Source organism: Ischnura elegans, chromosome 4 (assembly GCF_921293095.1).
Source record: "Ischnura elegans chromosome 4, ioIscEleg1.1, whole genome shotgun sequence".
Taxonomy (NCBI): domain Eukaryota; kingdom Metazoa; phylum Arthropoda; class Insecta; order Odonata; family Coenagrionidae; genus Ischnura; species Ischnura elegans.
In genome coordinates this window covers 124491625-125645057 of record NC_060249.1, presented here as the reverse complement: position 1 = coordinate 125645057, position 1153433 = coordinate 124491625, and the positions used below count along the sequence as shown (strand labels likewise).

At 39.5% G+C, this 1153433-nt stretch overlaps 2 protein-coding genes and 3 long non-coding RNA genes across 9 annotated transcripts; 2 read left to right on the top strand and 3 right to left on the bottom strand.

Moving 5' to 3' along the window:
• Positions 1 to 338959: 338959 nt before the first annotated feature.
• Positions 338960 to 1079347, top strand: LOC124158017. Of its 4 annotated transcripts, none has more exons than XM_046533161.1 (21): positions 338960 to 339807; positions 448571 to 448627; positions 495022 to 495064; positions 596282 to 597309; positions 686362 to 686547; positions 870541 to 870724; positions 899010 to 899210; positions 1006346 to 1006458; positions 1026917 to 1027033; positions 1047930 to 1048062; positions 1061177 to 1061305; positions 1061557 to 1061693; positions 1062362 to 1062599; positions 1064398 to 1064514; positions 1064629 to 1064741; positions 1065333 to 1065538; positions 1066169 to 1066378; positions 1067913 to 1068069; positions 1076214 to 1076348; positions 1076434 to 1076605; positions 1078590 to 1079347. In XM_046533161.1, the coding sequence occupies exons 4-21, from the start codon at positions 597201 to 597203 to the stop codon at positions 1078792 to 1078794; spliced, it is 2862 nt and encodes a 953-aa protein (XP_046389117.1). In that variant the 5' UTR covers positions 338960 to 339807; positions 448571 to 448627; positions 495022 to 495064; positions 596282 to 597200; the 3' UTR covers positions 1078795 to 1079347. The 4 variants fall into 4 exon arrangements, with proteins under 4 accessions (XP_046389117.1, XP_046389116.1, XP_046389118.1 ...); XM_046533160.1 differs by lacking the exon at positions 338960 to 339807 and adding an exon at positions 434356 to 435174; XM_046533162.1 differs by lacking the exons at positions 338960 to 339807; positions 448571 to 448627 and adding an exon at positions 434356 to 435174.
• Positions 1053487 to 1054888, bottom strand: LOC124158020. Its single transcript, XR_006864679.1, has 2 exons — positions 1054116 to 1054888; positions 1053487 to 1053970 (listed from the first exon to the last, which is right to left on the bottom strand). It is a non-coding gene; the product is annotated as an uncharacterized LOC124158020 (long non-coding RNA).
• On the bottom strand, positions 1068729 to 1073762 carry LOC124158019. Of its 2 annotated transcripts, XM_046533165.1 has the most exons (6): positions 1073609 to 1073762; positions 1070604 to 1070838; positions 1070057 to 1070521; positions 1069739 to 1069971; positions 1069392 to 1069551; positions 1068729 to 1068980 (listed from the first exon to the last, which is right to left on the bottom strand). In XM_046533165.1, exons 1-6 carry the CDS (start codon positions 1073624 to 1073626, stop codon positions 1068811 to 1068813), a joined length of 1281 nt encoding a protein of 426 aa, XP_046389121.1. In that variant the 5' UTR covers positions 1073627 to 1073762; the 3' UTR covers positions 1068729 to 1068810. The 2 variants fall into 2 exon arrangements, with proteins under 2 accessions (XP_046389121.1, XP_046389120.1); XM_046533164.1 differs by lacking the exon at positions 1073609 to 1073762 and having other exon boundaries at positions 1070604 to 1071782.
• An 11756-nt stretch (positions 1079348 to 1091103) lies between the features above and the next one.
• LOC124156936 lies at positions 1091104 to 1106247 on the bottom strand. The gene is made up of 4 exons (XR_006864448.1): positions 1106184 to 1106247; positions 1105317 to 1105695; positions 1100388 to 1100494; positions 1091104 to 1091409 (listed from the first exon to the last, which is right to left on the bottom strand). It is a non-coding gene; the product is annotated as an uncharacterized LOC124156936 (long non-coding RNA).
• Positions 1102235 to 1109818, top strand: LOC124156935. The gene is made up of 4 exons (XR_006864447.1): positions 1102235 to 1102436; positions 1103356 to 1103603; positions 1107485 to 1108734; positions 1108998 to 1109818. It is a non-coding gene; the product is annotated as an uncharacterized LOC124156935 (long non-coding RNA).
• Positions 1109819 to 1153433: the final 43615 nt, after the last annotated feature.

Genomic DNA, 1153433 nt, shown 5'->3' with positions numbered 1-1153433 from the left:
GATGATATAAGCGTTAAGACCGTTTTGAATTGAATATTTACGTAATGAAGAGAAATATAAAATTAACGACGGATGCACTTGTGAAATATCGCCGATTTTTCGTATTTTGACCCTTGTCCTAGAATTGTAGCTTTTCTCTTTCTGATTATGAAGATTTGAACCCAACATACTTAAAAAAAATTTAACAGCTTTTTCTTACTGTCGTACTGAGACCAATTCGATGTACCAATACCCATCCGATCAAGTTAATTTCGAAGACAGAAATCCAAAAAGCGCGGATCTATTAAATGTTACCACCTTTTAACCGAGAGAAGCTCAAACGCTCTGTCCTCAAAAATCCAGCATTCGCATATTCCTTGAGGTTTATTTATAAAATTCGACAATTCATACACATCATAACTGTTCATCTATTCATAAATATATGAGCGCGGAATAATGTGAATGATAGCTATCACCTGGCCTGTAAATTATTTTCACAAACAGCCATAAAATTAGCTATTCTAAAACCTGCTCTTATTTGTGAGGTGGGAGATGGCAATATGAACGCGAAATATCGGGACACAAAAGTATCACCATGCGCGAAAGTTTTTTTATTAACAATACACATGAAAATAGATATTCTAAAATATATTTTTATTATCACTGAATAGATGGCGCCACCAACGCAAATCAGCGTAACACGGCTTTCATAACAGGTCGCGCTAGATTTTTTCATAATCATTACATATTCGCAGCAAATTGTCTTCGCCGAATTAACTCAATTTTTGGTTATGGCATTTATTTGTCGTGACGCCTTACGCGAGCTTTATTAGATATCGATTCCCGACTACTTGAATCCCATATAATGTAAAACATTCTTAAACGATGAATTACGTGAGGGTGCAGTCTTCGTAACCCCAAATTTCAGCGTTGGTAAAGAAGTATGCAACAGGCATAACATATAGGCCCTACGTATGCTAGAAAACGTAAGTAAATATTTTAATAGCATACAATCCGTAATTTCGTGTGGTTAAATAACCACGGGAAAAAGCAACCCTGGTATATAATAGTCAGTATTACCGGTTACTATGATTGAAATTATTCCGCACATTAGGCAATCAATAATGCGGCTGAAATGATTTGATGAAAGAATAGGTATGGATACGCCCTGAAAATTGAATTTTTCGTATTTCAATGATGCATAATATAGTGTGTAATTTTGGAAAGGAGATTTACTATCAAAGGGAAATTAAAACGGTTAAAAACAATCAAATATAAAAAATACATAAATACAGTTAAGCATTTTGAAATGGTGTAATGCATGCAAACGTCATTGAAAGTAAAAAAATAAGTCAATGTTTAAAACAAAATAATGAATTGGTTACGCTTACGTGTAGTAGAGTTGGTTTACCAGACATCAACAATCACTTCCAGCCTTAGCAACCACTTCGAAATCCTGAATGAAATCGTACGTAAAAACGATATGAGTGTATCGCCATTTACTTTACATTGAAATTAATTGTCGATATAAAATGAAAACTATGGTTGCCATGGAGGCCTTATTATAGCGAAACATCTATATTACCGATCAGGTACTACCCTGAAAATATCGGAGAGGTACAGTCAATAGCAAAGGAGAAAATGAGTCCTATCGATATAATTTCATATCGACATATTTTCATTAGGAATCGTTACCCATCAAAATTATTTGCACGTGTGCATAGAGCTTTTCTATCTTACCAATATATTAAAATTTATATGCCCGTAACTATGTAAATAAGTCTAAAAAAGGGATCTATCGAATGCACACTTGGATCGATAATTAATTCGGCTCTAATCATTCGATCCGCTTGATTTAACTTTTGTCGGATAAAACACATTAGCAGATTATATATATGTGACTTTCATATTCATACCTTCATTAACAACAAAGTTATTATCGAATAAAGCGTAACTAAGGAGATGAGTATCGATATAACTCGCACACGAATCGACCGAGCGGAATGGTCATCATTGTAAAAGTTGACCATTTTAATAATATTATTACCCTGAAAATTTCATTTGCCTAGCTTGAACGGTTGCAAAGATATTCAAGATCGTATGCTTCAAAAAAACATGGCAACAATGATTTTTCGCGTGCAGGATATTTTTCGGAATTTTATTATGAATTAACCAAGAGACTTACGGGAAAATCAGGGTAAAACGTGAGGGTACGAAGTACCCTCTACGGTTTTTTCTAGGAGATTCCAAATTTTCATTTGGCTCATGTCTCAAGGCCGAAATCCGAGTTTGAAAATTCGCCCATCACGACAATGTAAAATCGAAATCGTTTATTCCTCGGAATTGTTTCGACATTTGAAAATTCCATGATAGCCATAAAATCAACCAAAAAATCCTACACCATATATTTCAAGGAATTTGTCCTGCGATTGTTGCAAGTTGGTAAAAAAAATCCTAAACTTTTTCCATAAGAAAAGCATAGAATATTCAAAAAATAATAAAAAATACTAAATATCAATTCGTCGCAATGACAACCAAACCAAAAAATCAACCAAAAAATCTAGTTTATGTGCATTGAAAATCGTGTTCCTCGAACGGTTAAAAGTACAAAATTAAAGCGAAAAAGTTTTAGTTCCATAAGGCTCCCATGTTAATTCAAGTCGATATATCTCGAAAACTAATCGACTTTTTCAAGTTTTCAGATTTCTTCTCCCGATGAATTTTTTTTTACTTTTTCGTGCAGTAAGCCAAATACCCTCATCCATCACCGTTTGGGCAGGAGGTTTGTATCAATGAGTCAGTGGTTAATCAATTTGCCATTATATATTTATTAAACTAGGGGCGTACAAAATAGGAGACGGTGAACTACATTAAAATGCGTTTTTCAATTCTGTGAGTTAGCGTTTTCAAAATTATGTTCCGAGTAATTCAACTTAACCGAATCAACAAATCCACCAAAGTCTTATTGCAATTACCTATCCGTTTTTTCCAAATGATCCTCAACTCTGAGAAGGCAATCGTCTACGTCTGATAGCTCAGCTCGTCGATATTCATCCTGTTCCTTAGGGTCCATTTCTCCACCATGCCAATTGCTGCATCCAGGCTGAGGTGATGATGGCCTAAGGGGAAAAAACGAATTTTGAGAAAACGAATTTGCTGACGGTGATGTAATTTACACGTTAATTATAATTAGCAATTAGCGCTCCATTGAATATTTCTGAACTATTATCAACTAAATCGTAGGTATAAGATTTAATGTAATTATTTTGCAGCAATATTTACCTTTCCACTACACCTGTTCCGGAACCCAATGGCGATGATTCTTCGGAATGAACGCTTCCGGTTTCAACTGCTACAAAATAAATGTGTAATAAGGCTTCAGGCAAAGGAGGGAATTTTTATTCTCGTTATTTTCTTGAAGCTTAAATAATTGGTACACTATTAATACAAGAGAGTCATTTTTTAAACACAAAATGAATTGAATTTCATTGTGAAATTACCTGCTTCCTTAGGTTTTGGAGGGTGATATTTCCTCTTCTTCAGCTGATAACACTTACGATATCTCCACTTCAGGTAAGGAGTTGGTTTTTCCATAATCTGCTATCCACAATCAATCTCGACACTGACCCGTCGAAAAACACAGGTGTATCTTGCTCTCGTAGCACGCTTGAACTCTCCAGCCTCCCGAAACAAAATATTTTTTTTCTCCGAATATGACGACCGACGTAGTGGAGCAGTGTGAGTGGAAGGAAGGCAAGGGATTGGTAGTGGGGGAGAGAGAGGGGAAGGAGAGAGACCGCCAAAAAGAGGGGAAGTGGAGGTGGGGGGATCCTTCTCTGGAAGACGACAGCGCCAGGTCCCCGCCAGCGCTGTGATAGACGTCGAGCCGTAGAAAGGCCAAAACATCCATCACGCTCAAGAACATAACGCGAATCTGGTTGCATGCACGCTCTACCGGTATATATATTTGAAATTATGAAAGACGCAGCCTTGACTCAAATGTTTGATCATCTCTGAGTCTCAATTTGGAGCGGAGAAATTCTCACGAGAAAAAGGCGATTTTTTTTGGGAAGTTTACAATTTTTTTCTCCTAATAGGTTTTTACGTGTGCAACTGTGAAGACATACAAACCAAGGCTACATATATCCTATGTTTTTTAGTGGAAACAGTTCCTCGTTACATGCAAAAATGGCCCCCTAGCGACCTAAATGGTAGCTTGCTGCAACGGCACTTTTCTGGCGTGGTATCCAGTCCCCTTATCAGTAAACCGGGAAACATGTGTCCACTTAAAGACGTGAATCCAAGCCTCGACGTGGTGCGAAAGGAAGGCGCTCTTGACCTCAATGACCTGCGCAAACATCTTCACCTTTTTTTTCACCCCCTCTTTCGCTCACCCAATTCCTCCTGCTTCAACTTTCCCCGCACACAAATAATACTCGCGCCCACAAAACACTCAAAATCCTCTCTTGTCACGGCGGCGTCTCTCTCGGCGACAATACTTTCATTCCCTTCATATCCCCTTTTAAGCTGTCTCTCTATCTCCCTCTATTCCTTTCTCGGGCGAAGAAATCGCCTTTCCACTTCCTGAGGCTCAAAACGAACGCCTTCATCCAAGAGCACACCTTCCCACCCCAACACTCACCACACGCATGTTCCCATGGCGACGCCTGGCTCCACCATCAGTCTAACGCCACGTCACGCACCTAGAGAGGGCGTCACACATCTCCCCTTTGGGGGCTCAATAGGTACACAGCCCCCACTTCCTCCCTCCCCACCTGTTCCTTTATACATATATAGATTGAGAGAGAGTGAGAAAACAGATCCCTCACTTTCCTTTGCCCTGCTATTCATTCTGACCACGTACCCAATCTCCCTCCCTATGTATCCAACCCACTGACACCTCCCCAATCCCTCCTTTTCCACAAAGAATCATCACGAGAGAGGCCTTCCCTTTCACTTCCACGCACTCGTGACCCACAGCACATGCATTCAGCCGCTTATTTACTCTTTTCCACCCCCTCCGTGCACCTCGCCTCCCTCAACTCCCTCTCCCTCCACCCCGTGCGTCCAAAGAACCTAATAAGACATTTCTCCCAGGAGATAGATTGCTCCGGGATCAAGTTTGCGAGGAACGAAAAGCTGATATTTAGGAGTAAGCATCTTCACATTGGGGAAAAATGAAGTCTAGAAATAAAGAGACCCATCTGATGTCCCAGATATAGCGTCAGGGGAAATGTACTCAACTCACATTCAGTCAAACACATTATCGAATAGAACCGCCATTTTAAAGTTAAAAAAATTATAATTCAATTAATATTACGCGCACACATTAAATGGTACCGAAAGCGATAAAATATTTAGAAAACATATTTCAGTGAAAAATATTTAAATTTGTATACGATATGCTAACATGTTCCAAAGCATTTCAATATTCTATATCTCCACAACAAGAAAGATATGAATGCCAGTGATCACAGCATAAATGATCATAATTGGCGTGGCAATAACACTGAATGAATATGCTGACCCGATTTAGTGTTCATTTAACGACTGGGCCATATTTATACACTCAAACTTGGAAGAGCACATATCATATTACCGTAACATAAACAGTTTATTTTACAGACATTTTAACCAAAATCGTTCTGTTTCCTTATCCTCTTGAACACATCTCAAACTCTTCCCTCACATTTTTCTCTCAAGCGTTTTCCAAGTTTATCCTTTAAATAAAACCCAATTTACGATTACCTTGACCTTGTATCCCAAATATGTGTATTCCGCGATACAGTCTCTAATCGGGTACCCTAAATAAAATAGCTCTCTGCGTAAATGTCCATTCCTCAATCATGGGTAACCTAGAAATATTTAGGGAAACTTTTCATGCTTAGTGACTTCGGCTACCATCGCCAAACTACAGCAGCTGTGCGGAAATTGTCAACAGGGCATATTTAAATTTTACTAAGCAACATCCTGTCCTAAGCAGCTACTCAGAGAGACATTGCATTATGTCCTTGCGCCATGGTAGATTGAACCTATTTCCTCAAAATGTCCGTACAGTGATAGTCAGCTTTCAAAATTTCTTTCCCCGTTCATACAGATTCTTTAACAAACCATTTACACCCTGATGCACTATTCAATTGCATCAGAAGACTGAGTTCCAAGAGAAAACTTGTCGGCGCTTTGGTGCACGGAACACAGCATTTTACACAGCTTCCAACGTTTTCGTCTCCTTCTTGAGGAAACTTCTCTTCTCAAAGTGCAAATATTCCCTTATGGGGAGGCAACTATTCATTCTTCCCTCATTTGGAACAATGAGGGAAGAATGGTTGGTATTTGGTTAACAATGCTATAACATTTCACAGACTTGTTTCACGAAATTTTCGATGATGTTCAAAATAAGTTAAGAATCTTGTAAAATCCACTGACACGTAGCTTTTTGGCACGACCACTTATTGCAGTTTGGTCACCTACGGGTAGTGCCAGTTGGAACAGCAACACGTCTCAGAGGTCAGAGCAGGAGAGGAGGGGGTTTGCTATAGGTGTGGGGTGGGGACCTGGGGACTGAGTGGGGAGGACACCGGTGACATGGCAACGGAAGCTAAGGGACAACATTTGAGGGCAGTGCCGTGAGCACATGCCTCAGGAGAGAATAACCAAATGTCTCGAGGATTGAAGACGTTGAGCAGCCGCCGCAACGGCCGACGGAATAATTATCGAAATCTCATTGGCGGAGTCCCAATGGCTGCGACTGAGGGTAGTAATAGAATTGATGAGGGAGGGTGGAAAAGTGAATATTTGTAGGAGCGGAATGTTGGAATGAGGCTCTCTCTCTCTCTCTGTTTGAGATGTCTTCATTGGGGAAGAGGGAAGGAGAAGGAATGGGAGGGCGAGAAAGGGTTGGAATCGAAGAGGGCGGGACAGCTTCAAGAGTGGTGGAGAAATGCGAATGAAATAACTTCATCGGCAAAGGAAATAAAATGATTTGAAGGGTGGCTCCAATTTACAGACCATTTAGTAAACCAAAAGCACTCTTCTCCTAAGAAGTAAGCTTCTACGAATACCAAGTTTCGTAGACCACATTGATGTATATACAGGGTGTCCCATTTATCTTGACCACCCGAAATAACTTTTTGTCCAGATGCAAATTCAAAAATGTGTCAAGCAAATGTTCGTTAGCCGTCAGGGGGACATTAATCAGCATGATTGCCTTCCTTGTAGCTATGTTATTTACAAAGATATGAACAGCGGTATGTATTTTTTTAAATGGCACCCTTTATTTTTTATTCGGCAATTCATTTCCTCTCCTATAGCTCCTCATGTTCATATCTTTGTAAATAACAAAGCTACAAGGAAGGCAATCATGCTGATTAATGTCCCCCTGACGGCTAATGAACATTTGCTTGACACATTTTTGAATTTGCATCTGAACAAAAAGTTATTTCGGGTGGTCAAGATAAATGGGACGCCCTGTAGTTCACATCTCACCTACTCAAGTGTGTGTAAATCTGTTAAAGAACGAATCGACTTCTGATCATTCCAAAGATATGGGTGGATGGTCGAACTCCTTTCTAGCTCAGATGGTCGTCCTCACTAAAAAGGGCTTTTCAGAAGGCGGATTTGTGTTGGAGATGGATCCACGTGAGTGTGTAACTTTCGACCCTTTTGAAGCTCGAACTCGCCTTGAGGAGACATCGTGGCCCCTGCCCCTGCTCGTCCTCTGCGCCTCCTGCTGCGCTGCGCTGCCTAATGATGCGGTTCCCGGTTGGAGTGCGCCCCGCACTGACTGCCGCGATGCCTCGGAACCCTTTCGCTGGAGAACGGCCTTTAGAGGGAGCAGGTGGGTGGTGCTATATGGAATTAGGCGTGAAATGAGACCTCCTCCAAGATTATGATGGGTGTTATCTGGAGTACTTGTGCGATGGGAAACAGAGCAAGCAAAAGCGCCGAAGAAAAGAAGAGGAGATTTCGGGTTTCGCCAAAGAAGAAACAAAGGGAAGAAAAGATAAAGATAACGTGCATCAAGGATATTGATTCTAAATACTTTTCTAGCATCATAAATGCTATGAGTGCACCCATGCACTGCTTATATGGTAATCTGTGGTCTAGTCGGAATTTTATTTCAGAAGAACACGCATGAGGGCGAAAATAAATCCGATTCGGAAAAGAATATTTCATATCAAGCCATGATAATAACCATTTGAGCTTCACTGATCGACATTAAATGCGATAAAAAGAGATAGATTTCATTTGAATGAACACTTAGCGTGAGAGGAAATAGCATTTTATTCATGCCTAAGAAAACTAAGAAACATTTACGATCTCCACCTCGAATGGAACATAAATTTCTGCCTTTCAGCTATCATTTCGAATTTATAGAAAACGAATAAATACGATCTAAAATTAAAAAAAACAAATGGTACTTGAGAAAAACGATAGGACTCCACCGGATGTTAATCACATCGAAGCAGAAAATACTCTAAAGAAGCCAGTATTAATTAACATTGAACAAAATTGAACATATTCTCTGTTAGCGTTAATAATAACTTCACAATATGATTGCATTCAACAGCGAAAAACTGAGAAAATATATCTTTAATTTTTAAATCTTTCGGAAATAATACCTTAATTGTAGTTATGTTCAAAAATTTTAATACACAACCTCAAAATTAATTGTTTTTGATTTTAATTCAGTCTGTTATAAATTAATTTTTCTAATAAAGGACAAAAATATATTTGAAGTAGAACGAAAAAATTTGGCAGTGTCCATGCATAGATGAAGCGTGTGAGGTAGCTGAAGAAGATCAAGATGGTGGGGATATAGGATAAGGAGGTATTGGATAAGGGAATAAGAGGTGATCGGAGCAAACTGAAAGGAAAACGTGCTTCAAAAGGAAACAGTAGGGGAAGAAAAGCAAATATCTAAGGAGGGCTTGAGAGATTTTTTCAAGCTACTGACACAGGGGATGAGCGAGGGTTGAGATACTGGGAGATGGCAAGAGAGAAAATGGGAGAGTAGTCGGAGATATCGTCGGCGCGCGGGTGAGCAGAGGTGGGAGGAGGATTCATTCGGATTGCTGGCGACCGCTGCTGATGAGGGCGTGACGCAGACTGGTGGGAGCACCCCAAAGCAGTTCGGGTGCGATTTAGATGACGGCCTCGGATGTGCGATTGTGGTTCGTTTGATTCGCAATACGGCAAGGCGATCAGCTGAAAAACGCGAGGCACCAAAAAAGACCCCGAATTGAAGGAAGGCGAGAACAACGCACGCATAACTTCACGTCCACCGATATCGGCGAGGCACGGGAAAATTGTATCCAAGATTTTTCGATCAAAAAATTATAAAAAATGAAAAAGTAAACTTTGTCATGTTCACCCATATATTTGAAAAAACATGCATCGGTTTTAATAACATAGTCACAACCTGTGGCGCAGCGAGGGGGGGTTATGGGGGATAAAAACCCCCCAGAGCTCAGAGAAATTTTTAAGTTTTATCCATTTTAGTTAACTGGATCAGTATTACTTATAGCGTAGTGTTAGGATTAATCAAATATCCCTCAGAAAGCCGTAAAACTCGCCATTTTGAACAATTATTCTTAAAATTTTTCTGGAGGAGGGCCCCCGCAACAACTGGTTACCCTGGTGGGTATGCAATACCTCCTAGCCTTAATTCTTAGCTGCGCCCCTGGTCACAACGTCAGGTGATTATGATACCTTAAGATGTCTCTATTCCATGAAACCCGGTTCGTACTTTTTCATATATACTATTAAACCTGACAAAGTTTATTGTAATTTTATTTTTCTCAAAAGGTTTCACAATCATAATTCTGAAATAATCAGTTATAAAAATAAATTAAATTTAAAGCAAATACTATACTGATCCCTTTCGACTAACGGATAAGTTAAATTAGCGGTAGAAGTAATGAAACCTTTAAGACTGCAGTCTCCGATTTCCGGTCTATTTTATAAAATCATTCTCCATGCCTCTACCCATTACTTTTGCATGAAAATTGAAATCGTTTTACCGGAAAATTATATAAAATTGAGTCATATCCCAAGCAGTCTCAAAATGAGTCTCAAATGATGGAGTGATATGACCGTATTTGAGTCTGGAGATGGTCTCAAAAAATTGCAAAAGCATCTCACATGTCAAGTTTCATCAATACAAATCTATACACGATTCAATAAATTCAATAGCAAATAACAAATATTAAAAAAGATTCACCTCGCACATTTTTCATAAATTTACAGAAGATTGCACAAATACAAAGAGTAACTGAAGTGTTCCATTCATAATTAAGGATTACTCAAGTTTAATGACCACATCATAATTTTCATCTCAACAAGAGGACGTGGTAGTAACACTTTTAATCCGTTTTGAATGATTGTCTTCATCGAAAAGAAAACAAAAAATTCACGAAGTGCAATAAATGAAATACTCACACCAGTAAACTGGAAATGATTTTCGAACAAGCTTCTTTCTTCAAAAAAAAATTATTAAAGTAGACACAGGTGTTCAAGAGACGTGGTACCAATGATATAGCGTAGTTGGAATTAAATTTCCCTTTAAATAACGATGCTAAGGATTTCAATAGTCACGCATTTAGACAGCGAACTTACGACAAGAAAATACCCCAATCGATATAGGACGAAAACTAGCGAGCAGAACCCTAAATAAGCACATTAAATGGCTGACAAATTGAAGGTCAACCTCAATATCGTTCAAATAAAAAATATCTCACATTGGCCTGAAAAAACCATATGATCACCATCAAAATGCAAAATGACGCATGTATTACCATATAAATTCAACACCAAAAGTAACGGAACTGTAATTTGGACTCACGAAACGCTTAACAAGCAAAATAAATGAGCGAAGGCTTTTCTGGCCCCAATAAATAATTCAGCTCAGCTTTGGATCAGTAGAAATGGGATGTGTCTATTCGGCTTCACAGTGGAATTTTGTCACTGGCTTATCTTCACAGAATGTAAGGATGGGATCAAGACTGATGAACACTTGAAACTGAAGTAATAGCCGAGAGATAATGCAGATTAATAGAAATGAAGAGATTCGGAAATTGAATCTGGGCGAATGCATGCTACGTCAGGATTTTCATTATCAGATGAGACTTTGCAGCAGAAGATTTAATTTCTAAAACTATAAAATATGAAGAGAGGCCAATGAAAATGGAGGAACATTAAAACATATGCAGTAAAACATAGGAATAAAGTTGAATAAAAGATGAAAGCCCTTTTTGAGAAATTTCATAGGTTTCTTTTCGTTACATAAATAATTCTCGGCAAGTTTCACTACTTAATCGAGTAAAAACTATCAACTTATACATTATATGGGCCATTATTATTTCATTATTGATCTTACCCATTTACCGCTGTCAATTTTGGTCTCCCCGCAGGTAGCATGCCTTGGAAAATGTCATACTTAATAGGATTCTAATATATGCTTAAATTGAAAACATCGCAACTTTAATATTCGTTTAAATCGTGAAATGCCAATATATTTCAAGCGAACAGTTAATAGTTAAATGATTTACCGTATTTTTCAAAGTACTGTTTACAGCCAAAATCTTCCCCGGGTCCTCTTACAACTCAAATTCCTCATTTATCAAAAAATCTACGTCACAAATTCCGCCCGGAAGTCCAGCAACGAGTAGTGCAGGTCGGGCATTCCCCTTCCCACTCCAAGCCATTAATTTCCCCCCGCGCATTTCGATTCTTCTCTGTCCATTGAACCGATTCAATGCAAGAAGGGTAGGAGGATATAGAGATGAAGTCTTTCATTTCCTCCGATGCCAAGAATTTTTCAGCCTCAGTGGCTTTGAAAAGTTTCCTCGCATGCTTCTTCCACTCCCTCGCTCTCAATTCGCAGCAAAGAAATCTTCGGCTTCAGCGCGAGATTCGACGATGATACTTCAACAAGGATTTGACAGCATCGCACTCATACTTTTGAAAAGTTTTACTAAATAATTTGAAGTATGAAATAAAAAGCCTCTCTATTCACTAGTTAATCGAGTAAAAACTATCAACTTACTGTATACATTATATGGGCCAATATTATTTCCTTATCGATCTTACCCATTTACCGCTGTCAATTTATGTCTCCCAAAGTATAGTAAGTAAACGTTTTGCTGTATATTCATTTTATGAAAGCTTGTAATTCTTCGGGATCAACTTAACATCTACGGACGCAATTTTATCGTTTAATGAGAGCGTAGTGTCCAGAGATCCGGTAATTGATAATTATTGGAAATTTTTTACGCACATCGGAATCACCGATCAAAATGTTTGTCCATAGAGGGGTAAAAGAAACTGCCAGTACACCTTACTAACTCGAAACTAAATAGATGGGCTGACATATACTATCCAACAGGACTAGTCAACAATAACTACAAGAAAATTACAAATTTATAAATGCCAGCCAAATATACCGTAACCTAAACCATAATAATTTTATCGTCGTTACGGGGCTCACAAAGAAATTACGAAATTAAAGATATAAAAGATGAGTCACTCCCTAAAGAGCATTATTAGTTATATTTGTCAATGCCTCACAGTTACATTTTCTTGCAAAAGTCTGTTACAACAATTGAGTTAATTGTAAAATTTTAGGTTTTCCCGGCGGATAGATTGATGAAACATTTCTCGGGATTCTCTAAATTTTGGGAGAATTAACCCAATACCACACCCGGTGCGAATCCCGAGAAATTTTTCATCAATTGAGTTAATTGATAACCGTCAAAGCAACGATTACGTATAAAAGTTTAAATTTACAATGACGTAATTTAACTCAAACAATAGCCAAAGCAAATCCAATGCATTATTTGTGAATACATTTTTTTCATAAAAAATTATCAATAATAATTCGCTCTTTCATCGTGTAATACAATAAAACAACGAAATATCGACGAAAAAGATCAGCTGCCATGTTTTTTCACGTATATACTTCAGAAAAAGCTATTTTTCTACTCCAGATAGTTTTTTATAGATGGATTAAAACATTCTCCATCTGAATCGAATCAGATATGTGCCAGCATCGCTTCTCGGGAACCATGAACACCGTAAAAATACTGCGTCTCCATGCCCTACATCAAAGAGTTACTCGCAGAATACGATGAAACGCTGATAGTCTCCGGGGAATTTAACAAATATGCAGCCTATATCTTCTTTTGAACGAGATAACTTCCGGTTCTTTATGGAATATGGTAAGACGACCCCGAGGATGAGATGCTTCAAAGATTTCCTCGTGGATTCTGCACAGCATTTTTGCTGAAAAACAATGCAGCAACGATATCGTTGAAGGGAATATCATTTATTTCAAAAGATGTTCGAGGAATCATATCGCATGAAGTTACACTTCAGCTACATTTATTACTCCATCTAAATCTTCAAAGCCATTCTGCTTTCATCCTTGCTTGAGCTATATGAAACTATTCATAGCGATGAAAATGCATTGTTATTGCTCGTCATTGTCCTAATTCTGAATTAATTAAACTGATCTAATGGTTACGATGCGATCATGTAAAAGGTAACACCAATCACACCCTCTTATATTAATTCCCTTACTGATTCAATCTTCATCTCGGTGTGATTTCTATCACTCATTCTTTGTGAGCGATCATCATTTTTGCCGTCTCCTGGTTATCCACAAAGCACCCATCCATCACGGTTTTCAGCTTAATTGCTGCAACTGATATTCCAATCAGTTCCAATTCTAACACCAATGAACTCTTCTGCTTCTTTCTCTATCTCTTAGGCAATCTTCTCTTCCCACTATATTTTATCCTCGACCACCATGCCCAGCGCATCTTAGTTTCTTTTTCTCTACATACATCTAACTTTCTGCGTTCTACTCAACACCGATCTTTCAAAAGCCTACCATATTCTCACCTTCCAGTTACTAATAGAAAAACAAAATCTTTAGCGTACGAATTCATTCATGCATGAGCTACAACATACCAAAAAAATCATGCCGCTAGTATGAATAAATTTACAAATATAATAACTTAAAGATCTATGCATGAAGAGCCTATTTTATCTGATTCGAGTCAGCCTATCCTTGAGCCAAACTATCGCAAATATTATGGTCCTTTATTGTGCACAGGAAAAACGGCAAAATCTTTTGTAAAAATTATAAAATTATATACGGCATAAAACGATTAACGATAAAACGAAGGTGAATTCCGGTCTCTAAGACTCAACTCGATCTATAACATGTTGAAGTCCGAGGCTTAATTAATGAAGTACTTAGAAAAGGCAAGTCTAACCGATTGAAGGGAAAAATTTACATCAAATCTCTCGCGGATATTGCATGTAGAATGCTTTTATTTGATGTTCCAGATATTTAGAGAGAGCCTTATTATCATGCTAGAAACAATCACGTGGATAAAATTAGGGAAATAGATTGCAGAACCAATAAATATAAGATGCGTTTTTTTTGCATATATTAAGTGACCATAATATTTGCGAAAGTAAAGCTCTAGAATTCGGGCAAGGTAAAATGGGCTCTGCATATGTAGATAATAAGTATATAAGTATACATATTAGTAAATAGTATCCGCATGAATTTTTTAGCATGCTGTAATTCATTCATGAATCACTTCCTACGCTAACGTTTCATTTTTCTGTTACCAGGCGGTTACTTCATTTGCATGGTTTGTATGTTGGTGTAGCACGATCCTAGTTCCTGGTTTGACCGCGCGTCGTTGTCCTGAGTGCTTGGCCTGTGTTCAGCGAACGAGCGCGTATTTGATTGAGGTAGATAGCTTCCTATCTCGACCTTCCTCTCCACTGTTCGAATCCCTTAAGCATACGCACTCATATTGCCACATTAGGTCCCACTGACCGAACGTTGCCATCCGCTTGTTTTTATTACCCCATCCATGATTGCATGCTGAAGCAGGGGCGCAGCGAGGGGGGAGGGGGCTTTTGGGTGATAAAACCCCCCCCAGAGCTCAGAGAAATTTTTAAGTTCAATCCATTTCACTTAATTGGATTAATATTACTTATAGAATAGTGTAAATATTAATAAAATATCCCTCAGAAGGCCGTAAAACTCACCATTTGGAACCATTTATCTGTAAAATTTTCTGGAGGAGGGACTTGGCACCTCCCGCTTACCCTGGCGGGTATTCAACACCCTCAGACACCCTAATGTTTTGCGCCTGAAACCCCCCTTGCCTTAATTCCTAGCTACGCCCCTGTGCTGACGTAAGCTATGAGTCGGAAGTACCTACCAAGAATTTAAGAAAATGCGAAATTAGTCCTGCTCTCTAGAACCTCGATTCGGGAGTTTTTAAGATTTCAGTAAAAATAATGCCTTAATTAAAGTATCTCACCACCAGTTTTGGTCTTAAAGTAATGAAAAATAGATTTTCTTTCTTTCGAGACGGAAAAAAGCAGTATATATTTTAAAACTTTCTATTCCAAACTCTTTAAAACCATTGTATTTTGGACCAGTAAAAGAAGTTCTGCTCTTTCATACGTTATATTCAGATACGGGTAAAGAAAAAAAAATAATAGTGCGGGGCTCTGTTAAACGGTAACAAGAAAAACTTTTAAAAATTCGTCATCAGTAAAGAGTAGGTAAGCGTTACAATTTCTAAAAAGTAATTAATTACAGTTATAACTATTGTTACCGTTACTTTTCGGTTACATTTTGAGAATTCCACACGAGGTGCTGGCACAACAATTGGATGAGTTTGAATTTAATTATGTGTGGTGAAAATTATCAGTCTTCTAGAATTAAACTGAGAGGAGGGGAAGAGTTTGATAAAACCTTATATTGCCTTACATTACAGGAGGGGAGTCGACCATGGTGTAAATCGTCTAACGTAATACTTGAACGGCTTCCGCGAGTTCATATTTTTTCATTTCCTCCAATGACATTGGCGGCGACTACAGCGCGTACTATCTTAACTTGCAACTCGTGGGGGGACACTCGTCGTGGCACTGAATTTTCCAACTAAGGTCTCCGGTAGGGTGTGCCAATAAGTAAGTATTACTTTCCGAAAGTAATTAGCATTTTACAAGTAATAGTAATTTTTTTGCAATGCAACGATTATAAGTAAAAAGTGAATGAAATGTAATCCTCAATGGTGACTCGGCTACTTTCCCCAATAACTCCGCAATCATGAATATCACGCATACTCCATATTTATACATACATATTCATGGGGATCAGGTTGATGTGGTGTCTAGAGTGTTGCTTCCCACCCCGTGGGCTCGGGTTCGAATCCCGGCGGTGTTAGGGAATTTTCAGAGACGTCCCTGCTTGAATGTCATGCGGAGGACATTTCAAGCGCAACGCATCCGACCGTCGGAATAGACATTAAATCGTGGTTAATAACTTGGCACCTATCGTTAAGAGCACGCTGATGCCGAAGTAGGGTTTTTCTCCAACATTCCCTCCATCCTAATCGCGCAGATTTCCTCAGTTGTCGGTCCAAATACCTGAGGTCATCATTAATGTAGCAGTTTTAACGCCAACGCATTATATTTTATCGCGTAACCATGGCAATGCACGGAAATAAATTACCCCTGTCACAAATTAAGAGCTGTAGAGTAAGACACAACCTTTGCTTCGCGTTTGCCAGAGGCTTATTGTTGGGCGAGCAATTGGATTTAAGCGCTGCAAGCACGGTATCACGGGAAGAGGGAAGAGAGTGGGAAAATAATTTAACCTTCTTGACACTTTCCCGTTCAATTCATATCCACTCCTCGTTCATTTTTTTTGTTCGTTATAATCACCACCTCGCGGTCTCCTCCTGTAAGTCTCCTTTTCTTCAACCCCGGTCACAAAATGCGTCTTATCCCTCTCAACTTGCTCTTTCGGAATGAAAAATGAGCCCGTGATCGCATGCGACATCTTGACGTCCGTCCGTCCTTCGGGAGGGAGAATTATAGGGTCGTCTGCTGAAAAGAGCCCCAGCATCCCTAAATGGACCACATCCCTCCCCTCATTTATGCCCCGTCCCTGATTGTCCATGTTTCTATTTCCGTCTCTTGCAAGTGCTTCTCTTCCATGACCCCGATAATAATTCCTCGAGTCTACAAAAAAAATTCACATGTTTCATGCTACGATGAGGTTCGGTTTTTTAAGGAAAAGTGGAAGGAGCGAATATCCCCAAATCACAACCATGCCTAGGAGCATGATAAACTTTCATTCGTTCACCATAAGCAGACTTAACGATTAAAATCAGTTGTTCACGATTTTACGATTAAAATCAGAAGATAAGATAAAAATAAAGACAAAATGGTTACGGATGAGCGATGACAAAGTTGGAAATCAAATATTAATATGTACTCACATAAATTGAACAGCTGGGCTTTGATTGTTGTAACCTCAGACTCTCATTATCTAACGAAAAAACAAGTTAATGAGTAATATTTACCTCAGTAAGCCATTCAAAATTCTACAATTTCTTTATGATACGAAAATAACGCACAAAGTGAAGCTTGAAGTCAAAAGTTTTAAAATATTCCCCGAAGCCGCACAAGCTTCCGCCGAAGAAAAGCCATTCATTGTCATCAAGGATCGAAGAACGACCTCCTTAAATTATGCGTCTAATTCTCAAAGCAATTAACATGCGAAGGCTTAGGGTCAAAAATTCATTGAGAGAAGGATTTTTATGCTGTTAGAATGTCATGAAACGCAGGGAGTGAATTTGAGAATTCCTGTATTTAGTGTACCTACGTCCCACTTACTGACCTCTTTATGAGAATTCTTCCCATTTGTCATTAGTGTCACGTTGGTAATTAATAGCCTGAAAATTACGTTAAATGATTGATAATTAATGAATGGATCATTGGCATGCATCGACAGCAACAATGAAGGAGTATATGGAAGGGGTCTGAAAACGCTCGCGTATTTTGCAGTATTTAGTCATATGAAGCAGAATAAGTTTTTATGTATTCTCTTCGGAACCTCTAGTAATAAAGGAAAATATATCTCCCTCCAAGAGCCATCACTCATGAAATAAGCCAAGGAGAGCATTTTTTCCATGCCAATCCTGAAAGAAAGAAAGTCTGTATCACCAAGCATTATCTCAAAGCACTTTCTGTGGGATGGACTCAGAAACAGTGAGATGAAAGTCTGGGACAATAAATTTTCATTCCTAGTGGACTATAATAGGAAGGAATGGATTAATAAAATACTCTTAGAAAATTAAGGGCTCAGTACACCGCATGACTATCAATAGAAGATGTTGGAAATTTGTTTTGGTCATTGTATGGATTCCTTTTTTCCGTTTTGGCTCTATGAATTAAAGAGGTAATGAATGTCACAGAAATAAGGACAATTTCAAGTAACGCCGTACCTTGCAATAATGATAAGTTTCTCCATATATTTTCAAACAGTTCACGTTAAAGAAATATTTCGTTATCTACCGGGTGATTCAATACTCCGAACTGAATCAATTCTATTTTTAAATTATCCCTTCGCAGGGTCTCCTTATTCTTGGAATAATTGATTACAGCACTTTTAAATACAGCAGGGCAGTGTAGAGGCCTTTAGGTTTCAGTGTTGACTGACTCATTACAGAGTCCCGGGTTTAAATCAACATAAAGTCCTTGAACACCGCATAACAAAAAAAACCGACCAGGGCTGGACAGATAATGACATTGCCCCCATCCCGCATGTTTGAATTTTACAGGCCCTGCAAGTGGTTTAGTTAGAGAAGAGATCTACCATTACCCATGCAAACCAATCTTCGGGCTCAATCAGTGACTGAGGTAGTCCTTTAAAAGACAAAACGATCAGTCAACACGGATGTGCATTGAGCGTATTACTTCCTGAATGTACAGTTCATCTCTATACGTGCCATTCAAATTCCAAACGAGATGGGATAGGGCGGTTATGAGTCGGTGTGGAAACAGTAGCGGGAGAGGTGGAGAAGCGATACCTTAGACATTTATTTTTTTCCGTTTATTTATTTAGAGGCGTCTAGGCTTTCCGTTGGGGCGCAATCTGCTTTTCTCACCCCCCCTCCAACCCTTTCCCCACCCTCATTCACCCCATCCCTCACAAGGGCCGACATTTCCGCCAAGGGTAAACTTCAAACCCTCCTCCCCTCTCCAACCCCTCCCCCGCCTTCGGTTCGTCACGGCTTAATTGCCGAATACCTGTCTCTCGCTCTAAATCTCCCCCTCCCCTCGACCCAACAATCATCCCCACCCCCTCCCCCCTTTGCCCCGCCCACTTGGATCTCCAACCCCTTCGCTCGACTGTTCAACCCTTAACCTCGGCTTTGAGCATGGGGCACATTTTTCAGCCACGTTCCACTTCATGCTCCCTGAACCTGGGGTTTAATTCTATAAAAAAAGATACAAGATACAGAGGCAGCGATAAAATGTTCTCCATAAACTCTTTTCCAACAGAAGATCAATCACGACGTAAAAAGAGAAAATGATAAAGCTCCAATGCGCGTAAAATATCTGAAAATGGTATGGTTTGCACAATAACCTCAAATGAGTTATGTGTTGCGTGCTATAAACCGAGATTAGCATGGTAAAATGAAATAATTACGGATCTATGAACTAATTCCTACTGAAAGAGTTTGAATGTTACAGCAGTTACTTTTATAAGATTCACTATTATCTATTAAAATATACTAATGTTTATTTTATTCTTCGCATATTCGAAAATTCTGATTGTAAGTAAATCAGGGCTCTCATTTCTGTTCATATTATTTTTAGGTTCCTATAAATTAACGAATATAAATCTTATAAAGATTATTACGATTTCATCACTGGTACTGCTTTTAGCAGCTATTCAACAACATTTAGCTCTAAGAGATACAAATGTCTTCTCTGCAAAGATAAAATTTTATTTTTTCCGTCAATGCTAGGCAAAGGAGCTACCTCACAAATTTGCAACCAAGCAAACAGCAGGAATGGTAGCAAAAGACATGAGGTTATATTCGTGTATTACCTGCAGGCAAAAAATGTCGCCTATTCCTCCGGGCAACTCCTATTAACTCCAACTTACTTCGGTGGCTTACTTTCTGTCGAAAGACGTCTGAGTTTAAAGACGTTACCCGGATGTAAAACCGAGAGATTTACATGTAACACATTAGAGTTCAGACACCTAGGCGAAACTACGGACATCTGCAAATCGAAGGGGAAGATAATTTTCTGCGTTATAAAACTCTCAATAAGAAGGATTTTGTGCAATGCCGTCTATCTAGAAAACTGGCGCATATGACACGGACTCTTTTAGGTGCTCATCGATATCACTGGTCATCAAACCCAGAATTAAATTAACGGAGGTCGCATTGACCTAATTTTTCTTTACCAACTCCATAGAGTTGGTCAGGTATTTATTATTTAATCGATGTTTATGCTATTTGATCGTCCTCGATGATTATCTTCAATAGATTATTATAATTATATTTGCCTCAAAATGTGGCCTAGTTCCTGCTAAGAAAAGCTATGTACAATCAAAAGAGAGCGTAAGTCCTAATGAGCTAATTCGTGCAAAAAACTGCTACCAGTAGTGCCTACCAGCTGAAAATCTTCTCCTTTCAAACCCTAGTTACTTCCTCAAAGAACCGTGTTCCTCTGCTGGTACTTTTGAAGCCGTTAAACGTTGTCTCCCTTCCTCCCCTGCTAACAGACCCTGGCCTCGTTCGGCACCCTGGCAACCCTTTCTTCTCCCTGCCCCGCCCACCTCGCCCGGCCACTGACATGCCCTGGCAGCAAGAGCTCCGTGAAGAGATAAAGAAGAGGCTCTTTCTAAGAGTTCACCTAGTTAGATTTAAGTCCGTCTCCTCCTTCCATATATTCTGCTCAAACGCCATAATCCGTTTTCCGAGGAATGCCTTATCTCGCTTCCACGCTGGAAACTCTTCACCGCGAATAATCCAGGAGCTCGGCTTTCATTATCTGCAGCGAGATTGTAATTTGTGGACTTGTTAATCCGAATTTTCGGATCAGTGTTTTAAATCTGTTTTCGGATTCTCCCTAAAACCTTTTTTTTTCGAGTGGCTCCCAGGATGCTTGATTTTAATGAGGTTGTGAAAGGGATCCAGGGTAAAAGGGCACATACCCTAGTTGGTTCCTCGCCGCTTCCTCCCCTCTCCTTTATCCAGGATCCAAAGCTTAACTCGTAGGCGTACGTCGAAAAGGTCGTGCATTCATATTGGAAAAAATATCAGCTTTTTTTAAAAATAATGCGTTCTTCTTCGACAAATATCGATCGTGGTACGCCAATTCGTAATAATTGGCTTTTTTTAACCAAAGATAATGCTTATTATGATGATAATTATATTGATAATTTTTGCTTTCCACAAGAGAAAAAAAGTTCAGTAAGAGGGTGAAAATTGAGACCGATGCCTATTTTGATATAGGTGCAATGCGTCACGATGTGTACAAGTTACTCAAATAATTACTTGGTCCAATTTAAATAGCGGAAGTAGAGAAAATTTTCAAAACTAGTTAGCATATTTTCAGGGGTTTCCTTACACCTTAAATATAAATGAATCCTGTTTAATTATCCTAGAAATAAACTTAAGCCATATTTACTTAACAGAAATTAGTTAAATTGTCATTACGATGGTGATAATTGACGCAAGCTGTAATAACATTTTTATCACGCTGTCAGTTAAATAAAAGGATTTGATATTCAGCTTAGTAAAACCACTTGTCTGATTCCACACAATTTTATTTAAACCGACCATGGTTTCGGCAACTCGCGTCATTATCAAGGACGCCGGACACTGTGTCTTTTATTAAAAGGATTTGAGAATGAGAAAGGTACCACTGGATGAATGCCACTGCCCAAAACAACTGCTACCAACAACAAAATGGTGGCTCTTATACTCTTCAGCAATAATATAAATCACATTGATGCATTCACAGAGAGATTTTAAGTAGTCCAAAACGCTTGTTTGTTCATTTGTATTTGAAATTTTGAAACTATTTTCAAATACTCTCCCCCAGTATTTGGTTCAAAGTGAGCATTACTTCGAATCGCTCACAATATACCCGTTTTTTCGTTTTTTCGCGCAGATGTAAAATATTTCATCCGTAGTTTTCAAATGATTGAATTATATATACCGAATTCCTTACGTTTAAAACACTAACAGTGATTTACTTAGTTCACTTCGCTCTTGTATTACCACCAGAGGTATTTTTCCTTCAGTTTCTCGAGAGAGCAAAGGTAAATTTGTACCGGTCCCGTCAGAATCACGCGAGGGTTTACGAAAAGTTTCGCGTGCCAAGAGCGGAAGAAACTTGCTCGAGAAACTTTTTCCCTTATACGTTGGGCGGGAGGAATTGCGCGTTGTGGAATCAATCCTCAACAGTCCGATGTTGAAGGGAGAAAGGTGCTATTTCCTCCACAAGTGAAACGCCGTAAGTTGGGAAGTGTACAAGAAGCAATCCATCAAGGAGTAAGTAATGAGAGAAACACTAAAATTCAGGACTCTTGCGCTGGATTGTCACACTCCGTGATGGATTGTCCGACGGAGACAACCTCAAGCGCCTTTTCGCAATTTCTCAAACGGCGAAGAGGGAAAGCTCCGTGTGTTTGAATGCGTCCCTATTAGGGCTGTGCGAGACTCTCGACCTCCCGAGAGTCTCGACGGTCGAGACGAGAATTTCATTTCTCGGCATTGTCGGGACGAGACTCTCGGCGCGGCGAGAGTCTCGCCTGGGTAGAGAGTCTTGACGAGAGTCGAGAAGTCTCGCCCCTTCGAGATTTCTCGACACCCGTCGAGACTCCCGGCTCCCCGAAAAAATAACACTATTCCTATTTTAGACATTGGAAATAATTTAACGAAAAGATTATTTTAAGACATCATATATATTTCCAAAACTAAAAATAGTCGTAATATAAGATCAACATTGACAATTTAAGCATATATTATTATTTAATCAAGCAAAATTGACTGGTAACCATGAACCTTAGTTACCATAAATAAACATTAAAAACATTCTATAGAATTAAACTATAATCTATTCTTTTTTCTAATTATCAAGTGAATGTTTCTTTTCTATTATATTACTATAATAAATAGCATTGATGTAACCCTTTAACATGCCTGTGTATCAAAATTATTTGCTCAATTTCATTGTAAGCCCTGATAATGGATTGTAAATAAACGGAAATGTCGGCACAATTTACATTTCAATTTAAAGACCTACACTCCAAGATGCGAATTTTATATTAAATATTTCCAAAACTAAAAATAGTTGTAACATAAGATCGACATTGACAATTTAAGCATATTTTATTTTTTATATAGAACTCAATAGAATTTTATGTATATTTTTGAAATGTTTATTTATGGTAACTAAGGTTCATGGTTACGAGTCAATTTTGGTTGATTAAGTAATAAAATATGCTTAAATTGTCAATTAAACAAAATATTTTTATAGTGTGAATAAATCCATAAAAGAAGTAAGGGATACCCCAGTAATCTCTATTAACGACTGATTGCGGTATTCATCGGAAATTCTCGCCTTGCCCGGGAGTCTCGACGGGTGTCGAGAAATCTCGAAGGGGCGAGACTTCTCGACTCTCGTCAAGACTCTCGACCCAGGCGAGACTCTCGCCGCGCCGAGAGTCTCGTCCCGACAATGCCGAGAAATGAAATTCTCGTCTCGACCGCCGAGACGAGACTCTCGCACAGCTCTAGTCCCTATACGACGTATTAATCCATAAACGGAAGATCCAGTAAAATATCCCCTTTCGAACTTCAAACATTAAAATTCTTTGGGGAAAGTGTCTGCAAATAACAAAGATAAGACATTCTTGAGCGACGAACATTTTCAATTAGGATATCCTAAATTTCATCTCGCAACATGCACAGAGCATTAATGTTACGTACATAAAACACATTGCCATGAGTACGAATGCAATTGAAGTAGAATATGGTCAATTATTTAGACGCAATAGGCCTGGCAGGCTAAGCCGTATGATGAAAATTAAGCAAAACAAATGGCGACAATTAGATGCAAGCTCTATCATTTTATCAGGAATTAATAATATAACATTATAAAATTTATCACTTAATAATTTAAATGAACTTAATTTAAATTGAATTGAACGATTTAATTAAATTTATTACTTACAACTAATTACTTATTAAAAATATTACTTTATAACATTTTACGCAAAATATTGTCGAGTCCTCTCGTGGACAGCTGGACAAGGGGCGACTCAGATTTGGGATCTTGACTGACTGACTGACTCGAGGGATTCTGGACTGCGAAGGTGGTCCTATCGGAGGGACAGATCGGTGAGAAATGATGAGCGCCGCCAGAGTTTGCCGCTAGGAGTGTATTTTAGGCTATGCATTGGTTCTTGGACAAAAGACCTCTTCCCTCGGATACTCCGGCTCAATCGTAGGGCTTCCCTTCCACGGCCCAGCGGCGTCCGCTACGCGGGCCCCAACACTTGACTAAATGACCTCGAATGAATGATGCGTGCAGTTTTTAAGCAATCGCGGCTACCGACTCCGTGCGTTCTAGAACTTTCCACTCGTGCGCCATTCTTTTCTGAAAAGCGTCTGAAAATGCATTCCCCACTATCAGCACAATCACAGTGAAGTTTTCTCGGGTTTCACACCGGGTCAGGTCCTCCATTTCTCCTTCCTTGGAGGGAGAAATGGAGGACCTGACCCGGTGTGTAACCCGAGAAAACTTCACTGCAATTGTTCGCCGGGAAAAAAAACAAACATTATATTATCAGCACAATCAGTACAGTACAGGCATAATGGAACGTTCCAGAGACTCACGCGTTAACCAAAAAAAGGCCAATAAGACAGACCGGGTCGGATTGAAGAATTGCTAGGCATCAAACAATGAGGATGCATAGATCGGGAATTGAATCGGCCAAAACACGCATCAAACAAAGAGTGTGCATACGATGAGAATTTAATCGGCTTTCAAAATAGCCACGCATCAAAAAAGAGTTTTTGAAACTTTTTAACTAAAGCGTTTTTAAAGAGTTTTTTTAAAGAGAATTTAATCGGTAAGAAAAATATGTCGGAATATAACAACAAAAGTACTCCAATACTTGCACAATTTGACTGCGCATACTCTTTAAATTTATTTCGACAGAAAAAATCGCTAGACAGTTAATATGCTTACGATACTGAATAATATGAAAATTACTTTAGTATTGACTCAAAAAGAGACGTAAAAATAGCTGATACTCCGGATTGAATAATTATTACCCGGCATTCTTGAATGACTTATACCGTTTCATTAATTATATGTATCCCATTGAAATAAAATGCCAGTCTCACTGATTCACAGCTGTTAGACACCTGCAGGTAGGAAGGTACTCGAAAGAGGGTACGTATGAAGGCCGGGACACACATAACCGCACCGAGCCCGCGCCGACACACGGCCGCGGCATGGACGACTGTTGGTGACGGTGGTAGGAGAACACACTGGCCCGTCACTGCCCCGTGCGACGGCCGTCAGTATTGTCTCATTTCTGCTCCTAGCGTGGTGTGTTTTTCTGATCTCGATCATGTTTTCAAACTTTCGGGACAATGATCAAGCGGTGATTGCCTTGGCTCTAGACGAAGAGGAAAAAGAGGAAACTTTGAGGAGGCGAAGAAAGAGAACTTGGGTGGACAGTGTATAGAAATCAAGACCCATTGAGGGAATATATATATATATATAACACACACACATGACCAAATATTCTTCTTTTCTAATTTCTGTAGTTTTGCATAATTGTATAAGAGAGTCACCAGTGGCAATAGAAACACAATTTCAAAAAATCAATACTTTAATTGCCAAATTTTTAATACTTAACATGTTAATATTATTATTTTTACAATTTAAAAAACGAGGCGTAGTTCATCGTATGCACGGAAAGTGGATTCGTTATTTGTTGGTTGCTTTCGTTAAGGGAACTGTAATGAGGTGATTCATTGGTGAATGATGAACGTGTGGAGGAATCATTGCTGCCTGCGACGCTTTCATTTTTTGATAACTGCTTCAACTCAAAGTCTTACACAGTGGTGGAAATTAAAGTTTTTGCCTGGTTTAATAATACGGGGTCCAATTAAGGATTAACTCTGATTTTTTCTGCCTCTTTTTCGGCTAATATGGCTCGCGCCGCCGCGATAGGAGCCCATCGACGCCTCTAGGGTAGGGATAGGAGTGGAAGGGTGGGATAGGGAATACCCTAGCCACTATGAGAGCAACCAGGGCCCACTAATAGGGAAACCATAATTTAATGTTTCTACAGAAAATAAAAAATTTCCGATGAGGAAGGAAATTTCTACGATTTTCCGTAGATGGCACCAAGGGGGCAATAGCTTAGCGTCCCAACCAACGGACGGAGTACTGCTATCAAATTGTCCCCCTAAAAGCACTCTGATGAAGGTCATTCAATATCTGCCGTCCCCTGGATTAGAACCTGAACCCAATGAGTGAGAGAGCAACACTAGCAAACACATCAATTATTGTTGCGGTAATTGCTGGATTTATGCACGGATATGGCTCAGAGATGCGTGAATGCCTTCATATGTTCCTTTATCAAATATAATGATGCAAAATAAGTTTTTAAAATCTTAGCCTAGCACCTAAAATCCCAAAGTAATTCTGAGAAGAAACTAGCTATAAGAGTAATATGGACATAAATAAATACTCGTGAGCATTATGAGCAATAAAAACGAAGACGATGTAATGTAGTGATGCGGTGTTTAGCAGATTCTCTCAGTTTCGATGCAGAGCATGATTTTTGGTCCTGACAACATTCATAAATCTGCTTCAATGTTCATTTCAAGTGCCTTTAGAAGGGGAGTTTAAGTTTTTAAATTTTGTCAAAACTTTCAATAATTACTAATAATGCTGTTGTAGTGAAAAGTCATAGTCCCCTAATAACTTCATGTTTTCCCGTTTTGTAGTAAATAGAACGGCTGTAAGCTATAGACGCATAGATACTTTTATCTTGATAATATTATTGATACTCTACATGGAAAAGGATTTTTCTTAAATGAATTGTTGGTTAGGATTATATTATTGATTTGCGTAAATATTTTATATTTCAATGACTTTGCCTCCTACTTAACTACGCGGGTCTACAAACAGATGTTTTCAAGCTGTACAAATCGATTTCTCGTCTTCACAACAGCTTTGAAACCTATATAAAGCGTTGTCTCGGGTGTGACTTCATAGAATCGACTTAACAATAAATTTTTTTTGTACATTACATCTCATTAAGCAATACAACTCTTACACATTAAATTTATTTACTTACGCAGTGGAGGATATTTCGCTTTAGGTAAACAGACTACAAATTTAATTCAGGAGAAACATAAGCTAAACCACAGCAGTGTAAACATGATGCAATTTCCGTTTCTTCGCGTAGTGGTCAAACGCTTCATTGTCTCCTTTCCGAGAACACAGGACGATCGCCATTCGCACTTATAAACGAATTCAATTCATTCCACGCTCACGATTCACGTGTTTTAACTGAAAAAATCTCGCCTCTACGCCAAAGAGTTAACGTATTCACACGACAAAATTAATTTGAATGAATTAACAGAGATAAAAGATTAGTTGATGAGGTTATTTACCAAATAATTTCCCATTTAAATTAATTTATGATCACTCGGAAGGAAAAGCAGACGACCTAATTTACCGAACAACAGACTAAAATTTGGGATCAATAAAGCAATTTGCATATTTAATAAGATAAATATCACTAACCTGCGTAAGCCTGCAAGAGAAGCTAAACTTGGAAGCATTGTGCAACGTATAATTTTGAAGGGAATATCGATTTAGCTAAACAAGCTACAAGTTTAATTCCGGAAAAACATAAGCTAAACCACAACAGTGTGAACAAATGCAATTTCCGTTTCTTTGCGTCGCTCAAATATTAACTTTTCGTTAGGAATACGCTAACATCGACGCCGGGTATCTCTTATCGAGCGGCTAAGGGCATGTGCATTGAAGTTCATTCATTATGTAAAAAAATGTTTGAGACGGCAAGTTCTGGAAATAAATATATTAAAATTGTAAGTAATTCTGTTTTCATTAGAACAATGTTCAAAACAGCAATTTTCTTCGCGATGACCCTGTATTTCTTGGCAACACAACCGGAAATAAATTCAAAATGTAAACTAACCATGAGTTTTCATCATAAAATGTATCAATCCTTCTTACTTATCTGCCTCATCTGCAACAAAATAAATCCATAGAAATTTTATCCAAAATAGAGAGGGATTGGTGCAAATGTGGAAGCTTGTTGGTAATGTGGAAGCGTAACCTTTATGGCTTGGGAGGTACTGTAGGCTAGCGGTGACCGCAACAACTTCTTGGCCTGCTACTTCAGTAAGCCTGTAGGAGCGGTGACAGTCAACTCATGGTTTTTTGTCAGTGAAATACTTGTTCCAAGTTTCTCTTCTCTCGTAAAACTTTTGAGGTTTTTGAGTATAATTTAATCACCTAGTCCACCAAGCTATTTCTTAGTGCTATAGTTGTTAACCATAAAACATGCTACAATCTGGTGTAATTAAGTAATCTACCAGCTGGAAAATGTAGTATAGTTTTATCTTCATAGTTCAATATGCCGATGCTGGCAATGTGGAAGCACAACAATGGGGTAAATGTGGAAACGTTTCCACATTTCCCTCTCCCAAATGTAATCTGTATACTTTTGCCTTTTTGCCTGTTTCAGAAGCCGATGAAGATTATTGGCCCCAAGCCCAAGTGTAAATGGGAATATTGGGATGCCCAATCTATGATAAAAGCGATTGTTTCCGAAAGAGAAAATAAATCCTTTACTTAGGGCGCCAGTTGTTAAAATGAGAACTACATTTGTGACTTTTGCAAGAGAACATTTTAATTGTAAATTGTTTTTTTTTTAAGCCTTTGCGTTGATTTTTGAATGAATAATAAGTAGATGATCTGATATTTCACTTAGCTATAGTATTACAGCCAGAATACAAACGTTTCCACATTACCAGCACATTTTGATAATCTAATCAATGCGTGAATTTATAATTTACAATTATTTTTAAGAAGCAAACGATAAATTTAGCATAAAACAAAAGAAATACCTTTATAAAGGGTAGTATCTTTGTGGGTTTTTTTTCATGATTTTAGAAAAATTACATTAGAAAACAAGCTGGTTATTGTATAATTTAAAACAGGGTTTCCAATTTTGCACCTCTCCTTCTATTAAATCCTCTCTCTGAGTTGATTGTGCAATAACGAGCTTTAAATTTCACCAAAAAATAGGTGAAAGCCTTTAGTAAAATTTAAGAATCGCTATTTTAAGGGCATACACTGGAAAGCATGTATGAAGCGCCATGTATGGGGTATGGCCAGGCGGAAACTGAGAATTATAATTGTTTAAAAATTTGATGAGCATATTCACGATTTATGAATGAATGCCTGAAAACCCCTTCAAGTACGCTCTATTCAACTTCTTCCTCCATGAGAACAGAAGATAGAACTTGATGCTGAGTACATAAACGATATGGCTTCATAAGCATTGAAAGTTTTTAGCTGCACGTTAGAAGTGACAGAGGCGATGTATATTTGTAAGTGACACTTCACGCTCCTTCTCTCGGTGCAGTTTCGCGTCGGAGAGCTGGAATTTCTCGGCCGTTCTCCAGATGGGAAATGCAATTTTACCCGCCAAGTGCTTCGCAGGCAAACGGGAAAAGAATTCTCCGCCTTGTTCTATCTCACCTCCCAAGGCGGCAGGAATGCTATTCTCACGCGCATCGCGGGTAAGCTATGCATTCTCCCCCTCTGAGGAGGCTCCGCTGTCACTGAATAGCAACTATACATCAATACTTTGCACTTACGTTATTAAACATGCATTTTCTTCTTAATTTGACGCCCATGTATGCAATTAATCACAAATACGTCACAAAAATGTTCTATCTTTACATTTTCTCAACAATGGTTTTCCAGGTTTAGTGAAGGGATCACCTTTCCTATGAACTTAACGTGATTAATATTGAATCACATCTTTTATCTGGTAATAAGACTAAGGTTATTAGAGTGACACATTAGTTTTGATATGGTTCTAGCACAGTTCAACCCTTAATTGCATGCATTTGCTAAATATTTAGGGATCATTGCACCATTCCCATGAAATTGACGTGATTAATTTTTAATCACATTTTTATCTGGTATTAAACCTGCATTTATTAGAGTGACACATCAGTTTCGATATGGTTCCAGTATAGTTCAACCCTTAATCGCATGATTTTCTAAATACGTGCTGAATAGATTTTTTTCTTTATAAAATATATCCAGAAACGCTTCAATTTCTACGTTTTAACAACTTTTTCTTCCACTTTTTAATTTTCAAGGAAAAATTTTAATATTTATCACATATGATAAATTATGGTTATAGAAAAGTATTGCATTAAATGGATATATATTTGGATTTTTTTCCACAGTTTGTATTAATTTCCACATTAGGTTCTCATTTCACATACTCATTGAAAACTTCTAACTGGTGCCCGTGAATCTATAAATTACAGATATAAATACATTTATATTTGCAGATGTATCACTCGGGTAAATCCTCTTACTCGTTTTTAAATGTGGTGATCTGACTTCCTTCAACATATTTAGGAACTGATCACCTTTGGCACCTACTGCTGCTTAGCTTTTTCTTCCTCATAGGAAAATCTACTAGAATTGATAGAATATTAATTGCGTGTGCTTGGTTTCGCTGTTAGTAGGGCCCGCCTGCCTCTGTGACGGTGCGGGACTCCTCGTCCCCTCCCTTCCTTTCCTTTCCTTCCCCTGGAGGTATCGTCGGGCTCTCATCGCGGCGATGCCTCCAATCCTTTTTCCTTTCTGTCCTCCCCCTTCTGGGTGCAGAGGTGAAAAGCTCGCGCTTATAGACCCTGCCCTGGGAGTGTAACCCGCGAGCCCGCCCTAAGGGTTTCGTTCCATGTGCTTCGATGACCATATAGTACATCAACGGGGTGTATCATATCTGAGCATCACGTAGAAGTGGCAATATGCGGAAATACTGAAATGCAATTTTCACAATATGTAGCAAGAAAACCTTCATTTTTCTCTTCACTAGCAACTTTTTAAGTCCTATAAACAATTGATAATAATTTTCTAAATGGAATTTTCATGCAAATGAAATTTACCCAATTTCTTAATGGAACCTGCAAAAGAAAGCTACGGCGAAGACATTAATTTTATGGTGATGAGGAACAGGAAGCATTGAAAAGAATATCAAAGGATCTGGAGGATGTATTTTAATTACGGAAATTTCAAGGCACGCAGCGATAAGTCTACCTCAGAGTCAGAACAAAAGTTTTATATTAAGGTTACGGCACATCACATCATAATATATATGAAAAAATATTACAACAACAACGAGAATATGTTTGAACAAGAAAAAATAAATTTTCGTGACTAAACTAAAATTCATTCTTTTAACGTGAAACTGAAGGTAAAAAATAAATCATATCCACCATTGATCAAAGCATTGGATATTTGCTTGTTAATTGTCACATCATGTTAGCCATTAATGTTAATTAATCCAATGGAGGGCACACAGTCTAAAGGCACAGAAATAGATGTAAACGCCTGAGCAGAAACACTTGCGTGTCAGATGAAACGACTTTAAATTCTGTGGAGAGAAAAAAGTGGCTCTATTATAAAAATACTTCCGCAGTAATTTTTATGAGCTAAAGCAGCCGCTCAAAATTGAAATAGCAACCTAAGGTACAAGAGAGCCTAAAATTTAAAGCTTAAAATTAATGCAATGACATGAATTTACATGAACTAAAAACTTGGTGCAACTGATGTTATAGCTTAAGCCCAGCAATAAATTATCTCATTTGTAACGATCAACTGCAAATGAATTGCATAGCTACACATCAGAAATTATAAATAAAAACATAAATGTGAAAATAAACATGTAGAATTTATAGTAAAGATAGAATATTAAAATGGGAAACTGCTTTTGAATTTCTTATAATCCTCTCATATAAAAGCGATTACAGCTGTGCTCACAGAAAAAATAGTGTTACACAATGAGCAAAGGGTAAATGACTACACCAAACAAGTTCCTCGTTCCTCATTCATTCATATTAAATGCCTTCATTGAAGCAGGAGCTCCTAGCCATACAACATGACCGGTATTTAATTACATTTTCCTAATTTCACCTCTTGCAATTGTACTGAGGGTAAAAATGCTGTTCCTCAAAAAATTCAACTCCCCACAATGGTTGCATGGATGTGATATCTCGCAATCTAAAAAAGGCACTGTAGATGTAAGTGAAACAATTTTTCTGATAAATGGACCCCCCATAATAACTGTATTGTTTAAAATAAAGATGATAATTAACTGATGGAACAAAATAGAGTTATCATACCATCAGCCAAAAATCAAAATTTATCCTGCTAAAGAAGCATTGAAAACGAACAATGCTGGAACATCAATCGACATGGTATTTCACATTATTACACCGCACGGAAACGCATTCTTGATGGGTTATAAACCTCATTTTCGTCAATAGTAAACGCAATTTCAGTTCTAAAAATGAGAATTTTTCGAAAAAGCCTTTCCTCCGGAATTTTGCTGTTGCAATTAAGGCTTCTTGCTACTTTTCAGCAGATTTACTGTCTACCCGTGATACAAAAATATAGCTATAATATATCGTCAAGCAAGAAAGTATGCGATATCGAAAAAAAATAATGAATTAGGCAATTTGATTAAAAACTTAGAGAAATTAATCTTAAAATAGGCTATAATACCAGCCAAAACTACAAAATCTGTTTGTATTTTAGGCATTTCTTATGCACATGCCTGGTTACCAATGACCGTTCAGAGTATGTACGATCTGTTGTCTCCTTTAAAATCACTTATGGGGTCTTCGTTGTAATCCATAATTTGCAATTGCCATGGAACAAAATAGAGTTATCATACCATCAGCCAAAAATCAAAATTTATCCTGCTAAAGAAGCATTGAAAACGAACAATGCTGGAACATCAATCGACATGGTATTTCACATTATTACACCGCACGGAAACGCATTCTTGATGAGTTATAAACCTCATGTTCTTCCATGACTGCTCTCCCTCCAATCGTTTGTATTTTCATTCCAGAGAGTATTTCAAACCACTCGCGCTACGTGAGCTACACCATCAAGGAAATAATTATGCTGATGCGTAATCATTCCTCCCATTGAAATAATCAGAATCAGAATTGAAAGGACACAAAAGAATCTATATAAATGTATCTATTGCATGCATAAATAGGAAGCCAAACTATCATCTATCAACAGTGGCGCCGACTCCATGGGCCCTGAGGGGACCCGAGCCCCCTCAAAATATTTTTCTGGGGAATGTGAGGAAAAAATGTGCCAGCCTCGTCGATTTTCCCCGGAGTGTCCAGAACTCGAGATTCGAGTTATCAGGGTTCTAATGTTGATCACACGACTCTTCTACAATGCTTAAAAAACTTAAAACTCACTAATTATAAAAGTTCCCGGTGCAAGATCCCCGGTTAGGGCCCCCCAATATATTTTATAAGTCGGCATCCCTGTCTATCAACCAAATATCAAAACCATATACAGTCATCCACCTGCTAGGTTGTAGCGGCGGCTGGAACCCATATTAAACATTTTCTGCAATATTTCGTGCTTGAAAAAACATGCGAAGAAACGCAAGTCTTGAAACTTCTAGAAATTGAGATTACCAGAAAAACGAGTGGGGAATGGGCGTGCGATTTCTAGAGAAGGAGTATTTTCTAAAGCATGTGTGAGAGGAGATTGGAGCTTGCCTTTCGCTGTGAGCGCAGGATGGCTTTAAGAAGAGGGAGGAGGCGCTGACTGGGGGAATGATATGGGTCTCAGCTACCTTGGAGGAGGGATTGAGGGAGCGAATCCTCCGTCTGTTATGCATACTGATACGCGGCAATAATGCCTTTCTTCTCCATGCCTTCATCCACACTCCACGCCTACACCTCCAAACAGCGCCATTGGGACGTCTTCCCGCGGAGGAATAAGGAAAGACTCGACTCCCTCGCCTACTGCCTACCACGGAGTGCGATACATTTTATGCTTCAGGTATACACTCTTAGGGTAACTATTCCAGATAGATGACGGTGAAAACAGCAATAAGGCAACCGCATATTGCGCCGGTCTAGAAGTTTAATTTTTTATTAGTAATTATATAAGGAACACTTGCAATTTTCCATGAAACTTTTATTCCCGACATAGGTTTCGCTGTTATTAAATTAGATTCAAGATAAAAAATATTGCGTTGAACTAAAACCATTTAATAGACAAAAATGAAAGAATGAGAAACAGAAATGAATAAATTTTACAACCATAAACAATAGTCGTTCATTAAGGAAGGGTTATTATCTTCGGCGGACGATTATAGATTGGCGACGAGGTAACCGCCATGTTGATGTGGAAGGCATAACCTTAACGGTGTTTTCAAAAATCCGCTATCCACGTTTCTCTGCTTCCCTCCGCTCTCCTTCCCTTCCACCTTTACCCCTCCCCCCCCCAAACCTACCCAGGTCCGTGGATCGGCGCGGGTTTTCACGACACACCCTCCTCCTTCTTACCACATCCCCGCGAATAACGCCCACACCCTCTTATCTTAGGAATGGCTGCGAACTCCCAGATGAAGATACCCGTTGTTTGATTCGCTCTTCATCTATATCTTGAGGATGAAAAAATCCATCACTCTAATTACAGGTATGGAGATTCAAATGGATGATAAGCGGATTAACAAATATGAGACAGTATAAAAAACTCTTTCGGATACATATAACGGTGTTTCTCTTTTGCCGGAGGGTCACATCAAAATATAACAGAAAATAAAAAAAAAGATTATAGTTATTTCAATAGTCAAATTACACTTTAATTTAATTGAAAACCAATACAAGTCATATTTGTTGAAGAATGGAATCACAGATTGAGCAGCCAAATGGTGGATTATTTTCGAAGCTGAAGCATTTTTGTAAAAAAAGTAGCCGCTACAAAAATTTCAGAAAACAAAGTACGTAATTGGAAAAAAAATCGATTAAGAGGAAATAATTAGGGCATTTATGAACTAAATAGGTTGATATGATCACTAAAATATATTTAAATCAAGAAGACTTACGTATTTTGTCAAAATAAAAAATGAGGACTGAGCACAATGCTGAATGAGAGTTGTTGTCAGCTTTTCCAAATTCACCTCATGTGAAGGTACATTGCACATAAAATAAATCGACTCGTGTAAATGTGCTTGGCGGCCCACTGGATGGAGAGTGCAACCATTACAAAATTAAGATAGGAGCAATCCATACCTCTAGGATGAACTTGAGAGCCTCAATGTAATACAATTACTATTTTTTATATAAAAAATAATAATTTTATCACATCGGAGTGAATATTACATCCGAGATACCACCCTGCCCATTTTACTCCCTAAATTTCACGTTAAATTTACAAAAAAATAATCTGAAAATGAATAATTAATTATAAAATAAAATCGCAACCACACTGATCCAATTAAAAACTTAGAATAATTTCAGCAATAAAATTTATTACCACCAACCCTGATTACAATATCGTTGAAATCGCCATTGTTTGGTCGCCATCGTTTGGCAAAAAATAGCCCACCCAAAGAAAGAGCGGCTTCTTCATGTAAACAAGACAAAACATGCCGTGCAGAACTCCAGCTATTGATGCCATGATTTAATGAAGTTACTAAGTGAAGCATTTTTCCAGTTATCTTTTCCCATTTAATAGGCTTTGATGCCAACCAGACGAATCAAATTTATTCCAGAAGAAAGTGCTCTCACTTTTCGACATCAGAAAACAAGGCATGAAATTGTTTAAGGCTTGAATTGGTGGAAATACGGTATAGCCATTATAAAATATATTTAACAAAGGGCAATTTTCACATTTTAACATATAACTCCACTACCGACCATGGTTTCGACTCCCTATGTCATCTACAAGGTAATAAAAATGACTTAGAGAGTAGAAACCATGTTTGGTAAAGGTTTTTAAGTGTGGAAATTACCATTTGTTTTTTATATGAAGTGAATATAAGTTGCTAAATGTGGATAATTAGGTAATTTCTGGGGTTTTATTCATGGTAATAATCTCCCAGGGACACAGAAAAAAATTGAGAAAGCCTCGCCTGGGAGAATCACACTTCAAGGGAGGAAACGGCGGGGAAGATAGGGGTTGGGGTAGTTTGGGGAGGGGGTAAGGGGGTGCGAAATTATCATTCTTGGAGTGTGAGGTAAAGAGGGAGGGGGGGGGGTTGAGAGAGCGTTTGCCGTGGGAGCTGAGGGCCTCTCGCGGCACACGTAGGAAACACTCGATTGGCTGAGTGAGGGAAGAGGACTACTTGGATAGATTTCGCATCCACGAGAGGAACCAAACGCACTCCTCAAGTTATAACTCGGCGATGATCTCGTCGAAATCACTCACTCAGGCATCAAGACTAATTTGCCCAGTATCTAATTAGTATGCCAGACAATTAACGCATACTCCGAACAAAATTGGAGCTGGAAAGATAAAAAAGACATTCAAAGGACCGTAAGTATGGCCACTGAGAGCGTTATTTCCATTAAACTACATTGACAGTTCGTTGAGACATACCTCTCCGTTTTTTTCAATCATATGGAAAAACTTACTTTCATAATATGTAATATCCGAAAATAATTAGGTGAGTATCTTTGATAATTCCCCATAAAGACTACGAGAAAATAGAATGCTTATCGTAATATCGGATCAAAGAGATGTGTTATCTTTAGTCAAACAGTTATTGAAAGCTATTTCAAGAGATTCGCAGGCCGGACAGTGAAGAATTTAGTATAAAAATTAATAATGAAAAAACTAAAATGTGCTCGTTCATCACTTTTGTTTCATCGCCGGTTGTGATAGAGTTTGAAAAATACCTATACCTTGCAATCCCGTATATTTTTGATCCCTTACTTCTCGAGCCATTCGTGACGAAAATTCAGCAATTTAAATACTTTTTCTGAGAATTTGATTACGTCACGAGCTCACGCCGTGAGGTTCATCGCTTCTCTCACTTCGCTCACTCCTATTGTTGGCCTTATTGCATAGGCCTCGCGTGGTTCGTCCTAGTTTATAATCCTCGTGTGAGCAACTTCTTTCCTCAATGACGGTTTTTCTTTGAATGAGATCATTGGCCTGATCGCTAACGTCGTCATCAACTACTGAAAAATTAATGTATTTGAATCAAATCCAAAAACAGTCAAAAATACCTTTAACATTTCCTTCATAAACAAATGAATAAACTAAACTCAGATATCATGTATTATTGTATATTACTAATATGACCACCTCATTCGCTCTTATTGCAATTTCGTGAGGGATAGGAAAAGGAAGAGGAGGTACTCGTCATGTTGAATAAAAACTTTTGGGCTATGTCGCCGCGTCAATTCTCCCAGACCTGCATCTGTCGGGAAACGTTGGGGCCACCCAAGAATTGACGCGACGACATAGCCCAAAAGTTTTTATTCAACACGAACAGAAGGTATTTTGATGGAATTTTAGGTTAAGAGGTAGCCGTTAGGTAAGTGATCTCTGAGTCACAGATGACCGAAGGTTAGGTAGACGGCACATGGACTTTTATCTCCCTAAAATGGGTATGCAGATGATTTAATTTCTGTCATCGCCGTAATACTCCAATAAACAAGCCAAATTTTGACGTCAGAGGTACAATCGTTTTCAAAAGTATGTAGACACCCATGATTCTCACTTAACTGATGGGGCCGGGTCGGTGAAAACTTGTGAGGTTGGCACATAAAGCGACTTGCATCCCTCACTCGTATGCAGACCAAGAGTCGACGAGGATGGAGGCGGACGCGAACAAGCCACCGAAGCAGGAGTCAAACTCAAGGATCATAAGCCCAATTGAAAATAAGATTAGACGATGGAATCACTGAGTTAACTCACTTCCACGCTCATGTCATGTTTTCTTTCGGTCTCCGTGGCGAGGCTTTTCCTATCGTAAGATGCATATTTGGACTCACCGTTTACCTCTCACCAATACGGGGTTCCGTGGCCGAGTAGGTCTATACTGTGCGCATCAGTTACGGTAAAGTTGAGGGAGGGTTCGAATCCGCATGTATTGCAATTTTTCACTTTTTAAAGAGACATCCTGAACATCAACATAATCTATGCAGACGACGCAAGAAAAAGGTAGCACTGAATTTTTTTGGAAACGACTGAATTTATGTAATTAAAAGTAGTCTCCGATGCAATACGCTTTACGAAACTTTTAACGTCAAATTAACTACTGGGGGTAATGCCGAAAAATAAACGAAAATTCCGAAACGCGAACTCCAGGGAATAGATAAAACCAATGCAATAAGCATTTCCAGCGTAATTCGCCTACTTAGACTACAAGCGTGGAAATGAATATACCGAAAATCAATCTACAAAATATGACACCAAGTTTGTCGTAGTTAATTGTCGTAGCATTAAAAACAAGAGCGCAAAAATCAAGCATAGAGCATATTGCATATTAGCTCTTTTTATAGACCTCCTAACTCCGAAATTGGTATAATTTACCAATTAGATAATCAAATATCTGCATTTATTTTGGGAGGCAGCTAAGGTGTAATAATTATGAGGGGAAATTTTAATCCCCATCTGTAAATTGGGATTCTTACCCTGCAAATCAAATTCAAAGAATAGGGAAATAAATTAGCATGAACTTACAACGCACAAGCAATTCACTCACACTACTACTTGACAAGTCTATGAGAGGAAATAAAATATTAGTCTTTTTAGGACTAACCCACCTTAAGTTGATAAAACCAATGAATGTTATTGACGGTTTAAGTGATCACAACGTAATTTTTGCAACCTTAAAAATCGGAGTAGACTCATTTGTAAAACCAATTATTTGATACATGCAACTTCATTAAATTTGGCAAGAAGTTTGATAAATCGCAAACGGACTTCGTAGCTAAAGCAGATAATAAAATCACCGACGTATCATGTAAACGCTTCTTTGAAATTCTACGTCAACTAATATAATCCGTAAAAACCGAAATCGATAGCAAAAAAAACCTCGGTGGTACAACAACGATGTTAGGAGGGTCCCTAAGAAACAGAGAAAACTGTAAAACGTACTCAAAAGGTCATTTACATTCATTATTACCGGACTAGGCATGATTCGTTCATTATAGACATAAATACCAATGGCGCTACATTTCTTGCGAAGGTCGTATAACTATCCCCATGAATGTGCTTTGGATAGTTTCAACATAAAAGCGACAGATTAAGTAAAGATAAAGTTCTGAAGGAGTTAGAATTAGTCAAGCGCAATGTGAGAATATTGTCGGACGAGAAAGTAAAATATAGGTGTTATTACGCACTCAAATACTGCTACGGGCGTACAGGAAGCACAGATGTTAAACAAATTTCGTTGGGAGCCACAAGAGACTCGGAGGCTACGCGCTAGGCTTACTTAGATTGCTTGAGCAAAGGAGAATGGATATCATTATGAGCGACGCGGAGAACATCATATTAGGGCCTCACTACGTTTCCAGGTCCGATACGATAAATAAAGAGATATCATGCCGAACGGATAGGTATGGGAATTCTTTTTCCACTCGCACCATAAAGAACCTTAATAAATGCTAGGCGTAGGTAATTTCGTAACAGTGTTTCTTTTTTTGGGTAAACGGTAGGCGTCCTAAAACCCTCCGCCAAACACCTATTCACGCGGTTGGTAGGGTAGTATGTAGATGCTGATGTATTAAAATGATGGTGCAATGCTATTCATGATTTTACACTTATGAAAGCAATTGATATCACCCACATCTTCAAACTTCTTAATTGCGCTCACCCCTGAGTTTGCTGTGATATATTTAGGTGGGGCGAATGAGCCGACTTTGGTGTTTTTCTCAAGTTGCCAAAGGTTAAATGAAATATACCAATTTATTTCCACCTGGTCCTTACCCTAATTGTGGTTCGCTCACCCACTGAAATGAAAGCGTTGGCGCTTTTGATCACGTTATTTCCCACATGTTTTGTGACCAAGAACAAGAAATTAAAAAAAATATGATTATCGATCAAATTACAATTATTTTTTTACTCTAGGGTCATCAAATTGATTTCAAATACGAGTGCATCTTATTATTTTGTGAGAATTTAAATTACTGTGGAATGTAGGAATTACACTGAACGTATATGTGACAGTAATTAGCAGAAAATACTCGAAGATACAACTACTCTCATCCCCTCCCCGATTATTTCTTCTCCGTGAATGAATCGGTTTAGATATGCGTTAAGGTAGATAAAGTCATCATATTAATAAATTTAGTCGTTCAAGAAAAATTCAGTGCTACCTTTTTCTTGAGTCATCTGCATAGCTTATGTTGATTTTCAGGATGTCTCTTTTAAAAAGTAAAAAAAAAAGTTTGACTTCGGATTCGAACCCTCCCAGAACTTAACCGAAATTACCGCGCATAGTATAGACCTACTCGGCCACGGGGCGACGTATTAGAAAGAGATAAACGGTGAGTCCAAATATGAATCTAATTTTAAATATAGGACAAACCTCGCCACGGAGCCCGAAAGAAACCTTTTTTACGGCATAACGTGATCGTGGACTTGAGTTACTTCAGTTCATTCCATCCGATAATCACAATTCTGATTGGGCTCCTGCTCCTGCAGTTTGACTCCGCCTTCGGTAGCTACAGCACGTCCGCCTCCGTCCTCGTCGGCTCTTGGTGGCATACGAGTGAGAGATGCAAGTCGCTTTATGCGCCAACCTCACAAGTTTTCACCGACTCGGCCCCATCAGTTAAGTGGGACTACTGGGTGTCTACATACTTTTGAAAACGATAGTACTTCACGATACGCTAATACTTCGTACTTGTTTTCTGGTCTCTCTTTCCGTTATCTGATAAAAGCTATAGATTTATTTCCTTTTTACCAGCGGGAATAAGCATGAGGGATTGATTTTTTTTATAATTCAACGCTCCTACGAGAAGTAGAACACCTCATAACTCATACAGTACGGTAAAGGAGGCAGATTAATGCAGGAGGAAAAAATAGAATCAGCAAGGTAAATTGTTTTAGCAAAAAACTTCAACTTCCAACTTATAGACTTAAAAATCGAGTGAATCGAAAAGACAAGTTGACGCACTATTTCTAGATTTTAACCCTCGGCCTCCACCTGCTCAATACTAACGTGAACTCCACCTGGGGTCTTTTTTGACCCCATGCCGTAAATTTATTAGCAAATAGGTATTTCTTAGGATATTTTGAATTATACAGTTTTTAATCATAACAAAGACATAAATAAGTAATTTAATGTCTTTATCAAGTAATATTAACATTTTGAACTGCAATAACATTTATCCTAACCATTATCCTAGAGAACTCAACAAATTATTGTTCATCCAGAAAATTTCTCCTATAATTTTTCGTTACAATCCAAGACAAATACAAATATTTTTATAAATTTATGTATTGAAATAGTAACTGATCTATCGTACAATCCTTGACATTTTCTGCAGGATATAATGATATTTGCATGATCATTACAAACAAAGACTCCACATTTTTCACACCTACGATTCATTTTCCTACCGGATTATCTCGGACAAAATGAACAGCGTCCACGTTTTTTTCTATGTAGTTGCAAATCCCTTCTACGCTGCAGTGGAATAAATAAATGTTCACATCCTGCTGAGGTAAATGCTTCCCTAATTACTTGCATTCGTGTCCGAGGAGTTTTCAATCGTCTTCTTATCTCTGGTTCTACTAACTCCTTTGCCAATTCAATAAGAAATTTTCTCCTTGCTCCCTTCCCTGTTTCCCCGTTGAACCTCTTTGAATTAAAAACAAAAGCAATTATTGCTGCAATATCAATAAAATAAAAATAGAGCAAGAGGTCATATTCTTGTCCTACGCTTTACTGAGTAATGCATTGTCATAAGATCTACAGTGTCGACGCCGGATCTTGTATGATAATAAAATAAAATTACTTTTTTATGTTTACCGCGACAAATATCAAATGACTGGCGTTGAGTTGAATGTAGACGAACTGCCTTTCTTGGGTTTGGGATATATGAAACCATTAGCGTATTCTTTGCATAAGAAAAAATACTTGAATGCTCTTCTCAATGCTTGGCGGGTAACATCACCCTCGGAATTCCTACGCGATTTGATCTAGGGGTACCTACTAATGTTAATTACCTTTTTATGAGTTCCTGACCCAGTTCATTGCTTGTGAAGAAATTATCCGTAATTATATTACTTCTAATGCCATAAAAGTGGCAAACCAAATCTAGCACTGCACGTTTACCTTGATTCACTTCCCGGGATCCTTCAATTTTTCCAGTGTATATTTGTGCATTTACAATATGCTGAGTTTCAAGTCAATGGCTGCCCATACTTTCATTCCATATTCCCCGTCTTTGATGGTATGCACGCTTTGAATATAAATCTACCTCTAAATTTGCACAAATGCTCATCAACTGTAATGTTTGAGGATGGTTTGTACGATAAATGCAGGCCTCTGTAAACATTTGAAACACAGTTCTTATTGCCTACACTATTTTTTGATACCTCTTGCCTAGCCGCACGAGTCTCATTATCAAATCGGAGACACCTAATAATATCTTGAAACCGGTGACGAGACCTTGTAGCTCTAAATATTGGTGAGCGATAGTCTGGTAGCGGCTTTCCTCATCCTCTCTGAGCACCAGACATAATCAGAAGACCAAGGAAAGAATTTAGCTCTATGATATCCAAATCAACCCATTTAGATAGCTGAAAGTAACATATTTATATTTTTATTAATGTTTTGGATATCGCTTGAAAAATATCAATGAAATATAATGGCAAAATATCAATCAAAATGAAAATATATACATATTTACTACAACGTTTTGAAGGTACAATTTTTTACTGATCCCACAAATCGCTTGCGATATGGACTATGCACCTACGGAGCTGAAACGAAAATAAGGCCTTTCCTCCTTGACATGAGAGTTTTGTGAAAGACAGCGGTGGCTAGTTTGAAAATGAGGAGGATAGGGAAATCCTGCGACAAAGTAAAGGTGAAGTTGAGGCAAATTGTCCCATAGATTATTTTCTTTTTCTTCTCTCAATGCACCCACTGATGACATAGGATTACGATGATCTAAGAGGCCAAATAGTGCCTTAGACATAGGCGTTAATTGCTTTCAACATAGGCGTTACATGCTGTTATTATTTCATGAGTGAAAATGCTAAGTCTTTGACATGGAATAATATGAGGATAATACATCAACATGATACCCTCCGAGAGAACTCAGGCAGGCGGTGGCTATTTTCACTCAATCTTCACTGGGTCCCCGTACAATATCTGTGATATTTTATATTCAAAATATAGCACTAAACGGAGGAAAAGATATTGGATTTTACAAACATCTTCGGCAGGAAAGACGGGAACCAGCTACCCAACTCATGGAAAATAGTGCACGTTGAGTAAAACATACTCACCCCCTGCCTAAAACCTTAGAGATGGCTAGGAGTTTATCATGTAGATTTAGATGTTGAACAGAATGCTCCAACAAAATACGGAAAAAAATTATAGGGAAAAAAGGAAAAAACGAGGAAGGATTGACCAATGATATGAGCCCAGACTTGAACAAATGATACAAAAGACGATCTCTACCTCCTCTCTGCACTTGGTGACCTAAAGATGCTAGCTGCAATGCCGGCGAAACTGTTGTATATGAAGAAAGACACACGCGGTGTATAACCCGGAAACTTTGCATCTGAATCTTCATCCCACCATAAAAACCTACATAAGGATTATCTACCTTTCAACACGTTTTATCAATTATATTTCCATAGATATACGTTTCAAAATTTAATACCTGCACAGTCTCCACCTGGGGTCAAATTTGACCCCACCCAGGAAAAAAATTCCCATCCATTTATAACTCAAAATTTTAATTTCAAATTATTATGAATTTGAAGACAAAAAATGCGGGAAGGCATATCTGTAACATGGAAAGATTATCTGAATCGAGTCAAAAATTGCAAGCATTTTATCAACCCTGGGGTCAAAAAAGACCCCAGGTGGAGTCGGAGGGTTAAGAAAGCTTTCGACACTGTACCTCACAACAAACTTTTATACAAATTACAGTCATGCGGATTAAACGAGACAGTTTTAAACTGGATACGCGACTTTCTCAGAGATCGTAAACAAAAAGTTGTTCTTGACGGAATTAGCTCCGATGTTGTAAACGTTACATCAGGTGTTCCACAAGGAAGCGTAATCGGCCCCCTGTTGTTCATTATATACATTAATGATCTCTGCTCCCGCATTAGCAGTAAAATACTTTTATTTGCTGACGACGCTGTCATCTATCGCGAAATTAGTGATCACTCTGACTATGAAATTCTATCATCTGACCTAAACAACGTTCATTTGTGGAGCCAAGAGTGGGGACTCAAACTTAATCTGGGCAAATGCATGGCGGTACATTTCTTGCGGAATTCGTCCAACTCTAACCATGTTTATGCAGTGGATGGCATTAATGTAAAGGCAACAGACGAAGTAAAGTACCTGGGAGTTACGATAACCTCGAACCTCACGTGGGGAACACACATAAAGAATATTTGCGGCACAGCCCTGAAGAAATTAGGATTCGTCAAGCGTATTGTGGGAAGATTTTCGGATGAGAAAGTAAAGGAAAGGTGCTATTTCGCTCTCGTCCGACCGCACCTTGAATATGCAGCGAGCATATGGGATCCGGTGCAGAAAGACTTAATCCGCGAACTGAATAAAATTCAAAGGAAGGCTGCGCGTTTCGTCAAAAACTGCTACGGGCGTACAGACAGTGTTACCCAGATGTTAAGCGAATTAGGCTGGGAGCCGTTGGAGACTCGGAGGCTGCGCGCTAGGCTTAGATTGCTTGAACAATTGAGAATGGATATCTTTAAGAGCGACACAGAGAACATAATATTAGAGCCACACTATATTTCCAGGTCCGATAGAAGTGATAAATTAAGAGAGATGTTTTGCCGAACGGATAGATATGCGAATTCGTTTTTCCCCCGAACCATAAAGGACTTTAATAAACGCTAGTCCCAACTTCGTTTGAGCACTTAATTTTTTTTTTAGCTGTAAACGGCTGGTGTCCTAACACCCCCTGCCACACGCCTTTTAGGCGGCTTGCGGGGTATTATGTAGATGTAGATGTAGAAAAAATATTCATCTTCTCAAACATTACATATTAAGGTCCGCTTTTCAAATAAAAAAATCTTTCATCTGACGAATAAACGTTTCCGTAAAAATTCATTCGCGTGACAGACCTCGCGGTCGACGATAAACTATACCATAGAGTAATATACTTACTCTATGACTATACACACCTTGAGACTTGGTAGTGAAAACGAGACCCTAAGGCGAGCTCGCGGGGATACACTCCTGGGGTAGGGACTGTAAGCGCTAGCTTTTCCCCTCTGCCCGCAGAAGGGGAAGGACGGGAAGGAACAAGGAAGGAGGCGCCGCCGCGATGAGAGCCCGACGACGCCTCCGGGGAGTGGATAGGGAAAGAAGGGAAGGGACGAGGAATCCCGCACCGTCACAAAGGCGGGCGGGCCCTACTAACAGCGAAACCAAGCGAAACGGAATTAATATTCTACCAATCCTAGTGGATTTTCCTATGAGGAAGAAAAATCCATCGATCGAATCGGTAGATCCTTGAGACTTGATAATCACGTACAGAGATATCGCACAATTTCATATCAATACCGTCAATTCGATTTGAATTTTTTTAAATTAAGTCCAATCAATTCACTGGCCGCCATTAAAAAATTGTGGGGGGGGTGAATGATTGTCAGGAGAACAGAATGTACTTAGCAACGTTCTACCCAAAGCGTTAGGCTCAGACAGACCTATCACAACACCTTCCAACTTTCTTCCCCTGAAGCTCTTTTCCACTGCACAGCTCTCCAGGGCTCCATAATTCCCTACGTAAACTTAAAAAGCCGTCACGGGAGCTGCTAAAGAGAACGAAAAAGTAAGGTAATAAGCGAGCGTCGTCTGAAATATTTAAGTATGTGGGAAATGTAGTTGTAAATAACGTCTCGCGAGCCAAGCCGGCTAAACCTTGATGACCGCCAAATTATTCTCGAGTCAGAGTTTTAATTTGCACTCCATTATAAGCCTAATTTAACCAGAATGGAGTAATTGAATCCAGCTCACTTTAACCGCAGAGGAGACTCCGTTGCAATACGTGGAGAGGAGGTTAGGGCTCGGCTTTAGTATTACCCTCTTTTTTTTAAATCCAGTACATGTACTTCCTCTTGCCTCAAACAAAATCCTATGACCACGAAATGAATTCCGCAACTGAATGCTGTTTCAAATTAAAGGGAAGAAAATCTACAAGCCGTGGGAGCAGCGAAGAATAATCCCTGCCACCCTCCTATCAATGTATTTTTCCACTTTTCACGCACAACTCAAACTTAAATATACATTCGATTACAATACGAACATATTTCTTGCTTATAAAAATAACGATTGTAAGACACCGACTTTTTATTGGATTTCTAATGCCCCTCATTAACAAATATTCACTAATTCGGAGAAATTAAGTAAAAGAATATTCAGGAAAATTAGATTTTATACACTAGATTCAAATACAAAAGCATTTTTTGCTTAGTTTTTACCCTCGGAAACTAATGTCTACGACTGAAATTATTTTTTTATGTTAACATGAATATCTTGGAATTGAGACGTTACTACCATCTCTTACGAACATTTTAACCTATGTAGAACAACTAAGAACCGGAATATGTCTGCATGTTTGCAACTACTAATAGGGCATAAAAATGTTTTTTGGTGATTTCCCAATGGAGTGCTGTCATATTCATTATTGAAGAGCTAATGGACTGTGATCTTATCTGATGCATTAAAATGTCAAAAATAAGAGAAATATTTTTATCTTCCGTCTGTCTGCCTGAAAAGGGTCCTTCATCAAAGAAAACGAAATGCATTGATTGAGATTCCTTACCCACCATTAGTGTATTCATAATATACAAATTATTTGATTTTAGAAATTCCAGTTTAGACGAAAGGCAATGGTCAATTTTAACCTCATTTGAAAAAGGCCAGATTGGCGCCCATGCGGTGCCACTCCACGTGACGTCACAGGGACCTAGTTTCTATACGACTACATAGGAGTTTTACATCATCTGAGATTACCAATGCATGCATGAGGCACAGAGCTCAGGGAAACATTTCTTAATAATCACCTATCAAAACTGCCTATAGTAGGAAAGTTTCCTTCGTTTGATAGGGTATTAATAATCCTTATTTAAGCCAAGCGCTACCTGCTAGCAGAGTACTCTGCTACCTGGTAGCAGCCTGCATCGTAGCGGTTCTCTTAGTCTCGCACCAAGATGGCCTCACACGGCGGTAGCTGGAACCAAAAATACGTCAAACGGACTTTTCCCAACATTCAGACTTAGCCGTCACGTTTTCGCGCGCTTGAAAATTTACACTTTTCATTTGCTCGCGAAAAATAGATACCGTCATTTAAAAATTTAAAAGCGTGAAATGCGTACTCCAGGAGTAATAACTTTTTGATTTTGAAAGTAAATTTAATTGATCGGTTTCAAATGAAGTAAACACACGCGAGTGGGCATATGTCTAAAATTATTTTTATTCGCGTTTCGCCGAAAAAATGCTACAAGGTGGCTCTATGCACGTACAAATTTTTCGACGCAATGGTCATCGAGATTTAGTTTCGAAGGTGCCCGTGGCAGGGCTAATTGGGTGAGAGGGGGAGGTGACCAAGGGAGGGGAAGGCGAGTCAGTCTTAGAAAGTAAACATGCCGATAAAAAAGTGGTGTCATATTTCAGGGGGGAAGAGAAAAGGTCTGCGCTGCTGAGAGATTTTTTTTCCTCAGGCTGCCTTTCCTCCTTCGTGTCTTTTCCGACCCATCCGACGGTGCTCCTTAAAATGAAAATTAAAATGAAAAAGTGGTGCGCACAATATGAACGAAGCTGCAAATTTCTCATAAATTAACGCCTTATTTTCAATTGGAACAGCTATAATGGAACAGCAACTAGAGTTCAAGATTATTAGGCAAAGTACCGCAGTAAATATTACCAGCGCAATGAAATTGTTCTTAGTTTGTTTATTTCTTCTCAGAGTGGAGAATCTTCTACAGCCATCGATCGACATGCATGCCCCTAGATCGAAATAATATACTGATCTTGAGACGAGGAGTGCGCAGTATACTCAGGGAAATTGCCACAAATTTAAAACCTAAATGCGATAGAAATATTGCCAAATATTCCTATGGCAAACACATATATCGAAGCGTACGGCTCGCGCGCATTATACTGTGCGGGAACCGAATTTCGAGATACAAATATGCTAATATTTGTTAAAGGTTCATTCCGAGTTCATTAGAAATCTAAATTAATTTCATCTGTGGTTTCTTTAGTGCAAGTCTTTCACAAGCTATCACTGAAATTGAAAATTGTAGACAAAGTAACATACTTCCGCCATTATAATGTAAAATATCGAATTAGGTTTATGAATGGGCACCTACTATTTCAAAAGTGTTTATGATAGAAATGTAATACATATTTTTAGCATATATTTATTTAGCATTATAAAATATATCTTTATATATAATAAAATATACATATGTAATACAGTACTAATGAGAATAACATGGTTCAAGCTGAAAAGTGAAGGGATTCCTTATAATCATACGCAAAAATCGATAGAATGGAATTTCGAAAGGAAAATATGAATATGTGAAAGTCTATCAATAACCACTCCTATTTCCACTTCACAATGCAAACTACTGCGGTGATTCCGAATAGTGTGTCACTTTTTATGCACCATCGATTGAAGACGTTATTTAAAAAAATATATTTGCCGTACAATTTTAGTTGTCATGCGATTATTTCAAAATGCGATGTGCAAAAAATCTGAGTTGACGGAAGTAGATGAAAGCCATTTTCGGAATCAGCCCTGGACATCAATGACAGATAATAAAAAATAAGTAGAACGTATCCTTCGTATTCTTAGTGTGTTTGTGGCTGGGACGGAAAAGAAACAACAATTCGTTAATGATGCCTGCTCTCGAACTTTTACTATCTAACCGGAAATTTTGCTCATGAAGGTAACAAGGAAAACTTCCGAGTATGAAACAAATGAACCAAAAAATGAATATGATTAGCCATTTATGCCATATTTTGGCAAGAAATCGATAGCGAATCTCAGATTCGGTTTCCGCACCCTCACCAAAAAAGCCAATGAAGAAGAAAATCAAAAGTCTCAAGATTCTTCCCGGCCTGAATTTTGACCTGACTGTATGTAAGTCGTAACATGATACAAAAGATGAAGGAGAAAAAACCGACCTTCGCCCGACAGAGAGAGTTCTGGAGTGAGGGAAAGGCATGCCGCCGCACGGTGGGCTAGAATCGAAAAAAGATGGCCAAAACTTCAAAAACGATATTTTTGCGCTAGGAAGTTGAAACTTCGCATAAATATTCTCAATTAAATTGTGCATCACTTTCCAGATTATTTATTTCCTGTGTTTTCACTTTAACAATATATGTGAGGTCAAAGTTGGACAAATTTAGCGAAAAACGACCAACCTCGATTTTTTCTGAAAATTGCCAAATTTATCCACGTGCAGTGGTTTCATGAATAGTTTTATGGACAAAATTGTTATATCATCTTAATTGACACTTCTTTTTCTTCCATTTGAAGGGTTTTTAAAGATTTTGTTTCATCAATAACCATAGATATATATCAAAATGGCGGAGCCTCTTTTCAGCCCATTTTTTACATAAACGTAGAGAAAAAGTAGATATTGCCACGGACTTCCGCAAAGTGACTGATACCACGTCGTCCTATGAAGCTTCTGCATTGTGGATCTAAAGTAAAACCTTGCACCAACTTGCAACCCCGAATTTTAAATCGTTTTTTCGAGCGTGCGGTCGACACCGGTTCTGGCCGGCGGCGGAGAGTACCTACGGGGAAATACGGCCTGAGCGCTTGGGAGAGAGAGGAAGCGAGGGAGTCAGGTTTACGAGAGAAGCGCCAACATGGAGAAAGAAGCTACAGGAATAATCACGCTTGAAAATGACGAAAATCTTGCTCCGAGACGAAGTGGGGTTATTAAACAATGCATGATACCGAAGTTTGTTCTATTGCATAGGGATGTAACTTTGAGAAGGATGTAACTTTGAGATAACTGAAGCATTCATTTTGTGTCTGCTTTCTACGTCGCAGAAGTAGGAGGAGAAAATCAGACTCATTTTTCGTCACTTCTACACTAATTAATAATAATATTACGAAATCACCAAGATTTAAACGAGGAGATTGTTCCGCTCACTTCGTTTATGCATTCGATTTTGAACAATATATGACAAATAATCACTATAAAGGTAACAGCAGATTCACAATTGCCGCGTCAACGCAGCCTGCAAAAGCCTCTTTTTAAGGGGGTACAGGACAGCCTTAAGCGTAAGTTTCACAAATTTTCAAATTGATTAAAATGTGTGATATTGTAAAAGTATGGCATATATTTTATTATATAGTAAGTATAGTATATATGAAGTGAAATTTGATATCAAAAACGAGTTAAGTTCAAAACTATTGTCTATCTTGCCATTTGTACCTCACCTTGGCAGGGCAGTTGCTCGTGCTATTTATTATGTGAGAGATAGGAGAAAATACGGTGGTAATATCCAACTCTAGTACATCTCTGAAAGGAATACTGTCAAATAATCGACCTATATCATAAAAGAGATTCAAATCTGAGCTAACAATTACCATATAAGTTAGTCAAATCAAAGGAAATGATTATTTGAGAAATATTATGTTAAAAATGACAAGACCGTATTTTATAGTTTCCCAAAAAAATTGCTGGTGATGCCATTGATTTATGAATTACCTGTGGCCGCATGAATAAATTTTCATTTAATAAAATTCAATGAAATCGTCCTTTCGGGCAGTTACTTCCACAATTTAATCAAAATTCGATAAAATTATATTATTACCGCAATGAGTGATTCGCATACCTTTTTGATTCACTAGCCCACATTAGGGTTCTTTCTTGCTTCATTGAATAATCAGTTCAAAGCAACGTAGTGTGCTGTTGGGATTTAGAAAGACCAACGACTGGAAATGTCTCAACTCGCGGATTATTATCCTGGGAGATTCTCACTTCGCTAGTCATAGTCCGCCACTATGAAAACGTTTCACTCTGCTTAATGCAATGTGTGACAATGCAACGGACACCGGTCCTCAGGAGAACTGATAAATCACGAGTTTTATTATTTACAGTCACTATGTGAACGATACTTACATTATAACTACCAAATGAATTCCTCATTTTTGCTATTACGTTAAAAGTTATGCTCACAGTTATTTCTACTTTCCAAACAGCACCATTGCACTACAAGTTTCCGAAGTTCCCATCGGAAAGGCTGACGAAGTAAGACGCACGTTGACGCCAGGTACAGGAGGAGACTTCGATTATTCACTAGAATGGACTATCTATGATCCCTTAATGGCGTGACAAAACTATCAGGTAGAAATCAACGGAGGCGAAAATATGATGGTGCGCAGGATTTACCTAACTGAATTAGATCAACCGTGGACAACATTTTTTTTCTAATGCCTGACATACTAAAAAAACAAAAATCATTTCAAGGAAATATTGAGTGATCTCATCGTTCGACGCCTGAAGGCACAGCAAGAAAACAAATACTCAACACAGCGATACATCTTCCAAACCACTCGCTAGACTATTCGGAGCCGCATTCACGAAGCTTCATCCGCTAGTTGCGAGAAAAAATACCCACGCATGTATCTTAATTGTACAAAGAACGTTATTTTTAAGATGCTCTAAATGAAAATTAGTTGCCTCTCAAAGTTGGTGAACTATTTATTTCGCAGTTCTTTTTGTGACTCAAAAAGAAAATTCGACAACGGTGATAAAGAAACTGGTTCTATTAAGAATTGTCTGTATTTAAATGAAAACAGAATTAAAGTAAACACGTAAAATAGTAGCAAATACGGATGAAAAATCAGTTAATGCATTGCTCTTTCTATCCAACAATTCACAAGACGCAAAGGTCCTTGTCAGTCAAAACTGCCTGAATGTGTTTGAATCGATTGCGTCATAAAAGAGATTAGCACACTGAATAAAATATAATATTTTAACTCTTCTCATATTTCATGGCTGCTCTAAAAGCCTGCCCTGTCTGGTATAACCAACCGCCTTGTGTGCCTGGTTTAACCTTGACTAGTAATAAAAGCCTTCAAGTCCAAATCACACACAGGAATTTCCACGAAAATGGAATTCTCAACGACGGATGACTAATGGCCAAGTTGAGGCACGATTGTCTCTTCCCTGGCGTTTCCCTTCATCTCGGCTTTCGTTGATTCTTTCTTTCCATCGCTCCATTAGAATTTGATTACTTTTATCCTCCTGAATCGCCTGTTTACTCAATGACAAGCCATTGGAATTCTCCCTCGGCTCCAGCCCTCATGAAAGCTTATCTCAATCCAATAATATATCGGAACGTCATTCGGTTTCGCATTATTTGCATAAGGTATTATCAATCAAAGGTAGAGCGGATTTCTTTCTGCGAGAAATGAAGACGGACAGATATATATTCGCCCAAATTAGAGTTTCTGGATTCTAAAAATCCTTTCCAGCATACACTAGACGTGGTGAATTCAAAACAAGGAATCTTCTCTAACAAAAGAATTGAGACCGGAACAAATTTGGCGCAACAGTAGACTGAAAATATGTTACATACAGTTTCATTATTCAGCTATTATGCTTTTAAAAATCTCTGCGAAAAGTACAACGAGCTAAATAGTTACTACAAAAAAATTAACTGCACAGAGGAAGGTAAATAGTATTTCTTTTCAAAAACATATTTAGAATTACATTTAGAACATAATAGAAAATAGAATTAGAACATAATAGAATTAATTTCATTTTACAGTGTGAACATAATTTTTTTGTGCACTTCGTATTTTGTTCTCTATTATTGAGAACATCCCTATTTTATGACTAAAATACAGCAGAAATGTATTTTATCTTCACTAGGTTAAATCAATGATTTTGCAGCAATATTTTGCCATTTTTAGTAGCAAACACCGACTATAGAAGCTGACGCGTAAACCGACTACAGAAGCTGGCGCGGAAGAAAATCCTGAGGAAATGCAGAGATCAAACTATCGCCGCGGAAACCTACGTTCTACCGACTATAGAAACTAAAAAAAACTGAAATATATTATTTAATTTATCCTAATTTTATTTTTTTAAAGTTATTTGAGAATATGTTTTGGCTTAAAAAAGACAATCAAAAAAGTTTAAAATTCGGAAGATAACTAAAAAAGAGAATTCACTACCTAATCTCTGTTTATCTAACCACGACCAAACTCATAATCGGTTTTCCATTATATCATCACAGTTAATTTCATCCACAGTTAATTAACCGTGACAAAGAGTCTAACATGAATCGGACTACCGAGCTATTCGTATTTAGTGGGCTATTTTCGTGGTTCTAGTGGGATTTCACAGTCCATTTTTCCCATTACATTTCATTCCTGCGCATCTCAAGCCATATGTCTATGAGTGAAAGAGAAGAGTCTTGGGTATTTGTTTCTTTTAAACTGTTTCAAGGATGATACAAATTGTGACACACATAATGTAGCAATACCATTTTACATCCAAACCAAAACTACTAAAAAACGCTATCACTATATGTATACATTTAATTCCTCTGACATTAAAGCCATCGAATAATTTAAAAAATTTGCTGCTACTGTTCTAATAAGAGCCTGGAACATTTTTTTGGAATTTAAAAAAAGCAACATTTTAAATACGGTCCCCGATTTCTCACTGACTACGTAACTCGAGCGAATTTTCGCACTTTCAAGAATTTCAATAAACTCGTTTCCTTGTAGAGTCACAACGCCATTTTACAACAAATTATTCCAATCAATAAGCTATTTATCCCTGTGACGCCATGCTAGGAACCTCTCGAAATTTGGAAAAATAAACTGATATCACTGAAGCACGAGGAAAATAATGAAACGTGACACAAAATGCGGTTCATAATTTCGTATAATAAGGGACGAGGTCTCTAGCGATTCATAACTTGGCTGCTGAAATGCTCAATAAGAAAGTTTTTATTTATTTTTTAAAGATTTCTGGAGAGCGATAAAAATGTAAAAAAATATTACTACTATTTGAAAATCTACCATCAATAAATTGATAAGTAACTATAGAGATAGAGTATTCTCCTTGCAGTGTATTTTTGCATAGTGAGTTTTACAAATACCATACATAAATTCACACTTTTTAAAATAAATACTCTCTTCATTTCATAATAAAAGTTTTTCTTTAATTATATCAGCTGACACTAATCTAAAACATTTAAAGACAATTTGATCTAAAATGGGAATTCAAGAAACATCCCGGGGACAATTCAAATTTCGGCGATGTTATAGTGCCTACGCCGTATAGAAAAAGTAGAAAATATTTTTTGCTAGCACGTGAAATTCAAAAAAATATTAAATGAAGAATGGGAAGGCACAAAATGGTCCGAGTTATAAAATATCCCAAACCAAGATATATTTCCCTGACCCCACGAACAATTTTTCTGCTGTGTTAGCTCAGAATTCATGCGATTGCTGCTTGAAAACGAAACACTGCAAGGATATATTTCACCGGGGTCCATCTCTTCAAAACCACGGGAAAACTTCATCGCGGCAAAGAATCAGGGCGAACGACGAAAAAAGTCTATCCCGCTAGATGGCAGCACTAATCTCTACATGCAATCTCTTCCCCCTCGTCCTCATTTGTTGCTGCGAGGTGTTTCCCGAAACGTGATGGCTTCATTTTAAGCCTCTCCAGAGTATTTTCAAACTGCCCACGCGCACACAGCGAGCTAAAGCCCAACTCCACACTCAAAGAGCAAATGAAGCACCTCGCGGAGAAAAAAAAAAGTCTTTTTTTTCAGGGCGTTATGACGAGGGAGAGGATCCATATCACTTGCTCAAAAAATCCAGCGAACCGACGAAAAGCACTTTTTACTCTGTTTCGCGGGCTTAGTTTGTCACTACTGTGGACTCCCGCGAATGTTCATTATGAAAACTGACCAACGGTTTATCAAAGAAATTTTCTCGGGCGATAAGTGCTGAAATAAATACTGCCCATTTCATTTCCACGGATAAATACATCCGGCAGGCTCCTAATACATACATACATTATCCAGTAGAAGAGTCCGGACGAGGAGTAACGATGACGCAAACGCAAAGCGAACTGACCGTTATAAATAAAATGCGAAAAGAGGGAATAGCGTAGCAATCCGCTGGCCATACACTGACACATTATCTCTCCCTAGTGCAAGGTTACTACGGATCATGAATCCATCCACTCAGACCTCTGCTCTTTGCGGTTACATAAATAACGAATAGTCAACCAAGTGATGGTGACAGCAGGAAAAACCAACTCTCAGATAACAAATCTTCCTCGCTCGCCCCTGCGGGAACAACGTTATCACATGTAGTGACCGATCTTCGAGAAGGAAAAATTCTACGGCTAAGGAATAGTTTCAATTACGTGCAATTTGTCAAAACACAACTGCATGGCCTACGCATGGCAAATTCGAAATAGAAAGACCAAGCTCTACTTGTAAGCAAGGATAAAGAATAGGAAAGCTAGAATTCCCATCAAATGGAGTGCATATGAAGCACTTATTTCAGATGTTACTAAGGATAAAATTGAGATCCAAAAGAAATTCCAGGGAAGCAAGCTGATCTTCGATTACCAAAACCAAAAATAAATCTGATGTAGAGTCAGGTTTGCGTGAAATATGTACACCCAAAAGTTTAACTATCACTTCAAATTTTATTCACAAATGAAATTATTTCCATTCCAATAAAAAAAAACTGAAAAGGTCCTGCATCAAATCATCTCCAATTTACTGAATAAAGTCAAGTTTCTGACATACGATGATAATTCTATGAATAAGTACGCTTCTGGAGAGCGCTAAATGCAAAAAATATGACTATTAATTGGTATACATAATTGAGAAAATGTTTATTAATTATAGTGCTAGAGTATTCTTCTGGCAGGTGTATTTTTGCCTTGTGAATTTTGCTAATGCCAAAACCGTATTCGTTCTTCTTCAAAGAAATATAATAAAACTTATTTTTCTTTGTATATTAAGACGAATCGATATAGAATGTGAATTCAGTAAATAGTAATTACCAGTAGAACATGGAAGTACGGGAATATTTTATCAGAACTTATATTTTTACTATGCCTTTGTACGGAAGTGAGGCATGGACAATGGAATTGCGGAGAGAAATCAGGGACAGACGACGTTGAGATGTCCTGCGCCAGAAGAATGATGAGAATCACATGGATCGAACGAATTAGTAATGGGAAAATACTAACAAGGGTAGGAGGGATGAGAAGCCTCATTAAAATCTTGACAAGGCGACGGAACAACCTTATAGGCCACATCTTGAGACATAAAGGCCTGATGAAGAGAATCGTCGAGGGACAAGTAGAAGGCAAGAATGAAAAAAGAAGACCTCGAGTAAAATATATGGAACAAGTAAAGAAGGATGTTAAAGAGAAGAAATGCGTACGTGTGAAAAGATTAACTGATAGGAGAATTGAGAAGGATAGTGTAGAGCTGCGTCAAAGCAGACTAATGATTGTTGATCAGTGATGATGATGAATAAATACCAAGGGACTATGTAACTTAAAATGCGGTGAACTGGCTGCAAAAGAAAGAGGGAGGGAAATTGCAGTGGTAGACTGCAGGGAATATAATTACAGCGTACTACTGAGCAGCAATAAAACTGATTCTGGCACTAGCATCCACTTATTGAGGATGTAAATTATGTTTCGCACAAAAGGAAAAAAATAAATAAGACATTGAGTATAAAAGTGTATAACTGAGTACCTACTTTGATTGAGTTTTGATGTTTGGGGGAGCGTGGTGGTCTGCAGGATAGAGCGCATGGCTGCTGATCTAAGGTCTCGGGTTCAAATCCCGCGTGATGTCTACAGAGACACCGAAATAAATTACTTATGCGTTAAGTCATCCACCAATTAAAATCCCCGAAGTGCAAAGAGGCCCAGGGAAAGGAATTGAATTCCCATTCCGAATTTTTTAAGTTCACACGCCTGTGCCTTAGTCTGCAGTGAGCTCTATCCTCACCAACCCAAACGAATCTTTCGTTGAATCACTGAGTGAGAGGTATTATGCCTTGTTCCTCAACGGCGAACAATGAAAGTGAATATTTCTCGGGTCTCACACAGGGTAAGGCCCACCACGTCTCTTTTCGACGTTTCGATGTGCAACTTCAGCAATCCAATGAATTCAGGAATCCAAGAATTCCAGAATCCCTGATGACGATGGCCGAGTTGCGGATCGAAACGTCGCGTCGGAAGGAGATATGGAGGACCTTACCCGGCATGACACGCGAGAAATCTTCACTACTAGTGATTTTCTTCTTACTCTGTTTTAGCATACCACCACTGCCAAGGGAAAGAAGAGTTTAAACTTGCAATGCTCTTATGAAGAAAGTAGGGAATTTCACGAGGTATCCTTGTACCGAAGTGGAGAATTTAAGCCAAAAATTACACGAAAGGTGTCCATTCCGAGGATGATAGGTAGAAACAAACCTATAATGCTAAAAAAAATACGTCCAGGTCTTAATCAAACGAAGCTTACAAAACATGAGCATAGGTTTGTTATTATGTCACCAAAGGAAAATTATCTAGAGGTACAACGAGATGGAAAAATTGATACAAAAATTGGAGAGACCACGGTGCAAACATTGCACAGGGCAAACTCAATCGACCGAACCTTTATTGAAGCAGGAATTAAACTAGGACATCGCTAGCTATGAGAACAAGCATATCAGTTACTTAGGATGCGAGCGATGACGCATGATTTCCAGATTATTGGCTCTGAACATGCAACGCCATAATTGACCTCGCACAATTCTATGGATTCTCGGACAAAAGTACTCGGATTTGCACGAGCAACGTGCGATTTACGTTTCAATTATGTTTGTTCTCTTAATTTTCCAGCTAAAGTTCCGTACACAACGAGAAATGTCCTCGTGAGCCACAACTTTAAAATATTACGATGATAAACGGAGGACCAAAGGACAGAATTGTGTTAGGTAGACTAGATAGATGATAAAATTTAGACTAGATAGATGATAAAATGTAAGATCTCCTATCTAACTCAACTTATGCGTATACAATAGATTAAAAATAAACCTTGTTATATTCCTCACAGTATTTATTCTCGACCGAATCGACCTTTCCAGGTCATTATGAAGAGCCAAAGGTCATTAAACCCATCATTCTTACATACGAAAAAAATACAATAAATTTTTAAAGTTCTCTAAAAAAATCACGTTTGTCAAAAACATGCAAAAATGTCGAGATAAAATCTGAGGAATGGTTATTTTCTATAAGATGTGTGGCAAAGGCAGATTTGCTATTACAATTCAAAAAAGATTTTTAATGTTCAGATTTACGTATACTTATTATTCTATCGTTTTCCTACTCAAACCGCTGAAGCATCATTTGGAAAAACGAATCACTGAAAATCCTTGTCACAAACTCAAAAGACACGAAGAAGGAAAAATAAAGCTTACAAAAAATTCGCTCAAATTATCCCAAAACTGCAATATTTTAAAGAAAAAACCCTAGATTAAATACAAAAATTCATAAAAATATAACGCCAATAAGATTAAATGGACCTATTTTAAGATGAAAAAAAATAAAAGCTATTAAGCAAGTATGACGCCAACGAACAAATATTAGTATAACAAACACTGGGGATGCATTTTATTCCGTCTTCGATATGTAAAATTGACTTCCACAAAGTCCAACGCCACAAACATTAAAGACGCAAAGTTCAAAGAATTTGAAATACAGATGCTTCAAGAATGAAGTGTAGTTAGTTGAATACCTAAATTTAAAATGGCATTATCCACCATTAAATAATAGTAGGTCAACAAGTCACATATCAGTTTTAAGTTTAAAGCCGATACTTGCCAATAAATGCCGATAATCTTGATGAAAATGATAAAACGGCGTTAAGAAAATCCACATTGATTTTATTGAGTGTCGAGGATATCCATTTAAACAAATGAATTGGTGCAAATGATAAATATACGCATAACTTCTTTCCAAACGCTCTCCACATTGGATGAATGTCTCAAGAAAATAGACCCAATTGTTTTGCAATAAATCGTCAAGGGATGACAACCCGACGAGGGCCAAATGCAGTGTTATTTTAGCAAGCAATCGACAAATGATAAGATGCATTCAGAGCATAAGTCCTCCTCGATAGAGAATACCGCATCAGTAGGGAGCCCGCATGTCGTAAAATGAGGGCAAACCTCTTCCAGCAGTGGATGACGAACATTCCTCCGAAGAGGACGTAAAACAAAAAACGGACTGAAATTTGGACCACGGCCGAGAGCGTCTGTTGCCTCGGTGATAAAATGCCCAAGAGGGTGAGCCACTTCCCATTCCTCGCCCCGTGGTCAACGGATGGGCAGTAGGGGTGCAGGGGGAAAACTTGTAAAGGCATCGCTGAGGCTACGCAGTTCTAAACGTATGCACTGCTTCAAATGATCTCACATGATTGAATTGCACTCATCTATCAAGTGATATCATGTAATTTTAAAAATACTGGAGTGATAAAACTGAGAAAAAAGGACAAAATATTTTATGAATAAACACTCTTTCCTAATGTTTCGGCAAACTGTACCGAGGTTTTCATTAACTTTACGCATATTGATTATGATTACAGTATCAATCTTCCAATTCTTCATATGCATTAATAATAATATACAATACAATTAGTATAAACAATAAATTTAAGAGGCGTAAACAAATTTCATTGTGCCTATCATGAAAACGTTACATGATTCCTAAAAAGGTAGCCACAGATTTTCTACAGTTGATCAAGTATAGCTGACAGCTTTCAGATGATTTTGGAATTTATTTTATAATCCTTAGGTAGGAAGGTACAGTGATAATCCTGTACAAGGAAAACGGAAAAATTTCTTGGAATATTATCATTTTTCCCGGTAGAGGATTATGAGAAGCATGGGAATAGAGAGGTACGGCCGGCTTCAATCGATAACCAGTCTTCATTCTCTCCGAGGAAAAGGAAGGTGGTGTCGATAGCCGCGAGATGGCAAGTAAGTAAGTAATGATTCACTGCAACATAATTTTTATCCCAAAATTTCGGCAAATAATCTCCTTTTTTCTGGCTAGGCTGAGTCTTAAAATCACATAGCTAATCCCAAGGAAAGATGGCCAACTACTCCCTACACCCTTGGCCGATAACCGTGGGACAAGGTCAGAGTGGTAGGGCTGAAAGGATAGAAGAGATTGATTGACCAGAGGGATGCGCGGAAGCAAGCCGGTGGCTGGTGGTCGTTGCCATGGAGAGAGCTCTTGGACCGAACCAAGCCGAAGAGAGGCCGTAATTCGGGTTGCATGCACGCAAGGCGACTCATCCCCTTCGCAAGGGCGACCGAGTAAAATAGGGCACCGGATGGGGGAGGTTTATATCGCCCGGGGCAACGAATGCAGCAGATAGGTGCGGTGTAGACCGAGGATGTTTTACAGGCAGCATCCGTTTCGAGCGTAGGAACGGAAGAGGCAGAAAATTCTTTATGCGCGGATCAGGGAACGAACATTCAGAGAACGGGATTGAGAATTGTATAAAAGCTAAGCTGGTGTCTCCACATGGTGCTCTACATTCAACTCATAGGATTTCCACTTCAAGTAGAGCTCACAATCAGTGATGTGGTACGATCACTAATTTTACTAAAACGGATCCTTATCAGACATGAAGCGAAAATTATGGTGTCAAAAAGCTTGCAATTTTTTCCGTGTGCATAAAATTGTAGATAATATGGAGTTACTATATTATACTTACGATATAAAATTGTGTTCAACGAAATCTCCGCTGAGACGACTGCTTTTAAGAGTTTCCGTATCACTCATGCACGCAGCTGACTCGTAAAGCGGAGGTATTAGAGTAATTAGGCTATGCGGTAATTACCACCTGTAACGTAAAATGATGATGAGTAGAAATAAATGAAATGGTCAGCGGTGGACACGTTGTGGCGTAATTAAGCAAGCAATGATTACCAAGACCTGTGATAACGAACGAACCAGGTTTGCTCCTTTGTAGTCAGGAAGTGGATTGAAAATTTCTCGCACAAATTATCATTTCATAATAAAGACAGCTGTTCGATCACAATTATGCAAGCAGTACAATTCTACGAATCAGAAAAATGGGCCATTATTAACTCCGACGAAGGAATTACTTGAAGCCTTTGCGATCTATTGCTAGCGGGATGGGTGGAATTCTAGTCTCTTCACCGAAGGATCCTGGGTTCTTCTAAAAAATCTTTGTAGTCTTAAGGCCGCTATACACGGCGAATGATTTGGCGAATGATCATGCTGAATGATCATGCGAATGAAATCATTCGCCGTGTATGACGGAAAAATTCGCGAATGATCCGTCATGCGCATGATCATTCAACGAAAATTAGAACATGTTCTATTTTTGATCGCATGATCCTGTGAATGATGGATGTGCGCTAGCGCGCGGCGACCATCTTGTCTGTTTTCGGAAACGGAACTATGAATGAAGAAACGGAACCAGTGAACCATGACTTGCCCATGGAGTTTCTCATATCAATATACTGAAATTCGACCGTCTTTTATTAAAAAAGCGGTGTTTTTCACTAGGAGTAACGGGACTTCTGTTGATAATTTTGATACGGTGGACGCTTTCGCAACAACAGAGACGGAAAAATGGCTTGGAAAAAGGACGAAGTGGTATTCCTAATTCAGCTGGTGCGGGAGCGGCCAACGCTGTACAACGTCAAGGACGTTAATGATAAAAATAAGGTGCTGCGGACAAAGGAGATGGAGAAGGTGGCACAAGAAATAGGTGCGATAAGGTGAGTGTTTTTCATTTATTGAAATGCAACGGTGCTATTGTGTACATAAATTTATTTTTTTTTGTAATATAGAAATGCATGTACATGAAATACATAAGTGATGAATCCCGTAATTCAAATTTATCCGAAAGTGCCAAGTTACAAGTATCAATAGAAAGAACCTTAGATAAAAACATTTAAATATAAAGTACCAGTTAAGGTACTAGCAGTTTTGAAATCGGTAGATTTATGTGGCTGACCAACAGAGTTGTTATTGTAATAAGGATGTTGCCGCTACCTGTTCGGAATTTATGATTAGGTTAAATTAACAAATTCTTAATGGATGATATTAATGAATATCTGCAATATGTCACTATTACACAAGAGCCTCAAATCGGGAAATATTCATGGGCTTGTCAATAGCACCGTTGAAGATGAATTTTTAAATGAGTGCGTTAGTTACGCAATTATATCAGAAAAAGGTATGATCCAATTGACATTGTTTTCACTATGGACAGGCCCAACACAACAGCGGAGGAGTGCCGGAAGAAGTGGCATGCCCTCCGCACAAATTACATGGCGGAGAAGAGGAAGGTGGAATAAGTTTATGTCGACAATTTCCTGTGGTATGTATATTTCAAGCATTTAATTTCACATGCTTTTCTTGCAGGTGCGAACACCCTCGCTATATTATTTCAAGGCCATGCAGTTTTTGGAGGAGACGATTAGTGTTAGGCCCCATACCTCTCCCTTGGAGTTGACCGAGGTAAGCAGTGATATGGAAATTAACAAGAGTTGCTATCATTGCATTATTTGCTCTGCTTCATAATGTTACAACGATATTTCATAAAGAATAGCTAATGAAAACAATAAGCATTTTGGAGTGTTGAAAAGGAGTTATACCTCCGCTGCATAATTCCACTTACTCAAGCCCGCTAGGGTAATAAGGAAAATGGATTTCCTGCAGTGCCTAAATAAATGCACAATTGCATGAATTTGTAGCTTCTTTGTTTCTGCCGACGTTTTCTCAGAAGATCCTTTTTCTACAGTTAATGCATTCATCCTTTCTAGGAAAGTGGTGTACGTGCTGTGGAGCTGGAGTGGGAGCTCCTCCTCGATGACGATGGGTCTGTGCTGGAGGTACAAGATTCATCTGCCACTCCCTCACCTACCCCCTCCGATTGCAGCAGGTCGATGGCCGGCCCATCCACCTCTACTGCTAGGGGCAAGAAGAGAAGGATGGATTCCCTTAACCCGGAGCAAGCTGCAGAGCTCCTGCAAGCGGCGGCGGCAGCATTGGGGACTCAGGCCAAAGGGTCGGATGAAGATTCCGAGGAAGACACTTTCGGGAGGCTGGTGGCCCAGCGGCTTAAGGCCATAAATGATAGGAGGGAGAAGAGCAGGCTAATGTTTGAGATTGAAAAGGTTTTTTTGATGGAATGATGAGGAGAGAGTAATCTTCCTATCTATATACAGCCCTTGAGGTAACTGACTCACTCATGGATACAAATTCCCGACCACTTCTAGAAGTGCTGGAGAGCTGAAATTTGGCACGCGTGCGGGGATCCCGAAATGATCCGGAGGAAAAATCCGAAAACCGGAAGTTTCCGCCACGTGTCGTCGCTAGGACGACAAAATGGCCGAAATCGGGCTTTTTCCGGTGACCGTCTTTCGGTTTTTATTTTACTGCGCGCGAATCGTGCGTGCCACACGAGTTGTTAATGCATTTTTTGAAAGCTAATGAACGTAGGCATGTAATTAAGTAAATGTTTTAGTTTCTATTCGAGAAAATTACAGCCAAAATGGCGTCCAAAAATTGATTTTTCGAAAACAATTTCAAACTTTCCCCTCCCCTCCACTTAATTTAAGGTGTTCGATAACGAAAATGATTATTATATATGCTCATAACACCGTCTACGAAATGTAGGTAACAATTTTCTTTCATCGTGCTTGGTTACTCAGAAAAAAATTAAAGTATTCCGAAAATCACCGAAAATTACGATTTCCAAAAGATTAACACAGGGTTTTGTCAATTTTTACCCGACTGATTTATTTCAAACTTTGTAGTTACATACAACTATGCATTCTCTTTCAGAAAACATAAACATTTGATAAATAATTTAATGGATTTAACCGCGAAAAAATAAAAATGGCGGACACTACTCACTTTTTTCGGGGACTGGTTTGCTTTTTTTGTATTACTCCTGAAATATGGGTATCATAGGGCACACTTCTGCTAGATATGACAGTAAATGAATGTGACCATATAGTATCGTCATCTTTAAACCCCACGAAACCCCCTAAAACAATTAATATTTGCATATAAGTAGCCTTTTCGGGTATTTTTCGTCACAATTCCGCCGCTTTCCCAAGCCTTATCACTCATCGCTACGGAATTGATGTGGACGATTGATGACCCCTGGCAGTAAAAACCTATAAACCCCCGGTAAACCCACATATACCCCCCAAAAAATAAAAGTTTGCGTATAAGTCTACTTTTTGGGTACTTTTCGTGACTATTTCACCGCCCCCAACGACTCATCGCCACGAAATTTATGTGAACGGATGGTAACCGCCAGGTGTACAAGCATGTAAACCCCCGGTATCCCCCTGAACCCCCCCCCCCCAAGTGTAAAATGTGTATTTAAGTCTCCTATTTGGGAACTTCTCGCAAACTATACGCCGCACATGAGGGCGGGCCACCGTAAAGTATACGGGAAAAAATACTAGAAAACCCCGGATCACCTCCTGGATCCTCGCCGAAAAAAATTAAAAAATTTGAAGTCGCCTCTCCGAGTACTTTTCGTCACAATTTAGCCCCTACTGTTTATTAAAACCCCCGATAACCCCGTGAAATCTCCCCAAAAAATTCCTTATAAATCGCCTCTCCGGGTAAAAGAATCGTCAGAATTCCGCCACACATTAGAACCCCCAAATCGCCCTGGGTACCCCTTTCGGTGGAGAAGACCATTTATGAAGTATAAGTGGAGCAGCCGCGGGGGGGCTTCTGAAGCCAATGGTGGCGTAGCCGCCCCACATCGAGTAACGGCGAGGACGTTCTGAGGAGTAACTGGCGCAGGCGAGGGGGACCTTCAGTAAGCCTCGGGCAGCGAAGTCGCCCCGAATTTCAAGCGGCGCATCCGCTGTGGGCTCCTCCCACCCCTGGGTGGCGAAGCCGCCCCTTGAACGGTATAACGGTGAAACAGTTCGGAAATGCCCTCGCCCTCTGGGCGGCTATGTCGACCCCAAACGAGGAACGGCGAAGCCGTTCCGAGTAATTAAGCGGGGTAGCTCCGGAGGGGCACACTAAACCCCTGGGCGGCGAAGCCGCCTCTCAACGAGGAACGGCGAAGCCGTTCCGAGGAATGATTGGCGCGCTTCTCTACTCCCCGGCCGGCGAAGCCGGCCCCTAGCCGTGGTGAGATTATTCGAACTAAAATTTTTCGAACGACCACAAATGTAGACGGCGAAGCCGGAACCGGGGTTTTTAAGGGGCGTAGCCCCTTAACGAGCGCGCGGAGCGTGCGAGTCCCTATTATATACGTAATAAATTTATACAATGAAATAAGCCCTTATGATTTATTACCTTTAACGCTCTATCTACTATAGTTATTTGCATTCTATTCTAAATAGCCATGGGTGCTTACCTTATTATTTATTTAAGAGTATTAAAAGTCCTGTATTATCACTGAACTGGAAGCCATCATTCAAACAAGGGTGACTTTTGATTTTGAGGAAAAAAGAATAATTGGAACATCTTCACTGAAGTGCTCTATGACTATGCTCTTCCCTAGTCCCTCACTAACAAGAGTAAATAATTTTATGAAGATTGGGAAATTACCTGATGAGCAGCTAATCAAAGACAAGGAATTACGATACTTGCAGTTATATTGAAATCAGCACTAGGTATCAACTTCATTTATATGCTAATAATAATTATAAAATCACAAATAATTTCACCCATCATTTCATTAATAAATAATCACAAAATTATTTATTAATGAAATGATGGGCGCACGTTTAAAAAATTACAGTCACTCTACCAAATAATTAAAATAACTGCAAAATTCGTTTCTAATTTGAAATGCCAAGTTCCCAGGCCTGTTTCCCCCTTGCTGAGGTAATCCAGGTAGGGCATTCAGGTAGTCCTCCACATAAGGCGTAGGTACGTTACTCCCACACAAAAAGTTGTGTAAAGTCACGGCAGCCAGTGTCACTACTTCCACTTTCTCTGGAGCTAGGTTCATGGTGGTCAGGAAGACACGAAACCTATTGCTAAGAATACCGAAGGCATTCTCCACCACCCGACGGGCCCTTGAAAGGTGGTAGTTGTAATGCTCGAGCATACTTCCGGAATTATTCGTCCAATCGTGGTCTCATGGATTCTTGTCGAATACATTAATGACCGGAACGACTCGCCAGTGGCAAGGAACCGTAGAGTTAACGCAAGCCTGAAATCAGTTATTTATTTGCAACATAAGCAGCACAATATTCATACTTTCACCTAGACAATGGAGCAAACATAGTACCTCTTGTCCGCGGATATGGCTCCTCTCATGAGAGTGTCGACCTTCTCATAATCCCTACGGGTTACATTTAACACAGTTTCAAATTGTTCCTCCGTCATTCTGAGGAAATTCCGGAAGGCTGCCCGGTCCTCCAAAAGAAGTTCCTCCTGAACCATGTACAGCGTCCCTCGGCCACTATCTCTCCTTTCTATCCACGGCCTCGTCCACACTCTCCTTCTTCTTCTTCGGTTTCGCTGCATTAATAGCACGGCCGCGGCAGCAATAACGGCTACGGCCGAAGCAACGGCTACGGCCGAAGCAACGGCTATTCTTCTTTGCCTGTTGTTCATGTTTACACCACCACACAAGCCGCAAAGGTAAACACAAAGGTAAACAAAACAGCTCTATTGTTGCTAAGGCGTACCATTGCGCATCCTCTGGGCGCAGATCATTCGCGAATTTCATGCGCGTCGTCATGCTCCGTGTATAACCCCATAAATTTACATCACAGCGAATGATTTCATTCGCATGATCATTCAGCATGATCATTCGCAAGATCATTCGCCGTGTATAGCGGCCTTTAGGGGTCATATAAAAATAAAATGAATGCTATAAATGAGCACGCCAGTAGCTAAGTCCGCGGCTGGCTCTAACCTCACCCATCCACGCTAATGAGTTGAAGAAAATACAGAGCTAGTGAGACCGAATGGAGGAGGTCAAAATGGAATTGCTCACGGCAGGGAAGAAAAGGACTCCAAGAGAACGACTTCCAGAGACTCAACTGAAACAAGAGAGCCTTCAGCTGAGCATTGCGTCACTGCGCCTCTCTCACTGGCTTAAAAAGAGGAAGTCGTCTTTCCCCCCCCTTCCCCTTTCTCCGCCCCCTCCCCTGCACCCCCACCCCACCTGGTGTTTCGTTTCCTTGGAGTTGCCCCATCAAAGGCCACTCATCTTCCCTCGTTGCGTGGCAACAACAGCTTAATGCTCTGGATCTCTCCAGCGTGCCTCTTTCCATCTGAATCTATCCCTCTCGGTCAGGGGCCGAGAGTCGCGCAGTGACGCGTGCTTCGAGGGGCGGCAGGCCAAAGACAGGGCCCTGAGTGGCTTCTCTTGTTCCTAATTGGCGGCGGGGGCGCCGTATGGACACGCTGGGCTTGAAAATGGGATGATGCAGGCATACGGTGGAATGGAGGCCACGCGAAGGGGATACATATTATCCAATGGCTGCGCGTGAGTCCGGAAATGGAAAAGTTTGCTACGTCCACTTGAAAACAGAGGGCTAGAGGACAACTGTACGTGACACGCGAAATTCCACTCCACATTGACAGCCTCATGACTTGAAAATGTACCCTCGAAACTTCTGACTCGCCATAGATTTTGCAATAGCAATCTTGCATACCGAGATATGAATAAAAAATTCACACAGCCACATGGATACTTATGAAAATAAACATGGGAAACAGGCAAATACCACAGAAGGAACAAAAATAGCTAGCATTTATGTCAAAATTAGCACATGTGGATTCGACCCATTCAAACTACATGTATGTATTTGTAATTTAAATTGTTTCTACCTCGACATTCGTTGCGACATTGTTATTTTTCCGGGCAAAAATGTCATAAAAGTTAAAGCTTATGTATCAAAGGTAGTTATGACGACCTGTTATCCAAATAAAGGTTACACTCTGATAAAAACTGTAAAAAAGCGTTGCAGCGATCTTACCTCACGTTGTCGAGCACGAGGCGTGGAAGGCGAGGGCGAGTTGTGGAGTCCGTCGGCGCACTCATCCTCTCTCTCGAGGCTCCTGTAAAGAGACGACACATGAGCACCCGTCATCCTGCTGTTAACTACTAACATAAGTCTCGCGAAAAAAAATAGAGTTCAGTGAGTACTAGTGACAATTCCTTCACATGAATTATAGTATCTATTATTTCGACCCACAGATGAGGTTAGGAGATTTCTATTTCGAAAAAATATACGTTTTTTTGAGCATATAGTTTCTGTGTAAAGAAAAATATACTGTTTGGAATAGATTGTAATCACAGGCATGGCACCCAGATAATGATAGTATAGTGTAATAAGTTTAAAGGCGCATATATCATCATATTGCGTAAGAGTGTGGCAACACATCATATTTTACATCTTCATCTACAAAATTCTCTGCTTCATATAAATAATCCAGTAAATCTCAGTGCTAAAGCATTTTTAAACACAAAAGAAAGGATAAATACCAAGTACCTCTCGTATAATTGAGAATCTACCGTCCTGATTCAAAGCAATACGGCATTCTATTCGGTATTTCATGCACTAATGCAAACTTTTCGAAGCCAAATTGTTTTAGCGTGGTTGGGTGGATTTCGGGAAAATTCGCGCTCCACGACGCGACGCCGGCGAAAGTTTTAAGGGATTCGGGTGACTAGAGGAGAATCCGAAATGAGACGCTCGCTGCTCTGCTCAATCTCTTGAGAAGGGAGAAAACACGACGCCACACGGGGAAGCTGAAGCCAGGGGGGGCTTTTAAGGGGCGGCTGAAAGTGTCTTGAGGAAAGGGCGCTGCTGAGAAAAGAAACGCCTCCCTCCCAAGTACCTTCTCCGAAGACGGAAAAATCGTTCGCTCTCTCGCCTGAAATGCAAAACCAAGAAGAAAAGGTCCCGCCATCACGGCTTATCTCAAAACAAATACTGTATTCTTTATTCAACTTGCGATGGATTCAGTATACGATCAGGGCTGAATCAAATGCATTATTTTTATTCACACAATTTGTCATCCATTATTTAATTTTGCTACTTATTTGTTAACGAAACACATTTTTTAGCACAGGAAAAGTTGCACGCTCACCTCATTTTGAAAGCACTAAAATGTTAAAAGTTACAGAAGCAGGAGAAATGTAGTAGAATGACATCCTACAACACTAAAATGTTAGATATGAAGTGAAACGCTTTGCACTTTCCACATAAAAATTTATTACACAAGAGTCAACATGTTTCGCTGCACTGCAGCATTATCAAGACTCTATTTCGACGCGAAACATGTCGACTCTAGTGCAATAAATTTTTATGTGGAAAGTGCAAAGTGTTTCACTTCATATCTCATACTGGATCTCCACAAAGTATCTGCCTCATCCATCCAATTTACTAAAATGTTAGATTGCCGTTCCGGTCACATGATTTTTTCACAGAAAATTACAATTTCTCTTGCTTTTTATGTGTATTTCGACTTGGGCTGTGAGTAAGTAATTTTACAATAACTCAGACAGCAGTGCATTGATATGTTTCATTTATATCATGATTTGTATCAATGATTTATGGCGACTTTTATCAGCACGGAAGGAAAATTGTAGCTGCATCCCACCTTCTAATACAGATAGACACCAAATTTGGGAGGCAAACGGTGCCAGCATAATGGGAACAGAGGTCTCTCTCGTGATGAGGGCGCTGAAACATTGAGTAATGCCTCTTTGGGAACCTTGGCATTGTTCACCCCCCCCCCCCCCCCGCACCTCCCTCCCCCGGCCTCACGTCCCATTGCTTTTCTTTTCAACTTCTCTCCACTCGAATCGCTAAACGAGCAAGGGGCACTCTTCGGAGGAGACTACTGCCTCCGTCGCGAAGTTCTTTCAACGCTTTTCCGCCTTCTTCTGGCGTTTTTTTTAGGATCGACTTTCTCCCAAGAGGTCTTTGACTATCCGGGTAGGGTCCGACACAGAGGGTCAACTTGCACTAGATTCCCGCCGTTATCTATTCTACTAGGTTCTTTCTACCTGAGAATCTCACTCCCTACAAATAGTTCGTCCACTTAGGTCTCAATAAAATCTACAGAAGGAATCGTGAAAATAGTTTTCAGCCAATGAAGTACGGCGCAGAGAGAAAACGATCGGCTGCAGTTCCTTCCTCTGTGAATCAAGGATAATGCCATATGACTTCTCTTCACTAATGTTTACCTTTATCGAGAGAGTGGAGTTCTCTCCTTAGTACGACTGCTGTACTGAGCCCAAAGAAACTCTTCCGCCCCCCTCCGAACGGAGAATTTTTGCAGGACATTCGTTAAGAAGGGTGTCCCTGATAATCACGCACTCTCACCACCAACCTTTTTCCACCCTTCGTAGCTGGGACTCCGCATTATCTCGGACTCAGGGGGTAACTGTACTCACTCCTTTTGGGGTTTATAACCCTAACGGCGGCATTGGTTCGCGGTCAAATGCTTTGTTTATGTGAATTAGCTATTTGGATAATTGTTGCTTGAACGTAAATTGCAGACTTCGAATTGAATTCCTCGTTTTATTCTGAGAATTGTCAAATTTTGAACGAAACTCTACCGTCAATATTAACGCATTTATTGCAGCAACGATTTCCATGTTGATGTTTATACTGAAATTGACATATAATCTTCCTATCTATATACAGCCCTTGAGGTAACTGACTCACTCATGGATACAAATTCCCGACCACTTCTAGAAGTGCTGGAGAGCTGAAATTTGGCACGCGTGCGGGGATCCCGAAATGATCCGGAGGAAAAATCCGAAAACCGGAAGTTTCCGCCACGTGTCGTCGCTAGGACGACAAAATGGCCGAAATCGGGCTTTTTCCGGTGACCGTCTTTCGGTTTTTATTTTACTGCGCGCGAATCGTGCGTGCCACACGAGTTTGTTAATGCATTTTTTGAAAGCTAATGAACGTAGGCATGTAATTAAGTAAATGTTTTAGTTTCTATTCGAGAAAATTACAGCCAAAATGGCGTCCAAAAATTGATTTTTCGAAAACAATTTCAAACTTTCCCTCCCCTCCACTTAATTTAAGGTGTTCGATAACGAAAATGATTATTATATATGCTCATAACACCGTCTACGAATGTAGGTAACAATTTTCTTTCATCGTGCTTGGTTACTCAGAAAAAAATTAAAGTATTCCGAAAATCACCGAAAATTACGATTTCCAAAAGATTAACACAGGGTTTTGTCAATTTTTACCCGACTGATTTATTTCAAACTTTGTAGTTACATACAACTATGCATTCTCTTTCAGAAAACATAAACATTTGATAAATAATTTAATGGATTTAACCGCGAAAAAATAAAAATGGCGGACACTACTCACTTTTTTCGGGGACTGGTTTGCTTTTTTTGTATTACTCCTGAAATATGGGTATCATAGGGCACACTTCTGCTAGATATGACAGTAAATGAATGTGACCATATAGTATCGTCATCTTTAACCCCACGAAACCCCCTAAAACAATTAATATTTGCATATAAGTAGCCTTTTCGGGTATTTTTCGTCACAATTCCGCCGCTTTCCCCAAGCCTTATCACTCATCGCTACGGAATTGATGTGGACGATTGATGACCCCTGGCAGTAAAAACCTATAAACCCCCGGTAAACCCACATATACCCCCCAAAAAATAAAAGTTTGCGTATAAGTCTACTTTTTGGGTACTTTTCGTGACTATTTCACCGCCCCCAACGACTCATCGCCACGAAATTTATGTGAACGGATGGTAACCGCCAGGTGTACAAGCATGTAAACCCCCGGTATCCCCCTGAACCCCCCCCCCCCCAAGTGTAAAATGTGTATTTAAGTCTCCTATTTGGGAACTTCTCGCAAACTATACGCCGCACATGAGGGCGGGCCACCGTAAAGTATACGGGAAAAAATACTAGAAAACCCCGGATCACCTCCTGGATCCTCGCCGAAAAAAATTAAAAAATTTGAAGTCGCCTCTCCGAGTACTTTTCGTCACAATTTAGCCCCTACTGTTTATTAAAACCCCCGATAACCCCGTGAAATCTCCCCAAAAAATTCCTTATAAATCGCCTCTCCGGGTAAAAGAATCGTCAGAATTCCGCCACACATTAGAACCCCCAAATCGCCCTGGGTACCCCTTTCGGTGGAGAAGACCATTTATGAAGTATAAGTGGAGCAGCCGCGGGGGGGCTTCTGAAGCCAATGGTGGCGTAGCCGCCCCACATCGAGTAACGGCGAGGACGTTCTGAGGAGTAACTGGCGCAGGCGAGGGGGACCTTCAGTAAGCCTCGGGCAGCGAAGTCGCCCCGAATTTCAAGCGGCGCATCCGCTGTGGGCTCCTCCCACCCCTGGGTGGCGAAGCCGCCCCTTGAACGGTATAACGGTGAAACAGTTCGGAAATGCCCTCGCCCTCTGGGCGGCTATGTCGACCCCAAACGAGGAACGGCGAAGCCGTTCCGAGTAATTAAGCGGGGTAGCTCCGGAGGGGCACACTAAACCCCTGGGCGGCGAAGCCGCCTCTCAACGAGGAACGGCGAAGCCGTTCCGAGGAATGATTGGCGCGCTTCTCTACTCCCCGGCCGGCGAAGCCGGCCCCTAGCCGTGGTGAGATTATTCGAACTAAAATTTTTCGAACGACCACAAATGTAGACGGCGAAGCCGGAACCGGGGTTTTTAAGGGGCGTAGCCCCTTAACGAGCGCGCGGAGCGTGCGAGTCCTATCTATATACAGCCCTTGTGGTGACTGACTGACTGATGGATACAAATTCCCGACCACTTCTAGAAGTGCTGGAGAGCTGAAATTTGGCACGCGTACGGGGAACCCGAAATGATCCGGAGGAAAAATCCGAAAACCGGAAGTTTCCGCCACGTGTCGTCCCTAGGACGACAAAATGGCCGAAATCGGGCTTTTTCCGGTGACCGTCTTTCGGTGTTTATTTTACTGCGCGCGAACCATGCGTGCCACACGAGTCGTTAATGTATTTTTTGAAAGTTAATGAACGTAGGCACGTAATTAAGTGAATTTATTAGTTTCAATTTGGGAAAGTTACAGCTAAAATGGCGTCCAAAAATTGATTTTTCGAAAAAAATATCAAACTTTCCCCTCCCCTCGACTTAATTTAAGGTGTTGGATAACGAAAATGATTGTTATATATGCTCATCGCTTCATCTACGATATGTAGGTAACAGTTTTCTTTCATTGTGCTTGGTTACTCAGAAAAAAATTAAAGTATTCCGAAAATCACCGAAAATTACGATTTCCAAAAGATTAACACAAGGTTTTGTCAATTTTTGACCGACTGATTTCTTTCAAACTTTGTAGTTACATACAACTATGAATTGTTTTTCAGAAAACATAAACATCTAGTAAATGATTTAATGGATTTAAACGCGAAAAAATAAAAATGGCGGGCACTACTCACTTTTTTCGGTTACTGGTTTCCTTTTTTTTGTATTACTCCTGAAATATGGAGTTCATAGGGCACACTACTGTTAAATATGACAGGAATTGAATGTGACCATATGGTATCGTCATATTTAAAGCCCCCGAAACCCTCTAAAAATTAAAATTTGCATATAAGTAGCCTTTTCGGGTATTTTTCTTCACGATTCCGCCACTATCCCAAGCCTTGCCACTCATCACTACGGTATTGATGTCGACGACTGATGACCCCTAGTAGGACAAACCTATAAACCCCCGGTAAACCCACATACACCCCCCTAAAAATAAAATTTTGCATATTACTCTACTTTTTGGGTACTTTTCGTGAGTATACCTCCGCCCCCAACGATTCATCCCCACGGAAATTATTTGAACGGATGGTGACCACCTGGAACACACATATAAACCCCCGGAATCCCCCTGAAATACCCCCCAAATGTAAAATGTGCCATTAAGTCTCCCATTTGGGAACTTTTCTTAAACATTACGCCGCACTTCCCGTCCCCTCTGAGCTCTAGATAGGGAGTATTTGGTGAGGGCGAGCCACCGTAAACCATACGGGAAAAAATACCAGAAAACCCCCGATTACCTCATGGAACATCGCCAAAAAAAATAAAACAAATTTACACTCGCCTTTCCGAATAGTTTTCGACACAATTTAACCAGTGCCCCTACCACTTATTAAAACCCCCGATAACCCCGTGAAACCTCCCAAAAAATTTCTAATAAATAGCCTCTCCAGGTAAAAGAATCGTCAGACCACTCTTCCGGTCCCCTAGGACTTATCGGCACGGAATTAATGAGAACGATTTGTGTCCACTGGTTTAACACAAGTATAAAACCCCAGGTATTCCGTAGGAACCCCCCGAAAAAAATGAAAAACTTGCCATTAAGTCTTCTTTTATGGGTACTTGTCGCCACTATTAATCCGCATTGCACTACCTTTTACAATCATCGCTACATGATCACTGTGGACTTTTGTTGACCGCATGCATAACACATTAAAATCCCCGAATCCCCCTGGGCACCCCTCTCGGTGGGGAAGACCATTTATGAGGACTAGGCGGAGCAACCGCGGGGGGGCTCCTCCACCTCAAGGCGGCGAAGCCGCCCCACAACGAGGAACTGGCGTAGGCGAGGGGGAGCTTCAGTAACCCCCGGGCGGCGAAGCCGCCCCGATGTTCAAGCGACGCAGCCGCTGTGGACTCCCCCACCTCTGGGCGGCGAAGCCGCCCCTTAAATGAATAACGGTGAAACAGTTCCGAAATGCCCTCGCCCTCTGCCACACTAAACCCCCGGGCGGCGAAGCCGCCCTTCAACGAGGAATGAGTGGGGCGCCTCCCTACCCCCTGGCCGGCGAAGCCGGCCCCTAGTCGAGTTGAGATTATTCGAACTTCAAAAGTCTTCGAACGACCACAAATGTAGACGGCGAAGTCGGAACCGGGGTTTTAAGGGGCGGAGCCCCTTAACGAGCGCGCGGAGCGTGCGAGTCCTATCTATATACAGCCCTTGAGGTAACTGACTCACTCATGGATACAAATTCCCGACCACTTCCAGAAGTGCTGGAGAGCTGAAATTTGGCACGCGTGCGGGGAACCGGAAATGATTCGGAGGAAAAATCCGAAAACCGGAATTTTCCGCCACGTGTCGTCGCTAGAACGACAAAATGGCCGAAATCGCGCTTTTTCCGGGGACCGTCTTCCGGTTTTTATTTTACTGCGCGCGAACCGTGCATGCCACACGGATCGTTAATGCATTTTTTGAAAGCTGGTAAAAGTAGTAACGTAATTATGTTATGTTATAAGTTTCTTTTTAAGAAATTTGCTGCCAAAATGGCGTCCAAAAATTGGGTTTTCGAAAAATATTTCATAACTTCCGCTCCCCTAGTCGTAATTACAGGTGTAGGATATTGAAAATGATTATTATATATGCTCATAACATAGTCTACGAAATGTAGGTAACGTTGTTCTTTCATCGTCCTTGGTTACTGAGAATAAAATTAAAATATTCCGAAAATCACCGAAAATTACGATTTTCAAAAGATTAACACAAGGTTTTGTCAATTTTAACTCAACCGATTTCTTTCAAACTTTGTAGTTACATACAGCTATGCATTGTCTTTCAGAAAGCATAAACATTTTAATAATAGTTTAATGGATTTAACCGCGAAAAAATAAAAATGGCGGGCACTGCTAACATTTTTCAGGGACTGGTTTGCTTTTTATTGTATTACTTTCGAAATATGGATGTCATAGGGCACAATTCTTTTAGACATGACAGTAAATGAATGTGACTATATAGTACCGTCATCTTTTAACCCCCCAAAACCCCCTAAAAAATTAAAATTAGCATATAAGTAGCCTTGTCGGGTACCTTTCGTCACAATTCCGCCGCTTTTCCAATCCTTACCATTCATCGCTACGGAATTGATGTGGACGATTGATGACCGCTGGCAGTAAAAACCTATAAACCCCCGGTAAACCCACATACACCCCCCCCCCCCAAAAAAAATTTTCAAATAAGTCTACTTTTTCGGTACTTTTCGTGACTATTCCACCGCCCCCAACGACTCATCCCCCCGAAATTTATGTGAATGGATGGTGACCGCCAGGAGTTCACACATTTAAACCCCCGGTATCCCCGTGAAATCCCCCCCAAATGTAAAATGTGTCATTTAGTCTCCTATTTGGGAACTTCTCGCAAACATTACGCCGCACTACCCGTCCCCTCTGAGCTCTAGATCCGGAATATTTGGTGAGGGCGAGCCACCGTAAACCATACGGGAAAAAATACCAGAACACCCCCGATTACCTCCTGGAACATCGCCGAAAAAATAATAAAACAAATTTAAACTCGCCTTTCCGAATAGTTTTCGACACAATTTAACCGGTGCCCCTACCACTTATTAAAACCCCCGATAACCCCGTGAAACCTCCCAAAAAATTTCTAATAAATAGCATCTCCAGGGAAAAGAATCGTAAGACCACTCTTCCGGTCCCCTAGGACTTATCGGCACGGAATTTATGAGAACTTTTAGTGACCACTGGTTTAACACAAGTATAAAACCCCCGGTATTCCGTAGGAACCCCCCGAAAAAAAAATGAAAAACTTGCCATTAAGTCTTCTTTTATGGGTACTTGTCGCCACAATTAATCCGCATTGCACTACCTTTTACAATCATCGCTACATGATCACTGTGCACTTTTGGTCACCGCATGCATAACACATTAAAATCCCCGAATCCCCCTGGGCACCCCTCTCGGTGGGGAAGACCATTTATAAGGGCTAGGCGGAGCAGCCGCGGGGGGGCTCCTCAACCCCAAGGCGGCGAAGCCGCGCAACAACGAGGAACTGGCGTAGGCGAGGGGGAGCTTCAGCAACCCCCGGGCGGCGTAGCCGCCCCGATGTTCAAGCGGCGCAACCGCTGTGGACTCCCCCCACCTCTGGGCGGCCAAGCCGCCCCTTAAACGAATGACCGTGAAACAGTTTCGAAATGCCCTCGCCCTCTGGCACACTAAACCCCCAGGCGGCGAAGCCGCCCTTCAGCGAGGAACGGCGAAGCCGTTCCGAGGAATGAGTGGGGCACCTCCCTACCCCCTGGCCGGCGAAGCCGGCCCCTAGCCGTGTTGAGATTATTCGAACTTCAAAAGTCTTCGAACGACCACAAATGTAGACGGCGAAGCCGGAACCGGGGTTTTAAGGGGCGGAGCCCCTTAACGAGCGCGCGGAGCGTGCGAGTTTAATATATATCGTAGAATTTCGTTTATAAATTTTAAACGCTGCTCAAAAGACAAATTATTAAATTCTTAGTTTATATTTTTTGAGAAAGGAACAAATATTTATTTCGCAAAATGACAAGATAAACAATTGTATGACCACGGTCCCTTACCGCGAAGAGGGATAATGTAAGACGAGGGGTCCGGTTACCTCCTCCCGGATTTTGAGAGTAAAGCCTAAGCCCCGCAGTGTTGAGTCCCGAGACAAAGACATCGCACACCGGCGACCGTCATAAAAGGGGGAGAGCTATGAAAGGTATATATTCGGCATTCGTTCATCTGCGTAAGAAAATCTCAAACGAAAATTTGCGGCTTTTCCGAAAAAAAAACGTCCAGACGCATATTTTCGTCTTTGGTGGGGAAAAGATTACAGAGAGTAATACACCAGCGGATGTATTGCTATTCAACGGCATATTTTTAGAAGTTGTTTTATAAAGAACATATTGCAGCGAGGATTATTAATTACATGTTTAGTAAATCATTATTTATTCTGACAAAGGCTAATGTTCACTGCAATATACCCGAAGGAGAAAGCGCGGAATGAATGAGTCCTAATGCGGGTCACGTCCTCCTACTTTAACCCACGATTCCCCAATTCTCACGGATATTTCCTTTTGATGCAACAAAATAGTTTTTTTCCAACGAGTAGGTATGCAATGCGCTGTGCCCTAATGGAGATACGAATAAGGAGTACTCCCCAATAGCATAAAACAGTTAAACTCAATAGAGTGAAGAACGCACGAGAGAAAATGTAATGCCATGATTAATAAAAGTCGATACAACGCACATGGTAATGCTTACAAAGTATCTGTTCCTTTCCGAATAGCAACAAATTAATTGATCATACATTAAGAAGTGAAAAAACGCGTTAGTGTCTTAAGTACCAGGGAGACAATCAGAAGACGCTCAACTTTTTGCCGCATGAAAATGCAAGACGTTTGCACTGCTCTTTCCAATAATGCAGAAGAAAGCTTTTCTTTCGTATAGCAGCACAAAAGAATTCGAACGCGAAATGCTTATTTTTCTCAATATAGAGAGGTTGAGAGCAATGCCGTTCGAGGTTCTAGGAAAAGCTTGTTTCGACGGGTCTTGCCTGCACACAAAATGTTCAAGTCTGACTCAGCATCGGTAACTTATCTCCAGCGTTTGAAAATAGCGAGAAATATGATTTCATTTCAAAGCGTGGCAACATTTCTGAAGCGTGCCTTCTTATCGGAATATCACAAGATTTCTTACTGCCGCCGAGCGAAAATAAACCGTTGATTTACAGCTAAACGGTGTGGCGAGGTTATTCCACCAAATGAATTACTGCGACCAATGTGATCTATTGAGTCAATGATTTCCAAATATCTGCAACGCAAGTGCTTTTGAGTTATGGGTTTTGTGGGCAATTTTCAATGCTTCGCTTTTTCATTCCCTAGGCTATAAGTCCAAGATTGCAAAATTAATATCTGAATCATGCCTTCAATGAAGAAAAACGCGGAATAAATGAACGATGTACTGCCAGCTATTTTTTTTACAGAAGACGCAAAGTTGAATGCGTCTGCATTTTATTGATGCCCTCCAAATCCATACCAGGCATGTTAGAAACCGTTTGGCCACAAATATGTTAGAATTTGGAAATCTAGGAATCGCAAAGGAATTCCCTATTTTCTCCATTAAAAGAAAAGCTAATCTAATGCTAAATTTCAAGTAGCTTACTGCATTGCTCATATCAATCCTAGCGAAAATAATACTGGAACTTTACTTCACTTCAAAGATAAAAAACTTAAAGACTTCAACAAATGGAGATCAACAATTGCTCTACTAATGAAGTTAAAATAACTATTAAGTTCAAAAAAGTATACTCTTCCAATGGTACAAACAATGATGCCTGTAAGTCACAATTCCACATGCATAATGAGTTACTGAATCAGACAATTGCCTGAAAATCATAGGCAGCACTTCCTAATGGTCAAAATTATCTCAAAAATCTCCCTTGCATTTTCTACCAGTCTTACCATTTTTGAAGGTGGCTCTTTGAACGCTCTTTACACTTCTACATTTAGGGGAAGCCAGAAGCCAAACTTTACATAGGCTATCTGAATGGTCCTCCACCGCTGATAGAATTAGGCCCCATGAAACGTTGACACTTAATTAAATTAATTTTTGAAAACTAAAGGTTTGATGTTTGTCGATACTAGTTCTCACTTATGGACATTCGAGACATGCCCACCGAAGTAGCCCATCTAGGAGGCTATACATACACAGTACTGCTATCACTTCCTACTATTTCTCTGAAGTCTCATTGATCCACGAATAACCACTAAGTAGTTCATTGGCAATTGGAAAGTGCGTTTTTCCCGGCCATATAAATCTTTTGTCAAATTATCGTTGGATGCGTAAATTTAAATGGGATCGTTTCATCAACCAAAACTCGCATTTCGCAAAGGCATAGTTGCATGGAGAGAAATAACGAAAGGAAAAGAAATAAAATCTCCGTCATTCAGTCACTCTCCCGAATATCACTCACAGTTCATGGCCCAGAAGGAAATTTCTCTATCGTGCTGTGGTAAGTGACTGCAGCATTTCTTCGAGTAGATTATTAACCAATATGGATGTTTACGGTACTTTTCAAACATGGATTTAAAATAGGGTGCAAAAGCTGTCCGCTATATATACCTCCCAGTATTTTTGACAAAAAACTTTCCGATTTCCACATGAGGACCTCGAGTTACTTTATGTATACTAATAGGGAACGCTGATTATCCTTGGGAATATATTGCCACACGCATCATAAAAACAGCAAATAAATCTACTGCCATAATAATACTCATCAGTTTTCTCCATCATCTATTGTTCATTGCAAAATCCACCGGTACGTTCTTTAGTTGCGCCTTGTTTATTTATGGCGACCATTTATTTATTTATTAGTGATCGTATTTATACCTTGCTCCTTGATTTAGCTATGACACGTAAAATCTAGATGTTTTGATTGGTTGAAAATTCAAGCCTCACTCGCAGGTGCCGACGGTGTATTATTTGCTATCGACTAGCTGTGTCATTGATTTGTATCGACGAATTGTCGATAAGGTGAGTTACAGAAACTCAATTTTGATAAGAGGGTGTTGATGCAAAAGATGGCTTTCGTTAATAACCCGTCGACAACAATGCGTTATCGAGTCAGAGGAAGCCCCTATAGGTTCATTAACTCCATGGGGAGGAGCCCCTCACTGGGGAGGAATCTGAACGCGAGGAAATGATCAATCACGAACCACGCGAGACCGATGCAAGGAGGAGGGGGGTGAATGAGAAGCAGTGACACGCACGCCAGGAGTTTGTGACGTCATCAACCTATCTGCGAAAGGTCCAAGGCCGTCGATTGTCCGACCAAATAACTCAAGAAATAGACGACAACTCGATAATGATAATTACTTTTTAAACTCTCTCGATAACGACTTTACAAATTGGGGAACGACAAAATCACAGATTTAAAAGCTTCAATTAGGATGTGGCAATATCTACACTGAAAGTTCGTGCACTGAATTCAACTTCCAAACAAAGAGTATATGTCTGTACTTGGCGTTTAGGACCAAATTTTCTCGAAATGCGAAACTATTGGAGAATAAAGTATAAAATCATAATCACTGTCATCCATCACTGCTTAAGGAATTCCAGGTATTTTCCTCGAGAAATCAACCATTCCCGATTTTCAAGGTTATTCATGCGATAATCAACATGTCTACGAAGAGAGTAAAAGTGGAAGAGGGAATAGCAAGCCTCACACTTGTGATGTACCTTAAGCATATTCTCCCAGCGACTCTTGCCGTTAACAAGGAGGAACTCAGAAGGCGCCTCCGCGAGCAATTGCATGCAAGGACGTTAAGAAGATGGCGAATGAGAGCGAAATGAAGCCTCCGTTTCCAATATGATTGCACCACCCTGCCCAACCCTCTTCTAATTCCGCCGTGGCCTCCTTCGCCACGGGTGGAGCATAGTCATTGCGCTAAGCGCCATTCGAGGAAGTTTAGGCAGCTCATTTTTTGCTCCCCCTCACCCACATGCGAACAAAACGAACATTTTACGGAACCTCAACCCGACCTTGCTCACGCATATTTTTAATTTTTTTTTCAGATTTTCTTTCTACTGGGGTTATCATAAGAAATGGGACGTTTTTGAGCATGGTTTAAATGAACACAGAACTACTTACAGTCAGCAGTTTTTCGGAACATGTTTTTTTTTAACTTCACGAAGTTTTCGTCTCAAACGGTTTATTTTAAATAACAAATAAATTTCAATAAGTGCGCCCTTATAGGATTGACAAGAGAGAAACCCGGGATCAACATTTGCTCAACGTCAACATCAACATTTCCCATCGTAAGGTGCCAAGGGGACCACGGCTTAACGTCCCATCCGACGGACGGTGTGCAGCAGGTCGGGCAGCCTCTGAAAAATCTCCAGCGGCTCAGGAAATAAATCGGTTGAAACAGCGATTCGGTAACAAAAATGCGTTCAATTTAAAAAGAACGGGATCAGTAAAAATTGCGGCTCAAGTTAAAATCATCTATCGAACCAATGCACCACCCTTACCAACATGTTTTTTCTTAAGCCTTTATCTAGTTCCTATATCACTCCAACCCTTATAAGGCGTTGACTGTAGCATACAGACGAGGAAAAATACTCATGTGGAAAGTGGGCGGGTGTAAAAGGCAGACGAGAGCTTTCGCTAGGCACGAATTAAGGATCCGTGCAGAAGACTTTGAATTCGCGACTCGTCGGCATTCGTCGGAGGCTTCGAAGAGATTCAAGAGGAAAGGCGCGGATCTTATCAAGGTGCCCGTGAAATCCAATTTGCGACGAGACACCGGTGGGAGCTACAAATAAACCCTTTTCTCCGACAGCGGTACTCAAATTTAATACACTTACTCACGGACGATTTGCTCAGACTACTGATGGAATTCATTCCAGGGCAAATGAACCTTAAAACCACTTACCGGCACTAATTTTTCACCTGCAGGACTGCCTTGCCTTTCGCTAAGCTCATCACAATCACTAGAACGCTAAACAAGTCTGAATAGCAAAACACGCAGCTCGGAGTGCGGCAGGCGCCGAGTTCGGATTTCATTCCTGAATGCCTAAAAAAAATGTAGTCATTTCGCAGGTGAGAAATTTGAGCAAGAAACCGACGGGTTGAATTTAGGGCAGAAATACTTCGCATCGAGAGCACTCAAGTCAAGTACCTAGGGTACTGTACCTTCCTGAGAGGAACTCCTACTTAGAGGAAGAATTTATGCTGAAAACGACATTCGGAGATATATAAATCACTCCGGGAGCCGCGATCAATTACATTCTAAGCTGTCTCAACAGCAATCTCTTTATAAACTCAGGCATTTGCGAGCTATTTAAATTTAAAATATTTTCCGTGAACTTCTATTACATTTTAAAGCAGGCTTTCCATAAATGGCTTTTAATCATTTCTCAGTTACAGTGAAAATGGAATCTTCTTTTAAAATTCTGAAGAGTGCAGCGAGTTGGCTAAAATTTGCTCGCCAGTTACTGTATTTCAAGTCTTTAAATAGCGAATACTCAATTGAAAAGTAAACAAGGGAAAATGGATGCTGTACTCAAACGAAGGTAACAGCAAAGGGGTACTTTCTTGCTGATTTCTTTCAAGTTTTTTTCCTTGTCAAATAATACCTTTGAGTTCTTGATTTACTAATTTGATGTTCAGTCTTGATTTATTCAATTTATTGAGTACGAGATAAGCAAAGATCTTCGCTTATCTCGTACTGAATTTCTGCTGATATCTGCTCTTTGTCCTTTCCATAATTACGACCTTCTTCAAATCCTCCTCTGCCTCTGCTCTAACAGCTACGTCATCGGCAAATGGAAGCATGTTAATTTTTAACACCTACCGAAGTATACCTTTTCTTAATTTAAATAATGTTTTACTTCATAAGGAAGTCGAAAATGAATTGAAAATGCACAGCCTTGACCCATTCCTTTCGTAATTTTAGCTCCTTCACACCCGATTCCCAATTTTAATACGATACTTGATTTTTATATAAACTGCGAATGATTCGCCTGTCATCGTAAAGCACTCCGATATCTTTCATGATGACATGCATTGAATTATAATACACCAAGTCAAAAGCCTTGAGACCTTCTATAAAGGATAGAAAAATACCACCATTTGAAAATGTTTGTCCCCTAATTCTTACTTCGATGCTTCAATGCCAGTTTCGTTCGTTTGAGCAATAAAAATGCTTCATACATTTCGGAGGGTACAGCTACTCGACGGCGAGAAAGCATGATTAATATCTAATGGTGTTTTATGTCAGTGTACCGACATTTTTACCAGGCTTTCTATATTCATGCAGGCAGGCGTCTCAGATTTACGAGGGTCGTAAAGCTGCTATCTCCTCTCCTCTCCTAGGCATTTCAATATCCTTTAAAGGCTCCTTTCCTTAAAACGCTTCCTCCCTAATATCTCCTCGGAAAGGTTTTTACATCCGGCGCTATCCGGTCACCGGAAGGGAGACGCTGTCGGCCGTAAAATCTTCATGGCGTTCCTATTTTTGGACCGAATCAGGTGCGCGCCCAGAAGTACGTGGTGACTGGTTACCTGGTGCGCGCCTGAGATGCGACATATAACTCCGAAATTTGTCACTTAATTTATTCTTCCGGGGATAGAGAACCACCATCTGACCCGAGAAAAGGCAAACGAGTATTCCGGTGGGAAGAACGAGGCGGCCATAAAAGCCTGATATGGATAATAGCAAGAGTAAAATATATATTGCCATCATCAACCTTCCTGGACATAAAGTAGTGCAAAAAAATATGTGTTGGTGCCGAAGTAGCTTTAAGAGTTTTCAATAAGAGTGAATAAATGAATTAATTAGAACACGCATAAGTATAATGCAATGAACGGTCTTCTTCCGTTTCTAATCACAATTCAAGTTCATTCCTTACGCCTTTTCGCATGCAATGTGATATAAAGTCTTCCTACAAGCTAAAGAAGTTTGTTAACTTTTCATAAGTTCTAAATTTCGTACTGGTGCATTTAAAAAAATCATAGATCTCATGGATTAGTGAAGATACCTTGAGTTACGCTTCTTCTTTTTTTATAAGGTCCAGGTAATGCCTCAGGTAATTTCACCCCTGGTAATTTCACTAACTGAACAGTATGCAAATTTCTTCGCCAGAAAACAGTGAAATATGTCTCAATACAAAGAAATATGATGAAAAATCAGTATTCCCGTGTAATAAACTGCCAAGTTTTCAATATTCTCACAATCTTCACCAGAAGCAAGTTGACATTAATCAAAATATGCAAGCATCTGGAGCTAACCATATTTCATAACATGAAGGTACACTTGACTGGTGATTTTCGTTTGCATTAAAAAAGATATTCCAATCAAAATCGAAGGGAAAATTATCCTATTTCTCCACATACAGGTATTTGAGAAACACGCAGAGGTACACAGTGACTGTTAGTCGTTCCCCTTCAATAGATATCTTTTGCGTCTCGCGGTCGTAATATTTGAAATTAATAGCTTACGGCAGTCTCAGCGAGGTGAGCACTTCTCATTACAAACCCGAGAAAAGATGCACAAATGCTATGCTACGAATAGAGCGATTTTAACGAGTGACAGTTAAAAAATCGACAACAAATACAATTTATGAGCATCATCCAGCCCGCTTTCGCAGTCATTACATGCACACAAAATAAGATGAACACCTGTTTGATGTGGAAATACATTCGAGCGATTTCGTGCTTACTGACTCATTGAATCAGCATGGGTGAAAGTTGCAAACGAATGTGAAGAATGAATGTCTAAGCTCTCATTTGTGTTGCATGCGTGAAAAATTATATTTTATCAAAATAGCAAAAATATGTACCAATAAAAATTGATGATAACATAGAAATGGAAAAGCAAAGCACGTATAAGAACAAACACAAATTATTTGGAAACAACGATACGAACTCAGGAAATTTCATTTTTGAGAGAAACGGAATAACTGCTATTCAAAGCCCAACGAAAGTAAATCCTCAAAAAATTGAAATCAAAATTGAAAGGAGTGGGAGAAGTGGGAAGTGGAAGAAGAGTGGGGAAGTGGGAGGAACTTCAGGAAATTTGATATAGAAGAGAGAAGCCGTGAAAACGATTCGTGGCAGAGACAAAATTATGAGCTGGTTATTACGAGTTTTTTTTAATTCCAGGGAAGACAACTCGTATTCTCTTAACATTAATTTTTAGTGATTTAATTTCACTGCAAATGAATGAACCTTCAATTACAATTCTTCAGGATGGATTGAAGTGTAGAATTATTTCCAAGTAGAAGTGGAATAGCCGAAAGGAAAATGATGTGAAAATGTAATTGCCGTTCAATACCCTCAAAGACGTTAATCGCTTCAAGTGGAGTTGCTACCGCGCATATCTGAAAAGCAGTCCATCATTCTTTGCCTGTGCACACTATCCTTTACCCCGTTCACATAAATTGTTTATGTAAATAAAAAACAGTATAGGTCCTAAAACAGAGCCCTGCGGTACTTTTTACCTCACCCTATATATCGTTGAACGGGAAGGAGATTGTACCAGAGGTACGTGTTTGCTTGGATCCCAGAGGCTTCGAAAAAGGGTGAATGCTTAAAAGCGTTCATCCAAGTAATACCAAGCAAAGGAGAAAAATTGCAAGAACTGAAACTTGCTGCAACGCGAAGCAATGTTAAAATGTGCATCCCAGGGCACGTTAATTGCTTCCAGTGGAGTTGCTTCCGCGCGCACCTGATGCCCCCTAATGTTCAGCCTCGTCCATCAGGAAGAACGGTTTCGCCCCTAAAACTGAAAACAAGTGACCTTGAACCGCAAAGATAAAATGAGTATGGTTATTTTTTAATATTTGGGAAGCAGAGCTACTACTGTGAAACACGACAATTAGCTCACTCTACTTTGAAGACTTTGGAATTACATTAAATCGGGACAGAGGTTAAATAAACATGAGATGAACTCCTCAGAGTAAGAGAAGCGCAAATGAAAGAGCTCTTGACAATGGAGGAGTCTTTCTTCGGATAACATTTCAAATAGTACATCTTGAAAGCTCTAATGTAGGCCAAAACTTAATATACTTCTATTCAACAATTAGAGCAAAATATAGGACACCCTTTCAGAGATAATTACATCTTTCACATAAATATGAGCCCATATAAAATAAACTGGTGCTGGATTCAGTTTTTAGGTTGAAACAGAAAAATGAACGCCTTTAGGGCTTCAACTTAATGAATTTTACTAAGATGCACGATGCACAAGTGAAAGAGCTGAGAATTACGACAATTCTGAGGAAATATAATGAAAATTACATTTTCCTATTACGATCATTAGCTCAAAAGGATAGTTCATAGATAGACCAGTTCAACGCATAACTATATCGACGGACAATGATGATCTTAGAATTTTTTGAATATTTATTCAATATGTAGTTATTAAACAACCTAAAATGTTATGGTTAAAGTAAAAATATACCTAATGGTATTAATAATAAAATTTCGAAACTATGAAGAATGGTACAGTAAACCATATGAAACAAAAACGTTTTACTAAGTGAGTTTTAGATGTGAAGACATCTAAACCTCACTTAGCTTGGGATTCTTGCTTGGATCCTAAAACCTTGGAGCTTGATTCCTAAACCCTTGAAAGCATATGAAATTCGAAGAATCAAGCAAGATGGAGTGTATTGATTCATAATGAAACACTAACTTGCAATTTTCCTCAATATTTTTGTGGAAAATTGCAAGTTAGTGTTTCACCTTGAAAGCAAATGAAAACTAGCAGTGAATTTACTCTTTATGTTTTCTTATGGTTTAAATATTTCTGTTAATTTATAATGGTTGACAAATAATTTCATGATTTCAATTACATTTTTCAAAATATAAAATGCTTGCTAGATGATTTCTGATGAATGTTCTTGCAGAAAAAATGTTGACAATGTGTTCAACAATCAGTTTACTACTATACCATGATGATTTTGATGATTAACCACGACGATTTTGTATGCTTTATATGGAGTCACTTATGCCAAAAATTTTAGAGCATATATGAAAGCTGAAGTGTGAATGGTAAAAAATGACGTGAGTTAAAATTAGGCAGTCGCTTAAATAGCATTCAATGATCAGTTCTTACATAGGTACATATAAATTTTGATAGCAGCACATCTACTAAGTTAAGAAGGGTTCTAAGTGCTCTTGAAGACTTCCTATTTTTCCTTGACTTTGTAATTTGTTTACTTTTTAAACGCAGGTTTCGGCTCTCCCATAGAATACTTTTCATCGTGTTCTGTTTTATTGCTCCTTTCCATCGGTGTTAATAGAAGAATTATTTATAGTTGTAAATATAGTAGGTAACCATTGTTTTTCGCATTCGAGTGTGACTTTCAAGCAAGCGAGCCGACATTTATTACAACATTTTATCAATAATTTATTATGTTAGTTGAATACATTTTGCGTATGTATCAAATGAGAAACCTCACCCTTTCTCTTATTCCATTCGTTTTCCCCTCCGATTCGAAAACTGCGAGCGTAATGATATATTCATTACGCAAACAGACTAAATAACATAATCGGCCACAATTCAATCTTGAAGTTGCTATTGAGAACGTATTTTGACGTATTACCTGCTTACATAATAAATGCTCACATAGCCGGCAATTTCAGAAAAGTTGCAAGCTCAGAAGAACCTTCGCTTTGACAGGCCTATTTTTTCAGCGAATGAGAGAGGAACACGGCCGCCATAAGTAAATACTATGAGGAACTGGCTCGTCACCATTTAGGTGTAGCATATCAACTCCGACTACGACCCCTGTTCCGGAGACCCGTATCAAATTTATCGAGAGTATCAAATTTCTCCTTGGAGTTGTCGCGCACGAACTTAGGAGGGGAGTTGCCTTTTTCTCCCGTGCTTTCTCTCCCTCGTGGCGCTTCGGCTTCCGTCTCCATGTCCCGTCGCTGCGGCAAGAGGGTCTCGTGAGCTGTTAATTTGAGGAAATTCAAACGCTAGGGTGCCCGTAGGATTGCAAGAAGCCACCGAGTTCAGGAGAAACATCGCCAAGAGCAATATTTCTCAGTCGCAATATTCATTAATAATTTCCCAAATTAAATTAAATGCACCCTCCAGCAGAAGAATGATAAATGTAAAAAATGCATAAAAAATGTTAATGGATCAAATAAATCGCAACAGAAGCAACGGCATGAAGGTAAATGAAAATAAATTTGTAGCTCGTCGCTTAGGAGCACTTGACAACGGAGGAGACGCTTTTACAGCACTTCCTCCGCTGCAGAGAGTTAAACACGGGGAATCGCAAAAGTAAAAAAAAAAAAACGACACGGCTTCCTTTTCGTCAATATGCAGATATAGTACGTAAACACTCCAATCCATAAACAGAGTGAAAATAAAACGATTCCATGGGACATGGGTTTCGTATTTTAAGAGATACGACAAATTTTTAGTAAATGTGTTTACATAATACTAAAAACAAATCATTTTCAGAGGTTCGCGTTAATTAAAAATATATCGTTTTGGTATATTGGGGACTTTGAATTTTATTGGTATCCTATATCCCCGGTAAAGTCCTCGATGTAGCAAAAAGTGAATTTAAATAGTGTTTAACAAAATGCTTTTTAGCCGTTTAGAAAAAAACAATGCCTAATTTTTCTTGCAAAATATAGCACTTGGGGTTTATTTACAGCACTTATTTGATATAATATCAAAAATTAATAAAACTTCGCGCCCTTTTCTACTATATGCCTCATCGTACGATTAAAAAAAAATGATTTCGATTTGTCAAACCAATAGGTAAGTACTTTTATCATAATCTACAATTATTCCTCCCATCGACAAACAAAATTATCGAAGCACAGATTATTTTAAATTATTAAATGCATTTGACAAGAAATATGTGGAGGAAAAAGCAATTATTAAACTATAATGAGCGAAGTATAACTAACAAAGCGTCTTTTAATATGCTCCTGTAAACAATATTTACTTCACCTTTCACTAGTAACACCTTTACGAACCGCATCTCAGCACGAGTGTTGTGGGTTTTTCGGCAGTAGGGACAGGGGAGAGAGAGTAAGGGTGTTGGTGGGGGAAGGCTAGGAGGGTCAGCGGAGCAGGCAGGAGAAAGGAAGCGGTGTGAATGGAGTTGGCGTTTCCTTTCGACATGTCCCAACTCAAGAGCCAAAGTTCGATTCGCATGTGAGCTCCAGCAAGAGTGCCAATGTGAGCGCCGCGACCCCTGCGGTCCCTTTCACTCCACCACTATCCAGCCGTTTCTCGAAATAACCCAAAATAGACCCATGAACACGAACTCACTACACCGCGCTAAAATTATGCGCCATGAGAAATTTCTGGTGGAATAAAGAGGCATTGCGGAGATAATCTTTGAAGTGTCGTAGGCAATGGGTAGAGGGCAAGAAAATAAAAATTAGGATGAGAAGCACTGCAGGAACAAGTGACTTTGTACGCAGTCACGCGCACGGATGCAAAGTTAAATACACCAACGGATGAAGTTCGCCATGAAAAAGACTTAGCCGTGATTCGAACCCGGATCTCCCGATTACCGGTCACGCGTGTTAGCCAGTCACACCACCAAGCCTCTGCAATTTTCTTAGAGCGGGATGGGTTTTACCGAACAAGATGTTTCCGGCTAAGTCAAATATTTTTTCATGGTGAACTTCATCCGTTGGTGTAATTAGGAGAAGGTTTTTCTAACATCGAACTGCGCGAAATTTCTGCTATCACGCGGTAAATTAGAGCCAAATACCGAAAAAATAGGAATAAAAATCAAGAAGGTGGTAGATCAAATCAATAAAGATTTCGTAAATGACATTTATGTCAGTACATACATACAAACATACAAACAGTCTTTTTGCAGAGCATTGCCATTTTTTGATAAGGTGAGAGTGTCCCAGAGAATAAAACTTGTATAATACGGGTATCCACATCACAAGCACAGTGAACATACGTGCACCAGTAATATTGCTATACTATTGTCTATTTTAATGCGAATTCCCAAGCAAAGAAGATGGTATTTTTTAAGATAATGGGTATGTTATTATCATAATTATTATTGTTATCATAATTTCTTCACCCCAAGAATGGGAGTTTTTAGCTTTCACGCATCGAATAAAATAATGTAATTCAGAAGCTTCAAGAATCATTCATTACATTTTTATTACTTTTTATTAAGGAGCATCATTTGCCTTTTTGTGCTTAATATGTGATTGAGGAGCATTTTCTATTTTTCTCACCAGTTTCTGAGTCTCTAAAATAATCCTTGTACCCACATAAGAGTAAAAATATGCTTTTAGTGAACCATTAACCGTATGGTAGATTTCTTCGGAACGTAGTTTTACTAATTTCTTTTTCAGGGATGTCAAGTAACTTAAAGCATCTACTTTTTGTTTAAAATACATGATGATCCGCATATTTTGCTTAGGTTACAATGGAATTAGAAATAGTGGTTCATTTTACATTAAAATTAGAGTTGAGTTTTACAAATCTCAGCCCAAGTAAAGAAGCGGCATTCGCTCCAACCCTGACACGCTTTCATCGTTTTTATGACAGTTTTCCGCATTAAACAGGTTTTACGGCATCAAAAGTTTAGATGCTCATCTGTAACCTCTGCTTAAGGTCATCAAGGACAATTTGACGATTGCATTATTCCCCAATGCTACGTACTCGATCGGCCTACGCGCCATAAAAATCTTAATGACACGTCAGTATATATGCCAAATGTTGGCCACACTCTTATTCCCATCCATTGGCCATTAACATCAGAATCTTTTTACTTTAGAGGCCATTACTTATAGCTTTTGATGCGTAAAATTTCTTTGAACTCCTCTTGATTGACGAAGGGCATTTATAATTATTTTGTGTTTCTTTGTGCGGTAGGTAAACGATGGCATTGACCTATGGGGAGGCCAGCTAATCAGGCGAGGCCTATCAGATCCTCTGTCACTTATCGGCACCAGGACAGGGGTAATGGGTACCCCTATCCAATTCCCTACTCGGAATGAAAAAGGAGCAGAAACGCATTTAGTCATCCAGACCATACTCTCAGCACCAATATATAAGGTTTGAATCGTGTTTTTAAAGAAAAACCAAGATCAAGTTCGTTCAGTACTCGGAAAAGACATATATGACTGAATTTATCAAAGGCCTATTCCTTATCGATGTATAACACAACCAGAGAGGTTCATCTCTGCCATTGTAGTATCGAGTGAGTTCGGAAGTTGCGGAAATTGCTCTGCCAGATACACAAAAAGATAAGCCTTATCGATACAACCGTTGAAATAACAAGAGACGACCAACCAATTGGACAGTGATTTTTTTATGATTTTACAATGGTATTATGTTATTGACAATGGCTCTAATTCATCAAGGGTTTCAACATTTTTCACCTTCGGCAGCACGGCAAAAAGGCCGTATATTTGTATTGAGGCAGTCTTTCTCGTAAGAAACTCTCATTTCACATGGAGAGGAATGGTTTTTCCTAAACCTTTCAGAACCTCAAATAAAATTCCATAGTTATCCCATTTATTTCAAGAGGCTAGTTTTTACTGAGGCCCTGAAATGTATCAAATAAGTCGCCAGTTTCTATTCGGGCATCTGACCGAATCGAGTAATTTTTTTGAGTAGTATGTAAAGAGCAGAGTAAAATTATTCAAACTTTGAGGGACCCGCTGAGGTGCTTTACCTAAAATCATCTATAAATTTTTATGCAAATTGGCTGCCAATATCCCTTGGTCTTCTACCCACTGCCCATGCTTCTGAGCTGGTTGCGGCTGTGCCCTAGAAGCCCATTGGGCCAGATTTGCCGCTGAAGACGTGGAATTCGAAATCATGTTCTCTCAACATGTTCGTACCGCTAATTACTTTCACTTCCCGAATGTATAAGTCTTCCTCGTTATCAGCCAACACGCTCATTTGCAAGCCTCTTCTCTTTTGCTATTGCGTGCATGTCCTTCTTGAGAAACTCCCAAGCTATTCACGGATTTTCGCCAGCAAATGCGTCTTTGATTGATTTCATTAACAGCTTTGCAAGTCAACAATGTCAATTATTGTCAAGTGAAGTAGAGGTGAGACGGGATATACAGAGAAACCTCAGTTAGCGAACGCCTCTGATAACGAACGATTCGGATAACGACCAAATTTTTCGCTAAAAATTTTCCTCGGATAGCGAGCAAAATGTCGGTTAGCGAACAGATGTGTAGCGGCCATGTTTGTGTTACGTGCTGTGCGATCTCAAATTGATGCAAAGTAATACAATGTCTGCAATAGTAAGTCTACAAGTAATAAAATACCTATGGAGTGTACAACTTTCATATAAAAGCGAGTCAATAGGAGCTAGCAACCAATTATTCCTATTTCCTTTATTTCTTATGTGGAAAATTGTATCGGATAGCGAACATTTCGGATGACGACCATCTTTCTGGAACGGATTATGGTCGCTAGCCGAGGTTCTCCTGTATAGGAAGTTTCGTCACGTGACCAAAGTCCTTACTGAGGGGGGTGGGGTCGGGGTCAATAGTGCGGTCGTCTACTTCGGCACGCCACGGAAAAGTTCTCCGTCATCGTCTCCAATCCTCTGCGTGTCCTTTCTGGTCGGACCTTTCGCTGTGACCGCCAGGGGGCAGAGCGTGGCATAAGAACCAACAGAGCTTGATTAAAGGCTTGTGGTGAGTAAGGCTCGAATGTCTGGGGGACCTATCTGCTTTGAGGTCAGTCAGTCGAAGCGAGTGTTCTCTCATTAGAGACAGTCAACAAAACGTAGAAACAGCAAGTGTTTTGCTGGTGAGTGAATCTAGAAGGGCAAGAAATCCCTTTCATGAGCAGGAGTTGTTAATATTTTAATATGAACTCAGTCCTTTCAATGAATCCCACTCCTATACAACAAGTGTAACGCAAACTCTATCCCTTTTGTTCAGAATATATAAACACCCACACGCACGAAGTCCATTCCAATGTGTAGATGATAAATTATAATTTATAATGCACAGTTTTTTTAGCAGTGGCCAAGCCGGAGGGTTATTTGGGCGTTAATTTCTCCCTTGGCCGTCGATATGGCTGCTGAGGAATCGAGCTGAAATGAGGTGCTGAAAATGTGTTAGTGGAAAGATTGCAGTAATAGTCAGTCACGTGAAAAACTTAAATTCCCGTTTAAGAGAGCTTACATTCGTGATTGGTGTCGTTTCAAATGAATTCGTCGTCAAACTATCATTTTATTAGTCTACACACGCATCGACATATTCGAGAAAAAACTCTTTGCATCAATGGTACAACGAATCGTTTTAGTTTTTTGATTGGAAGTATATTTAAGCTAAAATAAAACGTTAATGTGAAAAAAATATGCAATCAAATAGAAAAGAGAAGAGTAGTGTAGAAATGCCGATTCCACCCAGAGTGTAGATATGCCGATTCCACCCAGTTATCACTCTCCAGATCTCTTCTCACGCTCCACATGCATCCGGTCCCAGCGCTTCGAGTTTATCAACTCAAGACTCGAGCGTGGGAATGACTCTGACGTGATCCGTGGGAGCGTAACCAGTTCAAGTCAGTTATGCTTGTCCCCCTCTCCCCCGACATTACATCACCCTACACGTGCGGTTGCAACGTGACTCCTCCCACTCCCGCATATAAATGACTCCCGAATGATTATTAGCTCATTCAACGTTACCATGGCCTCCATAACTGTCGCTGAGCTGCAAAGAGATCCCGAAGCCTCCCTGGAGCACACCAATCTCCGGGTGGAGAAGCAGTCAGATCCTGATACTTACATCGTATACATCCCTCATCGAGGCAAAGATTTTGTGCTCTCGGTACCTTTTAAGACAGTTTACTTCTGTGTATTCCGGCACCAAAGAAAGACATTTGAAGTGGTCGGACAGAAGGTGACTTTCTCCGGCTTCCAGAATGAGAATGGGGTAGTGGAGAGATTTAATATAACCACTCAGGATGACATTACCGATCCGGAAAAGCGGCGCCTGGCGGAAGAGCAGCACCCAATCATCTGGTGTGATGTGTACGAATGCATCCGACCTCGAGTCTACGCAAAAGGAGGAGGAACGAGGACTCAAAGTGATTGTATTGACGGTCCAAAACCTGTGTGTTACACAGACCATAGACAATCAAAAGTGGATTATGGTACCACAGAGGCTACTAAAGGTACTCGTCTGAGAGTGATAAAGTTTATACTCAAAATTGCTGATGATATGTATATTTATTGACAATAAAAAAATGTCTTAAAAGATTTTATGCTCTTTTATTAAATAACAACACAGGGTAAAGGTTAACATTTTTTATTTCAACAAATTTTATTTCGTATACACCAATCAGCCAGCTTAAAACAATTTTTTCTGGCACACTGTAGATTACCATCCATATGGATTTCAATTAAACAACCCTCATTCGTGGTTAATTTCGCGAATGAGGGACACCCATAAAGTTCCAAATTAGCCACACAAATTCCCTTGGGAAAAAGACTTGTTAAGAAGGCAGCTTTTTGAGCACCCTTTGTGAATAGATATTTAAAATTTTTAGTATAATTGTGAAGTATACTCTCCAATTCTGAATAATCCACATCTCCAGAGTATTCGCACAAGCCGTGATAGTTATTTTTCAGCCAGAATGACTCTTTTGTAGAAAGCTGTCTCTGTGGTAATTTAAATAGCCACGTATTACAGCATTTGTTCTGTACAGCGATGATTGCCAACTCCTTGACAATGAAATTCCCATCGCTGTCTGTAAATCCTTGAAATTCGATAATAGCACCCATCGTGATGTATGTCCAACTTACAAGGTTTTTACGCCCGATGCCAGGGGTTGAACTTACATCAAGACCTTTTAACTTACAGAACTCTCATTCGTGCCAGAGGTTAAAAAGCCTTTCATTCATACACAGGCTATTCATCAGCCGAACCATACGTTATGAGTGCCATCTCTAATTCAAGACGTTCAAAATCACAATTCGTGATATTATTTGCTAGTTTTGTGGCGAGAAAATGTATCACTTTGTCACGACCAACCAACAGTCTCTGGAGGAAAAGATCTATCAGCTTGAAGAGTTTCACAAATGCAAACCACTCATCTTCCTTTAAGTTAAAAGTCTTTTTAATAACCAAATGCTTCTTCCCAAAGTAATTTGCATAAGACAAACAGGAAGTTAAAAAATGCTTTTCTCCTTTGTAAAAGAACAAATCCACGTCCTTTTCACAGTTCAAGATATTTTTCCACTCGCTTTGTGAAACAATTACACTTTTTTTTCCAACTTGATTAAATTGCACGACTGATTCAAAGTCACAGCTGGGATCGTATCCAATACACACACTCTTTGTTTTTGCACTGTTCAAGTAGTACACAGTTTGAAGTACTAAATTCTTTAAGTTGTGGAATGAAGTAGGAATGGGATGTTCAGCGGGTCTCTTTCTCTTCACTGGTGGACGATGTAGATCCGAGGTCTCCGACGTCTGCATGACGACTGATGTATGGTGACGTTATTGTCCTTATTTAGAGGATGATGACGGAGGAGGGGTGGGGGAACATTCATCAGAACATGGATCAACTTCCACCTTTAGACGGTTGTATTGAAACCATTGCGCTAATGAATGTGCATCTCTCAATGCGCAAGTGCTGTTGCGCAACTTCTGACAGGGATTGAGGCAGGAAAAGGCAAGGAAGGAACATTTTTCGGGAGGGGGACAGTTTAACTCTTTTTCGAGAGAGATGAAAGTGCGTCCCGTGAGATCGGTCAGGAACTCACACTCTGCTTCGCTGAATGCGTAGAGAGCGGTTGCACCCTCAGTCATAGCTTCCAGGGTAGATGAAAGTTCGGTGTGAGAAATGAATCCCTCGTTGAAGGAAGTCTCATCTCGTTGCAGGGGGTCTGGGAAACGTAGCTTCTTTCCTCCGGCGGTGAGCTTCCCATGTTTCTTGAAACTGCCCCAAAATAGACGATTTGAATCAACGTCGACGGCTGCAAGCTCCGTCACCCCGCCTTGACTATAAGTCGCAGATACCACGATCTGCATTCTGTAACAGATTCTTCTCAAATAATCAACTCCTCCTCCTGCTCATCATATTTATTCGGGAACAGCACCGCTGAGCTCTGGGATGACATTTGGCCCGCCTCACTCGCTTGAAGGTCTGATGAAACAGCTTCAGGGCTCGGCAGTCGTTGAGATGAGGGATGGTGTGATGAAAGTGTGTGAGGAATTTGTGTAGTGTTTGACCTAATGATTTACTTGCGGTATAGAGGCAGCAGTATTCACCGCAAATGTCCGAACGAAAGCTTTGAACTTGAACGCGGTTGCGAGCAACTGAGAATGGTTTTAAAAATTTTCTTATATTTGAGACAAAAGGAGGCAAGGCGTACGAATCGAAATACTCGGCCAAATGATTGTGTAAATAGACTGCAACCCAGTGTGAACCTGGTAATTTAGACGGATCTAAATTTATTATGTAAACCCCATTTTGTAGTGATTTTGGTAACCTATCAGATGCGTAAACTCCGCGAAATATACTGAGTGGCCTTAGTAACCTGTTAATTTGAATCCCATCCATGACTAAAAGTTTGTGATAATGTTTCTGTTTTTATCAATTTCTAATGTTGCATCATACTCTGAGAAAAGTAAACACGTAACCGTTCTCGATAATTCGTTTTCAAATCTCGCCTCTATTCTCACAACCCCTCTATCACCTAGACTTATATAATCCTCATTACCCGAATCATCGGGTGTTAGATCGAAGACTAACATAAAATAACCGTGTCCAAACATGTCGTAAGTGATTTGATTACCTCTATTGTAATGCTTAATCCCACTACCTGAGAATATCGTGTCATATGCTCGTGCCCAATACTTTTTACTTGAAAAATTACATTGTAATCCTTCGGATGGAATTTGCACACCGTTCACAAAGAGTGAAAAGTTCTCGAGCGAATAGTGAGAGAGAGCAAATGGATTCTTATTCAGACTTCCCGCATATGCTTCATTATCAACCATCGCAAAAATAACTGTATTCGGTATTCGTCCCACGATCGCATTGTCGAGGCTCAAAGTTCGTCCACCAGAAGGAACAGTAAAGGTTTTCAGTTCCGTGCGTTTGTAATGATATTTAGCGTTGTTGTTTTCCAGGATTTTATTATGTGCAACTAAAATGGATGGGTTAATATCGAAATGTTGAACGTATAAAGTTGCGTCTAAAATTTTCAATAGTCCATCGTCACTCCCTCCCATAAGATAGAAAGCATGATTAGATAGCAATAGTCTTACACCGATATCTACTCGATCCATCATTAACTGCATCTGGTTAAAAACATCTACGTGCAGTTTACCGTACAACTCGACCTCTGCACTGTTCTTAAACCAACCCTTGCGCCTTGTATAACCGGAATTTGATGCATCTGTCATGTTAATATCGTCTCCCGAGTCCAACTCCCACCCCACATTTCGTAAATGTGTTTTGCTCGCATCTATACCATAGTTTAACACATTTTCCATGTAGCTTCTATAATGGTAATTATCCTCTGATGGTGTGACCAACGTCCCATTGAAATAAACGTTACACTGCTCGAAGAGAGAGTGCAGAATATTGTTTACTACCCCCGGTTGATTGGTAGCTGATTCATTGTAATCAGTCCCGTCTTTTTTACAAAGCTTCACTTTAAGTCTAAGATATATGCTATTCAAATCCTTGTACGCATCCCCAGAGTCTTTGATCAGGAATTCTATAACCGATCGATTATCTAGCGAAGATATGGGTTTGTAGGACACGAGTCTTTTTGCTAAAATGTTAGTTTGCACCGGTGGATTGGGCTGGAACAAATCCAACGAAGATAGCATATGCTCTGCCATTATAGCGAAAAAATATCTCCTCCAACGACCTTCTTTCCTCTTCGACTTCTGATTGACTGTCGCTTTTTGTTTACGCAACTTGGTTTTATTTTATTTAACCTAGGACGTTTCACGATCCTCAACCCTCCTCCAGACATACCTTTTATCTTTTCCTCAGCCTTGCGTTTCAAGTTCTGACCCGCATCGTTTATTCTACTGCGCAGTATCTCCTTAACCGGTTTTATACCAAGGTCTCCAAGAGCTGCTGCTCCAGCGCTCGCGGCCTCCTTACCAACAGTCTTAAGCCCACTAAATAGCAAAGGTTTTGCAAATCGCCACAGACCCGCGAGAAAACTCCCGATACCCCGCCCTTTTTGCACTCTATAAGAAGCCCTATACAAGGGTCCTATCTCTCCTCCCACCTGTTTGGAATAATAACCATAATATCGATCCGACACCAGCGCTATCTCTCCGTTAAATGATGTATTAACGTCAATCAGTTCTTTTTTATAAAGTGTAGCACCACTATCGAGCTTTGCTCTCCACTATGAAAAAATATTGGTTCACCGAGTTTATCCACCAAAAGAATTTCAACACTCTCGATATTATTTTTCTCGACGGGGTAATAGTAAATAGGGTTGAACGTTTGATATTCCCCAATTTTTGAATTCAAGATGCGGATGCAACGACTCAAGGTGTCTCCGACTAGTTGAGGTTTTATTATATCTGTGTAAACGTAAATATTTGTTGAGGAGGCTGCAATGCTTCTTTTTTCTCTTTTTCCTATGTCGCCTTCAGTGTTAATCTCTGCCCTGGCACCATTAATGATTTCAGCTAGCTCATCATTTGTCAACGTTGAATCTTTAAATTGTAGTCTAATGAGAACAGCCGATAATAATGATAGGTCATTTTTTATCTTTTCCTTGCCTTTTCCACTAAAGCCTGACAAAGTTCTATTGAATAAGTTAGCAAACGAATCATACGTTCCTGGAGACAACGAGTATTTTACTCCGCTCGCAAAAATTTGCACAGACCGTGGTAATATGCGTTCATCAACTCCAACCTGATTAATCCTTACACTCAGTTTATCAATATAACGCATTACTTCATTTGAAATGTAAGTTTGTTTTTGTGTACTGGAGGTAATATATGGTCTTGCAAATGCCACCGCAATACTGTCATAAGTACCAATGGGAATTGTAAAGTATGAATCATCTAAAAGTTTCACATTTATAACTTCTTTATCCCCTCGAACTAATCCCTCTTCAGTCCGGGTCCTATTATCCTTAGGAGGCAATTCGTCTGCTACGCGAGACGCTGGAGTAAGGTTTTCGATAACAGCAGGTGTGTCTTCGGGAACTTTTTTTACCTCAATAGAAGGAATCGAAATCTCAGCTAGACCGACATACCACTCGTTATTTTCTAAATCGATGCGATGACTTAACTTTGTACGATAATGAGCGATTGTATTTCTTGGGAAAAAATCCCTCGAGCTATCGCTGGGTAGTGTAAGATAAAATTCGTTCATATTTTACTGACAGAAGAAGCTGAAATCCACGAGTTAAAAGACGGTGGGTATCCGTCCCACTTGATAAAATACTCCAACTTAGGACCACTCCCCCGACGTCTCAATATTTTCTCGATCCTGTACTCCGTGTCGGGAGACACGTTAACTTTGACTAATTCTTCCGCGTAGAAACTACCCTTTATATCCTCCCCGTTCAAATCATTCAATTTATAGGTTGGTATTAGTTTCATTCGATCAATGTTTGTAACTTGAAATATTTCCTTAGTATAATTTGGTGTGTATCCTTTGGTGAATGGAATCCTCTCTTTACTAATCCTCACATAATCACCTATATTAAATTTTGCATCCGTCTTCTTTAAGCTTTTTCTCCGACTAGCAATGATAAATGCATTTTTAGCATTCACTTGAGAGGGAGCGATCCCAATGCTAGAATGCGTGCTATGGTTATAAGAACTAATGAGTTTTGGAAGCACATCGATATATTTGTGAGTTGTGTATTTTGTAAAATATTTATACATTTTTGTCTTCAGAGTTCGATTAAAGCGTTCCACGAGGCTAGCCTTAATTTCTGGATTATTTGTAGTGTAAAACTTTACACCTTGATTCGAGAGAAAACTTTTAAACTTGCTATTAACGAATTCCCCTCCCTTATCGCTCTCAATTTTCATTGGTTTGCGCTCGCGAAATATGACCTTAAATGCTTCTATAATTTCCTCTGGTCTTTTTGACTTGAGAGGACTAGCCCACGCATAACGGGAAAATATGTCTATTACGGTTAAAATGTAACAGAACCCATTGTTGTCTTTTTTCAAACTTCTCAAATCATTTAAATCACATTGCCAACACTCATCTATATAGTTTACTTCGTAACGGTTTCTAACAAACTTTTTTCTCGCCGGCTTGTGACGCGTGTACGCTTCTTGAGATTCCAACCACTCGCGAATTGTTTTTATCGGGATTCCAGTCGCTTTATTTAATTTTTTATCTGTGGAAAAACCAGCAGGATGTGCGGGGTTGTTGTACACGCTAGCTATTACGTCGTGTCCCACTCTGACCCGAAAATTTTTGGTACCCTTTTTCGCTTGGTTCGCCTTGGAATTGCTCTCGGAGATGTCCATCGCTCCTTTGGAGATGTTCTTTGCTCCCTTGGAGGTGTGCTTGGCTCTCTTGGAGTTGCTATTATCCGCTTCATTTTTCTCGGTGGAGAATCGCTTTCGATTTGTTCCTTTATTCGTACCCATGTCGAATCCAACTCTGAATTCGTCCTCTTAATTTCGGCTAACCGCCTTCTCATTGCATCGCTACCCTCAACTAGTCGTGTTGGTGGTGAGTGTTTCACTATCGGAACGTGTAGGGGAGATTTAAATTCTGAAACTGAGTCGAGATACTTATCGAGTATTCTTTTATACAAATGCCACTTGTCAATATCCTTGAGCCCTTTACTTGCTAACACAAGTTTCATTTCTTTATCCAATGTACTCAACCTAGCCTTCGCATGACTTCGATCAAAGACTTCGGGACTCACTACGAGCATTTTCTGCAAACTCATTTTCCTAGCAGGCTCCCGATCACACCGCTTAAAATCGAACCCAGTAGTAATGGCAAAAAGCCACCTTTTTGCACGAGAAGCGCTCGTTTTCTTTTTACACTCGTTCCCCGTTCAGCCAACTTTCTCAGTGTGTTACAATGCTTGGATAATTTTTGTTTCAATGGCTTATCAATTTTATGATTTCCGTTTAGAGTATTCAGACAACAATCACAAATGGCTTTGATCAATTCGTCGTCGGAAGATTTTAATATCGCAGCGCGTAGTTTTGGTCTTGCACACTTTAATGCATGGAGCAAATGTTTATTGTTCTTCAGTCTTTTCATCGTGTTGAGGCATGAAAACTACAGTTGCCCCGTCTTTGGGGAAAATGTGTGTTCTAAAACGAAACCTTTCGTCTGTGTCCTGTCCAAGATCTAGAACCAAATAACCAAACGGCTCTTGAGTAACCTGTTTATATACCCTCTCCAACTCCCCCGATTTTTCTGGATAGACCTGTCTCGCTAAGTGTCCAAATTGAGACCTATCCCTAGGGTTTTAAAGGTTACTATATATTTAGCATTCAGTGAAATATTTCTCGATTGAGGACTCTGATAAAAAATGTTCTGCGTAATTAAAAACACAGAAATGTTAAAATGGTGACTACCTCTGGTGAACAATTTGCATACGTCTTTGCTATAAGCTCCCTCACTCATTAAATCATCAATCACATATACTGTTGGAATACAATCAAATTCCTCGAAAGGAGGTATTTCATGTGTAAATTGAATAGATGATCGTATTCTAGGTTCGCTTCCTGGGCTACAACACCAAATTACCCGCTCTATTGGACTATCAATCATGTAATCTATGTTTTTTAAAAACTTGGCCACAAATGTGGTCTTTCCACATCCCGATGGACCTGCGCAGATGCAGGTAAACGGATGTTTCCATGTTAACGTCATGGTTAACACTGAAAGAATATTATTTTGAAGCCTGTTTTATAATTTCAATCGTCACAAAAAGCTTCTCTGTGTGTCCTTTTTCGCGGAATTTTGTAATGACCCCAAGGTAGGGTATTGATACCATCTTCGCATATATATCTCTTGTCATCAAAAGCAGTTAGAGTGACTTTGTTCATTTCCATTGTATAAATTCGATGCAATTTACTGCGAATTACACTCATTTTACGAAATTCTGTAGAATTTTTGTGTAAACAATGTATATAATCATCGAAATTGATGCTTTTGGTAATAACAGCTTTTGATACTCCCTTTGCCTTCTTTTTTTCTTTACACCCGTGAACCTTATACGAGTAGAGCTTACTTCGCAATCCAACAAAATGAGTCATAATTTGTCCATCACATTCATCTTTAAATTTCCCGATTTCTTTCTTATTTTTGTCAGAATAACAAGGATGATCTTTTGAGTAATTTGAAGTGTCGAATGCATCAAGGTTTTCTAACAAATCACTGTAGAAGTCGATAGTTTTTATGTCATATATAAAACTATCTGTGTCACTGTAAGCAAGAGAAATTTTTTTGTCGTATTTAGGTAGCATTGTTCGATAGTGAAAGTCATACATTAACGTTTTGCTAATGTCTAGAACGCAAAAACCAATGTAAATGGGAATTTTCATTTTGATACAGGTTTTTCTTAAATGAACGCCAACAAGAGACTCATGAAAAATTGTCCTATCCAAGAACTGAGATTTATTGATTAATTTCTCCAATCTTTTTTCGCTAGAAACTAATTCCATATTAATATGTTTGCGTAGGTTCAATAATGTACGACCGAAAAGTGAATTTAATATCAATTTCCAGAAATCCTTTTCAAAATCATTTGTTGCTATTTTTCTACGGTTAGTATTAAGGTCAATGTATGGTTTCAACCATGGAGATTGATTAAACTTGATGACTCTGTGTACCTTTCGCAGAATGAGACCTAGGGAAAGAGCTTGTTTTAGATTTACGTAGTGAATAATATATTTTACCTTGTCATAAAGAGTTGTCAACAATTTTTTGTGTTTGCCACCGGGTGGAATTTTATTTTCAGGGCACAGAGGAAAATCGGAGTGCAAGTCATGGAGGTTTTGTGGATAATGGATGTCTACTTCAAGTATATATCCCACTTCACTTTCATCTGAAATGTTTTCTATATTTAAATTTTCAATTTCCTGGGATGAAAGCCACTTAAAATTTGAGTATGGTAGTGGTCTAGACATGGCCCAACCGTAGAGATTGTTAGCGTCCAAATATGTCAAGTAGTTCGTACTTTCTCTAGAGTTATAAATATCCATATACTTGTTGTTGGCTTCACAATATCTCTTACAGCACTGTGAAATTCCACCTCGAATTCCCTTCTCGAACATCAACAACATATCATAGTCCGTCAACAATTCCAATTCCATTCCGGTGTATTTCAACATTGCGTCAAAGGTTAATGATGGAGCAGTATAATACCATGCGGGATCTAATTTGTAAATGTTATAGCACATGTTGCGAAAATTTTCAAACACATCCGCTAAAAGTGTTACATCGCTTTTCAGATACACATCGCTGTATTCGCCAAGAGTTTTGCAGTTGAAAGCATTCCACACATTGCCTGCATGTTCATAATCTTCGTTTGAAATATTTTCCTGTGTAAGTTTACTGAAAAATTTTTCCTTTGAAGGTAAACGATTTTCATCGAGTTTTTCCCAAGAATCGGTGTATTCATAGGGATACACTCCCTTTCGCGTGACTAAATGTGTTTTTTCACCAAAAACCTTCTGCGTAAATTTAAACTCTTTCAAATTCGCAACCAATGAGGCCAAAGATGCTGCCATGAAGCGATAGGTATCGAGAAATCTTATGCTAAAATTTTCATCGATAGATTTTCCGAAAGAAATATACTTTTCTTCTGAATTTGGAATAACAAATATTTCCCTCTCGTCGTAATTCAATTCGCGAACAATAAAGTGTCCATCATAGGATGAGAGATTATGGATGAAGATTGGGAGAAATTTTGGCATTTTATATTTTATATTACAATCAGAGTGTGCTGGACCATGATATTTCCCCGTCAAATGATCATGATCTCTAACCCTCTCATTATCTAAGCCTTTCTCACAAATGTGACAAACAGTGGCATTTACAAACTCTGTTTCCTCTCCATCACTCAGGGATGAAATCGGAATTATATTTTTGTAAAGTGAAAATACTTTTTGCGCTTCCTCTTTCATGCATTCGATGAAAACCCGTGTCGCGTCTTTTCCTCTGTATAATTTGGGTTCCAAACATCCATCAGGTGTAATCATCATGTAACAAAAGCTGAATGGAGTATGTTTTTGTATCTTGTGTGTGAAAGAGGCTTGTGGATTTGGTTCGCAAGAAGAAATATTCTCCAGGAGGCATTCAAAATCCGCGTAAATTACAAACGGTACTCTAAATAAATTATTAATTTGAGTAAATTTTAAAATTTTATCTTCTTCGCTAGGCATAACAATTTTGGTAGGCTCGCCCGTACTTCGACAAAATTCTTTGTGAGCATCTAGTATTTCTTCATCATTGTAATGAGTGAGGCAGCGTTTGCAAATAAAGATTTTGTGCTGGTGTTTTGTAATTTGGGAGCTTAAGAGTCTATTGAAATTCTTAATCCAACAATAATGCGCGGTAGTGTCGTTTGAAATGTATAGCAAGTCTCGATGGTCCGGAAGCTCAACGTCTACAATTTTCATGGGATAAACGTTATTTCTTTCATCTAATCCAAATACATTTATCGAAATATTGTTGACTCTCTCAAATTTTGGAATATCTTTCAATTGGGCGGGATATGTAATACAATCCCAATCATAAGCATTATGAAATTCAATGGTGTCAAAATTTGGAATCCAATCGGGACGTTGGACATTCTTCGAAAAGACAGCGTACTTGAAGCAGTAATGCTCATTGTTTTTAACATTAATTATAGCATTTTTCCTAGCGATATTGGTGGGAAGTGGAATATAAGTGGAACCTCTTAATGGTTTATATTTGTTAATCCGCAATTCCATCCCAATAACATGATCTAAAGTCCATCCTGATCCTTTAGCTTGGAATTCAGACTTTTCTCTTAAGATTTTTGAGAAAGCCTCGTCAATATAATCTTCAATAACATCAGAAACGAAAACGCGACGATTTGGTGTTTTGAAAGATGCTTCCATTTGCTCTCCCTCACCTTTCTTAAATTGACATATTAGAATAAGATTGACCTTTAATGAATTATATTCATTCACTGTTTCAATTATTTTGTCTACAGTTTGTGCCTTTATATCATTCAAAAAGGAAACTACGTCACGGCTTCCGTCCTCATCAACTGAAGTTATCCAAAATGTTTTTACTCGGGATCCAATAGCTGATTCTACTTCCATGAAACCCCTACCTAACTGAGCTGTTGCATTACGTCTGTGTTCATTAGTGTTTTCATGCGGTAAGGCTTGGTCTACCTGATAGTATATTTCACAGAAATTGCAAAATTTCCTACCTTTCGCCTTGTCAAGTGTATATTTTAATTGATTATATGTTTGAAGATCATCTAATTTTTCGTCATAAAATATAATGCGCTCATTGACATACGTAAGCGCTTGTTCTAGCTCCTGTGGGGTCACATAACGCCCGGCATTAAAATTGTTTAGGATGGTGGATATGAAGGATGACATATTTGATGATTCAGTATCCTGTTTGAAGAGGAGAGATAAACTTAATTAATTGGGGATACAAGTGTTCTCGCTAAAAGTTCGATATCAAATGAAGTACCTGCATAAAATAATTAAGTTATATATGAAACATGGTTAAATATAATTAAAAATGTACATCATAAAGAGGTATATTATTATAAATATAACCAAAATAATATGGAATCAGGCTGACACTCACCAAATCACTGTCTGAGTTGGTCCTCCTGATTTCTGACGACTTCTTATATCGACGATAGCTATGCTGGTCCTGAGGAAGGTTCTCGAATTTTTTACCGTCTTCTTTAAGTGAAGATTGCTGTGCTGGCTCTAAGGGCAGTCCTCCTAATTTTACTGACTTCTTTAGGTGAAGATGTCTATGCTGACTGCTTGATGGAAGAGAATGAGTCTGCTCCGATCGAGTCGCGTTTTTATATCCTCAGAGGGGGACAAGCATAACTGACTTGAACTGGTTACGCTCCCACGGATCACGTCAGAGTCATTCCCACGCTCGAGTCTCGAGTTGATAAACTCGAAGCGTTGGGACAGGAAGCATGTGTAGCGTGAGAAGAGATCTGGAGAGTGATAACTGGGTGGAATCGGCATTTCTACACTCTGGGTGGAATCGGCATTTCTACACTACTGAGAAGCAATATGGAAGAACTTAAGACGCTCTCAATTCAAAGGACTGGGCCAAAAAATCGTATCCCTGATAATTGCAATTTCGTCTCTTTACATTTTTTATGAGTTTCGTGATTTAATACGCAATTTAAAGGCAAGGAAAGTATAAAAGAGAATGGCTAAAAAAATGAATTCTGTGTTCCTGACATAAAGCATTTCTTCGCACTCCGGCGTAATCTGGTCTTTATTAGTCTGTATGCGTTACTGGCCTCGCAAAGAAATGGATTGTATTTCTACACTCAAATTGATAATTCTTACGCTGCTTATTTAGGTCAATCAAATCGTACGAAGGCTTTGGAGCAGTGGCGTAACTAGGGATATGCTTTGGGGGGGGGGGGGGGTGAGATCGCGTGGGGTGGCGACTCCCCCGTCGGGAAATGCTTTTTAAAATGAAATGCCAGGAAATAAATTTTACATCATTTTGGCACTAAAATAATTAACTTTAAGCAGATGCCGTTATTATAAGTGAAAACTAGACAATGGTTTTGAATATTTTTTTTTAATTTCTCTGAGGCTTTGGGGGGGGGGGTCTATCCCCCTCATTCCCCCCATAGTTACGCCACTGCATTGGAGTACATTTAATTCAATGTAGATGTAAGTTACCCAGCTAATTTAATGACGCATCGTGCTTGCAGCCTTAGATTCACTCTAGGACATATACCTACGCGAATGTTTACCGCAAAATAACGGTTAATTCTCACGCACAGCTTTCATAAGGCTCCACTAATCTTATCTCAGCTAAAACTACGCCAACTTTGACGTATTCCGTTGGATAAGACCCTAAAACACGACGCCCACCTACGCTGGTGGAGATAATGACATTCGAGTCCTTTCACTTTCGCAGTTTGTCTTCCAGATCACTCGATTCATGCCTTACGGTTCCCCTTCTAACGGCTTCTGGGTTCCGCAGCTTCCTTCTCTCAAACCCACTGCCCTCCGCCAAGTACGACGAGGAAGTGGGCGCGTTAACTGCGGGGGTTCCTTCTCCGGTTTAAAGGTCGTAAACAAGATGCTCTGGTTCCTCCTAAGCAACGTGATGAGAATTTTTCCGATACGGCCATTGACGAGGTATTTGCCTCCTCCAGATCCTGTATGCGGAACTCCAACCTGAGACTTAATGAATGAAGGAGAAACATACCGCTGAACACGGAGGAGAAATCACCTAACTACTGTGATGCCAATGCAGAACTTGACGCAAACCTGGGATTAGGTAATATTGGTGAATTCTCTAATAAAATGACGGATCCAGTTACAAGCTCTTCCATACTAAGCCGTTATGAAGATTATATTGCCTACCTTAGACCTGAAATTTTTGAAAGACAGATAAAAATTTATTTGTAATTCGGTTGGCAAGCCATCTCTCAAATGTGATTGAATACATATCGATGGCTAAGTTCCAACAACACGAATATCAAATTCAGCCTGCTTGGGTCAGGTATCTTAAACGTAGTGCAATGACATAAAAAAAATAAAGTTCAAGAAAAAACAACTCTTTGTTTGCAAATGTCTGCTTTTATTCCAGTTTTATGAATTTTTGGTTTTTAATTTCTGTGTGCAATTAAAAATATAAATCGTTTCTTTTTGCTCTCCTGAAAAGTTGCTATTTTCGAGATACGTGTTGTTAGAACTTAGCCATTGATATAGTGATTTGCAAAATGTATTTATTTGAGGCATAGTGGCCTTGAAATTTCTTCTTCAATAGAAAATATTCAGATTTGTAAAAAGCTAATCAATAGTGCTAACTATAAAAATCCTCTATGAAAAATCATACGATAAGCCATTTATTTACGCTACTAAAGGGTAATGACCATTCCTAAATATTTAAAGAGCACCAAATCCATTAACTAACGGAAATTTATAATGCCTGTAGAACAAAATCACGCGTTATGTACCTATCAGATATATTAACACTTAAAATATGCAGTTAACATATTGACCGTCATTAGAATTTTCTTTAGATGCGCTACCCACGTCGGCAGAAAATGCCCAATAATAAAAAAACGCGGGGAAGTTGGGAGTTTGTTTTTATTTTTGAAGTACATATGGTCCGTAATTGAAGGTGCTTCGCACTATGCTTGCCGATTAAACCCTGTCTGTTGATTCCCAATCCACAAAAAATTCGCATTAAGAGACTTAAAAACCAATTATGTGCATATTCACTAAATGCTTCCACAACTTTGAGCACCAGTCAACAGACCAGGCCGGAAACAATTGGACTGATCGAGATTAGAAACATGGTACCCTTCTCATGTTTTTTTTTGTGGATAACGAGCATTTTTACCTCACACACATTTACCTTATTTCTTTGTTGAAGTGCTATTTCGTTATCAAGGAAATGCATTGGTGGAGATAGCTCTCATCAATCATCATTAGCGGTTAGTTCTATGCATGTTCTACCACGAAATCATTTGCAACTCAGATGCTACTCACTTTTCAGTGAAAGTACTGTTTGCGTTTAGGGAATGTAATTAGGGTATGAATGAATGTTAAGCTGACTGAAAAAATGCACCACCTGACGAAGATAGGTAAGAGTCCCATAAAAAATTGCCATGGTTTCCTATTGTGGAGACCGAACGTAAGAGAGAGAAATGATATGGAGAGTAAACGTAAGCCAACTCATCGAGGGTAGCGAGGAATTATCCTGGGACGCTTTCTGGTCGACGAAACGAATTGACTGCAATGACCGACGTGAATATTTCCTTACGATTCTAACTTATCCTAAAACTTATCAGAAATAGCCAACTTTGGCCAGTCGGACGAAAATAATGCACATTTTCTACTCATCTCTGATAGATTTAGCGAAATTCTCAGCTATTTCTCCATGAGACGACTGCCTAACCGAAGTTAACAAAGCTAACATGCATATCAAACTCAATCAGAAATACATAATAAATAATTGGATATCGATTAAAAAGCGAAACTGCACTAAAATGGATTACAAGTTAGTTTGTACTATGGCCAATCCATCAAAGGAAATAGACCAGAATCATTTTTACAGCCCATATGAGTAGATTGTCATTTAATTTGAGAATACTTTTATAAATTCTCAATACAAAGTTAATTATAAGAAGGAATAAATACAATTTAAGTACAAGAGTTTTCATGGTGAGTAAAGATGAATAAAAGCATTCCTCATTTGATACTCTCCACGCCGTACAGCTACCGGCAGTAGTTTCGATGTGTTGCCAAAATCGATGCTGGAAGATGTTTCCGTCAAAAGGCAGAATCCAATCCACTTAAGCATAAAAAATACAGCGTCGGTGTACTCGCGAGACGTGTCCTCAATGAGCAGACCAGACGAAGCTTCAAGTGTTCCGCAAGTATATGGCCAAGTGACGATGCCTTCACTGTCAAAGTCATTTCCTTTGACGCTGTCTCAACTAACTAACGACCACTCCACTAGTTAGTCGAGAAGTTATGTAAGCAGACACGACGTTCACCTTTCTAGACACAAGGCTGCTCTCAGTGATCCTTCCACTGCCCGCGAATAGAGGGCTTCGCCTCCTACCCGTCATTTATTCCAACTTTTTTTTTTTTTTTTTTTACGCCCCGTCTCCGCTTTTTCGAAAGGCGCCAAGTCGAAGCACAAGCCGCAGAGGCTAGGCAAGGGACGGTGGAGATGTTCCGGTCCCTTTCGCGTCCTTCCTAATTACGCCGGTAATCTAACACGCCCGCCAGGGCCCCATTACTTGTTTAACTCGAACAAATAGGACGGCAAGATAACAGGCGGCTTGCGAGAAGAGAATCTCGAGGACGCGGCAGGGAGGGAGTTTGCTCGTTCATCAGGGCCGGCAGAGGGCGGGGTGTGCCATACGGGAGGGGGGAGGATATTGCTAGCAGCATTTAGAGGAAGGAGGGTGGATATAGGCGCACAAGTGGACGGGCACCTTTGGTCCACTTTGACCGCAAGCGACGGGCGGAGGAAAAAAATGGACGACGCAAAGGCCTCGTTTTTGAATTGCAAATCGGAAAAGAACTATCGGGACGGAAGCTGAAGGGGACAACATGTTAATCCACAGCAGAGAGGCATTTTAAAGCAAATATAAGCACTCTTCCGATGGGTGATATTTATAAAATAAACAACAGCAAAGAGGAAAGAGGGGACTGCGATGAGCCAATTTCACGACTGATTCAAATTATATCATGACGAAGACCTAAATTTTTCAATAGAAAATGACGCGTCGCATCGATGTGCTTCATTCCACTGGAAAAACTTTGAATAGAAAATAATTATTGACTAGCAATCAATAGCAACAATCCGCTTTTCGCCATCTATCTAAAAATAATTAGCACTTTGGCAAAAAAGTTTGAACGATTGAATTGTACAAAGTACATTTGATTTTAGGCAATTCGAAAGAGCATACTAAAACCGGTACAAATAACTAATTCATTTACCTGTAATCATTATCACATATTAGAAGTTATATATCTTACGTGTTAGAACTTTCCTGTCTTACCGGAAATGTAACCGGCTCTACTCGACCAAAATATTAGTAACGCTAACATTTATGCTCCTACTATAAATGCCAAAGCAAGTTGAATTCAATAAGCTCACATGTTACTCGTAACGCTTACAGCAAACGAAATAATTCGTATCCTCAAAGCGTAGACGACCCTTCAAACGGATCAGACTATCTCGGTGACAAGTCTAACGCTTTAAAAGTTACAGTCACAATCGACTTTAACCATATACTTTTTGCGAAATGTATGCGAGAGCATCAAATGAAAATTGGTTCGTAAACTTTTGTGAAATGACGCCACCACGTAAGAATATATTATCATGTAGGAAGATAAGAAGATATCCCGATTATTTTTCCAAGGATATTGTCGGGCCATAATAATTACCTACAAATCTGCTGGATTTCCAGTTCGTCAATGAAGACCATTGTGCACAGACATACCGCTCCGGAAGAGGGAGGCATATGAACCCATTCGACTGCTTGCCCTGTTTGGCCCGCTTGAAATTCGAAACGGCAAATTCCCCTCACGGCGGGTGCAAGGGAGAGGGTGCAGTGTACACGAGGACCATCCCACACCCAGCGCCTCGACCGCAGGCCCGGATGCGGTGGTTCCCGGAACGCGGGAGCAGGACACGCGCCGACATGTCATCGAGTGAATGAGAATAGAATAGAATAGAATAGAATAGAATGGGAGAGGTCACGTGATCACCTGTGGGGGCAGCACTGTGACGACACGCCATCTCAACGCCAACCACTACTAGCCTTCTATCTATTCAAACGAGACGGAGCAGGCCTGCCAAAACTTCAGAACAATACCTATTTATTGCGGAAATATCTACGTGACTAGACCTCGCTGTCGCAAGAAAATTCCTCCCTAATATTCCTTCGTTCAAGCACGTCAATGGGTCGTAAACCAATTTTATTTTATTCTCGACTGAATTAAACTCTCAAAAATGAAGAGTACCGCAATTTTCAATTACTCGATTCGTCTCCTACTTCTCGAGCTAATCGTGACGTCAAATCGACTGCCTTAACCCTATCGCACATAAGTTGATGACGCCTAGTACTTATGCCGAGTAGATCACGGCTTTCCAGCTACTACTTCGTCATGTGATTCATTACTTTCTACATGCTGTGGGTGATTCCTACCCTCGATAAGAGATTTTTATCTAGCTATCAAATAGACCAAAACAATAACGATACAATAATAAAGAATAACGTCACCAACTCAAGAAAAATGTGGGCCAACTTTCGCGTTTCCTGAGTTAAAATCTAATAGAGATGGTTGACAAGGGGAGATTTTTCGCCTAATCTTACTGTTACCTTCCATCTATTTTCATACATGTCGATTTCGGGTCATTGTTTAGCAATAATGAAAGAGTAATAACGTGCATCTCAAATTGAAGGAAGTTCTCCCATCTAAGAATTAACCAACCATCACTGCGCCTTAATAATAATTTTAATGAATTTCTCGACGAACTTTTCACAGCAGGTCCTTCTCAATTCCATTCTCACTGTTTTTTAGGTTATTTCAGTGACTTTTCCCAAAAAGGACATGCATACGCACGCAAAGGCTACCATGGAACATTTTATCAAGGCATTGCTCGACTTCTAACTGGTATGAATTCAGTGGCGGATACAGACGGGGGGCACAGGGGGCGCGCGCCCCCTTGCGGCCCACCCGTATTGCCAAACATTATGGAACCACAATTTTAACTTTTTTTATATCATTAGATGGCATTATCTTGTATGTATGTGCAATAAATTTAATTAAAAATTTCTTGAACTCTGAATGTACTCGATAATTTTTTATCAGGATAAAAGTAAAGACAACTCAAGATATCATGTGCGCCCCCCCCCTTTAGTTTTTTCTGGATCCGCTACTGTATGAATTCGCCTAATGCTCCCTCCAAGCAATTCTGAAAATATTTCCACAGCACATATTAGTATTTAATCTCTATTTTGCTGACTTGAAATTTCTTCTTTTCCTTAAAAAGAGAAATGGCGGAGGGTATGAAAAGTTCACCGCTGCTCCTCAACGTATCCTGGAGTAAAAAAAGGCTGCTGAGACGAAGTGTCTAAAAGAATATGATAATGTAATTCATGCCTAAATTACTCCTTATTGTCGAGAGAAAATAAAAACAATGGATTTCACGTTAATTATGAGAAGGTTGTTAGTTATGCGTCCTCATCCGTGAACGGAGGATTTTAATGCGACTTGAGTTGAGATGTCGTTAGCGCTTACGAAACGTGTTATAGGTCAAAAGATTGCTTCACAGATGACGCTTAGAGGACAAAACTTAATTTTTCTTGATGACAATAAAATGCTGAGGAGCAAGAATCTTGTTTCGCAATGAATTGGATAATGAACATTACAATCCGTAAAAGACAGCAGGAGGCACCTAGACCAGTAAAGGAATGAGGACATGTAATAAGGTCACGAGGAAAGCTATTATCCACGGCTGAGATAGGACAACAACGGTAAAAGAAATGCATAAAGTTGGGTGTGAAATAGTTTTATAAGAAGGAAAAAGGGGATAGTTAAAATAATTTCACTAATGCAAGAATGTTCAATTTGTAGGATATTGTTCATCATCCGTAATAATACACCCTTTACCGTGGTTTTAACTTTTATGTAGCCCATGGTCAAACTGTCATTTTCTTCCAAACAGTTTAGCTTCCAAAATAATTTTTAATGTGCTACCACGTATATTTGTGTGTACTTAGGCTCTTTTAGTTTTATGTGTACGAATCGTTTAAAACCGTTCCTTCAATTTTTACTCGACACACAAGGTGCTGTCACATTAGTTTTTTCCTCACTGCACCGACTTCTAGTTCCTCCTTTCTTAAACCAACCCAATGGAGATTTCAATGCATTTTCAAGGAGAGGTGTTCTATTTATCTTAAATAATCAATTTTAATGCACATTAAATTCGATGAGGGATTAAAATGCAAGCGTGGCATCAAGCTCCAATCACTCTTAATACAAGATAATGAACTTCATAATAATATCTCGCAAGCAATGTTCTCGGTTCAATGCTTTCTATTTCCAGTATTGAAAAATGTTTGAATCTTTTTCACGTATGAAATAATTAATATTTTCAAAAGTGTTATAGAGTAGAAAACAAAAAAAATCAGTTAAAAAATCATATCCTAGAGCAAAACAAGATAACAATAAAACTGCAACTCGAACATTGTTGACAGGCACGCACTTCGTTGTCTCTTACACGTCATCAGTATACTTTCAGGTAATCGAGAAGCACTTTAGCATTGCATATAATTATTAATCGCCTTTGAGCGCATGGTACTCGATTTACAGAGAATATCTATATTATTTATTGCAAAATAAAAATAAAATGTATAGGTATTACTCTTCAAATAATCCCTAATGATACTTAAAAAAACGTACAAATGAATTGTCATTGATAGCAAGCTCATTTCAATGTAATCGAACGGCAAATTCCGAGGCGCAGCATTTCAAACTTAACTGTCTCAACTCCCTCATCAGAGACAATTATGCAGCAGGCAAACGTTTGCTACATCTTTTCCAGATACTTTTTTTTAGGGCATCTTGACAAAAGCGCAGCTGGTTCGGCTAATAAGTCGGCTAATAAGTAGGCAATAATGGCTCATGCCCGTTCAGTCCACACTTTTAAGCAGAACTGAAGACAACTCGTGAAGAGAAAATTTAGATGGAGAAATAAAGTTCACTCTTTTTAAATGAGGCTTAACGCAGCTATGTAAAACAACCGCTGATCATCATCCCTCCTGCTATCATACTTTCAGTATATTCCATTGTCATTCCCCATTTGCCTGGTGCTGATTGTGTTGATGCAGAAATCTATCTGCGATAACACAAAAAGTAAACAAAGCCATGGCTGCGACCTTCCGTCCAAAGCATTGATTGTATTATGCACGCGTGAATCAATTTCCAAAACCCCCAAGGGAATTCGTAAAGAATTTACTTAGCTAACTGTCAGTTACGAAAATTTTAAAAAGTTTCCGCTTGGTGACGATGAAAAAGCGTGGAGTAGAAAATGAAATATTCAGACGTTTACACCACTGAAGACAGCATAAAATGTATGCCTACGAGAGCCATTGTGCCTCTCCACGGATCTATGGCTCGTGAACCATGCCAAGAGCATTCTCTGGATCCAATAATTTCGAAATGATAGCGAAGGAGCGCTGACGAGGATATAGTGCTGCCGGAAGAAACGGGCGTGTGCTGCGGGTACGAGGTCAACTTAATACTTCTCCCGACTATCGAGAGGTGGCGTGAAATACGGGCGAAAGATAAAAGAGCATCGTCCACGGAAGAGGCGCATCCGGGTGTAAATCACGCTCAAAGGGTCAAGGAACGAGGATACATTGCTATGTGCACAGGAACGAGAGAAAGGGCACGGAAAGGTTAAACGATTGTTTGAATGAGGAAGTGTCGTGCGAATTCGGAAGACCCTGAAGTCCAAAGTTTGTGACTTTTCCTTTGCGTGCGATGGTCATTGTTTATCAACTTAAGGTATCCCAGTTACGAGTGACGGAAACATTTTTCTCAACTAAGAATTAAAACGGGAAAAAAAGCGATAGTGATGGAAGAACATGCCTGGTAAAAAATAAGGCGTTGAGAGTGGTTGCTACATATTTTTTTGCTTCAAAAAGGCAATGTTTTCCTCTAATCCAATTTTCAACGTTTAAAGGACTTTTTCGACAAAATTCGGTAGTAGATAAGGGATCAACCGTTTCATGTCTGTAGCTCCTCCTACCAGCAAGGAACGGTCACGACAGGTTGACCAATGCATGAATTACATTGTGAAAATATGTCTTAATATTTCCAAAATATAATTTTATGTTCATAAAATCAAGCAAATTTTCTTCAAAGCACTCTTAGGACCGGCGGTCTAATTTCTATTTGGCGGTAACTGGAGCATAGTACAGCAAAAACCTTTGCTCGAAAGTATTAGTAAGTTACGGTAAGTTAAAGTAGTTCAGAATAATGTTCCGTCAAACCCATGACCTCAGACGCAATGATTAGTTAACTCCGGTTTTCACCCTTCACAAAACTTTATCCAGACATTATAGGACAGTTCGAAGCCTACACCCAAAAACGTGCACATTTCTTCCTTGTCGTTAAATTCAGCCGCACTCGCACTGTTTACTGCGAGACCATTTCCCTACAGGAGGTGTTCATACGTGATAATGCTTCAGTGCACAGATAAAATCTGAACTTCGCTGAACCTATTTCATCAATAACATTCATGAGGTGCTCAATAAAGCTACATAACTTCTAGTTACTTACCTATGCATGTTTGCAATAAATATTCATCCACCTTTCAGCAATTTTGAAAAAGAAATTTTTAAATTCCTTTGGATATTTAATTTCCATGCTTTATTAAAATAAAATTTTATTATTTATTTTAGTAATTAATTTAAAATTCCTCTGAATATATAATTCCATGCTAGGCTTGAAGAGAATGTACGGATGACTACATAAATTTTTTAAATAAAAGAAAAACGTCGTCAACCACTGCAAAGGAAATTACTATAAAAATCATCATGGGATCCATCTCTCCACCACTTAAGTACTACGCGAAAAAATGTTTCCCTCGGACACCAACGAGGTCACCATTTCCGCAACTTGGATGCCCTAACATTCTTTTGATTCAGGGATGCGTGTAGTTCCTTATTTTCTATGCTGCTACTAGGGTCAATTGTCATACGACACGGTCACATTAGCATCGGGGGAACTAGACTGAAAATTCCTCGCAAGTTACAATATTGCCAACATCAATTCTCGATTACGAGGGTAGACATTTTCTTTAGGCCTTGGTCACACATTATCCATGATGTCTCCATGTTTCTGGGTTTCACCGCGTGGATTTTCTTTGTGACGACAGTTTCTCCGGTATTCCAACCGGCGTCTTCAGGTCGACCTGAAGACGCCGATCCGATCGACCTGAAGACGCCGGTTGGAATACCGGAGAAACTGTCGTCACAAAGAAAATCCACGCGGTGAAACCCAGAAACATGGAGACATCATCTAGACAACGCCGTGGAAAACTACGCACCACATTGTCCATTTTTAAAAATCATTATCATTTATGAGTATTATTTTATTGCTTACAAACCGTCTCAATATAATAAAACTTCGGTACAGAAATATATTATTCTTGTCCGGCTAAATTCAACTTTAACTTATTCGTCCCCACATTCAAGGATTACGAATACATAATTGAGAACTATCATTAAGAATGAGAAAAAATACATGATAAATTCTTAATACAGAACATATCCATCAGAAGAAATACCTGAGAGAAATTGATCTACAACGTGTCTGCTATCAACTGGCATCAATAAATATTTTGTTTTATTTTGTGATGGACAAAGATAATTTTAATAGGATACAGTCAATTATGAGTATGACAAAACCTTAGAAAATATAGCGAATGACAATAAACAAATTGCCTAAACAATATATTCACTGTCCATGTCTAGCAGCAACTAAAACTTCGAAAGAAACTTATGAATCAAGATACTCAAGTAGCAAACTAGTACTACAAAAATACCTCATAAAATTCGTAAAAAATCAATTTGAAAGAAAATACTTTTCATGAAGGATTAGACTCCTGATTTTTCAAAATCTTATTCTTTCTTTATACGGTGTACCACTTCAAATTCTCAATAAAATAATATATTTTGAGGACTGAAATAATCCCGCTCTAATTAAGTTTGCCGCATATTGCCAATGACTCTATTAAAATTCGTAACTAAAACATAGAATACAAAAATTTCATTGTTTAGTAGCTTTGAAAAAATAAATATTTTAGTCGCACATAAATTAAACGCATATGGAATTTTAACTCCGCAGAATCATAATACACAATTAAATTAAACAAATTAGGGCTTGCATCAATGCATCTCTAGAAGATACCATTTGTTCTTGAAATAGCAAAGAGTGTTATATTTGTCACAATTTGGGGGCAAATTCTTTCGCTAACGTTATTAAAATAACTTAAAAATCACAACTGTAATACCTCTTTCCAGGTAGAAACTTCAAAGTATATTCGATCACAGTAAATATGTAAATATAATCGTAGTTCTGCTACCCGTCTAATTAAAAGAATTCCTTTTTAGCATGAAAAGTTAATCCATTCCAAGTGATTCTTCATAAGCAATCTCCCATTCCAAATTACAGCAAAACTGTATGCCATTAAAAATTCACAGATCGCTACAGACAGATGCGAGAAATTATTTTTACACCGATTGCCAATTCAAGCGCTCAGCCAATTTTTGTGAAACGATTTGGGAAAAAAGCAAAGCAGTGCGGCTCGATTGTACTCCTGCTAGTTTTTTAAAGCTAGCAAACTTCTCGCATACATTTCACATAGATTGTTGTTGGATCATAATCAAAGCATAATTTTGTACTTCACATACGACTTTGTATCAAAATATTTCGAATAACAAATCCTTCAAAGTTGAAACCGAGTTAATGTTACACAAAGCATCAAAATTAGATTCCATCAGAAGCGATGCAGCTCAAATTGCAAGGGATTCAAAAAACAAATTATCTGTTGACAAAAATAATTTTGTACTATCTGCGATCATATCAGTACTTACTGCGATCATTTCGGGCACTTTTTGTTTGATTTGAAAAAATGAACACTACGATATGATCTGCAACTCAAAGGTGGATTAGAAAAAATAGAAATCAGCAATATATATTTTGGTACCTACCTACACTGAGGTCAAAGAAAACATACGAGTACGCCGACAACTACAAGTTATCTCTGATTATGTCCATGAAAAAAACAATAAACATGTCTGTATTAATGTTTCCAAATATCTCTGTAGTATCAATAAAACGTATTACACACGTGGAAATAAAAAATTCACTGAAATAACTTCAAATAAAATTTAACGGGTTCCCCTCTTGTCTACATTAACTAAAATGTAAAATAAATCTAATTGTAAATCATGAGTGTGACAGGTTTTTCGTCATTCCGCATTGAGTTATACAGCATGCACACATTTCCCCGCTTGGCCAAAAGATCTCTCACTAATTGAGGTTTTCAGATTCTCACTTGTTAAAGAGGCTTTTAAGTGAAAAAAATGGCGGTATCAGGCAATTATTCTCATCCATAGAGGTTTCGCACGTATCCCGTTCACGCATATCGAAGTCTGACTATGTAAGCGCTGAGCTTAATAGTAAGGGCCGCGTTCGCAGAAGGTACAGTAAGATGACGAGTAGACGTCTGGTTTAAAAAGTTTTAATTCGCACACAGCACAAGTTCATTGTTCCCTCCTATATAACACCCAGTGCCACTAGTTGCCTTGGCTCTCCAGCCATGTGCCGTGTTCGCGCCGTCTCGTGATGACCACGATGGCCGCGTCCCACGCCGAGATGTTGCATGGCGCAAGGGGTGTAAGATATAAGACCCTAAACTTATGTCTGGCATAGACAGACATAAGACCCTAAATTGTTTGATTCATTACTTTACACATGCATATTTCTTGGTTTTAAAAGTCGCATTGGGCTATTAACTTGGCTAGAATTCCTTAATTGTGACTATTTTTTGCCAAAAATAATATATTCAATTAATTACAACGTGTTAAACTTCCAATTTCCAATGTATGTCCATTTTGATAAGCTTGACAGAAAAAATGCAGTGATTGTTATGTGATAGCGAAGGTTTCACGTCGATATCATCGTACCCGTCACTCCAATTAGAAAAATCGTTCAACGGGGCAATCACCTTTCGCCTTAACGTGACTCAGTATCCGTATCTACTGTTACCCCGAGAGCGAAACCGGGCTTACGCGAGAACGGCAAACGGGCACTCTTACAACTATCTTTATTTTATGCTCATTCATTTCTCGTAATGATAGCGATTTTTATTGGTCATCCTACTTACATGGTGATTGCGCTTTAGGGGCACCGATTCAGACTCAATGTGGCCAATTGTTTTCATTAAATAAGAAAAGGAAAACTCAACAAAATATGTTTAGAAAACGGTTTATGAGGCATTACAACGTTGAAAAAGATCTGATCCTTTCCCGGTGTATTCCGGTTGTGAAGGATGCTCGTGTGATCCACCGGGTAATGATAGTGATCATTCAGCCCTCATGACGGAGGACGACTCATAGCCCGAAACGTCGGAAGCCATGGAGGAGATTACCCAGTGGAGCACCCTGGAAACCTTCACTACCATTGCAACGTTCTCAAACCGAAATTTTACGAAAGCATCTTCGTATTAGACGACATATCTCCGGATTTAAGGGATGTACATAAGCAGGCAATACCTAAATTAAAATTTCTTGGATTGAGAAAGATAATTAGTGGATTATTTTATGGATAAAAATATAAGGCTCATGACAATTTTAAATTTTCAAATCAATTTCCCTGCCTCTTTGATTTCACTCTTTTTTACATGTTGTACACGTCACCAACTTAACCATGAAAAGGGTTAAAGGGCAACGATTTCTCATTCCGAACAGCCTTAGAATTACGAGACGCATAAAAAATAAATCTTTATTTCTCAAAACCGACTACTACCAAAAACTATCAGCATCGGTAGTGAAAGAAAAGTGGGGAAAGAGACCATTCTTCGAGACAGAATTGAATTGAACATTTTTCACTGAGAAAGGGAGAACAATCTCTTATAGTATTTTTTGTGTGTTCTTTTGAGAACGACCCAAAAATATAAGATCTCCTGTCGTAAATGTTTCCTATTGTGGATGAGAAGGAACTAGGTAGATGTATATATCGATGGCTAAGTTCTAACAACACGTATCTCAAAAACAGAAACTTTTCAGGAGAGCAAAAGAAACGATTTATATTTTTAATTGTACACTGAAATTAAAAACAAAAAATTCATGAAACTGAAAAAAGGACCATGCATTTGCAAACAAAGAGTTGTTTTTGCTTTAATTGTATTTTTAATGTCATTACGCTTTGTTTAAGATAACTGTCTAAAACCGGTCGGATTTTGAGATACGTGTTGTTAGAACTTGGCCATTGATATGTAATATTATAATAATAAGATGTCTTCATTGGGGCGAGGATGAAATTAATAAGTCACCGTGGTCTCACAAAAGTTTTCACAAAAATAAGTCATCCTCAGGTTGTTGCTACGAGACTTGAATTTAGCCCTGTCGTCAATGAGCGCCGACAATGGGCACCAGGAAATTCTCGGTCCATACTTCCGAGGGATGAAGATTGATGGAGTATGTGGCATGAGGCTGATGATGTAGATCGGTGGCTTTGTCACGTGACACTAAATGCGCATTCCACCCCCCCCCCCCCATCACCCACTCGCTCCCTCTCCACATAAACACAGACCCCCCATTCTATCCGCACCCCCTTATCTACCGTGCATTCATTCCACGCCCTCTGTATAACAAATGAATGCGCATATCCCGCCTTCCCAGCCGCAGTCGAACAGGTGAGCATCGCTGAGAACGAGCGCATCGCGGTCCGCCGAAAGGACTTCTGGGAAAAAGGGAGGAAAAACGACGCGGCCGCGGCGGAAGATGGAATTTTGAACGAATCCTCCCCGACCGCCGACCCTCAGCCCCATCTCTGCAATCGCCTTCAACCCACACCATTTAACCTAACCTTTTTTCTTTCTCCTTCGGTTAACGCAACAGTGGGTCCGCACTTCACAATCCGACGATACTTTGCCTCTGGGCCAAACATTAGCGTCGTCGTCGTCACAATTGGGCAACGCTAGGTGTATATTTTCCGTCATTGGGTCGGGTTGATGATTTGCTGGGCGATACTGCTCAGGCCATGTTCTTCACTGGAGCGAATGTGTTATATTATTTAGTAACAGTGTATTTTCTGATAACTTCAGGCTCTACTTTGTGAAACCTCTCCATATCTTAAATAAAGAAATATAATTTTGTAAAGTTCAGTGTTATTTAATTATGGACTCGACCCGGGTTTCTTAGACGATGTAACCACGTTACGAAACTCGGGTCGTGGTCGAATAATAAAATAATAGTGAACCTTACAAAGTTTTATTTCTTAATTTCCAGTGTTTATTACATATCGTGGTGTTTGATAGTGACTGGATATTGATAGGGAATTTTAGACGCGTGTGCTAAAAGTTTGGGTTAGGTAAACAGTCCCACACTGTGTCCAGTAGAGGGTTTTTTCAACGTTCCCAGTGATTTACGAATTTGTCTTTAACGTCTGTGTACTCACTCAGCCACACCGAAAAGTAAAATGGGAGTCAAGATACACAAGCCAGGTACGCAATAAAATAGACGTGCGAACAAGAAAGGTGATGAGGAGAGCACAAATCATAACGGGAGTAAGAGTAGACAAGGACTTGAGCGCTTACCTTGCTTTCATTGCGATGCCGGCAACAGCTCGCCCGAGGCCAACAGCTGACTGGAATGGCCGAATTCGTATTGCACTCTGTCTCGTCTCTCCTTCACCGTAGGAAAGGATATGCCAATAGCAGACGAAAGATCTCGAGACATTCGAGTGTCAAAAATAAACAAAAGACAGCCGGATTGCGCCTAAATCAAAAGATTATTACTCCTGGAGATTGTTTTTCACGCTTTTAGATTTTTAAATGACGACATATATTATTCGCGATTAAATGGAAGGAGAAAAATTTCAAGCGCGCAAAAACGCGACGGCTAAGTACGAATGCTGGGAAAAGCTCGTGTGATGTATTTCTGGTTCCTGCTGCCGCCGTGTGAGATGATCTTGGGGCGAGGATATGTGCACCGCTGCGATGCAGCCTGCTAGCAGGTAGCGCTTTGCCTAAATAAGGATTATTAATACCTTATCAAACCAAGGAAACTTTCCGACCATAGGCAGTTTTAATAGGTGATTATTAAGAGCTGTTTCCCTGAGCTGTGTGCCTTATACATGCATTGGTAATCTCAGACGATGTAAAACTCCTATCCACTCGTATAGAAACTAGGTCCCTATGACGTCACGTGGAGAGGCATCGCTTGGGCGCCAATCTGGCCTTTTTCAAATGAGGTTAAAATTGACCATTGCCATTCGTCTGAACTGGTATTTCTAAAACCAAATAATTTGTATATTATGAATATGTACACTAATGGGTAAGGAATCGCAATCAATGCCTTTCGTTTTTTTATGTAGGAAACTACCCTATTCTCCTGAGGGAAGGGAGGGAATTTTGCGCGACGGTTGAGATAGCCGCCCAGGCCGGAATATTAGCGTCCAAAACGCGTCCTTTTAGTATTCGGCGTATTCACTTGTAAGTCGCTGGTTCTTATCACTTCATTCTACAGGGTGGGGGAGCATAACTTCCTTTTTTGTAATGCGCGGCATTTGCTCGGTTGGTGTCGTAGCAGAGCGCTTGTGGTCTTGTTTGACAGGCAGTGTTATAAAGTTTCTATCGATGCACAGTTCAGTCGCCATCATGCGTTGGAATAGTGAGTGGAAGCGTGCGTTTGCCGTTGAGGCCTACTCTTCTAGCGGATGTTCTGTGATCGCAACCCAGCAGGAATGTTACAGGAATTCTTTTTCCCACGGCTAAATGGGTCGGACTTGGGGGATATTTGGTTCCAACAAGATGGTGCATCAGCACACACTGCAAGAGCATCAATGGCTGTTTTGAGGGAACAGTTCCCAGAACACCTTATCTCGATCAGAGGCGATTTCCAGTGGCCAGCCGGATCTCCCGATTTGTCCCCTTGTGATTTTTTCTATGGGGTTCCCATATTTATGTGAGCCATCCAAGGACCCTACAAGATTTAGAGAACAACATCCAGGAAGAAATTGCCAACATAACGCCTGCTATGCTTGAAAAGGTTATAACAAACACCAGAAATCGGTATACTCAATGTATCAAGGATGGAGGACGTCATCTACAAGATTTGATCTTCAAGACTATTTAAAACAAAACTTTAATTATGCACCTACATTGTAAAAACCAAATTATATTTTTCTGATTTGTACAATGCGTTTTATTAAGTTTTAAGAAAAGGCAGTTATGCTGCTCCATCCTGTACAAGCTTCAACGGTCAATCGGTCAAAACGTAGCAGAAAGAAAGTTTAAGAAATATTTGGCAGGGCGCTGGGAAAAAGTGACTACCTCAACCACGAGGGAACCGTCCAATTAAAGCCCTGGATCTCCAACAGAGGCGTAGCGCCTGGGGCGGCATCTATTGCATATTAAAAGAGGTAAGCATTTGCTTTTTCTCGTGCGCGTAACAAATTCTAGCTAATATTGCGAGCCCGGCTCGCGTCAGTTACAATTCGATACATAACGGCTATAGTAATTTATAGAGTAACACAACTAGAAATTAATGCGTGCAGGATTTTTCCTACCTGAATGATTATTTCTCCTCATTTTTCGTCCAAGTGTTCATAATGCGGCACATCACGTACGATCACATCCATAGTATGATTTTTCATACAATTTTACGGCTAGCTATAATCACTCCTACATAAATACGCTACTTGCAGTAAAAATTTCAGGGTGGCTCCACAATTTCGTTTTAAATAGAATTTCCATCATGTTTCTCAAGAATAACCCCTCGCAGAGCAGCAATAAATCACTAAGTAAGCTATTAGCAATTTCATATTCCTAATCACGAAAATTCGCTTAACTCCCTTTAATTATATTTTGCATTTATAGAAGGCAGTTGATAAACGACATTTTTTCACTTATGATGGACAGAAGATAGCAGTTATCGTAATTGGACGCTAAGGATTGTTTACGTATCAGAAACAGACTCTAAACTTCACTGAAGACTTTCATTTTTCATTTTCCTTCCCAATAAGTACAGTAAAGACAGAATACACTGACTTGTGAGCTTACTTTGACATTATCCTGAAGAAATTGCCAAGATGACCTAATTCGAAATATGGTGCTACTGTCTCCAAACACGATACAATTTTTGATGCGCGGAATAATTTATGCTAGTTAAACAAGTAAGTACCCAATTATATTTACTCGCGCACTAGTTTTTTCATAGATATTCTACCACTATACCATTTAAGTATTTTTATATTGAGAATTTTAGTAATTCAATTGTCCACTCCTCTCTCCCGCATTTAATATCCCTCTTTTCCTCGTAATTTGGCAAACATGTCAGATTTGTGTGAAAAGAATTCTTGAACTTAATGAAATGATCAAAGATTTCAAATTTGAAGGCCAGCCAGTTATATCGATACTGTTTTGCCATTCAGTAATACGAAAAAAAAATTCTGTCCATAATTTGAGAAAAAATGTAATACCTCTGATACGAGTTTCCAAAATCGTATCAAAGGTATTACTTAATAAACGGCAGATGAGCAAATAAGTCTTGAAGGCTCGTCATTGCTTATGCGACCTCGTATTTACTGCCTCGCTCATCATTCCAGCAGAGGTAGAAGTTAATGAGCGGCACTGAGCTCACGAGCGACGACACTGCAAAACAAAAGATACGCAGAGGGCGAAGCATTAAGTCCCTCGATTTATTGCCTGGAGAAATTCTTTTTATCTTCCAAAGGACATTTTTACGATTTTTCTGCCGCAGTAAATCAATCCGCCCCAAAAACTTAAGCTCCCGGCTGTTCAGAACAAGCGAGGTGCTGCTCCCGCACAATTATATCCTTTCTCCATCTAGGGCAGGTATCCTCATTGCTCTGTTCCAAATTCTTCAGCGAAATATTCCTTGCCAAATTGAATTTTTCCACTTACAGTGACTGCTATATTTATTTTTTCTCCACAGAAACTTCTAATACACATGGGAACTATTGTACATATTTTCAATCGCCTGTTCATGAGGTATAAATCGCGAAGCGAAATATGTCCCATTATTATTTTCACGTTTATAATAATGACTTAGCTCTTATGAACATATCACATCGACTCGCGATACAAGACAATGGCTCGTATGCTAAATTTTCAAGGAACTCGTATTTCAAATCCAATATTTTCACAGGAAAAACCTTGATTTAAACAAGAATAAATCTGTTATTAAGACAAACAAGTTGCCGGCCTCGGTGGCAGCGGGGTAACGTCCTCGCCTGCCAAACAAGAGGTCGCGGGTTCGAGTCCCGCCTGGGTAGGTTTCCCCCTGTCCAGGGCATGGTTGTTCGTGTGCGTTTAATTATTAAATTTGTTGAATACCCCGATGTAAAATGGCCAACATGAGCTGTATTCGGTGGTTTGGGAATAAAATAAATAAATAAATAAAAAACATTGATATATTGCTCCTTGAAGCATGAGATTGGTGATATATGTAAAATGTAGGCGCAATGATAATGTTTGCGCTTTGACAAATGAGCTGTTAAATTGAAATCAATTAGATTATTTTCACAAATAGGTCGACTCAATTAACTCGAAAGAGCATTTTTCAGAAATACATGCATTTAGTTATTCACACTTTCTCTAATTGTGTTAAGCTTGTTATCAATAAAGGCGAACATCTCTGAGGAAATATATGAGGAAAGGGCTGTTTGAAGTACGAACTTAGAGATGACTTTATTTATCGTTTGCTGATACTTTGATAGACTAGTTTCCACCTAGTAAATGCGACATTCAAATTCCTTTGAGTACCTCTTTCCCACGTATTTCGGAAGGGCGTTAGAGGAAAATCAAGTCAAAACAAAGGCTGAAAATGGTTACTCATCTTCCGAAGCGGTGAAATAAAAAATGAGTCTATACACATTAAAATAATATACTATGGGCTAAACTTGAGGAATATGGGGAGATCGGGTTGGTGTGGTGGCTTCCCACCCCGTGGGCTCGGGTTCAAATCCCGACAGTGGCAGAGAATTTTCAGACTGCCCGATCCCTGCTTCAGTGTTGTCTAGATGACATTTCAAGCGCAACACTCCGTCCATCAGATGGTACGTTAAGCCGTGGTCCCCTTGGCGTCTTTTTTTAAGAGTAGACTAATGCCGACGGCGGGTTTCTCTCCACCCTTCCTTTCACACCCTTCCCTCACGGTGCAAGTGACCTCGGCTGTCGGTCGCCTCCTCCAAATACAATACCAAACTTGAGGGATATGACGTCAAAGCTTCCATGAATTTCAACAGGGAAGCTGTTGACAGGGAAGATGTATGGTAGTTTTGTGTCATTTTTATCAGTCAATATTTAATCGAGGAATACAGCAGCATGCCTGCGCGCAGTCCTTGGAACTGAAGTCAGAATCCCATCGGTTTGCTCAAGGGCTCAGAGCAGCCATGCCATGCGGACGGACATAGGGCAGCGAGAATCGCGAATACATTGGATGCCCTAGCTTGAATGGATGAATTCGAATCAACTCACTTCCCCTAAATCATGATATCTTGGTTAAATATGGTTCATATTTGGAGGAGGCGACCGACAGCTGAGATCTTTTGCGCCAGGAGGGAAGGGTAGGTAAGGAGGGGTGGAGAGAAACCCGGCGTTGGCTTTAGGCTCCCCTTTTCGAAAGACACAAAATGCGCAACACAACATTCAGTAAGGGTAGGGCAGTCTCCGAATGTTCTCTGCCACCACCGAGATAGGAACCCGGGCCCAAGGAGTGTGAAGCCAGCACTCTAGCCGACACACCAATCCAATTCTTTTACGAATCCATTTCTATGAAAACCAAAAGCATATTTATTTTAAATGATACACCTGACGGTGACATAAAGATTGGCATTTGATATTTTAAAACTTTCAAACTATAGCTTTACTTCTCAGGTCATCAACCCTAAGTCAGTAGTTTTCAGCCGCTGACCTTAATAATTGTCTATGCAAATGCATCCTTTCACTAGGGGTGCGACCTTGCCGCGGTGGATAGGCTTGCGAGTTCCAATGAACGTTAAAAGATCCACTGGAATGAAAATTAATCACAAGAAGACTAAGGCAATGCGGCGTTGTAAATCATAGGGAATTAGGAATGCGAGACTCGATATAATGATTAGTAGGGCAAAATATTGAGCTGGTAAATCATTTCAATTACTCGAGGGCAACACATTTGAGGAAAACAGACACAGCAGTAAAGACGTCTGGAAGAGAATTTCGTTAGAAAAGGAGGCGTTCATGAACAGGAAAGATCTTAGGATGGATATGCAAGAGTTTAAAGAAAAAGTTTGTCTGATCTGGAGTGTAGCGCTTTACTGTGCGGAAACATGGACATTGGACACTAGGAAGGAGGTCGAGAGAAGACTGGAGGCATTCGAGATGTGGGTGTGGCGAATTATGGAGAATGCTAAGTGGATGGAGAGGAAGAGGAACGACGAAGAGGTGGACATGGTGGGTGAGGAGAGGCAGCTTTTAGATGGGATACGGAGGAGACATAAGGTAGTGATAGAGCGAAAACTTTGAGGGGAAGGGATGTTCAAAGCAGTGTTAGAAAGAGCGTAGAATGCTGGGTTAAGGAGGGAGAGAATTGGATTTTTTTTAGTTAGAATAAAAGTAGTAAGCGTTATTGTGAATCGAAGGGAGACGTACATGGATGAAGGGGAGGCTGCCAGAATGCTTCTTGAGGGCTCCTAGAAAACCTACTAGCTAGAATCGTAAGATTGGTTTGACGCCATTCCTCTCTCCTATCCCCTAGCCTTTTTTTAGCGATGTATTTCTTCTCTTTTACATATTTTACAAATTGCCCAATGTAACTCATTCGGGGCCGTCCCTTGCCCTTTTTCCCTTCCACTTGTCCTTCAACGATAGTCTCCATCAGGCCATCATGCCTCAAAATGTGGCCAACTACGTTGCCTCGTCTTTTACTTAAGGTTTTTAGAAATATTATATTTTCTCCTATTCCTTTTATCACTTACTCATTAATTACTCAGTCGATTCTCTCATTAAAATCCCCCTCATCGGGACACAAACCGGCAACCTTCATATTCTCATCAATTCGGATTTGGTCTTTAGTGATATTAAAAAAAATGAAAATGGGAGGGAAGCGTGATACCACTTGTAGTGGAAACCCTTGGGTGCCTCCAATTGGATGGAAAAGGAGGAAAAAACATTATTCTCCAAATAATTAATCATTGAGATTCGAACCGGAGACCTCCATAATCATCAGCTTTGTAGCTTTGCCACTGTGATTATGATAACAAAGATGGTTGAATGAAGACAAAATAAAAAATTAATAAAAAGGGAAGACAGCGTGTTCACATCCTGGAGTCCGTCCATTCAGAATTCGGCGGGGTTTGGGCCTTCGCTGCTCCGAGTCGCCCCTCATCTCCTCCCTCCTCTGTAGTCCTCTGGGGCAATGACCCAAGGCCACGCTGCCCTCAAGCAATAAGCGTGGAAAATCAAAAATATTACTAACGTTAGATCCAAATGATCACCATGGTAATCCTTCCAGATAAATTTGAAAGCCTACGTACGTAACATAACTAAAAATTGATAATGCCGAATACGTATAGTCATTCAAGATAAACAAATCTGGTTATTTAATTTTTAACCGGGATAATGGTTATTATAATCAAAATAGCATATAACCTTTTCATTATTAGCCCCCGGGGGAAATGCAATGTATTCTTTAAGCCTGAATCACACGATCATTTTCTTTCCTCGCGAAAAGTGACCACTAGAGCGATCGCTTATCGCGACGGGAATTTAAGTGATCGCTCGAGTGATCACTTTTCTGAATTTCACGGTCCCTCACGCCATTGCCTTTCGCATCACTTCCGACATCACAGCTCGTTGTCATAGGATCCGTATCACGAACATATATAGCGTGTTTGTTTACCTATGTCGATCCCACAATTGTCAAACGTTGCGCTGCAATCTCACCATACGGTAATGCGTTCCGATTGGCTGATATGGGGTTTTAGTGACGGTTTCAGCAACGGAAAAAGCGACCGGACGAGTGATGAAAAATAGCGATGGGAATCCTCATCGCGATCGTGATCGCGAAAAACAATTGCCGGCGACGATCATTTGCGAGTGATCACTCTAGTGATCGCGATAGTGTTCACTCGGAAATGACGGTCAAATGAGCGCGTGATTCAGGCTACACAGCAGTAAATATTTTGTTAGTCGGCTTTGGTTAGCCATTGTCATGGAAACATCGCAACTCCCTCTTGCGTTCCTGAACCTATGTGCTTAAATCGGTTGGATGCTTTGGGATACTTCGTCACTCACGTTTGTCCTTGAAACGCTGCAGCAAGAACAAAAAAAAAAACGAATGAAAACGCGTTTCCACGCGGAAATATAAGAATGAGATGAGGAGATAGAATATTTGTCTCAATTCTAAATTCATTCAATGCATGTGTTGTGTTACTTTGGTAAAAAATGCCACTAGGTGATGCATTTGGATAAATATAATTTTTTTAATTGGTTTTTGATGACATGTTGGGTTAGTTTTGGCTCATATTACAACGTGTATTACGATTATTACGATTGTGTTTTGCACTGTGGTATTTCTCTTGATACTACTGGAATTCATTTGATTTTTAATTTTATGGAGAGTAACAATTCTTCAGAAGTGCGTTTTTGGTTCTTTTTTATCTATTAATTGGATCGATAATAATTATTATTTCTTTAGCGTGGATTTTGGATGGAATAAATTTGTTTTGGTATTGCTGTCTACTGTCTTTTATGTGAAAAAAATCCGCGCTCTTTCTAAGTATGAGGCAAACTGTTTTTTGCTTATGTCTGAAAGCACATTTTTTACCAAAGAAAATTTTATAAAAATACATAAACTAGGAAACACGCGCGAAAACTTTGCACTTTCACGCTATCTGAGAATAAGTATGGAGAGAATAATGGCGAAGGTGAAGTGGACGGAGAGGAGGAGGAACGACGAAGTGCTAGATATGGTTGGTGAGGAGAGGAAGCTTCTAGATGAGATACAGAGGAGACAGGGTATGGATGGTGAGGGTACTTAGCGGAGAGGGGATGTTGAAAATAGTGTTAGAAAACAGAATGTTCGTTGATTGAGGGAGAGGAAGGAAAGAATGGGATTTTTAGATGGAATGAAAGGGTTAGGCCTTATTGTGATTTGAAGAAGTACATGAAAAGAAGGGAGGATGCCAAATTGCTCATTAAATACTTAACGGGAACTTAAGTGTTTAAAGTCACTACCCTAAAAATAACTAATAAGTCAGCCTCTACTAGTTTAAACGAATTTATTAAAATTACTTTACGTAGGTTCTTCATTAACCAAGAGAGAGTTTATCTTTTATCTAAACCTGATTCTAACTCTAGTCTGCAATCTGTTCTTAATAAACCTGCGATCAAAAATAGGTTACTTTATAAACTTCCATACTTAATTTTCCTCAATGCAGGTTTCAAAGAAGACCATTGACACTAGTGAATGATATATCAAGAACAACTTGAAAATTTCACATTAGATCGTAGAGAAACCTGTGAGAAGACGCAAGAAGCACGCCTAGGGCGAGCAGTAAGAACTCGGTGACAAATAGATGGAGCTAGGTGACCTTGAGAGGCGAGACATCTTAACCCATTAAATCCCAAGCATATTAATAACTTAAAAATTCCAAATATTTTGATAAATTAGCAATAAAACAGACTTAAATAAGGCAAATTATCGATTTCTATATTTTTATTGATTTTAGTTTGCCGTTGGTGAAACGTTGCGTATACGCAACGGTGGGAGTTCCCCTGGTCAAATGAGCCGTTTTGCCTTTTGCTCGGAACTCTTTTCTTTTTGCAAATAATTCTTTTTGATTATAACCCAAACATATAATTAACCGAAAATATTGATTACACTTTGTATTGCTCATGAAATTCAGAAGAGCAATCAGTATGTAGAAGAATATTGCACTTTTGGTAACCACTAATTTTCTGGCTGCTACAAACTCGGTATCTTCATCGTGAATGTTTTTTCGTCACGATCAATATTGTGGCCAACCTTGTCTTTCCTAACTGCATTTCGCTAACTATTTATTCCGTTATGTCCTATATTATGGCAATTTTAGTTACTATAAGGGTAGTTGCCTAAATCGAAACTTGAAGCTTGTACGGGGTGGAAGGCTCCATATCATCAATAACAGGCAATTTATGTCACCCACAAAGTATTTATAAAAATTTATAGTATTTGACCGGTTTCGGCTGTTACACCATTATAAAGTACAGAAAATATAAAGCAACCGGTCAAATAATAGGAATTTTTATATCGCGAAAGTAAAAAAGTGTCTGATAATGAAAATGAGTTATTCCTCCTTCACTGTTTTCTTTTTTCTTGAGGAAACATAACACTATTTCTGAATAAAAATATGCCTGACTGATGGTTGATCAAATTACAACTTCAAATTTACAAATGGATCCAATACACCAAAATTAGGTAAAACATTTAGTTACATATCAAGCCAACTGAAATAATAACGCATTCTTTTTACCGATTATACAATCAAAACAACCTTATTTTCCCTTGGACAGTTCTTTTTGAGTGCGAGGAAGGCAACTTGCGACTCTGTTTTCTCTCACACTACAAGGGACTCTTTCGTCATAATTGGGAAAAATCCCATTTGAGACAAAAGTATCAGTAAAAAATTACTTGAAATTATTTTCAAAATACAATAAGTGATACCTTGCAACTTCAATAACTTTTGCCAGGCCAACTACAACTCTTTCCACTAGACTCAAAGAGGTATCAGTTTTTTCAGATGCTCATCCATAGACAGAAAATTTTCCCAAGGAAGATATCATTCTCCACAAATTAACCCCAAATCTTACTGGTTTTCCTCTTATGAACATTTTAACGGAATGGCGGCCTAAATATGGCATCATCTTCTCGTCAAAAGATAATTTATGAGAAATTGCATCAAACCGTAGACATATTTGGTTGAGTTCGCAAAGTATGGAAGTATCTTAGAAAACTTATCCCCCATGTCCAAACTTCAGTTACCAACCAGGCGTATGAACATTTTAGGTTCAACAAAACGCTTCAGGGGCATCGTTTGACGCACAAGAGGAACGCCTTTATCAGCGTCCTTACTCCATTAATATTTTGTAGCTAAGGTGTGATAACCACTAAACATCAGAACGGAAGAAATACCACACTATTGTAATATTTTCTGAGAATTTCACGCACTATGATCACTGGCGATAGTGAACAACTTAGGCTGCAAATGTGAGTTGAGGTTATTTGGAGGGAACGATTGTTCAACAGACAACCACAGATATAGTAAAAGCAGATGGAACGGAGCATCGCCCCCTTCTATATACCGTAATACCCATAAAGCCCTTTACCTGAGTCAATATACCAAGAAATATTTTTTTGGAATCCCAGTGCATTCATCGTCACTCATAGTTCTCAAAAAATTTCTTTCGAAATGGCCTGCGCCCTCATTTGGAGCCTTACCAGCTCATTATCGTCAGCGACCAGTGGGCATGAATTTCTCAGAAAATACTGCGATAGTGTGATCCCTCTTATCTCTCCATTCATCTTGCTCACTCGCCAACCCCCGCTGTGCACGGAGACCCACTGATGCCGGGATATCCCCGCCCAGCCTAACTATGCATTTTACCCTCCCACTACCTTCCCTTTGAATCCTAGTCAAAAACAACCACGTAAATACGACTTTACGATCTATTTGCTAACCCTTACATTCTCACTTGCTTTTAGCATACTTGTCAACTGTGGTAAGCAGATCGTTCTTACCTTAGGATGCCAGTATATCTTGGAATTGCAGACGCCTACAGAAATCTGGACATTTTTCTGGACAACGCTATAGCAAAGTTTTTATGCGCCTTTTAGTGTAGGTCACAGTAAAAAAGTGTCTGATAATGAAAATGAGTAATTTCTCCTTCACTGTTTTCTTTTTTCTTGAGGAAACTATAGCGCAAGTAAATGCTGATTTAATCTAGCTCGATACGTGAAGTTAAGAACATCAAACAGTCACAACTCGGTGAAAACTCACCACCTGCCAAACATCCTAATAAGGACCCTTCAACACTTATGTAGATGTATATTTAGGACTAAAATACTGTACAATTGCCTAAAACTAAAGTTTCACCATAAAAAGGTAGCATACTCTTGATAAGCATTTCATTTTTCAGTCCAAAACGAAACGCTCTACATGACTACCGCCGTGGCGCGCCGTTTACCTAGATTACTGGGGTTCTCCCAACGTTGCGTGAACGCAACACTTGCTTTATTCTTAAATAATTTGAAAACCACTTAGTCAAGTTCACCCAATTTGTTGCAATGGCCTAGAATACAAATGCATCATTGTATTTGCAGAGAGATATAATCATCGAGTGCCTCAGATATAATAACGATTTCCTAAAGTTTTTGAAATATACCTTTACTTGTTTTTGAGATTTAATTTTTTCCCTAACCTACTGCAAAATCAGCAAAAAATTCCTCGGCACTTTTGGCATAGTACCTAGAAAATCAGTCGGCACTAAAAGGGTCTAAAAAGTCCAAGTGTAATCAATGGCTCGGCAGGTGGAAATAGTATTAATTATAACCAAGATATTTATTAGAATTATTAATCCATCCCTGTGCATGTAATTAATCGAAAATCATGCATTTAAAACAGATTATTGCTTTTCATTAGGGATGTGCGAGTCAATCAATGGTATCTTGGTAGGGGGGAGAAGAAAAAATAAGAAAATTGGGCTATTTCTCGTAGACGCATAGTATATTTCGGATATTCTTACGAAAAGAACATTGGTTGAGTCATTTTCGCCCTTTGCATTTATGCACGGCACGAGAGCTCGTGGACGTCGCCGTTCGATTGGACGAGGAGATTAAATGGACGAGCGCGGAGGCGAACGCCTTTAGTTCCGCCGTCCACCACGGGAGGTCTTCGCGATGGAGAAAAAAAGAGATTCCGGTGCAGACTTCATTTGAGAGCGAAGGGGATTAGAGGCAGAGAATAAGGGACGAGTGCTCAAAGACGGGAGGACTGCTGCTCCGAATTACGGCCTAAAATAGGCAAGAGGGGGGTGTGAGAGGGCCAAACCACCCACCCCTCCGTGCTCCCGAATTCCTCCCACCAATCAGCGCCCCCTCCCCCTCCGTCAGCTGACCTCATTTCCAACCCCGCGAAACGCCGTGTCGTCAACACTTTTGGCATTCCATTAGAAACTCATTTTCAGATTTGTCTGCGTCCCTGAAGATTCTTGTTCCGAGAATTTTTCCACAGATTGGGTAATATTGCAGAGTGAATATTGATCGCAAGGAATGATTTTAAAAGACACAAAATATACATAATGATACAATTACTTTAATAAATATATATTCAATAACTTTTGCTACTCTTTTGGGTATTTCGATTATTCCAACGGGTTTTCCAAATTCGCACGCGTTACAAACGAATTATAACCAAGGTATAATTATTAACCTCTCCCAGGGCTACCACCTTATCGTGGTGGAGAGGTTTGAGTGCCCCAATGACCCGGAGAGCTATGCTGGCGGGAGCGTATGCTCCTGGTAGGGCCACCCAAGCCAGACAGGTCGAAGGGTAGGGGACTGACTAAGTGTAGCCCACTGGTCCTCCAGGTTGGGGGTTGTGCGACAGGCCGGTAACCTGCCCATGTAAAACCTTCTTTAACTCATAAGCTTCACAGAGAGCCTCGGAATAGGTTAGGATTCAACAGACGACGACTAGGCAAAAGTAAGGACATGAATACGGGTATAACGGATATATTAAACATAGCCACATGGAATGTACAAGGCTTAGGCAATCACGAGTTAGAACTTAACAACACCCTTAAAGAATACAAAGTGAATATGGCGGTCATCACTGAAACAAAGAAGAAACTCAAAGGGACAAAAGAATTGGAAGATTACGTAATGATATACAGTGGAGTTGATCAGAATAAAAGAGCACGTTGTGGAGTGAGTGTTTTAATAGACAAAAAATGGAAAAATAATATCAGGGAATACACTTTTATAAACGAAAGAATAATAACGGTGCGACTCAAATTTGATAGGGGTTATTTAACAATACTTGGAACATATGCACCTGAAGATGGGAAAAAGGAAGAAACGGAGATTTTCTATGAGCAACTGCAAAAAGAAATAGGGAAGTTAAATAACAGGGACTACGTAATAATAGCTGGTGATCTTAACGCTAGAATTGGGAAAGAGCCAATTCCACAATTGATTGGAGTACATGGAGAAGACCATCTGAACCAAAATGGAAGTAAATTAAGAGAATTTATAACTTTCAACGAATTAAAAGTAACGAACACATTTTTCAAGAAAAAAGATATCAATAAATTCACCTGGTCAGCCAGGGGTCACCGATCCCTAATTGATTACATAATTGTTAACCGAAAATTAGCCTCGAGGATAACTGATACACATGTATATAGAGGAGCAAATATATGCACCGATCATTTCCTTGTTAAGGCAAAAATACAACTATGGGCAAGGTGGAAGAAGCATAATACGGAAAAGAAACAATGTCAAGTAAAGAAAATCTTCAAAACATACCTTTTGAAAGAGAGTATTATTCGAAAACTGTACCAACACAGGATTACACAACTGCTCGAACAGATAAAACCAGAACATGACATCAATAAGGAATGGGAAAATCTTAAGAAAGCTATTTTACAAATAGCTAATGAAGTTTTGGGCACCAGAAATAAAAAGAAACGGAAAAGAGGTTTAAAAATCTGGAGCGAAGAAATAGCACAGGCCATCGAAAATAAAAACAAAGCATACAGAGAATACCTACAGAGAAAAACAGAGGAAACGAAAGAAAAATATCACAGGGTCAGAAACCGCACGAAAGCAATAATAAGGAATCCACATATGTTATCATGGGATAGATTTATAAGTGGAGTAGAGGATGATATTCATGGTAGGCAAGAAATAGCATATAAACTGATGAAACAACTCAACAAATCAGAGAAAGATACTGCCCAACTAAATGTTATACCGAAGGAAGAATGGATAGAACACTATAGGAGATTATGGTATGATCCAATATTAGATGATACGATCAACACTCCAGAGGAAACAATAGGAGTAGACCCTATTGATTTGAAAGAACTAGAATGTGCTCTGAATAAGACAAAAAATAGGAAAGCTGCTGGCATAGATGGAATTGAATCAGAGCTGATAAAATATGGAGGTACATCCCTACAAATAAGAATCCTCCATCTATACAACATGTGTTGGAAAAAGCTTGAAATCCCAAAGGATTGGAATGTGGCGAAGGTTGTTTCATTGTTTAAAAAAGGAAAAAGAAATAATCCAGAGAATTACAGAGGTATAAGCCTACTAAATACTGCATACAAAATTTACAGTAGAATAATAAATACTAGACTACAAGCTATCTCTGATGACATTTTATTAGAAGAACAGGCTGGATTTAGGAAGGGAAGATCTTGCATCGACGATGTTTTTACTTTAAAAAAAATAATTCAAAAACGAAGAGAGTTCAATCTGGAAACGCATCTGGCATTCATAGATTTTGAAAAAGCATTCGATCGTGTAAATAGAGAAATGTTATGGTCAGTTATGCAGAAAAGAGGGTTTCCTAGACATCTGATAAAAGCTTCCCAGAGTTTATACAGAGACACCAGAATTGTAATTGACACAGGGAAACAGATCACCCAAGAAATTATCATTAACCGAGGAGTTAGACAGGGTTGCAGCCTATCCCCAACCTTGTTTAATCTATACATAGATGACGTTTTAAGAATGTGGAAAGAGAATAATGTATCACCAGGCATAGAAATAGGACCATCTCAATACTTAAATACGATGCTGTTTGCTGACGATCAGGTTATAATACAAGATAAAGAGGACAACCTCCAGATGGCAGTACACAGACTACACGAGTTGAGCAAGCTATACAACCTGAGAATTTCAAAAAACAAAACAAAGACTATGGCATTTTTAGGAAGCAACCCGATAAGAACAAAAATTGTTATTGAGGATCAAGTCCTGGAGCAAGTGTCGCACTTCCAGTACTTAGGATGCGACATAACATATGACGAGGAAAAAGATATTATAAATAAGGTTAACACTTTCCAGAGAATATGTGGCACTATCAGGAGAACTCTAAAGAACAAAACAAGAAAAGAAACACAAATAAAATTTTACAAAGTGATGGCAGTCCCTACTGTACTCTACGGATCAGAATGTTGGGTAACAAAAAAGAAGGAATTAAGGCAGATAGAATCGTCTGAAATGAAATGTTTAAGATCAGTTAAAGGTTGCACAATATTGGATAAAATAAGAAACACTGAAATAAGAGATGAACTGGGTGTCCAAGCAGTCACTGACAAATTAAAAGAATACAAACATAGATGGAAAGAACATTTACTTCGAATGCCAAATGAAAGAATTCCAAAGCAAGCAATGGAATATCAACCATTTGGCAAGAGAAGTATAGGAAGACCAAGGAAAAGATGGTGATGTGGAGCCGGAACAGGCTTAGTAGCCTAATCCTGGAAGGAAGAAGAAGAAGAAGTATAATTATTAATCCATCCCTATGTATGTAATTAATCGCAAATCATATATTTAAAACAGATTATTGCTTTTTATTAGGGATGTGCGAGCACTCGAATTCGAGTCGTCGAGTAGTTGGTACTCGCCTTAGTCGTAGCCTTAGACTTAGTACTTAGTTGGTACTCGAGTTATTTCAGAAATCTGCTGAAAAGAGGTCGCTATCATGAAACTCATGTAATAATCGCATATAAAGTCGATAAGTCTAGATAATTCCTTGAACTGGGAGTTTTACCTTTTGTTTAAGCAGCAGTCAAACACCAGAGCAGTCGACGTGGGCTTCGAATACCTTTTCGTCAACCGCGGCGTCCGACCGCCTTCCGCCGCGACGCAGCGGCGGTGTGTTCGGAGAAATCTGAGGGGACCACACAATCGCCCATGCATTCTAATGCGATACTTTTATACCCCCTCATAATTTATTTACTCAAGCACCGAGTAAATACGTAAAAATTGTTAAGTATTTATTGAAAAAATGAAACTTTTTGTTTTAGCCTGCAGTACCACATTTTCCCGGTGTTTGAAATCACAAGTAGTCTCATCTGTTAGCCTTTTTTAGCTCTAAGTACGTCCACTGCTAATTTTTCGTTAATTTCTTCATTACGTTTAGTTTTCCTCTTGAACTAAAAGAAAATAGTTGCTGTGGTTAATTAATCCGGGGAATGGAAACATAAAAGTAACGGAAAAGAAACGGAATGGACGCGGAAAAGAAAGGGGATGGAAACGGAAAAGTAACGGAAAGGAAACGGAAAAGTCGCGAAAAGGAAACAGAAAAGAAGCGGAAAGGAGAAGGAAAAGAAACGGAATGGAAACGGATGAAATACGGAATGGAAATTGAAAAAGAACGGAAGAGAAACGGAATGAAAACGGAAAAAAGCGGAAAGGAAAATTAAAAGATAGAGAACGGAAATGGAAATGAAACGGATTGGAAATGGAAAAGGGGCGGAAAGAAAAAGGAAAAACCGGAATGTAAACGAAGAAGAAACGCAATAGAAACGGAAAGAAATGAAAGAAAACTGTAAAGAAGCGGAAAGGAAAAAGAGAAGAAATAGAAATGAAAAGGAAAGGAAACGGAATGGAAATGGAGTGGAATTTTAACGGAGAAGAAACGGAATGAAAAGCAAAAAGGAGCGGATATGAAACGGAAAAGATTAATTAGATATTTAAGCCATAAGTCCTCCATAAGATACTAGCTTATTGACGACGTGTGGCTTATGTAAGGAGTTGCCAACCCTAATGTTTGATGATATTAATAATGATGTATTGTAATAAATGGTTAATAAAATCGTCAAACGCTATACACGAAAACGGAAAAAGTTGCGCCAATTTTCTTCCGATTTGCTTGTATCGTTTGGCATGTCATTAATAACGCATGTTTGTATGTAACAGCCCATTAGAAGAACCCAGTACTCCACAACAACAAAAAATATGTGATTACAGCGTTCCACTTCTTTTGTCAAAACGAAGTCTCTATTGAACTCTAAACTGTCGGCTGTGGAGCAATTTACTTCATCCATTAGTCACAACTAAAATATACATCAGTATTCGCTTCACTAAATTGCTGAAAACGCACCCTTTTAGCTCATCGCCAGGATGACGCACTAGTAAACAAACCGGCCGATCACCTTTGTCTTATTTCTGATATTGGCCACAGAATGTCAGCTACTTTGATTCATCTGGCCAATGTTAAAATGCAATGGAAAACAGCAATGGTTCGTTTACCGTTAAGGACGAAGAAAGGAGCTGTTTTCGAAACGCAGGGAGATGAAGGAGAGACTTACGCTTCTTTTGCGTTGCAGTAAGGAGTGAGGAGGCGCCTCACAAGCGAGGATCCGGTTCCTAGACCGGATTAAGGCTTTGTTTCGTTCGATGCACACTCCGGGAACCGGCACATTTACGCTAAAGAACGAGACAAGGACCGGATTTAAAAACGGAGGGGAGATGAAGCGGTGGGTATCGCTTCTCTCCGGTTCGTTTACGCCAAAGGGCGAGGCAAGAAACGGTTTTTGAAACGGAGGGGAGATGTTGCGGCGGTTTTCGAATCCCTCCTGTTCGTTTACGCTGAAGGACGATGGAAAAGAGCGCTATTGTCAACAAAGGGTAGAGGAAGCGGCGGTTGTGGGTTCCCTCCGGTTCGTTTACACTCACGGACGATGCAAGAAACGGATTTGGAAACGGAGGGGAAATGAAGCTGCGGTTTTCGCTTCCCTCTGGTTCGTTTACGATAAGGGACGTTGAAAAGAACGCTATTATAAACGGAGGGGAGAGGAAGCGGCGGGGCGGTTTTTGCTTTCCTATGGTTCGTTTACGCTAAAGGACGAGGAAAAGAACGCTATGTTAAAGGAAGAAGAAAGGAAGAGGCGGTTTTCGTATTTCTCCGGTTCGTTTACAATAAAGGACGATGCAAGAAACGGTTTTTGAAACGGAGAGGAGAGGAAGCGGTGGTTGTGGCTTCCCTTCGGTTCGTTTACGCAAAAAGAAGAGGAAAAGAACGCTATTGTAAAAGGTTTAACCGGAGGAAAGCGGTTTTCGCTTTCCTCCGGTTAGTTTGCCTGGCAGGAAGGGTCGGGGAAGCGCGGATCCTAAGCGAGAATTCGGCCTGGAGCTGACTGACACTTCGTTTTGCTCGCTATACGCTCCGGGAACTGACACATTTTCGCCAGGGTACCATATTGAAAATAAAATACTCTAACTCGGGATTCGTTTTTAGGATATTTATTCACATTTAACAGTAATAAAACTTTTCAGAAAAAAACACTAGTTTAAGCAAATATATAATTCATCAATTTTCTTCTTTGTAGGCAGTATGATTATGCAACAATAGATACCAGTCCCACCTGATAAAGTAAAAAGTCCCTTTTTTCCCAAGTTAGATATCTGTCCCAAGTATGGACCACTGGCATTACTACTTCACATAATCGCACGGATGGAATATTGGTTAATGCATGCAAGAGACTTATCGACAATCTATTCAGTGCACTCTTGCTCATCGGTGATTGCATCACCTCTTTCATTCTACGAACGCTTGTAAGCGCATTTATTTTCCTGATATCCTCTAAGCCGTTTCCGTTTTCCCTTGAGAGAGTTAGCCAAAATATCTATGCTATTTCTGGCCGTGATGATATATTTCGATGCTTAGTCTCATGCTCCTGGCTCTTTCTGCTGGAGAATACAATACATGTGTGCATTAGCATATCGTAAAAATTTAAGAATCACTCATCAAATATCGTAAAGATTATTCTAATACAGGCATTAAAATTTAACTACGTAAAATATTGAACATGCGGCTAGAATATGTGCATAGGTAAGTAATTCCAACCTACAATTGTTGTATAAAAATTATGAGATGAGAAAAATTATTACTTTTATCTTAGATTAAAATCAAGTTTGACATACCATCGCTGAACCACTAGCAACAAATCAGACGGAGATCTGGATATTTAGGGGAAGACAGTTGCAAATTTGTGACAAGTGTACTCCAAAATATTGGCCTCCAAATCGTTAAAAGAGACCCATATCGCACATTACGCAGAGGTTTTCGGTAATATATAATGTAGATGTTTTCGGTATAATGTAGATGACATTTGTCTCATTTCTACACGAAAAAGGTGGCTGCCCGTCGTGCTAAGCATTGCAGCAAAGGTCCTCAAACCCATGTTTCAGTCAGACCTCGCCATTTTCGGGACCCAATAGTTTCCTTACCCACCATTAGTGTATTCATAATATACAAATTATTTGGTTTTACAAATCCCAGTTTAGACGAATGGCAATGGTCAATTTTAACCGCATTTGAAAAAGGCCAGATTGGCGCCCATGCGATGCCACTCCACGTGACGTCACAGGGACCTAGTTTCTATACGAGTAGATAGGAGTTTTACATCGTCTGAGATTACCAATGCATACATGAGGCACAGAGCCCAGGGAAACATCTATTAATAATCTACTACTAAAACTGCCAATGGTCGGAAAGTTTCCTTCGTTTGATAAGGTACTAATAACCCTTATTTAAGGCAAGCGCTACCTGCCAGCCGGGTACTCCGCTACCTGCTAGCAGCCTGCATCGCAGTGAAGCACATACCTTCGCCCCAAGGTCATCTCACACGGAGAAAGCGGGATCCAGAAATACGCCACTAGGGCTTTTCCCAGCTTTCATACTTGGCCGTCGCGTTTTCGCGCGCTTGAAAATTTTCTCCTTCCATTTAATCGCGAAAAATTGATATCGTCATTTAAAAATCTATAAGCGTGAAATACGTACTCCAGGAGTAATAATCTTTCGATTTAGGCGATAAATAATAATAGGAAACCACCGTATTAAGACGTACACAACACTGACCCCAGCCCCAGACGATAGTTTCGCTATTTTGGGTCACCAATTATCGGCGGAATGAATAATCCATATTCGCAGATGAGCTTTAATGGAAGACATGGAGGCAAGATGCGTAAACGGCGACAAGGGTAAAATAAATGTGATTGGATTGTAAACATGGCTAGGATTACGCACGAAAATTAAATAAACCACATTCTGAAAATAACAGGCATGTAAACAGACACGATACTGCCTGCAGCCGGCCATTCTCACTTCCAACAAATGCTATGAAGGAGCGCGGCAAAGATTCGTGCGCTGGGTTTGCCGCTGCAAGACTTCAATTTTATAATTGATTCAAAATTCCGTCTATATCTCCAAATTGCAGTATCTTCAAAGTAGGTGTAATGGAAAATGGTACCAAACATTTGTAAGTTTGTAGGAAGACACGAAAGTACCCACCACAGTCGTCACAAGTGATTTTTGAGCAAATCTTTTTTCACAAAGCCATGAATTATTTAAACACATTGGTTAATGATTGGGCTGGTTAATGGAAATATGCACACACTGCTTACATCGTGCAAAATCAATAATTAATTATGTATTGGCACTCTTCTGGAAAATACCAGCCTATACGTCTTACATGCCAAAAATAATTTGCATCACTCAGGTATGAAAACGCAAACGACCCATTTTTCAAGTCAGATAACTGAGTGGTTGTATAGGAAATGCCAACGAAAACCTTTTCATATGAATGGTTGAAAAACATCCTTGCCTGCAGGAACTCGAAAAAAGGTACTCTCAAAGATCATAGCTTCATCTTTTCAAACGCAACTTCCAAAATAAAACAGGGAAACTACTTGTTTCCAGAAACTTTGCGTCATTAGGCTTCCCAAGCGAAATAATAGGGTATTTTCCTTCATCAAAGAAAACGAAAGGCATTGATTGCGATTCGTTACCCACCATTAGTGTATTCATAATATACAAATTATTTTGCTTTACAAATCCCAGTTTAGACGAATGTTAATGGTCAATTTTAACCGCATTTGAAAAAGGCCAGATTGGCGCCCATGCGATGCCACTCCACGAGACGTCACAGGGACCTAGTTTCTATTCGAGTAGATAGGAGTTTTATATCGTCTGAGATTACCAATGCATGCATGAGACACAGAGCTCATGGAATTATGTGTTAAAAATCACCTATTATAATTGCCTAAGGTCGGAAAGTTTCCTTCGTTTGATAAGGTATTAATAATCTTTATTTAAGCCAAGCGCTACCTGCCAGCAGGGTACTCAGCTACCTGCTAGCAGCCTGCATCGCAGTGAAGCAGATACCTTCGCCCTAAGGTCACCTCACACGGCTATAGCGGGAACTAGAATGACGTCACGCGGGGTTTTCCCAGCATTCATACTTAGCCATCACATTTTCGCGCACTTGAAAATTTTCACTTTTCATTTAATCGCAAAAAATAGATATCTTCATTTAAAAATCTAAAGGCGTGAAATACGTACTCCAGGAGTAATAATCTTTCAATTTAGGCAATAAAAAAATAATAGGATACCACCCTATTCTTGGGTTACACAAATGAAGGCATAAAAGCGTAGGGGTAACGAAAGCAGTGCACTTGTTTAGTGTTCCTCGAGAGACTGTGTGATTCGTTTCGAACAGGGACACTTCGCCTTCGGTGCAAAAGGGTCTCCCTCATCCAATCTCCTTATTTCAAATAAATATCCACACGCTCACACACAGTTAATTACTGCAAAAGCATTAGCAGTCCCGGAAAATGCCCAGTATTTCTAAGGTTTCTCTGAAAGCCGTTTATTTTCCTGGAAAGTGAAGGAGAGAGACACTTGAGATAGTAGGGAGCCGGAGCAGAGCTGAATGAGTCGACGGTGGGAGCGGCATCGAGCAGACGGGTAGGACCTGCTACACCGTAGCTGTGAATCAGGGCGTGCGTTTGTCTGCATGTAGACCCTGGGAATGGATCACGGGCCTTGCGAGTGCGAGTTAAAATCCAAGAGACGCCAGGCAGACCTGAATGATTCATTGATCACACGCATTCGCTTGCAGTAGACTGGAGGTAGCAGGTGCATTTCACAGTTGGACTGCGAGGAGCCGAAGGCAAGAGGATCTTGAGCAGAATACGTCTGCACCGGCGATGTATTCATATGGCCTGGTATCCATGTAGACTGCCGTGTTACAATCGGGCGAGAAATACATCACTCTTAAGGCAGTGGCGCATCGATCGAGGAAGGGGGTTTCGGGGGATAACCCCGCCCCCAGAGCTCAGAATTTTTAAAAAGTTTAATCCATTTTACTTATTTTTATCAGTATTACTTATAGCTTAGCGTTAGGATTAATCAAATATCCCTCAGAAAACCGTAAAACTCGCCATTTTGAACCATTATTCATAAAAAAATTTCTGGAGGATGGCCCCCGCAACTCCTGCTTACCCTTGAGGGTATGCAATACCCCCATACCCGTAAGTATTAGTTTCGCCTAAACCCCCCCCCCCCCTAGCCTTAATTCTTAGCTGCGCCCCTGCTCTAAGCGATACTTTTCGGAAAACCCTGCGGAACCCGAAGCGTATGATTATTCGTATCTGCATTTTTAAAAGATGAAGCTTGAAAATGAAGCTTGTGGTGCTTCATCAACGAACTGTGTTCAACAAGCTATTTCGGATTTTCAATAGGATGTAAAAATTAAAAATTTCAGTAGGAAACCTCATCCAATTGTAAACCTGAAATAGTTTTTTAAATACAATTTATTTTGGGATAGATCGGAGTTTATTCAAAAAGATCATGCATCAATATTAAGGCATATTGTGCATTCTAAGGACTATGCATGATATGAGGAATTATACATTCCCTTGAATAATTGAAAGTATGCCAGAAAAATAAAACCAAATCCGTACTGGCATTCGAATAATTTCCGATTTTGCCGTCATAAGAATGGAAATGTGCTCGTGAAAACTGCATGAGAAAAATAAGTTTTTCGATTTCTAGAGAAGATGCACTGAGATAGCTATTACATTGATTTTGAATACGGACGCTGATGGGTCAAAATAAATCAGTCTAGCAAAAAGTAGTGCAAACTATTCAAACAGTAATGCTGCTTACCTTTCAGAGACAAATTTTGAATCAAAATATTTCGTGCAAAACATGATGGGTTTAGACTGTGGTAAATAAGGTACTAAAAAAGGTTGTTCCAGGTTGAAGCCATAGAATTACTTAAAAATCGATTACGTCAGGATAGAAAAAGAAAATAATTCTTATTGCTATTATTATATTATAAAATAAATATTTAACGTAGCGCTCATTGTGTTGAGTTAGAAATTGAAGGACTCAAATACAGAACCACATAGATTACGAATTCATTCACCTTGCAGCATGCGAAAGAAATGAGTGCAAACATTTCTGGAAAGGAAATTGGTCGCTCACAAAGTATGGTGACCGAAGAATGCGTTGAAATAAGTTTAAAATTAATAACACACCAGCATCAAAAATAAAATTAGCACGAAAACAAGTTAGCCCCCAAGTATTTTAATTCCTTCACATATCACTTTAAGCATTTAGTTATTGCATTCAAGCCTTAAAATCAATTAAAATCCCATTTACAAGCGTCGAAGACCTATTCAGGTGAATAATACCCCCTTCAATTCATGCAAAATCATGTTGAAAAAATTGGCCCGGAGTTTTATTTGGAAATTTAAATAGATTTTATCGAAAAGTGTCTCAACTATTTATAAAATAGGAGCTCTAATTTAATAATTAGGAAATTTCATTCGTGAAAGCGACACAGTATTTGTTCGCGCCAAAGGCGCGTCTGTAAACAGTGTAACGGTGAGTCAACCTCACCACAACCAGTCAGACGGATTTACAATTTTAAAGGTGTCGTGCGCATATGTTCTGTTGTTGTATGAAGTGTTGTTTGTGTGAAGAGGAAACTTAAAAACTACATAGAACACAATAGACTAAAATATATGATACAATACAATCAATTAAATTATTTTTTTCATTGGTTTATATTATTTTTTTAAATATTTTAATTGTATCTTATTATTTTTTTGAGCATTCTTTTAACAATTGTATTGGATAACAATTGGTAATCCTTTTATTCTTTTTTCAATGGATTATAATATTTTTTTCAGCACAATGGGTACTTGCTAATGCATTGATTTTTTAAAAATTATTTACAAAATTAACAATAGAAATGAAAAAGCAAAGGCTTATTTACTTTCCTAAAAGCTACCATCAATGAAATACCGCATGATTTGCCATCGTCAGACAAAATCCACGCGCTGCTGAGCCTAAAAACATCAACATCCCTTGCCTCGGCCTCATCTCACTTGACGCCGCACAGTCATCGCTATTCATCCGACACACTTGCAATGCAATGTATTGAGCTTTAGAAATGAACGACCCTGGAGTAAATACTCCCTCAGGCCGAGCCAACTGTCGGTCGCTCTGTCCGCGGATCGGATTATCCAGATATACATACGGCTCAGCTGAGCTGTCTCGCTTAATCCGCTCGATATGCTTTCATTATCCTTTGAATTGCAAGCGGGGGAGAGGTGCGATCCTAATTCAGCGGCGGAACCGTTCGAGTGGAACACAGCGTGGAAAAGCGACGAACGTAAACACACGCACACACATTCATATACAGGCAGAGTGACGGTGGTTGCCACGGGGCGCACATCAGAGGCCCTCGTGCTGTCGGGAAGGAATGTGTAACAAGTCCGAATCGGTACTTTCCATTTCAGCGACGTCGATAGGAGACGGATGTTTCATAGTTTCGAAAAAAGTTACGTGTATAGCTATAATTGAATCATGTTGGTCACTGATATAACATGCGAGGAAATTGGTGTTTCACGGCGTTTAAAACTTGTTCTCACAATGCGCAATTTTGTTCCAATGTGAATAGTTACTCAAACGGGTAGTCTTTTAGAGACTTATTTCACCCGAAATTCGAGTCAATAAAAAAATATGGATGACAAAATACTCCTCGGGAAGACGTGCACCTTATTATGCCGAAGGTGATTTATCAATTATGACTCTTCAAATGAAACGCAATTATGGTATGGCTTTTGGAGGAGGCGTCCCACAGCTGAGGTGTACGTAGAACGTAGGTAAGGAAGATCGGAGATAAATTGGGCTTCGGAATCAGCGTTGTCTTAACAAAAGACGCCAAGGGGGCTACGGCTTAAAGTCTCATCCGACGGACGGAGTACTGCATTTGAAACGTCCTCCACACAACATTCGAGCAGGGATCGGGCAGTCTCTAAAAATTCTCTGCCATCGCTGGGATTTGAACCCGAGCCCACGGGGTTAGAAGCTAATCCTCTAGCAGCACCGCGCAACACCAACCCGATCCCCAACTGAAACGCGTTCATGTTAATAAAATAATACATATTTACAATAACTAAAGATTAAAATTTCCCAAAGAGATCTCGGATCTTGGCGCAGGGAAAAAACATATTTTCAACTTAGTTCTAAATATTTTCTCGATAGCGAGAATAAATACACTATTAACACTAACTACATCGTTTTTGAGACTTCCCAATTTCCGAAGTGGGTATTCATGGAATATTATTGACCTACAAAGGGGAAGAAACCAATCCCGAAGATGCACTTGCTGATTGCCAATAAGTACGCATTACTTGCGAAGTATGTAACTCATAGCTAATACATGGTTGAAATATAACGAAAAAGTCCATCAGCTAATTACATCAGTACATTACGAATATTTGTGTATCTCATGGTACCCGAAGCTATCCGTGTGTAATCACTTGGGGCGTTCAATGCCATAGCGAAAAATTAAATTTGATGCAAGCCTATACATGCTAGGGACAAAATAAAATAGAATTGAACGAAAGGGGAGATCAAAAATCAAAGCGGGAGTCGTGAGGGTAGACGAGGAAATGGGCGCTTACCTTGCTTCCTTTGCGATGCCAGGCCTCGCTCGCCCAAGGCCGACGGCTGACTTGCCCGGCCAAAGGTGTACTGCAAACTTCTTCGTCTCTCCTTCACCTTAGACGGATATGTGCCAAGCAGAGGAAAAATCTCGAGACCACGAATATTACCAAAGAAGACCTCAACTCGGCCTCTACATGCGTCGTCAACCACCGCGCATAAAAAAATGGGTTTAGAAAAGCCGCCACTCGCGTCGCTGACGGACAAACTGATCCGAGTCTCACTGTGAAATAAGGTATAATTGGTGGTTTTAACCGGACTTTATGTACGCAATGGTGTGATCTATGAAATTTATAAGGCCACAATGCTATCCCTCGCATTTAAAAGCACACGTATGTTTACTGCAAAGCAGTGGCGCAGCGAGGGGGGGTTTTGGGGGATAAAACCCCCTCCAGAGCGCAGAGAAATTCTTAAGTTTAATCTATTTTACTTAATTGGATTGATATTACTAGTAAAATAGCGTAAGGATAAGTAAAATATTCTTCAGAAAGCCGTAAAAATTCACCATTTTGCACAATTTATCTTAAAAATCCTAAATTTATTAATCTCGCACCTACCGCTTATACTGGTGGGTATTCCATACCCTACACACCCCTGTATTAGTTGCACCAGAACCCCCCCCTCCCAGCCTTATTTCCTAGCTGCGCCCCTGCTGCAAAGTATTAAAAAAGTGGATCGCAATGCACACATCACCGCGGCGCGGATATTTTTGAAAACCCGATTAAAATGCGACCGAAGTAGCCTTCGGAAATCAGCCTTCTGTGGGTGGAATCGGGTCTCCTCAGCGCAGTCCCCATGGTCTGAAGACATTTGAATGCAAAAAAATAACCAAAAGACGACCAATTTTCGCCCGAGGAAGGAGAGAGGGAATTTTAAGATGGCGATATTCAAATTCCATCTCCCGAGTCCTGCCAACAACGTGAGCGCCAGATTCTTTCACATTTATAATCAAATGGTCATCATGGAATTAAATCAAACCAGGAACTCAAGGTAGGAGAGTCATTTTTCCCAATTTTATTGAGCGAGGACAATTTTGTATTCTTGTCACCTCGTTGGCAAGGAGTTACTCGGACGAATTCGAATTTTCTCGTAAAACCATACCAAAATATGGAGGACGTCGAATGAATTTTTGGATCCTTTAGAATTAAAGTTCGGCCTTCTACGACGTGGAATATTTAAAAATCGCGAACCGCCCAAGCGGGATTCGAAACCGCGACCTTCGGTGTGGCAACTGAGGACTTGACTCTTACGCCACCGAGGCCGACTATGGGTAAAATAAGAAAAGAATGGAGTAACGGAAGTGGAGGTCAATTGTTTATGATGTAAACTTTTGGACTCCACTCTATCCCCTTAAAAGCGATTGGGTTTAATTTTTTTTCGCATAAACTATGTAACACTGACATCATTCTAACCGGGCACCTTCGGCAGTTTTTCAGTCTTAGAGTTACGAGGGCTTCTTCGTTGAAGGGGTGTACTTAGTCACTTGAAATGCCTTCGAATGATTAATCAACTCATTTTACTGTGCTACTAACTGTCTGGTCTGTATTCAAATCTGCAATAAAGCCTCCTCGGCCTTCATTGCGTGCATCGTTGAGTCATTGCTTTCTACTCGCTACCCTTGCAACCAACCTACCCTCTTTCTGCTCACTGTTCTCTTCCCGACTGAGTTTCATTTCTGATGTCGTTCGCTCTCCTCGCTGTCCATCAAATTACTCTTTCTTTCTGATGCAAGTAATGGATAACGTGCGCCATTGCGCCATTCTCACGTCCAGCTGTGTTCCGAGCATATTTGCCTCGAGCATTGAATTTTTTCAGCTTAAAACACGAGGAGAGGAAGATGAAATTTAGAGCTAGATACGAAACTTTGTGCAGCGGCGGAAAACATTAACGCACGGCTCATTGCCGTATGAAAGCGGCCAGTTCTGTGACTACTTGTCTTCCAAAATTTTGCCCTCGTAATGCTCTCATACAACCGGGAATTGTAAAATCTATGTGCCCCTTATACCGGGGAAATAATCATATACATCGCATTATGACAACGCTTAGACCATATAAGCAAACCAAACAAAATAACAAGTAAATGAGCTTCATTGTGGACAATCAATACTTTGCGGAAATCGATTCGGACACAATACCGGAGAAGACACGTAAATGATCGCATGGTAGAGCATGTATGCTTTAGGGAAGAGAGAGAGATTAGGCAGTATTTAAGGCTAGTATAAAAGGCTAGTATAAAATATCGGATTTGATTATTCAGTTTTAATAATTGGAAACAGTGCCGAGGATAAATAAATTGATTATGCCTGAAATTCACGAGGAAAAGTAGTCAGTCCATTAGATGTTTCAATGTTTAGCTAGGAAAATATTAGTTATAATTCGATTATCCCGGAAAAAAATTCTAAAAATCATTCCCTCCTATTTACTTAATCTTAGAGTCAATTTCCACTAAGCCCCTTTCCTCTCAATTAAATTTATGTAATATTTGGCAATAGCCGAAAATCATAATTGATACTTTTCTGATTATCATTTGAGATCAGTTTACAGAATTGAAAAACATTTAAACTGCAATTTACCATTAAAATTGAGAATGACGTAACAGAGCAACAAATGATAATCGACCGACGAAAAATTTAAATAGCATAATAGATGTTATTTGTTGAATTTTGACATATTTTATCGGTATTCTTTTAATCTAACTTAAGCAATACAATAAATATACATTTAAAACCATCATTTACTCTTGACAACGGCTACTTTCTCTACGAGAATGGGAGCTAACCGACCTGTGATTCGACAATTCGATGATAATCAAATGATCGATTTTTTCGAGGCATAATGTTTACATTTACATCGAATTTCCCACAACACCCCGTTGCTAAACTCACCAACACGGAATGCAAATACGGATTCGCATCTGTTAAATGGCAACAGACACACAGAGTGCACATTTATGCGACAGAGAGAGACAGAGAGAGGCCATTTTGCATACTCACCATTTCACGTACGATTCTCAATCTGTCGAATCCACGCGACGGTCGCCGTGACATTGGCGCTGCGAATTATTCAATGGCATCAATCAGGCGACGAGTATGCACCACTGCGAGAGGAGAAGAAAAAGTAATGATTATTCTTCGTTAATACTTTCGCGGGTACTCGTCATGTTAGTTAAAAGAGAAACTTTTTGGGCTATGTCAATTTTCGGGTGTCCCCAACGTTTCCCGATCGAGCGTGTTTTGCATTTTCTAACATCATATAGAGACTGCCTTCTTGAGAAGTTGGCAAGTTTTGCGTTTGCATGAATGTGTAAGCATAATGTGTTAGTATGTGTAGCATTTTGAAGACCGTGTGTTGCGCATGTGAGAATCTTCTTACATTGATTGATCTCCACCTGTCAAAAAATTCTAGATTTGGTGAGAAAACAAATCATTAGATGTTCAATTACTTACTGGGATTATCATTGGATAAATATTCCAAAGTGGAGTTCGTGAGTATGTAGATATTATTGGACTCTATGAAAAGACACCAACTCCTTCAGCTCCATAGTACCTTTTCGAAGCCCCGATGTTCCTAGAAGCCCAAAAATTCTATGCCTTCTAATTAAAGCGCATTCTATTTATTGAGATATAGGGTAAAGTTATCTTAATTCAAAAATTTTTGAAATTTTAATGCGGAAAATGCGATATATCCCTTTGATCAAAAGAATGCAAGATATTTTCTTCCAATGCGCAAGAACTGGGAATGGGGGGAAAAGATACCTTGTGTTACCTTGAGTTTTAAAATAACATGGAAATAGACGAAAATCATAAGTGATACTTTTATGATTATCATGTCATATGAGTTTATAGAATTAAAAAACATTTAAACTGCAATTTACAATCAAAATTGAGAATGAGGTAACAACATCGCAACAAATGATAATGTATACGATTATGTATAAATACAAGACAATGCAATCTTATTATATAAAAAAAGTTAAAATTGTGGTTCTGCAATGTTTGGCAATACGGGCGGCCTCACAAAAGGGGGGCGCGCCCCCAGCGCCCCCCATCTGTATCCGCCACTGGGTAGAAATGACATTAATCTCCGAGATTATGCCAAACGAAAGAGCTATACAGCAAAATTTTTCCTCGCTAACCGACACGATAATGTCAATTTGCTGAACGTATAGGTCCTCAGGAACCACACTCCCTCATTTCTTTGGCACACAACTTTTCACATTGAAGTATGCCACGATAACATATAACCCATAATTGCGAACAAACTAGTGAATTAATAGAGACCCTATTGATAATGGCATATAACCGATGATTTCCGCACCAAGCATGATTAGCTACGAGGATAACCGTATCTAACGCGCTCATGCTTGCAAAGAAGGAAGGAATACCGACTTTCTATCTTGGCTACGCTAAATATCTGATATTCACGCTAGTACGCGCTTCTAAAAGCCATAAAAGAGATGCAGCACGATCAATAACAAGATCAAGTGTGCTACGGAGGCGTTTTGTGATTACTAGTCATAAATCCTATGCTTGACTAAACACGGATCTTTAAATACCAACACTCAATCCCCAAACCATTTCATATTTCCTGTGCGTCTTATCATTTATATCCTTCATTTTTTACAATATTTGCCTTTCTTCTTATGTACTTGTCATTCGAAAGTCGTCTCCATCAGATTATCATGTCCTTGCCGACCTCAAAGGGTAGTTTCCTTCATCAAAGAAAATAAAAGGCATTGAATGCGATTCGTTACCCGCCATTATTGTATTCATAATATACAAATTATTTGGTTTTAGAAACACCTCTTTAGACGAATGACAATTTTAACGTCATTTAAAAAAGGTAAGATTGGCGCCCATGCGATGCCACTCCACGTGTCGTCATATCAACCCAAATGCTATACGAGTAGTCAGGAGTTTTCCATCGTCTGATATACAAATGCATGCATGAGGCACAGAGCTCAGGGAAACATCTCATAATAATCACCTGTTAAAATTGCCTAAGGTCGGAACGTTACCTTCGTTTGATAGGGAATAAATAATCCTTATTTAAGCCAAGCGCTACCTGCTAACAGCCTGCATCGTAGCGGCGCTCATAGCCTCGCACAAAGATGGCCTCACATGGTGGCAGCCGGAACCAGAATGAAGTCACACGGGCTTTTTCCAGCATTCACACTTAGCCGTCGCGTTTTCGCGCCCTGGAAAATGTTCACATTTCATTTAATCGCGAAAAATAGCTATCGTCATTTAAAAATCTAAAAGCGTGAAATGCATACTCCAGGAGCAATATTCTTTCGATTTAGGCAATTAAAAAAATAATAGGAAACCACACTATGGTTCCTCCCTCGTCTCAGGGTTTCCAGAAGATTCCCACTCTCCTCACAATTTGCTCAGCCGATCCATTGTATCATCATAATTCATCGGTAGCACCGCATCACGAATGATTTCATTCATGACTATACTCTCCTGCAGTAAATGTCTATACCTAGCCTGAGAAGGATACCTATTGCAGATGCAGCATCGGGCAAATTGTTTCCATACTCCTGTTTAAGTTTTTCCAGTGGTTAGTGGATTGTTCCTTTTCTATAAAGCCATTTTCCAGGGGCTCTTCCGCATGCTGAGTTAATAAACGAATTTTTTCAAAAGTCGACAGAAATGAAAAAACTCCCCCACAAAAGGCAAAGTATGGAAGGAATCAAACTATTGTTTTATAAGGGAACTAACGTTCCTGTGAAAAAATGAAATGAAGAATGCGTAAAACTTCCCGGCAAAATACTGCGTTTCTGCGAACGCAAATCAATATCCTTTCATCTCCTGGATGAAATAAATATTGATTCGTCCGTGCTAAATATTCATTTGCTAACTTTTCAAGATTTAAGACTAGGTATTCTCGTTAACGTATAGTTTCTTTTTAACTAATAAAGGTATGTCTTATTTATTCTGAAATCTGCGGGACATTATGAGGCATTTCATGCGAGATTTGGATATTAATTTGTTCTTCCCGAATGAGTGTTATACTTCAAAAGCATATCTACCATTAAATGCGATGCTACTCCTGCAAATGCCTTCATTATACTAGAAAGTGGCTTAAATTTTATGCCAAAGAAACCCATTAAAACTTTCATGCCCGAAAAAAAGGCCACAAAGATGACGATCCACAGTAATATATTTTTAAATTACCTAATTTCATTATTTTAATTTCTGGACCAGACACGCCAGTCACCCCGAATATTCCGATATGTGCATAATGGCCCCACGTCGCATGCACCGGTAAGAAATAAGATTTGCAGTCCCGGCAGCCTTTGACTCGGCGCAGGACCTTTGATTCGACCATTCCATTTGAAACGTTTTTTGCTGGTGGCCCACCCCAGCGGCGGAGGGATGTGCAACAGCCGAAGCATGGACAATCTGTCGGTCTCAAGGGAGTGATTTCAGCGCCTCCATTAGTCTACTCTTTGAACTTTGCCCATGATATGCGATGCCTGCGTCTGATGATAGCAAAGCACGCAAGAGCGCAGACAATCATAGGAGGAATTTCATTCTATCATTTCCGAACAGAACAGACCGCCACAAATATGATTCCCTTTGTGTCTCGCTAATATTTCTCATTCAGCAAATAAACACCAGGATTACCGTTACAAAGGCCACTACGGCTATTTACCTACTGAAAGAAAACTATGCTTCTGAGCACCTGCAACGAGAATGGTCCTAAGGCTTCATCAAGGGATGTGTATAATTAAAAAAACGGAATAGAAGCCCATGCAACTTCGGTCTCACACCATTGCGAAAGCATTGTAAAAAACGTTCCTCATTACATATTTCACGATATTATATTTTTGAAAAACAAACATAGAAAAATATTCATAGTAGATTTCTGACAACTTATATAGTTGATTGGAAAGCAACCTTAAAGCCTACCACTTGGTATTCATTTTTTGATCATGAAAAAATAATTAAGTAAGAGTTTTAGTAACAGTAGGTAATTGTCCAAAAGTTTGTAAGCACGATTCGAAGGTTCACGGAAGTAAAAGTGCCGGTGCGTTGATAACTATCGATATTTGTATCATTATTTCAAATATCGATCTTAATTTAATTTATCTATTGAAATATTTTCTCTTCTGTTACTATTTAACCTAATGACTCGCGAAAAATAATTTTTCATATTGAGTTTTGGCCCATAGTGACTGAATGAATATCCATGGTTCATGATTTAAATGCCGCAATGTCTGGACTATTTAAGGTTTGAAACGTAAGCACAAATAACTGGAGTTGCATTTTGGTCCAGTCTAAGCAGTAATCTGACCTTCATTTCTTTAACAAAACGCACTTTTTACCGACGTATTTGTTCTTTCGTAGAATAAATGTGTTCAAAAGTAGAGTTCTGATTATATCAATGTTTCTACAAGTTACTTTCACTTCGCTAATATAGATATGTCAGTCAGCTACATATTTGCTTGGGTGAGGTTTATGAATAGCATTTGCGAGGTATATCTTAAAATAATGTAGTTGAAAACTTGGTCCGGATGTATGATATTCTGATGGAAATCTCTCGGGCTGGAAATCATATGTTTGATTGTAAGATCAGACGATTAATTTTCATTCATTCGGTTTTAATATGTTTCTCGAAGCATTTCTTAGAACAACTTTAAAATGGGTTCATTTTACATTTCTTCTTAGTATAGTTTCACAGGTTTTCAAGATGCAAGTGTCTTGTAATGATTATTACACACCTATATTATTTGACCTAATTTCTGATGAGGTTTCCCGTCAATTGCTCTTTATTATGAATGAGGCAACACAACAAAAAAGCTCCAGTGCGTCATTAAAAATTCGTGCCGTGGCATGTAGGTTAAGTCCAACATAATCAGCATGACCAATCCTTGAGGCATCCACCTTCGGGATATTATTTGAAGAAACCTTCACCAAACCTGATTCCATGATAGGCACTTAAACGTATTTTTCTTTACACCGATCAGATCCGCCAACGTTTTCCAATGCACACATAGTTCATCGTATCATAAACACCTTGCACGCTGATGAAATAGAACAGAATGACGTCACACACCGAGGAAGCAATAGATGAGCGTTTTTGTCTGCTCAATATCGATGCGAAAACAATGCATATTAAAAATTAATTATTACGCAAACTAAGCAAAAATTAATTCTGTTAATCGAAAGTAATGGCATTTATGATACACTTTATCGAATAAACTGCATTTCAATCGTATTCCTTCCGGGTCCAAACACTCTATTAGATCCAGCGGATACCTCAACTTTAAAATCGAGATGTAGTCTTTCGGTGGGTAGGTTAGTGTTACTATCATAGTTCTCAAAGGAATAATTTTAAAGATATTGTGGCATAATTACAACAACTACCCCCCTTTAATATACTCAATAACAATCGCTCACACACTTCATAAATTAGACATGATACACAATGAGTATAATCCAGAACTCAATACAATACGATACACTACTGCGATGCTGGAACTATACTAAACCCGATCGTTTTCCTTAAAATGCAACTCCTTTTCACAATGAAAATCGTGGGTCTCCGGTTCTTTGAAGAAGAAACTAAAAAACTGAAGAATATTTTAATAGTGTGAATAAATACCCAACACTTCGAGAATAACCCATATATTCTTAACATTAAAAAGCTTTAAAAATTCCTAATCTACACCTGGTGGGAAAACCGAGAACTATTCGTGCAGAGTATTCGGCGGGAAAAACTCTGATTTTACAAAACATATTAGCATTTCACGGACTTTAACGGACCGAAACCCACAGTGATACTGATTGTAGGAGGATTTGGTTGGTGTGGTGGCTAGAGTGTTGGCTTCCCACTCGGTGGGCCCGGATTAAAATGCCGGCGGTGGTAGATAATTTTCAGGGACTGGCCGATCCCTGCTTGAATGTTGTATGGAGAAAATTTCAAGCGCAACACTCCGTCCGTCGGATGGGACGTAAAGCCGTGGTCCCCTTGGCGTCTTTCGTTAAGAGCAGGCTAATGCCGACGCCAGGTTTCTCTCCACCCTCCCTTACCTAACCTTCCCCCACGGCGCAAATGACCTCAGCTGTCGGTCGCCTCCTCCAAATAACATACCCATACCGATACTGATTGTAGCATCCATTACCTACGTGCATATGGCTGTAGAAATCTGTATGAGTAATTCTGAAACCTGATTATGCCACTAAGCAGTTAAATTTGTTGTAAAAATTATGAGTTAATGGAAAAAGTACGCATCTATGTTAGTAGTTATATAGTATATGGTTAGTTATGAGTATTCTAAACTACTCTTTCTCTAGTTATGAGTATTCTAAACTAGTCTTTCTCTTTTTCTAGATATTTTTGAGAGTGGGAAATCACTCATCGTTTCCCCACGGTTTCTGTTGATATTTCATTGGTACATTAAAATTTCAAAAGCTTTCATAAAATCCTTATTTTATAAATATTTATCCTCGGTCAGTCATAAGTCACGTTCGCTGCCTGTATACTCGCCGAGTGAAGACCTGCCACGGTGACCTAGAGGCACTGCGGCACAATACCTTTTGAACTGTGTCATTCAGCTCATCCTGTTTCATCCCCCGGGCATCTCACATGCAGTACATTCACTTTTCGTGCATTTCAGTAGGTTCACGGGTCTCGTTTCACATTTGCCTTTTCTTTCAACATTCCTAATTAATTGCTTAAAAAGTACTAAAAACAAATTTCCCTCCCATTGAAATCGGCGAGTAATTTACTCCGATGCATGATTTTTTTTAGAGTTTTAAGCCGATAGTAACAGCAAAAAGGCACTCTCCAATCAGGAGAAAAAGCACTCACCCAGCCACCACCACAGCCCCTAAAGCAAAGCAGCCAACCGCGAGAATCCATCAAAATCATTGGAAAAGGCAAGCCCCAACGAAACCCATGCAAACAACTAGTCGTTCAATAAACACAATTAAGGTCCAGTAGCGTATCGATGGGGTCACGATGGTTCACTGTTCGGTCTCGCAAATATTACTCCAATGTCACTCAAACAGAATCACCCTAAGTGGATAACTGCAGCGCCCAACATGGGGTAAATGAAAGTGGACACTACCGCTACAGTTTAAGGATGTGTATTACCACGCGGGAAAGTCTAAAAGGGGTTCTGTTTGTTTTTTGGCGGCAAGGTTGCCTGCTTTCCATACAGCGAGCCCGGGCTTAATTCTCAGCCGATATTTCATAAATGTAACCATTTCCAGATCACTGATTGAAAGCTAAATGGAGAGCTAAGCTAATGATCCCATTGACGACTTTCGTTGAGAGCACGCTAGCGCCAGCGAAGTTTTCCTCATCACGCTTTGCCAAAGACGCCAATGACCCTAGCTGTCCAAAGCCTTATCCTAACACCGCATAAATCATAAGAAAAACACCGTGGACACATAATTGCCATAATGCAACCTCTTTTCGCAATGAAAATCGTGGGCCTCCTGTTCTTTGAAGAAAAAAAAACGAAAATACGTCAGAATATTTAGATAGTGTGAATAGGGTTATGAAATACCCTGAAATACCCATTACTTCGAGAATAGCCTATATATTCTTAACATTGAAAGGCTTTAAAAAGGCGATACACATTCAAAAGCGACTAATTGTATCTTGTTCCGAAACTACTACCTCAAAATAATGTATTTTTAAGTATTAAATACAGCAATAATAAATCACTTAAAAGCTTCGAATAGTCGATTAACATCTCCTAGATTGCTACAATCCGATTACCTAAAAACATTAGTCATCAAAAGAACTAGTCTTTGAGACTCATCTATATAAATAAAGCTTCAAAAGCTTGGATAAAAACTAAGCAAGTTAGATTCTTTGGCACGCATATAAATAGGTATGACGCAATAAAATAGAGAAAAGCTAAAATAAATTGCTAAATCACATTACGGCCACTTTGACGGTCCAAGCTAAGAAAGATCATAACTAAGTGAATATCATCCAACTTTCACCCTGTAACATAACGCTGGCCTCGCCATTTTCTTTTACCGCCTCATGCTTCAAAGTAACAATAAGGGACCCACCATATTGGGAATTTTGAGAATAAACGATAGACCTAAGGAGTGGAAGCCGAGCGCGATGGGGCATTGCTGATCAAACCGTGCGTCGGAGTGTATGGACGCGCAAAGAGAGAACGCGCGTGGTTTTGGTAGAGGGAAGAGTTCCAGTGCGTGGCATCGTGCGAGACATAGCCCATGCAAAAAAGAGAGCTGGAATTAAGGAGGGGAACGGGAGATTTTACAACAGGACGATACCCAAAAAGCTGAGGGCCCGCCAAGGACGAACACCACGCAGGCTTTCCTGACCGCAGAGGGAAAAACCAACCTGTATCGTCGAGTAATTGTGTTGTAACTATAAACTTTTATTTTCAAATAAGCTACAAGAAGCCATAAGGAAAGGGGTTTTAATTGGTCAAGAATTAAGATTGTGACTGGGATCCCTTTGCATCAAGTAATTGGATTTTGGGAAAAGTTTAAGGGATGAAGTGTGACAGTATACTTAAAAGAAGGAATAATTATTCATTTACCAAATTTGTGTCTAAAATTAGAATATATAGTTGGTCATGACCTAAGGGTATAAGGAGTTATTTTGATTACTTAAATTCTCTGTCAATTAATTATTTCATTTTTTCAAGTAAATTGCAAACGTATCTCTAAACCTGCAATGTTTTATGTATTTTCTTTTTCGACGAGCAAGCTAGGGCAAAGTAATCAAAATATAAGGTAAGAGATGATATCGAAATCGTGGTTTCTTTCCAGGTAAAATAATACGTAAATATATTTTCTTGTTACATGTTTATCCACGACGTGGAGCATAATAATACGATGTGAAATAACAACTAAATATCTTGTAACAACCTTGATCGATTATCGAAGAAAACATTCCTTGATTAACTAGGGACGATTACAGCAGCAGGAGTGAAGGTGGATCTCGAGTCCAACTTCAGAAGTTGCGAGCCAGTTTGGCGAGAGATAGAATGCCTCCAGTCCAACACACGCACACACGCACAGGTAAGCACACCGCGAGCAATGAACCGTTAATGGGAAGTTATGAGGGCCTCTGGTGAGACGGAATGCAACTGAGCCGAAACGGCGCCGAACTCCGCGTCCATCATCCTCCCCACGATCAACTCACCAAAACTCGCTTTCCCTTCTCGCTACGACCCCTAAATTTCTCGTCCAACCAGAAACAACTGACAACGAATTTGTGAGACGGTGCTAAAGTGGCCGACGCAATTGTATGTGATGGAGAAATTTGGGGTGCATTGGAATTAATCCATTGAACTGGTTCCAGGAAAGTATCATTATTATAGTTAAAGTATTCTACCAATTAAGGTAGGTTTCCATGGATTATTTAAGAAGTGTTCTGGTAACCTCCCCTACCTTCACGTACTTCCCTCTTCAATTCACTGTTAGTACTGCTACCTTTTCATTCTATCTAAAAACCCTACTCCTTTCCTTCCTCTCCCTCGTTTACCTAACATTCTATCCTCTACTTTCGTTTTCAACATCCCCTCTCCGCTAACTACTCCCTCTATCCATACCTTCAGTCTCCTCCGCATCTCATCTAGTAGCTGCCTCTCCTCACCCATCATTTCCAGCGTTATGTTATTAAAGTATTCTACCGATTAAGGCAGGCTTCTATGGAGTACTCGAGAGGAATTCTTGGAGCCTCCCCTTCCATCAAGTACTTCCCTCTTCAACTCGCCATTAGGCCTACTCTCTTTCATTCTATCTAAAAACCCTATTCTTTTCCTTCCCCTCCCTCGCTCGCCTAACATTTTACTCTCTAACTCCGTTTCCTACATCCCCTTCCCGCTAAGTACTCCCTACCAAACTAATTTCTCCCCCCTGTTCCCCATAAACTGTCCGGAAAGTGAAAAATAAATAATTAACCTGAAAATGATCTATGTAAGTAGAATTCGAAAAATCGTTTAAAATTTGAAATGCAGTCATTTCTCGATCATAATTAATCAACAACAATTTCTGAGTGAGCAAAAGCATGAGAGACGTGGTGTGCTACAGATATTTCTTCAATTATGGTGAAAACAGCACACACAATGTAACAGTAATAATTAAAAACAGAGATGCGCTGTACAAAAACTTGTAATACTATCCAAAAGGTGCAATAAAATCTCCCATATCATATTTAAGTTCCTTAAGCGAGCAATTTTGCTATAGTTGACTTCTGAGAAAAAATATAGCAAGTTACACCACAAAATATAATTACTGCCTTTTCTCTTCAGCTATTATTCTATTTTTTCCAGCTATATATAAATTGAAAGTGAGGGTAGGTTCAAAAAATTGCCACCGAAACACGATGGCAGCGCAATGATAATCAAGAGAAAGAGGAATAATATAAAATCACAACAAAAAGTTTGTTTATGCAAAAGAAAGAATCAGACGTGAAATAGAAAGAGTGGAAAAGATAGAGAAGGAGCTTAAAGTAGGAGGAGTAGGAAATTTACAATGTAATTTTTGAGAAGTCAAATTCTTCATGGCTTGTTTCCATGCGAACAAAAATTTGTTTACAACAGAGTGTATTAAACATTGATTGAGTTTTCAGAGATAATTGAGCTTAAAAGTTCGATTGAACTGGAATTTACCAACTACAGAAGCTAGAAAGAAATAGACAACGGATAAGTGGGAAAAAATAAGAAAGAGCTGAATCGAAAAGAGCAGAAAGATAAGGTAATAAATTCATTTGATGCTGTGATTGCTTTAAGCTCTTTATTCTAATAACAACGTTTTTTTAAGGAACCAAAAAGAATATAATACATTTTATATGAGCCTGAAAGAGTCTAAATTCACTGTAGTTGATTGTATTTAGTAGTTTCATTGAGTTATGATACTATTTATAAAGTGAGTGTCATGATGTAAAAGACCAGGTTGGATATGTATTTGTGTAGTGTTATTGTGGAATATGCGCCCAACGATTCGCATGGTATATGAAGCGAATAGTTTTGAGACTCCTTCGGACTGATAGAAAACCTGTTTTAATCTTTTTAGTTCCATAGAATAACGTTTAGCATTGAACATTATTTTTACGTTTTAATCTACCGTTCGTGTTACCAGTGAAAGTCAGAGCCTCTAAATTAACTGTAGTTCATTGTATTTCGTAGTTACCTTACATTACGATGTATAACACAATGATAAGTAAACATGAGTGTCGTAACGTGAAGTAAGGTAGGATACTATTTGTTGAGTGTTATAGTGGACAAAGCACCCAACGAATTTTGTTGTATGTGAAGCAAACAATTTGGAGACTATGTAAGGTTGATAGAAAATTTATTTTAATGTTTTTAGTTACATGGAAAAATGTCTTTTCATTAAAATTTATTTTTTTACTTTAATCTATAGTATTTATTTTGCCACTTTATTTTGTTATCATTTTTGTTCCTTATAACCACGTTTTTTCATAAAAAATATGTCTAAATTATATTCTACATACTTCAAGCTCGTTTTACTAGTGAATGTGTAACGTTTGCTAAGTTCTAGCATATCCGTTTTATTTTGTATATTCTTTCTTGTATTAAACTGCCTGTTTTCATTTCTGTTGCAGCATTACTATGTCTGAGTCGGAATCTTGCTTCGTTTCCCTCTCTCTGTGATTCGCAGTGACAATGATGTTGATGTGCTCGAGCGTCCCACTCTCATTTCTAAGGCTGGTTTGTCTTAGTTGCACGACACGCGTGTGGACAGCACTGATCTGCAACCCGGGAGTGGGGTTAGGAGGCCCACTACACGTAAACGGGGAAGACCCAGGGCGCTCAAAATCTACTCACAACGAGGAAGCCGTGTCTGCTAACGAATTATTGCTCAGGACAACCCATCAGTCAATCGTGCCGCCGTCCAGCGGTATTCTTAGGGCAACCTTGAGGTCAACCGTGCTGCTGTCAGCGGTATTCTCAAGCCAATCCTAAGGCAAACCATGGAGCATTTCAGCGGTATTCTCAAGCCAAACCAGAAGTCAATCGTGCTGCCGTCCAGCGGTATTTTCAAGCCAACCCTGAGGCCAACCAAGCCGCCTCTCAGCGGTATTTTCAAGCCAACCCCTAGCTCAACCGTGCTTCCGTAAAATAGTATTTTTAAGCCAACCCTGTCGTCAACCGTGCAGCGGTATTCTCAAGCCAACCCCGAGGTCAACCGTGTTGCGGTACAGTGGTATTCCAAGTTCAACCCCGAGGTGAACCGTTGCGCTGCCCGTCACTACACTTTCAGACCGGGAACAGGCAGCTCGGTACGAACGAACGAGAGACAGTGCGGTACGTGCCTCACTCACTGCGGCGAGCTACGCTGATTGGACAGTTTTCTGGAGAGGACCAAGAAAAAATAAAGACTTATCGCCCAAAAACCCGATCCTTGATGTAACCTAAATGCTTCAGATGCCCGCATTGCATAGCTGCCCTCTTACATGAAGAGAATGGTCGCAAGAAGTGGTGTTGTAGTGAAAGGGCCTACAACGTCCTTATTCGCCTTCTTCTCCTTACGCCGAGTTTTATGATGATCCACAATTTCTTCAAGAACCGAGGCGATACAATGACGCCTTTGTATTACCCACCATCGCAATTCCCTAAAAATTTCAACATCCACGCCTTGGGCTGACATTCATCAAAATTCGAGGCAAAATGTACCAAAAGGTGTGCGACATTAACTGGCGTGGGCTTAATCCCGAACATAGCGCTTTGCAATTCGACGATGGCGGTGAGCGCGCTCGTCATCAGTTGATGGTAGAACAACATCTCGACGATTTAGCTGATATGATAAAACAGGGAGGATTCAAACCTTAGGAATGTATCCATCCTTCATCTCTGTATCATTTGTTTCATTATCCCCTTTGGTACAGTCACGGAGCCCCCGCCTGGTATCCAGAGTGCCATAACTCCAACGGTGCTTCATTGTCTTTACTAGAGTATACTCTTTGTCTCCTCTTATCTTAGTCACGCTTCTCCCAGTTCAGCAAGCTCGTGGACATGTACGGACGTGTTGAAGATAACAACTTGTAAATCCACCTGGCAGGGCAGAGACAGGGAGAGGTACCTATGTACGCTCTCCTTGAAGATCTGCAGGCTGCTGTGCGTATTCAGGCTCCTGCGTGATATTCGCAGTTTAGCGCTCTTCGAAAAACTTTGATGCATAACCCATTTAATCCAAACGCGGGTTGTTTGCGTCAATTCAGGAAGGGGGCCCCAGCCAAAGTGCGGATATAAACAAGGTTATACGCACCGACATCCCCACTGCTGAGAAGGACGGCGGCAAATTCAAGGAGTTAGTACTTCGCTGCATTATTCATTGCCCCTGTGGACCTCCTAAAAAGACGAATCTGTCATTTTGGAACAGTAAGGGGCAGGGAAATGCACAAATGCACCAATTTCTTTCCCAAACCTCACGTGGATATCATGTTTGCTGATGACGCAGGGTTTCTTCATAATAAGAAGAATAGCTCCAATACCACAGCTATTGAGAATTGTGGCCATTATGTTCAGTTCAGATTAGTGACTGCAAATTTTTACCATACAATGCTGCCGTCACGAAGAAATTTCACTGCCTTGTGCTAGCCTCTACACGCAAAGTTGTCAAATATTTATTCAATACATTACCAAAAGTAATCCTTCGTCCGGCGTTGCTGTTGTGGGTGACAGTAATGAGATTGAATATAATATAACACTATATATAATGTAGCACAATATATAATAATATGTAATACATTGGCTCTAGCAATGATGCCTCCCGGATTCTCGAATTTCCTCTGATTGACCGGGAACCCACGGTACATATTCCGCCAGTCCACCTTGAAAACAGGCAGTATGTGTCGCTCCGTCCTGGTCAAGGACATCGAGCTCTCGACAACTCTCCATCGAAACTCATAATATACTTAAAGGGAATAGGCAATAAACTTCTTTGTGGATTCAACGATCTCCGTGCTTTTGTGCAATATTGGTACCACTGGACCGATTCTACGTCCCTGGTTGAAATACACCTGAGAAGATTTAATGGAAAGTTTCCCTTAAAATTCAAAGGTGGCCTACAGATAAGGTTTGCTACAAACATACCGTGATCTTCGCTGTCATGAATCTTGCTTGACCGATCAATGGCACTCAACGGGCTGCGCCCACCCGGGAGGCCAACCTAATATTCTTCTACGAGGCCCCCATGGCACATAGGTACATTGTGGAGATTCTTGATCGATTGTGAAAGGGTCTCATGGAGTGCCAAGAACTTTTTGGGGCAAAATTGCTCTCTTAGCTGGTGATTTCCATTTGATCCCGCCTGTTGTAGAGAATGCTGTAACTCCGTCCATTCGACGGTGCCCCAGAGCACGCGAGGAAACGTATAATGAAATTCACTTGAAAGCTGGGAACGATTCTCTTCCTCATCATGTGTTTGGTGATGCAGACAGTAACGAAGAGTTGATTGCGCTTTCACATTACTAACCACTCATAGAGTTTAGGATGTCATACACTATGTGTACTCCGGAGATGTCCTTGCTGACCCAGATGTTTGTCAGACAGGAGTCATTCTTTGCACTCACAATAATTATGAACGTGAATTAACGCGCAGGTGATGGCTACTGTGGCAGGTGACACGCATCTTTAGCGTTTATACGGTGAAAGTCATGCAGGCCCTTGATATTGATGAAGATCTGCTCAATCTCACGCTAGGCAAGGCCTGGCTATGGTTTCTCCTTCAAAGTGGGTGCTTTGTGCATGGAAATGAGGAATTTGAACATCGCGGAGAAGCTGGTAAATGGCACCAAAGTCATTTTTACACTTGGTAAAATTCATGAAGTCTGGAAGCAAGGAACGTTTTGGTATTCCAAGGATAAAATTGAAGTTTCCTCGTCGAATCGTACAAGGCAGACCCTTGGAAACGATCAGACTTTGATTTCTCGTACAGGTATGCAATACCATGACAGTGCAAAAAATTCAAGGTCAAACAATTACCAAAGCCACCTCTTACTTCCGATCAGACTGATTTACGCACCAATGGGCCTATGTTTACTCTCACGGACTCGCTCGTCAGATGACGTCTGTTGCTCATTCCCTCGGAGCGCCTGCCAGATGAAGTGCCGTACGCTAAAAATCTGGTCGATCAATAAACATTACTTCGACTCTTATATTCGTTGCTAACTCCTCTACTACTCTTTGCTACCTGCCTTAATCTACCCATTATCCTTAGATCGAAGCTTGTTGTTTTTTCACCCAATTTCGTAAAAAAAAACGAAATAAATTATTTAAAAAATTTTACTCCTAAATCTTATGTCCAGCCTCCTCATTGACAGAAATCTGGAAACGCGTAATGCGCGGCTAATGAATGAAGTAACAAAATATCGTTTACTATTGACTGTGTAGCCAATTAATGAGGACGGCAAATTAGGATAGGTAAATATAATAATACTATTTCGTCGCACTACGATTTATTTGCGTTAATAATTTGAGCACCTGCGTGTATAGCTATCTGGAACAGGGGCGCAGCTAGGAATTAAGGCAGGGGGGGTGTTTAAGGGCAGCTAATTCCGGGGTGTGTGGGGGAATGGAATACCCACCAGGATAAGCGGTATCAGCGAGATTAATGAATTGGGGAATTTTAAAGGAAAATGATTCAAAATGGTGAGTTTTACAGCTTTCTGAGAGATATGTTATTCATTCATATGTATTCCATTAGTAATATCAATCCAATTAAGTAAAATGGATTAAACTTTAACATTTCTCTGAGCTCTGGGGGGGGTTTTATCCCTCAAAATCCCCCCACGCTGCGCCACTGATCTGGAATACCTGAGATTCTTAATTTCAACAGTACACATCATACACTCAGCACCTACCCATTTTGATGGAGGTAAAGTTACAGGAAAAATTGTGTTAATTAGCAAAGTGACCACAAAAAGCCGCAGGCTTCTTCCGGAGGGTCTGGGCGAGTAAAAGCGAGACTGTGATATAAAATTCCATATGCTAAAAAGGGGAACTAGATCCATTTCATATTAGATAAAACACGACGACATTTGAATCGTAGCTTGGTACAGAGTAGAAGCGGATGTTTACGGATGCTGAATTAGAGTGGATCAACACAAAATATTTCCAAAGAGAACTCAGTTGGCAGCCAAGAGAGACGGGATAGCAGGAGAAGTGGATTACAGCCAGCCTTGTGGAATTACTGAACTAGCGGAGAGGAGGGGGCGTTGGAGGTGTAAAGAGTAAATCCCTCCGCCGCTAGTCGTCTTATCGCTTCTCGGATTAAAGGCTGACTGATTAATCGAGTTAACCGTTGACGACTGAGTTTTTGTTGCAGAGTCAACGCGGTACAGGTTTAAAGTGGAATTAATGCGGACCAGACAATGTTGCAAGAGGAACTGGTGTATCAATCGGAATCCAGAAAGCCCTCACGGAAGACGGGTTAGCATGTCTTTTTCTTTCTCCACTCGGCGAGCCGCGTTTTGCGAGAGTTAGAGCTTAGCTCTGACATCTCTGGACGTGGGATCGGGACAACTTCACAAAAAAATAGATCACAGACAAGAATGCACAGCCGTGCATCGTAAATACGATATTTGTTCTTGAAAACTTAGAAATCATCGTCTGTGTGCTTGAAAGGAATTAATTTTTTAGCACAAAAAGAAATGGGAGTCTTACACTGCTTGATGAATATAATATCAACAGTAAATCTTTATGTCTACTTTAAAGAGTATTCCTAAGGCAAAGTAGAGCCCTTTTTAGAGTTCTAAAGGCACATTTCAACGTAGGTCAATGTAGCAAAATTTTTTAATTAAATTGAAAGAGTATTTTTGTTGGAAAATTTAATTTAGCACTATCATTAGTAAATATCGATGGAATGTATTATTAAAATCTATTTCATTTCGTATTCAGGAATATGGGATACATTTTCTCAAATGTGTTTGTGATGAAAATCAAAGAGAGGCTCACGATCAGTGCAGGGACACGCCATTTGGAATCATGCGCTCCTCTTTAACGACAACAGCTAATGTCTAAGTCTATGAACTCCTTTTCACGAAACACGAGCGGTTATGCCTCTTGATATTCCTCGGTCTTTATTTACAGACGGGCTATTATCTGATATCGCTCCTTTACGACGGAATATCATTGGAAATATCTTTAAAGCCAAATAGCCTTTTATAACCCAATGTTGCTCATAAGTAACATCAATAATTGTTATATTTTCACCTCTAGTCAGGAAATATTTAAACTGTATATTCTTTTGTGCTTTAAGTTTAAGGTCGAAATATGTACCTGCCACAATGATTATGAATAAATACAAAATTTTCACAACTTTAAAATGAGAGGCCTTGAAATCTTCTAGAATCAGCAATGGACAAGAAAAGGTTAGAAAGATCCAACTGGATGAGTTTTATATTGTTGAATGATTGTATTACATTACTGGATATTTTGTAACCCTTCTTCTCTTAAAAGAACTTTATTTCTGTATGAACTTCAAATAAGTTCATCAAGGGTCAGGAAGATAAACGTTCATATCTAAATGCGCAAATAGGTGCGCAGAGAGTCGGGATAATACACACAGTAAATTGTCGTTTCCACCTCAAATTATAATCAAACGAGGATAGAAAGGGTGCTAGAATTAATTTTCCGTTTAAGCCTCGTATTCTAGAACTCTTCAAAAGTAAATTCGTACTAACGGCGATGCATCGAAATTTTCATAATTAGGTTTGACACTGCACTTTTCAAATACGACCTCTTACGCCACTAATGATCTCTTTCGAAAGTCCGTAGGGGTCATCTACACCACACCAAGTTTACACTGTACGTTTGCATAAGCCAAATAGCGATGCCAATCATGTCATTCGAGATTTGATGAAGTCAAGATTCTGACACGGAGGGGAATAACAACTTCCAGGAACACTAACGGTAGGGACTACCATTGTACTTTTGAACTCAATAATTCCAGTTCCCTTTAAGAGATAAGTTGAACCTGAGCTAACTATTCTTCACGCCATCGAACGTTCCCGAGTCTGAGAATTTCACACTACTTGGAAAGACACCTCCCATCATTTTCGGTGCTCTAAAATTTTAAGCCCACGTATTTATTCCGTTCGCGGAAAAAAAGCTTAATTTTGAAGCTGACTCACGACTATCGGAGGAGGATTGAATTCTACTGACGATAAAATTCGATCGATCAGAGAATTCGTCCTATTGAGAGCAACCATATATCAAACAGTCTGGTTGGGCGATCGTTTCTATGGCAGGGGGTAAACTTAAATTGTAGTTGGTAGTTGAATAATATATTTAAATTAATACACACCATCGCATAATCCAAAGCAAATCCCTCCTTGTCCCGCCAAATCAAATTAATCACAATGCAAAATATCTCTACCTCCCAGAGTCCCCCAACTGTAATTCAGTTCAACGCACAGCTAGTGAACAGTTTCAAGTTCAGGCCCAAGGCAACTAAAACTAAACAACTTACAGACATTTGGAATTACTATCCTTCGATTCCAACCATTTACATCTTCAACCAACTCTCCTATGTATTTATCCCATGTCTTTCTCATTTCTCTTTTGTTGTGCAATGGTTTTCTCATGGGCCACAGGCCCACGAAATAAACGAATTTATTATTATTATTATTATTATTTCTTTTTATTTAAAGGTTTTCATATTGAATAGATCAAATGTATTAATTTTTGTTGCATATAACCAGTCACTAAAAAAATGGAAATATTCAAAATAAAAATTAAAATTACTACTTGCAAAGAAAAAATTTGCAAATTATTTAAGAAAATTGAAAAAAGGACAAATTATAAAACCTGTAAATAACATAATATACTTTTCTGATTTCCAATGTTTCCAAATGTAATCAATCTAGCGTTTAAGTTTCTACTAGCACAAACAACACACTATCCGCACAACGCCAACATATATAGCACAATTGTTTTTTTGTAAGTTGTCTGGTAGTGGTGAACTTGGACGGCTGAAACACGCCCACGGCGCGCCGCGGCGCTTCAAATGGTGTGAGGATAACTTCGGTGCAATCGAGTCTCTATCTCTATCTCTCACGATAACGGACTTCTCTACACGTTTGAATACAGGTTTACAGTGTAGAGTGTTGTGGAAGCTTGAAGTTACCTCAACAATCACCGCAGGTTGTAACAGCATTGGTGAAATTCGCATGAATTTCTCGTTGCTTTTGGAGAGCCTAATTTTCAAAATGTCACGTGAAGATAGGAGGAGAAATAAACCCAGAGAATCGCTGATAGGGAACACTGCGGCGCTGAGAGTCCAATTCTCATTTCCAGAGACACACGCACAAAGAGCGCACTCACGCACCTGCCGCCGTGGTGCGTGCGTGGTTCCGTCCTCGGTGACTGGTGGACACCACCAAGGGGCCAATCGCAGATAGGGACAGGACATTCCACTTTTGACCCCCAGCAAACAAACCCTCTCATGCCGATATTCCCCCTTTAAAAGTGCATGCCAGGGGTCTTTTCCAGGGGGAGCGGTTCATTAAAAGGAGCAGCCAATTACGATCCGATTCTGGGAGTCCAGAGAGTTAAAAGGGTTGGCTGGTCGGCGGATTGAGTCAGGGGCTGTGGCATAAATTGGACAGCGATATATGTATATTGGGAGAGAGAGAGAGAGAGGGGCGGTGGGGCTGGGGTCAGAGGTCGCAAAGGTCCCAACCGGAGGGCAGGATGGAATCGAGGAATCCCAGGATAGCGCTTCTGAACCGCTTTCTATCTATCATTCAATCTCCGCCATCAAGATGGCCGACCGCATGGGAACATCATCCGAAAAAGAGAGAGAAAATTGGAAGCACATCGAGGAAGACACTCTCCCCATAGAAAAACGCGGCATAATTTAAGTAAAGTCAGCAAATTAAAACTTTACTTTGATAGGATCAACATCTAATAACGAATCTGCAAGTCACATATCGCACGCGTGAGTGACATTAATTAAAACACGACTGAGGTAAAATATTTTCTACATAAAGGTGAAGCGAGTTCTCGCCAATAATGCATTTCTCCGTTCAACCGCAGACCATAGTACCTATTTAGATATATCTTATATAAAAAGCAAAAGTTCACATAGGGTTTATATACAAAATATTTATTCCATGAAACAATACGTTGCATATAATCTAACAATAGGTTTATTGCGAAAAAAGAGGCCAAAAAACACTCAAAATTTATGAGAAAGGTATAAAAATGCAATGCTCACATTCAGGAATAAAGGAAATAGGAAAAGAAAAAAATTCAGTCATCCTGGTGGGTATCGCGATTAATTTCATGAATTGATGAAATTATACTTCCTGACATATCGAGAAATAATTAACCACTTCCTACGTCTGTATTCTGCAGATTATTATCACCCTTTAATTCCTTTCGTGATATACCTCATTCCACAGCACGTCGGTGGCAAAGGTCTTGGATGTTAAAAGTCATCCATCGAGGCAAAACAGGAAAATCAGAACGTAACACCTGCTGTGAAGATGTGAAATGACTGCGCAGGACTTATCCGATTTTCAATTGGGAAATAAAGCGAGAAAATTTAATTTATGATCAATATTTATTTGTGACACTACCAATTTCAAATAGGGGGCATTAAGGAGGGGGAAAAAACCAGGAATCATCTTTAAATCAAATCACTCTATAATTTCTACCAAAACATGAAAAATCAATCAATTCCATTTCTGTATAATTCCACTAATACTTAGGAGTGATAGTATTAAATTTCATATACTCTCAGCATCATTGCTTTAACCCACTTCAAATGCGCCTCATTCATGACAACCTTAAAAACCTCATTTCGTTCCTCCAGATTCGTGGCCACTATTTTCTCAATCTCTACATCATCCATCAAAACATCTCCATTCTCTTCCGACCGTTCACTTTTCTTCTTCCAATGCAGCGTAGCCGCGAACGCAGCGAACCGCAAACCATTTACTGCGGCGCATGTTCCCTTCATCGCTGTTTCGGTGTGTCCGTAGACACAAACAAGAAATTGAGTCTGCAATAACAGAATGACGGTGGTCTATTTGCTGGAATTCATATGCATTGTACGCCGTAGTAGGGAAGCCTAACCGGGGTGAAAACGAATAGGGTTCTGAAGAAACTTACCGTGGCGGACTCTCCTGTCGTAAAAATTATCTCTTCTGGCAACTCTGTATTACTCGAACAATCTTAAAACTGCAGTGGTATCTTCACAGAACTCTGTTTTGATAAAAATTCCTCGTCTTATCCTTATTACTCTTCTCTTCTTACTTTGTGTCGCTTGTTCGACTTTCGCCAGTAGCAAGATTTATAATTGTTGCATAGAAACGGGATCCGGTCCTGGTTAGGGAAACCTAACCAGGGTGAATATGAATAGGGTTCTGAAGAGACTGACCGTGGCGGGCTCTCCTGTCGTCGGAATGATCACTTCCGGCAATGCTTTGTTACTCGAATGTTTTATATCTTCCGTGATACCTTGACAGAATTCTTATTTCATATAACCTCCTCGTATTTTCCTTATTATGTACTATTCCTACATCTGTGACATTTGTGTGGCTTTCGCCAGGAAATCAATAAATAATGCGAGAGCCTTTTCTCTTTAAATAAATATATATTCTTCTTTCTTTAACACACTTTCTTTATATCAATAGAAACAACAAACTCTTATTTAATAACTCATCAACTACAACACCCAATTAGTAACCGTAACCATACTTATGTTTTAAAATGTTTGGTTTGCCTATATCAACAAAAACGAATAGGGTTTGGAAGAAACTTACCATGGCGGACTTTCTTGTCGTCAAAATGATCACTTCCGTCAATCATTTTGAGCACGAATGATATTAAATCTACCGAAGTACCTTGACAAAACTCTGATTTGATAAAAATCCATTCCTACATCCGCGACGCTTGTACGACATTCGCCAGGAACAATATTAAAAATCTATATGCTATAAAACCCACTTCCGACCACTCACTCACTCATAGAAATGTTTGGGGTGAACGAGACGAGATACGAAAAAAAGTCTCATTACAACCCCCTCTAAAATTATTTGAAAGCCCAGGAAAAATTTCCCATTATTTATCTGTCTATTCATTTATGATTGAGTATGAGGATTAGCTGGTGAGCTGGAGCATCAAAGGAAGTGATTAATAGAATTTGGAGGATAAGTGCACTTAAAGGTATTTCTTATTCAATTATTTGTCTTACGAAAAGCACGTTTCATTGAGCGACTAAGTTATTTATCTGTAAAAATTATCGAAATCACAATATTTATAATGTCTTGTTCATCAAAAGCTACTCAACAGATGATTTAATGCGCATTATATTGGATATTTAAGCTATAAGGAGATAATGAAGGCTGATGAATCGAGAGGATAGCTACCAACTACTTGGTACAGACTCTTCGCCTCATACCACTATGATATTGGCCGCAAGGCGACCAATCAGGGAGGACCTACACCACTGGGCTTCCTATACATATAACGGCGGCCAAAACACGGCATAATCTACCCCAGGAGGCAGGCCCGCGTCATATCCGTCATCTACTCGGAGGATGGAGGCGTCAAGCGCCGCCCGTTCACGCCATCTGATGAAGCCATCGTCAAGAGAATTCGCGCTTCAAATGAAGCCTTCATTCCAAGCACTACCAATAGGTTTTCTCCCATTGCGGAAATGGAAGATGGCAACGCGTACAACGCAGCACCACCTGAGGACGACATGGAGACTACAGAAACACAAAATACGGAGAATGAGACCCTAAAGAGGGCCAACGCGGCCTCCAGCAGCAATGTAGCTAAGAACGTTGCATCAACCAAAGGGCCTCCCTGCATCATAGTGTATGATGTGGAGGACCTCAAGGCCCTCAGGGCCCTCATCAAGAACACTGTTGCAGACCAGACATTCACCATTCCCATCTCCGAGACGTCAGCAAGGGTACAGCTTCGTACAGCGGCTGACTTTGCGGCGATGCGGCACACACTGAGCGACCATAAGGCGCAATTCTCAACCTGGGCAACCGGTGAAGAGAAGACGACAGCCTTTACTGTCCGCGGCTTCACCTCACGCCACAATCCGGAGGACATCATCGAAGACATGCAGGCCATTGGCATCGATGATCGGCGATGCAGGAAACTTAAAAGAGAGAAGAAACGGATTGGCGTCTTCTTAGTCAACATCGCTACTACAGCGGAATGGACGATCGACGCCATCAAGCAGCTAAAGAACCTGGGTAACGGAAAGTGCAGAATTGCACTATACAAATACCGGGATCCGCAGCTTTGCTTCCGATGTGCCAGATTTGGGCACATCAGTTACTTTTGTACTGCCGCACCACGATGCATCCGATGCTCAGGATGCAACATCATACAGGAGTGCAACCGGGAGACCCATCCCTGCTGCCCTAACTGTAAAGAAGGCCACGCTGCATATTCAGAAGAGTGTGCAATCTACGCAGCAGAGAAAGCCCTATACAACCGGGAGGCTGGACGCCAAAAGAAAAAGAAAAATACTACTAAGCCACAGAACAAGAAATCATCAAGCACGGCCGCAATTGACGCCGACTCAGAGATCTCTTCGGATGACTCTGACAATGAGGATCGACCGCCGAAGAAACAAGCTAACAAGAAAAAGACACTTGGAAAACAAAACCCGTGGGGAAACGGAAAATCCACCCGTCCGCCCCCCAAGCAGAGAGAGACATCACGAAAACGCATTGACGTGGAATATCCGGAACTGCCACAACCTTCTGCCGTGCCGTCCCACAGCCGCTACCATTCAAGTGCCTTTAATGCAATTAAAGGCATCTAGCAAAAGGCACTTCTAAGAGCCAAAGAAAACGACTCTCCACATGCTCAAACCGCCGATTTATTGGCGCAGAACGCATTGGTTGGCGTCCTTGAGACGCTAGTCCAAATCACCGCGTCTTTGCAGACGCAATTGTCAATGCTTACCGCCACCCTGCAGCAGCTGCCAACGCTCCTTAGAACCATAAATGGCTGAACGACCTCGAAAGGACAAAATTACCATCGCCACATGGAGTGCTGGTGGCGCCATCGCACGGAAGATCCCAGAACTGCTTGCATTTTTGTCTCGTCACAAGTGTGATGCAGCTCTCCTTCAAGAGACCTTCCTCAAGCAAGGATCACGTCTCACCGCATCCGGATACAAGGTGTTCAGGAATGATCGCAAAGGAGCCACCAGTGGCGGAGGCACCGCGATTATCGTCACTGAACGCATTGATGCACAACGCTGTGTGCTGCCCAAACTGTCATCCCTGGAAGCAACGGCCATCACTTTGGAGACCGCCGAGGGCCCGCTACGACTAGTGAGCGCCTATTGACCGCCGAACTCGACCCTGCGCGAGGCTGACTTAGACACCTTATTCCACGCCAGCAGCGCCACTATCGCAGCGGGAGACTTCAATGCCAAGCACTGGCAGTGGAACTCCAGAGTAACCAACGCCAAAGGCCGCCGACTATTCAGCTGGGCATCAACACACAACCGCAACATTTCAGCTCCACATTCTCCGACTCACTTCCATTGGAGGAATGAAGGCGACATCCTGGATATCGCCGTTCACGATCTTCCCACGGTGCTAACGGCGAAGACAATCATGGCGTTGGACAGCGATCACTTTCCGGTGATCTATCATCATGACCGACGTCCAATGCTGCTTCCCGAACGCATCGTTAAGGATTACAAACACGCCGACTGGGAAGTTTTTCGTCACGCAGTCACAGCCGGGATCGAGGAAAACATCCCCATCGCAGCGCTGAACAACACCGAGGCAATTGACAACACCGTCGCATCTTTAACAACGGTCGTCACGGCAGCTATCGATAAATCGGTGCCATCAAAAACAGTCCGGCCATGGAATCACCTTGCCTTGCCGCCGCAAATCATTGCTGCCATCCGGACCAAGAATCGACTTCGCCGGAGAAACCAACGTTCGAGGGAGGAAGAAGATAAGGCGCTTGCGAATGCTGCTAGACATCATGTCAGGAGCCTCATTGCAGACTTTCGGAAAACATCGTGGGATAGAAAAATCGCTTCCCTGAACGTCGATGACGGATCCATCTGGAGAATGGCTAAGGTGCTGAGGAATGAATCCTCAGAGGAGGCCCCACTAAGGACAGCAACTGGATTAATCTGCTCTCCGGCTGCCAAAGCGGATGCAATGGCTGATTACCTTGAAGGCATCTTTTCACCCTCACCGCTAACACCAGGGATCCCAAATCCACTTGGAGAACGGGTGGACAAGCCGCAATACGAGCAGCCTGCGGACAAGCCGATTCAACAGCAGTGGAGAACAGAAGAACAGCCAGAAGTCACCGCCGCTGCCCTTCTAATGGCAGTGAAAAGTACAAAGGCGCGGAAAGCACCAGGACCTGATTGAGTAACCAATGCTGCAATTAAGGCTATGCCAAAATCGATGGCGTTCGTTCTTCTCACTATTTTTCAGGCATGCCTGTCCATAGGGTACTTTCCTGCTCTATGGAAAATAGCGAGAGTCATCTGCCTGCCGAAACCGGGGAAACGGCCGACGCATCGCGAGAACTTCAGGCCCATCTCCTTACTCAACACCATGGGGAAATTGCTGGAGCACATCATCCTGGAGAGGCTTCAAGAAGCCACGGACGCACTCAATATCCTGCCGCAGCACCGGTTTGGATTCCCCAGTGAGCAGTCTACGACCCACCAAGTCGCTCGCCTGCTGAATTTTGTCGTGGAAGGTTTCAATCGTAACTGTCATACGGTTGGAGCCTCTTTCGACATCAGCAAGGCGTTTGACAAGGTGTGGCACGAGGGTCTCCTGTGGAAGATGCATTGCTTCGGATACCAGCGATGGATTCTCCGTATCATTGCTTCCTGGCTCCAGCACCGAGAATTCTACGTTGCGTGGGGACCGGCGGTTTCCAGAAATCGGCGCATCAAGGCTGGAGTCCCGCAGGGGAGCTTGATGTCCCCCATTCTGTACAACATCTACACAGCGGATATTCCAGGAGACTTCGGCACAAATATGTTGGCAGCCCTGTATGCAGATGATGCGGCACTCCTAGCGAGGTCAATGAATCCCCTATTGGCAGTTACCTACTTGCAGCGAGCTACCGACGCCCTGGTGGCATGGTACTCCAAGTGGCGTTTTGGCGTGAACGAGAGGAAAACTCAAGCCATCGTTTTCTCTAGATGACGGAAGGAACCCGGTGAACTCCTCGTCGGGTGTACAGAAGTCTTCTGGCAAGAATCGGTGGAATACCTTGGATTCCATCTGGATCGCAGGCTCACCATGAAGTATCACGCCCGCCGAAAAGCAGCCATCGTGGGAGTGCGGAGACATCAGTTATCATCAATGCTTGAAAACGTGAATCTCCCGCAACACAGAAGAGTCCATCTTCATAAAACCATAATCCGGCGCATCATTTCATACGCAGCACCAGCATGGATTGGTCTTGCAAGCAAATCTGCTCAGCATATCATGGAAGTTGCAGAGAGAAAATCGCTTCGGGTTGCCCTTTGTCTCGGATGGACACCGCATAATGACGCCCTATGGCCGTTAGCGCGGATGGAGCCGCTGAAGAAGACTCTTCGTTCCCAGACACAGAAATTTTTCCAGGAGGTCGCGAAGTCAAAGTTTCCGGAGCTGCGACGAATAGCAGAATTCCCTGTCCCGTCCTGGGACAAATACAGAAGACCCTGCGCCGGAATCGGACAAACAGAAGATCTTCCTCCGAAGGAACAAAATAACGCGGTCCCGTAACGGGATTTACGGCCTTAACATAGGAGGCTTTTACAGGGAATAAGTCCCTTGGCAAGTTGGAACCCGAAGCGAATCATAATCTGAAGAGCTCAGGAGTGCTGAGCAGATTAATACCAATATAAGATTGGTATGAAGTACCACGCGTCTCTCACGGCATAATCACTTCGACCTGAAGACACCTGCAGGAATGCAGGAGAAACTGTTGTCCCCAACGCGACGACGACGCTGCGAAACCCGAAAAAAAATTCAGCCTTCATTACCAGCGCACAGCAGAAGCCTTCGTACCAGCTATAAGAAGATGTTTGTTTATCTCAAATCATTAAAAACTTAATGGGAGGTATTCCTGAAGTGGTTTCATTCGCGATCACGACAAATAAACTCTCGATAAAAATCGTCATACTAGCACGAGTTCATACGAAGGATCTCCCTTTTTCGTATTTGTATTAGATATTGATATTCAGTTCCTGCGTGATTGTATTGTGTGTATCATCCTCTCTTAAGCTTACGAAGGGAAACTGCAGTCACACCTCATTCATCTCTCAAGAATTTGGTGGAGTGACGTAAAAAATAATTGATGAACGTGTTTTTAATATTTATCATGGAAACCATTTATCCTGGTCGATAGAGTCTGTTATTATTCGTGGGGGCCGTGTTCGATACCAAATGAAGGCACATTTCTTCTCCTATTTTTTAAAATTTATTTTGAGGACACATACATCGAGCTCCTCATTTTATGATTTCCAATCAGAACAATGGTTTTCTGGGTGGAAAATCTTTCATCGGCTCACGCTACATCGGGTTCATTATGAGTTTGACCTTAGTTGTTTTATCGGCCTAATTTGTGACATTTTGATAGTCTTTATCGAACTGCATTTATCACAATGGTTTGGTAAAAGTAACAGAAATACTTAATGCTCCATATGAATCCAAATTGAATGAGATGAGTTCTATCAGAGACTGGTATTTCTTACTATACTTTTTGCAGTGTTGACTCACTTTATGTAATGATATATATATTTAAATACAGTTGACTGTAGTTCATTGTATTTCTTAAAGTCGTTATGTTATGATAGTCGTTATATAGTGGGGAGAATGGCTATGTACTGCTACATACTCTGCAGATAAAATTATTGAAAAACATGAGGTATATGAAAGGAATGATGTGCGCCTGTGATTCATCAATTCCAACGTCTTTTTAACCCACTTAAAGGGAACCATTGCAACCAATTTAACTCATCTTACTAGGTGTCAACTCTGTATTTAAGAAAAATAAGCCATCATGGTGCGTGAGTAGGTTTTCTGTGAGCAACAGAATATCTGGATGAGGAATGCGCAAACTGAATTCTCGAATCCAAAGCTGCAAATTGAAAATCTCAATATCGACGCAAATCCTACATATACCAGATGCAATTTTGGTTAACTACCATCAATCGTGTCACAGAACTACTAACTTGCAACATCTGTATGGTATGATATGATGCAGTTGAACACTTTACTTCCTTATCTTTCCTTTTTTTAAATTTGTATCGGCAATCTTACACGTAACATTTTGACCTCGCTAAATGCGTATAGCTATACAACTGCAATATTTAGGACAGGTACAAATAGGATAAGTACAAAAGGCATGCATTTTTAATTATTTACCAAGAATTCATGTTGGCTTCCTATTTTGGATATAAAGACGAATTCCACTCGAGGATGATACTTTTGGCCTACTGCCACCGATTTCCATTCTGTCTCTTTCAAAGTTCATTTCGAACTTGATTTTCGTAAATCAATAATGGGGAACTTGCATGAATTTTTTTTATTTCACAGGCGGACAGAAAATTATTTTCTGATTACAACAAAGAAAACCGCATGTATATCTGAGTTTTCCTTCGCGAGATATTCAATGTTAAATATAACGAATTTTAAAGCGCGGGAAAAACTCCCTCACCCCCCAAGCCACTGCCGACGAAGCCTCGATGACGTCAAAGGTGCCTAAACATCACGCGAAGCTATTGTTGTGATTGTTTGTAATAGTTGCCAGCAGTTGTGAGAGCTTCGTTTGTTAGACATGTCGATTATTTTCTATTTAAAGATAAATATCCGACGATAGAGGCTTGGAAGCTCTCATATTTTGGATTATTTATAATATTAATATCTGAGTAAGGGCATGAAATATAAAACTGGAGCAGTTAAACCAAAAATTTTACAATACCTAAATAACATCGATGTAGGAGTCCGAGCCACGGCCGTTGGAAGGGAGATACGTTAATTGTAAGTTGATGTTATCGACGGCATATCATTCATTTAAGTATGTAATTAGAACGATTTTGATGTTCACTAATGTCCGCTATGTTTTTATATACAATGACTTCATCCGTTTATTCGTAGGTACCGGAGAATTCGTCGTTTAGGACTGTCTGTGCTTGTATTATGGGGTGAGTTCCAGTCAATGCAACTTTTGCTCGCTGATTGGAGACATCTAGGAACATTTTTTTGCCAAAATAGTGTTATTTTCAACGTGACATCTCCCGTTAAGCTACTGCTAATAATCACAGTGCCAGTGGTTGTAATGCACAAAGTTTGACAAGGTTGAAAAAGATCGGCCAAGAGTTATCAGTGTTCCATCGTGATTGAATTGTGAAAAGTGCTATTACGCTATCGATAAATGTCTAACAGTAAAGTAAAAATTGTCAGTGGCGTGTTAACCTCCGTTGTTCACCGTAGATATGACATTTCACGATCAAGCTATTGAAATAAAAACTGTGTGTGAAGTTTGTTATTCCATTATTTCAACGAATAGTAGTGAGAAAAGTCACCTGTGTCACTTGTGTGGGCTAATGTAAGGGTTTAAATTAGTGAATAAATAGTTGTTTCCATCATAACGAGCTCTGTTATTGTAAGTTGTACGTGATGAATATAAGAATGTGACAGTGACCTCCAGTTTTTGATAAGAGTATTTGCCTATTTCCCACTATATTTTTATGGTATATGCTAGTATATTGTTTATGGATTTACATATATTATTGAAATAGGTTGTAGCTTGTGTGTGTGTTGGCAGCGGAACCGATTCGCGATCTCACATGTGGATTGTGTGCACACAGTTTTGCTGTGAATTCGTACCGTAGGACGGATAGGACTACCTTCTCCGCTAATTCGGCGTTGCCAAATTCAACAGCACAGCTTACGATCGTTATCCTCTAGTATTACAAGTTTCTTTTACATCTCGATTTGCCGCCGACGTATAGCAATAATTTGTCTTAACAAATTCTATGAGGGTCGTGGCATCAATTTTTGGTGTCCTAAAAAAAAAAGCTGGTGTCCTAACACCCCATGCCACACACCTTTTAGGCGGCTTGCGGGGTATTATGTAGATGTAGATGAATTTCAGGTGTATACTCGAACGAGTGGCAACGTTATCATACATTTTTCTGTTAACTAAAACATACGAAGTGAAACGCTTGTACTTCATCATCCCGATGTCGCATTATTAATATCTCAAGTAATAATCGTGGCACAATAGCAATAGGAAAACTTGCCCAAGAATAACAGAACAAAACAAAGTGACGATGAGCGGCTAAATACTCCCTCAAAACAAATTTTACATCATGCGCTCAGCGTATTTCCCAACTCCCTACGGTTGTTTAGGCACCTATGACGTCACGCCTGGCTTCGGCAACGCTCGGGTGTCTTCGCGCAGTGGTCGGCTCAGAGAAATTTTTCTCGATTTTAAATGCAATTTTTTTATTTCTTTTGATGTTGAATGGAGAAACTGAAGGTATTTTTGCGAGCTAATATATCCATTTTACTCATTCAAAATAGTTTTTAGAGCAATCTACGACCCATGCAAGTTCCTCATTATCATACCATTCAGAGTTGACTGTCGACTATCTCACGTTTCAGTTGCATGACACCAATATATCCTTTTGATCCATTTGGTTGCTCAAAATAGATGGTTTAAATATAATATATATTCACATTCATTCTCTCTTTCGGCCTAATTATCATGAGAAGAAACTCCCCTCGACAGCGAAGCAAACCTTGGATAATGTGATTTTCGGGCCTGTACGCAAATATCAGGTTCTATTTTCGGAAAGCCAATCGATTTTTGCTCGATTTCCGGTTCATGAGAGATTTTTCAAAAAGTGATTAATGTGAATTTTACCGCCCTTGATGCAGCAGACCTGATATAAACCATATTTCGCTCTCTCCCTCAAATTTATCACACGTAAAAGGTAACGTCCAACTGTTAAAAATTAAAGTCAATAAATACAATTATTTAGCAAAATAGCCAACACAAATTGCGTGTGAACAAGAATAAATAAACCCGGCTGAGTGTGTTATTTTTTCATTATAATCAACTTTTGAAATCAAATTGATTTGAAAAAAAGTTGATTGCAAATTAAAGCAAATTTGCAATCAACTTTTTTCTATCTCTATTTGGGGCTGTTATAAAAAAAACTAACCACAATTTACGCCGAAAACGTGGGGCGTTTGAACCCATAATTTAATATTAACGATGCCTTGTCAAATTACGACAGGAGAGCGATTCAGTTAATGGTAGTTTCAAAAACAAAAATTCGATCGATTCTGTGGAACAGCCTGATTTCTCGCGATGATGTCATTAAACGCAGCCACGACTCAAAGATCAAGACCCTCTCAAGGCAGGGCGTAAAAATACACGCACACAATGCAACGTGTATCAGCGAAGATTCATCGCGATATCTACCTGCAGCCATTAAAAGGCGAATTTTAAGGGTTACCTTAACGATTTTGTTATTTGATAAATCACGAGAATCCTTCATTTCCAGCCGTGTAATAAATACAACATTAAGATAGAACGTAGGTTTCCGCGGCGATGGTCTGATCTCTGCATTCCTTCATTTTTTTTCGCGTCAGCTTGTTTATAGACAACAGTTTCTCTAGCTATCCTGTCAGCGTCTTGGAAGAACTATATGAGGGGGTATACAAGGTGACTTGCTCCTGTGTAAAATCCTACATTGGGGAAACTTGCCGCTCCATGCATGCAACGATGAAAGAACATCAAAGGGGGACCAATAAAAAACAGTTTCAACTCTTCGCCATCGCAGAACATGCATGGTCGGAACCTGGCCACGACATCCAATTTGAAGAAAAGAGACTTTTAGTTAAGGAGTGCCGATACTTCCCTAGACAAATCAAGAAAGCAATAAAAATTAAAAAAACACCGTTGAATTTCAATAGAGAAGATGGATACTTCCTTCACAGCGCCTGGAAAAGAGTCATCAAAGAGAGAGCCAATCAGAGAGAAGCGCCCAGTCAGACAGCCAATCACAGAGCAGCTCCCATCCAGCCTACGGTATCTAAGCGAGGCAGAAACCAACAGCCGACACCTTCGACCTGAAGACGCTGGCAGGATAGCCAGCGAAACTGTTGTCCACAAACAAGCTGACGCGGAATAAAACCCGGAAGAAATGCAGAGATTAAGATAGACGTGAAATCCACGAAAATATTGTCAAACTTATAATCAGGGCTATCTGAAATATTTCAGGAATTAAAATCGAGGTGAGTCTGTAGACAATAAGTGTGAGAGAATCTTATGGCATGGACCCTACCCTACCTCCGACAAATTGCAACTGCAACGGCATGTAGTGAAATCGGGAACTAAGGTGATAGTTGTTATGTCTGATTTTCCCGGCGAACAGTGAAAATGAAGTTTTCACGGGTCTCACACCGTGTAAGGTCCTCAATATCTCCTTCCGACGTTTCAATGTGCTACTCTCCTAGCATCCTCAGGCAGGGGCGGATCCAGGATGTTTTTCTGGGGGGGGGGGCACAAGCAAGGCCGTATCCAGGATTTTGTTCTGGGGGGGGGGGGGAGCAAAAGGATACCTCGCAAAACAAAACGAACGCAATGATATTGGGACCGTACTAAAATCTTCCATATTTTTTAAGGATCTGGGGGGGGGGGTGCCCCCGTGCCCCCTCCCCTAGATTCGCCTAAGTCCTCAGGAATCCAATGTATTCCTGAATCATGGAGGACAATGGGTTGATATGGAGGACTTTATACGGCGTGTGATCTGATAAATCTTCACTGCCAAGGTGATAATTAAATGGTGAATCTCTTTAATCGTATTTATTCTCGGTGAAACACGCGTCGAAAGAATGCAGAAGATTTGTTAACCGGAGGAAAGCACGGATACCACCAAACATTAATGCCTTTCAATCAGAATTAGATTTCCTGAGGCGGCAGCGGCAGCAGTTCCGTGGCCGATCATTTGCGCCCGCTGAGTGCATCTGGGGAAGACGAGAGGGAGATATATGTTTCCGGGGAAGGTGCACTCACACTCAGGGGTCGGCCCATGATGCAACGCAGAGATAGAGAGCGTGTCAGACACACCACGTGGGTGCATCGCCCAACCCACGCTAATCGAGTCAAGTGTTTGTTTGCAGCGCCACGGCCCGGGAGCCGTTTGAAACTCGCCGCCCGCCTTTGAAGGCGACACCTCACCCCCCCCCTCCTCCTGAACGGCCAACCAATCAAAGCCCCTCTCCACATCCAAACATTGGAGCAGACAGCGGCACTCAGCTCCTCCGTGGAAGGGGCGGAATCAACAATCGACAATTAAGAAGGACAAAGGGAAGGGGGAGGTAGCAACGTGCGGGCATTAGCAAGTGCTGCCATCAGTGGGGAGCGTGTGCTCGATGAAGCTTGCATTAAACATCGAAACAGCGGTTGCTGTGGAGAAGGCGTTTAGTGGCGAAGGAAAGTACATGTGCGGGAGAAATAGGAAAAGGCTATTACACATGGTCGGGTGTGCTTCAACAAAATGGTATATTCAGCCATATTTACACGTCGATATTTGAATTTTCCAAGCTGAGAACCATGCATAGAATATTCCACGGGGCACATATGGCGTTAACTTCTTCCTAAATATAAAAATATAGCCCAAAGATCCGATTCTACGATGCATTGAATTCATTGCACATCTATTTCTCACTCTGCGTGTATGCGTAATCGAGTCGAGCGGAAATCCGAAGTTAATGTTGTAAATTGACGCATTTTGAAATATGACGTAATATATCAAAGAACAATGTTGAGCACCCAAAGAAAATGCATCATTGTAATTTAAACCTTCTCAGACCGTTTTACAAGGGGCATGTTATTGCGCAGGTTAGCACTGAAAATATTTTTGAAAATGCGATCTCGGAATTAGAGCAGGGGCTATTTCGCCATCTCGCATCCATGCAATATCGCATGCGTTCTAGCAATTCACCGCCGTACAAGACGCAATTTTGACTGCGCCTTCGTACCTTGCACTCAAATTGCGCAATGATGTGCCCCATGTAAAACGGCCTTCAGTGCCGCGGGCCGATATATAGGATTTTGCTTTACAGATGAAAAGTTCCACCATCCGAAATATCGGACTTTGACAGAGTTAACTGCTCAAATTAATTATTATGCTGTAAAATATTGAATATGAAATGCATATTAATTATAAAGTTATAAATGAATGTAATAAGAGTGAAATTTAAGGCAGTGATAGTGATACAGCAATTTGGTACACATATTAAAAACTGAGATGATTTTTTTTTCTCGAAGATGTTACTTTAAATTTAATTACATTTGGCATTAACCGCCAGTGCCACTGCAAATAGGTGACACTAAGAGGTCTTAACAAAAATTTAACTGAATATATGGTCGAATATTCTTCCTATTTTCTAGAGAAATTTTCTATTTTCTTCATTCTGATGCAATGAAAGTGCCAGACAATAACCCTCCGAAATTTTACAATGATTATTGATGACATAAAAACGAAGAAAACATTTACCTGTAAATACATAAGTGTCGATATTAGTTCTGTCTTAGATTCTATTAGCCACTAAACATAACCCAATCGTAATACACATTACCATCGTCGAAGAGGGGACTTCCTTGTCTCAACCTCACCCGAATTTTATTATTACCTACTATTATTATTATTTTTATTATTTCGTAAAATTTTCGCGCAGCAAATATCACTAACAAATAAGTAAAATCTTCTGATTTTTCTTATGCTACGAATCCTATTCGCAATTGAGGCTGCGCAGAAAAAGTAAACGCAGTATTTACGATACTAATATTCATGGATACAATTTAGGAAAGCATGTATGACACACTCAAAACTGTTACATCAATTAGTTTTAATATCAGCGGTGAGTAAAAATGGTTGTCAAATAATAAAAGAATCAAAGCTTCTCCTTCTTCAAAATCTACGAGCAGCAACAGTTCAAATCACTACCAGTTCACGAAAAACATTTTTCGCAAACCAGCTATATTAAAACGTGTATTGAAAATTCGTTTGTCCAACAGTCAGGGTATGATTCATTGGTTCTCAATCTTAAACGGAATATATTTCAGTCCATACAAAATGCAAGCGTAACAGCGCTGCAATCCTTTGGTGCTCAAAATTTAACCAACCAATAAAGGTTATCATTTTAGAATAACTCTCTTTCCGCCACACACTTATAATTCCATAAGGGTTCATCAAAACTTATCTATTTAACTTCATTCTTGAAAAGTGTTGACTCAGCCAGTTTTTAATACCAGGACGAAAATGGGCTTGTTCGCCGTTTGTTTTAATCGAAGTGAATTGCGATAGAGTTCACAGAAGAAAGGGTCCCGTATTTTATCGTTTATCATTCGATCGCCTGCATCTCGACCAATTCGCACGGCCGAAAGCCTCTCGTAAATAAGTTGATGACGTTTGTTGAAGTTTGAAATCAATTTTAAATTAAATTTCCAGCAATCTGTAACTGTAAGATTTTTAAGAAAGATCAATTTCTGATGAAAATGCAGGTTTGAACTAGTTTCAGCTCAATCCGATAAATATTTATCGAATTGTCATCAAAATGGAATTAAATCTTGTAAAATTAGATTAGTTTCAAACATGGCTACTGAATGAATGGTGGCGCTGCAGTCGGAAAATTTCGGCTAATTCTAAATCTGAAGCTCCCTGGTAATTTGGAAACCAAAAGGAATAACTACGTGTTACTTTTTATTGTAAAATATCGGTGAATAAAAATTGTTATGTATGTTTACAAAAATAAATAAAATTTTGTTTTTAATGCAACACCATGCATTTTTACTTCAGGAAATAATTTTAAAACGAGTGAAAATTGAGTTACTTGGAAATTTAATTTTGTCAGTACCATAAAAAATAAGTGACAGCGATTATGAAAAACTTTGTCACGTGTTATTTCCTTAATATGTAATGTATTTTCGTTGTAACATATCTTTCCCCTCCATCTATCCCATTCCCTCAATGACTTGCAATTTCGCATTAATGACTCAGTTTTGGATACTTTAATGCAACGGATTTCACTGATAAAAACTCACACTAATTTTCTTTTTTTTAAATTAGGCTTTTCTACAGATGTATTGCCGATTATGTAACAGTATTCTTAATAAACGTAGGTGTACCATCGAAATCTTAAAACATCAGTTGATAAATGACTTCCTGAATCTTTCCTTTTAAATGCTGCACCAAAGGAGCTGAAGACGGTGTGCTGCAATTTGTAAAATTGGAAAGGAGGACCTAATGAAGCACTAAATGAACCAGGCCCGTCGATTTGATGGGTAACCCCTACTTACTTAATCAAATTGTTTCCTTTCGTCCTAATTTTTCTACCTTTTGTTTATTATTTATGGTACTTATTCTTTCTAAAAATTATTTCATTTTTTTCTCTTAGCGATGAAGTGATACTACCTGTATATCGTAAAATACCAACATCAGTAAAATTGACGGAGTAGGCGTTTAAACTTCATTCGTAACGGTAACGCGTGTTTTTTTTTCAGGAAATCACTGCACTATATTACGTCTGGCCAATTTCATGTTTCATTCAAAACCTTTTTGCATAAAGCATTACTTGTGACATTCTGAACGGAAATAAGCAGCATATCTGCCAAAGCGAGCGGCGTGTGGTAGACCAGGGCGACGCGACCGCAGTTTATTTTAAATTTTAAATTGTAAAATGATCAGTAAAAAACTGCTCAAAAATATAAATAAAGAAAAAGACTATATTTAATGATGTTATCAATTAATTTGATCATAAACGAAGTAATATTTAAAACAACCACCCATCAAAACTACGGTTTATGGTTCTAATGTTAATGTAAAAATAAACATGGACCAGAGGAAATTTTAAATTGTGGACTTGAGAATGGAGAGGGCGGAAGTTGCCAAGCAACAGCCAAGTGTCTCGGCGAAGGGATGGCCAGGGATAGAGTGGGAACGTTTCGGGAGAGGAGACTTCAGTTGGACCCACGGGAGAGTGGATGATTAACCCACGACTAGTGTAATGAGAGTGCCTCAGAGGTCAACAGACAGAGAAACGGAGAGATAGCCAGATGACACAGATGAGCTAGAGCACTCAGGGCGAATTAGTATGACGAAAGAAAACGAAACAGAGCATGAGGCGAGATTATCTTTGTGAAAGACTGGACGTAGGGCAGAAGCTACAATTTTAGGCCGAAAAACAGACATCACAAAGCCTACCGAATTCTTCAAGTGCTCCATCGCATGGCCTACGAAGGAAGAATTCTTAGTTCTAAAAAGGGTTTTTTATATATATATGTATAATATGATATTCCCTGCATATATATATTATTTTATTTTTCCCGGATAAAATAAATGTATAGGTTACAATAAAGCAACATTTGAAAAAAGTAAACTATGAAACATTTCGTGTGGGGCATCTCTTCTCCAACTCATGATTTTGAACTAGTTTTGTACGGCCTTATTCAAAATAACTTAAGCCAAAATTTTTGAAAAATATCCTGGTTATTAAAATAGTTAAAGGTTCAGAAACAGAAATTGAAGGTACATGATCTGTCAATATTTTAAATAACTTTACATAAATCTGATTATAAATTTTAAAATTTGATAAGCGTGCTTCTTATTAAGGAAATCATGAGAAGTTGGGACAAAGTTACCCCAATAAATGGTAGCTAAAGCTCTACATTGCTCAAAGTTTTAAAGAGGCCCGCGTTAAGTAAAAAAAATAAAATTCATACGTGACGAAAAGCACTGAATCCAACCGGAAGAGTGAAAGGGATGCACCATCTTAATATTGTCATTATAAATAGATCACAACATCATACACGCCTCGGCATAAATTCCAAATGATGACCCATTCATTGAGCTCAAATTGAGTACGGATTTGTAGAGAGTGTGTGACATCACTGCCGTTTCATCTGCTATGAGTGTATTTTATCTCGTGACTTGCTAACGATTAGCGGAATGGTGCATTATTTATGAGCATTTGGGTGTCAAGAAAAATCATTTAAAGGAAGGTCAGATATCTTTCATTGGTGAGTAAAGTTAAACACATTTTAAGGTGTTGCATTTCATTTCATTTTGATACGAGTCTAAATTTTTCTCCCCGGTTCATTGATGTTCAAATTTTTCAAGCCATATTATAGTACACGTGTTTACTGAAAAGAGCGCTAGAAAAAAGCCTCCTCAACTATTTATCCGTAATCAAAAGCACTGGCACCGTCTCCTATAAACTTGACCTATATTTTGGACCTCTCTTTGTACCTTTTATCATAAAATGCATCAAACTCAATTGTTTCAGGATTTACTTTGTGAAAATCCATTGTAAACAATAAATAGTTATGGAAGTTTGTTAAGCTTATGTTAGTTTTTTCTTCTGTACCTGATGATGTCGCCTCTGCGACGAAACCGGTCGTCTTGAATAAATCATGTGAAAAAGTACCATAACTATTTATTGTTTATAAAATGCATTGGTATTAATTACTATATCTCTGGTGAATTATTTACCACAGCTTTTGCGTAGGCGATACTAATTGACTTGAGCTAGGGGAAAAACACTTATAATATTCACCAAAGTTCCATTTTTTTATAGACTGAACGTTATTGTAAAATACCAAAACTACAACAGGAGAGAACGACACTGAATACATCTCCATACTACCCAGCACTCACACAAAAGGTGTGTGGCAGGGGTGTTAAAATTACAGCCGTTTACATACAGAAAGCAAGTGCTGAAATAAAATTACAAGTAGCATTGAATAAAGTCCTTTGTGGTTCGGGGGAAAAACGAATTCCCATATCTATCCATTCAACAGAATATCTCTCTTAATTTAAAGATTCTATCGAAGCTGGAAATGTGGTGGGGCTCTTATATGATATTCTCCGTGTCGCTCTTAAAGATATCCATTCTCAATTGTACAAGCAATCTAAGCCTAGCGCGCAGCCTCCGAGTCTCCAACGGCTCCCAGCCTAATTCATTCAACATCTGTGTAATACTTTTTATACTCCAGTAGCAGTTTTTGACGAACCGCGCAGCCTTCCTTTGTATTTTATTCAGTTCGCGGATTAAGTCTTTCTGCGCCGGATCCCATACGCTCGCTGCATATTCAAGGTGCGGTCGGACGAGAGCGAAATAGCACCTTCCTTTTACTTTCTCGTCCGAAAATCTTCTCACAATACGCTCGACGGATCTCAACCTCTTCAGGGCAGTGCTACAAATATTCCTAATATGTGTTCCCCACGAGAGGTTCGAAGTTATGATAACTCTCAGGTACTTCAATTCCTCTGTTGCGTTTATGTTAATACCATCCACAGCATAGACATGGAGATAGTTCGACGACCTCAGAAAAAAATTTAAATGCATAGTATTAGATCACAATTTAATAGAGGGTAAATTCCTGAAAAAAATCTACGCATAAACTTATTCTTCGCTTCCCATTCATTTCTCTTTCCGGAATCACGCCCTCCCTTTCTCTCTCTCTCTCCGTCTCTTACGTCGCCAAATACAGCGGTCCGTCCCACCGACCAAGTCAATAAAAGCGACTCCCGTGGCTTAGAAGTTTTGCCCCAACATAAGTTCCAACTTCCAACAAGGACCCCTTCACACGACGCTCAAATCCCCCAGGGCCCACGTCTCGCATGCGCCGAGTCGCGTGTTTGCTCTGCCAGGGACTTTCAGGGGCGGCGGTCGGCCTCAGTCAGGGGCGGGGGCAGGATGATGCGCCTTCATGAACGGCCAGATATAGGGCGATAGTGGGCGAAAAGACAATCCCGACCTCGATGAACTTCGAAGGATTGAAACAACAGGAACACTTTTATACAATGCACGGACCATTTGATTATTCTATTACTTTCAGTTATTTATCGTCAACATACAACGGTCGATCAGATCATGTAAATAAAATAAGAGAGACAGACTGTAGAACGGACAGATTCAGAATGTCTTTCTTTCTACGTTCAAAAAGAGACCATAATGGCAGCGATAGAACTCACAATTAGATTAGATGAATTGTAGTACTAACCTATGTCATAATACATGTTTCTTAATTTTCTAATTTTCAAACAGAATTTTTTGTGTGTTCTAGCTTTACTGGCAGAAACCTAAATGAGTGTGGTAGAATAATTTGTCAGCATGCTTGTATTCACTCAATTTGTTAGCACGTTTTTTGGAAGGTGTGGTGTGCATGTGGGAATCATATTGCATGCTGCATGCTGGTGATTGATCACCCCCAACCATACACCCTAATTATGGCTCGCAGGGTATTAATGGCGTTTTATTCGGTACACGGAATTGCGCAATCTGACGTACGTGCGAAGGCACAATCAAAATTGCGTCGTGTAAAGCGGTGAATTGCTAGAACACATGCGAGAATGCGCGGACGCGAGACGGCAAAATAGCCCCTGTTCTAATTTCGTTCACGCATTCGCGCAATTCCACACCATTTTATAGATTAATGCAGCTCTAACCTGCGCATTTGCGTGCCCCGTGTAAAACGACCTTAATGGAGATGTAGATCGTATCTGTGAAAGTCCATTATGCTCAGGAGGAACAGCTAGAGTACATTCCATATCAGATCGATTGTTGACGAGTTCACTTAGTGGAAAGTCATTGTAATAAAATACAAACGGCTGTAGTAATTTTCCAGGCTCTAACGTTCGATTAACCGGTTATAAGGATTACACGTCATTAAAACTTGTAATATATGATAATGAGTTATAGACAGTAGACACAGCTCTTGATAATGGCGTGCAAACGGTGAATCCGGTTGAGCGAATATAAGTGTAGAAAATTATTACGGCTGTATTTTTCTTATTATTAAATTTCATATGCCACCATCTCATAAATGGTGTGTTATCTTTCAGAAAATTAAAAAAAAATGCTTTTTTATGCTTCTTAACTTGCTTAAATGGGCTCATTAATCAATGCTTTTGTTCCATTTAAATTTTAATAGCGCATGAAAAATAAAGGGACCCTCATTTTTACGTATTTCGTTCCGTCGCCAACTTCTCCAGTGGTTCGGAATCAGTAAATGATATTTCCATGCGCCATGGGGCGAGAATTTGGCGGATAATAGGAAATAAACGTAAGCTGCGACGAAATTAAAATCCTCCTCGTGCATGGAATCTCTCCTAAGTTTAAAATAAAAATCGAGAACGTTGCCACGCACAGTTTCATTGGTTGGTGACGTCATTGGAGTTCTACCGAGTGATTGAAGATTTCACGAATAATTTGCTATGAATAAAAATATTTTGGACCGTTTTCGCAGTTTGGCATTAGTTGAATGAAACTTTTAGCAAAAGAAGAAAAAAAATAAAAACCCGTCTGGTGAGGGAGGCAATTGAAATCCGAAAACACCGGTGCAATTGAAACCGAGATTATAAATGTAAACACCTGCAGAACTGTATCCCTCAGGCACCGCAATCCCAAAATCGCTACACTGTGAAGATACTGTGACGTGGGTACAGGTAATAACATAGACTACATTGAAATCTCAATTTGGCATTGTTCATCTTCATTACACGTCTTCACGTCTTATGCTTTCTTTTTGATAATTCCCTTTTTATATGGACAACACACAACAACGTTCTTTAAAACAAACAATAAAAATTTGAAACATTAGCCAAGCAAAACATTAGCATGTAAATTAGTGCAATCCACAACCAAATTATGAACGAAATTAAAAAATTAAAAAGAAATAACAAATAAAAATGAAGTTGGACAAGGAACGAAGTTACAATTCCTCCAGAGCGAGAAGGAAAACGTAAGTGAAAATGATTAAAATAAAGAAATGAAATATAAAGAAATAACTACAAAAAAAGAGTATTTATAATTTTTGGCATTTTGTTTCGTTTACTTGCTCACGGAGAAATAGTCATCAAGGGATGGTTATTGTTCACCATAGTGTGAACAACAACAAACCACGTGAGGTAAATTCGTGATGATTTGGAATATGGAGATGCGATAATGAAGATGGGCATGAGCTTGTGACGTCATAAATTATCAGCAAAACATATGAGTTAATACAGAAAATAATAATCCGCGAATAATCAAATACAAATATTTATTTTTCGAACAAAGCTACAACAAAATGAAGGTAAGGTAACGAGCAGAATTTTGAAAGGAAAAGTGAGTTGGAACAATGGACTCGGATTAGGTTGAGGCAAATGATTTTCAGTCGACGTAATTCTTGCGCATCTTGTTAAAGCCGCATCGAGCTGCACCCTCGCGGAGATGTGGAGAATGACACAAATCATCGAAATGGATTCTGGGGAAGGAAGCGAACAGCTTGATCGACGCGGCACTTGCGGAGAGAGAAAGAACCAGCCAACACTCCAGTCAGGGAAGGAAGAAGACCCTACACACCACATAGGGCCGGCAAACACGCCCCTCGTTTGCCCGACGTAGCGATCGCAATTCAACGCATTCAAATGAGCAACGTCACTCGCCTCGCGAACGATTTGAGCGCCCGCCATGTTTACTGCGGAGGCCATTGTTCCCAATCGGAAGAGGTCAAAGTTCCGGAAGGCGAACTTGAGCAGGATAATTGCTGATGACACGCCCGGATGGAAAAGTGATGCAGGATACATCGCAATCATGGAAACACAAGGAACAATCTCACGTGATTAGAGGCCATGGGGTATTCAAATATTACATAGCAGTGCCTCATACAAGTACAGCCAAATTCCTAAAATATGAATGGGTTGCGTACCGGGCAAACTGAACTAAAGAGAAAAATTGAAAGATAAAAGGTTATCCGTAGCTCCAGAGTCCGATAAGAAAGCCATGATATCCACCCAGTACCAATTCAATACATCATTCACCTACGCATTCCTGCCTATGGAGGCATTATTACTCCAATTTTCATCTCATTTTATAATATTTTATGTAAAAAAATAAATACTGCGTTGTACAAATGGTAATTATTTCTGAGTGTATTGCTCATTTTTTTATAAAATACCATAGAGTTGTGATTCCAACATTAGTGGACATTGCTCAACGTATATGCTTTCCTTGAGAGTAACCATTTTGTTTCCTTTAAGTCGATACAATAGTTGAGACTTCTCCTTCAGTGAGGATATCGTACCCCACAATAAGGAATCGTTGCTGTGGGTAACGAGTCATATTTTACAAATTAGCCTCAATTGTTTAGGTCACACCATATCGCATACAATTCCCCAATGAAATAGATGCAAACTTTCTCGGAGGTCGCAGAACAAAAGAGCATATCCCCTGAATACCACGTCGGGGATCTTAAGAAGTTTCACCCCTGTTTATTCTCCCCCAATGCCAACTTCCCCATGCTCATTCCCCATTACCATATCCCATCGCCACCACGCTAACTTAAGCTTCGATCTTATTCCCATGACTCATCATTAGTTATCATTAAGCGCTGCCTTTCAGCCCAAGTTCTTGAGATAAATGGCTATTTATTAAATTCCCTAGAGCCTTGCAAATCCGTTCTCAACGATCAATTTTGCCACCCGCCTTCCACGCGCTGACATCAAAGTAGCCTACCGCCATTGAAAATCATGAAATCAGATGAAAACATCATTAAATGAAATATTAAAGACTGTGTCCAATTTGATAATTAATTAGATTTGTAATTCTATATTTATCATCAATTACTCCACAGCATAATCTAGATGGAGCTGTTACAGTTTACATTAACGCCTGTTATATTAAAATAAAACGTAATCCCTGAAAACGCTGGAGTGCATGATAAAAAAGCAATTATATGATATTTAAACTTTAATTGACTTTTATTCAGTCCGAATCGTAATAAAGTGGTAAAAAAAAAGAGTTCTCGCAAAACCAAAGGGTGTGATGAAGCGGAATACTATTTAAGCAATAAATATAGGCCGGAGTGGTGAAAAACTATTGGTAGCGAAAAAATTTTCATTTCATTTCTGCTAACTATTTTACCACATTGTAACGATGTGGACTAGGTATGGGCCAATTGCAGATGGAATACCATTAATGAAAAAAAATATTTTTTTTCAATGGAGATCTGATGTTTTTTCATGCCATCCGCAGAAAATGATGATAATCATAAATATGAATAAATTTAAATATTATTATATGCCGACCGTTTCATGCACTATTCTACTAACATGTTTCAGGGTTAAATCCTCTATCGTAACATCATATCGTGCGTGAGAAGAGATAGAAATTCGGTGTGCATTAAACGCGGTGAATACAAAAGTAGAAGCCATTGTTAGGAAACGATATTCACTGAAGACAAAGAAGGAGGGAATTAGGGATAGCTACTCTCTCCCCGCAGGCTGAATTTACCATTGAAAAATTATTTCATGACAGTTTTACTAAAAGTATAATATCATTTTTACTATCAAATTATTACAAAACTACCACGCTTATTATCTTAGTTAAAAGTACCTATAATATCTCAAAGGGTATTAAATTTTACGTTACAAGTTGAAATCGAACTAAGAAAAGAATTTCTTTCCTGTTAAGAGCAAGCAGAAATTGGCATTCACAGCTTCGCGATACCATTAAATAGAATGATAAGCCCATTATCACCTTCAGTTGATTTTGCAATCGCTCATCGGGCCTTGACCTTGATAATGACACTAAACTGTGTTGAAACCATGGTCGGTGCTGAGTTGTAATATAAAAGTGTGGAAATTACCATTGTGTTCTTCATTTTTTTCTGTGATAGAAAGAACTTCCACTAAATCGAGCCGGATACGATTTTATACGTTTATTTCATCCATTCACATAATTCAGGGCAGACAATAAGTATCGGCTATAACATAATGAAATAAGGCACTCCGGAAGGCAAGGCAATCATGACTTGGAATACATTGCGTGCATTCGACTTTGTCCAGAGGATCCGGCAACAGGACAAATTCACGGCCAATAGGAGTGTTTCTTTAGTTTAAATTGGAGCGTTTTTGACCAAAATGTCATCCGTAATATTGGTTCCTACCGGCAACAGGTATTCAAGGTTAAATTTCGTTAAATAATTCTTATCCACTCTGCATAAGTATATAATTAATGATATATCCAGTACATAAATATCAATATAAACCATATGTAGCATTGAAATTAAAAGTAAGTGATAATGATAGCGACTTTGACATCAGAGACAGGTGCTCCAATCGCATGCCGGCACTCCTATTCATCCCTTTTGCCCTCTGACAACCGCAGTCAAACCGGATCCATTTCTCCTCCCCGCCGCTCCTTCCGAACGGAGCAGCGCCATCTTTCAAGTGGCACCCACACTCTTTCCTCACTGCTCGTATTGTTAGCAAGGCAACAATGGCCGCTGAATCTCCTCGCCTGCTCCGCCATTTTGAAATGCATGCATGGCACGTGAAGAGGACACTCGGAGGTGATCTCACGTGCAGGAAGTCACGCTCGTCAACGATCAGTACGAGAGGGTTTTCGTCCGCAAGTCAAACAGCCGCACAAGACAGCCCACGCATTCCTGGGATGTGAACGAACTCGCGAATCATCTGGAGAGGATTATATTCGCAAGAAATGATTCCATCGCAACGAAAAATAAAGAGTAGGCGGTAACAGATTTCCACGAGAATTAAAGATATAAATAACCTAAGACAAATATTTCACATCCGTACAATTTAATGGAAATGAAAATACGAGGCGGAACTTGTCCAGATAATGTTAAAAAAAAGGAGACAGTTGCGTTTCCCTTTCACTTTAACGCAATGTGCATCTTAAAACACCAAAAGAACGAGAGAAAATTAAATTTCGGATAAAATATTTACTGGAATGATATGCAGAACAAAATAACTATACACGCTTATCTTGCTGCTACCCCCCCCCCCCCCCCAGACCGTGAAATTTAAACTTTCTTCTACGTTATAGGATAGTACACACTTTCAAAGCGGAGGATATCTAACAAGCATATATATTCCCTGAGGAGTGCCAGCAATAATCCTACTCTGCAATTGGCTCCCGATAACGGCAACGATTGTCAATAGCTTCAACCATCAGAACCAGGCAGACAGAGTCCAACCCATTCAAAAAATTGACTTATCTGAGGCAAACTCCTATGTTGAAAGTGGACGCTATGTTTACAAATGAAAGCGTAGCAAATTGAAGTAAATATTTTGGATGCAGTTGCACTGTATCATTGTTAAAAGTTTATTATAAAGTAAATATTTATCAATAATAATCCATTTAAAATGTACCGCATGCCTAACTGAAGAAGTTTTTTTAAAAACCTTCAAATGGACTCATTAGTTTATTATCTTCCAAAAAATACCCAAGGTTATCACTGACGGAACGTTGTCTAACGTGAAAGGGTTATATTACGAAACCCTTTCACTCAACGAATCTTATTTCCGAGAGAAGGTTTGTAATTAATAATTTCAAGCATTTAATGACGAAAATAATCCTATATTGAGTGACCATACGGCCTTCATCATACTCAGGGATATTTGCCTACATATCTTGGTGAACAAGTAAAGGTATTATTAGATTAGTGAGAGCAATTAAATCATCCGCGTCACAGAGTCCAAGAGAAATGAGCCCTGAGAAAGCGAGAAATGGGACATGTACAAAAATATTCAAGCCAATGCGAAAAATATAATAACGTTCGCCTTTAGCTCACCTAAAATTCTCTAGAGTATATCATTAGTTACCAATGGATAAATACATATACGCTTCGGCAGAGCGTACCTACAGCTGAAGATATTTAAACTTTGTAAATACGAGGTGTGTTCAGAAAACAAAGGAAAATAAATTTTTAAATTTCCCGCAAGCTTGGAGAGCCCGATTGTCAAAAATAACGATTGTTTAATCCTTGAAGTAAGATAAAATTTTCAGCTGTTATTTGCTTATTTGCTTACTCTGTCTATCCAACGATTTGATCGATGGGTTTTTCTTAATAGGAAAATTTTATTATTATCCTATTAAAGAGAAAATCCTCCAATATCGTTGGAGGCACATTAATGGCTAATGCTAAGTTTCACTATTTTGAGGGCCCTTTCTGTTTCTATAGCGGTGAGGGCCCTCGTCCCCGTCCCCTCCCTTCCAACCCTATCCCTATCCCAGAGGCATCGACGGGCTCCTATCGCGGCAGCGCCTCTTTCCTTCCCATCCAAAGCCCTCCCCGGTAGCGCGGGCGTATAAGTCTCGGAGTTGGTTCCCGGCGTTGTAACCCTCAGAGGACCCACCTTGGGTCCAGATCTCTGCTTACTTTGTCTGTGGCAGCCGCTAAGGTTTGACGCGTTTTTATGAGCTCGACGATTTTCGGCTCTCGCGTCGTTCCTTGTTCTTGAATTGTTTACCAAAAACAACACTGTGATAATGCCCTAGCCTTCATGTTCGTCATATGCGGCTCCGATTGACCATTTCCTATTTCCAAAAAATAAAGAAAATCTTGCAGAGCCATTAAAAGAAATCGCTGACAGAGATAAGGGTATCCAGAGGAAAGAGTTTGAGAATTGCTTGGAGGATTGTGAAAAGCCCTCGCACAAGTGCATGATAATTTATATACAATATATTGAAGACGACAACATTCATGTAGACGAATACATTAATATCTATTTGTTTCAAAAAACAAATTCCTGCAATTTTATGAACACGCCCTGTATCAATTGACATATCTTTTTAGCTCACCATGCATAATCAGATTCACCCCACCTCTATGGCATGAAATTTGCGGAAAAGTCTCAACAAAAATAACAGGAACAGAAAATGATAACGACCAAAATGGTAACTGAGAGCCTTAATTTAGAAATTCTTATTCAATTAGCCATTTTCACCGGGTTAAATGGACTCTCCTCCTTTTCCTCCCTAATAGCCGGCTTATGAAGCAGAAGTGTGAGATAAATGCTTCTGAAGAAGTAGCAAGCAGGAGTTCTTTCCGGGAAAAAAGAAAATTCTGTCACCTACCGTTTTCAAATTGGCCTCGACGTTGATAATGAAGTTAATGGCCGGCACTTGCACGAAACTTTGGCGTCTGTTTTCGCAGGCTTAGTTGCTCCTTCACTCGAGGGCGGCGCTGCCTTCCCTGACGAGAGGTTCCTCTGAGCAGAACGACCTTTCCTTCCACCATGTCCATCACGCTTTTAATTGGCGAACCCACTTTTTCTCGTTAATCGCGGAATCGCATGCGCCTTTTCTCCTTCACTTGTTTTCCATCAGTCTCTCGAGCGCTAACCTCCCTCACTTGTAACAGGTAATGCCACGTTGCCCATTTTCTCGCAAAGTTCCGAAACAAAACGATTAATAAATCAACGGCGATAATTATCCCGATCTTTTTCCCTCCAAAGGCGCTCAGGAGTAAAAACTTGGATCTCACGAGTTCGCCAACACCTTCGAAGTCATTACGGGATCCACAGACACTCGAAATAAGGATTACTTTCGGTCACTAATTGGTACACACGGTCCATTTTCGAATCAATGCCTCCAGCAGCCACGGGTACAACCATGCCAAAGCCTTCTCTACGGCTTTAATCTATTTCTAGCTATTATTGAGGAAAATTCACAATATTTTATTTATATTTTTCTCTTTCCAACTTCCCCGTAAGCAGCAAATAGAGGCCTTTGCAACGGAGGCATTAACATAGTACGTCACAAACATGAACCACCTACCCAGGCGGGATTCGAACGCGCGACCTTCGGCTTAGCAGGCGAGGAATTTACCCCACCTCCACGGAGGCCGATGAAGACCAAAGAACTTTCATATAAAAACGCCGCTAATCTACCTCACGTTGCTAAAATATACGAATTAGTTATTGCGTAAATCTGTACAATGAAAGAAATACAGCAGTAATAAAAAAATAAATCTCACAGTTCAAATAACTTATCAGAGAAGTGGGTACTGAAAGAGCGTAAAATAGAGAACTGAAAATATATCTTCCTCGCGCATATTCTTGTATTATCTTAGCATCTGTGGTTCTCCTATATATATATTATTATATATATCCATTTTGGTATCGTTCATAGCAGAAGATCTTCAACTCAATCGGCTAGGAATCTGCCCACACAGACATATATTTCTATGCCTTCACTTAAATCACTATTATCTCCTGGGTAAAATATGACGCCCTGCCAAAAAAACGGTATTTCCATAATTTTCTATGATTCCAAGGGGGAATCGGGAAGAAAAGCGATAAAGGGATTCATAAAAGAATGCCATGGTTAATACGAAATTTTTCCGTCGTCATTCCGTCTTGCTCCCCATCGTGGGAATCTCTGGAGAGGAAAAGAAAAGAGAGAGGGATGCGATGAATGAAAACGAAAGAGATAAGGCGGCCCTTATTTTAACCCTTATCGCGAGAAATCCCTCATGAAATTACAGCGACGACGCCATCACTTCCCCTTCAAGACGTTTCAAGATGGCGACGCTTATTTACGCCATGTTCCCCTGGCAACGACGAGTCCAAGTTATGCACTTGAATGCACGCTTTTAATTGCACCAAGCCTTGAAGGAGCATCATCTTTAAGACATCTCTTATTAAAAGGAGATTTGATACGTGCATGTATGATAATATAAAGTTACCTACTATGCTGCCGACGCAAATATCTTAAGAGCGGGAAAAATTTTTGGAAGCTTTTTCATGATTGATGTTTAAACTGCATATTCCATGGGAATTTTGATTTTAATATGCTACGGTAGGAGTTCAGAGTAGAGCCTATTGCTAGAATACGAATGCTAATTTCGTGGAGTTGAAAAATGATTTTATTGAGAAGAAGGTGTTGTAATGGCCATTCATAAGAATATAGTGGTATAGTAGAGGGATAAATTACTCATTGGAAGTCTACACATGACTCTACAATAGCAAGCCCACCGATATTTAGTGCGGGAAAGCACTGCCTGAGGTGTAAGATAAAGTTGTTCACCATTTTTGAACAGCAACTACGCAGAGGTGATTGTAAGATAGGCGTATGATAAGTTAGAGTCCATAGTTAAAGGATTGATGTTTATACCGGCGAGGCTCATAGGTGATAAGGCGTTCGTTAAGCAGTCAGCGAAAGGTTTGCAAGAAGTATTAAATACATTACTTAAACGTCAGGTGTGATATGAGGTGAAAATTTATCACAAGAAGATCAAAGCGATACTGTTTTTTTAGGATCACTGGAAATGAATGTGTGATTCAAAATAAGAGTAGATTTTTGCAAACAAGAGCACGCGGATCAGTTACACTAATAAGGAAGCAACGATTTATTGAGAATAAAGTAATAAAACTTTGTAAGGTTCACTATTATTTTCATATGGGCACGACCCGGGTTTCGCAGCGTAGACTGTTAATAGACATGTCAGATCAGTCATCTGAAGATGTAACTACGTTACGAAACCCGTGTCGTGCCCAAATTAAAATAATAGTGAACCTGACAAATTTTATTCCTTTATTTCCAATATGGAGAGATTTCACAAAGTAAAGCCTGAAGTTATCAGTTAGATTTATTGGGAAACGAACACAGCAGTGAGGACGTCAGAGAGAGAATCGCGTTGCCAAAAGGAGGCGTTAATGAGTGGGGAAGAGCTGATAAGAGTATCGTTAGTTGTTAGAAAGAGTGTCGAGTGAAGGCTATTTAAGAGCTTGATCCGAGGTGCTCCGCTTTAAGAAGAGGCGTTTCGGACGCTGTGGAGAGAATAAGACGAGAAAAGACAGGAGAGATGTGGGTGGGGAGGAGAATGGTGAAGTTGAAATGAACGGAGAGAAAGAGAGACAATTAAGTGCTAGACATGGTGGGAGAGGAAAAGAAACTTATTGCTGCGGTACGGAGGAGACAGAAGGTTAGGATGGAGCGAATAATGAGCGGAAAGGGGATGTTGAAAATAGTGTTAGAGGGTTGAATATTAGGTAAATGAGGGAGAGGAAGGAAGTGAATAGGATTTTTAGATAGAATGAAAGTGAGTACGACTGATTGTGAATCGAAAATGGAAATCTGTTAAGTTAGGGGAGACTGTCGTAATACTTCGTGAATACTCCATGCAAACCTAACTTAATCGGTAGAATATCTTTATCATACGTGGTCCAATTCACTATTCGGCACGGTTAGCGGGGAACAGGCCTTCGTTGGAATTGAAGAGGAAAGTTCAATTTGTGAGGGGAGGTGGTTATTTGCCAAATTTGCAACACAAATATTAGTAAACCCTTACAATACCTTAACAATAATAAAACACTTTTTAAAGCTACAATTTCGGATTTCAGTAACTTTTTTCTCCGTTACTGGACTGCTACTCACTTCTAATAATATAAGAGACTAGTATTTAGGAAGCCGAAGAATAAAAATTTTAATTAAATAATTTGGTGAACGAAACTATTCACTGTTAATATATCTCCATTTCAAAACAAGAGATGACATAAAATAATAATTTTAAATTTATTTTTCGAATTAAAATTACTAATCAACAGTCTTCTTCGGTGGAACATTTTCACAGCATAGAAATATGATAGTTAGCTCTTGCGGGAATGACATGCTGATACTAAACGACATATTAACACACACATCTACTTCATCGCAATTAGTCTCCTGCTCTTTAAAATTGACTAATCATGACTCAGGAGTAAGACCTACATTTGATGTTGGCACAGAAAATATTCGCACTTCTGTTCGGATACAAAAACTACGTAATCACACCATTATTTTCCGCTATCGGTCACAATACTGACGCAAGTGTCGTAATTGTAAACTGTAAAACCATGCGCGAGGCTACGCACACAGTCACTTTTTACATGGAGTGCTTGAAATATTACACAGGTTAGAAATTACATTGCCGCGAAATTAGTTTATTGAACCAGTTTTCATTTCACATTTTTTTAAATATTTGAACTCGAGTTTACATTACTTATATTAAAATTGTGTTTATAATTATTTTGTCGTTATGGTGTGTAGCCCCAGAGCAAATGATGAACTCCATTTCATTTTTCATTTTTTAAATTACATTTGCGGTGAAAAAATTGAAATCAATACCAATGTTTAGTCGGCACATAGTTAAAATAAATACAAAATATGACAGCCAAGGAACCACTGAGAACCGCTTAGCTCAAAATATCTACTTAAAACCGCATGATTAGCATCATGATAGGCAAAAGTTCTCGTATGTTCACTCGCCATATAGTGTAAACTACCTACATAAACTTGCACCCATTAGGAATGCATTGATTCTAGGGCAGTTGGATGGGGAAATATGGTTACAATTTTGGGGATATTTGCGGATGAAAAAAGGGGAAGTAATATCGGACGAGAAGAGCAGTGTAAAGAAGCAAGGAAAGAAAGAGTTCAATTTCACCATATTACTTAGCTCTCATTGCCGTTCCAAGGATTCTAAGACATCTCCCTTTTGATCTTTCTACCACCGCTCCACATTCACAGAAACCCACAGAAATCCCTGCCGCCCCCCCTACTCGCTGCCATCCCTCCCGCTGCCATGGCTTTCATTCAACAACGGATCGCAATTGGGAGCAGCGGTGGAGGACGTGAGTGAGAATTGGAGGAGAGAGCATTGTTGGGGTGGGGGAAGAGATGGGGAGGAGGGGTCAAAAAATAAGGATTTGAGGGGGCGGGGGGAGGAAGGGATTCGCGAAATATCCAGTGGAGGGTTGAGAAGAAAGCAGTGCCTCGGAAAAATTAATAATGCGCCCTCTGCTTCCCCACCACAACCTCTCTTTGGAACCCCACCCTCTCTCCGCCAATCAGGAGAGGTCCCCCCTGATTGGAATGCCCCCTCTCTCCCCCTCTTCCTTGCCTTCTTCGCATTCGATATCACATATTTTCCACTGAGTGATTTTCGTGTGTTTTCATCTCATCTATGTAATTAAAAGTTCAACCCTTCTCTGCGATCATAGCCTCATAACCTCCGTCTTTCACAGCTTACTTCGATTTTTAAAAAATTTGTACTTCTTTACTTGAAGAAATAGTATAATAAATGCTTTCACGAGTCAGGTAATCAAATACACAGGGCAATGGACTAGTTGATACGATATTTGAGTGGAGATCAACGTAAAACTTCGGTTTTCTGATCGGTGCTGCTGCCGCTGGTGATAATGATGATGATGAAACACGACGAACACGATGACCAAGCGGCATGACAGAAATCCTAACCAGAGTTTAAGGATGGATTAAATGATGGATGTATTTGAGTAATTACGTATTATCCATGGAAATATTAGCCACATTAAATTTCGAAGTAAACGAGAAAGGGTAGGTACCCAAGACTGGTGTTACACAGTAAATACACATCAATAAAGATAAGCACCCCAGTTAAAAGGACGAATCAATTCTGCTAAACACATCCTTCTTTGGCTTTCTTTGATTATGCATTACTTTAGCCGAAACTCACGCCATCATATTGGAAATTTAAGGTCTGGTAAGGCCAGACAGTAAAAACATTCAGCTGAATTTGAATTATAAAAATAAACCTCTGAGGAAAAAGAGAGCTATCAGTTAAAATTTGAGGCACAGGCTAGTATCATGGTATCGTTACTCGTTTTACGACAATTTTTAAGTGGTTTTATTCTGTTTTTTATTTTTGGGACGAAAAATACAAGAAATTAACGCAGAAAAATATGGAAAGGATCCTCTTAAGATGTGGAAGCGTATTGGACCCATAACCTGTTAATTCCTTTAACGCATAGTTGTAGAAGACACTGGCTTGGTGTAAGTGAAAATGTAACTTCAACTCAAGACACTTCATTTAATTCACATCAGATCAGAATAGTATTGTTGCTCAGAGTAAACATAAATACATGTGGTCGCTCACCAATGAACATCTGAAAATTACAATAACAGCAGTTTAAAGAATTTATTTGTATAAAATATGTCTACAGAAAATGTTTAATAGTTGAATTCCCAGTATCTCACGGACGAATGGACGTCCATTAATTGCAATGATATTTACGTCAGTCATTCATTAAATCATAGTCATGGAAATAGAATTGCAAACTCTCTTTTTTCAAAAGAAAATTCTAGTGATAACTTTGCATTTCGGAGATTTTCAAATTTGATAACATGAACGTTTTGATCTTATCATCACTGGTTGTACGGAAAAAAGCCATCATCATTGCCGTAGTATGCTAGTTACCTTGATTTTCTGAGAAGTACAAAGTTCACCTAGATCATTGTTTCGATTCACTCGGCTTCGTCCACGACACCAGAGGAAGATGGAAGAACGGTGATTAATTGGAAAGGTAACTTGGCTAATGCCACAAAGTGGAGGAGGGAGCGACGATCTTTTCAGAACCCTTATTTTTGCTCCCTAACTGGGATAATCCTCGTTCAAGGCTTGTCTCCCGCCGCGCGGATAATAGGGTTCAGAGGAGATAAATACAGATATGCGGAAAAGATATCGAGCGAGCACAAGACATCATTCCTCAAGAGAGCCCTGGTAACGAAGATCCAACGGATCCTTTTATAGTTCAGGAAATATTACAGCCGTACTTCCATGTGTTTATCACAAGTTGGCAATGTCCTGAGATATGACGAACGAACAAGTTAAGCCTCGAAATATAGTGTGTACCATTCGACGAAAAGAGTAAAATTTTATGTTGCTTCTCGCAGTGAAGCACATGATTAATTCCCGCCTGGCTCTGCATGGAAATAATTGCCACATTAAATTTCGAAGTAAACGAGAAAGGGTATCCAAGATTGGTTTTACACAGTAAATAATCATCAATAAAGACAAGCACCTCAGTTAAGAGGAATCAGTTCTACTGAAAACATCCTACTATTGCTTTTTTAATTATGCATAACTTAAGCCAAAACTTACGCTATCATCTTGAAAATTTGAGGCCTAGTATAACAGACAATAAAAACATTCAGCCGCATTTAGCTTATAAAAATATATCTCATCGGAAATAGAAGACATTAAACGATAAACGAATTAAAGAGAACCGTCGAAAGAAAAAAATATTCTTGTGCGAAAACAAAGCATAGGCTAAGGAACTAGGACTCTCCCTCCCACATCATTCTACATTGAACCATTTTTTCTATACCACAACACTGAAATCACGCAGGAAGCCTCCATTTTTCTTGAACTCTCTTTTCTGCTCTGTTAACGGGGAAATTCCCCGAAAAGGATTGGGTGAGAGCACGCTTTCCTTTCGTGCAAATAACAGAATGAAAATGAAAAGAGTGAGAGAGGGATTCGGAAAAAAAAGCATTCAGCGGGCGCAAAATGTCATTCCGCGAACTACGAGGAGAATTTTCAACGGTGAAGGTCATCCAGAGTGCCAGGGTCAGGGGAATGCCCTCACAAAATAGGATTTTGAATGCCTGTCGCTTCATGGGCGTGGTGTAATACCTGTAACCGTTGGAAAAAAAACGGAAGAGCTAAGACTATAAAATTCGAGTGCAGATGGTCGTTGTGCGCTAAAAATATGTCTCAGAGAAGTAAAGTAGAACACTCAAAAATTTAATAAAGACGTTAAATAATGCCTTTTGCCCTGCTTTTTCCTCTTCCTAACAGTTGCCGTACTGACCTTAGTACAGTAGTTCTGTTCCCCCTTTTCAATAGGTACTTCTGCGTTATTTCTCAACAACCAACCTTTGATGCGAGAAATAAGTGTTTGGAAGCACTGCAGGAGCAAGTAACTTTGTACGCAGTCACGCGCACGGGTGCAATGTTAAATACATCAACGGATGCAGCTCGCCATGAAAAACGGGAGATCCGAGTTCGAATCCCGGCTAAGTCCAATATTTTTTAATGGCAAACTTCATCCGTTGGTTAATAGGTTTTTGGTATTATTTAGAGGTTAGTTACATTTTGTTAAACATTGGCAAAAAGCAGTTTTTTAAAAGACATATGGCGTACTATTACGCCCGTGGCAAAGGTTGAAGGATTTCACGTGGCCTGATATTACGTTTAATTATAGCACGCAATGTGATAAGAGTACATTTCTGTGTCTATCTGCCGGAGTCCACTCGCGCTCCCGTCTAAAGCACGCCCTAAAAGACATTTGAAGTCCCGTTACACCATTCACTTACGCCTCATATCCACACTCAAAAATCTAACCCCAAAAACCCATTGCATCGCGCCATTTTTCCACTATCAATGGCTTGCATGGATGAGAATGGGCTAGGAAGTGTATCATATCACTATCACAGGCGCACCCGAAGGGTCGAAGTTGGAGGGCTAGAAGAGATGCCCATTGCCGCTTTGGCTATTTGGTAGAGTTTGGAGGAGAGGAACACGTTGCCGAGCACGACACCCTTCATCCCCAGGACGGACATCACATTCGCAAAACACCATTCGCATATGCGCACCCCCCCCCCTCCCCCAACACCCATCCCTCTCCGGAACGGAGCCAACTTGTTCGCAGCCTTCTTGGCCCACTGCTCCCTAATGCTCTTTTAATGCGACTTGTCCTCTCATCCTTCCCACCAAACAGCCTGGCACACTCTCCCTTACAAGCAACGGCACTTATCTTCCAAACATGTTTTCATAATTTGGGCAAAATGCATTGCGTAGGAAATCAACTTTTCTCCAAGTAAAATCGCATACGTCAACTAACATTACATCAATAGCAGAGAAAATAGTTAGTGAATAACTGTCTCATAGGCTCCTAGCCAAAAATATGAGGACATTTCTAACGATAATGATCAAAGATTATACTTCAAATGTTCCTTAAAACACGTAGGTTAATTTACAATTTCAATTCTAATTATTACGTAGTTCACAGCTACATGTGGCGTAAATTTTTGGTCCAAATCAAAATAAAATTACAAATTTATTTCAATGAAAAATGTTTGTGCAAAAAATAATTGCTAGTGTAATTAGTGACATGCGTGACTGCTATTACTTAAAAATCTATCATTGCGGTTATCTTCCTGTTAAGGTAAATTTACAAAACGGAACGGGATTACAATCCAACAAAAAGGTCTTTACGATTTGAGATTATGACCCCATAGTCATGACTTCCTTTAATGATTTGAACAAAAACTCGTACGGAGGGAAAAGCAGCCATGCGATGCACGACGCTACATCTGGCATGACACAACACTCAGAATTAAGTCCCATCAAACTCTAATTTCGTACGATTCAGAAGTTTTTTAATTCAAAATGCAATCCTACAGTTGCGTCGTCCATATTGTATTCAATTTCACAAGATGATGGAAGTTACATAGAGGAGTCCCATTCCTTCCCATAGGATCTTGTTGTTGCCATTTTGAGCGCACTTAAATCCGACTCTGAAAATATCCGCAGAGTTGCACAACAATGCATTTGGCCGCAATATTTTAAGAAGTGTATTTGCACGTCCGAGAAAGACAAAAAAGCACGAATATTGCGATTAAATTATCACCATCTGGACTAATTATTGCTTATCTCCCCGAGAGATTAAAATTCCTCTGCCGCCACTTCAATGCATTTTACATAAACTATGATTGGTAAAACATTTTGTGACCAACTGGAGAAACCAGTACACCTATATTCGTTTAAAAGACACTCAAAGGTTTCACTTTTATTAACGATGCGATGTGACCCTAAAAAATCACCAAAATTATTTTAAAAAACATTCACCTGCCTTTACGGATTTTTCGCTCGCATCGATGGTCTCGAGTTACCGGCTGATAATGGTGATTGTCTTCCTGGTTGGGATTGTGAGTCAAGAGGAGGAAGTGAAAGTGGCTCTCGCTCGCCCGAGCAGGTTTTTGAGAGGGTAATGGAGGCCAAGAGGCATGTCAAATGAGAAAGCAGGGCGGAAGGGTCAAAGGTCAAGAGAGGGGGGGAGGTTTTGTCGCGCTTAGGCGAGGCTTAAATGAGAGTGTCTTCTTCTATTATTAAAGGAGAACATTGGGGGTAACGACACGGACGTCCGATGAGGGTAGGGGAATGGATGGGTTGGAATCGATTTGAAAAACCCACTTGACATAAACCAGGGCTCTGATCGCCCTACATATAAGATCTTAACAATATTACACAGTAGAAAGTTATCGAATGCTTTCACTTTATTTATTCTACACCAATTGGTACTGAATATGCTTCAATATGCCACCAAAGCGTCAAGTTTTTACAAGAATAAGTTAAGCGGAAATTAGCGACGCCTTACTGATTAATTAACGATATCTAATATCTTACCACTGTCATATCTGTATGTTTTATGTCTATTTGATACTTAACCTTAAATATAACGGTGAAGTGGCAAATACAATAGCATCAAGTTCATAGTTTGCAAGTTATTATTTATCCGATCAATGTTTTTCGTGACGTTAATTATATAAGAGTTGTCTTCGGTAGTTAAATGAAGGATTGGAAAAACTAAAATTATTCAAGAATCCTTACTTACCCATTAATGGAAGTAGTCAAATGGAACTTGCTATAAATACAAATACTATGCGAGATTATTAAGAGCCGGGCAATGATGCGACTCCCTCCTCTCATTCAACTTAATTCATGCTACATTGGCAATGGGGAACTTACATGAATTTTTTTTATTTCACAGGCGGACAGAAAATTATTTTCTGAATGCAACAAAGAAAACCGCATGCAAATCTGAGTTTTCCTTCGCGAGATATTTAATGATAAATATAACGAATTTAAAGCGCGGGAAAAACTCCCTCACCCCCCAAGCCACTGCCGGCGAAGCCTCGATGACGTCAAAGGTGCCTAAACATCACGCGAAGCTATTGTTGTGATTGTTTGTAATAGTTGCCAGCAGTTGTGAGAGCTTCGTTTGTTAGACGTGTTGATTATTTTATATTTAAAGATAAATATCCGACGATAGAGGCTTGAAGGCCCTCGTATTTTTCATTATTTATAATATTAATATCTGAGTAAGGGCATAAAATATAAAACTGGAGCAGTTAAACCAAAAATTTGATAATACCTAAATAACATCGTTGTAGGAGTCTGAGCCACGGCCATTGGAAGGGGGATACGTTAATTGTAAGTTGATGTTATCGACGGCATATCATTCATTTAAGTATGTAATTAGAACGATTTTGATGTTTACTAATGTCCGCTTAGCTTTTATATACAATAACTTCATCCGTTTATTCGTAGGTACCGGAGAATTCGTCGTTTAGGACTGTCTGTGCTTGTATTATGGGGTGAATTCCAGTCAATGCAACTTTTGCTCGCTGATTGGAGACATCTAGAAACATTTTTGCGCCAAAATAGTGTTATTTTCAACGTGACATCTCCCGTTAAGCTACTGCTAATAATCACAGTGCCAGTGGTTGTAATGCACAAAGTTTGACAAGGTTGAAAAATATCGGCCAAGAGTTATCAGTGTTCCATCGTGATTGAATTGTAAAAAGTGCTATTACGCTATCGATAAATGTCTAACAGTAGTGTAAAAATTGTCAGTGGCGTGCTAATCTCCGTTATTCACCGTAGATATGACATTTCACGATCACGCTATTGAAATAAAAACTATGTGTGAAGTTTGTTATTCCATTATTTCAACGAATAGTAGTGAGAAAAGTCACCTGTGTCAGTTGTGTGGGCTAATTTAAGGGTTTAAATCAGTGAATTAATAGTTGTTTTCATCATAACGAGTTCTGTTATTGTAAGTTGTACGTGATGAATATAAGAATGTGATAGTGACATCCAGTTTTTGATAAGAGTATTTGCTATTTCCCATTATATTTTTATGGTATATGCTAGTATATTGTTTATGGATTTACCTATGTTATTGAAATAGGTTGTAGCTTGTGTGTGTGTTGGCAGCGGAACCGATTCGCGATCTCACATGTGGATTGTGTGCAGACTGTTTTGCTGTGAATTAGTACCGTAGGACGGATAGGACTACCTTCTCCGTTAATTCGGCGTTGCCAAATTCAACAGCACAGCTTACTCTAATGTCAACAGCACAGCATACGATCGTTATCCTCCAGTATTACAAGTTTCTTTCACAACTCGATTTTCCGCCGACGCATAGCAATAATTTGTCTTAACAAATTCCATGAGGGTCGTGGCATCAATTTTTGGTGTCCTAAAAAAAGGCTGGTGTCCTAACACCCCATGCCACACGCCTTTTAGGCGGCTTGCGGGGTATTATGTAGACGTAGATGAATTTCAGGTGTACTATTCGAACGAGTGGCAACGTTATCATCCATTTTTCTGATAACCAAAACACACGAAGTGAAACGCTTGTACTTCATCATCCCGATGCCGCATTATTACCTGGCCAATACCTGACTGTCAACTTAAGGAGTAGTACCCAAGTAATAATCTAGGCACAATAGCAATAGGAAAACTTGCCCAAGAATAACAGAACAAAATAAAGTGACGATGAGCGGCTAAATACTCCCTCAAAACAAATTTTACACCATGCGCTCAGCGTATTTCCCAACTCCCTACGGTTGTTTAGGCACCTATGACGTCACGCCTGGCCTCGGCAACGCTCGGGTGTCCACGCGCAGTGGTCGGCTCAGAGAAATTTTTCTCGATTTTAAATGCAATTTTTTTATTTCTTTTGATGTGGGATGGAGAAACTGAAGATATTTTTGCGAGTTAATGTAGCCATTTGACTTATTCAAAATAGTTTTTAGAGCAATCTACGACCCATGCAAGTTCCTCATTCGCAGTTGCATGCGTTTGTGCCTATGTGATAATGGATATTATTTGTTAGAAACCTGCTTGCCCTGAATTAAAGATTCCTGCAGTTGTAACGTGTTCCTAAATAGCATTTGAAAAAATTTTGTGTAAAACTTGGGTGGTATTTAAACAATGAGTCAAATAACATTGCAGAATTAGAAGAATTAAATGTTGGAAAAAACTCCTCCAAATAAAATGACCAATATTTATGGCACACTTTATAAGCTATGACTTTTATTTATAGAAATGCAAAAAAGCGCACGTAATAGAATAGCTTTTTTATAGAAATAGTAATGAAAACTATCAGTAATAGTAATGTCAATTAACGTGTCGGAGTACAGGTATTAGTATTATAATAATATTATTAATAAATACTCGAATAAATATTATTAGCACTAGTATTAATCATGAAATATACCATTCTTCAATTGTATAAAGTTATTTATTTGCGAATTTTATTGCTATTTATATTAATCGTTCAAAATTTCAATTACCATGAAAAATATCCCAGGTTTGAAGAATAAAATATGTAATAGGATCCTGATCGTGATACTTTGAGTCAAATCACTCCAACCTTAATATTCTTAACACATTTACACGGTGCACAAAGAAACAATTGCCCATCTACGCAATGAATAAAAGCCAAGACTTCTTTTCGATGTATTACTGCAAAATACCTAAAAATCCATTAAAAGCACATCATGAGGTTGGCGGGACAAGTGGAAGTGAATATGGAACGAAGTACCCGGCCTTAGCAAGTAACTTCCGAAAATAAAGACGTATGATCACAGTTCCCTGGAGTACGGCAGCAGTATATCACGCGACAAGATGAATGATATGCATTCTCATTACCTGGAGTGCAAACGCTACCGATGAGATGGTACCATTGCTGACACTATGATATATTGTTTAGCGAAGTCGTCTTTTGATATAAAGCAGAGATGATAAGACTCAAAGCACACGATCCTATGATGTAATTAGCTACACTATGCACAAGGAAAAACAAGCTGAAATCTTTTTCAAAATCAATATTATACTGCGACCGACTATATTCCAGGGATGCTAATTCATTAGGCTGCACGTTGAAATTATCCCGCTATCCGTAGGTGCTTCTTCTTGATGAAGAGCGGCATGTAAGAGCAAAGCTAACAGCAAGAAATACTCCGTTATGTCGTAAAAAGTGTTGAAGTTACATTGCTCCCTTCACAAAAATATTTCTGTGCCACGATTCTGCGGAGTAGAGGTCCGTTCAAAAGCCTTCTAAAATGAGCTTTTCGTCAATTTTTCCGCTTTCCTCGCTCAAAATAAAAGAATAGCGAAAAGAGAAGGAAGAGGGTACTTGCAGAGATGAGTCGGCCCATCCAACACATCTAACTTTGTGAGCGAGATTCGTGGCTGAAAAAGTAACACCATGAAGTCGCCTCGTATGTTAACGCTTTGACTTTATTTTACAGGTTTCGTCATGTAACGTGATTTTTTGCGGGAACAGAAGATAAAAGTATAAGGAAAAATGTTTGAGCAAGATAATTTTTTAATTGATAATCGTGCAAATTCTCAGCAGTAGCCGATCCTGATACTAAAATACGATCAATTGTCATCGATGCGTAAAAAAATTGAACATATCACACCGGAAATAAAGGTACTTCGAAATCAACACAATGGAAGAGATTCCATGCAAAAAAGTAAAACATTGGTAGTTATATCCTAATAGTCACATCCATTTGAAATAAAATAACAGCTACCCAATTGGCAAATCTTGATAGACAAAGGTTAAACAGAAGTAGGTGCCAAGAATAATGAGCAATTAGTTGCCAAATGATTGTTATTTGTTTTATTGACCAAATATTAAGTGCATCGAGCGAAAAAAAATATGATAAAAATGGCTAAGAAGTGACATTCAAGGGTGAATAATGAGAAATACAGAATGATGAGGATGAAAATTAGTGACAAACTAACCCCGTGTCAATAGTCTGTGATAATGAAGGACCATTACAGAAAACCAAATATCGATGGCGAAGTTCTAGCAACGCGTATCTTGAAAATAGCAACTTTTCAGGGGAGCAAAAAAACGATTAATTTTTTTTAAATTTTACACTGAAATTAAAAACCAAAAATTCATAAAACTGAAAAAGAAGTTGGAAAATTATTCTTCTCTACTTAATAAAAACTGGGCATGCATACAAAATTCAAACTATAATGTTCCCAGTAGAGATTCACGAGGGCCTATTTTTGACGCATGACGCATAGAAAAAATTGGAGTTTCTGTTTTTAATTTTGCAATCACCTCTTAATGGTTCAAAAAGTATATCCAGCATATTTAATTCACTGTTATGCCACGAATGAAGATGACATTTTTGGTGGATATATTACGGAACGGATTCGTCCGACAGAAAATAAAAGAAGGTGCTTGCGGTTTATTTTAGCCTCCTCGCATTTGCGTAAAAAATGTAGTACGGATTACCACCCGCTGTAATGTGACACTGAATTCATATTTTACTTTGCCAAAGTATCGTCCCGTTTCTGACCCCGAGAAAAAGCCGAAGGGATGGAAGAAGGAAGAGAGGGGATAAAGGACGCCAACGCATTCGTGTTTATTCTCGCCTCGGTTATTTCATCCTCGACACTCGCCGCCACATTCCAGAGGGATGATGTCCCGGGTTGCAAGCAGGAGGAGGGGAAGGTACGCGAGGGGCGGCAGGGCGAGGCAGGGGAGGGAGGGGGATGATTTAAGCCACGTCCCGCCCTCCTCGGGATTAAAGCCATTTTTCAAAAGCGGTGAGGTAAAGGGGCGTAAGAGAGATGTACAAGGGGGAAGAGAAAATGGAAACGGATGATTTAGGGCGGCGAAAGAGAGGAAATAGAATATAAAAATTTAGTGCAATTGCCACGCGACTCTTCCGCCATTGACAACTCAACAAATAGTAATAATGAGAAGAATATGATATCCTTCTGATAATAACAATAATAATAATAATAATAATCAGAAGGATATGATATCCCACCGCGAGCCAACCATTCCTCAAAACAACTCCGAAATCAATTTTCATACTCCTCGCCAGCGCAAAATAAGATTAGGTTTTTTTTCCAGCAAGGCGCTATTCGCCTCTAACGCACTTAAATCACGCCAAAAATCTCTGTATAAACGAATTGCACTATTGGCCGCTGAAAATTTGAAAATGAATATAATTCTTTCAAATATTAAACACTACTTGACTTAAGGCTGCGAGTAAATAGAAGTGGTAAGGTAAGTTCTACGGTCTCAATCGTGAAACAGAAAATAGTTTCCAATGGCCGTAACGTATGGTTTAAATCACAGGCACTAAACAAATAACTTATCGGAACGGGAGAATTCTCAGTATTGACCAATCCCAGCCTCTCAAGTGCTTAAAAGGGTTTCCGGTTTAGATACTGGGGTTAGTCACTGCCGAGAATTCTCCCGTTCCGACAAGCCAACTCAGTATTTGTTTTGTACCTGTGACGCAATCCCTACGTTACGGCCATTGGAAACTATTTTCTGTTTCATGCGAGTAAATAGGTATTTTGGGTAAAATACAAAACTTTTCCTTAAAACGAAAAGCGCAGGCCCAACTTGTTATATTCGTGCTCCGCCTTCACCGTGATGATTCATTAGCGAATACTCAGATTATCATCAGAATTAAAACATTGGTTACACAAAAATTAAAAACAAAGTTTGCCTAAAGCATTCTCCCCCGATTTTCAAATCCTCTCTCTTAGGGAAAAAATTAAACAATAATCTCCGATATGAGAGTTAGTTCCATTTCGTAAGTCCATGAAGCAACTTCTAAATATACGGGTGTCCTTTACATTTAATGCTTCGGCAGTTCGCTACGTGATTTTGATATCTCATTGGAACTAACCACTTGAAAGTTGAAAAAAGGTGGTAGGTAATTCACCTACGGGAGATACGAACAGCTTTTGGCACAAATAATTATCATCATAAAGCAATTAAATTCTGCGTTACTACCGCAAATAAGAATGTACTTTAAATTCATACACATCTCTATACGGCCAGCGAGAAATCTAGAATGCGTTATTCAGTGCCGAGGCGTAGATTGAATATATGTTATGTCGAATGATAAATTCAACAAAACTGCATCATCCGTCGAAACCGATTACTTATATAGCCGGAGTTGAGATACACCAATTAATTTCATCATAAATCCATGATATGATCAAATTCAAACCCTCATCCGTTTCCAATTAAAAAAAGAAAAGGACGGAATCAAGTATTGCCTTGGTAACAGTGTCATTTCCAAGAAAAGGCCGAAAGAAAGAATTTTTGAAATGCTTGCACATCATTCCAAAATTTTTGGACTGTAGTATCGATCATGTAAACAGTGCTTGTACTAATTATTGTTCCCAGAATCAGAAGTTACTGATGAATAATCATGACGACTTTGGTCGCACAACTAGCGCCACAATTCCAGTGCTTGCTTGACGGCAACTAACTTCTCATCCCTAAATTCGAGCTGCACAAGCGCATCAAACGACATCCTTAAAGCCACTCCCATACATACGCTCCTAATGTTCAAGAACAATCACTGCTAGTTCGCAGTCCATATTTATAAGAGGACATAGTGAAGTACACAGAAAGGTGGAATCTGCTTACTCACATGATGTTATGACTACAATTTAGCTCTAAGGGAAAAAATATTAGCTGACGTGACAACATCGGACTGAAAATTTTAAGACAATAGAAAATCTAGTAAAGTTTGCAGGAAAAGGAGAGGGTTAATTGAGCAAGGAAAATATTAGGACTGAAAATAAAAGTAAACCACAGTTACTTTTAAATCGGCAACGCATCAAACGAAAACCATCGTGTAAATAAATAATACATTTTAAAAACGGTTCCAGAAAGTATATAATGGTATAATGCCTTGTCTCGGGAGTGACTTAACATAATGAAATGCAAAAACACTCTATAACTGCACATGAATTTAATACTATACGACCAAGGTTTTCACGTTGCACATCACCAATGACGTTCTACGTCAAAACCTAGGTCGCACAGCATTAAATTAAACCTAATCATCAATGAATGAATGATACCATTGATGACGTGCCATATCAAAACCTAGGTGATGCAGTAAAATTTATGCGGAATTATAAAGTTTTTTACATTTCATTATAATCGACGGTCACGGGGAAAAACTTGGTAGATAACCTTTACCATAGAGTGGTAAATCACAGTGTGGTATAAATATATACACATACCCACACTGTGGTAAAGGTATGACGATTTTTGATAAGCCGTTGAAGCTTAAAATTGCTCCCCTGTAAAATTTGGCTTCAATAACTCACCAGGTTTTTCCCCGTGACCGTCGACTGTATAATGCTATTATTTTAAGGATGGTTGAAACAAAAATTAGGATTAAAATTGGGGCATATTAGAATTTGAGACCGACGGTGTTTTCTAAAATTAGTATCATGCACTTTAAAAGGTAAAACAAGTGGCTGTACCAGGTCACCACTGAAACCGTGTCGAAGCAGACAGAGCCATCTGCTGCCTCCATCATCAACTCCACCCCACCCCCATCTCCTACAGTCGGAATTCGCAATCTCCCGTGTCGAATTGTCATCAGACGCAGCACAGGGCTGACCTCCAGCGCACGGCGTCCGGGGGCGAGTGGACTGAAGCGGCAGCGATGTCAGATCGGGGTCACTCCACCCGGCGTGCACCTATGCAAATCTATAATGCGAGGCACTCCACGCTTCGAGACGGAAAGTTCCAATGGAATAACGACGAAGGTATGTTAAACTGGAGCACTGACTGAAGTTAACGCACCAATATATATGATAAAAACTCTAAAAACTGAGCCTTCAGAGAAGAATGATTTAGTCCAAAGCATATCTAAATGAGTCAACTTTCAGAGGTCATATGAGCACTTTACATAGCACGGACAATAAAAACGCATACAATTTCATCCCACAAGAAAATGAGAGTTTTTAACAGAAATATAAGCCAGGTCAATAGCGCCTGCAAAAATTCATTTAATTGAAAATAATTGAAAAATTAATCGACATGAATAAATACGGTTATGAAGGTTAAACAAATGGTACATTATTTTACACAACTCATTTCAATAAATTTGAATTCCTCTCCTTAAAAGGGAACAACACATTAACATTCCGTTTGGCGCAATGGATCCGAAAGCCTCAGCGCGAGTGTTTTTTCATTTCTTCACGCCAATAGGTGGCATTAACGCTTGTAGTTGCTTTGTTTGTTTTTGACACACTTTATGCAGCCTTTCGCTTTCCGCATTTATGTCGACAATTCAGAGGCGGATTATTTAGTATTATTAAGCAAAATAATGGCAAAATAAAGCAAAGTAAAAGCATCATTAGCTAAATAGGTTAGCAAAACAAAAAACACTGATCTTATAGAATTCACGTGCTAAAATACTTTACGTATAATAATAGTTGATAGCCTTAAGAGTACGTTAAATCGCACTTTGCTGGATCGGTCCTGGGCCGTAAGACGGCGTGAAAAGAGATATATGCATCGTACGCAAGACATCACTTATGTGTTAGACTACATTGGTGCTTATAACTTTAAAGGTGTACCACAGAGCCGTGCTAAGAGTTAGTGTGCTTTTTTACATATTTACCTGTCAAGCACATTGTGCCTGAAATCACCATTTCCAACATTCCTCTTGACTAAAGGCTAAAGGAATTTTTTCAATAATTTTTATTGCTATTACCCCTCAGAAATAAGGGATAGATGTAGGAATTTATAATGATATCTTTTCACTCGAAAAATGGGCCCATGAGAAAAATTTAAACTAAATCGCGGCAAAAAAAAATAGACAATATGATTAAGTAAGCGGAGGTTATCCGTCAAAATGATTCATCCGGCCCTCTTAGTATAAATTCTAGCAAATGATAACTGACGAGGGGACCGAAGGACCACCATTTATGGCAAAGGTCCTCAACGCGCGGCCGCATGCGGCCCACCGGCTAATTTCTTGATGCCCCTGGAGGCCAAAGAAAACATTGACATTAAAATTTAAAAAATAAGCGATGTTAAAAATAGCTTTGATTGATTGAACTTTTTAACCAAATAGGATTGTTGCAATTTTAAAATACATGTTTTTTTTAAAGTACTAATGATGTGTGTATAGAGATGTGGAACTTTGTGACCCTCCGCACAATGTGAAATCGATTTTTGGCCCTCTGCATTTGAAAAGGTTAAAGACCCCTGATTTACGGTATCGCAAACAACAGCAGAAGAGAGGCGCAAAGTCGCGGCAAAGGCACGGGGCAGCGTGGAGTGGCAGTAAAGGCGTTCAAGGAAGGCATGCAGGCGAGATGAAGAGCGGTTCAGAAAAGGGATTACGATCCACTACAAGCCTGGGTTCGGGAAAGAGAGGTCCGCTGTGTTTCAGGAAAGTGGAGTGCTCACGCGGACTTCGTATACTCCAAGAGCGAAGGTGGAGAAAAGAGAGGGGGATATACAGCCGGTGAATATACAAAAACATCATCATTAGTCAACAATCCTAAGATTGGTTTCACGCAGCTCTCCATTCCTCTCTCCTATCCGCTAGCCTTTTCATGTAGACGTAAGTATTTCTTCTCTTTTACATCCTTTACAACCCTTTGTCCTATGTAACTCATTCGGGGCCGTCCCTTGCCCTTCTTCCCTTCCACCTACCCTTTTACAATAGTCTTCATCAGTCCACCGTGCCTCAAAATATGACCAATTAAGGTGTCCTGTCCTCTGCTTAAGGTTTTTAGGAGGCTTCTCTTTTCTCCCACTCTCCTTAGCACTTCCTGGTTACTAACACGGTCAATCCATTTTATCTTCATCATTCTTCGGTAGCACCACATTTCGAATGCTTCCACTCTTGACTTTTCTGCCCATGCCAACTTTTACGCCTCGCTACTATAGAGAAACATGCTCCATGTGTAGCATCTGATGAATTTTTTCCTTGTTCTACGCTTGCGTTCTCATCTGTAAGAAGATTCTTTTTTGTAGAAAGCCCTCTTCGCCTACGCCATTCTACTGTCTATTTCTTTCTTGCTTCGTCCATCGTTGGTAATTCGGCTCCCTAGTTAGCAAAAACCTTTCTTCAAACCTCTCTTTTCGTCGGTTAATGTTTTTCCCAGCCTCTTTTCTTTTTCTGCGTACTGATATTAAGACAAACAGAAACATAAAATAGGAGGAATTAATTTCCGGCGCCAATACCGAACACCCGTCACAGGCCTTTCTGCATCAAAAGAGATATGTTCTCGAAAATGGAGCACGAGGAGTGTCAAATAACTCCACTTATCCCTGCTACACCTAAGATATCCCACGCAGCGAGATGATGTGATGAAGGAGGTGTTCTCCTGGCCAGACGCCTGCCTCTCAGCTACACCCACGCGCGCTCCCATGGAAACGCACTCATCCTTCACCATCTCACCCTCTCCCTCCTCCCCTCCTTGAGAAAATGCGAGCGAGAGCCTCAGTGCGTGGGAAGAGAGTCTTCTTAATAAAATAGAAGAGGTTTCCCGTGTACTTTGACAGAGAGAGCGCCAGAACGTGGCCCCAAAAAAATAATAATAGCCCCAAAAAACGAAAAAAAAACAGGAAGATAAAGAGCCAAGGGGCGTTTTGCTAAAAATGCGGGCGAGAGAGAGCAGGCAGGTTTTTTTCTTTTTTTTTGGTGTCTTAAGAGGGAAAAGTAAGACGAGCGAGTGCCTAGAAAGTGAAGGGTAAAAAGGCAAGGTGTAAATATCGGATATCTTACACCACCCTTTAGAATAAAGGAGACTGAGGGAAAAATGGAAGGGAGATTCCCCCCCCCCCCCAACTCACGAGCAGACCGAAGTGGTCCATGGAGTTCCGCAAGAAAACAAAGTGCTTGCAAGAGTAGAAGCAACTTAGAGTAAAGCACCATGTTTCAACATCGGCCTTTTAACTGTAAAAATCAGGGGAAGAAGTCTTTCAGAAGAGTAAATGCAATTGAATTCAATGCCTCGCGTGCACTAAAGAGACAGTAAAGAACACTAAAGAGTCCTCACATACAATAAGGAGTCCATATAGATCGATAATGCCTAAGATTTCTGAACACGACACAATATCTGAATGATAATATCGAAAAGTTACTCTAAAATAGCGAAAAAAACTTTCTTCCGAATGAACCTATCTTCACTGCGAGAGGAAACGCAGATTAAAGCTGGTATATCCTCCATCAGAGTCAAACAATATAACTTGGAGCCGTATCTGGCTTTCGAGAAACCAATCGTGATAATTCGTCAATTTTTTTCTCTCAAGGCCATGGTAAATCTTTTCAGGTATTTGTAAGAAAAGGAATGCATATATTCCGTCAAAAATAATCCCGCCAAACATTCATCGAAACAGTAAGGACACAAAACTCGTCAGTTCAGCGATATGCAGATTTTATTTCAACTTCCCGTAACAAATATTTCCTTTTTTTTTTAGTTTTAATCCAAATTACTTTAACTTTTCCAGTTTATCAAATAAGCAATACAAATCCTAAAACAGCAGATGTACAAATAGAAATATGTCCGAATGGGAACAGATTTCAATGCCTATGCATGCATGCATGGCAGAGAGAATAGAATGAGAAACTATGCTCCCACATTAAACTCGGCGTTGAAATTTCCTTGGGAGCTTGAACGGCCAAAAATAAAAGAAATAGGCAGAGAAAAGATCATCTCCCACTCGAAATGGATATGGATACGATTTGCCTGTATAAGGATTTGGAAATTTCAAGCAATGGAATGCGTTTGAAACCATCGCAAGCGGAAAATCTGTGTAGAAGGCCTCTCTCGCATGGAAGATCTACGTAATGTTTCACTGTGAAGTTCTCTGGATCATTGGATTAAACAGTTGACAAACCTATATACATATTTGCTTAGCCATCGGTTATTCTGGCTATGGAGCATCTGTGCGAACAGATCCCGGGAATTGTATTTTGGTAAATGTCTCCATATGGCTTAAGATTTATAGGGAATATTTCGCTAGGCTCTCTACACTGATGATATTTTGACTTCAGATACGGGCTTGAATACTAAATATTAATGTTAATGAAGAGACAGGGAACTCGAAATACGGCAAACTGAAATGAGGTAATGAGGTAGGTACTTATAATGACAGCGACAGGGAACATTATTACTGTTAATTGAACAGATTCCGCATCAAACGGCTTGTGAAATTGGCTGCAAGACCTATTTTCTCCGAAAAAAAAATAAATTGCCGTTAAACACACTTATAATGACATTTTATGGAAAGAAATTTGTATTTAAAGTTTTCATGAGCGGCTGAGAGGAATTTTAGCACTCAAAATTGCATATGATTTGTCAGTACTTATCGAAAAACTGGTTGAAAAAAAGACATTCATGTAAATTCATGCTACCTTCATTAGCGACAAAATTGAACAAAATAAAATGCATTTTCCTACATTTGAGTATGATACCAATAATTCTTTATTTAATTTACAAGAAAAATTGTTATTGAAATAGAGAACAAGTATTACTCTTAGGTAAAAAAATTGTAATAAATGGATGAATTAAATGTTTCTCAATTTCACTCTCAAAACCCTTTACTCGCGGAAAATAGTTACAATTTAGTACAATTATCGTCATCTATCGACATCGGTTTCTATCCATCGATGAAATGCTTCCATTGCCGTATTTTTTGAGATACTATCATTGAGATATTTTATTCGGATGCAACTGCCCAAAAATTAGATGCAAATGCGGTTGTGATTATCGACTACTTGAATGAAGCCCCAGGTTTTAACAAATATGTGAATGACGCATTGCAGTTTGCCGCATGATAAAGCTGGATTTCGCCATGAAGTTTCGTAACCAACTGCTGGTCATTTCTTCGAGGGAATGTTATCAAGATAATAAAATCAAGAAATAATAATGGTAAGAAAAAGAGTTAATGATAATGAAAGTAAGCAATGACATCAAAAAGAAATGATGGTAATGTAAACAAGAAATATGAGAGACAAAACGTCCTTTCAAAAGTATTGGCGTATTGGATCGTGGAAGGTTTCCACCGGATCAGGTATACATCACGGCCGACGTTTCGATGAATGAGTCGTCCATCGTCATCAGGGCACGAACGGGCCTGACCCGGTGGAAATCCCGAGAAGACTTCCACGATAGTAGCCTCGTGATTCCTTCACTTGGCTGCCTTGATTCCTCTCATTGGACCAACCTTTCAATCCCTGCCATTTGGGATGGACGGAACCAGGATTTTTATTCGGATCCGGATTCAGATCGGATCCTTGATTTTCGGAGCCGAATCTTTCGGATCGGATATTTTCGGATCCAAATGCATTTTCAAATTCCTGCTATTAAAGGAAGTAATTATTCAAGTTTGCTCTGGGTACGTACAATCGAAGGATGGTTTTTAGATTGCCATACACATTTTAATATTTTTATAAAATAAAAATAATTTTTATAGGCTTTCAAGTTTTTTTTAAACATCTTTACATGCTCAGGACCTAAACTGTTACGCTTGGGTTTGGAAATGAAAATAGGAAAAATCTTCGGATAAACCACTGACCAGGGGCGTAGGACAAGAATCGCATGCGACGGCATATTCGAAGAGAGAATCGGAACTCTTTCCATCCTTATGGGGCAACGCAACGCAACGCATGTTTGGTGACTGTGGTTAGCAGTTATTAACCTGATGTTCAGCTGTTGCTGGTAATCGGCTTTCGGCAATGTGTGTGATTGGCGGTAATGTGCTTTACATGTCTTTCGGCAATGTGTTTTACATGGCTATTTCTGTATTATTGTGTAGGTTGAGTGAGTGCTCTTCTTGATCTGTAATATTTGAAGTGTGGATTTTCTTGATATGCCCAGATTGGTGTTAATAGTGTGTTTTGTGTTTTCTGTAGGGAGTTTTCAAAGGCTTTTGCGGTGTCATGAAGTAACTGTGGTATTGTTTTAATGTGTAGGTATGCATGTGTTGCGGACGTACCAAGGTGCGCTTGTGATTGTTCTTAAAGCCCTGTTTTGGAGGACTTCAAGTTTTCGTAAGTGTGCACGTGCGATTGAGCCCCAAGCGGGGTAACCGTACGCGAGTATTGGTCTAATCATAGCTGTGTAGAGGACTTTTTTTATTTGCAGAGCTAAGTGCGGACTTTTTAAACAGGGGGTGTATGGCTGCAGCTGCACCTTTTGCCTATGTAATCGATGCCATGGTGTTTGCGTGCCAGGTCAATTTTTCGTCAAGTGTGACTCCCAGGAACTTGGCTGTTGGACTGCGGTTGATTCTTGTTCTCCCGTAGTATATTGGCTTAGATAATGATTTCTTCTTTTTCCTAGCGAATTGCTTGACTTGGCTTTTTTTCGGGTTGAGGTTTAATTTCCATGTGGTCATCATTTCTTCTACGTCATCTAGATGGTCCTGGACATGATCCGCGGCCGTGTCTGGATCGAGGGATTTCGAAAGGATGGCAAGATCATCGGCATAGAGATAGGTTTCGGTATTGGGATGGGATGGTAGGTCGTTGATGTAGATATTAAATAGGATAGGGGACAATATCGAGCCTTGTGGTACGCCAGAAGACTTATTGCATTCACTGAAGCTATTATTTAAAATTTCGGATCCATATCCGATGTCTTCCGCGACTTTAGATCCGATGTATCCGATGAAGGACAATATCCGCGGATATTTGGATCCGAGGTATCCGATCCGACCATCACTACCTGCCATATATCCTCCCAATTTCGCATCTTTTCCAATCCCCCGAGCGCATTCCCACTTGGCTTTCATCTCCACTTGCATCCAATCTCCACCTTATATCCAACCGACTAATCTCATTCCCGATGGTACCTGCAGATGTCACGCCGCTCAACGCGCCTTCTTATATCCCGATATGCGCTTGGTCTCCGATGCACCCCCCATCTTTCCCACGCCGAAGACATCGCGAAACGCCTTCATAAGGGACCGAACGTAAAGTCCGCCGCTTTGCGCTTTCATTCCTCCGTGACTTTGACGTGCTTATGCACGTGACAATTGTCACCAGATAACGTCTCTCACCCCTGAGAGCCTTACTTTCTCGCGGATTGAAAAGCAAGCATTCAATTTGCAACGCGGCGGCTCCATTGGAGGCATGTGATGAAAATTCTTTCCTTGCCCTCCAAATATTCCTTCTCTGCATTGCGATTACGCGCTCTAAATCAATCAAAATCAGTTCGAATCTACGGGTGAACTACTTTCTTTACCGTACCTAGGTCAAATCTGAGAATAAAACCGACACGAGTCACGATAATTAATTGTCTGACAGATAGTAGGTTTAAAGAAAAAGATAAAAGGGTACAAGTTCTTCAAGAAAAATTTAAATTCTCGCGAACCATAATTCATTAGAGATTGACCAATTTTGAGCCGCAAAGAAAGTGTGTTTGAAACAGATTCCGGAAGCATTTTTAATAGGTCCACTATCAAGCGTATGGAGATGAATTTCTCGATGCAACATATCTCAAAGACCACTCATTCCATTATATAACAAAGCATATTGAATTTAAATATTTTATTTCTGCGTTTCCTGAGAGCAGAACAACAATTTTTTTCTACAAGATAATTTCATTCAGTACTCATAAATGGGATTTAGCGTATTTTCTTTGAGAATTCATTGCTCTTACGGCAGAGCAGAAAAACAAATCAGAATATTAATATATCCTTAAAGCATAAAATATTTCTTGTACATAAATCTATTTCTAACTTTTTTGTACCAACAAGGTAAATACGATGCATAAATAATGATTAACCTAAAAGTAGTTTTATGCCATCAGTAAACCCAAGCATAAAATAACTTTGGCTTAATAAAATATCTTTTGAAATTTTTTATGACTAGTTTCTAAGAAATGTACCTATTGGCCTTCAAACACATGTGTAGATTTTTTTTAACGAAAAGTAAAACAACCCCTTCTACACTTCACTCCTCAAAAGGCGGCGAATCTGCGTGGACGTGGCAAACGCTCAACATCAGCCGATGCGATTAGGAGATGCCATAGCCAATACCATTGCCATCTCTGCTTTGACTGGACACAGCGCTTAACAGTAGCTCCCACTTGAGTTCACTTCTTCAGTCATTCAGTTCAGTTATTCCACTAGCAAGGAGCCTCCACTTTCAGCCTCGTGTTGTAAGTGCATTTGGTTCTTCCTTCAGCACGCTGAAGATGGGCTACTATGTAGCCGAAATACGTATACGTGTGTTTTCCTCGTCCCGTTACCGATCCCCGACGACGCTCTCTTGGAGCAATATTTATTCTCCCGGAAAATTGAAGCCATCTGTAGGTGAGTGAGTGTGCGAGTGATTGCTTATTGAGTGCGTGTGTTTCCACAAACCACTGGCTATCCCTAACAGGCCAATCCTGTGAAGATTCCCGGTTTTTTGTGGTGCGAGAATCCTTAGTGGAGGTCCCTACAGCCCCCACAAAGGATCTTGTTGTGTGCGTTTGTTGGGAGTGAATGTGTGTGTGATTTTTGGTCTATTCCGGTTGAGAGGCTGGTGTTTGGTCCCTGCGGTGAATTTCTCCTCCTTCCCGCACACCAACGCAGTGACATTTTTGACTCGCAATTTGGACGAGCCGTGGGAGAATTATACGGCCGTCTGAGTATTTCCATCCTATAAATTAAAAGTGAAAATTTTCAAGCGCGCGAAAACGCGACGCCTAAGTTTGAATGCTGGGAAAAGCCTGAGTGACGTCATTCTGGTTCCGGCTGCCGCTATGTGAGGCCACCTTGGAGCGAGGCTAAGAGTGCCGCTACGATGCAGGCTACTATCAGGTAGCAGGGTACCCTACTACCAGGTAACGCTTGGCTTAAATAAGGATAATACCCTATCAAACGTAGGAAACTTTCCGAACTTGGGCAATTTTAATAGGTGATTATTAAGAGATGCTTCCCTGAGCTCTGTGGCTCATGCATGCATTGGTAATCTCAGACAATGTAAAACTCCTGACTACTCGTATTAAAGCACCTGGCAGCATCTAGGTCCATGTTAAACCACGTGGAGTGGCATCGCATGGGCGCCAATCTGGCCTTTTCCAAATACAATTAAAATTGACCATTATCATTCATCTAAACCGGTATTTCTAAAACAAAATAATTGGTATATTATGAATACACTAATGGTGGGTAACGAATCGCAATCAATGCCTTTCGTTGTCTTTAATGAAGGAAACTACCCTATTGCCATGGGAATTCAGAACATTGATAGCGTAGTGGTCCGCGCTTCGATTTCCGGTCGAGGTGTATTTTTTCTCATTGCAATTACTGTAAATTACCGACTTTTCTTGATTTTCAGGTACGAGTATGTACAACGAATGCCAATGCTTTCATTTTTAAACCCTTGTGTACAACTAGAAGTGCGAGAGGTTGGTATGCTATAGAATCACTATTTGTTTGAGAGGGGCGGAAATGGAATTCGTCCTTATGGCAGCTATAGCCAGGAAGGGCCTTTGACATCCGCGTCCAACGCTCTCATTCTGGACGTGACGACGGCTCCTCTGGCAACGGGTTTTCGTCGTCATGGAGCGTGCACGTGTGCGGGTGAGAAGGGCGCGCAATGGCGCAGGCGATTGTTTCACAGGAGAGGCGAATGGGAGGTGGCCGCCCTCTACGGTGCTCGTGCAGAAACTGATGCACGAAATAAAGTAAAAAAAGAAGAACGTAATCCAGTGATTCGAACGACCGAGGAAGGCATGCCTTAAGGATCAAATTCTTGAGTTTCCTATTCCGAAACTAAAAATCTCAATACATATATTGAAGATTTTTTTCCATTAAATAGACACGTAATCATAATTTTCCATACATCGAAGAGAAAGAGCCAAGTAATAAATACACTTTTTATGAAATGAGTCACGGATTGGCTGATAACATGTTTTACATAACACTATCGTTGCATAACAGAGTAAAATTATCAAGGTGATACCTTTATAATGTTACTCTGTAACGAAACCATGGACGGTGTCAATAAATTACTATGTGGAAATAGCAAATTTGTTGATCCTTCTATTCCTGCGATTATGGATTTCCACCAAGTTACGCCCGCTACTATTAATTCAATTGAGAATTAGTATCTTTAAGAGCGACATGGAGAACATAATATTAGAGTCCCACTATGTGACAAGGTCCAACAGAAGCGATAAATAGAGAGAGATATTTTAAAGATCGAATAGATATGGGAATTCGTTTTTCCTCCGAACCGTAAAGGATTTTAGTAAATTCTAATCGTAATTTTGCTTGGACATATGCTTTTTATGCGATAACGGCTGGTTTTTCAAACCCCTCTCCACGCACCTTTTGAGGCGGCTTACGGGATAATATGTAGATGTAGATGTATTTTCTCTTCTCATTCAAAAAAAGTTTTTTGTAACTTATTTTTTAGTTTGTTTTTAAAAAGAATTTTTCACATTATAAGCAACTTTATTCGGATTTTCTATAATATTTTCCATGTTTTCTGTCACCTTTACATCTCCTAACGAAAGAAGTTAAGAGGCCCACGGTATGTGGATACTCTTCATGCTGCTCATGAGGAAAAATGTTGAATGTTATAGCCAAGAAGCTGAAGAAAAGTGAAAAATTCAGAGGTTTGCGTATCGTAGCTGGGCTTTTACGCGAGGCAAGGTGATGGTAGGTATGGACAAAAATACGGAGCAAATGGCGAATGCTCAGAGCCCTTACAAGTATCCATCTGGCCATTGTGAGGTGCTTTCCGTAGAATCGCAAAAGACATAACCCCAATAACCGTATTTGCGTCGGCTCTGGCCTATTCCGTGGTGAAGCGCAGATATAAATATGGGAGGGATTTACGCGCGGGAATTGGAAACGGGAGTTTTGCGGTATTGCGGCCATTCGCGGGGATGTGGACGGAGGTCTTTGCAATTGGCGGCGCGGCGAGAATACGGTGATAGATGAAAAGAGAGCAGAGGTGAAATAAAAAGGAGGCGAGGGGGATTTGCGAATTAGATTACACACCCCACCCGCACTTGCGATAGCGTCAGAGAGAAAGAGAGAGTTTGACCAGTGGCTGCGGCGAGCGAGGAATTAGGAACGGAAAAAGAGATGATACATCGATGATATGAAAGCGGCAGGGACAAGATTAGATTAGTGGGCGTATCAGACTTGAGTTAGGAATGAAATGGGTTTTAGATTTCCAACATTTTTACCAGAGAGACGAATCAATTTCATGGAAATATTGGCTACCAGTGGAGAGGGGAAAGAGACTGTCCACTGCGAGAGCAATTATAAAAGTAAGATCGAAAATTCAACATGATTTTCTTCATGCGGGTATAATACATTCATCCTACAAATACAAGGCTTACAATAATTTCATAGTGAATCATGGTGGTGGTTGATTGGATGGAGGGACATACACTCTAGAATATATTCAATACGCAGACAGTGAAATGATATTGAAGCTGACGCCACGGTCTGAACTAAGATAAAAAAGTAGAAGGAAAAAATGGAAAAGAGTACACGCCAATGATATTGGAAAGACTAATTCATTTGGTTACACCAATGAAGGAAAAATTCTGAGTTATTAGTATATTATCGTATGGTATTTGGAGGAGGCGACCGAGGGTCATGAGGGAAGGGTAGGTAAGAAAGGACGGAGAGAAACCCGGTGTCGAAATTAGCCTGTTCTAAACGAAAGGTGCCAAGGGGATCACACCTCAACGTCCCATCCGACGGACGGAGTGTTACACTTGAAATGTCCTCCACACATAATTCAAGCAGGGATCGGACAGTCTCGTAAAATTGTCTGCCACCGTATTTGAACCCGAGCCCACGGGGTGGGAAGCCAACACTCTAGCCACCACACCAACCCGATCCACACTCTGATCCCTTTGAAAATATGGGATATCAGCTGTACTTGACCAGGAGAGAAAAAAAACACCATATTCATATATTGTATACAATATCCTTTCTTTATTGATGAGACGTATAAAAGAAGCCACTACCAGTGAAGTAAAAAGGATATGATTTTAAAATGTAAAACATCTGAAAATTTAATTTTACCAATAAAATGCAGTTCGTCTTCCTGGGGAAGATAAAATTACTCATTACGTAATTCCAATTTCGTGTTGATTACTTCGTCACCAGAGTGCCTAGTTTGAGGCGTTACAAAAATGTACAAAAATATTTTCCGACGCTAAGTATTCAGCAATTTATCTCACATACTCTTTATCAACTGGATATCGTTGGGAGGAGGAGCACTAGGGCTATTAATTGAATATGGGTAGAGAGGAGAAAAAGACCAGCGAGGGAATGATGTGTTAACGGAATCAGGGGCTCTCGAAGAATAAATTGAATGGAATGAACGCATTTCCACTTCGGTAATCAAATTTGAGTCATTTTTTTTATTACACGCACCGCTATTGAGGTTTTAGAACATTATATATGATCCAATCACCGAGATTTCACATAATGTGTACCGGTGAAATCACCCAAAGAAAAAATAAGTCTTATCTGCGACTGCTATATTCATTTCGATGACGCACAAGCGTCGGAAGTTATTTTCCCATAAAAAATTTGAAAGACAAAATTTATACTTTGATAGCACAATAATTTTTCTACGCTGAATGGCACATGGGAGAACGCAGAAGGAAGTATTTGAAATGAATGGAATATAATAAATACTGTTTCATGAAGTCAAAGACGAAAAAAACGAAGATTTCATAAGGTAAAATATAAATCCAGACTTCTGCTACGATAGCAAGAACGTAAAAGGCTAATACGTTCCTCATAATATTCTGTAGCATATAAAAGTGACCATAGTAGTAAATGATGAAGTAAATAGTTTAAAAATGAAATGGGTTATGATAGGTCGAATAAGAAATGAAAATAATATAAAAAATGAATTGAAAATACACGTGTACTTACAACCCCTTAGGTGATAGAGTTTTCAGACAGAGTAGAGTTTAGATAGAGTTTTCAGGTTACGACGGACAAACATATTCCGTTTATGCTAACAGAGAAATCTATGTAAGAGCAATTTTATTTTATAGTAGAAGTCATACTCTGTCACCACATTAGCATAAGTAAATGTACTCTACCAAATATTAACGAGTATTGATTTAGAAAAAAATTTTAAAGAAGAAGTTACTACTGGAAGTAATACCATTACGTTTCATGCAGCAACAGTTTTATAGTTTTCGAGCTCAATATATGACCTAAGTTTCTTTTTATGTTACATGTAATAAATTTTAAAGATTTTTGAGACAGTTTACTTCTATATCTAGGCGGTAATGAATTTCGCACCTACGAGAGTGCACATATTAGAACTATGCGTCATACTTCATTGATTTTTCTTGTGCAGAAAAGTAAACGTGATATTTAAAATTACAATTATAAACACCAATTCGTCAGAACAAGATTGTAGTTATGAACAATATTCATAAAGTATAAGCGACTCAATCACGTCGAAAAATAGAATAGCGAAATACTCCTCGTTTAATAGGCTCACAACCTGTGGGGATTGTGTTTAGATCAATGTCCTATGATTAAGTAACAGTAACTGCCCTGTCATCAGTACTTAAAATAGGCTGAAGCACTTCGAGCCAATGGCATTAATAACTGTATGAGCACTAAGTAATGGGCAGTAATGTTGAAGATAACTATGTCCCAATACGATGCGTGAGCAATTGCAGGGAGCAAATAAAATAAAAAAGGTCGGAAATTAGAGTAAAATTCCAAATTCAGAACAGAGGAAATTTCTCTCTCTCCTTGAAACCGCATGTAACTGTCATGATGAAGTATCCTATGTGGTATGCAATATTGTGCGAAAACAAGGGTGGCAATGCCTTGGCACATTTTATCCTGAGGTTTATTCAACTCAACGTTTATCTACGAGAAAGGTTGCAGACATTAATTGTCTTCTGTCCACCTGGAATAGCGAATCTCTTGGATCTACAAGAAGGCAGAATCTCTGCTCCAGCAAATTGTAATACTGCGGCGCGATACGAATATGGCATACGGAAAACCTTAGCTTACAAGACTCCTAAGATCATAGAATTACAACCTCGGATGGACTATGCAAAATGTAGCGGCGTAATACAGAGGGGAATTTTCAATCGAAGCGCGGTAACATATTTTATTTTATTAGTACGAAAAGTAAGAGAGAAATTGAAAAAAGATACAATCCAAGAGTGATGGCACCTTTATAATAATGAGAAAGAAATAAAATCACAGCGGTGTTGCTAGTTTTTGGTGTGCACTGAGGCAGGAGGACCGATGTCAGTGTGTTTTCGAGGAAGGGTTTCGTACCAGAATGGAACAAGATAACGAGCTCATAAAGGGGGAAGAGAGGGGATGGGGGCCGTAAAATGCGAATATTATGAGGAGGAGAGTCCATTGTTAGGGGGGAGGGAGGCGGGTTGGGAGTAAGAGTTAGGCAGAGAGTCCTCAGGTGACAACGAACAACGCCTTCCTTTCTTTCGGATGGCGAGTCGTTTGGACGGACCGTTAGCGAGGACCCCTGGTGTTTGTGGGAGGAACTTTAAGGGGTAGCAAAAGATACCACCTTTTTTTCATAAAGGATGGCCATAAAATGAGATAAGGGCATGCTTGGAATGGTGGAGATGGCATTCACAGCGGGCGGAAGTCAATTTGCTCCCTCGCCTTATTCTAGAAATGATATTAAGTTGGTTTTGATTCCAAATGAGAGCCCTTGGAAAAGTGCTCCAAGTCTATCCCTTGGAATGGAACCACTAACATCAATCACGAATAAAAAACTCAGCATATTCTTCTCGAACGGTCTTGTTGGCATAAAAATATTCCACCGTGAAGGATGAAACAATTCTGCTGCTCACAAGATAGCAGAAATCTTCTTCCAATGCCATAGCAAAAATTTTATAAAATATGCACCATTGAAAACTTTAAAAAATTCCTTCTGAATGATGAACTATCATTGCAAAGGTAATTTATGAGCCAAAAACCCTACGAGAAATTATTACTATAGAGAGTGAACATAAAGTATATTCCTACCGGATGCAAATTACGGCATTTGGAATTACACAATGAGCAATTTTCTTGATGGTATATGATAGAAACTTTAATAAGAACTGAAATTATGGTTCGCAAATCGATTTCCATCCAGTTAAAAATGCAAAAAAAGCTCACTGGGGTTTTCGCAGAAGATTTACTAACTTTTCCATTGCACAAATCAAAGTTTAAAATACTTTCACTAATACCAAGATTCATATATTATATCTTAAGTATGGAGATATTCTCGAAAAACATAAGCTTGCGTATACAGAAATAAAATAAGCCCCTTGGATATTCTTCCCTCCATCAAGGAACTTTTATCGGATGTAAATTTGGGAAAGATTTTCTGATAGGTCTCCGGCGTATTCCTCAAATGACGCATTGCTCCATAATACGAGGTGGAGTATAACGAGCTCTGCCTAATGGAGCAGAGTTGTGAGCAGGCAATTCCAGCCTCTCCAAGAAATGCTAAAATTGGCGTGGTATTCTCCCCCACCTATCGATTTTCTATTTGGGAGAGGCATGCATCTTTGCGGTGGTTGTTCCTTATCTACCAAGAGCGCTTCATTTATCGAAAATGCAGGAGCGAGAGAGGCTACCTTCATAGAACTGGAAATTTTCCGTCTCCTATCGCATTCCTTCATCATCATAAGGCAAAATTCATGCCCTTTACAATAATATTAGGCCTACAAATAAGCACTAATAGATGTGACGTAACAGGAAGCTGTAAGTGATGCAATGAATGAAATAGGAAGGGTCATTAAAATAAAAATCCTTCCATACGCTGCAGCACAACTTCGCGAAAAATAATAACACGGAAATGTGTGTGTATTGTGCCGTATTAAAACCCCGTGCCGTATTAAGCCGATGAGAAACAATGAAATCCTTCCAAAAAGAACTAAATATTGGGATAAGCTAAGCCCTGGCTACATATTATATCCTGACTCAAACAATTAAATAATTAGCCGAATTTGAATTTTTTAAACACAAATTCTAACGTTGATATCAAGATGTGGCAAGTAAATGTGATGATTTCTCTGCGCTGAATTAAATTTTGCAAAAAAAAAAGACATAGCAAAAGTACTCAATTGCATCATAAATTGAAATCACCTATGAAATAAATTTATTAAATAAGATATCATGGCTAATTATAAGCTTGATATACGAATATATAGGTAACAATACTCCGTAAAAATAATTTTTTACTTCTAAAACAGAAAATACATTTTTATCTCACTATTTATATTCCCTCTTTGACCTTGTCTTACTTTACCAACGTATCAGAAAAAAGAAAAGAAATATTTAATAATTTTGAGTCACTTTACCTTAGCTTAAATCATCCCTGAATTTCCAAATCACTTCAGAGAGCCTAGTTCAAGTATTGCAATCCCAATTCAGCGTGCACACATAATACAAGACGACTCGCAAGGATGAAATAAGGAGTGCAGCAGAGATTCCTTTAACCTTCCGTCAGGAGAAATGGATCTGACAGGCGGAGGGCAAGTCTTTTTTAATTTCTTTGCGCAAATAGGGGGCATGGACCCTTTATACTCATAGTAGCTTTTTGTTTTGACACGCCCATCCTAATATCATTTATGCCGACAAATCAGCGGCGGATTATTAATCATTATTAAGCAAAACTCATATCTTTTAAAATAATGTTAAGCCTAAAAATAAACACCAAAAGATGTGACGTAACGGGAAGCGGTAAGTAATGCAATGCACGAATTAGTAAGGGTCACTACAATAAAAATCTTTCGATACGCTTCATCACAACTCTGCGACAAATAAAAACAAGGGAAAACTGTGCCGTATTGAGCCGATGAAAAACAATGGAATCCTTCCGAAAAGAACTAAATAGTGGCACAGTAAAGCGATATAAAAGCACTATAAGACAAATAAGATAATAAAATAAAAAACACTGATCTTTTAGAATTCACATGCTTAAATACCTTACATATAATAATGCTTGATATCCTGAAGATTAAGTTGAATCGCACCTCGCTGGATCGGCCCGTGGCCGTATGACGGCGTGAAGTTAGGATAGCAAGAAAGACGTCGTGTAAATGTTCTACTACACTTCTATTGGTGCTTTAAACTCTAAAGGATTGCCACTCAGTCATGCTAAGAATCAATAGAGTTTTTCCACATCTGTGCCTTTGTGGCACATTTAGCCTGAACTCAGCAATTCCAATATTACGCATGACAAAGGGTTCAATTTCCCACGCCAATATGACCTTACCATTTCTATCCTCGCCACCACCACTCTCCCGAAACGAAGGGTTCTTTTGTCACAGACACCATTCCTAGTGCTCGGTTGTGAAGGGTTCAAGGTGCTCTTCAAGAGTGTTCCACACTGTAGAGCAGGGGTCTCCAAAATACGGCCCGCGGGCCGGCGCTCGTTTCAAGTAGCGCGCGATTCTCGCTCGTTTAACTCTGTGCTAGGAGCATTGCAGCGCTGTACTGCACGTCAAAGTCGCCTTCAAGTGTTCGTAAATAAGAAATACGCCACCGGGTTCTTCAGTAGACGTTGGTTTCGAATACTTCAGTCATCGGCAAATTTGCTATCCGGCCCGCGGGGTGATTCGGAACTTGGAATGTAGCCCTCGTGGCCAAGAATAAAGTATAAGAAAATCACATTTGGAATAATGTGTCACATATTGTGACACATTATTCCAAATTAAACAAATAAATACTGTCTGAATTAAAAGAGTAATTCCTATCGACATAGGATGCTTAATTAATATGAAAATAGTATCGTTAGGTATACTTATAAATAAAAATATAAATTGGAGACCTCTGGCATAGAGCATCAGAGCCCCTTCTCTGCCTGAACATATCCCCTCCCCCGCCCCCATCTACACCTCCACCCCTCCCTTCCGAGTTTGACGTTTCGCATTGTGCGAGGCGAGCGGAGAGGAGGGCGAAGGATAATAATGGCAGTGGCGCGTGTTACATCGGCAAGCCACAGCCGCCGCCTCACCTCTTTCCCTTCCCGAGACTATGCTCCGGAATTGAGGGAAAAGACGGAGAAGGTGAAGGAATAGGCGCCCTCGCTTCACGCGAGAGACGAGACTTGGGTTTGGCGGGCATTGCAACAATGGATGGATGTTGTCGGGAAGAATACGGGGCGGTATTCCTGCGGAGAGAGATACCGTTGTAACGCGTAGCAATGTGGGAAATTCCGGGAATGCTGGACTGCGGTGAGTTAGATATTCGACCGATCCATCTGAGCATCGCGCCGCGTGACTCCTCTGCCCAGGTCATCCAGATGAACACCTACGGGCTTGAAACACTGGGTTAAGATTACTTTCGAATTAAAGGCGTTTCAAAAGAATCGGGAAATGAAATGGCCAAGGCAAGGAAAGGCAAGGAGACCGAGGCTGATTTATGGCCACAGGATCGACTGCATGAATTTTTATTTATTTATCTCTATGGTGCTTTCAACTCTAAAGGATTGCCTCTCATTCATGCTAGGAGTCAATGGTGTTTTTTCACATTTGTGCCTCTGTTGACCTTTTGCATGAGGTTTTTTGACTTAGCAATCAAATATTTACGGGCATCCAGGATTTCATCCAGATTGGGGTAACCTACCCAGGTTGGAATCGATCCCACGACCTTTTGTGTGGCAGACAAGGACTTTACCCGTCGCCACCGAGGCAGGTGACAATGAAGAAATGATCGCTTTATTTATATCCAAGATAGGTTATAATAGGTTATTTCAAGATATTATTTTTAAGCAAATAGAAGTAATTTTTCATTGCAACCATTCTGATTTCACACCTCAGTAAGAACAATAATGATTCTAAATGCTCAAATTCAATAATATCTGTGTATGCAAAATCATAACAACCCGTACATGCTAAAAAAGATACAGCGATCAAATGAAAAATATGATAATACTCTGTTTATTCATGCCTAACATTTCTTGCAAAATATGGAGAAACAAATTATCTCCAATAGTGCATCAGATTTTTTAATCAGATTTTCATCTTGAAGTATAATACGTAGATTTACTATCTAATATTAGGAATTACATATGGATTAGACTTTCACCCCCTTCGAGTACGAAATTGTTCCATGACTAGGACATACTGAGTCTGGCATCTTTCTATTGTTTTCAGTAATGCATGTCCGTAGAGTGTAATAGCCCAGGTGAAAATAAGAAATGTAAAGCTACATCGAGGAAACTTTAATGTTATTCAGCTCTTACGTGGTCCTACGAGATTGTCACCGCCTACAGTTTGCCAAAGTCAAACAAAAATATTGAAAAATATGGTTGCATTCTTGATGGAAATATTTGTTAACTATTCGTTGAATTCATTTTCGTTTACAGGTCACCATTAAAAAATGAAACCATAGCTTCAATTTACCAGCATTCATATTTTTGAAGCATTAAATGGCAAGATAATCAACGGGTACGGTTCACAGATGAAGGAGAGTAAAGTGTCAATAAAAGCAGATCGACGTCAAACCTCACAATTGCATGGATTTCCTCTCAAATCGAGAATATTTGCGAAACAAGAATAACGCATTCTTTTTCCCAATTTTTTCCTCTATCAATACCAGAGCACTTAGCTTAGAATGTTTACCATTTGTTCGTTAGCCACAGTCTCCTTAGATTTGGATTGGATCGAATGCATTTCACCCTATCCCTTGACTCTAATGTGTAGGAATTTCTGTGGGAATTGCATTTAATGGCGAATGTCCGACTCAAGAAGAATGTTAATATTTTGATCAATATTAATAGAAAAAAAGCTGAAAGGTACTTTTTCCATCCTTGTGAGAGCTAGAGTCAGCAGAGCTTTTAAAATGGGTGAAACCTTTTTCGAGAACGTATTAACATATGCTGAGTCAAAAGCTATGAAAACATAATCGGATTGAACTCAATCGGCGTCTGAAGGTCAAGAAACTGAAAGTGGTTTGATGAAGAACGCTAGTAAACCGATAATTTTTATGCGCATGCCAATTCATTTCATGTGCTTAAGAAATTGAATCCGTCGACAACTGGGTGAAAAACTGAAGCGTAAATTCTCCGTATTGAGCGGGAGACAGAAATGACCTGTGGAATTTCATTTGTGTCAAAGCCTCGCAGGGAATAAGAAAGTCGGGACCTTATTCCATGCTAAGAATGCGATGGATATTGATAACCCTTCACGAAGAATTATTCGCTTATAGCATCATTTAAACAAATTATATTGCAGAACAATCGTTCTAAAGAGCATGGACTACACCTTCAAGTAAAATGGTATCAAATTATGAGAAAATAATGATATCCCAATGACAAGGAAAGTAAGTATATTATCCCAATGACAAGGAAAATTCTTCAAAGAATACTTTTGATGTTGGGTATATTCTCTTGTGTCTCTGAGATACCAAATATGACGGCTATTTCAGCGGACATTTTACAATGTGATTCAAATGCTCATTCTATGTGACGGCCTCGGGCATATGAAATTTACATTAATTGCTTGAAGTCTCTTATGTAATGAGATTACTTTAAAATGATTTAATAGAATAATTTCCATATAAATTGGAGCAGTTGAGGCCTCTCCACGTTTTGTATATCTATTCCGTAACTGCCGCATGATATGGGAATTAGTACAGATTACAGAAAAACTACAATGTGAACGAATTGAATAATTGCATCTCTTTTTGACTAGATAGCGGGATTAATTTATTTACAAATAGGTAAATTTGATATCTTTACGGTTATTTTTTCAATTATCTTTTGAAAATCTATCCAAATTAAAGGCATGTGTAATTTATTATAATTTCAAAATGCGCTGTAAATTTATCCACAATGAAAGAGACACTATTGACCAGAATCAATTATTAAAGAAATGTAAAAAAGCATAAAGAAAAAGAATAATTAGAAGACCACGGACTGCCCAGTCTAGTCCTTTTCACTTTCTCTTCAAAAGATATGCAAAGAAGTCTTGAAAATTAAAAGGAATTTTTTTCGCGTATCAGCAGTATTTACAGTTGTCAGTAAGATTTACAACTAACAACTGTAAATAGGCAGTCAGTAACGATTTATTTATTGTTAATCTTAAAATTGTGTGCCCGGTTGCCCACCTTCTGGTAAAGCCTCTTTGTGACGGGAATGCCCAATGTACCTACTGAATTTGGCACATGCCTTAATTTTAATCAATTTTGAGGTAAACGTAATAAAGTTGGTGGATTTGCTTCCTATGAACTCCATTGATTGAGATTTGGAAGGAAAACATTTTTTCCATAGTTAAAATATTTTGTCCAGAAAGGGTTAAGATATGCTACAAACAAAATGAATGGGAATATTTTATGCTATCAATTTCTCTGCAGTTTGCTCTCTCTGTATAGATAGACTAATTTTACAACCATTGAACCACCCAAGAAGAGTGAGGAGTGAACAATTTTACTGACGACTGGCTTCAATCACCCAATTTCCCAATTTATTACAGCATGAGTTCACCAAAAACGCAGAATCACGCATGAACTCCAACCAACTACTTTCGATCCGAATTTCTAGTACGGATAACTAGTTAGGGAGCAATTATTTACGGTAGAGCCAAACAAAAATGGTGCATTCGTTTTTTTAGCGTTGTTCCCACCTTCTCCGGTTCAGAAATCGGTGTGAGCCCAACTAAAATAACATTACAGAGCATCGCAGCGCCACTTTACCTAAATGTGTGTTCAATAAAATGACTTTTAAGTCAAATATTTTTATGAATCTGACCCATCGCCATAAGCGACGGTTAAATCACAATAGAATTAAAAAAATCATCATTGTGAGTTTAGCCAATGTTTCCAAACACCCTCTATCCATCGCTGTTACCCCGAAATCATAAAGCCTCGAAAATGTTCGTTTATCGGAAGACACACGCCAAAAGTCTCCGCAAATTGATAAAGGACCGTGAGCAAAGGCATGGAAGGCATTCGCAAAATGCAATTTCCCGATGCAAAGCCGTCACCGAAATTCGCTAATTAATAAAAAACCTCTCCGCCAGCAGAGCGGAGGCGCTTGTATCGATTATCGGAGCGATTTCGACGTGTACTCGGCGAGACAGCCGAATCGAAAAACGAAGAGCGAACAACCGAGGAATGGCGTGTACGTGACAACACGAAAACAGCGACGCCATCATCGGCAGCAAGCCGAAGCAGCGAGATGTCACCCCAGTAGACTCCGTATATTATTTCACCCCAGTGCCATAACAGCTAATTTATGAATATTAAATTGAAATTATTGCCGATTCCACCCAAATCAACGTCTCACCGCCTCTCCGCTACTTCTACGCCTCACGCATCAGCTTCAAGAGGCTTCAAGGTGGATACACAAATGTGAACGGTTCCCTCTCAAAATGAGTGGTTAATCATGGACTAGTAAGTAAACCGTAATTTCAATGACGTTACCAACTCATGAAAAAAGGGAGCGGCGACTTTAGCGTTATTTTTTTTTTAATTATGAGAAAATGGCCGAATGAAGAAAGCGTTTTTGTAGCCGTAAAATCTCTTTTCCTCATATCCGAGGAATCTTTTAGATGCAGTGCGATTTCCCATCTAAGTGTACTGCACCGCTCCCTTCCCGTGACTCATCAAAGCCTCCTCTACATTCTTCTTTCCACCACAATTGGGGTTGCGTTCGGCCTTTTTGCACTTCTACAACACAATATTTTGAGTCTTAATGAGGATCACTACTATCCAAGATTTAATAAATTACAATGAAAAAGTTATAATTTGAATCGGGAAAAATGCATCTCAACTGGATAGTGCTTGACAGTCTAAAGGCCAAGTTACACGGTACATTTTAATGTACGAGTTAATGCCTGAATGTATGAACACGTGAATGAACAAGAAAATTCAAGTAACCACCCAACTTATGCAAACGCATTAACAGAAAATAGACCCTTCTTTAATTTGGTTCATGCACTCGTATATGTTCTGTTCCGGTCCCTTAACCCGTAAGTGTTAATGTACCATGTAAACAGACCTTAATAAGTTAGCATCGTCATCGATAAGAAATATTTATAGCTATTATACCGAATTTTCGCAGATATTAAAGGACATTTTGAATACTGTCATAATAAATATATGATACACTGTGGCATTGCCACAAGCTGAGCCCGGAAGAGACTAGCTATCAGATGCTACTATAACATTATGAACATCAATCCTCATCGCCGCCTAAGAACCTAGCAATATCATTTTTTTAGATGCAATCATTCATTGGCAGATTTTGTACTTCATATCTACAAAATTTGGAATTTATCGAAGGATTTTAACCCTTCGTTTGAACTCCCAGAGCACCTTAGCGTTCGTCTTTGCCTCCCCCTAAAATGCCACCTCTTTTCACGTAGAATGCAGCACCCCGCCGTTTCATAGTCTCTATTTGTCTCTTAGCAGTTACACCTTCTTACTATTTGACTGAATAGACGACTGCTGGATCACTTTGATGAGACGGGAGTTGAGTCCGAGAACCTCACAACAGTTCAAATCCGCCCTTATCCAATTGTGTCTTTTCCTATACCCGCTCTTCTTTGAGATTCTCCTCATTCCACGTTTGGTTTTCGGGGTCGATGGTTTATCAGAAAGGTTCTTCCTTTTGTGGCGATAAATTTCGCATGCTAGGACTTGGGCGAATGGTATGCGAGCTGCCTTCAGTCGAAATTTGTTGATCATTCTCACCCCTCGGATTATTTAGATACACAGATGTATGTACTTCAAACTTTGAAAAAAATAGTCAGTAATTATGAAAATGAGTCCATAAGACTTCGCCTCCAAATTTACCTGAATGTCTGCATAATTTTAAACTTTAGAGCTCGGGTGAAAGTGCTATTACCTGATTTTGAAAAATATCATTAGTATTATCGGATTTAAAAAATATTCGGATGTGGGTACCTTATATAAGAGGATAACTTTTCCTCCGAGGGAAACTGAAAAAAAGACATTTTTCGGCCCATTTTAATGGACATCGCCAACTCACTGAGGGAAAAAATTGAAAATCATTTTGCGTTGTGGTAAAAGTTGTCGAACAGGATTAATTATTTCGTCCTGTAAAACAAAATATAATTCGTCAGGAAGAAAGTCGGCTCGGTAACTTCTTTACCTACAACACGTGAGCATTAATTTCCGGAATCAAGGTTCAATTCCAGGAAGAGTAAAATGGCTTTCATTCCGTTTTAATTAACGAAATGTTTGCTCCGTAAGGTATACGGCTGGCTCGTCTCCGTCAGTAAAATTAGTCTAATCTGGGGTATTCTACGATAAAAAAATAAGTAGTTACCTGCTGCTTTTTGCATGACGCGATCCATTGGCTTATTACCACAGCGCCTAGCGTAATAAAATACCTCATGTTTGAATTCAAAGGACGACAAGAAGCAGGTTGAATAACTCGCTAAATTTCCTGTCGCTCCAAGAGATGTTTGCTCGCCACCCTCGTCCTAATGAAATTTGCGAGCAAAATGAGATCCCATGTGTATCCAAAGAAAGAGCAAACTCGCTAGAAGTATAATTACTCCATTGCCACCCGCCTTCTAATTTCATACTCCTCTATCGCCACACATCAAACCCCCTTTACTCACTCCTCGTCTTTCTTTAGCAATTCAAGTGGAACACGCCGCATTCATAAATGTATGCAATATACCTCCAGTCTCTCTCCATTAATGAAATATCTTCTTCCAATTAGATAGGTATTGCTAAAAAGGTGCGTCATATTTCCATGATTTCTACACTAGTGGGGATAACTAACCCGAGCTACGTACTTTTTCACTTCCATCAAAGTGCGGGACCCTACGCAAGTTATTGCATGTGCTCAAAGAAACATATTTTGTTTTGGGTGAGGGCCTTAGTGCAGAATCTCAGCGGGTCATAGGTATACTCGTAGTCAAATATTTTCCGTCGACACTTCTGCCTCATACATAAAAAAATTAATATAAGTTGAGCTTTAACTCAACCCAAAGGCATATTTGTCGTACGTAACATCCCCTTGTGCAATCGATTTATCATATTATTTGTCAAATAATGTAATTTTCTGCTGTATGAGAGCATCAGCAGCAAGTAAAACTGAGCCCCCAAAATCATCAACATGTAGTAAATGAAATGATAGACTTTGTAAGGTCCACTTTTTTATTTTCCATAATGGAAAGGTTTTTCAAAGTTAAGCCTGAAATAACCACCAGTTATAACATGTCATTTCACTAATTATTGAAGCCCCTTTCCTAATGATTGCTGGTTAGCAGCTGTGTCCCATATGTTATTCAAGTAGAATGAATGACTATATTAGGTATTGTCAGTTGGTTAAAACTTTCGCGGTCCACGAATGCCTAGCTATGAACCTTTTTGTGCTAATTCCCTCGCACTGAAAAGTAAAACTTACTTATCTCAAGAATCAAATATAACGGATATGTATTAGGTATCAAAAATACCCTTAATACACTGACTATTTTAAATATCATTATTAAATATAAACCTAGGCCGGCTTTGGAGCCCATAAGGTCATGGTAAGCAAAATAAATTCGCCTTCGGGACAATAATTATGTCTACTGTCATATACTCGGCATAATATCCATTATATGTTATTACTCGGCATAATATCTACTGTTAAATTATAATTTAACAGTAGACATTATGCCGAGTACCTAGCTGCCTAGTACGGTCAAAGTTGGAAACGAATATCGCCGTCTAGGTGAAGTAATTCCTTTGGTGAGGTATTTCAGCCAGATTTGAGGTACAGAAGGACATATTTGGGCAGAGGGATAGCCATTCCATTACGGGTATGTTTCGTCGCGCGGCCGTTATAGGCGAGGGCGCTGCTTAAAGCTTCGAGGATTGTTATTATACGTTTCCCAAGCCACGCGGCGACCTCGCTCCAATTCACGGGCATTCCCTCTACAGCATACACACACTGAAGTTTCTGAGAATATCCCCATGCGGCCATTAGGCACAACTAATTAGGCAGACATTTCTATTATGCTTGACCAGCCAGCTCATCATAGTCCTGAATGCGTTGCATATGAACAAGAAAATTTCATTTCTTAAATAAAGACTATCACAAGGTAAAAGACAAAATACTTCATCCTCTTGCGGACAAGTACTCAAAATATTTGGATTTATTTCACAGATAATCACGTTTTCTCGAAGGTTATCAAACAAAACACATTTCATACGATTAAAATTTCCAATTACTCCAGCGTATGTAAATTGTACTCAATACCAATAGCACACTAATGCATCTGGAAAGAAAGGAACAAAAGAGACTCGCAGTGTGTACATATGAAAAGGATACATCTTTGAAAAAAGCAGGTAGCGCGCCAAGTAGTGAGCTACTTTGAGTTCAAATCAATCAAAATATTCGGCGCACAAGCATGTTAGTAAAAACACATTCTAAGACTGCGTTTGATAATGTACCACTCTAAGTTTAATTCACAATGGACAGGAAGGAAAATCACTATAGTAACAAAAATCACAATCAGATTCTAAAATTCTTTCAAGCATGCTAATTTGGGCTGACATAAAATGCATGAATGCTTTGTTATCCAGAAAATGGATCTTGTGCTTTCCCCCTTATTTCCTGCGTAAAGTTTGCTTTTGTTCCCTCATAGATGACATTTAGGATTACCAGCTTAGGCGCATGATTAATAGATGATTGCTGATCGGAGACGAGAAAGGTCAACGGAGAAGAGAACTTAGAAACGTCGGCCGCAATAGGAAACACTTCGGCTAGAAAATTCATTGACATTTTTGTGTTTTTTAATATGTAAAAAAACGAAATTTCATTCCCTTTTACTATTTCGAAATACTCGCGGTAGAAGTAGAAACTTTAAGTTTAGAGTAGTTTATAGGGCAGTAAGTGATTGCTTCATTGAAAATTTTCGCTGTCTTTTCGGAGGTATTTTGTTTTCATAATGAAAATTAATTAATAAATTAAAATCCAGTTTCCATTGAATGAACAGCTTCCAACAAAATATATTATCCGACCAAAGTAGATTCTTAACATGGGACGTAACTACATCAATTCAAAGTATATATACGGAAACTCGAAGGTAGTAAGAAAACAAAGATGCAACCTTATACCATGTTATATGAATTCTTAAAGCTGTTAAAACGAATGGCTTTTTGTTGGACATGAAATAGAATGTTCATAAAAATAATTCGCAATGAGTGTGGTTCCAAATTGTATGAGGACGCCAAAAGTATTTTAAAGATCTCATAGGTACCAGAAGAACACAATAATTTAAGGTGAATAAAATTTGTGCATAAAACACTTCCATGTTCATTAGATTCTCCTAGAGCATATCATTTCAAACTATAAATACGATCGGTGAGAAAGTCTTCAACGCTTGTAATAGCTTTAATTGAACACGAGAGACAACCCCCCCCCTCTTCCCCCGGGTTACCCTGTGCGTTGGCGGAAATGAGGAGTGGCGCTGTAAAGTTTTGAAAAGCGAGAGGGGAAGGAAACGGTCGTCAAGGGTCGTAGGAGACGAATACATTCGCAAGGGAGAGAGGGGTATAAGTGATGGGAGGGGGGAGCTCTTGGGGGCCTTCCCCTTCCACCTCCACTCTCGCCAGGGGGTAGGGGGTGAGGTCAGGGTGTAATTGAGAAGAGATATATAGTATTTATCGATACACGAGCAAGATGCTTTCCGAGATCTTGTTCGTAAGTTGAAAAACAGCAAGGCAACGAAAAGGGTAGTTATCCTGCAGGATGCAACGGTGCATTACAACATTGCGTTAGCTCACGCTGGTGACGAAGTGATGTAGCTCCGCGTGCGACGACTTAACTTGACTTGACTTTGCTGTTGATTTAACCAGGCCCAGGTGAGGCCACAATCCGGCCCCCTCCCCCTCAGGGCCTGGGCTCTTTTACATTATATTTGTTTTGGTATTGAACTTAAATACAGGAATTGGCATTAATACATTCTTTCGCCTAGTTGTCCATTGAGATTTTATAGAATTTCTCCTTCCTGACATCTTGTTGAGCCGGTCAAGTCTTTGAGTGGTCTCCTGTACCTGTCACCGCTCAGGAAGTCATGATACATGGTGGTAGGAATAAATTATAGATTGAATTTAAGTCATTAGAAGTTAACACAAACCAGGTTAAAAAGACATGATAAAAACAATGAATAAAAGAAATATGTGAGGTTTGAAGAAATTAAGACTGAACAAATTTGTATAAAATATCAATAAATAATCATAAAATGTTGGGATGATAAAACAATTAAAAAAAGTACGTTGAAAAAATATAAAGAATAAATAATGAAACTCTGAGAACGATGTAAAGGGTGTAAAAATACTAAAACGATAAATACGGTAACAGATTGATTACATGGATATATAAAATCAATAAATAAATAAAAAGTAGATGGATAATTAAATAGAGAAACGAGTATGGAACCAGGATGCAACATTGCGTTAGCTCACGATGGTGACGAAGTTATGTAGCTCCGCGTGCTACGAGGCAGGAGCCGAAAAAAATTCGCCGTTCGCGTAAAAGGAAGACCGGGCGAAACGCTGATCATTGATTTCACAACAGTTGATACTTTTATTAGACTGTGCCCAAAATGCGACCTCTTCTGTGCCACACCGCGTGGTGGCGTCGGCCAGCCTCAAAAGTGCCGTGTTTGAAATTTCGGGCACGCTTGAATGTTTTGAATGTTGCCACCTCTTAAAGTTCTTAATTCAAATGCGCGTACGTAGAGAATTAAATGTACTCTTTTGTCCACCTCAAGTTCATTCTAGGAGCTGATGGTTTGAGGCGTCACTTTGTGGAATTTACTCGTAATGAATGAAAATTGAACTTTGTTATTCCACATAAATATTTATTCGATCACGACTGCGGTTTCGACGCACTGTGTCATCCTCAGGTAGTGATTAAATAAATATTTATGAGGAAAAACAAAGTTCAATTTTCATTCATTCATTCTAGGAGTAATGGGTACATGAAACCATTCATAATCTCCAAGATCGTATCTAAATATAAGAGAATGGTTACTGATAATTGATGGAATTTACTAATGGCAAAGAGAATATTTCGTGAAGGAAGGATCTCCCAGAAAATAGATATGCATTCCTCAAGAGTACCAATTTATATACGGCATTAATAGTGGTAATTAAATCCTCCTGCTATATTATTACCTTGAATTGAATATGCAAGACGGCGGAGGAATCCAAGGGCCGGTAGTAAAGAAGGGCCGCATTGAAAAGTTTTAAAAAGCGAGAGTTAGGAGCAGGAAAGAACAAAATGGTCGTATGAGACCACGGCTATGTATTCGGGGATGAAAAGGGGAGTGGGAGAAGGGGCGGACGGCCCAGGGGGGGTAGGCTGGATGGCACTTGGGGGGTCTTTCACCACACCCTCGCCGCAGGGAGGGTAGGTACATAAGGTAGGTAGGAAGGGTGAATGGTGATTTAGGGCATCCTTGGGACCAGAGTGGAGAGAGATGCGGGAAGTGCCGTAAAAATAGACTCCGGAGTGCTCGAACGATTCGAGAAAGGTCGAAGATGTCCTCGAAGCCGACTCGAATCGTGCGAGAAAAAAGACTCGCTCGGCGCGTGATCCCTGGAGACTTGCCGAGGCAACCTTGCGGTGTGTCGCATTGGAATTTCCGCTCGATCGGGAAAACAAGCCTCCGACTGACATTTGAGTTGTCAAACCGCATTGTGTAAGAGAACTGTCGCGAAGAAGACGCGATCTTGTAAAGGGAAAATCTAACACGACGTTAGACTTTCGAACTATTTTGGCTTTATACATGCATTTGGATCGCTTTTCCTGCAAATTGGAGAACAATAAAAGAAACAAAGATGCTCAAAATCAGACTTAACTTAGCCTAAAACATTACACATTCAGTACTCATTAGGCAAACAGAAATTTACAACGTATTAGATGAACAAAAATATGGAATTGGTTTTCATCATGAAAGTACAAAAAATATGGAATCAATTGACGGTTCAGAGAGTAAAAACCTCTGAAATTCTTCCTGCATTATCAATGTTAAATTTTTGGAATCTGCGAGTGCATATCAGAGTTAATGCATTACTTTCAGTCGGTCGTGTGTATGCATACGAGTTTGAAGAAAAAAGTTTTTATTTTTGCACTGGAAAGCTTATGCCAGAGAAGTATATGAAAATATTTCACTTTAAAGTTTGCTATTCAACATACGTTAGTTCCACAGAGGAAATATCATTTCAATTTCGCAGGATTCGAATTCAGATGACCTAGGTACGTGCCATGTCAACAGCGCACTAAAAATGTAAGTTGAAATCTGATCAAGGAAAATAATTTTCATTTTTTGAAGTTTTCGCACCTTATGTAAAACATCGCTGTATAAACTTCGGTCATTTAAAAAAAAATGTTCAATCTCTCCTCCCCGCATACTCACCATACAGCTCCAAGAATATTTTCTAAAAACTAACGTTACAGCTGTGAGAAGCTATGGGTAGGTTCTATGTGTCAGACGATGTTAGCGCTGAGGCCTCAAGGACAGACGACGTAGAGCAGTGCATTGAGGTCAGGCGGTATGTCGGTAATGACAAGCTCGCATCCTCTAAGCAACTATGGCATCTCGCGCGACTCGTCTCCACTACTTATTACTTCCAGAGGATCTGTCAACACATAAATCATCTCCGAGTACTCACCTCACTCTCCTTAGGAAGAGTTGATCTAATTCTGTAGTCGTTTGAATAGTGTAAAACGTATGGCAGAATAAGGGTCGGTCACCTTGAAGAACCAAGACGGAAGCCGGAAGAACAATAATTCCATAAAATGTAGGCTGAAAACGGAAAAATATAATATTAAAAATAGGATAGCAAGGTTGAAAGGAAAAACAGACTATCAATTCTAAACTATGGAAATTTGTTTTAGGAAGCCAAACGCTGAAATATAGTCAAATAACTATGATCAAGACATTATTAGAAACTAACAATAAGATTTCCCGAGAATAACTTTATTCTATGCCATCTTAATTTTCCCTGGATTTTATCTACTGAGATAAATACCTTAAGCTAAAAAATATACCAAAAGCCATGCCTGGCGTATACATTTAAGCAACGAGAGATTCGGTCTTACTGCTCCTTCACATAATTTTATCGATATATTTTTTTTTTAATTTGCATGATGAGACGAATAAAGATCGGGCTGTGACGTGAAAGCATGGTGCTAAAAATGGAATAACATTCAAGTTTTCAATGAAAGATAAACAAATGGTAAAAGAAATTCTGGCCGAAAAAGGTGTATTACAAGCGAAATATTTAAAAACTTTGAGATGCATTGAAATAGTGGGATATTTTCTAATATATGTAACGAGAAGTTTCGGCTGAAAAACGATCAATTCTGCACAGCTGAGATAACGGGAAATCATAATAGATAAACGTTGGCCAAAAATTAAACCACTGCTTCGGATAAATAACGCCATGAAATCAAAAGCCTAAATTCTTCGGATCATGACGGAGGAAATAAGGTGCAATTAGCAGCTTAGGCACAGCAGAAAATTGACATCTGGTTGACGAGAAGCTTGCTGCCCTTTGTAGAGGACAAACCATTGTAACTCTCATTTGGGAGTGGGTGCGTAGAATAATGTTGCACATGCCTACCTGGATGGGACTTATTCTCTGAGGCGCGCACTGTGGCCCCTGATGAGAGCGACAGAGATACGACGAGAAGGAAGAAGTAAAGGGTAAAACTACGTCAAAGAAACAGGAATGGGTATTTTTTACATAGAATGGAAGGGTGATAAGATGTTGTTGGATGCAATAGTGTGTGGGGTGATGAGGGGGAGGAATGGAGGGGAGAGGGACCAAATAGAGTCACATATGAAGAGGAGATTTAAGCATTTAAATGAAAGAACGGTCAACAGAGCAGAATGACCTGTATAAATTTTGTACCTTTCTTTCTTTTACTTATTTCCACACCACCGAAAACAGCACATTTTTTTCAAAGTGTTTTCAAAAATATTTAACAATTATACGTTGACGAATAAAAATGCCCTGTTGAGGGGCAACCTACCCAGGGTATTGTTACTCGAACCCGCGACCTCTTGTTTGGCAGGTGAGAAGTTTACATAACCGACACCGCCGCCGACACCGAGGCCTCCTGAATGAAGCCTTTTTGAGGACGATTAATCTTGGCTCTCTATGAGAGCGTTGGAAATAGTAAGAGAGAGAATCATTCGAGCATTTTTAGGAAGGGGAGGGTGGGAGGATGACGTCGGATGTAAAGGTGGTCGGGGATGGGGGGAAGGGGTTGGGGTTAAGTCAGAAAGCTAATGTTCCGGAGGGGAAAAAAACGGGTGGGAAGGGGAGGAAGATTTGAAGAAGGGTGGAGAGGGGGAGAGTTAGTGAGCGCGATAATTGTGTGTCTCTCCGAGATTAAGTGCGGTTGGAGCGAATCGTCTTTATTTTGGGGTCGCCAGGCCATTCCACCCCTCCATATGGAATAGGGAGTATGGGAGAGGCATACAGGAGTGAGTAAGGGGGGAGATTGCGCCAAGAGCAAAGAGACAGAGACCAAGAGAGAGAGAGAGAGAAGAGGACCCTGGAGAGACCCTTGGGGAACCCCCTCTGTCACGTAAATACTCGGCTAAAGACACAGGAGCAGGAAAAAGCACAATTAGCACACACTTATTCGTGACAAGACTCATCTGTTAATCTACCATGATATTCGAATCGAAGGTTCAAACAAATGTCGCGCTGAAAGCAAATACTTCTTTATATCCATGGTAAAATATAAAAAAAAAAACAAATGATATTTTCCACATTTTATAGAAGAAACCTGGAAAATTACATTGAATGTCGAAACCATGGCCGTAGGTGAAGTTTTACATTTAAGTGTGGAAATAATCGTTTGTACTTAATATTGTATCATGAATAAATTGCATTTCCACCAATTCAAGCCTTGAGCAATTTTATACGTACGTCTATATTGCCATTTTACAATCATATAAGGCGGACAATGGTTAAAGGATGATAGCGTTAGAACTTTACATAAAACTGAAATAACTTTTTTAAGTTCCTCATACATTATTTCAATGCCCTAGATTTCGACTTAAATAGTCATTACCAAGGTGCAGAGGAACTTTACAAGGTATCTGTGGACCTTAATAAAGTGATTTAACTCCAATATATAGTGTAATGTGGTGCCACAAAAAGAAGCCTCAAAATGTGTTCATAGGTGTAAGAATGTATCAAAAATTGAGGAACAAGGTATAATTAATCCAATGTAAGCCACCCCACTCGAAAAAGTGACCGGATTCTCTAAAATGGTCAAAAAGTATTTCTTTTATCACTCGTTCCACATTATTGCCCAATTTATTAGCCTTATTCGAAAAAATTATATTTTTTCCTGATGCCGGAATCGTAAATAAACTAATTATTCTTCAAAAGAAATAATAAACCGGAAAAACGAGATAAGCAAGATGTTCTCAATAAACAAGAACTATTTCATTAACTATTCGTCGCAATTCATTCCTCGTGAGATCGAAGTTCTCTCCATTATCAGAATTTTGCAGACAAGATAATAAATGCTGGTTCAAAATATCATAAAACTTTCTCATATTAAGAAATTCTGCCAGTTGGACGTTGATGCTTCAAAAAAAGTATATCATTTCACCGAAGACTCACTTTCGGAGATGGAGAATTCTGAAACAAAGTTTATCCCAGACATCTTCACTGAAGTCGCTGCATGAAATTTCCATAAATAACGATCTTAAAAATTTGAGGACAACATTTTTATCATTGAATGTTATTCACTCGATGATACCAGAGCCAATCTTATTTATGAATCAAGGAATTCGGAAAGGTTCACTAATTTTTATAATTTTACTCAGATTATTTGAATCGACAATCCTTGCATTTTTTACCGTTATTCGTTAATATGACGACCAGGGAAAAACAAGCGAGGCGCACAGAAGGGTTTTGCAATTTCCATACGCGTTGATGCGTCGGCTCCCGGATTAATTTCCTTTTTCGGTTCACCAGCACTCCTGTATATTTCAGCTTCCAAAAACTTCATTAATCTTTGGGACTCTTCTGGAAACTTCCAGGTACACCAAGCGTTAAACTTTGCATGCTCCTGATAAAGTAAGACTACTCCACAAGGCTCGAAAAAGTTCATTTTTCAAGTGGCCTCCTTTTTCAATTTGAATTCTTGAATAGACATTCGATTTTGCGGGGCAAATACAGATAGTTGAACATTCCTCTAAGGTATATTTTCTACTCATTTAATATTTATTGCGCTTGGGAATGCGTTAATTGGACTTCTTAATGTCAACATTGAAATGAGATTCTTAATATAAGAATTTTCTTATTTTTCTCCTTCTAGGAGTACTACGGCGTAAAATATAAAAAATCTGATCCACCACCGAGCTTAAAGAGACGTAGGGTGACTCATTCTCCATTTCTTCTCATAGCCCCCGATATTTAAGAAAAAGTTGTGTTCCGAAACATTATCGGCAGTGGAATTTGTTCCCTGCTAGGGGAAACGAGAAATCTTCATTATTCGACAATGACACCGCCCCGATAATTTTGAAATAGAATATAACAGTGGATAAATGGATTGAAATTAGTACATTATGCTTCAAACTAATTGCTTAAAAATTGTAACATTGTTATACGACTTGCTGATTGGATGACGTGGGATGAAGTACTGTGCGATGAAAATATGAAATATTTTGTTTGCACTTGGTGGTGGAGTCAACGGTACATATTTTTCCTAACTTTGTTGACCGAGGATAAGTCTATCGTAAAATCAAGAAAGACGATAGCATTTTTATCTACAAAAATGTATCGCTAAGCAACTATTCATAACGACATCCCCCTTACATGGTCGCTTAAATGTTGTGGCATGTTTACACGCTAGTCTCCAGAAGACCCAGCGCACGCTAACATCCAGCTGGTTGTACATTTAAATTCCCAAATTGGGTGAACTGATAATGTTCATAATAATACGATACAAAAAGCAGTAATTCTGCCTTATGTTTTTTAATTTCATGCCTTGCTTAAAACCCTTGAAAACTCCGTGAAACACGTCGAAATCAGTTGTGACGTAAGTGTTAATGTGGAAAATTATAACATTGTCTCCCATGTTCTTAGAAGGTGAATTTCCGCAATGTAAACTCGTCGTCTATTGGCCTGATTAGAATGAGCAGACTACTGTGACATTATGAAACGATAACCTTTGCAATCTCATTATACACCTTAAAGATAAAAAATAATTATAAGAGCAGGAGCGAAAATTTCATCTTTAAATAAGAGGAATACACGAGAAGAAAGAAAAATGCTAAAGAGTGATTGTTTTGGATGTTTAAACGACATGGATTTAACAACACCAACGACTGTCTTTCGAAGAACCTCAGCCAGTAACTATTCCGACTGTCTATCCCGCCAAAGCAAGGCTGAGATGCTCTACAGTGAAAGAGGGTGGAGGGGGGCGTGAGGGGTGGGGTGGGATGGATGATGGAAGGGGTGGTTTAGCGAGTGGAGAGGGAGGGGGGAGTATGAAGAAGATGAATGGACGGTGGCGTGTGACGGCGGAGGAATCTGGACTTCGGAATGAACAGGGCGGCAGGGTGTTGTCTACTTCACGCACGCACTCAATATAAACAGCAAGTACTCAATGCCTTGAATATATTAAACTTAAATTGTATAAATATGCCAATCGTGATACGCGGTCGATCATTTAGAATAACACCTCCCGGTTCCTCACACGAAACATACCCTCCAATTTACCGAAAATGGCAATTTTTTCAAAACTCTCCTCAATTCCAGCGTTAAGATTTCATAAATGTTACTCATCGTACCAAAGGAGCAAAATACTTAATACCATGAAATGATATTGTTTTTATTCCACTAAATGTTTAAATAACCAACACAGTGCACACCTCAACCCTCCTTAGATATGCGCCGCTATCCCTCCACCCCTCCATCGCTTTTGAAAATCTCACCCCTATCTCAGGAATAATAATAATATAATAATCCGTCTTTATTATGCGAGATTGGGAATAGAAAGTCCCATTTTCCATCCGACCCCTGAAGAGGGAATCTGAGCAGAGGCAACCAAATATCATGGGAGGATAAGTTAAATAAAGAAGGTAAGTGGATAATGAGATGTATACAAAGAGTTAGAAAAATATGTACAAGCTAATGAATGATAGAAAGTGGAAAATCGTGCCAAGATAGACGGCCAGCAGCGCATGTACGGAGACCCAGGCTACATGGCAATGAAAGCCAACAGTGGGAGCCAAAATATCGAAGCCCGACATATATCCTTCTTTATTGCTCCCTTGATAGGTATCATAGATATTGATAGCTATCCCTAAGGTAAATAAAAATAATAGCTGGATAGATGAACAAAAATCCATTGAAGATCCATCCATTTTCATAAGTCAGCAACATTAAGGTATGTTACGCGCAGCTATCCACTCAACTCACCTTATATCTTATCCTATCATATTCTCGTATTGTTACAAATTCACGCTATTAATGGCATTCTAATGTTTAAAGTAGGTCTACCTGGAGAACTTTACTAACATTTCCGTTCTGTCCTCCTACCCTTTCCAATTCACAATGAGCCCTTTTAAACGCAAATCCTATTCATTTCCTCCCTCGATTACCTAGCAATCGTCCCTCGAACTTCTAGTCTCCACGTTTTGAATTCCCTTTATGACTACTTTGTATCTCATAAGGAAGACCTCTCCCGCAATGTCTTTCATTTTGTCGATGTACTTCTATTCCTTGCATTTCACTCTTTCCATTCCTCAACACAAATCGTATCTCGAAATCTTCCCGTCGTATTGATTTCTAGTTGATACAACTTAACGTATTTTGTCGATAATATTAAAAAAAATATGTTGTGATCTGTGTGGATTTTTGCTGCCAAGAGGCCTCTCAAGTAGAAGTGACGGCTTCGAAAAAGGAATCGCAGGGTATGTACGAATGGAGAGTGACGCTTTGGAGAGAGGGAGGAGGAGGAGGTGGTTGCTATTAAGCAGTGGAGGGTTGTGTGTGCTCTCAGAGTGAGAGGGCAAAGATTAATGGATGCGGTGGGATATCTACACGGCAGAATACAACACAGGGATGCTTTTTAGAGAGCGCTCTCTTCGCCACTCTCTGTGCGCGCATCCACCGTCATCTCGCTCCTCTCCTCCCGCCACGAGCCATGATGGAAATTAATGGCATCAATCGATCTGAATATTACCGAAAATCCGGTAAGTCCCGGCAAGCAGATGGAAGTACCGCTCCATCTATTTGGCTATCCGTGATTAATTTACGTGGACAAGAAACGAGGGTCGAAAGTTCCTTCCGGGAAGCTCTTGAGCGAACAATAACTAATTGAATCGAGTGCTCAAGGAGTTGACCCCATTCCTCTCATTGTCAGAAGTACGAATGCCCCATGCAGAAGCAGCAGCCAAGAGGTCTCACGAGAGGCATGACGAAATATAGGCATTATTTTTGTAGAACTTCAATAGTTTTGCTTCAGAAAAGCGCCAGTTTTAGGTTCCAAAAGTCCCATGAGATCTTTTAATAATGGGAAATATGGATGCGAAAAGAATCGTAATGAATAGAGAAAAGACGCCTTCTCTAAAGCCTGATACACACGATCATTTTATCCGTCATTTCCGAGTGATCAATATCGCGATCACTAGAGCGATCACTCGCAAAATGATCGTCGCCGGCAATTGTTTTTCGCGATCACGATCGCGATGAGGATTCCCATCGCTATTTTTCATCACTCGTCCGGTCGCTTTTTCCGTCGCTAAAACAGTCACTAAAACCCCATATCAGCCAATCGGAACGCATGCCCGTACGGAGCGATTGCAGCACAACATTTTAAAATCGTGGGAACGACTAAGATAAACAAACACGCCACCTATATATTTTCGTTATGCGGGTCCTATGGCAACGAGCTGTGATATCGGAAGTGATGCGAAATGCGACGGCGGGAGGGACCGTGTGATCCAGAAAAATGATCACTTGAGCGATCACTTAAATTCCCGTCGCGAAAAGCGATCGCTCTAGTGGTCACTTTTCCCGACGAAAGAAAATGATTGTGTGATTTATGCTTAAAGAATAATAAAGGCAAGGAAGAGAACAAGAAAACACAACTTACTGATAGAAATCGTGATACTAGATAGCAAAAAAAGAGCATAGGAATTCAGCAGATAAAAAAGCAGTTCATATGAAATTTATAGCGAAAAAGATTCAGCGGAATTCTCATAATTCTAGATCCAGAAGCCCCTTCTTAATCTGATGAATCAATTCATTAGAGAATTCGAAAAACTTATCACCAACAATGTGTAGTTTAACTCACGTAAATGGGCCAATTTAGATAGGCAAAGATATCATGAAATGTCCAATGATGAGAGCAATTAGAGAGAGACAGCACCCTGGATGTGGTGCCACAAGAATAGTGTGAGACGCCCAGCAGATATGAGATAAAATAAAAAGCTTTACTTATAATTTACATCCTGTAAGAAAGATTCACAGAAAAACAAAAAGGCTACTTACATCACCACATCAGCCTAGGATCTACGTTCTTTTGTCTGCAGGCTTTAGTACCGGTTTATGGGTTATAATATCATTTTCATTCCTTGGATTTCAGTCGTTCTTAGTTCATAACAAGCCAGACAAGCATCTTCTTCTCACAGTTTAGAATGACGATTTCAAATTTTTTCTTCCATTATTCATTTTCTCCTGAGCCTGTTTCCACCTTAAAATGACATTCCTTTCTTCTTAAAGTTAGAAACAATCCCAAATCGTTCATCCAATTTTACTTCTCGGTTTGAAAAAAAACAAAATTAGGTTTCTAGGAAACCCTTTCAGTACTATAATTTTTGGTTTTTTCCCGGCGAACAATTGTAGTGAAGTTTTCTCGGTTTTCGCACCGGGTCAGGTCCTTTATTTTTTCTGCTTCCAGAGGCGACGACTCCATGGAGCTTGAGGGGGCCCGAGCCCCCTCAATAATTCGTTATGGGTGTTCGTTATAGCGAAGAGCATCATGGGATGGAAAGTGACACGTGTTGAGGAGAGCGAGGTCTCCTCTCAAGCGATGGTGTTCCCCGCGTTCCCTTCGAGTTTTCCGCCATTTTTGCGTCATAATGATTAAAAAGTGAGGAGGTCTTCGAGGAGAGTGTGCGAGGCGAGTCGAAGTCAAAAAAAAGCCCCTTATTTCGGAGGCAATACGCAGTAGACGGGAGCGGGACGAAAAGAACAGATAAGAAGCACGGTGACCGCAGCGAAGAGAAATCCAGAAGAGACTTCCACTCATACCTTCGTAAACGAGGAGAAATTTCATCCTAGGAAAACCAAAATATAAACATTGGTACTGCCTAATACGCCCGCTGACTGCTCCATAAATCACGAGTATTTCCGCTTTCATGCAATCGCACTGCAAATAACAAGTTACCATGTCCACAGCTTAATTATTTATTAACAATTTTATTCAATGGCGGAGCCAGGGGGTGGGGTCCGGGGGGTCCAGACCCCCCCGAAACATAAAAACACAATTATTGTCCTTCATAAATGAAAACAAAATACTGAAAAATCAGGAATTCACAAAATTTTCTCTAACAAATTAAATTTTTTTTCGATTATGAAAAGTGTTAAAATTAGTTTAAAACCCATTAGTTAGTGCCCGGTTTTTCAAAAATTTGCCCCCCTGGTTTTGGACCCCCCCCCCCCCACACGAAATTCCTGGCTACGCCACTGATGATATTATTCTTAAAGGCCTGTTGTTGTGCGAATGCATGATGAGAAAATAGAACCTGTTCTAATTTGTTTTAAATAATATTTTCTGATTCGGTCCTCAAGAACCGTTCATGCAAACAGGCATTAACTCGCACGTGTTAATGTATCGTGTAAAAAGGAAGTTAAGAAAAAAAACATCTTAAACGCTTAAAATAATTTAATATAAAACGCCCCTTCTCAATGGATACCGAATATTTAATGTATCCACAACGCCCTCACGTTTTCTCTTGTTCGAAGGATAATAATTACCACGTAATAGCTGATTGAATAATTAATTTCACTAATACATACCGCAAAAGCTACAAATCTGTGCCTTTGAACTACCTTTAGATGACCTTTAATAATTACATAAACTGTAATGCTAATTTATTTGCAAAAATTCAAATCATTTCATATTTTTGAATTTTAAGAAAGTTACTCGGAGGGAGAGGGAATATTTCCAGGTAGACTTTGGTACCTTTGAAGTGGCGAGCGTCATCCCATAATATTTCATTTCTGTCGCTTCCAGGAGTCTTCATCATTATAAAGGACGACGAAGAAGTTAGTGAGGAGAGAAAAGAGTGAGGGAAACAAGAGGAAGGGACCAAGTTGTGAAGACAAGAGCGGAGGAGCCAAGGGGTGGGTGGGGGAGGGAAGGGGGCGGTGGATAAGGGGTGGGGGGATGAAGAAACCCTTGGACAACACCCAAACTCATCGAAATTCAATAGAATTAAGGCGACGCCCCTCAACACCAGAACAGGCGCCATCCTCACAGGCGAAAAATCGATGATCTCCGAATGGCCTGAACACAGCCATAAAAACCAGGGAAAAAAATTAACACAAGAGTTTTCTCCCGAATTCAATACGTAAGTTTACCTCCACTGCTTTTACCTGCATTGCTTTCTTGTTCATTTTTTTATTCCCTGCGGGTGCAAATCTCAATCCACGATATTTGGCTAAGAGTGTAGTTGAAGAGTGTACTGAATTTGTCCAGAGGGAATTTTTATATACGTTATAAAAGAACGGGGCAATGAATAGCAAAGTTATTTTTTCCATTCCATACCGCAATAAGCTTCCCTATCATTGAATGCCATTTTATCACCTAATATCGATGGCCAAATTCTAACAACACGTAACTCAAATTCGGCCGATTTGAGACAGGTATCTTTAGCAAAGAGTAATAACATATAGAAAAATAAAATACAAGCAAAAACACCACTCTTTGTTTGCAAATGAATGCTTCTTTTTCATTTTTATGAACTTTTGGTGTTAAATTTCAGTGCGCAAGTAAAAAAAATTAATCGTTTTTTTTGCTCTCCTGAATGGTATTTTTGAGATACGTGTTGTTAGAACTTAGCCATCGATATGTGGAAATAATTACTAATGCATGAGATGCACAGTTATGACTTTTGGGGAAAATATGATACTTTCAACAATTAAAAGTGACAAAAAATTAACAAATAGTGAGCATAAAAATGAATTCTGCTCAGAATCTAGAAGCTAGTTAAAAATGTTGAAAAAAATAAGGTTTTAATAATAGTTAGATTCCGTCATTCAAAGTCTTTATATAAAATTTTATTTTCTTACATGGGGAGGAATATAACGTGTCTAACCTGCACAGATAAGACATACTCGAAGGAAATATAATGATAAATGGCACTGGAGCACCGAGGTGCAAGTAATGAGGTGCATGATGGCAACAATGCCACCCAAAAAAAAGACTGGTAGCTATCCGAGGTTGTGTGGACACTCTCTCACTGCGCAACAACTCCCTGGTGCATATTTTCTATTCGCGTTCCTTTGATTCCCACCGCTTCCATCCTCACCAAGCAAACTTCTTCCACCTTTCACCGCCACCCCACTGCCGCGCACGACATCGTCGCAAAACTCCCAGCAATAAGAAACCACACGCCCATCCAACCTCTTTCTCCTTCGCCGAATATTCCTCCCCTCTCGACTCCGGGCACTCGTTTTATGTTTTCGACGCACAGAAAGCACCGAAAGGCACGCCAAGTTATTAAATCCCCAGTATTTTATGTTTTAAGACGTGGAAGAAAAGTTTTGCGACATTTTTCCGGTGAAGAAGAAATTTTGGTCTCATGCTTGCTCTTAACCCTCGGGCCTTTTAACTTCTCATGAACACGAAGTACCGAAACAACTTGGAGGGAATGCGGAAGGCTAGACACCGGATCATTATTTAGTTTTCTTACGTTGAAGTTTAGCATCCTGTCTACTCATATGTACTCACGGCTTTTGTTCTGACCGACTCGTTTTATGGATTCACCAATGGTATGATACTTCGTTCTGCAAAGTAAGTTCTTTCACTACCAGATGATGCAACGATTGGTGAAGTATGTGGGAAAGTCTAAATGTCATTAATGTAATTGTATTAACCAAGATACATATATCAGATACAAGCTCACAAATAATTTATAAATAGTAAAAGATTATGAAATGCCCTGAAGAGGAATGATTTTCCTAAAGCGGGGACGTTACTGTAAATAGCTATAACTCTACCTTACTATATAAATATACATGTAAAACTGCAGTATGGAAATAAGCCTTTTTGAACTTGAAACAAGGTTCTGAGATAAAAGTAGTAGTGCTTAAGACCGCTACACAGATAAAAACTTTAACTAATTTCCACAAGTAATCTAAACGCATGACGTCATCGGTAAATTCATTAGTGAGTAGAAGAAAACAAAAAAAACTTGCTTTCTCTGTGATTGATTTGATTCCTTTTTGAAGTCACCTACTCCATGCAGTCAGTAGGTGGCCTCCTTCTTCGAATTTCCGAATGCAAAGCAGAGAAGATAACTCATAAAAAAAGTCTACATTCGTTTACCAATATGAGGCTCATTCTTCATCTCTCTAACTATTAGACCATACTGAAAACCTCTAATCATTTACGTTAATTTTTAAGTTAATTAAATTCTATCGCATTAAATTATGATGAAAAACGCAATGATGAAAAATTGATGGTACGCATTCATATAGAATAAATTTTAGTGTGGGAAATTGAAACTTAAATAGGAAAAAACCTAATTGCATTGCAAACATTATTTTTTCCTCCAAAATTATTTAAATATTCTTCGAAAATTTGACCAAATATAGAAAAATATATTGGATCATCATCTTTTCCAAGCTCTCCGGAAAATATACGTCCAAGGTAAAGTTGAATGTTTAGCATAATAGGGGTAAAATAAATATAAAATTTTTCGTTTCGAAAGAGACGGATATCGTGCTTTTCTATCACTTTCTTCACATGTAACCTGTAATTAGAACAAAACCACAGGTGACGTTGGATGAAAAAACCAATTCAATTTCCTCGGAGCAAAAATGTGATAAGTGAATTTAATCCCACTGAAAGCCAAGGGTGAGGGTAGCTCGTACTTGCCCTCCGACCTCTCTGAAACTTGATTGTTCTGTAATTCGGGGAAGCGTCTCCGACAAACAAGTTAAAGGCGGCAGAAAGTTTGGCGAGACAGCCGACCGAAATTCATTGGTTTCCGGCGTATCCTTTTCTCGCCCGAGTCGGCGGTGTGAGTTCGTTATCCTCTGGAGGAAGAAGAATCGCCCCTCGCCCTCATTTCCCTAAATGCGTTACTCAAAAGCAACACTCAGCCCCTCTCCTCATCTCCACGACCCTACTTAAATATTTTCTCTCCCAGAAAATTTCCAAGAAAATGGGTAATCAGCCTAAAACTAGAGCCCATTAGAATGTTTCATTAGAGGCCATAAAATGTCGAAAGTAGCTGGTGATATTTTCCCAGGTAGGTACTACACCGGGACAGATCATCCATGTTGGCCAACATAATAAATTTAATAATCGTGGAAATTTTGAAGTACCTATTTCACTATGGAAAAATCACCCTTCACCCTTCCATCACCCTTGAATCCTCGGACTTTATTCGTAACGCTAGCATGGCAGTACAAGCGAAAATATATCCCCAAAGTGAGTGCTAAGAGCCGAATAGCCTCCATCAATATTTCACACCATTTTTACTTTGAAGATGATGCAGTAACATTGAAACCTAAGCCGTAATAAATTTATAATCGCGGAAAATTGAAAGTATTTTTTTCAATAAATTCACTAGAAATCATTTCTAGCATCTTTAGGGAAGCAGGAAAGAATTTTTGCAACCGTTTGGCCTACTTCGACCTTATGTCCCGATGTAATACCATGGAAAAATTCACAGAAGTCATCCACTAGGAAATTTTGAAATCGTTCATCAAAAGTAACTGAGATTACAGTTTTGCCGCCAAGCGTGCTATAAGAGCGTAATATAGGTAATATCGACAACTGGAACAATGTACCCAGCTCGCTCATTCTGCTTAAAATAAGAGTTCGAGTCTCCCTTACGATTTACAATACTACTGCAATGCTCAATCTATAGTTTCACGTGCTTTTGTTCTTATTAATTTTTGATTCTCAATTTCCAATCTATATTGAATAATTTGCATAGTGGAAAAGACGATTAGCGTGGACGCTGGGCTAACACTCATTTTTACTTGATTTGTATTCACATTTTTTTAAATTTAATTAATATGTTTCAATTACAGCAGGAAAACATAAATTTAATATTTAAACGAATTTTTGCTTCAAACTGAAAATGTGCATAGAGTAGGCCTTTGCCAACAATTATATGATAGTGAAATATTGAAATTTTAACTCAAGTAACATTCCGAAGCAAAACATTCAGAGTCGAAGTAAGTCTTTGTGTAGAGCTAAGGATATAAGGATAAATAAATAAAATAACCCAGCATAATAATATCTAACATATATATAAATTTCAATTAAATAACTTATGTAATTCAATTAATCATTAATTAATTATGAGGAGAGATTATGTTACGAAATTACGAAACAGTCGATCGAGATTGAAGCGTCCCAGAAAGAAAGAGTCCCTTGAACACATCGCTCCCGCCACAAAACTTTCTCACACACAAAGGAAACGAAAGTAAACTTTCTTTCCACCACTAAGCCCCCGCTCTTCTGCTGCAAAACCGCCATTTCAATCCGCCGTCGGGTGAAACTTGTGTGACTCTGGCATCGACCGCATTCTCCCGCCTCGAATGCCACCCCAACTCGGCCTCTTTGGCACCGACCTGAGATGTCGGGAAACCAATTAATTAGGTGTCTTTGTCGCCTTCCGATTCCCAGAACGCCCTCCCTAGTTACCGAACACACAGTCCCTCAAAAAAGACCTTTCCGAGGCGACGCCCCTTCTTGCGAAAATTCCTCCGAAAATTCTCTGGCACTTTGCGGATAATTACTCTCCCCCTGGTAATCCTTCGTGCAACACTTTGTGTCTTACCTCCCAAACTAAAAAAATTAGCTCAAGATAAAAATGCTAAAATTGCTTGATATTTTCCCGGTGAGTTATACGGGTGATATCTCTCGGGTTTCAATCTGGGTTATTTTCTTCATTTATCCTTCCAACTTTTATAGGCGCCAACGGGCTATCATCATCATTTTACCCAGGTATTCCGTATGGACTTGGATTCCTGGATCCATGAAGACGATAGACGACTCTTTTCGCGAGGAGATGGAAGGACAAACATAAGAGGATATAATTCGGTGTGCAAGCATAGTGAATTCTACTCAAAAAGTACGAAAGGCCTGATGAAACTGGCATATTCAAATGTATAGAATAGGAAGAGGTGAGATGTTAAGAAAGAGAGTCAGAAAGAAACGGATAAAATCCGAAGATTCAAGCTCGTGGAGTTGAATTCCTCCATATTGAAAGAAATACTTGTAATTAACGATTATAAATGTTATCATTACCCAGACTCTAATGTTATTACATCACGTTAAAGGTCTATGCAATGTAGTTGCAGTTAATTCTAGGTCGTAATAAAGTTTATAATCATGGAAAATTATAAGTACTTATTTCGGGACTTAAGTATTTAGGGACGGAGGCGGAAGCAAGTACGGGAAGAATGCTCAAAATTGTCTCCCAACATACACGTATGGAATTTCAGCCATAAATTAATATATTCGACTCCTCTCGTAGCAAAAATGAAGTACACAGCTCTCAGGATGGAGGAGACAGCGTCTCTTCAACAACTCGATATGGAGCACAGGTGGAGGAACCCAAATAATAAGGCGAAGATGAAATCAGCAACGCAACTCTTCAGTATTACATCTACTCATGCCCTCTGTTTATTATTGAGATAATAGGCCCTTCCATACCGGACATCGTCCACCGTGCTATGCCGTGAGCTTTCGCAAGGACTCGGCTTCACATTCGTCATCGAATATGCGGCAAGCATACGTAATCAGGATCATAACGGTTAATCTGTGAACGGAGTAAAATAAAAACGAAAGATATTATTCCGTCTGTAAGAAAGACTGAACTGAGAGATTTATTTCATGATGACGCCGAAGGATCTTGAAACTGCAGTATAACTTTAGGTCCAATAGGTGAGATAATGATAAATATATCACACAAAAATAAAGCATAAGGACTCGCACCTCCCTCTAGCTATATGTATAATGCATATAAAGACTATCCTGAATTTGAATTAACTTTGCAATAAAGGCCTTGATTTTTTTTATCGCATAGGCATACAGGGTGACATTTTTTTCAGCTCCATGTGAAGAACTGCTGTGCAATGCGTAGACCTTGAAATGCTGCGAAATAGCGACAGATCTTTCCTCATGAATTCTTAATGAATATTGCTATCATGTTCATATGTTTCCAATTATCTTAAAAAATTTAGAATGATGATTCCAAGCCTCTGTTCTGCATCTACAAAATAGCACATAAACGCAGAAAAAGAGCAGTAAATTCATAATATATGCATATATGTACAAATCCATAAGTAGTCCCATGCCCGTCGGGGGATGTAAATACGAGCTAAGTACAGGCAAGCGTCCGTTATGAAATTAAATGTTTTGTGGCTACTCACGCTAACTTCAGCAAACTTTTTTGACACGAGTATTTAAATTTCCGAGCTGAAATTTCCTCAACGATATTTTTTTGCACAAGCGTGAAATCAAAACAATGATATCTGCGAATGCACAGCAAATAAAAGGCGAGTAGAGGGAGATGAAAAAGGGAAAAGATTTGCGGGGATAGGCGTGAGTGAATCTCCATTTACCGGCGTCTCTTTGATGCATAAACAGCATCCCACTGCAGCCCAAAAAGCACTCTAATTTGGACATGAGGCAAAGGAAAAAGAGGAAAAGTAAAACCAAATCCCCTCCCCTCACGCACCTCTTTCATCTGCACAATGGACAAATTTTCATTCGAAAACACGATGGGATAAATAATAAAAATCAAAAGCTTTGCTTGTTACTCAGCATGTAGCGTTAGCGGAAATTAACTGGTTGAGAATACCTATATTAGTATGCATGAGCGAGCAGTAGCAATTATTTGGTCACACTTTGTTGTACATGACGTAGTTCGCCCAAAAAGTAAACTAATCATAAATACGGATTTTTTTAAGTTTATCACAGATTTATCCCAGAATGAAAACAAAATGAATTTCAAAGGATTCGGACGTAAACTAGCAACTTGGAACTAGAAATCGATAAAAATGGTTAAAACAAAAAAAAACTCTTTATCCTGATCTATATGCCGTTAAAATCACAAGATACGTTTAGGACCGCAGGAATATGAAAAGTTCCTCAAAGAACCAAATAATATTTTATTTCTCTTACGATAACAGGTATAGAAATTACCCTAGACCAGGGATATGGGTCTAACAAAAGACGAAAAGATAAATAGAGGCATTTTGAAACGTTTAACGAAAAACAACTAAATTGATACTGGTTTCATTAAAAAATTTTACCGGGCTTCAAGCTCAAAAAACATTTTACTCGTATCCGCAGAAAACTATGTATACTAAAGCCTGCACCATCAGATACAGTATTAGATGACAAACAAGTTCACCAAAAGGTTAAAACTAATTTATAGACGAAAATGAGCAATAATGATATAATATCAATTGCTCTATGGAAAATCAGAATTTCTTAGATAAATACCATGTATAAACATAAATTATCAAATCTGTAAATATAAAGAAAGTAAATCATGAAATAATGAAATTTTCACATCTTCTGCGCGATTGTAAGACATGTTTTCCGAGCACATCAGTTTAAAATGAAAAAAAGAGGCAAATTTATTCTACCGCGTATCCTGGAAATAGGCTTTTCTTAAAGATGATAGAAACCCAATTTTGATATATAACGTCTACCTCCACGTAACTTTCATTCACTCCTTTCATTCATTTTCATTAATTTCTCTCGTTTCACTCCAGGTAATAACAAACTTCACATTTTAGGATTGCATGCCATCCTTTAAAACACGAAAACTATTCCCCAATTCAAATTCACATGCCGTAATATATTAAAACCAAAATTGATGATAAGCTGAGTTTTATTCAAATATGGTCTAGAGAAATAAATCTTAAAAACCTACTTGCTGCAGCACTCCACCTTTTTACATAATCTAACATACTTCTTGACTTTTGCCTTGCATCACCAAAATGACTCGTTGAATGCGTATAATGAATGAACCAGTTTCAGAATTAATGGGAGAATGGTACCTATTCGGATGAGGCGACCGGCAGCTGAGGTCATTTGCGCCACGAGGGAAAGGTATGGAAGGAAGGGTGGAGAGAAACCCGGCTTCGGCATTAGCCTGCTCTTAACGAGAGGCGCCAAGGGGACCACGGCTTGACGTCCCATACGACGGACGGAGTGTTGCGCTTGGTCCTCCGCACAACATTCTAGCAGGGATCGGGCAGTCTCTGGGAATTTTCAGCCACCACCGGGATTTGAACCCAGGCCCGCGGAGTGGGAAGCCTAGTCGGTGTGGCTCTAGCCTCCACACCAACCCGATCCCCGAAACTGCAAGACTTTAACATTTGAATATTAATTGTAACGGCTATTTCTAAATTCCATTGTAACAAACGGAATGAATGCAAACTATTTACTTTTGTCAAAAAGACCATTCGAGCCTCCAGCCGGGTTTTCTCTCTTAATTTGGCAGACGTTTCGGGACCCGAGTCGATTTCCATCATCAGGGGAAATGATAGACGTCCGAAGAGCCTTTATGAAATATATTCACCGAAAAAACATTAGACCTTACTTCACACAATTTTCTCGAATGATAAAGAGGCCGCTCCTTGTAATCGAACATGCCAATGCAACGTAACTGTCGAAGACAATTTTCTGCGACAAAATTTTCGAAATGTTAGGTACGCACTATAAATGGCCAACTTTGGCGGTCTTCGCACCGAGACTTACAAAATCCGAGCGTGCGAATGATGCTTAGAAAATTCTGGATTTCATTCCACTGGAAAGCAAATAATAATAATATTTATTACTTCTAGATTTTGTTTTTACATCTGAATACAAAAAAACAAGAGAAGGAGCTTTAGGTGGTCTCCAAGGTAATAGGACCAGAATTGAGCCACCATCAAATAACAAAATTTATGCCAATAAAAGCATAATAATGCAGTAAATGATACAAGATTGTTTTAAATAAACAGCATCAACATAAATTTTCAACTATTTCTTAAGAGAAAAGCCAGTCTTTAACAAGTCTTGACATTACATTTGTGGTTTTATTTTTTTTAATTATAGCGGGCAGTAACTTTGGCACCATATAAAAAAAACAGCGTTTATATAAAGTTAACTTAGGTATGTTTGCCACTACAAATGACTCACTCCTTAAATTATATTTATATTTGTCTCATCCACTCGGCATATTTCCACTTCTGGCAAAAAAAATTAAGCACTTTGAATAAATACAAATGCCTTAGTGGCAACAAAATTACGGCCACAAACAAAGGAAATGAGTGCTCATAGTAATTTTTAGACAACATTAACCTTATTATTTTTTTTGCAAAACGAGTGCACACTTAAATGCGCTCATGTATGCACTGCCCCAGCAGAAAAATAACGCAAGATGGTTTTTACTCGCCACGTGGCAAATTCTAAGCGTTGGATTCGGGGCAGGGTCATGCCGCTTCGGTGCAAATAGTGTCGAGAGAGAGGGCGTGACAGGCAGCAGAGAGGAGGAGACTTACGCCCAACGATGTGCTCGCAGGCGCATGAATTTCGACGTATGAGACAGACACACACGTGGCTCATAGGTGTCGTCCTACTCTCGCAGTGGCACTAGTGAAGTGGTGCTGGGAAGAAATAGCGGAAGAGGCGAGAGTGAGTGAGTCGTGAACAGCGGCACGTGCACTACACGAGGCCCTCTTCACAGGACAGGTGCGACGGGATATCAAGGAGGGATATGGGAGAAGGAAGGTTTACGCTCAGTCAAATGGCACGCCCATTTATAGCATTATACTCGACAACTTCTACCAACTTAGAGGAGTTGAAAATTCCATTCGAGCGGACTGTCGGTTCTCAAAAGACTTAAAATGGTGCAATTGAACCGAGCATATTTTTTATTGAATGAAATTTATTTTTTATTCTCGAAATTAACCAGTTCCAAGAAACAAACTTTCTTTTTTCGAGAGACAGAAAAATCTTCTTCATTTCTTCACGATCGATTTTACGATTTATGAGCCCTTTCCAATGAGGTTGAAGGATTATATAATTAAATACATTTGGTTCTTAACTTGTGAGATTAAAGGCCGTTTTACCCGGGGCACGTACTTGCACAATCTGACGCGTGTACGAAGGCGCAGTCAAAATTGCGTCGTGTAAAGCGGTGAATTGCTACAACACATGCGAGAATGCGTGGACGTGAGATGGCAAAATAGTCCCTGTTCTAATTCGGGCAATTCCACGCCATTTTAGAAATTGATGTAGTTCTAACCTGCGCAATTCTGTGCTCCGTGTAAAACGGCCTTAAGAATCTGCGAAGGGTGCTTTAGCATTTCAGCTTCGGCAGCAGTGATTCAAGTACCGTAGCCCAGTTTCCACATCGTTCTTCGCATACAACAGACAGCGCCAACCATGTAAAGGGTAATAATAATGGAGAATGGAGGGACACCACCCGGCTGGAAGCCCGAATAGCCTTTTCCGAGTAATAATAGTGTTAGCAGACACGCGTAAGCCAATAATGCGGGCTAAAATCCGGATAAACACGAAGAATCGCTATGATGTTACCTAATTTACTCAAACGGGCTCTCCTTCTTCCTCCCATTGATTAGCCAAAAAACTTCATTTAGATTTTTTGTACATTACAGCCATGTTTCACGGTTAGATGTTTCGTTAAAAGTTATGCGGGGTAATTTTCCATTACTTAGGACGGGAGTTGGGCTACTCATCTTCCCCTGTACATTTATGCTAAGTTTGAACCAATGATAAAATGAATGGCAACTCATTGCGAATTTCACGGAAATTAATTTTACAGCAGAAAAACTACCACCCAACTTTTTCTAACGTAACAAACGATAAAATTCCGGTCTAATAGTCATAAAAAACAATTAAATTAAAAATAATTGTGCTTCACTCTAACTGAAAAATAATTGTACTACTGGTAGGTATGGGTAAAAACTATATCATTTTTAGTAAAATTGGACATTGTAATATTTCTACTGAGTTTTATTTTGACACTACGCGTTTCGCTGTTACAAACAACATTATCAAGTGTGATATTATCAAGTGATCATATCATATCATATCATATCATATCAAATGTTGCTTGTAACAACTAAACGCGTATTGCCATAATAAAACTCAGAGGAAATATCGCAATGTCCAATATTACTAATATTAAGAACCTCCACCACATCGTGCCTCACATCATACAAGATATTCCATTTTTGTTGAAATCAATAAGTTTGTTAATACTCGGTCTTTTGAACATGCAAATATTCGTAATCAATGGGACAAGCAGATATCAAACGCAAGAATGTAATACTACCACGATAGCAGTGATTACTGCTTCACGAATGTGAAATTTCGACGCATGCCTGAAAATCGTCGAAATTCCACGTAGTTCGTTTTTGACTGAAAATAGTGGCAGCGAAAAAAATAACCACAGGAAAAAGGCATGTGAAAAAGTTTCTTAAACTTTGAATGAATCTTGAACTAAAAATGGAAGCAAGAATATGTGAGTTTATCGCACGTAATTCCTAGATTCACAACTCATATTAGAAAATTCTAGCGCTTCAATTTAATTTAGGTTGAATCACGCTCAAAAAATTCTTAACTAATCATAAACATTATCAAAAGTCAAGGTGTTGTCCCACCATTTACCTTCGCGCAATATTAATATACAAGTACTTTCTTAAGATTAGCAATGACACTAATTGATCAGAAATAATCGACTTCAAAATATAATTGAAAGTGATTAGAAAATTTTACATTTAATGGTATACTTAGCTTCCTTTAGGTTTGGGGGGAGAAGCTGAAAAAGATATGACCGTGAGATGATGCATATCGCTTGAAATTAGAAGTTAAGGAAGAGCAAAAAGAAAAATGAAATCTTCTCATTCGCATGTACTTCATCTGGAATAATTGTAAAATTAATTGAGGTTTCAACTGTATACTTCTGAAAATTATATTTTCCAATCAAGTTTTTTTTACATACTTTGGATCTCTTCATATTTTTGATATAAGTGTGGGCACTCATTTTCAACGAAAATATTTGTACCTTTCCGAATAAAAAGAACAATGGAGGAACATACTCTGAAAATTTAAACTTGAAAACAAATTCTCTTGTGCATAGTTTAAAGGTAGTCAGACCGTGAAACTTCCAAATTTAGCCGAGACGAAGTGATTAAGACACTTATTTTCTTTTAACGACTAACGTAAATGAACGTTTTCGTAGCCTTTGCCCTACAGAAGCTTATGAATGCAACACACAGTCTTAATGACTGAAGTAATTATTGAAAAACATAGCCAACTAAAGCCGCGTGGCATGGAAAATTATAGACGCAAGTACAAGAGGCTCATATGCATATACGCATAAATCGGCCAATGAGAGACTAGCGTGCAGCAGCCGGAAGAGATGACAATTGCGAGAGGGAGGCATTGGAGTGAGGGAGGAAGATGCATCCGGGTCCCTCGCGCGCCGAGACGCACAAAAAACAAGCGAACGGCGTTGCGCGCATCTCTCGAGGGCCCGAATGCCTTATGGGAAGTGGAAAAGGGGAAGGAGGGGGCAAAATGTGAAATGCAGACGGAATATTCCCTCGACCTACAACGCGCGACCCACTTGCCACCTACATACCATCGCTCACATCCACATACATATATACGAGAATCCTATCCACACATCTGACAAATCCCCGCTCATCCCTTTATCCACGTCCACTAAATCCTAAATCACAGTCCGAGGTCATTCCTCTACTCGCGCCGTCTTACGCATTCCGTAGGCGTCTTCTATACAATTCACTTAAACAGATTACTAGGCAAGATAGGTGTATTATCATTTCATCGTCCTCAAATGTCAAGAAATTGTATGAAATTCCACTTCATGTAAAACAACGATTCCATGGATGATGCATAGGTAAATAACTGCGAAAAGTTTACATGGGTAAGGAAATTAATGTAATCATAACAGCCTAAAGGTTATTTTCTTTGAATGTATATATCTACGCTTATAAAAACACTCCACATAGGAAAAGAAACTAGGGTCTCCTCATTTGATTGAATTCAAAGCCTTCTCGCTCAATTCATATTAGCATTTGATGAGGGAGTAAGTGGAATTCATCCACTGCTTCGCCAAAAGTTATCGTTACGGACAAAATCATAGGCAGAAAAGTACAATGTTTTTTACCAGCACTGATTCACTGAGAGAAATGCACTTAAGGGTAAGGTCTTTTAGAAGCGTGGTGAAGGTTAAAGTATCCTGGTGTGTATGAATCAGTTTTCCCATGTTGGATTACGATTGATAAATAATCATCAAAAGACAAAATTATATTAGGATGGTATGTCATTATCATTAGGCATTAAATTCGTTGCAAAAAGTAAAAGAGTAGTGTCTAATTCTTCCCATGCGGCACCTAGGCGATGCAAAACAGAAGTCGGTTCCCACCCGTAATTCGTCTCAGATTAAACTCAGAGCCATGGTTTTTCACATGGGTGCTCCGCTAAAATTGATCTCAAAGTAAAACCGAAGCAGAGATAAGTATCCCTAAATAAATTAATTGTCACAACTGATATTTGAACAAAAACATAAGAGGAAATGCTGCTTTTTCTGTTTTTACATCCAGTACGATTTCAACGGGTACCTTCCTCTAGAATAATTTTAATACTATTTCTCAGTGCACATACATGTATAACGCGAAACTAACGTATAAAATCGTATCCGGCTCGACTTTATGGAAGTTCTTTATATACAAGATAAAAAAAAGAACACGATGGTAATTTCCACACTTTTAATGTCACAACTCAGCAACGGACCATGGTTTCAACACGTAAGTGTCATTTTCAAGGTGACACTTACCCTTGAAAATGACACTTACGTGTTGAAACCATGGTCGGTTGCTGAGTTGTGACATTAAAAGTGTGGAAATTACCATTGTGTTCTTCTTTTTATCATGGATGCGAAATTAAGCTTAATTTAAATACGGCCAGCTAAATAAGACGCCTAGGAATAGTTAATGCTAGAGGCTGCGTAATGTGTCCGAACTGTAACAGCATAAGCTAAATGGTGTCACAAAATTTGGTCAATGAAAGGGAGATATTTTTCAATTATTGCCACTGCCAACTCACCATTTCAAAAACTTCACCTTGTCGTGTACGAGTGCAGGAGATGGAAGCGGCGTGTTCCACCCTCGACGCGGCCGTGTCCGGGCACGCGTGAATAATTCATCACGAATGTCATGTGCGCACTTGTAGAGAAGGCGACGGCGCCTTTACATTGCCCGTTTTCCCTATAATATTTCTCTCTAACATTCGGTCTTGCTTGGCAGTTATTACGGCTTACGTTTAGCAACGAAAGGAGATGCAGCAATACTGGAGACATCTTCGTACTAATTGCAAACAAAAGCACAAAACCAAAACAAAAGGCATAAATATGTAAAATATATGCTCGACACTGTTCCATTAAGACTACACTTGTTGCATTGTCAGTCTGAAAATCAGATATTTATTCAAAATCTTTTCCATCGATAGGAAAGAATAATGTGGTTTGAAGAGCAATACATTGTACTTATCGATGGCTAATTTCAGGGTTCCCACTCTACCCGAATAATGAAATTCACGGCTTTTTCCAGGTTTTCACGGTTATTTTTCAGGTTTTCACGGTTTTTTCAGGTTTTCACGGTCTCAATTTCGCTAAATTCACGGTCCGTTAATAAGCGACCAATAAGAAAATGACTGGCCGTATATCAACAGAAAATTAACGTAAGCGACAAACTGCCGTGAATGTTAACGCCGCAATGAAAAGTGATATCTGTTATCACGTGATCTATCGTTTGTAAAATTCAGGCCAGACAAAAGGACCAGCCCAACCGCGCCCTTGCCTGGACGCCGAATACCCTTCGGACCTTCTTCCGTCCGGACACTCGAGGTCCTTTTTTAATTCCTCGCCGAAAGATTATTTTTTGCGCACGCTGTTATTACTGCACAGTAACCGAATTTCCCCCACCCCAATATTTCTTAATTAACGAAAAATATTTTATTTAAATTGTTTTTAGAATATATCAAAAAAATTGATTCTTTCTTAATTAATGGAAAATATTTTATGAAAATTGTTTATAGAACATAATAATTCGAAAAAAAATTTCATACACCGTATTAGCACGAATCTAAGACGAACACGATTCTAAGACTACCCTTTTTTGGAACTCCACTAGGGGAAAATTTTTCTTTCCTAATAACGATACGATTATAAAATGAATGCGGAAAAACGATCAATGCTATATATTTTTGCTAGGTTGCCTATGTCCCAGGAAACACAGGACTTTGGCGAGTAATTAAGATATTCATTAAAGGTTTCAAACAATATTTTAGATAATAACAGGAATAGTAGTACTTTATCAAGACACATAGGTCATATTGTTGATTCGACCCATATCTCTTTCAAAATTCTGAAGGAAAACGCCACCTCACTAAAAAAATGTTTGCTCTCCACTCGGCATTTACACTGCTATTATGGATTTCAGTCAGATGTAAAAGTTCTTATCCATCAAACACCATTTCCAGCATACGTATTCACGAGAGCAATGTGCATATTGTGCCTAAAACAACCGCATTCGCCGGCGCAGTGACTGGTTGTGAGATGGATCACGAAGGCCAAAAATAGTCTATTACTTGAATTGTTCCTGTCTAATGAATATATTATTAATATAATTGAGGTAGTGTGTAAAGCGTGAACAATGTTGCGTTAATCGTCAGCGGCACGCCCAACTGGATCTTCGCCTTCATATCTCTACTTGTTTTCTCCAGGTAGCACTCTACCCCCACCCCTACCGTCATGTGCTAGCGGACAACCCAAGCCGCTCTGCAATATTCACGCGCATCTAGCCCGGATTCTTTTCGTCATGTTCAATTATTTTCAGTCCATCTCTTAAAGTTCTCAATAGTTTCTTTGGAGGCGCCATGGTCCGAAGACAGATAAAATTAAACCAGTGAAAATGAAACCTGACTTTATTAAACCCACATGGAAAACACTCGGTGGTTCGAAGTCCAGCCACCCTGGAAAGTAGGGAACCACTCGTACAAGGTGAAATTCGGAACTGATGCTATCGCGTACGAGGGTACGCAGAGCATACTGCAGAAGACGAAGCGTGACCATATGACTGCGCCATGAAATTTTTTACCCTAAAGATACCCATTCTTTTCTAATTAGCGTAGCGCCAGATGATCAGATGAATTCGGATTGTTAGTAGGGAGAAACAAAAATCCTGAGAAGATATCCCTTCGTCAGTAACTCTGACAAGTGAGACTTATAGTATAGCTCGTAAATTGATAACTGATAACAACCTGACATCATGTTTTCGGAACAAAATGCCGAATTAACTGCCGAGAAGCTCAGCTACGAGGATATCGCGTTTCGCCAAAAATCACCATCGTATTTTTCCATCTATTTCCTTGCTTAAAATACGTCGTGTTTGGTCTCGTTTATTTTTAACGTGCAAATTACCAACATTTCAATCTAATAAAAGCATAATAGCAATTGCTGAATATCATTGTTAGATACCTTTTGGGCTAATAGGTGACTCATGCAGCAGTTGACCTCCAGGAACTGGGAACTTTGAAGGAATTAGGCTGAAAAAGGTCAGTGGGTGAGAAGAGGGGAGAGAGCGAAACACGTCTCTATTGTTCTTGTGTAACTCGATATTTTTTTCGAAGCTAAGGTCTTCGTAATAAGATCCCTGCGCGAGCTGGGACCTTTTTTTATTTTGAAGAAGAGGAAAGCGTCAGAAGGGGGGAGGCGAATGCTGAATGGAGGGGGATAAAGGTTCTTGGGAAATGCGCTAATGTTACTTTCCCACGGCACTAAGCTTCTCTCAATGGTAGTTCCATCTCTTGGGGAAGATTACAACTACGTGCTTTTCGTTATTAGCCATAAATGACACATTGTATTTATTTCGTCTCATTTTCGTCAAACGATGGATGCGGGAAAATTCTGCGTCGGAACCGCGATCTTCAAACGATCAATGCGAGAAACGATACTTCGGGGAACGATAGATGCGGGGAAAAATTACATTGTCTATAAGGAACTTTATTTGGGACCAGAAACGGCGAACGATCAATGCGGGAACGATGGATCGAGGAATACTCTGAAACCAAAACTGAATCTAATCAGAGGCAAATCGTGTTCCCTTCTTACCGTTGCTCTGGGAAAAATGGAACGACTTTGTAGCAGTTTATATCGCGACGGTATTGAGGCTTTAACGACACAAACAAAGAGCATTACCTTAGATAGCACAAAGCGGAGTCCCAGGTCGACGCATGCGAAAATCGTGTAATGCTGTGCCATAAGCGGAAATCTTCTCTTGTTTTCAGGGGATTAAAGGCCGCAACGCGCGAGAATTAGTAACGTCGCACCGAAAGCTCGCTGTCACCCGGTTCAAACGCAGGGAGCGTAGTGTCCACAGCGCATGGCAGGTTTTCAAGGCTAGCGGTCTTCCAGTCACAGGATTGAGGGTATTGAATAAACGTTCAATTTTTTCGACACAAAGGCCATCTAGATTCAGTTTCGAAAGTGGTCGCTGCAGCCAGTGGGAAGGCTAATTGGGTGGAAGGGGGACTAACAATAAGCAGTGACCGAGGGAGGGGAAACCAAGCCAGTCGAGGAAAGTAAACAAGCTGATGAGAAGTGGTGTCATATTTCAGGAGGGGGAGAGAAAAGGCTTGCGCTGAGGAAAGATGCTTTGTTTTCTTCAGGCAACATTCGTTCCCACGCTTTTCTGACCCATGCGACGATGCTCGCCACAATGAATAGAGGTGCCCTCACTACGAACGAAGTTGAAAATTTCTGGGAAGGTATTATTATCAAGATTGAGAGATTTTTAAGGTTTTAGGACGAAATTCACGGCTTTTTCCAGGTTTTTTCACGGTAGACGAAATTCACGGCTAATTCACGGTTTTAAGGTTTTCACGGTTGAGTGGGAACCCTGAATTTCTAATAACACGTATCTCAAATTCGGCCGGTTTGAGACGGGTAACTTAAAGTTTAATAACATTTAAAAACATAATACCAGTAAAAAACAACTCTTTATATGCAAATGAATGCTTCTTTTTCAGTTTTATGCCCTTTGGTTTTTTAATTTCAATCTACAAGTAAAGAAAATTAATTGTTTTTTTGCTCTCCTGAAAAGTTGCTATTTTTGATATACGTGTTGTTAGAACTTAGCCATAGGTACGTTAATCTCTTTTAACAGGAACATGAAACATGATCGAAAAAATATTTCCGTCCAATTTATCCAAAATAAATTTTATATCTATAGAAATAATTGTATAATGTTATACTTTATACAAATTTAATACATGTTACATTTTTTCTCATAAAATTTAAATAAATATCATGTATTAACATATATTTATGCATATTGAAATTTAAATAAAAGTTAAGTAGAAATTAAAAATCTCGATCGATAATCCTAAATTTCACTAAATGCATGTAACGATCAATCAGAAGCACGATCAACTAAATCAAGTTCGTGGCTGAAATATTTGCACTGGCTCTTACAACGGACCCACCCGCACCAGGGGGAAAACCTTTCAGCACGAATAATAAAATACACTTCAGGATCCGCTATACGCAATACACTACCCGCTATTGCGTATAGAAACACGCACCCTTTATGGTCTCGTTTTCGGACTGAATTGGTGGTTCCGAGGTGGAGAGAGATGGAGTGTCTCACAACAAGTTCAACAATTACAGCGATGAGCATCACGACAAGCACCCCTTCCACAACCATCCGCCTGCCTTCCTTCCACCAAGTGAAGACAAACATCAAGAATCGGCGATCCACCTCATATCGCCATACATCTCCCACCGATTCTCACTCTTTCATCCGACAATATCTCCCCCTTTTCGCTTTCAATCTCCTTCCTCCTCCTCCATTAGTATCTCGTACGTTTTTTATCGCTGAAATCCTCGGCACTGCACCGCGAGAACAAACGAATGAAAAATCGCGGAATACGGAGCAATGACACACAAGCCGGACAGTCTCCACGTCCGCGCCGACATCACAAATCCAATGATCACCGCTCGCCAGTCGAGCGTGTTTTGTTTCCTGAGGTGTGCGCCCGCATGTTTACATGTGCGCTGCTTTGTGAGTGACCACATGTGATCCGTCTGTCGCACTGCACTTCCCATGTGTGGCATTGATTAAAGCAAGTGGTTCGACGTAACTCTCTACGGTGGAGACGTGTGTGGCGCACGACTGTATAAAATCTTCCCTTCCTTCCTAGTCCTGGCCGACGGTTCTTTTCCTGCGTGCCTCTGTCCCATAAAATACTACTACCGACCAAGTTAGGATGCTATTACGCAATTTCGTTCAGGATTAAAAGCTCGAGACAGAAAATCGAGTTAGTATCTCGGCTACATATCTCTTGCTCTTATTGGAAAGCGGAAGCTCCGCCATTCCACTGAATACGTTGTTCCCGCTGCAGCAAAAGTACATTAGACGGCGCTTTTAAATGGACGGAACAAAATAGCCTTTGAAACTTTCACGTGGACGAGAGATTATCCCGACGTCAAAATCAGCCGTCCGCTTTTGTGTTTCATTGGGATCGGTAATGGATTGCTTTGTTACGAGACGTATCATGTCAACTCACTCAATGGAATACGAGGAACTAGGGAGTGCTATCTCACAACTAGAATAACGTTCATTACATTTCAAAATAATGTTAATTCAACCGTTTCGCAGCAATAATATCTCATGCTCATCATCAATATGGTCAATAGAGACAAACAATTCGAACAGAGTGTCCTCCTTTGCATCACCCCATATCGATTAGATATAACTAATTACTGGTATAGTGAAAATTTGAAGGAATGATTCATTCTTAACATTCATCTATTCTTATAATCGTTCGCAAGGTATTATAATTGACTATATTTTTTGAAACCTGCATAAAAACTTAAATTCCAAAAAAAAGGTACCTTTGACGGAAAAAGTCCTATGAGGGTAAGCAACAAATTTGCCATCCCCAAACACGTTTCCTTTATTTCAGGGCAAAACAATACCTTAAAGAAAAAAGTCTCCGCTGGTCAGTGACTTAGGAATTTTCGATTTTTTGTAGTCAAAGAAGTGTATCACAGCAAGATAAATGTTGATTGCACCTAAAATTAGTTACATTCAACAGGTACGCAAAATATAATATCCCAAGTTCATCATCAATAAGTCCAACAGGGTAATATTATCGAATACGGAATATTCTTTTTTATCTCCCCATATCGATTATTACCAATTACTGAGTTAGTGAAACTTTTAAAGGAATTATATAGAATTATTACCATATCTGAGAAACTGACAAAACATATATTCTGAGTAAAAATGCCTCCAGATATGTATTTTTATTATCTTTGCTATTTATTCATAATGAACTGTTAAACGCATCTGCATGGAACATACTCGCAATGTGAACTACGGCTGAGTTTTCAAACATCAAACAGATTATGTAACCTATCATAATATTATTTTAGAGGTGCGTAGGACTCCGTTTTGCGAAAATAAAGGCCCATACTATTAATTCACATGTATTCATTTCTTTTTTTAACTAAAGCTCATGAATATTCTTGTTTCCTAATACTTTGTGAATTTAGGCTATGAATATCTGCGAAAAATAAGGTGCAAAATTCGAGATTTAAAGCATCCAATTATTTGGGCCTAACAAAGAGAAGTGTTATTTTTTCTATCACAGAACACTCTTCGGATCTCCTACTCAAAGTTTGTGAGCCAAGATATTTGTGTTTCCCACAAGAATTACTACTCAAATGCTCTGAAATTAGCCGTGAAGCGAAAATTTTCTAATCAAAATAAAGATAATTCTAAAATGAAATATTTAAATTTCTATTATCCTTATGAATACGAAAATGAATTTATTCGGGCATAATTATCCTTAGGAATAAATAAAGGATCCTAGATATTGAAGTCATGAACGAAGTGCAAATTGGAGTGTCTTTTCAAACACATCGTAGTGTTTAACATTGGATGGATTAAAAAAAAAAAGATTTTCTTTTTTCCTCAAAGTCAAGGCAACGAGCCCATGACTGTGACCGTCATCTTCATCGCTATATCACAACATGTTCCGAGACATAATATGACCACAACTAACCACCACACTGCGTTGGAAAAGAAAACGCCCGCTTTTGATGACAATGAATGTTAGAAGGCGGTGCCCAAGTAGATGAGACGCAAGCCTCCATATAAGAATCATAAAAGCCAACAGGTCGTCAACCCTTGTGAGGGGCCCCCAGGCGGACAAGCCAGAAGAGAGACAAAGAGCGGGGATGAATGAAGGAGAGGAGGAGGAGGAGAAGGTCCCTTCCGCTGCGCCGAAACGTCTTTTGTTCTCCTTGGACCAACTTTGCAATCTCTTCCCTCCACTCGTGTCCCAATCCCATCATCCTCTGCGCCACCACCCCTCGCCGTGAAAAATGAGCGACTGATGTCATCCGACGTTTGGGGGAAGAAGTACATTAGTGCACGCGAATGTACCGATTGAATAAATGGGAGGAATGGCGGGGGGGGGAGGGGAAGGGACTTGACAAGAGGAACGAAATCGTGGAACGTTAAAGAGGAGTGAGGGACGGAGGGGTTAGATGAGCTCCCCTGTTAGAAGTGATTCACAGCGATTTGAACGCTTCTAACGCCCGTCTCACGAAGCTCAAACGATTGTCTTTCAACTAATTGCATTTGGTTTGATTACCTTTTGTTATGCACTGCATGTTAATTATCAATTCATGAAAGTCGTCAAAAGTTCAGATTAGGATGATTTTCACGCACTCCAGCCAACCTCATTCATCGTTAGACACTTTTCGACGTTAGAAGGTAGTCTTCAAGTAAATTTTAACGAATATTTGCAAAAGAAAGAAACATACCATTCAATTAAGGATGTGAGTAGGAAATTTTGGAAAGAATTGTCGTTTATGCTTAATAAATGTCAAAAGAAGACAAAAACATTCTTTGCATCATATATAAACCCATTCAAATAAGAATGAGCGGCTTTTAGGCAAAAAAGATTAGAGGCCTTGAGGAGTAAATTTGGAAAGTAGTCAAAAAAATTGTAAAATAGCGGTTCTTAGGGTTTAAGCACTCAGAGAGATAGGAGGAAACTTATAAATAAAAATGGGAACTTGAGGCAATTATGTAACCGCAGCCGCTGGAAAATTCTGAAACTGTACTATTTGGCACTTGTAACAAAATCAATTTCGTAGCAACTTTTTTTTAATCTAGAACACAGTTTATAATAACATATTTCGAAGCAAAATTTATATTATTTAAAAAGTTGGAAGTACAACTATTATAAATTCTGCAATGAATTCTAAAGTGAAAGTCATCATTCTATAAATTCTAATGAATACAATTGAGCGCATCGCATTTATATTTCGCGCTCGATAATAAAAGAAGCTTGAAGGATATCCGTAAATATAAAATAGGATACTAATAAATTACAATAAACTATGTTGTTTTCCACGCAGTATTAATTTAAAGACTCGACGTTGTCTACCATTCCAGGTTATTATCACGATCATGATGATGAATTCACCTCTTGATAATGACCTGAAATGGTTCTAACCGGTCGATTCTTTTAATATATCCTGCGTGAAATACAACAAATTTTTCTTTCAACCTATTATGTCACGATTCCACAAAGTACCCTCGCGAACCATTGATTTAAAAATAGGATACTGCAAGCACTTGAGTACCGAAAATGTAGAAGGGGTTACCTAACTTATTGAAACGATAGCGACAAAAAAGAGTGGGGCCGCAAATAATCAGCTACGGCAGGAATCTCCTAGTCTCCTTGAATGCTCGAAACCCTACGATGAGTACAGAGTTAACTTCGATTCAATTGCTGAGGCTAAAAGGCTCAATCATTCGAAACGCTTCACTTTCCCCGCTGATCTCTGCCAAGGCGGCTTGCCTTGCCTGCGCGACGACGACTCCCACTGCGGATTTTCCCCCAAGTTATTCATGTCCATCTTGCTCGAACCCTCCCCTCATCAGCGCAAATGGCAATATCTCTCCCAATCCCTTTCCTACCCTACCTGGTAGTGGGGGTGTGCAGGGCCAAAGAGAGGAAGCAATAACGGTCGGGAAAGGAGGAAAGGAAGACGACTTCCCCGCAATTTGGTTCCCGACAATGTCTTGCTCCGCACAGGGCCACCACGTAACGGGCCGACAATTGAATTTCAAAGTTTATCCTCCGTTGCCCCAGTTTCCACTGCTCGCTGCATATCTGAAAACTCGGCGCACAAAAGAGCCCAGGAAATGGAAACGACCAAGGCCAAAATGCAGTTTCCGCTCCAATACCCGACCATCGCCACCCTATACTTCGCCACGGACTGCCTGCGCAGCAGCTGTCATTCTTTCATCAATCACGAATTTCATCAATCACGATTGATTTGAACGCATGCTACTGAGTGCAATGCGTTATTTTCCCTGTGTGAAATTGAATAAGGAGGTTTCCGGAGTGAAAAATGTGGGCGGTTTACAAAAGGCTCTCGATAAATACTCATTCATCGGTAAAATACCTCAAAAAAATGTATTCACTAATAAAGATTCCTCTGTATGAATGGTCTTGCGCTGATGCAAAAGTGATATTTTATTCAAGGATATAAAAATGGTAGATTTAATCATAAAATGGTTTCCTATAGTGTCTTTGCAAACTCTGGACATTATATCTAATCACAATAATACCGGCAGTCGAAGCTTGTACCGCATCTTGTATATTTGTATCACAAAACTTCCGTTTTCAATATATGACATAAGAGTGATGATGTTTCATGGCCTCACTTAATGAAGTTTGATGATAAAAAAGAGAGCTTTCACATTACCCATTACGAAAAAGCATTTTTTACATATGTGCAGCATAACTCTACACACTCACCAACGGGGTCAAACTCCTGATAATGCATAATATTTGGAGCAAAAGTAATAAAAAAATCCAAAATTTCTTAGTTGAACGGACCGCCGCGCCAATTTCAGTAAAAACTGGAGAAAACATTCATTCCCAAGGGGGATTTCGTGAGACGTATGCTTGTATTGAAATCACACATAAAAAGTTGCCAACATTAATATAACGCTTCCAAAATCGGAAAATACTATTTCATCAAGAAAGATTGTTCGGAAATTGAATTCCCTGTGCCGAAATTTCCACGTAGTTTACATATAGGTACTGTGATGATGATTTCGCAACCCGATTCTGCTCCTTCTGTCCTTCAAATGCTTCCACGGCTTAAGGCAACTTTCGCCTCTCAGATTATTATATCTACGTTTTCCCTCAACCCACGCATAATCATTCATCCAACCATCTACTTTGAGATGTCGCAACCCTCCTTTACGGATGACGAACTTGAGCAATTGCCTTGAAACTCTCAGTTCTTAGTTCTTCGGTCTTAGTCAACATTTACATTTCCTCAAATTGGGAAACTTCATCTTGAAATATTCTAAGATGTAAATTTTCGTTTACAACGTTTTTTTTTCAAGGTGCTATCTATAAAAGAAGCAAAATACAGTTAAATCCGAATATTAAAGCGTGATACGGTGGAATTTTTCCATAATTATATAAATACTTATCTTCAAAGCTCCTTTTGTTGATTTAACTTTTGTTAATTCAATCATTTACAACCGCCATCAGGAAACTGCCGCTCTAAATCCCTCTTTTCTTTCTCCGCCCTTCCAAAATTACAAATGAGCGGATGAGGTGTCCATTCAAGGCAAGTATTACGTTATGCATGAGTCTATTCAATTCGTGTTTTTGTTGTTGTTATTTCTTGTTACACTTTATCATTTGACCATTTGTTTAAAAATCCAATTAAAGTCCTTATTTACTGTTTTCGGATTTAATACAAATAAATAAACGAATATATTCCACAATTATAAATTGTATTACGACTTTGGTTTCAATGTGACTACGTCATCTTCAAGATTGACCCGATTGCTTACCTGTGGGTAATTATTTAATTGAAAATGCTTGACCACAACCTTGAAGATGTAGTAACATTTTATTCTTGCTCGTAATAAATTTTATAATCACGGAAATTGCAAGTATTCACATCAATATATAAGCACAGTAAGATTCTGAATATGATTATTAAGAGTAAAAAAACGCTCAAAGGCAAAATGTTTGAAGAAAAAAATCAACTAAATTATTTCACATATTGCTATGCAACATTTTTTTGCATTACTTTCGGCGACCCTCGGACATATCATAGATTTAAGCACTTAAGTCCTCGAAATGCGGGGAAAACCACGGAACAGAAATAGAGCTCTACCCACCATATGTGACATTCACACACCAGAAGATTACCATGGAGTGAGCTATACCAATCCAAGTCAAGCATATGGCTATCACTCTTATCAGGTGAGCTTGAGCATTACGGAAAATGTGAACGATTCCGAGTCAACGAATTATAGAAAAAAAAACATGGGAAACACATGCAAACGTAGTCATAGAAATAAATAAACCGTGAGAAAATACGAAAGAAGAGAAAGTTAGAAGAGTTTGCTTCATTGGTATAAGGACGTACTTGGAGAATTATCTGGTTCGTGGACAAGTGGTACCCGGTCCATGATCAACAGTGGCACGCGAAAATAGAAAATTAAATTGTAGTGGCAAATGCAGTCCACCAACAAACCTGAAATAAAAAAAGAAAAAGAAAAATGAGCTTTCTTCGGTGACATATAATAAGGAGCATTAAATGGATCACTTTCTACAAAAAAAATTGATAATGTTATCTAAAGCTATTATAATTAACTTTATCATCTTAATTATTTACTCAAAGCATTTTCAATTCCGTAGTTACCCTCAGGGAAGTAATTTAGCCAACATTGTCACTGTAAATGATACAGGTAAAGACTTGATAATATAGGCATTGAGCATTGGTTTTTGCCGTCAATAAATATTGGAAAAAAAATGCGATTTCTCGTTAATAAATCTTATTTAGCTGCAATTACATAAAAAAACTTGGGTATTAAATCATAGACTTCAAATTTGATGCAAGATGATAAATCAGACAGAATTCCATTTGTTGGGTTATACTTTTTTTCTCGACTAAACCAGCCTCGGCTCGAAAAAGGTGAGTTTCATGGAAACAATTTCAGCAATAAGGCCACTCTCACAAGGTGTATTTTAATTTTGAATGCTCATTCAAATTATTTTAAAGGTGGATATTAAATTCATAAGATTTTTAACGATTAGAATTCATTACATTTACATTCCAATACTGAACTTTGAATCGATCGTTAAATTCAATGAAATTAGGAAAAAGTTATTCTAAGGAGATGAACGTAGCCAAGAGAGAGCGAGATTATAACCTTGAATGAATTTCTTCGCTCAATTTATTATTAATGTATAACATGACTAAAAGGAAATCATTTTCTAAATAATGCAGAGTTGATCACGCGAGACTGTTGTAACTACTGCTAATGGATGAATGACCTGCGTCAATAATATCGAGTAACTTCGTGGTCCAAAAAAATAGCAGCAGAACATACAAAGTCTAAAAAAAGTAATCACCTTGCGCGCCATCCAAAGTAGCCGAATGAGTAACTATACGCGTAGCTAAATTGAACATCAGCTGATCCGTAAATGAGAGAACACCGCTTCCCTAAAAAGTGACTTTAAAATGTGCACCTCGGGCGTGTATAATTTTTTCCAAGTGCAATCACCGTAAAAATCAGGCTCAGAAGAAGGATTGCTGGGGGAAAAAATGGCCCGGATGTTGGAAAATGAAAAATGAAGGGCGCTCAATTTTCCGGAGGGGAAGGACGAAGAAGAGTATTTTTCCACGAAACTTCCAGGAGGAGAAAAAAAAAGAAAACAGAGCGAAGTGGATCTTTGATAAGAGAGAGAAGGGAAGAGCGGTAAGCGGTTTCTGAGTGAGGGATGTTTTGGATGGAAATTAAACGCGCTAGGAAGTATAATGTTGCAGCCTCGCCGGTGTCCGCAGAGAGAAAAATGATGGCGGGTGAGAGAGTGAGGGATAGGAGGGCGTGAGAACAATAGGAGGAGGAAAAATGTGGAACGGGATCAATCACATTGAGCGGATGGAGAGGTTGGGGGGGGGGTTGAGGGGGAGGGGAAAGAGGAGCTGCTCGGACCTCACACGAGTTGGGTTGCTTTGATGGCTGGAGTGTTAGCTTCCCACCCCGTGGGCTCGGGTCCAAATCCCGGCAGTAGCAGAGAATTTTCAGAGACTTCCCGATCTCTGCATGCCTACATTTCAAGCGCAACACTCCGTCCGTCGGATGGGACGTTAAGCCGTGATCCCCTCGTCGCCCTTCGGTATGAGTAGGTTAATGCCGACGCCGGATTTAATATGATGAATAAATAATGAATGCTGACGCCGGGTACTCTCTTTTCGAGCGACCAAGGGCGGGCTTCTCTCCATTTGCCTTTCCATACTCTTCCGTTATGGCAAAAAACACCTCAGCTGCCGGTCGCCTCCAAATACCAAACCATGCGAGAGGAGGAATGAGGGTGTTTGAGGGTGGGGAGCGGAGGAATATGGGAAGGGGCTTAGCATTAAGGATGTTCTTTACGTAAAAACAACACCAGACTGGAATTAAAATATATTTACGTATAGCACACCGATCTGCCGCCATAGATTTATCGGTACTGCAAATATTTGTGACTCTATCACGATAAAAACTCAGCCACAAAATTTCATACTTTTGCGCAGAATAGCTCAAAACTTATTCAAACTCAAATTTCGTGAAAAAACAGAATTTATTAATAACATGCAGTAAAATATTCTGTTAACTTACTATCATCCAGCGTAGATACGAAAAAAATTTCTCATTACTAAAATCCAATACATACAATTAGGTCACAATTGCACACATAGGCGTTCCACCCTACCGACGCAACATATACTCGGAAGATGAACGCAGTTTTTTTTTTCCTGGTATTTGCTAGAATTCGTATGAGACGTCTAAGTCAAATTCCACGTTCAATTTCGATACGACTTCGTGACAGGTCAGAGGCAAAAGGAAACAGCTGAGAAGGGAGAGAACTTGCTATGGAAATGAAGAGCTCCTTTAATTTCCGATCAGTGCTGTAGTTGGAAAAAAAATGAGGCGGTAATCACCAAAAATTCCAACAGCTGAACATGTATTATACATCCGGCGAAGGTATTAAAACCGGTACGCTTATAACGAGTTTGGATTTTAGGGGGTACGCCGTAACGGCCCAAATACAGTACTGCTTCCAATAGATAGGCACGAATATTACGCAGCACCATGAGAAGTCCGAGGTAAAACATAATGCTATGCCACGAACTTTCTCGTTAAAAAAATGCCGACACTTACCCCAAGACAACCGGCAGGAATTCTACAGTACCTGTCGTACTGTTCTTGCTAATGAATGGAGTAGAATAGTCCGTTTTATATTCCGAAAGAAGTTCTACTCTCTCATTTTTATCAGCTTCCCTGCGCAGCATCATATTGCCAGATTGGTTGAAAGAAGAGGCACACTCTCAATTCTGTAAAATGACTCTTTGAAAACTACAAAGCCATATACCACGAGGAAGTAATTTATTGATATAAAGGGAGAATAGGAGGGGGAAATATGAATAAAAATTTATGAAATATTGAACGCAAGTTTCCAGATCATACATACGTCACAGTAACTTACATTAGTATTTCGAGATTAAGAGTCGAATATATTATGTAACGTAAAATAATTAAGGGCACTGATTCCATGAAAAAAAATTTCCTCGCGTTTCGTTTATAATGGAGAGAATATTGTTTATGTTACGATAGTGGAAATGATCTGCTGAAACCCTCGTTGGTTAAATACTAATTAAGTGAGTGTGGAAATTCAGAAGTTGTAATCGGTGCACGGGCGGTCTGACCAGGTCGGCTGGTTGGCGATCGCTGAGGACCCCGAGGTCAGAGGGCCCCCAGAGTCCTCTGAAATGTCGATAATACACTACATAGTGCATAACCCAATGAGAGAGTAGTGTAGAGAACTGATATTCAGAGGAATGTGGGGTGTGGGGGCCCCAAGCCGAGTTTCGGGGGGCCCCCACAACGCTCGCGTATATCATGAAGCGGCCGGCATGCGCTGGGGCGCTGGTAACGTTCCTTATCTCTCTCTCATATCCCACGCTTAGGCCAAATAAGACGACGAGTTAGTGTGAATCTCCCTCACGAGATGAGACCACTGTGTGACCAACCGCAAGAACGACCGTGTATATGTCAGTTTATTTCGGTGAACTACTACGGAACATGTGATATTCCATTTTTTTCCCTCGACCACTCTTCCCAAAGTCTCCAGTTCCGTAGCGAAACCCGATATCCCCGCAGGTGTTTCTGGGTAGTCGATACCCCAATTCATTAATCGTGAAAAAATATCATATAAAAATGTTTGGGTAGAGTTACACATCTGCCTTGTCTGAGTTTTTGACTAAGGGGTATCTATTACCGTGAGACTCATTGCCACGGACGGGAAGTAAGGAAAGAAGAGGCAAGCTGCACGCTCACAGTATAACTATTATCTATTTTTCCTCACACAGATCGCGAAATCCTATACAAGTAGTTCAGGGACTGCTGGTTCGGTTAGTGAGAGAGTTTCATCCTCTTTGAAGTGTTAATATGAAACGTTTACAAAAGCGGAGAGCAAAAAAGAAATGAGGAGAATAAAAAAATCTTTTATAACAATCACATCTCAAAAAACTTGAATGCTTGGCTGAAGAAGAACAGTGTTACCTGTATCGATTTACTACACAGTGAGATTTTAGATACAGATTCATATACGTTGATATTCGTATTTTCATTTAATTAGTTAAAGAATACCGTCTCGTGACGCGCTTTGAGTCAAGTTGCCGCCTTCTCTCCATAATCACGTTTATTTATAAGTTCATTTTTTATGCAAATTTAATTTTTTGTGCGCTTAGTTTATATTATCAATATAATGCGCCAAGCGCAAACAAAGGAAAGGAACAATCTACTATTGCAAAGCCTGCAGTGATAGCCTGATACCAGAAGCAGATAGAAGTTTGAACTAAAGGTGGTGAACCGGGGGTCATGGGAATTCCCCCCTGCTGATGGGGGGTTCGGAGATATAGTAGGGGAGACTGGGATACATTTTGGATTACAGTTTTTTTCTTGTTGAGAAGAAAATTTTTTAATTAGTTCCTCATTTTCGCATGAAATTTGCATTATATCTCAAAACTCAACTATACTCATTTATACAACCTTTCTCTGAGGAGTACAAAAGAGGAAAACCATTTCACATATCAGATTACTTTGAAAATTACACTGTCACTATCCTTGGAAGCAAATGCATTCAAAGCATGTCAGAATAATGCAGTTTTTTATGAATCTTTACTCTTGATACCTCTCTCATACGCCTTCATCACAAACCGTCTTCACAGCTTCCGAATGGTACAATTTGGCACTGCAACCACATCTGAATTTTTTCACTGGTACAATTTTGGATTACTTATGAGGCATAATTACCTAATACTTAAAATTTAAATGCCTTATAAAGTAAAATTTTTAAAAATTTGCTTGGAAGGAGAGGTACACTGTCCCATTCCTCCCGCATATCTATTGTCCCAGACATCCCTTACGGGCTATTTTGTATTTCACATGCATTATTAGGTTTTAAGAAGTGGCTAGATGATATTAAAATTACCAGTCATACACCCTACGGACATGCATATTCATCAGTGCTTCCAGCGAGAGAAAGTCATGATTAAAATAATAGAAATTTAAAGTTACAGAATCTAACGAAAATATTCAAAGTTGGTGTGAAAACCATTATCCTCTTCTTAACTCACATTCAGAGAAGTGAGCCATTTTAGGAGGAAATGCAGCTTCTCATACATGTGAGCAAAGCAAGAGCTAAAAAACTTAAATTAGGAGAGGGAAATTTAAACTGTTCCATTCCTCCCTTGCTTCCCCTATATTTGGGATTTTCAAGACTCAAAAACGGCTGTTTTTTTGCTTATTACTTGATGAAGACAGACATGATTGTGCACATGTAGTAGGTCGTTTTGTTAGCGAAAGTTTTACGGCGGTCATCTACGTCTACATACTACCCCGCAAGCTGCCCATTCTTCGCCTGTCTTCATCTGGTCCCAATATGTGCTTTGTAATACTTTACTTTTGTTTCTTGAATGGGTTATGCGAAAAGGTCATTTTTTAGGTTTATTATATTTCAATGCTGTTCCAAGGAATAAATTATCTAAATAGACAGTGGCGCCGACTCCATGGGGCCTGAGGGGGCCCGAGCCCCCTCAAAAATTCGTAATGGGGGTGACGAAAAAATGTGTCATGCTTGTCGATTTTCACCGGAGTGTCCAGATATCGAGATTGGAGCTATCAGGGTTCTAATGTTGATCATATGACTCTTCTTAAATGCTTAAAAATCTCAAAACTCACTACTTATAAAATTTTCCGGTGCAAGATCCCCGGTTTGGGCCCCCCGATATTTTTTTTAAGCCGGCATTCCTGCTCAGCACATTACATGGTGGACCACGGATCTCTATTGTAGAGACTATATAATGTTGGGCCTTGGAATTTATCGCATTCCATCTGCGTTTCTGCTCTTGATTCATTTCTTTTCCTTCGTTCAAGTCGTCACCTTCAATTATTTCAATCATTTCTGTTCAACAGTCTCCTTTCCATGCATAACTAGATGGATGTATCTCTTCCCTGACATCTGGTCCCCAATTTGCGATTAAAGCGCTATTGAAGATCATTCCTGGTAAGTACCTATATAAGCCAGATTTATTTAATTTGATTAAGATATCTATTATATTTAGGTGATTGAATTTGTGATCATTTTTAAGTGATTTGATAAATAATTGGAATTAAAGGCAACAATATTTTAGATTAAACGAAAGTTCTATTAATTTCTCCTACCAATTTAACATACCAAAATTTTCCGTGGAGATAGGGGCGAATCCTCCCCTGGGGGGGGGGGGGGCATTGGATGACCTCCAGCCGAGGGCCCACAATCACCCCAGACCGCCCCTGGTGATTATGCTGTCAAGAATTCTCACAAGCCATGGCCTTAGACAATAAAAGTTAGCGAACAAAATAATGTCGAAAATATCTGTGGCCGCGGGACAGTTGGAGTACCTACAAGAGTATACGAGGCATCTTCAGAAGGATCAAATGAAACGCAAGAACGCTGTGGAAGTGGGAGAAATAGCGTGCACGACCGCATTCCTAGAGTATAGAGGTGAGCAATCCATATCTACGGCAGCCTTGCAACATTCAAATTGCCCATTTACTACAATCGCGTGAATAAATAAAGTTTGCAGCTCCGAGCGCACCACGGAGGTTGGGGAAGAGAGACGGTAGTCACATTTAGAGGTATTTTTAATGATAATCTAATCTATTTTGGCGGCGCGGCAGTGGTGCTATTCTCACTTTTCTCAATCCCGTAGCATTCAACTATTTTTCCAGATATAGTTTCAAGGCAGTCGAGAATAAAAACTTGTTGACTGATGCATCACATATGTAGTTCGCAAAAATGTTCACTATTTCATCTCGTTGAAAGTAAAGATGAGGCATAATTATGTGACCACCGGCATAAAAAAAACACATGCTTTGAGAGGGAAAAATCCACGTCAAAATAAAAACATCGCCATTACCTGCGCAATATTTAATAACTCCGCCACGCCAACAATAGTGAATATGGTTTACGTAACTTGTTTACAGTAAAAATGAGCTGTAATTATTTTTTATGTGGAAATAAAGATTGTAGTACTTGCCACGCAAAAAATATGGCCACACAAGATGTGTAACCGTGAGGTTAGAAGGGAAGAGTAGGAGATACGAAGTGCTTCTGAGAGGGTCGAAAGAGTTGTGCACAAGAATGCAACTAAGTAGAAGCGGTTGGTACGAACACAATTCTAGGAGGGAAGGAAATGGATGCAGGAGGATGGGGGCAAGGACGAGGTCGCTCATGAGAAATTCATGAGTCAAAGCACCGCAGGCCGCGTTAAACATGCATCCCCGTACGCACACTCCCGTGCAAGATCACACACTAACACACACTCGAGTGCCTGAGCACACACGCACTTCCCCAGCGAGGCAGTCTCCGTCCATTCCGCATTCGGGCGCAACCCTTCCCAACTCACCCTCCTGCACCTATCCTGCCTCCCCTCCCCCACGCGTCTCTCCCCCGACTCCCAGCCACCGATACGCCCCACCGAGACCGCAAACCTTATTTATTCACGCAATTCTAATAAAAAGGCAATTTGAATAAAGCAGGGCCGCCCAGGTTTTGGCGCCAATCGCCCGCTTTAACGCAATCATTTTGGCGAGTTCCCACGGTTTTTATTTTTTTTTTTTAGTTCCAAAGTCTAGTGAGTCAGCTCGTCGGTAATTTTACCATATTCATTACTTACCAATGAGCCTATCATAAGATAATACTTTACCTCAGCTACAATGGTATGTCTATCATATTCATTTCTTAACTAATCATCCTTTAATTAGATACTTTACGTAAGCTTAAATGACATTTTATAACATATGAAAAGGGAATAGTGGACGAATTATCTTTTTTCTTGTGTCAGCTGAAAGTATTTGGGAGGGGATTAAGGTATAACCATACCTTTAACAGTGAAAAAACACTGATGGGATGAATTTGACGCGTGCGTAATATCGATTAAATACTTTTCAGTTGGAATGCCACTTAAAATATATGCACAATCACCAGGTTGTTAGCAAAATGACGATGAGCTTAGCAATTGCTTTACCGCACGTTTAAGAGTTACTCATTATTAAGAAAAAATAAAAGGTTTAAGATAATAATATTTTGGAGATACTGGGTGATAGGTTTAGGCAGTAGCAGCCAAGTTCAGAAGCTTGAACCATCAGTGAAAGTGATAAGTAAAGAATGGAGGACCGCAAGATCTGGTGGTGCAGGAGGAAGCTAAAGATAAAATGGAAAAGTAGTATGAGAAATGAGGAGGAATATAGAAGAATAGTGGAAGAAAGGATATCTCGAATCACTGTACGATTGACCACGTAAAGAGACACAGCAGTTACGTAGGAAACATAATGGTAGGAAAACTTGATGGAAAAGTCCCCAGAGACAAGGTAGTAAGTTACAATTATATAGGACAGTCGAAGAAGCAGACGGTGTAGACAAGCCTTTAGGAGATACAGGATGAGGTATGGGAGAGATGGATCGCTGCAGAATACTCACCTTATTTATTTTCTATTTCATTTTATTCTCAAACCACCAATTACTCATGCTAATTTCTCCATGCTAAAATGTCATTTCCATGCTAACATTTCCATGCTAAAATGTCACAACTTGGCTTGCCCCCACTGGACCATGGCTTGCCGCCCCCCCCCCCCCCCCCTAGTTATGATCCTGGGTACGCCCTCGCACATGCCTCATGAGTGTGCCCCGGTCATTAATTGATAATTTTTCCCTAAGAACTAAATTCCACGGCTTCTTTGCCACCTATTATCTTGTTGTACCAAGATACTCTACTACTATTCCCTCGTTAACAAATAGATTTAAACAGCTGAGGTGCTTTATTCTCAAATCTCCCTCTTAAAAAATAATAGGCCTCGCTTCATATGATTAAAACTAGAATGTAATTCAACTTTCCTGTGATCAGGTGATCTACTTGCATGCCTATCGATTTCTTATCTCAATGAATATAACTATTCTTGTGCCCTATATATGACTCAGGGACGACTCAAGTGGTACGAACCTGAGGTAGCATTAGTCGTTTCTATGTAGAACCACAAAGTACGTTTGAATTTCTCACGTAGGATGGTACTTTAGAAGAGTATACTTAAAATAATTAAAAGCCTTTTCCAGCGAAAATGTATCTTCATCGGACAGCGATAGAAACAAGACTTTAACCCACTTCGAGACGATTGGTTGAAGCACTTCCCGGGTAACTTTCCTAATGTCTGGCATTTCTTTCACGTTTGATCCGGCAGTAGACTTGAAAGATTAATCCGAACGGCCGCACTCCGCTTCTCGTTTGTTTTTATTTCGCGCCTCTTTTTTCTCTCTCTCTCTCTCAAGAGACGAAGGGATGTGAGCGCGTGCCTTGGCGCTTGAAACGGAGCATTACATTGGACGGCGCCTCCTCCTTCTTCCTCTTTCATGTTTCATTATTCTGTGCAACGATAAGAGGGCTCCGGTGGGTGGCAGAGGGTGCCATGGATAGGGAGGAGGCGATAGAATAGATGAGGGAGACGGGGATATTATTTTAACATCCTGAAAGAACACCGTGTTTCAATTGTAGTAAAAATATGAAAAATGCGCGATAGTAAATTGAATAAAAAATAAAATTTCCATAAGAGATTGATTTTAATCCTTTTAAAATTAATTTAAAGATATTTAATTCTCTGAATGACTTCCCGCGTTATTTTAACCGTTTGCGTGCGTAATGGGCGTAATATTTGGCCGCGTGAAATACTTAGATTTGTATTACAAGTGTAATATTACGCCATCTGTCTTTTGAAAAAACGTATTTTTCCATTTTTCAACAAAGTAGTAGGTACTAACCGTTAAGCAAAAAAATGGAAAAACAAATGCAAAATTCATTAATAGGTGTTTGATATAATTTTGAAGATTCCTCGAATCAAAGGCTGGTTGTTAAGAAGTAACACAGAAGTATTGAAAATGGACAACAATGGGATACGGATCTACAGTACTAAGGCCAGCACGATAAGTGTAAATATTAGTCATTAAATTATAAACAATATTAATTGCCTCGGGCCGTAAGAGATATACGGTTGCAATTTCCTACAACTCATCAATAATTGATTTATTACTGTAATCAATTCCTTATTGGAATATGGTGTGATTAAAAACTGTCTATCCATAAATCAAAGCATTATATTAATACCAATAGAGTAAGCTGGAAATAGCTCCCAGTAAGAACCTTCTGCCACGCCAATGCAGCAAGGAAATCGGGATAATAATTATATGCCCACATTTTCCGCCATTTGGCCTCCTGTGCGGTGTGGAGCGAGCAGTTCGCAACGACAGTGTTGAAGCTTCATCCCTGATTAAATAGCTTCCTCGAACACGAGTTTCTGGGAAAGAATAAAAGAAACACAATGGATAAAATTGCGAAAGAAGGATGTTATTCGAGGAAACGTCTCCGAAAAAATACCTGAAAGAGAGGTTTGCACGGCATTGTGAGCTATTTGCTAAATGATTTTTCTCCAAGGCACTCACTTACAGCGAATGAATTGGTTGAAAAAGGACGACGGCGGAGACATGAGTTTAAAAGAGCTTTGCAAGCACCATAAATTGAGGCTGGTTACGGCTTCTGAAGAATGTAATGTACACACCGGTTTCGGCTGTTGCACCATTATCAAATACAGAAAATAAGCGAAAGAAAATTATTTTAAAAGCTTTTTTGGGGATCTTGAAACTCATGAAAGCGTTTAACCGGATTTTTGGGTGCAATTACAAACAAAGAGAGAAAATTATGGCATCATCATATTACCTTAGGCGCAGAGAGACATTTTTTTGAAAAATCATTATCCATTTTGGAAAAATATTTGTTTGATTCGCCCTTTGCGTATTTGGAATTCTCTTCACTATGTATCACTTTAACATATTTTCCTTTGCACATTTCTGATCGTCTCGAATGACTCATAAATAAACGTTTCGTCGCCTTTCCGTCCTTGCTTCATTATCGTCCGCTTCTATACGTTCCATGTACGTGCATTTTTATTGGCTATTATCATTTCAACTTTACTAACCTACGTACGTACAGGATTACCCTCTTTCAACTAATGGATCTATGCCATATTTTCTGTATTTGATAATGGTGCAACAGCCGAAACCGGTCTTAGAATTTTTATAAATATTTTGTGTAAGTAACAAGGTGTCTGTTATTGATAATATCCATGGGAGGCCTTCCACCACGTCCAAGCTTCTAGTTTCGATTTAATATAGCAGACAAGTTTTTTTTAATTCACGCTTTATCATTATTATTTAATGCGATACCACGAAACTCGATAATGTTCCACCATGTAGTCAGAAATTGGGCAACACTTTGTGGAATATCTCCAAAATCACAATTAAAATTGAGTTGGTTATAATCCGAACTAATAAGTGAAGATTGAATCAATTTCATTTTTTTACGAATATTTCTCGGCGGTAGATGGTGTCAACAATGGCGTATACTCGCAAAATAAAACCCAAGTCTGTGCTAATACTAAGTTAACATTTCTGTGGACCTTGTCAAAAAAATATGAAGGTTAAATACGTACATTTCATTATCTTCAACATGATGGTTTAGCAAAACACTGCATGAATGAAGTGACGTTGTACGCAGTCACGCGCCCGGCTGCACTTTTATATATATATATATTGTGACGGTACACGCCCGGTTGCCGTTCACCGTCGAACTGAGATTACGATCCGAGTTCTTAATTTTTCGTAGGTTCTGGGGCTCGCGGTCAAGATGGGAACTCACGGCATTGAACGCAATGGCACAGCAAGGGGATGAATGACCTCGTACACAGCGAATGACTGTCATACAAAAATTTATTCAAAGAAAATAAAACGAACACTTTTGTCCTTAAACACTAATGAGGGATGGAATGGTGATGCTGACTTGGGCGAGACATCAATGATACACTTGCAAAAAAGAAAAATGAAGCAAATATGCCAGACACAAAAAGAAAGAAATCTTACATCTAATAAATGAGGGATGAGATGACTATTGGGGTAAATGAACAAAAATGGACAAAAATAACACTGAATATCTCAATGATTGCTATGACACGGGCACTCGTAATCTTGCTCGAGTTGCGACAAAAACCACTGCACTTCAAAGACAATTATGGGTAATGTTCGTTGTTATACTTTCAAATGTTACATGCTCCACGTTCTGATCAATCAAAAATGAGTCTGACGTCAACCAGATGGGATGACGCGAACGGGAGAATCGTGATACAATTTAAAATGGTCTTTAGACCGAGAAAGAGCGACGTGAGTTTATGTCAGAAACCACATGGTTATTAGGATGACACACGTGCACACTGGGGACTTTCTTCGTTATTAGGGCGCGTGGGCTGGCTGGAGCGGGGGAGGATCGGGATTATTTCCCCGTCCTGGGAGAGGGTTTAGAGTACTTAAGTGTCAAAGACGGCGAGTCCGAAACCTGGTCGCCGGGTCACGATGCGTCGATCGCGGGGAACCACGTCCCGCGAATCCTTGGACGATGTCGTGATGTCCTGACGAAAAAACGAGGACACTTTTCTTGTGCCTCGCTGTACTCCACGCTTTCCTCTCCGGTACGCCTTTCCCCTGGTCGCGTTGTCCGACCTCCAGAATGCCGTAGCCCTCGTCTGCCGCGGCCCCGTCTTATTGCCCCACCTCGGCACTGTCACAGCTGACCTCCGTCCTCTCTAGCGGATCAACCACCGCTTTCTCAGGAATCGACCCGAGTTCCTACAATACCGGGCCTTATATACCCATTAAACAACAAAAGACATGCTAAATTCTAGCAGACGACGCAAGAAGAAAAAAAAGAAGGTCGCTCATCACTCGCTGTTGCCGCGCGCCAACATGAATCGGGAAGAAGACGCGGACGCAGAATGCGCCGTGACGAGGCTTTTCGTCACAATATATATATATATATTTGTACACCAAAGATGGAATTCGCGATGAGAAAATCATTTGGCTAAGCCGGGATTTGAGCTCGGATCTCCCGATCACCGGTAAAGTATGCTAACAGTTACATTTACAGTTCATCTACATCTACATCTACATATTACCCCGCAAGCCGCCTAAAAGGCGTGTGGCAGGGGGTGTTAGGACACCAGCCGTTTACAGCTATTAAAAAAAAAGAAAAAAAAAGAAGTGCTCTAACGAGGTTGGGACAAGCGTTTATTAAAGTCCTTTATTGTTCGGGGGAAAACCGAATTCCCATATCTATCCGTTCGGCAAAAAATCTCTCTTAATTTATCGCTTCTGTCGGACCTGGAAATATAGTACAGTTGCACAAGTGTAACTGTTAACACTGTTAACTGACCAGAAATCAGAAGATCCGGGTTTGAATCCCTGCAAAGCCAAATGTTTTTTTTCAAGGCGAACTTTACCCTTGGTATACAAAGGTTTAAAAACAAATACAATCTATGTACATTTATTTCATCATTTGGATATTTTTTCTCTCAACATATCGATTAATATTCTTTTCTATTTACTTATATTCCACGTATTCTTTTTGTATTAAGGGAAGGTTTATTACGATCCATCATTAGGCTTTTATTGTAATATCAATAACTCTTATATGATATTTTATTACACGAGTCACTGCGGTAAGACGTATAGATTAAAGATTTGCCCTTACGGGGGTGATAAAATGTAATTTTCATTTTATAAATACTAAGCAAATACAAGAGAGGAATAAAGGGCAGATTATTTAACGCATCGATGAACAAAATTTTTTTTCCAGGAAATAAATGACATGTCACACCAAATGTCGATCGACGGGGAAATGAACGCAAAATGTAAATGAAAACGGTACCAATAAATGCTAGAAAATGTTAAAATATAATCCACGAAGAGAGACATAAATAGACGTGAAATTTTACTGTAAAAAATCGAAATTGGAATAAAAATTTGAAATGAAAAAACGGGAACGCAGAATGGAGCAATGATTTGTTGAAGATTCTCAGTGAGTCATTAAACTCACGCAGTCCATCATTCGATTTTTCCGCAGATGAATATCGATATATACCTAAATTTTCTTTGGATAGATAAAAACTGTAACTTTGAGTGAATCAAAATAATTTTTTTATGAACAAACGGTGTCAAATTAGAGTTTGCTAACTTTTACGAGAACGCGTCGAGTAATTGTTAACATGACGCCAAGCCCTCGTGATTGGAACCTCTCCTTTAACACAAAATCCTCGAAGGGGTTCCAAGTTTCTCTTCTTAACTAGTTGACCTTTATTTTTACACCAATCTACCAATTGTTTGGGAGTAAAACTTCATTGGCACACAACACTTCCGAGTGCTCTCGTGATTTTTATAACTTCTTCTCGTGATAAGAGTTAAAGGGCTGCGGCACCGAGAACAAACTGGATCTCGTCCTCGCCTATTTCGTCCCTCGCTCACGCCCAGTCCCATCCCCCATGCATATTTATCGCGTATCCAATCCAAGTTTCACCCGATAGTTGGCCCAGCGACCGCCGCGTTAATGCCAACCTCGTCCTCTTGCTAGAGGGATAAGTTAAATCACGAAGGAAAAAAAACGAGAGCATTCGTTCAATTGTATTAGGCTCAACTATGTGGAAGTTAATGCTCGAAAATAAACAGGAGACATCGTTGATTTCCACTGATTTATTTTGTCCGTATGACATGTTTCGAACCATAGAGGCCACTTGATAATGACCTCTATGGTTCGAAACATGTCGCACGGACAAATAAATCAGTGGAAATCAACGAAGTCTCCTTTTCATTTTCGAAAACGAGAGCATCTCCTAACACTTCCGCAGAGCCGACTCGCTAGCTGAATCCATGAGCAAGAATCAAAACATTTAATATTGCATAAAAGATACGTTTGTATTGAAATCTTGAATCCACAACTGTTCGGCGTGCCTAGGAATCAAAGCAAACATAACCCTCTATTTCTCACATAGGTTCCAGCTACTATTCACAGGTCCAGACAAGAGTGCGCACACATCTCACCACATTCAAGGTAGCGAGTTTAAGAAGCGTAATGGCTCCCATTTTCAAACAAGGGATATAGATATAAGGAAGGTAAAAGAAATAGCCTGGATTTAGTATTTTGAAGCAACAATGATAACCAGAGGAATATGATGTAAATCCAATTAAAATATAATGAAGCATCATTAAGACTAATTAAGGAGGTGAATATACAATCAGTTGTAGTTGAAACAAAACAGAACCTTTTTTTCGTAAGAGAATTAAATTATACCGCTGAAAGATGAAGCCTAAATTATATAAAGAACGTACACTGAAAATAAGCAATTACAGGAAGGTTCGCACTCATTCCAAGGTTATTTATTATCAGGAAATACTGAGTACGATTGACATTATTGAAACTGCATATTAATCTAGCCATTGATCAAGAGGGAAAGAAAATGCCGCCACTGTAGCCTGAAAAAAAGTCATGATCTTGGAGAAAATCTTGACAAGCATTCCTCAACTACTCCATGGTCCAGTAATATAGTTTCCTGTAGGCTAAGGAAAGCTTGATCCATATCCATATTGGGAGCCTCCTTTGCCTGACATTTTAAGAGTCATATTTTATGAATGGTCACGCTGAAGCGAGCGGTCCACATATTCCTGGTTAAGTCACATAAGTAAACCTAGTCAGCATTCACTGATAGCAATTGAACACTTTGTTTATATTCTTCTTTTATATATTAGTTAGCATGGTGGCGACCTCTTCACAATGATCGCCACCAATCTAAAGCAGTGTCCAGGTGCTAGAGGTTGATGCTGATGATAAAATGAACGAATAGTTTGAGAAATGAGGAGGAATATGGAAGAATAGGAGAAGAAGATAACGGTGGATTGGTCATTTAAAGAGACACATCAGGTGCGGGATAAACATAAAGGAAGAAAAATTGGTAGTGAATTCCCCGCTAAATAACAAGGGACAAGTAACTAAGACAGATCAAGAAGGATACGCGGAAGAAAAGCCTCGGTAAGGTAAATGAACTAACTATGGAAATGGATCAGTAAAGGGTTGCAGCATATGATTGCAATGCAACATATCGATGGCTAATTTCTAACAACACGTATCTCAAATTCGGCTGTTTTGAGACAGGTATCTTAAACAAAGCGTAATAACATTTAAAAAATAAAATACAAACAAATAACAACTCTTTGTTTGTAAATGAATGCTTCTTTATCAGTTTTATGAACTATTGGTTTTTAATTTCAGCGTACAATTAAAAATATAAATCGTTTTTTTGCTCTCCTATAAGGTTGCTATTTTCGAGATGCATCTTGTTATAACTTATCCATCGATATGTATCGCAATGTACGGAATTCATTGGCTTCAGCAATATGCATAAAGTTTTTCAACTTTGATAAACTGCACTATGGAACGCCCACGGAAGTATTCAGCAAAAGCTTTTTCTAATACGAACTACTAGTTCTATAATATATGAAATCCGCAGCAAAATTCGTCGTCACGCCTTTCTTATTGTCGTTTTCATGCTGTCTACCTCATTCGTAAACATACAAACAGGGCCCGCGACGTCAGAGAACCGTTTTGCTTCTTCAAAATCGATTTGGGAAATTTCGGCTTCAGTGTTTATTAATATTTACAACATACAAACAAAGAAAGTTATTCGCTGATATTGATCAGCTTAAGGTGTTACTTTTCACTGATAATTCACACATCGGCCAACTTCGACCAATGCAAACATTCTATTGCTGCAGTTGTGATTGTCACTAATTATTTCCGATTTGAAGAGTTGTGATTCCAGTCTCGGTCCGGTCAACATTTCCATCTTAATATCCATTCGCTATTTTCGTTAGCGTTGACGTGGTTTAACTGAGTTGTATTCAAATTAATCATTATAGGGTTTTGAACCGTTAAACAAAGAAATTATGGGTGGGAGTTGCAATATTTCAAATGTGGTAAAGTATGAGCTCGTGTGAAAAGGTATAGCGATAGGATAGACAAACTCGGGTGGATGTTATTGTAACAGATTCGAATTTATCGGTCGACTCCAGCAGATAAATTCTATTAAACAAGCTACAGTCAAGACCATCGTAATATATGATGGCAAGCTCACGCCACAGAGAAATGTAAAGCCAAGAGAAGAGAAGGATTTGAAGGATTAGAGCAGGATTAATTGCCGCGAGTCACGAAATTCAAAGAAGGGCACATGAAACTGTTAAGGCAGCGATAGTCAGGGGAAATAGGATTATCCTCACAGCATGGAGGCGGGCCTTTGAAAATTCCCAATTCGCTGTGGAACTGGGAATTTAGTAAACCTAAAAGCCCTAGTCTCTCTGACTCATTGAAAAGTTTAAAGATCTATAAAGGGAAAAATAGTAAACCACTTTGAACAGAGACATTAGTGCCCAAGTAGTTATCGCTTGAGATTTTGAAGCCACAGTTCCTAGCATACATTGTTGTCTCCTAGGAGAAATTAGTGTTCGACGATCAGAGGAGAAAACAAGAAAAGTACAACTAGAATTCGAGAAATTAAAAACTCATCTCATAAGTAGCAGTTTAGAAATATACCTATTGATGTATATTAATTGTTCAATTTTTTCCATTTGCTGAAAATGATTGGGTAAACATTGGATTTATCTAAAAATGGAAAATCTTCAATATTTGTATTGTTTCAAGCAATCCCGTCAAGAATCTAACCACAATGAGGCATAAAAAGTACCATTTTCGGATAACAGTATAATTTAGTAAGATAATAAACTCAATGAAAGGCATTACTTTTAATGAACTTCAGATCTCTACCTCTTAAGTTCACGGTAATTCACAAATTGGCTAATAAGTAAGATCATAGGGCTTATTATGCATTATAAAAAAGACTAGTTGAATACCCGCAGTAAGAAGTAGTAAATTAGGTAAGCTAACATATGGTTCAACTAATTGGTTTGGGTGTAAGATTTTATTACCGCATAAAATGTGAAATTGTGATAGTTGGGTACTGAAAAATATATTTTCTTCAGAGTTTTTCAACGATATGGTCCAATGATGATCCAACTATTAATATTTCACAATGATCAAGCAACATGATCTAAAGACAACATTGCATTAGTTAATGAATGGGGCGAGTCAATTATTGACATCATAGCGAAATAAATACACAATTTTGCACAGCAATGGCCTTCAATATAATTCAGATGGCTGACTAGCAGACATTAATTCACTAAAATGGGTGGAAATATCCTTAAAAGAAACGAAGTAACATACATTCAATTATCATATTTGAAGACCACAGAACGCTGAAGGTGCAATAAACTAAGAATAATATAAAGATGGCGACACCCGTGATTCAGACTACGGAAGATTAGTGTGATATATTAAAAGATGATAAGTTATAACAAATTTTTGGGCGTTGGTTTTAAACAGACTAATATAACAGCCATAACCAGCGGTAACGCGTCAAGTAACTGAAAGAGTTTTTCATCTGATTGCAATCCAAATATTTTAGATCCTAATAAATAGCGTTTAAATTAATTAACAGCATTTTAGGCCAACATTTCAGTGAGTCATTTGCCCTTAAAGTCAACATAGACGAAATATTGCCCTCAGTGTAATTACGATGCCCGAAAAATGATAAAGGCTGATTCCTGATATTTAAGTTGATGCATTTTTTATTACATGCGTTCAGAGAAAACCAAAGAACAAAATTGGCTCTAAAAAAATGACTCTTTGGAATTAAGGGCGAGTTTATGGCAGACATCTAGGAAGAGCATCTCAGTAGCTCAAATGCAGTCGGTGGCGAAGAGCGTCACACACTTTTTTGCACCTCTGCCTTTGATGAGTCCAGGACACTTTCATAATCAGAGTGCTAGTGAGACTCCTCATAAATTAAGGACTGTTGAAAAGAAGTTTCTTAAAGTTAGCCCTTGATGAGAAAAAATATGAAGGGCATCTGCGATAAATTTAGTCAAGAGTTTACCCTTAAATATGGAAAAAAACAGTGGACGAAGAACTTGGCACTCTTCATACAGCAGGAACTTCAAGCACTGCTAATATTACTGCGTCAAACTATTAAACTGAGTGCTAAAATATGACCTCAATTTCAAATTTAAAAATTTTCATCAACAGTCCCCGTGCAAAATGTTTCGAAAATACGACACCAACTAGTTCCCAGGAAAGAGGACACTAGGTGGTTAATAAAACAAATAAATCTCAACAACCTTTGTGAAAATTAATTCTATATTTTTTTGATAAAGGAATATTATTCATTTTCCTAGAGAATATCTCTGAAATAGCTCGATATCAAGTAAAATAATACATTCACTAAAATTTCGCACGCAACATAATAATAACAGTATTTTGTTCGAAGTTGAGAATGACACAACATGCGATCCGAAAAAGAAATTTGAGGTATTGCTTGAGCTGGAAGAATTCCATTTTTAAATAAAATATTTGACATACAGCAAATTGTAGCTACTGTTAAAAATTGGTCCTATCTTTAAACTGTTAACTGGTGGGGAAAATATAGATACGCACATGCCTTATAACAAGTAAAAGTGGTGGTGAAAGTTGCAAATGTTATTCCAAGCATATCGGATCATTACTCTTACTTTGACTTGGATGTACCATATAATTATTCGTATAAAATATCCTCCTTAGTTCATTAATTCAATTTCAGTTCTTTGATACGTGATGCTAATTAATTCAGTACTCATTTACCAAACTGCTACAATTGAGAAAATGCAATACATTTGGCTATATGTCTAGATCGGCCCACACTCAAAGAAATGGACTGCACTTTAAATTTGAAAAGGAAACGGATGAGAGACATTCAACGAGAACGAAGCCTCCGCAAAATCAAGTGCAAGGCTATAGGTCACGAATAAAACATATTTGACACAAATGTGAGTAGGTTGTAAGTTTAATTGCATTACGTTCGTCACGACGCGACGTTTATTTGCCTATCTACTAGTCGACTTTGCCAGTACAATATCATCAGATATTCAAATGAGAACTTTGATTCAGAGTAGATTTATTGGTGGCGTAATTAAAAGTAAAATCGATATCCTTCCCAAAACGTAAAATTAAACGAATCACCATTCTTTTTCTCTGTCTCCAAAATAGTAAATATTTCCGCTATATTCTGCTAGGAAATGAACCATGAAAATGAAAAGCAAACAGGCAGGCATTGCCTTCAGAGCTGTTATCTATGCGAATTGGATATTAATTTCCGTTGGAGCGACATGAATCAAAAGTCACTCATAGCGTCATCACATAGAGATGATGGGTCATGACTTTCTTAATGTGAACGCTCCATCATGCGGAAGCCAAAACAACAGACCGTCCGTATAACCTATCTCAGTCACTTTGGTGATTACATACTCGATAAATGGGTTGATATTTTAAAAACTCCCGTCAGCTGCAGAGTTATCCCTCGTTTCCGGTGTCTTTACACAGTTTATCATGGACGCAACGCAGCTCTTGACCGTGCTTCCAATATAGCCGTCTCGTTCTCTTATACTATACACCTCATTACGGATCAGACCATTTTTAGTATCCCTGACTTCCCCAGATTTTTAAAATGATTTTATTTTTATTTATTTCACTTTGTGTAATCCGCAAAGCAGTCGTATCAATTGATTTTATTGAAGATAACGGGAAGGTATATAGAGATTTGATTCAGGATTTCTCTGGTGGAATTTTTAACAAATTTTAATTTAAAGCTTACTAGTAGTTTTCCACAAACGACCATTCACACAACCTTCATTTTATAATTCATATGACCGCTCTCAATATAATCCGTATAATTTTTGGACAGTGAAAATTTTATTGTAGCCGGAGGGATCCGGTTGGCATGGTAGCTGGCTTCCCACTCATTCGACCCGGGTTCAAAATCCTGGCGGAGGCAGAGATTTTCAGAGACTGCGCGAACCCTGCTTGAGTGCCTTGTGGAAGCTATATCAGGTACATCACTCCGTCCGTCGGATAGGACGTTGAGCCGTGATCCCCTTGGGGCTTTTCATTTAGAGCAGGCTAATGCCGACGCCGGTTTTCTTTCCACCATTCCTTCCATACCCTTCTCTCATGGCGAAAATGTGTAGATGTCGATCGCCTCGTCGAAATACTATCACTACTATTAAACCGGTCGAGTTATTTAATTTATTTTGAGGAAAATTGGTTTGTAAGTTTTAATTCTGTTCACAATAATTTATATTGTGAGATACAGTTAAGAGGTGGTAGAAGTGTTCATGTGGATCCAGTAATTTGGCACTCCCCCGATCTAGGACGGCAACACGGCCACTTTGCCTCTCAAAAGCAGCAACGGTCCGCGCGCCCAACCAAGTCTTCCATTTTTCTGCGCTCTTGCAGGATTTTCCCGACTATTATCTAATTTTCCAGGATTTTCCCTGAATCCCATGAACTTTGATTACAATAGCCTACAAATTACATCCGTGAGAGCTATTGTTAATATTACGCAGCGTAAGTCAATTCTTGTGGGAGCTTTGTTGGATGTCATCCCAACAGGAAGTTAGCCGCTGGATGCCTCACCATAAATTTGTTGCTGTACCATATTAATCATCATGAGGTCGACCCGTTACGTTTTCTGACGATAGATCAGCAGTTGTTTCTCTTTGTCTATCACATCCACTTTGATGGATGCATCCCAAAGGGCTGGAGACTAAAAAAAGCCCGTAAAATACAGTTTTGCATCGGTGCTTCTACTTAGCTCATGCAAAAATTAATATGCCACCTAATAAACGTTCCAGGAACCCGTTCGTCCCGTATTGAATATTTCATGGGAATCTACGTATTACCATCATGGCAGGTATTTTTAATAAGGAACGGAAATAAATTTTTTTGCGAGCCTTAGTGGATCCTAATCCATCAGGAAGTTGGTCACTAAAAGCATTGTTGCTATATCATGAGTATCCTCATAGAAGCAAGGCTACAACAAAATAACAGCCTTCTTCCTTAATATCTATCACATTAAGTGAATGTCCATGAAGTTGCTTAGGGTAAAATAAGCCCAAATGCTACAGGAATATCCAGAATAATATCTATGAGATTCTATACACCTGATTAAGGAGAAAAATGGCCAATTACATTGAATCTTCTCACCAGATAGTCCTCAGAAAGTATGGATAGGTTTATAAATGTAATAAAATGTATAAATAAATTTACCTCTGAAATCGACTCGCAACCATAGCAAGTAATACTTAGGTGATACCTCTAATTGACCTTGAAATTAATGCTATATACGATTTTTGCTCTTTAAATGACATTTACTGGATTTCTTCCCATCTAATTGTATCCTATTCCGTCTACAGTGGCCCGATCTAAGCCTTAAGCTAACGATATTGCAACTGCTCACTTTGATATTAGCCCCATTCTTTTATACTTGTCTTCATACAAGGTTTTCAAGGATTTCTTGTTTTTTTTATGTTGTTTCTAGCTTTAAAAATAAATTTTATCCATTGTGTCGGCTAAGTGGTACAGGAGTACACTTTATTTTAATGAGTTACGCGATTTCCCTATTTTTTATGTAACCCTTCCTTTTACATTATTGCCAGTCGGATTAGGCATTCTTTAATGAGATGGTAAATGATTCCTTAATAAATGATCCTCATTTAGAAGACAATGAATATGGACATAAATAAGCAGGACATTTTATGTAAATATCCACTTGAAAATTGGATCGAGAGTACAAAAATTATTATAAGCGATCGAAGCAAGCAATAAATTCGTAAGCAGTTATTGATAGAGAAGAAAAATCTGTTCTCGAACTTGCCATATTTGCATCTTATTTCACCAGGTGGCTGAATACTAGCTGCATCGCCACGCCTTGTTTCTGTACTATTATCACAAGCATGAGACCACTCGATCAATCTTCAACAAACAACGACCCAGATACTTCTTTTTTATCGATCCAATACAATTTTAGAAGTGTCCGTCATGTATCTTAATTGAAAAATAAAATATATATTGTAATATACATGTAACCACTAGTGTACCTAAACGACAAATTGACCCTTTTAAACTCTTAATTTGACCATAAGGATGATGCGTGCATTACAATTAGGTGCGTACATGCATGTCATCTTCACAAGATCCATTATTGACACGGATAGAAAATCAATTTCCCGAGAGCTACATACATTCCCTCATCCAACCACGAAGTCAGTCGGCAAAAAGGTCAAAAAAGGCAAATAGCCGAATCGTGATTACAATCGTGAGACCACTTCGTCACAACTATGTCCAAACAACAGAATATCCACCTTACAACATTTGCCATCCACTTTCATTAGCACTGGCGTCGTCGTCGTTGCTATCTCTACACAGGTTATCAATAATTACGCATAGTAACAGCACTTCCACGGACCAGTTAGTCCTCCAACACTTTAGGTGCTTACATAAAACCTGTCACAATTGAGGGGGAAATTACTCTGCATTGAAGTAACATTCTGAATCAAGTTCCCAGAGGGAGTCAGTCACTTACAGCGACAACATGTATGGTTACAGAACCGTGATTATCATCATGAGACCGCTTCATCACACTCATGCTAAAACAACTAAAGCCATTCCTAATCATCGGCCCCTGGAATTTCAGCTCTATTGCTCTCATCAACACACCTAGTGTACACTCTGTAGCAGCTAAAAACTGCTAGCATGATGCATAGCTCATACATACGCTATTGGTGCTCGATTGAATGGTGTCCTACCGAATGAGATGACAGTTGTCCGATGAGCTAAGTTAATTGAGGAGGTGATAATCTAAGGGTTACAAGTGATTTTGTTTCAAAACAGAGTTAGGTACTGAAATTTATAAAAGATATACACAAAAACTTGGATGCATAGTGTTGCAAGTGAGTCTCTGTTGTTTGCTGACATCGATTGGAAATTCGAATGCATCACATAATATCTAGTTGATCACGTTTGTTAACCTTTACGTAATTTCTGTAACTATATCTGTTTAGAAAAAGAAACAACTTGTGCCCTCGGATTCTCACCCCCTCCATTATTATAAATCGGAGAGCATGGTGAGATACATTTTGATGCGTTACAGTTTCAATGTTATAATATGAGTATTTCTAACAAAAACTAATATATAAAACGGTCCCACGCATAAGTCCATATGGAATCCAAAACATTAACTCTCACGTTTACTTTCATTTTTATCAGCCTGAGTTTCCAATAATTTGCTCTGTTGAGAATATTTCTCCAGCGAGTAAAACAATGCCTACAAAATCATCTAATGGATGTCAAATTCATACTATGTTAGCTACTCCCTCCGGAGAAACATCAGCACCGATGAACGGCAAAGTGAAATTTTTATCCTGAACTCATATTTATTTTTTCGAGGTATGTTTATTAATTACAAACTCATCCGATAATTGTATTTTTTCGCAAAACAGTTTTTTCTTTGTGATTAAATCTACAGGGAGTTGGACAAGAAATATACAATTAATTCAATCGTAAGCTACTCTATTTCTATTTTTTATCATTTGATCATCGATCGACTATGTTGCCGGATTACTGAATATACGATCAATAAATAAACCACAAGGTAAGCCAGTGTGTGATAAGAGGCATGTCACATCCTTCAAAGTGAGAAAGATTTTTCTGAGCTCCAGGATATTGACAATATTCCATGTACAGATCGTTAAGTACTATATTCGACGAATGACTTTAAAGAGAAGCGCTGACTTTCGAAATAACCCAAAAAATATTTACGTAGGCTAATGGTTTCTTAAGTCATTTTTAATATTTTAAATTGGCCTCCATGAAAAAATTAATAGGTAAGCATGTACACGCTTGTTGTCCGAGCAAAAACCTCCACAAGTGAGGAAATATGGGAGTTCATAGAAGAGGACGGATCAGCTTCTATTGGGTACTTACTTCTTCGCTGGAGACGATTCGTTAGAATTTGCCCCAAAACGAGGAATCTTCCTCGAATATATTAGCCACCCAAACGCCTCCACCTGCACGTGATTTGAAAAAGACCAATGGCACGGACTTTTGTGGGCAAAACTTCAGATATAAAGAAAACGCACTTCATTACTTATGTACATACCTGTCTGTATGAAGCTATTCCGCATCTGACACTTCGCGACTTAACGGGTAGTATGGAAAGAAGGTAAAATAACATTTTTATCGGTTTAAATAACCATGTTCATAAATACCACTTCTTTATGTTTTTACAATGCTTAGTAGCCTCAAATTGCTAACCTATTAGAATTTAAGTGACACAAAAATACTCTCTTTATTTCCTAGGAACATGGTAGAACCCATTTTTTTTAATTAATATAAAAGACACCATTATATTATCTAGTTGGTATAAATTTTAAATTTAATATCACTTCTGCATGAAGCGCGAGATGCAACCCCATGCATACAACCCTCACCCTGTTGCTTTAATCATAGAATTAGTTTACAAATGCGGCGAAAACAGAGATAAGACCATAAATATAGTGAAGAAAAGGTCGCTTTCAATTAAAATCATAAATCGAGTTTCATTAGTTCGAGGAAATCGGAATCGAGCCATGATTTTCGAATTTCGATCCAAAATTCATCATTCAACTTCGATTTGGACGATTTCGTTTGATCTCATCCGGTTTTTCTCACTACCAGCCTACGATAACGTGAGCCGTCCTTTGCGGAAGACTTCTCTAAGTCCGATGAAATTGGAAAGAAATTAGTTGATCTTTCTCTAAAATTTTAGGGAATACAAACGGTTCCAAAAATTGAATGTGCTACTAATAATTTAGGCTTATGGTCTACGTACATTTTTTCTACTAATAATAATATGCATATTTTGAGTGTTTTTCGAACGAATTACAAACTTTTTGTTTTTGTGCAAAAATTTAATTATAAAACGTCAATTTTTTCAGTTAATTGATCTTTTGGTTCAAATTTCGATTTTTGTTACAAATTTGAGCTTTTCATTTCGTTTAAAAAATCGATTGCTCGAAAAAACTATTATGACCGATATTTTTTCATCACTAAATGGGTGCGACTTTACAGCACATTCTCACACGTCGTTCAAATCAAAGTATGGAGTTGATGAAAACAGCTCGATGAATTCAACGAGTCTCTCTCGCCGTAATCTCATCAGCTGTTTCGCTGCGTGTCGAGGACGGCGGGTGGCGTGCATTCAGGGGACGGAGTGAGCGAGGCTCTTTCGAAAGAAAGGCAATCGTGAGGGAACGCGGCCTAAGTGAGTGGTGAATGAAACGCACGGCTCTGAATGGACGAGGGCCAACGCGAGGAATGCGCGCCCCCTTCAGATTGGCTCGAGGAGAACGTGCCCACGAATCAAGTCCACTTCCTTCAAAGCACTCTCAGCGCAGCCCTCCACTGCGCTCAAATCGAGGCGAGGTATTCATCCAAGAATCAAGGGCATGTGAATCAAAATTAACCAACTATGAAAAATACATTTTCAAATAAAAAAAACATTTTCACTACGAAAATTAAAAGAAGATCACGAAAACTAATTAATTAACATCCTTATGCATCGGATTTGTCGGATCGCTGATCATTTTTTTTCTGATATAATTCAAAACGTAACCGATGTTTCATTTAGTATACGAGATCCAGCAGCACTAGGCATATTATAAAATAGTCACTAGCAGCTAAAAAATAAATACGACAGAAGAAATGATTGAAAAGGATTAAACGCAAAATTGGCATTCGTTGGCAGTACATCTTGCCCTTCTTAAAATTTCTTAACATTCACGGTACTTATTTGATCACATGAAAAGAATTATAGTTTAATCCGAATCCTACGTTAAAAACTCAAGCCATTTCATCGAGCTACTAAAGGATTTAAGAACATCAGAGAATGATATTCTGGTCAGTTTTGACGTTGTGAGTCTTTTTACTAAAGTTCCGGTTAATGATTCAGTTCTGATTTTAAGGGAACTAACTCAGAAAGGGCTCCCTAATTATGTACCCGATCTCGCAGAATTATGCCTCAAAAACAGCTATCTTCGCTACGACGGAGAAATATATTCCCAAGTAGAGGGAGCTGCTATGGGATCCCCTCTCTCTCCGGTCATAGCTAACCTCTTCATGGAGAAGTTTGAAGCCGATGCTCTTTCATCAAGTGAATATCAACCGGTATGCTGGCTCCGATACGTTGATGACACTTTTGTTATTTGGCCACACGGGAAAGAGGCTCTTGAATATTTCCATGAACACCTGAATAATATTCATGATAACATCAAGTTCACCAAAGAAATCGAAGAAGATGGCTCCTTACCGTTTCTTGATGTTCTAGTAAGGAAAAGGCAAGACGGAAGCTTGGGACATTCGGTCTTTAGGAAGAAGACCCACACAGATAGGTACTTAAACGCGGCATCACACCATCACCCGCGTCAGAAGTCCTGCGTTATCAAGACCTTAAGACATAGAGCCCTTGCCGTTTCTGATGAAGATAGCGTAGAAAGTGAAATGGAACATCTTATTTCTATTTTAAAAGGAAACGGATATGCTAATTCATTCATTAGGAGAGCTTTAAGGGAAGTCAAGGCCCCGATGGAGAAAACAAAACCAAGTGCTTTTGCAGTTCTGCCTTACGTATCAGGAACAACGGACCGGATTGCTCGCATCCTTGGAAAAGCCAACGTTGAAACCAGGTTTGGCACGTTGAGGAAGATCAGAGACCTACTTCCATCCGTCATTGATGCTGTTCTCCCATTACAAATGGAAGGCATATATGAGATTCCGTGTTAATGTGGGTCTAGTTACATTGGACAGACCAAACGGAAGATAGTGACAAGGCTGAAAGAGCATGAAAGGGCGCTGAAGGCAAGGCAATGGGAAACTTCAGCTGTCGCCGATCATTTTATGTCGGGGCCAGGACACAAGATCCTCCTGGATGAGGCCAAAGCCATTGCAAGAAAATCTGCATATTATCCACGGCTTATTAGAGAGGCGATAGAAATTTCTAAAAGACCAATGAATTTTAACAGGGATGATGGATATAATTTAAGCCATGTGTGGAAGAGATACATTTCGAAAATTTAATTACAATATTCCACCTTTCATCTTCCTTTTTTTATATTAGATGTTTTAAAGAAGTTGGCTTTTATTTTATTTTTATTTTTATTTACTTTTTTAAATACCTTAACAACAATGGACCAGTTTTTCCAACGGTATGATAGGTGTTTATATTTTCATTCTCCTGACGACGTTCCCAGTAAGTGGAACGAAACGTTGAGTTAAATATTAATAGCACGCAGACGTATTCCCGAAAATGAATTATAATAGTGCATCTAATCGCTGCGAAAACCTTAAAACTATAATTATAGTTTAAGTTTTATATTTTTAAGTTCAAAGGATTATAACGAGTATCCTTTTTTGACACTTTAAGAGGTAAAAATAATTGTTTTTTAAATTTACTGAGATGGCATCCTACATTTGGGCATTCGCCAATACCTTAAGTATAACATAATCCTTGATTAATGATGACGAGACACATTTAAATCTTTTTATTAATTACAGTAGCTTCCATTATTCCTCCAGGGAGGTGGCTAATCCTATGTTATATAAGGACCCTGCAATTTTTTTAATCACCTTAAGGTTTTTCATAATTTGAATTCATACTTAGCATTTAGACATAACGTAAATTCCACTTCTCATTAAATGAATACCCCAAGGAAATTACATCTGTCATATTCTTTTATTTATCAAGACGATTTTTTGCGCCCGCAGTTTCTTCTCTCTAGCTGCTCCAATTCCTCACTCTCTGTAACGATGGTAACTACGTCGTTAAAAATGACATTCCAGTTTATTCGTTATTGCCTATATTTGCATCATTACGTGACCTTGCTACGAAATACAGAAGCTCAACAAAAGACCTTAATATTAATATAGAAAACTACTCGCAAATGAGGCACGATATTTTGAGCGAAATAGGCACTCGCCATAATACAGAATTCTTCTTCTTCTTTCTTTTCGCCAGCCTCCTCAGTGGATGTCTTGAAGTGTTTCGAGGTCAATTGCCACCCTCCCCACCCCTATTTCCGCCCACCCCCAACCCCCCATACCCCTCCCCCCCACTCTGCCCACTCGATGGCGACAAGGACGCGCTAACGAACGATTCCGCTTCGCAGTTGTCTCTGGTCTTGTTCCTTATTTCCCACCTCCATCCACCCGTTCCCTGCGCCACAAAAATAAAAGTAAAGCAGGAGAGGGTGTGAGAGAGCCTCCGTGCACGGCGGTGGAGGAGGGTGGATGTTCGGTTTTCTAAGGGGAGTGGAAAATTCAATTTCGGGAGGGAGTAACGAGGACATTTTCAGCGGAGGGCCACTCCGCGAAAAGCAAGAGAGAAAAAAACGATAGAAAAAGGTTTCTCGGCAGACTTAAGATATTTTTTATCACCTTCTTATATAAAGAATCAAATATAACCACCAAGAAATAAACGTATTAATTGTTAGTAAAACTTATTAGAGAAGGTATTTCAGTGAGACATTTGAAGATTTTCTACTTGAAGTATAGATGAGTATAGACCTCCGAAAAAACCTAATAACAATTTCAAAATTGGCTGTTACTGTTTCACCTCTTTCCAACAGTACATTCCAGTACGTGAAAATTCTCTCATAATCGCAACGGAATACTTTGAACTTCTACGTAGACTCCACTGATTTTAGGTGAAATAGTAAGCCTGTAGGGAATTTTGTTTATCATTTAAATCATTTATTCCATTTACACATTTTCACCCGATATAATATTAGTGGATATATTAACACTTTCTTTCAGCATTTCATATAATAGGAGAAAGTAAACATAACTTATATACTATGCATATGGGAACATACCTAAACGCGTCAATAATTGGACGATTCAATTTGTTCCCGTGTTAAGAAGGACACATGTCCCAGTTGCGAAATTAAGCGATGCATTATTTTGCGGTGATCTGCAGCTCAGCTTTCTTTCGAGTCAGCGACCCCCTTTAAGCCCAATCAAGAGGGATTTAGGGTTCCGCATGGCCCCCTTCAACCTTCCTACCCCCTTTCCGTTCCCCCTTCCCCCTGTGGGGGGGGGGACCTAATGAGACATGACGCGATTGTCTCGGCGCATTGTGCGAGAGAATGGCTGACGAAGAAAGAGACCCAAGCACTCTTTAAAGCGCATTTTTCATTTTGATCTCGGCTCCTTATTATTTATTTCCTCCGTCACAATGCGGAATACTTCTTTCGCGAGGTGAGCTGCGACGTGGAATGCCGCAGGATTGGTGAGGAGGTAGTGGCGAGATGAAATGCCGATGCCGCAACGAGGCTTATTCATGCTAATGAAGCAGTGACGAGATCAACCCAGTGCATTTTCTTTAAGACGGTTCCAAATCCAATGACGAATTTTTCTACGAGGCATCCTCCATCCGTGTATAAATTGCCTTTTGATATTTTTGACCTCCCATGAATTGAATAGGACAGACAAGAGTAATAAAGCATCATTAATTAATCTTCATCTAATGAGCTGCTGGTTGGATTACTCTAGAAAAAACAACCATATTGCACCAAAAAAGGATACAATATAATACAGAGAGAAGTAATTCTAATTTGCACAAGAAAACAATTACGTTAACGCATATTTTACATTAATGAAATAAAAAAATCCATTAATTTGAGTATTAGGGACCATAACCTTAAAACTTCGATTCGAGAAAGGCTCAGTAGACCCATGAAATTCTTAGCACAATCTCAAATCACAACATATTTCTTGATCGAATAATAAACACGATTTTTTGTATAAAATACTTAATTTTCTTCTCATCGATGGTGTCCGCTCAATTTAAAATGACCACACGTGTTAAAGAAACCATCTACGTGCATCAGCGGTTAAAATGAATGCAACTACCTCTGGCCGCATTAGACATTTTATAGTCTGTACAGACCCGGGACCATGCCCACCGCGGCAAAATACCGCTAAACCTTTTTTTTTTTATAAATAACTGACAGTTAACATTCTAAGAAATTCTATAGCCTCATCTTCTTAAACTGACACAATTTTACAATAAATTACAGTTATTTTGGTACAGAATAATCCATTTTCCGATTAAAAAAACTTCTCATCGCGATAATAACTTAAGTAATCTCTTACCGAATCATATATCGAAAATCGCTCCGTTTATTGCAGTGGAAATCAAATACATGTGCAATTTTTACAGCCATGAAGCACTTAATTGTTGGGAGTTGTTTATCGAAGCCTTGGTTTTAGCTTTATCCCTATAAGTAAGACACAACCAGTCAGTGCAGCAATAAAACCTTCACAATTTCTATTAGCAGAGTTCATTGTGTGTCTCAAACCCTTTATTTAAGCCTGTTAAATAATATTCACACACAGATATGGATTTTGCATTGGCTATACAAGTTTTCATTGTTCTCGTAAGTTACAAGATTACGGAATACTTACTCATTTACATCAATCTATTGAAGTACTACTACTTGAGTTTCACTACCGGAAAATATATTAAATTAAAGCTACATTTCAAAGATTATTTTACATTCTCCTCGACTTAATAATAATAATAATAATAATCAAGGTAACAGAAAATGAGCTACACTATATGTAAAGCATAATGTATTAATATTTTGGATGGTAGCCTCAAACAGGTTATCCTTCGCGGCTACCTAAAATTACTCAATTTTGCTATTGTCATGTAATTTGTGTGTGGAGTAATAAAATTATTTATTATTATTATTATTATTATTACTTTAGCGTCTTTCACGATCACGTCAAATATCTCAGAATGACTGCATTCATATTTTCGCTGGGAAAAACCTCTCTAAGGATATCTTTCGTAGAATTTTTGCGCATAACTCAACACGTCAGGTGCAATACTTTTTGCAAAGATAAAAAGCCGAGACTAAAAGGCGCCCACCGAGGCGGAATACTGCTTTATTTTATAGAAAATATTAACAGCTAATATTTAAGAAATTCGATAGCCTCATCGCCTTGACTGACACAATTTTACAATAAATTACAGTTATTTTGGTACAGAATAATCCATTTTCCGAGAAAAATCTCAGCGAGATAATAAATCATAATTATAATATCATAATGTAATTGCAATACTATTGATTGGGCAATATTTGGCAAAGATCAAAAACGTAATAAAACTGCTACTCCGGGAAGGTTGCAACCAAATCTGCTACAGTTTTAGACCACAGAAACACCAGGATAGATCTTTTTGAAAACCATTGCTAAGGCTCCAATTCTCTTTATTCTGACAAGGTTTCATCTTACAAAAGAGAATGAATATATAAAAGCATGAAAATAATCAGGTCATTTCAGCGATGAGAATATATATGTACTGAGGGAAGCATTTCTAAATAGTGGGTTGCGTTCTTGAAAAAAATAAGGCTGTTGGGAAGCCCAGTATCTAATAGTTTACTAATAAATTTCAATGAGAATGAAAAAATAATAATACTAAGAGAGTCTTTTACGGAATACAGAATCTTTGAAAGAAATGCGACGCATGCCCGTTTTTCTAGCTCTATATCCATTGAATAGATGCCTTTCCCTCCGAAATGGACTGAAAATGTGCAGAATATGCCCATTCCTATAGCTCTCTACACATTTATCTAACACCATACCCTGAAAAGGGCATAAAACTTAAAATATCAAGATCTGCTTTGTTGGCTACCCTAAAATACTAGCAAGGGTGCAGCGCATTAGGTGTGACTATGGCAACAGATTTATTATAGATTAGAGCACGAGATAGAATCAACACCGCGTTAAGCCACGAATTAATGCAGAAAATGGATCCTCTCATCTGTTTTCCATAACGGTAGGTGTTAAAGCCATAAATCAGATCTATCTTATCCAGCGGGTAGAGAGCAAAAATGGGTCAGTGTAATCAAGAGAATAGGCCGTCGTTAGGTTCCCACCTTTTAATTGCGATTCGGATTGCAGTAGCCACACGCTGGGATGCGCAGGTATACATATAAAGGGCATGTGAGATAAGGTATCTTCATTAGGTCCACTCCACCGAAATATAATACCCACGGCGAAAGATATCGGGCGAATGAATAGGGGGCGCCAAACACCGATTGCAGGGCAATGCCTTTGTCTCCGTTTCCACGGCAACGCTTTCGTTCGTAACAAATGCCAACAAGTCTTACCCGCTGATGACATAACTTCCTACTTCCTACCCATTCAATCGACTGCGTTTCATAACAAGCCTTCACTATAAAGAGACTCTTGCTCGCAATAGATCACTTAAGCCTCTGAGGTCACGTAGTGACGGCTTCAGGATCGAAATCGAGGACGGGTGGCGTGATTCGTGCCAACTTGATGAATTGCAATGCAAATGCACCATCACAACAGATATCAACAAAATAAGCTCAGAGGGATCTTAATGAACGAGGATTATATCTAAGAATGTTTGTTGGTAACACCATAATGATGCATTTTCCAGTAAGTACCGACAACAAACAAACGTAAGAAGATGATTTTGAGACTTTTCTTTAATATCTAATGGTATAGCTCTTGGTCTACATATAGCAAACTGGCGTTTTTCAGTCGGCCAGAACTTCCTTCCAAACTTTTACTGCAGTTTCATTCTTACGAAGAACGCGCTATAAACAAGATGGGTAAAATAAGTGATGGGGAATCGCGGGAAAGGCATCTCGGAGGTGAGAGAAGAAGTTGTCCCCAGACGCCTTTTTTTTTAAAAGCCTCACGGAGTGGTCGTGGGGTCGCTGGTTTTTAATGGAGAAGTGCTCTAGCAGACACAATCTGGAGAGTCCCCTCAAGCGAGTCCTTTCAATGAATGGGTTTCGAATAAAGACAGACTGGAGGGAGGCATATGAGATGGTGGGGGGGGGGAATGAGGACGCGCCATTACCGCATGAAGAAGAGGAGTTATGTTTTAAAGATGAATTGAAGGGAAAGCAATGCGAGCAGCGTGTTCGGAGGAGCATGCGTTAAATGAGGGAGGCTTGGCACGTGGGCAAGCGCCATTATCGCCATGCCAGGGATGTGAACTTGCAGGAAACGCATTCATTGATGTGGCATAGCAGTGGCGTGACTAGGCATAAGCTTTGGATGGGTGTGGGGGAGCCTGGGAGGGTGACCCACTCTCCCTGACAACAAGGTGTCCGGAAAATTTTTGAAAAAGACATACCTGGAAATGCATTACGTATCATTTTGCACCATGAAATCTAATTTGAAACAGATGCAGTTATTACATGTCAAAACTAGACAATAGTTTTAAATATTTTTTATATTTCTCTAAGGCTTTGGGGGGATCTGTCCCCCTGATCTCCCCCCCCCCCCCCCATAATTATGCCACTGTGGCATATAGAGGAAGAGAATATTACGTGCTTCGAGATAGTATACTAGGCAACTCAGACACAAAGCTCTGCGAGGCTAAAGGATCCGTTCCATCACATGACGTAACTGGTGATTATAGATGGACTTGAATCTTAGTCAATATAAATTTGACTCATGTGACGAATTGCTTTATTCACGCGGTAGCGACCGCTGCTTCATTTGTGATTTGATTCCCACTGAGACCGCGGAGGTCGCGGCAGGAACACAGGTGGGGGGAGAGAGCGTAGGTAGCGAGCGGGGGCAGTTTGGCACTTGAAACGCGGCTAAGGTATATAGTGGTTCCTTTTGAGTTAAGCGTGAAAAGTTTGCGTATTTATTTATTCCAGAGACATTGCCAGGAATGATTACAAAACGTTTTATTTCAAAAGATATGATGAGAACAATGAAACTTACACAGAAATACTAAAATAAATAATTCCTTGACTTCATAGAGACATTTCTCAAGGAGATAGTTATGCAAAAGTGTGTTAAAGGCATTAAAAATTGTGTCTGATTTAGTATGGTATGTAATTACATTATAGAGTTTTGGACCCCGGAAACACAGTTTAAAATTCTGTTGCTAATAAAGAAATCCTCAGATCTCCTGGTGAAGTTCGTGGTTGAGGTTCTCATTTATATCAAATAGAAACATGCTGGATCTAGCATATAGCACAACATTAAGAGCATTAATGGACGGTATAGTGAGCGGACCCAGTTTTTTTAAACAGTAGCTAACAACGACCCCTGGAGGGGCATGTTGCTTACATTTGCTTTTCTGAATCTTAAGGATTTCGAGTAATCGGAAAGTTGCGTCACAAATACAATACCGTAAGAGATCCGGGAGTAAAAGTGGGAAAAGTAAACACTTCTTAGTACATCAGTACTAACACCATACTTCAGTATATATAGCCAATGTTGTAGAGAATTTAAGGATTCAAAGTTCAAGGATTTGTTTCATTTCACCCACCCTCTTCCTGGCTAGGGCCGGAAACTTGCTTTCAACCCTATTTTACGTTACTGGTACCCGAAATTTTCGTTCTCCTCACACCTCACGCTGAGGAAACAGAGATAACGTCGCACACAATACCTACAAAAAGGAAAATTTCATCCTATGCCTTAAAGGTACCAGAGAGATATTCACCAATAAACCACCTGGTTTAAATACGAATATTTTAGGATCGATATAGTGCAGGCATATGGCTACCGAAAATTACGGAATTGAAAGTCTTATATCAATTTTTTTCAGTGCAGGGTTTCAGTGATGTATTACTAGATGTTTTTAGGATGACTGAAACACTAAACGGCCACTTACAGATGATTAACAAGATGCAATTGTTTATGCTTTACGGAGACAAAGAATTAACAACAGCTCGTCGAAAACAAAGGAATATCATGAGTCACGGAGTTGAAAAATAAATTGCTCGCGGGATTCAGTTTCGCCAGACAAGGTCTCTTCATCAAAGACGAACCGCGATAGTAAACACGGAAACCAAAGTGGCCTGTTTCATCGAAAAATTTGTTGAAATAAAAAAATTAAACATTTTAAATTTTTTCTTGTTTGTTTTTGTTATGATGATGACAACTTCTTGTCTGCGCATCGGGTAATAATCATTAATTCTAACGTCTTTTCAGTAAATAGATTGCTTTCCAATATCGCGGCGTGCCGAACCTACTTCATCAGCCATTATATCTCCCGAATATTCCGGTGCATTAGAGTTTTGGTGCCTTGGATATAGAAAGCAAGTTATTTTCCAAGCATTTGGCAGAAAAGAAGCCTTTCATTCGGTGTTAAAGCTGAGAGAACTACGCAAAAACTAAAAGCTCCTCACAATCAATTTTGAAACTACGGGCCAGACAAGAAACTTGCACTTCAACATCACTCACCTCCTAATAACTTGCAGGTATTCAATACAAAAATTATTTTACAGGATGGAAAACAATTGTGCCAAGAAATTTTAACCCTGGATGGCTAATGGTAGTAGGAACCAAAATTACCAAAAATTTAAGCCAAAAATGTATAATTATTTAACCATGGAAATTTTGATTTAAGCGCTCCGATTGGCGGCGAGTGTGTCCTGTTGCCGGATGCTCTGGGTAAATTCGAATGCAGGTCAAGCATTCACAGTCATGATTGCCCTTCTGGAGTGTTCATCCTGTAATAGCGTACTTAATGTATGCTATGAGTTATGTGAATGAATGAAATATGCTTAATCATAATGTGAAGGGGCCATAAATAGCTCGGTAACCCTTATCTGACCCTACAATGGAAACCTGTTGACAGAATGAGAGGACGTTGGGAATAATACGAAAACAGAAAAGATTTAAGGAAGATTGCTCGGGAAGATAAAAATTGTTCTTCGTTTGCTAATTTTACGAAAACAAATCCATTTTGGAACTTTATGTAGGCAAATAAGTGCTCGACAAGGAAATGTACCTACCCTGTTAGAGAGAAAGAAACAGAAGCCTCTTCTTTGTAGCATTCTGCGTAAATTATTCGATGGTATGCATTACATGAACAAGTTGACCAACCTAACGTACATATTAGTCACGCATTTTAGTATACGTAACTAATTACGTATACTAAAATATAATGTATATCAGTTACTTATTGGAGGCCCAACATTAAGTAATAAGTAGGTTAGTCATGAGATAGCTTAATTTTATCGTACCTCCTCTTATATAGCTGACGGTCGTAGTTATTTCAAATTTCGACCATCAAGTTACTCAAAGTGTCCAAAATATAGGACTATACGAAACATAATATGCTAGTTAGCGACCAGATCAAAGATATTTTATCAAAGATACACAAGTGCTCGCAAAGGCGATGTACTCTGTTAGAGAGAGAGAAATAGAAGCCTCTTCTCTGTAGCATTCTGTAGAAATTATACGGCGATGGTATGCCTTACATGAACATGTTGACACTACTATTGGCTGCGAGTTTGCCCTGCTGCCGGATTCTCTGGACAACTCATGACTTCGAATGCTTTCCCTGCCGGAGGTGGCATTGTATCCAAGACATCCGGCAACAAGGGTCAATCTCACTGCAAATCGGAGCGCTTGGCTCAAAGTTTCTGCTGCTTAAAAACTCGTGCGTTTCCGATCTAATATCATCATTAACTTTGGTTCCTACCGGCATCAACTCTTTTGGGTTAATAATAATTTGGTGGCACAATTTCTCCATCCAGTATGTATTTCACCACTTCGTATTTTTCAGGAGTTGCGGCACATCCGCTAACCTTTCCATTAATGCCCCCGAATGCGTCCTCTAATTTTTACACAGGCCCCTGCACAGCGGTGGTGTATTCATCCTGGGGAGTGAGATAGTCGCCTTCCTACGGCAGCGGTCGCAGGAGCGTGAAGCACAAAAGCCGACCCACCAGGTGACCTCGATGCACGCCGGACGCTGCGCACTTGTTTTCCCATTTATAAAGTGCACGTTTCCCGCAAAAGGGGTCGTACATCAACACATGATTATTCACCGCGCCGGGACACGGGACGCATATTTTACCAACCGCCGGTCCAAGTATGAATATTAAGCGCTGAGTGTAAAATAATGGTGCCCTGGGAGATAAATATTTTATACGTGACCATTTGCTAACGTGCTGGTTGAATTTCCAAGAGGCCGAAACTGCGATGGTATTACTGCGGGAGTAGAAGAATCATTGTGAGCAAGGGTGAGCTAAAAGTAATCCAAATTTTCAAAAGGAGCGGAATTAATAGCGGAAAAATAACTCAGTATCAGATATTTTAAATTAATATTTTTTTCTAGTTTCTATGAGATATATGCACTGAAATGTATAAATCATTCCCATGAATAAAACCAACATTTCAGGAGAAAATGGCGGCGATTCATTTCTTGAATATAGCTTGATCACTTGAAAGCTGAAGCTGCTAAGGTTAGACGGTGACGCATATTTAAAATACAAAATTATTCATAATGGACTGTACTAAAAAGATAAAAGTTATCTTTTGTATTTATCCATCAATTCTATTTTAACTCAATTCAAAATAAATTACTAAGCATTATGAGATACCTTATTTAGCGTCCATAGACATGTAGAAATTTCCTAAAATTTGTTAATTTAGAATTTTATTTAGGAAAACAGCTAAACTAAGATAATTTCAAAGGGTAAAAATTTTATTAGCGAAAAACTATTTAAACCGACGGAGACAAGACATATAATCCCCTAACTTTTTTCTCATCATGCCGGACTGCTCGTATCAACCGCCCTCGGCCGGTCCTATTCTGACTTTCTGCTTTCAAAAGTAACTATCCTCTTAAAATTTCCAGATTTCCAGATTCCGAAATTCCTCTCGTAAAAATACGGAGGTGAAATTTTCATTTTTATAATTAACAAAAAGATTTTTTAAGTGCCTGTTCTTTACATGTAAAGAATTTCATGATGCTAGCGTACGTTTTAAAGAAATTGTATTTAAGAAAAAAAGACCATAAGCAGGGATGATGCGACCTCTTTGGTTAACGAGTTAACTTCCTCTTGGTAGATTAATGTCGGTTTTAAGAGGGCAAAGTGGTAAGGTTAGGGAGGCAAATAATTTCCGAAAGAGCATATTTCCTTATTTACGAGCACTTCCGGGAAACTTTGTAAAGGTACGTTGCTTTTGCGATCATTTACTTAAGCAATTCTAGCTCTAAGATAAGAAAAGGGATCAGTAATAACCCATTTTTAGGTACAAAACCTCCATTTTTGTTGAATGTATCGTAAACACAATTGTCGCCCGAAAATACCGGATATTAAAGCGCGAACAAAGCGATAAGCCTATCAGATTTCCTCGGAAATCGTTATTTTTGTCGAAAGCACAATGCGTTTAAACTGTGATCTCAGTTTTCCATGGAAGAACGAGGCAGATAAAAGCTGTTTCGTGAGACGCAAAAAAGGTTAGACCTTACTTTCAAAACGGAAAAATATCCAAAGAAAAGGCTCCACACAAATCCGTCAACTTTTCATATTTTCCGCAAAACTACCGCGAATCAATAAGCCCTTCACCGCTCACATATCACAAAGAAGGTGCAGCACAAAGGAAAACTCGTGGCAAATGAGTTACGTGCTGAGAAAATATGAGGTATTTTCTGGCTGAAGAAGCAGACTTGGAATTTTCTTGGAATGTCGAAAATACATACCGAATGATACCTCGAAAATGCATTGCCTGCAATAAAACTGTCCATAAAAGTTCAAAATTGCAAAGCCAGTAACGTGTAAAGCCTTGTATATTATGACATATATTGAATAGAGATCCCTGCGGCTCATAACCGTGACTTGAAACAGCTTGCAAGGCAGTTTCAATAATAATTATCTTAAGTTTTTTCGACAATTATGCGAGTAACTGTCAGCATTCTTATACAGGGTGTTTATAAATGAATATCGGGGTTACAACGCTTTATAATATTTATTAAATTATACTTACAGTTATAAGCGTTATAAGTTATATGTCAAATGAAAGAGAAACTCAAACAGTTTTGTTTTTTTTAGCGACAATGCGCATGTGCGTGAAATGCTTCCGCCGCAATCCGCTAGAAAGCGGTAGTAGCAAAGATGGCGGCTAGTGAACAGAAAGCGTTATGTGTTTTACAGTTTGAAAAGACCGAATCTGTAGTTACTGTGCAACGTGTGTTGCACAGTAACTACAGACTTCTTTTCCAAGGGGAGATCATTCTTAACCGATACGATTACAGAAGGAATAGATGCAACGCCAGGATTTTTCGCAGTCCAAGGAAATTTAAGTCAAAAAATGTTTATCGAACTGGGTAAAAATGATGCCATGGAAGTTTGAATACGATACATTTTCCTTCTCATAAGTGATGCACTTCAGTTTCACGATATTGAAGAGGACTAAATCATAATTCTCTGGATTAAATGTTAAAATGTTGTAGTAGTCCAATTTTATGCAGGATATATAGGATTTTCCAAGTATCATTAAAACTTCCTAGTAAAAGCAAATCTCAATTAAAACTTGTTCTCCATATTGTATTATTTACAATTGTCTTTCTTACAGTTATTATATCACACAAATAACCGTGAAAATTGGTCAGTTATTCGGATTATGCGTGTTTAATGTTGGACCACCCGTGAGCGTCTGTGAGATTGGCTGTAATTATTTTATCAATGTATAACTCCTTTGCTCGTTTTTCTTGTTATTTAGCTATTCGCAGAAATTAATGAGATTCTAAAGATTTGGAATTAGCCAATTTGAAATTAATGTTTCAGGCTTATAATCAATTGAATTTGATAAAGTAATTGCTTTTCAGGCATTTCAATTCACTCATGAATGCTCACGCCGTTACTTACAAAATGTCTCTTGGCTCCTTGCCAATTAAAAATTATTGATACGAAACGTTCATTGCGAGTTCAAAGCTAACCAAAGTAGTCTATTTTTTTCTTTTTTCATTTTTTCCCAAAGTTACTGGCATGTAAAAGCGGTGGGTGAAGTTTTTTTTACCCGACCACATACAAATAGTGAAAAGAGCGACACAAACTTTTGCAGGAAGGAACTTCACAAACCTCGTTTATAAATGGGCTGTATTCTAGGGTCTTGGAGCCATATTAGAACCTCCAGCATTTACTTTCAAAGAAAACGACTAACATAGAATTCCTTCGTATACTACAGAGGAGATATTATATTACATCTTCCTGTACGCAAAGGTATATTACGATTCTGGAAGCTACATGCTGTGATGCTATAGGGCCTGGGGCCGGAAAATAATGACTGCGAATAAGCGTTACATTGCTGGAAGAGTGGCCTGTTCATCGCACGTCGAGTGAAAAGATTAGATTTTTCGTTCAAGTCGACCATATGAGCTATTTCCTGAAGCGTTTGGAAGACAAAAAGTGCGGATTGGCACGTGAGAAAGGTTATTAAAATTAGTATGTTAATAAAAATGTGGATGCTCCTAGTTTCACAAAATTAAACGAAGTACGACAAAACATTGCATAGTCATCTCCGCCATTGGCAGTCATCGATCCTATCATTGGTTTGACGCAGCTCCCCACGATTTGCTCTTAACTATTGACTCTTGTGTATTCATCCTGTTTTACGCCCTTCTCTATCTGATCCAAATTTGGCCTTCCTTCGCTATTCTTCCCTCCACTAGCCCTTCAACGATCGTTTTCATCGCATATAGCTCTAATTTATGGGTCATTTATAACTAAAAACACGGAAAATAGACAATTGCCCCAATCACTTAATCCATGACACACTAAATCAACTCGGACTTCAAAGATTATTTCCAGAGGCATGGCCTTTCTTTAATTTTTCATCGGTTTTGGCTAATACCTAATAAAATGTGTAGAAAACTGCACCTGATACATAGGGAAAACCAAAGATAATACACCTAATTACCTAATTCACATGAAAATGTAAAAACTCTGATTGTTCATCAATCAAAGAAGAACACAGAAGAGGGAAACATGAATGTCTTTGAAAAAATTTTATAAACTAAACGTTTTTTCCTGATGTATTTGCCCTATCGATTTCGCGATTCTTAAATGAATCACTTTGTATCTGCACCCAATTTACTAAATCTAAGATACACGAAAGTCATTTACTACTGAATCGATGTCAGGGAGCGGAGTTTACTTACTCATAACGTTAGCATTAGCTTCTAATGAGGAAAATAAGAGTATCCACAATCTGAAAAATCAGAAATGATTGACTCAGGCCGAGATGACCACATAATTTGATTAGTCATTGTCTCAGTATGGTCAAGAAAATATGAAAGCATTCGAGCCGTGAGAAAGATGATATATCGATGGCTTAGTTCTAACAACACCTATCTCAAATTCGGCCAGTTTGAGACAACAAAGTGTAATAACATTAAAAAAATAAAATACAAGCAAAAAAAATCTTTATTTGCAAATGAATGCTTCTTTTTCCGTTTCATGAACTTTTGGTTTTTAATATCAGAGCACTAGTAAAAATATGAATCGTTTTTTTGCTATCCTCAAAAGTTGCTTTTTATATATTATTCCCAAATAAAACACACCTTTGATTTACAAAAATTTGTCAATGGTGTTATTGTTGCCGGAAGAATTTTCTTTTTTTTAATTGAGTCACTCCAAAATAAAACTACAAAACAATTATTTAAAGTTTCCGAGATGGCACTCAAAGAATCTTTAAACGTCACTTTTGCTAATGTTTACTTATAGAGGAAGGAAATACCTGTCAGATAGCCTACTTCCAAGGAAAACCTAATTTCTTGCCGATTGAAATAGGAGTAACATTTACGGAACGAATGGAACTCTCTTTTAAATCTAGTTTTAGGATTTAAAAAAAATCGCCCGTCTACAAAATTATAAAACTCCACAGCGCTCGATAAGCGTCATTTTGACTGCATTCTCTTCCCTCAACGGTGCATAGCAGAGAAACGAGCGAGCAAAGAGCAATTTCCGATCCGTCAAAGGGATAGGATCCGAGCTGCATTAGCGCCAAAGGAATTATGCTCAATGTCGACGCCTGAACTGTTCCCCGCTGGATGAAATTTTAAGTGGCTGGGACGCGGCGGAGAGAGCAAGTTTGGAAGTTGGGCTTGCGAGAAAAATGAAATCCTCGTCACCCCGAACAATAGGCAGTGGAGTCATTACCATTCGCGAGTCAGCGATTACCGCCACTACTCCACGTGACTCGAGCTTCGCCCACCCGTCGATAGAGGGGAGGGCGTGAAGCGGGGGGAGAGGGGGATGAACGTATATGCATGTGAGGGGGGAGGGGACACGTGCTCCCCCAGACGCTTAAAAAATAGATAAGATATTCAAAACGGTTATCATGACGTTCGTTTGATTTTGTGTATCACGGAGCCCCAAAAATTAAATTTAATATTAATAACTTTCAGATCAAAATAAAGAGAATGTTTTCCACAGTCATTGCTGCATTCTATTTTTAATCTCAAATATAATGTGAGAAAACCTGTCGATTTTATTCCACATAGCTATTTTAGACTGTAAATTTTTATATACCCTGGAACAAATATTTTTTGGCTTGTACCCTCATCCCCTCAGACCTTGCGCCCCTCCCAGAAATAAACCCTGGATCCGCCCCTGTATAATTATGACACATGTGCATATATTTATCGAGTTAAGTCTGTCTGACAATGACAATAGGGAAATGGGTTGAGCTCCGGCACCCATAGCGACGCCTTTCCTCGATTTCAAAGGGATTTACCAGGAGATACGTTTCCGGGCATAAAATGAAAATTTCATTCGAATACTTATATCAGGTCATGGCATTGACACATGTAATGCAAATAAAGTTCGCTGATTAATGAAGGAATCATCTCATCTACTTAACTGAGACTTTAATAACAGCTGTAACGTCGCGTCGTGTCTTGTCCAAATCCATTTTTATTTATCTCTTTAAACTTTATTTATTTAATTTTGTTTGGTATTTGGATTTTTGACTGTATTCATGTAGATGTAAATTTATGTTTTGCAAGGTTGGTGTCATCCAGTTTTCATTGTTTATTTAAAACATAGTTGCTATGAGTTGTCAATAAAAATAAGAGGATTGTTGGAAAGAGAGTTTAATAGAGAAAACTTAAGTAATGAAGATGGTCAATACAAAATTGAGATTTTAAGAAAGTTTATATTATATTAGGTGTCTCATTACCACGTCCTCAACACATCCTCACTGCCAACTTATGTGCCAACCCAATGTTTAGACAATCTGCCAAATTCAGAGATACAACAATATCTGTATAACACAAAACAAGCCGCCTTTGTAGATGTGTGGCGGAAGGTTTTAGAAAACCTGAAGTTTACCCGCATATATCCTAGAAAAATAATTTTTGCCTTCCTATGGAACCTAGAATACGACCTCGATTCTATTTAAGCCCTTCATAGCTCGAGGAAAAAAAAATTCTATCCTTTCGGCAATAAAAATTATCTCATTGAACGATATTTGTTCCTCCTTGGCATAGAGCGAGGTTCTAATATTACATTCTCAGATTCGCACTGAAAGATATCTTTTCATAATTACTCAGGCATTATAAGCCTAGCCACGTTTCCGATGAGACTCTAATCCGGCTCCCAACCCAATCCGCACAAAAACTTCGTAGCGCTCTCCTTCTACTCTTATTTCACGAACTAAAGCTTTTGGCCAGCTGCAATGTCACGAAACTCGAGTTTGGGACGGTTCCATCATAATAAATTGTTTTTGTGTGAAAATTGTAAGAAGTTTTGGTGTGAAAATCCTGTATGCATTCACCAGCACCCTCTGATATGTCCAAGGACAAAGATCGAGCGGCTTTTTTCCAAGGTCTATCTTAAAAATCAATGACCGCTGGATTTTTATGAAGCAATATTTTAACATATCATTCAGATTAGCGGCTGAGGTACCTAATTTATTATTTTGCTACGGATACCATCCTCGAAGAGTCGAACTTTATGAGCTGTCGTGGAAAATTTTCAAATAAAACCCTACGTCAGAGTGTCAGGTGGTGATTATAGGATGTGGGAATAAAAACCGGTGCGGTCTGGCCATGTCGGATGGTAGGCGATCGCCGAGGGCCACGAGGCCAGGGGGCCCCCAGAGTCCTCTGGAATGTCGATATTACACTACATAGTGCATAACCCTGTGAAGGAGTTGTGTTGAGACCTGCAATTCAGAGGACTTTGGGGGCTCAAGCTTCGGGGGCACCCGTAACGCTCGCGTATATCAAGAAGCGGCCGGCGAAGCGAGGAGACCATGGTGCCAACCAAAAGTTCCACCACAAGTTCAATGTGTCAGTTTATTTTGGGGAACTACTACGGACCATGTGACATGCCATTTTTTTCCTCGCCTCTCTTCCCAAAGTCTCCAGCTCAATAGCGAAACCCGATATCCCCGCAGGTGTTTCTGGGTAGTAGATACCCCAATTCATTAATCGTGAAAAAATATCATATTACATTGTTTGGCTAAGGGGCATCTATTACGGCGAGACTCAGTGCCACGGAAGGGAAGTAAAAAAAGAAGTGTAATTGGGGGGGGGGAGTCTGGGGATTTCCCCCTGACTGAGGGGGGTTCGGGGAAACAGGATATTTGGAATTTTCAAGAATCAAAAACGGCTGTTTCTGGCTAATTCTTTGATTAAGAAATACACTACTGTGCACAGGTAGTAGGCCGTTTTGTTAGTAAAAGTTTTATGGTGGTCATCTACATCTGCATACTACCCCGCAAGCTGCCTCAATAGGCGTGTGGCGGGGGATGTCGGAGCACCCGCCGCGCCGCATTCATATAAAAAGGAAATTCTCTAAATAAATTAAGTAAGTATTGAATTTATTGAAGACCCTTGTCGTGCGGGGGGAATAACGAATTACCGTACCTATTGGTTCGCCTAAATATCTGTCTTATTTTATCGTTTTTGTCGTACCTAGACATGTAGTGGGGTTCTAATATGATGATCTCCGTGTCGCTATTAAATATATCCATTTTCAATAGCTCAAGTAATCTTAACCTAGCGCGCAGCCACCCTACAATCCAGCGGCACCCAATCCAATTCCATTAACATCTGCGTAATGCTTTCTGTACGCCCGTAGCAGTTTTTGACGAATCGTCAATCTTGATTGGTTGGAGGGAATGAGGCCTTTAAGAAGAGGGACTCCACGGAACCTTTTTGCTGTATATCTTAAATCTATCACTGAAATAAAATGATCCTAAAATGGTAGGAAATTGATCTCCTGAAATATTCTTCAAGCCGTTTTACAAAGGGCACGTACTTGCACCATCTGATATGCGTACAAACGCGCAGTAAAAATTGCGCGTGTAAAGCGGTGAATTGCTAGAACACATGCAAGAATGCGTGGACGTCAGATGGAAAAATAGCTCCTGTTCTAATTTCGTTCATGCATTCGCGCAATTCCACGCCATTTTAGAAATTAATGCAGTTCTAAGCTGTGCAATTCCGTGCCCCGTGTAAAACGGCCTTTCTGGAGTTTCAGCGGGCTCGTTTCTTCGGTTTCTTTGACGCATGCATGTTCTCTGTGTAGATATTTCAACCCCCATCTCATCGGCCACTTGAAGGGAGTTTTTGGATAGACTGTTATATTCAAGTTCGGCTTTGCGTCAAATATCAGCAATATTTAAAGAACTTCATTAGTTTATAGCTGACCTTTATTGCTTATTTTGTATTTTTTACCTTAAGTGTGTAGATGCTGGTAGTATTAATAAAGTTTTTTATATTGTCAGTATTTTTTGTGTGTCCCTGAACACATAGGCAATCACTTAAGAGGAAAGCACAAAAATAATTGAATTATTGATTGGGCCCATAAATATGTTACAGTTACTGATAAAAATACCTTTTAACAACAGCTTCTCTAATATAAAGATCAAAATCAAAATAAATAGAAGTATTTCCTAATATTTTACCTGTTATTTTCTTCTCTACCCGACATTTTTAATTGGTCAGCTTATTTGTAAGAACGAAATGAATTGTGAAACATTATCCTAAAAAAATTAGTTTGAGATAAGTATGTAAGTTAATTCAGGCTTAACTTTTTCTGCAAAATTAGAACCTCATTTGTTGCTCAAGGTTTTATCTACACTTTTAAACAAGATCTGGAAACCCGCTTTACATAAAGTATCAGAAATGAGGGAAATTTCGCGAAGATCTGGAACTAAAGCAATCTTGCGTTACAGAGCAAGTCTGTCATAATTCGCTAGACCAAATCTCCTCGTTATTCAAGTAAAAGTACATTATTTTACAAAGAGCCATATAAGGATATATATTATTTTACAAAATACATATAGCTGCGATAAAGGAACTGAAATCATACTTTTTAGTTAATTATTATCAATTAACCAGCTGACCTGGCGAACTTAGTATCGCCTAACAATCAATCAACTAATCAATATTTATAATTCAAGAGCGTCTGTACTGATTTAAATAAATTTAAAATCATTATAATATATTAAGAAGAAAAAACAATAAATCGCCAAAAATATTTTTAAGAATGGCTTGTTATAAATAAATTTTCTTCATTCAATCTAAATATAGGGCACGTATAAACGGATTTTTTTAAATGAGTCTTCTAACGTTTATTGTTTAATTGAAGAAATGTTAGGCATTGTGGTCTTATAATAAAGAAATTAATAAAATAAAAATACTATGCATTCAGTTGTTGGCCTAATTGTGTTTTTAACCGTAAAAAAATGTTTTAATACCAAATCTGTCGCGTAAACTTGCCTTGTTCTTACGGCTAGTTTACGCAACGCTAGACCAATGCTTGACTGACGCTCGAAATCTCGTGAGAATAGACCCTAGGGAGCACCATTATTATGTCATGAATTGTGGTGAGCTGGTTACAACTCGGTTCGGAAAAGTGCAAACGGTCCCCGGAATACACTGCACATTCGGCTGTATTCACTGGAGTCAAGTACCATCTGATACTCAACAGTTTTTGTTTTGCTATAAAGCGAAAGAATAAATAAAGCGGATGGTATACCAGCAAATGAACATGCTACATATTTTTAACCATGATAAAAGTATGGGTTTTCTAGGTTCAGGCCCAAAAAAGACACCTTGTGAATTGTTATTCGTTGTTTAATATTCAAATGGTGAAAAGTGGATTGTATTGCCGCCGAATGGTACTTAACGAAAATTCGGAGGCGTTAATGCCATGGCGAGTTGGTCTCTGAAGCAGGTTCTCCTCGATGTCCGAAGCACACGCGTTCCGTATTTTCCACTTGCCAACAATTGACCTCAATTCAACAATTGAGAACATTTTGCCCTCTTACGGCGAACACACAACAACAAACAAAAGAAAAACAAAATGCACCACTCGGCGGCAAATACGAAAAGGAAGTTCACCGAACAATCGTCATCGCGAATGCAAGTCTAATTGGAAATTGAATTCCGTCAAACTCGAAGGGCATACTGGTTCGTCTTCGTTTACTGTTTACTGTAAAATAGAGTTGAGTGAATGCAGTGTACCAACTATTTGATTCTGGATTACGAAGCTTAAGTCATCCGCATCTTCGTTCTTGGCCGCCAAAATTGCTCGCTCAATAAACTATGTGTGCTTTTCATGGTATTATATATAATGTCCAAGAACGCTTAGTTGATAAGCTTATCTTTCGAAGATACAAAATTGCAAAACTTCAGAGGAAATTAATTCAATCGATTCGTCGACGTCGAGGTACACACCATTACTGTTAGTCAGCGATTGCTTGGAGATTTGTTTACAAACACGGTAGTAACGTGTTTGCTGACATCTCGATTCGAGCAGGTCTTAGCTTGAATGAAATTATTTTAATATTATTTAAATATATTAAATCTTTTTTATCATTGAAATTTTTTAAATATTGTTAAGAAGCTCAGTCATTAAATTGGTTTAAATAAAACAAATCATCTAATTTTGACCAACTTTGAGCTGGCTTTTGCATTGTTACCAACTCCTAAAAAATAACCCTGAGATAAATATAAATTTTCTCCGAGAACTTTTGCTATTTTTGTATCTTCATTATGTTATTCGGGGCTGAGACGAATAAAAAAAACCAAACATCATTAAATCGTTCTCGAGTTATAAATGACTAACATGATTTTCGACTTTCTTTTTATATATATAGATAAACTTAATTTCTGGTAACAATGAGACTTAGCAACCACAAACAAATGAAGCGACGTCCAGCAACCCTGAGGATGAGCCTCGAGTCGGAGCTCAAAGCATTGGCTAATATGGATAATTTGACGCGATGGAAATCTCGAGAAGAGTTTGCCTATGTTAACCACAAACTGCGAAAGATGAAACGAGAAGATAGGGGTTTTTAAATTTATTTAATTCGAAATCGATAAAAAATACATCATACCAACATTAAATTATTCAAAGATATTTTCCGGGGCTAACTTTGAAATTTATTGATCTACCTCAAAATGAGAACACTAAAATAAACTTCCACCAAGGAAAAGGAAATGTAGCTTTCATCATCCGTATGAATTCAGTATCTTTAAGAAGAAAAGGAGAAATAAAAGGAGAATGTTTAAGGAAAGAGAGACTTGGGGATGGATTGAAATGTTAAACGACAAAACTGAGAAACGACAGGCATCAAACCTGGAAACCTGACGACAACAGATGAAAGACAAATACAAAGACTCTAAAGTGGATTTACAAGAATTCTTTTTGGACGAAGATCAAAGGAATGAAGGAAAAAAGCTTCATTAAATCTGCCACTCTTTCTTTTCTAAATAATTCCATCATTATTCACATTTCATTACGGATAGGTATTTGAAGCAGTCGTCCTCAGATATGCATATTTTATACCGCTGGCTCTGAAACCTAGGGATGAAAATTAATATAAAAATAGAGGGAGTTTAGGTCGCTATAATTCCTTTGATTTTGCGTTCATTTTTGTGTTCGGAGTTCATTTTTAATAAAATAATATAAAGCCGAGACTGCAATAAAAAATAAACATAGCTGAATGTGAAATCAATAAACCCTTTGATTTGTCCAAATAGGCCGACAGATGTCATTTTCATGTGTTTGAAAAATCAGCGATTAATTAAATATTTTAATTATACGTGAACTGCTCCATGAAATTCCATTTAGATCAAAAAGCAAAGTCCCGTTAAATTTTAGGAATAATGAGCCACAGATTAAGCTGAATGACAATTTAACAGTAATGCGGGATCCATTCGAAATCAAATTTGAAACAGATATTAATTTTAAAAACCTAAAGAAATGTGTTCAGATTTTTTTCCAATTGGATTACTTTTAAAACATAATAAAAGACAACAACTGCAACGACCAGCAGTTCATGCATTTATATGCAAGCGGTTAACGAGCAGGAATTCCCAGCTATACCCTTCATTACGCATTCATTGTCACGCAAATTGGATACTCAAGTATTAAACGGCATAAAAGACGAGTACATTCCTGGAGCTGCACTATCTGGTGCCACAGTCTACGCTGCAGAGAATGGCGTTAATTTTTAAGGAATGACAAATGAGTATGCTCAAGAATTGATAAAATGACTGCGAAGTAATTTCAATGCACGGAGCTTCAGCAGCGCAACTAGGATAAGTTCATTAGGCTCTTCATGGATGCAAAATTACATGGTTGCAAGCTACGCCGCTTCCTCCAACTCCAATCCCTATGCAATGCATACTCTTTGGAACGAAAAACCCAGAGAGAGAAAATCGAGGCGTTTCCTTTTTAACATGTAGTGCAAAGCAAGCGAGGAAAAGGCTCTCAACACCGCCAGAGTGACTGAAAAACTTCACATTTAAACTCATGATTATTTTCACCGTCATTTTAAAAATAATGAAAGTTAATCACATACTAAATGTATTTGTTCATTGGCATTAGCAAGGCATGGATACTGACAGCAGAAGAGAGGATCAAGAGTGGAAGAAATTAATTTGATTTGTGGTGCAACCGAAGAATGATGAGGATCGACCGAGATAATGAGGGAATGGTGAGAAGTGTGAGAGAAATGTGTCTTCCGTAACCCCAAATAAAAAGACGGGACAACCCTCGATAAGCCACTTCACCAATATTTGAATAGCCTGAATAGGCACATGAAAATCACAATGGGAAAAGAAAAAGGAGGTTGGATACCATTTCTCGAAATTTTGGGGAATTAAAGTACGAAAAAAGTCTAGGAAAAGCCAGGTATAAAAACCGACGTCAACCATTCCGTATCTGCACGCCAGCTTTCATCACCACGCATCCCAAAGAAACGCTGTCATGACAACTCTAATTGAGCGATCGATCCAGCTGAGCGCACCTTCAGAAAAAAACTTAAAGCTATTATTTGTCTGAACGGCTACGATGTTGGAGCTGTATAATAAATAAAAAGATTACGAACAAAAAACGGGAAGTTATGGAATTATCACCCGAATCTGTGGAAGTTATTAGACGAAATTAGCCCTTTCCCCTTACTTTAAAGAAACGACGGCCAGTAATAGAAACATCCTTTTTAAGTTAAAAATAAAGGTAAGTTTTAAACCCAATGGGCAACCATAACACCTCTTAAGACATAAAAACATCAGGGCACTGCCAAAAAAGGAGTTTACGGAATCCCACGCGGAACTTGAATCAAAATATGTATGCATCAGGGAAACGGGACGCACAGTCAAGACCTCATTATAAAATACAAACAGGCCTTCCCACTGAGGCACACAACACTGTCGGCTGTAGTAAAAAAGTTAGCCTCAAATAACGCGACAGACTTTTATAAATCGTTAATCATCGCTATGGTGGGAAATTTCAACCCCAGAATCACATGTGCAGACATCGAGATTGAAAATTTCCAACGAGTGAACCCCAAGATTAGCGAATACATGGGACGCAGTCATCTTGAAATGTTCTCCATCTCCTCGTCCTTACCCCTTCCCCTCCATCCCACTCTCCCACTCGAAATGAAATAAGCCAACATCTCAAAGTAGTGCCATTTAATCCGACGAAGAAGTGACCGGCAGGGGGCCACGAAATATCGGGCCAAATCTTCCGGAGCCACACGCGGCATACACCCGAATCTCTAATTATCATCGTGAGCTGCGAAAGCTTCAGTCAACGAATTATTTAATGTTATTTTGCGACCCGCTTTATCATTATTATTAATAAAATTGGCAGTTTTTTCAATATATCTATTTGGGGAACAAACACTTCTATTTTTTGCTTGTCTTGGAGCCTAGCAATCAGAGTCGAGGGCACGTTCAACATCGGCCCGTGCGGATGGACAGCGTGGCTATGAGTTACCAACATTTAAGGTCCTTGTGGTCAAAGCGAACAACAAGAGTGGCCACCAAATCAAAAGGAAACTCAGAAAGGGCGGAGGAAGTCGGTTGCGGTCGCTAAATGTTGCGGTAAGAAGCGCTGAGAATAAGAGGGACATAAATTTCTTAAACGCGCATTATGAATGCCGTACTCAGGCGGTGTATTCTAAAGACGTCTCAACGGCGTCGTTCTTGCTGGCCAAGCACTCACTCTGCGGGCCTTTTCTTGCTCCACAACCGAACTTTGGATCCCTCACACCCGACGGACGCAGTTGGAAACCGAGACGTCTTTCGAGTGAACTCTTCTCACTTCCAAGAAAGCACTTCGCCAACTAACCACTCCCCCAAGAACTGCAGATTTATGCCGCCTAATCACTACGCTCGTGTCCCTATGTCCCTCTCTCTCCACGGGGAAATCGATATCATGAAATGAAAAAAAGTGTACCGTTGCCTTGGGAGTGGCAAAGATCACCCGACCTCTTTCAAGCGATTTTCCTCAGCGCGAAGTCAGCTCCCACGCATTAGCGTAAGAGGCGGTGTCATTAGGTGATTGGATCTCGCCTGAAAGATAAAGGAACCGTGGTGAAAATCATCCCATTCTTCTTAGCCAGATTGAGAGACTAATTCGCTAACGACCTCGAATACGTCCATAAGAAACACCCAAACGCCTCATAAGCTCAAAGCATTCATAAAAATACTGCATCGATAAATGACATACAGCATAAAGTCATGACGAAAAAATTTGAGTCTTCAATGCCAGAAAGTCATAGAAAGAAAAAGAAGCAATCCCATCCAAGGTCCTGTGACATTTTCGAAGATTCCGGTTACGGCGCTCTAAAACATTCCACAGTGGCTGCGATGCGAGGATCTCGGTGCATTTCTGGGTCAAAATGCCCGCATCTCCCCAGAAATGTTGGCTCTGCATTTTAGCGGAGGATACAAACCTAAGCGCGCGTGCTTTCGCACAAATCTTCAAATCCACAACGCAATCGCGTGTAACCGCGCCGTCCATTACATGGAGAGAAGGAGTCGCGCCGAGGAAGCAAGAGAAGCATTTATTTGCTAACAAAGAGTTGTTTTTTTCTTGTATTTTATTATTTTAATGTTTAATACACTTTGTTTAAGATAGCTGTCTAAAACTGGCCGAATTTGAGATGAGTACGTGTTGTTAGAACTGAGCCATCGATATATGATCATGTGTTAATTGAGCTGTAATTAACTACTTTCTCATCTGGATCAAACTTTGAAAATAGCTGCACTGTCTTTATTAAGAGGCAGCAATTGTTACGGCAACACCAGCCCTGAGTGACTCCAAAATTCCTCCATTTCTTTATCGAAAGAAGGGTTGATAGCTCGTGCCTAGATCATAAAATACTTCGGCATTTTACCAATTCTTGGATAGCATCTAATATTTTACGACTTGGGAAAGTTCAGGCATCACGTGGTTAAGGCTTTATATCATTTTAGAGTAGATGCGTTGCTAAAGTGAAATATTGGTCCGAACGTACCACAATCAGAAACTTCAAATTAAATGAAGAGGACCACTAGCGTCAAAATATTTCGTCGCATAGCAGCGTCTTGACAGGGAGATGCATTTTGTTTAAAGCATGTACAAACACAAATAGAAATTGAGAATTACGAAATGAGAATTCAGAGAATGGCATTCTATTTTAATGGTTTTTCCCGTATTACATCAATAAGCTACGGGTCAAACAGATGGCTGCTATTGTCCTCGCATGCCAAAGAGGAGGTCCCGGGTTCGAGTATCGCCTGGGCAATTATTTTCTGTACGGGGCATGGTTGTTTTGTGAGAGTCCATTATTATTATTATTATTATTATTATTTGAAAAAAATTCCCGATTTAAAAGTCCTCAATTTGTTGATTCAGGGCGATAAAGATAAATGAAGAAAATAAAAAATAAATTAACGTTTCTGTTTGCGTGCGTGATTAAATGAGAATAAACACAAGTGACAGCAGTGGGAACAAGTGACAAAGTGACAACAATGGGGACGGTGGACATAAAATTTCAATCGATGACATATCGATGGCTAAGTTCAAACAACACGTATCTCAAAAATAGCAGCTTTTCAGGAGAGCAAAAAAACGATTGATTTTTTTTACTTGAACAATGAAATTAAAAACCAAAAGTTCATAAAACTGAAAGAGAAGCATTTATTTGCTAACAAAGAGTTGTTTCCTGCTTGTATTTTATTATTTTAATGTTATTACACTTTTTTTAAGATAGCTGTCTGTCTAACTGGCCGAATTTGAGATAAGTACGTGTTGTTAGAACTGAGCCATCGATATAAGATCATGTGTTAATTGAGCTGTAATTAACTACCTTCTCAACAAGCTCGGTTGGATCAGTATTTAAATAACTGTTTAATTATTAAACTATTAAGACACCAACTGCACGAAGGATGCAAATATGAGAAAATCTTTCTGCAGCATCACATTGTATTTAAAAGCCACACACGAAGGGGTGTTGTGTAGTCAGCCGATGACGAATACCGCTGTCAATGCTACGAATGCATACATTTCTCGACAAGCGAAAGAGATTTTCACGAACAGCCACTTTGGCCACGTGACTAAAACCGTTTTGCTGTTGGCCTCGTCGCGAGTGACGTAACACTCCCGCTATCCACATCCCTACTCAATGGAAGGGATACCCGCTGAACCACCCCCACCCTATCCCTCCCCCCGTTGGCCTCAGCCAGCGCAGGGGCGGCAGGTGGGAGTGAGCCAGGGCCGGAGCAGCCAGTCGACCCGATACGCTCAGCCAGTCGGCCAAGCCGCGACTACCGGCAGCGCCACCCTCGCTACGACAGCCCTCGCTCGTTCGCGCGGACTGCTTTCAGGAGATCGACTCTCACCCCCTTCCCTCCTCTCCCAACTGAAGGCCACCCCATGCTCCACTTTGTTCAAACACTTCACCCATCGTCTTAGAGCAGATCCGAGTGATTGTGACAGCGCAGTGACCAGCAAGCTGCCCTGGACCCATTTGGAATATCAAAACAATTGCGTGAAAACGAATTTTACTCCCGGTGCGCTGAAATCATGGGGGAAACATTGCAAAACAGTAGAGTGAAAAACATTTTTTATGCTTTAAAATAATTCTTGTTATGATAGGAAAGTTTAGCGATCACAATTAGAAAATTAACTAGTGCCATAAAGTATTCACCATTAGAATAACTGGAGATAATACGCTCTAGCAGGGGTGAATTAGAGATGGAGCAAAGCAGAACTCTGAATGCTTTGAGGCTACTGTGGATTCGACTTTTTCTCACGGAGCGAGTGTTTCGGCAAGTGACAGCGCAGTAAAGGCATTATAGGAAATCAGGGAAAGTATCCTCCTCTGGTCTGCGTCAGTTCTTAACGTTCCAGTGACCGTCAACCTTATCCTCCAACACACTTAACTAAACCTTCTCCTCCTCACTGAACACAAAACAGCGCTTCTAATGTGACGGAAACAGTGGAAGCGGGAGCCGCCTTGCAACACCCTACCACATCGGGGAATATTGGAGCTTATTTCCTCGACCGATCGAGTCCCCTCTCTTTGCAGTGTGGAGGGACAGCTAGCGAATTCGGAGCGAAACACTGGAGACACAGCAAAGGTGTGGAACGGACGAGAGGTATGTAAAAGCGACCGTGATGGCATTTTTAGTTTCAGTTGGCCAAATACGGAAGCATGGCATAAGTAATTTTGCAGTTCCGCAACAGTTTTGGCTACTCGCCTGGTAAACTTTGAAAGCGAAACGCAGCCGCAATGCAAAATCCTTATTTCCCAAGCACAAATTAAGGCTTATGGCACTCTTCAGCCCCTCTCTTATTTAATTATATGAAAATTAAATCTTATCCAGATTTAAAAAAAATGATATTAAATCAATAAATTTGGACATCTGGTATAAATCCATGATCGTAATTAAAGCCTCAAAACGGGAAATGATTTTTTGATACGCTCTAGAGTACATAACTGCATATTTGAACGAATAAACATACAGCTTTGAGTTCCAAAAACCTTTCTAAGTAGATATTCAAGAAATAAACATTCGTGATAATTTTAGTTTAAGTTTTCAAACGCGGTGTAAACAATACGTTAACTTTGGTTGTTAATACAATGGCTTGAGTTTTTTTATAATTCAAACAATATAGTTCTGAATTTACGTATGATGGGAATAGGTAAAACTCGGATGCATTAAGCGAAGATGTGCAATAATGGTAATGCTTCAAGATTGTACATATAAATATTCCCCCTTTGGCTATTTCAATAGCTAAATCTTGACTCATTTCATGTTTAATTATGCATCACGCTAGAATTATTATCATCCATTGCAGTCCATAATTTCTCATTTAAATAATGAATGATCTACACTTTATTTCTTCAACTGTGCTGATTTCACAGTTTGCACTGGAATTGTGGTGGTCGCTATGACATTTTATTAAGAATACGTCTCACAACAAATTTACTCTGCAATTTGTTTTAATTTGTGTAATTACCGCAAACAAATTATATATGTTGGAGATAACTCAATTAAGTATATATTGATAGGTGAATCGAGTACTTATGGAAAGGATTAATAAGTAATTTTAGTCTTAAAAAGAACACAAATTCCCCTAAAGGCAATGATTCTAGGTCCCCCATATAAAGATGTCTCTTCCTTGTTCAGGAGAAAAACTTTAACAGTTATATGGTAAAAGACTTTTCAGTATCTGCGACTAATGGCCACAAAATTTACGACAAAATAATAAGCTAAAGTATCACTTTGAGCAACAATACTATTTCTCAGCACAGACAATTGGTTTAAAATCAAACACTTGACAACTGAGTATTTTCAGAGCACGAGGCTCACGGCGATCACAGTCGAATTCATAACGTTTCATTTGACTATTGAAGAAATTGAATATGATTGAAAAAGAAAATTCAGACGGTGATAAAAGTATGGAGCACCACAGAGCACCTACAGTGACATATTATCGACATCTTCGCTGACTTGATTTTCCCCACACTCATATCTAATTTTATAAAATAATTTCGGGATTGGAAACACTTATTAAAATATTATCTTTCATTATTGGCTTGGAAATATGCCATATTTGGTTGAAAATCTAAAATTAACGACTCAATGTAAAACAACTAAACAGGCCATTTTATTTAAGCGAGCTCTGTTTTTTTTTACCTGCAATTATATAAAGCTCAAATTAAGGCTGGTGGCACTCTTCAGTCGATTTTAATTCAATGATGCTGAATTTATATTTAATTATATGAAAATTAAATCTATCCAGATTTTTAAAAAATGATATTAAATTAATAAATTTGGACATCTGGTATAAATCCATAATCGTAATTAAAGCCTCAAAACGGGAAATGATTTTTTTGATACGTTCTAGAGCACATAACTGCATATTTGAATGAATAAACATACATATTTGAGTCCCAAAAAGCTTTCTAAGATTATTTCTCACAGCTTTCTAAAGAAGTTATTGCAATTTATATTAATAGTTCTACTTCACGTCTTCTTTTTCTAAAAACCACGATTTTATCCGCGGAAATTTCAAACATCAATTCGTGTACAATATCAATGAATGATTTTGTGCACCTCCAGCCACAAGATTATTGACATTGATATTACATCAAGAATCAAGTTCCATTTTGATCAAAAATCGTGAATAAAATAATATCTACCATGAATTATGGTGAAAGCATAAAATTTATGACAAGATAATCAATAAATGTCATAAAAACAGAGGACGAAAAAAAATTTCATCAAAACCTCCAGAGTTACCATGCATCATTTGAAAAAAAACAAATAAAATAAAAAAAAGAAATAAGATAAAGGAATTCCAAATATTTCAGTAAATAAATGCGAAACAGAGTAACGAAATGCAGATACATAAATTCGGCAAAATATTAAGGTATGCTAAGAGATCACATCAATCCTACGCAAATAGCCTTATTTTATCTCCTTTAATGATAACTACTTTCTGAAAAGTTACGCTATTGTCATGAAGATTTTTATGTACCAATATAAAGTGAACTAAAGTAGGCACTTTATCTGTATTGAAATCTTTAAATCTGAAAAAGTCCAAAAGTAAAATTTCTAACTTGAGATTCAATAAAATGTTGATAATGGCTTCTGTCATATACAAAGATAATTACAAGATGAATTTCACGATGCTGGGCTAAGTTTCAATGTGCCGTTTGATTAAAAATTGCCCATATTTCGCGTAATATTCAAGTATGAAGTAGATTGAAGCAATAAACGCACTGGGCACTTCTCAACAGAAGCAATTCTTCCTCCACGGCGTCCGCTGCAACGGACACTTATGCTATTCAAACTTGTTTCACTTTCGAAGTAGGGAGCAAGAGAAGGGCAGCTGGGGTTAAGTGGGTCGCAGTAACGCAGGTCAATTTTAGAGACAGAGAATATTCGCAGGAGCATAAATTTCTAGAGCTCCATGGATACTTAACATTGTAATGAGCGACCCATAACTTCAGCTTCCATATGAAATCAAATTTACAACTCTAATTGTCACTCCTTTCTCCAGAGGGAAAATATCACAGCATTACTTATGCAAGCGGGAGTTTATCCTGAATTTAATTTTTTCTCTCCGACGCATTTCGCTCACAGGAGGTCATCCCTGAAACTCGTTTAACCCCAGCCGACAAAGTTCATTTCGCATAAATACTGCAGAAAGAAAGGAGGAGGTAACTTTTATTTTGCACCGCAAACTAAAATGCAGTTCATGGAAAGCTGAACCAAATGAGAAGTTAGAATGTTGAATGTATTCATAGCGTCATCACATATCACTTCGATGCATTTTATGAGCACAATTTCGCGTCTTTAATACCGAATCTTATAAGGAATGGGCACTTAATTTGAGGTTCTCCATCCCTGAATAAAAGAAAAACAGCGATAGTGTCTTTACCTATTTATAGATACCTAAACGCGTATCAAATTATCCCCATACTGAGGTAAAGGTATTCTCAAATTCCCTCCAAAGAGTAAGGTAACATATCTGCCTATTCTTAATAGCCGCCTGAAATCTACCATGAATAAGGTTGGTTGGGAGTGATGAATAAGCGAGATCGAATTACACGTAAATGGGCATGACATGGAAAAACATGCATATCAATTGAATTCACTCCAAATTCAAGGCATATCTTAAGATTTCCAAGAATATCGTTTGAGATAGACACAGGTGCGTCTCTTTGCCGTTTGCCGTTTAATGGGCTACATAATGAATGGCAGAAGTGAATATGAAGAGAATATTAGCTCAAGGGGAATGCAAATGATCAAAGTTGAATTTGATGATTGAGTTCGGTTCCATATTGACGATTATATCAAAGAGTGAGATGAGTTGCTCCTATATACTGCATAGTTTTCCACATGCCCCGAGAATGTCTTCTGCGGAAGTGGGCAAAAACATTTTGGGCCGATTTCATAAAAGAAACATCCTCATACCAGATGAAACAAACGGTCACACTAAAATGTACTTCGGAATTGTGTTATCAATGTCATCGCATGGCTACCGAAGCAGCATTGGTAGATGTATAGTTCAAAAATATTCCACCGTTTGAAATTTCAAATTTTCAAGGCATTCCTTTGATTATAAGGGCTATAAAGTTACTACTTGACATTTCAAGCTACCGATAGAATATACTTAAAGGTAACCATTTTAAAATTTAAAGATAAACAACAAAAAAGTTAATAAATTATCCCCCTCTCACATGGGGTCCAAAATATGGTCACCGAAGTACTGAAAATGCACAACTTTACGAATTCAAACCCTCAAAGTGGTAGCATACAGCATTAAATATATTCACACTCTCCATATGCATATTTAAAAATGTGTCCTAAGGGATGGTAACATTTTTGCGGCTTTTAGCGTGGTCAAGAAAATAACAATTCAGCCTCAAATTATTCATTTATTCGGACACTTATTTTCAAATAAATGTTTTAGGAAATTTAATTTTGGATTCATCCCGCAAAATATTTATTGGTCGGTGTGCTTTAAAGGAAAATGAAGATCGATGATTCAAAATCGCAAGAACAGGATCGATAATCTCTCGAATGTTCACCCTTAATTTGATAAAAGTGGAATGGGTCTTTACTTTTTAGGCCTTTATTTTCCTTATCACCATAAGGATAGCAGGATTATTAAAAAACAGTAGACAATAACGCTCTAGTTACAGCTGTACTACGCTCCCCTTTATTTGTAGTAGATGTGCAACTTGAAAACAGTGGTGAAAATATATAAAATGCGGGAAGATAAAAGGGTACATAAAAATCGAATTTTTGGAGTCGGTGAGGCATGGAAAAAAAACAGACTTCTCTTGAAGATACTCTGTTTTTCTTAGTAATTCTGTCTTTCAAATGGCGGGAAATCGTATTTTTCATAAAATTACAGAGTAAATTTCACGGGTTCTGCACCAGCTAAGGTCTTCAATATGGAGGACATATGGAGGACCTTACCTAGAGCAGAAATTCAGATACATTTTCACTTATTGTTCGCCGGGAAAGAACCATTACATATTTCATGAAATTATTTGAAATGTCATCTACAGCTCTAAAAAAACTCAAGAGACCGATATCTCACTGCATTATTCTTCCAATTCATATGAAAAAAGACCATACATTTAAATGTTCCGATACTTTTGGAATGCAAGGGTTGCTACCTCTCACATGGAAATGGTTTTTCTACACAAATACTCTTTTCAATTATTGCTGAAAGTAAAAGTTGTTCACGAAACGGTAACGGGTCACAAAATGAACTGCGTTAAATGTGAAAGTCGTCTCCCCGATTAACTCAGTTCCACATCAGCGCTGATTATACATTTGAGGCAATGTTCCAGCTTAACGCTCTCTGGTTCCGCATTAGCGCTCACGAAAATTCCGCGATGGCTGTGTCCATTGACACAACTGAAATGCTTTATTTTGCAACACAATTGTTTTTATGAACGAAAAATCGCTTATTTAAAACTTTAATAAGTAACTGATTAATCAGTAATAAATTGAATGAAAGAAGAAAATTTTTCAAAACAGGTCGTCATGGCTTCCGTTGTAACATCATTAAGATATTAATTGATGACCTTTCGTCTAAGTTATATGCCCTTTTGCAATAAGTTATTTGTAGCGCTCAACATAAAGTTTCAACATCCAAAACTGGGCAGCATGACAAGGAATGGAGGACCGCTTGGCGTGAAGTTAGAAGCCATGAGACATCTGGTTGTGGGATAAGTTGACGATGACGGCAATGATTCATCATGGTTCTTCTTTTTTTTAATATTGGTCGACAGCTTTTTCCTTTCAATCCATTTAACTTTGCTTGTTTTTTTTATTTAAACTTGCTTACGGTCATGGATTCCATCATTTGGAATTTATGTGATTACCGTCGAGTCAGGTCGTCTATCACGCCAGTTTCATGGTTTTATTTTCCTTGTTTTGATATTTTTTTAATCAATTGCGGACACCATTGGTTTAAAAAGACTTGAAGTCATATTTATATTCATGATAGCTTGTATGTAAGTGCGAAAAGTGCACCCATGCCACCGGATTAGTAGCTGTTCTTACTTTTTCATTTTAATTGGCAAAATGTCTAATAAATGGAAACTACAAATGACGCTTAGTAATTTGTGAAGCTTCTTGCATGGAGCATTCTATTGTTACTAATAGCGCATTGTCTAAATTGCAGTGGCATCAAAATAGTGAAACTGACTTCTTAGGGACGAATTGAAACCTATAATTACTATTGGACTTTATGAAACTTGGAGATACGCATTGCGTTGTTTCATTAAGCGCTCGCTTTATGTGGAACGAATTTGCTAGAAGCTGTAATCGGGGAATAAGGGTAGTTACTTCAAATTATTTTGTTCATTAGTTTCCCCCAAAATTAAGATTTCAACGAAATTTATGCATCTCATTTCAAGTGTCGTATGAGCCCAGGTATCTGACTAAGATGACTGATATTCCATACTTCACCTTTAAGGGCGCTGGGATATTTTTGGATGCTTAAAGGCCAAATATCATATTCAACGCATAATTCATTTAAAACTTAAAATTGAGATTTAAATGTAAAAATTAACTTATCCCCTGGCCTTTCCAAACAGAGTAATGCATTGTGCTGCATCAAGCTCTACTTCGACTCTACCAAAATAAAGACAAATATCCTGCCTGCGTGACTGAAGATTAAAAGGCGAGACTGAAGTTAGGTCCACCATTGCTGATTAAGCTGCCTTGAATGCACGTTTGTCCCCATTTCTGGCGAAGAAAAGTTTTCTCAATAACAGCCCCGTGAATCCTCCTGCGACTTTCAAAGTTTTCTGTCTTTCTTGCACCGCTGTGGAAGTCCTTACGAGATTCGCCACACCAGATGCAGGAGAAGCAGGCACGCCGCCGCCGTATTTTTAGTGCCACGTTTTGCGGCGTCTGGAGATGGAACTGGATGCCCTCTTCTCTGTGGACCCCTTGCACACGGCACCGCAAGGAGTCGTGCAGCACAAGCGGGGTCTCCGCCGACTTATGAGCCAAACTTCTGCCAACCTCAGTCGCTACAATATATACACTTTCGTTCTTTCCACGCCCGTCCCGTCTCCAACAGAGACACCTGCGATTCATTGAGCAGCAATATAACGGATGAGGGAGCAAGGATTCACGAAGGACGAGAGAAAAAAATCATTGTTTTTACACGTTAATGGTGCGGTTTGTGAAGCACCCAGCTTCAAGCACTTTCTAGTAGGATAAACCCTGTTTGGAATCTTTCAAATCCTAATTCATATTCCAATATCAATACGAACATTTAAGCACCCCTAAGCGAGGCTGAAGTTAGGTCCACAATTGCTGATTAGGTTATCTTGAATGCACGTTTGTGCCCATTTCTGGCGAAGAAAAGTTTTCTCAATAACAGCCCCGTGACTCTTTAAATTTGCTTTAACTCGGGAAATGTTGGTTACTAATTTTTCAGTGCGATAGCTGATATATTTTAACAATAACAGCTCTTGCCATTCATCAAACGAGAATTTAATTTAAAAAGACTACTGTCGATTGAAATTACTGTACACATACTTTACTTCTGTCCTCGATATTAGCTAATGTCTCAGAGATATTTCAACTTATCACATCTTATGGCTACGCTAGTCGAGTAAAGCTGTCGTCAAGCGAGACAGTCTTCTAAATCATTGAACTCTATAGTAACGCCAAGAAATGCTATTAAAAGCGAAGCTATGTTGACTTGCAAATTAGGCGAAAATATTAGGCCCGACAATCCCTGCCAGTGAAGAAAAAATGCAGGCCATTTTAAATCCAGAGGTGGGTAAATCCAAAAATAATTTGTTGTGCATGGAAACAGACCGCCGTAGTTGTAACAATAAAATACTGCGATTTTAGGCATATCGCTATTACGCATGCAAACTATAACAAAACTTGCAAAGTATGCCCAAAATTTTCACTCGAGTCACATTTGAACGAAAGGCAAAACTAGTAGATGGGGGCAAAAGTTCCTATTTTTCAGTAAAAAAACAACAAAAATATTGTGAGTAGATGAAATAATCCATTATGTGATAATACGTATGAAGAGAATAAAACTTACGCGCCTGAAAGTGAAAGGGATGAATTTTCGAAATTTCACGGATATATAAATTCGGAGGTTTGGGCAGTACGTCGATGAATCAGTCAGTCAGGACGTATTACTTCATCAGTACAGGGCTTTGGTTTTTTTCTGCGTATGGTGCCTTTTCCCATTAAAAAAAATAATAAAATATTATCTTTGCTTACATAATTACCTTAAGGGTTATTTTTTTTCATTCACATGATGAGTTGAAGCCATAAAGTCACGCCATAAACCGTCAATCACACAAGTGCACCATTTTTTGTTCTATCATGAATTCCTTCCACTGTATCAGGCCCAAATCCATCAATATTATTTTGCAGTGTGCCTATAAAACGTTATCAATCGAAAAATTACATCTGTAATCAAAGATAACATATGATAAAAAGCCGGTTCAACTAAAAATAACGATAATAACGAACATCGATTTTTGAAAAAAAACATTTACCCATTTTTATTTTTTTATTTTTTTTTTAATTTTTTTTATATTTAATTAAAAATTTATTTACCATTTGAACTCCTAAGAATTATTAGCGAACCGCCGCACAAACTGGGTTAAAAGTGAGACAAATTGTACCTAAGCTGTCTTGGTACCTATTCCGGAGCTTATTTCTCCATTTTACATTTACACACATGTTTTTTCACTGTGATATTTAATCTTCCATAATTCATGACTTGAGTTAACAACACCCAGATGAAAACTATCTTAGACAAATTATTTTTCAATGCGCTAAAACAATTCCACATCAGCATCAACAATAATCAATCCTAAAAATCACCGTTTAAAAACAGACATCACAATATGATTTTCTAGTTTCAGATTTGTCGCAGCTCTCCACTCAATACCAGCTAATCTTTTCACATAAATAATGTTTCTGCTTCACATCCATCCTCAACTACTATGCGTTTTCGACCCAAGCGTTTTAGAAGACTTCTCATCTTTCATACGTTTCTTGGAGCTTCCGCATAACTCACATGATTTATACATTTGATCTTCATCATTATTTTTTTACAGAACTATTGAAAAGCTTCTAAATGGGATATCTCGCAGCTGACATTGTCCATGCCTCACTGCTATAATGAAGCATGCTCCAAATGTAAGTCCTAAGAAATTGCATCTTATATCGATGCTCATACCCTCAGCTGTATTGAGACACCACTTTTCAGGAATGCCCTCCTCACTTGAGCTACTCTAAATCCTATTTCCTTCTATCACCATCCATTGATTGATTTCTCGTCTACCAAAGTAGCAAAACTCCATCACCTCAAATCTGTGATTTCCTCGACAATATTTCTCGTTTCTCACACTTGGTAAGGCCCTCTATATCTACTTTCGACGTTCTCATGTGCAACTCGCCCATCGTCCTCAGGAATCCAATAAATGGAATGATTCAGGAATCCATTACCTGGATTTCCTAACCCCTGAGAAAAATGGTCGAATCGCACATCGAAACGTCGAAAGTAGATATGGAGGACCTTACCTTGTGTGAGTCCAGAGAGGCATTTCACTACCATTGTTCACCGTTTAAAAAAAGACATCACAATATGGTTTTCTAGTTTCAGGTTGGTCTTCGCCTCTTCTCATCTACTGCATATCAATCCTTTTTTTTGCGTTGATTTTCAGGTTACAACTAGTTATTATAGTACCCACACTGGACAGAATTCTCTTCAGCTCTCCCTCTGCCTCTACAATGATTCTTAGCTACTTGAGTTAATATCGACCAAACACCACTCTACTTATCCCTTTAATTTAAGCTCCTCAGTAATAATAGTGTGAACGCACACCGTTAATGTCCTCTGCCAATATAATCTCGCCATAAGCGCTGTCAAACTGTTATTTTTTTCCATAAATCGGCCTTAAGTAACTTCTGCCGGGAATTAATTAAAACCAGCTCTAAGAAAATGTGCAAAGTTGACGCACGTTACAATAAACTTTGTGGGAAAGCAGAGTGTGGATCAGGGCTACCAACACTAAAACAACGCATTCCGGTCCGCCCCGCGCGCGTGTCTCTCTCTCTCTGCCGTATGTGTGTCATCTCCGACGCAGATGGATTCTCGGAGACGGGATGTATCATATCGGGGAGTGCGGAGTCGTGTCGCGCCACCTCCGTCACTTGTTATTGCAGAGAGCGAGAGAGAGAGAGAGAGGCGGCCTTTCGCGTGTTCGCATGAGAGTTCGCTTCTCGCTTGCACACACGAACGCCGATGGAAGTGTCATCCGCGATAGAGAAAAAGTATTTTTAACCTTCCAGTCAGTCAGCTAGTCAGTCCACCGGAGCACAAGAGTGACGTTGTTAACTATAGGAGTGACGTGCAAGGAGGAGTCCGATTCATGGTTGCATGCGCATCAAGAGAACATGATGAACTGGGGTAGGTTGAACTGAGGTCTAATTTCCACCGTCTAAGACGTCTTCAGCGGAACTTACATGCTTCTGAAATGTTTTAAAGCTACTTCAGCTTCTGAACTCCTTCGGTTCAAAATCACCACGCCTTAGTTTCAGTGAGAGCGGTGCAACGCCTTATGCGGGTTACGTCCTGACAATCAGCCTTCTCTGCATCTACATCTACATATCACCCCGCAAGCTGCCTAAAAGGCGTGCAGGAGGGGGTGTTAGGGCACCAGCCATTTGCACATAAAAAGGAAAAGCTCTAACGAAATTACTACTGACATTTATTAAAGTCCTTCATCGTTCGGGGAAAAAACTAATTCCCATATCTATCCGTTCGGTGAAATATCTCCCTCAATATATCGCTTCTGTTGGACCTGGAAATAAATGGGGCTCTAATATTATGTTCTCCGTGTCGCTCCTCCGCAGCTCCCTGCCTAATTCGCTCAACTAAACATGATGAACAGATTAGATTTAAATAAAATTTGATTGGAGTAACGCTGTCTGAACGCCCGTAGCAGTTTTTGACGACCCACGCAGCCTTCCTTTGCCTCACCTCCTTCCCAGGCAGCTACTATACTCTTCACTGAGCAAAAATTGTAAAACCTGTTTCTGAATGAGGCTCCATTTTCAGTATGCTCAATACAGCACGGAGAGGGCGATTCCGCGTTTATTTGATCGGCTTCAACATGCATGCATTTCTTGTGTATTGATATTGGCCCTAGAGAAATGGTTCGTGCGAGAATTTGCTTAAAGCTGCATTTTTTAAGTGGTTTTGACCATTGGCAATCCCACCGATTGTAAAATACGCGATTGATACGTTTCAGATGCACAAGTTGAGAAAACAAATGACACGCATCAACACATAAACGCTCTGTGTGAAAAAAAACATTAGCAAAAATGGCATCGCATACGAATAAGGTTGGCAAAATGGCCAAACAGAAGAATAATTAGCAAAGATGATTGATGCAAAAGTTCGAAAAAATTAGACGATCAAATATTTTCTATTCATGACAGGTATCTATTTAAAAAATCGGTGCATAAGTTACAAAAATGAGGAGAAAATCCAAGTACTGCAAAAATTAACAGCCGTTAATTCCAATGGTGTAAAAAAATTCTGCAAGTCGAATTGAAACTGTTCTTAAATCACTTTAAGAACAAAAAACATGTCCATTTCAGTCCACCACTTTTTATCTGATTTATTCTATTTAAAGGCAAATTTAATCCGAAAACGGACTGATTGATGCGATTATTTCAAAGAAATGATAAACTAATATAAGCTGAAACCTATTTTGTACTTCAACTCGAAGGTCGTTCAGCTTCCAAGAGTTAGATTATTTTAAACTAAGCGAAATGTGACCGAATAAATATATAAAAGGTAAGGTTCCTTTCCCTGGTCCACCTTGCAGTAAATGACTTTTATATTTGATCCATCGAGCATTCTCTAATGTGACTTAAACGCCGCAAATGAAAATATTTCATGACTTTAGAGCTTCTTCATTATTACTTAAAAATTACACCACCTCATAGAGAGTGGAGAAAATAGTCCGACGAAATTTTAACCGTAGATAGCTGATGCCGTAGGATCAACAATTTATGAGGATGTTTAAGTCAAAAACGCAGTATTTTTAAACTAGAGAAACCATAAGCCAAGCGCCCCGATTAGCCGCGAGTTTGCAAATCTTACCGAACGCTTTGGACCAAGGCAAAGGCAAATCCGCGCAAAGCATTCGGTGTCATGAGTTGTCTGGAGCATCCGGCACCAGAGCTAACTCCCGTCCAACGTGATTGACTCAAAGTGTCTGTGATTTAAAAATGGCCCTTTTTCGGCATAAACATCATCATAAATTTACAAGAATAGCTATGAGAAAAAATTCCCCTGGACCGGGAATCGAGGCACGTGCCATGAGGCTCGGTATAATTGCCATTGGAATTAAAGAACCTGGATAGCGTAGTGGTCTGCGCAGTGGCCCGGAAAGCCAAAGGTCCGTAGTTCGATTCCCGGTCCAGGGATTTTTTCTCATAGCAATTCTTGTATATTTTCACCGCCGTTCACGAGACAGGGTTAGAAATATTACAAATCATCATAAACTGTTGGCATCCGACCGGCATCAGCTAACCACGGTTAAAATTTGGTGAGATAATTTTTCTCCACTCTGTTTATGAGATATTATAATATTACCTAGTTCCAACTGAAATTCCAGTCTATAACGCAATCAGGAATTATGGTTTTGAGTCCGCGGTGCACAGGAGTCTAGGACGATAGGCAGCTGATTGTTCTCAGTGAGAAGGGCAAGCAATTCCTTGCTATGCAAATCCTCCTTGCGAACGGGGGTGGATGGAGGGTTACTATGGAAATTATTGATCGAGGGCTTAACAGTTGCATCTCGACCCGAGTTGCCCCGGGCACGCTATCAGGGACAAATGGATTTCCTACCCAGACATGGATCACTTGCTCCGATGACCACCACCTGTACAGTGCCAGTAGGGGTCATTCGGAAGGTCATCAGTCGCATAGGATGTCATTCCTTCGAGAAAACATTCATCTTCCACAGAGGTGAAACCGTGAAATGCTATATGAAGGAGATAGAGGAATAGAATAGCTTAAGGATCTTCCCTAACTTGTAGCTTGCTAGCGTTTTTACGTCAATGGAAATGACCACTCGTGTATCTCTATGATTAAAAATAAGAATAAAATTGCTGATAAGTCAACTAATAAACGAGGTAAATTAAGGAAATGAACGCAAAAATAAACTATCGCATAGTTATAAAGATCCACACGTGTGTTTGGAAGCTTGCTGTAAAAAATCGTCCATATAACCGAAGTGAGATCAAACCTATATCTCCCAAATAGTGCTCAAGTGTGCCGGAATCATGCAGTAAAGAGGGTGCATTACGCCTTCTCCACCGAACGCTTTTTGCCTTTTTCTAACATATTACCTGTTTAACATTCACTAACATATTGGAATTTTCATGCTAAAAAGAGTAGTGTACCTATGTAACTTCACCTGTATCTCGATTATGACAACTTACCTCCAAGAAAAAAATTATATAAAAGTTTCCTTTGTGAAGAACTAATACATTAATAAAAACACTAACAATTAAAATTTAAATGTGACACTACGAGTTTTCAATGATATGCCAGGAAATCGGAAATGCCCATCCGTTGTGATTCGTCCATCGAAGACGAATGCATATATACATGCGAGAGTACCCAAAAGCTACAGTAGTTCATCCAACAAAAAGTTTAATTTAAAGAATAGGGGATTAAAGACCCCAAGAAAGACTATCTTATCCATTAAACTAAAGATAAAATGTTCAATTACTTGACGAGGAAAAAAATTATCCCCTTCCGCAAGAAAATACTTTTTGAGGAATTGCACTTTTTCAGCAAGTTCTGATCCTTTAAATGCCGGAAAAGATAGAACTAATTTTTTTTTATTTAATTTAATTTTCCAATTGTTAAAAAAGTATAACGAGAGCGGCTAGCTATTTATGATTACTAAAAGTCCCCCCAATAATTATATCCTTAATAATTGGAAAAAAATAGCAAAGCTAAAAGAAAATATTTAATCAATTTAGCGACAATCGTTAAATAGCACAAATACAGCGTAGAAAAGACAATATTCCTTATTATTCTTCCCAAAAATATCGGTCATTCCGGTTACTTTCATCGGGTGACATTCGATTGATAAGATTCGTGATTTTTGAGAGCTGAAAAACGAAACGTCAGCCAGGGTTGAGTATCGATGACACGGCGCATAAAAGTGTCCGATAGTGACGCGAAGTTGTCCGTCGCATCGTAAAATTTGATGACCACGACAACGAGACTCGGATGACGGACGTGAGAGGCGAAATGTTTCCCCGTCGCAAAGAAATAAATAAATTCAAGAGGAGGAATATGTCGGATGAGGGTAAAGGGTGGATAGCGCCACCGCATACCCTGGCACGTACCCTGGGTCCGAATGTCCAAGTGCCACACGTCCCTCGCGAATACCCTGGAGACGACGAACCTTTGCCTTTTTACGAGATGCCCCTCTCTCGCTCATTTCCCAAGGGAAGCCGTCCATCGCCTCGCGTCAGGAAGGGCGGGGGCAAAAATGGCGGGATATTATAGGCGAGCTGTTTTGTAGAGCAATGCTCGAAATTGAACAAACCCAATGCCATTTAAAGTTTAAATACTGCGATAACCGTTCCATAAAATATGGAGCGTGAGGATAGAATCACCCGGTGATAAGTAAACGTTGAGGGCAGCAGAGAAGTCAAAGAATAGAAGCATTCGATATGTGGTGCTGCAGTAGAATGATGAAGTGTATGTTAGTCGTACGAGTATGTAATGAGGAAATGCTAAGAAGACTGGGAGAAAGCGAATACTTTTTAAAACCTTCATCATATCTCATATTGTGGCCAACCATGTTAATAACTGAACCGGAACGATAGTAGAAGGATAATTATAAAAGAAGAAGGGCAAGAGACGACCCCTTGATTTACTCAGTACAGGTTATAAAGAATGAGTTACATTGGACAGTTTATAAGGACTGAAAGAGAATAAATACGTTGCTATTTAAAAGGCTAGCGGACAGGACACAAAAATGGAGAGCTGCGTCAAACCTACGATATGCGTAATGCGATGTACACATTATGATGATGAGAGAAACTAATGATCACGAATCTCAAAATACAAACGCCAAGCCTATTTAAATAGAAGGCTCTGCAAGATATACATGAAAAATCTCATTTGCTCAGTAATTTAAACTGAAAGATTGCTTCGAAAATAGAGGGTAGGGCTCGCCCAGAGCTAAGCCTTTTGAAGGTCAGTTTTAAAAATTCAGAGAACACGGAAGTCTCAGACTTTTCAGCCCCCAGGAAAGAAAAAAGTCCTGCATTGGTGGCATCCATCTCCATATCTCTTCACGTGACAAAGAGACAAAGTGGGCCAGGGTGAGTTCCTTCGCATGTTGTCATCTCTAGGCCAACTCCATAAGGGAGGATATTTACGAATTTGCTGGTTTCTAATGGATGACCGGGAGAAAAAACAATCAGGGGTTGAAAGACATGCTGTGGGACGAGAGGAAACTTCTGGAGTAGATATGGCGGACATGACGAGTTTTGGATGGAGCTAGTGCTACGACGGAAGGCGATGCTAGATATCGTGTTGGAGGGAAGCATGTTACGTAATCAGAGAAGAGAGAAAAAGAGAATGGGATTAAATGTTAGAATAGAATGAAAATGGGTCTAATTTTTGATGAATGATAATTTAAGATGGGATTTTCGGCCAGTTGATTTTTAATATGTTACATATAAAACTGCATCAACCGGTGAAATAACTTTAACAATAAGGCTCCACACGGATTATAGTTCAAAATTTTCCATCCAGAGCGCCACCCTTTATAACACTAGGTAGCCCGTATCATGGACCGCCAAGTTTCACCAGGGAGGTTGAAAGGGATGTTGGCTTCGTCAGAGTGGTATTATCAAGGGTAGAGTATGATATAATGTCGCAGATATGTATAAGAAACAACAAAAGGGAAATGGTTAGGGGCAGGCAACAGACGTCTTTAGCCAACTGTTCGTCCTTGGCACGTGAAAGGAAAGAGAGATTGGATGAAGCTATAAAGGACGACAAGGAAAGCATTTATTTCTCTAGGCCTCCCTCCCGTAGAGAAAATAAGATAACAAGGTCCTCACCACTTCTAAGACGTCAACTTTTTCTCCGATTCCTCAGCAACACACTTTCCTTTCACAACATAGCAATCGAGTGATTGCTATCCCCCTCCAACGCGTGAAGGAAGCATCAACAACAGAGCCAATGGGCTCGAACGCTTTGAAGGGCTGTTTGTGAAATCCCAAGGCCGTCTCTTTCCGTCTCCTCAGTGGTCACTCCCAGAATTCCCTTCTCCCTCTGTACGATCAGAGGCGACACCTTTCAACGCTGCTCGCAACCCCCGTCGCATTTCTCAGGATTCGTCACTGCGAGAGAGGGCATCGATGGATTTACGAGCGCGGTGAGATGAGTAAGTGGTTGTTTCTGAAAGTGTGGAATTTGGGACGCGTTCGCCAAACATCGAGTGCATTCGTGTTCATCAATGAAATGCCAAAATGACTTCCTTGGCTGGTTACCTGAAGTCCAATGAGGTGTTTTTCAAGCGAATTTCTGTTGACTTATTCGAGGTGGCCAAGAAAATGTCTCCCATACCATCAGTTCGTAAAGTACGAAAGCGCATCTGAATACTTTTATTTCAACCGCTGAAAAATCACTTCAAGTGCAGGAAAGTGATCCATTTCGAGGGTGATACGTTTTTTAACCTGAGTGCCATGATCCTTGAAGGAACCTTTCCTCACGGGTAACTTTGCAACCCAAACATGTTTTCCCATTTACCCGTTGATTTACATGGAGTGACACTGAAAATATACTTGATCACATGCAGTGACGGATCCAGGATAGGGAAATAGGAGAGGAGGATAAATGGGGTTTAACATTCTAGCAGAAGTGGGGGTCGGAAAAAAAATTCCATTCTATCTATTGTAAATTGGATACCAAGGGGGGGGGGGGCCTTAGCCCCCTTGCACCCACCCATAGATCCGTCACAGATCACATTCAACACATCGATGCTGTAAACACCGTACTTTAATAGCCCGGGTGTCTCTGTTCCGGAAGAGTTAGAAGGAAATACAATATTTTCGTTATATTTAGAGTTGAGTTTTGTTTTACCCCGTTTTAATAATTTAGCCACAGAACGAAAAGCGAGCAGCCATTATTTTTTTAATTAAAGCAATTACACAAGATTTATACTCTCTCATAATATGATAAAGTATACCTTATTGGAGGATAATCTTTCATAATATGACATTGCATACCTAATTGCCTTAAAACGTTTGTGTCTAAATACGCTCTACCTTTTAACTTAAAATGTTTAAAGGGAGAGCGTATTTAAAATTTTCTTGTATTGCAAATTTTAAACTTTAACCTTTTTATCCCTTAATTACACACTCAAATACATTTTCATATTTGAGATACAGGAAGACCTTGACTACGGCCTACATAACTTGAGAATTAAAAGGTGATGGGATGAGTTATACGCAAGTGATTCGCGAACAAAAAATACCTCTGAAAGGGGCGCAGTACTTCCTCTTTAAAAGCCCGCACTAAAATAAAAATAAAAAAAATATGATTCAAAATTGTAAAAGGAAGATTTTGTGCTACGTTAGCTTCTAATTGGAGAAACTTTGATTCCAAATACTGGGTAAAACTCGAAGTAGTGGTAGCTCCAGAAAATTACTTTAAAGAGAGAGACTTATCCCACCTTGATTTGATGAGAAGCGTATTAATGGAAAATGGAAATTATAGCTCATTTGTTCAGAGACTAGAGTACAAAGTATCAAAATTAAAAAAAAAGTAAATTTAATGAAATTTCTCATTTTTTAGTATTTTTTCGGGGACAACAAAAAGTTGTTGGGTAAAAGGGTGCTTAAAATATTTTGTTGAAAACTTTTCATTGTAATACGCAGTCGAAACTTTTATTTTTCTTTGACTACAATAAATATTTGATGAAAAGGGGCATAATTTAAAGCGTTGTTCACAAGTTGAGTAAATTACGGATAATTATATGAAAACAGCAATAGAAAGGATTTCATTAATAATACGTAGTTAAATGAATAAGCATTATTAAGCGGTATGGTAATTAAAGAAAAACAAAAAGCAATTAAAAGGAATTTTCGAATTTCTTAATTTCAAAAAAGCCATATCAAGAAAGGTGAACAACATTAACGAGGGAGTAGGGCTCGAATTACCAAATGACGTACCAAGTATCGTGTGAATAAAAATTGTAAATAAAATCTCTGTGTCAAATAATAATACATCCATAAGTAACCAATAAGATTGTATTCAAATATTACATGCAGCCAGAACTTAAAAAGTATTTGCATTTGCATCGTTGCATCGAATTAATCACTTTTCTAAAATTTAGGCATTACCTAACAGTCGATTGATATAAAACAAAACGAATAATAATAACACAATTTCTTTACCGAGGAAATAAATACAGTAATAAACCTTGACGCGGGAAACTGTCCACAACTTTTTGATTGGGCTTAATGTATATCCACAGGTGAAAGTCGGTAGCGACTAATAAATCCGCCTGCACGCTTAAAACTATTGTTGCTGTTTGTTCAATAGCCAAACAAATAATTTTCACATTTAGCCATACCGTATTCATATTTTCAGAACGGCTAAAAGCTAAGAGACAAAGGAAATCAATTTTGAAATCATCATCATTCTACTTGTTTCATGTGGCCTATTACAATGTTTTGAATAGAAAACAATCTGGAATAAAAATTATACAATCTTACCTATAAGTATTATTTCTTGTTTTTGTCGGAAAATGTCTAAAACCTTGGCCTTTACCACTTTCAAAATGCTACAAATGCACTTTTATCCACTTATATGATTTCTTTCCTGATCAAGTATCTTTACCTTCCCTTTCTTTACCTCAGGAATAATCAAATTAGCGCCAAAAAGAGCATAGATCTCTCACAAATCAGTAATTGTGGCCTTCTTCGTAACGCACTAGTATGGTGTCTTACTAAAATACTACGTACCCGACTTTATTGAATCCTTTCATTTTATCTCCCTTTCGTTTTTCCTGCGTTTGAGGGCTCTAGTGTGAAGCAGCTTACTACGATAAATTGCTTATTTCGTCGTTAATAGGCTATAATTATAATAACCGGAGCACTGGGAAAAAATATTAACTGCTCAGCATATCAGCCCAAGCGGCGGTTCCTTCTATACTTATAGAAATTTCTATCGTAGGTCATATGAACTACTACAAACACTGTTTAAATTCGCCATGGTTACTGTATGTTTGGTACCCTGAGAGCTTAGCACTGTTCATAAATCTTGGAGAGACTTTCTGTTATTTGATTTCACATTACAGCCTTACGGCATTCGAGTGAAGGATCTAAAACAAGACATCCAGCCCTCTGAAGAATTGTCCAGTCCGCATTTTTCAATTTGCAAGGGACGCTCTTTGTTCCACGACTTCCGCTCACATCTGTGTTTTACGAAACGACCGGATTTCCTTTGGATTAAATCCAGTTCTTGAATCAAAGCTATCTGAACTGCGTCCAAAATACTCAGAGCGGCATATTGGAAGAGGGACTTAAGCAAATCGGAGCGGCATTTCTTATTCACGCTCTCTCGTCCTTTTATTCTTCACTGCAATGCGTTACACGGGTTCTGCGTTGCAGTGCAGTCGAATACAGTATGCATGACGTTGCGAACGAGTCCACGATGGCAACTAAGTACTTTACGCGCAGTCTGACGTCCATTTTCACACTCCAGAAAGTATTGCCGCAGGAGAGAAACCTTGTTTTATTAATGCACCACGCGAACAAGGATACCACACGGAACAAGAGAAAATTGGAGTAACAAGACATGAAAACAGAGATGGGCTAAAATACTCGAGGAGTTTCCAAAACGGCTCGTACTGCACGCAGTCCAGGTCATTGTGAGTCGGAAAACTTTTGAGCGAACCTAAGTTCGAAAACAAATAGCAAAGAAGCGAAGAATGGGTTATTCAAGCAGTTTAAAGACATGTTTGGGGTGAAATGATATCCATAATTATGGGTCTTCGCTAATGAATGGATAAGTAAACGTAAATGAGTTGAACCTGCATCAAGTCAAAGTTCCTGGACTTGGAAGAAGAAAAACCAATGTAAACATGCATAGATAGACATGAATACACCTCCGCCTAAATGAGCTCAAAGTTCATCTTCAGAATGCACTAAAACACTACATTTTCAGTTCACATGCACAGATTCAAACTTTGTCTTCGTGTACAAAGTACAAATAAGAGAAGGTCCTGGCAATCCTTTCTTCGTTCGGGAGCAATAAAAAAGGGCGAATAATAACAAAGGTGAGAAAGTACCATTTTGAACTGAAATTCTCGTAAAAGAACAATAATAATGGTACAAACGCTTAAAATTCGGTCTATAAATAACTTTTCCAGTCACTTCAATCGAAAAAAAATTTGAACAGCATTTTGCTGTAACTTGAAATGAAAAACAATCACGACCGACTAGCTTGCCTAGACATAGCTGGACCGACTTCTCATCTTTTACACCCCTTTTTTCATTCCTTTGAATTTAAAATTTTTTATTTGTTATTTTCAGCGAATTAAAAATGTACAATAATTTGACGACTTTTTAATGCCCATAAGTTGAGTTAAATTTGAATTTTCCACATGCAAAAAAGTCAAGGAAAATATCTGCAGCACGAGTATCTAAGATCAAACGGATAACGCACACTCCCATGATGAAAACTACCCCGCTGAAACATCCACCAAGAAGAGTTCAATGATAATTCATGGAACTATATATCGACTGACGACGCATTTTGCGCTGTAATTTTAAACAGAAACTCATTAACGCACAAAAAGGCTAGTGCATTAACATTGATGAGGAGAGTGCGGCTAATTAGCAGCCTGTTAAACTTGAGGCCATTATGCATTCAAAATCTCTAACACGGAGAGAATGAATAAGTTAAAACTTCTCATAAAATAATTTCCAAATTCATTAAAAGTACGCAAACCATTCAAAAGCATATGTTTTCTTTCAATAAAGACCGCAATTAGTTTGTTTTAGCCTTTGTTAAATTCTAAGCTAATTTTAAATTGCATGTTGATTTGGTATCAATGAAATGAACGATATAAAATTAATACCGATGTTGTATATCTCAAAACTCGTAAACTGCAACTTCTACACAAAAAATTGGTATTGACCTTCACTAGAGAGGATTTTTTCCAGTTCAATCTTGCATCCTCGATTTTTTTCTCTGAGGACCATTGCCTCACGAGGTATTTACGACTGCATAAATTTACGAGAACATGGATATTTACAACAGAAAATAAACGCATAGAAGGCGAAAAACAGCATTCCATGTTTACGAGATTTACACGAATGGTTCTGGCAATGCCTAAAAGACTGGAGACTGGTTTCTTCTGGGTCCACCCAGAGCCTACGGACGGATTCATAAACCATGCATAGACGTGGAAGATGTGGTTTCAATTAGAGCACCATCTTCTGTTAACTTTATTAATAGCTGAATTACACACCTGATTTGTCTTCCCAATGGTAAGAAGGACAACAGTTATGTGAGTTCAGGTGCTGCCAAATGATACTAGGATGGTTCAGCATTGTAGTACAATATCCTCACACTCAATGACGAATTGCATACACAGCATGTGACGGCGGGTCAAATTTGCAGGCAACCAATTCACATGCAGTCCAAAAGCATTCGAATATCGATTATTTATCCTCTCCTGCCTCGAGGTTTATTTATCGCAGTTTATTTTTAAAGAATTAATTTAGCGTTAACAAAATTTTAGGAAAGCGCCCATTCAATGGTATATTTAGCAAAGAGGTGCATACTTTTCCTATACACAAGTGAATCAGTTCTGCTCGTACCCCAGTAATCGGATGACAACATCGTTACAACCTGAAATATGAGCTTTTATCCCATCCTAGTGATTATATTTCCATTAATGGTCGCCGATCGACTTCCACGAAGCCTTCAACGTGACCATTTCGCATAAAAACTGGATGCCTAATACACCAAGTTAACCAGAACAATATTATTTTAATTATAATATCATTTAATGACAATAAAAATATTATTCAAGAGCAAAACTAGCATTACCCGGTCAATTCTGGTTTTACGATATTTATACTTTGTGACAATTTATTATAAATTCATAAATACAACCACCATAATATATATCTCTAATGTTGCTTCCTCACAGAATTACTCTCTGTCAAAAATAAGTTATTTATTTTAATCCTATTATTAGGTAATTCTACTATAGATGTATTCCAGAAAATTTCTTCTCTACGTCTATAGCTAGAAAGATATGTACGTAAATACAAGAGAACAGCAAGTATATCACTACTTGTAAAACCACCTTCGTATACACAACACACTCTGATTCCTTCGATCTTTGTCTCCTTCACCATCGCATTAAAAACCAAATCTTGTTTTAAAGAGTCCGGAAAATATACGCCGCTCTTCCTTACGTTGCTTCTAAGAAAGCGGTGATTACTGAGTCACTTTAAAAAGAGGGTATTCTAAAAGTTCATCCACCAGATATTTCCTCCATCCCGCTTAGATCATTAACTCGACCATTTGATAGCTACAACTTCTTAAAGCCCATAGACGTATCCTGCCTGGCGACCGGCAGTTAAAAGTTAGAGGCGACAGAAGAAACACACATTTGCAGTACTGGGTGCAATTGTCCATTTTCTTTCAACATTTTATTATTCACTTCGGTCCCCTGCGTAAGTATTTCCTCCTCATTCTATCTCTCTCAATGCCAGGTAGGATATTTTCAGCACGGCACCAATGGCTTCCGGTCTCTTACGTGGGAGGCGGAGAGAGCCTTTGTGTGCGACGGCAGTTTCCATTCACACGTGAATACGATAAAGATCTCGACTACACCACTTCACGACATCTCCCTTTTTTCCGTTTATTCGCTTTGTGCTCGACCCGAGTGACTTTTTACATGCCATTTACGGCTTTTCATGGCCATTGACCTCCACCTAAAGCAGCGAGTGCGATAAGATAAAGATTATAGTCACGTAGAGATCCTAGAGTTCTGATCCCCGGATGTTACTAGCGAAATAATTTATCAATAGTACGGCCAGAAAATGCCGAGAGACTCGAAAAATCTGTGTTCCATGAAATTACGATTAGTAGGTGATACAAATATCATGGAATTTAGAATAATAAGGAATATCAATGTAGCTAAATGTGTCTGCAAGCGAAAATGTCTAATTATTAACAATAAATTAATGAAATAATTAGTCATAAAATATAAATACTTTGTTCTATTCCACACTTTATTTTAAATAGTACGACCCAGGTTTCTGCATATCATGCTATCATCAGGTGGTGATAGTATGATCACCTGATCATAACATGATATGAAAAAACCCGGGTCGTACTATTTAAAATAAAGTGTGGGATAGAACAAAGTATTTTTATTTTATAATGAAGCAGTTCCACAAAGTCACGCCGGAGACCGTGTCTTATAGAAATAATTAGTCATAAAATCATCCACCCATACTACCACACTTGTGTGATTCAATTGTTGATACAGCCTTCAATCGTCCTTTGATAAATGTTGAGATCACAGGAAGGCATTACAAAATCGGCGTAAGAAAATATTGAAAATAATTGGCTTATCACAATACATAACTTTTTCACTTAATTCAATTGCATGTTGAAAATTTATGCTTCATCTAAACTGGGGTGAAATCATTGATAAATATTGATATTTTCAAAATAATTCTAAGAGAGATAATCCAGGGTAATAATAAGAAAAATGTATTGAGATAAGGTAAATATATGCGATGTCTGAAGACAGTCTAAAGATGTCTGCGAAAAAGGCAAAAACGTAGCTTAGCAATGGATAGTAGCACAGGTCAATAACTTATATAGAATTATTTTTATAAGATAAATTAAACAGGTAGGTGAGTTCTCCATAAAAGACTGTATAAATTAAATAGGTACTCATGGACAAATTTGAAAGTCCCGGGATGAAGAAAAACTACCTCCATCAATCAAACACAACAACGAAAAAAAATTGCACTCGCAATGCCAAAAAATACTAAGAGACCATAAATCTTTGTTGCATGAAATTTAGGATAGTAAGAAATATTGACATAATGAAATTTATAATAATAAGCAGATAATATGAATGTAGCAGAATTTTTCTACCAGCGAAAAGTATTTCAGACAGTCAGTTGCACTACAACTGTCTAACCATAAAAGGTCAGATGTTATACAGTCAGATTAAAAGAGAGCCTCCCTGCGTACTCTCAATAATTAACTAAAAGAGTTATATCTTAATTTTCGCCATCATAAAAGCTTCTCAATTTTTTCTCTTCTCCCATTCACAGAAAATTCCCCTCATCCGGTCAAAAATGTTTCAATTAAGCACGAAAAACATTATATTTTAATGTGATTACCATTTCAAGCTGGGTGATAATTTCAAAAGGCGTAATTTATTCACGGCATTAATTAAATTGACGCATGAATTCAAATAATTGTTTCCCCTGGTTATTTAATTCGATTTACCGACATTTTTATGGCTCCAATAACTTCCTCCGAAATAAAAAAAATACGAAAATGGACTAATGATTTCGCGGAAAGGAATTTTATGCAAATTTATGCAGTAGCGGGGAAGTGATAAAATTGCCACAGGTAAGTGTCAATGGAAATTTGTATCAAGTTCTAAATTACAAACACGGAAAACTGGAAATATATATTGAATTATAAATTACCTCGGTGGAGGATCATAAACACATCACGATAATGATAAATTAACGGGAGACCATTGTATTTTTTGGCATTAATGCATATTCATTGAAAACGACGTCTTTCTCGCATTTCAGCTTACTGTAACCCTTTAATCTAGACTTTTTGATTCCAAGGCCATACTAGCCAACATCGTTGTGCTACACACATAATACATTCGCCTCTATAATAAGAAAAAATACAGAGGGAATACGCCAATTTTTCACTTTGATTTATCCTAACATTTCATTTTTGATCTTTGATAAGAAAATATATGAGATTAATTTTCTCCCCGGCTGTGGCGCAGTGCAAAAAACTTATACTACTAATCGCATTATATGCTCAGCAGTCCAGACAATCTTTTCCTGTATAGTCCACAATTCTCCTCATTAATTTTTCGGTAGCTTAGCTAAATAAAACTCTCGACCGAAAATTAGGACCGGGTTCGAGTCCCGTTGAAGGCGAATTTTTTTTCTCTGCAGAACACATACATATAAGGACCCTACAAATTTGATTAAAGTAGGCAAACAGCATTTATCCATAGCAGGATAAATTTATCCTGTATTTGATGGAGTAGTGGAAATTTTGTAAATGAAAATTTCCTCGCATACAAATGCTAGAATGCATGAATAGGTGTTACACTTTTGAGCTGAGCATCACATTCTGCGGAGCGGAGTATTTGCCATCCGGTGCCGGAGGCAGAAACGTTGTCTCCGCGCCGCAGGGGGGCGGGAGAGGGGTTAAAAAGGCGTGTCGGCTCGTGAAAAGGGGGAAGAAGACGTGAGATGGGAGAGAGAAAAGATTTATGCAAACGAGAGTCATTTGTTCTGCCGCGTGGGGGTTGGGAGGGTGGGAAGGAGAGGGATGAGTCAGTGGCACAGCGGAGAAGGGGCGCAAAAAGAGAGGCAGGGATAATGGACCAGAGTGGCATGCAGAATCAGACAAACAAAATTACACCCGACTCGGAAAAAATGGAAGCCATATCCATATGCTAAAAGGTATAACACCTAGTTGAGAGAAACTTAGAACGTTGTCAGAAAGCGTAAACCTAGAAAAGTAATTAGCAATTGTTACTTAATCGTCCCGAGACAACAGCATACTGCACTGCATGCATGAATAAAAATCCAGTGTTGAATACACGGAGTCATGTTTTGACTTATGCTCGTGCCAATACATTCAATAATAGGTCTGAGTGGCAATCAATAAATTCAGTATTTCATACCATGTGTACGTGAACACAAAGAACCAGGAAATGCTACAAAACATGGCATTTCAGCACAAAATGAACACAAAAATTGACTACGGCACACTGAAAAAAAGATACAACGTTTACTTTAAGACTGTTTTACCTCGACATCAATGCCTGAATACTCGATTTCTCTTAGTAAATAAGCAGATTAATTATTCCCAGATATTACAGGACAGCCAATTCAGCAACAGTGCCAAATATAAGCAACAAAAAAGGATGGCACCTTCTGCCGGAAATGAAAACCCTTAGGAAAAGAGCTCCATCCGTCAGATAAGACGTATTGAATTGGTCCTAGGCGCATTCTTACGTTCAAAACAGCATATTTCCGACGCTTACAACCCATTCGGGAGAAATATAATACACACATTTCGATGATTTTAAGTTTTTATGTAGGTACTCATCAAGAACAGTAAAACTGCGCGTAACCAAAGGTATAGTGCATGGAGCACTTTTAACTCTTTTCAAGGAAAGACGAAGTTGTAATAGGAAACTTGAAATAACGAACTGAACCATTGTTTTTGCAAGGTTAGACAGAAGACGATGACTCTACAGAATCCAAATTTCCAAGTCAACTTTAATTGGTTACCAAACTCAAGTTCAAAAGCCAAGTAACAGGATAAGTAAACTCTCAGGTAGGCTATGGACTGTATTCCCTTCCATTCTTTGAACTTCAAACACTCGTGAAATAAAGAATCACACAAGTTCATTATTGCTTCAATTTTAACGCTAAAACAGAGTGGCAATCCTGAAATAAATAAACTTTTATGTTTCAAAGTATTCATCAGTGCAATACTTGTATTTTATCAGTACGAATCAATACCGCTCACTCGACCGTATTTGGCCCATTATCCTGTCTAACGACGCGATAAATACTTATGCTAACACTATGCTATGATAATACTTATGATAAATACTTGAGATTTTCAGATAATGGGACGTGAATTGCCAACATTAAACTACATCTCAAATGAAAACATACCTCTGATAAAATGTTTAGAAGAAGTTCTTTCAATGAAAGTATGTTTCGAAAGAGCTTATCCAGCTTATAAACCAGCAATTTTATGATTATACCGTAGGTGTTAATCAACTAAGGAAAGAAATCTTATAGGAACAACTCAGGAAAGAAATATTTATAGGATTTCTTTCCTGAGATGATCAGCGAAAGCTGTGAAAAGTTTTATAGGATACCAGCTGGTCATCCAGCGTCGCTCGGGAAAGACAATACTTTTGGGAAGTGGGACACTTGGACCTTGTAATTCATGGTCACATGGCACACATGATTTTCAGGCTCGCTGAACCGCAAAACAATGGAAAAAATGATCTTCGTATAAGGCGCACGGTTTCAGCTTATACCCCGCTCTACAGAATTGATTGCTATGTGTGATGCGTGTCCTCAAACCAATCCGGGAAAAAAGGTAAACGCCAGGGAAGACGAAATAATGAGCCTCCAAATAATTAGTATTAAACACGGCGATATCTCTCAGCGCTGCAGAGAGGTTGAAGAAGCCAGTTTGAATGCCGGCGAAACTGTATTCGACGAAGATGGACAAACTCAGGAAATATCCCGCTAAACTCACCGGAGAATCTTTACCACCCCGCGAAAGCCTAGACGAGAATTCAGGAAAAAATACCGCAGGAACTAACCACCTCTAATATAATCGACAAATTATTTTGCTACGCACGCATTGCCCAAATTCGTCTAAATATCTTTTTGTCATTGCGTAACATACATTAATGAATTTGGGTCGATATCCACTCTCAAAGACTCAAAATACTTATCAACGGTAAATTTCATTTTCATATGAGAAATTTATCTTCTCTATGTCTGCGGAATACATGGAATTGGACCGCTGCACAGTGGGCTGAAATCGAAAAAAGCTGGACAAAACCTCGAAAATGGTTTTTTTGAGTATGGAAGTTGGAACTTTGCACAGTTGTTGCCAACACATTAGTGCATTTTTTGACGCAAAATGTTTTTCATAGGTTAATTTTTTATATAAAATACATAGCCTCAAAGTTGAACAAATTTGGCGCAAATTGCCCGCTTTGAATTTTTTTCGAAATTCAGCATGTTTAAACTAATGTCACACCTTTAGTAGTAATTCAATAGCAACAAAAATTTATGACATTGTTAAACGGTTTGTAAGCATTGATTACCATCAACTTTCACGACTTAGTTGTTGTATTTGTGACCAATACGATACAAAATGGCGGACCCTGTTTTTCGTCGAATTTTTGTGTTTACGTAGGATTTTAAAAAAAGGATCACCGAGTTACCTCGAGATATTTACACCACATATACTACAATGTATATAGATTACGATAATTGGAAGTACAGCTGCGACCACCTGCGACGCCGAAATTAAGATCGATTTTTCGAACATGCGGTACCGCCCGGAGCTGGCTGCTGGCCACGGGAATTGCCGTACTCGACGGATGTTGGATAGTGAATCATTTTTAGCAAATTTATTGTATAAAAGCTATGATATATTATTACTACATTTATTTTCCTTTTGTTGTAACCTGATTTCTTTACTGTCTTGTAATATTTATCGTCGATGCAGTACAAAATGGCGGACGCTAATTTCAGTAACATTTTTGCCCGTGTGTGGCTGTATAAAAAAAGGACGCCGAGATGCTCTCAGATATTTACATCGTAATTGCATCAAGCCATATAGAGTCTCCATCCACAGAAATAATCTGCGACCGTTCGCAAAAAACAAAATAAAATCGATGTTTTTACCGTGCCGCGCAGTCCGCGGCTGCTCCCTGGGCGCATGGAATGTCGTGACGCAGCGTACATTATAAAGCGCTATGAATGCATAGTCTTTGCTCAGGATGTATTTAATGTTATTATTAACTGTATAGGCTTTTAGGCTTTTTTCTCAGTCCTTTCATTTTGATAAAAGGTTATCAATGAATATCTAAATAACTGTTGAACTTTCCCCATGTACGTGCTATAGTATCACTCCGAGTCGGTTGAAGTACTGTCGGTTTCACTTCCAGGCTGCAGATTTCTGGGTCATCGTCATTTAGTAACAGTCAATTCCTCACTTCTATCGGCATTCTTCGGGATATCTGCGTAATTAGGGGTGCGGCGTTGGATATTACAGAATCCGAGGTCAGGAGGAGCCGGCGAAATAAGTCATCGTTGGTAGATATTCTTGAGTGCTTCCTGCTGAATCTTTCTCGAAAATTTCTGGTATCTTTATTGCGTGCTTCAATTTATTCTTCACATAATTGCCCTAGAGGAAGAATCATCTCTGAAGCTATATATGCTCCGTGTATTAGGACCTTATGAACGGTCGGAGGCATGTAAAACCATGGGTACAGAGTGGCAAAGAGCACAGCGGTTTCCAAACAATAATCGTTGAATTTATATTCTTTTATGGGTGTATCGCTGAAAATAGCCCTCAAAATCGTTGCAAATCTTTTGATAAACTCTTCATCAATTTCTGCAAATTCAGCATAAGAGATTTAGCTAAAATTATAAGGCAGCTGTTGACAGAAATGCCAATCGAGGTTGTAAAGTCAGACCTTCTTTTATCATCATAATATGAATTAAAATGTTTTCACCTAATATTTCAGATGACAGAGTGGGATTTTCAAAGAAGCGGCGAGCAATATTGCCGTCGTTTGTAGTTCCAGCACCTTGTTTCGTCACATCAACAATCAAACCCATTTCTTCTTTAAACTTATTTTGTATTAATCCTCTTCGGTTTAATAGCAGTTGCTTTTGCTCTCTACGGGCCTGATTGAGAAAGTTATATTGAATGATATGATAAATGATTTTCATAGGGTAAAAGAAAAAGTTCTCTTTCAGTGAAATTACAACCTGCCTGCCACTGCTTAAAATCCAATATGTATGAAATATGTAGAAGACATTCAAAAAATCTTATGTAGCAGTGCAATGTGGAAATGCCAAATTTCAGATTTTTCCTTTTTACAGGTCGGCTTTTCAATTCTTGAATTCGATTCATTTCCGAAATTTTTGCACCACGAACAAAGCATGTCATGCTTCCCGTTTCAGTCAATGAATTGCAGACCTAGAGTAATTAATTCATGCTATCAAGACTGAAAGAGTAGTTCGTTTCAGTTATATGGCAGTTATGCTCACCTTTCCATTGACCATTGTGAGAAGCATGGAGAACCCGATGGTGTAATCTCCCACATGAATCGGCCTCAATTTTTTTATTTGCTTCTTTAGGTGCATCTCTTCTACCTTGGCTATTTCCTTTGTTTCTTTTTGCTCTGGTTGGAGTTGTCGTTGTAATTTCCTTCACTAATTTGGAGGCCACCTCATCTCCTTCCTCTCTTAATGTCATCGATGCTGCGAATGATAAAGTTGCCGCTAGCCGCGAGAAGATCTAAGACTTTCAGTCATCCTCCTCTTTGTTCTTTCGCTAACTTTGTCAAATTTTTTCCGGGTGTTCACCTGCTCTTAATGGGATCAAAATGAGTAAAAAATCGCCCTTAAATCCATTGAGATAATGCAACAACTCAGGTCACTTATTAATCGAATATACTTACCCGAAGAATTAGAAGCTCTTGTCAATTCTAGAACGTTTTCTGGTACATATATAGGTGCTTTCAGCCACTTAATATTTCTCCTCAAAAATCTTTCATTTCTACTGCAGGATTCCCATTTATTTTAGTAGCGAATCAAAAAATATCGTTTAAGACAGTCACTAATGCCCTTCGTAGCTTCAATATTACCTTGCGCGTGAAATTTTTTTGTCAGATATTTCATTAAAAATTCATATCTCTCAACAAGGGATTTACATCCGGATTTGACAACTTTTTTTTATGAAGCAATAGACGAGTTACCTCGGGACCAGACATTTTTATAATTGCTCCAAATTTGTTGTTCAATACAACACTGGTTCTATTTCAGCTCTCCGAGTTACCAATAACAAGTAATATACATGAAAATCAAAGAAAGGGTAAATTCTAGAGGCGTTCATGGTAAATAAAAAAATGGAAAAGGGACCGCACACGAGCAACGTGGGGTCATAAAAAGAACATTTTCGCGACTACCGTAGGGGGTGGACGGGCAAATACCAACCAGCTGTGGGCTAGTCGGCTGGTTTTAAAATCTATTTTGTCTTTGAGGTTAGAAGCAGGCTAATAGAGCCGTTTTACCCATCGAAGGGGTACAATGCACGTGCGGAATTGTCAGAGTTTCAAGTCAGCTAGTTTGCATTCGGGAATTTGGTAAATAAACACTAGTCAGTAAAAATGGATAGAGGAGCGAATTCATTTACCTAAAGTGACAACAAACCAACTTGAACTAAAATAGTAATAATTATGTTGGAATCAAACATAACCACAGCAAAGACTTCATAGCGCTTTAAAATGTACGCTGCGTCACGACATTCCATGCGCCCAGGGAGCAGCCGCGGACTGCGCGGCACGGTAAAAACATCGATTTTATTTTGTTTTTTGCGAACGGTCGCAGATTATTTCTGTGGATGGAGACTCTATATGGCTTGATGCAATTACGATGTAAATATCTGAGAGCATCTCGGCGTCCTTTTTTTATACAGCCACACACGGGCAAAAATGTTACTGAAATTAGCGTCCGCCATTTTGTACTGCATCGACGATAAATATTACAAGACAGTAAAGAAATCAGGTTACAACAAAAGGAAAATAAATGTAGTAATAATATATCATAGCTTTTATACAATAAATTTGCTAAAAATGATTCACTATCCAACATCCGTCGAGTACGGCAATTCCCGTGGCCAGCAGCCAGCTCCGGGCGGTACCGCACGTTCGAAAAATCGATCTTAATTTCGGCGTCGCAGGTGGTCGCAGCTGTACTTCCAATTATCGTAATCTATATACATTGTAGTATATGTGGTGTAAATATCTCGAGGTAACTCGGTGATCCTTTTTTTAAAATCCTACGTAAACACAAAAATTCGACGAAAAACAGGGTCCGCCATTTTGTATCGTATTGGTCACAAATACAACAACTAAGTCGTGAAAGTTGATGGTAATCAATGCTTACAAACCGTTTAACAATGTCATAAATTTTTGTTGCTATTGAATTACTACTAAAGGTGTGACATTAGTTTAAACATGCTGAATTTCGAAAAAAATTCAAAGCGGGCAATTTGCGCCAAATTTGTTCAACTTTGAGGCTATGTATTTTATATAAAAAATTAACCTATGAAAAACATTTTGCGTCAAAAAATGCACTAATGTGTTGGCAACAACTGTGCAAAGTTCCAACTTCCATACTCAAAAAAACCATTTTCGAGGTTTTGTCCAGCTTTTTTCGATTTCAGCCCACTGTGCGCTGGTGGCGAACCATTTTTTATATTTTTTGTCGCGTTCATCGCGTCTTTTTCCTCTCAGCTGCCATTCCTCAACAGAGACCAACCTGCGACAGCGTTATCTGTACTAGATTTCTAAAATAAACTCCATTTTAAGGGATATTTTCAAATAATTAACTCACAATTCAGCCGAAGAATTTGGCTTTAGATGACATTCTCTATTTACGGTCGTTGAAATGTATTCCACTTCTGGAATTACAAGTTAAGGAAACATTTCGGCCATTTACTCTATAGGTGGAGGAAAGATACTTATTTCTTTTGCTTTCATTTGAGGTTCAATATATCGGTAAAAGATATATCTGCTCTTTAGCACTTGTATATTGGAAACAGAAGTTCTATAAAAGTAACTGCTACAATATTTCATTGCTCATAAATAATACATTAATCATAGATTATTTTTCAGAATTCAGAACCACTGCGAAAAATTTACAGCAAATGCCTTTATTCTAGTTTGAAATACAGTTTTCAGAAAGAAGACCTAAGAAAGACACTGTTTTTCACTTTACAGCTGAAAAATAAATTCACCGTAAACATACGCCAATCGCTTCCCAGATTTGTGTCCGATAATCCCAACTATCTTCTTGATGATTCCAACTCCAATCGTTACTTATAGAGTCACTTTGATTGACTCATCTCTAATTGACTCAACATCACTCAAGGTGCTTTAACACCATAATATTGATTTTGTAATAAAATCTACGGACTAGAAATTGACATGATTCTTCATTTTAAATTCTGGCTTTGAATAGATATGATGAGTTTTTTCATGGTTGAGAATAGGAGGAGTGATTTTAAATGAACTCAGCGTAGTTGAGTGCATCAAGGGAAACATCAAGGAAGTTTCACTCATAAATTATTTATTGAACGTGTCTCTTGAGTGCTTTCTCGTGTTCTTTGATGAGCACGAGCACTTTGAAAAATCATCCATCCGCTCACTTCGTATGGAAAACAATCTTCGGTCATACCTTTGGCAAGCTTCAAAATGCCGCTAGGTTTGAACGCATATCATTTTTAATCTAAAAATCCTAACATTTTCAGTGATAACCGTTTCAATAGCGAAAAAAGATTCTGAAGTGTCTGAATCCGTTAAAAATAGAGAACATCGTGATTACGTCCAATGAAAAGCTCAGCATTATATGAATCCGCCAGAGTTAGAAATACGAAGCCAAAGTTTAAACAGAAAAATCTGTGTTTAGAAGAGGATTTTTTCATGGAAGCAAATAGTTTGAGTGTGAAGCAACTGCACGTATACTAGAGAGGCAAAGAGAGAGAGAGAGAGAGGGACTCGCTCTGCGCGAGCATAAAGGTCGAATTCCATGGAAACGGGAATTCGTTATGTTTGCTACGAACCACAACTCTCTTTCAGAACTTTTACGTTTCAACGATAGAGGGTGCGGTTGATTCCGAGTCGTACCTCACCTTTTTCGTCATTTCCATTGCTAAAAATGCTCTCATGCTTACATCTGTATAAACTGAATTTTAACAAAAATAGAAGGAAAAGGCTGCTTTGCTCTGACGAGTTTCAGGCGAGGAAGAACACGGAATAATGAAGAAAATAAGAAGCTGTTGAAAGCAGACAGTGAAGAGACATAAATCTTTTGGATTCAGTTAGGTAAAAATCATTTATAAGCAATTTATTTTCATTACATAAAAACAGAAATAAAACGTATAAAACACGTATAAAATATCATTGCTTAACCATGAATCATAGATAATAATTTCCAGAACGGTAAGCGAATAAATTTACATTAGGCAATGCACACTATTTTCCACGAACAGGAGAAATAATTATGAGAGCGGAAACGGAATAGTGCATCTTTCTCTACGGATTTCCATAAAAATAGCAAAATTCACAATACAGTAATAAAAAAAGTCGTGGATTAGCAATTTGAACATTTAAATTTCCAAATAAAATTTTGCATTTAAAAATCTTTTGACATTGGTTTATTATTATTTAATATTTATGTTTGTAACGATATTGTTCAATGAAAAACTGTAACCCATACTAGGTAATAATGGTAAATCTTAAGAAAATAATTCAGACCCAAAACTATTTGTTTAAAAAGGGATTAAAATCATCCTACTATCATCCATTTTCATCAAATCCTTCATGAACTTGATGAATAATATTCAAATAATAACTTGAACAACCAATTTATTCATTTTTTTACTTAACCTATATTTCAATAACCAGGGATTCATTGTATACTGCATTGTAAATCGTAGTTTCATTTATTGTACTAGCAAAAATAGCAATATAATTTCCGCACCAGTTATTACGCATTGAATAAATACTAATAATTGAATACAATTAGCTACAAAATTCAAACTAATCAATTGCCTAAATAGGTAAAACTTGTGATCAATGTGTGATTAAAAATGATTAGGATTACACAATAGTTTTCTACAGAAAAGCAATATATATTGAATTTTTCCTTCTATAAGTAACATTAATCGATTATATAGAAAAAGATGAATTGGAAATCAAAAAATAAAAATCGCAAGCATAGCCAGGCACTTAACTCCAAAACTCATGGAAAAAGATTGCCATTATGAACAATTTGAGTATTATAAAAATAATTCTCTTATTAATTTAAATGTTTGTAATATCAATTCAGTCTAAGATTTGACAGTTCAAGTGCGATTTTTCAACGTAAAAATTCTTACCCTCAATGAGGCAAAATTTTTTCAGCGAGTATCAAAATTCGAATCGAACGCGTTTCACTAGCCTCGTCACTGACAGGGGGTTTGAGAGTTAAAATTCAAATCGTTCCAATGACACCGGGAAGGGAGAAAGACGCAAACGTGACAGCAAAAAATATATATAAAGGCTAAAACAAATGAAAGCTGCCATTTTGCATGGACGTAATGAAATTGAGCCGGCGATGAAACGAAGGAGACATTTTTTTATTCACGCAAACTCTCCAGGCCAAAGTGATATTGCCGCTGGAAAGTTTCGACTGTAGCGACGAAACTGCGCCTGACGACTCCGAATTTCAATAAAAAGGGCGCGATATCCATAAATCCGAGCGGGGAGAATTGGCGTGGATGGAAGAGATTTGCTGCCCTTAAATTCCGCTGTCTTTTTTTATCATCCCGCTGCTGTGCAAGAGCTGCTCATGTCTATTCCGTGAAACAAGTAAGCAAGCGAACAGGAAGGAAGGAAGGGACCTTGTCTCGGCGGGACTGAAAAAGCATTGAGCTCGCATCCGCCATGAGCCGGGAATAATGTCCCGAGACGAGACGATCCCGGACGTCTTACGACGAGGGGAGCCCTTTCTGGGTCAGTATACGTTCGAAGACAGAGCTGTTCAGATTAGCGCATGCATTTCGTGCACAAAAATGGGAATGAATGTTAAAGCACATTTCATACAAGAGGGACTCCACGTAACGAGCAAAGGAAGTTTTTTTTAAATGAATTAAATTCTCATTTGGTTCTGTTATAGTACATGTATTCGTAATGCGGGTATTGAAGGGCATAAAAAATCTTCAAAACAGCTACACAATAAGTGAATTAAACATTTTAGCCTAAGTTAAAATCCTACTGCATACACCCTCCACCCTAAGTATAAGTGAAATTCAACAAGTTTTTATTTAAAACGCACAACTTTACTGCGAAAAACTATATATTTGCTAAAAATGTATTTCAAAATTTTAAAAAATCGTTAACTCAATACTAATTAACAAATAATCCAGCCATTTTTTAACATGTAAACAGAAAACCAAATCAACTAATTGCTAGCTCAAATTGCCCCATAGTATAAATAATTGACCTTATGATGGTAGCATTAGTAGGTATGTAGCATTGAATGAAATATTTGAAAAATTATAGAGATATTATAAATATATTATTATAAATCCGATGCATAATTAATCAAGATATCACTCCTAATTTTGGGTTTCATGTTTTACCGATTCCTCACTTGGGGCCACAGAAAATCGTTTCTCTAGAAAATAAACATGCCTCATAAATACCTCCCAAATAACCTCATAAATATGATCCCAAACATTACATTAATTTCTCATATCAGAATATTTTCTCACGAAGCTCAAGATTTGTAATCAGTAGCGTGACTTCATTGCACCCATGACATTTCAATGAAAAGGGGGTCAAAGAAATCCCTTTGAATTTGAAAATTGAAAAAATTAGAACGCATTTTCTGTGGGTAAGCGTTTCTAAATGAAGTCCTGAAAACTGCCAAGTATTAATCGAATTGCCGATAACTTATAATTCTTATTATTTCCACTAAATCGGTGTTTCAAAGTACCTACAGATCAAATCCAGTTACGAAATTGTAAAAACTAACCCTATTAAAATTACCCGCGTCTCGCATAATAATCAGAATTTAAAAAACTCGTGCTAAATTTTTATACTGTTTGACAATTTCAGATGCTGTCCACTTTCATTGGATTTCCTCAAATATGGGTCGACTAAAATGAATCGTTCATCTTCCGAGAAATCAATACACCCTTCGGTGATGGCTTTTCGATTTTCCCACATTTCAATTTGCGTAAGTAATGCTAAAGACGAGGGGATGAGGGATATGGAGAGTATGCATTGTAAGGACGGAATGGAAGGCACACGAAAGGAGGGAGGAGAAGAAAAAATTCAGCCTTCGGCTCTCACTGGTGGGCCAAAACTCAAGGGAGTAGCGTCATTCTTTATCATAAAAATTTGACTTGCCCAAAGGGAGGCTCTTTAATTAAAAACGCCACAACTGGGAAAGAACATATTTTACAAAATGCTGTTACTTATATGAAACTTCCAATGTTTTTTTTTACATTTGTTAGATGATTTTATATAACTGAAGTCCATCAATACCCAATAAAATCAAATACAGTAGATTCCAGTTAATTGGGACATATCGGGTCTTGTGCACTTTGCTCCAATTAAGCGGCTGCCCCAATTCGGCGAACTATCCTGTATATGGACATAAAAAAACGTTGAAATGATAGAAAGAAGACTAAAAAATGTTCATAGTCCAACATAAGTTTATTAAACTACTAATTTGATTAATTAATCAGCGAGTGTAGTTAATTTATTATTATTATTAAGAATTATAACAATTTAGTTAAAAATATTTTTCACAGCCTCGGGCGACGCTGAATGAATGTCTATTACTAAGTCCTATTAAAGAAAAGTCCTATCCTATTGCGGATAGTATAACAGCAAGAGCTTTCAAAAACAGGGCAAAATAGGAACATTTGTGAAAAATAAGAGTAAATCAAATGAGAAAAATAAAAAAATAATACTCCGAAAACAAAAATTTTAATTTCATCGCGAGTATAGAGTCTATGTCGCCGACTCATGGCCCAATAAAGCGGCATGCTGTCCCAATTAAGCGGAGAATACTCTGGAATATTCCTCTATTGGGTCTGTTCTTCACGATCTGCCCCAATTAAGCGGCTGTCCCAAGTAACCACTGGACCCATGAAACGGAATCTACGTATATCGAAAGTCATGAAGCTTAGCTGAAATGATGTCTTCCACTATTTAAACTAACTGATATTCTAGGAGTTAACTCACGCACTAGATCCCACGTACAGAATCAACGACTCATTTCAAATAATTGATCACCAAATTTATTCATACCTCGCCGTCTCTCAGAAAATTCTCACCATAGTAAAAATATGAGCAACGTTAGTCAGTTGCTCATTCGGAGACTGCTAGAATCCAGAAATGATGCACCGTAGAGCAAACTGAATTTAGTTCCGAGAATACCGATCCCCAAGTGCTGAAAAAACTTTTCGCAATCTCATGAAATAAATGGGTCATATTCTTTGGTTGGACGAAAATAAGCCAAAAATGTTGAAACATGTGGTTAAGTGAAGAATGAAGGGTTCCTTGCAAGTTAAAAATAATTTTTGCTTTGATATTAATTTTCGTTTTTGTTTGGGTAAAAATGTCAATAATGGAAATGTCAATGAGGTCAAGTAGTTTTTAACTTTCTTTCCGTTAACATGAACTAGTTTTGGATCATTAAAGTGTATGATATCTTGCTATTTTTAAGTCGGTATAGATTTATAGAAAAATTATATCAATAAAATTGTAAAAATCAAATATTTTTTATCAATTCATTTGAAAAAGTAGAAATATGAAAAGCGAGCATACACGCATAGGTGGGATACAATCGCATATGGCTGCAGAAATCTCATAATAATCGTATCTGGATGATTTAGAGTGCTTGTAAGATTGCTTTGTTTACCTTTCCATCATGCTTTTGAAAACAAATTTAATTAGCAAATTTACATAAGCTGTCACCTGTACAAAAAAGCTGCACCTTTTTCGCCGAAAGAAAGAATTAAATTAGCCAAAATCCATCATTTTCCAATCTGCTCCAACGATTTGAGATAATTCTCTTGAAATTTCAGAGTCATCACCTCTCGTTGGAAACTTTGCAACAACCGATCATTTACTGAATGAAATATTTAAATTAGCAAAAATCCATTATCTTCAATTTATCCATGAAGTTATCAGTCAGTATTAGAACTTCAGACGTGTAACACAATGTTTTTCAATTTCAAAAATGCAAGTTCAAATGAAGTATATATATTTATGACAAAAACAGAAGTAAATCCTTAGAGCAGGAAAGAGAGAGGAACATATGGTGGAAAAAGGACGAGGACAACGGTGCAGTGGTAGATGGAAAATTTCCATCCTTTTCCCATCCACCATAGAAATGTTGTCGTCGTCCTTTTTCCATTATAATTTCATATCCATTTATACCCTACTCTATGAATTTTTTGGTATGTTTACGATCTATTCGTCGCATGAATGAATGATGTAGTTTATAACAAAATGACTTTTGCATTCTTTACATTTACTTATTTTCTTGACCCCAATAACAGAACTGATTGGCCTTTACATCGGTGGTATAGGACAAAACGACGACAGACGATAACTGACATCCATGCCCTGGGCAGGGGGTAATCTACCCAGGCGGGACTCGAATCCGCGACCTTCAGCTTGGCAGGCGAGGACACTAATCCGCCGCCACCGAGGCCGGTAAAAAATTAATGAATGAATACCCTTGAATTACATAACGTGCCTCAACTTTGCTGCGCCGTCACTTTCTCATTAATTTTGTTTTCTCTACTTGTTTTTTTAATCGCTTGCATAGTTAACTTAATGTCAAAACTTGTAAGAAATAGGAGAGAGTTGGACTGAAAATTTTATTTTACTTTCAAAGCAGTTAGATTGATATAATGACCTGCAAACATACAAATCATTGCTGGGTTTTCATGCTGTGCCTTTCACTGTGGAAAAACAGCAATAAAACTTTGGTGTGGCGAATTTTTTTTGTAGTACGCCAAATCTTGAAACTTGTTACTGTAAATGACCTTGAATATATTTCTGGAGAGGTTACTTGCACAATATCGGGGCATCATTCAAGTAAGTTATGCTATCTGAAACAGATTCGAGTTGAAACCCGCTTGCAAATATTTCTTATGATCACAATATCCCTTTCATTGCTAATGTATTTTCAATTGATATGAAGTCTCCTACTCTATTTTAAGATGAAGACAGCAAAAAAATATGATAAGCTCACATAATTTCCGCCAATCACCGGATTTTATGATAAACAGTGCTCAGATTTCGACTTTATAAAATTGATACTTGGATGTTTTTACGGTCAGCCTTGATGCTTCAAAACTGTTCTGGCGTAAATTAGAACTTACCATTGGGCCAAGACTGTTTGAAATATCTCTCGGGGGAACATTTAGTGCTTATCCTGCTTTTTATGGAAGATTTATTTGATATTTATCCCTCACAAAGTAAAAGTAAGTAATCAATGCGCAAAAACCTAACGATTTTCCGGAGCTCAAAATCACACGAAACCTGAAAATGAAAGTTCGAGTCTCATTATCAACTCTGGCTGGCCATGATGGCTTCCTGTAACATAGTTTTCTCTGCACTTCTATTAAGAGAATCAAGTTGCATATGTTTAAGGATGCATAACGTACGTTTCTCGAAAAACGTTTGTGATTTAGTTCAGCACCATAGTTCAGCCTGATACAATTGAGCGCATCAAATGTGAATTAAGTACTTCGCAATATTTCACGAGCTTTTTAATGGCTCTCACGGTTTCAACAAATCGTGGCAATGAGATTGTTTTTTGCAGATATGTTGTAATTAGCCTGACAATGGCACGTTCTTTTTGAAACCCTTCACGTGGGTAAAATATCATGGAATATTGCAAAGCGTTTAACTGACATGATATAGCTTTTCTAAAAGTATCGGCCGAATCAGTATCATCGTACTGAAAAATAAAATCGAAAACTCAATAGAAACTTCGGATAACTTAAAAAACTGTCAACAATGTTTCCCAGCTACCCTCACACTGTCGCACCCTTCGCTAACGGCAGAACTGTTGTTGTTGTTGTTATTTGTTGTTTCTCGTTTTAAAACTCCGAGTATATTATAAGGGTGAGATTTTTGCAAACATTCACTTGAATATATAATGGCGATAGTCTTTATTCCAACTACATTAAATGCCTGTCACTGATAAGCTGTATTTATAGAACTTGATTCCTCATATCGAGTGTAGTAACTCAAATATAGATCCCTCATAGATCATTCGAGAGAGACATTTCTAGTAACAAAATCATACTGTAGATGATTGTCTTTTTTAGATTCTACCCTTAAATAAATTTTTGCGGCAAATTAAAGGCGTATTTATTTGTTGGCATGTATACCAGGGAAAACAATATAATGAGAATTCATTTTTTTTACATTTCATGTAGATTTAACTTTCTATTCTTAGTCATTATAGTGCATGCCATGCACAAGATAAAGATTATATATTGGGCATAATTGGCCCTTCCTAGTGAAATCATTACGAGAGTATGAATCAGAAATCATTGGAAGAGTTCAAGTCGAGGATACACGTGTCATGTACCATAAAGATGAGAATTAATACCCCATTCGTTCATGGGTCTTTTCCGTTCATTGGCAGATGCATTAGCAGAAACATTCTTCACGTTCATGTTCACGAAATTTTACGTTCCTTGATCACTGAAGAGCTGGTTTCAATGTTTCTCGTGCAACATGAAAAAGGTCTCCTCTCCTAAATCGTTATACCCGCTCGTAAAATCTGGTTCGGCGTAGACTTCCTTTCTCTTGCTCTTATTTTTCATTCGAGAAACAAATTTTCCTCTTTGCGAGCAATTTTTCATACCCTTTCCACTCCACTTCATATCCCACGTCACTCCGGAGAGCGCGTCCGTCGGATCCTGTCTCTCGTTCGTTGTCTATCGCTCTCAAACGATTTTAAGTCCTCTCCTCAGGGAAAATACTCAGCCACGAGGCTAATGCTGAGGAGGAAATAAATCTGCGCTTCTAATATCGCCCACGGATGGAAATGTATCCGATTATCCAAATTAATTCCACATTTTCCGCTCGCATGAGCAATGATTTCCGTTTCGAGATATTTCACAGTTTCCTTTTCACGTGACGAAGGAAATGTAAAATCGGAGGGGAACCTTCAATCTCAAAAACTCAAAAAAGACTTCGACCGCAGTGGAGACATTAAAGAATGGTCTGGTTAGATATGAAAATGTAAGTCTACATTCGAACAATATGCGCCCACGACAACGCATAGTGGTTTTTCCCAAAAAAAAAAGATTCAGCAAGCACCAGTTTGAGGTAAAGTCGTTAAGTGACACAAAAGAAGCATCTGGAAATGGTATTAAATGAAAAGACATTAAATTTTCCAACTAATGCTGAAGAAAATAATTTTTTTGTTTCAATCAAAAAGTTTTCAAGACAATTTTTTTTGCTTTGAAAGAATTTCTATTTGAATACTTCTTCTAAAATTACATATTTAAGTAATATATCAAACAATTTACATCCAAGTTATGTCCTATTTATATTAGGAAAAGAATGAATGGCCCAAAACAAATCCCATATTTAGTTGGTTCTCTCATCATCATTTTCTCAAGATTACGTGCATTTAAGGAAAAATATCGGTTAATTCTTAGAAAAGGAAAATGAATGTTGTCCTCCTTTCATGGCTTTTCAATTAAATTACCTGTCATCATGCATTGGAAGAGTTAAATTGCTTCAAATTTTAGAGAAAGAGTAAACAAGGAAATAAGTTTACGTTCCAAAACTGTAAAAACGATGCAGGAGAACCAACACGCTGCTAAGCCATTTCATTACTTTGTATCCTCTTTGCTATCCCATGTAATGTACATAACTATGAATTGAAACTCTATTACTCAACATTTGGGTTAATCTTGCCGGAATTGAAATATTTCTCAGAATTTTGTCGGCATCTTATATGTTAAAATTAAGTTAATTCCGAGTAATTACTTGCGAGTTTTATACTTTTGGCCCTAATAGTTTTGTAGATACAGCCTGCCATTTAATAGTACCACTTAGCGTCAAAGGGGTAAAAAATCAACACTTAATAAATATTTCGAAATCGACACATTTTAATACCATATATTTGAATATTAAAATACGTTAAAATTTCAAATGTAGCGAGGAATAAGGAAAACTTTAGGAGGGAATGTCATTAAAAATATGCCCATCAATTTAAAACTCTCAAAAACCCAAATAAATTACGGTAGATATAAAAAAAGTACGTTTAGCTAAGCACTACCTTAGGGTACCGCTAGGTGTTAAAAGATTAATTACACCGGTTCTAGCCACGGTGATAACTTAACGGAGTCACCCGAAAATCATTTTTTTCACTCGCAATCACTGTCGTACAATTTGATAGAAATGGCATAATAGAAATTTGATAGAAATGGATTTAAACCCTATAGTAAGACGCGAGCGCTATCTCATTCAACGAGGGTAACAGTTTCCACAGCATCATAGCTATTAAAAACTCCGTAGCTTACATAAAAGCAGTGTGTTCATTAATGTATGATTTGGCAATACCTAAATTTAATCTCATATTGATGCCACCATTGCTTTGTAACTTCTCGATTGATCTGCCTTCAAAACTCAAGCTCCTACCAGAGGAGAGCGTACAATATAAATCGGTGAAACATCGAATTCTTGCCAGGTATGGGGGTCATTCGTTCACCATATCTCTCAGCACTATCCACCCCTTGACGGGAACGTGTTGGACGACAGGGATGGGAGGGAGTGATGAGGGGTTGTTTCGACTGCAGGTCGGTGGGCAGGTGACGCAACAATGGCCAGAGGATCAGGCGGATGCTCACCGATGAGCTGATTTCCGCTCCGTCGTCATCGCCTTAATAAGCGCCACTCTGCCAGAACGCCACCGCACTGGCATCGCCCATTCTACGCGCTCCAACGAACGCCATCCATCGGCACCCCTTCCAACCGTCGCGTATCCCACGATGCACTTCGGTGGCGATTTCGAAACGAGGCTAAGCCGAGTCCCTTGCACTCGACACACCTTCCCGGAGTAACAACGACCGTCCACAAACGTTTCGCCAATGGTGACGTGAAACTACTTGGGTAGTAAATTGCCCTCATTATGTAGAAAGCCTGCACCCTCAGAGAGCTTCTCTAGAGAGTATTATCCACCATATACCTACGTCTCAGCGGAGGAAAGTTATTAGAGAGCTAGTATTATTAAGGTCAACAAAGAATTTTCCCAAAGTCATCCGTTCATATCCACGAAATAACATTTATATCCTTGAGTAAATCATCTCATCAATCTGTTAATCACAAAATATCACCTTCTTTTTTGTATCCTAGACACCTCGACAAGAACCATAGGCAGTTATTAATAAGCAGTAGGTTATAGAAAACAATGCAAGTATATAAAGTATTTATATCATCGAATGTGATCGTCGGTTCTCGGAGGAAAACGCAAAGAGCAGATGAAAAGGGTTGCAGAGGAGAGAAAAGCATGGCTATCCAGCGAAACCCTGCCTTGAGACAGTTTTGATTCTAAGAAGACATCGTCGCCGAGTATTTCTACATAATGTTATAACGGACTACTACATTTAAATGCATTAGCCAAGATTTTCTGCGGGAGAGGTTCTTCAGGATTGTGTCATTTATAGTTAATCGCAAAGATGAGAAAGAAATAGATGGATCGATTTTACTTCCTTATTAACGCAGGGAGCAACCCCCCTGCACTACTCAGACTGCAGGTTTCTGCGTCAACGATAAATGATACATACTTCCTTCTATTGAAAATAAATGTAGAGTGCTCCTAATTTCGGTCACAAGAACAAAAGCAGGAGCAAGCATAAATCCAATGATTTTTTGACACCGACCGAAAGAAAAACCTACTTGCAGCGGGAGATTTAAACAAAGAAGTGAGGAAACAGTTAATCAGAATTTATATTTGGAGCAGCTTTTCAACGGTAGTGAGGGATGAAAAATGACAGCCGGGGAGATATCGAGGCCAGAGGCCTTCGAAATGTTGTGCTAAAGAAGAATGATGAGAATCAAATGGATTTGATTTGATTTATTTCTTTTACCTGGCCTAGATGAGGCCACAATCCGGCCCCCTCTTCCTCTGGACCAGGGCTCTCCTTACAAGGTTATAGATACGGAAATGAAGGAATACAGTCATCATTTAAAAAAATGAATATGATGATAGATAATTTATATTATTATGTAGCTAGGCCACGTTGTGTGTTTTTTTTGCCAGCTGTCGGATCATCTTCGCCCTTGACCAGTTGCGTCTCTGGTCATCCTAGAGGGCGTTAGTTGAGCGGGAAAAGGTGCATATAGTGAATGATCCCACCATACGCGAGCACCTATGGATTGGGACCAGAAATTTGTTTCCTCCATGTCCCGTGTTCAACGTGTGGATATGGCTGAGCAGAGCCATGATGTTGTGGTTGTAATAGCACGGTGCTTCCAAATTTTCCACTCGGTTTGCAGCACTGCGAGTGTTCGACGTGAGCAAGGTCGCGAAGCCTCGCTTAAAGTAAGACACAAAATACTCTTTGAAGACGCCAGAATAATAGCAAAAGAAAATAAATACTTCCCTCACCTTATCAGAGAAGCTATTGAGATAGCAAAAACGCCGGCAAATTTCAACAGGGATCAAGGCTACCGCCTGCATATCACATGGAAAAGGATTCTCCGACCACCAACCAATGGGAGACCAACAATGAGAGATAGACAACCACCGACCAATGAGAGAGCAGCAGCGGGATGAAGAGGCCGCCGCCGCCTAGATAAGGCGGAAATATTCCGAGTATGTCAGCGAAACTGTTGTCGCCAAAACACAACGAACGCGGTGAAAACCCGAATAGAATGCAGAGATCATCTAATCAACGCCGCGAAAATCTTCGACCCTAAGTAATAAGGTCATAAGAAGAGCGGGAGAGAAAAGAATCGTAATAAATACATTGACAAGAATATGGAACAATCTTATAGGCCATTTCTTGAGACAAAATGGCCTGATGAAGACTATCGTCGGGGGACAAATAGATTGTAAGAATGGAAATGAGCACCTCGAACTACAATGTTTTACGAACTTTAATGTCGTCGTCGTTAGCGAATTTTTGCCATCCCAAAAAATTTTTTTAAAGACCGGAAAGAGATGATGAACCAAGGAGATGAACCAATCACAGTGAAAGATCATACCTGGACTATAAGGTGAATGATCATTAACCTTCCATCCAAATAACTCGATGAATGATGTTGTTTTGTGGGCCACATCCTTGTTCCTTGTGGCCACCACGCCTTGTCCTGGTGCAATCGAACGCCTTTTGTCAACCTACCGTGTCATTTTTTTTATACATAACCCTTCGAAGTGTGCCTAGGGTATGTTACGCCGCTGCCAGTCTCCATGAACTGGGGAAGGGGTCAGGCCGACGGACCAAGGGGCCCGCGATTGCTGTTATTCGGGCGAAATTCCTAGAATGGACTGGTTAAAGCCGTATTGACTCCATGTAACGATGTTTTAAAACAATGGTAAATAAACAAAGTTATATAACATATTCAGACGTCCAAACTAGAGGGAAACAAAGTTATATAACATAATTGTATAAGTTATTTTGATATTTACCGACACTTCATTGAATAGGCGGAATTAGGGGGGGCACGTGACGACAGGCTTAAAATAGACAATAGTTTTAAGCCTGAATCACACGATCATTTTATCCGTCATTTCCGAGTGTTCAGTGCCTCGCGCAATTGATTTTTGTATCCTTGGCCATGAAATCGGCCAGTAGGACACATTTTCTGTCCAAAAGATAATAGTCATAATCTTGCCCGCTGATTTTGAGAATTCCACTCTTCGTCATGAACGTTGAGGCGGCAAGCAGTAAATTTTCTGCGCCACTTACGTACATTTTTCAAGTCTATAAACTCTGAATAATACACTTATTCCAATTAGCGATGAATTTCAATTTGAACAACCTTCTTCCCATGCAGCAAACATAATGATAAACAGCAGTTCACACTTGGCGGGAGGAGCAATAGGGACGCCCATCGCGAATGGATGGCTGCTGCGCCGATGGCTATCTTGCTAATGAGAAACTGCTCAGGTGACAGTAAGTAAAAAGAACCAACAAATACGACTATGCGGCTATATTTTGCGTAGTGTAGCATGTGGCGACGCCTATCTTACTTCGAGGACTTACTTCTCATATGGCCCTTGTATGTGGAACAGTTACAGAGGGACGTGAAAGAAAAGAAATACGTAGATGTGAAAAGATTTGATAAGAGTAGAGAATTGCGTCCAACCAATCTTAGGATTGTTCACCACTGCTGATCAATAATTTTCTCATATATATCAACGAGTAATACAGCTATGAAATATAAGAAATGATGTAAAATGAATTGAGCATTTTTTGCTCGGCATTAAACCACTCATTATAATTCTCTCATGACGGCTTACGTAGTTTCGTATTTACGTAACTCATGCCTCAGCGCCATAGAGTCTCACCACTACGATTCTATGGGGTGTTGGATGGGGGCTATAATGAGCTCACACTTACCGCTCCCTCGCGGGTACTCCTTCTCATGGCGGAGCTAATGTCTTCTGCTTATTGCCGCTTCGGTCGACCGGCACACCACGGGAGGAGGAGGCTCAGTTTCTTTCGTCGTCGTCCCGCCCTATGGTGGCGCTAATCGGCAATTAAGAAAGAGAAAACAACAGTTGAGGCTAATTTTAAGATGTTAACAAGCCTAGTAATTACAGAACCTCGTGCAATGCCGATGTATGCCTAATATCATAGACTACATCCAGAACAATTGTCCATGGCTTCTTCTATGAGGCAATTAAATTACACGTAATCAGTATGATCTTTGTGTTTCACAAAAGAGCAGCAACACTTAAAAAAGTAAACAAATTAGAATTTTAGCACTCATATAGATGTGAAATACTGCATTAAAACGAAGGAATTAAATTGATAGTTTAAAATAACACTTAAAGTAGCACCAACTCCAAAAGATATTTTTATTTAAGATCACAAATGAGTAAAATGGCTTGAAAGTACTTTATTCGACTTATGACAGCAATTATTTTTAATGTTATTTTAATAAAACATTCATTATTTATACATCCATAAAAAATCTTAAAAGATGACCAGTGAAAAACAAGTATCAAATTCTTGCATGGGAGGTTGAATCGTTATCACAATGCCGCGAAGGGACTACATTATATTTATTGATTATTAGTTATGCATGTATTATGTATTTAGGTCATCAAAGAGAAATTTTAATTCTGTAATCATATTGGTAATAAAATCGATACTTCACAGAGAAAGACAATAAAATCGAATACTTTATTGTAACGCAACCTATGAGGAATACTTTCCAGTTTGAAAATCGGGCAGCATTGTTTCAGCATTGTTGCAGCAGCAATTCTTTGCATTCAGACGAATACTTTAAATCGTAAACCGAGGAAGTGATTAATTACATACTTTAGAAAGGCATTGCGTAGGTAAATTGTTAACAGTCACCCAATGACACACCAAATTATCCGATGTGTTTGCACTTAGGACTGAATTGTGTACGGGTAATTAATACCAACCAAGACGCGAAAATAGTACTCTTCTCAGTATTTATGGTGACAAATTTACTAGCGGTTTTACACCTTTTTAACTGCTGGTGTTTCCCAAAAATGCCTTGCTTCCTATTAACAGAGTTTTTTCGCGTTGCTGTATCACAAGTTATAAGCAATAACCTGGAGAAATATATGTTGGTGCTAAATATTAGAAACATGAAATATATGCTGGTGCTATATCAAACGAGACATAAAGACCGCACCAGGTCTACCCATGGAATTAAGTTAAGGATATAATTCATGGAATGCATAGAAAGAGATAAATTAATTTTGATTGTGCGTTTAATAGAAACGCTAATAAAATCGAGCTAGAATATAAAATCAAAATTTTGCCGTTACTCCTAGGTGTTTATTACTGTAAATAGGGCCAGGGTCAGTGTTTCCGTGGAAACGGACGATAGCCACGTGTGCTAGTGGGCCTTGTGGTCCATCCCGCAATCTCACTGGTACTTTTCATTACGAGGCTTCCGTTGATTCCGCTTGGTGGCAGCAGCATCGGGCAGCTACGAAACCCGCTTTTTCCACGCGTCATTTAACCTCGTGAATCAATCAACGGAGAAGCAGGACAAATGGTGCCGGCTGTTTACGATGGACGAACACTCACCGTCGGTCATTCGACACCATATTGCTCCGATCTCAACGGAATATTGACAAGGGAACCCTAATATATGGATGGGCTCTAAAATCTCCAACCCCTTGCATTTTCCAACCACCGACATTGAGATAATGCCACGCCATTTTCCAATGCACTGACACGCATAAAATCAATTCTCATTACAGGTCACTATAGTTTCTTTCTTTTATCGATACCTGCAGCGCATCATAAATATTTTCAGGACTAGAAAAGGAGCATTAAGATACACACTGAAGTCCGACACATAGTGCTTTCATCTTCACGTGACGAATAGTTTTACTGACCAGCCACCACAAGAGCTGCGAAAATTTCTCGTGTTGCTATCAATGCTAAAATTAGACCATTTCGAATCAAATTACTGCAAGAATTGCTATTATCACCACGCTACACCATTTCACACCACCCGACGCATTCAATACTTTATTTCAACTTCTGATAGACAAAGTCCTTTTATTGTTCCTACCCGTTATTTGAAACTCACTGAAGAAAGAAAGGACTAATATAAGGACATAATAATGCAAACATACAATTGACATCATTGTATGGCAACAAAAATCTGGGCAAAATATCAAATTCGCTCAAACTAGTTTCCACACACTCGTGTCGCAAGTGAGGTTCATAAAGTCGTCCTTATCGCTGACATTTGAATCTAATTAAAATGAAACTTGATTCATGTCGAGACAATGTGTTTGTAGGAAGACTTTATTGTTTGAACATAAGGAGCAAAAAAGGTACAAATAAATGTGCATACAGCGGCACGCTCAGTGCGGCTGCTTCATGGTTAATCCTTCGATAGCAAAATCCTAATCCATAGCGAAGTCAGCAAGCACCCTTCATGCACACACATACCTTTAATTTGAGCACTTCCGCCAATTTCTCAGCATATGACGTAGGCCAAAGTTAAACGTTCAATGGATGCTCTGTATTCAAATGAATACTTCAAACCGTAAACCGAGGTAACTTGAAATGATTAATTACATACTTTAAAAAGGCCTTTCGTAAGTAAATTGTTAACAGTCATCCAATTACACAACACATTATCGACTGTATTTGTACTTAGGACTGAATTGTGTACCAGTAATTGACACCAATCAAGACGCGAAAACAGTACCAAACCATTTCAACTTGCCCCACCATTTCAGGTAACCTCAATTTACGGTACGTTTATTTGTCGTGCACCAAATTTGCAGTTTACTTCCCCCGCACTTTTACTTTCGTTGATCACGTGACTAGTAAGGGAGACCGGGGTAATACCGTTTGGTGGGGCAATACCGTGCACCATAATTTTAGATCCTCTGGAGTATGTAGCGAGCGCTGGGAAGTACTTTTGCATATAGCGGAAGGAAAGCGAAACCGATACAGACAATCTGGGAGCTTCTGCCTTTACGCACGTGCATGAGACAAAAGATTTTTTGTTTTGCCAACTTTTCTTATAATTTTAAAGGCTAACTCGAACTGAGGTAAAAGAAACATGTTTTTAGTGACTTTATTCAAACTAGTGGTTTTGAATAGCCCATATCATTTATGATTGTAGGACCTTTGAATGCGTGAGTTGCCAATGCTCCCAAGTACAAGCGAACCTCGATAGTCGGAACACACGATAGTCGGTACACCTCAATCCGTACGACCTTCATCCGTTGTTTCGGCAGTTTTTCTGTACTAATGATGAATTTTCGTATTTTGATGCTACAATGAAACAAACAATTTAAACAATTCAATCACAAACAGAAAAAGATTTTCTTTAATTTTAGTTTTATATTAGCTGACTTTTATTACAACTAAGATAGGGCGTTGGTATTATTTTAATTTTGATGTAAGCTAATGTGCTTTGTTTTACTTATTTCGATGGTGGAATAAAACTTTAAATTACATTCTCCATCCCTGTTTTTCCCCACAATCTTTGCAATATCGTTCATCATCACGAGTTAGGGGCAATAGCGTACAGAGTGGTATTGCCCCAACTGGTGTACGGTGTTACTCCGGCATTCGGGACAATAGGTACCTTGCAAGGGTTTTGTAAAATAGGTGTAACATTCAAAGTAAGTTAAATTTTCCAAACATGAATCAAAGAATTGGTGAGAAATCATGCCATTGCCGCTTTCGTTGAAGCTTTAAATAGAAAGATATAAATTAATAATAATATTATAAATTTAAAAAAATAAAAACAACGTTTTTCTCGCCAACTAAAAAGAAGAAAATAAACTTCTCTGTCCATATCTGAGTCTCCAAATGAATTCTTACTCAAATGGTGACATACATTATGACAATCATTACGACCAAAACGAAAAACGTTGGGCGCATGTAATGTTACATTTAGTGTTTGAGTACCGTGGCTCCCCACCGTTACCACTACACCACGGACGGTTCTAACGGATGGAGCAGTAATAAGGAGAGATATTTTTCTTTCCTGACTGCAGCGCCTGAATTTTGGTGACCATTTTGGAACTCCAGATTTAATTTTTATTCCTAAATATTAGACGAAATACCGTTCCGATCGTGGTAAAAGAGTAAGTGATTTGCATTTGTCATCCAGTTCTGAGCTAGATATGAAGTTTCCATGCTCTAGCCAGTCGTTAAGTGTGTCAAAATTAAGTTAAAAAATTCCACCGTAACAAACAGACAGAGACGAAAGTAAGTTAAGAAAAACGTTGTAAAAATGCTCAAGTGTACTCTATTACCCCGCTTTCCCCTATTCGAGGAAGTTCAAAATGAACAGCGGGAGAATAGATAGAATGTGGAGAGCGAACGAGAGGGCAAGAATAGAGCCGGGAAGGAATCCGATTCGTGCGTTGGGAGAGAGGCGTAAAAAGGTTTTCGAGGAAAGGGATTATGAGGAGGCGCGTGGAAGAAAGGGTCGAACGGGAGAGGGATTAGTGGCAAGTTGGTCGTCAAGGAGACGGGGGTGTGGAAGGGGGGCGGGATGCTGGAAGGAGAGCCGAAACAACACTCGGCCAAGGTGAGAATGGCAGTTCTTAGAAAGGTTTAATGCCGAGCGGAGAAATGGAATGGACTGAAAGTGGCACTGAGGCGGAATAAGGTGTAAGAGCGTAAAACGAAGCACGACCATTAAATAGGAAATGCTATTCAGAAGGATTGAAAGGAATTTTCCGAACAATAATGCAGGCACTTCTACGGTAACCAATTGCATCGCCGGAACAAAAGTAATAAAATGTCAAATTAGGACTCCAAACAGCAGCGACTGTTCGCATGAGAGCCACTATCGCGAGGCTTTTATTTTAAATGTGTGAGTGACGTAATTGAAATTGAAAACGGGGTGAGAACATCTGAGTAGGGAAGATAGGAGATCCTGATGAGATTGAAGAAATCTACTGCTAAAAAATTATCACTTGAGCAATACAATATTTTCAACAATTAAATGAAAGGCCAGCCCTTTTTATTCAGTATTCCAGGCTGATAAATTTAATGGAGTATATTTGAGTTATTACCCACGTTTTGATAACGCGATCCGTCATGCGTTAAAACTTTCGGTTCACTTCATTTTGGCTTTCGCGGCCGTTGCATCCACTGGATCAACAACGCAAAATAAGCCGCTGGAATTGAAATTTTAATTTTGGGGTTAATTTTGTAGCGCGCGACATGATGGAAGTTTTCTTTGAATGAATGGCTTGAAATGCATTTTAGCGCTTATTTCAAATTAAAAATCAGCTTTTATCATTATTTTCCACCTATCCAAAACGTCTATTGTTCTATTATTTCATTGGATCCAATTTTTTCTGTACATTCTCAATTTAAGAAACGAACGGATTTTGTTTCATAATAGTTCTTGAGTGAAAAAACAGACTTTACAGAAAAGAACAAGAATTTAATATTTAAATGTAAAGGAAGGTATAACTTAAACATCTCCAAGCACAAACATTAATCACAATAATACTAATAGTAATCAAGAGTGAACCCTAGATGAATGATATTTTTCAGTTCCAAAGTTCCATTTCATTGTGCAGGGGTATCTCAGCTAAGACAAGATCAAAATGATTACCTAAACCAAATTCATCTCATATGCTTATGGGTCTTAATACCAATTGATATTTTTACGGCATAATAGCCCGTAACTTGACATCAATTCAGCAAGGAATTCATTTAAGATGTGAGCCAGAACAATAAGACAAATAGACCACCGCTCTATCCACAAAACCATTTCGAATGCTAATCTGATTGCAATCAGTAATTTGAAACTGCTCAGTAGATTTTTTGTGACTGCCCGCAGCATGAAAGAACAAAGACTAATGTATACCTTGCGCTGGCCCGTTTACAGTTGAACGAATTTGAATCATCGTGAATGGTAGCGTAGCCGTGCACAATATCAATGCATGAACATAATTTGAGACTGTGAGTTCATCTACGTATGGTAATAACTCGAAGGTTTTCTAGCGCATGTGCCGTATAAGCCATTATTCTCTTTCCATCTCCAAACCACCCGACAAAAAAGCAACCGCAAAGTCGCCATGGGGACCTGCTTACTCCAGATTCTCGACTATGGCTCCAATCTCAGAAAACGTTGTGGTTAAATCTTTATTGGGTTAGCCCTCCTCAGTTACAAAGGTTTTCAAAATTTTACCTTCAGTTTAGTTGAAAAATTTGTTCCATATCGGAGAAATATAGTTACATCTGATTTCAGTGTTTCAATTCAACAGGTGAAAACGTTGCGAAGATGGTAGTCTGAGTTGGTTTGTTACCGTAGTAAATTAATTGGAGCATCTTTATGTCAAATCACTCAGTCAGTAACGATGAATAATACACTCACTCAGTTAATCATCCCGGAGGTTGGTATAGATAGGTGAGGGCAGAGCTCACCCCAAGCTTAATCACAGCATGTGAATGTCACACATTTCAGGGGCCATTTGCTTTCCCTTGGCCACTTCGCATTTCGAGTAGTTTTGTCTTGAGTCCCCTTTGGCTTCACCCGGGATTCGAACGCGTGACCTTCTGGTGATTATACCAGCACTCAACCCAATGGACTACCACGTACCCTAAATTCACAAGTTTTAGGAAATTAGGTCGCAGCCTAATGTCCAGTTGATGATCTGCAAAGGTCCATTAATATACTCACGTGCTGAGACGCGAACTCAGAGCCTGGGGTTCCAAGCATTCCATCCGCGCACCTCATCCGCTCTCCAGCCCTTTAAGTCGAAATCACTCACTTCCAATATCATCATCCCTCTCCCCGTCTTAGTGAAGTTCTCCCATCAGCGATCGAAGAACGCCTTTGTTTCCTTTATTCCCTGGCGAAGCGGCATCCTACGGGGCTGGCGAAGACTTTGAAGGAAGGAGTTAGGCGAGAAAAGTTTTGGAGGCTGAGAGGTAAGGAAAGAAAGGGAGAGAATAAGGAAGGGTGCAGAAGAGTGGTAAAGATTCCTTTGTGTCGATATCAAACCCTTTTCCGAGAATTCTCGCCTTTTTCTAACATTGCTCATCACTCATTCATACAGTTCTTCCTTTCCCTTCTCCCTTCACCGCAATCACTCCCTCAGCCGTACTATTCGGAGCCAGCGCCCGCCCTGTAAGACTCCCTACTAACAACACACACACTCTCTCTCTCTCCAGCGAAATTCACCCTCTCCAACTCACCCTTCCTTGTTACCTTCAGTTTAGTTGAAAAATTTGTTCCATATCGGAGAAATATAGAAACATTTGATTTCAATGTTTCCATTCAATAGGTGAAAACGTTGCGAAGATGATAAGCTGAGTTGATTTGTTACAATAGGAAATTAATTGAAACATCTTTATGTCACATCACTCAGTTAGTAACGATGAATTATACACTCACTCAGGTAATCGACTAGAAGGTTGGTATGGATAGGTGAGGGCAGATCTCATAGAAAAAAAAGCCCATAGCTCTTCAGCAGCTAGATCACAAGTCTACGAATCATTTTGTGCAAGTAATACTCGAGGTTGTTCGGAATGTCTAAGAAAACCCCTCGAAATTCCCTTCAAACACTTTGCGGGGACGACGATTAGGATAGATTGATTAATGAGACTTGAACAACTTCCAGAAGACGGATTTGTAAAAATTCTAATAACTGAATCCACTTTTAGTTGCCGTGTGTCTGTAGAATTATTATTTTGTTAGACATTTTGTATTCGGTCATTTTTAGTTCCAGTTGATACCAATCACTACGAATGTTGTACCTACTTCAAGACACGATCAGAGAAAGTTGGCGGTAAGTTTCTTACATCATGGCAATGGAATACTGTACCACCAACTCCTAACCATCAATTTGTCTTTCACTCTTCCTTCACATCCGAGTCGTCTCTTTCTCTCAATCCTTCCACATTAATTCAATTCCCGGGAAAATCCTTCTTTCAACTCCAAGTGCTCTTTTGTTAGATTAATAATTTTCAAGCGATCGAGAAAACAAAGAGCAAAATATCAAAAAATATATTTACATATCCTTTCAATCTGTTGAATATTTTGAAATTTTCCTTGGTGTGTTGAAAATACCTTTAATGTATCTAACCAAATAATGATTTTCTCCTTTTATAAATTATTATTCTTTTATTCTTGGTAAAATTTCTTCGTCCATCCACCAGGACTTATTTAAGTTATTAATTTCTCGTGTTCTTACTGGCGTTATTTCAGGCAGCACTTCATATTATTTGCAAGAAAATATCTCCCCCGACCTCACTTTATCAACATCTGTGCTTTCAGTCGGAATGATCTTAACCTCCCAGTAGCTTACAACGGAAAAGTATAACTTTTGAAACTACATTCCAGAAAGTAAAACCTAAATAGTGTGTTTTGAAATATCACGAAAAGGACACTTTCTTGGTGTCTATCAGACTAACTTACTTAGACTCTGTTCCATTTTCTTCGGCAACTCTAAACTTTTCACTCGTTTCATTCGACGTTTCTCTTCTCCTCTTTCTGTCAGTTTCTCCTCCGACGACCACTCCTTCGCCTCAATTCCTTCCCATCCTCACCTCATGGCCCCACCAACCCTTCCGCACACCATCTTCTCTTCGCCATCTATTCTTTCCTTTCTCCTCCACTTCCTCGGGACTCTTAATTTACTTTTGCACTCTCTCAAACTATCTCCTGCGCCTAAAAAAAGCGGAGAACATCGTCGCACGCGCCTTAAAAAGTAGGCTCGGCTATTAGCACGTGCGTACACTCGAAGTTAACAGCTCGAGAGGCCTAGTTCGATTCCGTGCCTTCATTCAACCCTCGTCCGACCTGAATTCCACCCCTCTCCCCATCTCTGCTCCCTGTTCATTTCATTTCCTGCAGCGTCTCCCGACGAACTTTTCATTTCTGCCACAAAACTTTGAGGTGGATGAAAAGAAGGGAATCCATTGCTCGCCGTCACTGCTTTTGAGGTCTGTCACCTTCCCTGAATTATAAGTGGATACATATTCCTCCCTCGCTACCATCCACTCCCACCCCCGCCCTTCCCTCCCATGACTTCCTCCATCCTCCCTACACCTGTCTACTCTCTTCCGATGAACTCAACTCACTTGCCTTGAGGTATATTCCCTAGTAGTACACTTCAAAATATGGAATGGCAATGTGGCAAAACATGATGGCTAGTGTTATCGAGATAAAAGCTCATTTTCTATCATTGATCCTTTAAACTAGCCGTATCTGAGAAATTCTTTGGTCATTTCATATTCTGTATGAGAAAAAAATGGTGTAAGAGATGATGTTACAACTCAGGGGGAAAATACCAAAGTAACTTTCATGGTATTTACCTCCAATCATTTCTCCCTTTGACGTATTATTTGCAAGTTTTAAGTAGTTTTGCCCTTACAGGTATAATTTAGGTGTAGTTTTTAACTTATCCCAATGGCTGAGAAAGTAATACACTTTAATTTATGGCATGGAAATCATGATGACCAACGAATGAGGCTGTAGGAAAAATATGTAGATTTCTAAAAAGATAGCTTCCTCTAACAGTTCAATTTTGAAATGTAACATTCTTTGCGCCGCATCACGAAATCTCATGCAGGAAGTAAAACTCAAATGGAAGAAAGTAAGATTCAAATACTTTAAATTAAAAAGACGGCATTAAAGCTTGCATAAGAAAAAGAGTTTTAGGTTTAAGTGCTAGCAGAAAATCGCTATCTTTTTACGCAAATCAATACTAAATACCAACACGATTGAGTGTTTTCCCGCAAAATATTTGGGTGAAATGTTTCGGAGTTCGCTCAATTATATATTCGTGCTAGAAGAGGTTTGAGGCCCGACCGCCCGGAGGTGCTGCCTTCAGGTGGAGGCGGACTGAAGGCTCTTGAGAAGAACTCTGGACTTCGGTTGGCCGCGAGTAGGATAGGGCGCCTGTGTAGCACGAGGTGGAAATAAAGAGTGTTCATGGATCATTCGCCATGCCATTCTAGTATATAAGATTAGTGCTGTTGGTCAAATTAAATTGAAAAGTTCACAAGAAGTTTAATCTTTACCGCAAATGTATTTCTATTAATATCCACGTATGGGACACGGGATGAATATTAACCACAAGAAGACCAAGTTATGCCGTTTTGTAAAGCATCGCGAGCGAGGAATGTGAGAAAAAGATAAAAGTGGGTGGGAAAAAGGTGGAGGAAGGTGGAGCAACTATTTGGGCAGCATGTAGGAGAAAAACGGATACAGTAGCAAGAACATCAGGAAACGAATTACATCAGCAAAGGAGGCGTTCATGAACAGGAAGGAGCTTATGAGAGGATATTATCTAAAAGTTTCAAGAAAAGGTTAGTGAAGAGTCTGATCTGGAGTGTGGCTATGTATGGCGCAGAAACGTGGACACTTAGGAAGGAGGACGAGAGAAGACTGGAGGCATTCGATGTGTGGCTGTGGAGAAGAATGGAGAAGGTGAAATGACAGAGAGGAGGAGGAAAGACGAAGTGCTGGACATGGTGGGTGAGGAGAGACTGCTTTTAGATGAGGTACGGAGGAGACAGAAGGTATGGTTAGATTTAATTTTATTTATTTATTTTACCTTCTTAATTGCCTTCTTTTACATGGAGGGAATACTTTACGGGGAGGGGGTGTTGAAAATGGTGTTGGAGGGTAAAATGTTAGGCGAGCGAGGGAGAGGTATTAAGAGAATAGGTTTTTTCAGATAGAATGTAAGTGAGTAGGCCTCATTGCGAATTGAAAAGGGAAGTGCTTGATGGAAGGCGAGGCTCCAAGAATTACTCTTACGTACTCCATGGAAACCTACCTTCATCCTTAGAATACTTTAATAATAATAATCCACTTATGATCTCAGCCTTTGCAATTCCTCGCTTAGGTCTTTTAAGATACCGATAACATGAAGTGTGCGTTTAGTGCTATCGGATTACAGAGAATTCTCAATAATTTCGGCTACAGCAGTGACTCAATAAATAATATAAAAAAATAATAAAGTGCCTCGCCTTCCAAAGCTCGAAGTCAAAACAATTTATGCTCCAAAATTGGATGAAATGTACGCTATCAAAACTCGCAGCAGCTTCTAGACAAGGGCGCAATGAGCCAGACTTGATGAGAGAGTAATGAGGGGAACGTGACTCAGAGGGGATGATGACGCCGCCGGTGCTACAATGGATGCTGGGCTTCATAAAGAGCCAGAAAAAAAATAAACGAAAATACGGCTGAACAGTGGGAATGCAATGCCAACGCCTCCGACGGCGGAAACAGGGATCAACTGGCGAGGTGCCCCCTGGGAAATGAGCGGCAGCGGCAGGGTTGATGAGGCCGAAAGGGGTGGGGGGGGGGGTCGGAAGACCCCCTTCTCAACCCCCTTCCCCCTTACACATGCGCCATTGGCAATCGATGGAAGCTCCTTCTTAAGCATCCGCGCCGACGACGGCTCTCCACTCTTCTCAGACGGCCTTTATGAATGGGAGGAGACCTCGCTCTCCCATCTCTATTCTTGAGAAACAGCCCCGAGAGGAGGAGAGAAGACGGACTCATAGAAGAGTTTCTGAACTCTGTAAGACAGGGACAGGACGCTGGATATATCCTTGCACGCTGTCCGACAATCAACAAAGAGCTCTCAATTTTACAAAAAAGCTACTTAAAAACGATAAGAGAACATTAAAAATTACTTCTCTCATTAATTTTTTAAGTTTCGATGGATCTTTTGACTGATTTCATATATTTGAATAGCATCTCTCTGAACTTTAAATCTAAAAGTCGCTGGTTTTAATAGTATCCGAGAAAAGCTCTGACTCAACATCTTTCAACCTTATATTAAATTTTTACCACCACGAAATTCTATGCACTATGAATGGCATTTTTTAATTAAACTTTTTGACAACAGCCCGTCAAAAAGCTAAATGTTAGCTAAATTTTGCTCATTTTTTTATTATTCAAGCAAGATATAAACTTAATTAAACTTAGGCGCGGTAGAAATTTGTTTAAAAAATAAGGTTACGTTATTTGATTGTTCCTTATTTGTTGTAGTCTAAGATATAATCGTTGCTTTTTACGATAATTTCTGCATTTTCTTTATGTTCTGCATTTTCTTTATGTTGCGGTGGCGTCCGTTGGCTTTCGTTAACAACAGTTTCGCTGATATTTTAGTCAGCGTCGTCAGGTTGAAGGTGACTGCAAGATGATGACATTGCAGTCAGGCAAACTGTCATCAGCAAAAGCCATCGGACGCGGTGACAACCCAATGAAAACCATTTGATCACCGCCCTGAATATCTTCGAATCTACAAATCATTACACGTTGATAATTTACACAAATAAAATGAGGCTCTGTTCGCTGTATGCGATCCTAATTGTGTGGGTTCAGGCAAATAATTATAATTAAAGGCCATTCCGCTCAGCAAATAATCCGTTGAGCCAGCGATTGAGAAGAGGGCAATTACCCAGGGAACTAATGCTTTAATGTTTTTCTATGTGTCGGACATATGATTTACCTCGTAAAACGCTACGGTCCATATCACACTCTTTTATATGCGTTTCTTCCGACTCGCCGTCCAAAGAGTTGGCGGCTAGCTTGACATCAGTGATCACTAAAGTTAATAAAGTGTCTGGTCTTAAGCAAAATTTTATGCAACACATGTCTGTACATGTAAAATCATCACTTCAGGCCCTGCACTGCAGGCAGCACCCAAGTAACACTTCTTCACAACCTCCCTCCATTCATCTTTATCCACCGATATCCTTCTCCACATCCGTAACCCCTGTTCCCTCAAATCCATTCTCACGTCAATCACCCTACGTTCGTAACCGCTAATGGTGCTACTCTCCCCTCTAAAAGCTACAAGTATCTTTATACCTGCTGATAATTAGGCTATAAAGTTTTCAAATTTTTAGTGCGTTCTCAGGACTAGACATTGAATATCCAACTTCCAGCTCTGTTTCCAGGAAAAGTTTGAATAGCGGAGATGGTTTTAGAGGGTAAATGAGATATTCACTCAGTATGCGAGCGCGAAACGATTCGGGAAGTTCATAAAAAATCTCGGCAGGCCAGTGAGGTAGTTCCTTTCTCTGAGCCATCTCCTGCAACGAGATTTTTTTGCTTCGGGTATCCCACGGATTTAAACTCGGAACATATTGTTAGCAAATTGCCCTGCGCTCCATCCTCCAGATAGGCTACTATATGACAATATATCTTTCTTCGACGGTAAGAAAGAGAGGGTGACGAACGGGTGAATGGTCATCATGGAGGGCTCTTCTCGGGAGGGAGTGTGCGGGAAAGACGACTTCCGTTGGCCCTGGGGAGAAGCAATGGTGGAGACGAAGCATCTGCGGAGGGCCCTGGCAAGTCGAACGCCTTGGGCCTCCCCTGGTGGCAGCTATTCTTCATGAGTCAAAAAAGCAGCTCAAAAGTATATTGACATTAGTTATGAACTGGCCGTCACAGATAAATTTTTATGAGAATCAAAACTTTGTGGTTGACAATCTAAGTGTATTTAGCGCATTTTTTTGTAAGTATATAGGAGGCTTGAAAGAGAAAATAACTCTAAGGACTTGGCATCTGAAGATCAGGTTTACTTTTAGTTATCCGATGGTCCATCGTGACACCCGATTGTCCGAATGTTTTGAAAATGAATTTGCTTATCATGCCACAAAAGCCTCATCTTTGTGTAAATTATGACTGGTGGGTGAATAGGCCATTTTTAAAACTACTCACATTTAAGGACAATAATTGGTAAAAAATATTCCATCATTGATAAACTAGGTACACGGTTGTATGTCAAGTGATGATCAATGGACATTTGCATCCATGTTTCGTGACACAATTTTCGCCATTAATTTATGAGAAGTGAGGACAGATGGCGATGCTTGCTTTTTTTAAGACTAAGTGGAAGAGGCGGAAAGAGGGGGAGGGAGATATTTTGAAGATGACCGTGTTCCACGTACTTCTTTTCTTGAGGCTGGCATCTTCAATGATATTCTGATTTTTTTATTTGGATGGCTTCCCAGATGAGTCGGGTTTTTAAATTTCCAATCTTAGAGACGACTCAGGAAATATCAAAGTTGACTGAGAGTCGTGAAGGTTTCGTGCTCCGCCAAAGCCAACTCCACCTTTTACCCAATTCGTGCTCTCCCAGTCGAGTTTTCACATTACCTCCCGTTTTCCAGATGTATCTTTGGCCACAAGTTCCTCAGGGAATTCCTAGCACACCTTCAGTTTGTTGCGGTGTTCTGTCCTTCATTTAACAAAAGAGATTTTTTTCTGAGATTTAGAAATCGAAAATTTTCATACTTTTGAACGATGTCGCTCATCTTATCGGTCGTCGATTTAACGAACGGAAGGAAGGCTTTCTTCTGGCATGTGACGTCCGTGGCTTCGGGTGTGTTACTCCTCTAGTCTTTGGCCCTAATTTTGTTGAGATTTTCGGAGACTTCTCCGTTGTCGTAACTGATTAGAAGAAGAATACATTTCATTTTTTCTGTTTCTGAAGGTAGATTCTTCCAGACATTCATCCGGATAAATCGTTTCATTATTGTGGTCATTAGAGCGTTATGTTAAAAGTAATTTCATTCACTTATACAGCTTAAAATGTTAGTTTTCGACCTAGATATTCGTTTGTGAGTTTTATGCGCTATATTCTACATTATAAAATAGAATTTTCCCCAATGTTACCGCATTGTATCAGGTACAATGGGAGACAATGTGTGGAAAATTTATCCATACCAAGACTACGGTGGAGTAGTCGCAATAGGAAACATTGAATATACCTCATTCGCTATCATGACGAAAGGAGATGATTTGATGACATAACTCCTTTCAGCCGTCTTTCACTTCAAAGGCAATTAACGAGTTCCGGATGCACATAATGGAATCAATGAATCGAAAAAAAATTCACATGGAGAGTTAAAAACACATTTCCCGAACATGGCTTCATCACAGTGTATCATTATCAAGACAGAAAATATCGGCAGTCCATATCCTTAAATACAAAAAGAGACGGGAAAGGACAGAGAATGGGATGGTTGCTGAGACGACGAGGGAGGATGATGACTTAAGAATATTGATTTCAGTTCTAAGAATTTCGGAGCGAGGAGAGAGGGAGTTTAAAGGTATTGATATAATGATGGAGGTAAAACAGCTGTTTCATTTCCACAGATTTTAATTCTTAGCCTACGCAGGCTTTGAAAGTATGCACTGTCATTGTCAAGGGCTATTTACAGGAATAGGCTAAACACATATAGACTATGACAGTGTGTGTATATTGAGAAAATCTGTGGAAACAAAACAACTGTTTTATCCTCATCATGATATCGATTCTCGATTTCCAAAAGGTATCACCTAATATGTTAAACTCAGCTTAAGGTATGTCTCGCCCCGGATTAAACTCACATGCGAGTTACACACAACCAAGACGGAAAAAGAAAATATGCCAAAATTAAAATGGTAAAATGTGAACTGAAATTGACTGATTCAAACGCCACTCAAATTTAAGTGAATTGCGTCAGCTAGGACGTGGGAAAAAAGAATGAAAACGCGGAAAAAAGAGAGATAGCGAGCAGAAACCACTCGCGATGACGGAAGCGAGATTGATTTTTCAATCACGCGCCCTCGACGCAATGGAAACCTGATATACGGAGATGCATTGAACCCAGACGCCGAGCGGAATTTTTTTCCTGGTTTGCATTATTGAAAGGTCACGTTGGTAGGTTGGTCTCATGATATCCCCCGCTGAGATCAATTCAAATAATAACGTAGAGAAGGATAAGAGATAATTTATTATTCACATCATAACGGAAAGCAAAAAATCGACTGAGTTTTAGAAGTTGGGATGACATTTAAAATATCGAGCAAATATTAATTGTGAACATTTGCAATTATAAATAATTTATTAACCTTGAAAATATTATCCTAGATGTGTATTTCGTTGGTATCTTCAAGCTTTAAATATATCGGCATCAACATCTTACGCGAAGATTGCTTTTAAATATACCGAATGATCGAATCCATTGAAAAAAATGGGAACCCAAATATTTTCAAAATTTCCTCTACATTAGTGATGCTTTTACTTCTACATTAACTGCCAAAAACATAAGGTTTAAGGAGTTATATCATTTTTTTGCGTGGATTAGGTACACTTTAGAGCGGGGGTTGTGAACCCATGTCACACGTGCCCAAAGCGGCACGCTAAGCAATTAGTTCAGCAGAAATACACTTCTTCCTAATGTCCCGTGTCATAAAGCGAGAGCACTCTTTATTTCATAATCTTCGGCATTCAATCATCAAGAAGTTCGGCACTATTGCTTGAGAGTATTGACCATAATACGGCAGTGTTTGCACGGAATGCTTTTTTCTTTATATCTTTGATAAACTGAAACATGGGTAAGATATTTTGCAACAGATATTGAACCAAAAAACAATCCATGAGAGGCAGCGGGCTGAACAAATGAAGATTTCATGATGGCTATATTTCGAACATCTTCATGCTTATTATCATAATATTTTTAAGAAAATAAAGAAATATGTTAGTAAAGAAAATTATTTTCCTTGAATACGTAAAATTTCAGATTTTTTTATGCCCCAGGATTATAACCTCAATCCCATCAATTGTTTTCAGAATAAATACAGCAATGGCTTGCCCTCATAGAGCAGCAAGTGACGCTTAAATCAAAATTATGATTTATATTTGAAAATACGGTCAAAAATAGTAAATACCTAAGATATTCATAGTGTATATAACAATAATAAATATTGTAAAATCCTAACAAAATTTATTTATTGCGCTACGCTAATTTTAACATGTGTTGGTAAAAACCGTTTATTGGCTAAAAATAGTGAGCAAAGTTTTTCCTCCATGTCGATGAACTTCTTTAAAATAAACATATTTCATGCGACAGTTATTTTACTCCGAGTGCTCCGAATGTTTTCTGGCCTTTAACGACGGCTCTGGTCAACGTAATAAACAATGTAGCAGCGTGTAATATGGTCCATCTCTTGGAGAAAGCACCATTCAGAATTTCATCGCAAAAAATATAAAAGATGATCTTTGGCCAGCATTTTCCGTTCCCTCCATATCTAACCCCCTGAATAACGCCCCGTGATGCGCGCCTCCCGTGTGTTTTTTTTCCTAAGCCAAGCAACCCACGTGTTACTGTCGAGTCGGTGACTCCAGGCAACGATCGTTCGGAATTCGATAGTGACATCGGAATTCCTACACGGATGCCGGAAGATCTTGAGTAATGCGGACGACATATAAGCTCAAATATTATGCATGGGAAGTAAGTAAAAAATACTCTCCAAATATGGTCAACATATTCAACGAAGTGCAAGCAAGCTATAATCTGAAGGAAGAGGGGAGAATATTATTATGAAACGTATCGAGAGGGAGAAAATATCCAGCACAAGTGGCAAGATCAACAAGGATTTTTAGCGAAATAAGTTGGGGATGAAAGATAAAGAATTTTGGCAAATACATCAACACGGAATTTCAAATAAATGACTTGATTTTCTTACACCTGCATGATATATGCTGTTAAGTCTTCAGCTTTTGTGATATTAAATCATACTGCAAGGTGATAATCATTGGCTTTGGTTTGATTATCCTGCTATTGAGCCATGTTCGTTAGCTGTAAAGTACTTATAATCATTTTGATAGAAAGTGAATTTGCTTGACAGTTGTCCATCCTCAATCTTTAAAGAAAAATGAATGCTGATCGGTGAATGATTTTAACCGTTATACATGCCTTCCTCAGGAAAGTTGCCATATTCCCTCAGTGAGAAAAGTGAGAAGCAAAGGTAACGTCGATTAACAAGCGATACAGTATTTCGCGAATCACTAAATATACAGCGATGTGTATAATATTTTTATTATTAATTTTTGAGTGGTCTGCCATAAAACCGAATAAGGTAACCATATGCTCCATGTGAATACGGGACTTCCACATATGGGATTATTAAGAATCAGTCAAACCGTGACGCGATAAGTTCATTACGTGAAAGAAGCAGACGATGAGGCATAATTATCACGTATTAATCAACCGCTCCGTATTAAAGAAAAATCACTTCCATCAAACGAGTGTACATCATATAAAGGGCAGTTAGCTACATTTTTATCCACGATACTTCATGTAATAATTCACAATTATTATCTAAAAGCTCTGTCTTCAACGACCGCAGGTGAAAAAACCAGTGCAAAGAATCTTTTCGGTTTGAAACATATTTCCCATTAACACTATTCATGCCAAATGTCCATGGGAGGTCAAAGTACTGACACAGTCTTTTTAGTTCGACGATCCACTGGTCTTTTAATTATACACACGACTGCATGATGAAAAAGTCATAAATTGGATTCAGGCCGTTGTCAGGAACAAGCGCTAAATTCTGTCACCAATAAATCAAACGGGACTGTGGTCAATGAATCAGAAAATACTGAGGAGTCTTCGCAGTTATAAGAAATATCGCCAAAAATTCCATCTAAAGAAAGTTGTTGATACACCCAAAGGGTCTATACTCCAAGGGAGCAATTGCTATGAGCAACAATGGTATATAGAGACTTTCTTAGACACCTGAGACAGAGGTAAAATCAGAATCTCTACGAGAAACAGAGCTGTATAATTGTCACTATTTCCGATATACATGTAACATAAGTTTTAATTCAATGATTAATAAAATTACACACAGCTAGCTACTCAAAACATGTGCCCAGTTCATAAATAGATAAATATTTATGGCCAGTTTTTATGCCTATAAAGTAGCTTATTGCATTATTTCCATAATATTTCATTTAAAAACGGCCGATTTCGAAAGTCGCGTAGGTGACAATGAATTATAAGCACTGTGTTTAGTCAACGAGGAGAAAGCGGTGTGGGGTTGGAGAGGAAACGGCATGGAGATAATCTACATCTACATACTACCCCGTAAGCCGCCTCAATGGGCGCGTGGCAGGGGGTGCTAGGAGCCCTCAATGTATAAGAAGCAAATGCTCCAACAAAATTACGACTAGCATTTATCAAAGTCCTTAATGGTTCGGGGGAAAACGAATTTCCAGATCTATCCGTTCGGCAAAACATCTCTCTTAATTTATCGCTTCTGTCGAACCTGGAAATATAGTGTGGTTCTCCGTGTCGCTCTTAAAGATATCCATTCTCAATGTTTCTAAGCAATCTAAGCTTAGAGCGTAATAATTGCCTCTAGTGGCTCCCAACCTAATTCGCTCAACATTTGGTTAACGCTGTCTCTACGCCCGTAGCAGTTTGACGAATCGATCAGCTTTCCTGTATATTTTATCCAGTTCGCGGATTAAGTCTTTCCGCACCGGATCCTATTCGCTCGCCGTATATTCGAGGAAATGTCACGGGCAACAAAGGAGATGGGCTTGGGAAGGTGATGATGTCATTAAGGAGGCAGTCTGAATTCCTCGCCAACCCCATCGCATCGCTCGCTCAACGCAAGTGTCCATTTTCTCCACTTAATCGGCCATATCATGAGAAACAATGGTCTAATGAAAATTGTTACTGAAGCACAGGTGAAAGGTAAGAACTGCAGAGGAAAGCCTCGGATGAGATACATATAGTAGGAGATAAATGATGTAAAGCAGATGAGTTTGTAAATGTTTCAAGACCAGCAGGTAGGTGAGAGCTTCTTCAAGCCAATATTCGGATTGATGACGATTTCTCGCTAAAGACAAACATACATTCCTCCAAGTCTTTGCATCAGATAAATGGTACGCGAATTCAAAGCCACAAGAACAACAAATTAAAACGTATTCGCCAGAAACAGTGGAAAGAAAATTGGAACGGAAAAATTAATGGTTGGCAGGATATATATCTCTGATTATAATCGAGCGATTCTTTTTCCCACCAAAAAAAAAGAGGGATACGTTTCTCAGTTGCTCAGTTGCTAGGGAGAGAGGAGACGGGAGTCATAAGGTGTGAGGGGGATAGGAGAGATTAAGGGAAGGTGTTAAGCGATGGAAGGGGAGGAAGGAGGGGGTTGAGGGGGGTGGAGGGGAGGAGGAAGTGACGTCACGAAGGGGATGGATGGCGGGTGGTGGGACATTTGTTGGGGATTTGCGTCGCATAGGGGCCATTAGGTGCGCAGCCACCGCCGCCGGCCCTGGCGAAGGGTGATGGACGCGCCGCGGGGTGGGAGGGTGATCAGGGGGCGCAGTAAAGCCGGCCCTTATCAGGGGCCGTCCGTTAATCGGGATCACGGTGCTTCGCAAGGAGGATTATGGGAGAGGGCTTGTTTGTGTCAATTCTGGTGCTCATTGATACTTTTTCACCCACCCTCGCATCTGCTGCTGCCACCTAGCTTACCTTTCATCTTTCTACATCGAGGAAAAGGACGAAGGATTAATCTTATTAGAACCCAACATATGCACGCATCTATATCCCTGGATATTAATTTCACCATTTCAGTTTCAATTATGGCTGGATTTAGAAGCATCAGAAAAATTATAACTGATACTTCATCATTTCGTTAACGAAGAGATACGATGTTTTTTGTAGTAAAAAAATTAAAATTTTAATACACACAATGCACAAATGTATATTTAGATAAAAGTGATGATAATATTTGTATTGTATTTATAAAGTTCCAGTAAGCTATAGCTTATACCTTGAGGTAACTATATCATCAGTGATTATGGCAAATATTGCAGTGATTAGAAGATAAAACTAATTTATCAGACATAAAATAGATATGTAAGAATGTGATACTAAGAACGAGTAAGGATGGATTTTCTTCGGATATATCTGCAACAGAACTAATTTAGAGCTTCATTCGGAAGGTATTCTTGCATAGGTGAGGGTAAAGTTCAGAACAAACTATGCCACATGCTACAGAATCCTCGGTCGGGGAAGTTACCGCTCCCTAGGCGAATTTTTATTTTGGGATGCTTAAAGGTTTTCTCAGATTCTAACTGAATTCTCTAGGATCTATAGTTCAACGATCTAACCGCTAGGTCCTCAAACCTTGAAATATATTCAACAGATTGAACGCAATCGAAGATTAATTGCTGATACTTACGCGGATGATGCATCAATGAAGTATAAAAGTTTATTGAAACATAAAGCATTTATTTTCAATTTTCTGCTGCACGGACTAAAGTTTAGACCTATATAAAAATAGCCTAGGAAATTTTCCTCAGTCACGATGAATAAACAGGTTGCAGTTTTGAGAAAACAAAACTTATCCCGCAGACACAAAAGTGACAGACATTAAAGAAGAAAACATTTAAAAAACGATTTTCTCAGCACAGTGTGTGAAATAAAATGCGAATTTGCTTTCCTTCGCTAAGTCATGACTGCAGTCGGTGGCCCAAAATGCACTTTGGTTAAGACCGCGGCCTTTCTTTCTGCTGAGTAGCCACGTCACCGGTCGATGTCCCATAAAAGGAAGCTAGTTGCTATCTGCCACCGCTGCACACGGCTAGACAAGGCCTCAAGACAGGAGGCTTAAAGCGGTCGCCACGGTGACGATAGAGCACACGAGAAAAACCGCGAACCGATGCAAAACGAAGAGCAGCTTAGTGTCGACGTCTGACCCGCAGCACGGAGTGTGCGGGACATTTCACCGCCGAAACACCGCCGAGGGAAGGCCATTAGGGTGGTGAAAAAGATTAAACCATCCCCAGGAGAAACTATCACGCTCATTTCTCATCAACTTTCACTAAAATGTAAAGGCCGTTTTACACGGTACACGGAATTGCGCAATCTGACGTGCGTGCGAAGGCGCAATCAAAATTTCGTTGTGTAAAGCGGTGAATTGCAAGAACGTATGCGAGAATGCGTGGATGCGAGACGTCAAAATAGCCCGTTCTAATTTCGTTCATGCATTCGCGCAATTCCGCGCCATTTTAGAAATTAATGCAGCTCTAACCTGCACAGTTCCATGCCCCGTGTAAAACGGCCCTAAAACACTCTTTTATGTAACATTGCCACTGAAACCTATTATAGTGCAGAACTATTTAAATTTGATTTTTCACAGATATGTCGAAGCTATTTTGTGGCTTGGTTTACTGTTTTATTTTCGTAACGTAGGTATTTTCGCAATATCTAAATTCACTTTTATGTAGAGTTTTCTTTATTGTAATTGATCTGAAGAGACTAATACAGACTAGAACCATCGCATTTCTCCTCTTCTGAAGATAATGAAAAAATTCTCCCGTCCTAATAACTTCCAAGGGAGCGCAGATGGCACATATTCTTACCTGCACAATAGAGTGGATCAGAAATATCTATTTTTTTCGGAGAATCTTGGAAATTAAAAAATATGCATTGAGTTACCATTACTGGTTTATATCCGGCTGCAATACCTGTCATATCTACCTTGTGACTGCTTCATGATAAAACATTTGAACCAAACAAATAACGTGCAGTTCCAAGTAGTAGACTTCAATTTTCTGATTACTGATCAACAGCATTCCGTGAAATTTGCAGCGGCATCTCTTAAAAATACACCAAGAATTTTAGATAAAGAACTGCAAAGTACCTACCTTTGAAATTAAGATTCCTATTCACTTGCTAACAATGGGTATCTAATTAAGTTCAAAGGCCTGTGGGAAAGTCCAGCGAATATCTATATTATGTAATTGAATTCGTTCATACTCAAGCGCGTCTTACATATTTTCTGATAGACAAGGTCATTGTAAGCACGAAGGATCTAAACATGAATGATACTTTTGATGGCTGAGCGTCTCTGAAAAGATGATAAAAATTTTCTTGAGCCCCTAATTGAGAATACAAGCTTTCTCTGGCATTCATTAGTGTAAAAATTATGATGACGTAGGATCAAAGAGAACCGTCGACAATATAATCGAATCACAAATAAAAATTGCGTATGAAAATTCGAGAATATTTTCAGAAATTTTAAATAAACGAGGCCTTGGATGCATGAATGTACTCCGGCATTATTTTTTATTTTTCTGGAATTTAATCGATTAAGAGTTTCCGTTATTGCTATTAAACTGTGCAAACCAATAGAGAATAAAATTATCGTATTTTTCCACCTCAGAAGACAATGAAAACATTCTCCAGCCCTTATTACTTCCAACGCAGCACAGATGGTACACATTCTTACTTGCACAGTAGAGTGGATCAGAAAAATCTATTTTTTCGGAGAATTTTGGCCATCAAAAATAGGGAAACCTATATTTCATGAATATTTCCTCATTCAAGAAGTGGAAACATTCATGAAATATATTACCCAAACTTAAGGAAATCGGAAACAAATAAAGAAAGACGGTTGTAAGTTAATAAACTGGAAAGCAAAACCTATTCACCAAACATAGAAACAGAAATCTTTTGGGGGAGGTAGTTCTATTTTAAAAATGCTGGGAAAATTGAAAAAAATGATAAACATTAAAATAACCATATTTCTTCGTTTTTTATGACATATGATCTAATGGAAAATTTTTAAGGGATGAATACACTGTTCACCATATTTTGTAAAGGATTAAACGCCTTCTATACCACTCGTATACCCCCTTTCCCCTCTTTTATTTTATGTTATATTAATCCTTTACAAAATATGGTGAACAGTGTATTTATCCCTTAAAAACCTATCCATTAACCATATCATATGTCATAAAAAACGAAGAAATATGGTAATTTTAATGTTTTTTAATTTTTGTTTTCAATTTTCACCCCCTAAATATTTGCAACCCCCGTGAATTTAGTCTCTCACTTGACCCTGATAGCCTTAAAACGTCAGTTTTTTTTTCAATCAGAAGCGATAACATCACTAAAAGTCCCTTGAATAGCTATAAGTTTAGATAATGGGTTGTTTTCCTCAGTTACGGGGTTACTCGTAAGAATGGAGGGTAATAGAAAAAAGCGGTGGTCATTTTCGGATTCAGCGACCCAAAATTAGCCAGAAACGCCCTAAATGGTAGCCAGGCATTTTTTGAACTATTTTTTTTCAGTTAAAATTTCAGTTAAAAGCAGAGAAGTGGTAGACACGCCGACTTTCAATATTCTATGATAACTTTTTCTAAACCCACGCAAAGCAATCCTGTTTCATCTGGGATTTTTTTCTCCTTGCCAATCAATGTTCATTTGAATCCTTTTATCACGCATTTGAATATTCGATCCAAACTTTTCAGACTTATGTGAAACATTTATTAGCTGGGAGTTTATAAATTATCAGAAAATGCACATGCTGCAAAGGAATTCCGAACAAAGTCGCAAATATTGGAGATATTCCAATGAATTTGAAATATGTTGGAGCAAAAATTTGTTTCATACCTTCATTAAAACGCATCAACGCTCTAGCTAGAGAAAAGCTTTTTGCATTATGAAGAGGATAACTTATCGCATGTTATTATACCATAAACATATGCACCAGTGAATATGCCGTTTGAATTCAGCAATGAGGGAATGCATTTTTCACTCGTTGGCATACCTGATAGGTGTTTTAGAACCAAGAGAGATGAAAACCAATTGTAAATAAGAGATTTATCGCTTAAAATATGCTCTAGGGACGCTGATTTCAATGGGTGATCGAAACAGCTAATTCCACAGCCTCGCATCACTCTTTGGATGTTACAGAAAAGAACACAATAATTTTCACTTTGATCGGCGAGATGTTTAGCATATTAATTGAAAAATTACCGATAATTTGCCGAATCGGAGGAATAAAACAGCCATTTCATCCAATTTCGCATTCATATCCTTTAATTTCCACACCAAAATATGCAAATGGATCAGCTGCATCCACACGATCTTTTTTTAGACTGCTACACATTCACGATGCACATTATATTGGGCATATTATCACATTAGTTATGCATCGTAATCATACCTAATATTCATTGCTTCAAATTATGATGATGGTATTTTCACAGTATTTATTTTCATGCGTAAGTCATGAATATACTAAAGGTTAATGCAAGAAAAAATGACGGAATTTTATTTGAACCGAGCATACAATTGAGGGCAATTTTAGACATTGTTTGATTAAAGTTATGCATCCAGCCTGCATCATAAATTCTTCTTCGTGTTTAATAAAGGGATAATTTTCAATCATGATGCTGTTAAATTTACATGGCTTGATACAAGTTTTTATCATATGATCATATAGTAAAAATCCTCCTTTGGGGATGACGAAGTGTGCCTACTCTTGTTGCTTAAATGAATGATAATAAAAAAAACCTCGGATGAGGAAAGTGCTGACACTACTAAAAGATTTTTTATCTTTTATTTTACAGCCTACGGAAAGAAAAAAGATGTCCTTTGACATTAAACCCCCTAAAGAGAGTTCTGATGCATTTTGATTGTATGAAAATCATATTTATACCACCACAATAAACTAAACAAACAGCCATTAAATAAAAGTCTCCAATGGAAATTACGTATTCACAGTGACACACCGACGTATATACAACTAAGTCACGAAAGAAAATATAATAGAATTCAAGGAATCTACACATTTGCCCGAAATTGTGTCAGTGCTGCATAATTGGTGCGAGATGATTCCTGCTACGTAAGTGCTAGTGCCAATACAAGTAAAACCCAACAGAATGTATCTGGCTTCATGTAACATAAAAGTGCACCCTGCCATATACCCTTAAGTGGGCTCGCAGGATGTAAATTCGGAAAAAAATTAGAAACTATTATTGATGTTTAAGACCTTGGCTGGCGGAACTATTTTACGTCATTAATGGCGGGAGAGTTAATAATGAATTCAAACTTGGTCAAATATTTCGTGACTCGGCTGAATTTTCGCTTCAAAATAACGCGGTAATAATATATTTTTTCTCAGCGCATTCATTATATTTTCAATCATTCACAATGAAAACCTATGCAATTCTACTATCATGTGGAGTTTCGGTCTTATTTCTACTACCTTTATCTTGCATACGCTTATGTTCATAAATTACAATCCTTTCCATCAAACTCTCTAAACACTAGAACGCCAAAACTTGTCTGCCGCACCAGAAAGGATAAATTAATTTGAAACCAGTTTATATCACGCTTCGTATGAAATAAAATGCGACTATTATCGAATATTCTGAGGAAGACGTGATGGACTCATAAATACTCTTTTTTTTTACAAATTCTGAGTCATCAAAAATCCTAAGATTGGTTTGACGCAGCTCTTCACTAAATTCTCTTATCAGCTAATCTTATCACTCCTACGCTTTACTTCTCTTTGACATCCCTACTTAGTCGTTTCAAATATTTAATTCGAAGCCCTTTTTTTCGTTCATGCCACCTACTCGTTCCTCGACGAATCTCTTTATTAGGCCATCATGTCTCAATACATGAACGATAAGGTCGTTCCGTCTTCTTGTCAAGACTTTCACAAGGCTTCTTTTTTTATTACACTTCCTATGGACTTTCTCATTATTTACTAGGGCGATCCGTTTGATCCTCATCATCTTTCTGTAGCACCACATTTCGAATCCCTCTGCCCTTGATTTCTCCACGGCAGTCATTGTCTGTTATCTATCATAAAAATATTTAGAGCAATGAGTTCTTAGCGTAGTGAGCAGAATTATTTTTTAAAATGGGAAATTGGCCTACGCCGAAATAACTGAACCAACATATTGATTTTATAAAAGCAAGGAAGAGTCACCATAGGAAGTTACTTGCAGTGAAAAATAAAGTGGATGCGGCCATTTGAAATCTCAACTCCGGGTCAAAATGACCGCACCGTCGGGCGGCGTCCCACTATTAAACTCCACACTAGTATATCAGTTCTCTCCGCCCCGAGGGTTCCCACTTCTCGCCCTCAAACAGCAATCATGCCTTAATTCACGTCCAGACCCTCATACCCTTAACGTACTCGGCCCCGACCCTTTTTTCCTCCGACCCATCTTTCTTCCATCTGCCCTCCAGCACCGGCACGCAAACTTTCCGGAAGGGTAAGGCCCCACCCCACAGAAGGGAAAGACTGCCCCCGCCCCCCCCCACACACACCGCTATCTCTTTGCAAAGGGCCGGAAGGGCAGGAGAAGTGGGCCCCAACCTCGCTCACATACACACTCGGCATCCATTCTCAACTCCACCACCAACGCCTCAAATCTATCCCCTTGGAGTCAGGGCGTCGCAAATCTTATCGGGCACTGCCCCGTCAAAGGCTACTAAGGCCTCATTCCGACAGCCACTAGATTACCGCATGGAGTAGGAAAAATATTAAACACCGGATGGATTTCGATATTTAGTATTTCTATTATGGCATTTTAAATTAATAGTGCTATTTTCGCATGATACCGCCGTTGTCAGAAAGATTTTAATGGTGCAATGACAGGGATAAACATGGGATAAGTTTCGCAGGGGTGGTATTGCGTTTTTTTTATTTTTAGTAAGTAGTTTGCAACTATCAAATTTTGACAAATGAAAACTTTATAGAGCATATTTTAATCTTAATTTCGTTTGCTATCTTGAATATCTTTTATTGTATGAAGCAATTTATGAAATAATTATTTCCAATGGACCACAAAAATATAAGGTCTCATCATTTGGGTTGGCTGGTACGGCGATTTTCTATAATGGTAGCCTAAATAGCTATAAATAATTATTATAGACACGCAATTCCTGTCTACGATTATTAGTCGTTTCATACTAAAAAAATGGTACATATAAGTAGGTTGTCCAACGACGTCACCGATGCTCTTGCTTTGTGATAAAAATCATGGTGCAAAGATTTGCGCATAGACAATAATTACACTATGTTTATGCATAATACTTTTACATCGAATTTCATTAAAACAGTAAATAAAATACTATGTCGTACTATTTTTATTTATTCCAATATTTCTAAAAATAAACAAGGTAATTGTTTAGCTACAACCAAATTAAGGATGTTAAGGGAGCTTATAGTTTTTTTCAGCTAATTTTCTATTTGACACAGATGTTTAACAGAGATTTGTTTTTCAAATTGAGGATTCGGTTTGGACTCCGAAGATAAAAAATATATTGCCGATGATTTTTCAATTTTCCTAAGTAGGTAAAAATATTCATATCAGTTCTTTTAACATTATTTCTAACATTATTCAAGTTAGCATTCATGGCCCTCGTGATATTTCATCCAACTTGTAGACGTGACCAGCAGAGGAGGCAGAATGAAATCATCAAGGGCCAGGTTAATTTTGTCTCATGGGCTTACTTAGTAACTGTTAAAAAACTAGCATGCCAACATAAAAATTTCATATTGCACAGAGGGGATGCTTGCAAAAAATTTAGCTATATCAAAAACATAAATATAGAATCAGATAAAATTCAGAGGTAATGTGATATGTAAAAAACTGTTGCTGCGAATTATTTTGAAAATGATGATTAACATGACATGAAAATGAAAAAATTATGATTTAAAAAATCTGTATGCCCTCAAAATATCGAGTGATAACTGATGCAAAGTTGATTTAAGCTCATTCTGGTGAATTTCAAACGTATTTGAAATTATATATAACAAGAAATTTTCCACAAACACTTTTATTCGCATGACTGCTTTCAATACATTTCAAATTATCTTTAGGAGAATTTCTCTTGGAAAATGACGTTAAAAAACCATTGAGGGGAAAAATGTGAGAGCCTCCAGTCTTTTTCCTAATTTTTACCCATTCAGGGTACTTAAAAGGCCTGTTTTAGATAAATAAATGTAGTGGAGATAATACGAAATGTATTGAAACCGGTCGTGTGGATAAAAGTGTTCGTGGAAAATTGCCGGTAAGTTTTAATTTAAAATTGATAGCGTTAGTTTTGAAGTACGTAAGGAGGGGTCGATCGGAGGGCGAGGGATGAGTAAGCACTCGAATTCGCCCCGGGCGACCCATTCATCGGAGCGGGGCGACACTTTGGCCCTCCGAGTCCCCTGCGACCCATCCATTCACACCGAGACCCCTCCACCTGCTCCTCCGCCGTTCGCTAGCGAATAGTCTGACCTCCATCACCTCTCTCCCTCTCCCGATGAACAAGGAGAGAGACTTCTTCAGGAGAGGGTGTGATGCAAAGTGAGCGGAATAAAGTAAGCAGCTGCGATTTCACCTCATTAAGAAGATACTCATAGAGGTATCGCTTGATGGCGCCGAACTAGGTGTCACTATAAAAATTTAATTCATTTTTATCAACTTAAATTTCAATCCATTTTTTAAATACAAAATCATGGTATTAGTTCGATTGCTGACAGCAAGAAAACATTCTCGGAGGGCGTAATAATAATGTATCCATTTATTTCAAATACTCACTTCTTTCCGTACTCCGATGATGCTATACATGAATACGGAGCGACATTTCTTTGATTTTGTGATTTCCGACAGTTTGCACATTTTTTTAAGCACCTTGAGATCGATGAATTATCATTAAAATTTGATTCATTGTTTTTCGTTGTTTTTAAGTGTATTAATGGTTTTGATTTGAAATTACCATCCCTATTAATTAAAAATATGGAAACATAATGTTAGAGTCATTGCTCACAGCCAACAAAATATTTTCGGCGAGCATAATGATAATGCATCAATTTCTTTCTCATCCTAATTGCCGCTTTCTCGAGTGCGAACTTAGGATTTAGAACTTGGATTTTAACTGTGTTGAGTGCAGACTTCGAGGGGGAGGGCAGGAGGTGAGGAAGGCTGGATCGTGGACCGGTCACGCCCCCATCTACTACATAATAGTAATGCGAATAATGCGATATTAACATTATTTCATATTGCACTGTTACAAATGAATTTTTAAGGTACGAATCGTGCTGTTTCAATTGCTACTCATAGTTCGTTGCACAAATAAGGAACGTTAATGGAAACATGAGTATACACTATGAAATTTCCCGATTCAAGGGTGAAATTCCCGAGTTGATCTCCATTTATACCTTGTCAGACGAAATTCCGAGATAGTTCTCTGAATTAAAGTGATTTCTGACAGTTTACACAACGCTTAAAGCACTTTAAAGTGATACACTTGTATACTCTCTGAATTTCCGCTATTTTTACTTGAACTCTGATTACAAAATTTTCTCCCAATTTTGGGCTTAACTTTACGGTGATGAAGCCTTTTTAACACCGAGTTGAAAATTTCCATGCACTTGTTTTAAGAGAGTTTTTCGTATAGAGAGTGTATATCCTGCAATGCGGGCAAGTAACGCTTTAATTCTTTTAATTGGGCGCATCCGCCATTCCCTTTAGGCTCGCATCCCCCTTGGCCCACTCCTGCCGAACGGGGCCGCGCCTCGTGGCGTTCGCTCGCTTATGATGCGGCGAAACATTGCCATTCGAGCCACTTTTTGATGCGAAAACTGTTTGCTGAGGGCGCCGCGCTTTACTTCCGTCAGTTGTTTTCGGCGCTTCGGGGTATCGCTACCACTTCCCGCACGTGCGCCAACAGAATTCCCACAGAGCATGAAACATTTTCTAAATATCAAGACCGTGTACCCGAAAGCCTTTAATGTTTACTTAATGTCCAGTGCAAAATGTAACAAAGAATGGCCTTTTCTTAATTAACTGGTTTTACTAGTTCCGAAACTAGAAAACAAAACAATAACTATATTCAGATTAAAAATTCTGACACCGTCATGTAATCCTAAAGAGGTTTAAACTAACGTTTTTTTATATAAGGTACATTTTTGCTAAAATTAGACAAACCTTGCCCTATAATGGCATTGTAAATTAGTAGTGCGAGTTTTGCATGATACCTACGTTGTCAGAAAGAGGTTATTGGTACAGTTACAAAGATTGAACATGGGTTAAGTTTGGCAATGTTGGTATTGGGTTATTTTTGCTTTTTAAGTGTTTAAGTGTAAGTGTTTTGTAACTATCAAAATTTGGCGACTGAAAAAAATTTTAGACCATATTTTCATCCCAATTTATTTCTTCTATCTTGAATGTATTTTATTTTTGGAAGGAATTCATGAAATACTTGTTGAGGATGGATTACAAAGATGTAAGAACTAATCGTTTGAGTTGGCCAGCTCGGCGATTTTCTATAATAGAAGCCTTAATATCTAGAAATTATTATTTATGACACGTCATATGTAATAATTTCTTTCCGCGAGTATTAGCCATTTCAAACATGCGAACATGTATAATTAGGTTGTCCAGCGACGCGACGTCACCGGAGCTCTTGCTTTGTGATAAACATCTTACAATTAGTGCAAAGTGCAAAGTGCAAAGTGCAAATACGCAATGTTTATTCATAATACTATTACATCGAATTGCATTAAAAACATAGAATAAAATACAATGTCTTTACTATTTTTATTTATTTCAATATTTCTAGCAATAAAGAAGGTAATTGTTTAGTTACAACCAAATTAAGGACATTATGGGAGATGATAGCATTTTTATTGCCACGTTTAATCACGGTTAATTTGAAAGATTAGTCGTGGGGAGATGATAAAACGATGAATACTAATAAATATAAGAGGAAGAATATAGTATAGATATTTCAATCGAGCAATCACTCAAATGGTGTGAATAATAACCAGTTCTGCAAAAAAAGATAAGCTTAAGACTTTCAAAAATTAAGACAAAATTCCACTTGAAATTCTAATGTAGTTTCGTGAATTTCAGGAAAAGTAGTTTAGACTAGTTCTTCATGCCTATTCAAAGCATTGCAATGATATAATAACTTGATAATGCAATGCATGCGTTATCAAGTTTTTATATCTGCTTTTGGAAGGAAGAATCTCGGTAACATTAATGAAACACAACTTTTCACTACAATTCCAAACACCGTATCGGAAGAAAATTAATTTTTTGATAGAAAAAAGTAATGCTAAATCATGAGCGTGAAATTGAAAGATTCCCCATGTCCCGAGCCGGTCTTTGCGGATAAGAGCAAAAATAGAAGATAAAATGTATGATTGTGGGGAAGGCCAAAAGACGGCGAAGTCCCAGAATCCCGGGTTGAACGACAATGATTTTATACCGCAAATGTAGTCACAATTATTCCCCATATCTATCGTATAATAATAAAGGTAAATTGTGAGTGGATAAAGTTATGGAGTATAGATGCTGTGGAGGTTTATTCAATAATTACTTTAATTGCGGAGGAATGTGAGGCTATTTCCGTAGAAATAAATAAATATTTGTTTTCTAATCTGCCTATTCGGGGTGGATTGATGCGATACGTTTGAAGAGGGCGCCGGACCTTGAGGCACAATAATAGCTACTGTAGTCGGAAGAGAGGACAACGGTTGTCTCGGAAACAATGTAGAGTGCCCACAAAAAGCAAATGACTCAGATCATGTTCAAGCTCCAATGGTAGAGTACCTCCTTCACCTTGGAAGATGTCAAAAGGATTTTATAGTCCAATTTCCAAAGACATTTAAGCGCCTTCTTTGTGCGCCTTCACGTTCCAGTGATGCCTTAGGAATCTTGGTATATATTCTAGCGAGTTCATATCGGTGTTTCCTAGTCAGTGTTATTACAAAACTTCGTCAAAATTTGCCACAAAATAGTGTTCAGTTATATCTCTTTCAAAGAAATTTAGCTTCAAGGGAATGATGAAGCACTATGGTGGAATGTTCTTTATTAACCCAATTTAAATTCTTCAATGACGTTCATAATGCTTGAAATAATAAATGCTTGAAATACACCATTCACTTCTTTACAGCTTGAGGAGATCTTTAATAAATTATATTTCAAATCATTTATAAAAACTGCATTACAAATGAGAAGATATTTTAAAGAATTGTTGAATGGACTATCATTAAGTAAGTGCTATTTAAAATAACGAGCGTGCTGCGCCCGCTCCCAGTGGGCTTCCCCCGCTCTTTTCAATGCAGGTCCACAGAGGGATAGGCGCGTCTCTAATTTTAAAATGAAGAAAAAAAGGCAGAGTCTTATGTACAAATTTTATTGGAATGTTCATGTACAAATTTAGGTCAGGGGACCTCTTTACACACAACGTTGGAATTAATTGCACTATCCTCTGTTAAACGCATATGATGACTCATACTTACGTATCAACAGTAGACTTGAATGTGGAATCAGCCGCATTTTGATAAAAGTTATTTAAAGAATGCGAGATATTGTTGCAAATGAACAAATGCATCAGTTTGTGCGCCGTTAACGATAGGAATATTTACCAGTTTTTGTTTTTTTGTTTTAAATTATTTAAAAACCAATTTTAGGAAACAATATCAATATTTAGGAAGTAAGATATGCCGTCGCATGTTCTCTGATAAATTCTGTGCATTTTGGTACCTCATTTGTTGAGTTTGGTTGCGTATAAGTTGAGAAAAAGATATATATATATATATACAGTATAAATAATATAGTAGATTTCAAATGCTTTGTATTACTTAATTTTTGATTTTGATTTTTTAATGGATAATCGGTGTTTCGATTTTCTAGCAGGAAGTTTAAGGATAAAAACACCTTCGCGAAGAGCGTAATAATAGCTTTAAAGTCTTAATTGCTGAGGGTAAACATATTTTGCAATGTCTAAGAGCTATAGATGAGGCATAACCTTTGAGCAATCGTTATTTCATCACAACGTCTGGGTTTTAATACTGTTTTGTGATATAATCACTTTGCCTTCATTTATTTATTTAAAAAAATTTATTTCTATACCACCGAAAACAGCCTTACGGTCTTTTACAACGGGGTTATTAACATTATAACCGTTTAACATTCATAAACAATTATTCGCTGTATAGGGGAAACTTACTTTGGCGGGACGCGAACCAGCGACCTCCTGTTTGGCAGGTAAGGACTTTGCCCCGCCACAACCGAGGCCGATTATTATTTTAATCAATATTTCAATTATTACAACAAGAAGCCAACTATTATTTAATTAATGTGTATCTATATAAAATTTATTCAATTACAAAAGTTCTCTTCAGCTATTTATTTTATGTTCAAAGAGCATTCAAGTGTAAGTGAGTCAAAACTATTACAGAATCTCCTCTGTTCCGTGGAATACCACTTGAGAAACACTCAATTAGTCAACATCCAGAGGAGTATAGGTAAGTGTTTGCACAATCGAATTATCGATGGCTAAGTTCTAACAACACTTGTTTCAAAAATAGCAACATATATGTTGAGTGAAAAACCGATTAATTTTTTTACTTGTTCACCGAAATTAAACATGAAAGTTCATAAAACTGAAAAATAAGCATTCATTTGCAAACAAAGAGTTGCTTTTTGCTTGAATTTTATTGTTTTAATGTTATTACACTTTTTTAAAGATACCTGACTCAAAACCCGGCCGAATTTGATATACGTGTTGTTGGAACTTAGCCATCGTAATGTCATTAAATGTTCGCATCAAGTCACTTAACCGTCCGCATAGGGTGGTTTCCTATAATTTTTTCATTGCCTCAATCGAAAGATTATTACTCCTGTAGTACACTTTTAAAGCTTTTAGATTTTTAAATGACGATATCTATTTTTCGCGATTAAATGAAAAGTGAAATTTTTCAAGGGCGCGAAAACGCGACGGCTAAGTATGAATGATGGGAAAACTCCGTGCGACGTCGTTCTGGTTCCCGCTGCCGCAAGTGAGGTGACCTTGGGGCGAGGCTCTGGGCGCTGATACGACGCGGGATGCTGGCAGGTAGCAGAGTACCCTGCTTGCAGTAGCGCTTGGCTTAAAGAAGGATTATTAATACCTTATCAAGCGAAGAAAACTTTCCGACCTGAGGCAGTTTTAATAGGTGATTTTTAAGACATGTTTCCGAGCTCTGTGCCTCATGCATGCATTGGTAATCTCATACGATGTAAAATTCCTATCTACTCGTATAGAAACTAGGTCCCTGTGACGTTACGTTTAGTGGCATCGCATGGGCGCCAATCTGGCCTTTTTCAAATGCGGTTAAAATTGACCATTGCCATTCGTCTGAACTGGGAATTATAAAAACAAATAATTTGTATATTGTGAATACAGTAATGGTGGGTAACGAATCGCAATCAATGCCTTTCGTTTTCTTTGATGAAGAAAACTACCCTATTTTTGGAATGAGACTCGGAACACATTCCAAAATATTCCAATATCAAGTTCCAAAAATACTAAAATTAAGGCAATAAATAATGTTTCATTTCATAAAAATCACGATGATATTCAGGTAATATTCTGGAAAACATATGCTTGCAAAAAGATCGAAATTCTTTGTCTGTGCTTTAGTAATCACTAAATGCGGTGAAATTGTCGTGCCGAAATTATCGCTCCGATGCATAAGGCACACCTCCCCTCAGAAGAAATTTTAACCAGAAGTTGCAATGTGGTATGCACGTGAAACTACAATCGGCATCTTCATCGATGACCTCTTGAATAAACGTGAGTAGTCGAGCATAAAAAAGTTTATAATACATAAATGAGTGAGTAAAAGACATTTTTCTAGGAAAAATGAGGACGAGACTGCAGATGCAGTATCTCAGAGACAGTATGATATTACTTCAGCGCTTCGCAGGTATTACGAGCCCCGATGGACACACGTTACGTCCGGCTTTCTTCACTGTTAAGCTAGCACACGAAGGCCCCACAGCGAGATACTCCGACACATCGGTAGAGGGTCTCCCATTTCAACGGCGTCTCGACTCTACGAGTTTCCGGGGGTAATTCACGCCGCCCATCAGCATAAAGGTTACCCAGACAACTGCTGCGCATATCTATCCTTGGAAATTCTACAGAAACCCTCGTTGCGCACACGAAATTAGCCGGTAGTGAAGCTGGAGCAGTGCCCCTTTGAACGCAATCTCTGGCCCTTAGACGCTCTACAAGAGCCTAAACCGAGTCAAGGTGAACCTTTGAAACATACATGTAAGGTAAGTTAAGTATAGTAACTACCTTTAACAGCTATGCGTATTAAAGTATTCTACCAATTAAGGTAGATTTGCACTGAGTTTTAACGAGACATGCTGTCAGTATCCCATCTTCTTATGGACTCCCTCTCGTACCTACTGCCTAAAACTCCTATTTTCTCTTCCCTCATCTCCCTCGTTTACCCAGTATTCTTTCCTCTAACACTGTTTTCAACATCACCTCCCGTCTCCACCCTCACTCCATTCAAATACTTAGTCTCCTCCGTATTTCGCCGAAAATACTTCGGGGGAAGGGGTGAGGTTATTTGGAGGGAACGTATCTCCCAAGTAAATCAGAGGTTGTTAAGGAGAGCTAATTAATGCGCCACAGCCATAATTTCCTATAAAATGTGGGTGAACTTCTACGAAAAACATTGGTCACAAAACGATGAGCTTTAAATCATGAATAGCTTATCCTAGAATATTTATCACAAGTTTACAGTAGATAGCAAACCTTTTATAATCAGAATCATGACACGTCACACGCATTCACTGAATTTCACACACGCATTCACTGAATGAGAAAAGCGAATAAATAATCAAATCCACGACTCTTGAAGAACATTCCCGAAAATAGCTACAATCAAATCTAATTCATGCACCAAAAAACCATGATACGTGAAGCCAAAAGTCTGAGGAAATGAACGGCGGTACATTTCCTACGAAGGTCGTCCAACTAAATACATTTACATGCTGTAGATGGTGTTAACAATAAAGGCAACAGATGAAGTCAATGTCTGGGAGTTACCATAACTTCGAACCTATTGTGGTGAATACGTATAAGAAATTCTTGTGGGAGAGCCATGAATAAGCTAGGATTCGTGAAGCGTGTTGCGCGAAGATATTCCGGCGAAAAAGTAATAGAGAGGTCCATTTTTTTACTATTTCGGCCACACTTCGTGTATGCGGCAATAATATGGGACCCGGCGCAGTAAACCTTGAACTCAAACTTGATAAAATGCAAAATAAATGTGCCCGATACAACAATAACTGCTACGAGCGTACAGAAAGTGTTGCACAGATGGTAAACGAACTAGACTGGGAGCCGCTGGACACCTGGAGGCTACTCGCTACACTTCACATAGCATGAGCAATTGAAAATGTATATCTTTCAGTGGGACACGGAGAACATCGCATTAGAACCCCACCCCACATCCAGGTCTGAAATTCATTAGATAAATTGAGGATGAAGGATAAATTAAGAGAGATATAACCTATCTGGGTACTTCTAAGCTTTGTGCATGTGCAAAAGTTACCCTTTTCAGTCAGCATACAAATGTGACCAGATTTTCTATATGCAGCAGACCTTTTGCCTACACATTATTGGCAAAATAGTGTCGATAGTCCCAAATCCTCAAAAAGGATGTCAGTATTTGAAAATGTTTCGGTGACATTGAAGTGATCCCCGGCTTCAACAGGATCATCCAACAAATCTTGCTTAAAAAAATCTGCAATGCAGCTGTGGGGAGTTCTCCTTTCACGTGGATTGGTGGCCATTTGTAAATTGATTAACTTTCCTACCGATTTTTCCGAATCCTAGCTATTCAAGCGGCAAGCAACTATTCCCGAAGGTTTTGAAAGTCCTAGAGAGAGAGAATCCTCCAGAAAATATCCAGCGGGAGGAATACCATTAGCATGCGGCGCATCTTGCAGCTAGAAAGAGAATTCGCTCCATCCAAAGTGGAAGCCTTTTCATCGCTTCGATCCTTTTGAAACCAATTTCCTCAGATATCCTCCTTCCTTTGGAACTTCGCCTTTCTCCAAGACGAGAAGTCTTCCCGAAACTCAGAAGCCCTGCATCCCACGTTTGACCTTTCAACTTCCAATCGCGGCTCCGCTTTCTTTCCATTTAGATGATTCACATTCGACGCGGTAAGTTCTTCTAAATTCTTAGCGAGGACGAGCAGAGCCTCTCATGTCCACGTTTCATAATCCAACATTCAGATTTCAATATAAATGGCTTACGGCTATAAATAACCATAAAAAGACAGAGAGATTATTAACAATTCGACGACCCATTCTCACTGAGAATTTGTCTCCCATCAATTGTGTGATTTTCAGAGAAAGAATTTTAAGAAGTAAAATAATCAAGAAGATAAATAAATCACAGAATAAAGTAACAGTGGATAAGTACATCTTTTATGAAAAATTTTCCAAAGTCGTTTCATCTTTTGGAAAAGGTACATTGAAAAAGTAGCCTTAATGGTAAAGGTATTTTCATCACCATGAAAAAACCTGAACGTCTCCTAAAACATTCATGCTGAGAGCCGCATAGGACAAAGATAGTATATCTTTTGAGTTCCTTCTTTTACAAGCTCAAAGCCACTAGCTGTAGGCGGTTAATTCAAGTGCAAAATAAATACAGAGGGTGGGAATAGAAGCACACGTATTGTGTACCTTGCGAAGACAAGAAAGCGAACGGTAATGCTACAAATTAGCTCTGGTATGAATCTATTTACTACCTCATTGGTTGAAAAACGCCACAATAAGTATGACTTATGAAGGACAATATGAGATGACGGTCGTAGTTGTTTTTTTTAGTTTCGGGAGTTTTCCAAAGGAGGATAGAAATAGTATTTTCAGGTCGCCCATAGGATTGAAAAGGTAGATTTGCGATCGTTATTTACACTCACTCTACGTTCAGGTTTGAGTGGAATTAGCGACAAAAAATTCTTAAACTTATTTAAAGGGGGCCACTATACTAAAAGGACGAATTAAGTAATGAGGACGTTGAGCAGTTATGCTTGATTTACTTAAAATTTTGATTTATTAAACATCACGAAGCTTCCTGAAGCTCGAAGGAAAATGTTCATGCGCAGTCCTCTCCATTGTTCTTCTTGATTTCCGCGAGCAGACATGGCAACGCAGCATTCCTTCACTCCTGCGTATTTTCTTAATGTGCATATATAATTTATGCTACATACAAATCAAGCAAATCAAGATCATAGAAAAATTACAAATAAATTGAAAATTGTTTCTATTTGTTTTATTTCTTATTTCGGGGTAAACTGTAAGAATAGATAATGTTCAAACATTTTCTTTACTTTACGACAAATAATGCGTTCAAAAAATACACAAAAGCCGTTTTCTTGATCTATATAAATGTTTGCTACTTTTTGTGGAAAATGAATGCTGTAGACGTGGTAGTTTTCCCTAGGTTTAGTGACAAAGTTCATAAAGTTGACAAAACGGCTAATTTTATTGTACGCGGAGTCACTTATTGCATTGGTGTGTCTACATTTTTGATTTTGACACAAAAAAATTAACACTAGGAAGACGGGAGTTTCGCGCTACCTAGAAGGACGGCTAGGGGTCATTTGACCCCTAAAATGTATTTAGGAATAAAACGCCTAATTTTCAACTACTATTCAGTTAAATCGTACTAATTGTTGAATCGGTTCATTAAAAACACTATTTAACATTATTAAATATTATTTCCATCGTCAAATGTTAATAACAATTATTTTAAAGAATCATGAATACAACCGTACGTAGAAGTCGATTGCAAATCAAATAATGAAAATACATGCACTCAATACAAAAGTTGTGTTACATGTGTAAACAATAGGGGTACTGGGTTTACGAAATTTGCATTAAAATTTTTAAGACTTATTACTTTTTTGTAAAACTCAGACAGACAATATTTTTTTCAGCGCTGTTTCCACAAAATATTTTTTTGCGCTGAATGCGTTCATTGGACGATTTATTCATCTACATCTAAATCTACACACTAACCCGCAAGCCACTTAAAAGCGTGTGGCAGGGGGTGTTAGGACACCAGCCATTTGCACATGAAAAGGAATTTGGAAAATGGAAAGGAAATTGGTGCAATGATTCAATTTGATGGTATTTGGCACCTTTTTCTTTTTTGTGCCCGTGGAGATATGGCTGTTGTATTTGGAGACGTGTAAATAAACTGATACATGCTATCCATAATATCTACTCCCGCTTTGTTTTTATTATGAAATATAATGGTCTCTGGTATTCTTTTATTCGTTTCGGAAATAGTGTCGTCTGTGATCATGCTGCTGAGTGAAATTACATAATTGCTCTAGTTTGCCTGATTCTACGTAAGAGTATGGCCTAAGGTATTTTTGAACACTCGCGCTGAATGGATTACATATGTAGCATGACCAAGTCACGCCTGTTTTTTTCAGATCGTCCATGCAAGAGAAGTTTTCCATTTTTTTGTGACTTCCTGCCAGCTGGATGGCTGGAAAATAATTGTTACAAGTTACATTTATTCCTGAATTCTTGTATTTTACGGTCAATTTAGTAACTATTTATTTCCCCAGCGCTTGATTTGATGGCCAATCATCATCTTTGCCACAATATGGAAATTTATTTAGGATGTATTTTCATTTCACATCTGTCAAAACCCAGTACTCGATTCCAAATTTGTCTGGTTTATTTGGAATTTACCTCATAAAAGGACAGCTGCATTTTGTTGGATAGAGCTGTGCATTTGCTATCACGCCAAAGTCACCATCGGATCACTATCTCGGACTTCGTCGCTTCCATCACACGCAGATGTTGATGGATTGGTCAGAATGTCCTTGAACTGATGTTTTTGATTCACTTCCAGACTGATCTTCAATATTCCCTACAGCTATTTCATTCGCGACGATTCTCTTCTCTTGATATATTTCTCGACTTCTTACTTTCTTCCTCAACTCGCTACTGATATGCATGCGAAAAAATCTACAAACGAAAGCGCATTATGGTAGAATCTTCTCTAGCTGCATTTTAGGAATACGGAGCTGGAGAGCATTAGAAATTCATACAAAAGGACAAAATTTTCAGAAGTAACGCTAATTGCCGTTCGAAAGGCAGGGACTCAACCGCCAACCGTATCCTGATTCGTATCTTCCAGGAACTTGCAGTGATGCTTCTTTTCCGACCTACTTGCGGATTCCAAGGGTAGGATTTACAGTAGAATTCTACAGTCCACCCAATTCCTCCGCTCTCTCAAAAAGAGACAGGATTTTTCTCCAGGACGGAGCGTGCAGTCAACCCGCCCCAAACCCCGACGGGGTCAGGCGGCACTAATGCTGGACACACGGTAAAGGGGCTAGGTCAAGTGACAGTGGCGTCAGGCCAGAAAAATGAAAGTTATTCGTAAACCTGATGAGTCGATATTGAAAATAATGTCACTAAGAGCTCTGAATCTTGGACAACGGAAACAATTCTTGGGATACGTGACGTTTTTCCGGTGTGGGTAATACAATTATCATTGAACAATACATAAAACAAAATTAAAATATCATAATTACATGAATTTACGCAAATTAAGGATTGAAAAGGTTTAATTTCCCTTTGCTGCCCAAAAAATAACGAAAGATTGTGCACAACAAGTCGCTATGCCTAGGTTTTCGAATACAGATAGGAGCCCTTGGGACGAAACTGGCATTGAACCGGGTACTTCCAGATTAAAAATGAAGCAAATCATCTACCACACTAGCCTCTTGCTGATTGTATGATATACATGGCACTAAAGTGCCCACGGGCAAGAAAATAGCGCAAAAACCAGTTGTGGGTCAAATGACCCCTAGCCGTCCTTCTAGGTATAACACGTCATAAAAATTTAAAACAAAACATTATTGGTGAAATTTCAATAATTTATCAAAATGTAGACCAAAATGAACAAAGTCAAAAAGTTTCAAAATTAAAAAAAAATATTTTAATAAAAGAAAAATAAATTTGAATTCTGAAAATGGGTCAAATGACCCCTGCCGTCCTTCTAGTGTTAATTGGAATCAAGAATAAAACTTTTTTTTAAATGACGTATTATGCATTATTTTAGCATTCGCATACGCCAAGATATAAATAAGCTCCTTCACTACGTTATTAAGGCACTGGTAAGGTACTTACGAAAAACTTTTCAAATAGAAAATTCATAGCGGGTGAAGATTACGATTAACCATTCACTAGAATAGTTGCCTCTTTCGGAAACGATGCGAGCCTAATGTAATCCACGGAAAACAAGTCCTAAATAAGAACTCCCTAAAAGCAAATTAACTATAAAATTCACTAACTCTGGGTTTACTCCGTGGTATTCCATTATAAGTTTTCCCTGGGTTATACACAATTACTAAGGTTATTGTGTATATCCAGGAAATTGCTGCGGGCTATTTCCTTGCCTCGTCAGATGATTCCAATTACCTATAAATATGTGTTTGAAGATTCCATCAGCTTCATGGAAGTGCAAATTATCACAATTATTATAAGTGGTATAAGTACTTGTGTATATCCGGGAAAAACTTCAAATTAATTATGTTGCAAAAGGATTAGCGTTGAAAAAAACACGCAAAGGCAATGCTTCTAAGATGCGCCCCCGCAATTCATTTGTTTGGTGCCGGGCCTCAGACCCGCCAGAGGGCGGGTGCTTGGGCCCGGCCGAGTGAAGTGAATTCAACGTGCCCTGAGCGCTGTCTGCTGACGACATTGCAGGCGGGAGCGTTCGACCTCATGACTGGAGCAGTTCGGGACCACTGTTTTTTTGTGTTCACATAATATGTGATAAAGTTAAGAGTTCTTTTAGACACTGCTGCGGGCTTTTTCGTTGCCTCGTCAGATAATTCCAATTACCTATATAGAGGTGTTTGAAGATTCCATCAGCTTCATAAAATGGAAGCGCAAATCGGGACATTGAGCTTCAGGAAAACATCAATTAGCTCAGCCTAAGGTCATTGCAGATATCAATATCTGTATACGAACTTTGAGTAGTTGAGAGAACTGAGTTCCTAATGAGTATTAAAGAGTGGCCTGTTATTGAATTCCACTTGTATTTGGGCAAATTAATGGAAACATTCTAGAAAATGAAACCTACATAATTAATTGCCTTAGAAAAAGCAAAACCTTTGTAGTTTGGATACGATGGTATATGCCACCTGCCAATTTTTTTAGTTTGCCAAGTCCAAATATTGGCCAGTGGAACAAACCTTCGTATTCGCTTTTTTTATTTTGGCCCAACTCTACATCCTCTTCAGCCTCGAAAATTAATCAAAGGTGATTCACGTATAAGGAAAACCACGCTTCTCCAATTCAGTTTTTTAGATTATTTTAACAGTCTCTAAAGCTAAATATCAACATACTGTGTCATTTGAAAAATTTATAGGGGGAAGTTTATAATATTACTCAAATAAAAAAGTAGCTGGCATAGATTAAGAGTAGTATGCAGTGGGATGATACCTATGTTGGCGGTTCATCGAGTTCAAAGCGGACATCATCGCATGGACTTAATGTGTAAATATCCTTCATCCAATTCAGTCATAATGCGATGGAAATTATTGTCGTTATCACTAATATCAGTATACCCACGCAACGCACTTATTAAGCTACGACGTAAGGCTATTGTGAATAAATGAGGAAATACTGAAACCCTATGTAAACTACCGTATATTTAAAGAAATTATTGACTTTTCCAGAAACTACCTAATAGTAAATGAAAAGGAAAACCGTTATTCCACGAACGAAATTCTGCCTTCGATAAAATCCTTGTAAACATAATTACTACAGCGATTCTCTTCGGCGGAATATTTAAAACAGCTCTTTTTTCCTTTAAAAGGAATGGTAGGTACTCTGTAAATTAATGAATTTTAGCATTATATCCGTGTGTTATTTCCCTGTGGGCTTAACTTGGAGGGAATTGGTGATTTAAGAGTAGTATGCTAAACTGATTAGCATTTATCGCTTGTTTTCATATCTGTACACTTACATCAATGCCTGACTTTTTTCTTCTTTATTGATACCCGACTTCGTTGACCGATTTTTTTCCCTGAGGGATGAAAATCGGTCGTGCTCTATATTTAATTTCTTCTCTCCCAGACTTGAATATTCATCACTGTACACCTTTCGTGTAGACTCCGCAATAGGTATTCAATTTGGTTCAAAGGCGGATTAAGGGGGGGCACGTGCCCCCCCAGACGGTGTTTTTTTTGTATTACGGAGCTTCAATCATTTAAGTCTTGAGTCAAATAGACAGGTCATTGGTCATTCGATAGTCAGCGCTCGAAAAAAAGCATCGTATTAATTTAACTTTTCACCGTAAAGCATTACAACTTTTACATTAAATTAAAGAGTACAGTAATTGCTGTATGTTTTTTTCAATCTGAAATATGAGGAGACCGTTTGCCTGTTCGACCCTTGTGCCCCCCAAGGAAAAAAATCCTAGATCCTTCCTCGATTTGGTTGAAAGTTAAAGAAACAAATACGAACCGTTTTTACGAACAGTAGGAGAGTTGAGAAAATGTTTCTCGCTTTCTACCTACAATAGTCAATCCGTGATTAATGACGACAGATATCATTAGGAATATATAAGTTTAATCTTTTTTCAATACTTTGACTACGAAGAATTCCCACTACTGAGACAAAAAGTGAATAGCGCGTAAAGTCATATGATATCTTTTTTTCAGCTGCCTCATCTAACATAAAATTTCACAACCGCAGGTATAATACGTCAAATAACAAGAAGTCTTCGAAAGATATGCACTAGTCCGAAAATAATAAAAAAATTTACCTTGAGCAGCAGTCAACTCAGGTGTCCATGGAAATGAGAATCACCAATATCGATATTCTTAACCCGTGAGAGGCATACGCATTCAAGCTCGTGAGCCAGAAGAACCCAGCAGAGCAAAAAATCCAACGTTACGGGCGATGGAAACGGATGAGGGAATTCCTTGACGGGTCATTCGCTGGCAGTCATTAAAAGTGCATTGCATCGTTATCTTTTGGGAGGGAAGGAGGGGAGGAGGGAAGGGAGGGAAGGTGTGTTGAGTTTGTATCGAAGGCGAGAGACGGGATAAAACACGGCAGTAATCACCGCGTGAGCGACGTCAAAACTGCTAGCTTCCGTTATTATGGACACACATAATTACAGGCACACACAAGAGCAGAGCAACAGGGGTGCATTGTGGGTATAGCAGACGAATAAACAATGGGGAGGCGAGTATGTATCCGTTCATCGTACATCGACTACTATCGGAAAACAAGACTGTTTGTAGCATTATGCATCGCAAGGCTTCTATTCACACACCCGCGCGACCTGCTCACTTGCCAGGAAAAACATAAACATCTCGAATTGGATAGGTATGCAACATCGGTAGCAATTACCAGCGCCAAATGCGATTATCATCGCAAACAATAGAACTGCGTTTGAGCGCTGCAGGAAAGTTACAGAGGAGGGAGGTGCGGATATTATGTGATGACAATATTGGGCGTTAATAATAGATTATAAAAGGTTCGATGGAAAACATCGCTGAAACTAATAATAGAATATCACACGAAATCGCTTTACAGGCGGTGCTACGGACCAGGGATATGGGACTGCCGACACATCTTCGTTTCAATGGTGAAATATGAGGTAACAAACATAGGTAGCATTACATGACACGCTACATATGGTGCCGTGGCTAAAAAATTAATTCTAAAAAACAAAACAGAAACAGGCCAAAGTTTACACTTCTAAATCGCAGATAGTAAACTCTTACGTTCTAAATACTTCAAGATCTGCAGTTATTAAAGGCAATTAAATTATTATGTTTTCATCTTGTATTCATAGAGACGATTGCTTCGAAGATTCATGTGAAAGTGCTTCAACAATTCATGCTTGAACAACGAATCACGTATAAGATAAAATTTATATAGAGTGCACAAACCACTCTTGAAACCCACGTAAAAATTTCTAAACACGCCCAAATATAACAGATTGCCAAATTTTTAAGCCTCAATAAACTGGTGTCAGTCATGAGAGGCGATAGAAAAGAATTTCTATATGGGTTCTATTCATGTTCGAGCTAAGTGGGGCGGCTATTGCTTCTGACATTCCTTATCAAGTGTTACACAATAAGATCAGAAAAAGCATTAAAGATACTGCAGATCGTCGTCAAATTGATACTTCCTTCGGTTCCTGAATTCGTAAATGAAGCAAAACTCCATCTGAAAAACTCCCACCAAAGAAATCCTCATTTCTTTAACTATTGATGCCACAATAGACCGCAGATAATATGGTATGACATTTTATTAACTAGATATTAATGATTTCTTTAATGATTATTAATAATAATTAACAGAGTATGACAACATTCCTGGATGTGCTAAGTCACAATAGCTCCATCCACAACATTTGATTCCAAATCTCCTCTAGCAATTTCCTCTCCTTTCACAAAGTGTCTAAAATTCCATTTTCACCTCTATATTGTTTCTCAGCTCTTTTGTCATCCTTAGCAACACGTGCCCGTGAGGACAGCGCCACTGCACGCTTACGGCTTTTTCGCCGCACTTTCATATTTTTGGTTTTCCTTAATATAAATTAAAATTTTAGGGTATTTAAACGCATTTGGATAACATCTAATTATCAAAGCAATTTAAATATTTTTCTTCCATTTAAACACAAAAAAAGCATATTAACATGCAAATTTCTCGATAAATGCTTTGAATAATTTTTCTTGAGAAATTGCAGACGACGATGTTCTCGGTCGAGGAAAACGGGAAGAAGTAGAATACCAAAGAGTTCCACCAAATATTACGCAGTAAACGCACTATTTCGAATTTTTGAAAAATGCTACTAAATCTCCGCTTAGCTTGTAACTAAGGGTTAATTACCTTAGATATCAATGTTCAAAACGTATGACCTCACCCCTCCATTCCCATCACACGGAACACAGTGATTGTCACTCCACCGCCGTGTACCCACTCTTTGATTCTTATCACCGATTTATCACGCTATCCATTTTCCCCAAACACTTTCTCTAATTTATGACTATTCAGAGATTTTAATCCCCGGCTCTACAATTTTGTGCATTGATTACGACTGATTGAGCAGAAATTATGGTCGGGAACAAATAATATAAGAAAAACCAGAGAGTTTTCTTTCCCTTTGTCTAAAATGTCCACGTTCCTTTTCCACAAAGTGCATCAATTTCCCTTCATATCTCGATTTCGGAAACATAAAAATAAGTATGGAACGAAGTATAACTTGAGTTTTTTTTCCTTATTCTTTGCCTTACTTCGTTTTTCATAAATTTTAACTTAGATTATTAAACTTAATTTCGTATTAAAAAAAATCAAATAATGTTCATTGCGAAAAAATCCCTAATAAAGGAATTTTAATAAAGCGAAACGTTGGTAAAAATTTTTGCACTTAATTTTTAAATACCTACAATCCTAGACACGAATAAACGCACGGTATACATTTCAGAGTCTTGGAGACTGCCATTATGATGGATCCGAATGATCTGATGACTGTTACGAGGATGAGTGCAAGTGGTATAGAGGGCTTGGATGAACATGACTACCAGGGAGTAGTATTGCCTTTTTCGCTCGACGGGGGAGTCGAAGGTGAAGTGGGGTCCTATCGGGAGCGGAGGTGCTTTAAGACGCGCACGTAATAATGAGCGTGGATCCCTGCGCATGCGCCAACCTCCCCTCAGGAGCATCGGGCACCCCATCCCCCTCGCCCACATCCGCCCCCACTGTCCCCCTCCTCCTCTTTCCCTCCCCTCCGGCGCCGGCCTTGGCAGCCGATGCGAGCAGGAAGCAGTCGCCTGAAGGACAGAGCAGAGGGCTCCCGCAGACGCCGGCGCCAACCCACACACCGGCCGGCGCCACCCACCCCCGCCGGAAGGAGGTCACTCCCGTCCCGTGCTCTTTGAGGACACGCGAGGGATATTACGCACGCGAGCCGCACAAGGCCGTACGCCAAGGTCGCGAAAGGAAAGCAGGGTTGCGTGTCTAGCGATTCCTGAGAGACGCGAGACAAATCTTGGGTGGGCGGTGTAACCCCCTGACAAACATCCCCTCTCCGCTAACACTAACAAACGTCTCCATCGGAGAGAAGCGGTGAAGAGAACAAAGAGAAAGACGACAGGAAAACGTCGCGTGACTGGTGAATCTTCAACGGCCACCGTCATCGTGTAACAACATCTCCCTCTCGGCGTCTCAATCGCCGGTGTTGGCGCCAGGAGGCGGCGTGAGAAGGCGCCGGGGCGGGAGGGAGTCTGCGGCCGGCCGATTCGACTCTGGAGTGAGCGACGGCCTTCCATGCATCGCGTGGGCGACCGATGACATTCGCGTGAACTCGGCTAAAAGAGTGAATTCAAACAAGTGGTTCCCCCACTCCATCCGGCCTCCCCCACCCCTTGAGTGCCACTCGAGCATCTCATTTAGAAAGAAAGGAAAAGTATTTCCACCCATAAAACCCCACTCACGACGAGAGCAAAAAGTGCTGGATGAAAGTTCAGTTCGAAGTGAATACAGTGTCTCGAGGGCGAAAGTGATCGAAAACAATTTGCCAGCTCCTTGGAACTAAAAACTTTAATGGAGGGAGGTACTTCCTAAAGGCATCGATTCTTGAAGCAGATGGTGAGTCAAAAATCAATTTTTTTACAGATATTTATATTTTTTCTTCGTATTAAGGGCTGTAAATTCAAATGAACCGCGTCTACTGTCGTCAAGAGAAAACTTCGGCCAACACAAGCATAATCTCGCGTAGATCAAAGTATACCGGGACAAGCCACGGTGATAACTTTTACGGGAGTCACCCGCAACTTAACTGGCTAAAGCACTCGACCGGAAATCGGGGGATCCGGGTTCGGATCCCGGTCAAGGTGAATGATTGTTTCTCTGTGGATCTTTCGCACGATAATCTCGCGTTCCTGATTTTTTTTTTGTAATGCCATAACCGAACAATTATAAATTTGCTCAACTTTATTATTTACCAGTAGCAGCACACACTTACAGGTTAGCTTTCTTAAATCTCCGTTCGTTTATTTAATAATTATCATCCATTTACAGTTCGCTTTAACCCTGGAATTTTTCATCTAGGCTAGGGAAAGCTGTATATTTCTCTCTCTGTCAAAGAGGAAGTCAAGTACATGTTATAAAACAAGTGAAAAGACATGATACTAATGAATAGGATGGCTTATAACAAGCGCAGTAAGGAACACACATGAGAGTACATACAGGAATAATCAAATAGTGGATGAACGCAGAATATATTCAAAACAAAAAGAGAATAAAAATAGAAAATAGAAAATATGGAAATTTGCTGCAACTTCATACAAATATTGGCTGAATATTGAAGAATTTTAAATAAAAAGCGCTTAATGTAGTACAAAAGTTTGACAATTATCTAAATAGCGATTCTAGAAAGAGCTGGAAAATATATCTGGGACAAGACAATAAATGCCAGATGTATCGCGCAATTAGATTGATTGGACTGTAATTTAGGTGGCATAAATTTGCAGCGGTACTAAACGTAGGAAAATAGTCTCTTTTGAGAAATTGGAAAATTCAGCAGTGGGATTTGAGGGGAGAATAATGAACCAGAGTTTAATTAATAACAATTAACATAATTAATACGGATTGATATTTATAAACAAGATATAATTCATCTTCGCCCTGAGTTTGACGCCTTATATCCGTTTGATGTTGGAGCTCATTTCAACTCTCCCTGGCCTGGCTAAGCTCTTAGACTTAGCGAGTAAGATCATATTTGGAGTTGGGTGGGTACCATTACCTCGCCTATGTCACCTACAAAGCACTGAAAGCCGGTATGAAACAACAACGATTTTTGTGATCGAATTTTACCCACAGACTTTTTGAGGGTGCTCCAATACTTCATCCAAATTTGAATCCGGAGCATCCGCTTGGATATTTTACTACACAACACACCAGGTATTCACGGTCCGTTGTTTTACTTCCACAAAGAATTCAGCCACTTAAGAAGGAAAAAATCGGAAGATTATAGAACATAAAGCTTTCTCTCACACTTAAACCTTTATATGTTGGTCATATGCTAAACATATCACGTCCCTTCAAGAGAGAAAATGATAAGCTACCAAAAAATATACCACCTAATTTTTTTGTTAATCCTGACGCAAACAAATAAACACTGAATCGAATCAATTTGGCCATCCACAAGCTGTAAATTTAAGCTTAAAAATGGAATTCAGAAGAAGAATAAAATTAAATTAAAAATTTATATAAGAAAAAAGATCATCCTGCGATTTTGTCTATAACTATAAGAGAACTTAGGCGCATTCTCAAAGATGTTCAACTGGGTCAATTTGGTTAGTTAATCACGACCAAAAAATATACATGTGAGAGATGTATGAGTAGGAAATTTAACTCTCTCCTAGTAAATTAAATTACTTACTCATTTCGTAGTCATGGTAGTTTTTACCCGATCCAATTAGGCTTCAAACCTTTACCCCAAACACAGAATGCCATAACAATGGTGATAGTAGCGTTTTATATAAAGTTTGGAAATTACCATAACATGTTAGGAAACAAGTGAAAAGAGATGATCCTAATCGAGAGGATGACGTAACACAAGCGCAGTTAGGAACATATTGGGAAGTACATTTTGGTCGACGAAATAGCGAATCTAACGCAAAATATCTTAGAAATAACAAATCCAATTATTTGTATCATGGAGCTTTTCAATCAAGTCAAAACCTGAAAAGATTTTATACGTTCACACGGACTCGTGGAATAAAATTATTTCATCAACCGCAAATCAAAAAATAATGCGCCGATTCATTCGGCTTTACCCGTTTGTGTTCCGCCGCTTTCACGCCTTTTTTTAGAGACCTTTCATGTGGTGCCAAGGCGTCATAGGTGTGTCGCGATGGTGACTAGCTGAGTTGAGGGAGACGGCTGCGGCGGAGGAATGGAGGAAGCGGCGTTTACAGAAGACGAACGACGCCTCTCTTCACACCGCGGATCATCCGCGTAAAACAGGCGACACACGCCACCCGTGGGGGAAATGATGTGGGGGGGGGGGGGGGAAGGTCCCCTGCGGGCGCACGAGGAATTTTGAGACCGCGCAGGGGTGGGAGTGGCGAGGGGGAGGGGAGGCCACAATGCCACGAGGCGAGAAGACAGCGTGCGACTTGGGAGGTGTTGTCAGAGAAAGGCGGGATGGGAGGGAGTCAGGAAATAATCCATTAATCGTTCACAGAGCAAAACCCAAAGGTAAAAGTAAAGATGTCTGTGTGCGTACACAGAAATAGCATTCAATTATATATTTATTCCCATACCACCAAAAAAAGCTCTCTAAATATGGCCTTTTACATTGGGGTTTTCAACATGTTAACAATTTTAACATACAGCTACAATCATGCCCTGGTTACGAGCAACATACGCAGGTGGGACTCGAACCCACGACCTATTGTTTGGCAGGAGAGGATTTTACCCCTCCAAGACCGGAAATAGCATGACATAATTCCCTCTTATATGACATATAATGAAAATTCTGACAGAACGTGCATGTATTCATCAGAAGAATTGTGACATTCAGTGCGAATAGGTTTGATAGAGCCGAACCTTAGAGTTTGACTTTGATTTTAGTACAATAAAGTGAGTTTTTTAGAAATGTTTACAGGACATTGAGATTGCAAAAACATAGATAATTACGAACCAAGAGGTCTGTTTCTGCTTAGCAGAACAATACTGAAAATCAATACAGACTTAAGACGGGGGAAATATTGAAAATATGGGTAAAAATAAAAAATAAGCTACCTCTTGCATTTCTAAATTGAAATTAATAAAAAAGCACATGACAGAACAAACGTTTTTAAAGCAATGAACAAAATGCATACTCCTTCGTCAGAAGTAAATGGAAAGGTTTTTTAAGCTTTTTTAAATTAAGATAAGGTTCGCTATAAAAATTATATTGATTGCCAAAAAACAGAAAAATTGACGGGTATCTTAACAAACGTTTCTGGAGGAAAAACTCCAAATGCTTTGCCTGCCAGAGATAGCGATGTATCCAATGTATCCGGCAACAGGGACAAACTCGCGACCAATCGAACCGCCTGGCTAAAAGTTTCTGCAGTTTAAAAATGGCGCGTTTTTGACCGGCACATAACCAGTAATTATTTTTTCCTACTGTCATCAGCTATCCCGATTTCATCGTTGGATTATTCTTCCTCATAGAAGATTACTCTAAAACCGCTGGCACAGCAATGGTTTTCCTGGTTTCGCTAGTGGTAGGACCCGCCCGCCTTTGTCACGGTGCGGGATTCCTCGTCCCATCCCTTCCTTCCCTATCCCGTCCCAGGAGGCATCTTCTGGCTCCTATCGCAGCGGCGCCTCCTTCCTTTTTCCTTCCTGTCCTCCCCCTTCTGTGGTGCTGAGGTGATAAGCTTATGGCTTCAGACTTCGGCCGAGGAGAGTAACCCCGCGAGTGCGCCCTAGGGTTTCGAATTAATTGTCATCAGCTATCCAGGGTTTAAAATTTCGCGACACAATTTTTCTCCAACTTGCATAACAGAAATGGTGAACGATCCCACAGCATCACGCGGGAGCACAAACATTCTGGAAGAGAGAGGGCAGCCCTCGGAGGTGAGAGATAGATGGAAGGGGCGTTTAGAGAAAAGCGAGTGGGAGGGGAGCGGTTAAAAGACGGCCCAGGGCGTGCGGAAGCGGTTGAAGACGGAGGGAACCCGACAAAATGGGACGCAAAGATTTGACAATAGGGAAGACTTGAAATTAATTCTCTTCCACCCCCGAGGCGTCACTCTCGGATGAGAGCGACGCCCTCACACACAGGTACACAAACTAACACGGGAACGGAATTTCATATGGAAGTCCAGTGCAACCGAGATGATGAGCGTGGTGCGGTGGGAATCTCGTGAATAATAGAGAGATAAAAAAAAGCGCGGTTGAAGGGTATTTTCAAATCCTATGTTGGTAATCCTGCTTGGATGGAAAACACTAAGAGATATCGTAAAGAGCCTTACTGTCAGTCCAGATGAGGACACAAGCACAAAATAAGCTTTCAAATTCAGTGAAATAATTAGGGTAAAGTTTTATCTATTACTAATATTACTATGATTACTATAGTATGCTACCGATTTTTGTATGTTTTCATGGAGTACTACAGAAGTAATCTGGGAGTCTACCTTTCCATTCAGCACTGCCTTCTTCAATTTACTGTAAGGCCTACTCCCTTATAATATATCTAAAAATCCTATTTTCTTTCTTCCCCTCCCTCGTTTACCGAACATTCTACCCTCTAACACCGTTTTCAACATCCCATCCCCGCTAAGTACTCCCTCCATCCATACCTTCTGTCTCCTCCGTATCCCATCTACCTCTCCTCACCCACCATATCCAGCACTTCGTCGTTCCTCCTCCTCTCCGTCCACTTCACCTTCTCCATTCTTCGCCACACCCACATATCGAATGCCTCAGTCTTTTCTCGTCCTCCTTCCTGTCCACGTTTCTGCACCGTAAAGCTCTACACTCCAGATCAGACTCTTCACTAACCTTTTCTTTAAATTCTTACATAGTGAACCTCTCAGTAGCTCTTTGCTAATGCAATTCTCTTCCTGATGTCCTTACTACTGTAAGCGTTTTCCTCTAACGCACTGCCTAAATAGTTGAACTGCTAAGCCAGCTTAAGCTTCCTCCCACCTACTTTTATCTGGAATCTCACATTCCCCGCTCGCAATTCTTTACAAAACCGCATTAACTTAGTCTTCTAGTGATTAATCCTCATCCCATCGTCTAACGCATCCACTAGAGCCTGCAGTCCCCTCGCTGACTGGCTAATTAGCGCCTGATCATCCGCGAACCTTACCGATTTAACACAACATTCCTCTTACTTTCACTCCAGCTTCCAACTCGTCCCACCCTTCTCTTACCATCTCCTTAGCGTAAACGTTAAAAATTAGCGGAGATAGAGGACGACTTTGTCTCGCTCCTCGGCCAATGTTTGCCCACCCAGATTCTCCTACCGCTATCTTCACTTACGCAGTCTTGGCCATATACAGATTACGAATCAGTCGCCTATCCCTCCAATCTACACCTATTCTCCTGAAAATATCTATTGACTTTACTCAGTTCACCCTATCAAATGATTGCGATGACTGCTAATTTTCGGGTTCTCCAGCCTCGTCTGTCGTTTATGGTTGACATCAGTTTCGAAAGCCATCCTGCTTTCGTCTTCAGGTCGAAGGTGAGAAGTTTAGATTTATTTGCCGTCTTATATAGCACTGGCCGATCTCCCTCTGTGCGCTGATTGGCCAGAACTCTCTTCCAAACGTTGCTGATTGGGTAGCCGTTGTCCCTGTTAATATTTTGTCTTTTGTGAATTTCAATTGCTTCCCTGATTTGCCTTGGATAGTAGCGACTCTCTTTTGCCACTATCTTCACTTTTTCGAATTTAATTTTATGGCCCGCCTCACTCCAAACATGCTCTGCTATGGCTGACAAGTGCAGTTGTTTTTTATTAGTAGCTCTCACATGCTCCTTCATCCTTATCGCCATTCCTCGGCATGTTTCGCCAACATATGATTTTCCGCAGGAGCATGGCACTGTGTACACGACTTCGCATAGTGCCTGCAGGATACGATCTTTTGGTCCAGGTACAATGTTTTGTATCTTGGTCACGCAATTGTACCTTGTGACCACGTCATGCTTCATTAGTATCCTAGCAATACATTCTGGCACTCCTGCTATGAATGGAATTGTAAGCCGTGCCGCAGGTTTGGTCAATTCCCCCTCCTATGTGGCCTGGCGTTCTTCAGATGGTGGTGAGTGCATCTTCTTGACCTTAGCGGCCCTTTCGAGGACCATTTTCCGGTCGTAGCCATTCCTGATTAGTGCTGTGGTCAGGTGTTTCTTCTCTGAATCTAATGATTCGGCGTCGGAAATGGTGAACGCTCGGTGGAGTAGAGAAGTTACCACCGAGGCCTTCTGGGCGGGACTTAAAAACTTTTCCATTAGCTACCATATCATATGTCAAAAAAAGCGAAGAAAACTGGTTATTTTAATGTTTCTAAAGTTTTTTTTTCAATATTCACCCCCTAAATCTTTTCATCCCCAGTGAAGTTTGTCTCTCTCTTGACCCTGATAGACTTAAAACGTCAGTTTGTTTCAATCAGAAGCAAATAACATTAGTAAAAGTCCCTTGAAAAGCGATAAGTTTAGATAAGGGGTTGTTTTCCCCAATTTAGGGGTTGCGTATAAATGGAGGGTAATAGAAAAAACGGAGGACATTTTCGGATTCAACGACCCAAAATTAGCCAGGAACACCCTAAGTGGTAGCCGGGCATTTTTTGAACTATTTTTTTGCAGAACAGTGTAATAGTCTGTCTACCGTAGGTTGGCGCACGGACCCGCCAGCCACCTGTGACGGTCCTCTCCTCCCCCCGGCGCTCGCCGCTCAGGTAGCTGGCGGGCCCGCGTTCCACCCTATGGTATACAGACTATAAATGTGTTGTCACCTACTGCGCATTTAAAAGGGCTTACAAAAGTCCTTCCTCAAGCAACAATTTGTGCAAGAACAAAGCACGGACATTTATGCACGGTGCAAGTAAAAATGTACTTCAAAGAATTACAGACTACCTAGGGCCTTTTATTATGACTATTAAAAGCAAGAATTCAGCAAATACCTCCCCATATTTCCTATAAATATTTAATTTGAAGCAATTTATACGGAAAACGTTTGCTTTCAAAACTCCGAGCGGTGCTCATTTGTGATCCGCAGTCGACAAGAATTCCGATTCGTCATGCATGCGCCTCATTTTGGAAGCTATTTTCACGAGCAGAATAAATCTCAACGACGGCCCACGCGAGGTTTATGCGATGCAGAGAAATTTCCGCGTTCCAATTGAAAAACCTTAGGTACTTCTTTTTTTTGTATAAGCTTCACTCAACACTTTAAGATTCACCGCAGGATTATACCAGCAAAATGCAGGGAAAATGTTTAAACAAAAATCTAGTAATGATTGCCTCAAGTGGCTTTTGAAGCGAAGGGATCGACATTGCGCGCGCTTTTCATAGCCGTGCTCGCTCTCTTCACGCTTACGGAGACAGAGGAGAAGATGCCGAGGGCGGTGCTCGATCAATGAAGAGCAATTCAACGAAAGAAGAGAGGAGAGATTTGCAACGAAAGGCAATTCTAGCGGAGACTTCCTCCGAGAGAAAAGAGGAATAAATGCCGCGCGCATATTAATACTCTGAGGGCGTATAAATTGCACAAATGAGAGCTCTAGTGGGGCATCTTTTCCATCTTCTACGTACCCTCAAAATTCAGGCACAGAAAGGTGATTCCCAAGCGATTGAACTAAAATGCGACGCAATACACGTAATTGCGCAAAGGAACTAAATGAGAGATAGACTAAACACGTGCCGTGCATCAAGTTTAGAACCGAAGTATACTATCCAACAAGCAAATAGAGCTAAACATGCTAATTGAAGGTGTATTTGTTTAATTTGTATATATACGGCCTAATTACCCATCAATCGACGCCCAGAATGTTCCTTTGAATACATGATCAATTGTGCGAAAAATCCACAGAGAAAAGATCATTCGCCTTGACCGGGATTCGAACCCGGATCCCTCGATTTCCGGCCGAGTGCTTTAGCCAGTTAAGCTACCGAGGCGTCATTCTTCCCTGTGGAATTTTGTGGACTAAACCGGACAAGGTGGTATGGACTGCTGAGCATATTATGCGACGAGCAGTCCAAATCGTGCGCACGGCGCCACAGCCGGAGAGTACAATTTTCGCACAATTGTGCATTGCGGGTGACTCCCGTAAAAGTTATCACCGTGGCTAGTCCCGGTATACTTAAATTCGTCAAAGAGAGAACACCTATATGTGTTCAAAGTTCGGACTTTACTCTCCGGCTGTGGCGCACGATTTGGACTGCTCGTCGTATAATATGCTCAGCAGTCCATACCACCTTGTCCGGTATAGTCCACAAAATTCCACAGGGAAGAATGACGCCTCGGTAGCTTAACTGGCTAAAGCACTCGGCCGGAAATCGAGGGATCCGGGTTCGAATCCCGGTCAAGGCGAATGATCTTTTCTCTGTGGATTTTTCGCACAATTGTGCATTGCGGGTGACTCCCGTAAAAGTTATCACCGTGGCTAGTCCCGGTATACTTAAATTCGTTAAAACATGATCAATTATTACTTACATATAGTTTTACTTAAATTTTAAGATGCACTTCTGCCGTATAAATGCAGAACTACAGTTAAAAGCGGAAAATGTCGCTCTCAAATGCCTCACATTTGGGAATTTTACATGTCCCTATACATTAGGGGCGGTCATCAAACAACTTTTTTCGAAAGTCAAAGTTCGACATATTACAAAATGTAGCCCGACGTATCAAATGAACGGAGAAAAAATTTTGTTCATGTAGGTTGACATCCTACGGTTGCACCAGGGCCGTTTATGTTAAGCTTAGGCAACCCGCAATACATTCCCTCTTTTTACGCTATTTCGGCGATAAATGTCGTGATTTGAATGATTTTTTCAGCCGATTCTGCACCAGTCATGTACGAAATAGTCGAGGTAAGCAACATAGGTCGAATAATAACGTTTATTATACAATCACCGGTATTAAAACGCAAAGAAACATAAAAAACTTTGAAATTTTCTTAATTAATGGTATATATTTTAATTTGGTGTACTCGTATGGGCATGATCGCACTAATATGACCCTACCGTTTATATACAACAACATTTTTCCCCTCTCCCATCCTAGAGTAAGGATCTCCTCGTCTCCCTACGCCTATGAACTAATGTCAACGCACTGCTCAGGCTACATCGTCTACGAAAATGACTCCGTGTTCCAAATTTTGCAGTTCTTCACCCACCATGAGAACAGGTGCCACTCTGGCTCTCAGGGAGACCCAGAACTCGCCACGTGGAGGGCGCTCCAACTCGAGCTTCTCCCATTACTACTCACCCTTCAAGTCTTCTGACGTACCAGTTAAGATGCAATCTTTTTTGTATCCAAAATTGGTGGAGATAAATGGTAATTAAACAGATTGGAAGGAAGTGAGTTGCTGAAGGCTATGTAAATACAAATTAAAACAAAATAACATTTGCCGGTATCCTCTCCTTTTTCTCCATTTCCCCTCTATTCTCTTTTACTATTTACATATCCCCTGTACGCTATTGATGAATTGTCTTGTACATGTGGATGGCCTTTCGCAAGGTTTTGTGAGGCAAGGATTTCGTGCCGAAGTGATTTTTTTTAATGGAGAAGCAACTAAAATAAACAATGAATGTATTGACACGCTCTTCAGTTGAGAGTCATCTCTTTGGCGCTCCTCGACAGATGTTTGGGAGATATCTTCCCACATATGAAGATATTATGAAGTATTACTAATGGGTGAAGATGGAAAAGATGCAAGAAAGATGAAATTTGGTCAATCGGTCCAGGAGATTGCCCATGTTGTCGCCGACAGAGTGGACCAAGTGTAAAACTACGCGTCTGGACCTTTAATGTCGAACCGCGGCATCCTCATGGCAGTTTAGAGATACAACACGAAATGTAAAAAAATTATGAAGAGCACAAAGAAGAAAAATTCCTCTGTTGCCCATCGATACTTTATTAATTTAAGGAAGATGTTAAAATATTGTTTTATTTTCCTCAATGTGTCTTCCAAAATTGGTCAAGTGTATTTGTAAGCCGAAGTCGTAAATTAAAAATGAAGAAATATCATTCCTTTTAGACCAAAGATCAACCGGAGAACTAGTGATTGGGACCATTGATTGGATAACCACAAAAACATAGGAAGAAGGCTGCCAAAGAAAAAAATGATAAAAACGAAGGAATCATTTGAAAATAGGGCATCACTTGCCCAGAAAATTAGTTCTAAATTCAAGTCTTAGTGCTCTAAAGTTCAAAATGATTCGCCACCTGTGCTCGGCGACGAATGGCAACCATCCTCCCGCCCAACCTATAATATCTCGGCGCGCAACATCCTGAAGCTGCCTGTGACCTGCCAATCGGTGAAAAGGCACAACGTAGCCAAGGGTTTGCAGCAACTCTCGTGACTGGAGCGTTTGAAGACGTCGGCCAGGTCACACCTGAAAATGCATCGATGATTGTCGACCGGAAGAAAATTGCGCGACAAAGGAAGAAATACAGAGAGCTTGCGACTTCAGAAGATATGGAAAAGCTTAGAGATCAACCGAGGATAGCATTGTTCTTCGAGGGAAGAAAAGAGAAGACGAAAATCAGGGAATTGTGCAGCAACAATGAAGTGCGCATCACGACATAACCGAAGAGCATGTAGTCATCCTTGCAGAACCCGGCGGGGTTCATTTGGGACATGCATAAACTGAAACAGGAGAAAGAGAATGGCTCGGAAACTCTATCCTCGAATTAGTTGAAGCTGCTACAATTGACACGTCTTCCATATGGTGCATCGATTGTGATGGATCACATTCGAACACCGCGAACGGCTGGAACGGAGGCGCTATATGTTTATCGACGTGCGTCTCGGGCGTGCCTTATAGATTTAAGTGCCTTCTGCATTCAGATGAACTCCACTTATAATGGAGAAATTTGATGGGACAACGACGGGACCAAATATCTACATTGGGTCAGTTGGTCGCCAACTAAAGACCTGTGCGCAGCTACCTCTAATGAAATTTCAGACGATTGATCTTGGTCTACCTGATCCTGAACTAAATTCATCTTTCATCAGCAAATACCAAAATTATTCGCTGGACATGGCTCGTGGTATTTCCAGGGGATAATCCCACAAGAGCTGGCTGATCGCGATAATGGGGAAATGAATAACAGCAGATGGGGAATGACGGCCAACAGAGTGATCCGCGTTTACATAGAAACAAGACGACCAACAGTGGCTTTGAATTCAATAACCGAGACTATGATGAAACTCTATATTCCTATGAGGTTCACAATAAAGAAAAATTGGAAGATTACAGAAGCAGAACATATCTGGGAAATGCTTAAGAGAATAAGACAATTCCGTAAAAAGTAGAGTTCTTGAGAAATTCATCCAGAGCAAAGCGTTCTTCGCTCATCCAGAAAACATCCTCATTGGTGAAAAATGAAAGGGTCGAAGCGAGAAGAGTAGCCTTCCAAAGGATATTGCAGGCAAGAAAGACCTATTCGCCAGATGAAGGCATCAGGGCTTTTCACATCCCTGACCAGTGTATTTATATCAGTTCATAGGCGGACCGTAGGGAGACGAGGAGATCCTTACTCTAGGATGGGAGAGGGGAAAAATGTTGTTGTATATAAACGGTAGGGTCATATTAGTGCGATCATGCCCATACGAGTACACCAAATTAAAATATATACCATTAATTAAGAAAATTTCAAAGTTTTTTATGTTTCTTTGCATTTTAATACCGGTGATTGTATAATAAACGTTATTATTCGACCTATGTTGCTTACCTCGACTATTTCGTACATGACTGGTGCAGAATCGGCTGAAAACATCATTCAAATCACGACATTTATCGCCGAAATAGCGTAAAAAGAGGGAATGTATTGCGGGTTGCCTAAGCTTAACATAAACGGCCCTGGTGTAACCGTAGGATGTCAACCTACATGAACAAAATTTTTTCTCTGTTCATTTGGTACGTCGGGCTACATTTTGTAATATGTCGAACTTTGACTTTCGAAAAAATTTGTTTGATGACCGCCCCTACTATACATGATTATTCCCAGAAGCGGATTCCACTGAATACAGGAGGAAAAACTTATTTTTATGTAGCTCAAGAACAGTAGATTTTAGCGGTCTTGGAATTAAATGTGGAGTGAAGAGGACGGAGGACCTTTTCTCGGGAATACTCGATCAAGCGTCCGTATGAAAAATAGATGAGGAAGAACAGAGTCAAAGAAAATATGCGACGCGGAAACGAATGATTGGTTGGAAACGTGGAATAAACGATAGCGCTGAAGAAGTTCAAAGGCAAAGTTTTGTACCTTTACTCTTATCCCGTATCTAGGCAACGCCACGAAATCCTCTGACTTCGTTCGTCTCCTCCGTCCCGCCCTAGAGGGTGACAGCCATTTGACGAAATCTAAGAACACCGGGACCTAGCCACGGAGATATCTTTACGGAGTCACCCGCAATGCACAAATTGTGCGAAAAATCCACGGAGAAAAAAATCAATCGCCTTGACCAGGATTCGAACCCGGATCCCACGATTTCCACTGAGAAGAATGACGACTTGGTAGCTTAACTGGCTACAGCACCCGACCGAAAATCGGGGGATCCGGGATCGAACCGTGGTCAAGGCGAATGACTATTTCTCTGTGGATTTTTCGCGCAATTTGACGAAATCACCTAAGCATTTATCTTCACCCTTCTATTGTCTCACCCTTATAGTAATTGGCTTCTCGGTAAAGCATTGCTGTTAAATGATAGCACAAAAATTCCTTATTTTCAACTCTACTTTCACATGGCTGAATGGAAATGTTCTGAGTTCTTTGATTAAGTTCTTACTGAGCCAAAACATCACCGTTCTGATACCATATGGTAGTAAAAAAAACATTTGATTATAGAAAATTCAATTTCAAATATACTAGCAGGCATTTTATGGATAGATGTCCATAATTCAGAAAAATACGAAAAACACTAACGTATTCAGTTACTTATAGCTTGAATTATTTTTGTATTCGAGATTTTAATTATTATAATATAAGTAACACGCCTCAAAATATTATAAGTAAAGAAATGAGGAAAACCTGCAGAAATTATGAACTAGCCTAAGAATAATCAATGCAAACCAACAATAAGCAATGAGAAAATCATGAAAAAACATGAAGTAAACAATCATCCACAGTAAGGTATCTGTACGTGTTTGAACATTATTAGCACTGTAATAAATTTCTGTGTCAAAGAGAATCATAGTCTTTTTAATTACTTGCCCACAAGAGCTAATCAACTCCGATTATTACCGAAGTAAACCTATATTATGGACCCATGATATACAGAATTCTAAAAATTCCCTTTACTTTCAGGTATTGCCAGACATTTAACTAGGAATGGAGGCCATGACTTGAAGATTTCTCCCCAAAGTAAGTAGCTTAATCAATTATATTGCAAGTAAACCTCAAGGCAAAATCACTATAATTGCTGTAGAGGCATATGCCTTCAAGATAAATAGCATTACTTCATGTAATAGTAGGTTCATTAAATAGATCATAAAATAGGAGGACGCGATAATGAGAGAGAGTTTTGCGCTCCATCTAAAGGAACGAAGAGCAGAATGACAGTCATTTCTATTGTATTTAAGATAGAACGGAATGTGGGCAACACCAGCACATCTTTCTCCCTAGATAATGGCGGAGAGTGGTATCTCCATGCAGACCATTCCGTCAAAAATGCTTCGTCGGCCAAAGCACGAATCATTTCGAACGAGAGGAATTAGAGCAGCAAGCAGTCTGTCCCGACCAACCAAACGTGATGAGGCTCGGAGTCAAGTGAAGCGTGCAAGAGAACTCGTCCTAGACGGAACATTAATCGCCAAAACTGGAATGCACTCACTATTTTTTTTACGAACTTTGCGGCGAGCGAGGCGTTGCCAACAGTGGATCTCCCTCCCTCGTACCAACCAACAATGAAGTGTCCGAATGGCGATGATCTCTCGAAACCCACGCAACCACCATTTATGACAAATTCTATCCCTCAGAAAATTGATCACCTTTCAAGACTCACTCAACAATTCCACGATTGCAGCCTTCCACTCATTCTGCGCGCCAATAAAAACTTGGAAACGTGTCACCCGTCTCTCTCCAGAGATTCCTGCAGACATTTCATAAAAGTGGGAAGCCGGAGGAGGCGTCTGAATGCGAGACTGTACAATGAGCCTCGCTCCGTTTCCCCCCAGCACATTTTCAACCGCCTCCGACCGTCTCGTCGGTGTTTTGCGAAGATGATAACCAGAGCAGGTGAACTGCGACGAGCTCTTGCCCGAACGGTGCGATTGGTTGGCCCGTGAACGTCCCGTCTCCCAACTTCTTTGACTTCTTCTTCCTTTTCTAGTGACTCACTTCCCTTGGCTTCATTAGGATCTCATTCACGGGCGACTATTCCGCGAACTCCCTCTAGGCTTCCACCACTTCCCAATAGCAAAATTCATTCATTTCCCACGTTCTATCTCGCACATTACAGCGCACAGACCCGAGACTCGAATACTCGGCTATCATTAGGGAACCGACTCTGAAAAGATGTATCCCTCATTTGAATAAAATGTATGAGGAATAGAGGCGATTAGATAAGAGCTGTAAGGCAGCAGTTAGTTCTACTCAGCCTGAATAGGAATCAGTTTGGACATTTCTGGAGATTAGTAGACTACGCCCTATATATCTTGAGCAATTTTATGCATGGAAATACCAGTGCTTCACAGATTATGTCACCGTGGTGCCGTATCATAATATTAGGTCAAATAGAATCGAATGAGCTAGAGAGAAATAATCCCGAAAAACAGATAGCGGAGGGGGGGGGGGCAGAGGAATTTGTGCTTTCTTATAAATAATAAAAGGGCATAGTGAAATCTTCGGTACAATTATTACAAGTCTAAACTGCAAAAATAAAACAGAAGATTGCGGATTGCTTTGTTACCTTTGTCAGGCGCTCTTTTACTCCAATCTTTCATGGACCGTTGTGTCAAACTCATCTTTAAAATAATCATGCATAATATTTAAAGAAATAACGATGTTTCATTCGCAAGAACTCGTTAATTAAGGAAAAGAACAAAACATTTAAAATTGAATTTTTGTCAATTGGTGTACCAATGAGTCAGATTCAGGTTTAAAAACACTGAAAACAAACTTGCTGTAATGATTCTCATTTTCCGTATCGGCTCATTTCCTAAAAACTCAAATAAGGGTTAATTTGAAGTCACTACAATCCATGGAATAAATATTACTGTACTACTTTTAGCCATTGAGTCATCAACAGCCAGTAATCCGGAAAATGCTTTGACCCAGGTCTATAATAAGTTCTCCTATCGGGTAATCTGTTTACATTAATATTATTCTTCCGTTGTTCATCCTTCGTCATCTGCTTCATACATCTCACCACAAGCCTTCCATTGCCAATCTCCTTTTCTACCTAACGTTCAAAGATTGTTTTCAGCAAACCATTGTGCCTTATACAGTGGCTTATCAGTTTTTCCGTCTTTTTCGCAATGTTTTCAAGAAGCATCCCTCCTCTTCTGGTATTCTCAAGACTTCTGCATTGCTCACACGATCTATCAACTTCATTTTCAGCATTATTGTGCGGTGTCACATTTCAAACGTAGCTATCTGCAGTGCTGATGTAATCATTCATGCTATAATAGCATAATATCGTACATCAGCGCACCACTTCCTCAGCATTTACATTCCCAGCAGTGAGTAGACTCCTCTATTTGATGTAAGTCCCCCCTTTATGCCTTCTTCGAAAGCATTACCTTTCAAATGATTCACAAGTAAAGTCTACACAGAGTGGTACTCGTTTTAAGTCGCGCAGTGCAGTGAGAAGCTTCTTTCTCCCTCTATTACCTTCACCTCAACGTCCATTCCATTTATTTAAAATGTCCCTCGGGCCGAAATTGCTCCAAAGCAGTCCATCCCCTCACACTCAGCAAGAGCTTCAACGTCCATCCCTCGTAGCCAATCCTCCATTTTCTTCAGTCGGACTTGGTAGCTTTCGTTAGTGAGTACTTTGCTATCCATTCAGGGACGCAGATAGAGGAAAGCTAGAAGGATAGAAGAGGATTCTATAACCACTTCCTGCAGCAACTAATTCCCCCGACTGCGTCGCTGCGATCGTCCTCTCAGCTTAAACGCCCTCTCACGTACCTCAGCAGACTTAATAGCCCGTGCAAATTACACTACGAGCTCACTTAAAAAAAGGCGCTTGAATAGTATTTCATTTCGTTTCCAGCACATCAGAAATTCGCGCAGGAAATAATTTTCTAGAAGGTTGGTGGGGGAAAATTTTGCAAAAGGGCCGGTTGAGAAATTCTCACATGCACTGTGATTGACATATACCATTTGGTGCGTCAATTTATAAATTGTGACTCCCGTTATCATTCAAACCAGGCTGGATTATACTGAAGTATTGACCCATGTTGCAGGCTGCTTATCTTCTATGAGTTAACCGCAGACTATTCAGTGGTATATTCTCGTCGCAAATTAAGGAATCAAGGCTGGAATATCAGAGAAGAAAAAAGAGATTTTACCCGCAATTCTTCGACAAAAATTGCTATTTACAATTTTCCTCCAGCTTAAATAACATTACCGTTAAAGGGTTACAACAAGATTCATGAATCCATTTTCCTTGATAGAATTCCTGCGTGACACTAACTTACTTAACTTAATTTTTCATTTTCACTAACTTTTTCACATTTTCTTTACGATAGATAAATTATAATTTTGAAAATCAATACTTATTCAAAGAGAAAAATTTTATTCAATTCATAAAAATATATTCAGCTTCATTAAAACTTATATATGTACACATAACACTCGGAAAAATAATAAGCTGTGAACATTATTTAAGTCAAATAGCCACAAAAACAAGCCCTCACACAAATAACATTGAGGCGAGTCTTTTGATTCGGGCGTCATAGCAAAATTTATCCCTCATTCCATGCAAAAGATACCCCGACTTCTCTCCGACTACTCTTATATCCCTGATCGGCAACAACCCATTTACAAATTACGTGGCTTTAATACTACGCATGACTTTACGTCGCCGTAGATAATTCCTCTTTATTCTTCTAATCTACTATTCATGGATATTTTAGGCTAATGATTTAATTCTATACTTCATAAATTAAGCTCATATGATGCGTATAAACGTAAGTATGGCGATTAAAATAGTTAAAGCAAATCGTAAGGGATGGATTTACAAGCTGAGAAAATCTGACACAGCTTGTTTAAACCTTAGAATTTTATAACAATGCCAAATGAATGTATATATGCTAGCGTTTTTGGACAATTAGTTTAATAAATGAATTAATAATTTGTTTAAAAATATAAAAAGAGCTTTACTTGGGTAAACTATACTTTTCACCGATTTTGCTCAATTATTGAACCAGCCTTGGTAAAGGGACATGTTTACTCTGGAAGCATGAAAAAGTAGATAAAATATTATTAAAGCTGCCTAATTGAAGGCAAACATTTATGATCACAGGCAAAAAAGTGAGCTGAAATGGAAAGATAAGGTAAATAAAAGCAGCCACTAAAAATTAATGACCATCTTGAATGAAGTATCGTGTGAAGCAGCCGCCGTATTAGCGATGCAAAACGCAAATATTCGACGATTTTCAGTCCTCACCGCTCATTTTGATTCTTCTCCATAAATATCTAAAGCCAATGTTTGCAAATGTTATACAGACAATGGGTACACGTGTATAAACCACGGCCCTCGGGTCAAGCGTTTAACTGAGATTTTATGATGTAATTCCATTTGGAGATTCACGGGCGAACTTCCTCCAGTGGCCACGCCCACTTTCCCCGCAGCGCTTCTCAACATATTCTCCCTCACCTCTCAAAGCAGCGTCTCAGAACCCTCGCATTACCTACCCTGCAGGCTACTTGTTTAGAGACAGAGAAAACGTGGAAATGCCACAGGGGTGAGCTACCACTTACATTAAACAGATTTGAACAGCCCAAATGATTATCCATGAGACAAAGCAGTGGAGAGTGGCATAAAAGAGCATAATATCTGCCACATGAAAATTAATTTCCTCTGCATAATGGATGTAGGTTCAAAAAGTTCACAGAATCGTAATGCACTATCAAACACAAAATAAGACAACTTATCACCAAAATTGAGGACCGAAAATAGAAACAGTGCATACAGCAGAGAGAGCCCTGGGTGAGTTTGGGATACAGACAAATCAATTCAAGGGCAGAGTAATAACAATATTGCAAGCTGGATTAAAGTGTGGGAACGGAAGTATATTGGGATGGCATAACAATGCTGTCTGAGAAGATAATACCGATAGAGACAAATATCAACATAATGACGGACACCAATATGTTGCTCCAGTGGCATTAAAAATAGGGAGCTATATATCAGAAAGGAACTTTACCTACACTCTTTGGAGAAGTACACATCTATAGTCTAAAATTCGGTTCAAATCATGTTGATGTAGCCTAAAAATAGTAAAGTTCAACTGTTTTTCAAAATCAGCCGGATAACTTAAATGCTTCTGGACAACATTCTAGAAATTTAAATTTCACTATTGAAAAAAAAGATGTGAAAATCATATCCATATGTATTCTTTCAAGGCTTATTTGATTTAAAATATAATCTTTGAAAAAAGATAAATGCTGCAGAGAAAAAGTGTTTCCATGCTATTCCACGGGGATATAATAATTATGATTAAGTAAGGAGGGCATAGGAAAATTATTATTCCTTGACATGATAAATGTGTATAGAAATCACCTGCACCAATAAAACGAATTTCATGCTAACGTTTGACTTTCAGGCGGCAGCGATGTTTCAGCGAATACCCATACCGTGAAACCATAATGTCGGGCAGACATTCAGTAAATATCTTAGATGATATATAGGCGCTCATAGAGTTATAATTAGAGCAGATAAGTTTAATTAAACATCTCCCAACTCAACTTGACCGTGCTCAGATAGGCATAAATTCGAAGACTCGTATGCACTATAACCAGGAGTTGAGAACCGCTAATTACGATAAACGGACAATTATAAAATTTGAATTTCCTTTTGGCCTTGAATTTCAAGGTATTATAAATCAAAATCGTCGGACTAAAATTCAACGAAAAATTGGCAAAGAATGCTTCATAAAAATATCTTGATGACGGAGACAGCAGCTTAAAGCGCTGATCTGCGAAAACATCGTGGTCCCGAGCCACATTTTCAAGCTGGCATAGCTACAAACAAGGTAATTATTTTAACGAGGACCACTGCAACAATCAAGACATCACATACGACCTGCTGACAAGCATTAATTATTTGTCATGTCTCCTAAGTTTCCAGAGTGGTCTCCATAGAAATAGGAAAGTGTGTGCCAACAACAAAACATAACGTAAATTATTGAGTACCACTTAGTTACTGAGGAATGAATTTCACTTGTTTCATTTCATTTACTTGTTGTTTCACTTATTGTTCATGATAATTGCATGGCCCTGGCGTATGAAAATCGATAGCAATAGATAACTGAAGGGGATATCCTGACGTTCGGGCGAGTAGAGCTGAATAAGTCGAACGGGAAGTCAAGATTCTCCGATAACCAGAGCGCATGAGGCTGTGGGGGTTGATGGGCTGGGGGAATAGTGGCTGAGGAGAACGCCAAAATGTAAGTCCCCCTAAAAAAAAAGAATAAAAAAGTAGGTACGGGGGGGGGGGGCTGTTTGGAGCGAGAAGGCAACGCAGAGAAGTTTTCGGAGAAGGAATGAGCGAAGGAGAGTTTACGGCCACTGTCGAGAGGTGTCGCTGCCGCTCATAAATTCAAACTCCCTTTTCTTATTCTCTTCAACTCGGACGATAAGTTGTCTCCTCACTCCTGGAATGCCAACATAGGCTTCATCCGCAACCCCTTCGATCGAGAACTATGAATCCCCACCCCTTCCGTACACATCGCCCTTTCCAATCATGCTGATGGGAGAAAGAAAATAGCTCACACACGATATAGAGAGACAGCAGCAGCGAGAACGCCGTGTCAGATCCGTGTCCCACGTTTGCCCGAGACCGCGTTCGCATCCACCCCAATGGCGCCCGGCCGAAGCAGAGATTCCCGAGCCCACGGGGCGATAGATCCCACCGTATCCGCGAGTAATTCGTCTCTCCTAGTTATCAGCCATTAATCACAAATTATACACTAGCAATCGTCTCTCACTCTCTCTTTCAACGAATTCCTTCATGAAATAGTATAGACATTTTGAAAAAATCCCTCTTGCGTAGAGGAATAAAAGAGTGGAACGACCTACCTGAAGTTATTTTTAAGATCTTCCTCTTCAAATGCGAAAATGTTTAGGAGTGAGTGTTCATCACGTATTGGTTAATTATATAGTCGTTTATTAGGGAGAGGGTGAAATTGGGTTGATTGGGTCAATTTGCATTTGTTAGCTGTATCATATTAGAATTACTGTATTGAATTGATTGTTTGAAATTGGTTTATTGGGACAATGTTAAATTCTTAGTAGTTTGAGACAAGAATTAATGTATAATTGTTTACCATACGTATCTTTTCTGTTTCGAATATTTGTATTACATAGGTACATTTTTTATTCATGTGTGTACACCTAATGCTACCACCAGGCAATAGCCTACTTGCAGCAATGTGTAATAATAATTTAAAAAAATTAGCCTTGTATTACTAGTGCAAGCTAGATGTCATGGGCGGAGTTTAGGCTCTTCCGATTTCCCCCATACTAAATGGTAGTTTTTCCGAAAACACTACGAAACCGCTGGAATTCCAAATTATTTCAGTCTAACATAGCCCTTAAAATTCTGTTTTCAGAGGATAATTTAAGCAAATTTACCCGTGTAAGGCTCCGCAGACCCCCTCCCCCGTTTCACTAGGGGAAAATCAATTCCCCCTCAAACCCTTCAATTGTAGGATAGCTGGGCCCCCAGCAATAAACTCTGAACTCCACCCATACTAGACATACTTCCATTGCATTTTGACCTTAGTATTCGGATACGTTTTTTCGTCGTCTTTAGGATATGTATCAATGTGGATAAAACCTTAAAAATATGAAAAAACATCGTAATATCATTTCCGACAAAGTGTAAGTAGCAGCTCCTTCCATTTATCATTGCATTTCCTCTTTAAGTATGCAAGCGGTTATTACCAGTTATAAATTAACGCTAATCGGTGTAAAAAAAATCAGAAACAATTGAGTGGTCCTCTGAAATTGTGAGCTCTGAGGAGGACACAGCTGAGAAAGAGAGGAGCGCGTAATCGGTGCTTGTCAGGCGAAGACATTGATTTAGCCCCGTGGCGTTTACGTGGGCCCAAATGGACCCACGATAGAGATATGTGACAGCATGCGCAGGACGTGCCCCGGATATTGAAGCCATGGGAGGGCCTGGCGCAACGACTGCTTTAAGTCCGGTGCGGATGCCGAGAACCCTGGACCAGCCGGTAGCGGCGGTTTCGGAAGAAAACATTTAAGCGGGAATTGCAAGTATTAACGGTGTATTAACGATGGGTGCATATTTTTACTACATTGATGCAGGTGTAATGTCTTCTTGGAGCTCGAAAAACGTGAAAAATATCCTTCTTAATAGACATACAGGGCTATGAGGCACTACATTTTTTAATGGTTAAACTATTCCTACAATTTTTGCTCTATTATGCGCGACGCATAATGAATGAAGTGGGATTCAGGACATATAAAACGACATATATATGATAAAATGAAGAGGACATGAGGAATGGCAAGATGCTGCAAATCAACCGAGATGATAGAGACGATAGATGCCATACGTGTTTGTGTTCTGCTTACAACAGTGTACAATCCATCTTTAAATCGCCATGAACTTATCCAAAAAGAACAAAGAAACTAACGCTCCCATTGACTTTTGGTATGCAAGTATCGCTTTTATGAAAAGTTTCGTTGAAAAATGTTCGAGAGTGGATAAGGTATTTCCTCGCAAAAAAAAATCTATCTCCGATCTGTTTGATCTCACGTCCATTGTTTTTGCGATCATTGGATGATCCGGTCCATTTCGGATTGAGTCGCCAGGGTCGCGTCCTTGGGTGGGATGTGGCTCGACCCCCTTTCATCTGTCTCCTCATATCTCATGCATCCGCACGAATGAACAGAAGTGTGTCAAGTGGTGGGACTGAGAGAGACGGTCGCCATGGGGATCACGCGTTAACGAGCCCCTTCTTTCTTGCCGGGGACGACGACGACAGACATTGGCACCAATTACGGAAAAGTGCAGCAGCAGGGAGAGAAAAAAAATAAGTGAAAATAAATGCAGCGGAATATTTGTCCTTTTTTTTAGTGTCTTGCATATTTTTTTCCTCCGCAGCGCGGACGAGTGAAAAAAAAAGGAAGATCAATGAGTGATGGAAGGGGGCTCGTGTGCGCGCCTTTATTTGAGCAGGAGGACGTTAGGTCGCTCTCGAAATGAATATTCCACCTCCGAGGACTGCAATCTAGTCTTTGGGCGAATCTATAATACGAACACGAGGAGTCAGGCGAACGACTTCGGTGCAAACCCATCACTTCTTCCAATCATTTTTTTTTAATCAGTAACTACGATTTGAGGAATGCATACCCGCGGTGAAGGAAATAAATTTACTATCCTCAAAAATCATAATAAATAGACCAATTGGTTTCGTTATCCTCGTGTTACTTTCAAAAGTTATTCAAATCTCTGCTTGTGCCAGCTCCATCCCAACAGTGAAAGAACAACTCTTGAAGTACTCTTGGTTCTTCATTCAATTCTCCACGTGTTTTTAGTCTCTTTAATACTTCACATTGAATGGCTAAAACGAATCGTCGGATTCCGTTATAATGGCCTCGCGATTCAAGACTTTATTTCGTTTTGATAAATATCATTTCCCTTTTAATTAAAAGTGTCATCCTTATATTGAGATATGTATATTAAATTTGGGTGCCATCCTTATATGCGGTAGTATATAGAAGTATACTGCCTCATTATTAACCAACTAGAATCTTGTATGGAATTCACTCTTTTACAAAATTAATCATATATTTCTGCATCTGAAGTAAAGCGATAAATTAGTTTCATTGAACTCGATTACTAGGAATAACACACATAACTAAACGTGAGCTACATTTTTCTAATTGTAAAATCAAAACATGGAGCACGTACGTGGTGGAAGGGCTCCATATTTATAATGAAAGACACTTTGTTTCTTCCACAAGTTTATAAAAATATTTATAAACAAGTTTTTTAAAAATTTTATAAACTTGTGGGAGAATCGAAGTGTCTTTCGTTATTAATTTCTGATTCTACTTATACCTATAGTGTGATAAATATGATGTATTATTTTGATATGCTTCAAACTAAATAAGATAATATTTCCCCTCTAAATACCAGCAAAGGAAACTGGCAAGAAAGGCACAAGGAGAGCCCATTGCCTTCAACCACGAACTGGAGAACTGGCTAAAAATAACAGGTTATCAAGTTTTATTTATGTCCATAAGGGGTGAATATTCTATCTTTGGCCGAAGGATGACAATTATTTTACCTTCTCGGAAAAGCCTGTCCTAAACTACATCTAAACATTTATTCATCGTAAATCATCGAACAAACAGATTTTGGAACAAAATATTGATCATATTTGATTGCGAAAATTAAACATTCCACTATGACTTGCACGGAATACTTGGTATGAAAAAAAATAAGAAAAGCTCAATCAGGAGATACCACTGAAACTAAAATCAAATTTCTCATGACCTACCAATTAACACGTCTTAAATGGTGCACTAACAACAACTCTGTATGAATCTCTTGGACTAGCGATGCAATCGATTCCCAGACGAAGGTGACGTTGATCTCATTCGAGTTGCCGCCGATGGCGATCAATCGCCGGTCGAAGGGCGACACCATCATCCCCCGCCAGCTTCCCTCCAAATCGCATTTGCACCCACCCGACAGATCGCCAATTAACAATCGCTCTCCACGGAATGCAAAGGCATGATGGGAAAAAAAGAAATAGAACCGGCAGACGTCAAATCCGCTCCGAGGCATGAAAATGTAGCCGACGAAAATGATACTGAAGAACGGAAGAGAATAAACTGGCAAATAAATTAAAAATGAATGAAAAGATCGGGATAAAATAACAATCGATGAGAAAGAGGGGGCCAGAATGGTGCGAACGAATGGATTGAAATTAATATATGAACGTGGAAAATAAACGTTTGGAAATTATATCTGTTCGGAAAGCCAAGAGGGTGAACAGAAATTATTGTGAAAGAATCGTGAATCTATAAAGAAAATCCAACGAGTAAAAAACATACAAATGTATTGAAAAAAAGTATTAGGGTGGAGCAAAAATTGATAGCGAAGTGGAGAGGTATTCTACAAATGATTGAAATTGAGATACAATTCTATGGAGAAAGAAAGCAAAAGAAAATGCATCTCCTATTTCCATGGATACGCTACGTGAGGATGACACGTGGGGAGAGTACTTTTTCTCCCATTTTTTTGTTCATTTTTTCGATGGCTCAATGCGAGTCGTGGCTCCAATCGGATCAGGTGTCAGTAACGAGAAGCGTGGAGCACGGAGGACGGAAGAGCGGTGAGATGGAATGATACGCAGATGGATCGGGTCGAGTGCGACTCGATGGCCCACACGGATAACCCAATAACTGCAGAGTCGTTAACGGCGTTCGGTGGCACTCCACGGCGACATTTGAACGCCTCACGCAAGCATTGATTCCTATACCTATTCCTCCACCCATCCCTTTGGATACACCCACGATTCGTAACGATGAATTAGTCACCGGATGGTTGGTTGGCTTGGATCGGTCAGGGTAAATCTCACCCCTGACTAAACTACAGGCGTGTCAATTCCACACGCCCGGAAGGGCTAATTGCCATCAGTGAACCATCTCGCAAAGCGAGGACATTGATTTGGGAGAGGTTTTCTAAGGCATCATCCGGGTTCTAAACCCCGAATTACTGTAACGAAATGCAACGACAGAGCACCCTGCTCGTAAGCGTTCCCCAAAATATTAGCAGCGGATATATTTTTTTCAACATTGTCCGCAGCAACTTCCTCCTATGGGAGTTTTTCACGCCTGGGTCATCCTTATCTGGGCAAAACTTATCCATAAGGCTAGATTTTTAGAATCAGAGCTCTTGAGCTGGGCTACGATTTTATTTTAGCAAATACCAACACATATTCATCAGAGAGATACAGAGGACATCATCTTATAATCTCAATTTATTTTCAGTCCAAAATAAACGGTAAAATACGATAGATGAGCCGATTAACTGATAGAAATAAGAATCTTTTCTCCCTTGAAAGGATAAATTCGGGTTTCATCGTAGCCTCGTTTTTTTCAGGTCTTAGCAGAATCAACGGCCAAACATAGGTAAGACGGAATGGGTAAATAGAAAAATCTTACCCGTCAAAAATACTCAATGCGGACTGCGTAAATATCAATCGACACCAATTGAATGACTTCCTCACCTGGTATACAATTAAAAATTAGCATAGCTGAGGGAAAATGGATTTAAACGCTTCCAAAGAGAAAATCTACAATACTTCCATTCTGTTTCCCCTGTTTTTTTATAAAACTTGTATCAGATATTTTTTCGTTAAAGGCAAGTATTAAAAACTCAAAATATTAGAGGCTGACTAGTACTTAGTAATGGCTGTTATAATAGCTGACGAATAGTTTCCAAGTGATGTGTTAGATAGCTCAAACACACTCATGAAAGGGTACAATGTTCATTATATCCGTGTGAAACACTAAATATGCGAAAATTTTCATCTAGAACAACGTAAAACTAAACAAGAAATATAAAAATTTACTTAATTAGTTTATAGTACCTCTTTCCGTAAGTTAGCCACTCTTTCCAAATTCGAATGCATACAATCGTATAAAAAGTATACAGCTAATGAATTTTGATATATTTTTATTTGATAAAAATTGTTACTAGAATTTTATTACCAGAATATTTGCATACAGTCTATAATCAACTATAATATTGCAGTAACGAATTAATATATTCTCCACGTGTTCAATGAGCCGATGTTACAAGATATTAGAAAAAACTAGGATAACGTATTTTCACATTACTCTCTGAACTGAGCAAAATATCTCAATTTTTGGTCACTGCAAAATGAGTTCAAATAAGCGTAAAACAGTTGGTTTAAAAATTCATGCGTCCAATTGCAAGACTCATTCGATGATTTCCAATCCCCATATGTCATTTCATGCTTTTATTATTTTATTTCTAACCTTGGAATGCACTGATGTGCATCCAGTATGCACGGTGGCAATGAGCGACTTTTGGTATTGCTACAGAATTCATTTATTTAGTTATTCAAAAATTGCCGATTTGATCTTTAAATTTAATATATTCAGTTAATTTGAAAGAATTTACGTCCTCCTCTTTAAATCGGACTTAAGAGTATGTAATTTTTTTTACTAGTCTCTGAATATGTTTGACGAAGTGCTGGACATGGTGGGCGAGGAGAGAACGCTTCTTCATGAGATGCGGTGGAAAAAGAGGGTTTTAATGGGGCGAGTTCTGAGCAGGGAGGGGACGATAAAAACGAAAAACGGTATTAAAGGGAAGAATGTTGGGTAGACGAGGGAGAGAAAGAAAGATAGAGAATAGTATTTTTAGATGAGATTGAATGGGGTGGGCCCCACAGTCAATTGATCTGCAAGTTGGGAGAGACCAGGGTGATCCGCAAAATTCTTAGCAAATAACGTTTAGCTGTTGTTGGCCCCAATCGAGGCGGAAGAAGGAAGGATGATGGTTGGTGGTGTAGAAAAGAATTGTCGCCATGACAACTACACGCGACGCACGTGTGCTATCTGTCGGGGGGCCAGTGGAGGGAAGGGGAGGGGGGCGAATGAGGGAAATACGGGAGGGGTGGGGTAAGCGAGCGCATGAGAAGGAGAGCGCAGAGGAGAGATTCGTAGAAACAGGTTTGCGGTGGGGGGGCAGGAACCGATACGACTGATCGTCGCACGCGCGCTAATCCGCAAATATGAGCGGATTCAAATTGATGGGACAGATGGATGATGGACTGATATCACTATCGTAGAAGGGTAGTAGTGGGAAAGGTGGAGGTGAAGGGACTTTACTTGAGTTTTGTATTTAACCCGGCCCGGGCGAGGCCGCAATCCGGACCGCAAAACCTCTCTTCCCTTGGACCCGGACTCTCTTGCAGCTTTTTAGTCATTTTAATCAGACAATACACATCAGATAAGGTATTTGGCACGCGGGCCAATACCTTATCTGATCATCTCACGTTAAGTAATGAAAACATTCAAGGGGGTAGCTTCCTTCCTCCACCGTTTGCATAAGTATCGTCAGGCAACCTGGGTTTTTGCATATGTAATATATTTTTGAAAATTAATACTTGAAAGAGATGGAAAAAGGCAAGTGTTGCACTTATCAAGCCATTTTCATTCCATTTTATCTTTCATTTTCTCCATCTACTCCATTTCTACTCATGATTTGGATAATTCCGGGTAGGACCAGCCATTTATCTTAACCTGCACTGAACGAAAATCCACTGAATATGTGCCACTCACTTATTCAGTGATTCAACCTTAAAATTGGTTTGAATTGGCAAGACGTCACCTCAGAATAGACCACAGGACCAGAATAGAATAGCCAGTAGGACCACCTGTTTTGCCCTACTAGAAAATGCAACCTTCCCCCTTTTTAATCAGAGTAGGATTCTGGTTGGGTAGTGTCTCATGGTTCGCCCCTCTAGGTTGTCAAACGACAAGAAGAGAGCGAAGAGAATGCGTGTTTAGCAAATCGAAAATTGAGGAAAATGATCTAATAGAGCACAATGTATGAAATATTTTCATTCATGCATTCCAGATCAAATAGAAAGATTTTTCACTGCCTCAGTGTGGTGCAATTATCCATAGAATCATGTTTTCAAACAAAACACTAGTTTTCCCAAAGTAATTAATTTCATACGGACGCATTGAGTTGGACTTTTCCTCCATAAAATCCTCTTACCTAACATTCATTCTCTACGAATCGATGTAACGACATAACATTAGATAATCCGAATTTGATCGTGAATTACAACTGATAATGAGAAGAGAATATAAATCCGGGAAAATTATCTTCCATTCCAAACTAATTATCTTAAGATGACACACATTCACCATTCTATGATATTGCTCAGTTATCACATTCCAAAGAGGAGAATGAACCCTCCAGCGACGTGTGGTTGATGTGCCTGAAAAAACAACCTTTTCGTGTCCCATTTGGCGGATCAGACGAAGGGGCAAGGAGAGTTGATTCCTCGCAGTTTTATTTAAATTTGACTCTCATGTACCGTCATATTTGTCTGTGTTCCATGAGAATTTCGTCGTCGCATTGGTAATTCGGTCGCGTCCCCACTCGCAGAAACTCAGAAAGGAGTTAAAAGGCTTCAAATTGAAGTTAAGTAATTGAGAGCATTCCCCTGAGGATAATTGACTCCCCGAAGCAATTAACCAAGCTCTCGCGTTGGCTCATATTAATAGAGGCAATTTACTCCAGCTAAACGCAAAAGATATCGACTGGGACCCCAGAGAGGTATTTTAATCAAATGATCGTATTCAACTGAGCTATAGGAAAAAAATCCCGGATTAACATTCATCCAGCGATGACTAATTTAAATTATTGCAAGAAAATGATATTTCGCAGATATGATAGGGGACATGGAAATATCATTAGTACCTACTCTTAGCCGCTATGTAAACAGGTCAAAGCACCAATTAATGTCCCAGCAGTTTAAGATGGGGTGAATGACGTATTTATCAACTCGCAAAGCAATTTGATGGCAAACATGAAACACACCAAAATTTCTTGGAAAATCAAAACCCAGCGTTTACCATATAAATCAAATGAGTACTTGATTCCACGAGGCTGAAGTTTGTTAATGACATGCAGGACTTGTATAAATCTATACTCTATTAAGTCAAGAAGGGCTGACTCAAAATTAGTTCATTAATACCCACTGCATTGAATCTTTCCATGATGTGGGATTTCCGCAAAAATACATAAAAGATGCAAGCTATTATAAGCTTTTTCCTTCAAACGGCATAAAGCGTGGTTGGATTTCTCAAAGACAAAACTAAACGCCTAAATATTTATTAAGTTCACTTAAAGAGCCATGGGTGCCACATATAATACCTTTACACCAATTATAATCATCAGGTTCTTCATTTCTACTCGGAAAAACTCATTTGGGAAATGATTAATTGAATGGATAACTAGTAAAATAAAATTGTTTTTGTTTCTGATTTTAACGATTAATTCTAAAAAATTCAGGTGTGAAAAATGTATGCGTTGTAACCAAGCATTAAAATACTTAGGCATTGGCTTGCATTAGAATGTGACGGCTATCAAAAGATTGAAATAAATTCTTGCTACTATCACCAAAACAGAGGTTGCAGGTAACTGAAATTAATGTGCAAAGCATTTAAACTTTCTGAATAGTATGATGGATTTAAAATACATTAGCTTAACAACTGGAATGGTAATTTACAACTACCTAGTTCACCACAAGACGAAAATATTTAAAACTCCTTAGGCTAATGAATAACTACGGTTTTAAGGGAATTTGTAGTCAAATGAGTGATCGGTTATGACCTATTGACTAAAACATGAGGAAAGTGAACAGAACTTACGCATGGAATTTTTTCGCATGATAGCCAATTCTGCGAAAACTAAGCTAAAAACGGTAACGGGATACCACTTCACTTAACCCAAATCCGCTTCAGCGCAGAGCACAAAGAATTGTCATTCCGAATGAAAAATTAACCATGGAACCAACGGTAAACTTGTAATGAGATACCGCTTATTCATCCACGAGATGAGCAGGAGACTCAATAATTCCTTCCACATTCTCATGGAAGTCCTTATGAGAACCACTTACTAAAGCACTCCCATAAGGATTTTCGCATCCCATTCGGATGACGGCGAAGCAGGAAAACGCTAAGCACTCGCATTATGCAACAGATTCAGACGAATACTACGCCACCGCGACTCCGCAAACGTAGGCGGCCCTTGTTCCTCGCCTGTTTCGTCTATTTTTCCTCTTTTCGGCGGAATTTTCTGCGAGACAACTCGCACGGAAGCAGTCAGTTGTTTTGCATCCAACGGAGGAGACGGCGCTGCGGGCGCTGGGTTGGCGCTTTCGCGGAGGAGAGCGCCAAAAAAGAGCAGAAAAAAAGAGGACGATCGCTCGCCGCTGCAGCAGGAGGAGGAGTAATGGAGGAGGGAGCGGTAGAATTTTTTGATAAGCGGCAACATTAGAAATGGTGACGGCAAGAACATCCAAGGTTAAGTAATGAGTTTTCGGTTGATGAACCCTCTGCGGAGAGTGAGAGAAAGAGAACATGGCCGCACCGCGAAATACTATTAGGCACTCTCATGTTATTCCTCTTCTTAACATCTCGAGCGGAAGCTCAGCACAGCACCGTCTGCCACAGCGCGGTGCATCCCCCAACTTCAAACAGCGCCCCCTCTTTTCCACCGTCCCCTCCGCCTCCCTCCATTGCAACTGACATCACTCACTCACCTCGAAACCGCGTCTCAGATCTGCTGCCATAGAAAGCTACCTTCTTGCTAGCCATAGCAGAATTGTATTTTGATTCATGAGCGAAAGTACTGATTGTCGACAGTTGGATAATAATTCAGGATAACATTGCCTTAAGACCGAATTGATATTAATTAATTGAACATAATCAATTTAAGCTCATCTTAGATAGTTATTCCCATCCTTTTGAAAACCATGGTCAAATCGCGACAAAACAAGAAAACAAGATATGAATGAGGACGTAATTTTAAAAAAATCTTTTTTTTAAGAAAATTAAATAATAACATATCTATCCCTTATTTTACGGTGTATCAACTTCATAATGGCAAATTTGATTTGTCTACTAGCATAAACATGATTGATATCATATAGATGGAACATACATTACCAATAGAAAGTTACACCATGGCGTACACTGGAATAAACTCTCACTGAACATCGAGAATAAATAAAGAGCGCCTCTCTCCGACCTGTATTTAACACCCCTGCGCACTATAAGATCACACCAGGAAATGATATGAATGGCATTACCCATTGATTTTGAACTTCGCAAATCTATTCAATAGACAAAGAAGATAAAGCACGCACAAGTAAGAAAGAGAGCCTCATCTTTAATCACCTCATATCTGTATATATTATTAGTATCTTCGCAAGTTTTCAAGTCACGGTCCACCCAAATTTGGTGCCGTGCCGCTGACTGCATCACAGCTCAGACTTCTAAAGCTGTCGTTGTAAATTTGACTGGGACTCGAAAGTCTTACGAATAAGACTTTGGCGGTCGATCAAGAGAGGCAACTTAAAGGCGTTTTCGTTAATTACATTGATGTGAGCCACTATTACATCCAAATAATATCCTACGAGTTACCTCAAAGGTGTTAAAGGGGGTTATTAATCAGAAAGATGAATCATGTAATGAGCCATAAGCCTTCTTTATAGTTTTATGATAAGAATAATAACGTTAGCCGGTTTTCCGTGCGTTTGCTGGTTGCCTGAACTTCCAACAAGAATACAATGCTCCATGCAACGCAAGGTTTCAGCACAAGCATTTGCATTTAAAAAATTTGTTGCACCTTTTATGATTAAAATTATATAAAAGTATATTTAAGCATAGAATTCAATGCGCGCTCCTCCTATTTCCCATGAGTTTTATGCCGTCCGTCGCGACGTCGCATCGCGTCGTCGGTACTTGCGTAATATATAAGAGGTGTGGGATTACAAGAGTTACACTACATAGTCCATCTAATTCATCTCTAGAATTTTAAATTGCCGTCATAGTTGACGCTTGCGGCTTTCGCGATATCATGTTCCATATCGCTACGACATAAAACAACAGAAATAGAATAGTAGGAACATAATGAGACGCTTTAAGAACAATTAACATTGTCGGATGTATGAGACACAAATTGTACATCGGATACGATATTATTTTTGGAACTGTTTTTTGATCGGATCCGCACATTTTCAATATCGCCCAGACTTCCCAGTCAATAGCCTACTCTCAAGGGTATTATACACAACCGATAAAAGCGGCTTTTGCTGTCTTTGCTAGCGCTGAAAAATTGTGAGTTAGCTGTCAGCCCTTACAGGTAGATCACGGCTTAACGCCCTATTTGACGGGCGGAGAGCTGTACTTTAAGTGCCCTCCAAATACCGTTCGAGAAGGGATCGGGCATTTAATGGAAAATCTCAGCCGAAACCGGGATTTAAGCCCAGAAACACGGGTGGGGCGTGAAAACTGTATCCACGACACCAACTCGATCCCCGAGAGAGACTTAGTCCATCAGACTCGATAATGGTACAGGTTATTGGAACTTTTCGTAATTAAATTGTTTTCTAAAAGAGAAAATTGCAAAACTTTGTACATGGTCCAACAATACTCTAAAGTAATTATATGAAGAAAAAAATTCAATTGCAATTGCAATATAAAGTTGGTCCAAAACCAGAGGGAGAAATTTTAGAAACACAGGGTACTAAGTAGAGAGTTTAAAACTAATTTTAACACTTTTCATAGTCGAAAAACTTTTTCAGTTAAAGAAATATGTTTTAAATTTATGATTTTTCATTATTTTGTTTTCTTTTATGAAAGAAAATAATCGTGTTTTTGTATATAGGGGGAGGTCCGGACCCCCCCCCCCCTTGGCCATGCCACTGTGAATACAGATGGAGAAAGAAAAACATTTCACTGTCAATGGCTGAAGCTCAAGACCACAGCAAAACTCTTTCGCCGTCCAACAGAGCACCCTCCCCACCTTCCTCCCCCTCAGCCTCCAACCTTCCCCCTCTCGCCTACATCTCCATTCATGCGAGACTCTCTCGCCCGGGTGATGATATTCCACTCTGCCATTCCTGCAGTATCTGCAGTACCCACGTGCACACTGCACTCACTCCACAAAAGCATTTCACTCTTACAATCTTTGTCCGTTCGGAGCACTTTCATTTCCAACCGACAACGTCGCTTTAAAAAGTTCTCCCTTTAGCGCTGATTATGGCGACGAGTGTCTCCCTTTCCCTAGCCATACGGGAGAGAGGGAGCTGCCGCTTCCATCACTCCGATGTGCAACACTTAGAGTAATTCGTTTTCCCGCCACCAGAGTGCCCGCCTAATGCGTCGTAGGCTTCATTAAAATGGGGTTCGTTTCACGCACGGCACGGCACAGCGTGGAAAAGGGAAAGTTAGCGGTGAATACTTGCAAAAAAAAGACGAAGCTCATATCAGGATTGCCAACGTTGTAGTAAATGTTTCACCGCTAATTACGCGAAATTAACAACTTCTACGTTCCCTAGATACGCAAAAACGTCAATACTGCGTAATATTAAGCAATGCATATATTAAACAAGAGAAATATTAAACAATCTATGGAGAAATGCCGAATGGAATTATGCAAGTGAAAAAAAGTCTAAAAATTAAATGCCCACTCTCTCAGAGCCGAGCCTCAAAGGTTGAATTGGATTAGAGAAATGAGGGAATAGCTCACTCCGTCCTGATCCATCGCCACCTGGGTGTCTAACATGCAGGGTAGGGAGAGGGAGAGTGTGTTTAGGATGAGATGCAAAGCTCCCATTACAGACTCAAAAATGAAATAGCTGATTGCTAATTCCCATATCGTTCAGCGATGAATGCGAAAAATAAACAAAGCAGAAAATGCTGATGCCTGAAGATTTCATGCAGCACCTTCCATAAAAACACAATTTAGTCTTGATCACAGAGCCGATTGGATTGGGAGGACGAAAATCCAAGACAATAAAAAAATCAGAATAGTTGAAATCCCGTCACTACGTCTAGATTCCCAGAATTGTTCTTCTATAATCAGTTGTGTAAATCATTGCAATTAAGTATATAGAATTTCAGAGTGCACTGGAAGAGACAAATTTCCACCGAACACAATCTCATTAAAAAAATAAGTTGGACAGAACCACAATTGAGTGCGGCAGAGGGTAATAAGAGAAAAAAAAGATGCAACATTTATCCTTGTACGAAATGCATTAAAAAGAATGCCATTACGCGGTTGAAAAGCAATTTCAAATGAATAAAATGTGTCACTGTTCGTAGGATCGTGAAGAGGAAACAAGTTGAGCGCGTGAAATGAGATCATGGTGCAGATTTTTTGCATCCATTTCTCACGGCAGTGAGTGAGTTTGCTCCTCGTGAATGCGACTTAACAGATCATGGCGTTTGCCGTTCTTTCTTCCATTTTTTCCATCCCACACACCTCCCGAGGGCGAGCATTCCTGAGCCTGAAAACGTGGCGACCCCCCTTGCAGTGACGGCAACTGCACGAAGCTGTGAGTTCGCTCCGAAACTAACCATTGTCGCGGAAATGGCTTTCCCGTCGATGCATGCGGTCGGCACTTTTCGACTCGAACTGAAAAGTTGTGCCTGCGGATTGCAGCAGCCGAACAATTTCAAACGCGTTTATCAAAGCGAAGCGAACTGAACTGCGTCGCGTGTGTCGTGACCCGTAGTAGGGAGGGACAGAAGAGGAGGAGGAGGAGGAAGTATTGAAAGCCAGTGTTTGAATAATCTCTATTGATTTTATGACACCATTCAAACCAATTAACGTCAACGGTAAATATCCTCAATCCGATTATGCAGCGCATTGGCTACGTGCACTATGGAGCCTCAGTCAGTCAAATCATATCCTTGTGAAAAATTTGCATTGCAAACACGCATGCAATATTTTGTTTCGTACTAAACGTGATTTGCAAAGTAATAGAAGGTTTTAAAATAAAATAAATCATAAATAAATGATGCATTGAAAAAATGTTAAACATGCGGTTGCGAAATTATAGCGATGAGCTTCGCGATTGAGCTAAAATTAAAAACTATTAGTAATATTCCCTTAGACAAAAAACTTTCTCTGACATAAAATCTCATTATCTGAATTTCCAATGACCATTTACCCTCAGCCCTTAATTGGTCGCCCCACAAAACTTACGTAACTGGTCGCGTCGCGTCATTGTGACCCGAGTTCATCTACATCTACATAATACCCCTCAAGCCGCCTAAAAGGCGTGTGGCAGGGAGTGCTAGGACACCAACCAAACACACATAAAAAACGAAGTGCTCTTCGAAGTTGGAACTTGCGTTTATTAAAGCCATACATGGTTCGGGGGAAAAACGAATTCCCATATTCGGCAAAACATCTCTCTTAATTTATCGCTTCTATCGGACCTGGAAATATTATGGGGCTCTAATATTATGTTCTCCGTGTCACTCTTAAAGATATCCATTCTCAATTGTTAATGCAATCTAAGCCTAGCGCGCAGCCTCCGAGTCTCCAATAATCATTGCATAGACTATGGCCGATGCATAGAAAACGATATAAATATTTATGCAGAGAACGTATATAGAACCATGAATTTTATAAAAAGAGGGAAATTTATTGAGCTTTTCAACATTCTAAGAAATCAGCCTGCTATAAAAAAACAGACTAATATAAGACTAAAGTGTCGGGTCAAAGGCCGAAAAAATCCGAAACGTTCACGGTCACGTCGGGTCAAAACATCGGTTGCAGCGAAACAAAGCAATCCTTTGAAAATCTAACTTTACTCAGCCGTATAATTACAAGAAATAACAGACTAGAAAATATTTCAATTTCAAACGACGTTATTTTATTAAAAATATCGTCTTAGAAAATCCAACTGGACACTCATGCACTTTTTGGTAACTTTGTTCACATTCCAATTTTTCTCAAGCTCAAGTTAAGTGGGAAATTTTGGTAAAAGGTTACAATAAAAAATTCATCCACTGGATCACGTTTGCGTTGTAAACTATTAAAACATGAAATCCTTTCGAGACTCCCATTTTAAGATATATTTATCTGAATTTCCAAAACGTCAGGCCTAGTACAATTAAGTCTAAATTTATATTCTCGGTTTCAAAAAGAAAATCATCAGATCCTATTTCCACAATATTTGTCGATTAAAAAAAATATTTAAGCAGTGTTACCACAACTCACGAAAAACTCCCATTGCCCCCTTTATGGAACACGTTATACCTCTATGTGAGGAAAAAACTAAAAATAAATTAATTTTATATAGGTAAGTTAATTCAGTCATTCATGGGTTAGTACTAGTATAACCTCTCCATAATGATAATAAAAATGAAAAATAGCGGTTTCCCACAAGAGAACTCAGGTCATTCATCCTCAATCGGTTTCAGCGACTATTAAGGGATTGATAATTGCCTTGAAAACGGCGAGGTGTCACTGAAAACGGTCGAGAACCAATAAACCACGTTATTGCGTGGAAAACTACGAAATTTTATTTCTTTTCTTATAGAGTGAGTAAAAGATGGTAGCATTCGAGACCATTCATCTCACCCAGCTTACAGAGACCTCCTCTCAAGTATCGCGCAGGCCTTCCTTCCCCACTTGGCAGATTTAGTCATTCTCGTGGTGAGGCATTCCCCGACTTCAGAGCTAAGAGACGTCTCGTGCACGAGCAGTGGGGTTAGAGGGCGCTGCGACCCCGCAGCTACCCCCTCAACGCCCGGCCCTCCTGAACGGGGTCTTGGGTTGCAACGCTCGCACGGAGGCTCCCATCCATGAGATAACACCTGCAAGAAAGTAGGAAGCAATAAATGCATGAACTTTGCACCATAATTCCTCGGATACGGGTCACAAAATACAGCTGGTGCAAGGGGCGAACGGCGACTGGAAAGAGAGAAATGTTCCATTACTGCTCGCCGTTTGCACAACTTGCTATTTTATAGCCGCGAAGATGAGGGATGGAATCAGAGGGGATGAATGGTTGGGAGGGTAAAACGGGACGTATAGATGATCGCGTCTGTGTCCCCAAAGAAGAAATGGGCGAAGGGGAATCTTAGCCATTGAGCGCAAAGAAGAATTGATGGAGAATGCTAATAATCCATGCCAACTTTAGTCAAAGACGTTCAATAATTCTTCCCTCGTATGAAACAACCTATGACTAAAATAGGCAAATTTAATGGGCGATTTTTCGCTAAGTTAATTTTTAAATTGATATCTCCAGCAAATAAAACGTTTTGAGCCCGAAACCTGAAAATGAAGCTGCTGAGATAGAAATACGCATGCATAGGCTGAGATTTGCACAAAAAATCGAAAATCATAGCAGAAATAAGCAACCGTCACCTTTGCGGGATACGTACTTTGAACGAAACACTCAAAAACCGTCATTATGAAAAACAATAGGTCTCTCCAATGAACGCAGGTTCAGCATTTTCAAAGGCATCTGGGAAAATTACCCGAAACGATGTCTGCGTTGCCACAGTTAAATGGCTAAGGCGCTGTTATTCCACGCATGGATGGGAAACATCACTTCAAATCTCCTTCCTAAGAATTGGAGATTCCTTCTCTAAACACCCTAGGTATTGTCAATAAGGATGTTGGCGAAAGTTAGTTAACCCTTTCTAACCCAGAGCTGCTTCTGGGAGAGATCAAATTTCAATATTTTTCACTTTTAAAACTAGAAAATTTTGCACTCAATCATAATTATCGTGGGAGCGAAATATATCGACATTACAATTTACACTACAAAATAATGCGCAGTTAGGATATTTCCAAAATATAGCAGAAAATTTATACATTTTTGATGTTGGTTAGAAGCAAAATTGGGTTATAATAGGTTAAAGACTGGGAATCAGCCAGAATGTACTCATTGAACAATTTCAAGGAGCACTCAGTTTTCCGGCACCCTCCGCCACACACCCTGCCTTAACCGAAGACCCATACCATTCGACATATACGCCAACCCTCTCACTCCAGCGCCAATGGCTTATCCCCTTCAGTGCCTTCCCAGAGGCCCACGGGGGGAGGGAGAGAGAGAGAAGGAGGCGCTTCCTTTCTCTCCATTCGCCCAGTTCCGGTCCTCTTCGATCCCATCCCTTTTAAGTGAACAGCCGACCCGGACATCCGACCCCCCCCCCCTCTCCACTCCCTCGCGTGGACTCCGTGCCGTGAATGAACCCCCGGCGCCGCTCGGAGAGGGGTTGGAACGGCCCACCGCCACGGACTGAACGGCCGGTCGCTACTCGACGCTAACCGATCGACACTCGTTCCGCGAGGAAAGGCTCACACGGAGCGAGGGATGGCTCACGCTGAGGTTATATCTCTTACTATAGCACCAAACGCTCATCATTTAACTAACCCGACGGAATTCTGAACCGTTCCTCTTGCGACTTAAGTCTGAAGCTTACGATGGATGAACAGAAGTTGAGATTCGATTGCACCATGCACTGTAGAGCTTGGAGAATTAATTCTACCACAATCTGTGTATCAAATAGACGATCAAATCAAGCATCGAGGAGAAGGTAGTAGGGGTTCACCAAGGGCAAAGCCTTGGGCAGGTGAATTTCAGATATTCAGGGAATAGGAGTCAAACCTACTGGCAACTTGCTCCGTGGCGTCCAAGCGTCGAGGGTGGAAACAAGGAGTAAAACCAATCGACACTCGTTCCTCGAATAAAGGCAAGAGGGTGGATGGAAGATATATAACCCGCTCTATAGAACTCCACACCGCATGTATCCACCAACCCCCTTACCAGATACCCTGCACTGCACCCTGGGCCATTTCTCGTGCGATGGGCTTTAGAGTGGGTCGGGAAAGAGGTTTGACAAGCCATTTCCTGCACCTGCGAGCGAGTGAGATACGGGGAAGATTTCTCTGCGGCAAATGGGGTGGGGGGATGGTTTTGGGTGGAGGGGGGGGGGGGTGAGAGGGTGGACGGGGGTGAAGAATGGTGTGGGAGGAGGGGAAAGGGAGTCTCTATCACAGATATGGGGAAAGTTGGAAGATGTGTTGCCTCGCCAATGCAAGTTCCGTCGATCTCCCGTACATACCCAAACAGTCCCCGTGAAAGTTTCGGCGCCGCGCGGTGGACGCAATAGTCTATTTTGTAAAAAACACGTTTTATAGATGAAGGCCAGCTTCGAGGGATTCATGGTGAAAATTTTCGCTGCTAACCCTTAAATTCATTACAAACATTCAATGAATTTGAATGATAAGAATTTAAATTTTCAGGTGTAACTCTACGGAAATCATTGATGCATAATATAATGGATAGTACCAGTCTAATTTCACTCTTATTTATTTCAACGTACCCAGGTTTTGGCACATAATATCATTATCATAACTCAACTTTAAGAATGGCGTTATGTACCGAAACCTGGGTCGGATTAGATAAATAAGTGTGCAAATGGATAAGTAATATTTGTTACGTTAAATTTGAATGCTTTAGGTATGAATATTACCTTCAAATAGTTTTTTTCCTTCCTGATAGCTGGCTATACATTTAGCTATCGATTAGTCAATTTGCTAGTTCGGCTCGGAATTCTACACATATGCATAGGAACTCACTGTGTTAGTGATGTTCTGCCTGACATGGGCTAACTGGGCTCCCTTTCCCCTCAATCTCTTTTCCTTAGATCCTTCACACACGATCCCTTTCTGCGCATCTTAGTCGTGCGTTTTCACGAATAGAGCACAGGTACACCCCACCAACAATATAACTTAATCCTTTACTCATGCGTGGGTTCAAGTGTGGATGGTTGGGGGCACGTTTGTCATCCTCTCATCCCCGATTCGATAAAAGACTCACGTTCCTCCCCCGATGTGCCGAAAGACTACACGATAAGACGATTTGAATAAAATAATTGATGAATGACGATATGACGAAATGATTTGAGGAAAATGTTTCTCGCAGATATAAAATTTCTAACGAATGGCTTATAAATGGCTTCCACGGAATAAAGTGATCAAGTCAGGTAGATATTTGATTATGCATAAGATCGCCAATCAATCCCAATTCCATAGAGTAATGATTACAAAAACTAAATTCTGTGGACTACGACAAATTGGGGTATTTTGGTAAGACATCGTACTCTTGGTGTGTCTGTGATACGATACGTCACCCCTCAAAAATTATTCTCCTGATCCGCCAACTGATTGCTTGACGTGTTTCCTTGGCATCTATCTCAGGCATCGTAGAATTCTACTAACGTTTTAGGTGGCTTTAAGACTATGAGATAGAAACCAGTTCCAAGCAAGAATTAGTTTGGTGTTCGATCGTTTGTATACAATGATAAGTGTGAAAAAATGGTACAATCGTCTATCAGCAAGTATAAAAAAACTGAGAAGAAATATTTTAACGCCTTGATTCTATAAAACAAACAATTTTTTTACGTTTTCCCAACAATTTCCTTGTAACGCATCTTATAATTTATTGACGCCAGATATTGAATATAATAGGTTATCGTGAGCATAAGATCCTCTATTGGGAGACATTTTAAGTTTTGGCGGGATGACGTCGGTTTCATCACATATTACCAATCGCCTATGTAAATAGAAAAGTCCGCAATCTCCGGACATAGCGCAATTAGACCGCTCGCACACAACTCTTTGAAGGGTGAAATGAATATACGTAGGATCCATGAGGAATGCGGGAAGGGTTTATGCTCGCGCGCACACCGAAAAAAAAGGTTTTTTTTTCTCCTACAGTCTCGGATGGATGGGATGTGGGTATTTTTTGCCGATTTCATCTCGCTAATGCATTTCCCTTTTCCCTTCATTGGCCCCTCGGATGCTGCGCCCTCCACCGGTGTGATTTTTACCAAACATGCCATGGATTGTGCACTGAGCACTGCATTAGCAACGGACCAGGAGCACACCCAAGCATCGCGGGCTTATCAGATAGAGTTCCCTGAGAATGGCGTCAAAAACCTAGCTAAATACGAATAATCACGTCTTCAAATCCAAAAAAAAACAGTAATTTCATCTGTTTCTTCTTTTAATTTACCGGCCTCGATGGTGGTGGATGCAATTCCGAAGATCGCGAATTTGAGTCCCGTTTTGTTATCCAGGACATGGGTGGATTAAAACACCTTTCCTGCTCTTTTTTTATAACTTTCCTATGTTAAATTTCTGGGCGGCATCTGTAAGCAATACAAAAATATTACATTTAATTGGTAAATGTGAACTATAGATTAATAATCCCACAGGGTTAATGAGTGTATATTACAGACAGCGGACAATCATTTCGGTGGGGATATACATTCCAGGGACAAACTGATTCATCTAATACATTTTGCAGCTCGTCTATTAATGAAGCGGCAAAAATTAGGGAAATAGTAGAAAATAGTGAAATGTAATTTTGGTAATAAAATTAATCCTTCGGCGTTTGTTTTAAGGGCTCTAGAAAAAAGCAAGTGATGAATGAATCGGCGAATGATAAATATCTATAGCAGGGAAAATTCACAGGTGAACGCACTTATGAGATTGACTCTTAGAACATATTTATTTCTTCCCTAACTACACTTTGAACTGAAAAGGCTAATCGAAAGCACTTGTAAACAGATGAATGATCTTTAAGGGAACCGAAAAAGGAATTTTCTCAAAAATCACTGGAATATGGAGCGTGGCGCTTCTCGGAAAAATAAACCACCTTAAAAATTAAGATAATAAAAGCAAGACTTCCGTGAAAAGTTGGAATTTGGGCGTTGTATTTATGTAAAAGCGTATTTTTAGGTTTCACCGCATCAACAGTAAAATGTTCAACGTTCATCGTCTGCTGTTCCTCCTACGTCAGGCCTCACTCGATGGAGTGGATTTGGAACATTCCAGCTGGAGCTAGATATTACTGGAAGCAATGTGCCACTAAACTTCTCTCCGTTGTCTCTTCTACAACTATTGTGGTGGTTATTTATCTCCAGGGCTTCTTTAAAAATTATTGTTTTTTACCTAAGGGGTACCTATATTCTACTTTACTGCTTTATTTATTTTATGTATGTACTTTGCAATTCATGAATGAGTAGAATAAATATTATTGTTATTATTATTAATATTAATATTATTATTAATACTAATCGATTGTGAATATAATGGCCTGATGAAGACAATCTCCAAGGGACAAGTTGATGGCAAGAAGGGGAAAGGAGGATCTCTAATGAATTTTTTGGAATGGGTAAAGAAAGATGTGAAAGAGAAAAAATACGTAGGTGTGAAAAGATTAGCTGATAGGAGAATTGAGTGGAGAGTTGCATAAAACCAATCTTAGTATTGTTGAACAGTGATGATTTTGATCTATTGTGAGAATAGTGAGGTATCTGATGACTTGTTAGTGGCAGCGTTTTCTTTGACGGCCGATTTGGGCGTTGGATTCGTGAAGAAAGCAGTAGGTACCTACCTAGTTGGAAAAACTACAGTATAAAAGGATAAATCAGCCATTTAAATTTTCCTACTCAATAAGACATGAGTGGATAGAATTTAATGTCTAATTTTTTGTGATCGGTGTTTATCCGTCATTTCAATTTCTTAACGTCACTTTGGCTGTTCATTGCTAATTTTGATAGATTTGGGATTTTGATAGCGATCAGAATGATGGATAGTATGAAGGACAATGCATACGTCATCTTCCTTAAGTCTAGAATAGTGTTAAATTAAAAATTAAGCGATCCACAGTATCATACAAAGATAACATAATCATAATAGACGATAAGTGAAATTACTAAACTACTTCAACATCATGCCAATGTTACATTATTAGTTATTACATTCCTAAATTTTTAACGATATTCTGCGTCGGAAAGCCAGAAGATTACTTCTCGAATTTCAAATAACATCTTTAAGTGTTTGAGCATACTACCTCCGATAGCCAAGTATATCTTTACTTGCAGTCAAACAAATAGGAAGTATTTTAAATTGTACTGAAGTAGTATTTCATATTTGCTATTTTGTACTTTGGTACTTTGAGGGTGAATTCAAAAGTTTAAGCTGAATTTAAATTCATCCTCATTTTTTTGCAGAAACCACTAGAATTATCTAGAGTTTTTCTCGTATTCGTGTCATAATAGATTCACGTCAGCATCGGTAACCATCTAAGCAACAATAATGCGCTGCCTGTATTCACGCGCCTTTCGAGACGTCAGCGAAGTTTTTTCCCCAAAGTCGTTGATTCGTTACGTGACTCTGATATTGCGCGAGGGATAAATATGCACGGCATGCGCGAGATATGAGTCCTCGCCGTGAAAATGCACGCATATTGACTCCCGAATGGAAATTGACGCGCGTCTCCTCTCATCTGCTGAGACGAGGACGCCTTCTCCTCCTCCTCCTCGTCGTCCCATAAGTCGTCGCCGCGCGGACGGACGCCCGACCCCCGGTGGGAAACATCGCGACGCCTCCGACAGGCGGCGCGTGGGATTCCAGCGCTCCTAGCGGAATGGCGTGACTCGGGACTAGAGCAGTAGAATTCCAAACTGGCGTTCGAATTTTTGAAAATTCATCGAAGTAAATTCTCCTTCTCTACTTATGCTGTGCACCCAACGAGAATCCTTCGAGCATAGACTCCTTTTAATGATTCATTACACACTTTGCTACCGAATCATAGTTGCCGAAGTACATGCATATTTCCAAATATGCTTTCAGATGTGGTTACATAAAATTCGATGTTTACGGCAAAACTATAAACCCACGAAAAAATTAAAAATACATTAATTAAGAGGAGTGAATGTACACGACTCCTTATTTTTAGCGAATCGATGGGAACCATTTATTTCGTTTGATTATTTACTTCGCCGAATTTATTTGTGCACTTGACTCTGGTGATTTGTGTGTATATTTGATTATATTTGTTTCACTATCTAACTTTTATAAAAATTTTTGCTTGAATTTGCGTTGAGCCTTAAAAGTAACTTTACACTACCAATATTATAAGAATTAAAGAGAAAAATGGAGAAAAATAACAATAAAAAGCTTCTGTAAAACTCCCCGAAAGAGAAAAGAAAATATTAATAATGATAGTTATTGAATAAAAGCTGAAGCATGAACGACGAAGAGAAATAAACTCATAACTTCACACGTATATTTAAATCACCTTTCCATATTTTCTATGATTCCTAACATAATACTTAACATTACATGGTATAATATATACCATCCAGTATCCATATTTATATACTAAAATAATAGGCATTCTATAATAAGCGACGGTTATAACCTATCTCTGCGCAGGTGAAATTACCCACAACGATCTATTTACTGACAGGATCATATACCTAATCCACAGAAGAAAAAAAGCCTAGAAAAATTGCCTTTGCTGATAAAAAACACTTTTATAGATTAATTAATAAAATACACTAGCTATCCATAAAAACAGGCTATAGAGTAATCTAGAAGTTTGACAAGGCAAATAAAATACTACGGACGCGCATAAAGTCCTTCGCGGGTATCCTACCCGGTTTTACGTTAACCACTCTTTGAGTCGGAAGGGTGATATTATAAAAATATGAGTTATCCAGGAGGGACTTTTAAGAAGAAGTTTCATAAAATCAATACAATATAGAGCGAGGCCCTACTCGGAAACTTCAAACCTCCACGAAAGACTTCACTTTGGCGGAAAGTTGGAATTTGAGCTTTGATGTGTAAAAGTGTTATTTTTGGGTTTCGCAGATTCAATTGTGAAAGGGACCAAAGTTTTTCCTCTGACATATCTCCTCCGTCAGGGCTATTTGTACTTCCAGACATTTCGATGGCAGAGTGACGAAGTCGAAAACGGGACGAAAAGGCAATGTGATACCTGCTTTTACACGGTGTCCTTCAAAAGAGTAAATGACTTGGCCTTTCATATGGATGTAGCTGCACTCGATAAGGTCACTAATACGTCGTTTCACCAGAGGAGGAGCAAGAAGTTGCTACCGTCAGCACATTTAACCCTGTTTAATTTGAGGAATAACAAAATGATTTTTGTCACCAATTATTGAAATTTCGTCTCAAACCATTCATCATCAGGAACAAAGTCTTATACCATGAAATTTTGGTTGATTGCGACAGAATATATATAGTTATTACATAATCCATGCAAGGTTTTATGCATCCAAAGATAAGGGATATTAAAACTATTTTGCTATGACAATGACCTAAGTTGTGAAGTTATACTAAAAAAACTATTTTCTATAAACTCAAATTTATTTATACAATATCATTAATTCAGCAAAATAATCAACAAAATTGTTGAATAGAATCGGAATTAAAATCTAATCAAAGGGTACAAATCTCTAGGTGTAGGCCATAGATTCTCTGATTAGATATATATTTCGTGAGCGAATGAAGGGCCAGGAAGGGTATGTTCATATACTGGGCAGTCAAATTTGGAGCGCTTGCTTTTGACAGCAAACCGCATTAAGCTTTGCACGAATAGCAAAAGGAGCACATGGTAACTCATCTTTGCAATCATAATTGCGTTGTCATATATTTTTAAACTCCAAACACTGTTATTATGCATTTATTTCGCAATGAAACTCCATAAAGTTAATTTCAACAGTCATCATCGAGATTAGAACCACACTTGAGAGATACTTTGTCCTGTGTACGACATTGAAAGGACGCCTGGTAATTGCAACATCACATCCCATATCCATGAATAATTTATTATGAGCAGGACATTGGTTCGGAATTGAATTTCATAGAAATTTTATTACTCTACTGCAATTTTGTCCATGCACATGACACTGATCTCGGTTTAATCCAGAAAATAGAACGAATGATAAAAGAGAATTAAAATCCCGATAATTGGAGTCTAATTTTAGGTAACTAAGTTATAAGGGGCAAAACAATCAATTTTTTTGTATGCTCCGATTGACATTTCATTAATAATGAGATCTGCTTGCGATATTTGATCATACATAAGACTTTTTTTCCGCAAAAACAACACCGAATGCAATAAACATGGAGGTCATCAGAAGTTGTTAATTCTACGAAATAGACATTTGTCGTCTCCAAACCTACTTCCAATTATTTCAGAGTAATTTCCTTGCATAAGTCTTTATTAACATGTTTTAAAAATGCTGGATGTTTGAGAAAATGAGAAAACTGATGTTTACTCTGTCATGCAAGCGGTGAATATATAAAATTCTTTACAAAGCACAAATATCAACCAGGTTAGGAAAGACACAGGATAAAATCAGCAGTAAAAGTAGACTCACATGATTTAAACTTTGGGTGGCACAACCACCCTCCACAGAGTTAGGAAGGTGGCACTTTCACCCAAATGCGTAGGCGTGAGAACCAAGTCCATCTGAGAAGAAAATGATTTTTTCACATCTTACGTCTTTGAACCACTATGTATAAATCGGGGTTCCATCTATGACTCAGCTTTATTCAGCTTTATTTCATTAATCATAACATTTATTTATTTCTAATAACTTTCGTCTATTTTAATTGGAACGAACGTAACGATACCTCCACTGCATAAACGCTCAACAATCACCCACCGATTCAAATTCGCTCATATTTAGTACTATCCAGATGTGCGGATTCGATCGATTTGATTCGGTGGGCGATTGTTGAGCGTTTATGCAGTGGAGGTATCGATAATCGGGTGTATTACCATGGTTACCATTGGAGCCATTTCTTCTACGAAATCTCATTAATCATAATATCGATTAATAAAATATTATAAGTTTCGTCTACCTGTAATTGGAACAAACGTAATCGGGTGTGTATTTTTAGGTTACCACGGCGCCATTGTAAAGGTTGGAAGAGGAATGTAAACAATGCCAGTTGAGTAGAGAAGGATAAAGCGCAACTATGGATACGAAGCAACGAAAGGGGCATTCACTAACAATAAGGAGACGCAAGCATGAGGACAAACGGCAGAGAAGAGCACTCTCGTCAAATGTATGGAGAGGACATACTGAGGATGGGAACAAGAGCAGTGGGGATTATTTCCATCGTGTCGAGCGGAAACAGAGTCGGGAGAAATGGGCTGGAAGGAAGTGAGGCGAGTGAGCGAGGAAGATGGCTGCACGAACTGCGCGCGGTGCTCAGGGGAATGGCGCACAAGCGGGAAAACGAGGAACACGAGACGTCTTCTTCCCATTTCGTCTTTGCCGCCGACTCGTTCTCGCGCCAGCCAAAGTGCACTGAGACTACCCCCCCCCCCCTCGACCTATTTCACACCTTCCCCTACCCTAATCACTAAGCCGCGTCCGTCACTGACAATAAAATTTGAGTCCTTTGTCATCAACTTCGATCACGCCGTACAATGGGAAGAAACCAAAATTCTCGCACACTCCAAGGGTCACTGGGATCTTCAAACCAAGGAGGCAATCGAAACAAGGGCGAACACAGGATCATAACTGGGGGGGGGCAGCCATGGTCTAGGGGAGGGGGGGACAAGCCATGGTTTATGGGAGGGCAAGCCAAGTTGTGACATTAGTTGATGAGATTATTTCCTTGAAAAAATAGTTTTATTTTAGTTTCATATCTTATACTGATACGTATCATTTTTCGTGGGTTTAAAGAAAATTTGTTGAATGCTTTCGTTTCAATTCAGTACTGATTTTGCTTAAAGACTTTTGCGATTTTTGCTTCTAGGGTGGGCAGTTCCCCCCCCCCCCCTCCTTCCCCTCGCTGGGTACGCCCATGAATCGAAATATGGCTATCCGGGAAAACAAGCTTCAATGGGGACGAGGGGTTCAGCATAAGTAGAACATGGAAACTGATCTTGGAAATGGTGGGAAAACGAACTCGGTCTCCGCCGATCAGAATTGACCAAATAAGACCACCTAGGATTTATAAAAATGGCACCCTGAAGACGATGGAAAAGCATTTCATCGACACGTCGGCGACGATGAATACTGAGGAGATTACCCGTATGTAATCTCATATTACCCAAAAAGAATATACTGCCCATCAAATTGGCCATGAGCATAAATTTTCTTTCACTAGGTTTCTAACGACAAACCTGATGTCTTCCAATCCACTAACATAAGTAGACGGCTACGCAACCAAGTCCTTTAATTCTCCATATGAGTCACTGGTTTTTTGGCGTTTCTCCGCGATGTGGCGTTCCAACGCGGAGGAACGCCCGAATCCCGTTGACTCATATGGGGAAACGCCTCGGAAGCCTTAGATCCAACTCCTTAAAGTCTCTTAGCAATTATTAAATTAATACGATCAATCGTTTCTGCGGTTGAGAGATATAAGAAATTATGCCGACTGCTCTCATGCCGAGGGTTTTTTGATTTCCAAGACTAGAAATGCCCTTAGTATCTAAATATTAGAAGCATTGCTCTAATCTTTGAAAAAAAAACTAGATTAATTTTTGCGATAAACATTGGAAAATGAACAAGAGTTGAAATTGATAAAATTAACAGTTTGGCTACGTGGTTTCTTTGACTTCATTCACTTCTTCCGAGACTGATTGTTATTTGACGAAAATTGATATTTTTTCAAACATTCAATAACATTATTAAAATCTATCTTCTTGATCTTAATGATCAATTTACTGAGGTCAAAAAATTACTTTAAGGATACATATATTAGAGTCTACTAATAATTTTTCCATATGGAAATAATATTTGTTTAAGGAACAAGTGCAGCAACTTCTACTTCAAGAAGAATTAAATTTACCTAAAGATAGGCTGACTTTAAAATAGCCAGAGATTAGATAATCAAAAATATGTTTTCTTGAAAATCAATCAAAGATATTTTCCAATACAAGAAATAACATCTCCTTTCTCCACCTAGCCTGCCTGTTTCACTTCTCCATATATCCTAATCACTCTGATATCACAAGGGACCGAGGTCTTCCTAGCCATGTAACACGTTCAACGGTATCAGGCTCAACTACGTGGAATTTGATATTCACAAATGAAAAGACGTCGTCGTTGACTTCCAAGCACTAAGAAAATAAATCAGTGGAAGTCAACGAAGTCGTCTTTCCACTTGTAGCCATATAATCTTTCTTCATCGACACAATTGCCTTAGTTACTAGTCCAGTGGATCTTTCACGAAGAAATTAATTAACACTCGAAAATTAATTTTATGTCACCTTACTATTAGCATTCACATCAGTGCAAATGCAAATACAAAAAAATTGCGTTCGCAATTTTTCCTATTATAAACTAAGGGTATTATGAAAATTAAGGTAAATGACTACGGGCCAAAATAACTTAGGCTTGATCTAGCTAAGAAGGGAAAATTTTAGATCTATTAAAGATTCTTCTATCGATTCTAAAGATACTTTAAGGTCTAAATTACTCAATCGGGGCAAATATATAATTTAGCTCTTTCCATCCAAAACGAGCATTTTAATGGATGCTAGAAAGGCGCTCGATAATTAAATACGATTTAAATAAGTGCATCGGAGTAGATAACAACTCCTACGCGTGACAGATCACTCCGAAACGATGTAGTTTCAATATAAATAGTGAATCTATGTAACCATGTAACGGTCATCGCGCTTTTCAAAGATGTATCATCGACCAGTTGTTTTCTCCATACGCATTATCAAGCGTGGTGATTACGAAAAAGGCAAGAAAACTGTCCAGAAGGGATTTTTAAAGCCCGCACTCTGGCATGTGTTGGCATTTTGAGGGAATCGTGAGCTAAGCGTGATAGCGGATCTCCAATGTGGTTCCTTAATCCTCAAACATATTTAATAATTGACAGTTGCATGCCGGGCCGGGCGAAGATAGCAGAGCATTCATTGTCTTCGGTTGGCATGAGGGGGAACAATAATTCGGGCCGCGTGAATAGATGGCTCTGCTCCCTCGGAACACACCGCGGGGCACCTGCTTTCGCCTCCCTCCCTCTGAGCGCCAAATTGAACGCAGAGCACACATTCGCCTCCGAATCCATTCCGCCTCCATCCACACTAGAGACATCTGCCGTATCCTGGTGGAGTCGGTCATAAGTAATATCCCCTCCTCTCCATCCCACATACCCAAGTGCTAGCCCAGACGGTCTTTTGACTCCCTGCGCACTCTGGGAAAAATCCACCGTCGGATGATCCACCCATCTCGGCCACAGGGATTAACGGAGGGGAGAAGTCTATCACGTCTAAATTCTGCCCAGCATTCACTGTCTCCTTGTCTCCCGTTTGAGGCAAGGTAACCTAAAATACACGTGAGCGTTTGCCTTTATTTCAACGATTTATTTATCTCCAACTTTTGCCTTCAAATGATTTTCAACAATTGACGAGGACGTCAATGAACTTTCACACAAACCTGCACGGTAGAATCAATCACCGTAGGATTTCAATCGTGGGAAAACATACCAATGGGATAAGTGAAGTTAAACATTTGCCACAATTATTGCTCTATATCTTAAGCAATAATCAAAAACTTCCAAATTTTTTAAGCGGTACCTTAAAACGACATTGGTGGAACTTTCTTAAATTGACTCGACAGAACATCAGCGTGGATACTTAAAATATTCTTAAATCACACAAAAACTGAGTAGAGAAACTTAAAAAATAATGCACACAGTTTCGGGAAGGACGGTGCATAATATTACTGTTTCAATGTTTTCAATGAAGGTTCATAACCTGATATCCGAAGGCGCACTTTACTTAAATACTGCGCGAGCACTTGTTCTGGAAACTAGAAACTGACTGTATATCATAATAGGCACCAAATTTGTATGATAAGAAAGTACAAATATTGCTAGTTTAAAAAATATTCACTCAGTTCCTACAGTTTCAATAACACGTACAAACTATACCAATAAACAATTAAAAAGGAATGGTTCTTCTTCACACAATTTATTTAAGATGACCGGTTTTGTCGCTGAGGCGACATCAAAGATACTAGTTTCATAAAAGTTATGATGCAATACAAAGACAAAATGTACATAAGTAAATGATAGAAGTGGCATTTACAGTCCCATGTACAGTGACTGTGAGACCTGTTACATAGGCCAGACTGGACGTTCATTTCGAGTAGGAACAGAGGAACACAGAAGGCGTTTAAGAAACGGGGAGGTAGATAAATCGCATTTCGCGAAACACCTACGGGAGAGTGACCACAGGAGCGATTTTGTTCCGGAAATTCTCCACCTTGAGATAAAGGGAAGAAGGATGGACTGCTTGGAGGAGTTAAAGATAAGAAAGCACATTAGGAATGGAATTTTAGCTTATGAGAATATTTTTGTCAAACATTGGAAATTCCCTTGAAGCTGAGTAACGCTCCAACCCCAACGCAACCCTCCCCTACCAACGCGCAATAGCAGCCAAATAAACAACAAAATAATAACAGAAATAATAATTTCTGTACCTGAAGATGTCGCCTCTGCGACGAAACCGGTCGTCTTAAATAAGCTGCTTGAAGAAGTACCATATCTTTTTAAATGTTTACAATGGATTTTCTCAAAGTTAAGCCTGAAACAATCGAGTTTATACCAATAAATATTATTACATATACAGGTAATCAGCATCACAATCATGTAAAATCAAATCGTTTAAATGATCTCTGATACTTTGATATTTGAGAAAGTTTGTCGTCCTAACATATAATAAATGGCTCAATCATAAAAATCTCACGTGAAAGCGCCGCCACTTGCGTCCCATGCCGCCATTGCAATTCGACCACGGAACCCGGTGGTAAAAATTGTGTAGCCGACGCCGGGCCTAGAGAATATTTATCGCTTTACTTTGAGAAACGTAATGCGCTAGAGTGTGAATGGGATCAGTAGGTATTGCATCGCTGCATGATATAGAAAAAAGTCTCAAACATACGTAGTGTGGGAGTGGAGGAGTAGGAAAGGCCAGACCTGGTGGGGGCTCACCCTAAGGTCACAGATTCGACTCCCACCTGGGTGAGTTATACATCACCAAGGGCAATATTCTATCTTGTCTGCTATTGGTCCAGTCCTTAGAAACTATTTACGGGTTACGTCCTCCAGAAGTACATTGGTATACTGGCCAGCAAGAATATCTGAGAAGGAAACAATAAAAAAGGCTGAGCAAGATGTTGAGATTGGTGGTGGTGATTGGAGTGGTAGTAGCTTTGTAATATTCCACTCAAATAATAATTTTCCTCAAATATTGCTGAATACTAACCCTTTGAGTGTCAACCGATTTTCTAGGTATGTACTACGCTAAAAGTGCCGAGGAATTTTTGCTGATTTTGCAGTAGGTTAGGGAAAAAAATTAGGTCTCAAAAACAATAAACTTGATTGTTTCCGGCTTTACTTTGTGAAATCCATTCTGAACATTAAAAAGTTATAGTAATTTTTCACACGATTTTTTCAACACGACCGGTTTCGTCGCAGAGGTGACATCATCAGGTACAGAAATCGTTATAATAACGATTATAACGATTATTATAACGATTTCTGTACCTGATGATGTCGCCTCTGCGACGAAACCGGTCGTATTGAATAAATCGTGTGAAAAAGTACCATAACTATTTATTGTTCTCAAAAACAAGTAAAGATATGTGTTCAAAAACTTTAGGAAATCTTTATTATATGAAGTTTCACCTTTTTATTACATTATTTGACGAATTTTTGGTAATATGAGTTAATTTTCATAATTTGAAGAAAATAGTTAATGTTAAAATAAAATTAATATTGACAATTGCATTATTAGTTAATAATCAGCATCTAAGAGTGGCTTTGCATGAGAAGCGTGATAGCGCTCCTGGCACTTTTCGCGAGAGATGGGAGTGCGATGGCGCTCCCCGGTACTCTAAGTGTTAAAAAGGTATTATTGATCCCATCTTGCCAAGATTCCAAAAAGTAGAACCCGAGACTCTTGAATCAAGATATGACGTGTTCGATGGCATTTGAAAAATTCGCACCCTAGTACTGAACCTGCGATACAGCCCTGAGCAAGGCCCTCCATTTGTGAGGGTGCTCGAGACAAAATATTCACCACGCCCAATCCGCTTCCCTCCACAACGCTCGCGCCTTCATCCCCCCCCCCACGCACCCTCCCTTAGCCACCCCAGAATCAACCCCTTCCCTCCGAATTCAACCCCCCACTGCATACATATACATATACGGATATCCTCCCCCCCCCTCCCCCCCCCCCCGGCAGCTTTCCTTCCCTCCAACATTAACACCTGCCTCCCATCTCCCCTCAAGGACTTCCCTCGACGCTCTCCGCAGAACCTCGGATCCCTCCCGCTCAGAGCCGCTACTATCGCGATCACCGAACTGCCTTCGACTCAGGAGGAAGATGATCTATCCTCTTTATCCACCGTCATGCCTATAAGTCTCCTTCTCCAAATTCCGCCTCCTGAAACACCTCTTCAACCCATCTACACTCCCTCATAGCAAGATTTTAAGCAGAATAATTTTAAAGACATAAAAAACCGCTTGCCCTCTACGTCTCATGTGTTTCCGAAGAAAGGTATATCCGACCACCCTAAATAAGAAATATTTCTCAGAAACCGTCCATAACTTAGCACAAGCTGAGCTCTATCCTTACCTATCCAAAGCCATCAAAAGGGATGAACCACGGAGAATGAGATATTATTCATATCACGGAAGTAATTATCTCGCCAAAATGTTTTCTAATTGAAGAAAGGCACTGAAGGGTAATTCTACGGCATGGGCAGGGTTCATGCGAGTTTTATTTTTTACTTGAGAGTTATACATTCGATAAATTTTCGAAATCATTGTTTCATAATGCATAGAAAACATCGCATGGCATTAAATTATTTATCTATAACCAATAAAGTTATTGACTCATAAGCTTCTACCTTAATTTCACCAGAAATCCCAACCAATATTTTTAGTAAAATATTTGAAAGCGCTACAGAAAATTGTTTAATGATTTTCGAGGTTCCATAAGTTTTAATACCAACACAAAAATTTCCTCAAATCTAAAGCATTGGTCGTGCACCATATTTACGAGATATTGTGGGGGGTTTTTTATGAAAATGTTTGAGGGTACAAGCATCTCAGCATGTTCAAATATCTACAAGGCCATCATTAAATGAAAGAAATGTTCTAGATTCATAAGAATTTTCAAATATTTTAACCTTTCATGTTCTAAATAATAATAAAAAATTAGGTTCCTACAGCACTTTAATTGCTTTTATCTAAGCACAGATGGAAATGGACAAAATTAATTCTTTATGACTTAATATTTATGAAAGTATTTAATACTGGAGGAAATAGATTCCTTGAAATGGTGGGAAGCAACAAAGAGTTTCTGCTTACTATTTGCTGGAAGAGCACTAATTATTGAGCTACGAATGCTACATTTCTCGAATACACGAAAACAACACGACTTGTGTTTACAGATGCCTTGGAGTGTGGTTAAGCAGAGTGTATTGGAGATATTTTGTCGACATCTTGAAAACGTTCCTGGCTACGTGCTCAGTCATGCGTAAACCCACTTTAACCACACAAATAAGCCGCACCAATTCCATCAACCCTCGCCTCACACAGAACCCCGCCCTCACGATCCCGAAACAGCACTTACAAGTACAGTCGGGAGAAGACCTTCTTCCTCCCATCAAGAGTTCTTGATGAGGCTTCCTCTACCGCGCGCAGAAACCACCTTCCTCCTCAGCCCTTCCCATGCTCCTCCCTACCGTCACCTTCATTGTAAATAATATAAAATAAAAATAATCCTTGTATAAACAACTTTTATATTGCGAACTACAAGAAATACAAGTAAATTTTTGTTCAACCAATTTTTCAACGAACTTTGATGTAAACGATTTCGTTGCTATGAATCTGTCATTCTTGCTCATAATCGCAGCGCTGCCATCGGATTGTGGTGGCCAGTTTTTGAACTAATCTCCATATTTAATTTTAAATACCGAATAAAAATCGAGATACAATTAAAATAACAATAAAAGTGCTAGAATATTGCATTGTATCCTGGTTCCGAGTCATCCTGAAAATTTCAGCTTGATACCTAATCGGTGAGTGGGTAAATATTGAGTTGCAAGATTTGACCTGAAAAATCTTGCAAAAAAACAACAGAGCGTGTTTATTAAAATGTTACTAAAATTTAACTTTAAATTGTTACAGTGGTTGATTGCACCAAAATAGTACAAACACCTAAATATTTCAATGTTGAAACGCTAATTGTCCTAAAATCACCCGCCAAATGATGGTTGAGGCACCTTCGTGGATTATACGTATAAGTCAACTAGGTTTAATTCATACAATATCTCCTGGAAACCATAGATTAAACAATACTCGCTATGAACAATATATCGTTGGAAGATATTAAAAATGCACAATATATTCGGGCACATAAGTGTCAAGAAATTAATTTAAAAGACACAAGTCAAAAATAAATAAAATACAAGTTTATTTACAAAATTTTAAAATACATCGCAATAGAGTGATAATACTTTCAAGGCAAGAGAGATTTGAGAAATGTTTGACGGAGAAGCTTTGACGGTTGAAAGTCCTTCAATGAAGTAGTTTTCTACCACAACCAATCATAAAGATGCCATTATTCTAGGTTGCAATGAAATAGTGTCCGGCTTATTCAATGAAACTTCGGTGATAACAACATCGGATAAAATATAACTCTTGACTCGGTTGGAAACCCGCGATAGTTCCATGTCACTGATTTCCAGAAAATCACCTGGTTTTTGCGAAAGGTTTGGTTGCTTATGCATGTGTGAGGGGCATGATTAAGCGAAATAAGTGGAGATAAAATGCAGACACGTTGAAGATATTCGCGGCCTTGTGATCAGTAGCACGTGAACCCACTTCCCCACACAAACAGCTCGTTCTCCATTCCACTTCCCACATACTCACCCCGCCACAACCACACCCCCAAATACTAAACACCCCCGCGAAACAGCATACGCAGCGAATGGAAAATATCCCAGCAGAAGACGAGGGCGCCTTGAGGCTTCCTCTCTCTCCCGATGACTGCCTTCCTCCCCATCTCCACTTCCCGACCGCCTTACTTCTCGCAGTTAAACACCCCCCTCGCATGATAGGTATAGCGAACCCCTTTTCCCAGGTAACAGATGCTCCGCTCCACTTCATGCTAATTCGAAGGGAAAGCCAGGATCGAAGTGAGAGTGGAATAATAGCAAGAGAGAGATAAGAGGTACGAGAAGATATCATCATCCACGCAGATCAACAACCCTCCCTGCACTTCCTTCCATTTCACCTGACACACACGCACGCAAGCACTCGTGTTTTAAAGAAGACACATTCTTCACGCCGATCGGCGGCAAATTACTCGCGTGAAACGTATCCCATCGCCTGGAAATTTTTAGTTTATATAACGTAGGCCCTAGGCATCATTCTCCTGTACCTCAAATTTAAATATTTTAACTACGTATAATAAAAAGGAAAACTTCGTAATTCCACGTGGCACTTCATCATCTAGAACCTAGGTCGTCCATTAACCTTTAAAGGACGGATTTAAATCCCAGATAAAACCCTCATCTGGATTTGAACCCGGGATACTTACGTCAGCCGCCACTTTTACACGGCAGGTCACTACTTTTCCAAAGTTCCACACACATCACACAAATTCTGAGAAATTTCTGGGAGTTATGTCAGTTTTATATGGTTACAGATGGCTGAAACAAAGGTTGAATTAAATCGTGATAAAAAGAGAGGCCCTTTACATTAATTATAGTGGAAAACTTCTCCATGATATTTTAAGTTCCTATATTTCTGAAAGCTAGGTTAAAATAAACCATTTTCTACTAAATTAATCACCAATTCATGCATGGAGAAAGAACAACAAGTTAGGTAAAGGGGCATCTCACATTCTCTCTGTCTACCACGCCTGAAGAAAATCGTAATTCCTTGAATCACACGCTACGTTACTAATAAGATATACAGTCTCAAAAAATAAAAATAAAACAGAAACAAGGCAATAATGCGATGGAATATTCTTGCTATGACTTTCCCTACAAATAATTACCTAACACCGAGGTTATCATAAAACAGGAGACTAAGCGGAGCTCTCCTCCACATATACATAAAATGAAGGAACTTTTAACCAATATTAACCCCATGCCTCACGGCAATAGGGTTTAAATCATTGGGTTTATCTCAGCATCCATGGCTATAAAAAGGGAAAGTCGTGGTTAGCGTTCTCATTGGGAGCTATCAGAGTAGCAGCTCATCCTATCCGAGGCTCCGTCCTATTATTTGCGACACTGTTTCCTATGGAGGTATCTCCTTCTCTGCCCCCCCGACCCCTCAACTCCACCCATCTGATAAAACCACCCCTTTTAATTTCACCACCAAACTCTTCCCCCCGCCCCCAAACAACCAACGGAATTCGGAAGACCGAAACTCCCGGCTTCATTATCGAGCCCTTCACTTCCCACCCACCCACCCTCCTCACCCTACAAAGAGACCCTAGACTCTTATCGCTAATCCGGGAGAATTATCCCTCCACCCTCTCTCAATCTATCTCACAGTGCAACCAACCCTTTCCCTCTGAACCAACCCCTCGACTCAGCCGATGCGTCCTCAGGGGCTGAAATCCCTCAACGTGCTCTTCCCATATGTTTCTCTACCTCCGCTACGGAAAACCTGCGATTAGAGGAAAACTCTGTCTCCCCGTTCGTTCTCCATACTATGAACGCCATGGCCAAACACTATCCACCTACGGAATTTAAAACACGTAATGATTTATGAGAAGAATGACCATTTTTTAAGAATGAAAAAGTACTTATGATAAAATAGTTGCTCACATAAAATACTTCAATCTCACACAACTTTGCGGAAGCTATAAGGCAGCTTCGGAGAGGAAACGAGTTCAAGCCACCGCCAAGAAATTTTAACGGTTGCAATAATGAATATATGCCGGGAAGAAGGAAAACAAAAATTAGTAACAAAAAATTGAAACGAAAAATGAAAACAAAATGTGAAATAAGAAAGAAAATAGTTGAGTAGGATAAGTCAGGAGATAACTCAACCACGGGAAATTTAAAAACTTATTGAAATATGCTCATTTTTAAAACATTTTGAGGACGAAACATACCAATAAGTGGCAAGCAAAATGACGGTAATAAATTACGTTATGTATGACTCATTTTCCAAAACATTGTGCCTCGGGAAATGCAAATGGCATGAACCAATTTTGCATTAGGTAATACCCCGTTAAAACACCTCCTAATACTTTTGATTCCATTTTAAGAAGCCATCGTATTGCTAGAGACAGGGGTGGTAAGGTGAGGAATCGAGGATAACACTGAGAGGGAGAGTAAGGATGGACACGACAATGCAACGGCGTTCTGCTCTCTCCCTCTTGAGTTACTGGCACGCGAGGGTCTGCTATTCATCGCCGAAGGCAGAAAACTCGGCCTCGAATCGGAAGCACCACTGCAAGGATTTCTCCACCATTACGTCGCATGCGACGGATGTGGTTAACACCATAAACAACTTGGAGGGATGATGTCGTCTCCAGCAACCTCTCTGAAGGATAAAGAGAACTCCTCTAGCAACCCTCAGATCTGCCTCTCTGAACACCAGTGCCCAATGATTTAAAAAATCCTGCTAAACAACGATAACGACAACGAACATTTCAAAAATGAATAAAATAATTTGTTTTCTTCATCTGATTTATTTTCACGGCACGACATGTCCCAAAACGTAAGTGTGTAGTGCCTAACGGTTTCTTGCCGCATAAATTTCCAGTGGAAAATTGCAGAATAATTCACAATATTTTTAATAGAACGTATTTCAATGATTTTGTTTTATAATTCACGTTGTTTGATTATATCAAATGTATTATTCAATTGTTCAATCAATAACCATTCAACTAAGAATCCTATTCATTCCCTACAAGGTAATCAACTAGAACACCTGATTAAAATTCGGAACACGACAGAAATACGCTCGAAAGATTTGAAGGAAAAATCATTCGTTAAGGGGAAAGGATACTTCGGGAGAACTCCGCGATAACGGTCGCTGACATTTAGTTCCGAAAGCGACCGCTGCAGTTTGAATTCGAGGGGAAGTTGTTTGGGTGGAAGGGGGTCTTCGAGTGTAAAGAAAATCATGGTGAAGAGGAGGACTACTTTTTTTCAGGGAGTTTCAACATCGTGTATCGGCAAACCCGCCCCATCCTGTCATTCGATCCAATTGGATCACATCCTAATTCAAGACTACTTAAGGGAAATTATGCTGCAATTAATTCCAATTATACTATACAAACTTACCTATTATGAGTAAATATCGAGGAGAGGCAAACCGACAACCAGCGGGTATATACCAAGAGTATCAGGCATCACGTACTGGATTTTCAAGGAATGGCAGTTCGGAGATGGATTTCTTGCCATGCACAAAGATGACTGTTATGAAACACAAACTTTCTATATAGCAACCTTGTGATCATTAGAATTAGGATACTCATTTTACGGTGCCAAAATTGTAATGCATTTCTAGGAGAATATTCTCAGAACCATATTCCGGAAATCTAACGGAGCATGGTAAGAAAACGCGAGTCGCAGAGAAAAATTCTTCTCAAAAAATGTTTGATAGCGTGTGTTTCCTAAAAAAAATATATCGGTAATATAATTTCTCATTTACTTGCATTACAAAATTAAATGTTGAGCCTCGATATAACTTCATGTAACATTGAGGCTGCTAATAGCTTACAAATATACCGGTGGATATTACATAAAATTATAACAATTTCTGCACACATAATTTTACTACAGTCAGCTATGTAACAAATGTATTCATTCATATATTGATTCAATAGATGAAATCTTCAATGCAATATGACAATGATATTTTTGGTAATTCAAGGAAAATAATTTATGAATGGCAAATGGCAGTTGCTCTATATTAAATACACATTACTCAAGCGTATACACTTCCATTCCTAATTTCTGATAATTACATTCATAATATCGCATTGAATATATAATTCCGGTAAAATGAATTTTGATCATTTTTTTTAAATAAATAGCCTATTTTGCTCTAAAATAGCATAGAATAATTTTTTTTTATTTGAAAGGATCAATACTTAAAAAACATTTTTTTGTTTCAGATTTCCTCATGAGCACGGCGCAGAAGATACTCTCAGTATTGTGGTAAGTTTTTACAAATATAACTTGCGCATGAAGTAGGAAATTTCAGAAATGCATCTAGAGGCGAACTACTTTCCATACATTTTTTTACGCGATTCGGAACGCGCGCGATTTTTTTACCCAACTGTGGGTGGTGCACGCGCAAAAAAAAGGTCTCGTGAAATGAAAGGATTCGAGGAGAAAAAGCCAACGTGATACAATTTACACGATATCAATGGATCTCGAGAGCCTCCTTTCCTTTGTTGAGGTTTTTGTGGGAAGCCCTTTCGAAGAAGGGGACTTAAAAAATAACGTCGCCTTTCCTCGCATTCGAGTCCATCGGAGCACGAAATTGAGAGGCTGCTGATATGTATAATATGGAACCGAGAGCGCCACATGCCGGTGAGACGAGATTGGGAACTGAGGAGGGGGGAGGGGGAAGTAAAACCTGCGATAAAAATCCGACGAAAGATATCGCGACACAGGTGTGAAGCTGGAGGGAAAAAATGGAAAATCTGGAGGAAATTCGAAATCGTCTACTTAGAAAATGGAGAGAGAGACTCTGTCGATAGTTTAACCGAAGGAACTAGTGTGGCGATCGTGAAAAGGATGAGCAATAATAAAGTTGGAAGGGCAGTGGTATGGCCCTATTTTAATACTGGAGTAAATACCGATACATTCGGTCTTTCTCGTAGGTCCCCTTGGGTGACATTATTTCAGTTAAGCGGCAGGCAAGAATACTTTTTTAGCTTGAAAAACAAAAAATATTATGTATACTCCAATTAAGCATACAGCGAAGAAAGTGAGCTAAATTATAAAGCTATATTTTAAGGAAATGCTATTGAAACTAGATCCGGACGTAAGTGATGCAGCATTCATGATGCATAAAATGTCACATTTCAATTTTTTGTACGTTCCTAACGCTTTTTATACACATAAGTAATATAATCTCTTGGAATACATAATAATATTGGAGTTAGAACTAAGTTATGAATGAGAAGATCCGTGAAGCAAAGCAAAAACTAAGAGCGGAGATATTTAAGCTATTGATCTATTAGCCCAAAACCACTCTTTCCTTACATTTTAGCTCTCTTCCCGTGTTATCATTACAAAAGAGCATTTGAATTTGGAATGCCTCCATTGTTAATGCCACTGGAGCAGTAATTTTTTTAAGTAATAGCAGTAGAAACTCATGAAGAACTTCTTTCACTCCTGTCCATCTCAATATAATAAATCCCAATTAATCCCAGACAATAGTCGGAATTAAAGGAGAAATTTCTAAAATTTAGGGAAAATTGCTGAGGATGATTTCAATCGATGAGGGTAAAAATTAAACCAGTTAAACCCATACTGCATGGCATGTTTAGACTGATACTAGAAACATCTCCCATGATGAGTTGATGATGAGATGAGTGAAACGAGGCACCCTAGTTAACATGTGAATTAAATAATTCACTTTAATATTCCAGTACTAATGTATGTGACCGGCCGGCTTCAACATAGACTCAGAGAATCATAGCAACGGTTGAATTAGGATAGGCGAGGACTGAGCTTACCCTCAACAAACACGATTCTCTGCAAGAGAAGCAGGTCCTCTTCCTAAGCAACCTCGCACTCTGAAAAGATTCAATTTTACGGTTCACTCAGGGTTCGATCTCGGTACCCTTCGATTAGTAGCTCATCGCCCTACCCCATTTGCTACCACGCTTCCTTCAAATCCCATTATTAAGAGACTGACGAAGTCCAAGATCCAAGTAGATGTCACTGTTCTGATTGCCGCAGTTCACAGCTGCTTTAGCTATCTCCTGGGCGTTGAGCTAGAATTTCCTTTCAGGAGAAAACATTTTGCCACATTTGGGTGATTTTGAGTCATGGCATTTTAAAAGCTACGGAGGGGTTGCGGAATAGGTATGGGATGGGCAGATTTGGGTAGGCGGTGTTTAGGTATTAGTGGAGGTTGATAGTCCCAGAGGTTTTTCAAAAGTGCATTATCATGCGAAAGATCCACAGAGAAAAAATCATCCGCCTTCACCGGGATCCCGGACAAGGCGGATGATTTTTTCTCTGTTGAACTGTCGCACGATTGTGCATTGCGGGTGACTCCCGTAAAAGTTATCACCGCGGCTAGTCCCGGTATACTTTTAAGTGCATTATCAGTTATATTGAGTGAAAGGGAGAATTTTTCCGGAACGGTTTTGAGTTTAGCTAGAATTGGAGTGATTTTTAAATGGCCGAAAGCAGTCTTATACAAGCACCATGGGTGCTCGGATCAACGAGGTCAAAGTAGGTTAGGCATATCTCTTATAGCATTCCCTCCTTGCTTTTAAAATTTGACTGTTAGTGGCACATAATATTGCATTTATTTTCGTCCTTTTCCCATACTTTTTTTTCATAGAATTCTTGCATAATCTGCTATGTCTTCATTGCTCATTACTGGTGACTTTAAATAACTGTTCCTGCAAATTATGTGCTGCCTGTAATCTATTATTCCCTTGAATGTTTTGTAACCGATTGAGCAAATGAATTCAGATGCGGTGGAATATTGCAAATCCTATAATTCATACGTCGCAGAGTTCCATCAAGTATGCATGGGCCAAATCAGCATAACCAATCCTGGTGTACATGCACTTCATAATTCAGTTATCCAACCACACAGAGGAGCCGACATAGCCGCACAGGAGAGAACGGCGCTGCGCTCGCAGCTGAGGGAGAAGTGGAGAGGTGGCCACTGTGTGAGAGACATCATGCATCTAGATATGCAGCCGCTGAAGCAGGTCCGATCGAAGATCACGTGAGTGGGGCCGCGAGGAAGTTTTACGACGGCGAACCGAGATGCGGCGAGAGCCTCGATGTGTCCCGAGGAAAAGGCAGCCCAACCCCCCACGTCAAAGACTGAAACGACCCAGATAAGGTAACAGATCGGCCGGTCGCCCAGGAAACGGGGCAGAAGCTCCTATTGACAGGCGACTTTACGGAAAGAAAAAAACAGCAGACGACGGCTAAAGACAACACGGGTCACGTATGAGCCAGGACAAAAGCGGAAGGCCAGCATTCTCATTTGAGCACTCACGTGAGCCATCAGACTTTAAGGACCCTGCCGAGGGTGCCACGATAGCTTTTCCACTCGAGCATGAAACGATAGAAATAATGCTTCTCCAAAGGTTAGCAACTTTAAAGCAGGTGCTCTGACAGAAATTTAAAAAACGAGTGTAAAAAGCCATATCTTTAGAACTATCAATCAACAATTCTTGGATAACTTTCTTATATTTGCACGGAAGGTGATGATGAAATACTGTTTTAATTTCTTGATTTTATGTAGCGGTATTTTCATCTCAGGCCGAGAAATTAGGTGCGGTCTAACGAGATGACTCTAATTCTATACCACTAATGTGACTCTTTCAGACACTCATATCATTTACTTCTGGAATAGTTTCATACCCATTTTGGACCAAAATAGCTCTCTTATTTACAACAAAATTGCAAATTTCCATTTTTATTGAAAACTATATAAAAAATGAAACTAAAACCCACTGAATGAGATATTATAAATATGCCGTACTCAAACATTTCGTGATGCACTTTGAACCGAGTGAACCGAGTTTATTCAAAAAAACGAAGGTTGTTCCCCACACAAGGTTTGCTGGAGGCAATGAAGCAATGTATATGGAAAAAGAAAATTTATTATAAAAATAGATTCGCTTCACCAAATACCACCTATATTATCCAGCCTACATCTGGCACAAAAATGCTCTTTCAAATTTTTCGCTGGCAAAATTTAGAAATTCGCTTCCTACTTTTATTCCATAAATATAATGTGAGGCATGCAGATTAGATGGCTGAACGAATACATGGATTTCGATTAAAAACGAAAGCCTTACTGCAATAAGGGGTCCATGGCACCACTGAAAATCAGCTGGGTGAACAGCCGCGCTTTTCACATTGAATGGTTTAATTATTTCCTCTTGTTATTCCCTGCTCGACGCTGATTATCTGACGTCATCATCAGTTTATTGGGACGACACAGGATTTCGAAGAGCAACCGGAAAGCGAGGTAGACACTGGATTGCAGAAAGGTAATCCACCGCGAATTTGATAGCCTGGAGATCATTCTTTTTCGCTAGGTACTCTTCGAATGATTGATTTGGAAATTCGCGCCTTGCTTTTGCTCCGGAAAAATGAAATTAAGGCGGTGGTAGAGGGCGCTAGTGAGGCAGAAGTAGAAGAGTGACGTTAGAGAGGAAGGGGATGGTTTCGGGTTGAAGAAGGAAGAAGAGTGATTGAGATGCCTCGGTGGCATTTCTCAGCGTGATTTACCATCGACTACCTTTACGCTTTGGACTCAGCCGCCGCCGGGCGGTTTCAAAGATTAATGGCCCTCGGGGCGATTTCATCTGCGCCTATTCATCAATCGAGGCTCTCTTCCAACCACCCCCGTAGATATATACCCCCCCCCCAACCCACTGCTTCCGGACAATCCCGACTCTTGCTTCGAGCGGGAATTTTTCCCCCGAAATCTCTTCGAACAAATGAAACGCCGCCAGATTTACTACCACGCCACCGTCGAAATCCATGGGAGATATTTATGCTACGTGACCCTAAAAGGCAACCTATTACCCCACCGTGAATGCTGTACGCCTCGCGGAATATATATTCACCCTCCGATAAGAGCTATGTTTCCACCTCAGTGACATCACTGTCGTTTAATGCGGACTGGCCATCGCTCATGGGTAAAATTTTCGATCCAAATTTAATATTCGGGATCTCGAGAGAAAAATATCAAAACTTTGATGCAGCAATATAATCAGAGCTTTAAATTACACAGCATTTTTACAATAACTATAAACATATTCAATTCCCAAGGAAGAAATGAAATCCGAAAGCCTGAAACAAATTTGATTAACATTACACTAAATTTGATGCATCAAAATCTCACGTTTACCTTCAAAAACTCAATTCAGAAAATAAGGGCTGTGCAAGCAGTTGAAAAGAGTAAATTTAGAAGGAAAGGGTCTGTAAAATACTTATTATATTCACAATATATATTCCATATAAGTATCTAAAAAAGAAAATACTCATAAACACAACTGATGTCTAGGTAGAAGAATAATATTGAAGCGGTGCATAGATCAAACATAGTTTAAGAACCCAAACGGGAGTAGGTACATAAAATATCTCCATGATTTTGTGATTTTCCTCGAACTAATTGACCAATAGCCGTAAACCAAAACCAACAATCAACTAATAATTTCAGTGCAGGTTATATCTGCAAGTTTTATTGATACATCTCCGAGGGCGAAGTCATCGAAACTTCAAAGATGGAAAACCAACTAGATTCACAGCATGATTGAGTATCAAGGAATCCAATTTGCAAAAAAATAAATAAAATGCATAAACTTGAAATACGAGACTCGAATATTACAATATTCATCAGGGACGAAGGCATTAATATCTCACTATTTCTTAATCCATTCTCTTGTTACCGAGGAACAAACATCAATGAATAATATAATTTATTAAGAAGAAGTAAGAAAAAGGAAGCCCAGGTTTGCAACTTTTTAACGACCTTAACAGTATACAGTGCGGTAAACTGATCTGAGCAAACTGATCTCTTGCAGTATTTCAGCTCTGGAAAGAGTGGGGAGAAATCCCTCCGAAAAGAGAGAGAGTACAATCATCGCCACTCACATACATATAGATAGCTTTTCACATGAATGTCTGTCCCGGATGCATTAGGGATTTTCTTCCACTCTCTCATGTGTACAGCGAAATGGAGGGGCACTTTCGGAAACACATGATGGTCACACTGATAGACCTCGTCTCCCGCTGTCTCCTTTTGATTCCTAAGCATCGCTTAAATGGAGGGCCACTGACGTTCCTCCGTTGTCACCAAAATGATCCCTTCCTCCTTTCGAAAGGACTTCATGCGCTCCTACGTCCGTTTTTTTCCCTCTTTTGCTATCCCTTTTCTCCTCTTTTTGACATCTCTGTCCTTTCTCCCTTCTCAGGGGACGAGGGAGAAATGACGACCCATTCTCTCCACCCTCCTGCTTCCTTTCAACCACCCCTTCAACACAAATGCCCCCCGCCCCCTCTCTCGAAGCCCACCCCTTAATCTCCAAAGTGCTCCTTCACGTAGTCCTCACATTTTCTGAGCTCATGCAATTCTTTCTCCCCTTTTTTCCCGAATTTAATTTTATATTTTTGTTTTATTTGACATTCTATCCGAAAATAACTGTTGTGTTAATAATAAGTGTTGCATGCTGATTGCCGAGGCCAATATGTAAAGGATAGAGTAAAAGATTCCGTGAAATGGCTCTGATAATCTTTCGATAATTATTTCTATGCGGCTCGACAAGAACCAACGTGGATGCAACCCCAATACACAGTCGTCTTAAAGTATTGATATCATGACACAAATTCATATATACTTTTTACCCGGTCTTTAAATGATTCATTAACGCTGAATAATATGAGAAGACATTATGGACCTTTCCCGAATGCAGATAAAAAGGTGAGAATACAGTTTTTAGATAATTTTCCACTGGATTTTCATCCGAATTGCGACCATTTGGGGACTTTTTCCGCCATTGCCCTCTCGGTAATCTCCATGCTTTCGTTATTACAGCCCTAACGCCTCTCCGAATGCTCACATAGTAATGTGGATTGGACTCCAATGCTCACAATACTGAAATAAATTAGGGTATTTTATAATGACCGGAGAATTTTACTCAATATATATAAAAATCAAGTTGCTGTTGAAGTAAAAGAGAATGCGCCAGGATTGAAAACCCACGGCAAAAAATTACTATGCTGCGATTCACCGAAGGCATTATAGCAGAGACGGAGAGACACATGAGGAAAATTCTATCAGCTATGGAAAACATGATGATTAGATATAAGCTGAAAATTAATGAAAAGAAAACAATGGTTTAAGTCTGCAGTAGAAGAGAAGAGGAGAAGATCAACGTAAATCTAGGGAGTCATTACTTGAGGAGGTGAAGGATCTGCCAATCGGGTATACGAGTGACCAACATCAGCATAAATTAAATAAGTTGATACGAGTGAATAGACGAGTTCATACGCTTTTTTTCTTTGAGAAATAACTTTTATGACGACACATTACTTCCTCTCCATGGGTCGTATTTCGCCTTTTTTCGTGGAACATTACTTGTTTATAATTAACGTATTCATTTCAAAATTTTCGGTAAGTACGCAGGGTTGAACTTTGACAGCGTTTCCTTGTTTCTCAAGTATGAAACATTAACAATCAATAATTGAATGAGGTAAGCATGCAATTATCGTGCTTGCCAAAGAGTTGAAAAACGAGTCAGGAAACTCCAGCCGAGACAGATCGAGCGAGAGGTACCTATGTGATATCATAGACTCCATATAAAATCCGAAGATCCAAGCGCAATGGAATGGAATTTTTCCATATTGAAACACATTTGCGACGCTTGCATGTTTCTATAATCGTGGAAAATTGCAAGCGTTCATTTCAACATAGTAATAGTAACATAGTAATGCACACAAAAAACGCACGCTTGCCAAGCTCTCTTTAAATTTTTACTAATTGTGCTAAAAAAAATACGCTAAACCCCCTGCCTGGTCTAATGGGTTAAAATCGTACTCCTGACCACTTTTGCTCTTTAGTCCTCCCGCCCACTTCCCCATCCCCTCTCCCACATTACACCGTGTTCTCCCCTCCACCCCCCTCAACCCCTCCTTCCCCCCTCCCTCCACTCCCCCTCGTGTTACCTGAAATGTCTCCGCTTGAATAATTCCGACGCGGCCCTCGCGCGCGAAATGAAGCCAAAACGAGGGAGAGTTGAGAGTGGGCAGGGGGTGTGAATTATGAAGGTCACTCGGAGAGGCAGTCGCCGTCGGGATAAGAGATCTCGCAATGGAAAGGATGAAATATTCAGCCCTGCGCTAAGAAGGAAAGTTTTCCTCCATATTTTTTTTAAGATAACGCTGGCTTATTCCATCATCGCCACTCATTTTCTTCTTTCTTCCTACTCTCCTCATTTCTTATTTCTAAAAACTGCCCACTCCTTCCATACATGTATCTCATCTCTTAATCATGAAATAAATGTAAAAACGCCGCTTTTTTTGTTAACTTTCTTCCCCCTTTCATCAAGCTGAAACAATTTTTTCCAAAGGCTTAACCATAGAGTCTAAGCTTTCCATGAATTTAATTTACCATGCTCCGCTTAACGCATTTTCTCGAGCTATGGAATTGAATTAGGAATTTCTTCTTTTCTTAATCTTACTATGACATGTTTAATATTTTTGACGGTCTCCGTTACTCATTCAATCCCTTTCTTCATTTCCAACGGAGATTACAGTGTTCAACGACTTTTCAAGCCTCAGTTATAAATTCCAAGCCTTCCAAATCGTGAATCGCGGGTTCGAGTCCCGCTCCCTTGCTCCTGTCAAGGTCACATGCGTTTGTAATAATCCTAGGTTGGTGTTCGTTAGATTTCCCGCTGCAAAAGGTTCAAATGCACTGTTTTCGGGGCGGTGAATAATAGAGATATATAAATGCATTCAAAAGCGGTGCTTGGCATTCCAATGAGTCTAAATGTAATGATATTGGTTAATTTTTTAATCATTAGCGCCATTATTTTAATAGGTGATCAATAAAATAAAAGTAAAATTGGCCATTGCAATATTTCCTCTGAGTTTTATTTTGACACTACGCGTTTCGTAGCAACAAACAATATAATCAAGCGTAATGATGTTTGTAGCAACGAAACGCGTAGTGTCGTAATAAAACTCAGAGGAAATATTGCAATGGCCAATTTTACTTCTATTAAGAACTTCCACCAGATCGCATCTAACATCATACAAGATAAAGGTGATTAAGAAACTAATAACTTCCGAATTTTTGTTAGGAAACGGTGACTTTCAATGACCTTTCACACATTTACTGGGTTTCTCTTTAAAATATGACATTAAAAGAATAAAGTATATAATGCTTCACGAAATAATTAATTCCATTCAATCTTATCTCTATGGGGGGAGGGGGCGCTTCCTTTTGTAGCAGACGTTTGCAAAACTCGCGTGCCTCAGATATTACCACTTCCTTTATAAAAAATTAAAGACTTTTTACGATTCGTCGGGTGTCTTCCTTTTACAGAGGCGCAACAGCAAAGGGTTTATGCGTTTGTATCAAGGTTGGATGCACTATTCGTGAAGAAATATTCCTCAGCGCTTTGCTTGACGAAACAATCAAATGGTATTCCATTTATATCTATCGTTATTACGTGCTAATGTTAAATCTTTCTTGTTATGCATTTATTACTTTTCTTCCTCTAAAATCTGCCAAAATTGCAGTTGAATAAGCCATCAATCCCACACATAACCAGAGTGTGACTTAAGCAGAACTGATATAGGATATCTAAGACGCTATAGATTATTTGAGTGATAAATTTGATACTTTAGTTGAAGTTTACGTTTTAATGTTCCGTTCCATATAAAAAGTAGAGTACTCTTAAGACTCAAGAGAAATACATATTTTCAGGCACGCTCTAATAAACATAAATTAATTCACGTTTCAAATGGATTTCAGTCGAAAAATACAACTTTTGATCCTTATCAAGCAACGAATACATCCTACAGAAGTGGGCAGTTCTCCCAGTATATTCCCAGTATGATATTGCTCCTTGGTTAGTGAAGATAATTTTTAATTTTAAATAAAAAATACTCGGTGTTTATCGCACTATCTATGAATAGAGTATCAGCTCTTCATAAAGCGATGAATATTAACCTAATTTAACGTTGTACGTTGTTCCCATCGAATCGCTCTCCTAAAAGGCGATTGTCTCCCAGAGTCAAGAGATAGTTCACTCGTCTTTTAGTCCGTATTGCTATTTCCTATTACGCTATGCTCTTCAACTTCCTACCTATCCTGTACAGAAGCTTTAAGGCTTCTAGACCAATAAAACGCCACCATCGATGGCATTTTCTACACTCAAATTATCACCCACATTTAATGGCGAGCAATTTTGGAAAAAAAATATAGCATTTTTTTGCCGGTAAAATTTTCGTAAATAAATCAACTACAAATAATGTGATATTATGCCTCACGCCAGTACAATACAATATATTGTGCAGCCAGAACTAACCTAAAGCTGTACAAGCAACATGGAAAATTTTAATTTTCTGTTTGAGGAAAAATAGCCATTATATACATTTTCAAGACTATTTCACAGTAATGATTTCTCCGTTGATACATTCAAAGTGGGTAATCGTTGGAATTAAGGCGTTGTTAACTTTCATAATGAAATCAAGGTTCTGGACACCGCAAATAGTAAAAAAAAAATTAATAATTTTTGAATATTGCATCGTGTTTAGCAGAAAGGGTCTATCTGCTGAAAAAACATGTAACCTTAGAGAATTGTGAGCTGTAAAAATGGCAATTTCCTATTAGCATTAATTAAATCCCTAATACACGGCCATTTTCTGTTATTTAAAATGAAATTATAACATTATCCTTTTGCGTGAATCACCTGGCTGGCTACACCACATCAAAGCAAGCATGATCAGGGGCAAAGACAATAAAATTTTATCGTAAATACTAATACCAAGGTGCCAAATAAAGGTAAATGCCAAGATAAATCTCGAAAAGGTGTGCGTAAAACTTCAGTCACATGACAGTAGTACAAAAAGGAAGATATCTCCAACATTCAGTAGAAGCTCTAGTAAAATGCCTCAAAGAGAAAATGATATCTCTGCGCCCTAACTTTCAGCAATGAAGCGCCGCAATTTCTCCATATGGCTCCTCCGAGAAATAAAAAATGCTCCAGAAATACCTCCTCGGAATATGAAAATAAGAATCGGAAACTTCGCAGAAAACGTAATCTCGCCGAGAAAAATGAGCGTGTAATATATATAACACTTTGCTTGGGCACACGTTATGGCCGATATTATGACGTCGGTCGTTGAAATGCGTAGAGATGCGTAGGAGAACCCACCCTACAACAGAGATTCCCAGACCTCATTTAATTAGCTATTCATCTTGAGCGAGGGAGAGATAGACGAAGCACGGAGATGCTGCTCAAACATTCGCTCCAAAACCTCACCCACGCATCGCTCCTCATCGCGGAGGCAATGGCGTAATTAGCCATGATTAAACAACCCCCCGTCGGGTCCAAAAGGCCGGAAGGATATTCAATTCCTCGCAGGGGCGGAGCAGAAGGGGGTGGGGTGGAGATGAGGGGATGGAGTGGAAAGAGTCATTTGGAAGAAGGAGTAGAAATGAGATGACACTGAATTTTTCTTCGGAATGAAATTGGAAACAGAGTAAAGGGTTTTCTTCAAGGTTTCTGGATTTCAGAATTCCATTCCTCGAGTCGCATCGTCTGCCAGACGGCGTTTCTATTTTCGCGTCAACTTCCTCCCATTTGGACCCGCTTATCCACTGACAGGAGAAAGACCGCGCCCTCTCTCTCCGCCTCCCCTACGATCAGCCTCCCTCTCACATTGCAATTCGCCCCACTCCACCCCCTGTTCGCATAACAACCATTCCTCCCCCTTCCGTTCACCTGCTCCCTTCCCTCCCAAACACCGCTCTCAACCCACTCAAGGGCCCGAGTCGCCATTTCTCTCTTCGCATTCCACATCGCGCCATATCCTTCCATTGGCTCACCTCCTCATTCACTTGAAGTCCAAGACATAATGAGACGACATGATCCCATGAGACAATAAATATTCCGTAACGCTCATGCTACAAATTGTATATAGAGCGCTATCTTGCAAGTTCACTTTCCTCAAGTTAACGCTGTATTTCGGCAAAATATGCACCACAACGATCGAATAAATATATGTTCGAGAAACACCTCCTCGGAATATTAGAATAAGAATTGGAAACTTTGCAGAAAACGTAATCTCGCCGATAAAAATGAGCGTGTAATGTATAACACTTTGCTTGGGCACACATTGTGTCCGATAACATGAAGTCGGAACGAAAATATCAACGTCAGCCTTAAAAATTCAGTCATTAATTTTACCAGACTTCATTTATCAATATGCTACAAAAATTACGAATACGATTATGAATCATAGCTTTACAGTCCTTTCCAATATTTTCTCTACCAATAATTACGTGTTTGAACTAGAACGTTAAAAATTCTAAACTTCTACTTGCTTTCAATTTATTGTAATGAAACCACTTGTCTATTTCCACATGTCTTTATATCTGCCGACTAAGGTTTCGCCACATAAATCCATTTTCAATTCGTATCCCATGCTTTAAAATAGCATTATGTGGTGAAATCTGGGTCGGTAGAAATAAAGAAGTATAGAAATAGACAAGTGATTTCGTAATTATGAATATGAAAGACTTCCATAGAATTGCGCCAGAAACTGTATCTTTTATCACTTTCAATTTTTTGTCGTAAATAAATTTAGATTTTTTTTAATCAGAGGACAATTTCACTGCAATTTAAAGTATCTATCGTCAAAAATCCCAAAATGAGCTAAAATATTTTCTCCTCGAGATGCAAATAAATCCCTTTAATACTCGTTTTGCCACTTAACTCATGCAAGCGAGTAAACTTCAGGATGAATGAAGACGATTCTTATGTCAATACGTTCAAGTCTCTAGACATACCAAATTAAAGTGAATGGCCAATTACTCGACGTAAGACGTACCTCAGACGCCTTTAAGCTGCCTTGCTTTGAGAATCAATTAGGATCTTCGTTGATTCCCATCACTTACTCTTGTCGCTAGATTAGCAGAAGAGATAATTCCCAAAGTACGCCTTACATCTGAGTTTTAGAAGGTAATGTATATTACGGTTAAAGGCCTAAGGTAATATAAAATAGTTAAAATCTCGCAGAACAAGAACTTGTGGAGAGATCGTGGATGAATCAATATTTTCCCACTTACTTTCAGTTATAATTCCAAGAAAATATTCCTCCATCAGGATCGCGCCAACTTGGAGAAACTCTTAAATGAAGGAAAAAGGATTTCTTTTTTTTTGACGCAAAATTGGAACTCGTTTGGCAATTACGTTGTTACACATACGTTCCGCATTTAAATAAGGGGATTGTTTCCTTAGATCACGTTCAAATATCAACGTCAGCCTTAACAATTTAGCCATTAATTTTACCATACTTCATTTATCAATTTAAATTTTATCAAGTCAACAATTCTATATTACACAACTTTACAACGATTTTCGTCCCTTAGTTACTCCCATTTGACAATTTTTAATATGTTCTGTTGAACCATTCTGGGATTGCGATAAAAAAGAGACCTTGGATTGGAATGTGCGGGAAAAAAATCATCATGAAGAGAACAACCAAGTAATGCCCGGCCCTCAGGATTAAGTAAGAAAATTAATTAAAATTGTGCGATACTTAATATAAAAGGCTATAAATTCCGCTAGATTCTGACGCAGTGCAGGCGAGGGTGGTCTACAAAGGATGTGTTTATCTGCATAAAAGTTATCTGCATTCCGCAACTTCACTAACCAGTGTTTAGATATGAGATTGCCACCCGGGGAAAATATATCACTATGCCAACGGTATGAATACAAACATGAGAATGAGAATATTTTTCGCGGTTATCCCAACCGGAGATTAAAGAAAATTGAAATAGTATTTTCTATTGGCTACGCCAAAGGCTGAGTCACGTGATATACCATGAGTTACATGAGATGAGCCACGTAAGTTACGAACAGAAATATTTCAAATCTTGGCCACGGAATGTCAAATAAACCCGAGCGCAACGAAAATTAAAGCTGAGTGGGACGGAGTTCAAGATTAAGATTACTGGAATTCATCGCCCACGCCGTGAAACGAATGGAAACGCAGAGAGGGGCAAGCACGCATCCTTGAGGAACACCCACGAGCGCGTGGGAGCCTGCCAATCAGTCGTCACAACGAAATAGCAGTGAATAGGTGCACGGGTGACACGTGCAAAGACACCACAGGAAAGCGCAAACAGATGTTGTGGCCGGAAGGAGACACTTTTTATAGGACAACTTGACTGTTCATGTTTTCAGAATCATTTGAAATAGGTCTTTACTCCAGAGAGAACTCATTTCGGTGCCAAAATCACATGGCGTAGAGAGAGTGGGAATGATAAGGAAAAAAACTGTTTTGGGAGGAGTGGCGAGTGAAAAAGGCGGTCGGCAAGCGATAAAAACATGCGGGACAGCCGTTATATATCTGGCTGGGTGGGCACGATTCCCACAGCCCCCCCTGACGGAGGAGCACACAAAAAAACAGGCACGCATCAATGGAAGCATGTACATAAGTTGTCGCCCTCAATCGGAGAGGAAGCTGGAAGAATCGAGAGGAGAAAAAAACGGCAGAAATCGATGAAAAAGAACGGACGATGCATCAAGGAAAAGTGAAAGCCTTCGAGAATCTCTCGAAATTATTAGAGCATGGGCAAGAGATTCTACGAGACGAAGTTGAGCGTATTGAATAAACAAAGCGAAGAAAAATGCGAATGCGGGGTGAATGATCTGGTCGCCTAGCAACTGAAACAATCGAATTGATGCGATGCTTGTGGCGCTTAGGTTTCAAATCGTCATTGAAAACAAGTCGGCGCCTCTAAAAAGCTCAGCTTAAAATCTAAGTAGGTATAAATGGTGTACATTCAATATCGTTACTTCAGCGAAAATATTTCCTAAATTTTGGAAGAATAACGGTCATTCCTATGGGGAGGTAAACTTAAGCATTCATTCGGATTCTAATGCATAATATTTCGTTATTTCGGAAGTATGCGTTCATCCAAATCATATAATAGTTTAGTACTTGTAGCACTAGTAGCTCTCGCTGTACTTAATTGGAGCTTAAATTAAAGAATGTGGCGTAACAGCGTGCTTACGAAAACAAAATGCAAAAAAGAAGTATTTTAGCCATCGAAGTGATAACCAAAATGGGGATGAATTTGCAGAAAATTGTCAATATAATGGATAGCATTAGCTCTCACATAACCGTGACCGGGTTAATAATGAGAAGTAAATACCTTTAGAGAAGTGAATGTGTTAAAATACATGCATTTAGCATTTAGAAAGTGTGCCGAAAAAGAGCAAAAATAGAATTTGACTAAGAGGATGGAAATTGAGGGACGAAAGCTGCTACTAGGTTGGCAAGGAGAGAAAAAAATTAGCGGAACTAACAAGTAGAGCGATTTTAGTAGATAGCAGTATGCAATAGAATGCAAAATCCCGCAGTGATGAAAAGATTTTTGAAATAGCAAGAGTAGAGACGGAGAAGTGGAAGTAGCAGGTAAGATTTTCCTTCAGGATAAACAGGGGAAGAATATGTTCAATATGGCAAAAAATGAACATTGCAGAGACACTTCTTCCAGGAAGAACATTATTTCTCATTCTCTGAATTAAATTTTTCTTTCCTCGAAGTAATCCCAAAAAAATAGCCAAGTACTCTTCATTTTTCACCTCAAATTAACTCTCAAATCAAATTCCTAATATTTTATCGGTGAATTTTGGGAAGATCTGAAACAAATTAGAGAGGTTTAATATTCAATATACCGCACAATCGGGAGACAAAGAATAACAGTGAACATGTTTTTTTATCATAAGGTATGAAAACAATATATATCACTCGGAGTAAATAAATCGTCTTTCTCTTACGAAAAATGAGAAAAAAAAGTAAAGATTAAAAATGAAATGATACATTTGTACAAAAACACTAAGGAATCCAGTTTTGGAATCCAAACATATAGGGATGGTTCTAATCCAATTGAAATTGGGAGACAAAAGGTTGGAAAGGATGCTGAAGTCCTTTTTAGAGATGATTATATTAAAAAGGAGAAAGATAGCCGAAGAGGAACAATATGTAAGTTTTATGGGTAGGATAAACAGAGAAGGAATTTTCTTCGAGATATCAAAAACAATTTGTAAACTATGGGAATTCTTTTATGAGGTGGTATGTATTTCTGCTTTTATCAAAGATTATGTCTCCCGAGAAAAGATTCCTAATGAGACAATGACATTCTGCACTATTTTAAGATAAACAGCCACGTAATCGCTTGGATATGGAATTATTTTAGTCTATAAAGAGCGACCACATTACTTTGGTTAGTTTTCTCTATAGAAAGTTTATACAAGTGGGGCGCCAATTTTAGAAGTTCAATGCTAATTGTATTCGACTGTAGCGGGTGAAATGGAGTAAACTAAATTAGAAATTACCAATTTGCAAAATCGCTTCCATAGTAAATTGAAAATCAACACAAAGAACATAAAATTACATGAATTCTATCGCCAACAATACAAAAAAAATATTAAAGACAAAAATTCAAACGTATATTTACACGATAGGTGAAGTAGACATAAAACTATAAGCATAATATTCTGGAGAATGAAAATTAATTTGCGATGCAGGGGCGCATTCCTCACATGAATAAAATAACACCGAAGCAAAGATTATTAATTCATAGAGAAATCTTATAAATACCAGCGGAGATACGGCATGTCATAATTCGTAGTGGAAAGTAGTGATATCCTTCCGGTGGTGGTAATGTGAAAGAAAAAAATCGAGAGTGAAAGAGAGGGAAACGGCGTAGGAGAATGTAAAAAAAAGTGAGGGAAAAAAATGAAAGCTGCGAGGAATGATCCGATGTGCTTGGAGTAGTGGGAAGAAGGGAGGAGAGTATTCCAGGAGGGGAGGAGGACATAAAGATTTTATTCAAATCTTACTAAGGGACACTTTGGGGAGACGACGGCCGGGGACAGAATAAGCAAATGGAATGGCACGGCAGAAATTCGTAAGAGGAGGGCGGGAGATGGAAGGTTAAAGGTTTTCCCCCGGAATAAGAATGGACTGGGGAGGAAAGGAGAAAGAGCCTGGAGGGAGATATGCGAATAAAAAAAGTATATATATATATATATATATATATATGGTGAGGAGTCGTCGTCAAGGGGGAAGAGGGGAAAATAGGGAGAGGGATTTTCACCATGGAGACGGGATGCTGCCGTGATAAGGGAGAGAGATGGACCAGATAGAGAGGGGGGATTTTGGCAAAGAAAAAAGATTTATGCAAACGAAAGTCATTTGTTTCCTCCCCTGCCCACGGACGAAAAGGGGTAAAACGCGGAATGGAGCAGGGAAGAGAGATAGAGAAAAAGAGAGGAAAGAGGGAGGTAGCGAGTTCAGGTGGAAAGCGAGAGTGGAGAAGGCGGACACGCGTGGATCGCCATGGAAACGCGACCACCCCCGTCCAAATAGGCTCCGTCTTCAGAAGCCAATTATTTCAAAGCATCACGCGCAGACGTTTTCCAAGGCATTTGACCTTCTAACTCTCCAAATTTAAATGGATAGGGAAAAATTCCTCTCGAGGTTTACATCGGGCCAGTCTCATTATGTCAGTCAACGCTTCGATAGTATATTTTTCCATCATCCTCAGGGCTAAAGTCATACGCCGATGCTCAGTAGGCTCGGACATTCATGGAGGTCTTCTCGATCTAAGTTGTCGCTGATTGGCTATATCTTCGCCAATCAGCCCTGATTTTTTTATTCTGGGTTCCAGCTTATGCTGATGGTTCTTATCACCGACAATGGCTCCATGATATTTTTTTAAAGTAATGCGATAAGCATTACGATATATTCCAAGTTGCGTCGGTGTTCTTACTCCTATGAATGCTATGAAAGCATTCTGACAAAATTTTATTCTGCACCTGACGAAATCATAACATTAAAATTTTAATGCTTTAGAGTTAGGAAAATGTTAACAGGTTCAATTCCATCAACATTTAAACGTAATAGTATAAGTTTTAAATGCATTACATGTCATTAAAAATATTGTTTAAACGGCAGTGACGCGTCCTGTCAATGAAAACACGGACGAATCATCCCTAAGATAGCAAAAAAATACCGTGTTTCTTCCTCACTTCGATTAAAATAATTGTCCATAGAGAAGAACAGGCATTTCCTTCGTTTTCAATGAAAGATATCGCCATGGAAGCAATCCTGTAGAATACCTCAGTTAGAAATCTGAGAATGGCATCAACATACATGCAGGTTCGTACGCATTGTAAACTAGTAATTATCCTACTCCCACTTGCTATTTTCCCTGAAAACAACACGTTTCTGACATTGATAATGATGTTGACCTTGAACGAAATTCCGAAAGCGTAATTTCCTTAAAATTCGGTTCCATTAAAATATATCGACGTCCACATAGTACCCCGAGTATCATCTTTATGGGTACGGAGCAGGAATGAAAGTAATATTACAAGATAGAAGTTACTCAACAAGTTTCAGCTATCTAAACAGTGCAGAAAAAAATGTTGAAAATTTACTTGATCGGCACTTAGAATCCTGGAGAAATCAAGTGTTTTAAAGCAGGAAAAGGACTGGTCCGGCTATATTCCAAAATTTTGACCGGGAAAAATGGATTCACATACAACTTAAAATATCTCCTTAAAATATATGGATAGATACAGCAAAGTAAAGAATATATCAAAGTATGGTATAACATTCCATTATAGCCCCTATTTATTTATTTATTGATATATGTATTCTTCAATCCGTATAAATCAGTATATCGATGGCTAAGTTGTAACAACACGTATCTAAAAATTTACCCGGTATGACAAAGGAATCTAGAGGAACAAAGTGCAATTGCATTAAAAATAAAATTAAAGAAAAAACCCAACTCTATGTTGGTAAATGTATGCTTCTATCTCAGTTTTATGAATTTTTGGTTTTTAATTATAGCGTACAATTAGAAAAAATTAATCGTTTTCTTTTGCTGTACTGAAAAGCTGTTATTTTTTAGATACATGTTGTTAGAACAGCCTTAGCGATATATTGATTTAACGGCAGTCGTAGTTAATTATATATTTTAATCATCGGCCAATTTAGAATTAAACATCACCCAAGTACTGATGAACATACAAAAATATTATAAAGTATTGCTTAGGCTCAGGTAGCAGTGCTTTTACCCTTAAGTAATGATAGGAAGTGGTTGTTAGAAGTATGGTGCAAGGAAGAACGCGCCAAATTAAGGTGTATTAGAGGAAGGCCTGCCATATTAATTAACTTGGCCCAAGGAGAGTATTGTTTGATAGAGGTCTGCAATAGAGGTCAAGGATAATTATTTATTTCCCAAGGGCCACCTCCTAAATAGAGCAGCTATTCAATTCGTTGCTGCGGCTTCTGATTAATTTGCCTTCAAAATGGGAGAGAATCGGAATCAGGGCCGGCCAGGAGGAACAAGCCCACTGCCCGATTACCTCGATAACCAGCACGAAGCAAAGCACGTCTCCTGCCCACGGAAGAAGGTTCCTTTTCCTCAAAATCCTTGAGGTATTGGAGTAAAAAAATTAATCAGCTTTCCTAGCTGATGCAAGCTTTCGAAGCAAATTTCATTTCTTCAAACATGTCAAATTGGATCAAATGCGGAAGAAAACTTTCCAAAAATACAGCGAGTAAGCAGCGGGATATTTCAATAGGTATCCCATAAAAAAATAGTTTCAAAGCTTTTTAAAAATAACCAATGGTAAATGTTAATCCCACCAGGAAATGAACTTCACTGCTTTCCATGTACTTTCGTTTCTTTTTCTGGTCACTAAAATTCTCGACTACACTAACCGCCAGTTGTAAAGTAAATTACGGGTTATAAAATACGTAATAAAAATTGGAATATAAATATATATTATGAAACATGATGCTTTTTATCTTACCAGCGATGGTAAATTAGAAATAATATCATGATTTTTTTATCAAATAGACAATAAATGATATTTAAAGAAATTTCGTTAATGATCAACATGTTTAATCAAACGTTATAAATTACTTAAGTTAAATATTATGCGTGCTTTTTTTGTCAAGCACACCATATTGAGCTACTGGTTTATGTTACCTTTGAACGCTTCACATTTGAATGAAAAAATATCTTCCTAAGCATTAATGATGTTCAGCTAGATCGAGTCAACCGCATAAGGGCACTGCTGAGAGTACCTTGGAAACTATGCACCATTTCATGAATAACTTTGGCGAAAAGAGAAAGTAAATTTGTTTCGCCACATTCATAAATGTCTATCACAAAGAGTTGAATGAAAAAGTGGCACGTGCCACTTGAAAAATGATGAAAATCAGAGCATAAAGAAAAGACAGAGGGCAGACATGATTGGAGCGTAGAATTAATGCAATGCCACGAGAGAAAAACAGAGTCTGTCATTTCAAATCAAATCAAAAGGGAGAACTCAGATTATTGAAAATTGTGAAAGTATCGGAATAACGGATTCGGAAAATTACACTAGGAAAGCCACGTACGATTTTTAAAACGGAGTGACGCGAGGAGCGCGCGTTGAAATACGAAAGGGGAGATCACCAGAGAACGGGAAGGATGGAATGATTAAAGGGATGCTGGCGAAACGTCGTCGAAATGAGAGGGCGAGTGCGAAATAAAAAAAGAAAGCAGCGGCGGTGCGTTCGCTCGGATTAAAGGGGTCGAGCGGGACACGTGTGTGTTCCGCATCCAAATCCCCGTCCCGTCTTTATTTAGGGCGTGCTCCAGGAGGAGGAAAGGGAAGAGGGCTCCTTCCACAATTCCTTCCTCTCACGTGAGCACCTCCTCACGAGAGAGGCATGCATCCGAACACAGAACACGGCGTCGACCGGTGCTCACGAACGGTGATGGGAAGGCGTGAACTACAACCAACTCCGGATCTAAGGTGGGGCAGAGGGGGCACGTGCCCAGGGGGGCAGATTTCAGGGGGGTGTGCAAAAGTTTATTTTTTTTAAATATTTAGCTACCCTAGTTAATTTACTCAAAAATAATTCTTAAATCATTAGTTTTAAACAATTATATTAATAAGACTTCCAAGCAACAAACATACGGTTTGTAACTTCATTGTAAGTGTATTTCAACTACCGCATCTCAAAAAATAAGGTGGATTACATGTATATCATAGTGGCTGAGGAGGGGGAGGGAAGGAGCGAGGGGGATGAGGGGAGAGGTGGTGGCAAACTGATCTTGGCCCCTCAGACAACACACCTAGCTCTGGCCCCGACTATAAATCAGCTAATTTGTGAACAGTGGAAAGTGTGAGGGAAGAAAAATCCGGCGTCTGATTCAGCGTGCTGTTTGTGATGCTGTGCTTGAATCAAAACACTCTGCAACCGAGAAAATATTATGTCGTAAAAAAACTTCATCTGCGGCGAAATCGAAACCTAGACCCTCGGGAGCGGAAGACAAAATTATAGGCACTACGACAATACCATCTCTCGGCCGGGAAACGAGCGAGTGTCGAGGAAACGGCCGAGTTTACACCTCGATCTTACGAAAATTCTCAAAATATTTCGTTTGGCGTGACCGCATCTCCTCAGCTAGAACGAGCTATGCTTAGAAACTATATTTCGCCAGGCAGCCAGGCCAATAAGTCGACAAAAATTGGGTTCGCCAATTTTCTTTCATCGTCGATTTTCTTTTCAAAATAAATAGAACAACATTTTTACAAATTTTGATCCAACGCCAACTTCTCCGACGACAAAGCAACGGCCTGAACCTTTCGCAGATAAGTTGATGACGTTATGAACAAATGCCATGCGGATTGCTGCTCCTCAGCTACTCCCAAGCCTTAACAAGAATGTACAATGCGACCATCAGGTGACGTCAGACATAATTTCCTACATTCTCCAGGTCATTTTTCCCAATTGTCTTAATCCGCAGTCCACACGAATCGCCATTGCGGGAATAAAAAGTCATGGCAGATGTGAAATACTCGAAACATTGAAGCCGATGAGAAAACGGACGAATAAATTAAACATCAAGGGCCATGTAGGTGGCTATGCTAAATGATACTGAGGCAGACTTCCTGCTTGATCCGGTTGGAAGCAATCATGGTCCTAGCCAAACTTGAACGTCAAGAGAATGCCTGCAATACTCTGCCCCGCCCACACCCATCTTCCTGGAGTGTAATACGGAGGAGAGGGAGATTTTTTCTTAGGAATCTCTGAACCCTTTATTTCACATGCAAAGCGGACGAACGCTCTTCTCAATATCAAACTCAATGACCCCTTGATTCTCTGGAGCCCACTGCGTCGCTTCCTAAAAACGAATTGGCCCCAAGGCACACGAACGACAGACTCCTTCACACTCATTTCATTTCTGCTCCCTCGAGAAACCGGAGTGCCTTTCCCTATGCGTGCTGGGGAATTCCGTCACCGTCTCAGAAGGACATAGTGCTAAGGGAGGAGGTACGGCCACCCAAGTACAGATACCTCCACCGAAACTTAGGGCTATTACAATACATCAGCTTCCAGTTTCCCTGTCATTCAAGGAATGATAGACAAAGATAGCCCACAAGTTTTATTTAACAGTTCACAACACGCGTTTCAATGGCGTTGCAATCATCATCAGGATAACCTGAATAAGATTGAGAGGCGATCGAAACAAATGTTGTGAGTAGTTGAATAAAATTAGTTGGCAGAACGATATCTTTGTTTATCATTCTACATGATGCTCCACGATATCTCTCAGGAAAAATTTGACTCTAATTTTAAGATCTAAAGGGTTATAAATTCCCAAATCCTTCTTCTAATTGTCTTCAGATTCTATATCTATTTTATGGTAATTGACCAACCCACGATTCTATAAACTGTGGCATGGTTCTACATCGGGCCTTTTCTCTTCCATTTGGTAGTCTACCTTCTCGCCTCCCTCAACTCTGGTCTAGTCAAAGGCCCTAGTTTATTCCTTGGTCATTCACGTTGAAATCAACACTAGCCACGATGGAACATTTGTTCCCGGTTTTCATTAAATCAGTAAGGAGTGTCATTGGTACTTGTTTCAGCATGGATCAATCGCGTTGTTTTCTTTTATATTCTATTTGAGTATCACTAGTGCTCATCTCAATATGAATTTACAATCCGTTTACCAGGTAACCTCACTCAAAATTTTCTATGCTTTCCAGATAATTTTTTCCCAATATCCTCAATCCGCGGTTTGCTACAGTCCACACGCATCCTTCATCGGGGGGAAAAAGTAATAGTAGATGGGAAATACTAGAAGCATAGAAAGCGAGGTGAAATCGGATTAATAAATTTATTATCAGCGGCCATATCGGAAATTGTGATCTCGGAGGCGATACTGAGGGAACGTGGCATTTCCTGTACGACTGATACTGACATAAAACACAAGTAAAATAAGGAAATTACTCAAGTAAAAAGGATTACTCAAGTAAAATAAGGAAATACCCGAATTTTAAATCATAATCATGTAAATAAAGGTCAGGGCAAAGCAAAAGCATGGTAAACACCGAAGAATGAAGATGATAGCTATATGTCCTGCTTCTATCAATAGTAATAAATGATGAGCATGAAAATCAATGGATATAATACTAATAGAATATTTACTACTGTAGTGAGCATCCACATACTACCATCATTATAAAAGATGATTGAAAATGGCCCAATTAAATATGTAATTGTTATACATAACACTAATAATTCAGTTATGAGGGAAAATGATGGCTCTAACAAAAGAACGACTTAGCGTATATTCACGCTCGAAGCACGACATTTTATGCATAAAATTGGCATTTAAACCAGCTCACTTCATTGTCTTTAGAGAATTTATCGCACTTTTAAAAATAATTGTTAAAAGTACAATATGACGCAGGAAGGTCGTGCGTTTTGGAGCATGAACGGCAGATTAATATAATGAGTCGAAAGCGCAGAAAAAAATTCAAATGGCAGGAAGCATTCATGAACGTATTTTGGCATTTAGGATTGCATTTTAGGAAAATCCAAATCTGTTTCACCTGCCTTAAATTCACGGGCACCCCGTTGTCTCGGAAGGTTATCCGTTGAGCACAACTTCCCTTCCGCCCGAATGGAAAAATTCAACATGAAGAATTCGCTGCACCTCAGTTGGGCCATTATTACCCATTGCCCTCTCAGGCCATTTGACAATCGACTATTATAGCCAGCGAAAAGACGCATTCAGCGGGAAGACAATGAGAAATGGAGACGCTTCATCACGGAGACAATGCTTTCTTGGAGCTGCTCAGGAAGGTAAGAATTACTTTCCCTCTAATTCCTGAGGAAGCAATTACGTCGAAGCAACGCAAAGAGTATTTCTCATTCCCCCTCCTCCACTCATTCATTCTTCCCCCCACCCCCTCCTAAAGCTACCCTCAGAAACTTTCTTCCACCTCCAACCCTCTCCTCCTATTCTTCGCATTTGCAACCTTCTTTTGTCTTTACCCCAATCACCCTCCCCTTCACCACCCAGAGCCACCAAAAGTATAGCACCAACGGAGACATTGGATTCCCGACGACCGCTCATTTTTTACGCCTAAATATTTTCATCTAACTGAGCGGTTTAAGGGCAGTACACACATCACTATACCCGCTATTAGCTGAAGTGCTTCCTCGGGGACAAGCGAACAAAAATATCCAAATGTAAAAAGGAAAAAAATCTTCTCGAAGACATTCGGTCTCACACAGGCACTCAACCATAAGGCTACTCACAATGGGTGATTCTCATCCGACCGGATCTAAGCCATGGACTCACGAAACGCAAATTCTAGGGCGGGGTCAGTGCCATTTCCTTGACTACCTCGAATACCACGATTGGAACCTTAAACTGCTTATAGCATTAAGCCAACTCTCTACCCACCACTCCAGCAAACACTAGGGATTTCATTGAGTTCTAATTCGACCCACCTCGTTCCTGTTTACTTGCAACCCTTTTGTTTTTTACCAAGGGACCTGCGATCAATCTGAGGTCCTAAACCGTTGTCTGGGAACAAAAATCGTAATGATCAAGGTAACCAAAAAACGGGGCGCATCTCCTCGGAATAGAGCAGAATCATATGTAAGATATCGCATTTCAAATGTTACTACGGCCGATTTGTAGAGCATAACGGAGACCATACAACGCCTGTAGAGGACAAAAAACTTGATCAAGATAAATTTTCAGGATTATATTTTTTGTCATACCATCAGGCAAGGATTTTGAATGCCATATTATAAAGGAATAAAAACATTCAGACTCAATACACTAATACCGAGGCCCATACATTTTAAAAGAGGAAACACGACGAATGCTCATTGTTTATGCCTAAATATTTCCATCTTCCTCAGCGGTTCCCTGGCAGTCTACACAACACTATACCCACTATTAGCTGAAGTGCTTCCTCAGGGACAAGCAAACAAAAATATTCAAATATAAAAAGGAAAAATATCTTCTCGAACATATTCAGTCTTACTCAGGGATTCAACCAGCAGGCTCCAGCGAGCCAAGTCTCATACACTTTTGACATCAATTCTAACCGTAAATAATTTAAATTTTCCTTAGCAAGTGAGTCCAAGTTTAAATAAGCAGCTGTAACTAATCGCAGCGACTTTTTGATATATTTTTACCCATCTTCGCCACTTTCCTCCGAGCATTGAAAAGTTTCTCCCTTCCCCCCCCCCCCCCCTAACCTCCCACAATCCTCCATCGCATCTACCCCCTTCTTTTGTTTCTTTCCTCTCCTCTCCATCCTTCGCCCCGAGTCACGAAAAGGGTCTCCAGATTCGAGTACCCCCTCCATTATTCTCAAAATATCCACCATCCCCATCGCCACCATCAAAGGCACCAACCCCAAGGCCCACCCACACATCCCATTGTCTTGGCATATCAGCTACTCTGTCGTGGAACGCATTTTTCCAGCTCACAGACATCATGTCAGAAATCGTTGCCATCCAGCCAGTCACAGAGAAGGGGAGGTGTATTTTGATGATTACATTTGGAAATACTTACAAAATTGCCTCGATGGCTACCGTTAGAGGCCACTTAATTAGAAATTTATATTCTCGTCGAGTTTGATGCCTCGCAGCTGTAAATGTTGTTTCAAATATATCAATTGATATCAGCCGAATCAAACATGTACTGCGTCCTAATACAGACTTCGGTATTGTCAGAGACTCAGAGTAATGCCGTAGACCTACTCATATTCCTTATTTATATAAACGACATTGGTGAATTAGAACACAGTAAGATACGATTATTTGCAGACGACGCTGTAGTTTACAGGGAAATCCGTTCCAGTAAAGAAAGGTATGACTAACAAACGACCTTGCTCCTATCCAAGCGTGGTGCGATAGCTGGCAGTTATAATTATAGAAAAAATTCGTCGTAATGAATTTCTGGAAAAAACATTAACTCCCCACAACATAGCTATATCATTTGGGGTACCCAATTAGAGACTGTTGAATCCGGGTAATATATCCGAGTTAAGACTCAATTACGATATATCGTGGAAAAAGTATATTCGGGAAATAACAGGTCAAGCTAATTGTAAAATGGGTTTTATTAAAAGAATATTAGGAAAGTGCGACGACAAAGTGAGAGAAATTAGCTACTTCTCCCTCGTTAGACCTGATTTAGAATACGCTACCAGTGTTTGGGACACTCATGAAAAAGGCTTAATAACAGAGTTAGAATGCGTGCAAAGAGGAGCTGCCAGGTGCGTGAAAAGCCGTTATGATAGTCTTGTTAATTTAACTGACCTCTTAGATAAACTCGGATGGGAATATTTGTCGGACCGTTTATTGAAAAATACACTAAACCTTGTAGATAAATTTAAAAGCAGTGTTTTCTAACGAAGTTAGCCATATCTTACGACTGCCAACATACTACGGTAGATCAGATCATGTAAATAAAATAAGAGAGATAGACTGAAGAACAGACAGATTCAGAATGTCTTTTTTTCCACGATCAATAAAAGATTATAATGACGGCGTTAGAACTCACAAATAAATTAGATGACTTGCAGTGTAGCCTACTAACTTATGTGTAACTTGATGCATATTTCTGATTTTTATTATTATTTCTAACAGCATGTGGTAGTATAATATGTTAGTGTGCTTGACGTTTTTTGGACCGTGTGGTGTGCATGTGGCAATCAAATTGCATGCTGCATGCTGGTGGCTCGCAGGGTATTATGTAGATGTATATGTAGCTCTCAATGGAAGTTTCAAAATTTTATTCAGAGCATTTCACCGACGAAAGTCACTGATTTTGGCAAAAATAACTTATGCCTGATTTACTATTCTGGCTAGTGGATATTTCCTCGTGTATCTCTGTTAAAAAGTGACTGTACGGGGCTCCATGACGATCGCCCAAGCGACCCCATTCCCCCCGTGTCCCAGCATGCACCCTGGTCCTCCGGCGAGCGGTCCAAAGATAGCTTTCTCCAGGGAGCAGCAGAGAGAGGGAAAGAAATTACAGGAAGGCAGGGAAAGAGACGAAACGCTGCCATCTATCGGTACTTAAGGAGTGAAATGGAGAATAGGAGTGAAGTGAGCAGATAAAAGGGAACTTACAGGAGGGAAAAAGAGGCAAAGAGATATCCGTCATCGAAAATGTGGACTCCGCTAAAGGAAGTTCTCCACGGTGATAGTGACGCAAGCCACATCTCTTTTGCACAAGAGGCATCCAAGCAAAGGCAGATCAATAGCTGAAAAAATGAGAAATTTCTAAAGATAGTTTCAACCCTATTATCTTATGAAAGCCAGGTGGTTTTTTTTCGGATAAACGACGAATGAGTTCTCTTAGGCTAGTCGATCGTTTTATGTAAGTTCACTAGTTGATACTCTACATTATAAGGAGAAAATAGTTGTGCAAACAGTATCAAGAATTTTCCCTTGTTCTGAGTTCTCAACCAGGTATAAATACATCGATCCTTCAAAACATTCCAATTACTTTTTTCCAAACTAAAAATGTTTATGCATAAAGGCGGCCATCCCCGTTACGTAGTCATAATTTGTTATAGCAAGGTAACTTAATGTCCATTGCAGACAGAGCATAATCCTGTCCCGTGGAATTACTCTCTTTCTTTCGGTGATCGGAGGGAGAAAGAGAAACGAATTGCGAACAATGGAAGAAAGGGTTGTTCTTGATTGTTTGAAGCGGGGAGGAGTGACAGGGAAAGTCTCGGTGAAAGAGAAAGAGGTGAGCGAGTAATGAGTTCGAGGAAGAGGGCGAAATGAGCGAGGGAGGGAAGATGGAAGCTGATGGAGCCAGTCACGCGAAACTCGCGTCTAGCAAAGCAGTGGGCAGGAATCTATCAACAAAAAAAAAGGAGAAATCACAGCTGAAAACATTGCGGAATGGGTAAAAGATGTATTATTATACCGAGTTTTCGGAAAACAATTTGAATCCGTCTCCTATTTGTCGATACAATTAACTACGGTGAAATAATGTTTATGTACCACTCCATGGCATAAAAGATGGCAACCTTTCCCGGCAAGTACTACTGGTAAAACTTTCACGGCCTTGGCGCTGAAAAAGGCAGTTTAACCCTTTATAACCCAATGTTGCTTCCAAGCAACATCAAAAATGTTTAAAATTTCAACTCCATTTAGGAGATATCTAAATTAAATATTATTTTTAGCGTAAATTTTAATGACGAAATATTTAGCTGCCAGAATAATTAAAATATTCAAGTTTTCAAAACGAAAAAATCTTGAAATTTGATTTCTCCCAGAAACAGCTCTGGGTTAGAAAGGGTTAAGACTACCAAAGCCGAGAATATTTTACAATTTTCGGGGCATGTATTAAAAAATTGCATTTAGTAAGATAACAATATGTCTTGAATAAATCCAAAATACATATTTTTAATTCCATTGTGAAAACCATTTTTACAGATTCACCCAGGCGAATAATATGATTATGCAATACAAATAAGGGCTTCATTTACAGTTATGCATATCTACCAGTGATAGTGAGGGCTGGAACGGTGAGGGAGAGATGGGGACGAAATGCGAGAATTTGAGTTAGGAATGCAAAACGAACACAGGGAAAAAATAGTAGAATATTTTCAGGAGTAACTAGTAATCCATCAAAAACACACGGTGTGAAAACACCGTCATGGGCGGTGGTACACACGGAAGAGACCAGATACATTACATTATGGTCAGGCAGATGCTTAAATATGGTGTGAAAAACTTCGCGCATCTTCTTTGTGGCGGCTGCAGATGCAGACCGCAACCTAATAATTGCGAAATGCAACGTAAGATTCAATTGAATGAGGAAATCCAGAAACTAGAAGAGTATGAAACTTAGATGCTCTGTAGGCGACTAAAGGAAGGAAATACAGAGAAAGTATAGTATCCAGAAGATAGGTAGAGGGAGGGTGGGACAGCATGCATTGATGGGATGTTTCGTTGTGTTAAAATATTCGATCGTTTTGAGTCAAACAACTTAAGTGATTTAACCACTTTGTTCTTTCAATTCTCCACGAATCAAAAGAATAATACATTCATCAAGCCACGAGTGACAGAGATTCAAAATTGACAGATTCTTTGAGAGACTCAAAAGTGGAAAATCATACTTCTGACGTATTTCTATAACTCTTTTACTTAGCTCTATTTTTATACTCACAATTGACCGAAGCAACCATTTTTTTACTGATGCATATACTCATGTTCCAATTATGTTCGCATAAAATTCCAAGACATCGGCAGAGAGAAAAGAGCCCTACAAAAAAAAACTCCACGAAGCAAAAAGTACGCTTTGAAACATTCTCAACGTTTAAGCAATGGAACCCCATCCCATTTGGCATTTTTCACCTCCAAGTGCCTTTTACTACTACGGATAAGTTTTGGCTAAATAGTGAGCTCCGGCTTTAGATCCGAGCAGTCACTTTGGAGTGGACCTTCTCCACTAGTGCGGCGATGTAAGTTACAACGCATCCGGGCCATTGTCAACAAAATAAAGGCGACACCTCGGAATATTTCTAATGGGTCCTAACTCCTCTCCTCTCCGGGTACTTTGTGAGCTTAAAGAGAAAATCACTCGGGCTGTTGGACTCGCGTAGCAGGACATCCAATTGTCACGTGGCGAAGGCTTTCCTCTGGAGCGAGAAATGAGTGATGAAAGGACTGAGGAGCAGTTCCGCCCTCCAGCATCGGACGACGATAATGGACCGAGGGATAACAAAAGAGGAAGGAGGAGGCGCTCTGAAGAGGAGATCTCGAGAGAGAATGGGAGCGCAGAAGTAGGGGAGACGCACACTTTTTATCGTGCGAAACAAAAGGCGTCGTAGGTGCGGTTTAAAGTGAAAGGCAGTGCCAGTGTGGGCGAGGGGTCGGTTGGGGAAACAGAGAATGTGTGTTCTCACGCGGTGGCGGAGGGTCGGATGAAAAGGGATCAAGGAACCCTTGTCGGTTGGCGGAGGAGGAGAGAGGAGAGACCAACTTACTATAGGCCGTGCGAGGCTTCAGATTATAGGAGGAAATATAGTGTGTGCAGAAATGATCACTCCCCAACTCAATTCTCTTCAGTGTCCCAAAGTAACGCATATGTTTTTTTTTCATTCTCATGGTAATGCTTTTATGCCGAACAAAAGTTTCAAGCATCGACTCTATGAACGAGAATGAAATAAAGTTTCAGCTATGAAAACCGTTTTAAATTCTATAATATGGGGGAGGACAATGAAAGACCAACTTATTACCTACGGGTCGCGGGAGGCTTCAGTTTATAGGAGGAAATATAATGCATGCAGAAATGGTCGTTCCCTTTCACAATTCTCTTCAGTGTTACAAAGTTACGCAAATTTTTTTCTATGCTCATTTTAATAACTTTAGGTAGAACACAAATGTCAAATATTAAATCTAAAGAGGAAAATGAAACATAGCTTCAGCCATAAAATACGTTTAAATTCTATTAAATTGGTTACTTTCAAATGAGTAAACGATATGCATACAAATAACTATTTTCCATTCCACTAATCATATTTTCTTCCTTTGATAAATCATTCAATAACATTTCCCCAGTAAAATGTCTCAATATTATCGGTCATTATTTCATACAGACAGCCGGAATGCACAAATAGTAGATACTAACTTAAATTATTTGCTTCATTTCCCACCTTTAAAAAGCATCTCTACAGCAGTACTGTACGAGTATTATAATACATACTGCTATTCAGCGGATACTACAAAACTTTATTTTCATGGGATTAGCTTCCAGTAAACTCAATTCTCCGTATTAAAGAAGTAGGAAATCCGCTATTCTTGAAAAAAATGCAATTACGAGTGGTACTAGAACGATCCCTTTAAGATTACGAATCATTTTCCTTACACCGATCAGATTTCTTGAAACATCAGACGTCTACAACTCAATTTATTATCTTGAATAATTCAAGGTATTTACAATAGAACACCATAGATATTCGTTCATGATCGTTTTCATAAGATTTATCAACAAATAAATTCAAAATTGACCAAAACCTCACTCTATTTGTAGGTGGTCTTTACCATTTTCGAAGAGATTTTTATGGCTTTCATGTGATATGTGATTTGTACATGTTCTTGAAAATACCACTTATTTGTCGAAATTTGTCAAGAGTTCAATTATTAAACATTTATAGAAAAAAATGTTTTCAAGTGAAAATCATTTTGATAACATTTTATAGAATTATAAAAGCACGTTTATAGCCTCTAAAAGCTTTACTAGCTAAAAGCCTCTTTACTAGCTTGGCTCATTTGGTTTAGGTTTTACAGGGGCACAAATATGGCAGTTTTGAATAATTTGACTGGTGGGCAGAATTTTTACGTGTGCCTCATTGACTTCAAACACTCATATTTTGGAAAATACTTGCAATGGGGCTTTAATATTTTGGATTATTCTTGACTAAGGTTGAAACTAGCAACAGAAAAAAATGATCAAAATCTAAGATGGTGGGCGTGAGACGGCGGTTGAGTTGACATGGAATGACCCTCTCAACCTGAATTCCATGTATGATCAATTTACCTGATTTTTTTCCCAGAGGCAAAATTTTCATTACTGAGACAGACGCAGACAGGTGTTTATTAAAAACTGTTCACTGCATGCACCCTGAGAATTTATAAATTATGGCCCAAGTTTTTTTTTTAAGTTACAAGACAAGAAACAAAAAAAAACATTACCAATCGATCAGGAGTGATGAGTGTCCTTAAGCGTTCTGTCCCCTCCCTTGCTTTTACGGCTATGGCTAATTACCCATAAAATCACGATATGAAATCCAATTTTCCCAGTCTCTCATGATCATCTCCACCTTCTTACTGACCCTTAATTGCTCCAATCACAGCTTCCTCTCTCCGGAGGCAGGTCCGCTAAGAGGCAAGGCCCAGCGCCCACTCCCCAGCGGTCTCCCCTTCGCCCTCCGCACCGACATGTTCACCCCGACCGAACGGTGCAATGGTGACCCCCCAAGTGGGTGGGAAGGGATGAGATATGAGTGACGGGTCGAGATGAGGGTGGCCGAAGTGACGGGGTTGGGGGAGGGGTGGCGGTTGATCGGCGGTAGGGGTTGCAACATGCTCGCACCTTCCCTCCCCACCACAGAGCGCTAATTCCAACTGCTTGAATACTGATCAGTTCCACGTCGTCTCCTCATCCTCCATGAGTCCCTTCAATGACCCTAGGCGACCAATATATCTTCTCAGGCTTCCCAATTACTCAGACGTATGTTTTTCATTGATGTCGGAATGAAATTAGCAACAGTATGCATAATTTGATAAAGCTGGGACAGCAGTGGCATTCAAGTAAATGTATTTATTAAAGTATTCTACCGATTAAGGTAGGTTTCCATGGAGTGCTTAAGAATTCCCTTCCATCATGCACTTCCCTCTTCAATTCACAACAAGACCTACTCCCTTTAATTCTACTTAAAAATCCTATTCTTTTCTTTCCCCTCCCTCGTTTACCTAACGTCATACTCTATAACACTGTTTTCAACATCCCCTCCTCGCTAAGTACTCACTCCATCCATGCCTCCTAACTCCTCCGTATCTCATCTAAAAGCCGCCTCTTCTCAGCCACATTTTATCATTAATGTATTCTAACGCATAAGGTAGGTTTCACCAATTTCTAGTTTACTGATTTTTTGGGGCCACTTATACTCTCCCAAGTAACGAAGGGTACCGGTTCAAACCTAGGCTGAGGATTATATCAAAAATAAATCCTATCAAATTATATGCCATCATTTCTCATCTTTATTTTTAAATTAACTAATTGGTATCCATTCAGATTCCGAATCCCTCCCTTCCTTTCGTTGACTCTGATAACACTATGAGGTCCGTGCCTCAAGGATACATTTAGGTAATCATACGATTCATAAATAGAAGATGAATGTGCTCACTTCACCCATTTATGGATTTTCTCAACTTACTGGCCAGAATTACGTTGCATAGAATGTTTACCGTTTATTTAATTGGTATTACTTAGATGGGAGATTTATGTAGCTCAACGACCTAAAAAATCTTCCAAAATCCTACTCAATTCAACGCTCTTGAATCTAAGAACGAAATGTAGTTTCTTCGTGGGATTCTGGCAGGAATACTGAAGAAAGTTAAACCAGGAAGTGATTAAAAGTTTTAGTAAAATAATTTATAAACGTTTCCTCAAATACATTAATTTTGGGTTACAGAGGTAATATTATGGTATAAGCACGTGGAAATTTAATTATATCTCTGAAACTTATTTATTTTAAATTTTACCTTAATAAACCGATAAGAATCACTGATGTTACGCCTACAATCATTTAAAAAAATTCAATTTTCTCTTAAAATATATTGCTAGAGCTTAAATGGATTCCATAATTGAATTTTACCTAAAATGAAAAAAGAATAAAGTTTGGAAAAAAGCTTTAAATTACCCCAGATTTCAATTTATTGACAGTTGGTGTTGGAAAAGGTAAATTTTGATCAACGAATCGAATAAATGACTAAAAGCCTTCATGTGAACGCAGGTATTTCTATGGTTGACGTTCAAATACCCATATTTTTATGCCAAATTCATGGAGGACCAAATGATTTATTTGGCCTTTGCTAGGAGCATCATCGTTGTGTTCGGGATAGGGCGGGCAAGTTAATGCATACACACATTCCTCTCCGAGTGAGGCTGAGGGTGCGTTTGACATGGACGATGTCGATGAGGGAGGAACGCGGAGGAAATATTCCCACCAAACCGCTCGGCATTCATGAATCCCCGCACGGACCGAGGAAAATAAAAAAAACAAGAGAAACCGCATCCGCGCCCGCATATAGCGTATCCCGGGAAACGGTCTCACGAGGGCCGTCGATAACCGTCACGGAAGTTTTCGAGAAGAGAGCGCAAAATAAAAGGAATGCGAGGAGGAAGGGGGTGGAGTGCGGAGGGTAGGTAGTTGCAGAGCCTGAAGATATCTCCGCGAGGCCTTCCCTTACACACAGAGAGGAAAGATCCTGTTTCAGCGCACTTGCGGAACCAGCCGATAGGGGGTGTGCGAATGCGATGAAGATGGGATGTTCGGAGAAGTATCGCGTCTGATGAAAAATAGGCATGTGGGGCAGCATGACAACCGAAAGACGATGGACGCCACACGGCGTTTTACTGGTCCCGCGAGTCTACGCTACATTTTGAATCGACACCATCGTCATATCATGAAGTTAAACCAGGAAATGATTCAAAGTTTTAGCAAAATAATTTATAAACGTTTCCTCAAATACATTAATTTGGCGTTATAGAGATAATATTATGGCATAAGCACGTGGACATTTAATTATTTCTCTGAAACTTATTTCTTTTTCAATTTAACCTTAATAAACCGATCAAATCACCTTTTATCACGCCACGCCAACAATCATAAAAATGTTTTCAATATTCTCTTAAATCAATTCGTGAGGGCGTAGATATGGGTCTCATTATACATGAAGTTATTGCAGTTTATCTATGGTTTCCTATAGTTTAAATATTTGTGTTTAGTAGGTCTGTAGTAGCATACATATGGATTTTGCATACGATCTGAACTGATTGTAAGAGCTTTTTTTGAAACCACAAATTTCGTTCACATAGTTTTCACTCGCAAAGCATGTTTTCGATTATTTAACTGGCATACGAAACACACTTTTCAACATATTAACATTTACATGTGTTCAGGCTCTTTAACTGATTCCTCGGCCGGCATTAATTTCACTGGCGATGGAATTCACCACCAGTGGAGTAGCTATGGGGAGGGGGGGGTTTAGATCCCCCCCAAAGCCTCGGAGAAATTAATAAAATTATTTACAACTATTGTCTAGTTTTGACTTATAATAACTACCCCTGCTTAAAGATACATTTTTAGTGCCAAAATTATACAAAATGTATTTCCAGGTATGTCATTTTTCAAAATTTTTACCAGATTTTGCCTGCGGGAGGGAAGGAGTCGCCATCCCCCCTCCCCAAAGGCATGTTCCTTGTTACGCCACTATTCACCACACTATCTGCTCTCTGCTAGGACTGCAGGCGGGTTGCCTGTGGGGTGGTTGGCAATGAGCCACCTATACTACCTACGAAGCAAGTTTCCTTCAAACGGCTACTTACGGCATCGGCCGTGGTTCACCCTCCAACCTGCCCAACTCACCAAGCGACTTGCTCAGCGGGTAGCGAGGGGTTCCGTCGTGTTGGTAACGGATTATTAATATCGCAAAGCGGAGGTCCACTGTATTTCTTTCCTCCTCTAGAGTGGACAGTTGACCGCTCGTTCCCATGGCGCCCGGTCGCCACTCAGCAGGGACCCTCCCTTCACAACCATCTCTTCATCATGCCGCACCGACCATGGGAAGAAACAGGACCATTAGAATCACGTCCAACCCCCCAGCGCCATACCTACCCTTTCCTTTCACCCTCAACGGCTCGATCCTCTCCTAGCAAACCCTGCCCCTTCTTTTCCTCTCGTAATTCAAAAACGCTTCAATATATTTCCCACTGCGCACCCTATTTCCGACGAAAGGCTAAGGTGCCCTCATGATATATGATATTAAACTTACGTTCACAAGAGGTTTCAATGCATCATATACGCTTCTCATACACCATTAAATGCTAATAAAATTTTTCAGACTGATATTCAAATTTTTATTTAATATGTACCATTTTAGATAACAACTCAAACCGCGATAAATAATGGTTTCATAAAAATATTAACCAATTAAAGCAAGAAAAGTAACCAAGATGAATGTTTTGACGATATTTCTATGCAAAATATGAATTATTTTTGATGAGAGATGTGTTGGATGGGTGATTTCATCATGGAAGATTACTCCTTTTCTGGAGCCAACATTTAAGCTTCCATGCACATTGATTATCAACTTATGTCTAGTCACTAGATTTACATCATACCACACCCAATGTGTGGAATGAGGACACTGGAGAAAGCAAATAAAATTACTATCATCTTTCAGAGCGACTCGTAGAACTCCATAAAAGAACCTCACTTTTTTTCTAAGTCTTTAAACTGCACAAAACCTTTTAGATAAATTCAAGAACAGTATCTTTTCTAACGAAGTTAGCGATATCTTACAAACGCCTACATACGGAAGATCAGTTCATGTAAAACATAAACCCCATAGACCTCATAAACAGCAGATTTACGGCCTTTACAATGGGGAATTAACAATGAAGGACATTCACACACGCCCAACTTACCCAGGCGAACTCGAACTCGCGACCTTCGGTTTGGCAGTCGAGAACTTTACCCCGCCGCCACCGAGGCCTATCTCATTATCTTAATACTATATTATATTATTTTTAAATAACATTATTGGGTAGCGGTGCAAAATGGCCGAGCCGTCGACTCACCCTAATTCTCAAATCTACGACCACACTTGTCTTTGAGGCGGTAAGGCAAATAGTGAGTACATATATATGCATGAACCACCTTCGACCGCAATCGCTTGGGGCGACGACAAGGATTCGGAGGCCGAAATATGAAGTCCATCGCATGACTTCGGAAACTTGGTGGGAACATTCCCGTGGGGACAATACGGGTGGAAGGGAAGGGACCGTGGATATGCGATCGCCGTAATCGGCCAACTGAAGAGGGAGAGAGGACATCGATTGCGGTCGACACACGCACTCAGATTCACACGCCTTCCAACATACACAGGAGCGATGCAAACTCTTGCTGCTGCTGTCGGCGACTCACAAATGGTCCCAGGAGGGAACCAGATGCAGAACGAGCGCAGGAGGGATTGAAGTCCATTTGTAGACACCGCACTTGCGATGCTCCCAGGTCTCTTTCGTCTTTTGTTTCCAAAAGAGGCAGCACTGAATCACCAGCGTGCACTCTCGATGTAACTTCTACATGCCGCTTAACTTCACGGATTCTTAAATTTTCTAAATCCACAAACATGCAGTCAAATACTCTACCGTAGTGAATTTTTGGAAGCCAAATTCATTTTAACACAGGTTACCGACCAATTCACTCATCTTTGGCGTTGACAAAAACGCGATCAAAAACAATTCTCTCTTAAAATGTGATCAGGTCTCCCAAAAAAATGCAGAAAATTTCTTTCACTTAAAAAATAATCTTAGCAACTCAGTGTTTCAAACCTAATATTGATTTTGGATAGTTGTCCAAAGGCTTCCCCGGGGAGTTGAACCAAGGATCATTATATCAAAAGCCAATCGCTCTTCTGATTATTCTACCATGCCCCTTCTCTCGTGGGGTTAACAAATACGCGAAAGCCAACCATAAACTGGGATTGTTAAAGAGGTTTTCTGTAAATGTCATAGAAAGGTGAAAAAGATAGACCATTTGACTCCGGTAACGCAAAAAAATCGCGAACAGAGGATTGTTTTGGATGGAGTTACCACGGATACTATTTAAGTTACCTCAGGTGTACCCCAAGGAAGTGATATAGGCCCTCTTTTGATCCTTATCGACTTTACCACCGCAGTCAGGAGCAAAATCCGCCTATGAGCAGATGATGTAGTCGTTTACAGAGAAATTTATGGACAAGGCGATAGATTAGCTTTAAAAAAGGACCTCGCTGACACATATAAAGGGTTCCGTATTTGGGAGTTAGAATTAAATCTTGAAAAGCGTATGGTGATGAATTTATGGAAAACAGGATATACGTTAAAGAAGGAGTTACACCGCTAACGGGATTTCACTATCAATTGTCGAGTTCGTAAAATACTTAGGGGATAGGTACTTACGATACCAATCCTCGGGATCATTCGAGGAGTAAACAAAAACGCGAAGCATACGGGGAAGCTAACCGCACCTAAACTGGGATTTGTATTAAAGGGAATTCTCGGGAAATGTCCTAAAAAGGTGAAAGAAATAAGAAACCTGAGTCTAATAAGGCCTCACTTAGAATATGCTGCAAGCAGGTGGGACCATTGTTAAGGAATACCAATAGCTGAAATCAATGGAGTGCAGCGCAAAGCGGACAGTCTCATGAAGAGTTTTTTTACGGTAAAAAGTGCAGTGCTTTCAATATGTTAGATGAATTAGGATAGGAGATGTTGCAGTAGCTTAGAGAAAAGTATAGGCTAAATGTACTTAGCAAAGTCGGAGAAGAGTTTTTCTCAGATTACTTGAAAAATATCCTCAGTTTACCGACGTAATTTGGCCGTCGTTATCTCAAGAATTAAATAAAGGAAATAGACTGCTAAGCAGAGAACTTTAAAATTTCATTCTTTTTGCAGTAAGTTGCACTATATAACAGTTACCCAGAAGACATCCGATAGAGTTTTTTACTGACTGAGAAATATATTAGCAAGGAGTTTTGAAATACCTCCTGAAAATAATTATGTATTAAACACAAAAAAGGAAAGGACATGATTCGTAAAATACATAATAAAAGAAATTGGCCTTCATGTCAAGTTGATAGAGCAGATGGAGTGAGCTATTTGTGGCACAAAGAAAAAATTAGGAACACTTTTCAGTAATAAAGATGGCTTAAAAATAAGAAAGTTTAACCAATAAAAAAGATAAAAAGATACCAATAGCATTACTTTGGTCACATTAGAGGAAGGATTCAGTGATATTTTCTCGATAAAGCTTGCAGACTGAAAAGCAGAGGCAAAATTTCGGATCGAGAACAATGGATCCATGAATGACACTAATTACAACATTGTGAATGTAATAGAAACATTAGAAATATCACTTTTACTATGGATCTGATAAAAATCCAATCGAAAAAGACAAAAAAATGATACAAAATTCACGTTTTTTTTTTCAAAAAGCCACTATGATTTAATTTTTTTCCATAATTCTCTTACTTGCCGGCGTGATTTGACCAGAGGCAAGAAAGTAAAAGACAGAAAGCAGTGCGTCGTGGGCATAAATTCTCCCAAGCATTGTTTTCATGCCCCATACCGAGATGAAGATTTTTTTCCGAGTGAGTGATACGGCTCCAGAAGCAAAGCGCCTCCAACTCGAGAGAGGTCCGAAAACGATAAATAAAGGAAATGTATGGGCGTTTGCGCGGCCTATTTCTCTCGACACTTCCCCGACTGACTGAAGGAACAACACACGACTCGCCGGAGATACACCCTGCGGGCAGGACACTTCGCAACCACATCTCGCGACTCCACTGTGCACATAAATCATCTTCTTCCAGCATCCTCCTCGCACCACCAACACACCACTTCTTCTCTTCCTCAACCCTCCCTTCTCTCCAATTCCATCCTCGCGTGACCTTTGACCTTCGCCCCCCCTCCTCCTTCTAGTCCTCCCCCCTCCCTCCCCACTCTTGGACCCATGGTACGACTTTCTACTACCTACGACAGAAGTCAAATTGCACCCCTTTCCCCCAGAATATTTCACGGTCAAAATTCTCTCGTAGAATTGGAAATCAGTCCTTTGATTGAAATAAAATGCATATATAAATGAATTCATGAGCTACAAACTGCTACGGAAAGTGCTGATCGCAAAATAAATTCTCTTACCTGCTGGTCAGTCAGCCCTAATATGATATTTAAACTTATGAAATGAAATGAGAAAAATCCGAAATTCTTACCATGATCCTTATCTAAGCATGTGGGAAATGTTGATTGATTGGCTAAATTATACAGCAATATTTAAAAATAACTTATGCACCATAAATGCCACGATTCATTTACCTTTCAAAAGAGTTTTCAATTATTAGTAAAAAGGTCACTCTAATAGATCAAATCACCTTAATTAACTGAAAATAATGCTCATATCGGTTCAAATGTACGGAAAAAGGTAAATTTTAAAATAAAATAGAGTTGAAACAACATCTCTTTAAAAGATCATTCATGTACATGGGACCTAATGTACATATCTTTTTACCAGAGGATTTAAAGGTCAATATTTATGTAGAAAATAAAGTCTCCAAATGACAGCCAAATGGCTTCTAATTCACCCAAGTGTAGGACTTATTTTATGATGTTTTTTAATACTTATGGTACTCCCACTTAGGTAATTGTAAAACTATCTTGTATAATTATTCCTTTCGTTATCACTACTGTATTGTTTTTGAAAGAAAGTAAGCAGCTATGAATTCTGGGAAGGTAGCCACATTTGTTTTAGAGGCTACCTTAAACTTCCCATAGTTTCGTTACCGAACTAATTTTTGCGAAAATCTCTTTTCTCGGGAAGTAATAAAAACTTTTTTTTAAGAACTGAATCATCCACATTTTTGGTGTGTTTAAATTACATTTTAACTTATGAGGCTATGACGAACATAACTTTTCCAATAATAATAATGGCTGTAATTTTCACAGGTTCCTCGATTACGATCATTTTAGTGCATTTGAGCAACACATGTAAACAATGCACATATTTCATTACATATTAAATATCACATGCCAAAAGTAAATTTTTAAACGCGCAACCACAAACCTCCCTCGATAAAACTTCGATGATTTAGAGATGTTATCCGCCAGTATCAGTGTGTCACCGCAGGGTACTTCACCCCGCTCCCCCTGCGCTACGTCGCGTCGCTGCGATTCGTGCACCCCCACCCCCAATACGCTGCCTCTGTGTGAGCCAAGGGATGTATCTCCGCCGACGAGCTCACCGCATCCATCCCCAACTCTCCTCTTCCATTTTTTTTTAATATCATCCCTTATATTTATGCCATAATCTCCATCCCCCGATGGAAAACTTTTTACTCGCGCCACGTGGTTTGCCAAGTTATTCCTTGTGATATTCTTGAATCTCGTGCCAAGACATCACGCCGCCAGAGGAATATAGTGTCTGCCCGACGACTCCTCCCTCCCATATCCGTCTTCGCCGACTGCGATGGGATTTTAAGGCGCCGACATTTTTTTCTAACATAAAGAACGCCTCGAAGGGAACTCGGTCCACAAATATGATTGGTAGCTCCGCCAAGATGAGATCATTCGAGCCATTAATAATGTTCATCACGATCGCATTATGATAACTCGCTTAAAGGATGATGACACAAGCAATACGCGAACGATTGCGGAAAGATTATATCCCATCCCAAGTAAATTATCCATTCGTTAGAGCTTCCTCGCATGGCAAGTGATACAGAGCCGAAATCTCAAACAAGCCCACAAATATATTCCTCAAAACCATTATAGAAACAGTTTTCTCCCCTTAATAATAATGATTGCATATTTCACCAATACATTGAAATGATAATTCCCAGTAACTTATGATATGCACAGCATCTTAGATGATTTGATTGATGTATATTCACAAATTCATTTAATTATTAAGATATAATATTTAATACTACGAGTGGACTAGTGATTTTGCCATCGATTTCACTATGTCTGACCGATTGAAAAATGCATATGAATGGATACTGGAGTAATAGCGGTTGCATTCGTGCATTCCAGTAGGGAAGGGGCATTAGCCTGCGTAGATGATGAATTACCGGGATTTCTTCTGAGCTGGATCATCTCATCCCATGGCATTAACGCCTAAATTAAAACAAATTTCTTCAGGCTCTATGAAGGGCCTTATAATGCTAAGGATAATGTCTTCCGGATAGAAAATCGAACGTGGTAGTAACTCCTCAAAATATATCCTTTTCTTCAAAATCCCTTTGGAAGCTTTGACTGCAACTTCTAGTGGACGAAGGCACAGAATATATTAGCGAAATCTTGAGAGAGTCCAGTGACACGATTTTTGTTCAGACGCGGCTGTGGTATAGCAGACATGATGATGTTACGCATACTCTGTGAGCAAGGATTGTACGTTTTATTACAGTTATGAGAACGAATATTGTTGCCACCAGAGCTTACAAAAGAGATAAGAAAGTGTACTGACTATTGTTCCCTCGTTCCATAATATTCGTACTGAACGAAATAACCGCGAGTTATCCAATGGCTTACCTTGACGGAGTCATCCTCCCGTTCACCCAGGGCTGTGGCTCAGCGTGGCGTTGAACCTGATATGAAGCGAAAACAGAAAACACTGAACCACTCGGGTTAAGTGCAAACAAGATTTGAGCATAATACAAAGGCTGAGGACAACATCGAAACTATCACTATCGAAATATTTATAGAAAATGGTAAACTAGATAATTTAAAATAGAATTTAGTCAAGTTCCAGTTTTAAAAATCTAGAAATATTTTACGCCTAATACCACTCTCCGAAACACTCTCACTATGGTTAAAAAATGCAAGGATCCGATAGACCTATTAAACAAATGTGGTGTGTATTCGTCGAAATGCAGTGATTGCGATGGTATCTATTTGAGGCAGACAAGAAGAAACTTCGGTGTCGGAAAGAAACAATATTTTGGTGAGTGCCTACAGAAATAACAAAGATGGTCAAAAGTAATTTTGCTGAAAATTTGATATGGCCGATGTCATAGGAGTGATTTTAAAATGAATATTTTAAAATTATGCAATGACCGCCGAGAGAGTGGTTATAAATTATTACTTTTTAATTACTAGGGAAACACTCTCATAAATTAATACATTTACAAATGTTTTTCCCTTATTCCGGCGTCCGTTACAAAATTCATCCTTTCTTCCGCTTCGTAGCCAAGGTAACAAAAATAAGATAAATAGCTTAACCCTTAACCAGCGACGTGAATTATTTGGTACACTACCAGTCTGGGAGACCGCAACAAATTAAATATTCATAAAATGTTGCGACGCCATTTTTATTGCTTAAGATTATGTGTCTTTATCTTCTAAACTATTCTAAACTTTATATTTAATGCGTTAACAATACAAATCAATTTTTCGGTAAATAAGTAACTTAAAACCGGATCCAAAAACTGATATCAAAAACACTTGAGTTATTATTATCGTTTTTAAGTGTCATCATCTCACCACTATTCAAAATAACGCCTTAAATGTCAAAGAAAGATGGCTAATTATAGGAAACAATTGAATTTATCTCGTTGACACTCCTTTTCTTGATGCATTCTGCAGGCGTGACGTGAGGTCTCTCAGACCACTAATTGAATTAATTTGTAAATTTACAGAATTAAATAATAAAAACGTTCAATTTTAATAGTGTTATATCCTTATTGTACAAAAATGTGAGGCTAACGATCATTTTAGATATTTAAAAACAGCCAATTTGAAAATATTCATAATTTTAAAAACACAGAGGTCTCTCAGATCGTACTTCACCGGCTAAGGGTTAAGTATGTATCGGAATCCGAGTCGCTTTATTTAAAATAAAATAAGAGACAAGTTTACATCCAGTTAAGAGAGTCCAGAGACAAGTTATCCATCCAAGAAATCTTCAAATTCTGTTTCCCTCTATGCGGGTGTTATATGTAATGGAAATAGCATTCATTCCAATGGAAATGAATAATGTGTAATCACACTATATCGTCGAAATCAGCCAATCAGAACCACGTTAGAGATCACGTTATCCGCGATCTTGCCATTTAAATCTTGAAAGAGGCCGATCGCTTTCGCTATTGTTCACGCGTGCCCCCAGGAACTCTCGACCGCGCTATCTTCGTATTGAGTGTCCCTGAGGATAAGCACCGCCAAATGGAAGAAAAATAATGGTTCCTCGCTCACAGACACACCCACGCGCGCAGAAGAGGAGAAAAAAAATCCCTCGATAGGGATACATTCACAGCGTGAATTATTGAAAGTGGGATCCATCTCTTCTCATCGTTCGGCCAAAAACACTCACCCACAATTCACACCCACTGCCACTATCCATTCTCATCGATTCCCACCCCCACCCCTGCCTCCTCATTATTTCTAAGGGATTTTTTGTGCTCCCCTCGAATACCTCTCTCCCTTTTGTTCAAACAAAAAGAATAATGGCACAGTCCGCGGAATATAAAAAAAAGAACTCAACCTTATACAGTCCCAACCTTTTCCGTTTTCATCTGAGGCTTGCGGTATCTCGCCCGAATCATCGTCTACTTTTTCCACTCTCATACCTTCTCCGCTCATAGGGGCACTACTTTGCTAGAAACAAGACTCGCCTACTTCTAGCCTAAGAAAAATAATAACCCTTCATAGGATTAGAATAATACGGAAGAGGCTACCGATAGCTGAGTTCACGCGCCCCATGAGGAAAGAATGTGTCTTTAGATACCCGGCGTCATCACTAGCAGCCTCGTAACGAAAGACGCCAAGGGGACAATGGTTTAAAGTCTCTTTCGACGTACGGCGTGTTGCACATGAAGTGCCCCCACAGAACGCTCACTAACTAGAGAGCAGTGTTGATAAAAAAAAGTCTAAAACCGCGGGGAAATGAACCCGAACCGACAGGGTGGGAAGAACACCAATTCGATTCTCTGTTGGCACAGAGATAGAAAGCTCACCAGCTCATCTATTTGTAAAACATTTTCCCACAGGAATTTAGCAACGGTAAACTCTATCTCTGACAGTGGTCCACTAAAATATGCCTGCACGTGAGACGTTTTTTTTTTAATTTTGGAGTTGACCCTGGGACACCTATTTCTTTCCTACAAATTTCACATAGAATGTAGCGTTTTCTAGATAGTCCTCCAAACGATGCTAACGATTTTGAGCTGGATAATAACGGATTTGAGTCAAGAAAATTATATATTTGGTGATACTGTAAACGCATTAAAAATGCATGATTCATCAATACTCCAGCATCTGAGCATTATCTAAGGTCTCTACGAGAGAGAGCGGATGTTTATCGGCTGCACATTATTTACAAAGGTGTAACGTAACCCGAAAACGTTTTGCGGGGAGTTCGCTTGGAGTCACAATTCATTTCGTGGGGATTCTTTCGGAAAAGTTACACTAAGACTGTATTTCCTACTCGCTACGGTGGTGGCGTGGCAAGCAGTATTATTCGGGGGGGTCCTAACGCAGGGGGGAAAATTTTTGGAAAAATGGGTATTTAGTAGAGGGTTTTTTGCACTTTTCGTAATAGAAAAAAACATAATTTTTCAAAGTAATCTTTTATAAATTCATGATTTTTCATTATTTGGTTTTCTTTTGTGATGTTAGGAGTGTGCTTTTATATTTCAGGGGGGTTTCAGACCCCCTCGCTACGTCACTGCACTACGGACTAGTCAATGATAGGCTAACTGTCATAGAACGAACATGTATATTGAGGAGAGCACAACAGATGGAACGCAGCCAAAAAAAGCTTCCGTTCCTTCAATTGAAAGTGAGCGAAATTAAGAGGGTAAACACTAATGTGAAAACGTATCGTCCGCTAAGAAAATCAAACTCCGTCCGTTTGTTCAAAGTGTCCGTAAGAGTACGGTACGGGTGAACGTTGTTTTGAGGGAATTCGCCATCCTCTACCATGATACAGGACATGATTTCAATGGAAGATTAGTCCATGTAATATGGAAAGATATAAATGAAGAAAATACCTCCTCATTGAAACGAATATACGTGTTGGTTTTTTTTACTTTCGTCATAGCCTTAAAGTTAAAATGTAATGTAAGCATACCAAAAATATGGATAGTTCAGTCCTTAAAAAAAATGAGTCAAGTAATGTATTCTCGCCCTCCATGCTGTAAAATAGTTTCTCGGCTACTATTCAAAATGGCCCTCATTTCCATACGACATTCTCTAATCTACGGATCACGTCCAAGATATTCCGCCAAAACGAATTACCAAAATATTCGACTCGCACTCACAAGCGACGTTTTCTCCTCCAATTCTCGTGAAAATTTGAGGTCAAATGGAGAAACCAGGTCACTTCAAAATTTACCGCAGATTCAGAACCTGAGCAGGAGGGATTTGAATGAATCAGGGAGAGAATAAACGAAAATGAAATATTTTTCAGATTATTACATATATTCTATGCTCATTCGACGTTTAGTCTTCTTCAGGGCTCAAAATATCTTAATTACGAAACTAGGAGAACTCAAAAGACGAGCCTTTGTACTCAACTTACCATTTAAATTTAGCGTCCCCGTTTTCAATGAACAATTATTATCAACTGCTGGTGATGATGATAATTGTCCATCAAAAACCGAGTTGCTTTATTTAAAACGAGCGTGATGCGCCCGCTCCAAGCGGGCTTCCTCCGCCCTTTTTAATGCAGGTTCACAGAGGGATAGACGCGTTTCTAATTTTAAAATGTAGAAAAAAAGGCAAGGTCTTATGTACAAATTTAATTGGAATTTTCGTGTACAAATTGAGGTCAGAGGACCTCTTTAAACACAACATTGGAAGTAATTACACTATCCTCTGTTAATACTTTTTTAGCGTTTTCCTTAATATTTACAAAAATATATTGAAAAGATCTTACCCTAGAGAATGCTACATAAAGTAGGCCATAAAAGAATATCGGGTCAGGCAGGAATAAGCCAGCTCTTTGCAAAGTCTGACCCTGAGCCTTGTTAATAGTCATCGCATAGAAAACCTTAATGGGAAATTGTCTGCGAGTCAAATTAAAAGGCATGGTGGGATCCGACGGCGTTAACTGTATTCTTGGGATGTGGACAATCTTTCCGGAATCGATTATTTTTTTAAATCGATTGTTATTATTATTTTTTATTTTTATAAACCAATTTTAGGAAACAATAGCAATATTTAGGAAGTAAGATATGCCGTCGCATGTTCTCTGATAAATTCTGTGCATTTTGGTACCTCATTTGTAGAGTTTGGTTGCGTATAAGTTGAGAAAAAGGTATCTATACAGTAGAAATAATATAGAAGATAGATATTCGTCCAAGAAACCTATTCATAAGAACGATAAAAATTATCAAAGACACTCACATAAGATAAAATTTTGCGTTTGTGATACAAACCAGAAACTCAATTAATGGTAGTATCCCGTGTAATGAAAGCAATTTTGAGTACAAAGAATAGACAAAAATTATTAAACAGTATTTTCACTCGATAACCTGAGATACTTTTTTCTAATTGATAAAGAATAGGCAATGGAGCCGGTTTCTTCAATTCAAAAAAACTGTTCTAGTGCATCTATAATGAAGATTCCAAAACCGAGAAATTATCAAGTTATGAAACTTATCAACGAAAACCCTGGACCATTATCGGTGCTTTATGAATTAAAAGAAGCGCAAAATTCTCATCCTCCAAGTTCCCTCTGCTTATGCATCTCAAAAAACAATTAAAAGATGTTTATCACGAGGTGACTAGGTGTGAAATGAATGAATCTTGAGGATGAAACTTTCTTTTTCAAATTACTTTAACTTACTTCAAGAATTAATTTAGAACCTTCCCCGATTCTTACTTACTCCCCAAGGAGGAAACATAAATCAATTGTGATGAAAATTTTTTTTAAATGTCACCGAGAGATTGTGTTCTTTTCATTGAAAAAGATATTAGGAGAAGTTTCCTTCGCCAAAAAGTTCCATCAAGTTCCTTTTGCCATGCCCAACTGAATTCACCGCTAAAACGGAATTCTTTCCTCGAATTGCTTATCGCTTCCTTAATTTCTCATCCTCGCTTTTATCCTCATATCCCTCATAACTCCTTCGTCCCTTCCATCACGCACACCTTTTCTCATCCAAATTTACCTCAAACTCACCCCTCCACAAAATTCAACTCCCCCCCCTCTCTCTCTCTCTCTCTCTCCCTCACACTAGAAAACGCCCAAAAGTGTACCAACCGCTAATGAGCTCACTCTATCCAACAATTATTCTTCAAAGCTATTTACACTGAATTATTACCGTATTACATTATTTATTCCAGGCATCAGAAGAAAGTCCTGCACCACAATTCGCTACGTTTAAAAATATATTAGGATGAGTTTCATGCGCCAAAAATTTCCACCATATTCCTTTTGTCATGGCTCAGGAAAGTCACCACTTGAACACATGGTCTCCTCGAAATTCCATTTGCTATCTTGACTTCTCATCCATGCTGACACTAAATTAAAATATCGAATTTGATGCCAAATTACTTTTTATGTAAAACCATAAATTATAATATGAACTAACTTTTATAATCATTACACTTGCCGCAAAGGAAATAATAAGATACAGAATTTCGGATAAATGTTCAAAATAGGCTATGAATTCCCATGACGGGAGTTTTCCTTGGATTCTAATTTGTTTTTTCATTGTTTTCAAATTAATTGTTCCATACTGCATGCATATTGTCGTGTTGTAGTCGAGACGTATTTCGTACAATGTTTGGGCACCCAATCTAATTCCCATATGGTTTTCGTCATTGCTTTCTGGGAAAGATGACTTATAGGTAGTAGACACCTATGAAGGTTTACTTAAATTTCCAAAAAAACTGAGAGGTAATGTCCAATATCTAATATTTTCTTCTATATTATGAAGCCTGAGCATAAAATCCATGTGTATATTCAGGCCTTTATACAAACGATTTCATAATCTCCAATTCTTAAGAGAAAATGGTATTGCTATACCTGGGCGCAATCGTAGACGCCATCTTGTATATCTCGCTTCCGGTCATGTTTCAGCCTGATTTCCGCAATTGTCCTATTCGGAGGGGTGGAAATATGGGGATAGATGCCCAATTGTTATACGCATTGCCTATCGATGAGCGCATTTTTGCAATTTAGGCTTGGCTGTTCTGCCAGACTTAAATAACCTATCAACTAAATCTTCCAATCCAAAACTTCATTTTTTTGCTCGCAATTTCAGCGACAACCGAACGATCATCTTTTGCTGGTGAATTCATGCCCAATGGGTACCTATAATAGTATGAGATGATGGGTGATGGAAAACTAGACGCTAACCACAGAATGAATCTCCATATTTTAGGTTTTGCTCAGAAATGGTGTATTTTTCCATGTAGCTAAGTTGTAATTAATGACCTCAGTTAAAAAGAATAAAAACTCCAATACATATCAACTCCAAGGACCCATCTTTGACTTTAATTCTTCTCTTAGGCCCACGGAAAATAGAAGATTTCACCCAAATAATTCGAGTCCGCCGCACATTACCTGAACCGATTGTTCATGATCCTAAAACGAACGCATCCCCCCTCTGCACTTTAGGATGGGGGAGGGAAGCGGAGGGTGGGGAGCGGCTGGGGGTTTCCCTCTTCCCCCGCCGAGATATTCGCAATCCGACCCACCCTGGAGGCGGCAGAGGAAGAGATTTAAGGGGGGGATTGGACGGAGACAAAAGGAACGGCCAAAGTTATTCTTTTGTTCCGGCGGAGAGATAGAGAGAGAGAGAAGGGAAACTTTTTTGTCCCTTCCCTGGCACGCATCTTCATTTCCCTCCCCCTCCGCCCCTTCCAACCCCCACCCCTCAACTTTTTCATATTTACGTCCTCGACACCCAACCATCTCCAACCCATTATACTTACAACTACGGATCCGACACAATGGGAACCTATACATAGTTATTCCTTAAACCACACTGTTAACAGATATTTCTAACACCGTTATTTCAAACGCCATGTTTTGCATGTTCTAAATTTTTAGGCAGATCGTTTTTATGAGTAGTTAGCAAGTTTTGCCTTTGCATGAATGTGAAAGTATAATTTGTTAGCATGCATAACTTTTTATGACCGTTTGGTGTGCAAGTATGAATCCTCTTGCACGCTACATGGCAGTGTTTGATCACCACCTGCCAAACACCCTAGAGGTGGCTCGCAGGGTATTATGCCGATTTAGATGTTATACGTCTAGGACTATTGACAATTATGAATAAACCGATATTAGAAAGTACGCACGTACATGTTTACTGCAATAATTCCAGTTGAACTAGATTCAACGATTTTGCGTCATCTTTAAAAACGGGTACACGTCTTTCTTTCTGTTTCTCCTCTAAATCCTCTAACCTCAGATCTTCTAGCCACTGATCCTTAACACATGAATACGACTTCAAGCGTCTAATATAGCAGCAGTTTAAATGATAAAATCGGTTTTTAGATAATTATTAATCATATAATAGTAATTATTATATCTTTCGGAATCATTTGATCATTGCTTCTGCCCTGTAGGCTTTCGTAACACTTCTACAGTTTCACTTCTACAGTTCGGCATTGCGGACGCCGACTTCTTACATTCTAGTCACCCCTAAATCGCAAAAAAGCGAGTGGCTTATGATGTGTCAACCACTTCATGTGAAATATCAGCATGGGAAAAATAGGGAACATTTCAAAAGTTATGATGTTGCTAAATGTGATGAGTGCTCCGTGTTCCGTGCGAATTAAATGTGGAAAGGTTTCTTGGAATTCCAAACTGGTGAGAGGCTCCATGTTACTGTCACCCGATTTAAGTCTCAAGATGTATTTCTGCTACCAAACGCACTTGCAAAACTTGAATTTACATCAGCTGTAGTTTAGTACCATAACAAGGATATCCATCGCACTCCAATTGTAAGATTGAAAAGTATCATCAACTCTAACAAGAGGCCCTAGCACTATTAAAAGTATTGGGGCCTCGCTTAATGTCCCGAAAATTATTCAAGAGGTATCGTAACTCACTACCGTGGCCCAAACGCAGCACTTCTCATTTGAGCATTTCTTACAAGAAATAAGCATTACAAGTATAATTTATTCAACATGATATTGTCATCGCTATGGTAATGTGGAGCCGGAACAGGCTTAGTAGCCTAATCCTGGAAGGAAGAAGAAGAATTGTCATCGCATCATCGTGTTCCAATGTGTTTTACTAATTAAACACGGTAACATGAGGCGTTTCGCTACACAGTTTCATTTCCCATCGCAGCAGTAAGCGAAGGAGGAACAAGAGCTCCTCCTCAAAACACTTTCGATGGATCGACTCTCAAGTTTGGCGAGGATCCATTCTTTCCTTGTTTTCCCTGTTTCATCTTGTTTTTCACTTGTCCGCTGAGCGAGAGAGAGAGAGAGATAGAAGGAGAAAAGGGAGGGAGGGATCTGGACCATATCTCATCTCAACTGCACACTTACCCTCTCTCCCTCCCATCCCCACACAATTCGAACCCTTGATTCCCCTTTAAAGACATCCCTCGCCGCTCCACCCCCTCCTCCCCTTCCCGTCCGTAAATCTACCCCCACTCCTACACTCTCCCCCACCCCCCCCCCCATTCCACCACTTTCCACAAACCACCGCAACCCTCTCTCTCAATTACCTTCTCCTCGAGAACAAATTTTGAAACCTCCTTGAGAAAGTTTTAGGATAATATAAGATCAATTTTTTAGCTCGACGTTTTCCCCGCAAATTGTGCGATTTTCTTGGAAAACAAGGAGTTGAAGACGCATTTTTCGCTTCACGAATTTGTTTCTAATGCTCGAATTTCAAAGAGTGCATGATTTTAAATACGAAAAACTATCAGAAGTGTAAAATAACTCGGTTCGCTGTCACTGGTACAGGAGCACATTGATATTTCCAATTTGAATGGAATTAGCCTCTTTGGTAGACCTCAAAACGAATAATGCTCTATCTTTTGCGAAAGTTACTCCGGCTCTTTCAATGGGGATCATGACGTGGTGATATTACTTTGTGGTATGAGTAGAATCTACCGAACAATATATAAATGGTTCTAATGGTAAATGATTCTATTCTATCCCGATTTCAATATCTTTATATTATAGATTTCAATCGTCAGTAACACCTATTCTCAGCGGCCAGGACTCGAATCCGCATCCCTCACATGCAGATAAATTAAGACGAGTGTTACATCAGCGATCTAGCCTGATCATGTGACCGCATTGAACGGAAGAGATAAGGGCAAGGAGTTCGGCCTCTTCGGTGTCCTCGCGCAATCGGGTTAAGATATTCGGTTCGGAATGGGGGAACGGTAACAAACGACTTCTTGTATCCAGGCAATCTTGGGCGGCTACTCACCAGATGGGTTAATTTTCGCCATCTAGAGGTGGGGTGGGCGTGTCAAGAAGAGAGAAAAGATATTGGGAAGGGGGAAGGATTCCGTGCGTTAGCGATAGCTTCGAACAGCACGTAATGATAGGTTGCAAATGGGTGTGGTGTTTGACCTATACCTATCCTGAAAGGCCGCTGCAGATATCCATTTCAGATGGTGGATATACAAGGACGAGAAGAAATAAGGACAGGCTACCCCAAAAAAAGTAGGTTTCTTCGAGAACGGGCTCACAGGAAAGGACAAGCATAGTTGTTACACAAAACTTAAATGACTGAATATACTCTTACCAGTTATTAGGCACATAAAAATTCATTGATTCTAGTTATAGTCACCAGTGTAATCCAACATATGAAGGACACACTAAATATTTACAATAAAGTATCGATTTGTTGGAATAAACATCTACATCTACTCTTAAAGGTATTTGGTAAGTTGTAAACCCTATAATTCTAGCTTTGGCCCTAATTTCGGACGTGAAACATACGTTCAGTATTCTGCAGGTGTTACTCGCGTTTACAGTGCTCCAATAAACGTATCCTACCGAGTAATTGTCAGAAAAAAGTTAGCATAGCATTATGTAATAAATGGAGATAAAATTTAATCAAATGAGATAAACATGTATTAAGGTAGTAATGTTTTGGTAGATCTCAAAATGGATAATGCTGTATCTTTTGCGAAAGTTACTGCGACAATTTTACCGGGGATCGTGACGTGATGATATTACTTTCTGGTATTAGGAGATTCACCGAGCAATCTATAATTTGATTCTATTCTATACCGATTTCAGTATTCATATATAGTAGATTCTAATCGTCAGTAATAGGTACGCGATCACTTTTAATGAGTAAGGTGTTCATGTCGCGCAAATATACACTATCTGAATACTCAGAACACGACTCCACTTCAAATGAAACTTGAAAAAAGTTCTCACGTGGTCATTAAATGAAAAAAAATCTAAAAATCCTGCATTTCGTTGGCGTTCACTTCTTAAGACTTTATCATGAAACTTAGATAAAAAGTTTACTACACTTTTATGAATCACACCATGGCAGTTCTTGTACTAAGGTATCATCTACTTTCGCACAATATGGGAACCACTTTAAATATGCGCTTGGTTTTTGGACGAGCGTCACCACAAAATGGATTTTTATAATGAAACGCAAAAATTCATTGCTCCTATCTTAACTACTGGTAAACGAATAAGATGGTAATTCAAGTAATTCTCCATCAACGCTGTTAACATTCAAATGCGTGAGACTGTAAAATATGCAGTTTGTCATAAAATTGCCTTAAGAAAGAATTCCCTTGTACTGGGGAACGAATCAATCAACCAATCAAAGCGGACGTTTTTTGCTTTCGGGGTCTCTTCGCGGACCCTTACGCTTTCCACGTTTCTGATTTATCATGTCAATTATAAAACAGGAACCTGATTGTCGTAGTGATCTTCGCAGTAGCCCGTAAGGCCAAGCGTCCGCGATTCGATTTTCGGCCCAGGGAAATTCGTTGTCATGGCAATTCAAGTGAAATTCACCCCCGTTCACACGACAGGCTTCGACATATTGCATACATGCAAATTGCTCTCTTGAGCAGAATGTGATTTTAAAAGTGGCGAGGGAAACAATAGACGCGAACATATTATTCCAATCCCAATTGCCCAAATAAAGTCGAGTTGACTTAAAACCATTTTAATTTAATTGAAAATTGTTCGAAAAAAACATTATTCATTTGATGAATGAGACAATGAAGAGGATTCACTGATGGACTGGCGTTTTCCGGGGTTAAATAAAACGTGAGTGTATCGCAGTGAATCGCACAGAACGCGCTTTGCATTAGAATATCCATCCGACAGGTCCGCCTCAAATTTATTTCGCTTCATCCGTAAATTCAAAGGTTAGATGAAAAACTTCATTACGCATTCATGGTCACGCGCCAACAGTCAGCGGGTGTTGGTGCACACGCGAGAAGTAGCCAGGGAAACGGGATAGAAGAGAGGTAGATAGAGAAAGAGAGAGAGAAGGGGTTTGTTGGGAGGGGGAGAGTGGAGTATGTGTTGTTGAGGGATTGCAGGACGAGCACACATACACAAGCAGGAGTGCCAAACACTGAATTATAGTCGCACGGCAACAAGCATCCATCCCCAAGCGCATCTCCCATTACGCGCGACCTAATTCCATTTCCATTCCATTTTTCACGTCCCACCCACCCTCGCTTAACATGCAGAGGAGATTTTCCATGTTTCTCTCAACGTAAACCATCATTTTCCTCGACAAAAATTACACCCATATTAACAAAAACAGAGCCATTTCTCTAAAAGCATTATTTCGAACTAAGCCGTACTTTATTTTAAAAAAAACATGTGAATGGGAAAAAAATGTAATTAGGAAAGAGCGCAGAATATCTTTCTTCAGAGGACAGCACGTTTAGTCCATGTTTCACAGCACCATTTAATTCACGGATAACAAATATTTACGATGAGAGCGAACTAATTCAGAATATTCTCCGAGCATTGCGGCCAAAATTACTGTGAGAAGAATACAAATATGAGAATGAAAGATGATTATTCAAAATTAGTGATTTGAAATGGAACATTATTTTAAGGGGTTTCAGAGTCAAATCGGTAGGAATTTTGGTGAATTCTTGCATTGAGTAATGTCTCAGAACGGTTGGCTTATATATATCTTGAGATATAAAATTTGCCATTAAAGTGTAAGCGCCTATGCTCAGGTTATTAAATATTTTTTCGGGCCTTCAGTATTTTCCGAGATATAAATCTAAGTCGTAGGGAGTTCCGTTTGTCCGGTGATTTGACTTGGAACGAACAATGAGCAAAAAATGCCATTAGCGCTAAATCTTTGCGGGACATACGACGTCATTAATGTTATATTCAAGGAACAAAGACGACATATAATCCATCGCATTAGAAGCAGGCAGACATTTACAGCAATGCAAATCGGTTTTCTTGCCATATTAATTCAGTATGTATGAATTTCAATTTTTAATACCAGTGAATTGCTATGAATTACCACATGAAAGTTGACTAAATATTTAAAGTGAGCAACTTTGAAGAGACATTTTAAATTTAGATATATATAGAGAGGACAATGAACGCAATGAGGGCAGGGACATTGAATTATGTGATCATCGTTAGCTGAAATCAATCTAGTAGTACAGCGCAGGGTGGCCAGATTTGTGATACGTTGTTACGACAAAAATGAATTTTCCAGTATGTTACACGAGTTAGGATGGGAATCTTTGCAGGAGCGTAGATCAAAGTATAGGCTCTTACTTAGAAAATTCGAAGAAGATATTTTCTCAGACGACTTGAATCATATCCTTCGTTCACCATATACCCTACTATAGTAGACATGATCATGAGAATAAAATAAAAGAAATAGACTTCAAAACAGAGAGATTTCAAATGTCATTCTTCCCTCATACCATTAAGGATAGCAACGTTGTCTCAATTGATAGGATTAATTGCGTCGCTCGCTAGGGTCACTCATTGCATATTTTTTTCATAGTTCTAATCTTGCATGTATTTTCTCTAGGAATTACTAACGTTATCAAGTTTTTTTATGGATAAGCACGTATATTCTGCTAGCATGCGTAATATTTCTATGACCGTGCGGTGTGCATGTGGCGGTCCTCTTGCATGCTGCATGTTGGTGATTTGTCACCCCCTGACAAACACCCTAGAGGTGGCTCGCAGGGTATGATGTAGATGTATCTATTCCAATAATAGGTAATTATGGACGCGAAACGATTGTGGTTATGAATTTGGAGTGGAGCGGAGGAGGGTGGGGAAGTTAATTTTTTGATTGGGTGGCGGCGGTGGTGATGGCAGGGACCGCTTGATGGGAGCCACGCCTCAATAGGGGATCGGCTCAGTTGAGCAGTTTTAAGTGATATTGAAGCGAAGGCGTTCTTTGCGGCAGCAAAGTGTGGCGAGAGCTAATAAGGGAAGTTAATGAGAGTTAAAGTGAGTTATGCACGCGACGGAAAAATTGCTCACCTCCTAATGGCATGTTGAAATATTTCCCTCACTCCGTAATGAGACTATCAGTTTCCCCGAGAAACCCATCCCTTAGCGCTTTTCCCAACCCTTTAGCGCACATCCCGCTGCCATGCATCAAACACCTCACTCACTCCCTTCCCTTCCGACCAATTCCTGAGCCTCTCCAACAACCCTGCCCTCCCTCCCGATGGCCCAAAACCACACACCTTCCATCGGCCGATAACCACCCACCCTCCCTCTACCCCCTTCTCCCCCCCCCTCACCCACCGCTAACGGCCAATCTCGTTCCAACCCTCATTCCATATTCCACACCCATCCTTCCGCCCACCCCCTTTCCCAAGCACCCCGTTAGCCTCTTCATCCCCCACTTCACCACACGCGCCATCATCCCTCTCACAAGAAGATTCCGTCGAAAACTGAAGGAAATTTGAGCAAAGAAAGAAAGAAGGAAAGTTCTTCTACTTGAAATAAATCGATTTCCTCTTCAAAAATATCTCGTTGCATGTTACGACTGGTGATTCCAAATACAAGTAACTAAATTCTTCTGTACTCTCATTTTCTTATGGCTAGAAGAAGATAAATAACAATTAGAAGGTTTAAAAAAAACATTAAGTTTCGCACACTGCATTCGTTTTTTAACTGTGTCTGGAAATTCAAATTTTCAAAAGTCCTAGTGCACACAATTCTTGGTGGTCTGAAGATACAAATTACAATATAGGAAATATATGGGAACGTCATTTTAACAAAGACTTGTGGTGACTTATCAACTTGTAACTTGATAACAAGTCAAAACTTATCAACAGTCCTCTTAAATGCAAAACTTTAGCACTTTGACATGTTACTTTTTATTTAAGAGCAATGTTACGTTGAACTGCAAGAGAAAATGCGAATATTTGAGATTAAAAGTCGTACGGTCGGCTCAATGGGATAGAATTTGGGATAGAATCAATTGAAAAACGCATCCTTGAATTTCCCACATTCTTCTCTACTCCGACATTACCTGTCGATATCGAAGGACGCCATCCACAATGTTCATTGACGTCTCGTAGTGTACATGTAAGAATGATGAGAACATTTTTTGCCAACGCTTCCATACCCATTAATTTTTAATTCCAATAAATTGCTATGAATCACCGCATGAAAGTCTACTCATATTTAAAGCGAGCATCTTTTAAGAGTAGCTGTTGATTAAGATATAACTAGGGAGTACGAAAACGCAATGAGGGCACAGTGAATTACGCAATCGCCATTTCATTTATTCCAGTAAACAAATATTTGCAAAAAATCCCTGAATAAGTTTTTAAAAAAATATATGGAAATATTGGCAATCATTTTTGCATATGATCTTAGATCTGCACTCCGAGACGTAAATCAATATTAAAAAATTGAGGTTAAGGAAAAGAAGTTGTCCATAATGGCAAAAAAATTTAACCATCACACAAAAAGATGCAGCAACACATGTTAGGGGTCGCTTATAGTCTGAACCAAAGTTCTCTATTTTGGATACAGAATGGGAACTTTTTTCACCGAAGCCAAGTCACGTTATTTTCACTCCTTCTTTGCGAGATACTGCTTCCTCGACGTTTCGTTCGGGGCATAATTGCCTTCTCCGCCCTTCAGATTACCCTTGTGGAGGCACAAGATGCGGGGAGATTAAGGGTGGAGCTTAATCTTAACTCCCTCAGTCAGCGTCTTGAAACTATAATGGGATGATTTTCGAGATTAATTTAACGCATTCATGAGGTACTAGTAGCGTTCCCCCGATTAACACCCAAGGCGGAGGTTTGCCAAATTTAATAATTTCTTACCACCAAAATCCCCGCATCAGAGACTTCAAGAGAGAGAGAGAGAGCCCCACCCACTTCATTACACTCCCGGGGAGGGAGAGCGCAATTATTTACTGGAGGATTACACTCCAGGGATCCTTTAGGTCACAGAGAGGAAATTACTGGCATTGGTTATTAATTATTTGAACCATATAAGCGTATTCTGCCCGCAACGATTATTATCCTATCGAGTAATCCTTATAAACTTCAGAATATTTGACGAATTCTCATATTAGCTCCACCTGAAATTATATACCCACTCGGTTGTCAACATGCATTTCAGATGAGCACTGGTTGAGGTAATGTAATCAATGATTCCAATGAATTGAACAAACTGATCATGGCCCGAAATTCCATCAAAGAATCTTTCCCGCCTTCACGCGGTTTCGCTCGATGATACCTCTTAAAATAAATCAATCACACATCTTTGATCTGCTCGTAAAAAAATATTGACTCACACACTCCATGTATACATGCACTTTGGTTCAAATATTTCATCAAAGAAGTTAGTCGGTGGAGTTAACTTTAATATTATAAGAGGGCTCCACAGCAAGTAAACCATATTGCTTTCATTGACTAGTGGTTTTTGCATTAAATTCAGCTATACGTATGCAACGGCCTCAAAAAACTATGAATATTTTTAGTAAAATTGACGTCTTACCTCGCTGACCCAACACCTAATAAAAGCATACAATTCGGTTTTCTCCCGTCGCATTGAATGCATTCTTATTGAGATGACGTCCGGAAAGAATTTATAACTCCATGGTTTCAACAGCCAGTAATGGTAAACATCTTTGTTTGAAAACTGTAATAGCTATAACTTTCCTTACATAACGGTTAAGTAATAAGCCTAAGAGACGTTGGAATGTAGAATTATTTGTTGGTAGTTATCTGGATAATTAATTGATACCTTATAAAAATTATCCATATTGAAATAAGCAACGGGAATGTGTGTGAGCTAAGAAAGGAAGATGTCATTGACATATTTTAAACCACAAATTTTGGTAAGTATTTGAGGAACATAGAGTGCTAACGTTCAATCCGGTGCAATCACGAGCATGAAGCACACGAGAGACAAACGTTTTGAAGGTTGGAATTGTATCTCATAATTTGCACTAAAAAGAAATCATCGAGGAAAGTGTTAATAAGGATATTATCGCTTCTGAACGGTAAGTAACTAGCTTCTCAACTAGCCACAGAATTCAACAAATAAATTTGAGATGACATCAAATAACTCAACTCACCATGAGAATAATGAGAACTTGACTGACAAATTTACTTTCGGATTCCCTAGACCTAGCCATTGAACATTGAATTTTCCTTATTCTTTTCTTCTTTATGAATGTACACTTCTTATAATTAAATACCAGTTATGGTAGTGTCACCAAAATTGAAAAGAAGTATGATAAGAGGGGGAGCATGTATATATTGAAGAATTATTTAAAATTGTATAACTCAATAATTAATATCGGCAATCCATTTCTTTAATGCACAGGGTAACAAGGTTGTATAGTAAACAGTTCATGCAGATGAACAAAAAATAAATATCGCAAACATACGCTTCACAAAATATTTTTCCAATTATTTTATACAAACTGTTCGAATTTTCACTCCCAATCACATTAAGCACACAGAAGTCTGCATTAACACAAATTCACGTGTACGAATGAAATCTGAGGCTCAAATTATGCCAACTATTTCATAAATTCTATCCAAAATCCAATGAATATAGTCGACAGTTCCGATGAATAAAATAACTTTGGCCAGAGGAAAACCGAGGAGTTTCGATGCAGTCATATTATTTCCTGCACTCTAAAAAGTCAAAAGCAGTAGGTATTAACAGAATTTTAAAAAACGTCAGACGAACATAGTTAACCATTGAAATAGATATCTCATGTAAGTAATTTGCTATCATTAACTTATATATTCCGGAGACGGTGGAGAAGAATCTCTATGGAGTCAAAAGTTACGTGAAAAATCCTTTAAAAAAAGCCATTAACGTCGCCTCCATCCCGAAAATATCTTTCACAATCAGACAAGAAAGAGTCCTTGAGGAGATTTATTTTTTTAAGCAAATGAGCGTAGAAGAAATATTTATAAAAGCTCCCTCTACGCCAGAAATGAAAAAGCTATGTTATCACATCACATCGATTAGAGAAGAGTGGCACATTTCATGTTCCACGGCTTGTCGAACGCGTCATGCTCCATCGCCTCCGCCGCCGATTAATTTAAATTGTGTGTCATTAGTGCAGACGCGAGGAGAGTGGGGAGCTCCCTGGCGGGAGAAAGATGAGGCTAGATAACGCCAGCGTGGATTGGAATTCGATTAGCGACTATTTTTTTTACGTCAATGAGGTCATATATTTTTTCGTCAATGTTTGTTCAGGGCTAAAATAAATTTCCAAGCGTCTGTTCTGAAATCAGATTGTCGCCCGGACATCCATAAAGAGAGTGACGACCGCAGTTAATGCGAGACCCGATGCCAGGGCAACCACAGCTGAATGAACATCAGGAGGAGATCCCCGCGTGAACGCCTCAATTTTATTCAAAAGGCATTCAACAATGAAAACTAAGATTTCATTCAAACTTCAATATATTCAAGGCAAACAACAGATTCGTTAAAATTTAAATAAGATTCATTATAAACACAAGGTTCAAGGTGCTTACAACACGGTCGTTTGCTCAGAAATTGGGACAAGAATTCAATTGTAACAATTCGGCGGATGGAAGGCGAAGTTACGTTCACCACGAAAACGAAGTTGCGGCCATTCCCACAAAATTTTAAACATTCCCATGATTCATGAGTTGGTGACGTTAAGAGAAAAACGCTCATGAAGAGAACGAGTCTGTTAACAGAGTGTAAAGAGCAACTGATCACACCGAAGAAGACAATGGAGTAGCGGAAGTGGTGACCCGCTGGGTTAAAGTTACTTGATTTTGATGCTAATTTTCGTCGCGAATTGCTCGAGAATCAGTCAAAAGATCGAAATTTTGAAAAAAAAGAGATAAGTCCCTTTATTTTTTCACCTTCATCACAATCGACAGTAAAATAAAATTTATGAACGAGTCCATGATGTAAATTCTTTTCTAGCACTCAAAATAGCAAATTATAGAATCAACTCAGTTAAATGACGGCTATGGCATATATTTGAGCTGAGGAACAGTTTAGATTATTACTTGAGGCGCATTCACCAATCGCCTCCGATGATAAGAAATCACAATGATGCAGTGCTCTAGGGAGAAGGCAATGGAAGAAACTCAAGAACAGGCAGAACCCGAGTGGCAGCCAAGACCGATCTAAAGGAGGAGTTTTCCCCTCACATGGAATGCACTTATATTTCTGTACTTTTGACGCTCACGAGCAAAATACGTGATCATTTAATAGTAGGTCGCTAAGCACTTAAGAAAAGCTTTAGGTTTCGACTTGCTCTATAATATCAAAACAAAATCAAATAATTTTTTAACGTTATACAGAAATCATAATCTAGAATTAATCGGTAACATTCAGCCCTAACCTCCATTCAAATTATATACCAAGCGGAGAAATAGAAGCAGTAGACCCACACTTTAATTCTAACGTAATAAACTATGAATAATAGGACTGGATATTTTTGTTTTTCATAATGGCAATGTTAATAAAGCAGTAAAAGGTACATTGCGCTTCGTGAAAAGTTGTAACCATAAAAAGAGTAGCGTTTCCTATATGTTAGGTGAGTTAGGATGGGAATGTTTACAAGACCTTAGAAAAAAATATAGATTTAATTTACTTAGTGAATTTGGATTTTTTTTCTAAGATCACGTGAAAAAATATCCTTAGTAACCTGTGTAGGCGTTATCACGAGAAGAAGATAAATAAAATAAACCGCTAATCAGATAGGTTTGAAATTTCAAGCTTTCCTATTATTTCTAAGGACTGCAACGGTGTGTCGATTAAGAAAACTAATGGCGTAACTCGCTCGGCACCAGTTTAAGTTTAAAAGTATGTGACATTATGGTATTGAACAGTTGTTGTTCGTCAGCATCTACAATATTTAGAATTTAAATCTGCGTATAATTTTATATTTTTCTCTAGACCCATTATTTTCATCATGACCTTACTATTGAAAGTAATTAATTGTTTTTATAAAGTTCGGTAAATTGTAAAAAATATGTATTAATTACAACGGTCAAAATGATTTGATGTGATTCGATTTTTCGTGAAGTTGAAGTCTTCCATTTCTTCTAGTGTATAGATACATTCTCGTGGAAACATGTATATAGTAAGAATATTTGGCTGGCGTTGAGGGGGGAGGAGGGAAATAGGGTATAGCACGCGTAGAATGAAAGGAAATAAGAATTGAGAGTAAAATTTTTGGAGGAGGCACAGGCTGTGTTAATTCGCGTAAAGCCTCATGAAATACTATCTTAACTGGTACAATAATTTATAAATAATCATAGTTTTTTCTTGATATTCTAATATTTAATAAAAAAACTCCTTTAATAAATATCGATGGCTAAGTCCTAACAACACTCATCTCAAAAAAAGCAACTTTTCAGGAGAGCAAAAAAACGATTAACTTGTGTCACTTGTACTCTCAAATTAAAAAACTTAATGTTCATAAAACTAAAGAATGAAGCATTCGTTTGCAAATAAAGATTTGTTTATTGCTTGTATTTTATTTTTTTAATGTCATTACAATCATTTTAAGATACCTGTCTCAAACCGGCTGATTTTGAGATACATGTTGTTAACTCAGCCATCGATATTCTCATCACATGCAAACGTGAGCATTCTGTGACGTATTCATGCTAATAGTGTCTAAAAAATTGTGAAAGTATTCAGGAATATCAGGTTGATAGCATTTGGATGAAAGGCTGTTAAGACATCCTTTGCTATATTTATCTATCCGGCCCCTATTTCACGGGATCACCTTCTTGCTCTAAGTCTCCGCCAACCCACCAGAAGAATGAGGGGCAAGAGGATGAACGACAGATTACAGAGTAGTGTGATCACCCACCCTCGCTCCGAATGGGCAGTGCACCAACGGGGTTCAACGGCACAATATCACCACAGCGATGCTACGAGGGAGGAATTGAAAAGCAATGGGGGTTGGAATGGAAAAAATCGTATTCGATGATTAGCGCGAAGGGGATGAGGTCGAGAACAAAAGGCTTTGTGCGCGCCTAATTATTTTACATCTTGAGAAACAACAGCGGATCGCGGAAACAAATGCTCCTTTTGGGTGTCTGCGACTCGACTTCGCAGCGCGTTCTCATTATGAAACGTCCGGAACGAGAACGATATAATACAAAGTGGATGCAGAAATAAAAACAGCTACTTGGTGTTTTAAAATAACGGGTGAGACTAGAATAGGTTGAACTGCAACGCTGACAGTTTCTTATTAAAGTTTACGTGCAGATTTTTTTCTGGACGGAAGGGAAATTAATATGCATGCTTACAAATCGTAAAATGATTTTGTCGATTGCTGATACACTTCTGCTTGTAATATTGCGCTCACTGTACAATTTAGACTGTACAGTGAGCATGTCATGTGTTTCACAAATAATATTGTCTCACGCTCATTTGACTGATTTTAACATATTACATAAGCAGAACCCAGGGTAGAAAAAATGAAAAAAAAAATTCGCATAAGTGTTTATGGGTCATTCTCCCACAATCGTACAAAATGATGTCCATGTACTGCCATGCCGGATTTTTGAAAAGATTTGCCTGGTAAAAAATGTTTTTCACCATAAACAAATATTTAGTAGAATCAGCAGATTGTCTGGGTCATTCTCCCACAACCGTACAAAATTATGCCCATGGACTGCCATAAAAAACCAAAATGCCAAAAGTTAGCAGCTCCATATAAGGTTAGAACAATGGAAAAATAAAAACATGCAAGTGGCGCTCGGAAGAAAAATTTCTTGGCAGCTTAGTGAATTTGCTCCTTTATTGCGATAGCATATATCACCGGAAGATGGGTGGGATGATTTCTATCCGTAATTCGTGGAAATCTTTAACCACCACCGTTGATGGTTTTCATACAGTTCGCAAGAAGGAAGAGTCCGATTGGCAAGCGGGAAGACATTTGCTGCCCCTACACCTCTCTACGTCTCCGCTACACTACCGGCCCTAATGAGGGCCTTGAGTGTACATGAGAATGGCCATCCCTCCAACGACGATAGCTATAGCTGCTGCTATCTAGCAACTCTCTCCTTTACCTCCATGTCACGAGCATACGTATGAGCACCGCTTTCGTCGCAAATAGAAATTGCAGAGAAAGGACGATACTCAGAACTCCATACTGAGCTTTTTATTCGCTAGTTGCTCTATCACGGCCAGCGAAAGAAATAGCGCCTGACGTATACTCCATGTATTAATGATTGTTTTTAAAATTTCTTTCTCTGGTAGGGTTGCGATGCATGGAGTACTTCAAAACATATCTTTAAATAACTACTCTAAAATTGCTGAAGAAGCGTAAGTGGAATGAGAGCATTTAAAACCCCGCTATTCTTTAGTAGCTTATAGACTTTACATTGATGGCTGGCATTAGCTAAACCGGTATGGCCATGTATTCAAGGGTGGAAGCATTGAAAATGCGGTGCAACCAAAGAATAAATATCAAACTGATCGTTCAAGAGTACCAGGAGTTTTTGGAGTAGTGAACTAATTGCTATGCAATGTGAAAACCCTCATAAGGAGGCGTCAAAACATATATACTTAGCGAAATAGTTCGACATTAGGCCAAGTCTCTTCTTAACGGATTAAAAAGGATAGAATATTTCTTCACATAAAGCATAAAACGACCCTTTTCTTGGCATTACGCATTCAAAACGCTTTGAACCACAGTTCTGGTCATCAATGTTCAGTCGTTTCTGAACCACGACCATTAAGAGTCGTCTATTTGCTCTTTGAAAGGCAACTGCAGAAATAATCTCCCATTATCTCCGATTTCATTTTCACTATTCCGTTTATTTTGGAGGAACTCTGACCTGATTGCTATTTAATTCAATTCCACAAAAATTTTCATTACTGTTATTCACATAATTGACATTTATAGTTGCATAATTATTTAAAAAAACTAAAGCATTAGGAGCTTAACGCATAATTTCAAAACATAGAAAGCGTCTTCGTTATACTAAAATTATAAAACATAAATACGTTCGAATGGATTGGAGAGTCCTCTTGAAAGGATTATTTGAAAGCTGCACGAATGGGAGCTTACCCTGCGAGACGATAATTCCTTCAAGAGGCAACAGCATTAGAACGGCCAGGCATGGTGCTTACGCTATAATTCCTCTAGGTTTGTAATTCGCCATTAAAAAGAGATAAACCATAAACAAAAGTTTCTTAAGTATATTGAAATTGTATTTCTAATATCTTAAATATTGTTGCCAATCCAAATAAGATAATTGTGCCATTTACCAACCGAAAATACTTATTTGAATCACTACACCTTTGTCTCCAATACCCACTTTTCTAGCTTAAACTAGACGCTCAAACAGATATTATTTGGCGATTCAAAATATTTTTCCCCTTAATATAAACTAAAACATCTTTACATCACACAATACAGAACAATATAATTCCTATGTATTAAATATTGCAATAAAATTATGAAAATTACAATATTCACTTTTTAACAGGATAAAGAGGGTACCCATAATGCTAAGGCTCCATGAAATTTGGCAAGGGTCTACAATTAAATCCACTGGCAGTTGTGATGCCGAAACGAAACAAGGTATGTTTTTTACTGCCATGTCAGCTGTAAAAGAAAGAAATCTCCCAAAGGCTTAATTGCCTCCGAGGGCCATGAAGATTATATCCTTGGGGAATATTCATTCATTTGCCGTTGGTTGTAGTGCTGCCGCAGCATTTCGAAAGACATCCAAGGTAATTAACTGTGGAATTAAAAGGAATTAACCACATTCCGTGATTAATGCGGGGGTGGTAACTTTCCCATCCCCAATGACACAATGTCTCCGAAACGTGGTTCGGCTCCAGGCCACCTCTTCCGTTGAGGGCAGCACGGTCGGCACCTTCCTGCCCAGCATGCTTAGCACTTCTCCCTTCCTAAGCTTCGATCCCCTCCTCACGCCATTGCAGAGCCCCCTCTCATTATTAAACCCTCAACCTTCCCCGTGAAATTGGACAAACACGAAGCCCCTCTCCCCTTCCAACCGTAATGCATATGTAATTGTAATTCAACCAGTGTAAAGTCGAACAAGTCTTAAAATCCCTACGAACATAGACAGATACTTAAGACTTCTTTCATAAAAATATTACGCATGATTACACCAGAAGCCTGCCTCTCTCATTCTTCTTCATTAACACCGGAAAGGTTACACAGGTTACTCTTTACACTTGTCGCGCCATTTGGCACGTTAATTTCCGCTGAGGAGATAGTATGAAGGCAGCTCCATCATTAACAAGAATGTAATCCAGGACAATTTTGAGGATCGTCGTCATAATATACGTCTGCATCAATACAAAGGCATAACTTGCCAAAGGTAAATAATTCTTTAAGCAGCTTCATGCAAGGTTAGAAAAAAGGAAAAATAAAAACATGCAAGTAGCGCACATAAGAAAAATTTATTTGCAGCTTAGTGAACTTGCAATAGCGCATACCACAGGAAGATGGGTGGGATGACTTCTATTCCGTAATTCCTGCAAATTGAAAACCTTTGACCACCATCATTGATGGTTTTCGTACGGTTCGCAAGAAGGAATTGTCCGATTGGCAAGCGAAAAGACGCTCGCTAACCCCTTCATCTCTCTCCGTCTCCGCTACACTGCCGACCCTAATGAAGGCATCAGAATGGCCATCCGGGAAAATTTTGATGATCGTCGTCGTCGTCATAATATACGTTTACATTTACCCAAAGCAAAGCTTGAAGAAAGGTTAGTAGTTCTTGAAGCACTTCTATTCAAGGTTAGTTTAATGGAAAAATAAAAACATGCAAGTGACGTTCGGAAGAAAGATTTCTTGGCAGCTTAGAATAAGTGCAATTGCTTCTTTATTGCGATATCATATATGAGGAGGCATTGGAACAACAACAACACAAGAGGGCGGTGAGTGAAGTGAGAAGTAGGCGGACGACATTGTTCTCACCTACCGCCCTCCAAAAAGACAGCGCCAACATTGTCTTTATTTCACAAGCGAATTTAGGACTAGATAGTCCTCTCTTACAATTAACTTGTTTTACAATCACATACATCCATGCCCTGGATGGTGGTCAAACCACCCAGGCGGGATTCGAACCCGCGACCTCTAGGTTAGCTGTCGGGGACTATACTCCGGCGCCACCGAGGCCGGCATGCTTCAACATTGATGCTTCAATATAATTATTGTCATGATCCACCAAATCCACGAGCTTATCTTCTATATAAATATAAAAGAGGATGTCTTTTTGTCTGTCAGCTATGCGTTTCCATACGGCTGCACGGATTTCAACTAAAGTTAGTACCTATGTGCATCTCATGCTCCCAAACACCCTAGGTACTGCTGCTTTCGGATGCGTCCGACGCGTCCTTTACGTCATTTTTTCATTGCCGTTTGTTACGTCACGTCATACAACCTCTGTGGTTGGACGCCCTGCCTGGTAAGCACATCTCTTGACACGATCAAAGAGAAATCAAAAATCTTTTATTACAAGTTCTCCACTTCTGTGGGTACTTTCCTTCCAGAGCAACTTCGGGTGTACTGCCAGCATTACATATAACTGGAACCCTCCTTAATTTCAAATTATTGTATTTTTCCAAACGCACACTGAAGAATTTGATAAACTATACAGATTTTCTGGTGGAACCTCAAGTTCCCGCCGCCAATTACCCGCTGTGCCCCTTTCCTCCCCCTCCCTCCTCAAAATTTCCAGACAAATGACGCAACCCCGCCCTTCTCCACTCCCGACAGAATAGCATCCCCTAATTTCCCCTTCCACCACCACCACAGTAATTGATTCCTTCCCCCCCCCCAACCCCCCTGCAACCCCCTCCTCCACACTATCCCCTGGAGGTGGGGTTCAGGCGGAATTCTCTCCAGAGATTGCGACTCGTTCCCTACGAGTCGCTTTCGAATGAATGAAAGGCATGCTTTCATTTTTCGACGCCAGAGGGTGCGGAGGGGGTGGGCTTCCTTCCGACTCTGCGATGCCAGGGCAGGAAATTTTCCCACGGAATATGTCCAATTTCCGGAGCCAGCGGGACTCCTCAGTGTCACTCCGGTTCGGAATAAAAACTGTTTCCTTTAAGACGATTTAGGAAAAAAATTAAGTCTGTGCCTCAAAAGAATCTCTTCGAGGAAGAAATCACCTTCCATGTTAATTTTTCTGAAATACAGCTAGAGTGAGTTTGACGGGAACACTGAATAGAAAATAAGTTGCCAACGAACAGTTGAAGCTAATTTTAGAGTTCTTTAAAAATAAAATCCCTTGCGTAGCTATTATATAAAAACCGTTGCAAAAGCTAAGTACATTAAATTGCCTACGAGTACAAAATATGAATATTAGCCAGGAGTAAGGAAGGGCGTCAAAAAAAAGTCATTTGGAAGGCATTAGGGATAATCCATTCACAGAAGCCCATGACATTGTCAGCTACCGCGCTGAATGAGGCATCGTTGCGTAGGTGGAAGGCATACTTATTGTAAGTCACATACAAGGAGAACGCGTGAGGTTTGGCAGCGATGCTCCGCGAGCAGATTCACGATGTTCACCCGGCGGAGGCCTGAGAGCGACTCACTGAGGCCACGCCCACTGTTTGCTGATTGGTAAAGGCAAAGTCACGTATCGAGAAACTTTCCCTCCCCTCATCTCCACTTGCTTTGGCCACACCAGCAAACCCGCAGAGATAAAATGAACAGATTATAGTAATGCAAGCAGTCTCCCAGCATCCATCATCAGCAAGCTCCAATCAAGCGCCATCAGTACAGGATATCGCCGAATTCTCACACATACCTTTCTTATTCACTTTAGGATCTAGAGATTCATAGCTGCTCTACTTTATCATCATCAATCATGGTTACCCACACATCACACCAGCGACATCTACCTCACCGCTGCGGGGAAAAAAGTGTCACCGGAGATGAAAATCATCGCGTTGAGAATCAAACAAGAGCTTTTCCATTCACAGTCAACGCCGACTTTCACCAAAAAACTCATTTCAGGAGTGCGCGGGACGGCTCCTTTGGAAAGCAAGAGACAAATCAAAACATCAATGCATATGTATATATATGTATGCTGGCCTCCATTCATTCGCCACAAATTATAACCACCCGTTTTCCTGTTTTCAAAACTCCCGATACCAAAAATCAATCCAGCTCTTCGCAGCCGAGCGAAGCAGCCGGAAATTAGAGGAAGCTCTCAAATTTCGCGAGCCCACAATTAGCGGAAGGGAAGTGGGAGTGAGGAGGCATTGGAACTGCTCGTTCCACAAGAGGGCGAAGTGAGAAGTGGGCGGACGGAATTGTTCTCACCTGCAGCCCTCCAAAAAGGCCCTCCAGCTAATTGGGAAAAGGGGAGTCACCGCAGTTCGACACCTTTCGAGTTTCCGTAATCTCTCCCGCCACTTTCCCCAAAAAGACACGCCCCTCTCGGCAACATTCCCAATTTCTGCGGACTCTTTCTCTTTTCTCTTGAGCGTCCCTTTGGCAGGGCCCTCCACCCTCCCACCCCAACCGAAGTGAGTGGGTGTGGAAGGACGTGAAAAGGTGAGACGAGAGGTAACGACAATGATAAAATTAACACATCGCCTTTATCGGGAAGAAACTTAGCCCGCAAAGTCTTCTCCCGCACCGAGCCTTTTGTTCTGCGATTCGAAGAAAAATAGTAAACATTTTTCATTGTTAAATTCCACACAGTATTTAATATAAACTATCGGTTTCTAACTTTTCAGCCCATTTTCAAGATGCGCTATAACCTTCTATTACCTCTTCATAAATACATGAAAAAGTTGAAACCGGTAGATGTTTTAAATAAATAATGCGTGGAAAAGTAAGAAATTTTGTTTTTTATTCATTCATGCCACCATTCCACGAAGGGAACTCGCGAAAAATTGATTAAAAATGTTTTTTACGTATTTTTTTAATTCTTGATTCTTTTCATTTATTTTTTCTATAAATCAGCCATAAGATGGCGGTCTGTTAAGATCATGCATGATATTTAAAATAAATCAAAGATATAGGAAATGGCCACATTCAACTAAATACGATGTAAACAGTGACACTCTACAGACCGGAGTCATGGCATATGATGAGAGACTAGGTGATGAAATGGTATTGTTCAGATTGAATGGACGATAGTGAGAAAAAAACTAGGAGGTAAACGGAATAATCGGAGAAGAAAAGGGCCTGAATAGCACCACACGACAGGGAAGGTCCTATAGATGGATACAGGCCATGTCACAGTGTACGAGTGGAGAATGCAATGGAGGGACAATTGAAAGAAAAGTCCTTCGAGAAACAACTCGCCCATCGAAACGTCGGTCGAGATGGAGTTGGAGATCCTGACCCGGTGGAAATCCCGTGTAACCTTTCACAATTCTATTCGCCAGGAAAGCCTACGATCATTCCTCCGAGAAAGTGTGGCGGAAGTGCCTGACGTAAGAAGGACACAAGAAAGAAAACCATCTGGGAACCAGAGGAAATGACAAGGGAACGGGAGAAAAGGTGGACTGCGGCTGATTTCAGATGTTAGCCAAATGACAACTAAATAGATTTCATGAATGGGCACCAAGATACCATTACAATCGATTCTATTGAAATAATGGTACCTATCATTATTTGTGAGATTTAAATGTAAAGGAAATAAAACTTTCAAGCGAAATAAATTTTCAACAAACACTCTCGCCGGAATTAGCCTATCCTCATAAGGGATCACGTGATCTGTGATATTGCCATCTCAATAATGATGGCATCGACAGAAGCTGAACATCGCTCTGGTTAATAGGTATTTACTATTTTGGCTCAGAGGTCAATGGCCAGGTAGCGCAGTTATACCAACACAAATATCCTTCCATTTAATTCCTTTGAATTTCCCAATCACTCGAATGCCTAATTATCTCATTGATAAGCTATATTCTTCATTTTGGGCCATATGTTTAAAAGTACGCGCTAATAGAGTAATTCAACCTGATTGTAAGGGATTTCGGTTAAATGAAAGCCATCCCACCAGGAGAAAACGTCATCTATTCCGCAGACGAAGCCGTAGGCCAGACGTGGAAAGGCGATAAATCCCAAAGGGAATTCAATTAAAATATTTTCTCTCACGGATAATCCGATCTCATAACTGAGGGTAGACGACACACACACGACAAGATGCTGAGGTATCCAGCGGAGCAAGAGCAGAGACACGAGGGCCCAACAGCGTCCCTTCATCTCTTCAGTTTCCCATCATGCCCTCGGCTCCATGGAAACGCCTCTCCTCTGTTCCCATAGCAATCTCTTCCTTTCTTTCTTTCTCTCTCCCGTCCAGTCACTCGAAGAGCGTTCCCGGGGGAAGCAAGAAGTGGAGGGGAGGGGGTGGAAGGGAAGGGGGTCGCCTACACGCATCCTACAACATCCTCCCTCAGCCCTCGCAGTATTTTATTTTCGCCTCACCCAGCCCTTCCTTATCTGAGAGCCCCTCCACGATACATACGTAAATATACGACTTTCTCCGTATCTCTCCTGCCTCGGGCCACTACAGAGTTCTCCTCGAGGTCGGAAAAACGAGCGAGGTCCCTCAATTCCTCCCCCTTCCGCCCCTCCCCGTTTCTCCTCCTCCTATTTCTTTCCATGGCAACCCCCCGCACCATTCATCACTTGGAATCTTCCTCCCAGACGCTCACTTTATCACCATGACTACTTCCTACCATCCACTACGAATCTCTTCCTCGCCATGTTCTCCAAAATTCTCCTCGTTCCAACCCCTTCCCCAATTTTATTATTTCCAAGTCCCCATCGTCCCCATAAGTGCCTTCCTCTCCTGCCTTGCGTTCTCCTTGGTAACGCGCCGATTTGTCTCACGGGAACATAAAACCATTAAGATATTTTCAACTACGACCAGACTTTCTTTTTCATTCGCAAGAGGGTGGGCAGAGGCAATAGATTAGACGTAGCCATAATCGACCCCCCCCCCTCCGTGATCTGGAGTGCACGTGGGGAAGCCAGGAATTTAATTTCCGAACGGCGGGCGGTTTTTCCGCTCCCACTCCTCGCTATCTCTACGCATTCATTTCGGCTATTTCAGGCGTCGTATCACTCATCTCCTATAAATCCCCTCTCCCAGGGATCAACGAAGGCACGACTTCGAAATGAATGAGTTCTGATCTTTGCTTTCGATTTTCGAGCTGTCCGCGACTTTGCTATCGTCTTGATTAATACGCCGCACGGCTCCTCGCATTTTCATGCGTATATAATCACACGTTTTTACACGTTTACCGAGGACTGAAACTCAAACCCAGAAAATTTCAAAAATAATCTTGAAATAGAAAGGTAAGTGGAAAAATCGCTCATTTTCTTCTACGTAGGAATTCATAATATTTCCAAATATTGTCACCTTGATTTCTAGGTAGTGATATTGTATTTGGTGGAGGCGGCCGACTGCTTACGTGATTTGCGACAGAAAGAAGGGATAGAGATGGGTGGAGAGAAACCCGGCGTCAGAATTAGCGTCATTTGCATGAAAGACGCCAAAAAGACTTCGGCTTAATGCCCCGTGAAATTCGATTTCTTTAAAACATCACATGCGGGTACACGGAAAATTGGCCATCCAGACAGAATAATGGCTTTCCTGCCAAGTTCCGATTCACTTTTCACTTAACATGGGTCTCTTCCTAATGTGAAAGTAAACCGTAAATGAAAAAGCAGTATTCCTTTTGAGGATTTATAACGCGCATTGACGATAGTGGAGCAGTCATAACATGTAAGAAAGAGCTATAACGATCATGTACTGGTACAAATTAAAATACCTGCTTGCTCTAACTTAAAATAGAATGGTACCGAAACATGAAGGAAGACTTCATGACAATGAAAAATTCATGTCCTATCAAGATTACGAATACAACTAACAACAAAATCAAAGGGAAATTTGAGCAATATTTGGACTCTATTCTCCGGAAGTATTTCGCCGTAGAGACTCTTTGGCGACGTCAGATGGAATAAAAAACCGATAAAATATATTAAATTGAAAATTAAGATGCATGAAATATGTTTTCAGAATGCGACGAACACCTTACTTGGAGGCCATATTAGCCTTCTGAAACTTACAGATACGACCATCTGCAGCAACTCGCAAGCCTTGCATTAAATAAGACACCTTATGAGTAGTATCCGTAATTAAAAAAGCACCAATACGTGTCAGGTGATATCCCTATGAACATAAAACTAATTGACTCACACCACAAAGATATATTATTCGTCAAACGCTAGCTTACTGATCAATTAAATATGCGAAGGCAGTACAACTTTATATCATATAGCACTGAAAAAACATACGCAATTTCTTCAGTGTGGGTACTAATTCAGCAAAAATTAGTATTTTTTTGACAAACGGCATTTTCAGCAATTCTGAGACAGCATATAAATTTTATGGAGCAAAATACGCACTATAGCATGAGACTAAAAAAAACAATTGTAAACTCAACACCTTATGGCCAATGGATAATAATAGGCACACACCTTTTCTAAATGAAATTTTCGGTAAGACCGGAGCAGAACATTGATTTTGTTACTTTAGAACAAACACAGAAATCTTTCGGAAAATTGTTTGCTGTCCTAAAAATGTATTTTTTTCATATTCAGTTAACATGAATCATTGCAAGGAGTGGAAAGGAGGAACAACACTTAAGATTACTGATAAACTGTAACGAAAAAATGGGCAGCATGGTACTCAATTACATAGAAGTAACCTCATATATATTTTCCCATTAGTATTTTCCGTTAATATGAAGCACAGAGAGGAGGAAAATGCTGCTCCACTTAAGAAAAGAGATAAACCATGCAGAAACTTTCCGGCGTTGTCGGCCAATTTCGATAAAAAATGAGGAGTACAGAGGCAGGGGCATTTTCGGTGGAGATTCGTAGAAACGGGCGAGGCTTCCACTCCAGCCAGCCTCCCCTATCTTCTCATCCGCTCTCTCCGTTACCTTCCGTCGCCCTGGTCCACACCAATTCACATCCAACCACCCACATAGGTGCACCACACACATAGCAACCACCTCTCTCTTTCTAAACTGTCTCGATAAACTTCTCGAGTGATCGAATACTAATTGCAGCAATTCTTTTTGCTAGGAAATAATAATTACATTCCATACATTTCTTGATACATGCCAAAAATATCAAAGGGGTATCAAGAGTGCCTCAATATCTAAAAATATTAGCAACAAAGTTTACATGATCCAAACCAAATATTAAATTTCTGACTTGATACGTTTCATTTTTCGTGTAATCTATTACCAAATGTTAATAGTTCTTTCTGCTAGGAGATAACTTTTTGACAACGAAGCGCAAACTTACTTTTATTTCTTGAGTTTTCCACTTATGTTATTGGATTTGCTAGATAAATATCAATTTGCTCTATTTACATTTTTTTCAAAATGCTCCTTCTATGGAACATTAGTTAATTATTCACTGAAAGTCAAATCGTCACTGACTGTAATCTGATCATCCTTTCACAAATGGCACTTTCTTAAGCGGTGTCTCTCCTCGTTTTCCATCCCCTTCCACCCAACAACCCACCAACGTCACTCACATTACGTCACTTACGACACGTTAACAACCGCACAAGTCAGCATGAGCGTTCGGTAGAATACTCGACAATCGGCGTCAACTAGGAGTTAAGAAACAGTAGTCTATACTTTGGGAAGCCTTTTTTTTCTTTTCCGTAGCATTTTTATTCAATTTTATTAATTATTGCTTTGTATAACATATCATTTAAGGCTTAATTGTGTGACACCTTTCCATTATTGATACTGAAAGAATAACCTCTGTTACGTTTTTTAATACATTTGAAAACCAAGACCCGGGTCCCATACCGGGTTACATCGTCAGGTAATCGTTGCCCTGGCGATGTAAATATGAAACCCGGGTCGTGCTTTTTCAAATATTTAAGTGAACTAAGAAAATTTATTCTTTCATTTTCCGATTATTGCTTTGGTGGTGGAAACGTTGAGTCGCTTCCTAGCATTACTTGCAACATTTTTTTATTATATATAATAGATAATTCGTATAAATGACGGCGTAGGGGATAATTATGGTAAAAACAAGCGAGCAAACAGCCAGCAATTTTTTTTTGGAAGGATTCGCAGAAACAGCTATTCCAGCAAAGCTTCCCCTTGGGTTGCTCCCACTTTTCCTCCTCCACCACCAGCACCGTCCGCTTTTGGCCCATCGCGTCGTCCGCCCGAATTCTTTCTCTTCTTCGACCGCACGCAACCCCCACCACACACACACCCGCCCACTTTCTCCAGTCTCGGAAGGGAATGATTCCACTCCACTCTCCAGCATTTCCTGCCGCTCTCTCTATCTGTATCTCTCCCAGTGCCAGACTCGTTTTTATTTACTCCTCCTCACCACTCACCCTTCGATTCCCTTTCCTTTCTTTCGTTCTCTTACTCTCGTGTATCTCGAGGGGGTTGTGGAGGACACGTGGAGAGGGGGAGGGGGAAAGGGAGTCAATTTGACGAGTTCCACCTTCTTCTTATCCCAAAAGGGAAAGACAGGAAAGGGGGTGGAGGAGGTCAGGAAAACGGATGGGAAGTGGGAGGGGGAGGAAGAGAAAAAGGATGAAAGCGGAAATGTTGAAAAGGGAAAAAGAGAGAAGACGGATACGGGCGGATGACATGAGGGAATGACAGTGGACAGGGAGGCGAAAGGGACGGAGAAATCAAAATTGCTTTGTAATGAAACCGCACACTTTCCCCTTCGACTGATTCTTTCCATCTCCGATTTCCAATTGTCCTTAAGAGGTCAACCACATGGAAACGTTTTGCTTCACTGAATCAAAGTCGAGGCAAAATTTGTATTCAATTTCCCTATTCCTTCGACAGCAAATTATTTCCACCCCCGCAAATATTGGTTTTGAAATTTGGAATGATTTTCTGAAGAATAAGCACATGCCGTAATACACTCGTAATACACAAACCATGGGTTGGAGATGGGACGGTTAAATCGGCCACATTATGAGCCACAATGAAATGCGAATGCTTTAGCTAAAAGATAGGAAAGAACGGCAGAAGTAGGCCGCAGACGAGGCGCATTGAACAATTGATGAAGGAAGTAATGCAGAGGAATTATTTAAGTGCTGAAAATTAACCAGTGGGAATTTTTTGCAGAAAGCTGAGTCAAATACATCTTATGATTGATGATTGTTGGTTATGAAGTAAATAATAATAATTAAAGCACAAGTTAGTTTGTGAAAAGCACTTCCTCCGCAATCACTTTAATTAACAAATATTCGTGGGACTTCACACAGCTTTGCTGATCGCATGAAACCACTTAGACAGCCCGTGGGCCAAGGTTTGCCAATCTTTCATCTAAATGATATTTTTAAAAATATTGCACCCATTTTATTTTTGCGGAAAGGCCCAGGAACTAGGACACTTAGCTTAAATTTCAAAATAGCGCAAAACATTCAAGTCCCACATATTTTATATCCATTCTCATACCACCGAATACAGCTCATATTGGCCTTTTACATCGGGGTTTTCAATAGGATAACATTTAAAAGAGCATTCAACCATTCCCGGGGTAGGGGCAACCCTCCCATAAGGGACTTGAACTAACTTCTTTGGCAGGATAGGACTTTACCCCGCCCCACTTAGGCCGGCAAAAATACCCATGGCGGGAATCGAATCCAGGCCTTCTGGATGAATACAAGAAATCCTAGACACTGGACCGAATGGGATTATCGACTGACAATACACTCCAGACTGTTGCAGACCACTGCTACTGCGATTTATTACTGTATTGAAGTCTCTGGAGAACATACAACCTTCGAGAATGCATAGTATTCGATCTAATGAATCTAATGATCGTGGAGTTATGACGAGCAAGCCCAACTAGTTTTGAGAAGAACTCGGACATGAAGTAGGAAAAAATAGCTTACTCCCTCGGTCACGGAGGGACCTCGTTGAAGTGTCAGGTGACCCCCAATCCACATAAAGGCATAGAAAACTCTTTTATTGACAACATCAAATGTAAATAATGCACTATGTTTATTGAATAATCTCAACATTGAAAATATTATGATTAAATATGTTATTTAAAATGATATCTAGTAAGTCGTGTGAAGAGATGACTCTTATAGTATTTTCTCAAAGTTATATGTAAACGCTCTATTAAGGTGTATCATTTCTAAAAAACGTTATTCATGGTTTTTAGATCGCTTTATTAGGTGCTCCAAAGATTATGATTAATTCTTATTTTATGATCATTATATAGTTTTTAGTGCAGCTGAGTTTCCTGCTGCGATAGCGCATCCTTATGGGGATTTAGTTCCAATAATGTACGCATGAACATTGCAAGTGAATTTTGAGAGGACAGTTGGGACAATAATAAGAATGAGGGCTCAGGTGAGCTCCGCTAGGGAACAGTGGAAACGAGGCTCCTAGGGCGGGCTCGCGAGGATACACTCCCGGGGGCAGGGTCTGTAAGCGCTAGCTTTTCACCTCTGCACCCAGAAGGGGGAGGATAAGAAGGAGAAAAGAAGGAGGCGCCGCCGCAATAGGACCCCGACGACGCGTCGCGACGCCTCCTGGGACGGGATATGTAAGGAAGGGAAGGGACGAGGAATCCCGCACCGAGGCGTCACAGAGGCGGGCGGGTCCTACCACCAGCGAAACCAGGCATCAGTCATTGCTATTCTCGCAACTTTGGAGGATTATCCTATGAGGTAGAATAATCCAACGATCAAATCGCTAAATAGGGCAGTTGGTACATTAATATCGGCCACATTGCAGGTGCAGGTTAGGGAATAGGAGAGGAAAGGAAAGGGGAGATTCTATTGGATCGTGGTCAGGGATTTATATTGACGACTAAATTTAACGGACCTCGTGCGGTGTCAAATAATTCGATAGATATACTGATTCTATAAATATCAACAAATTATTTCATATAAAATTATTACTTTTGTCTTTATAAGTTCAAGTTGTAATTTTTCAATGATTATCCGAGCTAAGCCGCACATATTAAGAGCGGTAATCGAAAAATGAGAGCATACGATCAGAAAGTCTTGATATTAAGAGTAAAATTTTCATATTTCTCTAATTTTCTTTCCAGCCCGATGGGTATATTCTCGGTTTCCTAGTAAATACCGGTTGGTAGCCACAATTTTAAATTATGGGAGATTCTAGCTGAGCGCCCAATCCGACAGGCGACCGTGTGGGTGGGCCCTGGGCGAAGGAGGTCAGGGGTTGAACCGCAGTATGAGTCACGCACGGGCCCAGGGGTCCAGACCGCGAATTAATTGGGACATCTCTTCCCCTCTTTTAAAGCACTGCACGGAGATGGGAAGGCAATATCGAGTTGACCAACGCCAATGATTCTTCTCCTCTTCCCTGGAGGCCCTCTTCTAAATATCCCGATTCAGATGCCCGCGAAAATATGCGAATTGATCCCAGAATACAATTAGTATGGGATTACGTTAACTAAGCGTCCTGAATGTTTAAATTTAGCGTTAAATATTTTATCTTCACGTCGCGCATTGCATGTTTAACCCACAATCGTTGTCAGAACCGTAAGTTACAGAACCTCGTTTAGGTAATACTATAGATTACGGTTTTGTAGGCCGGCGGATAAAAGGATCAGGCTCTTACTTGGGAAAATCCACGAGAATAGATTCCGATTGAGGAATGACCGCGACTTTCATTCGGTCAAGTGGGTCAAAAACCTGTCAATACGGGATATACATTGGCGGAAAATACCCAATACTTCGCCAGTTTTTTTAGACTCATCCGGGCACGGTGGGCTTCGTGTGCCTTATCCAATACATTTCAAGTCATGAAAGGAAAACTAACCACACAAGTCCTTGACTTTTTGTACTTCTTTATATTGCGATTGTGTTACATTAAACAATAAAAAAGGGGAATAACACATTGGTTCCACATTTGCGGTAAAATTACACGTTTCTTGCATTTTACTGGAGCGGGTAAGCCGGACATCTAGGGCACGGTGCCTCGTATTGCATAACCAACTGCGTGCTTTGATGGAAAAATGTGGTTATTTTCTTAATCAGATGGTATAATTGCAAGCACTACTCACAAGTAGATCATAAATTTTAATTATTTAAAACAATAATGCTTTCTAAGATTATAATTTTATGGAAAAATGGAATGTTGAATAGCCTGCTCTATAGAAGAATAGAGTGAAGCTATGGGCAGCCGAAATAGAGGAAATGACGGAGCCGATTGACACCAGAAAGCCTACTTCCTGTGTTCTTCGTCTCCACTGACGAGACGGATTACGAGCATGAACCATACGTAATCGTCTTTCTTATCCCCTGATAAAGTTAAAAACACACGCTCCCGTGCGTGGAGGCTAAATATGTATAATTCCTGATCTTTTCTCAAAATTTCAGGAAATGTTGTTAACTTTAGCATTTTTATAATGAGAGCTGTTACTAGCTACTAGATGAAAAATTAAAATGCATTTAAACTACATTCATTTTTACTTTTTTATATGTATAAATTCATATTTAAGGAAAGCTTCGAATAAATGGAATAGTCCCTCCAATGGGGAAAACAGGGTCAGTCTCAACATGTTCCAACTAACCAGAATCTGCTGCTATTTTCGTCCATAAAAGAGAATCACAAAATCCTTCTGTATATCTAATAAATAGTTATAAAAATAATTTTCATTGTCACGCGACTGAAAGCAAGCAAAAAATTGCACCAGCAGGCTTAGAGAAGGCTCACTGGTTGGCACGACTCCTTGTGTGTACATCGTGTTTCTTTGGAGAGGCTATTTATTTCATAATACCAATTGCTACAGGAATAATTAAAAATAAATATGCAATAATACCCTAAATAATGTAAAATAAAAAATATAACTGATAACTTCAGGCTTACTTTGTGAAACCTCTCCATATTGGAAATAAACTTTGTAAGGTTCACCATTATATTAGCGAACCTGACAAAGTTTCTCTCCTTTAATCCCTAAAATAAAAAACATTCTTTTAATGCGTCATGAAGCCGATTTTTGATGCGCATGATAAAACTTACGCAGACATAACTTGCTATCTTCAAAAACTTAACTCGAGCCATTTTAACCCGTTATAACCCAATGTTGCTTCTAAGCAACATCAAAAATGTACACAAATTTTCCGCTATATTTAGGAAATATCTGAACTTAGAGTTATTGTAGAGAATTAGAGTAAATTGTAATGATGAATTATTTAGTTGCTAAGATAAGTATGATTGACGGCAAAATTCTCAATTTTTCAAAATAAATTTCATTTCTCACAGAAGCAGATTTGGGTTAGAAAGGGTTGAGTCCAGATTTGGTACATAAATGTGGCGATTATTCTATGCATATACAAAAAGCATTATTCTCGTTCATCGAATATATTATAAATTCTATATTCAGAGGCAAAAAAAATAAGGGTAACATCCGGGCTGTCTCTTCCCCTGGGCAACATACAGACACGATTCAGTGAACCAATGCATGCACTTAGGGAAAGCGACGCGAAGCGGAATCAACTGCTTTAATGCGATCTACAGCAGCGCAAGTGATTAAAGAGGATAAGAGCGCTTCGCCACAGCAAACCGAATCCCTTTACAGGCGCTGTACTTGCCACAAACACAAATAAAGCGGCACTCATCTCTGAAGCAGTTCCCGCTCAAATACGCCGTCGACTCCTCTGACCTTTTACACGATTAGGCTGTTTTCGCTTGGAGCTTCCTAAATAATTTCAGCCTTGTTTTTTCCACATGATTGACTTATTGGAAAACGACCATCGTTTCATCATAATGTGTCAACTCTGATTCGATTACTTGTGAGAAATCCAGCAGGAAGGAAACTTAGAAATTGATTCAAATAGTTCATATAATCAAAGAAATCAACAAAGTTGTACCCGCAATGATTGCCTATATCAGGCTAATCGGAACTCAGTTACACATCACCGTTCATACTACATAAAAAAATACCCTACGGAGCTACCTCATTATCGCTGATGTCGGAGTCGTATCACCCAGTCCCGTTTGTCTACCAAATTAAATAGATCTCTGTTTCATGCCAAAAGTCGCACTACATAAATGCTTACGTCAGTGCTGTATTTGGGCCGGTACGGCGTACCCCCTAAAATCCGAACTCGTTATAAGCGTACCGGTTAAACAATCTTTTTAATATGTAAAAAAGAGCCCGACTGTAAATTGTCCAATGGATTACAGAAAGAAAAATCGGAAATGAATTTTTACTTGTCCAGAGTTGTCTCGTGGCACAACTTGGAACTAATATATGAGTTGCAGTTTGAAATTTCAATCGTGGAAAGATGTATAATACATGTTCAGCTGTTGGCAAATTTTGGTGAGTACCAACCGCCTAATTTTTTTCCAACTAGAGCACTGTCATACGTTTATAGTGGTAGATGAATATTTCGATGGTAAGATATAATTACAGGAATCAACTGTTAATATTTGATTAATCTTGGTACAAAGTTTTAGAAAGCGACATGACACAGTTGAAAGGGTCAGGGTTGGCAACCTCTACGCAATCTGTCCCTCCTTAATAATAAATAAAGATGCGAAGCCAATTGCGCACATGAGGATATTCGTTACACTCGGTTAGATGATGCCGCATGCTCAGAGAACAGTGGCATTCACCAGTGTGACAGAATATTCTCTGCATTGATGAGGTAATTTACCATCATACGTCCCGATTAGCAACGTGAAATCATGAAAAATATCATTAATGTAATGCAATGATACTCCGTAAAAATTTCCCGGTGTAAGCAAAATAAACGCATTGTACAAACAAGGTGCCCCGACCATAACCATCATAATATGCACCCTTCTAGATCTGAGCACTTATTGTGCGTTAAACACTGAGCATTGATAGAGAAAGAGAGAGACCACCAATTAACAAGGGAATTACGATATCCAGAAACAGAAGAGCATAAAATGGTTTTCTTTCACGTGATTATACTGAATATTTTTGCGGCAGGCTCACTCGCTTTTTAACCGTTCGTTTAAGCTGGCAGAGCTGAAATTATGGATTCCAGGTGGTAGCATCAGTATTTTATGGAACGATGCTCGACAATTCGAAACACATCTAGCATTTAATAAGTAAAACTAATAATTACAGCAAAAATTACTCCACCATCAGCATGAAATATTAACATACATCAAAAGAGATAAATGCAGGGGACGTAGGTTGAAAAAATACAGCCACAGATAACAAAAATAAAAGAACACATACTGATGGAATTTCTTCATTTAGATCATTATTTTCCTTAGGAATAGAAAACTTACATACTTAGGGAGTAGCATTCTAATTTATATAGTTATGCATTATTTATATAAATTTTACTACTAGCATTCAATCAACAGTCACGGTTATGCTTATAAAAATTATCATCGATATTTAATTTATTATAGGTCTTATTTAATTAACATTTATTATTTGGATATTTATTGGGCCAGTGCAAACCCATCTCAATGATGTAGCTGGTGTTTCTAGACAGTGCTTCTCTATACTAATTGCTTTAGGGAGTCACGAGGAGCATTGAAGAGGGTCAGGGTCGTCCGGCACAATAATGAAAACACACTCCAGTTACCGCCATCTTTAAAAATGTATTTTTAAAGTCGGCGTCATTTAAACTGAAGATTGCAAAAGTATTAGCAACTGGGTCTACAATTGTCCTATCCTCTAAGCGCAAGCTATGGTTAGTGGCTACATAGCCATGGAGACGAAGGAGCAGTGTCTAATGCGCTGGTCTTGCAGTTTTCTTAAGGCTCTGCTCATAAATACTGCGTATAAACTAGATAGTGATATAAACTCTATGGCTCTTCTTGAGTAAAGGTGCCATCTACCGATGCCCGAAGGCAGATAGCATTGCTCGTCACGGCGGGAGGACTACTCTCCAGGGGTAGATTTCTGGCAAATTGTCGAGAAGAATTTCCAATGCCTTGGAGCGCTCTCAATTAACCCAAGAACCACTCGATTAAATCCCTCAACGAAGAATAATTTTCCCGTTTCATTTTCCAGCAGCTCTGCAAAGCCTTCGGAGGAACTGAATTAATTGAATTAAGAGTGAAGGTCAGGGAGGATTGGCAGAAATGCGTACTTTCCCTTTTGCCTTTTGAGCCAAGGATATTCGCTTATCCTTCCAATTTCCGCGAATCTTTCCTCGAACTCAAGCACTTCAATTGGTTTCGACAATTTTATCAGCAATATTCTTCCACAAATAGAATCTCTATTGCATTCAAATTAATGTTTTTGATTGAAAAAAAATATGAAATGAAACAGTCCCACCTTACTTACACATGAATACTTCTAATTCTTTATCCACGATTTGGCTCATGTCACCATGATCGAGATCTTGCTCACTATTGATTAGTAGACACAACTAAAAATATTACCGCTAGCTAGGACAGGGTGGATATCTCATTTCAAAAGATAGAGCAATTGCGAGAGGAATATAAAGGAAGGGCAAATTGAAGGAAACGTCCCTTGAAAAGGAGCTAAAGATATAAGATTTGGGAAATGTGAAAATGTACACGAGAAATATTAACATCAGGGAACTGGGGAGTTCGCTTAGGGGAGATAGAAATACAGAGCTGCCGTCTGCTTACCGAACTTAAAACTGAAATACTATGATTACAATAAGCTAACATGCGGAATTCATTCACTCAATTCCCAAGTCTTACCTCAATATTTCACCAAAAACATGCCATTCATAGAAGGGTAGAGGAAGAGATGTCAACCAGACGGAGAAGTTACGCTAACCTGTCACCTGCAAAGAAAAAAATTACTTTTAAATTTACTTAAATTAATAAAAACTAACCATAACATTAATAAACTCATCTAAGGTCGGTAACTTAGTTCTCGCATGTACTACAACTTCCCTCTTGATTTTGAAGACAAGTTCACACGGAAAGTTAGAAAAAGAATTCATTCCTATTTCCAATTTAGTGTTTAACGAAATGACAACACACTATATCTACGAAACCCTGCACATCACGTTTGAATAAAATACTTATATTCATTTCCCTTTCCTGAAGCGATCACGCAATGGTTCGTTCAAACCCACCTCAATTCCAATTTACCGAACCCACCACAACTTCAAACATCAATGGAGGATTTAAACGATAAAAGCATTCCGACACATCAAAAGTAATCCCGAAATATATTGGGCAATATAATGGTCCCTTTTCATGAAACCAAAATGTTTAACTAAAACCGCGGCGCTAATCGCCCAGCTTCATTCACTCCTTTCGAAGCACCTCATTTTGCACTAAAAGCCACGCTCTGACTCATAAAGCTGCGAACGATCCAAGTTGGTACATGAATACAAGGAGTGTCTTTCTCCTGAGGGGCAATAGGAAAGAGACCCCGACAGTAGTGACATGATGAGAGAGGGAGTTCAAGAAATGACTTGCATAGCCGCCCTTGCAGAGAACAGAAGGCAAACCACGGCTGGAACTTTTGGAAACAATTAATGCCAGTGTTCCTCTTGTGTGCCGACATGCCGTCAAAGAGCGTTCTCTTCGAACACAAACGCAAAGTCGGAATAGTAGCTGCACTCATCGCCACTCCACAGAACAAGCGGACGAGAGTGGGTCAGCACCTTTCTTGCTATTTATTCACCCGCGCAATTCCTCTCGTTTTATCGCAAGATCTGAAACTTCGAGTGAGATTGTTAGGTGCATCAACCGTACGGGGAAACTTAAAGGCCAACATAATAACGAGTTCGCCGACATTTAATTGCACTAGGCTTAGACAGTCCTATTAACGGGAGGGTTTATTGTCGCATGCAAATAAAAGGGGACGGATATATGTACCTTCATCACCACATTTTCGAATGCACTAGTTGAAATGCAAAATTTGGGAAGCAATGATTGCGCAATTTTATATATTTTATAAATAACTTAAGGGAAAGGCCAGAAATATTTTATATACTCAGAGCGAATCGAACCATATTCAAATATTAACTCTAATATTAATTCTTACCGCATGAAAGCGATGATATTTGAGCATTTTTTCAAATTCATGAATAAAGTTTCAGTTCTAGTCGAATTTTATATATTTCACTACCATTGATAACATATTTTTATTTTCTTTCGGTTGATTGCAAGAGTTATGCTTTGTTTTCCTTCTCCAATTGTAGGTCCTAATAATTTTTGTATTACCCTGCATTGGAAATTGAACGCCTAGCTTTCTGCTGCAGTTGATGAAATTTTATTACACAAGAGGACTTGTCTCAGCCAAAAAAAAATACTTCAAGTCTCAGCGGTAACAGAGGAATTAAATGCAGGGCGTCTAAAAATGTAGCGAATCAGGCGAGGCTGTGTGCAGTGCCTTATGTTTACTAGTTGTGTGGGCATCCGAATGTTGAGAGCATTGGCGCAGACTGAAAAAGGTGCACGGAGGAGGCGTCCCTTGAGACGACGGCTTGAGCGTCGCCAAGAGAGATGACTCGCCTCCACTAGGATTCCAAAGGCGGGGGCGGGAGGTCTCCTGAGGGACCAGCCAACCCCAACCAGCAAATATGGCCCAGGGGGGCAGGAGGGGGCGTGGGAACTTTCATATGCGCTCCGCCGCCCCCCCCCCCCCCCTGCCCCGCCGCCTAAACCGAAAACCAATGGATCTGCGTCCCCACGGCAACGGACGACTTCAAAGGGAACGGCAGAGACGCGCGGTGGACGGAAGTGGAGTTAATATTGCCGAAAGGAGAGGGAGGAAATAAAGCAGGTGGAGGAGGAAGGGGAGGCAATTTTCGTGCTCTTCAAATTATACGGGGAGGTGGGGAGGGTTTGGAGGAGCTTAAATCGCAGCCTCGAGGCAGAATAAATATATTGCTCCTACGCGGAATGACGGAAACCGAAAAAAAGGGCGCGCTTTTTTATTCCGATAATATTTTTTCTCCTGACGGAAAGTCCTCTCTGCCTCTCTGACCTTTTGAAGTCTCCACTCGGAGGCTCGCAAGTCATTGAGCGCACTTTGCTTCCGAGAAGCGCCGTGAAATTCCACGGCGAGAGATGGCCATCACTGCGTGGGCACACAGCAGTCGTAGGTGGATAGAGCGAGCGAATCTTCCTTCTTACGCAGCAGAATAGAAGAGAGGTGCGAGGAAAGGCTGTTTCTACGGCCCCTCTGGAGTGATGAATAGCTCTATATATGTAGAGCCATTAAACATCTGATATCTTAACAGCTACTACTTCCAGCATTTTGCAGCGGGTCATTTACAATGCCTGATGGTTTATCCTTTAAGGGTTTTGTGGGCTAAATGAGCTTCGTACCCACACGACCAATAAATATAAGGCATTGCACACAGCCTCGCCTGATTCGCTGCATTTTTACACGCCCTGTATTTAATTCCTCTCTTACTGCTAAGACTTGAAGTTTTTTGTCTGAGACAATGTCTCTTGTGCAATAAAATGTTTATTGACAAAAATAAATGTTTATATTCAGTCGTCCATTAAGATATTCTTCGACTCCGGAGGAGAATAATTGTCACCAGCAAACGCCGGTAATGAAAAGAAATAAACTTTTGAAAAATGTAAGATAAGGAAACAAGAAAATTTGTGTCTAAAGTATGCCATTTTAGCAATTTAAAGGGAAGATGCATTATCCCTTACAATTTGGGCAACGTTGAGTAAAACCATGACTTCTGAAAATTTAATTCTGAAATAATTTTGCAGTTGGAAGTGGATAAAATAATCGTGTTGATTAAGCTATTAAAATATTCGTTATGAGTAGGATAATGGATACATCCGCTTACGCGGTACACCATGACGATCAACATCGCTATGCAAAGACGATCTGCATCAGGTAGTGTGCTCTATGCGTTGAAATGTTTTGGAAACAACGAGAGAAATTCTAGCCGTAGCTTTCACCAAGCACCGTGGGAATGAGGAGAAACATTTTTCTTAAAGCTTTCATTTGATTGAAGTCATCGGTGGGGAGTCTATTGATCCCTTCTTAATGACACAATCACGAAGTCTCTTTAAAAAATTAAAGGGTGAAATTTCAATGGGACGTCCCTTTTTACCATCTGAGAAGATGCAATCTTCAATTAATCGTGAAGACGGTATTGTAACGTAAAGCGTTTGTTTTTCACCAAATCTTCTATATTTAAGGTACTGTTTCTTTCTGCCAAACTACCTCGAGCAGTCATGCAAAGGAAATCCTCTTGATATAAAAAAAGGAAACCGTTGGTGACCGAGCACACAACTGTTTCGAAGATGAACCACCCAAAGACGAAAATTTTGCGAAAAGGCATTCAATGGGACGTCACCATCCTTTTGTACCGCTCTTTGAGCGTTTCACATCAACGGAGCAAGCAACGCAAAAACAATACAGGTAATCACAAGACTCGAGCAATGAGGACTGCCGCACCGCGCACACGGCATTCATCGCTAGAGCTGGAGAGAACAACTGACTCGCGTTGGCCGACGTCCTTGGCCTCCAGAGGAGCAAACCGCGAGCGGAATATTTACGGCGATCCACCCGTGGAGTCAGTAGGCCATCCACGGCTCTAAGGGCCGGCCAGCTTCCCTTTCATCTTCGCGAGGAATGAAGGAAGGCGGGACGGAGCGACGGGACATTTTCATTTCCCGTTGCTCGCAGTGGTAGCGGCGAGATAGCAAAAATAGGGCACTAGAGAGAGAGAGAGTATTCACACGAAGGCAACTTCACCCACACCCCATTTCTTCATCTATCCACCACCACTTCATCCCCATGACGACGTCCCTTGGTCCATTACAGTCCGCTCTGTTGTCTTTGCACACATTGACCAGGCTCTTATGGAGTTGACACCGCTGTCAAGCAGAGAGACGTCTGAGTGAGCGCTCGAGTGAAAAGAAGAAAATGACAAAATGTCGACATCAGCGTCCTCCATGCTTCGCTAGAGAGCCAGGGTCAAAGAGGAGATCCACACAGTTGTAACACCTACTTTAGTATCGGGATGAAAAACGGAAGAGAGAAGCTATAGTTCTTGTAATATCAGCTCCCTTGTGATGTCTATCTTCTACGTTTGCAAGACTGCAAAGCGATCAGTATGGCATACTTCAGTGGCTAAATTAAAAAAATGTCTATCACATGGTGGTGTTAAACACTGTGGTGTATCACTTAGTCCACTCATTGTATCTTTCTGCCCAATTAAGAAAACCAATCATTCGTTTCGTATTGGAAACGAACCTGGAATCCCTATTTCACTATTCACAGCAAAGGTCATCTAAAGTACAACTATCGGCAAATAATCGGGTCATCCAAGTGACCCAATTGTATGCCATGGCAATGACTTTTCACCAATTACTACTGAATTAAAACAGTGGAATTATTTTTATTACTTAGTGAATAAATAGCACTGAGTGCGCATATCCAATTTACTGTAATAAATTGCGTTTGAAGGAAAAGTAATTTTATTTATTACTCATTGTCATATTCCGGTTGAAGCCCTCGAATAGACCACAATAAATCCATTGAATGAACGGGGAAAGAAACTCTCCCACTCAATAAGTGAACATATCAATGGCGAAGGCCTTGCTGGGGTGAACTCTGCCCTCTCCTTCCAAATAAACCTTCGGGTTCACAATACCGAACGAGTGACCACTCATTGAGTTTTATCTTTAGTATTTATAGTAAGAGTTTGCAGTTAAATGAGGCACATTTTCTACTTTACAGTTACACACATTATGGCGAAAATTCGATCATTTACTGGAATTACCTTCCACTTGTACCGTAAGAGCCGTAAGAAGTTTTTATGAAATAAGCATAAAAACGCTCGTCTTCGAAAAGATGGATCGTTCGGCATAATAATTTCAAATTTTTGAATGGCACTACTAGCTTCTATTTTTATCCCCACGGATATATCCCTATTTCCGCCACCAAAATAGGATTTACGAGGGAGAAAAATCCAACCTTGTCCTTTTTTTCCGCCCTGCATACACAGGTATCCGTAGCGAGCATTGAATCTTTTCGAGCGGACGTCCGCGGCAGCGTGCGAGCTCCGTTCGGTGGAGTGGGGCAATGCATGCGTCGCGCCGATGTGCCCCGCTTCCATTGTGCGATCCAAACGGCGGGAAAGAAAAAACACAAAAGATATTCCCGAGCGCTTTTAAAACTCTCGGCGGAGCGGGACGACTGGCAGGGGGTGTGCTGTGGAGGGGGGCAAAAGGAGGTCGCATATTCGGAGGGAGGCTCCCGCATACATGTGTGATAAGGCGATTCCTTGGGGAAAGGGACAGCGGATAGGGGATCACCACAGAGGGGGCCCCTCGGCCACATTCCTTGGGTCTCCAAAACGGCGCCGCCGTTGCGTCAGTAGAGGGTGAATGGCCCAAAAAAAAGGGCCACGAATAGTTTTCACACCCTCGCCAGCAACTATTGGAGTCGAACTGAAAAGAAAACCCTCGGAGAGACATTCCGCAAGTGGAGACCGTTTCCGATCGCGGAAATATCCCTGCATGATCGTCTCCAGACAAGCACATTAAAGTCGAGTGCAACGCCAGGATCTGAAGAGGTTTTCGCGCACAATCACCTTACAACCGTTGAATTTTCGATGAAAGTATAGGTAATATTTCTCCGCAGTATTTTCTAATTTCAGTTTCTTTTGAGTGATATTTTCAAAGGGTGATTATTTCATTGGAACTACGACTCATATCGAGTAAAGTGATAAATCTGAGACACTCTTTACCTGTAAATCTGGGATATTATTAATCAGCTCCATACCATCTCCTCTAAAACAATACATTCAATCAAAAAAATCCGTGCTTCGTTGCCCCTCTACTATGTTTTTCCCTAAATATTTCGGTAAATGAATACGGCATTCAACAATTCCTTACCTACTATCACATATGGTGAAACACTAATGTTCTCACGATTTAGATGATAAAAAATCATTTCCCCTGTCCAATCAAAATTTCTACTTTCACATTCTTTGACGTATTCTTATTTCAACTATTTCTCAATACATTTTACGGCGCGCCGCGGCGTGTTGAGTTAAAGGGATGGAATTGCGCTTAATTATAACAGATAACTCTTAAATCGAAAATCAATTCAAAATTGACTAACTTGCGGTTTATTACAACCATTTTGCATATTTTATGTCAAATTCTTTCTCTGTAGTATATGTTCTGTAAATAAATAGTAACAAAACTAAGCCTTATGGATGAGATAGAATAATGCTTTTCGGTATAGAATATTAATGGTATATAAGTATAATAAAAAAACAATTCATGGGGTTAAAACAAAAACATGACTTTTTAGTAGAAAAAATGTACTCCCCGCGAGTCTACACCACACTTCTGGGATGAGTTAATCAGTGATTCATATCGGATGGTTTCAAAGGGTAGAGCCACAGGCATGCCTGCGCCCTTTAGAGAGGTAAAAGACACAGGCATGTAAATCACTAAATGTATTAGGAGTTTTGAGGACAGCTTCTTTCCTTGAGCCATTCAACAGTTTAAAAAGTTTTGACTGGATATTTCCGAAGGTCACAACTGAGATTCGAACACGGATCCATTCAGACAGATCCAATCGTAAGACTCACTAAACCCCCATATACGAATTGGATATACTCAATCAATGTCATGGTTCTATCGCCAGTTGTCTGAACTTTGAGCAGATGGATTGGTCACTTAAGGCATCTCCCTTCACGAGCACAGAGTCACACTTTCCCTGAGTATCTCATTAAATACAATACATCGGTGACGGCTAAAAAATAGCACCCTTTTTACACAGTGTGGCCATTTGTAAAAGCGGTACATCTACAGCGATCGGTCTCCAGTTTTGACGAGATGCTCGTAGCTACGAAACACATTCCCTCGATAATATTTATGGGAGCATAGCATAAGCATAACATTTAACTTTTTAGCATAGCACAGCGTATTCACAACGTTGGCTAAAGCGCAGAGTCTATTTGTTTAAAGTGGCCATAAAATTTACAAAGAAATCCTAATGAGAATCCGATAAAAAATTAAGAGAAAATTATAGGCCTCTAACTAAGACAGTTACTGCGACTGTGAATAAGATTCAACAATATTAATTAGTCCTTATTAGAAAGAATAGAATTTCCTTACATTACAAACTTCCCAGAGAATTATTTCCTTATATGCCCACACATTCTACAAATTTACAAGTTAAATGTGATTTTCACGTGAAATATTTTGAGACAACAAGAGAAAATTTCCACACGAGAAGCAAAAAACAAAAAAAAGGTATACCTTTAACGAGGGCACGAAAAAGAACCTTTCGGACGGTATGGATGCATAATGCAATGGTCAATGCGTGCAAAATGGTGCGATTTACCGCCTATTGTCGCACAAACAGGAGCATTCGCAGTGAGGTCGAACGAGAAATTCCTCCATCTATCGGAAAGGAACGATACTATGGGAAGGCGACCGGCGGCGTCCAGTCCCACGGGGCAAAAGGGCTCTCTCTTTTTTTTTTATTCCTTCCTTCTTTTTTTTCTCCATTTCCACCACTTTTCGCAACGAGGTGGATGAAGAGGGGTGGGTCGCGGAAGGGAAGGTCTTTATCCACCCGCTCGCCATAATGTTTATTTTCCCAGCGACCAAATGGAGTCCTCAGGGAGCGGGGCATGGCCGGGAGGGATAGAGGGAGGACAGGGGGTGGCGGGGGTCGAGGGGTGGGAAGCTCCCGTAGTTGGGCGACGAGAGAGAGAGAGAGAGAGAACAAGAGTAGCAAAGACAAGGAAACCTTCACTCCATTTGAGAAGCGTGAGAGGATGGAAAAAAAGAAAGGAAAGAAAAAATGAAAAAAAAAAGTGGAGAGAAACGGAGCATGGTCCAGCTCCCTCATGTCTTCCATCGCTTCGCGGACTCGATTCAAAATGAGGTTCCAAACGGTGATTACTACACAAATATCCACCTTAAAATCCCCTCTACATTCTCCAGCCTTGAAAAAACAATTTTTAAGACAGTTTGACGACGGGTATTTTACGAAATTTTAACCCTTAACAGAGATGACAAATTAACACAGTCTAACCCAATATTGCTTCTAAGGAGCATCAAAAATCTATACATTTGAAAAGAAAAATAAACAACCTCGGTAACTTTTTACCGGAAATTATTTATTGGCACACCGCGTTTCGACGCTGAGACGTCATACTCAAGCACATTCGTTCATTTGTGCTGTTAAGTTTAATGGCGAAATATACAGCTGCCACAATAATTATGATTGAGTAGAAAATTTTCACGATTTTAAAATGAGAAGTTTTGAAATTTAATTTCTCCCAGAAGAAGCCTTTGGTTAGAGAGGGTTAACCGAGTGAATTAAAATGGAAATTTTAATAAACAAAAGGAAGCAAAATCACTATGTAATAATTAGCTTTAATACAAAGGAATACCATCTGAATAGGTTGTGCAAATGGTGGTTCCCAAACGGTGATTACAACACTAGTGTCCACCAAAAAATCCCCTCAACATTCTCCAGGGCTGCCACTCAATTTTCCAGACTTTATGAATGAAGTTTATTTCACCGAATATTTGCCGTTGCCATAGATGATAAATTCATCGAATACAGTTACATGGAAATTTTAAAAAAGAAAATGGACTAAAATCACGACATTAAAGTTAAGTCTAAGGTTTTCGCGGCGTTTCTCCAAATGAGTCTCGGCTTTTGTGCTTTCTTCCGCGTTGAGTTGTCCATAGGTGATGACAATTTCTCCAGCCATTCTGCTGGCGTCTTCAGGTCAGAAGTCAGAACTCAACGCGGAGGAATGCCCGAAAGCCGAGACTCATGATATTAAAGTGATTTTTGAGTTTGCAAATTTCAGAGATAAATATGTAAGCCAATACGTGACAATAATACGAAAAATCACCATTTTACTGCGACTGTGAATAAGATTCAGCAATGTTAATTAGTCCTTATTAGAAAGAATAGAATTTCCTTACATTACAAACTTCCCAGAGAATTATTTCCTTTTATCCCCACACATTCTACAAATTTACAAGTTAAATGTGATTTTCACGTGAAATATTTCGTCGCACATTCATAGCTTTGTTGACCAAGCCGTAGTAGTAATATATTCGACCCGTGTCTTACAAGTAACTGCCTTCAAGTCGACACAATCATCTGGGCCGAGAATCGATCCACTGACCTTTGGATTTCCGGGCCATTACGCAAGACCGCCAAGTTCTCTTAAATAGGCGATTCCATGAAAATTTACGGAGGAGAAAGCTGCAATATCTTAGGCCTAAATACACTGGAAGTTCTGGTAACCTATATGGTCTCCGCAGAAGTCCGTGGATTCCAAAGATCCGTGGACGGATTCCGGGTTCAGTTTAATGTTATCCAGATAGTAATTGTTGAAAATGTCACCACCTTTCAAGGAGCAAGTTTGAAAAAACTACACGGCTGAATCGCTTCCCTGTTAAAGTAAGTTGGATGGGCAACTCTCAAGTGCGTATCAAAGTCTACATCCTTCGATAGAAGTGTGCCTCGCGTAAAGGTAGTATTAGGCTGCTGCACAAAAATGATCCCTTTTTACAATTATTATATTCGTTCTGAACATTATCTTCGACCTCTATGCCCTTGATGGCATTATTTCCTTCGAAATAGTCCGAAAACCTCAGCATTTAAAAGAAGTTACATCGGAAGTCGCTTGCAGAAGGTAACGTGCATTTTAATTTACCAGTGTAAAGCTGGCTTAAGGATGAGTTACAGACCAACGTAAAACGTTTTCAGCACGAAATATGCGGCGCAGTGATAACCTTTGGAAAGCTCTTGTAACAGCCCTTGTATCTGATAGGATATTTAAAGTTGGATTTTCGGGATCACTTAAAGATAGACCACCGCCTAAGATTCATTTTTTTTGCATGAATAACGCCCGTGGTGGAGGTGAGCTGCCTGAAAATAATTGTCTACATCAGCCTATTGATGATCTCTGCATGACACCAGAGGCATGTGAAGATAAATCACCACGAAAATAAGGATAAACGTAACAGGAAATATTAATTTCATAATAGTAATGGCTGTGGGAGAGAACTCAGTATGAATTTTCCGACTGTTAGACAAAGTTTCTAAGCTTCATCCACACCTATATACCACCCCGTGAGCAGCAACAATTCGAGTACCCTAGGAGGTGCTGGGTCAAACCAGTTAACTGTTTGAAATGCTTAAATTTATATTTAGAGCTGAGAATTCAAATGAGGTGATTACTTCAAATTCAAACACTGATGCTATGTTTTCCTGAATTATTTAAAAATAGAAATAGAGACAGACACAAAGGAATCAATGTTTGGAGCAAAACTGAGCGTTAAGTTTTTTCATTGAATGAAAACACGAGTTCCCTAAAATCTTCTACTTATGATACAAATTATTCCCTGATATAACTATTACATGCGTTTTGAAATAGCTTGGAGTATTGGCAAGGCAAACTCATACCATGGCGAACACTGACGTGGTACTGAAGGTGTGAGTCGCACATTTTTCAGTGTAAGTTTCCCTAAAAAAGCAACTTTGATATAATTTAAGGAAATTAATATCAGTTAGACACAAGCGGAAGTGCATCGCTTGCAGAAAACAGCAGCCAATGACACGCTGCTTACTTCCGATATATTTTCTCTGCTCAAATTCTTAATTAAATCGCATACAAGTACTGCCAATACAAAAAAACCCACCTTCATAAAACAGTAATGAACTTCCCGACCGACATAATTAATAGGTGCACAACTAAGTTGACCATTGAAATGACCGTCTTTGAAGTGACGCGTCGGAACCAATTATGGCACGTTGTTTCACTTTGGGCAGCATCTTCGTAAACTTTTTGGAGCTCTAAATGCGCTTCTGTCACCGATTTCTTCGGGTAAAAGAAGTAAATAAACACTACCCTTAAATTACGGTTACTTGGCAAAAACTCAGACATATTCACGCAACAATTAGGATATGATGCCATAGCAAACTCACCATTGTCGTATAGCGGTTTGCTTGCCATTTGTCGAAGCTTGGTTCATGACGTTTCCAGTATGTTAATATCGACCAGAAATCACTGCTGGAGTAAAGGGCGTATCCAGGATCAAAACTATGGTTGTTCAAGTTGTAGGTAAGATTTAAGAATGGAAAAGAAGAATGAAATCAACATTATAAGGAAACTGTGACACTTCTTAATTAGTTTTTAAAATTATTTACTTGAAAAAAAATATCATTTTTCTTAAAGACATTAGCGTTTTTTGCTTCTAGGGGGGGTGGCTGCCCCCTCCTGCCCCTCGCTGGGTACGCCCATGGCTGGAGTCATCTTCTAAAAACAGCGGGAACTTGGTTGCGCATATAATATTTATTCTCTTTAGAAAGCACTTGTTATTCATCGTCTATTCTAACTCATTAGAAAAACCTCGCATACTGTTCGGTGGGAAGGCAGAGAGTATAAAACGCCCCTTGCCAGGAGGCATTTAGATCGGCAGGAGTGGAAGTTCGGAATGTATCGCTCATCTCAAGATGTCCCCGGATTTATGTTCGACAACGTAGACTCAATAAGTCGCTCACGTTGGAAAAGAGACGGGTGGAAAGCTCAAATGAGCCGATTCTCAATTCCACCATCGACTGCCCTGCATTGCTCTCTTTTATCAATTTTAAAGTTCCACCCCGCCCTATCCGTTCTCATCCCCTAACCCACATGCCCATTCCTAGACTTTCACTCACTAAACGTTCGTTTTTCTACCGCATTCCTTCTGTGTTGAACTCACTCCCTCCTCACATCGACCCCTTTGCACTTCCATTGAAATCCTTCGTAAGCCTTTCCCTATCCTATCTGTCACTGAAGTAGTCTGTACCTGCAGTTTCTTGTTGTCCTTTTGCTTTTGTAAATGTAATTATTGTTTTCTACTCGTTATATTGCGTCGTCGTCCTCTAATTTACGTATTGTTACCTGGCCACTATGAAATGGCAAGTATATGCTGTATGTGGTTCTCTTTCTTTAAAACAAAAAATATATAAAAAAGATATAGGGATGTCCTTCGGGAGAGGAATAAGCAGAACTGAGTTGAGCCAGGACGTACGAGGGAAAGAGAAGGAGTGAATGGGGGCGCAGAGCGATGATAATGGGTGCGATACCTCCTTCCCCTCCCACTTTTACTGAAGTGGATTTCGGAGGGGGGGGGGATTTGAGAGTATGCATGGGGGGATTGTGCGTGGAAGAAGAAAATTGGGGAGGGGGGAGGGGCTGGTGGTGTGGGGGTCAGGTTGGGCCATTTGAACTTGAGCGGCTGGGTAAGGTCGTCGCTCACCCACCCGGAAATGCGTAATAAAGAACGGTCTGTGTGTGGGGGAGGGAGGAGGACAAGGGGAGGGATGCTGGATAGAGAGAGAGATGTGTAGCCAAGCAACGGAGCGGGCAGAAGGGAGCAATAGCACGCTCCAATGGCGACAAATTGTGCGCCCTCCATTCCACCTCTTCAAGTGGAGAGGGATGGTGGGGGGGAGGGGGGGAGAGGTTGGTTCTACATTCTGATCCACCCCTTTAACATCATCTTTGTCATTCACCTCCCATTTCGGAGGCAGCGGCCGCAGCGAACGTGAAACATGGTCATCCTGCACACGCGCAATAGAAATAAGTCGATTGTTTAAGGATAATATCCTTCACGCAATACAAAACTGCAGTGAACAGCTTGATGCCTTCCCCTAATAGTCTACATATAGATAGACTACACAGTGTTAGTAGTTAATATCCATAATTATGAAATTATTATGAATTCAATGAAACTTCAACTAATTGGCTATCCGAAACCCAACTAACAATGGACGAACCAAGAAGGAAGTGGTAGAAAAGCCCCAGCGAATAGGGCATTCTCCAAAAAGAGAAGTCTTCTTACAGCTGAAAATATAAGCTTAGAAATTACTTGGTAGGTCTTACATTTGGAACGTTCTTCTTTATGATAGTGAAGCATGGACGAGCTTGTAAGCAGCGAAAAAAAAATTAAAGATGCCGGATTTCAAAAAGCAATGTTAGAGATGAATTTCAAACGAATATATCGTGTGCGTAATGAGGAAGTTCTGGGAAGAGTAGGAGAGAAGTCTTGTGAAAATTTTTGGCTAAATTTGATCGGCCACAGGATATAGACAGGAGGGTAAATCATATTATAAAAATGACTGAAAGAGACCCCACATTTCAGCGGCCGATCATTCGATTTTAAAACGAAGAACGCCTTATACGAGCTCTTTTATTTCTGCGTAGACTGATGACAAGTAAAATATATTTCTGTGAATAATAACTCAATTGGATAAGCCTAAGAAATGGAATTTGAGCGCATATTCCTGGTCGCTACACGTTCACGCCGACTTTACAGCTTTTTAGTAACAAAGCAGATTGAGGTATCGTAATTTCCTTCATAAATGTTGTAGCTAAAGGCTTCAAATTTCTCTGCTAGGCTCCTAGTTCCTGCGGTCATTAGTTGATGCCAAAGTAAATACTCGTTCTTTCTGACCTGTGCACCCGAACTATCGATCAAAATCGAATGCCCGGTCTTTGACGCATTGGTCTTCAAACTCGGGTGATACGGATAGTACTCGTCCCGCAACATATTCTCCGAAATCCATTCGACATCCCGCACCTATCCCCATTCAGTGGACCATTATCGGACCCTCCGCGCGCATAAATCACTGGAATTGGAGCGACCCACTCGCCTGGCAATACGTTTAAGACGAAATGGAATCACAAAAGCCCGTCGGTTGCCTTCCGCGAAACACAGGACGACAGAATGATAAGCGACGCTCAAGACCGCGACTTATCGGGAAAAGGACGAGAAATAGTTCGGAGAAGTCATTCCAAGAAGGAGGGTCAAGAGGGAGCGCTCAAGTGTCACGCAGGCACATTTTGGACCCCCTTCTACGCAAAAAAATGATTTTTTCCGAGCACCACTTTCTTACTTTGGGTTTTTAGATTTTTTAAAGGTGTGCTTTACATGAATAACACTATATTTTTTATTATTTTTTAAGTGTCCCATTAGCATTGCCACAAGAGTTACATGAAATAGCGTACTATATAATCAATTTTGGATTATGCATTAATATATTGTTATTATTAGCCGGCGTGAAGCCATATATTTATTATTCCCGGTCCTTCTGTATACTTCACAATACGCTCTACTCGACCAATTCTATTTTCCTCCGTAGAACACTATGAGTTTCCTTCCCGTCTACCGCAAGGAATGCATTGGCGCCACTCCCTACAATCAATAGTAAACAAAGACATCTGTAGACTCTTTTGTGTGCTTTGTAACACTTGAACGCACTCTTATTGCTATAGTTCTGATTCGCAATATCTCGGAAGTCTTTCAACCTTTTTTCGAGGACAATGTCCTATAAAGAGGTTTCCCACTTGTATATTCCACAACTGAAAGGTAGATCGTAGAAAAGTGAATAGCAGCAAGGATGTAAATGCATGCATATAAAAATAAAACAAGGAATTGATCATTGATCATGATGGAGTTAAGAGCGCATGTCAACACGGAGGGTATGAGAGGGAAAAATATTTAGAAACTAATAGAATGCCTTAGAAAAATACCGATTTCACATACCAAATTAGTATGATTGAATATAAACAAAATTATGAAACGCGAGAGTGGGAAATGTACTGTTCGCGGATGAAGAATACATTCAGATATCACTGCACCAGGAAGAAAACCTTTTCTTGGATAACAACCAGAGCTGATCTTTAATCACTAAGGCTCTCCATATATTGCAGAACTTAAAAATTAGGTTAAGGCTATACGAATGCAAGTTTCAAAATATCTCGTGGAAATATGTACTTAGTATTCCGCATGCAGCGCACGGGAAGCGTCTCTCGGTCCTTGATGCATATGGATGGATTTTTAGGAATAGTAACAATCGGTGTCGCAAGAAAGGTAGCAGGGATACACAAACCAGAGGTAGGCATGGTCTCCAATTCTTGGCGTTGCCATGGAGACCGCTCCGCTGCAACATCGCAGTCGGCGGAGGAGACAGAACCACGGTTGGATTACTCCATCGCCATGGAACGTGCCTCCGTCAATGCAAGTGGAGTTTACGTGGAAACCTATGCACGTTCTGGCCCAATACAATCTATCACTTTGGAGAATGAAAGATGAAGAACTTAAGGCGATAGAATGCACTACTCCAAATAAAGTCCAGTCTAGATTGTAGTCTCTCCCCCCCCCCCCTCTCTCTGCATTGGCCAATGTCGATCAAAATCGTTTGAAAAATAAAATTGGTGAAGGGTTCATAGACTGCAAAAATGACTTGGGCACCCTTTTAAACCTACGGTTCCACACGTTGGTTATGATGACCCGACGTTTAACTCTATGACATTTGACCTCCGCATTAGCCTTGGATATCAATGAGTGGATAAAACGGGTATTTGGACAATACCAATGAATTGGGCACCCTTTCAAACCTATGGATCGATACCTTTGTTGGTATGCAATTCCTTTTGCCACCGCTGTGACCTTACTGGTCCAACGGTTATATTTTCGTAAATAAAGTGTTGTTTTCGGTTTTCTCGTGTCCGAAAATCTAAGAATTGACATCTTGGTCAATTAAATTCAGACTTTTTTCTATCTCGATTTCTTTTAACACTGAAACCCCATAAGGCAAATTCAAAATTTTGGTTTGGACCCTAATTGTGAGGTCAAAAGTTCAAAATTTTGACAATTTGCTTACACTCAGCAAAACTTAGGACCTTTCCCCATAAGTATTTATTCCAATTTTCACGAACATTGCTCGACGCGAAGTTAATAAAATAAGAGGTCGAAAATGAAAGAGGACCTGTGGGACAGTCTGTATACTGCGCCCAAAGGTAAACAACAGCTAGGAATTATTTCTCCTATTTTGAGTGGCCCGATTGCTGAGAGAAGCAGTGCAAGACTGCACTGCGCGTTTCGTCAAAAAGTGCAACGGGTGTACAGACAGCGTTACGCAGATATTAAGCGAATTAGGCTGGGAGCCGTTGGAGACTCGGTGGCTGCGCGCTAGGCTTAGATTGATTGAACAATTGAGAATGGATATCTTTAAGAGCGACACGGAGAACATAATATTAGAGCCACACTATATTTCCAGGCCCGCTAGAAGCGATAAATTGCGAAAGATGTTTTTCAGAACGGATAGATATGGGAATTCGTTTTTTCCCCGAACCATAAAGGACTTTAATAAATGCTAGTCCCAACTTCGTAGAGCACTTCATTTTTATGCGTAGAAGGCTGGTGTCCAAACATCTCCTGCCACACGCTTTTTAGGCGGCTTGCGGGGTATTATGCAGATGTAGAAGAGGCGAGGGCCTCAATCACGCACGCACGATCTCGCCTCGCCTTAACTCTCCACTTCCTCGCAACTTGATCTTCAATTGGTGAGCAGGAGCGGTGACGCCCGCAAACCAAGTCGGAGCCAATCATTGTATTCCAGCCCATCACGAGTGCACGCAGACACAATCACACGCCCCGCTCTGCAGCGAAAGCACGTTCACACGCACCCAGGCAGATCACGGCCGAAGCGGACTCGCAATGAACGCGCTCGACTCCGCTCGGAGCGACATCTGTCTCTCTCGTGATCATGTAGCACCTCGCGTCGCAAACATTCACTCAGTAAGTTGCTTATATTTATCTCTTTTCGACAAAGCCTTAAACATGTGTAGGTACTTATCAGGTTTCGTTTTTGAATCAATAATCAGGCGATCAATTGATGGTTAGAAGTGAATTCGATAATTTTGTGCTCAAAACTCACAGAATCATTTTAGATCCTTTCCTGGAAATACCTACAGAGTAATGTTAGGTAATGTCGTTTGGTAACAGTTTTTGAGCATAAATTAAGCTATATTGAGGAGAATTTGTCATTACATGATGATTTACTTCAATGATGTAGGTCTCTTTGTTATAAAGGGTAGCCGTGGATCCAGGATTGGGCCGAGGGGGAACTAGTTGGGGGCATGAGGAGTAATTTCCTAGCAGTATTTCGAGTACGAGCAAAATTATCATTTACCTAGCGTAAATTTGATACCAAACGGGGAGGTTATAGCCTCCCCAGCCCCTCTGGTAGAGGGTCGTCATAATTGGCATGTTAATTTTTACTTTCGCATTCGGGCAACAACTGCTTTGATTCAGTCTAAATTTTTACCATTAGCTCACTTTATTTGTTTCGTGATGCTCCATTTTTATAGCAATATATGCCTCGTACACTATATGTCATTTTCAATATATTTGTAAAAAAATGACAGAGTGTACGAGGCATAGTGTAGCCGAAGCCATTACCCTAAAATTACCGAAAACTCAACTGCCTATCACGGCAGGGGAGTAATATATTACCAAGTATGGAAATTACCATTTTTTGTCTATATTTTATCATAGAAACTATGCTGAGCACTGTATTAATACTATCGCATTATTTCCTCTCCTCTCCACAGTTTGGGTGAATAGCTGAGGCAGTGCCGTCGCATTCCAGCCGAGATCCACGGAGCAGAGACGTCATCGTCCTCTCGAAGCGGACGGCGCGACGATTCCAAGCACGATCAGCGGAGAGGGAGGAGAGAGGAGGAGGCGGAGCGGAGAGAGGACGGACTCGCAGCATCCGCAAAAACACCCTCCCCCGAGCACTTCAGCGGATGGAGCGAGCGACTGCTTATTCGTGAAGGAACGTGGTGCGATTCTCACCAGTGGGAGAGGATTCCGAGTGCGAGACGAGGAGCCAACTACCGAGTTGTTCCATCACTGCTCTTTTTTTTAAACTCGCACGCGACATGTAACATTAATCGAAAAACCTTGAGCAGGACGACGTGTAAAAAAAGTCAGGAAAGCGTTCTCCACTGCCAGTGACTTGTGCTTCCGTAAAGTGAAGGAACGTGGAAATATTCTTATTTGGCAAGAACCAATGGTGTGTTAGTGAGTGAAAAAGGTGATAAACCTACTAAAAATCTGTTCCGTCTCTCATTTTGTGGTAATAACGCGGGAGGTGAAGTAAAATCGAAAAGCCTTGAGTAGAGCGCCATGTAGTGCAACCGAAAAAAAAACAAAGGACGCATTACTATTCGAGTTTTCGTAGTCTTCGTGCTCACCAGCATAGAATTAGGCCCTACTTAAAGGAAGACAAGAGGAATATGACGTCTAAGTACGGCGCAGCGAGTGCAAAGCGAGGAGAAATGACTGAGTGCTCAAATCGCATCGTTCAGAAAGCTGGAGGAAAGTGTGGTGGAGAGTGGGAGCCAATACCTAGTTCAGTGTTTCGTTTTTAAATGTCTATAATATTTATTGCACAGAGGAAAAGTATCCAGCACATCCATTTTAGCCTATCAGTGCTACTGTGAGTATCCGCAAACACTTTGGAATATGGCGTCGACGAGGGCGATGTGTCCATTCGCCGTTTGTCTGGTCCTCCTCTGCTGCCAGGGAGTCATGGGCCAAGTGTCATGGACACACATATACGTGGACGGAAACAGTGAGTTAACCCACTATGGGCAATCACTCTCTAATTGCATGCTAATTACTGAGAGTTTAATACCATGTTTTCAATTTGATCCCATGTCAATGCTTTGAATTTATTTTGTATTCAAGATTCCTAGCATCGTACGATCACCTTATTCCAGTGTGAACATGACATGATAGTTCTCGTAGATAAAAATATCCATCATAATGCACATGTTGGTGTATCTATATACATTTACAGAGCCTTAACGTTCTCCTATGGTTTTATATTATTTCACAACTGACGTGGGAGACATTGAAAGCACCAAAACCAATATCCAACACGCATAAATGTCTTCGCCGTAGACCTTGTCTAATTTGCAACTTGCTTCTCATTAATTTTAGTGTGGTATTTAAATTGAAAAATAACCATTACGGCTCAATGAAACACTACGCTCTGCCTTTCCCCCTAACTCATTACAAAGAAAATTAATCGCACTTCTTTCTTGCTGAAGGATTTTATCCTGTCGCATGAGACCGATAATGTATATTTTCTGAAGGAAAGAAGCACTTGTTTTTCAAAAACTTGCGGAAAAGCAAGCCTCCTTTTCATACTCTCCGGAGCAACATCCGTGAAAGAAATTGGCAATTACCGCAAAATTATGATAACGCTGTAATAGATGTGGGGTGGAAGATAGCTCTATGTTCTCTGGAAGCCGTTTTATACCTACCGAGGGAGGAGATGAGTCACGTACTTAGCGAGAGACGTGAGAGAACAATTTATCACCATGATCATAAAGGGCGGATGTTTATAGCGAAAAAACTGCTGGACAAAATAATTTACATCGTAGCATCGCCGATGGCTCGGATACCGTAAAAACGATGCTGAAAAAATATAGATAATGATGGTTAAATATTTTTTACCATCACCACTAACATGGTCACTATTTAAACACGCATTTTGCGAGTTTATGACTATTTACAATGCTCCTTGCCTCTTCTAAACGCTCTACCGTTTGTAAATCGTTCTTCGCGCAGGCATAATTGTTAAGTTTGTTGAAAACCCCGATGCAAAAGGCCAATAATTTGTGCTTTTTTTGGTGGTTTGGTAATAAATAAAGAAATAAAATAACTAACTAGACGCCCATTTGGTAACGTTGATAAATTATTCGGATGAATATGAGTCCCTCCTCAAGCATTCTCTCATTAAAGGACCAAACAATCACATAATTCTCGCCTTTCAATCGCTGAAAATATTGCCTCTCAGTCTTTCGAGTACCTAAAAGACAGAATTAGCGTACAGTGTAGACATATGGAAAAACGAGAGAGAGCTAACTAGAATGTGAGTGAGTTAGACTCAACCTACTGCTTTCAAAAAGATTTACGTGAAGACAAATTCAGGGAGACTTCCTTTTCCCCAAATTCCAAAGCGCGCTGCTCTATTTTAAAAGTGTTTTATGGGAATAAAAACGTAAACCTCACGTAATTTAATACCCGTGTGGAAGAAGCATATTTGTAACCGGGTGTTGCTGTACGTCGGGCAAATCTAGAGGTATGCTGGGTTATGTAAACATTCGTTCATAAAACTTCCATTTCAAGAACTAGATTATCTCTATCCATTAAGTGTATAGACGATATTATAAATGTATGTCCACTAAATTCTCTTCTCCAGGGTATTGTAAAACTTGAAAAAGACACACGCTTCGACAGTTCAAATGCAGCCCAGGCAGTGGGTCAACAAAACCCGATTTATGGCCAAACTTCTCGTTAGTGGGATTGACTGATATTGGATAGCTATGTGATCAGTGGGGTAGGTAGTTTCTAGAAGGCACCTGAATAGGATTAGCAAATTGGTGCACGTCTATATCCACATGATAATCTGCAAGCCACCACTACGGTGTTTGGCAGGGGGTATCTCTCCCCAGAATGCATTAAGCTACTTAGGCACAATGGCCCATATGCACAATGGCATGTGAACATATATACTTTAGCTGTCACGAAGCATGTACCATTCATTCCACAATAACATATTTCAGATCTAAGGCTACAAGCGTCACAAACTAAGGGCATGCGAGAAAGGCTACGATCCACCTCTCGAATCTATCGGCCTCCTTGATACACTAGGAATATTATTCGGTTATCCCGCATTAAGAAATCAACAAATTGCCCAAGATATGACCAGTTAGTCGTGGTGAAATCTGTCGCAGTTTTCAATCGTTCTCGGGAAGATTTAATTATTTTTACCCCCTCTTTTCTCGTATCTTATTCCTTGAGTTTATGATAGTCGTTACCGCTAACTTAGAACAAATATTCCCGATATCTTCCGCAATTATTGCAACCAGCCAATTCATTAAAATATGAATTGTAATATTTGAACGAAGATCTGACAGTGGTGGCCATCCTAATTGTTGCAATAAGACTGGCTCTCCCATTGGTTCCAATGCATCCAACTCGCTATATGCAATATTTTCTAAATATACGGGTACTTTACACGCTCATGGTAATCATTTCCCTGATGAGCAAGGATTATAACTCATTTTCACTTTCCAAGTTTTAATTCTTGAACGCCCATAAGGTCTCAGCTGCCACATCGTAGCTAAGCCACCTTACGTTACTGAAGGTTTGCAGTTTTCTAAGTGCCCGAATTGAAAGCAAATATATGCTCCTGAATCACTTTGCAATCAATATAATGGTCAGAGAATCAGGACCCAAGGTGGGTTCTCTGAGGGTTACAACGCACCGTGGCCGGGAACCACGTCCGAGACTTATACGCCCGCGCTCCCTGGGAGGGGTTTGGATGGGAAGGAACAAGGAAAGAGGCGCCGCCGCGATAGGAGCCCGACGATACCTCTGGGATAGGGATAGGGTTGGAAGGGAGGGTCAGGGTAAACACCTCACCACCATAGAAACAGAAAGGGCCCTCTAAATAGCGAAACTTAGCATCAGCCATTAATGTGCCAACGATTTTGGAGGATTTTCCTATTAAAAAGAAAAACCCAATCGGTCAAATAGTTAATATAATGGTCAATGAATTTCTAGCAAAAATCATGAAGCAGATAATCCATGGCTGTGAAAACTCATAATTGACGTGTAGAGAAAAGAACCAATGTTTGCTGGTATAATGTTTCAATTATGGGACGGATAATGAGCGTCCACTTACATAATATTTTCAAATATTCCTCCCTACACACTAAACCCTTACCAGAATTGTGAGACACCATTTGACAAAAGGGGCTGTTCTATCTCAACACTCCCCAGGGGGTCCAGAATTAGTAAAAAAAAACTCCCCCACACAAACTTTACCTGCAATTCATACGAGAAGGACTTGGATACCATACCAACGGCTGAAACCTTACCATCTATCTTCGAGCTTTAAACGCTGAAATCCATAATAACTGAAGCATTGCCACGTTCCGCTTAATCCCCTTCACTCAAATGCCCTTAAAATCGAAATTTATGACCCGTGTTAAGGTCATTGCTCACTGATCCACGCTCGCTCACAGAAATTCTCGACGGCAAATGGTCAAAATCTGAAGAAGAAAACATTTTTCACCGTTGAATCAATGTGCTTTTGATTTGACTATTTTCTTCTCACAGTCATTTTGTTGGTCTGAGATGGAAATGTAGGCGTCGTTCTTTCGTTCGATTAGGCACCACAGACGCCAAAGAAGACCTTAGACCGGGCCCAGAAGATAAGGAAATATAGAATGCTGTCGGAAGAGTTTCCCATCGAACGAATGATGTAATGAAAATTCCACTCACATTAAAGAGATAGTTTAAAAGTAGGGTACCAGTAGAGTCCAACAGAGCACTCAACCATTAAAATCACACAATCCCTAAATCATTCCATAATTCATATACGACGTTTTTATTGGCAGATAAACAAACAACCACGCACATTTTCTAAGACAATACGAATGAGCACTATGAAAATACCTTCTACTGTTTGAGAGTTAAATATGTAGAACTACCTAATTGAATGCATCGAAAACTTCGGCGCATGTTGAATGAATTATCCCTGGGTTTCAAACTCAAAAACTCACCATCGTATGCCGCGTGTCAAAAATCAAGGTACTACTCGTAGGTACTTCCGAATATTTTCTTCTGATAATGACAAGGGAGTAATGAAACCGAACCAATCTAGCTGTGTGAAATTGACAGTTTTCAATATTCATGTTTTTTTTACAAAATCTCACCCGCGTGGAATCCCGAGAAAAGTTTATGCATATATTTACATCTTTATTTATTTACTTATTTATATCCCACGAAAATAACGCCCATATAGCCATGCAAAGTGGCAAATATGTCTTCGTATGTATGAAAAGTATGAAAACTGTCGAAAGTGCGAAGAGAATGTAAAAGTTAGACATATACTTTCAGACGAATATTCGTAATGTAATTGTCAGATAACTTAATAATATTTGCATTCAATTCATGTCAATAAGGTATATTAGGTAAAAAAATGTATGAAGCTGATATTCTCGGTCAACACATTGATCTTATGAGATGATATCCAAGGATGAATTTGAATAAACCCAAATAAAAGATTTTTATTAGATGCGATGGCCACCTAGGCAGTAAGACCAGGAATTAACGGGTGCAGCTGAATTCTCCAAATCCCGCCATTAAGCCATCACGAAGTACGGCACTCAATTTGGGGGCAGACAAAGCTACTTTACTGGTTTACAAAATAATTACATTGTAATTAATTAGGCTTATTGAAGCGGCAGCGATGCATGAAAAGAAAACTTCACGAAATGATTAACAAAAGGAAATCAGAAGCGAATCGCGAGCTGGGATGGAGAAACAATGGACAATCGCGCAAAAAAAATTTTTAAAAATCGCAGTCCGCAGTGTACGGGGATTTGTGTTGGGTAATCCAGCCGATGATGGTGAAAAATGAATGAAAAACCTGGAGCTGAAAACAATGGAAGACAAAGATGAACCTGAAACAACATGCATACCAGATTGGATGCCCTAACTGAATTATAGTTAGTTTGTTAATTAAAGCTATTTAACGTTGAGATGAGAGAGAAAAATTGTTAGGGGATCACAACCATGAAACGTACCCCAAGAGAACTTCTGTTTTAACAAATTATTCCCAGTATTCCAAATTTCCATAAGAATTGCTAATTAAAAGTGCTATTAGTATTAGAAAAATATTTAGCAACAAAAGAGGTAAATAAGAAAAAAATAGAATGCAGATAACTCAAAACAATATTATTACAACAACATTTTCTCCTTCATTCCAGCATGAAAATGTCCCTTATGTTTAATGATTGATGTTTTGATTTCAGTCCAAAATAGTTCGCAATATTATAAATTTTTGCAGGGAGATACTAGGCTCACATAGCATATATGCTTACAACTATCTTGCATCACTGTTTTCGTCGAAATTTTTTTCAATTTATAGCAGGAGTCTGCATTTTTTCTTAAAGCAGACAAGCATTACGATTGAACCAGTTCGAATGTGTGGATCCTTAACTGCGATTGCTAAAACAGCGTTTAAGGGGAGATTTTCATGGAAATTTGATTAATTTTGTTTCATTTAATAATGAATATAAAATTGACAAATATATCAATACAAATAATTTACGGAGAGCAAATATCTGTGAACCATCATACTGCTAACAAAAACAATCATATTGCAAAAAGGCCAAGTACATTTTACGTGCGTAAACAGGCAGCTACCTAAAATTATGTTCTAGAGATAATTAAATTGCGCTCCTAATTTTGGTTCATGAATTCGGTTAATTCTCTACTACTACGATCTCTGATTGATTTTCCAAATTAATTAGCCGAAATAAAAGTTTTCATTATCCCGAACTAAGCATCAATGGTTTCTGATTTCCAATTCACCACCGGGCATAATCAATTTCAAAAAAAGACCCATTGCCACGCAACGAGCGCGAGCGAGGCAGCTCTACGAGATTACGGCTTCCAAATGAGGACACAAGCTCTAAACGCTCACATGCATGCGTTCACGCCTCCAACGCCCCAACATTAAATTACTTATCCCGGACTCCTAACGAGGAAATGAAATATTTATCCACAATTATGAATCACGGAAACAAAAGTGCATTTAAGAAAAAAACGGAGCCGCAATTGACGTAATACAGTCGTCAATTGAAAGCTGACGGATTTTTATGACTGCTCTGAAGCAAATTTTGTTCACATTTTCACGTGACCACTCCGTTGTTTCGCAATTACGGACCGTGCCAACTCACCCCCGACAATATTAGTGAATCAATGATTTATGCAGTGAAATGAGTGCTTCATTTCAGCTCAATTCATCCCTTTTTTTATATTTTCACGGCTGAAAGACCGCAGTATAATGGAGAGAATGCGCCATCCACAGTTATGCATAACTGCATCAAGCGAATGTTAACAAGTCTAGCGGCATTTAATTCATATTTTGTTAACCTCAAAAGTAATTAGAGTACGATTACCTGGAGTAGTGTCTAATAAATATATGATAATATTGAGTAAATATTATTCTAATTTTTCAATAGCATGTGTAATGACTGAAAGCCTTTCAGGCTTGTGGCAATTAAAGGGATTCTTTCAAATCCTGATCAGTCTTTTGGACGATCTCTGACAAAAGGTGTTCCAGGGGAAGAAAATGCTCGCTCTAATATGAATATTGTCTCAGAGTGTTGTTCTTTAAGAATAAAATGCAAAATTTTTGGCCAACGTTTCGATGTATATACCTCAATCACGACTTATTTGCAATGAATATCATATTGGGCTAAAATTTGCATTTGATTCTTCAAGATCTTCACTCCAAGACACTAATAAACGTTAAAAATTGAGGTCAAGAAAAAGAAAGAAGAAAGTAAATTTATGTAACATGGTGAATGTGAATCAGAGAACGGGTGAAATACAATACGCGTGTGGCCAAGTATCCTGCCTTAAACTATCCGAAACAATATTCTAGTATAATTAAGATAGATATTGAGGGTTCTATTCCATCGTTCTATAATTGAAGGTGCACATTGAGGAGCGTGGTAGGCTAGTGGGATCATTTTCTACCAATCGAGAGGTCTAGCGTTCAAATCGCGAGTGAACCCTTAAAACGCCGTTCAACAATATTCTCGAAGTTCGAGGTGGCCGAGAGAATAGGAATGCTTAAGAAAATTCCCCCTACCCTTACTGAGTGAAATTCACGTACTATACAGGGTGGAAAAAAGCTTTGCCTCGAACTTTTAACCCTGACTAGCTGATGAAAGTAGTAACCAAAATTACCAATGATGTTTAGGTCCAAAAAGAACTACTTTTAAAGCCCAGAAAATTTGAGTCAAGCTCTCCAATTGGCCGCGAGGTTACCCTGCTGCCTGTTGCCTTAGACAACTCATGACTTCGAATGCTTTTTTCTGATGGAGATAGCGATGTATCCAAGGAATCCCGCAACAGAACATGCCTGCGACCAATCGAAGCGCTTGGCTCAAATTTCCTGTAGTAAAAAGGTGGCGCGTTTTCGATTTAAACATCACTGGTAATTTTGGCCCCCACTGGTATCAGCTATTCAGGGTTAAAATTTCGTGGCAACATTTTTCTCCACCTTTTACGAGGGCGGTTTTTTTCAACTTCCGATCATCATCACTGGTCAACAATCCTAGTATTGACCAGTGATGATGATATTAAGAATTTTTTGCTTAATATTAAAACTAATTTCATTTTTAACCCTTATATTAGTGTAAATCATAATTACCAAATTCCGGCCGATGCTATTCACACCCTTTCCACGACAATATACGCCCATTGCGTCTGTTTCGAATGGTTCGTGCAACGGAGGTTGCTTGAATCTCCTCGGAGGAGCCTCGAGCAAACTCCGTTCGCAGTTAGTGCGACACACTTCTCAAATAAACGGCGCGGCCTCCTCCACGCGCGCACATTAAATCCATCTTCCCCTTCCACACAACTCCCATTGCCTTAACTACCGCTCCGATTGCCACGTAAATTGATCTCTCTTTCTCCCCTTCCCAACGGAGACCGAGGCCAGAAACCCTTTCTCCTCTCTCTCTCTCTCAACCGAAACGTTTAACTGCCTCCCATTTCCAATTAAACCCTCCTCCCACCCCCACCCCCTGCTCTGAACACCATCCACCCACCCTCCACCGCCAAAGAAGAAAGCCCGCCACTTTATCCAACCGTCCCTTTAATTGACCGCGACACACCAGTTGGAGAGGACTTCGAACGCAAGGAGGGTTTTTATCTTTGGATTTCAAACGAAAATCTCAAGTGCAGGTCACCTCATTATGCAACTGTTTTATTACCCACCCAGCTGCGTTAAAGGAATGAATGCTCCCACCACCACCTCAGCCGCAAGAGGACAATGAAAAGCATTGTCCAGTTCAAATAACATTAGTGCACATTTTTTTATCGACGCATTCTACCGCATAAGGTAGGCTTCCATGGAGTACTAAATAAGTATTTTGGCAGTATCCCCCCCTCATGGACTTTCTTATTAATCCATAATAAGGCCTATCCGCTTTCATTCTATCTAAAAAATCCTATTCTCTTCCTCCTACAACCTCGTTTACCCGACATTCTACCCTCCAACAATGTTTTCAACATACCCAATCCCGCTCAGCACTCGCTTCATCCATACTTTCTGTCTCCTCCACATCACTGCGCGCTAGGCTTAGATTGCTTGAACAATTGAGAATGGATATCTTTAAGAGCGACACGGAGAACATAATATTAGGAATATTTCTCGGGTTTCCCACCCCGAGAAATATTCCTGCAGAGCATACGCCGGGAAAAACTCAGATTCTACAACATAATATTAGAGCCACACTATATTTTCAGGTCCGATAGAAGCGATAAATTAAGAGAGATGTTTTTCAGAACGGATAGATATGGGAATTCGTTTTTCCCCCGATCCATAAAGGACTTTAATAAATGCTAGTCCCAACTTCGTTAGAGCACTTCATTTTTTATGCGTAGACGGCTGGTGTCCTAACACCCCCTGCCAGACGCCTTTTCGGCGGCTTGCGGGGTATTATACAGATATAGATGTAGATCTCAATTAAGAGCTGCCAATTAGGTCAATTGTACGATTTAAAAGAATCGAAACGAAGTCCAGAAATACAGTCCGTTTTAAACTTGGCGACCACAGCGCGGACGTCGGTTTTGGGGCTGCGGAGGTCTATTTTGAAGATTTGCCGTTGTATTGGGGTGTTGGTTACAATATCCATTATTGCTTGGCGCTAGATTTCATTCAAGGTCTACGTTTCACTCATTTCGAAGTGCTTCGCCTCACACCCTAAGTTCCCCCACCACAGTCACTTTCCCCTCCATCTGCTGGAGTTCAGCGCATCCAGGAGACGCCAAATTCTGACCGGACTGCAACATGGATCGACAGCCTATGGATTGAGTTTGTATTCAAACAAATTGCCTAAGTAGATGGCAAAAACTACACCTAGATGAAATGTCGGCGTCAAAATGATGTGCAGCTGTACTTTGCAAATTTTTATCTGGACTCCAGTGGATGCTTTAATATAGAATAATACGTCCTTTTGAAGGAAATTCTATTATCAATTCTATTTTTTATGAATATTTTTTATTTTATGAAAAATTCAGAAATGTAGACACGCAAGCGCAATAAATGACTCCGCGCACCATAAAATTAGCCGTTTCGTCAACTTCATGAACTTTGTAACTCAACCTAGGGAAAACTACAACGTCTACAACAATCATCTTCCACAATAAGTTGCAACATTAATGAAGATTAATAAAATGGCTTTTGCTTACTTTTAGAACGCATATTATGTTTTAAAATAACGAAAATGTTTAAACACTATCTAGTCCTACAGTTTACCCAAAAAGAAAAAAAGAAAATTGATAGAAACACATCTTAAATTAATTGCAATCCTTCAATTTGCAATCCGTACTACCTTTGGGAAATTAATTTCAATTGTATCTCTCACTAAGTCGATATTTATTTTCCAAATTTGGTGAGGAATAGAGAATCTATAATACCTAATGGCCAATAGTTGACATTGCAACATGAAAATTTTTCCATCGCTGGCGGATGCATTTATCTAACATAAGAAATGAACCACTTCTACTTCGCATCAACTTCTCCCTCCCACGAACTTCCCACCCCCTTTTCGCTCATTTTATTCTTGAATCGCGCCCCCTTGCGCCCGGCATTTAGCGGCTGGCGGAAGAGATGGGCCGATATAAATAAACAAGCGGGGAAAAAAAAAGATTAGACTGAGAAGCGTTACTACGTGAAGAGGGTGTTGCTTCCCCTCTCCATCCACTGCAAACTCAAACACGCTCGTCAAATGCCTTCCCACGCAATTAAAAAACATCTCATTTTTCATTTCCTCGAGGAAAAAAAACCAACACCCTGCTGAGCCCACCAACGTAATATTCAGCACCCATCCCTGGGATTATACCCGTGAAAAAGGCACATCGGATGAACCCTCACACCCTCAAGGGTCTATGAAGATGTAAGGGGCAGCAAGGGGACGTCGGACTCAAAGCAGTTTAGAACGAGTGCTTCACACACCCTCTGGGGTATTTTTGCGGCGCACGCCTCGACCTTTCTCGACGTTTTTCTGGATCAAATTACGGGCAACGTGACTTGCAATAGCTTGCAAAGTTTGACCTGCCGCTCTGGCTTTTTTATTGAGGACATTTAGGATTTCAAAGCCCTCCCTCACAATTGAATGTCTTCACCATCACAAACTTCCATGTTCTGGCTGATGCTAAGACCATTCTCGAACATGCCAACGGTTCTCCCTTCTACCTCCGAAAATTTACGAACATAAAGTATGCCCGCCCAAATAACACCTTCAGTAATATTAAATGCTTCGATGTCATTAATTCAATGATTAAGCCAATTCGATCCAGAGTTTCGGCAGTTTCGGTCCGTTCATCGAATGAAGACAACCCCGTTGGCACATTCACATACGGCCTTAGTCAACATCGGGTGGGATTCGAATACTCAACCTTCGACTTGGCAGGCCAACATTTTCTTCCAGCATTCCTGAGGCTGGCTCACAGCGTCTTCCGCTGTCCAGCGAAGGTAAATGAAGAAAATTACAGCAAAAGTAGCAAATGAATGCATAAATACATTAGTGAGTACTTCAGAAAGGTCGTTGATAGATCAAGTTAATGATTTTATATGAGAAACCGGTTAAGATGCAGCTTGAAGACAGCACGCAGCTGAAGATAACGCTGGATATATGTACCAGTAAGAACCGAAAATACTAATGATTTTTTGGCCGAAAACGCACTATTTTTAAGCAACAGAAACTTCAAGCAAAGCGCTCCAATTTTCCGCGAATTTGCCCTGTTGCCGGATGCTCTATACAACTCATGACTTCGAATGCTTTTCCTTCCGGAGATCGTGACGTATCCAAGGCATCCGGCAACAGGGAAAACTAACAGCCAATCGGAGCGCTTGGCTCAAAGTTTCTGTAGCTTAAAAATTATGTGCTTTCGACCAGAGCATCATTAATAATTTCGATTATGCTATCCTATTCATCCTGTTGGCATCCCTAATCCAGGGTTAAAATTTTGTGACACAGTTTTTCTTCACCCCTATATTGAATTTGGGTTGTTCCCGGCTTCTGATTAGAAGGAAAGTTTCCAGCGTTTCCCACAACACCCGGTGGTAAATCAAAGAAACGTTTCTGCAAACGAGCAAACACACGAGCGCAAACACAGTTCAGAATATGATACGGGCGGGCAAAAACTGTAGGTCATGACCTCGAATAAAAAAACCAAAGTTTTAGCGGTGAAGGTCTCGATTACGAAATAACATATTTTATATTTCCTTATCTATGAAGAGGAAACATGAATTATCTATCCATTCAGCCCAGTTTCAAAATTTCTCGTATATGATGGACCTGATTACATAGTGCAGCTCAAATGAAATGTCTTGATGTGTCAATCTGAAAGATGGTTCATCTTAGTTTTAAAATCAATTGAAATTCAAAATCACACTACAATCGACACGTTAAATAACCTGCGAAAAGACAAATGACAATGTACTACCGCGTGTATGGACGATGAAAAGGAATGCAAGCGCTGAAACAAAAAAGAGAATATTTTCGAGTCAAAACGAGATTTGAAAAAAAAATATGGTTCGCTTCTTGTTAAACTGCAGTCACATTTGACTTGAATCAAAAATGAGCACATGGCGTGCCACGTATACAGCCACAGTAAACAGCTGAGACTGCGGAGCAAGCACCAAAAAAATATTGTCTCGTTTTGGAGAAGCATCAAAACACCAAAAATTGAAGACTCATCTGATATCTTTGGTAGGGATTAAATGGGGGAGAACGCATATGCCGGAGCATATTGTCGCGTGGAGGCAAACGCGCCGCATTTGCTTCGGAATTCCGAGGTCGTTTCCTTCAGATCACGTACCCCCAATGTCTTAATCTAGGGTGGGAAGATGGCGGGGAGATAGGGCCAGAACGCAGGCGAAGGGACGCCTTGGAAATCTCAGGCCATAAATGTTTACACGCTCGTGAGGAGATTTGCCTCCTCCCCCCCTCCCCTTTCGTTCGCAGAGAGAAAAAAAAATATTATCATGAGCCGCGATATCCGGGCGCCATGGCAACCGATGCAACAAGCAACCCCTCCGTCTCTTCCTCACCCTCCGACTGTTGATTGCTGCCGACAATGATCTCCCCTTCACCAGTGGGATGGGGAATTCTCAGCGAGAACAAGAGGGTGGAAATACTGCACTGCCTCTAATGCTTCTCTCTTTGCTCCACCGCCACCCTCGAGATTATGTAATGCAAAACATCTCTCTGGACAACGGAGAAATTTCTCCAAGGATTAATAAATCGATTTTCAAATTCAAACACATTCACGCTCTGTCGAAAATACTAAATCAAACATACAAGATATATATTAGCAAAATCACAATCACATTGGTGCCACAAACATCGTCATAGATCGTAAAAAAAATAGGTAATAACATCGATTTCTCTCTCATATTTGAATGAAAACAGTGCGTGCCGAACTTTGTTAACGAATACATAGCTAAAAAACGGGGATTGTGTCATGTAAAACATCCCTTGGGACAATGGAGAGTTTTCCCTAGGGATCGAGAAATCGATTTTCAAATTCAAACACATTCATGCTCCATCGAAAATCTAAAACCAACATAAGTACGTGAAATATCAGCAAAATCACTATCAAATCGGTGCCGCAAACCTCGGAAAAGATCGTAAAAAAATTAAGTCGTCTCATCGATTTCTCCTTCATACTAGTATGAAAACAGTGTGGTAGTCTTCATTTGTGATTACAAAGCTAAAATACGGAATACAGGAACGGAAAAAGTTTCGAAATTTTTTCATGCCAACGCCCTTGTCCTGTTACTGGAATGACTCAAATCATGCGTTATTATCTTCTATATTATTTCTACTGAGTATAACCTTTTTCTCAACTTATACGCAACCAAACTCTACAAATGAGGTACCAAAATGCACAGATTTTATCAGAGAACATGCGACGGCATATCTTACTTCCTAAATATTGCTATTGTTTCCTAAAATTGGTTTTTAAATAATAAAAAAAACAACAAAAAAACGGTAAATATTCCTGACGTTAACGGCGCACAAACTGAAACATTTGTTCATTTGCAACAATATCTCGCATTCTTTAAATAACTTTTATCAAAATGCGGCTGATTCCACATTCAAGTCTCCTATTGATACGTAAGTATGAGTCATCATGTGCGTTTAACAGAGGATAGTGTAATTACTTCCAATGTTGTGTTTAAAGAGGTCCTTTGACATCAATTTGTACATGAACATTGCAATTAAATTTGTACATAAGACCCTGCCTTTTTTTTCTACATTATAAAATTAGAAACGCGCCTATCCCTCTGTGGACCTGCATTGAAAAGAGCGGGGGAAGACCGCTGGGAGCGGGCGCATCACGCTCGTACGCCATTATTTTCAGAAGTTTTTGGGAGTATCGTTGGCAACACATATTTCTGATACTGAAACCTTTTCAGACAAATCCTGTTCATAAATAGCACAGCACAAATGCCTAATTACTTTAGGAAATCGATTTAAAGTGGAGCCCTCCCTAGTTTTTTTATGTTTTAATGCTAAAAACATTAAAAAAATAAATTTCAAAATTATTTTTGGCGATAGTGACCGCGACAAGTTTATAGAGAGATGAATCAAACTCTTTATTTGAGAAAATTAGACGTGCACTTATCACGGTGATTCATTTGTCCAGCCCATTAGTGGAGAAAAGCATCAATCTGAAATTAATAAAAAATTCACTGAGAGAAAGGATTACATGACAATATAATTAATTCATGAACGTGTCCGAATTCAAATGGAATATCAATTCAAAATTTAAATCAGTGAATGCAAGCGAGGGAGGAGTAAAGAAATCAGTCAAAGGGTTCAATGACCTTGAATCGCTGACCAGTCTTTCAATTGATATGACATAACATTCGTAAAAATAAAAATTAATTCATTAATTCGTAAAATAAATTATAAGAAATTAAATTAAAATCAAAGAATACGCGGAAAAATGTAATAATTTGATGACCATCAAATCTAAATATTTTCGAAAGATAATTCTATTAATCAATGTTACTGTGTACCTTATTTCAGCGCCTAAAAAGTATTAAGGTTATGAGGTTATTAGACTTATAATTCTATTAATTCCAAATTACACGGCTAAGAGTTATTTTATGCCTATCAAATGCTACAAAATACTAAGACATACATATTTTCTGAACAGCATCGATTATTAACAAATAACGTAGCCTAAATTATAGTAATTGAATTTGAACGGCATTTGTAGTCATAATTGGTAACAAGATTAGGTGCTCACCGGTTGAAAGTACCTGATTTTATATCGAAACTAGGTGAATGAGAATATTAAAGGAATTATCGCGGACTAGACTGCACTGCACCTATACGGAATTGCCCGCAAATACACTCCAAATGTGAAAATTCCACGGAGAAAAAAATCGTTTACATCTACCAAGGCTAGAACCCGGATCTCCCGAACTAGGGCCAGCTCTTCCGCCCCTTGACCAACCAAGGCATCTTTTTCCCCAGTGGAATCAATTCGGGAGATTTATGTTCGATTCCCGGTCAACGCAGTGATAATTCCTCCGTGATATTTTCCTACTAATGGCAATTCTTATTCACCAATTAATAGCACTCATACCCCGAGATTGTTTCACACCAGCCTTCCATTCTCCCCCTTTTCCGAGATTGCCCCTCCTCTTCACCCGTCTTCTTATTCTTTGGGTCCTCCCTTTTGTGCACCAAGAACCTATCTCTTGGGCTTTTTTCCGGAGAACTTTTCCTTTTATTTTCCCCTCCAGTATATTTCACGCTTGATCAGTCCACCTTGAAATAGCCTATCACCTTTGATTGCCCTTTGGCGTATTGTGATCCACACTTTCCTTTCTTCTCCTGCTCTCCGGCAAACCTTGTTTCTCACCCTACTCGTCCACTTCATCTTCAGAACCCGCCACTTGCATCTTATTACCTTTCATCATAGCCCATGTGTCCGAATCCGAGTCAGTGCCACTTCCAACACGAATGTTTTCATGCACTGTATATTCTCGTATTCAATCTTCATCTCTTGGAGCAGTCCTATAGCGTCCTTCATATATGCTAACTTAGATTAGGCTACTTAACACTTGATTCCTGGAGTGTTTCTCATCATCATCATCAGTGATTACTGTCCTTAGACAGGTTTCCACTGGACTTCTCTCCATCTTTCTCTATCCTGAGCATCCTCCTTTAGGTCTTTGTATTTTCTTCCTCTTCTTATATCATCCAACATTCCCATCCTCCTTCTTCCTCTTCCTCTCTTTCCTTCTATCTTCCCTTCTATTATTCTCCGTTCCAAACAATTCCTTCTTAATATATGCCCTAACCAACTTGCCTTCCTCTTATGAATCATATGTATTAATTTTCTTTCCTCGCCTATTCTTCTTAGAACTTCCTCATTCTTCACTCTGTCAGTCCACTTCACTTTCAACATTCGTCTCCATACCCACATTTCAAAACTTTCTAAATATCTCTCCTCCTTCTTTTTAACAGTCCATGATTCACATCCGTACAACACTACACTCCACACAAAACATTTCATAAATCTCTTCCTCATCTCTATTGGAATTCTTTTTGCTGTTAACAATGCTTTTACCTTTCCATACGCTCCTTTACCTATTGATATCCTTCTTCTTATTTCCTCAGTACAACTTCCATTCCATCTTACCAGACTTCCCAAATATTGGAAAGTCTGTACTTGCTGTATGATATTTCCTTCTAAGGATATACAAACACAACCTTCTTTTCTGCTGATTCTCATCACCTTGGTTTTATTTATGTTTAGGTTCATTCCAAATTCCCTCCCCACATCCATTATATCATCCATCACTTGTTGTAAATCTTCTTCACTTTCTGCCAGCACTGCCTGATCATCTGCATATTTAATTGTTTTTATTCTTTCTCCTCCTATTACAACTCCTCTAGCTTTTTCTAAAGCTTTCTCCATCATTTTTTCTGCATAAACATTGAAGAGCTCTGGAGAAAGGCAGCACCCTTGCCTCACTCCTCTTCCTATGCCAATTTCTTCTGTTTCATCATCTCCAATTTTTATAACTACTACCTGCCTACAATACATCTCCTTTATTAATCTCCTATCTTTCCAATCAATGCCAATGTCTTTCAAAATTTTCAATAACACATTCCAATTAACCTTATCAAATGCCTTTTCCCAATCAATAAAGCAAATGTACAAATCTCTATTCACTTTCATCATTCTTTCTCCTATCATCCTCAAGCATCCTATTGCATCACGAGTCCCTTTACCCTTTCTAAATCCAAATTGATCTTCTCCCATATTTTCTTTAATTCTTCCTTCGATTCTTTTTAATATAATCCTTGTAATTACTTTGGTAATATGGCATATAAGACTAATTGTCCTATAGTCTTTACATTCTTTGGCATTACATTTCTTTGGTATTGGTATTAGAATAGTTTTAAGTAGATCATCAGGCCAGCTCCCGGTATCATATATCCTATTGATTAAATTTGTTAATCGACTCATTGCATTGTTACCTAGGTTCTTTAATGCTTCTGATGGTATTCTATCGCATCCCATTGCTTTCCTTTCCTTGAGATCCTTGATTGCCTTTTCCACTTCTCTTCTCAGTATGTTTCTACCTTATTGATATTTCTGTGTTCCAAAACAGCTCACAAATGATTTCTACACAATAGTCCCACTTTAAAAACCGTTTTGTTGACCTGCAGAAGTCGAGTCCATCATGCATCACGTCGAGCATGAAATAAGAATCAATATCTAACCTCATTCCAGTTATACTTCGATTCTATCTTTTTATTTGACTAAGGCCTACTTTTCTTTCCCAGCTTCCAATATACAGTAATCCTGGCTTATAATGAATTTCGTGGGACCATCGTCCTATTTTGTTAGAAACGGGATTTTGTTATTTCCATATTTAAGAATTTTGCCTTATACATCACAGTATTGCCGGCTAATATTCGGTATATTGTCTTTATTTAAACAACAGATCCGTAACATTTAATCATAGTCCACCCCTTCCCTCAAATAACTTTAAAAAGAAAGATTATAAGATCAACGGTAGATCCATGTGGTGATGGCCACGCGTAAGAGCGTCTGATGGTAAGATAAGGAACGGTTTAGTAACGAAGGAGGCTTTAATTTTTTTGTCATAGAAGAAATAATTCCCCAAACAACCAAAGAATAATTCGTAATAGCGGGGATTTCGTATCATCTAAACTTCGAAAACTGCATGCGAGAACTAGCATTGGCAATCATAGGAAAGTCTAAGGTAACGGGAACTCACCTCACTATTGGCAGGATTTCGTCACATGCGTGATCGTTATAAGCGAGTTTTATTTCATCTAGATCAATATGGCAGCGATATTTCCCATCACAGAATGTTGCGTTGAATTTTAAAGGTAAAAAAAAACTACGGTCGGAGAGCATTGCTTGATTCAGGGCGGCGCGCCGTATTCCCAAAACCACCCGCGCCGCCGGCGGCGGGTGGATTTGGGAAGAGTGGAAAAGGTATCCCGCACGAAGGCAGAGCCATCTATTAATTAATAGCGTCGGTCGCTCAAACGAAGCGTCTCCGCTACAACACTGTACGCGGCCGCACCACTCTGCGGAATGGCCACTCACGCCTCGTCTGTTCCTTTTCCAGAGGATAAAAGGGTTGCGTTAGAGTGGGATGCACTCTCAGGTTTCTGCTCCCAACGACTCTCTCTTTATTTGGTGAGCGCAGCGATTGCAGGAGGACGCTTTCAAAGAGCGAGAATAAACAGAGGAGTGGTCAACACCGCTTCCTGAGAGCCAATGATAAAGCCGCGGAACTTCTCAATGACACATTCAATCATAATAGACGTAGTAGCTTGGAGGAAGTTACTAATATTTATGCTCAAAGGCGTACCCAGGATCAAAACTAGGGGCAAGCAGGGATGCCGACTTACAAACAATATTGGGTGGGCCCAAACCGGGGATCTCGTCCCGGGAAATTTTATAAGTGGTGAGTTTTAAGTTTTTTTAAGCATTTTAGAAGAGTCATATGGTCAACATTAGAACCCTGATAACTCGAATCTCGATATCTTGACACTCCGAGGAAAATCGTCAAGCCTGACACATTTTTTCCTCACACCCATAACGAATTTTTGAGGGGGCTCGGGCCCCCTCTGGCCCCATTAAGTCGGCGCCACTGGGGGGGTTGTTCAAGTTGTAGGTAAGATTTAAACATGGAAAATGTGAATGAAATCAAGATTTCACGGAAACTGTGGCAGCTCTTTATTAGTTTTTAAAATTATTTGCCTGAAATAATATTATTTTCCTGAAAGACATTTGCGATTTTTGCTTCTAGGGGAGAGGCAGCTGCCCCCTCCTGCCTCTCGCAGGGTACGCCCATGTTCATGCTGGAGGGTGGAGAAAATTAACGTCACGATGTTTTAACCCTGGATAGTTTATGCCGGTAGGAACCAAAAGTCTCAATGTTTTTCAGGTTGAAAACGCACCAAATTTAAAGAAAAAAAACCTTGAGCCAAGCGCTCCGATTGGCCACGAGTTTTGCCTCTAGCCGGATGATCTGGACAAGTGCGAAGTACCTGGTGTTTATAAATGAACATCGGGGTTTAAACGATTCATAATATTTATTAAATTATAATTACAGTTATAAATTATATATAAAATGAATAAATTGAAAATGAATGAATTGAAAATAAGGCAAGCTTTGCAAACTGTAAAACACAAAAAGCTTTCTGCTCACTAGTCGCCATCTTTGCTACTACCGCTTTCTAGCGGATCACGGCGGAAACATTTCACGCACATATGCATTGTTGCAAAAAAACTGTTTGAGTTGCTCTTTCATTTGATATATGATTTATAACTGTAAGTATAGTGTAATAAATATTATAAAGCGTTTAAACCCCGATATTCATTTATAAACACCCGGTATTTGAAGTCGTGAATTTTCCAGAACAACCGGCAACAGCGCAAACATGCGGCCAATCCGATCGCTTGGCTCAAGGTTTCTGTACTTAAAAATTGGCGCACTTTCATCCAAAACACCATCAGTAATTTTAATTCCAATTCGTATAAGCTATCCAGGGTTCGTTGCGTAAAATTTTTCCACTCTATACATGCACACTCCAAGACGGTAAAATCTCACCACCCTGGAGCCGAATTCGCATATACTGTGCAATGGCCCTCAGCCACTCCCGAAGAATAACCCAGCGCAAAGAATAACAAACACTCCGAGCGCCGAGTGAGGCCCCTCTTCCTAGGCAGTGGAAAGAGCTACCAATCCTACGGAGGAGACGGTTTGACCCGCGATTTCTATGACAGGGTGCGCACCGAAGTTCACACAGCCAGCTCCCGCGAGAGAGAAAATTCTTTCCGGAATAGAATAACGAAATTTTCGGAGGCCGCCTTTTCCTCCGCAGGAAGCTCTTCACAGTGCAGCATATGTTGGAGCAAAAAAGCCATTTCCGCGTAACTATTGGATGAGTCGCGTCATATATTTTCGAATCTCTAATTAATCGTGGATATCTGGGATGACTGAAATTTGAGGATACTCGCCGCGTCGTGGCCTCATAGGAGTTCCCGATTATCATGGGGGAAAATATTATTTGATAACTGTTTAGCAAGGTATTGTAACAATTAGGACAAGAATACGTTCTGGGGATGGAGATGAGGATGATAATGTTGTTGAATATCAAGGCCACTACCCCATTCTCCTTACTGTGGAATTATTTACGTAAAGATTATTCTACAAAAATAACGAAAGTTAAAACACTAGACTATAAAATAGCTCATAAGAATCAACATTCTCAGCACAAACTTTAAACACGAAAGTTGATTCAATAAACCACAAAAAATAACAGGAACGCCAGAATAGAAAGGGGCGGTTTTCCCTAATTCTGGCGTCCGTTTTAAAATTCATCAGGTAACTAGGTAACAAGAATAAGATAAATAGATCATAATTTGAGTCTGAAGACGATGATAATTCATCGAAACCCGGGTCGCGCTTTTTAAAAAATAAGTGGTATAAGTAATAGTGTAATTTCCAAGAAAACTCACAGTTACATTGGACAAACATCTCAATGCCAAAACAAATATTTATAATTAGCCGATGGCACTTATACAATTCGATAAATATCCGCTGAATAATGTCGATTAATAACGAGGTATAAGGTTACGTAAGCTACCTCCGCAATGACGAGTATAAATGTGAATGAGCAAGTGACTTCCCCACCCGAACGTGACAGCCGTTTCAAGAACCCTTTGGCCCCTATACGCCACCCCGCGTGACTCATGAGTGATCCCTTCTATTGTCCTGGCCCCTGGTGACCTTTGGCCTCCACTCCGACCCCGTCGTCTAATTCCCTCTCAGAATAGAGGCTCGCTCGCTCGCTCTACTCCGCAACTCGCGTCTCTGCATCAACACACTTCGCGCCACTCAATGCATCCAGCCATTTGACCTCCGCAAACTCCCACACACAAATGCGGGCCGTCTTTACGGGAGGGAGCGTAGAAATTCCTGGAGAGCTTGTCAGTGTTTCAAAGTGGAGACAGCAGAAGCCACACTGATCATCCACGTTTCTCGCTCTGGCGCGTGCAAAAATAAATCGTCCATTTTTCCGTCATGTTTCCTTGAGTTTTCGTAAGGGGACGTTCAAGTGTAAGCACTCTAAGGGGATAGTACTTCCATTAATTTGCATACTTATTCCGTTTAGAAGGAGGGGGCACATCATTCCTCATGTGAGACAGGAAGGTCATAGATTTTAAAGAATAATGGAGAGATGTGGTTGAGTAGTGTTGAGTTGATTTTACGCTCAAAGTAAGTTTTTTTGTATTCTATTCAAAACGCCAAGATAGAATGTAGAATTACGCTTATTATACATATAATTCATTAATAAATACGCCAATGTATATAATTTACCAATTAATACCAATTCAGTGCTTAAATTGCACGCTTTTCTGTAGTAGCAATACTACATCGATGAGGAAACCCGTAAGTAATTCCAATAAAATATTTGGTACTCCATGTACTAACTAAAAACAATCAAACGGGGAATAAATCATACGGATAAAAGTATGAAAAAGATTAATTTTTCCTGTAGGACGAGCAGGGGTTAAAAATTGCCATTAATGTGCTAAAGAATTACTTGAATGCCCCCGAAGAATATTGATTAAAAGTGTCTATGTAATTCATTTTCGCCTGAGGTAGAACATGTTGGAGGGGTTGAAGCCCCAGCGGTAAGAGGAATAACTGGCACCCTCCTCAGGAACATCAATGGGAGAGAACACAAGTGCGCCTGGCACTTCCAGACTGTTTGCGGAGGTAATGGCGACCACCGCCCGAGAACTAGTCAGACCCATGCGATGACGACCCTGTTATTCGTTGGCTGGACGGTTTTTTTTTTACCGCGACGTCCACCCATTTGGTCTCTACGCAGACAATCGCTCACTGAGAACAGAAAATACAACTCCAAGATTCGCAAGAATAGCAAACCAATTGATTCGGTGTTGATTATTAATCCCAGTACTAATTGTAAGTAAATTATTGGAGCTTCAGGATCTAATTTTGTCTAAGACTTCGCTTTACAGTCGCGCTACAGTGTGTGCGCGCCGAAGTTCACATAGCCAGCTCCCGCGAGAGAGAGAATTCTTTCCGGAATAGACTAACGAAATTTTCTGAGGCCGCCTTTTCCTCCGAAGAAAGCCTTTTTGAATACCTTCGCAGAATATGTTGAAAGAAAAAAGCCATTTCTGTTTAGCTATTGGATAAGTTCAGTTATATGTTTTCGCAAAAGTTGAACCAAATAAACGAAGAAATCCGAAAAAGAATTCAACCACACACATTGTGTCACGAGCTGAAGACTTTTTTTTTAAATTACCGTTACCTTTGAGGATGGATGAATAAATTTTTATTGATCTTCTAGCTACATAAAATCAGAAATGAATCGGGCATACTACAGCACACGAACATCAGAGAAGCCATCTTAGCCGGCGAAACTAAAAAACGAATCATTATATGAATCTACTTTAATATAAAATTTATTTATTTGTACCAAAGTAAAGTTCGTTTTTCAAGGCCTGGTAAGCTATTCATGTTTACACAAATCCACAATTTATTAGTCGACATTAGATGGTTTTAGAATCGAATTTCTCCTCAACAATAGGCAAATAAAAAACTCCGGGCATAATTGTACATAACGTCTTTCATAAAAACCGATGTGCACTGCCAATTCAAATGAAAGAATGGTCGTGACAGGCCATCAATTCCTTGACAGGTTTCATTTGGGGTCCGAATTAGGAGGCAAAGAGGTGTCCTCTATTTCGTCCTCCCTTGTCAGGGCAAAATAGCGCCGACCCACGCCTCGGAGGAGACGAAAGCATAGGAGCCAATTGCTTGCGTTAGGTCATGGCCACCGCTTCCAAGAGATCATCAAATGCAGGAAAAGAGGTGGCTTCAACATTCCCCGCACATAAACTTCCAGAAAACATAAATACTGGAACTTGATGTTTTATTGATAGTTATCAAGATATATACATATATATTACAAAGATGTAGTGGTCGAAACTATTCCAATAAGCATTTAAATCATTACATCGATTTCTTTCAATTCAATAAAGCTTTAATCGCGCACTCATTTGAAGTGCAGGAAGGGTTGCCAGGGAAACCTTACCTTACAGTAAGACGTACTTTACCCACGAGGTAAATCACTTGGCGACAGCATTGAACCAAGTAAATGCCTCTTCCAAAGCGGGCCATCGCAACGAAATAAAGAAAATAAGTTTGTTGAGGCTCTGAATATTACAGTGTTAATACGATCATTCAAAGGCTGGAATTCTACTCTCTGTAAACTGGAGTACTAGCGCATTAATCATGTTGGCCAGAGCATTAAGGACCATTGAAAATTATATTTCTACCTTTTCACGATGAAGCATATCCCAACAATTTTTTGCTATATGGAGGATGTGAGTAATTGGATTAAAATAATGCATGGTGTTGATCATTCAATGGCGATTGCCGGCGTTTTTCATCAAAATTATTCCAATATCTGATAGGTTACATTTGAAATCAACTGAAATCCGATGGTAAAAACGACCATTCGCAGTCGGAGCATCGAAATTCAAACACCAAGACAGCAAATAACAACCAAACTAGACAAGAAACACATGAATACTTATTTACCTCCAAAAAAGAAAAGCAAATGTATCTCGTTTACATGACATGGGCAGCGAAATTTCACCCGCAAAGTAATATTAATTATTATCACCTTAGCAATCGTTCAGTTTTCACGTCGATAGTCAAAACTTACACCGATAGGGACACTACTCTTGAACGCAACACCTGAACGCGGAATGAGGAGAAACTATCGCATCATGCATTCCTAAGAATTTGCTTTCATTCAGTCACACGTTATAGTATAATAATTTACCAGTATATGAATTTACTTTTTTGTGTGAATTTTTCTATGAGATATCGTGAAAACTAGGGTGACATCATTTATATATTAAGCCAAATTATTTTTCCAAAGGTCATTTTTCATCCAAATTTTAGCTTTAAAAATACTCTAAGATAAAAGTAAATTAGCAAGATACTACGGCACATAATTATCAGCTCAAAAATTATGTTTATCCCCAAGTTAAGTAATGATTGTGAATATCACTCTCCCAAGACATTAACGGATGAGCCTAAATATTACAATGTCAATACGACGTCGAGTCCTAAATAGTTACTTTAACTTTCCTCCTACAAATTCAAATTCTACTGCTAGACAATTCGAACCAAAAATTGTTTATTTATTTTTAGCATTCAAGGTATCAATGGGTCTTAATTAAATCTTCATCTCATATCATTAATATCCCATGAAAACAGCTCTTCGAAGCGTGGATTCTTCTTTTGACTCCTGCCGTGCTGACCTTAGTATTTGTATAACCGTCCCCAGTGCAGGTCATTTTCAATCCTTTTGTGTTATTTCTTGATAACTAACCTTTGATGCGAGGAATGGTATTATTCTAAAGAATGAATTTTGCTTTTTTCTTCAATTTGTTTCTTAGAGGTTAGATTTAGAGCTTTACCACTTTGCTGAAAAAATGGCAAACAACAATTTTTCAAAAGAGGAATGGTGTGATATTACGCCCATACAACGCAAAGTGCTATCTAAAATCTACTTCTAAAATCAGGAGTGGGCGGCAAGTTTTCGGCGCCCTCTGCAGGTATACCTATCCACAACGAAGCAAGTGCATCGCCGCATTCAACAGTGAGCCTACACTGTGTTTAAAAGATTTATGTGAGCGCGGTAGGCGAGATAATAGCTTGAGGCTAGAAGATATGGAAGAGCCTGTTTGCGCTCGTCGTGTGCCCCGAAGCTATTAGCGGCTACTAGGTACTCGTGTATCCACTCGGCCAGTGTGCAAGCTGTGTGAGTGTGTGTGTGTCACTTAGCCGTATCGCCTAGCGACGCACCAACAGCGCCACCTAGTTGATTCTAGGGTAGAGGGCGCCAGTCGTGGCCACGTAATGCCATGACGCCGTGCACCCTTCGTCCCGTGTAAATTTGCTCCCTATACTATGTATGATCATGTGCGCGAAGTTTTCGGGCCCAGGCGTCGAGTATTTCGTGCACCAGGGGCTTATACGCACGGCCGGCCGCCTGTTAATTGATTAATGCAACCGAGGAAAAGCCTGCATGCCAGCCAGCACAGCGCTGCGCTGAGAGTTTAGATTCACTCACTCATCTCATTAAAAACTTAGCGGTTAATGGCTTCTGTCCCCCCTTCGCCCTCCATAAAAAAAACACCGCAGCACGAATTTTTATTCCATTTTTTTAAACGCATCGTTCATTTGCACTCGACATTTTACGGCCCGCGTGAAAGAGTTTCCAGCCTTTTGTGACCTAGTAATCTCGTGAAAATACTCATTCATCCAGGGTGCATAATTCTCCCTGGAATTACTCCGAGATGCAGTTAAAAGGGTACCACGAGAAATCAACGATACGAGATGGTTCTCCGGCGGTGACTTTTTTGTTTAACAGGGATTTATCAGGATGTTACCGTGGCTTTTAATAATTCAAGTAATCTGTTTGCTCATAATGTCCAGGATTTTACGCATTATCAATGTGCGAATCGCATTATAAATTGCGCGAATATCATAAATGGCAACGGAATATTTGTGATTAAAATGGAAAAAGCCATAAATTCCGTTTCTGTTGGATTAGGAATTATGTCAATGACCGCAAAATGTGGAACAAATTTGAAGATATTAGAGACAAAGCATGAAAAAACGACTCGAGAAGAGATAAAAAGATGAGCATAAAATAGTAATGCAATTTAATGTTCGCAAAAATCAAATGAGCGTTAACATTATTTTAACGAAGTACTTCACGGCTAGTTAACATTTACTCACGTCCAGTATTAATTAAATTAAAATTAACCAGTATTAATAAAATGTTTTTCGGATTCCAAATTGTTCTATCCAATATGTAAAAACTACACGATATGTGGAATAATGCCACCACTGGATGAATGACGGCCCTACAGCTTAAAAGTTGAAAATTCGGTAAATATTGACTATTTATTGAGTCAACTTTGTCTGTTATGTTAATCTTAAGAATGATTCTTCTACGAAATGAAAAAATCGTAGTTACTTCGGATACGAACCCTCCCAAAAGTAAAGCGAAAGAAATGCGCATGAAACAAACATACTTAGCCACAAAGCCACATTTACTTACTATGTAAACGTTAAGTCCAAATATGAATCTAAAGAGAAGAACAACCTCGCCAAGGTGAAGGCTGAGCCCGAATGAAAACACTCCGACGGCCAAAACGTGTGCGTGAACGTGAGTTTCCTCGGGGCATTCCATCTGCTAGGGCTTTTCGGCCTGGAGTTTGACTCCGGTCTCGCTAGCGCGATCGCCCCTGCGTCCGTCCTCGTCGGCTCATGGTTGCGTACGGTTGAGGGATGCAGGTTACCTCACGTACCACCCTTCCGAGTTTTTACCGACCCGACCACATCAGTTAAGTGGGGCTCGTGAATGTCTACATATTGCTGTGTAGGACACGTAGTTTTGAATATATGTTGATGCCTCTATGCTTCTGGGTTTCACCGCGTGGATTTTCTTTGCGACGACAGTTTCTCCGGTATTCCAACCGGCGGCTTCAGGTCATCGACCTGAAGAAAATCTTCGTCGTCGCAAAGAAAATCCACACGGTGAAACCCAGAAGCATGGAGACATCGTCTAGACAACGCCGCGGAAAACTACGCATCAACTTGAAAATATGTTCATCTAAACTCTCATTCACTAACGTTCGAATCCATAAATGCTAGTACAATGTCGATGCGACATAGCTGAACATAAGAGAATGCTACTGCGTGCTTATGATATTGAAAATGCTGTTATCAAATAGATAATTTTTGCACACGAAAATAGTTTTCCAGAAGAAGAACCTTCATTAAATCGCCCAACTAACTTTGGAAACAACAGCCAAAAACCTATGCCTACCGTGACAGCAATTTGCAAGCCAAATGAAAGAAACCTCTCCCCGCATACCTCAAGTTCAAAATGGGAACGAGTGACACGGGATTACATGCACCACAGGAAGTGGCAATAAGCTTTCAAGCTTAAAGAAATGCGTCCTTATAGTTTCACTGCATTTTTTAAATCGCCTTAAATAAAAAACGGTTTCTAGTGCAAGAAACCACGGAAAAAAATCAACGTCGATTGAAAGTTGAATAACGACGTAGCGTATGCGAAGCGTAGCGTTGCGTAACAGGCGTAGACCGTCATGGGACCTTCAATATTAATCGACTGCGTGGAAACCAAAGAACCATTGTGCCCCACGTACCGCGAGGCATTCGGAATTCGCGCACGACAATGACATACAGTGTGATGTGCTCGACCAAGGTGAGCCCGACCTGCTATCTGCAATCCATTAGCGGCTCACACTCCTGAATGGTGAGCTCCAGACTTGCGTTTTAATGAAATACGCATGGATTTTGGTGTTCTGTCGTGCGAATCTTTCTGGCCCGTGGGATTAATCTTGATATGAATTCCGAAGATACTCAAAAAGATTAGGATCGACTTGTTCAACAAAAAGATAAAAACCTATAAAGTAGCAAGGGAAAGATCAGCCAAGCTCCAGGGATTATTACTGTCTTCAACCGATTAAGGTAGGTTTCCATGGAGTACTTAATTAGTATTTGGGCAGCATCCCCTTCCCTCATGGACTTTCTTATCTCTTTCATGGACTTTCTCATCTCTTTCATGGACTAAATACTCCCTTCATCCTTACCTTCCGTCTTCTCTGTATCTCATCTAAAAGCTGCCTCTCCTCACCCACCATGTCCAGCACTTCCTCGTTCCTCCTCCTCTCCGCCCACTTCACCGTCTCCATTCTTATTCACACCCACATCTCGAATGTCTCAGTCTTCTCGCGTCCTCCTTCTTTAGTGTCCAGGTTTCCGCACTGTAAGGATGTCTGCGGCAAAATCACGAACATTTGTTTCCCGAACCCTCTTGACCCATAGGTACTCCTTTCATACTGACATTCCCTCACTCATTGGTTCAAACCAATGTGTTGCACGCAGGAATAAAAGATTTCCTGGCTTAATTTTGATACTGCAATCATATGTAATTGCAATTATATGTAAACTGTATGCGGTCAATATTTAGAGTTGATTTTCAAAAGCCGCTGTCACAATAGATGAGACTGGTATTAAGGACTTCGTCAGCTGAAGCTAGTTGGCTGCTCAGTCGACCGGTACGGGAGGGCGGCTAGTCGACAGCGACTCGGTTGAAGCATGAACTCGGCGCGGCGCGGCGAGACTTCGCGAAGCACGTTCGGCCGCGCATGCGCAATGGGGAGGAGCAGACTACGCGCGGTCGAACAGAGCTCGCCGCGCTCTCCAGCATAATGGTTGATTTGATAGGAGACTTAGCCTTAGCTTGAAAAATTTCTTATAGTTTATAACAAAATGAATTTAATTTAATTCGGAAACGTGTTGTTTTTTCCTTCAATGCCTTGCTTATGAAAACTATGATCTGGCCAACTTATCTACCCAAATCACCAATGGCTTGTTTCACTTTTTTTCCAAAGCTATCGGCGAGGCATAATTTGGGTTTGCTAACACGTTATTTTAATAAGAGTTGTTAAAGTCACGTATAGATAGACCGATGCCAAAAGTCCAATACCAATATTTATATGCTGTGGATTAGAATTAGGGGACAATTCGTGTAATTGCTGCGAATAAATCGGTGCAATGCCAAAAGTATTTCTCCCTATATTAACTACTGAATAAATGGCACAATTTATCAACTTAAATGTTAAGCATTTAGGAAAATTAACTACCAACACATTTACGCCCGTATTTATTTAGAGTGAAAATCCTTTTCATCATTAATTACTGGATTCAGTGGCGTAAATATGGTGGAGGATAAGGCTATAGATGTCCCCCCAAAGCCTTTGAGAAATCAATTTTTTTTTTAATCTTGTATGGATTTGATATATAGCAACTGCATCTGCTTAAAGTTAAATTTACAGTGCCAAAATGATATAAAATGCATTTTCAGGCATGTTAAGTTTAAAAATTTTTCCTGAACCCCCCCTGAACGTTTTCTGGGGATTAGCCCCCACTTACCCCCTTCATCCCCCCCAAAGTCCCCTCATCCCCCCCAGCATATTCCTAGTTACGCCACTGACTGGATTGTACATCTAATTAGATCTAACATAGTTCTAATTAAGCGCTATTGCATAATTAGAATTTGTCAAGAGAAAAAGCATGGTTACCTCAAAACTTTCAGGAAATATCTACACCTTATTTTATGAAAATTGCCAGGCAATACCTTAACTGATATGGCATTAAACAAACTTCGCGAAATTCCTAGGTTTTGTAATACGAGCGCTCCAACAATTTCCCGACTGCCATGACATATTCCTTAGCGGTTCCGGAACAAGAGATATTTCCGCGATAAGCAACGTGGTTCGAGTGCCTTCTAGGTCGGCAAAACCGAACAGATAGAGGCACGGAACCAATTATTTACACGTAATCGTGCCTCCGGATGGAAACATGACCTAGTTAATTCGGAAATTTGGAAACTACAACCCTTATTAAGAACGATTATCAAAGGAGGAAATCTTATACCGGGACACATGAATGCAAGCGAGTCTAACACGAATTAAAGCCCCTCTCTACTAGCACTTGAATTTAAGATTGCAATATTTTCCGGGACATAATTCCCTAAGGGGAGTTATGCCTTAAATTTGAACTACGCAAGGTATCACATAGTAAGGTAACCAAGGAGGTTAATGAGTTATAATTGACCCAAAGGTCTAATTTTTAGGTCTCTGCATTAAAATTCAAAATAAAAATTGAAGTTTAAAATAATACTCACACAAGTCTGGAACAATATCACTGCCGCGTAATAATCCAAGCTCAACGTATTTGATTATTGCAACAATTTATGCCAGAATTGTTTGATTTCACCATTTTTGTCGAGTGATGGCATTATAAAATTACTTCCCTTTGATTTAAGTATGCTGATAAAATGATTACGCGACACGTCGGTAGGTGGTGGAGGTGCAAAGTAAGAATTATTATCCTCTGGGTGGCCATTATCTTCACTTCTCAGTTATTTAAAGGCAGCCTTGAGGACTAAAGTAAAAGCATGACTAACATCCAAGTTAAATATTGAAAGTTACATCATGCAAAAATCAAATGAATACTCTGAGCATCGTAATCAAAGATTAACATTTCAGAACTTCCTCAGAAGCCTACAATTATAAGTCTTCGCCACCAAAGTAGACTTTATGTAATGGTCAATTCATACTAAAATTAAAACTTTACATCAAAGTATATGTATTGAAGAAAAGTTTAACAGCTACATGTAACTAAAATAAAGAATTAAACCAAGGATAAACTAATAACTTATTCGATAAGAAAGGCACCAGGTGCCTTCATAATGGTGGAGATGAATCAGAACCACTTCGTAAACCGCATTAAATATTCAATTTGTATCCTTAATGGCTCTCAAAAGCCTCTGATTAATTCAATCGGACTCATCTGAAGCAAAAGGAGAGGATATTGATGGAAGTGAATGTTTTTTCACTCTGAAGTTGTTTTGTGCGCAATTGATCGTCGTTCCTCTCGGAAGGGACAGAGTGGACTGAATTGCAACTGAATGTGTTTCTGGCGATAGAATCACATCATCTGCGGCCCCTCCCGCTGTGCTTTATGTATTCGATTTCTTTTTTCGCATCGCCTTCGATGATTTATCCGCCCAAACGATGGAATTTTTCACTTGATGGCTTCCCACCCGTCTCCTATACTTATTGTTTCCACGTCCACGCTGTTTTTCATGCAATATGCGGCTCGCAAATGGGAATGGAGTTTTTTCCGGGAGGTGCCGTCCGTTCTTTCCGTCAAAATTAATTAAACAAAGGATTTATGCCAAATACGAATCCAAACAAAATGAAGTCCGTGCATCGCGTCGATCTGAGTACGAATGGAGGATTTTCCGATCGCCAGATAACCCGTAATCGACAAATGTTTACGCTATTTTACGAATCCTTCATCGGATAAAAATGGCACGCTATAAAATTTACATGTTAGGTAATTATGCTCTTAACAATATGTCTGACAGGAGAAATAAAATAAAACAAATGAAATGTTTTCAATATTAGCATGCGTCGCAGAATTGCAACTTGATCCGTCCAAAAAAGCTGCGTAGAGGTGGTTGCCATCACGTATTGAGGGTCAAGTATATACCTGGCAACGGAATTAGATAAGAAATTAGGTACACCAACAGTCCCTTGATGCACCCATGCCTCATCAAAGAGAAAAATATCCTCACATGATATGATAATTGCTACGCTTTCCTTAGATTTTAGCCTACCTTGACGGAGTATGAGGAATAGTGGGTTTCCCTTAATGGGGTGTATGAGGACAAGGAACAAACTCTGCATGATAAGTAACTAATACTGAGCAAATAAACGCATAGAAAGGATTTTTCACAACACCAGTATCATTGTAAAAAAACTCAGGGCCGCCCCTGTTCCAACAATATTTACCTCCAATTTAATTGAAAAATATGTTCCACTTTGACTAAAATTGGCACGTCATTCAGATTTCAGGGATGATTTTGGTTCTAGCCGTTGATGCCCCTCGTAAATTAAATCTTGGCAACTGAAAATTTAGAGGATACAACGCCAGCCTTCGCAAGGTGAGAAAAGTAAGCCTTATGTAAGATGATATTTGGATTTAAAGGCTTTTTCACTCTTGTTGCAGAGGAGGTACATATGAATTTTACTTTGAACTGGACATAACATGTAAGGCCCCTCAAATTGAAAGTTTAAACGTCGAACTCTCGAATATAATAACATTTCAATTTCAGATATACCCTAATTATCTATTTTACACCGCTTATTTGAGAAAATATAAATTATAAATAGCATTGAGCAACGATAGTAGGGATAATTATGTGCACAAATCTTTGAATAATTGAAATTTCGAATGAGATGATCTCCAAAACTTTAAAAAAAATGGCGGGGAATGAATAGAGCAGAGGCAAATATAATGATTGTAGAAATTTTGAGCGTCGCATAATTCAATACGGTGGCTATGGTAAATTAGCAAAAATGCTACACTAATTAACAACAATTAACAAATATTTTTCATGACAGCAACCGATCTTTGACTGCCAAATCGAGGTGTAAAAGATACTGTGACGACAGTAAAAATATCTGGAGAAATCAAAATTAATCATGTATCCAAAAAAATTATAAAAGCACATTGTACTTTCCATAGTCATTTTAATATTGTGCAACCGCGGTTTCGATGGCTTTGCCATGGCAGCCTAGCTTGAAAATGACGTAGAACACGTCGTAACCGGTTGCGCATTATTAAAATAGGTGTGGAAAGTACCTCCAAAGCGCCTGTATTTTATTTTAGGCACTTCTGGGTTTGATTTTTCCATTTCTAGCAGTGCGATTAGTGCCACTCCGACAGATACACATAAGTTGATGGGAAATTTGCGAAAGAAAGAGCAAACATCACGAAAAAGCAGTTAATGTTGGCGAAAAAAGCGTTTTCCCTAAGCTCTGGGGCCAAAACTTATATGTACACTAAATTATTTAATGCTAAAATGCTTCTAAAAATATAAGGAAACTTAATCCTATCCCGAGAATAGAAAAAATGTATTTAAGGCAAGAAGTAATAACACGAGTCTGAAGAGTATTTAATAACGTATTTCAGCATAATTTAACGGCGAATTTATTGCACAAAGTGTACGCTTCAGAGGAAAATCCATTAGCGTGAGGGCTCAAAAAAAGGCCTTTAACGCCTTTGGGTATTATTAATGTTATAACCAAAAAAGATTTCTCATAGTACTGGTTATATTACATACTTAATTAGGTCATAAAAATAATGAATACGATCAGAGAACTAATCAAAGGGAAAAGGAGAATTCTAGGAACGGATATTACAGAGAAGCACTCTGTCTTGCTAAACCTATATATATATATATACTTGAAACTCACAATAAAAATATTAACCGAGAGAATTTTTAAAATACCTGCCTAAAAAAATTGAAATATAGACCACATTTCATTAAATCCACAGATCAGTTCAATAAAAAAGAAAGGAATTCCATTTTTTTTAATTTGCAAGAATCCTTGACCCCAAAACAAAAGATAGTACCTTCTTTACCAAGGCATAAGTACCGAGTCAGAAATTTTCGGAAACTGAGTCATTGGAAAATAAAAAAGTTAAAATATTTGTAAATATTCGAATCCAATTGAAAATTATTCGACACTCCGCGAAGCAAACACTTAACTGATGAAAATGATCAATTAATTTGTAAATAAAAGGCTTGAAATCAATCAATAATCATTTTCAATCAACGTAGGAAGACAATCAAGCAAGCTTTCAACACCTCTCCATTGCTCAGGTTCCCACCGCGTCCAAAGAAAATAGTAAAATTTTCATAATATTTAACACAGAAAATGACAGTATGTAAAAAAGTGAACTAAAAAAATCGTGTGTCATCATGCCGTGGAGTTAATTAAGAACCCGCGAAAAACTACGCCGTTGAATATGAGGGATGGTAATTAAAGTTCCACTGTGGATGCTGGGAACAAAAATAAAGCATCCAAGGAAAAACAAACTATTTTCAACTTTGATTAAAGGTTTGCCGTCTAAGTTTTCAAAAATATAATCAAGTAATAAATGACATTGAGAGGAAGTTGGCCTTATTTTGCTAAAAACAAGAGATAGACGAGGAAGATGTAAATGGAAGACATGAGATAGAAGCTACGAATAGCTCTATTTCGATGTTTTCGGGTGTTCCACGTGCTCTGATTCGTTTGTTATTCGACTCTCTCCTTCCATGAACCATTAAAAATACACTCCAATAACAAGTTAACGAATTCCCTCAGAAAAATTGATCAGTTACGGCCAAGAACGGCCGTGAACCAGCATGCGAGGTGCACCTGAAAACATATAATTTCAGCTGTAATTATCTGCAAATAGATACAGATGATAAACAACGCATAAAAGCGAGTGAATGTAAACAATAGATTCAGGGTGGCTACTCACCAGCCGCTATTGCATGCCAACATTAAAACCTCGGAACATAATAATTTAAAATGAACAAGTTAGCATGCTGCATACCTATGAATAGATTTCATCACAACTGGAGAAAATTTTCAATCGAAACAAGCAACGTGCAAACAAATTAACCGCTTCAAGTCAAAAAATGGTTAAAACTAGTAAGGAAAAAGCCAATAGACTGAAACGTTCGTACAGGCCCGAGGAGTGCTGTGGCGTTTGAAAGGTAGAAAGAAAATCCGATTGAAAAAAAAAGTTACGTAGCAAAATAGAACGGTCGTTCATGAATCCCCCTCCGAATTGTGACCAGGAAAGCAACCAGAAATCGAGATATAAGGGAATATATCGATACCTCCACTGCAAAAACACTCGACAATCGTCGCCCACCGAATCAAATGCGCTCATCAAGTAGCCAAACAATACGAATCCGCTCAGCTGGCAGTGTCCGGAGCATAAACGCTCACCTCCAAGCTTGGAGAATTGGAGATGAGCGCTTATGCTCCGGACACTGCCAGCTGAGCGGATTCTTATTGTTTGGCTACTAGACGAGCGGATTTGACTCGATAGGTGATTTTTGGGCGTTTTTGCATTGGAGGTATCGTTATGGATGTTCGTTACCTCCACTGTACAAACGCTCAACAATCGCAATGATTCGGTTGGCTATAGTTGAGCGTTAGTGCAGCGAAGGCATCGGTTTGGGCGCGTTTGTTACCTTGGTTGTGGAGGTAGCGGTGGTCGTTAAGAAGGTGCCGTGGGTCCGTCACTCGGGAGCTGCTCTTTCAGAGTCGTCGAGAGCCACACCAAAACACAAATGCACAATGCTCGCGGGACAACGCCGCATTATATATGTCTTGGGCCCATTTTCCCTCCGTTATCGTGGCTTGCCCCTGTTGACCGCAGTCTTTCCCGGCTCTGTGGCGGAGGATTACACCACCCACCAAGCTGCTCCTCCGACACACTCAGAAAGAGGGACGGATCAAGGCGACCTTGACTCACGGTGAAAGGCGGTAGGAGTAGTGCAGGGGGAAGTTCGTTGAGTTCAATATTGTTCGAACGCGTAAGCGTCGAACTTCCATTTGTTATTACTGTGAGTATCCAACAGAATTTTATAACTGAACTGAGTAGGGACAAAAAACTTAAAGTCACAACGAAGCGAAACATATAGATTTTTCTGGAGCTAACTTCGATTCTAGACGATAAAAATGTTGAAAGAGAGAACTTTTTAAATAATTTCAATGAATCTCATGCGGTGCAGCTTTAAACATCGTTTGTATAGTAGAAATCTAACATGTGTAGCAATAGTCGTAATTAAAGGAGATCATCGTCATCACTGATCAACAATCCTAAGATTAAGATTGGTTTGACGCTCTCCACTCTATTTTCCAATCAGCTAATCTTTTTACACCCACGCATTTCTTCTCATTCACATCCTTCTTTATCAGTTCTTTATATTTCACTCGAGGTCTTCCTTTTCCGTTCTTGCCATCGACTTGTTCCTCGACGATTGTCTTCATCAGGCCATCATGTCTCAAGATGTAGCCTATGAGGTTGTTCCGTCTTCTTATTAGAGTTTTCATGAGGCTTCTCTTCTCTCCCACTCTCCTGAGGACTCATTACTAACTCGGTCCATCCATTTGATCCTCATCATTCTTCTATAGCACCACATTTCGAAGGCCTCTATCCCTTACCTTCGCTGTTGTCAATGCCCATTAGGGTGGTCCTTTAAATTTTCCGAATTTCTTTTGGGACGCCCCCAAATTTTGTTCCATTTGGTGAGAAAATAAATCGTGTAAATTATTTTTGCAATCGGATGCCGATAAAACGTGCCTCATCTCACTTAAAGTTTTGAAATTTTGGTATTTTTGAGTGTTTTTCGGGCATAACTGAAGATGATGTCACTTGCAAAAAAGTTGGTTCTTATAAATTGTTTCCTTAGTTACAAGTTTTAGTTTCCCACTGTAAACGAAGATATAAATTTCAATTAAAGAAGCTAAAATGTGAGAACAAACTTGCGTGAACTACTGAAAGAAGTGAATAAGTTCCGTATTTAAACTCAATCCAAGAGAAGTCAAATAGTAGTAATTAAAAGGCTCTTGCTGGACTCCATTCGAGCAAATGAAACAGCATCCAGACGGAGCACTTTAACTGTCATCTCTGTATCGACTGCCTGGACGAAAGCGAGAGTTGGAAAGCTGTGAGGGCGAGTGGAGATAAAGTTAGAGAGATGAGGGGAGAGGAGGAAGAAGTTGGCAAAGTGAGAGGAAAGAAGCACTAGGGAGTAAACAAGAGGGAGGTCGCAACGAACGAGTTCGAGAAGGAAAGCAGCGGACAGAAGAATGGAAAGGAAGAGAGGAGGGACGGAGAGGCGAATGGTTGAAAGATTTACAGAGATTTGCAGTTCCTTCCATGTCGACATCATTCCTACTGCCTCGTTGGATATCCACGCATCCATCCTATGATGCTTCCACGCTTAGCAGAGGAAATACATGTGTCAGCGGGCACACCGCTTTCAGCGCGTGGGGGCAGGATTGAAATAAAACATGACAAATATACAGGCAGGTTCATGGCAACAAAAGAAAGCAAGGTATTTCAATATTTATCAAAAGAGAAACAGATGAGTAGGATTTTGTTATTTCACTTTGAATCATAAGGTAATCAAAACAGAATTTAGATTCTTATTTTCTCTGATTTTACAAATCGTTCAACGCAACAACCACTACGGCCTATGTAGAACTCTGGACGCTTCGTTTAGTGACGTAATGTAAAAAAAATGTGTTAAATAATATAATTCGTATGCACATCTCATTTCACTCCGAATTTAGGGAAAGAAAGGTATTAAAATTCGGGAAGATAGAAAAAGAATTTCTGAATCAATCAATAAGTATTGTTAACTATGCCTGAAACTTACTTATGAGATGATGATTCTTGGTCTGAACGAAAAAAATGGGCTCATATATAGGTATTCAAAGAAAGCGTAAAAGGTTAAAAAAATATCAATTAGTGGTATTCGTAGGATAATTGAATTTATCAATAAAATATTCCCGGCTACACCATTGCATTGAAGAGAAAGATCGCTATTAGAAATGTACGTTTGCCCCCACCGAGAGAACCAAGAGAAGGAAAGGTTGCATCCAAATGTGAGAGCGAGGAAGGGACGAGATGACCCTCAATGTCTCCCTCAAACACCGACCGCCCCTGAGGACCGAACGGATTCAGGATGGAAATTAGAAGCACACCACGCGCACCGGCAAAGGATATGCCAACTGGCCTCGTAGGGCTCCGAAAAAAATATATTACTAGGGCGATCACAACGCCTCCTTTCAAACACTCAGGAGAAGGTTTAGGGCTTTGATTACACACTTGGCGTCGAACTAAAACCACTGACCCATCATTTCAATTAGGGACGCGAATATGCAAATTAAAATGCTAACGTGTGAAAACTGAATTACGCGCTCAAATATTCTGGAAGGGCTGCGACAGACAGGGGTCCAACTGACCTAATGCACTTCCCATGGGGGCGAGATAACAGCGCTAAATTATTCGAGAAAGTTCTCACACACAAGCATTTGATAATTGGAGTTAGTTTTGCCCTCGTCTGAAGGGAAATAGAGGTTAATCCTTCAGCATGTGAAACTAATGCTTCATCCTATAGCGCTTCTTAGTCATCATGCGAAAGAGTATTAATTTTCTCCCATGCTGGTTCAAACTGACAAGCTAAATCTCCCGCACCTTTCAATAATTTAGACTTGTCATGTACTATTATAAGTCCGATTATTATAGGTGGATCAAATAGAGGGTTCATCCAGATAACCAAATCATTGATATCCAAATTATTAACGTTTCCTCGTTAGAGAAAAAATTACGTCCAACTAAAAAAAATTGAATAGTCATTAAAATTTTCACGATATCATCACGTCTAGAGTTATGTAAATATGGTCTAATTTGTCGTTTTGTAGTGCCGAAGTTCCCTGCCAAAGCGGCTGTGTCCTGGGTTTTGCGCTTTAGAATAAGGTAGTTTCCTTCATCAAAGAGAACGAAAGGCATTGATTGCTATTCGTTGCCCACCATTAGTTGTAATTATTTGGTTTTAGAAATCCCAGTTTAGACAAATGGCAATGGTCAATTTTAACCGTATTCACAGGGGCCTAGTTTCTATACGAGTAGATGGGAGGTTTACATCGTCTTAGATTACCAATGCATGCACGAAGCACAGAGCTCAGGGAAACATGTCTTAATAATCACCTATTAAAACTGCCTATGGTCGGAAAGTTTCCTTCGTTTAATAAGGTATTAATAATCCTTATTTAAGCCAAGCGCTACCTGCTAGCAGGGTACTCTGCCACCTGCCAGCAGGCTGCATCGCAGCAGCGCACATATACTCGCTCCAAGGTCACCTCACATAACGACAGCGGGAACCAGAATGACGTCACGCGGGCTTGTCCCAGCATTCATACTTAGCCGTCACGTTTTCGCGCGCTTGAAAATGTTCACTTTTCATTTAATCGCAAAAAAATAGATATCGTTAATTTAAAATCTAAAAGTGTGAAACGGGTAGGTACTCCAGGAGTAATAATCTTTCGATTTAGGCAATAAAAACTAATAGGAAACCACCCTATTGGTTTCATAGGCAATGGCAAAGATTAATCATTGTAGATGCTGTCCAGAGTATTGGCAAAAGTGTTTTTTTAATTATGTTTAGGGATGTGGCTACGGAATAAGGCACTTTTAGGGTATCTACGTTTGGTTTTCCTTCGGAGGTTCGTAGTCCCTAGAATGACTTAACAGGGAATTATTTGTGGCAGCAAATGATTTTTGAAATGTTTTTGGGGCGTATTTCAGGTATATTAAGACAGGGGTTGTTGCTAGATCTTTCCGAATGTTCCGTTTGCTTAAACACTATGGTAATATAAGCGGTTATTAAATATGAAATTCAACCCCAAATGCTTTAAGGGACGTTGACCACAAGTGGTGAACAGTTGAAGAGCGATATAGATCGGTTTCATTAATTTTCGAGATCCATAGCAAGTTTTCAATAATAAAGGACCGATGAATGAAAAATCAGAGCACGGATGGGACGGGTGGCCAGAATAGCGCGGTTGCGATGAATAAATGAGTGAAAGCAAAAGAGAGAGAGAGAACGGGAAAAGAAAGACCCGCGAGTGGCGATGATTTGAAAACAACAAATACACAATTTCTCTCGGCAGACGCCATTTTTTTCTCCTCCATTCTAAAAACTTTAACTTCGCCGATGTGCTTAAACCTGTAGCGAACATTTTGCACCGAAGGGGTTTTTCAAATTCAAGTGCTGGATGACATTTTTTTCATCTCTCCCGCCGTGCTCTTTAAAATAAAAACTTCACAAACTGAATGGGACGCGATGCTCAATGCACACCTCATACGCCATTCGCGGGAAACGGGTCAGAAACATTGAACGCTATGAAACGGCAAATGTTTCTTTTTGACATTTTGCATTCTCGTATTCCAGTGTACCTACGGATATACGCGGGCGCGTGCGGTAGAAAAGGATGAGTCGCAAAGATCGCATTTATATCCGAGGCGTATGCCTTGGAAAAATACGAAGTTTGTTCACAAAGAATAAGTTTCAGCGATGGATCACTCGACTGAGTCGCGTATTTGCGATGTAAGCACCACCGTGGGAGAATAGAATAAACGAGAATTGTGAAACTCACATGGAGCTGAACTATTTGACTATCGAGTTATCGATCGAAATATATTATTTCCGAATGAGAGAATACAACACAGCTGCCAACGCCTCACACTTATCTGACAATGGATGAATACCATTGCACATATACGTCACAAGGCAAGCGCATGTATAAGGAAAGCCCCTCAGGGATGCAGAGTAAGTACACTTGTTTGCTTCGAGCGATCAGTTTTATTTACATCAAAACTCTCTCATGATGATGAAGAGAAGCTACTTCATGTAATCATTGTGAAACTTAACCTTCAACAAACGGGTATATTCAGAATAATTTTGTATTGAACAATGTATCCTATAAAGTACGTGAAGTTGAATGAACGAAGTGATTAATTCCAAAATTCAAGTTCGGGTCCTTTTAAGTCATATCCGCCTTATACAACAGTAAATCGAATATGAAAGGAAATAAATCTAAACTTTATATATTTCAATGTATAATTAAATGATAGTAAACATTTTTCAATTGTTACAAATGAAGTAAAATTTAATTGCCGAGCAGGGGCAGCATTCTTTGCATACTCGAGGGAATGTAAGAGTTGTCTCCAGATAATGTTCAAAATATCAATACAAAGCTCCCAAAGCTATTCATAACTCTCTCTCCCGTAGTTAATAACTTCATCATTGTGCCTCTAAAACTAATGCTGATCAGTAAAAATGCGAGTCAGCAGTGCATTCAGCCATACTGCGTGACCTTACTTACTAGTCCCTACTGTTCAAAGCCAAGCTGTATTGCTAACGACTAGAATTGGCATTTCAAAAGAAGAACCCAAAGGAAAATTGCCCTTACATAAGTAATCACATATAATAACGCAGGCTGTTCCAAAGTAGAGAGATTATGGCGAAATTTTCACCTGGGTTATTAAATCTTAAAGCTATTTTTATCATCGAATAAAACACATCTTCTGGTTTAAGCAATAGCGTTAGATTTTGGCTGGACATTAAGGATATAATGCAAGTCGTTTCTATTATGACCAATATCAATTTAGACCATATCACCACGCATACCTCATTTTATCTCATTGCGCATCTATGCGCATTAACGTAATCCCTAATTTTCTCACTCACCGGATCGATTTATGTGGTATGAAAGAGAAATGAAATGAAAATTTTTCGCATTGTATCAAAAATTAGGTAATCTATTGGCGACTCAAATCACCACTAGCGGCGCTAGTGTCGTTGACGTAATTTTCCAAGATGGCGGACACAGTGGTGACAAATTATGTTGCTAGATTAGATCGCAACGAGCTTTATATGGCTATTTTGCTCCATCTTCTGCTATATTTATCCTTAATATCTATCGAGTTATTAAGTATCGTATTTTCACGCCACAGTACAGAGGATTTTCCGTATGTTGTGCATTTTTTCTTTCAATATATATCGTTTTTTGAACCATTCTCCATTACATTGGTGCAAATTTATCTATTCCGCTGGTTCATTATTAACTTCATTTTAGAGCTCTATCGTAATTTTCAACTTGTAAAGCGTCATGGAAAACGCTAACAAGGCGATGGTCCCACCGAGGAAAACGACGATGAGGAGAAATTAAGTGTTTTTCAATGTTATTCGGTGGTCTTATCGAATCCTGAAATAGGAACTCCGTTCCCATACATTCCCTTCAGATTCCTTTTTTGAAACAGGTTTCTCCATAAAACTTCCTCTTATTATACCCATAGTTTAACTGTGCTATTAATGTCCTCACTTATTTTTACTGCAATGGCTTTGTAATTATGAAACTGCATGCTAACTAAACATTTTATCATTGCTCTCTCTAACAAATCACTTGTGTGACGATTGGGCCCATGATTGAACTGTGATTTATATGTCCTCACTTTTGTTGACTTAAATGGCTTTGTTTTTATGAACCTCCTTTCTATCTGAACCTTATTTCATAAACATTTTTCATTTCTCTTCCTAAGAAATCACTAGAGTGTCGACTAGGCCCATGATTGAACTTGATATTAATGTCCTCTCTGTTGTTGACTTCAATGGCCTAATAATGGCTTCAATGGCTCCAAAAAGTATAATAAAACATTGAATTAGCATAAAATTTTCTTCAATTTTTCTTAAGGCCATCCTAACTTTCTGTGGTATTGCTGGTACCTTAGCTCATGGAATCTATTTTACCTAGTTATTTGTTCTTAGCTAATTTTGATGAATAATGGGGGAAAGAGTCGTGGACATTGACAGAAAGTAGTAAGTGGGCTGTGATGATGAAAAGTACATTGGAGTGGAGTGGTATAAAAGTAGGTGTTAAGGTAAATACTTGTAAACAAAGTGTTGCAGTATGGAGAAGAATTTAGTCCAACTTAGCAATTGCAACTGTATCGTAGATGAAAAGAAAAAAATGATTTCTACTTCAAATATAATATACTCTGAGGAGCTCCAAAGAATATAATATGAATGCCCTGAAGGAGAGTCAACTATAGTTGATAGATATCACTTGGTTATTCTGTGGGAAGCTACTTCTGCAGAACGGATTAAAAATGGAAGAAAGTTTGCATCAGTTAGAAATGGTGTTTTTTTTCAATCAATTAGCCGTAAAAATGTGATTCCCATGCACAATCTTTTTGATATTTCGATTGTTAAGTTTATTTATTTATATTTTGTTGTCATCTGCATGTATCATACTCCAGATGGGGATATTAACCTTAATGTAGATAATTTAATGATCCTGCTTGATTAAGTGCTGACAACTATAAGGAATCTTTGATTTTATGAGGTGAAGTTAACACTGAGTTCTCAAACGAAGAACGTTATCAAGTAAGAAAATGTATTAATCTAATGAACTGTTTCAACTTAACTCACTGCACCATGTCTCCAATTAGGATATCAAAATACAATGAATGTGTTTTGGATCGCGATCCTCTCTCTTCACCTTGGCGCCAACAGGAACTATACCTACGCCTAGCTTTGAGGACACATTCTCCCTAAATAATATTTCTTGAAGAAGAATTTCCACCAAAAAACGCGTCCATGACGCCGAGAGACAATCACCTTGCCGATCATTTTCCTCTTGAATGAAACATAGGATACATATGAAATGTACGACGACAGTAAAATAAAGAAGGTGGAATGAAAGGAATTAAACAATAAATACTTGAGACTTATTAAGAGGTTATTACAGTTAATTTCCGAGAATAAATAATGGAAATGACTGCAAGCGAAGTTCGGCTACGTGAGAGGCTGAGCCGTGAGAACAGAAAATTCAGTTACGTTACAGTTAAGAGTAACATAAAATATACAGTTTTGGAGGTATCACAGAAATTCTAGATAAGCGAAAGATCCATTAAAGAGGGACGATTGTCAGGAAAGAAGCCAACAGGCGTCAGGGATTACTATACAATTACTATAAGGCACTACGCAGCCTATATTCGGCATACGAATTACATGTAAACAGTCCACTCTACCACCATCGCGCTGCTTACATTTTTCGCCGGTAGTTGGCGTCTTCCGGGCTGGAATCGCGAATAGTGTTAACTCATGCAATATACATGCATGTAATTCAATCCCAGGAATGCGGAAACCTTGCCTGAAAAGTAAATACTCGAAGAATTTCTTACGGGTCGTTACAGTTCGAGGAGAAGATATAATTCATCCCATTTTTCCAGCGATGAAGTTCACATACTGATTACGATACGTTCATCGCAGCGAAAGTACACGGCGATGAGGGATACGGAGCGAATCGATAAAATTTCCAATAACGGCAAAAAATCTGGGTCCTTCCGCAGTTCCTTAATCGACTGGCCGAATAATGAGTCGAGAAACTGTTTCCCTCCATATTGGATGCTTCCGATACCGGAGCACTGATTAAGGCCATGCTCTTCGCTTCAATTAGTTTCGTCCGACGCTAAGTGCTCCAACTCAATGCATTCAAGGTTTTTTTTTACTCGGAGAATAAATAAAGGCACGCAAAATACTCGTGTTACGAAGGCAAGCCAATTTCAATTGATAATACCACAATCACAATTTAGCGACAATTTTACTGCTAATTTACTTTTTAATTCCTGCACTGAAAAGGGTTCCGAGTAGTGGCAGAATCATTCAGGGATTATAAAACAATAAGCCCCATGAATTATACATTCAATGCTATTAATCCAATTTACTACAAATTTACTGCAAAGTTATAAGTGGAGAAGATGGAAGAAAATTCACTTGCGATAATTATTGAAAGCAAAAACGAATACGTGATATCAAAGCAACGAAATCCTTTATTTAAATACTTACTTCAAGACAAAAAAAATACACGTACTTGAGGAGTAAAGAGAAAATAGGACTTAAGTAAGACTTTATAATGAAATCAACATAATGTGGAAAAGTAAATATAGCATCTGCCAAGAATATCTGAAAAATACTTAGAAAGGAGAGTTTTCGGAATAACGCACCAATATAACTCTATTCATTATTTTTCACTCAAGCTGTGAAATAGTGAAAAAACTCGTCTCAAGCAGTACAGGGTTCAGTAGTGAAACATGCTCACAGCTTCCAATATCAGACTACCCCAAGGCTCTGTTCCCGGACCTCTTTTCTTTAACGTATACGCTCTTGATCTGGCTAAAAGCATTGAAAATTCTAAATACATGCTGTATGCAAATGACATGCAAATGTATGTTCACTCTTCTCTGGTTAATAATCTACACTTTATTGATGCAATTAATGCTCACAACCGTTATATCTGCGACCAGTTAAAAATGCCTCCACTTAGACCCTAGCAAAACTCAGGCAACTAATTTTTGTTGCTAAAAACTTATAAAAAGCATCGATTAAATTATCGTCTCACCTCTCTCTTTGTTGGTAGTACAACAGTAAATATTATAAAATAGTGTACGATATCAAGGACTCACCCTATCATATAATATTTTTTTTGTATTAGCATGTCATAGAAATTTGTAGTAAGGGAAATAAGATTATTTATCTTCTAAAGCTACAAAGGAACAGTTTATCTATTGTTTACACAATAATTACGCTTGTTACCAGTCTTAGCTTTCCAGTTTTGGATTGTTGTGCATTGGTTTAAAAGTATTTAAAAGTAAGAACTATTAAAATAGTGTTCGTCATTCGAGTTTCCAGCGTCTTACAAATTGTTACGTTAGATTTATATGTGACAAACATAGAATATGTGTCAAAATATTATGCTGATCTAAATTGGATACCTATCGGATCCCGAATAAAATACTTTCTGAAGTCTTCCCATTTTAATACTCTTCCATAATCGGAATCCTGCCTTACTCTATAATCTAATTACCCCAAGTAAAAGACTTTTCCACGTATTATATGAAACCAATCCGACACCGCTTTACTTCACATCCCCCGAGGCCATAATAACATCTACATTTATTCTTTCCAAACCGCTCCTTCAAAGTTTTGGAATTCGTTATCCTCCCCCGTCAAATCTTCTTTATCCTTTGCATCGCCTAAATCAAAGATTGTTTTTTATTTAAAGAAACAGAAAAAATGTGAGAAAATTCGCAACACGAATGACTATATACTTCTGCATTACTCATTATTGTTAAAACTGACTTTTCTTTCGAAGGAGTGTACGATGTTTCTTGAGCAGAACACGAAACTTGTATAGTTCTTTGCTCCAAGAGTTACCTCGAAGTTTAAACAAAGTTTTCATTCATTCATCAAACCATTACGAACTGGTAATTTCAATCTGTATATGGTTTCATTCCATCATTTTCTCCAGTTTATTGAGATTAGCCTCAATGTGCAGATAACCGTGACAGCATTCAACTCTTACTGAAGAATTCAATGTTGATCACACGAGATGTAACGTTGCAATAAATCTCTAGCCATCATCAATATCCCTAAAAGATAATATTTTTTAATCTTCCAAGGATAAATCCCTCTCAGATGTTTCTTTGCGCTAAATTCCGATACCCTTGCCACGACATAATTTCTAAACTAACGCAACCAAAGTTATGCAAAAGTACTTACAACATTATACATTCGATTAACGAAAAAATTGTGACAACGGCTTCGTAAACCATATATCTGGAACATGGACCGAAATACGATGTCTGAAAGCAATTCTGAAGGCATAGAGATTTTCACCAAGGGAGGTTGTTTCTTATGGGTAGTAGGTACCATCAACAGCGAAGTGGCGAAGATAGCAGGCTGGATGACATAAAATTGGTCTTTCTACAACGCTGATAAACTAGCAACAAAGTGAAGCTGTCAAACAAATGGTTCTTTCATCAAGAGGTAAAGAAACCTCTTAGTAATATTACTCCTTGATAGTGACCTGGAAAGGCCAAAATCGGTAGTTTTTTTATTAAATAATGTGTGGAATATGACAACGTTTATTTTTGAATCTATCAAAGCAAAGCTGTACCTAATTGACAACAAATTTCTGCTGCAAATTTTTAATTTTTGTCACATAATGTTACTTCAGAAAATAAATCAATTATTAAAAACAGTTACATTTATTAAACATTATTTTTCAAAGATTTTTGTAAAAATTCAAGAACGCGAACACTCACCCATACGCATTAGGATGGGCCGAAAAAAGTTTTTTTTCTCCTGATCAAATTTGCCCTATGCGGGAAAATTGCGAAATGATATAAGGAGCTCGCACACAAATTTTTTTCAAATCGGATGATATTAACCACTGCCGCCCCGAGCTCTAAAGTTTAAAATTTTGCGAAAAATCAGGATGATTTCAGAATCAAACGGTTATGAAGACGAATTTTATGAAAATATTGGATAATGAATAATATAAAAGAGCGTATGCATGTTTATAGTTTATAAAAATGAAATTTGAATTTTATTTGACAAAATCTATGTATCCAACAATGCCTAGGAATTAACAACAACATAACTTCTTTATTTATGTTCTAATAAAAGTTAGAACATAAATCACCCGCACAACACAACTTATTTTTGCCTAGCTAGAGCATCGTATCTAAAATTCCATTTTCGGGGCTAAATTGCGGATAAAATAATATTTATTCCGATTGAATTTCATTTTTGCGTATTACGCATGCCCGCCTAATAAACAGCATAATGCGTAAAGCCTGTTACCTTTCCCCCGCTTCCTTGCGCAACCAACCCCCTCCACCAACATCCCCCTCCCATCACTTCAACGAGACGAGCGCCCAGTTCTTCTGCGAGAGCTTCACAAACAAAAACAACTCTCTCTTGCTTTCGAGACGCACTCGGGCAAATGGTGCGAAAGAAACATCAGATCCGTAATACAGCGCCACAACTGAATGTTTAACGATTTATGAATCGTCGCAAAAAGTATGCATTTGCATAAGAAATAATGGTTTCGAAAGGAAATCCTCATCTTTAGCGCACACCATAGCCACTCAAATTTAAGGTTTTCACTGATTAACTAGATTGAAATAAAAAATAGAACCACTATCATTAAAAAATGAGAACAACTACAACCCAACGTGGCATATCAGACTCGAGAGCTATCGTTTAAAGATGGGATATTAGAGAATTATGTTCCCTTAGAAATGAATGATCATAAATCCGAAATTGAAGAGTTAATACCCATAGTGTTAATAAGACTTTATTTCTTTACATTCATCATCATGGAATTGCATAATTCACACAATTTTTTAACTCATGGGTTAGTTCTTAATTATGCTTATAAAGGTCAACCGCATTAGCAAGCGCATTAAATCCAATCCGTACTGAGGCCTTAACTATAGGAAAATAAATTCTCTATTCCAAATGTATTGTCACTAACCACTTGAATGAAAACAAAACAACCTTACGAATCTAATGCTTCAGCATTAGTTTTTTATATGTCGTTCGTTGTCGCCGACATCAACGAAACACTTATAAGATCTTCGATCAATTCTTCTTCTGAATTTGGTCTCAGATATTATTGCCGGCATTAATAAATCAGATTTCAAGGTTTCCCAGGAAATTCGACTCTTCGGCAATCACAAAACACGATCAACTTTGGTGATTCAATGTAATCATATGGGAAAGATAATCGCTGACAAAAATCCACTGATGGGGTATTTGAATTTATATTCCTTTATCCAGCCAATTGCGAAAATTAAAGCCGAATACGTAGACTTGAAGTTCCTTTAAAATATCTTTGATTATATTCTTATGCTTTTTAAGAGTAATTTTTAACAATACCTTTTGCAGCCTGGAGGCCAACTTCACTCACTTAAATTAAGACGCGGGTTTCCTTCATTACATGACCACAAACTGTCCGCTCCTTCCCCGTTCTGGTTGCCAATCCGAAGATTTGTTAGCAACCACCCATTCTGGTGGGCTTTCTGCATTCCTAGAGTGTCTTTCTTTCCGTATTCTTCCTTTTTTAATTTTATCGAATCTTCTGCGTAAAGTTTCCATCATTTTTTAATTGGTCAGTTTATTTTATGTTCTTAAACCTGAAAGCCTTGGCTTTAGTTCTTTTTTGTTAGCATGTCCTTCAAGGACTGTAAGTGAAATCCCTGAGTGTCTTATTACTTGCTCTCTATGTTGGAATCTTAAACGACCGATTGCCATAATATTCTTTTGGTCTTCATTTTCTTTGCTATTTACTCACTTGATATTATTTCTTTTCATTATTTGCACTCCCTTTTCATTAAACGTCTATTAAACTATGGTATGAATGAACTTATTCTCTTATTGGTTTTTAAAGTTTAACTGTTCCCCTTCTTATGTTGAGTTTAAGTTTTAACCCGCGCGATCCTGTTTCTTTCGTCAACTTCACTTCTTCTAATGATAAACAAAGATATCTTACTGCCCACTAATTCTATTTATCAGTTCACAACACGTGTTTAGATTGCCTTTCAATCATCATCAGGAAAGGTAGTTGAACAGTGCGATATCTTTGTTTTGTTCTTCGATGTGCTGTCTCACAATTTATCTCTCCGGGAAAAGTTGACCTCATTTCTTCTAGAGCGAGTGATATTATTCCTAGATAGGTGAACTCGTTCTTGATATTCTGTTATTTACAGCTGCATTTACTGAGCATGCATTGATAAACTTGATTTTCGGCCACCTTGCAGGTATTCCGCTCCGCATTCGGAGAGTTTCCTCGCAGACGCCTGGTGCGTCCCAGTGACCTCCTTGAGCTGCTTGGGCGGAGGGAGAAGGGGGTAAGGGCGGGAGAGATTTCCTGGGAAACCGACTCATTGAGGGCAACAGGGCTGGGTGCCCACTCACCTCATGAAAAGCGAAACATAGCACCAACTGGCTGTACATATACGCCCCAACCACACGGGGCACGGGAAACGAGGCGGATACCCTAAAGGCCACTGTGGTTAAGGATGCGAGAATGCCGGAGCGCGGGACGGAATGAGATCTTGCTGAATATCCTTAAAGGCATTAAATGAACGTCATGGGTGTGCAGGAGACGGGATAACCATCGAAAGATAACAAGGATAACTAAACCCTATGTCATGCATAAGTCTGCGTAGACTTGAGGATAATATTCCAACTATTAAGTTGCAACGTTTGGGATGAGGAGAGAAAAAAGTGGTTTGCAGATGCGTTGAATCGGAGAAAGAGCATTTTTCATGCAATAATAGGAAACTTCAGAATCACAGGAACTCAAGCGATTGAGCTTTTTTTTGAAAATTTAATCCAGGACACACATCGTGATTTCCCAAACTTTTAACATTGTATTTGACATACATTTTGCTATAAGCATTCAGGTAATTTAAAAAGGAATTCTATCACAGATTAGATGAATTTAAACAATACGTAGAATATATGGAGATAATATCCATTTAAATTGGCTGGCCACTTCACTGAAATTCCTATATCCCTCCTTCGATACATCACATACGCTCTTCGCCCTTCCACAGTCTCTATATTTGCCGAGGCTTACGTTCGACTGAGGTTTTTTGCGCTCCACATTCACCACCGTAAAGAGAAAATCGGAACATGATATGCTCCTTTGCCAGTACCACGTAACTTACGCATACATTTTTAAAAATATTTATTCTCCTTACTTTTTTATAACACGTTCCCGATAAAGTGCATTCAACCAAGCAAAATCTATGTAAGTATTTTTACTCTTCCAAAATGATTTCCAAACATTTCCTATTCCTCTCCACTCACATTGAAGCGCTCAACCGAGGGCATCACATCCAACGGTACCCCACTCAATCCCATTATGATCCGTGGGCGGGGCTCCACCCTCCTTTCAGCCGAACTTCAAAGAAAAAAGGAAGAAAGAGGGATCATCCATGCTCCGCTCACAATCGAGATATCTAGAAGGGCATCTCTCAAGACTATCGGAGAGATGGAAAAGATAGCGAGGCAAAGGAGCAGATCATATTCCTATCCGAATGATATATTCTTCTGGACCGCTCCACAGGAGACTAATAAGAGAGCGGAGCGCGGCCCCTGGAGATCCGCAACCGGCCACGCCCACTCCCCACCCCAACCGCACCCTCCCCCCCACCAACCCCCTCTTCCCCTCGCTTCCGGACCGTGTAGAGCCGAAGCCCCCAGCCACCATGCAAGGAAAGGAACACTAGGTTATTCGGATGCTGCATACAAATTACTATCATGTCCTACTCCAGAAGAAAAGACAGGTATTTAACACACTTAATACTGAAAATATGTTAAAAAGCAATCCGATAGACAAGGAAAATATTTGATATGATACTGGCACTAAATAAATGAGATAGGTAAATACTTTTCAAAAAAAGAAAATCGGTGAGATCATGAAAAAAATTAGCTTCAAGGAAATTACAACTTTCCTCTCTTCCTGCTGAAAGCATTGTTTCAACAAAACCATGGCTGGGCATTAGAGACAGAGAAACCTCTGATGAGCCACACACGGCTCAGAAAGACCCAAAATGTTAAGTAAAGTATGGCCTGCTTCTACAAATTTTTTTCGCAATCATTGTAAAAATCACCAAGTATGTCAGGGAATACCGAGGGTGGTGGTTGGCTAAGAATCTTTTGGAAATTTTGCCTCAAATTCAAGACACTCGCATTGAATGTGTTAAAGCAGGTATAACGAAGGTAGCAGTTTTTGAAATACTACAACATGAGCAAAGCTAGTATCTTCAAAAAATATAAAAATTTAAAGCAAGAAATTATCAATTTTAGCGAATTTTTCAACGCGGAAGAATATCTTTGAGGGCATTAAATTAACGTCATGGGATTGAAGGAGACGGGGTCACCATCGAATGAAAACAACGATAACTAAACAACTAAGCCCTATGCTATGTATAAGACTGTGTACGTATACGCCCATGTAAATAAAGAGCTAAAAAACTGTTATTTCCATCACTACAACTAGATTAATGGGATCTGCTTTGCCAACGCAAGGAAATGAGCCCATCGCAAGCGTTGGACGTAATTGGTGGTCAAATAATTGCAGTAATCGTTATTACCGAGTATGTTTGTTTAGCTATGTGCACTAGAACTATTGACTACAGAGATATTAAAAGCGGTACATCTTACGATGAACTGTATTCACTACCAAACGGCCGTTGTAATTGAGTGTTCAACGCACACTCAATGTTTTATTGCATGTTTATTGCATCGTATGAGCAATTTTATCACTTATATTCAAACGCGACACAGCATAAATGAATATGCGCACATTCTCTAAAGGATTACTCAAAAATAGTATGACTACAGATTATATCCTGTCACATTAATACCTGATAACCACCGATTTCAGCAATAGTTTTTAAAATCGTCACAAATGAGACAAAATTTAATAGCGTAATTAAAATGTACCGAATCAAAAAGAATAATTTTACCTCCCAGTAGCCAAAAAGCGTAATGAAACAAAATATGAATGAACTGATTTGGTTTCATTTCGCTGAAAAATAATTAATATGGTGCGAAATATTCTATTGGCTGTAGGCATTCTTCACCGATAACGTTCACCGCCAACTTTTGATTATTTATTAGTCATTTCTCTTTTGTAAATCGTGGAGGCGGTGTATGGTTGGCTATGGTGATGATGGAAGGATTCAAATGTCAGATGAAGCCTTAGGAATCCCTAAAATATAAAAATCATCCAAGTGAAGAGGTGCCTAAGGGAAAGGAACTGCCCCCTACATGAAATATGTGAAGTTAATACGTTGTAGGTTGGTTTGTGGAGCTCCACCTTCATTTATAGACTAACCGACCGGTTGAAGCACTGAGTAATTGAATCCTTTTGGATTTTCATGGAAGCCTAAAGAGTTGTTTAAACTCCCGTGAAAAACCTCCTAATTCAACTTTTTTTCATTTCCAAAGTCCTTTTTATATCGACCTAAACATATTCTTGACTACTTGGGAAATCCAAAAGGCTTTTATAAATGAAATCACTGCAAGACTCGTGTGGTTACTAATACAACAAGACATTATTTGTGCTCACTGTAACTCAAGAAGTTTAAGGCAGCCGTCACGCTGTGATCTAGTAGATACGGCTCAATGCGGCATCGACCATCATCATCTAGCCTAGCCCAAAGATGGCGAAATCGACTCTATTTATAATTCAACAAGGGTGAAGTGTTTAGTGAAAGTTGTAAAAGAAAACTTCTCGCATTTAGCGGATATATGTGATTTTTGCTATTTTTCGCGAATCTCACTGGTCTCGCTTTATCACCCAGAAAATTTACTTCAGAAGAATGAAAACCATGTCATGAAATTAATATTCTTATTGAGAGTGGCTATTCACGCCAATGGCGAAGCGAAAGGAATGTGTGGGTGGTATTCTAGCCCATGAGCTGCAAACAATGTCCATTCATGACGATCCTTCGTATATTTCGCCAGTCGAGGGTGAATTTCACCGTGGGCGTTTCAATAGCTACACAGTTAATTTTAACAATTAAGCTTCGGAAGCGTATCTAAGCTCTATTTAAGATAAGTGCACCGATGTATTATCACTTGAAAAATCAATTGGGAGCAAATTTAAAAAAGAAATAAGCTCCACAAAAGCGGTCTCACGTGAAAGGCATTTAATTTTCCATAATCCATAATGCCAATTTTGACACTTGTGATCGTTCGCAGCTCGGCGAACTTCAACACCTCACTTTCGCTAAAGCAATTTGGGAATAGCATCGATTGAGCAACCCAATCCTCGGGAATTATGGCGTTATAGAGCAAGCCACTTCCTTTTTTCCTTCTCAAGCCCTTCCCTATGTCGTAGAGCATTGAATAGTTTTCGTTCGAATGATGGTAGGAGGGGAGGAAAGGCGCCGCCTCGCCTCGCGACACCACAACATAAAAATCGCGGCTCGAACCGTCTTCTTCCGTGGGCTTGGTAACTCTTATTTACCAGCTAGGGAAACGGCTCCCCCTCGATAAAATTGTTTGCTATTCTTTGCAGCGTGGGAGTGGATCAATGGCATTGCCGATTAAGTGTAAACTCAGGAAATTTTTCGGATCTAGAGTGGTAAGACTTTTCTGACCGGGACAGTACCTTCCGCATTGCAGTTATATATACTCTTGGATAATAAAGATCAAAATGAATAAATTAGGAAGCATGATTATGTTTTAAAAGGCTTAAATGAAAGATAAAATCTCCGAAATTCGGGAAAAGTATTGCATGACCATATTTTCCGGTTATTCATTTATTGAACCAGTCACAAAATCGTCTATTAAGGGATCCTTCGCGTCCTCGTTGTGGTTTCTCATTTAATTCTCTCGAGGAAATATATGCACTCTTTTTGAGCTGATACGTCACCTGCGAAAAAGGCGTCGAAGGGGCAGAAGGTTTGGAGGGCCGAATTGTGCGTGCAGGTGGGATTTGAGCTCGTCGGGGCCAAGATGGGCTGCGTGGGAGTGCGTGGAAGCCATCATTAATCCAAGCAACGCTGTGGAGACTGTGCGAAAATTTCACAGGGATCGGAAGTCAAAAGGAATGATATTTCCTTTGGCTCGTGTCAATATACTCGTGGCTGACATGGCAAAGCCGCGAATGAATCTTAAAACAAGACTTCCTGGGGGAGTTGCGGACAACGTGGTGGGAATGAGTCCAGAGGAATGCCAAAATTAAACCCACCTGATAAGGCCATGAGGAAAGAAGGCCACTTCGACAAGGATTATTAATTTCATGGCGTGTTTTTCATTCTTCCGAAGTAAATTTTTTTCTACCTGTAACCAAGAGAGTCTCATCTAGCGTACACCTCAGGGAGAGAGTGATTATCCGCAAAATGCACTTGCCTGCACGAAAGTGCTGTCACAATGTCACGCATCATTGCGTGGCAGGGGTTAGCACTCACCAATCACGCACCATTGATTCGGCAACATGCGACAGCATACCTTGGCTCGGATGGACAGGCATAATAAAACTTACTACGTGCAAGAAGAGCTACGCACATATCGGCCAATTAGAAATACTGGGTATAATCGGCAACAATTAGTAAAAAAAATACTATTAACTAAACTGTCAAAAGAAATACCATTTTGTATAAAGCTATGAATTAATTTTGTGATCTTCTAGTGTTCTCGGTAAGGATGAACTTAGAATTCTCCATCCTCGAATCTATTGCCTTGATTTTTTATTCATCATCGTCCAATTTTTGGTAGTATGTGGGTTTTCTCCAAATCCAAGTTTGTCTCATCAAAAATTATAAGGATAGAAAAATGCTCCCGCAGAAATGAGAGGTGTATCAAAAATTCATTTCTCAGTAATGAGTGTTCTTGAGGAGGAATGTTGAAGATGACAAATTAACATAAGAAAGTCTGCCTCTAAGAAGCACAAAACACAAGCACCTCTTTCAAATTAATTTTGTTTGTTACTTCAAAAGACAAGTTTCCTCCTATTTCCCTGCTCTTGAATTATAAAGGATGCAGGCAATAACGAAAAGCATCGACTAACACTTGGAAAGTAATCCCACTGAAAACTAAAACGATGTTGTTTAAATACTGAACAGATGCTCGAAAAATATTATCCGTAAAATAATTATGTCAAAAAATAGGAAATGAGAATGTTTAAATGACTCTTGAAGACTGAATTCCATGACGGATACAAAACGATAAGATAATTTTGAGTGAATTATGATTTAATTTAAAAGGACGCATCACCCCGCTCAAAATTTCGTATTTTATGATGAATTTGGGTGAATTTCTAACTAAAAATATAAGCTGTCACCCTGAATTTTATGACTATTTCATATCGGTTAGATATTTTTTTCAAATTCGGATAAGGAAGACCTCGAAGGAATGTTTAAGTATACCGGGACTAGCCAAGGTGATAACTTTTACGGAGTCACCCGCAATGCACAAATTGTGCGAAAAAATCCACAGAGGAAAAATGATTCGCCTTGACCGGGATTCGAACCCGGATCCCTCGATTTCCGAATGGGCCGGAAATCAATGGATCCGGGTTCGAATCCCGGTCAAGGCGAATGATTTTTCCTCTGTGGATTTTTCGCACTCGAAGGAATGCATGAAACAGGAAAAGAAACATGTTAAGGAGAAGAATTGTTGAAATGTGAAGAGATGACCTCATGAGAGAACTGAGGGGATAGGAACCTCACGACCCGTACTGAATAAATATATTTGAAGGCGAGTAATGACTTGGGTATAAAACACTTAAAACGAATATTTCAAGGTAAGGACTACATTACATAAAAGTAATACACATGAAAATCACGAAACAATTCGAACGGTCAAGAGCGACCGATACCTCTCCTTTCCTCAAATTGACATTGGCTGAGAATAGCGTGGGTTTCCAACGTGCGATTAAGGAGGGTTGACAGCACGACAAAGCGAACCGAAGTAGGGCATCGGTGACATTCCAGAATGGGATGAAAGAGGGGTGGGTACTTTGAAACCACAGTCGGGGGTGGTTATTCTGCGCTGAGCACTCCACTTGACGGTCGCCCGAGATCTCCGCCCCCATTCGACCACGGTTCCCATGGCAGCAGCATGGCCCTCCATCCACGTCAACCCCGTCGGGCAAAAGGATTATCGGCGGAAGTATTGGGTGGAAGTCACTCAAGACGAATCCGACAAACAGCCGCATTTAGTCGCGGGAATTTAGTGGACGATCACGGACTGCTCATTCCCACTTGACCCTCATCCGTTGCACTGACAGACGCAATCATTTGCCATTCTCTTCCAGTTTAACGACTGGTGACCTAACACCTTCGGCCACACGCCTATTGAGGCAACTTACGGGTCATCATGGAGAAATAGATCAGAGTGGATCAACTTCAGTTGATTGAACGGTTGTTGAAAATACAGAATGTAGCTTGGAAACATTAGTCCATCTCAACAATTTTATTAAACATCTTTTTATGCACTTTGATTCCCTTGATATCTACATCTACAATCTGCTCCACGGGTTCTCTTAAGGGCTATTTATCTCCATGAGCCGTTTCCCTGCAAGAGAACACAAAATAAAAGAGGAAAAAGTCGGCGCGCGTTTTGAATGTTGGATTTCCTGAGTTCAGGTCGACCTAGTATTTATTTAAGTCGTTAATTTCTCGAGGGAAAAAAAGAATTTCTAAACATATCGGTTTGGCATCATATCCCTATTATGTTACATTTTCTATCGAACCTGGAAATATTGTGACACCAAGCCACCCAGCATGGCATTTCGTTGAAAGATTAGTAACTTAGTTATTTTTCCACTTCAATTACTAAATAACATCCTCAGTAGCAAGGCTTATATAGGATTTTTTTTCTGTGGGGGGCACAAGTATCTGACAGGCTAACAATCATGTCATACTCGAGATTAAAGACAAGATACAACAATTACTATACGAAATTTTCTCTTTATTTTAATATGAAATTCAATGATCAAGGCTCCATAATACACAAATAAACTCGAACGTAATGATAACGAATTTCTTGATTGAAGTTTTCGCGGCTCATAGTGATTAAAAGAGTGACATACATACGGGTGTATGTCGCTTGTCGTAGTGGAAATTTCCCCGACGTTCCGCGACCGACTGATGGAAACTTCTTCAAGGGAATGATGCTGGGATTTGGTTTTTGCTGCCTTTTTTATTTGCGGTGGGAGGGGTGGGTGGAGGATGTGAGGAGTGGGGACTGGAGGGGGAAGATGTCGAAATGTTGCGGATGACTGGGTGCCATGAATTGCTGATTCTCAATCCGGTATCTCTGTTATAACTATACTTACTATTCTTTATTTCTATGGCTTCGCGGATGAGTCGGGCTGTAGAATGTTTTACCCTCGCGATAACTCTTGATTTTCCGAAATCAATAGCGGGTCCGGTGGCTTCGTGCTCCGCTACGGCTGACTTTGAAGAGTAACCCAGTCGAATGGCCCTCAATGCTCTTCTAGTTGAGTTTTTTTTGCGATAAGAAATACATCGGGGAAACGATCAAAAACGGTCAAATGATAACGGTATAAAAAATTTTTCCTCTTTTTAAGCTTTCATAAACAGTTCATTTTTACTTATTACTATATAGTTTAAGCAACTGGGGGGGGGGCACGTGTCTCCGTCATTAGTAATTAACGGTCGGTATACACGAGCGAAGATATTCTTCCCTGACGTAAGCAATGGCAATGGAGAGGGAGCTAGCTTTAGGTGATCTCAAGTGTCATAAGACTAGAATTGAGTCACCGGCAAATAACAAAAATGTATGCCACATAAAAAATAAACGCAGCAGCTATTATAAAAGTATTGTCACAAAGAAATAACATCAAAATAAAATTTTAATTTTTTCTTGCGAAAAAAGCCAGCCTGTGGCAATTTTTATAATTTTATTTGGGAATTTAATTTTAGTGGGTAGTAGATTAAATATCTTTGGCCGCATATAGAGTTAATCTCGATACATTTTCTACAATCATTCACTCACTCATTAAATTATATTTACATTTATCAGATACACTTGACATATAGTCTCTTCTTGCATAAAACAATTTTAAGACTTTGAATAAATGCAAATTTAATTAACAGTCTTGGGCCTAACTTAGTGGATATCCTTTATCGCAAGAAGAAATAAACACTTGGACACAGGGTAATGGCAAATGCCTCGTTGGCAACAATTTGAGGGCCACGAACAACGGAAATGAGTGCTCATACGAATTTTTGGACGATATTACACGAATTATTTTATTTTTTGCAAAACGAGTCCACAGTCCAGCAGATTATTCCATAAGAGACTTTGGAATGATAAATAGTTTCTTTGACCGATAGTGGTTTCATAAGAATTTATATTTGTGATACATATCCACCTTGGCTCAGGTACTTTTGCAGACAGCGGCATTGACAATCAGTGACAGCCAACCCCTGCCACGTAATAGGGTAGTTTCCATCATCAAAGAAAACGAAAGGCATTGACTGCGATTCGTTACCCACCATTAGTGTATTCATAATATACAAATTTTAGCTTTAGAAATCCCAGTTCAGACGATTGGCAATGGTCAATTTTAACCGGATTTGAAAAAGGCCAGATTGGCGCCCATGCGATGCCGCTCCACGTGCCGTCACAGGGACCTAGTTTCTATACGAGTAGATAGGAGTTTTACATAGTCTGAGACTACCAATGCATGCATGAGGCACTGAGCTCAGGGAAACATGTCTTAATAATAACCTATTAAAACTACCTAAAGTTGAAAAGTTTCCTTTGCTTGATAAGGTATTAATAATCCTTATTTAAGCCAAGCGCTAACTGCTAGCAGCCTGTATCTCAGCGGCGCACACATCCTCGCCCCAAGGTCACCTAACTTTCCGGCAGAGGTAACCACAATGGCGTCACGCGGGCTTTTCTGAACATTCATTCATAGCCGTCACGTTTTCACGCGCTTGAAATTTTTCACTTTTCATTTAATCGCAAAAAATAGATATCGTCATTTAAAAACCTAAAAGCGTGAAATGCGTACTCCAGGAGTAATAATCTTTCGATTTAGGCAATAAAAAATAATAGGAAACCACCCTATTGCACGTGTAGTTGTGAAAGTAGCACCTAATGTAACTGCGAGAGTAATCGCTGTCTGCATCCCAAAGAAGGCCGATTCTATAAATCTACATACTGCCCCACATGCCGCCTAAATAGGTGAGTGGCAGAGGTGTAAGGACACCAGCTGCAAAAAAATAAAAATAAAATCCTCTAGCGAAGTTACTCCTAGCATTTATTATAAGTACTTTATTGTTCTGACAAGTTCAATTTTTCTGGGTTATAATCTACTTTCTGAAAGAGAATTTTCGATCATTTTAGCACAAAAATTATACGAAATAAGAATGAAGAAGTACTCGCCACACGCCCTACTGTTTGCTCGCAAGGTATCACGTGGATGAGATGTATATGCGACTCACGGTATCGTCCTCCCACGCCAAAGCCTCACACGGAAACGCACGGATTGCCATGCGATGCGTGAGAGTGGAGGGACAGCCAGTGCCCGTCTCCCCGTGTGCAGACCTTTCCTTGTCCGCCGTCACTCTGCTTCCGCCCTCAAACGAGGATGGAGGTGATCGAGGGAGTGGATTCCCATGTTCCCCAATGTAGCAGGTGCGAGGGAAACCAGTGCAGAGAGAGACAGAGACGGCGGGAGTGACAAAAACACGGCTGCGGCGCATATTTGGGGGTAAGGGAGAGAGTGTTGGAAGGGATGAGAGAGGAGATAGGGAAAGGGGTGAGGAAAAGGGGCAATGGAATGAGGAAAAATATGAGTGCATAGTTGGGCGACACTTATATGACATCATCAATTTCAACATATATATAATATCATCAATTTCATCATTTACGATCGCCATCAGAAGCTTCCTCTTTAAATCCCTCTTTTCTTTCTCCGCTCTTTCCAAATAACAAATGAGCGGATGAGGCGTTCATAGAAGTGAAGTATTACGTGATATCTGAGTGTATTTAATCTTTTTTTTGTTGTTGTTTCTTGTTACACTTTATTATTTAACCATTTGTTTAAAAATCCAACGTAAAAGGTCTCATGAACTGTTTTTGGGTTTATTGCAAATAGAAAAATAAATAAATAAATATGAGGAACGGCGCGCAAAATAGCTGTCAGCATTCCAAAGAAGGCTGATTCTAAAAATCTACATACTGTCCCACATGCCGCCTAATTACGTGAGTCGCGTGGGGTATTAGGACACCAGCTACAAAAAAATAATAAGGAAATACTCTAGCGAAGTTACTCCTAGCATTTATTAAAAATCCCATATTGTTATACCAAGCTCAATGTTCTGGGTTGTAATCTACTTTCAAAAAGAGAATTTTCGATAATTTTAGCACTAAAATTATACGAAATATAGAACTCTTAATTATCTATAGTATTAAGAAAAAATGGAGCAGCGTTTTCCAAAAATATTTCAGACGAATATAATAACTGATGACTAACAATTTAACGTGAGTAACAAAGCAAATGTCAAACTAGAACGAAGGTTAACGTTTCCAAAATTATTTAAACGCACCATTATCTAGATCTCACGTGGCTATCCATCCAACTAAAATCATGCAAATAAATATCTCCATACTAAACACTGATGCGTTCATGACGGCCTACCCCGATGAATTACAGCAATCTCATTCCGAGGGTTGTGCCTTTTGTTCGATCCGACGGGTAACGCTCGTAAAAATTCCATTTTCTCTCCCGCCGTTTCACATTATATCCTGGACTTCGATCCTTTGAACGCATTATTACGTCTTCTCGCTAATTGTCGCCAATTATTTTTTGATGCTTTATTTCTACCACAAACAATATTAGGGTCGAGCCAGGCTTAATTTAACTACGCCCATTCGCAAAAAAATATAGTAAGGCCATCGTTACGAGGGAGATTCTAGAACTAATTGGAATTCCATAAGCTTATTGAAGAACAAAGGGATATATACGTAATTCCACACAGAAAAGACACATTTATTACCTTTTTCCCGGTTAATCACAAATCGACCGTAATAATTGGATGAAAAATCCTCCTTAATGAGACGTAAATATATGACGATAAACCTTTAACAACCGTTGATAGCATTATTACAGCATTAATCTTTACTTCTGCGGCTCAATCGCAGATTTTTGCCATCGGGAAAACATAAATTTTTCTTCCAAGCCTTAGGCGGATGTTTAATGCGACAATGTCGAATGGAGTGGCCACTGATTGAGCAAAATGAATTTATAGGTTTCATTTGAAAAAAATATCACAACCTAACATTTGTATTTTTAATATTCGAGCAAGGGCAGAGAGTCTAATATAGAAAATATTCAAGAGCTTAACACATCCACAAAATCTAATAGTCATGCACAAAGTGCAACTTCACAGTCAATTAAGCAACAATCGAAGGTTACGCATGCGAAATGTATCGCTTAAATTTTCACTTGCTTGAATAATCAATGGCAGATTGATTCTAGGAGAATTAAATATTAACTTCAATAATTGAAAAATTCAAACGATTAGGTCATTAACCGTACCCATAAATTAGTCTCTTTGCATCATCTCTATGCTTTTTATGCGATGATATGATTACTTGAATTTACGTCATTTCAAAGCCCTCTCTCATCAGAACTTCCGATCACTCATTGTTTTTTAACACCAGCAACTACTTGAAAACGATAATATCAAGTCTCTAACAAAGACAGATTAGAATGAAACTGCTTCACAAATCCAGTTGAGCATGCCATATTAAATGAAAACAAACCGTTAATATTGCTTATGGTCGCCACATAACGACGAATCTCGGACTGATTAACGGTGGAGAGGTGGTCAAAAAATGCCAAATGAATGGACCAAGGCACGTCAAACCCTTTGCGATGAAGGTGAGCAGAGTGATAGGAATTAATGTATACATCGCGACAAATACAGAGAAACTCTAGAGGTTACCAACACTTGGCGAATCCCATCGGTTATGAAAAGAAATCAACTATCACTCACTCAGCCCCTCAACCAGTAAGTATGTAGGATGTTCGAGCACAGCCTTGTTGCAGCCAGAGGTCACAGTCCGAGACCAATCAAATGGAAGCTACGGTAGTTCCTGTCCCACGTATACTCACGTAATTCTTACAAAAAGAATACACACAAAAGCTATCTCGCATTAACAATTAGCATGGCCTTTGTTGGAATCCATTTTGGAAGGACAGTACATAACTTAAGGCCTTGAGTACTGTGCGTCATGTCCCAACGGCACAGTGGACATTGAAACCTCTGTTTACGGACACCTTTAACTTACCTCAGCCATAATTCAATTCCCCGGCATATGCAAGTGTAGAGGGATAGAATACCTAGCGTACGCATTCTCCACTTACACACATAGAACCGTTTTAGGCACCATTTTACTCTTTTATAGACACACTGAAAAAACACTTTGGATATGAGAATCGTAGGTTTGGGTGTCACACCCAAAGCTGAGGTGAAGGAAAGGACTTGTCCATACATTTGGTTGTGTCACCCAAAGGGAATGGGTGATGAGGAGTTGGATGTTCCAACTACTCCTTTGGTTGCTACATCCAAAGAAGATGGACGAGTACTTTGGGTGTGAGAACCAAAGCGTTGGGTAGCTCATCAGAACAGCGTTTGGATGCCGAATGAAAACTTTAGATCACCTGCCCAAAAGATGGCGCCCCTACCCCTTCCTCCCTCCTGTTCAATTCCACTACACCTCAGTCTTGTTCTTTTTCAACACATTTTGAAATAGGCCACTAAGACAGTGCAACTAAAAAATTAGAAAACCTAGCTCATTATATCTATTATCACATAATTCAACATATTGTAACATGCGCGGGTGGGAAAATAAATATCCATATTTGTAGAACACTAGAAAGAACATTTAATTCCAATATATTAACACACAGTTACATAAAATTCACTCCAAACACAATTTTTCTCAATCTCTTCTTGTTCATTCTCCTTTCCTCGTCAATAAACTCCGTGCCAACGCTCTCGATGATTACTCCGCAAGGCTCTCGATGAATCCACCGTTATAATATCATAAAAAGTGCACAAAACACAGTGAATTAATATCATTACCAAATTTTATGCCAATAACATAAAATATTATTAAAATACAATCACAACATATTATAAATATCATTGGAAAATACAAGAAACGTGAGACAATTTAACCTCAATAAATAAAGGTCAATGTTAATAAGCACAGCAGCACTTCCGACAAAATATGATCTGAGAGTTTGAACTTTGTTTTAATAAGCACATAGAGATAACAATGGGAATATGAAGAACTCATAAGCAAAGGGTGGTAGTGCGGGCATGAGAATAAATACAACATGGCGGTGAGAATAAACACAAAATGGCCGTGAGAATAAACAACAACTCGCAACTTACCAGCAAACACATGGATATAGGCTCCAAGTCCAGCCTTCGATAAGAAATTCGCCGTCCCCTCGTCCATAATCTCGAGCAGCAAGAGCAACGAAGCACAAGCGGCAGCAGAGTTCGCCCGTTTTGCCCACAACAAGTCCACACGTGTCTACGGCATCCACGGCTGAACACAGAACTGCGGGTGCTAGAGAGCTTCATGGGATTGCCACCAGAGCGCGTAACAATAGATTTAGATTTCGTACCTAAACCGGTTGAGTGCACTAACCATAACTTTGGTTCTCCCATCCAAAGGACGATGACTGGACGTGTTTGGTGTGACATTCTTTGCCTTTGGTTCTCACATCCAAAGAGTTAGTTCTGACGTCGCATGATTCTTGATGGCGCATCCAAATCTCCCCGCCCAAAAGGGTTTAGGGTGTAGCATCCAAACCTGTTCTCTCAGTGCACCATCGTCATGGGTTTTCTGACCAATCTATCAAAAAAAAGAGTTTTTTAACTAAAAGGATTTCATTTAGCTGGCTTAAATTTCTACACCATAATACCTATGGCGTGATATTTTGCGTAAAATTGAGGTTTTCTTTCGGTCTCCTCCAACTTACGGACACCTCTCACTTACGGAGACATTTTCGAGGACAGTTAGTGTCCGTGATTGAGGGGTTTCGCTATATTGAAATAATATAAATGTATCATCAAAAGAGCACACGAATAGGCATATTTGTAATGTTCGAAGAGCCAAATTGAAAGAAGCACGTAGAATTAGAAGTCCTCTACTCCATAGTCGCAAGGCTCCTGGAATCACGTTGATTTCGCCGGTCGCCTGAGAAATAGTCGCCATGGACAATGTTTAGAATCGATGAAAAAATAAGCATGACTTAGGCGAATCCGATGCGAATGGTGGAGTAAAATATGTAAAGTATGTCGATGTTTAATTTTTAGGAGGTGCGGCAGAGAAACAAAAAAATGCATATTGTAGATCTGGAAATTGGGAGAGGAAGGAAGGAATACTTGATGTCGTCCGCGGGCGTCCATCGGCCTCAAAGTCGCTTCGCTGCACTTACCCTGAAAGCGAGCGGAGATCGACCACAAGTTGGCTCAATTCCCTCTCACGTTGAAACGCCAACAGGCAGCCAAAGCTACAAGCCGCGATTCTTTCCTTCCAGTCCGCGGCTCCTGTGCGCGAAATCTTCCCACTGTTTTTTTTGCTTAAGTTCACGGCTAAAAAAGTTTTTCATCAAGAAAATATTACTTATTTCCCTCTATCTCTGCATTTAAATGTCTAATACACGCAAGTGCACTACTACTCGTTGTTACTTATTTAGCAAACTTGAAATTTCATCTTTTCAAAAGTGATGATGCCTTTCTATCACGTTTTCAACACATTTTTTCCTTCTCTATAATGACAAACTTGATTGTTGGAAAAAATGTAAATTTGACTTCATTTACTGGATGCAAAATTATTTCAACACACATAACTCTGGAAATAATTTTAACAGGAAACTCCCGAACTCGCTGGGAAGTAAGCAGAAGTTCACAAGTAAAATTACAGGCTAATTTATCGGTTTATTATTACGCAAATTTTCACCTTAAAAGCCGTTCTGTATTTCCAAAGTTGGATTACTCTCGGCTTTCGTATGAAAAGAATTAATTCCTAATTTTGCACTATGCCCTTGGATACACACTAGATTTGGACAGGGGGACGCAAAATCCATGACAGCTGGGAAAAGAAACTTCATGCTTGACAGAGATCTTTAAATTAAAATCTGAAAATCCTCAACAACCATGCCCTTTGAAGAAGAGAGAGATAAACATTAAAAAATTAAACAAATAAAAGAACAGTTTCGCTCTTCACTCCTGATGACGGTTCACATTGGAAAGCCCTTTAATGGAAAAGCAAAAAATCCCAATGCATAAATAAATATAAATCAACAGGTAAAACTTAAGGAATTAGGAGAAATTTGAAATAAAAATGCATTTCAATATGAAATTTAGTTGAAAAATTACCCTAAGAAAATAATATTTTTAATCTGAATATAAATAAGGGGTATAGGGCGATTCCACGCGTCACAGACTGACCGTCACAATGTGTTTCTGAACTTTTAATAACACACCTAGCGCAAATGGACGAGCATACTAAACTTTTTCAACTTCCAAATTGATACACAATTGTGAGACAATTTACTTGGGTGGATACACTACTGTGTCTTGAAAAATACAGGACTTAAGTGACTTAAAACTCACTGTCACGGACTGACAAAAATGAAACGAACTTTCCGCTCCGAGTAAAACCTTTAAGTTTTGCTCTGAAACAAAAAGTGATCCACAGTTTCAGTAAGATATATCTCAGAACTCCAAATCTAAATTTCATAATGGTGCAAAGCCCATTACATTAACTAATTTTACAGAGGAGTAATTCCTCTTGAAAAGCATCGTCACGGACTGACCAGAAATGTCACGGACTGACTTTTGTGATTCCCTTTTGTTATAAACTTATTCACTGCCATTAAAATTTAAAAAATAATTTCTTTAATTCAAAATAAACAAGACAAATGTATTCTTAAACTCTCAAAATCATTCAAAATAATGAACGAACCTCAAAATAGATAAAATACAGCCATTCAGTGGCCATAAAAATTAAATAGCAAAACATGTTTTTTGCGCATAGATGATGAGTGAGCTCAGCATACAATACCTCAATTTGTTTATTACACTCAGATACGTCGTCCAATGGTATCTTCAATGTAGATATTTTTGTACACTTTTTTCATACACCGACGATAACTATCTATCACACAGGACTTACGTGACTAAAAATTCACTGTCACGGACTGACAAAATTGAAACGAACTTTCCGCTCCGAGTAAAACCTTTAAGTTTCATCACCTTTTCCCCTGATCGTATGGCAGTCCACACCATTTTCTTCACCAACCCACCAATTTCATCCACAGCCCACTTTCCATGGTAGGACTAAAAAAATTCCATTCATTAGACACATTAAATGCATCAGCTAGATATGTCATATTGCACAGTGTATACATTTTGCTTAAATTGACGTGATACCCCATCAGAAAAAAAGATTATGCTCTGAATATCTGGTATCAAGGTAAATATTTGGCCCAGCAAAGTTTTTAAAGCAACATGTACGCTGTATTTATCTTGATCTGCACAGTCAGAGACTAAAGCAAAGTTTTAACATCTCTATCTTGTTGTTGGCGGCACCAGACTACCGCTGCAAAAGTAGATACGATCTTATTGATCCAGTGAGAACTCTACATTTCATTTTGGTGTTTGCACGAATAATTCTCAGCAAAGTCCACCTGAATAACCAAAACATTAGTGGTCACATTTTCTCTAGCATCTTTGAATGCTTTACTCTTCAGAATTACGTGTTTAAGAGAGCGAACAAGTGTATTACCTAAATTTTTAAGTCAGTCAAGAACTAAGCCCTCTTTAGGTATCAACATAGCCACTTTATTCTCGTTACCACAACAACTCCACTCACAACTTTGATTAGCAAGATCATCGGTCAGTTCAAGAAAGGAGATTCCTGGACAAGGAGGAGTTTCTGACTTCATACATTGGGTAAACTCTTCATTGCACGTGGCCTGAGCAATAAAATCCTTAAATTCTGTCTTATTTGGAACACCTTTGCTTTGCAAAGCCCTCAGAATAAATCTCTTATTTTCTTATAAAACACGGGTGCACACATTATGAGGTGTATTACCATGTAAAAAGGCAAAAACAGGGCGCAGCAAAGCAAATTTGGAAAAGCTGATACTAAAATCGTGCTCTTGGATAAAGAGGGAATGCACCTCCTTGAAAGTTACCGTCATATATCTCACGGAAGCTTACAACACAGTTCCGTTCACTTGCATCTTCCTGCATTCCTTTATCCCTGGACACTGGTAGTAAATCGAGTCGTCTTCGTAGTACTGAACTGCCTGGCGTGTTTGGTCAGGCAGTCGACACGATGAGCGCGTGTCAGCAGCCTTAGGCTTAACGTCCCTCACTTCTAGGCCATTCTCTCTCGCCACATCAATGAGATTTTCTCTTTGTTTCCTTGGCGAATCCGGCAAGGATGCGATTACTCGTTTCTTGCATTTGTCATAATGTTATCGACTCCGAAAGGCAGTGGAATGCGAATATGGAATTTCCTAAGCGATAAACCATAAAAGTGGCATGCTGTAAATTTGTTCAACAGTAATTTCATGAGTATTACTCGTAGAAAAAATTAATTAACTCCGCTAACCAGTGTAGGTGACCCACTTGCTCTTTCACGGTGGTGCTGATTTTGTGTATAGACCCTATTCTCCTGTTTTGTGTTCGCCTTTCCTCGTTGGATGGAATTCACTGTTACACTTTTCTACTGCTTCTTCAGCGTATCCTTCTTCTTTTGTTTTCGGTACTCCTTTTTCTCCCTCTTTCTCTGTGTATATAATTGCGCTGTAGTTCAGCACCTGTTTTACCCAATTTTCTCACTACATTTACTTCACTAAGCGTGGAATAGTAAGACAACACTCTCTCTCACGATCAGACCGAACTAACTGCTATGTACGGCAATCTCTAGTGGTGTAAAAGGAGTGGAACTTTTTAATAATATTGAATGTGTTGTACCCTATTTTGAATAATCAATCATTGTTGATTTATCGGATTATACAGCTCTTTGTTGGCCTGGTAATGTATAGTGCCCCTTAATTAGCGTAACAATGTCAGTCCGTGACGGCGCTCCTGAGCCGAAGGTATTGTTGCCACAAAAACATTTCAGCACCTTAACTGTCGAGCACCTCATGCTTGATTTGGATATAAAAGGAGAATTATTTACTATTACGGATCAATAATTTACAGACTTAAATTCATGTAAAACGTCACGGACTGACATGATAATGTATTTGACTTGCAGACTCCATGTCTAAGAAAACAAATGGGTATCGAAATAGCAACTATGGACAGATATGTGTCATTAAAGGAATAAAAAATCACTTCATACAAATTTTTATTTCTACTTGTAATTATTGATGCTATATTTTTGAAATGAAAGTATTCATCATATTTCGTATGTGGCTAAAAACCATAGCAAGCACATAAAAAAATCTCCCGTGTCAGAGACACACACGACTAATGCAAAAGTCAGCACTTAATAACGAAAGTGTAGACTTAGTATCACAGATTTTGATCCATAACAGAGCCTCCAACCACTTTTTTTATTTTACCCGTCAGTATGACATTTACGTGGAATCGGTCTATACGAAAAAATAATTAAAATATCAAGCTGATAAAATTTAAATCAACGACTGTTGCTTATGAGTCAAATGTGATGCTCGTATTTGTGATGATTATTTTACAGCCTAGGGGAAACCGCAACCCAAAGAGTCGTGTGAATTTTTTCTCATAAAAATCCCTTAAAGGTTTGATAATGGTTCCGAGAAACGAATCGAACAAGCATACTAGAATTAGAATAATATCTCATCGATTATGGAGATGTCGATGTACTTATTTTCTTATTTGCAGCCCAAGAAAAAAATCAGTCCGGCGAGAAAAAAAAATTTGAAGGTAAATGAAAAAAATGGTAATGAATTCAGCCTAACAAAAAAATAACTCGAATTAATGCGAAAATTGTGGATGATTTTTGTCATGGCTACTTCAAGCCACTAAGGGATTACAGCCAACGACTTAACTGAAGATTTCTCATCACTTAGCCTTAAAAAAAAGAAAAAATAAAACTGAATTATCGTTTGGAGAAGTTGCGGACGCTTGAATGATCTCCTCTCATTTTCGGGCAACTTTCCTTTCAATTAATTATTCTCGGCAACGGCCGTAGAACAACATCCAGCCTCCATTCGCCACGAGCGATATGACATTCACTCAATGAGCCCCCCTTCCACTTTCTCCTCATTAAGGCCTCCCCCACCCCCTGCTTCCCTCCCCCCCGCCCCTCCCACAGCGCCATCTTCGCCTCATTTATCTCACCATCACTATCCTCATTTCACCCCCTCCCAACTGCAGACGATCCAGCGAAGACGCTATCCCCAACTCCTGATCCTCACATAAATGACTCCTCATTTAAGAAGCGGATCTTTTCTTCCTTGTCCTATTCCAGGATCTCCGGGCGATGATGGCCTAATAACTCGACAAAAAGGAATCAACCTCCATTGCAATTACTGTAAGATTAATATGAAATGAAATAATCACAGTCTACAATGATGTATGGTAGATTTAATCGTTGAGGGATCGCTCGACAAGTGCTGTGACACTCAAACCTTTCTATGCCCATCGCATAAAGCCTATACTAAACCTTTTTGCCACTTCCAGACACGGCACAAGGGTTAAGATGGTTAAAAACGGTCAGCCATCCCACCCAAGCCCGTGCTCAACATTGCTTCGTTCCGGTAATTTTACAGGAACCGGAGAGAAAATGTGGCTATGCCCTTGCAATCCTATTAAGTAATAACAGATTTAACCTAAATTACTGTCAATAATCCCGGAAGGAACAGGTTACGGCAGTCCTTAGTTTCTCTTCATGCTACATCCCAAAAAACTAAAACTAGAAATGGTCTTCAAATGCTTTTTGGTAAAATTATAATGCAACCTTATGAGGCGAAAAATAACCAGGTATACTGTGGCAAAAAAATGATTTCACCTTTGATTTCATATATCGACTGGACATAAACTAAACATTTATTCGTCGTCAAAACTTGTCAATTTTTAACACACCTAGCTGCAATTACATTAACTGAATATAATGGTTGAACTCATCGATCGGTAGATTTTATAAGAGGTAAACTATATTTTCAAGCGATCCATTCTTAAAAGAGTCCGAGGACAGGTTCTTCTTCAACATTCTTTGCTCACCCATCCCTCATGGCGCAAATGACGTCAGCTGTCTGTCTCCTTCTCCTCCAAATGCTAATACCTCTAGCATCAGCTGCAAAGCACTCTCACCAAAAACGACTTCTCCTTTAAGAAGGGACTTTTTTCTCTTCGCTCACCCTCTCCGCTCCTTATGTCATTTTCCCCGCCCTCGCTCCACCCTCCCCTAATTCTCATGCCCACCCCTCCTCATCCTCCCCCGCCTAACCCAACCCCTTGTTTTCCCTTCGGCTTATTCCCCCCCCCCTCCACTCCCCAATTGCAAACACAAACACACCCCCACCCCTCTCAATTATCCCTATCTCCGACACGCACTCTTGCTCGATTCCACCCCTTCAAATCCCCCCTGAAACTCCACCACCCTCCTCTAACGCTGAAAGCTCCATTTGAATTGGTCACCCACATGCATATATTAAGACTAAGAACTTTTTAATATCGGGTGCTTCTGAGCATCCTCTTCAGAAGAGCTGGTTCATTCCGTTCCTTTTTCCTATACTCCACTCACATCTTCAGCTAACAATAGCCAGATTTCCATAGAGAGAAAGATAAAAAACTGTAATATTTTATTATAGTGTAAAAGCACGCGTATAATTTACGCCTTCGAACATGTTAATGCGTCCCTTGCGCAAAATATTGATTACAGCATCAAAACTTTTCTTTTCTAAGTCATGAGGAGTTTACCCTGGACCACTGACGTCACATACCTCATGAGTCGTGATTCTCTTTCGCAACCCGACTAAACAACTAGCTAATATAATATAATGAATGGAATCCTCAGGGTACTTTGAGGTACATCATTACGTGATCATTGATACAATCAAAGACCAAAGTGCTAGGATATTCAGTTATTTTTTATGCTTAAAATGAGAGTTTTACCACGTGACGACATCGACTCCAAAATGTGAATTGCAGCCAAGTCAAAACAATGCAGGAATTTTCCTATGCTTTCAAAACAGGAAACAGAGGGATTACCATTATTTCAGTTCATGATGCTTATTATATCAAGACTCACTGTATGATTTACCAATCCTCAATTGCTGTATCAAACTGCCAGGGAAGTGAGGAAGTCCATGTATTGCCTACGTCAGGGTCAAGGCTCAGTCTGAGACCGATTGCCTCCATGGTAACGCGGATTGTGAACGAACACGATGGAAGTTTTGCGAGTGCGAAAATGGAAAGCGACGCCGCGCATAGTGTGCAGACGGGTGAATGAGTATTCCTCGTGAGATTGCTGAGAAGAGGGTGGGGTGTTGGAATGGCGGAGAGTGAATTGGGGTTGGAACGAAGCGATAAAGCTCGACGTACATTGATTAGCTCATCCCCATCGATTAGATTACATTTCTTCAAGACCCCGAGAGGTATTTGAGAACCTTCTGCGCTACATAACTACAACTTTTATGCTAATGGCACCGTGCGTTTATTATTTCTGTGGTGATATGTACTGCAGATTATAAAACCTATAAATATTCAGTGCCACCCATTTAAGTGCGCACTGAAAAATGAATGACTATGCTCAAGGTTTCAACATCGAAGTAACTTTATCAATAGCGCTTGTCCCCACAGTTTTTGTGAAGAATTAACTGTAGAAAACAAAAGTCTACATCTTTGAATTTTCAGGGTAAATTGAGTTGGCCCTAGTAAACTCTCCCATTATCATATTAATTAAAATTTAATCCCATTATTTTCTCGCTTTTAAAACTATTTTACCTGGGATACGAGGAAATGTCGATAATGGTTTACAATAATAAAAATAGTGATATTTTCAAAACGCTTACGTGTGTTCAAAGCGATATATTTGCCACGAAAGAAGACAAAATGCGACCAGTAGAACAGGAGTGATGAGTCATCTTAAATACAGCACTTAACGGTACCATTGAAAAGAAATCAGAAAGGAAGTCAGAGGAAAGAATGGAAAACGTCACTAAAGTAAAAAAAAACACATCCGAAATTCAAAACGAGAGAAAGAATGGAATATTCGTTCCGTGTTTAGACGCGTGAGGAAGAAAACGAGAAAGCAATAGGCCTGATTTCTATTTACATCCGACTGAACACCAATGATTTCTATTTACATCCGAATGAACACCACCTAGTACCAGGTGACCGGAAAGGAAGGTAAAAAGAAACGTGTGAATGGCGACCAAGAAATAATTCCTCATTCACATTACGATTGTTCCAGCGATTGTCGGAACTATCGTGCATTCACACGACGATGGTTAAAACATGTGCTGCCCTCTAGTGCTGACATCTTAAGTGAACGGGAAAATACCAGTTAGCAAAGCTGTTGAGGTATGCAAGGTCAAGATATTACTGTGTTCAACGTGTATTTACCGAATAATTTTTCTTCCGCCCATATTCTTCCTTCCTAGGACAAATCCATGAAAAAAATAGAGCAAAGAGAGCCTCACGAGCTTTTACTCTTTCTCTTGTCGCTTCCTTTTCCGATCTCCCAGCGCCTAACCATCGTAAAGTGGCAACGTTCGGAACTACGCGAAGTATTGCCAGGACATGCATTCACACGGCTAGTTCGACCAACTATCGTTAGGACGATCGCTCGGACAATCGTTATGTGAAAGAGGCAGAAGCAAATGTAAGAACACGGTCGTTAAATCCAGTAAGTAATGGACGCTTGTTGCCGCTGTTCTGACAGCGGGAAGTCCCGAGCAATCCCTTGACTGAAATTCGGACTGAGAGTAAGCCTTCCTCTCCTGGCCAAAGGGACATTTCTTACCTCGATGCTTCGAAAGCGGGAGGCAAACACCCACTCGGGGGGGGGGGGGGGGAAGGGGAAGACTGAAATTAAGGGTGGCGGGCCAGGAAATGCGAAAAGGCTTATCCATTTAGGATTAAGGGGTTTTTTCCTGTCAGCGCTGCCACCCCTGCGAGGATATTGGCCAAGGAATGGGATTATCCTCCCCCTCGACGAAAACCTCCGCCTCTTAAGTTGCTCTTTGGCTTCGCGTGGGCTTGTTTTCGGATATCATCATTGCCGACAGTCATTTGCGGTTTTTCCCCGAACGGAGCGAATGAACGCGGAAACTTACTTTCGACAGCAAAAAAAACATGAGCAATTCCATGGAAATTGAGTCTCATAACATTCCATTATAGAAAATAATATTTTAAGAGCCACTGTGCAAAAATATTGGAATTCTGTGAAAATCCTAATTATGTTTTGACGCGGCTCGCAACTTGACATTCCCAGGTATTAATTTTGTTTTAAAAGCACATCTCAGAATTTTCGTAGATCAACACATCTTGTAAAAAGCCTTCCCTATTTCTTCTTACCACCACATTGCCTTCGGTGATACCCTAACTACACATTTCATCCTCATCATTTCTCGTCTACTCGCAAAAATAATCTCCTCCACCCCCTGTCATCACTTTCCCCGATCATTTAACAAATATCCCTTGCTCTTCCCTCTTCATCCATCCCCGTTCACACGTACAATGCCTATATTATAATCCTCAGCGTGGGCTTTATGGAGCGCTACGCTACGTACTTCACTTTTTCGCATGCTTTTTTCGAAGGAGAAGTTCCCAACCTGTGGCCCACGGTAAGATCGACGGTGGATAAGTGAATCAGGATAAAGGAAAACGTTGCCAAGAAATAGGGAGCTTGAACTACATGAGGCAATATAAACACTAGTCAAATATTTATACTTGCGAAAAGTAAAACTACCCATGGACATCTTTGAATTTGGCTTAGTCTTAGGAAAGGCACTAAAAGCCCGGAAGAGATAGTCGGGAAAATTTAAATTCATCGCTAACGGTGAGTGTACTTTGAAAGTTTTGAAACAATAATTAAAAGCCTTATACAATTATCCACTCATATACTCGCTTCCATTCGTAATCGTCTATTTCTTTAATGCTATTCTCTTCCCATACCTTTTACTATCGGGGAAAAGCAGGCCTACTAGATAGACCCCTCTGCTATTGACTTAAGGCTCTCAGGTTCAAAACCCAACGGAAATAAATCGCACCCCTACAAAACTTTAAGCAAGGAGCGGACTCCGTGACAGGTGTCTACCCCGAATTTCACGAGTCAGTGACTTAGTTTGAAGTGAGCTATACCCTCACCTATCCTCCTTAACCTTACGGTAAAAACATTGATTTAATGGCAACTTCTTGTATCCAATTTCTTTTCCATTTGCTAAATTTTGAGTGGAAAGTGGGAATGGAGGATTTATGACGAGTGAAGATCTCCCGTTGTTAACGAGAGTGCACACAGGGGGGGGGGGATAGACGTGAGGGGGGAGGGCATTCGTTCTGTGGCCTCTGGCATTTCTAGGGTGAACGGAGGGAGTGAAATGGGAGTGGCTCGTCCGAACACCCCCACACTCAAGAGAGAGAGAGAGAAGGAAGGAAGGAAGTCGATGGAATCAAATGCGCAAAAACGAGACGAGGAAATTCCGATCCGACGTGTTTTCCTCCGAAACGGAAGGCAGGCGAGTTTGTTTACTCGGCTACGACGGCATGCTTTAGGCGTAAAAAAAACTGATTTTGCACAATTCCAATTCTAGCCGAGCGGCTAAAATACCTCTCCCTGTTTTTTTTAACCAAACAAGGGAATGACTTCTGAGCTTTCACAAACGGAAGAAACCATTTTCATCGGTGGTGAGATAGTGATATTATCATTGTGGTCACGAATAATTTGACTTCACGAAAATGTCAAATTCAACTATTTTTAGGATCATACATTTTTCAAACGGACAATTTATGCGTTTCGCAAAAGTAAATGCTGGGTAATTTTTCCTCGAATCGCAAGTACCTATCTACGTTCAAACTTACTGATCAATATGATTGAGAAAGACAAGAACGTTCGTATGGAAAGGAATCACATGTCCTTTATGTAATCTAGTCTTGAATTTATTCTTATTGTCGAATACAACTGATGTATGACTGAACGGAAAAGCTAAAGAATAACGTACAAAAAAGATACCTGAAGACTGAGAACCAGATACTAGAAGATACCAGAAGACTTTTGAATATCATTACACATTCACATTACAAATAGACTATTTATTTTTTCACTAGGACTTAATATCCTCTACTACGCATTCTGATGAATTAATTTAATGAATTTACTAATAAAATGATATTGATTGCATGTCAAATAATTAAAGACAAGTATATTACGTGATAAAGGCAAACAGAAATAAATATGCTAGTTACAGGGCGTATTACGCTTTGACGGACAATCATAACCATGGCGCCGACTTCATGGGGCTTGAGGGTGCCCGAGCCCCCTAAAAAATTCCTTATGGGTGTGAGGAAAAAATTAGTCAGGCTTGTCGATTTTCCCCGGAGTGACCAGATATCGAGATTCGAGTTATCAGGGTTCTAATGTTGATCATACTACTCTCCTAAAATGCTTAAAAAACTTAAAAATTACTACTTATAAAATTTCCCGGGGTAAGATCCCCGGTTTGGGCCCCCCCAATATTTTTTGTTAGTAGGCATCCCTGCGTAGTATTTATTTCAATTTAGTGTTCATTTCCAATTATTATGTTAGCAGAATTAAAACGAGTGACTTGACCAATTAAACCGCAGAATTATGTTGCACGTAATATTTCGATCAATGGTAATAGGACTTTATATCGACAGGCACATGGAGTAGAGATCCCACCAATTGCTATTTTAAAAGTGCACCGCGTAGCCGCTGATGTAAATGAGGGATGTGATGGACTCCCACTCAAGTCGGGAGATCTAATCCCACACTGCCTTCTGCATTTCGTATCGCACTGAAATGTTGATAATACAGCGCTATCGTACACGGTAGATGGAGGTGCTTATATTGTTACGACGCGCGGTGATAACGATTTTGGCCGTATATTTCACTCTCGACAGCGTCGCAAATGCATCAAAGTTTAATCACCAAACCGGTGCGACAGATAAATGAGACAACATGGTGGAATGAGATTTTACCGATATAAAGGGTCTCGTGCAGGGTAAATCAGACGTAGAATGAATCTGTGATAGAGTAGATCCAAAGAGAATTTTGCAATAAAAATATTGTAGAAATATAATAAGTTAAGAGTAAAAATGGCAGTAAAATGTATTGGTCGATTTATGGCACATGAACCCAATAGAAAAGGTAAATTTAAGGGTTGAAAATATCTGAGCAAAAATGCTAGTACCTATCTGAATAAGTATATGACGTTTCATAATAATGGTAATTTAATAAACATTTCTTTGGCTTATTTGTCGATTTTAGCTAAGTTTATTATAGTTTAAACCAGGGAAAAGTGTGGAAAGCTTTGGAATTCTTAGGAAATTGAATGAGTTAGCAAGGCTATGCGTCAAAAATATAAATCTAAGGTAACAGTTTAAAATGAATAGGTATTCCACATGCTTTAATGTAAAGACTGCTATGAGACAAGGAGATGGTCTATCACCGATACTCTTCAATTTGGCGTTGGAAAAGGCACCATAATAATTCAGGAAAACGGACTTGGGAATAAGAATAGAGAAAAACATACCAGTGCTCGCCTTTGCAGATGACTTAGTTTTGCTGACGGAAAATAAGGAAAACTTAAGAATTATGACAGAAATTCTGAAAAAAAGAAACCTAAAAAGTTGGACTGAAAATCAATGACGATAAGACCAAATTTATGTCCTTCGGTCGAAAACCTGATAACTCCCGAAACATTACAATTGAGGATCACAATTTTGAAAGAGTAAATTAATTTAAATACATTGATGCCATAATCAGCTCAAACAAGAAGGAATCATATGATATACAAAACAGAATATATTCAGCCAATAAAAGTATGTACGCCCTGAAAAAACTGTAACATCAAAAATCGAGAACCAAAACATGAGAACCATATTTAGAATTTATAAAACCATAATAAGACCTATCCTTCTGTACGGAGCTGAATCTTGAGGTTTCGACAAAATAACGGAAAATAAATGAATTGTCTTTGAAAATAAAGTGTTAAGGAAAGTTTTTGGACCAACAAGAGAGAATTAAAGCTGGAGAAGAAAACACGACAGGGAAATCAGAGGCCTCTTCGACCCGCCAGACGTCGTAGCTGAAGCTAAGAGCCGCAGATTGCGATGGGCAGGGCATATAATACGAAGAGAGCAAGAGGCCCTATTAAGACAAGTCTGGGAAGAAATCCCTGATGGGAGACGACCTCCAGGAAGACCGAGAAAAAGATGGAAGGATGAGGTGCTGTAAGACATGGGGAAAATGGGAGTCAGCGAGGCGGATGCAGAAGTGAGAGAGAGTTGGAGGCAGACAATTGGCGAGGATAAATATCATTTAGGGTATAAATGGCCATAGGAGTGAGTGAGTGTATTTTAAGCGTCCTCCTCCGAGTCCTTAATTCCACGCCATCTTTTCGATCCCGTTTTGGGAGAGTCTCGCTCATGTTTCTTTGGAACAGCGTGCGTCTCACGAACTTTGATGACACCTTCTCCCAGTTTCGGTATCCATACGCTTCTCTTTTAAGAAGTATCTATTTCTTAAGGGAAAAAAGATTTGACAAAGATGACTGGTGCAACTCAGCGAAGTACAATTCAGAGCCACTGGAATCAACCTATCTTTCCAACTGTTTTCGGCTGAGGTTTTTCTGAATGTTATGTAGCCAGTGTACAAGGGGAGGAAGGGTTGCTTATTTACGGCTAGGATGGTCAAATGAATGTTGATGCATGCACTGTGGGTGGGTTTCCGGGGTGTCAAATTGCAACATGATTCCTGATCTTTAATGTCTTTCTGATTTTTTTTACTATTTCTCAAAGTTTAGTAAGAGCATAGAGAGGATTTGAACACCTTGAGTGCAAAAGTTTCTCACACTAATAATAACAAATTAAAAAATCAATTGGTAAACACAAAAGAAAAATTTCCAGTGCATGACAATTTTTGTGAAAATCAAATTGGCTTTAAAAAAATCCATGCCTTCTACTTTGGACAAATGTAACGTAAAATTTTCACACGTTATCAGGAATATTATTCATACTACAAAAACAACAACCGCGAAAACTCGAGCATTGTTCAACTCTTTACAGACACATCATGAAATGATACAGGACAATCAGAAACTTCTTTTTAAGCTTCTTAACAACCCCATTAATCTTTTGGATGCATGCTAAATTTTTTTTTATTTTTAAAGGAAAGAAAAACTGCTAAAAAGTGAGTTGGGGCCTATCTCCTTCCTTAATAACTTCATCAACGATTTACAAAATCGGTGTTCCCCCGACCCTCCAAATTTCTTTCTCATCCGTTCAATGAAAGTCTGCCGTCTCTCTCACCACCCAACCCCTCCCCCTGTCCTCCCCAAAATTTATTCCCAAATTTGTTTTGGCTATGCCTTTACCAACCCATTACAATAACTCTGAGTATGTCGTTGTAAAGATCTTTAACTTCGTGCGTGGAAAAGGGCCTCTTGGAGATCGAAATAGCTAATAAAATTCGCTCTTCACTTGTCTTAGTTTGCATCTTGACTTGCTCCCTTTGAGCTTATTCTCCAGGAAATGTATCACCTGTGAGTTAGTGTGAAGTGTTTGTGCTTGCGATTGAGGGTCTAGGCCTGGCGGTTGCAAACCAAGTCAGTAAACCTGGGTCGGTGTAAAACGGACGAGTTTAACAGGTTACGGATTTTGGAGCATTTTTATAAGCCGCCCCAGGCATTGACTTTACTTTGCGCTTGCTTAGAACCAGAATTATTAGCAGAGCTAAACAGATAATATCACAAAATGCCGAAGGGCAAAAGGCAACAGGGACTCCGACTACAGTAGACCCATTTCCGTGTTCATCAGATGGCTTTGAATCAAACCGACTTTTCCAGCGGCCAACCCTGATTCATTAGGAATGACCTCACGGAGTAATACCGGCCACAATGCCTTAATTAAAGGCCATTCATTCACCGAGCATTGCGTCCACTTCAATTACCGGCTCGCAGAGGCAGCATATCAACAGTTGGAATTAATGGACGCGCAGAATACCTCGCTGCCGTTGCGAAGTCCGATGCATCATTATAATTCCCCTGAGAGTATAGGCTCCCCGCATCATGCCGAAAGCTAACCTATCTTTCTCGAGTCTGCCTTTCTAATGTTCACCCGGAAAACGTATTTCTCTCGGAAACCGAATTTCAATCGGGCACCTACTTCCTCAAATCCTCCCACTGCTAAATAAAAACGATTCCCGGATCTATCCTTAGCCTTTGCGGGCATGAAGTACTGCAATTAAACCAGGAAATGCAGACTAGGACGCATTAATAAAGGTAGTACTATCGGAGTAAATGATTTGGCTGACTTTGCCAACACAAAACAGTATTTATTAAAAAGAAGAAAACGACGGTCTACGGCCCCTTAAAGTATTGAAATTTTCAAATATGATTGGTGAGAAAATAAAAATAAGTTTTAGATGATCATTTCAGAGAGTATGGCAAAAAAAATGGAAAACGTGGTGCGCATTCACTTTCGCTTGGAGACAAGTCTGATATACACTGACCAGGAAGTATCAATTAATGTCACTAGAAGGACCTCTGCCTAAACCACGATGACGAGCAATGCTGTTCCAAAATCTCTAGATGCACCGGTAATGTTGCATGCAAGCAATTTTGAATGGAGACGTTTCGATTTGGACGCAACGAAAAATCTGACCTAGCGAACGTACTGAAATGAGAGAAGGGAACATGTATATATTGCCAACTAACCCATCCGGAACATTCCATATCCAAATGCCTGTTACTCATTCAACAACCAACCTTCCCCTCCGAAAGTAAGAATAACTACGCTGTATCACGCCGCGCTCTTCCATGCTTCCGTCATCTCCCCTCCCCTTCCCGAGTTCCTTCAAGGAGGCCTCCCTCGCCCATTCCTTTCCCCACGACTCCCTTAACTCCCAGCCGAAAGGTCACGTGTTTCCGATAGAACGTGGCCCACCGGTTAACTTTTGTTCAAATAGTCCGACTGGTTAGGCACAGATAGAAGTACAAACAATCCTCTATTAACTAATCCGGTTATCGATTTCTCTCTACTTTACTTACATCCTCACAAACATGTCCGTCCGCCATCATCGCCCTACACACAGTCAGCTCTCTTACGACTGAACTCGGTGGAAACATTCCATATTGCCTGAAAATGACAATACTTCAGGAAGTTAAAACAAATTTCGGAAAATTACATAGGTTCAAGGTATTTCAATTTATAATCAAAAAGCGGTAGCTGGTTTAAGTTATTTTAACAAAAATTATTTTGTTTCAATACTATTTTTCGAAAATCGTCTTTCTAATCCTTGTCCTCATTTCTTTGCTAGCTGGTTGCCAAGGAAGGATCCAGGACTTTTTTCTGGGTTGTGCGGTGACCAGGGTCTGGCAGGCAAAAGTTCTTCTCATATTTGGGATTAAAAATATAAGTACTATTACTACGAAATATATTTTTGTCGTACTTTTTGTCGTACAACTCACCAGAAATCTGCGCTGTACTCGATTGATTTCAGCTATCCCGTACGCTAGCAGCATATTCTAAGTGAGGCCTCACTAGTCGAGTAGCTTTTTTCTTTCACCATTTTTGGGCATTTACTGAGAATTCTTTTTGCAAATCCCAGTTTACGGTTAGCTTTCCCGCATACTTCATGTATGTGTTTAAACGAAAGATCCCGGGTAAAGGTGACCCATAAGTATTTTTCGAATTCGGAATTTGATAATGGAATCCCGTTAGTGGTGTAGCTCCTTCTGGGAGATATTCTTTTACCAAAAATTCATCACCACACACTTTGAAGATTTAATTCTAACTCCAAAGTGCTGCACCAGTCATTTGTGGCAACGAGTTCCTTTTCTAATACTATTCTATCATTATAGTCGTAAACTTCTGTATGCAACTACATCATCTGCGAAGAGGCGGATTTTGCTCGTGACCACGGTGGAAATGTCATTAATGTAAAGAAGGAACAAAAGCGGACCAATAACACTTCCTTGGGGTACACCAGAGGATAGCCTCATGATGTCCTTCCAGCTACCTCTTGCAAAATAAAATTCGATGCCGAAAGGCAATATGAATCCAATTTGGAGGAAAACAAGGAATTCTTCCAGTGTCCGGCTTCCCGCGAATGTAACCTAATGCGGAAAAGTAACGTGATACGTTTTTCGAAGGAAAAATTTAGCTCCACTCAATCCTTCAACGCCTAAGCGAATGTAAACCAATACAGAAAGTAATCTGATACGATTTACAAAGGAAAATTTGAGCTCCATCCTAACCACCTGCAACATCATGGTTGTAACCCGATACAGAAAGGTAGTCTGATTACACAATCAAGTGAAACTGTAAGCGGAATGGGGTCGAATTATACCTTAGAGAGCTATTTTTCCGACACCACGCAGAAGATCTTGTCACTTTATTTAGAAAATATTTGCAACCATGTGTGCGACAAAATTGTTTTTTGACACTCGCGTGTATTTCATATTAAGATGATGAATGGTGATTTGTTACAATGTAGTAAAGAGATGATAAGCGAAAAGTAGAAGCGAATCCAATTACATTTCGTTTAGTTGAATCAGGTGCTTTCCCAATAAAAGGAGGGTCTCAAAAAAATTTGCAGCCATGCTTAGAGGTCGTTACGTTTTAAAAATACATTGGCCATTCTGGGGCAGGGTCTGGGTATTTCAAATGAAATTCAACACGATCTTGTACACTCTCTGAAAATACCGACCATAATATCGGCTTGAAGTCCATGAGCACCTCAGATAAAGTGCCGTATGCTCATAAATTGCGCAGAATTCGGTTTTCAATAGCTCCCAAATACACCAACCACCCAGGTTCGCTTTATTGAGGCCCACAACAGAGCGGAGGCCAGCACAATAGAAACTCACAACTTCAGGGGTCTGATAAGGAAGGAAACCAAACACATCTTAATCCCTTTCTTACGCTCCGAAACCAAACCACAGCGAGAGCGAGCGAACACCTTTGAACGGCACGCACATTCCATCCTTCATCCATATTTCCCTTTCACGGAGAAAACACGCGCCCGAAAGTTCCTTTCTCTCCCTTTGTCCGATTGTGCTGCCCCCACTCCCTGACACTCAGAACTACCGCTCACACCACCCGCGATGCCATGCAACTGCGATCCTCCTTCCTCGCCCCCTCCCCCAACCCCCAAACACGATCAGATCAGAGCCACTCTCCGCGAACCCTCGCAGCACGCCACATCAAAGGCGAAGGGAGAGAGAGTTTGGTCCACCCATTTCTACCCTCCCCTTGCTCTTTCTCCGTCGCTTCTTCTCAGCCCTTCACCCTCCTCTCATCACTTTCTAGCTGAGAAGGGCATTTCGACTCGTTTCTGTGATTCGGTTCATTCCAATGAATCTTTCCGTCGAACCGTTCAAAACTAGCATTACGAACGTCGCGTGCCAAGCAAACCTATCTGAACACAATGAACTCAGAGAACTGAATCATCACTGCTACTTGAAATGACAACCGCAAACCGAAGGAACACTGCAAGTATGAATGAATGAACACGGACGAACTCGGGGGCTAAAAATGTGGAACAAGTGATAACAGCGATCCCCTTTCTCCGTCTCCAATTCCTCCCCCTCCTCTCACTTTCTAGCCGAAATCGGCGTTTCGATTCATTTCTGTGGTTTGAGTCATATGATTCGGTTCATTTCGAATGATCGTTCTCTCTAATCGTTCGAAATGAACCAATTGAACATGACGAACTTCCCGAACCAAACGATCACTTTCGAACAAAAAGTCTGCATACTGCATTATCACTTGTACTATTTGAAATGACCGCCGCCAACTGAAGGAGCACTGCGAGTATGAAGGAACCAGGAACGAACTGGAGGACTGAAAATGAGAACAAAACGATAGCAGAGATCCAAAATAATACGACCAGCAAAATATCCATCGAAGACCGTGAAGACTTCATATTGCTGTAGGTTATGTCGATTGAGGTGAATTAGTTAAAATAATACAAATTTTAGATTTGAATGTGTAACAGTTTATTCGATTCGATATTGCATAAAAAGAAAATACTTCTAATGAAATATTACAATTGTTAATAATGTATTAAAATAATTTTTAATAATTTAACTGTTCAAATTTTTAATGCTTTACGTCAATATTAGTATAAAAATTTGCCCGAAATACTATCTTTTATTCAGTATTCCATATTTTGAACTTCCCTATGAATACCAACATTTTTTATTTGATATTACTCTTGAATATTAATTTTTCATTGTTTGCGTTTTGCTTACAATGTCTAATTGTTTTCTTTGCAATTTTGTGTCCTTTGCAATTGTCCTGGTGTTGTTTTTGGCCTGCATTAAATAAAAAAGTCCACGTGCAATTGCGGCAGCACCTACACGAGGCTGAGTTCATAATGAAAAGAAACTTTCAAGAGGCTCGTTCGGACTCCTTCAGATTCTATCTCCTTTCTGTTAATATACAATCTCACAACTCCAACAGTTTAAGAAGATCCTTAACGAATTCGAATTGAACGAAATTATAACCCTGATTTAAAAGCAACATTATTTTTAACTAGTGCAACCGGCAAATAAAGATGATGAGCAATAAGAAATAAATTATCACTCAGACGACAATAGCAGAATCTGAATGAAGGGGATCGTGGAGGATTGGTACACTCATCCTCCTAATCCCCCCTCCCAATCCTCCGCGCAACATTACGACGTCCTGGGTGATGGAGGGGTGGTCACTCCCCTACCCACTTCTCCTCTCGGAGCTCAACAATATAGTATATGAAGCCGCGCAATCATAAAATGATAACGCTCATTCGAAAACATGGGTTGAAAACTTTTACTATTATGGGTTTAAGTATTACGGTGATAAATAACTTTACGGAAGTCGCCCGAAATGCATTAATTGTGCGAAAAATCCACAGAGATAAAAAAATCACTTGCCTTGACCAGGATTCGAAACCGGATTTCGCCCCTATTTCCCGTAGAGTGCTTCAGGCAGTCATTCCTCCCTGTGGATATTTGTGGACACTGCCGGAAAAGGTGGTATGGACTGCTCAGTATATGATGCATTTCAAATCGTGCACACGGCGCCACTGTGGTGGAGGAAGGCCAGAACTTTGAACACATTAAACTCAATTCTTGGAAAATTTGGCGATGAGACAACTTTAAAGTGCGCTGCTGAAAGCCTTGAAATTTTCAACATGCTCGTAATCTCCCGGATTCCCACCACTGCTGGGAGGTTAACTCCCTAGAAACCTAGCTCTCCCCCCCCCCCCCCCCTCGTCCCTGTTCTGGATCCGCCACTGCTCGTCGTGGCTCATTTTAGCCCAGATTTACGGGAGTTTGAAGTCACTGTGAGATTACACGCGCTGACGACTATTTGAATACAGTTTGAAATAAGTCGTGCGGCGAAATTAATCCACGGCTTGGACAAAGCGAAAAGCCAACACACTGGAGTCTAGCGCAACTCCGACGAAATGCGAGTTGAGACGCATTTCTCGCCCGTTTTTGCTCCTTTGCAAACTCTTAATCTCAGACGAAGACTGGTGCTTATTCATTCCCGCAGAGAACTCCAGATGAACTGCAAGGCAAGTGGCAGCAGCAAAAAAGAGGCGCATGGATATGGATCTGGAAAGCCTTTAAGGCCAACGTAATCTCGCCATATCTCATACCTCCGCGTTCTTTTTCAACGCCAGCGTCAGAAAAATCCTTGGCAACTGTTTCTAGACGAGCGCCGGTAAACCAGTAGCGGCGTGAGAAAAATGGAGGCGGTTCATGTCTCGCCATAAAACCGAGACGAGGGTACTTGAAATCTCTGGATTTACTCCCAGAGGGTAAGAGAGACTAAGATTGCCTGGAGGAGACAGCCAAAATAAATGAACTATTTGACTGATTTATGCTCAACTCAAAACTGTATCAAACTCTCCATATTGTAAATGACTTTTTAGGGTAGCGGTGAGAAAAATCATGATGACAAAATCAAACTTTTTATTTAATTTATTTTAAAAATCAAAAGCTTCCTGGCAATATACACGAATAAATTTCGGCTAATGAAGATTTTATTGAAATAAATAAATGAGTCGTCTTACACAACAAAAATAGCTTAAATTCGAGCGCAACTCATACATTACGTAATAATGATAGTAAATTAACTGAAATATCCGAGAAGTGCCTCATAAAAAGGCAATTCCAGCGTGAAGCACAAAAAGAACTTTCTACCCCGTGTGGCGACCAATATGCAACCTCAACGCCACCGCAGCTCCACAAATTTTGGAGAGATTTCATGAATTTAAGGGCGACTGCTGTTCCACCTGGATATCTTCATATTATATAGGGTATCCCAGAAAGGACCAATAAAATTAAAGATCCAATTAGGCCAAATTTTATGAGATTAAAAATCGATAACGTCAAAATCAAGAGCTCAGCCACAATCACGCTGAAATTACCAGAAAAGAAAATTGAGGAGGAGAATTAAGATTAAGGGTATCACAATTAATGGTAGCAAGAAAAAAGTGTGGCTGTCGCAAGTATTTGTAATTGCTCCATATTTATTCGCGGCTTACAGCGATATTTCAGAAGTCATTCAATGAAAGAGTCGATCAAAATTTCTTAAAATGAACTAATGAAAAAATATTTACCATAGTGGAAGGTTACACGGGATTTCAACCGGGTCACGTTCTCTAACTCCACCTCATCAAACGGGGCAGGTACCGACGCCATCCATGTATAAGGAGGACGATTTTCAAGACCTGACATGCCCTGAAGACGATGGACAACTCGCCCATCGAAACGTCGGCCGAGGTGGAGTTGGAGAACGTGACCCGTTGGAAATCCCGTGTAACCTTCCACAATTCTATACGCCGGGAAAGCCTACGATCAATATTTGCCATATCCTACGAATTTTGTAAACAAGTTAATTGTATCTTACACTATTTCCATTATTATTGCCTACTGGAACAATAATGGGAGCATGCGCGTTAGGAATGCTGAAGGCTGTTTTATGCCTACTATTTTTTTAAATTTTTAATGCATGATCTGTTTATTCTTTTGGGAATTACATTAACTAACCGTCCGTCGGTCGTGGGGTGTCTATTTTCTTTTTCGAGCCATATTCTTTTCTGTACCCAAGTCGTGTTTTCAAAGTTAGGAAACTGTCTTACTTGTATCTTATTATTTTATGCTTCTGAATTAGTTACAAATATATTTCCATGTTTCGTCGCAATTCTGGAAACCATATTTTGTTCCTTTTGGCGTCTGGTAGAGGCCACGCGGCAACTTGAGGTAGAATACCTTATATAGTAATTCCTTCGCAATGTTCATTGCAAAGTTTTTAAATGCGTTTAATAACTTAAACAAACACTATTAACGACTATTTAAAGCATTAAATTTGGGTTACGCGACTTTTTGCTACACATTTTTGATTTTAATCAATATATCACATGAATGAAACATGAATGAAAGTGCCGTAAAGAAAACGTGTATTATGTATTATATTAATATGAATATCTCCATCATTATTATGCATATACTTGATTCCCATGCATGAAATTCAATATTAGATGAATGACAGTTAAAACAGTTATTTCCACTGGCATGTATTTTCTTTAACCATTACAATTTTTTTCTATTTCAAAAAGGCATTTGATAAAGTACCCCACGGAAAGTTAATAATAAAACTTAAATCTTAAGGTCTAGACGAAGATGTCATTTCCTCGATAAGAGAATTTTTGAGCGACCGCGTCCAAAGAGTAGTATTACACGGTGCAGTCTCCAATGAGGTTAGAGTCACTTCTGGCGTCCCTCAGGGTAGTGTCATAGGCCCACTCCTGTTCCTTCTTTATATAAACGACATTGGCGAAGTAGTACACAGTAAGTTACGATTATTTGCAGACGACCATGTAGTTTACAGAGAAATCCGTTCCAGCAAAGATATAGATGAACTAACGAATGACCTTGCTGCTATCCAAGCGTGGTGCGATGCATGGCAGTTAGAATTAAAGTTGAAAAAGTGCGTCGTGATGAACTTCTGCAAGAAGAATAACTCCCTACAACGTAGCTATATCAGTCGGGGCACCCAATTAGAGACTGTTGAATCCGTGAAATATCTAGGAGTTAGACTCAATAATGATCAATCGTGGAATAAACATATTCGAGAAATAACCGGTCAAGCTAATCGTAAAATGGGTTTTGTTAAAAGAATACTAGGAAAATGCGACGACAAAGTGAGAGAAATTAGCTACTTTTCCCTCGTTAGACCACATTTGGAATACGCTGCCAGTGTTTGGGACCCTCATGAAAAAGGCTTGATAACAGAGTTAGAACGCGTGCAAAGAAGAGCTGCCAGGTATGTGAAAGGTCGTTACGATAGTCTTGTTAGTGTAACTGACCTCTTAGATAAACTCGGATGGGAATCTCTGTCGGACCGTAGATTGAAAAATAGACTAAACCTTTTAGATAAGTTCAAGAGAAGTATCTTTTCTAACGAAGTTAACCATATTTTACGGACGCCAACATACTACGAAAGATCAGATCATATAAATAAAATAAGAGAGATAGATTGTAGAACAGACAGGTACAGAATGTAATTTTTACCACGATCAATAAGAGATTATAACGGCAGCGATACAACTCAGAAATAGATTGCATGACTTGTAGTGTAGCCAACTAACCTATGTAAAACTTACTGCATGTTTCTTAATTTTATTATTATTTCTAACAGCATAAAGTAGTATAATTTGTTAGTATACGTGACGTTTTTTGGACGGTGTGGTGTGCATGTGGGAGTCCAATGCATGCTGCATGCTGGTGATTGATCGCCCCCTGCCAAACACCCTAGAGGTGGCTCGCAGGGTATTATGTAGATGTAGATGTACAAAAATAGTGTCCATGTGACTCAGCGCGACCAATTGCTTTCCAAAATGTGACGCCTCAGACGGAGGGTGAATACGATAAACTACTCATCCATTTACTCCCGTTCAAAATATGTTCATGAATTCAGAAAATTATGCATTTTACTCGTTACTAACGTTTCCATTCACAGTAGGTAACGTTAGCAATTTATTCCGCAACCTACTTTTTCTCGCACCGCATATTTTGATCAAATCTCCTTCCGAAAGCATCTCAATAACATCGCGAAGCTCACCGTTCACACAAAGGTATTTCTGAAGGGAAAGGCACACTCGGAAGCGGGAAATCCCATGGCAACCTGGATAAACTGAAGGACGAAAAAAGATCAGAAAGACGTCGAATTAGAGAATTTCCTAAGTTTTCATTTCCAAACACACTTGGAAGATGTGCCTCATGATAGGCATAGAACGGGTGTTTTATCTAATCATATTTCGCAGAATTGATTCACTGCATGGTAGTTCTTCATTTACCATTAATGTAATGTAAAAACTCTAGAAGTAATAAAGAAACATAATACGACATGAAATAAACAAGCTAAGGCAAAACAATTTAGGAGTGACTGATGCGTAGCCATTGAGCACAAAACAAAAAGTTATTGATTACGAAGGAAATAATACGAACGTAAATGACTCCAGGGGCAAAAAAGGGGGAAAAGATATTACGAAATCTATAATTATGAAATCCATAAAATATGAAAATAAATAGAGCGAGAAGATGGAACCCAAAACGATGACTGCACCAGTACAATACGGAAATTCCTGTCACAATATATGAATCAACTTTTCCTAAAACATATTCCCTCTCGTTTCAAAGCGTCGTTCCCTGCACTTTTGCCGATTGATATGCTTCATAGCAAAATTTTTGAATACGTTTAATAATTTAAACAAACATTATTAACAACTATTTAAAGCATTAAATTTCGGTTACGCGACAAACGTGGAAAAGAAACAAAAACCAAATTTCTATGCATCTATTTCAATCTCTATGCATCTATCTATATTTTTGTAAAATATATCCTAATATATTAATAAATATATCATCCTAGAGAGGCCACAAAAAACTTAAACGCAAATAGTAGAAGAAGACAATTAGGGCCTTCCTAATTGTCTCCATCCAGATGAAGACCGAAACGGTCGAAATTTCGAAACCTTAGTGAGTTGTGAGTGTTCTTTTATTTGTGTTTAAGTTTTTTGTGGTCTCTCTTGGCATTTTTAAATATTTAAATCACCTGTGGTGTCCTTAAAATTTAAAATATATATATCATAATGTATGGTAAGTATCATAATGTATAATCATCAATTCGTGTGCAAAAGAATGCGATATGTCTACTGCACATTCATATTGATGATTTTGATCGCTTTGTTTGTAAACAATCCAATATCTCCTCCTTTCTCAGGCCAAATAGACCTGTGGACAATGTCGGGGACGGGGTGCAGCTGTCCGGCACCCGGCGCCGCGCCTGGGACCCCGCAGGAGGGCGCCGGGGACTGCGCCTGCTGCGTCAAGGACGGCGGATGCCCCTGCGGAGCAGCATCTCCGCGCCGCTGCACCCAGTGCGGACTCGAGCAGCACTGCGTCCACAGTAAGTGCACTTATAGTGTGTATGCGGTATAGTGTGTATACCTTATAGTGTGCATACCGTAAGTTGGCGCAGGGGCCTGCGTAGTACCTGAGCCGCGACCAAAGGAGGGGAGGAAAGGACCGACAAAAAAACTGTATGGGACCGACAGACATAGGTAGCTGGCGGGTCCGTTCGCCCGTCCCTTTCCTCCCCCCCGACGAAGGCAACTAGCACCTACAGTAGAATTATTAAATTTTTATACTTTCTCAAAATATCTCAATATAAATAGCATATTTGTAAAGTACTAAAAAAGCTAAGAAGAATGATATAAAACACGAAGTGCTCCGATCATAAATAACGAAATGGCCGAAAGTTAAAATAAAACATGCAGTATAACGGCTAAAAAATAACTCCTTGCGTCAGCTCACGCCCTCAAATCCGTGGTGGAGGAGAAGAGGGAAAAGTATACAAATTAGTTTAGTACATAAAATATAAATATGTATAGAGTGGGTGAGGGATGGAAGAGAAAGTAGGCACATGGAAAATTGGAACTCGGGGAATGCCGAACATTGCCTCTCAGCATAGAAATGAAACTGCAACCCCCACTCAACTATTCGAGTCTTCGTTGAGCGCCCATGCGGCCGGCGCTTAGGAAGGAAGAGTTATATGTCCCCACCATTTCTTCACGGTGGCTAATGGAAATTCTGCACGAGTACAGTACAATATCTTTAATCCTGGCTTGCGGTGACCCGACCCGTTCAGTGATCCGGTTTGCAGGGCTGGCGACCTCCCTTCGACTTATATATTTTCGTTGATATTTAATAAAATATTTTTCAATAAATAGTGAGTTTTTGTTTTATTATTTTGCAAGCAGGTGTTCATCAGTTTATAATTAGCATTTCTCTCCATAACTACATTGGTGACCAGGGTTTATTTTGCCTTTATCTACCATAATCGAATTATTAATTTGGGTACCAATCTTCACATTAAGCAGTAGGGAGATTTGGCTACACTACATGTATTCATTCGAAAAATTATACCTTAAAATATTTGAGTTAGTATTGTGCTTTTTTTTCCTGTACGTTTCCAATATATCGGCGTTTTCGATAATCCGGCTATGTCATGGCTACATATGAGTGGGATTACCGAGATCGTACTGCATTACACTAGAACGTTCTCCAGTCGGCTGCTAAATGTGTTTCCGCCAACATATCACTTAAATGAGTTTCCAAAATTCAGCACTCACGTCGCTGACGGAAAAAGCAATCCGAAATTAACGTGGTAATAAGCTCTAAGTACAGCTTTTGACCGAACTATATATTTGCGATGTTGTGATCGATTTTATGCATGACATTTCAATAGCACTTCACGCGATGAAAAATACTCCATTGCAAAGATTTAGAATAATTGGATCATTACGCATTCTTGAAAACTGATATTAATATGCACCCCAAGTACCAATGCAAATTAAGTTAGAATGGAAAGGCTGGGCTGGGCACTCTTCCATGTGAATTCAAACGAAGTGAAGAAAAATTAAGATTTTCAAAATTTTTAACGCGAATCTCAAACATTAGAGGAACGGACGTAGGCCTTCCACCCACGAAAACCGGTTTCCACACATCCTATCCCAAAATCGTCCCCACAGGTAGACGCACACCTTACAGGACGCGCTACGGATGGATGGTTGAGGGAAGTAAGAAAGAGTGATAATGGAGAACTTCAAGAATCGCCGATGAATTAGCCGAGTGCTTCCCAGAAGGCCTTCCTCTCCCTCTTATTCATTGTTTACAATCTCCCCACCCTCCTCCTCCTCCACGGAGATCAAGGATAGAGAGGGAGGGAGGCCAGGGGGGGCGGGGGGAAGGTGGATGGAAATCCACCGCCTTCGGGCAACGCCCGTCCCGATTCCTTTTTCTCTCCAACCCTCCCTCCCTCAGATCGAAACCTTGCTCCCTTTAACCCCGTTTAAAATAACTTAACTTATGTTAACTTTACTATATTGTGGATGTGTGTTGACAAAATAACGGTAAGTAATTTTAGTTTTTTGAAAACATATTCATTTGACTAAATTAATGTTGTCACATTGAAAATAGTCCCCATTAAATATTCGTTAGATTGCATTTCCAAAACCATTTATTTAACTTTTTCATCGGTTGTCGATGTGCTGGGGTGTTCGTCATCTTCAACGTCTTCGCGGCCATTTTGGAAACGCATATACTACTCGTAAATATTTGATTTACTCATAGCAGACTCACCTTGGGCCTTTGTTAAGACTTAAAACACATTTTTACTCTATATTTTCTTATCATTCATTGCCTTGCAATAATTCTTTGATCCATTTCTTTTAAAAAATCGTAACGAGCGACCGGCCTCTCGTCCCACGGAGCCCCAAGGGGAAGAGCCTTTAGGTGGGGGCGAGAAGGCCCTCTAAAAAGGGATGGGGGGAAGGGCCCCATGTGAAACGGTATATGTATAGCGCAGTTGAGTTTTAGACCTGAAATCGAGTGTGTCGTGATTTCCCTCTTCCCTTCTCCCAAGCGAACGACCGCAACAAAACGAGAATCGACGATCTCATAAAAACACGTCTAAACTTCGCAACTGCCACAGACAAAGAAAATAATGAATCGGTCGAGCTGAAAATTTTACCATACTTCAGGGGCACGTACACAATATAATAAAAAAATATTTACACTACTAACCCGCGAAATTAAAAAATAATCCGTCATTTGCTGAACACAGCTTGTAGTAGATTAACCGCACCTTTAATTCAAATATTCCGCCAAACGCAGCTCAGACCTGTGGCGCAGCGAGGGGAGTTTTGGGCGATAAACCCCCCCCCCCAGAGCTCAGAGAAATTTTTAAGTTTAATCTATTTTACTTAATTAGATTGATATTACTAATATAATAGTGTAAGGATTAATAAAATATCCCTCAGAGAGCTGTAAAACTCACAATTTTGAACCATTTATCTTTAAAATTCCGCAATTTATAAATCTCGCACCTACCGCTTATCCTGGTGGGTATTCCATACCCCCACACACCCTGGTATTAGTTGCACCTAAACCACCCCCAGCCTCAATTCCTAGATGCACCCCTGGCTCAGACGATCGTCACACGCGAAATCGATTTATGAAAACTTTCAATACTTCATTTCACTTTCGATAAACACTCATATTTACCCTCTATACTCATTGTTTTAGCAAAGTAAAGGCTTTGACAGTATTTCACTGCACTTTTATATATATCGCCGAGAATTTATAACATTAATATTATAATTTCTCATAATCGAATTCCACCCTTGAATGCTCACTTTCATCATGTTTCTCTTGCAGAATTTTTGATCGCCTTGAGACTAAGTCGGAATAGCCTCAGTGTACCACGATTAGTACGTCTCAGGAAAATCTTCACCAGAGGCCAATTGGGCTGCAAATATCTGGGCCTGATTAAAAAAGAGAGTGTGAAAATTTCCAGGGAAACGAAGGTTTTCGACAGGCAAAATGTCATTAGGGAAACTTGTGACATCTCCGAGTTACTACAGAAGAGCACTAACGCGATACTTCGGGCAGTCGCTAGACTACGGTTTCTTCCCAGAAAAAAATATCTCCCCCGTTCCAATTCTTTCTCTTTGCTTTCTCCTCTCGCAAGGCTACATCCAATTCCCACATCCGGGAATCCGCACTTCCGGGGGGCAGGAAGGCAAAAAAACAGAGAGAGAATGCCGGCAGCGCCGCCACCGGCGAGATTTTCGTCAGGGCGGCATTTTCACGTGTGTACGAGGAAGGGCTGAGTGGAGGAAATGCGCGCAAAAAGGGCAAGGATTGTGTAATTGCGTCGGTTTGTAGGAAAAATGCGAGGCCGCTGGGCGGATGTCACCCGTGTAAGAACTTCTGAGAACGCTTCCCAAAGTAGTTTCCCAACGATTACAAACTAGGCACTGAATAATTCTGGTGAATTCGCAAAAAAAGATTAAAAAAGAACAATCTTCGCTTTCAATTAACAGTACATAATCCGTAAATCATCTCACTGTATGAGATGGAGTAAGGTGGGTACTGCATGGCTTTCAAGATTATATTTCCAGACAACAGACGCACCAGGACTATTATTAAAGTACCTATTCTACTAATTCACTGCAAGCCCTACCTCCTTTTCATTCTATCTAAAAAGAAATCCCATTCTCTTTCTTCCTCTCCCTCGTTTACCCTCAGACACTGTTTTCAATATCCCCTCCCCGCTTAGTACTCGCTCAATTCATACCTTCTGTCTCCTCCGTATCTCATCTAGAAGCTGCCTCTCCTCACCCACCATGTCCACCACTTCGTCGTTCCCCCTCCTCTCCGTCCACTTCACCTTCTCTATTCTTCTCGTTGCACGAGCAGAGAGATTAGACATTTCACTCTAAGAAATAATTCGTTCGATAGTCGTACTCTCAAACAACGCAAAAGCATGGTGAAGTCATGCTTATGCGGCCGTAAAACCGAATATATGGCTCCGAAAATGTCAAAAGTGAGTACTTGTACTTCCTCAGAAAACGATAATTAACCGCGAGAACACATTACTCAATTTGTCCTCTTGCGAATAAGTTCTTTTATGTCTTCCTGTCGCAGAGGCTTATTTCAAACGAGCGTAGTAAAAGCCTGGAGTTTTCGGGAGGGCTTTTCAATGACATTCTCGAAAATGACCCGAAAAGCCAATGGAATTTGGGAACAAAATCGAAAGTTGTTCATCGGCCGGCGTAGAGTGGAAAGATATTTTGTTGTTAATCGATTCTAGTTTAGATTTTTGACGAAACAATATTAACCCCATATGGTAGCCCCAAGTTGGTCAAAAACACGTTCCGAATTTTTTTTTTTCATTTTAATAGAGTTTCTCGTTATTCTCTTCCCGAAAATAATGGCAAAATAATAGCGACAGTGAAAATAATGCAGGGATATAAAATTATATACTTGATCAATGCAGGAGATTGGCCATTAAAATGCCACAGCAATGGCAAGAGGAAAGTACTCCTACGTTTTAAATATCTTCCAATAAGGCTCGACCAGACTATTTTAAATTAATAAAGAAATCTGTCCTGGATTCAACGCTTACAAGCCGTTGCCAGAAACGAGTAAAATAGCTAGTCTTCATCATGGATACCATATCCATTTCACTTACTATCTTTTCTTGAACATCTTTGTAGATGCACTATAAAGGACTACCTTTTTATGATAAATATATTTCCCTACACACCCATATATTAAACGACAATACGTAATATGTATAGCAGTTTTCTTTATCAATTTCGTTCGAAACAGTAAAAAATAAGAGGGAAAGCATAAACAGAGTGAAATTCTCAATTTCGAACTCAATCCAATCATTATTTCACTCTCTCGAATCAGCATTAGCGATTAAAAATTTATTTATTCCAATTAAAGACTTCGGGAAATGATTTTTCGCTTTTCCGTCCCTTTTTCCGGGGAAGGACAACGCATACCACATGACAGGGTGTTGAACATGAACATTTGAATGTTTTGATTCGGTTCCCAATCAATAATTTATAATTATAACAATTGGATTAATTTATTATAAAAACTTCGACTATATTAATTACGTCAGAAGTCGATTAATACATCGGGTACCGAGAACAGTTGGATGTTTTAATTCGTTTCCCAATCAATATTTTACAATTATAATAAAATTAATTTATTTATTATAAAACCTTATACTATATTAATTACGTTGAAAGTCGATTAATATCGTTAAAGAGTAAGATGTGAAGCAATCGTTCATTTTTTTCGCTTTCAACTACAATGAATCTTACGTACAGATCACATAAATCTTGTACTATGCTCCCATTTTATTTCATTTCCGAATCAATATTTTATCATTTTGCCGGCGGGGTTGACTCTATCGAAAGCCTTCGGAGAATATAAACGAAACGCCTCACGAGCGCGATCCCTTTCAGCTCAATATGGGGAGAGGTAGGCCCAAGCCGTATGTGTGCGTGTGTGTCTCTCTCTCGCCGGATGTTTTTATCAATATCTTCGGTCGTTTTTCTTTCTTACCTCCCAATATCCCCTCAAAGCCTCCCCTCCTCCCTCTCCCCACCCACTCACCCCACCCCACCCAAACCCCTCTCACCGCCAGCAATCCTCCCCCGCTCCCATGGCAACGCCCTCAGTTCCACACTGATCATCGACCAACCAGCGCGCACATTCTCCCAAATCCATATCCCCTTTTTCTATACACGTAGGTATATGTATGGCGTGACCGCCTTGCATCCCAAAAAGCCGACCCGCCGCGAATTTCATTCACTTTCCCGGAGTTTTCAAAATCTTATTTTCAAAGCTCCCTACCTGGCTGCGCCCTCCTCATCCCCGTTCAATCATCTCCGACAGACTTCCACCGCGGCGGGAATATCTCGCGGGAAGAAAAACAGCGAGAGTCTTTCATACCCTTCATTTGCGTATCCGAGATATGAGTAGGTAGTGAAATCTATTTATGTTGAAAAAATAAGACATACCACAACCTGAAGGCTTACCAGACTATTTTAAATTAATAAAGAAATCTGTAGCCGTTACCAGAAACGAGTAAAATAGCGAGTCTTCACCATGGATACCAAATCCATTTCACGTATTTAATTATCTTTTCTTAAACATCTTTGTAGATGCACTACTAAAGGACTACCTTTATCTTAGAAATATATTTCTCTACGCAACCATATAATAAACGACACTAACGTGTAGCACTAAGTGAAGGCTTTACCTGTAACAGGGAATAGAAACAAGACTAATTCAGTTTAAATATTTTGATTGATAAAAAAAGTTGACGTACTTCACAACAGGAATAATCAATGATCTTGCGTGGCGTATTGAGGAGTATCAATCGCTGAAATTCATTCGCAAGGGAGATCGCTTTCGTGCCGCGACTGCATCCAACCGGTGCTCATTCAACAGATTCGACCACTGAAAAGCTGCCCCGCGACATAGCTAATCATCCGTTGTCTCTGACATTGCTTTTCCCGTAATTTATATTCTCCAAAGTATATAAGTATTCCTTAAATTTTATCATGCTTATCCGAAATTCATAGCTTATCACGAGCCAAAGAAAATGTATTAGCCATTATAAGATGTGAGAATTACTATTGCAGCATTTTTTTCATCTCATATACGCAAACCATAGCTATATTTTTTCGGATCAGTTACGGTATGTTTTTCAATCACACTCTGTCCCCTTAACTACGCATTCCTACTGAAAATTGGCGGACACTTTGATACGCAACTATCTTTGGTAATTAGATAATATCAGATTATATTTTGGAATATAATGGGGGGAGAAAAAAAGAACAAAGGATGAACAAGCCATGAAGCAACACGAATAATTGCTATAAACTTGAAATGGTACCATGGTACAACCCGTCACTACTGACCACAATCCTAACCCTTACCCCACCCCCCCACCTAACGACTTAACGTGACACACCGCACCGCCTTTCCTAGCCTTCCTCTTCCTGGGTTTTTTTCCCCCCACCTTCCCTCGCTCTCACTCAACCACCCCCTCTTGTCCAGCACCCGCCCCTATGTATCCCAGGGTATTTAAGACTGTCACTTCCTGTATATGCACCTGATGATGTCACGCAGCGATGAAACGGGTCGTGTTAATAAAATTAATGTGAAATTTACAAAGTTTTTTCATTCTAATATGAGGCAATTTCACGAAGTCACGCCGCAAACCATTCAATTGGTACAATGAATACTTGAATCTTAGGATAATTAGAGCGGCAATACAACTTAAAAATGATATGGTCATAATTTCAATAATCGTAGTGGAAATACCCGGAATAAACATTAGAGTAATCAAAGTATTGCTCATAATGCACCTAACAGCAACTTGATACATATGTGGATAAACATAATAATGGTTAAAGTGTCCCAATAGAGTTATTTGTGCAACCCACGTTAAATCTGATATTTTGGTCGTATATAATGCACCTCACTGCCGATTATACAAATAATTCTATTGGATACCGTTATTATTATAATCTTTATTGGTATACCATATTTATAAACCATTATCCCATGCCCATATTGAATCCTACCGGAAGGATACCTACCATAAATATTCAATCAGAGGAGCCAAGAAATCGTTAAGGCGTGGCTCACTGCCGTCAGCGATCCAGGCTCCATGACGACGGATGGAGATTCAAATCGGACGAGACGAGGGTGAGTGGAGTGGGGACAGACTGTCCTTCCACGTTATCCAATTTACGGCCATCTGAAAAAAATAAAAAGTTCCATCGACTGGAGTCCAAGTATCATTTTGGAAACATTCCATCATCGAGAATGCCATTAGGGAATCAATCAATTTTCAAGACCGTACGTGAGTCTTCACCCGTTATAAACTGCCCTCTCTCTACAAATACATTAATCCCACATGTTTCAACACAAAATATCCATGGGAAAGTGTTAGTCGATTCGACGTTTTCTTATTTTTATAAGCAGATCCTGATACCACGTGTAGCACTAAGATGACTTAGATCCTCGTATTCATTCTCGGCTCGGATACTCGGCTCCATTCCACTGTTCCTTATTATTGATTATCTATAGCCCACGATTTATATGCTTTCTTTATAAAAGATAATTTTATTGTAAAAGCACAATATTTAACCCAACTTTTTCTCAGATGAGGAAATGCTCTAGTGGCTCTAAGAACGTTAAATACTGGCCAATGAGTTCGGCTTTAACATCCGAGTGAAATCATTGACGGGTGAATCCTTATGTGAAACCACCCACAAAAAAATCCCTCGAAACGCGAGTGTCTGGGAAAACGAACTTTCTCTGCACGCCGAATGTGTGGAAGTCACATTTTTGGGAAGTATAGCTGAAGTGGAGAATAAGGGGAGCATAATTTCCTTCGTATTTCATAATATACGTGAACATCTTTCGAGCATTTTAAAAGGGAGCGGAGACAACAATGATTAGGCTGCTTCAGCCATCATCTTAGACATGATATGATTTTCTCTTTCATTTTAATTTTTCTGAGTGTCCATAAAATTATTTCTTCGTTTCCTTTCCATTAGCGTTCCTTAATTAACCATTTGCTCTTTTTTTCAGTATCAACATGCGAAATATATGTTTTTTTTAATAACAGTCGGTACGCTTTTTATTATGCTTCATAATTTTATTGTTCCTCCTGCCTATACATTGCTACAATGCATGCTACATTGCTAGGCGAGGGCTAACAGCATAGATGCATGGGATCTCTTGTTATTTTTTCATATCTACGATGTGTATGCGAAGCCTATTCCATTGTTTCTAATATCCAGCAAGACACCCTTGGGGTATAGACTGGGGATTATGTAGATGCAGCTGTTAGTTCTATACCAATGCACGCCGTACAAATCCCAGGTAGGTATCCTGCCCCTCTTTCTCATATACCCACCCAGAAAGGGTCGTTACTAGGAGTTTAGTCATGGGGGATAAATATCAGTTTGCCGCCCCTCTCTCTCCCCCCTTCCACTTCCTAACCACATGAATGAAATACATCCATAAGCTATTTATTTTATATGCGGTAGTTGAAATTGAACACCGTTTGTTTGTTATTTGGAAGCTTTTTTCTAAATATTACTGTCTAATGATTTAAAATTAATTAATATTGTTGAATAATTTCATCAGAAAAATTAAATAACCTTTTTCATAAGCTTCCTTAAATTCATCAACCCCCTTAAAACTGCCGCCCGGGATACGTGCCCCCTCTGCCCCCCTCTGCCCCCCCTGCCCTAGTTCCGGGCCTGCACCCAGACTCTTCGAGTGGATGCGTATGACCCTGTTCATCTTACGCCCATCCCCAAGCGGCAACACACTCTTTCCACCATCTTCTCCTTCTCCTCCTTTCCCCCCCAAACGAACACTATCCTTCCCTTACGCTGCGCTCTTCTCATCTTCGTCCGGACTTGTTCACTCGACTGCACCGCTCCCTCTCTCCCGTTGCATGATGGACAGGGATTTCGCTTTTTCCCCACGTCAGTGGTGAATGGAAGGAAAGGGATGGAAAAGAGATGGGATCTCCCAGACCACTCGAAATGGACCCCCCCACCTTCTTGGCAGTTCTCTAACCCACCCTCACATATGTACACTCACCTCCCTTTCACTCCATAAGCTCCTCAAAAACCCATCCATTTTCTCGATATGTATTTCCATACGCTAATACTGTAGAGTGAAACCTACAAGTCGGAGTTGCAAATACGAGGTTCTCCAAAGCATTTTCCCCAAAAATACTTAAATAAGTCGCGATTACATCCACTTTAGTCTACTTTTCCTCGCTCGCACAAAACATTTTCTATTTTCATTTCATTTTCTAATACATGAAATATATTTCATAAATCAATGTAAAAATTTCTAAATCTAGGAAAGTAGAAGATTCAAAGTTAAAAAATCATAAACACCGGATATACACAGTTCTAGAATATTTAGTATAATGAAAAGTACTTGTCAATTTCCAAACTTACAGTATGGAAACACGAATCGTAATTCAACCGACCCAGGTTTTGGCATATACTGCCATTTTCAAAGAAGCTGTATCTTGTAGTTATTACATGACTCATAAGTTCCCAATGAAATAACGACAGCGCACAAGGATGATTTTCACTTGTATATTAAATATTTAATGTTATTTTTTTCTCGTCCTTTTCAAGGAAAATTCGTAACTGATGGGATAACCACCAAAATTGTATGCAGACAACATTTACCCCCACTTCATTCAAACTACTGATCATTTCCAAAACTTTGGATTAAACCACTCAGCTAGTCTTCAGGTTTCAATTTAATCAAGTTTTAGCTTATGAAATTGGCTTCCAATAAGGCTTGCAAAAATGAAATACGTATGGAGTAAAGAGAATTCTTGGATGAAACGCAAAAAATTATGATGAGAGGCGGTCAAATGTTTCTTGACTCAAAGTTTGAATGAACTCCGAGTCATTTGTATGAAATTCAACTAGAGGACAATGGCATTGAGTCTCATGTCGTCGGCTCATGTGAATGTAAAATGTATTAATATAATATTAAAGAAAGTGAAAAACTATCGGAGCAATCGATTAACCATAGGAACGGCGGAATGGTTGTCTTCTTCATTTCATCTAAAACCACAATATTTGATTTGGCGACGAGTCCATTATTGCCAACGGCTCAAATTAGGGATATTCATTGCATCAGCGCTATTATATTCTTTGTAGTCTCTTTTAATTAAGATAATAAGTTTCAAAATTTCCTTACACGAAAAAAATGCTATTATTTCAATATCGCGCGCATATTTTTAGTACTGAAATAATTCCCTCCGCCACAAAATTTGTCAAATTTTTGTAGATTTATTACATTTAAAAAATCAAGGATCGACATAAATTCTATTTTAGAAGAAGTCTACGGGCAAAATCCACAGTCTAGCTCGACATGTCGTATATTTTTGCAACTCTTGGGACATGTTGTTTGTAAATGACATTTACTTACGGGATTCTAAATTGGAAAATTAAAAAAAAGCAATAGCAAATTTTTCATTTTAAAATAATTAGCTCGCATTGAAAGGGACGTAACAATCTTTGAATTTTTACTGGCATTGCAGTCTTTTCCATGCTTCTGAGCTCGCATTCGTGCGACCGTTTTCTGGATTTTGTGTTCCTTTGCCTGTCGCATTGTCTCCCGCTTCGAATGTTTTCGTGTCAGTGTATGTCGTCGCATACATGTACATACACACACACATACGGTGCAGAGGAAGAAGGGAGCGGTTGGATGATGTAGCTTCTACGATGACGGTGGCCCAATTCGCGTTCGACGTCCTCGCGGAGATATTTCTCTCCGTAATTATCTCATCCGCTCTCGCCACGAAGCTTCAGGCATGGAATCGTCATCAGGATGGGTGCCTTGGAGGAGAAATTAACTGCCATTGTTGGAGATAGGTAGCGGCGCAAGATGGGAACTAGGTCCTCGCATCCGTAATGGCGGACAGTGACCGAACCATCTTTCTGCTCCTCTACGAACGCAAGCGGGCTCCAATGATTAGAACTTGTTGTCTATGCTCAGATGGTGCTCCAAATAATTCGGCATGCTCACTAGCGGGTATTATTACACATAGCTGCAAGTAGACTATTGCCTGGTGGCAGCATTAGATGTACACACATTAATAACAAATGTACCTATCTAATATAAAGTTTAGAAACAGAAAAGACACCCATTGTAAAAAATAATATATTAATTCTAATCTCATACTACTAAGAATTAAACATTGCTATGTGTCATTTCAACAATATTGTCCCAATAAACCACTTTAAAACAATCCATTAAATACATTAACTCTAATATAATACAACTAAAAAGATAATATTGACCCAATTAACCCAATTTCACACTCTCCCTTTTAAACCACAATGTAATTAACCAATGAGTGATGAGCACTTATTCCTGAAAATTTTCGCGTTTGAAGAGGAAGATCTTAAAAATAACTTCAGGTAGGTCGTTCCACTCCTTTATTCCTCTATGTAGGAAAGATTTATTTTTCAAAATATCCGTTTTCTGTTTTTTAACTTAATTTTGAATTTATGATCTTTCCTTCCTATGTAGCGGGCATGTATGCCATATCCTCGGGATGGAAAATGGATCTCTCAAGCAAAAATCGCTCGGAATGTTACTGGGGAAGATATCCAATCGTGTATCCTTAATTGGTGCGAGAGTCGAACTGGGATGTTATTCCACATTGTATTCCGAGTGAAAATGAGCACAGGAGGAGAGCCTTGAAGCGAATTGACGTAAAATGTGCATATTTCACTTTCAACGACGCGACGAAGGAAAATTATTTTCCGAGAATTTCGACGACAAAGGAAATAATGTCCAATGAGACTAAGTAGTAATTGCAAGGAAAACATTGGCAACAGCATAGTGCTTCACAATATAAAAAAATACTTACAAAACCATCGTTTATTTACCCCAAATACCTATAGTTAAGCAGGAATGCGGTAATACTTCCAAAACACATTCACAAACTGAATATCGATTCGAGCATTGAACCCCAAACATGAAATATTGTTATAATAGTGTGTCAAAACACTTCATGCAGCAGTAAATAACACGAAATAACTACATAAGATATTATGGGAATAGCTTCCATGCACCAACAAATGCGAAGAATACAGACTGAAGACGTCTATATCACCAAAGATAGTATTTTTAACAGAGCATAACCTACACGTATTTCTTTGCTGTGGAAGCCAAAATATTCCCCCATAACTCAATGACACATATTATGAAGGCTATAAGTAAAATAAAATCCACTTTCAACTGAGCTGCATTACCACACATTAAAAACTACATACTACAAACTCACATCTATCATAACAAGCAGCAATATCTTTCTCTGTTTCCAAAAATGATCCGGTCATGAACCGTTCCCGGGGAAGTGAGCCGCGTGACTCGGGCATACGTCAAAGGCATTGAGGAGAAAATTTAGTGCTTCTCGTGGCTTTTCACTCTTATAAAATGTAAGAGTCGCAAGTTAGACACGAATAGTATAACAGTTCGAGCAATTATGTATGTCTCAAATGGTGAAAAAGTATTTTTATGGTAAACGGAATACAGAAACTGGCGTGTTTCATATTCATACCCACAAATGCGTAGGTAATTATAACGAATGAAGAATTACGATATCACAAATTAGGATTTGGAACAAGGGCTAAAATAACGATTCTTTTCATAAACTTCGTAATGATAACTTTTTTACCTGAAAGATGGGAATCTTTAAGGATTGAGGTTTAATTAAGTTTACTTTCTTCCCCCGTTTCTGGCTCAATTTCCTTTTTGCTTGATTTACCTGACGTTGGGAAAAGAAAACTAAATTTGCAAACACCGTTCCCTCAATTTTACAGAAAAATTCAAAAAATGCGTCCATTTTTATGCACTGCCGGTAGAATTTGTTGATTCCATTACTTTGAATTACGTTCGATCAGCCAATTGATAAATAATGATACTAAAGACGTTCGGAGAGGCAGACAGCCAATGGCTTCACTCTGTACGTTATATGCCCCGACTGAATACCCTCTGGAAGTTGGAGAGGACGTAAAAAATTATAAAAAAATGTTTAGGGCATTGCATTGGTTGAGTCTGAGGCCATCTCTAGTCCACAACTCAAGCCTTGGACATGGAGTTTTCATTGATCGCACTGATGTGTAGTTGGAAGCTTTGCGAGAGGATGCTAATCGCTCCCTCGAGAGGTCTCCAATCCGGGTTGAAATAGTTTCTCTGGATCGAAGGCGGACGTCCACGGGGAGCGGTAGGATATGCCGTCACTCCGATCGCCATACGTACGAAAGGACACGGCGGAGGGATGAAAGGGGTGCGCGCAAGTGGTATCCCGGCGAAAAAAGAGAACGCTGGATTTTCAGTGGACGTATTCAGCACACTACCTTGCAAGCCGCCCAAAAAGGCGCGTGGCAGAGGGTGTTAGGACACCAGCCATCTGCATATGAGAAGAAAATCCTCATACAAAATTACGACTAGCATTTATTAAAGTCTTTTATGGTTCGAGGGAAAAACGAATTCCCGTATCTATCCGCCCGCCAAATATCTCTCTTAATTTACTGCTTCTTTTACGAACCTGGTAATATAGTAGGGCTCTAAGATGATGTTCTCCGCGTCACTCCTGCCTGTTTTAAACCAAGTATTTTTAGAAAATGTTGACAATCTTTTTAGATTAGACAACATTTGTATTCATGATATAAACTGCTGATATTTGGGTCGCATTTTTTTAATATTAGTAAAATTTGTCGAACGGCATTTGCAAACTTAGTTTTCTTTTTTCAACGCCAGAAAGATCACGCAAAAAGAAAAGTGAGCTAGAAACGGACGAAAAAATTAAACGTTCTTTAATCACCATAGATTTAAGATTCCCATATTTCTAGTAAAAATGCTACTCAAACTTTACGGATATGTGTCACTACGATCTGTCTTCTTAATCGCTTAAAGCTTACGCTATCGCCTTGAAGTTTTCAATGTATACACAGACTAAGCCCTCGTCAATTTTCTCCTGAACCTAAAATTTGAAAATATGACCTATGTACTTTCTCAGATGAAATTCTTTTATATTTTATACGGGGTGAACCATTTATCTTGACCACCCGAAATAACTTTTTGTCCAGATGCAAATTCAAAAATGTTTCAAGCAAATGTTCAATAGTCGCCAGGGGGACATTAATCAGCAAGATTTTCTTCCTTGTAGATTTGCTTTTTACAAATATATACGCGGCGGCATGTATACAGGTAACTGTTGGAAAACGTCAGCACTGTCTACCATTAAAATTTCATGAAGGCAGTGAAAGTTTTCAGTGAGTGATGGAGCACCAAAAATACAAAATACAACCGACCAGTTTTAATGGAGAAATGCATATACCTAAGCACTCGTTTGAGAAGCGACCGGACTCGAATGCTACTAAAGAATTTGTCGATTTACGTCTTTTTAATTTTGATAAGTGCATCAAAATCGATTGGATAAATTGCAATGAATGTATCGAAGAGTGGGATTCTTCTTTGCTGAACGAGAGAAAGTACAAAATGAGTCATTTCTTTCGTGGAATATTTCCACGCCTTTTCAACTTTGAAATACTTTGAAAGCTATGAAACTCATTGAGTTAATTACATGCATTACCGCTTTACGTAAAGAAAAGTCTGAATGGAGTATCGACAGACATGCCGCTTCTACGATTAATTCCAAGACCAGCTAAGGCTGCGGGATGGTATTGCATGGATGGAACGATAAGATTTCTAAGTATTTGTAATCATCCGATACAGACAGAATAAATCCCTAAACCAATTACCGGTGCGATTACTTCATGGAGAAATCAAAAGTAAATGAACACACATGCCTTAGCACGTCTTAACCTGGCATCGTATAGTTTAACTTCGCGAAGCATCAAAGTTGGGTGCAGTCCGATCAAGATTAAGTAAGTTTAGGCGAATCACTGTAAAACTCTACATTACTATTGCTGCCCATCATTTTCGCAAAGATACTGATTATTAACAGTATCAAAAACTATTTTTAATGAACTTAAATGATAAATGTTCCTTAAACTTAAAGAAACACAAGCTACTGGAAAAGATTATTAGCTGTTTTTCAGCGCATGGCTAGATTACGGAGGCTAAAATGGACAAATTCTTCCTCACCAATGATATATCAGTAGATGCACAGTCATAACTGTCTTCAGTTAGTATTTGTGTTTCCCGTTGTGGACACCTGCCATAGTCCATGACATTTCATTAAATAAAATATTAACGTAACTTAAAGGAAGACAATGCGAAGACTATTATATTTCTGTTGAAATTTTTTTATCGTTAACATATTAAATAAGGAAGTTCAATGAACCATAGAAAGGCACAATGCCATTTAGTACGCCAACCTCTTATTTCATGCCATATCTTACCGTAAGAAAAAAAAGAGTGAATAAATTATCATGTCATTTTTGGTCGTATCCCTGATTTTATGTCCAAATCGTTTAGAGCAATAAAATTGCAAGTTGGAAAGATAAAACTGCAGGCATGGAGTGCGAATTTTCCAGGATAAGCAAATATCAAAATGGAATTCTGAGTGAGTTCCACCGCAAAGCTCGACGAGGTGACGATTTTTACTGATCTTCTCCATAAAACTCTGACGGGCGGAATTTTTAGGGAGAGGAAGAAGTGCAGGTATTCTCATACGATTTTCCGGCTTCAAGAAAAGAGAATTCCCTCTCCATATTTCACGGCATCCGTCGGATTCCACGACGAAGCGAACGCGAATTCCCCACAGGCCTCCTCTCCTCTCCATCCACCTCCGCCTCGAAGAGTGTATTACACGCAGAGTCGACATATATCGATTGATATCCTCCCTCTCTCTCTCTCTCTTCGCTCGAATTTTTCCGCGTCTCTAAGGGTACGCGGAGGGCGCGTCATCACCCGACGCAGGCATTCTCCGCTGAATTCAAAAGGACGAGACGAGAGAAAGGACGAAATATTCATGGCTCTCGTTGCGAACTTGTATTCATGAATTCCTACTTGTACTTGGCTGACAAGTCAGTAGATTTTCAAAGAAACAGGAAGGAGCAAGATATTATGTACGGCAAGGGTGAAATTCGCAAAGACAACAATCATTTCGCTTATCCGGGATAGCAGCCTATATCTCCCAATTGCGAGTAAGTTATGCTTCCAGTAACACCACCAAGTCGATAACTGTAGTAGCGAGATAAGTTTTCCTAGGCGAATGTCACCCTTAGTGAACTTAGCTTTCCAACCGTTTGCGTAACTGTGTACAAAATTTCGTGCCATAGGCGGCGGTTTGAAGTAGTAAAACATAATATAGATGAAATATTTATATATTTGACTCCAATAGGCTTGGCTGTAATCCTGCATCAAATGATGCTTTTTGCTTCCTCTGGTCACAAGCTCCGCAATTTATTTACCACAGTAGCCAACAGCGTAAAACTGAAAGGTTAAATTTTACAGTTACAATAACTTCGGGATATGCAATTCCAAAACAGCAAGCTCCACTTCCCGTTTCCGCAAACTCAGCAAAAGCTACGTTCCTAAATAATTGCTTTCCAGTTGACATCCTTGAAACCTTCCAGAAAAATGCATATACCTATCTATAAAAATGGCTTGGAAAAGTACGTATTTCCACCACTACGTCGTAATCATCGGTCATTAGTAACGGATTATCCTACTTTTTTAGGCCCTTTGTGGAAGATTGAATGTTGAATTCCCATTCGGCTTTCAACAGACACTCGACAGTCTCATACGAAAGTAAGATGAGAATTCCACAATATGTCACAGAAATAACTTATTACATTTCATCTTCTTCTAATTATTTCTGGGGCTAAATACTCATTATAATTCAGTAAAAATTGAGGTATGACGTTGAATTCCCATCTATTACGTTAGTTAAGACTCGTAGACTTCTCCTTATTTCTGGGGTTAAATACTCATTACAGTTCAGCAAACATTGAGGTATAACAGTGAATTCCCATTCATTACGTTATGTATTATAATACGACTCGTAGACTTCTCCTGCCAGGAGCAGGAAGCGATGAGTGTAGACGAATGGCGACAATGAAATATTTTTGCCTTAATGTCCCTTAATGAGGGTTAGGGGGGTAGAAGACTGATAAACTCCTGAATAAGGACTGTCTATGCCATCATGAAAGCATTCAGAACATCATCTGGGGCCATCTACCTTTCACTAGTCCCTTCTTTCCTTCACACTATTCCCACCGTCCGCATCACTGCTCTAAAAACACCCCAATCCAATTCCCTGCTCCTGCCTTTTGCTCTCGTTCGAATTTTTTCGCCTCTCCAAGGATACGCGATAGTCTCGTCATCGTCCCACACACACACACACTTGCATGGAGTCACCCGTGCGAGGGAGAGAATGGTGTAAAATCCAGCCTCCGGCAACCGGAAAAGTCGCCCCACTCCACTGCGAAGGGCTCCGTGAATCCCATTCAAAACATTTCTTTCCCTATTATACTCCCCTAACCAACTACTAATATTTAATATCCCAACTCAATTCTTGCACTGAGTTAATATTGCACTTTATCTGATGATTGGTACACGTTTTATAAATCGAACAATATACAACAGTTCAACTTAAATATTACTGAGAATGCGAAAAATTATTTCATCTCTATACCACCCTCTTAACATTACATTGATCCTAGGATTGGCAATCGAAATTCTATGGTCATCCAAAAAATTCCTTCATTATTATTCTGAAAAAATTAACCTATAGATTTGAAATGTAGGAGGATAATTAAAATAAAGAAAATTACAAAGACCATCTAGTAAAAAAATTCAGATGGCGAAAAATTATTTCATCTCTCTTCCACCCTGCTAACATAATATCGATCCTAGGATTGGCAATTGAATTGCTATGGACAAAGAGAAAATTCCCTCATTATCATTCGGAAAAAATGAACCTGTTGGTATAAAAAGTACAAAGATAATTAAAATAAAAAATTGCAGGGACCATCTAGTTAAAAATTCCGCATGACAACTGTAGAAAATTATAATAAATGCAATGTCATTAATTAATACACAATTATGTTGCTGAGGCGCAGCACGAAGGAAAACATATTAGCGACAGAAGGAATATCGGCGGTGGTGGCAGCGGCGGGGGTGTGACTTTCCCGCCCTCCACCCTCCCCAACCCCCTCGGTCTCTCATACACCTTAGCACTCCGGCAACGATTACTTCCTCTTTAGCACCCTCCAGTTGGTTAGAACATGTGAAAGATTGCTATTCCATAGCTTTAGCAATAGTCGTTTGCGAATACATATTTTATCCTTCCAATAAAATTCTTATTCTGGTTCCACAAGGCTGCGATTTTCACAAAGCTCGATAAACATTACATTTAATTTACATAATAAATAAACAAAATATTTTACAATACATCAAATTACACACAAACGATCTTGGTCTCTGAAAATATCATGATGACTTTGAAAATCGTTGACAAAATATAAAATTTGATCTTGATGCACACTGCACACACACATGCCAGGATACCGAATGTTAATATAATAGTTTGATTAAGCGGAAATTAAGGTCAGTCACCACAGTGAAATTCTGTAATTTTAGTGGCGAAAAACTTAATGCGCCTCCACAACGGTCACCTCCAAGCTTATTGTGATTCCAGTTTCCGAAAAGTCTTCAACATGCCAAAGCCTACATACTGTTGATATGGACAAAAATGAATAAGTAATTAATAGTAAATAATGCATTAGTATTTTTACATCAACATTATTCCCTAAATATTCCCTAAATATTCCCTAAGGCTTCTTTCTATTATTTTTGGGAGCACTGCGGAAAAGTGGCAATGTATAAAATCCAAGAACAAGAGGAGACTCGAACGGCTTGCTGATAGGACACAAAAGATTTAATTTCCTTAAAAAAAAGTCTTTACTTCATCCTAGTGTCAGACTGCATTCTTTGAACAAGGACATCCTTTGATTGTCCTCTGATTGCCAAGTTAAGGAATGAACAATATGTTTGACAGTAGTAGCTCTAAGATCAAGCTGAACCATCGGTAACGCAAAGCTAAATTCCTTATTAATCTTATTTTTTTCCAGAATCGTTCAAAACTTTGAAAATCGCCAATAAAACATATATTCATAAGAAATCGATTGAAATCTAAATACAATGAATAAAATTGTACATAAATACGGTAAGAAAAAAGTGAGCGAATCAAACGCTATAAAATTACCTCAAGATAGGCTGGAGCAATAGCAATAAAAATCATCTTCGCCACATTTGGACATAGGCTGTCGAGGTGGCAAATCGCTTCTACAACGACGCCGACTGATGGATCAGTAGAGCGATGGAAGGCGACATACGATGCGAATAAGAATGAATGCGGGGTCCGAAGAGTGGATCCACCGCTTCACCTTCGGGCGATCTTCGGAAATGATTCGCAATTCCTTTGATACCACCGTCATGAGCCATTTTCCTTCCCATTGCAGACGAATCCCCTCAAAATAGACGACGATGCAAATTCCGCAAGAACTTCTCTGCAACCCGCCACCAGCTCGTCGTCGCAAGACAACTATCGTTAGCACTGCCGTAGAGTTTACATTACTTTCGAATGCTACCCCAGGTAGCAGTGGCAGACCTAATGTAAAACCGGTTTCCGCGCATTAAATCGCACTCCACTTTTGCCACTACTGGATAGAGATATCGATGCATTTGGCCTTATATTCCCTTCAGAACTGCGTGCGAATTTTTTGGTACCGTGGTCTGGTGGCTAAAGCGTTCCTCTCCCAACCCAAGATATCAAGATCGACTTTCGCCTGCGTACATACTTTTTTCGGTAGAAAGCGGTCACTCACCTGAATACGCGCAATCAGTAAAAAGAGGCTTCCGACAAGCTTCTCGTAAAAAAAAATTGCTTTTACTCCTCTTTTCAATGTCTGAGGGAAAAGAAATTAGTTTTCCGGTTGTTTTTTTCCTACTCTGCAAAGTGTTGAAATTTCAACTAATAACGCAATGCTATTCAAAAACTACGCTTGAATTGTAAGAATCAGTCCACAGTATCATATCACAGCATAAAATTAAGCCAAGTAAATGTGAACCTTAAAAATTCGTCACATTGCGACACGGAAATAAAATAACTCAAAGTAAGCTTCCGTGTGAAAAAATGGGAAAAATCAGATGCCGCATTTGCACAAAAAATTTCCTCTTTCAGAAATAATATTTTTAGTGTAAATCATGAAAATAATTTTAAATAGCGAACTTCTGTAAAAAAAGTCAAAAGAAATTTTGAAAAATATACCGTGTATAAGAATCAATCTTGGGACTTCGGCAGGGAAATCGTCACTGTAACTACAGGATCATACTATCACATGTTTACAAATCGTTTTTCGTTTCACTTGAAAATGTTTAAATGCGTTTTTCGTTAAAGCTATTGGTTGAATAATTTACCTTAACTGAATATACATCTAGCTAAATTTTTATCAATAAACGTTTTCACATGAGTCCTAGCGACTAGAGCGCCACTACCGGTGGAATCGAGGGACTGGAGAATCCTATGAACATTATCTTTAAATGAATAGCTGCAAGCGAAGAGTGAAGGCATTTGATCGCATCGTTTGCCTTGCAGTAACAAGGATATGACCAAGATTCCTCCACACTTTTTCTTTCCTTCTCAAAGTGGATTCTAACTCACTATGACTACGATTACTACAATACTGCCCATCAGCGGTCAACTATCTGGCGAGAAAATTTTATTCATTATCCTTTCCATTGAAAAAATATTTTTAAGGTCACACTGTTTCGGAATGTGACCGCCGATCAGCCATTATTACAATAATAAGTACTGAATGCTGTTGATGACAATAAATGTTTTCACGAGAGGGTACACGTGAAATAGTATGAAAATATGCCTGAAGCAAATGAAAATAAACATGGCACATATAATTCGGAGAATATCTACATTTTCTCAACTAAACGCCCGTATTTAGAATTTTAAAGTAAATTAAAAGCCGCTTACGGAAATAACGGCGGCAACTGAATGAGAGATTGCGGGTTCGAATCTCGAGCGAAGCCTTCGGACACTCCCAAGGAAAAGTCAGCTCAGGGCTCCCCGGAGAAAGAAAAACTACACCTCCGCAATAAACTACAAGACAACGAATAGCACCGAAACTTCACCCTCAGAAAAGAGAAGTAAATTGACGTGGCATTGACCGAAAAAAAACAGCTTGTATCTGGAGATGATGCGAGACCTACAGCTTTCGTCTTTCTTCCGTATGTTGCGGGAAAAAGTGAAAACATCGCTTGCGTGCTCTCAAAACATCGTATTGTGACGAGATTTAATTGTGCAACAAATTACAAGCAATCTCGGTTAAACACTATAAATCCGTAAGAAATGTAAAATATACAATTAAACGGACTGTACGTGCGGTCTATCAAGTGAAATTTCTCCGTTATGAAAATTATAAATTACGTGATTTCAACAAGTTACTGATGTATATTGGGAACCTGTGTTCGACACATTACCTTTTAGACTTTTAGACCTAAAGATGACGTAGTTTGCCGAAAAACCGGTCGTCAATGAAGCAGCAACAATCGAAACCCATTTATTACTTTGAGGGCTTGGAAACATACTGGTGAAAGCCTATTTTTGTTGATGTTGAGATCTCCACGGCATACGACTCCAAAATGGTCTATCTAACTAGATGTACAATGGTGCAATTCATAATTACACTTTTGCCCGCCAGGTAGCAGCACATACTGGAAGCCTACAACACAGTTCTACAACTTCTTTGCGAATTATCATTTAACTCACGACCATTACAAAAGAGGATCCTCAATTCGGCATCTAAGCGTAGTCAACCACCACGCAATTAATTGGGCTTACAAAAGTCGCCACTCGCGTCGCTGACGGACAAAGTGATCCGAGTTTCACGGGGATATGAGGTGCAATTTTAGGGTGTTAGCCAAAATTTATTTCCATGATGATGTGATCTACCGAATTCATAACTTTTCAATGCTATTCATTGCAAATACAAACAATGTACCGCAAAATGTTAAAAAATAAAGTTGATCGCATTGCACTCATCGCCGCGCCACTGACATTTTTGAAAACCTATCAAATGCGACCGAATTGGCAACAGAAATCAGCCTTATGTATGATTAAATTCTTTCCCCCTGATTTAATGATTGAAAAAAAATATTTTTGACTTACACCAATATGTTTACCTTTCCCTATGAGGTGAATTCAGCATCAAATTTGGGGGAGGGGGTCATGACCTGGGTCCGAGGAGTATGGAATACCCCCCGAGAGAAAGGGGCGTTTTAATATTAGGGAATGCTACGCTCTACAATTAATAGTTCTCACGTTTGGGACTTGTAGTCATGCATTTACGCTCCCCTTATTCGTTTACAAGGGTATAAAAACTTTTAAACTGGTAAAAATTCGATAAAATTTGGGGGGGGGGGGGGGGGAAAGACCCCTGTGACTCCTCCTAAATCCACCATTCTCCAAATCCATCCACCCAGGAGACGGGGTCCAGGCACACTCTATCCTCCCCCTCCTCCCACATCACCCTAATTCCATCGCGACGTATCCCTCTTCTCTCTCTCTCTCCCTCCGTGTCTGCATAAATCTCTCCTCCCTTCCCCCTCTCCCTCCCGCTTTTATCTCAAGGCGCAATCCCACGCATCTCCTGGATACGCCACCCTATCGCCACTTCTCGACGACTGTGAAATCCCATTCAACCCCACTCCATTGATCCGCTGCTTAAAAATACGACAGGAAACAGAGAAGGATCAGCGCAGGTTTTCTCCACGATTTAGGTGACGACAGCAAGGGATAATCGCGACATTTAAACGTCCTCTAGACATTCAAGCACTGCGAATGGGACCACGAAAACGACAGTTATTTTTATGTAAAGAAGCGGGTTGCGACCCTTTTAAAAGGACACGGGTCTGCGTTATGGAGTTGTTCACAGAAAAAATCACTCATGCAGACGCGTGCAAATAAATCTCGACTCTTATTGACTTTGATGTTTGCAAATATAATTTGAGTTTGATGAAACACGTATGTTATTTCTTCACAAGCTGAAAACCAGTCAAATTACGATGAAGTAAGGGACTCGCTTTAAATTTTGTACTACTTCCATCATTTTGAATGAGTTTTAATTTATGATTTTGTGTTAGGTTACTAAAAAAATGACTGAGTTATCGATTTTTGCAGTTTTTTTTTAGAAACACTTGATAAAAATATCTTTGAAAATAGGAGAAAAAGAATTAAATTAGAGAATACCAAAAATAGCAACTATTTTTCGTGCCTGCAGCTCGATTCTCCGACTAGTTTCAATACTAAGGCGTGATTAAAATTAAATGTGTCCTGATTGTTTTGCGTTTTCATCATTGTAAAATATTTCGCTCAAAAATACTGCACTCTCGACACAATTCAATTAATTTGACATTCGCAAGTGGGAAAAAATGCATAAAATAATTAAAAGTAACTCATTTGTTAGGTACGGGCATTTCTATCGTGAACATTTTCCCGTCGAGTCCGAACAGCAGAGAGAGTGACATTGCGATAGCAGTGGCCCTGGTCGATTTTTTTCTCTCTATTTCACACGGAAGCTTCCTTTGAAGAATTATTTAATTTCCGCGTCAAAACTAGATGTATTTTTAATACTCTCATGTACTTGGCTTACTTTTATGCTGCAATATGATATTTAGGACTCATTCTTACAATTCAAGCATAGGCTTTGAATAGGATTGCTTCATTAGTTGAAATTTCAACACTCTGTAGAGTAGGAAAAAAAACAACCGGAAAACCAAATTCTTGAAATTCGTGCGTAGGTTTCCGCGGCGTTGTTCACGATGACTGCTAATTTTCGGGTTCGGGCAAAAAATCTAAACTTCTCACCTTCGGCCTGAAGACGAAAGCAGGATGGCTTTCGAAACTGTTCTCAACCATAAACGACAGACGAGGCTGGAGAACCCGAAAATTAGCAGTTATAGTAAACTAAATTCTTTACCCTCAGACATTGAAAAAAGGAAGTAAAAGCAAAGTTTTTCAACGAGACGCTTCTCGGGATCCTCTTGTGTACCTACAGGTGGCGCGTATTCAGATGAGTGACCGCTCGCTGACGAAAAAAGTATGTGCGTAGGCGAAAGTCGATCTTGGAATCTTGGCATGGGTGTAGAACACTTCAGCCGCCAGACCACACGCAGTTATGGAAGGCCACATGCATTGATATCTCTACCTAGTAGTGGCAACAGTGAAGTGCGGTTTAATGCGCGGGTATGAGGTTCACATTAGGTCTGGTACTGCTAACCAGTGTAGCTCGACAGTATTCCACGCAGAGAAGGTATCCACTGTCGAGCGTCCTATCCTACTACTACTACGACCACTATCCTTAAAATGCCACTAGTTTGCAACTCGAAAATGCCCCTCACTTTCAATGAGGCTATGTGGTCGACATCATCCAGGCGTCTTCGATAAAGAGAGAGCGTACAATATACATAGAAAACATTACAAAGAATTAAATATCTCCAATAGGTCAAACTTGATACTGCGTAACATTGGAAACGCGGCAGAAGAAGAAGATGAGCCAGTGAAGAAATTTCCGACCCGCTCGCCGGCCTGGCCGCAGTTTTAACGATTGCCGCTTCGAATGAACGACAGGCCAGCGATCCGAGACCTCTTCAAAATGAACTCTACATAGGTTCAATGGTTTTCGGCTCAACTTTGTGGAAATTAATGCACGAAAATGAAAAGGAGACTTCGTTGCTTTCGAAATAAATCTGTGGAAAGCAACGAAGTCTCCTTCTCATTTTCTACATAGGTTCTTTGCGGGAACGAGGCATGATGTGAGGTATCACTTAGGAAGATAATGAGACCTGTATACAGAGACTATAACATTGATAATCTCCAACTCCCCAACAATATATCTACCAGCTTCTTTAAAATCTCTGGAAATGCCACAATTATGTTAAAAAAATGAAGGAAGGAAAAAAACATACGCCTTAACCTGACTTGACTGGTAATTGATTTTTCCTTCGTAGATTATCGAACTTCACGCGCACTAGGCAGAAGATTTCGGAAGGGTGGTCTACGTTTATTTCCTTGAATGATATCAGCACGCCAGTTTGGAAGTGAAACGAGAGGTTTGACGACGGGGTACGGCAGAGGGTGGATTGGAGGTGATAAGGCGCGGATGCTGCAGCAAGAGGGAAATGGCTCCATTGTTGGGAGACGTAAACAGCAACGCAGAGGGATGCCTGGAAACGAGCGAAAAAATTTTGATTGACATGTGACGAGAGGGACGGAAACGGATGCCACGGGTACGCTATAGAAATCCTGGCATCATCACCTCGACATCAGGAGTGGTCTCTTACTATCTGTCACAAGAGGAAGGGTGTCTTATCGCGAAGGAAGGAAAGAGCCGCGCTGACACATTTTCCCACTTTACAATCCTCTGCTTTGACTAGTCTATCTCACAACAGCTCCACCCACAACTTCATATCCAATCAAACATCTCTCCCTCTCCAAAACTCGTCCCAATACCAAATGTCACGCGACATAAGGCAGCATGGATATCTTCTTTTCTTGCTATTAGCCCATCATCACTATTCCTCTTCGTCCATTCAGAAGAATATCATTCACTAGTAGACCACTCGGTGTTGCTCGGGAAGGATATCACCCACAGATGAGAGAAACTAGGAACTTGGAATTCATGGTCACATGGCAGGATTTTTAGATAAAGGAACAAAACAGGTATGATGATGCCTCCCCCCCATATTGTCTGTTGACTCAAAATTGAAGTAAGACGATGAGCGGAAGACGCTAAACAGTAAAAAAATGAAAATAAAAACGATTTCCGTGTACCGTGTACTGGATCAGCTTGTACCCCACTTCACTAAAATTGATGGTTATGTGAACTTCCAGCTGATTCATATGCCTCATTTCACGTTAGGAAGAGACAGGGAATCCGACTTACAAAAAATATTGGGGGGGCAAACCGGGGATCTTGACCTTGGAAATTTCATAGGTAGTGAGTTAAAGCATTTTAGAAGAGTCATATAATCAAAATTAGAATCCTGATAACTCGAATCACGATATCTGGACACTCCGGGGAAAATCGACAAGCCTGACACATTTTTTCTCACACCCGTAACGAATTTTTGGGGGGGCTCGGGCCCCCTCGGGCTCCATGGAGTCGGCGCATTAGGGAAGAGATGAGAGCGCTCCAGCAACAGATGCGGCACCGTCCACTTAGTAATTCGACCGCACCGAAGCCACCGAAGTTTAAGCGTGAGGCGGAGCGTCGTCCTTGATCGCTACACGCCTTCAGACTCATCACTAATAGGCGGGAGTGCGGCTAGATGGCCAATGCAGTGCTTCGAGGCGTCTCAAAAGCCCCACTCAGTCAGCCATATCCAAACAAGGAAACTGAAACATGCCAGTCATGCTCTCAGTCAGTCACATGAGTGCTGCCTGTCCCTCAACTTACCCCCACTAACACTTAAAGGCGAGCGACGCTATCAGTTCCGAGGTGAGTGAGTGTCACCCCAGAACTATAGCATAGAGAATTTCGGGCTGTCGCATAAAATGAGCACTGATACGCGGTGTAAATCGCAAAATATAAACTGATACGCAAGTTTGCAGAAAATCCAGGATGATATCACGCATCGTCCAAAAATTTGAATTACTTCCAATTCTCCAGGGAAAGTGATGAAGCCTCGTGTAATTTTATGGCAATAAATAATTCGGTTACAAATGCGTCGCAACGCAATATACAAATTCAGTTAGCTAGTCCATACTTGTGAATTAAGTCAGCAAAGCCGTGAGACAACTCTTATAACCGTATTATAATTATTAAGTACCCAAATACAATAAATTAATATTTCCTATAGCATTAAGAACTTAAATGATTTTATTTATATTTAAAAAAGGTTTGAAAAATGAAAAATAATATAAAAAGTGGATCATAAATTTCCAAAGATAAATTTTAAATGCAAGGAAAGACTGAAAGACGCATTTCAAAAGGTTTTTCTTTCAAACACCAGGTGAAAAAAAAAAGAAACGATCAAAATGCATGCCAGCCTAACGCTCAAGATGAACACTGAATTCCAAAAAAGTCGTGATAATTTTTATATTATCCTTTAGCGAAAAAACCTTTCGAGACAGTCAAGATGAAATTCAATTTCATAATATATGTATTGCATAGTAAAATATATTAACAAAAACTTGTAATTTCCACACTTCGATGAATAACACAATTACCGATTATGGTTTTGACACTTATGTCATTTTCAAGGCTAAATGAATGTCATCCTTGAAAATGACATATAACCATGGTCGGTAGTGGAGCTGTACATTAAAGAGCGGAAATTATAACTTGTTGTTAATATTTTATGATAGACACATCGCATTTCCACCACACCAAGCCTGACTATATTTTATATGTTTAAAATGTTTAGCACACCATAGACCGTTACCCTGGGTACAATAGATTTAGATGGGACGATCGCAGAAGGACAGGTGGAAGGGAAGAAGGGCAAGGGACGGCCCAGAATGAGTTACATAAGACAGGTCATAAAGGATGTAAAAGAGAAGAAATATGTACCTATGAAAAGGTTAGCGGATAGGAGAGAGGAATGGAGAGCTGCGTCAAACCAATCTTAGGATTTTCGACAGATGATGATGGTGAAGATGCTTCTCTCGTTTTGTGACGACACATATTAAGACACATTTATACTTCAACGTGGTCTACTCCAAAAGCATAATAATCAGGAGTCGACGATAATACTCCGTGGTGGCGACTCTATCCTCCTCCACCCCGTCTCGCTCCAAAACTGCCCGCCCTTCAGCACGACAAGCAGCCTTAGAATGCGGCCGGACGTATCTGGAGAACAGGACAGACCTCCGTCCGGAAGCTGGATCCGCCCTTATCCGTAAACCCACTTATCCCACCACATATAAAGCAGGTATATCCACCGTCACCCGCAGAACCCTTGCCTCCGACCCCTGCCACAGGGTACAAACTCAGGGTACAAAAAAGAAAAGAAGAAGAAGGATTTCCGTAGGTGGTGGTCATCATCATCGTCTCCTTTTTGCCTGCGTCGGCGCATTTGTGAGCCAATTTCTGGAGAGAGAGAGAGAGAGATAGAAGCGATTGAGAAGACACCGCATCGTCCAATTTCTCCCTCCGTCCACTCACCCCTTCTTCCGCCCCCACTCCTATTCCTCCCTAATCCCCAATAATCTCCCAATTCTTCCTCCTCCATCCGTCCCTTCCTTTCTCCGATATCTTCCGTGAAGGCCAATTTTCTCCCTTCGCCACTCATACACCTCTTTCCGCTTCTTCTTTCTTCTTCTCATCCTCTTAACAACACCACTGACGCGGTCGAAACGTAGCCGACGCGAATAAGATCACTGTTTGACATTTTGTCAAGGTGAGAAAAAACTAACTCCATCTTCTTTTCTAAGCTTCTGCGGATTTGTGGAAATCTGGGAGTCCAAATTTTACAACGCTTTTGTCCACGTTTACTCCAACGGCATTTTCACTGGTTAACGACTCCGTTCCTTCTGGTTAATAAAGTTGAGAGCCATTTTTCTGGCTGGAATATTCATTCCATCCGTTGGAGTAAGCCGGTTTTCCAACGGATTTTGTATTATCACTTGATTTGCGCCAAAAAATCTTTCATTAATTCGTGAGGTGGATTGTCTTGTTTCCGTTAAAATTGAAATCGACCTGAAGGTGCCGACTAAATTCCCGGCGAAATCTTCGGACAAGGTGAAACGCACGACTGGGGAGACACGCTTTCTCAGCATATTGGCGGAGGTGTCGAATAGTACCGGTGATTCTATTATTTACAATGGATGCCATGGATACTATAAGCTATCACAGACTCACACTGCATATACGAAACTTCTGTTTTCCTTCTTCCTTACTACCTGCCTACAATTTTACTGTTATTTTTTATTACAACGCTAGTTTTTTTCAATGCTTTTTTGTAGGGAACAACCGGATACTAAAAAGAGACAAATTTTAAGTCACTAGTCACCAGTGGGCACACAAAAGGTGTAAACATTTTGCGTGGAAAATCATTTGTTGGCAAAGGCAAAAGATTTTTCAATTCAAATTTCGTACTCTTCGTAGGTACACATTATAGTAGCCCTCCCCACCGCCATCAACAATGTCGTCGCCAAGTGGATTAATTTTATGACCGGTTCAAGCACTTCACTTCCGCGTAAGTCTGAGGCATGGGTTGTGAATCGCGATCAGAGAATAGTCATTGTCAAGACCTTATCGTGCTCAAATCAAAATTCGGCAGAAATGAGAGTGACCATGAAAAACCGAATGAAATTCATTGGCATCAAACTCCGGCGATTCCCAGAATAACTCTTACTTAATACACCTCTTTCCCTACTATCATATTTTTTTCCTTCATTTATTTCCCATACAGCCTCAGAGTGAACGAATGATGAACTCTCAGAGAAGCTCAACAGCAGAGGATAACCCGGAAATCCTCGTTTGAAATCAATGGTTTGCGAGTTTACTCTGCGGTATCGTAACATGATAGATTAAAAAGTAAACTACGTTTCATTCCACACAGTATTTAGTAAAAGACTCAACTAGTCTCGACGTTCTCAGGTCATCATCAAGAGGTGAATCTCTGGATAATGAAGAGGTGAACCTGTTGATACTGACCAGAAAACGTCGAAAAAGGTTGAGTTTTTTAATAAACACTCTGTGAAATTAAACTAAGTTTACTTTTCAACCTATCATTGAAAACCCCATCTTAAATTCCGATAATATTGACAAAACTGGTATAGGTTAGTACTTTTAAGTATTAGAAGTATTTTTTATCCAATCCCTGATGGCCCTTCTCCTTCCTAAGTGCAAATGGAATAAAAGTAAAATTTTCCATTGGGATGACAAATATAAAATCGGACCGCTGCAAGCCAATCAATAATGACATCGACGGAGTCAGCCAATCATCGATCTTCAAGGAAGCCAAGGAAAGGTCGGGGTGGAAGGTGACGTGACTTGGGCGTTCTAGTTTGCAATCTCGGCCACACGTGTAATGTAATCCAATTTCATCCTATTTCCCATCTGCAAAACTCTCCGTACAGCATGCATCTCTTCTTTCCACCTTCAAAATAGGGATAATAAACATCGTATATTTATATACAGGCATCCGGTATGTTTTTCCCAATCATCGATATAAGTACGCTAGTTTATTTTTTTATAATACAATAATTTTTCGCAGAATATATATTTGCCGGTATTTAATGCGATATGTGAATGCATACCCTAAATTTCGGTAATGCATTAAGTTAGTTAATTTTAAAATTGGTGAACACTGGTGAAAATCAGAAGTAAAAGAAATTGAAAAGAAAATGCTCATCATTTTTTCGTACCACTGTGATTTTTCGGCCTAAAGAAAGCTTTTCTTCACCTTGAATTCTTCACACAAACTTTTGCTCCAACATGGCGTGTCTACAGTAGGTACCTTCAACATAAAAAATACTTCCTTTCTAATATTTGACCAACTTCTGATTCACTTTCTAACATTTTGAGAACTAATTGTCAAAATATGGAAGTAAGTATAACTAGATTGCAAATGCCAGTAACAAGAATGACATTAAAAGAATTACTCCGAAATACTCGTAATTGTACGCAGATGATGTTTTTGGCGTTATAAATATCGGCCTGGTGCACTTATCACCGGGTCAGCTTTCTGTAGAATTCCACTGCTCGCGAGTGAGTTACTCATAAAACACGTCGACAATCAGAGGTTTGACAAGATAGTGAGTATACACCAAGTTAGTAAAACCTCGATCAATCAAACAATCGTGTGGTATATTTTAAACACATAGTAAAGAATTCCGATGGATGAGTATATATTTTTATCCATCCCCAATGGCAGGCATCCCATCCCTCGCAACCAACAATGAGCGTTGTCCTCGGGCAACGGCCTCCGCCCCGCGCACCCCCCTCCTCACACCCTCCCACCCACACCCCCACCCACACCCACTCCAGCCAATTATCTCCTCTCCAGTTATATTTCCTCGTCGCCCTTCGGGTGTCCCTTCCCAATTTGCCGCTCTCCCTCCATCTCCCTTACTCATTGCACTCATTAGATCCTTCCCTCCGAGAACACAGTTTTTTTCCGCACCTCTCTCGCTTTCTCCGTCCCAAAGGAGCACTCAAAAAAAAAACTTGCGGACCTGCCATAAAGCTCCGTTAGCGCCGAAGAATGAAAAGGTTCCAAGGATAAAGAGGCCGTTCAAAATAAGTGCAGCATGCAGGACATCTAGCGGATAGTTACATGTAATTACTCTGAAGAAAACGCAACGTCTGCGTAATTAGTATCCAATTTCATCAATTTACAAATTTCGTAAGGCATGCCAGGCGTATTTTAAAGTACCAGCAGGAGAGGTTGCAGAGCTGGATTCAGTTCTATGTCAGCTAACTTGGCTTTGAGATCTCGCGAGAAGCAGTTCTAAAATATTTCTGGCCTCCCAATTAGGTACGCAAATTTTATATCAACAAGTTTGTTAAATTGCATCGATAAAAGGCTCTGCGTGACACCGCACAAAATATCTATCGCAGTATAACCAGTGCCTGTAAGCAAGTTTCCCAGGCTAAACTTCAATATTATCATACTAATGGAGATAAAAACGGGAAATTCAAACGCGATTACACTAATATAGAGTGCTTCCAACCAGAAAAGGATGGTTTCAAACATGAAAATCAGTCTACATGCGGCAATGATGAGAAAAAATCACATGAAAGAGTTACAAATATACACCCGTTACCAGGTGTGCTAGGAACTAATGAAGATCATAGTTTTTTTCTCTCACGAGCATTCTTTCAGGTTAAGATGCAAAATAAATGTTGACGTCGAATGATGCTATTAAATCGAACGCGCGCCTAAATCGTTCCAAATAACTTTAGATACGACGTTTATGTAAAAATACAAATACCTCTAACAGCCTACATAACCCCCCCATTTCTTAGCAGAAAAATGAACACGAAAACATGATAGACGTGAGAAATATTTCAGGAAGGCGCAAGCGAAAATGTCTATGGGCAAGTACGACAAATGTTAAACCCCCATCAAGAAGTTAAATATATCCTCCGGCAGATGAGCGAAATGATGCGAATGATGATATCTTTTCGTGCTCAAGATTCCACGTCTTATCCCTCTCCTTTCTTAGCTCTCAGTCCAGGAGAATAGAAATTGTCCTGGTCGTCCTTCGTCGCCCCGATTCAAGGCGGTCCCACAGCGGGGGATGGCAAACTGTTTGTACCTTACACCCCTCTGCCCCTTCCCACAGAATACTCCTTTAAATCCAAAACCCCGTCCTCCCCCACCCCCTCTATCTCTTCCTTTAAAAAAAAAAACCCTCTCCTTTCTCCCCTCCCCCTATTTACATCTGAGGAGCGTCTCCCCCTCCCCTTATCCACTTCCCCTCCCTGGACGGTTCGCTTCCCCTCGTTTGCATAACGACCGGGGACTTCTCCATTATCCCCCATTATTATATTTTATCATGGCAAACTCCTCCTCCTCCCTGGGCTCCTCCGATTATTACCCCCTCTCCTTCCCTTTATACTTCGCATTCTCTTCCTCATCCACGGCCTCCCAATTCACAAAAGCTGGTTATAATCATTCCGCAGCGAGTGATTCAAGTTTTAAATCCGACGCCCAGCGCTTGCTTTCCCGTGGGTACCCGTGAGGAGTATGAGCCGTGTATTGGTGAGGAGGCCGAACAATGACTGTTCCGGCCGGACGAGACGTACGTATTATGGCGAGAGCGCTTCAGACGCAAAAAAAATCATTCAAGGCAAAAAGGAAGAGTTGGAGAGGGAAATTTCGCAAACGACACGAATGGGAAGACTTTTACATCATGTCCATTTCCTAACTCTGCACGTTTACGGCCCTGCATTTGAGGAATATCCTGAGAAGATCCAAGTATGTGCACGCTTTTCCGGATCGTGAGGGGAAGTCTCTGAATGTGCTCAGCACAGCGTAAGCCGAACAAGCACAGTGCAGTGGATATATGCTAGGGACTCGCACGCCAAGGCAGTTCTCAATTGTACAGAGAGTGTCCTCCAGAGCCCGTGTAATTCGAAAACACGGCCGTCGATTCGAATTTCGCTAAACACTCCCCAGTGTTACATGTTTTCTACAATAGATAGCGCTGGACTTGGCATGCATTTCTTCCGCTATAGAGGATCGAGTCAAGGGAAGAGTCTCCCAGACATACTTCTTATATATCTACAGATTCGTAGATTCAGTCATAATTCATCGATTAGCAGTGAAGGGAAATAAATGCGTGGAATTAAAAAGCCTTTTTGGATTCGGAGCGAAAATAGATTTCTTGATGGGGCATGGAAATTCAGATCAATAAAAATTCCTGCATTTCATTTTATTGACTCGTAAGGATGGCAGCAATATAATATTCTCTATGTAAATACACAATTGGCAAGCGAATTATTACCAAAACCACTCATAACGTCAAACAACCATGAGCAAATGTTGCTGAATACGGCAGATGAATATAGAAAACATCATTCATAAAATGGGATGGATTAAACTTTCTATTGCGAAGATGGAAAAATAAATTTTTTATTATATTCCACTCATTATTTAATTGAAAAGAAAACCACTGGTTTCCACCTTTTCTGGCCAATATTTTTTTTCTTTTATCTTTTGATAAAGACCTGAAAAGGTCGAAACCGGTTGAATTTTTTTAATAAATACGTTTTGGAATAATACGAAGTTGTATGTAACAAAAATTGAACCCAAGAAGGCGCGGTAGTTGTGGCTATGCATAGCGGCAAGTAATTTTCCTAAAAAGCATTGTAGCGGATTCCTTTTCGTTTCATTTTTTAAATTTCTTAATGGTACAATAGCAACTCCAAGCAGATAAGTAAGGGTAAAACTCGAAAACTCTTTTTTTTACTGATGTAGTATGGGCATGGACCGAGACTCTTTACTACAATAAACTTAAATTCATTGTTGGATACACAAAGAGGCTAATTATGTCAGCATAATGGATTCAGAATTGCAAATCATCCGCCTAGATGAACTTCTGCGCTAACTTTCGCATTCTTTATCGGCAAAACTTTCACAAAAGAGTTATCCCTCAAGCAGCCAGCCGAATCCTATCGCTTGTCGTTATTTGCACAACCTACCCTCTCGGCTTGTTGACCTAAAAGCCATCCCGTTTCCATATTCATTACATAATCCACCGTTAATAGTCATTTCAGCGGTTTTATTCCGTTAGCGGTTATCGGCAACGAACAGAGGAGCACCAATGTTTGTCTTTCCTTACGTTTCCTTTCAGTTTTCAATTCGCAGGGCCCCACTTTTTCCAATCAAGGCGTATATTTACACTTGAATTTCCGGCATTCTCAATAATTGCAAACCACAATTCGTTTTGGAGCTGAAATTCCAGAAATATCTGGCCGGCTGGCGTTTCGTATCGCCATCTCTGTGCAATACGCCCTAATCCCAGAAGAGAGACATTTTGCCGTCGGAATGAAATGATAACACCGAAAATATCACCGCAGTCACAAGCTCCAAATTTTCTTTCGCCCGCAGCGAGATAACCACGCTCGCCATGAGCAAACAACTCGGCCCACGAAGAAGTCGACAGTGCCGAACGTTTGTATTCAATTTCCATATTAATTGCTGCGATCTTAAAATGTCAAAAACCCTATGTCATAGAAGATCTCATGCAGGTCTAAATACAAGCGTAAAAGGATAGATACAATGTCTCAATGACTAACGACTTGGTTCATAGCCTAGGCGACACACTCTCCCGGGGTCATTCCATCGTCACCCTTAGTAACAATTAGACGGGTCAATCTCCAAAAAAACTTAAATTTTCTACAGGCAAAATAAAAATAATTTTTGCTTATTGAGAACCAAAATTGTGTAATTACAGTTTGTCAATCATGAAATCTTATGACGTAAGTGGCAGAGATTGTTAGTATAAAATTTACACCTTTTTTATTTTTACTTTTTGCTGTCTACGGACATGATATATATATATATATTTTAATTTGTCATTAGACATTCTGTTACTAGTCGTAGTGTAGGTATCATTATGTCCGTTGACATCTGTCGTGTCCATGGACTGTAGATTTCACGAACATGATGTCCACGGACATGACGATTTCCTCAAAATTTTCCTCTTAGTTGGCACTTACAATAAGTTAGGGCATTGTACTTATTACATTGAACTTCCATGTTATAGGTGCAAAAGATATCTCAATTGCAATTCGTAATAGATTTTACTTTTATTAACTTTTACCTGTCCGCGAACATGACTGATGATCATGGCACTTTCAAAACACTGAACCAAACTTTTTCTTACAGCGTTAAAACATTCACTAAAGCAAGTATAAATTCAAACATCCCAATATAGCATACAATATCTTTCTCTACACACTGTGTTCGGGGCTGCCACCATATCCTATGAATAATTCCCCCTTTTACATGTGTGTCCACGGAGATTGCTTTTTTCGGTAGAACAAATGTTTTTTTTTATTTTAAAATAAATATTATTAAATAAAAGAAACCTTAAAAGACTATTTTGAAGCATTTATATTGTTGTAACTTGTTTTATCATAGATTTATAATAAATTATTTAGCAAAGGTTGTTAACACAATCTTCGAAAAACCTCTCAATGTAGGACTGTCCAGTGTCCACGGACATGACGAATCATTGTCTGTGGACGTTAAATTTGGGGATTACAATTTTATTCTTTGCTAATTTGTCACTAAAATTAGTAAAAGGGTAAATAAAATAATGCGCCACTTTATTTTTGATTTACCAGTTTTGGGTTTTCTATGGCAGTCCATGGACCTAATTTTGTACAATTGTGGGATAATGACCCAGACAATCTGCTGATTCTACTAAATATTTGTTTATAGTTAAAACATTTTTTTTACCAAACACATTTTAAAAAAATACGTATTCCTAGGACTTGAACCTTTAATTTTAAATTTCGATTGCCATATTAACTATCGTGCATGTAATCCGACTCGTGTACAATAGCGAAAGAGGGGTAGAACCTGTAAAGGCGACATACTGATACATAAACTCAGCGGAGTACCTCCATTAGTCCTAAAGATACCGACTCAAATAAAAACACAATATTGTGCAATAATGTTCATAAATGCAATGTTTCCATATAATCTTCCATTTATGTTCGCCTAAAATACTGCTGGGAAAAAGATTTCTTCATCAAATTTTAAAATGTCAGGTGATATCTTGTGCAAAATGTATGAATATCTCCGTCACAAACACAAAATGGATTCACCTACATGGATTTCAGCAAATCACATCGATGAACCATTTATTTTCCAGAAACTGATTACGATGAATCAAATATATTGAGGAAATTTATTCGCTGTTTTTGCGATTTAAGTGCAGCCAAAATTCACATTAATATCCCCTCTTCCTCTTATGTTTATATTTCATACATACTTTATTTTTATTTCTGTACTTTAGTTTAGAGTTTTTATATTTAAAGTATTGTTAACCTTTTTACAATGACACCTAAAACGGTGGATATGTTAAAAAGAAACATTTCCTTTTCAAGTTCGCTTTCATTGAATTTCAAGGACCGTTTATTGGTAGAAAGCTGTAGGCGTTAGGGAAAACGAACACTCCACTGAGTAGCAATACGCCCATACGTGTATTTTCTTAATATTTTGAGATCGCTCGGCATTATTCTCGTCTCGTTAGAACTTTTACGTCGTCACTGCGTTCGCCCGTCAAGCGAAGAGTGCCATTTCGTCCGACGCCGCTTTTAAGTCGTCTCGCGGCAGTCTAGCCTCTCTTGCTTCATTTTTGCTTTCTTTATTTCTTTCTTCCCATTTTACCTCGAGTGCTTTCATGCTTCGCCGTCAAAAATTCGTACTCTATACCTCGGCTGAATTTTCTAATTATTTGCTCCCTTACTTTTTTTTACCCTCCTGCATTTTTTTCTGCTTTCCGAGAATCCCTTTCGCGAGCACACGTAGCCACTCTCCTCTTCTTTTTTTTATATATCCTCCTCACGTCTCCTTTTGTGAGCTCCTTGCCTAGCGCGTGTTCCCTCGCTCCCTAGGAGAAGGCACCCTCCTACCCTCTGCACTCATTGTCTCTCTCTCTTCCATACAAAAAAAAAGAAAAAAACAACCATCCGTCACGAGGTGAGGCGCTTCGAGGCCAACGCCGTAAAAGCGGAAGTCCCCCCCCCCCTTTCGTCCCCAGCCGACCTCCGACCCGCACAACACACGCCTTGAAAACCCAAAAGAAACAACCCCTTCTCTCTCTCTCCTATTATATTCCACGTATCCCGCACTCGTGCCGCAAAGTCCTGAAACACTGAGAGCGCTATAAGGAGGTTACACCGTCGATTCAAAAAAATAATGCCGGTATCACTACTTTATAAGAATTCGTACGAGCGGAAAATCCCGTTGATCTCGACGTGGGTCTTAGAAGTGAGAGGAAGGTTCGTTGTTCTACCAAAAAAATAGGTAATAGCCCCATCTCTCATGCGTGGTTCAATAAAAAAATTAACCTATTTATAGAGGAGTATTACCTGATTTCCGATTTCAAGATCTTTCAGTGAAAACGTTTGTCACTTATTTCAGTTAACTTTATGGCAGATGGCGATATTTGGTGAAACTGTGTGACAGGAAACATGATCACAGGTACAGAAATATTGCATATTTCACAAATTTTTTAATGGTCTGACTCAGATTTCGACACTATACACTATATCACTACTTTTGAGAATAACATAGTGCATAGTGTCGGAACTACACTTTATGTCGACACACACTTTGTCAATACTTTTCAGAATAATATATAGGGTATAGTGTCGAAACTGGGTCAGATAATTTAAAAAAATTGTAAAACATACAATACTAGTGCATCTTTGGCTATGTTTCCTTGTGTGAGTTAATTATCCAACCCCTTGGCTGTAGCATAGTCAGAATGAAATGAGGCTTTACATAGATCCTTATCTAGGACTTGACCCAAATTCTTTAATGAGTAATGATTCCTTGTTAGGGAAATAATTCACTCACGGCTTTACGCAATTCTCACACTGCGAAGCTGATTAGTTTCAAATAATTATTGCATTAGTTTCCGTGATTTACAGTAATTGTTGGAAGTTACGTACCTACTTGTAGAGCGCATAGACGACTTAGGGTGGTTCCAAAAACGTAATTTACATATTTCCATGCTAACTTATCAAGTTAGCACATATTCGCTCGGTGTTTATCCCACTGATATTTCGGATTAGAAGAGGTACAAGTTGTCAAAACTACGGCAAACAAAGTTCGTATTTGGTGTGCATGACGTGTTTCAGATGTTTCTGCCGATGAGTTGATCATTTTCAAGCAAACAAGTTCGACACATGCTTCTCTGTAGGTCTGATGCGCTTGACCATAGGTATGGTTTTTATTGTTTGAAAGGATGTTGGGTCTTTGGCCACGTGAAGTAGCATTTTTAAATGGCTGCATTCACCATTATTCGGATGAACAGAGTATACTCGTCCCACTGACCCAGTGGGAAAAATGTCGACGATCGAAGAATGCTTGGTGCCTCGTTTTCCTCTGCAAAATTTCCATAATGATTGATACCAAGTTAAATATCGCGGGATTTCGCGATAGAGCAATATATTTGGGAATTCATCAGTTTCACAAAATAGAAAAAAAGCCGTGCACGCTGTATTTGCTGGATCTATAGCTCCAATGAATGCATTATATTACGTAAAATGGACTCGTTGAGCATTTTTTTGAGTGAGCAATGGGATACACGATAGTGGGAAAGTGTTCATGGATGTCGAAACCAAGAATTCCCCATAAAGCCTCATTACTGCTAGTAAAGCCTTTTTTAGAAAAGTTTAGAATTGATCAACTTCATCGATGGGTGCAATGGGATTCGAAAGTTCAAAGCCTGCCATATCATTGCATTGATTGGCAAATAAACATATATATTTTATCGATTTAACCAAAATGCTGGCCTCGAAGTTGGCAAGCGCATTGAATATTTTGCTAAGAATACGACAGTAGGGCTCGATCCATTGGTTATAAATATAAAAAACTGCGTTATTTATTTTCACCTTTGTTGTGTGTCCTCCATCATCTTGATTACACCGTCTGCTCAGTGGATAACCATCGCCACCAGTTTGAGTTTCCTGGAGCATTATACGTGGATACCTTATGGTGCATTTCCCATCTCTCAAGCACGGCAAATGTTGCTTATGCAGTTCACATTCCACAAGTATCATATGCTTCATGACACTATGTATGACTATGTATGTGTTTCATGACATGTATGTAATTCTGGAACTTCTTTTGGACCGGGCAGCTCTGCAGTGGTGATACATTCTATTTGAGTAAGAACAATTTTTCAGCCAGCCACTTCAATATGAAATATATATATATATATATATATATATATATATTCAATGTTTTGCAGAAATGCGATGCAACGTAGCACATAATATGAAAGTTTAAAAACACAGTCACCAAAAATAGACACAAAATAAACAAGAAAACACTCACACGAAAATTAAACTGAGAGACTTTCGCGGTTGTAGCCGCTTCATCAGTCAAGGAGAGAATGAGGTGGGAAGGAGTGTTTTGGAAAAAGGAGTGTGTTGGCAAAAGGGGAAAAGGTGATGGGAGGAGGGAGGGGTGTATTGGGGCGGGGCTAACAGGATACATTCAAACCAGGCTGTTTATTGGCTTGCAGGCGCCAGATGCATGCCAATTCGAGGGTGTGGAGATTGAGGGGCGAGTCAGTGGGTGGCAGGGAGGCAATGATAGAAACTTTGAAACATAGATTAAACATGGAATCATGCGATAAACAATGTGTGGGGACCGGGAGAGATGCATGTGGGGATGACGGACAGCAGGAGGCGCGGTGATTATTTATTCTAAGGTTGAGAGGGGTGGTGCATTGGCCTATATAAAAAGCGGGGCAGAAGTTGCATTGAAGGAGGTATATGATGTTGGTGGAGGTACAGGTGGTGGAAGGAAATATCGGGAGGAATTTAAGTTTGGAGAGGAAAGAGGCTGGGGGTGGAGAGAAAATTTTGCAGGTTTTACATCTAGGACGGTTGCACGGCGAGGGTGGGGTAGTGGGGACTGAATTCAATTTTTGAAGGGGGCGGGTGGCTTTGAAGATGGTGCTGAGGTTAGGTGGTCTCTTATACGTGATCCGTGGAAGAGAGGGGAAAATTTGTGAGGTGGATTTGTGGTTGGAGAGAATGGGGTACAAGTCCTTCAGGATGTCCTGTAAGGCATGAGCACCGGGGAAGTAAGTGGTGAGAAGAGATGGAGAGCAATTCTTTTCGGCACGGGGTTTATTGGACCTGTAGGGTTTTTTTTATCTAATTTTGTTGATTAACAGTTTATCGGGATACCCGCGGCGTAGAAGAGAAGTGTGTAGATTGGAAAGGAACTTCTCTAGGTCTTCGGGGTTGTTGCAGATTTTGTGACCACGGACGGAGAGAGAGAAAGGGATTGAACGTTTGGTATGTGGTGGGTGGCAACTGTCATAGTGGAGGTATTGCTGTCTGTTGGTGGCTTTAATGTGGACAGATGTCTTGAATTTGTTATTTTCGGAGAGAAGAATGTCCACATCTAGGAAAGTGATGTTGGTGTTAGAGATGGAAGAAGTGAAAGAAACTGAGGCGGAAGAGTTAAGTGATGAGACAAAGGTGTTAAGGGAATTGACGTCATGCGGCCAGAGAATAAATATGTCGTCAATGTATCTGAGCCAGAGGAGAGGTTTTAGAGGGTAATTTGATAGGAAATTTTCTTCGAACAGGCCGAGGAAGAGATTTGCATAGGAAGGGCTAAACCTACTTCCCATAGCACAGCCGGAGATTTGGAGATAGTGGTTGTTATTAAAAGAGAAGGCATTGTGGGTGAGAATGAAATGGGAAAGATCAAGAAGAAATTCAGTGCTAGGGTTTTGAGGAGTGGGTCGTAATAAAAGATAGTGGCGGAGAGCAGCGAGTCCCTCAGAATGAGGGATTGAAGTGTAAAGTGAGGTTACATCAATAGTGGCCATGATAATGGGCTGATTGGGGGGGAGGGAAATGGAATTGAGTTTAGAAAGGAAGTCATGAGAATCTTTGATGTATGAAGGAAGGGACTGAACGAAGGGCTGGAGATAGAAATCAACAAAGGCCGAGATGCGTTCCGTAGGAGAGTTTCTAGAGGAAACTATGGGACGGCCTGGATTATTAGCTTTATGAATTTTTGGAAGGATGTAGAAAGATGGCGAGGTGGGGTGAGCTGGTAAGAGAAGGGAAATGTCAGATGGGCTTGAACCTTCGGGGGGACCTTTTGTTTTTAGAAGTTCGTTCAATTCTCCGGTGAACTCAGAGTTGGGATCTGATGGGAGAGGGGAGTAGGAGGAGGAATCTCCTAATAATCTATTGCACTCTGCGGTGTAGTCGTTGGTGTCAAGTACAACGACCGTGGACCCTTTGTCAGCCGAGGTAATGACTATATTTGGGTTTTTTCGTAGTTTCTTGAGAGCAGTGGACTCCGACGGGGTGAGGTTTGGGGGTGGGTTAAGAGAGCGTAGGAAGGATTCGTTCGCGACCCTAGAGAGGAGACAATTGATGAACGTTTCAAGAGGGTGGTGGGATGGAAGAGGTTTGGGCTGGTGAGAGGAAGGGGAACGGAATTTTAGGAGAGCATTGTGAATACTTTCCGGCGCCTGATGTCTTGTGTGGGAATTCCAAAAAACCTTCCAACGGAGATTACGGCAAAATTTCAAAATGTCCGTGAGAAGAGTGGTGGGGTTGATCCTGGGCGTTGGAGAGAAAGAAAGCCCGCGGTTGAGGACAGAAATTTCGGCGGGGCTGAGGTCAGAGGAAGAAAGGTTTACCACCTGCTGGTCGGTAGATTCCAATGGGTCCTGGTTGTTAGGGTCAGTTGGCTTGGGAACGGAAAGGCGGGTGGGGCGCAAGGGGGCTGCTGCTGGTCGCAGTGGAGGTGGGGGTGGAGTGGGTAGGTTGTAAAGGGTGGCCAGGTCCGGTTTAATGCCTATGAGTGGAGGGGGGGCTTTTGGGGGTGTTGAGAGACGTAGAGGAAGGGATAGGCCATTTCGGAAATGCGACAAGTAAAGAGAAGAGAGTTTGTGTAGTGACAACTCGCGTTTTTTCTCGAGAGAATGGTGTGCAGTAACTAAAATAGTATTAACTTCCTTGAGAAGATGAGGCGCACAAAGTGAAATTAATTTAATGAGGGAGTGCAGGGAGTAATAATACTGATTAACTAGCCTTTGATATTGTGTGAGGGTGAAATGGCACAGGGAGAGCGAGTATTGATAAGAAAGAAAGTGGAAGGAGGGACGCAAAATAGGCGGTATGCCCGAGAGAGGGAATTTTACTCGGAGACCATTGGGAAAGGTGCCTAGTGAAATGCAAGATGAGAGAAATTCTGTGTGGCAGGTATATTGGGCTAGTTTGGAGGAGAATTTTTTGATTTGTTTTATCCAAAGTGTGGTGGGTTGAATGTGATCCATTGGGAGGGGAATGGGAAAAGGTAACAACAAAGAAATGATGAAAGGAATAAGGGTTTAAAGGATATGAAAGGAGGGATAGGACACTGAGAAAGGTCAGCTACAACTCACAGTACAGGAACCGAAGAGTCAGCCGGTGGACGTGAATTCAGTCCCCACTACCCCACCCTCGCCGTGCAACCGTCCTAGATGTAAAACCTGCAAAATTTTCTCTCCACCCCCAGCCTCTTTCCTCTCCAAACTTAAATTCCTCCCGATATTTCCTTCCACCACCTGTACCTCCACCAACATCATATACCTCCTTCAATGCAACTTCTGCCCCGCTTTTTATATAGGCCAATGCACCACCCCTCTCAACCTTAGAATAAATAATCACCGCGCCTCCTGCTGTCCGTCATCCCCACATGCATCTCTCCCGGTCCCCACACATTGTTTATCGCATGATTCCATGTTTAATCTATGTTTCAAAGTTTCTATCATTGCCTCCCTGCCACCCACTGACTCGCCCCTCAATCTCCACACCCTCGAATTGGCATGCATCTGGCGCCTGCAAGCCAATAAACAGCCTGGTTTGAATGTATCCTGTTAGCCCCGCCCCAATACACCCCTCCCTCCTCCCATCACCTTTTCCCCTTTTGCCAACACACTCCTTTTTCCAAAACACTCCTTCCCACCTCATTCTCTCCTTGACTGATGAAGCGGCTACAACCGCGAAAGTCTCTCAGTTTAATTTTCGTGTGAGTGTTTTCTTGTTTATTTTGTGTCTATTTTTGGTGACTGTGTTTTTAAACTTTCATATATATATATATATATATATATATATATATATATATATATATATATATATATATATATATATATAAAGTCTTGATGAAAGCGCACTAAGCGATAATATAAATGTGACCGATCGAGGCGAACGAACAAAAATTGTACTACTAAAAACATAGACACACGTAAAAAAGGGACACTCACAAATAAACGTTCAGACGTTTCAGCGGATTGATCCGCTATCCTCAGTGCTGAAGGTGAACTGCTGCAGGCCGGGTAAGTTCCTCCAGTCGCCCTCCTTGGTGAGGTAGTGGGGGTGGAAGAAGGGGAAGGGGAGAGGGGGGGAAAGGGAGGGTAGTGTTTGTTTCGGCTTTTAATGGGCGATGTTTAGCCCGGGCGTTTCAAACGCCTTTTCAACCCAGATGTGGGCCATCTCCCTCGTCCTCACCTCGATGATAGTTGCCCTCTCTGGCAAAACTTCAATGAAGGTTAGGGAAAAACATTGGTCGAAGGTACTGTTGTGTGAGGAAGTGTGAATGGGGATGGGTTCATGAAAGGGGGGAGTTTTGCAGGAGTGCCTGTGGTTATTCATACGGATGGATATGGGCGTGGTGCATTCTCCTATGTAGTACGCGGGGCAAAAATTACAAAATAGCCTGTATACAACGTTGAAGGAGGTGCAAGATGGTGTGGAGGAGGATCTATTGATGACAGGTGAAGTGGTGGGGCGTAGCAGGGGGCAGCACTTGCAGCGGGGGCGGTTGCATGGAGTCAGGGAGGAAGGTGGGGGCAGAGCGTGCCGTAGGAGGGGGCGGGTGGATTTTAAAATATTACCTAAGTTGGGTGCTCTTCTGTAGGCAATGGAGGGGCAGGATGGAAGAAGAGCAGCCGTGATTTTGTTTTTGCTGATGATAGGGTACAGATCTTTTAATATTTTTTTAATTTTTTGAGAGCCCGGGAAGAATGTGGTGGTGAGATTCAGTTTCCTGTGGTTTTGTTCTTTTTTGGTGCGTGGGGTGTACTGTTCGGAGGGAGAGAGTATTTTCTTTTTAAGCAGGGGTTCTGGATACTTTCGTTTGAGGAGAGCATGATGGAGGTTCTGTGTGGCTCTTTGAAGAGATGGTGAATTGTTGCAGATGCGATGGGCACGGACTGATAGGGAGTAGGGGATTGCGTGTTTGGTGTGAGGTGGATGACAACTGGTGTAGTGCAAGTATTGTTCATGGTTGGTGGGTTTTTTGTGGATGGAGGTGCTGAAGGTATTGTTTTCAAGGCGGATGTTTATGTCAAGGAAGGTGAGGGAGGAATCAGAAATTGATGAAGTGAAAGAAACGGATGAGGTGGAGTTGAGGGATGCAATGAAAGTGTCTAGCGAGTCACGCCCATGGGCCCATAGTAAAAAAATATCATCGATGAAGCGGACCCACAGGAGAGGCTTAAGGGTTTGGGAATTTAAATAAGAGTTTTCCAGGTGACCCATGTAGAGATTTGCGTAGGCTGGGGCCATTCTGGTTCCCATCGGGACTCCTCGCTTCTGTAGGTAGAAGGTGTCGTTAAAGTTGAAGGCGTTTTTGTTTAGAATCAGTTCAGCTAATTGGGTGATGAAGTTGGTGGAGGGAGAGTGAGGCTGAGGGCGTTGGGCAAGAAAATGGTTGAGGGCATTGAGGCCTTCGTGGTGGGGAATGGAAGTATAAAGTGAAACGACGTCAATTGTCGCCATTAGGAGATTGGTACCGGTAGGGATAGGGGTTGAGTTAAGTATGCTTAGGAAATGATAGGAGTCTTTTATGAAAGATGGGAGATGCGAGTCACGCCCATGGGCGTGACTCGCTAGACACTTTCATTGCATCCCTCAACTCCACCTCATCCGTTTCTTTCACTTCATCAATTTCTGATTCCTCCCTCACCTTCCTTGACATAAACATCCGCCTTGAAAACAATACCTTCAGCACCTCCATCCACAAAAAACCCACCAACCATGAACAATACTTGCACTACACCAGTTGCCATCCACCTCACACCAAACACGCAATCCCCTACTCCCTATCAGTCCGTGCCCATCGCATCTGCAACAATTCACCATCTCTTCAAAGAGCCACACAGAACCTCCATCATGCTCTCCTCAAACGAAAGTATCCAGAACCCCTGCTTAAAAAGAAAATACTCTCTCCCTCCGAACAGTACACCCCACGCACCAAAAAAGAACAAAACCACAGGAAACTGAATCTCACCACCACATTCTTCCCGGGCTCTCAAAAAATTAAAAAAATATTAAAAGATCTGTACCCTATCATCAGCAAAAACAAAATCACGGCTGCTCTTCTTCCATCCTGCCCCTCCATTGCCTACAGAAGAGCACCCAACTTAGGTAATATTTTAAAATCCACCCGCCCCCTCCTACGGCACGCTCTGCCCCCACCTTCCTCCCTGACTCCATGCAACCGCCCCCGCTGCAAGTGCTGCCCCCTGCTACGCCCCACCACTTCACCTGTCATCAATAGATCCTCCTCCACACCATCTTGCACCTCCTTCAACGTTGTATACAGGCTATTTTGTAATTTTTGCCCCGCGTACTACATAGGAGAATGCACCACGCCCATATCCATCCGTATGAATAACCACAGGCACTCCTGCAAAACTCCCCCCTTTCATGAACCCATCCCCATTCACACTTCCTCACACAACAGTACCTTCGACCAATGTTTTTCCCTAACCTTCATTGAAGTTTTGCCAGAGAGGGCAACTATCATCGAGGTGAGGACGAGGGAGATGGCCCACATCTGGGTTGAAAAGGCGTTTGAAACGCCCGGGCTAAACATCGCCCATTAAAAGCCGAAACAAACCCTACCCTCCCTTTCCCCCCCTCTCCCCTTCCCCTTCTTCCACCCCCACTACCTCACCAAGGAGGGCGACTGGAGGAACTTACCCGGCCTGCAGCAGTTCACCTTCAGCACTGAGGATAGCGGATCAATCCGCTGAAACGTCTGAACGTTTATTTGTGAGTGTCCCTTTTTTACGTGTGTCTATGTTTTTAGTAGTACAATATATATATATATATATATATATATATATATATTGTGACATACTGACCTTATGTCACGTATTTTCTCTCGTTATGTAATGACCCGAGTAGGGGATGATCACATATGTGTGGATGAGCGTGGGTATGTCTGAGTGTGTGCGTAATAGTGTGTCATGCCCCGGGCATGAGGTAATAGTGACTCACAAATGTTCAGTGTTTGGTCAGCTCGGACCGTTGGTTGCCCCACCCAACAGTGAGGCCCAAGTGCAACCCCTCCTGTCCCAAAAAACCCATCCCCTGTGTATCATCCCCCTCCAATATCACTATAAAGCGGCGGACGGAGAGAGCCTCCAGGCGAGAAATTCTAGTACGGTCGACGGGCGAGAAACGCTATCCTGATCGACGCAGAAAGGGATTGATGACGTGCCAGATTGGTCGTCATCTATCTGGGTGTGCAGAAAGAGTGCTGTTAGCGGGACGAGATTGTCTACGGAGGTAGCCAGCAGCGGAGAGCAACATTGCAGACGAGCGACAAGCAGGACCAACGCCCAGAGGTCGGGAGGAAAAGTACCCCCGATCCCACGGACATTTGGGGTCCAACGTGTCGCATCATCGACGGCTCCTACTGCTCAAGGCTCCGAGAAACCGTAAGAACGTCGCAGTCAGCGACCCGTCCCCGTGCTCGTTCACCCAGACCCGATTTAATCCCCAAACTGTGTATCCAAATTATTTGGGTATTTTCTCTCCATCCCGGTGCGCCGCATGTAATCATCAAACTGTTGACTCCTTGTCAGAAATCTGATTCAGTGTTACCACGAGAGCAGCCTAAAAACTTAATTTGGGCAAATTGTAAACTCGGCCCACGAATCCTACCAATCACAAATTGTTGCTTTTTTTTTGTATTTCTTTTGGAGGGGGGGCAATCGAACCATATCATCTTGTGCACTTGTCGTTCACCCCATTCTCATCAGGGTATTTAATTTCAATAAGTGTGTGTGTATGCTATGTTCAAAGTGGAAAATATATTTTTTTTATGTTTCAAAGTACTCAATAATCGTTCGATCATTCCGTACTCGGGACCATTGATGCCCTCCCCACCCAGTAAAAAAGGTGGCGTTTTCATGTTCCGCCACATATAAATGGCGCCCAACTCGCGGCACGATTGGTAATGCGTATAGTACGCAAAATAAATAAAAGGCGTCTTAACCCTGGCAAGGAACACCTTCACAAGGTTGGCATTGTTTTGTATTTTTAAGGGATATTTTGTTTTATCGAGGTTATTTTTCGCATGCCACTATGGCAGAACTTGGGAATAAAGAATCGGAATTTTCAAAGTATCGGGAGAAGGAAAGCGAAGATGACGAGTCTGATGCGGGCAGCGGTCGGTCGGAAACCAATTGCATAACAACTGGTTTAGCAGGCATGGTGTTGCGTACCCCAAACGAGCGTGAGGTAGCATCATCGACCGCCCGTATTAGTGACCATATGGGGGAGTTATTACCGGAAGATTCGAGGGATGGCACTCTTAAGACCCTCGTGTCCTTGATCCAAGATTTAACCAGTAAAACTAAGTCGATGCATGACGAGTTAACAAGTAAAACTGAGTCGATGCATGATGATTTAACAAGTAAAATTACTGGCATCGAACTTAAAACTGAGTCGATGCATGATGATTTAACAAGTAAAACTAAGTCGATGCATGATGAGCTAAAGGCTGACAATGCTGCGTTACGCGAAGAGTTTAAACTCAATAATGAGAGAATACAAGTCGAGATTCAAACTTGGAAGGAGACTCTCTCTCAGGAGGTGTCTCAAATGAATAGAAATATAGGTGAGGTAGAAACTCGTTTTGAAATGAAAATAGATGAAACCGCCAGGAAGGTGCGCGAACAATGTCGAGAGGTGGTAATTTCCGAAGTAGGGTATGTTAAGGTTCGTACCGAGGTGTTGGAAAAGAACGTTGAGGAAGTGGTAGCGACACAGAAAAGCGAGCAGGATAGTTTCAAAGCACGCGACGAAAAAATTAAATCGCTTGAAAATGAAATTGTCACTCTTAAAGAAAAGGGCATAACCTCGCAGGTAGTTTCTGTGCCTGCCCAGTCTTTCACAAAGCCAAGCTTCTCTGCCCTCAGTCACGAACATCCCATTGCCTTCATAAAGGAAGTTCATGATTACTTCTCGGTGGTAAATATTCCGCACGCATTACAACCGCAAGTTTTCTTTCAAATGTTAGAAGGAGATGCCAAAACGTGGGGGAAGTCCTTATTTCCGCTTCCGGCCACACTTGCGGAATGTAAAGAAAAGTTTTTGTCGAATTTCTGGGATGCCGATACTCAATACAATTTTCGTATGCATGTAATCACAGGCAAGTATGTAAGAACGAAGATGAACACGATGAAACAATTCGCGACGGAGAAAGTAGCGTTAGCGAGATTGTGTTCTCCACCTATGTCTGAAGGGGAAATTATTTATTCATTAATCCGACAATTTCCCATAAATGTGCAAAATATGCTAAAATCTGTAGAACAGCTGACGGTCGATCGGTTAATAATGCTGCTTGGGTTATATGATCAAACGTATCAGTCAAGCGCGCCACCAGTGGGTAATGCTAATCCCCAAGGTTCGCAGCACGGGTCGAGTAACACGAGGCCGTCGACAGCTGATAACGAGTACCGAATGAACTCAGTCACATTCAAAGGGGGACGCGGGCGAGGCAACTTGCCATCAGAAAAACAATCCTCCTTTCAACCGCATTGTAGTGGGTCCCCATTAAACCAGGAGGAAGGTTTAAACTCGCGCCGGCTGGTCTAGACTCCCTCCGGTGTCCAGCCGACGCGGAAAAAGCGGAGGTTTTATGTCAGATCATCGCGACTTACGAAATTGAGGTAGAAGGCGCAGGGGACGAAAGGAAAGGAATTATTTATGCCGAGAGGCGTTGCTGTCCGATCGTGAATTGTTCCGCGAACGGCGTTCAGAGTAAAGCGCTGTTAGACACGGGCAGCGAAATTTCCGCAATCTCGGAGGAATATTTCAAAGAATTAGATATCAAAACCATGATACCTTGCTTTCCCCTGAACCGATCTTGTATCATATGTGCTGATAGTCGGAAGTCTCCTCCCATCACTCGTCATGTTTTACTTACGATCACTATAGAAGGCATTGAGTTCGAGGTAATTTGCCTGGTTGTTAAGGAATCTAAAGAAGTATTTTTTTTCCATTTTTTATTCCAAATTTCTTTTTCTCGTGAGAATTTATTTTGTTCTACCTGTGTGATTTATTTTGTTCATCCATGTAACACGAACTCATTTTTCTTTGCGGGGCCCCTTTCATCCCTCGCAATGAAAAATTCCTTCGTGTTGGGGGGCAATTGTGACATACTGACCTTATGTCACGTATTTTCTCTCGTTATGTAATGACCCGAGTAGGGGATGATCACATATGTGTGGATGAGCGTGGGTATGTCTGAGTGTGTGCGTAATAGTGTGTCATGCCCCGGGCATGAGGTAATAGTGACTCACAAATGTTCAGTGTTTGGTCAGCTCGGACCGTTGGTTGCCCCACCCAACAGTGAGGCCCAAGTGCAACCCCTCCTGTCCCAAAAAACCCATCCCCTGTGTATCATCCCCCTCCAATATCACTATAAAGCGGCGGACGGAGAGAGCCTCCAGGCGAGAAATTCTAGTACGGTCGACGGGCGAGAAACGCTATCCTGATCGACGCAGAAAGGGATTGATGACGTGCCAGATTGGTCGTCATCTATCTGGGTGTGCAGAAAGAGTGCTGTTAGCGGGACGAGATTGTCTACGGAGGTAGCCAGCAGCGGAGAGCAACATTGCAGACGAGCGACAAGCAGGACCAACGCCCAGAGGTCGGGAGGAAAAGTACCCCCGATCCCACGGACATTTGGGGTCCAACGTGTCGCATCATCGACGGCTCCTACTGCTCAAGGCTCCGAGAAACCGTAAGAACGTCGCAGTCAGCGACCCGTCCCCGTGCTCGTTCACCCAGACCCGATTTAATCCCCAAACTGTGTATCCAAATTATTTGGGTATTTTCTCTCCATCCCGGTGCGCCGCATGTAATCATCAAACTGTTGACTCCTTGTCAGAAATCTGATTCAGTGTTACCACGAGAGCAGCCTAAAAACTTAATTTGGGCAAATTGTAAACTCGGCCCACGAATCCTACCAATCACAAATTGTTGCTTTTTTTTTTGTATTTCTTTTGGAGGGGGGGCAATCGAACCATATCATCTTGTGCACTTGTCGTTCACCCCATTCTCATCAGGGTATTTAATTTCAATAAGTGTGTGTGTATGCTATGTTCAAAGTGGAAAATATATTTTTTTTATGTTTCAAAGTACTCAATAATCGTTCGATCATTCCGTACTCGGGACCATTGATGCCCTCCCCACCCAGTAAAAAAGGTGGCGTTTTCATGTTCCGCCACAATATATATATATATATATATATATATATATATATATATATATATATATATATTTTTTTTTTTTTTTTTTATGATATATATATATCATAAAAAACCCTAGGATGGGCAGTATCAGAACACACAATAAAGAATAGAAACTCACACTCACTAAATAACTAAATTTTCGGTGGCATTAACACCTTCCTCGGCGTTAGGTAAATTATATATATATATATGTGAGGTAGCTTCTTTATTAACAGAGGTAGCAAGGATTATTACAGCACTCGAGTGATACTCCCTTAACCTCTTCCCTACGCAGGGCGTGATTTCACGGCCTGTATTTTTCGAAGCAATATGGCCAAAGGCCGTGTTTTCACGGTTTCGCGGTCAAGAATGCCAAGTGGGTCCCAACCGTCATTAGGGTCCCTCGGCGCGAGAGGTCCGACCCTCTCCTATTGTCCGTGTGGGGATTACCTCTGCCCATTTCGGCTCTCATTGTCCCACTCAAGGAAGGTGCTCATGGTCACTTATTTGTTTATAAGGTGAAATAACTAAAAACGTTCATGTTGCATTTATTGAAAATCAATGCGAGGAATAACATTCTGTATGTTCTGCTGATTGGTTCCAAATTTTAAACGGAATTCTAGCGTTCATATTAACGGAGTTGATCATCACCTAGAACAATTTTTGGAGACGCTAAGGTTAGATGTTTAATTGTTATTTTTATAACTTACTAGCAAGTTTATAGGAGCGATATTGTAATGATTTACATCTAAAAATATACGTTACTCTTTAATTACATTCTAAGTGTACATTTGCGGTGAAATTCGACAGAATATCCTATTTTATTTCTATGAAAAAGAGCCCTCGTAATGTAATAAAATTTGATTCTCTCAGTTCTTTGTCGTGGGCCAAAATTACAGCGGCTATTTTTAATAACCTCTTACCAACCTTTAAATACAAAGGTATTATAAACGAATTTCGCTATAAATACTGATTAATGCATATCCTAAAAATTCGTAAATTTAATGTACCAATAGGGAATGTTATACGTAGACACATGTTGTGAGAAGCATTCCATACCATTGCAGGAATAAGAACTGCTCTACCCATGTAATTACTCTCATATTGTAAGTACTCTCTTTGGTGTAAGTATTGTCCTACTGAAATATGTACGTGGAAGATGATAACCTCACTCTTCTCGGAAAAGCTCATTTGGCAATGATATAGTGCCGTTTTGCTGAAAACCCTAAAAATAACCGTAGAACTTCGTTTAAAAGTTCTACAGTCATTGCAAAATGAAAGGAATACATTGATGAACTGACATTTAATGCAACAGTAACAATTAAAAAAATTAAAATTGCACTGGCAATAATAAACTGACCGCAAAAGTACGCCGGGATTAACTGCCATCGGGGAAAAGGGTCGAGGATTATATTTGCCCAGTTGCCGAGGAAAGGGTACCTGGTCAGTCCCAAGCCGAAAAAAAAACTCCGTACAGGGCGAAAGCAACTTCCCGCGAAAGAGCTCGGCGCGAAAAGGTTAACAAAACTCGCACCGTCTCTCTACACACATTCCGCGCGACTCACTGCGCGTCACCCTCCTTACTGGCTCTACCGTCCGAGTTCCTCGGCGTCCCCCAGAGGGGCAGCACCTGCCGGACCATTTCGAACAGCCCGTTGATGACAGTCGGCCTTTCCTGATTTCAGGGCCGTCCTCGGCCCGCTCTTGCGGTTGGCTGACCTCTTCTTCTACAGCATCGGATTCCTCTTGAATCGGCTCGTTGGCTCCCTGGTCTCCGAGGCTGCATGGGGGTGGGTTGTCATCTTCTTCTACAGCATCGGGGTCCTCTTGGATCTGCTCGTGGGCTCCCTGGTCTCCGGGGCTGCATGGGGGTGGGTTGTCATCTTCTTCTACAGCATCGGATTCCTCTTGAATCGGCTCGTTGGCTCCCTGGTCTCCGAGGCTGCATGGGGGTGGGTTGTCATCTTCTTCTACAGCATCGGGGTCCTCTTGGATCTGCTCGTGGGCTCCCTGGTCTCCGGGGCTGCATGGGGGTGGGTTGTCATCTTCTTCTACAGCATCGGGGTCGTAGTCTGGTGGGGGTTGGCACCATGGTTTCATTCGATCTGCACAAAAGACCGAATGAAACCTCCTCTGGGTTCTGGCTGCTCCTGGGATGTCTGTCAGCAAATATCTATCCCTGGGGAATACCTTCTCCACCCTGTATGGTCCCTTAAATTTGGGTGCTAGCTTTCGAGACGTTCCCGTCGCCTGGGCTTCTCGCTCGACTAACACTAACTCTCCCCGCACGTATTTTCTTGGCTCCTTGTGAGCTTCGTCAAACCTTTTCTTCTGCCTCTCCTGACATGTTACCATCCTGCCTAAAGCTTCCTTCCTAACCTCCTCTATCACTTCTTTGCTCACTTCATGTTCATCTTCCTGCAATTTCACTACAACTCGGTTCCTTAACGCATTCCGCGGGCGGTACGCGAACAACAGTTCATGTGGACTGGCTCCCACCGTCTTGTTCTTCATCGAGTTCATGGCAAATTGAATGTCTTTCAAGCGCCCATCCCAATCACTTCCATCCTCCGTTGAATTCATCGTAGTGATAGCTCGAGTAATTATGGCGTTTGATCTCTCTACTTGTCCATTTGCCCTAGGCGTTGCAGTGGCGTTCTTGATGTGTTTTATCTGATGCCCCTCGCAAAATTCCTCAAATTCTCTCGACGTATATGCCGTTCCTCTATCCGAGATGATACGGTCCGGACAACCAAACAAGCTAACTATCTCACTCAAGGCCTCACAGACTGGTTTTGACCTCGTGTTTTTCACAGCTCGTAGTACTATGAACTTCGTAAAATTGTCTTGGTACGCGAGGACGTATTCACTGCCTCTTTTGCTACGAGGGAACGGTCCTAGGTGATCTATGTTAACGGTATGAAAAGGCGTACCCTCGCGCTTAGTTGGGTACAGTATTCCTTCCCTTTTCCCGCCTGGTCTCTTGTGGTACGCGCATTCGATACAGGCTGCGATATATCTCTTTATCCTTTGTCTCATCCTCGGGAACCAGAAATATCTTCTCAGGTGTTCCAGAGTCTTTTCTTCTCCGTAATGTCCCATGTCATCATGGCTCCCCTTTATGATTCTCCAAATCGCATCTCTTGGGACCACCCAACGACTTCCCCCCTCCACTCTTCGACATATTCGATGGTCTCTTACTACATAATCAGTGTGCACTTGCTTATCCTCGTTTGTCTGTGCTGGCTTTTTCAATGTCGCATGTATTTCCTGGAGACTCGGATCTTGCAGCTGCATGGTCAACAGCCAATCCTCCTGCTGAATTCTGGTGGTGAATATTTTTGAGTCCACCATCTCAGGTTCTACCTCCTTTCCCACCGGGTTTCTGCTGAGGGCGTCTACGTGGCTCATGCTCCTGCCTGGTCGGTATTCGATTTCGAAGTCGTACTCCTGTAGTCTCAACCACCACCTGGCGATTCTTGGCAACAGCTCCCTCTTAGTCATCGCCGTCTTTAATGCATTACAGTCCGTTACTACCTTGAACATTCGATCCAACAAGTACATCCTGAATTTGTCAACTGACTCTACTACCGCTAAGGCTTCGAGTTCGTAGCTGTGATAGGATTTCTCTGCATCCGTTGTTTGTCGGCTGTAGTACGCCACAGGTCTCAATGGTCCCTTATTTTGCGATTGCATAAGAATGCCTGCTAATCCATGTTTGCTGGCGTCTGTGTGAACCTCATTCTTTGCACTCACATCAAAAAGCGTCAGCATAGGTCTTTCGACCAGTCTTGCCTTAAGTTCTTGGAATGCCACCTCTTGTTCCTCATTCCACTTGAACTCCACTCCATTCTTCGTCAATTTTGTCAACGGTTGGCTAATCGCAGCAAATCTTGGCACAAACCTTCTAAAGAACCCGGCCAATCCAATGAATTGCCTGATTTCGTGGACATTTTCCGGTCGCTTGAACTCTCTCACGGCTCGAATCTTTCGTTCGCCTGGTTTTATTCCATCTGCGTTTATCTCGAACCCCAAATAGTCTACGCGCTCCTTGAAGAATTCGCATTTCGCCAACTTCAATGTTAGTCCTGTCTCTTTGAGTGCTTCTAGAAATCTTTCAAGCTTCTCAAGTCCTTCCTTCACGGTTCTGCTCGGTATCAGAATATCATCCATATATATCAACACATCCCCTGGTTTTGTGTTCCTGATAACTTGTCTCATCGCCCGATTAAACACGGCTGGTGCGTTTACCAGACCAAAGGGCATACTGTTGAACTCGAACAACCCTCCCGGCGTCACAAACGCTGTAAGATGCCTTGACTGAGGCGCCACTGGTATCTGATGGTAACCCGACGCGAAGTCTAAAGTGGAAAAATAACGGTTTCCCGCGAGGCTATCCAACTGCTCATCAATCGCCGGCATGGGAAACTTCTCCTTCCGGGTCTTCTGGTTCAGCCCTCTGTAGTCGATGCATAATCTGTCCTCTCCATTTGCCTTTTTCACCAACAGAGCCGGGCTAGCATATTCTGATGTAGAAGCTTGGACTATTCCAATCCTCATCAGCTCCTCCACCGCTTTTTGCATGCTCTCTCTTTTTGCGTAAGGCAGACGATACGGACGTGACGTCACGGGTTTGTCGTCATTCAAGTCAATGCTGATGCTGGTGAAGTTCGCCTTGCCTAACTCGCTTAAGTTTTTAGCAAAACATCCCCTGAATTTATTTACGAGGTCGCATAGTGCCCCCTCGTCTTGCGTCGTCAGGTTCTCGTTCATGTGTATCTCGTCTTTCTGGATCCGTGACTCCTCTTCCACCTTCCGCACTTGAGAATTCTTTCTTTTACTAAGGTCGGCGTTTTCTCTGGAAATGGTGAGTCTCCCAAACTCCTTTTCGACCCGAATTCCTGGTTGGTCTAAGGCACTCCGCCCTACAATGATAGCATCCTCCTGAGAATTTTCTGGGACAATTAAAACCTCTACTTCCACATTCACATCGTCTACTTTCAAGATCATTCGTTTCGTGCCAATAGCTTCACAACCCCCTGATCCAAACCCAACTAAACGCTTCTGGCTCGCCTCATATTCGACTCCTAGTTCTTGTGCAACGTCTCTTCTCAGGGTGACAACATCGCTTCCTAAATCAACGAAGCCAACCACCCTGTCGTCGTTTATCTCTATCCACTTGTGGTACTCGTCCTTTATGATGCAATTGGGTCTAGTGATTTTCCTAACGTTCCACTTTTTCTCATTCTGGGTCGTTCTCGGTGTTGCCTGCAAACAATCTTTCTGCATATGTCCCGTCTGCTTGCACCGGTAACAAATTCTCTCACGGGCAGCTACTCGGCACTCCCTAGCGAGGTGCCCCTCTTTTCCACAATTGAAACAAACGCCCTGGGTAGGCGTCCTTTCGCCCCTCACTTCCTTGACTTCAGCCCTTTTGTCAATGGTCACAGGAGGTCGATTGTGAAAGTTTGCCCTATCTCCCAATTTGGCCCTATCAGTGACACTCTCGTATCGTCTTATCTTGCGTAATAGTCCTTCTACATCTTCAAAGTCACACATAGTCAGCAGCTTCACTAGTTCCTTATCCCACATGCCATTTAGAATGTACTTGATAAGGGAGGCTTCATTTACTTCACCACGCCTAGCGATACTCTTCATCGCGTAAACATATGACTCATGCGTCTCGCCACGCTGCATTCTTCTCTTTGTAAGACTCAAGTGCACGTCGGCTTGGTCCTCCACTGATGGGAAACAATATAATAGTCCTTTTTTGAACGCCTCCCAAGAGTGTACTTCCTCGGCTACGCTATTCAGCCATAGTTTCGCCGCTCCGCGTAACTTACTAACGGATTGGGCTAACAACATCGACTCGTCCCATCCGTAGGCTGATGCAATGCTTTCTACTCGCCTGACCCACTGTACCGCCGTGAACCCCAGGGTTAGCGAAGGTTCAAACTCCGGCAATAATTGCTCTGCTATTTCTCATTAACCCACCATACTTTTATCAAGAACTAACGATTGCCCATTTAAAAGCTCTCGTTCACGTTCTAGAAGTTTCCTTTCTCTCTCTAACAATTCTCTCTCGTGTTGCAAAAGCGCTTGTTCCCTCTCCGCTGCGCTTCTAAGGACGCTACTCTCTCCGACAGGATACCGCCAATTTCCCAACGACGGTTCTCTGCCCTTAGTAGGCCACACGACAGTAGCCTCGCGCGGTTGCTCACCGGGTCCTCTTGCCTGTATATCCTCCTTAGCCTTGTCTCTCGCGGCAAACGGCGTCGACGCAGGCAGAACCCACTTAGCGGTAGCCTCTCGGTGCATCTCACTATGCTCCCTGGCCACGCCGGCCTCGCTCTCCTGCTCTCGACATGTTCCCGCCAATTCAGTCGCGTCCCTTCCTTCCGCAGAATGGACCCCGTTGAAGCTACCTACGCGACACTCGCCATCCCACGACGCATTCGTCGGACTGGTCATTGCTACACTAGAACCACACTCTCTCACCTTACTCAGTCCGCACTGGGGTTTTTGATGTTCTATCTATTGATGGCTGGATGTGCACGAACAACTCCACCGCAGCTCGCTGGTCGATCCCACTTCTGAACTGTGAGGTAGCTTCTTTATTAACAGAGGTAGCAAGGATTATTACAGCACTCGAGTGATACTCCCTTAACAAAACTCGCACCGTCTCTCTACACACATTCCGCGTGACTCACTGCGCGTCACCCTCCTTACTGGCTCTACCGTCCGAGTTCCTCGGCATATATATATATATATATATATATATATATATATATATATATATATATATATAGTTTAAGTTAATGTCGATACACACAGAGACACAAAAAAGAAACACTCACATTGAATAAATAAACTTGAAGCTATCGAAGCACTTCAGGCTTCTTCGTCAGCTGAAGAATGAATGGTGAGGAAAGGAGAGGGTTGGAAAAGGGAAAAGAGGGGTAAGGGGGGAGGTATATGGGGAGGGGGAGTTAGGAATAGGGGTTAGGATGCAACGTTCAGACCCGGAAAGCTATTGGCTTGAAAGTGCCAAATGCACGCCAATTCGAGGGTGTGGAGGTTGAGGGCGGAGTCGGTGGGAGGGAGGGAGGCAATAATGGATACTTTGTAGCAATGATTGAAAATGGAATCATGTGAAAGACAATGTGTAGGAACTGGTAGAGAGGAGTGGGGGGAAGATGGACAACAGGAGGCGCGATGATTGTTAATTCTGAGATTGAGAGGGGTAGTGCATAGGCCAATATAGAAAGCAGGGCAGAAATTACAATGAAGAAGGTAGATGATGTTGGTGGAAGTACAAGTAGTGGAGGGGAAAATCGGTAGGCATTTAAGCTTGGGGAGAAAAGAGGCAGGGGGTGGAGAGAATATCTTGCAGGTTTTACACCTGGGACGATTGCAAGGTGAGGGTGTGGAGATAGTGACTGACTGCGACTTTTGGAGAGGGCGGGTGGCTTTAAATATGGTGTTTAAATTCGGTGGTCTCTTAAATGTTATCCGAGGAGTGGACGGGAAAATCTGAGAGGTGGACTTGTGTTTGGAAAGGATGGGGTACAGGTCCTTCAATAAGTTTTGTAGCAAATGAGCACCAGGGAAGTAGGTAATATATATATATGTTCCCATTCATTTCAAATACACATTCACATAAGTCGCCACAGGCAGGGGCGCAGCCAGGCTGGGGGAGGTTTAGGTGAAACTTAATACCGCGGTGAGTGGGGGTATGGTATACCCACCAGGATAAGGTGCGAGATTAATAAATTAGGGAATTATAATATAAATGGTTCAAAATGGTGAGTTTTACGGCTTTCTGAGGGATATTTTATTAATCCTTTCGCTATTCTATTAGTAATATCAATCTAATTAAGTAAAATGGATTAAACCTTAAAATATTTTTTTAAATCTGTGGGGGGGGGGTTTACCCTCCAAACCTTTCGCTGCGCCACTGGCCACAGGCGAATATACAAACAAAATAAAGACAGAAATAGAAACAAGAGACAGAAATGTAAATGCAGGACGATGACACAGTGTGGCGTGGAGATGGAATGAAGGCCGAAAACACATGGAAAAAAGTTCACTTGAACCGGGAATCGAACCACGGACCTTCTACTTTCCGGGCAGATGCTCAGACCACCAAGCTATCCAGTCTAATCTTATCTCCAGTGTTTCCCATATATTGGTATATAAAATACATCAATATATGGGCACGTGGTAGAGAACTTTTTTGCCATTTAATACGACGGAAAACATTTTCTAAAAACACTCCAACGAAAATTAATTGATATGAGTCGCATAGTTGCAGCCTGCCTCCACAAGAGGGTGCACCACCAATCGCACGCTGTCCTATTCGTGGCGTACTATTCGCTATGAGCTTAATCTATCATTCTGAAACCAGGCAATTAGCCCAGCATATCCCATGGCCAACTCAAGACGCGCAAGTACCAGCGAGCACAACGTCACGGAAAAATACAGGTCACATGTGTTGTTCCCCATTCAAACAACAGATTAGGGTCCTCCAAAAACATTGTTTTTAGTGTTGCAATTTCGGATAATTTTTTGGGGTAGTTTCATTATGAAACACACCGCAGATGAAATCAGCTTGTTGGCACAAAATTTGACACTACCGAGTAGAGTTTGAAATTTTTGTATTAATAGAATCAAAATGTATCGCCTACTTTACAGGGGCGACCAAGGTTTTTTCCTGTTTCCAAGGAATGTATTGCGGTTATCAGTCACATGCACAACCTAGAGTGTTTAATATATTCTTTTCAGTGGCATTAAAATTTTAACATGCTCAAAATTGTTTATGTGAACTCTGAACCCACATAAACCACAAAATTCCAAAAATGCGAAAATGCGTTCGACTGAGTCACAATTGGTTACCACTGACATTCGTGTTCATTATCTGACTGTATTATCCACTGAAATGAGTCTCTAATAAGAGAAATACCCTTTCAGCCGATCTATTGTCATTGACAACAAGGAAGGAAAGAGTTAGGAGTCATATGCCTACTATTGAATCGCTCCTCAATGCACGTTTCCCTAGGTTGCCCGGGGACCATTATCGTTTAAATTTCTATGCAAAAACTTTAGAACTGGTACAAACTTTATCCGAACGGTTCGCCGAAGAGAGGTCACCTAAGGTTAGTTTTAAAAAAATTCGACGCTCATCCTGAAAAAAGAATTTATAGCGTATGCCGGGATCGACCGTTTCCATATCATCCGAACTTTACTAATTGTTACTGTTATTGGTAAACACAACTTTCGACAAGTATGGAACCGCTCTATGCATTAGGCCGAGTCGGATCTCAAAAGATCGGTAATTTTACTGTCATTCAAGGCGACGCCCATCTTTTAAAAGTAATTGGCACAGCAAAAACGCAAGGACGTACTTGTAATTCACCAAATCCTCTTCACATTTGCCTGCTTGCAATGTCTTTCCCCCAAAATACCTGCTCCTATTCCAGGCTTCTCCACTGCTCACTGCAGTGTGTGGTGAGGGTGAGCACACAGATAAAGGCGGTGTAAACCCCCAGGAGAGAGAGAAGGCTGCAGCAAAACGAGAGGGGTTTGTGGGGCAGAGTGGGAAACAGCTGAAGGCAGAAGAAGCGAGGACGTTGACGAAGATGTGAGAGGGGCCCTCATTCCTCCATCCCATTTTCATTTCATTAGTTTCTTTTTTCCCCTCCTCGCTTTTTTTTCATTTCCAAGGCGGCGCGACGTTTATCTCGCGGAACGAGCAAAGAATACGCGGCTCGAGGAGATTTAAAGGCATCGCGGAGGCACTCCGGCGGGAGAGAGACAAGTGAAGGCTACGCTGCGCGCCCTCCGTGCGTCATTAGCGGATGAGGAAAAACTCGCGGGTCGGATGATGATGAAAGAGTTCGGGAGTAGGTAGGGAAGGCTTCTTTTCCGCTGCGTCTTTGTTTCCCAACATGGCAGAAATGGGCGACAGGAAGAAAGGGAGGGGAGGGGTTTTTAAGGGTACAAGGGATGCTAGGGTCGCTGCGGAACCCAAGAAGAAGGAGAAACAAGTAGTATCCTTTTTGTCGCCGACTTGAAACGCCTCGTCCTGCCCTAATTCTCCCTTCGCGCCTTCATTTTTTTTTGTATTTGCTCTCGCCTCCGCCTCGGGCGCTGCGAACCGAATACGCAAAGGCCTAATTAATCAAGGATTGTAGTAACAGGTAATTTCATTATTACCCACTGAACGTATTATTTGCGCTTAATTTCTCTCCTCGCAAACTGCAGGCTGGTCTGAGGCCCGTTGAGCGAACACAAATTGAGGACGTTAAAGAAACAACGGCTTTCAGTGGGACGTGATCCGGACTTCCTTTCGAATCGTTCATTTTTTTTAAGTGTGACAAAAGAGAAAGACGTGGGAAGTTTATTTTTTAAAGTAAACTCGCGCCGCGGAGAAGTAGCTGCGATCCACGACTCGTTTTCTTGACGCAAGATTTGCATTTCGGTTCCCCTGCGGATGTCAAAAAAATAGAGCAATAAGATGCCTTAATGCGACCATTTGCACATGAAATTTTCAAGTTAATTATTCCGTGGTGAGCTTCAAATCCATTACTCTTCCATACCGCCAGAGGGCATTCATATAATTCAGACGCACTAAAACAATTTTTGCTACCCTAAATATTTCGCGCTAAACTTTATTAATTCATGCCCGCATTTCATCTTTTCATAGATCATCTTCACTTAAATAAAAAAATCATAAATTAGCACAATAGCACCAACATTTCATCCACGTCTTTATTATGAATTCGGCGACCTATTTTCAAAATGAACATTTGTTTACTGCTAGTTGCTTCATGCACAGCGCTACACAACCCTGTTACATTGCGTGGCAACCAAATAATAAATAGCATGGCCATTAAAATATCACGTTGAATTAGTAAATAGGTTGTAATAATTATCGAAAATATCACACGTATCAACGAGAATTTTCAACGAGTAGTACCTGGAAAATGCAATTAAAACTCTCCTATCCTCATAAAATAGTGCATTACGCATTCCTTCCCTGTTATAATACTATCTCCATAGCATTTACTTGAGGGTAATCGGAAACAAAAATCTTTTCGAAAAAACAAAAGGGCAAATAAATGTCTTGCAGAAGCGATAAAAATTACGCGCAAGAAATAAAATTAAGCACACGTGTCTATCATTGCCATTCAAGGAAAAAAATTCGACCCCATTGCTAAACGTTCCGTTATCTGCTTTACTAAATTGAATCCTTTATATATGGCATCAAAAATTTTCTGCAGCGAAACTAATTTAAAACAGAAAATATGGCAGGCATTCCAAAGCGATTCAGCATTAAAAATTAGATTCAATAAATATATCAAGATTCTTCACAACGACAAGCACGTTCATAGAGGCAGCATTTAAATTATAAATGCAGCATGAAGTGGTATTACTTTTTAAACCATAAGAGTCATATTCTTCCCATGATATCCGTGAATAGAAAATTTAATATAAATTAAAAATATTCCAGTTGATTAGCATCATCGCCCAGAGAAAATTTCTTAGCGTAAAACACGGGAACTCAAAATTATTTTACGATTTCATTGAATGTCATCCCCGAATGCTTCCTCGAAAGCGTGGCACGGCTTCGAAGACAAACGCCTTCGGTATCGACAGAATTCATTGTGAAAGGAAGGGCTTCTCTGATCCGATTGCGATGAAGTGTCTAGGAATAAGAATGATGAACTGAGCTCGGAAGGGTTGCTGCAATGATGGAGGGGTGGGAGCGTCCCCTGGGCCACCCCTGGAAGAGTTTTATAGAAGATATCCTAAAATGTTTACTATTTAAAGGACGCATATGTAAATATAATGCACACATTATATTGAAATTATTTTGTTCACTATTTAAAGGACGCATATTTAAATATAATAAACACATTATATTGAAATTATTTTATGTACTTTGACTATCGTGACAAATCATTTGATAAAACCTCCAAAATAAGTCATTTGAAATGAAAAGTTTTCTTCTTATCATGATATATTATAAATTATCGTTATATAAATTAAAAGATATCTTGCTTCCCTTTTTAAATAGCTTATGCACAATTTTCTGTCAAAATGGTATCTTAATTTTAACTTTTTAACTTTATTTATACTCCATCTCAACCAATATACTTAGTCAACTTATAATGTCTAAAATGAGGTATCAAAGATATCCTGAGTTTTAAATCCAACGCATTCCTGAAAAATATTATGCGGACGACAGGTCACTGATTAACAATGAGTATGATGCTACGAAAAATACACTTCGCTGCACTCCAAATGTGATCATTTTAATAAAATACAAAACCGGTGATAAGAAAATCAAGTACAGTAATTTTCAAAATGGTGTCATACGCTTCGATACCCTATGGCACCTTCTTATTTAGATCCGTTCACAACTTATCCAAGACCGACAAGCGATGTACTTCACTTAAATACTTAAAATGCTACGCTATGCTCTATACACTATAGAAGAGTATATAGAGTATAAAGTAAGTGTTTTGTTTATAGTAAGAGTAATCTATATATTCTCCATGTCTCTAGATGAAAATAACTATTTTCCTCACTGCTAGTTTATATCGCCAGAATATTGCGCTTTTCTCGAATTATCACAATGCTACGCCGAGTTAAGGTATTTAAAGTTATTAGGTCCGCATAGACGCTCTTTACAGCTTATAGATCCACAATTAAGTCCAGTTCAGTTGCTGCGGACAGTGCTTTACGTTATTATCAATGTTTTTAAGAAGGTTAACACAATTCTACATTGTTAAACTCCATAGTTAGCCAATTTGAGCTGATGCGAACAAGGTCTGAGAGTTAAATATTAAGGGATGGTCGATCGGTCATGTGGTCCATCTATTCCCGAGGGAACTGCTAAAAAGGTAAGCCGTGGATAAGGAGGGCACGGAGGAGTAAGAAGCAGGGGGTGGAGGAGGGAAGTGATATAAAGAGGAGTTAGGAGAGGGTAAGCGTGGACATGGGGGCTGGACCCATTCACCTCCTCTGCCCGCAAGAAACCCAACTCAGGAATAAATAAGATAGGTTCCACAGAGGAATTGGCCTGAATACATAGACGCGTTAGCCCGTTGCTATACCGACGCGGGAATATAAATTTAGTTCAGCATTCTTACTTTTTTTCGCCATGCACTGGTACAGTTTTAATCAAAATTGTGTTGAAAGTCCTCAATTAAACTCATTCAATTTACAATTATAGTAAATGTATTCACTTGAATCTCTAACATTAGCACACACGGTTTAGCATATTTTTTTGCATATTTACATATTTTTACCTTGTATATATTTTTTAGTCTGTACAACACCATATTAATGTAGCTTTATCTAAATAAGGAATACATCTACAAATCAAATAGAAGTGGAAAATCTAAAAAACGCCACAGAATATGCAATGCAATGCAATTCTACATAATAAAATAAAATTGATGTAATTTTTTAACATTCACCTCCGAAAAACAACTCGTGGAGTACGTGGGTAAATTTTTCTCGGGATTTCCATCGGGTTAAATTCTTCATTTTTGCCAAATTTTTTGTGCTCCGACTCGGGGAACATCATCAAGGGTGCTGAATTGAATTTATTATTTTTGGGTTATTAGTCGAATTGACGCAATAACATTTGTGTATCAAACTATAAAATATTTCCTAAAAAGCATAATAATTATAATTCCTTTTTCGCAGCTTTATCCAAATCAATGGCAACGATGTGACTAAGCAACCAAAAAAAAAGCAAATAAAAAACATTCAGTAGCCCTGAGGATGGGTTCAAAGTGGATGGTCGAAACGTCGGTTGAAATGGAGAATTTAAGAGCCAGTGGCAATTCCCAAGTAACGTCCATCCATCGTTCTTCGCCCGGAAAGCACAAAATCGAAGTAGAGAATGCTTTGAAATTTTTACGACCGCGGTGTTCGTTCCTCAAGTTTGCTAAACTTATCGGTCGAGAGAATAACTGGTAAGAGAGGGAGAGGATGGACACAGTCCACAAAGAGGATCAGATACGAGGAAAAAGAGACGCGAAAGAGCTGACAGAGGATGGAAGTGTGGAGATAGAATAGCCAAGATTGACGTTGTCGCTGACCCTTGGCCGTATCGAATGGAGTCGCGATGGTGTTCGTCGGACGACAATGGAGGGAGGGGGCACAAAAAGCGTGGTAGCTGGGAGGAATGGCAGGCGATGTAAGGGGAAGACGGACAGGGTTGAGGGTTGCTTCGCATTCAGGAATTGAGATCCACATTGCAGCAGCGAGGGTGTCCGGGCGAAGGAGGTCCTAAAGCGACCCTTCGAAAAAAAAACACGAAGGAAGGAGGAGGAAGTACCCTTGGAGAAAAGAGTTTGCCGAGAGAAAAGAGGCCCTAAAACTCGACGCTTGCAGCTCCCTACTCACCCTCGAATAGAGAGGTATCATTCCCGGTCATTTATTTGGTTTTTTCCCCTTCGTGGACAAGCTACGAAATTCTTTGCTCTAGTTCAAACGCAGTGGATAAAATTAATGACAAGCTGGAATTATATCGTGAGATTTTTTCGAACTTAAAATCCTCTGTCATCTTGAAATTATGCAAGCACAATCTTCTATGTCAATATAATAACACATACTTATTCCGTTAACTGATTACAACTCACCCAAAGTGAGAGTCAATGACAAGTAAGCAAATAGTTTTCGTGAGGCATCACTAATAAAGACGTGATTACGGTATATAAGCGCGTGAATTCAAAAGGGTCACACCACAAAGCATATCTTATTACTAAGGAATTTACCACTCACAATTTTAGAGGCATGTTTAGAATATTTTCAAAATTTTTCAACTGAACAACGAGGATCCATGCGTTCTAAAAATTGAATGCACACACATTAAAAATTAAGCAAACATAAGGTACAAGGCTTCGGAAAATCCATTTTTGGAGCAGAATGAGATAAATTTACTCGGAAAGGCAACCTTAAAAAGTAGACAACAATTGATTTTCTAATTAAAACAGAAAAAGAATCAAGAAAAAGCATTATAATTCAAACATCTAAGCTAATTTTTCGGACGTATACGGTAAACATATTTTAAAATGCCATAAATTCTTGTTCCGAGACATTTATTTTGATCACTAAGAAAATTAGAGAAAAATTGAATGTGGCGCAATGGGCTAATGCTTAATTATACGCAGCGGTAGGAATTGGTAAGGCCGCGATAATTCAGCGTGGTATAGAGCAAGCGAAAATTTAGTGCTAATAAGCCACAGTCAGATGAATATATGCTCACAACTGAGGATGGTTGAGCGCTAACATCCCAATGGGGGTAATGTAATGGACACCAATGAAAGGATGCATGCTTCAAAAGCCTCAAGTGGAATAAAAGTGAGAGAAAAAATTATTTGATGCTCGCGGCATGGAGAATAAGAGGAGAAGGTATTTTTTTCAGTGCTGGCAGTCCAAGACCTCTTAGAGGCATAAAAAGACACCGCTATTGCATTAATTAAGGTACTCGCCAGCGGCGCATGGCGATTCACTGACCGCAAGCCCCCGAGTTCGCAGGCGGAACGGCAGGGGGCAGGACGGTTTAAGTGACCCGTTTCCATGTACTACACGCTCCTTAGCAACCGATATTCCAAAGCAGCACTCAACTTCACCGGCGGAGTCCCTCTAAATAATTGATAAACGTCTTCCACACACAAGAATTACGCTGGGAGTGAAAAGAGCGTAAACACGGCTTCTCTTGAAAGAGCACTACTCACTTGAGCACACGCGGCTTCTGGATGACGACAAAGTGCATCCGTGCACTGTAAAAGGGTAATGCATATTTGAAGAGAGACCAAGAAGTGGTTTACGTTAAAAAGAGATTAAGCAGTCTCTGCGGAAAAAAATACTGCTTTAAGTTAAGGTCACGGCGATGTTCACAAAAAATATTAATACTAATATAATAATATTAACGGAGAGCGTAGATATTCACATTATGAGCTATTTATAACAAAAGAAGAGAGTTTCACACCACCTCGAAGCATAGGGTAGGTATGAGTTATTCTAACCCATAAGTTTTTTTACCAACACTAGTAAGTCCCATTATTCGGCATATATTAGTGATTCAAAATGAACTAGGCCATGGTAGAGGAAAATCCACAAGTTGCTCTTAAAATGTATCATTATTATTATCATCATCATCTACAAATTGTATTGTTACAAATAATCATATTGCTCAGCGATTGTCATCTGAATTCAAAGAAATGTGAAAATCTTCGTGATTTAGGCAACTCGCAAAGGCAGAGAACCATTTGAATAATGCTCAATAATCTTATATTAATAATAATAACAGTTATTATAACAATAATAATAGAATAAGAAATTTATCCAAGATATTAAGCCACGTGTATCGTGGAAATCTTTTGTATAAAAAAATTAAAGTAAAAAGGTAATTTTCTGCTAATTACGACAAATAATGCAATGAAACCGTTATGAGAGAATGTTTTTATCAACATGATCTACCGGAAAATTTAAGTTGTCATATATTTTACATTTACTTCTGTACTCAATTTATGCTGTTATTGTTGCCCTAATTCTTGTTACCGCTGTTATTATTATTATTTAAAAAGGGAGAATCATTTGAATTATGTTAATAACAATAATAAATATAACACGCATATATTACAGATATATAACACATAATAATACTAACAATTTTTGTTGAAGACAAAGGAGGTAAAATCATACAAACTGTTTGGAACCAATCAAGATATTAGATACGCATTATATTCATTTCCTCAATCTGCATGATTACAAAAAGAAGGTCGTCAAATTCATACCAACTAACGATCATGGCAAAATGAATTCAGATTCATATCTTTAGGTGAATCGTGATAAGGAAATTTATCAAGCAATAAATACCGCCACTTCTTTTCAGAAGTAATATGTAAGAACACGAATTATAGATATGTATTGAAAAGTCAACGCTTAAATTTTTGGTTTGAAGCTTTTTCTGAAAACAATGTTTCATAAATTTAAGGAAAGGGCAATAAAGTCAACAATGACATTGGTCGGCCACCGCTGTGCCGATCTCATAGTATCAATAGGAAGACCGGTAATAAACCGACATTATATTATCCTATCTTCATAATTTGACAGTTCACGTTATGAGAACAAGAAATTTTATAAATAAATACATGATGAAGGAATATAGTATCTTCTTTGAAGTTATCATCGCGTTTACGACAGGTCTTCGAAATCAAGCGGAAGGACATTTTCCTGAATGGAGAGCAAACCAAGCAATACATACAGAACGAGCTGCCGCATGCATTCATTATATAGAGGAGAAGGTCCAAATATGGGCTAGCTTTTGATTTTTTAATATAGTGGGCACATTTTTGGACATATGGGGAATTTAAACATTGAGGCGTAGCTTTGACTCGTATCCATCAATTCTGGAAATTTTCAGAAATAAAAAATCACAGTTTCACAAAAAAATGCTATATTTAAAAAAAATTGCAAAAACTTGCATTTTGAAAATGAGGTCTAAATATGGGCTACCCCTAATTTTTTCGAAAATCTTAATAAGAAACAGTAATGACAGTAAAATTCACATAAAAACAGTACAATATGAGCATAAAATGTAAATTCACTTACAAAAATCACATTTATACACATCTCTCTCGCAACCAGCACATTCATTGTGAGCCCACCCATGGCATGTAACACTTGTACCCATTCTTCACCATTTTTGTCTTCGGAAAACAATCCTTGGCAAAACAGACAGGAAGCATCACCTGGTTGAGTAGTTTTGGTGGGTTGTGGTATCTCCAATTCCGAATCGGAGTCATCCAGGGGTGGCTGTTTCTTATCCTCTGAGTCGGAGGAACTCGGCGAAGGAGGACATTTTTTTTTCTTCTTGCTCTTTGAAATTTGACTTTTTTGCTCTTTCTTCCTTTTTCCCACCCCATCAGCAGTAAACACAAGCTTTCTTTTCGTCACTTTGGAGTGGTCCAAGCACCGTTGTAGCTCCTCACGGTAAGGTGTTCCAGTAACCAGTGATGCTTTAGCTGACTTTCGACCTCGGTTTGATTTTTTCTTTTTAAGAGTGCTGATAGGAGCAATATCAAATGGGGAAACACGCTTCGAAGTAGTTGAGAATGTTTGGTTCTTGTGAGAGGTTGATGGGAGAGCTATCTGGTCTCTATGAGGAGTGGATGATGCAACTGCCTGGTTTCCATCAGAGGAGGATGGAACTCCTTCCTTGTCTGCATTAGGAGAGGAGGGAACTACAGCTACTTCAGTATTTACAGCTGTTGATATATTCGATTGTTCTGCATCTCGAATATGGAGAGTAAACCTCTGTGGTAGAGTTGATGGCTCTGAACTGCAAGATTTTTCTGCATCTTGCTGAGCCTCAAGATAATCTGCATCGGTGAAAATACTTTTGTTCATAGGAAAGATGCCGGATTCTCGGAAACCACTAGCAGCAATGGCACCAGTCTGAACACGAAGATAGGCATTTTTAAAAAGCTCCATAACTTCGTACGGGGAGACAGGAAGTCCTGTACGTTTCATGTAAAGTCTCGCTTCTTCACTGTAATATGTTTTAAGGGGCCCCATGAACGTTTTGTCGAGGGGTTGGAGCTTGTGTGTCGAGTGAGGAGGGAGTGAGATCATTACGACATTATTTGCTTTGGCAAGATCAATGGCACCCGGATTGCGAACATGGCTGTAGTGGCCATCTAAAATAAGGAGAACTGGGGAAGTAGAAGTTGGCTTTACGCTGTCAATGAAATGATTCATCCATTCTTCAAAAAGGTTACTTTGAACCCATCCTGAAGGATGGGCTCGACCTATTGTTCCAATTGGGGCATTCTTCATTAGAGTTTGTGTCATGTTGGTCCTGGGGAATATAACCATGGGAGGGACAAAATTTCCTGATGCGCTCATGCAGCTTATGATCGTAATTGTCGCTCCCCTTTCAGCAGATGTTAGAGCAGCAATCTGTTTTTTCCCTTTTCTTGAAATTACATAGGGATTCTTACTTTGGACAATAGAAAGACCGGTTTCATCCACATTGAAAACGCGATCGCCTGTGAAACCATATTTTTCATAAGCCTCATCTAGCAAGTTGAAAAAATGGTCAACATTCTCCTTATTGAATCCCAAAGCGCGAGCATAAGATGTACCGCATGGTTTACGAAGAGATAGTCTATCACTGTGACGGTTAAGAAAAAGATCCACCCAGCTCCTTCCTGCTTCCTCGTTTTTGAACGGAATTTCAATTCCATTCCGCTCAGCCAAGGAAAACGCAATGCGCTTTAAATCTTTCAGGATACAACCAAAAAATGACTTTTCCATCACTAGCACGTATGAAACGAGCTCTTCTTCTAACTCAGGCCCTAAATAACTGGGTCGACCTAGTTTAATGTTACAGGCACTTACGGGAGTCAAGTCAGTTCTTTTACTCAAGGATTGCAAAGTTGTTCGTGGTACACCGAATACTTTATCAGCTTTGAGGGTTCCCATCTTCTTCTCTCGCACTGCCACAATAGCCTATTCCATTTTATCCTTGTCCCATGACTTCCTTATACCTTTGGGCACATACTTGGGTTTCTTTCTTGGCATGCTACAAAAAGGAAAGGGGAAAAATGCGATGGTGGTTGGCGTAACTTGGTGAAACTCCTTCATGATGCACAAAGGTTAAGAAAAGACTTCGCTGTTTCACAAAATAAAACATATTTGCGACCGGTTTCGATACAGCGTATCATCATCTGGCAATTACAAGTATCAGTACATAGAATTTATACCCTTGAAGGCGTTAGAGGGGCGGTAGAGTGGAGGTGGAGAAAGGGGGGAACTTCGGAGTACCTACTATTGGATGCAATTAGTTTGATTGTGTTTAGCTCCTTCATCCTGTTGTAATTCGACAATGGAATCAATCATAGTCTGTAAAGATTACAATGTATTGCTGATAGTTTGTGAGAGCCACTGTGGTGTCGCCACTTCTCTCACAAACTATCAGCAATACATTGTAATCTTCACCAACTATGATTGATTCCATTGTAGAATTACAACAGGATGAAGGAGCTAAACAGAATCAAACTAATTGCATCCAATAGTAGGTACTCCGAAGTTCCCCCCTTTCTCTACCTCCACTCTATCGCCCCTCTAACGCCTTCAAGGGCATAAATTCTATGTACTGATACTTGTAATTGCCAGATGATGATACGTTCTATCGAAACCGGTCGCAAATATATTTTATTTTGTGAAACAGCGAAGTCTTTTCTTAACCTTTGTGCATCAGAAAGGGGAAAAATTTATTTCCAGAACATTCAACTAGGTATATAAATGCTGAGTTAATGATTGAAAGCCAATAAAACTTTAGCAATGCTGTTCCTTTAGTTCATTAAATGGCATAATAACAATTACTTAAATAAATAGTAGCTACATTGTAATTAGGCACATATTTTTTAGGTTAATTGAAACGATGTCTGGTCCAAATATGGGCTACTCCGGAGAGGTAGCCCGTTTTTAGACCAAACCACATTTTACAAAATAATCACGGCGGCCATTACCGGTATGACGTAGAAGGATGAACGAAGCATTGAAACCGTTCACCAACTCAACGTAAACACAACCCTGCTGCCAAATATCATTTATAGCTTACTGGCTAATGGTAAAAAAATATATTGTACATACCTGCTAAAAGTTTGATGGTAGAAAAACACGACAATCGACGATTTTTTACGCACAGCTTCTGAGCACGTTGACTAATGGCCGCAAACTCTTCGTTGCTGTTCAGTAGGACCTAGGGGACCTAGGTCATGCCATTCCCGACAGGGTGCGACACCCTGCGGCTTCACAACAGAGACTAGCCCGTATTTAGACCCTAGCCTGAATTTGGACCTTCTCCTCTATTATTTTAGCCATTCACTGCCTTCATTTTATTTATTCACTTATCATTACCCATAATTCAATCTCAGCTGTTTGAAATCACTCCGAATTCAAAACTCTCTATTTAAGCATTGCCGTTAGATTTCAAGCAAAATGAAACAACACTTATGTTCCCTTGCTGCACTTTTGCTATAATTTGCAATAACTCAGTAATAAAAATCCTGTTATCTCTAAACGATATTCTTTAATAAATATACACTCCTGATTCCACGTGAAGCGTTCGGTTTTCCTATATTGGAAGGAAAATTAAATGGCAAAATTTTTAGTAAGTGTAAGTAACCTTTCTGATTTCTTAAGGCTCCCTTTTCCAATTTTTACAGCAACTCTTCTCCTTTCCCGTAAACAAAAGTACTATCAAGGCATAATATGAAAAATTGAATAAATTCCATCAGTACACTGAAAGGAAATGACGTAAAAAGATACTCCTAGACTCAAATTTTTTAATTCGCAAAAGATAGGCACTTAATATAAAAAGCGAGGCATAATTACCTAGCCAATCCTTGCCTAAACAAGGGATAGCTAGTAATAGTCACTCTAGAAATGCCTACTTGCCGGAAAAATGTAAAAAGCAGTAATTACTCCCTTCCTGTCAGATTTCCCTTCCCGCTGGCAAACATTTCGAGGCAACCTTTCCTTGGGCCAATTTTCCCGGTCTCTGTCTCTCACGAAATGCCTCCCCAACACCCCTCCCACTCCCCCACCCTCCGCAAAACACCCCCTCACCCTCCACAAAAATACGCCGTTTCGGCTGGAAGCCATCATGCGACTAATTTCGCCCGATGGGTAACTCCGCAGGTCAAAAGGTTGCTCGCTCCTCCAGCTCAATGACAGGCCTTGTTTTGTTACGTAAGAGTTTCTTTTCGAATTTGAACAGCGGCCGTTTTCCATCTCAGCGACCCTGGCGATGAAGGTAAAAAAAATGAAGGAACTGAATTACGAGGGAAGAGAGGGCGCTGTGGATTTTTCCATTGGGGGCAAGAGAAGCCTTTTATGTGTTTGCCCTTTTCCTTCAATGATACACTCCCCCCCCCCTCCCATCTGCATAAATCGATTTCCTCTTAAGCACGAGCAGGATTGAAAGGACCGGCTTTTTTCGCGGACTGAAAAGTAAAAATTTGCCTCTTTTTCCCGTTTCGCAACATCTGATCGAATGAACGGAATGGCCAATCTGAAAGAGAGCCTATTGGTATCTCAGCAAAAAATTCGGGATTCATCAGTAAGACTTGATGAAGCATAAGCGAATATTTTTAGTTTCTTGGTGTGCGAATCGAAAAATCATGCCGCTTTCACTTGGGAAAGCAACGGGATTTAACTCTCGGCGATCCTCGCAACCCTATTTTCCCTAAATAGCCTAGAAAAAATTTAAATCCATGCCCTGAAAATAGATGGAGACTTGCGCTCTGCTATCAATCCCACTAATATAACCGCATAAACTTCTAGTAATAAAATCGAAATTCTTACGTTAAATAAAGTTCTTACGTGGTGGATGGGCTCCATATTAATAATGAACTACACTTTGCTACTTCCACAAATAGTCTACAAACTGTTTGGAACCAATCAAGATATTAGATACGCATTATATTCATTTCCTCATCCGCATGAATACAAAAAGAAGGTCGTCAAATTCATACCAGCTAACTATCATGGAAAAATGAATTCAGAACGATTGATCTTTAGGTGCATCTTGCTTAGAAAATTTATCAAACAATAAATACTGCCACTTCTTTTTAAAAAGAGTATGTAAGACATAGTGAAGACTAAGACATAGTCAAGTCATAGTCATGTGAGACATTGTCAAGTCTAGAAATAAAGTAAATTGATGATCATGAATTCTATATAAAAGGATAATGAAGAAGCAGGAGTAATTTCCATAATTTTAAATTTATTGGTACTGATTACAGTACAATTACTAATTACAAGTACAGTAACAATAAATTTAAAATTGTGAAAATTGCTCCTGCATCCTCATTATATTCCGTTTCCACTCCATCTCGCCTGAAACCTCAGATTATATTCTATATAAAAGGAGTTAAATCACACTAAAACCTCAGCCACTTCCGTGATGCGAGGAGCTGACTAGCACAAATGTGTTCAATGGGAAAGAAAACGGTGATCATTGAAATGGGCGTAATTTCCATAGGATGTCATATCGAAGAGAAATTCTTAATAATTTTCTCATATGGCAGTTAATCCCAAACTGAATACACTGGCGTAAACCCTCTTAGCTCATACCATAGTTAAAGCTACATGAATTAACTATGAGTATATTTAATTAAAGAGAAGCATGGTTTTTGTTTTAAAAGTAGTAACTGTCATGAAAAAATATAAGTAATTAGGCAATGAAAGACAGAATGTGATACAAAAGTGAATCTAAGAATGCAAAACCTATACTAATTGATAATAATAAATTAAGAAATCTAAGTATTCTAACCAATTTATGATTTATTTGGGCATTATAGTTTCAAACTTTAAACGGGCACCGAAGTCGTATTCACGGAATATAAAATGTAAAACAATATATTATGTTACACAAAAATAAAGTAGAATTTTTATACTTCTACTCCCTAATTCTTAAGCTAATAGTCAAAACAATTTCAGAACAGCTAGATAATGCCGTATATTTGTATAAAGATAATTTACACACGTACATGGGTAGACAGGTAAACAATCAATATAATTCACATCAGATGGAGCTTGCAGCTACCTAGTATCAGAGTCCTCTGAATGGGAATTCTCAACACAACTCCCTCGTAGTTACTATAAGACAATCCGATGGACCCCAATGTATCTATATCAAGTGTTCAGGCTTAACTAGTTGGAACCACATATCACTATAGTGCGAAATAACTCACTTAGTAATTTTCCTCAAGGATTAATTAATTCCGACTTTAGGTTTCAACTAGTATTGGTACTGTTAGAACGTAGGTTTCCGCGGTGATGGTTTGGTCTCTGCATTTTTCTCTGCAGGATAGCAAGCGAAACTGTTGTCTATAATCAAGCCTAGTATTGGAACCTTGTAATCCAATTTTAACGGTATTGTACATCATTAGCCGCAATTCTAAAGCTGCTTCCTTCTCTTACTTTTTTCAACAGCCACCACACAAACTCTGGCACGACCACATACATACTGTGGAAGTTTAAATTACGACGCATGAGTACGAAACACTTTAAGATGGATTTAAATAGGCATACGAACGTTAAACATGCTCTTTTAACCTTGACTAATCTACATTGTAATTGGTACCTTGGTAATAATTGGTTAAAAAACAACATTCGTACCTTGTTAAGACTATATATTAGTGCAAATCCAGGGTCAGAATTAATAAATCTTTTTGGAAATTTAAAAAGTGAGTTATTCTGCGCTGTATAGTCGAATATATCTCACAACAGCGTAATAGCACAGAAAGGTAGGTTTGTCATTCCGAGACATTCGAATGAAAGGCAAAGAAAAATACTGACGATATTTCAATTAAGGCCCAACACAAACGAATTAAGCCCTCTAGTGTTTGAAGTGTGAAAATAATCAAAGGAAAAATAAATACAATGCCTTGTACAAGGAACTAAGTCAACACTGAATAATTAACAAGTTACAAAGATTAACTCCTTGGATGACATTAGCCGCAAATCTAAAGCTGTTTCCTCTTCTTACTTTTTTCAAAATTCACCACACAAACTCTGGCATGACCACATTCTCTGGAAGTTTAAATTAAGACGTATGAGAATGAAACACTTTAAGGTGGATTTAGCTGTTAAGTTAACTAAAAACATGCTCTTCTAAACTTGACTAATCTATTACGATGAAATTTTCAATAAACGTGATGAATATTAATGATCTCGTTGGCGTAGGTAGTCAAAATGAATGTAACAAACAGCTCTGGTGAATAATCAAATCAATTACTCTAGAATCCACATTGATATCGCGATATAAATATGTGAGTCAATCGTAATTAGCAAAGTTCCACCTTACAACAGTAAACCAAGTGCAACTTTAGTAGCCAAAAATTAACACATTTATCTTTTAAGCTGTAGCTAGTAAAACGGATTCAACCAATTTCCACGGCATTATACCCAAATATGTAAACGGTAGCTAGGATATACGTTGAGGTAATGTATGTGTGAGACATGAAAATTCTTAAGAGCCAAATCATAAACAAAACAGTTCCGAAAAAGAGAAAATATTTTTTTAACTGGGATACTTACATATTGAAGCATTTTGTAACAACTTGCACACAAATTAAAATGTTACTATTTTTCGCCGAAAAATGAATTTCATTGGATTTAATAAGAATCGACGAATTATCACATCCCATAGCGACCCGACAGCCGAAAGCACAACTCACTGTGGCCATGACTGTTCCTAAGTGCCTATGTTCCTATTTAAATATATCGCTAAATAATCTTAATATTACAGTACATCTGCCGGAAAACATGGAAGGGCATTATAACCAGATACAACACCAAAAACCACTGCTTAGGAAACAAAAATTTGAAAATCTATACCCAAGTATGACCACTTCCAAAGCATTCAATAGCAGCTTCACTTATTGATAAGCTCTTTTACGGGCAACCGCAGTTAAAAATAGCGCCCACGTCAACGGCATCAACGTCCAGTCAAACCGTAAGCCTTCATATAGAAAGCCAAGATGGAAGAAATAAGTTTACGGGCTCACTCGAAGGATGAAAGAGGAAATCGTTCATTGAAACGAGCGCTATTCATGTTAATAAGCGGCGATCGCCTTTCAAAAACCCCGTTCTCTAAAAAAAATACTTCCTCCTCTTTAAAAAGGGAATCGGCCTCCAAATTACGGACCCGTCAAGGGAGGTGGTCGCCACGCGTCTTTCAACCTCTCTCCGTTCCTCAGCAGAGTTTACGCTTCGTCCTTAAACGCTCATCTTCAGCGACCGCTTTGATCTGAAGACCCCTGCCACCCCCCTCCATACACCACTGACCTCTTCACTCCACCCCGCCCTTCAGAAACATCTCCGTCTCCTTCCACTTCATCTCCACTCGGGCCGACTTCATTTGGGCCACAAAGGGTCGCCATCGCAACGCTCCCCAGCATCCATTTCCCAGGCCTCCATCAACAAGAGGGTTTATCTTCCCGCTTGATCGCGCACACATATACACCCAACTCCGTTACACCCCTCCCCACGAGAAATTTGGAAATCCTTGTCAATGCGAATCACCCTTCCTCACCGCTCCTCAAGTCATTCCGAGTTACAAACCGAAAGGTTGGCATGGGTAGGATAAATTCTTTGCGAGTCAGTATCTCCAATTTTATCTCCAATTGACGCGACAGTCAAAATGATGACGCCGCGACGTTTCTTTGGAAAATTTGTCCGTTACCTTCAGGGTCGATGTTTCCATCGAAATGTACAATGATAAAACGTAAGCTAAAATGAATTCCTTGAGAGTTCAGGTATCGGAAAAATCGAAAGTGACTGTTGATGTGCAAACAGAAATTCTCTTTCGAGAATGCTTTTTAATTAAAAATATTCAAAGCACATATTTGCTTACGTCGGCGTTTTACGTACGCTGACCGAATGTGCTCCCCGAAAAATATTTGCTCAATCTATCCAGCGGAAAAGCATGAATATCTCGGCACAATCAGTTGAAGGTATAGGACGCCCTAGAATAATCCGCAGCCGTAAGAATGCCACACATTCTGTGTATTTCAAATTCCCTGTGGGCCCCCTTGCACCGCGAGTATTATTGAAAGGGTTGTCGTTCACTTCGCGTCTTTCCATTGAAATCTTTTGGAAAGCTTTGACAGCAGCAATGCGCTCAAAACACTAGACCACAACGGTCCATCTTCTTGGAATACAAGCTCGTTTATTTTTTAAAAAGAGTAAAAAAGGTGAGGTTAAGAGAGAGATTTGGCACTCAAACATTTCATCGAAACTTCTAAGTTGGCTGACCGATAGCAAAGTTGGCATTTTCTCAAATTCACAGGCTGTTACTATTAAAATAATTTAAGTAACAGATAATGCCGACTCTCCACGCCGAAAATTACAATGCGGAAAGAATAAAGTGGATGTCCATAAATGAATTTGGGCTGTGGGATTAAAGTTTGTAAGTTAACCCCACTCGAGATTCAAAATTCAGCCGAGATAAGGCATTAAGTCCACAGGAAGTTCCCATTGCTCAGTGCTGATTTCTTTCACGAATGCAATTTAATGGTATTTGTTTACATGACGTACCACTTTTCTACATAACTGAAATGAATTAGAGTTTAATTTCTAATGGCAGTTTTCAAAAATGCGACGCGAGGGAAAATCATCGACAGCATAATATAATGGCATCTTCCTAAAATTTCAATCAATCGCACTTTGCCCAGACTTCATTCAGGAAAAATAATCACTGATACACCAATATTGCATGCAGAAAAGTTTCTCGGGTTTTCCACCGGTTGATGTCGTCCATGTCTCCCGACGTTTCGATCCGCGATTTGCTCATCATCCTCAGGTGATCTTCCGAATGCCGTTCTTCGAAAGTTTTCCAGTATATTAAAATTATTATTAACATTGTTGTAAACCTCGTGGTGAGTTCTGGGTTGTTTCTTCACGAAACTAAACCTTGGAAAATTTTCGAAGAGCGGCATTCGGAAGATCACCTGAGGATGATCAGCAAGTCGCTGCTCGAAACGTCGGGAGACGTGGATGACATCAACCGGTGGAAAACCCGAGGAACTTTTCTGCACCTGATACGCCGGTAAAACCTAAGATCATGCACCAATACTGGATGCTCCCCAAATTTTTCAAAGGTCTGACTCAGGTTTCGACACTGCTCAGGTCAGGCTTTTTTCGGCGATGAAGCCATCACATCTCTATTCAACATAGTGCCAAAGCGCCTCCTAACTCCGAGCGCCCACCCGCGCCGAACTTCTCGTTTCCACTGCTATCTCCTCTCTTTGCCTTGGGCCGAAGCAAACACCCTTCCCCTCCTTGGGGCGTCCGTCCTTTGAGCAGTCAATTTGAGCATCTGTCGATTCCTTTTCAACCGAACGCCCCTTCTCACTCGTCCATTAGCCTCGGGGAATGCTAAACAGCAGCTCCAACTCCAGCCTGAAAGATCCCCCCACCCCGACACCCACTTGCGTGTGCTGGGCGAAAGGAAAACCCTGATCGACCCCGAATATTCTCGCAGGCAAACATAATTCGGCAACTGAGAACCGTTTCCATGGGAAAGCTCGACGATGAATTGATTACATGTCTTGAATTTGTGCTTGGTAATCACGGTTAACGGTGAAGGGTCAGTTCCGAAAACGGAGAAACTAGTTATGGCCAGACACCTTAACAGCGAGGTTCAATCAAAGGTCGATGTTAACATAGTAAAGCGATGGATAGATGTCAATGCTGGCGAAAAATGGAACTTAAGGGAAAAACAACGTAAAAAATGCAAATTGTAATTTTTTAATGAAGAAAGGAATTAAGCAGCAAATTCCAACCGCCTGTCCTCCACTCTTCTACAAATCTCTCGATAGGTTTCACTAGTTCATAAGTTCAGCCACGTTGATTTGAGAAACATCAGGTTTCCCATGGTAAAACGGATTTATTTGTGATAGAATAAAATCAATTTTTTGTAACACTCATAAATGATCCTTCTTTTGGAGCTTATAGGGAAAGCATTTTAATGAAATGAAGTGAAGACGTTTTCCCACCCAGGTAACCTAATTTTCAAGTATAATGTCAGAAAGGATCTTGATAAATTATATGGCCAAGTAATATCACCCAAAAACTCTGTCTATAATCTACAGAAATTGGCGCATTCGCACGAACTGTAATTATATATATCCCAGTTAAATTACAATGAGAGTAAAGCCCTCCTATCAAATCTCACTATCACAGTTATCGAGAAATTTCACTGTGAGGAGTTATTTTAAGCAACTGATAATAAGTGGTTCAAATGCATGCATAGATTTTTGTAGTTCATTGATAATTTTGGACTGAAAGAACACTCCGTAAAAAAATATCTTGAGTGGGTAAACTTCTCCAAATGGCAGCGTTATCAAATTTTTCCCATATCCATTGAAAACGGTCTAAGGTCCTTCACAGCTGCTTTCAACAACCTTGAGAGTCCAGGAATTGGAAAATTTGAAAGTGACTATTGATGTGCAAACAGAAATTCGCTTTCGATTTTCGTCCACGAGAATGCTTTTTGATTAAAAATATTCAAAGCCGATATTTGCCTACATCGGCGTTTTCAGCAGAAAAAAAACGACTTTTTTTGGAGGCCCTTTTCCGTCCGGAGTGTATGACCAATGAAACGAACCGCTCCCTTTATCTTTTCCCTACGATTTAATTGACTTAAATGTTAAGGGATTCACGCCGAATTATTAGGGAAAAAACTTCCCGTTGCATAGTTGTCTCAACAATTGACATTTCGGTCTTTATTCCTTGCGAAACAGACTCGGGCACAATAAAGTTATTTTTATGGGACATGAAATTGAGGGAACTTCATAATGGCCACACGCAAGAATAGAACGATATTTGGTAGTCAAGTATATGTCAAATATTCTCTTAATGATCTATTTTCTCCTGTGAACGAAGTAAGCTTCCTCGTGACTTACAATATTTCTTTTTTTATGTAGGAAAAAGTTTTTCTAATACCGGTTTTCTCAAACTATAGATCAAAACAATTCAAACGTCAGAGTAAAAGGCATAATTTTGAACGCCTTCAAGACAAATATTTAGTAAATTTTGGAATTTTCTTAGTCATTTTAATGCAAAAAGTTAATAATTTAAAAATATTCAACAAGATGACATATCTCAAAATGGATGAGAAATTGCACATTCCTAGACATAATTACAAAATTTCCTAGATATAATTCATGATCAATATTCTGTTAGTCGAAAAAGAAGCCACAGGAATTAGATATCTGGCATAGGCTCGGAATCACTACGCCGGATCACACTATTACTTTCAGTGTGTTATTACATCGTGGGTGTGGTGTTGAAAATATCACACAGGTATTCCACGATTTACTGACAGCATACAAATATTAAAGGAAAACAAAGGCATTTTCTCCTTTATAATCAATCATTTATTATAGTTTATTATGCCTAACATACGGATAATGTAAAAAAAAGTGAGTAAATATCTTCACCGGCGATTTAAAATGACGAAGACAGTGAAGATTCGAAGAAACACATAACGGTTTAATAAAAACTTGATTATTGATTCGTATAAGATTCATAGTGACTGCAACTTATATTATTTAAAAGCACTTGAAAAAGAGATTCCACATGAGCATCAGGATGAGAAATATAATGGATATATTCTTAAGTTCCATGCTCGTATATATGAGGAAAAATAAACACTGCAAGACGATCCTATGAAGAAATCGGCCCTGAAACCTTAAATTCAAACCAAAAATTTATCGCTAGTAAAGTCGAAGCTAAGTGATCGAAGATGTAGAGTTAACATAACGCTAGCAACGATGTTAGTGGACAAAACACGTTCAGTTCTTTGAAGCAAACCCCTCCATTGGTGAACAAAAACTCGCGCTGGAGGGCTGTTGGGTAGGATACCGAGAGGCAATAACAAGTGGTAGGGTGGCGAATCTTGCGGTCACTCGGATTACCGGGCATCTGGCCAAAACACTTGGTCCACATGCACGAGCAGCCATTCACTGCGCGAGAGACTTCATTGTTGCAGAATGGATGGGGGATTTAAAAAACAAAGCAGAGGGATAAAGGAAGGGATTGGAAATTATAATGCAGCTTCCTATGGTGAGGAAAAATCCTACCAGTGCGAGCACCCCACGGTATAACCTACCGCTTATCTCATAAGCCACGATCAGTACTCAGATGCTCGAACAAACATAAAAGGTGCAACACGATAAACTAATTCATTCATACTCTTCATCCACGTGAACGAATTGAAGGAAGAAATTCCAACCTGAATCCTTCTCTACTACAGGGAAATAATTAAAATCAGCTGTAATAACTTCATTTTCGATCAATGGACAACGTCGATGATGGAATTAAAAACGATATGTAAATTATGAAAATTGGAGTACGAGCTCTGTTCGAAAAATACGTGGACTGATGTCATAAAATAAAATATACTTTATTTAGGAGTTACAAATTGCTGTATCCTTCAACGTACTTCCCTCTCCGACGTAAGAACTTCGTTATGATTCTTGACAAGAAGGTTTCGCCTTCTCCTGAACATACCAGCAACTCCTGACAAGTCTGAACGCGATGGGTCTTCTGGTCTTCCGTCATCAGACGCGGAATAAATTGCGCAGCAACGCGGTAAATCTTTAATTTCTCCGTCAAAATGTCGTGGAATAACCCAATTGATATCCCACTCTCTTCAGCAAGTTCATTCCTCTCATTCACACATAGGTTTTTTCGAAGCAAGGTAATTTGGTTGACATGTGAGTCGTCCGCTAAAGTGGAAGGACGTCCAGAACGATCATCGTGTTCAATTTACTAACCACCATCTTTATAACGCCCATGTTACTTTAAAACATGTCGCACGCTTCATAGAATTGTCACCGTAAGCCACTTGGAGCATATCAAAAATTTCGTTCCAAGATTTTCCAGGTTCAATGATAAACTATCCTAGTTCAAGTCGTTCACCCTTAAACCCGCCAAACAACACAAAACGCACTTCACAAAAAACTGCGTTACTAAGCAGCAAATAAGGATATCTGCAAAAACAAAACCACTTTGTGATCAGAAGTTGACTTCAAGCAAATTTATCAGGATCTAATTGGGTCGGCGCAATTCAAACAGTAGATGCATTTTTGAACAGACCTCGTATTGCCAGGGTATACGAAGAAAATGAGGGATAGTAACACTCAAACTGAATATTCCAAGTTAAGGCCCCATTTCGCATCTATAGATCAATAAAAAATAGTTTCAATTTTACCGGAATAAAAAATCAAAGCACATAAGTTTGATGCGCTTCATATCGTAAAAAGAGTTCCCAGACTTCATCGTAGTAAAATTCATCGTTTGAACTTGTCCCATTCCAATACGTTTTACGCAAATTGATTTTCTCTCTCCATCTTTGATTCACTTCACTCTCAAATCATTTGGAATAAATGTCGAAGAAATCAGTATTAACTCAGTCGTCTGAGATATAGTGCTAGGAATTCTACGGCATTTCATCTTAATGTCATTGATTTAACTTAAGGGAACTCGTTGAGTCCTCGTCTTATTGAGAATATTTTTTTCATAGTCAATACCTTAAGACTTGTCTTCCAACTAGATGGAGCGTACTACTAAATTTCAACGTGAATGCCCGACTGAAATTTGAATGTGACCAATACGTTCTCCTGGACATCAGAATCACATAAAGAGAAAAATGTGGAGCATCACCAGTATTTCAAAAGTATGCAATATCTTTACTGGCCAACTTCACCGCAGAGCCATCTTCCGGCGAGGGCAGCACATGAAAATCACCTAATCCCGGGGTCGGAGGATCTCCCAGGCCAAGCGAACGAGTTCAACATTTCCAATAATTATGCCCATCAATGCAGAATTTTCACACGGCTTCTTAAACAAAAAAATAATCTTCGTGAAATTACTTTTGATATTGAAGACAACGTCAATGAATAATATTCATCTAAGGTAGTGCGAGCAAAGAGATTATAAGACATTAATTTGTCCACAATGGGAACAAAATTTCAAATGGCTAAATGTACAATTTTATATTGTCATCTGAAGCAAGAAAGTGCGCAAAAACCAAAGCCAATCTGACAAAGGGAAGTTGGTCAAACATCAATTAAATTTTAAATTCCATCGATAAAACAGACACACAGGCGAAGCAAGTTTAGAAAAGACGCTTAAAAACGGAGAATTTCACGAATTAAACGCATATTGTTGCATGTTTTAAAAATCATAAATCCTCTGTTTTCACGGGTATTTTATTTAGTGGAATATTTTTTATATCCGAAAGAAAAATTTGTAAGCTTAAGCAACCTTCCCAAAATTGAAGCAGATATCAGATGGATCACATGTGATGACATGCCATTTTCCAGTTGGGTCGCATGCGCAGAAGCCAAAAATCGCTTTTTATGCCATTTTTATCTGAGTTTGGTTGGCTGCCCGAAAAGAGGTACTCTTTTATATTGCTGGAGACACCCTTGTCCGTCCAATTCCGCGAATATGGGTGTGTGTCTGTCTGTGCAGCGGGAGTGGAAAAGGTGAGCCATTAGATTTATAGGGCGGTAAAGCGTCGCGGGATATTTGGGGTGTGGGTTGCTAGGAGACGAAAGGGTTCACGGCGAGAGATATGAACACGGGGGGAGGGGGGGGGCGAAAGCCCAGTGGCGCCGTGCCGGAGTGTTTTGAAACTATTCTCGCAAAATTCCCCCCTTTCCAGGGTCGTTAATTTCAACTGCTGGAGATTTGCGAGCTTCGCGTCGCCCGCGTGTGTAATCCTCCCCGCTTAAGAGGAATGCCCGTGCGTATAAATAAGAAGCGTGAAACAATAGCGGCGCTCGGGACGTCCTCGTCGTAAAATCTGCCGCTTCGTTTCACGTAACAACTCGCGCATATCCCGGATGAAAGATTGCGCGGCGAATTTCATAGGAGAGCCTAGGACAGTAATTAGTCATGTCCTGCGGAGGGAGCCTTGGGGTCCTAAGAAGTCCTAATTACTTTAGCTGTGCCCGCGGAACGTATACGAAGCACATAAGCTCGCAAGCACCCTGGAAACGCCTTAGAACCATGATGACCAAGGCATCAGCTCGGAAGTGAAGTTTTCGACGCTATTTGCGATGTGGTCGATCGATCTGACCCGAAAACACAATGTTTAAAACTAGAAAACGTGAGTTTAGCGGCCGACTACTTTTCTTAATTTGAAGACGTAATTTTATCGTTTTGGGAGAAGAGAAGAAATCATCAATGAAAGGCATTTGTGGCATGTCTCACATAAGTGTAAACAACACTAAAAGGGCCTGAGAACATTAATTTTCAAACACTTTTAAAACTAATACGGTGTTTCCCAGAAAAAAGGAGCTGTTGACAACCCTACTTTCCACGCCCATTAAAAATGTTTAGCAATAGAGCGGTGGCAAAGAAATACGAACAGAACCATTCACACAGCATGTGAAACACGCCCATAGCGTTTGACGGGGTGGTCTCTATCTCTCTCCATTTAACAATAGCATCCTTCGGTGAGGAATGTCCACAATAGAAAAATCAATTACCTCGACTGAGATTCGAGCTCCACACTTCCAAATGCCGTCGGCTTGTCCCCAACCATTTCCTACGAAATAACAATTGGTTTCAAACAAGTGGAGGAGAATACGGTAAAATAATTTTCGCCGATTTATTTCAATTGGCCACAAATACACTTAATTTCAGGGCTCTAGGGATGGAGGCACTAAAAAACTAACAATGAAAGGGAGCTTAATAAACAATTTATCATGTAAACATGATATCATCCGTAGTTGATAATGTCATGTCATCTTCATTGCATGTTAAGAGCTCCATATATAGTACCTTAACTATGTCACAAGCTGAATTATAACTTGGTGAAATTTCACTACAATATTAACATTAACCACCCATGATTTCACTCATAAGCAGTAATTTCTCTCTAAATGACTTTCAGCAATTTAAAATATGGTTGGTAAGTTGATTAATATCTAAGTGGGAAGTTCAACTTTAATTTGCATCAAAATGGACTCCCACAACGCGAGGCTTGGAGTTTCAAGTTTTGTGGTCTTTAATAGTGGCATATTTCTTATAATTTAACTTAATGTAGTGGGTAACATTTTGTAACGTAAACATTCTATTCGTCAGTTTCAATGCCATTAATTTATACCGATCTTTTCTTTCTACTTTCAGGTGAGTGTTATACATGAGTCTTCACATGGGGTTTATGGGGTTTCACCTGTGCCGCCGAGTTTGTTAATTCTGTGAGTAAAAGAATCATCCAGACGCAGTGGTAATTATTTGAACGTACATGCAACTGTGGGGAGTAAAAATAAACGAGAGAAGATAATTTGAGTCTCTACTGATTACTTTTTCAAGACACATAATTTGTGCAATCCTCTTAATTATTTCTATTACAATTTAAATAATGAAGGCCAATTCGCACGTGGAGAACCACGTGACCTCATTCGTGACGTCAGCTGGATTCAGTTGAAAAGGGAAGACTTTTGTAGGGATGGAGGAGGAAGATTGCTTTGCGGCACCTGACCTCCCTCCCTGCACACAAATTTATTTTTTCAAGGGTTTGCGCCAATCGGCACACAACAACGGCGCCGCATTCATTTTGCTCACCTGAAAAACTAAAACAGGGCACGCAAGATAAGATGCCTCCAAAAGAAGCGTGATAAGGAAATCACATTTGATTTAACTTTGAGATTAAATAACTTCTCTTGGAACCACTTCTGAATTTGAAATTTTCATATTTATACAAATCCACAATCAGGTTTTTTATTCTTTCTCTTGACCTCAATTTATAACGGTTATACGTCTTTGAAGTGTGGGTCTTTAAGAACTAAATTCAAATATTTTTCCAGCGTTTCGTTATATTTTTATACCTTCTTCAGAGCTTTTCTTCAATTAATATGATTTTCATATGCGACTTTTAATATATATTCATTTGTATGTGAATAAAGAAATAATATTAATTGCAAAAAGCTCAAAAAGAATAACAATGTTGGCCAAAATAATTTATATTTAATTCTTAAAGACCTATTCCCCAAGACACGAATCAAAACAAATACACAATGAAATATTAATTAACTTATAGTACTACTATAGCATTCCCAGTTTATGATAATGGAAAGAAAAGAATTTGATAAGTCGCCTCTCAATCTTTTTGTCCTTCGCACTCTTTCCGGCACCTGACAATTAAATAAAAAAACAACCGCAGAAATTAGAGCTCTCCGGAGAAAATCTGCGATTACAGCTAGAACGAATCCATTCCAGGTCATGCAGCGACAGAAATGGCGAACGGGTGAACTTTCCCACCAAAAATGTCTTGGGACCGTTTGATGTAATTGAATAAATATCGTCATATTGTTGTAATTGAAACATATGTTGCACAGATGGGAGCTTAGCCAGAAAATTTTGCACAGTTTTATAAATGACTTTATGACAGTAAAATTGAATAAGAAATAAGTGTAGGTAACCATGAATATTATGGAGCTGTTATGTGTGTCAAGGGTTGGCTAAAAACTTCCCGCCTAAGGTCAACCGGGAGTCCGAAGCCAACACTGACCCGACAGTCAATGTGGGACAATCTCAAAAATAAATTACGCAGAGGTGGATTGGAAAATTAACGCAAGTTTCGCTGTCGTGGTCTGAATTGCGAAAAAAAAGGAAAGATTTAAAAAAAGGAGCCTTCTGCAGAGTACCGCATCGATGCGACAGAGATGGACTTCGCTTCCCTGGGGTCAGTTCAAACGGTTATCTACGAAATGGGTGATCCGAATAATTACCTCTCGATCCTTCTCTCTCTTTTTTTTTAAGAGGAAATTTTAGCTTTTGTTGACCCACTGCTCCTCCTATCCTTCTGGTCGCGGCACCAGCGGATAGGGGCAAAGCAAACGAAAGACTGCAGTCCATATCAGTCAACAAGAAGTGATGGAGACGTTTACAGAGCGAAGGCTCAGGTGGACGCGATACTAGCGAAGATTATCCACACTCAACACAAAGTTCAAACAAAAAAATCTTCTCTACGAGGTCAACTATGTCGATTTTAAGATGCAAATATCGTAGCCGCCACGTTAGTGGTCCTGCGATGGCTTTTGTGGTTAGAATACGTTCTTGCATGACCTCAAATTCTCGTATCTCTACTTTTGCACGTTACAAAATCGTCATTTTAGCAAGTATTGCAAACCGGAGAATATAAGAGAGTATAAGGGGACTGAATGTGAGATTTCACCTCGAAAAAAGGCGTGAAAGGGTGCCGTATAAATTTTTCCATATCTCCACCGTACGCGCTTCTCTAAAATTCTAAGAGAGCCTGTGGCGATTCCGGAATACATTCGATCAAACTCTATGACCACATATTAACCAATTCAAAATCCGAAAAAATGACATATCTCCCCAAAAATAGCAAAAGCAAATATTTTTACCCTAATAATATCCATGGTTTTTTTTTCAAATTTCATTTTCACAAAAGGATATGGACATAAATGACTATTACTTTTAAAATAACGTACCTGCATCCGGAATGCAAAAAAATATTCAAATTCCAAGAAAAAATTCAATTTCCATAGCTAAAGAAATTCAAACTAGATATAAAATCCAAAAGAATAATTGATAGGATACCCTTATGTATTTATTGCTGTTAATTTGAATTCTTAAGACTCCAAAAAATTCAGATCTATATAAATAAGTATAAACTGCTGCTACCACAACCACTTAAAACAACTGCAAATAAAAAAGCAATAACATTGTACTAGGTAGATTTTCGATTAATGGACAACGAAACTTCTAGAAAGGCATGCGATATGGATACATTTTTTAAATACAACAAAAGTATCGGCTTCTTATCATATTATAACGATTCCAACGTATACGCAAGGAAACTGACCTTTGAGGGATATCTCAAACCAGCGTGAAGCTCATGGGATGCAGTCAGCCGCGGGTGTTCTCTTTCCAAACGCTTCCTCTTTAGATAAAACGGCCGAGTCTCCGTAGAATCTTTTCCGATTTCCTCCTCCCACGCGGACGAATAGAGATGTTTCCCAGCATCTCAGGGATCTTCCTCTCCACGCCGTGCATTCGGCGAAATGTGCGCGGCGGTGCGACAGCCATCTGAGGCTCCCTCGATTGTATTTGCTCCTCCAGACTACGCTTCGCCGCTCCCAAAGCTCGTAGATGCAATGCAACCTTCCCTCCTCTCCTAGAAGAAATCCCATTTTTTTCCACCTCCGTTACAGCATGAGCTCGCAGTGACTGTGTCAGGACATTTGCCGTTGATTTTCTCTGAAGCTCGCTGAAGCGCCAACCTTCACGGAATGAGAAACAAAGCAAAGCATTAGGGATCATTCATTTAAAAAAACACTCACTCAACCGTCACATCATCAAGCAGAAATAAATAATAATCCATGCTTCCCATGAGTTCCACTGCCCACACAAGAAGTTGACAGCATTAATGTATTTGAGGAAAATGACAAATAGCCATATTTATTTATCAAGGGCATAACAAAATCAATGGAGAAAGGAATGCAAAATGACTTCCCTGACCCATTTAGAGCTTTGATCTCGTGGCACCCGCAGTCGAAATCTGATTTTCCAAGAAAAGCACTTGGTCGTAACTGCCTCGTTATCCTCTAGCATTCCAATTACGGATGGTAACTCAACTATCTCCCGCATTAGCAAATCACCTAATCCTCGACCAAGCTAGCGACCAAAGCCAAGGATTCCAACCACCCACCTCCCTCTACCCCTCTCAACCTAACTCATTCCTACGTGACTAATTCACTCTCTGCCCACCAGAGGGTCAACCCGCAAGAACTGTCTTTTTTTGCGGTGGCCTAATGATGCTCCATTGGCAACTCGAGTGAGTGACCTCCTTCTTTGGTCACATGGCTCATTTATTCAGGCTCACTCACTCCTAATCCAATTCCTCCCCTCAGGTATGACTTTTAAACAGGCCCTGATTCCCAGTGAGACCAAACGTCGCATTACCGGACACTAACATGCATTTGTTGGAAGTGAAAAGGAAAGTCGAGTTGGACAATAGTTTGCGATGCAGCCTACGAGTTATGAAAACAGATTTAAATACAATTAGCAGACGCAAGAGACACATGACACCTCACTGCTACAATGGATAGACAAGGAATGGAATGAATTGTTTCATCATGACATGAGAAAGTCAATTTTTTAATGCTGTGTCACTAATTACATCCTATTTCCAACATATTTTAGGAAAGGTCGGTATTTTTCGTAAAGTATGTTTGCCGTGCATATTGCAGAAACGGTAGTTATGATAGACTGAGACGAAAGCAAACGAAAAAGTGTTCTTTGAGACCGGTCACAGATTATTTGAGAAAGGAGAGGGCACTAGGCTATTATAAGAAGTATTCCGGTGTTCGTGGCTAGAAAAATAGTGAATAGAACAGGAATACCTAGATAAACAATGGAATGGGGTGAATAAGGCTGCTGTGAAGAGAGAAATAAAAAATGAATGTGTTATACAATTAATAGTGTTGCTGCAAGCAAAAATTTTGCAATGCACGATGATGCTAAAAATAGATGTAGAGTACTGATGGAATATTTCCTAGGCATAAGTAATTAAAAGTTTTCATCCTAAATGTCTCTGAGACATCAAGATAAATAAGTATAGGTATAGTCATAAATAAGTTGTAGGTACAGTCTCAAGAATTAAGAAAATTTAAATTCTTACGTCAACTTAAAGCATGTATTATTCAAGTTTAAAAAGGATCGGGCACTTCTAAATCCAACTAGAAGCAACAAAAATTTGGGACGTATTAATTTAGGGTATTTTCATCACCTAGGGCGGCTTTTTTTCAACGACCCAGCGATGTAATTATCCATCTTCTCGATTTCCTGTCCTCCTAAAAAACTAGGTTGGCCGAAGAGACGGCTATCACAGTTGCTATTTTAAGGCAAAAGCGATTGTACACTCTAAACAAATTAGTCACTCTAAAAACAGACGCAGGGGCTGATTCAGCATTAAATTTGGGGGGCGGGGGGGGAGAAGATCATGACCTGGTTCCGGAGACTATGGAATATCTCCATCTGGCGTTCTCTCGTGCAAATTTTCTAAAAGTACACATTTATTTACGCATTTTCGAACCTAAATTTTCATTTTTATTCTCATCAACATATGAAATCGAACAATTTAAGATATTTAAGAGGTTTTACAACGGAGAAGAAATAAGCAGTCCAATTTTTGATAAAATTTGGGGGTGTTTATGACCCTTGTGACCCCCCATGAATCCGCCACGGCACGGATGTTGGCCGGATGGCACCTTTCGTAGAACAACGCCCCAGGAAGGGGTGCACGACGAGTGTTTTAATCAGTAAAACCCCTTCAGAAAGATTCTTCTTCAGGAGCGAGATCCCGAGGCTGGTGTAGTCACCGTGATGGAAATGCCATCATCGCAACGGGCGACCTTCCGATCCGAAATTCCCTTTGAAGCGCTTCTGCTTTGACCGACACCGCCCTCGCATCCAAACACACACTGCATGTATTCACTCCCTCCTCTCATTACCACTCCGCCTTAAGTCCTCCCACTCCTTCCCATCCCCCCGTGGCGATCTAATGCGGTTATCAAGACATTCCTTCGTTCCCCCACTCACTTCACTCTCTCGTACTGCTCACTCAATGCCCTCGCCCTTCCTCTTACCACACTAATCCACTCGTCGCATCTTCACTCCTCTACCTCTATCCGCTCAGTGCGACACTACATGCCATGCGACACGTGCCATTTTTTATTTGTTAGAAGTTTGGACGAGGTATAGATTTTCATGTTGGGGGAGGAGGCAGCAATCCTGCAAATTTCGGGGCAATAGAATACCCGTTCATTGTATTATATCAATGGTGTGTGCCCTTTTCGGAGCGTAAAATTTCATTCTTATTCCCATCAACATATGAAATTGAACAATTTTGGACATTTAAGAAGTTTATCAATGGAGAGGAAATGAATGGTCCATTTTTTTATAACATTTGGGCGGTTCATGATGGCCCTTTTGATGGCTCCTAGCTGTTCCTGAAAGTTTGTTTAAATTAGCCTCTGAAAATAACATTTTAATTACTATCTAATGCTTAAATTTACTTTTGATGTTTTTGTTTACATTATACTTGAATGTACAGTGTACAGGTACGTACTTTTTTCGGACAAATGACCATCTAAGTTGGGGGGGCAGGCTCCACCTCTCCCCCAACTACTCCGCCCATGACTGGCTGTTGGAACTCTGTATCATCAATATTTGCATGCATGTGGCACAAATTCTCAATTATTTTGTAGTTGTGTCTTTGAAAAAGACGCACTAAGTGCCAAATCCGGTTGGCTAAATCAAATTTGCGAAAAACATCACGAAGTTGTGACAGTGTTCAAGTATGCACCAGCCGAAAAGCTTTGGAACGATCTTTAATGCGGGTATCCACCGATCTGCCTGTTTCCGAAATCTTTCTCTTTGGATAAGCTTTGACAAGAACTTTTGAGTGCCCCTTAAACTTTCAGCGGAGTTCAACCCTCGACGGGTTTAATCGAGTGTTGAACCTACACAAGAGGGGAGAAAATTGACCTTTTCTTGAATTTACGGAATATATTTCCAATGTTGTCCGTCGTTCCTCTGAATTAAGGTAGGATAGCTTTCTTCTGGCAGAGATCCAGAGCTGCGAAGTCGACTTTTCTTCAAGTATTTCGCCTTGTTTTTCGCTAATTTTGTTTATTAACTAACCTAAATTCCCTCGTTCCATTCTCCAAACTTCTTTTCCACCACAGCCTCCGAAAACTTTCCCTTCCTAAGTTTCCTCTCTTATCTTGGGCGTGAGGAACCCACTCACGCCCATTCCTCATTGCGCACTCCGGAAAAGCCATGATAGCTTCCCTCCCTTGTATCCATTACAGAAATTCGCTCACCTTAAAACTGCCTCTCAGCCAGTGGACACCTCCCGAAAGTGAATCCGTTCCTAATCACGTTTGCTTCGGGGGACACGGAGAGACTGGCTGCTATTTTGGGGTCGAAGAATGGAAGGGGGAGGGGAGGAGGATGCCTTTGGGCCAATAGGCGTGCATAGATGTAGAAGAGCAGTCCATTAAACCCGGAAACTAATAAAAACTGGACACTATTCCTTTCATTAAGTGCATAGTGAAATAAGTCGTACTTTTACGACAGTTATAGATCAAAGCGTAAGGGAAAATTAAAAAACACAAATATCTAATTAAATACCTACCCAATAAAATTACATCTCCAGATAATAAATCGAAAACCGTAGATTTAAGTTATAACCCACTTATTCACCACTATACAACAATAAATACATTTGTTATTCCACATTTAAATCGGATCACCAATAATGAGAGTAAAAATTGTAAAATGGAAACGATAGAAAATGTCGGTGCAACGAGATTTGAGGCTGCGACCATTTCTCAAAGCTTAAAGTAAATTTGGTGCTCAACATATTAAAACATCTTAATACATGGATACAGTTTAGAGAATGATTCCAAGATTAGAATTTAACTACATTTTTTCCACAAAAAATAGAAATGTTGCCAATTAAACAGCTTATTTGTTATTGCACATCATATTAAACAAGGTAAATTTATTTGTCGCTCATTGCGTCGTTCTCTCGTAACTATCCGGTATATTTAGTGCCGCAGAGTTCTTTTTCTTAACCCCTACGCTGTAATGACGAGTCTAGCTTGTCATGAAATTTCAAGGCAAACCGCGCAATGACGAGTGTATCTCGTTATCAGATTTTGATATTTTAAGCACTATTTTGAGGAACAATATAATTATTTTGAAAGCTTAACAATGTATAAACATTCATAGTATACATAAATAATTAATATTTACTGAAACATGATGCATTGGAAGGATTAAAATGATTTTATTCGATTAGCGATAGCTGTGTTCTTCATGTTTAATATTCAAATTGTATTTCACGGTTCTACGTTGATTACAGACTTCAAGATATCATTCCATTACCTACCATTTAAAAGAGAACCACAGAAAAAAATAAATAGAGAATGGGAGCGCGATATGCGGAATATTAAACGAATTGGAAGCGATCAAAGGGTGCGTCCCCCGCCGCCAACCATAGAAGGGAGGATGATGAACTTCTTCCGGTCGGAATCTTCGTTATGTCTCCGCACTCCTTCCACGCCCTTCGGCATGACAAGACAACAGAATGCTCGGTCGTCGAGAGGGGGTTAGTTCAGTGATTGCGCCACCGCCTTACGGAAGGCGCTGATGGCTTCGCCTCCACCCCGCCCCTCTCTTACGTCATCCAATGATTACTTTTCGGCTCCATTAGCCACAAGACGCATTCCGAAATTTTGACACAGCGCGGTCGATTCCAACGTTGCGGACTTCGCATTAAGTCCATCTCTACGAGCACACGATGCCATCAAATATGTATTACGATGGAGTATTTTCCAGCCAGCCAAGAGAAAAAAGCTGGCATCGAGGGCCTAACACCTAGGACCAGGAGCCTCGGTATAATTGCCATAACAATTAAAGAACATGGATAGCGTAGGGGTCTGCGCAGTGTCCCGAAAAGCCAAAGGTCCGTGGTTCCATTCCCGGTCCAGGGGAATTTTTTTTCATAGCAATTCTTGTATATTTCGCCGCCGTTAACGCGGCAGGGTTAGAAATATTACACATACTGCTAATAGGTTATAAAAATCGCTAATTGCGTCGCTTACGGTAGAATAGACATTCACGGGAAATAATACCTTTAAACAGAGCTGAAAATCGAACATTATAATTTTTAAAATGTTCTAATTGTGGCATCCTCGTGTTTTAGGGGCATACCCATGCTTCCCTAAGGAATTCTTTGAAGCATTTAATCACTACCGTCGATGTTAAGCTACGAAAACGGATCATGTGGTGGTCTAGAGTGACGCTTTTCAGCAAGGTATTGAGCCCACCTTTGGGAAGAGGTTGCACCGCAATGGTACAATGCAAAATAAACACAGTAAAAGATGCCCAATTATGTTTCTTACACCAAATTAGCGCAATTGTCCGCAAAAAAATTCTGGAAAAAGTACTGACTGAAATTTTTTATTCATTTACCCAAGAGCATGGAATGTCGCAAAGTGACGATATTTAACATTGTAGGGGATACTAGTATACTTGCTAGAGCAGCATCTTAAAAAGAATACCGGAATCACACACTTGTTTTGCATAGGTATCGAGAAGCCAGCTTAATACGGCATCCACAAACATTTCCTCCTCTGCGGAATGAAGGTCTAATGAAATGAAGGTCTAAGGAGCGAACTCTCGCCGTTGGCCAATGTGAAAATGGCTGTCACATTCGGTAACGATCGACCACGGGGAATAAGATCGGAGCTGAGGACGAAGTGCATTACGATGGCTATCGGAAAAGTTCATATCTGCAATTCCGCCGTCGTTGATAGAATTTCTGTCGCTGAGGCGAGGTACCAAACCGTTTTTATTGCCGTGGGCCCCCCGAGGGAATCCGACGCGAATGACTCCGAAGGACAATATGCTCCTGAATGGGGAAATTTAAAGATGGAATCCGGATGTTCCGTAGAAGAAATCTTTGGACATTTAAGTTGGAAAATCATCAGCGCAGATGATGGCGAATACAAGAAAGATAGATCAAACGCAATTCTTTCTCTATAATCCTCGGGGAAAGTAAATACAAATATTATTTTCAAAAGCATTTTTCCCCTTCCAACCGTCCTAAGCTGGCAGGATATCATGTATGATTATTTCATACCGATAGAAGATAGACCGAAAGGTAGATAGTATAGTATCCTGGTCAAAATACCTTCACTTGTTAGAAAATACCTAGTAATAGTGAAAAAAGATTAGTTGAAGATTTAAGAAGGCGAGAGATTGAGATTCACGCCGCTAATAGTTAATGTGGTGGTATACTCGAACTTAAATGGCAGTTTGATACATGGATTCTGAGCGTGAAGAAGAAGCTGTCGAAAACACTCTCGCATATATTCAGTCATCCACTTGTGAGCGAAACCCATGAATCTAAGAAAATTGTCGACCCCTGAAAAGTTCGTAAGTAGGTACCTCACCAGATCTTCAACTTGGAAGATAGACCTTTTCTCAGGCTTTCTCTCGATAGAGGGGCTGATGAATTCTGGTAACCCAGGATAACTGGAAATACGACCGCGCCGCAACGTCAGAACTCTTTAGAACCCTAACCACGAAAGGACGGAAGACATCTATGTTTCAGCCTACATCTGCATCGACATAATACTCTGCAATTGCACACTAGGATGTTTTGGCGGGAATGATCAATCATCAGCATTCAATATGCAAGATAAGCCCCACATGCACACCGCCCGATCATAAAAATACTTCGCATAATAGCAAAGTATACGTCCACATTCATGCAAAAGTAAAACTTTCCTTTATCAAATCCATTCATGGCTAGAACAAGAACATAGAACTAGAACAATACAAACATAATGAAATGCAATGAGTTTTCCTAGCGAGTGACGTCAATAACTTGGAGACACTACTGCTTTCCTTAGCAGTACGAGGAGAGAATTCTATTTAAATTTCTCTGAAGTCTATTTCCTTTATATTCATCTCTTGATCACGTCTAGCATAGTGCGATGGCAAACGAAGGTTATGTTTCACGTCCTCTGAGAAAAAACCTTCTCCGAATTCACTGAGTAGGTTTAGCTTATACTCTCCCCTGTTAAAGATTCCCATCCTTACTCGTCTAACATACCGGAAACGCTGCCCTTTTTATCGTAACAGCTCATCACCAATTTGGCCGCCCTGCGCTGCATTACTATTTATTTCAGCTATCAGTCTCTATGGGTTCTATATTAGGTTCCGGCCAAGTTCTGCGCATGGTGGTGGTGACGTTTATCCAACTATGCAGTGGGTGTCCTCAGGCCAAGCTGAAGTCAGCTTCTGAAGCGACTCGATCTGGGTCTGAGGATGCAAGCAGCATCATAGCGGGACGGCGGTCATCCAGGGGTCTGCCGAATGACCCAGATAAGTCAAACAGATTCTAAAAATGAGGCCATAAAAAAAGAGAAAAAGAAAGTGGGGGATATCATCAGACTTGAGCTCTAGCAATCTCACCAGAGAACACGTGAATGCATAACGCCATAAAATTTAAAGAGCCTAAAGGAGTGCGCACGCTTCTTTGGTGAAAAGAAATACTACAATTAAAATAATTGCGCATTCCCACGGTGGAATTATTCAGGCGCCATCCGCAATAATTGCTGAATTATTAATGGGAGTGGTTTTGTGTGTGTGTGCTCCCACATCACCCACCCTCGCACTGAAATGGGAAAGGGCTCGAGAAAAATAACGGCGACGCATCATTTATTTATCCATTACTCGTCCTCGCTACGTCCGTAATTGCCCGTGCCGGACAACGAACGCGCTGCGAATTAAAACATCTCCCGAATAGGAGCGGAAAGCAGGGAATAGCGGCAGGGATGAGCGAGGGAAGCTGAGTTGGATGTGTGTGTGTCTGTGTGTTAGTGTTCGCCAATGTATCTGTGGAGGACATGACGAGAAATGAAGGAGAGAGAAGAAAAATGATACATTTGGGTGGGCGAGAGGGTGAGAGGTTGAGGGGTGGTGGACGGCGGCGGCAGAAACAATTGAATGCGCGGGGAGGGAGGGGGGGAGGGTGAGGAGATCCCATTGTTGCACGCCCGTGGCAACGACAAAATCAGGTTAAAATTCATAAACGGGTGAATTAATTTAGATTCCAAAATGCCTCACATAAATAGATGCTCATTGCTTGAGCCCGCATATACACTCAGGCATATATATTTATGTGCGACGGTTTACGGTTGCTTGGAGCCGAAATATGTTACCCTCGCCGCCATATGGCAGCGCCATGAAGGGAAGGGGGGGGGGGGGGAAGAATGGCGTGTATGTGTATATATATACGATATGTGGCTCATATTAAATCGCAACCTGCCCGTCGACCGGGGGGGCGTGGGTTGGGTTGGCCTCACGGCCGTATAAATCCGTTGAAACCGCTTGGATGGAGCCAAAGGTCTCTCTCGCGAGCTGGTTTGCTCCAAAGGACCGGTCGAAACGGAAACTTGCGCTGCATTATTATTTTAAAGTGATCCGAGGAATTATTTATGCCTATAGATTAATTTTCCGTTTCCGGAGGCCGAAAAGTTTCGCTGGAACAAAATAAACTCGTATCTGCTTCAAATATTAAAATTAACAATCCTCAATTATTCATTGCATTCCGGAACATTCATTATCACCGCCACGAAAATTCTGTCGTCCAGAAGAGGAGTTCCTAATGGAGTACGCAAACGCTACTAGACTGCAAAAAAGGAGATATACCAGGGAAATCTCTTTGAGTTGTGAGTTTTTAATGCATTCATCAGCAGTTTCCTTGCGTTTTCCCGTGGTACCTTAACTAAAGCTTTATTCATCTGCCACAATTCACTAGTAACTACAGCATACTACTAAATTACATAGTATCAATGCTACCTTACTGTTAGTACCGCATGGCTGGGAACATACTCACACGAAACCCGGCGTCTAAGTCTTGACCCAAATGCGATATACATACGAAGCGACGCTTATGAAAACAAAACAGACGCACAATGATAAAATGTGACGAGATCAGCTTGGATTGTTTGGCAATGCATGAAAAACTGCGATTTCAAGCAATTTAAGCACTTAAACAAAATTTTGTTGCATAAAATCCGAAGATTCCATCGTGGAAATTTGAAAGTTTTTATTTCAATATTTCATTTAATACTATTCAGCAAAAAATTATTAGCAGCAGCTAAACAATTTTCCTTGGTTTCTTCATGTTGCTAGCCGTGAATATGTTGAGTAAAAATGTCTGCTTTGCTCTGAATGAAGAATGTTTTCCTCGGTACTTGAGAATGACGCCTCAGCGTCGAAACGCGTCGTACCAATAAATAATTTTCCAGTAAAAGTTACCAAGGTTATGTATTTTCATTTCAATGTTTTCCTCATCTAAAACTCCTATTTTTAGCACAAAAAGTGGTGGTTACGATTACTATATCTTGTTATAAATTTCTTAGTATTCGTTGATGTGGATGTCTTTACACGGAGTAAATTTTTTTATATTGAATACGTATTGCCGATAACGATAAGGGCATGAAGAGTATATCCATTTTAATCAACTAAACTCTTAGGAAACCATTCATTAGAAGCGCAGCCAAAGCCTTCAAGATCAAGATTCTAACGCATGATTTGTGGAACCTCATATCCAGCTTATAAGGACACTTCCGATTCCCCAAAATTCATCGGTTGAAATCGACCAATTTCCACATTTCTTTCAAAGTTTTTATTCAAAATCATTTCGACTTCGTCATCATATATCACTTACAGACAAAGTGGTATATAGTGGAAACCAGGCGAAAAATAATATTTCATAGAGTGTCGCTCCACTTGCTCACAATAATCGATCCTGATACCATACTATGACAAGTAAAAGAGAAGAGGTCTGCGTAGATGGCCGCCTTAATCTAAAATAGGGTGCGATATGGGCCAGGGAGGAAAAGCTTTATTGGGAATGTTACCGAGATAGGCACACGGATAGGACCAGATGAGACACATACCGATCGGAATACAGAAAAGATAACGGCACCGAACCAATTTCTGCTCCAAAAATTACTCCCTGATGGCACTGCAGAAATTTTCAAACATATATTTTACTCGAATCACACGAAAACTAAATAAAACATGAAACAGTAGCAGCATTGCTCCACAAATTTTGTATCCACCAATAAGTGCAATATTGCTACAAGCGTACTTTGTTGGATACAATCTACCATAGGTATTTAACTTGAACCAGTTGATATTCAAAGAAGACAAAAATTTTAATAGCACAGCACCAACTTCCAATGAGCCGCAACAAAATATGATGGGATGGAGCCAGCTATTCAGTGTACACTTCGCTCTACGCCATTAAAACGTTTTTTGTTGATCTATTCTTCTTTTTCGAAATGTTTCTTAATAACCATTCCCGCCTTAAATTCATAATCAATGGCAGACGCGCGAAAAAATAATTCCCAGTTAAACTGCGAACGGTCTCCGAATCATTATCTCCCCGGATAAGCAAAAGAGGGAGATGTGTGTGTAACCGCATTTTCGCAGTCGCCTTAATCTCACGGAGAGGGGAAGAATGCAAGGAGATGCGACTCGAGATACACAGCAGACGAGATTATAGGGGGGCAAGGGGATTGGGGGGATGGAGAGACTAACGGGGGTCGGGTTTCGGGGGGGGGGGGGAGGGAGACAGGGGGTCCGGAAGGAATGAGAAGGTGGTTAGGCGTCCTCCACGAGATACGCCGGGGTTTTAAAGAGCAAGAAAGTCTTGGGGACGAGACGAGCTGGAGGATAAGGCCTTTCAGAGCCTCCTTCTAGTTGAAATATGCACGCTAAATTCAAACGAAATCCTCGAAACGGCCCGAAAATTGTCTCTTTGCGCTCAAAAAAAAGGACATTTGTAGCAAAACGACCCCGTATTTTTCTTTGGCGGGTCTCAATTACCTCCTTGGAATCTTCTCGGCATACCTCTGCGATTTTCCTTTTATCGTTCCTCTGAGCGCTTATCAAATTGGTGCCTTCAGGACCAAAGCGACTAAACTGCTCCAATTCAATGCTTTGAAAGGTTACCGAAAGATAGAGCTCTCCGAGCAATTTATCCCAGAATTATTGGAGATAAGTCCTTTTTAGTGTTCTCCCATTTGCAGTGGAATACTTCTAGAGCCCAATCGCCATGAAAGTGTATTTCAAACGACGGCATTTTACATTTTAGAACTTAGAAACATATTTATATTGGCTAAATTGCAATTAGGACAGCAGAGAAGGTACATAAGCATCCATTTTATAACAGATACAAACACACTTCTGATTACATAAATAAGGTAATACATACATTAAGATAAATACTTGTATCATCCCCTTTTTTGACCACAGGAAAAACATAAAATATGCCAGCAGTTGTCTAAACACCTAAAATGTTCTTGAATAGTTACCTGGAGGAGTAGCAAGATAATTAGTTATTGCTCAAGTTGGCGAAAAGTATTACGGTAATAAGTGGAGCGACATCTAACTAGAATCCAGTTCTCTTTTCGAAACTGAATGGGATGAGATAAAATTTAAAAACTAGATGATTGTGATACAGCTACTTCTCAATAGCATATGGTCTTAGTTGCCCTCAGTGCAACATAGTTTTGTCCACAGAATAAATAAATATCTAAAAGTACACGAAAAAAACAAGACCCTAAGTAAATATTTAACAAAATCTTATTTTGATATCCACTGCACCCTAAAATTATCTACAGGAAGCGTTCTTCAAAACTGAACAATTGAACTTACTCCGGCTCACAACATGTAATAAGTGATTCCTATAAAATTATGTAATTTCCTCTTTCATCAGCAGTTAAAAAAAAGATCAGTACTCACTGCAGTGAGTACACATACACAAATTTTCTCTTGCATACATCAGTTTTTTACTGCTGATGGGATTAGTTTATTACGCTGCGATAGGCATAATGCTAAAATTAACCGCAACAAACAAAGCCTAAGAGCAAGGTCGCGGATTCAAGACCTGGCCATCATCATATTTTTTGAAAATTGAATTCCATATGAAATCTAGAACTACTATCGAAATCATTGATACATTGCACGGTGTTCTGTAATTGACGTGAAATTGAAGACAATGTGAATGACAAAATGCGCTAAAAAGAGATTTTATTTTCCCTCAAGTTAAAGATGAGGCATTAAAATGAAATGTATGAAGTAAATAGCACATAGATAAAAAAGAGAGCATTATGCAAAACTCGACGATCATTTAGAAGACATGGACTATAGAGGAAATTCCTTTCTTATACCATTATCGGTTAACATTCACATCACAGCCAGCTAAGGCAAGAATCCAAAAATGCCTTAATTCAACATTAGATAGAAAGCGAAATCGTGTATCCGGTCATGAATGATTTCAACCTAATACTTTGGTGTTGGTTCCACTTGAACAATGACTCGTCGCTAGCATGGTGAAGTCCAAGCACAAATTATTCTTAAAAACCTTTTCCACTGATGCGCATTCAGGACTTTTTTCTCAAGAGAATTAAGTGGTGCAAAAGGGGAAGTTGCTAAGAAGCGCTCCGAAGAAAGACGCTCTCGACTTTTTCCTATCTCACTTGGATGAGGTCCATTTTCTTCCCCAACCCCGCCCTACCACCCTCCAGCCCACCCTCACAATTCCACCCCTAATAGGACGGAGAGCCAACTTGGGGATGCACCCGAGTTGGCTCCGAGATCTCCTTTGGAGAGGACCGTAATTTATGGCGAATCCATCGCACTCACAACTCGAGACATCATCCTCCTCGGATCGGGAATCGGCGATGAGGACTTTTCTTTCCTTTTCACTCCTTCCTCTTGCTTCGCCTCCTCGCTCATCTCCTCCACTCCACTGCATGCCAGTCGGTTTGCGTTTAGAACGCTCAGTTTCTCCTCTGCTCACTTAAAAGTGCTTGACGCGCCACCCCCCCGATAGTTTTTGCCCCCATTTCCCCCCACCGTTCCTGATGCTTTCTAAGGATTGAACTTCTCGCAGCTTCAAATCCGACTTTTCAACAAACTCTCAAGAAGCCCTTTGCCTACATCCACCGCCGTCTTCTCTTACATGCTGCATTACATGCTTTTTCGAGAGCATGCGGTGCCTTCACAACTTCAGCCATACTTTTTCCACTTCACAATCTCAACTCTACAGCAATACCTGAACTTGGAAATTTCCAAAATTAGTTACACTGTTAGTTAGAGATTATAAATTGCCGCAGCTTCATTGTCGAGACGAGCTTTTAAGTAACTACAACTTATTTAATCAAATCAACTATATTAATTCCAAACAATAATATTGCAATAGCTCAGTGAAAGTTGGAAAACCCCACGCCAATGTAACGCCAATTTTAATGAGAGACCAAAAAAGAAACACAATTTTAAGCACATCTATTGGCATGATAAATGCAGATAAATATTTTTTTGATTAGTAAAAGGATAAAAAATATGTAAAGCTAATTAATTCGTACCAACGCTGTTCGCATCAAATAATTATTAAATGAAATTAAAGGTGGATTCCATTTAATTTACGATATTATATACGGCATCATAATTCGCCGACTAATTGTTAGCCTACACATCATTAGAGCAAATTTACTCGGTACAAGATGTACACTCACGATATCTCGAGGGCTAAGCGTAATGGGGCCCCTCACTCAAGCTAAATACTGGAATTCATTCGAAGAATTCCCGAGATGGAAGTGAAAGACGACCACAGGGTGACAAAAATAATCTTTTCATTCATCCACACAATCATAACTTTAAAATAAACAAAGGAACATAGCGTCCACTTTTCATAAGTTAGTTTATAAGTCATTTTATACGTTATTAGAGTTCTATAATACTTATTCGATTATTAAGAATCTTTCACTTCGGGATGAAATCGCCATGGAGATTGTAAACAACAAAAATCACGGGGCAACAAAGAACAATGCAGAGGAATAGCAGAGAAGCGACGAATTGCTTGGCAAGAGAAAATGACGTCATCCAATTGTCTGTGAGAGCATTGAAATAATGCACCATTTTAAAATTTATTACGAGCTATGCTTCAATGCTGCTAATACATTATCAAAGGTACTTCATCACCTTGAAAATGATGTGATAACATTCAAACCTAGGTCGTAATAAATTTAATAATCGTGAAAAATTGCAAGTACTCATTTCAATATGGAAAATGTCCACTCCATCACGCTAGAATATTTGGATTTTACACGTCGGTGAAAGGATTAGGCCATGGATTTTTATCTAGGAAAGGGAGCAAAAGTAGGTGAAGGATCAATAAACAAACGAAACGAATAAAATGTGTATTTTTTCCCAAACTCTATCATAATAAAAACTATTTTTTTTAATCCTCAACGAACCCATGCACAAGAATTTATGAAATAAAAAGTGACATGAATTAGCTTTTATAACTCACGATCCGTCAAAAGCACATACAAAGTTCAGACTAAATTTTCTTTATTTTGAGATGCGTGTTACATGATATAATTATTCCTATTTTTACGAATATTTAAATGGTATATTAGGGGCTTGATCATTTCTCACATATTTCCAATATTTTTTTTCCAATGATTCCGTTACAGTAAGATTTTACAATACCCATGCATTAGAGAATCTGTGGACTCTTCATACCGGCTAAACAAATAATTTCTCCCGATATAGAGCTCCAGAGGAATCATCCATTCAATTACTTCCCAGCCCCCAAGTACTCCTGCACATTATGAAGAAATCACAAGCACGTCTTGGCTTGCTCGCGCGGTCTTATCTATGCCAAGGCTGTGAGAGAGAAATGCGAAACTGATTTCAAACTGCTCTCTACCATCATCAGCGATACGTGCATCCAACTCTCCATCCCTCCATTTCATTCCAACGATGTCCTTGAAACCCACGAACATAGAAAAGTATCTGCACTATTTATGCTGGGCTACTTTTGCAAAGATTTCTGCGAAACAGCGACAAGGCTTCATGCACGAAGTTTTCAATGGAGGATTCATCAGTCACTCGTAAGATGTGATCTCAACCACCGCGCTTTTTAGTACATTGACTATAGTGGCGAATCTGTGATCCAAATTTAATAGAGAAATAGGTTAAGGTCAGGGCTGTCAATCGATTGTTAGATTCAAGAAGATGTGATCCATTAAAATCATAAATTTTCTACTAACTCTACTCCTCACAAATGAAAATACACTACGGCAAATAATTCAAATAAATGGATCTATCGGCGGTCACTGCCACGCTGCGGGAGTTTCTGCAAAGCGACCAAAATACGCCGGAAGAATTAGTATTACATCCGGCATGGAATTGAAGAGGGCGCATCTCCAGGCAATAGCGATTTAACACATGCTACGACTTTCTCACGCACTTCTTGAAAGATAATTCTGCATCAAAAATTAATTGGGTGGCCAATGTTAACGAACAAGACATAATTAATTCATGACCTGGAGAATACAAACAAAGTAAGTCCTATTGCATCTCAACTTGTCATTAATTTATTTTATTCCAATGAGGCTGAAGAGAATCTCCCTCCTCATGGCTATCACCACGACTCCTCATAGGAATACCCTATTGCTCCATATCTCTACGTTCTTCAACCTCTCCTGATATTCATTCAAGGATTTAGTTCAACCACCACTACTCCAAATCGTTCACGCACAGAGCCGAATTTCAGCCATGAATGAAAGCAACAGAATGGATATGGAAAGAAAGCCATCTCAAAAGAATTTTATAAGATCGCGACGAAAGTGCCTTTAAGAAGACGTTACCTCAGGCAAGAAGTTCCAAAAGAGGAAATTGGAGCTCCGCACTGAAGCGGCCCTCCTCCCAAGAAAGCCACAGGCAGAAACAGGCAGAATAGGAAACCAGAGAACAACTTACAGAGTAACAACTGCGTTTAGGCTACGTTTCAAAAATATAAACTGCCTTAGAAATATGAAGGACTTCAGTGTTGTAAGTGGAGAAAATGTATGCTTTCCACAGCTGAGACAAGAAATACATCAATGAAACAGCCATTCCCGATAAACTCGTCTGGAAAAGCATAAAGGACAACCCTTGAAGTCGGAGGAGGTGGAACTAGCAACACGGGGTGGGGGACGATTATCTTTGGAAATTGAAAATCATAAAAAAGCGAAAGTTTTCAAAGGTTCTAGAGGTATTGGAGTTAACGAAATGCAAAGAATACTTCATCACGGAATGCAATCTCCGAATCGGCTACACATGGGATCTTGATCGAAAGCCTAAAATTAACTGAAAAATGCCATTCCTTCCCTAATCTCCTTCCGTCCATGAGCCAATTAACCAAACACATCCGCGCGACAAAATAACTCTCTTAATTTATCGCTTCTGTCGGACCATGAAATAATGTGGGGTTCAAAATAATACTCACTGATAAGAAAACTTATTCCCTAAAAAAAGTGACCAGCAACGGACACGAAACGCTAGGAATCTACTCCGAATAGCAAATCTACATACTATCCCGCAAGCCGCATCAATAGCCATGTGGCAGGGGAATGAGCCGTAAGCATATGAAAGCTAATGATCAAACAAAATTGACACTAGCATTAATTGAAGACCTTTAATGTTCGGGGAATAAAATAATTCCCATGCCTATCCGTGCGACAAAATAACTCTCTTTGTTTATCGCTTCTGTCTGACCATGAAATAAAGTGGGGTTCTAATATGATGTTTTCCGTGTCTCAATTGCTCAAGCAATGTAAGCCTATCGCGGAGCCTATCAGAGTTTTTAGCAGCTTCCAGTCTAATTCATTTAACACAGCAGTTCCCAACCGGTGATACGCGTACTATTTTGGATCGGTGGTACGCCAAAAATAATCGGTAATGGTGGACGCCAGGAACTATGTATCACTCAATCAGGAAACATTTATACATATTATATGGGGTATTTAAAACAAATTTTCTATTGATGATATTATTTATAACTAAAAGTGTCACATTGTCTTAGAGAAATTATTTAATTAAATGTGAACGTTACATTTTTGGGAGTACAATATTAGTTGTATACATATAGAGGGGTACGGGAGGATGAAAAGGTTGGTAACCACTGGTTTAACATCTATGCTAATCATGTATTAAGTCCTTCTGCGCCGTATCCCATATACTCGATGAATATTCGAGGTTTGGCCGAACGGGTGTGAAATAGCACCTCTCATTTACTTTCATCTGAAAATCTCCCCACAACATCCTAATAAGTGGGGCATGTAACGTCGATTAAACACACGTTTACGCATCAAATTTCGCGACGTCGGCAGAAAGGGACCCGGCGGAAAACCAGGATGGAGTAACTTGAGATCATAGGCCACGTAAGTGTCCGGATATTATTTTGATTTTTGAAACCTCTCCCACCGCTGTGGGAGGCTAACATGTGGCTAAATCCTGAATCGCACGATCACTTTCATGTACATTTTCGGATATGGCATCAATGATAGGGATCGCTGTTCCTATATCTTCGCGTTTTTCAGTAGGTGAAATACAGTAGCAACCGGTCAGCATACTGTGGCGACGCCATTGAGAACTATGATGACGAAAATAAAAAACATCAAGGGCACATCAAGTGACAGTCAGGGACGGCAATTGAAACTAAACGATAGTCAAAACCATTAAAATTTCAAAAGTTTCCTTCCCGAGAGCGAAATGTAGAAACGAAACGACATGGATTTCAACCCGGGGAGCTAAACTCAGGGTCGAAACGAAATCGGAGTCAAAACTACTTCGGGTCGAAACAAAACTGAAACTCTGGGACGAAACGAAACGTAGATAGTTTGGCACCGAAGGGACCACGTGCTTCACCTTCCAGCAGTTTAGTTTCAACCCAGACACCGGGGCACTCATATTTTTACCACTAACAGGAGAACGGTGAACGCAAACTGACCATTCGATTTTAAAGATCAATGTTTAAACTTCTCTATACGTATCTCAAAGGTGATGGGTCGAAACTATTCCCTCTTATCCCCCTCCACTCAACTTCTGGGATTGAAATTTTACTATGAGCTGCCGAGTTTCGATTAATTTAGTTTCGTTCGCGGGAGTAAGGTTTCGTCCCGGGTCGAAACTGAATTCCTTGGTGATTTTAGTTCCGTGTGGGAACGAGACTAAACCCAGGCCTCCTATTTTCATTTTCCTCCGGGTCGAAACGAAGCATTTTCATTTCGTTTCACTTTTTTTTTTAAAGGAATCAGAATGTTAAAATTGCGACGAATTCCAGGCCAAATTGATTTCTGAATCTAGGTTCCACGGATGAGCCTTGATGATTTAAAGATAGGTGCGACGTGAATTAACCAATAACGGCGCCTATTACAAATAAAATAATCTCGGGCTTAACGAAGGGCCACTTGATATGCGGCAGAAAAAAATATAACCCATAAAAATAACGCCTCTCACACAATACCTCAAAATGTCGATTCGGCCCGAAGCCATATCAGCCTGGTGACAGTATGACATAGAAAACGATGGCTCAAGCATTCATTTTCCCTGTCCTTTAAAGGGGTGGCTGAAACGATCATTAGACTTGGACATAAAAAATTATAGAGAGATGAAGGCTTTAGAGTCACTCCACCTCCACTAACTGTCGTTCCATCACTTCGATCACTCGTTTCGCTTTTGCTCCGAAAGAATAGCGGATCTTACGATCCGCTATCAATGCGCACCGCCCTTCCAACAAATTCAGATTCAGGGGGGGAAGAAGTACATCCCCCCCTCTTCGCTCCCCCGCTCTCCCCGCCCCTCCATCCAGGACGAAATCGCACCCGATGATCTCTGAATTATTCCCTTTGGCGACGTCGCCTTCGTCATTCCATCCCCAGAGGGCGTATCTATCTGCTCCTCGCCTCGCTTCGATGTTTGTCAAAAGCACGGCGGACGCGCCTCTCCGCAAAGGACAAAGCCTCGCACGCCGTCGGGAGATATCATCAGCCAATTAAAAACAAGCGAAGGATGGGGAGGCGCAGAGAAGAGGGAAAATATCATTCCGAGAGAAGCGTGGAGAAACGGGAGAGTGAGGGCCTCAGGTAACGATCACGCGAATACTACGCGGACGCTCACGGTTTTTGACGATCGCATCAATATTTCTACGAAATGCGACGGCTGATCGCAGGAAACATAGTGTTGAAGCATCGATGGTGTCACACTTTCTCTATCTAGTTAAAAGAATAGTGTCTGAATTAAAGTCGCCTGTGCGTAGGCGCTATTTCATAGTTTCGCGATAATTAATGCGAAAGATTAGATTTGCGTTTCCCGCAATTTCTTAAATACTTTAAAATACGTATCGCTCTTATTTTCTTATCTACGCAAAATTTGCCCACAAATTCAATTGAACGCCTTCACCAATACCTCTTTATTTCTTCAACAATAAATATCAATAATAATAATTTTCACCGCGTTAATGTATAAATCACCACCAACCACATTTCACCGTACGTATAAAACATTAGATATAATTAATTCACTACATAGGACACTGTGCATACCCATGCTTAAAGACCTTAGTACAGGATTTTCAAAAGCAGTTAACTAAGGAAAAAATACCACGGTCATTATGGTTTATCATGGCCAATATGTTACCAATGAATCTCAAATATTCGGCCCTCATTACTAGATTTCATCAATCGAGTACCTACGCATTGAAATGTCCTGAGTCTATAGTCCGTCGCATTGAAAGTTTTTTATGCTCGCCCTGACTGCTTGCGATTGCAGTGGCACCAAAATGTTTTGTAAAGGAATCAGAATGTGAAAATTGCGACGAATTCCAGGCCAAATTGGTTCCTCAATCAAGGTGCCACGGATGATCTGGAAATGTCTTGTGTCTGGAAAAATGTCTTTAACGGCGCGCTACAATATTTAAAACAATTTAGTCAGGACAGGGATACTTATATCCAATGATATTATAAAACGACAGGCTCTGTAAAATTAATAACTTGGGAGTCTTAAGGCCTGTTTACACGATACATTAACTCGTAAGAGTGCGTGAATGATTTTTGTGGACCGGAACGGAACATGTACGAATGCATGAACCAAATTTGAACAGGTTCTATTTTCTGAGCATGCATTCCCACAAGTTGGGTGGTTACACGGCGCATTTTGGCGTTCATTCTCGCGTTTATACATTTAGACATTAACCCGTACGTGTTAATGTGCCGTGTAACCAGGCCTTTGGAGCGATAAGTCATAAGACTTGATTTAAAGATAAGTGCAACATAAATTAACCAATGACAAATAAAATAATCTCGAGCTTAACGAAGGACCACTTGAGATGCAGCAGAAAAGAAAATTAACCCAAAGGACGCCTCTGACACAAAACATCAAGACGTCTATTCGGCCAAAAGCTATTTCAAATGGTGTTTTTGCTGATAAATGTGAATAAAGCGGCATGAACCACATTCAAATGGGATATAATGAGATTAAAAGATAATACAATCGTGAATAGAAGGTGGAACAATGCCAACACTATTAAGAAAGGTAATTGAAGAAAATTCAGTGGAACAAGTTGATGAAGATAAGGGAAGGTAAGAGAAATCCTTGCTCAGTAACGGGTGAGAACGGCAAGATGATATCTCTCAGAAGATTCAGCGAGAGAGTAGCTGAAACTCCGATTTGAACCCAAAAAAGGCATCTTTATTTTACTAACCTACATGGAATAAATGTTACTGCCTTGATTATTCCTTAGATAATTCTAATTGGCTTGAAATTTGAGGGAAATTAGAAAGGGTGGAAACTGGGACCGTAGCAATGGATTGTGCCGGAACCTCCCCATCCTTTTGTAATGGGCGACATTTTTCCATGTCGTCTAGGGTATTGAAAATAGAAAGGAAATTCAAAGCAGGAAAAGAGAAATATGGGAACAGGTGATCCGAATTTATATTTCATACCATGGAACCATAGGGCATCGTACAGACAATGACCACGACAACCACAATGAATCTATGATTAAACCAATTGAAAATTAGCATAAATCTTCCTCATCGAGGTCTCGATGCCAAAATTCACCATGAATAATGTCCATTTACCCAAATACGTGGGCATCTGCAATGAACAATGACAAGTTTGTTTTTTTGGTGCGAATTCCCAACGTTTGAAACAAAAAATTCTCACGGAGGAAATTATTCGATTAGGAAACAATCAAATCGCTATGGGGACGCGGGTCGGCTATTAGAGGACTGCTGAGGACTGCACTTTTTTCAGAAATAATTGGCAAGGCACTCTCTTCTCTAGTCACGAGCAGAAAAAGAAAAGGAGTGCATTTCTCCCCCGGAGCATTACGCGATTTCACAAGCTGGTCCACCACGGCTTATTTTAATGAGGTCTGCCATAGCATCTGAAAGCAGAAAAAAATAAGTACCATCAAAAGAGAGAGAATGTAACGAAAGAATGGGAAAAAATCTCTTTAGAAATGCGAGCGAAAATGTAATAATGAGGTTCGAGGGATTTGGAGGAGGTTGGAGTGAGTCCAAAGAGGCCATTGTAGTCTCCCACCTCGGCTATTGTGACGCCCGCTCGCTACATACACCCACTGGCCACTTTGCCTCGTTTGCGAAATACACGAGTGAGACACGAGCAGTTGAATCGATCCATGAATATCGCTTTCCGTGGAGAACGAGGGAGATGGGGGGTACGATACATTCATACGGACATAGGGTGCGCATTTTAAGTAATGAAAATGAATTAATTTAGATAAATTTATTGGAGATATCGCAGCAAAACTCTAACAGTGTGTAAAGTATGCTCTTTCAGTATCAACGCACCCCTGTAGGTGAGATTACCCCGCTTCGCACGTTCCATGAACGTGAATAACCGAAACATCCTTAAGAACACGCGCGCAAACCGCTTTGACACCATTAGGAAAGAAAAGTAGTTTACAACTTATTCCAAAGCATTCGTCATTTATGTATAATATGAACGAAAGAGGACCCATTACGCTTCCTTGTGGAGCACCTGATGTCACCTTAACTACATAAGGGCTAATTCCGTCTAAAACTACTATCACTTAGAGAGTCGCATATCCTGTTTACGACAGTTTCGTTTATCCCGCATGATTGTAATTTGTATCAGAAAAATATCGGGTTATTAAATAGTAATATCTCGTAATAGACGTATGGAAGACAATGAAGAAACTGATTCTTGTTAATTATAACGAGTCATATGTGATAGTAATGGGAACCACATACCTATTTAGCCATGAGCAAGTTCCACAAAGTGATAATTGGGTGATCACAAAACGTAGTAAGAGAGGCTTTCATCAATGCCTGCTTTTGTTTAAGTGAGGCTCGATTTCCTTTTAGTTTTATGGATTCAGCAACTTCTGTCATCTATTATTGAGGAGACTGCGGGGGAAAAAGCAGAGCCGAAACAGAAGAGACACCGGCATACAGTGAAATGAAACACGGTGTCGAAGAATGAGAAGGGTGGCGGATGGAGTACGATACAGAGGGATGGTTGAGGCTCTAGAGGATAACGGGCAGCGAGGGATGTGTGGCGACGTCGAAACGCAAAAAAACTCACAGAGGTGGAGGGGGGGAGAAAGGGAGTGGAAAGGGGAATGTGACGAAACAGCGCTGCAGAGAAAGGAGAGAGAGGCCATAAATGAATCCGGCGGAGTGACCTTTGAAATCTGAGGCATTTTTCTCTATTAAGGGAACAGCGCTAGAGCTAAATTTGATGGACACGAGAGAGGAACTAACCACCTGCCTTTCCTTTAAATTAATCTCTGTGTACAGCGCCAGTACCATGGAATGAATCTTCCACGTGTACCTGAAAAAATGTAATAACGATCCCTTTAGATAACGATGATTCCAACGCAAATGATGGAACAAAATAATCCGTTCAAGCATATAGGAATAGATACAGAAACAATATAAAGACCTAGAAAGATACGAAGGAATTACTTTAATTTCCTCAACCTGGATTTCGACGTGATTCAACAATGATCAAGATTTAAGATTGATCCTTTGTTTTATAATTATTAAGATTTTTCTTGATATTTTCATTTTCAATATTGATCCTTTGTTTGCAGTAATTTTCAAATTAAAAACTGTTTGTAATATGTTATGGATAGCGATAAGCAACACTTGATGATAGACACATCGCCTATGGTGAAACATGGGTCCCAATATCATCCTAGATCTAAATATAAATGGCTGCGTCACTAGTCACCTATCGCATAAAACATCGCCACGAAAATACTTAGAAATGAGACGAGAAAAAACGGTGGCAATGAAAAGTCTCTCCTTCGTTTTGATAAACTGTACACATAGACGCGATCTAATTAGAATGATTCCGAATTATGAATTATAAGATATAATTTTAATATCAAACGGAGAAGAGCAAAAGACCTGCACGTGTTAAGGGAAGCATTAAAATCAATCTTAGAGACATAAAAATAGGGCTTAAGCAAGCGTGGCACAGCATCAGCCGCCATTTGATAAAATATTCATCATCAGAGCTTGAAGGATCCGGGCTTCTCTACGATAAAATCCATTATTAATGACGAACCGTTGTATTTCTCCTCCTTTATCTGCCTTGGCTCAAAAAGTTTCGACGCTAAAATACAATCGAAGAATGGTTTGGCGCTTTCCCGACGAATAGACCGCATGAAAAGTTCTCGGGATCGCCAGCGGGTAAGGAAGTGCATAACTGCCGACGCGACGTTTCGATGTCTGACTCGGTCATCGTCCTCAGGGCTAAGTGTGGGAAAAACGGCAGTAGGCATGAGTTATTGCCCGCCATAGATCATTTAGAGAGGAGGACGAATGGGCCTTGTATATATGCAGGTCAAAATTCTCACCCGACCCTCATTGCCCTAGGGATGATCGCCGAGTCGGACATATCGAAACGTCGGCAGTGATGCAATTCCTGACCCGGTGGCGATCCCGAGAACTTCTGGCGCTATTTTTCAATCGGTTTTCACCAATGTTTCCATCAAGGGTTAGTGCGAGTTGCTCCTTGTTAAATAGGATGAATAAGATTAAAGTAAAACTGACGTGAGCGATCGAAAAGAAAGAGGTGAAGTGGAGGGAGAAGAAAGTAAGGAGTGTGGAATGGGTAGAGTGTCAACGAACGTGGGGGTGAGTCATAGAGAGTGCGCGCAATAATGAAAAACGGCGCGAGGCATGAGTTATTGGCCGCCATGGATCATAAAGAAAGGAAGACGAGGCAGCCAACGAATGGGATCCACACTCACACACACACCCACAGCGGGGAGAGCGAGAAAAATAATAATATTAAGGATTGAAGTGGAAACGGAACGCTTGTTATTTTGGAGTTTCGCAGCGAGATGGCAGCAGCACCTCCCTTGACGGGTGGGCCGTATGGATAGGAGAGAGGGGTGGGGGAGAGGAGGGAATGAAGAAAAAGCATTGGGGGCACTCATAAAGTGAATGGGGAAATATGACACACGACACATTCCATTAAAAAAATAATCGATTTAAGAGACAGAGAGAGTACAATTGCCGAAATCGTATTACGCTACTCCAAGTGTCCATGCTGGCGATCCGACTCCGTCTATTTTCGCATCTCCCTTCCCATTTAATTAAACTCGTTCATAGGCTAAGGAATAAATTGAACGGTACCTCGCGCGAAGCGAAACTTTTTTGCAGCCAATGTAGTCAGTGTTTTTTTTTATGCCATTCCTGACGCGCAATCCCTCGGGGCAATATATATTAAAAACGTTGACACTTCGGACGCCGTCCATCCATGCATATATTTCACCCCTCCAACGAAACGGGCGCGACACGAAATGGAGAATTTAAACACAATGGTATTATCAAAGTTTAAAACAGTGGAAACACAATTAATTATGCTCTGATTATGGCCTTTAAACACGGCAATTACCATTTTACAGCGACAACGCTCGCGTCGAATCAGCATTGTGAATATTTCCATTGATCCGATGAGAATGTAAATGCATTTAAAGGTCAAACGCGCTCGCTATTGTTATTCCCCTCGAATGCGTCGGCATATTGAAACAAGGGAAATACTTGACACCACGGGAATTTCAGAGGATAGAAAATAAAAGACATTTTATTTTCACACACGACCGCGTTTTGAATGCTTTTCATTCTCGTGAAAGTGTTAAAAATGAAGAGTTTGGCACCGAAGCGGAGTGAATAAATTAGCGCCAAAGAAATTAAAGTGCTTTTCAAAATGCACAGTGCGAACGTAATCGAAATAGGTTTCGCCCTTCTTCCAACATGAAATCGTAATGATGGCATTCCTAGAAACAAAATGGACAATAAGAATTTAATATTTCGGAGCGTCGCCAAGAGAGGCTCCGGAGAGAAATCAATTAATTAAATCCCTAAAATTTGAGAAAATAATATTTTCTATTATCCCCAAGCGTGATGGACATGATAAAATGTGTTCCAAAATGTAACCGTTCGCTCGTTAGTTAATGCATAAAATTTTGAAGAAAATGTATAATGAAAACAAAACAAATTATCTTTTCCCGATCGTATATCACAGAAGGGTTGCCATTAAAATCATACGAAGTAAAAATTGAATACCGGAGTACAAGAGTCGGATACTAACCAATTTAAAAAAATATGAGAATCCCATAAACACATGAAGCCCCTTTACCAGCAGACATAGCAGTTTTCAATAATAATTTCCAAATGAGTTCTGCAAATATCATTGAAGACTTACATTCCACTTTCTGGGTGCAATAGCAATTATTTTGTATCATTTTTATCGAAACAATTATTCTCACTTTTGGTTCCTTTCTTCTTCTTTCATTCCTGTCTTCATTTTTTTCCCGAGTCTGTGAAACAAATAGTGAAAGTGAAATTAACTTCGCATCATCTCTATCTCGTCTTCGTACTACCACTAACAGCAAGAGATAAATCACGAAATGTACGCAAGCGTTTATTTTATAATTCCATAATTTAAGATACATCAGTCAAATTCATACTTATTGTCAAGGTATTCTCAGATTTAGCTCGACAGATCAAAATTTTGAAACATAAAACGCGGAACTTAAGTCTTAAGTCGGCGATTAAATAAAGCACTGAGTCACTTCGTAAACTAAGTACTTACTCTATATATTCCCATTTATTGCTATATAAAATAATTCTTTCACAGATATATAATTATAAGGTGCCTAAAAGTAAAATAACTTTTTTTCCAGTCGGTTATTCAGTAAGAATTCTTTTAAAGCAATATTTTTTCCATTTGCGTGAGATTTCCATTTCGGCGCAATTTTCAAAGCCTAACGTATTCTGTCTAATATTTTCAACTTTGATTAGCCTCAATACTAGTTTGGTGAGGAGTTTTAGTTTGCCTTTACCGAGAACACTGTTTTAATTAGGTACAATACAATTGCCAAAGTAAGTAGGACGTGGAGGAGACCCGTAAGGGTAACTAACGACTAGCCTTCAAATTAAATAAAATATTCAAATTCAATAAATAATAAACAAAACAACATTAAAATCAAAATGTCGCACGTGTTTTATTCGAATAATGCGCCAATTTAACTCTATTATCTAAATGGTGTTTATAATGCAATAACTATTCTCGGGATACGCCACCATATGAACCTGTAAAAATTGGCTAATTGTGAAAAACAAACTCCTTGTAATATAGGAATGGAATCCCATGTATTTGGAAAAGCAGTTTGGAGTCAACAATAAGTTTAAAAATCTCTTGGAATGTTCGCAAAAAAAATTCTACCGCATTAGAAGGAAAACCCTTAAAATCGGTCGACCAATTGGTTACACGAATCCATTGAAGTAAAATAAATCATTCCCACCTTTTCACTTTCCGCCAAAATAACGTCTCCAACATGACAACTCTTGCATCCCTGATTTTTCCACATTTTTCATTCGCTGCTCGATACGAAGGGAGGGGGAAGTGGGACTTGTACTTTGGAGAGAGAATATGAGAAGCCGAAGAAGACTTAATTACATTCGGAGAGCAAAGTATGAATGATCGGCAGCACAGACCCCTTCCCGCAACGACACTAGGCGGAGGTTGGAGGCGAAGATGCTTACACGAGTAATTACAGGCGAGTTTTTCCCCCTGGTTCCACTCCCGCCATAGCGTTCAATTAACGCCACTTTCGAACAGTGGATTCCCCCTCCTCTCCTTCAATAGAGGCGGATGTCATTAAGGTCCGCATTTCAAATTCCTCGCTTCGAAGGGAAGATCCCTTTGCTCACCGGTGCACTATGCAAGGAGTCTCGGGAGAAGAAGGAAGGCCTTTGGGGGGAAGGTGCTGAGCACAACGCCGACCCCTGCATCATCAATCATCCCCGCGAATAACGCCCTCCCCAACCACCCCCCGCGAACACATTAGACTAAATCTGCCGTTAGGGGGGAGGGTGGGGGTGGGCCAATTCACAAAACTCCTCCCGCCACCACACATATTCCATTCCCTCCGTCTCTTCCTCGGTCCAACAAATGCCTGCTTGTCTCAACTTCGCCTTTGAGAAGGGTTCATTCCCCCAGCTAACCCTATTGGCCTCCTCGCAAACTAAAGACGCCTCTCCGCGTGACTCACGCCAGCATCTTCCCACTAAAGTGCAGAAAATCTAATCCAGATAACTGGAGAATTGGAGATGCCACCGCAGAATTCAAAAATTTTATTACTTCAATTCAAATTTTCAAAAACATTGCTCTAAGAATAATGGATTCAATTAAGAAATCCCAAGGTAGGATAAATTTTGATCATCATTTGTAGTATACGCCAAATTAATGTTATTCAAATTTAATATTCTAATATTTTCGCAAAAATAGCATAAATTATGCGGATAAAACAACGACAGTAATACTTAAGCAGTACTATCCCAACTATTCGAGGTGACTATGCCACCATTTAAGACAAGTTAAAGTACTTTGGTGTAACATCATGTCGACGGGAAACCTACTTATGCTACTAAATGCAATGACATAGGTTCACTACTATTCATAAATTACAACGTAGCACACGTTATTTTTGTCATGACATTATTAATGCTGTCATTTCAATGATCTAAAAAACGCTTCTTTGTATTCCAATCCAAGTCCTCTCTTTCTATCCGTATCCCTTACCCCCTCCGAAATTTTATCTTACACCCCCACCCCCTCCATCGGAGCCATCCATACCAAATTCCACCCCAAGAACTCCACCCCCTATTTCGTCAGCCACTCGCTAAATCAGTCCGACAATTGTCCCGATCCGTTCGCGGCAATGTTAAAGCGACAACTGCACATACATCAGCCCCACGTGCCTTTATTGTTCCCCCAAACCAGCCACGTGGGGCCAAAGCGTGACGGTCTGAAACTGATACCTGAGCCTTAACCGAACGACCTATGGCCTTTGAACAGGTCCAAGGGTATATTCGAGTGCAGAGTTCCGGTCATCGCGTGATTCAGGTTTAAAATACTGGTATTTCCTGCATCATTGCTGGCATCCTCGCTGGCATGATTGTCCTCACCATTGGTAAGACCCTTGTTTCATTCCTGTCGCTATTCAAACCTGAGAGCCGTTGACCAATAAACTTTTCTCTATTTAATATTCACATTGTTATCGAAAATTAATTATAAAAGCGTTTCCAGGTATTTCGTGTACCCAAGGCTTTGAAATGATTTACATTTTACACATAAATCATTTCAACATTAAATATTTTATCGCACAGGAAATTTTACTAAATTTCTAAAACCACACTCCTTCGCGCTTGAAAAAAGTCATGAAAGTCATATTATCGGGTTTCCCACCGGGTGTGGTTTTGCGTCATTGGTCCCCATTCATGCAGTCATGTTTTGTCGCTGGTTATTATCTAAATTCGTTCAAACGTTCATTCATTTATTTCGGGTAAAATTAGTAGGCATCCATGGTAAGACAAAAAATGTAAGTGAAATTTTAAGTATTAGCATAAAATCGAAAATCTTAATTATTTCTATTCTAAAATAGACTTCTGATAGTCATTTAAGTGTATTGCTCCATCTATGAGGTCAATATATAATCATCTTCCTATGCTTCTGCAGGTTGATATGTGCATCACATCATCGCTAATTTGAGTTTTGCTCTTAAAGGAACGCATGCTTACGTTTTTAGGAACAATATATGTTTCCGTTTCATACGCATTATCTTACGGAGAGAGCTGCAGGTGTCTTTAGTTATATAATCTGAGGTTTCAGGCGAGATGGAGTGGAAACGGAACATAATGAAGAAGCAGGAGCAATTTCCACAATTTTAAATTTATTGGTACTACCGGTTTCGCTTACAGCATCATCAGGTACAATATGCCAAGGTGTGCAATGTCTTAAATAGGGAAGGCAGGATGGGGGTGGTAAGACGTAAGCGAAACCGGTAGTACCAATAAATTTAAAATTGAGGAAATTGCTCCTGCTTCTTCATTGTGTCTTTAGTTGTAACGAGTCTTTTTTAAGTGGACTTTACCGACGCTATAACACAACCAGTATAACTTATTTGACACAAATGCATCGGTTTTTTCAAAGGTTTCCGGGGTAAACAAACAATGTTTCGTGGGTATTAATGCGACGATGAATCATCGCATCGCGTTTTGGATCGGCAAGAGATACGGGAAATAGGCGAGTGCATGAGCTAAAATTCCCGAGGCGTGAGATTCTGGAGCAATCACGATTTAACCCTTGACATCAGCTTTGAGCCGTGAAGACGGCTCGAAGAAGAATCACGTAAGTTGGGAGACTGGATGGGGTGCAGCTCTGAAACTTAAAGTAGGCGTAATGGGTCCAGAGGGGCGAAGCAGTCAAACTTTCCTAATTCAAGCAGACGACCACCTTCCAACTCAATCGCTATCGCAAAGTACTACGTACGTTAACAGCTATTTGCTCGCGCGAGGCTTTTGTCCAATGACGTCGTAGAGAATTCCATGTACATAATGATAAAGAGCATGCAATCAAGGCCTGAATCATCGAAGGAAAGGTAGAATATTTTCTAAGAACGAAAGGCAAAAACCTAAATTTTAGTCCCATGGGAGGAGTCACAAGAGTAATTTCGTCAGGAGAACGTAGGAATTCTTTCCACAAATTATTGAAAATGTTGGTTTAAATTAGGGATGGACGGATCCAGGATTATTATCTGTTCCGGATTCGGATCGGTTCCTTGATTTTCGGAGCCGGATCTTTCGGATCGGATATTTTCGGATCCAAATGCATTTTCAAATTCCTGACGCTGAGATTCCCCCGAAGATTGTTCAATCTCTTGGGAAGAGTCACTATATGTGCCGGTCGTATTTTGCTATTTTTATTTTCCACAGCTGAAATTCTCCTACGTAACCTCTGCGAGAGCTTTCAAACTAAACGGTTCGTGAGTAGGACGAGAATCGCATGCGACGGCGCATTCGAAGATAGAATCAGAACTCTTTCCACCCTCATGGGGAGTTGCATTCATTGAAGCTATTATTCAAAATTTCGGATCCAGATCCGATGTCTTCCGTGACTTTGGATCCGATGTATCCAATGAAGGGCAATACCCGCGGATATTTGAATCCGAGGTATCCGATCCGACCATCCCTAGTTTAAATGAATAATTACTCTTGGTTTTTTTATCTCATTACCGACGAACACCAGGATACACATGAGTTACTGAGAGAAAAAATTCCCTTGGACCGGGAATCGAACCACGGACCTTTGGTTTTCTCAGCCACCGCGTAGATCACATCCCTATCTAGGTTCCCGTAAATGGGTGCTCGCGGTCCAGGGATTTTTTCTCATCGAAATTCATGCGGGTTTCACCATAGTTCACACGGAAGGATTAAAGTATATTTCACATCCGCGTCTTCAGCGCAGGTTTAAGACTCTCGATCGGTTTTGGCTTCATGGAAGTGCGTTGTCCGAACATTGTTCTTGTATCTAATATATCTTGTTCCACGAACCTCGGTGCAGTCGCAATGAGGAATCTGGAACCTGAATAAGTGGTCTGCGCGAGATAGCCAATGCTCCGCGGTTTGATTACGGGCACAGAAGAGTTTTTTCTCATGGCATTTCATGTGAAAATGAAATATTGTTTCGGAAAAAATAAAGACATACAGTATATAAACAAGTGGATTGGTAAACGGATTAAGCAGAGCCCCACAGGACGTCAAAGCGGAACAAATTAATGCCTCTGTCGAAGGTATAACAAAGAGCGTTGACCTTCAAAATACGATATGGAATCGATATATAACTCTTCAATTTCTGACTAAAGTAAAAAAACATCATGTTACGGTAGATATACGATGAAATGGTGACCTATGTGACGATGTGGTTGAGTCCTCGCCTGCCAAGCTAAGGTGTATAGGTTGACTTCCTCGTAGGTCGTCTTTGGTATGCCCTGGAATGGGTACTTGAGATAATCCATTGTTAATTTGACCCCACTCTCAACGTGAAAGGTTAACGAAAAGGATTGCTTCGGCGCAAAACGGATTGTCATCGTTCCCGAATACACATTTTATTCTTCGCCTAAAATTATGAATAACTTAATATATGTATTAAAATGAGGGCGCCAAATACGTACTACTCCAATTGCGTAACAGACCTCACTGTGAGCCCAATCAATGAACTGTCATTTATGTACGCGGTATAACCACCAATTATCATGGATGTCGATGGACCGTGAGAGTCCATATCGATAATGTACAATCACTTTACGAAGTGGTGGAGCTATTAGGTTTTGCACACGATTCACCTGTCAGAATATTAACCCTGAATTCTTGTTAGCCTTACAGCCACCTCTTTCAGTGATGGCACTATAGGGGAGTAGCATTTATGTTACATTAACTTCTATACCAAGTATCTTACATTAAAAAAGAAATACTTGTAGGTATATTAGAATTTAATATAACAAGTATTTTGAATAAAAATATATTTTTAATCTTGAGCTGGGGTTTTCCAAACTAACGAGCACATTTGTAAATAATCAGAGAAAATTTGGATTTCAGCGGTTGTGAAAAGAAGTTTGGATGAGGCAGTCTGAAATATACATATAATTTTCGGTATTTAAACTATGATTAAAAAAATTAACCTACAACTTAACCAATCAACACTCATTATCTGTGGACTTTCACTCATTAAATCGAAATTAAATCGAACTTGAAGCTTGTACGGGGTGGAAGGGCTCCATTTCATGAATAAGAGACACTTTTTTACTTCCACAACATATTTTAATTTTTTTCTATTATTTGATCGGTTTCGGCTGTTACACCATTGTCAAGTACAGAATAAGATATTTGTGCTTGATAATGGTGTAACATCCGAAACCGGTCAAAAAATAGAAAAAAATCAATATATTGTGGAAGTGCCTGTAAATGATAATATGACTTTGACTCAGATTTAAACTTGGCCCCTAAAAATTTAAACAAAATAAATCTCCCGTTTCCCCGTTCGACTCCCATGAGACACTTAAAAGTTATCATGTCACACTTTTAAGTCGCGGAACGCGCGGTGACGATGTCTTCGGAGGACGATCCAAAAAGGCGCTCTCTTTTTTTATTAGGGTCTCGCTTCACCATTCAGAATGGACTCCGCCGCAGAAAAGAGGGCAGGAATCATTCACACGTCGACGGCGTCCAGCACAGAAATGCCCCGCGGACAAACGAGCAAACGAAAGCGCCTCCGCAGGCACGGATGTTTATGTACTCTGCTACAGCTTCCCTCCTAGGGCCCCGTCAGCTCAGACCATCTTCAATATCCAAGACGACGGAGCCTTCGAATAACCCTTCTCCAAAGTGCTCAATTTCCTCGGCCCTATATATAAAGGGACACACAAAACTCACCCCCCCTTCCCAACCAATCTATATCAGAGCGTTGTAGACGCCCCCTTCCCCCCCACAGGGCCATCCTTCCATTGCAAAAACCCTTTACCCTGGCCCACAACAGCTCCTTCCTCGACCGGATCCCTTATCTCTCTTTATCCTTTCGAAAAGACCTTATGCTACATACATCCCATGGCTCCCTGCCTCTCATCCCGTTCCGTACCCTGAACACAAAACCCTTTCTTAACGCCCGCTGTGACGACGAGAATCCTGAGTTCTTTCGAGTTTTCTTCCGGCCTACCGTTGCCGGCTTAACTTTAAGAGCCAGGGTGCAGGTAGATGATCTTATGCTCAAGGCCTTCACCCTTTCAGGACATCATGCGGGCATTAAATATGGTGTAGTTTGGGCGCTAAGAACTCCAAGAGTTTGGTGTGCTAGTCTACGCTTCAAATGCATTTCCTCCGCATTTTTCTACACTCATTGCAACAAATTTACAACATTGTGATAAACAACGACTGTAGTACGACTCGAATATAGATCGAGTGACTTCATTGCGTGATAATTCACAAAATAACTCAACCATTCCGAGGGTGGAATTTTTAATAGCACTGATGACAGCTTGAAACAGTGCATCTCTATATTCACGTCACAACAGCAGCGAGAAATAAATTAGTATTTTTCACTAGAGAATTAGAGTTTGGTGCGTAATAGCTAAAAGCTTAGGTGAAAATTAAAACACAATCGACTTCTATAAAATGCCGTTATTACATAGGAGACATGGAAAAATTAGTAATTAAATACAAATACCATTCGGGGTCAAATCCCGACGTCATCTTCTTCTTGGATCTGAAAATTAATGGTCATATAATGTTCCGTTACGATATGAAACTTTCCCCTTGTTTTCAAACAATACCACTGGCAGAATCAATCAAGCAGTTTTGTGGGGGAGTACAGTTGCGGGATCACGCCACTTACAACGCCATCATGATGATAAAAAAGTAGTCTCGTGTCTATGCTTGTCGCAATTAAAATTAATGAAAAAGTTGACGTCGTATGATCACAATGAAGACAACAATATATATTGCCAGCGCAAAGCCCCAAACCCTGATCCCCTGGCTGGTAACCTTAAGCGCTACTACTACCCCATCTGACCCGTCTGCTGGGAGGTGCGATATTATGGAAGTATACGCGGCTTGTGAAAAGTACCGCATGAAAATTAATTAATTACAGCCAAAATAAGGCCCATTCAACGGAACCACTACTAGCTCAGGGATGTGTTCACCATTCCGAAGGCCATAAAAAATACGGCATTGAAAAAGGCGGAGCAAGGTTCGTGGTCTCCCCTTGTTAGTGAATTTTCTTCTCCAACTTGATCGAATGCGCAGAATTCGCTCTTTCCTATCCTCAGGAGCCTACGTCCTCGCTCTGGAGATATTCTGCTCGAGCGGTGGGGTTTAGAAGCTCTCCATACATTCCCTCGTCCTGGCTCCCTCCTACTTCAGCGCGAGGAAGCCGAACAAAGGGAAGAGCAGCGAAAGACGATCGTAAAATAAGGAAAATCACTGGCTGATATCGAGCACGGTCTCCTAATGCGTCAAACCCTTTTTATCTCACGGCCACCACACCGCACCCTTCCCCCCCCCCCCCTTCGATTACCCATTCCTCCGAAGAATGCCGCCGGTAGGAAAGAAAAAAAAAAGATGGAGCCACCCGATTAGACGCACCCACCGCTTCCGCCATCCCCTTGGATGGTCGAACGCGTGAAGCGACAACTCAAAGCTTCCTCGCAGAATCAATTTATAAAATCGCTCACTCTCTGCTAATGGCATTAGGCGCGCATCGCACAGGTTGCCTTCATCTATCATTCTGCGCCTCCTTTACAAGAGGCCGCCACCTCAGTATCATTCCGCCCTCCACAAAGGCCCTCTCAACACATCCCAGCTAAGCCCCAACTAAGCTCCCTACTCTCTCTTAGACCAGGGGCCCCTCCCAAACCCTCTAAATGACGTCATTAGCCTCAGATACGGCTGAATCAACGAAATGGACCTCCTAAGATGCGATCTCTCTCCCGCCAGAGGCGCTGACTGCGTGCGAAAGTTCGAAAGCGTGCAATATTGTCGCCCGCTCAGCGCGGAGCAAATGGAGGGAGACCTTCCCATCACGAGGGATGTTTTGCGATGAGGTGGCCTCGGAAACTTGCGAGAAATAACTTGAAATCACTGAGCCTCGCCTAGCAAAAACAAACCTGGTAATATGAACGGGTAGACCTGGATTACTTGAGCCCATAACGGTGACTTGAATCCTTATTGACATAGAGATTATATCTAATTAAAGGCAAGCGTAAACTATTGGACTCCAGTTTACATTATTATGCTACAGTTAATACAACTATCTGAAAGTAGCAGCCATTTGCATGCTATATAACCTGATTTTCACTTACGTTTCAAGTGACCCGAAAAGCCTAAATAGCCCAAGTGAAAACAACTCACCTTTATAGAATTTCAGAGGCTCTTCATGATTCCAAAAGAGATTAATAGAACTTGAAAATTATAACATCCCACCACAATCTAGTCTACATTTAGTATGCATAAACGAATCTAATTTATCTTGCAAGCAGACGAATTAATATTTGGTTAGAGTAACACTACGCACTCCATGAGAGCCATGGTGAAAATGCACACTACAGAATCAATCTTGGTTAATTTTTTCAGAAATTTCGAAATAAAATTAGATCACCATCTTTCAGAGTAACCCTCGCTGATTTTCACAGAAAGGTAGGCTTCAAGATTGGATTATGAATAATTTGCAACACGTAAAAGAGTTACAATAATCTATTTACTATCACCTTTTCGTTGATTCTTGAGTGATAACCAGTAATATTTAAGGAAGCCAGTCATCATTTCAAAAATATTAATTATACCTTCTAGGTCCCGATTTTTTATCTTTATCATAGATGTCGCTGAATTGCAAACATTTTCGCCCCACTTTAAAGAAGATACTAATTCATGCGACAATAATTACCAAAGTACTCGCCAGTTTTTACACTTCAATGGAGTTACGCAGATCAATATATGCATTGAATAGGTTAAAAAAGATGCATAGTCTTTGAAACAATTAACAACGATATACGATATTTCCAGGTAAATTCTAAAGATATGGAAATATGGACGAGGCACTCGTATATTTTTGAAGGAAGACTATATTTACATCACCGAGATGCTCACGCCGAAAATATGCGACAGCGAAACAGCGCACTAAAATCAGATGGAAAAAAATAACAACCGTGGGATAAGTTAATGAAATAATGGCTAATACCTTTTCACTATGGTTTATATTTTATTATGGCAATATTGAATTCTAAAAACATCATGCTGAGAGAAGGCGACACATAATAGTAGCTAAAAAAAACACTTAAGAAATTATTAAATTGATTAAGAAATGTATTATTTCATTCTTTATTTGAAAAACCCATTTAAGACATGAGTATTCAATTTTTTCTACATTTCTTAATCAATCAAGGCAAGGCTGTAATGCAATGGCTATAAGGGTTATAAATACCAATACACTTGGGATAAAAAACCTAATTACAGGTGATAATCGACGAAAATCATTGGAAGTTTTGGTGGAATGAATATCAAACAATCAGCGTGACCAAGAATCGAAAGGTCATTCTTCCATAAGTCAAGAAATTTTTCCAAAGATATAGGTACTTAAACATTGGTTACATTACTTCACAACGCCTGAAGTCAACAGAACAATGAAACCTCTCAGAAAAATACGACTTTAGCCGCTTACGTAAACGGGTGCGTGGAAAAATCTTTACTTAAATTTATCAGCTTTCCCAATGACCCTCGCTTTACCATTTAATCTCAGAAAATTATTTAATAAAGACAGCTCAAGGCACGGTTGCAGTCTCATTATAGGTCATTGCGGATTGTGGATATAAAAAATCGCTTGGGTGTTCAATGTTCATTGATGAAAGCTTCCCTTGTTAACCAAAATCTATTTCAGTATATTGAGCGAGAAACAAAGCTTAAGGGAAAATTCCTCGAATATAAGAATCCGTAATCTCAGGATCCGGTGCATCAGAAAATCGTCAAACTCTGTCTAGATACACTATTTATGAGGCGTCCAATTCGATTCCTTTCGCCGCCAAGTTCCCCCTCCAATCCGTGGCCCACTTCCCTTCCCTTCACCTGAGCAGTCTTTCGCCCGTCAAATCGCTGTCTCCTCGCCTTCGCAACCACTTTCCATCCCACTTTCACTTTCACTCGCAAACTTCAACCCTTTTCGGGACCTTCTCCACACATCACATCACGTCTCGTTCGCAGCTCCAGGACGCCCCGTCGACAAGAATGTTCATCGTCATCATACCACGGTGACACTCTCCTTCAACTAATTCCATTCTCATCACCTCGGTTCCGTACATTATTCCGGAAGGTTTCGACTCAAAATCCATCATGTACAAACGAAGTTAATGAGTTATCACCGTTACCGGTAACACAATTCCTCACGAGCGCGTAATCGACAAAATATTGCGCCGGGTGCAAAATATCATGGCTGCCGATAACCTGTTTAGCATCAATTGCAAATAAAAATACACTAAAAGGTAAATACCATCGATTCTGCTCATCATTTCTAAGATAACTCTAAAACTGGCAAAAAATAAACGAAACACTACAAGGGCGTACCCAGGATCATAAATGGGGGGGGGGGGGCAAAGCCATGGTCTAGGGGGAGGCAAACCAAGTTGTGACATTAGTTGATGAGATTATTTCCTTGAAAAAAAAGTTTTATTTTAGTTTCATATCTTATACTAATACGTATCATTTTTCGTGGGTTTAAAGAAAATTTGTTGAATGCTTTCGTTTCAATTCAGTACTGATTTTGCTTAAAGACTTTAACGATTTTAACTTCTAGGGGGGCAGCCGCCCCCCTCCCCTGCCCCTCGCTGGCTCCGCCCATGAAACGCTAAGTAAAATGGAAACGCGATCATTTTTCCTCGCGGATGCTGTTGTTTCAGCGCAAGATTTTTAGAGGCGCAAACGTAGAATATGGCATGATCCGTAGAAACCATGACAGGGAAAACCATAAAATTTGTTTAAAGGCAGTGCTTACACTTAAAAAAAAAAGCTATATAAAATATTTCCTCCAGGAAAATGGCAAATCTCTTTCGTCTATAAGTGGATCATCAACACTATTCCGAAGATTGGCTTGACACAGCTCTCCATTCCTCTCTCCTATCCGCTGATTTTTTTATAGTGACGAATTTCTTCTTTTTTACATCCATTATAACCTTTTCTATGTAACTCATTCGGGGCCGTCCCTTGCCCTTCTTCCCTTCCACCCGTATTTCCACGATTTTTTTCATCAGGCCATCATGTATCATAGCGTGGCCAACTAAGATACCTCGTCTTCTGCTTAAGATTTAAAGAAGAATCCACTAGTTAATACCTGTCTACAATGCATTGCTTGTTGTCCGGATGTATACTCTGAGTCCTCACAAGAGTAAACGAGGAGATTCTGAAAAGTGAACATGCTCATAGGTCCCACTCCCAAAACAGAAGGACAAAAGACAATAATCTTCCAAATTGCTAGTGCATCCCCAAATTAGTATTAACGTAAAAAAGCATTGCATAGTAAGCACAATCTCATATGCCACTGTAGACAGCCTAGAAGAATTGTACAGATAGAAGCAGAAAAGTTTAACTTCAACTTCTTCCTTGGAGAACGAGTTGCAACACGTAATAATAATCATTAGGATATCCTCATTACTAACTCGGAGGATCCATTTGATTCTCATCATTCTTCAATAGCACGTTTTGACAGGCTTCCTAAACACGAATAATTGCGCAAAAAACGTAATGTCAAAAAATTCAAAGCAATTTCGTACATTTAGAGAAAAAATGAGCATTTTGAAAAATTTCACGAAACAAAGAATGAATACTACATATATACCAATTGTTTCCCTGAACGACATAATAATTCTAGTGTTAATCAATATTTTTCATAAGCTCATAATAATATCGCTAAAAGAGACCAGTCGCCATGTTTAAAAAAAATGCTATTGTTAAATGTAATTTCAGGAAAATTTAGTGCAGGAATTTTTCATTACAAATGACGAATAATTCGTCAATTCTCCCAAATCACCTAGCTTCCGTTGCATGACCCTCTTTTGAGCCTCCGCGGAGAGAGAGAGAAGCAACTGCTGAGTTCAGGTCATCCGAATGCAAGGCCACACACGTGATAATCGCCCCATACTTTGCCACCCTCGGTGCTGGATCCACCCGCACCACAATTGGGGCGTTCATTTTTCACGTTTAAAGGAGAGGGGGTCGAGCCATACCGACTCCACGTGGGGGAGAGGAAGAGCGATAATAAAAGTTGCTTTTTCCGAAAGAAACGGTTCATACGATAAAATTGGGTCGAGTTAAGTCAAACAAGTTTATGCACCAACGTATGGCTATATCTTAAATAACAATATCGATAGCGGTTATACACGAATGCCTCAAAGTAGCACAGTGTAACCTCAACTGATTATATACGCCACCAAGGCAGCCAAAGGCCCGAATCGACGAACGGCAGCGAAGAGATTCTCCTCTCATTCCTTCTCGTTTTTCATGGAAACCTTAGCAAGAAGAGATTAAGGAGGTTTTCACGAATTCTTCTCTTTCGAACTCTTAACCTGTTCCACATAGTTTTATCGAGTTCTTCCTTCTACGTTCCTGCCATCCACTTGTCCCTCGACGATTGTCTTCATCAGGCCATCAACCTGCTTGCGATGTACGTTCAGCGTGAGATGAAATACGCTCTTATCCGTCATGAATACTAATCTCAACTAATCTGAAATGCTTATCATCATTATCAATGATCAACAATCCTAAGTTTGGTTTGACGCAGCTCCCCACTCAATTCTCCCATCAGCTAATCTTTTCACACCTACTTATTTCTTCTCTTTCACACCCTTCTTTACCTGTTCCATATACTTTGTTCGAGATCTTTCGAGTTCGAGTCCTTTTCCTTTCCTTCCGTCCACTTGTCCCTTGGTCTTCATGTCTCAAAATGTAGATTATAATGCTGTTCCGTCTTCTTATTACGGTTTTCATGAGGCCTCTCTTCTCTCCCACTATTCTTAGGACTTTTTCATTACTAACTCGGTGAATCCATTTGATTATCATCTTTCTTCAATAGCACGTTTTAAGAGGCCTCCTATAAGCGAATAATTGCGCAAAATATTTTTTTCCAACAAATTAAAAGTAATTACGTATATATAACCGTATTTACAATAAAAAAATACGTATTTTAAAAAATCCCACGAATGATGTAGTTATTGAATGTAGTTTAGTTTTGAATGTTGCATTGATTGCTTGTTGTAATTTTGTTTGCATGTTTAATATGTATATTCTATTGCAGTTCTTCTACTGTAAAATTTAAAGAAGATGTTTGAATTTTGTCAAAAGATTTCCAAAATAGCATTGTATTAATGAAAGTTGCATTAAATACATTTAATTTTCCACTACGTTGTTTACAAATTGTTGACTTTTTAATTTGTGTTGTGTACACAAAAAAATTATATTTTTTGTTCTACAGCACGAGGAAAATTCAATGAATTTCACTCATTTTCGTTCTGGCAAAATCAAGCGACATCTCACCAAAGGTAGAGAGGGGGTGGGAGGGTCGAAAAACAGCCCAAATTGCCTCACGCAATTAATGAAATCCCCTTCGCCTCGGCAAAGCCTTTATCAGGATCGTTAATCCCATCCCCCTGCCTTTGGACGGAACGTGTGCCCTCTTTAACCCATTTCCGCCCAGAAAACTCTCTGCTTGAGATTGTGAAGATATCTAGGTACGTTGCTTCTTCTAAGTTCGCCTTGAATAACCCAGAGCACTGTAGGAATAAGTGATTTTGCACGCAGTCACTCACACGGATGCAAAGTTAAATATACCATAGGATGAAGTTCGCCATGAAAAAATATTTGACTTAGCCGCGATTCGAACCTGGATCTCCCGATTGCCGGTCAGGCGTGGTTAACGTCAACTGGTTAACGTCATCCTTTAACATGGCGAACTTCATCCTTTAGTGTATTTAACTTTGCACCCGTGCGCGTGACTGCGTACAAAGTCACTTGTTCCTGCAGTGCTTCGAAATTTGTCGTCGCAGACCAGCGACAAAATAAGGGTTTTTCACCCCGACAGTGGCTTAGTAAGCACGACCCTCGCCACATGTGCCACAGTGTGCACTTGTGACGTCAACACCTTGTTCGGTGAAACCCATCCCGAAGATCGCACTGAGAAATTGGCTTGGTGGTGGAACTGGTTAACACGCCTGACCGGCAATCGGAAGATCCAGGTTCGCATCCCGGCTAAGTCAAATATATTTTCATGGCGAACTTCATCCTATGGTGTATTTGAATAATCCAGTGAAATATTTTGTTGATACATAAGCTAGTTCATTCAGAATAACCCGCAGCCGTGAAGTTACAGTGGGTAGCAATGAGGCCATAAACTAGTGTTGTTAAATTTCTACGATTATCAACCTTTATAGAAAGGATGAATCTTTAGGGCAATCACAGTTTTTGATGGTGAAAATTTTTAAATAAAATCTATACAATGGCATTTCCTGTTCAGTTTTATGCTACTTGCATGTAATTTACAAACAGTCGGAGTCGATATCGAATGTCTGTTTCCCACCCATCTCTTTCTGTTAGTGGGCTTATTTCGACCAGTTTTGAAAATATACTAATAAGTGGATTAAGTCATTGCAAACTTGGACAAAACATTTGTGACAATTCGACAGCAAAAGAGAATGCGAGAATTGTTTCAAGAGCCTTACAAGCTTAAAAGTGGTTACGATACGTGGAAATGGGTAAACGTGTAATGAATATATTTAGTTCTTGATTGCGGGTAGGGAGAGTGAATAATCAGGAACTTTTACGAGGCAGATGAAATAAAAAAATTGATGATGGCGTAAAAATGTGACAATTGAGGACGATGCAAAATATTGATGCAAAAAAACCGGGTACCTAAGCAGTACATTTGTGCGGGATGGAAAATGTAGAAGAGGATATGGGAGAAATTTTAAATGGGGCAGAATGTTAATCAGATTTGTATATTGAGAGAAAAACAGGGAAGCGAAGTGTTCATGACATGAGTGCCTTCATGCCAGTGAGTTGTGCGGAAATTTTTGCCAAAATAAAAAAATTCAGCGCAGAATTTTTTATTCTGGTATGTCAAAGCACCATCATTTAAGCTATTTTGTCATAGCTTATATATCATAGCGTATATGGCTTATATATAGCATAGCGTCAAAAATAGCTTAAAAACGGGGGAATTGAGATCTACAGCCGCAAAGATGTAGCAAAGGGAAAAACTCAAGTGACCGTTTTAAAACTGTGACCGGTTATTGGGTGCATGTGTATCAACATTTCACTAGGAATCCTTAGCAGGACTTTCCCTGTGAAGATTCCCGGTTTTGTGGAACAAGAAGCCTTAGTTGAGATCCCTACAACCCTAACAAAGGATCTTGTTTTGATCGTTTGTGTGAGTGAATTTGCCTATTCCGGTTGAAAAGCTGGGATTTGGTCCCTGCGGTGAATTTCTCCCTCTTCCCGCAAAACAACCCAGTGAAAAGTTTTCTTGCAAGGACTTTTGGGAGATTTTTATACGGCCAATTGAGTTTTGCCCTTTGATAAATCAAAATATCATTTAAATTTAAAGTATGCTAGAAAGAAAGGCAATCAATAATGTCCCCGCGGCGAAACATGGCTACGGCGCAGGTGGGCGGAAATGGATTGAAGGAAAGAGCAGGCCGGATGCGTCGCAGTCTGTCTCGTGGTCTTACAGCGACATTCGCCCCACATTAGAACAGATATCTAGCCCTATCATCTTGGAGAGACCCGCTTCTCCAACCTGCCATCGAATACATAAGGGTGCTGCTTGTCCTGGCAGACAAATCGGAATAAATGCCCGCGAATCCTAAATCGTTTTCGATAGAAGCAAAAATATAAATGCGACAACATTTTTTTCCGAATGAATGCACCACGTCAATCAATTATCTGCACTGAAATGAAATTAAAAAAGCACTAATGCACATATATTGATGAATTTAAATCTAGTTTCGAATTACACTAGCCATTTTCTCTTTTTCATCAATTTTAAAATGACAGATTACGTTGAACTTTAATTACTATTACCCACTTTTTTATTAATACGTCCTACCTCTTTAAATTTTCATATTTATTTACCAAATACTATGATGGGATAGTGTCACTAATTTAACTCAATATTTTGCATTGCACAATGTTGAACGGTCGATACAGCCATCATTAATAATTATAAAAATATACAAGAAACACAACTGAACAGTCACCTCGACACGGTTTCTAATACGCTATTGAACCCTGTCGAGGCAAAATCTTTCACGTTGAAAGTTTCAAACGTTTTCATGAAATCTAACTACGACATGGACACGACACTACAAGTTCCTTAAATATGTAGGTACTGATGGTCTACGATGAAAATATCTCTTCCGAGTAATGCTCTAAAATTTTCTGAAATAAATAGATAATTGGCTCACCAAACGATGAACTTTCTTCATCAATTACTCTTCGTACACACGAGCGTTAATTAAAGTTGGAGTTCGACACAATATATAAACTGATGATTTATTGAGAACACAGCGGGTGTTCAAAGAATAACACGCGTTTCGTTCCCACGCAATCATTTCGATTGACACTCGATTTTATGCCCTCCGGGAGTTTCGGACCAATTAAAAAATATTATTTTTTCTATATTTCCTCGTGTCACGCGGAAATACGTCATGAGAGTGGACTGCTGAACCATTTCATCCTGAATTATGGAATGATGAATTAGTTTTTAACGCAAAATAAAAAATAACGAATAAAAAAGGATGATACGACAGGCAGGAGCACAAAGGCTCTAATGGCAATGGTGGAATGCCGTGACACAAATATTAGGTTTAAATATTTTTCAATTTCACCTCACGTCGAAAAAAGGAACGTGTTTTTTGTTGTGTTGCCAGGGAATAAGGTATAGTATATTTTGCCTTTTTGTTGGGAAAAAATGATTCCCACATCACAAAAACAATTTGCAGCTATTGAGCCTAATTAAAAACTTAAGTAACAGTCACCTAAACAGTAAATATTACTTACTTCCGAGCCCAGTTTCGTTTGCGAGTACTAAATTATTGAATTTAGATCAGTCTGAGGGTTAGAGTCTGCATATATCAGGGAAAGAGTTATCAATCAAGACCATAATTCAAATCATCCGTAGAGAACTGTATTACCAGCGTTCTTGAATGACTGTTGTGTGATTTCAAATTCTTACAACAGCTATACATTGCGCCTCGGATAAAAACTAGTCTTTTTTTCTAGCCTGGAAATTGAGATGAAAGGGCAAAGATTGTAAGGCCTCCAACCTATCCAGTTTCCTCGAATTAGTTAGAATTTTACTCACTTCTCCTCAAAAATAATGCTGGCCATAAGTGACAGAAGTTTTCAAATGCATTGTTTTATGGATGATATTTTTTTTCATTTGTGTCGCAGTACCAGTAGTAAGGTCATGACTGCGATAGCACCTCCTGCCTGTGTACATCTTCATGCCTTGGAATTTTGGAAATCTTTACGGTCCAATATCTTCGTCTCAAAATACTCGCGCTGGTATCATCAGTCATCTCAGTATTCCTTCGAACCAACAAACTTTTAGACCATTCAAAGTTTCCCATACTGAGGCAGAACTTTTATGACTTTTTCCCATTAATCTACTTCCATGGGTCTGCCGTCCCATTGTTCTATTCATCCACATTCCCTTCCAATAGATACCCTTTGGAAACTGTGACCTTTTGGGCCATAGAAATGTGTTCCTTTTCTTCGGCGCAACTTTATCATCCATTCCTCTCCCAGAATTGTTTCTCTTTAATCTAGTCCTCGGAAAACTCCATCGCTTGCTTCTTATGTTCATCGCATTTTACCCATCTCCCACGTGGTGTTTTTGTTTTCACAATTTCAGATATTACTTCTGACTTTTTCTCCTCCACTGATATCTTCCATTCAGTATCCGTCCTTATGATCTTTTGGCAAACTATTCGTTTCTATACCCTACTCATAGAAACTTCTCCACAAGAAGCAATTTGGACAAGATTTTTTGCTCTTTCTGAAAAAGAAATTTTTGACGACCGTATTAACTATGAAACCTACAACAGTTTTGATGGTCTTAGGCCAAGAAGCTAGATGCTAGGAAAGTTTATTGTCAAAATATTATATAATATAATATAAAATCTTGATGAAAGCGCACTAAGCTATAATATAAATATGTGGCCGATCGAGGCGAACGAACAAAAATTGTACTACTAAAACATAGACACACGTAAAAAAAGGGACACTCACAAATAAACGTTCAGACGTTTCAGCAGATTGATCCGCTATCCTCAATGCTGTACTATGCTGTACTATGCGCTGTACTATGCGCTTTTTACTATGGGCCCATGGGCGTGACTCGCTAGACACTTTCATTGCATCCCTCAACTCCACCTCATCCGTTTCTTTCACTTCATCAATTTCTGCTTCCTCCCTTACCTTCCTTGACATAAACATCCGCCTTGAAAACAATACCTTCAGCACCTCCATCCACAAAAAACCCACCAACCATGAACAATACTTGCACTACACCAGTTGCCATCCACCTCACACCAAACACGCAATCCCCTACTCCCTATCAGTCCGTGCCCATCGCATCTGCAACAATTCACCATCTCTTCAAAGAGCCACACAGAACCTCCATCATGCTCTCCTCAAACGAAAGTATCCAGAACCCCTGCTTAAAAAGAAAATACTCTCTCCCTCCGAACAGTACACCCCACGCACCAAAAAAGAACAAACCAGGAAACTGAATCTCACCACCACATTCTTCCCGGGCTCTCAAAAAATTAAAAAAATATTAAAAGATCTGTACCCTATCATCAGAAAAAACAAAATCACGGCTGCTCTTCTTCCATCCTGCCCCTCCATTGCCTACAGAAGAGCACCTAACTTAGGTAATATTTTAAAATCCACCCGCCCCCTCCTACGGCACGCTCTGCCCCCACCTTCCTCCCTGACTCCATGCAACCGCCCCCGTTGCAAATGCTGCCCCCTGCTACGCCCCACCACTTCATCTGTCATCAATAGATCCTCCTCCACACCGTCTTGCACTTCCTTCAACGTTGTATACAGGCTATTTTGTAATTTTTGCCCCGCGTACTACATAGGAGAATGTACCACACCCATATCCATCCGTATGAATAACCACAGGCACTCCTGCAAAACTCCCCCCTTTCATGAACCCATCCCCATTCACACTTCCTCACACAACAGTACCTTCGACCAATGTTTTTCCCTAACCTTCATTGAAGTTTTGCCAGAGAGGGCAACTGTCATCGAGGTGAGGACGAGGGAGATGGCCCACATCTGGGTTGAAAAGGCGTTTGAAACGCCCGGGCTAAACATCGCCCACTAAAAAGCCAAAACAAACCCTACCCTACCTTTTCCCCCCTCTCCCCTTCCCCTTCTTCCACCCCCACTACCTCACCAAGGAGGGCGACTGGAGGAACTTACCCTGCCTGCAGCAGTTCACCTTCAGCATTGAGGATAGCGGATCAATCCGCTGAAACGTCTGAACGTTTATTTGTGAGTGTCCCCTTTTTTTACGTGTGTCTATGTTTTAGTAGTACAATTTTTGTTCGTTCGCCTCGATCGGCCACATATTTATATAATATAATATAGTATATATAATATTTAGATCAGTCTTAGGGGTAAGAGTCTCCATACATCAGGAACAGAATGATTAATCAAGCCCATAATTCAATGCCTCATGGCCTGCGAAAGGGAGAACTACCTTTCCACACAACTGGCTGCTTGTTAAAATCATTATGGCCACGGATTCTAATAGTTAATTTTTCACAAAAATTTAATAGTTAAATTATGGTAAATAAGTAATTAAAAAATAACTGTCAGCTATTGTTTGGGTCAAGATTGTTGTCGAGCATTGATAATATTGTTTCACCACGTGATCAATATAAGGTAGGAATACATTCATCATAATTTGCATTAAGTAATAAGAGATTAAAAAACGGACAAAATTAGGAAACTTCAAAACATAGACATCACGCCAGGAGAAACCACAACCAACACGAATAACGAGAATAGGAAGGCCTTCAATATTCGAAGAAAGAAAATGATGTCTCCAGGGAATGATGATAGCCGTACTGAGGTAACAGGGAATAGATACCGTCGCGTCACAAGGTTAACATAATGCACATGTCCAAAAAAGGTCGACGCTAATACTTTACAAAAATTGTTGGTCAGTGGATAAATTTATAACAGTGATTCCTCTTTCACGTTGGAGTGAATGCTGCAAAAAACGAAGTTTATCACAACAAGGAACTAGCTCCAAGGAAAACGGAGGATTCTTTCAAAGAATAACGGAGAAAAATTTAATCAGAAAGGGGGGGATAGACTCAAAGAATTAGGTCGAATAGCTCCTCTAGGCAGTAGACACGTTACCCCTGCGTTACCCCTCGGCAAAGAAAAATGTCATAAATTTACATTAGATGCAAAGATGACAGAAAAATTTAGTGTTGCCATTAATACGCATTAGATGCAGAAAAATGACTCAGAGAAATTTACCGCTGTAATTACAGGCGAGCGTTAAATGAGGAAGAAGTGGGAGAAAGGAGAGAATAGCACTCGTGACGCGGCCAAATACCTTCCCTTGCCTCGTCGCGCGATTCACTTTCCTTCCACGCCCACTTCTTAATCTCATTTTTCTGCCTTCCCCCGCCCCCGCCTACACAAGGGGGGAGCCCGCCTACACAAGGCCACTGAAGGGGGGACCCCCCCCCCATTAAAGAATTACTTCCACTCCTCCTGTCGAGGCACCAGCGGGCTTCTCCTCCCTCCGCTAATGAGTTTTGTTCCTTACTCCCCATCCCACTCCTTTTTTCCCACCCCCTCTCCACCACCCCTCGGCGCCATTGTTCGCGCCGCGGAGCACGACGGGACGACATCTGTCTCGCGTCATTTCCCCTCAGACTCGCAGTTTCCTCATCCGTACCCTGTCCTTACACCCCGCGACCCTAGAAGTATATCCACCCTACGAGTCGAGGGGAGATTTGGTTAGTTCGGTACAAGGAAGGAAAAAAAATGAAATACAACGTTAACAATGTTAGGTGTTCAGAAAATATTTAGGAAAATGGCCTCCAGGCATAAAAAGCAAACGCTATTGAATCAAATGAAAGAGAAAATGTGCATGTTAAACTCAGTCGTAAATAGAAGATTCAAACTTATGCGGCGTATAATGAGGCATTAAGGGGATCCTATTGACAATCTTAAAGGGACGTGTTGATGGATAAAGGCCCAGAGGAAAACCACGGCTCCAGTTTAAAGGCAAAATGATGAAGAATGTCGGATGCAAAAGCTTCGAAGAGGAAATAAAAAGGAAGGTGGAGAGGCGAGAAGAATGGAGAATGCGAAACAGTCTTAGGATTGATAAATACCAGAGGAAGGAGAATAGAAACGTTGTAAAATTCCACATTTCTAAATTAATCAAGCCATTATAAGTTTCACATTGAGGCAAAAAATAGGAACAAAAAGTTAACTGTGAAAAAGCGACTGACAATCGTGATTCATACAAAAATGAGTTAATTAAAACCTCGCAAAAACAATTCCTTTGATAACTAAAAATATTTATTACTGATCATTCATTTTCATGTTCCAATTTTACTATGGTTCGAATTTTTAATTAATGCATAGAAAATGGTGATACATTTTCACACAGATGCATTAATAATTATAATTTCAAAACAAGAGATATCAAAATTCATAAATCTTGAAAAAAATTAATTTTAACATGCTAATGCATAACTCCATAATTGAATGTCCACCTAGCACACGTCCAAATCATAGAAATGGTAATGAAGTAAAGAGTCAACACCGCGTTCAAAAAGTGGCTCAATTGCATTCGGCATTGAATGAATTAATCTGAATTTTAAAAATGTTGAGGGCAACACCAGTGACCTGCAACATTAAATTCTTTAATTCATCATTTCACTTGTTTTCTTGTCTTCCCAAAATATCAGTAAAGCATCTCATTAGCTATAGGAATTATACAGGGCATTATTTTTAATTATGCCAGACTGAATATGTCCTTGATTGCCATTCGAACGTCCTGGTTGGCCAGAACAAAAAAAATCAGTGCTAACTCAAATGCTATTCAAACAAGCAGTTAAAAAAACTTTTCAGAGGCAACCAGAGCCCTTAAGTATTTGGGCGCAAAAACAATTATCACAATTAATAAATAATGGGGCAAACATGTTACAATAAAACAATAGCGAAAAGTGATAGAGAATAATTATTTATTATTATAAAACATTGAAATAAAAATATGACATTATTATTGCAGGTTTTTTTCGCGGGATAATGAGTTATTTTGACGGAAATAAGAATTTTCAATGCGTGATTAAAATTGAACAATAATTATAATATTGTTGAACTTAATGATGTTTTGATTGAAGCAGATAAACGAATAACTCAATGTTTCATTATTTTTCTCGGTTCTTCTTCGCAGAGGATGTGTGAGTTCATCCTCTCTAGCGATAGTCATTCGCAGCACTGCGCTAGCTACTTTTATGAGACGATATTTACTTCGAGGATTTCGTTTTCCTCCCATACGATATTTCATCGAGCACCACTCACAAGTGCGTTTTAAAAGAAACATCGCCACGTATGGGCGATAAGGCAAACGAATGTACACTCTCGAAAGAAAAAATAAATTGAGCACCTTGCACACGAAATCTAAAAAAATAGACCGCAAAAGGAACTTTAAAAAAAAAAAAAAAACCTTTGAGCACATATAGTGGATGAAAGCAGGAATATCTTAATGGGCACTTTGAACTGAAGCCAGAAATATAAAAGGTGGGAAGTGGACTTGGGTTATGATTCTTAACTTTCCACTTCGTTGGCCGTGGACCATTGTCTGTCCCCTCTGAGCCCACCTGACGCCGATTAACTGCCATGGAAACAAACAAACAATGCATATGCATTATCCTTTAAGGGGAAAGACATTATTCCCTCTTGTCCACTGGCCATTTATACTCCTTTCCTTAATCACATATTTTATTTCCTAAGAGGACTTCTTCCCCCGGTCCGCGCAGCACGCTTCCTTTGTTTCATGGCCCTGCTTCCAAGATTTCGTTCACCTCAACTCAACGCCGTACTCTCCTTAATTTTTCTGCCATTTCGTTTTCTATGTTTCTTTTCATTGCACTGGAGATGAAGCACAAAGCCAGGAGAAAAATACACGGCACAGGGTGCGGCCAAAATCTCAAAAATATGGCTATTTGGAGAGAACGTCATAAAAATGGTACAAGTGAATGCAAAACAAGATTATTGCTATTAAAAGTAAGGTGAAATTATAAAATTACGGATACAATAATGCCAAACCAATTTGCAAGACCATTGTCTGTCCCCTATGAGCCCACCTGACGCCGATTAACTGCCATGGAAACAAACTTTACTAAATTACTTATACCACTTATTTTTTACAAAGCGTAACCCGGATTTCAATGAATTGTCATCATTTTCAGGCAAAAATTATGATTTGTTTATCTTATCATTGTTTCCTAGCTACTTGATGAATTTTAAAACGGACTCAATAATAGAATAATGAGATAAACAAATTATAATTTGCGCCAGAGGATGGTGATAATTCATTGAAACCCGGGTTACGCTCTGTAAAAAAAAAGTGGTGTAAGTAATTGTGTAACATTCAAGAAATCAAGCCGCAGGCATAGACATGAATAAAACTGGAAATGTAGGAAGCCAAATTGAGGGGTAATGTAGCATATTGAACAGAGATCTAGGAAGCAACGATTAATTTCAGAAAAGAAAACGCCCGCTTTAAAATAAATTTTTACAAATTTTTACTATTAGAGTGACAAGTAAAAATATCCTAAAAGAATACTAGTTATCAGTCGTTTAATTATACTAGATTTATCTCCATCTCTTCTCACTCGTCATTCGCTCTTATTTCTGTTTTGGGGTCGACGGAGAGGCACGACGGGGAATAAAGGCAAAACAACGGATGGCAACGGACAGAGAGAGATAGAGAGAAGATGAAGCCCTCTCGAGTGGCGCCGGCGCCTCCGATTTCCCTCCAACAACCCCATCTCAGCATCCTGCTCCCCCCACTCCACCCCATATGTCACACTGAAAGATGAACCTGCGTTTTCAATCGCCATTGAATGCAAGATGTGAACACGATATATACCTGTGAGTCAATTTAGGCTCAATGACACCTACTGCATAGCGATGGCATAAACAACTCTTTTTGTGGAGCTGCCTCACCGCTCACAGCACACTGCATAGAGCCGCTCTCACAGTGCGACTCAGCAAAGCGCTTCTGGGTTGAGGGGAGGGGGAGAGGGGAGGGGAAGAAAGGGGAAGGGGTGGTGAGGGGGGTATTTATGAACGAACGTTTAAAATGCATCATTTCCTGGATCACAATTTGAAAATTTTATTTCAAATCAATCACGTATTGCATAGTCATTATGTTTAACAGGTGATATTACTGCGAAACTATTTCTGCCGATACGTGATATCTTTCATGGAATATGTATTTCGTCTTCTGTAATTAGAGATGGCGACAATTTGAAAAATTCTGTTGTAACAAAATATTCTCTCCGAAACTGCATGATCATGTTAACAATTCATAATTAATTTCCTCGATTAATCTTAGTTGTTTGTGTTAGAACAAATTTTCATTTTAAAACGACAAAATAAAAAATTTAAAAGGCACCAATGAAACCTGTCAATTATTCCTTTTATTCTAAAAATTAATTTGGACCAGACAATTTGAATTGAAAAATATGGACCGAAGGTAGGTTTGCATGAATAATGCACCAATTAAATTGCCAGTCCCATGGATTTCCCTCATCAATTCACAATGAGGTATACTCCTTGCAATTCTGTCTACATATCCTAATCTCTTCCTCCCGCGCATTCTTCCATTTAACCTACACCCTGTTACCCTTTAAGCATTTCCTTTCCCGTTCGGTGCTCGCTCCATCCATACCCTCCGACCCCTTCGTATCTCATCTAAAAGCTTTCACTCTTCGCCCATCATGTCCAGCACTTAGCATTTCCTCTTCCTCTCTGACCACTAAACCTTCTCCATTCTCCTACAAAGCCACATTTCGAACGTTTCTAATCTAGAAAGGGGTTTAGAGGGTGATGAACCATTTGTGGAAGGATAAGGAGAAACCTTCCACAGAGGACAAAATTTGAAAGATGTAAGTAACCTTCTCCTTCACCAAAGTCCCCGTTTCCACTTTGGAGACATAAAAATCATGCAAATATACGAAAATCGAACACTTTCCGTTGGTGCATAATGAAAACCAAAAGTTGTCCATCCGTTATTGTATCGAAGAATTATGCTCAAAGTTATTTTTTGGATAAGTGAGAAGAATTAATAATATTTTCAAGTTTATAACGTAATAACTAAACAAAACACATAAATAAAATGATGTTTAAAAAATCTTGCAAAACTTCTCATGAATTAAAACCATTTCTTAAAATGAAATAAATGAGGACATGGTAATATTGATCGACCACTGATAGAGGTATTTCTTCTCGGGTTTCTCACCGTGTTCGGTTCTACATGATGGATTCCGACGTTACATTGCGTTGGGGTTTCTGTGAGGCAATCCCAATAACCTACGGGTTATTGTAAACCCGAAAATAATTCACGCGAGTAATTAACCCGGGAAGCCTTAAATTATTCTTAATTTGATTATAATAAAAAGGCGGATCGCGGACGAGCGCTGCCGGAATTAATTCGGAGGTGTTTTTTTTTAAGTTCATCAAACAGAACAATCAGGGGCCGTATTCTGTATTTCGTCGGTACCGCACCGATCGGTTTCCCTTTCAAGCCCACCGACTGGACATCATTCCGTACCGACATCGGTTCGGCATGGTTCAAGAGTAATACGTACCAACAAATTTACAAAAACATCGCTTCATAGTATTGGCTTCAAAAGCGACAATGTTTTGGAATGCAAAATTATGTAATTTCGGATGCACTTAAGTCAAAATTATTTTAATCAACCAATACGTGCTTATTTCATCTGAAGTTCAACCCGATGAAGCTCTTTTTTTTATCCAAATAACGCAATTTTAATTCAATTGCAACAATCATTTGCTAATTGTTTCCTAATTAACGTATTGTTATACCCAACGTTTAACTTACACTATTATTTTTACGCTACTTAGCGACTTTAAATTTTTTTGCAAATTTTAATTTGCAAAAGCGACAATTTATATTCTAGAAACATAAATATTAAAAAAATAAGCCCGAGAAATGTTTGTTATTTTAATTCACCGGGAAAACCTGAAGCCATTAAATTCATATTGTAGTTGGAACTTCCACATCGATGAAAAAAGGTAATTATCTCCAAATAAGCCTATATATATTTAAGGATAACAATTAATTATTCTCATCAATTTTATGATTGTTAAATTCGTTAATTTGGATAATTAATATTTTTTCGTACATAATTCGAGGATTGATGAAGATAATATGTGTGAAATTTTAAATCGAATTTACAGTACAGAATAATTAAAGCCAAATTATTTCGGAGGAAAGTCGGCGGAGGAGGGGGAGAAGGATAAATTTCGCTTGGGCTCATCCAATAGCAAGCTAGCTTCATCTTTTTTTTCCCTTTCTTCCGCTCCGACAGCGAATGCCTCTCACTCTAGCACGAGCGACGGACTCCCGCAAAAACACAGAGCGGATGAGCAGCCTTCCAAGGCGCCTCTCTTTAAGAAAACACGAGATCAGACAACACTCTCATAAATAAATATTTTCGCTCTTTTTTTTTCAGACGACGAGCCTCGAGATCTCGCCTGAGGAGCAGTTTTCTTTCTTTTTTTCCCCGAGCGAGTTTTCCACATTATTTCCTAGCTGAGCATGGCACGAGAATATTAATATCGCGGTGCTCGAGTCAAATGTTTCATTTATCCTCCTCTCTCTTCTCCGCGCCACCTTTCACGACGTCAAAGGTGTTTGCTCACTCGACAAGACACCACAGTGTTTAGCCCCGTTTTACTGCTTCGCCCCAGTTTTTCTCCAGCACAAACTAATATAATACAATGATTTCAATTTTTTCATTACACGAAATTTTATTCGTATGCATACATGACATAAATAAGTTAAAATGTTTACAGGGAAACGTTGCCGTTCATTTAGACTTCGGAAATATCAATTGATGTTACCATATAATACAATGAATGTCTGGAAAAGGTCACTTTTAATTTCATTGAAAAAAGGGTGTATGCCCGCCATTTCCCGTCGCATTATTTCCAGTTACACTAACGAGGAAAAACAGATTAAAGAAAACATTTTATTTAAACAAACCATGATTTAAAACCTTCTGCAGTCATTCATATTTTTATTTATCTGCCTATTGAACTAATAGACTGGTAAAACTAGACGGAGATGACTCTGCATATTGGCAAATGCAATCACAAGTCGGTTTCTTACTCAGAGCAAATTAAAACTTTCCTATTTAGCAGTCGAAAATTATTAGGGGTTATCTAGAATTTACATTTAACTTAGGGCCTTGAAGAGACGCCACCACTTTAGCATATCGTTTACGGCCAAGACCATTATGTTATAACAGATTGATGCTACGCGTTTATTCCTAAAAAGTAGCATTAAATGCTAAAATTTTAATTTGGAGTTTTCCAACGGTTATTAAAAATGGGGATCTAAATGTGTTGTAGTGGAGATACGGCCTAGACATGATTAATATCCTTTTATGGGGCGGTAAAAGACGAGAGGAAATACCGCTGTAGCGAAGTTTTTTTACGACTCAGAAGAATTTTCTGACAACATGACTTCTCATAAGAGTAGTTGTAAATGGGAAAATCTTCAATCATTCTTATCTTCCATAATATTTAGTGCTCTAAACGCCTCAACACTCCTATGATGACAGAATTAAATTTGAAATTTAATAGGTACGGGATCTAAAAATTTAGGATACGATAAAAAGGCACTTCAGAAAGCAGTTTATACAATTATTGAAAATGAGACTAGTTCCGTAATAACTGCTACGAGAACATATATTCATTCCGTTGGCATTAGCTTTTGCAAATATACTATGTATTTGCTCAACATAGCTATGGGTCAAAAGACGCACGCTGAGTATTTGAAAAAAATGAATTGAGTAATATTCTTTGACAATGGAAACTACAGCCTTCCTTTATAAATGCATTACCGCAAAACATTTAAATAAAGCTCTTGGAAAAACAGGCAAAAAAACCTTATCACTACCTTTTTCTATGAATTTTTAAAAGGTGTAACCAAGCGTATTGCGCATTAAAAGTTCGGTATCAGAGATAAACCCACTGACTTCGGAGGCCAATACATTAAATTCCCGATAATATTTGGTTATTTCGCAATGAATATGTGTTCATCATGGATATACGAGTCGTTTTTTAGTAAGTACCGTTTTAAACACTAAAAAAACAGCAAACTTTAGGTACCTATTTTATTTTAAATAAACTCCCACAGTTAAAGCTACTTTTACACGTGATTACCGATAATATTAAAGGACTTATTATGTTGAACATCAAGCTATCATTCCATCGCATGGTTGGGAGCAACTTGATCACTCTCCATACAGTCCCAACCGAGCGCCAAGTGGACTACGACGTATCTTTTTTTATCTGAAGAAACACCTTAGAGGTCAGCGCCATGATGACGATGAAAGCGTAGAAACAACAGTTTTATAGAACCTATCAAGTCAAGCGGAAATTTTCTTTGACGACGGTACACAAAATCTTATAGTTCTGTGAGATAATTGCCTTAATATTAACGGCAGTTACGTGGAAAAGTAGGTTAAAGTGTGGACTTTATCGTAAAAATGAAATTTTCACAAAATGTTAATTGTTATTTTATACTTCAAAACGGTAATTATTTAAAAAAAAGCCATCCAAATAATTTGTGTACTATGAATACACTAATGGTGGGTAATGAATCGCACTCAATGTCTTTCGTTTTCTTTGATGAAGGAAACTACCCTATTGTGTAGAGCGTCCATTCGAAGATCGCCAAAAGAAAACGCTCGCACTCCTTTGCTCCTTCCAGACGGCAAACCCCCACTCTCCTCACCGCTATATTTTTCAACAATTACCCCCTCCATTTCTCCATCCCTCCCCACCCCCCAACCGAACGCTCTCTCTCTCTCTATCTCTCTCTCTTTCGCAATCTTTCGCGTCGTTTCCATTCTTGCCTCTAATCCAATTTGCGATACCTCCTCCGGACGTTCCATTTTATTTATTTTTTTGCGTCACTTGTTTTTTTTTCTTATCCTTCAACCGCTCCGGAGTTCGATAAATGGGTTTGCATCGCCGTAATAGACGTTGGTCGACCTTATTGCCAATCGGACCGAGACCTTTTGTGGAGGAAAATTGGGATTGCACGTCTGTTTGCCAAAATTTTCCTTTCCTTCCATCGCGAGACGCCTTTCTCCCTCTCTCTCTCTCTCTCTCTCTCTCTCTCTCCCTCTCTCTCTCTCATCGTCCCATCAGAAATCAATTTTCGCCTCTCAGGAAAATGTCCCAAATATGGGTGGAGCCTTTTCTTCAGTCTCAAGGATTGGAATGGCTGATATCTTCGTCCAATAAAATAGCGAGAAAAATTCTTTATCGTTTTTACATTGAACCTGCTTGAATTAGATGAAATATCAATGTGTTCGTTGCGTAAGCGATTTCAATTTTTACTGGTGAATAATATTCAGATTTTCCTCTCGGTCTCCACACGAGGTTTATTTCAGTCGTATTTGCCGAGGTTTCTGAATTCGACTTGTTTTCTATTACCAAGGCGTGTTACTGCCGCATTGTAGGATTTCACATTTAACTGAATTGGGCCGTTTGGCGAGTAGAAAAATATTATCAGGTGTCGTAGGATTGGCTCATGTACTTTTGAAATACTTCCGGTATTTTCCTTACGTTTTTTATGCTATTCATTACAGGTGCCCAAGTATTGCTTAGATGAAAGCAGGTATCATGATTAAAAGTTTTTGGATTGAGGCGGATATCGATGGTTTCCTTGATTATGCGTTCCCCGTGGAGTTAGTTGTTATATTTTTCATTTTCACAACTGTATGGCCAAGACCCTTTTTTTTGATAAATCAGTCCAACCAAGCAGAGGTCACTAGCACTAACCAATGCTACCTTTCTACCACAAATTAAATTCCCCTCGATTTTGCTCATGGCTACTAGATCGTCTTGAAATCGTACGCCTTCCATTTGAATCCAAATTTCGTTACGAGGGTCGCATTAATACCAACAGGATACTCAGGGATGAAGGCGGCCTTCCGCGGGAGCTTTTGGAAGCCCATAAAAGGGTCTTGAAGGATTTTGAATACTTTAAGGGTGAAGTGAAACGGATAAATATTTTTTTTATAAATAATTGAAAAAATAAAATTTTAAACCACTCAATGTATGCACAATAAGAGCAGCTATTGGGCGTAATTCATAAAAAATGAAGGCATGCGAGGAAAAAGAGGGATATCGAATTAAAATGTGAAAAGTCGAAGGAATAACCGTCAAAAACCGATCGAAAAACCGTAATGTCCAATATTTTAGTAATTCCTTTAACTTTTCTCATAAAACAAATCGCATTGTCATTTTCATCAATTCAATACCTTAAAAATCAGTATTGTATGCAATTCCATCCATTGTATGCATTTCCATCAACTTCACTTAAAAATATTTTTGTCGCAAATTAAACATTTTAAGTTTTAGATCGGAATGTCCACTAAGTAAAGCCTGACGTTCCTCTATATTTTTAGTTTTAGGTCGTATCAACGAGAAATAAAAAAATGAGAAAAAGCGAATGGAAAACTGCATCGTCGAAAATCGATTCAAAAATTGAATTTGTCGTAAACCGTACAAAATTGTTAAATTTCATCAAATGATTCATTACTTAATAATTTTCCTTAATTCTTGACCTACTAAATTGGCCACTGCATTCTTTTATTCCTTACTTTCTGGAGACATGACGATCAATGCACAGACGCTATCGTAATAATGTAGTTTTACAATACTGGAATTTCTTGTAAACTGTTACTGCCATTGCAAAAATATTTTAGGGTTTTTGTTTTGGTAAAAAAAACTACGATTTGCTACATTGGGCAGCAACCCGTGAAGCATGAGACTCGACGCCAAAAACCAGCATTACTCGAAAATTCATTCCATTCTTCAAGAATAATGGACTCCTGTATAATAAGGTATTACCTTGAAGTGATGTACATATTTTGTGCTTCAATCAATGAGCTTTAGACAAAACTCGCACTGACAGTGGATAAAATACAAAGAATGGCGCTATTACGGTCGTACGTACATCATTATAAAAACAAATTCTACGCCATTTGAACGAAATGTCTTAATGACGGAATGGCAATGTGATTTTCTCGAGCGAAAGGACGTCGATCCCATCCCATTGTAATGTGCTTATAATATTCCGCTCTTTCTGCAGCCCAGCATAAACCTCAAGTACATGCCTTCGATACGCCAAAAACAGTATTGGAGTAAGCATTATGTGCACTTTTATGAACGACAAATCTCATTTTAAGCAGAGAGCCATCAATCGAACTCAGGGGACGTACACGAAATGGCACCACCTTCCGCCCCAATCAATCACCTTTCTTTCCCGCGAGCAATCCTTCTTAATCTCCCCCTTCACGATCACGATCCTTAATCGGCGTCCCAAATACTTTCCACCCCTTCCCCTCCAACCCCCTACTTCTCTTCCTCCCCGTCACTATCTCCGAAAACCACTAATTCACTCCGCTCAGATCCCGTCTTACCTGGGCATCCGTCCTCCACCTCCAAGATGCGCTCCACCCTTGCCTTCTTTCAGGCCTCTCTCAAGAGATGGCGACGTAATCAATCATCCCCCTCCCAGCACCCGCCGCCTCTTACTCATTAAGTTCGGGTTCCCCTCCAACCCCCTTCCCCTCCACCCATCCAACGTCTTCACCCCTCCTCCAATTTCCTGCTCGATCCATTTCACCCCTTCCTTCCCTTCCATCATTGCGACAAAGACCCAAGTGAAGTCCTCCTCCCGCGAAGAGGCCGCGTTTCAAACTGATTGAAGTAAGATGCAATTGAACCGTCAACCCCCCCTCCTCCCAATGCGCACCTGATGTCTCAAGGACCGTTTCTTCTCTCTCCTTCGAGTCAGGGTTAATCTCTCCAAAGGGGAAGGTGACGGGGGAGTAATGACCAAAGGTTTTTGGTACAGGATTCACATGCATGACGTTGAGTCGGGAATCCAGAGCCAATTTCCCTAATACGCTGTAGTGCCTTTACCATTTGAAAACTTTAAAAAATAGGTTCCACTGAGGAATATTTTTAAAAAATTCAACACTCTCAATATGGCAATAATTTGTTGTCACTGGACTAGATTTAAAAAAATCCCTTTCTTGTGGTTTCAAGATTCATATTCCATCCAAATCAGCACAAAAATTGTGTTTTCTTTTTGCATTGTTGAATAAATAAATGCGAAATTGGTAGTACTGCTCCCTTCAGTTTCTATCACAGAACAAGGAAATGCAAGATAACTCGGAAATCAAATATCCAATTTTTACCGCACAAAATCGTCTTTAATGAAAATGACAGCTGAATTAATTAATTAACCGAATTAATGTTTACTTTTAAGCATTTTCCAACCATCTTGTTCTTCACGGTGTACCAACATTAATATACTGAAGAATTCAGAGGGAAATTTTAGGTTAAAAGTCAAATTAGCCTTTCTTTCAAATTTCCTTAGGTCCCCAGCTACAGATAAAAAATGGGTAGGGAAATGGGCAGTTTTCAATCAAAAATCAGTAAGAAGAAAACTGAGATAGTTGCATACAGAATAAGAGATGAAGTTATGATTAAAATTGAAATATTTAAATGTGGAGACAAACACTGGAAGAGTTGAGCGAATGCAGTAATTAGGGAAGCAAAATATCCGGAAATCGAGGAATCCAGAAAAAACATTAGATGTATCATTACCCAGGCAAAGAGAATTCCATGAAAAGAAGGATTTTATATGTACGAGTTTCAGGAAATTGAAGCATAGAAGTAGGTAAACAACTCACCAGTATGCTTCTCTACGGAAGTGAGGTAAGGACTATGACAGTAGCAGAAAAATCAAGATTTTAGGCAATCGAAAAGAAGGCACTTGAAGAATAATGAAAATCAAATGTATAGCCCGAGTGAGCAACTAGGAACTCCTGAGAAGAGTATGGTGACAATAGGAGCCTTATAAAAACTTCAGCAAAGAGACGGAACAACTGAATCGTCCGTTGCTCGAGGCATGATGGCCGATGGAAACAATCGTCGAAGGAAGAGTGTACGGCAAGAATGGAATAGAAGAGTTTATATCGATGGCTAATTTTTAGCAACACGAATCTCAAATCCGGCCGGTTTGAGACAGGTATCTTAAACAAATTGTTATGAGATTCAAAAAATTACATACAAGCAAAAAATAACTCTTTGTTTGCAAAATGAATGCTTCTTTTTTTAGTTTTATGAACATTGGGTTTTTAATTTTAGTGTGCTAGTAAAAGGAATTTGCTCTTTCGTTTTTTTGCTCTCCTGAAGATTTGCTTTTTTGGCATAGGTGTTGCTAGAACTTAGCCATCGATATGGAATAAGTATTTAAAGATAAGAAGGAGAAATATTTTGGTATGATAGTAGAATTGTGATGAGAGCTGTGTCAACAAATCTTTGACTACTGATGATGACTTTGATTATTCGAGGCATACACGAATTTCTGCATCTATCCGTTTCATAAAGCATCTCTCTTTATGTGATCTACATGTACACATTACTCCGCAAGCTCTCTAAAAGGCGTATGGCAGGGGGTGTTAGGACACCACCCATTTGCACATAAAAAGGAAATACTTTAAAGAAATTGCGACTGGTGATATTGCTGTCAAAGCAAAACCTTGGTGAGGTTCTACCATGATGATGCCCGTGTAACTACAAAGGATATCACATCCAATTGTTCAATAAATCTATGCTTAACGCGCAGCCTTCGAGTTTCTACCGGATTTCGCCCTAATATGTGTAAAGCTGTGTTTTGCTGTATTCCACGATTCAGTTTTTGGTCAATCGCGTGGTGGCATACATATTTAGTATTTAATTTATTTAAAAATATCAGCGCCGGATTCCTAACGCTTATCATATTTTCTAGGTACCGCCAGCGCTAGCTTAGAGAAAAAGGTGGCCTAATATATCGAATATACTTTCGCACGGTATGAAATACACTAACAAAGACTATTCTACCTCATTTATTACCATAGATATTCCACTCAGCGTCCCAGTCGAAAAGGAAATGTCCTTCGGCAGCCAAAATCCTTCTAAAGGGTCCTCTTCCTGAGTGAAGCAAATAGAAACGGAATCATATTGAGATGCATGATTTATGGAATCATTCTCCTATGTTACCGGGAAATTGATACATTTTTCAAGCTTCTTGAATTCTTAACAACGACGGGAAAATATATTTTCTATTGAGGCTCCTTTCTTCCTTCTCTACGCCATAATTTTTAATGCAAGGCTCTTCTTCAGATCAAGCCCGTGTACCGAGACCGCGCCGAGTCCATAAACTTCAACCTACGCTCGGAATAGCGGTAAAAATGCCCTCCTCTCCTTTTTTTTCATTTTTTTCAGGAACTTCCGCGAAAAACATTTCCAGCTTCCTTCTCCTTCCTCACCCCCCACACAAAATACTGCCCTACCCCCCCCCCCCCCCTCCACCCCCATTCCTCGACGTTTCCCTGGCGTCTGGGCCTTAAATTCCCGTCAGTCCGCGGGGAAAACAATGCCCTCCGCTCTCTTTCTTTCTCCCTCCCACCAAGGGGCGCGCTATAAAGAAGAACGATATTCTTGCGAAAAAAAAAGAGCTCGTGAAACACAATTCCAGTAAAACGTCCGTCCGGGCGCATAGTGGCTTCGCTTGCTTCTTCTGCCCTTCCGCCATTTCCGCGACCATCGAGGTGGACACGTCTCTCCTCCAAGAGCAGCGACTCCCTTAAAAACGTAAGCAGTTCTTCCTCTCCGTGGTGAAGTACCTCCTTCCGCTGCGCACAGGTCAAGTGGCCCCACGACCGAAGACGCGGAGAGCTGAAGGCCTTCACGATCACGATGTGATGACAGCGCCCGAGGCACGGATGCGAATGCTGTTCCATGCGAGAGACACCCAGCGCCACAGTCGGTTAACAAAAGCAAAGAGTTGTTGCACATTTGTGTTGCGCTGTCGGTTTTAATTGTTCTATATGTGAAAAAGGAAATTCACACCAAACAACTTGACAATTGAACAACAATGACATATTACATTAATCGCAAAACCAATGGATATTACTTTCATTTTTTATTGCTACTTTTTTATTTTTATGGGATTTCTATCGATATCAATATTATTCCTTGTTTTTTGTTACAAAAATGCATCTCATCTCTGCTTTATTTTTTTTTGTTTTGGCCATACTAAATGCAACAAACCTATCCTTAGAAGTAGGTAAAGAAGTAGGACGGACTCATGGAAGAGTTATTTGATAGGGAGGCTGTATTTAATGGGGATACTTGGATCGTAATCCTGTATCTATAAGCAGCACATCATATCGGTGCCCTAAAGCCTTGGCATAAAATTAATAACCACATGAGACATGAAATCATTAATGGAAGGGAGTTTGTGGCATTTGCGAACATAGGATAGAATAATTGACTCACTGAGGCGAAGGAGGGGACTGGCTCTGTTTTGAAATATCTCTGACGTTCTACAGATGGTTTGTTCTGTTACTGGCGTACATTTAGCAAGTGAGTGGTGCCAACGGGCGAGTACTGCTTTTTTGTAGCCTAATTCTAGAGCAATGGGAGTGTGAAGATTGAGGAGAGATATGACAACGCATGTTTGGCAGCTATTGCTTTGGAAAGACTGTAATATAAATTCTGTGATAGAGCAATAATTTACTGTCCAGAAATATGCCGAGGTATTTCGACGTTATCCCCTACTGATCTAACCCCACTTCCTTACCTTTTACCTTGTGACATGACGCAATTCCGGAGTTTTTGGTTGTTTTTATGATGTAATATCTCAACTCTGTTTCTGTGCCTCCTCCTAACCACACCCCCCCTTAACCCCTCCCCTATTTAAACCACCCCTTTCCTTTTTCCTCCCCATCATCGACATCACTTCCGATGGCCCCCCTCACCCACTATTTTTGAAGATACATATGTCAGTGGAATTTGTTTTTTTATTAGTTTCTATTAGTACCTGAGGATAATTGTATAACAATAGAAACACGTGTAGTACTCGGTTAATAAATTGTGGACAATAAGATGCCTTCGTTTATCAGTATCATTAGTTATGTTCAACGACATATCTCCTAAGCAAGTTGACAGAACTTGTGAGAAGTTGCTCCAGTTATCTTTTGTTTGTTTATTTGCGAAGTCAATTGACGAGTATATTCTTCACGTTGATAAATTGCCTTCGTCCATTTGTGGAAAATTTTTAAGTGTGTATTAAGTTCGTGTGCCAATTGCGTGATGCTGCAATAGCTGTGAGTGCAGTATAGTCAGCACATAAATGCATTTGTTGTGTTTGGAGCGCTGGGAATGTCGTCAATCAAGACTGTGAAGAGAATGGGGCTCTACAGAGAACCCTGAGGAACGTCTGCTTAGATGGGCCCATGAGATGATAGAATAGCTCCTTCGGCGACTCGTAATTGGCAGTTGCCGAGATAATTAATGAGGAAGTGGGTGTCGGAAGAGGGAGAATTTGAGTGAGTGGACTTAGCAAATCAATCCCTTGTTCCACTCTCGATCAAACGCACGCGCAGAATATGATAAAAAACCCTCCGCCTTGAAATGGCGATAAAAACTGCGACAATTGCGAAAACATATAAATATTTATCTTCAGGAGGGGATCATAAGATAATTATAAGCTGGGAGCAAAACAAATGTGGTGCCAAAGAAGAAGAAAGAAAAACCATATGGTTCGTCCGAGTGAGTAGCGAGGTAGATGGGGGAAAAGAGCATTCATTAATAAAAAGACAGAACAAATTAATCGGAAATTTCGTGAGATATGGTGGTAGCATGATGCAGACGATCTTCGAAGACGAAGGGGACGGCGAGTACGGAAAAAGAAAGCCTTGGATGATGCACAACAACCGAGAGGTGTGAAAAATAAGACTTAGGTAAATATGAAAAAAGTATTCATAAAAGGGCTGTTAAATCCTGAATGTTATAATGATTGTTTGATATCACATCAGTAACCTTTCACAACGTACTGACTGTGTTTCTACGGGGAGCAATTCGTTCGGACGATCGTCTTTTTCATGGAGCGCAAGTGGTCATGGGAACTGGGCAACAGATGGGGAGGAAATGCTATGTAAAATGGCCACCGAGCGCCCATCGCACTTGGTCCATACATCCATTCATTCCTTCCTTTCGCTTACACGTCTGTCGCTGCCTTCCTCTTGTTTCGCTCCGTCGCGAGCCCTTCCATTTTGCCGGTCATTCCTCTTAATGGTGGGGAGAGGTAAAAGATGTGTATTAGTGGAGGAGGAGGCCGTATTTATCAAAGTTAATGTCGCGGAGGAGCAGGGCGGAGGGTTGCAATAGAAAGGTGCGTAATAAAAGAAGTAGAAAACCCCCATTAATAGCGACGACGCCCGCAGGTAGCGCCACCGTCGCAAACTTTTTTGTCTCCGCGCCGCGAGAGGAGATAACGCCCGCTTCGCCCGAAAAGTTTTCAGCCTTCACTTGTTTTATTTTTTTTAACGTTTTTTTTTTCTCCGCGCTCGAGTTACGCGGCGATTTTTTTTTTCGAGGTCTCACTCGAGCGTAACTCTACACGTGCGCTGTGCAAGTTTCGTCTTATACCCGTAGAGCGTCGCTTCAATCGTCACGACTGTTTCTGAATACATATTAGCCCGTCGGAGAACAGGTAGGTATGCGGAAAGCTTCAGTTATTTATCCATCCGCATGTATTTCCACAACAAAGTTGTTCAGCTGTGGATTTCATGGCACTCAACGTGTAAAATAAGCCTTGAATTACACGTGCGTGATGGAACTAGGCAGGATGAGGCAGGAGCACTATAAATACTAGAACCGTCTAGTGAGAATGCTCAAATTAGATGCTGCCGTACAAAACGACATAATTGTGAATAAGAGATTACTTAAAAAGCAGTGGGATAAAAATTTCGAGACTTTCCCGTGAGATTTCATCTCTTTCGACTTACATTCACTCAAATAGTAATATTCAGAGATAAATTTCATCTGGTACTGACTTGCATATGTGCTTGTATGATGTCCCAGCTGGTTAATAACAGAGACGGCTGTTGTAGGAGCGATTCATTCGAATTAATTTACAAACGAAAGCTATTTCTCCACTGTTTTGGCAAATATTGTCATCTTTGGTAAATGACCATTACTCCAATTATTAGGGCATCGGACAAAACTACAGTTTTTCCCACTGAAAAATTAATTTGACTCGTTTTAATATCCTCGTTGCGCAATTACTATTAACACTATTAGCCTGTGATAATCGAAAGTATTCTACCTATCTAGGCAAAAGGGTGGTTTCCTATTATTTTTTATTGCCTAAATCGAAAGATTATTACTCCTGGAGTATGTATTTCATGCTTTTAGATTTTTAAAAGAAGATATCTATTTCTCGCGATTAAATGAAAAGTGAAAATTTTCATGCGCGCGAAAACGCGACGGTTAAGTATGAATGCTGGGAAAACTCCGTGTGACATCCTTCTGGTTCCCGCTGCCGCCGTGTGAGGTGACGTTGGGGCGAGGCTTTTAGCGCTGATACGACGCAGGATGCTAGCAGGTAGCAGAGTACCCTGCTAGCGGGTAGCGCTTGGCTTAAATAAGGATTGTTAATACCCTATCAAACGAAGGAAACTTTCCGACCATAGGCAGTTTTAATAGGTGACTATTAAGAGATGTTTCCCTGAGCTCTGTGCCTCATGCATGCATTGGTAATCTCAGTCGATGTAAAACTTCTATCTACTCGTATAGAAACTAGGTCCCTGTGACGTCACGTGGAGTGGCATCGCATGGGCGCCAATCTGGCCTTTTTCCAATGAGCTTAAAATTGGCCATTAACATTCGTCTAAACCGGTATTTCTAAAACCAAATAATTTGTATATTATGAATACACTAATGGTGGGTAACGAATCGCAATCAATGCCTTTCGTTTTCTTTGATGAAGGAAACTACCCTAATGCGAGGGGACGAATTACCAATGGCCTCTTAACGTTCCAGTCTCGGCTTCATACACCGGTTTTAGCCTAGAGACTTTTCAAAAATAAAGACCTCGAAGTGCGCAGTGGACCGGAAGGGAACTGGCCCCCCCTTCCGCAGGTCTATGGCTTTGTCCGGGGTGAGCCTATCGAGACCCTGACCTATCGAGAGCAACCTTCAGAGTGATAGCGCCAACCCTTCCCACATTGAAATTCCTCCTTAAGTTGAGTGGAATGGCAATTACTATTCATTTTATCGTTGATCCCTGAACGCTTCTAACTCTTGGTGATAGAATCAAAAGTAAACTTTGTTATATTCCACGTAGCATTTATTAAATATTCTACCGGTTTTGACGTTTCCAGGTCATTATTAATTATTTGTAATTATAATTAATAATGACCTGAAAATTTTAGTTATTATTAATAGAACTTGGTAATGACCTGAAAAGATCTAATCCGGTAGTGTTTTTAATAAAGTCTACCAGATAAAATATTGTCTACCGGATATAATATTAATTAAAATATGACAGTTTATTTTTTATTCTGTCATGTCACCATTCCACGAAGTGAACTCGCCACCTATTGATCTCATTCTTCGTGCATGCAATATCATTTCCACTTCATCGCCTTTGAAAACAGTTCCTCCTTCCCTGTTTGAATGCTCCATCCACATTCTCTGTCTCCTCCCAATCTCCATTAGCGGCTCTCTCTCGTCACACACCATGTCATGCACCTCTCATTGGCTTTCTCTCTCCTTCTGCTTCAGCAACTTCATCAAGCCTACATCCTATTCTCGTTCTTCTTTCTATGCGTCCAAATTTGCAGCCCGTCGTGTGTTTGTTACACCAGTAATTAGATTATTGTCTAGCATTTTGTTCACTACTTCGCAAATGCTCAGCGATTCCCTCAGCAACTTCTTAAATGCAAACTCCTCCCCTAGCCTTAAGGTATTTTCACAGCTGAGTCAGCTTCCCCCGCATAAGCACCCATGTGATGATTCCATTTTCATATCCCATTCTCGTCCAATAACCACATCAGGGATGCCGACTTACAGAAAATATTGGGGAGGCCAAACCGGGGATCTTGCCCCGGGATATTTTATAAGTGGTGAGTTTTAAGTTTTTTAAGCATTTTAGAAGAGTCATATGATCAACATTCACTGATAACAGAACACTGATAACTCGAATCTCTATATCTGGACACTCCGGGGAAAATCGACAAGCCCCAATCCTCACACCCATAACGAATTTTTGAGGGGGCTCGGGCCCCCTTCAGGCCCCATAGAGTCGGCGCCATTCAACCACATCCTGATAATATTCGGAATGTACTCAATTAACGAGGTAAAAATTCAATGTTAAACGCATTGAGACACCCTTGTTTTTTTCTTCATCCCAATTTCCAATTGTTAAGTCTAAACTCTTCAGCATATATCACCCATTAGTGCGTATTTGTTTATGCACGATCAGTCAGCAGTTAAAATGAATTTCTGGTCAGGTAAGGAAGGAGTCAGGTCAATAATGTGACTGTTGATGTTTCCTACATTTAATACCCACAAATTTACGCTAGCCATCATAGCAATACAGATGTAACCGATGCGTAGCATACCACGCGCCACACTCACAGAAGTTTTCAAGTTGTTTCAGAAGAAAACCTCTTTTTCACACTGATATCACAAGTGAAATAAACACTGGTCTTCTGGAAGCTTAGGGTAATTAAAGTGAAATCCCTGCTGTGCGGATTGAATTCGACGGACCCAATTTTGAAATCTCCCTCACTTTCCCCACTTACAAATTAATTGGAGCCAAGACCTTTCTCTCGGAATTCAACATCATCCATCAAAGCTTTGCCTAATCTCTTGAGACCAGCAAATCCGCGAATTAATTTCCATTCTCCAAGGATTTACCACGGGTAGTTCAGGTAATGGAAAAGTCCTACAGCTAGACGAATACCGAGATCTATTTCATTTACCGAAGAATTTATCACAAAATCATTTGTATATGAAATCCATTTCAGGGTATTTGAAAACTACGACCAAATGGAAACTTCAGATAAAGAGTCAGTCTGGCATTGAAGAAGAGGAACTTCCCCGACAAAAATTTAATAGAATTCGAAACTTTCATCAGATGTTGAATTTTAGTCACAAAAAATATTTTTTAGGCGCCAAGTGGTTATTACAGACCGCAATCTGAATTAAGCTGAGAAAAAAGAAAAATAAAACAACCTTCAAAATACTGGACGTAATTATATTGAGAAAGGAGAAGCTATAGAAGACGGTAGAAAGAGTCACTCCCTCGAAAGGTCACGAAATCTTTTTACCTTTTTCCCCTTAAGTAATTCAGCAAAGACATAAAGACTTCGTGCACACCCTTTTACCTATTCAAAGAGACCACACTTCGGGTGCACGAGTCACGAATTAACTTTCACCTAAAAGTCACCATTTCGTGATCGCAACTTGTAAGGTAATACCCTCCTCACCACCACAAGAATGTCGCTATCCCCCATCCACTACAATCTTCCCCTTGCTCGCCGCTGCTGTTTCCTGGACGACCAGGGAGCCAACCCATTATTCTGAGAGTCGACGTTTGCCTTGAATTTAACACTTTCGGACACAACCTTGTGAAAATTCCAACACTAAGATAATCGGCTAACTAAATACAAAATTTTATTAAAATATGCACTCCGCAAAAGCCAGCAACCACGGCCTTAGAGCCAACACAAATTAGCACTTCATATCTTCAGTATTCCGTCGAAGTGAATCTCTCCGGCAAGTTTAACTCCTTCATTTTGTCCTCTTCTAATAGTATCTTTTTCTACTTCCAAGGATTCCAAAATTTAAATTACACGGATCAAAGAATCTCTCCCGGTAATCATTCGTCAATTGGTCGTTCAATCGATATTTACAGCTTTGATCGTAATTCAGTTTTCTTCTATTCTAAGACCAACTTTGTTCATTTGACTTATCATTATAATTATTTCAGATTTTTAATGGCTGCAAATTTTCCACAATAATTTCTGCAGAGATCCCACGACAAGTGAAGTTCAACTAAATGAATATATCAACTAAACAAGGGGACTCCAATTAAGGATGCCCAAGAGCATGACGGTTAAGCGATATATCTGTTGCCGTTTCGCGCACACATTATCGCAGGCAGCTGTATCTAGTTCAGTGTGACTTTCACCATTAACCGTGGTGCAAGAGGTCTTTTCTTAGTCTTAAATCGTCTCGCATGCGTTAACACTAGAAGGACGGCAGGGGTCATTTGACCCATTTTCAGAATTCAAATTTATTTTTCTCTTATTAAAATATTTTTTTTAATTTTGAAATTTTTTTGACTTTGTTCATTTTGGGCTATATTTTGATAAATTAGTGAAAATTCAACAATAATGTTTTGCTTTAATTTTTTATGACGTGTTATACCTAGAAGGACGGCTAGGGGTCATTTGACCCACAACTGGTTTTCGCGCTATTTTCTTGCCCGTGGGTACTTTAGTGCCATGTATATCATATAATCAGCAAGAGGCTAGTGTGGTAGATGATTTGCTTCATTTTGAATATGGAAGTACCCGGTTCAATGCCAGTTTCGTTCCAAGGGCTCCTATCTGTATTCGAAAACCTAGGCATAGCGACTTGTTGTGCACAATCTTTCGATATTTCTTGGGCAGCAAAGGGAAACAAAACCTTTTCAATCCTTGATTTGCGTAAATTCATGTAATTTTGATATTTTAATTTTGTTTTATTTACTGTTCTATGATTATTGTATTACCCACACCGGAAAATCGTCACATATCCCAAGAAATGTTTTCCGTCGTCCAAGATTCAGAGCTCTTAGAGACATTATTTTCAATATCGACTCATCAATTTTACGAATAACTTTCATTTTTCTGGCCTGACGGCACTGTCACTTGACCTAGCCCCTTTGCCGTGTGTCCAGTATTAGTGCCGCCTTACCCCGTCGGGGCTTGGGGCGAGTTGACTGCACGCTGCGTCCTGGGGAAAAATCCTGTCTCTTTTTGAGAGAGCGGAGGAATTGGGTGGATTGTAAAATTCTACTGTAAATCCTACTCTTGGAATCCGCACGTAGGTCGGAGAAGAAGCATTACTGCCAGTTCCTGGAAGATACGAATCAGGATACGGTTGGCGGTTGAGTCCCTGCCTTTCGAACGGCAATTAGCGTTACTTCTGAAAATTTTGTCCTTTTGTATGAATTTCTAATTCTCTCCAGCTCTCTATACCTTCAATGCAACTACAGAAGATTCTACCATTATGCGCTTTCGTTTGTAGATTTTTTTGCATGCATATCAGTAGCGAGTTGAGGAAGAAAGTAAGAAGTCGAGAAATATATCAAGAGAAGAGAATCGTCGCGATTCAAATAGCTGTAGGGAATATTGAAGATCATTCTGGAAGTGAATCGTAAACATTAGTTCAAGGACATCCTGACCAATCCATCAACATCTGGGTGTGATGGAAGCGACGAAGTCCAAGATAGTGAATCCGATGGCGACTTTGGCGTGATAGCAAATGCACAGCTCTATCCAACAAAATGCAGCTGTCCTTGAGGTAAATTCCAAATAAACCAGATAAATTTGGAATCGAGTACTGGGTTTTGACAGATGTGAAATGAAAATACAGCCTAAATGAATTTCCATATTGTGACAAAGATGATGATTGGCTATCAAATCAAGCGTTGGGGAAATAAATAGTTACTAAAGTGACCGTAACATACAAGAATTCAGGAATAAATGTAACTTGTAACAATTATTTTCCATCCATCCAGCTGGCAAGAAGTCATAAAAAAATGGAAAACTTCCCTTGCATGGACGATTTGAAAAAAACAGGCGTGAAGCACAAATATCCATGACCCCTAAAATAGTCATATAAACCATTCAACGCGTGTGTTCAAAAATACCTTAGGCCATACTCTTACGTAGAATCAGGCAAACTAGAACAATAATGTACTTTCACTCAGCAGTATGATCTCAGACGACACTATTTCCGAAACGAATAAAAGAATACCAGAGACCATCCTATTTCATAATAAAAACAAAGCGGGAGTAGATATGATGGATAGCATGTATCAATTTATTTACACGTCTCCGAATCCAACAGCCATATCTCCACGGGCACAAAAAAGAAAAAAGTGCCAAATACCATCAAATTGAATCATTGCACCAATTTCCTTTCCATTTTCCAAATTCCTTTTCATGTGCAAATGGCTGGTGTCCTAACACCCCCTGCCACACGCTTTTAAGCGGCTTCCGGGTTAGTGTGTAGATTTAGATATAGATGAATAAATCGTCCAATGAACGCATTCAGCGCAAAAAAATATTTTGTGGAAACAGCGCTGAAAAAATACTGTCTGTCTGAGATTTACAACAAAGTAATAAGTTTAAAAAATTTTAATGCAAATTTTGTAAACCCAGTCCCCCTTTTTTCTAAACATGTAACACAACGTTTGTATCGAGTGTATGTATTTTCTTTATTTGATTTGCAATCGACTACTACATACGGTTTAATTCATGATTCTTTAAAATAATTGTTATTAACTTTTGACGATTGAAATAATATTTAATAATGCTAAATAGTGTTTTTAATGAACTGATTCAACAATTAATACGATTGAACTGAATATTGGTTGAAAATTAGGCGTTTTATTCCAAAATACATTTTAGGGGTCAAATGACCCCTAGCCGTCCTTCTAGGTAGCGCGAAACTCCCGTCCTCCTAGTGTTAAATATATAGTTTATATTATAGATTATTTATTTTTTTCTTTTTTAGAAAATATTGTTCAGCTGAATTTATTTCATGCTCTTGGCGATCTGCGCACTGGTTGCATTTGCCCGTGATTCTATTTATTTACTTCCTTTCTTCTATTTATCTACCAATGATGAAAATGTAGAGAGCTGTATATTTATTTTCTCATGGGCCTCAGTGCCGACGAAAATAAACGAAATTATTATTATTATATGATTTATTGGCTCAGTTACATATGACTACCACGTATTTCGTCGTGAAAAGTTAATAAATGTGACTGGTAGCGCCGCGAAAGGCGATTTTGAAATGTGATTTCAATGCGCGCGGAGCGACAACAATCATACCGGCGGACTACAGAATCCTCTGATGAATCATTCGTAATGCTAAGAAGCAGAGTCATCTTGATTTCGCGCACATATTATTCTGCGGCGCTGTATCTCGTTTAGTAAGACTTTCACCATTAACCGTGGTGCAAGTGGTCTTTTCTTAGTCTTAAATCGTCTCGCATGCGTTATATAAATCGTTTATATGATTTATTGGCTCAGTTACATATTACCGCCGCGTATTTCGTCGTGAAAAGTTAATAAAGATGACTAATAGCGTCGAGAGTGGCGATTTGAAATCTGATTTTAATGCGCGGCGGACTACAGAATCCTCTAATGAAATATCCGTGATGCTAAGTAGCACAGTCATGAGAGTGATATCTATTTCGTTTGTCTGTGGCCTGAAGTGCCTGATGAGCATGAAGTCCTTGAACACGCCTCGGCCGTGTGGCGTATTCCTTTCCACCTAACTTTATGCGTGCCTTTTTCCACATCCATTTTTCACTCCCTATCTTCACTATTTGGCCGCAATAGAAGCCTCTCTTTTTGAGGCAGGTAAACCCCTTCACTTCGCCCTGAGAGATTACGCCCTGACTTTCCCTATTTCCACGTATTCCGAAATGGAAACTACGCGGCGAGATATATCTCCCCCGGAAATTATTGGCCACTTTGAGCGGAGCAATGACCTCCCCCTGCCCCCCCCCCCCCCTATGACCACGCCGTGCCCTAGGGCGGTGAAGTCAGGGAAGGCCCCAAATCTATAATGCATCTGGCCTCCCTCTCGCCCAACAACCCTTCTCAGTAATTCATTTTTATTTCCTTCGCACGGGGAGGCTGTTATGCAAATGCCATGTAACCCCAAGAGAATTTCCGGTAGGTAGGAACTATATCCATTAAGCATTCCGGACGAGATTGATGGCAGCACAGAGTATAAATGCTAGTCACTAACATCGAGTTACATTCTGCCGATTCTCATCAGTCAGTGCGAAAAACACTTCGCCTAAACGCCAGATGATAGTCATATCTGCAAAATAAATTACTTCAGCTACGAGTGAGCCATATTAAAAACCTCTGATGCAAAATTAAAAATAATTTAACGAGGCAAAATATTACGGCCAAAAAGGAGCATATATAATATTCAGCTTTCGTCTCCTAAAATATTTAATGCAGTACACATATTTATTTGTAATATTCTTTTTATTTTTCATAATTTTTGGCTTAAATAACAGTTTCAGACTTAGCGTAGACATTTCACATTCATGACGGAGAAAAACTTTTGTTTCAATCCATACTTTAATTAATAAACTGGCCCGCGAACTCCCACTACATCCACAATATGACTCTGACGCTATTGAAATCTCTGGCGAGATCATCAAGGATTACGTGTACACTACCTGAGCCTCCCAGCTTAAGAAACGAGATTGAATCGCACGTACTCCCCACATTTTGGAATTACGTGAAAACGTAAATATTATAGGCGCAAAAGACAGGTATGCAGCATGCCGAACGGACCGTATCGTCAGCAACCCTGAAGATTGTGGGTAAACTCTTCTCGGGATTCCCACCGGGTTAAATTATCCATAATATCGGCTAATATGGATGATGTAACCCGGAGGGAATCCAGAGAAGAATTTCCCTTTTTATTCGCCGGGAAAGCATTAAATTACCCTGAAGATTTCTTACAATACAGTAGATACCTTTTTCTTCAAGACATGTTGGTTTCTGTCTTCACTAATGGGGACTGTAGCCTTCAAACAGGAGTCCAAGGCAGCTTTCAACTATTTAAAAAATGCTATTTCCCGTAAAAGAGTTGGAAAATTTTTACATCGGTTTCAATGTACACGACATGACGCGGCCATTGGGATGGTAAAGTATTCTACATACCAGTAAACACATTTCAATGTGATAAAGAAAATATTACGGCGCCTCATTGTAGTTTTAAAGACGACGGACAAGATAAAGCAAGAGGGGAATAAGTATACACATTTTCCACGCAGAAGAATACGACCAGATGAAAAACGACCTCTTCAAATACTTCCTACATGCATGCAATTTTTCCATCTTTTTAGAACGAGTGTTTAGAGTATAATAATAGAATAGCAATTTTTTTATTGGCCTCCAACCGTGACCATTACACCCGAATTAGTTCCAGATTTTGAGTAAAGAGGGAGGAAGCTTTCGGTCAAGAGGCGCACATTGTTCCCTTCCGGTGATATTCTGCCCAATCCGATGTTCGCGTTCACTGGAGCACCGCTGCCGCCGCCGCCGCCCTGCCATCTACACTCCAACAAGATAAACCCAACTCACACTAGCTCTCCTCGCTTCCAAGGACTCCACCCACCGACAAGGGCCCACCCAGGGCCGGCTCTCGTCGTTAGCCACCCCTGGTCGCACCTGCCTCCGCTAAGAGGACACACATTTCGAGAAGGGCGAGTTGCCAAACTTGCCTTCCTTACACCTCCAACGCCACCTTCCGCCCACTCTTCCAACCCTCCCTCCAACCCGAAGACACAGGCACTCGAACACGAAAAGAAATGTGGTTCTCCCGACCCGCTTTAAACGAAAATAATGATATCGGTCCGGGGGTGAATTATTTTTACTTACTATTGCTTTTAATGTTTTTGATAACATTAAAGTCATAGACTCATGAAATATATATACAATACTATGACTGATAACTTCAGGCTTAACGATGTAAAATCTTTCCGTTACAGAAAATAATGAATATAACTTTTTTGTGTTCTCATGTATATTTAAATAAGCATGACCGGGTTTCATAACATAGCTACATCTTCAGGTGAAGGAGGAGAGAAGAAGTATGTCTGTTACGGAACTCGGGTCGGGAACTAGTTAAATGCACAGGTGAAAAAAGGTGTCTTTCATTTCCCATACATAATACAATTCAATACCTAATCACGATGATGAAGTAAAAGACAACCGCTAACAAAATGTATACTCCGCATGTACCGGCACATCTATCGCATATCGATCCTAGAGTTCAAGGGGAGGTAGGTTTGTAGGTCCTCCCCTCTTTGCGGGAAGGGCACACATTGCCGTCTTCGGAGAGAAAGAGAGAATTCTTGGGGCAGAGAGAGTAGGAACGCACACTCTTGGTGGGTTGAAAGTTGGAGAGTAGTCGGAGAAAGCGGGGAAGAGGAGATAGTTGGCGAAGAAGACTGCAGATGAGAAGGGAGGGATTTTCTCGGAGGGCGGTGGGGAGGACGGGGAATTGGCTTGTTAATGCTGACCACCAGCGAGTGGGCAGGCAAAGTCTTAACTACCGAAGACGTTGCTCAGAATGCGGTCGTTAAGGACTTCCCCCAACAAGGCCACTTGCATAATATATACGTCGCTAAGGGGAGGAGGAGGGGTGAGATGAGAGTGGCGGCCACTGGTTGCCACGACGGAGACTGCATGCGGCAGATGGCCATCTTGCGAGAGAGAAATGACGACGGAAATTCGATGCTCATTTTCCCTCGAAGAAAATATTCTCACAGGCTGGACAATCCTCTCGATTGAAATGGCTTCAATACACGTCGTCGTGAATGATAAGAAAATTCTCCATTTGTCAGGAAATTAATACGGGAGAAGTTGAAATTAAAATACAATATTATTGTTTAATGCACATTTCATTATTTTTTCCCGTTCACAATTGATTCCAGGTCCTCATTTCTTAATCATTTAACACATGGATAAGATTAAATAAAAGAGCAATCTCAGGGTCTACCTTCACCGTAAATCTCAAAAATAATTTTTTTAGAGTCTTTGCCTTCCATTTCAAATAAAAAAATTCATAAATTACCACCTGATAAAAAAATTTTTTCAAGCGTATAGTTTCAGGCACACCAGTTTCGATATAGCCACGTTGCAAAGCTAGAGGTACCAAACTAAAATATAATAATAATCATAATCAGTATTTCAAAAATCCTGATGATCAGACTACTTCAAATATAGAATTAATGGAGAAATTTAAAACATTAAATGGAAAACAGTTGTGATAAATACAAATTTATATAAAATAATCTGAATGGAGAGAGTGATGAATAACTCTCATTAAACCTAGCGCAATAATTTTTACATTGCCGTTTTAAATAGATGACTGAGACACTCGAAAGAAATCCTTGTAATTTAATTAATCTCAGTTCCAAGAGCTTTTAAGAAAAAATATTTCTTTCAAGGACATATTTTTTGCATTACGTTAATCATAAAACAAGTTCACTAATACCCAATCCTTATGCCATGGCAGAAAAAAAGCACAAAAAATGCGTACTTCAAATTATAACGAAAGTACACCTCATGCCCTGGCATGTAAAACAGCTTATTAGGAATCAGAAAAATTATCCATATACGGAGAAAAAGAAACTTGTACGACGCTTTCCTATTGAAAGAGTTACGGAGTTAAATTCTACGGCTTTAAATCGCACGCACGTGTTCGGAGCGAGCACAACGCTAAAAGCCTTTCATTGAAAACAAACTTATGCTAACTCACACCTGTCATGGCCTACGCCTGCCACAAACAAGTGAAACCATAAAGCAAAACTCATGATGGCAAAAGGCTCAAAGGCGCGAGGTGAAACAAAAGATGTCGTAATTGGCTCAAGTTTCCGTCGAAAGTCGTCGTTAGGGAGGTTAGTTAGTGACATCAGCGGGAGGGAGGTCGAGTTTCTTGGAAGCCACGATAATCACCCAGAAAGAGCAACATTTAACAAGTAAGTCTTAATTTAGCTATCTAGTATTCACACGATTCACTTTACCAGTCTCGTGCTTTGAATGGCTTCCGGGTCACGAGTCCCGTACAGGGTATTATGAGAATTAAGTATTCCAGAAGTCAGTGCAGAGATAATATCAATAAATCACAATAATGTTGTGTAAAAAGTTCCGATATATATAAGATAATTATCTTTGAAATCACTGAGAAAGGAAAATTAAATTAAAAAAGAACAAGTCCACACCCAAAGTAAGTAAAAGAGCTCATAGCAAAAGAATCAAATTCTATACTTAAGCTAAATATTATTGGAATTCCAAAATAAAACGTTCAAAGTCGTCGAAACTTTTGCACCCTCACACATGTATTTACCCCGTCATTAAATTTACGTGTAATCTACTTTCTTTTAATGAAGTAGTGCATATTAAAATTTACCTCTCATGTTTCATTTATTCTATTGCATAAATTATCACCACGAAACTGCTTATTGCGCAGTTTCGCGATGGTATTTTCTGCAAAACGCAGCACTATTGGAAATATGTTTATATTCGTTTTCAGAAAATATAAAAAAAGATAAAGAAAAACAAAACGTGTTTTCCATCAACACGAAATCAGCGGATATGAAGGCAGGCACCGAATAATTTCTTTTTCCGCTAAGGTCTGATCGATGCCTTGCTGTAATGCCTGCTCCTTCATTAAACTAATGGTTTGCGAGGTGACCTTATGGAATCGAGACATGATCGATCAATATGTAAACTTTGTTGTATTCCACAGAGTATTTATTAAAAGACTCAATCCAGGTCATTATGAAGTGGTTTGTATTACCTCTTCATAATGACCTAGAAAGATCAAAACTGGTTGAATTTTTAATGAATACTCAGTGGAATACAACAAAGTTTACATTTTTAATGTAGCAATGCTTCTATTTCCAGACACTTCCTGAAATGTGTTGTATCGCCAGGGGCGAATCCAGGATTTCTTTCCAGGGGGCACAAGGATACCCCGTAATACACAACGAACGCAATGATAACGGAACCGTATTAAAAATCTTGCATATTTTTTGAGGTTCTGGGGAGGGGGGGCACGTGCCCCCGTGACCCTCCCCCCTGGATCCGCCTATATGCGCATCGCCATATATTTGCGCCGACGCACAATCCCAGAGAAAGCACATCCGTACTGCGCTATCAACGATTTTGGGACTGGAAGTGCCTAATTTCAGGAATCCGTTAATGTGCTTCTTTTAAGATTTTCTCGGCCACCAGCATTTTTCCAGCGTTTTCAACAAATTTGAAAGCCTCTTGCTTTTTGCGGCAGAGAGGAAAGGAGCAACCTGCATGATTAAACCCTCCACAAAGGGCCGCATTGTCTAATGTGCCTCAGCATTTCATTCACACGTAATGATGGCTAAGTTATGACAACACGTATCTCAAAATTAGGCCGATTTTAGACAAATTGATTTTAGATATCTTACACAATCTGCAATGACATTTAAAAAATAAAATTCAAGTAAAAATCAAGTGTTTGCTTGCAAATGTATGCTTCTTTTTCAGTTTTATGAATTTTTGGTTTTAAATTTCAGTGTACAATGGAAAATATAAATCGTTTCTTTTGCTCTCCTGAAAAGTTACTATTTCTGAGATACGGGTTGTTATAACTTAGCCATCGATATATCAGTTAAGCAGTAGTAGTCATGTTAGCCATTCTTGCTTCCACGTGCTCAATTCAACCCCTGCACCCCTTCCCACTCATTTTACACCCCCACCACTTCCCTCTCTTCTGTACATTTGAAAGCATTCACCCTCGCGAGGAATTTAGAGGTGGATCTCACCGCTGATCGAAACTACTAATCAATAATTTGGATCACGCAAATTGCACCAATCACTCGCTCATGATGCCTTATCGCTAAAAACCATCTGCTACCGTTTAATTCTGCCATTGGTGTGAAAGAGCACTTGGATGAATTCGTCGAACGTCACCGTTCTGAGCTGTACATACAGTGATTAGCGTGGTGTCCTCCATTATCTGACTGAGTCATGAAGCCATCCATTTATTTGAGTGGCGAAGCCAAAGGTTTACAGCATAGATTGACGAGCAATTACGGGAGGACGTGGGAGTGACGATGAAAGCATTCATTCGCATATCACAAAGGATTATTAATTTAATGAACAAGGTGTAACTTAACAGCTAAATGACACGCAGGCAAAGATCGAGAGCCAGGTCAGCAGAAAATAAACTAATTACTAACTGCTTAAACTGCATGATTAAACCCTCCACAAAGGGCCGCATTGTCTAATGTGCCTCCATTTAACAACTTTTCGAAGAAAAAATCCTGTAATCGGATTGGACTTGAAATATTGAAAAAAAAGAAAGATATATATTTAAGTAGAACTCAATACTCCACGATCGCAGTACGGGAGAGTAGGGCATCGATGAAAAATATCCTCGTTAAAATTCTCATTCAAAACTTTTCAATTGATTTCTGCTCAGTATGCCATTCGTGACTTGGTTCTTACAAGGCAACTTTGATCTTGAAAAAAACATCTAACAAACAACGAGACATCTAACAACGAGGAGTACTTAAACCATCAAATTTCTATTTTGTACGAAATTCCAGGCAGTGTTTTAGTATCGCAGAGAAAAACAATCAACATGTATTGAGTTTATAATCAATAGAATTTAAGCGATTGCTTGGTTTGAATTATGTCTACAATTCCTCCACTAAGATATTTGCGACGACTAACGACACGTAGCAGGTACTGCTTCACTAGCAATGAAATATATTTAAGCGAGATCGGATGGGAGCTATGGCTATGAATGAATGAAAGAGACTGAAATGAATGAAAACATTCATCATAACCACGAACAAAATACAGAATGTATTGTTATTGGGCTTTTCATCCTTGGTCGTACTTCAGTGCGATAGTTAAGCAGTTTCGGGCACCCCCAAGGTGCCACTGCGAAACACAAGAGTTGACCGAAGATCATTGGAGTCGAAAAGAAAGGCGATTGCCATGGATACCGTATTTTTGGATGAGGGGGAGGTGGGGGGAGTGGAGTGGGAGGGGCGATGTTGGAACGGGGAGAGGGGGGGAACGGCACTCATGCGGGACGACTTCCAGGAGTTGGTGCCGAAGGTCGTGATGAGGCATCGGTGGCTGGGCTTTGGAGAGTGGAGTGGGATGTTTGGAAAGAGAGATTGAGGGAGGAATGGCAGGGGTGCGTGGGTGGGAGAATGCGAGTGGAAAGGGGAGGCAAAGGTGTTTTCCGTACGAGGGGAAGGAGGAGAGAATATTTTGGTGCGTGAATGCGAGCTTTGTAGTTATACTTAGTTGAGCCGTCAAGATGACTACACTTCATTGACTCGTTCATTTGATCGAATCTTTTGAACCACCATAAGTACATTACTGCAGAGAAAAAATTTCAGAGGGAAATAACGCAAAGACTATGGCTGAAATATAATAGCATACAAAACTTGCAGGTTAAAAAAATGAAAGTGGCATTGTTTGTTAAGTTCAACTAATGGTTTGCGAGGTGACCTTACGGAATCGAAACATGTTCGAAACATGATATGTAAACTTTGTTGTATTCCACAGTGTATTTATTAAAAGACTAAATGAGTTTCGACCTTTCCAGGTCATTATGAAGAGGTTTGTTTATTTTACTTAGAAAGGTCAAAACTGGTAAAACTTTTAATACAACTCTTTGGAATACAACAAAGTTTACCTTTTTAATCTAGCAATGCTTCTATTTCCAAGCACTTCCAGAATATTATGAATACATGGGTATTATATTTTATGCTAGGAATATCACAGTTTAAAATATCGGTTAGTTACATCGAACGCGATTGATATTAATACATTTCCTCGCTTATAAGTCCAATGATCCTTTTTTATATCCACTATTCTCCTCCCCCTCCCCTTCTCGTCCTCAGTCATTCGTCATTGTATCCCGCAAATACAATCTCCATCCGCACTTATTCCATCTCAATCAGTTTCCTCTTCCTTTCCTCCGATTACAGTGAATTCTCGTTCCTTTTCATCTACATCTACATCTACAAATTACCCTGCGAGCCACCTCTAGGGTGTTTGGCAGGGGGTGATCAATCACCAGCATGCAGCATGCATTTGGACTCCCACATGCACACCACACCGTCCAAGAAACGTCCCGTATAATAACAAACTATACTACTATATGCTGTTAGAAATAGAATATAGAATAGAAATTCAGAAACATGCAGTAAGTTTTACATAGGTTAGTAGGCTACACTACAAGTCATGCAATCTATTTACGCGTTCTATTGCTGCCGTTATAATCTCTTATTGATCGTGGAAAAAATGACATTCGGAATCTGTCTGTTCTGCAATCTATCTCTCTTATTTTATTTATATGATCTGATCTTCCGTAGTACGTTGGCGTCCGCAAGATATGGTTAACTTCGTCAGAAAAGACACTGCTCTTGAATTTATCTAAAAGGTTTAGTCTATTTTTCAATCTACGGTCCGACAGAGATTCCCATCCGAGTTTATGTAAGAGGTCAGTTACACTAACAAGACTATCGTAACGACCTTTCACATACCTGGCAGCTCTTCTTTGGACGCGTTCTAACTCTGTTATTAAGCCTTTTTCATGAGGGTCCCAAACACTGGCAGCGTATTCCAAATGTGGTCTAACGAGGGAAAAGTAGCTAATTTCTCTCACTTTGTCGTCGCACTTTCCTAATATTCTTTTAACAAAACCCATTTTACGATTAGCTTGACCGGTTATTTCTCGAATATGTTTATTCCACGATAGATCATTATTGAGTCTAACCCCTAGATATTTCACAGATTCAACTGCCTTTAACTGCGCGCCCCGAATGACATAGTTACGCTGTAGGGAGTTATTCTTCTTCCAGAAATTCATTACGACGCATTTTTCCAAATTTAATTCTAACTGCCAAGCATCGCACCAAGCTTGGATAGCAGCAAGGTCATTCGTTAGTTCATCTATATCTTTGCTGGAACGAATTTCTCTGTAAACTACAGCGTCGTCTGCAAATAATCGTAACTTACTCTGCACTACTTCGCCAATGTCGTTTATATAAAGAAGGAATAGGAGTGGGCCAATGACACTACCCTGAGGAACGCCAGAAGTGACTCTAACCTCATTGGAGACTGCACCGTCTAATACTACTCTTTGGACGCGGTCGCTCAAAAATTCTCTAATCCAGGAAATGACATCTTCGTCTAGACCATAAGATTTCAGTTTTAATATTAACTTTCCGTGGGGTACTTTATCAAATGCCTTTTTGAAATCAAGAAAAATCGCGTCTACTGGAATGTTGTCTTCCCCGGAGACTAAAATATCGTGGGCGAAAAGCGCTAACTGAGTTTCGCACGATCTGCTTTTCCTGAATCCATGTTGATTTCCCATTAATAAGTTTTGCGCGTCTAGGTGTTTCATTACCGAGCTGACTACGATGTGTTCAAGGACTTTGCAAGAGATGGACGTTAAAGATATCGGCCTGTAATTAGATGGCTGTTCCTTGTCTCCACTTTTAAATATAGGCGTTACATTAGCGATTTTCCAGTCATTAGGTACTTCGTGTTGCTTGATGGATTTACTGAATATTAACTGCAAGTAGGGGGCAAGTTCTGAGGCTAGTTCTTTATATACGCGAGAAGGGATTTCGTCTGGACCAGGTGATTTATTTGGACTAAGCGATTTCAATATATTTTCTATTCCGAGCGTACTAATGTCAATAGCTGGCATCTTATGAATACAGGGATTGTCATCGGTCTCGGGTGAGTTTTCGGAAGGCTCCGTGAACACGCTCTTAAAGTAGGAATTTAATAAATTGGCTTTATCGTAACTGCTTGTCAACACATCTCCATTGTCGTTTCTCAGCGAACATACGGTAGATCGTTTACCTTGAACTTCCCTAACATATGACCAAAATGCTTTTGGGTTATCCTGTAACTGCTCTACTAGTGTTTTTCTTTTAAAATTCGTGAACGCATTCCTGAACGCTTCCTTCGTGGCGGCTTTAGTCATCCTATATTTTTTAATTATTAGCTCTCGTTCATTAGCGGATAAATCCGTGCTGACCTTTTTCATTTTAGCATGACACGCTCTCTGTCGCCTCAATGATTTTCTCACTTCCGCGTCGTACCATCTCGGTTCGCTGCCTTCTTTTACTATTTTACTAGGGATGTAGCTATTTATTCCCGAAGTTACGAGCGAAAGAAAAGCTTTCCAAGTATTCTCTACATTTAACTTTAATACTGATTCTTGAAACTCGGGGAAAGCATTTTTCATATGACTCTTGAACCCATCAAAATTAGCTCTTTTAAAAATGAAAACTTTACGCTCTTTTTTAAAGTTTACAGCGGTATTTAGAGAAAACTTTGCAGTTACTACCCTATGGTCACTTATTCCTTCGACAGTGCCAACGTTTATTACCTGATGTGGTATATTTGTCGCTAATAAATCAAGAATATTTTCTCCTCTGTTCGGTGCGGATGCTATTTGAAACAATGAATTAGATGTGAAAGTGTGTAATAAAGCCTCGCAGATCACTTTATCCCTCCCACCAGGAATGAAGCTATTAGTCTCCCAATCTATAGAAGGTACGTTGAAATCTCCACCCACAATCAAGTTTCTTTCAGGATACTTGGATGCTACGCTGTTTATTTGATTTTGAAAATCCAACATTGACGTTATATCTGAGTTAGGTGGTCTGTAATACGAACATAATAAAATAGTTTTGAATTTTGGACATTTAATTAAACACCACACAGATTCAACGCTGGTCTCAGTTACGGTTATCGCTTGGCTGACGATTGAATTCTTTACAGCTATAAAAACTCCGCCCCCAACTCGATTTATTCTATCTTTCCGATAAACAGTGAACGATTTTGGGAAGATCTCATTGTCTGAATCATCATCTGTTAGCCAACTTTCTGTTCCAAAAATTACGTTACACTTCGTACTATGAATTGAATGGTGGAATTCGGGAATCTTATTTCTTAAACTACGGCAATTAACCACAGCCACGATTAAAACTTCGGAACTAGTATTATTGCGATTTGGGAATAATTCTGATTTGCTTTCGTCGAATAGACTATTCACAGGCTCTATACCGCTGATAAATGGAAATGCATGTCTTATTGACACACTATCAAAATGACTTGAGCCTTGACTGCCTTTGAACGTGTTGCTCGACTGACGCTTCTCGTGCTTAAATGTAATACCTGAAACGCTGATTTTTCTCTCTACTTCTCTATTCTCATTTCTGGAAGAATCTTTGTCTGTGAAAAGTTTTGAACTTACCCCTTTATTTTTCAACCCACTAATATATCTACACTCTGCCCTACTCTCTACTCTAAAAAAGACCTACAGTGCTCAAATATGCTACTCGCTACACGACTAGCCGACTCGGCCGTGTAATGGACTCCCGAACGGTTCAGAGGGATCCTACACGATCGGATTGCCGGCCTAAGGTCCACGAAGGAGGCTCCGATGTCCGTGCAGAAACGACGCAGCCTCTGGTTTATGCCTTCCACTCGGCTCCAAACCAGAGAACCACGATCGATCCTCGGGACAAGACTACAAATCGAAAGCTCAATGCCGACTCCAATGGTCCCACCCACCCGCTTCACTTCGGAATTCAGATCCCGGAGGGAATCTAGAATTTCCTCAGATCCACGGAAGGTGGCATCATTGACGCCGACATGAGCCACGACCCGCAGTCTGGAGCACTTCGTGCCCCGTACCGCCGCACCAACCTTTTTCCCTCGAATCCATCCCACCGTCTACGAACTACCTCATCATAACAAAAAAATACAATAATTTTGATAAAATCTCGGTATTAACATAGGTAATTGAGAAATCTTAATGCAAAAACATGTATAGTTCGTTAGGCACTATTATTTGAGTTTTATTATGGTGTTTACAAATTTTAGGGAATTAAAATGAGGGTAAAAGTTTATTAGCTGAAATGTCCCATTTATCTCTACCAGTATTCTCAAATAAATACTACTGATTGCGATTAGGGAACATATTAGTAGCGCTCATTAATATTACATTGCCAGAGTAAGTGCAAATGACAAGAAACTGCCGATTTAAAAAAATCCCGCATTTTTCCAGGTGTTTTTTTTTTCGTTTGGTACTTGGAGGAGGTGACCAACAGATAAGGTCACTTGCACTAAGATGAAATAGTTGGGATGGAAGAGAGGAGAAAAACCTGGCGTCGGCATTAGCCTGCTCTCAACAAAGACGCCAAGAGGACCACGGTGAAACGTCCCATCCGACGGACGGAGCGTGGTTCTTTAAGTGTCCTCCAGAAAACATTCAAGCAGGCTCTGAAAATTCCCACTGGCCCACGGGGTGGGAAGACCGGCCACCACATGAACGCGATCCCCTCTTGGAATGGTTTTTTCAGCAAGTCATTTTGCGTTGGCAACTCACGAGACGTGTAGCACCTACCCAATCCCCATTCCGTCTATTCCCAGCTCAAATGGCAAATGAGGAGCTTCCGAGAAGTTTTACGAAATTTAACGAAAAGGTTAGTGAAGAGTCTGATCTGGAGTGTGGCTCTTTATGGCGCAGAAACGTGGACACTTAGGAAGGAGGAAAAGAGAAGATTGGATGCATTCTAGATGTGGGTGTGGAGAAGGTGAAGTGGACAGAGAGGAGGAGGAACGACGAAGTGCTGGATATGGTGCTTGAGGAGAGGCAGCTCTTAGATGAGATACGGAGGAGACAGATGGTATGGATGGAGCGAGTACGTAGCGGGGAGTGGATGTTGAAAACGGTGTTAGAGGGAAGAATGTAGGGCAAACGAGGGGAGGGGAAGAAAGAGAATAGAATTTTTAGATAGAATGAAAGGGAGTAGGTTTATTGTGAATTGAAGAGGGAAGTGCATGATGGAAAGGGAGGCTCCCGGAATTATTCTCAAGCACTCCATGGAAATCTATCTTAATTGGTAAAATACTTTAATGTAAGTCGCTAGATCATCTGGGTCCGTCGAGGGGTTATCAGGGAACCAATTAAGACGCCAACACAAAGGGTTCAAAGACTCTCGCTTTACTCGTCCATTGAATACAGTATATCCACCAAGACTCTCTCTAGTTCTTGAGCGCACTTCGCAGCCGCTCGGCGTCACCACGTGACTTCCCCGTTGGCCATCGCTCATTCACCTCATGAACAGGCGACTTGAGTTCTCCTGCTGTGCATGCACTAGCAACTCCTCGGTGGGTAGGTAGAAGGGTTGGGGGGAGAGCTGATAAAGCGGTATAGGACAAGCAAGGAATGGGGTAGGTGGAATGGGAAGTGGGAAGAAAGGTGCCGAGTCATTGGGTGCACTTACATTAATTAAGAAAATGGAAAATGATCGCAGGTGGAAATCATGTGGCAAATAGAAGCATCAAGTGCCCTAGATTTGTGATTTCGTGGATAAGTGGCCGATGCATGCGACTGCTTAGTGCAAGGAGAGATGAAGTGAAAAGAAGGACGGGGGTGAGGGAGAGGAATAGATACAGAAAGGGAGACAGATAGAGAGAGATAGGGGTGCGTTTGGGTGGAGGCGTTCGCAGTACTCTCTCCCCTTCGCCCCATAATCACGAGAAACACTAGAGAGTCCCAGGGAACCAAGTTGGTCGAAAGAGCGTGTGTGGCTCTAATGGCCTCCATGGGATATGTCTGCCCACCCTACTCTCTCTTCTTCTTTCGCACTTTCCACGACGTCTTTTATTCCCCATCCTCCAGCACTCCCTCCCTCCCTCCCACGAAACATTTCCACTAGAACAAAAGTCAGATAAGTCTCCCCTTAGACATGCTACGCGACACGCAATAGCCTAACCAGCTTCATATATTCTTTAGTAAGAAATACATCGGTTGACGGTGATGTAACAGTGGTTTAACGGTGGTGTAACTGTTTATAACAGTGGTTTATGATTTAGATGGCACTCTTCGGTCAAAAAAGTCTTGTAATAGCGGTATCCACGAAGTGACTTTTTGAGTTCCCATAGTAAATCTTGTAGTTAGAGAGTTAGTAACGTGAATATTTCCACAAATTTTCGCCTAGTGACTAAAGATACCTCAAGTAACTGCGCTATATGCGTAGTTACGTGTATGTCACACGCACGAGATGGCGTGTAACCCCCCTCAGCATCCCCACCTAAGGATGGGCACGCCCCCTTTTTCTGAGATCACCTCTCTTTCCCACACGTCTTAACACTCGCCCACAATATGCCACCGTCCATCCGGCGACGCGCACGACACAAGAAGAGACTTCTTCTCTCTCCCCTTTCTTATCTTTCTCACTTCTTTTCTTTTCCTCTTCCACTCCACCCTTCTAGACCCTCCCCCAACCCTCATTCCATCAACTTCCACCCTTCGAGTCGTGTCCATCGCTAACTTGTTTTCCCTCCAAACTCATTCCCTCCCTCAACACGTAAATACCTTGGCTCTTCCTTGGGTCAATTCCTTCATAGGCCGCCCGAGGGACTCCGCTCTCCCTCCGATGTGATATTACGAACCGCAGTCCACAAAAAGGACTTCCACGGAGAGTTTTCGATGGTTTATTTTATTACAAAAGTTTTTCGATTCGCAAGTGAGCCTCCATTAGGACGACGTGAATTGCGCAGTTCTTCATTATCTTACTTCAACATTTTGCATGCGTATCAAGCAAACGTACAGATATTATGAGTATCCCCGATAAGTAATAAGATACTCAAAGCAAGTACACAAATGGCAATATTAGATATACCTTCAGGTAAAACACGTCTCCCAAAAATCGGTAGCATATTTAAACAATACCTAATTTGCACAGAATTCTATAAAGAAAACAATGCTAGAATATCAGCGATAAATAATTATAACGTCTCACAGTATCATTGCCGGTATTTTTACTTGCCTATGTCCCTCAACTTAGTACCGTTTGGTGAGCATTTTCATTCTTAAGAATAAAAATCTCACATATCTGTGATAAAAGATTTTTCTAAGAATCCTCTATAGAAATAGTTAGTTAGACGGTTAATTTGCTTCGAAACACTTACTACAAGAAAAAAGCACATTAGTGCATTTTTATATTTCCTCCACTTTCCCCTTATCCATCGACCCACACCACCCACAGTGACGCTAAACCCAGCTCCAACCCCAACCCTTACCTCCCCCTAACCAACTCCCGGTAATTTTCCCTACCCAACCTTCTGCTATATATACTGTCAATTTACCTGAATTTTCACCTTGATAATGTTACTCTGTAACGAATAAATGGCCGGTGTCAATAAATTACTATGTGGAAATAGCAAAGTTGTTGATCCTTCTATTACTGCATTTATATATCGACTTCAGATGTGAAACAGAAGATAAACAGGTTATCTGATACGAGAATGGAGTGGAGAGCTGTGCCAATATGTTTTCAAGATTTTTGCCGATGAGCATTAATATTTTGATGAATATAATTTTAAAAAGATTGCTCCACAATTGTACACGACTTTTCTACTAGTTATTTACTAAACGTTTCGACAAACTGATGTATGATCTTAGGTTTCCCCGGCGTATCAGTTGCAGAAAAGTTTCCCGGGTTTTCCACCGGTTGATGTCGTCCATGTATCATGTGGATCAGGGGATCTTCCGAATGTGGCATTCGGAAGATCCCCTGAGGATGATCAGCAAGTCGCGGATCGAAACGTCGGGAGACATGGACGACATCAACCGGTGGAAAACCCGAGAAACTTTTCTGTTTCGACAAACTATTTTCATCAGATTGATGTGTCAACGCAACAGCATACCCCAGAATGGATTCACGAGCCGTTGGCTCCTTAGCAAATTGCCGTTCGCTCGCTCGCAGGTTTGGCGTAAAGGAACATTCAATTACGGAATTCCAAGGCCACTGGGCGATGGGAACGAAATAGACCAATTAATAGGAGCGAAATCATTTCAGTTCGGACGCCAAAAACACGCGAATGGCACCTCGATTCGAGAGTGAAAGGATCGACGCAATTTTACGCTTCGCTCGTGATTTAAAAGTCTTCGTGAATGGCGCGGATTCACGTCGCTGAAAAATTAAAAGCACTTTGAGTGCTTTTATAAATCGGAGAGTACGAAAATATATTGCGAAAGGGGAGCCAGCGAGCGAATGGAGTTAAAATATTGGAGCAGAGAAAACGTTATTCGTAACAATAGTACGCACGACCTTACCTCATATATTTTGGTAGACTCCTTTCGATACTTTGCAGCCATTTTATAATATATATTCCTCGGCGCATAAATGTTACCCAGTTAAACTTACTCTTGGTCGGCATTGATGATTTGGCTAAAGAATACGATTGATGAATTTTGATTGTTTTAATAAAATCTCCAATATGTCTAATCCTCAGTTACCTACATATGTAAATAAAAGCAAATAAAAGGAAAGTAGAAAACGAGAAAGAAATTATCAATCATGTCTCAGAATATTAAGTACATGCGATGTTTTCATGAACTTGAATGAAATAGTCACATAAACTTATTTTGGAATCTCTCATTTAGACACAACACTAAATGGCAATTTCACCTCTTTTCTCTGTTATCAAATGTTCTTGAGGATCGTCGAATCGAGTGGTACCATTATACTTACCAGCGTATTGACAACGACAAGCATAGTTTCAACTTTCGCATAAAAAATCATTACTGAGGTTTTGGCCAGCTTCTTTTATTTCAGCCCATTATGCAACTACCCTGCCCACATAAAAAGACGCCAACAAAACTACGACTTAGCTTCTTTTACTAAGAACTCACACTGGACAGTTATAAGAAAAGAAAGATCCATTTTAAAAAACTGCACCGGCATTTGGGTGCTCAGTAGTATATTAAAATGGAAAGAATAAACGCATAAATAACTGCAGTATAATTAAAGGGCTGGATATAGTCCTAAGTGTGAGTGACACATGGTAGACAATTCACAAAGAATATTTGCTATACCTACTTCGGGAGACAAGATACGAGAATCGGAAATAGAGAAAGTCTTTATGTTTACTAAAAAGAGTATATGATTAAAATTGGAAAACTCTGCGAAATAGACATACTTATTCTGATTCGCATCTCACTACAAATACTAATGAATATTATTACCAAAAAGGACCTAAACCAATTCTACGCCATCAATACATACTTAACATAATAACGTAACGGAAAAAATCATAAAAACACTATTATGTTTCCAAAAAATGCGAAATCACACGTTTAATCCACTGCATTTAATACAATTTAATATTATTCAGGCCGAAAAGCGAAACTGGCACTTATATTTTAACTGCAAAAGGTTAGCGTAATTTCCTATTTTATTTGGAATTTTAAATACATTCACACATGACAATTCCATGACAGTACCGAGAAATGCTTTGGATGGACATATTTTTCGAACATGTTATACAAAAACGATGGGATATTTTCCTCTTCATTTATAAGTACTGTAATTGTGCACTGTCCGCAAAAATTCTCTATATCACATTAATTTGTCATTTTGAGCAGATGGAAATTGAAATCACGATTCGACTGCAATTAGAGAAACACTATATGACAATTAAATTGATGTTAAGCACATTCACAATGGGTACTAGAAACTCGGGAAAATATTTTTATGTAATTTAATTTATTATATAAAGTAAATTAAACGAGATATATTATATTTCAGTGGAGAATGTTTCAATGCATAACATTTAAATTAAAAATATTATTCCACACAAGAGCAGTTGAAATTTATTTTCGGTTAAATATGAAATTCTAAACAACTTTATGCTGAAAATATTTTACAAAGATAAACAGGTAATGTACTTAATTGAATGCGCGCAGACCACGTACAGTGTAATAAAAAAACAGCATAGTAGTAGAAAACTTAAATTTGAAATTGAGGCTTACTACTGCGTGTGTCAGAAACATAGACGACAATACAGCTTAGGATGCGATATAATGTCCAAGAATCATCTTTTATATTATTAATCATAATTATGACATCTAGACCTCAATAATGGTTAAAAACCGTCAACAATATTAAAAACCGTCACCATAGCACTTTCAGCTAAATTCTTTGATAGAATTTTTTATATTGACCCATCAAAATATGATATAAATTCCCTTACTTCTTAGAACTTCCCTTATAAATGTCTCATAGTATGCATTCAGTCAATTATAGCTTGTAGTATTCACATAATAGCGTAAAGCAATTATTAATTCCAGCGCAAGATATTATTTTTATTTCATATTTTCTCGCATTTCTAGGCTAATACTTTGGCATAATGTTAAAAGTGTTAATCTATTGACCTAACATCAATTGCAATTAAAATTACCACTTTTGACCGAATGTAATGAATTGGAAAGATACACTAAATTATTTTGGTTGGTTTACATCAAAGCTATTTAGTTGTTGTGATTCTTAACGTGAACTTAATCGTCCTAATCCCTATGCGAAGTTAAGAATTTTTAGTAAACGAGTGGGTTCGCAGAAAAAGTAAACAATGAAAAGGAAAAAGATAAATCATGTGCACAGTCCACTGCAATCTCGTATTTACCAATTCCAAAAAGGAAAAAAAAACAATGCCTCTAATCTCACGACGGAGCAGCAGCATGGAAGTCAGAGTGGAACGTAATTGATGCGACGCCAGAGTAGCGTAGCACACATCTTAGAGGACGTTCGAGTGTGCTGTAGGCACTCCTTGGGGTATCGAGTTCGCTTGCTCTTGCTGACAATTCGGAGGTGTTGTCACAGCATTATTTATCTAAGACAGGAAGACCTTGCTCTCAAGTGTATGAAGGAGTTGTGATCGAAAGAGCTTTCAGTTAGTTTGAAGCTCAAATTAAAATTATGCTACATCATACAGGACGCATATATAGTGCATAGGGTTATGTGTACTTACAATTTTATTTAATGTATTTACTGAAAAAATTGCGATGGTTCTTTAATATCGCCATTTAGTATAGTAGCAACGTGTCAATTCTAATGAAAAATGTCAAATATATTATAAAATATTGGGCATTCTTGATATGAAGACAATTTTATAAATCCTAATAACTTACGCAAGAAAAAGCGGAGGGAAGCGGTCCGGTAAATTCACACATTAGGGAAGAGGGGACAAAAATGCCCTTACGTAATACTTGAACGTTCCCTAGAGACGGTTCCGTACAGCACTCGCAAATATGGGCGACATAGCGAATTAGCGCACAAAGGAGAGAGAGAGAGAAGCAAGGCCCTTTCGGTACGCAGGTAGACATTCCCCATGATCTCTGAACTGGGCGGAGGCGAATCCGAAAGGCAATATCACCGTGGTAACCCCTGGGCAGATGAGAATGAACACCACCAAATGAATGCAGCGACGCGCATGCGCCCTGCGTCTCTCTTGAAAGCGACCTTCTTTCGCAATTAGGGCCGGCAGTGCCACTGGGGGACGGAGGGGGGGGGGCGAAAATCCACCCATCCAGCCCACTCAAACATAAAGCCTTGCTCGAATAAAAAGGAATGAAACGACAGAGAGATATAGTCCGTCATACCCCTTCCGTGACACACAAAAACTCCCCCGCCCAACAAATAAGTCTCAATTAACGGACTACACACCGGGTCGTCGGACATTACGGCTCTCTCCCTCTCTCTCTATCTCTCTCTCTCTCCCATGGTCTCTCTTTCCCTCCCGTCTCTTACGCAACAATCCATATTGACGTCGATGGCGACGCATCGAAAAGAATGCAAATAGGAAATGATGTTGACAGGGATTGTTTTATTATTAAATCTCATTTATGGCCCAGTTCCCGCTCTCGTAACGCACAGAATCCATCGACACATTGGTTCATTTTTTTCTTTACTTTTTTTGAAGCGACATGCCATAAAAAGGAGTGCCTAACGCTGGACCTCTACGTTCAATTCTGCAGGTAATACCAGCGAACTACCGAGCACCGTGAAATATATCCCATCTGGATGAGGGGGCTTGTTCTCGCAATAATGACCAATTATCTACGCTCGCGTCCGGTGTGAATCTATATATGATAAAAAATTATGAACACTCCAGCGAATTTGAGAAAATAAAAACAATGCATTCTTCCACAGAAATTCTCATTTTCAAAACTCGATGGAGGTCACAAATTTCGACATTACATTTTTTTCTGCCGATGACAATTTTTTTCATAATTTCACAAACGGAACTGATATTGGGGAGATAAAAAATGTCACAATGAATGATGAGTAATGAGCACAAATGATATTATTACGCGCATATAAACGCGATTCAAAATTGCTTTATTTAAGAGGAGTAGATTTTCTTACAGTTAAAAATACAGACAGGCATCAACACATGATTACGTTAAACTGACTCTTGCAATTTTTATTGTGAAATTATATCATACTTATACTCAACCCACTCTCTTGAAACAGTTGCATAGGGACTATTAAAAAGTAAAAATACTGTTTCCGCTGTACCATTAATACAAATTCTTGAATCCTAGCTTAAATGGTTACAATTATCTAAAATTAATCAGAATGTTGCTCGTATTGTAGCCCTAAAACCATACGAAAAAGCCTTAATTTATCATTTTCATAGCAATCCGTTTTCACAATAGCTACAAAAAATGAAAAGGTAAGCTGTCATCATTCATGGCTATGACATCACCTAAACTAAAATTAATCCTCCAAACCTGACTAAATGGATGGAGATGGATATCAAGCAAACATAATGATACGCGAATCTTCAGCACTTACTGCATAATCGATTCAACTTAACAAGTGTGATGCATGAATTCAAGAGTAATTTTGGAAATATTTAAGTATGCCGAGACTAGACACGGTGAATTTTCGCATCATTTTGGAAAGCTGTGACCAACAAATAATCGATAATTAATCAAGTAAGTACACGCTACCAATCACTGAAGCAACTGCAAAAGTATAACAGTGTAAAGCAGTATCTATTCTTCTCAAATAATATTTGAGTATTAGCGTCAGCATCTAAGAATGTGGTGGCGTTGACAACGGAAACATTAGTGATATCAGAGATGTTGGTACAAAAAAAATGCAATACTCATTTCAAAAAAGATCTATTACTCCATCATTGAAGTACTATGGAGTGTTCGTATTGACCACTTATTGTCCTCAAGATAGCCTACAAACAGTACATACGGGTTGATTCACGCTATTTTTAATCTAAGAATTTCTATTTACTAAATCTTTCTCTGGAATTATTCTTACTATACCATCTCTTTTTCCTCATTCCAGTGTGCAACATGACGATCGACGCGCGTGCGCTGCAGTCGCGGTCCGGCAAGTCCTTCGGCCAGATAAAGTCCCCTTCCTTGGTGGGCCCCGGATCCTGCTGGTATCTGCTCCTCGCCGATCGAAACCAGCGAATCGAGATACAGGTGTACCGACTCGTCAGCGTGGGACACTTCAACGGGACCAGGTGCGAACCTAATTTCACCAAACCACCCCACCCCAATATGTATATGTATATATACCTTATGATCACTTCAAACTTACATCGAATCTAGGTTGAAAGTATATTTAATGCTCAACATATGCTTAATTAGACCTTCCATTATAATGAGTAGAAGGAAAAGAGAAGGTAAATCATATAATATAACTAGAAACTTTTACCCGAGGGATAAATCTTTTACGGCTGTGCAACAGTTGTGAAAGTCGAGAAAAATGAACTGATCTTAATAAAGAACGGGCGAAGAAAATCAGCACCGTATTAAACAACTACAATAATTAATAATGATGAAAACGTAGGACCGGGTTTTTAATAAGCATTAAGCTTCAAGCATTAGTATGATTCGTAGATTTAAGCGTGATGGCGATGAATTTTTCCATATTGAAATAAATACTTTAGCCCAAAAATTAAAAAATAAAGTATTTTGACTTAGGTTTCATCACCTTCAACATGTTATAAAATTTAAACCTAGATCGCAATAAATTTCATAATCTTGGATAATGTACGTGTTTATTTCAAATCAAGACATATAGCCTATTCGTGAGGAACGTTCTCCAGCCGTTTATACGTCGTAGTTATTTCAGAAACGAAGATAATCTCAGTATAATTCCTCCAACTGAGAGGATTTTTTTCTACACATTTAGACATTACGTAGGTTGTTTTAATTAATGAAATCGAATATTTACCAGTAATTTTTAATATTTACGATATTAAAAATTATTAGTAAATTATTTTATTTATTTAAATTATTATATTTTATTAAAAATTATTAATATTATAATAATTTTTGGTATCGTAATTTATTTCAGAGCTGACACATTTATAACAATAAAGACTTTTAAAGTGCTTCCTTCTATACATTAGCATCGGGTGCAGTAATCAACGATTTACCCTTATGACACCTCAAAATATCCCCTAGCCAAAATGCCCTCTTTTCGCACAATTTTTAATGACGGTAGTGAAAAGAGCGTGAAAGTGAAATAAGTACCTATCATCAGGCAGTTTTTTAATGAGTGTACGTTGATTTACAGGTATGCATTATCAAGGAAATAATATCTAAAAGGTACATCGTCGTACTGACACATTACTATATAAAAAAACAAAATCGGGTGCGCGTTTACGAAAATAATAAAAGTTTAAAAATCAATTCACATTCAATTTAAATTACGAGATAGGAATAATTTTCATCAACTGATTCCGCTACATTAATCTATTAAAAAAATCGTAAATGCTTCAAATAGAAAATTGGTCATAAAGAAATAATGAAAAATTTTAAAGATACGTGCGCGTTTCACGGACTTTATTTGTCTGCGCGTCGCGAACTGGAAAAGTGATGGGCTCTGTTTAGAATTGACGTTGGTAACCATTGAAATGGTATTGGTAACCACATTCAGCCTCTAAAAGCATTATCATTTCAAAAGCTAGATGAATCATTTCAGTCATTGTATTGGTTTAATTCGATTGATAAAAAATTCATTTTTTTAGATTTTGCCAGCTTTTTGGCATTAGGGATCACTGTGAACCGTACCGAAGATTCATACGACATTTCTGGAATGAAATATAAAATGTTAATAGATCACTCAAGGTGTCCGCGTAGAAGCCAAAAGCTGAGATGGAACGAAGTACTTAACTCCAATATGTGTTATACATTACGGAAAAAGGAAGACGAATGTGAACAAAAACCTAGTAAACAGACAACACGCAATCCTGCTATCTTGCGCGCTACATCAGCATAGCTATCTTCCTTTTTGATGGTAAAAGTTAAGGGAAATTGAATTTCCTATTTAAATAAATAGTATGTAAGCTTCAAATCAAAAAATATCAGTTACGGAATCAACCAATCGGCCATCTTTCGAGGCATAGAAGGGTGAGAGAGGGAAAGGTGGAGAGTCACGTGATCTCGGTGTTTTCTATTTCCACCTAGGCCGCATGCTCAGAGGACAACAATTGGCCTTACCCATCCCTCTTTCCTCTGACGTCACAAACACCCACCACCTGGAAGAGCGATGTCCTCCAATTTCACCTTTCTATCCTGCAGCTATGCTACTCTTCGTATTAAAATGTACGTGGAGAGGCCTACCTTCCCGGCGATCTCGTTCTTCGCTACCTGGGATTTCGGATTATTACTCCCCTGAAAGCGTCCGATTCTCTTCGAAGCAAGCATCAGAACAAGTTCTCCTATTACGCTCATTCCGATTCGCCATTCATTTCTCACAGCTTTAATGGAATGGAATACGATACTCCTCTGAGATTGAAAATTAATTTCAATTGGAAAACGAACTATCGACATGCATCATAAAGGTTATTCCCGTTAAGGCAATTCTCAAAATATAATTGGATCATTACGCACCAATATGTCGTCTTCATTCAATTTAAGACATTTCTTTGAATTAAAGATTTATCGATTTTTTTAGCTATCAAGATGTGTAACGTAATGTAATTTTTACTCATTACGTGACATGCTCAAAAATTCATTAAAGCGGAGATATTTCTACAGTTCAAATACGTGGTTTTACTTTTTTTGTGGAGAGCCATGAGGGAGGGGGATAAACTAGTCAAACTATAATGAAAATTGGACAGCCACATGGCAGCAAAAATTAGACCAAAACTAACATGCAATATCGTTTTACTCGGGAAAGATTAGACCGGAGGGAAAATAAAAGACAACGAAGTGATTATGACACTCACCCTTCATTACTGTTTTAGATTACCAGCGAAATGTCGAGCGCCCTCTAAATAATTTCTGAGTATGCTACAGTGCACAAGGACTATTTTTTTCTCAATTTTCCTCCGTGGCTACGTACTTCAAAATAACTATAAATTATAGCTCTGCATCCATTTCTTCGGGGCGAAATATCCTTAAAAACAAAATGTATGGACTTCAACCAAAACATTCTTAAATCAAACATTTTTCCAGCTAATTTGATGCCATATAGTGTGTGTGATACATTATTATAGTTTCCACATGGCAAACGCATTTTCAAAAGTCTTAACCTTGCCAGGACAAAAAAGGTGGCTTACTTCCACGAAAAAAAACTGAAATTTTCATAATTATAATTCACTGATATATCTTCCTTTTCCTGGAATGTGTGCGGATTGAAATCACAGCGCAATAAACCATGTGATCAGACGGAGTGAAAGGAGGGCGAAGCAGATATGGAGAATTTTTTTTTTTGCTTCACCGAGCCGCCAGCAGATGGAGACAGAGAGGGTACTTATCCTCGTTTGCAAAAACAGAGCACGCCTTACCCCTCCACCCCATTTCCCAGCATTCCTACAACCCCTCTTGAGAGCTCGCGCGTGCCCTATCATTCCCAGTCCCCAAGATAGCACGCGTCGCGCGACGACCTTCTTTTCTTCTTCTTCGCTTATCTTTATTTGTTTTCGCTTACCCGACGTCTCGAGGGCGACGCTTTCATATTTATAGCAGGGGGGGGGCGCAGGGGTGGCGAATGGGGTTTGGTGCCATTAAGGGTAGCGACGGGAAAATCAACTGGATGATGGCGGTGGCGAGGCAATTTAGTTATCAACGGAGAGGTTTGACAACGGGCGTACGACGCGCCATCGCGCGGCAGGTCAATGAAATAAATACCATCGGCTGATCACCGTTTCCTGGGGTTGTTATTGGAAAGGGGTGAGCACGCGCCCTCCCACCGAAGTGGTTATCCCCAAGTCAAAAATGGCCCATAAAAGACCGTTCGTGTACATTCTTTTTTTATGAACGGCGTCGCTTTTGCCGTTACACTCATCGGTCGAGAGTATTTTCCGCCTGATACGAATCCGAGGGCACTGAAGTGCCTTCGCCACAGCTTATCATGAGTACGCGATCGTTGTTTCCTACAAATAGTATTCATGAAAAAATACGCTCCTAGGTCATAGACCTTTGATTAGTGGACGGTCAGATGCACGAAATGAGGAAGTATCTAAAAATGCATCATCCTAATGGAGCATATTTCGAAACTTGTTAACCTCTTTCGCGCGATTACACTGAGGTTGCTCTGTCGTTTTTCTTTTATCAGAAAAAAAACTATTAATCGCTCAAATAAAGCAGCCCCTAAAAGGATGGGGACATTTTTCATTTTATACATCCTTTGTTGATGGAAAATCTTATGCATGACTGGCTGGTCTAAAGATGAGGTAATTATCCTTATGCTCAACCAGTGGAATTAATCCAAGGATAGAATAAATTACGAAATTTTAAACGGCAATACTAAGCAGACAAGTCCGTTCATACAAGGGCAAGCTAACTTCCAAAATAGAAAAAACAAATTCTGCCTTCAAACTTCATGACTTTTTAAATTTCAATAGTTCAGTTTTTACTACAAATGTTATTCAACCCTTTCCCGCCGGCACCTACGAGACGGAAATGTTTTCGGTCCCCCGAGTAGTTTGAGAATATTTTTAATTTCTCAATGTGAAGCTCTCTTTAGGGGAGAATTTGGTCATCTCTTCTCGGCCCTCCGATTTCGCACCCAACTCCACAGGACGCCTGACCATTTTCCCAGGACACTGCACCAGACCCATATCTTAGCACGAGTAGATGGTAAACTTTTTGCGTCAGCAGTGTTTTTTTTAAACCAAATATTGCTTTTGATATTTAATACTTTATACTTCTACAAAAATAACTAAAACATTTTAAGCATTGTAGAAATTTAATGGATTTCTAGCATTGATCATAACTAAGTTAGTAAACACAAGTTACAAAGAATTCTTTTCGAAATATTAAATATTGGAGTATGCAAAATATCGATGGCTAAGTTCTAACAACACGTATCTCAAAAAAAGGAGCTTTCCAGGAGAAAAAAAGGAACGATTTAAAGTTTTAATGGCACTCTCAAAATAAAACCCAAAAATTCACAAAACTGAAAAAGAAGCATACATTTTCAAACACAGAGTTGTTTTGTGATTTTTTTAGCTTAGATTTAAAAATGTAGTTAATTTTTTTAACAGTAGTAAAATGAAACAATAATTTATTTAAACGTCATCATAATTTAAATGGTATCACAATAATACATTGGAACAAACAAAATCTCCAAAACTTCTCCCAAATAAGTCTCCTAAATATGTCAGAACTTAAATTCTAAAATTCCTCTGGAGGACTTAGCCCCACCACCACTCAGGACAACAATAACTTCACCCTTTACATTAACAGAAAGGGTAAGCCTAGAACGCTGTAAGCCCAGAACCGGGTAAACGGGATAAGCCTAAAATGGGGTAAAATTTCAGCTGAAAAATAGATAATTCATCTGATAGGTACCATATGTGGTGGAAGCTGCAAACAGCACGAGTAATTTGGCACGGCTAATACCCTGATCGAGGAAATCGGCTACAAGTGCGGCAGATTGACGCCGTGTTCACCCGCGAGCAAATCCCCAAATAGCAACATGGCGGGAGAGCGCTTTCAACTTTACGCGTGGTTGTCAAAGAGGTGGAGAAGGTATAACAATGCCCCAAGCGCAGATTAGACTGCTATAAAGTGCATCCGTGGCCTCAAGAGTTGGAGGCTGGAGTAAATCTATACCATGGACCACTTCTCCACAGATGGGACGCAGGGGTAATGCACCATTCTCTTTCGACTACGGAATACGTTGTTAAGGTGGGCAAGCCTGAAAGCAGAATGGGGAGAGGTAGAAAAGGTGCCTGCCTCCTGTTTCCCCCTCCTTTCAGCCCATCTTCGCCCAGAAAAATGTCAACTTGCGATTTTGAAGATAATTAAGGTGCATTGCTTCCACGGTCATCTTAATGGTTATCCTTTTAAAAGTATTTTGGCGGTGCATTCATCAAACAGTTTCCTCAGAATGGTCCGTGGCCGCATGGCTACTCTGGATGGTAACGGTTTCAAACTTTTAATGTGATTAATTTCCTACCAGCATAAATAGGATAAAATCAAAGGGAAAGCTTTCTTTTGGATGTAGGAAAGTTAAAATTAAGTCAATGACAATTCATATGCATATCTGACATCAGAAAATGTTTTGAGAGAAAATATTAAGTTCCACCATATTACGAATATTTACATTTATATTCTGCACTCCATTGAGTCTATCTTATCCTCATAACATCGAAGGATGCCAAATATGAAGGCATTGTTATTTAATGTACATATTCACGAAATATTATTTGTATGCCGCGAAAAAATTCATTCTCGTCAATATCTGTAATCAGGAACATACTGATTCTGTTGAAAAGCCATTCGCTTCGTTTTAAAATATTAACAGTTTCAGAGTATTAACGACGGTTCAAATATTTTCTGCGACTCAACGAGGGGAAAATCGTGTGTTTATATCTCAACCAATAATGTCTAATATTACATACTCAGCAAGGTATCAGCAAAAAAAAAGACACGTGGTTCATTCTCATCAAATTTCATAAATTCAGAGGAAATATATATGTAACACTTTCATAAAGTGTAAAGGAGAGGGTTTTGTTCCTATAGGCCAACTACTATGTTATTTATCGGCCCAGATACCTCCTGCTCCATTGAAACATTTGCAGCAACAGGAAACAGCGTAAAAATAAAGAGGCTTCGTTTTTATTCAGTCCCGAACCAACCAACTCATCAAACATGCATAACTACAACTCCGTAACAAACACACTGCAATGCACACGGTCCCTCGGGCGAGGAACATGAGCCATTCTTCGCCATAATCCGAATTTAGGAACCCGACCGCAGCACAGAAATCTCATTTCCCGAGAGAATACATCCGCCGGCCGAAAAATGAATCCGGGACGAGTGCCAACATTGCATTCGCAAAAAGCGAAACGGCAGTAATTAGACTATTTTTGCCAATTCACAACGCTGCTGGCCAAAAAAAACGAAAGGCTGACCCATAGATGGGATTGTATGGCCATCGATCGGAAAGTCCCGAGTTCAGATCTGGGTAAAGCCAACGACAGCCCTCGAACAAAAAATCCATGCGTTAGAATAGAGATAGAAGATCCGTAACCTTAGTACCCCTCCGAATGATAGGAGTGTCTAAGAAAGAAAGGCTACCTCCTAGAGCTATGGCTTAGTCAGGGATGAGCTCTATTCTCACCAATACAAAATTACTTAATGGCTGAAACACTCCATTATAATGAGGAAGATGTTGCGTGTGTTTTCAGATTGAAGTTTGAAGACTCACCATCTTCGGTAAATAAACTGAAGCCTCGGTGAGGAAAATAAACAGAACTAGAGTGCCAAATCATGATCGAAATTCACTCAAATACCTCGCTAACTCCCCCATTCCTATGCACTGTTGCCACTTTCCGGCGATCCACAGCCACATTGTAAGAAAAGTTGAAAAATCGTATCTTTTTTATCGCAGAAACACTGATCATATACGTGAAAAGCAGTCAAATTCTTTCCTGTGGAATCAGGATTTTTAAAAATAAAAAAAATGCAATTCTGATGTGAGTCCCCTTTTTCTGTCACGGAGCAATGAAAAAAAAATAGATCGATATCGAGAGGAAATGTATATTCCGACCCCAGCCAAAATCTCCTATGCTCATTCCCTGGATTTACATTATATTTTATCAGTGGATAGTTATTTTATTTCGACCTCCGATGCGATTGCGAAACTCTTTTTATCTCTAGACTCTTATCCACAATGTAGACCACAAATTACAGTCGCCAATCTCGTGCACAACTGTTCCGGTCACGCTCCAGCAAACTCCTTTGTTTCATTTCTTCGAAAAAAAATATCTCCCATTCCCCCGATCATTAATATTTATGATTGGACCAAAATAAAGAGGCGGAGGTACAAAAGGTTAAAGGATATATGTTTATATATGAAGGCAGAGGGGAACTGGTTCCTGATCCAAATGAATGTCCCGACAGAGCGGACCAAATCCCCGAGACCTGCAAAGCTGCAGGATTTGGACGATATCCCGCGCAACTCCCCTCCATCCCTCCCTGTGCTTTCTACAACCTTACAGCACACCGACGCAGTTTGTTTACACACCATTTTTCTAGTCTGGTAAATCGACATTTTCCTCGCATTTTCGGGCGATTCCGCTGTAGAACACCCCTGGCTCGTTCGCATTTCTCCGCTATAGTGAATGTTTTCTGATTTCAGCAAACTTTTTCTCGCTTACGGAGTAGACAAAAACAAATAGAAAATCAACTTCAAAGAAAGTTATTGGACCTTATTTCAAATGAAATTTAAATGCTCAAGTTGACTCGACAATGGTACGTAAGCGCCTGCGACTATCTAAACTCTTTGGTTAAAACCTTAGAAGTGACAAACAAAGCGAAACATGAACGAGTTCACTCAAAAAGTCCACTCAATGTAATCGTAATTAAAGGAGCGCAATACAAACATCGTGGCACCTTCAGCTAATGCACTGAACTATCCATTTGAAAAACTAAAATCATACGACTAATTGAGAATTAATAGCAATCAATGGTTCAATTAGTTCTCAAATCCGAATTTTACTACTATTAATTGTGTATTTTCGAATCATCCTGTCATTCGAAGACGCTAAAAAAACATTAAGCCACGAAAATTATAATAATTTGCTATTGATAAACACGCATACACGCAAACACGCATATATGCGGAGGCCGACGGACCTTGCGTGTTGACCAATAAAATGAGCATCCCTTGAACCTACCCATTTCACTATTCATTCTTTCCGCTTAAACTCTTTTATTAGAAAAACATGTTCACCATTTTTCAACTGAATACCGCAACATATCCAAGAAATTGAAATCTAGTATATTACAGTTAATTACCTAGGGTGATCCAATTTACATTAATCTGTGCAAAATTGAAGGAAAATCAGAAAGGAAGGTATATTAAACCAATCACCCATGTAATATAATCAAAATTAGCGAGAAAAACTAGGCAATGGAGGCCATGGTTCGTAAGCACAAGTAAGCTTGAACCTAATATCCTTCACCTAACAGCCCCGAGCGAACGAAGAACGCATGCGTTCAGGCGTGTGGCCATTTCACGGGGTCATTTGGGTCCAAAGGCGGGCGGCAAATAGTCCCTTTGACGGGGCCCCGGGCAAGAGCCACCGCTGGCAGCTATTCGTTCGCAGTGTTTTCGGGACGTGCTCACATAGTGGGCGTCTCTAGGTTTGCTTTCGAGCAGAGGCGATCATAATTGGGAAGAAGAAACAATGCATGCTAATATCCATGCACATACATCAGTAATTCATAATAATTATAAACGAAGATATCGTATTGTCCACAATTTATTAACCGAGTACTACACGTGTTTCGATTGTTATACAATCATCCTCAGGTATTAATAGAAACTAACAAAAAGTTCAAATTCCAACATATACCTTAAAAAAGGGTGTAGGAAGAGGGTTTTAGAATCAGAAGGAAGGATGTGGTGGTCCTTTTCTGTAGTGGGTGTGTTGGAATTTGAAATTTTTGTTAGTTTCTATTACTACCTGAGGATGACTGTATAACAATCGAAACACGTGTAGTACTCGGTAAATAAATTGTGGACAATGCGATGCCTTCATTTATCATTATAATCAGTTCTGTTCCACGACGTATCTCCTAAGAAAGTTATTAATTATTAGTTATTAACTATATTAGTAATTAATATATGGATATCAATATACCGGGTGGCGAAAAATTATGTTACGAAATTTTAAACCTGGACAGCTGATGCCAGTATTAAACAATGTTATGAATGATTTTAGATCGAAATCGCACTACTTTAAAATTGCAGAAACTTTGAGCCAAGCGCAGCGATTGGCCGCGAGTTTGCCCTGTTGCCGGATGCTCTGGACAATTCATGACTTCGAATGCTCTGCCTTCCAGAGATCGATATGTATTCAACACATCTGGCAACAGGGCAAACTCGCGACCAATCGGAGCGCTTGGCTCAAAGTTTCTGCTGTTTAAAAATGGCGAATTCACGACCTGAATATCATTATTAATTTTGTTCCTTTCAGCAAACGTGTGTGTCCACCAATCGGCATACGAATTCTAAAGTAATATGACATAGTGAATGATTTATCGTTCGGCGAACATGGTAAATGAAAGAATGAAATTTTATTTTCAAATTTTTATTATTTGTTTTGGAAGCATGCATCATTTTAAAATGCATCATAGAAATAAACTTTATTTCCTGGCGAATTCACTGGATGAAGTTCCCTCACCCGGATAGATTCAGCAATAACTTCACCCATTTAATGCGTCTTATTCAGAAAATCTTCATTCAAAATGGGCTTACATGTTGGAGTAAGAATCGTATGACATTATATGCCAAATATGGGTATCTAACTACTTTTTAATAATACTTATAGTAGTAAATCCAGGTGGAGATATCATCCAGTAGATTATTATACTTTATTTTCTGGAAAGATTTTTTTTAATTCGTTGCTTCATCTGGAAGACTATTCCGCTAAATTTTAGTTAGGAACGTAAAGGTTTTCTGCGACCTTATTGAATGATTGAGATATCAAAGATATTTATGCTACTATTACCGGTGCAATAGTAAAATTTTCATAAATCACCAAAAACCTTCGAAAAATCGGTCTCAAAAACCAGCCATAGAAGCAATCGAGTTCAACGAATGGGTCTAACACTCTACTACCAACGTGATAGTTTAATTTTTTCGACATTACTATGAAATGATTACGTTTTGACTCACATTGAAATCGATAATTTTTAGTTTGTTCAAGTCTGACATAAAATACTTCCAACATTGAAAATATTATGCAATTACTACGCAACACACGAATAAAATATTATGTCTTACTTAATGTCAGAAGTCACATGGTGTTTTGAGTAGAATAGCCTCAATTAGAATTTTCAATCGTAATTATTACTTGACGTAGTTATATCGCACCACAAAATGCGATCATTATTATTATTATTATTATTATCGATTCAAAATTCGCCGAAAATAGTCCGTTTCCACCGAACGGAAAAGGCTTTATTATCATTAGTTCTCTACGCATATTTTTTTGCATTAGGTATGACTTTAAAGGCTTCACTTTGCATTGTGAAAGCATGGACTGGTTTACCCACCCATTTTCCTCGGGCGCTTCGGCGGTAAACATTTAATGGCGGACTAATTCAAATAAATTTGCGGATGTTGACGCATCCATGGAAACCGTTCGCTCACGCTAGAACCTCATTACAGCCACCCTCCACCCCATTGTTGCCCACCCATCCCATCCCATCAAAGACCAATTCCACGAACACACACTGAATGTTCCTTTTTTTCTTCGCCCCTGTCTCGATTAAATGTTGATGCTATTTTTACTATCATCCACACACATGAAAGCAGGAGTGCTTGCTTTGACCACATTTACTACCACTTTGGCTTAAATTATCCAATATTCTCTATGATATATCATCCACAATATGAGTATTTTAATCCGAATATTAGTACTATGGATAGGTGAGGGTAGAACTCATCCCAGAATGACTCACAAAGCAGGCAAATGACACAATTCTCAAAATAGATGAGACTAGTAATACCTACATTTTTACTGAAATTGCTTACACTCTGGGCTATCGATAATTACGATACAGTGACAGTTTGTACAGTTCTTAAGCCTTCGAGTCGAATCATATTTAAGAACGTCACATTCACGTAAACGCTCATGCATTAAAATAAAGGCTCCTAGGTAGAATGGAACAGGAATTCATTACAACGGAGAACATAAGATTTGTATACATGCAGGATTCCATAGAAGTTTTTTGAAATATTGGCGATTTCTTGTACGTTGGCAGGCAATAGAGAACCGGGAGAATTAGTGAATACAAAAATAATATTAAAATCGAAAACCAACTTTATTAATTCACTGCAAAAAAATTACGTCCCCATGAAATGACTTGGAGAATTGGCCTTGCAGACTGATGTTAGCAACGACAACCAAGCATCAATTATTTAATTGTGACTTACGCTGGTGTAATTATTTTGAGGGCTCTGGTTGACTGGGTTGAATTTTCCTAACGAACGATTCAGTTTTTTTTTTTCTGGGGGATTTATTCACGAATGACGTCCATGATGATTGTCAACATATGAAGCATCGCTTAAAAAGATACTTTTCATAAAATGCGGAAATTGTCATTGACTTTCGGTCCTTTTGAAGTCTGCGGCTGGTAACATTCAGCGGAAATCGACGCTCTATGAAGAAAGGCCACGAATACTCGTTTTCCGATTTTAACGGGAAAGTTATATCAAGTTCTTGAAACTAATTTTAAATGGAAAGAGTTCTCAAACCAAAAGGATTCATTCAGGGAGTCAGCCTGGAGATACATTTAGGTTTTTTTTGGGAGTGTGCAACACAATCTTTATCTCGTTTATGACACAGAAATTCTAGATTTTAAGTAGCAAAAAAGTCGTCTAAGCCGCATTGCCACACAACTTCTGATTCTCCAATCTATAAAAGGCAGATTCAACGGAATGTTTCTCCACCATTTTAGCTTCAACGAGGCGTTTTAAAAGACTTTGCCAGCTTAAACCATTAAATAGGACGGGATCTTAAAAAGGATTTCTTTCATAAGCACATCCTAAACCCAACTTGGCAGCGCAAAAACCTCGATCAAACAACTTCAAGTTTTGAAAGCTTCAGCTAAATTACAAAAAGTTTCATTCAGTTCAAAATATCATTTTCGCAAGGGAGATCGCTAAATTGCGAGATAACTCCTGGCTTGCTGTGTTTAGGCCCGGGTTCCTCACTGCTCTTTATTCGACGGCTCAGTCAACGCAGACACCCAATGAAATTGAGTTAAGATTGTCTACAATCAACATAATCATATTGTTCAATAGTTGACGTCCAGGTAGTGGCGTCCGTCATTGCGTTTGTGGCTGTAATCAAGAGCTTGAATGGGCACAACATAACGTCTTCATGCATGTCAATGTTCACGGAATAACATAATACCAAATAGCAACCAAAGAGAGAAAATCCAGATTACTTAACATTAAAAAATAGCATTGAATCTCTTTGATTTCTAATTTAATTAAAAGGAGTATTTTCATTGAAGGAAGGAATTGATCACAAAAGCGTGCCGTCCACTAGAGTAACTTTGGCCTAAACTTTCATTAGTTTTGGAAAAAACAAACTTATCTAATTTTAAAATGAATAAACAGTGCATTTTGAGTGGATGGAAGTATTGGCAGATCATTTAACTTAAATTTGAGGCTTTTTCGGAACCTCTCACTATTTTAACAAGAAGAAATGTACAATTTTTTACTTAAAAAATTTGGTCCAAATCTTGTATTGGGAATCGGGCCCAAGCTAATAAAATCATTCAAACCTAGTTCTAAACCATTAGTTGGAGCAAAGATACCCCACAAAAACATCTTTTAGTGTACTTTTTCAATTTCTGCTTTTCTGGTAAAAATCATATTATAGAGCAATTTATCAATTTATATAGGGCCAGTTAATTTCCGAAATTCCTTCTATTCTATGTCACTAAAACCCAAACTAATTCAAGAGTGAATCCAGTTCTGCTGCGTGTCGACTGATGCAAGAACTAAGTCGACAACAAAATGGAAATACAAAAATAGAGAACTATGAATCACTTTACGTCTATGGGCCAAAGTTCGCTGGAAAGGGCCAAAGTTACCCAAGTTGACCGTGCATAATTATAAACCACGCGAGGTCCATGCAAGAAAGAGGCCGAGGAGGAGCTGAATAGCGGTGATCCTTTCCACATGAGATAGTAAAGTCATCAACTTACCTACAAAAGGGTTAAGGCCGTCGAAATTTCGTCTGCAATAGCTCGAGAAGGACGCAAAAAAAAACTAAAAAAGAAACTGAAAAGTATGCGTCTCCTCATTGTCCGAACTATATTTGTAAATATTCGTGAGTTGGGAGATAAGAGTAGTTTGGCAAAAGCTAGAGCAGGTAGAGTAATTTAACTATTTGGGCACCATACTAAAGGAGTTTGATCAAAAAAATAAAGGCATCAGGAAGATAATAGCGTTTGCAAAAGAGGAATTCATGAACGAGAAAAAGCTGATTAGGTAAGATTTAAAGATAATGCTCGTGAAGAGTCTGATCCTGAGTGTAGTGCTTTGCGGTAAAGAAACATGGACCCTTGGGAAAGAGGACGAGATGTGGAAATAAAGAAGAATGGCGAAGGTGGAGCGGACGGAGAGGAGGAGGAACGATGAAGTGCTGAACATGGTGGGTGAGGAGTGGCAGCTTTTAGATGAGATACCTACGGAGGAGACAGAAGGTATGGATGGAGCTAGTACTTACCGGGGAGGGGATGTTGAAAACGGTGTTGGAGGGGAGAATTATGGGTAAACGAGGGAGAGGAATGAAGAGAATAGGATAGTTAGATAGAATGAAAGAGAGTAGGCCTTACTCTGAACTGAAGTCCATGAAGGTAAGGCATACTGCCAGAATTATTCGTAAATATATGTGCAAACCTGCCTAAAGTGGAAGATTACTTTCATTAATGAATCGCAACCAAAATTTTAAAATATTGGTGAAATAGCCCACTGCAATCTTTTAGGTTCCTCTTTAATATATCAGGAAAAATTATCCCTTCGTGAGCTGAACGCATTTAACTGCAAGGCCCTTGAAAAGTTTTCCAGCTGCGAGCGACACCAACTTTTCACGTGTTACGGTTGGAAAAACGCGACCGCTCTCGGATCGCCCACCGAAGCAGTGTCTGCAGTCTTCCACCGCGCAACACTGCGAATGTAATTTCCATAAACTTCACCCCCGGGCTTCTTGAATCTCTTTTTTCCGCGTCGCTCCCGCACCGAACAGTTTACAGAGCAAGTTTGGAGCAGAAGGCAAGGGGTAATATTTCCTTTTGTAATGCCCTCTACCGAATGGCAGTGAGAACGTTCAAGATGTTGTAAAGCGCCTTTGTCCCAACTCCGCGTATGCAATGAGACATAATCTACACAGCAATATTCCGCATTTCATTCCATGAATAGATAATACTCGGGGCTGTGACTTCATTGGTCTTTTTTATGGCCGACCATTCATTAAGTCGCACGTTCATCGCCATCAGGGCCTCAGACAGGACGAGAAGATTCTATTCACATTATTCACTGAAAGAGAGACTAATGCCCCTTGATGCAGAAGTAATTCTTAATCCGGAAAATGAAGATAAATCATCTACGCGCATAAATTCTCCATATATTTTTTCGCAAAATAAAGTTTAGTACGATTCACATAATCACTTTCACATTGGCTACGGTGACTGTCATTGAATATGAATGCTTGATACGGAAGGCAGAAAAGGATATTATATGCGGGAGATTAGTGTCCTCTTCAATAGAAACCAGACACTCTTTCTGGCTGCGTTGTTGCCATGACAACGAGAGAGAGATAAGAATAGGGAGAGGAATGAGTTGGGGCCATCAACTTGTCGAGTGGGGGCAGACGCAGGCTGAGCGGGGTTGGAGGCCAACGCCCCAACGCAGATATATTCTCAACTAATAATATTTCCAGCGAATAACAACCACTGAGTCTGGACCACCTTTTAAAATATAGACTGCTTCATCCCTTCATATTTAATAGAATCATAGTGGCCTAATAATCGCAGATGTATGGTCAATATCTTCCGATACAGTGAAGAACAGCAGTTTATTTTACGAATAAATGACGTTCTTAGTTTAATTTGAAGTTACATTAATCTCCCAAATTTTCGCCATAAATTTTTTTACATTAGGTAACAATCAACTGAAATAGCAATCATTGAATTTAATTGATATTGCGCCTGAATATGTGACTATACTGTTAAACTAATCGTGACATGAATAAAAAAATTTGTAGAAAGGTAGAAAATTACGCCAATAATGTAATATAAACGAATTTACGCTAAATATGGTTGGATAAATAAATATCAAATATAAAAAATATTACACCATACCAATGGATATTATTAGGTATGAGTGGATATCACGTAAAATAATATGTTTTCGTGCCCCTGTCAAAGACTGAGCACTCTAGAGAATTGCAAATCATTAAAATCAATGTAAGTACAACAGTTTGTTAAAAATGCTCCTCGGATTCACTATGTTTCTCATGTTTAAGAAAATAAAAACTACGCCATAAATACAAAGCAAATTAATAAATACGCTGCAAAACATATTAAAAGATGATATCTAAATCAGGATATTGGCATTTTGACGACCACCGCAGAGAGCCCTGACGATAGCTGCGATTCCTGCTATTGCGTGATAATTATGGAAGACAATTATTTAAGTAAAGAGCAGCAATGTACGCGTCTTAAGAATGCAATACTAGGAACGAAGGGTTCTAGCATCACCATATGACATGTCGTCTTATTGGCTGCCTTCCAGGCGATGCGTTACCTGAATAGAACACGGTAGGTTTCTCATTGTGTAACAAGGCATTTCATTTTCACTATGACTTGCAGTTTTTCGATATATTTTTCACGCAACGCTAGTCAACCTCCACCAAATGGCCAGTGTGCAGTCACAGCGATTAATCGCCAAATCATGACAAGTCATCAATCCTAAGAAAAGTCTGACGCAACTCTCCGTTCCACTCTCCTATCTGCGAACCTCCTCATGCATATGAATTTCTTCTCATCCGCATCCATGACAACCAGTCCCATTTAACTCATTCGGGGCTGTCATGAGACTTGTCTGTATGTCCAAATCTGTCTGAATTCTCGGAAGGTAGCAGCCGATATGTACTTACTTTAAAACAAGAAGCTTTCCTGTGGTCGAAGACAGCATAATCTCTTCCACAAAATTAAGATGCCCTGACTGTCTAAATTATCAACTTACGCATCAACGCTCATAACAGTGAAATTTTCAGGATTTCAATATTTTCATTTCAACAGATACACGCAGTTAAATGAGGAATCTTTTCGAGAACCGATTTCTGTGGTATTTTAACTGATTGAGGCTCACTTTTACTTTACGTAAGAGAAAAGCAAACTGCTAGTAGCAGTATTGAAATGAGAGGTGGTCGCTCTTTTCCACAATAATTTAATTCGTACGACGCACTTCGGGTCACAGAGCCATCATCTGGTTGTCTCCGGGGTCTCATCTTGCCTCCGGGGTCTTATATCAGATGAAGGTTCGGTGAGCCGAAACGAGTTGTACGAATTAACTTTTTACAAAAAATACTGACCAAAATGGATTTTAAAAACTTTTGTAGGGAGGGAGAAAATAACAAAATCAATGTAATATGAACGAATTAACGCCAAATATTGTAGAATATATAAATAAATATCGAATTTAAAAAAAGACCGCACAATGATTATAGATGGGTATGGGTAAAATATATGTTGTCGTCCCTCCGTCAAAGACAGAACACTAGAGCAATACAAGTCATAAACTGAGACTTTAGTACAAAAGTTCGAGTAAACAGCTCTCTATTCACTACGTTTCACATGTTTAAGAAGATAATAATAATAACGGTAAAAATAAAAGCGTATTAAGAGAGACGCTGCAAAGTATATTAAAAGATGAATTCTAAAAGAGGAAAATGGCTTTAGTGAGATGGGAAAGAGAATGAACAGATCAATTTGGAGGATAAAGAATAAGTCTATGGTCATACCACGTATGGCGGTGAAAAATTCTAGTTCCAATTACACGTATGGTTTACAAAACTTGGCCAACAAAAATTATTGTTAAATTGATAAAATATTTATAAAAACTAACTTCAGCACTAGGTATTCATATTAACTTCCTATTTAATCTTTGCACGCCACGAAGTTTTATTTTATTACCATTATTTATTGCGATATATATTTCATCGTTTAGAGGTGGATGAGAGAATAATAGCATTAAAATTACCAACGCAATCGGGAATATTTGCTGGGGATTAACGTCAATGCGTTCGTATATGAGGTAATTAATCGAGATAGAAAATTGCTTTTATTATAAATACTAAAGCTCCTCATTAGATCGGTATTCCAATAATGTATTCCCTACAGCCATGAACAAATCATTGTGAAATTTTACACGAATATCCACTGCCATTCATAGTCATGTGGGTCTGTGAAGCTCAAAAAATTCACTGAGTGAAGGACTGTTTGAATGATTAATTTTGCGACGAAAATGAAAAACCTGAGTTAGAAATCATATGAAGATAAAATAATTTCCACTTATAATTTCATCACTGGTTAACAACATTAAATATTAGAGTTCCATGGTGAACTGTAATTTCCCCTGACATCACTTAAGCAGTATGACGCTCAGAGAGCAGCGATATTTTTAAATAAAATTAAAACTTGAGAAATTCTTCTATATATTATAATTTTACATCGTATTCAGCGTCAATGCAAAGAAAGAAAGACAGAATATACAGAACAGAGTATTTTCTGTTACGCTTTGGTACCTCAGTCACTGACCAAGTTCAACAACTTGCGCCGATTTCCGAGAGGGCTGGAAGACTTTCGCTGACATTTCACTTATTTGTAACAGCCCTATTTTTACTTACATTCATAGGTTGAAGCTATGCGTAGGGGTAGTTTCTACCCAAAAAATTCTACACAGAAGGTAAGTGAAGCATAATATCAGCAAATATTATGCTTTAACTTTCAAAAACTCAAGAGTCAGGAAGTAAGCGCATTGCAAACAAAAAAATTAGTGAAACATAGGGATGACAAGCAAAAGTCCAATACCTAGCTATTTTAGTCCGTGGTGCTTTCACATCCTTCTTGTCTTCGAAGGGAGAATGTACAGAAGATGAAAAACTTCCAGCCAGGATTGCTTCAGGATTCCAGTTTGCCCACTTCTGCCAATCGAAGCATGCGAGGCCGTTGAGTGAGAATTGCTGGAACCTGGAATCAATCTGACACATCTGACAGCTCACATTAATGGCCGTGGATTAGTATTCACACAGAAAAAAATAGCAGTTCAAAATACTGCGTCAAATCCTTACAGGCTAAATTCATTTTTGGGAAGTAGGCTATGAAAGGCATCTCTAATCGCGACATTTCATGTCCATAGAAGAATAGACGATGAATAGAATTTTTCAACGCTAGGTACCCTGTGGATAGGAATGATGGGATGAAGTATGCAATGGGGGGCGTCTTATCGCGGTTTTTCATGTCCTTGGACAACTAGTCAAGGGCATGTTCTCCAAGTCTACCTGTGGAAACTCTATCAAAGCACATAAAAATGAGGAACGGATGACTGAGTTTCGAAATGGATGGCCAACCGGGAGGATGCAATCAATCATCCCCCGCGCTGACCACCAGGGACCCCTACGCGCGGCCCTACCGCCTGTCTACGCAAACGAAAATAGCGCATGTGCTGCAAAGTGTTACTGTAAAAAGGCCTGAAAAAGAAAATGGGTCCCTAACTCCAACTACTACTAAACTACAGCATCCAACGGCTCAACCGAAAGAAGTGAGTACATTTAATGAGATGATTTCGGGCCATAGCCAACTGCGACTCTTGCTAGAAAGGTCACTTTTCGTGACTCATATCCCGTTTAAAACTATCATCATGAAATTTCATTATCATCCTAAAATTTTCAGAGCACCAACATAAAACTCTTTTCGAAATTCAACTGAATTAAAAACACAAAACTTAATAAATTTAAATATTAAAACATAACTGAGGAAAAATTTTCATTTTTTGCACAAGATTTCCTAATTTAACTCCAGATCAAAGCGATTTATTTTTCAACGGTGGAATACCTGCACTTTCAAAACAAATGATATTTCAGTGGCTCAATTCAAAATCTAATTGAGACGAAAGACAAAAAGCAACCGTCCAGCTCTCTTTCGACGGGAGAGAGTGCAGATGCTACTTCTTACTCAAACCCGCTCTCGATAAAGTCCGTCGGATGGGTTCGTCGCCTCCCTACCCTTGCAGCGGCTGCGTCTCCCGTGGCGACACATGGCGACAGACGAAGTCCAACGACGGGCGATTCCCTACCTGCAAATGACAAATAAATATTACATCCAATTGAGTTACTACTGGATAAAATGAAGTACCGTAGCAATTTTCCTAGGAAATGATCTCAATTCAGACACCATTGACAGACAACTCCATGTGGTCTCCCACAAGCAAACGCGGGGGAGACAAATTCACAGACGGGAAAGCCACATGCCTTGATTGAAACACAATCCCCCTAATTCCAACCGACAAATCAATCCAATACTCCAACAAATCGAACCATCTTGGGTTTTCAATGACTTCCCGTCCGAATCCGAGAAGCATGAAAATTTTTAAAAATATTAATCCTTCTTTTGATACACATAAACCAAAAATCGTAGAAAAACAAACATTTATCCTAGAAGTTCTCACGAGATTAAAGATCATTTGTATGTTCGTCTTAAGAACTTCCAGAGTAAAGGGAAAAAAGAGTTCGTTTGGGCTCCGATACATACAGAAAATATTAAATTAACGCAGTAAATACTACACGGAGATGAGGGAAAACGTGTTTGGAACAAAGCCTTAAAAATAAATTGTAGTGGAAAATTCAAAGAACATTTAAGCAAGAAAAAATATTTTCCCATTTTAATTAAAATATATGTTTTCTTTTAGTTGCACGTCTTGCAATTCGGCCTTTTATCGAGTGTCAGAAAGTGACAGCGCAGGATGTCACTGAATTTAAATAGGACGCGCTGGAATACCGAAAACTATTCAGCACTCTACGATGAGATATCTGAGAGGCGTGAAATAGGAACATTATAAATACGAAGTAAACTATTAAAATAAAAATAAATGCATGATATTCCACGCTTTTGCTTTAAACAACATACATCAGAGGCAGAAAGGTAAGAAAAGAGACTTTTTTAGAACAAGAAATAAGCATTATAAAGTGTGAATAGCTAGGATAATTTGTATGACAAAACCGCGTACCCACAAGAAATGCAGCTGACCATATAATTTCTTCTCCTTTCGTTTTTTTCTTTTCCATCCCCAACCACATTCACTTGAAAACAAAGACAACAATCGGCATGCTGCAGCACCTGCCACGCAGAATATTGTATTGGAAATGCGCAAAAATCTACTCCAGTTAAAATGATGAGTTTTAAATCCAAACAAACCATTTATATTTTCGATATTTCAAAGTTACGCAACATATATTAGCATTAAAATTATTATCTTCATGAGGAAAAAGAATTTGGACCGGATCGATTTATTACAAATTGAACTTAATATCTGCTAGCTATATATACAGGGCTCACCTTCAAATAGCGCATCCTTAGCCAAGACAGAAGTACGCAAGGCATCCATCCTGTTGAGCTCATCTTCCGACACTTCAGCACATAACTCTAAAACAAACACACATCACCAACACTGACGACACACTTCACAAATTAGCTATAAAATTAAAAAAAAAACACAAAAACACACGGCGGGAACACAAGGGAAACATTGATGGGAGGGTGTGAGTTTGGGCACACTCGAAGAGGCTTAAACGAACCAACACAAACACGGAAGGCAGGCGCTATTATCGGGCTTCTTGTTGATGAACTGAGTCACCAAGTGTGAACACCCAGAATAATGATGGAAACATTGCATTATTATTTAAGCAGGGCACCACTAAATGGTACACGTACGGGATAAATATAGTTCTTTCGTTGTGAATGATGCATGGGGAATTCTCTCGGGTTATCATCCAAAGATTTAAACTTCAATCTCCTTGTCAACGAGAAAAAACTGCGCGGGAACGGAACAGCTCCGTTAATCTGCAAAAATAAATAAAAATAAGATCAAAAGATGTCCACAAATGTGATGGTTTCAAAGAGAACAAAGAATTTCCCACGATAAAAACGGTACATAGGACTGTGTCCAAAAGGATACATCACCACAAGAATTCACACAACACATGCATTCACTCCAGAGTGAATAGCGCAGGAATACAACTGATTCATCATGAACCGCGTGGCCCGATGATAAAATTTTCATCCCTAAGCTTTTAGCATGATCCCCGCAATAAGAATTTATTTCAAACTCAATAGTCATGGTAGCCATCCAACGACCCAATGTTAGGTAGAGGAGAGGTTAGAACTTAAATTGAAAACGGGTTCGATTTATTAAATGCCAAATATTGTTTAATGATGTCTACAATTTGCAGCTTTTTGCATCATGCTTTAACATTGATCATAAAAATTTACAGCATTTATTTTTAGGCAGTAATAAATTTGTCGCCATATGAAATCTCCAGTTCGTTAATAATATACCCTGGCTCGAATTATCTCTGCCCATGCAATTTAAGCTCATTTTTTTATTTATGCATAATAATAAAACATGCTTATTTACCTTCCGTTACCATGCTCCCATCCATATGGCCCTGATTATGATGATATGAAAACAAATCGAAACGTCGGCAAGGCTTCTTTTTATGTAAGAGAGACATAACTCCAAAGAAAACTTTAGGACAATACAAAATGGATTCCTAAGTGATCGGCAAGTTGGATGATGGATAAAATCAGCTTAAGAGAAAGGACACTAGATGAATGAAAGTATCAGCACATTTTCCGAACGCAGCTAAAATGTATTAACTGAGAAATATATATTTATCGACTAATCTGCATTGAAGTACAGCCCTAATATGTTTAAGGATATCAGATGTGGAAGCAGTGATTTTTTTAAATGGAAATGAAAATGAGTCTGACATGCATTTGTTTCGGATGCCTCTGCTCAATCTCTCCTCAGGATGTCTCCCATGGGAATGCTACATATCTCGCTACGTATTTCGCGCGACGCCGATTGTCCTCTTGATTCGTGGGCGAGACCATGGCTCGAAAAATGACCCACAGACGCGAAATGACTCGTGAAATTTCAAACAGCCATGAATAACGAACGCGCGCTTCATTTTGCGGACAGGGTAAAATGCTAACGCTGCTCCTGTGTCGCGATTGACCAAAATGGGGAATGATAGCGAGTAGCCGCAAGGCCAGTTGGAATCCTGGAAAAAAATTTGTTGTGAAGAGGCAAAAAACCACGAATGAAAATAATGCATCGAACTCACACGGATTGCAATCCTCATTTTTTTTATTCGATAAACTCTTTTTCTTCGTAAATCGTATCTACCTAAAATTTGCCCTTGACACTCAGAAACGGCAGCTAAAATCAACTGATTTCACTTCCTAATTCTCACTCATACGCAGACGTAAATACACAACTAATGTATTATAATTATTTTTTTATTATTTTTTATTATTATTATTATCATCATCATAACATATTAATAATAATAAAAAGTTTGTGGAATAGTACTGGGTTTTTTTTCACGATGAACAATTCACCATGTACCCATATTTGGTTTCATGGTACATTTCATGGTACATGGTTCATTTACTCATAATAAAAGATTAGTCATGTAGCCACACGCATGAAAAGAAACATAACGAAAATTTAAATTGCGCAACCTAATGGAAATGATTATTTTATAATGAAAGTGAAAGTGGAAATTTAATGCGGAATATGAGCAAATAATTTAATTATTTCGCGTGGGCCAAGTATGATGGTCTGCTGTTATCGATTCCACGGAAGGAATAAAAACTTATGATTAGTTTTTTATCATAAAATTTTGAATCATGTCGATTACTGCAATCAAAAACTAAAAATCGGTAACTACAACCAGAGGGAAATCAAAATATGATAAAAAATTACCATTACATATTACTGAAAAAAGATCACATACTAGAGAAACAATGTATTTCTATAAGAAGCAATTATGGAAAAAAATCAATGACTTCACCATGAAGGGAAAAACATTTATTTCTACAGGAACATTCAGCTTGTACAATATGTCCGACTAGAGTCACAAAATATAAAAGCACAGCCATTACTCATGCCTATTAATATCAGTGAAAGGGTTATCGATAAATTGAAATACACGGATGCATGCAAGCAGAAACTCGAGTGCCGATGCGTCCAATACCATGCATGCAGTCGTTTTTCAAAATTGATTAAGTTAATCATTGATCAAATCGAATCAAACACTTCATTGGAGTATTTCATCATTGCAAAGCCTTCGAGGTATTTTCCGCGCATTCCACTTTCATTTATAAATAATTACCATGGATACACTCGAAATGCCTGAATGAGTAAACGCGAGCAAAAATAAGATAAAATTGAAGAAAACCTACGATCGTGTTCGCCAATTTTATTGAACTAATGTACGCTAAAGAAAGATCCTACGTTTCCACCAATGACTCCTCCCAAAGTAAACATAGGAAGATGGTAATAAGTGCATCACGGTGGGCACTTTCAATCAAACTAAGCATAATCTATTTCTTTACAGCCATTACATCAATATAGATATACATATGTATGTGATGATTATATGTATAGTCGACAGCTATTGCTTGAGTCCTTTGGTATGCAGTACCATTCCAAATCAGTCAATTGTTCCCATAGCCAGAAAACTGTTGACACTGATGAAAACTTGAGAATAATTCTTTCAGTACGTCGAATATGTCATTCTCTGGAATTGTCACCCTTTGCGCCACGTTCTAATGGTCATCTCAGCGTTGATATGCCACTGAAGAGCAAACGCAAACACTAAATGCAAAAAAATGTGTACCTTTCAGTAAAAACTTCATGGCAAGGAGAAAAATATCTAGTAAGGCCACCTCCAGCTGCCCATTTTCTAACGAATTAGTTTCCATAATGGACACGCGAAGTTAAATAATTAATTTGATCTCCTACGCTAACATTAGGTTTAGCGTTTACACAAGCCCATATTATTTTTCATCCAATACTTCCAGTCAAGTTTGAGGCCTTCAGTGGACTACGACTATAAGCAATCAGGACTCTCAGCACACAGATACGATAGACTGTTAGTACGGCATGGCAATATTATTGCACCCCGCAAGCATAAATGTTTGCATTGCATACATTGAAGACGCGCGCAACAATATCCACGGATCGTGATAGAATCCCTCATCCTCACGACAACATTTAGGACGCTATAATAACCGATAACCACTACAGAAAAGCGACCATTTACGTAGGCACTACTTCGGACCCAACAGTTGACAATCGGCGTATAAATAAAGATCTGATGGTTCTAAAAGAGATATTGGAGACATGCAGTAGCCCGATGAGAACATTACAGGGCTCTTGATGGCATGGTCCGAGTTCTAATCAGGGTAGATCCTTCAAACGCACCCATACACATACCTTTTCAGCGTTGGGAGGCACAACGCAAATAAATTGCTCCCTCCGACCCCTCCTCACACCGAACAGGTGAAGTTCTCTCGCTAGTAGCTTCGTCTGTAGTTGAGCTATAGGTAGTGTAGCTAGACACTAAGGTGCTGTAAGCACCTATTCGAGGCAAATTTCGGTATCACTGACAATGAGCGACGGCCAATGGCCAAGGCAGGTGATATCGAACCAATTCGCCGAAAACTGGAAATCCGTTTTACGTGCATCAGTTATAAACAACTATGAAATCGACATTCAATTCATGACTTTTAATTGAAGTGCTCCCTTCAGAAAAAATTAGCTAATTACAATCACAATACTAAAAGGTGTTTTCGATACCCTATAGATTTTATTACACCGAATTTACCAAAAACTGACAAATTTTCACATTAACTGATTAACACAATGACAGCAGAACGGTAATGAGTACACATATAATGATTTTGTAGTAAATAATAATGATTTTAAACAAATAAACTCCGTTTAACACAGAGACAAAATTGAGGTCAGCCACTTATTCGAATAACCCCTTTAATTGAGAATACAACTGTATCAGTGATCTTTACTATCGTATTTCATGACAAATGAGAAACATATTCTAGACAACAGCAGAGCAAAAACCAAAATCTAGGTACACTTATAGAGGAAACTCATTACGATAGATATCAAAAGATTTTTTGATGGAGTAACTATCAAGCGTATTTCTTTAAATTCAATATGCACACCCAGGTGATCCTAAAATAGTAAGTTACATCTACACCTAAACTACTATCCAAGCGGCGGAAGAGAATGGACTCGATGAGTACCACGATTGATTAGCATGTCAATCGCAGCGAGTGGCCCACCAATCACATCCTTCAAGCGCGAAGATAAGGCTATGTAATAACAGCCGATGAAATTATTTAAAAAAAAGATCTCTATGGCATTAATTCCTTATTTTCCGCTTTGCTATCTCAATCGCACCATATGTATTCAAAATTGGCTGACTGGCGGAAATCACTGCACTCTAAAGAAACGAATTTTCGGTCACATATTCCACGTTCTGATTTTTTTCGCGGAAGCATTGATGAAACTGATATTTTGGTGAATTGCCCAGTACGCCTCCGATATCTAGTATTCCAGTCAACTAATGGAAAATGCCTCAATGCTTCAAACAATATTTTTCGGATATTCATTTCATTGAACGCACTCTGCAAATATCAAACTGCACGGCCAACTGCACAAGGGGAGGGGGTGAGCGAGAAGGATTGGACCCTCCAATGCCTCGCTACTTTCCAGCTTTGTGCTAAAAGAGATCCGCGAACAAAGATTATATTATTTCACAAAAACTCATTTCCCTTTGCGCTTTCTGCAATTTATTCCCATTGCACATACATATTCCACGAAATGAAATCATATCGAGCACAAAGTTTTCAAGAGCCAGCTCTCCTGCCAGCTGAAAAAAAGGAGTCGCTCTGAACAAATAGGTTATTCAAATACGTTTATTATACCGTAAAAAAGGCGTATGCTGCAGAGAAGTCTTGCGTTGAAAATTTTGAAGCATATCATCAAAAGGCGCTTTCATATTATAACTTCGAACTAATATAGCCAACTTCACAACACGAACGAATTTGGAAATCGAACGCAGATATATTCTTTGTTAGCCATTCTCTGCCATTTCTAACGAAAATTATAACGATTATGGTATTTCCCTAGCCAATTTAAGGTGGCTACTGGATTCTCCGTCATCTTATTTCAACAATGCATCAAATATACCAACCGCCAATTTCCGCAGAAATAGTACATCTGGAAAGAAGCGGGGGCTTTGCTCCTTTTCTCTTTGAAAGTAAGGATTATTCAAAGCTGAATTTATAAATATGCAGCACGGTATCAATGAGCGCATGATTAGAGTATTTTACAGCTACGCCAAGGATGCGTTCGAGAATAAACTTAATTTTAAATCCTCACTTTTAACTTCTACGCTGACGCGGGTTTGAACACAATGCCTATGGCATCACAGAAGCTTATATACTGGCACTAAATTGCGTTGAAATCTGGGTCGGTTCAGAAATTTTAAGTGCAAATTTAAAGCTACGTTATTTTCTATTATGAAAGGAGTGATACAGTCAATACTTCGCTGAGATCTCATATTGAAAAAGACAAACCATGCTACATATCTCACAATTTACTTGACCGGTTTCCATTCTCTGGTATGATTTTGAAGGGTACTATGAAAATCTCAATCGGCAAAGCAATTTAATGCACCCGCTAGAAAGAGAAAATTGAGGTTCTGCAGGAGTGTTTTGGGATATCGAAAGGGCATGAATGATTTAGAAAATGCATCACAAAAAAGTCAAGTATTCTAAGGGTTTAAAAGGACTCCGAGACAAACTATCTTTCAGCAAGGCCGATTGTTTTTCATTTCGCCATCGGAGGTTAATGTAATCAATACAATAAAAACCGCTCGGAAGTGAAGCTTATCTTTCAGATTCCTCTCCTAATCCAGGACTGTACTCGAATAGTTTGAACGTCAAAGGACGAAATAAAATCATAAGCGTAACGTTTTGTTATTCCCCTCCAAATAGGTTCCTTCGCGCACAGCTTAAAATACAAAATAACTTAAATAGAGCGTTTTATAATTTTAGACCATTTGTTTCTCAAGAAGCCGTCCACTGTCTCCGCCTTCGAAGATGAGTCCATTGCTCTCTAAATTCAAAAATGGGGGTTGAGCTTCTACGGCCTCGGAGCTGTAGGAAGGAAATACTCCAGTTATTACGGCCAATATTAATTATACGGCCAGAGTATTTCCTTCCATTGCTCTCATTCAAACATTAATTCGATGCATTTGTTTGGACCAAGGATACCCTCCACGATTTTGAAGACTCCCACGAGTAGCTCTTAATTATGAAAACAACACTTTTGTCTTCCAGAAAGCTTCATAGGGATAAAAACATCCAAATTTGACATTTTTTAAATTATTTCAGAGTGCGGTGGTGAGTACCCACTACTTATGACTGTTTCTTTTCGAAAAAATAAACTATAAACCGCGTCTTACACGATTCCGAATCACACGTCTGATTCCCTTACCAAATTCCATCAGCAGTGAAAGCATTCAATCTCATTCATGTCACTCAGAGAAAACGCTTGCCTTTCGAACCATCTCCTGCTCTAAAGATGTTTATCGTAGTGGTAAAAATGAAATTGCAGACGTAACGTGTTCTTCATCTCTCGTTTCTCTCTTCCAGCTGCGAGTCTGGCTTCCTGGAGCTGTCCGAGGGTTCGGACGTGCTCGGGCGGAAGGGCTCGTCGTCAGGAAATGCCAATAAGGGCGGTATCTCTTCGCTGACGGGCGGCGCCTCGGGACTGCAACTGTGCGGGCAAAACGAGCGATTCGCACCCCCTGCCGTCCTCTTCGCAGACAGGTCCTCCGCCACTCTCCTCTTCCAGTAAGTCTGCTCTCCAGTTTTGCAGTAGCAGTAGTGAAACATTATTTTTTTCCTCATCTTGACCTCGTTTAATTCATGTTAAAATAGTTGTTGGAGTGTAGGTCAACGTATGTTATGCAAAAAAGTCATAGCCAACGTTCCTGTTTATTTAAAACCATCACCAGGGCTATAAAATAAAAACATAAGAACAATATAAAATACAAAGATAACAAAGATATACAATATTTGTACATAATAAATGTTACGATACCGTTTTTTTTACTATAATATAATTTATGATGATAGCTTTAAATAAACCGAAACGTTGGCGATAACTTTTTTTCATAACATACGTTGACCTACATTCCAAGAACTATTTTAACATGAGAAGTGAAACAAAAAATCGACTCCAATCCCTGTGCAACTTAGGTGAGTACAGAATACCGTGTAGTTTTCTGGAACGGCAGAATTCGCAGTAACGACCAACCTCAACTCAACGAAGCCCCTGAACAGAAAACCCTTTGAAGGCTCCCGCTCAATTCGAAGGAAATTTTTTTCGAGGACTGAAATGACCTCGCTAAGGTTGCCTCGGTTGAGATATCACTCACGCATACAGTTTCGAAGATTTTCGCCGCGTTGATCAGATGACCTCTGCGTTCTCTTCGTGGTTTCACCGCGTCCGTTGGGTTTTGGTGACAACAGTTTCTTTCGACCTGAAGACGCTGACTGCAATGCCAGCGGAACTGTTGTCGCCGAAACCCAACGGACGCGGTGAAACCCCGAAGAGAATGCAGAGGTCATCACTCACACATATTTGTGCATACCACAATCGCTTCCTTCGTCTAAACTGCGGGTGAAATTCCTGCTCAGGCTCGATCGATGGTACGGTAACCATGACGAGAAATGTGGACCAGTTTTGAAATCCAAGATTTCCTTCTCAACACAGTTGAGGATCAGATATTCTTATCAACGATTTTTTAAGCAGAAGTAGTGTTTTGATTTCTGCGTACGTCGATGGCTACGATCATTTCGAACCACGCGATTATTTCCATTGAGTGACTTAAAGGTATTGATAACGCTTAGGCCAAAGGTATTTTCGATTTACTCGCTGCTCACATGAATAAACTTGTGATTCTCAGTGACGTTTGAATACCAAAGCCAAAACTTGAACGTAAAAATAGCGAATCTTAAATTAACACTATCATACCGAAGCCAAAAGATTATAATGGAGGCCAGATATCCTCCATAGCAAATGCTTATCCGAACTTACGAATGAGATTTAACGAATAAAAAATCGTACTATCCAGAACCCATTCTCGTGTTGAGCACGTTAAAACCTAACAGCAATTTTCAGTTTCACATGTGCCGCTGTTAAGTTTCAACTCTTAAGGGATAAATATCGGATCTGCATTCACCACAACCTGTTTCATTTAACCACCTGATATGACGAATTAGGATGAGTTAAGACTGCGCTTCAAGTGACTTCACGAAATGGAAATCTGACTTCCAATTAAAGCAGAGAGTAACATCCGTGAAATCGGTTTGTAGATAGACTTACGCAGGCTAAAAAACCTGCGTCGGCGCTGCAATTTCCAAATTTGATTGGAAGTAGAATTCTCATTTCCAAATTTAACTAATGTGGAGATCAAAATATTTCCGAAAAATATTTCTCACTGAACTATATTTATTTCCACGGAATGACTTCGGAGGTTATTTAAAGGAATAACCCGATGATGCTTTTACTCTATGACTATTCATGGCTTTTTACAGAAAAAGGCGAATGAGTATTTTTTTCTGATTTCAAACCAATACGACTGCTCATCTAATGAGTAAGAATTCCATGAAGGCATCTTGTCTAACGGAAATGTTGCATGGTTACTAGATACATTCAAGGAAAATTTTTATGGCTTGATGATATACACTGTACCCCATGCATAGTAAATATAAATTTTCCTAAACACTTTCCAATTTAACATAAAGTGAACAGTAAGCATAATATATAGTCATATAGCATAACATATAGCCGAATAGCGTAAAATACAGCCATTTCGGATGCGGGTGAACGAGCCATTTTAATAAATGCTCTCTTTGACGAGGTTCCGCACACATTCTTTGAACAGCTCAGATGGGGTCGGTCACTGAATGGGTAACGAGTCAACTTTTCGCCGCAGTAATTTCCTCGGTCGCTCTATCATTTTTGTACATCATTGATCCTCTTTCACTCAGTGATTCAAGCCAAAGGTTGGATTGGACGGGAGAGTTTAGAACGCAACCCAGACTCGGCCACAGGCGCGTGAATTTCGCACGTTCAGCATAGGATAGGGAAGCAGCCAGTCCTCGGACAACATCGGATTAGGGGCATTCTGATATTAGGGTGCCTGGAGACTTCAGCTTGGAGTCGAACCCGGACGAAGCCTTCCTGAACTGTAGTTCGATTTTCTTGTTCAATATCTCCGTGATTCAACGATCGATTTCCCTCTGAATATTTACGGCGTGACCAACTGATGCTATTTTGGGTAAAAACATTCCATTAATAATCGAACTGGTGTAGGGAAAAACAATCTTAAAATACAGGGATGAGAGAGTATTGTGACTGACATTGCGACGAAGGGACATCACACGCACATAATTAATTCCATTTAAATAAATTCACATCCAATAACCATTTCTCTGTAGCATAAAATCCTAATACACTTTCGCATCCATTAATTCCGGTGAACCATTCGGTAAGGCCTCGGACGATCTCACTTAAATTCCCTTCTCATACTTCTGTCAAGCAACTTCTTCTTCAGTCCCCAGACCTCATTTCCAAGGTCGTGCCCAGGATGAAAACTAGGGTGGGGGGACAAGCCATGGTTGTTCAAGTTTTAGGTAACATTTAAGCATGGAAAAGGTGAATGAAATCAACATGTTAAGGAGACTGTAACAGCTCTTCATTAGTTTTTAAAATTATTTGCTTGAAAAAATATTATTTTCCTTATAGACATTTGCGATTTTTGCTTCTAAGGGGGGGCAGCTGCCCCCTCCTGCCCCTCGCGGGGTAATCCCATGCTCATCTCATGACGTTGATCCAAATAGTTAATCAGCCGAAAGAGCAACAATGAGTTGAATTCGGATGCTGTCTGTTTGGGTACGCATCGGTTGGTTTGCAGCATTAGCCATCATTTTCAGGAACGAGAGGAGATAATCCGGGGAGGGTAAATGTAGCCGTAGGCACTACCTTTAGCGAGACCCCGGGCCGTTACATGGCCCGGGAAATCCGATCATTATGCGACTGACGATTCGTCACGGGTCGACCAATGACGCCCGAACAACAGTCGTAAATTTCACCGCCCTATTAGCAGGAAAACAGAGGACGGCGAATACAGCGACACGGGCGGGTATTAGGGGAAATATGAAAACGAGTGATTGAGTCTCCACAGAGCCGTTGCTTCGGCAATAACAGCAAACGCAGGGGTGGAGCGGTGTGGAGATGAAATAGATGGATGCAGAGAATAACCGCACCAAAAGAGATTGGGTTAAAAAAAAAGTAGCAAAATCCTGAAAACTTCATGCTCGTAAAATAATTTTTGTCACATATATTATTCATACAATGAAAGCAATAAATATATCATTAGTAGCAACACCTAAAGCATAATAGCATATTTAAGTAATTGTAAAGAACTTTCATTTGCATCCAAAATCTCTCAGAGAATTCAGGCATTATATAATTTATAAAAATTAGTGTAATGCCTTCTTCTTAATCTTACACAGATCTAATATGAAATCAAAAAAAATATATATACATATATTAGTGGAACCGATTCATGCGAGATGTGTGAAAGTTCGACATATTGAAATGGAAGTTAGTTGCACTTTTCCGCAATATTTTTTCGAATATCCTGACCTTTTTTGATATTGCAGAGGTATTTTCATTTCATTTCGTACAATTGACGGATTACATTCAATCCCCGTAAAGTATGATAAAAATTTAACAAGCGGAAAACACGATCATACATTAAACCTCTATGAATTTATACCAGCCCTCATATTGATAGAATAGCACCTAGTATAAAAGAAAGCAAGAATGTTTATCCCCAAACATATGATTATGGAAAACTACCACTATATTTCATATAAATAAGTGGAAATTTGTCACTAATTAGCAAAAGTAAAAACTAGGAACGGCATCTCATCCAAGAAAATGGAATTACCCGGCTATTTATTTCGATTCAAACGTCACTGTGTGTGTGTATATAAATTTTAATAATTTGTAGTGGGAGTGGGAAGGAGGCGTGTTTCGTTAATCGGAATCACGATGCCTCCCCTTAAATCACGCCGTGTGCCCTTTCCTCCAATCACAGTCCCAGGAAAACATACGATCCGTCGTGTGAGCAGGGGAGCGTTGCATAATATCCTTCGATGAGTAATTTCGCCGCTAACTCTGACGAATGGACGGCGTAATCCAAATCCGTGTTTCGCTGCCATAGCTCTTGGTAATTAGCTCCGTGGCGACCAAGTCTTGTATCTTCCGAACCTCGCATCCTTCGACGAACACATTATTATGGCACTGGATTGAGAGAAATATGTTCCTTTCCATCCGAATGGCGCAGTGGAATATTTCACACCTTCCATCGACATTTCAAAGCCGTCTGGAATAAGACTCACCGTTCAACGGTTTGGGGATGATCATAATTACATTACATGGTGAATGTGATCTATAACAGAATTAGGTATGGAGAAGAGTTGAAATATTCATCAGAGACTCGATGAAGTCGGGAATGCCATTAACCTTCGTTTAATGGTGTTTCAATTTGTTTTAAATGGTCTAAACCACTACCAAATATTTAAAACACAATAACAAATTGGCGACCATTTTTCGAAAGTTTTCTCATTCGTAGAAATAATAATTCATAGGATCTCTATTTATCAAATGTTCTAGAAAGCCGAAACCAATTTGGCATGACTTCAATGCTGTAAAAATCGATATTGCTAGAATAAGATGTGGATATCTGCAGTGGCGAGTTCGCCGAAAGACCACGACGTTTCGACAGCTGCCTTCGTCAAAATGTTCAACGCTAAGCGTTGAAGAGGATAGCGGAGGCAGATGTTAAAACGTAGGTCTTCATCCGATGAAACACCTGATATGAATCCAACGGGAATAATTCGGAGCAATAATCAATAAAATTGGTCTCTTCCAAGTCGCTGAGCTGTGAATTGGAAATTCATCAATGCTTTCACCAATTTCAATTACAAAGCAAATATTTTTATCATTCAGTACAACTGACGCATCAATTCCAATTCTCGGAGATTGAGAAAAAAATTGAACAACTTGAAAACACATTTCATAGAATTGATTCTCTATAAATTGATACTGACTCTCACATTGGTTGAATGAAACCTAATGAAAAAGAAAGCGAGAATAACAAACCTCAAGCATTCCTGTAGCACAACCACTCCAGCTTTTACGGTTTCCACATACCGTGTTTAGGCTTTCCAGTTTATTCCGCCAAATGTTGCTTCCGAGAGTGCTAATGACTAGAAGCAGCTCTTCGTGAAAGATTGAGAGAAAGTACCCACAAGATAAAACCATTGATGGAGCCGTAATTGCGTAACGAAACATTAAATTATCCATCTACATCTACATAATACCCTACGATCCACCTCTAGGGTGTATCCAGTGAAACTAGTCTCTGATGATAAAAACGAAATGAGAGTCACAGTAATTCTGAAGGATCTATCCAGGACGGAGGAAACGCGAAAAGATGCTTGTATCTTGATAAATTCCAGAGCAAAAAAGGTGAGGGTACTTCCTTCCCACGTTCAAAAAGCCGCAAAGGAGACGAAAGTGGACCCCCACTCCACACACCATCTGATTTCGAAACTTTGACATTTCTCGCCAATTTCCGGTTAAGAGTCTTCGTAAATAGACACACAGAATTCGCCTCCATCTCCGGATTGGTTTTCGGTCCAAAATATCTCCAAATCCATCTCGCACCCTCCCCTTCCTTCCCCACCCCACGCGTTCCCTCTCTCCCTCCACTCCATGGCAACCGCTAAGAACCTTCCCGCAAATGAAAATTACAAATATAAATAAAAGAAACGACATTTCCGAAAATCAGCAGCGGCAGCAGAGAGAGGAAAACTTTTTCGAAAAACGATGGGACGGAAACGCTTTTCTCTCCCTTTCCTTTAGGGGGACCAAAGACGTCACATCCGCCCACTGAGGAAAAAAACGCGTGAATGAACTCGCTTTGCAGTTTTCGAGTGAGCGTGCGAGATTTTTCGACGTGAGTGTAGGGTCAGTGCCTGCACGCCAACGATGTGAATGTCATCAAGCTATCCTGGCATACCTGTAGAGTAAGCGTGACGTCACTCAGAGCGAGGATCACGTGAAATAGCCGCGCAAGTTTTCCGTCTGCACCATGCAAGTTCCATTGCGCCCCAGAACACACACCACGATGCTTACCGTATTCACAGCACCGCGGTCACAAGATGTACTCTGCGAAACCATTAATACATTCCCTGATATTATCAGGTTTTTCTGGGAAATTGCTTTGTTTTCAAGGTTGCTATCCAGCCATAGACTTACGCTTTTTTGGGGAAAGTATTGCTCATAGGGTAGAAATTTCTGACCACATGAATAGTTGTTAAGTCGTTTTGATGCTGAGTGTACAATACTGAGATGATAAAAGCTAATCTGAACACAATTGCGGATTAACGGGGCAGCGTTGGGTCCCATTCACCCCAAACGACGGCCTTAATCCGCCTCTGACTACAAAAACAACTTACTACAAAATAGATGCAACTCGATATACCGTCAACATTTCATATAAAACTTCAATGCATAAGCGAAAAACAGCACACATATTATCACATTATCCTCACATTTACAAATAATGTTAAGGAGGACACTACCTACTGTCTCCCCAAAAGATGCCCTGGTACCATAAATGTTACCAAGGAAACAGTGCATTTGACATCATGAAATACCTTAGTTAGGAAATGAAATAAGCTAGAATTGAACACCATTATACTAACAGTTCCAGCAAATAGTCTCCGAATATGAACTGCAATCATGAGAATAGGTAAAGAGTATCGATTATGCTTAAAAAATACTATTTATCATTTCATTACTAACAGAATAACTCTACTTTTGTCATGGAATTAGAATGGAAGAGGATACTCCTATAAATTGATCTATACTTGTTGGAAAATAAAAATGAACATCTAATATTTAAAAAAATCATTTTAGATATTAAGTGAAACGCAATGAAACTTGGATTAACTGATGAAAAAATCTCACCAAAGAGTGGAGTCGAGAAAATCCTTCCTATATCTTTCCATGGACGAGGGGGAATTCGAAAAATAGGCTAAATCGTGATCCGAGGTTAATAGACGCCCCCAAAAGAGGAGGCACGAATCCACCAAAGCACCCATCAATCGTCGTGCTCCAACCTTATCTCCCAATGATGATGGCAAGGAAGCACTCCGGAAAATGCTACACTGTCACTATTAGATCCCAGGAGGCTAAAAAACGGCTTGATAAGAGATAACATATTCTGTGATTTGAGCCTAGATGGAGCAAAGAGGAGTAAAACTCCATATTGTAAAAAAAAATCTTCACTCAAAGTCCTCTTTCCCCGGCGCAAAATCTCTTCACTCTATTTAAAGCCAAAATTCGGAAGCAAAGGTGACTTTTCAACACACAATATATTTGTACCTTAAGGGAACAGTGTCTCACCACCTAATGCCACAAGCAAGGTAACACGGATCGGGTTGGTGCGGTGTCTATGGTGTTGGCTTCCCACCCCGTGGGCTCGAGTTCAAATCCCGGCGGTGGGAGAGAATTTTCAGAGACTGCCTGATCCCTGCTTGAATGCTGTGTGGAGAACATTTCAAGCGCAACACTCCGTCCGTCGGATGGGACGTTAAGCCGTGGGCCCCTTGGCGCCTTTCGTTAAGAGAAGGCTAATGCCGACGCCGGGTTTCTCTCCACCCTTTCTTCCACACCCTTCCCTCAATGCGCAAATGACCACAGCTGTCGGTCGTCTCCTCCAAATAACATACCATACCAGCAAGGTAACAATGTTAAGCATAAATACACAAAATTTACACAGAAATAAATGAGGAGAGGAGAATTTAATCAAAAAAGAGATATTGAAGAAGGAAATAGTACTTGATGGTGAAGAGGGAGCGGTGGTGATCAATAATTATCGAACGGACGGAAGGACGAGATTTTTATTTTAATATGTTCTCATGTTCATATGTCTAATACCAGATGAAGTCTCTGAGAGCATAAACGCATTATGTGCATTACATAATTGCGGAAAAGTGAAATTACCTTTCATTTCAGCTAAAAGTTTTTATTTGTTCCAATGTATTGAAAATGAACCATAACATACCTAATTCATGGATCTCACTCCAAAGCGTCCGAAGATAGAAATTCGCCTCGCCAATGATACGTACGAATACTGCGAATTCATAATGAGGGCCAAGACGACCCTATGTGCGCAGATAATTTCAAGATGAAAACATAACTTTTAAACTGTAAATGTGTCACATAAATGCGGGAGCGATGGATGACGTTAAAATACTTCGGAATGAATGCTTCACTTCCATGTTCTAGGCAGGCACTGCAATCAAAGCTGCCGTCATTTTCAGGTATCATCTTATTATTGCTCTTCACCTACCACTTGGAAGCTCTCTGTGATCGGAGCTGACTGAATATACGAGTAACTTGAGTTCTTCTCCAAATGTTAGCCTAAGAGATGCAGTCAATGATGACATAAAGAAGACCCCAGTGGTTCGGTTTTTATGGCCGAAATTCACGGGGAAAACATCTGATCACCATTTTTCTCATATTTAGGGCCATTAAAATTAAAGAATAATGGAGAAACATTTTTTTACAATTTGAGTGCACCTTCCTTTCGCCGTTCCAACTCAGTGTCTTTCTACCCTCACCCCTATTTGTCCACCCCCCCCCTCCCATCCTAATGCACGTCACGCGTATAGAAAGTTGCAATCACAACAACAACCGCCCCTTGGCACTAAAGAGACACTAAGGAGAGCGAGATTCGCTTCTGAATTGACTCCCCATTCAGATCCTCCAGACTTTAAAAGCCCTGAGTTGCTCCTCCCGTTCTGCGTCCTCCTCTCGTTTGCACTGCTGGGATTCATTCCCCAACAGCTTGTTTCCAGAAAAGCTCGCATCAAATTATCGCGGATCAAGCGAGCCCTTCTTCTTGCTTCCTCCTCACCCGCCGTGCGCCTTTTTACTTCTCGCTGCAGTTCCGCACGGAATGGCTCCGTCAAATTCCTCCCAATGTAGGCCAATGAACAAGCGAGGCTCGTCGTCTTCTCGGTGCGATAAAGTTTCCGCGCGCTGAGCCCTCATTCACAGATTCACAAAAGCCGCACACGTCTCTCGGGAAGGGAGCAGCAACTTTTTTTATACGAAGCATTCATTGACATTTTCGACATTGTCATTTGTATTAATTCATCCGCGTTCAGAAAACAAAAACCTCTTCAGACATGTTTCATACCGCATAAGAAAAGGTTTGGCTACACAATATTTGGAATGAGAGCTCTTGAAAACATTCTACCAGAATTATGCACACAAGTTAAGACTCTTTTTTACCACTTTATGCATACACCATGAGACCACTTTATACTTCTATCAAATTAAATGCACAAAGGGCAAGAGCAAATCCAAATCGATAAAAATGAAATTTCTTACTTGGTATTCAAGCCACCATGATACCATGCGTGCATCGAGACACCTTCCTTATTGACTTATTCATTTATTCAACTCTGAGGCTTCTTTGGATAGGTCAGGGTAGAGCTCACCCCAGGCAAAGAAACAGGGGTGTGATTAACATTTAGTTCCTTATCATGGAATACCCATTGATTGACATTTTCCTAAGGCTTTATCTGAGATAAGAATTCGGGTCCCTTAAATCAGAATACCAAATATTGAAAACGAACTATTTCTAATATTATAGCTAATTCACGGATCTCACTCAAAAGAGTCGGAAAATAAAAATCCGCATCGCCAAGGATACTTACTCCATTAACCATACAACTAAAACTACCACAAAGCTACTATGGGAGATTGTCGTGAAAGCTTTTGATGATGAAGGAAAATGTGGCTACTATCTCAGAATGTGGACCCAGCTTATGTGGAATGTTAGAATGGTGGTAAACCGGCCATCCCAGAACTTAATTCAGGTCTAAAGAAATTGTCAAAGTCTGAAGAAATTTGTTATCAATGATGAACTAAGAAGGAGAAGAACTGGAAAACTATTTACAAAATAAAATTTCAAAACAACTTCGGGTTTTCATCATTTTTATTTAAAATATTATCAATTGACAGATTACAGTTCAAAGCCAAGTCAATTCTCATTGATGAAGTAAATCCTTCTCCATAGCCATTACCTGACCTTTACATTAAGGATAAATTCAAGTGACTTATCTCAAAAGACTACAAATTATTTCAACATGAGTAAAAAAGTGCTGTAAATCTTCATCTTTTTCTAAAAAATGCAAATAAATTGGCTGTTCACTAATCCCTGCCCCAGTGAATAAACGCTTTCTTGATTCAAATTTGATCATTATAATATATTTAATAATTAGATTCCTTCTTCTTATCTTGATCTCATTAAATTAATGATAAAATAATTCTTGGAGTATCGGTCAAATGTATATGATGCAAAAAAGTTGTTAGCCAACGTTTCATTGTATTTAAAACATTCATCAGGGCTTAGCTTGTCACATATTTATTGATAAAGTTAGAAAATTATTTAATTTAAAAGAAAAATAAATTTAAATAAATAATATACATTAAAATATTAAATTAAATAATTTTATATCAAATTTTTTATTAATTTATTTAATTAATTTATTTTTTTTATTTATCCTTCCTTCCTTGGGGTTATATTTTCAATCAGAAATGGTTGCAATGTAAATGGAAGAAATATTCGTCACAACCATATACCTATCTATATCTGTAATTTACAGCTACATTATACTTCTATTAAATTGAATGCGCTCAGGGATGTAGCAAATCCCAATCCATAAATATTTGTCCAAAAATTCCATAAAAATGAAATTTCTTACCTGGTATTCTACCGATTATTATACCATCGAGACACCTTCCTTATTAACTTAACTTCAGTTATTCAACCCGTAGGCTGCTTGGGATAGGTGAGGGTAGAGCACACCCCAGACTAAGCCACAGGCGAGTGAATAACAGTCATGATATGGGGTCCATTTCCTATATTCTGGAATATCTCGCCCTTCGAGGACTTGTCAGAGATTTTCCAAAGGATTTATCCGATCTTAGAATCCGGTTCCCTTCAACCACAAGCCCAACGCCCTACCAGCAATAATTCTCCCTAATTTCCCAAGAAGTTGCAAATGGTTGAGAAAATAAATTCACACACCTCAAAGCCAAAGCTAACTAAAGTTATGAATATTTCGATCAAAAATACGGTTCTATAGAGAACCACGCAATGTTCAGACTCAATTTTATTCGAAAATTTCGCTAAAATATCTCAAAAAAGGATGTGTCCGAGTCTATCGGATGAAGGTGATAAAGAAATTGCATCGTATACCTATAAAAACAGAAATGGCATTAACGCGCTGACAGGACCATGCGCACATTAAAATGTTTTCGTAATCTTCACCAAATACGTACTTGAGCGTGCTTTATCTATGAATTAACGTTTTAAAGGTCATTTCTATCAGTATACCGTAGCTTTCTTGAAGTTAACCATCTACGAAAGATTTACCTTCAATCGTTCAAACATTTATACAGAATAATTGCAGCCAACGACTGAGTACAAACAAGACATACATTTAAAATAAACAAATCTATTATAATGCGTTGAATCCTTGATGAATTCCGATTGGAAGTTGAAAATATAAAATCCCTCATGCATTCAACGCAGACAAGGTGTGCAGGAATTTGTTAAAGCTAATAATAATTAGTATTGAAGTACTCTCCAACATGCATTTAGACTTATTATGAGCGAAAGCAGGCGCGCAATAACATTGAGAGCTGAAAGATCGAAATTTTAATCAATGGCAGACTAAAGATCAAATTGAATTAATTTTTAGCTTTGCTCTCCCGAGAATAATCGGTCACCGACTCACAGCCGAGCATTAAGCGCAATTAACACTTTTAAATTCGTGATTAAAGGAAAGTTGGTTTCAATGGTTTCCCGTAATTTAACCGACTCCGATATCTCATTTAGTACATGCAGGAAACTCCATGCTAATCATCCTAAACTTAACACAAAAGCAGTTATCGGTGTCACGCAAGTCCCCTGATATCAACGGCAGCCATTTCTGTTTCCAAAATCTAGAGCGACCATTGATGACGTTATCACAGCCGAACTACAAAATGTTCATAGGCAGGCATTACAGCTGAAAGTTGGTGAAAAATTGGAATGAAATTAAGGCAATCATCTGCTCCAATGGTTTAAGCTTTTCAGGAAATCCAAAATGAATTCGAACACACACACATGCAGATGGAAATGGACAAAAGAACGACGCTTCGCGACCGAATTTCAGTTTATTCCCGTGGGCTTCAATGATCAGCCGATTTCCCAATTTTAGTTTCCAGGAGAGTGATTCTCGAATTGATGATCCTCCATCTTTGTTATTCGCAGCTTTGTGCAATTTCCATTCGTGTTTTTTTTATTTATCAATGTTAGCAACGGTCCGAAAACAAATATGAATTCCGCCCGTCCACTACAACCCTTTCACCACCCTGATATCAATGACTCGTTGCAAGGGGCATCACGGAGTCCCCTGGGGCGCAGAATTTAAAAAAATAACGAAAGCGGCGGTTTACGTATGCACCCAACACACCTCAATGGAAGCCGAACTCTCATCATTTAATTTCAGCTTTTAGTCCCAGGAATTTCGTGATGCCATAAACTGGTTTTCAGTTAGAGTTATGGATCTTTCCATTTATAGAGATTCTATCAATCTATCCCATTCTATATAGTACCATGAAATGTTCAGCGTCGAAACTATTCGAGAATTTCGCTAAAATATCTCATAAAGGATGTGTCCGAGCATTAAGGGCGATAAAAAAATAGCATAGCATACCTAAAAAAACAGCAGTGACAATAACGCGCTAATAGGACCACGCCATCGACGAGATGAGCACATCGCGGAAAACTTTAGAGGTGCAAAAAAATGTGAGATGATCACGAAACACAGGGATCGTAAATGTAGTCCATAGTTTCCCTATCTGGAATAAACGAGAGGATTCCGTTTATGCACACCAAAAATAGAGACGATTGTGCGGAAATCAAAGCTCCATAGAGTGCACTGAAATAATCTTTCGCAGTATCATCAACGATCTCAAACTGACACGCCTGAATTCTATCTGCTCGTATCGTCAAGTTCTTTCATTTTACGTGGGATCTGTCGACAGACGGATGATTTCCACTGAGTGACCTCCAATCTAGTCAGTCCTGCCGTAGGATTCTTGCATGAATGAATGGTTTATTGATGCTCCAGGAAACCCACAAGAGCAAAACATCCGAGCACATATAAAATTCTGCTCAAAATATGACATAAGCATGGTATAAAAACAAGGGTGATTGAATACAAAGAATCGAACGAAAATCAAATTAATCAACGCACAGATTTCTTAAATTTCAAAACAACAGGTTTTAAATATTCGTACAATTTCCTCTTAAATGATTCCGGGAAGTAAGAAGATTTTATTAAGGGAGGCAATGAATTCCAGCAATTGAATGCTATAATTAGGAAGGAATTTAGGTACTGGTTGGTACGGGCTCTGGGCATATGGAGAATATTTACGTCTCCTCGGGTTCCTCGGAAGGAAATTGTACGAATACTCCGAGGCTTGTTTAAGAGTGAGTTCTACCCTCACCTAATCAAAAAATCTTACCGTTGAGTGATAAATCAGATGAAAATAATACGTCACGTTAAAAAAATGTATTTAAAAACCCACGTTTTCATTCGAACTAAAAATAATCAAGTAAACCGCCCTTTATTCTCCCAGGGTCGCACGTTTAAATTTTACAGATAAAATGCTGCAAGCTCAAAAGCAAGAACGCTGTGTGCATAGGGTGAATAGGTTGTACAGGTATTAAGGTATAGGAGTATGAAAGATAGAGTGCAGTAAAGATCCCAGGAAGTAGTTCCTTCAATAGTATACGCCCCAAGTAAGATCTCTCATCCTTTCTATATTGCCACAGCAGTTTTTATTTCCGTCTCCCAATTTCGAACTGTACTTCCTCATTTCTCTTTCCCTCAGTTTGCTTTGAGCATTTCTTTCCTCGGCCACATTTTGATTCATCTTGAGAGGGCCACAAATAAAATAATATCTTTTTTATTTTGAAGAGAGGAAATGTGGCCTCGTCCAAACAATACACTTAGTGCCATGGCGAAGCCTTCGAGCAGTCCCACAAAAAAACCATAGCAATGCAAGGTGGCCCAGCGAAGGGAACTGCCTCTAACCTACATCGAATTCTGTGTGTTTTTTTACACGACCGAGGCTTGTTGGAGAGTGAGTTCTACCCTCCCTTAATCAAATAAATCTTAACGTTGACTGACAAATCAGATGAAAATGTTACATTACGTTTAAATAATTTTTAAAAACCCACGTTTTCATTCGAAGTAAAAAACAATACAGTAAACCACCCTTCCTTTACCCAAGGTCGCGCGTTTAAATTTTACAGATAAAATACTGCACGCCCAAAACCAAGAACGCGGAGCGCATTGACTTTACATTTAACGCTGGAGTGATAGAAATTCATCATCATAAATGCTAGATTTTGGATGTACATTAACTAATATTTACGGAAAAAGAATACGAGGGACCACTCAACGTACCTAACGTAAGTAAAAAGTGGGTTTTTAAATCTTTTCTTTTAATTCGTTGTAATATTTTCTCCTTTTTAGTTTCAATATGTTCACCGTTTATTTTTAGGAAGAGCTAAAACATTAAAATTTTATACTGCAGCTGAGCGATCACTTAAAATGTTTACTATCTAAAATAGTGGCTCATACTGCCATGTGAAGAACTAGAAATAGCACAGGAATGTATTTTGATCCGTAAGGAAAGGTTTTCCCGGAAAGACAAGCAAAAAGGCAAGAAAGTGCCCTTTTAAAAGCGTGGTGAAATAGATTATGCTGCGGTTTTCAAACCTCGCCGTGAACGGCACATATAATTCACATTAATTGTCGTGGGAAAAAAACCCCTAGAGCTGGAATCGAACTAAGGACCTTCGAATTTTCCTGATAACAGACCAGACCACTGATGTAACCAGATACCTTGACTCACATGGTTATTCACAGAGGTGCGCGGAGTTAGACTCCTGAGTTTCATCAAAGATAACGGCGCGGCGCTAAGGAAATGGGCGTCCAAGAATCCAATACCAATGGCCAACCCATTGTGATCGCTAAAACCGCGCTTCGCTGAAATACATGCAGTGTATTTGCAGTATCTCTCAAATCTACAGCATGGACGGAAAATCCCTACCTTGTCGCATAAATTGCCATGTCTCTAGTCTGCGCCAAGATCCAAACATGCATTGGTCCTTGGTTCGATTCTAGTCCAGATGATTTTTTTCTATGTTAATTATTGTAACATAAATGCTACTTGGCGCCTGGAGCTAACTAGATGGTAGCCGCTGCCTTGTACTGAAATATTCAAGATTAATATATGGTTTTGTTCTTCCCCAGCGTATGATACTGGTGAAATCTTCCCGGGTTTTTCACCGGGCAGGTTGCTTATAGGCCGACGTTTCATGCCCTGAGGTCGATGGCAGAGACAAACGTCGATACGTCGGCTTACAAGGAAATCACCCGGTGGAAAATCGGGATAAAATTTTACCAAATCAAGATTAAATTTTGGCGCCGTCCCGTGGGTACACTACTGAGCTTCAGATGCCTACATGACACGCCTTTTCTGAACTAAAGTAAGTATCAGAAAGGTGCCTCATCGATAAATAAAGGCAATGTTTTATCAGGAAAACGAATAGGGTAGTTTCCTTCATCAAAGAAAACGAAAGGCATTGATTGCGATTCGTTACCCACCATTAGTGTATCCACAATATACAAATTATTTGGTTTTAGAATTCCCAGTTTAGACGAATGTTAATGGTCAATTTTAACTGCATTTGAAAAAGGCCAGATGGGCGCCCATGCGATGCCACTCCACGTGACGTCACAGGGACCGAGTTTCTGTACGAGTAGATAGGAGTTTTACATCGTCTGAGATTACCAATGAATGCATGAGGCACAGAGCTCAGGGAAACATGTCTTAATTATCACCTATTAAAACTGGCTAAGGTCGGAAAGTTTTCTTCGTTTGATAAGGTATTAATAATCCTTATTTAAGCCAAGCGATACCTGGTAGCAGGATACTATGCTACCTGCTAGCAGCCAGCATCGCAGCGGCGCACAATATACTCGCCCCAAGGTCACCTCACACGGCGACAGCGGGAACCAGAATGACGTCACACGGGCTTTTCCCAACATTCATAGTTAGCCGTCGCGTTTTTGCGAGCTTGAAAATGTTCACTTTTCATTTAATCGCAAAAAAATAGATATCGTCATTTAAAAATCTAAAAGCGTGAAATACGTACTCCAGGAGTAATAATCTTTCGATTTGGGCAATTAAAAAAAAAGGAAACCACCCTATTCGAGTGTTCCCTCGCATTTGGAGGTCCAATAAGAACGATTCGCCGTTCTCTCCTTCCTTTTCCCTCACACCTTCCCATTGGCTTTCCCACACACTCCTAAACCAATCCCTAGTCCTCACCGCCTCTGCTCTTCCCATATCGCCCGGTGATTCCTTTCTCAATTCAGCTTTTTTTTCAGAAGCCTACAACACACACACGCACACACCCATTCGACTGTTTCCTTGTACCACCCTACATGCATGCATTTATTTTCCTTCCACGCGGCCAACCTGCAACACATTTTATCCGCTTTTGACTTCCGTCAAAGACAGGCGGAAATAAATCACGAGATGAAACACAAGCCGATGTGAAACACAGTCCCGAGGCGACTCCGTGATCCCGACTTTCCTCGTTCTTTGTATCAAAAGCAATCCTTTCACAGGTGATATATTCCAATGCTGCTTCAAATAATAGCTGGATCATATATACGAGTTGTGTTCAGAAAATGACGGGAATTTCAGTTTTTTTTAAATAATTGCATGCATTGATTTTGACGCCTTCAAAATAGTCTCCGTCAGATATTCATTACATTAGACATTCATAAACGTTTCTTCCACTTTTTTCCACGTTTTCATCGGATGTTAATACGGTAAACTTAAAAGTAAGGTCTCATAAGTCATTACGTCGCCGCACGAAGCGCTAGGCGCATTCCGTCAACACCACCGTGTTCCTTGCAGTGAAGTTTTCTCGGGTTTCGCACCGGGTCAGGTCCTCTATTTCTCCTTCCAACGTTTCGATGAACAACTCGCCCATCGTCATCAGGGATACAGGAATCCAATGCCATTTCGCAACGCAACGCATGTTTGGTAACTGTGGTTAGCAGTTATTAATCTGATGTTCAGCTGTTGCTGGTAATCGGCTTTCGGCAGTGTGTGTGATTGGCGGTAATGTGTTTTACATGGCTATTTGTGTGTTACTGTGTAGGGTGAGTGAGTGCTCTTCTTGACCTGTAATATTTGAAGTGCAGGTTTTCTTGATACGTCCAGATTGGTGTTCATAGTGTGTTTTGTGTTTTCTGTAGGGAGTCTGCAAAGGCTTTTGCGGTGTCATGAAGTAACTTTGGTATTGTTTTAATGTGATGGTTATTGTGTTTGTATGTGTTGCGGACGTACCAAGGTGCGCCTGTAATTGTTCTTAAAGCCCGGTTTTCGAGGACTTCAAGTTTTCGTAAGTGTGCACGTGCGATTGAGCCCCAAGCGGGGTAACCGTACGCGAGTATTGGTCTAATCATAGCTGTGTAGAGGACCTTTTTTGTTTTAAGAGCCAAGAGCGGACTTTTAAACAGGGGGTGTATGGCTGCAGCTGCACCTTTTGCCTATGTAATCGATGCCATGGTGTTGGCGTGCCAGGTCAATTTTTCGTCAAGTGTGACTCCCAGGAACTTGGCTGTGGGGCTGCGGTTGATTCTTGTTCGCCCATAGTATATTGGCTTAGATAGTAATTTCTTCCTTTTCCTTGCGAATTACATGAATTGGCTTTTTTTCGGGTTGAGGTTTAATTTCCATGTGGTCATCCATTCTTCTACGTCATCTAGATGGTCCTGGACATGATCCGCGGCCGTGTCTGGATCGAAGGATTTCGAAAGGATGGCAAGATCGTCGGCACAGAGATAGGTTTCGGTATTGGGATAGGATGGTATGTCGTTGATGTAGATATTGAATAGGGTAGCAATGCCATTTCTTCCAAGCCTCGGGGTATATATACAGAAATCCGTGGGTGAGAGCGGTATCATCGTCTCCTGATTGGTTGCTAGTCGCTTCGGATTTTTAAGAGGTGGTCCCATATATGACTTTAGCTGCAGCCACAGTCTCTGTTGATATTATTGATGTTTTTTTCGAATTTGAATGGATTCCTTCACGAAGCGGTCCCAGTATCCGTGGGATCGACACAGGAGCTTTGCTTCTTCCCAGTGAAACATATGATTTTCAAGGAGGATGTGCTCGGCTACTACTAATGGATTCTTGGATACCTGATGACGATGGGCGAGTTGTTCATCGGAGCGTTGGAGGGAGATATGGAGGACCTGACCCGGTGCAAAACCCGAGAAAACTTCACTGCAATTGTTCGCCGGGAAAAAAAAAACAAATATTATACAGTGTCCATTGATTTTGAGTGTGCAGTATTTCATCTGTAAAATTTAAATATGCGACTTTGGGGAGAGGACGGGTGGTTTATTTTATTATTTTTATTACCATTCTCGACCGCCACGAAGCATTGTTGGCATAGTAGCCGTCTCCATGGAGCTTCCCCTCACGTCTCCGTCCACTGGTTTGATTTCCGGTCTAACATACGATTTTTGAACGGGAAAAAGGTGGCACCTATCGAAATTAATCGCCATTTGGTTTAAGTTTACGGTAAAAAATGCATGGATGTTAAAAATGCTCGTAAGTGGTGCCACAAGTTCCTTTTCGGCGGCGCAAACGTCAGGTGGGTACCCAAACAGCTCACCGAAGACCACCAGGGGCAGCACGTGGAATGTGCCGAAGAAGCTGTGCGACATTTTGAAGAGATTTGTATAAATGATGCACTCGTATAAATGATTTTGTAATTCATTATTTGGTGAATGGGGTCACTGTTTTTTAACTAAGTAAATGTCGATTATTTTTGCCGACGTATCGTCAAGTAATAATAATTGACGTCTTCAAAGCTATACCATCTACTGCATGAATATGGGTATTCTATACATTCGTACAATCACCAGTAATAATGATCGTTAAAGAGCTAAGAATAGAGTATTTTTTGTACATCAATGTCCAATCAAAAGTAATCAAGTATGGATAGTAGGGCCAAAATCAATTTTCTCCGAATCCATTCAAATCACTTGTGCGCTTGTATCCTTTTTTGTTTTTATCAACCTTTTAATGAACCCCTAGGGACTTTGGACACATTCTACAAATTATTTCTCGGTTGATATCGGAGAAATCGCTTCCTGAGTACGGTCTCCTCCGCGAATACTCCGCTGAGAAGCGTTTATTTGTTCTATAAGATGAGTTTATGCACAGCGTGACTCGAGCTCAGGCTTACACAACTTCATGAGATGCTTACATTTTAACAAACATTATTATAATTCGAGTACTCTCCCAGTTTAAATTAACTAACTCATCTAGCCTCACGAGAAATAAGGGCCAAAATATGATATAAATTCATTCCACATGTAGAACAGCAATTAATGACAATAAATAATATTTTATAATCCATTAATTATACAGAAAAATAATTTTTTTTTATTCCGCCAAAAAATAAGTATGCAATCACACCATGTTGTTTGACACGTCAACAAATAAAGATATTCCTCAAAGATTATAATTCCGCCTGCAAATATCAATCCCGGTTACTAAGGCCGAGTGTAACAGGAAAGCCAACATATGAATAGCGAAGGAAGAAAAACACTGCAAAATTGATTTGCCAACTGAAATACACGCGTAACAAAGTTCATGTTAATTTCCGTTGGCACACCGCAAACACAACTTTCTCTCGTGCGAAAACACTGCTGTTACGGAATGTTTGTAATAGTGGTAGTATTGGCAGAGCGGTTTTCGGTTTAACGACCTTTCTGCCAGACCATATCCCTCGTGAGAGCGTGCACGCATCGCCGCCATTACGGTAGAAATAAAGTAATAGGATTTTAACGCACGTTTCCCCAGTCAAATTCAAAGTAAAAACCAGAGGTCAAGCTGAATGCTCAAAATGATGTTTCATGGAAACCTAATAAATACTTTCGTAAATAAATATTGTTCCCCACCGCTTTAGTCCGTGAAATAGCAGTAGGAAAAGAACCAGTAATTTGTTTTGCAAAGGTTGCCCGCGTGAAAAGCATTCACAATGCATGCGGGGCTTGGACGGCCAGAACAATGTCCAAAATATACAAGCGGAAGGAGAGAAGGATAATTCAGTTGCACGTTGCTCATTATGGTTACCTTGGTGGCGATGTCCATTATAAAAATGCACACTGCTGCACCGCCAGCAACGAAAGACGACAACTAATGCGCGCTAGTTGTATTACTTTGGTCCATTTTTTAATGCAAGTGAGTAATTTATTCCAAGAGCTAATTTACATATTTGAGAATTTAACTAAACAATTTTAGCGGAGGATATTACAACTCTCGCACACGTCAAGATGGAGCCAGTCTTCAGAGGAGAACTGATAAAGGCGTGAAAATGGAACATATTTTGGCTAATTACTCCTCAATTAAAGCTTTTATTCTAGCTTACTTGATGCATATAACGAGTAAGTGGATGAAGTAATGATATGTGTGAACGTAGATACGCATGTCCAAAACAATAAGGAGCAAAGGGTTCGTAAGGTGGCAATCGTTTTGTTCATTTGGAGGCTCGGTTGCATAACTGTGCAGTTTCGTTTTTACAAAAAAATAAAGCCAGATAAACTTAGCTGTATTGAATGATATAGTAACCTTGCGAATCATGTTTGAAAATTGCTCGCTCGTACGTAAAGGAGACCGCGGTGACTTTTCTGTCTCTGTTTTTTACTGGCGGAATTAACAATCGATAAAAAAAACGCCCCTTTGATAATTAATAGCATTTTTTCCGTTTGGGCTACCGAATGAGTCATTGCGTTTTCCACATTAACCTCTCACAATCATCAATCTTAAAAATTTTCCACGCGAAGGAAACATTCCTCAAGTCAGTTAGACTCTTAATTTGCAGGTGCTCCCAAACACCGTATACATTCGTTAATTTTTGCAGAAGAGATTTAAATGTTAAAGGCTTAAATGCACTTCTGTCTACGATGCTACAAGAGAGACAAGTGGAAGAGAAGCTTGTAGTTATATAAGTGCTTATAGTTTACCGTCTAACAGTTTCAGAGGATATAGTTATATGGGAGGTTACATTAGTGAACTAGTTTACTAGGCTTCTGAAACTTATGAAACAAGGCTCTGAAACCGAGATGGAACTGAATGGGCTCCTATCTGAAGTTCTACTCACAACTCGCAACGAAGCTGTAGAAATCTTATTTTGAGAGCCCACATCGCATGCTGACAGTATATCATGTTCCGTGGTGCGAGAAAACAACCTTTTGCAACTTCACCTAGCTAATTGGTGGACGGAGACGGAATTAATATTACCTCCGACACATAATTAAAGCCCAACCGGATGTTACCGCTCATTCCAGCAGCCACCCATTGCAGCGAGATCGAAGCCGAAACGCGGCGGAAAGAGCCTTTATGGGAAGAGACGGATACTTCTGAAGAGGAAGCCGTATTTCTGGAGTGATATCGGAGGTCAACACCACCGCTGTGATCCACCTCTGCTCTCCTCAGCGTTTCCGTTTACAATCATCTCCACGACCGTGTTCTATCGCTTTCTCAGAAAACGAAACATGACGAGGATAAAAGTAAAGTATGTTGAATGTCTGCGCCCGATACAGCTCGTGCCTTGTCTCTCCTCGCGGAAAATATTTTCGCACGGAATAAAAACTAACCCGATAATGCCTGAAAGGCAAACTAAAAATCTCAAACTCATTTCACCAAAGAGCTTTACTGGATGAGATACCGTTGCATGAGTCACGGATTTCAATGACTTCGATATCTGAAAATACATGGAGCTGCAATTAGGCTGCTTTCGGATTGAATTCTTTCACAATACTTCTCAGGGCAGAAAAATATCAACTTTTCGCTAATTAGATGGACCAAAAAATTTTTTAGTAAAATTAGGCATTGCATATTTATATTACTATGCCTAATTTTACTAATATTAAGCATTTCCACCATATCGTGCCTCACATCATACAAGACAAATATTATTGTCACAAAATACATTCGGGTACGTATTCCTACCACCCACATTAATTAAATACATTTGAATACATTAACATTTTTAAGTATATAATTATTCGTAACTCCTAAATACTACACAAATACCCATTTGTTTATTCCTCTGAAGACTAATTCGCGGGTACAAGATATAAATACCAGTGAAACGAAACTGAAAATTAACGAGTTGAAAGCAAAATGTGAGATTCATTTATAACGAATTTGATAAATATTCTTCCAATTGATATAATTCAAATTTTGACGGGATCTAACCTCGTTTCCTGCACATTTTTAGCGACTTCTCTCCATTTTCGATGGCCAAATTCTTAAAGGATTACAACATATCACCTTATCACGCAACAGCAACTCTATTCTGGGCGTAAATCAACCTTTCTCGATGAATACCCGCCCCTTGACAAAGGCACTTCGACATACGCGGGACGGATGAACATAGGGAGGCGATTTCCATCCACGGGGCGACGTGTATTTTTACCATCCCAAGTGAAGGAGTGCTGATATGAAGAGAGGGAGGGGAAGGAGTGAAGAGAGGGGTGGGGGAGTGTGTTGTTGCCGAGGCGACCACACGACGCCCTCTGGAGTGGGAGGGAGGAAGACGAGACGAATAAGAAGGAGAACAAGAGAAGTGCGAAAGGCGACACCGAGGGAAAGACGACACGCTCAACAACGGCCCTCACGCGCATCCTCTCCTTCGGACACACAAAAGGCATTCCTCGAGCAGCAGGGGTGGCTGGAGAGGACAGGGGTGGCGATGCTGAGGGGCGAGTACCCTCACGGCGGAGAGGTGCACGAGAAGAGGCTTAGGGGGACAGGGGCAGCATAGCGCGCAGTGTGTGCAAGCAGAAGACAAGGGGAACGGGGCCTTTGTCCGAAAAAACGGCCACCGTTGATTTTGGAGGAAGAGATTGCATTGGACAGCGAGGGAAGGGTGGCGATAGCCAGGGCGATATTTAACACCGGGGCGCGTCGTTTTACACATTTTTCTTGTATTGAATAAAGCATAAAGGCCCGGTTACTCGGTACATTAACACGTACAAGTTAATGTACGTTTGCGTGAATGATTTTGGTGGACCGGAACGGAACATGTACGAATGCATGAACCAAATTAGAAGAGGTTCTACTTTCTGTGCATGCATTCGCACAAGTTGGGTGCATTTTGGCGTTCATTCTCGCGTTCATATATTTAGACATTAACCCACACGTGTTAATGTATATTGTAACCAGGCCTTAACACTCGAAAAATGCCGTCGATCCATACGAATAACATGTTCTTTTAATTCAGTATCTTTTGAGAGAATATCCTGTACCTAAATTTTACTATAGGATGATGAAGCGACTTTTATAAGTGCGATCTTGGTGCGTTCCGTTCACTTATGGCTTTCAGTGGTGATTCAGAAAGTGGAGCGCTTCGCCGAAGGCTACCGGGTTCGAAGTCTTTGGACCCAGCCAAAAAAAATCCTCGCCGAACGATATGAACGAGGGAAATGAACTAGTCCCCGAACCGTGAATGTGTACGTTATTCGCACACGCCTGTGGCTCAGACTGGGTTGAGCTCTACTCTAACCTATCGAGATCAAACACTCAATCATGCCAACAAATGCACTGGAACGGAATATTACTTTGAAGAGGCGACCGACAGTTAAGGTTAATTCCACCATGAGGGAAGAGTAGGTAAGGAAGGGTGGAGAGTAACCCGGCGTCGGCATTAGCCTGTTATAAACGAAAGGCGCCAAGAGGACCACGGCACGACACTCCATCCGACGGACGGAGTGTCCACTCACACAAGTCCACACAATACACAAGCAGGGAATTGGGCAGTCTCTGACAATTCTCTGCCACCAGTGGCGTAGCGAAGGGGGGACCAGGGGGTCCGGACATGAAATTGCGAAAGATTTCTTTGACAATTGAAGTTTTTTCGATTATTAAAAGTTTTAAAATTAGATTAAAACCTCTACTTAGTACCCCGTTTTTCCAAAATCCCTCTTGTTTTGGAACTCCCCCCCCTCCACCCCTCCCCCCCCCGAACGAAATTTCTGGCTACGCCACTGTCTGCCACCGTCGGGATTTGAACCCTAGCCCAAAGTGTGGGAAGCCACCCCACCAACCCGATCCCCTAAATGTAATGGATGACGCGTTGTGGGACAGGAAGATAGTGTACGATGATGTCATCTTCACCGTTGAGGAGAAAACCAAACGCAAAGAGTAATGTAGTGATTAATATCAGAGACAGAACCACGTGGTATTGTGCAATAAGAGGTTGAGGCTATTCAGAGAGCCCATGTCTTGTGAGGCCATTCTTTGTCCACGCCAAAGACACGTCTTCGCATCCGGGTGCCAAAAGCGAAGAAGAGGGGGAGGAGAGGGCCAATAGGGCTTGGCTGGGGGAGGTTGGATAAGGCTGCGGGGGAGAGGGGGTCGCCCCGGAGGAGGCCCCGGGAAGAGAAGGGCCGGCCGCCCCTTTGAGGATGTCTCTCTTTCCCTCCTTGAGAATGGTTGGGGCGCGGAGACAGTGGTGCGTGAAGACGATGTCCGATTCGCAATCAAAGTGCACCACGGGAAGGAACGCATCGCAAGGTGCTGCGAAGTGGTTCCTCCCATCGGTGAAGCAATGCGTCCGCAATCGGTGAAGCAATGCGTCCTCAATCGGTGAAGCAATGCGTCCTCCAATCGGTGAAGCTGCGATATCTCGTAGAGAGCTTAAAAACCCAGAACTGAAAACCTTGAGTCATTTGAGGAAATTATTAAATTCAGTGTTACTTCATCTACATCTAAATCTACATACTACCCGGCAAGCCACCTAAAAGGCGTTAGGACACCAGCCAATTGCACATAAAAAGGAAACGCTCTAACAAAAATGACGACTGGCGTTTATTAAAGTCCTTTATGGTTACTTTGATCGTTCTACTCTTGTTGACGGCAAGAAGAAAAAGAAAAAAAGTTTTAAAAGAAAAAAATCACTATCTAGCATTGATCCGCATCTTACTTAAATCGGTTCAATTTACCTGCCTACTTTGCATAAAAAAGTTACTCAAATATTTTCGAAATGTATCTAGTGTTTTTTTCTTTGCCATCCAAAGACATGTTAACTTTTTTGAGGCGAACTTTTGTTCCGCTAGAGGTTACTGATGATAGGTGCAAACGAATAATTAGACTTCAACTCAGATCGATTGACAATTTATTTGAAAGAAATTCACATAAGTAAGTATTGTTGCTAAGTAAATAAATAAAATTGTTTGGTTGCCAACCAACGAGGAAAAAACACAAACGATAAAGAAGTAAACATATAACACAACTGAGATTATATAATATCAAATGGAGATCATCGGTGAAAAATTGCTGTTTGTAAATATTTCAAACGAAAATTTGGGACCGAGTATTTGTTCTGAATGAAAAGGACGGAACCGCCTTAAAATGGCCTCAATGCGACCATCGTCTTTCTCCCTCCACTAGCAGTGCTCTTGAGCTCAAACCCAATGGCGATCCAAACCCAGAAATGTCGGCCGGTCGAGAAAGATCGCGCTTGAAGACATCAAGCAGCACTTCACACGTGAATTCAAGCCTCAAGCACACGCTCTGTCCTGAGTGCACCTGAAAAATTCAACTTCCCACTTGAACGAACACAATCGCAAACTAGCGCACGAGATAAGAGAGCGCACTGCTCAGACTTACATCGACCTATCTATATTTCGATTTTCCAGAATATCACACTCTCTGATATTGCAACAGACTCTCAGCCGAGATATGACTCGTCTCTTCCAACGTCTTCTTCAAAGACGATACGCCCTCGCATTGTCGATGCAAAGCACTGGTCTCGCTGTATAAATCGAGATGAGTTAAGGAGTGTGAGGATTTAAGAAAACACAGCGCCTCTGCGTCCTCCCTGCGATGGACTGGATGGACCTCAGGATCGTATATGCAAGGTCTGAGGACGAGTAAGTTCCTTCCTCTACTAATTTTTTTAGACGCGGTTTGAAATGAAGACGATCTTGAGATTTTCACAACACTCGCGGCAATCGATTTTGTTCCCCAAGCATCAAAAATTATTCCCGTGAGAAAAGAAAACCACGGATCGCTCCAGGTCAGCTTTGTAACCTTATAGCTAATTCCTTTTCTCTATTTTTCACATTTTACATGGTACTATTAAATTCCATGAATCATTTCGCCAAGCAAGCAAGTCAGTTTTTTCAATCAGAAGCAGATGAAATTATTAAAAGTCCCTTGAAAAGCGATAAGTTTAGATACGGGGTTGTTTTCCCTAATTTAGGGGTTGCTCGTAAAAATGGACGGTGATAGAAAAAAACGGAGGTCATTTTCGGATTCAGCGACCCAAAATTAGCCAGATACGCCCTAAATTGTAGCCGGGCATTATTTGAACTTTTTTTTTGCAGAACGGAGTTATTTACTTTTTTACCTTAAGTTGAGCCCACTTCACTTTTCTCAGTACTTGAGTACTTTTACCGAGCCTGAATACACGCACAACGGATCTGGACGGAGGCCCAAGAAGAGAAGGTCCCAGCGGGGGAGCCCACATAATGCGAGTCCACGCCCCCCACCCTCTACCCCTCCCCACATATTGATTTCCCATAGGTTTTTAGATCTTGATTTAAGTCTCCTCCTCCTTCTTCTCCTTCCCTCTCTCTCTCTCTCTCTCCCCCGCCCCTGGAATCCATTCGAAAAGGACCGCTTCTCTCACACAAAGGGAAGGAAGGCCCTTTAGCATTGCATGAGGCGGACCAACGCATGTTTACGAAACGAGTGACCGTCATAACGCGCCTTCCGCCAAAGCCGTCATCCACACACGTTCGCACAACACTTTTTGGCCTCCCTCCAAACACTCATGTAAGCACATCGCAGGAGGTCATCCCATCCTGTGCCTCAATGTACCCATCCACATCCAACGCCCGATCAGATCTTGTACGAAAAATAGATAGCATGCCTAGAGATGCGTGAAAATCGCTAATGCGATAAATGCGATATAGATGCGATGTGTGCAAATAAATGCAACATAGATGCGATGACTGGACTTTTATGATATTTTCACGCAAATTTGCCTTATCGACGGCAAAAATAGTACATTTTTGTGCCGAGCGCAGTTTAAATGCTCCGCCGACACTAACCGCTATTAACTACTATTAACTATTGTAACGTATGAAAATAAGCCCATCAGCGGTGCAATTGAAGACAGAATCGGAATTGTGCGGTGGAAACGGTCAGCATCAGCCGAAGTCGAGGCGAGGGTGTGTTTGTCACTCCCAAAATTTCCATTTTTCAAAGTTCGTTGGACGTTACGTTTAAGGCATTGGTTTCCTTCGGTTGTTATAATCTCTCCAGTCATGGCATACGATTTTTTGAAGCTACGATCTCTTCCCCTCAAACTATTGTCATCAGTAGGGATGCTTGAAAATCGCAAATGCGATGTAGATGCGGTGTGCGCAAATAAATGCGATGACTGGACTTACATGATATTTTTACGAAAATTTGCCTTATCGACGGCAAAAATAGTACATTTTGTGCCGAGCGCAGTTTAAATGCTCCGCCGACACTCACCGCTTAAAGCATGTGAGCGACTGGCCAGCTGCTAGTTGGCTGGGACTCTACATGGCCGCGAGCTACAAGTGGGCGCGGGCAAGCTATACCTCCGCCACTATATGTATTATTCCTTAATTTATCATTGTTCTACAACATGATTATTTAATATATTCTGTACATTGTCATATAACTGTGTTTCACTACATTTCATCGTCATCTACCTCATTATGAAAATAAAAAATAGACGCCACAAAATGCGATAAACTGTTATTGAAAGTGCGACAAAATAAAAATGAAAGTGCGCTTTTCACGTTTCTCTAAGCATGCCCCTCAACCATTGAGGCGGTGAGACTTCAATTCAGACCACTGGCATAGCATAATTTAAGAGTTTTGTTCAGAAAATAATGGGATTTTTTTTATTTAACCGGTTTGGAGAGTCCGACTGTCAACACATTTTTGCTTATTTTTTGGTATACATTCCCCTGACGTATGGCAAAATCTTTAGCTGTATTCATTGTTTACTTTTTCTTTGGTAGCCGCTAGGATTAGACGTCGTTTTTATAAGTTCGGCGATTTTTGTTTGCTATAAGATATGTATCAAATATTTATCGTAAAGCAAAGAACGATCACTGAATAAAGTGTGACGAAGTATGTGAAATGTGAACAATGGCTAATGGTGAGTCTACATGATCGAAGTCTACGCGGTGCGATAACTGCGAAGTGTCAGAATGGTGACAACGGCATGAGCGCACCCTGCGAGGGGCAGGGGAGGGGGGCAGCGGCCCCCCTAGAAGCAAAAATCGCTAAAGTCATTAAGCAAAATCAGTACTGAATTGAAACGAAAGTATTCAACAAATTTTCTTTAAACCCACGAAAAATTATATGCATTAGTATAAGATATGTAGCTAAAATAAAACTATTTTTTCGAGGAAATAATCTCAAAAACTAATAAAGCGCTGTTATAACTTTGTTAAAAAATTGGTTTCATTCACCTTTTCCATGCTAAAATGTCACAACTTGGCCCCACCTAGACCATGGCTTGTCCCCCCCCCCCAGTTATGATCCGGGGTACGCCCTTGGACAACGGTAGACCAAATTTAGAAAAAAACTGATAGGATTCTCTTACGCAACCGGATATTCATTTCCTTCCATTTCCTCTAAAGCTCTCTGTGGCATTTTTTAGACACGGTTTGAAATGGAGACGATATTGAGATTTTAACAACATTCGCGGCAATTGATTTTGTTTCCCAAGCATCAAAAATTGTTCCTGTGAGAAAAGAAAACCACGAATCGCTCAGATCAGCTTTCTCATCTTATAGTGCATAGAAACAGAATCAACCGATCATTACCATCTAATGGCTCTCATCTCTTTCCTTCCCTTTGGAAAACGCTAATTCCACTTCTCTAGTTTTCAAATTTTACATAGTACTATTAAATTCCACCAATTATTTCGTCAAGCAAGGAAACTTCAACAAGACTGCTGATCTACATCTTCAATTTATGGCAGAAAAATTGTGGAATAGTCATCGGTGAACCCCCACTAAGTAACACGCAAATTAATAAAATGCCGAAACAGAATCTTCAAAATTCCCGCCGACAGCGTCAATCACTTTCCCGACAAAGTAAGTACATCATTTCTTGTAAGGTTTTTGTGAATTTGAGGTATCCTTGACTACAATGATAATACTGTTGAATATTCTCTTGAACACTCAATTCTTTTCTCTTGTTCTTCAGCAAGAAAATTCTCTGCATAAATCAAAATCGCTGAAATTTACACAAACCCAACGTGCAAATATTCATTTAGCATGCATTAAGCAGGGGATAAAATGTCCTGTTATCGCTAAATGATTGTTACATTTCTGCCCATTGTTTTATTACCTCTAATCAAGCCTGATGAAAATAATTCTAAAGGAAGGGCACGTTAACACTGTGCACTACATACTAAAACAACAGTTTATCCAGGTGACATTCATGATGAAAAACTGAGCTTGCTTATAATTTTTAAGAGGAATTAAAATCTAATGGTTTTCATGTAATTACAATATTAAATAATTTATTAAATGGAGAGCAATACCTCAATGATTATTTTAATCATACCATTCTTGACTTTTCATCCCCTTTTCATTTAAGTTCTAAAATATTAATGTAGAGTGATAAAGATTGAATATTCTGATCAGCTGATTGCCCAAGTGTCTTTAATGCTGAGTAATTAACAGGCGCATCCATTCCATGCTTCCCAGTTTAACAAAAGAGACTTATTCCATCTTTTACGATAAATTCACGATGAAGACATTCATCTCACACTATACGGTCTCACAAAATGACTGCGACCGGCTGAAAAGTGCAAGCACCACGTATTTTCCAATACTGTCGTAACGCCGAAATGACATAAGGCCAGAAGTAAGCTATAGAACTCGCGATATTAGGTCATCGATGATTTAAGCCCTAGATATTCCGTGAAATCGTTCCAGTTCACGATTTGTCCGACCGAAGCGAAGCATTAAATTTCGCGTGGCAGAGAGAGAATTTCATTTGGTATCGGCGCTGCGCGAGACAGGCGCACCACGAGAAGTTATTACTCGCAATGCGTGCGGCATGAAAGTGGATAGCTCCGGATCCGATAAGTACTTAGCGACCGAGGGAGAAGCGGCGATGTGCCGACTTATTCATTCGGCAGCAGAGTATTTCACGCGGATCACTACGCTCGGCAAAGGCAATGGGAAAAACCAACATGATGGAAGCATATATGTCTTGCGATAAAAACAGCAACTGTAGGAGAGCAAGAATACATAAAAGAGTAAAAATAAATTCTTTGAAAAAAAATGGCGAAACTGTATGGATTCATTCCATCTCTAGTTTGATCAATCAGTAGAAAATACCTCTTTGATATTTCTTTTTGCAAATGCTGAAAACAGTTATAATAATATCTTGGAACGTAGGCTTTCGCAGCGAGATTCATTGATGCCGAAGGCTTTCGAGAGCAGTTGCGTATTGCGCTTTGTCTCGTTAATAATAATATCCCATAATTTCGAGCCCCATAACCTGCACTTGTACTGAAAGTACTAAATTATTGTAAGCACACACACACCTGTCAGAGCTACCTACGCCACATTGACATTCGACGAATTTTATCTCATTTTCGGAGAGGGGTTAACTAACCGTAAGATGTGGCACATTCTCCCATTGCCTTCGAGGGTCATTACATTTATTATTTGCCGTTGTAAAAAGCTCGCGACGACCGAGGTGGAAGATGCCTGAGAGATGAAAAAAAGCACTTGATCTCCACAAATTAAACGTCCTGAATGTTTGACCTCTCTGTCCCCGTATCATTTTTCATCCCCCGCTGCTCTTTTTTCCCCTCTTCCCCTTGTCACTTTCTATTTATTGCACCACGCATTTCCAATTTTTTCCTCTCTCTCTCCCTCGCCCCCTTCACCCTCTGCCACACTCCAAACGAAAGAGCGGCATATCGTCACGATACGCGAACCAATCCCTCACTCCACGTCAACTCACCTATTTATTTTTTCTTCTCCGCCCCCTCCCTCCCCTCCCAACGACCACTCTCTCTTCTTTTTTTTCTCTCGACACACACACACGTCTCTCTCTGCCCGACGAACCCTCCCGCCGCCACAAGCACGCTCTCTCACGGAAAAAATACTAAGCACACTCACCGCTGCCCCTCCTGCCCCACCTCAGCGCCACCTCCCTCCGTCAGTCCCTTCCTCCCACATCGGCTGCCACTTCTACTTTGGGCTTCCTTCACCTTCCCTACTTCACCCTCTTTTCCTGTTTTTTTGCTCGCTTTTTTTCTACTGCGAGACATCACGGAGAAATATCATGGAAAAGGTAAGTCTCGTGCTTCATGCTCGACGCCATGAAGGAATACTGACCGATTGTGACTGAAAATTGGAGAAAAAAGCCATATAAACAAGTGATCTTGAGAAAGTACGAGTAAAGAGAAAATGAGAAATTGGTAGAAAGAAAGGAGAAATTTTACTAAATAACAGAAATTAACATTCCCCAAACTTTTTAATTATGTACCTTTTAAGGGACGTTTAAAATCCATTGTTCTTCAAATGCATGCGCTATAATTTCGATTTTAAAAGGGCTCTAAAATAGTGACTTGTTTAGCAATCTTTTTAATCCAACCAGCACGTACTAACTAGCAATTAAGAAATTTCTCTTTCATAAGTGACAAATTTTAGTAGAATAATGATGGACGCACGTACCTGATAAGAAGCGGCTGTCAAAGCAGAGGGGAGAGTTAAAGAGGCGAATTACTTCTGCGTAGTGTAACGTCCGAGTCCAATTGAAAAGGGAACGAATTCATGGCATGACATTCCGTGCGTACCTTGTTCTTCGTTCGCGAGAGGGCGCGTTTGTCCACGCCTTTCCGCAATTCAGTGCCACTGATGTAAGCCGTGTAATCCTTATCGCAGAGTTCACGCGTCGAAGTCACCGCATAAAAGGGTTACCGAGGCAACAGGACACAACGGGGAATGACGTCACGGCTCTGGGAACATGGCAGGAGTGGATTTGAGCGCAACATTAATTTGGTAAAATTCATTATCGATTACCTCAGAAGAAAATCACCTCACCTCTATGAAACTGGGGATTTTGGATTTGAACGTGATTCAATTTCTTCTTTAACATCGCTTCTCAAAAATACACAGAAACTTTATTGATCATAAATAAAACATTATTACCCTCCAACCAAAACTGAAAAATGCAATGGCACATTTATAATGAATAGACGAATGAACCCCGGAAAAGCGTGATAATCAATATAATCTAATCGTTAAACAAAAAAACAACAAAAAACCATTAACAAAACGTATTAGACAGTGTGTCTTTAAATGAAGAATAAAAGATGAATGAGAAAATTGTGCCATGAATTTATGAACACGTTAATAAAAGTTAAAAATCGATTTTTTTTGCCAATAAAGCCATCACAATTTCATTGCAATGATGCACCAGACGGCGAAAGGAATCCATACTACCTGGACTAAAAAATGTATGGATAAAACTCTAGATAAAGGCAGGGTTATAATATCATAGACATTTAAAAGGAAAGCATTTAAATAGCTAAAACGAATAATAAAATATTTTTTGGGGATCTGATTGAAGCATCTGTTAGTTTTTGGTAATTTCCGGCAATTATAAGACCTATTTGAGTAATATTTAATAAAAAACTTTGAGTTATGACGTTGAAATTGTACTACTTTCTTCATAAATAAGGATGAAATAAGAGGTATGTAAGAAACAGTTTTGGAAAAGAAAAATAACAGATATTTTTTGATAAAACGGTTAAATAATTCTATAATTTTGTAATATCGTTATTTTTCTTCTATTTAACCCACAGGAATATGATGTAGACAGATTTTTGTGTATGAACCATAGATTTTTCAATAGTGCTCAACTATACGAGTACGAAATGCTAAGAAAAACGCGCGTTCGCAATAATTGTGGAACAATATGGTGTCAGGTGATAGGTCAAAACCACCAGCGGCTGAAAGTCTTTGGCAAACAGTCTTTGCATTGGGTGGAGAAGGTGGGCTTTCGCAGAGCTCCACGAAAAGGCAAAACTCTCAACAAACCACGTTCGCGAGGGTTCTATGGGAAGTCTGTAATAATGTCGGTCTGTCTGCTTTTATCTCTTCACCGTAACTCGATCTAGAGCTGCTCCAAACGAAAAGGCTTCCCTCGGAATACTGTTTTTGCTTTCCGCTTGCACCTCCGTCAAATTTCATCTAGATAAGTCAATATGGTCCAATAATACACGCGTAAAAGAGTTGTCAACGATTAGATATAGAACTCTTCAGTCTGGTAAACAAACACGAAATTGGAGATAAGGTAGTGATTCGCCTATGAATAGTACTGTTACCCATTAAGGCCTTTACAGCAAACCGTACTATTTTCAAGGCAGCTATAACAAAAGGCAAAATACGAAAAAAGGCCATCAATAGACTTTCATGCTATATCGAATTTTGATACGAATTTCGTAATTTCTCATGAGAATGGAAATATTGATAGCAACTCGTTCTAAGATACTATGGATTATGGAAATGCCTAAAAAAATTAAAAGATACCATCATTTTTCCAAAATAAACTATACATACATGCAAAAATAAATCTAAAAATAGGGAAGGATTACCCTCCTTCCCCCTTTATACCCGTATTAATGAGTATTTAGTGACAAAATTCGATGAGGAAAAATTGCGAAAATGAATTTCCTAAACGCCCAAAAGGGAAAGAGCTTGGAGTCATAGACCCGTGCTCCGACTGCGATTCTATGAAAACAGCTCTCTTTTTCTTCCATTTGATTTGAGAACGACAAAGGAAGTCCTTCGCTCCGTTCCACAAAGGAAGACCTTAAAATTCGATAACAATGTGAAAGAAAAAAAAGACCGAAGAAAGGGTCACAACAGGAAAAGCGAATCCAGGTTTCCGATGCGAGCCGCTCACACACACGGCCGAGTATTTTGTTTGTCGGTCGCAATGGGACTCAAAACAACGCTGACACACGTTAAATTAGCGCAGAGAGAAAGAGAGATTTTCAACCGCAGGTAGTGTTCCGCGGTGAGTGGCAGCGGAGAGCGGATATCGCGCCAGATGACTCGAACAAAACACAAACCAGAAGCGTCCAAAGTGAGATGATGGGGAAATGGCGAGGGATGATAGGATCTGGACCGGTGGGTGGGCGGGGACCGTTCCTTTTGTTGCGGCTGTAACTAAGGGCGAGGTTGAAAGAATTCTCAAGCCACCCCATTCGCCCAACCGTCAGAATTCACCCGTCATCGAGAACGGGAACTTCAAGCCACGTTCGCGAGATGGAGAATACTATACTCACATGCTGTCATTAAACCTCTGTTAGAGACGCAATCAACGCGGTGGGTAGTAATTATCAAACTCTACGAAACGACCGTGGTTTAGGCAATTTAGTTTTCCTTGATTAAAGTTTCCGCGGCGCATGATGATTAAAAATTTATATTCGTTCGGGTGTACGCTGCGTGGTATATCGGATTTTTCACCCCGACGTTTCTCGACCGACTGCTAGTCATTTCATCAAGGTATAATATGTCTTTAGGTACGGAAACTTAAAAAAGAATATTCGGTCTGAAACCTTGGGGTCGTAAAATCTGAACAGCATTGATCCTCGAACATTATAATTTGACAGGCTGAGTCTGCGATAAATTTCTGAACAGAGTAAATAATTATTCTACATTCAGATTCTCACTTGCCAATGGGAATGAAAAATGTATTAGTCAACCCCAACTTGAAGAGTTCTAGACGTCACTCTGAGGGGATGAGAGGAAAGGGGAAGAGTTTGGCGCCCATAGACATTGGTCGGGAGCGGGGGATGACATCACTAACTTCCCGCGTCCCATTATCCTCAGTACAATAGCAAATTCTTTTTCTCGCAGCTAACTAAGGGAAGTGGACGGATGCGAAAAGGAGAAAAAGGATTTCATTAACACTTTTAGCTCTTAAAAAATCTGGAGAAAGAATGTGTTGATAAAAGTGCTCATTTTATGATGATACATCGCAGCCTAGATTTGAGCTGTTTTCAGTTCAAGAAAATTAGTAAAACAGTCCTCAATAATCTCAAATATCTTTATGAAATTAGCTCATATCTCCTTCGAAGCGATCTTCATTCCGCCTTACCCTATTTCGACTTACACGTTTTAATTTACCAATTTTAATTGCGTAAGAATTGTGCAAGTGACACGCTCGTTTCTACACCACATTTTTACAAATCAGTAATTTAGATTACCTGAAGGCATTTTCTGCAATCCAATACTTTCTCACATCTTTCTTTGGTGTCATGTCAGAAACTGCGTGATGAGACAAGATTTCAGAGAATTTTTTTTTTATTACGTTAAAGCTCAAACGCCAATAATCTTAAATTTCCATATTTCTCTGCGTTTAAATTCGAGTTATGGTATAATATATGGAATAATAAGTCATCCTCCCATCTATTCGACACGTCTTCATAATTAAGAAAATGACCTTTAAGGCATATACTGGAAAATAATGTCTTTCCGTTTCATTTACCGAATAAATAGAGAATGAAATGCTAGAATATAAGACACGGTCTTTGGCGTTACTTTGTGGAACTCCTTCATCATAAAATACTTTGTTCTATTCCACACTTTATTTTAAATAGTTCGACCCCTGTTTCTGCATATCATGCAATCATCCTGATGATAGCATTATATGCAGAACTATCATGCCTGATCATAGGATGATATGCAGAAACCCGGGTCGTACTATTAAAAATAAATCGTGGAATAGAACAAAGTATTTTTATTTTATGAAATACTAGAATGTGTTGTGGGCTGCCGATCAATTAGAAATGAAACATTGTCACCGCAGAGAGTTACCTCATCCATGAAAAGGGGGCTGATTATTGAGATAAAGCGGCATAAATGCAAAACTTCCATGATGGTATTCCTATCTATCCGCCTAAAAATACGGAAACGTAACCCGAAAAATCTTAGGATTATTTTATTGCGAAAATTACCGCGGTTAAATTGAATTCATCGATGGCTAAGTTTTAACAACACGTATCTCAAATTCGACCGGTTTGAGACAGGTAACTGAAACAAAGTGTAATAACATTAAAAAATAAAATACAAGCAAAGAACAACTCTTCATTTGCAAATGAATGCTTCTTTTTCAGTTTTATGAACTTTTGTTTTTTAATTTCAGTGCGCTAGTAAAAGAAATTAATCGTTCTCTTGCTCTCCTGAAAAGTTGCTATTTTTGAGATACGTGTTGATAGATCTTTGCCATCGATATGATCATTTATCCCAGGCTTTCGCTGCATTTGTGTTTAGTGAGGATGACATTTTTGCCACCAGTATTTCCAGGTAATGAGACAGTCTTGATCTGAAGATGCTAGCGGGTTTGCAGACGATACTGCCGTCCTCAGACAACTAAAAAAATATGTAAAGTAAACAGGGAAACATTATTACAATTTTATTTTAACATTATTTTGTTTTTTTTGCGCAGGCAGTACAGTGGCTAAGTCGTTTATTATATTTGAATTCGCTTAGAGAAGGGAAGAGCCGAAATGACGCGACGGTTCGTAATCTCAGGAATTAATCTCGCAGCAGTGACTTTTGTTTCCTCGCTCCGATGATTCTAATCGCGTCGCTCCATTAAACTTGCGACTCTTAACGTGAGAATCCCTCCACTCGCCACAGATGTCTCGGACGCTGACAAAAGAGCACCACTCAAAAGAATAAGCTCCTCCTCCTCCTCTTAAAGAGAGTACCGAAAACCATTTGCCGCATAAAATGTGTGCGAGACGGAAATAATAAAAGGCGCTTTTAAGAGCCGAGTCTCCGCCCATTCAAACTCAAGAAGAGGAGCAGTAAACCGGAATGCTGCAATCAAACGACAACATTCAGCCCATCCTCCTCGTACGTAAATGCATTAAAGTATTCACTATATGGACCCTTTTACCTTCCTCCATTTCATTTAATTCGGGATATTTACGCCCTGCCCCCTCCCTGCAATCATCAAGGCATATAACCACGAAGGGAGGCAGGATGATTACCAGCATTTTTTTACAACCAATGTCTCCAGCTATTTCTCGAAGAGCTTCTGGAAATATCCCTAAGATCTTTTGGACATTCGCCGTCTTGATGTGCCCTTTCAAGGGCATAAAGTAACAATCTGCAGCAATAACCAATCCTAAACATAGTAAACACATTTTCTAATGTTCTTTAAAAGCCACTGACACGAACATCTTTGCTAATTTTTCTTTTTGCCTCGCTATTCCCTTCCCATCAAATATTAACGTTTGGTTTTGGTAATGGGAGTTGCCGAAAAGTGTTTACCTAACCCAATGGTACAATGTTATCTATTAGATGCTAATTATAAGAAAAACCGTGCATTGCATTTCATCCGTATTTTATTCACTCCTTAAGCTTCCTTCTCCACGTGCATTTGAAATTAAAATACGTATTAAAATGTAACGGCAAAAAATTATTCGATTTAGTTGTAGTAAAAGCTAAACGTGTATGAAATTGACGTTGGTACAAACACGAGTGAAAATAAAGGGGGTATAGCCATTTTATGGACTATTTATTATCGATATGCGAGTGCGCCTTTTGACTGAAATTTCCCCCTTTAAACTTTTCACACGAAACTTCGTCTTCATATTTCTGACCCATTTTAAATTTAAATGGACGCGCCAAAAACCCATAAAATCACTCAGGCAATTAAGTTTTTATAAAAAGTGGTCTATTTCATTTCCACGAATTTTCATCCTTAACGGTTGAATTACAGAGGTAAAATTCGTTCACGTAATGAATAAAAAATCGAAAAGCAGTACTAAAAAATTAACACACTTTATATAGGAAAAGGATAAAAACAAATACAACAAAGAGAGAGTAAATATCAAGAGGAAAAGGTATTTTTCTGGCTTGATTGGTCATTTTTTTATATTTCGGATTGCTAGCTTAAAACTTTTTATCAACTTGGAATTTTCAGGGTGCTTAAAAAAAATCCTGTTCAACACTGAAAATATTTCTTCATTATTTTCTCCTACGCAAAGGGCATAGCTGAATAAGAGGGTGAAAAGTCCCCCCTCCGGAATTTTTTTCGAACTTATGGTATGCGATTTGTGATCAAACGGGACTAACTCCCCACACATTCGGCCCGCTAGAGGCCCAACAGGGCCGGCTAGATCGAAAATACGATTTTCACTCTTTTCCAGATACCTCAGTAAATAAAGATTTTTTAATGCGTTTCGCGGCATTTGAAAGTTTATTTCATGGGGCAAATGTCCAACTGTTTTCAAACATTTTCAGCGCGAAACGGAGAGATGGCATCGAGTTGAAAAATTTCTAACGTATTTTTTCATAATTGTTGATATGCCACGAAGAAAAAAAAATTTCCGGGGGTGTTTTTGAATACCTTTTGGCTAGTGTATCGGAAATTTTTTTGTATGAAAAAAGAAGAATATGCGATTTTAACCAAGTTTTCTGTTTTCTCTATGTACTTCCCCTCCATTACACCCTTCACATACAATTTTACAAACGTTTCGTCCTCTAATAAACGCAAACGCTCATACTGATTGTGATAACCGCCACCGGGACTGATTTTTGTGATGAAAGTGCAAGTTTTAACTGAGTAATACTCGACCAAAAAAGACGAAATACTACCGGTCAAACGGGAGGTATGCGGCTTCTTGGCAAAGAAACTGCGTAAATAACTGAAGTAGGAAATTCATGTCCATTTGACGGTACACCTTCTTTTATTACCGAAGCAGCAGCTCGATTCTGTTAATGTCATATTGCCGCCACAAGCGGATTTCGTCAATATAGTGACAGGCATGACGCTGGAGCGATTCTGAAACTTTTTAGTGACGTCACAATACTATTAATGCTAGCCCATAAAGCTACACGACAAAATTACTGCTAATTGCGCAATTACGTGCCTGCTACGTGATAACCTGGCTTTGATACGCAGCACTTGGCAACAATATGAGTTAATATACAGATAATAGCTATAAACTAAGCAACCGTAACTTATTATTAATTGGTACTTTTAAAAGAAAGGACTTAACTCAAATATGAGTAAAGAAGTCTTATCTCCTTCAGGGAGTGAATCTGTCATGGCATTGCATATGTTCCTCTATGGCAACTGAAGTTGCAGTTGGCCGCTGAAGTAAGTTTGTGTCGGAAATTCTGATTCGTTCTTCGCATCCGCACTGCTACCAACATAAGAAACTCAAGTAATCGTTCGTAACTCGTCAAGCATCTCACGACGTTTGCTTGCCGAATCGCTCGAACGTCTTTGACGGTGAGAGGTGTCAGAACTCCACTGTGGTTTGAAGCACGCGAAACGTAGATATGACATTTACGGAATCGAGCTGCAGATGAGTTTGGGAAGTCCTAAGAAGAGTAGAAGAGATAAGAAGCACCATGAAAACCTTGACAAGAAGACGGAACAACCTTATAGGCCACATCTTGAGACAAGATGGCCTGATGAAGACAATCGTCGCGGAGCAAGCGGGTGGCAAGATCGGAAGAAGAAGACCTCGAATCAAATATATAGAACAGGTGAAGAAGGATGTGAAAGAGAAGAAATACGTTGATGTGAAAAGATTAGCTGATAGGAGAATTGAGTGGAGAGCTGCGTCAAGCCAATGTTAGGATTGATGACCGGTAATTATGATGATGATGCTGATTAGTTGTCACAATTATAAGTGGATGAATATTAACAAATTTTCGGCATGCTTGGTTTCAAATAAGGCAGAGAATTACTGTTAAGTTTAGTCAAATATCTTTTAATGACAACGCCTAAAAAATTAACTCATTTATTAGGAAAGTTTCGCTAATCTGCCTGCTATCGGCATAGCTGCTCGGCAAGAAATGTGTAGGTGTGAAAAGATTAGCAGATAGGAGATTTGAGTGGAGAGCTGCGTCAAACCAATCTTAGGATTGTAGTCCAGATATGAGGACTACTACGTATAATCACAACGTTCTCTTTCCGAGTTAGCGGATAGTAGGAGTTGTAAAACCTCTCGCTGCATGGCCGTAGAAGCGTTTTGCTCGGAATCGTGTAATTGCAGATGTTTTATTCCTCGAACGTGAGATGGCTTAGGGGCCTCAGGCACAAAACGTTTGGGAAACACAGAGCCACGCCATTATTCCATTGTTTAACACTAGAAGGACGGCAGGGGTCATTTGACCCATTTTCAGAATTCAAATTTATTTTTCTCTTATTAAAACATTTTTTTAAAATTTGAAACTTTTTGACTTTGTTCATTTTGGTCTATATTTTGATAAATTAGTGAAAATTCAACTATAATGTTTTGTTTTAAATTGTTATGACGTGTTATACCTAGAAGGACGGCTAGGGGTCATTTGACCCACAACTGGTTTTCGCGCTACTTTCTTGCGCGTGGGCACTTTAGTGCCATGTATATCATATAATCAGCAAGATGCTAGTGTGGTAGATAATTTTCTTCATTTTGAATCTGGAAGTACCCGGTTCAATGCCAGTTTTGTACCAAGGGCTCCTATCTGTATTCGAAAACCTAGGCATAGCGACTTGTTGTGCAAAATCTTTCGTTATTTTTTGGGCAGCAAAGTAAAATAAAACCTTTTCAATCCTTGAGATGCGTAAATTCATGTAATTATGATATTTTAATTTTGTTTTATTTATTGTTCAATGATTATTGTATAACCCACACCCGAAAATCGTCACGTATCCCAAGCATTGTTTTCCGTCGTCCAAGATTCAGAGCTCTTAGAGACATTATTTTCAATATCGACTCATCAGGTTTACGAATAACTTTCATATTTCTTGCCTGACGGCACTGTCACTTGACCTAGCCCCTTTGCCGTGTGTCCAGCATTAGTGCCGCCTGACCCAGTCGGGGTTTGGGGCGGGTTGACTGCTCGCTGCGTCCTGGGGAAAAATCCAGTCTCTTTTTGAGAGAGCGGAGGAATTGGGTGGACTGTAAAATTCTACTGTAAATCCTACCCTTGGAATCCGCACGTAGGTCGAAGAAGAAGCATTACTGCAAGTTTCTGGAAGATACAAATAAGGATACGGTTGGCGGTTGAGTCCCTGCCTTTCGAACGGCAATTACCGTTACTTCTGAAAATGTTGTCCTTTAGTATGAATTTCTAATGCTCTCCAGCTCTCTATCCCTCCAATGCAACTAGAGAAGATTCTACCATAATGCGCTTTCGTTTGTAGATTTTTACGCGTGCATATCAGTAGCGAGTTGAGGAAGAAAGTAAGAAGTCGAAAAATATATCAAGAGAAGAGAATCGTCGCGAATCAAATAGCTGTAGGGAATATTGAAGATCAGTCTGGAAGTGAATCGTTAACATCAGTTCAAGGACATTCTGACCAATCCATCAACATCTGCGTGTGATGGAAGCAACGAAGTTCAAGATAGTGAATCCGATGGCGACTTTGGCGTGATAGCAAATGCACAGCTCTATCCAACAAAATGCAACTGTCCATTTATGACGTAAATTCCAAATAAACCAGACAAATTTGGAATCAAGTACTGGGTTTTGACAGATGTGAAATGAAAATACAGCCTAAACGAATTACCATATTGTGGCAAAGATGATGATTGGCCATCAAATCAAGCGTTGGGGAAATAAATAGTTACTAAAGTGACCGTAACATACAAGAATTCAGAAATAAATGTAACTTTTAACAACTATTTTCCATCCATCCTGCTGGGAGGGAGTCATAAAAAAATGGAAAACTTCTCTTGCATGGACGATCTGAAAAAAACAGGCGTGACGCACAAATATCCATGAACCCTAAAATAGCCATGTAATCCATTCAACGCGAGTGTTCAAAAATACCTTATGCCATACTCTTTCGTAGAATCAGGCAAACTAGAACAATAATGTACTTTCAATCAGCAGCATGATCTCAGACGACACTATTTCCGAAACGAATAAAAGAATACCAGAGACCATCCCATTCCATAATAAAAACAAAGCGGGAGTAGATATGATGGATAGTATGTATCAATTTATTTACACGTCTCCAAATCCAACAGCCATATCTCCACTGGCACAAAAAAGAAAAAGGTGCCAAATACCATCAAATTGAATCATTGCACCAATTTCCTTTCCATTTTCCAAATTCCTTTTCATGTGCAAATGGCTGGTGTCCTAACACCCCCTGCCACACGCTTTTAAGCGGCTTGCGGGTTAGTGTGTAGATTTAGATGTAGATGAATAAATCATCCAATGAACGCATTCAGCGCAAAAAAGTATTTTGTGGAAAGAGCGCTGAAAAATATGTCTGTCTGAGATTTACAACAAAGTAATAAGTTTAAAAAATTTTAATTTGTAAACCCAGTACCCCTATTTTTTAAACATGTAACACAACCTTTGTATTGAGTGTATGTATTTTCATTATATGATTTGCAATCGACTACTACATACGGTTTAATTCATGATTCTTTAAAATAATTGTTATTAACTTTTGACGACGGAAATAATATTTAATAACGTTAAATAGTGTTTTTAATGAACTGATTCAACAATTAATACGATTAAACTGAATATTAGTGGAAAATTAGGCGTTTTATTCCAAAATACATTTTAGGGGTCAAATGACCCCTAGCCGTCCTTCTAGGTAGCGCGAAACTCCCGTCCTCCTAGTGTTAATAATCACCTATTAAAACTGGCTAAGGTCGGAAGTTTTCCTTCGTTTGATTAGGTATTAATAATCCTTATTTAAGCCAAGCGCTACCCGCTAGCAGGGTACTCTGCTACCTGCTAGCATCATACGTCGTATCAGCTCTCAGAGCCTCGGCCCAAGTCACCTCACTTGCGGCAGCGGGAACCAGAACGACGTCACACGGGGTTTTCCCGACATTCATATTTAGCCGTCGCGTTTCCGGCGCTTGAAATTTTTCACTTTTCATTTAATCGCGAAAAATAGATATCTTCATTGAAAAATCTAAAAGCATGAAATACGTACTCCAGGAGTAATAATCTTTCGATTTCGTAATAGTTTTCGATTCGCTATAAAAAATAATAGGAAACCACCCGATTCACTGCCAGTGTTGAGGATGTATGATGTGAAACTTAACTGAGGCGTATGACCTCCGACCGAATGGTATCGAGTTAACATCCTGTGCGAACCCCCTGCGAAAAAGACTCGCCGTGCGAGGTGCCTTACATCTACATATTTCCCTGCGAGCCACCCCCAAGGTGCTTGGCAGGGGGTGATAAATCACCAGCATGCAAGAGGATTCCCACATGCATAACATACGGACATTAAAATGTTACGTGTACCAACAAATTAAATTCTACATTCATGCAAAGGAAAAACTTGACAAATACTCGTGAAGGCTATCTGTCTATGAAGCTAGAACATGCAACACATTCTGTAAGAAATACTACGAAAATTCAGAAACATGCATTAGAAGGCTACATTACAAATTAACTACAATGGACTAGGATTTTCTAAAGATGATCTACTGCAATCCCTCCTAATTTGAGCTAACGAGGAAAAAATCGTGTATCTCGCAAAATTTTCAAATTAATCAAAATATTGAACAAAACTCGATATCCACACATCCTTTACGGACCACTCAATAGAGAAGCTAAATTAATAAAAAATGCATACATAGGCTAAACAATAAATATTGGCATATTGTGTCCATTAATAATTATAGGGGCATGACGTATTATATGTTGCACACTTGCGATCTTCAAATTGAAATCATCATCATCTTGAAATTTTCATGGTATGAGGAGTAATCCTCCTTTAACATTTGCCTACAAATCATTTATGAAAATGTAAGCTCATAGAAAATATTGAGGTCTAATTTTCACGTTTTAGATACAGGCAAATTTTGGAAAGATCTACTCTGTATACATAGCATGAAAGTTTCAAGATACTGGCGGAAGTTTTAAACTGTTAATTTGCAATGAAAAAAGGCTAGTAGAGGAGGAGTGATTCGTCTAAACAATTGAGAAAGATGTTTATCGTTGTAAAATAACCGATTCCCGACATAACAAATTTCTTGGGAAATGGCCCATGCCTCCATTTTTAATTTATGTGATTACCCTCAATATAATGTAGTTACTGTTGACCGATACATATGAAGCAGAAATGCTATTATTAACTGGGTGTTTTTTGATGACGTGGTGTTATCATTAGCCAAGCTTTAAGGTAAACAAACCAAGGTTCAAAGGGAAGATTTGTGAGCTATAATTAACTCTACAAATGACTTTCTTGTAGTGATATTCGGGCATCGACAGATTAATCAATTTTTTCCGAGCAACGAAATTTTGAATGAGATTATTAAAATTATGGAATATGAAAAATTATGGAATCCGCTGTCTCAGAATCGACTTAAGGTTAAATTTTTATCAGGTCTTATCATATTCACGTTTTATACCTTTTGCTAAAGGGAACACAAGGTTCTCGAATGAAGAATATGGCGTCAAAAATTGCTGTCACCCCGAAGGTGTTTTGTTTTCAAAACTCATCTTCATTTGCTCATTTGGGGAATCACTCAGGTTGACTCTCATATAATCAATTTGGAAGATACGATTTGTTGGCCTTGCATAATTAACGTTTGAGTGAGTCCATGTTGATATTAATGTAGTTTATTTTTAAGGAAAAAAGATTCTGTTTTCCCTGAGAATAAATTGGTGAAAGCAAATTTTCATAATCCCTCTTTCGTAAAATGTTTCCTTTCCTTTCACTTCCTCTTCTGAATGGTTAGTTAGCATTTACGTGATATTAATTTTATAATTAGAAAAAAATATTGTTTCACTTTTCAGAAGCAGCTGCTTAGAAAGTGGTTTGTAATGATTATTTATGGCATTCAGTTGGAAAATTGTTAGCGAAATATTTGCCATCCATAGCCGGTGTGTAACAATTTTATGAAGGAATCTTTTAAGTAAGTTTTTTTTAGTTCTTTATGTTAATTGTAATCACCATCATACATGGGTATAATTCGGCGAAAGTCTAAATTTATTTAGGATAATCTGTGATCTCAATTTTTAACCTCCCTCTCGCCCTAATGTTTTTATGTCTATGTCAGCATTGATAGCTACAACTACAGTATCATGACCGTGGTATTAGTTTTTTATTGAATCATCTATTGAATCTGAATTTTTATTGAACTATCTATTACCAATTGAATTGAAATGTAAACTAGCCTCTCTTTCCCCCAAAAGGCCAGTATGATAAAGGGAAAAGTTTCCTTTTCAGTATTAACGGGTTTCCTTTTCGACGGACATACATTTGTGTCCAGCAATTTACAGTGCTCTGAATTTGATCTTTATTCTGCCTTGAATATGCATGGCTGGCCAATGAAATCGTAACATTGAGATACGAATAGGTGGAACCAGTATACATAACGATCACTTGATTATGATATTTCAAGGGGAAATTTCTGTTGCTGCCATTTTCCCCAAAACTGCTGTATTGCATTACAACTGCTATAAGTATATAATTCATGGGAGTAATTATTATCGAAAAGAAGTTACTTGCGCATATATCTATACTCTTGTATCGAAATGAATGTGTGGCTCCTCAATTAATTCATGTAACATATATTGCTTAAGTGCGAATGGTAGCTTAACAAGCGAATTCATTTGGGTGTTTTTACGACTGCATATTCAGAGGTTATGGCGCCATTTTCCTCTTCCATCCGTTGCCTTTTCAAATTAATCGCTGAATTCGTGGCCATTTTGGGAAATACCTCTCCGAGAGATCTTATGGTCTTATTTGTTGGCCTTATCTACATCTACATAATACCCTGCGAGCCACTTCTAGGGTGTTTGGCAGGGGGTGATCCATCACCAGCATGCAGCATGCGATTGGACTCCCACATGCACACCACACAGTCAAAAAACTTAACGCATACTAACAAATTATACTATCATATGCTGTTAGAAATAATAAAATTAAGAAACATGCATTAAGTTTTACACAGGTTAGTAGGCTACACTACAAGTCATGCAATCTATTTATGAGTTATATCCCTGCCGTTATAATCTCTTATTGATCATGGAAAAAGACATTCTGAATCTATCTGTTCTACAACCTATCTCTCTTATTTTATTTATATGATCTGATCTTCCGTAGTATGTTGGCGTCCGTAAGATATGGCTAAATTCGTTAGAAAAGACACTTCTTTTGAATTTATCTAAAAGGTTTAGTCTACTTTTCAATCTACGGTCGGACAGAGATTCCCAACGGAGTTTATCTAATAGGTCACTTACACTAACAAAACTATCGTAACGACCTTTCACATACCTGACAGCTCTTTTTTGCACGCATTCTAACTCTGTTATTAAGCTTTTTTCATGAGGGTCCCAAACACTGGCAGCGCATTCTAAATGTGGTCTAACGAGGGAAAAGTAGCTCTCACTTTGTCGTGAATATAATCTAATCTAATGTTTGAATATGTGGATTTAAAATTGCTTAAATTTGAAGCTTGGAAATGGTTCCTGAAGGGAAAATGCAATCAGTCGAAAGTTTTTTGGTCTTCTTTATGGCGGCGTATGTTTCGTGAGACCAGGCACCAGAACTTTTTCCTGTTCCAAGTTTTTGTCTATTCGCCAGTGGTAATCACCAGATTCATGGGATTGAAGGACATTTTTCATGGAGGTATCTGATTGAATGTACTCATTTCTGGCTACCTAAATGCGTGGATCGTAAAATATCTCACATTAGTAATGCTAGCAGTGGTGTACGTCTACGAACATGAACTTTTTCCGGAAATTTTTACTTGTTATCGTGATGTTTCGAAAGAGAGTCCACATTTTCCTCGTCCGGCTATTCGTCAAAATCGCTGAATGCGAGGGAAGCAAGTGGGATAACTTTTAATCTTTTTGGATGTGAAGGGAGACGGTCTGAATGCGAGCTGCGTGGGTGCCTCAATAGAGCCTCTGATGAGAAATCTCTCCCTCTCCTGTTTGATTGATTCGGGGCCCCAATCAAAGACCCATTTGTCAGGACACGCGTTTGATGAATTGGCCCACACTCGCTCTTATTTCCGCGTCGCGATGCTCTTCTTTTTTTATTATCAACATCTCTCGCTCTGGGCACGCTTCGCTGGTTGACGTCGACTAATGCTTCGTTGCTCGCAGGGTTGGTTGATGCAGCCGGTCGCCCATGGTGACGAGTAAACACCAAAATGATACGCTGCTGTAGCCGCATCGGCCGACATCCGATTGATCATATTTTTCGCTTCGGCGTTGATTTCACGAGGTAATGCGCAGTTTCATCACGCGACCAATACAAATTTACTGTCCGTCTTGTTGGTGGTGGTGTTTTACGGGAAAAGGTCACTTATTGATTGAGGATTGTAGTAGAATTTTTATTTTTAAGTAGATACGCGAAATTTTTGTCCCCAATTGATACTAGGTCATGTAATAGGTACTTGGATGTTGCTTACTGCTTACTCCGTATTTTCAAATAAAGTGAGTCAAAAATTAAGTGCATGAAATAGCAAAGAAATCTCACTTTGTCAGCACCTTAACTCAATTAGTATTTTCTTAAATTTTTATACTTTCGGCCACTGTATTCTACATCTACATCTATATAATACCCCCAAGCCACCTAAAAGGCGTGTGGCAGGGGGTGTTAGGACAGCAGCCGAGGTTGGTACTAGCGTTTATTAAAGTACTTTATGGTTCGGGGGAAAAACGAATTCCCATATCTATCCGTTCGGCAAAACATCTCTCTTAATTTATCGCTTCTATCGGACCTGGAAATATAGCGTGGCTCTAATATTATGTTCTCTGTGTCACTCTTAAAGATATCCATTCTCAATTGTTCAAGCAATCTAAGCCTAGCGCGCCGCCTACGAGTCTCCAATGGCTCCCAGCCTAATTCGCTTAACATCTGGGTAACGCTGTCTGTACGCCCGTAGCAGTGTTTGACGAAACGCGCAGCCTTCCTTTGTATTTCATTCAGTTCGCGGATTAAGTCTTTCTGCACGGGATCCCATACGCTCGCTGCATATTCCAGGTGCGGTCGGACGAGAGCGAAATAGCACCTTTCTTTCACTTTCTCATCCGAAAATCTTCCCACAATACGCTTGATGAATCCTAATTTCTTCAGGGCTATCCCGCAAATATTCTTTATATGTGTTCCCCACGTGACGTTCGAGGTTATCGTAACTCCCAAGTATTTCACTTCGCCTGTTGCCTTTATGTTAATACCATCCACTGCATAAACATGGTTTGAGTTGGACGAATTCCGCAAGAAATGTACCGCCATGCATTTGCTCAGATTAAGTTCGAGTCCCCACTCTTGGCTCCACAAATGAACGTTGTTAAGGTCAGGTGATAGAATTTCATAGTCAGAGTGATCACTAATTTCGCGATAGATGACAGCGTCGTCAACAAATGACGTATTTTACTGCTAATGCGGGAGCAGAGATCATTAATGTATATAATGAACAAAAGGGGGCCGATTACGTTTCCTTGTGGAACACCTAATGTAACTTTTACAAAATCATTTAATTTAATTCCGCCAAGAACTACTTTTTGTTTACGATATCTGAGATTGCTGTCGTTTATCATTTTCTGGTATGGGTTTACTGTACGTCTTAAATTAATGCTCTTATTTTTATCATTTGCTAGTTATAATACCTGATTTCACATTCAAAGCCATGGTATCAAAGCAAAAATGGATGGCTTAGTGTGAAGTTAGCATGCCAAGCCTTGAAGGATCGTTCAACTAAAATATTGACGAGTTCATCTTCATAGTATTAGTATAGTATAGTAGGTTATTGTTTATGGACGAAATACAAAACGAAGTCTAGTTCATTTATTCATTGCTTGATTTCTTCTCGTTCTTAGGTGCCAATAAGTGTCTGCACCGTACAAAAAAAGCGCCATGGTCATTATAACAAATATTAAGTGATTGCAATGCCTTAATGTGAGTGATTCTCTATTTCAATCTCTGAATACATTTGTTTTTTTTTCTTGATGTTTTGATGCTATAGTTAACTTACAAACTTTCTAGCGGAGGTTTTGAATCAAGGCACCGGGAAACGAGTCCATAAGAGTCTACATTGGATGAGAATATTTTTACTAATATCCATTTAATAACGTTTAAAAACAATCCAGGAGGCGAATGCGCGTGTTAGTAAAATTTTATGAACGCATTACATTAGTTTTTATTAAATTATGGACAGGAAGTACACTCAATAGTTTTTTTTCCTTTTGTGGTGCCCTAACGAAGTTTCGCCTAGCATTTATTAAAGTCCTTTATTATTCGGGAGAAAAACGAATTCCTCTACCTTTCTGTTCAGCGAAATATATCTCTTAACTCATCGTTTCCATTGGACCTGTTCCAAATGTTCTTGACGTGTGTCAGTCATGTTAGTGTAGCATATAAAAGCTGTCTGCAATATTTTCTGAATTAGGTACCTATGCATCAATTTTGAATTTTGAACTATCAGAATTTCACTTTTACTCCTCCGTGAGTGTAAAATTTCCATCGAAACTCAATTCCTTGATAAAAACGTACGCCTTGAGCTGCAGGATTAAGGGAAATCATGTTTTTTATGCAGTTTCCTTCGCTGATGAGGGGGTGGTATAAATTGAACGGAGAAATCTCTCTCGCACGGAGAGTGTCCTCTCACTTTCGAATCCTCTCTCCGGCGCAAAAACTGTTCCAACAACCAATCGTCACTCTGAGAAAAATGTTCTCCCGAAACTTGCGTTGTCGAGTCATCCATCGTTTGACCCTGGATCCGAAGTGGTCAGCGTCGAAAGGGACCTTTCTCTGCCCTCGTTCCATTACGGGGCCCGCCACGGAGCAAAAACGAGGACCCAGCCACGGCTAACGCTCATGGTCCATTCCTATTCACGATAAGCAAAAAAAAACTACGCTCAAGCCACACACCATCGCGTTTGAGTTAAGTCAGCGTTTGTAAATTATTATCGAAGTAAGAGATTGGGGTGAGGGTGGTGGTAGGTAATGCCATGGAAAAAAATGCGAAGAAAAAAAATTGGTGGAGTATGGCCAACCAGATGTGTAATTATCAAGAATCCTTCCCTTGGCTTTTTTCAGAAGAATTTTCTAGAGAAAATCCTTCATGCAGTTTTTTTGGCGCAAAAGTAAATTGAATGGCAGAAAAGAGTTACGGGATAATTACTACGTAAAATATTACCTCCGCGAGCTCCGTATGAGGTCATCAAATCCATTACTGAAGGGACAAGTGCGCGGCATTTTATGAACGACAGTCTCCATCGTAATCAACATGTCTTTAGCTAGATGTATACTCACAAAAGCTAAGAGGCCTAGTGTGGAACATTTATTCTTTCACACTCCGTCATTATCACGGAGAGTTAACGTAAGAACGGCATGGAAAAATATATCAGCACTGTGTTGTAGTTTCTGTTCAGAATCACCACTATTTGTGATTTTTAAGCGGAATTTACGAGGGACCTTAAGCTTTTGAGTGCGGCCCCCTCCCTAAGTTTTCCTCCGTTCAAAAGATGACTAAGCATTCCCGATCATTCATCTGTAATTTTACTCTAGGGAAACACTCGACTAGGGTTTTTTCTATGACCAAGCGCCACGTTTGAACTCGTCATATAGATCTTTCGGTGGACTCAACCTTGATGGTATAGTGATACGAATATTTCAATTTGAATGGTGTTTTATTCTGCCACAAATATATAATCAAACTAAGACTCTTTCGGCCCGTCTCGACTTCGCTGCATTACGGCGTAAGAAGTTTGTTTTATTTAAATTCACCAACTCACAAAGTCACTTGTTCCTGCAGTGCTTTATTTTATTTCCTAAGCATCGTAGAAATTGAACTATGCATTTATATTTTCCACGTATGTAACTCAGTTTTAATTATAATTTTGCTTATTTCATCCAATTGTTAAATTTTGAAAATCAACAAAGGTCGAAAAGCAATTTATCACCGTTAATTAATGCGTTAATTTCCTAGTTTACCTTACCTGTATGTAAATCAATCCAAAGACCTAGCCATTTAGTCTCCCCACTGTACAGAAGATGCGGAATCGTCAGCTGAAGTGTACGCTTATAAAAATTAAAGAATCCTACCAAACGTATTGAAATCTCAAATGAATTTCCAAACCTTCTTTTCTCTCTATCGACTAGCTCTTTGGTTTGATTTCAGAGACCGCTGTGCGACGATGGAAGACAGGGTTGGGGTTGTGCCATCGATCCCTGGAGTGTGCTCCAAATCCCTCCGCAGGCTTCGCACTCAAACTAACCTCTCAATTAATTAAACCTCGACGGGTCATTAACAACGGGAATTGCGGACGTCCGGCCGGGCGAGGTCAAGCCGTACATAACCTCTGCGAGCGAGTCCCCACTGCCAGCCGTACGACCCCTCCCCTATAAAGGCGGCGGCGAAAGACTTGGCGGTCTCATCAGGGCTCGTGCTTAGTTAGGGCTTAAGGCCGGTTGAAACCGCGGGCCGCGGCGAGGGCGGCTCCTTGGAGTGTTTCCAGCCACCCCTCGACTCAGGGCCGGCTGTTTGCGCGGTTTTGAGCAACGTCTTAATCCCTGAGGTGACATTGCCTCATCCTGAGATACGTGAGGACTCGATGAGATTCTGCGTTTAAGCAACGTTCATTTCGGTTTCGCAAATTTCTCGGGTGTACCACTGCGTCTACATTTGTAACGTATCACTGTGAGCTCAAACCGAAAAGAGCTGGGGATAATTCTAATTTTTTTTTATCTTGGACTAAAAATGAAGTACAGTTCTGGAAAGAATCCAACTCAACAACTGTATCGAGTTTTCTTCGAAAATTAAGGAAATTAAGAGTCAAGTTGCTTGCCGCGCTTTTAAGGTTCTTCTATGTTTTTTTTACCGCGCCGTTGTTTCAGATATTAAAAATTGAGTGATTTCAACTGTTGAATTGGCGGACGACGAGTTCAATCGATTTTTCAAATCGTTTTGAAATTAGATTATAAAAATAATTTGATGCGCGGAGAGTAGGGTTGGATGATTGGAAGGCGTTGTTGGCAATTTTAATTTTTCGCACCTTCGAGTTTAATCACATCATCGGCAAATTACATAGGTTGCCGAAATTCTGCTTGAAATATTTTCTTTCGAATCGTAACACATGAATGAGGAAGTGAAATATTGGAAAGAAAAATCGTTTTGATGGCAATCGCCTCTCAACACTCGCAAAGGTCAACTTTCCTATTCGGCTCATCGCTCCTTGGACTTGGAATGTTGTGGATGAGGCCACCGATTTTCATTAGTATCGGGCTGTTGCGCTTCGCTAATGTTCCTTGTTAGTATTCCTTGTTGAGCTATTTCTGGTAATTTGCGTGCGGTCTATGTATTAACGTCAGGGTTTATTTAGGGTTAAAATGAAGCCATGGGGAGTGCTTACGGAAGGAAAAAAAAAATAAGAAGTAGGTGTAGCTGCACCATGTAACTCTCGAAAAGAAAGTAGAAATTGCCCTTCTTCTGGCCAGTGTGTGTGTTGTTTTATGTAGGTAGGCATTAGTTTAGTTTTAGTAAACTTTGTAACAAGGCGCTGTGATATTGCGATAATGTAGGACGATATCTGCACTGCACTTTACTTCGCTGCAGAACCAGTACGTATGTTTGAAGTATTAATAAGCTTATTAAATGGCAAAATTGAGGCGACAGCTTTCTCGTAACTTCCTCGCCACACTAACAGTGTCACACAAACACTAGTGAGTCGAATATTTCCAGCATTACTGGCACTTGGCGTTGCAAACGGGTTTTTTAGTTTCCTTCGGTTATGTGCTTATATTACACAGTAATGCAATCCTAAATTTGGTTTACTTTTTAACCCTCCATTCCTCCCTATCTCTCCAAAGCTAGTTCATCTACCTCACTGAAGATCTTCTTCCCTGTATCCTTGATTGATATTGATATTCTTGATATTAATCTGTCCTATAGATACTTATCCCTAGGCTTTCCTCTGGGGACTTTTCCATAAATAATTCCCTCATAAGTAGTATTAAAATCCTAACATTGATATACCGTTGCCCTCAATTTCTTATAATCTTTCCCAAGCTACTTATTTTGCCTCCCTGGAGCTCTTCTTCCTTGTATCCTTCATGATATGTCGTTGGGTACTTACTTGGTGTCCCTCTGGGACTTTTCCATCAATTTTTGCTTTCGTTATATTACCCTCGTTACTGTTGCGTTCTCATTACGTGCTTAACCAACAATGTTTCTCTTTGGCATACAGTGATCCATAGTGTCCTTTCTCCTCCTAATCATTTGTGAGTTCAAGTGCTTTTACTTCACTGCAGAAACAGTACGTATATTTGAAGTCGTAACACGCTTATTAAATGACAAAATTGAGGTTACTGATCCAGTTATGCCGGCTAACAAAAAATGTTGGGAGGCCCAAACCGGGGATCTTGCCTCTGCAAATTTTATAAGAGGTGAGTTATGAGTATTTTTAAGCATTTTAGAAGAGTCATACGACCAAAATTAGAACCCTGATAACTCGAATCTCGATATCTGGACACTCCCGGGAAAATCGACAAGCCTGAAACATTTTTTCCTCACGCCCATAACGAATTTTTGAGGGGGCTAGGGCCCCCTCAGGCCCCATGGAGTCGGAGCCAATGAACTGATATTTACATGTAATACGGATTACTTGGTCCCTGTGATGCTTACTCCGAACCACCTCTTTGGCATGCGGAAAATACCCGCAGCGTGTGTGAGAGAGTGTTGATTGGATTCGGCGTGTTGAGATGGGTTGAAGTCAAGCAGTAGGAGAGGAGGAGGAGTGCTGCGAAATGGTGGACTGTCTTTCATGCTTGTTGATTCATACAGTGTAATACGTCCCCTCTTTGAGCAGCCGAGTTGTCACATTTGTCAAGATAATTAGCGCGCAGTGGCGCCGACTCCATGGGGCCTGAGGGGGCCCGAACCCCCTCAAAGATTCGTTTGTGGGGGCCGAGCCCCCTCAATAATTCAAGAAAATAATTAAGTTATATTATGCTTTGTGAAATCACAAAAATATATTGGTAATTTTTATTTCCCATGTTTGACAATAGTTACCTTTTAAAATAAATTCAACAATGTGTGTTGAAACAAATAATTATAACCTTATTGGTTAAGCAGGTTAACCCATTATAACCCAATGTTGCTTCAAAGCAACGTCAAAAATGTATAAGTTTTCAGCTCTATTTAGGAAATATCTAAACTACGTATTATTTTGAGGTGCAAATTTTGATGACGAAATATTTATCTGCCTCGGCAGTTATGATCGAGTGCAAAATTTTCATCTATTCAGAATAAAAAATCTTGAAATTTGATTTCTACCTTAAGCAGCTCTGGGTTATGAAGAGTTAAGTGAATCAAGTGATTTGAATCATGATAGTGTTTCGGTGCTGCGACACACTTTGAATTTAACCTCTTCCCGGGGCAAGACCTCCGATATGGGCCCCCCCAATGTTTTTTATAAGTCGGCGCCCCTGTTAGCACGCGATGGAAAGAATGCTCTCTGCCGATAGCTAGCACCCGAATCCGTATTTAAGGGCGAAGGATACAAAGGAGCAGTTTTGGAAAATGAATTTCCAAAATATATAATGTAGTAATATGATAAGAGAGGATTAATCAGTACAACACAAAAACACGTCTAATAACATTGCTCATATGACGACAAATTTTCTATATGCATCGTTTTATGTTATTTAAATATGAAGCGGATCGATGTGAACTCTCTGATCCTCCGTGAATGTAATATTCCAACTGGAAAATGTAATTTAAAGTCTGTGCTATTCGTTCTTGGACGTGAGCTTGTTAAGCAGCGAAATGGGAATGTGTTCTCCCTCTCTGCACAACCTCCTCGCTGACCGTTGCTGTTTCCAATGGGCCGAAGGCGAACTTCTCCGTGGGGCCCGATGCTTTTTCCCTCCCACGGGGCAGGTCCTCGAGAACTACTCGAACAGCGCTGATCTGTATAATGTGGGGCCGGCAAAGTTTTTACCCCATGCAAGCGATCCTCGCAAAGTATGCAGGATTCGAGGTAGGCGGCCGGCGTGAGATCCACAGACTTCAGTTCCAGTGGGCGAAGGTACGCGGCGCTGGGATCGCGCGTGTGCAAAAACTCAATCCCGCAGAGTTGGAGATTGGCAGATGACGCAGGCAAATGTTTTGCCGATGGATCCCTCAACTCTTTTTTACCACGGTCTGGTCGATGCTTTCGATAATTTAGCCGAATTCCCATAACCCTTTTGTGGAAGAAGTTTTAAGTGCTGATGGAGCAGTTTTCTGTGATTAATTTTTTTGTTGGGATAAGGCTATTCCGTCAATCATAATCTCTAATTCATTCTATCCAGAATTGCGGGGTAATTTATAGCAAGTAACTGAGTAATCGATTTATATCATAATTCATTTAATTTTTAATTATGATTATAACTTACCTCTGTTAATTGTAATCTACTTGTTGCTTTCTGAAAGGAATCGTTACTTATCGACACGTACCCTACTTGTGACCGTAGTTCGAAAAGCCAGCGCTACGGTGAATGTGCTCCTACGAGCTAACCTTATCAAGTTACGATAATGACCGCTGTAGTGGTAGCGCAATTGTTGAAAGGAAATGAGAAACGTAATGTAAATTTAATCGTAAACGTCATTGTAAATTTAATCGTAAGGGCCATTCTAGTATTACGTTAGAAAATACACATCATTTTCCACTCCTCCCTCCCACTATGCATGACAATGCTAGATTATTCCCAAACTCCACCCCTTCCTCTTAGTCCAATGTAAGACGGCTGATATATCTCTTTACTTTTCATGTAATGCTGCATATTATAAGCAAAATGCATTATCTGCTATAAAAAGTGAATGATTTTAAATTGTTTTACAAAATCCATTCCATTGTGGTGCGATATTCTCCGTGTGTCATTTTCAAAATATAACCAAAAAGTAACGTTAACTATACCTGTAACAGTTACTATTTACTTTTTTTAAATTGTAACTAGAACTGATAACTGACCATAGTTTAAAAACAGTGACTTTTACGGAACCCCGTTACAATTTTCTGGTATTTTACCCATCTTTCATTCAATCTTAATTAGAAAACCTTACGAATGTGCTGTTTCTGAAAAAATTAAATTTTATAGTAATGTTTCATGAGTGAGGATTAGGTGTTATACATATATTATGCAGCCTCTGTGGAGCCCTTAATTTTGTAACTTACTGTGTAGGAACGGTACAGTAGATGTTGAATATTCTACAATGTGGAATCATTTTTTAGCTTCTGCCGGAAAAACCAATAATTTCTTCCGAACCGTCAGTGTATAATTTGATTCATAAAATTTAATTGAAAACCCTTGATCACAAATTTTGATGATCTTCAATCGAAGCATTCGTAATTTAATTATCATGATTTTGAGCCTTGGATTTTCTGCGGAAAGGTAGCTACTAATGAAATTTTCTTTTAGGATTATTGAATATACGATTAATTTGCCTTCCGCTTCAAATATTCCCCCGCGTTGGCGTTTCCTGAATGTGCGAAATCTCAGCATCTGCCTCCGGGATCTTTTTAGAGATGTCATTACTGGCGGAAGAGCTGTAGAATTGCCTTGTACTTAATAATAATAATAAAAAAGATAATTATTTCACTGCCCAAAGATTAAACCAAAATACGTAGAAAATAAAGATGTGAAATAAAAATACAATCTTGTGCATGGGCTGCCAGTCATTGAAAATACGGCAATGCTCGACAGTACATTTTACAAATAAAAGATTTTAACAAGCGTAGCTTATCTTTGACTCATAGCAGTAGCATCTGTCTGCTTATTATGAATAAAAGTATGTGAACAAGCATGGATACCGTTGAAAAGTACAATAAAAATACAGTAATAGAAAATTATTATTTAAAAAAAATATATTAAAAGAAATTTGTAGAAAAAAGTAAGTAGAGTGTAAGCTATTAAAATACCCAGCGGAACCGTTGTCTTGAGGAAAGCCAGAAAGTCAAGTAATTGTCTCAGATAAAAATTCAACATCCTAGTGAAGAAACAACCAGCCTCTCCATTTATTAATAAATGAATGCGGCTTGACTATTACAACATTGTAATTCTTGCCATATTTTTCCGTATGAAATGCATTTCGCTATTGTTTTGGGTATTATCGCTAGCTAAGTTATGTTTCGTCATTTCACGATTTTTTCAACGGACTTCTGACGATTCTGTGGCTAAACGGTAAATGAAAATACTGAGGTGGTCACCCTTAACTGGGTGGTAGTTACTGTAGGAATTTAGTGTAGGTGAGTAATTCAATCAGAAATGATTAGGATGGTACGATTCCTTTTGCCGTTTATCATCGCTTGAAGCTTACTATTTCGGACGTATTTGTAAAAAATGATACGGAGGTGTGCCCGTCAAACTCGTGTCTCACCACTTGTGGTCGCTGTAATTGGAGCTGTAATCATACCATTAGTTTTAGACAATTTGATGCCATTAAGTGATTTGGCGCGGAATATCAAAAGAGCAATTATTATCGGCGAGTTAAAAGCATCCCCTTCTCTTTTCACGAATTGACGACGGTATTGCTTTGACGCTCTCCCAGTTTGAAAGGGCGGAGAGCGACATTATGTTTATTTTCCGGCGAAGTTAGGTTTATTCCTCTCCCTACCTTGGGAAAAAGATTCTTCTTTGAAAAGGAGTCAATTAATTCAAAGGAATTGGATTTTTCTCCTTGAATGAGAAGGAAACGTTTTTTTGATTTTTTTACGGGAAGAATTCGAAGTGAATGCATACTCTGCCAGGAATCACCCTTATTGTGTGCGGCCTATTTGGAGTGGTTTAAATAAAAAAAGAAGCGTGTGGCATATATTTTCGAAGGTGTTTCTTTACCCATCCTGTGGAGGAGGAGTGTAATCAGGAACTCCTTTTAAAGATGACTTCGAGTGAATGGGAGTAACGGCGAGGCAAACTCGATCCAATTAAGTGTGTCACTTCTGTTGCAGCCTGAATTCAGTTCCGGTCAATTTCGATCCAATTATATACAAAGGATCACCCTGTTGCACGTTCCTTGCAAATTTGAAGCAGTTATAAGAAGTAACATTCTTTTCGAGAAGAAGATCGAGTAAAATTTAATGATGTTCATATTTTAGATAATAGAAATTTCATTGTTATATTTTAGCAGAATGTGTAATGTATTTTCGTATATTCTCATGTATCTTAATATAACATTCCTATGAGAATTAACGAAGGAAAATTAGTATTGTCCGTCGTTTATCTTGCTTTATAATTAGAAACATCCATTCCACCTGGTGGTGAAACACCCGCCGATGGGGAATTTGAACCTACTGCCTCTTGATTATGAGAAGTTTATCCTGCTACCATGGAAACAGGCTGAGGAGGAGTTTACGATTGTAGTTTTGATAACAAGTTATATGGATACAGTAATGAAGAGGACCTTATGCCAGCGTTAAAACTTTCGCAGTCTTGATGGTATGAACTCTAGGATTATCCCGCATCAAAATTAAGCTTGTCTCAGCATCTCTTGACTCACGTTGGTGACCTAATCAAGGGAATTGTACTATCGCAATGCCACTTTTTCAATTGTGATGGTAATATTCCCGTGATAAATCTCTGCGCTCTTATGGTGCCTTCATAGCTCTGAGTTTCGTCGATGCTACGAGAGCTCCCTCCCCGCCAGCAAATTTCATTTCTTAAAATATTCTTCTTAACTATAAATAGCATTGGAAGTTAATATGGCGACCATAAAGTCGATAATCATGTATGTAGTGATGGCCCTTGCCTATGCATTATTATGACCTTTAAATTTTATTTCATAACTCATAATGTACGAAAAATAACAAATTATATACGCTCAGTGAACATGAGTAACGTGGAATGTTATCAGGAACGCTGTATTTAGCTTGTGAATTGACGGTTATGTGTAATGCTAATCTATGCTCCTCAGTGATTGTAATCTAATTTAAGGTTAACATTTGTCTTATTTTTAGGAAAGATATGAAATATCTATGCTTAACACTTCAAAATAATAGTAAATAAAGATATCAATAGCATTTGACACTCCCAATAGAGCTAATCTTGCATATTTGTTTAATTAAACTCCGCATAAACAAACACCAATTTGAAATTGTCGGCGTACTGCCGCTTTCACGCAGAGAAAATCCAACACGATCAGAGTTTTCTGTGACGATGCAGTGAGCTGGCGACATGATGTCATTAATTCTCAAAGACGGGCTCTGATTGGCTCGCTAGCCGCGGCGTCAACGCAACGCCGAACTGTGGAGGCACCCTTTAGTCTCTCTATGCGGAACTTGATGATTTTGTCAGTGAAGGAAATGGCCGCGCGCAGGCCAGTAGCGCCCCTGTAGGCAGCCACCTCAATCACGCGCACCCTAGGAAAAAAGTTAAAATTGCATTTAAAAGTCATTATAATGAGGAAAAGATGCGATTGGTAAATACATTTTATAGAAATAACCAATTTTTCAAATCGGAAATGCTGTTTCACCAAAACCACCAATTCCAGTGGTGTTCTGTGTCAAATTACAATGGAAGATACATTTTAGACAACTACCCATTTCTTCTTTCGTGCATGTATTTAATGTTTTTAATTTTCACTTAATTATTTTTATTCCATTTTCTTCTGTCGATTTGAACGTTTTTATAAATTTATCACGGGGATGTGTTCATAGTATGTGTTTGTTTAAGGCTTTTGGCTGGCAAAGCCTGGACCTTTTGGAGCGAATGTCCTCATCTGAAATTCTTATGAAAAAAAAAACAAACTACTGACATAGTACTGTTCTACAACCACGGAGTTAAGTCATTAAAATTAGGCCGTTAAGAATTCAACCAATTGGCTAAGATCTTTGATGACTGTAGGATGAATTGGAATGAAATACCGGAGGAACCGCTTGCGAAAAAAATAAGGCGGCTTTTATTTACAACTAGTAATTAGGTCCACATCGATAAATTTTCATTAGTGAATTGAGTATGCGAGGAAATGCCGTCGATAATTAGTTCATAAACCGATTAAAGTGGTGAGGGAATCGACTTGGCATACTTCTGCTACCTTTAAGTGATTGCTTTTACATTCTGCGCGTTTAAATAGGTTTAGAAAAGTCGCGGCGCTGATGGCAGAGCGATCCGATTTCCACGAGGAAATAACCTGTAATTAGGGCTGTTTACCGAAATTAATGAGCAAAATGTTATTATTTATCGAAGTTCAAAACTTTAAGTGCTCTTCCCCGGGAGTGCAAACGCTCGATTGTGCAAACTGAGAACATAGGGATCGCTGTGTACCTGCTCATTTCCACGCTGTGGGAATCTTTGAAAACGGTTTAAGTGACAACAGAAATCGTAGTAGTTGCTTTGATGGGAAGACTAAATTTCATGGGGGATATGGAGCGAGCAACTACTAGAAACCAGTGTTGAAGATAATCAAAGCGGAAGTGAGGTCTATTAGCCTATCATAGAACTACCGAGAAAAATTTTGGGAACCTTTTTGAGTTGTCCATACGCCATATGCATTATACTTCAACAATTTAATCTTTTATCTTCTTTTTAATTCCTTTTTTCGCTCATCTAACTTTTTTTCTCTCTATAACACGGTTTTCTGCAAACCTTCACCGATTATAACTTGCTCCACTCACACCCCCTGCCTCCTCCTATTCTCTGACAGCATTTTCATTTCCTCTATCTCCACGTCATACTTTTTCCATTCTTCTCCTGCCAATTCTTCTCCACACCCAAATAACTTTGGTTTTATTTAATCTAGCATCCAATGCTGATTCTATCTTCAGCAGTAAACGTCTCCTCATTCCAACGAAGATGATTACAGTATACCTTTATCAACACTCATATAAGTACAAATGAAAACAAGGAAGGATAATATCTATGGAATTCATTAATTTGAAAGTCAGAGCTAGTATGTTTGGTACGTTTTGTATGAATCTAGTTTGCGGGAAGAGAATATCTTAGATTTAACCCCTTAAATCTTACCTCTCCCTTTAGAAGAGTGGATTTAATGGGCATTTTTCTGAGTAAGCGTCTTAGTATCGCAGCCCTGTTGCTCCGGTAAAAGGCAGTGAGAGAATAAGTTCTTTTCATAGCATTTTTATCGCTTTTTTGTCTCTCGATTCCATCTTTACTCGCTCCAATCATACGGCAAATTTCTATCACACTGTACATGAAGGGCGTTACCAATTGAAGGGAAGAAGTCACTTTAGACTTCTTCCCTTCGTAATGTATGTACGTAAGACTTAGTAATGTATGCTGTACAAGTAGGGTCGTCTCAACGCGTGATAATGCTTTATGACAATGCAGTGTTCATTTATTTTTGCTAGGAAACATTGTATCGTGAATTGTATTATGAATTGAATGGAGAAAATGCTCTATAGAAGTTTTTCCTTCTTTAAATTAGCATAATTATAAATAGTGCCATTTATAGTTCATGATGATAACAGAAAAATGCTCATTGTTCTTAATTTAGTTTTAAGTGGATATGTCATCTTATCTTCCTATTTTGCTCCTGTTATGTGACTAATATCAATCCATCTCCAGAGTCAAAGGAAATATCTATTCGTCGTATGAAATAAACATACTAGATAAACCAAATATACTTTTTGGATGAAGATATTAAGGCATGTAATTAAGTTGAGTAGTATCGTTGACGAGGAATGAGGAGAGAGTTTAAAAAATATCCTTGAAAACGAATACATGCTTCATTCACGACCCATACGGCCTTATGAATGTGCACCCCTAGCCTCAATATAAATTCCTATTTCTCCGTTTTCACGTGTTTGGAATAATTTATTTACCACTACCCTACCTCGATAATTGATTGATGAAAAATTTATTTCATTCATTGTTTGTTCTAGTCGATCGACATTTTATTTATTTGTTCATTCCACCTCACGCGCTCAAATATTCGTGAAACATGAAGTGCGTCCACGGCAAAGGTCCATGCCAATTTCTTCACCCGCTCGCATGCACGAATCACATATTTTATCTGCGAATTTTCACCTGTTATCAGGTGGAGCCACTATCGCATATTGCGTTGGCCATAGTTTGTCGAGGACCTCCCATAAATCGTGCTTTTTAAAGTGTGGCGTTGGAATTTCTACGCTCTCATACCTTCTTTTTATTTCCCTCTTACTTCGACGTAGTCCAAACATTGACCCAGTTCGCATCGAAACAATTGATTTCATCGGAAGGGATTAAGCTCGGCTTCCTCGCCGTGAATTCGGAGAATTTACGATCGAGAGTTTTGGGGGGGGGGGGGCGTTTTATTTTTTCCTGTATTTATATTTTCCGATTTCCGCCGTTGCCTTCGTTCAATGTGGAGAGAGAGGTAGAGAGGAGGTGGGACTGCCTACCTGGCCCGAACCGCTGCTCGCTGTTCATTTGTTTTGTGATTTTTGTCCGGCCTGACCTCATCCCGTCCGAAATGCAGCCGAGAATGGCAAGTGACAATTTTGCCCACCCTCTGGCCTGCGGTGTTAATTCCATTACCTACTCCCGTCCGACGTAGCCATCGCCGCGTTGCATTGTGGGACAAAAAAAAACGACTGCGGTGCGCAGTGGGGGGCGAATGGACTTGTTTTGTTTGTGTGGACAGAAGTCAAAATTATAAGATCAGAATTTCGCTATTTTTAGAGTGCAGTCAGCTGTGGAATTTGTATTGTGTGGGTTTCAGTGCTTTTGATTCTGGATTTGAAGGACGGATCAGAATATTGAATGCGTTTGCATTTCTCTGGCATTCGAAAGGGACCGTTCCCATCGGAGTCATCTCCCTAGGCGCTTGCGTCTAGCTTTTGATTTTAAGATAAAAGTCCGCGTAGTTTGAAAACGAATTGATCGAATACAACGCTTCGCCATGGAATTGCGCAATAGAGGATTGTATAAAGTTTTATGCACAATGGTCACCATTTAGAATACCTTTTGTATTATATTTTAAATAATGCGTTCATTAAAATCCTTCCTATAGTGTACGTAATACCTTCACTTCTCTCCCTTTCCAGCTAGTCCCTTTCAATTCCCTGATTTTCTCCTCCCTTATTTATTTATTATCAGTATATCCTTAGTTATTCCACATCTTCCTATTGTTCTTACCGTAAACTTTGGGTAACTTTGGGACTGGCATGGTAAAATAGGGACAGCGACACTACCATGTGGTTTTAAATATCCTGCGGTCACCACTTTAGAGTACTTCTCCTGAGGTCTATCGATACTTAGTTATTTGCTTCCATCTATCGGTTATATCCAGAATCTCTGAGAAAAATCTGTGCTAAACAGCAGCCAATTTTACCTTGGTGCCAGTTATGTCAAGTTCCAAGTGGGCTGCAAACTTTCACGCAGGACGGTGGACATTTGGACCACGAAAGACAGGTAACTACAGCAAATTGTACATATTTTAGCAATTATTTCTGGTAATGTACAATCAAATAACCTTAAATTACAGACTAGTTTGGTTATGTTTGTCAATAATGAGACTTACGTGGGGCAACTTTGGGACAGTCCCAAAGTTACTCAAAGTTACTAATTATTATTATTTATATTTTTTTTAGTCACGCTAAAAGTATGGCACGGGAATATATATGAGCCCTAGGGTCGAGGGCATACAAAAATTATACCTACGAAAGTTTGGAAGAGGCTATTAACGCGATTAAGACTAAAACCCTAACGTATCGGAAGGCGTAGGAAGATGAAATGTATCATGGACGGAACACTAAAACAGCATTGAAGGGATTCATGGTCTCCTCGATGGCAAAATCTGGAAGCAAGTGGAAGTGGCCCTAGAAAGATCGAATTAAATCTATAATATCCTTCCGAGGATGTCCAAACAATAAGCCCACCCGAGCAAGTTGGTCGCCGTAGTGTTTTTTATGTAAATGAGTGGGTACGGTATGCGCACGACTGAATTTTATCAGATGATTCTTTATTTTTGTTGAGTTACAGGATTTTTAATGATTCATGCATGAAGTCTTTATTGAGGTTACTCGTGGGTCCACTTCTTTAATGTGTTTAATCTTTTAATTTTTCCATAATTTTTATGCTATTATTCACAATTACATCACTGCAGTGGAAGCAATACTGGTCTATATAAATAAAAGTGTTACCAATCAAACACAGAGAATTATTTTTTCATTGTTATTACCCTGAAAAATGATTTGTCCCAAAGTTACCCCGACGTATGGGGTAAAATTTGGACAAAGTGACATGTGGAATCACTCGGCAAGGAACGGTTATAGAATAAAATACGCTTCAATTTAGAAAGAGGAAGGTTAAATCTATCGAAATCACTTGCATTTGTCCGTTCAATATGCAAAGATTTTTCAAATATCCTGAGATACAATTAAATCTGTCCCAAAGTTACCCCAGTTTACGGTATCTCTTGGCTTGCCATCCGGTACGTATATTTTAGTTTCTGTTTCCATTATATTTCTCACGTAATTGCCGTGTATTATGGCATGGCCGCCCTACGAATCTACCTCAGGCGAGGTGTGGCCACAGTTCCCTTTCTTCTTCTATTCTTCGGTTCACCTCTCATCAAGGAATTGGATAAATTTGAAACTTTTGCAGGCCAAAAATGAATAAAGTACCCTCCCTCATTCGTACTTCGAATATCGCCGTAGGGCACCATAATCAGGTGAAGTCGCAAGGCAAACGCTCTCCATAAAAGGAAAGGACCTTTGGTGGAAGGGGGTAAGGGCAGCATTTCCTATGCGCGAATGGAGTGCAATTCTCTTAGGTCTTCCCCAAGATATAAAAAGGTTGAAAACCGAGGAATTTTTGAATAGGGAATGTGAATAGATCCAGCAACATCATCTTAGCCAGCCATTGAATGCTTTGAAATTTTTGTTAGTTTCTTTACATCTTTATGTAACCCTAGTTCCCTGATTAGCAGCAGCTTGAATTTCGGAGAAGAAACCTCGAGGTGAGGAATTTATTGGCTACACTCGGGATCGTCATTGGTAATGTATTGAGATCAGTAGCCCATGTGCTATTCCTGCATTACTCCGTAGGATTTATAAAGATAACATTGCAAGGTGTCTAAAAATCGGGAAAACCGAGGAACTCCAGAATTGTTCATGAATTTCAATACTTGGAAATGCATGTGCATTATTCGTGAATATCTGATTGAATTGTGGAATTTTATGAAATATAATTTAAATAAATATTCTTTATTTTATCAGCAAAATAGTCCGCGAAGATTATCATTGTATGCTTGATTTTGAATACATTAAATATATCGTTGGTGTGATTAAATTAGAAAATCGAGGATTACTTAACATTTTTCGGATATGCACCGTGAAACTTACTGCCGTTAATGCTACATTTCCTATCTCTTATCTTCAGTTTAATTTTTTAATAATGCGTTTATAATGAGTATTTGATAACTGCATTTATACCATGTGAAGTGTAGATAGAAAAATTCATTTATAAATTGAATTGGAAGAAAATTTCCGTAGGTCTCATAGACAGTGAAATTTTTTCTTGGATATGTTTTTAAATGTAAGCAAATAAAACCTGGAATTTTACTGTAGATCCGTGTTCTTACCGTTTTTGCAACTTCATATTGTTGCACAGCAAAATAGTAGTGATTACTGAAACAAAATGAAGTTGATAATTACTGATGAATTCCAAATTACTTCATTGAGCTGAGGTAAAAGCCGAAGTATTTTACTTTGGAGTTATTAATAGACACAGCGTCATCATCTTAGCCAGCCATGGCTTGATTTTTGATCTCCTTAACATCTTTATGTAAGGTTAATTCCCTCCTTAGCAGCAGCTTGAATTCCAAAAAAGCCTCGCAATTCCTTTCAAAGAAATAAATGAGAAACAATGAAAAGAGCGTACCTACTACATTAGGCATTACCTAGAGTAAAACCTTTGTAAGAAGGCAATGAAGCACTTATGTTTAAAGTAATCAATAAGATTATTTATAAAATCGAGATTTTGGTATGACAAATCAAACGCATAAGGAATATATATCGCAAAAACATTTTTATTGAATTTATTTCTTGAGGGAGCATTCGCTGGATTAGGGAGAGCGACGTGTTTTTGTGGGTCAGACGCTTTTTTGTTTCGATTGAAACGTTCCTCCCCGCCACAAAACAAAACTCATCCAAGTGCAAGGTGGTGAAAGGAGAAGAATTAGCCTCCCTACCACGAGTGTGAATTAATTTGGGGTGAACATTATCCTCAACTCCCTGAACCAACCTTGGGGTTGTAAAATCGAGCCATGTGCTGAATGGAGAAAGGGGATGTTTGCAGAATGTGGGCCGAGAACTTATGCAATCGGAAATTGATATCGCTCCTCCGTTAGTTATCGTTTCAAAACATATCTGATGATTTCAGACTTAACTGTGAAAAATATTTCCATTAAGGAAAATAAAAGAATAAACTTTGTTAGGTTCAATAATATACTTGAAAAAAACTAACCAATTTTATTCTTTAATTTTCCACAGTTCTCGTTCCATATTGTCACGTGCCTCTCTTCCTATCTGATGGTCCTACGCGCGTGAAGCTATAACACTGCGAGTGACACTGCTTCCTTGCATTACCCCCCCCCCCCATCGAATGCGTTTTATTAGTCTCGCCTTTTCAATCCAATCCGTGTGGCGTGACAGGCAGACCGGAAGCAAGGCGGCGTGCCTCGGCCGTGTACTCAGGGCAGCGTGGTGTCGCTTTGCATCATGGGTGGACATGGGGTTGGCGTGGGAGTGGTGTGCAGTGGACAGCAGAGGTGCATGCTGGGAAGGAGGATTACTCCGTGCCCAGGCGGTCTGCTAACCTCTCCCCCTTCCAACGCCCCCTAACGTTTCCTCGCGGTGCGTGGAGAGCGTCTCTCGCCCCACTCCACACGACCCGTCGTTCCCGGAACGCATCCAACAGGAAATATAAACAAGAGTGCTCGAGTTGTCTTCGTAGCAACCAAAAGATGACAAACATTGAAACTAACATTGTGAGACTTACACCAAAGTAATATAATTATTAGGTATTGGAAATGGAAATACTTTTTAGTAGATTTCAGTTCTTACCTAATTTATTTCAACAAATCTACTACTTTTATTGATCTGATATTATTTTGACATATGCATTAATATAAATCCTATAATTTCAATGTATTTGGGTTGTTGTGCCACCATGTAACTTGTAAGTGAAATATTAGGATACTCCTTTACATCTCCGCATTGAATGAAATGAAAGTTAATTTCCTATCGAAATAAACAATATGAAACAAACGCCATCTTCCTTGTCACCTTATCAGATCCAATCGCGTGGGCTGGAATTACGCCATTTACATCTCAGCACCAGGAGCAGAAGCGTGAAATCGTATGCTCACTCCGGAGGAGGCACGTTCGGAACTCAATGCCATTGAATAACAATCGCTGTGCGTGCAGCCCACGGCATCAGACGGGTCTTCCTAACATGATCAACTACAGCGTATGTTAACTAGATATATCATCACCAGGTATATTTACTCGGTTTTGAGCTGGTTTTTCGCTTTACACTTTTACTGACGATATTCCTCCGTTATTAGCTTATTATCTGGGTTAATCAGAAGGCGCAAGGTTAACATAGCGCATCTGCGGCTTCTTACTTCTTACTTCGCTACTGCGTCAGAGTTATGAAAAACGTACGGGCCAAATAATTTATTCTGATTATCTCGGTTTTTGAAAACTAAGATAAAACGTCGTTGGTGAAACACGATCCTCACATTACTGAGATAATAATTTCCACTAAGTTTTCGAAAACGGAGACAATAGAGAATATTATCCTTGACGGTGAAACTGACCCTTTGTGTTAACGTTGTATTTAAGAGTACTTCGAATAACGTTGCCATTAGGAGTTTGTAAGCCGAAATAAATTGGGTAGTAGATGTGCTTGTGGGACTTCTCTGACATCTTTGAAATGTTGGGAAGGTTTTAGAGAGTCAGTCAGACGCAGTGAAGGCAGCAATGGCATGTTGGATGGACTTTTTTGAGTAGGCTTGTGGAAATGGTGTGCGGGAGATACGCAATCACTGCATCTAACTGGCTATCTAACACCTTTCCAACATTCTTTAGCAATAGAAACATCCGCAGGGGAACTTAACATCACTCCTCTCGTTCACAGCTTGAAAAGTTCTCGTCATACTTTTGCAAAATCACTGCTATTAACTGAAAACAACTTTTTCCCCAACTCTAGGATTATAACCTCCCACGTCGATATCCAAGCACTAAGCCCATAAAACCGCCTTCTTTCCTTCCCTTAATTCACCTCACTGATATACCATGACTTAACCATTTTGTGTGAAACTAAAAATCATTGAAAAAAAATAGTAGACGGCCTAAGGCAAGGAATTGCTGTAGGTATTGAAGAAAGTGAGTTTTGTTGCGAGCGGGCGTGCTTCCCAACACTCCGATTAAGTCAGAAAACTCTTGTCGACACGTCTACTAACCAATTCATTTCATCTTACAAACTCCTGCGTTAGAAATTCCCTTCCCACCAGCGTTTGAAGGAGGTGATCGCTCTCTTTTGTGGCCGTTTCTCCCCTCCCACTCAGCCCAAAGTGGAGGCGAACATGGTGTCAGCCCAACAATGGACAGTGTCACGGTCGCCCGATCGCAGGCTGCTGCGCTAGGCGACAAAAGTATTGGGATCACTAGGGGGGCGGGTTGAGAAATATGGGGCTGGGGGGGGGGAGTGAGGGAGACTCCCCCTCCCTCCCTCCCCTCATTGGTCGATACCGAATCTGCAATGAGAGAGTGAGAAGTCCCTCCTTCCCGGAAGTCATTCATTCGGTGCCTCAAAATTCCTCCTCACACTTCCATACCTTCTCTTTCTTTCTTGGAGCGAATAAGGACGGGCGGTTGAAGGCGGTGGGAATATTTTCCTTCCCTCCCCTGCCCCTTGCGTGATGCCTTTCTGCCCGGAAACAGATTAATTCCGCGTCTGGAGCCGCATGATGGATGGATTCCACGATATTATTCCCAACGGAGGTGTCGAGAGTGGGTGTGATATTAAAAAAGTCACCGGTTCGCATCCAAGCAGGGGACATCGGCGAGGCGTATTTCCTCCCCAAAGCCACGTCTGGATGGGAGTCTAATTGATTAATTTTGGGCTGGCAGGGCGCCGGAGGATAATAATTGTACGGCTTTTTCTTTCAACGACCGTCGGAATGTTCGTGTGAGACTCCGTTCCTGGAGCCACACTGGGTTTCGTGAATGTGAGTTTTGTGTTATTATGTTCCTTGGGGGTGAGAATTCTTAGATCAGATGCGGGGAAATGAAAATGCTAAAAGAAAATAAAATCCCTTCAACTGTGCGGGCGGATTCTGCTGTGAAATCGAGGTTGAACACCAATTTTTCCCTTATCGTTGCGAATCAAACGCGGGTGAACAAAAAAATTTGCCAAATTTTCAGTGTATTCACCATTAGACGGACGATTTTTCCCTTCCCGTTGAAGGTGAAGTTTTCGCTTTACCGCGTGGTGTCTCGAATTTATTGAATCACTGTACGCGGTATAAAAGCAATGGATACTGCCTTCGCCCAATGTGCTTAAAGTAGTAAATGCTTGCGAATTTATTTTCGTTCCGCACCACTTGTCTGTCAAAATGAGAGTAATTGAGTATGCCGAAAGGAGCATATCGATGGCTACGTTCTAACAACGCGTATCTCAAAATTTGGCCAGTCTGAGTTAATATTGCTATTACTGTTAATAAAAAATATAATTCAAGTAAAAAACAACTCTTTGTTTGCGAATATTTGCTTCTTTTCCAGTTTGATGTATTTTTGGTATTTAATTTCAATTAAAATTTTATACAATTAAAAATAAAATTGTTTTTTTTTTCTTGGTCTTCTGAAATTTGCTATTTTTGAGATGCGTGTTGTTAGAACTTAGCCATCGATGTGAAGAACGTGACTTCTCGAAGCATGTAATGGACTCGTATTAAGCTAGAAACTATTCAACCTGATAAATATAATAAAAATATCAGAGGATAAATTGCATCGATTTATGTCGATTTGATTTACCATTACACTTTACGATATGTTGACAAATGCTGGCTTTAAACGTCTAAGTTGACCGATGTCAACTATCATCGACTACCTAATTCTCGACTCATGCGGGTGGACAGTGACTGAGAATCTTGTTTTCAATTTGTAGTGAACTCTCAAAGATAATGAATGTCACAACCGATTTAAAATGCCGAACTAACTTACCTACTGATTTTAATTAATTTTTGCATATCATATTTATTTTACAAGTAATTGAGAGATATTACGAAAGAAAACCCGAGCAAAACTTTTTAAACGCGTTTTCAAGCACGTTACCAAATGGGAACACGCCAAAAAAGTTTATTAGTACTTGAAAAATAAATGAACAATTGACCAAAAACTAAGTTTGACAATGTAATATATATTGATCTTTTGCATAAATGAGCAAAATTTGTATCTGGAGAGCGAGCGTATAAAAAAAATATCGAATAAACCTCTTAATCACTACAGATATGATGAATATAACCAATTTTGAAAATATATAATTCACATCCAAGGTAAACACGAGTCATGAGATTCACTTAAAAAAATACTTCCATTCTTAATTTACATAATAAAAGCAACAAAAATAATCGCAGATACGAAATATAATTTTCATGAATTTTTATGAATCTGTTTCCAAGTGGGAAAATTGGACTGTAAAGGTTTAATGTGATAATTTAAACAAGTGGCCGTATAAATTATCTGGTAATTATGTCACTGTGATCTTCTTAGTGCTGAGAGGAGAAATTTCATGCACTATAAAATACGCTCAGGAAGTCCCCAAATGAGACAGGAGTGCGTTGCGAAATTCAAGAAGTGAAAGAAATGCTTTCTGATTAAAATTTTCTCGGCGAATACAGCTATGAGGAAGGCATAATGAAGTGAGAGCTGCGATGGGTGGAAAAAATATAAATACGAGAAGAAAATAGTGGGTAACGCAGGCGACAGTCGTGACTCCGAATGTTCACAGCGTTAAATTTGAATAATCATCTCGGAATAGAAAAAAAACCCTGAATTATTTTCATACAATATGCTCATTTAGCGAGGATAATGGCATCTATTCACTCTAAATTCCCCCACTAACGAGAATTTAATTTTATGCTAGAATTTCTGCCATTCCCTTCATTAATTTGAACCTTTCACCGAAATGCGGGACAATTCAGAACCTTTTTTCGGTCGCATAAACGTTTTTGGCGAAGCTAAAATGCGATAATTATTCTATGAATGCTATTTTATTCTCAATTGAATTTATAAAAATGAATAATTAGGGATAAAATAGCGAACTGAACTATGAAATAGCATCCGAGGTTATTTATTAAATATCAGATGCCATCCATGGCAATTCCGGTAGGCTTAATGGCTCCCCTGCATTCTTCGTCCTGCTATAGAACGCCTCGCGGTGCTGGTGATTTTTAGGAACGATTCCGTGTGAATTGCATGGACTGTTATCAACTGCCCACTGGTGACTAATATTTTCTACCTTTCATTTAGCATGCTATTATTACTTTGGCTATTATGCAATTCAGTAGAATAAATATCGTACAGTCTCGCTTTCATTAAAAAAATTTGGAGGATGGAATTTTCGGAGGCGTGTGTGAGAAAAAATCACTGAGCTATGTGGGTGTTAATGATATTAATTCCATATTAATGGAAACGCAGGAAAGTATGCTGTCTCCATCATCGATTAGTCGCGCTAAAAAAAAGAATGCCTATTCATGTGTAATCCTATCTCTGACAATGACATGATAAGGAGCTTAAAGATTCGCGGATTGGCTGATTAATTTTGGCTTTACGTCATTTATCATTGTTAAGAGATTATTGTTGGGGTATTAATTACGAAAAGCCGCGGATTTCGAATGGCGATGTTCGTTATCTTCGATTACTGACGCGGTAATTCAAATTCACGGAATGAGCATCGCCATTCCACGAAAATTCTTGAAATTTTGTACGCATTTGCTGTGATTGGACCTTCGATAAGCAAATAATGCCTGCGTAAAAAATGAAGAAAAAATATGGTATGGCATCAGTGATAAGTCTTTTATTCATGCAAACGCGAGGCAGCCCGCACATATTAAGGTGAATAATGAAGCAACACAAGCTATTGTAAAATATTTTAAATAATCTGTACGATTATTTTTTACTTGAAATTGGATCACGAAAGTTGGATAGCTACTGTAAATGATTACAATAATCGAAACAACCTGGTGCTCTGACTATCGATTCAACACATATGAATTTATTCTTTGACCTTTACATTCGAATTTTTTTATTACTTCTTATTGATTGCCTCATGTCACATTTGTTTGCTTTCCTTGGGATTTCTTTACGTGAACTCCGGATATCTCTTCCAGCAGTCTGACAAAATTGTCATAGGTAGATCAGCCATCAAATACATTTTTTCAACATTGATGAACATGTTAAAAGATATGGATGCGTAGAAAACCCTATTTTGAATAAATTAATATTTAAGATGCTGTAATGTCATCATTTCTCTGGTGCTTAAATGGGAAATTGGTTAATGATTTGGAATTACTTTAAAGTGTTCTCAGAAGTCGTTTTTTCAGTGTAAAAAATTATCATTTGCATTCAATGCATCTATGTACGGTTGTCGGTAGACAGGGACTTATTGGGCTGAAAAATGAAGTGATGAATTTATCTTAAATTGAGTAATGAAGCTTAAATTACAGAAGTAACTCTCACTATTAATGTATTTTATTTATTTTGTAATTTGTTTGGCGTGTTACTTTATTCCATTTTATATACATCGATTACAATGGCTGTTAATAGCGTTTATAATGATGCGTTTGCATGATTAAAAGCACAAATATTAAGCCCCGTTAAGAAGTCGCGGATTGTATCACAATGACAATTTGTTAGTAATTTAGCAATTTGAGAGTATATACTTTGTTTTATGTCAAGAATACGCAAATTATTTAACTAACCCTGGAAATTAATAATTACGAAGGTAGATATCTGATCCGAAAATATATTTTGATGTTACAAATTTATCGATGTATCCGTCAGACCGCTGATCCTCTATTTCGTTTATTTATAATATATATATTATAAGAAGAGCGGATAATATTTAGTATTTCCTTTTGTCCCAAAATAATAATTTTAGTACTTGGTCCTTTAACTGCTTGCAATCTACACCATATAACCACCAATTCTGAGGAGTGTTATTCAAAACTCGGCTAACTTGCAGCTACTTGCCGTTTAATGCTTTGGGACACCATACACACGATACGTTGGACGCAATCATGAGGTGGTCTTTTCTTGAGTCGATGCCCAAGTTTTCAAGTGACGCAGGAAGTTGAAATGGTGATTACCCAGAACCGTCTCACTTCGTGAACGCGCTTGAAGGGGATGCGAATGTCGAGCGGTTAACTTTTCCATCTGGTTGTTATGGCTGATGCCGTGTGTTCATCCGGTGAATTTCCCTCGGCGATGACTTGTGGCGAGCCTCATCTGTCATCAAGGGACTCCTCTCGTAGTTTGCCTCTCGCAATTAGAGTCGATGGCGTGTTGTTGGCCATTGGCCGAATGGCGCCCCAAATTATTCGCCGCAGAATTCATGTGGCCCTACGGCACCACTATTTGCCGATACCTTTCCGCTTGATGGAGTGAGCACCGCGGCTGGTAATGTGCGCCAATTACGTGCTACCACCGCCACTTTCGCATTTATGGCATTTCGCCGCAATATCCTCTTTAAACACATCCGTGTGATTTCTTCGCCCTGTTTTCGTCATAATGGATGTTTCATTGCCTGTTGGGCACTGCGCTCCTTTATTAGTTCCGAAAAACTTAGGAAATTGCGTAAATTCAAATTCATACGCTTCCTTGTTAGCGGCCCAGTGGTAGTCGTACTATTACTGGTGGTACGTTTTCGACTAAAAGATCTAATGTAATTTTGTTTCCCCCTGGCATCAGCTATCCAGGCAGGGATGCCGACTTACAAAAAATATTGGGGGGCCCAAACTGGGGATCTTGCCCCTGCAAATATTATAAGAGGTGAGTTATGAGTTTTTTAAGCATTTTAGAAGAGTCATACGATCAACATTAGAACCCTGATAACTCGAATCTCGATATCTGGACACTTCGGGGAAAATCGACAAGCCTGACACATTTTTTCCTCACACCCATAACGAATTTTTGAGGGGGGTCGGGCCCCCTCAGGCCCCATGGAGTCGGCGCCACTGTATCCAGGGTTAAAATTTCGTGACAATATTTCTCTCCACCCCGTAGATATGTAAGGAACGAACTTAGCGTAGGGTAGTCATCGATTTGTGAAAAACCTAATGCTTGCGGAAGCTGCAAAAACACAGGAGTTAAACGTCGTCATTACTTCAAAGTAGCGGTAAAAGCGGATGTATGGTTGTACATGAGAAATGTCTTCCCATTTTTTCATTTTGAGAAAGAATTTTGATTTGTTTTGAGAATAATGACGTCACAGCGCGCATTATGCTTCGCGATTTGGTTCCACGGCCTTAAAGCTCCGTGGAGAAATCAAGAGTACGGAATAGCCTCTTGACCGGCCTTCTTTATTCATCACCTTTCGCTTGAAGATTGCCTCGTCAAAATTCCACCTTCTGGCTATAAATGAATGGTCACATTGTATCTTCCGCTCTCCCGTTTGGGAAACCATTGCAATCAAATTCATGAATTGTAATCCTTATTCAGATTAAGTGCCAGTATGTTGGATTGTGTGTACCACCTAAGATTCCTTGAATTCCGGGAATTATCTCAGACCAAGTAATTGTACTCTTAAATGCTGAAATCCTCGCCGTGCACAATCATTTTCTCGTGTAATTTGTTCTTGGAAGTTCCAGTTGTGATTGAACCTGAACCATTAGATCAGGGGAGTAGCCAGGAATTTCGTTCGGGGGGTCCAAAACCAGGGGGGAAATTTTTGAAAAACAGGGTACTAAGAATTGAGTTTTAAGCTAAAAACACTGTCCGTAATCGAAAAAAACTTCATTTTTTAAAGAAATGTTTTTTAAATTCATGATTTTTCAATATTTTGTTTACTTTTATGAAGGAAAATGATTGTGTTTTTATATTTCGTTGCGGGTCCGGGCCTCCCCCTTGCTACGCCACTGCATTAGATGCATTAAACTAATCACTAGGGATAAAGGAATAGCCACAATGCCACCACTCAGTGGTCCGCGAGGAGGTCTGTTTTATATCTGTGATCCACGGTATTTATTATATCCAATGTGAAAAGTTTTCAGTGCTCCTTGAATTAATGGAACCTATTCTTTAAAAGCGTTTTATTTGTCATGATTATGCAGCCTATATCAATCGTACATTCTGCATTAATTCCTTGTAGTATCCTCGAGGCTGAATGTGTAAAATCACATCGTGGGAAATATACTGTGAGTGCGTATTCCTTCTGATTATCTATGGACTAAATAATGATAAATCTTATTTTGCAGAGTAATCGAGTAATTATTTGTATCGCTGAATGTGGAAAGATTTTCGGATGAACATGTAAAAGAGAGTTGCTATTTCGTACCCGTCCAGCTACTCTTTGAATATGAAGCAAGAAAATGGCATTCGGCGCAGAAAGACTTAATCCGTGAACAAAGGAAAGCTGTACGATTCGTCAAAAACTAACAGAGACGTACAGAAATCGTTACACATTAGGGTGGGCCGAAAAAAGTTTTTTTTCCTGATCAAATTTGCTCTGTGCGGGAAAGTTGCGAAATGATATAAGAATCTCGCCCACAAATTTTTTTTCAAATCGGATGATATTAACCACTGCCGCCCCAAGCTCTAAAGTTTAAAATTTTGCGAGAAATCAGGCTGATTTCAGAATCAAACGGTTATGAAGACGAATGTTATGATAATATGGGATAATGGATAATATTAGAGAATGGATACATGTTTATAGTTTATAAAAATGAAATTTTAAGTTTATTTGACAAAATCTATGGCTCAAACAACGTCTATGAATTAACAACTAAATTAGAGTATTAACCGACCGCACAACACAACTCATTTTTGCCTACGTTTCTAAAATTCCTTTTTGGGTGCTAAATCGCAGATAAAGTAATATTTATTTTGATTGAATTTAATTTTTTAGCAAATAAGTCATCATATGGTGGTAAATAATCTCACAAAAAGTAATAATAAGGTTAATTATTTTAAATTATTATCAATCATAATGACGAATAACCTACCTGTGGAGATATTTTCAACAAGAAATTCAGCCAAGGTTGAAAAAGAGCAGAACCTGAACACCAAGAATTTCACTAAGTAGCTCTCTGCTAGTTTCGTGAAGAAACTACCTAGAACTCACCACGAGGAAGTGGCTACCATCGAGTTCCACCCGTGTCCCCCCAACCAATCTTTTAAAGGACACGATTTTTTAATCACATCAATTACTCTGACAAATTGTTGACAAATTATTGTATTGAGATTTTTTTTCGAATGTCGGCTGAATTTCTCTGTCTCTTATGCACGATAATGACACAAATTAGAATCGGAGCCGCAAAAGACTCCGAAGCTATGAAATGCGCTTAGATTGCTGAAGCCATTGAGAACATCGCATCATAACCCTATTATATTTCTAGGTCAGACAGAAACGATAAATTAAGAGAGATAATTAAGACGAACGGTTAGGTAAGAGAATTTATTTTTTTACGGCTTTCTGGTCATACGTGAGGAGAACTACACTCTATCGGGAGTAGAAACTGTGTCGCGATTTACTTGTACCTGGTCCAGGGAAATAGCGATACAGTTTCTTCACTTATAGATGAAAGAGGGGATATAGTGACCAACAAGCGAAGTAAGACTAGTACCTTGATAATGCCAAGAAAAATTGCCTTCTAATTGTATTTCAAGCAGTGGTTTAGATTAGAAAAACAACTCTGATGCATTAATCCAAATAAATCTCCGGACACAGCTCTCATTCCAGCTCGGGCGTTAAGGAATAAGTACATCGGAGCAGGAGCGCAGCTAGGAATTAAGGCTGGGGGAGGTTTCGGTGCAATCAATACCGGGGTGTGTGGTCGTATGGAATACCCACCAGGATAAGCGGTAGGTGCGAGATTAATAAATTGCGGAAGTTTAAGATAAACGGTTCTAAATGGTGAGCATTACGGCTCTCTGAATGATATTTTATTAATCCTGACACTATCCCATCAGTAATATCAATCCAGTTAAGTAAAATGGATTAAACTTAAAAATTTCCCTGAATTCTGGGGGGAGGGTTTCCCCAAAACCCCCTCTCGCTGCGCCACTGCATCAGATATAACGCCATGAATGAAGATAGTGCTTGAAAAATTCCCGAGAGAACACATTGTCCCTAACAATTGAAAAATCCCGAACGCCACATCTATATGCATTAACGGAAATAGCAATTAGCGATAGCATTAAGGGAAAAGCCTAGTAAATATATCTAGTAAGTATATACCATCTCCCTTACATCCATTTCTTGCAAACTCTCGGAGCATATTATTTTCAGTTCGAAAATGGGTCATCTAGATTGGCAAAATCTGTAATCGCGAGAGCAGCACGTATTTAGGAAAGAGAGGTCTGCTGAAACCTAGCTAACTTTTTTTGTTCATTATAACATAGTCGCGCGTGACAGTCATTTTCAAGTTGATGATATATGTCAATATTAATGGATTTTGGTGTAAAAAGCGTTAAGACTTTAAAGTGACCACGTTCCCTCTCCGGTAACCTCCTCATCAAGGCAAATGATCGTGTCGCCTTCATTGAGCATCAATTCATATCTGCGGTCAGATGGCGTCGGCAGCCACTCCATCTAGACGCAGCGAGGGTGAATCGCGTCATCTGAGTAATACGTAACGTTACCCCGTGATGCTCAGAAGAGCGAAGAGTTTTTAGTCGGAATGAAATTTCTATTTTTTAAATTAATTTGAATTCATAGAAATCGTCAATATAAAAGCAAAAGGTGGCAAATACCTACCCCAGTCATTGACATCGATATTGACAAGAAAAAATTGGAAGCTACTCTACGTATTTCTTGGTTTTTCGGGATGAAAAAATGAAGATTCAGAGAGAGACACTTTGAGGAATGTTATCATTTGTAATTTATGGATTAACAAGTACAACTCTTCAGGGGCGCAGCTAGGAATTAAGGCTAGGGGGGTATTCAGGCGCAATTAATCCTGGGGGGTTGGGGGTATTGCTTACCCGCCAGGGTAAGCGGGAGATTCGGAGGCCTTCCGCCGGAAAAAAAGATGAATGGTTCAAAATGGCGATTTTTACGGCCTTCCTTGGGATATTTTATTAATCCTCGTACTATTCTCTAAGCAATATTAATCCAATTAAGTAAAATGGATTTAAATTCGAAATTTCTTTGAGCTCTGGGGTTGTCCCCCAAAACCCCATCCGAGCTGCGCCACTGCAACTCTTTACCCGCGCGCTGTTTCCATTACGAATTGCTATTTTTGAGCCCCTCTCGGGCCTTGAAGTGGCGAATTTTCCCCTTGTCCTCCGCAGAGTCCGAATTCGTGAAGTATCAAGATGAGTAGGGTGGCGAGGCTAAGGGTTTAGGTGAGGGAAACGTGTGTTTGGAGAGGGAGTCCTCGTAATTGGCGCCATCATTCACCTCCAACGCACCCCCACTCCCCTTTTATCCGAGCGTTCATTTCCACGGAAACTTAGCTGCGTGCCTGGACCATTTGCGCCAGCATCCCAGCTTCAGAATTTGATCCATTCCACCTGTCGACGACGTTTACCCTCAGGTCTGAAGGTGACACATTTCTAGGGATAGGTATTATGAGTCAGGAAAATCGAGGAATCGTCCGGGAAATTTGTGGAGGAATCGAATGAGAGCAAGGTGGATGAATTGACCGGCGAATGAAGCACTTGAACTACATGAAAAGGATTTGGTACATCTTGTAATTTTGTTTCATTTCATCGAAGTTGATGGGCGAAAGTGAAATTGGTGTTTTTTTCATTTGTACCAATTTCAACTCTCATCATTTTTCACTTCGTCGTCCTTGTCGTCGACCTTGTCGTCGACCTTGATTGTCGTTATGCTGTAGGGAAAATGACATTTCTTTTGGCTTTGGGACCTTCAGGAAAACGTCATCGGATCGAATGTGTTAAATAATGTCGTTAGCCAAACATTTTCACTTTTAGTTTGGCTTCAACAGAAGGGATGAATGAAATATTACACTTTATTTCATGGAATCCCGTTTTAAGAAATGGTACATCTCTCTGTGCGCTGTATTCATTTCGAAATCAAGATTGGACGAAAAACTTAAGTAGAGAGTGCACAGAGTGAAGTTTCGGTTCCATCTTGATTCCTTGCAAATTTTTATGCTGACCTCTGTTGCTTGCGTCCCATTGTTCTCGCATCCCACGATTCTGTCCCATTGATATTTCGGATGCCTCTTCCTTTCCGCTGAACTCATCTGATAAAATCGTCTCTCGAATGACCATTTTCTCCAGACTAATTTTTTCCAAATTTCTTAACTTATTTTTTAAGATCATTAATTTTTTAAGAGCAGTTTAACCATCCTTTTCCCCTATTCTGGCGTCCGTTTTAAAATTCATCAAGTAACTAGGTAACAATGATAAGACTAACAAATCATAATTTGCGCCTGAAAATGATGATAATTCATCGAAACCCGGGTCGCACTCCGTAAAAAATATGTGATATAAGTAATTGTGTAATATCCCAGAAAACTTATAACTTACATTTCATACAGCCAGAACTTAGCCTGTAATAAGTGGGTACTGACAGTAATAAGCAACATAAGCACACAGCTGAGGTGCTGCACTCCATAATTCCATACAGTTATGCCATTTAATTTTTTATTAGACCCCTAATTTCATAATTTAATGAATAAGGTCAGCATTGAATCGATTTTGAAAGGCAAATTGTAAAATTAAGAAACTGTTTTAACGTGCACCACGATCAGAATGAAATATGTAATGCAGTGTCATTGAGCTTTCATGCGTTTTGAATTACTGCGCCATGTTTTGCCACTATTATGTGGCAGTGAATTGTATGACCTTGCTGAAATCGTCATCTCTCATCATTTATGCAGATGCTGTTGTTTCTTTTTAATGAAATCAGATTTTATATGCCTGAGCTTTCGTCTCAAAATTTTGAAGTTTTGAACAAGTTTTTTAAACTTTTTTTAGCTTAGAATGAAATGGCAAGTAGGCGTAATCCGTGATGGACACTGACATTATGCCTTACAGCTATGTACTCAATAGTTACAGCATTTTGTTGGAAAATTTTATTGTATATTATGCTTAAAATATCTAACTTTACTCATAAATTGTAAAACAATTTTTTCCAATATTTTAAATTCTGCAAATTAAAAACTCCCGGATTCTGCGCAGATATTTAGTAAAATAGAAGCGTCTTGTGGATATTAATCAGATACGGCATGCCTCTTGTATACCAATGCCCTACCATCCTTAATGAGACCCCTTGAATGCTAAACAAATCCAATTACAAGGATAATGTAATTTCCATATTTTCGCTAGTCCAACGGCTGTTAGTCATGACTCTCCGTCGATCGTGACGTGACCTATCAATAGATGCTCCAGGCAACTCTCTCTAGTCGCGTCCCATTCCCGTTGCTGCCTTCTTTTACCTCTATCCTTGCGCAGGTGGACGGGGAGATGGCCGATTACTTGGATGACAAGGGTTCGCGAGGAATATCCTCCGAACAAATGGCTCGGTCGATGCGAATTGATCGCAGCCCATCGCGAATATGTCTCCAGTCATTTTCATTCGCACGAACGAGGCGTTGCGTCGGAGGGAGGGGGTGGAGGTGGGGGAAGGAGGTTCCCCTCCCCTCCACGCCACCCCCTCTGCTCTCTGTCACATGCGTCACAGATTCGCCTCGGCGGTAAGCGGTCTCACATCACCTCCAAAGATTCCCGTTTGAGATTAGAGGACGTATCACTCCAGATCCAAAGGTCCTATTCTTACTTTTTCTCTTGAGTATTGTTCAAAAATAATCATAGCATCGTAAAATTTTCCTGGTTTATGAACATAAGGTTTTCCTGGTGATAAGGACATCGATAAAATTTACTTGTACCTCGAGAACTAATGATCGAAAACGAAGACAAAGGTAAGAGATGGAAGGAATATCTGGAAGATTTGTACAAAGGAAGCAGCCTAAGAACAAATGCTATCGAAAACGTGAAGGAAGCGGACGAGGATGTCGCGAGAGATTCAATTTTAAGATAAAAATTTAATGCGGCTGTAAGAGACTTTCGGATAAATAAATGATCTGGAATTGACGACATTCCCGTAGAGCTAATTAAAAATGCTGGAGAAAAGATGTGGAGCCAGCTGTTCCAAATCATTAGTGAATTGTATTCGACAGGTAAGATACCAAAGGACTTCGAGAGGAACATTATAATCCCTATTCCTAAGAAGAAAAGAGCGGAGAACTGCGAAGATTTTAGGACCATAAGCCTTACTACACATGCATCAAAGATACTGACAAGGATCATCTATAGAAGAATAGAACGAAAAGCAGAAGAGTACTTGGATGAGGACCAATTTGGATTCAGAAAAAACAAAGGCACGAGGGAACCAATATTGGCCCTAAGTCTGCTCATAGAGAAGAGAATGGAAAAGAACAAGCCAACATTCGTTGCGTTTGTGGACTTAGAGAAAGCATTTGACAACGTGGATTGGAGCACAATGCTTGGAATCCTAAAGGAAATTGGGGTTCTTTATAATGACAGACGAATCATCCACAGTTTATACAAAAACCAAGTAGCCGTGATAAAATCAGGGCCCAGCTGTGAAGAAGCAGGAATTAAGAAAGGAGTGCGACAAGGCTGTACATTGTCACCCGTAATTTTCAACGTTTACATTGAAAAAGCCATTAATGAAGTTAAAGAAAAGGAATTTGGAGTGAATATCCGTGGAGAAAAAATTAGCATGCTAAGATTTGCCGATGGCATAGCCGTTATAGCAGAAACAGAGAAGGATTTGAAAAATATTCTGGTTAATATGGGTAGGGTAATGAGTAGATATCAACTGAAAATAAGCACGAAGGAAACCAAGATCTTAGTATGCAGCAGAAGAGAAGAAGTCAAGACCAACATTAAAATAGGGAGGCAAAAACTGATAGAAGTGGATGAATTCTGTTATTTGGGAAGCAGGATCACTAGCGACGGTAGAAGCAAGAAAGAAATTATCAGCAGAATAGCCCAAGCAGAGAGAGTATTCCACCAAAAGAGAGACATCCTTACAGCGAGCAACTTAAACATGGAAGTAAGGAAACAATTTATAAGAACCTACATTTGGAGTATGATCCTATATGGAAGTGAAGCATGGTTTAAGACAGCAGCGGAGAAAGCAAGGATAGAGGCCGTGATTAAATTTTTTACTTCTAAGACTATACTTCTAAGAGGTAAATTGTTCACGTTAGGTGGAGGTTTATGTTATCGAGGGTCAATTCAGCGTATGTACTCAAAAGATGTCAAGGTAACAGGTAGAGTTTTAAACATGTGATAAGCCAGGTAAAAGGTTGGTCGAACAACAGAGATGCATTTCTTAACATGGAATCAAATGCGATTCTTAACTTTTAGGCACCAGAAAAAACCCACTGATTTTTACTTATTTTACTTTTACTCTTTGATTAACGTGAAAGCTAATCAGAATGTTTTCACATGCATTAGGCGCATCTTGTCATAGTGTCTTTAATATATTTTCGTCAAAAATCGTGAATTTTTTTCGGTTTTCAATTGAAATTTTTTTTCAATTGGAATTTTCAATTGAAAAAAAAAATCGGATATTTTTGCACGCTTATATGGCTCAGATTTAAGATTAACAAGCTAACACTTGGAGGATGACTCCCTAAGGAGTCACGATGAGGGAGGGAGGTTAGGCTCCCCCTTTAATCGTGACTTTTTTTTGCCATTTTCGTGAATTACTCCAAAAACCGTGACCCATAGCAAAGCAGTACAAGAATACGACGTTGATATCGACAAAATTAGCTCCGAAAAGGGTTCGTATTATTCACAAAAAAACTTAGTAAAATAATAGTAAAATTTGGGGGGGAAGATTTACACTCACCCTCAGGGTTGGCGTCGGAGGTTTAACCCTTTTACTGCCACCGGGACGATACATCGGCCATCGCTGGTTGAGTGAAAACTGCCAGGGGACGACTTATCGGCCCGAATTATTTCACTTTTTTCTCGCGATTGTGGCCTTTTCAACGGCTGTAATTTAAGTAAACCCACATAATCTATGCATGGTTATAAGATATAAATACATCTTAAGTATTGGGAAAAAATCGAGATGTATTATATAAAATTAAATGGCTGAAAAATTTTAAAATCTGAAATGTTGCAAATTCCGGTAAATAGCCTAGGCAGTCTTCACACATCTCACCTGAAATGGGCTTGTAGTAAAAGGGTTAAGTGGGTTGTTGGTGTGGCTCTGCTCTACCACTATACAAAAATTTGCGGTCATATGATTTTTAACTGGATTGCTGGTTCGATTCTGGGACCAATGTTTTGCCCACGAATATTACAAAAGAGGATCCTCAATTTGGCCTCTAAATGCGTTGTCACCCACCGCGCATTTAAATGGGTTTACAGAAGTCGCCACTCGCGTCGCTACCGGGCAAAATGATCCGAGTTTCACGGGGAAATAAGGCATAGTTACGGATATTAGTCTAAATTTATATTCATGATTATGTGATCTATCAAAATCATAATTTTTCTATGCTATTCCCAGCAATTACTAACATTATACTGCAAAATATTGGAAAAAGTGGATCCCATTGCAGTCATCGCCGCGCCGCGGACATTTTTGGAAACCGAATAATATGCGACTGAAGCGGCAACAGAAATGAGCCTTGCATGGGACGAAATTGGGCCTCCTCTATGCATACCCATTTGGTTTTGCCTCAGCAACGCGTCGTATTCAGCCTTAAATGATCGAAAGCTTCTTTTTCTGCGTAGGCGGAAGGCATGCGTGGGTGCTTGGGGAAAGAAGGTGAGGGGAGGTGGCGAGTTGGAGCGAGATGCGGGGCGGGTCCTCGGAGGAACGGGCGCTCGTCTTTTGTTTGAGGACGGCTTCCAATAGTTTGAAGGAAACAGCCTTCTTCGCTTCTTCGTTCGTCTTCTTTTTTTTTCTCCCGCTCACCTCCCCCCAACCCCGCCTCTCTCTCCTCCGCCTCCCTTCGCAACCCGTCGTCATGGAGCTGCAACCCTCCAATCGGTTGACGTCTTTCTCGTTCAACTCGTACCCTCAAACTCATGGTGCTCTACCGAATGCCAAATATAAAAATAGTATAACCGATGATTTCAGGCTTATTTGTGTGAATCCTTTCCAATACGGACAATGAAAGAATGAACCTTGTCACGTTCGTTAATAGATGTGTAAAAGCTCGACCCTGGATTCATAACATAATTAAGACACTTAATTAACAGTCGCATATAATATTTCACACAACATAGTTAGCATACGTGACGATGCATCGCGATGTAACTATGCTATGAAACCCAGGTCGTGCTTTTTCAAATCTATTAGTCGACCAAACAAAATTTTTCTCTTATGTTCTATAAAAATAGTGCTTTTAGTGATAATGTCTTTAAAGAACTATGGAACAAATCTCATTTAAACCAATCCCAGTTGAACTATCATTCTATCCAAACAGCGTTGGTTTTAATTTCCGTTTTTGTATCGATGCTAAGATAACGTTGTTGAGTGATGATAAAATACCGAGAAGAAATGTCTTAACGTCGTGTCTTTGAACGAATGATATAAAAAGAATTCTTCTATATTAAAAAATATGTTAAATTACCTTCCTCTTGAAATTTGGCTTGCTACACTTATCTTGTATATTCATTTTCGGTACCGTAACATTGAAATGGAATTATATCCTCTTTTATGTTAAGTTGATGATGTATTTACCAAGTATTGGATGTGTTTATGCTGTTGTGTAGGAATCACAGGGCTGAGTGAGTATTGTTTTATTCATTTAGAATGCAAATTTGGCGCGGTATCAATCAAAGTAGCGTCCTCAATGTGAGTTTGCGGTTTACGCCGTTAAAATTTTATGCGCACTCAATTTTGCCACGCTCTAAATATTTTTTGTATGGAAAATAATTCATTTAGAAATAGACGTATTTGGGTGCGTTTATAACGATAATTTTTTCCCGAGAGCTGGAATATATCAAATAATCCCTTTTGATACTTTCCATTTATGAGCGACGCATTGAAAAACTTGTTTTGTTACCGCAGTTGCTGTCGTCATAGCTATGCGAAACGTCTATTATTTTTATGGGTGTAATTTCACTTTATACGTATCTCATGGTGATTTACTTGTGCCTCCCGTCGTGATAATAACTTTTGGTGCTGCCTCTTGCGTGTATATTATGAGAAATGGAAAATAGAGCTTCTCTTTTTGTGGAAACAAACATGCATAGCTAGAGGATTTATTTGTGAATGGGTTTTATTGAGGCTTGCATCAGAAGATAAATATGAAACTCAAAAATAATTTTTATTGCGAAATGATCGCATTTCATTTTTGTGTTTTCCGAACTGTTTATTCTTCAAGTCCAATATTTCATTCAAATGTAAGCCTTTTCACATGTAAACAAGGCGGATATCTATTGTTTAGAATTCAATATTCTTTTCATCTTCGTTCTTTTTTTTATCATCGCAGTTTGCGAATGATCTCCTCCTTTCTCGGTGATACTTACGTTCTTAAATTTCTGTCGGAATTAAAATTGCGTTATTTCAGAAAATGCAAAAATTATTCCCTTCATTATGTTGTAAATTAGAACTAAGCTGGCCCAGTCGTAGTAAAGAAAACCTTTAATTTTCTTGCTTAGACAATTGAAATTTTAATTGTGATTGCGTTGTAATAATGAATAATATCTTGTGAAATGTGGAAAGCTGGAATGGGTCCTGGAGAAAATGCAATTTTGCACTGTGCCCTATTTCTTCACAATCAGTTGTTCTTTTTATATCGTATTGTGACGCGATATCTGTGAGAAGCATCTTCGTCGATAGTTTACGGATTCATTTAGGGAGGTAGTCGAACAGGCTATGCTGACCAAAATATCTTCTCTTCGGCACTGCAGTAATTCATAATACTCGTTTAGACAACTATGAATGCTAAGAGTACCTAGTTGTATTCCCGAACCCAATCTATTTTCATCACTGTGACGTCATCATATCACCATCGTTTATTCCGAGTATGCTATCCAACAGTTACCTGGAAGATATCTCAAGAGTGTTAAATGTAAACTGCTATAAAAGCAAGTGAATGAATGTAAGAGTGACTTGAAGGCTTATGCCACAAAATAATTTATTGAATGCACATTGTACAAAGCGGCCTGGTTATATCTGAATGGATAAACAGCTGACGGCTTATGATTAGTGCATGGGACGAACAGTAACGATGATTTTTTTTAATTGGATGGAATTGTCACACTGTGACAACAGTGAGAGAGAGAGAGAGCAAATCAGTTGGGATTTGATGATAAATTGACGGCTGCGGCTTTTTTTGCGATCTAACAAACACTTTTCGCCTCTTCCGTCGTGATAAAAAAACGAAATGGAGCAAAAACACGTTGCATTCGGAATTATATTTATGATTTTGCTGCTGCTTGTGTAAAAAAAGAGGTGTGACGCTCGGAAATTCTCTGCTAAGCTATCCCTTCACCCCCACCCTCCCTTTTCATGCCCCCCCCCTCAACCACTCCCATTGTTGCGTCGTGTCTCAACACCACCACCCTCTGGAATTTATGTCTTCCGTGGCGTCTTCGCGTTTTTACTCCTCCGTCCGCACAAAGGTCTCCCTGCCTGCTCAAGTGCTTACATTTTCTTTTCCCTGAGTTAAGAACGCCTTTCTCGACCTTCTACCGCAAAAAATGCATATTTATTTGATCCATTCGTTTTAAACGTAACCAAAAATAGTCTTTAAATGGTTGACATCAATGAGAGATGAATTTGCGATCTATTTATATTTGAAAGGTCTGCTTGTTAACGACGAACTACGATGTTAACCACTCCATCATAACCCGGGATATCGCGGAATATGTTGCGAGTATATTTCTTAAAATGGAAGATATGAGCCTATCGCCATGCTATCTTTCGATGCGTTGGTTCCTTAAACATTGGCCAGGCAATTGTCCCGTTAAAAAATCCCCTATCGGGTTAATTAAATTATTTATCGGTTTACTAAATTAATAGACACGCCTCTTAACGTACTTCACCATTGAGGCAGTTGGTCCTAACGTCAACACGGACCACAGACGTCGGACTAGTAATGCATTTTAGTTAGAGGAGATCAGCTATTTGATATCACAGTTCCTATTCCATTCCATTTGCTATTAAACCATCATTTACTTCAGCCGCAATATCTCCGCCGATCTCCGGGTACCAAGTAATGTGAAAGCAAACAATTATTCTTCATTGCAAAGCTTATCTTTGGCTGCGTATGCCTTCAACTTTTCTCATGAATTATCGCCATACTCGAGAAGGATTCGTGATAATGTCTCATAGCGTTTGCACGATCTATGAAGTAATCGGCAAATGACATTTCGGGAAAAGGAAAGAAAGCAGAGTTCCTATTTATGTCTTTATGCTGAAAGCAGAAGGTAACGAAGGTCCTTAATCGCTAAATCCGAATCCATATTTCTTGGCTAAAGTATTTCAACTCTTGTTAAATCTATTCTCAATCGTCCTATTGGTTTCTGTTTGGCAGAGTGTCTCATTTAAGCCGTAGGGTGCAATGGTTTTCGTTGCGCACAGTTAAACTTGGTATTCGTAAGATAATAGGTGATAATCTAAGTGTTGAAGGGGTTTCGTTGATTTGGTTGGTCAAATATTTTTATTCGATTGCTGCATCGGACATTCGCAGAGCGTCTTCTCCGGTGTCTTGTGTGACCAACTGATGTGAAGTTTGGAATCGGTTGGTCACACAAGATGTTGGCCACTTCAGTGTGATCTAGTTAACGTGAATGTGTGGAATCTACACGCCCATAGCTTAGTCCTGGGTGAGCTCTACCCTCTCTCATCTAGCCAACCTTCGCGTTGAAGCACTGTGGGAGAGAAATTGCTTACACTCGCCTTTCCCTACCTTTTTATCCCCTCCATCAATTCCTCACTCATTTTATTTCGCTTCTTTCACTTCGGTGGTAATCCCGTGGGCGACGCAGCTGAGAATGTTATGTCCCTCGCTCCTTTGCGGATGGAATTCCTATTCTCTTTCGTTTCCCTCCTCGGGGTGCGTGGGTGGAAATTCTTAAAAGGACGGAGTTCTGCCAAACGTCTTACCTTCTCTTCCTCTTCTCCTGTAGAATTTTAATTTTTTCTAGTGCTTAGAAGAGAGTAGATGTAGAAGAGAGACGGACTCTGATTGGATGACAAAAATGTTCTTTGACTGGGACTCGAACCAGAAACCTTCCGAGGTCTATTCTAGTAATCGCTCGTGTGGGATCTGGCTTGCCGTGAATCATTTGATATAAGCCCATTTCAAAATCATCCATTTTGCCTTGGCGGCTCGAGCGGTTCAGAATTGGAGGGCTCTGGGTTTGCGTACCGGTAAAGTCACCCTTTCACCCTCTAAATGTCAGCATTGGTCATATCTTTTAGCTATTTTCTTCCTCGTCTATGCTATGTTTTTTTTCTATTCATTTCCTTCTCCTTCGGTCGATATCAGAACATCTATTCGTCTTATGGCGTCGTGTGAATGGATGAACGAGTTTTTAAGTAATAATTTTTTTCCAATTACGATGAGGGTTTGGAGTTGACTAAGGGTGTTTTTTTTAACGGGGGGGGGGGGGGGGTCGTTGCGTGGTTTTGAGATCCATCACTGCTTGTTCTCCTTCGCTGAACGGAAAAAAATTCCGTCCGATGCCCTATTGTCATTAATTCTCCGCTTAAAGTGCCGACTTTTGCCTTCGGAAGACTTTAATGAAGTTCACTCCAACCCCATTAACCCGCCTTTATCTCTTGCAAACCGCGCGAAAAAAAATTATGGACCAAAAACTTCAAATTGAACCGTTAAAAGGAAATTCATGAGTCTTTAAAAAAAAGTGAGCTTTTTTTTAAGGGTCTGCTCGAGCCTCGGATCGCATTTTTATGTGTACCCCCGCAAAACGGGTACCAATAAATGCCGGGTAAACGATGAAGAATGTCTCGACGCTTAAAACGACCGGTGAATGCGAAGATCGTGGGAGGTTTTTGCTTGGAGTAGCCGCTGTAGTCACGGAAAGTGAAACTGGATTGTCCCTCGTGAAAGATAATATTCCTGATAAAACACCGAAATGTGTGCTCATTAGTGATAGTTTTTGGGGAAAAATGGGGTTCATAGCCAGTGTTCCATACTATTTTTCAACGATGCTGTGATGTTTTTTCTTTAGAACGAGCGAGTGAAAATTTAAGAAAAATCAGCGCCCAAAGTAATGCGAATAAAGGAGATTTTTAATTTTTTTATTGGAAATACGGCTATCCGTCATTCTCATATGAGATGAATGAGTTTTCAAGTAATCAGTTTTCTTTGTCACAAGTTTTACTCGTTTAACACTAGGAGGACGGGAGTTTCGTGCTACCTAGAAGGACGGCTAGGGGTCATTTGACCCCTAATATGTATTTTGGAATAAAATGCCTCATTTTCAACCAATATTCAGTTTAATCGTATTAAATGTCTAATCAGTTCATTAAAAACACTATTTAACATTATTAAATATTATTTCCATCGTCAAAAGTTAATAACAATTATTTTAAAGAATCATGAATTAAACCGTAAGTAGTAGTCGATTGCAAATCATATAATGAAAATACATACACGCAATACAAAAGTTATGTTATATGTTTAAACAATAGGGGTACTGGGTTTAAAAAATTTGCATTAAAGTTTTTAAAAATTATTACTTTGTTGTAAATCTCAGACAGACAGTATTTTTTCAGCGCTGTTTCCACAAAATATTTTTTTGCGCTGAATGCGTTCATTGGACGATTTATTCATCTACACCTAAATCTACACACTAACCCGCAAGCCACTTAAAAGCGTGTGGCAGGGGGTGTTAGGACACGAGCCATTTGCACATGAAAAGGAATTTGGAAAATGGAAAGGAAATTGGTGCAATGATTCAATTTGATGGTATTCGGCACCTTTTCCTTTTTTGTGCCCGTGGAGATATGGCTGTTGGATTTGTAGACGTGTAAATAAATTGATACATGCTATCCATCATACCTACTTCCGCTTTGTAGTTTTAATATGAAATAGGATGGTCTCTGGTATTCTTTTATTCGTTTAGGAAATAGTGTCGTCTGAGATCATGCTGTTGAGTGAAAGTACATTATTGTTCTAGTTTGCCTGATTCTACGAAAGAGTATGGCCTAAGGTATTTTTGAACACTCGCGTTGAATGGATTACACGGATTTTTTAGGGTATTCGTGCGTCACGCCTGTTTTTTTTTCAGATCGTCCGTGCAAGAGAAGTTTTCCATTTTTTTATGACTTCCTGCCAGCAGGATGGATGGAAAATAATTGCTATAAGTTACATTTATTCCTGAATTCTTGTATATCATGGTCACTTTAGTAGCTATTTATTATCCCAACGCTTGATTTGATGGCCAATCATCATCCTTGCCACAATTTGGAAATTCATTTAGGCTGTATTTTCATTTCACATCTGTCAAAACCCAGTACTCGATTCCAAATTTGTCTGGTTTATTTGTAATTTACCTCATAAAAGGACAGTTGTATTTTGTTGGATAGAGCTGTGCATTTGCTATCACGCCAAAGTCGCCATCGGATTCACAATCTTGGACTTCGTCGCTTCCATCACACGCAGATGTTGATGGATTGGTCAGAATGTCCTTGAACTGATGTTTACGATTCACTTCCAGACTGATCTTCAAAATTCCCTACAGCTATTTGAATCACGACGATTCTCTTCTCTTGATATATTTCTCGACTTCTTACTTTCTTCCTCAACTCGCTACTGATATGCATGCGAAAAAACCTACAAACGAAAGCGCATTGTGGTAGAATCTTCTCTAGTTGCATTGGAGGTATAGAGAGCTGGAGAGCGTTAGATATTCATACAAAAGGGCAAAATTTTCCGAAGTAACGCTAATTGCGTTCGAAAGGCAGGGACTCAACCGCAAACCGTACCCTGATTCGTATCTTCCAGGAACTTGCAGTAATGCTTCTTCTTCGACCTATGTGCGGATTCCAAGGGTAGGATTTACAGTAGAATTTTACAGTCCACCCAATTCCTCCACTCTCTCAAAAAGAGACAGGATTTTTCCCCAGGACGCAGCGTGCAGGTAACCCGCCCCAAACCCCGACGGGGTCAGGCGGCACTAATGTTGGACACACGGCAAAGGGGCTAGGTCAAGTGACAGTGCCGTCAGGCCAGAAAAATGAAAGTTATACGTAAACCTGATGAGTCGATTTTGAAAATAATGTCTCTAAGAGCTCTGAACTCGGACGACGGAAAAAATTCTTGGGTGACGATTTTCCGGTGTGGGTAATACAATAATTATTGAACAATAACTAAAACAAAGTTAAAATATCATAATTAAATGAATTTATGCAAATCAATGATTGAAAAGATTTTATTTCCCTTTGCTGCCCAAAAAATATCAAAAGATTGTGCACAATAAGTCGCTATGCCTAGGTTTTTGAATACAGATAAGAGCCCTTGGGACGAAACTGGCATTGAACCGGGGACTTCCAGATTCAAAATGAAGCAAATCATCTACCACACTATCCTCTTGCTGATTATATGATATACATGGCACTAAAGTGCCCACGGGCAAGAAAATAGCGCGAAAACCAGTTGTGGGTCAAATGACCCCTAGCCGTCCTTCTAGGTATAACATGTCGTAAAAATTTAAAACAAAACATTATTGTTGAATTTTCACTAATTTATCAAAGTATAGACCAAAATGAACAAAGTCAAAAAGTTTCAAAATTAAAAAAAATATTTTAATGAAAGAAAAATAAATTTGAATTCTGAAAATGGGTCAAATGACCCCTGCCGTCCTTCTAGTGTTAAGACATGTTTCCCTGAGCTCTGTGCCTCATGCATGCATACCCTTTTGCATTTCCAACGCCCTCCGTTGCTATTCTCCCGCATACCCTCACCTCCTCCGTACCTATCGATCCCAGCCATGAATTCCTTTATAATTCTCCCTTCCCAAATTCCGTGCTAAGTATTCCCACCGATACGAACCTTTTGAAAACTTCATTTCGGCGCAGCGGGTCCCGTAGACCGGGTTTCTCCCAATAGTCCTCTTCATACAGACCGACCCTTCACTTAAAATATTTGCCTTCCTGCACACACACTCATATACTCCGACTAACTTCCTTATCTCCTCTCCATTAGCTAACTATTTTTTCAATGGTGTTCCGGAATGTTAATTTGCCAGGGGGACTGGAGAGCGCCAGCCAGCGTCTTCTCGCAATCCCGAATTTTCTCCTTGGCGGCCGCTACAGGGCAAATGTTTGCTCGCCCGCCTTCCCTCCTCGCTCGGAATTCCTCAACAAAGTAGATACGTGAGCTTGCTCAAACACCGCAACGGCTATCTTAACTCGCTCCGTGGTGATTGTTCGGCTTATTTCCGTCGAAAACTTTCGGGCGAAACTTAATCTTGGTCAAGCTATTGAAATAAAATTGTGCGCCGAATTTTCTACCAGAAAATGTACCCGAATGGAAATATATTAAATTTTTATATGAGGCATAACTGTCGTAAACTTACCACACCGTTCTACAGAGGTTGTTGAACATTCAATAACTGACCTAATTGTATATAAAATTGCATTAATGGCGGTAATTGACCTAATCGTTGGTACACCATGCATTCTCACATTCCATCTCTTTCCGATATGCCACGGAATGCACAATTCATCAATTAAGGTTTTTAAAGCATTAATTTTTATTATTCTCATATTTCTGTAAAGAAACCACTGGCAATTGATACGATTCTTTTCTATTTTATACAAATAATCGAATACATTAATAATATGGACTGACATAATACTTGCGACCTATAAAATTTTGTTCCTTCGCAACATGAAAGCCTTCCTAACTTTCCGATTTTTTTCAATTACATTATGTTGATTGCAACGCCATTCAACCAAGTCAGACTATAATTTCTTATATGTGAGGCTAAAATAATTTATTTAACTTTATGGCAAGTTTACAAAGGTATATTTTTAATCAAAAAATGCACATTCATGTTGAAACAATTTCATGACATGAATGCAGTTAAATGTTGATTGCAACGCCATTCAACCAAGTCAGACTATAATTTCTTATATGTGAGGCTAAAATAATTTATTTAACTTTATGGCAAGTTTACAAAGGTATATTTTTAATCAAAAAATGCACATTCATGTTGAAACAATTTCATGACATGAATGCAGTTAAATATTAAAGAAAATATTTGAGTTCACTTAATTAAAGTACAAAGTAAAAATAGATAATAAAGTCTAAAATATAAATATATCGGCGCTATAATAGAGTATTTTACGCACACAGATTTCTAGGTATTTATTTTAGGTAACTCATTATTCCATCATTATCACGCAACAGTGAATGCATAAGCAAACTGCAAATTCACTGAATCAAGTTTGAAATCTCACATATCATGATCAAGCCTCTTCATTGATCGCCGCTAGAGTTGATAAAGGGCAAACATGTTGCAATCGAGTGAATTCTGAGCAATAATCGCGCAAGTTAACTCGCACACCAACTCATCTTCGGCTAAATAAACAGGGTTGGGTGGGGCGCGCGATCTATCTCGACCTTCGACCGGAACCCAAGTGAAACTAATTTCTGCAGATGTGTACATACTCACACACACTCACGAACTAATTAACACATTGTCTACCGAAGAGGTTCGACGGAGTCCCGCCTCCACACCACCTCGGATGAAATTCATCCCTCTCACCCCCACCCTCACCACGAAATTTCGGCTCCGCAGATCATATTAACGGAGAATATTCCATCGAGTGCTGATGAAGGGATTCGTGAATAAATGCCGCGGATCGAGTGGGTTGTAGGCATCGAGGCCCTAACCGATCCGCATCGAAGAAATGAGAGCTGTGCACGGAGGCCGTTGCTGTAGTCGGGTGGGAATGGGTCGCAGAGCAATGGACCGTGGTTCCCTGTGAGCGAAGTGGGTATTGGGGCGGCGGCAGGGCAGAGATCGCTTAAGGGATCGGAATAGGGTTCGATCGGAAACGAAGCCAGGGTATCGCGCGAGGGGGAGAAAGCGAGGATGGGAGAGAGATGAGAAGGGGTTGTTTTCGAGAACGCCAATCCAAGCTGAGGGAAAAAACAGAGGGCCCAAAAAAAAGGCCCCTCAGCGCCTCTCAGAGCTTCGCAAGTAAAGGGCTGTTTTGGATCTGGAGGAGGTAGTCAATCACTCAAGGCCGGGAATTCAAAAACGCAGTACCAGTAGCTAACAGGAAGAATAAAGGTGCGGTGAAATATTTCGAGCACTATTGCTGGTATTTTCACGTAGGTACTGCGGCCAATTCACTGCTATTTTTTTGGAATTTCTAATCCCACAAAACAAGACGGCATCATCTTCAAAGGGTATGCTATAAAACGAAGAAAAAAACGCTGTCTTGCTCCACCCCTTAATACCAGAATGCATTGCGAGTATGATCCAATAATAATGTAGATTTTTAAAATTGTATTTCCAGTTCGTCATAATTGTTTGAAGTTGAAGACTGTCCGAACGTACGCCAACAAATGTAATTATAACTACCAATTATGAAAGTGGAGACTCTTTCGCCCTTTCACTGCTCACGTGGGTAAATTATCGCGAAAGTAAAATCGCGAAGGCGCCCTCGTAACGACGCAGACCTCAAATAAATTATTGACGGTCAACGGAAGGAATCATAGGGCACCCAATTTGACGCTCACGAAGGCAATGCTATTTATATCACTCGCCTGCTGCTTGTTCACCGTAGGTAATGGGCTGTGCTCCCAGAGAACACAAGGAAGCCAAATGAGACGGACGACCTTAAACGGAGGAGGAAAGAAACAGGGTAAGAGAGAGAGAGAGAGAGAGGAAAGAATGAATAAGACCTAACTTTGCGAACTATTCCGACAAAAGCTTAAGCTTTCTTTCTGGCACAGTGGCGAGAGGCCCTTAGAGTGGGAGAGAGGGGCCCAAAGGTGATTTATGGGCCAAGGGACGTCCATTAACGACCACTGGGCATTGTGCAAGTTTTGGCAGTGACCGGGGTCAAGGGGATCAGCGAGGACAAAGGGCTCAACGTAGGGAAAGAGGCGCGCGCCCTCCACCCCTGGCACTCTTATCCCCCTCCCCGCCAGGACTATGGACTTTGCTTTTTTGCCTGCGCCTTAGAACGACGCGAAGCGATCGTGGAATCGGTGATTCCGAGGAAAGAGAGCCACCAGAGGCTTTTCCTTCGAAGATCCTCCTTTTGTGCGCCAAAAAAAAAGAAACATGATCCTCCGGTTGTGCTCCTCCTCCGCGAATTTCAATGAGATGCGTTCGAACACCACCATGAATAACGTAAAAAAATATGAGGCCCCCACGTTCGTAGATAATACAGCTAATATCCCAGGTGAAATCCCACCAGAATCACGGATATGGAGCCTTTTTGCGAGATGCATGGCAGAAGGAATGAACGAGTTAAATGCATATTATGGTTTGATGATGACACAAAATGATGATTTAATATCTCATTGTTGAAATTTAGAAAAAGAAATTGAGAGTGTGGTTACTGAAAGTGACTGAAAATGAGAGAAATGGGATTCTCTTTGCAGAGGGCTAAACCGCCTACTAGCTTCTTCTGGAAAGATATATATTCACTGTATCTGAACTTAGCACTCGAATCTGGTAAATCGGTAAGGACATTTCAGTGTACCATAATAAGTGTCTAAGAAGCAGGCATGGTACTTTATCATCCCTATAGATCGTTCAGGAGGATCTAAGGAGCTTCGGCAGAATTTAGTACAAATGCTTAAAGTTCAGCGTTCCACCTTTTTTGCGCCGAATGTTATCCTGAAAATTTCAGCTTGATGGCTAAACGAGAAGTAGATAAAACTTTAGTTGTAATATTTGACCCGGACAAGATGACAATCGACAAAGCGAGTTTATAAAAAAAGGTACAATATAATTACAACAAATGTGTGGTGGGGATCGGGTTGGTGTGGTGGCTAGAGTTTCGCCATCCCGTGGGCTCGGGTTCAATTCCCGGTGGTGGCAGAGAATTATCAAATACTGCCCGATTCCTGCTTGAATGTTAAGTTGAGGACCTTTCAAGTACAGCACTCCGTCCGTCGGATGGGACGTTAAGCCGTGGTCCCCTTGGCGCCTTTCGTTAAGAGCAGGCTAATGCCGACGCCGGGTTTCTCTCCATCCCTCCTTACCTACCCTTTCATCATGGTGCTAATGTTTTAAGCTGTCAGTCGCTTCCTCCAAATACCATAACTGCCAATTAATACCATACAATAAATGGATCATTCTGAGCTCATCGCACGCATTTTTAAAACCGCTTAAAAAAGTGACCGAAAAGGAATAAAGAAGCATGAATTAAGATTCCAAGGGACGAACTGCGGCCTCCTCTCTGCAGTCCTCTTGGTCGCACCACAAAAAATTACCCATTAGAATGCAGCGGTTGTTGAACAAAATTGACATTCGGAGCTTCGCAGGCTGTGGCGCTAGGCAGACGCAGAACTCGCGCGCTCCGGGCTAACTGCTTGCGATGGCTAATTACAATAGTCCCCCCCCTTTGGGATGACGGTCGCCGTCCTAAATACCTGCAGCGAAATTGTTATCTGAACGAGAGGCATCCGAGTAGTGTAGTTAGCAGAGCAAACCAGCTTAATTTATAGTCACGAGATACTCCCAAATGTTCATGATAATTGTATTCTGAGCCCATTACGAATTTCTCTACCAGCTGCAACGTTACATAATTATTCACGAGTGGACCCTTTTTTATCATTTTTATTCCTGTTGTCCAATAACGTTCATGGGGCGCCGAGAATTCCATCACACACTGACAAATTGAACACTGCTCCCACGGCACATAATGCCGGCTAAATTCTAGAATCCTGCAATTAAACTTTTGTGTCCACGTGATTCAACGGGCAGAGGGACTCGCACCTCAATTCGTAGCTCGTAATTACCCACGTATGGTACGCCTATTACATGAGCGCCATTTAACTAATGAGGGTCAATAGCCACTTGTCATTACAGCCACCCTACGAGCGGAAATTTTACGTCTCTAGGCGTGATCCGTATCAGGAAAGTAAGATGCCTCTCCTAACTAACAAGACTATCTTGAAGATATTTCATAGAAGCGACTCTTAAACGCACCGTTGGGATGTTCAAAGCAGGTGTAATGTGGAAACCGTCCCTATAGAACTATATAAAAACGTTTCAGGCTTAATTTTGTGGAATAATGCAATATCCATGATTAAAGCACAAATGGTAATATCCACACTATTTTATTTATCACTTAACCGGCAATGGTTTCGACACCTTGAAAGTGACACAAAGTGTCGAAACCATGGTCGGTTAAGTGATAAATAAAAGAGTGTGGATATTACCATTTGTGCTTTAATCATGCCTATAGAACTAATTTGGAAGAATTGGATCGATATCATTTACACATTTAACTCTAATTTTTTCAGCCAGGGCAAACGCCGAAAACGATCGCAAAAGAGAAACGGGAACGGAGTCAAAAACGTATCAACAACTTAACTTCGGAATATTTGCCCACTAAAAGTCAATTCCGCAGACTAATTGATCCGGGAGTTGACCGAATCAATGAGAAGATATTTACAGAGAGTGAATAAGGGCTGCGGAGGTATAAATAACAGCCGTATAAAATAAAATGCGAAAAAGAGATATATCAAACCGATTGATGCATTTATGAATTCTAATGGAAATGTCTTATGCTTCATCTCCGTCAACGCCAATTCCTCAGCCACAATCATGAGGTAACCACCCGTTAATTTCAACACATTCAACTGAGGAAATATCTTAAGTATATTCATATTGAGAAATGGAATTTGATCAATCCAAACATACGAGCCAATTTCTAACTATTTGCAAGGGCTATTTTACCTGCAACGTTGATGATGTCGACATTTAGCTGAACGCCATGACATTAGAATTAACACTTTCGCGTGGCTTACAACCGTTTTATTCGTTCGACCGGTTTCCCGCATAGTTCCTCGATAATAGCCACTCGTAAAAGGGACAGGGGGATTAAAGGAACGATCCGATAGCAGGTTAAGGGAGGGAATGTTTTTACACTTTCTCCCACACGTAGCATTATCTAATCTAACGGGCTTCGCCGATGTAAATTACTTTTTGTGTACCACTCCTAATTATAGTTCATTCCAGTTGTATCCTCACCCTGCCCCAAGGGCGGATCCAGGATTTTTTCTGGGGGGCACAAGGTTCTGGAAGGCAAACGGTCCTATCATATTTGGAAGAATTGGATCGATTAAGAATACAGCATACAATAATTAATGCACGAAATACACTCTCTCCCTCCATCTCTATACTCCGTAGCACGAAACAAAACGAAAGATAAATGTATTAAAAATCTTGTCTCTCTTTTAAACATCTGGGGGTGCACGTGCCCCCCCCCCTGAATCCACCTATGCTCTGCCCCATTCTCCACTAACGCTTTTTCACTTATAACATGCTACGCTGGTATCCTTAAAACTGACTGACTGTGCGTCTATCAGATATTTTATCTTTGCACTCCGTTGTTCTTGATCAAGATGGTCGGTATACTCGAATTTTGCTTTGACCTATTCATCTATTTCTTGATGCCGCCTCACTTTAACGGGTGGCTGCATAAGACTACTCCAACGCTACGTTTATTATTCTCCTTAATTATGGCATGCATAGGTGTGTTAAAACCGCTCGAAGGAATAAAACGTAATAAATTATTTAATTCACACATTATTTTTGCGACATCAACAACTTCGCACCATCCTCCCAATTATTGCCGTTCGATTCCTGACGATACACATTGGCATATTCATCCACTCGTTTCCCTCCACCTATTTCGAACCCCACATGGTGCAAAACAATAGATGATCTTCAAAAAAAAGTTAAGAGTATGATGACTAATAAATTTTTAAAAATCACAAAAATAGTACGACGTATTCACGCGATGTTTGTACTCGTGTGTCGAATTAATTTACCAGAACAAATGTCGTAAATCACGAGAATAATCATTCAATATTGGCGCAATGAAATTTTAACACTGGAGTCAATTCAAAGAATTCAAAGAATCCCTTGAGAAAGCGACGAGCATCGGTCGGGATACGTTGGGGCCACCCAAGAATTGACGCGGCGACATAGCCCAAAAGTTTTTATTCAACATGAAAATTCATTCGTTTACTCAGAAACACGCTTGCCTTTAAATGCTTATGATACAAATCTCTGTTTTCGCGGTTTATTTTACCTAAATCAAATTAAAATTCCCTAAAGATAAATTTTAAAGTTTCCCAAAATTATAAAAATAACCAAGAAAATTGATGGATCGATTACATTCACGAATACGTAAATTACTTGAAGTGTGATTATTGCCAAAAGCAATTTCGATGCCATGGAGGTCACGGCTAATCTCATCAAACATCTCTCTGCCGAATTCGATGAAAGACAGTTCTTCAAGTCATGCAATGAACTTTTGATATTTGCCATGACTTTTAACACACAATACTTCGGAAAAATAACTCCATTCAAAGTATGATAGTTCCATAATACAGCCGTAAAATTGAGAGCATCGCTCTCAGAGTGGACATAGCCATTATTACAATCCATGGTGTACCTATAAGGTAAATCAAGGCCGCGGATCCGTAAGGAAGCGAGGTAAAATTCCTCAGTTCCCCGTCCTACTGAGAACAAAATGCGAAACCCCATTAGGCAAATTCCAATATTTGTTTGGACCCTCATTGTGAGGTCAAAAGATCAAAATAGTAACTTTTTTCATACACTCAACAGAACTTAGGACCTTCCCCCATAAGTATGCCAATTTACATGAATATTTCTCGATGCGAAGTTATTAAAATTAGAGGCCGAAAATGACACACGACCTGTGGGACAGTCTGTGTACTTATATTGATGAGTGGAGGACTGTGGTGGCTTAGTGGGTGGTGCGCTAGGTTACCGACCGACCGGAGACCGGGGTTCATATCCCAGGCGAAGTCTTCGGACATCCGCATAAAAATCCTGGATTGCCAAGTGGCCTAAGGATAGGAGCTGGCTCCCCCACTCTGCTTGTGTAAATGTCTAAGCTAAGTAGTTTTTGTCGGTGAGAATTTCCGCTTCATATTGGAGCCAACGTTCGTTTAAATCACTGAATGATTTATGAGTGATAGAATGAAAACAAACTCATCACGTTTTCCCTGAGCATATTTAATGCATCAATAATTCCATGACGGATTTCACCCTTTTGCGACCTTATACACTGCCTCATGGTCGTAGTAATTATTCCATATTTGGATAATTTTCCTCCTTCGACGATGGAGCGATATCGTTGAGGTGGCGAGACGTGACTGTTTCTCCTCTTAATATATATATATATTGCTCAGGCGCCGTGGCGCTAGAGTTCCGCGATGACTTCCCTGCATTCGGGGAAATGGATGAATTTGCATTTTGGGTTGAAAACCTGGGGAGATTGTGCGGGAGAGTTTCGTGGTGTGGGTGTGTGAAGTGGAGGAGGCGGGAGAGACTAATTGAAAGGTACTGATGATGAGGAGGAAGGTGGAGTGTAATTGGATGGCGGGGCGCAAAGACACCTGCCGCGCGAAGCCGACCCTCACAGAGCTCGCCGACGAACCGGAGCAATAGGACGAGTGGGCGTACCTAGTATTCGTGTGAGGGACGCAAAGGGTCGGTGGGATAGTGCATACTTTTGAGATGAAATCAATGAATCCTAATAAAAAATTGAAATCCACACCATAATTTTGGGTCAATAGGGTGGTTTCCTATTATTTTTTTATTGCCTAAATCGAACGATTGTTACTCCTGGAGTACGTATTTCACGCTTTTATATTTTTAAATGACGATATTTATTTTTCGCGATTAAATGAAAAGTGAAAATTTTCAACAGCGCGAAAACGCGACGGTTAAGTATGAATGCTGGGAAAACTCCGTGTGACGTCGTTCTGGTTCCCGCTGCCGCAAGTGAGGTGACCTTGGAGCGAGGTTTTGAGCGCTCATACGACGCAGGTTGCTAGCAGGTAGCAGAGTACCCTGCTAGCAGGTAGCGCTTGGCTTAAATAAGGATTATTAATACCCTATCAAACGAAGAAAACTTTCCGACCTTAGCCAGTTTTAATAGGTGATTATTAATACATGTTTCCCTTAGCTCTGTGCCTCATGCATGCATTGGTAATCTCAGACGATGTAAAACATTGTAAAACTCCCATCTACTCGTATAGAATCTAGGTCCCTGTGACGTCACGTGGAGTGGCATCGCATGGGCGCCAAACTGGCCTTTTTCAAATGCGGTTAAAATTGACCATTAACATTCGTCTAAACCGATATTTCTAAAACCAAATAATTTTTTAGGTATTATGAGAACACTAATGGTGGGTAACGAATCGCAATCAATACCTTTCGTTTTCTTTAATGAAGGAAACTAACCTATTGATGTTTTGAGGCGTGACGTGGTGAAATTGATTCATGTCAAATAAAAAAATTGTAAATTTCACATATGATCATGTGTAAAATTTATAATTTTTTATTTAAAATACAGAACTATATATCTTTTCACGTATTTGGGCCAAAGTTATTTGGAAAGGCCAAAGCTTCCCCAGTTGACCGCACTCAAGAAAAAATCATGCAAGCAAACAGCCTACTTCATTCTCATAGAGAGAAACTGCTCCAGATTCATAGGTGTGAACAATAACTAAGTTTGGGTCGATTTCCAAAATTAAAATCGTCCGAGCCATCCCGAATAATACAAATTCTGAGTGTTAACCAGCGATGAAAATAATTTCCGATTCATCAAAGAATTCGTGCCTTCTGAATTGTGGTTTCTATTCTACCCTATTTCCCGAATATACAATCGATACAACCTATTTCAGGCGGTAAAGAAAAATTTGTGGGAGATATCACGTACAAGGAGACATCGCCAAAGTGATGTTCAGGATCTGCATGCGAATGTTATTTTCTGAAACTATATAGGTAAGGTAGAAAAAGTATCACGGCTTTCTTCCACATAGGCCCGGGTTCGAGAGATATTCGCATGTAAAGATTTCGCGCAGCATGACATTCCTTGAGTAATCGCTACCACTCAATTACGGCCGTGGCGGCGCGGTCTAGGGCGTTGGTCCTCTAACTCAAGGGGTGTCATGCTGCGCGAAATTTTTATATGCGAATATCTCTCGAACCCGGGCCTATGTGGAAGAAAGCCGTGATACTTTTTCTACCTTACCTATATAGTTTCAGAAAATAGCATCCGCATCCAGATCCTGAACATCACTTTGGCGACGTCTCCTTGTTAAATAAAAATCTTTCCTCAAATTATGTTGGATGACACAATTTGCGCCACTGATCACACAACTTTGGCGTCACTTCTGACATCACAAAAGACGATCCTTCAACGACGAAAATTTACTGAACCAGAGTTGAATGGAAGTAAAATTATAAATACATATTCTTATGAACGAGCATCGAATTCTGCATTAAAACCTACACTTCAAAGATACATTCTTCTCAACGATTGAGGATGTACTCAGAATTTTACGGTTTCTAAGAGGTCAAAAAAGCCGCAATCAAAGGCGGAATACCTGACGGAAGGAAATACAAAGAAGATCTCGGTACAAAATGGGGTACATCATACGGATATAACAGCGTTCCATAATAACTACGAATAAAGCTGATATTCGATGAAAGGAGGATAAGGGTTGCTTGGAATCCAGCTCAGGCTCTATTCAAATTCAGTTCTCCTCTGGAGAGGTAAGAGCTTCAAAGAGATTTTGAGGATTGCTCGGATGAATTTGAGATGTAAAACCCTCACCAATATGCCCAATGAAGATTCTTGACGTTTTTCGTTGGAAGTTTCCACTTCTATGAATTTCCATTCTACTCGCACGATACTTCAATAAACAAAATATATCAGTTTTTCATAAAATCCGGTAACTTAACCCATTAGTGCATCGCGTCCGATATAACGGACGCGCGTATTTAATTTTTTTTCTCTGGGCTCCAGTTGACATGCGCTACATTATGATACTATATTAAGTTCAAATGGATGTCTGTCTTCACCGCCCTGGTACATAATATTTTAGTCGACTCCTTGAATTTATCGACTTGAGAAGCATATATGTGTGACATGGAATTGAAAGAATTTTCAATCACCCGCACGGGGTAGGTAAATTATTTTTTATTGAAGTATTTTGCTCAATATGTCGATAACTTTAATTTTTTTTTCTTCTAAAAGTTGATGTTTTTATTTCCTATTTCCTCAAGTTTTGGTATACTATTTTGTATTTTTTATCAACAATTAAAACTGACCGTCCGATATGGTAACTAATCTAAAGATGGCTACTATTATATTACAACCTCAAATTTTTGTTTTAGTATTGCATGTATGATTATAAAATGAAATTAATATTATTTAACGCTGGAGTACTAGCATATTGTAAGTAACTATCCATAACTTTCGTAACAAGAATCATCGCATTTAACGGGAAAAGGAGAGGGAATCAGTTTTCAAAGCCCCAATGCAATTCCTGCCGATAAAATCCGTTAAGCTACCGAAATTTTCAAAACTATTAGATCATCATTAAATTATTGCATTCAAGTAAAGATGTTCGAGGTAACTTACGAAAAGGTAGAGGAAAAGCAGAAATTCCCAGAGGCCTATGGCCGAAAATTGAGGGCACTGGCGAGGATCAGGCCAATGGAAGAAGAAATAGAAAGTTCCTACATCAACGGTCAAGGGCGGCTCGCCCATGACCGTTAGGCTCATGGCGTGTTCTTGAATAAAGCACATCTACGAGTCAACGACATGTGTCCTTGGTTCCCAGAAAGCACCGCTACATCGTGGAACATTGCCTACAACTGCAAGAAGTCAAGAGCCCTTAGGAAATACACAAAACCTTAATTTTTGAAACTGACAGGAAAGGACAAACTCCTAATACAGTACCTCCACATCGGTTTCAAATTGGCAAAAAGTCAACGTGCGGCTGAGAACCTCGTCAACTACCTCCTTGTTACAGCAAAACACACCATATACACCTGCTTTACGGCGTGTGAAAAGGGAGAAAGGAAAGAAGCTGCGTATACACAATCCCTACGCAGAAAAGTGAGAAACGGACTAAAAATAGATCACGCGTGGCACAACGGAAACCAAAAAGGAGAGTACCTATTTTGTCAACATCTGGGGTATAGGAGGGATTTTGTGCCTTGTAAATGAGGGAGTATTAGAAATCAATGAAAGGATTGAAAAGGGGGCGGCGTGATACAGGTAAATAGGGAACACCTCATGCGCGGGAGTTGATATGGACCCCAGATTGCGGTAATCAGCCCCTTTGGCGGGTCTCTTCCTACGCGTGGTGTCTCCCAGTCACAAACGACTAAATACCGGAGTGATACAAAAAAAGTAATTTAAGTGGAAAAAGAACCTTCCGTGGAGGTTCAATACCGCCCTTTATATAATAATAATAACATACATACAATCATACATACACATACATACATGTATAGTGGAATCTGATTATTCGAACTTCTTTTATTTGAATGTTTCTCTTCGTCCATAGCATTTTGTATTCAAGCAATGCTAAAAATCGTGGATAATTCGAATTTATTTTGCATGATTCGAACTTTTGGTGTGTCAAATGAAGGTATAAATTATAATCAGCGACTCAAAATAACTGTGAATCCAACGGAAAATATGCTTTACTAACGTTATCGTCAAAAGTTTTGCGTTAGACAAAACGTAAATCAGCAGGAAGCAAGATCTTGAGGAGGTGATCCTGGACAGAGACCCCAAAAACATTTTCAATGTTGACGAAACTGGCATCTTTTTTAAAAGCACACCAGATGAAACTATGTTATTTAAAGTAGAAAAAGGCCACGGAGGAAAACTAAGCAATGAAAGAGAAAAGCTAATCTCCGTTCTTTTAAAATCGTAAACTCAAAACCGGTGGAGTAAGTAAACAGTTTCAAAGCTTGGATGACAAGGATTTCTTTAATTTGAATTTTTGGGAAATTGGAACAAACTGCTCCTTTGATGTTCGAATTATCCAGCTTCCACTGTACCTATAAATGCCAGATAGCCTTAGAAAGCAACTCATTAGCCACGGTATGTAGATCATTAAACCCGACTGATCGACAGAATTCATCTATCCATTAAAACGGAGCATATAGAGCAAATCTTACTACAAAAGTATTCGGTAACATAGACGAATTCGCGCATAATGTTGAGTGTTACTACTACCCTAAAGTTTCTTATGCTTTGGAGCTTAGTCACAGTTTCTCTCATCAAACATCTCTGTTCTGCATTCGACGGAAGCCAGTCCTTACGGTCGAGTAACGAAAAGTTATTATATTCATGACGTTTACTACTTTGAAAAAAAAGTCGATCAAAATCATTACATTACAATTATTTTGTCGCAATATTTAATTTGCCGTAATAATGAGTTTTACCTCAGTTCTGAGTGGAATAGGAAACTGAAACAATTCCACACACTCCCATTCTCTCTACCCTCTCTGCTGACATACATTAGACCGAATTTTCTCCTCTCCATACGAGGCATTAATTTCCATTAAACTCTTTCATAAATTTACCGCAGTAAATAGTTTTTCATTGCGTGCATAGAAATATAGAGACCGAGCAGGCCTCAGTCCACTGGATGATCACCTCCACATATTGCGTCTGTCATCTAACTTCCCACACACCTGAGAGCTTTATTTAAATCTAAGAATATTTTATCCATAAATTGGGACTCATGTGTTTACTATTTCATTCCATTCATTCGCACTTTGATTTTTGCTAGTACATTGACTGAGAAGGAGACAGCATAGCATCAAACGATACGGAGAAACGTTTTTGCTGATAGATCTAATTTGGTTTAAACATGAAAGGCATTGATGGCTACTCAAATTTCAAATGATAGGAATCTTAATTCCTTCTTGGAAATAAAGCCACATCACAATGCCACAGAAACCAAGTACTGAATCTTAACATCCATTACTCTCCAACTCCAATTTACTCGCAAACGATATTCGTAAGTGTTTTCTCGAATTGGTATCCTTGCAGCGATCTCAAAACTTACAACTTTGAATGAAAAGGTGGTACAACCAATTGGGAGGATTGACCAGTGGCGAAATTATGGGGGGGATGAGGGGATATATTCACCCCCAAAGCCTCAGAGAAATCTTAAAAAATATTTAAAACTATTGTCTAGTTTTTATATGTAATAAATTGTAACCTAACCTATTACTAAAACCCAAATTTTAAGCGCCAAAATGATGTAAAATTTATTTCTAGGCAGGTCATTTTTCAAAAATTTTCCTGGAACCCCGTTTCCCGGGGGGAGGGACGCCCCCCAAGGCTCCGTTATCCCCCCAAAGGCTCCCTTACCCCTCCCCCCCCAAAAAAACATAATCCTAGTTACGCCATTGACCCTATTAGTGATTAATGTGATCTTCACTTCTTTTTCGCTTCGCAGCGTGGCCGAGCCAACCCTCCGATCGCAGTTCTTCGCCTACTTCAGCTTCACGCCGGCAGATCACAGCACTCTCGGCATTCCATATCGAGGAGGCAAACGGGTCGAGCACACGGGTGAGAACCTTCACTTGTCTTATCTCTCTCTCTCTCCTCCTGCAGGTCGATCACACTTTGCTGCAGGTGCGCTCCCTAGCAGTGAACTACGAAGGCATAGAGTCATCTATTCTTCTTGCCTACTGAAGTAATACGTACCGTCAACTGGGGCGAATTCGTCTCAATGAAATATCCTAAGAACTGGCCTTAAATTCTACTCCCATATTACAAAATATTTTTTACTTGCAGAAAAAATTAATTAATAAGGCATTAATAGAGGCCGCACTAAAACAATGCCATACCAATGCTTTACCCCATTTATCACTGTTTAACTTTGTAATGTTATAAATAATTGAAACAGCTGTAGTAATTCACCACACTTTTTCAACCTTACTCGACAGGTTTCAATGCTTACGCATCATCTTCAAGAGCTGTCTATTGCGACTAGTTGCTGAGACAGCTCTTGAAAAATACAGAGCTATGAATCTTTTTACGTCTCTGGACCAAAGTTGCCCCAGTTGACCACACTCAAGAAAAAATCATGCATGCAAACAGCCTACTTCATTCTCATAGAAAGAAACTGCTCCAGATTGTTCATAGGTGTGAATAATTTAACTAAGTTAGGGTCGATTTCCAAAATTAAAATCTTCCAATCCATCCCGAATAATACAAATTCTGAGTGTTAACCAGCGATAAAAAAAATCAAAGAGTTCGTGCCTTCTGAATTGTGGTTTCTATTGGACCCCATTTCCCGGATTTACAGTCGTTGCAACCTATTTCCGATATTTAAAAAAATGTTTAGCAGAATTCACTTGAATAAAACTCCTTCCTCAAATTCTGTTGGAAGACGCACTTTGCGCCACTAATCACACAACTTTGACGTCAACACTGGCATCACAAAAAAGACGATCCTTCCACGACGAAAATTTACTGAACCAATGTTGTATGGAAGATAAATTATAAATATATATCATTTTCAAAAGCTGTCTATTGCGACTAGTTGCTGAGACAGCTCTTGAAAATGATCCGTAAGCATTGAAACCGGTCGAGTAAGATTAAAAAAGTGTGGAAAATTACAACAGCTGTCTCAATTATTACTATCTATGGACTTCCACATATTCAAAAAGTCGACAATCAGACTGATTTGTAATGTTCACTCAACTATAGCTGTATCTCTCTCAACTATATTCCTACCTCGCCCATCACTAGAGGCTGAGGTTGAGGGGGAATATTTGACACTCAAAATCGTGCTCGAGCCGGGATAAAAATAAAAATTTTAAAAACATAAAAATACATTGGCCATTTTTTACATGTTGACCCGGGTTATTCCAAAAGCCATAAATATTAACATTACATTTTTCATTTAAGGTTTCACTTTTAAAATTTTAGTTGAAAGTATTTCAATTGTACAATTATAAGGTAATAGGTTATTTGGCCTCTTTAATGAGAATAATTACTTATTTGATCTTGTAATATCAATATGCTGAGGGCACGGTAATCGTTTGGGAAGGCAAAATATCGAAATATGTAACGTTAGATTTTTTAAACGGTCTTGAGGGTCTTGATAATGCAACTTCCTTGATTTCTGAATACGTTTGAATCTTAAATTGAATGCAATAAGTTCTCAGGGCGTCTCAAGCTTTCATCGCACAATTTTGATATTCGTGGTCTCAAGCACGTATGATTTTTCTAACTACGTAATTACACAAGTCAAGAAGCAGTAAATTATATAAATACCAAACTGTACTATGATAGGTGTGGCTACCTTTCAGCTTGTACATGTCGTCAATCATTAATAACGGCAATCAGCAGGAATTTTTTTTAATTTACCTTACATTAGGTAATTAAATTTCAAATTTTTACTCGCTAAGGCCCAAAAATATCAAAATAAATCTCCAAACAGTCCACATTTTTTTAGTTTTGCCAATGGCTAATGGAGCTGCCCTCTCGTGAAAAATTTCTAATGTGGATAAAGTACTCCTTTCATTCATTTTCCCGATTTCCCCGATGACAAAAATTAATAAATTTATTGATTGCGGTGGGAAGTCGAGTTTTTTATGCCCACACACCTTTTATTCATTCATTACCTTGAGAGTTCACTTTTTTGTTGAGATGTTAAATGTACGGTAAATCATATTTTCGTATTTTATGTCCATTAATTTGGACTTAATGGAGCCACTATAGCTGGCAGCAGTACAAACGTAGGAATAGTTGTCTTTCACGATAAACTACCAACGTCACGTGATAAAAAGCATTTTGTTGTCGGTCTCGTTCTCCGCGAGATTTCCTTTGCCCCAACATTTCCTCTCAATTCGTAACACCCCTCGCAAATACTTCCAACCCCCTCCAGTACACCATTCTTCTCCATCCGACTTGGCCTCCCCGCTGGAAAAACAAATGATGGCCTAAGCGAATGTTCGTGTAAACCACCCTCCCTCCCCCTTCCGGGTTTCCTTGGCGACCGCCACCCACAGTACATACTACGCAGATGCATCGCGGGAGGACACTGGAGTCGCTCACCTGAAATATAACACGCGTGTATGTGCGAATGCGGTCCACGGATGGGATTCGCGCGCACAACCGACGACCAATCATGATTCGAATTCGCCTCTTAAATCGCCAACGGAATGGCAACGGTGTCCCGGGCGACGCGCGGACATAAATATGGGAAACGGGGACCTCTAAATCTGTCCGCTTGCACATGGTGACGGGGCAAGACCCCCATTTCAGCTCGACGCTGGCTTCCCTGCCCTCGACACGTGGTCAACTCCCGTCCGCGCGTGCAAGATATGAATGCCTACCACCTACATCAGACATGTCTTCATCGCCTTCGATATCTTAAATGCAAACTGTGCGTCTATAACAGAGGTGGCAAACCAAAATGTTCATCCACATCCTCACACTACTTTGCAAGCCGCGTAAAAACTCTTGTGGCAGGTGGTGTTAGGACACCAGCAGTTTACATATTAAAAGCAAATAATCAAACAAAATTATGACAAGCATTCATTGAAGTCCTTTGTGGTACAGGGAAAAAACGAAAACCCTTATCTACATAGGCGGATCTAGGGGGGGGGGGCACGGGGGCACGTGCCCCTTCCCCCCCCCCCCAAGTCCCTTAAAAATATACAAGATTGTTTATATGGTCCCATAATCATTGCATTCGTTTTGTATTTCGAGGTATCCTTTTGCGCCCCCCCAGAACAAAATCCTGGATACGACCTTACTTGTGCCCCCCTCCCCCCCCCCAGAAAGAAATCCTGGATCCGCCCCTGCTTATCTATCAGTTTGGCAAAATATCTCTCTTAATTTATTACTCTCGTCGGACCTGGAAATATAGTTGGGATCTAATATATTGTGTTCTTCGTGTCGCTTTTAAAGGTATATATTACCAATTGGTCAAGCAATCTAAGGCTAGCGCGCAGCCTTCGACAAGGCAGCCTATTGCAGTCCACTTTAAAAGTGCTTCATAACTTCGCGGGCCGTGTGACATATTATGAAATTATGTGCAAGTTAATTCGTTCTTTATTTAATTGGAATGGAAATTTATAGGTATTGGTCCCAGCAACATATAAAAAAATCAGAGCTACATGAATTTATGCATTAGGTTCCCCTTTTTAGTGTCGGAATAGACTGGTCTATCAAGTACTTGGGACATTATAAAATAAGTATATTTTTAAAGAGTGATGAATCTCGTAGGGGAGGAAAAATGTTCAGGGCGCGTTGAGATGTAGGGGCGATCGAAACTTTCACTCAAAGTTGATGAATGTGAATCATCTCACTCACCCCGTGGCTCATTCCGAAGTTTCTTATAATAGGAAACGATGACGCTCACTCCAGACAGAGCAATGGACGTATTAATAACAAACAACGAGTATAAGAACGGTAGTTCCTTTCTCTGGACCACATCTCTATACGAGCATTGATGTGGAAGACTCCCCCGCTTTTTGTCCGCGGAACCCTCCAATCAATTACTCACCACTCTACCGGAGCCTCCGACATGTCCAAACCGGAACATCCGAATTTCGATTTTCATGTTTGGAATTAGTTAATAGGCCTGATTTATTATGTGAACTTATAGCTGTAATGAAATAACCTTATTTAGGCTGCAACTATTTGATGGGCACCGTAAATTTCTATAATAGGAATATAATATTCATCAAGTAATCGCTATTCATAGCTCATGTAGCGGCTTCATCCAATTCATAGGCATGTCGTTCAGATCGCGTCGATTGATTTTTTTATTTTTGTAATAAAGGTCTAATAACACACCGGTAATAATTCTAGAGCTATCTCTAATGCAATTATGCCAGATTTGAAAGAGTGATGCATGGCACATGAAATAAACCATGTGAACATATTTATATTTGTTTAAGTTTATCGAACACTGCTCAAAGAATTCTGCAGGAAGCAGCGAAAATTTTGTGTTTCGGTAATAATTGCCTATGATTCCGCCTTAAATAGCACCAATGCTTTCCCTAGTGTTTAAGTACTTTAGAAGCTCCGACTCCACTCGCGCGGCCACCATGTTTCAGATCTTCATCTAACACGAAGCACTCGTTTAGTCGTGTAACCAAATTCGTTTAGCTCGGTGATAAACAATCGCTATAATCCTACACCGCTAATCCAGTTCACACAGATCATACGAGATTTGATTTAATAAAAGACGTGCTTTAAAAATATAGCCAAGTTTACAATCATCTAACTCAGGGGTCTCCAAAATACGGACCGCGGGCCGAATACGGACCGCGCACTCGTTTCAAGTAGCGCGCGATTCTCGCTCGTTTAACTCTGTGAGACGCCGCTAGGAGCATTGCAGCGTTGTACTGCACGTCAAAGTCGCCTTCAACTGTTCGTAAATAAGAAATACGCCACCGTATTCTTCAGTAGACGTTGGTATCGAATACTTCAGTCATCGGCAAATGTACAATCCGGCCCGCGGGGCGATTCGGAACTTGGAATTTGGCCCTCGTGGCCTAGCAAATTGGATACCCCTGATCTAGCTTATTGAAGTATTCGCAATGAATTTCCAGTGAAACTTATTGATATTGAAATTTGATTTTGCTTTATTGATACCGAAAATAGATTATTTGAATCTGTCCTGGAATGCATCTGTTCGAATTAAATGAATTCTAGAAAATAATTAAGGTCAATATTAATCCGAAAAGAATAATAAGTTTCTAGTACTGGAACCAAATTTGAGACTACTTTCGCCAGTCTTTGAACAGTTCAATAACGCAAACGCCGGGTTTTTATCCGCCATATATCACCGGCTGACCCTCTTTTCCGAATCCCTTGCATTTTAAATGTAGCCATTCTTAAAAATGATAAGACCACATTTGCCTTACGCTCAACTATTAAGATATAAGATAAAGATAAAGATATTTATTTCACTGCCCCAAAATATTACAACATATGCATACATTAACAGTGAAATTAGACACCCCTTAAGATAAGTCTTGATTAGGGGTTGCCATTACATAGAAATAAGGCAATGCTCGGCAGTACATTTTATAATAACCTTTAAACAAAAGTGGTTCATTACAGTTTAAAAAAGAATATGATGCTGTTGCAGCGAGTTAAAAATGAATTGAATTCTTTAAAGACATACAAAACGAGTGAACAACCAGAAACAAATTTATGATCTATCTTTTCAACGTCAAGGATTCGATCTCACAATCAACACTATCTCAGTCGCAAATTTACTCCACTAGGCCACCGCATCTGCTGACAATACGTACAATTCAAACCAATAGTGAAAACCAGGGCAAGTACACAATAAATGCATATGACACAATCATTAAATTCTATATAAATCGAGACAGAATGATCAATTTGAAAGTAATATCTCCCTCTGAGTGCTGTACATTTGGATCGTAATATTTTCGGTGAGTAGCCAAGGAAAACGAAAAGAGTTAGGGAAACTAAAATAACTCTAGAAGCAGAAGTGGTTAAGAAAATTTTTTCCCTAGAACATTTGAAAGTAACTGTAGGTACTTTCCCCGACATTCCATTTCACAAGAAACGTATGCCAACGTTGATACTACATTACCAAAGTGAAAACAGTGACTGGATTGGCGTGAATAAAGGTTTATTTTAAGTGAGTTAAAATAATGAACGAAATGACATGAAATCATAATTCTTATTCATAATTATATTAGCAATATTTATCATACTAAGAAAATATGATAGGATGTCACGAGCAGAGCAATCATTACTATTTTTCCGAGAGCAATGCGTCATCGACATGCATGAATTTCCTTTGGCTAAGCGGAAACTATCGTATTCTTCCAATGTTAGTGTTTGATTCAACTCTAGTGTTCTGTTGCCATGGCTGTCGTTCGTATATTTAAAAATAAATTCAGGTTGCCGGTTGAATGAGGAAGGCAAAAATAATTTTGGTCTCATGGCTACGTAGATGTCAATGGTTCTCATCACCCTATAGTAGTTTAGCTAATTTTCTTTCATTTTTTCGCTTGAATGCGAAATCATTGAGTCATAACTGACCCAGCAAAATGGTTTAATTTTCGCTAATTCCGAAAATTTCATTCATTCAGTCCAGTAACTGAATAAGTTTATTAATTGCGCTGACTCAAAGACTTTTTAATATCACAGTTACGGACATTTTTCAATAGCTTTACGTGAGATTTTTGCATGGTTGAAATTTAAATTGGTGTTTTTTTTTCAAAGATTCGCATCCGTGATATAACTGTAAAATTTAATAGTTATATGATTGGTCTTTCATATATATGTGCATTTAAGCTGAAAAAACAAAACTTTGAAAACACTTCGTATCATGGTCGCAGGTACACGAATGCGCAAAGCGCGATTCTTTCCATTTTCCCCGCGCACACAATATCCTCGCTTCTGCTTTTTATCCCTCGCTCCGGCTCAAAAGATTTCGTTCTCACACGCGTCGGCCTCGTAAACCTCAAGTATCAGATGAACACTCTCCCCCAAAAAATACCGTTTCTGGCGCGAGCGGGAGATTGAAACTCATCCCGCGCTGCGCGCATATCATCCGCCTCCGAACATAAAATGAGAACGTAGTTAAGGTAATATTTCGGTCAAAAGAGTAAAATACACACATCAGTTGATAAACACTGTGCAAAAACAATTGCTTGAACGATCTGTTTAAGTTTCCACACCCACATTTATGCAATTTCGGACAATGGGGCACAAAATTCTAACCCCTTGATTAAAAAATGTTTGCGACAAAATCGGAAATAAATCAATGATATTCGAATTTTACTACTTCGAAAATCTTAGGCTGGTTTGGTTTTGCTTTCTGAAAAATTTCCTATATGATTGGTCAATATTAATCATGCTCAATTTATACTACAGAGGTAAATAAATATTCCCTTCAACAGTTGAGCCATTGTTTGAACCTTTAGAGTAAGGATAATTGGAGGGTGGTTGACGTCACTACTTTGGTCCCAACATACCTCGAGCGTCTCCATGGTAACATGATCTTGAGTCACGTGACTTGAGTACGATTAGCGAAACGGCACACTCACTATAGCCGTGTATTCGGGGACAATAAAAACCATCCAAGGGAATCTCAGCAGAGTTTCATTGATCAGTATGGTTAAAAATATTTTAATATACATGCTGTGTCATTCTGATCTGCGCGAAGTCTTGCTCCCCCCCCCCCCCCCTAGGCTCTTTGATGTGTACATTTCCCACGTCACGCGATGCATGTAATCAGTGTTGGTTAAAGTAAATGGGCTCAATGCAGTTACATCGTAAAAAAAGTAATCAATTACGAGAAAAAATACTGATTTTAAAAAGTAATCAGTAAAATTAGAGTTACAATTACAATTAATTCTTGTCAGGTGGTCCACTCAAGAGACTCCCTGGTAACAGGAGAAATAATACAGTAAAAATGTGGAATAATAGGGTAGTTTCCTTCATCAAAGAAAACGAAAGGCATTGATTGCAATTCGTTACCCACCATTAGTGTATTCATAATATACAAAGTATTTGGTTTTAGAAATTCCAGTTTAGACGAATGGCAATGGACAATTTTAACCGTATTTGAAAAAGGCCAGATTGGCGTCCATGCGATGCCACTCAGGGACCTAGTTTCTATACGAGTAGATAGGAGTTTTACATCGTCTGAGATTACCAATGCATGCATGAAGCACAGAGCTCAGGGAATCATGTCTTAATAATCACCCATAAAAACTGCCTAAGGTCGACAAGTTTCCTTCGTTTGATAAGGTATAAATAATCTTTATTTAAGCCAAGTGATACCTGCTAGCAGGGTACTCTGCTACCTGCTAGCAGCCTGCATCGAAGCGGCGCACATACCATCGCCCCAAGGTCAACTCACACAGCGACAGACAGACACGAGCAAGTAACGATTTTTAGAATAATGGTCTAATGACCCACGGCTAATAATTCTAGATCTATCTCTAACGCAATTATACCAGATTTGAAAGAGAAGTGGCACATGAAATAAACCATGTGAACATATTTATAATTGTTTAAGTTTCTCGAACACTGCTCTAAGAATTCTGCAGGAAGCGGCGAAAATTTTGTGTTTCGGTAATAATTGCCTATTATTCCGCCATAAATAACATATTTATAATTGTTTAATTTTAATTCATCGTAAAGAGTAAATTACAAATACAATTGCATTTACAAAATGTAATCTTTACAAGTAAAATGACTGCAAAATTAATCGCTAAAATTAATCGGATTACTTTTACACGATAATTTACCAACGCTACTTATTATAATAGGTTCACTTGTTATCAATATAAACTTTGACGAGTATACTTACACCGCATTTAATGCAATAAATCTAGCCAAGGCACAACTCACGAACGCAGAGCGGTTGCGGCTTCGTGCAATTTTAAAGACTCACTCTCAAAATCGTAAAGTCAAAAAGTGAAATCGTGCTCCGCCACACTAATGAATCGCCTCATTAATGGATGGAAACGTAAAGAATTGCCACAAAGCCTTTGCAACGTCCCGCCCACCCCAGCTCATCTACGGAATGTATCCTTCTCCTGTTTGCATGGCAGGGAGGTTAAATTTTCATGCGCAACTTTTCCTCGAATAGGTATTAGCCGAGTGCTAGAAGCGTAATTAATGGGAGGGAAAGAAAAAGGTTCGGTGGAAGTTTCCTTCCGCGGGTAATTCAGTGTGGCTCGATAGCATCATAGGGATGGCATGGCAAGCAAAATCACTGTTATCAACGTCGAATTAAGGCAAGCTTCCGATTAACCCAATTAGGATAATCAAATATCGCGGGGTAAACAGTTTTCCTCGTTCCGCCAAGATATTTTTTTAAGGAACACAAAAAACGAGAATTCTAAAAATAAAAACATCTTATAAATTCAACTTTCCTCCCAGATTGAGAACTGTTATCAGGGTAATTCCACTCGCCCTTCGACATAGGGAGAGATTTTGTCATTAGCTAATAGCCAATAAAGATTGCCTTCATCTATTAGGATGATGGCCGATAAAAGATGCAAAAAAAAGATATCTTATATATAAAAATGAATCGCAAAATGTGTTGGTAAGCGCATAACTCAACAACGCCTGGACCAATTTGGCCAATTCTTTTTTTAAAATGTTCGTTGAAGTCCAAGGATGGTTCTTACGGCGAGAAAAAATCAAATAATTGCCGGGAAACCCTAAAAACAGCCCTTTTCTTTTTCACACCTGGGACCTGGGACGACGAAGTCCAGAGTCGGGACCTGGGACGACGGAATTTCGGATCTCGAAAAAAGATCAACCCACGGCGGGATCAGACTACGGCACCAGTACGATCATACTACGGAATAGACCTACGAATCTGCAGGCGCTCGAAGGGAAGAAAATTTTTTTGACGATTTTCGAAGTGCCGAAAAATTTCAGTCCAGAGTCCGGACCTGGGACGACGGAATTCGGACGACATTTTTCAAAGTCCGAAGCCGGACCTGAGACGACGGAGGGACTTTGAAAAATTTTCGAAAGCGGGGGTCTCGCCGAGTAAAGCAAGACGAATCCCCCAAGCTAGGGCTGAGTCTCAAGAGATCGCAGCGTGGCAGCTGCTCTACCGAGTACAACACCCCGCTCGGTACCAAAGTCGTCTACAGACAATTCCGAGACCCGACGCCGTCCTCAGTCGGTCACCCATGTTCGACCGCTTGGGGGAGGCATCCCGTCGGCGCTGGATACGCCCCGGGAGCCCCGGTTTCCCCGATCGGCAAGTCGGCTCGGATGCCGACGCACCCCTAAGCAAGGCGCGTCGACTAAGAGCAAGAAAAGTGTCTCGAGCCTGCCGGCTCTCGGGCCTCCTCAAATCACCGTTGCCTCATCGGCTAGAGGGGATTCTGCCTTAGAGGCGTTCAGGCATAATCCCAATAATTCACACCGAATTATTACCAGGGTGACGGTTCTGTTCAGGATAATTTTTTGCAAAGAATATAAAAAAGGTAGGAACAAAACACTGCCACATTACAAATTTTTTTGACAGGACGAAGTCTGTCGGGTCAGCTAGTTTGTAATAAAAAAACATCCTATGAATTCAACTTTCTTCCCAGATTGAGAACTGATATCAAGGAAATTCTACCCGCGCTTACAGGGCTCAGAGATTTCGTAATTAGCTCGTAACCAACAAAGATCGCCTTCACCTATTAGGTTGATGATGCCCGAGCGATTTCTGCGATATAATTTCATATTTCCAGGATGGAAGGCAACCCATTAAACTCAGCATATTACACATTCTCAAAGAAGCAACAATTATAAAGTCCAACCCATTTAAGCGAGCCCGATTACAGAAAGAAGTTCTACAAAATTGGTCAGTCCAACGTAAAACCTGAAGTTTACTCAAAATAAAGTTTGATCAGGCCATCTCAGAGTTGTATTTCGTCACGCTCATAACCAGCTGGTAGCAAAATATTCAATTACAAATATTGCCGTAATGGATTTCTCTATATTATCTTAAGGTAATGAAAAATAATAACAACCTTACTAACAGTATATCAACTTTTCTGACGTTTTACTGTAAAAGGATGATAAAAACGCTACTTGAAATAAACAACTAAGCATCATCTGAAAATACTATAATAGAGGCTGAGCAGGACCAAACTGATCGTATTATAATCCTTTATTTACACGATTTGAAGCTGTGAAATATTGTGTTTTCTGATTAAAATATTTGGCAATTTCTTCAATGAATTCATTAACTTGTTGTAAGTATATTCGAAACAGAATCACGATAAACAATAAGATGTAGTAGCTATTCATCTACCCTTTCACACGATTAACAGCTTGAAGCAACAAATTAAATTATGAATCATAAATGCGATTGACTCCCAGAAACACTGGCTCATCAAAGTCCAAAAGTACAAGTCAACATGCCGAATTATGAATCACGTTGGAAATTACTTTCTCAAAGGACTTTCAAAAGGCGCGCAGCAGTGCCGTTTAAATGAGGAAATTGAAGCAGAAATTTCAAACTAATAACACTCCTGCCTGAAATCCGTATTGGGAACCAACGAAATAGGAAAAATGGAATTTCAGAGAAACGTAGAAAAATAGACCTTAATTTAGCTCAAAGCAACCGTGTCAATAAAGTACACACTATCGGAATGATACGGTTATTGAATTAGTTTTGCATGTACCTCTCCTTGCTTTCTTCTCTTCGAAGCTACTAAATTTATGCTAATTAATGCTCATTTGCGCAATACATTCAAGTTCGATGTGTTTCTCTTGAGATGCGCAATTTATGAATGTATAAACATCCTACAATGTCAAAGGGTGAAAATAACTCACTTAATAAATGCGGGCAGTGCCTTGGAGATCCTGGAAGAGTAAATGATGCTATATTCACCCACTAAACAGACAAGCTGCATTAAAAGTATTTTTTTACAAATCTTTGAAAAAAAACACTAATTTAAATTTCATCCATGCAAAAATCACACATAAAGCTAATGAAAAGTGTCCGTAACTCCGATATTAAAAAGTCTTTGAGTCAGCATAAATAATAAACTTATTCAGTCACTAGACTGAGTGAGTGAAATTTTCAAAATTAACGACACTTCAACCTTCGCAGGATCAGTTATGACTCAATGATTTCGTAATGAAGCGTAATGAAAGAAAATTAGCTGAACTACAAGGGTAATGAGAACCATAGATAGCAACGTAGCCATGACACTGACATGAAATCATTTTAGCGTTCCTCACTCAACAAGCAACACGAATTTATTTTTAAATGTACGAGCGACAGCCATGGCAACAGAACACTAGAGTTGAGTCAAACACACACATTGGAAGAATACGATAGTTTCCGCTTACCCAAAGGAAATTCACTCACGCAGATGACGCATTGCTCTAGGAAAAAAATTCCAGTGAATTTTTTGGTGCGTGTCGAAAAAACTAATTTCCATATGCTTTCGATGGGAGAGCCGGAAAATTAAAATTTACCAGCGAAGAGTCAAAACCACGAAACAGTGATTTCAATCATATTTCGTTTCAACTCCGAGCGAAGGGGAGCAAAAGAAGAAATAGAGAAAAAAACGGAAGAAGGAAACCTAAGTGGAAATGTCCACCAATTGCCGCTTTCTTTTTCGTTCTTGCAATGTCCCGAAAATTCATTTTTGAAGCGAGATGCTCACGTATTTCGACGCAGGAATACCTTTCCAAGAGGTGATATCCTTCCACGCTCGAAACAAAAAAAAAAAAAACCGAAGTACCTATTTCGCTCCAACGACCAGTTGAAATGCAGAAAGAGAGTTGGATCCAGAAGGGAGGCACAAATCAGCCCAGAAAGGTGGAAATGTCACATAATGTCCGGAAATGTCACAAAACACTTCCAATAATCCATCGCGTCAAAGTCAACGACGAAGTCAACGAGAGATTGATCTCATGACGCAACTTAATAAGTGGTCCATGTTTTGAATGAAGAAGGAATATTTAACAATATTCGTCAGAAAAAGATGGTGATACCGATCAAAAGAGTGATACCGGTTGAAATTAAAATTATCATTTTCGAGTACATGAATAATTTATTTTACGTTTCCACGGGAATTCAGATGAGCTATTTCGGATAGCATGGGTACTATTTACGCTCGAAGAATCCTGGACATGATTGTGGATAGCATTCTTCACACGCCATCGCATTAAAAAGGGTGGCATTTAGGTTTTTTAAAGGGGCATATCACTTCCGATCGATCGGTCGTGTTTTGCCACTTTTTTATGAGGATTTTACTCATATATTTTAGGGGTCAGTAGGTGAAGTTGTTCATTACAAACTTTAAAAACAAGAATAGAACTCGTTCGTGTTCGTTAGCATAATTAACTATTTATTTACGACATAATGTATCATTCGACTGTTGCAACATAAGTATCGAAAGTCGAATATCGATAGTAAAGATAGATAGATAGTATAATGAATTAAATATAAGCGTAAAACCATTTTTTAATACATGAAGCTTTGCGGGCTAAATTATCGCATTTGTCGTACTTATTGAGTAAACTGTGCTATAAAAATAGCGTGCGAGTTTGTACAGCGTAATTATGGTATAATGCGAAACTGTCCGGATTTTCTGTTGATCATTACACTCTCCTCATTATGTCTGGTTTAGATTTTTTTAGAAAGGAGCTAATTTTTCACAGTGGTCCTCTAATGCTATGCGTTACTTCTGTCCGATTCGTCCTGCCCGTTCTCTGATCTACTTCTCTTTCTTTATTGTACACAAAATCTGCTTTCGATTCACAAAATCAACTTTCGATTTATTTTCCCAGTAGTTTAACTGAGGTGCAGGCAATAATCGAATGAATCACCAAAAACAGCGATTTATAGAAGGATACCTACAAACTAAACTTTCGTTCAGTTCTTTCCTTATACCACTTCGTGTCACTTCCCGTGCATTCTGTGCATCATAATGGCTGCCTCACCTAGACACGCGTGCCTATATCGGAGGTCGTAGCAAATCGGCACGACCGGCCTCGACGCCACGGAAGCCCGGGATAACACCGTCTAAACAGCACACGGATAAATGGGCACTAATCCACGTCTGTGAAACAGCAAGAATAGCTGATTTCCGGCCAATCTGACCGTAAGCAGATTCGTCGCATAGGCGAATGCAAAGTGCATGAATGGCAGTCGGAATGCGATAACTCGCGCGGTCGTAATGGAGCCAGAGCTGAGAGCGAACAAATGGGCGTTTTATTTCGCATGCCAGCGAATGGATAATACTCTTCTCCAAATACTTATTTCACTACCCAGGCGAAATCATCGAGGAATATCTCGAGTTTGGTAGAGTAATTGGCCTCATTTTCCGACATTTTTACCAAATAGGGTAGTTTCCTTCATCAAAGAAAACGAAAGGCATTGATTGCAATTCGTTACCCACCATTAGTGTATTCATAATATACAAATTATTTGGTTTTAGAAATCCCAGTTCAGACGAATGGCAATGGTATTTTAACTTAATTTGAAAAAGGCCAGATTGGCCCTCATGCGATGCCACTCCAGGTGACGTCCCAGGGACCTAGTTTCTATACGAGTAGATAGGAATTTTACATCGTCTGAGATTACCAATCCATGCATGAGGCACAGACTTCAGGGAAACATCTCTTAATAATCACCTTTTAAAACTGGCCAAGGTCGGAAAGTTTCCTTCGTTTGATAAGGTATTAATAATTCTTATTTAAGCCAAGCGCTACCTACTAGCAGCCAGCATCTCAGCGGCGCACAATATCCTCGCCCAAAGGTCACCTCTCACGGCGAAAGCGAGATCCAGAATGACGTCACACGAGCTTTACCAACATTCATACTTAGCCGTCGCGTTTTCGCGCACTTGAAAATTTTCACTTTTCAATTAATCGCGAAAAATAGATTCATTTAAAAATCTGAAAGCGTGAAATACGTACTCCAGGAGTAATAATCTTTCGATTTAGGCAATAAAAAATAATAGGAAACCACCCTATTTCGACTATTAACAGCATAGTCCAAGAAGCAACAGTTTTGTAAGACAACAACCAACTAAACCATATGACCCGGCAAAATAACTGCCATTGGTTTCATTGTCGCAATGCGTCAACTTGCTTGGCCGTAACAATGCGTGACCTGGTATTGTGCGTGTGTGGGTCGCAAGGTTGGGCTGATGGTTGTGCATTGTCGCAAGAAATAAAATAAATAAGTGCTGGGATAAAAATGCTACTTCTATTTCTATTTTATTTCTTCTACTTCTGATTTTCCCTTTTCCAACTACATATATTTGAAATTTCTTCGACGTTTTTATTAACCACTAGCTGACCCGGCGAACTTCGTACCGCCTAACAATCAATGAACTTACAGTTTACTTACACCATTTATAAATCAAGAGCGGCTGTATCGTTTTTAATCATGTTTAATTTATTATAATAAAATAAGGATACAAATTCAATAAAACTACGTAAATGAGAACCAAAATTGCTTGTCAGAAAGACATTTTCTTTATCGAATCTACATAGGGTGAATCGGAGCACGTTTACGCGGATTTTTTTCAACAAATTTTCTTACGTTTTAGCTTAAGAAATTTTGGGCATTGTGGTTTAATAAAGCAGTTCATGAAATAAAAATTATACGCATTCAGTTGTTGGCTATTTGCGTTATTAGCTGTAAAAAAATGTTTTTAGGTCCAAGTCTGTTGCATACACTTGGCCCATTCAGGGGGCAGGTTGACACGACCCCAGACCGACGCTTGCTCAAAATCGTGCAAGAAAAGCCCCTATGAAGCAGCATTCGCATTAAATGACTTAAGGCGCGCCAGTTTTAGTATCTCTGTTTGGAAAAAATGCACTGCGTAAACGTACTGCATGCGTAAACGTACTGCATGCGTAAACGCACCACGGTGAGCCCTACACATTCGGGTTTAATGTCTTGCGTCAAGCATCTTCTGAGAAACAACAGTTTTTGTTTTGTTATCAGGCGCAAGATGAAGCGGATGAAGCTAAATAAATATAGCGAAGCAAAGCAGTGACGCAGCGAGGGGAGGTTTTGGGGGATAAACCCCCCCCCCCCCAAGAGCTTAGAGAATTTTTTTATGAAAGATTATGTTATTAATATTAGGGGGACGGATGACTAACAAACAAAACATATTTAACTATTCACACAGCCACAAAACCCACTATTTTGAACCATTTATCTTCAAAAATGTCTGGGGGAAGTGCCCCCACACTTCCCGCTTACCTTAGCGAGTTTTCTATACCCTACAGACCCGTGGTATTAGCTGCACCAAGAACCCCCTATCCTAGCTACGCACTTGAAGCGGAGGAAGAAATACAGAGGATGGTTTATCGACTCGTGAACATAGCACGCTAAATTGACCATGAGAAAATCATGGGTTTTCATTAGCACATGAGCACAAACAACCCAAAAACTGAAAAAATGACCATGCGATTTTTTAATCGTTATCACGAATGCAACACGAATTGTAAATTGAATACGTTTAAGCTCAAAAGGGCATATGAGTTGAGATCATGGAATCTACGGAATGAGGACTTCCTAACCTTTGAATTTTCCTTTGAGTAAAGTTGCGTGAATCACATTCATCACCAATTTTTTTTAATGACCAAACACGTTCCGTTGGATAGTTATGGTTGGTTTAGGCTTCGAAAGATCATGAGCACAGAAACTACATTTTTCTGTAAATCGTGCCTTGGTAAGCCAGGTACGTCCAAGGACTTAAAATATTCAGATAGATAGTTGGTGATTTCGTCTTCGTTTGTTACACATTTAAAAGATTCGAATCCATGCAGAGTACGAACTATTTGAATTTACCTCGTTTTAGTCATCCACATCTTCGTTCTTGCTCGCTAAATCAACCATCTTTGATTCTTTTGGTGATCAACCATATTCTGGAACTCTTTGTTGATGAGCTCACTGAAACTTATTTGCAATCATTACAAGGAAATGAGTTAAAACTACTGGATTCCTCGACAGGAACACGGACATTACCGTTTGTCAACAATTGCTTGGAGATTTGTTTACAAACAGGGTAGTGAAGTGTCAACTCGATCTGGGCCACGGCTGGGCTTACAATCAGCTTGAATTAAATTTTAAAAATTTAATTTCAATTTAATTAATATTTTGAATATATTTAGTAATTAAAATGTTACATTACACGCCTACATTTCTTAGATAACAGTGAGTGCTTGTAATTTAATATGAACTTAATATAATAGCAATAAAGCTCAAATTGATTCTACGTTTTAGTTAGAAAACGTTTGTATGTGAAAAAGAAAAGGGCTGTTTTTAGGGTTTTCCCGGCAATTATTCGATTTTTTAGAACGTAAGAACCATCCTTGGACTTCAACGAACATTTTAAAAAAAGAATTGGCCAAATTGGTCCAGGCGTTGTTGAGTTATGCGCTTACCAACACATTTTGCGATTCATTTTTATATATAAGATTATACTTGTGATCAGAATGGACTTCCCTCGCCACTGACTCATATCCTGGAATGGAATGTCACATGAGATATCCTACTCATAATGCCCCATCGACAAGTAAATCTGCTCCTTGTTCGGCTGTTCGCATTAAATTATTTTACCACATTGTTCATTTGAAAAGCCATCGGTATCTTAGAGCATGGCATATGCCGTCCATAACTCTTTAGGATGAGGTTTTAGTGTCATTCTTACACAAGAATGCTGCTCGCTACTTGTGTCCAGTAAAGAAAAAGACTGCGAGGTCGTAATAAGGATTGTATGACCTAACCGCTAATGCACGAATTAGCAGGGAATGAAATTTAAAATTTTATGTCAAGTTTTCAATCCAGGGCTACATATAGCTTAAAACTGACTGGAAAAAACTTCAACTAATTGCTTTAGTTTGCTTCATAAGGTGATGATCTGAAATGGTACAAATAACTTCTCTGAACTACGTACTCGAATACTAATTTTAAAATTCAATTAATTCCGTTATTCCTCAACCATGATATATCAAGCTAATTAGCTAAGAGCTGGCACGTGGTTAAAGCACAATATCATTTCAGCATACTGGGAAAATTACACAACTTCACATTGGATAATAGTTGTACATGAAGCGACTCGTATGTGCATAGCATTCACTTCTTTGAGTGCAAGGGATGGATACTAGGGTAGTACTCAGAAAAAAACTTCACAGTCAAGGACAATATGATAATCCTAACATTTTAAAACAAAGTAGACACATGAAATTACGTTAATACGTACGTGGTGTAAAATATCATGGAACGGTGTGATGAAAATCATCATGAAGAATTCTCCCCGCAAACCGATCGGAAAGTTCAAGAGCAGACGCATGTCTGCGCGCCGTGGTGATTGCAAAATTGACGCTCTCACTTCCTTAATAGGGTAGTTTCCTTCATGAAAGAAAACGAAAGGCATTGATTGCGATTCGTTACCCACTATTAGTGTATCCATAATATATAAATTATTTGGTTTTTGAAATCCCAGTTCAGACGAATGGCAATGGTCAATTTTAACCTCATTTGAAAAAGGCCAGATTGGCGCCCATGCGATGCCACTCCACGTGACGTCACAGGGACTTAGTTTCTATGCTAGTATATAGGTTTTACATCGTCTGAGATTTACAATGCATGCATAACAGGCACAGAGGTCAGGAAAACATTTCCTAATAATCACCTATTAAAACTGCCAATGGTCAGAAAGTTTCCTTCGTTTGATAAGGTATTAATAATCCTTATTTAAGCCAAGCTCTACCAGCTAGCAGGGTACTCTGCTACCTGCTAGCATCCTGCGTCGTATCAGCACTCAAAGTCTTGGCCCAAGGTCACCTCACTTGCGGCAGCGGGAACCAGAATGACGTCACACGGAGTTTTCCCAGCATTCATACTTAGCCGTCGCGTTTTCGCGCTCTTGAAATTTTTCACTTTTCATTTAATCGCGAAAAATAGATATCGTTATTTAAAAATATAAAAGCGTGAAATACGTACTCCATGAGTAATAATCTTTCGATTTAGGCAGTAAAAAAATTATAGGAAACCACCCTATTGTTCCCAATGGGCCTTGGAGTCCCGATCTTTATTCTTGTCTCGCGTGAAGCGCGTCTGGCCATGTAGAAATTGATTTCCGGCTAAATAAAAACGATTCCGAAAAGGGCGCTCAGTTTCCATCAAAGAACATCCGTTTGAAAAATAGGCCTCAACGGCGAACGCACGCTCCTCACTGTTCAATTGCATGATGGCGAATGAAGTTTGTGGTAACAAAACCATAAAAGTTTGTCACGCCTCTCGAAGTAGACAACTAGCTCTCCGATGATAAAACATCAACTGACCGAATGTTTAGTTTGTAGGTATCCTTCTATAAATCGCTGTTTTTGGTAAATTCATTCGATTTTATTGCCTGCACCTCAATTAATTTACTCGGAGAATAAATCGAAAGTTTAGCAGATTTTATGTGCGATAAAGAAAGAGAGGTAGATAAGAGAATGGACAGGACGAATCGGACAGAATGCATGGCGACCATTTAAAAAAGAAGAAGCTATGTTTCCGCGCACTGTATGAAGAGTCGATTGTTGGTGGGTTAAGCAGTCTCTCCCATTTGTGCCACCTCTATATTAATGGGGAGAGCATGATAACTTAGAGGATAGAGCGATAAACTAAGTACATACCTTCCAATTAATATTCGGGAGAAGCCATTAGATATCACAGAATAAAATTCCTAGCGGACCGAGATAACCAGGAGTAAAGAAGTGGTCCCCGTTCTTTCACTTTGAAATTCATAATCCTTAGTCTGGGATGAGCTCTACTCCCACCGATCCACGCCAGCCTTCGACTTTAAGCAACGATAAAAAAGAGAGGGAGAGATTGAGTATACTCGTGTCTATCAAGATCAGAGCTTATTTCAGAAAAAAATCGTTAGTACTTAACAAAACAGGACATAAATTTTGTAATGCAATGACGCCAATTTATGCGGGTTTTTTTCTGCTCCGAAACATAAAACTTAAATCCTTTGAGAAGGTGCATAACTCCCGCTCGGCCTCTCATATACTGAAATATGATTTGATACTTTCCCGGCGAATAGTGTGGGTGTACTCTTCTCGGGATTCCCACCGGGTTAAATTATCCGGATGATTTAACCCGGTGGGAATCCCAAGAAGAGTTTACCCACTCATATACTCTCTTTCCCCTCGACGTATTAATTGTTTGAAACGTACGTTACCATTTCGAAATATTCAGCTCATAGGTACAGAGAAAAACCCATGATAAAATATACGTTTACCTCACGAATACAGCTTCGGAGAACATAGAAGAGAACATTTTAATGTACACGACGCAGCAAAATGTTGAAAGAAGTCAATAAAATGAAACCTGAAATTTTTCACATCATATCTTAAGTTCAAAAAAATACAAAATGAAGAAAAGAGACAGGTGGAGCGAAAGTACTCAACTAATCCTTTTGACAACTATCTAAAAAAAACACTCTTGTAAGTAAAGAAAAGCACTGTCCCATCATTTAAATGCATAAGAGTTTCCTCCTGTTTCTGATTGCAGAGTGCGATTGGGTGTACCAGGAGCACCTGTGCAAGAGCCGGGGTCGGGCTGGCGCCAGGGCCAAGACGACAGGCGCCACCAACAAGGAGGAAGGAGAGAAGACAGACAGAGACGAAGGTAAAACCCTCATTAACACTCCCAAGGCAAACTCACCCCTCAAATATACAGTCCAACTCTCACTGGAAGAATGTAAGATTCTACACTTTCCCGGCGAACAACATGTATAAACTCTTCTCGGGATACCGCGCGGGTAAGATTATATAAGAGCACCGACGTTTCGGGTACCGACTCGCTACTCATTCTCACGGCTGCTGACAGAATATTTGCAGTGACCGTTGAAGCTCAGCATTAAGAGGGGCCGGATATGTCGAGTCCCGATTGTTGTCGCGGAGGACCGTGGACCAGCGTAGACTTAGCTCTGGCAAGCACAATTATTTTAAAAGTTCTATTCCAAGAGCTGCTGATAGAATATCCGGTAACTTTGTTCTGTTTGTTTGAAATCCGGTAATAATTTGTATGTTTCTATTGTATCCCTCGGTATCCCGAGAAGATTTTTCTCACTGTAAAGTTCAACGCATGGGTAGACTTCGTGGCCATCATCGGGTTATTACTATTTATTAATATTATACTCCATTCATTCACATGACGCCTTAGGGGCAAACATACAAATAAATTCAGAGCTAGAGAAATAAAGGGATAGCAGCATACAATAGAAAAAGTACGAGGACAACGGTGCTGCGGTAGATGGAAAAAGCCAAAAATCAGAGGGTAAAAATCAGTCCCAGTCAGGCCGCATTTTTACCCTCTGATTTTCTGTCTTTTTCCATCTACCACCGTTGTCCTCGTCCTTTTTCTATTGTATGTTGCTATCCCTTTATTTCCTTACCCCTGAATTTATTTGTATGTATTAATATTTTTAATATTTACATAAATTTTGCGAATCACCTATGCATGTCTTCCCTCCCGACTAGAACTGCCCTCTTCAAGTCACAATATGATCAATCGGCTTTCGTGTAAAGTTTGTAGAACAGTATTTGCGAGATATTTTTCGGGATATCCACCGATGTAATTCGCCGTATATACTTAGCCAACGTTTCGATGGACGACTCGTCCATCTTAATCAGGATGAATGAATACTTTTAACGGAACAATAAACGCTGAGGTGAAACTGTACACAATTACAATAATCAGGTTACTCCTGATTGGACAGAAATGAATTACCGAGATATATCCGGCCAATCAGGAGTTGCAAGATTGTTGTAACTGTTTATAGTTTCATCTCAACGTTTTTTAATCCCGATAAGACTTAACGCAAATAACTCGCGTATTAAATAACTTTAATTCGGTATATATGATTTCATCGACAAATTGAACGACGGTGACGCCTCGATTAAGTTTGCTTAAGGAAATGGACAAAGTGGCTCCGTTTCATTCTTAAGTGTCATAGTCATAAATAACCGAGGGGTATTAAAATTTGAAATATTTAGTTAGAATACGCACGCTGATAATGACATTCAATCAGACTCACATCACCCGTATCAACGGAATATAGCCACTTTTCACTTTCTAGTTAATAGATTATTCACTCTACCCCTCAAAATACTACGATATGAGATCGAACTCAAGCGAGTCAAAAAAATGTTCACGGTTACGTCTCAGAAAAGATTCACGAATTGATTCAGAATAAATCCATGAAACTTAACATAATTAGCACAACTTTAAGCCCCATCAGAGATAACTCGAAAGGCAAGCCTAGTGCACAACATTACTCCTTGCAAGTTACGAAATGTTCAAGGAAAAAATTTAAAAAGGTTGACAAAAAATTAGCATTCACTTTCCAAAACGCACTGAAAAACTACGTACCTATTTGGTAATTCCAAGGATAATACCCCTCCTTAACGACAGGCAGGAATCCAACAGGTTTAATCCAGTACACATGCAATCACTCGTAAAGAATCCAAACGAATATAATATCATTGCCACGATCAAGAAACAAATAACACGCGATAAAAACGGAAGATACACTTGACATGTGGCCGAGAAACAGACGTTTGAATCAGGACACCAAATCCTTGCCGATGATCTCACTTTGTTGAGAGCCACAGAAATATACGTACAATGTGTTGTTGCCGCGGAATAACAAACACTAACTTATTCACGTTTGGCTCCTTCGTTACAGACGAGCCCGAGCGACTATACAGTCGGGCGTTCACAGCAAAACTTCCTTCCACACGCACAATGACATGGCCTTTTAAAAGTTTCCTCGGAGTCACTCATCGTCTGCTCCGCGTCCTTGCCGCTTTTTGGTGTGCCGGTTAACTGGGGCTACACGCGAATCTCTCTCTTCGCGAAAATTTCCAAACAAAACCAGAGAAGGGAATAAAAGACTAAGGGCTCAGTGGGGGACTCGCGAGTAGTCCGTATCTCGCCCTGACTAAACCCATCTCCGGTGGGTTATCGCTCTCCGATGTGGTCTCGAGGTTCGTAAACATTGGCTCGTCATCTCCCGATGCACTCGGCAGCGGTTCTGCTGAGGTCAGCCCCACGCGATTCCTCCTGATGACTCCACTACATGTCTTAATCGGATAGGACCGGGGATGGCCCCTATTCTCCGTGAACCGTTCCATACTCCGGACGACCTTTCACACAAACCGGGGCTCCCACAGTCAACTGGAGCAGTTTCTTTGTCCGGTGTCGTCTGTCGTAGTCCTCCTTCCTTCTCCCCATGATGACCTCATTCTTATCCCTAGCAGCCGTAAGGCTGGGCTATTTGTTGTTCAACTTCATGGAACAGACGGAATGAAACGCTCTCAGCCTACGTCCAATCAACAGTTCCGCCGTGGAATATTCAGACCATAAATACTCCACACAGGATTCTCCCCTCCCATGGTTCCATTGATTCCCACCGGTCGCAATAAATATCGGCGCGCCAGTCGCTAGGATACAAGTCAACATACGTATTAGTCAGCAAGAGATACGCTACGCGTTGAATGTAATCGTCTATTGCTCAAACTCAATCTCAATTAATTAACATTCAGCTCAATTTCATAACTAATAATCAAGAAACGCAGTTAAACATTTACAAGTGAAATGTAGTCCCTTCAAAAAGAAATACAAGTATCTGTAAATGTGGTGTAGTGATTAGGGTGTTGGAATATGACTCTAAACAAAGATTATATACTCTAGATACCGGGGCCCGCGTATTTTCAAAATCCGTGTACTTTGAAAGATAGCCGACGATGACTAAGTTTCACGCACTCGACTGTGGTAAATGTTTATTCCTACCATCTGGCAGGGCCGCGCAGGTGTCTCCGTCGGTCTCAATGGCTCCACTTGTGATGGGCGATATTCGAGACAATCCGGGCACTTGCTTATCATTTCCATCATTTAATGCGATGCTTCTGGCCACCCCACCGACTGCTGCATCCGCCTCATGCACTTAGAAATGCCCAGATATTCTGCATGGAGTCGGCCCTGACTAGCAGACCGTCAAGGAGGGAAATTTTAAGTATACCGGGAATAGCCACGGTGATAACTTTACGGGAGTAACCCGCAATGCACAATTGCGTGGAAAATCCACAGAAACAAAATCATTCGCCTTGACCGGGATCACCCTTCGGGAGAGTCGTCCCGGTCAAGACAAAAGATTTTTTCTCTCTGGATTTTTCACATTTGGAGGGAAAGATTAGCTCGTTCATGGTAGAGGCTGGTATCTTCCAACAGCAGTTTTTCTTTCTGTTAATTTTTTACGCCACCGTTCAATTCCAAGAATTTTATTCATATCATAGCTATAATAAAATATGAGGTAATTATTTCCCGGCGAATTATTGGAGTGAAGTCTTCTCGGTAAACGGGAAGTCTTCGTAGAATCCGATTTTTGAGGAATATAAAAACTGCTTTCTTTTTACGCAAAGATTTCACGCAATAATCGTTCGTAATAGCCTTTCGGGAATATGTTAAAACACATAATTTATACTTTGAGTGTGAATTATATACGTTACATATAAAACAGTTAATTCGAACTTGAAAACAAAAATTTCTAATCGTGAAGCAATAAGTACTTGATTAGAGGACTTAAACAGAATAATAGTAGCATTTAAAAAAATAAAATTTGACACCAAGATTGGTTTTTGCACCTGTGACGATGTAACCACCCCATCCGCCACGATTCAGGCCACTCGAGATGAGAATAAAGTGAAGCTTAGACTTCCACATGCAGGTGCTAGTGCAAAAACGGGTTTAAAAAATTAGTGAATTCCTGAAAATAATGCATCAGTAGTGGTTCTTCAGCCTGTTATGATTTCCTTATAATTCTTTTCCCTGCATATGAATGACTTCATTTTCCATCTGGTGAGTAACATTAAGTCCAGGCTGAAGGGCACGAATATACTACGTATGATTTTACACTTTCCCGACGAACAACATGTAAAAACTCTTCTCGGGATACCGCGCTGGTAAGATCATATGAGAGCGCCGACGTTTCGGGTACCGACTCGCTACCCATTATCACGGCTACATTATATTATTTATTTATTTCATCACCAAAAACGGCACAAAGGCTTTTAAATTGGCTGTTCCTTAAATAAATAATACCTAATGGATAACAAACAATAGCACAGAAAATAAAAACTAACAGAAAACAAAATTTTTAAACATAAGAAGGGGCACTATTGAATAGACAATGGTGAATTATACAGATGGCATTTTAAGGTGGCTTAGCAACTAGCGGCAGAGTAAAATAGGTCCAGGGAAGGGATTTTTGAAGCAATGGAATTAAACAAGGAGGGGGTTCGGTAGAGCAGAGAGCGTTGAGAGACGGAATCGCGGAAAGTGAAGCAGAGAGTTATTTCGTGAGGGGCGAGGAGGAATATGAAAACGGAAAAGAGGGAGAATTTCGTTTGTCCGTAGAGAACCGCTAAAGATTCTATACAGAAACACCACCGCCCATATGAATGAGACCATATTGCATCCACACGCTTGCCGCGTCGCCATACTCTCCGCCGCCGCCGCGCCGGCCAGAACCGGAGTCGACCGCACGCTCGAAAAAACGATTTAAAATTCGGGGTTGCAAGTTGGTGCAAGGTTTTACTTTAGAGCCACAATGTAGAAGCTTCATGGAACGATGTGGTATCAGTCACTTGACGGAAGTTCGTGGCAATATCTAATTTTTCTCTACGTTTATGTAAAAAAAATTGGGCTGAAAACAGGCTCCGCCATTTTGTTGTATATCTATGGTTATTAATGAAACAAAATCTTTAAAAACCTTTCAAATGGAAGAAAAAGAAGTGACAATTAAGATGGTATGACATTTTTGTCGATAACACTATTCATGAAACCACTGCACGAGGATAAAGTTGGCAATTTTCAAAAAAATTGAGGGTGGTCGTTTTACGCTAAATTTGTCCAAATATGACCTCACATATCTTTTTAACGTGAAAACACAGGAAATAAATAATCTGGAAAGTTATGCATAATTTATTTGAGAATATTTATGCTGAGTTTCAACTTCCTATCTCAAAAAAATCGCTTTTGAGGTTTTGGCCAGCTTTTTTCGATTGTAGCCCACTGTGCGACGTTTCGGGTACCGACTCGCTACTCATTCTCACGGCTACATTATATTATATGTAGGAGGAGACCGTCTCCACACGCGAACTTGTTCTATCGGCCGCTGCAAGCACTCCGTGCGAAGGCGGATGGCAGCTGGACGCTGACTCTGTGATCCCAAAATGTCTGTAATATTCGTGTAAAAACTCTTCTCGGGATACCGCGCGGGTAAGGCTATATAAGATAAATTATATTATATGACATATTACATTATATGTAGCCGTGAGAATGGGTAGCGAGTCGGTACCCGAAACGTCGGCGATCTTACATAATCTTACCCGCGCGGTATCCCGAGAAGAGTGTCTTACGCATCCCCGCCATGGCTCCACGCTGCTGCGACGCATCTAAAACGCATTCAATCTGCCGAAAACGTCATCATTAGAAAAGTTGTTGTTGCACCTTGGTTCGTGTCATACAAAAACATCAGGAAAGATCTGAAAACAACTCCTCTCCGTCTTAAAATCATACCTTCCCCGGTTTGAAAAATCCTTCGCAGCGACGTAGAATGAACCACTGAAAACTCTTTGGGATTATACCCCATCACTATCCGCTAAACACAAAGTCCCCAAAACTGCCCTAATCCCTTCCCATATTCCCACCCCCACTTAATCAAGCCGTAGAAACTATGCCATGATCACACCGAGAATATTAGCGCCTGAAACTACAAGTTGTCAAGAAACTCTTAGTAGACAGCCAAAACAGCTGGGAACTTGAGACCCAATAAAATCTGAGAAATTTCAGCGTTGCGTAGCGTATCCAGAGAAGAGTTTTCACACGAATATACTACTTATTACAGACATTTTGGGATCACAGAGTGTCTTCTAGCTGTCATCCGCCTTCGCACTGAGTGCTTGCAGCAGCCGATGGAACAAGTTCGCGTGTGGAGACGGTCTCCTCCTATTCGCTCGTGTGCAATCGGCCTTCGCTACAGATAGGGATGGCTCTCGATTTCTCTTTCATCCGAACCACACGTCCGGAATGGGGCCACAGCGACGCGAAAAAAAGATGATCGAAATATAGAAATGCTCCCAGACATTCCACCTCACTGCCGCTCCTATAGGTACCACACAAAAATGTCACACCACATTCTGGCTTCCTCATATCCACATTTTCTCGATACCACTTCCATTGAAATCGTAATACCCTTTTCCTGATACTAAAAAAATAGGTAGTACCTAACCGCCTGGACAACTTCACTCATTGGCAGAAATAAACTTCTCATTAAGCGGTAGCTCTTCACTGAATTAAGTTTAAATGTGACAATATGTTTCCCTTCACGTTAATTCCACGTTTCTCCGATGTTTTTGTGTTTTATCGTGCCCATTCAAGCCATTATAAACGTTGACATGACAGTTTTTTGCTAAATTAATCAACATGAACGCGAGTGCTTCAAAGTGTCACTCAAAAATATTTATGGCTGAAATTTCAATTTGAAATATGCTTAAACCTTCAAATGCTTGACATTGTAAATTGGAAAAATACATTTCAAATAATGAAAAATATGTACTTGATTAATGGACTTTACCGGACACTTTGAATTAGAGAACAGAATGCGTGCTTAAAAACTTTTGCGGACACAATCGGGGATATAAACAAAACCAAGATATTACAAAAAAAAATAATTAAGATTTTCGTCAACTATAAATTACGTTTTCCCGCCAATTTCCTCAGCTACGTGATAAAAATCAATAACTTATATTAGCGAAATTTTCCCTTTAAAATCTTCAGCTGTTTATCGCGTAGCCACGGAAAAGATTGAGATATCCAAGGCAGTGTCGAGGCATTTTCACACTTCAAGTTCACCAAGCCACATTGCAACTCTAACTTGAGATTTCCCCACTGTTTAGTGAAGTGTAACCGAATTTTTTAATAACAACGCGGTAATTTGTCACTTATATTACTATATATTGGAGTGTCAATGTGATAGTGCGAAGGTGGCGCCCGGACACTAACGGAAGTGCTCAAATGCGGGTGAATCAGAATACGGTGAAGCAGAATCCGGAGCCATTCATCCAACGGAGTTATTTCTCCCTTTTACAAACTCGTGCGGAAAAAAATATAATATCCCCCAAGGGTCTACTCCTGATTAAAGTAGGATATAAATGTACCCTTTTGGCCCGAAACACAGCGGTCGTTCCCTAAAAAAATAAAAAAGATCACATTTCTAGAGCTCACGGGGGAAACGTAAAAAAGAATAATGTATTACACAAGAGGGGACGAATATTAGCCCAGGAAACCTTTTCTCGAAGGCAGACCGAGCTTAAAAAATATAACCACTCCCCCAGTCGACGCCCTCAATCCGGATATGGAGAGGGATCGCCCAAAACAGCCTCCGCGAAATCGGTTATAACCAAGGATTGATTTTCCGCTGCGGGGCAGAAGGGGTGAGGGGGAAGGGGGTGGGTGGATTGAGGGAGGAGGAGGAGGCTAGGAGAATATCATAGTGCCTCTAAATGGATGAAAGGAGAGAGAAACGTACAGGAGGGATTAGACCGTAAAAGGAACTAGGTAAGACGCAGGCGGATAGATGGAGGAATGAATTGATATCTGGTGATTTTTCCGGGTATTCTTCCGCGTTTATCCATTTTGTAGGACAATATTTCGCCAACGTTCCAGTAAAAACATTGTCCTACAAAATGGATAAACGCGGAAGAATACCCGGAAAAACCACCAGACATCATCATAATCTCCGCGGAAGCCTACCTGGAAACTGGAGGAATTAATTGAAAATGTGCAATGTGTGTGTGTGCTAATATGTAACGTTGCTGCAAAATCTCTATTCTTTCGGTGATACCGCGTCCGCTGTTTCTTGATGACTACAGTTTTAAGATATAGGACATACTCATAGGAGAGTAACGGGGATATAAACAAAACCAAGGTATTACAAAAGTTTTAAATAATTGAGTTTTTCGTCAACTAAAAATTACGTTTCCCCGCCAATTTCCTCAGCTACGCGATAAAAATCAATAATTTATGTGAGCGAAATTTTCGCTTTAAAATCTTCAGCTGTTTATCGCGTAACCACGGAAAAGATTCAGATATCCAAGGCAGTGTTTACCCACTGCTGTGTAGATATAACCGACGCAATAGCACCGGATGAATTGAGATTTTGGAACCTCGACACTGCGGAAACCTACGCAGTCACAATGTAACGTTGCTGTCGTAAAGTGATGTTTGCGAAAAAGAGAAATTCAAATCTACGATTATTCATAAATTTCAGAATCAATATATGTGAATACCCCTTATACATTAAGAATTGGTAAAGTTTTTTATATATTATCCATTTATTATAAGACACGGTCTCAGGCGTTACTTTGTGAAACTGCTTCATCATAGAATAAAATAAAATTACTTTGTTCTATTCCACACTTTATTTTAAATAGCACGACCCGGGTTTCAGCATCTCATGGAGATATCATCAGGTACATAGCATGAGATGCTGAAACCCGGGTCGTGCTATTTACAATATGCGTGGAACAGAACAAAGTAATTTTATTTTATTCTATCCATTTATTTTTTTGTGCTACCATTCTAATAACTTTCGTTTGGATTTCTTTTTTTCGATTTTCATGTATAAATACAGAGAAAATTTCATTGAGTTTGTATTTCTATATATTCTTAATTTTCTTGCAACAGTTATTTTAAATAGAAAATAATGACATTATTAATAAATAGCCTATGATAAGAAGGAGGTGAAGATATAGGACAGACGGATATAAGAGTAACCTGGTGAGGCTGTGTTGTTGGAGTAGTTAGATTGTAATCCCAAATGTCTGTAATAAGTATTATATTCGTGACCTTCAGCCTGGACTTAATGTTAATTACCAGATGGAAAATGAAGTCATTTATATGCAAACGGAAGAATTATAAGGAAATCAGAACAGGCTAAAGAACCAATGCTGATGCTGGAATTCACTCATTCTGTAAACCCGCTTTTTCACCAACACCTGCATGTGGAAGTCTAAATTTAGAAACAAAAAAAATACTAAAATAATAGAGCAATATAAATTAAAGCTGAACCCAAAAGTCTTAATAAGAAGTGTAAAAGTAACTGATGCGTTTAATGTTGTATTTTTCCGCTAACAGCAAAATAGTAAGATGTCCATGCTTTATGATGTATATAATAATTGTGCGAGTCGCAATAGCCATTACTGCAATGGAGATGCTCGAACGAATAGAAAAAATTTTCTTAGTTAGATAATTAGTGCACAATAGAGGGAACAATAGAAATAATTCGTTTCTTTGATCGATGCAAAAAAAATAGTTATGAGGATATGCACCGTGACACTGAAATATTATCTTAACTAAGATCTCAGCTAAATTCTATCTAAATTTTTCCATCATTGCATCTAAATTATTTCATTTTCGTAACAATAGCGACATATTTGTTAATCGATTAAAACATTGACGTGTAAGTTTTAATGTTATAGAGAACCCTTTATAACTCCACCCAAGTTGTCATGGAGAATAACCAATAATGGGTGGTTGTTTATGTTTGGAGAGAAGAGAGAAAACACGGAAGTTCATGTAATATTTTGTACCTTTAAAAGGATAAAGGAAGAATAAAGAAGTTAGAAAAAAGAGTAAGTAGTTATAAGATACTTAATTCTACCGCTACAATACGATAATATTTATCACACAATCCACGAAAATGTGGACATAATACCTCTTTTTTATATAACAAGGCTATACAACAGAACATGCGAGAGTTAGACAGTAGTCTCTTACGGATTGGTTTGACAAAAGCTTGTGTTTGAGAAAATCCTGAGGACCATTAAATAAAATAAGCACTCCGAGAGTGACTGTGTGATTGAGAAAATACCTGCGCGAAAATTTAACAAAATAAGACAGATTTGGGAAGGTTGTTTGAGATCTTCGGGGTATTAAGTGCACGACGTGACCTAATGGAAAAGCAGGTCTCGAGGAAATAAACACTCCGTGGTTGAGAAGCTTGAAGCAATCGAAATAATTTCCGTTCATACATGAAGCCCACATATATTTACTAAGAGTCACGAAAACGAAATTTAAAAAATTAAATTAGATTGTTTCGTTGCTATCCGTTGCTGAGGCAACCAGTTCAAAAACTCCGTCACTCAGGATGTCACTCAATGGGAAAATTAAAATTCTTCCCCGGTGAGGCAGCAACAGATATCCAGAGGAGCGAAGGGAATAATTAAAAGAAGTATGTGGCAAAAGTTGAACTGGAACAGAGGATGGAAAGAGGTAGGAAATCGCATTGAAAGTTAATTACCTTGAGTAATGGGCGTTGGTAATGGAAAACGAAGGAATTTATATCATGAAGGGCAGAGAGTTGAAATTTTCGACGCAGCATGAGGCAAAAAAGAGACGTTACATTATTAATGTTTCTTGGTTTTTTTTATGGGCCAGCGAAAAAAATCAGGAGGCATTTGGAGCTGTGGAATATTCGCAGGCATTCGGTATTTCGTCTTTTTCTCCTCGCTAGGGTTGAATAAGCATTTTTCCCCGCTAACATCCCCCCTCCGCCTCCGCCTCCCTTCGCCCAATATTACCCATCTGATGAATTCCCGGTCCAATGGATCCGTTCCCATAATTATAACGCCATCCCCGCTCGCTTTACGAATTCCGTTCGCGGTCCGCTCCCGTCATTCCGAACTCCCAACGAATTTTCCGCCCCATCTATTTTCCCCTCCTTCGCCCCCTTCTTTCTTTCCATCTACTCCCCAAAAACTCACGACTCTACCCCCTCCACCCTCCCTACCCGATGACGTCACCTCTCCACCGTTTCCAATAAAATCCCTTTTTAATAAAATTCCTGGAAATCCTTCCTCATTACCATGGGTCGCGGCCCGGGGTTTAATAACCAAATGGCAGGAAAGAGTTTAGGGCAGCTTGACATTTGTAGCAGCGGCGGCAGCGCAGGATTCGGATCACGGCCGTGAGGGTTTCTAAGGTCGCCTTTCGGGGAAACTTCCTCGGGAAACAACTAGCCAGACGAGGGACAAAACTAGCGTCCTCAAATTCAATCCAAGTGCGACCGTATTTCATTTGCTTTATTATTAACATAAAATGTTTACAGAAAATAAACCCTTAAGGCCGTTTTACACGGGGCACGGAATTGCGCAGGTTAGAGCTGCATTAATTTCTAAAATGGCGTGGAATTGCGCGAATGCATGAACAAAATTAGAACAGGGGCTATTTTGCCGTCTCGCATCCAAGCATTCTCGCATGTGTTCTAGCAATTCACCGCCTTACACGACGCAATTTTGATTGCGCCTTCGCACGTACGTCAGATTGCGCAATTCCGTATACCGTGTAAAACGGCCTTTAGAGTGCCGGGGAGCACTATTGCCCTCCTCCTATCTCTCGCGAAAAGTGCCAGGAGCGAGATAGAGCTCCTCCTGCTATGTCTCTCTTAAATGCTGATAGTTCACTTATAATTCAATATTCATATTAATTTTATTTTAACACTAACTATTTTCTTTTAATTATAAAAAATTAACTCATATCACCGAAAGTTCTTCAAATAATACTTCAAAATGGTGACGCCGCATATATTAAAGATTTCTTAAAGTTTTTGAATATATAACTTTAGTTGTTTTTTGAGACCTAATTTTTTTCCTAACCTACTGCAAAATCAGCAAAAACGCCGCGGCACTTTTGACATAGTACCTGGAAAACCGGTTGCCACTCTAAGGATTAAGAACAGTGTTCCCTTTACTTATTCCTTGGAGTAATTGATGGTATTCATCGAAGATTCTTATCTCTTGAGATTCGTTGAGAAATATCGTGAAAATTCATATTTGCGCGAACGATTGGACACAGATTTATACAATCGATATTATTAAGGCGTGCGATGCAGCATTTTCATATTGAATTTCGATTTTTTTAATTTTTTGTACATTTATAATTGATAATTTTATCATTCAAACTCATTGTGTTTTAAGCTGGTTACCCTACCTACATATTTTGTTCAATATTCTCCTTCGATTTAAATATTCATGATATCTTTCTCTCCTATCTGCTTATTCTCTCTCTAACTTCCTCAGCATCTCATTGATTTCTATAATCAACGCAAATACCCTTTTGGTCCCTTAAGTTTTTGACTCGAAATCTTATTCAAGGTTCAAGAGCCTACTTAAAAACGTACATATCTCTCTACTTTTGTATTATCTTACCGACTCGGTGTAGTCTTCCCGTCTTTGTGTCATAATTTTCATCATATGAACTCATTTGAATTGCGCCCATCAAATAAAAACTACGCTTACCTCAATTGGAGGCAGAATCGGGGGGTTATCATCACGAATTGCGGAAAATGCTCGAAGGTCGGAAGTTTTGCGAGTGGCAGAGCAGGTAGAAGAGACCCTCGTCATTCTCTTGACCCTTTCACGAAGTTCCAAGGGGAGAGCAACTATGCCGATAGCAGACAGATTAGCGAAACTTTCCTGGTCAATTAGTCAATTTTTTTAGGCGTTGTCATTAAAAGATATTTTAACTAAACTTAATAGCAATTCTCTGCTTGATTTGAAACCAAGCATGTCGAAAATTTGTTAATATTAATCCACTTTAATTGTGACAGTTAGTCAGCATCATCATCATAATCACTGGTCAACAATACCAACATTGGTTAGACGCAGCTCTCCACTCAGTTCTCCTATCAGCTAATCTTTTCACACCGACGTGTTTTTTATCTTCCACATCTTTCTTTACCTGTTCTCCATATTTTGCTGGAAGTCATCCCTTTCCGGTCTTGCCGTCCACTTGTCCCCAAATAATTGTCTTTAAGGTCGTACCGTCTTCTCATCAAGGTTTTCATGAGACTATTCTCCTCTCCTACCCTTCATAGGACTTCCTCATCGCTAACTCCGTCGATCCGTTTGATCCTAATAATTCTTCTGTAGCACCACATTTCGAGGCAGAAATATCGTTGATTTCTCCGCAGCTGTCATTTTTCATCCCTCACTTCCATAGAGAAGCATGCTCCAAGTATAAATTCTGATAAATTGTTCCCTTACTCCTATGCATACATTTCCAGCTGTAAGCAGTTATTTCTTTCGCTGGAATTCTCTCTTCGCCTGGGATATTCTGAAGATAATTTCTTTCTTGCAACTCCCATCGCTATTTATTCCGCTTCCCAGAATTCATTAACCCCTTCCAGTTTTTGTTACTAGGGAACATAGAAAAAAGCGATCGTAAGGTTCGTATCTGGACGATGGAATGCGGCGCCTCTTCAGAGCGAAGTAGGGACTACTTTGGGCAGGAAGGCAGGGTTGTCCCTCCCAAGAAAGAAAGAGAGAATTTCGGAATTGGCACTGATGAGAAGGGTATAGCGGGAGAGCGGATAAGGGTTAGTAGAGTGGATCGAACGGACGTTTTTTCCGAAGTTGCCCGTCGACACTTAATCGTAAAATCCCCGCAGCTCAAGGAATTTCTAAACCAGGTAGTGAGGAGTTTATTCTTTTCGGGTTTTCCACCGTATTAGATAATATAATGTGGCGACGTTTCAACAATGGACTCCTGCATCTTCATCAAGGCTCTGGAACACTCTTCTTGATTCCAATGAGGTGAAGAAGTTACGTTTAATATGTATCCAATTAAAAAGAAAGGGACCGATCGTGACACTTACGTGGTAAATTAACCAATCTTTGAGCGGAACATAACCGTGACGAAGTTATGAAATTGGTAATATAAGCTGAGCTAAGATTAATACTAATTCGGTTCCTGCTCAATATTATGGAATTGTAATCCAAATGCATGAGTTATCTCGAAAAAAAATATTGTGTCCCAAATGTAGAAGGGGCGTAGCAGATGGAGAAAATGGTTAACTACGTCGTCTGCTAGTGTAGGAAAGGTAGCCTACAATCGTGAATACATGGTATTGTTCACCCTTAGATTTACCAGCGACATTGTCATACTATTAAAACAAAATAATTCGAAAATTCCAAAGGTTTGATGCTTCCACTTACTGTATTTTTGTTGTCAAATAGTTGTTGCTCAGTTAGAGTTGTCAATTAGACGAAAAACGTAGAAGCAATGCTACCTAACCTTTCACTGCCATAAGTAATCGGGCCAAAAATATTACGTAATTAAATTTGATTCAACCTATTTAAACCCATTATGATCTAACTTTCTGAGCAAGGCATGCTGCTTGGTGCTGTAAAATGCTTTTCTGAGGTCGTAAATAGTCAATGCGATTGAATTCCTATCCTTAAGCATCAGAAATATAATTTACATTATTTTATATAGGCAGTGCTTTGGATTTCCCCTCACGATCACCCAATTGCGAACTTGAAAAGAAGCTATTGGCTTAAAAAACTCAACGATTTGATCCATTATCATCAATAATCAGTTTCATGTTGTTATAATATTCGAAGGGGAAGCAGACTATAATATAAATCTTACATCATGAAGGGGTACGTTTTTAATTAGAATTTATATCTTACCGGGATAAGTGATTATAACAGACACCATGTTCTATATAGAAGCCACAAAATGATCAAGTACCTGATAAGTACTACATGGAAAGGTTGAATTATAATGAATGTGACCGCGTCATTTCACCGCGAGCACATGCAAACCATTATTTAGGCGTTCAGTTTCTCGGAATTTCACTCAATAGATATTTTAAAAGTCAAAACTTATGCTTTTGAAAGAAATTCGTTAAGTTTCCAGATAGAGTTAAAGGTTCATAATACACGCTCTACATATCTAAATAAATAATAATACTACAACGGAAATAAAATTCCGATACAATGTAATGATGCAACAGCGGAAAGTACATGACATAATGGAAACTGGAGAAAGTCTTTTCTTGGTAAACACAGAAAACACAACTGAAAACATCATGATGATTCCGTCATCAAAACACAGACACCGAGACAGAGAATGCACATGTTATTAATTACCGATCCTAGAGATATGAAGCTACTGCATTTGAAATGATATCGCTTACAGAAACTCCGGTAAATATCCGCTACCGTCACACACCTTTAGAATTTGTTTTCGAGAACAATTTGCAATTCAGCAAAAATAACGTGTCACAGTTTCATGATGCTATTTCTACAACTATGTGAATTTTGCCAACAATAAATTTAAAAAGGTAGAGCATAACCTGCACTTCACGTGATATAAATTTCGTGGCGATACGTACAAAAAAAGGCATTGGAAAATATTTTCATGCTCTGTGAGATGGAAGCGGAGACATTACTGAACGCAAACCATGCTTTCCTTATATCTATTATTTACGCGTGTAGAGACACATTTTCGCCCCCAGGAAAATTTTCCCTCGTAGTATACTTAAATGTGCACCCCCACATAACGCAGTGGTTCACCATTCTTCTTTTAAAAAGCTCCAAAAGCAGGAAAAGTAGCCTCTCAAATACACGTGTGTTAATGGCACATGAGCAACGGTCGGTGAAAGCAAGATGGCTAGTTGCGCAAAATTCTTCTGCCGGCCGGCTTCAGCGCCACCGTGAGGAAAGCATAGGCACTGCCAATCTATTGTATATATCTGTGGTCCCAATAGAGTTTGTGCCGCCACCATCGCTTCGCAGGAGAATGGATTCCCTTTCTAATCCCTGAAACGAGACGAGGTAAATTCAAATACGGTCTTTTTTCAGCCACCAAGGTCTTGTCGGTGAATTAGCCTGCCTCGCACCGAGGCTCGAACGTATTTCGTACTGCTCACCAGAATGTGGACGCATTCGATATCCCTTAGCAGTTGTGCCTTCCTTTTTTCCGCTATCTTCCTCTAACCCTCCTTTCCTTCCTTCTTCACTCCTACTCTGGCTCTCTCTAAAATTCAATTAAAGCCCATCTCCACTTCCTCATTTTCTCGTCTCTGAAAATGTACGGCATACATAAATCAGGAATTACTCTAAAAACCTAAATAATCATCACTTTAAAAGGTTTTAGTACATCAATTGCGACCGAAAATATTTCCTCGATGGAAATGCACATGATTGCTACAAATTTAAATGAACACACACAATTTTTAGAGGTAAATTCCATAAATCGTAAAAAAAATTAACATTTTGTTTTTTCCTAGTAATTGGCCAAAACCAAGAAAAAAACTTGTATTTTTTGCAGTTTGATACATCACTTTCTTTTCAATTGCTTGAGAAACAATTTTGTAAAATTAAAACAACCATGTCAGTTATTGCTGTCAAATTACTTTTGGCAATATTTTAGGGTCAAATAAAATATCTAAATAAATGTGGAAAAAAATTAAGGCACGAAAAACATAATCCAATGAATTCACACTCCACTTGGGGCAGTATATCTTCTTTTATTAAATTCGAAATCTCAGCTGCACTTCGATGTATTTTATATCAGAATCAAAATCTCCGCTTGTACACCTAGGTCTCCCTCTTCTCCGATTTTTTTAAATTACCCTCCCTGTTGCGTTTCTCCTAGTAGAAAATGGCACTTCTATTTTATTCATCCTTCGCTATGTTTCCGCTAATGTTAAGCCTGCTTCCAATAAGCCGACTACTTTTCCCCTTCTCACAAAGGCATCTCAAATCAAGATACGAGCATATCCTTGTCGAACCAAAGGAAAACACGTTCTGGCTCTGTAGGCCCTTCCAGAAAGGCTAAAACTTCTTCAAAGTAAACTGCATTCAAATGCGTTGCCCATCGAATCTGCTCGTTGACTGCCTTGTTTACCTCAAGAGAAAGCTTGCTGTGGCCGGTGGTCGTTTCGTTGAGATATGCGAAGGCAAATTCAGAGGAGCGTTCCCAATGATGCCGTCGAATGCGCCTCTGTTCTAGGAAGTCCATCACGAGTCATTCTCTGGGTTGCGGGAGACTCAGTGGTCGGTCGCGTATTTGGACGACGAAGAATGGAAATGGCCTTGTTTGACTTTCCCACACTGACCAAAGAATAGCAACCCACTGGAAAGGAAACCCACCATCCCGCGGAGCGATAGTGGTGGCACAACCTCTGTTGGGATACTTTTTTCCCCCTATAGTACATGTTACTCTGGTCGAAAATCGAAACGTTGGCCGCATTCGAGAAATTAACCCGGTGGCACTCCTAGGAATAATACGCTATCTTTAGCGCACGGGAAAATGTAGACCTATGTACTTCAGTCTTTTCAAAAATGAACAACCTAGTTACCTGAAGCATTTTTCCTGCCAGAAGTATTAAGTTCAAAATTTTGACTAGAATGGCTCCTGATTTTTCTCCCCCAACACAGAACGACCACTTACGAAAAATCTGTCTCCGCTGTCGGAGAACGATAGTGGAACAGTGTTCCAAAAAATGTGAAGGATTATGTCTCTTTGTCTGTTTGCAAGCAAAAATTTTTTCTCTCTGCACAAACCCTCAAAAGTGCACAACTTCTTTTTTTACGTCTTCTCTTTTATACTCTCATGTTATTTTCACTATTATTGTATCCGCCCTTTCCTATATTTTCCCCATCTAATTTTTCGTTATTTGTCTTTTGTGAGCTCTATTTTATTGTATAATTTAGAAGAATATCATATGCAGGCGGAATAATTTTAAGATAATATAACTGAAAAGGTGGAAATCAGTGTATATTATAAATGCCACAGTCGTGGCAGAAAAACCATAAAAGGAGTGACACAGTATAATTTTCACTCTTTAACCTTCACATCATCAGAACAATTTGAGCCCGAATTTGGGATTGTTCAATTTTATTGCTCTGAATTTACTGTTTACATACTTATTTCATTGTTATACTTTTTTCGCATGAGACCTTGATTAAATTTCATGTAAAATATGTAAAAAAAACAATTTATGTACTCACCCGCGAGACAACGGTACTTCGGTAAATGTTGTGGTGGATGGTTTAGCGAAATATTTTTAATTTTTTAGGGATTTGGCAAAATCATTTTGACAGTCTGATATTTTCAGAAGCTGTAGCAATAAAATATAATTTTTCGTTAAATTGAAGAGAGGAATGTAGTGAGATATCCAACGTCAATTGTATTTAGTTAAAAAGTTCATGCAAAATGGACACGTTGCATCACAGTGTAATCCTATTTTTTTCTCCCTTTGCAAAACTATATGTTAAAAAACTGTGCTAACATTACAAATACAGCTCTACACATTAACTCAAAGGTATATACGCACAAATTTTACAAAGTTTTCCAAATTTGGTGTAGAGTTACTGGGTTGATATCTGTTGTAAAACTATTTGACATTTCTCATTACTTACTAGGGCCACAATTGGGCGTTGTATTTCTACGGTTGGTAATATATGGGTAACAATAAGCAGTATGTACACGTTAAACGCCAGGAATTTGGAAAAACACTCGTTTAAACAATATATAAGAACAGGGGATGCTTTAACAAGGAAAGGTGTTGGAGGAAGCTTGATAGCGAAAGTCGCGGCAGAAAAACAGGAGAAGAAAATGAAAAACGTAAGACGAGAAAGAGGCACGGGAGACGAGAGAAAGAAACGAGAAACAAAAGAGTGAGAGCGAACAAATGAAAGTTGTTGGAGTGCAGACGGAATGCGCAGAAGGAAATCAGAGACGCGAAGGAGCTCGCTTTCGATAAGGAAGAGGCTTCTATAGGCTAGGAAGGACATCCACGCCGATAACCACTGCCACATCAGGATGAGAATATGAAGTAAATTATAAAAATACCCGGCCTCGGTATAAAATAAATGTCATGCTATTTCCGGTCTCGGAGGGGTAAAATCCTCTCCTGCCAAACAAGGAGTCGCGGGTTCGAGTCCCGCCTGGGTAGGTTTCGCCGGTCCAGGGCATGGTAGTTCGTATACGTTTACTTGTTAAATTTGTTGAATACCCCGGTATAAAATGGCCAATGAGAGCTGTATCCGGTGGTTTAAGAATAAAATAAATAAAAAATAAAATAAATAAATAAATTTCAGTTTAAATCTGCCCTCATTCTTATCAAATTATCCTGGATTATATCCAGGGGCGCCGACTTATAAAAAATATTGGGGGGGGGGACTTATAAAAAATATATCGGAGGTCTTGCCCCGGGAAGAGGTTAAATTCAAAGTGTGTCGCAGCACCGAAACACTACCATGATTCACACCACTTGATTCAGTTAACCCTTTATAACTCAGAGCTGCTTAAGGGTAGAAATCAAATTTCAAGATTTTTTATTCTGAATAGATGAAAATTTTGCACTCGATCATTATTGTCGAGGCAGATAAATATTTCGTCATCAAAATTTACACCCCAAAATAATACCTAGTTTAGATATTTCCTAAAAAGAGCTGAAAATTTATACATTTTTGATGTTGCTTTGAAGCAACATTGGGTTATAATGGGTTAAACTGCTTAACCTTATAATTATTTGCTTCAACACACATTGTTGAATTTATTTTAAAAGGTAACTATTGTCAAACATGGGAAATAAAAATCACCAATATATTTTTGTGATTTCACAAAGCATTATATTACTTAATTATTTTCTTGAATTATTGAGGGGGCTCCGCTCCCCCAAACGAATCTTTGAGGGGGCTCGGGCCCCCTCGGGCCCCATGGAGTCGGCGCCACTGATTATATCTACCTTTTTACTAATATGTTAAAGCTATGCTGTAAATTGGGCCGCATCATTTTTTTGAATGAACTAAATGTCATTTCACAATCGCTTTGCGCATGAATAATACAATGAGTGTTTGGTTATTAAAATTTAAATGTCTTGCCTATGATTTCATCTCCACGCATGAGTCATCATTGAAATATTGTGAATGAGGTAAGATTGATTAAGGTAGGCTGGTTTCATAGCCTTATTTGAAAGGAACCGAAGAGGATCGGGTTGAACGGCGTTTTGAGTTAACGTGGAATGTCTTCGACCGTAGTCAATGGGTACACACGCAGGCACTTCGTGAAAAAATAAGTTTTGATGAAAAGTAATACTTCATGGCTCATATGGTGGGAAGATATTCTATTTATGCAATGACTGAGTACATTGATGAAGACATCTTAACGTCGCTTAGGACAAAATAGTGAGAAATTCGCGAAAAATCCATTTAGCGTATGTTCAGCTGCCAAAGGAGATTACGAGTGCCAGACTTAAAAGGACCATATAATAATATATGAAAAGAAAATATCTATGGTAGACACATTTGATGACAATTTTAAAAGCTGAAACCATGGGGGTAATACTTCGTTATACCAAATGAGGTGCTAACATGGTGTCTAAAGAATCATGGAGTCGTAAAATCGTGGTCATGAAATGCACGCTTAAACAGAAATCGCAGTGATTGAATCGTATGCTCACTTTAGGATTTAATTGAGAGCTGTCTCTAACATTCAAAATATCGGACAATCTGTCAATATTCACAATCTGTCATACAATTTGACTTGTTAGTATCCATTGCATGGAATCCAAACCGTGTATTTGAAATTGGTTTTAATATAAAATTTGACCAATATATATTTTCAATGGGTTGATAAAATTTTGCCTCCAATTTTTTTGCAGCCGGATGTCTTCTAGCCAGCCCTGGCCATCCCGGAGTATACCCTCCGAACAGACAGTGCAAATACCTCGTGACCATGTCTTCGCTCAGAACGCGGGTCAACCTCACCTTCATCAGCCTACAACTGCCTCACAAGTAAGTGGATAGCGAGAGAACTCCAGTGGTGTCCAAGTAAAACCTTTGCTTTGCAGTCTTTGAATCACTTCAAAATGTGGCTTATGGTAGCTCAGACTGGAACCATTCACTATGGATGTGTGGTACGTAAAAAATACTGAAATATCGCAGCCCAATATATAAATAAATCTAACAGATTGGCATGGACCGATTGGCACATCTCTAAAAAAATGTACATAACTGTGTACAGGTGGGTCGGTAGAGTTAAAGCCAATCTTTCGGACACTTTTGTGTCTACTCGATTTGTGTCTACTCACTACAATTTTGGGGATCTAATTTAACTCTCAAATAACTAGAAAGCGCAGAATATATAATATTGTCAACACCAAATGTATTGACGAAACGAACAATCAATAGAACATTCAGGACAGAATTTATTTTATTTATGCGTGATAATAGGAGAAACCAATGAAAGTTCATTTCCATTTATCCTGACAACTCGAATCTCGATATCTGGGCACTCCGTGGAAAATCGATAATCCTGATATATCTTTTCCTAACACCCATTACGAATTTTTGGGGGGGCTCGGACCCCCTCAGGCCACATGGAGTCGGCGCCACTGAAAAGTTGTGTAAGTTGAAGCGGAAAGCATACTTTGGGAGCTACTAGAGTTTTGAAGCTCTCTAAAACTCTAGTAGCTTTTTTTGATCTCTAAAATATTGTCTTTAGATAGATTCATTCTCATTACTTAAAATACACACCCTGCTCACTTAAAAGTACCTCGGAATTGAGCTGACATCATAATGAAACCACGGCCATGAACGGTCTTAGATTAAGTGAAGGAGAGAGCTAATAAGCAGATAACGTCACCATACCAGGTACTCGCGCCCGCGCGGTTTTAGTTTGTATATTAGTTTCGCCACAGCTTCAGCAATCTCTAACACGTACTAACAGCTCCATCGCCCGTAATTGCCGTAACCTAGGTCCCAACATTTCTCAGCCACCATCACCGGTAATTCAGTGGTAATATTGGCATGTTTTCATAATATCCTTCGATTCCTGCAACACGATCGACTTTTCGTCACTGCATAATGTATACCTTTCACGCCATGAAAATAATCTTGGGACAAGAGCAAGGATTAAGATTTTCTACCATTGTCGAATCTTTTTCCACGCCGTAAAAGCAAATATTTTGCAATGAATTATATACTATACGAAACAGAATGTGGTTAGCTTATTTAAATATACTCTCTTAGAAATTTAGATTCGAAAAATAAATCCCTTTTTACCAGATACACTGGAGTAGTTCTCAGCTTCATCAGATGTGAAATTTTCAAGCTTGAAGATACAGCATGTACCTACTCCAAGAATGCCCAACTCATCCACAGAAACCCTAAATTATCGCGATATCTTTTTTTAAATAGGTGAAAAGGCAGAAAACAATAATTATACACAAATGAGACTTATTGCCGAAGAATGAGATGAGACGATTGATTTTCCCCGCTTCCTACGAGGGGAAATAATGGCAGAATTAGCTCAGGTAATACTATAATGGCACCTCGAAAACACTAATCAAAAGAATTTCTCGCAAGGTTGGTAACATGAAATGACGAGGTTGGTAGCACGATATCACATTTACGTGATAGCTATCTGGTGGAACTGTCTGTCATATTATGTAACATCTGAAATGTGATACGGATTTTGAAATGGATTCCAAGATATCAAATGTGCTAACTGACACATTCTCAAATGAGATAGTTATCACATTTCAGAATCCTTTTCTGGTCTTCACCGCGTTCATCGCTCCTCGATTTTTGTCTGCGAGTTTGATTTAAACAAAAAACCTGTTTATGTATTTTTTCCTTTGGTTGGCCAGGGCAAAAAACGAATGTGGACAATTCAGTCAAGACTTTCACTTCAATTGCAATACAAAAATGCCAAAAAATTTCAGTATAGAAGATAGAGATACAATTCTAAAGTAGGTACACATAGAAAGATTAAAATACATTAATAAGCAGGCAATGACTCGTTCTTCCACATCATTTATTGAAAGATTACGGTTTCCGTGAATCGGCCTTGTAAAAAAGTAATTCTATGAACAATAAAATAACTTCCCAATAATTGCAATGGAATTTCCGATAGCTGGTGGACAAATTGCACACTAACTTCTCACAAAGTACCTACTACTACCTACTAGCTGCCTGTATTACCTACTACTACCTACCTTCTACCTACTGACTGTATTTCAGAAATACGAAAGAGTCTATAATTGAAGATCGGGATAAGGAATCCATCTTACGTCAACGCAAATATTCTCGACAAGTAGGTATTTTCCAAAAACTACTGATACATCGGTATATAAATCTACATTTCAAAGACAGAAACATATGTTTCTGTTGAAAATTAGGACCTCTCTAGACCACTATAACTACTCTTGGTTTTAAACTAATCCTTCCACTCGACCCTAAAATTTTCGGTGTAACAGAAGTGAAATAGAATTTGAATTCAAGAACTTTTTAATGTTTCGCTTTCACTTGACCGGTTAATTGGCATCGTTAAATTAGCTTCCTTGAAACGTATTTTCATTGCATTTTCATCAAAAGGGGGGCTTATTTCACATTCTTAACTGTATGAGAATGCCATTTTCTGTATACTACAAAAGGAATTACCCACGATGCCACAGTATCTAACACGCTCTGTCTCAGGTACGATGTACTGGAAGTGTTACTACACCAATGAAAGATCCTTTGCGATATTTTTTCGCGAAACTGTTTTGTGTGTGATCTGCTTAGGATCCTTCACTTATAGCAAGTCGCTTTACGAGATTATAAATCAATATGGAGCGCAAATCGAAAACAATTACGGCATTTTTAAAGACTGTCATACCCTCTTCACCGAATTTCTATGCACTTGAATGTCGAAACTTGCATTATCCACTCCAATTTCGGAAAAAGGCGTACGTACGAAAAAAATATTTCGGGGAACTCCTGAGAACAAAAGACATTATTGAACTGTTATCACTTTTTAAATAAAGTGTTTTAAGTCCTCTTTGAGACACCCTGTTTGAATCGATTGATTATACATTCGATTCCCACTAAACCTGCTGGTAGGGAAGTCTTCGCGCCATCGCTGTGAGCCATATTCATAGATGGCTCCCCATTTCATATTGTTGGATTTGTGTGAGGGTAGCAATCTCCATTACCTCTTCCCTTCGACCGCCACTATTTTTTAATAAGTTCCCCTTTCATTTTATTAAAAACTGCATATTACAAAACGACTACAAAAATCAATACTTCCAGATAAAGATACCTCACAATTTACCATGTGTATATTCTAAGTAACAGAATACAGGGGCGCAGCTAGGAATTAAAGCTGGGGGAGGCTCAGGTGCAACTAATACCGGGATGTGGAATACCCACCAGGATAAGCGGTAGGTGCGAGATTAATAAATTGCGGAATATTAAGATATTCGGTTCAAAATGGCGAATTTTACGGCTTTCCGAGGGATATTTTATTAGTCCTTACACTATTATATTAGCAATATTGATCCAATTAAGGAAAATGGATTAAACTTAAAAATTTCTCTGAGCTCTGGGGGGGGGGGGTTTAACCCCCAAAACCCCTCGCTGCGCCACTGATAGAAAAAATCAAAATGTTTCCTCACATTGAAAAAAGCAGCACGTGGGCGTTCGCCCGTCCAAGAGTTTTAGAAGGTGGTTGACCCCTCAAAAGACCGTTAAATTAAAACGGAAGGTTGTCACTTCCAATTTTGGCGGAAATGGCTTTATTTTCGTGGACACCAGGGCCAAGAGATTTTTCGGCGACGAGGGCTAGCTGCTGACGCTCACGACGGACAACGGCCGCCCCTGACTGAGAACACGGCGTCGAGGCAATAAAGAGGCAACGCTGATTTTTCACGCTCCCGGCCTTGATATTAAAATAATAATTATTCTCAGCAGGTGCTGAGAGGCAATAAGGGGTTCCATTAGGCTCCTTGTTCCGCGCAACGTGGCGAAAATAACAATAACCTCCGCCTCCAATGTAGCCAACAAATGATGATTAAGGAAAGGGATCATAGTCAACTCCTTCCACCCGTGCATGTTATCGTAAGAAAACGAGTTGTTGGTGCGCACTTATTCCAAAATGTTCAACATCCCCTGCAAGCAATGGAGTTAATAATAGTTTATACAAAGAAATCAAAAAAGTGGAAGCGAAAAAAATCCATCATTCCCAGCTTTTAACGCAAGCATCCTCACCGGCAAACTACCAATGAAGCTTGATTATATTGGATGAAATGCGTTGGGGATTCGTTCCATGGCGAATTAAGGAGGCCATAGCAAATTCTAATGAATAAACTTGTATGTAATATTGGGCGTGATATCGTGGAAGTACAATGGTGTATCATGCCTCACTTCAAACACTTTTATCATTCGTACAACCGGATTCACCGCATAGCAGTATTTTCACGCACAATATTATTAATTGCATGGACTGCCATTGTACTAAGCCATTAAATACTAAAGCCCGTATGACACTTCCTAATTTATTGGCCAATTCATTGGATATTGGATTGTGGTCCAACTGACACGCATTAATTTCTATTCCAATATCCTTTTCACAATATTAAACACAATTTATTGTCCAATTTGTAATTTAGAACAGGTTCTATTTTCTCGCGGCCAATCTCCAATCAGAAGTCAGTTATGTTGACTCCTAGTGGCCAAAACAAGAAGGTCTTCGCTAAACATCAGGTTTGGCTGTAAAACATTGCATTTGTTCCGAAAATTCGCTCGAAGTTTCTAAAATGTGAACGAAAGAAGTTGTTTCAATACTGATTAAAGTGTACAAATCACACGAATGCTTATGCAACGTAAAATCATCGAAATACAATGGCGTTCTCTAGCGGGACATTAGAACACTACTTCGGCCAATGTTGGTGTAAATATTGATGCGTGTCATACTGTAAGTAACGCCCAATATTTGGGATAATGATTTTCAACGCTGAATTACGCCACGCAACTAAATTTCGTGCAGTGGAATTACGTTCACATTGCGTCGTGAGAGGGTTTGAGAGAGTGCAAAAATGCTGTTGAAGTGAAGGAAAGGGAAATCACATAAATAGTATCATATCCCAGCCGGCACAACGTTTTAAATAGAACCAAAATATATGTATAATTTCCGTATAAAACGGAGAAATCATATACGTTAAGAGAAATCATATGCGTATATCTTGGAGAAAAGTTAGAGAAAAACTAGAGAAATCCAAGAGAAAGATTTCCTAAATACAAGAGAAATCATTTCTCTAACGGCGAGTAGGGCGCCGCGTAGAGGCCATGCAACGAACTAACGGCGACTAATACTCGATGCTCACTTATTACTACCTTTATTGCTAACTCTAAGCGGGATGAGGTTTCCACACATTTTTACACACAAAAAATCATAAGTCTCTAAAAAAATACCTTTATTTGGGCACATCTACACCGTAATTTAGAAATAATTTTTAGACATCTGCCCGTTCATTCGGTAAATTTAGCACTGCAATAACATCATCCTTTCCCACATTAAGCTCCATTTAGGGCCCACAGTTCCCCTGTTTTCAGCATATCTGCAAAGAAGTATGGTATAGCTGTTAAACGTGATGACGAGAAAAGAACGAAACTCACCTCCAATGTCGAGGAATAGGTAAAAAAATACTCATATCGAAATGATGATTTTCGTCACATCCTCACAACACTTGGGATATACTACTTATTTCACAATCAAAACAAACCTAGGTGACAACAATTAAAATATGACTTATACGGTACTTATCTTGACGTTAGATGGGTAAATTTAGCACTGCAATAACATCATAGACGACATAGGACGATGGAAATGCCGGACTATTAGGATACAACAACACCAACGAGTTCCACTCACGTTATTCCGCTAAAAAATAATTTGAAATTGCAAAATTCATACATTAATAACGAACATGGAAAGAAATACTGTTATATAATACGTTATTCCAGCAACATTGCATTAGTAAATGCTAGTCAGCATGGAGAACATAAGAGAAATTAATGATACTCACTTCAAACAACATCTTCCATGCTTCAAATACAGATCCTATTGTTTACATACTCGTCTGCGTAAATTCAAGGGCGTGAGACAGTGCAGAGACTACTGCGTTACTCCATTGGTAAAAGATACTTCATTTTCAACCGCTTTCACTCATACAGCACGAGGAATAATAGAGACAACTTTCAAAACATTCGTGATTGCAACCGTTTCAAACCGTAGTTGTTGTTACTCGAGCAGCATGGCAGCATTTCGATTTCAATCATATCGATTGTATGAATCGATAGTCTTCTTTTATGCCTTTCGGTTAGCAGACGAGAAACATCTCAAAGTTGGGTATTAAGGACATCTCGTCCCCTAAAACGTACCTATTACGTGCAGATGAATTATTATAAAGTTGTACCAATGTCAACATGAAATGAAATTTATCGTTAGGGCTAAGGGAATTAAGTTATTCTTAAAATCGAAGCATTTGTACTCATCACAATAACAACCTTTCGCGCACAATGGTCCACTTTGAGAATTTAAAATGCTAAATAGTATGTTATAATTGTTTTTTTAATGGTGGAACAAAAATATTAATTAGCTCTCCATCTGCGTCAGCCCTTTGAATCTGATTTACAAGTAATTTCACTGCATTATTAGCGCTAGCGCCGTAAATAATCTTGTGGGCTCTCTGCGAACAGAAAAGATAGGGAAATTCCTACCCTGTGATTTCTCTACAGATATATTTTCTCCATTTTTTCTCTTCCATTTATGTAAAGAATTTCTGCTGTGCCGGCTGGGATGGAGCCTCATTCATGATTAAAGATGTGGATAGTGAACTTAGAATTGGCATGAATTTCTTAACAGAACACGTTCACCGTTACAGGTTCGTAGACGCCGAGATACTGATACAATGCTGCAAGTCTATGTGACAAGGCACGCTGAATGAAACATTGGCGCAATTAGCCCTTAACACGAGGTTGGCACCACGCCCCCAAATCCACTGACTGACTACCTCCTTCCCTGGACGGGCATTAAATATTTATCGCAGCGCCGCCACTCGAGAGCAGGAGGAGATACTTTGAATCATTCCCATGTATAATTACTGATCCATATGGAGCGAAGGAAAACTTAATCGCGATGGAAACGGACAGGCAGCTCCAGATTTCCAACTCGACCCGTGATTCTATCCGCGATTTTGACGCGAGAAGTCTTCATCGAAGAATTATTTGACACAAATAAACGATAGCGAAATAGAGGAGCAAAAGGGAGTGAAGTGCAGCGATGCCGACTTACAAAAAATATTGGGGGACCCAAACCGGGGATCTTGCACCGGGAAATTTTATAAGTTTTATAAGTATTTTAGAAGATTCGTATCAACATTAGAACCCTTATAACTCGAATTTCGATATCGGGACACATCGGGGAAAATCGACAAGCCTGACACATTTTTTTCCTCACACCAATAACGAATTTTTGAGGGGGCTCGGTCCCCCTCAAGCCCCATGGAGTCGGCGCCACCGGTGAAGTGCTGTATCGTAAAGAGAGGAAAGCGGATAAACCACTATTACAGGTGCTTACTGCTTAATAAAAATACACATTTAGGAAACAGCGCATACTAAAATTATTAGGCTAGAGTTGTAGAAGTCAGACCTGTTTAAGGCCAAAATGAATTTTTTGAGGCGTGACTTTGTGTAATTCCTTCATGTTGAAATGATAAAACGTCGTAAATTTCACGTGAGTAGCTTTAAATCGATCGGTTTAGTCGCTGAATGGCATCATCTGGATCAGATGAAGTTACCTACGTAAAGTTCACATTTTTTTCATCTCAACTGTTTGAGGTTCTCGCTTTTCCGTCGTCGACTTCGTAAAGAGGGGGTTCTGAGTTTGTCGGAGGGGAGGAGAGCGGGAAAAGGGGTTCTCCAAGAAGTGTGGGCTGCGTTAGCGTTCTCAGCCGAGGGGAAGACGGTATTATCACCATTCGGGTACCTCATATCAGAGCCTTCCCGCGGGGTATATTGCCACACATAAAATGAAGGCCGAAACCCTAACTGGGCAAGATTGGCCGTCAATCGTAAGCGGGGATCATCCCACGGATTACCACCGCGGCGTTTTTCTCCAGAAAATCAACCGCGCCTCGTCCAACAGTCTCTTCCGCATACACACTCCCTAGGCCCAGTGGCGGATACATATGGGGGGACAGGGGGCGCGCCCCCCCTCCCCTTGCGGGGCCGTCCGCATTGCCTAACATTGCAGAACCACAATGGTAACTTTCATATATATCATAAGATGGTATTGTCTTGCATGTTTATATAATCAGTTTAAATAAAAATTTCTTAAACTTTGCATGTGACTTAATGATTTGTAATTACGACAAATATAAAAGTAGCTCAAAGTTCCTTTTGCGCCCCCCCCCCCCTTTGAGATTTTTTCTGTATCCGCTACTGCCAAGGCCTTGTCGCGAATGCCATGCTTTGTTTCCACGGCGCAACGGCCTCCTCTAAATCTTCTTTGTATCCTTCGAAGAAGACCAGGAGTAAAATTAATCACGATGGATTCACAATGATGAATAGCGTAAAGGAACTAGGAGAACTGGATTGGGAAAGAGAGGATCGGACCAATCATAGTATTGCATTACTATGAGCGAATGACGCTACGTTTATATTTACCACGAAGAAAAAGTTGTAGATTCCTCTGAGTTGTGATGGGTCAAGTGTGCGCTATGTGCTCCTGGCTTCATACTCTTCCGCCAACACACATTCTCCCCTCCCTACACCTCCTTGGCGTCGTCCCAGCATTCCCGGATTTCCCGGCGCCCACGGAATGTGACGCCGGCGCCAACTATCGGGTGGCGCGCGGACTCTCCGAGCTTAATTAACCTTTTCAAGAGAGCGCCAGCTTCTCAGAAGACTACCTCTGTCTAGTGCGGAAATGAACCGCAAGGGTGCGATACCAACGCGAGGACAGCCAGAAGTGTGGCGGGGGAAAGAATTTGAGCTGGCCTCGCCCTGACAACGCCAGTCGCGACAACAACTTCATCCGCCGCATGCCGACAAAAAAAAGTACCGCTCTGGTAGACGAAATGCCTCGACGTCAAAAGGCAAACATAGGGTTAATATGACGTGATCAATTCAATTTGTATTATTATAAACTGTACGATTGAGCCAAGTGCAACACCTTTCTCATTTAAAAACGTATGTTGCTTCAATTTCAGCGTTTATTTGTTTGTATTGTCCATTGGCATAGACAAGCAATGCCAAAATAGAGCCTAAGGAAAATTTTGTGTTATAAAATACAACTTCCATTAAATATGGTCAGAGAAGTCCAACATCTGTTAACGAAACTCTGTAAAGTACAATTAGAACTGCATTTTTAACAATTATTGTGAATTCCTGATTTTCGCGCTTCATTCATATTCGCCGTTCACATACGATTTTATAGCTGGCGGTCTCATTTACGACTTGTAAAATGATTAAGAAAGGTTTTCAGGCCCTGCTACCGCTGGTAAAAATTACAAAATTAAAAAAAAAATAAATCGCAAATCTTGCGATTCGCAAAAACCGATGAGTCCAACTGCAGAGGGGAGTGACTAAAGGAAAGTTGCGGTAGGAAGATGACTTGAGTAGTGATGGAAAAATCGGAAATCAAATCAAAGAAATCGAGATTGATCCTTGGTCTTCGAGTTTCGATCAAAACTCAAGTTTTCGACTTCGATAATGATCATTTCGTGTGATCTCATCAGCGTCACTATGCGCCTATGATAACGCCATACGTCCCGAGAGAAATACTATTATCAAAAGCCGGTAAAATTGGAAACCACCCCCCCCCCCCCCCCCCCCCCCACCAATCGACCATCAAGACAGCATCGCAGTGAGTTGACCTTTCTTGAGAGGTTTGTAAAGCCGAATGGTTACAAAAATGTAATATGCGTGCATTTGTTAATTTTTCCACAAATTCACGCATGCTTTCTAGCAGATTTTTTAGATTTTTTGGTCAAAATCTCAAATGCGTACATCGATAGTTTTTCGAATGCATATTAAACATATTTTAATGAAATTTTACTTTTTTTTATCGTCATTTTTTTTCGATCAATCGATCTTTCGGTTCAAATTTCAATTTTTCAAGTCGAGCTTTTTTTCATTTCGATTAAAAATCGGTTCCTCGATAAATCTATTTTGACCGATATTTTTCCATCACTAGACGCGAGGTCATCTCGAGGGCAGACAATATCCACGACTGGATTCCACCGCTACCTACCTTGGGAAGAAAATAAAATGACAACGATGGCTATGAAGGCTCATATGACGCGAAGGGCAGCACTTAATTCCGCCATCCCCCAAGTTCCCTCTTGAAGCCGAGGAAGAAGTCATTTCTTGGTGCTTTTTCGCTTTCGAGAAAATGATCCTCCCCCACAATTTATCAAGCACATAAGGCGGCTTGACACTATATCAAGATCATGACGCGACTTGAAATTTAATCAAACAGGTGCCAACATACCTGCGAGATGAAGTCTTTCATTAAGTGCACGCTCATCTCCGCGCAAGTATCTCAGTGAGTGCCAGTCAGAGAGAGAGAGATAGAGAGCGGTCACCTGTAGTCCAGTCCATTTTTTTTTAATGAGAAGAGGTGCAGAGACATTCATTCCCTCAACTTAAAGCGTCCGTCCGCCCAGTCACATCACGCGCACGCATGGCGACACGCCGCAGGAAATACACGAGATACATATACGAGATATTGGACGGGAAGGCGGGCGAAAGACAAGGGATATTGAGGCCTGAGTCAGGAAGGCGTTCACGGTGCCAACTGTAGACAGAAGGGGCGCAGCTAGGAATTAAGGCTACGGGGGGGGAGATTTAGGCGCAACTAATACTTACGGGTGTGGGGGTATTGCATACCCACTAGGGTAAGCAGGAGTTCCTGGTGCCCCCCTCCAGAAAAATTTGAAGAATAATGGTTCAAATGGTGAGTTATACGGCTTTCTAAGGGATCTTTGATGAATCCTAGCTCTATTCTATAAGTTAAACTGAACCAAATAAGTGAAATGGATTAAACTCAAAAATATCTCTGAGCTCTGGGGGTTTATCCCCTAAAACCCCCCTTGCTGCGCCACTGGCAGACAGGGCATGGCCTTACTTCATTGGGCATGGCATGAAACCAGGGATGCCAACTCACAAAAAATATCGGGGGGACCCAAACCGGGGATCTTGTCCCTGAGAAATTTTATAAGTAGTGAGTTTTTTGAGCAGTTTGGAAGTCGAGTCATATGATCAATATTAGAACCCTGATAACTCTAATCTCGATATCTGGACACTCCGGGGAAAATCGACAAGCCTGACACATTTTTCCTCACACCCATAACAAATTTTTGAGGGGGCTCGGGCCCCCTCATGCCCCATGGAGTCGGAGCCACTGCATGAAACCCACGCGCTATCAACAAAGTGCGGAAAAGTAGCCTTAAAAAAAATTCTTGTCTTTCTGATATAAACATCGGAAAATAAGTAGGCAAATATACAACTTCCAAATCGTAGATGGTAAACTCTCTAGTAAACCCCCAAAGCCTCGGGATCTAAGATAATTTTTAATTCAAAGGCCTCAGGTCCAGTGGCGCAGCGAGGAGGGGATTTTGGGGGATAAACCTCCCCCCCCCCAAAACCTCCCTCCAGTGCTCAGAGAAATATTTAAGTTTAATCCATTTTACTTAATTGGATTGATACTACTTATAGTATAGTGTAAGGATAATAAAATATCCCTTAGAAAGCTGTGAAACTCACCATTTTGAACCATTTATCTTAAAATTCCGCAATTTATTAAACTAGCACCTACCGCTTATCCTGGTGGGTATTCCATACCCCCGCACACCCCGGTATTAGTTGTACCTTAACCCCCCCAGCCTTAATTCCTAGCTGCGCCTCTGCTCAGGGCACTTGCTTCAGGCCCACACATATCACTCACTTTGAGATTCAACCAGAAGGTTGCTTTGGTTAGGTGAGGATAGAGCTCGCTCAGCCTAAGCCGCAGGTGTGTGAAATCGCACATACAGGTTAGGAGGGCCATTTCCTTCCCTTCCTTGGGCCAACTCATGCTTCAAGGATTTTAATTTGGGCATCCAATGGTTTCACTCGGGACGCATTCACGTATAAGACTAAATTTACGGAAGCGGTACTCATAAGAACCTTTGAAACCATAGTGAGGGAATCGTGACACGCCTGGGGGTGAGGGCCACGAAACTTTCGAGAGCATTTAGCAGTTAGAGGTTAGTGGCGGGTAACTAGCCACGAGTGCACTGGTTTGAGTGGTAGTGAGTATCAGTGGTGTAGCGAGGAGGGAGGTCCGGGGGGTTCGGACCCCTTCGCCCCCAAAATATTAGAGAAAAATTTCTTTGCTTCATGAAAGAAAATAAATATCAAAAAATCATGACTTTACAGGAGATTATTTTAAAAATGTAGTTTTTTCGATAATGGAAAGTGTTAAAAATTTGTCTAAAACCCTCTCTCTTCTTAGTACCCTGTTTTACAAAAATTTCCCCCCCTGTTTTGGGACCACCCTCCCCGCGGAACAAAATTCCTGGCTACCCCACTAGTGAGTATAAGTACTAATTTTGATCAAGGGTGAAGAACAGAAAATATGTATTAGGAGTTGCTTCGAAAAGCTCGCAACACTCTATAATGGCATGACTAAGATTCACCGGGAATGTTAAGCAAATCCATTCAACAAGGGATCAAAAAACATATTTCCATATCATATTTTCCTCTGCATTAAGAGCATTGGAAGAAACAAAGAGATATCGCAGTAGGATAGACTTCCGAGTTCCTTCCACGATGTCATTTTATGGCGACGTTTCACCTATTGTGCTGTAGGTGTCCTCAGGCCACGCTGAAGTGAGGCTGAGTGTGGCCAGGCTCAAACAAACCAGGATCAAAATGGCAACGAGGACGGAACCTGGAAGTCTAACCTACTGTAAACCTGAACTCTGCGAAAAACTACATCAGACACAAAAAGATATCTTTACTTCAATAATTTTTGCTATCCCGATTTATTACCCAACCTATTACATTCATATTTTAATGGAGACTCTCTTCTTACTTACAGTCACTGTGATACGGATTACATCAATATATACAAAGGGTCAACTACATCCAGCCCTTTACTAACGACAATCTGTGGATCTAGAAAAGCTCAAGTGGAATACTCTGGTCCAAATATGCTCATCGAATTCAGGTATGACTTAAAGGATAAATATTTTTTCATAATCAAAGAGGTGCAACCAACAAAAAAGACCAATTCAAAGCAATGATGGCCAGTAACACACTTCATGTGGGCATAAATACAGAAGGATGAGAAAATGCATATACCAATACTAAAGTTGGCTTTCATAATACTCAAAGACCCAAACAGTTACATGCTCAGAAATCACAAATTCAGGATAATATTATCGAAACGCATCATTCTAACCTTCTTCATCCATTTAGCTCTGGACCTCCCGTTCCACCTTATGATTACAATGGGTTCGTTGCTCAGCTGGAATTTATAGAGACGCCGGAAGAAACAGCTATCACGGAAACCTCTGTTGGAGTACCTGTGAAGACAACAGAGCCAGGACTATTGAGTAAGTAATGCAGGGTTTTTGCTTCATCTCATTTCCTAACATTAGATATGATGCAATGACTGAGAAAAACCTTTAATACAACCAAACATCCATATCAGTCAGCTCCTTGATATGCATATTCCCTGACACAGATCATCACATCTAAACAAATCTACTACAGTCACAGTGACTAGAATATGGAATTCCTTGTAATTTCATATCAGAACATTTAAGTCCAAAAAAAATCATTCAAAAAAAATTGCTGAGTTTACTCCATAAAAAGATCTCTATCCATTAGTACTATCCCTGTAATTTTTGTGGAAGGTCTGTCTAGGAAGGAAGTAATCTTGTACTTGCACTATGTACTCATGAGCAAATTTTTGTTATTGTATCTCGAAAAATGTTGATATTTACAATCAAATAGTTACTCTCTTTCTCCAGATATGTATAACAAGGAATTCTCTTTTTTTCCTTCCCATAAGAAATGCTTGTATGCTCAAAAATTTTGTACTTTCTTCTTTCTCTTATTTTTCCATATTTTTTGCAATGCTCACCCATTCTGTAACCTTTATTGTAATTTTGTTTGCATTAATGTTTCACTGCAAATTGACTGCACTGCAATTGTAGGGTAATGAAATGCATTGTATTGTAAGTGGTGCTTATTCTCTTTCCATTTTCTTCAACTGAAGTGGATGAAACTCTTGGCATGCCAAGACGTATTCCAAACACCATCTGCGACTATGTGTACTTCGGAAACACCACTCGATCGGGCCACTTTGACACAAGAGCCAAGGGGTGGCTTCAAGGTCCCTCCGTGATCAGCGGATCGGCATCGTCTACCAAGCCAGCTCCCATCACTTGCAAATTCATCTTCTATGGCAGAAATTCCGATATTGTGCACATGTCCCTCTTTAACTATGATTTACGGTGAGTACTTCACTTACACATGCTATTCTCACAGCACCAAACATATAAAGGTAGAAACCATAAAAATGAGCATTCACTTTACTTAGCTGAAAAACTACGAAACATGCACATGTACTGCAATACCTGTGCAACAACAAAAATTTGTTTTGAAACTTCTTAACAGCATTGAAAGGTGTCATGAAACTACTCTAGAATATACAACCTAATTTATGCGTAGTAAGGTGAATGAACAGTCAAAATATTCTAATGAACGTTGCCACAGTGAAAATGGAACTGTGATAGAAATTTTCTTTTGCTTTCCTCATAACTGTATAAAAAATAAATGAATGCACTGTAAGGGTGACCACAAAAGTATTGAAAATTGCATGGGCATTTCAGTTTTCACAAGGCAGTTTCAGAGAAAAAAAATAAGAATTGGTCCATGGTTGAAGCAACAATACACGATTAGAGGTGATGAAACAACCTCAAAGAATTTCAATAGAATTTTAAGTAAGAGTAAAGTAATGCATGAGCAAACTTTTCAACGTGCACCTGGATACTTAGGTCCAAGCATTTTCAAAGGTACATGATGTATAGATGGAGGTGGGTGGTTGTACACATCATTAACAATAACTCACTTAGTCTTGTGTTTCATTTCTTACAGAAGTTATTTGGCCATTCCTCAGATTAACAGCTAAAATAAAATAGGTAAATTTAAGAAAAAGTGCTAATGCCAAAATTCACAAACAGTTTTTGGTGATCTTATGGATATTTCTCAGCCATTCCACAACTATAATGATACTCTATTCTTACTGTACCAATCAATAGTGTGACAAACCCATCTCCTCCACTCTTCCCTCTTTCGCTAAACTCATAAATGAAGTGGCAGAGTTGGAACTTTAACCAATCAAAGTGACTCAAATGTTGCCAATTAGCAGACTAGTGAGTAACCTGCACTGCACAATGAGTGGAATTCTCAAAAGTGGTATGAATATTTTAAAGTAAAAATATCATGCATAACCCACAGTTTCCCAAACTTCATGAAAATTGATATTCTCATTTTTCCTTTAAAAGCATATGGGTAGAGCTACTTCCCTCATTTCACCTGATACCGCTGCTTCTATTTTGAATAGGGTGGTTTCCTGTTATTTTTTTATTGCCTAAATCAAAAGATTATTACTCCTGGAGCACGTATTTCACGCTTGTAAATTTTTTAATGACGATATCTATTTTTCGCGATTGAATATAAAGAGAAAATTTTTAAGCCTGCGAAAATGCGATGGCTAAGTATGAATGCTGGGAAAACTCCGTGTGACGTCATTCTGGTTCCCGCTGTCGCCGTGTGAGGTGACCTTGGGGCGAGGCTTTGATCACTGATACGATGCAGGATGCTAGCAGGTAGCAGAGTACCCTGCTAGCGGGTAGCGCTTGGCTTAAATAAGGATTATTAATACCCTATCAAACGAAGGAAACTTTCCGACCTTAGGCAGTTTTAATAGGTGATTATTAAGACATGTTTCCCTGACCACTGTGCCTCATACATTCATTGGCAATCTCAGACGATGTAAAATTCCTATCTACTCGTATAGAAACTAGGTCCCTATGACGTCACGTGGAGTGGCATCAAATGGGTGCCATTCTGGCCTTTTTCAAATGCGGTTAAAATTGACCATTGCCATTCGTGTAAACTGGGATTTCTAAAACCAAATAATTAGTATATTAAGAATATACTAATGTTGGGTAACGAATTGCAATCAATGCCTTTCGTTTTCTTTGATGAAGGAAACTACCCTATTCATGATTTTATTTCATTTTTCAGGGCTGCATCATGTGAGTCGTCTGTCGAGGTGTACGATGGCAAAGCAGGGAAAAATGGAAGATCTCTTCAAAAACTTTGCAGTCCTTTGACTCGATATGCACGGGATCAAAGTGGAAGGTATTTCAACTCAATCACAAATATATATATAACGATAGATACTCTCGTAAAAAATACATTTTGATCATAAAAATGCACCTAATGCTTTCTCACAGAGTCATTTGATTTGCATAGGTTCTTGGAGCAGCAAACGCTCGTGTCCACAGGAAATATTCTCACAATAGTGTTTCGAAGGGGAATGGAGTCCAGCAAAGAATTCCTAGATGGAGCCTTTCTTTTCCATGATGGCAAGTAAAAATTTGTTGTACGATGTTAATAAAAATTAATGAATATCCAGAAAAACTCTTCCCCTTAACTTGGATTGCACTTACTAAGATACTAAAATATAAAAAAACACATATAATCACAATATAATTTTTAATTGGCCACAATCAGCTATGGATGTGTGTAACATACAAAACAGGGACTTCATACGTGATTGAGGAACACATCCATAATACAAATTAAAGTGTCATTTCAGCTGATATGTCATCTTTAGATTGTTTCCACACAACATGGCAAAACCAGTGACATCATTGGTGCCAGATGTAATGTTAGTAAATGGAAACTTTTGCACAATGTTTGTCCCAGCATCAGAAATGCAACCGGAAATGAACTTGGCAAGCAATGCCAATTTTGCCAGCATCAGAGATGAGTTTATTAATTCACATAACATTCCTCTTACATCTCGTCCAAAATCTAACCAACTACCAGCTAAATTAATATCAGTGTGATTAAAAAAATGGCCTAAGAGGGGTGAGATCTCGTTAATCAATTAAGTATCTCAAAGGTATTGAAGCAAGCTTTTTTTGTGATTCTTGACTTGTGCCCTCCAACAGAACGAGTGGAAGGGACTTTGCAGCCATCAACTCTCTGTGACGTGGTGTATGACGGAGCCAGCAGGGGGAGGGGGAGCGGGAGGAGGGAGGGGCAATTCATCGAGCCCGTAGCTGGCCGTGCCCCTCAGCTGCTGTGGAACGTCGAAGGGCCCCTCAGATGCTCTCAACGCTTTGACTTGGTCCCTGGGCAAGCCATAACACTCAAGGTGCATACATATGTACTTAGATTTCAAATTCATACCAATACAGTCACGTCAAGTCAAGATAACCACTATTGGTGAAGAGAACGCATAAAAATCTCTTTGAAAGCAACCAATGATCAACTCCATTTTGAGAAGGTTCAATCGCCATTCAATGGCTCCATGCAAATATGTGCAATGTTGATATGATTGCCACTTTTTCAGTAAATAAGTTTAACTATTACACTAGGGTCAATTTAGGCATCGATATTTGAGAATATGAATCAGAGAGAATTCCAAATTGCTATTCAGTAATAAAATCAATAACAATAACTCTATGAGACAGCTTTAAAAATATGCAATGAATGCCCGTGCATAGTTTTCCCATTAACATGTATAGTACAATGTTAATGAAAAGGTGAACCTAAAGACTGCAAAACTTTATTCTCATTTGAGAATTTGATGATGAGAATGACATTTGTTTCATTTTTGCATCATAAATTCTCACATCTAGCAATGCTTTTTACCAATTAAATTTTCCGTTTGAAAAGGAAGTACATATTTGGTGTTATTTGTGAGGCATTGTAACTTGTTGATTTAAATTGGAATGAATCATATCAAGAAGGACGGCACGCATTGAAATGAGCTTTTCTTCAGGTGGATTCGGCCATGAGGCTGAGTAGGGATCCCCACTGCACGACGAGGTGCCAAAAATCGAATGGCATAGGAGGCGTGCTTGACGAAGACCTCGGAGGGGGGTGCTCCTGCCTGCCAAACCTCATCCCTCTCTCGCAAATGGATTACCTGCTCATACTCACAGCGGATGGATCGCGGCGACACGTCTCCTGCCTTTGTGGAGACTTCCAGGTAACAATGTTCAAGTACCTATTTCAGTGCAAGGGAAGACACGTCTAATCTGTACATTCGAGCAAACACTCTTAATAAGGTTTCCTCACAATTTCACAAATCAAAACTGATACTTTTGTCCTGGAAGTCAGCATTTTAACCACCACACTAACCTGCTCCCCTTAACTGAGGTGCGCGCCAAAGCAACCCGTATGTTAATGAAACTGACACCTCCCCAGTGGTGGATACATATGGGGGGTGCAGTGTTCGGCAATGTGGGGCTGCTCACATTGCCAAATATTGCAGAACCACAATTGTAACTTTTTTATATCTTAGGATGACATCATCTGGTATCTGCATTTATCAGTTTACATAAAACTTTCTTAAAATTTGCATGCAAATTAATTATTTGTCACCACAACAAAAATAAAGGTATCTCAAGATATCTTTTGTCCCCCCCCCCTTGAGTTTTTTCTGTGTCCATGACTGCACTTCCCTACAGTTAATAGCAAATACACTAGCCATTTAGCCTATAACTTTCAAAAGGCTAAGTTTTCCTTGCCTTGGCTGAATGTAGAAGGTTCGCAATATAATTATGTACCTACTTATAACTCCTATCGATATTGAAAAATGGGTTCAACTAAAACATTAAAACAATGGTTACTTCCACACAAAATATTTCATCTCTCAACTAACTATGGTTTCAGCAATCTGATCCTGATTCATAAAGCAATTGCATTATTTTACTCATTCTAGTAAATATGACAACTCTTTTGTATCAGTTTTACAAATGGGCCAAGTTATTTTTCCATGAGCAACAAAAAATTGCCCACAGCAAAGCTAAGGTTTTTTTTTTAATGATAGATCACTTCTTTTAAATCTTGGGTCTCCGTTCTGTCTGATCACCACTGAGCATACTGCTTTACCCACACCAGCACAATGTAAGAATTTATGATGCACCAGCACCCAGTGGTGCAGCGAGGGGGGGGGGGGTAAGTTAAATCCATTTTACTTAATTGCATTAATATCAGTTGGAGAATAGAGTAAGGATTAATAAAAATATCCCTCAGAATGCTGTAAAACTCATTATTTATCCTAATTGTTTTCTGGGGAGGGCCCCCACACCTCCTGCTTACCACGGTGGGTATTCCACACCCCCAAACCTCTCAGTATTATTTGCTCCTAAAACCCCTCCTAGCCTTAATTCCTAGCTGCGCCCCTGACCCACACCACCAAGGGATATTTTATCCTTGTCTTCACACATCATTTACCCAGTGTCTCATATAATGCCCATATTTTTTTTGAAAATGTTTCCTTGATAATGGCACCAGATGCTGAAACCATGGTTTATATAGTGATTAATTATTTTTGTTACTATTTTTTAAAATGGAAGTTACAAATTTCCACTGGATTAAGCATGTTTCCCCGTAAGATACTCAAAAATGGAGATGCCAATAGAGGATAATGAGTACTTGAATTAAATCTTCTACTAGTATGTTACATATTGTAGTTCATTTGAAAGTAGCTGGAATAAACACGTTCTATGGTCTTGCAGGATGCCTTGCCGTTGGCTGTGAAAAGTACCACAAGCCTAATAGTGGAATACCGAGTGGCACATTATAGCTGGGCTACAAGAGGCTTCGGATTCAAGGCCAGTTACAAGTTTGAAGATGAAAACTCATGTGGGGAAAGAGTAAAAACTGAAAATTCAGGTAATGACATTATCTACTCCTAGACAGTCGTCACACAATTAGCATAAGACCAATGGCAATTGAATAACTACGTGCCTGAATGAGAAGTCCCTACCCAGTGAGAAATGGGTGGTGGAATCCACGTGGAACCCACGTGGAAATTACGGTGGAGATTAGGTGGAAATGTAACGTGGATACCACGTGTTTTTGGTCGTGGAATCAACGTGAAATCCACGTGGAAATTTGGTGGAATCAACGTGGAACCCACGTGGAAAGTTGGTGGAATCAACGTGGAATCCACATGGAAATTTGGTGGAATCAACGTGGAACCCACGTGGAAATTTGGTGGAAAAATTAAAATAGCCGTAGGTGCTCCCCCAAAACAATTAAACCCTCGACCACTATGTACCTGTTGCATTGGATTGTACGTATTGGTACTGTGTACCATGCAAATATGCCAAATACACAGGAGCTAATTATAGCTAATGTCCTTCCTTATACCATTCCAAAGTTGGAATGGTATAAGCTAGAGAATACATAGAGAATGGTCAGGAAGTTAAGAATTCTAACCAAACAATTTTTAGATAGCTCTTATTGATGATTTCACCCATGTGTATTGCCATGATTTGGTTCATCTAATCAATTTTTAAATAAGTTTTAATGTAAATAATAAGTTTAAATTTAAATGTTTCAAAAATGAGAAAACACTTTATTAGTAAAGTATTTTAAAAGTTTCAATCTAAAAAAATTTAATATAACAATTTAAAGTCTTCCATTCAATTCAATATCATCATAATCATCTTCGTCATCATATTCATCATCTTCATCGTCGTCACCTTCCTGCTTCCTTTTCTTAGCGTATTTCAGCCAATTTTTAATGGCTGACTCAGCCACAACCAGATCACTTTCAGGGTGTTTCAACAGAATTGCACCTGAAAAGAAAACCTTTTTTTACTTAGACCATAAAAACTGAAGTGAATAACGGAGGAGAATATATATGTTGAGTCACTTAAAGCTTGCAGCATATATCAAGAATTGTTGTCCCTTTAAATTCTAAATTTATTGGTGAATATTGTAAGAATGCCATTGAATTATGTATAAGGAAAAGAGTATGCTGGTTAAATATCATTAAATTTGATTATCATGGTGGCATCCTGATGATATGCAAAGGGTAAGATATTCTCTGAAGGATGATGAAAAATAATCTTATTGTTACGATTTAAAAATGATAATCAAATAAACTGAAGCTCACTATAGCATACATTAAATATTTATATCAACAGATATTTACCCAATAATGAGCAAGCTATTTAACTTAATCTCTTTCATCTTTAGCTACTCACCAAGAATTACTTCTTTTAAGCAAAGTTTATTAAATGCCTCTTTTGGAGGTTTGCCATTATAATTGAATTCTACTGCAAGTTTATTTGTCATAATTTTTCCCATCATTACAGATATAGATTTTGCATCATTTTGCAGTACATAGCAGCTTAGGTAGTCCATCTAATAATAGAAATATATATGTATATATATATATCAGAGTATACCTTCTCATATCACCAAATTTGTAAAATTAAAATTTGAAATTGAATAAAAAAGCAGAATATCATCAGCAACATGTGTTAAGTTTTAACTTTCAGTCGTTTGGTCTATGAAATTAAATCATGTAATACATAACATTTATACATACAGTAGCAGCAAAGTTTGACTTATTGTCCAGGAATCTTTCCATTTTCTCCAGTTTGACGTGAGATGTCACTGGAAAGGGTGGCAGGTTAGGAGGTCTTTCGACTCTCTTCAATGCAGGAGCTAATGTTCTATTTGTCTGGGCCTGATTCATTACCAGGATGTCCATTTTGCTGTTTAGCAAACTAATAATTTTTCTCTGGCTTCTTAGTTCCCTGAGAACAACATCCAAAGTACCTAAAACATAAAATTGAAATATTATTCATTAATTACATGTGGAAAGTAGCATTCGTTTAATTAAAAAAGCAAATGTTAAGATTACCTTGCAAATCATCAACATTTTGTAGGGGTTGGCCAGTATCATTTCTGCCAATTTCTTGTGCAGCTACGTCTTCACCAGAGAAAGGCTGAAAATTACTGCTTCTTATTTTCTGCCTTTTTGCATTAACTGGCTCATCATTTTCCATTGATTCGCCCTTTTTTTCATTACTACACCCAATTCCTGTCTTTTGAATTGTGCTTTCAGCCTTCCTCCTTCCACTAGCAGTTGAAGTTGACGGCTGGTTATTATCAGCCTTCTTATGATATTTGGGAACTGCTATTTCCTTGTCAAAAAAATGTGGCGGTGGATTCACTTTCTTTGAATTATGACTATATTCATCCTCATCAGAGGATGATTCATCATATCTCCTCTTTCTTTGTCTCCTCCTCTTGCCACATTCGTCACTCTCAAGGTTTGACGTCTCTTCAGCAAGCCTTGCCCCTTGCCTTGCTTCTAGATATGAGGCTGCAATTAAAATCCAGACATTAAAAGATAAGAAAATACAAATAGGATTTAAAGAAATAACTCAACCTTAGCCTTGACTTACCATAATACCGTTTCAAAATTGCTGAGTGAAGAGTCCAGTCACTCTGCGGACCAGTCTCCTTCCTTGCCATTTTTGTTACAAGATTTGGAGGAGTACTTTGTGGAGGCCAGTATATTTGTATTTTCTCTTTTGCTGAAGGTCGTCCATCTTTTTCAGAAAAATTAATCCACTTAGTTGGTGCAGCAAAAAACTCTACACCATCAACATCCTCACCTTGAAACTTCACCACCACAAACTGAAAAAAGGTGATAGTGACATAAGTAATAATTAGATTAATAGATAATTTAAATTTGTTGGCATTCATACATTTATGAATTACTGCTGCAAATATGATACATGTTAGTTTACCTCAAAATGAAATAAATGTCAGAAAGAATGAAGAAGAGGAATGCAAAGGAATCCGTCATCATCATCAGGTAGTAAAACACATTTGGATTGGACGTCATTGAAGTCAAAGTGCAATGTTCTGCCATCAAGTCTGTTAACTTTAAGTATGCCCAACTTAGATGAGTTTAAAGGATAATGATAGAAATCATCCTGCCAAAGAAACTTGTTTCCAACAAGTATCACTTTTCCTTCCTGACTATGCACAATATTTTTAATGATAATAATATCACCGGACTTTGTTCTGCAGCATGAATCATACTTTCTTTTTGTATTGTAAGTTATCCTATGATATTTTAACTTTTTGTACTGGATTCCTGGCACATCTTCAAGGGGATTTTTAAGTTTATGGATTAATTTAACATCATTTTGTGGCTCACTCAGAATCTTTTTCCTATCATCTCTTTGAAGTTCCCTGAATGCTAGCTGTTGCAGTGGTTTGTGACCAGATCGGAGAGATTCTTTCAATGATTTCAATTTATTTTCAAATTTAAATGTTGAAAATTCCTCCAAAGCGCCATGTTCACGACATTCATTTCCTAAATGCTTTAGTGAATGGACATTATACGAGATGAAACGTTTGCCATAGGTTGATGCACAATGCTTAATAAATGCCTCCAACAATTCTTCTGCCTTCTCAATGTTCTCATTTTGCTGGACATGATAAGGGCTTGCTAGAATGAAAATGGCACAATGGAGAAGTAAAAACTGCTTGTAAATGTTCACATTAAATGCTCTATGTTTGAAAACTAACATGCCATCATAACAGAGAAGGCGTCTCCACTCTGTTCCCTTATAAAGCTTCCACTCCTGAAGGTTTCTTGGGGGTCTATTAAATTCACATGGAAAGCATGACTTGATTGACACAAGTTTGTCAGAAATTTCAGAGAATGCATTTCTATTTAGTTTCCATGGACCTGGCCACAAAATCCATGCTCCTACAAGCCTCTTGAAAACTCCCCCGTACACTAAATGGAAGCTATCCAATCGGAACTGAGAAACCATACCAGTTCCAATTTGTTCCAATGGAGTTCTCCATTCACCATTATCATGATCATCAATATCTGCACCAGGGGCATGAAGATGGTGTTCTAGTTGGTCTCTTCTTTGAAAAGATTCATCTGTGCGAAGAGGACAATTAAGCTCTGCATATGTCACTCGGTCCTCCACCCACTCACCAATCACAGTACACTTTTCACATGCAGCATATCCAGTGTGACCTTTGCATTGTTTAACGAAAGCTCTGGCCGGAGCATCAAGAATATAGTGACGAATGCGAAAAGGAAAAATCCTTCCATCATATTCATAACCTCCTTCCATGAGCTCCCCAGCCTCTTTCACAAAATCATTCAGGAACATATTTAAATTTTCAGGCTTACCTTTACCACAAAAAACTGTGATTGGAAAAGGCACCTGATATTTACCAGCAAGACACCCCAAAATAGGCCAAAACTCGGTTCTAGAGCTGGTGTGAAGAGGGAGTCCATCTATATTTATATCTATTATAATTTCCTGGTGTGAATGCAGGTATTTCCAAGTCAAAATTTTATTTAAACTTTCACGAATTCCTCTGTACCACAATTTGCCATTTCCTATGCTTTTGATTGGGATGCTCTTTGGTGTGTTGAAAAGAGTTTTATAGCTAGAAGGCAGAATAGGATACAAAGGCTTAAGATAAAACAACAGTTCATCAATTTTCCTCATAGGAACTCCCGATGACCCCCACTTTCTCAAAGATTCTAGTAGATATTTTACTTTGTCATCTTCATCATGAAATATCCCTGCTTCATCCATATTACCATTACTACCATCCTTTTTAAAACTCTGGTCAGGCATATTTATGCCAGAAAATTGTGATTCAGGCAAATGACTATAACCACCTGAAGTTGAAGAGCTGTGGTGAGACTCAATGTTATCAAAACTATTTTCACTGCTGATTTGTGGGTTCAACTGCTCACTTTCACCTGAGGTAAGGGGATCAAATTCGGCACTATTAGCACTTCCACTGTCGCTTTGAATTTCTGATTCCAGGTGGGATGAAAAACTCCTCTCTTCATTGATAAATTCTTCCCTCTCATTTCTTCTTAGTTCTTGAACCCATCTTTGCACTTTGCTTGCTGCAGCAACTAGCCTAGATTTTTCACTAGATATTTTTTCTGCTCGCCGTTTTAGCGCTCGCTCGAAACCCTCGAATATACAAGAAAGAACAATATTTTTAGATAATACTGATAAAATAATTGAAGAGAGAATGGTACTGATAGTCAAGCACTTCATGCTCTCCTCAAAATGCACAAATGGTGAAGACAAACAACACTTTTCCCTATCTTAAAAAAATGGGCAGAGGAACAAGAAAACACATGGAAAGACGAAACTTAGCGGTCACATTAAAAGTCATTAGTAATTTTTCAAGTCATTTGTCTGTATATACCCAACAGTAAGTTATAATTAATAGCCACCGTAGAAAATCATGATGTAGATGTAGATTGATGGGAATAAAACAGATCATCTCTTGCTCAATTAATTAACTTTGAAAATTGTATAATTGTCTGTTCTTTATAAGAAAATAATTTAGGTACTCCAAAAAACATAATGGTATTATGATTTCATTATTTAATACTCACAGGTTTAGCGTTTTCCATCCTTCCCCTAAGGCAAAACGATGACTTCGGATTCTGGATTTATTAGCTATCAGACTTTATTAGCTAAATGATCGTCCACACGTTCTGAGAAAATTATTAGCGTTGATCTGGTTAATCCAAACACTGCTGTAGGGCAATTCAGTTATAACTGTTGACGTGGTTGCTAGGGTGAAAAATATTGCATTGTTACTATTCGCTTAGCCATTTCGAATATCGCGCCCGTGGTCGCGCCGCGAGTTTTGTGAACTACGACGACCGTTGTCAACGAAAAGTTTCCCCGCGTAAACAGCAGACCACAGCAGGCGACGGAATAATATATATTATAATAACATACTGTAATATATGTTATGTATTTACATTGCCGTGCGAACAGTAATGTTCATTATCGTTGTGGACGTAGTTTAATTTCGTTCAAGTAGTGTTTATGCATATTTAACTGCATATATCACGTAATTTACATCGTTCTTGTCTAGCATATAATTCTCAGGTTCTCTTTTCGGAATGTACCTTTTCGAGTTGGAGGTAATGTTATCTGTCTGTGTGCAAATGTTTTTTTTTTCATATTTGTCGTTATCATCCGCTTAATATATTATCTCTCGAGTAAGCTACATATTTTCTACCATTTATCTAATTGGATACTTGGGCTGAAAATGTGTTGACGTATATTGTTTTTAAACCATGTTTACAAGACGTTTTCCCGTCATCTGCTTCACTAATTGTAGATGTTGCTGAGCGTAGATATTTTAATATATAAATGTATTAAAAATAGCTACACTTGAATGAGAGTGAGAGTTTAGTGGTGTTATTCAGGGCAATCCTACCTCGGACGTATGAAATATTGAATTGTCCTAAATTCGTATTACGTAAATTGATTTTAAGTATGTTTTATTAGTCATAGGATAGTCGTAATAATTTCACAAATGTCGTGTTAAAACCTCTATTATAAATTCATCGATTGTTTTGCTCCGGTATAATCCAAATAATAAGATATCATTGCCATAATCATGGTATAATGTAAAGCATATATATACTATAGATGAATATTAGTGTAGATTCAAATGGCGAGTTCGGAGCAGGTTTCAAGAACTTAGGATACAGTATACTAATGTCACTTCTAATACAGAGGAGGCAAACAACTTGTAGCCCAGTGAGAAATGGGTGGTGGAATCAACGTGGAACCCACGTGGAAAATTAACGTGGATACCACGTGTTTTTGGTCGTGGAATCAACGTGGAACCCACGTGGAAATTTGGTGGAAAAATTAAAACAGCAGTTGGTGCTGTCCTAAAACCATTAAAACCTCAACCACTCTATATCTAAACCTTCTATATATGTGTCTACGATTTTTCATGTGCTCTCATGGCTGCCTTTCCACGAATTATATAAAAATAGAATGTGCGATACATTTTCACATAACTAGCGTGGTTTCAGGATGATAAATGACGCAATGTCACCAGAGAGTTAAGTTCCACAAATTAGAAATTCTGTTTAACATTTTATGATAATCACCACAAATCCACTTGAAATCAACGTGGATTCCACGTGGGTCCAACCACTCAATATCCACCACCACCAAATATCCACCACTCAACGTGGATTCCACGTGGGTTCCACGTGGATTCCACCACCCATTTCTCACTGGGTAATCTACCGATTTATGGAATTCGCTACTTACATCACTATAATCAAATTGAGAAAAAATTGCATGTGTGACAATATTGATAGTATTGGCGGCATGACAATTTTTTTTAAATGCTCAATCCTAATATTTAAAATTTACCATTTTCTAAAATTTTACTTTCTAAAAATACATAATGGCAGAATTTTTCATCACTTAGGATACCTACTGGTAATATCATCCCAGCCATGGATACAACATTTATTATCCTAGTGTTAAACTTCTCCAATCTAACTTTTGTACAATACCTCTTTCATGCTGACTGTTTTCTTTACATACAATTTTTTTTTAAAATATAGCTAATGCTCTCGTAAGCTTTTCAAAAGTATCCAGGACATGTTCAAATCTGATTAATGAACAAGCTTAATCCTTTAAGTGCCAACTGATTTCCTAGGTACTATGCTAAAAGTGCCGAGGCATTTTTGCTGATTTTGCAGTAGATTAGGAAAAAAATACGAAAGGTATATATTCAAAAACTTTAGGAAATCTTTATTATATGCAGTTTCACCTTTTTAAAGTATCATTTGAAGAATTTTTGGTAATATGAGTTAATTTTTATAATAAAAAAATAGTGTAAAACTTGTTATAAATTGTGTAAAATAATGTTAAAACAAAATGAATATTGGCTATTGAATGATTAGTGAACTGTCAGCATGAATTGCATTGCATTAGTGAATTGCATGAGCAGCACTATCACGCTCCTGGCACTTTTCGTGGGAGAAAGGAGGAGCAGGAAAGCGCTCCCCGGCACTCCAACGGTTAAGAACCAAACTCATTTGTAATGCAGGGAGTTCATGCATTAAAAAAAATTCATCACTAGCATCAAATTGAGAAAAAATTCAGCTGTGTGAAAATATTGATAGTATTGAAGGCATAACAATTTTTTTAAATGCTCAATCCTCATAACAGGTGTCATTGAGTCAAGAAACAGGATAAGAGCATTACCTCCCTCTCCAAGAAATTATTATCACGAGTCGTGCACCTGGCTGCTTCACTCCCAAATTGAAAGGCAATTAACAGTGGAGGTTTCAACAGCTGATAACAGTGAGTAAAAACATATTTAAATGCTTAAATTGCCAGGATGTGAAACAGAGTAACATATATAATCATTATCTTATTGGTTTTTCAGAGCCTTGTAATATATGGAACATAACATTACTCCAATACCGTGACAACACAGTGCAAGAGGAACTGGACAGAACAACCGACGATCGAGTTGGTCAAGTTCTGTACACATTTTGTCCAAGACAAAGAAGAAAGGTTTTCAAGCTTCCATGGAAGCAGAGCAATGTGTTCCTAAGGTAATTGATGATTTTTTTTTAATTTTAGGACATCAAGTAATCACATCTCACCTGTTTCAGAATAAATAGAATTTATGGCAGAGTGGGAACAGTGAAGGAATATTATAAAAAAATATTGAAACTAAGATAGAGAAGAAGTGAATAACCTATAACTTCCAATCGGTGCTATTACTTGCAATAGATTTCAAGCCAATGAATGCACCAGCAATAACTTGGCCCAATTATTGCAGCTGCATTCTAGGAATTACATGTGCATTACAAATTTGAAATTCATTGTGTTAGCCAAGTAAATCTTTAGTTCCCCATTGATCTATTCGCTGAATGCCTTTGCCAATGGTTTTAAATGACCGTCACAGGGCTGCTTGCCTAGCAGACAAATTGAAGTTGATCTTAGAGATTTGGCTTTGTAGTAAATTCTTATTGCGTACATTTTGTTTGAAACATAAAGTCTTAGTTTATTTTTTTGTGATGCCACTACATTTCTTCATTCCTTAAGATAAGTATGCTAAACACATCTGAACTGCAGATGAAGTTGATAGTGGGTGAATTTACTTTGTGGAAGAAAGGCAATTTGTACTTTCCAAACTTTTTTAAAACTTGTCAACCAACTTTGACGTATTCTTTGTCATTATCAAGCACAACTGCCAACTCCATACAAGCCACAGTTCTAACTATATATGTACTGGGGGAAGTAACCCGGGAGAGGGCGTGTGGCGAAATGCAACGTAAGAAGGTGCATGGGGTGTCATCGACATCCCAAGAAAATATATTTTTCTCTTTACTTGGAATGATATACATAGTTATGTTGTGTTCTTTATTGAATAGGTCCACCAAATTAGATTGATACTAAGTATGTACTTTTACACCATTACCATAAAATTGTAATGGGAGAAATGTATTGAACTGAGTGCTACCTGGACTCAATGAGAGCTTTCTTCGTCAGTTCACGATCTTTTTAGCGGTGATGAATTGTTTGTATTCGTATTCCTACTGATCCATGTATGACATGGTATCGAAAAACCACACATCCGTGGCTGTGTGATAACAGATACAGAAAAGTGGTTTGCACAAATGCTTCAAAACCACTGCTCGACGTCGGAAACTACACTGTCAGGCACCACGCCATGTAGTCGCATCAGGCATTGGTTGCCCGGGTTGCAACTGCTGCGTGACGTGTATCCATGATCAAGGAGTGCGGTCGCGCACTGCGAGGCTTGGAAAACGGGGACACGGTGCTCCCGTGAATGCAGCTATCGCGCGATCGCTTTCGTTTTACGAAGTGAAACGCAACGGAAATAATAAGCCCCGTATATCCTAGCATTAATGATGTAATTCCAATAATTTTGCATCCGATTTGGTTTTATAAAGATTGTGGAAAAAATTGAGCAAGAGTAAAAATCATGCAGGGATAATCCGCAACCTGGATGATCATCAGTCATGCTTCGTGTTATTTGACACCTGGCATCATATTTGATGTTAACTTTACAGCTTTGGGTTTCAAGGCATGGAATATCATATTAAGCATGCTGAATACAATGTTATTTGCGGTAAAAGAAAAAATAATAATAAGCTCTCATGGAAAAGAAAAAGCTCAGGGGAAGTCCTATGGCTCGGAAGAGGAATGCGAAAGATTGCGTGGGGAGTAGGTGACGTCCCAGGACACTTAAACTTGTTCTGATCACCAGTCTCGCCAAACATACAAAAACAATCATAATCAAACTGCAATACCCCTGTTATGAAACTGCGTGGTATCACAATTTTACATTTGATTTTTAACTGCAATCTCAATAACACTTAAAAGTGACAGTCACAGATACATAATGGGAAAATATAAACATAGCTCAACACCACTATTCATCCAATTAGCAGCCTAAGATTTTAGATAAATATCCTTGACCTTCGGTATGCATGTATAAATTAATAACAGCAATGGTAATCACTCACACATTTTTTTTCACTAATCTGTGAATTGTTTCTGTTACAGGCTCTCTTCACTGTCCGATTTGCCACCCGATTATTCAGTGCGATGGAAGTCACAGATTGTGAGAGCTAACAATCGGGTCGCAGCCCCTGCGCAGGAGGGCATGTCAGGGGAGAGCAATCGCAGTCGCCTCGACAACACCGTCATCATTGTGGCCACCTTGTTCTTGCTCCGGAAGAGATGGGAGCTCGCAAGTGTGGCAGCATAATAGGATGTTAAAGTTGAAAATTGTTGCGTGTTTGAAATGAAAATAGTTTGATTGACTGAGTGGAAGATTACATAGTGTGGCAACTCCTAAAACTAAGAAAACATGAGTTAGAGCGCCAGAAGACAGAATGCCATACCAAAATCCTCTCGAGTTTCAATGGATGTGTAATTTTGTAGGCATACTTGTTGAACAAGACTTGGGACAACTAAGCCATTGTTGTGGGTAATGTGATGTAATGCATTCCCAGAAATCAACTGCATGTAATGCAGTTGATGAAAATTTTTTAATGAGTGAAATGGAAGTATTTATTCACAAAGGTGAACTACAAACACGAGTGCAGAAGATTCACTGAAAAGACTGCTCACGTTGACGTTTGTCAAGTCCAAGTAAGATGTTTGTTCAGAGTAAATTAATTTGGACTAGGTTTTCAAAAAATTGGCAATGACTACACAAACCAACGTGAGACTGATATCACTGAAATGAAGCATGCAATAGCATGGGAACTAATGTGTTTAACATTAAAGTCAATTGTGATATGTTCTAAAAACCTTAATGGTGGTTTCTTCCTGTAGAATAGATTGGCACCCAATCCCACCCTTAACAAATATGACTGGAAAGTGGAAACTAATAGTTCAAGGCATTAGATTAGCCAGAGGAGTCCATTTCAACAGTTATGCTTTGAAATGATGACCATTAAAAGGTGAAGCCATAATTATAGCAATTAAATGAGTGCATATTCATATGAAGCCTTATAAAGCATATCAAAATACATTTCCCTCCAAAATGATTTTCTTTGGCTTATGCCAATGCACTTAATTTATCTTTATAAAAAACAATTAGTCTTCTCCAGCAGTTGAGAATGCTTATGCACAGTGACGTCATGGCAAAATTAGCAGTGCTGGAACGCACTCTACTTAACTTTTTTTAGAAGTGAAATACATATTACTGGGTGTATGTAAGTTATGTATTATTTAAAATTTATTACAAAATTTTTTGCTTTGGTTATGAATATTAGAAATTTTGAGGCATCAAAATTGATAAAAGTGTTATATGACAACATATTATGTCTTTTGTTAACCAGTGCAAAATGGAGTTCTGGCTCATTCCGACACCACTGCTTATGCATATACAGAAGAGGGGCTTTTGGGACATTTATATGGACCTACTTCCCTTTTTCCATTTAAGCCTTAGACAGATATAAAAAGTAAGCAATGTCTATATTGAAAAATGTGGATTATTCAGAAAATATTTCACAAATACACAAATCCTAATGCCAAGTTTCCCCTTGATTGTAAAATATCTGAGCAGCCAGGACAAGCAATTCTCAGGCAAAAGACTCAGTGATTCAACCACAAGGTTGGTTTGGATATGTGAGGGCAGAGCTCATCCCAGACTAAGCCACAGGCATGCGATAATCTCACATTCAGGGTTGGTGAGGGGCAGTTCCATTCTCTTGGCCACCTCAAATTAAAATCATTTTTTATTTTAGGAGTGTGCAAACGGCTTTGAACGGGACATGAACCCAGGACCTTTCCATCAGCAGCCAAGTGTTCCACAAATTATGCAAAAATCCACAGAAATAAAATCATTTGCCTTGACTGGGAATTTTTTCTCTGCATGGATTATTTGCTCAGTTTGTGCACTGCTGGTGACTAACGCAAATTTATCACCGTGACTGGTCCCGGTATACTTAAACAAGTGTACCACCCTCTAAGCTGCTATTATCTCCAATGAAAACCCTAACAAAGGTAATTTGACCGATTAGTAAAGTATATCCAAGGAGAGCAAGTAAAAACTAATAGCCAATTTGCCCCCTTGCCCTTGCCCACCACCTTTGCCCCAATTCCTGAAGTGGTATAACATATTTTGCTCTGTTTATTGAAGTTATAGCAGAGCTATGAGAAGTCATAGTCCCATCAACTTACGGCATAATTCATATCTTTTAGTTTTTCACATTGGCCTTTTAAGTACCCCATTAGATGTTCAAAACTATGAATCCTTGCAGAGAGCCCATATCCTCGTGTGAATCCTCCTCTCCTAGAGCCATAGAAGTTATAAACTCCCAGGATTATGAACTTCTTGTACCAGATATCATTTTTCCAGTAAGAAGGAAATGGCCGGAATTCCTTGACTTGGGATTTGGAAGTAAACAAAGGAAGTAAAGTTTGATCTTATAAATGGCATTTATATAAGGTCAATCATGGTTATATTGGGTTTTTGGGAGTGTAGGCTAGGAGAGGAGTGGATGAATACGGTATGCTGACGCAACCAAGTCAGTGGCGTAGTTAGGATATTCGTTCAGGGGGGATCCAAAACCAGGGGGGAAATTTCTTTAAAAACAGGGTAAATAGTAATGGGTTTTAAACTAATTTTAACACTTTTCATAATCAAAAAAACTTCATTTGTTGGAGAAATATCTGGTAAATTCATGATTTTTCAATTTTTGTTTTCTTTTATGGATGAAAACCATAGTGTGGTATTTCAGGGGGGTCCGGACCCCCCCCCCCCCTGGGATGCCACCGAACAAGGGCTGCTTTCCATAGTTCATTCTCTTCAGGGATAACTTCTACGAGGGTGCTTTCTTCAAATTTTGTTCACCTTGAAAATTTAAACTACTTCAGAGTGTCACTTGAGAATTCCCTCCTTACTTGTACACTTGTAAATACACTTGTTGGGAAAGATATTTATTTTATAATTTTTAATTGCATGCATAGTGTAGAATGAGGGATCGTGATGCGGGTTGCCTACCCCCACACAAGTCCTTTTTGGGGATGCGGGAAAGGTCATTGTCTCGATAAATAAAAGGAATTCAGGTGATGTAATCTTAAATATCACTTTAAGCCCCAAGTTTTACACCATTGGAAAAAAAAGGGCTCGTGCAAACAAAATTTAAATTATTTATAATTTTAACATTTTTGTGAAAAAATTTCAAAATTGCAAAAGTGCTAACAGTGCTAAGTGCTATTTGGAAAAAAGATCATATTTGTATCAACACAGTAGCGGATACAGAAAATACTCAAGGGGGGTCACAAAAGATATCTTTAGCCACCTTTCCTATTGCTGTAATTACAAATAATTAAGTCGCATTCAAGGTTTAACAAATTTTTATTTAAACTCATCATATGCACATACAATACAATGCCATTTCATGCTATAAAAAAGTTATTATTGTTGTTCTGCAATGTAAGGCATTGCAGGCAGCCCCACAAGGGGGGCACACACCCTCCCAGCATCCTTCGGCACCCCTATATTTATCCACCACTGTGGATACATAAACAGTTACCATGCATAGTATAAAGATGACAAGTTTTATGTCCCTAACTTCTTATTTGGCCAGATGGTAACAGCAACAAATTGAAGAAAATATGTAGTTTACTTGCCCTCATGCAGGGAAAAAGTCAGGTGTGACCAACTGGTGGGTTACGCCACAACAAATGAGTTAAGAATGCAGGATGGTTTCTGCTGTCAAGCATTAATACCAAAAGGAAGCATTTTAGGTGCACTATCCTGCAGTTACAATAGGCTTAATAGGTCTACGTTAATTAAAAATAGCATTAAATTCTGATTTAATATTATTAGTAGTATTACCTGTACTACATTTTTTCTAAAAAAAAAGTAACCGTTTTTTGAGAGTAAAATCAAGTTGCCCAGCTTTGAGTGCATGGTATTCTTGTAGCTTTCGTTCCAATTAGGTACTTGGAATTTTGATCTATGAAAAACAGATCTATTATTAACAGTTTTTATAAAATAAATAGTTTATACCACGAAAATTGACGGATTTGTTTTCAATAGCGCAAATCTCTGCTAACTTCGAAACCAATGGGTCAATTGAAAAGTGAGATTGAATTAATTTACATGCACGAGGACTTCCGGAAAGAGTCCAGTGTCATTGCCCTACTAGGATTCATCGTTGACAATAACATTCGAAACACATTCAGTGAAATAACTAAACTACTGGAATTCTTGCGACAATTCCTATGACAACTAGTGAATCAGAGGGGATTTTTCAACCCTTAAACGTGTTAAAATATTCTTACTAAGCCAGATGGACGAGGACAGGCTCACTGTTTTAGCGATGTAGTCAATTGAAAAAAGTTCCAGGATGGTATCGAAGGTTTCAATGACATGGTGATGGACAAGTTCGCTCAGAAGAAGGAAAGGAGAATGAATTTCACCTACCATCACTTGTAAGGGTGTCGTCAGAATAGCTATTTACATTAGCATGTTTTTACTATATCTGTTCATGCAGTTTAACGGGTAGAATGTTGGTATGTCTGGCATGCTATGTATTCTATTACGACGAAATATGATGCTCATGGATAATAATTAACATAATATAAATAAATCATCCTACATACGCTCTAAAGTACAACCTGGATAAATTACCACCAGGTGCCACTGAATGAGGGCCCTTTGAAGGATACGACACACCGGGACTGGGACCCAATAATTCTATTGTTACGCCAAGTCACCCGGGGAGGGGTTTGGATGGGAAGGAAAAAGGAAAGAGGCGCCGCCGCGATAGGAGCCCGTCGACGCCTCCGGGGAGAGGATAGGAGTGGACGGTACGGATTAGGGAAAAACCCGCGCTGCCATGGAAACAACGGGGCCCTCTACCAGCGACCACCGCTACTTGATTTACCAACGAAATTGGCAGATTTCTCTATGAGGAGAAAAATCCAACGATCGTTTAATAAACCTAACATACACGTGGAACGAGAACGTTTCCCAATGACAAGGAAATTCCTGCGATTTTCGGTAGATAAACCTAACGTACAACAACTGCGTCTCAGTTCACGAAATAGATTGATAATAATTGCTCACAAAAATCAACATTTGATTTTTTTCACGGAATGAGGTCCCACCAATTGTTTTGCACATGAATTTTGCGAATTTATAGCCCATAATGGCCAACCCATTAATTATGGTTGAGGACGTGAACACTACAGATACATCAACCTTCCCTTATATTCTGAGGAAAAAAAGTTTTCCATGGCAACATAGTAGCATGCCTAAACACACGATGCTGCGCAATTTCAAATATTGTGTAATTCGGGCAAGAACTGTTTCGAGCCTTCTAGTTTTTCACAGGAAATTCTGCAATTGGCAGCAGGAGCGGTCTGGATTGATTTGGGTCCCTCGGCTGGGGCCCATGATGGCCCCTTCCTTACCCGGATCTTCCAATGCCCCGAAAAGGTTAGACAAGGGTGATGCGGGGGGGCCCCTAAGAGCGTAGCCCTCGACGATCTCCGACCAATCGACCTGGACAGATCGCCCTTGGTTGCCAGGTTCCTCCGACTGGTACAAGTTCGAAAATGATTTGATTTAGTCTTAAGCCAATCAGGAAATTGAGGCTTCAGTACGGCTGTTCCATTGAGCAAATCAACACTCACTTGAATTTTAGCCCACCACACCTAGATTCAGTTCTAGACACATTGAATCATTTACTCTTTCAAACTTACTTATAAAGATAAGATATGTGATTTACTTTCAATATGGCTATGATATTTAAACCTTTGAAACAAATCTCATGTATTTTTAGCACTTTTTTCCGTATACATTCTTGGCATTTCTAAATTATGTCTTCCATAGTGTAGTTGCTCGCTTAATGTTTGGTGGTTGAAAAATGCAAGAAATATTCTACAAGTAAATACGGGCTGCAGTGATTGTTCTCTGATTTTGTATTACTATTTTCAGGACCATTTTCGTAGGACTAACGCAAATAAATAGTATTACCCAACATCGTAATAGTCATTGCATAAGTAGCGCTCATTATATTGCCTCGCGAGTACAATTCCAACGACTTAGGTTGTGGAATATATATGGCGCATGTCCTTCAAAATAACGGCGGTCCGAAATCTCCCATGTCCATTCGCGAGCACGAAACCTAACAGTTGCAGCTGAATGCCCGAATTGACGTACTAGCAGTGATTACTGTTCGGTACCTCTTATGCATGGAGATGACCTTGACCATCTTTTTGCACTGACGATTTGTGTTAGCAATATTGGATAAATTAATGGCGGAAGTTGAATTATAACGAGAAATATAAATTAATAAATAATAAAATAGTAACATAAATTGTTAAAAGCATTTCTTAAGGAAGGGAATCCTTGAATGAAGTCAACAAAATTGAATTCCACTTTCTAATTGCAAGCCACCTTCTAATTGCATTAATATGCAATCCATCATTCAGCACTACTAGGCACCATGTCCTAGGCATCCTGTGGACTGACCAGAATACCTCTCATACATATATACCCTCAGGGGTTCACCCACATGAGTGCAAAAAGTGGTTAATTTCAATAAAAGGAAAAAAATCATTAGCCTTCTCCTGGAATCGAACCTGGACCACCCAACTGTGAGCCTGATCCCTCAAGTTAAACCTGGATAAGCAAGATACAGCTTAACTCTCTCCAAATAACAGAGTTTTTGTTTGTTTGAGTTCTTTTTCACTCCTTAATACACCGCTTGGTCGCTATTCCCATGTCAAATGAAAATTTTAAAAAAGAACTATCCACTATTAAGTTAATTGCTGTTCAAAACGGGTATAAATCTGTTACCATTGACAAAATCCTTAATAAGAAACTTAAAAAGCACGCAATGAAAACCGTCACAACGTTACCCTCAACATCTCATAACAGTGATAGACCTGAAACATCTTGGGGGAAAATACCATTCCTTGGCCCCCTATCTTATCGAGTGACTAGTATGTTCCCGAAAGATAAATTAAGATTAACATTTTATAATATGACAACTGTTGGCAATTTTTTATTTAACCCAAAACCAAAATTTATTGACAAGGACCAAAGCGGTGTGTATAAATTGTATTGCAATAAGCCTAATTGTAATTCTGTGTATATTGGTCAGACCGGACGTGCCATAAAAACTAGAACAAATGAACATATGAAGTGTTGGGTAAGAGGCGATTCAACCTCTAATTTTGCCAAACATCTGTTAGACTGCAACCATAGCAGTGATTTCAATGTCAAGGTTCTCCACAATGTGTGTAAAGGTAAAAAGATGGATTTTCTTGAGCAGTTGGAAATTTTAAGAGCATGTCGAAACAAAAATGTAAGGGTGGTTAACGACCTTTTGTACCCCTCCAACTCCTCCCCTTTATTATCAGTTCTGCTGGACTCGGCAAGTAAACCCACTGACCTTGAGGAAACTATTCCTCGTTAGCTTTCCCCTCCCACCATCACCACCTCCTCCCTGCCTTAACCCCCCTCTCCCTAAGCTATATAAGCTCGCAAAATGTTTGTATATTCACCTTGATAATGACAGTGTGTACTGCCGAAACCTAGGTCGGGATTAAAAACTCTTGTGGAACATACAAAAGTGTATTTCATTATGTTTCCAACCAAAATAGATGATCAACAATGGTAAATAACGGAGTCAATGGACGATCTCAAACAATAGACTCGTTCCAAACATGCCCCTTGAATTTGACTTTTCATGTTATTACTTCATGCCAGAAGCAAACAATGCACATTCCAGCAAAACAAATTATGCGTAATAAAGACGAATTTATTTGCAAGTGTCATCGGCATACCTTGTTAAGCTCCACGGGATCCAAGTTTGATACGCTCTTCCTGGGTGCCGTATGCCTTTCAAGGAAACTTAAATGGTTGTAGCACCACAATTTTGGCCTTACAACCTCTTCCACTCCTGCTCCACTCTTCTTCGACCTGATTAATTTGTTTTTTTCAGCCATATATTGTGTGCGGAGGCCATTTATCTTCGTTTTCACGTCCTCCGATGTGGTACCAGGTCGAAACTGTTGGGAGTATCGAGTACACATATTTTAAAAGACCATATCGGCGGTAACCACAAAATAATTCTTTGTAGGATTCATTGAAACCTCGTATTACAAAAAACTCAATATAAAGGCCACTACGGGACCACCACTTATCTAAATAAAAACATATCCAACACTATTTGAACGAAACAAGTCCTAGCTCCAGAAATGTATATTTGTGAATGAAATTATAATTTTAAGGAAATAAACGTACAAAATATTATCACGACAATTATCGAAGCATTCCGATATCACATATAATATATACGTAGTATATATTTATATAAATATTGCATTAGTTAATATCTTCACGAGGTGGGTATAGGTCAAGGTTAACCAAAACAATTATTATTATAATTTTACTTACAGGCAACAAATTAGTGGCTATGTCTTGCAGCGCCGAACTTCTCTTCTGCTTCAAGTGGTAATCTGTGGAGCTTACTTCGTACAAACACCTTTTTTCCTCGTAAAAACTAATGAGGGCTTCCACAGCGTTCCTCTCACAAACGGCCATGATGTCAATTGGCAACAGGAATCAAAGTAGCTGACATCTGGTGGCCAATTTCAGAAATGAGACATGGAGGATCGGCCGGTTTGTTTACTAGTGCTACAGCCTAGCGGTGTGCGAAACGGATGCGTTTTCAGCAATTTTGTGAAGCGAATACTGATGTATATGGTAAATCTCAGTTGTGAATAATGGATGAAGTAATTTTCTCCACATCTGACGTTTTGGAGTTCAATAGAGACATCAAGAGGTCCCTCGTTGAGGGCTATGAGGTGGAATGCTGTAACCTGCCATGGTTGAAGCACTGTTGGAGTATTTGGTTCTTGCAATGGGCTTTAGCATACAGACAAGCGTTATTAATGGCATGTCACACGAGATACAAGCTTTTCAGAAGAAAATTGGCGCTTCTTTTTCCGTTTTCGTGTGTATTGTTGGACGATTTTATCCACCATCATTACAAGAGATATATCATTATTAAAATCATCAAACAATATGATAGGCATCTACTCACATAAGCCATCCGTCCTCAATAATCTATTCTTCTTAAGGGAATTCGACGTCGGTGTGGTCGTGAGTGGAATTCCCCTTGCATTGGCGTTTTGACTGCTATGTGGAGTCACTCGACTCTCACCGGCTAGCGAAGATCGATGGGGAAGTGGCGAGACGGGTCGCGCGAGGGTCTCCGTGCCTCGGCCCGGGAATTTTGGCCATTTGGGCAAAGCGACTCGAGAAATTCTTTAACCCCACGAAGCACGCAGGCCTTAGAAACGTCGGGGTTTCGCACCGCATCGTATTCGGAAGAGCAGGGCCTAGTTATTGAATGAGAAAGAGACAGATGTTTTAAGGGCCGACCCGGTTTTGACGGGCCCCCGGGCGGAAGATGTCCCGGCGATCGTGGGGGGGATCGCCTGGGAAAAGTTTGTGCGACTTTGGGAGAAATTACTTGTCTCAAGCAGACTTAGTCCCGGCAATTGGTGGGTAGTCGGCCGGGAATATTCATATGATTCTCAGTTGTCGCGATTCGAATCATTTCCCCAACCTTAACTTTCCTGGCTTATTGGATATCTGAAAATTCGTTGATAGTTATTGCAAGTTTGTTCAACCTTCTTTCCGTCTGCATCTCATCCTCTGACACCTCCATACTTACGCGAACGATTTTTAAGTAGGCATTAAATGATACAATGAAGGTGTCATGCCTTCATATGTTTCTCTATGACCCATTCTTGTTTTTTTTCTTAAATAAAACTAGCATGCTAGCTCACTCTTGCCCATTCTCATGACGTGCTCCCACTTCTTTCCCAAATTAGGGGTGTGGCGGAATCTATGTAGAGAGATAGCTTTTGTCTCACACTGGTCGGTGCAATCATAAACACCGCACATTTTGTTGCTCATGAACTTTTCCTTCTAAGTTTTTCATCATAATGCCATTGATATTCGGCTAAGCGGTATAGTGCTGGCCGGCTAACGTTTCACACGAACAAGCGTACTAATGCATCCGATCCTCCATATTCGGCCATGACACCTAATTTACTGCTGTCACCTGGATTCCCTTCCAGATGCAATTGTCAATAAGAACAATGACGCTTTCAATAAGAACATAAAACTCGGGTATTCGCGGGTTATCGTTCCACACAAACAAACGCACTAAAGTGGGCGATCCTCCCTATTCGGCCATGACACCTAACTTAGTGCTGCCACCTGGATTTCCTTCCATTTGCCAATAGTTATCTCCAAGGTCGCGTTGGCAAGGCTCGGAAAGTTATGTATCGTTCACTGATTGGTCGAAACGCTTCAATACCATTCGAGATTCAATAGAAATTAGAACCGTTCAAGACAAGACGAATTTGATGGAAACGAAGTGATTCAAGAGCATTCAAGACCAAATGTCCGCAGTCATGACGATTGACATGACGTCATATAGATTCGATAAAGATTGTTCAACGAGTCTCGAACGTAATTTGACGAGAATTTGACAGTGTGAAACCCCCTTTAGCTTACGATAAGCTGCTTATCAATTTTTTCCGTAAGAAAACCATAAGAAACGGTTAACTCACTTACTTTGTGCTATCTGGGTTTATACTAGCATAAGTAAAAATTACATGTTGCAAAAATGTGACTTACAATTTCTCTGTGCATGAACAGGGTAATATTTTTGGTTTTCAAGACAAGAGTCACAACACCTGTATTAGCTGACAGAAAATAAATTAAATCCATAATTACCATTTAGTGATTGGGTCCAATAAGCTCTCATGTCTCTATAATCCAGAGTAGTTCTGTCTTCTCCCAAACTGTTATTCAATTCTGGGAATGAGTCCTAACTAGAAAGTGAAAATTTGCGATTGTTAACTGAATATCAGCATTGAAAACCAGAAAAACTGAACAAATGAAATGCTTGAACATCAAATGAATGAGGCAGTTGCTTAAAAAAGATTTTAACTGTAAGCAAGTGAATAATAAAGGTAATTAAGATAAATCGTAAAATAGACCAAGTTTGCACAGTAAATGCATTTATTAACTGCACTCGCTACTTATCGAACTGGAATGTGGACAAAATATTTCTAATATCGTTCCATTAAATTTAAAATTTAACTCTGGAATTAATTTAAAACTGAAAACGTAAAATATGACAAAAAAATGAAATAATGTTAGCCCAAAAGCTAAGATTGTCAATAAAAAATTCCTCATTTCCTCAGTTGATTTGATAAAATAAATAACTATTTTAATTTCAGAGTGAATGATTGAATTTGAGTGACAGGGGAATTTAATCTTACTGTAATGAGATGGCGCCATGTTTTTCGCGAAACAGGTAAGCATGCCTTACGTCCTCTTCAACTGTTGTCTTCTGTTCTTCAAAACCTGGGGAGAGGTAGGATTAGTAGCACATACAAGAAATAAAAAACCCTTGCACTCAAAAAGCCTAGCCTTACGTTACGCAATATTCTTTGGCCCTATTGGCCCAAATCAAAGCTAACACTCGCATTATCCTAGTGATGAGGTCCTCTTCAACCGTCGTCTTCTTTCTTCTAATCTTCAAATGAAGAGATGACTTTCTTCATGCTGTCCTCTTCTACCGATGTCTTCTGCTCTTCAAAACCTGTGGAGAGGTAGGATTAGTAGCACATACAAGAAATAAAATAACCCTTGCACTCAAAAAGCCTAGCCTTACGTTACGCAATATTCTTTGGCCCTATTGGCCCAAATCAAAGCTAACACTCGCATTGTCCTAGAGATGAGGTCCTCTTCAACCGTCGTCTTCTTTCTTCTAATCTTCAAATGAAGAGATGACTTCGCTGTCCTCTTCTGCTGTTCAAAACCTGGGGAGAGGTAGGATTAGTAGCACATACAAGGAATAAAATACCCTTGCACTAAAAATCCCCAAAGCCTAGCATACACTCCACGACAACATACAGGGGGTATCTTTGCACTCAAAACAAGTGAAAGTCCCATTCCTGTACGCTGCAATGGATTAGCGTGCATGCAAAAACCTTGGTTCAAAAGGCTAAAATTAACGCACGCATGTCGATCGCCTATCCTTACGTTACGCAAATCATTCGGCCCGAATGGCCCAAATCAAAGCTAACACACGCATTCGCACGCGCACACGCACACACGCACTTCAACCGTTGTCTTCTTTTCTTCAAATCCAGCGATGAATCAAATCTGTGGAGAGGTAGGATTAGTATCACATACAAAAATAAACACAACACTGCCCTCCCCAAAACAAAAAATACCTTAACACACACACACTCACACACACACCCCTACCTAAGTTTTCTCTTTGAGATCTCATAATCTAAATAAACCATTCTAAAGGTTTATAAGGCCTTTTATTTCAGTATTCATTTGGGGACTTTGGGATTTATTTAGCGCTTTTTTCATTTTCATTACCTTGTTCTTGGCCAATGATATTTGTGAATGTTTTTATTCACTTGACTTTTGGTACCATTCATCATAACCCCTCGTTAGTTGAAACCATTTACCCATGTATTTTTTTCTTTACACTCGTGGTCAATTTCGACGCTTTGCTTTCTGTTTCTTCATATCTTGATTCGTACCATGTGTCGTTTGTGTGTAAACGCGAATGCAATAGTAAAAGGCGCATCGACGTAAACCCAGAGAATCGCACAAAAATATCCCTCATCAGCCGAAAATTCCTAGCGATGAAACGCCTGTCACTTCATCCAACTCCCTTTCGGCTTTGAAGCCTTATTTCTTCTCTTATTTTCTTCACCGACGATGAATTGATTTTCTCCATTTGGTGATTCCACTTTTCCTTGCCAATGCAAAAGCATTTTTTTCAACTCTTTGATTCTGCAAAGAAGAGAAAAGAGATTCCAAGTGAGTTCATTAAGTAAATGTAAGAATTATGGAATTAATAACATGAGCAAAGTGGGAATTAAACATAAGAAAATTCATAGGAAAATACGAACTTTATAAAAGCACTACAAACATTTAATATTTCCATGCATTGATCTCTTTTCTGACCAACTACAGCTAACTCAATTGCATGTCACTCATACCGATCCAGAAAATGTTTAATAATGAGTAGTCAATCACACATACAAAATTAGCCATAAAAAATAACTCCATATTCAATAGTTGTTGATCTAATGGGAATTAATTGTTGGAAAATTTCAATCCGCTGATAGGAAAATAATAAGTCGCACTTCAAGGTTAAGCACGAAAGGATGTTTTCTAATTTCATGTATTAATTCATCCTATGTCAATTATATTAACAACGCCTTTGGCTTTTAAGTCATACGTTACATATGTAAAGTTAAAATCAGACGCATAACATTACACGTTTCCAGCTTTATAAAAGCGATATATACAGTTCATATTAATAAACATCGAACTTTCCCTTTAATTTCAATCTTGCAAAATCAATATCGATAATTTAGTTTTCTTTTTGAGATCTAATAATATCAATGAACCATTCTAAATGTTTATAAGGCCTTTTATTTCAATATAAACTTGGGGACCTAAGGATTTCTAATGCGGGATCATCATTTTCTCAACCTTACCCTTGGCCAATGATATTTTTGTATTTTTGGCAGCAAAATGAAATCACCTTTTGGAAAAACAGGCGATAAAAATAGTTGATGCGAAAGAGAGAATGTGTGAAGAAAATGCAATAACCATAAAGAAAAGTTACTCCAAAATAGAGGTGAACGTTGGTTTGACAACTTCAATTCAGAATATTATTCATTTAGCTCATTTTGTGGGACCCGTTTGACTATACATTTCCTAAATCAGACGAATTTACGTATAATTGTGACGTTAAATGATAATAATAAAATTATGCAAGACTGTCAATATATAATCTATGTTATTTCGGAAGTAGAGTAACTAGCGATGGAAGAGTCAAGAAAGAAATTACTACTATCAGCAAAATAGACCAGGCGAAGGAAAATTCCATCGAAAGAACTACTTACGGTGGGAAATTTAAACGTATACGGAAGGAAACAATTTATAAGAACCTACATTTGGAGTGTGCTCCTATACGGAAGTGAGGCATGGACAATGACCGCGGCGGAGAAAGCAAGGATAGAGGCCCTCGAAATGTGGTGCTGCAGAAAAAGGATAAAGATCAAATGGATCGACCGAGTTAGTAATGAGGAAGTCCTAAGAAGGGTACGAGAGAAAAGAAGCCTCATGAAAACCTTCACAAGAAGACTAAACAACGTCATAGGCCACATCCTGAGACATGATGGCCTGAAGAAGACAATAAGAAGGCAAGAACGGAAAAGGAAGACCTCGAACTAAATATATAGAACAAATAAAGAAGGATGTGAATGAGAAGAAATACGTAGGTGTGAAAAGATTAGCTGATAGGAGCATTGGGCAGAGAACTGCGTCAAACCAGACTTAGAATCGTTGATCAGTGATTATGATGGCTCTCCTTATAGAAGAGGAGTGGAGAAGACCCCTGAAAACATTGACAAGAAGACGTAATACCTTTTAGGCCACATCTTGACACATTGAGACAATCGTTGAGTCACAAGTACATGGCAAGAACGGAAAAGAAAGACCTCGAATAAAGTATATGGAACTAATAAAGAGGGATGTGAAAGAGAAGAAATACGTTTGTGTGGAAAGATCAGCTGTTAGGAGAACTCAGGGGAGATCTGCGTAAATACAATCTCAGAAATGCTGACCAGAAACGATCATTATGCCGAATAAAATCTAAACCGTGACGGGATAAAAACATGGGGCACATGTTTGTGGAAGGACTGTATCAAGATTCACGGATGTCTCTCTCCTCCAACAGATTCATGTCTACGATATGTCGAAGGCTGTACGTTCCCACGTTATTGCGAGCGACATAGAGGAACACCGGTATCCCTTGTTTAGGATTTAGCGTTCAGGGAGTCGGAGACGGAATTTGATCACTCATCACCAGGGGCGAATGCAGGACATCGAATCCGGAATAAATAAATCAAATGGGCAACGAAGCCAGTTTTCCAAGAGACAAGAACTTGCACAGCGTGATTCACAAAACCAATGTGGAGTGCAAAATTTACCGTGCAAAGACGTGAATAACAAGAATGAATGGAAAAATAGAGCCCGTTTTAGTGCTGAAATGACTCCACGGCCGAGTGAGGAAAACATCACCAATACTAAGATTGTATTTCCTGCGTTTAGCGGAAATAAGGAGAATCGGAATGAGCAGGCGATACAGCGAAGTAGGAAGGCATTGTTTTAGTTTTCTTCAATAATGAAGTAGCTAACAACTCGTTTTAGTACCTAAGCGTCAACAACTACGTTTCCATTCACGCTGCAAATGAATCCAGAAAAAAAATTTGCATAATAAATTGAAAGAAGACTTGAAAGTAAATCGAATGAATTAAATTAAAAAGAAGAACTTTGTGCTTTCACATTAATATTTATTCACGACCATGGTTTCAACGTCAGACGTCATCATCAGGTGAACTCTACAGAGATCCATCACATCATTTTATACCAGGCTAGGAGGGGTAGGGAGGAAGGTTATTAGGTAGAACGGATTGGTCAACAGAGAAGAGGGAGGGGGAAAAAACTTGGTCATATGGTATGAAAGAAGTTAGGGGGAGGAGGATCCCTTAGGGAGGGCATGGCAGGTGGAGGGGGATGGTTCAGGTGAGAGAGAGGCCGAAGAGTTCGATATGTCATAAGCCCAGGAGTTTAGGAGTGGGAGTCATACAAAAATTCGTTTACAATGTTGTCATTGGAACGTACGTGCTGCAAAATTTCCATCTGTTCCAAAGCGTCTAATCTGGGGATTTCAGGTTCGTAATGAAGCACTTCAAAAACAAAATCACTTTTCTGATTGTTATCTAACAAATGTATAGCAAATTGTGAAGTAGTCTTTTTATTTCTCAGGTAGGCTTGGAGTTCTTTCACCCGCTCTTGAAATTGTCGCCACGTTTGCCCAACATACACCGCGTTGCATTCACATGTTAGTCTATACACCCCACTCCTTTCTTCTCTTGGGATGGGATCTTTTGTGAGGGGAAGAATGTTCCTGAGGTTGGATTTATTGTAAAACGCAACTTTAATTTTATCCTCAGCAATCTTTTTGTAAATCCTCGGCCCGATGTCCTTAAAAAAAAAAAGGATTCTACGCCACTTGGCCGCGGATTCTTGTGAAATCGAATGCTTTACAACAGCGGTTCCCCACAGCGGTACGCGTACCCATTGGGGTACGCCGAAGATAATCGGTAATGGCGGACGCAAGAGTTATATACTTCTTCACCAGGAAATATGTATACATATTATAGGGGGTATTGAAATCAAAAGTAGAATTATTTCTAACTGAAAGCTTCACCTACTCTAAGTGAAATTATGTCATAAAATGGGCCCGTTACATTTTTGTGGTTACAATATTAGTTATTGACATATAGAGGTGTAAGGGAGGAAAAAACTGTTGGGAACCGCATCTTTGCATCATTAAATCTCACACTTGGAAGGTCGCAGCCCATTATCCTCGGAAATGAAAACAAAATAGCATTTTATTACGAAGTAAAATTGGGAAAATTTATACGCTCCGATTCCCTGCAGAAGAGGGCCATGGACATTGACAAGAGTGAAGAGACTAATGATAGACACTTTCAAAAAGTGGTGCTAATTATGAATGATTAACCTCGTATATTAATACGTTGGTTTTTTAAATGCTGAGGATAAAACGGATCGACTGACCATGAGTAAGAAATGCCGAAGTCCTCAGCAGAAAATTTGTCGCAGCGGATGTCCGCGGAGTGATGATGAGTGCGATGCGATCCACTTTTTTCCATTAACTTGAAGTGAAATGCTCGCAATTGCAATGAATAGCATTAAAGAGTCACGAATTTGATAGATCTCATCATCAAGTATATAAACTTCTGTTAGCACCCCTAAATATACCTTATTTCCCCCCGAGTGAATGCATTTTTTGCATCACGAGAGTTTTCTCATGAACATTAGGCGTTCACCACTGGAATGTAAAATATAAATAACATGCTTTCCAAAATAATAGGCATAATGAAGAGTGATTGCGAGGGTAGAGGATAAACAATTTAAAATGCTGTCAAAAGAAGATCCAACAATCTTCCAAACAAATTATTCACTCAACATTCAACGCATTATACTGTAACTCCACCAATTCATCATCTACGGCACTTATCTTAGTTACAAAGTTTGATACGAAAGTTTGATTTGAAGTTTGAAAGTTTGATAAGATTGATTTTTCCGACAATCCGACTTGAGGATGCTCTTTTGCAATATTCGTGATGTGACCGAACAATTATATCGGCCATATCTTGAGGCATAACGGCCAAATAAAGAAAATCGTCAAGGTACAAGTACATGACAAGAACAGAAAAGTAACACCTCGATTAAAATACCTATAGCATTGTAAATAAGGGTGTGAAATAGAAGAAATATGTGGGCGTGAAATAATTAGCTGACAGGAGATTTTAGTGAGGAGCTGCGTCAAACCTCGGCACGGAGCCTGAAAGAAAACACTCCGAAAGCCCAACGTGTGAGTCCCGTCAGTGTATTGCATCCGCTTATCTTAATTCCAATGGGGCTCGTCGTCGGCTCTTGGTGTTGTGAAGGCGATATATGCATGTTTCTTTATTTGCCAACCTTCCAACTTTTCACCGACCATCAGTTAAGTGGGTCTCGTGGGTGTCTGCACAACATTGAAAATGATAGTACAATTGATAGTGGAGTACCTCCTAATAAGATGCTATATCACGATGAGTTTTAGGCATATAATGACAACCTAAGTGAACAGAAGCAAACAAAGGACGAATTTCAGCCAAAGACCTTATAATACCAACGAAATATATCAATGAGCGAATTCGCTAACTATAGATATTTAAGATTCACTAATATCAATTAGAAGGTCAACTAATAACATCTGAATAGAAACTCTAAAAGCATATTCATGAGAAGATTAACTTTCACGTTCAAATAAGCCACGCGAAACATTTTTATGGCAACTAAGATAAATAGAAGCCAACAGTGGATGATTATTGGCAAAAGGTGATACTATTTGACGGATTCCTCACTCTTCGTTCGATCTTTTAGGATAATGGACTAATACCTTACGAAGGTCGTCGCAGAGGATCTATATAATGCAAATAATCCGTAGGAAAAACGAGGATGTTCAGAAACGATAAAGGATAAACGGAAGAGTTTATCGCCGTATTTCGCTTAACGCTCTCCATTAATCATTACGGAACCAGAGAATCAGTATTATAATCCTCGGCATGTATTAACTTCTACCGTAAATGAATACAGAAAAATTACAGGAGGAGGTTAATGTCAGTTGCTCTCAGTGAAGGCGCTCTCAACGAAAGATCTTTAGCCCGACACAATAGCCTTGCAATTCCTGAAATGAACCAGGAGATTTGCCTCTCAATTAGGAGTAACTCCTAGTGTTACCATTCATATAGAATAAAGGGATCTTTATCTGAAGTTAAGGATGAACTTTGTTTTGTGTTTTTAAAGAATACGATAGCGAAAATTGATATTGAAAGATGCCAAAAAGGCCACAGCATATGTCCAGTTTCATAACTTCTCCCTTCACGTAGTTACAAGTCTGTTTTATCTTTAGATGTAATTGGTTTAACACACTTATGGAGATCAAGAAACCAAGGGAAAAACTGAAGGAAAATTAAAAAAATATTTTTGAAAAGAGGCACACGGCTAACTTTTGGTGTTTGTCGCAGCTTATGATTGATTTGCTGCGTTCCAATGATATACATATGAAATCATTCTTCTTCAATCGTGTGAATATGCAGGCTGAATTGATCAGTAAAACAACAGTTTTCCTTTCAGGCGCCGTGATATCCTTTTAACGATTGTATTAATGCAACATAGAAGGATAGGGGAAACCACCACGATTATCCCGATAAATCGCAGCTACTCCACTCAATAAAAACATGATGGTATTATCTTCACTAAAATAGTAAAATATGTGTTATCAAGTTAAACAATAATGGACCTCTATTAGAATTTCAGGTCGGAGACTATACGAGGGTTTATGTCGATCAAATTCGATAAATTTTCTTATAGATTAGAGGCCAGAAAACCTGACGGTGGAAATTCAAACAATGATCCGCGACGTATTACGAATAAATGAAATAATATGGACTGATGTGAGAGACTTACGCAGTGGAAGCTACTAAATGATACAAGCAAGATTGCTAAACGGTAATGATGAAGTGTGGATAGTGCTCAGAAAGAGCGCCGAAAAGCTACCTACAGTTTAATAAAAGGTAGCTAATGGTGACGTTAAACCCAAAAGTCAGAACTACTGCAGTTTTGAAGGTTTTCAAGCCTACAACAAGTTGCTGGAAGATGCGGAGGTGGAGTAAGTCTATCGAGATACCACAGAATAAATCAAGCAGGTAAGAGGTGAAGAAAATCGAATAATTCTCGGTGACAGCAATGTTATCACCGACGAAGGTCAAGACGAGCGAATATCCGGGAAACAGGGATGATGTATCCGAAAAGAAGACTGGCATAGAACACAAGGTAACCGTTGTGAATACAAAGTAAAAAAAATCAAAGGCGAGAAAAATACGTAAGGAAAATGCCAGAAGACACGAGAATATTTAAAAAAAGACTAAATTCTTACTAAAAATATTCAGGAACCAAAGAAGGACGAGAAAGCTACCCAAGGACCTAACTATACCGACAGTGGCTATAACTTAATATATAACTTAATAGCGAAGTAATGTCTGCCTAAAATAATTTTAATAAACTCAAGAAAGCGGTGAAAAGCATTTGGCCAGTAGAAATTTTAAATAATACTCTGTATCAAGCTTAACTTCAGGAAGCAGAGGAGAGCATCAGAGAATCGGATGTGACCTAGAGGTCAGAAGAAGAGAGTTGGAACAACCTGTGAGAACAACTGTAGCGGTGGACTAAAGGAAGCAGATAAAGAAGTTCCTGGGAGAAGAAAAATCGTCAAGGAAAAACAAATAGTCACGCTAAAGTCATATATTTCACTAAAAATACTGTATCAATTTAAACTTCTGGAAGCATAGGAGAACAAAACAGCATCGGATGTGACCTAGAGGTCAGAGGAAGATAGTTAGAAAAACTTAAGCGGATGACTAAAGGAAGGCTATTAAGAAGTTCTTGGAAAAGGAAAATTGCCAAAGAAAATTGGATTCCACCTAAGTATAAGAATGCGCAAACTGAGAAATGCTAAATGAGACTGAGTAACGAGATTTATCGTAAAGCCGGGTAGGCCAGAGAAACGAACGACGAATACATTCGAAGGCAAGCGAAAACATCAAGTGCGTGGAAAAGTCGAAGCTGCCTAGATGAACCATTTCAAATAAAGATCGCAATATATAATGCCGAAAAGGCCAAACAACGGAGAACTAATGGCTGAAATTAATACTAAGTGAAGATATGGATTGTATGTAAAGAAGAGTTATGCAAGGAAAGGAGACATACTACTACGAAATCATTCGAAAAGGATTTCGAGTTGAATGAAGATGGCAGCCCAAATTCTAAGACCAGAATTTCACGAAGCAGTGGCGTGGTAGATTAAGAATTTAATACTTAGAATCTTAAAAGAACTTTAGGTGCTCAACATTGACAGGTTTATCATAAACAAATAACAAAAAAAAACTAATACGAGTGATAAAATTATGACCAAGCAATGAAGAATCAAGAATTAGGAACTGGGTTAAACTAGGCTGTGCTATTTCTCCGGTAATTCTCGAAGTTAACAACTAGAAAAGCATTTATGAAATCGAAGAAAATGCATTAGGAGTCTTGATTGCATGAATATCCACGATTAAAGATTAGCAGAGACTTTAAAGCATTTAAAAACATTATTGTTAAAATGAGTAGAAGAATGACCTATGCCGACTGATAATTGACATACCACCATCAAATAGTATCTATATCCAGACCAGCTATACAATCAAATAGACCAGCTATACTATTTAGAAAGCAGAAGTACCAGCGAGTGAAAAAGCAAAAAAAATAACGATTAGAATAGCCCAGGTAAAGAGAGATTTTCAGAGGAATAAAGGATCTAGTTACTAGTAAGAGTAGGAATTTTGGGAATAAAGTGAGGAGACAATTCATCAGACCTCACAATTTATGGCAATGAATCATGGACATTGACAGCAGTGGAGAAACTAGGTGAACTATGTGATGAAGTGTTGGTGATAAGGGGAACTATGTGAAAACAAAATGAATCGACCGAGTGTGGAATGCGGAATTCCTCGTAAGATTGGGAAAGAACAGAAGCCCCGTGAAAATTTTAAGTAGAAAACAGACCATTTTGATCGGGTATGCCTTGATGCATTTATCATGATGGCCTGATGAAGTCAATCCTCGAGGGACAAGTGGATGATAACAACGGAGTAGAAATGCATCGGATATCGCATTTAAGGAACCAGAAATGTAGGTGTGAAAGGAATTTGAAAGATCGTATCCCTATACACGTGGCATCATTAAATATAAATATTAAATCACTCAAAATTGACGTGAGCTACGTTAACTTCACTATCATTTTAAATTAATCCTTGTTGCCTCCGTAGGAATCATTGTCACGGAAGATCAGACTACTTAATCAGCTGGTTGTGCGTAGCATAAAACACTATGGAATTTAGGACATGATGAAATATCGTCTACACAAAGAAATTATCACACAATAAGTTTGAGATGGGAGCTGCACAGGATTAGGGTCACATGTAGCTACTAAGAGTCAAAAAGAGAAACAAAAGACCTATGCATGGGAATATCTAATGATCTATCAAATAATATTCACTTAGTGAATGATATTGACTCACCTTATTTCTCTAATCTTCGTCCTCTTCGTTGTAACCTCATCGCTATTCCCCATTAAACCCCACCCGTTTCACGGAATTGGTTCGCTACCCCAATATTACCCGCGCCCCTGAAAAGAAAAAGTTCTCATTAAAGGCTGGCAACATTCACGCAGTAAAAGTTAACACGGAGCATAGGTTAAGAATGATAATTAAGCTAAGGCCACAACAATTTGTCATTCGAACGATCATAAGGTTGCAATGACTAGAGAAAAATAAAATTACAAATTAAGTGCTGTAAATCCACTTAGTATCGCCAATATTATCTTATATTTCTTACTAATCAAAATTAAATGACCAATTATGACAGCGGTTTCGGAGTGACAGTTAAATATCACAACGGAAGTATTTGAGTACAATTTCCTAGACTTAAATATCGAGGACATTTTAAAATGCCTTTTAGAAACTATCCATAAGTGGAAAAATTCAACATCCAGTTGGCAATATGAGAGAATTTTTAAAGTGCGAATCAGGGTTGACGACAAATGCTCACAGATAGGAGTTAAATTTTGAAATTTCAGATGATCTCATTACAAATGCCGAAGCAGTGTGGCTGGCATGAATTACACTGTTCCACTCATACTTTCAATGCCTCAATCTTACAATCACAGCGATCAGTTTGACCTCCGCACAAAAGAATTTATGCTACCGGAATACTGACCGTAAGCTTCCGGTAAGCCTTCGTAAAAAAGATTCTAAGCTACTGGATTGCGACAAGGATCATAATTCCTGCAATCAAACCGTTACATTTTATGTCCTATAACGCAATAAATTCAAAGACTTAACAACTCACAGCATACTAACTCATTCCAAATGTCGACACTCCATTACGGAATGCATTTATCAAAAGTTACACTTTTTACACTCAGAAACGAATACATACGTACTTGGTCAAGAGGCATTAAACACGTTGAATAATCAAGTACTCGTCACATAAAATCGCTTTGACATTTCGTCCGTCACCGATACTTGAATGTATATAAAATACAAAATGCATTACTTCAATTCAAAAATCACAGCGTTGAGAGTGAAAACAGGACGATTTCAAATGGAGAGGATACTTCCCTAGCACCGGAGTTCTTTAAAAACCCTGAAGCTAACTTTAACTGAAGCGGCACATTCCTCACATGGCATTAAAGGTTGGAACGCGAAGACGATGATCGAAAAAAAATTTTTCATTCAAAATAATAGTCACTCCGATCACGATAACTTAATGTAGTTGAATATATTTGCGAATAGTTATCCGTTTCAGAGAATTGACAGCACATTGAAAATTATACGAAAAATGTTTGGTCAAAGGAATTGTTCAGGTACTCACCTCTTTACCCCAAGAGATCTAGCCGCGAAGTGAAGTCCTTGCACAGAGGGAGGGGGACCTCAGACACTCCGCCAGCCACATGACGAACACCTGTGACGTCACGGTAATTTCGAATCGTTTTCTTTTTATGACAACGAAAACCATAGAAACCAATGAAGATCGTACGTTTTAAGCTATTTGCAATTTTATCCAATAAAATATATCAATAAATGCGGCGATATTATATATATTATAAAGAAATTTTATAGCGCGAAAAAATATTTGTTCATATGGTGGCGCTGTTATACTAAAATAGCGCGGGATTTTTTCTAACGGCCAACGGACACAATACACGTGGATCAATATTCTAGAATTTTCCAATCAACGAAGGTCAGTGCAGAACACGTAATCGCCTAACAAAAAACGATAGATATGGACGAGAAATTTCTCAACTATCTGCATTCAACTGTCGCTTCCAAAAGAGCTCCTCCCCTCCCCCCCTCACGAAGAAAATACAACACACCCCCAGTCCCTCACCATCCGCCTTTTCGGCAGAATCACCTTCCTGCAAGTTTAACTTCTTTAAATTAATTTTCTGGACTCTTTCAGTCGTTTCTTCGTTCGTTGAAATCACCATCTCATTCACGGGAAACGAGAGATTACTACTTAAGCTATCAACAGAAAGACAAAGGAGAAATGTAGCAGTATTGACTGAGGTAAGTGAGAACATATCAATTTTATGGTAATTTGAACAGAGGTGGTAATTGTAATTTTGGTGTGATCGCTTTTATACTTGCGCATAAACATGTCAATAATGTAGCTCATCGAGTGAAATTATTGCATACGAGAGTGAGAAGCAGAGATAGGCAGTGAATAGGTATTGCGGAGTTCATAAACGATAAAAACAAACCTTATGTTATAACGATTGTAATATGAAGACCTTAAAACTGAATGAAAGTCGGATTGAACATCCAAAATTCCATTCAATTCAACGAAAATTGGTGGTGGTGTTGTGCGATAGTAGAAGTGTATTCATTGCATTCAATACCTATTGAACCGATCTATAATCTTTTTTCATTTTGTCCCCCTGTTACAAAAATCACTACCGGCTAATTGTTCATGGCATCTGCATATTATTTCGGCCGTAAAGATACTACGAAACAAGAATATTCTATAGTTTTCACATCTTTCTGTCAGCTGCGTATTTCTTATTTGATATTCTCATAATTGCTTCCCCAAGTACAATCGCGGTTAAGCTTTAAAATGTCTGGCTTAAATATTTATCTTGTTCATTGGTCAATAATAAACATTAGAACCTAGTCAGTGAAAAAACAGAACTTTCAACAAAGAACTCCTATCTTCGACATAATGTGTGCTATTAATTTCAGACAACTATGTGATCATCTTCATCCACAATGCCACTGATATTGCATAAGCTTTCGAAGACTTATTGAATTTGTTCATTTATAATAGCGTTAGTCAGTAGCTGGCACAACTTTCTTGGCCCCAAAATACTGTCTTTTACCCTGAATAATTTAGCCATTAGTCTTCCATTTGAACGCCATTGAAATGAATAACTCTTCAATGATATATAAAAATAACATAGTGGTATTTATTTTTTCTGGTCCTTCGCAGATTCGTTCCCAGATATCCATGTTCAACTGAAGCCATGTCCTAGTGGAATAACCGGATGCTGTCATCAAAAATTGGATTGATAAATGGTTCATCGCGAACAACACTGAAGCCTCTGTAACCAAAAGAATATATAATTTACCTGTGGAAGCTGCTACTTCAAGGAAAATATAAGGAGCAACGGATGGAATTGATTTGTTTCCGTTAAGACATTCAAAATCCTTTATCTTCATCGCGTAATCTTACTCGAGGTAAGTCATATCATATTCATTTCATCATTTGAACTAATGTTCGTAACGACTAAAATTAATTACCGCTGATTTAGTTGGCATTATTGTTCATTTAAAGTATAAAAACTGTCATGCTGAGTGAGTTAAAAATGTTTTAAATAATCAAAAGTTTTACTTAAATTCTCCCCGAAATATAACCATTGTAGGTAGATTATTTGTGGCGCCACTAAGAGGTATACCTTAAAGAGGTTCTGAAGTTATAACGGTTAAGTGAATGAAAGTCCGTTGGCGGTCAACGAAGCCCCCTTTTCCGACATTAAAATGCTTCCATACCGCAAGAAAAGTAATCTGGTAATAATTCAACAATTGTCAACTCACGCCATGTTCATACATTCTTCAACCCCACTGCAGACATTTTCAATTGCTAACCTAAGGGGTTTATGGATTTTTATAAATGCCTTCTTGCATGAGAGTGTTTATGGATAGTTCACCGATGATTCAGACTATGGCTGTCAGTTTTGCTTATCAGTATTTCCGTAATTCAATAATTCGTAATCAACTGAAATTGAAGAGAATTCGTCCGCCTCTAAACCATTAAGAGTTAGTGAAGCTGGCAATACAATTGCCGAATGATAGAATATTTTAATACTTGAAGTGAATAAAATCACGATGAGTGTTAGAAACACACCAGGAAAGTTTTCTCAGGTCTTATGACAGCTTCTAAAGGGTTTCAAAATTTCCAATTTCCGTGGACTACGCAAAGAAGCAAATCCATCTTCGATAAACAAATGAAATAATTAAATAGGGCATAAATATTTAGTTAGCATTACTGTTTTTTTGTTACGTCAGATATTTATACGGTATGCCAAGAATCTTTTGAAGTTATATACCCTGAAAAATGCAAAAGAATAACTATAGATTTTAGCAATTAATATGTCAAAATATAGGTATAACCACGAATATAATCAAGATTTAGAAGATCAATTCGGTCTAGCGGTGGTAGTATGTTCTTTGAAGCCATGTTATTCATGAGGGAGATAGGAAAACCATGTAAGACTGAAGAAATTATCCAGCTATCATCATAGGGGATGGAATGGGTGAAAGATGCGGTCAAATAGGGGCCTGCCCGCTGCGATCACGGCTTCACGTAGGTTTGCATGCTAATGTGTCGAGGGCGCAGAGGGAGTGGGGGATGAAGCTTATCTACTCTCCCCAACCAAATACGATTTCCCCTTAAACCCACTTTTCCCATGCGGTGATTCAGGTGTTCTTTTCTATGTCACCCTATTCTCACCCCAATACATACTTCCTTGAGAAATTGGTGTGCATGTAACTTGAACTTTCAACACTTCGATGGAGTTTTAATTGTTAGGATGACGCATGAGTGCTGAACTTTATAAGGATTAAAGTTTATGTAATAGAACATTACGAAGTTTATTACTCATCCCGTTGAATCGTAATTCAACTAAGTCGATCCTATGAAAATTGGTGCTAGCGTCACACTATAGTAGAAGTTTACTAATTGCATTTAAAACCTATTGAATCAATCTGAAAATCGTTTTTATTTTATCTCACTCTACCACAAAAAACACCATAACCAGCATTCAAAGTAAATTCTAAATTACCTTCTCTTCAAAGAGTGTGAGTGCAAAAACTAGATTATTTGAAATAATTTATTGCAAAAATGTATATGCTTCATATTCAATCGACCATTGAGAGGAGATGACTCCCTACCTTTTATTTGCTGTTGGGTCCATCGGTGGCAGAGCTCAGCCTTACAACGTCGACTCTCCAAAACACTTGTATTCACCTACACTTCACATTCAACACACAACTGACAATGAATTATTCAATGAAGTCTTGACACTTTCACTTCACTGAATAGATTGATGAACACTTACTCCTTCCGTTTAGTAACACAGCAGGTATCTTCACGTTATTTCCATGAGATATGCATTCTGCTAACTGTATGACTGATGATAATACTCCAAAGATAGGGTCAAAGGCTTGAAAGGGATCGTTGATTTTTTTGGTTGTTGTTGAAATTTTGATTTTAGGCTTGTCCTTTCATTCAAGTGGTTAATTGCATTGTTCACTCCACCTATCGTTAACTCTGAAAAAAAAACAAGAATTAGCCCTTAAGCTATGACACAAAATATTTGTTGTGATGAAACTATTCCTACATTCATGTGACAAGAAGGATTTGCGACAGCGGAGAAGCATGCATTGCATACCAAATTAAGACATTCTTAAAGGCCTGGTGTCATGATAATTAAACTGGTACGAGTTCATGTACTTTTCTGAAAAAGTAAACTTGAACGAAAAATAGGCGAATGCTTTAACCAAATTGAAGCACTCTTGCATAAACTTGTACGTGGTTAAATCTCTCATAACTAGACCTTGAAGCTGGAGCCAGATTTTCTTAATAGTTATAAAACATGATAGGTCTATACTAAAAATCAGGGTACAAAAACTCCATTAATTTTGGCCAAATCCTCTTGCAAAAGAATTTCGCCTTCTTGCACAAAATCTATCAAAAAATATGATTTAATAAATAGAAATGGAATGGAATCATATGTTATTAACTAATATAGGACCTACCAGTACTCTTCAGCGAGATATCGTCCACCTCTCAGCACTCACCGAGCTTCTCTGAGACACGAACTTCACTATAACAGAATGAGGACGAACGGGCAGAACCTATAGTGACGCTCTGCTTCTTACTTACTGCCCACCTACAACAAAAGGTGATGGAGGGCGGGGAACTGCTTATGATATGAGGGGAAGTTGCCTGTCACAAATAGTCCAGGGCAGAGTCAAAATTGCTGGCTTTGATTTTAAGTCGGAGTGCATCACGGAGGTCTGGAGAGGTTCGATTTGCGCGTCGTTGGGTGGAGCTGGTGGTTAGGGGGAGGTACTTGGAGAGCGTCGGCGAAGGTGAGGGTGGGGGGGGACTTAGGGCGCAATCCTCAATGCAAAAAAGGCCCAAAATACCTCTCGTGACGTCTCAATACATACGTAGTCTTTGTAGTTTACTAACATTCGTTTGCTTTACGGTGAATAGCTGCAGAGTTCTGAGTACCTGAGCTCATTTTGGGGTCTTACGTTAATTTTACTGCGTTAAGGCAATGCATTTATGAGTGTAAGTTAAATTTACAATTTTAATGTCCGTTAAACGAGCGCGTGTCTGATTAAGGCTAGGATGTGACCAGCATGACTGGCGTGGAATCACCCCATTGCCTCTCACCCTGATTGTGGCTTGCACGGTAACTTGAGGATGTAGATGTACCTACGAGTTAACACGTTATTTAAGGAACCAAATTAGAACATGTTCTATTTTCTGCTTATATGCCCGCACAGTTTGGGTGGTTAGACTTGTTAGGTGGTTAGACTTTCACTTGTTTTGGTATCCCGATGCCAATCATGAACGCCAAGGCAGAATTCTTTATCATAAAAAAAACATGTGACAAATGTTTTTCATTATAAATCCTTCACCGATTATTACAACAAGATTTGCAGGTGCAACTCAACCATAAAGGACCACGTGCTTAACCTCTATCCGAATTTCAATTCAATGTTCATTTCGTGGCACAAACGGTAATATCCAGAACTGCAAAATATTAGCTTTAACTTACCACTGATACGACTGCATTATGTTTATTATTCGGAGGATGTTAGTGACGATCGGTTTGTTACCTTCAGATCTCCCGGCCAACCAAGCACCTCAAGTAAAGATGGATCAGAATAAATCAACACAGTGGCTAATAATTTATGCCTGAATATTTCAAATTTATATTCGGTATTGTGTACCATGTTTTTATTTTCGTGCTTGGAATAAAAATTCTGTGCCTGAATATTTTAGATGTATGAATTAATTTCTGTACTTTCTTTTTCATTTACAGGAGCTGTTTCCTTCCGACCTCGGATGAGTCATGAATGAAAACCTAGTAATGGATTAAAAATCATTTCATTTCTAAATATTAAGTACACTTCCGGTTACTTTCGGCATCATCGCCTCAGCATTGTTCGTGACACTGGATGTACTTTGCAATACCTTCCTCGTGGAATGCCGCTGTAACTGCCTTTCGATGAATTTTTCCGCTATCCTGAAGCTCCTCGTCCGTTTGAAAACACCTCCCTCCTAACTATATTCTCACTCCAACGAAAAGATGGAAGTCAGAAAGCGCTAGTTCAGAATATGCACGGATGGTGATCATAAATAGAAATTGCTGAAGGCTGAAGTGGTTGGACTACATTGCTGATACAATGAGCGTTCTTATGTATTGAGTTCTTTAGTTAAAGTAAAAATAATTAATCTGAAACAACAAAACAGAAGCTTAGATGACTTAGAATTCCGAAAATACAGGATATAGGTAGAGCCGCTTCTTGTAATTTTCCCCTCTAGACTATTTTCGCCTAGAGCAGTTTGGGACTCCTTACCTCCATATTTTGAATAGGAAACTCACTCTCGGAGGAAAACTATGAAGGTCGTCGTTGCATATCGTCATGAGGCATGGGCGTACCCAGCGAGAGGCAGGAGGGAGCAGCTGCCCCCCCTAGAAGCAAAAATCGCAAATTTAAGGAAAATAATATTTTTTCAAGCAAATAATTTTAAAAACTAAGAAAGAGCTATTACAGTTGCACGTTGCATGTTTGAAATTATTTTAATATTCTTCCACGGATAATCGATGATTTTGTCATTCTCACGGTCTAAAATTTTCATTTATCATACTTACTACCCGTGGATAACGCGAGAATTCATTTGAGGAAAAAACTTTTTAAATATAAATACAAAAGCACATGCAATGAAAAATTGAATGTAAGAAGTTATTAATTTCTTTTTTTGGCAAAGTAAAATTTAAATCCACTCAGCATATGGAGCTGATCCGTCAAATTCGGTTAAAATCAAAGCTTGCACGACAACAATGACCGGGCTCCGTTACTAAGTTACATTCTTGACTGCTGCGACTTACGCTGAATCGTTTACGTTGAAGCGGTGCTTCAAACTGTTAATCAACAGATTGCTTTGAGAGTTCGACAAATAAGAAGGCTATACTATTATCCTAGAAGAGGAGATATATTCTTGTCCGTAAACCGACAGAATTGCTGAGAGCTACCGGAGAGAAATTGGACGATGTGACGAGCTGTCACGGTAAGTATGTCCTTCTCATAATGTATACTATCATTTTTGTAACGTTTTATCGGATATAACACGCTCATTGAAAGAGATAAATGCGAAATTTTTGGTCCAAATTTATTGAAAATTCTCAAATGACCAACATTCGCCTATATAAATTAGATAACTGTCATTGCGACCTTTGTTTATTATTCATAATACTCAACTTTCGGTGAAAAAATTATTTAAATTGAAAAAAATGTTTCTTATTGTATAGACAATCATTCTTCTTTTTGCAGAGGCATTTTTTATCCATCCTAGAAGAAAGCTTGAATATTTTAAAATGAAGTGGCCGTCGGGTTCCACCGCCATTGCCCTAGTGACGGGTGCAATGCTCATCGCTGGCGGTGCAATCGGGGCCATTTGCTATTGGCAGAAAAGAAACAAGAGGAGTTTAGATAAGGACCAATCCGAAATAGAGGAGGAGAAGGACTTAAACGACGATGAGGGCGAAGACCCCAAGACTGAGAGAGGAGGCGAAGAAGTCAATGAAGAGGAGATAAGTGCAGGAAGAAACGAGAATATGAATGACATGGCGCTAGTGGCTAAACCGGACGCAGAGATGGACCGTGTCGATGAATGCTGCGACAGGAATCTGCGAATGGAAGTGAAAAATTGGGGAGAGGGGAAGGAAGTCCTGATTATATACTCCTAATGAGTGTATATTGATTCCTATAAAAACAGAATAAAACTTGAGTTTACGTGTTTATATCTCCCCCCGAGAAGGGCGTACCCAGGATCAAAACTCAAGGGGGGGGGGGAGGCAAGCTGTGGTTGTTCAAGTCGTAGGTAAGATTTAAGCTATGAGGATTTACGACTATGAGGGTGAAGACCCCACGACTGAGAAGAGAAGAAGTCAATGAAGAGGAGATAAGTGCAGGAAGAAACGAGAATATGAATGACATGACGCTAGTGGCTAAACCGGACGCAGAGATGGACCGTGTCGATGAATGCTCCGAAAACAATCTGCGAATGGAAGTGAACAATTGGGGAAATGGGAAGGAAGTCCTGATTGTATTCACTTGATGAGTATATTGACTCGAATAAAAACTGAATAAAACTTGAATTTACGTTTTTATATCTCCTACGCAACGACAATATTCATAGTTTACCTCCGAGAGTGAGTTGCCTCTTCAAAAGGTAAAGGTAAGGAGCCACAAACTGCTCTACGCGAAAATAGTCAAGAGAAGAATTTTACCAGATGTATCTCTACTCATATCCTGAATTTTCGAAATTCCTAGTCATCTCAGATTCTGCTCTTTTGCAGTTTTCATTTAAGTATTTTCATTTGGAGGAATAGAGAGGAAGGAAGAGATTAGGATTTTTTCATTTAAATGAAAGGGAAGAATCCTTGCTGTGAATTTAAGGGGTAAGAGATATGAAAGCATGATTTTCAAAGGTTTTGAATTGAATATGTGTAAGGTTGGATTGTTTTATGAAATTTAAACATTTTAAACTTATTTTTAAAGAATTCAGAGATTCTTGAACTTCTGAGCTATGGAATACTAAAGGAGCACGCGGTTGAATCCAGCCGTACGCAGACTGATGATATACATGGTGGTCGGCGGTAAACCGTTCCTTAAATAGCTGGGCTACTGTAATTGTCCCGGAATGCCGCTAACTACTGGGTGTGGCATTCCCCCCCTTCCCCCCCCCTGAAAAACATTCTTATCCGGCCACGGTTTCCGCACTCCTGGATTTAAGGAGGAACCTGCGCTTCGAAATACTGCTTTCATTAGTTAGATAAACTCGATAACAACGAGTTAAAATCGCTAAATTAGCCATTCATAAAAATTAAAAGTAATGCTAAATCAATCAAAATAGCTGTACAATGCATGAATTTTACTTAAAATGGAATAATCTAGTGATATGAAGAATGGCTGTAATATTGACTCATAGGTATCGGAAAAATTTAAGTACTTTCTCTGGAAATACAGTAAAGCTTTATAACTACATCATTTGTGATGAATAAAATGAACTTAACTAATGAGACCTTTTGCTCTGTTAATTTCAACCTAATTTAGAAAAATGGTTTATTTATAATTGCTGACCACCAACTTGACAACGCAGCCAACATATCGTAGTTTCACCTCAGAGTAAGGATTGGGGTAGAGGGCGCTTTCAGGCTGCGCAGTAGCAGATTCTTGTAGTCAACATGGTTACCACGTGATCGTGGGAAGTAGTGCGGGAATCCCTTGTGGGAAGTGTGGGATGTATATGCTGTGTATGCGGGATCTTGACTACATGCGCAGTAGCCAAAGCGCACTCTCCCCCATCCTTACTCTGAGAGTTTCACACCGGTTGAGCACCTTTGTTTGTTTACGTTACCTCGTAGAGTTACGTTGCATTGTGACAATATTACTCGTTTTATTATCCCTTTTACTTAGCCTTAAGTTATAAAATATACCTTTGGGCTGAAGTGATGGCGTCATTATGCCGATTAAAAGGCAAATTTGTGTCTGAAGATAATGGTAAGAGCTTGGATTATTTGAGGAAACGAAATGTGGCCGAAAGTGAATCCATCAATTCCATCGAAGCGATTTCAACGAGTGCATCTGTTGAAGGATACCGAATCGTTTACGTGCATTTTTAATTTCTTAAGAAATTTTTGCAATATTTCCCAACATAAAGTGTCCTTTATTGTTTAAATAATCAATGTTTATGTCTTGATTTTGAAGATTAAAGTCCCTGTCGAATGACTGACACAAAGCTCTTTAATGTTTATTTCTTTGTAGATTTTCCATTCAATAGCCTCATCCATACTATTAATAAGGAGTTGATTAGTAAAAATTAGAAACTAATGTGTCAGTTATAACCCAAATGTAATTCGAATCATTAGTATCAGGATAATTAAATAATACTTGTTCCTAGTACCGAAGTTTCAGTAAATTTGGAAGGCTGGCATTGCAACTTCTACGGACTCACTTATGTCAGCTGCCATCGATTGTTCAGGAATGCATCCTAATTTTTATCCTCCTGCAATGACTTCATGAATAGGTAAATGTATTTACCGTTGTTTTTTCAAATTATGCTAATTGGGCCTTTGGAAAACGTATCAAAGTAAATTGTTTGGTCAGTGAAAAAGGAAGTACTCTTGTCTATTTTATTTTATACTTTCGAAGAATTACGTGGGTGAATATTCGATTAATTAGTACGTTCGCGAAGTTGTATTTCCAAATACTACATAGTCGGTACCCAACGGCAATATCCTTGTCTCGTGGTACATTCATTTACCTGTACACCTTATTCTAGACATTTAATATCAATTAAACTGATGATTAAATACATAATGCGCTAGATTTTCTACTTTACGCTTAGAGCTTCTATTTAAATAAGTATTTTCTACAAGTTGAAAACGATGCATATTTTTCGATATAAACGTAAAACAATTTGAAGTAGTATTCAGAAGAACAGATAAACTATCGCAAGTCTCATTATATTCTATCATTTTCGCTTTTGAAGCGATACGCCGACAATTTCAAGGGATGTATTGAATTCCGGTCATGATTATTCGCATGTTTAATAAAATGTAGTCGCATATAGGAATTACTTTAACAACCAGCACTGATAAATTTCATATTTCGGTGTATAGCACGTTTCGAGATGAACTGAATATTCGTTTAATGAATACGTAGAAAAATGACTCCGAAAAATCCAATTCACTGGAATTATGCAGCGGTCGACAGGTGCAATATCGCTCTTCATATTTAACCTCAGTATATTTGCAACGTTGCCACTACCTCCGCCGCATAATGGCTGCTCGCTCTGCAGAAAACCGGAAGTATGTTCTTTAAACTTAAATACTGGCGCTAACATATCGGTAACCCCTTCTAAAAAAATACATACATTAAGCATCGATGTATATTCTATGCTGTGCTAATTTTTCAACGATATATTTCGGGCCAAATTTGAGATAAAAAATGTTTTACAAGGGAAGGTCATCATTCTCCCATAAAGACAATGTATTTCAAGGTGGAAATCCGTCATTTTCAAATCCATAAATCTTTCTTAAATGGCGGGTGACATAGTAATATTTTTTCACTATTCGATAGAAAAAATAATGAGCAACAACATATGTCAATATAAGGGGAGGTTTTCGGGCATGTTTGAAATGATGGTTCCTCCTTAAGTCATTATGATGCTCTGAATACACTTTGATGGATAATATTTTAATTATATATCATTCTATTAAGGTTCAAAATTTTGTAGAATATCTGTAAAGCTAGGCTGTGATTTGTAATTTTTTTCACCAGAACACTTGAAATCGTGACAAAATTACCCTCGTCCGCAGACGTGTAAAATTTTGAAAAACAACACTCAGTTCGCCGAGATAATCTTCTTATCGCCCTTACTGTAGGGAAACTTTGTATATCCGCCGGGTAACAAACCTTTACCCATTACCGTGCTTCATACTCTAGTTGTACATACAGTGGTGCCGACTCCATGGGGCCTGAGGGGGCCCGAGCCCTCGTTTTGGGGGGAGGAAAAAATGTGTCAAGCTTGTCGATTTCCTCCGGAGTGTCGAGGGTCGAGTTTTCGTGGATCTATTGTTATAATCATATGACTATATAAAATGCTTAAAACCGTTTAAAACTCACTGTTTATAAAATTTCCAGGGGCAAGACCCCATAATGGGCCCCCCAATATTTTTTGTAAGTCGGCAGCCTTGAGTACATAAGTTATGAACATTACCACTGGACGTCAATTGAAAATTCAGCCGTCAAATAAAAACTGCGAAATTAACCTTATTTTTAGGCTTTTTTACGTCGTGCCATATAACGGCATACATGTATCGTATATAGTACCATGAACCGCTGGACAATTACCATGCGAGTTGGAGCCAGAATCACGAGGGTATCCCTTCCGAGCTGTATCCCCAATGATATCGGAAAAATGATCGTTTCACGCAATCATTCACCGCGATGGCCTCAGGGATCGCTCTTTCCATCACTCAGCACGTCCTTTTTTCCGTCGCTAACCCACTGCTGATACCGTCTTTAATGCAATCAGAACGCGCGGCCACTGACAGCGATCGTAACTAAATTTAAATCAAAGTTGTTAACACAGAAAATGATGGAATGAGCGATGGAAGAAGGGACGTCGGGATTGACAGAGAGATTCATGAAATTATGGGCTTTATAGGTATGCAAATTGAGAGGTTTAACCGAAATGCAGCATTAGATATCACTAAGTCAAATAATTGTGGAGGTCCTGTAATGTGAGTAGTTGCAATAAATTTGGCGGCGTCGATGGTATTTTCCGTAATGACGTGGACTACATTGGTCGGGTAACGGGGAACAGAAGTTTTCCCTTGATCTCGTTGAAAGGCTGAAAACCCCTTCAATTCTATTGCAAGATATTACAGGGAATCCTAGGGAAACTATCATCATAAATTCGCTCGTCCGACGCAGAGATTGTTAGAGCAGTAGGAATGAAAATATAATTTGTTGAATCTTTTCCTGAACGTATACCTGAAGGGCAAGTCTGTAACTCTGTTCTCTCCCCTAAATGGGAGAAAGGAGATTCGTGAAGCGCCTGCGCGAGAGTTGTCGCCCGCCCCAAGTCTCTAGGGCGCCCCGCCGGAGAAAGGAGACTATTTGTCGCCTGGGAGAGTACTAGTCTCCCGACCCAAGTCCGTAAGCCTCCTCAAGCGCCTTTGGCGCCCCAGACGGTTAACGCCCCAGTTACGTCCCCCTCAAGAGCCCGACGTATCTCTTTCTCCCATGGAGAAAATGCGTATCTCGACAGTGTTTTGTGGTATTTTCTCAATATGGCGCGTTTTCTTTCAAACCATAGAATATTATTGCTCGTATAAGAGGTGCATTTAAGAGAAGTGGGGCAATTAACACCAGTGCGAAATTGTTGCGGAATATTAATAAACCGTTTGAGGAGAGGGAGAAAGATTTCCGGCCGCATTAGCGAAGAAGGATGTCCTATCCGTCCTTCGATGGTCCGATTCTCTTCCTCCTGAAAATCCATCACCAACGCTTAGCTGGAGAGCCTCAACAGAAGGCAAAAACACCGCAATCCTATGAAATAACAATTATCTGTAGCTCTGAATTCTTTTCGTGTAAGTAGCGGGTTTTAGAAAGCTAATGCTAATTCAGAGAGCGCAAGAAACGCACTTTAAATAATGAAAAATAACTTCTAAACAAGTCCTACCTATGAAAAGCAATAGATAGTTAATGAAACACAAGACATGCGCTTATTGTTAAAAGAACTTATTCCATGACAATGTAACAGAGTTTCACCATTTCATTGGTTTCACGAATACGACTGCTCAGCAAAACCGTGTGCACACACATATGAGATCGCGAATCGGTTCCGCTGTCAACACATACAGAAGCTATAAATGTACTTCAATAATAAATGAATATCCACAAACTAAGTACTAGCACACACACCGTAAATATAAAGTGAGACATAGGCAAATAAAAAAAACTGGAAATCACTTCCACTCTTTTATTCATCACGAACAGCATACAATCACTAAGCTCGTTATGATAAAAACAACTATTAATTCACTGATTTAAAGCCAGAAATTAGCCCACGAAAGAGGCACAGGTGACTTTTCTCACTTTTATTCGTTAATACACTAGAAAAAGTGACTTCACACACAGCTTTGATCTTGATAGCTTGATCGTGAAATGTCAATGTACCTATACGATGAACAACGGAGGTGAACACTTCACTGACAATGTTTACATTGCTGTCAGACATTAATCGGTATGGTAATAACACTGCTTAAAATTCAATCACGATGGAGCACTGATAATTACAACTCTTAGCCGATATTTTTCAACCTTTCCAAACTTTGTACATTACAACCACTGGCACTGTGATTATCAGCAGAAGATTTAAGGGAGTTGTCACATAGACATTAACACAATTTTGGCACAAAAGATGTTTGCACAAATCTGCAAGCAGCGAGCAAAAGCTGTATTCACATTTGAAATATACTCTTAATTTTCAACTTTGGTGAGGTTGTAATTGATACGAAATGAAGAATTTACATGGTGACAAGCAACATTTACCGGCAATTGGATTTAGCCTTGCAACCGCTGGCAAGCGAGGAATCACTGCGCGCGGTCAAAAAAGTAGTCCCGACTTTAGTAAGCCATAATGAGGTTATTATGCATTCAATAGAGAAAATATTTGCATGGCTGAGTTTGAAATAAAATTAAAAACGTTTTAAAATTGCACACGGTTAATTTTTCGATAAATCAAGCTCCAATATCAGATTCGCCTTAGAAATTTTTCATACTACTCATCGGAGCGAGTTTTCTCCCATCCGAACGGGAGAAACAGTTCTCTCTACCGAGTTACGGACTTGGGTCGGGAGACAATTTTGGGCGAGAACTCTCTCTCCCATACGAGGCGCCCCAAGTTACCGACTTGCCCTCCTGGGCGCAAGGCCATGGTCCGTCCGTCGGATGGGACGTTAAGCTGTGGTCCCCTTGGCGCCTTCCGTTAAGAGCAGGCTAACGCCAACGCCGGGTTTCTCTCCACCCTTCCTTCCACACCCTTTCCTCATGGCGAAAATGACATCAGCTTTCGGTCGCCTCTTCCAAATACCACACCATGCCACTTTATCCAAACTGTGTCATATATTAAAGGTTAATTTATTACTAGTCTTACTTAATTAGTCACATCGCCATTAAAAACAATATATTTATGTAATCTGTTTGCTCTCCTATTAACTGATACCGAGAGCCAGTCTGAATATTTCCATAGCATGAAAATGACCTATCAACCTCACACGAGGTTAAAATCTAATGCTTCGGGTGTTATTTGGGTGAAATTTTAAGGCCCTTAAATACGCGATATCAGCAGAAAAAGGCATATAATGGCAAAATAGGCATTTTTAGGCAGTATCACATTCTCTTAGTTTCTTCGGTCCGAAGCTTCCTGTGTCCATTCGCGAGCCCACAAGCCATGTACTATTTGCTGTATGCCCGAACTGACGCACAGTCACTTTAAAAAGTAGGTCCCCACGGCCAGCAGAACTGCGATGTCCGCTGGGCTCGAACTTCGGGTATTGCCTATGCCTTCTGTGCCTTGAAAGGGCCAGTTTGACTTACTCTAACCGTCCGCGAAAGTCCCACCGAGGCATTCTTTACTAATCCTAAATTGTTCGCGACCTCCCAGACTCCTGGTGCCAGAACATAAGGTGAAGCATAAGTTCTCAGTCACGCGATTCTCACCCTGTTAGTATTCTGAGATAGATGGTCTGATTAGTCTGGCTTGTACTCAAAAATACCGATGCGTATCTGCGTCGCAACGCACGTATCAGGAAGAAAGGAAAATCGGAATATACGTCTGAAAGAGTATTCTAAAAGTTGCCCAATTTATGTATTTTCTCCATTTCTGAGATTCTTTTATAAAAAGAATATCAGAAATGGAGAATTTTAATTGGTGTAGTTTAAAGATTAGACCTTTGTGCCATACCCTATCGAAAGCGCGGGCACCGTCGAGTAATACAGGATCTGTATGACTGACGACGATTGAAGCTATGGCTAATTTTTTCTACCAGACGGAGTATCTGATGGAGGGCGAACATAACAACGTCTGAAACCCACTTGTTCAGGCCGAATGATTTAAAGTCAGTGGAGAAGGATTCAAGACGGCGAAGGACTAGGGATTTAGGAATTTTTGAAAGATTTGACAGAGGCGAGATAGGTCGGAAGTTGCTGGGGACTTTTGGGTCTTGGCCGGGTTTCTAAAGAAGAATTGCTTTTGCATGTTTCCAAGCGACAGGGAAGTATGGAAGAGAATAACAGGCATTAAAGAGAATAGAGAGAAGAAAAGGAAATTTTGGGCATATACTGCACTCAAAAAAAGGATTGGATGTGGCATCCAGTTTTAATTGGATAAGTGAAAGTTGGATGCAGCATCCACTGCAACAGACACGGCAGCCAACGCGATTAGGTGTACTATCCAACTAAATTGGACGATCGCAACTTGATTATAGTGTCCAAGTGTTAGTCCCCACACCCATCTCGAAGAGATCCCTCGTCCAACAGTTGGATCCCACAGCCAACTCGATGGATAGGGCGACTAATATCGCTTCTGCGTCAATCATCGCCATAGCGACGGACTCCCAAATAGTTCTTATAATAAACAACTCGTAAGTGTACGTGTTTGGCGCGTTTGGTGGTAAGTAAATGGGTTTTAAGTTTCCTCTTGCAAGTGAGAAAATATTGCCATTCAATTCCAATTTTAATACTTCTTTTTATACTCTTAGAGCGCTTAAAGACGAGAAGATAACCGATATGGATAACCGAGCTAAGGATTTTCTTGATGCTTGGGGCCTGAACTGTCTCGTGGAAAAATTTACCGGTGAGTTTGGCTATCGTGTTTCGTTAATATGCGGAAATCTTATATTATTTCACCGTTCAAGGTTTTATCTTTTGGGTTGATGTTATCCTTAGGTTGGATATTGTATTTTTTAAACCTTACTTTTCCTCGAAAATAACTCCGGTCAATTTTCGATGACTACCCGTATGAATCATGCATTTCGTTACTAATAAAACGAATGCATTTTAACTTAATACATGTGTATCATTAGTTCTGAATGAAATGTTTGTATTCTCATTTAATCCATTGATGAAAAGTTTCAAGTAGTTTTCCATTTGATTTCAATTTCAATTGGATTGGATTGAAAGTTCATGCACACCGGATAACGTGAGTTCCACTGTACAAGTAGAAATGCAGATACTTATATGCACTAATTATGCGAAGGACTCTACCCTAAATGTATATAATATCAAAGTGTAATATCAGACACTACCTTCTTCCAGAGTCCTCTTTATTCATTTCATATCACAATTTCTTATTCTCCTCTCCTTCCGTCAAGCTCATATTTAAATGGCTTCCCTCTCAACAATTCCCTCTCTCTTTTCAACATTGGCAACAATCCAATTATAAACATCAAATAAATAATATAAATCAAAACATAAACATAATATCAAACGTTACAATGCGTATGAACTGCAATATAGAGCTGTGTATCACGAAATTTAGAACTCAAATCGAGGATATAGACCTATATACTATAGTATCCATATTGCAAGGTGTAACATACCACAGACTTTTTAAAATCATTTTTCTCCTGATCTAGCTATTTTTGATGTTCACATGTCAAGAAGTTACGGCTGATTTATGTACTGTATAAATAGCTTAAGTTATGAGTAGGAAGTAGCTTACTTTTCATGTAAAACGTTGGTAACTAATTGCAAAAGAGTATTACCAATAATCATAAAGGATAGTTTAATTATGTAAATATTTTATATATTTCTTTCAGTTCCTTAGTGGAAGATTGTAAGGTGTTGATGGACACTGTGAACTTATAGGAAAATTCCCCGTGAGTTTGTGTCAGCTTGCCTTGAGGTGCCTTGGGTGAAAATGAAGTTCACTCGTTACCGAAGTGGAAAATGTGTTGCAGTTTGTTTCGACGATTTCAGCCTTCCTGAATATGGAATAGTGGACAGAATAATTTCCAACGAAAATGATTGAGTGTTTCGTCTACAAAGCTCTGTACACCTTCGATTTCGACAAATGTTTGATGTTTACGAAGTTCTTGAAACCAGCATAGTAAACTCCATCAATGTTGAAAACTTAGTATATTTTCAGCCTATAATTAAAAATAGCCAGCCATAAGTGAGAATGCCGGACTATTGCAGGAGAATTGTATGCAGCCTTCAAATATTGTGTAACAAAATTTTTTACCTGAAAGTTTGTTTCTTTTTAAATAGTTGCTTCAATTTTTAATAAATACGTTTTATAAAAGACCACTGCTTTTTTATTTCATTTAACCTATTTGCATTATTTATGGCATTCAATTCCACATGATAGTGATCCGAGATGAGTAAGTCTTCAAGGTTGCAGTGAAAATTATGAACTCCAAAATTTAGTGTAAATAAACATTTTATTTTAAAAAAATGCATCATCTGACTCTAATGTTCGTCGGAAGTGTCGAAAATAGTACCACGAAAGGATATTATAATGTTACTTTCAAATGGTGACACTATTAATAATAATATCCGTTGAAATATTACCCATTCATTAAACGCTACGGCAACAATTTCGCAAGGTTGTGGCATCCAATATAGATGGACGTAAGACCCATCGACGCTGGCTGTGGTATCCAACGAGTTGGTAGTCACAGCCATTTCTCACCCAGCCATTTAAAATGGATCCCTCATCCAACTAACTGGATGGGGCCATAGCAACCATTTAAATTGGATGTGGGATCCAACTATTGGATACAACAGCCAATTTTTTCTTTCAGTGTGGCGAGTCGAAGCCGAGTGTTGGAAATTTTATCAAGACCGGGAGCTTTTCTTGTAGAAAGAGAGTTAAGTATTTTAGATATACCTCAGACTTAGATATACCTCAGACAGGGAAGAGATAGCAATATGAGAAGGCGTAGCTTTTAGATTGTCGAAAATGTTGTTAACTGAGTCATTTTTGGGGAGAAGGAGTTATCTAGGGACATGGTTGATTGGAGTTGGTCGGCCTGAATTTCAACTTTTTTAATTGGGTCAAAAATTAATTTAAAATTAATTTAGAGTGGATGAGAAAAGACTTTGTCTGTTTTCTTGAAGGACCTAATTGTTCGTCAAATAGATATGGCATCAGGAGGGACTGGATTATCAAACGTTAATTTTGAAATATGTCTTTCCCAGTTTATTGTGCTAAGTGACTTGATTTCTTGTTTGACAAGGTTTGAAAGACGGTTGTAAATTATTTTATCCTGGGAGTTTTTACAATTCTGCCACAATTAGCGGGCAGCGTTGCGGCGTTTGATTAGGTCGACAAGGAATTGTGGGAATTTTTGGTGTGTTTTGGGACGAGTGGTAAAGGTGCGTGAAGCTCGATTTTTTGCTTCATGAAGTGCAGAGGTAATGGCTTCTGTTTGTCGGTCAATCAGTGCAGGAGTTGGGTTTTCGATGGGGTTTATTTCAGAAAGGGAATTATTTAGACAAGAGACATTTTTATCTTAGTAACATGAAATTCTGTTGGCAAAATTGGTTTTTTACTTAGCGGTAATGTAAAGCGTAGCGGGAGGTGGTCTGAGGTGAAAGAGTAAATAACTGAGGGCGTGCAAGAAATAGACTGGCTATGGGAAAGACCGAAATCGATTATGTCGCAAGATTTTGCGGCATAGTGGGTCGGAAAGAGCGGAGCCAAAACTTGAAATTTGTTGTTTGTTACAAATGTCTGTACATTCTCCCGCTTTTGTCAGTTGTGTTACTATTCCACATTGGAAGTTTTGCATTCCAGTCGCCGAAATAGATTCCATTGGGCGAGGAAAATAGACTTTCTAAGTTGTCCGCTGTTATTTTTTGTGTAAAGTTACGCTAAACTGTGTAAATTTTGAGAGGACCGTCTTTATTGTGAACCGATATACCAAGAGCTTCAAAGGAAGTGGGATCGGGAGAGTTTAATAAGGTATGGGGAAGGTTATTGCGGATAAGGATTGCTACTCCTCCGCCGCGTGTAATGCGGTCTAGTCTGTAAATGTTGTAGTATGGAGAGTAAAAAGATTTGTTTGGTGTTAAAAATGTTTCTTGCAATAATATTATGTCGATGTTGTTGTCCATGGCGTACTGGAAGAGTTCGAGTATTGTAGCCAGTACAGTTGCAGTTCCAAAAATGACGTTTAAAAAGTGTTTCTGTAAGGTGTGCGGGTTCATTCTCCGGTCTGAAGGAGCAGAATTTGTTGGAGAAGGAAAATCTTTCTTTCGGTTACGGAGCAGAAAGAGGAGAGGCGGGAGCTGATGTCAGTGAACCAGGTTAGTAGCTCACTAACGTCAGTGTTGGGGTCTGAAGGAAGGGAAACTGAAGGATTAATGGGAGGGAAGTCAGGATTGGTTGCTGCGGAGAACGAGCGAAGAAGTGGGGGAGGTTGGGGTATCGGAGAACTTTGCTGATGCTTGTTCGCAACTTGGGCTGCTGACCAGCGTGCGGTCATGGCGGCTTTTGCAGCGCGGTGTTTCTCGCAGCCGCGGTAACTGACAGGATGGTTTTTACCGCAGAGTGCGCATGTAGCCGGTTCTTCCCTCGACTTTACACAATCATAAGAAGGATGATTGCCGGCGCAACGGATGTTGTAAGAAGCAATGATTTTTAATATGCCCGATGGCCTGACATCTGTGGCATTGAACGGGTATTGAAGGTTTTTTAAAACTATCAATTTTAATTCTGAATCCTGCAATGTGAATAGTTGCCATAATTTTGGCGGCCTCGATGGTATTTTCCGTAATGACGTGGACTACATTGGTCGGGTAACGGGGAACAGAAGTTTTCCCTTGATCTCGTTGAAAGGCTGAAAACCCCTTCAATTCTATTGCAAGATATTACAGGGAATCCTAGGGAAACTATCATCATAAATTCGCTCGTCCGACGCAGAGATTGTTAGAGCAGTAGGAATGAAAATATAATTTGTTGAATCTTTTCCTGAACGCATACCTGGGCGGTGGGCTTAGATAGCTTTCAACAAGTGATAGGATACAAAATGACGGTCATAGTTGTCTCCTTGCGAAGAGGTACCATGCAGTGTACACTACACGTACGTCAGTTCGGGCTACTTGCTGCAATTGCAGTTCTAGGGGGGCTCGCGAATGGACACAGGAAACACCGGACCGCCGCGTGAAATTGCGAGTGTTATTGGAGGATTTATCAGTGAATTTTGATGGATTATTGTGTTCCTGAGTACTAATTTTTACAATTACCGCCGTGGCACAACCATGTTACCAATGCGACATGAGAATTCCGATAAAAAAACACCTCCTATTTGGCCGCGAAACAGTCAATCCAAATGAGCGTTTTAAGATATTTTGCTCTACCCTGTAAGATATTCTTCGAACTTCCTTCACTGTTTTCGACTGGAGGCGACTATGTGACCTAACATACATTGAATGAGGGCAGTGGCGGCGCATGCGCATACGCATGTTAACAAGTGCAAACCCAAAAATGAATGAATTATAAAAGATAACTATTCCTTTATGACGAGAAGGATAAAAATCCTGTCTACTTATGGAAGTGATATGAAGCTCCGAACGCTACAGCTATCTCCTTGGCGAATTCACGGCTCTGCAAGTGTGCGATCCCGTGGCATCGCGCCGGTCGCAAATTCGGTCTACGCGATCGCTTGAGGATGCTCGGGCGGGACGAGGTAAGCAGGGGGGGGGGAAGCCATGTTCAATTGGGTTCTGGAGGCAGACTCAACACGACGCGAGTGCGCACGCGCGTATTAGGTAACTCGCAGGTAGTAAGGTCGGTAAAAGGCCTTTTACCGACCTTGGCAGGTAGCGAAGAAGCCGCCTAAACTACCAACCCCCGGGATCTTCACTGTCCGTAAAGAAAAGCAAGACGCCCTGGTTTGAAGAGCTCTATCGTCCAAACGAGGCAATCAATTTCAATGCAAAAAAGTGCATATGAAAGCGACTTTGTTTCTACGTTGTATTATTTACTTAAAAAATTTCGCACCATAGTATTTCGGGTAGTTCATTTTTTCTAAAAAAAAAAGTACCCGTTTTTTGCGAGTAAAATCAAGTTGCCCAGCTTTGAGCGCTTGGTATTCTCGTAGTTTTCGTTCCAATTACTTGGAATTTTGATCCATGAAAGCCAGATCTATTATTAACAGTTTTTAGAAAACAAATATTTTGTACCACGAAAATTGACGGATTTGTTTTCAATTGCGCAAATCTCTGCTAACTTCGAAACCAATGGGTCAATTGAAAATTGAGATTGAAATAATTTACACGCAAAAGGACTTCCGGAAAGAGTCCAGTGTCGCTGCCCTACTAGGATTCATCGTTGACAATAACATTCAAAACACATTCAGTGAAATAACTAAACTACTGAAATTCTTGCGACAATTCCTATGACAACTAGTGAAGCAGAGGGGATTTTTTCAACCCTTAAACGTGTTTAAATATTCTTACGTAGCCAAATGGACGAGGACAGGCTCACTGTTTTAGCGATGTTGTCAATTGAAAAAAAAAGCTCCAGGAAGGTATCAAAGGTTTCAATGACATGGTGATAGACAAGTTCGCTCGGAAGAAGGAAAGGAGAATGAATTTCACCCACCGCCACTTGTAAATGTGTGGTAGGAATAGTTGTTTTCATCAGCATGCTTGTATTATATCTGTTCATGCAGTTTTAAGGGTAGAATGCTGGTATGTCTGGCATGCTATGTATTCTATTACGACGAAATATGATGCTCATGGATAATAATTAACATAATATAAATAAATCATCCTACATACGCTTTAAAGTACATCCTGGATAAATTACCACCAGGTGCCACTGAATGAGGGCCCTTTGAAGGATACAACACACCGGGACCGGGACCCAATAATTCTATTGTTACGCCAAGTCACCCGGGGAGGGGTTTGGATGGGAAAGAAAAAGGAAAGAGGCGCCGCCGCGATAGGAGCCCGTCGACGCCTCCGGGGAGAGGATAGGAGTGGACGGTACGGATTAGGGAAAAACCCGCGCTGCTGTGTGACAACAAGTCGTTAGTGATGTGTGGGAAGTGACATGTGAAGAATCCTTACGAATTTCAAGGAGTGCAAATCTTTTAGTGTGGTGTGCAGAGTGATTGGAAAACCGATAATTATGCTTTATTAGTATTAATATAAAACACTATTATTACATAATAGTGTTTTATATTTATTGTGAGCCAAGTTCTTCATTGAAACAGTTGATTCGGCATATACTGATTATAAGTATCAATAAGACAGCTCGTGGAATGTGTGCGTGGAAGTGCTATTTGTGATATAATGAGCAATAAATATGTACAAGTAAGGGTAATTTTGCATTGTTTTTTATACATTAACACCACTAGTAAACTATTTTTCCCTATGTTTCCGCACTTTTATGCTGTCAATATTTGAAAATTTAAATGTAGCGAGGCAGGTTGTTGTGTTTCTTTTTGCTAAAGAACTATAACATTTTAGGAGTTGCAAACATATGTCACTAATTGCTCGCATGTAGGTATTTGCAATGCATCAAATTTGTACCATTCATACATTTACCGTAACGTTATTTTCTTTACGATTCTTTACTGCATTGTAAAATTTTTAAATTTTCCTTTTCCACTCCAACATTGTGTATATCTGCTTTTCGAGTATGAATGCTTACAATACTGACGTTGCTAATTATGTTTTTCCATAGTCATCAAGCATACATGATGAAATTAAGCATCCGAAGTGAAAACATATGCAATGTATATCATCAATGAATACACGGCCGTTTGTATACAAGAATAACTGCATCTCAAACATACATATGCTTCAGTATTACGCATTAGTCTCTCCTTTCTGAATGGAATATTAAACTCTTTTTGTTTGTAATAATGGCATCGAATTAAGATCCCTCCGGGCTGCCAATAACCATTTCTGTCGTAGTTCAGGCTTATCGGGAACATCTACAAAAATCTTCTTCGGTGTAGAAACACGGGTGCTCCCACATATTCGAACAAAACAATATTCATTCCGGAATTTTGTCCTACAAGCCATTAATCTATCTTCGCTCATGGCTACGAACTTCAAGAATTATTGTACGAAATATACCACTAATTTATAGTAGGACAGATGGTTTATTCCGTCAGATTCACCTCAGTGTTCGTAAACAACAATATCCATCAATCGCAGGTGATCGGAGGAACTGCAGTCAGTTGAGTATGGGGATTGACGTCACAAGCCGTCTGACATGGCGGCGGAGTGTTTTAAGCGCAACATTGATTTTGGAATGTTTATTTGTTAATAACAAATTCACCCATGGTCGGACGACTGTAGGAATTGGAATTTTGCTTAATTAAACCAAACTGATATTTTTAATAGGCCTCACCAAAAATGTGCAAATACTCTATTCGGGCAAGAACTGTTTCGAGCCTTCTAGTTTTTCACAGGAAATTCTGCAATTGGCAGCAGGAGTGGTCTGAATTGATTTGGGTCCCTCGGCTGGGGCCCATGATGGCCCCTTCCTTACCCGGATCTTTGAATGCCCCGAAAAGGTTAGACAAGGGTGATGCGGGGGGGCCCCTAAGAGCGGGGCCCTCGACGATCTCCGACCAATCGAGCTGAACAGACCGTCCCTGCTTGACAGGTTCTTCCGACTGGTACAAGTTCGAGAATGATTTGATTTATTCTTAAGCCAATCAGGAAATTGAGGCTTCAGTACGGCTGTTCCATTGAGCAAATCAACACTCATATGAATTTTAACTCACCACACTTAGACAAACATAGATTACTTAGACACAGAGATTCAGTTCTAGACACATTGAATAATTTACTCTTTAAAACTTACTTATAAAGATAAGATATGTGATTTAATTTCAATTATGGATATGAAATTTAAGCCTTTGAAACGAATTTCATGTATTTTTAGCACTTTTTTCCGATTACATTCTTGGCATTTCTAAATTCCATTGCGTAGTTGCTCGCCTTATGTTTGGTGGATGAAAAATGCAAGAAATATTCTACAGGTAAATACAATGCAACGATTGTTCTCTGATTTTGTATTACTATTTTCAGGACCAGTTTCGTAGGACTAACGCAAATAAGTAGTATTACCCGACATCGTAATAGTCATTGCACAAGTAGCGCTCATTATATTGCCTAGCGAGTACAATTCCAAAGACTTAGGTCGTGGAATATATATAGCGTATGTCCTTCGAATCTATGGCGGTCCGAAATCTCCTGTGTCCATTCGCGAGCACGAAACCTTACAGATTCAGCTGAACGCCCGAATTGACGTACAGGCAGTGATTACTGTTCGGTACCATTTATGCATGGAGATGACCTCGACCGTCGTTTTGCACTGACGATTTGTGTTAACAATATTGGATAAATTAATGGCAGAAGTTTGATAAGGCGTATTAATGGCGGAAGAATTATAACGAGAAATATAATAAAATGTCGTTGCTAATAGCATTGCAAAAGGAAGGGAATCCTTGAATGAAGTCAGCAAAAATGAATTCCACTTTCTAATTGCAAGTGACCCATAAGAAATATTCGCTTGTCCTCTAAACCGACGCAGTGTGCCCCGTACTGATCGGTTGGGAGTCACAGAATATGACCCCAGAAACGGTAGCAGTTAACCCATTATAACCCAATCAGGGATACCGACTTACAAAAAATATTGGAGGAGCCCAAACCGGGGATCTTGCAACGGGAAATTTTATAAGTGGTGAGATTTAAGTGTTTTAAGCATTTTAAAAGAGTCATACGATGAACATTAGAGCCCTGATAACTCGAATCTCGATATCTGGTCACTCCGGGGTAAATCGACAAACATGACACATGTGTTCCTCTTTCCCATAACGAATTTTTGAGGGGGCTCGGGCTCCATTATGTTGGCGCCACTGAATCCAATGTTACCTCTAAGTGACAGGCACAATATATTCATTTTCAGCCGTATTCAGGAAATATTTAAACAATACGTTATCTTGTGCTGTGAAGTTAAATGGCGAAATATTTCGCTACCACAAAAATGGGGGTACCCAAGATCAAAACTAGAGGTGGGGGCAACTCATTGTTGTTTAAGTTGTAGGTAAGATTGAAGCATGGACAAGGTGAATTAAATTAACATTTTAGGGAGACTGTAACAGCTCTTTATTAGTTTTTAAAATTATTTGCTTGAAAAAATATTATTTTCCTTAAAGAAATTTGCGATTTTTGCTTTTAAGGGGGGGCAGCTGCCCCCTCATGCCCCTCGCTGGATACGCCCATGCCCTTCGGGATTCTTCCCGCACCACGTCATACGATTTGGGATCAAATAGGACTAACTTCCCCACACTTCCCCCCCACTAGAGGCCCACCAGGGCCGGCTAGCTTGAAAATACGAAACTGTTTTTGAAATTTAACCTCAATTTTAACCATTTGAAAAATTCACTGTTTTTTCGATATCTCGGACTAGAAATCATATTTTTAATGCAGTTTGCGTCATTTGAAAGCTTTTTATTGAGAAATGTTTCCCTGAGCTCTGTGCCTCATGCATGCATTGGTAATCTCAGACGATGTAAAACTCCTATCTACTCGTATGGAATCTAGGTCCCTGTGTCGTCACGTTAAGTGGCATCGCATAGGCGCCAATCTGGCCTTTTTCAAAAGAGGTTAGAAGTGGCCATTAACATTCGTCTATACGGGGCTTTCTAAAACCAAATAATTTGTTTATTATGAATACACTAATGGTGGGTAATGATTCGCAATCAATGCCTTTCGTTTTCTTTGACGAAGGAAACTATCCTATTGGCCTGTTTTAGCGGCATTCGTGAGCATTCAGAGATGAAGTGTTAAATTTAAAAATCACGATAGTTAGAAAATGCTTGGTTTACAATTGTCATTTGCTTACTGGGTGAGATGTGTCCTTCATAATTACTAATGTCACATCAGATATTCAATACGGACAATTTTCACAGAACGAACGATGGTAGAAACAGCTATATTTTCTGAGATTAAAATTTTCCTCCAATTAATTATTCACACAAGTGATTGGCTGAGATATGGCCTTGCGGACTGGTATTCTGACGTACGATTTTATGGACAGAATTTCATATACGATTATTTTGCTCAAATATAACACATACTATTCTCTGGAATAAAAAAACAAGATACTTCCAAATGGGTCTATTTTTTTAGAAACATAATTTACGGCTAGGAGCTGTCGAAACAACTTTCAGTGATATTGTTGCTATACCTTAAAGCATTGCATAAAAAGATCGTTCGAAAATCTCGATCCATGACTGCTCAACGCAGCTGTTGCATGCTATAACAACTGGATTACGGCGGATGTTATTGCTGTTATGTTTTAAAGTCAATTAAATACAGCTACAATGACTGCAGCGCCTGCATTTTGGTGACCAGTTTTTGAAATCCAGATATAATTTTTATTTCTTAATATTTCACGAAACACTGTTCCGTTCGTGGAAAAAGAACAATCAACTTGCATTGCTTACCAGTTCTGACCTATTCTGTAAAATTCAGTGTTATAGGTAATCTGGAAGTGGTCAAAATTTGAGTTGCAAGATTTTTCCCGGAAGGACAAACAGGAAAGCGAGTATAATAAAACTTGGCAAAATGACGGTCTCAGTCATATCCATGCAGAAGAGGTACCGGACAGTGTTCATTGTTGGGACGTCAATTCGGGCGTTACCTTTACTTTCCATGTTAGGGGTGGCACGCGAAGGGACTCAGGAGATTTCGGACCGCCACGTTCGATAAGCTGCTCCAGCTGAAGAATATATAGCTTGTGTTTCACCGTTATGAATGTAAGCGAGTAGTAATGGGAGTTGCATAGATTTTGGCACGACCATTCTATTAACTTGAAATTTGGATTGCCTTTGCTGATTTTTATGTAATGACACCTGAATACCGTTATTATAAATTACCAAATATTCGTGCACACGGAAGTGGATTCCGAGTTCGTTTTCACAACGTGAGTATTAGCAAATTTGACAACTCTTCCAAGGATACATAAGATAGTAAGATTCATAATATGTAAAGATAGTAAGCCGCAGGCAAGTACACATTGGTTCCCTTAGTGCAGGGTTCTCCAATTTACTAGGCCACGAGGGCCACATTCCAAGTTCCGAATCGCCCCGCGGGCCGGAAAGCAAATTTGCCGATGACTGAATTTTTCGATTGTAACGTCGATTGCTCTCTCAACACTACTCTCACTTTGACGTGTAGTACAGCGCTGCAATGCTCCTATCGGCGTCTCACAGAGTTATACGAGCGAGAATCGCGCGCTACTTGAAACGAGTGTGCGGGCCGGATGAAAACCCTCCTCGGGCCGGATTCGGCCCGCGGGCCGTAGTTCGGAGACCCCTGCCTTAGTGAATTAGTCGCCAAACGAGCAAAATGAATTTTTTAGCACGATCACAACCCTACTTCGTATTTTTCCTATCATCAACATCAAGAAGCATTCATCCAAATATTAATTTGACCAGGCTCCCTCTAAACTTCTCTCATTAGTTTACTTAACAAAACTTACATAATTCTTCTGTTATAACTCCCTTAAGCATATGTTCCATATATCTCATTACAGGTCTTTCTTTGCCGCTATTCCCATCCACTTATTCCTCTGTTATCGTGTACGCACCGTACCGTACTTAATGCCGTGTCATTCCAAGATGCGACCAATTCAGAGAATACCTCATGTGCATAATAGATATCATTAAGTGATGAAAAAGATTTACTCCCATTAGTATCTTGAATATTTCATGTTTAGGACAAAAGTTTGCACGCAAATGACGCAAATGACCTCAGCTGTCGGTCGCCTCCTCCAAATACCATACCACAAAAGTTTGAGACGGGTAATACTAGCCCACGAAATATTACAAAACACGATCAGTCCCATGTGATTTATTCGCCCACTAGGCGTTTTCATAATTTATGAAATAAAATAAATATTACGCAAATCTCATGTATTTTACATCACGTAATTTAATATCACACGCCCTGCCACGTAGTGGTGCGGCATTATCCGGCGTAGATACAGGAAATGTCTTAACTTTTAATCCTGTCCAGCTCAGAGCTGCTTCTGGGATAAATAAAAGAAACAAATCATCTCATTTTAAAAAAAGCGAAAATTTTTTTCCCACTCATAATTATTGTGGCAGCTAAAAATTATGAGAGGGGATTTGGTTTTCAATGCAGTATGATGAACAAACCAAGAACGATTTTATTCATGGTGCTACCCACGTGTATTTCGAATGGGCCAAGTCAAGATGTAAATTTCACATAAATGAGAATCATCAAAGTGACGGTCCGATTTCTCTTTCGCAAGCACCGACAACCAGTAGCTTAGCCAGGAATTTCGTTCGGGGGGGTCCAAAACCAGGGGGAAAATTTTTAAAAACAGGGTACTAAGTAATGGGTTCTAAATTAATTTTAATTTTAACTAATTATTTTTTTATTTTTTTTATTTTTTCACGGGGAGGAGACACATCGCAGTGTGTGTGACTTACAATTAGGTGCGTTGCGGAAGGAGAAGGCGAGACTTCTTTGTCAGTCTTAATTTTAGCACTTTTCATAATCGACAAAATTTCATTTGTTAAATAAATAATTTGTAAATTCATGACTTTTCGATTTTTGTTTTCTTTTATGAAGGAAAGTAATTGTACTTTTATATTTCGAGGGGGGTCCCCCTGGACCCTCCTCCTGGCTACGCCACTGCCGACAACGTATCAAATATCAAACGCCCGAATTGATGTACTTACAGTGGTTTCCAAAAGTTTCTTTACAAATTGAGCGGCGCCACTTCTGCTCCTCAGAGAAATTGAGCTTCACTTACTGTTATTATTTTCCTTGGTTACGCGCCACTAATATTTCGTTTGTTTGTAATTAGATGTTGTTTTCGAAGGTAAGAGCGTAGAATATACCGTGTTAATGCATACTTATCTTTCTTTCTTCGATTTATTTTGTTGACAATGATTTTTTCGTGAGCTCTAATGACTTTCTGTCTCCCTGAGTTCCTGTCGGTTTGTATTTTGCGAATTTGCGAACAACCATCCTCTGGATAAAGGAAGCCTAACTAGGCGGGACTCGAACCAGCGATTTCTTATATGGCAGGCAAAGACTTTACCCATCCGCCACCTAAGTCGATAACATGATTTTGACGAAATACCTGCTTGCATAATATAAATAATATCGTCAGCAATTTCGGAAAAGGTGTAAACTCAAAATGACCTTTGCATCTACAGGCCTATTTTTTCAGCGCCTGAGAGAGGAACACGACCCCATAAATTGGCTTCTACTATTTTTAATTGGCTCGCCGGCATTTAAGTGTCACGTATCAACCCCGACTGAGACCCCTCACCCAGCGACCCGTATCATATTTTTCATGAGTATCAAATTTCTCCTCGGAGTCTTCACAGGTGAAGTTGGGAGGGGAGCTGCCTTCCCCCACCCCCCTTTCTCACTCTCGAGGCGCTTGTCTCCATGTCCCTGCGCTGCGGACTACTTGTTAGTGCAAAATGGCGGTCAAAGTTATCTCCGTGCAGAAGAGGTATCGCACAGCATTCACTGCGAATACGTCAGTTCGGGCGTTCAGCTAATAATTCTCGCGGGCTCGCGCGCAATTAACCACAGGATACCTCGCTTTAAACGCGGTGATGCGCACGTGTGCGAAGGATTTTTATATTTAAGGAAAGGCACGTGGTTAAGGAGGGTTCTGTGAGGGCCTCAACCCCTCCCCCCACCCCGAAATTTATTGAGGTACCATGCAGTGGCGCAGCGTGGGGTGGGTCTGAGGGATAAACCCCCCCTGCAGAGTTCATAGAAATTTTTTAGTTTAATCCATTTTACTTAATTGGATTGATATTCCTAATAGAACAGCGTAAGGATAAATAAAATATTCCTCAGAAAACCGTGAAACTCACCATGTTGAACCATTTATATTAAAATTCCGCGATTTAGTAAAAGTAAATAGGGCAAGCCACGCCCACTTTTACCAAAACATGGACAATCCCGTAAGGATCAATATAAATTAAGGCTATTTGGTGACATTTTTTGTCATAACTCGTTAAACATTAAAATAACTTATGGAACGCACAATTTGAACCTTTTTTTCTTGCTTCATTGGTAGGCTCCGCGAGGTTATGACTCAAACATCTTTTTCCAGGGAAAAATTATTATCAATCATCACGGTTACGTTCTACAACCAGCTCTGCTGAAAATAAAAGTTTACGAGAGTAAATTAGTGACTTACCTGAACTTAAACAGATATTGAATTTTATTACAGCCAACGGAAAGTAACAAATAGAGTAATAAAGTATATTTTCAAGTATATTCCCACCAGTAAAGTGGCTAACAGACACGGAGTTTATACATTATTAATAGAAGTATCGTTAGAATAGAATTAATAGAAGTAGAAGTTAGTTGGTGGAAATTGAAGTTTCTGAGGATAGTGAAGTTTCCTTTATTCTTAAATTTCCTTCGCTGGGCTTAAGAAACGTATTTGTTAGGCATTTTTGTTAAAAGTTCCTTTCGCGTGTCTAGTGCCGGGATGCGAATAAAACTTCAGGAGTGGACCCGAAGTTCAAGTTTTTAGCTTACCAAAAGATCCTGAGTTGAAGAAGGAGTGTATTTGAGGGATGAGAAGAGACCTCCACGAAAAACAGTAAGGTATGTACCCTTTCTCACTGTAATTATTTGGATGTAATTTCTAGCTAGGTGTGGCTTGGGGATGTTGACAGTACTGAAAGTGGCGATTTAAACATAGAAGCGACAATTCAATATGAAATTCTTGTATTTTAGCTGAATTCTTTGTATTATTTCTTTCAGTAAACGTGAGGTTGAAGGAGTTTCTGGGAATTATAATATAGCAGCCAAGTTTATTGTAACGATTATTCTTCCTTATCTTGCCCTCTGCTGTGCTATGCGTCTGAAACTCAGTAAACAGTGCTTATTTAACTATACTTTTGTAACTAACGAGGAGTTGAAAAGCAATTTGAATTATTTACGCGATATGTTATGTAAGTACTTGGGTTTTTTCGATAAAACTGCCAGTCTTTTATTTTTGCCATAATACCTTATATTACGGAGGAAAGCACATAAATTTCTAGGATTCTTGAGTTCAAATTAATTTCAGCTTATGTATCAGTTCGTAAGACCAACGATATTGACTTGATTAATTTCATGGAAAGCATCTAATGAGAAATTCATGAGTCTCGTCAGAAACGTATATAAGTAGTATATTATTTGTGTGTATGAACCACCGTGAAAGAAAATATGCGTTTTTCTCTTACAATTGGTGCAATGAACCGTAATTTATCCGTGCCCGGCTTTCATCATCTAAAATTAACTTATGGTCTAGTTTTAAATAAAAAATCGTCAAGGTATATAATGATCTCCTATATTCACTGGCCTTGTCATTAAATATATTTCTCATGCAGAAATGCCTAAAATTGGGAATGAAATAACTACGTAGTAATTTATTTGGTATTTTCTTATTTATTAATTTTAGTGGTGTGAGCTTCACTTCACAGCGAGTGACATCAGGAAAGAATCTGTGACCTTGCCGGAGAAGATGGGGAAGATAATTCGTGCTGAATTAAAGGTGCCATTTCTTCATAATTACCGAACTATCATCTAGAAGACAGAATAACATAGTGGTTGAAGTGACATATGGTGGATTTGTTTTTTATAAGTGGATGATGTGACAATGGACATTCGTCGGAAAAACTATTGAAGATAGTTATTGTGACTTCTGCAAGTGCTCTTTTAAATAATTTTTGTTCAAAAGAGATTACCGGTATTTTTTCATCAAATAAGGCCATGGCAATAAGAGAATATTGCAGGTATTATTGTGATTGACTGATGAAAATACAAAATATTTGTATTTTATTTCTGTGTTTTTGTCTTTCCTGCCACCAAAATTCCTTGTGGTGATTACTTCATGCATGTAAAGTAAGATCTGAGGTGTGATTTAAGAGATGTCGTGTTCTTTATACAAATGTTTATGCTGGTGATTTGGCAGGACTTTCAGATTTTTATATATTGATACATCTACTGAAGTGACATTGAAACTTTTGCTCATCCCAAATAATTTTTCAAATACTTAAGCGCCTGGGACGAGTACGTTTTATTAGCTGAGGCTGGACTATACGTAAATTTTGGCAGGCATTTTGATGTATTCGAGCGTAATAATAGCAGATTTGTCAACGATCTTATATTCCACAAGTAACTATCATTGAAAATCTTATTTCGTCCGGCTCTAAGGTAAGATTTTCATAGCCCATGGGCATATCCAATTCAGTGTCAAAATAAATAATAATTCAATCTTAATTAATAGATCCATTTCGGAACTTGTGTGAGCACCTTTTACTCTGCCAGAAAGAAATTATTTATCCAAGGAAAGTATATGGACTGCAACCAGGTTTAATAAAATACTTGACATCACCACTTAATGCTATCGAATTTCGAGACGCTTTTGTGTAGAAGAATAAATTCTCTTTGGATGCAAAGAGCCTTTTCTAGATAGTTATTTCAGATTTTTATCTTGTTATGTAGTACTTCTAGTTCACAACGACAATTTATGAATCATTTATAAATAGTTTTTTTCTGGAGAGCGGCGAAGTTATATGGTACGTGGATTAGACGCAATATTAACGAATAACTTCAGATTGAAAAATATTTTTTTATGCTTGTCAGTATTTTCTCGGAACCCGCTGACTATTTTCTTATTGACTGAGTAAATTAGATATCAATTATCTTTTCATTACGGCGGCTAAACCACCGTAGCAGACAGAACCACGACTACTTCCATTCTGCCATGCTCTCTCTGGCGGTAGCACCACAATGAGTGACGTCACACGCCTGTGAACAGACCTTCTCTCTAGGTGGCTGTGCTTCAGCGGAGTTCTTGTGCTCAGCGCTTTGGAGACGGAATTTGATTTTGATTCACAAGATGATATTTTATAAGCCTTTAATAACAGATGGAGAATGACGGTCATAGACGCCCCCATGCAGAAGAAGTACCGTACAGTATTCTGTATGTACATCAGTTCGGGCGACATAATTACAAGACAATAGGAGGGCTCGCGAACGGACACAGGAGACATCGGACCGCCAGGATTGAAATGAAGAGTCGACGCAGAATTTAAACCACCAATAAAACCGTTCGAAGCACACTCGACGAGTATTCTGATAAGTTATGCTTGTTGGACAACTATAAAATGTTTGCTAAAGGCGAAGCCCTAGTCTGTTATACATTTATTAATACTGAAAACAGTAATTAAAAATTGGCATTTGTTCCCATGGTTGAGAGGTTAGTAGAGTTGGATTTTGCGCAGAAAGAATGCAGCTTATTCTTTTCGGTAGCTCAGCCTTTTATTTTTCTTTACTTGAGAAAGGCACGTAAACTAGAACAACAATGGTGACAACAAACTGTTTACAAACATCAGCTGTTACTATATCTCCAACACCCCCACTTAACAGCTTATGTCGTCAGGCCCATTCCATTCCTTGATTCTTCAAATTTTATTTTTGGAAGTGGCTTCGTCAGTGCATCAGCAATCATGTCCTCACTTCTGCAGTAAACAAGCTGAATAACATTATTTTTCATTAAATCTCTTATAAAATGGTGCCGGACATCGATGTGCTTCGTTCTGGCACTAAATTTTTCATTTGAAGCTATTTTTATGCATCCCTGGTTGTCTTCATAGATTATTATTGGTTCATTCTGCACCTCCCCCAGATCATGCAGTAATTGTCGTAGCCAAACACCTTCCTGACTGGCAGATGCTGCAGAAACATACTCAGCCTGTGTTGTAGACAGAGCGACTGAAGACTGCTTCCTGCTGGACCAGGAAATTGCACTGTTTCCCAACTTAAAAATACATGCACTTGTAGATTTCCTATCTTGTATATCTCCACCCCAGTCGGCATCTACATATCCAGTCAATTTAAGATCTTCACAGGCATAAATATTCAATGCCGTATCACTGGTTTGCTTGAGATAACGCATTAGTTTCTTTAAAGCTTCCCAATCTCGCTGTCTGGGATTACTAACCCGTCTGCAGAGAATACTCATTGCTCCAGAAATATCTGGTCTTGTTGAAATATACAGAAGTGCCCCCACTGCTTCCCTATATTTGCCATTATTTGGCAAGACATCATTCTCTCCTTTCAATTTGGGGTACTCAGGATCCATCGGTATAGATACACCTTTTGCATCTTCCATCCCGAATTTTTTCAATATTCCATCTATTTTGGATTTCTGATTTAACTGAAAACTTCCATCCTCTTTTCTCTTGATTTGTATTCCTAAATAGTTAGTTGCATCTCCCAAATCTTTTACTTCAAAGTGATGATTCAACATTTGTCTTAGTTCCTTAATTTTATCTTCATTATCATGAATTATAATCAGGTCATCTACATAAATCAGAATAAACATCCTTTTCTCATTTTCATTCTTCGTATAAAGACATGGATCTGCTAGGCTGCGCTGAAATCCTTTTTCAAGCAAAACATCATTTATTTTGACATTCCAAGCTCTTGCTGACTGCTTCAGTCCATATATTGATTTTTGAAGCTTGCAAACTAGCTTATCTTCAGTGGTTTTTGTGTAGCCCGGTGGTTGTTTCATGTATAATTCTTCTTCGATGTCGCCATTAAGAAATGCTGTTTTCACATCAAAATGTCGGACAAACAGCCTTCGTACTGCTGCTATGCTCATAAGGACTCTAAAGGTGCTTTGTCTTACAACTGGTGCAAAGGTTGAATCGTAGTCTTCTCCAAATTTTTGAGAGTAACCTTTTGCAACAAGTCTTCCTTTTCGTCGACAAATATCTCCATTTGAATCATATTTTGTTTTGAACACCCATTTGCATCCAATGGCATGTTTTACTTCAGGCAATTTAGTTAAAATCCATGTTTTATTTTCTTCGAGAGATTTTATTTCTTCATCAGCGGCTTTCATCCACTCCTCTCTTTCATTTGCAGGCAATTCCATTACCTCTTCTAAAGACTCTGGATCGGGCTTTGGGTTAATTTTAACAGTGTATGATAACCATTTTGGTGGCACCCCCTTGCATTCTCTTGATGATTTTCGAACTGGCTGATCCGTTCTGTCCATTTCCAGTTTGGTGTTATCATCTATCTTGGTGATTGGTATTTCTCTTTCTCTCATCAACCTATCATCCTGGTATGTATAACGCTCAGATGATTCTAGGTCGATATCCTTGATTAATTCCTCCTTATCTGTAACATTTTCATCAAATACTACAGTTCTGCTGATGATAATTCTATTCGTACTGGGTTGTAGGATCCTGTAACCTTTGGACGTTTCATTATATCCTACCATAATTCCTTTTTGAGCACGTGAATCCCACTTGCTCCGTTTTTCTTTGGGAAGATAAGCATAAGCTTTGCTTCCAAATACTCGTATATGCTGAAGATCAGGTTTTTCAGCAGTCCACAGCTCATATGGGGTTTTATCAATGGCTTTACTGGGCAAGCGATTTTGCAAATAGCATGCAGTCATGATAGCTTCTCCCTAATAGTGTTTTGGCAAATTCGCATCTAACAGCATGCATCGAGCTGATTCAACTAGAGAACTATTCTTTCTTTCTGCTATTCCATTCTGCTCAGGGCTGTATGGCACTGTGGTCTGAAACTCAATTCCTTCTTTCTTTAAAATATCCTGAGTTTTCTTTCCTATATATTCACCGCCATTGTCCGTTCGCAGAATTTTCGGTTTTCTTCCGAATTTAGTAGAAACTGCTGCAACATATTCTTCCACTTTGATTGACACTTCTTCCTTTAAGCGTAGCAGATATACAGTTGTGTAAAGAGAGTAATCATCAATAAATGTGAGAAAGTAACGTTTCTTCCCTGGAGTTTCTGTACTCATTGGGCCACAAATATCTGAGTGAATGAGTTCTAGGGGTCTTTGAGCTTTATAACTGCTTGTTTTGGGAAATGATTTCTTCGATAATTTTCCTTTTACACAGTCCCAACACCTCAAGAATTTATTGCAGTTATCAATTTCTATTCCTATAGCAAGTTTATCATCAATTAATCTTTTCACTGCAACTGGGTCTCTATGTCTAAGCCGCCTATGCCATAGATGAATACAATTCCGGTGATTCCCAAACTTCGCAGAATTAGCCATTTCTTGACATGATAATTTATAAAGATCACCATCAATCTTTCCCACAGCTTGCATTGTTCTTTTCTTATCAATTATGCAGTCATTCTCCTTGAAAGTCACCACATTACCTTCTTTAGCTAATTTCTTTACCGATAGTAGGCTGCCTCGCAAATCAGGTACATACAGAACATCCTTCAATAGTATCCTGTTTATTTCTGTCGGAGATATCTTGCAATTGAGGTATCCTTCACCTGTCCCTTCAATAGCAATGAATTCCCCATTGGCAACGATTACCTTTCCTTCTTTATTTCGACGAATTCTTGTAAAGAAGTCAATATCATTTGTCATGTGGCTCGTAGCGCCCGAATCTACGTACCATGAACAAAACGCAGTAGCAAACCATGGGTTCAGGCTGGCATCTGTAGCACCTCGCGCCTCGTGACTGTCTTTTTCCTTTTTGAACTCTTTCATTTTTGCTTTCCATATTCTGCAATCCTTCTTTAAATTTCCCCGTTTCTTGCAAACGAAACACTCGCGAGTCTCTTTATAATTACTTCTTTCCGATCTGGATTCATGTGGTTTTCGTGTTTTCAAAGCTGACTCCGATTGCAGGTTGCGTGATTCATCGCATATTATGGACTCATTCTTACGTGTGAATTCATCAATCAGTTTTCCTTTTACGTATTCTACTGTAAATTCGTCATCTGGACCCGTATCAAGGGCTGTTATAAGGGTGCTATATTCATCTGTCAAACCACTAAGCAAGAGAGCAGCTATATTAAAATCTTTATTTTCTTCTCCGATGCTCCGCAAACGTTCGATTAGTTCTAATGTTGACTTTATATATTCTTGCATTGATTGACCCCTTTTAAGTTTTGATTGATAAAGTTTTCGAAGTAGATACAATTTATTGCTTAAATTGGCCCTTTCATGCACTTTTTGCAATTCTATCCACATTTCTCTGGCACTTTTACACTTGCAAATGTGTATTATCTGACCATCCTCGACACTAAGGGATATGGGTACTTTGAGGGTACTTTGTGCTTTCTCGTCCTTTCCTTTCCATCCCGCCTCGGATTTTTCTGGTTTATCTTCATCAACTACTTTCCACGTACCTTCTCTTATTAGCACCATTCTCATCTTGAATTTCCATGCTTGATAATTATTATCATTTAGCTTCTGGACGGTTATTCTTTCACTATGAGCATCCGATGACATCGTGAAAAATTAAATTGTCCGGATTCTGTTTCTTTTTCTTCTTTCACGATTTTACTTTCTATTACTGCGTTCTTCTTATCCTTGCGTAACCTCTGGGCCCTTAACCAGTTGGATTTTGCGCAGAAAGAATGCAGCTTATTCTTTTCGGTAGCTCAGCCTTTTATTTTTCTTTACTTGAGAAAGGCACGTAAACTAGAACAACAATGGTGACAACAAACTGTTTACAAACATCAGCTGTTACTATATCTCCAACAAGTAGTTCTTTTCTTTCGGAATACGAGTAAAAAATGCATTAACTGATGTAATGTGACTTTCTAACTATTTTTTAACCGCACATAATGCTTCTCTCAAAAATTTATTTAGGTTTGGTTCTTCCCGAGAGTGAACTTTCGTTCCGGAACTTGCATGGTCTCAAAACAAGTCTTTCTGTTATTATTTCTTCATGCATACTTCGCCTGATCTTGAACGAACTCATTCACGAATTCACACTCAAAGAGTGCCTGGTAACCCGTCCTATCGAGAAAAAAGAATATTATGCCTTGTTATAACATTTTTCTTTGTGCTCGACTCTTTCCTCTATCAACGACAGTTGAGTCAGGGCCCATTAACTTCTTCCATAAGTTTATAGCTTCCTCGTCCTTGAACGCGCCTTGTTACAGCGTATTTGCCATATCTACATCTACTTAATACCCTGCGAGTCACCTCTAGGGTGTTTGGCAGGGGGTGATCAATCACCAGCATGCAGCATGCAATTGTATTCCAACATGCACACCACACAGTACAAAAATCTTCACGCATACTAACAAATTATACTACTATATGCTGTTAGAAATAATCTACGACGACTGCAGTTGGTTTGAAAGGATGGGGTTAGGATGCCTTCACAGTTCGGAGTTGCGTTGACGCCGCGGATCGCGAGCCAACCAGAGCTCGTTTTTAATGATTTATGACGTCATGCCGCCAGCTCACTGCGTCATCGCAGAAAAATTGAAACTGTCTCTGCGTGAAGGTGGCAGTACGCCGACGATTTCGAATTGGTGCTTGTTTATGGGAAGCTTAGGAATACAAATATGCAGGGAGTGACGAATGCTATTGATTTCATTATTTACTATTATTTTGAAGTGTTAATTATAAATATTTCGTATCTTTCCTAAATATAAGACAAATGGTAACCTTAATTTATATTACAATCACTGAGGAGCACATATTAGCCTAGCACATACCCTTCAATGGTATCACGAGGTAAATACGGCATGAGAGCTCCTTGATGGCGACTACGGTTGTTTGAATTCCAATTGATATCTAATAATTGTGCCCTCATGATCTTCTCAGTTGAAGTTATTTGGATAGCATAGCTAGGACAATCAATTTGAACAACAGTTATCACAAATAAATATTCCTGATAAAAATTCCGCGCTACTCATGTTCACTGAATGAATGTAATTTGTTATTTTTCGTGTATTCTGAGATAGGAAATAAAGCTTTAGGTTCATAATAATGCATATGCAAGGGCCATCACTACATATGTGATTATCGACTTTATGGTCGCCATATTATAACTTCCAATGCTATTTATAGTCGAGAAGAATATTTTAAGAAATGAGATATAGTAAAAATTCACAAAGCAGCATATATTGTACAATTGGCTTGAAATCATAAGGTGATATGCTCACGGGCCGATTTTTAGTAGCCGACGCTTTTTGCCTTTCGTTTGTTTTCGCAAAGCAGAGCTGTGAAGGGGAAAATTTGCTGGCGGGGCGGGAGCTCTCGTGGTGTCGATGCAAAGCAGAGCTGTGAAGGCACCCTCAAGATTCAGGGTAGAGGGGGGAATTCGATTCATTTCGGTGAATCAATTCACTCAATTCAGTTGATGTGAATGAATCGCTCTTTTGAATCGTTGCAAGAGATCGGTTGAACCAGGAGTCATCTGGATAACACCCCCTGCCGCAAGCCTTTAAGTCGGCTTGCGAGGTAGTACGTCGATGTAGATAGATTCAAAGTGGTAAAAAGAATGACTCCGATTTCATTGAAATTGGAGAGTACCAAAGACGGTAAAGCATTAGCGTACGTAATCAGTATTCACCTCCTTTTGTTAACCTCCAAGAAAAATTAGGCCATTTGGTACGTAAAATTTCGATTGATATTAACGCTTATTGTTCCCTATTGATTTAAATTTTAGATGACAATGAATATGTAAAAGTGAAAGAATGGTTTCCGTGTCGGCAAACAAAGGTATAGCTTGACTCAAGAAATCTCCAAAACACATAACAACTTAGTTGCTTCCTTAGGATTTGACAATTTTTATCACAATAGAAAATTTACTTCTTTCGTTTGTAAAAATACCAAATAAAAAATGTTTTGAGAATTTTTTCTTAGTTTTTAAAAATTATTTCTTCTATGGAAGAGTTCCATTTATCCATAGGGATTAAAAAGCGGAAATACGATTATTTGTCAGGCGAACGTTTTTAACTACCTATATTTTTATTATGGTACATATAATATAATACCTACGATTTTTTACGGTTGACAATATCTTGGGTAGAAAAGAGATTCGAAAACACTTATTATATGAACACAGGAGCTCTGCGTCAACAAAATACATATTTGTCTCAATACCTACAAGCCAATTCTTTTGTCTCTAAACCTACAACGAAATTTCTTATAACGAGAAACAAAACAGCATTTAAAATAAATCGTGAATTGAAATTTGAATCGTGCCTTAAAAAATCAAATAACCACCCTAAAAACTGCCATCACTACAATAATTGTTCTCCACCTAGAACCCAACGGGAAAATTAAGGAATTTTAATTGCATGCAAATCATGATCCTAACACCTAATGTGTAAAAGTTATTTTATCATTCACTCATTCATTACAACCACAATTGATTCAGAGAACGAAGGCACAGCTACGATTAGACATCCATAGAACGACGAGTGATTCGCCAGAATCAACGTCTCACAATTCTTTGTCTCCCCACTGTCATTTGATTCGTTCAGGTTCACGTTGTTCATTGTAAAGAACGAACGATTCGCTGACATGAACGATATCGTATGAGTGAAATGAACATTAATGAATCGAAAATCTCATTTGTAGGCATGGCGGCATTATTCCGATCATGGGGATTGTTGCGCTAAGAATGAATCCATTCATCCATGCATGTCATAGTGCAAAATGACGGTCATAGTCATCTCCGTGCGGAACGGGTACCCTATAGCGTTTCTTAGTATGTACGTCAATTCGGGCGTTTCAATAGTTATTTCCCGGTTGTGCTCGCAGAAGGACACAGGAGACTTCGGTCTTCCACTGAAGTTCATATGCCGCGCGAAATCAATACAACACAGCAATACCTGAATAAAATGTCCTCGAGTGCAGGTATTCACACAAATAACATTTGGGCGAAAAACCTTAGCACTACTTTTAATTTAATTTAATGATCTCCTTTCCCTCATCGCAATGAATATATTCGGAGAACAGTCATTCTAAAATATCAAATGTTTTCGAGGAGAAACTACCCCATGATTGATCCATTTGAATTCCATTCAGCTCAATAACTAAAATTTCATACAGCCTCAAGCGTAAGAAAAGTTGAGGGGCCAACTGTAGAAAATTACAAATTATCATCCACGATTATAAACCCACATAATATTTGGCTACGAGGTAAGAATACTGAGCAGCCTTCTTCCACAAATACTATTATTGCAATGGTTGTAGATTACTGGTGACCAAAATCAGCACTTATATTATATTTTATTGTTGTGTGCAGCTTGATTTAATTTTTTCATTTTTTTATGAAAACACAAATAAAAACCTTGAATAAAGTTTTCATCACTGGCGAGAAAAAATCAACAAGCTTTTTATGCTCTTTAATTGGAAGTGCAATTTTTAAAAGTTTTGCTCATTTAAAATACATTAAAAATAAATTCGCCAACCAAACATTTGATGGGTATATTTAATTCTTGTAGATATGAATAAGTCACCGAAAAAAACTTAAGCGTCATTATCATTCTGTAACGTCGGTTTAACTGCAAACGCTTATGTAATAATAATCTGTAACTCCCTACCATGGGTGCCCTTGAGTCGGATTTGAGGACAAACGACTATTTCTTAAAGTTCACATATGCTTAGTAAGTTGACATTATTTGTGTCGACTTCATCTAAGTCTTCTCCTCCGTTTCCTATGCTTCAAATTCGCATAATTATTATTTTGCTCCTTATGGTTTTAGGCCTGTCTACCATCGTCTCACTGCCAGCAATTACACCGCAGTCTAGTGATTCAAAACTGATACTTGACATAATGGGTTCACTCGCGAACACGCGAAATTTAAACCGAAATAAAAGCGAAAAGTGTAGATAAAATATAATTAACTCATCTCTTTCGTTTAGATAAACATATATGCAGATCTGTTATCGTAGCATGGTATTCGATGTGAAACGGAATCCATGGATAATGTTTCATCATGTTCAACCTCATCTATCACATTATAATTTATAGTGTATACGAGTTCACTACTGGTATTATGATGACTTTGCTCAAGGTGATGATCAAACTTTGTTTCGATCGCCAAAATGCGTAGCTTTGAATAATATCGAGGATAATTCTGATAATATACAACGATAGAGAAACTCCAATGTTTTTATGAGCGTTAGTGGTTTCCCATATTTTGTTAGGTGATTATTTAGACCAATACAATTAGCACAAATCGTTGCAAAATGACGGTCAAAGTCATCTCCATGCAGAAGAGGTACCGAACAGTATCCACTGTCAATACGTCAATTCGGGCGTTCAGCTTCAACACTATTTGGTGCTCGCGACACAGGAGATTCCGGACCGCCAAAGCTATTGTATATGCGTCAAGCTTATATACGTATATACCACAGCCCAAGTCGTTCAAATTGTACTCGCGATGGAATATTATGAATGCAACTTGTACAATGACCTTCACAAAAACGGATAATACTATTTCTTTACGCTCATTGTACGGAAATGCACCTTAAATTGTCATCAAAGTTCAGAATAAAGTTACACAAATTAATACATGCATAACACTTACTTTGGAAAACATTCACAATGATGCATTGAAATGGATTTACAGATCACTAATACAAATAATTTGTTAGAATTGTAACTCTATTACAACAACGAATAAATTTGAAATTCAATTTTAAATATTTTTCACCACCGAGATATGCCGCTTTAATAACGTCACTATTCCTGCCAGGCCTGTGATGAGGCAATATTTTTTCCGTGATTTACTGCGCATGTAAACATTTTTGGAACGACAATATCGACGCTCTTTCATAATATTTACGTAGTAATGCCATTTAGAGTGAGCACCAAATTACCTACGTAATAACTGGACTATTTACTAAATACTGCGTGGAATTGCGCCAATGCAGGAAATAAATTGGAAAGGAGGTCTATTTTGTAATCTCACGTCCATGCATTCTCGCAGGCGTTCTAGCAATTCACGACTTCACACAATGCAATTTTTACTGAGCCTTCGCACACACATAGGATTGTGCAAGTACGTGCACCATGTAAAATGGTCTTTAGAAAAGTTCAAAATTTCAAATGACTCTTATCAGGTGAAATTGAATACAATAAGAGGAGGGGATTTGAATGCCAGTGCAATGAGATGACCGTCCCAAGAAGAATTTTTCTCAAGAAACTACTCGCATTCACATCGAAGCGGTACAGTCGAGGTAGATATGGAATACATTAATTCATCTGATATATGATACAATTTTCCGAATTAATGAAAGGTATCATACAAGGGATGCTGCACGGTACCACTTCTGCACTGAGGCAATTTTGACCACAATTTTTAACCAAACCCACTCAATTCAGGTCATAACAATTGTTCACATTCAGACGAGTAAGTAATGCCAACTCATTGTGCTTAAACTAAAACAAAACTTCTGGAGAAAATAATAGGGCTCGATTATTGGTACTGGTAAGCTGGACGGGGTATTCGGACCGGTTTTTGTATCAAAGAATTCATGATCAACACAGTTGAGTGACAGTGAAACAAAAAGTTGAGACTCAACTCGTAAAAAAAACTCAAATTTTCCTTCATTGGGGCTCTTTCGCGTATCCAAGACATTCTCGCCGTTCGTTCGCCATGCGAAACATAAAAATAAACAGATACTTCAGACGATTACTTTGCACAGTAGTGGCATGTAATTCAGTATGCTGCTCAGCTGCAAGTACCTGAATTTTTCTAATATACCGAATGATTTTTTTTTGTATCCGTTGATAATAAATGCAAAATGACGGTCATAGACGACTCCGTGCAGAATAGGTACCGTACAGCATTGCTGTGCGTACGTCAGTTCGGGCGGCGGAATTTGGTAAACTTAGGAAATGCTCGCGAATGGACACAGGAGACTTCGGACCACCATACAGGGTAGTTTGATGTGAGTTAAGATATATATACACCACCACTGTGATCTTTGAAAGCGTACGCGAGGAGTATTCTAAGATGTTATGTTTACAATGCAAGCATTGCATGTTTGCAAAATGCTAGTCCTTTGTCATTATTACTAAAAATACGACTGAAAACGGTAATTTAAAAAATCGCATTTGTTCCAATGGTTGAGACGTTAGTCATTTTTTAAATTTTTTTTCGTAATGCTTATAAAGAATTAATAAAGGGATGATAAGTGAAGGGTCTTTTTAACTATTTTTTGACCGCATGAAATGTCTCGCTCAAAATTTTAAATATTTTTGTTGTTCCAGAATTCAAACTCCGTTCCGCAACTCGTGCGGTAACAAAAGAAGTCACTTGCAACTTTCTATTTTTTTTGAAAACTCCGCCTTCTCTTGAATTAACTCTTTTGTGCACTCACACTCAAAGAATGCCTAGTAACCCTTCCCATCGAGAAAAAAATAATATTATGCCTTTGTTCTTAAATTGTTCATTGTGCCCGCGTCTTTCCTCTATCTACGAGAGTGGAGTGAGGTCCCATCCAGTCTGCCAGATGCTTGCAGCTTCCTCCCTCTTGGACGCGCCTCATTACGGCGCGGTTGCCAATTCTACGACTTCGGCACGTTTTGGGCCGTCGCTCCGGGTGCAGGGAGAGATAGCCTCACAGATATACCTACGTCATAAAAAAAGGCGGCGGGCTCCGAACATATTTAAATTGAAATGGTATGTAAGTTTGCAGCGGTAGCAGAATTAAATGAATGAATGAAAACCGTGGGAAACACTTCGCCATTTTTTATATTCAACTCTACTTAATTCACATATTTTTTGGAAAACATCAAATTTATTTACCGTTCATTAAACATTTTATTAACCCATAATTTACAAAATATGCATTCTGAGGGCTTTTGCTACGCATTTTTACCGCTGCACACCAGTATTCACGAAACCCATTTAGTAATCAGTAAATAAGCAAAAACAGTTGAAGGTACATTTAATACAGTAGCGAACCTTCCCCCCCTCTCCCATAAAAGCAAAACAATGCCTCCATCAAAGAAAGCCATTTAAGGATTTTTCCGGCGAGTAAACCATTGCGCGAGAAAGATAGAGGAACGGATGTGAGCGGATTGGTAAACTTAGACGACACACATGGTACAATTAAACATTTCGGGGAATTTCGAGCATAATATTCCAATATTTTTATCTCCATAAGGCGAAAATAATATCATCACTGCTGAGCATTTGTGTAGGTCCAATAAAAATAGCAGAAATAAACATTTCTCACGCATCAAAAAACTAATTATTGAACAATGATATTTCTCGCCAAATCCTTCCGTAAAAACGCATAGAAATAATTACATTCATCTAAAAACTATGGAGGGTTGTAGGGTAAGGGAGAACGACTTCTTGTAATGATATTTGGATGGCAGATCATTTTTCTAATGAAACCTAGACTGGTCAAATAATAATAGGATTGAGGAACGGTATTAGCAAAAAAGAAATGAAAAAACAGTACTTCAATTCTTTAATGATTAAAGCTGGTTCTGAACATAACATAAAGTATATTGCTATAATATAGCACACAGACAAATTCTGAAAAGACGCCGCAATAGACTAGAAATCAAGTTTACAAACGTACATTAAGAAATATAAGCATTTGATGTGCAAAACTTGAAATGTCACTTCATTTAAAACAAATGATGACATATATGTGATTATCAATGCACATCACAGAAGAATTATTTTAATTCTTAAAAAAAATGAGTAGTAACACTCAGTCACCTATTAATAGGAATGAGAAAGTATTTGAAATAAGAATCGAATTTTATTCCAAACATTGGCGAATACATAGAAACATCAATAATCTAATTAAAAATCAAATGATAATTGAATCAGTAAGAATATCATACAACATATCAAACAATAAAAACCATGAGGAAAAACAGGGAAGAAAATATAAAGAGAAAAAATACAAAAACAAATAATTGGATAAAATTTTATCACTGTACACCTCCCAAGTAATTAGTACATTCACAGAAATTCAGAGTACACTAGGATACCACACTGCTTTAGCCAGAGGAAAGTCACGATTCAATCAGGTGTTAACATTTATAATTCAATCACATCACCAGCTGAGCTTCGTAGACTCTCCTCTGTTACTCCCCCTCCCCACGTAGAGGGAGCAGGTTGGCTTTGAGGGGGAGGGAGGGTGGGGAAGGATTTTTAGCAAAGGAAGGGACAGTTAGTGTTAGCACTACTACTAACACTATTAAATCTACTACTACTACAAGCACTCACTCATATCAAGCACACATTCACACACCTACGATCCACCCCATGATAATTTAAAGTCCATCGCAGCGGCCCCCCCGAGGTCGAAAACTATACGGATCTAAGTTCCTGATACTAGCTAATATACCTAAGTACTACGCCAGTACTATTTAATTACCTACGCATAAAGCTACGCATTTCGAATACGATATCCTACTCTCCTGCCTAAATCCCCCTTAATGCTGAAAAAAAACAACACATTACAATAAATACATTACAATAAAGCACACACAAATAAAAAAGCACACACAAATAGTCCAGTTCACTGATGAAAGCAACACGATCCCAGGCCTTTTTCTTCTTCAATTTCTTCCGTCTTCTTCTCTTGTGCCACAGTTCGTCGCACCGCCTTGCCAGGACATCGGACGATAATGCAGAATCACCTGTTGAAATAAGAAGCACCACTTGTACTAACGTTGAAACCAGCTACGTCTTAACGAGGTTTTCCCCACTGTATTGAAAATTAAATTTGAAGTAAGAACAACTAAAGAAAGACTTAGCACTGAATGGGGCTTTTCAAATATATTCCTTTCCCCATGCATGCAAAAGGACATATTTAGGGTGAACGTATTAAATTCATTACTATTTTAAGTAAAAAGATTTTGCGACTTTAATAAATTCTAGCAAAGGGAAATCGAAACGCATTATTTATACTAGCATAAGTCAAAATTACATGATGAAAAAAGTGAGACTTACTTTTTCTTTGTGCATGAACACGGTAAATTTTTTGTTTTCACGAGAAGGGTCACAACACGTGTATAAGGTGACAGAAAATAAATTAAATCGCACTGCATAAGTTAATACATTGATTCCTTTAGAAAGATGCACATTCTTTAACGCTCTTATTTTTATATAGTGCAGTAATTGTATGTAGTAAAGTAGCACTGCATAATTGCGTTTACGGTTACATATCCCTTATGTTCTATTAATGGTTCTGTTATCTAGTAAATATTTTAATTACTTTTGATTTAATAAATTAAATTATTTTCCCATTAATGCCATACGAAAACATTGATTCCAACACACTATAAAATAAATTAGAACCATTTTTAAATATCACATATAAGGATTGAGGGTATGATCTAAATCGACAAGTATGAAGAGAAATAAGAAAAAATAGCATCGTAAAATCTAAATGAAGGATTACTATAAATGCAATCAAGCTATTAAGAAAAAGCAATGAGAAATCTTCCTTCATGGTCCATTTTCGAAAAAATACTATCTCACTAAAGAATAAGACTAGGGGAATACCCACTGTCTCTTGAATAGAAGACAAACTTTTCAATGCTAGGTGATACTACAAAGAAGAATAGTTTACTATTACTGGCTATTACATTTTGAATCCGAACTGGAAAGGTATTATGTAAAGAAGCAAGAAATGAAAACGCAATCATTTATACTAGCATAAGTCAAAATTACATGTTGCAAAAATGTGACTTACAATATTTTTGATTTTCACGAGAAGGGTCACAACACCTGTATTAGCTGACAGAAAATAAATAAAATCCATAATTACCAATTAGTGATTGGGTCCAATAAGCTCTCATGTCTCTATATTCCAGAGTAGTTCTGTCTTCTCCCAAATTGATATTCAATTCTGGGAATGAGTCATAACTAGAAAGAGAAAATTTGCGATTGTTAACTGAATATCAGCATTGAAAACCAGAAAATACTGAACAAATGAAATACATAAATATCAAATGACTGAGGCAGTTGTTTGAAAAATTATTTTAACTATAAGCAAGAGAATAATAAAGGTAATTACGATAAAACGTAAAATAGAAAAAAATAAGTTAACAGATTAAATGTATTTATTAACTGCACTTGCTGATTATTGAACTGGAATTGTGGTCAAAATATTTCTAATATCGTTCCATTAAATTTTAAATTTAACTCTGAAATTGATTTAAAACTGGAATGTAAAATATGACAAAAAAATGAAACAATGTTAGCCCAAAACCATACGTTTGTCAGTAAATAAACCTCATTTTCTCATTTGATTTTATTAAATAAAAAACTATATTAATTTCGAAGTGAGGTCTCGAATGTATGAATTTGAGTGAAAGCGGAATTTAATCTTACTGTAATGAGATGGCGCCATGTTCTTCGCGAATCAGGTAAGCACACTGTACGTCCTCTTCTTCTGTTGTCTTCTGCTCTTCAAAACCTGGGGAGAGGTGGGATTAGTAGCACATACAAGAAATAAAATAACCCTTGCACTCAAAAAGCCTAGCCTTACGTTACGCAATACTCTTTGGCCCTATTGGCCCAAATCAAAGCTAACACTCGCATTGTCCTAATGGTGAGGTCCTCTTCAACCGTAGTCTTCTTTCTTCTAATCTTCAAATGAAGAGATGACTTTCTTCATGCTGTCCTCTTCCACCGGTGTCTTCCGCTCTTCAAAACCTGGGGAGAGGTAGGATTAGTAGCACATACAAGAAATAAAATAACCCTTGCACTCAAAAAGCCTAGCCTTACGTTACGCAATATTCTTTGGCCCTATTGGCCCAAATCAAAGCTAACACTCGCATTGTCCTAGAGATGAGGTCCTCTTCAACCGTCGTCTTCTTTCTTCTAATCTTCAAATGAAGAGATGACTTCGCTGTCCTCTTCTGCTGTTCAAAACCTGGGGAGAGGTAGGATTAGTAGCACATACAAAGAATAAAATACCCTTGCACTAAAAATCCCCAAAGCCTAGCATACACTCCACGACAACATACAGGGGGTATCTTTGCACTCAAAACAAGTGAAAGTCCCATTCCTGTACGCTGCAATGGATGAGCGTGCATGCAAAAACCTTGGTTCAAAAGGCTAAAATTAACGCATGCATGTTAATCGCCTATCCTTACGTTACGCAAATCATTCGGCCCGAATGGCCCAAATCAAAGCTAACACACGCATTCGCACGCGCACACGCACTTCAACCGTTGTCTTCTTTTCTTCAAATCCAGCGATGAATCAAATCTGGGGAGAGGTAGGATTAGTAGCACATACAAAAATAAACACAACACTGCCCTCCCCAAAACAAAAAATACCTTAACACACACACACACACATTCACACCCCTACCTAAGTTTTCTCTTTGAGATCTCATAATCTAAATAAACCATTCTAAAGGTTTATAAGGCCTTTTATTTCAGTATTCATTTGGGGACTTTGGGATTTATTTAGCGCTTTTTTCATTTTCATTACCTTGTTCTTGGCCAAGGATATTTGTGAATGTTTTTATTCACTTTACTTTTGGTACCATTCATCATAACCTCTCGTTAGTTGAAACCATTTACCCATGTATTTTTTTCTTAACACTCGTGGTCAATTTCGACGCTTTGCTTTCTGTTTCTTCATATCTTGATTCGTACCATGTGTCGTTTGTGTGTAAACGCGAATGCAATAGTAAATGACGCATCGACGTAATCCCAGAGAATCGCACAAAAATATCCCTCATCAGCCGAAAATTCCTAGCGATGAAGAGCCTGTCACTTCATCCACCCCCCTTTCGGCTTTGAAGCCTTTTTTCTTCTCTTATTTTCTTCAGAGACGATGAATTGAACTTCTCCATTTGGTGATTCCAATTTTCCATGCCACTGCGAAAGGATTTTTTCCAACTCTTTTATCCTGCAAAGAAGAGAAAAGAGATTCCAAGTGAGTTCATTAAGTAAATGTAAGAATTATGGAATTAATAACATGAGCAAAGTGGGAATTAAACATAAGAAAATTCATAGGAAAATACGAACTTTATAAAAGCACTACAAACATTTAATATTTCCATGCATTGATCTCTTTTCTGACCAACTACAGCTAACTCAATTGCATGTCACTCATACCAATCCAGAAAATGTTTAATAATGAGTAGTCAATCACACATACAAAATTAGCAATAAAAAATAACACCATATTCAATAGTTGTTGATCTAATGGGAATTAATTGTTGGAAAATTTCAATCCGCTGATAGGAAAATAATAAGTCGCACTTCAAGGTTAAGCACGAAAGGATGTTTCCTAATTTCATGTATTAATTCATCCTATGTCAATTAAATTACCAACGCCTTTGGCTTTTAAGTCATACGTTACATATGTAAAGTTAAAAACAGACGCATAACATTACAAGTTTCCAGCTTTATAAAAGCGATATATACAGTGCATATTTATAAACATCGAACTTTCCCTTTAATTTCAATCTTGCAAAATCAATATCGATAATTAGTTTTCTTTTTGAGATCTAACAATATCAGTGAACCATTCTAAATGTTTATAAGGCCGTTTATTTCAATATAAACTTGGGGACTTAAGGATTTCTAATGCGGGATCATCATTTTCTCAACCTTGCCCTTGGCCAATGATATTTTTGTATTTTTGGTAGCAAAATGAAATCACCTTTTGGAAAAACAGGCGATAAAAATAGTTGATTCAAAAGAGATAAAGTGTGAAGAAACTGCAATGACCATAAAGAAAAGTTACTCCAAAATAGAGGTGAACGTTGGTTTGACTTTAATTCAGAATATTATTTATTTAGCTCATTTTGCGGGATCCGTTTGACTATACATTTCCTAAATCAGACGAATTTAGGCATAATTGTGACGTTAAATGATAATAATAAAATTATGCACGACTGTCAATATATAATCTATGTTATTTCGGAAGTAGAGTAACTAGCGATGGAAGAGTCAAGAAAGAAATTACTACTATCGGCAAAATAGACCAGGCGAAGGAAAATTCCATCGAAAGAACTACTCACGGTGGGAAATTTAAACGTATACGGAAGGAAACAATTTATAAGAACCTACATTTGGAGTGTGCTCCTATACGGAAGTGAGGCATGGGCAATGACCGCGGCGGAGAAAGCAAGGATAGAGGCCCTCGAAATGTGGTGCTGCAGAAAAAGGATGAAGATCAAATGTATCGACAGAGTTAGTAACAAAGAAGTCCTAAGAAGAGTAGGAGAGAAGAGAAGCCTCATGAAAACCTTAATAAGAAGACGGAACAACGTCATAGGCCACATCTTGAGACATGATGGCCTGAAGAAGACAATAAGAAGGCAAGAACGGAAAAGGAAGACCTCGAATCAAATATATAGAACAAATAAAGAAG

What these genes read in the sequence shown, in the direction of transcription:
- LOC124158019 (XM_046533164.1), bottom strand. Translation starts at nt 1,070,907, where the DNA reads ATGAATGCCAACAAATTTAAATTATCTATTAATCTAATTATTACTTAT. An exon ending in AGTCAAACTTTGCTGCTACT is followed by an intron (nt 1,069,552 to 1,069,738) that starts GTATGTATAAAT and finishes TTCTATTATTAG; the next exon opens with ATGGACTACCTAAGCTGCTA. An exon ending in CTTAAAAGAAGTAATTCTTG is followed by an intron (nt 1,068,981 to 1,069,391) that starts GTGAGTAGCTAA and finishes TTTTCTTTTCAG; the next exon opens with GTGCAATTCTGTTGAAACAC.
- LOC124158017 (XM_046533161.1), top strand. Translation starts at nt 597,201, where the DNA reads ATGGCGTCGACGAGGGCGATGTGTCCATTCGCCGTTTGTCTGGTCCTC. An exon ending in CATATACGTGGACGGAAACA is followed by an intron (nt 597,310 to 686,361) that starts GTGAGTTAACCC and finishes CTCCTTTCTCAG; the next exon opens with GCCAAATAGACCTGTGGACA. An exon ending in AGCCTTTCTTTTCCATGATG is followed by an intron (nt 1,064,742 to 1,065,332) that starts GCAAGTAAAAAT and finishes GCCCTCCAACAG; the next exon opens with AACGAGTGGAAGGGACTTTG.